The 1,138,901-nt window shown below is 46.5% G+C and overlaps 5 protein-coding genes, 1 long non-coding RNA gene, 2 other non-coding genes, 8 pseudogenes and 23 gene segments (V, D, J or C); 5 read left to right on the top strand and 34 right to left on the bottom strand.

The window, feature by feature from the left end:
* Positions 1-13,011: 13,011 nt before the first annotated feature.
* LOC124518495 (immunoglobulin lambda constant 6-like) lies at positions 13,012-14,924 on the bottom strand (annotated as a pseudogene).
* A 1,972-nt stretch (positions 14,925-16,896) lies between these two features.
* Positions 16,897-694,852, bottom strand: LOC124518350 (immunoglobulin lambda-1 light chain-like). The segment is given in 4 exon segments: positions 16,897-17,356; positions 19,331-19,368; positions 686,760-687,048; positions 694,756-694,852. Coding segments are annotated over 4 exon segments (705 nt in total).
* On the bottom strand, positions 21,521-26,207 carry LOC124518465 (immunoglobulin lambda constant 3-like; annotated as a pseudogene).
* On the bottom strand, positions 26,372-29,682 carry LOC124518466 (immunoglobulin lambda constant 6-like). The segment is given in 3 exon segments: positions 26,372-26,854; positions 28,774-28,905; positions 29,622-29,682. Coding segments are annotated over 3 exon segments (513 nt in total).
* Positions 31,085-35,353, bottom strand: LOC124518467 (immunoglobulin lambda constant 3-like; annotated as a pseudogene).
* LOC124518359 (immunoglobulin lambda constant 6-like) lies at positions 36,188-38,722 on the bottom strand. The segment is given in 2 exon segments: positions 36,188-36,674; positions 38,646-38,722. Coding segments are annotated over 2 exon segments (381 nt in total).
* On the bottom strand, positions 41,091-44,723 carry LOC124518468 (immunoglobulin lambda constant 6-like). The segment is given in 3 exon segments: positions 41,091-41,573; positions 42,994-43,136; positions 44,686-44,723. Coding segments are annotated over 3 exon segments (501 nt in total).
* Positions 49,626-771,612, bottom strand: LOC124518353 (immunoglobulin lambda-1 light chain-like). Of its 6 annotated transcripts, none has more exons than XM_047088342.1 (4): positions 771,508-771,611; positions 771,105-771,396; positions 61,903-61,937; positions 49,626-50,111 (listed from the first exon to the last, which is right to left on the bottom strand). In XM_047088342.1, the coding sequence occupies exons 1-4, from the start codon at positions 771,551-771,553 to the stop codon at positions 49,792-49,794; spliced, it is 693 nt and encodes a 230-aa protein (XP_046944298.1). In that variant the 5' UTR covers positions 771,554-771,611; the 3' UTR covers positions 49,626-49,791. The 6 variants fall into 6 exon arrangements, with proteins under 6 accessions (XP_046944298.1, XP_046944294.1, XP_046944295.1 ...); XM_047088338.1 differs by lacking the exons at positions 771,105-771,396; positions 771,508-771,611 and adding exons at positions 244,662-244,959; positions 245,113-245,207 and having other exon boundaries at positions 61,903-61,940; XM_047088339.1 differs by lacking the exon at positions 49,626-50,111 and adding an exon at positions 59,445-59,931 and having other exon boundaries at positions 61,903-61,940; positions 771,108-771,396; positions 771,508-771,612.
* LOC124518469 (immunoglobulin lambda constant 3-like) lies at positions 54,342-58,610 on the bottom strand (annotated as a pseudogene).
* LOC124518352 (immunoglobulin lambda-1 light chain-like) lies at positions 64,343-614,412 on the bottom strand. The gene is made up of 4 exons (XM_047088336.1): positions 614,303-614,412; positions 613,881-614,184; positions 66,246-66,283; positions 64,343-64,825 (listed from the first exon to the last, which is right to left on the bottom strand). Exons 1-4 carry the CDS (start codon positions 614,346-614,348, stop codon positions 64,506-64,508), a joined length of 708 nt encoding a protein of 235 aa, XP_046944292.1. The 5' UTR covers positions 614,349-614,412; the 3' UTR covers positions 64,343-64,505.
* On the bottom strand, positions 77,594-81,768 carry LOC124518470 (immunoglobulin lambda constant 3-like; annotated as a pseudogene).
* Positions 86,988-432,361, bottom strand: LOC124518351 (immunoglobulin lambda-1 light chain-like). The segment is given in 4 exon segments: positions 86,988-87,442; positions 88,786-88,823; positions 431,862-432,165; positions 432,281-432,361. Coding segments are annotated over 4 exon segments (708 nt in total).
* Positions 100,860-118,496, top strand: LOC124518361 (uncharacterized). The gene is made up of 4 exons (XR_006963660.1): positions 100,860-101,014; positions 101,211-101,303; positions 102,404-102,478; positions 117,311-118,496. It is a non-coding gene; the product is annotated as an uncharacterized LOC124518361 (long non-coding RNA).
* On the top strand, positions 456,857-461,759 carry PRAME (PRAME nuclear receptor transcriptional regulator). The gene is made up of 4 exons (XM_047088345.1): positions 456,857-456,965; positions 458,468-458,787; positions 459,202-459,810; positions 460,899-461,759. The coding sequence occupies exons 1-4, from the start codon at positions 456,933-456,935 to the stop codon at positions 461,473-461,475; spliced, it is 1,539 nt and encodes a 512-aa protein (XP_046944301.1). The 5' UTR covers positions 456,857-456,932; the 3' UTR covers positions 461,476-461,759.
* ZNF280B (zinc finger protein 280B) lies at positions 487,318-509,828 on the top strand. The gene is made up of 3 exons (XM_047088333.1): positions 487,318-487,404; positions 488,219-488,276; positions 505,094-509,828. Exon 3 carries the CDS (start codon positions 505,165-505,167, stop codon positions 506,797-506,799), a length of 1,635 nt encoding a protein of 544 aa, XP_046944289.1. The 5' UTR covers positions 487,318-487,404; positions 488,219-488,276; positions 505,094-505,164; the 3' UTR covers positions 506,800-509,828.
* On the top strand, positions 648,785-648,888 carry LOC124518559 (U6 spliceosomal RNA). Its single transcript, XR_006963689.1, has one exon. It is a non-coding gene; the product is annotated as a U6 spliceosomal RNA (small nuclear RNA).
* LOC124518356 (immunoglobulin lambda variable 1-40-like) lies at positions 706,436-707,113 on the bottom strand. The segment is given in 2 exon segments: positions 706,436-706,842; positions 706,946-707,113. Coding segments are annotated over 2 exon segments (438 nt in total).
* Positions 771,613-779,609: 7,997 nt separating the features above from the next.
* LOC124518471 (immunoglobulin lambda variable 1-40-like) lies at positions 779,610-780,251 on the bottom strand. The segment is given in 2 exon segments: positions 779,610-780,052; positions 780,166-780,251. Coding segments are annotated over 2 exon segments (501 nt in total).
* A 13,505-nt stretch (positions 780,252-793,756) lies between these two features.
* On the bottom strand, positions 793,757-794,369 carry LOC124518473 (immunoglobulin lambda variable 1-40-like). The segment is given in 2 exon segments: positions 793,757-794,148; positions 794,260-794,369. Coding segments are annotated over 2 exon segments (438 nt in total).
* A 4,650-nt stretch (positions 794,370-799,019) lies between these two features.
* Positions 799,020-799,622, bottom strand: LOC124518474 (immunoglobulin lambda variable 1-40-like). The segment is given in 2 exon segments: positions 799,020-799,411; positions 799,522-799,622. Coding segments are annotated over 2 exon segments (438 nt in total).
* A 3,052-nt stretch (positions 799,623-802,674) lies between these two features.
* On the bottom strand, positions 802,675-813,410 carry LOC124518475 (immunoglobulin lambda variable 1-40-like). The segment is given in 3 exon segments: positions 802,675-802,761; positions 807,837-808,171; positions 813,365-813,410. Coding segments are annotated over 3 exon segments (468 nt in total).
* A 6,411-nt stretch (positions 813,411-819,821) lies between these two features.
* LOC124518476 (immunoglobulin lambda variable 1-40-like) lies at positions 819,822-825,635 on the bottom strand. The segment is given in 3 exon segments: positions 819,822-820,126; positions 825,106-825,414; positions 825,526-825,635. Coding segments are annotated over 3 exon segments (660 nt in total).
* Positions 825,636-830,918: 5,283 nt separating this feature from the next.
* Positions 830,919-831,015, bottom strand: LOC124518560 (uncharacterized; annotated as a pseudogene).
* A 28,441-nt stretch (positions 831,016-859,456) lies between these two features.
* Positions 859,457-859,961, bottom strand: LOC124518477 (probable non-functional immunoglobulin lambda variable 5-48). The segment is given in 2 exon segments: positions 859,457-859,788; positions 859,903-859,961. Coding segments are annotated over 2 exon segments (378 nt in total).
* A 37,761-nt stretch (positions 859,962-897,722) lies between these two features.
* LOC124518358 (probable non-functional immunoglobulin lambda variable 5-48) lies at positions 897,723-898,258 on the bottom strand. The segment is given in 2 exon segments: positions 897,723-898,081; positions 898,173-898,258. Coding segments are annotated over 2 exon segments (390 nt in total).
* A 4,566-nt stretch (positions 898,259-902,824) lies between these two features.
* Positions 902,825-903,892, bottom strand: LOC124518355 (probable non-functional immunoglobulin lambda variable 1-50). The segment is given in 2 exon segments: positions 902,825-903,637; positions 903,759-903,892. Coding segments are annotated over 2 exon segments (450 nt in total).
* Positions 903,893-918,392: 14,500 nt separating this feature from the next.
* LOC124518478 (immunoglobulin lambda variable 1-40-like) lies at positions 918,393-918,941 on the bottom strand (annotated as a pseudogene).
* Positions 918,942-960,325: 41,384 nt separating this feature from the next.
* LOC124518479 (immunoglobulin lambda-1 light chain-like) lies at positions 960,326-965,531 on the bottom strand. Its single transcript, XM_047088494.1, has 4 exons — positions 965,486-965,531; positions 965,048-965,376; positions 963,193-963,214; positions 960,326-960,678 (listed from the first exon to the last, which is right to left on the bottom strand). The coding sequence occupies exons 1-4, from the start codon at positions 965,529-965,531 to the stop codon at positions 960,326-960,328; spliced, it is 750 nt and encodes a 249-aa protein (XP_046944450.1).
* Positions 965,532-977,778: 12,247 nt separating this feature from the next.
* On the bottom strand, positions 977,779-990,393 carry LOC124518480 (immunoglobulin lambda variable 1-40-like). The segment is given in 3 exon segments: positions 977,779-977,825; positions 977,907-978,206; positions 990,274-990,393. Coding segments are annotated over 3 exon segments (405 nt in total).
* Positions 990,394-1,033,335: 42,942 nt separating this feature from the next.
* On the bottom strand, positions 1,033,336-1,033,932 carry LOC124518496 (immunoglobulin lambda variable 1-40-like). The segment is given in 3 exon segments: positions 1,033,336-1,033,415; positions 1,033,499-1,033,777; positions 1,033,887-1,033,932. Coding segments are annotated over 3 exon segments (405 nt in total).
* A 13,455-nt stretch (positions 1,033,933-1,047,387) lies between these two features.
* LOC124518561 (U6 spliceosomal RNA) lies at positions 1,047,388-1,047,491 on the top strand. The gene has a single exon (XR_006963690.1). It is a non-coding gene; the product is annotated as a U6 spliceosomal RNA (small nuclear RNA).
* Positions 1,047,492-1,051,728: 4,237 nt separating this feature from the next.
* On the bottom strand, positions 1,051,729-1,052,319 carry LOC124518497 (probable non-functional immunoglobulin lambda variable 1-50). The segment is given in 2 exon segments: positions 1,051,729-1,052,039; positions 1,052,151-1,052,319. Coding segments are annotated over 2 exon segments (357 nt in total).
* On the bottom strand, positions 1,052,267-1,065,743 carry LOC124518498 (immunoglobulin lambda variable 1-51-like). The segment is given in 3 exon segments: positions 1,052,267-1,052,278; positions 1,056,993-1,057,324; positions 1,065,627-1,065,743. Coding segments are annotated over 3 exon segments (402 nt in total).
* Positions 1,065,744-1,076,557: 10,814 nt separating this feature from the next.
* LOC124518500 (immunoglobulin lambda variable 5-37-like) lies at positions 1,076,558-1,077,137 on the bottom strand. The segment is given in 2 exon segments: positions 1,076,558-1,076,931; positions 1,077,053-1,077,137. Coding segments are annotated over 2 exon segments (420 nt in total).
* A 10,418-nt stretch (positions 1,077,138-1,087,555) lies between these two features.
* On the bottom strand, positions 1,087,556-1,088,075 carry LOC124518501 (probable non-functional immunoglobulin lambda variable 5-48). The segment is given in 2 exon segments: positions 1,087,556-1,087,899; positions 1,088,017-1,088,075. Coding segments are annotated over 2 exon segments (390 nt in total).
* Positions 1,088,076-1,095,468: 7,393 nt separating this feature from the next.
* LOC124518502 (immunoglobulin lambda variable 5-37-like) lies at positions 1,095,469-1,096,090 on the bottom strand. The segment is given in 2 exon segments: positions 1,095,469-1,095,884; positions 1,096,006-1,096,090. Coding segments are annotated over 2 exon segments (462 nt in total).
* A 2,571-nt stretch (positions 1,096,091-1,098,661) lies between these two features.
* On the bottom strand, positions 1,098,662-1,102,067 carry LOC124518503 (immunoglobulin lambda variable 1-40-like). The segment is given in 3 exon segments: positions 1,098,662-1,098,699; positions 1,101,613-1,101,912; positions 1,102,022-1,102,067. Coding segments are annotated over 3 exon segments (384 nt in total).
* Positions 1,102,068-1,120,090: 18,023 nt separating this feature from the next.
* On the bottom strand, positions 1,120,091-1,120,586 carry LOC124518504 (probable non-functional immunoglobulin lambda variable 5-48; annotated as a pseudogene).
* A 5,938-nt stretch (positions 1,120,587-1,126,524) lies between these two features.
* LOC124518505 (immunoglobulin lambda variable 1-40-like) lies at positions 1,126,525-1,127,128 on the bottom strand. The segment is given in 2 exon segments: positions 1,126,525-1,126,907; positions 1,127,019-1,127,128. Coding segments are annotated over 2 exon segments (441 nt in total).
* Positions 1,127,129-1,138,901: the final 11,773 nt, after the last annotated feature.

Raw genomic sequence — 1,138,901 nt, forward strand, 5'->3', positions numbered from 1 at the left:
TTGGGGCCAGTTTGGGTTTCCCCAGCTATTTTGGGCATCAGGGATTCTTGGTTTCACCAGGCCAGCTGCATGGGGGTGAAGGTGCCAGGCCCCTGAGGTGCTGGCTGGGGTTGGAACAGCCCCATGATAATGGCAACAACAATAAGCCACGGAGACAAGCAAAACATCCACTTTTCCATCTGATTGGCCCTCCCTTCCCTCCAGGGGGTGAGGTTCCATTATTATCAACCAGGCTGTACAGAGGGGAAACTGAGGCCCCAAGCAGCCAATTACAGCTACAGGGACCTGGCTCTGAGTCAGGACTCCTCCTGGCCCCCTGGCCTCCTCTAGCTGCTTGGGTGTGAGACCCTGGCCAGATGCTGCCTGGCTCCTTCACCCTACTTTATTTTCTCCATGGCACAAACTCTGTCTCCTGTATGACACCATTCACTATCTGTTAGGCTTGTTTCTGTCTCCCTCAAATGTGAGTGCTGCAAGTAAGACTGTGCCTGCCTTGTCCCCACTGTGGTTTCTGCACATAATAGGCATCTAGGGAAGACATGCTGACCAGGTGACTTTGTTCTGGGTCAGAGGCCTCATCCATGCTGTGCCTTGGTCCACACTGGAACTGAGTTGGAGCTCCTGTCTGACTAGGGACAGCTGAGAATGGGGTTCCCCTGGCCGCTCTGGAGTCCCACCTTCTCCAGCCTGCTCTGCCCTGCAAACCTGGACCCAGCATCCCTTCCCTCACAGAGCCGCTCTTGGCTGCCTGGCCCATGGCAGCCTTTTTGTCCTCTGCTGGCAGCCAGGCTGGGTCTGGCCAGTTTCCTTTCTCCTCCCTGGGGTGGTCAGGAGACCCCAACACCTCCCCATGAAGGCTGGGCACTGGGTGGGCAGGAACTGCCTGACCCAGTGAGGGTGCATGGCAGGTCTAGGCTCTGGATCAGCAAAGCACTGGGCATAGCGTATGCTTAGTGGACACTCGGTGGCTGTTGGCCCTAACATGAAATGTCTCTGGTCTGGACACTGAAGAGCAGGAGGGACCTGGGGCCGAGTCAAGGGTATTGATATGGCCACAGGAAGAGGGTGTGACCACAAAGGGATGCCCTGGTAGGTCATGCTGACCATCAGCTACTCTGTCCCCAGAGTGGACACAGGGGCTTCTGATGACCCTAGCTCTGTGATGCTGTCCACAAAAGTCACTCAGTCCTGCCCCTGGTCTCTGTCCTGGTTTCCCCAAGACATTCTTCCTGATACCGACTGGATTCCTGGAGACAAGGGCTGCCAGAGGACCTGTCCCTTGTTGGTCCCCATACATGCTATAGTGTCATTGGGTGGGAAATAAAGTCAGGGTCACACCGTGGTCTCTCATGGGCTAGGCTGGTGTGAACTCACACCCAAGGGCTCTGGGAGGGGCCCACAGAGACCAGGAACCTCATGGTGACCCCCAGGTATGGCCCCTGGTGAGGCCATCCTGGCAGCTGCATGTCCCATGGTGATGCCTCTGTCAAGGCCTGACCCATTGAGCACTTGATGGTGCTGCATGATGTCTGGTACAGCTGACTGCAGGGCCTCGTGGTTGGATTTCTGCCACCCGCGCCCCAATTATAACTCATTATAAAGAGCATCATTCATTCAGCAAACAGGAGCTCACAAAACTTATCATCTAGGGGCGTCTGGGTGGCTCAGTCAGTTAAGCGTCTGACTCTTTTTTTTTTTTTTTTTTTAATTTTTTTTTTTCCAACGTTTATTTATTTTTGGGACAGAGAGAGACAGAGCATGAACGGGGGAGGGGCAGAGAGAGAGGGAGACACAGCATCGGAAACAGGCTCCAGGCTCTGAGCCATCAGCCCAGAGCCCGACGCGGGGCTCGAACTCACGGACTGCGAGATCGTGACCTGGCTGAAGTCGGACGCTTAACCGACTGCGCCACCCAGGCGCCCCAAGCGTCTGACTCTTGATTTCAGCTCAGGTCATGAATTCACAGTTTGTGAGTTTGAGCCCTGTGTCAGGCTCTACCCTGACAGTGCAGAGCCTGCTTGGGATTCTCTTTCTCTCTCTCTGTCTCTCTCTCTGCCCCTCCCCTGCTCATTCTCTCTCTTTCTCTCTCTCAAAAAAACAAAAAAACAAAAAAACAAAAAAACCTTAAAAAACCAAATTTATCATCTAAATTGAGACATTTCTGGGAGTGGAAGGAGGACTATTAATAACTACCCCAGGACACAGGCCTGAACTGGTAATATCCAGGACACAGCCCCCCCTCCAACACTCCCTTCTAGACCCAGGTGTTCTGTTTTGGGGGTGACTGTCACTTGCGGGGTTCCTGCCCAAATAGAATTAGGTTTGTTGTGGTCCCAAGTGATCGACTGGCTTTTTAGAAAAACTGGCCCTGCCCCAACCCCAGTACCCTCTGTGACAGCTGAGGCCATCTGCAGTTTCTCAAGGTATCTGAATAGGAGCAGAGGTTCCCCCAGATCACCCTAGAAAGTCCTCACAAAGGTGTCCTGTGCAAGGTGCCTCTGGGGACTTTGCACTACAATGTTCGGGAAAGACCTGGCCAGCTCTGTGGATGCTAGTTTCAGATGCTCCCTATGTGTGCAGCCGGGGACACCTGCCACCTGGCCCCTGTCCTCCCACACATCCTGTTCAGGAGCCACATGGAGGAGGTTAGATGTGTGATCATACAGGAAGATGTGGAACCTTTGCTGAGGCCACAGAGACCTCAGAGAAGAGGCTGATATGTAGGGAGGGAGGGAGGGTGAAGGAGAGTCCACTCTGAGATGTGGATTGTCATTGTGCTGTCTCATGTGTCACTAAGCCATTACAGTGGGCATTACAGTGGGCAGGTGACTGTTCGACACCCCTGGAAACTGTATTTTCCAGGTGGCTGGAAACCTGGGTTTGGATCTTTGTGCTGGGGTGTGGGTGTTCTTGGTGTCCATATCCCCAGAAGACACAGGCTGGGGACAGACCCCATTCTCAGTGCTGCCAGGCTCAGTGAATACTGTGGGGGTGAAGGATGAGGGTGTCCCCTGTGTAGGCTTGGCTGAGCAGCACTGCCTCCATGCCTGTGCAGGCCTCACAAGGGGGTGGGCAGATGGGAGTGTCTTGCAGCTCAGCTCCTTAGGAGTCCTGGGCTTCCCCAGGGCCCAGAGAAGACACCTCCCTCCCTTCCCCCCAGGGCCCAGAGCTGACACCTCCCTCCCCTCCCCCAGGGCCCAGAGCTGACACCTCCCTCCCCTCCCCACAGGGCCCTAAGCTATCACCTCCTTCTCCTCTCCCCCAGGGCCCTGAGCAGCAACCTCTCTTCCCCTCCCCCCAGCGTTCCTCTGCCCTGCCCTGCCTGAGGCTATTCTGGGCTCTGGCTTTTGGTCTGAGAAGGAAGCCACAGCCTTCTTACCCTATCTGACTCAGTCCTCTCCTTGAGCCCAGGCCTCCAGCAGGAGGCCCAGCAGGAGGCCCAGAAGAGAGAGGGCTGCCCAAGGTCACAGGACAGGGGCAGGCCAAGCTCCCCTCCCCCGACCTGCTACTCTTTTCTATTTTGTGAGGTGTTCATCCTGTGTGGACCTGCTTGCTTGGTGTCCTGGGACAGTCACTTCTTCAAGGGAGGGATGACCCTGCTCTGAACTGGGCAGGGCAGCCCCAGTGTGACCCGCCTGGTCAGTGACCTTCAGGGAAATGGACTATGACAGCTCTAAGGGTCCATGAGGGACCGTGATGGCAGGTGGAGGCATCCTGCTGATGTTTCTGTTGGTTCAGTTTTAAGTGAGCAAAATCTGTTGCATCAGATGCTCCCTTGGCTGGGAGCTGATCTGGGGAACTCAAGGATGAGGGTGGGCAAGGGATACAGGAGTGCTGATGCGTAGGGGCACTTGTACCCCAATGTTTATAGTAGCACTTTCAACAATAGCCAAATTATGGAAAGAGCCTAAATGTCCATCAATTGATGAATGAAATTGTGGTTTATATACACAATGGAATACTATGTGGCAATGAGAAAGAATGAAATATGGCCTTTTGTGGCAACGTGGATGGAACTGGAGAGTGTTATGCTAAGTGAAATAAGTCATACAGAGAAAGACAGATACCATATGTTTTCACTCTTATGTGGATCCTGAGAAACTTAACAGAAGACCATGAGGGAGGGGAAGAAAAAAAAAAAGGTTACAGAGGGAGGGAGCCAAAATATAAGACTCTTAAAAACTGATAACAAACTGAGGGTTGATGGGGGGTGGGAGGGAGGGGAGGGTGGGTGATGGGCATTGAGGAGGGCACCTGTTGGGATGAGCACTGGGTGTTGTATGGAAACCAATTTGACAATAAATTTCATATTTAAAAAAAAATAAATAAAATAAAATATTTATAGCCATAAAAAAAAAAAAGGATGAGGGTGGGGGTCAGCAGTAGTCTCCACAGTTGTCTCCTTATAGCACATGAGCTCTTCTGGGGTAGGTGGTCTTTGTCCCTTGCACCCAGCTCTGGCCCACAGCAGTGCTCACTGAGGGTTTGTTGAATGAATGAATGTGTGAATGAATGAATGACATGTGTTGGGATGAGCTGCTGTGGAAAGATCCTGGGGAGCAGGTCAACGGCAACTCACCATGTGGCCCTAGCAGTGCCCCTCCTCACACCGTCAGAGTCTCAATTCTTTGTAAAATAGATATACAGCACCCACGCCTGCTTTGCTTTGTGGATTCAGAGTCCTCCCTTGACTCCCCTCCTGCCTGCATCCTACCCACACTAAATCAATATAGAACGAAGAACTCAGGTTCTAAAGACCCTTAAGGATGCCCCTGATTTCTGGAGGTTGTGGGGTTCTATGTGCCCAGCACCTTTTCCTGGTCTGACACAGGCACAGCCTCCTCCTATGGGACAGTGGCCTCAGGTTGGGGATCCCTGAACACCAGCAGGAACCAGGCAGGCACAGCTTCCTGTCTGGCATGGGGGAGGTGCGGTGACTTGGGTCAGGAAGCCTGGGTGTCTATCCTCTGTGTGGCCTTGACCAGTTCTGGGAACCTCTGTCTCTTCATCCCTAAGGTGTGTGTGTGTGTGTGTGTGTGTGTGTGTGTGTGTGTGTGTGTGGAGGGGTATTAGCACCTGCCTGTGTGTGTTGAGGGGGGTGGGGATCTGGGAATTACACAGGTAGAGCATGTCAGACATCAGAAGCAGTGCTCAGCGAGGGGACACTGTCCATATGGCTCATGAGAAAACAACTGTGGCAGAACAGGGGACAATCCCACTGCTGGGCAGCAGTCCTGGAGGGGCCCAGTGATGTTGACCCAGCACTCAGTCAAGCCTCTGTGGAATGGAGGGAGGTGTGGCCCCCACCTCAGGACCCCCCCCCCCCCCGCCTCCCATCAAGCTGACTCAGGTTGTTGGGCTCTTTTGGGGCAGGGCACCACCATCCGAAGTGGGTCAGCAGCCTGGTTGAGTTGTGGAGCCCAGGGCCAGGCTGGGAGATAGGGCCCATTAAAAACAACAACAACAACAACAACAACAACAACAAACAACAACAAGCTCTTTTTAGATCCAGTTTATGACTTAGAAAGAGTGGCTGATGGGGCCAGCTCCCTGTGACCCTGAGTGGCAATACCAGAACAAAGTGGATGGAGGAGGATAGAGGATAGAGAAGAAGGCTCAGGAGAGGGACCTTGGGGGCCTGAGGAGTTCAAGATGGGGAGAATGGTGTGCGGTTCTCAAGTCCACCTAGAGGTCGGCAGAGGGAAGACTGTGAGGAGACAGTTGGATTAGGACACTTGAGGGCCATCGATGATACCCTGGCAAATGTAGGGGAGAGGTGGGGTGACAGAGAGACCAGCTAGTTTCAACGTTTTTTTTTTTTGTTTGTTTATTTATTTTTGGGACAGAGAGAGACAGAGCATGAACGGGGGAGGGGCAGAGAGAGAGGGAGACACAGAACCGGAAACAGGCTCCAGGCTCCGAGCCATCAGCCCAGAGCCTGACGCGGGGCTCGAACTCACGGACCGCGAGATCGTGACCTGGCTGAAGTCGGACGCTTAACCGACTGCGCCACCCAGGCGCCCCTGAGACCAGCTAGTTTGAGACAAGGTAAAGGGGCCGTGGAGCCCCGGAGTCCTTAGAGTCATGCTATAGGGGGCAGGTGAGAGGTAGGTAGCAACAGGAGAGAAGGTGGCATCCGAGATGAGTTCTGGGGTGGGAGAAAGAGTGGGTTTACTGCCAGAGGGACAGAAGGTGACTGGAAGGTAGATTGGCCTGGATGTGCCATCCTGGAGGGTCAGAGTGTGCAAAGGTGAAGGGGTGCCTGGAGGGGTATCCTGGGGCACCAGATGGTCTACTCTGGAGTGACTGAGTGCCTTGGAAGTCACCGGGGATGCCTAATAACCGAGGGAGGTCAGAGGCCCTGACAGACTGCCCAGTGACCCAGCTTTACGGGGGGTTTCCCACACAGTCTGTTAGAGGATGGGTTCACACACTGATGCCCCATTATTTTCTTACTGGGAAATAGAATCCTCAAGAGTTTGTCAGGTTACAGATGGGCCATCCCTGAGACCAGGCATTTCATTACTTCTGGGTCACTTCTTCCGCCTGGGATCATGTCTGTGGTCCTGTCATGGCCATCTTGGGAGGGATGGTGGCTCCTCACATTTGAGATGTTGAGGCCTGAAAGCTGGTTATGGGCCTGAGAAGCTGCTCTCTGATAGAGATGGAGTGGGGGCCCTGAGGCCGCCCTGACTGCTGGCTGCAGCCAGACCAGTCAGAGCCAGGGGAAGGGGACTGGAGTGGCTTGCATTTACAGTGATAGCAGGGAAATGGGTGTCACTGAGATTTCATTGAGGGGACTTGGGTGGGAGAGTTTTTGGGAGTTGGGTCCCAGAGGCCAATCACCCTCCAGCCCTGCCATGCCTCACTTCCTCACAGGGTGTCTGTCCATCCTGGGGCCTGAAGGTTCCAGAAGTCAGGTCCCCTCTGCTGAATGCCCTTCTGCACCTTCCCCTGGAGGTTTGGTGACATCTCAGGGCAGCAGATGTAATCCTAGAGGAAATGGGAGTGCCGGAAGGTTCTCAGCAGGAAAGGGCAGAGGTGAAAGTGGACTGAGGTGGGGGGAGCCAAGAACAGAATGGGAAAGCAGCCTGCTGTCCTCACCTGTCAGGGTGTGTGCCATCTGGAGAATTCCACTTGAGTCAATGGCTCCATTCAACAGCCAGCCCTGAAGCAGTGGCCGTGCTTGGCACTGGACCCCCTTTCCCTGGACCCCCATTCAGAGAGTTTTGTGTGCTTTTCCATGAGGAGATCATCCCCCCTGACTCTGAAGGTGTTACCGAGAATCCCTGGATCCTGAGGGGGAGCAGCTAGCACAAGGGAGTCGGGGGATTAGGCTGGAGAAGCCAGCTGCCAGGGACTGAGTCTCCTGGTGGTGTGGCAGCCAAGAATGAGCCCTGCTGTGACCTTCACCTCCCAGGACTGAGACTGAGGCGGGGTCTCCAGGAGGAGGGGACCTTCTTTTGGCCCCTCCCCTGCATGCCCTGACCCTGATTTTTGACCCAGAGGAAGGTGAAGAAGCATGAGGAATGAATGCAGATACTCCAACCTGAGGCCCTGTCCCCCTCAGTCCCTCATTGGTCCCTACAACTCTGTCCTCTTAGGCCGTGGGTCCTAGGGCAGGGAGGTGAGTCCAGGGGGACTCAGAGCTCTCCAGGGATAAAGCTGGACAAATCTGGAGGGCCTGGCTTGGGTGGGCAGGGTGCTGAGGGTGGCCTGGGACCCGGGGTCAGCTGAGATCTGGAGTAGATGGTGTTGGGGTGTCCAGGTTCAGTTCTTGCTGTGACCTTGGGCAGGTCACTCAGGGTCTCTGGGCTCTGGTGACTCCATCCATAGGACAAGGATCATAATAGGATCTTCTTCCAAGGGCAGTTTGATGACTGACAAGTAAGGCCTAGAGAGCATTTAGCTGGGGACCAGCTGGAAGAAATGCCCCAAAGCCATAGCTAAAATCAAAGTCCTTTTCCTGTGACCCTAGGAGGAGAAGGGACTGAAAGAGGCGGGTGGGGTGGGGTGGGGTGGGTGCGGTGCGGGGTGAACCTGGGCAAAGGAGGCCCTAGGAGTGGCCCAGACTGGGCAGGATGCAGGGAGGGAGAGGAACATGGAAGAAAGCTCCCACACCCCTAGAAAACTGAGCAATAGTGTTGTGGTCAGCTTGAAAAGAAAAGCTAATAAAAACAAGATAAAAGGGGCCAGCCAGATGCCCAAGGCTGGATTATTCCCCTTGCATACTTTTGGCTTCTGTAATCTTGTTTGTCTCCTGTGTTCACCAACTGTCAGCACCACTGATAAGTGCTCCCTTGCCTTTTTCTTTGGTCTCTCAACCCCCTACCATCCCAGCCATAAAAGGAGGCTGATACCAAGGTTCGGGGCTCAGCCTTTGGAGGTGACTCTGCTGGGCAGGCACTGGTGCACAATCAGTCTTTTCTGATTCCTTGAGTGTGTGTGCCTTGTCTCTTCCTGTGTGCCAAGTATTTGCTGTAACAAGCTGAATAAGGCCCCCAAAGGTGTCCATGTCCTAACCCCCAGAACCCGTTCCTTTACCTGGTATCAGGGATTTTGCAGATGTGATAGAATTAAGGACCTTGAGATGGGGAGATGATTCTGAATTATGTGAGTGGCCCCAGGTAGGGTCTTCCCAAGGGAAGAGGGAGGTGGGAGGCTCAGAGAGAGAGGAGATGTGGCAGTGGAAGCAGAGGTCAGAGAACAAGGGACAGAGACTTGAAGATGCCACTGAAGCCTTGACAGGAGGGAAGGAGGGGTCGAAAGTCCAGGAATGCAGACAGGGATCCAGAGGAGTCTGGAGTCCCCAGAAGGGGTGGCCCTGTGACACCTGGATTTCTGCCTTCGGGACCCATTTCAGACTTCTGACCTTCAGACCTATAAGAGAATAAGTGTGTGTTGTTTTCAGGCACTCAGTTTGTAATGATTTGTGACAGCAGCCGTAGGAAATGAACTCAAGGAGCCAAGGGACAGATTTCTCCAGGACACTTAGTGTGGCCCCTGCCCACAATGACATGCCTGGCCCATCCCCCTCTAGCCCCTCATAGTGCAGGGGAGGAGTGGGAGCCCAGGGATCCAGCAGGAAGGGCTGAGGGTCCTTGGTCCTTTCACCACCCCTCATTGTCAGAAAGCAGCCAGAACCCCAGACCCCCAAAGCCCCCAGTGCCACCAAGAAAGTCCCCGGATGGATGCTGGTTTTCCCAATAACATCCAGGATTGAATGGAGATAGTTCTGAATAAATGATGCTCCATCCCCCTCCCCAGAAGATGGCAGGTGACTTTCTGAGCCACACACCTGAGATAGTACCCCATCTTTCTTTGGCAGAGTTGGGTCATGAGTGGGGGAGTGGCTCATAGGTCCTGGAATACCCAAGGGGCTACCCAGGCGGAGTAGGAGTGGGCTTAGAGATGCAGTGGATGCAGGGAGCTGTGACTTTGTGCCAAGGGTCCATTCTGGATCCAGGGGCAGGAGCTTGCCTGGCTGAGCCACACTGGGGCAAATCAGGGAACTGAAACCATGTAAGCACCCCCACACCACCTGGTGATGGTGACCTGGTAGTAAAGGAGACAGAGGACTCCCTATGCAGAAGCAGCTATAGCCTCCTCATGGTCATTGCCATATCCTGAGACTGCCAGGTAGTTATCTGTATGTCAGAGCCTGATTCCCATCAATGGGGAGGCCTCGGGTAAAACACGTCCCCACTTTTTATTATGGTACAAGATGCCTGAGACAGCACTGAGACACCAGTTTCCCACCAGCAAAGGCTGTGTTTATTCTCAGAGAAATTAGGAGGCACTTATTTCCCTCCTTGCATTGATTCCTGGGGAGCTCAGAGCTCATTTTGGGAAGTACCTGAACCTCGGGGCAGGCCTTTTATGGGACAGTTTCCTTCCTGGCTTCCTCCTATTCCTCTTATATCTCTGAACCTGCCATCGCGTGAGAAATCAGAGTGGTCCCCAGATTTAAGAGCCTGTGGAGCCAAATTACTGGAATGTCCTGAACTCTATGGGTGCTCCAGCCTGAGGGAGTGACATGGAGTGGGTCAAAGTGGGTGGGAGCTGAGCTGGGCAGAGGGGGAGGAGGGCATACAGGAGGTGAGGACCAGGAGCAGAGGGGGTCCAGGCCAAAGGAAAGAGAGGATACTGGGGGTATAGAGGGTCCCCACAAAGTCAGGGAGGGAGGGCTTATCTGGAAGTCAGCAGCCCTGGCCAACTCCGACCAGGGAGGTAGCAGGGAGTGGGCATAGCTGTGTGCTAGAGGAGGAATGGGGGAAGGAGGGGACAGAGGTACTGAGGTTCTAGTGACCAGACTCCTTCAGGTGACCAGACTCCTCATGTCCTGACTAGTTTCCTGGGAGATGCCCCCAGGAAGACCGTGAGTGTTTTTGTTTCCCCTCAGGTTGCTTTCCCACTGGGTGCCAAGGATTGCACGTACCTCCCTTGAGGATCCTGGAAGGTTGCAAATTAAATATGAGACCAAAAAATGAACAGAGAGCAATGGTTTCTGTTGACGAAAGGACATTGTATTGAGAGCTGATTCAGTGTAGGGAGCAGGGCTGGGGATGATGGGCATGGGGCCTGGAAAGGCCCCTCATGTTTGTCAGGGGAATCCCAGTGCCTGAATCAGGGAAGCTCTGGCACCCTGTCTTTCGTCTTAGTCTCTCTGCAGGTTCACCCATCCTCATAACTCACCATCCCACCCCTGAGCTCCTCTGGTCCTGGCTGGCTTCAGCCTTGAGACCTTGTATCTCCTTGGGAAATCCATCTGTCCTACAGCATCGGGCTGTCTGAAATCTCCCCTCAGGTAAATATCCCTAGTATCTTCATATAGGGCTTCTGTCTGTCTGGCTTGGTCTATCTGTATTCAACAAGGTTTCTGTTTTTCAGGTTCTCCTCCCTTCCAAGGAGGAGCTTCTTACCTCACAGTCCCAGACAGTGAGACCCCAGGATTCCAGGGAGGAGCTTAGACATCAACAAGGAGGCCCTGGGGAACCATAGGCAGTGGGGCCCCAAGACCACTGGGGGTGGACATGGTCAGTACAAGAATGGTAAATATAGGGAAGGTCCAGAAGGTGGGTTATCTTGTCCTGCTGGCCTGTCTTCTATTCTGAAACATTCTCTGGGCTATTCTGGATAAGAATGAAAATATCCCATATAGAAAAATGAGGACTCCTTCTACCCTAGCGGCTGGAGGAGATGGTTAACTGGAGAGAGAGCTCTGAGTCATAGTGAGGAAAGGTAGGAAGAGGTCACTGGAACTGGGCCATTCTGTCCCCGCCAGGTGTTTCAGAGCAGGAATAGGCTACCGGGGGTGGGATGGCCAGACAAAAAGGTGAAGGTTCCAGAATGCCAGAGTGATTCAGACCTCAGGCCACACTCAGGACAGAAAGGAAAGAAAAATGCTCTCAAATTTGACTCTGTTCCCCAAAGAGAGAGAATGGGGGAGACTCACCTAGTATCGTCACCTGGGTCCCTCCATTGAACACATAGCACAGTGATACAGCCTTGAACACAAACCCTCTGTCACCCTGGCACCATACCCTCTCCCCACCAAACCCAGGCCCATCTGCAGCTGCTTGGGAGGCTCAGAGTCCAGCCTCCTCTTTGTGGGGGTTGGGCTGGCCCAAGGGAGCTTGAGACAGGGCCCCCCTCCCCAATGCACCTTCCCTTCCTCATGGGGTGAGCTTCCCTCCAGCCCCCACCATGGAGGGGTAGGAGGGAATGCCTGAGTGACATATCATAACTCAGGTAGCTCCTGGCAGGAGCTCTGTGTATGGCTCAGCTTGCTTGGGGAATGCTATCTGGGAGATCGGACAGCACAGTTTCCAACACAGACATCACGGGGCCTGTGCCTTCTGCAGAGCTGAGGCCCGTGGAGGGTTCTGGATGCCACCACGTGTCCTAGGTACGTGCCCAACATGGCCATGTGTGCAATAGCAGGTGTTCCTGTGTCATGGTGTGTTCGTGCAAGTTTATTGCGTGTGTGTGCATGTCTAGTCTGTCTGTGTGACAAGGAGCCTAGACCTGCCATCCTGAGCTAGCTCCTAGCACAACAGACTTCCTGGTTCTCAGGGCCCATTCACAATGCCTAAGAAGGTGAGTCAGTTCACAGTTCAAATATGCCCAAGGTACAATCCAGAATGTAATCTAGACATTGAACTCATGGCCTCAGTGACCACCCAGGGACATTTTGGTTTAGTGCTTGTGATGGCGTCAGCAGTGGATGGACTTTAAGAGGTCCCTGCCTCCCAGGGCCTTGAATACAGCTGGGGCCCCCAGTGTAAGTGTGGGTTTGAGTGGCCAGGATCCAAGAACTGAGGGTTCTGTAGTAAGTATGACAGAGATGTCTGTGGGAGGGACACAGGACAGTGTCCCTGGGGAGGCAGGAGAGGGGGCTGATAAGAAAGGGAGAATGTTCTAGTCTGTGACGATGTGGAGTGTCTGTATGAGGTAGGAAACCAAGAAAACATGGCATCAAGTGAGGGCATTCATGGAAGGAGAGTGGGACATCTCAGGAGGGGGACTAATACCAGACAGTGAGGACCCAGGTCCAGAGAGGAGCTCAAACATTATATAAGAGTCCATGGGGAGCCAAGAGCAGTGGACTTCTGTGTTGCTGATGGCTGATGTGGTCCATGCAAGAAAAGTAAGCATAGAGATATGGCAGAGGATGGTCTATCTGGATTCTGCTGTTTGTATCTCCTCTTCTGCAATATTCTCTGGCAATTCTGGCTGAGAGTAAAACTACTCCTCAAAATAAAAATGAGGATGACTTCTGCGGGTTCCTCTCCAACAAACCCAAAACAATGATGGTCCCAAAGATGGTTGATTCAGGACAAAAAATGTTAAACCCAAATAACCAGAGAGCAAATTTATGACTGAATAAAGCAATTTATTGAGCATTGATTGGGTGCTGGCAGAAAGGCTGGGATGATCCTGGTCTCAGGGAAGTCCCTCCTGGAGGTCCTGTGGCTCTAGGCCTTATTGGGTGGGTGGGGGTCTTGTGACCTAAGAGCACTCTGCAGGGACCACTCTCTTTTCCAGGTGCTCCCCTCATGCGTGACCTGGCAGGTGTAGCTGCTTCTAGATTTCTACTGGTCAGGTGACAGGCTCAGGAAACTGCTGGCCGCGTACTTGTTGCTCTGTTTGGAGGGCTTGGTGGTCTCCACACCCTGGGTGACAGGGTTGCCGTCTGCCTTCCAGGCCACCATCAAGCCACTGGGGTAGAAGTCACTGATGAGGCACACCAGGGTGGCCTTGTTGGCACTGAGCTCTTCAGAGGAGGGTGGGAAGAGTGTGACCGAGGGGACCGACTTGGGCTGACCTGTGGGGCGGGGGAGAGGCAGTAAGTCAGAGATCAGGTGTCCATGGCTGAAGCTCCTATCTCAGTCCTGATGTGGGGAACAGCTCTGTCATGTCCATGGCTCAAGTGCCCCAGCTGGCTGAGTTCAGGTCAGCCATGGGTAGGGTCACTCACCTTCTGTTGGAATGAATCTGACTGCCACATTCAGTAGTGTCTGGGTCCCTCCATGGCCTCAGACTCTCTCCAGGTCACATGTCCTCCTAATCCACACAGTCCTCCCCTGGGACTTGGTGGCACTGGCACTGAGACCTGCTTTCCCTTGTGAATCTGTCTGCCCTTGGATGTTGGTATCACTGCCATAATGCCAAGTCACTTACCCAGTTTCTGTATAGCTGGTCTGTCCTTGTTGCAGGGCTGTGTTCCCATTTGAAAAGTAGGTTTCCTGCCCCCAGAGCCCCTCACACCATCACTGCAGCCTCCCAACAGGGACCCTCCCTGGGGATGCTGAGTGGGTAAGAAGTGGGAGTCCCTGGAGTTGGATTCCGGGGAGTCCTGTAGATGGAGGGTTTGTAGGTAAGGTGAATTTTCAGTTCTGAGGGATCTCCCTGTTCTGTGAATTGATGCTGGGGACTCTGACTGCCATGTCTGGAAGCCTGGCAGTCAGTGTCCCTATCACCTGTCCGTATCAGGGGACTCTGGCCCCATATATCTGCTCATGGCTCTTTCCTGCTGTGGTGGGCCATGAAGGAATGTACCTGTGCTGCCTGAGTGTCTTGACTGAAGGATACGGTCCTGAGACCTGTCCTGTTTCTGGTGTCCTGTCTGTGCCTATGGAGGTGGAAGGCCCCAGCACCAGGACCCCTTTTCCCCTGCCGTTCTCCCTTAATCCTTGACCCCCTTGTCCCACTTCCTCCTCCGTGTCTCCTAGTACCCAGACCAAGGCTCTCCTCACTGTGATTCAGGAAGTCCTCTGCCTGGGACACCCTGAGGATGGAACCCAGTGCCTGAGCCATCCCCAAAATCCACATCCCATGGCCCCTCTGGCAGCCCAAACCCCAGTCATATGCACTTCATCCCTCAATTCTCGGACTCTTTGAGCCCAGATACCCTGAATGGGGAGGCGACCATCCCCGAGTCTAGAGGACAAGGTTCCCATGAGGAGAGAGCTGGAGCCACAGTGAGGTCTGAATTCAGGTCTAGATCAGGAACAGTTTACAGGGATGGTCCCCTGTAGCCCTGACCAGACAACTGACAAGTCAGGACTGGTGGAGGCTATGAGGGGCAGATAAAAGAGGCAAAACTTACAGACCCCCCAGACCTTCAGCCTAAGCCCAGGTCACAGTAGAAAGCACAATAGCCTGAAATTGTACACTGGATCTGAAAGAGGAGGAAAAGGGGGAAAACTCACCAAGGACAGTCAGACGGGTCCCTCTACCGAAAATAGGACACCGTGACACATCCTGGAACACAAACCCTCTGTCAGTCCCTCCACCCCTGACCCAGGCCAACCTGTAGCTGCCCAGGAGACCCAAAGCCCAGCCTCCTTGTTGCAGGTGCTGGCTGGGCAGATGGGTGGGTGATGGGGATAATCGCTGGTGACCTGGATTTTCAGTTCCATGGAGGGTTCAGATTCCATCCATCCTCAGTCATGGGGAGGGGTGGAGAGACCCTCTTTAGGTATGGCATCAGAATTCAGCTAACACCATGCTTAGGAAGGTGCTGTGTGCTTTCCTCAGTCTGTGTCAGGATGTCATTGTAGAAGGGGTGAGCAGGGGTGTTTCAGCACAGAGGTGATGGAGCTGGGAGCCAGCCCTTTGCAGAGTTGGGACTCATGGGGAAGGTCCTGGATGTATCACTACATCGTCCACACAGGAAACAGTGGAGGTTTGGGGTCAGGAATGGAAAGTGTTGAGAGGAGACTCATGTTTCCCCCCAACACTTAGATCCTTCTATAGGGTCCTGAGCTCCTGAATCCCTGCCTTTGGCTGGTTCTTCTAGAAGGTGGCATGATCACTGTTTAGTCTCTGTCCTTAGCCCCATGAGGAGAGTTGTCATGCCATAGAGGTATGTGGGCTGAATGTAAGCTGGATAGACCTGGTGGGTCCATCGTGCTTGGGGAGGCATGCACTGGGTCCAACAATTTCGCCCTGAGCTGATGTGTGGGAGTCTGTGCTGGTCCCTTGAACTGACTGAGAATCACGCATGCCCCCACGTACAGGAGCATCACTAGCACAGGGTGGCCCCACCACACAGGACACATACTGGTTCCCTACACTGGACCATGACTTTGTGAGGGTCTCTTTTACCCAGGGCCCTGGCCTGCATCCAGGCCCAGGGATGTTACCTGCAGAGCTCACACAGGAGACACACAGGTCTGGCATCCTTTCTGTGACACAGTTGCACACTAAGCCAGCACTCCTGCTGTCTTTCCTGATTTGCTCTCACTTCATCTCTCAACTCCCTCTCACCAGCTCATGAGGTTGCTTGTCTCACTCCACCTAGACCCCAATCTGCAGGGCCTTCTATTGTCACTGGTTGGTGTTGAAGCTTCTATAGGGACTAAGTTTTCTTTATTCATGTCCCATCCTGGGACGTAGTGCAACATCTTCTACCCCAGGTTGTCTTGATGCTTCCATGGAGATGTTCACCATGGCAGTGTTATAAATGAACCAATGGTTCTGTGATCATCATGTGTGTGCATGTATATTTCTGTTTATTGGTACCTGTGTGTGTGCTTGTGTATGTTATGATCAGATCCCACACTGAGATCCTAAGAAGATGAGTCAGTTGAGAAACCTGTCAGCAGCCCATTCCCAAAATGGGAGCCTTGATTTATGACATAGAGGCCCCAGGCAGGTTACATAAGCACAAGTGGGTTTATGGGTTGGCCTGGCCTCAACAGGTCCTAGAGAGCATAGCTGGTGTCTGTCTCCCAGAGAACTTAGATGCAAGTGGGAACCAAGAGACACTGTTGTGTGGAGGTGCCAGCAATGGGAGTGTGGGTGTGAGTGACCAGCGTCCAGACAGAAGGTCCTTCAGTAAGTGTTGCAGGGAGTTGGTGGTGGTGGGGGGAGACATGTGATTGTTCCTGGGGTAGGAACAGAGGTTCTCATAAGGAAGGGAGGAAGCTCTAGGCTGGTATGATGGGGAATGTTCACATGGGGTAGGAAACCAGGGAAAACATGGCATTGAGTCGGGGTCCAGAAAAAGAGAAGAATGGACACATAAGAGGGGGCAGGTTGTAGACAATGTGGCGCCAGGTACAGGGAGAAGCTCAGGATTATCCTAGAAATCATGGGGACCCAAGATCAGTGAGGGCAGCTGTGACTGGCAGTGGACATGGTTCACACAAGAAGCAAAGTATGCAGACATTGTGGTGGATAGTTTCTCCTGTTTCCGCTGATTGTATCTCCTGCTGAGGAATATTCTCAGACAATTTTGGCTGAGAGTTAAACTACCCCTTAAAAAAACATGAGGAAGCCAATCTTTCTGTGGACTCCTTTCCCAAGGGCCAAAAGAGTGATTTCCCCCCCTAAAGATGGTTGAGCTCAGAACACAAAAAGTTAACTCTAAAAGACCAGAAAGCATGATTTCTGATTGAGTAAGAGACATTTTATTGAGCAATTATTGGGTGCTGGGAGAAGGGCTGGGATGGTCTTGGTACAAGGGGAATCCTTCCTGGAGGTTCAATGGCTGCACATCCCCTTGGGTGGGTGTGGGTCTCAGGCACCTAAGAGCACTCTGCAGGGACCACTCTCTTCTCCACGGTGCTCCCCTCATGCGTGACCTGGCAGGTGTAGCTGCTTCTAGATTTCCACTGGTCAGGTGATAGGCTCAGGTAGCTGCTGGCCGCGTACTTGTTGTTGCTCTGTTTGGAGGGCTTGGTGGTCTCCACACCCTGGGTGACAGGGTTGCCGTCTGCCTTCCAGGCCACCGTCAAGCCGCTGGGGTAGAAGTCACTGATGAGGCACACCAGGGTGGCCTTGTTGGCACTGAGCTCCTCACTGGAGGGTGGGAAGAGTGTGACCGAGGGGGCCGACTTGGGCTGACCTGTGGGGCAGGGGAGAGGCAGTAAGTCAGAGATCAGGTGTCCCTGGCTGCAGCTCCTATCTCAGTCCTGATGTGGGGAACAGCTCTGTCATGTCCATGGCCTGGGTCTCAAGGGCTCCAGCTGGCTGAGTTCAGGTCAGCCATGGGTAGGGTCACTCACCTTCTGTTGGAATGAATCTGACTGCCACATTCAGTAGTGTCTGGGTCCCTCCATGGCCTCAGACTCTCTCCAGGTCACATGTCCTCCTAATCCACACAGTCCTCCCCTGGGACTTGGTGGCACTGGCACTGAGACCTGCTTTCCCTTGTGAATCTGTCTGCCCTTGGATGTTGGTATCACTGCCATAATGCCAAGTCACTTACCCAGTTTCTGTATAGCTGGTCTGTCCTTGTTGCAGGGCTGTGTTCCCATTTGAAAAGTAGGTTTCCTGCCCCCAGAGCCCCTCACACCATCATTGCAGCCTTGCCCACCTCCCAATAGGGACCCCCCGCTGGCGATTCTGAGTGGGTAAGAAGTAGGAGTTCTTAAAGCTGGATTCCAGGGAGTCTTCAGGTGTAGACTGGAGAGTTTTCAGGTGAGGTGAATTTTCAGTTTTGAGGTCAGGCCATGTCTGTTCTGAAGGGTCTCCCTATTCTGTGAGGTTTTCTGGTGGGTCTGTCTAAACACTTACTGTTTCTGGAAGCCTGGCAGTCACTGCCCCTGTCACCTCTCCCTATCAGGGGACTCTGACCCCATGTATCTGCTCACAGAGCTCTCTTGCTGTGGCATGCTGTGAAGGGATGTACCCCTGCTGGCTGAGTGTCCTGACAGGACACTTTCCTGAGACTTGTCCTGATCTTGGTGTCCTTGCTGTTCCTCTAGAGGTGGAAGGTCCCTGAACCCTGGGACCATTCTCTTCTGACGACCTCCCTCCCCCAGACCCCCTTGTCCCATTTCCACCTCCATGTCTCCAAGTCCCCAGACCAATGCTCTGCTCGCTGTGCTTCAGGCAGCCCTCCAGCTGGGACGAGCTGAAGACAGAATGCTATGCCTGAGCCGTCCCCAGAATCCTTCCCACACCCCACAGCCCTGCTTGCAGCCCGAGTGCCCCACTTCCTTGCCTTCACCCCTCTCTTCTCCTCAGACTCTTAGAACCCAGCTTTAATGATGAGCTATGTCTATTTTGAAGGGTCTCCCTGTTCTGTGAAGTTTACTGGGGGTCTGTCTGTCTTCAGATTGCTGAGTGCCTGGCAAGTCCTGTCCCTGTCACCTGTCCGTATCTCAAGATCCTGACCCCACATATCTATCTGCTCATGAGGCTTTCCTGTGGTGGTGAAGGCATTTACCTTTGTTGCCTGAGTGTCCTGAGACCTTTCCTGTGCTGAGGTCCTGACTGTCCCTGTGGAGGTGGAATGTCCCAGGACCCAGGGCCCACCTCTGCTCTGATGTCCACCCTTCTTCCTTGACCCCTTGTCCCACTTCCTCCTTCATGCCTCCAAGTTCCCAGACCAAGGCTCTCCTCACTGTGCTTCAGGCAGTCCTCTGCCTGGGACGCCCTGAGGAGGAACCCGGTGCCTGAGCCATCCCCAGAATCCTTCCCACACCCCACGTTCCCTCTGGCAGCATGAACCCCCAGTCACTTGCCCTTCACCCTCAATTCTCATCAGACTCTTGGAGCCCAGAGACCCTGAGTGGAGAGCTGACCATCCTGAGTCCAGAGGATTAGGTTCCCATAGGGAGAGAGCTGGAGCCATGGTGAGGTCTGAGTTCAGGTCTCTTGAGATCAGGAAGGGTTCATGGGAATGGTCCCCTGTAGCCCTGACCACCATCTGACAAGATGGGACCGGTTAGAGGTGATGAGGAGCAGACAAAAGAGGCAAAACTTACAGACGCCACGGACCGTTGGCCTGATCCCAGGTCACAAAAGAAAGCAGAGAAAAATAGCCCCAAATTGCATACTGGATCCGAAAGAGGATGGAAAGTGGGAGACTTACCGAGGACGGTCAGATGGGTCCCTCCGCCGAACACAATACACTGTGACACAGCCTGGAACACAAACCCTCTGTCAGCCCCTCCACCCCTGACCCAGGCCCACCTGCAGCTGTACGGGAAGCCCAAAGCCCAGCCTCCTTGTCACGGGTGCTGGCTGGGCAGATGGGTGGGTGACAGGGGTGACCCCTGGGGACCTGGAATTTCAGTTCCATGGAGGGTTCAGATTCCATCCATCCTCAGTCATGGGGAGGGGTTGAGACACCTCCTCTAGATATTGCATCGGAATTCCCAAGTAACGCCATCCTTAGGAAGGGGCTGTGTTCTCTCCTCAGTCTGTATCAGGATGTCATTGTGAAAGGGGTGAGCAGGGCTGTTTTAGCACAGAGGTGATGGAACTGTGAGCCCTTTGCAGACTTGGGACTCATGCGGAGGGTCCTAGATATGCCATCACATCCTCAGCACAGGAAACCATGGAGGATTGGGGTCAGGATAGGGAAGTGTTGAGAGGAGAATCATGTTTCCCCAGCACTTAGATCCCTCTCTAGGGTTCTGATCTCCTGAATTGCTGCCTTTGTCTGGTTCTTCTAGTGTCATCACTGTTTACTCCCTGTCCTGAGCCCCATGAGGGCAGCTATCATGGTGTAGGGGTGTGTGGGCTGAATATAAGCTGGTTAGACCTGGTGGGCACCTGGTGGTTTGGGAGGCTGTCACTATGTCCTACAATTTCGCCCTCAGCCGGAGTGTTGGAATCTGTGCCTGACCCTTGAAGTGAGTGAGAATCACACATCGTCCATGTACAGGAGCATCACTGGCACAGGGTCATCTCACCAAGCAGGACACACATACCATACCTCTGCACTGGACCTTCACATTGTGAGGAGGGTCCCTGACACCCAGGGCCTTCACCTGCATCCTGGCCTAGGGACGTCACCTGCAGAGCTCACACTGGGGACACACAGGCCTGGCATCCTTCTTTCTATGAAACATTAGCACATTGTCATGCTGAGCCAGAACTATGACTGTCTTCCTTGACTTTTGATTAGTGTGTAAACACCCTCCCAGCAGCTCATGAAGTTGCTTGTCTCTCTCCAGCCTTGAGTAGAATCCCTGGGACCTTCTATTGCTACTGGCTGGCTCTGGTAGGGATGACAGAGATGGAGTTGTCTTTGTTCATGTCATATCCTGGCTCCCTGTGCAACAACTTTTGTCTCAGCTCCTCCTGATCTTTCCATAAACATGCCCACCATGGCAGTGTTATAAATGGACCAATGGCTCTGTGATCATCATGTGTGTGCATGTATGTTTCTGTTCATTGATACCTGTGTGTATACTTGTGTGTGTTATGATCAGATCCCACACTGAGCTCCTAAGTAGATAGATGAGTCAGTTGAGAAACCTGTCAGCAGCCTATTTCCAGAATCTGATCCTTGATTTATAACAGAGGCCCCAGGTGGGTTATTGAAACACAAGTGGTGGGCTCTTGGCTTGGCTTGGACTTGGAGGGGTCCCAGAGAGTATAGCTGGAGTCTGTGTCCCAGAGACCTTGGTTGCAAGTATGAACTAAGAGACACTGGGAGGGGGAGGTGCCAGCAATGGGAGTGTGGGTGTGAGTAACCTGCATCCAGGCAGATAGTCCTGTAGTAAGTGTGACAGGGAGTCAGTCGAGGGGGAACATGGGATTGTCCCTGGGGAGGTAGGAACAGGGGTTCTCATAAGGAAAGGAGATGGCTCTAGGCTGCTATGATGGGGAATGTCCACATGGGGTAGGAAACGAAGGAAAATGTGGCACTGAGTGGGGGCCTATAGGAAGAGGAGAGTGGGAATGTTCAGAGGAGGGCTTCTTGTAGACTGTGAGGTGCAAGGTCCAGGGAGAAATTCAGGAATTATCTAAGAAATCGTGGGGACCTGATATCAGGCAGGGCAGCTAGGACTGGAAGTAGACATGGTTCACACAAGAATGAAAGCTAGAGACATTGTGGAGGATGGTCTCTTTAATTTCTGCTGTTTTGATGTGCTGTTCAGGAGAATTCCCTGGCAATTCTGGCTGAGAGCAAAACAACGCCTCATGAAACATGAGGACGCCTTCTGCGGGCTTCTTTCCCAAGGCCAAAAGAATCATGTCCCCCCCCCCCACCTTAAGATGGTTGAATTCTGGACCAAAATGTTAAACCCTAATTACCAGACAGTCTGAATTCTGATTGAATAAAAGACATTTTATTGAGCATTGACTGGGTGCTGGGAGAAGGGCTGGGATGATTCTGGTGCAAGGGGAATCCTTCCTGGAGGTCCTGTGGCTCTAAGCCCTTTGAGTGGGTAGGGGGTACCATGACCTAAGAGCACTCTGTGGGGACCACTGTTTTCTCCACGTTGCTCCCCTCATGTGTGACCTGGCAGGTGTAGCTGCTACGAGATTTCCACTGGTCTGGTGACAGGTTCAGGTAGCTGCTGGCCGCGTACTTGTTGTTGCTCTGTTTGGAGGGCTTGGTGGTCTCCACGCCCTGGGTGATGGGGGTGCTGTCTGCCTTCCAGGCACCATCAAGCCGCTGGGGTAGAAGTCACTGGTGAGGCATACCAGGGTGGCCTTGTTGGTGCTGAGCTCCTCAGAGGAGGGTGGGAAGAGGGTAACTGAGGGCTAGGACTTGGGCTGACCTGTGGGGTGGGTGAGGGGCAGGAGTTCAGAGGTTAAGCATCAACTGTGGGCTCTCTTACCCTCGGTCTTCTTTGTGGTACAAGTTCCTGAGCATCCATTCAGGTCCCCAGTTCCCACTGTGTATCTGCATATCCATGTTGAGGCAGTTGGGGGGGGGGTAGGTTAAGGTGTTTCTCAATCATCTCCCCATCTGTGCTGGGAAGTTTTGAGGGGCATTCCTGTCACCACCCCTCCCAACATTCTCCTGGAACCTTTCCTTCCACACAGACAATGAACTCTCACTGTCCTGCTCCTGCCTCCTGTGACATTTTGACAGTGTCTGTCTCGGCTCTACATTTGTCTGTCTGTGGCCAGGGTTATGATGTGAGCTCTCTCACCTCCCATTGACTCGTCCCGTGGACCATTCTGTCCTGACACTGTTGTGCTGGGAATGTCAGGGTCTTGGGCTAAAGGGTCTGTTTTTACCCAGATGTGTCTCTCCTGGGCCGTCCCTGATGGGGTAGGATCCTTGCTGATCATACAGATTCTGTCTGACTGGCCTTGTGTCTCTCTCATTCCATTGTCTTTCTGCAGCCTCGTCCCCCATCTCCTGCAAATTTGTTTAGCATTAAAACCTTCAGTCCAAAGATTCTGCCTCTCTTTGGGGCAGGAAGTATGTCCTACAGACACTTCAGTGTCCACCTTGTTCTCACATCCGGTCATTCTGTGACCCTTTCTTTGGCACCTTCTCTTTCTTCCATCGTCCTCCTCCTTGCTGGTTTCCCTGAGTCCCCTGGCCAGCTCAGGGCTCTGAGCTTCCCCAAGAGGCCTGGGGGAACAGCTCCATCCCTGCACCATTGCTGGCCCTGGATCCTGAATGCCAGAGCTCTGGGCCCTGCCCTGAACCTCTGACCTGTGTGTCCTCAGACATGGCCCTGAGGGTGCTGTGTGCCTGTAAATTCTCCACATGGTTACCCCCACAATGTTCCCTGTTCTCTCTTCCCTTTTAGATGGGGACCTTAGTGACTCCCAGAGACAAAGGTGGACTGACATGAGGCCAGAAAGGAGAGGAAGGAACAGAGCACATTTAGGACCCAGTATGACCCTGGCAGACAGAGAGTGGAGTCTGTAGGTCATCCCATCCCCTGCCTCTGGGGATAGAGGTAAAGTTCTGATGGTACATGGGAGGAAGAGGAAGGCCCCAGGCTCTGGGGTCCTGGGTGAAAGCATGACAATAGGCTTAGGGAAGACACAGAAATGAACAGAAAAAGGAGAAACTTGTTCAAACCTCTGGGAGAGCAGGGAAGGAAGGAGAAGATGAGACTCACCTAGTACAGTCAGCTGGGTTCCATCGCCAAACACCCAACACTGTGATATAGTCTCATACAAAATCCCTGGCACAGGTCAGCCCTGCCCCACCCCTTACCCCCCCACCTGCAGCTGTGTTGGAGGAAGTGAGGGCACTGCTCCAGGCTGGTTGTGTCTGCTCAGCGGGGGGGCCACACATCCCCCATTCCTAGCAGATAACAAGACCAATGTCCCCACATGAAAGGCAACAGGATCCTTGCAAGCAATTCTTCCAAAGGAAGTTGGTAACTGATCTGCTGTTTCTACTTACTATCTCCTATGGATTGGGGTGAGTTTGTGGAGGTCTTTTGTGTCATTGTGAGTCAGGTTCCATGGAAATAAACCGGACATCCCTTCTCTGTAAGTTCAAACAATCCTAATTCCTTGGTGAGACCATGAGTTGAAGGCAGTGCATGTCCCCTCACTCACAAACCTCCCTTTCCAGGGAGAAGCAGGTTGGCCTATGGTATAGGCCATTGGAAACTTCCTGTATCCCCTACTGTCACATATGGGGGCTCAGCCTTATCTTCCCAGGAATGTCCTAGTTTGGGACAGTCCTATGTGAAGTCTGTCCTGGTCCTGTGGGACATGCCAGCCTGTGTCAATGTGACCTTTGGAGTACCCCAGAGATACCCCAATCTGGTCTCATGTTGGGGAGGGTCTGGTGTGTGACTGCTGCTTTCCTTCTTTCAAAGGTCTTAAATGCCACCTGACACTAAATGGAACTGGCATCAGTGACTGATTTCAGGCCTGGGGTGGGTAGGCACAGAAGAGATGAGAAAAGATAGTATGTGGTCCATCAGAAAGCAGGAGCTGTAGAGCTCACCTGGGGTCATGTGAGTGTACCAGAAGCTACCTGAAGAGATCCCACTGGACCAATGTCCATATGTGTAGCCACATTGCCATCATGCCTAGGGGCCTACCCTGGTGCCACCCCCTAAGCCCGTCAGGTCAAGCCCAGAGTGCACCAGGTCAGCAGACAATAATGCTTCAGCAGGGGAAAATGGAGGGAGAAGGTCATCATTCTGTAAACTGGGGAACAGGAGGGGAAAGTTTATATTTCTTTGTCATAATATATGAAGGTCGCTGTGGGGAGAATAAAGAGCAGATGAAGGCACTCTCCTCATGGGCACATTGTAGCCTTCACGGGAGAAGGAAGACAGAAATGAAATATTCTCATGATGCATCCTTCCCATTTGATTGATGGTGTCATTGAACATCAAGGCAGCTAATGCTACCTAAAAAGATCCACTTGACTGAGGTCCTTTGATGCAAAGTGACCAACAGTCTTGGGAAGTGATTTTGCCAAGTCCAAGCTGGACCTCCTGAAGCTTCTGAGCCAGATGCCCTTTGCAGGAAGAGGAGGCGGAGAGAATGGTTCGGGTACAGCTATGGGAGGCTGTGGCTGCATCCCCGCCGTGGGAGAGTCCCAGGACCAACAGCCCTTCCTAGAAGGAAGGACGCAAGCCATTGCCAGGACCCAAGCCACTTCCTTGGAAGGAAAAGTAGAGGGGTTGGATAGATTCTTACACACCCAACAGACCTGAAGACACATCCACCAATCACAGTGTCAAATGTTACTCAATACTCATAAAAATAAGGAAGTAAGAACACCACCAGCAGCATCAAAAATAAAACTTCATGAATTCACTTATGACACCTATGAGGCTTTTTGATGAGAAATGGACTATTGTCTTGCTATTAAGAAGTTCCGATGGTTTCTGCTTAGATTTGATGATGATGTTGTAGTTGTAGCTCAGGTCCTGTCTTTCCAGTTCACAAATGAATTGTATACAGAACAAATGGTACGATCTTGAATTTGCTTCAAAATGCTGCATAAGGGAAGACCTCAGACTAGGTCACCTGGGACTCTGGCACCTAGTTGATAGGAACATGGGGTTTCTCCCTTGCCTTCTGTCTCTTCAGTTTGTGGAGTTCATAATGAACACTTAAAACAATGAATAGAGGAGTTTGTCTAGGGGTGGCAGTGGCTATGGATAGGGGGGGAGGTGGGTATTATGTCATTCTCCCCAGCAGGACCATTGGAATGAGGGAGGCCTGAGTGGTCCCTTGTTCCTTTGGGGTCTTAGTTTTCCCATCTGTGGAATGGGTTCATGCAGATGCTGATCCCAAAGTTTCTGTTATCTCCTAGGTAGATTTGGGGACTGTTGGCTGCTAAAAATCTCCTTGGGGGCCCCTGTCTCTGACCCACTGTTGCCCTGGAGCATGCTATCCTTGGAGGATCTGTCCCTGGGCATTCCTGCCCACAAGCAAGTCTGGTGAAGGCAGCTCCCAGACCCTGATGAGCTGAAGGCTCAGGGTATCTGTCCAACCTAGGACTGGAGGACTGGCAGAGTGAGTGTGGCCTGCACCTCTGAGAGGCTGACATGAGTGCCTCAGGCCCTGTAGTGAGTGTATCCATGACACAAAGCTACAGGTGCACTATGTACACGGCCATGGTTTTGCAGGCTGGAAGAATTCTCAGGGCCTGGTGTCCGGGGTTGCTGCAAACTCTGGGAAACTTGGCCTTGCCATGGGCCTCTGGCTGGTCTGACCTCCCTTAACTCTACTCCTGAATTTGAAATGACTCTGTCTTTTGGACAATTACTGGCAGCCCTTTGTGTGGCTGAGATGGTACCCTTTCCTATTCACCCTGTTCTCCCGTGACCCCCACACAGGTTATGAAGTCTGATATCATCTGCTCCATCCATACCCCACACATAACTAATGTGTCAGGTGTCCAGACTTTCATGACTGAGGTCTCAGGCAGTGCCAGGGTGACGCTAAGCCTCACTGACCACACACAAATCTGAACAGACCCATTGTCCCCAGGACCCTCCTTGTTTCTGCCTGATCCCCACTGGGACCCCAGTCTGTCTCACTGGGCCCATCTCCATTCCCATGGGGACAAGGACTGCAACCGTTGAGTTGGGACCATTTGTTCTTCAGGCCATGGCTGACAAGCACACATGGAAAGTGGGTAAATAGGTTCTCACTTGACAAGTCTATCCCTAATTACTGAGGCTTACCCAGAGTTACGTGGAACAGTGAATGCACACCAGATATGTCAGTGATATGTGCTAAGGTCTTTATTGAGCACAAGTAGAAATAGGGAGGGCGTGTGACCTGCCTGGTCTGAGCTGCTCCAGGGGTTGGTTCTCAGGGCTACACAGTGGGCTGGGGAAGGGGTGTCTGGTGAGGAAGGCCCCCATCCCGGAAGCCTTGGGAACCTAAGAGCACTCTGCAGGGACCACACTCTTCTCCACGGTGCTCCCCTCGTGCGTGACCTGGCAGGTGAATCTGCCGCGAGATTTCCACTGGTTCGGTGACAGGCTCAGGTAGCTGCTGGCCGCGTACTTGTTGTTGCTCTGTTTGGAGGGCTTGGTGGTCTCCACGCCCTGGGTGACGGGGGTGCCATCTGCCTTCCAGGCCACCGTCAAGCCACTGGGGTAGAAGTCACTGATGAGGCACACCAGGGTGGCCTTGTTGGCGCTGAGCTCCTCATTGGAGGGTGGGAAGAGTGTGACCGAGGGGGCCGACTTGGGCTGACCTGTGGGGTGGGGAGGGGCATGAGTCACAGATCAGGTGTCCATGGCTGAAGCTCCTACCTCAGTCCTGATGTGGGGAACAGCTCTGTCATGTCCATGGCTTGGGTCTCAAGGGCTCCAGCTGGCTGAGTTCAGGTCAGCCATGGGTAGGGTCACTCACCTTCTGTTGGAATGAATCTGACTGCCACATTCAGTAGTGTGTGGGTCCCTCCATGGCCTCAGACTCTCTCCCGGTCACATGTCCTCCTAATCCACACAGTCCTCCCCCTGGGACTTGGTGGCACTGGCTCTGAGACCTGCTTTCCCTTGTGATTCTGTCTGTCATGGACGTTGGCATCACTGCCATATCTGCCAGGTCCCTTACCTGGTTACCCTGTATCTAGTCTGTCCTTGTTGCAGGGCTGTGTTCCCATTTGAAAAGTAGGTTTCCTGCCCCCAGAGCCCCTCACACCATCATTGCAGCCTTGCCCACCTCCCAACAGGACCCCCACCCCCGACCCCGGGGATGCTGAGTGGGTAAGAAATGGGAGTTCCTGGAGCTGGATTACAGGGAGTCTTGTAAGATGGAGAGTTTTCAGGTGAGGTGAATTTTCAGTTTTGAGGTTAGGCCATGTCTGTTCTGAAGGGTCTCCCTGTTCTGTGAAGTTTATTTGGGTGTCTGTCTGTTTACCATTTCTGGAAGGCTGGCAGTCAACGTCCCTGTCACCTGTCCCTATCAGCGGACTCTGATCCATGTATCTGCTCATGGACCACACCCACACCTCCCTTAGAGGACACTCTCCTGAGACCTGTTCTGATCTTGGTGTCCTTACTGTTCCTCTAGAGGTGGGAAGTCCCAGTACCCTTGGGCCCTTCTCTTCTGACAACCTGCCTCCTCTTTCACCCCCTTGTCCCACTTCCACCTCCATGTCCCCAAGTCCCGAGACCAATGCTCTGCTCTCTGTGCTCCAGGCAGCCCTCCAGCTGGGACGAGCCAAAGACAGAATACTATGCCTGAATGTCCCCAGTATCCTTCTCACACCCCGTGGCCCTGCTAGCAGCCCAAGCTCCCCACTTCTTTGCCTTCACCCCTCAATTCTCCTTGGACTCGCGGAACCCAATTTTAAGGATGGGCTATGTCTGTTCTGAAGGGTCTCCCTGTTCTGTGAAGTTTACTGGGGGTCTGTCCATCGTTAGATTTCTGAGGTCTTGGCAAGACCTGTCACCTTTTCCTACCTGGAGACCCTGGCCCAACGTATCTATCTGCTCAGGAGGCTTTCCTGCGGTGGTGAAGGCATTTACTTTGCTGCCTGAGTGTCCTGAGACTGTCCTGTTGCTGGCTTCCTGAGTGTCCCTATGGAGGTGGAAGGCCCAGAACCCACGGCCCCCTTCTCCTGTGATGTCCTTCCTTTCTTCCTGACCCCCTTGTCCCACTTCCTTCTCCATGTCTCCAAGTACCGAGACCAAGGCTGTCCTCACTGTTCATCAGGCAGTTCTCTGCCTTGGATCCCCCAAGGATGGAAACCGGTGCCCGAGCCATCCCCAGAATCCTTCCCACACCTCACGGTCCCTCTGGCAGCAGGAACCCCTACTCATTTGCCCTTCACCCTCAATTCTCCTCGGACTCTTGGAGCCCAGAGACATTGAGTGGTGAGCTGACCATCCCTGAGTCCAGAGGAGAAGATTTCCTTGGGGAGAGAGCTGGAGTCACAGTGAGGCCTGAGTTCAGGTCTAGATTAGGAAGGGCTCACGGGGACGTCCCCTGTAGCCCTGAGCACTTCTGACAATATGGGGCCAGTGGAGGAGATAAGGGGCAGATAAAAGAGGCAAAACTTACAGACCCCACAGACCTTCAGCCCGAGCCCAGGTCACAATAGAAAGCAGAAGAAAATCACCTGAAATTGTATACTGGAGCCAAAAGAGGAGGAAAGGGGAGACTCACCGAGGACGGTCAGATGGGTCCCTCCGCCGAACAAAGCACACTGTGACACAGCCTGGAACACAAACCCTCTGTCAACCCCTCCACCCCTGACCCAGGCCCACCTGCAGCTGCACGGGAGGCCCAAAGCCCAGCCTTCTTGTCACGGGTGCTGGTCAGGCAGATGGGTGGGTGATGGGGTTGACCCCTGGGGACCTGGAATCAGTTCCATGGAGGGTTCAGAATCCATCTATCCTCAGTCATGGGGAGGGGATGGAGAGATGCTCTTTAGGTATGGCATCAGAATTCAGCTAACACCATGCTTAGGAAGGTGCTCTGTGCTCTCCTCAGTCTGTGTCGGGATGTCATTGTAGAAGGGGTGAGCAGGGGTGTTTCAGCACAGAGGTGATGGAGCTGGGAGCCCTTTGCAGAGTTGGGACTCATGGGGAGGCTCCTGGATATGCCACTACGTCATCTGCAGGGGAAGCAGTGGAGGTTTGGGGTCAGGAATGGAAAGTATTGGGAGGAGAATCACGTTTCCCCCAGCACTTAGATCTCTCTCTTAGCCCCGATGTCCCGAATCGCTGCCTTTGCTGGTTCTTTAGGAAGGTAGCATGGTCACTGTTTAGTCCCTATCCTGAGCTGTGAGGGCAACTGTCATGGTATAGGGAGATGTGGGCTGAATATAAGCTGGATAGACGTGTTGGGCCCCTGGTGTGTGTGGATGCAGCCACTACATCCTACAGTTTTGCCCTGAGTGGAAATGTCGGAGTCTGTGCCTAGCCTTGAACTGACTGAGAATCACACATGGCCCACATACAGGAGCATCACTAGCACAGGGTTCCCCCACCAAGCTGGAAAACATACTGTACCTCTGCACTGGACCTTCACGTTGTGAGGAGGCTCTCTGACACCTATGGCCTTCTCCTGCATCCTTGCCTTGGTATGTCACCTGCAGAGCTCACAATAGGGGACACACAGGTCTGGCATCCTTCTTTCTTTGTCACATTGGCGCACTGAGCTAGAACTCTGACTGGCTTCCTCGATCTGCTCTCGATGAGTGCGTAAACACCCTTCCAGCTTCTCATGAGGTTTCTTGTCTCACTCCAGCACAAATAGAATCCCTGGAGCCTTCTATTGCTAGTGGCTGGCTCTGGTAGGGATGACAGAGATGGAATTGTCTCTGTTCATGTCATATCCTGGCTCCCTGTGCAGCACCTTCTACCCCAGCTCCTCCTGATCTTTCCATAGAGATGCCCACCATGGCAGTGTTGTAAATGGACCAGTGTCTCTGTGATCATCATGAGTGTGCATGTATGTTTCTGTTTGTTGGGACCTGTGTGTGTGCTTGTGTGTGTGTTATGATCAGATACTACACTGAACTCCTAAGTAGATGAGTCAGTTGAGAAACCTGTCAACAGCGCATTTCCAGAATCTGAGTCTTGATTTATAACAGACACCCTAGGCAGGTTAACGAAAGACCAATGATGGGCTCATGGGTTGGCCTGGCCTCGGAGGGGTCCCAGAAAGCAAAGCTGGAGTCTGTTTCCCAGAGAACTTGGATGTAGTGTGAACCAAGAGACACTGGTGGGGTGAGATGCCAGCAGTGGGAGTGTGGGTGTGAGTGACCAGTGCCCAGGCAGGGGCTCCTACAGTGAGTGTGACAGGGAGTCTGTGGGCGGAGGACAGTCAGTGTTCCTGGGGAGGTAGGAGCAGGTGTTCTCATGAGAGAGGGAGGAGGCTCTAGGTTGTGACAATTGGGAATGTCCACATGGGGTAGGAAACCAGGGAAAAGCTGGCACTGAGTGGGGGTCTATAGGAAGAGGAGAGTGGGAATATTCAGAGGAGGGCTTCTTGTAGATGGTGAGGTGCCAGGTCCAGGGAGAAACTGAGGAATTATCCAAGAAATCCAGGGGATCTGGTATCAGTGAGGGAAGCTATGACTGGCAGTGGGCATGGTTAACACAAGAAGGAAAGCTAGAGACATTGTGGAGGATGGTCTCTTTAATTTCTGTTGTTTTGATCTCCTGTTCAGGAGTATTGTGTGACAATTCTGGCTGAGAGCAAAATAACCCCTCATGAAACATGAGAACGCCTTCACTGGGCTCTTTTCCCAAGGCCTAAAGAATCCTGTTTTCCCCCAAAGATGGTTGAGTTCTGGACTGAAATGTTAAGCCCAAATTACCAGACAGCCTGAATTCTGATTGAATAAAGAACATTTTATTGAGCATGATTGGGTGCTGGGAGGAGGGCTGGGATGATCCTGGTGCAAGGGGAATCCTTCCTGGAGGTCCTGTGGCTCTCAGCCCTTTGAGTGGGTAGGGGATGTCTTGACCTAAGAGCGCTCCTCAGGGACCACATTCTTCTCCATGGTGTTCCCCTTGTGCGTGAACTGGCAGGTGAATCTGCTGTGAGATTTTTACTTGTCAGGCAACAACCTCAGGTAGCTGCTGGCTGCATACTTGTTGTTCTGTTTGGAGGGGTTGGTGGTTTCCACGTCCTGTGTGATGGGGGTGCCGTCTGCCTTCCAGGCCACTGTCAAGCAGTTGGGGTAGAAGTCACTGATGAGGCACACCACGGTGGCCTTGTTATTGCTGAGCTCCTCAGGGGAGGGTGGGCTGAGGGTAACTGAGGGCGAGGACTTGGGCTGACCTGTGGGGTGGGGGAGGGACAGGAGGTCAGAAGCTCAGCTTCCACGTTTGGGGTCACTTCACTTGACATCGGCCTTCATGTGGGTACAGGTACCTGAACATTCAGTCAGGCCTCCAGTTCCCCTTCTGTGTCCATGTGAATCCATGTCGGGGTGGGTGGGTGGGTTAAGGTGTTATTCAATCATCTCCCCACTTTTGCTGGGAACCTTTGAGGTGGATTCCTATCACCACCCATCCCAAGACTCTTCTGAGATCTTCCTTCCACAGAGACATCTAACTCTCACTGTCCTGTTCCTGCCTCCTCTGACTTTTGACAGTGTCTGTCTCAGCTCTACTTTTGTCCTCTGTGGCCGGGGCTATTACGTGAGCTCTCTGACCTCCTATTGGCTCATCCTGTGGACCATTCTATCTTGAGTCTTGTGTGAGTTCTTTGCCCTAAGGGTCTGTTTTTACCCAGATGTGTCTCTCCTGGGCTGTCCCTGATGGGGTAGGATCCTTGCTGATCATACAGAGTGTGTCTGCGTGGCCTTGCATCACTCTCAATCCATAGCCCTCTGCAGCCCCAGTCCCCATGTCCTGCAAATTAGTCATTTCACTAGAGCTTTCATGCCATAGATTCTCCTGTGTTTGTTGCAGATGTGTGTCCTGCAGGGACTCAAGAGTCCACTCATGTCTCACATCTTCTCATTCCATGACTCTTTCTCTGGCATCTACTCCTACAAGCTCCATCCTGCCTCTGGCAAGTTTGTCTGAGTCCCCAGGCCAACTCTAATGGCCACTCCATAAGGTCTGGGGGGAGCTCTACCTGCACCACTGCTGACTCTGGACCCTGATCCCCAGGCTCTGCCCTGTACCTTGTCGTTTGTGTCCTCAGCCTTGGCTCTGAGGGTGCATGGCCCAGTAAATACTCCACATGGTCCCCTCCTCAATGCTCCCTGTTATCTCTTCCCTTTTATGTGAGGACACTTAGTGACTCCCAGAGACAAAGGTTGTCCAATAGGAGGTCTTACAAGGGTGGACAGAAAAGAGCACATGTGGGACCCTGGATGACCTGGCGGACACACAGATGAGTTTTTAGCTCATCCCGACCATCCTCTGCCTCTCAGGTGGTAGGGGAGGGGCTGTGATGACCAAAGAAGCAAGCAGTACATTCTGTAGAGGGAGGGAAGGAGATCAGGGTCCCGGGGACTGGGGTCCCAGATGAACGAGTGACCAAGTTGAGAAAAGACACAGAAAGAAAAAAAATAGCAGAAAATTTCCCAAATATGTGGGGGAGCAGGGAAGGAGGGAGAATGTGAGATTCACCTAGGACCGTCAGCCAGGTCCCTCTGCCAAAAACAAAACACTGGGATACAGCGTAATACTAAAACCACCACGTGGAATCCGTCCCCAAACCCCTAGACCTCCGCCTGCAGCTGTGATGGAGGAAGGGGGGCACTGCTCCATGCTGGTGTCTGCTCAGTGGGAGAAAAAGGTCTTCCACCACTAGCAGATAACAGGTTTAAGGTCCCCAAGTGTGCAGCCAGAGGATGGTTGGAGTCAATTCTTCTAGAAGAAGTTGGTATCTCATCTGCTGTTTCTACCTGTGTCTCCTGGGATTTGAATGAGTTGTGGAGGGCCTCTGTGTCACCATGAGTAAGGATTTATAGAATGAAGAGGAAATCCCTTCTGTGTTTGTTCAAACAATCCTAATTCCTTGGAGAGACCATGAGGTGAGGGCAGAGGGTGGATCTTCCCTCCCACACCTTGCTCTGCAGGGAACAGCAGGTGGGCCTGTGTGTATAGGCCACTGGAAACTTCCTATGCCCCCAACCATCACTTCATAGAGCTCAGCCTTATTTTCCAAGGGGATGTCCTTGTTTGGGACTGTCCCATGTGAAGTCTGTCCTGGTCCTGTGGGATATGCCAGCCTGTTTCCAGGTGACTTTGGGAACAGCCCAAGCCAAACCCTTATCTAGTCCCATATTGGAAAGGATCTGCTGTGACTGTTGCTCTGCTTCATTCAAGGGGCTTAAATGCTGTCTGCCACGTAACGGAACTGGTATCAGTGACCACTTTCAGGCCTGGGGCGGGTAGGCACAAGTGAAATAGAATATGTTGTCCATCAGATAGCAGGAGATATAGAGATCACCTGGGGTCTTGTGAGTGTACCCAAGAGCCACCTGAAGAGGCTCCGACTGGACTAATGTCCATAGATGCAACTACATTTCCATGTGTATAGTGGACAACCCAATGCATTCCACCAGCCTGTCTGGTCAATCCCAGCATGTACCAGGTCACCAAATAGAAATGAGTCAGCAGGGGAGGGTGGAGAGAGCCGGTCATCATCCTGTGAAGTAGGGAAGAGCAGGGAACAGTGCACATTTCTTCTTTTCCCTGCACATGAAAGGCACTCCCCACCTGGGTATGTGGCAGCCCTCCCAGGAGAAGGAGGACAGAAATGAAATATTGCCATGATGCGCCCTTTCCATCTGATGGACGGAGTCATTGAACATCAAAGCAGCTAGTTCTACCTAAAAATGTCCACTTGATGTGGGTCCTTTGATGCAAAGTAGCCCACTGTCCAGGGAGGTGATTCTGACGTTGTACAAACTGGACCTCCTGAAGGATCTGATGCCAGAAGCCCTTGGCAGGATGAGGAAACAGAGAGGATGGCTCAGATACAACTCTGGGAGGCTGTGGCAGCATTCCTACTATGGGAGAGTCCCAGCACCAGCCGCTCAGCCCCTTAGTCCCTTCCTTGCAAGGAAAAGTAGAGTGATGGGGGATTCTTACAGACCCAACAGTCCTGAAGACACCCGACCCCCGCAATTACAGTGTCAAATGATTTTCAGTACTCAGAAAGAGAAAAGGAAATACCCCCAAATAACAACAACATCAGCAGTGTAATTCCATGAATTCACTTGTGAAACTTTGAGGTCTTCAATGATGAGTATTTTGGTTGTTAAGGATTTACTCACAGTTTCTACATCGGTTTGATCATGCTACTTTAGTTTCTCTTTAGGCCTTTATCTTCTGGTACACAGATGAAATCGTTATTGAGAAAAAGATATGATATCTGGAATTTGTTTCCAAATATTGCATAAGAGAGCAATTATTTTGTTGTTGTGTTTACATCATCAGGAAATTGATAGATTGGGACCTGGCTGCTGGGAACATGGAGATATTCTTACTCCTCTGTCTCCCTATTTTGGTGTTTTCATTTTTCCTTAATGCACATTTGGAAGAAACTTATAAGAAGAGATGATTAGTGTGGGGCAGTACCTGATGTGGGGTGATTTTGGCATTCTACAGAAGGGTCATGGACATGAGGTAGACCTGGGTGGCCTTCTCCCTCATTTAGGCCTTAGCAATTGGATCCATGACATGTGGCCAGCAGGTGCTGTGGGATACTACCATCCCTAATTTTCCTTCTTCCTCTTAGGTTTCTCAAGGGTAGGAGTGGCTGGGATAAAACTCTAAGGAGTCCCATGTCTGCCCCATTATGATCTCAGAACTTCTGGGCTTTGTAGGCTCTGTCCCTAGGCTGACCTGTCTCCCTTGCAGGTCTGGTGAAGGCAACTCCTTGACTCTGAATACCTGGACACATAGACAGGGGGCTGGTTGTGCCTGCTTCTCTTTGAGACTGACCTTGCCTGCTTCAGTGACCTGGGCGTGAGTGTGTCCCTGATACCTGGTCATGGGTGCCCTCGGGATTCAGCCATAGTGAGTGAAGGATGCTCGAGCCTAGGGGGATCTGCAGGCCCTGAATACCTGGGGAAGGTCCCTGATTTTGCTGTAGCCCTTAGGCCACACTCACTCTGCTTGAGCTGGTCTGCACCAGCTGAACTATACTCCTGAATTCGAATTTTCTCCCTCTCTTTTGGAAAATCATTGGATACCCATTATGTGCCCAGGATTGTGTCTTTTGTCATTTACTCAGTTCTCCATGTCCCTACCACATACAGGGTCATATCATCGACTTCATCTTTAACCTAACCATAAAGTAACTCTCCTTGATCTCAGTTGAGATGATGAGACTCTTCATGATTGAGGTCCCAGCCTCCTGTTAGGGTCTCTTTGAGCCTGACCTTGACCCAGGCCCATCAGAACATAGACTGGTTGTCCTTGTGCCTTATCTTGACCTCAAGTTTCAGATACTAGTGTGGGTGAACACTACTGTCTTGAAGAGTGTTCCAGGGCTTCCTGAGTTGGTTGGGAGAGTCAAGTAGTTTAGGGAAGGGATAGGCTACAAGATGTGAAACTGTTTCCCCGTAGGCCTTCTTAGCGTCTTTACTCACCTAACATGAATTGTGAGTTTGAAAAATGTACTTCTAATGTATTGTTCAAAGCTTTCCATGGCTTCCTGCTAAGGTGCCAACCATGGACCTCTCATTTGGTAGTCGCTATCCCCTCTGGGTCACCCTGTCTGGAACCAGGAAGTTCACCTCTGTTCCTAAAGACCACTGTTTCTGCTCAAGGACCTCGTTCCTCCTTATTGTTGCTTCTACCCACTTCTGGCTCCTGGGACCCTCCTTGTTCCTCCCTGACGCCCTATGGGGACCCCTGGTCCTTCTCACTCAGTTTTTCTCCCTTTCCAGGTGGCAAAGACTGCATCCTGGGGGGCTGGTATGGCAGGACTATTTTCTACTCTGGGTCACACCCAGGGGGATAGAGAGTCAATGGAGTCCTTTTAGGGTTAGTTGGGTGGATGGCGGTTAGTTAGAATCTCATACCATTACTGTCCCTTCTCTTAATTACTAAACCTTTAACCCAGACATAACAGACAGAGATTCACATCAGAAATGTTGAATGATAAACGATAAGTTCTTTATTGAGCACAAATAGAAACCGGGAGGGTGTGTGACCTTCCTGGTCTGAGCTGATCCAGGAGTTGGCTCTCAGGGGTACATGGTGAGCTGGGGAAGGTGTATCTGGGTGAGGAAGGGCCTCCATCCCTGACAGTCTCGGGGACCTAAGAACACTCTGCGGGGACCACACTCTTCTCCACAGTGCTCCCCTCGTGCGTGACCTGGCAGGTGAATCTGCCGCGAGATTTCCACTGGTTCGGTGACAGGCTCAGGTAGCTGCTGGCCGCGTACTTGTTGTTGCTCTGTTTGGAGGGCTTGGTGGTTTCCACGCCCTGGGTGACGGGGGTGCCATCTTCCTTCCAGGCTACCGTCAAACCGCTGGGGTAGAAGTCACTGATGAGGCACACCAGGGTGGCCTTGTTGGCGCTGAGCTCCTCATTGGAGGGCGGGAAGAGCGTGACTGAGGGGGCCGACTTGGGCTGACCTGTCGGAAGGGGGAGAGGCTGTAAGTCAGAGATCAGGTGTCCATGGCTGAAGTTCCTACCTCAGTCCTGATAAGAGGAACAGCTCTGTCATATCCATGGCTTGGGGCTCATGTGGCCCCAGCTGGCTGAGTTCAGGTCAGCCATGGGTAGAGTCACTCACCTTCTTTTGAAATGAATCTGACTGCCAGAATCTGACCCAATGTCTGGGTCCCTCATGGACTCAGACACTCTCCAGGTCACATGTCCTCCCATCCACAGAGTCCTCCACTGGGGCTTGGTAGCACTGGTTGTGAGACCAGCGTTCCCTTGTAAATCTGTGTGTCCTAGATGTTTGTGCCACTGCCATTATCCCCCAGGTTGCTTACCTGGTTCCCCAATAGCCAGTCTTCCTGGTTGCAGGGCTGTGTTCCCATTTGAAAAGTAGGTTTCCTGCCCCCAGAGCCCCTCACACCATCATTGCAGCCTTGCCCACCTCCCAACAGGGACCCCCGCTGGCAATTCTGAGTGGGTAAGAAGTAGGAGTTCTTAAAGCTGGATTCCAGGGAGTCTTCAGGTGTAGACTGGAGAGTTTTCAGGTGAGGTGAATTTTCAGTTTTGAGGTCAGGCCGTGTCTGTTCTGAAGGGTCTCCCTATTCTGTGAGGTTTTCTGGTGGGTCTGTCTAAACACTTACTGTTTCTGGAAGCCTGGCAGTCACTGCCCCTGTCACCTCTCCCTATCAGGGGACTCTGACCCCATGTATCTGCTCACAGAGCTCTCTTGCTGTGGCATGCTGTGAAGGGATGTACCCCTGCTGGCTGAGTGTCCTGACAGGACACTTTCCTGAGACTTGTCCTGATCTTGGTGTCCTTGCTGTCCCTCTAGAGGTGGAAGGTCCCTGAACCCTGGGACCATTCTCTTCTGACGACCTCCCTCCCCCAGACCCCCTTGTCCCATTTCCACCTCCATGTCTCCAAGTCCCCAGACCAATGCTCTGCTCGCTGTGCTTCAGGCAGCCCTCCAGCGGGGACGAGCTGAAGACAGAATGCTATGCCTGAGCCGTCCCCAGAATCCTTCCCACACCCCACAGCCCTGCTTGCAGCCCGAGTGCCCCACTTCCTTGCCTTCACCCCTCTCTTCTCCTCAGACTCTTAGAACCCAGCTTTAATGATGAACTATGTCTATTTTGAAGGGTCTCCCTGTTCTGTGAAGTTTACTGGGGGTCTGTCTGTCTTCAGATTGCTGAGTGCCTGGCAAGTCCTGTCCCTGTCACCTGTCCGTATCTCGAGATCCTGACCCCACATATCTATCTGCTCATGAGGCTTTCCTGTGGTGGTGAAGGCATTTACCTTTGTTGCCTGAGTCTCCTGACATCTGTCCTATTGCTAGTGTCCTGAGTGTCCCTGTCGAGGTAGAAGGTCCCAGCACCCAGGGCCCCTTTCTGCTCTGATGTCATCCCTTCCTCCTTGACCCCCTTGTCCCCCTTCCTCTTCTATGTCCAAGTTTTCAGACCAAGGCTCTCCTCACTGTGCTTCAGGCACTCCTCTGCCTGGGACCTCCCGAGGATGGAACCAGTGCCTGAGCCGTCCCCAGAATACTTCCCACACCCCATGGTCCCTCTGGCAGCATGAACACCCATTCACTTGCCCTTTACTCCTCATTCTCCTCAGGCTCTTTGAGCCCAGAAACTCTGAGTGGGGAGCCCACCATCCCTGAGTCCAGAGGAGAAGGTTCCCATGGGGAGAAAGCTGGAGCCACAGTGAGGCATGAGTTCAGGTCTAGATCAGGAATGGTTAATGGGGATGGTCCCCTATAGCCCTGACCACACATCGACAAGATGGGACCAGTGGAGGCGATGAGGGGTAGACAAAAGAGGCAAAATTTACAGACCCCACAGACCTTCAGCCTAAGCCCAGGTCACAATAGAAAGCAGAGAAAAATAGCCTGAAACTATACACTGCATCCAAAAGAGGAGGGAAAAGGGGAGACTCACCGAGGACGGTCAGATGGGTCCCTCCGCCGAAAATAGGACACTGTGATACAGCCTTGAACATAAACCCTCTGTCAGCCCCTCCACCGCTGACCCAGGCCCACCTGCAGCTGCACGGGAGACCCAAAGCCCTGCCTCCTTGTCACGGGTGTTGGTCAGGCAGATGGGTGGGTGACGGGGGTGCCCCCTGGGGACCTGGAATTTCAGTTCCATGGAGGGTTCAGATTCTCTCCATCCTCAGTTATGGGGAGGGGTTGGAGAGACCCCTCTAGATATGGCATTGGAATTCCCAGCTAATGCCGTCCTTAGGAAGGCGCTGTGTTCTCTCAGTCTGTGTCAGGATGTCATTGTGGAAGGGGTGAGCAAGCTACTTCAGCACAGAGGTGATGGAGCTGGGAGTGCTTTGCAGAGTTGGGACTCGTGGGGATGGTCCTGGATATGCCATCACATCCTCAGCACAGGAAACCATGGAGGATTGGAGTCAGGAATGGGAAGTGTTGGGAGGAGACTCATGTTTCCCTCAGCACTTAGATCCTTCGGTAGGGTTCTGAGCTCCCGAATTCCTGCCTTTGGTTTGTTCTTCCGATGGTACAGTGGATGGTTACTGCTTAGTCCCTGTCCTGAGTGCGATGAGGGCAGCTGTCACGCTGTAGGGGTTTGTGGGCTGAATGTAAGCTGGATAGACCTGGTGGCCCCCGGTGTGTGGGCTACAGTCACTACATCCTAGAACTTTGCCCTGAGCTGAAGTGTTGAGGTGTGTTTCTGACCCTTGAACTGACTGAGAATCACAAATGCCCCACATACAGGAGCATCACTAGTACTGGCTGGTCCCCATGAAGCAAGACACATACTGTACCTCTGCCTTACACCTTCACGTTCTGAGGAGGGACACTGACAACCAGTGCCTCACCTGAATCATGGCCTGGGGACGTCACCTGCAGAGCTCACACAGGTCTGGCATCCTTCTTTCTGTGACAAATTGGCATACTGAGCCAGAACTTTGTCCGTCTTCCTTGGTCTGCTCTTGATTAGTGTGTAAACACCTTGCCAACAGCTCATGAGGTTGCTTGTCTTGCTCCAGCCTAGATAAGAATCCCCGGGGCCTTCTATTGCTACTGGCTGACTCTGGTGGGGACGACAGAGATGGAGCTGTCTTTGTTCATGTCCCATTCTGGCTCCCTGTGCAATGCAACACCTTCTACCCCAGCTCCTCCTGATCTTTCCTGTGTGTGTGGTTGTGTGTGTGTTATGATCAGATCCCACACTGAGTTTATGGGGTTTCTCCCTTGCCTCTGTCTCTTCAGTTTGTGTAGTTCATAATGAACATTTAAAACAACGAATGGAAGAGTTTGTCTAGGGGTGGCAGTGGTTCTGGGTAGGTTAAATGGGGGAGGATGTCATTCTCCCCAGCAGGACCATTGGAATGAGGGAAGCCTGAGTGGCCCCCCCTTTGTTCCTTGGGGTCTTAGCTTTCCCAGTTGTGGAATAGGTTCATGTGGATGCTGATCCCAAAGTTTCTATCATCTCATAGGTAGATTTGGGGACTGTTCACTGCTTAAAAACTCCTGGGGGCCCCTGTCCTCTGACCCACTCTTGCCCCAGAGCATGCTGTCCTTGGAGGCTCTGTTCCTGGGCATTCCTGCCCCCCAACAAGTCTGGTGAAGGCAGCTCCCGGACCCTGATGAGCTGAAGGCTCAGACAGGGTATCTGTCCAACCTAGGACTGGAGGACTGGCAGAGTGAGTGTGGCCTGCACCTCTGAGAGGCTGACATGAGTGCCTCAGGCCCTGCAGTGTGTTTGTCCAAGAACACAGGTGCGCTCTGTACACGGCCATAGTGTTGGAGGCTGGAAGAGTCCTCAGGGCCTGGTGTCTGGGGTCACTGCAACGTCTGGGAAGCTTGGCCTTGCCATGGGCCTCTGGCTGGTCTGACCTCCCTTAACTCTGCTCCTGAGTTTGAAATGTCTCTGTCTTTCATACAATCACTGGCAGCCCTTTGTGTGGCTGAGATGGTGCCCTTTCCTATTCACCCTGTTCTCCCGTGACCCACCTGCCCCAAATGTTATGAAGTCTGACATCACCTGCTCCATCTGTAATGCAACCATAACTAATGTGTCAGGTCCCCAGACTTTCATGACTGAGGTCTCAGGCAGTGCCAGGGTGACGCTAAGCCTCACTGACCACACACAAATCTGAACAGACCCATTGTCCCCAGGACCCTCCTTGTTTCTGCCTGATCCCCACTGGGACCCCAGTCTGTCTCACTGGGCCCATCTCCATTCCCATGGGGACAAGGACTGCAACCGTTGAGTTGGGACCATTTGTTCTTCAGGCCATGGCTGACAAGCACACATGGAAAGTGGGTAAATAGGTTCTCACTTGACAAGTCTATCCCTAATTACTGAGGCTTACCCAGAGTTACGTGGAACAGTGAATGCACACCAGATATGTCAGTGATATGTGCTAAGGTCTTTATTGAGCACAAGTAGAAATAGGGAGGGCGTGTGACCTGCCTGGTCTGAGCTGCTCCAGGGGTTGGTTCTCAGGGCTACACAGTGGGCTGGGGAAGGGGTGTCTGGTGAGGAAGGCCCCCATCCCGGAAGCCTTGGGAACCTAAGAGCACTCTGCGGGGACCACACTCTTCTCCACAGTGCTCCCCTCGTGCGTGACCTGGCAGGTGAATCTGCCGCGAGATTTCCACTGGTTCGGTGACAGGCTCAGGTAGCTGCTGGCCGCGTACTTGTTGTTGCTCTGTTTGGAGGGCTTGGTGGTCTCCACGCCCTGGGTGACGGGGGTGCCATCTGCCTTCCAGGCCACCGTCAAGCCACTGGGGTAGAAGTCACTGATGAGGCACACCAGGGTGGCCTTGTTGGCGCTGAGCTCCTCATTGGAGGGTGGAAAGAGGGTAACTGAGGGCGCGGACTTGGGCTGACCTGTGGGGCAAGGGAGAGGTAACAAGTCAGAGTTCACATGCTTATTCAGTCAGCTCCTATCTCTGTCCTGAAGTGGGATACAGCTCTGTCATATCTAAAGCTTGGTCCTCAGTTGCCTCTTGCTCCCTGTGGTCTGGTCAGCGGTGGGTAAGGTCACTCACCTTCTGTTGGAGAGAAACTGAGTGTCCATCTGTTGGGAGATCTGAGCCCAACTGTGGCTCTCGTCCCTCTTCAGGTTCAACTGTACTCATCACTTTCCTAATTGCCTCTAGGCTCCCGTGTTACTGACTTTTATCGTGCTTGACACCTAATCTTTCCCTGTGGAACCTGTCTATCCTGTGGCATGTCCTGCCAGGTCCATCTCCAAGGGGTGCTCATGCAGGTATCTGTCTGTCCTGGTGTTAAGCTCTCATCCCCTTCCGGGAGGGGGTTTCTTGGCCACATTCCCACTGATCCCTCATTGCAGCCCCTGCCCACCTCCTGACAAAGCCCCTCTAAGGTTGCCTGAGGGGGAGAGAGTGTCTGCCCTTGGGCTGGAATCTAGTCTAGCAGGTGGAGGCTTTCTGGAAGAGGTGAATCTGCTGTTCTGAGGCTGGAGCTGGGGCTTCTCTGAGGGGTCACTTTGCACGTGAAGTTATCTTGGGGTGTCTGCTGTGCTAGCATCACAGTGTGCCTATCATTGGCAGCCATCCTTGTCTCCCGTCCCTGAGGAGTCACCAGCCCCAGTATCTGCTCAGGGGTCTCTCCTCCAACATTAATATGGGTGGGACAAGCTTTGGGGCCTGAGTGTCCTGAGCCCTGTCCTGTGTGAGGAGGTCCTGTGTGTCCTGGAGAAGGATGAGGGACCCAGCACTCTGAGGCCACCTTGTCCCAGGAAATCCTCCTTCTGTTCTCGTTTCCCTTGGCTTGGGTTCCCTTTTATTCCACAGGCCAACCAAGAGTTCCTCCCAAAACCTCTCAGTAGCTCCCACCTAGAACCCGGAGAGCATAGAACCCAAGTGTGATTGATACACACTTGGACAGATGAGCTATGCAAGCATCCTTTACTGGTCCTATGGCCCTTGTGCCCCAGCCCAGGTTCCCCAGTCCTGTGTTCCTTCAGTCCCTCATTTCCCCACATCTGGGGGATGACAGACCCCAAGGAAGCTGATTGTGTCAGAGTCCAGAGGAGAAGCCCCCTGAGAGTGCTCTGGGTCACAGTGAGGGGGAACAGGAAGGGGTCCTTGGGACTGACCTGAGCTTCCCCGACCAGGAGTCTGACAAGAGAGGACAAGCTAAAGTGGTGAGGGACAGCTCCAAACTGTGAAGGTCCCAGACCTTAGAGAGTTTCAGACCCCAAGCACAGTTATCGCAGAAAGAAGAGAAAAATTCCCCCAATTTTCACTCTGGTTGCCAAAGAGAGAGAAAGGGGGAGACTCACCGAGGACGGTCACCTTGGTCCCTCCGCCGAAAACATAACACAGTGATACAGCTTTGAACACAAACCCTCTGTCAGCCCTGGCACCCTTCCCCCTTCCCCAGGCCCACCTGCAGCTGCTTGGGAGGCTCAGAGTCCAGCCTCCTCTTTGTGGGGGTTGGGCTGGCCCATGGGAGCTTGAGACAGGGCACCCCCTCCCCAATGCACCTTCCCTTCCTCATGGGTGAGCTTCCCCCCAGCCCCCACCATGGTTGGGTAGGAGGGAATGCCTGAGTGACATATCATAACTCAGGTAGCTCCTGGAAGGAGCTCTGTGTATGGCTCAGCTTGCTTGGGGAATGCTACCTGGGAGATCGGACAGCACAGTTTCCAACACAGACATCATGGGGCCTGTGCCTTCTGCAGAGCTGAGGCCTGTGGAGGGTTCTGGATGCCACCACATGTCCTAGACACATGCCCAACATGGCCACGTGTACAATAGCAGGCGTGTGTGTGTGTGTCCTGGTGTGTGCATGCAAGTTTATTGGGTGTGTGTGCATGTCTATTCTGTCTGTGTGACTAGGGGCCTAGACCTGCCCTTCTGAGCTAGCTCTGCTAGCTAGCAGTGGAGTCTTCCTGGTTCTCAAGGCCCATTCACAACTTTCCAGAAAATGACTGTGCGCACAGGTGGATCCATGACACAATTCAGAATGGGATCTTGACATGGATTCATGGCCCCAATGAATACGCACGGACATTTTAACTTTAGTGGTATTTTGTGCATAACTCCAAGGTGTCTCTGTCTCCCAGGGGCCTTGAATACAACTGGGTCCTCCGTGACACATGTGGAAGGAGAGGCCCCCAGTGGGAGTGTGGGAGATGCTGACCAGGGTCTAGAGACTGAGTTTCCTGTAATGAGTGCAGCAGGGCAGGTCTGGGGAAGGGAACAGTGCAATGTTCCCAGGGAGGCAGGGGCACGGGGCCCCTGTGGAAGGAAAGATTCTCTAGGATGTGATGATGGGAAGTTTCGAAATGTGTAGGAAACCACAAAAGGCATGGCCTTGCGTGGGGGCCTTCAAGGAAGGGAGACATCCCAGTGAGTTGGGCTGGTCCCAGTGAATAAGGTCCCAGGACCGGAGTGGAGACTGGAAACGAACCAAGAGGCCATGGGAATCAAGGGCTATGATCCTGAAAATGGTTGGGGTGGAAATGGCCTACAGAAGTCTATCAAGATCCACAGGTGTGGACCTTGGTACTCTGGGTCTTGCTGCTTCCGTTGCGAGTACAGAATATTGTGTGTGCAAATTTGGGTGAGTGGGAATCTGTTCCACAAAGAAATATGGGGCTGCTCTGCTGGCTCTTCCCCATAAAGCCAGTGAACCTGTGTTCACTCCAAGGATGGTTGAGTTCAGGGCACAAAATGTTAAACACAAATGACCAGATAGTGTGATTTCTGATTGAATAAAGGACATTTTATTGAGCATTGATTGAATGAAGGGAGAAGGGCTGGAATCATCCTGGTGCAAGGGGAATCCTTCCTGTAGGTCCAATGGCTGCACACACCCTTGGGTTGGTGAGGGCCTTGGGGACCTAAGAGCACTCTGCAGGGACCACATTCTTCTCCATAGTGCTCCCCTGGTACGTGACCTGGCAGGTGAAGCTGCTGAGAGATTTCCACTTGTCAGGTGACAGGCTTATGTAGCTGCTGGCCCTTACTTGTTGTTGCCCTGTTTGGAGGGCTTGGTGGTTTCCATGCCCTGGTAACCGGGGTGCCGTCTGCCTTCTAGGCCACCGTCAAGCAGCTGGGGTAGAAGTTATTCATTAGGTAGTCTTGTTGTCGCTGAGATCCTCAAGGGAGGGTGGGATGAGGGTAACTGAGGGTGAGGAGTTCGGCTGACCTGTGGGGTGGGGGAGGGACAGGAGGTCAGAAGCCCAGCTTCCGCGTTTGGGGTCACTTCACTTGACATCGGCCTTCACGTGGGTACAGGTACCTGAACATTCAGTCAGGCACCCAGTTCTCACTCTGCGTCCATGTGAATCCATGTTGGGGTGGGTGGGTGGGTTAAGGTGTTATTCAATCATCTCCCCACCTTTGCTGGGAACCTTTGAGGTGGATTCCTATCACCACCCATCCCAAGACTCTTCTGAGATCTTTCCTTCCACCCAGACATCTAACTCTCACTGTCCTGCTCCTGCCTCCTCTGACTTTTGACAGTGTCTGTCTCAGCTCTACTTTTGTCCTCTGTGGCCAGGGCTATTATGTGAGCTCTCTGACCTCCTATTGGCTCATCCTGTGGACCATTCTATCTTGAGTCTTGTGTGAGTTCTTTGCCCTAAGGGTCTGTTTTTACCCAGATGTGTCTCTCCTGGGCTGTCCCTGATGGGGTAGGATCCTTGCTGATCATACAGAGTGTGTCTGCGTGGCCTTGCATCACTCTCAATCCATAGCCTTTCTGCAGCCCCAGTCCCCATGTCCTGCAATCAGTCATTTCATGAGAGCTTTCATGCCATAGATTCTCCTGTGTTTGTTGCAGATGTGTGTCCTGCAGGGACTCAAGAGTCCACTCATGTCTCACATCTTCTCATTCCATGACTCTTTCTCTGGCATCTACTCCTACAAGCGCCATCCTGCGTCTGGAAAGTTTGTCTGAGTCCCCAGGCCAACTCTAATGGCCACTCCCTAAGGCCTGGGGGGAGCTCTACCTGCACCACTGCTGACTCCGGACCCTGATCCCCAGGCTCTGCCCTGAACCTTGTCGTTTGTGTCCTCAGCCTTGGCTCTGAGGGTGCATGGCCCAGTAAATACTCCACATTGTCACCCCCTCAATGCTCCCTGTTCTCTCTTCCCTTTTTTATGGGTACCCTTAGTGAATCCCAGAGACAAACGTTGTCCAAGGCCTTACAACAGTAGACAGAAAAGAGCACATGTGGGACCCAGGATGACCTGGCGGACACACAGATGAGTTTTTAGCTCATCCCGACCATCCTCTGCCTCTCAGTAGGGGAGGGGCTGTGTTGAGCAGAGAAGCAAGCAGGACAGTGTAGAGGGAGGGAAGGAGATCAGGGTCCCAGGGACTGGGGTCCCAGATGAACGAGTGACCAAGTTGAGAAAAGACACAGAAAGAAAAAAAATATCAGAAAATTTCCCAAAAATGTGGGAAAGTAGGGAAAGAGGGAGAAGATGAGACTCACCTAGGCTGGTCACCTGGGTCCCTTCGCTGAAAAGAAAACACTGTGATACATGCTAATACAAAAACCAATGCCTGGGAGTCCCTGCCCCACCCCCTAGACCCCCCACTTGCAGCTGTGATGGAGGAGGTGGGGGCACTGCTCCATGCTGGTGTCTTTTCAGTTGGGGGGCCACAGGTCTTCCTCTTCTAGTGGATAACAGGGTCAATGTCCCCATGTGTGAAGCCACAGGATCCTGGAATCAAGTCTTCCAAAGAAGTAGGTGTCTGAATGCTGTCCCAACCTATAACTTCTAGGAATTGGAATGAGTTTGTGGAGGGCCTCTCTGTCACTTGCGAGGATCTACGGATTTGAAGAGGAAATCGCTTCTCTATATGTTGAAACATCCTAATTTTTTGGTGAGACAATCAGGTGAGGGAGGGAGTTTAACCTTCATCCCAAACTTTTCTCTGCAGGTGATAGCAGGTTGGCCTGTGTGCATGGGCCACTGGAAACTTCCTATGCCCCCAACCATGATTCCATAGAGCTCAGCTTTATTTTCCGAGGGGATGTCCTAGTTTGGGACTGTCCCAAGTGAAGTCTGTCCTGTTCTTGTGGGACGTGCCAGCCTATGTCCTGGTGACTTGGGGAACAGCCCTAGCCAAACCCCTATCTAGTGCCATGTTGGGGAAGGTTGGCTGTGTGACTGTTGCTCTGCTTGTTTCAAGGAGTCTTAAATTCCATCTGCCACAAAAAGGAACTGGCATCAGTGACCACTTTCAGGCCTGGAGCGGGTAGGCACAAGTGAAGTAGAATATGTTGTCCATCAGATAGCAGGAGCTATAGAGATCACCTGGGGTCTTGTGAGTGTACCCAGGAGCCACCTGAAGAGGCTCCGACTAGACTAATGTCCATAGATGCGGCTACATTTCCATATGTATAGTGGACAACCCAATGCATTCCACCAGCCTATCTGGTCAATCCCAGGATGTACCAGGTTACCAAATGGAAGTGAGTCATCAGGGGAGGGTGGAGGGAGCAGGTCATCATCCTGTGAAGTAGGGAAGAGCAGGGAACGGTGCACATTTCTTCTTTTCCCTGCACATGAAAGGTACTCCCCACCTAGGTATGTGGCAGCCCTCCCAGGAGAAGGAGAACAGAAATGAAATATTGCCACGATGCACCCTTTCCATCTGATGGACGGAGTCATTGAACATCAAAGCAGCTAGTCCTACCTAAAAATGTCCACTCGATGTGGGTCCTTTGATGCAAAGTCGCCAAGTGTCCAGGGAGGTGATTCTGACGTTGTACAAACTGGATCTCCTGAAGGATCTGATGCCAGAAGCCCTTGGCAGGATGAGGAAGCAGAGTGGATGGCTCAGATACAACTCTGGGAGGTTGTGGCTGTATCCCCACCATGGGACAGTCCCAGGACCAGCAGCTCAGCCCCCGAAGCCCCTTCCTTGCAAGGAAAAGTAGAGTGATTTGGGAGATTCTTACAGATCCAAGACACGTGAAGACACATACCCCAATCACACTGTCAAATGTTATTCAATACTCAGAAAGAGAAAAGGAAGTCCCCCCAAATAATGATAGCATCAACAATATAATTCCATGCATTCACTTGTGACAAGTTTGAGATCTTTGATGATAAGTATTTTGGTGGTTAAGGATTTATTCTCAGTGTCTACATCGGTTTGATCATGCTACTTTAGTTTCTGTTTAGGCCTTTATCTTCTGGTACACAGATGAAATCATTATTGAGAAAAAGATATGATATCTGGAATTTGTTTCCAAATATTGCATAACAGAGCAATTATTTTGTTATTGCGTCAGCATCATCAAGGTATTGATAGATTGGGACCTAGTTGATGGGAACATGGAGGTATTCTTCTTCCTCTATCTCCCTTTCTGGTGTTTTCATTTATCTTTAATGCACACTTCACAAGAAAATTACGAGAAGAGATGATAGTGTGGGGCAGTACCAGATGTGGGGTGATTTTGGCATTCTACAGCAGGGTCATGGATATGAGTTACACCTAGGTGGCCTTCTCCCTCATTTGGGGCTCAGCATTCAGATCCATGAAATGTGGCCAGCAGTTGCTGTGGGATACTAAGACCCCCTAGTATCCTTCTCCCTCTTAGGCTTCCCTAGGGCTGGGGTGGCTGGGATAAAACTCTAAGGGGTCCCTGTGCTCTCAGAACTCCTGGGCTTTGTAGGCTCTGTCCCTGGGCTGACCTGGCTCCCTTGCAGGTCTGGTGAAGGCAGCTCCTTGTCTGTGATGAGCTGAAGACATAAACAGAGGGCTGGTTGTGCCTGCATCTCTACGAGACTGACCTCTACTGCTTCAGTGACCTCAGAATGAGTATGTCTCTGATAGGAGTCCACAGGTGCATTCAGTATTCAGCCACAGTGAGTGATGGAGGCTTGTGCATTGGCAGTTCGGTGGGCCCTCAGTACCTGGGGAAGGGGATCCTTACTTTGCTGTAGCCTTCAGGCCATACAACTCTGCCTGGGCTGGTCTGCACCAGCTGAACTATACTCCTGAATTCAAATTGGCTCCCTCTCTTTGGGATAATCATTGGCTGCCCATTATGTGCCCAAGAAGGTGTCCTTTGTCATTTACTCAGTTCTCCATGTCTCTACCACATACAGGGTCATATCATCGCGTTCATCTATAACCTAACCATAAAGTAACTCTCTCCTTGATCTCAGTTCCGATGATGAGACTTCACGATTGAGGTCCCAGCTCCTCTGTTCGGGTCCCTTTGAGCCTGACCTGGACCTAGGCCCAAAACCACATAGACTGGTTGTCCTTGTGCCTCATCCTGACCTCAAGTTCCCAGCACTAGTGTGGGTGAACACTGCTGTCTTAAAGAGTGTTCCAGGGCTTCCTGAGTTGGTTGGGAGAGTCAAGTAGGTTCGGGAAGGAATAGGCTACAAGATGTGAAACTGTTTCCCAGTAGGCCTTGTTAGCATCTTTACTCACCTAACATGAATTATGAGTTTGAGAAATGTACTTCTAAGATGCTTTCCATGGCTTCCTGCTAACGGGCGAACTATGGACCCCCTCGTTTGTTAGTCATTCTCCCCTCTGGATCACTAGTATGGAACTGGGAAATTCACTTCTGTTCCTAAAGACCATTGTTTCTGCTCAAGGAGCTTGTTCCTCCTTACTGTTGCTTCTGCCCACTGCTGGCTCCTGGGACTCTCCTTGTTTCTCCCTGATACCCTGCAGGCCCTCCCTGGTCCTTCTCACTCAGTCTCTCCCTTTCCAGGTGGCAAAGACTGCATCCTGGGCGCTGGTACTGCAGGATTATTTCCTACTCTGGGTCACACCCAGGGGGATACAGCATCAATGGGGTCCTTTTAGGGTTAGTTGGGTGGATGGCGGTTAGTTAGAATCTCATACCATTACTGTCCCTTCTCTTAATTACTAAGCCGGTTAACTCAGACATAAACAGACAGAGAATTCACATCAGAAATGTTGAATGATAAATGATAAGTTCTTTATTGAGCACAAATAGAAACCGGGAGGGTGTGTGACCTTCCTGGTCTGAGCTGATCCAGGAGTTGGCTCTCAGGGGTACATGGTGAGCTGGGGAAGGTGTATCTGGGTGAGGAAGGCCTCCATCCCTGACAGTCTCGGGGACCTAAGAACACTCTGCGGGGACCACACTCTTCTCCACAGTGCTCCCCTCGTGCGTGACCTGGCAGGTGAATCTGCCGCGAGATTTCCACTGGTTCGGTGACAGGCTCAGGTAGCTGCTGGCCGCGTACTTGTTGTTGCTCTGTTTGGAGGGCTTGGTGGTCTCCACGCCCTGGGTGACGGGGGTGCCATCTGCCTTCCAGGCCACCGTCAAGCCACTGGGGTAGAAGTCACTGATGAGGCACACCAGGGTGGCCTTGTTGGCGCTGAGCTCCTCATTGGAGGGTGGGAAGAGTGTGACCGAGGGGGCCGACTTGGGCTGACCTGTGGGGTGGGGAGGGGCATGAGTCACAGATCAGGTGTCCATGGCTGAAGCTCCTACCTCAGTCCTGATGTGGGGAACAGCTCTGTCATGTCCATGGCTTGGGTCTCAAGGGCTCCAGCTGGCTGAGTTCAGGTCAGCCATGGGTAGGGTCACTCACCTTCTGTTGGAATGAATCTGACTGCCACATTCAGTAGTGTGTGGGTCCCTCCATGGCCTCAGACTCTCTCCCGGTCACATGTCCTCCTAATCCACACAGTCCTCCCCCTGGGACTTGGTGGCACTGGCTCTGAGACCTGCTTTCCCTTGTGATTCTGTCTGTCATGGACGTTGGCATCACTGCCATATCCGCCAGGTCCCTTACCTGGTTACCCTGTATCTAGTCTGTCCTTGTTGCAGGGCTGTGTTCCCATTTGAAAAGTAGGTTTCCTGCCCCCAGAGCCCCTCACACCATCATTGCAGCCTTGCCCACCTCCCAACAGGACCCCCACCCCCGACCCCGGGGATGCTGAGTGGGTAAGAAATGGGAGTTCCTGGAGCTGGATTACAGGGAGTCTTGTAAGATGGAGAGTTTTCAGGTGAGGTGAATTTTCAGTTTTGAGGTTAGGCCATGTCTGTTCTGAAGGGTCTCCCTGTTCTGTGAAGTTTATTTGGGTGTCTGTCTGTTTACCATTTCTGGAAGGCTGGCAGTCAACGTCCCTGTCACCTGTCCCTATCAGCGGACTCTGATCCATGTATCTGCTCATGGACCACACCCACACCTCCCTTAGAGGACACTCTCCTGAGACCTGTTCTGATCTTGGTGTCCTTACTGTTCCTCTAGAGGTGGGAAGTCCCAGTACCCTTGGGCCCTTCTCTTCTGACAACCTGCCTCCTCTTTCACCCCCTTGTCCCACTTCCACCTCCATGTCCCCAAGTCCCGAGACCAATGCTCTGCTCTCTGTGCTCCAGGCAGCCCTCCAGCTGGGACGAGCCAAAGACAGAATACTATGCCTGAATGTCCCCAGTATCCTTCTCACACCCCGTGGCCCTGCTAGCAGCCCAAGCTCCCCACTTCTTTGCCTTCACCCCTCAATTCTCCTTGGACTCGCGGAACCCAATTTTAAGGATGGGCTATGTCTGTTCTGAAGGGTCTCCCTGTTCTGTGAAGTTTACTGGGGGTCTGTCCATCGTTAGATTTCTGAGGTCTTGGCAAGACCTGTCACCTTTTCCTACCTGGAGACCCTGGCCCAACGTATCTATCTGCTCAGGAGGCTTTCCTGCGGTGGTGAAGGCATTTACTTTGCTGCCTGAGTGTCCTGAGACTGTCCTGTTGCTGGCTTCCTGAGTGTCCCTATGGAGGTGGAAGGCCCAGAACCCACGGCCCCCTTCTCCTGTGATGTCCTTCCTTTCTTCCTGACCCCCTTGTCCCACTTCCTTCTCCATGTCTCCAAGTACCGAGACCAAGGCTGTCCTCACTGTTCATCAGGCAGTTCTCTGCCTTGGATCCCCCAAGGATGGAAACCGGTGCCCGAGCCATCCCCAGAATCCTTCCCACACCTCACGGTCCCTCTGGCAGCAGGAACCCCTACTCATTTGCCCTTCACCCTCAATTCTCCTCGGACTCTTGGAGCCCAGAGACATTGAGTGGTGAGCTGACCATCCCTGAGTCCAGAGGAGAAGATTTCCTTGGGGAGAGAGCTGGAGTCACAGTGAGGCCTGAGTTCAGGTCTAGATTAGGAAGGGCTCACGGGGACGTCCCCTGTAGCCCTGAGCACTTCTGACAATATGGGGCCAGTGGAGGAGATAAGGGGCAGATAAAAGAGGCAAAACTTACAGACCCCACAGACCTTCAGCCCGAGCCCAGGTCACAATAGAAAGCAGAAGAAAATCACCTGAAATTGTATACTGGAGCCAAAAGAGGAGGAAAGGGGAGACTCACCGAGGACGGTCAGATGGGTCCCTCCGCCGAACAAAGCACACTGTGACACAGCCTGGAACACAAACCCTCTGTCAACCCCTCCACCCCTGACCCAGGCCCACCTGCAGCTGCACGGGAGGCCCAAAGCCCAGCCTTCTTGTCACGGGTGCTGGTCAGGCAGATGGGTGGGTGATGGGGTTGACCCCTGGGGACCTGGAATCAGTTCCATGGAGGGTTCAGAATCCATCTATCCTCAGTCATGGGGAGGGGATGGAGAGATGCTCTTTAGGTATGGCATCAGAATTCAGCTAACACCATGCTTAGGAAGGTGCTCTGTGCTCTCCTCAGTCTGTGTCGGGATGTCATTGTAGAAGGGGTGAGCAGGGGTGTTTCAGCACAGAGGTGATGGAGCTGGGAGCCCTTTGCAGAGTTGGGACTCATGGGGAGGCTCCTGGATATGCCACTACGTCATCTGCAGGGGAAGCAGTGGAGGTTTGGGGTCAGGAATGGAAAGTATTGGGAGGAGAATCACGTTTCCCCCAGCACTTAGATCTCTCTCTTAGCCCCGATGTCCCGAATCGCTGCCTTTGCTGGTTCTTTAGGAAGGTAGCATGGTCACTGTTTAGTCCCTATCCTGAGCTGTGAGGGCAACTGTCATGGTATAGGGAGATGTGGGCTGAATATAAGCTGGATAGACGTGTTGGGCCCCTGGTGTGTGTGGATGCAGCCACTACATCCTACAGTTTTGCCCTGAGTGGAAATGTCGGAGTCTGTGCCTAGCCTTGAACTGACTGAGAATCACACATGGCCCACATACAGGAGCATCACTAGCACAGGGTTCCCCCACCAAGCTGGAAAACATACTGTACCTCTGCACTGGACCTTCACGTTGTGAGGAGGCTCTCTGACACCTATGGCCTTCTCCTGCATCCTTGCCTTGGGATGTCACCTGCAGAGCTCACAATAGGGGACACACAGGTCTGGCATCCTTCTTTCTTTGTCACATTGGCGCACTGAGCTAGAACTCTGACTGGCTTCCTCGATCTGCTCTCGATGAGTGCGTAAACACCCTTCCAGCTTCTCATGAGGTTTCTTGTCTCACTCCAGCACAAATAGAATCCCTGGAGCCTTCTATTGCTAGTGGCTGGCTCTGGTAGGGATGACAGAGATGGAATTGTCTCTGTTCATGTCATATCCTGGCTCCCTGTGCAGCACCTTCTACCCCAGCTCCTCCTGATCTTTCCATAGAGATGCCCACCATGGCAGTGTTGTAAATGGACCAGTGTCTCTGTGATCATCATGAGTGTGCATGTATGTTTCTGTTTGTTGGGACCTGTGTGTGTGCTTGTGTGTGTGTTATGATCAGATACTACACTGAACTCCTAAGTAGATGAGTCAGTTGAGAAACCTGTCAACAGCGCATTTCCAGAATCTGAGTCTTGATTTATAACAGACACCCTAGGCAGGTTAACGAAAGACCAATGATGGGCTCATGGGTTGGCCTGGCCTCGGAGGGGTCCCAGAAAGCAAAGCTGGAGTCTGTTTCCCAGAGAACTTGGATGTAGTGTGAACCAAGAGACACTGGTGGGGTGAGATGCCAGCAGTGGGAGTGTGGGTGTGAGTGACCAGTGCCCAGGCAGGGGCTCCTACAGTGAGTGTGACAGGGAGTCTGTGGGCGGAGGACAGTCAGTGTTCCTGGGGAGGTAGGAGCAGGTGTTCTCATGAGAGAGGGAGGAGGCTCTAGGTTGTGACAATTGGGAATGTCCACATGGGGTAGGAAACCAGGGAAAAGCTGGCACTGAGTGGGGGTCTATAGGAAGAGGAGAGTGGGAATATTCAGAGGAGGGCTTCTTGTAGATGGTGAGGTGCCAGGTCCAGGGAGAAACTGAGGAATTATCCAAGAAATCCAGGGGATCTGGTATCAGTGAGGGAAGCTATGACTGGCAGTGGGCATGGTTAACACAAGAAGGAAAGCTAGAGACATTGTGGAGGATGGTCTCTTTAATTTCTGTTGTTTTGATCTCCTGTTCAGGAGTATTGTGTGACAATTCTGGCTGAGAGCAAAATAACCCCTCATGAAACATGAGAACGCCTTCACTGGGCTCTTTTCCCAAGGCCTAAAGAATCCTGTTTTCCCCCAAAGATGGTTGAGTTCTGGACTGAAATGTTAAGCCCAAATTACCAGACAGCCTGAATTCTGATTGAATAAAGAACATTTTATTGAGCATGATTGGGTGCTGGGAGGAGGGCTGGGATGATCCTGGTGCAAGGGGAATCCTTCCTGGAGGTCCTGTGGCTCTCAGCCCTTTGAGTGGGTAGGGGATGTCTTGACCTAAGAGCGCTCCTCAGGGACCACATTCTTCTCCATGGTGTTCCCCTTGTGCGTGAACTGGCAGGTGAATCTGCTGTGAGATTTTTACTTGTCAGGCAACAACCTCAGGTAGCTGCTGGCTGCATACTTGTTGTTCTGTTTGGAGGGGTTGGTGGTTTCCACGTCCTGTGTGATGGGGGTGCCGTCTGCCTTCCAGGCCACTGTCAAGCAGTTGGGGTAGAAGTCACTGATGAGGCACACCACGGTGGCCTTGTTATTGCTGAGCTCCTCAGGGGAGGGTGGGCTGAGGGTAACTGAGGGCGAGGACTTGGGCTGACCTGTGGGGTGGGGGAGGGACAGGAGGTCAGAAGCTCAGCTTCCACGTTTGGGGTCACTTCACTTGACATCGGCCTTCATGTGGGTACAGGTACCTGAACATTCAGTCAGGCCTCCAGTTCCCCTTCTGTGTCCATGTGAATCCATGTCGGGGTGGGTGGGTGGGTTAAGGTGTTATTCAATCATCTCCCCACTTTTGCTGGGAACCTTTGAGGTGGATTCCTATCACCACCCATCCCAAGACTCTTCTGAGATCTTCCTTCCACAGAGACATCTAACTCTCACTGTCCTGTTCCTGCCTCCTCTGACTTTTGACAGTGTCTGTCTCAGCTCTACTTTTGTCCTCTGTGGCCGGGGCTATTACGTGAGCTCTCTGACCTCCTATTGGCTCATCCTGTGGACCATTCTATCTTGAGTCTTGTGTGAGTTCTTTGCCCTAAGGGTCTGTTTTTACCCAGATGTGTCTCTCCTGGGCTGTCCCTGATGGGGTAGGATCCTTGCTGATCATACAGAGTGTGTCTGCGTGGCCTTGCATCACTCTCAATCCATAGCCCTCTGCAGCCCCAGTCCCCATGTCCTGCAAATTAGTCATTTCACTAGAGCTTTCATGCCATAGATTCTCCTGTGTTTGTTGCAGATGTGTGTCCTGCAGGGACTCAAGAGTCCACTCATGTCTCACATCTTCTCATTCCATGACTCTTTCTCTGGCATCTACTCCTACAAGCTCCATCCTGCCTCTGGCAAGTTTGTCTGAGTCCCCAGGCCAACTCTAATGGCCACTCCATAAGGTCTGGGGGGAGCTCTACCTGCACCACTGCTGACTCTGGACCCTGATCCCCAGGCTCTGCCCTGTACCTTGTCGTTTGTGTCCTCAGCCTTGGCTCTGAGGGTGCATGGCCCAGTAAATACTCCACATGGTCCCCTCCTCAATGCTCCCTGTTATCTCTTCCCTTTTATGTGAGGACACTTAGTGACTCCCAGAGACAAAGGTTGTCCAATAGGAGGTCTTACAAGGGTGGACAGAAAAGAGCACATGTGGGACCCTGGATGACCTGGCGGACACACAGATGAGTTTTTAGCTCATCCCGACCATCCTCTGCCTCTCAGGTGGTAGGGGAGGGGCTGTGATGACCAAAGAAGCAAGCAGTACATTCTGTAGAGGGAGGGAAGGAGATCAGGGTCCCGGGGACTGGGGTCCCAGATGAACGAGTGACCAAGTTGAGAAAAGACACAGAAAGAAAAAAAATAGCAGAAAATTTCCCAAATATGTGGGGGAGCAGGGAAGGAGGGAGAATGTGAGATTCACCTAGGACCGTCAGCCAGGTCCCTCTGCCAAAAACAAAACACTGGGATACAGCGTAATACTAAAACCACCACGTGGAATCCGTCCCCAAACCCCTAGACCTCCGCCTGCAGCTGTGATGGAGGAAGGGGGGCACTGCTCCATGCTGGTGTCTGCTCAGTGGGAGAAAAAGGTCTTCCACCACTAGCAGATAACAGGTTTAAGGTCCCCAAGTGTGCAGCCAGAGGATGGTTGGAGTCAATTCTTCTAGAAGAAGTTGGTATCTCATCTGCTGTTTCTACCTGTGTCTCCTGGGATTTGAATGAGTTGTGGAGGGCCTCTGTGTCACCATGAGTAAGGATTTATAGAATGAAGAGGAAATCCCTTCTGTGTTTGTTCAAACAATCCTAATTCCTTGGAGAGACCATGAGGTGAGGGCAGAGGGTGGATCTTCCCTCCCACACCTTGCTCTGCAGGGAACAGCAGGTGGGCCTGTGTGTATAGGCCACTGGAAACTTCCTATGCCCCCAACCATCACTTCATAGAGCTCAGCCTTATTTTCCAAGGGGATGTCCTTGTTTGGGACTGTCCCATGTGAAGTCTGTCCTGGTCCTGTGGGATATGCCAGCCTGTTTCCAGGTGACTTTGGGAACAGCCCAAGCCAAACCCTTATCTAGTCCCATATTGGAAAGGATCTGCTGTGACTGTTGCTCTGCTTCATTCAAGGGGCTTAAATGCTGTCTGCCACGTAACGGAACTGGTATCAGTGACCACTTTCAGGCCTGGGGCGGGTAGGCACAAGTGAAATAGAATATGTTGTCCATCAGATAGCAGGAGATATAGAGATCACCTGGGGTCTTGTGAGTGTACCCAAGAGCCACCTGAAGAGGCTCCGACTGGACTAATGTCCATAGATGCAACTACATTTCCATGTGTATAGTGGACAACCCAATGCATTCCACCAGCCTGTCTGGTCAATCCCAGCATGTACCAGGTCACCAAATAGAAATGAGTCAGCAGGGGAGGGTGGAGAGAGCCGGTCATCATCCTGTGAAGTAGGGAAGAGCAGGGAACAGTGCACATTTCTTCTTTTCCCTGCACATGAAAGGCACTCCCCACCTGGGTATGTGGCAGCCCTCCCAGGAGAAGGAGGACAGAAATGAAATATTGCCATGATGCGCCCTTTCCATCTGATGGACGGAGTCATTGAACATCAAAGCAGCTAGTTCTACCTAAAAATGTCCACTTGATGTGGGTCCTTTGATGCAAAGTAGCCCACTGTCCAGGGAGGTGATTCTGACGTTGTACAAACTGGACCTCCTGAAGGATCTGATGCCAGAAGCCCTTGGCAGGATGAGGAAACAGAGAGGATGGCTCAGATACAACTCTGGGAGGCTGTGGCAGCATTCCTACTATGGGAGAGTCCCAGCACCAGCCGCTCAGCCCCTTAGTCCCTTCCTTGCAAGGAAAAGTAGAGTGATGGGGGATTCTTACAGACCCAACAGTCCTGAAGACACCCGACCCCCGCAATTACAGTGTCAAATGATTTTCAGTACTCAGAAAGAGAAAAGGAAATACCCCCAAATAACAACAACATCAGCAGTGTAATTCCATGAATTCACTTGTGAAACTTTGAGGTCTTCAATGATGAGTATTTTGGTTGTTAAGGATTTACTCACAGTTTCTACATCGGTTTGATCATGCTACTTTAGTTTCTCTTTAGGCCTTTATCTTCTGGTACACAGATGAAATCGTTATTGAGAAAAAGATATGATATCTGGAATTTGTTTCCAAATATTGCATAAGAGAGCAATTATTTTGTTGTTGTGTTTACATCATCAGGAAATTGATAGATTGGGACCTGGCTGCTGGGAACATGGAGATATTCTTACTCCTCTGTCTCCCTATTTTGGTGTTTTCATTTTTCCTTAATGCACATTTGGAAGAAACTTATAAGAAGAGATGATTAGTGTGGGGCAGTACCTGATGTGGGGTGATTTTGGCATTCTACAGAAGGGTCATGGACATGAGGTAGACCTGGGTGGCCTTCTCCCTCATTTAGGCCTTAGCAATTGGATCCATGACATGTGGCCAGCAGGTGCTGTGGGATACTACCATCCCTAATTTTCCTTCTTCCTCTTAGGTTTCTCAAGGGTAGGAGTGGCTGGGATAAAACTCTAAGGAGTCCCATGTCTGCCCCATTATGATCTCAGAACTTCTGGGCTTTGTAGGCTCTGTCCCTAGGCTGACCTGTCTCCCTTGCAGGTCTGGTGAAGGCAACTCCTTGACTCTGAATACCTGGACACATAGACAGGGGGCTGGTTGTGCCTGCTTCTCTTTGAGACTGACCTTGCCTGCTTCAGTGACCTGGGCGTGAGTGTGTCCCTGATACCTGGTCATGGGTGCCCTCGGGATTCAGCCATAGTGAGTGAAGGATGCTCGAGCCTAGGGGGATCTGCAGGCCCTGAATACCTGGGGAAGGTCCCTGATTTTGCTGTAGCCCTTAGGCCACACTCACTCTGCTTGAGCTGGTCTGCACCAGCTGAACTATACTCCTGAATTCGAATTTTCTCCCTCTCTTTTGGAAAATCATTGGATACCCATTATGTGCCCAGGATTGTGTCTTTTGTCATTTACTCAGTTCTCCATGTCCCTACCACATACAGGGTCATATCATCGACTTCATCTTTAACCTAACCATAAAGTAACTCTCCTTGATCTCAGTTGAGATGATGAGACTCTTCATGATTGAGGTCCCAGCCTCCTGTTAGGGTCTCTTTGAGCCTGACCTTGACCCAGGCCCATCAGAACATAGACTGGTTGTCCTTGTGCCTTATCTTGACCTCAAGTTTCAGATACTAGTGTGGGTGAACACTACTGTCTTGAAGAGTGTTCCAGGGCTTCCTGAGTTGGTTGGGAGAGTCAAGTAGTTTAGGGAAGGGATAGGCTACAAGATGTGAAACTGTTTCCCCGTAGGCCTTCTTAGCGTCTTTACTCACCTAACATGAATTGTGAGTTTGAAAAATGTACTTCTAATGTATTGTTCAAAGCTTTCCATGGCTTCCTGCTAAGGTGCCAACCATGGACCCCTCATTTGGTAGTCGCTATCCCCTCTGGGTCACCCTGTCTGGAACCAGGAAGTTCACCTCTGTTCCTAAAGACCACTGTTTCTGCTCAAGGACCTCGTTCCTCCTTATTGTTGCTTCTACCCACTTCTGGCTCCTGGGACCCTCCTTGTTCCTCCCTGACGCCCTATGGGGACCCCTGGTCCTTCTCACTCAGTTTTTCTCCCTTTCCAGGTGGCAAAGACTGCATCCTGGGGGGCTGGTATGGCAGGACTATTTTCTACTCTGGGTCACACCCAGGGGGATAGAGAGTCAATGGAGTCCTTTTAGGGTTAGTTGGGTGGATGGCGGTTAGTTAGAATCTCATACCATTACTGTCCCTTCTCTTAATTACTAAGCCTTTAACCCAGACATAACAGACAGAGATTCACATCAGAAATGTTGAATGATAAACGATAAGTTCTTTATTGAGCACAAATAGAAACCGGGAGGGTGTGTGACCTTCCTGGTCTGAGCTGATCCAGGAGTTGGCTCTCAGGGGTACATGGTGAGCTGGGGAAGGTGTATCTGGGTGAGGAAGGGCCTCCATCCCTGACAGTCTCGGGGACCTAAGAACACTCTGCGGGGACCACACTCTTCTCCACAGTGCTCCCCTCGTGCGTGACCTGGCAGGTGAATCTGCCGCGAGATTTCCACTGGTTCGGTGACAGGCTCAGGTAGCTGCTGGCCGCGTACTTGTTGTTGCTCTGTTTGGAGGGCTTGGTGGTTTCCACGCCCTGGGTGACGGGGGTGCCATCTTCCTTCCAGGCTACCGTCAAACCGCTGGGGTAGAAGTCACTGATGAGGCACACCAGGGTGGCCTTGTTGGCGCTGAGCTCCTCATTGGAGGGCGGGAAGAGCGTGACTGAGGGGGCCGACTTGGGCTGACCTGTCGGAAGGGGGAGAGGCTGTAAGTCAGAGATCAGGTGTCCATGGCTGAAGTTCCTACCTCAGTCCTGATAAGAGGAACAGCTCTGTCATATCCATGGCTTGGGGCTCATGTGGCCCCAGCTGGCTGAGTTCAGGTCAGCCATGGGTAGAGTCACTCACCTTCTTTTGAAATGAATCTGACTGCCAGAATCTGACCCAATGTCTGGGTCCCTCATGGACTCAGACACTCTCCAGGTCACATGTCCTCCCATCCACAGAGTCCTCCACTGGGGCTTGGTAGCACTGGTTGTGAGACCAGCGTTCCCTTGTAAATCTGTGTGTCCTAGATGTTTGTGCCACTGCCATTATCCCCCAGGTTGCTTACCTGGTTCCCCAATAGCCAGTCTTCCTGGTTGCAGGGCTGTGTTCCCATTTGAAAAGTAGGTTTCCTGCCCCCAGAGCCCCTCACACCATCATTGCAGCCTTGCCCACCTCCCAACAGGGACCCCCGCTGGCAATTCTGAGTGGGTAAGAAGTAGGAGTTCTTAAAGCTGGATTCCAGGGAGTCTTCAGGTGTAGACTGGAGAGTTTTCAGGTGAGGTGAATTTTCAGTTTTGAGGTCAGGCCGTGTCTGTTCTGAAGGGTCTCCCTATTCTGTGAGGTTTTCTGGTGGGTCTGTCTAAACACTTACTGTTTCTGGAAGCCTGGCAGTCACTGCCCCTGTCACCTCTCCCTATCAGGGGACTCTGACCCCATGTATCTGCTCACAGAGCTCTCTTGCTGTGGCATGCTGTGAAGGGATGTACCCCTGCTGGCTGAGTGTCCTGACAGGACACTTTCCTGAGACTTGTCCTGATCTTGGTGTCCTTGCTGTCCCTCTAGAGGTGGAAGGTCCCTGAACCCTGGGACCATTCTCTTCTGACGACCTCCCTCCCCCAGACCCCCTTGTCCCATTTCCACCTCCATGTCTCCAAGTCCCCAGACCAATGCTCTGCTCGCTGTGCTTCAGGCAGCCCTCCAGCGGGGACGAGCTGAAGACAGAATGCTATGCCTGAGCCGTCCCCAGAATCCTTCCCACACCCCACAGCCCTGCTTGCAGCCCGAGTGCCCCACTTCCTTGCCTTCACCCCTCTCTTCTCCTCAGACTCTTAGAACCCAGCTTTAATGATGAACTATGTCTATTTTGAAGGGTCTCCCTGTTCTGTGAAGTTTACTGGGGGTCTGTCTGTCTTCAGATTGCTGAGTGCCTGGCAAGTCCTGTCCCTGTCACCTGTCCGTATCTCGAGATCCTGACCCCACATATCTATCTGCTCATGAGGCTTTCCTGTGGTGGTGAAGGCATTTACCTTTGTTGCCTGAGTCTCCTGACATCTGTCCTATTGCTAGTGTCCTGAGTGTCCCTGTCGAGGTAGAAGGTCCCAGCACCCAGGGCCCCTTTCTGCTCTGATGTCATCCCTTCCTCCTTGACCCCCTTGTCCCCCTTCCTCTTCTATGTCCAAGTTTTCAGACCAAGGCTCTCCTCACTGTGCTTCAGGCACTCCTCTGCCTGGGACCTCCCGAGGATGGAACCAGTGCCTGAGCCGTCCCCAGAATACTTCCCACACCCCATGGTCCCTCTGGCAGCATGAACACCCATTCACTTGCCCTTTACTCCTCATTCTCCTCAGGCTCTTTGAGCCCAGAAACTCTGAGTGGGGAGCCCACCATCCCTGAGTCCAGAGGAGAAGGTTCCCATGGGGAGAAAGCTGGAGCCACAGTGAGGCATGAGTTCAGGTCTAGATCAGGAATGGTTAATGGGGATGGTCCCCTATAGCCCTGACCACACATCGACAAGATGGGACCAGTGGAGGCGATGAGGGGTAGACAAAAGAGGCAAAATTTACAGACCCCACAGACCTTCAGCCTAAGCCCAGGTCACAATAGAAAGCAGAGAAAAATAGCCTGAAACTATACACTGCATCCAAAAGAGGAGGGAAAAGGGGAGACTCACCGAGGACGGTCAGATGGGTCCCTCCGCCGAAAATAGGACACTGTGATACAGCCTTGAACATAAACCCTCTGTCAGCCCCTCCACCGCTGACCCAGGCCCACCTGCAGCTGCACGGGAGACCCAAAGCCCTGCCTCCTTGTCACGGGTGTTGGTCAGGCAGATGGGTGGGTGACGGGGGTGCCCCCTGGGGACCTGGAATTTCAGTTCCATGGAGGGTTCAGATTCTCTCCATCCTCAGTTATGGGGAGGGGTTGGAGAGACCCCTCTAGATATGGCATTGGAATTCCCAGCTAATGCCGTCCTTAGGAAGGCGCTGTGTTCTCTCAGTCTGTGTCAGGATGTCATTGTGGAAGGGGTGAGCAAGCTACTTCAGCACAGAGGTGATGGAGCTGGGAGTGCTTTGCAGAGTTGGGACTCGTGGGGATGGTCCTGGATATGCCATCACATCCTCAGCACAGGAAACCATGGAGGATTGGAGTCAGGAATGGGAAGTGTTGGGAGGAGACTCATGTTTCCCTCAGCACTTAGATCCTTCGGTAGGGTTCTGAGCTCCCGAATTCCTGCCTTTGGTTTGTTCTTCCGATGGTACAGTGGATGGTTACTGCTTAGTCCCTGTCCTGAGTGCGATGAGGGCAGCTGTCACGCTGTAGGGGTTTGTGGGCTGAATGTAAGCTGGATAGACCTGGTGGCCCCCGGTGTGTGGGCTACAGTCACTACATCCTAGAACTTTGCCCTGAGCTGAAGTGTTGAGGTGTGTTTCTGACCCTTGAACTGACTGAGAATCACAAATGCCCCACATACAGGAGCATCACTAGTACTGGCTGGTCCCCATGAAGCAAGACACATACTGTACCTCTGCCTTACACCTTCACGTTCTGAGGAGGGACACTGACAACCAGTGCCTCACCTGAATCATGGCCTGGGGACGTCACCTGCAGAGCTCACACAGGTCTGGCATCCTTCTTTCTGTGACAAATTGGCATACTGAGCCAGAACTTTGTCCGTCTTCCTTGGTCTGCTCTTGATTAGTGTGTAAACACCTTGCCAACAGCTCATGAGGTTGCTTGTCTTGCTCCAGCCTAGATAAGAATCCCCGGGGCCTTCTATTGCTACTGGCTGACTCTGGTGGGGACGACAGAGATGGAGCTGTCTTTGTTCATGTCCCATTCTGGCTCCCTGTGCAACACCTTCTACCCCAGCTCCTCCTGATCTTTCCTGTGTGTGTGGTTGTGTGTGTGTTATGATCAGATCCCACACTGAGTTTATGGGGTTTCTCCCTTGCCTCTGTCTCTTCAGTTTGTGTAGTTCATAATGAACATTTAAAACAACGAATGGAAGAGTTTGTCTAGGGGTGGCAGTGGTTCTGGGTAGGTTAAATGGGGGAGGATGTCATTCTCCCCAGCAGGACCATTGGAATGAGGGAAGCCTGAGTGGCCCCCCCTTTGTTCCTTGGGGTCTTAGCTTTCCCAGTTGTGGAATAGGTTCATGTGGATGCTGATCCCAAAGTTTCTATCATCTCATAGGTAGACTTGGGGACTGTTCACTGCTTAAAAACTCCTGGGGGCCCCTGTCCTCTGACCCACTCTTGCCCCAGAGCATGCTGTCCTTGGAGGCTCTGTTCCTGGGCATTCCTGCCCCCCAACAAGTCTGGTGAAGGCAGCTCCCGGACCCTGATGAGCTGAAGGCTCAGACAGGGTATCTGTCCAACCTAGGACTGGAGGACTGGCAGAGTGAGTGTGGCCTGCACCTCTGAGAGGCTGACATGAGTGCCTCAGGCCCTGCAGTGTGTTTGTCCAAGAACACAGGTGCGCTCTGTACACGGCCATAGTGTTGGAGGCTGGAAGAGTCCTCAGGGCCTGGTGTCTGGGGTCACTGCAACGTCTGGGAAGCTTGGCCTTGCCATGGGCCTCTGGCTGGTCTGACCTCCCTTAACTCTGCTCCTGAGTTTGAAATGTCTCTGTCTTTCATACAATCACTGGCAGCCCTTTGTGTGGCTGAGATGGTGCCCTTTCCTATTCACCCTGTTCTCCCGTGACCCACCTGCCCCAAATGTTATGAAGTCTGACATCACCTGCTCCATCTGTAATGCAACCATAACTAATGTGTCAGGTCCCCAGACTTTCATGACTGAGGTCTCAGGCAGTGCCAGGGTGACGCTAAGCCTCACTGACCACACACAAATCTGAACAGACCCATTGTCCCCAGGACCCTCCTTGTTTCTGCCTGATCCCCACTGGGACCCCAGTCTGTCTCACTGGGCCCATCTCCATTCCCATGGGGACAAGGACTGCAACCGTTGAGTTGGGACCATTTGTTCTTCAGGCCATGGCTGACAAGCACACATGGAAAGTGGGTAAATAGGTTCTCACTTGACAAGTCTATCCCTAATTACTGAGGCTTACCCAGAGTTACGTGGAACAGTGAATGCACACCAGATATGTCAGTGATATGTGCTAAGGTCTTTATTGAGCACAAGTAGAAATAGGGAGGGCGTGTGACCTGCCTGGTCTGAGCTGCTCCAGGGGTTGGTTCTCAGGGCTACACAGTGGGCTGGGGAAGGGGTGTCTGGTGAGGAAGGCCCCCATCCCGGAAGCCTTGGGAACCTAAGAGCACTCTGCGGGGACCACACTCTTCTCCACAGTGCTCCCCTCGTGCGTGACCTGGCAGGTGAATCTGCCGCGAGATTTCCACTGGTTCGGTGACAGGCTCAGGTAGCTGCTGGCCGCGTACTTGTTGTTGCTCTGTTTGGAGGGCTTGGTGGTCTCCACGCCCTGGGTGACGGGGGTGCCATCTGCCTTCCAGGCCACCGTCAAGCCACTGGGGTAGAAGTCACTGATGAGGCACACCAGGGTGGCCTTGTTGGCGCTGAGCTCCTCATTGGAGGGTGGAAAGAGGGTAACTGAGGGCGCGGACTTGGGCTGACCTGTGGGGCAAGGGAGAGGTAACAAGTCAGAGTTCACATGCTTATTCAGTCAGCTCCTATCTCTGTCCTGAAGTGGGATACAGCTCTGTCATATCTAAAGCTTGGTCCTCAGTTGCCTCTTGCTCCCTGTGGTCTGGTCAGCGGTGGGTAAGGTCACTCACCTTCTGTTGGAGAGAAACTGAGTGTCCATCTGTTGGGAGATCTGAGCCCAACTGTGGCTCTCGTCCCTCTTCAGGTTCAACTGTACTCATCACTTTCCTAATTGCCTCTAGGCTCCCGTGTTACTGACTTTTATCGTGCTTGACACCTAATCTTTCCCTGTGGAACCTGTCTATCCTGTGGCATGTCCTGCCAGGTCCATCTCCAAGGGGTGCTCATGCAGGTATCTGTCTGTCCTGGTGTTAAGCTCTCATCCCCTTCCGGGAGGGGGTTTCTTGGCCACATTCCCACTGATCCCTCATTGCAGCCCCTGCCCACCTCCTGACAAAGCCCCTCTAAGGTTGCCTGAGGGGGAGAGAGTGTCTGCCCTTGGGCTGGAATCTAGTCTAGCAGGTGGAGGCTTTCTGGAAGAGGTGAATCTGCTGTTCTGAGGCTGGAGCTGGGGCTTCTCTGAGGGGTCACTTTGCACGTGAAGTTATCTTGGGGTGTCTGCTGTGCTAGCATCACAGTGTGCCTATCATTGGCAGCCATCCTTGTCTCCCGTCCCTGAGGAGTCACCAGCCCCAGTATCTGCTCAGGGGTCTCTCCTCCAACATTAATATGGGTGGGACAAGCTTTGGGGCCTGAGTGTCCTGAGCCCTGTCCTGTGTGAGGAGGTCCTGTGTGTCCTGGAGAAGGATGAGGGACCCAGCACTCTGAGGCCACCTTGTCCCAGGAAATCCTCCTTCTGTTCTCGTTTCCCTTGGCTTGGGTTCCCTTTTATTCCACAGGCCAACCAAGAGTTCCTCCCAAAACCTCTCAGTAGCTCCCACCTAGAACCCGGAGAGCATAGAACCCAAGTGTGATTGATACACACTTGGACAGATGAGCTATGCAAGCATCCTTTACTGGTCCTATGGCCCTTGTGCCCCAGCCCAGGTTCCCCAGTCCTGTGTTCCTTCAGTCCCTCATTTCCCCACATCTGGGGGATGACAGACCCCAAGGAAGCTGATTGTGTCAGAGTCCAGAGGAGAAGCCCCCTGAGAGTGCTCTGGGTCACAGTGAGGGGGAACAGGAAGGGGTCCTTGGGACTGACCTGAGCTTCCCCGACCAGGAGTCTGACAAGAGAGGACAAGCTAAAGTGGTGAGGGACAGCTCCAAACTGTGAAGGTCCCAGACCTTAGAGAGTTTCAGACCCCAAGCACAGTTATCGCAGAAAGAAGAGAAAAATTCCCCCAATTTTCACTCTGGTTGCCAAAGAGAGAGAAAGGGGGAGACTCACCGAGGACGGTCACCTTGGTCCCTCCGCCGAAAACATAACACAGTGATACAGCTTTGAACACAAACCCTCTGTCAGCCCTGGCACCCTTCCCCCTTCCCCAGGCCCACCTGCAGCTGCTTGGGAGGCTCAGAGTCCAGCCTCCTCTTTGTGGGGGTTGGGCTGGCCCATGGGAGCTTGAGACAGGGCACCCCCTCCCCAATGCACCTTCCCTTCCTCATGGGTGAGCTTCCCCCCAGCCCCCACCATGGTTGGGTAGGAGGGAATGCCTGAGTGACATATCATAACTCAGGTAGCTCCTGGAAGGAGCTCTGTGTATGGCTCAGCTTGCTTGGGGAATGCTACCTGGGAGATCGGACAGCACAGTTTCCAACACAGACATCATGGGGCCTGTGCCTTCTGCAGAGCTGAGGCCTGTGGAGGGTTCTGGATGCCACCACATGTCCTAGACACATGCCCAACATGGCCACGTGTACAATAGCAGGCGTGTGTGTGTGTGTCCTGGTGTGTGCATGCAAGTTTATTGGGTGTGTGTGCATGTCTATTCTGTCTGTGTGACTAGGGGCCTAGACCTGCCCTTCTGAGCTAGCTCTGCTAGCTAGCAGTGGAGTCTTCCTGGTTCTCAAGGCCCATTCACAACTTTCCAGAAAATGACTGTGCGCACAGGTGGATCCATGACACAATTCAGAATGGGATCTTGACATGGATTCATGGCCCCAATGAATACGCACGGACATTTTAACTTTAGTGGTATTTTGTGCATAACTCCAAGGTGTCTCTGTCTCCCAGGGGCCTTGAATACAACTGGGTCCTCCGTGACACATGTGGAAGGAGAGGCCCCCAGTGGGAGTGTGGGAGATGCTGACCAGGGTCTAGAGACTGAGTTTCCTGTAATGAGTGCAGCAGGGCAGGTCTGGGGAAGGGAACAGTGCAATGTTCCCAGGGAGGCAGGGGCACGGGGCCCCTGTGGAAGGAAAGATTCTCTAGGATGTGATGATGGGAAGTTTCGAAATGTGTAGGAAACCACAAAAGGCATGGCCTTGCGTGGGGGCCTTCAAGGAAGGGAGACATCCCAGTGAGTTGGGCTGGTCCCAGTGAATAAGGTCCCAGGACCGGAGTGGAGACTGGAAACGAACCAAGAGGCCATGGGAATCAAGGGCTATGATCCTGAAAATGGTTGGGGTGGAAATGGCCTACAGAAGTCTATCAAGATCCACAGGTGTGGACCTTGGTACTCTGGGTCTTGCTGCTTCCGTTGCGAGTACAGAATATTGTGTGTGCAAATTTGGGTGAGTGGGAATCTGTTCCACAAAGAAATATGGGGCTGCTCTGCTGGCTCTTCCCCATAAAGCCAGTGAACCTGTGTTCACTCCAAGGATGGTTGAGTTCAGGGCACAAAATGTTAAACACAAATGACCAGATAGTGTGATTTCTGATTGAATAAAGGACATTTTATTGAGCATTGATTGAATGAAGGGAGAAGGGCTGGAATCATCCTGGTGCAAGGGGAATCCTTCCTGTAGGTCCAATGGCTGCACACACCCTTGGGTTGGTGAGGGCCTTGGGGACCTAAGAGCACTCTGCAGGGACCACATTCTTCTCCATAGTGCTCCCCTGGTACGTGACCTGGCAGGTGAAGCTGCTGAGAGATTTCCACTTGTCAGGTGACAGGCTTATGTAGCTGCTGGCCCTTACTTGTTGTTGCCCTGTTTGGAGGGCTTGGTGGTTTCCATGCCCTGGTAACCGGGGTGCCGTCTGCCTTCTAGGCCACCGTCAAGCAGCTGGGGTAGAAGTTATTCATTAGGTAGTCTTGTTGTCGCTGAGATCCTCAAGGGAGGGTGGGATGAGGGTAACTGAGGGTGAGGAGTTCGGCTGACCTGTGGGGTGGGGGAGGGACAGGAGGTCAGAAGCCCAGCTTCCGCGTTTGGGGTCACTTCACTTGACATCGGCCTTCACGTGGGTACAGGTACCTGAACATTCAGTCAGGCACCCAGTTCTCACTCTGCGTCCATGTGAATCCATGTTGGGGTGGGTGGGTGGGTTAAGGTGTTATTCAATCATCTCCCCACCTTTGCTGGGAACCTTTGAGGTGGATTCCTATCACCACCCATCCCAAGACTCTTCTGAGATCTTTCCTTCCACCCAGACATCTAACTCTCACTGTCCTGCTCCTGCCTCCTCTGACTTTTGACAGTGTCTGTCTCAGCTCTACTTTTGTCCTCTGTGGCCAGGGCTATTATGTGAGCTCTCTGACCTCCTATTGGCTCATCCTGTGGACCATTCTATCTTGAGTCTTGTGTGAGTTCTTTGCCCTAAGGGTCTGTTTTTACCCAGATGTGTCTCTCCTGGGCTGTCCCTGATGGGGTAGGATCCTTGCTGATCATACAGAGTGTGTCTGCGTGGCCTTGCATCACTCTCAATCCATAGCCTTTCTGCAGCCCCAGTCCCCATGTCCTGCAATCAGTCATTTCATGAGAGCTTTCATGCCATAGATTCTCCTGTGTTTGTTGCAGATGTGTGTCCTGCAGGGACTCAAGAGTCCACTCATGTCTCACATCTTCTCATTCCATGACTCTTTCTCTGGCATCTACTCCTACAAGCGCCATCCTGCGTCTGGAAAGTTTGTCTGAGTCCCCAGGCCAACTCTAATGGCCACTCCCTAAGGCCTGGGGGGAGCTCTACCTGCACCACTGCTGACTCCGGACCCTGATCCCCAGGCTCTGCCCTGAACCTTGTCGTTTGTGTCCTCAGCCTTGGCTCTGAGGGTGCATGGCCCAGTAAATACTCCACATTGTCACCCCCTCAATGCTCCCTGTTCTCTCTTCCCTTTTTTATGGGTACCCTTAGTGAATCCCAGAGACAAACGTTGTCCAAGGCCTTACAACAGTAGACAGAAAAGAGCACATGTGGGACCCAGGATGACCTGGCGGACACACAGATGAGTTTTTAGCTCATCCCGACCATCCTCTGCCTCTCAGTAGGGGAGGGGCTGTGTTGAGCAGAGAAGCAAGCAGGACAGTGTAGAGGGAGGGAAGGAGATCAGGGTCCCAGGGACTGGGGTCCCAGATGAACGAGTGACCAAGTTGAGAAAAGACACAGAAAGAAAAAAAATATCAGAAAATTTCCCAAAAATGTGGGAAAGTAGGGAAAGAGGGAGAAGATGAGACTCACCTAGGCTGGTCACCTGGGTCCCTTCGCTGAAAAGAAAACACTGTGATACATGCTAATACAAAAACCAATGCCTGGGAGTCCCTGCCCCACCCCCTAGACCCCCCACTTGCAGCTGTGATGGAGGAGGTGGGGGCACTGCTCCATGCTGGTGTCTTTTCAGTTGGGGGGCCACAGGTCTTCCTCTTCTAGTGGATAACAGGGTCAATGTCCCCATGTGTGAAGCCACAGGATCCTGGAATCAAGTCTTCCAAAGAAGTAGGTGTCTGAATGCTGTCCCAACCTATAACTTCTAGGAATTGGAATGAGTTTGTGGAGGGCCTCTCTGTCACTTGCGAGGATCTACGGATTTGAAGAGGAAATCGCTTCTCTATATGTTGAAACATCCTAATTTTTTGGTGAGACAATCAGGTGAGGGAGGGAGTTTAACCTTCATCCCAAACTTTTCTCTGCAGGTGATAGCAGGTTGGCCTGTGTGCATGGGCCACTGGAAACTTCCTATGCCCCCAACCATGATTCCATAGAGCTCAGCTTTATTTTCCGAGGGGATGTCCTAGTTTGGGACTGTCCCAAGTGAAGTCTGTCCTGTTCTTGTGGGACGTGCCAGCCTATGTCCTGGTGACTTGGGGAACAGCCCTAGCCAAACCCCTATCTAGTGCCATGTTGGGGAAGGTTGGCTGTGTGACTGTTGCTCTGCTTGTTTCAAGGAGTCTTAAATTCCATCTGCCACAAAAAGGAACTGGCATCAGTGACCACTTTCAGGCCTGGAGCGGGTAGGCACAAGTGAAGTAGAATATGTTGTCCATCAGATAGCAGGAGCTATAGAGATCACCTGGGGTCTTGTGAGTGTACCCAGGAGCCACCTGAAGAGGCTCCGACTAGACTAATGTCCATAGATGCGGCTACATTTCCATATGTATAGTGGACAACCCAATGCATTCCACCAGCCTATCTGGTCAATCCCAGGATGTACCAGGTTACCAAATGGAAGTGAGTCATCAGGGGAGGGTGGAGGGAGCAGGTCATCATCCTGTGAAGTAGGGAAGAGCAGGGAACGGTGCACATTTCTTCTTTTCCCTGCACATGAAAGGTACTCCCCACCTAGGTATGTGGCAGCCCTCCCAGGAGAAGGAGAACAGAAATGAAATATTGCCACGATGCACCCTTTCCATCTGATGGACGGAGTCATTGAACATCAAAGCAGCTAGTCCTACCTAAAAATGTCCACTCGATGTGGGTCCTTTGATGCAAAGTCGCCAAGTGTCCAGGGAGGTGATTCTGACGTTGTACAAACTGGATCTCCTGAAGGATCTGATGCCAGAAGCCCTTGGCAGGATGAGGAAGCAGAGTGGATGGCTCAGATACAACTCTGGGAGGTTGTGGCTGTATCCCCACCATGGGACAGTCCCAGGACCAGCAGCTCAGCCCCCGAAGCCCCTTCCTTGCAAGGAAAAGTAGAGTGATTTGGGAGATTCTTACAGATCCAAGACACGTGAAGACACATACCCCAATCACACTGTCAAATGTTATTCAATACTCAGAAAGAGAAAAGGAAGTCCCCCCAAATAATGATAGCATCAACAATATAATTCCATGCATTCACTTGTGACAAGTTTGAGATCTTTGATGATAAGTATTTTGGTGGTTAAGGATTTATTCTCAGTGTCTACATCGGTTTGATCATGCTACTTTAGTTTCTGTTTAGGCCTTTATCTTCTGGTACACAGATGAAATCATTATTGAGAAAAAGATATGATATCTGGAATTTGTTTCCAAATATTGCATAACAGAGCAATTATTTTGTTATTGCGTCAGCATCATCAAGGTATTGATAGATTGGGACCTAGTTGATGGGAACATGGAGGTATTCTTCTTCCTCTATCTCCCTTTCTGGTGTTTTCATTTATCTTTAATGCACACTTCACAAGAAAATTACGAGAAGAGATGATAGTGTGGGGCAGTACCAGATGTGGGGTGATTTTGGCATTCTACAGCAGGGTCATGGATATGAGTTACACCTAGGTGGCCTTCTCCCTCATTTGGGGCTCAGCATTCAGATCCATGAAATGTGGCCAGCAGTTGCTGTGGGATACTAAGACCCCCTAGTATCCTTCTCCCTCTTAGGCTTCCCTAGGGCTGGGGTGGCTGGGATAAAACTCTAAGGGGTCCCTGTGCTCTCAGAACTCCTGGGCTTTGTAGGCTCTGTCCCTGGGCTGACCTGGCTCCCTTGCAGGTCTGGTGAAGGCAGCTCCTTGTCTGTGATGAGCTGAAGACATAAACAGAGGGCTGGTTGTGCCTGCATCTCTACGAGACTGACCTCTACTGCTTCAGTGACCTCAGAATGAGTATGTCTCTGATAGGAGTCCACAGGTGCATTCAGTATTCAGCCACAGTGAGTGATGGAGGCTTGTGCATTGGCAGTTCGGTGGGCCCTCAGTACCTGGGGAAGGGGATCCTTACTTTGCTGTAGCCTTCAGGCCATACAACTCTGCCTGGGCTGGTCTGCACCAGCTGAACTATACTCCTGAATTCAAATTGGCTCCCTCTCTTTGGGATAATCATTGGCTGCCCATTATGTGCCCAAGAAGGTGTCCTTTGTCATTTACTCAGTTCTCCATGTCTCTACCACATACAGGGTCATATCATCGCGTTCATCTATAACCTAACCATAAAGTAACTCTCTCCTTGATCTCAGTTCCGATGATGAGACTTCACGATTGAGGTCCCAGCTCCTCTGTTCGGGTCCCTTTGAGCCTGACCTGGACCTAGGCCCAAAACCACATAGACTGGTTGTCCTTGTGCCTCATCCTGACCTCAAGTTCCCAGCACTAGTGTGGGTGAACACTGCTGTCTTAAAGAGTGTTCCAGGGCTTCCTGAGTTGGTTGGGAGAGTCAAGTAGGTTCGGGAAGGAATAGGCTACAAGATGTGAAACTGTTTCCCAGTAGGCCTTGTTAGCATCTTTACTCACCTAACATGAATTATGAGTTTGAGAAATGTACTTCTAAGATGCTTTCCATGGCTTCCTGCTAACGGGCGAACTATGGACCCCCTCGTTTGTTAGTCATTCTCCCCTCTGGATCACTAGTATGGAACTGGGAAATTCACTTCTGTTCCTAAAGACCATTGTTTCTGCTCAAGGAGCTTGTTCCTCCTTACTGTTGCTTCTGCCCACTGCTGGCTCCTGGGACTCTCCTTGTTTCTCCCTGATACCCTGCAGGCCCTCCCTGGTCCTTCTCACTCAGTCTCTCCCTTTCCAGGTGGCAAAGACTGCATCCTGGGCGCTGGTACTGCAGGATTATTTCCTACTCTGGGTCACACCCAGGGGGATACAGCATCAATGGGGTCCTTTTAGGGTTAGTTGGGTGGATGGCGGTTAGTTAGAATCTCATACCATTACTGTCCCTTCTCTTAATTACTAAGCCGGTTAACTCAGACATAAACAGACAGAGAATTCACATCAGAAATGTTGAATGATAAATGATAAGTTCTTTATTGAGCACAAATAGAAACCGGGAGGGTGTGTGACCTTCCTGGTCTGAGCTGATCCAGGAGTTGGCTCTCAGGGGTACATGGTGAGCTGGGGAAGGTGTATCTGGGTGAGGAAGGCCTCCATCCCTGACAGTCTCGGGGACCTAAGAACACTCTGCGGGGACCACACTCTTCTCCACAGTGCTCCCCTCGTGCGTGACCTGGCAGGTGAATCTGCCGCGAGATTTCCACTGGTTCGGTGACAGGCTCAGGTAGCTGCTGGCCGCGTACTTGTTGTTGCTCTGTTTGGAGGGCTTGGTGGTCTCCACGCCCTGGGTGACGGGGGTGCCATCTGCCTTCCAGGCCACCGTCAAGCCACTGGGGTAGAAGTCACTGATGAGGCACACCAGGGTGGCCTTGTTGGCGCTGAGCTCCTCATTGGAGGGTGGGAAGAGTGTGACCGAGGGGGCCGACTTGGGCTGACCTGTGGGGTGGGGAGGGGCATGAGTCACAGATCAGGTGTCCATGGCTGAAGCTCCTACCTCAGTCCTGATGTGGGGAACAGCTCTGTCATGTCCATGGCTTGGGTCTCAAGGGCTCCAGCTGGCTGAGTTCAGGTCAGCCATGGGTAGGGTCACTCACCTTCTGTTGGAATGAATCTGACTGCCACATTCAGTAGTGTGTGGGTCCCTCCATGGCCTCAGACTCTCTCCCGGTCACATGTCCTCCTAATCCACACAGTCCTCCCCCTGGGACTTGGTGGCACTGGCTCTGAGACCTGCTTTCCCTTGTGATTCTGTCTGTCATGGACGTTGGCATCACTGCCATATCCGCCAGGTCCCTTACCTGGTTACCCTGTATCTAGTCTGTCCTTGTTGCAGGGCTGTGTTCCCATTTGAAAAGTAGGTTTCCTGCCCCCAGAGCCCCTCACACCATCATTGCAGCCTTGCCCACCTCCCAACAGGACCCCCACCCCCGACCCCGGGGATGCTGAGTGGGTAAGAAATGGGAGTTCCTGGAGCTGGATTACAGGGAGTCTTGTAAGATGGAGAGTTTTCAGGTGAGGTGAATTTTCAGTTTTGAGGTTAGGCCATGTCTGTTCTGAAGGGTCTCCCTGTTCTGTGAAGTTTATTTGGGTGTCTGTCTGTTTACCATTTCTGGAAGGCTGGCAGTCAACGTCCCTGTCACCTGTCCCTATCAGCGGACTCTGATCCATGTATCTGCTCATGGACCACACCCACACCTCCCTTAGAGGACACTCTCCTGAGACCTGTTCTGATCTTGGTGTCCTTACTGTTCCTCTAGAGGTGGGAAGTCCCAGTACCCTTGGGCCCTTCTCTTCTGACAACCTGCCTCCTCTTTCACCCCCTTGTCCCACTTCCACCTCCATGTCCCCAAGTCCCGAGACCAATGCTCTGCTCTCTGTGCTCCAGGCAGCCCTCCAGCTGGGACGAGCCAAAGACAGAATACTATGCCTGAATGTCCCCAGTATCCTTCTCACACCCCGTGGCCCTGCTAGCAGCCCAAGCTCCCCACTTCTTTGCCTTCACCCCTCAATTCTCCTTGGACTCGCGGAACCCAATTTTAAGGATGGGCTATGTCTGTTCTGAAGGGTCTCCCTGTTCTGTGAAGTTTACTGGGGGTCTGTCCATCGTTAGATTTCTGAGGTCTTGGCAAGACCTGTCACCTTTTCCTACCTGGAGACCCTGGCCCAACGTATCTATCTGCTCAGGAGGCTTTCCTGCGGTGGTGAAGGCATTTACTTTGCTGCCTGAGTGTCCTGAGACTGTCCTGTTGCTGGCTTCCTGAGTGTCCCTATGGAGGTGGAAGGCCCAGAACCCACGGCCCCCTTCTCCTGTGATGTCCTTCCTTTCTTCCTGACCCCCTTGTCCCACTTCCTTCTCCATGTCTCCAAGTACCGAGACCAAGGCTGTCCTCACTGTTCATCAGGCAGTTCTCTGCCTTGGATCCCCCAAGGATGGAAACCGGTGCCCGAGCCATCCCCAGAATCCTTCCCACACCTCACGGTCCCTCTGGCAGCAGGAACCCCTACTCATTTGCCCTTCACCCTCAATTCTCCTCGGACTCTTGGAGCCCAGAGACATTGAGTGGTGAGCTGACCATCCCTGAGTCCAGAGGAGAAGATTTCCTTGGGGAGAGAGCTGGAGTCACAGTGAGGCCTGAGTTCAGGTCTAGATTAGGAAGGGCTCACGGGGACGTCCCCTGTAGCCCTGAGCACTTCTGACAATATGGGGCCAGTGGAGGAGATAAGGGGCAGATAAAAGAGGCAAAACTTACAGACCCCACAGACCTTCAGCCCGAGCCCAGGTCACAATAGAAAGCAGAAGAAAATCACCTGAAATTGTATACTGGAGCCAAAAGAGGAGGAAAGGGGAGACTCACCGAGGACGGTCAGATGGGTCCCTCCGCCGAACAAAGCACACTGTGACACAGCCTGGAACACAAACCCTCTGTCAACCCCTCCACCCCTGACCCAGGCCCACCTGCAGCTGCACGGGAGGCCCAAAGCCCAGCCTTCTTGTCACGGGTGCTGGTCAGGCAGATGGGTGGGTGATGGGGTTGACCCCTGGGGACCTGGAATCAGTTCCATGGAGGGTTCAGAATCCATCTATCCTCAGTCATGGGGAGGGGATGGAGAGATGCTCTTTAGGTATGGCATCAGAATTCAGCTAACACCATGCTTAGGAAGGTGCTCTGTGCTCTCCTCAGTCTGTGTCGGGATGTCATTGTAGAAGGGGTGAGCAGGGGTGTTTCAGCACAGAGGTGATGGAGCTGGGAGCCCTTTGCAGAGTTGGGACTCATGGGGAGGCTCCTGGATATGCCACTACGTCATCTGCAGGGGAAGCAGTGGAGGTTTGGGGTCAGGAATGGAAAGTATTGGGAGGAGAATCACGTTTCCCCCAGCACTTAGATCTCTCTCTTAGCCCCGATGTCCCGAATCGCTGCCTTTGCTGGTTCTTTAGGAAGGTAGCATGGTCACTGTTTAGTCCCTATCCTGAGCTGTGAGGGCAACTGTCATGGTATAGGGAGATGTGGGCTGAATATAAGCTGGATAGACGTGTTGGGCCCCTGGTGTGTGTGGATGCAGCCACTACATCCTACAGTTTTGCCCTGAGTGGAAATGTCGGAGTCTGTGCCTAGCCTTGAACTGACTGAGAATCACACATGGCCCACATACAGGAGCATCACTAGCACAGGGTTCCCCCACCAAGCTGGAAAACATACTGTACCTCTGCACTGGACCTTCACGTTGTGAGGAGGCTCTCTGACACCTATGGCCTTCTCCTGCATCCTTGCCTTGGGATGTCACCTGCAGAGCTCACAATAGGGGACACACAGGTCTGGCATCCTTCTTTCTTTGTCACATTGGCGCACTGAGCTAGAACTCTGACTGGCTTCCTCGATCTGCTCTCGATGAGTGCGTAAACACCCTTCCAGCTTCTCATGAGGTTTCTTGTCTCACTCCAGCACAAATAGAATCCCTGGAGCCTTCTATTGCTAGTGGCTGGCTCTGGTAGGGATGACAGAGATGGAATTGTCTCTGTTCATGTCATATCCTGGCTCCCTGTGCAGCACCTTCTACCCCAGCTCCTCCTGATCTTTCCATAGAGATGCCCACCATGGCAGTGTTGTAAATGGACCAGTGTCTCTGTGATCATCATGAGTGTGCATGTATGTTTCTGTTTGTTGGGACCTGTGTGTGTGCTTGTGTGTGTGTTATGATCAGATACTACACTGAACTCCTAAGTAGATGAGTCAGTTGAGAAACCTGTCAACAGCGCATTTCCAGAATCTGAGTCTTGATTTATAACAGACACCCTAGGCAGGTTAACGAAAGACCAATGATGGGCTCATGGGTTGGCCTGGCCTCGGAGGGGTCCCAGAAAGCAAAGCTGGAGTCTGTTTCCCAGAGAACTTGGATGTAGTGTGAACCAAGAGACACTGGTGGGGTGAGATGCCAGCAGTGGGAGTGTGGGTGTGAGTGACCAGTGCCCAGGCAGGGGCTCCTACAGTGAGTGTGACAGGGAGTCTGTGGGCGGAGGACAGTCAGTGTTCCTGGGGAGGTAGGAGCAGGTGTTCTCATGAGAGAGGGAGGAGGCTCTAGGTTGTGACAATTGGGAATGTCCACATGGGGTAGGAAACCAGGGAAAAGCTGGCACTGAGTGGGGGTCTATAGGAAGAGGAGAGTGGGAATATTCAGAGGAGGGCTTCTTGTAGATGGTGAGGTGCCAGGTCCAGGGAGAAACTGAGGAATTATCCAAGAAATCCAGGGGATCTGGTATCAGTGAGGGAAGCTATGACTGGCAGTGGGCATGGTTAACACAAGAAGGAAAGCTAGAGACATTGTGGAGGATGGTCTCTTTAATTTCTGTTGTTTTGATCTCCTGTTCAGGAGTATTGTGTGACAATTCTGGCTGAGAGCAAAATAACCCCTCATGAAACATGAGAACGCCTTCACTGGGCTCTTTTCCCAAGGCCTAAAGAATCCTGTTTTCCCCCAAAGATGGTTGAGTTCTGGACTGAAATGTTAAGCCCAAATTACCAGACAGCCTGAATTCTGATTGAATAAAGAACATTTTATTGAGCATGATTGGGTGCTGGGAGGAGGGCTGGGATGATCCTGGTGCAAGGGGAATCCTTCCTGGAGGTCCTGTGGCTCTCAGCCCTTTGAGTGGGTAGGGGATGTCTTGACCTAAGAGCGCTCCTCAGGGACCACATTCTTCTCCATGGTGTTCCCCTTGTGCGTGAACTGGCAGGTGAATCTGCTGTGAGATTTTTACTTGTCAGGCAACAACCTCAGGTAGCTGCTGGCTGCATACTTGTTGTTCTGTTTGGAGGGGTTGGTGGTTTCCACGTCCTGTGTGATGGGGGTGCCGTCTGCCTTCCAGGCCACTGTCAAGCAGTTGGGGTAGAAGTCACTGATGAGGCACACCACGGTGGCCTTGTTATTGCTGAGCTCCTCAGGGGAGGGTGGGCTGAGGGTAACTGAGGGCGAGGACTTGGGCTGACCTGTGGGGTGGGGGAGGGACAGGAGGTCAGAAGCTCAGCTTCCACGTTTGGGGTCACTTCACTTGACATCGGCCTTCATGTGGGTACAGGTACCTGAACATTCAGTCAGGCCTCCAGTTCCCCTTCTGTGTCCATGTGAATCCATGTCGGGGTGGGTGGGTGGGTTAAGGTGTTATTCAATCATCTCCCCACTTTTGCTGGGAACCTTTGAGGTGGATTCCTATCACCACCCATCCCAAGACTCTTCTGAGATCTTCCTTCCACAGAGACATCTAACTCTCACTGTCCTGTTCCTGCCTCCTCTGACTTTTGACAGTGTCTGTCTCAGCTCTACTTTTGTCCTCTGTGGCCGGGGCTATTACGTGAGCTCTCTGACCTCCTATTGGCTCATCCTGTGGACCATTCTATCTTGAGTCTTGTGTGAGTTCTTTGCCCTAAGGGTCTGTTTTTACCCAGATGTGTCTCTCCTGGGCTGTCCCTGATGGGGTAGGATCCTTGCTGATCATACAGAGTGTGTCTGCGTGGCCTTGCATCACTCTCAATCCATAGCCCTCTGCAGCCCCAGTCCCCATGTCCTGCAAATTAGTCATTTCACTAGAGCTTTCATGCCATAGATTCTCCTGTGTTTGTTGCAGATGTGTGTCCTGCAGGGACTCAAGAGTCCACTCATGTCTCACATCTTCTCATTCCATGACTCTTTCTCTGGCATCTACTCCTACAAGCTCCATCCTGCCTCTGGCAAGTTTGTCTGAGTCCCCAGGCCAACTCTAATGGCCACTCCATAAGGTCTGGGGGGAGCTCTACCTGCACCACTGCTGACTCTGGACCCTGATCCCCAGGCTCTGCCCTGTACCTTGTCGTTTGTGTCCTCAGCCTTGGCTCTGAGGGTGCATGGCCCAGTAAATACTCCACATGGTCCCCTCCTCAATGCTCCCTGTTATCTCTTCCCTTTTATGTGAGGACACTTAGTGACTCCCAGAGACAAAGGTTGTCCAATAGGAGGTCTTACAAGGGTGGACAGAAAAGAGCACATGTGGGACCCTGGATGACCTGGCGGACACACAGATGAGTTTTTAGCTCATCCCGACCATCCTCTGCCTCTCAGGTGGTAGGGGAGGGGCTGTGATGACCAAAGAAGCAAGCAGTACATTCTGTAGAGGGAGGGAAGGAGATCAGGGTCCCGGGGACTGGGGTCCCAGATGAACGAGTGACCAAGTTGAGAAAAGACACAGAAAGAAAAAAAATAGCAGAAAATTTCCCAAATATGTGGGGGAGCAGGGAAGGAGGGAGAATGTGAGATTCACCTAGGACCGTCAGCCAGGTCCCTCTGCCAAAAACAAAACACTGGGATACAGCGTAATACTAAAACCACCACGTGGAATCCGTCCCCAAACCCCTAGACCTCCGCCTGCAGCTGTGATGGAGGAAGGGGGGCACTGCTCCATGCTGGTGTCTGCTCAGTGGGAGAAAAAGGTCTTCCACCACTAGCAGATAACAGGTTTAAGGTCCCCAAGTGTGCAGCCAGAGGATGGTTGGAGTCAATTCTTCTAGAAGAAGTTGGTATCTCATCTGCTGTTTCTACCTGTGTCTCCTGGGATTTGAATGAGTTGTGGAGGGCCTCTGTGTCACCATGAGTAAGGATTTATAGAATGAAGAGGAAATCCCTTCTGTGTTTGTTCAAACAATCCTAATTCCTTGGAGAGACCATGAGGTGAGGGCAGAGGGTGGATCTTCCCTCCCACACCTTGCTCTGCAGGGAACAGCAGGTGGGCCTGTGTGTATAGGCCACTGGAAACTTCCTATGCCCCCAACCATCACTTCATAGAGCTCAGCCTTATTTTCCAAGGGGATGTCCTTGTTTGGGACTGTCCCATGTGAAGTCTGTCCTGGTCCTGTGGGATATGCCAGCCTGTTTCCAGGTGACTTTGGGAACAGCCCAAGCCAAACCCTTATCTAGTCCCATATTGGAAAGGATCTGCTGTGACTGTTGCTCTGCTTCATTCAAGGGGCTTAAATGCTGTCTGCCACGTAACGGAACTGGTATCAGTGACCACTTTCAGGCCTGGGGCGGGTAGGCACAAGTGAAATAGAATATGTTGTCCATCAGATAGCAGGAGATATAGAGATCACCTGGGGTCTTGTGAGTGTACCCAAGAGCCACCTGAAGAGGCTCCGACTGGACTAATGTCCATAGATGCAGCTACATTTCCATGTGTATAGTGGACAACCCAATGCATTCCACCAGCCTATCTGGTCAATCCCAGCATGTACCAGGTCACCAAATAGAAATGAGTCAGCAGGGGAGGGTGGAGAGAGCCGGTCATCATCCTGTGAAGTAGGGAAGAGCAGGGAACAGTGCACATTTCTTCTTTTCCCTGCACATGAAAGGCACTCCCCACCTGGGTATGTGGCAGCCCTCCCAGGAGAAGGAGGACAGAAATGAAATATTGCCATGATGCGCCCTTTCCATCTGATGGACGGAGTCATTGAACATCAAAGCAGCTAGTTCTACCTAAAAAGGTCCACTTGATGTGGGTCCTTTGATGCAAAGTAGCCCACTGTCCAGGGAGGTGATTCTGACGTTGTACAAACTGGACCTCCTGAAGGATCTGATGCCAGAAGCCCTTTGCAGGATGAGGAAGCAGAGTGGATGGCTCAGATACAACTCTGGGAGGTTGTGGCTGCATCCCCACCATGGGAGAGTCCCAGCACCAGCCGCTCAGCCCCTTAGTCCCTTCCTTGCAAGGAAAAGTAGAGTGATGGGGGATTCTTACAGACCCAACAGTCCTGAAGACACCCGACCCCCGCAATTACAGTGTCAAATGATTTTCAATACTCAGAAAGAGAAAAGGAAATACCCCCAAATAGCAATAACATCAACAATATAATTCAATGCATTCACTTGTGACAAGTTTGAGGTCTTCATTGGTAAGTATTTTCATTGTTAAGGATTTACAGTTTCTACATGGGTTTGATCATGCTACTTTAGTTTCTGTTTAGGCATTTATCTTCTGGTACACAGATGAAATCATTATTGAGAAAAAGGTATGATATCTGGAATTTGTTTGCAAATATTGCAAAAGAGAGCAATTATTTTGTTGTGTCAGCATCATCAGGGAATTGATATATTGGGACCTGGTTGATGGGAACAAGGAGGTACTCTTATTCCTCTGTCTCCCTATTTTGGTGTTTTCATTTTTCCTTAATGCACACTTAGAAGAAACTTACAAGAAGAGATGATAGTGTGGGGCAGTATCAGAGGTGGGGTGATTTTGGCATTCTACAGCAGGGTTATGAGTTAGACTTGGGTGGCCTTCTCCCACATGTGGTCCCAAGCACTCAGATCCATGACATGGGGCCAGCAGGTGCTGTGGCATACTAGGACCCCCTAATCTGCCTTCTCCCTCTTCGGCTTCCCTAGGGCAGGAGTGGCTGGGATAAAACTCTAAGGGGTCCCTGTGCTCTCAGAACTCCTGGGCTTTGTAGGCTCTTCTCTGGTCTGATCTGGCTTCCTTTCAGGTCAGGTGAAAGCAACTCCTTGTCTCTGATGAGCTGGAGACATAGACAGGGGGCTTGTTGTGCCGGCATCTCTGTGAGAACGACCTCGCCTGCTTCACTGACCTGGGAGTGAGTGTGTCTCTGATACCAGGCTACAGATGCGCTCAGGATTGAGCCACAGTGAGTGAAGGAGGCTCAGACATAGGAGGCTCAGTGGACCCTGAATACCTGGGGAAGGGGATCCTGACTTTGCCATAGCCCTCAGGCCACACTCACTCTGCCTGACTTGGTCTGCACCAGCTGAACTATACTCCTGAATACGAATTGGCTCCCCTCTTTGGGATAATTGTGGCTGCCCATTATGTGCCCAGGATGGCCTCCTTTGTCATTTACTCAGTTCTCTATGTCCCCACCACTTGCAGGCTGATATCATCAACTTCATTTATAACCTAACCATAGAGTAACTCTCCTTGATCTCAGTTTAGATGATGAGACTTTTCATGACTGAGGTCCCAGCCCCCTGTTAGGGTCTCTTTGAGCCTGGCCTTGACTGAGGCCCAACAGAACATAGACTGTTGTCCTTGTGCCTCAGCCTGACCTCAAGTAGCAACACAACTGTCTTGAAGAGTGTTCCAGAGCTTCCTCAGTTGGTTAGGAGAATCAACTAGGTTCAGAAAGGGTTAGGCTACAAGATATGAAACTGTTTCCCTGTAGGACTTGTTAGTGTCTTTACTCACCTAACATGTATTGTGAAAGTTTGAGAAATGTACTTCTAAGGTGCGTTGTTCAGAGCTTTCCATGGCTCCCTGCTAAGGTGCCAACCATGGACCCCTCATTTGGTAGTCGCTCTCCCCTCTGGGTCACCCTGTCTGGAACCAGGAAGTTCACCTCTCTTCCTAAAGACCACTGTTTCTGCTCAAGGACCTCGTTCCTCCTTATTGTTGCTTCTACCCACTGCTGGCTCCTGGGACCCTCCTTGTTCCTCCCTGACACCCTACGGGGACCCCTGGTCCTTCTCACTCAGTTTTTCTCCCTTTCCAGGTGGCAAAGACTGCATCCCGGGGGGCTGGTATGGCAGGACTATTTTCTACTCTGGGTCACACCCAGGGGGATAGAGAGTCAATGGAGTCCTTTTAGGGTTAGTTGGGTGGATGGCGGTTAGATAGAATCACGTGTCATAACTGTCCCTTCTCTTAATTACTAAGCCGTTAACTCAGACATAACCAGACAGAGAATTCACATCAGAAATGTTGAATGATAAACAATAAGTTCTTTATTGAGCACAAATAGAAACCGGGAGGGTGTGTGACCTTCCTGGTCTGAGCTGATCCAGGAGTTGGCTCTCAGGGGTACATGGTGAGCTGGGGAAGGTGTATCTGGGTGAGGAAGGCCTCCATCCCTGACAGTCTCGGGGACCTAAGAACACTCTGCAGGGACCACACTCTTCTCCACGGTGCTCCCCTCGTGCGTGACCTGGCAGGTGAATCTGCCGCGAGATTTCCACTGGTTCGGTGACAGGCTCAGGTAGCTGCTGGCCGCGTACTTGTTGTTGCTCTGTTTGGAGGGCTTGGTGGTTTCCACGCCCTGGGTGACGGGGGTGCCATCTTCCTTCCAGGCTACCGTCAAACCGCTGGGGTAGAAGTCACTGATGAGGCACACCAGGGTGGCCTTGTTGGCACTGAGCTCCTCATTGGAGGGCGGGAAGAGTGTGACCGAGGGGGCCGCCTTGGGCTGACCTGTCGGAAGGGGGAGAGGCTGTAAGTCAGAGATCAGGTGTCCATGGCTGAAGTTCCTACCTCAGTCTTGATGTGAGGAACAGCTCTGTCATGTCCATGGCTTGGGCCTCATGTGGCCTCAGCTCCCTGATGTCAGGTCAGCTGTGGGTAGGGTTACTCACCTGTTGGAATGGATCTGACTGCCAGATTCTGTAGTGTCTGAGTCCTTCCATGGCCCCAGACACTCTCTGGATCTCATGTCCTCCTAATCCACACAGTCCTCCCCTGGGAGTGGCTGGCACTGGCCCTGAGACCTGCATTCCCTTGTGAATCTGTCTGTTCTGGAAGTTTGTGTCACTGCCATATACCCCAAGTCCCCTACCCGGTTATACTATAGCTGGTCTTTCCTGTTTGCAGTGCTGTGTTACCCTTTGAAAAGTAGATTTCCTGCCCCCAGAACCCCTCACACCATCATTGCAGCTTTGCCCACCTCCCAACATGGACCCTGCCTAATGATGCTTGGTGGGTAAGAAATGGAAGTTTCTGGGGCACCTTCATGGCTCTGTTGGTTAAACGTTTGAGTTGGGCTCAGGCCATGATATCATGGTTTGTGAATTCAAGCCCTGCCTTGTGCTGTCAGCTGTGCTAATAGCTTAGAGTCTGGAGCCTGCTTGGGATTCTATGTCTTCTTCTCTCTCTGCCCTCCCCGGCTCACCGTCTGCCTCTCCCTGTCTCTCAAAAATGAATAAATTTAAAAAAAAAATTAAAAAGTGGATTCCCTGGGGCTGGATTCCAAGGAGTTCTATAGATTGAGGGTTTGAAGGTAAGGTGAATTTTCGTTTCTGAGGCTAGGCTATGTCTGTTCTGAGGAGTCTCCCTGTATTGTAAATTTATTCTAGGAGGTCTGACTGTCTTAGCATTTCTGAAAGCCTGGCAGTCACTGTCCCTGTCACCTGTTCCTATCAAGGAACTCCGACCCTGTGTATCTGCTCAAGGCGCTTTCCCTCCATGGTGGGCAATGAAGGGATGTACTCCTGCTGCTGAACGTCCTGACCTCAGGACACAGTCCTAAGACTTGTCCTGATATTGGTGTCCTGAATGTCTCTGTGGAAATGGAAGGTCCCAGCACTAACAGCCCCCTTCTCCTCTGAAATCCTCCCTTAATCCTTGACCCTCTTGTCCCACTTCCTCCTCCATGTCTCCCAAGTTCCCAGACAAGGCTCTCCTCACTACGCTTCAGGAAGTCCTCTTCCTGGGGCTCTCTGAGGTTGGAACCCAGTGCCTGAGCCATCCCCAGAATCCTTCTCTCATCCCACAGCCTCTCTGGCAGCCTGAACCACCCCACACCTCCGCCCAATTCTCCTTGGACTCTTGGAACCCAGAGGCCCTGAATGGGGAGTTGACCATCCCCGAGTCCAGAGGAGAAGATTCATGTGGGGAGAGATCTGGAGCCATAGTGAGGCATTAGTTCAGGTCTAGATCAGGAAGGCTTCATGGGGATGGTCCCCTGTAGCCCTGACCTGATATCTGACAAGATGGGACCAGTGGAGGGGATGAGGGGCAGACAAAGGAGGCAAAACTTACAGACCCCATAGACCTTCAGATTAAGCTCAGCTCATAAGAGAAAGCACAATAGCCCGAAATTGTACAGTGGATCTGAAAGAGGAGGGAAAGGGGGAAGACTCACCGAGGACGGTCAGATGGGTCCCTCCACCGAAAATATGACACTGTGACATAGCCTCGAACACAAACCCTCTGTCAGTCCCTCCACCGCTGACCCAGGCCCACCTGCAGCTGCACAGGAGGCCCAAAGCCCAGCCTCCTTGTCACGGGTGCTGGTCAGGCAGATGGGTGGGTGATGGGGGTGACCCCTGGGGACCTGGAATTTCAGTTCCATGGAGGGTTCAGATTCCATCCATCCTCAGTCATGGGGAGGAGTTGAGAGACCTCCTCTAGATATGGCATCAGAATTCCCAGCCAATGCCATCCTTAGGAAGGTGCTGTGTTCTTTCCTTAGTCTGTGTCAGGATGTCATTGTAGAAAGGGTGAGCAGGCTGTTTCAGCACAGAGGTGATGGAGCTGAGAGCCCTTTGCAGACTTTGGACTTGTGGGGAGGGTCCTGGATATGCCACCACATCCTCAGAACAGGAAACCGTGGAGGTTTGGGGTGAGGAATGCAAAGTGTTGAGAGGAGAATCATGGTTCCCCCCAATACTTAGATCCTTCTATAAGGTCCTGAGCTCCCGAATCTCTGCCTTTGGCTGGTTCTTCTGAAAGGTAGTGTGGTCACTGTTTAGTCCCTCTCCTGAGCCCCATGAGAGCAGCTGTCATGCTTTAGGGGTTTGTGGGCTGAATGGAAGCTGGATAGATCTGGTAGATCCATCGTGCTTGGGGAGGCAGGCACTGGGTCCAACAATTTCACCCTGAGCTGATGTGTTGGAGTCTGTGCTGGTCTCTTGAACTGACTGAGAATCACACATTACCCACATAGAGGAGTATCACTAGCACAGGGTGACCCCACCACACAGGACACATACTGTATCCCTGCACCGGACCATCACTCTGTGATGTCTCTGACACCCAGGGCCTGGGTCTGCATCTTGGCCTGGAGATGTCACCTGCAGAGCTCACATAGGGTACACACAGGTCTGGCATTCTTTCTGTGACACACATGCACGCTAAGCCAGGACTCCTGCTGTCTTCTGTGATTTGCTCTTGTTTTATCTCTTAACTCCCTCCCACTAGCCCATGAGGTTGCTTTTCTCACTGCAGCTTTGACCAGAATCTCTGGAGCCTTCTATTGTTACTGGCTGGCATTGGTATCTTCGGCAGGGACTGAGTTTTCTTTGTTCACATCCCATCCTGGACTCCGTGCAACACCTCCTCACCCAGCTCGTCATGAGCCTTCCATAGAGATGCCCACCATGGCAGTTTTATAAATGAACCAATGGCTCTGTGATCATTATGTGTGTGCATGTATGTTTCTGTTCATTGGTACCTGTGTGTATGCTTGTGTGTGTTATGGCTCAGATCCCACACTGAGGTCCTAAGTAGAAGAGCCAGTTGAGAAATCTGTCAGCAGACCATTGCCAGAATCTGAGCCTTGATTTATAACATAGAGGTCCCAGGCATGTCACCTAAGCACAAGTGGTGGTCTCATGGGTTGGCCTGGCCTTAGAGAGAACCTAGAGAGCATAGCTGGAGTCTATCTCTCAGAGACCTTGGATGCCAGAGGGAACCAAGAGACACTGTTGTGTGGAGGTGCCAGCAGTGGCAGTGTGGGTGTGAGTGACCAGTGTACAGGCAGAGGGTCCTGTAGTAAGTATGACAGGGAGTCTGTGGAAGGGAGAACAGGTCATTTTTCCTGGGGAGTTAGGAACAGGAGTTCTCATAAGGAACAGAGGAAGCTCTAGGCTGGTATGATGGGGAATGTCCACATGGGGTAGGAAACCAGGGAAAACATGGTGTTGAGTGGGGGTCTATAAGGAGAGAACAGTGGACATCATAAGAGGGGGTAGTTGTAGACAGTGTGGCACAGGTACAGGGTGAAGCTCAGGAATGATCTTAGAAGTCATGGAGACCCACGATCAGTGAGAGCAGGTATGACTGGCAGTGGACATGGTTCATACAAGTAGGAAAGTATACAGACATTGTGGAGGATGGTTTTTCTTGTTTTTGCTGTTTGTATCTCCTGTTGAAGAATATTCTCTCACAATCTCGACTGATACTAAGACTACCTTTCAAAAAACATGAGGACATCTTCTATGGGCTCCTTTCTCATGAAGCCAAAAGAATGATGTTTCCGCCTAAAGTTGGTTGAGTTCAGGACACAAAATGTTAAACCCAAATGACCAGAGAACACAATTTCTGATTGAATAAAGGACATTTTATTGAGCATTGATTGAAGGGAGAAGGGCTGGGATGATCCTGGTGCAAGGGGAATCCTTCCTGTAGGTCCAATGGCTGCACACCCCCTGGGGTAGGTGGGGGTCCCTTGACCTAAGAGCACTCTGCGGGGACCACATTTTTCTCCACGGTGCTCCCCTCATGTGTGACCTGGCAGGTGAATCTGCTGCGAGATTTCCACTGGTTCGGTGACAGGCTCAGGTAGCTGCTGGCCGCGTACTTGTTGTTGCTCTGTTTGGAGGGCTTGGTGGTCTCCACGCCCTGGGTGATGGGGGTGCCATCTGCCTTCCAGGCCACCGTCAAGCCGCTGGGGTAGAAGTCACTGATGAGGCACACCAGGGTGGCCTTGTTTGCGCTGAGCTCCTCATTGGAGGGTGGGAAGAGTGTGACCGAGGGGGCTGACTTGGGCTGACCTGTGGGGTGGGGGAGAGAAAAGAGGTCAGAGGTTCAGCATCCACCATGGGGTCACTTGACCTTAGTCTTCATGTGGGAATAGGTTCTTGAACATCCAATCAGGCCCCTAGTGCACAGTCTGTGTCCACGGGTCCATGTCAAAGGTGGGGGTGGGTTAAGGTGTTCCTCAAAAATCTCCCCACCTGTGCTGGGAGTCTTTGAGTTGAATTTCTGTCACCACCCATCCTGAGACTCTCCTGGCACCTGTCCTCCCACAGAGACATTGAACTCTCACTGTCCTGCCCCTGCCTCCTGTGACATACTGACAGTGACTGTCTGGCCTCTATGTTTGTCCCTCTATGGTCAGGATTATGATGTGAGCTCTCTGACCTCCATTGAATCATCCTGTATACCATTCTGATCTGACACTTCTGTGCTGGGGAAGTGAAAGTCTTTGTCCTAAGAGATCTGTTTTTACCCAGATGTGTCTCTCCTGGGCTGTCCCTGATTGGGTAGGATCCTTGCTGATAATAGAGTGTGTGCCTGTGTCTCTTGTGTCTCTCTCATTCCATTGTCTTCTGCAGCCTTGCCCTCCATGTCCTGCAAATCAGTCATATCACTAGAGCCTTCATTCCATAGATTCCGCCTCTCTTTGGGGTATGAAGTATTTCCTGCAAGGACTCAAGTGTTCATCCAGTTCTCACATCCTTTCATTCCATGACCCTTTCCCTGGCACCTTCTCTTCTCCCCACTGTCCTCCCTCTTGCTGGTTTCCTTGAGTTTTCAGGACACCTCAGGGTTCTGCCTTGCAACCCCATGAGGCCTGGGGGTGGGGTTAGCTGCTCCACTGGTACACCATTGACCACCCCAGATCCTGAGTCGCACAGTTCCAGGGCCCTGTTTTAAACGTCTGACCCATGTGTCCCCAGCCTTGGCCCTGAGGGTGCCGTGTCCCTGCAAATTCTCCACATGGTCACCCCCTCAATGCTCCCTGTTCTTTCTTCCATTTTCTATGGGGACTGTTAGTAACTCCCAGATATAAAAAAGGTCCGACACAAGACCAGACAGGAGAGGACAGACAGAGCACATGGGGGTCCCAGGATGACCCCGGCAGACAGATTTTAGATTTTAGGTCATTCCACCATTCCCTGTGCCTCAGGTAGGAGGTGCGGGGTTATGATGAACAAAGAAGCAAGCACGACAGTCAGTACAGGGAAGGGAGGAGAGCAGAGTCCTAGGGGCTGAGGTGCCGGGTGAAAGAGTAACCCAGACTTATACATAAGATACACAGAGAAAAAAAAAACAGTCAAAAAATGCCCAGATGTCTGGAAGAGCAGGGGAGCAGGGAGAAGATGAGACTCACCTAGGACGCTCAGATGGGTACCTCCGCCGAACACCCAACACTGTGATACAGGCTCATACAAAAACCCCGTCCATGGGAGGCCCTGCCCCAACCCCAGCCCCCCACGTGCAGCTGTGATGGAGGAAGTGAGGGTACTGCTTCAGGCTGGTGTCTGCTCAACAGAGGAGCCACATGTCCCACACCCATATCAGAGAATAGCACCAATGTCCCCATGTGTACAGCAATAGGATCCTTGAAATCAATTCTTCCAATGGAAGTTGGTATCTGATTTGCTGTTTCTACCACTATCTCTTGGATATTGGAGTGATTTTGTGGAAGGCTTTTGTGTCATTGTGAGTTATTTTCCATGGAAATGAACAGGACATCTCTTTTCTGTATGTTCAAACATTGTAATACCCTGGGGAGATGTGAGGTGAGAGTGGAGGGAGTACCCTCCCTCCCAAAGGATCCTTTGCAGGGAGAAAGAGTTGGACTCTGTATGGACATTGGCAACTAACTATGTCCCGAGACATAACTTCAGAGGGCTCTGTCTTATTATCCCAGGGGATGTGCTAGTTTGGGACTGTTGTAAGTGATGTGTGGCCTGGTCCTGTAAGACATGCCAGCCTGTGTCCAGGTGACCTTGGGAGCAGCTCCAGCCAAGCCCCAATCTGGGCTCATGTTGGGGAGGGTCTGGTATGTGACTGCTGCTATGCTTCTCTTAAAGAGTCTTAACTGCCACCTCCCACGCAATGAAACTGGCATCAGTGATGAATTTCAGGCCTGGGCAGGTATGCACAAGATGAAATAGAATATGTTTTCCCTCAGAAAGCTGGAGCTGTTGAGATCTCCTGGGGTCATGTGAGTGTACCCAGGAGCCACCTGAATAGACTCCCAGTGGACGAATGTCCATATGGGCAGACATGAAGCCATCATGCAGTGTGGACAACACTGGTACATTCCCAAAATCTGATCCATTGAATCCCAGCATGTACCAGGTCGCCAAATAAAAATGAATCAGCAGGGGAGGGTGGAAGGAGCAGGTCATCATCCTGTGAAGTGGGGAAGAGCAGGGAACAGTGCACATTTCTTCTTTTCCCTGCACATGAAAGGCACTCCCCACATGGGTACGTGGCAGCCCCCCCAGGAGAAGGAGGACAGAAATGAAATACTGCTGTGATGCACCCTTTCCATCTGATGGACGGAGTCTTTGAACATCAACGCAGCTAATCCTACCTAAAAAGGTTCACTTGATGTGGGTCCTTTGATGCAAAGTAGCCCACTGTCCAGGGAGGTGATTCTGACGTCATACAAACTGGACCTCCTGAAGGATCTGATGCCAGAAGCCCTTGGCAGGATGAGGAAACAGAGAGGATGGCTCAGATACAACTCTGGGAGGCTGTGGCAGCATCCCCACTATGGGAGAGTCCCAGCACCAGCCGCTCAGCCCCTTAGTCCCTTCTTTGCAAGGAAAAGTAGAGTGATGGGGGATTCTTACAGACCCAACAGTCCTGAGGACACCCGGCCCCCGCAATTACAGTGTCAAATGATTTTCAATACTCAGAAAGAGAAAAGGAAATACCCCCAAATAGCAATATCATCAACAATATAATTCCATGCATTCACTTGTGACAAGTTTGAGGTCTTCATTGATAAGTATTTTCATTGTTAAGGATTTACAGTTTCTACATGGGTTTGATCATGCTACTTTAGTTTCTGTTTAGGCATTTATCTTCTGGTACACAGATGAAATCATTACTGAGAAAAAGGTATGATATCTGGAATTTGTTTGCAATTATTTTGTTGTTGTGTCAGCATCATCAGGGAATTGATATATTGGGACCTGGTTGATGGGAACAAGGAGGTACTCTTATTCCTCTGTCTCCCTATTTTGGTGTTTTCATTTTTCCTTAATGCACACTTAGAAGAAACTTACAAGAAGAGATGATTAGTGTGGGGCAGTATCAGAGATGGGTAATTTTGGCATTCTACAGAAGGGTCATGGACATGAGTTAGACATGGATGGCCTTCTCCCACATGTGGTCTCACAGATCACAGAAGCCATAAAGAAAAAATTAAACTTATCTGACACATAAAAATTAAAAACAGCTTTATGGTGAAAGACCCCATCAACAAAAGGCATAAAACACACCAGGGAACAATATTTACAACTATGGACTTAACAATGAGTTAATATCCCAAATATATGAAGGGTTTCTATAGATCCCTAAGAAAATACAACCAACTGAATGGAGAAACAGGCAAAATTACAACTGGTAAATAAATTCACAGTAGAAATAAAATCAGACAATAAAAAAATGAAAGGAAAACAAGTTTTACCAATGATCAAATAACCAATTAAACAACAAACATAGGCTCACTTATATTCATTGGATGAGCAAAAAAAAAAAAAAAAAGATCAACAATATCACATTATTGTCAAGGATGTAGAGGAAAGGGCACTATCATTCACTGCAGTGAATATAAGCTGGAACCTTTCAGAAGGACATTTGGGCATTGCCTAGGAACATTCCCCAAACACATTCTCTCTGATCGAGCAATTCCACTTTGAGCCATTTATCCATAGTAGATACTTAAGTGCACTTTATACAAGCACACATAACACATGCGCACATATGTGAGGATTTCCATTGCGGCATCACTTGTGATTTATATTTTTAAATGGAAACAACCTAAATGTCCATTAATAAGGGGATAATTAAATACAATCTGGTTCGTCCAAACTCTGAGGTTTTACAAAGCCATTACAAGAACATGGGAGATCTATCCAAATTGAGATAGAAAATATCAGTAACACATTGTTTAAAAAGCTTATTCCAGGGTATGGTTTCATTAAAAAAAAAAAATCCCAATACCAACTAGGTGTTTGTGTGTGTGTGTGTGTGTGTGTGTGTGTGTGTGTGTGTGTGTGTTTTCAGGGACATATACACATAGGAGAAGCATTGGAAATGTACTGACCAACCTGACAGTGGCTGTCTCTGGAGAATGGGTTTTAGGGTAAGATGTGTGGGGATGGTAAGCAGAAACATTGGATTTTTTCTTTATATACTTCTGTGGTTAATCATTTTTATTTTTATTTTTATTTTTTTTTACAACAAGTACACATTACTCTTGTATTAAAAATTATTTTAGGGGCACCTGAGTGGCTCAGTTGGTTGGGCATCCAACTTTGGCTCAGGTCATGATCTTGTGGTTTGTGAGTTCGAGCCCCATGTCAGGCTCTGTGCTGACTCAGAGTCTGGAGCCTGCTTCAGATTCTGTGTCTCCCTCTCTCTCTGCCCCTTTCCCACTCGCACTCTGTCTGTCTCTCTCAAAAAGAAATGAACTTAAACGAATTATTTTAGGGGCACCTGGGTAGCTCAGTTGGTTGACTGACTTTGGCTCAGGTCATGATCTCCCGGTTCAAAAGTTTGAGCCCCACATCAGGCTCGCTGCTGTCAGTCTGTCAGTGCAGAGCCTGCTTCAGATCCTCTGTCCCCCTCTCTCTGCCCCTCCCAAAAAAATAAATTAAAAAAATTATTTTAGAAGCTTGTGCTCTCCCAAAAAAATAAATTTAAAAAAATATTTTAGAAGATAAAAACCAAATATATCTTCCTGTGAACATTTTCAAAAGTATAGAAAATTAGAAAGCAAAGTTTTAAATTAGGGGAAGTCCCATCAGCCAGAGACACACCATTGACATTTTTCTATTATTTCGGGCAGGCTTTTGAAAATGTACACATACTTTAAAAACCCACACATAGTTTTGAGGGTTTGAAGATTCCTTATGATTGATGTTCTATACTGTATTTGACCACACCCTTTCTGCTGGATATTTAGATTATTTCCAGTTTTCTCCCACCATTAGTAATGTTGAGCTAGTCATTCTTGTTTATAAACCTTTTGTTATATCTTGGATTATTTTCATCTCTCCCCCACCATGAATTCATAGAAGTGGAATTGCACAATTTAAATAAATATACTTAAAAAATGACTTGCTGCATATTGTTAAAATGGTTGTACATTTTGGACTTCTATAGACAGTCCATGAGAGTGCCCATTCCTCCCGGTCAACCTCTGGTACAGTCACTTTAAATTCACTTGCTAATTTCATAGGTGGTCTTGGTACCTGATCCTTCCTCCCCATCCCCAAGATGCAGGCTTTGGCCGTTGTTTCTCCTGGGTCCTTAATCTGGCCTCACATCGATCTCCTATCTGGAGCCGTTTTTCCAAACATGAATCCGACTGTGACGGTCTGCTACCTAAATCCCTCAACAACTCTTCTGGACTCCAAGATCAAGGGCGCAGCACATTAAGACACTGCACGCAGCACAGAGTGCCCTGTTGTGCCTGCACAACCTCTCTCTCTCCTCAGCCCAAGCTGCTCCGGGTGCCTGGAGTGGTCACATCATGTGTCAGTGACTCTTCACCTGTCAGACCAATTTGATTGTCCCCACACCTGGACATGACCCCCTTGGTTCAGGCCCACCCTCTCTGGGTCCCCAGGCCTGACCCCTGTGAATATTTATGAATAAGTTGCAGAGTGGACATCCTTGGTGGAGACTCAGACAAGCCCTTGCTCCCCTCTCTAACTGCCTGGCAGAGCACCCCTTCAGAATGTTGCACCATTTTGTTTCAACACAGGACATGCTGATGAGGTCACAGGGTTCAGTCCTCTGGCTTCTTACAGTGCTGGGACTGTGCCTATGTGCTGTGTGACCTTGGGAAGGTCACCTTACCTCTTTGGACCTCTATCTTCCTCTGCAAGATGAGGATAACAGCAGGATCTGACTTGTGGGGCTACAGAGGGCGTTTCTGCCCCTAAAACGATTAGGCCTGCTGGGCACATCCTGCTCCTGCCTGCCTCTTTCTGCCCTACCCAGAGGACAAGGGAGAGGCAGGTGCGGCACTAGTCCAAAATTTAAGGGATGCCCAAAACTCCGTCATCAAGACACACAATATTTTAATACAGTATTACAAACAAAAAATCAATGCAAAAAAAAATCCGCGCAAGACAGATGTCAGCACTTTAAATACAGCCGGTGTCTACCCAGGCCCCTTCTCTCTGGCCCATTCTTCCTTCTCCCCCCTCTTCCCCTCACTGCTGCTCTCCTCTTCGGATGTCCACTCCTGGCTCCCACCTTAGGGAATTCCACATCCTCCCCTGCCGTGATCTTTTGGCTCCTTACCTTAGGCTCCTTCCCTCTGGGGCTCTGCTCAATGATGCTGCATTGGCCCATGGCCAGGTGTAGCAGCAGTAGGGGACAGAGCTGCCTGGGGCCAGGGCTCTGTCCCCCAGGAGCCTCACAGCACACTTGGCCTGTCTCAGGCCTCATCTGCCCTCAGGGTGGAAGCTTGGCTTGAACTTCCAAGAGAGGGGCTGGCAGGTGCCTCAGGTCCCTCTTGTTGGCAGCAGCGGTCCCAGTGTGCCTGGCCCACATAGTCTTGTCCTCTGCCTGGGCCTTCTCTGGTCCCTGCACTCAGTGCCCAGTCCTCTCCAGGGCCCATGGCTGTTACCCCTGGAGATCTCCCTCAGAGTGACATCTGCCAGCTGCCCGGCTGTGGTTGATCCTGGGCTCCACCCCCTCCCACTGAAGCCAGCCCACAGTTCCTGCCCCTGGGGCCCTGGGTGGGGCATACCTGACCTGCCTTATTTCTGTATTCCTAAGGGTGACCCAGGTCTGTGGAGCATCTCCCTGGGACTTGAAAAGACCACAGTAAGCAGTTGAGTGCCCAGTGAATCAGGAATCACCAAGGCCTGAGTTCCTTGGGGTGGGACTGGGGCTAGGGCTTCTCTTCTGACCAGTCCCCCAGGCTGGGTCCCTGCACACTACACTTCCTTGGCAGGGTTGGTCAAGCCTGGCTGGTTTCCCTCTGGTCATCTCAGCTTCTCAGCCAGGCAAGGGCCCTGCAGGGAGCGATTCTATATCCCTCACTCAAGGAATAATGTCAGGCTCATGAATGTTGAAACCTAGCCTTAGGTCACCTCTGAGCCTCAGTTTCTTCATCTGTAAAATGGACACAGTTCCTCTGTAGCAGGGCAGTCATGAAGATGAATGAGATCATGTGAATGCTAAGCCCCAGTATGTAGCAGGTGTTGAACAAATGTCCATTCCCTTTCCACCATCCTCGGACTTTGGGCTTTAGAATAACTGTTGGCATGTCCTGGGGGACATTTCCCTGTATTACAAGTGAGAAAACTAAGGTCCAGAGAAGATGAACGCTGGGACCAAGGGTGTTCTGGGAGTGGGCTGCAGGGTGATCTAGAATCTAAGAGTGAGCTCCTCCCCTGCATTGCAGCCCTTTGTCCACCTGGAAGGCTCATGCTTTGGTTCCAAGGGAGGTGAGGTTTGGGTTCTGTTGGGCAGAGGTGCAGGAGGGATGGACTGCACAGGTGCTTTGGGCTGGGGGCCATTGGAAAGCCCAGGAATATAATATGCAATGCAATGAGGCTGAGGCAGACAGCGGGGCCGGCTGCTGGCTGAGCTGAGATCATTTCACCTATTTGAGGATGAGGAAATTGATGTTCAAGCAGATTCTATACAGAAGGCTGGCCCTTGCACGGCTCCAGGACATGCTTTGTTGATGTCTGTGCATCAGCTCTCCGGGCCTGGCGAAGTCTCACTGCTCGGTGAAGAGAGAATTGAAAGCAGCAGGTTGTAGGATCCCGCCTGTCACCCAGCGCCTCTCTTGCTTTCCAGTTGCCTTTTCTGCCGCAAGGTCTTTTAATACACCTGCTCAAATCTGGGTTGCAGCCCCTCAGGGCTTCTAGTTTCTGTTTCAGCAGCCCTAAATGAGGCCTCCCAGGCCTGCCAAAGTGACTTTCCTGGGAGGTGCCTTTAAGAGTTGTGTGTCCCATGTTTTGAGTCAGGCACTCCTTAACTTTCCTGCTACATTTGGCAGGAGATCATCCTATCCATGGGATGAGGCCCACGCCTGCCTCTGACCTTGGGTTCCTGGTACCATGGGGGCTGGAGTGGCATGTGCCCTAGGAGTCCAGACCGAAGCTGTTCCCTCCTGGCACCCCTGTGTGGGTGTGACACTCACCTACTACCCAGGGCCCAGAAGCTGTGGTTCTCTGGGGGACAGCCCCAGGTCTTGGGAAGAAGGGGCTCTCCCTAAAGTCAGCATCCCCAGCTGTGCCTCTTTTCCCCCACCCCTGCACCTGCCACAGCCTCTGGGCCGCCACTGCCACAAACCACATCCTCTTGTGGTGGCTGCAGTCAGAAATCTGGGTCTGGTTGTTTCCTGGGGACGCTTGAGGGATGGGCTGGGTCTTCCCAGATGGTGCAGCTGCAGCTCTGACCCACCCAGGCCTGCCCCACACCTCCTTCCTGGATTGAGATACGCCAAGGGCTGGATTCAGGCTGGGCCAGAGGAGTTCAGGTCCATCTGTCCCCCTTGGTAGACCCCCTGCTGAGGGTCCCTGGCTCCTCTGTGCCCTGCCCCAGCCCTTCTCCCATGGAGTGTCAGGGTGTGTCCTTGTCCAATCACTTCTGTCCTGCTTCCCATGTCAGAGGGTGCCCCTGTCTCCTGCTGACCAGTCTCCTGCCCACTCTGTACTCCACAAGCCCCAGAGACTGCCTAAATCCAGGTCTCTCCAGCACCTTGCTCCACCACCTCCCCATCCCCAAACTCAAGCCAGCTGGGCCTTCTCATCTCACAGTTGTGCATGGGGTGTGTGTGTGTGTGTGTGTGTGTGTGTGTGTGTGTGTGTAACAAAGTATCTGTCTGGGGATGTGACAGAGGTTCTGGAATCTCTCAGAGTTCTTGGAGTCAGGGTCTGGCTCTGCAGCTTCTGAGCCCCACTCTGAGGGATCCCCAGGATCCCTGGAGACCCCTACTCCTTTGTTGATCTTGGGGGTGCAGTCCCACCCCACACTCCAGATTTCCTCCAGCAAATGGAAAGAGAATTCTACTGCTTCTGTAGATGTCACAGACTCATGACCCTGGTGGGGACCTTCTAGTTCCTTCGACTGATAAACTGAGGCACAGAGAGGGAGAGTTTCTTTCCTAAGACACACAGCGACTTGGTGTAAAGACTGTGTCTTGGGACTTACCAGTACCAGCCAGAGACCTGAGAGGACCAGGCTTTTTTTTTTGCACATGAGGTGGAGCCAGCCTGGAACTGAAGGATGGAGCTTGGGAACTTTTCAGTGCTTTAACGCCCAACTCTCCCAATACAGCCGCCTGGAGTGCAGTCCCGAGGGGACAGTCCAATAGGGGGCAGCAGAGACCAGCAGTAGAGGGAGGCTAAACCTCAGAAAGGGCTGGAACTCAGAAGGGGCTGGCCAGACAGAGGCCCGGGAAAGGCTCCAGTGGAGGTGGCAGGCGGGAGGATGCAGAGGCCGGACTCTAGTCCAACATCTTTCCTGACACCCACCTAACCCTTGCAACCACGGCCTGGGGTGAGGCGAGTGAAGCGAGTCACTCCAGTGTGGAGTGGGGGGGGGGCAGATACTGAACTGACTTACAGTTTTGATGTTATATTTATTACGGGATTTTTCTGCATTACGATGTGAAAAAAGATTGCATTAAATATTATTTTGATGACGAGTTTTGGGGTCCTCCCTTAAATTTTACATGTAACGACAGTGGCTTACTCTGCTCATACTAGTGCCGGCTGTGTTTGATACTCCAGGGAACATTTTTTGGGGGGCGGTGTGTGGAGGAAGTCGGGGGGCGGGGTTCTGGAGTGGGCGTGGCCAGAGCCCTGTGGTTCCAGCCTCACCTGACCAGGTGGGTTGATGTTTGCATAGCAGAGCCCAGTTTTCCAGGCCCTTTCCAAAGGCTTGGATTGATACCCGGGAGGGGTACACTCCCTTCATGAGGACCTGCGTGGCAGGTGGTGGCTTTGTAGCAGTCACAGCTCCTTCAGCTCTTCCACCGGGAACAGCCTTCTGGCAGGTCCTCGCGGGACAAAGCACATTCTTAGAGAGGGTGGTGCAGCCTCCTTTATTACATTCATACAAAGCGCTCCATCCTGATGGCTACCAATACTAACGTAATTTACATTCGATTCTTACTTCATTATTCCTAAAAGCCCACACACCCTACACGTGTCATATACCATAGTAGCTACTGCACTGTGTATGCTAGTTCCATAGTGGCAAATAGCCTAGTGACTTACCTTGTTTTAAAAAAGTTGTTATAAAATAGATAATCACATAAAATCGACCTGACTTTATTGTTTGACCATTTCTCCAGACACATCCTTTGCTTTTCAGTGATTTTACAATATTCCCCGAAATACCCATCCAGATGTTTACTTGTGTTGACAACTAGAGCCAATTTCTAACAGAAGTACGTCTGAATAGTACCTTGGACAGTGAGGACTGGCTTTTTGCCAATTAGGTTAAACAGTGGGACTCTTCCCTGGATTGAATGATTCAAATCGGCAGTCCCAAGTTTTGGAGGAAAAAATATAGTTTAAAACACATGAGAAGAGGAAATAATGTTTTTCAAAAAAATTTGTAAAGATGCAAAGATGCACGATGATTACAGATATTTTACTTTTCCCCAATCTTTTATTTTTTTAAATTATTGTTAATATTTATTTATTTTTGAGAGAGAGAGCATGAGCTGGGGAGGGGCAGAGAGAGAGAGGGGGACAGAAGTTCCGAAGCGGACTCCACACTGACAGCAGAGAGCTCGATGCAGCTCGAACTCACAAACGATGAGAACATGACCTGAGCTGAGGTCGGCTGCTGAACTGAGCTACCCAGGCACCCCCAATTTATTCCCAATCTTTTAAATTACATGACACACAAGGGATCTCTTAGTAAGTTCTGTTCAAGTTTCTTGTTGCATATCCCAGAAGCTGGGAAAGTGGATGACAGATGGCTAGGTGACACCTCTGTGCAGGTGGTCCCCTCTCCCCTAGAAGCTGATACTGGGATGGAGCCAGACTGCAGGAGGTTTACAGGGAGAGTGATTGGGACCAACCCCTGTGCAAGGGTTGGGTGGGAAGCAGGATAGGCAGGATGGGCAGAGGGAGGAATCAGCTATAGGGGAGCTTTGCTGTTGAGATGGCCTTTCCCAGTTTCCCCAGGTGGGCTGAGAGGCTGGGCCTTCAGGCCCTCACGTTGATCAGCCTTTAGAGGCCAGCTGCCCAGGGCAGGACCATGGCTCAGCTCCAGGTGGCTCTCTTCATCAAGGTTGCTGACAGATGAGGGCAGGGCTGTTTGCAGGTGCCTTTCCCAGCAGATGCGGCAATAAGCCCTTCATTCTATTCCGATGGTGCATCAAACTGTCTACTGGTTCAAATCCTCTTGAAGTCAGGTGGTTTCCAACTCTTTGCTTTCAAAAAAAAATTAAAAGAATATGAAATAGAGCGCCAGCTGATAGATCATTGAAAACAATAATTTTTGACAATCAACCACTAATGATTTTTGGCACATAACTAGGAAGGAGCTCAGATCTGTGAGTGAAATTGTATTACAAAACTTCTGTTTATGAGACCAAAGTTTCTTTGAGCTTCATACAAAAATGAAAGCCAGGGGATGCCTGGGTGGTTCAGTCAGTCAAGCTTCTAATTCTTTTTTTTAAAATTTAAAAAAAATGTTTACTTATTTTTGAGAGAGGGAGAGACAGAGCATGAGCAGGGGAGGGGTAGAGAGAAAGGGAGACACAGATCTGAAGCAGGCTCCAGGCTCTGAGCTGTCAGCACAGAGCCCGACGACGCGGGGCTTGAATACAGGAACCGGGAGATCATGACCTGAACTGAAGTCGGATGCTTAACAGACTGAGCCATTCAGGTGCCCCAAGATAGATCATAGTCTTAAACATAACATTGAAACTATAAAGTTTCTTTTTTTGTTTTTAATTTTTTAAAAATGTTTATTTACTTTTGAGAGAGAGAGAGAGACAGGGAGACAGAGTGCAAGAGGGGGAGGGCAGGTAGAGGGAGACACAGAATCTAAAGTAGGCTCCAGGATCTGAGCTGTCTACACAGAGCCCGGCGTGGGGCTCAAACTCATGAACTATGAGATCACGACCTGAGCTGAAGTCAGATGCTTAACTGACTGAGCCACCTAGGGGCCCAAAGCTTCTGATTCTTGATTTGGGCTCAGGTCATAATCTATTTCACGGTCACGAGATGGACCCCTGTGTTGGGCTCCATGCTGAGTGTGGATCCTCCTTAAGACTCATTCCCTCTCTCTCTCTCTCTTTCTCTCTCTCAAAAAAAAAAAAAATGAAAGGTAGGACAGAATTGATACAGGACCCTGATTCATTCTAGTGGAACATCATATTTATCAATGGATCCATGAATCAAAAAATGAAAATTTTAATATGTTTATTTTGTGTTGCTCACATATTGCTATGAATAATTATGATGCCAACTGGAAGAAAACTATTTAACACTCAAGATCACAGGCTATGAAACTAAATTTTAGAATGTAAAAATTTAGTGCATATTTTTAGGATAGAGATGTATGACAGTATGTATTTCAGGTATAAAAATATATAAGCAGATCAAATCCAGGAAGGGGTGTGGAATGAAAACAGAGTTCAAGAAGAGGAAAGAAAGTTGAAAAATTTCTAAATGTTACAGAGTGGGCATCCAATCATATGATATTTGCTTCCACTCAACATGTGTGCAGGAGCTCTGTGAACATTTTACAAACTTCTGGTGAAAACTTTACATGTAAACTTACAAAGGAGCAGGGAGTGTGAACCTCGGTTCTTTTGGAGGGTGGGTGGGCAATGGTGCTGAGGGCTCAGCTGCAGGCCCGGGCCCCCTCCCCTGCAAGGAGGCTCTTCTCTGATGCATAAAGATCCTGGGTCTCAGCGCAGGGTGATCACATAAACCAACAAGTGGAAGGACCCGCATGAATCAGGGGCCAGCTAGGAGCTGCGCATTTTCCTTCCAGTATCTTGACTTTTCAGGTCACTCCTGAGAGGAGTGAGGAGCTACTTGCCTGGAGAGGGGACAAGGCTGTGCCAAGGTTCAGCCAGTAGGGGGACCTCTGGACCCACAGGGCGCCACAGTCTTTGTGATTCAAAACAGGCCCCCTACCTCCCCACCCCCTACTATTTCTCAGTGTGATAAACAAAGGCCCTGAGGGGAAGTCTTTCCAACCCGAGGGTCAGGGCCAAGACCAGAGAGGACACCCGACCCTAAGACGTGGCCTATGGCTGTTCAGAGGATGGAGAGAATGAGCATCAGGCCAGGGCAGGAGCATTTGTGTCTCACTTCCCCATCTGTCTGTGTCACTGTGAGTCATTGCCAGGTGCTCCCAATGACATGGTAGGTGGCACAGAAATAGCCTCATCCTTGGCCTGGGCCCCACTGGTGGTCAGGGTGGCCATGTTCCCTGAGTTGGGAGCCAGAGAGTCACTCAGGGATCTCTGAGGGCCAGTTGCTGCAATAATAGATGGGGGCCTGGCCTGACTTGTGCTGGTGCCATTGGACATATTTCCTTCCAATGTTGTTTTCTCCACAGGTGATCCTGGCGTCTGTCCCAGGGCCACTGACACTGACAGGAGCCAAGTCAGCTCATTGGAGGCCACAGAACCTGCAAGAGAGATTATGAGAGGTGGGTTTCCAGCTGACGGGGCTCTGCCTTCCTGGCCCGGACCGAACTCCAGAGGTTTCTTGGCCCCCAGAGTTGTCCCCACCCATCAATCACAGCCCCAGGGGCCCATGGGCCTGGCTGGTGGATAAAACCTTTGAACAAATGAGAAACTCCCAGTCCCTTTCTCTGGGCAGGTGCAGCCCCTTAGAGCTCACACAGGGCCAGTGAGCAAAATGGGAGATTTCACCCCTTTAGCCCCTCATCCTGCAGCAAGGTGAAGAGATCCTGTCCCCCACTGGGGCAGGAGCTCAGAGTCAGGGCCAAGCTTGTCCCAGATCCCAGTGAGCCTGGGCACAGCACCTGTGCAGTGAGAAAGGAGGCCGACGAGGAGAGGGGTCCAGGCCGTGGTGGAGGCGCCCCAATTCTGCTACTAAGGTCCAAGGCTGGGCAAAATTCCTCCTAAGGCCTCTCTTTTTCCCTTGCTGGAGACTCCTGCTGGTTATGCAAATCAATAGAGGCTCTGGAGCTGTTGCTGAAGAGCTTTGTGGTTGCAGAGAAGGGGGAAGGGCTCAGTCCCAAGGCACAGAGAGAGGACAGGTATCCCTTGTAGTCTCCACCCCCAGCCCAGGGGATCCTCCTCCTGGTAGTCACTAGTCTGGGGCTGTAGCCCCCATTCAGTCTGTGCCCTGGCCTACATCCTGGGCTGTTCTGGCCACTGAGAGACAGTCTATCTGTGTTTTCAGGGAACCTGAAATCGTGCTTACTGAATCGTTCTGGGTGCTGTCATGAAGGTGGCCAGAGTCATGGTGGTGATACTGAGATTGTCTTGGGCTCCCGGTCTCTCCTCTGCTCCATTCTGGCTCAGGAGGAAGGTGGTTAATATCATCCAGGAGTTCCAAGTGTCTCATCCATCGTTGTGTTGTGGTGGGGGCCTCGAGCTGGTCCGCTTCTAGCTCCATCTCCATAGCATTTCCACACTGAGTCTCCTCTGACATTCCCAGGCCCCAGTGCGGTGACCCTCCTCACCCCTACTCCAGGGAAACCCTGAGGCAGGAGCAGCGTTCTATTGCAGATCACAGTTTGTGAGAGCCAGAACCTGAATAAAATTTCCTCCTTGCCAGGTGCACGTGGAGTTGTTAAAGGTCCATGGAGCTGCTGTAAGAGTCTACCCTTGGCCATGAGCTCTTGGACAGGTGGTAAGTGCTGTGTCTCAGAATCTCCAATGTGTGGCTGGGGCAGGGACATATCACATGCTCAAAAGATATGATTTGAGTATAAGAGAATGAAATTGGCTGAATTCTAAGAATACTTCATGTGAAATTGAAATGATAATTTTGACTTCAGTTGCTAGGGAAAATGCATTAGGTAATAAAAATATTTAATATAATGTATGAGGTTGAGTAATGGTTATTGAATAGCTGCTGTGTCCTTGGAATGGAAAAAGAAAAAGAAAAGAAAATTGGCACCAGCCCCCTGGAGACGGTTTAGGGGGGAAAGGAGGAACTTCTCTTCGAAGTCAGGACAGGAGGCTCTCAGAGCAAAGAGGGGGGTACAATGTATGTTCTCAGAGGGAGGGGGCTTTATAGACTTTTTTTACATTCTATAATTTATTTATTTTTTAATTTACATCCAAGTTAGTTAGCACATGGTGCAACAATGATTTCAGGAGTAGATTCCTTAAGCCCCTACCCATTTAGCCCATCCCCCTCCAAAACCCCTCTAGCAACCCTATGTTTGTTCTCTGTATTTAAGAGTCTCTTATGTTTTGTCCCCCTCCCTGTTTTTATAAAATGTTTTATATTTTGCTTCCCTTCCCTTATGTTCATCTGTTTTGTATCTTAAAGCCCTCACATGACTGAAGTCATATGATATTTGTCTTTCTCTGACTAATTTAGCTTAGCATAATACCCTTAGTTCCATTCATGTAGTTGCAAATGGCAAGATTTCATTCTTTTTGATTGCTGAGTAATATTCCATTGTATATATATATACCACATCTTCTTTTTTTTTTTATATATGAAATTTATTGTCAAATTGGTTTCCATACAACACCCAGTGCTCATCCCAAAAGGTGCCCTCCTCAATACCCATCACCCACCCTCCCCTCCCTCCCACCCCCCATCAACCCTCAGTTTGTTCTCAGTTTTTAACAGTCTCTTATGCTTTGGCTCTCTCCCACTCTAACGTCCTTTTTTTTTTTTTTTTTTCCTTCCCCTCCCCCATGGGTTCCTGTTAAGTTTCTCAGGATCCACATAAGAGTGAAACCATATGGTATCTGTCTTTCTCTGTATGGCTTATTTCACTTAGCATCACACTCTCCAGTTCCATCCACGTTGCTACAAAAGGCCATATTTCATTTTTTCTCATTGCCACGTAGTATTCCATTGTGTATATAAACCACAATTTCTTTATCCATTCATCAGTTGATGGGCATTTAGGCTCTTTCCATAATTTGGCTATTGTTGACAGTGCTGCTATGAACATTGGGGTACAAGTGCCCCTATGCATCAGTACTCCTGTATCCCTTGGGTAAATTCCTAGCAGTGCTATTGCTGGGTCATAGGGTAGGTCTATTTTTAATTTTCTGAGGAACCTCCACACTGCTTTCCAGAGCGGCTGCACCAATTTGCATTCCCACCAACAGTGCAAGAGGGTTCCCGTTTCTCCACATCCTCTCCAGCATCTATAGTCTCCTGATTTGTTCATTTTGGCCACTCTGACTGGCGTGAGGTGATACCTGAGTGTGGTTTTGATTTGTATTTCCCTGATAAGGAGCGACGCTGAACATCTTTTCATGTGCCTGTTGGCCATCTGGATGTCTTCTTTAGAGAAGTGTCTATTCATGTTTTCTGCCCATTTCTTCACTGGGTTATTTGTTTTTCGGGTGTGGAGTTTGGTGAGCTCTTTATAGATTTTAGATACTAGCCCTTTGTCCGATATGTCATTTGCAAATATCTTTTCCCATTCCGTTGGTTGCCTTTTAGTTTTGCTGGTTGTTTCCTTTGCTGTGCAGAAGCTTTTTATCTTCATAAGGTCCCAGTAATTCACTTTTGCTTTTAATTCCCTTGCCTTTGGGAATGTGTCGAGTAAGAGATTGCTACGGCTGAGGTCAGAGAGGTCTTTTCCTGCTTTCTCCTCTAAGGTTTTGATGGTTTCCTGTCTCACATTTAGGTCCTTTATCCATTTTGAGTTTATTTTTGTAAATGGTGTGAGAAAGTGGTCTAGTTTCAACCTTCTGCATGTTGCTGTCCAGTTCTCCCAGCACCATTTGTTAAAGAGGCTGTCTTTTTTCCATTGGATGTTCTTTCCTGCTTTGTCAAAGATGAGTTGGCCATACGTTTGTGGGTCTAGTTCTGGGGTTTCTATTCTATTCCATTGGTCTGTGTGTCTGTTTTTGTGCCAATACCATGCTGTCTTGATGATGACAGCTTTGTAGTAGAGGCTAAAGTCTGGGATTGTGATGCCTCCTGCTTTGGTCTTCTTCTTCAAAATTCCTTTGGCTATTCGGGGCCTTTTGTGGTTCCATATGAATTTTAGGATTGCTTGTTCTAGTTTCGAGAAGAATGCTGGTGTAATTTTGATTGGGATTGCATTGAATGTGTAGATAGCTTTGGGTAGTATTGACATTTTGACAATATTTATTTTTCCAATCCATGAGCAGGGAATGTCTTTCCATTTCTTTAAATCTTCTTCAATTACCTTCATAAGCTTTCTATAGTTTTCAGCATACAGATCCTTTACATCTTTGGTTAGATTTATTCCTAGGTATTTTATGCTTCTTGGTGCAATTGTGAATGGGATCAGTTTCTTTATTTGTCTTTCTGTTGCTTCATTGTTAGTGTATAAGAATGCAACTGATTTCTGTACATTGATTTTGTATCCTGCAACTTTGCTGAATTCATGTATCAGTTCTAGCAGACTTTTGGTGGAGTCTATCGGATTTTCCATGTATAATATCATGTCATCTGCAAAAAGCGAAAGCTTGACTTCATCTTTGCCAATTTTGATGCCTTTGATTTCCTTTTGTTGTCTGATTGCTGATGCTAGAACTTCCAGCACTATGTTAAACAACAACGGTGAGAGTGGGCATCCCTGTCGTGTTCCTGATCTCAGGGAAAAAGCTCTCAGTTTTTCCCCGTTGAGGATGATGTTAGCTGTGGGCTTTTCATAAATGGCTTTTATGATCTTTAAGTATGTTCCTTCTATCCCGACTTTCTCAAGGGTTTTTATTAAGAAAGGGTGCTGGATTTTGTCAAAGGCCTTTTCTGCATCGATTGACAGGATCATATGGTTCTTCTCTTTTTTTTTTGTTAATGTGATGTATCACGTTGATTGATTTGCGAATGTTGAACCAGCCCTGCATCCCAGGAATGAATCCCACTTGATCATGGTGAATAATTCTTTTTATATGCTGTTGAATTCGATTTGCTAGTATCTTATTGAGAATTTTTGCATCCATATTCATCAGGGATATTGGCCTGTAGTTCTCTTTTTTTACTGGGTCTCTGTCTGGTTTAGGAATCAAAGTAATACTGGCTTCATAGAATGAGTCTGGAAGTTTTCCTTCCCTTTCTATTTCTTGGAATAGGTTGAGAAGGATAGGTATTATCTCTGCTTTAAACGTCTGGTAGAACTCCCCTGGGAAGCCATCTGGTCCTGGACTCTTATTTGTTGGGAGATTTTTGATAACCGATTCAATTTCTTCGCTGGTTATGGGTCTGTTCAAGCTTTCTATTTCCTCCTGATTGAGTTTTGGAAGAGTGTGGGTGTTCAGGAATTTGTCCATTTCTTCCAGGTTGTCCAATTTGTTGGCATATAATTTTTCATAGTATTCCCTGATAATTGTTTGTATCTCTGAGGGATTGGTTGTAATAATTCCATTTTCATTCATGATTTTATCTATTTGGGTCATCTCCCTTTTCTTTTTGAGAAGCCTGGCTAGAGGTTTGTCAATTTTGTTTATTTTTTCAAAAAACCAACTCTTGGTTTCGTTGATCTGCTCTACAGTTTTTTTAGATTCTATATTGTTTATTTCTGCTCTGATCTTTATTATTTCTCTTCTTCTGCTGGGTTTAGGCTGCCTTTGCTGTTCTGCTTCTATTTCCTTTAGGTGTGCTGTTAGATTTTGTATTTGGGATTTTTCTTGTTTCTTGAGATAGGCCTGGATTGCGATGTATTTTCCTCTCAGGACTGCCTTCGCTGCGTCCCAAAGCGTTTGGATTGTTGTATTTTCATTTTCGTTTGTTTCCATATATTTTTTGATTTCTTCTCTAATTGCCTGGTTGACCCACTCATTCGTTAGTAGGGTGTTCTTTAACCTCCATGCTTTTGGAGGTTTTCCAGACTTTTTCCTGTGGTTGATTTCAAGCTTCATAGCATTGTGGTCTGAAAGTATGCATGGTATAATTTCAATTCTTGTAAACTTATGAAGGGCTGTTTTGTGACCCAGTATATGATCTATCTTGGAGAATGTTCCATGTGCACTCGAGAAGAAAGTATATTCTGTTGCTTTGGGATGCAGAGTTCTAAATATATCTGTCAAGTCCATCTGATCCAATGTCTCATTCAGGGCCCTTGTTTCTTTATTGACCGTGTGTCTAGATGATCTATCCATTTCTGTAAGTGGGGTGTTAAAGTCCCCAGCAATTACCACATTCTTATCAATAAGGTTGCTTCTGTTTATGAGTAATTGTTTTATATATTTGGGGGCTCCGGTATTCGGCGCATAGACATTTATAATTGTTAGCTCTTCCTGATGGATAGACCCTGTAACTATTATATAATGTCCTTCTTCATCTCTTGTTACAGCCTTTAATTTAAAGTCTAGTTTGTCTGATATAAGTATGGCTACTCCAGCTTTCTTCTGGCTTCCAGTAGCATGATAAATAGTTCTCCATCCCCTCACTCTGAATCTAAAGGTGTCCTCAGGTCTAAAATGAGTCTCTTGTAGACAGCAAATAGATGGGTCTTGTTTTTTTATCCATTCTGATACCCTATGTCTTTTGGTTGGCGCATTTAATCCATTTACATTCAGTGTTATTATAGCAAGATACGGGTTTAGAGTCATTGTGATGTCTGTATGTTTTATGCTTGTAGTGATGTCTCTGGTACTTTGTCTCACAGGGTCCCCCTTAGGATCTCTTGTAGGGCTGGTTTAGTGGTGACAAATTCCTTCAGTTTTTGTTTGTTTGGGAAGACCTTTATCTCTCCTTCTATTCTAAATGACAGACTTGCTGGATAAAGGATTCTTGGCTGCATATTTTTTCTGTCTAGCACCCTGAAAATCTCGTGCCAATTCTTTCTGGCCTGCCAAGTTTCAAAAGAGAGATCAGTCAGGAGTCTTATAGGTCTCCCTTTATATGTGAGGGCACGTTTACCCCTTGCTGCTTTCAGAATTTTCTCTTTATCCTTGTATTTTGCCAGTTTCACTATGATATGTCGTGCAGAAGATCGATTCAAGTTACGTCTGAAGGGAGTTCTCTGTGCCTCTTGGATTTCAATGCCTTTTTCCTTCCCCAGTTCAGGGAAGTTCTCAGCTATTATTTCTTCAAGTACCCCTTCAGCACCTTTCCCTCTCTCTTCCTCCTCTGGCATACCAATTATGCGTATATTATTTCTTTTTAGTGTATCACTTAGTTCTCTAATTTTCCCCTCATACTCCTGGATTTTTTTATCTCTCTTTTTCTCAGCTTCCTCTTTTTCCATAACTTTATCTTCTAGTTCACCTATTCTCTCCTCTGCCTCTTCCATCCAAGCCGTGGTGGTTTGCATTTTGTTTTGCATTTCCTTTAAAGCGTTTTTCAGCTCCTCGTGACTGTTCCTTAGTCCCTTGATCTCTGTAGCAAGAGATTCTCTGCTGTCCTGTATGCTGTTTTCCAGCCCAGCGATTAATTTTATGACTATTATTCTAAATTCACTTTCTGTTATATTATTTAAATCCTTTTTGATCAGCTCATTAGCTGTTGTTATTTCCTGGAGATTCTTCTGAGGGGAATTCTTCCGCTTGGTCATTTTGGATAGTCCCTGGTGTGGTGAGGGCCTGCAGGGCACTTCCCCTGTGCTGTGGTGTATAACTGGAGTTGGTGGGCGGGGCCGCAGTCCGACCTGATGTCTGCCCCCAGCCCACCGCTGGGGCCACAGTCAGACTGGTGTGTGCCGTCTCTTCCCCTCTCCTAGGGGCGGGATTCACTGTGGGGTGGCGTGGCCCGTCTGGGCTACTTGCACACTGCCAGGCTTGTGATGCTGGGGATCTGGCGTATTAGCTGGGGTGGGAAGGCAAGGTGCACGGCGGCAGGGGGGGCAGGCTTAGCTCGCTTCTCCTTAGGTGATCCACTTCAGGAGGGGCCCTGTGGCAGCCGGAGGGAGTCAGATCCGCTGCCGGAGGTTTGGCTCCGCAGAAGCACAGAGTTGGGTGTTTGCGCGGAGCGAGCAATTTCCCTGGCCGGAACCGGTTTCCCTTTGGGATTTTGGCTGGGGGATGGGCGGGGGAGATGGCGCTGGCGAGCGCCTTTGTTCCCCGCCAAACTGAGCTCTGTCGTCCGGGGGCTCCGCAGCTCACCCTCCCTTTGTCCTCCAGCCTTCCCGCTTTCCGAGCAGAGCTGTTAACTTATGACCTCCCAGACGCTAAGTCGCGCTTGCTGTCGTAACACAGTCCGTCAGGCCCCTCCGCTTTTGCAAGCCGGACTCGGGGGCTCTGCTTGGCTGGCGAGCCGCCCCTCCGCCCCGGCTCCCTCCCGCCAGTCCGTGGAGCGCGCACCGCCTCGCCGCCCTTCCTACCCTCTTCCGTGGGCCTCTCGTCTGCACTTGGGTCTGGTGACTCCGTTCTGCTAATCCTCTGGCGGTTTTCTGGGTTATTTAGGCAGGTGTAGGTGGAATCTAAGTGATCAGCAGGACACGCGGTGAGCCCAGCGTCCTCCTACGCCGCCATCTTCCCAGAATCCTCCACATCTTCTTTATCCATCCATCCATCCATTCATGGACATTTTGGCTCTTTCCATACTTTGGTTATTGTTGATAGTGCTGCTATAAACATTGGGGTGCATGTGCCCCTTTGAAACAGCATACCTGTATCCCTTGGATAAATACCTAGTAGTGCAATTCCTGGGTCGTAGGGTAGTTCTATTTTTACTTTTTTGAGGAACCTCCATACTATTTTCCAGAGTGGCTGCACGAGTTTGCATTCCCACCAACAATGCAAAAGAGATCCTCTTTCTCCGCATCCTCGCCAACATCTGTTGTTGCCTGAGTTGTTAATGTTAGCCATTCTGACGGGTGTGAGGTGGTATCTCATTGTGGTATTGATTTATATTTCCCTGATGATGAGTGATGTTGAGCATTTTTTCATGTGTCACTTGGCCATCTGGATGTCTTCTTTGGAGAAGTGTCTATTCATGTATTTTTCCCATTTCTTCACTGGATTATTTGATTTTGGGGTGTTGAGTTTGATAAGTTCTCTATAGATTTTGGATACTAACCCTTTATCTGATATGTCATTTGCAAATATCTTCTCCCATTCTGTCGGCTGCCTTTTAGTTTTGCTGATTGTTTCCTTCGCTGTGCAGAAGCTTTTTATTTTGTTGAGGTCCCAAAAGTTCATTTTTGCTTTTGTTTTCCTTGCCTCTGGAGACATGTTGAGTAAGAAGTTGCTGCGGCCAAGGTCAAAGAGGTTTTTTGCCTGCTTTCTCTTCTAGGATTTTGAGGGCTTCCTGTCTTACATTGAGGTCTTTCATCCATTTTGAGTTTATTTTTGTGTATGCTGTAAGAAAGTGGTCCAGGTTCATTCTTCTGTATGCCGCTGTCCAGTTTTCCCAGCACCACTTGCTAAAGAGACTGTCTTTATTCCATTGGATATTCTTTCCTGCTTTGTCAAAGATCAGTTGGCCATACATTTGTGGGTCTATTTCTGGGTTTTCTATTCTGTTCCACTGATCTGAGTGTCTGTTTTTGTGCCAGTACCATACTGTCTTGATGATTACAGCTTTGTAATACAGCTTGAAGTCCAGGACTGTGATGTTTCCTTTGTTGTTGTTGTTTTTTTTTTCAAGACTGCTTTGGCTATGTAGGGTCTTTTCTGGTTCCATACAAATCATAGGATTGTTTGTTCTAGCTCTGTGAAGAATACTGGTGTTATTTTGATAGGTATTGCATTGAATATGAAGACTGCTTTGGGTAGTATTGACATTTTAACAATATTTGTTCTTCCTATCCAGGAGCATGGAATCTTTTTCCATATTTTTTTTTGTGTCTTCTTCAATATTTTCACAAGCTTTCTATAGTTTTCAGTGTGTAGATTTTTCACCTCTTTGGTTAGATTTATTCCTAGGTATTTTATGGTTTTTGGTGCAATTGTAAATGGGATCCATTCCTTGATTTCTTTTTCTGTTGCTTCATTGTTGGTGTATAGGAATTCAACCGATATCTATGCATTGATTTTATATCCTGCCACTTTGCTGAATTCATGGATCAGTTCTAGCAGTTTTTTGGTGTAATCTTTTGGGTTTTCCATATAGAGCATCATGTCGTCTGCAAGGAGTGAAAGTTTGACTTCCTCCTTGCCGATTTGGATGCCTTTATTTCTTTGTGTTGTCTGATTGCTGGGATTAAGACTTCCAATACTATGTTGAATAGCAGTGGCAAGAGTGGACATCCCTGTCTTGTTCCTGACCTTAGGGGGAAAGCTCTCAGTTTTTCCCCATTGAGAATGATATTAGCATTGGGTCTTTCTTATATGGCTTTTATGATCTCCAGGTATGATCCTTCTGTCCCTACTTTCTTGAGGGTTTTTATCAAGAAAGGATGCTGTATTTTGCCAAATGCTTCCTCTGCATCTGTTGAGAGGATCATGTGGTTCTTGTCCTTTCTTTTATTCATGTGATGAATCACATTGATAGTTTTGCGGATATTGAACCAGCCCTACATCCCAGGTATAAATCCCACTTGGTCGTGGTGAATAATTTTTTTTAATGTATTGTTGGATTCAGTTGGCTAATATCTTGTTGAGGATTTTTGCATCCTTGTACATCAGGGAAATTGGTCTATAGTTCTCCTTTTTAGTGGGGTCTTTTGTCTGGTTTTGGAATCAAGGTAACGCTGGCTTTATAGAAAGAGTTTGGAAGTTTTCCTTCCATTTCTATTTTTTGGAACAGCTTCAAGAAAATAGGTGTTAACTCTTCCTTAAACGTTTGGTAGAATTCCCCTGGAAAGCCATCTGGCCCTGGACTCTTGTGTTTTGGGAGATTTTTGACTACTAATTTAATTTCTTTACTGGTTATGGGTCTGTTCAACTTTTCTATTTCTTCCTGTTTCCGTTTTGGTAGTGTATATGTTTCTAGGAAGTTGTCCATTTCTTCCAGATTTCCCATTTTATTGGCATATAATTGCTCATAATATTCTCTTATTATTGTTTTTATTTCTGCTGTGTTGCTTGTGATCTGTCCTCTTTCATTCTTGGTTTTATTTATTTGGGTCCTTTCCTTTTTCTTTTTGATCAAACCGGCTAGGGGTTTATTAATGTTGTTAATTCCTTCAAAGAACAAGCTTCTGGTTTCATTGATCTATTCTACTGTTCTTTTTTTTGTTTGTTTCAATAGCATTGATTTTTGCTGTAACCTCAATTATTTCCTGTCTTCTGCTGGTTTGGGGTTTTATTTGCTGTTCTTTTTCCAGCTCTTTAAGGTGTAAGGTTAGGTTGTGTATCTGTGATCTTTCTGTCTTCTTTAGGAAGGCCTGGATTGCTATATACGTCCCTCTTATGACTGCCTTTGCAGAGTTCCAGAGGTTTTGGCTGTGATGTTATCATTTTCATTGGCTTCTATGTACTTTTTAATTTCCGCTTTAACTTCTTGGTTAGCCCATTCATTCCTCAGTAGGGTGGTCTTTAGTCTCCAAGTATTTGTTATCTTTCCACATTTTTTCTTGTGGCTGACTTCTAGTTTCAGAGCGTTGTGGTCTGAAAATCTGCACGGTATGATCTCAATCTTTTTGTACTTGTTGAGGGCTGATTTATGTACCAGTATGTGATCTATACTGGAGAACGTTCCATGTGTACTGGAGAAGAATGTATATTCTGCTGCTTTAGGATGAAATGTTCTGAATATTTCTGGTAAGTCCATCTGGTCCAGTGTGTCATTCAAAGCCATTGTTTCCTTGTTGATTTTCTGTTTAGATGATCTGTCCATTGTTGTAAGTGGGGTGTTGAAGTCCCTTACTATTATGGTATTATTATCAATGAGTTTATGTTTGTGATTAATTGATTTATATATTTGAGCGCCTTCACATTTGGAGCATCAATGTTTACAATTGTTAGATCTTCTTGGTGGATAGACCCCTTAATTATGATATAATGCCCTTCTTCATCTCTTGTTACAGTCTTTAATTTAAAGTCTGGATTGTCTGATATAAGTATGGCTATTCTGGCTTTCTTTTGTCCACCATTAGCATGATAGATGGTTCTCCATCCCCTTACTTTCAATCTGAAGGTGTCTTTAGGTCTAAAGTGGGTCTCTTGTAAACAGCATATAGATGGATCTTGTTTTCTTATCCATTCTGTTACCCTATGTTTTTGATTGGAGCATTAATCCATTGACGTTTAGAGTGAGTACTGTAAGATATGAGTTTATTGCCATTATGTTTCTTTTAGATTTGGAGTTTCTGGTGGTGTTCTCTGGTCCTTTCTAGTCTTTGTTGCTTTTGGTCTTTTTTTGTTTCCTTGTCTTTTCTCCCTCAGAGAGTCCCCCTTAAAATTTCTTGCAGGGTAGTTTAGTGGTCATGAACTTCCTGTGAAAATGAATACAATGAAATAGAATAAAATGAAATGATGGAAGTAAAACAGAATTTGAAAAATTTGCAAAAAAGTAAGAAAATATTGTAGAAAAAAATAAAAAATATTTTTAATAAAAATTGAAAATAAAAATACATTTTTTTCTCTTTCCCTATTCAAGAAAAAGAAAAGAAACGAAAAAGAAAAAAAAAAGAAAATTGAATAGATGGACCAGCGAACAGACTGAAATACCATTGAAATCACATTGTCTTCCCCTAGATGTCAAACTATGAAACACTTTATAGTCTGTAAACTAAGCAGGTGGAGAGACTTGTGGTGTTCCTGAAGAGCAAGGTTGGCCCAGTTGTTCGGGGCTTAGTGTAATGGCTCCATTCTCCACTAGATGGTGCTGCTTAGCTTACTGGGGTGGATTTTGTGGCGCTTGTGTGTGTGTGTGTGTGTGTGTGTGTGTGTGTGTGTGTGTATGTGCATGCGCAGGAGGGGCAAAAATGGCGTCACCCATCTACCCCCAGTCTGTAGTATTAGAACTCTGTTCTCCCTGATGGGCAGTCGCGCACCCTTCCTTTGTCTCCGGTTTCCATCCACTCCCTGCCTTTACACTGTCTGTGACCAAGCTGTCAGGTTGCCAGGCGGTACCTCCCTCCTGAGTTTTATCTCAGATGCGGCTGTGTTTCCTGACCCCTCGCTTCTGAGGGACTGTGGCTTTGACCCACTCAGACCCTCTGGGGGAGGGTCTCACTGAGCAATGGCCAGGTGCCGGCTGCACCCAGGAATGTTTGCGGACCGTGCTGCTGGTGATGCCCAGAGACTGTGGCTGAGTGCCAGCCTGCCCCAGAAACAGTTCGCGAGATAGTGTAGCAGCAGCTTTTCAGGGATTATGGAAAATCACAACACAAATCTGTCACCAGGCTTCACCCACAACAACCTTGTTCCAGCACCAGCGAACGTGGTTGTTGTTCAGGATCCTTTGGGATCTTTGCCTGTGGGGAGCCCTCCCAGCAGGGGAACTGCCTTTCCCGTGTGTCCCAAAGACACCTGGACTTCAGTCTGCTCCCGGGGATTCGTCCTTCCCACCAGAGCACCACCAGGCATCGAGCTGCAGAGTTTCAGCCTCTGCACTCCCCCTGTTTATAGAGTCTTAGTGGAATTTAAACCCTCTCCTTTCTCCCTTTTTGGTTCAGTCCCTGCGGCTGTTTCCACTTTTCCACTTTCTCTCCAGCTGCTTTTGTGGGGGAGATACTTTTCCCGTATTCTCCCCCACCCCCCGCCTCCATTCCCTCTCCACAAACAAAAACAGCCCCCTGCCCTCCATGGCTTCTCCCCCAGTTCACCTCTTTGCTCCACATACCTGCTAAGTTCTCTGGTCAGGTTGTGCAGATTGTTGTGTTAATCCTCAAATCAATTTTCTAGGTTTGCAGGGTGGTTTAGTGTTGATCTTGCTGTATTTCAGGGACGAGAGACACACACACACACACACACACAAAAACAAAAACAAAAACACACAAAAAACTTCCATGCTGTTCCTCCATCTTGTCCCATCGTCCTGGGGGCTTTGCAGACTTAAGAGAGCCTTAACACCACTGGGGTGTATGTAGGAGATTGAAGTCCCAGATCTGTGCCTAAGAAATAATTACTGCAAGATCTGGATCAGAGGAATAAGGAGCCAAAGGATTTTGTACATCAGTGTCAAGCATGATACTTAAGAAGGAAGATACCTTTTCCTTCGGATCTTAGGTCATGGTTACTAGCTCCCCCTGCCATGTTAGGAGCCCTGATACCAGGCCCACTCCATCACCAGGTGGCTAGGCAAGTGACCTCTGCTGCCACCTGGGTGGTGGCAATAGCACACAGGGTTCACGCCATGTCCTCTGGGACTCTGTGTGTACTTTCAGTTGTCATGTATTAGACATATATGGTATTGCTTCTCCCCTAGTTGGGATTCACGGGTCTAGGAATTGAGATGGGAGTGCAAGTAGCAGCACTCACTGTTATCCCCAGTGAGCCATCAACTAAATGTTCCCTTGTCATCCTTGGGACTTTGTGCTTTGCTTGATTGCACGGCCCTGCTGGCTGAGTGTGCACCATGAACCCTTTGGCTCTGCCTGGCAGTGAGTCATTGGGAAAAGTAGGGGGTACTGGCTGGGGTGATTCTTGGCTACTGTCAAGGGGTAAGGGATTTTCTACCACACAATGAGGGTAAGTAGGTGGATGTATGGATTCAGGAGATCCCCTAATATTCCCTGGGTCTGTGACTGTAGTCATCAACTCACCACAATACAATTCAACAGGTCTGATAATGGGTGAATGTTCCGGAATGGAGGTTTGGTCGTCTCAACTGGCAGGGACCCAACTGACTAACTCAGGTGTTTGCTGAGGGAAGGGGAATCTGGAGTGGGTGGTGAAGATGTAACTATAGACATAACTCTGACCACAGGGTAGTGGCAGAAATGAGGACAATAGAAGGAACAAGTGTTTCTTCCTTAAGTTGATATGAATATGTTTGGAAACCTATTAATCCTATGTTTCTGTTTTGTTCTCCTGGGTCATCTCATTATCATCTAACATCCAATGTGTTCATAATAGTTAACTTTATGTCTCAATATGAAGCTATAGGATATCATTTCAGCTGGGACAAAAATAAATACCACCATCAGACAGTAGTATACTTTGTATCCTCCTGGGAAAGGATGAACATGTTGGTAATTTTTCATTGGATAGTTTGGATAGTTTGTCACATCACGTGGAAGCATGGCTGCCAATATTCTCTTTATTTGGAGATTGTGGTTTGCCTGGATTGGATGGATTTCACGTGGATGAGGTTGGACTGTGGTGGCTTATTATGTGTCAACATCGACAGACTGAACTGTATTTCACAGAATTGTTTTCTGTCTGTATTCTGGGGTAGGGTGGGTGTGAAGAAAGAATCTTGTGCAAGATTTGGGGGGTAGAAGTGACATTGCACCCATTTTGTGTCTCAGTCCATGGTTGTGTATCTTCTGGTCACTTTGTAGGAGGAGGCAACTGCCCCAATGACCCTCATTCACCATCAGGATAGATGTGACCCTTCAACTGTCTGTCAGAACCCAGAGCACCTAGTGTGTCTGCATCTTTTCTCGTTTAAAAATACGAGGAACAATCTAATCTGTTGGGGATTTTGACACGTATATTGGGGATTTGGGGCACAAACCGGAGCTTTATGTGTTTATATAGTAGCCTCTTCATGTCCCTGAAGACCCTGTCAGGGATGCCCACCAGCCTGGATTGGGTTCCTGGAATCAGACTCTGAGATGGAGAAGTACATGTGTAGGAGATCTGGAAGGAGGAGGAAGGTCAGACTGGGCAGAAGGAGAAGTGACCCACGTGCAGTGAGACATCAGATGAGGCCTCCATCCCTGCAGGGAGCTCTAAAGCTGAGACCTTCAGGACATCTGAACCTGAGGCAGGGCCTTCATTCACTCAGGCCAGGATGCACCTGAACCTCTCTGAGAAGGGGCAGAAACCTGGGGAGGCAGTTTTCTGATCCAAGGGCACTTCGCAGTGAGGAGGACCCCTGTGAGCTGTCAGGGGCTCCAGGCAGAGGTGGGTGCATGTGTGAGCCCAGGAGGGGGGTGACACCACAGTGGGTAATGCACTAGTGTGCTCCACTCAGAATCCCCAGCTGTCATGGTGGCAGGGCTTCTGGAGCTCAGCTGAGCTGAGAAATTCAGGCCTCTAATATTCGTCAGTTGGGTGAAGGAACGGCCCATGACCGCCATATGGACATGGAGGGGTAAGGAGCAGCGGATGGATGTTTCTTTCTGTTTGTCCTTCCACTCAGGTCCTCTGTTCCCAAACATACTCAGGCTCAAAAAAAATCCCAAGAGCCCCCAGATCAACCCTGATATATCCTCTGGTGGTGCTGTGTGAAGCATGGGTGGATAGGAGGTCTGGGGACCTGGGTCAGACTGCTGAGGCTGGAGAAGAGTGTGATACAGATGAGGAACGGGTTTGTGTCTCACTTCCCCATCTGCCTGTGTCACTGTGAGCATCACTACTGCCATCCCACACCTGACAGTAATAGTCAGCCTCGTCCTCAGCCTGGGCCCCGCTGATGGTCAGGGTGGCCGTGTTCCCCGAGTTGGTGCCAGAGAATCGGTCAGGGATCCCTGAGGGCCGGTTGCTGCTATAGTAAATGACCAGCATGGGGGCCTGGCCTGGCTTCTGCTGGTACCAGTAAGCATTTTTACTTCCAATGTTGTTTCCCCCACAGGTGATTCTGGCTGTCTGTCCCAGGTTCGCTGACACTGACGGGGGCTGGGTCAGCACATAGGAGGCCACGGAACCTGCAAGAGAGAAAAATGGGTTGGGCTAGAAGATGAAGGACCCATTTCTGGGAAATCCCATAAGCTGCCTGGCCTGCATTGAGCCCCAGGGATTCTCTGTACCCCCAGGGTACCCTCTCTTATAAGTCTTAGCCCCAGGAGCTTATGGGACTGGCTGGTGGGAAGGATCCTTTGAACAAATAAGATTCTTTCCACCCCTTTCTCTGGTCAGGACCATCCCCTTTGGGCTCACACAGAACCAGTGAGCACAAGTGGGGATTACACCTCTCACCTGTGCAGTGAGCCAGGATACTGAGGAGAAGAGGGGTCCAGGCCATGGTGGAGACGCGCTGATTCTGCTACCAAGACCTTGGGCAAAGTTCCTTCCAGGCATCTCTTATCCCCTTGCTGGAGAGACCTGCTGCTTATGCAAATCAGCTGGGCCTCTGGGGTTGCTGTTGTGGAGCTTTGTGGTTTCAGAGAAGGGCTCTGCCCTAAGGGACACAGAGAGGGGAGGGGCAGCCCTGTCCCATAGTCTGGGGCTGGTATCTCCCTCCCAGTTCAATGTCCTGGGTTTACTCCTTGGCTGGTCTGACCACTGAGACCTCAAAGGTGGAGTCTGTATTTTCTGAGCCCATTCTATAGGTGACGCTATAAGGCTCACACAGGTATAGGGTCCTATCCCAGATCACAGCTTTTGGCCACAGAACCCAAATAAAATTCATCCTCTGTCTAGAGTACATGGAGTTTACAAAACCATCATGGTGCTGTAAATGTCTGCTCTGAGCTATGAGCTCCTGCAGCGGGTCATAGAGGTTGTGAATCAGCATCCCCATTTTGGTGTCAGATCAGAGGCCAAAGAAATGATTGTGGTGTAAAATAATGAGAGGGGGCTTTAAAGTTTAGTAACTCCTCAAGGGAATGTTTACTATAATTAAGTTGTCTTCAGTTGTTGGAAAAACATGTAGCAAACATCTTAATGTATAAGTTCAGTTGAAAAAAGCTTACAGAGAAAATCACTGTGTTGCAGGCACTGGGAATAGGGAAGAACAGAACTTTCCAGTCCCCTCCCCCTTCCTTGAGGGAGGTGAGTGGAGGGACAGGTGAGGGGGCAGGTGGGAGGAACTTCCAGGAAGGAGGAGCAGCTGAGTCTGTCAGCACAGGGGAGGGAGGGGAAACGTGTGATCCTAGGGAGGATGGGTGTTTGTGGGCAGTGACAGCATTTTGTTTCATTAGGGTGAGCTAGGGCATGGGTTGGTGGGAGACAAAATGCCTGGACCTGTATTAGTTAAATAGGCAGTGTCTTCATGAGCAGGACCCAACACACACATACCCTGAAGAATTTGAACGTGAGAGTGAAGGATGACACTATAGACAAATGGCAAATAATTGAACAATTGTCCCGAAGGTCCTGCTTACTAAACCCCTTTGCCTGTTAGGAGCCGGATCTACGTGTGGTTTTGGCAGGTGATCTCTGCTGCCCCCTGGGGGCCACTCCAAATGGCTGCTGGATTGCAGAGGCTTCCTTTGTAAAGTGTAGATTCATAACCTACAGCTCAGGTCCTGATTCCTGCTCCATGGACTGTTGCCACAGTGAGGAATGAGGTTTCTATGCGTGGCTTCTACTTGCCTCACATTCTTTTTTTTTAAAAAAATATTTATTTATTTCGAGGAGAGTGTGAGCAGGGGAGGAGCAGAGAGAGAGAGGGATAGAAGATCCAAAGCGGGCTCTGTGCTGACAGGCTGACAGCAGTGAGCCCGATGTGGGGCTCGAACTCACGAATCTCGAGATCATGACCTGAAGTCGGATGCTCAACCAGCTGAGCCACCGAGGTGCCCCAGCTCGCCTTGCATTCTTACATGAGGGGCCTAGATTACCCATGAAAATGTAACAGGCTCCTTTGGAGGAAGAGAGCACAGGTTTCACTGAGGCATCCCTGCACCTGTCTCTGAGGTAGTGGGAGGTCACACAGGTAGTGTCACATGGGGGACCCAGGACTCAGGGTGGCTCTTTTTGGTGTCAACTGCAGATACAGGGCTAATGTGTGGTGGGGTGCCTGGGGACTAATGCCCCCAAAACAGAGACAGACATTTATTCAGACCCACATTAGTTTGACTCACATTGCATCGTAGGAATTCTGCATGATCTAGACATAGATCCCTCTTGAGGAGGGAACTCTGGCCCTGCTAAAGTCAGGAAGAGAAACACGCAGTGGAATGTGTGTGGGAAGAGCCCAGTCATGCCCTCTGTAGGCACAGGCAGGGGGATATAGGATCTGAAAGAATGGGACAAACCTGAAGGACCTGGGATCCCAACCCAGTTCAGGGACTATATGGAGTTTTCTCCTAAGGTGAGCATTCTGGGCACAAGGGCGTGGCCAGGTGTGGTAAGAGGCAATTTCTAGGTAAAAAGTCAAGTTCTCTAGGCCATCTGCTAGGCACGAACAGGAGGAGGCTGCTGAGGTAGGAACAGGTTTGACACAAGTGTGCTCAGTGCCTGGGAACTTCCTAGGTCACCTGGGGGCTGAGGGCAGTGGTTATTAGCAGGGCAGTATTATTGTCCCTTTCCTCCCTGCTTACACACCTAAAAGCCACAGGGAGACTAGGGTGCTACACATGTTGCTTGTCCTGTCCTCCTGTTTTGTCCCACGTGGATGACCTAGCACTGTTTTCCCCAACGCCCCACAGACTGGCTGAGCTGAACAGGAACATGAGGGAGGGGTGCACCTGACAGGGAAGGGAAGCTGGGAGAGGCTTGCAGGTCCCCAGTCCCTGAGAGGCAGAGAGAAGAGCAGAGGCTGCAGGTGCCAGGCAGCAGCAGTCACCTGCACCAGGTGAGGAAGGCTGCACAGGCTGAGAGGGGATGTGGAACAACTTCAGCCAGAATGTTCCAGGTCCTGAAGGAGACAGCTTCTTCCTCTCAGATCTGGAAGCTGCCTATGGGGAGCGCTGCTACACTTGGCATGGGACCACCTGGACTAGGGACGTGCCAGCCCATTAAGTCATGTTGTTGACAAAGCCTATGGTGAGAATCTCTGGAGAATAACTCTATAGTGACCCGTTCATGATCCTTGAACCTGAAAATTCCCTGGAAATATCATTTCAGTCATAGGGAATCCCACCAAAAATTATCTTTTTACTTAGTTCCTCATATCAATAAGTAATAAATAAATTTTAGAGGAAATATTCCAATTGCACTTGTGATGCTTTTGTGAGGAGAAAATGATTCTCTGTCCTGTGTCTCCCTGCTCCCATGAAGGTATTGCTCTGATTCAAGCCAGGAGTGGAAACTGGGGAAGCATCTGCTTTCCCTCTTAAAACATTCCTCATCTGTCGTTTTGACCTCATGAAATTGCTCTAAAAATTGATTTCAAAACCACAAGTCAAAGATTTGTGAAGAGAAATTCAATTTATGAAAAAAACTTATTCATGTCTTGGATAAGGTCTCCTCCCTCAGAATGACAGCTGGGACCAGAATGCAGGCAAAGCCACCACACAAGGTCAGCCTGGGGGTGGATGTGAGTCCCTGTGGGTCAGTCCTGAGCTAAGGGTCGGACCTGCCTGGTGCAGGTGATGGGATTTGGGGCAGTGAGAGGACAGTGGTGCCAGGAGAAAGTCCCCAGGTGGGATCCAAGATGGCGGCTGCACTTCCTCCACAGTTTGTGTAAAATCTAAGGAAGGGCCTGGGGCAGCAGGGGCCTGGTCCCCTCTTCATGAAGCATCAGGCAGTCCTTCCGGATGTGGGGATGCCTCATCGAGGAAAGCGAGTACACATGGCCCCTGTGGCCCGTGCAGGCTGCCTGTATCCAAGGAGAGGAGGAGTTTCCGCAGGACTGTGCTGTTGGGACAGCTGTCTCCCCTCCTGAGTAACATGTGATTATATCTGGGACCCGTGTGATATTTAATGAAACCCCAAATCTTTACTATCAACCATAATACTCAATTACAATCCAAATAGTCAGAATAGCCCCCAACTCTGTTCATTAGGATAAACACAGACCAGAGCACAGAGAACTTACTGGATTCTCCCACACTGGAGGGTCAGGCCAGGACCAGGGAGAATACCTGATCCTAAGGCCTGACCAACAGCTGCTCAGAGGGCAGGTGGGAATGAGAGGCAGGCTGTGACAGGAGGATTGTGTCCCATCCCCCATCCTTCTGTGTCACTGTGAGTCACTGCCAGCCATTTCTGCTGCCATGATAGCTGACACAGCAATGGACAGCCTGGTCCAGGCCCTTCTGGTCCTGGTCATGCTCAGGGGGCCATGTCCTTAAATTGCATCCTCAGAATCAGACCCAGATGGTTGCTCATATCTGCATACCAGATTGGGTACCCGGCTTTCCTTCTGCTGGTACCAAGATGCATGTTCATGCCTGAGCTTACCCCTAGAGCAGGGAATCCTGGGCTTCCCAAGGGCCACTGACAGGGATGGAGGCAGCCTCAGGTCAGGGGAGGCATGGAACTCCTAAGACAGGAGAGGGGAGGGGCCTGGAGGAAGAAAGGGAGGCTGAGTCAGAAGTGACTGGTCTAGCACTGAGGGGAGGGAGCAATTTGGACAGAGGTGAGGGCAAGCACCTGACCCCAGGGACCCTGGGTGGGAGAGAGCAGGGTGCCTGTGCCACACACTGTGCCTCCCTGTGGGCCCCTCACCTGTGCTGGGAGGAGCCAGGGAGCAGGAGTAAGGCCACACAGAATGTGGTCCTGGGAGGATCAGCACCACAGGCACCTGGGAGCTGTTTCACATGCAGATGCCCGGGGCCCCACCCAGACCTGCCACGCCTGCAGCTGCATCTTGTGAAGACCCCCCCCCCCTTCCTCAGGGGACTGTGTGCTCACTGAGTGTCACAGGCCAGGGGTCTGGGCCACCCTGGAACATCTCACTTCCTCTCCTTGTCTCCCCAGGTCCTACTAGGTCACCTGGTTCTTGGGCTTAATTGTCCTGCCCTCATCAACTGAGCTTGATACAGATTGTAGACCCTGTAGTGATGTGGAAAAAATGGTTTAGGAACAGACTTTTTCATCAGCCACATGGGTTGTGTGTTGTGAATGGGATGATACCCAGCGGGATCTTGGCTGCTCTGTACTGATGGTTGAGAGGGTGCCATGGCCCCTCCTGTGTCTTTCTGGCAGTGAATCACCAGGAAAAGTAGGGGGCACTGGGTTGGTGATTCCGATGTCTATCAAGGGGCAGTTGGGTCTCTCCTACACAATTGGGGAAGCAGGTTTATGTATGGACTCAGGAGATCCCCTAATATTATCTGGGACTATGATTACAGTAAAAAAAAAAAAAAAAGAAAAAATCAGCACATTCCAATTCAGCAGGTCTGATAATGGGTGAATGTTCCAGAATAGAGTTTTGGTCATCGCAACTGGCAGGGATGACGACTCTCTCAGGTATTTGTTGTGGGAAGGGGAATCTGGAGTGGGTGGTGAAGATGTAATTATAGACACCACTGACCACATGTAGTGGCAGAAATGAGGACAATAGAAGGAACAAGTGTTTCCTCCTTATGTTGATATGAATATGTTTGGATACATATTAATCCTATATTTCTGTTTTGTTCTCCTGGGTCATACTATTACCATCTAGCATCAGATGTATTCACAATAGTTAACTTTATGTATCAATATGAAGTTATAGGATATCAAATTAGCTGGGACAATGAGAAATATCGCTAGTAGAGAAAAAGGTATTTTGTATCCTCTTTAGGGGAAAGGATGAACGTGTTTTTAATTGTTCACTGGATATTTTTATCATATTAGGTGGAAGCATGGCTACTGATATTCTCTTTATTTGCAGACTGTGGTTTCTGGGGATGTGGATAGATTTCATGTGGATGATGGGGGACTGTGGTGGCTTATTAACTGACAGCATTGAAACTGTATTTCCCAGAATAGTTTTCTATCTATATTTATTGGTAGGGTGGGTGTGGAAAGATTCTTGTGCAAGATTTGGGAGGTAGAAGTGACATTGCACCCATTTTGTGTCTCAGTCCGTGGTTGTGTATCTTCTGGTCACTTTGTAGGAGGAGGCAACTGCCCCAATGTCCCTCATTCACCATCAGGATGGATGTGACTCTCCAACTGTCTGTCAGAACCCGGAGCACCTAGTGTGTCTGTATCTTTTCTCATTGTATAAAAATACAAGGGCCAATCTGATCTATCTGGGGATTGGACAAGCACATTGGGGAACAAGGGGGAGAAACCCCAGATGTGGGTATATAGTGATCTCTTCATGTCCCTGAGGACCCTGTCAGGGATGCCCACCAGCCTGGATTGGGTTCCTGGAAGCAGACTCTGAGATGGAGAAGTACATGTGTAGGAGATCTGGAAGGAGGAGGAAGGTCAGACTGGGCAGAAGGAGAAGTGACCCACGTGCAGTGAGACATCAGATGAGGCCTCCATCCCTGCAGGGAGCTCTAAAGCTGAGACCTTCAGGACATCTGAACCTGAGGCAGGGCCTTCATTCACTCAGGCCAGGATGCACCTGAACCTCTCTGAGAAGGGGCAGAAACCTGGGGAGGCAGTTTTCTGATCCAAGGGCACTTCGCAGTGAGGAGGACCCCTGTGAGCTGTCAGGGGCTCCAGGCAGAGGTGGGTGCATGTGTGAGCCCAGGAGGGGGGTGACACCACAGTGGGTAATGCACTAGTGTGCTCCACTCAGAATCCCCAGCTGTCATGGTGGCAGGGCTTCTGGAGCTCAGCTGAGCTGGGAAATTCTGGACTCTAATACTGGTCAGTTGAATGAAGGAATGGGCTATGGCCACCACACGGAAATGCAGTGGTAATGAGAAGTGGATGGGTGTTTTTGTTTGTCCTTCCAGCCAGTCCCTTTGTTCTCACACACAGTCTGGCCCAGACAATCTCAGGATCTACAAATCAACCCTGATACAACTTCTGGAGATACCACCTGAAGGGTGGGTATATAGGGAGGTCAGGGGACCTTGGGTCTGGACACCTCTGTCAGACCTTCTGATTGCTTTGTGCACAGGCCTTCTGGGGCTGGAGAAAAGTGTAACACAGATGGTGAAAGGGGTTTTCAACTCCCTTCCCCCTCTGCCTGTGTCACCATGAGCATCACTACTGCTGTCCCACACCTGGCAGTAATAGTCAGTCTCGTCTTTGGCCTGGGCCCTGCTGATGGTCAAGGTGGCCATTTTCCCTGAGTTGGTGCCAGAGAATCAGCCAGGGATCCCCGAGGGCCGGTTGCTGTTACTACAGACGACCAGCATGGGGGCCTGGCCTGACTTCTGCTGGTACCATTGAACATACTTCCTTCCTATGTTGTTTCCTCTACAAGTGATTCTGGCCGTCTGTTCCAGGGTCACAGACACTGAGGGGGGCTGAGTCAGCTCATAGGAAGCCACGGAACCGTCAAGAGAGAAAAGGGAGATTTCAGCTGTGGATCTCATCTCAGGAGACCCTCACCTACCTGGCCTGAGCTCCAGGGATCTGGGCCCCCTGTTTCCACCCTCCAGTCATTTCAGCCCCTGAGGCCAATAGGCCTGGCTGGTGTATGGAGCTTTTGAACAAAGGGGTCCATTTTCATTTTTCTCTGGGCAGGTGTAGCGCCTCAGGGTCACACAGAGCCAGTGAGGATTTGGGGAGATTACACCCCTCCAGTCTCTCATCCTGCAGCAGGGTCATAACCATCCTTCCCCCTACAAGCAGCCCCCTGCTGAGCTCAGAGTCAGGGCCTGGATTGCCCCAGATCCCTGGGTCTGCAGTGGGTCTGAGCTTGGGTGCAGCACCTGTGCAGTGAGCGAGGAGGCCGAGGAGGAGAGGGGTCCAGGCCATGGTGGAGGCACTCTGATTCTGCTACCAAGACCCAAGGCTGGGCAAAGTCTCTCTTATCCCCTTGCTGGAGAGACCTGCTGGTTATGCAAATCAGCCAGGGCTCAGGGGCTGCTGCTGAGGAGCTTTGTGGTTTCAGAGAAGGGCTCAGCCCCAAGGGGCCAGAGAGGGGAGGGACAGCCCTGCAGACCTCTCAGGGAGGTCTCAGCCCAGGGAATTCTGTTTTACACTCTGGTCGCATAGGCTGGGTCCACACTCCGTGTCTCTCCGTGTCCTGACCTCGCTCCTGGGGTGGCTTGTCCTGGCTGAGCTCACAGGTGGCGTTTGTCTGCATTTTCTGAACCCATGAGCACGTTTCCTCTGCAGGCAGTATAGGGTGGCTTAGGTCAGTGTGGTTCCTAAGTTATATCTCTGTTGAGGAACGCCAGAACCCAAACCGAATTCCTCCCTTGCCAAGTACACATGGATTTTTAAGGAGCCATTGAGGTATTGTAGGTTTCTGTCCCGAGGACAGGTTATCGAGCCTATGCCTCAGTACTCTGAGGGTGTGCTCAGTGCCAGGGATAGACCCAGCTTTAGCAAGGTTTGACAGTGGCTGCGTTTAGCAGGAATGGGTCGGGCTGGAGAGGCACGAAGTACTGGACCTGTGCTAGAGACAGAGACAAATCTACAAGGCACAGAACTGAGAGACAGCGAGTCAGAATTTTACATCAGAGTCAGAGGTGGTGCTGTAGAAACTACATCTTTCCCACAGGTCTCAGGTCCTGGTGAGCAGCCCTCCCTCCTTGTTAGAACCCCTGATACCTGGAGCCTCCCTGTGTGCAGGTGGCTTTGCTGGGTGATCTCTGCTGCCCTCTGGTGGTGGCTCCACACTGGCTGCTGGAGGCGCGGGGAAGTCCTTTGCCCCGCTGGAGGTTCAGAACCCACAGCTCAGAGTAGGATTCCCTGATTGATGCACTGCTGTCCCCAGGGGAGGAACTGCTCTTCTCTACATGGCCTCTGCCACTCTCAAGGCCAGACTTCAGGAGATGAGAGTATCCATGAAAATAGGAACAGGCCAATGGGAGGAGCAGGTAAGGCCCATCTGAGGTTTTACTGCCCACGTCTCTGGGGAGGTGGGTGGTCATGGGTGTGGCTCTGGGCCTTGCAGGAGGTGACACAGGACTCGGGGACTGCCTCTTGCTAGTGCTGTCAGCTGGTGCACCAAATAGGGCCATGGTGGCTAGTGTTCCAAGGACAGAGACAGGAGAACACACACTCAACAAACATTTATTCAGACCCACTTCGGTCTGGCTGACTTTCCATCCTGGGAAATCTCTACGAAGAAGGCACAGTTTCTTTCCCAGAATTTCCGTGCTGTGGGAGGGGTGGCGTAGTGGACACACTTGTTTTGGTGACACAGCAGACGTCTCTACCGCCTTCTACCTACGTCTTGTGTTCTACATTCATTTGAAAGCCAAGCCATTGCTATTCCCATGTCCCTCTGGGCCAGGATGGACCCTGTTGCTCAGCACTGGCCAAGATATGTCATTCAGCTGGGGATCTGTTTGGGGACTTTTGCTGTCATGAAGTAAGGAAAGAGACCAGATTTGTGGAGTGCCTTTCCTCTTGAGCACGGGTGTGACAGCTGGAGCTGCAGCAGGCACCTGTCTATTGTCAGCAAGAAAGAAAGCAAAGCTCCGTAGCTGGGCTGTTGGGACAAAAAATGAACATAGTTGGGAATTCTTGGAATTGGTGAGTGTCTGGAGAAGAGCCATCTGACTCCAGACTTTGTTCCTGTTTCTGATTATCATGTGTATGTTTTACATGAAAATGTTACTGACTAGTAGGGAAATGATTACCACCAATCAGTGAATTAATAAAATAATGGCAGGGAGAAAACCATTCAGTAGTAGGCCATTAAGATGGAGATCAGAAGAAATGACAGGCAGGTGCTATGTGGTGAGACGTTGGAAGAGGCCTCTCTGCAGAGTGACCTTGGAGCTGCTGTCAGGATGGGAAGAAGGAACATGTGGCAGGTGTGTGTTTGGGGACAGCAGGGTCAGTCCCTGCGGGGAACATAACCTCTGAGTCTGTACATAAGCATTATCGTTATAGTCACATGCCTTACTCCCCACCCCCCCCAGACACACAAGGTCATAAGTCACATGACTAATTAACCAACAAGCTAACTAATCACATAATGGAAGCAATGATTGTTAGTGAATAGAATAGGCTGAATTAGACATCACGTGCTCACTGAGGAGAGAGGGGAGGAGAAAGCATGTGGGGTCCAGGTGATGGGTCAGGACACGGTCTCTAAGCACACACAGAGGTGGGCTCCTTCCCTGCTGGAGGGGCTGGAGGAAGGCTGGGTGGGGCTGACCCTGCTCCTGCCTGAATGGAGCTGCAGACTTTCCCTGGGCACGTGGAAGTGACTAGCAGGAGGAGGCCCCGGGTCTGAGTGCCTGTCTGGTCCCAAAGAACGTTCTGCAGTGTCCAGTGGGAGTTATCTGCATGCACAGTGTATATTCAGTCAGCGTGTCAGGGCCTGATTTCTGGCACCATCTTCCCTCACAGGACTGAACTAAGTGTGAGGGTGGCTTTCATGAGATCCTATTCGTTTTTGTTTGTTTGTTTGTTTCTTGAGAGAGAGAGAGGGAGAGTGAAAGAGTCTGCCCACAAGCAGGGGAGTGGCAGAGAGACAGGGAGAGAGAGAATCCCAAGCAAGCTCTGTGAGCTGTTAGTGCCGAGCTGGATGCAGGGAGACAAATCCCTCCCAAATCCTGAGATCGTGACTTGAGCTGATATCAAAGTCAGGCGCTTAACCAACTGAGCCACCCAGGAGCCCCTCGTGAGATCCTATTCTGTGTGTAAAGAACATTGCAAAGGGTTGTATGTGGGTCCTGGGGGAATATTCAGCACGGGCCTGTTAGTCTTAGGGCTTTGCCTGGACATCTTGAGCAAGTACTGTGAATGGAGAGGGAAGCACGATTTTCTGGTAACTGGGGGAGCATAGACTCCCTGGGAGGGCTGAGGGGCAGGGAGCCAGGGGAACATGGGGACAGGAGATGAAAGGACGTTATGAGGATGTGTGAGGAATCGAAGGCTAGGGCTCGGTGTCCTTCAGGACTCCAGAGCTGGGCTGTATGCCACTTCTGTCATTCTGAAGGGTGGAGGGACCGCACAGGATCTGCCATGTCAGGCTACACACAAGTAAGGCCAGGATCCACCCTCCCCAGGCCTCTCCTTGCTACTGGGAAGAGAGGGTAGACCTGCACATCTGGACAGATGGCACCTGTCCCAGGACGGGTGTGTAGCTAGAGGCGGGTTCTCAAGTGACAGCCCTGCACTGTCCCAGCCATTTGAACAGATCAGGCAGGTGTCTGAGCACACGGACCACAGACTGGACACAGCCTCCTGCCCAGGTGGCTCTTTGAGCTGATGCTTCCACTTTGCCACGTGGTAAGCAAGGAAGGGCCACATTTCTTCAGTCTTGAACGTACAAGATGTCGCATGCCAGGGGGACTGACACAGAACAGGGCACAGCAGGGGAGCAGTGCCAGCCCAGGGTGGCTTTGGTCTTACTTTCTCCTCATTGGGAATCTCTGGGAAAGAGCCCCCTCCTCATCTTGCGTAGGAAGCATGATAATAATCAACTCAGGGCCTGGCAGGAGCCCGGGGAAGCTTATAGAGTGTGTGCTGCTAGAGTTGGAATCTGGTTCTGTGAAGTGTGATTCCTGACCCCTCTTCTCAGGCACGTGGGGCTGTGCCAGGAGCCGTTGGTAGTAGGAGACATTATTATCTCCCCAGGGTCCCTGCTGCCTCAGCACAGAAGATGGTAACCATCTGTGCAGAGGCCCCAGACACCTAGGGAGGCTGAGTCAGGACAGACTGTCTACGGGCCTGATGGGGGTGGGCGAGCAATGTGGACAGGGGTGAGGGCAGGGCCCTGACCCTGTAAATCCTGGGTGGGAGGGAGAGCAGGACACCTGTGTCACAACTGTGCCGCCCTGGGGGGCCGTTCACCTATGCTGGGAGCCACAGATGAATAGGAGTGAAGCCACTCAGAATGTGGTCCTGGGAGGACCAGCACCATAGGCTCACTTGGGAGCTGTTCCACATGCAGATGCCCAGGCGCCACCAGACCTGCTGCAGGTGCATCTGGTGGAGCAGCCCCTGCTCGCCCCCACCCTGCCTCAGGGGATTCTGTGCTTACTGAGCTCCACTTGCTCTGGTTTAGGCCACACGGAAAATCTCACTTCCTTTGCTTGTCTCTCCTGGTTCTACTCGGCCACCTGGGACTTGAGGCTTAACTTTCCTGCTGTGGTCACCCGAGCTTTGTTCAGTTTCTAGGTCCTGTAATGATTTGGAAAACATGGTTTAAATGGGGCCTTTTTCACCAGTCACATGTGTTGTGTGTTGAGGAGGAGGTGAAATCCCAACGGGACATGGACTGTGCTGCTCTGGTTGTAGAGAGTGTGCCGTGGCTCCCTCTGACTCCTCCTGGTAGTATTTCAAAGTAGCGGCACCGCCTGGGGTGTTTCATGAGGTCTGTCATGGAGCAATGGGGTCTCTGTTACACCACTGGGGTAAGCAGGAGAATATGGGTTCAGGAGATCCCCTGATACTCCCTGGGTCTGTGATTATAGTCATGCATGAGTCACAGTCCAATTCCACAGGTCTGATAATGGATGAACGTTCCAGAATGAAGGTCTAGTCCTACCAACAGGAAACGATGGCAACTAGCTCAGGTGTTTGCTGAGGGAAGGGGATATGGAGTGAGTAGTGAAGAAGGTAATTACAGACACCACTCCAACCACAGGTAGTGGTAACAAGCGTTTCTTCCTTGTGTTGATATGAACATGTTTGCAGGCAAATTATTCATAGGATTTTGCTTTGTTCTATGTCATCCCATTATCACCTAACATCAGGTGTGCTCACTGTAATTTACATCTCAATATGGAAGTTGCAAGATATCAAATCCACAGGGATAAAAATAAATATCTCTAGCAGAAAAATGTGTATATCGTACCCTCTTGGGGAAAAGGGTGAGCATGTTTGTAATTGTTCGTGGGATGGTTTTATCTTATTAGGTGGAAGCATGACTACCAATGCACTCTTTGTTTAGAGACTGGTTCGTGTGGATCTGAGTGGATTTCAGTTGAGCGAGTTTGGACTGTGGTGGCTTATTAAGTGTCAACGTTGACAGGCTGAACTGTATGTCACAGAATTGTTTTCTGTCTATATTTCTGGGGAGGGTAGGTGGGAAGAGAAATTCTTATGCAAGAATTGGTGGGTAGAAGTGAGGCAGCACTCATTTTGTGTCTCACTTATGAGTCTGTGTATCTTCTGGTCACTTTGCTTTTTTGTTTTTGTTGTTGTTTTTGTTTTTTAATTTTTTTTAATGTTTATTTTTGAGAGAGAGAGAGACAGAGTGCAAGTGAGAGAGGGGCAGAGAGAGAGGGAGACACAGAATCCGAAGCAGGCTCCCAGCTCCGAGCTGTCAGCACAGAGCCCGATGCGGGACTTGAACTCATGAGCCGCGAGATCATGACCTGAGCCGAAGTCAGACGCTTAACCGACTGAGCCACCCAGGCGCCCCATCTTCTGGTCACTTTGTAGGAGGAGGCAGCTGCCCCAGTGTCCCCCATTCACCAGAAAATGGATGTGACTCTGCCACTGTCTTTCAGAACTAAGAGCACCTGGTGTATCTGGATCTTTTTTCCATTGTGTAAAATGACAAGTAACAATCTGATCTGTCTGAGGATCTGACATGCACATTGGGGGTTTGGGGGAGGAACTCCAGCTTCGTGTGTATACAGTGGCCTCCTCAGGTCCCTGGGGACCCTGTCGGAGATGCCGGCCATCATGGATTAGGTTTCTGGAAGCAGACTCTGAGATGGAGAAGTGCATGTGCAGGAGATCTGGAAGGAGGAGGGAGGCCAGACTGGGCAGGAGAGTGACCCACACAGAGGGATGCATCACATGATTCCTGCAGGGAGCTCTAAAGCTGGGACCTTCAGGACATCTGAGCCTGAGGCAGGGCCTTCATTCACTCAGGCCGGCATTCACCTGAACCTCTCTGAGAAGGGGCAGAAACCTGGGGAGGCAGTTGTCTGAACCAAGAGCACTTCCCAGTGGGGAGGACCCCTGTGAGCTGTCAGGGCCTCCAGGCAGCAGTGGTGTGTGAACCCAGATGTGGGGGTATGGATGACAACACTGTGACTGTTGTACCCTCTGCTCCTCTCAAGTGGAGGTGGGTCATGATGCCAGGTCATCAGGAGCTCAGCTCATGGGAACATTGGGGACTCTCATCCTGGTGACTGGCATGAACAGTGGCCCAGTGACCACCATATAAAAATGCAGAGATAGTGACACTGGACAAAAACCTCCTTCTGTCTCCTCCACCCAGGCCCTCTATCCCCAGGTCGTACCCGGGTTCTCAGAACCCAGGCAGCCTGGTGTTGTCAGCTCTGAACGCACTCCTGACCCTCCCTGTGCAGAGCCAGCCTAGAAGGCAGAGTGGATCTCGGGAGACCTGGGATCTGGGAGCCTGGGTCAGACCTGCTCATTGCTTGTCCACAGTCCTTCTGTGGCTGGAGGAGAGTGTGACACAGACAGGGAAGGCGTTTGTGTTTCACTTCCCCATCTGCCTGTGTCACTGTGAGCGTTCCCACTGCTGTCATAGGACTGACAGTAATAGTCAGCCTCGTCCTCTGCCTGCGTCCTGCTGATGGTCAGGGTGGCTGTGTTCCCCGAGTTAGAGCCGGAGAATCGGTCAGGGATCCCTGAGGGCCGCTCAGTATTTTTAGTAGTTAGGAGCACAGGGGCTTGGCCTGGCTTCTGCTGGTACCAATATGCATATCTTTCCCTCAGTACATCTCCAGAGCAGGTGATCGTGGTCGTCTGTCCCAGGGCCACCGACACTGAGGGAGGCTGAGTCAGCCCACTGGAGGCCACAGAACCTGAAAAGACAGGAGAGGAGAGGTTGGTTTGAGGTCCAGAGGCTCATGTCCAGGGACCCACTGCTGATGCTGTGCTGGGGCTGGGCTCAGGGTTTGGGGTGGGCCCAAGTCAGGTCCTGTGGTGGTTGAACTTGTGCCCAGGGCCCCAGAGCAGCACCTGTGCACTGAGTGAGGAGCGGGAGCAGGAGAGGGGTCCAGGCCATGGTGGAGACTCCCAGAGCTCTGCCTGCTGAGACTCCACAGCAGGGCAGCAGGGCAGTCTCACCCAGGCTTTTCTTTTTCTCTCCAGGCCCTTGGGGAGGTGATTGTCAGTATTTATGCAAATTTATTGTTCTGTGGGGCTCCAAATGGATTAGTCACTTGTGATTTCAGAACATGTGACTAGGGAGGAAGAGAGCAGCCCTAGCTTCCTGCAAGGAACTTTCTGGTCTGAAAATCAGACTTGGTTTCCAAGGTCTGGCATCACAGTGAAATTTCCGGGATCTGACCATAAGACCGTTGTTCCAACCCACTCTGCCTGGGGTCCTGGTGCCCTGACTCAGGGTCTTGTAGGAGCCTGGCCCTGGTGTGAGCTGGGCTGTCTGAGAGACAGACAACACCTGATTCAGGGAAAGGTGGTCCTGCAGCCCCATTCCCTCCCCCGCTCCTGCCTCATGTCCCCTCTGTGTCCCACAGACACACTCTGGTCCCATCCTTGGTATGTCATTAGAATGGAAAACTCTCTCATTCTGAAGTTCATTCATCACCTTCTGCTTGGTGGCTTGCTCAATAAACACCACCTGCTGTTGGAGATTCACCACAAAGTATGTCTACTTACATGTGGAGTTTCTATCTCTATGACTCCCCCATCCCACAAGAGAGCAGAAATTGGTATTGTCAACCCTTTGGTTCCTTTTAATGTTTTCATCAGTGTTTTATATAGACATGTGAAAAGGATGAAACACCACTGGAAGCAAATTTTAAGCTTCCTGGTTTTTGTATGGGTCACCAAGGTCACACGTTCCTACAAGGCGTGAGCTCTGGGGTCCCTGAAGGGAGCTGGATGCTGTCACTGAACCAAGAACAGCCCGTGGACCAGAGCTGTGGCCTGAGGCTGGGAGAATCCACTTTACTCTGGTGACAGTCTCATAAGCAGGTTGCTGACGCTCCTTCCAGGAACCAGCAGCTCCCGGTTGCCTGCTGCTCTCTCCCTCAGCTGCTCCTGAGCAAGCAGCTGCAGCCCAGGGTCCGAGCTGGCCTGTAGGTGGCAAAGATGAGGCAGAGGATGAGCGGTCAGGGCATCCGTGGATGTGGCCAGCACAGAGGAGTCAGTCCCTGGGAACGCTGGTAGGTAGAGGACCTTCATTTCCTGCTCAGTGTGTCAGGACTCCTGTCAATATTCTGGGTGACACCGAGTCAGAACCTCAGAATGTGGTCGCTGCAGCCTGTGGAGACAGGTTGGATTGTCCCCACTTTCTTCTGAGGATGGAAAATTGTACACCTGCTGCCCCCCAGGCCTGGTGTCCCTGTGAGGCTCCCCCTGGGCAGCCCCGGCCTCCGTCCTGCAGCTCCTGATGTAGCTCTACTGCCCCCTGCTGGTGGAGGAGGACTCAGACCAGGAGCTTCCCTCCTGCAGGTCAGGTCACCCCACAGCACCTGTCACCTGAGAAAGGGTGTGGACCAGGGTTTCAGCCTCCTATGGGCAGCTGCTGGCCCTGCCCTCCCCAGCCCAGCACAGACAGGTCATATACACTGGGCAGGAGGCAAGACAGGGGTGATTCTTATACTTATCCCAGGACTGAAATACCCTGGCCTAGCCCACAGTCTTCTTACAAAAAGGAGTGTAACAGTAAAGTGTAAGGTCTATTGCATTTGAAAAGGGTCAGTGTCCAGACAAACCTATGTGATGTCTCACAGCCACCAGATTCCTGTGTATTTAGGAATCAAGACTGATGCCTCCTGCATCCCTATTAGTGTAGTTGGGTCATCATGGCAACAGGTGATGCTTCTGGCACTAAGTTCAGTTGAGCACCCAAACCTTTAATCCTATTGTTATTACTATCTTTTCTAGTTTGTTTTTTTTCATCCCAACCCACCTCTCCTGGACGCGTGGTGTGGCAGGATTTGTAAACTAGTCTTGTCTGTTGTTTGGCGAAATTAGGAATCTGCTAATTCAGACTTGGATATAGTTGCACATGATAGAGGTCATAGGTTAGCCAAAAATTTTCCCTTGGATTCCCACAGAGGAACACATGAGGCTCCTACACCAAAGTTAACTCACTGAGACCCCATGGAGTCTCTCTCATTAATAAGACTCTTACAGTATTTTGTATTATGTAATGTGAAAAAAAGTGTTTCTTATATCAATATAAGTTTCTTCATTTCATGGCAGGTAAAGGGAAGGCCCGAGAGATTAGGTGCCCAGAAAACAGAGGAAAGTGGGTCAAGTCCTGGAATGGAGCCCACTAGTCCCTGGGCTCTTTGGGGCAGAACTTGACCAAGGAGGGAAGGAGTGAGTGTGAGGCCAGGCTGGGCAGCAGGGCTTCTGTCCCTCAGCTCATTGCCATCCCCATCCTGGCCTGACCTATAAAGGGGCCTCCTCAGCCTGTACATGGGGTGGGTTAGCAGGGAGGTGTCCCAGGTTAGAGCTGGAGAGTCTGTGGGGATGGTGGAGGCTGTCTGGCTGTGCGGAGGCCTGGCCTGGGTTCCGATGCTCTGCTTTGCATTATTGCTTGGTCCTCTCTCTGTGCTCCCCTAAGCAGGTGGGAGTGACAGGGGTCTCATGGCCACTCTACAGAGGGCAGATGAGTCTTCTAGGGGACGACAGTGCCTGTAGGTTCAGGATACTGTGGGGCTCATTCTCAGGGGTCCCACTTCTGCAGCATCCCCTGGGCTGAGAGTACGGTCAGAGTCATGCCCAGTGTCCTGTGGGGGCTGAACCTTGTGGGCAGGGCCTGGGAGGCAGCACCGGAGCCGAGTGTGAGGAAGGGGAGCAGGAGAGGGTCCAGGTCATAGTGGGGACCCTAGACTTCCGTCTCCTGAGCCCACAGCTGAGCCTGGTCACCTCAAGCCTCCCTCATGCCCTCACTGGTCCTTGTGAAAGTGCTCCTTCTTAGGCTGGTGGAGAGAATCTCTGTGCTTCTGGGTGGGCTTCATGGGGATCTGGCTCATGAGGAGCTGTGCCCGGCTCCTGGCTCTGCAGGGGAGCTCTTGTCACTCTGTGTTTGAGAGTCTTAAAGGCTAGGAAGGGAAGGGTCATGTGAGGCCATTTCTGTAGCTGTTCTCATGAAGTGTACTTTGCAAATATTTCTTACCTTCTTTTTGTACGTAAAATCCATAACAGAAAAGGTTTTATCCTAATTATTTTAAGGATTCAATTCATCTCCCTAGATTTTTGATCTGTTCCCTGTAAATGTTTGATGTTCCACATTGTGCAGCGGAATGGGGTGGGAATCATCCTGAAATGTTGCTTACATTTCCGTGTCATTTCCATTTGCCTTTCTGGTAGGCAGCATCTGGTGCCGCTGTGAAACTGTCTGACAAACCTTGTCTTTTAGACCATTTCCTGAATGTGATTAGTATTATCATTTCAATACAGCATCTTGCTTTTATTTTCCTGTCCTATCTGTTCTTTGTTCCTTCTTTCCATGTGTCTCTCTTTTTTTTGATGAATGAAACATTTTTTCTTCATGATTCCATTTTATCTCTTTTTGCTTACAAGCTATAAGTTCTTGCTATCGGATTATCAGTAACTTGGAATAGTGTACATTCTCGTATGCTGCCACGTTGCATGGAGTGTGAACACCTGATAACATACTTCTGTCTCTCACCTCTCAGCATATTCGCTATGATTTTCATGCATATTATTTTACCCATATTAGAAATTCCAATATACCTAGTTCTTACATTTGCTGTGCACCACGAATTATCTTTTAAAGGAAAAATGTTAATATTTATCCCTATAGTTAGCATTTCTGATTTTTACATTCATTTTGTAGATTCAGATTCTACCCGGAACCACCTTCTCCTGCCTGAAGGATGTCCGTTATTGTTGCTCTTATTATGGGTCAGCTCGTGAAAACTTCTGTCAGTTTTTCTATGTGTGAACAATTTTATCTAGATTTCATTTAACAGATATTTTCCCAAGGTGAAGCATTATTTTCTCCCCTTCTTTCAGTAGTTTAGAAATGTTAATCCATTGTCTCTTGCTGGCATTTCCACCAGTGCAAAATCCACTAGAATCCTCCTCTTTGTTCCCGAGTGCAGAGTGTGTTTTCTTCTAGCTGCTTTTTTTTATTAAAAAAATTTTTTAATGTTTATTTATTTTTGAGAGAGAGAGAGAGACAGAGAGACAGAGAGACAGAGAGACAGACAGAGTGTGAGTGAGGGAGGGGCAGAGAAAGAGAGAGAGACACAGAATCTGAAGCAGGCTCCAGGCTCTGCACCATCAGCACAGAGCCTGATGCGGGGCTTGAACCCACGAACTGTGAGATCATGACCTGAGCTGAAGTCGGTCGCTTAACTTCCTCTGGCTGCTTCTAAGATGGTCTCCTTTTCACTGCCTTGAGCGTTTGATATTGATAGGGTTGTTTCTTTTTTCCTTTTATTTCTTGTGCTTGAGGTTTTTTGAGATTTTTGGATCTGTCCCTCTTGTGTTCCATCACATTTAGAGCATTTTAGCCAATAACCTTTCAGGTATTTTCCATGTCTGCACTCCCACTTTCTCTCCTTTTCTGACACAGTCACATTCTGTTCCATTGCTAAAGGTGCCCTGCAGCTTGGTGATTCTCTGTTCAACTTTAAGTCTTTTTTCTGGGGGCACTTGGGTGCCTCAGTCGGTTAAGCGTCTGACTTCGGCTGAGGTCATGATCTCATGGTTTATGAGTTCGAGCCCTGCGTCAGGGTCTGTGCTGACAGCTCAGAGCCTGCAGCCTGCTTCAGATGCTGTGTCTCCCTCTCTCTCTGCCCCTCCTCTGCTCACTTTCCGTCTCTCTCTGTCTCTCAAAAATGAATAAATGTTAAAAAAAAATTTAAATATTTTTTGTTTTTCACTTTGCACTATCTATGCAGTGTCTTCACATTCCCTTGCCTGTTCCTCTTGTCGTGTGTGCTGTCACTCAACTGTTTTATTTGTAATCAGAGACATTGTAGATTTCATCTTTAGAAATTTGATTTGTATCCTTTAATTTTCTTCTCTGTCTCTAGCTAACATGTCAAACATTTAGACTATGTTTAGACTGAACTTTGCAACATCAGTCTTGCTTGAATGTCCAGCCTTCCTGTCTCCCTGTATCTTCACACCTGCCAACCTATGACCGCATGACCCAGGTCTCAAAATACATTTCTGTCTGTCTGTCTCTTTCTGCATGTGTGTGTGTGTAACATAAATATACATCGAGGTGTATGAGACACATGTCCTATTGAATCTGCATTCTCTGGAGAATCCTAACTAATGCACCTTATTAACTCTTGTGCTTTGTGTTCAAATGGTTTTATTTTAATTCTAACTTAGGGATGGAAATCCTCACCTCCTAGCTTATCAAGTACCTCCTTGTGATGTGATGTTATTCTCATCTAGAATAAGGAGGTGATAACATGATTTTCTTTCCCCATCATTTTTGCCGACACTGTCATATATTTTGTTTTTACATCCGTTATGAATCACAACGTATCATTCTTATTTCCACTTAAACAGTTGACTTTTTAAATAGACACTAAGCAATAAAATATTTTTATACTTATCTATTTAGTTTTTGATATCTGATACATTTTTTTTTAAAAAAATGTTTAATGTTTTTGTTTTTTAGAGAGAGAGAGAGAGAGAGAGAGAACAGGGGAAGGGCAGAGAGGGAGGGAGACACAGAATCCGAAGCAGGCTTCAGGCTCTGAGCTGTCAGCACAGAGCCTGACATGGGGCTCAAACTCACGAACCATGAGATCATGACCTGAGCTGAAGTTGGACACTCAACCGACTGAGCCACCCAGGCGCCCTGGTATCTAATGCTTTTTGTATCTTTGTATAGATTCTCCTTTCACTCTGTGTCCCTTTCCTTCTGTCTGAGGGTGTCCTTTCCTATTGTTTGTGCTGAGGGTCTGTGGGTGATTAGTTCTGTGAGGTTCACAGTTTGAGAAAGGTTTATTTTGTCTTCACTCCTAACTATTGGGAACAGATTGATGGCTACCAGTGGGTGGGGTGGGAGGGTGAGTGAAGGAGGGGATGGGGTTATAAAGAAAACAAATAAAAAAAATAAGGTTGACAGTTTTTTTTAAAGTATTTTGAAGACATTGCTCTCCTGTTTTCTTGCTTCATGACATGTAATGAGAAATGTGCTCCCACCATGAAGGTGGTTCCTCTGTAGGGAACACGTGTCCTCTCTCTGGCTGGGAGAGTATCTGCATTGCTGGTTTGTAGCAATTTCATTATGATGTGTATTGTGCGCTCATGTTCTCTGTTCCCTGGTCTTTGTTGAGCTTCTTGGATTTATTGGTTCATGGGTTTCACCAAATTTGAAAACTTCTTGACTCTTTTCCTTCAGATGTTTTCAGTCACCACTCACTCCCCACCTTCTCTGCCTTAGGTACTCCCAATTACAGTCCTTAGGTGGAGTGAAGTCGTCTTCCCTGCACTGCGCCTTTATTCAGTTTTTCCAGCTATTTCACTCAGTGTTTCATTTTGAATCGTTTTCTATTGCTATGACATCAGGGTCACTAATCACTTCTTTTGCAGCCTGTAATCTGCTGGAAATCTCATCTGTGTATTTTTACATCTCAGATCATGTGATTTTCATTAGAGAAGGTTTAAAAGATTTGGTCTTTGAACAATGTCTTCTATATCTGCTCCTAATATATCCGGTAATTCATGCACTCACAGTCACAGATTAAATATAGTTACAATAGATGCAAACATATCCTCTGCCAATCCACCGCTTGCAGAGCCAGCCTGGAGAGGTGTGGGGAAGGGGCAGCCTGGGGACATCAGATGTGGGAACCTGAGCCAGATCTATTCATTGCTTTGTCTACCAGCCCCCTGCGGCTGGAGGAGAGAACACAGACTGGGAAGGAGTTTGTGTCTCACTTCCCCATCTACCTGTGTCACTGTGAACCTTATTAGCACTGTCTGATGACCTACAGTAGTAGTCAGCCTCATCCTCAGCCTGGGCCCCGCTGATGGTCAGCGTGACTGTTTTCCCTGAACTGGAGGCAGAGAATCGGTCAGGGATCCCTGAGGGCCGCTCGCTATCCTTATAAATGACCAGCACGGGTGCTTGGCTTGGCTTCTGCTGGTACCAAGATGAATATTTCTCTGACAGTACATCTCCAGAGCAGGTGATTGTAGCTGTCTGTCCCAGGGCCACTGACACTGAGGGTGGCTGAGTCAGCTCACTGGATGCCACAGAGCCTGAAAAGACAGAAGACAGGTTGTTGTGATATCCGGTGGTTCATTCTCTCATTCCCAATACTGAGGCTGTGCTGGGGCTGAGCTCATGGTTTGGGGCAGGCCCAGCTCAGGTCCTGTGTGGGGAACCCAGGGGCAGCACCTGTGCAGAGATTGAGGACAGGGAGCAGGAGAGGGGTCCAGGCCATGGTGGGGATGCCCAGAGCCCTGCCTCCTTAGACCCACAGCACTGCTGGGCTGTACCCCAGCCTCTCGTATTCCCTTCCAGGTCCTTGGGTCAGTGATTATTAGAAGCTATGCAAATTTCCTACACTTTTGGGACCCCTAGTAGATAAACAAATTGTGAGATCAGAATATGTGACTGAGGAGGAAGAGGAGAGCCCCCAACTTCCTGCAATCTGCTGTCAGGTAAAAAAAAAAAAAAAAGACCAAACTGCCTTGGCCTCCAATGTCTGGGATCATTCACCTTCCAGGAGCTGACCACATCATGACCATCTCACACAACCATGTTGGGGTCAGTCCTTGGCTCCCTCTGTGATCTCCCAGGAGCATGGCCATGGGGCTGGGCTGGGCCCTCTGAGAGATACAGACAACACCTGATTCAGGGCAAGGTGGTCTTGTGGCCTCATTACCTTCCTACTACTGCTTCCTGTCCCCTCTGCATCCCCAGAGGCATGTGGTCCCATCCTTGGCATGCCATTAGAATGTGGAGCTTTATCATTAGAATGTTTGTTCATCATTTTGTCTGTGAGGGTCCTCTTGTTCAACAACCACCTGTTGGAGGTTCATCACAACTTCTGGTCTAGTAACAAGTGGTGTCTCATCTCTCTGACACCCCCCATCCTACAACAGGCCAGCATGTAGCATTGTCAACGCTTTGATTCCTTTATGTTTGCTCATCAGTGTTTCAAGTAAACATGTGAATTGCATGAGAAACCATCCCTGACTAAAAAAGTCGCCTTCAAGTTCCATGTCCTGTTAGGGTCCCCAGGTTTATGTCTTCCCAGATGGGGTGAACTTTGGAGCCAGAGCTGGGGTCCCTGCAGGAAGCTGGATCCTTCACTGACCCTAGGACAGCCCAGGGACCAGAGCTGTGATCTCAGGTAGTGAGAATCCACTTCATTCTGCAGACAGTCTTACAAGGAGGCTAAGGACACTCCTTCCTGGCACCAGGGGTTCTGAGTGCCCCATCTCTTGCCCTCTGAGATGATCCTGAGCAAAGCAGCTGGTGTCCTGCAGGTAGGGAACGAGAGGCTGAGGGTGAGTGGTCAGGCCATCTCTGGATGTGCCCAGCACAGAGTCAGTTCCCTGGGAACACTGGTGGACACTGAGGGGACTGGCATTCCCAAGCAAAGCATTAACTGTGTCAAGACCTCTGTCAGTGTCTTGGGTGACACTGTGTAAGTCTGACCCCCAGAATGTGGCCTCTAGAGCCTGAAGGGATAGGATGGATCATCCCGACTCTCTTCTGATGACTGAACCCTGGACAGACACCTGCTGCCCCCCCAGGCCTGGTGTCCCTGTGAGGCTCCACCTGGGCAGCCCCAGCCTCTGTCCTGCGGCTCCTGCTGCAGCTCTGCTGCCCCCTGCTGGTGGAGGAGGACTCAGACCAGGAGCTTCCCTCCTGCAGGTCAGGTCACCCCAAAGCACCTGTCACCTGAGAAAGGATGTGGACCAGGGAGCCCAGCCTCCCCCAGGCAGCTGCCCCCCTGCTCTCTCCAGCTAGCACACACAGGTCACATACACGGTGCAGGAGGCAGGACAGGTGTGATTCCTGTATGTGTCCAAGGGTGAAATGCCCTAGCCTGGCCCGTTGTTACAAGGGAGAGTGCAGGGTAAACTGAAGTGTTTTGTTTTTGTTTTGTTTTGTTTTTTTGCATTTGAATTGCAAAGGGTCGTGGTCTAGGAGCCATGTGTGATATCCTATATCCACCCCTTTTCTGTCCACTTAGGAATCCAGTCTGATGTTTCCGCATCCCAGTTAATGCAGTTGGGTCATGGTGGGAATAGGTGATGCTTCTAGTACTGATGTTCACATGTGCACTTAAGTCTGTATTATTAATACTACAATCTCTACCATCTCTGTTTTTTTAACTGCTTATTGTTTTTATTTTGAGAAAGAGGGGGGTGGGGCAGAGAGAAAGGGTGAGAGAGAATCAGGCTCCACACTGTCAGCACAGAGCCTGATGTGGGGCTTGATCTCAGGAAACATGAGATCATGACACCCAGGCATCCTTCCCATCCCAACTATGCTTAAGTGTTCATCTTTCCAGTTTGTCTTTCTGTTCCCTGCAAATTTTTTATGTTCCACATTGTGGAGCAGAATTGGTTGGGAACTTGTCTCGGACTTTGCTTAAATATTAGTATCTTTTGTTTACTGTATGCTTTTATATGTAGCCTGTATTTGGTGTTGCCCTTAACTGAATTTGATAATCTCTGTCTTTGTGGTTACAAGACCATTTTAAAAATGTGATTAGCAATATCGTTTATATATACCACCTTGCTATTTCTTTCTTCTTGGTGCTGTGTTTTGTTTCTTTTGTGCATTTCTCTCTCTCTCTTCTTTTTGTATTAATGGAGCATTTTTAATGATTCCATTTTGTCTCCTTTTTTCTACTAATTAGCTATAAGTTCTTGCTGTCTTATTAGTAACTCATCAAAACCTACATTTAGGTGATGTTATACCACATGACATAGAATCTGAGAACATAATTCTAGCTTTGTCTCTTAGCTTATCCCCTACCATTGTCACACCTATTACTTTTAGCTGTATTATAAGTTCCAACATACATACTTACTATATTTGCTTTACATGGTGAATTATCTTTTAAAGAGATTTAGATAATACACAGTCTCAGTATTTATCCCTGCACTTAGCATTTCTGATTTTTGCATTCATTTTGTAGCTTTAGATTCTTTCTGGAATCATTTCCTCCTGCCTGAGGGATGTCCATGATTATTGGTTTTATATGGGTCTCACTGAAGAGAACCTCTGTCAGTTTTTGCATGGGTAGAAATGTTTTATTTAGCCTCCATTTTTGTTTTTTAATTTTTTCTTAAAAAAAGTTTTTTAATGTTTATTTCTGAGACAGAGAGAGACAGAGCATGAGTGAGGAAGGGACACACAGAGAGAGAGGGAGACACAGAATCCCAAGCAGGCTCCAGGCTCTGAGCTGTCAGCACAGAGCCCTATGCGCGGCTTGAACTCATGGACTGTGAGATGATGACCTGAGCTGAAGTCGGATGCTTAACCAACTGAGCCACCCAGGCGCCACTTAATTTTTTTAATTAAAAAAAATTTTTAAATGTTTTAAAGTTTATATATTTGTTTTGAGAGTGAGCACGAGCTGGGGAGGGGGAGAGAGAGAATCCTAAGCAGGCTGACGCCCTGCTCCATCTCACAAATGAAGAGATCACGAGCTGAGCTGAGATCAAGAGTCGGAATCTTAACCAGTTGAGCCACCAGGTGCACCTATTTAGCTTCCATTTTTGAAGGACATTTTCCCTGGATGAAATACTCAGTTTTGTTTCTTCTTTCAGTATTTTAAAGATGTAAATCCACCATCCTCCTCTTGATTTTCTGCTAATGGTACATCTGCTGGAATACTTTTCATTGTTCCCCGAACAAAGTGAGATATTTGTCCATTGGAATCTGTATTTCCTGCAGAATCCAAAGTTATGCACTTTATTAGCTCTTACTCTTTGTTGTTAAAATGGTTTTGTTATCATTGTTTCTGTATGATTTCCAGCCCTCACTTCTTTTTTTTTAAACTTTTAAAAATGTTTATTAATCTTTGAGAGAGAGAGCACACAAGTGGGGGAGGAGCAAAGAGAGAGGGAGGCACAGAATGCAAAGCAGGTTCCAGGCTCCAAGCTGTCAGCACAGAGCCCGACATGGGGCTCGAACTCGTGAACTGTGAGATCATGACCTCAGTGTCAGACACTTAACTGACTGAGCCACCCAGGAGCCCTCCAGCACTCACATCTAACTTATCAAGGTCCCTCCCAGTGACATGAGTCATTTCTGTGCAGAATAAGGATGTCATAACATGGTCTTCTCTCCCCTATCATTTCTGTCCTCAATGTCATATTTTTATTTTTACTCCACAAATCAAAATATATTGTTAGTATATTTGCTATAAACAGTTGAATACCTGTTATAGGCATTAACCAATAAAAGGTTTTTATATTTATATATGTGGTTATGATATCTGATGCTTTTTAAAATCTTTGTGTAGATTCTCATTCCTCTCTGTCACCCTTTCCTTCTGTCAAGGGGAGTCCTTTACTTTTGCTGTGGTGAGGGTCTGTGGGTGGTCAGTTCCGTGAGGTTTGCAATCTGTGAAAGTTTTATTTTGTCTTTCCTTCTCAATGACATATTCAGTGGGAGAAAGATCAAGGTTGACAAGTTTGTTTTTTTTTGTTTGTTTGTTTTTTAGTATTGTGGGGGATCAGCTTAGGAATCCCCTGGGTTTACACCAATGGGTTAACAAGGCATAAAGAAATACAAAGTCATAAAATGCTCACACCTGAGTTTGGGTAAATCAGATTGGCACCCCAAGAATAGGGGGGTGCAAAGGCACCCCGAGCATAGGAAGGCACAAAGTTGCCAGGAATAGGGAGATGCGAAGGCACCCCAAAATAGGGAGGGGGTGCAGAGCCCCCCAAAATAGAGACAGAGAGAGGCAAAGGCCTGAAATAGAAATGGTACAAAGGTGCCCAATACATAGGAATAACAAGATTAGATATTCAGGGTGAAAGCACCCCAAATTTAGTACTATAGCAGAAAAGTTGCTTTCACAGGAGAATAGGGCCAGGTTAGGTAAATTGGTGAATTGGACTATGGACTGCTGCACTGCAGGCAAAGCAGCCCAGAGCGGAGATGGTTAACAAAAGAAAAAGCGTCTTGTCAACCTGAGGTTATTCCCCCTACCTGTCTTATCCCCGAGGCTAAGATAAACAGGGGTGCTGCCTCGTGTCCGCTGTAAACAACCTTCCTCCCCACTTCCCGGTGTCCGGATTTTGTTTTGTATTAACCCAAACCCCTAACCACGAATATCTTCAAGACCCCCTTTCCCTCACGAGTTAATGTTCACAGATTCATTGTCCCTTTGTGCACATCCGTCACCATGTTTGTAAGCCTTCTGATCCTAATAAAAATGGGGCAAGGACCTTTATTTGGGGCTCTTGTCTTTTCCCGGGCATTAGGCATCTCTCGCTTTCAATCCTGTGTCCTGCTCTTTTGCTAGACAAGAGATAACTTTAGACTCAGAGTCTGTGGCAAATATTTTGTTTTCTTGCTTACACGACACGTAATGAGAACTATGCTCTTAGCATGAAGCTGGTTCCTCTGTATCCTCTGTAGGAACACGTCTCCTCTCAGGCTGTGAGGGTGTCTGCATCACGGGTTTGTAGCAATTTCATTATGATGCGTGTTGTGCTGTTTCTCATGTTCCCTGTGCCAGAGGTTTGTTCAGCTTTGGATATCCTGGCTAATTAGTTTTACCAATTTTGAATATTTTTGGCTATTATTTCTTTAAATGTTTTTTTTTTTCTATTAACCACCTGCTCCCCATCTTCTCTTCGTCAGTTACTCTAGTTACACACTTTAGGCCACATGAAGTTGTCTTAACCACACTGAGGCCTTGTTCATTTTTTTCTAGGTTTTGCTCTTGTGTTTCACTCTGAATAGTTTTTATTGCCACAAAAGCAACTTCACTAATCTCTTCTTCTGTGGCGTCAAATCTGCTGACAATATCAGTGTGTTTCAAATCATGTAATTTTCATTTTGGGAAGTTTTAAAAGATTTGGTCTTTAGAAAATATCTTCCATGTCTTCTAACCTGTTCAGTCATTCCTCCACTCACAGTAACAAGTGAAACATAGTCACAATAACTGTGGGCCTATCCTCTCCTGATCCACCCTGTGCAGAGCAAGCCTGGTGGGCTGGGGGGGTTCTGGGGACTCAGATCTGGGGGCCTGGGTCAGACCTGCTCATTGCTTTGTCCAAAGGCCTCCTGGGGCTGGAGGAGAGTGTGACACAGATGGGCAAGGGATTTGTGTCTCATTTCTTTGACTGCCTATCTCACTGTGAACATTACCACTGTTCCACCCATGACAGTAATAGCCTCATTCTCAGCCCCGGCTCCACTGATGGTCAGTGTGGTCATGTTCCCTGAGTTGGAGCCAGAGAATGGGTCAGGAATCCCGGAGGACCGATCGATATCATAACAGATAACCAGCATGTGCCTGGCCTGGCTTCTGCTAGTAGCAGTGAACATTTTACCCCCAGTGTTGTTTCCCCCACAGGTGATCCAGGCTGTCTGTCCCAGGGTCACTGACACCAAGCAGGGCTAAGTCAGCATATAGGAGGCCACAGAACCTGCAAGAGAGAAAAAATGAGTTGGGCTGGAAGATGAAGGACCCATTTCCAGGAAATCCCTTAAGCTTCCTGGCCTGAATAGAGCTCTAGGAATTCTCTGGGCTCTAGGGTGACTCCTCTTATAAGTTTCAGTCCCAGAGGCTTATGGGGCTGGCTAGTGGATGGAGTCTTGAAAATGAGAACCCATCCACGCCTTTCTCTGCTCAGGACCACCCCCTCAGGGCTCACACAGAGCCAGTGAGCACAGGTGGAGGGATTACACCCCTCTAGTCCCTCATCCCATACAGTGTAATAGACATCCTGCCCCTCCGCCCCCCCACCCCTCCCACCCCAGACAGCTCCCTGCTGAGCTCAGAGTCAGACTCAGTTTTGTCTTATATCTCTGAGGCTGGGGTGGGTGTGAGCCTGGGCACAGCACCTGGGTAGTATGCCAGGACACTGAGGAGGAGAGGGGTCCAGGCCATGGTGGAAGTGCCCTGATGCTGCTACCAAGACCCCAGAAGCTGGGCAAAGTTCCTCCCAGGCCTGTCTTATCCCCTTTCTTGAGAGACCTGCTGGTTATGCAAATAAGCTGAGCCTCAGGGGTTCAGAGAAGGGCTCAGCCCCTAGGGACACAGAGAGGGGAGGAGGAGCCTGGTCCCACAGTCTGGGGCTGATATCTCCCTCCCAGTTCATGTCCTGGGTTTGCTCCTTGGCTGGCCTGGACACTGAGACCTCAAAGGTGGAGGTGTCTTTATTTTCTGAACACATTCTGTAAGTGACACTATAAGGCTCACAGAAGTGCAGGGTCCTACCCCAGATCACAGGTCATGGGCCACAGAGACCAAATAAAATTCATCCTCTGTCAAGAGCATATGGAGTTACTAATGGTGCTGTAAGAGTCGGCTCTCGGGTGTAATCTCCCGCAGCAGGTTATGGGCACTGTGCCTTAGTATCCCCATTTTGCAGTGAGGGACAGGGACAGATCAAGTGTGAAAAGAAATGATTGCTGTATATGAGAATGAGAGGGGGCTTCAAAGTTTAGTAACTCTTCAAGGGAATGTTTGTCATAATTAAGTTGTGTTCAGTTGTAAAAAAATACGTAATAAATATTTTACTTTACAAGTTAAGTCAAAAAAACTTTACTGAGAAATTACAGTGTTGCAGGTACTGGGAACAGGGAAGAACTGAATTTTCAGTGCCCTCTCCCTCCCATGAGAGAGATGAGTGGAGGGACAGGTTAGAGGAACTTCCAGGAAGGAGGAGCAGCTGTGTCTGTCAGGGTAGAGAGCTGTTGGCAAAGGAGAGGGAGTGGGAAACGTGGTCACAGGGAGAACTGGTGTTTGTGGACAGTGACAGTGCTTTAGCTGCATTAAAGTGAGCTGGGATGTGAGTTGGTGGCAGACCAAGTGCCTCTACCTGTGTTAGAGAAATAGGCAATGTCTCCATGAGCAGGACCCAACACACATACACCCTGAAGAATATGTCCTTGAGAGTGAAGGATGACACTGTAGACAGATGAAAAATGTCCTTAAGGTCTCAGGTCCTGGTTGCTAACCCCCCTTGCCTGTTAAAAGCCCTAATGGCCAGACTGTCCCATCTGCAGGTGGCTTTGGCAGGTGATCTCTGCTGCCCCCTGGTGGCCACTCCACACTGGCTGCTGGAGGTGCTAGGGCCTCCCCTGTGAAGTGGAGATTCCTAACCTACAGCTCAGATGCTGAGTCCTGCTCCATGGACTGCTGCCCCAGGGAGGAATGACTTTTCTATGCATGGCTCCTGCCTGCCTCACATCCTGGCATGAGGGGCCCAGATTACCCATGAAAACATGAATAGACTCATTTGGAGGAGGAGAGCCCAGGTTTCAGTGAGGCGTCTATGCACCTGTCCCTGGGGATGGTGGGAGGTCATGCATGTGGGACAACAGCTTAGCACTGGGGGACACAGGACTCAGAGGATGGCTCTTACTGGTTCCAATTATAGATGCAGGGCTGATGTGTGTGTGTGGCGGGTGACCTGGGACTAATGCCACAGAGACAGAAACAGGACAGCATTCACAGAGTGGACATTTATTCAGACCCACATTGTTCTTGCACATATTCCATCAAGAGAATTTTGTATGAACAAGAAAAAGTCCTCTTGAAGTGGTAACTCTGCAGCTACTCTAGTGATGTACGGAAAGAAGAAACAAGCAGTGAGAATCATGTGGGAAAAGCCCAGTAGCGCCCTCGGGAGAAGCAGAGGGGTGGCTAGAGGATCTGAAAGCAGAGGACAAACCTGAGGGACCTGAATTTCCAATCCAGATAAGGGCCTGTATGGTGTTTTCTCCTAAGGTGAGCATTCGGGGCACAGAAGGTGTGGTCAGGTGTCGTAAGAGTCCATTTCCAGGTAATAAGCCAGGGTCCCTTGGCAGCTGATGGGCTCATAGAGGGGCCTCTGAGAGGAAGATGCTGGGGTGGAGGTTTGACACAGGTGGGCTCAGATCAGCCATGGGTTCTACCTAAGTCACCTGGGGGCTGGGCCACTCAGGGAAGTGGTTACTATTCTCTGCTCCTCCCTTATCCAAATTCAGCCACAAGGACTAGGGTGCTACATGTGCCTCTGGTCCTGTCGCTGTGTCTGGGGTCCCACATGGATTACCTATCACTGCTTTCTCCAACATCCCACTACTAACTGAGCTGAGCAGGAACATGAAGGGGGGTGCATCTGAGAGGGAAGGGTGGCTGGGAGAGGAGATGGGTCCCCAGTCCCTGTAGAGGGAGAGAGGAGAACAGAGGCTGGCAGGTGCAAGGCAGCAACAGTCACCTGCACCAGGTGAGGAAGGCCACCCAGGCTGAGAGGGGATGTGGGAGGACCTCAGCCAGAATGTTTCAGGTCCTGAAGGAAACAGCTTCTTTCTCTCAGTTGTGGCAGCTGCCTGTAGGGGGGTGCTGCTGCACTTGGCCATGGAGCCACCTAGGACCAGGGAGATGCCAGCTGATTCATTGTCCTGTTGATGAAAAAGCCTATGGTGAGAATCCCCAGATTATAATTCTCTAGAATTTCCTTTTCATGATCTTTTAAACTGGAAAATCCTTGGAACTATTATTTTCATTTTAGAGATTTCCACCAAAGATTGTCTTTCTAATCATCAGGTTAATAATAAATATTAAATATTTATTAATATTAAAGATTAACATTTATATTAACAATTAGTGTATAATATAAGATAATAAATATATAAATATAATAATAAATAATATAATTAATATTAATATTAATATTAAATAGAATAATGCAGTTGCACTTGCCATGCTTTGGTGAGGAGAAAATGATTTTCTGTCCTGTGTCTCCCCACTCCCACGAAGGTATCACTCTGATGAAAGCTAGGAGTGGAGATTGCAAATTTTCTGCTTTTCCTTCTTAATAAATTTCTCATCTGTTTTTTTCAATATCTGAAGTTTATTGTCAAATTGGTTTCCATACAACACCCAGTGCTCATCCCAAAAGGTGCCCTCCTCAATACCCATCACCCACCCTCCCCTCCCTCCCACCCCCCATCAACCCTCAGTTTGTTCTCAGTTTTTAAGAGTCTCTTATGCTTTGGCTCTCTCCCAGTCTAACCTCTTTTTTTTTTTCCCCTTCCCCTCCCCTATGGGTTTCTGTTAAGTTTCTCAGGATCCACATAAGAGTGAAACCATATGGTATCTGTCTTTCTCTGTATGGCTTATTTCACTTAGCATAACACTGTCCAGTTCCATCCATGTTGCTACAAAGGGCCATATTTCATTCTTTCTCATTGCCACGTAGTACTCCATTGTGTATATAAACCACAATTTCTTTATCCATTCATCAGTTGTCTCATCTGTTTTTCTGACCTCATGCAATTGCTCTAAACATCAATTTCTTTAAAATTTTTCTTTTTTTCAACGTTTATTTATTTTTGGGACAGAGAGAGACAGAGCATGAACGGGGGAGGGGCAGAGAGAGAGGGAGACACAGAATCGGAAACAGGCTCCAGGCTCCGAGCCATCAGCCCAGAGCCTGACGCGGGGCTCCAACTCCCGGACCTCGAGATCGTGACCTGGCTGAAGTCGGACGCTTAACCGACTGCGCCACCCAGGCGCCCCTAAACGTCAATTTCAAAATCAGAAGTCAAAGAATCATGAAGAGAAATTCAGCGTATGATACAACTTTATTCATGTCTTGGAAATATTTCTCCCTTAGAGGGACAGGTGAGGCCCAGATGCAGACAAGCCTACCACAGAGGGTCAGCACAGGGGTGAGTGTGAGTCCCTATGGGTCAGACCTGAGCTGAGGGTCAGACCTGCAGGTGATGGGATCTGGGACAATGGGAGGACAGTGGTGGTAGGAGTAAGTCCCCATGTGGGACCCAAGATGGTGTCTGCACTTCTTCCACAGTTTCTGTAAAACCTAAGGAGGGATGGGCCTGGGGCAGGAGGGTCCTGTTCCCCTCTTCATGAACCTTAGACAGCCCTTCAGGATGTGGGATGCCTCATCCAGGAACCAGAGGAGACATAATCCCTGGGGACCATCCAGGCTGCCTGTACCTAGGAGGAGAGGACTGTGCTGTCTGAGAGAGCTGTCTTCCCTTCTGAGTGACACCTGATTACATCTGGGCTCGTGTGGTATATAATGACACCCTAAATATTTGTTCTTTACCATGGAACCTAATTACAGCCATAGTCAGAATAGCCTCCCAACTCTGCCATTGTTCAGCATGATAAACAGAGACAGGGCGTAGAACTTGCTGGAGTCTCCAACTCTGCAGGGGCTGGGCCAGGACCAGGGAGGACACTTCACCCTGAGGCCGCACCTGCAGCTGCTCAAAAGGTGGGTGAGAGTGAGAGTCAGGCCAGGGCAGGGGGATTTCTGTCCCATCACCCATCCTGTCACTGTGAGTCACTGCCAGCTCCTCCCAACTGACTTGGTAGGTGGTACAACGATAGTCAGCCTTGTCCTGGCCCTGGGTTTGGCTGATGCTCAGGGTGACCATGTCCCTATGTAGGATCCTCAGAATTCCTCGGAGTCCTGGCTTGGCTTCTGCTGGTTCCAATACGCATTTTCACTCCTGAGCTTATCTCCAGAGCAGGGGATCCTTGCTCTGACCAGGGCCACAGACACGGAAGGAATCTGTCTCAGGTCAGGGGAGACACCGAACCTGTAGGAGAGGAGATGGGAGGGGGCTGGAGGAAGAAGAGGAGGCTGAGTCAGGCTTGATGACTCAAGCCTGAGGGGAGACAGCAATGTGGACCCAGGCGAGTGCAGGGCCCTGACCCCATGGACCCTGGGTGGGAGGGAGAGCAAGGCACCTGTGCCGCACACTGTGCCCCCCTGTGGGCCATTCACCTGTGCTGGGACGAACTAGTAGGTGAGCAAGAGTGAAACCACTGGCAGTGCGGTCCTCAGAGGACCAGCACCCTTAGCTCACCTGGGAGCTGTTCCACATGCAGATGTCCGGGCCCCACCCAGACCTGCTGCCCCTACATCTGTTGTGCCCCTCCCCCACCAAGAGGACTGTGTGCTCACTGAGCTTCATGCTCTGGTCTAAGCCACCATGGACAATCTTATTCCTTCTGCTTGTCTAACCAGGTCCTACTAGGCCACTTGGGACTTGAGGCTTAACTGTCCTGCCCTGGTCACTGAACTTGAACAAACTATAGGTGCCATAATGGTGTGGTTAAGTTGAACTTTTTCACCAGCTTTTTTGTGTGTTGGGGGTGGGTGAATTCCCAGTGGGATGTTGGCTGCCCTGGGCTGGTGGGTGAGAATGTGCCATGACCCCTTTTGCCTACTTCTGGGAGTGAATCATTAGGAAAAGTGGGGGCACTGGCTGGAGTGATTCATGGAGACTTCATGGGGGAGCTAGGTTTCTACTACACAACTGGGGTGAGCAGGGGTATGTATGGATTCAGGAGGTCCCCTAATACACCTTGCATCTCTGATCACAGTCATAAATGCACAATTCAGTTCAGCAGGCCTGATAAGGGATGAATCTTCCAGAATGAAGATTTGGTTCGTCTGAACTGGCAGGGATCATGACTAACTCAGATAATTGCTGTGGTCAAGGTGGATATGGGGTGGGTAGTGAAGAAGGTAATTATGGACACTACTCTGACCACAGGATACTGGGAGAAATGAGGACATTAGAAGTAACAAGTGTATCTTCCTTATGTTGTATGAATATGATTGGATATATATTAATCATATATTTCTGTTTTATTCTCCTGTCTCATCCCATTATTATCTAACATCAGATGTGTTAACAATACCTAGATTTCTATCTCAATATGAAATTACAGGATAGCAAATCAGCTGGGACACAAATAAATGTACCTAGCCCACAAGAATATGTTTTGTATCCTCATGGGGAGGAAGGGCTGAACATGTTTGTAATTGTTCGCTGGGTGGTTTCATCATATTCGGTGGAAACATGGCTGCCGGCATTATCTTAATTGGAAACTGTAGTTTGTGGGGATGTGGGTGAATTTCATGTGGATGACGGGGGACTGTGGTAGCTTATTAAGTGTCAGCATTGACAGCATTTACAGGCTGAACTGTTTTTCACAGAATGGTTTTCTGTCTATATTTTTGGGTAGGTGGGTATAAGGAGAGAACCTTGTACAAGATCTGTGGGGGACAAGTGAGGAAGCACCCATTTTGTGTCTCCCTTGTGGGACTGAGTATCTTCTGGTCACTTTGTAGGAGGAGGCAACTGCCCCAATGTCCCTTATTCACAATCAGGATGGATGTGACCCTCCCAACTGTCTGTCAGAACCCAGAGTAGCTAGTGTATCTTCATTTTTGTCATTGTTTAAAAATACAGGGAACAAACTGATCTGTTGTGGATTTTGACACATGTAATCTGGGTTTTCAGGGAGAAACCAGAGCTTCGTGTTTATATAGTGGCGTCCACAGTTCCCTGCAGTCTGTGTTGGAGATGCTGGCCATCCTGGACTGGGTTCCTGGAAGCAGACCTTGAGATGGAGAAGTACATGTGTAGGAGATCTGGAAGGAGGATGGAGGTCAGACTGGGCAGAGGGGGAAGCAACCCACACAGAGTGAGACATCAGATGAGGCCTCATCCCTGCAGGGAGCTCTTAAGCTGGGACCTTTCAGGATATCTATATCTGAGGCAGGGCCTTGGGGCCTCAGGTCAGCATTCACCTGAACCTCTCTGAGAAGGGACAGAAACCTGGGGAGGCAGTTGTCTGAACAAAGAGCAGTGAACTTCCTCCCAGTGAGGAGGACCCCTGTGAGCTGTCAGGGACTCCAGGCAGAGGTGTGTGCATGTGTGAGCCCAGGAGAGGGGTGACACCACAGTGGGTAATGCACTTGTCTGCTCCACTCAGAATCCCCAGCTGTCATGGTGGCAGGGCTTCTGGAGCTCAGCTGAGCTGGGAAATTCTGGGCTCTAATCTTGGTCAGCGGGGCGAAGAACTGACCCATGTCCATCATATGGAAATGCGGGGATAAAGATCAGTGGGAGGATGTTTCTTTCTGTTTGTCCTTCTACCCAGTCCATCTCTCCCCCAAATACACATAGACCCAGACAATCCTGGGAGCCCCAAATCACCCTCAGGAGGTACTGCATGAAGGGTGGGTGGATACAGAGGTCTGCGGACCTTGGGTCTGGGCACCTGGGTCAGACCTGCTGATTGCTTTGTGCACATGTCTTCTGGAGGAAAATGTGATACAGACGGGGAAGGGGTGTGTGTTCCTGGTCTGCCTGTGTCACTGTGAGCATTACCACTGTCCCACACCTGACAGTAATAGTCAGCCTCATCCTCATTCTGGGCCCCACTGATGATCAGGGTGGCCGTGTTCCCTGAGTTGGTGCCTGAGAATCGGTCAGGGATCCTTGACCCCTGTAACAGATGACCAACATAGGGGCCTGGCCAGGCTTCTGCTGGTACCAGTAAACACTTTTACTTCCACTGTTGTTTCCCCTACAGGTGATCCTGGCTGTCTGGGTCAAGGTCACCAAAATGTAAGGAGACTGAGTCGGCATGGAGAAGGCCAAGGAGCCTACAAGAAAGAAAAGAATAGGTGGGCTTCCAGGTTTGGGTCTCATCTATAGGAAACCCTCATCTCTCTCACAGTGATTGAGCTCCAGGGGCTCTCTAGCCCCATGGAACCCAAGAGCCCGGCTGGTGGATGGAGCCTTTGTACAAACAGGAACCCCCTGGCTCCTTTCTCTGGGCAGGTGCAGCCATTCAGGGCTCACACAGAGCCAGTGAGCCCAGTGGGGGATTTGACCCCTCTAGCCCTCCTCCTGCAGCAGGGTCATAAGCATCCTACTTCCCACAGGTAGCCTTCTATTGAAGTCAGAATCAAGGCCTGGTGTGTCCCAGATTTGTGGGGCTGGGGTGGGTGTGATCCTGGATTCAGCACCTGTGCAGTGAGCAAGGAGACTGAGGAGGAGAGGGGTCCAGGCCAATGGTGGGGGTAATGTAATTCTGCTCCTGAGATCCAAGGTTGGGCAGATTTCCTCCGAGGCTTCCCTTATCCCCTTGCTGGACATACCTGCTCTTCCTGCAAATCAGCCAGGGCTCAGGGACTGCTGCTAAGAAACTTGGTGGTTTTTGAGAAGGACTCAGTTCCAAGGGGCACAGAGAGGGAAGTGGCAGCCCATGCAGACCCATCCTCATCCAAGTGGCTTCTGATCTACTCTCTGATCCCATAGTTCAGTCTGACATCTCCACCCCAGGTTGTGTTCTGTCTTTGCCCTTGGGTGACCATGGGAAGCTTAGGTCAGTGCAGTGTCCTACCCCAGATCACTGTGTGTGAGCATCAAACCTGAACAAATTCCTCCCTTGCTAAGTGCACATGGAATTTTAAGGAGCCCTTGAGGTGCTGTTGTGTCTATTCTTGGGGAGATCTGCTGAGACAGATCATAGATGCTGTGCCTCAGTACCCCCAGGCTGCACTCTACCAGGGGCAGACCCAGCTTGAGGTAGGTTTGACAGTGACTGAGTTTAGCAGAAATGAGGTGGGCTGGAGAGGCATGGAGTGCTGGACCTGTGCTAGAGGTAGAGACAAATTCTACAGAAGACAGATGTGAGACACCCCGAGTCAGAACTGTAGATCAGTGTCAAGGTGATACTGCAGAAAACCTACACCTTTCCCCTCAGGTCTCAGGTTCTGGAGACCCACCCTTTCCTCCCTGTTAGGAGACTTGATGCCCAGACCCTCCCCCATCATCTGCAGGTGGCTTTGCCAGGTGATCTCTGCTGCCCCCTGGTGGCCACTACACAGGGCTGCTGGGGGCTCAGGGAAGTCCTTTGTCAGGTGGAGGTTCAGAATCCACAGTTCAGAGCAGGATTCCCTGTTCCATGGACTGCTGGCCCCAGGGGAGGAATTGCCTGTCTCTAAGTAGCCCCTGCCAGCCTCAAGATGAGGCAGGAAGGGATCAGATTACTCATGAATGTATGCGCAGGCTCATTTGGGGGAGGAGAAAGCAAGGCGCACAGGAGGTATTACTACACATACCTCGGGTAGTGGGTGGTCGTGTATGTGGGTCTGGGGCTTGGCACGAGGGGACACAGGACTCAGAGTCCTCCTCCTACTGGTTCTGGCTGCTGGTGCAGGGCTAAAATAGGGCAGTGGTGGCTGTTAGTCCAAGGTTGGAGACAGGAGAGCTCTCACCAGCAAGCATTTATTGACCCACTTTGTCTGGCAGACATTCCATCCTGGGAAATGAGTGTGAACAAGACACAGTCCCTGTCCCAGAATTTCCATCTTGTTTGTGGGGCAGTATATTGGACACACATGCTTTGGTGATACAGCAGACAGTCTCTATCTGGATCTTGTCTTGAATACTCATTTAAAAGCCAGACCATTGCTATTCTCAGGTCTTACCGGGCCACAATTGACCTTGTGGCCCAGTGCTTGCCCACGGATGTGTCAGTCAGCTGGGGTTCTTTCCTGAGACACTTGCTCTTGTGAAGGAAAAACAGCCTAGATACATGGAGTGCCTTTCCTTTTCAATTGAAAAATTTTTTAAGTTTTATTTTTGACAGAGAGAGTGTGTGTGAGCAGGGGAGGGGCAGAGAGAGAGAGGGAGACACAGAATCTGAAGCAGGGTCCAGGCTCCAAGCTGTCAGAACAGAGCCCAACCGGGGCTCAAACGCACAAACTGCAAGATCATGACCTGAGCCGAAGTCAGACGCTTAACTGACTGAACCACCCAGGTGCCCCTTAAAGAAATTTTTTTTTTTAATGTGCAGTGCTTTCTTCTTGACCATGGATGTGATAGTTGGCACTGCAGCAGCCATTCTGAGGTCTGTTGTCAACAACAATGAAAAGCAAGTCCTCCACTGTAGTGATGGTGAGACCGAAAGTGAGCAGATACGGGACGTCACGGAATTGCTGACTACCTGGAGAAACACATCTGACTTCAGAGCTGTTTTTGTGGGAGAAAAATGAGCTCATGAATGTTCATGCCTCTGACTGAGATGTGCATGTATTGCATTAACAATTTCCTGACCAGTTAGGATAATAATTAACACAGCAAATCAATGAATAAATATAGTGATTGGAAAATGTGCTGTGTTGTGTGGTATGTAGACAATGAATTGAGATCAAACAAGATGACAGGCAGGTGCTGTGTGGTGAGAGGCTGGAGGAGGCCTCTCTGCAGAGGTGACCTTGGAGCTGCTGTCAGGATGGGAAGAAGGAACAAGAACTAAAGAGTGTGTCTGGAGATAGTCCCTGTGGAGAAGAGTCTGGTTTGTCTGAGGATGCAGGGACAATGAGGATCTTAGGAGTCTGTGATTCAAAACTATTTGAGTTCCAAGATGATTATTTTCTCATATAACCTCGGGGACAGGAGTGGTGGGTTAGAATTCTCATTGTTGTATGTTTCCAGGTAAGGGGACTCATGAGAGGAGTCCCTGTGTGAGCTTCCCTGCAAACTGAAAGGGAAGCAGGAGCCCTTTTGTAGCTGAGTCACTGTGGCTTATCTGCAGCTCACCCATGTGTGTGTGTTCCGCATGACATCAAATTCCTGTCACACATCCCTTCATATTATATATTTTTACACATAGACGTGTGAGTATGCTATTGAATATGTGTGCACATGCATATTTATTGTTTGTGGTGTGTACGTTTGTAGATGCACGTATGCTTGTGTGTGTAGAGGTACACATATATTTACAATATATACACATATCTTTTCTGAGGGTTCTGAGCTCTGAATTGGGTACCAAAGTTGTAGTTGATGGGATCCTTGCTTTGTTACAAAGCCCGCAGTTCCACTTTATCATAAGGGACAAGGTGGGGATGGCTACCATAATGATTAATGGGACCAAATGGTAATCAGAATCATTTGACACATATGTTGGTGTTGGCTAGTTAATGATATGTTCCTGGAACTGAAATAGATGGGCACCCTACCGATTATTACTTCATCTGTATAAATAGAAGCCTCCATCTCCCAAGATTTTGGTTGCTACTGAATCTTAGCAGAGGATGTATGCTGATCATGAGCCACTAAATGACCCTATAACCTGAGCTGTCTGTGTGAACTGTGCTTTGTGACCAACCATGCCAAGGACTGGGCATTCACATCAGCTCTCCATCATCAGTGTGAAGAGGTAAATATGAGATCAGGCTTTACCAGGTCCTGAAGGCACAGATGAGTCCCATGAGAAAGAGGCCCGAGTGCCCAGGACCCCAACCCCTGCTGCATTCATTGTCTTCTATCTCGTACAACTGTGGCTTAGTGGGGACAGTCTGTAACCAGCTGTGGTACAGGAGAACACTTAGCTGGCTGACAGAGCTTCTGCACAAAACACACTTGTCTTTCTTGCTTCTGATCCTTAAATGTTTATTTATTTTTGAGAAAGAGAGGCAAGTGGGAGGAGGGGCAGAGAGAGGGTGGGAGGACAGAGGAGCTGAAGTGGGCTCTGTGTTGACAGCAGCGAGCCTGATGCAGGGCTCAAGCTCATGAACCCTGATATCATGATTTGAGCTGAAGTTGGATACTCAACCAACAGAGCCACCCAGGCACCTGCCGGAGTCCAGCTCCAGCAGGTCCAGGGGTTCCCGAAGGATGAACGGCGTTGGCGAAAAAGTGAAAATAAAATAAAACAAAAATAAAACGGACACAGACAACAGCAGTGTGTTAGACTGGCCGCTTTATCGTGACACTATATTTGTAAGCAATTTCCTTGTAGCATGCGTCATCTATGTTTTCTGGCATTACCTAATTCTAAAAATGTTCCTATGTGTAATCACCCATTAAGGAACAACATGGTTATTTTCTTGTGATGTTCCCTCCTGCCCTTTGCTTATTGATTAATTTCTTCATATTATTTTCATTATGTATCTACGTTTATCTATAGTCTATAAAGCATTTGCTTTGCTATTTTCATGAAAGGTCATCTATCTCTCAACATCTCCAGTGGAACAGTTACAGGGACATCACCTCTTAGTTGTTTGCCCGAACCATTTGTGGTTTGAGGAACAAAAGAATTCGCCTCGGTCCTAGGTGCCAGGAGGGGGCCAAGAGGGCCTTAGAAACCCACGCCTTATGCATTCCCAGAGAGACAATGCACCTAGGAACTAATGAACCATTCTGTACCTTAATCGACTAAGTTCAGTCATCATCTGGAATGCCTCCTGGGGGCCAAGTGGGCCTGGGGGTTGGAGTAACTTGTGCCCATAGATACATTCCTTTGTTGCCGGAGTGGGGCTTTGGAATCCATTTGTTCCCTCCTTGGCTGGGAAATATATGGGGCTATCCTTCCTTTAGGTAGAGGAGTCTTTATAGGGGGTGGCAAGGGCTAGATGTAGGGCCGCACAATTTCCTTGCGGAACCTTATTTCTTTCCCCAGTGGTTCTTCTCCCAGGGGACCTGTGGAGGGCAATTCCCCAACAGACAATTCCCCAGGTACTTTCACTGGTCGTGGGGCCGCCCCGACCAACGTTAGGGCCAAATTACATCAAAGCAGGAGTGCAAGAAGCTTCACTGTCGATGGGCCGCCCTGCAGTCCCGATCCGTCCACCGCCCGGGCCCTGCCGTCAGGCTGGTTGGAGAGCTTGGCTTCCAGCAGGCACCCCTCCTATTTCTGATCTTAAAGGGAAAAGGATGCAGTATTTCACCATCTAGTATGATTTTAGCTACGTGACTTTTATCAATGTCCTTTGTCAAGTACAGGCAAGTTGCTTTATATGCCTGGTTTGTTAAGTGTTTTTCTAATTAAATGATGTTGGATTTGTCAAATGCACTTTCTGAATCTATTGTGATAATCATGTGATTTTTGTATTTTATCCTATTGGTATGATGTAGTACATTAATCATTTTTTTTTTTTTGTATGTTAAAATACCTTGTATTCTTGCAATAAGTCCCATTTGCTCATGGCATCTAACTCTTTCTGTATGTTGCTGGATTTGGTTTGATAGTGTTTTGTTGAGGATTTTGTGCCCATATTTGTAAGAGGTATTGGTCTATAGTTTTCTAGTGATGTCTATTTTTGGTGTCATTGTAACAATGGCTACGTAAAATCAGTCAGGAAGTCTATCACATTCATCTATTTTTTGGAACACATTGTGAAAAACTTGTATTACAGTTCAATTTTGAACAAAGCAGGAGTGAGTTGTGCTGACCCCTGTGCAGTCACAAATCTGCTTATAACTTTTGACTCCCCCAAACTTTAAGTACTAATAGCCTACAATTGATGAGAAACCTTGCTGACAACATAAACAGCTGATTAACATATATTTCATATGTTCTATGTATTATATATTGTACTCTCACAAAAAAGTGAGCTTAAAATGTTTTTAAGAGAAAATTAAGAAAATTAGGATAGCTCAGGGATGCCTGGTTGGCTCAGTTGGTTGAACGCCTGGCTTCAGCTCAGGTCATGATCTCACGGTTCAAGCCCCGCGTCGGGCTTTGTGCTGACAGCTCAGAGCCTGGAGCCTGCTTCAGATTCTGTGTCTTCCTCTCTCTCTCTGCCCCTCCCCTGCTCACACTCTGTCAATCTCTCTCTCAAAAAATAAATAAACATTAAAAAAATTAAAAAAAAAGAGAAAATTAGGATAGCTGGGGCACCTGGGTGGCTCAGTCAGTTAAGCATCTGACTCTGGATTTCGACTCAGGTCATGATCTCATGGTTTGTGAGTTCGAGCCCCACATAGGGCTTTGTGCTGACAGCTCGGAATCTACTTAGGATTCTCTCTCTCCACCTCTTTCTCTGCTCCTCCCCCCACCCCCCAAAATAGATAGGTAAACATTAAAAAAGAAAAAGAAAATTCACGTAGCTGGTGCTGCTGTGCAGGGCCCCGGGAGTCCCTGCCTGGCCAGCACCATGTGAGACTCCAGCAAAGATGGAGGCTGTGCTTACCTCATGCGCTGATTCTCCGCTAAGGACATTGATGGGCACATGGTTGATCTGCATGAGTGCCTGTGCATTGTCACCAACAATACCCTGACAATGAGGCAACACAGATGTGAACTACACTCAGCTCCTTGCCCTGTGAGCCCCATATGCCGAGTGTGGTTTATGGAGCCAGTCAGAGGCAGCAGCCAGGGAGTAATGTGCAGATCAAAGAGTTCACCGCTGGCTATAAGGTCAAATTCCCCATGTACAGCAAAATCTGCATGAAATGCAAGGTCCTGCTGTGGATGTGGATGGAAGTCCAGCCCAAGGGTGGGACATGCTGGGAAATGCCATCACATGGAACTTCACCAAGTTCCTCATTGACAAGAAGGCTGTGTGGTGACATGGTAGGTCCCACAGAAGGGCCCTGGTAATAGAGAAGAAACTTCTCTGCTACCCGTAGTTCCACAGGTGTGCACCCCCCACTGAGACCCCATTCCTCAGAGTGTTCCTTGAGGTACACTTACTGTTTTCCTGAAAACCATGTATGTGGTTGGGCAGAATGCAGACTGGACAGGCACCCTCTACTGGAGGAGGGTCCTTCCACCTGTCTGGCTGTTCAGCACTCCCCACCCCTGGCTGTCATGTGGGAATAAAGCATACAAATTTGGGGAGAAAATCATAAGGAAGAGAAGAATATGTTTACATTACTGTAGTGTAAAACATTGTGTATAACTGGATTCGAGCAGTTCAAACCCGTGTTGTTTAAGGGTCAGCTGTGTGTATCTCCTACTGGTTATCCCTGGAGAACCCTGAAACACCTTATGAGATATAACTCTTTTTGTTATGAAAGGTTTTATTTTAGTGGTTTCTTTAGGGTTTACAGCACCAATCTACCTCCCAAAGTCTATCTTCCTGTGATTCTACATCACTTCACATGGAGCATAAGACTTTTGAAATACGTTCTTCTCGCCCACCCCCCAATTTTGTGCTATGGCAGTCATGTGTTTTATTTGAGATTCATCATGAACTAGAGCATATTGCTGTTATATTTTGCTTTACACAGTTATTTTTTATTTTTATTTTTTTAATTTTTAAATTTTTAAAAAAATTTTTTTTTTTTTGAGAGAGACTGTGAGTGGGAGAGGGGTAAGAGAGAGGGAGACACAGAATTCGAAGCAGGCTCCAGGCTCTAAGCTATCAGCACAGAGCCCGACACTGGGCTTGAACTCACAAGCTGTGAGATCATGACCTGAGCCGAAGTCCAGTCACTTAACCGGCTGAGCCACCCAGGCGCCCCAACAGTTATATGTTTAACGGACTGAGCTACCCAGGCGCCTCTACACAGTGATCTTTTAGAAACATTAATGTAAGACAGATGTTTCTATATCGGTCCATGTAGTTCCCATAGCTGCTGTTTTTCATTCCTTTGTGTGGATTCACGTTGCTATCTGATATAGTACTCCTCTCTCTGAGGAGTGTCTGTCACTCTCTGTTGCAGTAAAGGTCTGTGGGTGATCAATTATGTAAAGTTGTACAGTCTGAAAGTTTTATTTGGCTTCATTTTTGAAAGATATTTTCACTGGATAACAAATTTAAGGTTGACAGATTTTTCTATTTTACAAAATTATTTTGATGAAAAAATTTTTTGTAATGTTTTTATTTAGTTTTGAGAGAGAGAGAGAGAGAAAGAGCAGGGGAGGGGCAGAGAGAGAGAGAGAGAGAGAGACCCAGAATCCGAAGCAGACCCCAGGCTTGAGCTGTCAGCACAGAGCCCAACACAGGGCTCAAACCCACGAACTGCGACATCATGACCTGAGGTGAAGTCGGACGCTCAACGGACCGAGCCACCCAGGTGCCCCATACACATATTTTAATAGGTGTTTTTAAAAGATATTTGTCTGCTGTCTTCTTACTTGCGTGGCTTATAATAAGAAATCTGCTTTTACCATATTTGTTCTTAGCATAGGACATGCATGTTCCTTCTGGCTGCTTTACAGATGTCCCTTCTGTACTGGTGTTCAGCGGTGTGACTGTGATGTGTTTGGCATTGGTGGTGCCTCCTGCTTCCTGAGCTTGACCTTTGTTGAACTTCTTGAATATGTCAGCAATTGTCTTCACCATACTTGTGACGTTTTTGGCCAATATTTCTTTACCCACATTCTCTGTTCCCCCATCTTCTTTGCTGGGGGACTCCAGTTACATGCCTGGTAGGCTGCATGAGGGGTCTGGCCACCAGCAGAGGCTACGTTCATTTCTTTCAGACTTTGTGTCTTATTTCGTTTTGGATGGTTACTATTTTGATGTTACGGAGTTTACTGCTCTCTTCTTTTGCAGCATCTAATCTGTTCTCAGTGTCATCCAGTGCAGTTTTCATCTCCAGAAGTGAGATGTGGCCCCCTTGAAATGTCATCCACATCTGCACAGAGCATGTTCAGTCATGGCTCTGTCTCTTCAAACAAATGGAATCTCATTGCAATAGTAATTTTTGTGTTGTCCCTTAGACATCCTCTGTAGAGCCTGCCTGCAGGGCTGGGAGGGGGAGGCGGACCTCAGACCTGGGGACCTGGGCCAGACCTGCTCATTGGTTTGTCTACAGGCCTCCTGGGGCTGGAGGACAGTGTGACCCAGACAGGGAAGGGATTTGTGTCTCACTTCCTCATCTGCCTGTATCACTGTGAACATTACTACTGCTGTCAGCAGACAGACAGTAATAGTCAGCCTCGTCCTCGGCCCGGGCCCCACTGACGGTCAGGGTGGCCGTGTTCCCAGAGTTAGAGCCAGAGAATCAGTCAGGGATCCCTGAGGGCCGGTTGCTATCCTGATAAATAATCATCAGGGGCACCTGGTTCGGCTTCTGCTGGTACCAGGAAACATATGTATTTCCGATGTTGTTTCCCTCACAGGTGATCCTTGCCATCTCTCCCAGGGCCACTGAAATGGAAGGGGGCTGAGTCAGCCTGTTTGAGGTCACAAACAGGCAAGAGAGAAAAGGAAAGGTGGACATTCAGCTTAGGGTCTCATCCTTAGGAAGCTCCCACCTGCCTGACCTGGATTGAGATCTAAGGATAATCTGGGTGGACAGGGTACCCCTTCCCATCAGTCTCAGCCACCGAGGTCCCCAGGCTTCACTGGTGCACGGAAGTCACAAATAAGAACTCCGCCCCCCCCCCCCCCACTTTCTCTGGTCAGATGCAGCCCCTCAGGGCTGACACAGAGCCAGTGGGCACAGTGGGGGAACTTCACCACTCCAGCCCCTCATCCTGCGGCAGGTCATGAGCATCCTGCCCCCCCCCCCAACCCCCCACCACAGGCAGTGCCCTGCTGAGCTCAGAGTCAGACCCAGTCTTGTCTCAAATCTCTGAGGCTGGGGTGGGTGTGAGTCTCGGCACAGCACCTGTGTAGTATGCCAGGACACTGAGGAGGAGAGGGGTCCAGGCCATGGTGGAGGCACCCCAATGCCGCTGCCAAGACCAGAGGCTGGCCAAAGTTCCTCACGGGCCTCTCTTATCCCCTTGCTGGAGAGACCTGCTGTTCATGCAAATCAGCCAGGCCTCAGGGGCTGCTGCTGAGGAGCCTCGTGGCTTCAGAGAAGGGCTCAGCCCCAAGGGCCACAGAGAGGGGAGGAGCAGCCTGGTCCCATGGTCTGGGGCCAACATCTCCATCCCAGATTATGTCCTGGGTTCTCTCCTTGGCTGGCTTGGCAACTGAGACTTCAGAGGTGGAGTGTGTCTTTATTTTCTGAGCCCATTCTATAAGTGACACTATGAGACTTACTAGGTGCAGGGTCATACACCAGATCACAGCTCATGGCCTCAGAGACCAAATAAAATTCATCCTGTATCAAGAACACTTGGCCTTTCCAAATCATCAAGGTGCTGTAAATGTCTTCTCATGGCCATGAGCTCACGCAGCAGGTTACAGGGCATGTGTCTTATTATCCCTATGCTGTAGTCAGGGGCAGGAACAGATCATGTTCAAAAAGAACTGATTGCCATATAAGAGAATAAGAGGGGGTTTCAGAATGTAGTAACTCTTCAAGGGTGTCTTTACCATAATTAAGTTGTCTTCAGCTGTTGGGAAAAATATATAATAAACATATTAATGTATAATTTAAGTATAAAAAAGTTTACCGAGAAAATCACCGTGTTGCAGGCACTGGGAAAGGGAAGAACAGAACGTTCCAGTCCCCTCTCCCTTCCTTGAGGGAGGTGAGTGGAGGGACAGGTGAGGGGGCAGGTGGGAGAAACTTCCAGAAAGGAGGAGCAGTTGAGTCTGTCAGGACAGGGGGCTGTCAGCACAGGGGAGAGAGGGGGAAACGTGTGATCACAGGGAGGAAGGGTGTTTGTGGATAGTGACCACATTATGTTTCATTAGGGTGGGTTAGGGCACAGGTTGGTGGGGGGCATTTTGGCTCGGCCTATATTAGAGAAATAGGCAGCATCTCCATGAACAGGACCCAACACACACATACCCTGAAGAATTTGTACATGAGTGTGAAGGATGACACTGTGGACAAATGACAAATGACCTGAAGGTCTCAGCCTGTTAGGAGCCCTGATGGCCAGGCCCTCCCCATCTGCAGGTGGCCTTGGCAGGTGGTCTCTGCTGCCCCCTGGTGGCCACTCCACACTGGTGGCTGGAGGTGTAGGGGCCTCCCTTGTAAAGTGTAGATTCCTAACCTATCCCTGCTCCATGGACTGCTGCCCCAGTGAGGAATGACTTCTCTATGCATGGTTTCTGCTGCCTCATGTTCTGGCATGAGGGGCCCAGATTACCCATGATAACATGAAGAGTTTCATCTGGAGGAGGAGAACACAGGTTTCACTGAAGAGTCCTTGCACTCCTCTCTGCAGTGGTGGGAGGTCATACAGGTGGTACTGCATGGGGGATACAGGACTCAGGGAATGGCTTTAATTGGTGCCAACTGTGAATACAGGGCTTATGTGTGTTGGGGGGTAGTGACCGGGGACTAATGCTCCAAAGACAGAGAGACAGGAGAGCATCCACCCAGCCAACATGTATTCAGACCCACATTGGTCTGGTTCACTTTCCATCCTGAGAATTTTGCATGAACAGGACACAGTCCATATTGAAGAGGGAACTCTGACCCTACTCAGGGAAGAGAAACAAGTGTGGGAAGAGCCCATTCAGTGCCCTGAGGAGGGGAGGAGCCGTGAGAGGATCTGAAAGAATGGGACAGACTTGTGGGACCTAGGATTCAAATCCGGTTCAGGGCCAGTGCGAGTTTCTCCTAAGGTGAGGATTCTGGGCACAGAAGGATGTGATCAGGTATGGTAAGAGGCATTTTCCAGGTAATAAGTTCTCTTAGTGGCTGCTGGGCACATTTAGGGGCCGCCAGCAGGAAGCTACTGAGGTAGAAAGGAACAGGTTTGACACGAGTGTGCTCAGTGCCTGGGAATCTCCCTAGATCACCTGGGGGTAGAGGCCATTCAGGCCAGTGATTATTATTCATCTCCACCTGCCCCTTGCCACCTAAAACCACAGGGAGACAAGTACTAATGTACCTTTTGTCCTGTTCTCCTGTATCGTCCCACGTGGATGACCTAGCACTGCTCTCTCCAACACCCCCAGACTGGCTGAGCTGAACAGGAACATGAGGGAGGGGTGCATCTGAGAGGGAAGGGAGGCTGGGAGAGGCCTGCAGGTCCCCAGTCCCTGAGAGGCAGAGAGAAGAGCAGAGGCTGGCAGGTGCCAGGCAGCAACAGTCACCTGCACCAGGTGAGAAAGGCTGCCCAGGCTGAGAGGGGATGAGGGTTGACCTCAGCCAGAATGTTCCAGGTCCTGAAGGAGACAGCTTCTTCCCCTCAGTTCTTTTTTTTTTTTTAATTTTTTTTTATGTTTATTTATTTTTGAGACAGAGACAGAGCATGAATGGGGGAGGGGCAGAGAGAGAGGGAGACACAGAATCAGAAGCAGGCTCCAGGCTCTGAGCCATCAGCCCAGAGCCCGACGCGGGGCTCGAAATCACGAACCCTGAGATCGTGACCTGAGCTGAAGTCGGACGCTCAACCGACTGAGCCACCCAGGCGCCCCATTCTTCCCCTCAGTTCTAGTAGCTGCCTGTGGGGGGCGCTGCGCACTTGGCATGGGGCCACCTGGACAAGGGTGCCAGCCCATTCATTGTCATGTTGTTGAGAATCTCTGGAGAATAATTCTCTGTAGTGACCTGCTCATGATCCTTTAACCTGAAAAATCCCTGGAAATATTATTTTGGTCATAGGGATTCCCATAAAAGGTTGCCTTTCTAGTTCATAAGGTCAATGAGTAAATTTTAGATGAAATATTCCAACTGTACTTGCCATGATTTGGTGAAGAGAAAATGATTTTCTGTACTGTGCCTCTCAACACCCATGAAGGTATCTTTCTGACTCAAGTCAGGAGTGGAAATAGGGGAAGCTTATGCTTTTCCCTCTTAATAAATTCCTCATCTATTATTTTGACTTCATGCAATTGCTCTGAAAATCAATTTCAAACCACAGATCAATGAGCCATGAAGAGAAATTCAATTTATCAAAAAAGTTTTACAAGTCTGGGAAAGGGTCTCTCCCCTCAGAAAACGGAAGGGTGCTTAATGCAGACAGAGCCACCACACAGGGTCAGCCTCAGGGTGGGGGTGAATCCATGTGGGTCAGACCTGAGCTAAGGGTCGGACCTGCCTGGTGCAGGTGATGGGATTTGGGGCAATGGGAGGACAGTGGTGCCAGGAGAAAGTCCCCAGGTAGGATCCAAGATAGTGGCTGCATTTCTTCCACAGTTTGTGCAAAATCTAAGGATGGAAGAGCCTGGGGCAGTAGGGGCCTTGTCCCCTCTTCACAAAGCATCTGGCAGTCCTTCAGGGTGTGGGGACACCTCACCAAGGAAAGCAGGGTAGGCATGGCCCCTGTGGCCCATGCAGGCTGCCTGTATCCAAGGAGAAGAGGAGTTCCTGCAGGACTGTGCTCTCTGAGACAGCTGTCTCCCCTCCTGAGTGGCATGTGATTACATGTGGGGCCAATGTGATATTTAATGACACCCTAAATCTTTACTATCGACCATAAAACTCAATAATCCCAATAGTCAGGAGAGTCCCCCAACTCTGTTCATTAGGATAAACACAGACCAGAGGAAGAACCTGCTGGTTTCTCCCACCCTGGAGAGTCAGGCCAGGACCAGGGAGGACACCAATCCTAAGGCCTGACAGTACCTACTGAGAGGGCAGGTGGAAGTGAGATCCAGGCCATGGTGGGAGGGTTTGTGTCCCATCCCCATCCTTCTGTGTCACTGTGAGTCATTCCCTAACACTCCTGCTGCCATGATAGATGATACAGCAATGGCAACCTTGTCCTGGCCCTCATGGTCCTGGTCATGCCAGGGGGCCATGTCCCTAAGTTGCATCCTCAGAATCAGACCTGGATGGTTGCTCCTATCTGTATATATAACCAGATTGGGGACCTGGCTTGCCTTCTGCAGGTATCAAGATGCATGTTCACGCCTGAGCTTATCTTCAGAGCAGGGGATCCTCGGCCTCCCCAGGGCCACTGACATGGAGGGAGGTAGCATAAGGCCAAGGGAGGCATGGAGTCTGTAAACCAGGAGAGGAGAGGGGCTGCAAGAAGAAAGGGAGGCTGAATTCAGCCCTGAGGTGAGGGAGCAATATGGACAGAGGTGAGGGCATGCACCTGACTCCATGAACCCTGGGTGGGAGAGAGCAGGGTGCCTGTGCCACACACTGTGCCTCCCTGTGGGCCCTCACCTGTGCTGGGAGCAGCCAGGGAGCAGGAGTAAGGCCACACAGAATGTGGTCCTGGGAGGATCAGCACCACAGGCACCTGGGAGCTGTTCCACATGCAGATGCCCGGGGCCCCACCCAACTGCCACACCTGCAGGTGCATCTTGTGAGCCCCCCCACCCCCAGGGGACTGTGTGCTCACTGAGTGTCACAGGCCAGGGGTCTGGGCCACCCTGGAACATCTCACTTCTTCTCCTTGTCTCCCCAGGTCCTACTAGGTCACCTGGTTCTTGGGCTTAGTTGTCCTGCCCTCATCAACTGAGCTTGATACAGATTGTAGACCCTGTAGTGATGTGGAAAAAATGGTTTAGGAACAGACTTTTTCATCAGCCACATGGGTTGTGTGTTGTGAATGGGATGATACCCAGCGGGATCTTGTCTGCTCTGCACTGGTGGTTGAGAGGGCACCATGGCCCCTCCTGTGTCTTTCTGGCAGTGAATCACCAGGAAAAGCAGGGGGCACTGGCTCAATGATTCTGATGTCTATCAAGGGGCAGTTGGGTCTCTACCACACACTGGGACAAGCAGAAGTATATATGGATTCAGAAAATCCCCTAAACTTGGACTGTGATTATAGTCATAAATTCACCATAATCCAGTTCAGTAGGTGTGATAATGGACCAGATTTCCAGACAAAGGTGGTGTTCCCAACTGGCAGGGATGACAACTAGCTCAGGTATTTGCTGAGGGAAGGGGATATGGGGTCGTTAGTGAAGAAGATAATTATAGACACCACTCTGACCACAGGTAGTGGCAGAAATGAGAACAATTCAAGGAACAAGTGTTTCTTCCTGATGTCGATATGAATCTGTTTGGATACATGGCAATCATATGCCTTTCTTTTGTTTCCTGTCTCATCCCATTGTCATCTACCATCAGATGTGTTCATAATAGTTAACTTTCTATCTCAAGATGAAGTTATAGGGTATCATTTCATCTGGGACAAAAATAAATATCAGTGGTAGACAATAAGGTATTTTGTATCCTCTTGGGGAAGGGCTGAGCATGTCTGTAATTATTCACTGGGTGGTTTCACATAGTAGGTGGAAGCATGGCTGCCAATATTCTCTTTATTTGCAGACTGTGGTTTCTGGGGATGTGGGTAGATTTCATGTGGATGAGGGGGGGACTCTGGTGGTTTATTAAGTGACAGCACTGACAGCTCAACTGTATTTCACAAAATTTTTTTCTGTCTATATTTCTGGGTAGGATGGGTATAAAGAGAGGTTCTTGGGGTGCCTGGGTGGCTCAGTCGGTTGGGCGTCTGACTTCAGCTCATGATCTCATGGCTTCTGAGTTCAAGCCCCGCATCGGTCTCTGTGCTGACATCTCAGAGCCTGGAGCCTGCTTCAGATTCTGTGTCTCCTTCCCTCTCTGCCCTTCCCCTGCTCGTGCTCTGTCTGGCTCCTTCAAAATTAAATAAACATTAAAAAAAAAAGGAGAGGTTCTTATGCCCAACTTTGGGGTAGAAGTGAGGCAGCACCCATTTTGTGTCTCACTCTTGTGATTGTGTATCTTCTGGTCACTTTGTAAGAGGGAGCAACTTCTCCACGTCCCTCATTCACCATCAGGTTGGATGTGACTTGCGAACTGTCCATCAGAACCTAGGGCACATAGTGCGTCTGCATCTTTTCTCATTGTATCAAAATATAAGAAACAATTTGATCTCTGCGGATTTGACATGCATATTGGAGAATTGGGGGAGAAACCCTAGATGTGGGTATATGGTGACCTCTTAATGTCCCTGAGGACCCTGTCAGGGATGCCCACCAGCCCGGATTGGGTTTCTGCAATCAGACTCTGAGAGGGAGAAGTGCATGTGCAGGAAACCTGGAAAGAGGAGGGAGGTCAGACTGGGCAGAAAGAAGAGTGACCCACACAGAATGAGATGGTAGATGAGGCCTCAATCCTTCAGGGAGCTCTAAAGCTGGGACCTTTCAGACATTTGAACCTGAGGCAGGGCCTTGGGACCTTGGATTCAGGGTGTCTCTCAATGGAACCTCTCTGAGAAGGGCAAAAATCTGGGGAGGCAGTTGTCTGAACCAAGAGCACTTCCCAGCCAGGAGGACCCCTTGTGAGCTGTCAGGGGCTCTAGGCAGAGGTGGGTGCATGTGTGAGCCCAGGAGGGGGGTGACACCACAGTGGGTAATGCACTTGTCTGCTCCACTCAGAGTCCCCAGCTGTCATTGTGGCAGGGCTTTAGGAGTTCAGCTGAGCTGGAAATGTCTGGGTTCTAATACTTGTCCGTTATGTGAGGGAGTAGCCCATGACCACCATATGGAAATGCAGGGATGATGAGCAGTGGATGGATGTTCCTGTTTGTCCTTCCAGCCAGTCCCTTTGCTCTCACACACAGTCCGGCCCAGACAATCTCAGGATCTACAAATCAACCACCTGAAGAGTGGGTGCATAGGGAGGTCTGGGGACCTTGGGTCTGGACACCTCTGTCAGACCTTCTGCATTGCTTTGTGCACAGGCCTTCTGGAGCTAGAGGAAAGTGTAACACAAATGGGGAAGGGGTTTTCGTCTCACTTCCCCCTCTGCCTGTGTCACTGTGAGCATCACTACTGCTGTCCCACACCTGGCAGTAATAGTCAGCCTCATCTTCGGCCCGGGCCCCGCTGATGGTCAAGGTGGCCATATTCCCCGAGTTGGTGCCAGAGAATCGGTCAGGGATCCCTGAGGGCCGTTTGCTGTCCTCATAGATAATCAGCACGGGGGCCTGGCCTGACTTCTGCTGGTACCATTGAACATACTTCCTTCCTATGTTGTTTCCTCTACAAGTGATTCTAGCCGTCTGTTCCAGGGTCACAGACACTGAGGGGGGCTGAGTCAGCTCATAGGAAGCCACAGAACCTGCAAGAGAGAAAAGAGAGGTTTCAGCTCTGGATCTCATCTCAGGAGACCCTCACCTACCTGGCCTGAGCTCCAGGGATCTGGGCCCCCTGTTTCCACCCTCCAATCATTTCAGCCCCTGAGGCCAATAGGCCTGGCTGGTGTATGGAGCTTTTGAACAAAGGGGTCCATTTTCATTTTTCTCCGGGCAGGTGTAGCGCCTCAGGGTCACACAGAGCCAGTGAGGACTTAGGGAGATTACACCTCTCCAGTCTCTCATCCTGCAGCAGGGTCATAACCATCCTTCCCCCTACAAGCAGCCCCCTGCTGAGCTCAGAGTCAGGGCCTGGATTGCCCCAATCCCTGGGGCTGCAGTGGGTCTGAGCCTGGGTGCAGCACCTGTGCAGTGAGCGAGGAGGCCGAGGAGGAGAGGGGTCCAGGCCATGGTGGAGGCACTCTGATTCTGCTACCAAGACCCAAGGCTGGGCAAAGTCTCTCTTATCCCCTTGCTGGAGAGACCTGCTGGTTATGCAAATCAGCCAGGGCTCAGGGGCTGCTGCTGAGGAGCTTTGTGGTTTCAGAGAAGGGCTCAGCCCCAAGAGGCCAGAGAAGGGAGGGACAGCCCTGCAGACCCACCCTCAGCCCAGGGAATTCTGACTTACACTCTGGTTGCATAGGCTGGGTCCACACTCCGTGTCTCTCCGTGTCCTGACCTCGCTCCTGGGGTGGCTTGTCCTGGCTGAGCTCACAGGTGGCGTTTGTCTGCATTTTCTGAACCCATGAGCACGTTTCCTCTGCAGGCAGTATAAGGTGGCTTAGGTCAGTGTGGTTCCTAAGTTATATCTCTGTTGAGGAACGCCAGAACCCAAACCGAATTCCTCCCTTGCCAAGTACACATGGATTTTTAAGGAGCCATTGAGGTATTGTAGGTTTCTGTCCCGAGGACAGGTTATCGAGCCTATGCCTCAGTACTCTGAGGGTGTGCTCAGTGCCAGGGACAGACCCAGCTTTAGCAAGGTTTGACAGTGGCTGCGTTTAGCAGGAATGGGTCGGGCTGGAGAGGCACGAAGTACTGGACCTGTGCTAGAGACAGAGACAAATCTACAAGGCACAGAACTGAGAGACAGCGAGTCAGAATTTTACATCAGAGTCAGAGGTGGTGCTGTAGAAACTACATCTTTCCCACAGGTCTCAGGTCCTGGTGAGCAGCCCTCCCTCCTTGTTAGAACCCCTGATACCTGGAGCCTCCCTGTGTGCAGGTGGCTTTGCTGGGTGATCTCTGCTGCCCTCTGGTGGTGGCTCCACACTGGCTGCTGGAGGCGCGGGGAAGTCCTTTGCCCCGCTGGAGGTTCAGAACCCACAGCTCAGAGTAGGATTCCCTGATTGATGCACTGCTGTCCCCAGGGGAGGAACTGCTCTTCTCTACATGGCCCCTGCCACTCTCAAGGCCAGACTTCAGGAGATGAGAGTATCCATGAAAATAGGAACAGGCCAATGGGAGGAGCAGGTAAGGCCCATCTGAGGTTTTACTGCCCACGTCTCTGGGGAGGTGGGTGGTCATGGGTGTGGCTGTGGGCCTTGCAGGAGGTGACACAGGACTCGGGGACTGCCTCTTGCTAGTGCTGTCAGCTGGTGCACCAAATAGGGCCATGGTGGCTGGTGTTCCAAGGACAGAGACAGGAGAACCCACACTCAACAAACATTTATTCAGACCCACTTCGGTCTGGCCGACTTTCCATCCTGGGAAATCTCTACGAAGAAGGCACAGTTTCTTTCCCAGAACTTCTGTGCTGTGGGAGGGGCGGTGTAGTGGACACACTTGTTTTGGTGACACAGCAGACGTCTCTACCGCCTTCTACCTACGTCTTGTGTTCTACATTCATTTGAAAGCCAAGCCATTGCTATTCCCATGTCCCTCTGGGCCAGGATGGACCCTGCTGCTCAGCACTGGCCAATGGATATGCCATTCAGCTGGGGATCTGTTTGGGTCTTTCGCTGTCATGAAGTAAGGAAAGAGACCAGATTTGTGGAGTGCCTTTCCTCTTGAGCACGGGTGTGACAGCTGGAGCTGCAGCAGGCATCTGTCTATTGTCAGCAAGAAAGAAAGCAAAGCTCCGTAGCTGGGCTGTTGGGACAAAAAATGAACATAGTTGTGAATTCTTGGAATTGGTGAGTGTCTGGAGAAGAGCCATCTGACTCCAGACTTTGTTGGGAGGGGATTTGTCTGTTCCTGCCTCTGATTATCATGTGTATGTTTTACATGAAAATGTTATTGACCAGTAGGGAAATGATTACCACCAATCAGTGAATTAATAAAATAATGGCAGGGAGAAAACCATTCAGTAGTAGGCCATTAAGATGGAGATCAGAAGAAATGACAGGGAGGTGCTGTGTGGAGAGAGGTTCGAATGGTCCTCTCTGCAGAGGTGACCTTGGAGCTGCTGTCAGGATGGGAAGAAGGAACATGTGGCGGGTGTGTGTTTGGGGACAACGGGGTCAGTCCCTGCGGGGAACATTCCTGTTTGTCTGAGGGGGAAGGAGGTGTGAGAATCTAAGGTGTCTGTGATTTAAAACTCATTCAGTTTCAAGGTAATATTTTCTTATAAGTTAAAATTTTCAGGGCTTGAGTGATGTGTTGCCAGAATTCATTTTGCTGTTTATTTCTCTTTTTGGTGACTCACAGGAGTGATTCCTATGTGAATTCCTGAGCAAACTGAAGGGGAAGCAACAGGCTTTTTGTAGCTGCCAGTCACTGAGGCTTAACTGCTGGGTCATCTCCTAAGCATCTGACAGTGACCACGTTGCAGTGGCTGCACCTTTCATCTCCCTTCAGTTTCTGACTCCTGTGCCAGGTGCGTGTATTTAGCATGACATCAAATTCCTGTGAGGCTGCAATGCATCCCTTAATATTATAGATTTATGCATGTACACATATAGGAATATCATGAATGTGTGAGTAAATACATACTAAATGTCTCTGCTGTCTCTTTGTATGTAGGTGTGTGTGTTTATATACATATGTTTTTTTCTAGAGGCTCCGAACCCTGAATTGGATACTAGATTGTACTTGATGGGATCCTTGGTTGGGCAGGAGACACAATGGTCCATTTTATCACCAGTGATGAGGTGGGGGTGGTTGCCACAATGAGCAGCAGAATCAAATTAGTAATCAGAATTATTTGACCGAGTTCATTGATGTTGGCCAGTTGGTCATGGTGTTCCTAGAACTGAAATAGATGAGCAGCCTACCAATTTCCATTTCATCTGTATAAACAGAAAGCTTCATTTGGAAAACACTTTAGGTTGATACTGAGCCTTATACAGACTGTATGCTCTTTATTACCCCATGACCTGAGTTGCCTGAATGGACTGGGTGTTATCTGACCAGTCATGCCATGACTTGGGCATTCTCAAGAGCTCTCCATCTCTTCCATTAACTGGAAGAGGCTAATAGGAGATCAGGCTTCACTAGGTCCTCAAGTCACAGGTGAGTTGCATGAGAAAATGGCCCCAGTGCCCATGACCCCAACCTTGCTGCATTGTCTTTTCTCTATTGCCTACAACTATGGTCTTGTGGGGCCATATTATGAGTGGTGACATAGAGAAAAACACTTAGGGCTGGTTCACAGAGGTTTCTTTATGATGTGTGGCCACCCCGATAGTTAACAATGTTAGTACTACAGCCCCAGATAGGGACTTGCTTTCTTTGCCTGCCATTCTCTGCCCAGATGATTCTCCATGGACTCACGGAATGTTTAAGCAACTGTTGTCATATTCCACATGCAGCTTTTTCCCAAGGCACTCATTTCACATCAAATGAAGCGGTGCAACACGCTCGTGCCCATGAATTCACTGATCAGGCCATGTTCTTCAACATTCTGAAGCATCCGGCTCGAATGAACAGACTAGCAGCCTCTTGAAGACTCAGTTGCTCTGGCAGCCACATGGCAACCCCTTCCAGGAAACGTTCTTTGCTCTAAACACATGTGCACTATGTGGCACTGTTTCTCCCATAGCTGGCATTCATGCGTCCAGGAATCAGGGACTGTAATTGGGAGCATTTCCCCACTGATAAACCTGGAGACCTGCTGCCAAGCTACTGCTCCCTGTTCCCATGATCCTACACTCACTGCCCTAGAGGTCTTGGTGCTAAAGAAGAAATGCTTCCATCCAGAGACACAGCACCGATTCTTCAACTGAAAGCTGAGACTTCCCCTTGTCACCTCGAGCTTGTCATGTGTCTATGGGTGTCTCTCTGTGTGTCCTTCCAACCTGGTCTTCCATCCCCAACAAATACCCTAGCCAGGAAAACCTGACAGCCTCATCCTGCCTCCTGCACATGCACTCCTCACCTACAGGGTGCAGAGCCTGCCTGGGCAGTTGGGTTGGGAGAGAGGTCTGGGCATCTCAGATCTGGAGACCTGGGCCAGACCTACTGAATTCTTTGTCCACATTCCTCCTGAGGCTGAAGGAGAGTGTGACATAGATGGGGAAGTAGTTTGTGTCTCACTTCCCCCTCTGCCTGTGTCACTGTGAGCATCACCACTGCTGTCTCTAGACTGACAGTAATAGCTTCATCTTCAGGCTGGACCCTGCACAGATCAGGTGAAGAAAGAAATATTGCCGTATAAGAGAATGAGAGGGGGCTTCAAAGTTTACTGACTCCTCAAGCCAACTCTGTCATAATTATGTTGTCTTCAGTTGTTGGGGAAAATATGTAATAAACATCTTAATGTATAAGTGAAGTTGAAAAAATATTATCATAAAAATTGCTGTGTTGCGGGCACTGTGAAAGGGAAGAACAGAATATTCCAGTCCCCTCTCCCTTTCTTGAGGGACATAAGTGGAGGCACAGGTGAGGGTGCAGGTGGGAGGAACTTCCAGGAAGGAGGAGGAGCTGTGTCTGGCAGCTCAGGGAAGGGAAGGGGAAATGTGTGATCACAGGGAGGTCCAGTGTTTGTGGACAAAGTGCTTTAGGTCCGTTAAAGTGTGCTGGGGTATGTGTTGGTGGTGGGCAAAGTGCCTCTACCTGTATTAGAGGAATAGGCGATGTCTCCGTGAGCAGGACCCAACACACATACACCCTGAAGAATGTGTACTTGAGAGTGAAGGATGACACTGTAGGCCAATGACAAATAACCTGAAGGTCTCAGGTCCGGGTTGCTAACCCCCCTTGTCTGTTAAAAGCCGTAATGGCCAGACTCTCCCATCTGCAGGTGGCTTTGGCAGGTGATCTCTGTTGCCCCCCTGGTGGCCACTCCACACTGGCTGCTGGAGGTGCTGGGGCCTCCCTTGTAAAGTGGAGATTCTTAACCTACAGCTCAGATGCTGAGTCTTGCTCCATGGACTGCTGCCCCAGGGAGGAATGACTTTTCTATGCATAGCTCCTGCCTGCCTCATGTCCTGGCATGAAGTGCCCAGATTATTCATGAAAACACGAACAGGCTCATTTTGTGGAAGAGGGCACAGGTTTCACTGAGGCATCCCTGTACCTGTCTCTAAGGTGGTGGGAGGTCATGCATGTGGTGTCACAGCTTAGCACTGTGGGACACAGGCTTCAGGGAATCATTATTATTGGTGCCAAGTATGGATTCAAGCCTGATGTGTGTGGGGCGAAAGGTGACTGGGGACTAATGCCCCAAAGACAGAGACAGGACAGCGTCCACAGAGCAGACATTTATTCAGACCCATATTATTCTGGCACACATTACATCCTGGGAATTTTGCATGAACAAAACACACAGTTCCTTCTGAAGCAGTTATTCTGGAGCTGCTCTAGAGATGTACAGAAAGAAGAAACAAGCAGTGAGATGTGTACGGGAAGAGCCCAGTAGTGTCCTTGGAAAAAGGTATAAAGGATCTGAAAGAACAGGAAAAACCTGAGGGACCTGGGATTTCAACCCAGTTCAGGGCCTGTGTGGACTTTTCTCCTAAGGTGAGCATTCTGGGCACAGAAAGTGTGGTCAGGTGTGGTAAGAGGCAGTTTCTAGGTAATAAGTCAGGATCTCTTGGGGCACCTGGGTGGCTCAGTCGGTTAGGCCCGACTTCAGCTCATGTCATGATCTCACAGTCCGTGAGTTTGAGGCCAGTGCCAGGCTCTGTGCTGACAGCTCAGAGCCTGGAGCCTGCTTCGGATTCTGTGTCTCCCTCTTTCTCTCTGCCCCTCCCCTGCTCATGCTCTGTCTCTGTCTCAAAAATACATTTAAAAAACATAAAAAAAAAGTCAGGCTCTCTTGGCAGCTGCTGGGCACTGGAGGGGCCTCCAGGAGGAAACTGCTGGGGCGGGCACAAGTTTGACATGGGTGGGTTCAGACCAGCCCTGGGTTCTCCTTAAGTCACCTGGGGGCTGAGGCCATTCAGAGGAGTGGTTACAGAATGAACAGACTAGCAGCCTTTCCTCCCCCCAACCCCTTATCAACTGTAGCCACAGGGACTAAGGTGCTTCATGTGTATGTGTTCCTGGCCCCCTGTCTGAGGTCCCATGTGGATGACCTGTCACTGCTTTCCCCAACACCCACAGACTGGATGGCACGAGCAGGGACATGAGCGAGGGGTGCACCTGACAGGGAGGGGAGGCCAGGAGAGGACCACAGATCCCCAGTCCCTGGAGAGGCAGAGAGAAGAGTGGAGGCTGGCAGGTGCAAGGCAGCAATAGTCACCTGCACCAGGTGAGGAAGGCCACCCAGTCTGAGAGGGGATGAGGATCGACCTCAGCCAGAATGTTCTGGGTCCTGAAGAAGACAGCTTGGTCCTCTCAGTCTGTCAGGCATCTGTGGGGGACGCTGTTGCACTTGGCCATGGGACTGGGGAACCTAAGGACCTCCCTAAGGTGCTAGCGATTTCTTTGTCCTGTTGATGAGAAATCCTATGGTGAGAATCTCCAGATTATAATTGTCTAGAGTGACCTTTTCAGGATCCTTTAACCTGAAAAATTCCTGGAAATATTATTTTAGTCTTAGGAATTCCCACAAAAAATTGTCTTTCTAGTTTTCCAGGTCCATAAGCAAGTCGCAGATGGAATAATGCAAGTATACTTACCATGCTTTTCTAGGACACAATGATTCTCTATCCTGTGTCTCCCATCCCCACGGAGGTATCGCTGTGATTTAGAAAGGAGTGGGAATAGGGGAAGCTTCTGTTTTTCCTTCTTTAAAAATTTTTTAAGTTTATTTATTTTGAGAGAGGGAGAGAGAGAGAACGAGCAGGGGAGGGGCAGAGAGACAGGGAGAGAGAAACCCATGCAGGCTCCCCACCATCAGCGTGGAGCCCCACGCCTGGTTTGAACTCACAAACTGCAAGATCATGACATTAGCCAAAATCAAGAGTCAGACGCTTAACGGGCTGAGTCACCCAGGTGCCCCTGCTCTTCCTTCTTAATAAATTCATCATCTGTCATTTCGACTTCATGCAATTGCTCTAAAAGTCAATTTCAAAACCACAAGCCAAAGAATCTTGAAGAGAAATTCAGTGCATGATACAACTTTATTGACATCTTGGAAAAGATCTTTATCCTGGAATGACAGGTGATGTCCAATTGCAGATGTGGACCCTGCAGGGTCAGCACAGGGGTGGTGTGAGGCCATGTGGGTCCCACCTGAGCTAAGGGTTAGACCTGCCTGGTGCAGGTGATGGGATTTGGGGCAGTGGGAGGACAGTGGGGCCAGGAGAGAGTCCCCACGTGGGACCTAAGTGGGTATCTGCATTCTTCAACAGTTTCTGTAAAACCTAAGGAGGGAAGAGCCTGGGGCAGCAGAGGCCTGGTTCCCTCTTCACAAAGCCTCAGACAGTCCTTCAGGATGTGGGGACACCTCATCCAGGAAATCAGAGGAGGCACAGCCCCTGGGGCCCATCCAGGCTGGCTGTACCCAAGGGAAGAGGAATTTCCGCAGGACTGTGCTGTCTGAGACAACTGTGTCCTCTCTTTTGTGACATGTGATTACATCTGGGGCCCATGTAATGTATGATGACACCCTAAAGCCTCATTATATAGTATAATATGTCAGTATAGTCCCCACAAGTCAGTATAGCTCTCTACTGTTCGGTATGATATACAGATACTGAGGACAGAGAACCTGCTGGAGTCTCCCACTGTGCAGGGGCTGGGCCAGGACCAGGGAAGGCTCCTGACCCTAAGGCCTGACCTACACCTGCCCAGAGAGCCAATGCGAGTAAATGCCAGGCCAGGGATGGCAGGTTTGTGTCTCACTTCCTCATTTATCTGTGTCACAACGAATTACTACCAGTTGTCCCCTGTCATGGGAAATGGCACAGAAATGGTCAGCCTTGTCTTGGCACAGGGTTTGTCTGATTCTCAGGGTGGCCATGTCCCCAAGTAGGATCCTCAGAATTAGTCAGGGATTCCTAAGGGTCCTTCACTGTCTTTATATATATCTGGCTTGGGGTCCTGGCTTGGCTTCTGCTGGTTCCAAGATGCAGATTCATGCATGAGCTTATCTAGAGAGCAGGGGGTCCTGGATCTGGCCAGGGCTACTGACATGGGCAGGGTCTGGCTCGGGTTGTAAGAGGCACAGAGCCTATATGAGAGGAGAGGAGAGGGGGCTGAAGGAAGTAAGGTCCATTCCCTCTAAGGTTTTCTGAGCTGACTCAGAGTTTGGGGCAGACCCAGCTCCGGTCCTATGGAGGCCAAGTGTGTGGGCTGAGGTTGGGACAATACCTGTTCAGAGAGTGAAGAGAAGGAGAGGGGTCTAGGCCATGAAGAAGATGTCCCAGAGCTGTACCTCCTGAGACTCCACAGATGGGGCAGGGTCCCCCGGCCCTGTTACTGTACAAAGGCATTGCCTGCCTAGGTCTAAAATCAGACGAGCCTGCTCTGGCCACCCGAGGAGGCAGCTGAGGTTGTCAGAAGACAGAAAATCCAGAGGAACAGAGAGGAGGGTTCTTACCCCAAGCCCACACCCTCAGCCCCACAACCTGCTCTCCTAGGCCAAAGGAAATCCTATACAACTTCGGGAGCTCCATGGAGGGCTCTGCCATGGCTGTGACCTGCAGTGGTCACCACTAGCTCAGCTTCTGCTGGCCTCTGAGCCCTCTCTTCTCTGCCCAGCATCAGTTCAGAAGGGGCATCTCCTCCCATGGGGCAGGGAGGCCTGCAGTTTATAGGACCATGGAATGAGCCAGGCGAGGCTGAGATTCCGTATTCTGCAGACTCTTGGTGCCAGACCCCCTTCTGTCCATTCCTCGGTGTCTGTGGAAGCTGGGTCCTGGGGTCGGGACCACATGGAGCTGAGTGCAGGGCACACCTGGGGAGGAGCCTGGGAGCAGGGACAAGTCCTGACTGCTACACTGACTGAGCTCCAGACTGAGTACTGTTCATCCTCCCAACCTGAAGATCACTCATGGTGAATATTTTACAAGGAGCTGACAGGTGCCTATACTCAGCCCCCTGGCCCACACATTATGATGTTTCTCATTCCCAGGAGCCTGAGAGGCAGGGATAGTTCAGGTCCCCATTGCGTGGATGACATCATGATCCTCCATATGGGCGCCTCTGTGCCGTCCCAGAGAGCAGCATGTTAGAACTCCGGTAATTTCTCCTTTGTGTCTTGTACACGGAATGTGTATAGACTAAGACCTATTTTCTCCTCTTGCGTGTGGTTTTCTGGACCCCAGACTCTGTCGCTGACAGACTCTGACTAGTGCTTGGCATAGAACTGGGCACATAGTGGGGGCTCAACACTGCTGGAGGAATGAGCCAACATCAACCATAACCTCTGAGTCTAAACATGAGCGTCATGGTTATAGTCATGTGCCTTACTTCCCCCTCACAGACACATGAGGTAATAAGTCATGTGTCTAATTAACTAACAAGCTAACTAATCGTGTAATAGAAGCAATGATTGTTAGTGAATAGGAGAATAGGCTGAATCAGACATGATGTGCTCACTGAGGAGAGAGGGGAGGAGAAAGCATGTGGGGTCCAGGTGATGGGTCAGGACACGGTCTCTAAGCACACACAGAGGTGGGCTCCTTCCCTGCTGGAGGGGCTGGAGGAAGGCTGGGTGGGGCTGACCCTGCTCCTGCCTGAATGGAGCTGCAGACTTTCCCTGGGCACGTGGAAGTGACTAGCAGGAGGAGGCCCCGGGTCTGAGTGCCTGTCTGGTCCCAAAGAACGTTCTGCAGTGTCCAGTGGGAGTTATCTGCATGCACAGTGTATATTCAGTCAGCGTGTCAGGGCCTGATTTCTGGCACCATCTTCCCTCACAGGACTGAACTAAGTATGAGGAGGAGTATTAATTAGATCCTAGTCTTGGTGTAAAGAGCGTTGCAACGGGGAGTATGCAGGGTCCTGAGGGAATATTCAGCACAGGACTGTCACTCAGTCCTTGGGCCCGGCTGGACACCCTGAGGAAGTACTTTGAATTGAGAGGGAAGCATGATTTGCTGGTAACAGCTAAGCATGGATACCCAAGCATCTTGTGCAGCGAGCGATGGGGGCAGGAAACCAGGTGGAGTATGTATGGGGTGGCAGAAAGGGGTTTATTAGAAGGCATGAAGATCTTTGATGGCTTGAGGCCCGGGCTCCTTCAGGGCTCCAGAGCTGGGGGTTATGACAGCGTTAGACTTGCTCTGAAGCCTAGAGATGTTCAGAGAGGTCAGGCTGCCAGAGTTGGAGCCTGGGGTCTCCCGAGGTGTGATTCCTGACTCCACCCTTGGCCATGTGGGGCTGTGCCAGGAACTGTTAGTAGCAGGAGACACAATTACATCCCCAGTGTCCCTGCTACCTGCTACCTCAGGGAGATGGTGACTGTCTGGGTGACCCCAGATACTTGGGGAGGCTGAGTTAGGACAGATTGGTTCCAGCCCTGACGGGAGGGAGCAAATGGACACGCAGGGATGCAGGGCCCCATCCCCACAGGCCCTGGATGGGAGACAGCAGGACATCTGTGCCTCACACTGTGCCTCCCTGTGGGCCTCTCACCCGTGCTGGGAGCAGCGGGGGAGCAGGAGTGAGGCCACGCAGAGTGTGGTCCTGGGAGAATCAGCACCACAGACCCCCTGGGAACTGTTCCGCATGCAGATGCCTGAGCCCCACCCCGACCTGCTGCAGCTGCAGCTGCATCTGGTGAAGCGCCCCTAGGCCGCCCCCTTGGGGGACAGGGTGCTCACCCAGTTTCACAGGCTCTGCTGTAAACCACCATGGAAAATTTCACTTCCTCTGCTGGTCTCCCCATGTCCTTTCTGGCCACCTGGGTCTTGGGGCTTAACTGTCCTGCCTTGGTCAACGAGCTTGACTCAGATTCTAGACCCTGTAGTGATGTGGGAAACATAGGTAAGACTAGCCTTTTTCACCAGCCCCATGGGATGATTGAGTTCCCAGTAGCATATTGACTGCACTGCTCTGGTGGTGGAGAATGCACCATGGCCCCTCCTGCCTCATCCTGGGAGTGAGTCGTCAGGTAAAGAGGGGGCACTGGATGGGATGATCCATGACGATTATCAAGGGGGGAGAGTTTCTACTACACAACTAGGGTGAGAATGTATGGATTAAGGAGATCCCCTAATTTTCCCTGGGTCTGTGATCACAGTCACTCAGGCTCTCTGTCCGCAGTTAACACCCAGGCCCAGACAAGCAGGGAAGCCTAGTTCTGTCAGCCCTAAATCCACTCCTGATTCTCCCTGTGCAGAGATGCCTGGAGAGCTAGGTAGGACCAGTACTTGAGGACCTTAGATCTGGGGATCTGGACCGGACCTGCTCACGGTCCACAGACATCCTGGGCCTGGAGGAGATGTAACACAGACTGGAAAGGAGTTTGTGTCTCACTTCCCCATCTTCTGTGTCACTGTGAGCATCACTACTGCTGTCCCACACCTGACAGTAATAGTCAGCCTCGTCCTCGGCCCGGGCCCCGCTGATGGTCAGGGTGGCCGTGTTCCCCGAGTTGGTGCCTGAGAATCGGTCGGGGATTCCTGAGGGCCGGTTGCTATCACTATAGATAATCAGCACAGGGGTTTGGCCTGACTTCTGCTGGTACCAGTGAACACTTTTACTTTCAATGTTGTTTCCTCCACAGGTGATCCTGGCCGTCTGTCCCAGGCTCACCGACACTGAGGGGGGCTGAGTCAGCACATAGGAGGCTATGGAACCTGCAAGAGAGAAAAGGAGAGGTGGGTTTCTAGCTTCGGTTTCATTCGCAGGACACTCCCACCTGCCTGGCTGATCTCCAGGGATTCTCTGCCCCCCCCCCCTTTCTCAGCCCTTTGGACCCATGGACCTGGCTGGCAGATGGAGTTTTTAAACAAAAGAGGCCACCATCATTATTCTCTGGGTAGAGACAGCCACTCAGGACTCACACAGAGTGAGTGAGCACAATGGGAAGATTTCACCCCTCCAGACTTTTCATTAGCATCCTACCCCCCCACAGGCAGCCCTCTTCTGAATCAGGCTCGCCTCAGAACCTTGCTGCTAGGGTGGGTATGAACCAGGGCTCAGCACCTGTGCAGTAAGTGAGGAGGCTGAGGATGAGAGGGGTCCAGGCCATGGTGGAGGTGCCCTGATTCTGCTCCCGAGGTCCTGAGGCTGGGTAGGGTTCCTCCCCAGCCTGACTTATCCCCTTGCTGGAGACACCTGCTGTTCATGCAAATCAGCTGTGGCTCGGGGGCTGCTGCTGAGGGGCTGTGTGGTTTCAGAGAGAGGCTCAGTCCCAGGAGACAAGGAGAGGACAGGGGAAACCCCTTGGAGACCCACCCTCAGCCCAGGGTACTGTGCTGCTTCACTCTCTGGTCTCATGGTTGAATCTGACTTTTCAACACCGTGTTCTGTCCTGTCTTTGCTCTTGGGAGACCCTAGGAGGGAGACAGATCTGAGAGACACTGAATCAGAATTTACAGCCGTGTTAAAGGTGATACAGCAGAAAACCTACACCTTTTCCCTCAGGTGTCAGGTCATGGTGACTAACGCCCCCTGCATCTTAGAATCCCTGATGCCGGGCTCCCCTCTTGTCCAAGCGGCTTTGCCTGGTGATCTCTGTTGTCCCTTTTTGGCCACCCCACACTGGTTGTGGAGGTGGAGGGAAGTCCTTTGTCCAGGTGGAGATTCAGAACCCACTGCTCAGATCCTGATTCCCTGATCCATGGACTGCTGACCCCAGGGGAGGACTTGCTCTTCTCTTTGTGGATACTTCCAGCCTCAAGACCAGGCAGGTGGGGATCAGGTTCTCCATGAAAATAGGAATAAGATCAATTGAGAAGATGGGACCCCTTGAGGACTCATATCTCTAGGGGGGGGGGTGGGTGGTCATATGTGGGGTTACAGGACTTGGCACCTGGGGAACCCAGGACTCAGGGACTGCCTCTTCCTGGTGCAGGCAGGTGGTGCAACAAAATAGGGTGGTGGTGGCTCCAGCTCCAAGGACAGAGACACAAGAACTTTATCCAACAAACATTCACTCAGACCCACGTTGGTCTAGTGGACATTTCATCCTGGAAGTCAGTGTGAAGAAAGCCTAGTCCCTGCCTCAGAGTTTCCATGTTATAGGTGGGGCAGCATAATGGACACACTTGTTTTGGTGATACAGCAGACAGTCTCTACCACCTTCTACCTGTATCATGACTTCTATATCCATTCAATAGCCAGACCATTGCTATTCTGAGGTCCCTCAGAGGACTGACCCTGTGGCCTAGCACTTGCCCATAGAAGTGTCAGTGTCTGGAATACTTTCCCGAGACATGTCCTCTCATGAAGGAAAGAAACAGACTGGGTTTATGGAGTGCCTTTCCTCTTGAACATAGAGGATATGATAGCTGGAGCTGCAGCAGCCATCCTGATGTCTGTCGTCAACAAGAATGAAAAGCAAGGCCTCCATAGTAGTGATGGTGGAAAAGAAAGTGAGAAGATTTGGAACCTCATGGAATTGGTGAATACCTGGAGAGACACCATCTGATCCAGAACTTATTATCAGAGGAGAAAATAGTCTCCTGTTTGTTCCTGTGTCTGATCATCATGTGTATGTTTTTCATTATTACAAATCAATTGCCACAAGTCAATCAATTAGTCAAATAATGATTGGGGGAAAAGTTCAGTAGTAGGTAGTGTGCAGACGGAGATCTGACAAAATGGCAGACAGATACTGTGTGGTTGGAAGTGGTTGGAAGAGGCCTCTCTGGGGAGGTGACACTGGAGCTGCTGTCAGGATGGGAAGAAGGAACAGGTACCAGGCGTGTGTTTGGAGACAGCAGAGTTAGGGTCTGCAGGGCAGATTTCTGTTAGTCTGAGGGTGAAGGGGCAGTGAGAACCTAAGGTGACTAGGAATCTGAACTAGTTCAATTTCAAGATGATATTTTCTCCTAAGTTAAAAATTTCAGGGCTGCAGTGATATGTTTTCAGAATTTATTTTGCCATTTGTTTCCACTTTTACTGAACCACAGGTGTGATTCCTGTGTGAATTTCCCAGAAAACTGGAGGCGAAGCATCAGCCTTTTTGTAGCTGACGTTGAGGCTTATCTGCTGGGTCACCTTGTTGACATATGACAGTGACCACATTGCAATGGCTGCACCTTTCATCCTCCTTCAGCTTCTGACTCCTGTGCCAGGTATGTGTTTCAGTATGATACCAAATTTCTGTTACACATCCTTTAATATTATATATTTATGCATGTACACATATATGAATATACTTAGGAATATGTGTATGTATATATATTTATATATTTCTGCTGTTTGTATGTTTATATATGTATATATATTTATATATCTCATCTGTATGTATATATATATATGTATAAAGTGTGTTTCATATATATATATATATATATATATGTCCACTTTATGACAAATGACAAGTGAGTATGGTTACCATAATGAACATTAGGGCCAAATTAGTAATCAGAATCATTGACAAAGATCATTGGTGTGAGATGCTCCTGAGCAAAAGAACTTCAGCCCCGGGTCTAGGTCTTTCTGGAAGTGGAGAAGGAGAGGCTGAGGGCGAGTGCTCGGGGTGTCTCTAGACATGTCCATCCCAGAGGAGTCAGCCTCCAGGAACACTGGTGGACAGTGAGGGCATTGGCATTTCCCAAGGGAAGCGTTAATAGTGTCAGGACATCCATCAGTGTACTGGGTGACATTGTGTGTCTGACCCTCTCAGAACATGGTCCCTACGGCCTGAGGAGATAGGATGCATCATCCCAATTTTCTTTTGATGAGTGAACCTTGGACACCTGCTGACTCCCAGGTCTGGTGTCCCTGTGAGGCTCCACCTGGGCAGCTCCAGCCTCCGTCCTGCTCCTCCTGATGCAGCTTTGCTGCCCCCTGCTGGTGGAGGAGACTCAGACCGGGAGCTTCCCTCCTGCGGGTCAGGTCACCCCACAGTACTTGTCAACTTCTCAGGCAGCTGCCACCTCTTGCCAGCCCAGCCCAGCACAATCAGGCTACTTACAAAATGCGTGGAGGCAGGGCAGTACAATTCCTGTATTGTGTTACAGCATTGAAATGCCCTGGACTGGCCTACTGTTACAAAAGAGAGCGCAGGGTAAACTGGAATGCATTTACAGAGGGTCATGGTCTAGGAAACTTATGTGATATCTTATAGCCACCCCTTTTTCTGTCCATTTAGGTATCCAGACTGATGTTTCCACATTACAGTTAGTGCAATTGGGACATGGTGTGAATAGGTGTTGCTCCTAGTATTAATGTTCACGTGTGCACCAAAATTTTTTATTATTATTATTACAATCTCTACCATTCCTGTATTTATTACAACCCACACCTCTGGGAGTTTTGGTGGGAGGACATCTACACTAGCATAGTTGGTGGCTTGGATGAATTTGGAATTCTACTAATTCAGACCTGGACATACAATTTCACATCATACACATTACATTTTTGCTATGTGGGGGCGTGGCCTGGGTCCTGCTGGCTCTTCTATACATTATTGTATGCTCCTCTCTCTCTGAGCAGGTGGGAGTGACAGGATTCTCATGGTCACTCTAATGGGGATAGGTGAGTGTTATAGGGGACCATAGGGTCTGCTGATTCAGGAGATTTGGCAGCTAATTCTCAGGGGTCTCACCCCAGCTCATCCCTCGGGCTGAGCTCAGGATCAGAGCCATGTGCAGGGTCCAGTGGGGACTGAGCCCGTGGGCAGGCCTGACAGACAGCATCTGGGCAGACAGTGAGGAAGGAGAGCAGGAGGGTCCAAGTCAGGTGGGGACCCCAGAGCTCTGTCTCCTGAGCCTGTAGCTGAGCCTGACCACATCAAGCCTCACTCATAACCCGAGTGGTCCCTGTGAAAATGCTCCTTCTCAGGCTGGTGTAGAGCATCTCTGTGCTTCTGGATGGGCTTCATGAATCTGGTTCATGTGGAGCTGTGCTCACCTCTGCGCTCTCCTAGAGGAGCTCGGGTCACTCTGTGTTTGAAAAGTCTTAAAGCCTGGAGGAAGAGAAGGGGAACTTGAGGGCATTTCTGTAGCTGTTCTCATGAATAATGTACTGTGATCATTTGTTTCCATGTTTTTATGGTAAAATAAACATGATAAAATTTCCCATCCCAACTGTTCTTCAGTGTTCAATTCACGTTCCCAGTTTGTCTTTCTGTTCCCTGTGAATTTTTTATGTTCCACATTGTGTAGCAGAATTCATTGGGAACTTATCCCAGGCTTGTGCTTAGATTTTAGTGTCTTTTATTTACTATATGTTTTTATATGCAGCCTATACTTGGGTGATACCATTAATCTCAATTTGACAATCTCTGTCTTTTAATTGTGGTGTTTACACCATTTTAAAAATTTTAATTTATTTTCTTAATTTCCATTCAAGTTAGTTATCATATAGTGCAACAATGATTTCAGAAGTAGATTCCTTAATGCCTCTTGCCCATTTAGCCCATCCCCCCTCCCACAATCCCTCCAGGATTTAAGAGTCTCTTATGTTTTGTCCCCCCTCTGTTTTTTTTTTATTAATTTTTGCTTCCCTTCCCTTATGTTCATCTGTTTTGTATCTTAAGTCCTCATATGAGTGAATTCATATGATATTTGTCTTTCTATGGCTGACTAATTTCGCTTGGCATTATACCTTTTAGCTCCATCCAGTAGTTGCAAATGGCAAGATTTCATTCTTTTTGATTGCTGAGTAATACTCCATTGTATATAGATACCATATCTTCGTTCTCCATTCATCCATTGATGGACATTTGGGCTTTTTCCATTCTTTGGCTATTGTTGATAGAGCTGCTATAAGCATTGGGGTGCACGTGCCCCTTCAAAACAGCACACCTGTATCCCTTGGATAAATACCTAGTAGTGCAATTGCTGGATTGTAGGTATTTCTATTTTTAATTTTTTAAAGAACCTCCATACTGTTTTCCAGAGTGGCTGCATGAGTTTGCATTCCTACCAGAAGTGCAAAAGAGATCCTCTTTCTTCACATCTTCACCAACATCTGTTGTTGCCTGAGTTGTTAATGTTAGCCATTCTGACAGGTGTGAGGTGGTATCTCATTGTGGTTTTGATTTGTATTTCCCTGATGATGAGTGACGTTGAGAATTTTTTCATGTGTCAGTTGGCCATCTGGATGTCTTCTTTGCAGAAGTGTCTATTCATGTATTTTTCCCATTTCTTCACTGTATTGTTTGATTTTTGGGTGTTGAGTTTGATAAGTTCTCTATAGAGTTTGTATACTAACCCTTTGTCTGATATGTCATTTGCAAATATTTTCTACTATTCTGTCAGTTGCCTTTTAGTTTTGCTGATTGTTTCCTTCACTGTGCAGAAGCTTTTTATTTTGTTGAGGTCCCAATAGTTCATTTTTGCTTTTGTTTCCCTTGCCTCTGGAGACGTGTTGAGTAAGAAGTTGCTGCGGCCAAGGTCAAAGAGGTTTTTGCCTGCTTTCTCTTCTAGGATTTTGAGGGCTTCCTGTCTTACATTGAGGTCTTTCATCCATTTTGAGTTTATTTTTGTGTATGCTGTAAGAAAATGGTCCAGGTTCATTCTTCTGCATGCCGCTGTGCAGTTTTCCCAGCACCACTTGCTGAAGAGACTGTCTTTATTCCATTGGATATTCTTTCCTGCTTTGTCAAAGATTAGTTGGCCATACATTTGTGGGTCCATTTCTGGGTTTTCTATTCTGTTCCATTGATCTGAGTGTCTGACAGTACCATACTGTCTTGATGATTACAGCTTTGTAATACAGCTTGAAGTCCAGGATTGTGATGCCTTCTGCTTTTTTTTTTTTTCAAGACTGCTTTAGCTATTCAGGGTCCTTTCTGGTTCCATACAAATTTTAGGATTGTTTGTTCTAGCTCTGTGAAGAATGCTGGTGTTATTTTGATAGGTATTGCATTGAATATGTAGATTGCTTTGGGTAGTATTGACGTTTTAACAATATTTGTTCTTCCTATCCAGGAGCATGGAATATTTTTCCATTTTTTGGTGTCTTCTTCAATTTCTTTCATAAGCTTTCTATGGTTTTCAGTGTATAGATTTTTCACCTCTTTGTTAGATTTATTCCTGGTATGTTATGGTTTTTGGGGCAATTGTAAATGGGATTGATTCCTTGATTTTTCTTTCTGTCACTTCATTATTGGTGTATAGGAATGCAATCAATTTCTGTGCTTTGATTTTATATCCTGCCACTTTGCTGAATTCATGGATCAGTTCTAGCAGTTTTTTGGTATAATCTTTTGGGTTTTCCATATAAAGTATCATGTCATCTGTGAGGAGTGAATATTTGACCTCCTTCTGGCCGATTTGGATGCCTTTTGTTTCTTTGTGTTGTCTGATTGGTGAGGCTAAGACTTCCAATACTATGTTGAATAACAATGGCGAGAGTGGACATCCCTATCTTGTTCCTGACCTTAGGGGGAAAGGTCTCAGTTTTTCCCCATTGAGGATGATATTAGCGTTGGGTCGTTCTTATATGGTTTTTATGATCTTGAGGTATGATCCTTCTGTCCCTACTTTCTTGAGGGTTTTTATCAAGAAAGGATGCTGTAATTTGTCAAATGCTTCCTCTGCATCTATTGAGAGGATCATGTGGTTCTTGTCCTTTCTTTTATTGATGTGATGAATTACACGATTGTTTTGCAAATATTGAACCAGCCCTATATCCCAGGTATAAATCCCATTTGGTTGTGGTGAATATTTTTTTTTAATGTATTGTTGAATCCGATTGGCTAATATCTTGTTGAGGATTTTTGCATCCATGTTCATCAGGGAAATTGGTCTATAGTTCTCCTTTTTAGGGGGTTCTTTGTCTGGTTTTAGAATCAAGATAATGCTGGCTTCATAGAAAGAGTTTGGAAGTTTTCCTTCCATTTCTATTTCTTTGGAACAGCTTCAAGAGAATAGGTGTTAACTCTTCCTTAAATGTTTGGTAGAATTTGGGGCGCCTGGGTGGCGCAGTTGGTTAAGCGTCCGACTTCAGCCAGGTCACGATCTCGCGGTCCGTGAGTTCGAGCCCCGCGTCGGGCTCTGGGCTGATGGCTCAGAGCCTGGAGCATGTTTCCGATTCTGTATCTCCCTCTCTCTCTCTGCCCCTCCCCCGTTCATGCTCTGTCTCTCTCTGTCCCAAAAAATAAATAAACGTTGAAAAAAAAATTTAAAAAAAAATGTTTGGTAGAATTTCCCTGGAAAGCCATCTGGCCCTGAACTCTTGTGCTTTGGGAGATTTTTGACTACTAATTTGATTTCTTTACTGATTATGGGTCTGTTCAAATTTTCTATTTCTTCCTGTTTCCGTTTTGGTAGTGTATATGTTTCTAGGAATTTGTCCATTTCTTCCAGATTTCCCATTTTATTGGCATATAATTGCTCATAATATTCTCTTATTATTGTTTGTATTTCTGCTGTGTTGGTTGTGATCTCTCCTCTTTCATTCTTGATTTTATTTATTTGGGTCCTTTCCTTTTTCTTTTTGATCAAACTGGCTAGTGGTTTATAAATTTTGTTAATTCTTTCAAAGAACCAGCCTCTGGTTTCATTGATGTGTTCTATTGCTTTTTTTTTTTCTTTTTTCTTTTAGTTTCGATAGCATTGATTTCTGCTCTAATCTTTATTATTCCCTGTCTTCTGCTGGTTTTGGGTTTTATTTGCTGTTCTTTTTCTAGCTCTTATGGTGTAAGGTTAGTTTGTCTATCTGAAACCTTTCTTCCTTCTTTAGAAAGGCCTGGATTGCTATGTACTTCCCTCTTATGACTGCCTTTGCTGCATCCCAGAGGTTTTGGTCGGTGTGTTATCATTTTCATTTGCTTCCATGTACTTTTTAATTTCCTCTTTAACTTCTTGCTAGCCCATTCATTCTTTAGTAGGATGTTCTCTAGTCTCCAAGTATTTGTTATCTTTCCAAATTTTTTCTTGTGGTTGACTTCTAGTTTCATAGTGTTGTGGTCTGAAAATCTGCATGGCATGATCTCAATCTTTTTGCATTTGTTGAGGGCTGATTTGTGTCCCAGTATGTGATCTATTCTGGAGAACATTCCATGTGCACTGGAGAAGAATATATATTCCACTGCTTTACGATGAAATGTTCTGAATATATCTGTTAAGTCCATCTGGTCCAGTGTGTCATTCAAAGCCATTGTTTCCTTGTTGATTTTCTGTTTAGATGATCTGTCCATTGCTGTAAGTGGGGTGTCAAAGTCCCCTACTGTTATGGCATTATTATCAATGAGTTTCTTTATGTTTGTGATTAATTGATGCATATATATGGGTGCTTGCACATTTGGAGCATAAATGTTTACAATTGTTAGATCTTCTTGGTGGATAGACCCCTCAATTATGATATAATGTCCTTCTTCATCTCCTGTTACAGTCTTTATTTTAAAGTCTTGATTGTCTGATATAAGTATGGCTACTCTGGCTTTCTTTTGTTGGCCATTAGCGTGATAGATGGTTCTCCATCCCCTTACTTTCAATCTGAAGGTGTCTTTAGGTCTAAAGTGGGTCTCTTGTAAACAGCATATAGGTGGATCTTGTTTTCTTATCCATTCTGTTACCCTATGTCTTTTGATTAGAGCATTTAGTCCATGATGTTTAGGGTGAGTACTGAAAGATATGAGTTTATTGCCGTTATGTTTCTTGTGGAGTTGGAGTTTCTGGTGGTGTTCTCTGGTCCTTTCTAGTCTTTGTTGCTTTTGGTCTTTTTTTTTCTTTTTGTCTTTTCTCCTCTCAGTGAGTCCCCCTTCAAATTTCTTGCAGGGCTGGTTTAGTGGTTATGATCTCCTCTAATTTTTGCTTGTCTGGGAAACTTTTAACCTCTCCTTCTATTTTGAATGACAACCTTGCTGGATAAAGAATTCTTGGCTGCATATTTTTTCCAATTCAGCACATTGAATACATCCTTCCACTCCTTTCTGTTCTGCCAAGTTTCTGCTGCAAACCTGATCTGCCTTCCCTTGTAGGTTAAGGACTTTTTTTTCCCTTGCTCCTTTCATGATTCTTTCCTTGCCTGAGTATTTTGTAAATTTGACAATGATACGCCTTATTAATGGTCAGTTTTTGTTGAATCTAATGGGAGTCCTCTGTGCTTCCTGGATTTTGATGTCCGTGTCTTTCCCCAGGTTGGGGAAGTTTTCTGCTATGATTTGCTCACATAACCCTTCTACCCCTTTTTCTCTCTCTTCATCTTCTGGGACTCCTGTGATTCTGATGTTGTCCCTTTATAATGAGTCACTGATTTCTCTTATTCTTGAATCGTGCTCTTTTGCTTTAGTCTCCCTGTTTTTTCTGATTCATTATTCTCCATAAGTTTGTCTTCTATATTGCTGATTCACTGCTCTGCCTCATCAATCCTTGCCACCATGACGTCCATTCGAGATTGCAGCTCAGTTATAGCATTTTTTTATTTCATCCTGACTAGCTTTTACTTTTCTTATCTCCACAGAAAAGGATTCTATTTTTGACCCCAGCTACTATTCTTATTATCATGATTCTAAATTCTGGGTCAGACATCGTGCTTGTATATGTGTTGGTGAAATCCCTGGCTGCCATTTCTTTGTGCTCTTTCTTTTGGGGTGAAGTCCTTCATTTCATCATTTTGAAGGAAGAAAAGGAATTAATAAGTTAAAAAAAATAAAAAATTAAAAACAACACACACACACACACACACACACACACACACACAAATCAAATAAATGATGCTAGATCCTAGGTGTATTTTGGTATGGTTATTGAAAGGAGCTTGCTAGATTGCAGAAAAAAAAGGGTGGGGGGAGGAACAAAAAGAAAAACAAGGAAAAAAAAAGGAAAACGTTTGAAAATTTGACAAAATCAATACGATGAAATAAAATAAAATGAAATGGTGGACGTAAAACAGAATTTGAAAAAGTTACAGAAGTGTAAAAAATATAGTAGAAAAAACAAAGAAAATATTTTTAATAAAAATGGAAATAATAAATGTTTTCTCTTTCTAAATTCAAGAAAAAGAAAAGAAACAAAAAAGAAAAAAAAGAAAATTGAATATATGGACCAGTGAACAGACTGAAATATGATTGAAATTACATCGTTTTCCCCTAGAAGTCAAACTATGAAGCACTTTATAGTCTGTAAACAAGCAGGCGGAGAGATTTGTGATGTTCCTGAAGAGTGAGGTTGGCCCAGTTGGGCAGGGTTTAGTGTAATGGTTCCATTCTCCACTAGATGGCACTGCTTAGCTTACTGGGGTGGATTGTTGTGGCGTTTGTAGGTGTGTATGTGCATGCACGAGAGGGGTGAAAATGGTGTCACCTAGCTACCAGTCTCTAACATCAGAACTCTTTTCTCTCCCTGGCCAGCAATAGTGCACTTGTCCTTTGTCTCCAGCTTCTGACCACTCCCTGCTTTTACACTGTCTGTGACCAAGCCATCAGGTTGCCTCCCTCCTGAGTTTTATCAGGCGGCACCTCCCTCCTGAGTTTTATCTCAGATGTGGCTGTGTTTCCTGACCCCTCACTTCTGAGGGACTGCAGCTTTGACCCGTTCTGGCCATCTGGGGGAGGGTCTCACTGAGCAATGGCCAGGTGCCAGCCACACCTGGGAATGTTTGTGGGACTGTGCTGCTGCTGATGCCCAGAGACTGCTGCTGGGTGCCAGCCCGCCCCAGAAAAAGTTTATGCAATTGTGTAGCAACAGCGTTTCAGGGATTATGGAGAATCACAACACACATCTGGCACCAGGCTTCACCCTTAATGACCTTGTTCCAGCACCAGTGAATGTGGTTGTTCTCTGGAGTCTTCTGGGACCAGGTGGCTGCACAGCCTCTACCAAATATCCTTCTAGTAGTGGAACTGCTTTTCCCCTTGTGGCCCAAGAACCTCCTGGACCCCACTCTCTTCCTGGGGATTTGTCCTTCCCACCAGAGCACCACCAGGTATTGAGCTGCGGAGTTTCAGACTCTGTGCTCCTCCTGTTTATAGAGTCTTAATGGTATTTAAACCCTCTCCTGTCTCCTTTCTCCCTTTTTAGTTCAGTCCCTGTGGCTCTTTCCACTTTTCCACTTTCTCTCCAGTTGCTTTTGGGAGGGGGTTCTTTTCTCCCCCATCTCCGTCCTCTCTCTGCAAACAAAAACAGCTCCCTGCCCTCCACAGCTTCTATCTCCCCCAGTTCACCTCTTCACACCATGTGCCTTCTGAATTCAGGTTGTGCAGATTGTTGTCTTAATCCTCAAATAAGTTTTCTAGGTGTGCAGGATGGTTTAGTGTTGATCTGGCTGTATTTCATGGACACGAGATGCAAAAGAAACTTCCATGCTGTTCCACCATCTTGGGTCCTCCCCCTAGGACTCTATTTAGACTTCATTTTTAAGGGTTATTTTCTATAGATGAAGAATTGTTTTTCTCTTTCTTTCAGTAATTTAGAGATGTTAATCCATTGTCTCTCACAGGCATTTCCACCAATGCAAAATCCACTAGAATCCTCCTCTTCGTTCCCCTGAGAGTAGTGTCTTTTCCTCTGGCTGCTTCTACCACTGTCTCCTTTTCACTGCAAAGAACATTTGATATTTATAGGGCTGTTCCTTTTTTCTTCTTATTTCTTGTGGCTGTGGTTTGTTGAGATTTTTAGACCTGTCCCTCTTGAGTTTCATCACATTTAGAAGATTTTGGCCAATAACTTTCGAATATTTTTCCATTTCTGCATCTCTGCTTTCTCTCCCTTTCTGACACAATCACATCCTATTCCCTTGCTAAAGGTGCCTAATAGCTTGGTGGTTCTCTGTTCAATTTGAAAACTTTTTCCTGTTTTTCACTTTGCACTTTCCACACTGTGTCTTCAGATTACCTCATGAATGCTTCCTCTGGAAAACGTGCTATAGTGTCCTACCCAGGAGGGGCTGGGCCAGGACCAGGGAGGACACCTAATCCTAAGGCCTGACCAGCAGCTTCTCAGAAACGTGGGGAGAATGGGAGCCAGGCCATGGCAGCAGCATTTATGTGCCACTGTCCATCATTCTCTGTCACTTGATTCATTGCCAGGCACTCCCACTGCTGTGGTAAGTGGCACAGCAATGGCCAACCTTGTCCTGGCCCTCTTTTCTGTTCATGCTCAGGGAGACCATGTCCTTAAATTCCATCCTCAGATTTGGACTCAGATGGTTGTATAACCAGCTCGGGGTCCTGGCTTGGCTTCTCCTGGCACTAAGAGGTATGTTCGTGAGCTTATCTCCAGAGGAGCTGGGAGCAGGTGCTCCCCAGGGCCTCCCCAGGACCATTGACCTGGAGGGAGGCTGCCTCAGGTCAGAGGTGGCACAGATCCTGTAAGAGAGGAGAGGAGAGGGGTCTGGAAGAAGAAAGGAAAGCTGAGTCAGAGATTACTATTCTAGCACTGAGGGGAGAGAGCAATGTGGACACAGGTGAGGGCAGGGCCCTGACCCCATGGACCCTGGGTGGGAGAGAACAGGGCATCTGTGCCACACACTGTGCCTCCCTATGGGCTTTTCACCTGTGCAGGAGCAGCAGGGGAGCAGGAGTGAAGCCATGCAGAGTGAACCTGGGACTAGGAGCACTGCAGGCTCACCTGGGAGCTGTTCCACATGCAGATACCTGGGCCCCACCCCAACCTGCTGCACCTGCAGCTACATCTTGTGGAGACGCCCCCCTCCCGCCCCATCAAGGGACTGTGTGCTCACTGAGCTTCACAAGCTGAAGTTTAGGCCACCGTGGAAAATCTCACTTCCTCTGCTTATCTCCTATTTGGCCACCTGGGACATGGGGCTTAACTGTCCTGCTCTGGTCAAGTGAACTTGATTCAGATTCTGGACCCTGTAGTGATGGGGAGAAAATGGGTTAAGAATGGACTCTTTCACCAGTCACGTGGAGTGTGTGCTGTGGATGGGCTGAGACCCCAGGGAATATGGGGTGCATGGAGGTAGAAAGTGTGCCTTGTCTGCTTTTGTCTCCTCCTGGGGGTGAATCATGTGCAAGAGAGGAGGGCACTGGTTGGGGCATTTCATGGTGACTACACGGGGGAGCTGGGTGTCTCCTACACCATTGGTGCAAGCACGGGTGTGTATGGATGCACGAGATCCCCTAATACTCCCTGGGTCTGTATTACAGTCATAAATGCACCACAATCCAATTCAGCAGGTCTGATAATGGACCAACTTTCTAGAATGAGGTCTAGTCCTACCAACGGGCAGCGATGGTGACTAGCTCAGGTATTTGCTGTGGGAAGAGGATATGGGGTGGGTGGTGGGGTAGTCAAAGAAATGAGCAGGGTAGAAATAACATGTGTTTCTTCCTAATGTTGTAGGAATGTGTTTGGGTGTATATTAATCATAAGTTTCTGTTTAGTTCTCCTGCTACATCCAGTTTATCCTCTAACATCGGATGTGTTAACAACAGTTAACTTTATTTCTCAATATTGAAGTTATAGGATGTCAAAACATCTGGGACAAAAATAAATATCCCTAACAGAGAAAAATGTATTTTGTATGCTCTTGGGGGGTAGGACTGAGCATGTTTATAATTGTTCACTGGGTGGTTTCATCATATTTGGTGGAATCATTGCTGTCAACATCTCTTAATTGGAGACGGTGATTTCTGGGGATGTGGGTGGATTTCATACAGATAAGGGGTCGCTGTGGTGGCTTGTTAAGTGTCCATATTGACAGGCTGAACTGTTTTTCACAGAATTATTTTCTATGTTTTTGGGTAAGGTGGGTGTAAGGAGACATTCTTGTACAAGATTTGGGGGATAGAAGTGAGGCAACACCCATTTTGTGGCTCACTCCATGGTTGTGTATCTTCTGGTCATGTTGCAGAAGGAGGCAACTGCCTCAATGTCCCTCATTCACCCGTAGGATGGATGTGACTCCCTAACTTGCAGAGCACCTAGTGTGTCTGCATCTTTTTTCATTGTATAAAAATACTGGAATGGTCTGATCTGTTTGGGGATTGGACAAGCACATTGGTGATCTGGGGGAGAAACGCCAGCTCTGTGAGTATATAGTGGCCTCTTCAGGTCCCTGAGGACCCTGTTGGGGATGCAGGTCATCCTGGATTGGGTTCCTGAAAGCAGACTCCGAATGGAGAAGTGCCTGTGTAGGAGATCTGGAAGGAGGAGAGAGGTCAGACTGGGTAGGAGAAGTGACCCACACAGAGTGAGACATCAGATGAAGCCTCATTCCTGCAGGGAGCTCTAAAGCTGGGACCTTTCAGGACATGTGAAAGTGGGGCAGGGCCTGGGCCTCTAGGCCTCAGGAGATTATTTAACTGAACCTCTCTGAGAAGGCAGTTTTCTGAAGCAAGAGTCCTTGGCAGTGAGGAGCACCCCTGTGAGCTCTCAGAGGCTCCAGGCAGTAGTGGGTGAGTGTGTGAACCCAAAAGACAGGGTGTGGGTGACCCCACGGTGTCTACTGCACTCAGGTGAAGGTGGCTGCACACATGACACCAGGGCTTCAGGACCTCAGGTGAGCTGGGAAATTTGGGGCTCTAATCCTTGTCAGTTGTGAGAGCAGTAGCCCACAGCCACCACATGGAAGTGCAGAGATAATGAGCACTGGACGAAAGTCCCCATGTCTTTTCTCTACCGAGGCCCTCTGTTCCCAGTTCACACCCAGGACCTGACAAGCAGGGAAGCCTAGTGCTGTCAGCTGAATATTCACTCTGACCCTCCCTGTGCAGAGCCAGCCTGGGGGACTGGATGAGAGGGACATCTGAGGGCCTCAGGAGACCTGGGCCAAACCAGCTCTGCTTTGTGCACAGACCTCCAAGGGCTGGAGGAGAGTGTGACACAGACAGAAGGGGTTTGTGTCTCACTTCCCCATTTGCCTGTGTCACTGTGAGGAACATAGTTGCTACCATATGACTGACAGTAATAGTCAGCCTCGTCCTCGGCCTGGGCCCCGCTGATGGTCAGGGTGGCCGTGTTCCCCGAGTTGGTGCCTGAGAATCGGTCAGGGATCCCTGAGGGCCGTTTGCTGTCCTCATAGATAATCAGCACGGGGGCCTGGCCTGACTTCTGCTGGTACCAGTAAGCATTTTTACTTCCAATGTTGTTTCCTCCACATGTGATCCTGGCGGTCTGTCCCAGGTTCACTGACACTGTCGGGGACTGAGTCAGCTCATAGGAGGCCACGGAGCCTGCAAGAGAGAAGGTGAGAGGTGGGTTTCCAGCCTGGGGTGTCATCCCCTGAACACTCCCACCTGCCTGGCTTAAGCTCCAGTGATTCTCTAGGCCCCAGTGTCCACTCTGCTGTCATCTTAGTCCCTGGGGCCCATGGTCCCGCCTAGTGGATGGAGCCTGTGAACCAATGAGAACCACCCCCCTCTCCTTTCCCTGGGCAGGTACAGCCCTTCAGGGCTCACACAGATCAGTGAGCACGGTGGGGGGCTATCACCCCACCAGCCCCCCATCCCACAGCAGGGTCTTGAGCATCCTGTCCCCACTGAGACTCCCCTGCTGAGCTCAGAGTCAGGACCAGGCTTGTCCCGGAACCCTGGGCCTGGGGTGGGTGCGAGCCTGGGCACAGCACCTGTGCAGTGAGCAAGGAGGCCGAGGAGGAGAGGGATCCAGGCCATGGTGGAGGTGCCTCGATTCTGTTCCCTGAGGTCCTGAGGCTGGGCAGGGTTCCCCCCAGGCCTGACTTATCCCCTTGCTGGAGACACCTGCTGTTCATGCAAATCAGCCAGGGCTCAGGGGCTGCTGCTGAGGAGCCTTGTGGTTTTAGAAATGGGCTCAGCACAAGGGCACAGAGATTGGAGGCGCAGCCCTTCAGATCCTCTTTCAGCCCAGGGAATTCTGCTTCACCCTCTGATCCCATAGTCTGGGATCCACAACTCCATCCCTCTCACTGTCCTGGTGTAGCTCCTGAGCAGGTGTCCTCACAGCAGAGCTCAGAGTTGGAGTCTGTCTGCATTTTCTGAACTTCTTACAGAATGTTTACTCTCTAGGTGACTGGAAGAGCTTAGGTCAGTGCAGTGTCCTACCCAGGTCTATGTTGGGGAACTTCAGAACCTGAACCAATTCCTCCCTTGCCAAGTGCACATGGAGTATTAGGGAGCCACGAGGTGTGGTAAGATTGTGTCCTGAGGGAGAACTTGTGGGACAGGAGTCATCCATGCCATGCCTCAGTAGCCCCACAGTGTACTCAGTGCCAGGGACAGACCAGGCTTGAAGAAGGTGTGGTAGTAACTGAGTTTAGCAGGAATGGGCTGGGCTGGAGAGGCATGAAGTAAGTACTGGACCTATGCTAGAGACAGAGGCAGATTCTACAGAAGACAGATCTGAGAGACACCAAGTCAGAATTTTACAGCACTATCAAAAGTAATACTGTACAAACTTACACCTTTTTCTACTGGTGTCAGGTCATCGCGACCCACCTTCCCTCCCAGTTAGAACAGCTGATGTCCAGATCCTCCCCATGTCCAAGTGGCTTTGCCAGGTGATCTCTGCTGCCCTCTGGTGGCCGCTCCACACTGGCTGCTGGAGGCGCAGGGAAGTCCTTTGCCCAGCTGGAGATTCAGAACCCACCGCTCACATCCTGTTTCCCTGATTCCTAGACTACTGATCCCAGGGGAGGAACTGCTCCTCTCTGTGGAGTCCCTGCCACCCTCAAGACAGGCAGGAAGAAATCAAATTATCCATGAAAATAGAAACAGCCTGATGTGAGGAGGAGAAAGCAGGGCCCATCTGAGGTATCATTGCTTATATCTTTGGGGTGATGGTTGGTCACGGGTGTGGTTCTAGGGTTTGGCACCACAGGTGACACAGCATTTAGGAACTGTGTCTTACTGGCGCTGGCTCCTGGTACACAAAATAGGGTGGTGGTGGCTACCACTCCAAAGACAGACACAGAGAACACTCACCCAGCCATCAGTTATTCAGATTCACTTGGGTTGGTACATTCTGTCCTGAGAAAGGAGTGTGAACAAGACAGAGGTCTTGCTCCGTTACCTTCCTGTGTGTGGAGCAGCACAGTGGACACATTTGGTAATGCAACAGACAGTCTCCAAACCCTTCTACCTGTATCTTGTCTCTATATTCATTTAGAAGCCACACTATTGCTATCTCAGGTCCCTTTTGAGCCAATGTGACCGTATGGGCTAGAGCTGGCTCATGAATGTGTCAGCTGAAGTCCTTTTTGGGGAGTTTTCTTCAGTGAATGATAAAACAGACCAGATATGTAGTGAGTGCCTTTCCTCTTTAACATGGGTGTGATAGCTGGAGCAGCAGCAGCCATCCCATGGTCTGTTGTCAACAACAGTGAAAAGCAAGCCTCCACAGTAGTGATGGTGGAACCGAAAGTGAGCAGATGTGGGACCTCACGGAATCGGTGAGTACTTGGAGAAACACCTCTGATTTCAGACTTATTTCTGCAGGAGGAAAAGAAGTGCCTGAATGTTCATGCCTCTGTTTGAGATGTGCATGTATTACATTAAAATTTTTCTGACCAATTATGATAATAATTAGCACAAAACAATCAGTTAAAAAATATAGCGATGGGAAACATGTGCCATGTTGTGTGATACACAGATAATGAACTGAGATCAGACAAGGTGACAGGCAGGTGCTGGGTGGTGAGAGCCTGGAAGAGGCCTCTCTGCAGAGGTGACCTTGGAGCTGCTCAGAATGGGAAGAAGGAACAGTTTAGTTTAGAAGAACTAAAGATTGTGTCTGGAGATAGTCCCTGTGGAGAAGAGTCTGGTTTCTCTGAGGATGCAGGGACAGTGAGGACCTTAGGAGTCTGCGATTCAAAACTATTTGAGTTCCAAGATGATTATTTTCTCATATAACCTCGGGGACAGGAGTGGTGGGTTAGAATTCTCATTGTTGTATGTGTCCAGGTAAGGGGACTCATGAGAGGAGTCCCTGTGTGAGCTTCCCTGCAAACTGAAAGGGAAGCAGGAGCCCTTTTGTAGCTGAGTCACTATGGCTTATCTGCAGCTCACCCATGTGTGTGTGTTCCGCATGACATCAAATTCCTGTCACACATCCCTTCATTATTATATCTTTTATATTACATACACATATATGAATATATTGTATTTGTGCCTGTATATACTAATTGTGTCTGCATTGTGTGCTTGCAGATATGTGTGTGTGTAAATGTATACATACATTTACAACATATGCACATGCATTTTCTATAGATTGAACTCTGAATTGGGTACCTAAGTGGTAGTTGATGAGATCCTTGAGTTTCTAGGAGACACAGAGTTCCATTTCCTCACCAATGAGAAGTAGGTATGGTTACCACAGTGAACAGCAGGACCATATTAGTGTTCAGACTCATTTGACAGAGGATGCTAGTATCATTTAGTTAATAATGATGTTCCCAGAGCTGAAATAGATAGGTAGCTGTCTATTTTTTTTTTACATGTGTATAAATAGAAAGCTATGCTTGGCAAACACTTTGGCTTCCTACTGAACTTAACAGAGATGGAATGCTCCTTAGAAGCCACTAGATTACCATGTGATGTGAGCTGCTTGCATGACTAGGTGTTATCTGATAAACCATGCATGGATTTGGGCATTCACAGCAGCTCTCCATCTTCAAACAGAAGACGTAAATTTGAGATCAGGCTTCACCAGGTTCTGAAGGCACAAGTGAGTTACATGAGGAAGAAGCTGGGTATCCATGACCCCAACCCCTGCAGCATTGTCTTTTCTCTGTCTCCCACAACTATGGCCTGTGCTACTATAGAGAAAATAACAGAGGTTCCTGTATGGTATGCAGCCAACTCTGAGAGTTAACACTATTAGTACTGCAGCCCTAATCTGGGACAGCCCTGCATAACATGGGGGGTGAAAATTGTCCCATAAAGTAAGATTTGAGCAGAGTACTTGGTTCATTTTGCCTGGACAAAGGGAAAGACAGAAGTGGCTTTATACTAACCTATATGCTCTGACTCATAGTTTGGCTGGATGGTCAGAGACTTGGAAAGAACAATAAGAAAACTGGTGAAAAATGTTTGAGGAAGACACATGTGAATAGAACCCTCCCCCAATGAACACAGAGGTAGATGCCATTTGTGTTCAATGAAAATGCCTACCACAGTGTGCCCTCAAGAGGAAATGGTATTAATAATCAGGTGGATAATGTGACGTGTCTGGGGACAGTGGTCAGTCTTCTTGTCCATCCACTTGTAAACTGGCCCAGTAGGCTCCATAGCACAGTGCACATATTGGAAAGTATGTGGTTATTCATGGGGTGATCACTGTGGATTTCCACTCACTAAAGCCGACCTGGATGCTTCTGAGGACCAATCTGCCAACAGTAGAGACCAAGACTTAGTTCCCAGTAGGAGATCATTCCCTTGGGAATCTGCCTGGAGTCTGCTTGCTGATTCTTTACAATAAGCCCCTTCTATCCTGGAGGGGATAGCTCTGTTCTTATTGGAATAGACCTTTACTGTAGGTAGAGACTTGCTTACTTTAACTGCAACACTTCCTCCCAAACTATTACCCATGGATTTCCAGAGTGCCTTGCCCACTATTCAGAAGCCACAGAAGCAGTGTGGCTTCTGTCCAAGGCACTCATTTCACTAAAATGAAGGGCTGCAATGTGCCCATACCCATGGAATTCATTGCTTCTACCATCTTCCCCAACATTTTGAAATAGCTGTCTTGAATGAATGGACTTGGCCTTTGGCAGACTCAGTTACTGTGCTAGCCACATAGAAACACTTTGTGTGTCTGGGGAAGCATTTTCCAGGATATGATATTTGCACTAAATCTGTATCCAGTATATGGTGTTGTTTGTCAGATAGCCAGGATTCATGGGTCTAGGAATCAAGAGGTGGAACTGAGAATGTCCCTAGTCACTGATATTCTTGGAGGCCTGCTGAAAAATTATGACTGCCTGTCACCATGACCCTACACTCTGCTGCCTTAGAGGTACCAGTTCTAAATTAGATGTGCTTCCACCCAGTGACACAACAATGATTCTGTTCTACTGAAAGTTAAGACTACCCCTTGTCGCTTTGAGCTTGTCATGTCTCCATGGATGTCTCTCTGTCTGTCCTTCCAGCCAGGTCTTCCATCCACAACAAATTCCCTAGCCAAGAAAACGTGACAGCCTCATCCTGCCTTCTGCATATGCACTTCTGATCCACAGGGTGCAGAGCCTGCCTGGAGACTGGGTTGGGAGTGAGGTCTGGGAATCTCAGATCTGGGCACCTGGGGCAGACCTGCTGAATGCTTGTCCACCGTCCTCCTGGGGCTGAAGGAGAGTGTGCGAAAGATGGGGAAGGAGTTTGTGTCTCACTTTCCTGTCTGCCTTTGTCACTGTGAGCATGTCTACCACTGTTTCACACCTGATAGTCGGCCTCGTCCTTGGCTCTGGTCCTGCTGGTGCTTAGGGTGTCTGTGTCTTTGAAGTTGGAGCCTGAGTATCAGTCAGGAATCCCTGAGGGAGGCTTGTTATTGTCATATATGACCAGCACAGGAGTCTGTCCTGGCTTCTGCTGGTATCACTGAACACCAAAGGTTTCTACATTGTCTCCCTGAGAGGTGGTCATGGCCATCTGTCCCGGGGCCTCTGACAACAAGGGTAGCTGAGTCAGCATGCTGGAGCATACAGGAATGTATAAGTGAGGGGTTCACCTGACCAGGAAGGGAGGCTGGAGAAGCGCACAGGTTCCCAGTCCCTGTAGAGGAAGAGAGAAGAGCAGAAGCCAACAAGTTGAAGGCAGCAAAAGTCACCTGCACCAGGTGAGGAAGGCCGTCCAGGCTGAGAGGGGATGTGGGACAACCTCAGCCAGAATTTTCCAGGTCCTGAAGGAGACAAGCATTTTTTCTCAGGTATGCCAGCTGCTGCTGGGGGGCGCTGCTGCTCTTGGCCATGGAGCCCCCTGGACAAGGGAGGTGCCAGCCCATTTATTGTCCTGTTGATGGAAAAGCCAATGATGAGAATTTGCAGATTATAATCCTCTTAAGTGACGTCTTCATGACCCTTTAATCAGACAAAACCCTGGAAATATTATTTCGGTCATAGGGATTCCCACCAAAGATCATCTTTCTTGTTCATCAGGTCAATAAGTAAATTTAGAGGAAATATTCCAACTGTATTTGCCATGCTCTTGTGAACAATGATTTTTTCCATCTGTGTCTCCCCACACCCATGAAGGTATTGCTCTGATTCAAACCAGATGGAAATAGGGGGAAGCTTCTGCTTTTCCTTCTTAATAAATTCCTCATCTGTTGTTTTGACCTCCTGCAATTGCTCTGCTCTAAAAATTAATTTCAAAACCACAAGTCAAAGAATCATGAGAGAAATTCAATTTAGGCAAAAAATCCATTCACTTCTTGGGAAAGATCTTTCCCCCTCAGAGAGACAGGTAAGGCCTGAATGAGACATGGCCACCATACAGCGTCAGCATGGGGATGGGTATGAGTCTATGTGGGTCAGATCTGGGCTAAGGGTCAGCGCTGCCTGGTGCAGGTGATGGGATTTGGGGCTGTGGGAGGACAGAGGTGCCAGGAGAAAGTCCCACGTAGCACCCAAGATGGTGGCTGCACTTCCTCCACAGTTTCTGTAAAACCTAAGGATGGAAGGGCCGGGGACAACAGGGGCCTGGTCCCCTCTTTGCAGAGCGCGAGGCAGTCCTTCAGGATGTGGGGACACCTCATCCAGGAAACCAGAGGAAACATTCTCTATGGCCCATCCAGGCTGCCTGTGCCCAAGGAGAAGAGGAAGTCCCACAGGTCTGTGCTGTCTGAGACAGGTGCCTCCCCTGCTGAGTGACATGTGATTACATTTGGGGCCCATATGATGTATAATGACACTCTAAATTTTCATTCTCTACTGTAAAACCTGACTACCATCCACATAGTCAGAATGATCATGCTACCACTCTGCTACTTTACAGCAGGGTAAACATAGATCGGAGGACAGGGAACATGCTAGGGTCTCCCACCCTGCAGGGGCCAGGACCAGGGAGGATACCTGATCCTATGCCCTGACTAGAATCTGCTCAGAAGGCAGGTGAGAGTAAGAGCCAGAACAGGACAGGAGAGTTTGTGTCCCATTGTCCATCCTTCTGTGTTACCTGAGTCACTGCCAGGCACTCCCACTGCCATGGCAAGTGGCACAGCAATGGTTAGCCTAGTCCTGGCCCTCAGTCGTGGTCATGCTCAGGAGGCCATGTCCCTAAGTACTGTCCTCAGAATCAGAACCGGATGTTTGCTCATATCTGTATGTATTACCAGCTCGGGGACCAGGCTTGGCTTCTGCTGGTTCCAAGAGGCATGTTCACTCCCGAGCTCATCTGCAGAGCAGAGGATCTTGGGCCTGCCCAGGGCCCCTGACACAAAGCAAGTCAGCATCATGTCAGGGGCTGCATAGAGCCTGTAAGAGAGGAGAGGAAAGGGTCTTGGAGGAAGACACGGTGGCTGAGTCAGAATGACTGGCCCAGCCCTGTGAGGGAAAGGAGCGATGTGGTCGTGGTGATCGCAGGGCCCTGACCCCATGGACCCTGGGTGGGACAGAACAGGGCACCTGTGCCGCACGCTGTGCCTCCCTGTGGGCCTCTCACCTGTGCGGGAGCAGCATGGGAGCAGGAGTGAGGCCACTCAGAGTGTGGTCCTGGGACTAAGAGCACCGCAGGCTCACCCGGGAGCTGTTCCACATGCAGATGCCTGGGCCCCACCCCGACCTGCTGCACCTGCAGCTGCACCTTGTGGAGACCCTCCTTCTCCAGGGGAGTGTGTGCTCACTGGCTTCACAGTCTAGGAGTCTAGGCCACTGTGGAAAATCTCACTTCCTCTGCTTGTCTCCTTAGGTTGTACTTGGACACCTGGAGGTGGGGCTTAACTGGCCTGCTCTGGTCAACTGAACTTAAATCAGATACTAGACCCTGTGCCGATCTGAAAAAATGATTTAAGAATAGACTCATTCACTGGCCACATGGAGTGTGTGCTGTGCATGGAGTGAGACCCCAGGGAATATGGGCTACACGGCTCTGGTGACAGAGAGTGTGCCTTGTCTGCTTTAGGCTCCTCCTTAGGGTGAATCATCAGGAAAAGTGGGGGCACTGTCTGGGTGAATCACGGTGACTATCACGGGGGAGCTGGGTTTCTACTACACAGTTGGGGCAAGAAGGGGTGTGTATGGATTCAGGAGATCCCTTAATACTCCCTGGGTCTGGCCGCAATCCAATTCAGCAGCTCTGATAATAGAACTTCCCTGAATGAAGGCTTAGTTGTGCTGACTGGCAGGGATGACGACTCTCTCAGGTGTTTGCTGTGGGAAGGGGATACGGAGTGAGTGGTGATGAAGATGATTTAGACACCACTCTGACCACAGGCTAGTTGCAGGAATGAGCAGGGTAGATGTAACAAGTGTTTCTTCCTTATGTTGTATTGATGTGTTTGGATGTATATTAATCCTATGTTTCTGTCTTGTTCCCCTGTGTCATCCCATTATCATCTACCATCAGATGTGTTAAGGGTAGGTCACTTTCTATCTCAATACTGAAGTTTTTGAGACCAATCCCCTGGGACAAAAATGAACATCTGTAGCAGACACAAATGTATGTTGGATCCTCTTTGAGAGAAAGGAGAGCATTATTTGTGGTTGTCATGAGATAGTTTCACCATGTCAGGTAGAAGCATGGTTACCAACGTCGTCTTTATTTCCAGACTGTAGTTTGTGTGGATCTGGGTGGACTTTACGTGGATGACAGGGGCCTGTGGTAGCTTGATAGACTCATCATTGACAGACTGAACTGTATTTCACAAAATTGTTTTCTGTCTATATCCTGGGTAGGGTGGGTGTGAGGAAAGATTCTGGTGCAAGATTTGGGGGGTAGAAATGACACTGCACCCATTTTGTGGCTCACTCCATGGTTGTGTATCTTCTGGCCCCTCTGTAGGAGGAGGCAACTGCCCCAAAGTCCCCCATTCACCATCAGAATGGATGTGACTCTCCCACTTTCTGTCAGAACCCAGAGTACCTAGTGTGTCTGGATCATTTCTCTTTGTTTAAAAATACAAGAAATGATCCAATCTGTCTGATCATTGGACATGCACATTTGGGATTTGGGGGAGAAATTCGAGCTTTGTGAGTATATAGTGGCCTCCTCAGGTCCCTGCAGACTGTGTTGGGGGTACTGGTCATCCTGGATTGGGTTCTTGGAAGCAGACTCTGAGATGGAGAAATGCATGTACAGGAGATCTGGAAGGAGGAGGAAGGTCAGACTGGGCAGAAGAAGTGACCCACACAGAGTGAGACATCAGATGAGGCCTCATTCCCACAGGGAGCTCCAAAGCTGGGACCTTTCAGGACATGAGAAAGTGAGGCAGGGCCTTGGCCTCTAGGCCTCAGGAAATCATTTAACTGAACCTCTCTGAGAAGGGACATAAATGTGGGGATGCACTTTTCTGAAGCAAGAGCCCTTGGTGGTAAGGAGCACCCCTGTGAGCTGTCAGAGGCTCCAGGCAGGAGTGTGTGAGCCCGGATGAGGGGATGTGGGTGACCCCACACTGTCTACTGCACTCATCCATTGTACTCAGGTGGAGGTGGCTCCATGCATGACACCAGGGCTTCAGGACCTCAGGTGAGCTGGGAAATTTGGGGCTCTAATCCTTGTCAGTTGTGAGAGCAGTAGCCCACAGCCACCACATGGAAGTGCAGAGATAATGAGCACTGGACGAAAGTCTCTCTGTGTCTTTTCTCCACCCAGGCCCTCTGTCCCCAGTTTACACCCAGGCCCCGAGAAGCAGGGAAGCCTAGTGCTGTCAGCTGTAAATGCACTCCTGACCCTCCCTGTGCAGAGCTTCCTGGAGATTGGATGGGGAGGGAGGTGGGGGGAATTCAGATCTGGGGACCTGGACCAGATCTGCTCATTGCTTTGTGTACAGGTCTCCAGGGGCTTGGAGAGAGCATGACAGAGATGGGGAAGAGGTTTGTGTCTCACTTCCCCATCTGCCTGTGTCACTGTGAGCATTACCACTGTCCCACACCTGACAGTAATAGTCAGCCTCGTCCTCGGCCCGGGCCCCGCTGATGGTCAGGGTGGCCGTGTTCCCCGAGTTGGTGCCTGAGAATCGGTCAGGGATCCCTGAGGGCCGTTTGCTGTCCTCATAGATAATCAGCACAGGGGCCTGGCCTGACTTCTGCTGGTACCAGTAAGCATTTTTACTTCCAATGTTGTTTCCTCCACATGTGATCCTGGCCGTCTGTCCCAGGTTCACTGACACTGAGGGGGGCTGAGTGAGCACATAGGAGGCCACGGAGCCTGCAAGAGAGAAGGTGAGAGGTGGGTTTCCAGCCTGGGTTGTCATCCCCCGAACACTCCCACCTGCTTGGCTTAAGCTCCAGTGATTCTCTAGGCCCCAGTGTCCACTCTGCTGTCATCTTAGTCCCTGGGGCCCATGGGCCCGCCTGGTGGATGGAGCCTTTGAACCAATGAGAACCAGCCCCCCTCCTTTCCCTGGGCAGGTGCAGCCCTTCAGGGCTCACACAGATCAGTGAGCACAGCGGGGGGCTATCACCCCACCAGCCCCCCCCATCCCTCATCCCACAGCAGGGTCTTGAGCATCCTGTCCCTACTGAGACTCCCCTGCTGAGCTCAGAGTCAGGACCAGGCTTGTCCCGGAGCCCTGGGCCTGGGGTGGGTGTGAGCCTGGGCACAGCACCTGTGCAGTGAGCGAGGAGGCCGAGGAGGAGAGGGATCCAGGCCATGGTGGAGGTGCCTCGATTCTGTTCCCTGAGGTCCTGAGGCTGTGCAGGGTTCCTCCCAGGCCTGACTTATCCCCTTGCTGGAGACACCTGCTGTTCATGCAAATCAGCCAGGGCTCAGGGGCTGCTGCTGAGGGGCCTTGTGGTTTCAGAAATGGGCTCAGCCCAAGGGACACAGAGATGGGAGGGGCAGCCTTTCAGATCCACTTTCAGCACAGGGGATTCTGCTTCACCCTCTGATCCCATAGTCTGGGATCCACAACTCTATTCCTCTCTGTGTTCTGGCCTGGCTGCTGGTAGGGTGTAGTCACAGCAGAACTCAGAGGTGGAGTCTGTCTGCATTTTCTGAACCCCTTATAGAAAGTTTATTCTCTAGGTGACTGGAAGAACTTAGGTCAGTGCGGTGTCCTACCCCAGGTCTATGTTGGGGAACTTCAGAACCTGAATAAAATTTTTCCCTTGCCTAGTGCACATGGCTTTTGGTTTTGGGGAGCCATTGAGGTGCTATAGGTGTCTGTCCCGGGGGAAGGTCATAGAAGCTGTTCCTCAGTATCCCCAGGGTACACTCATTACTAGGGGCAGACCCACCTGGAGCAAGGTTTGACAGTGACTGAGTTTAGCAGGTATAGGCTGGGCTGGAGAGGCAGGAAGTACTGGACTGGTGCCAGAGACAGAAGCACATTGTACAGGACACAGATGTGAGAGACCCCGCGTCAGAATTTAACATCAGTGTCAAAGGTGATACTGCAGAAGCCTATGCCTTTTCCTTCAGGTGTCAGGTCATGGTGACCCACCCTCCATCCCTGTTAGAACCTCTGATGCCCAGACCTTCCCCATGTCCAAGTGGCTTTGCCAAGTGACCTCTGCTGCCTCTTGATGGCCACTCCACACTGGCTACTGGAGGGGCAGGGAAGTCCTTTGTCCAGGTGGAGAGGTGGAACCCACTGCTCAGATCCTGATACCCTGATCCATGGGCTGCTGTTCCCAGGGAGAGGAATTGCTCTTATCTTTGGGGCCCCTGTCAGCCTCCAGGTCAAGCAGGTGGAGATCAATTTATCCAGGGAAATAGGAAGAGGCTCATGTAAGGAAAAGGCAGGGTCCATTTGAGGTATCACTGCTCACATCTCTGGGGTGGTGGGAAGTCATCTGTATGGTTTTGGCACTTGGCACGAGGTGACAGAGGACTCGGGGACTGACTGTTACTGCCACTGGCTGCAGGTACACCAAATGGTGTAATGATTGCTACTGCTCCAAAGACAGAGACAGGAGAATTCACCCAGCAAACACGTATTCAGATCCACACCGGTCTGGCATACATTCCATCCCGGGAAATTAGTGAATAAGACACACGTCTTTCTCATCTCCCTGCCTTGGTGACACAACAGAGTGGACACAGTTGCTTTGGTGATACAGCAGAAAGTCTCCAATCCCTTCTACCTTTATCTTGTCTTCTATATTCCCTTAGAAGCCACACTATTGCTATTCTCAGGTCACTATTGCTCAGGATTGACCCCGTGGCCCAGAGCTGGCTCATGTATGTATCATTTGGTTGGAGATCCTTTTGGGGACTTTTGCTCTTGTGACGAAAGAAACAGAGTGGATTATGCAGTGCTCTTTCCTTGTACTTGGGTGTGATAGCTGGAACTCCAGCAGCCATCCCAAGATCTGTTGTCAACAACAGTGAAAAGCAAAGCCTCCATAGTAGTGATGGGGGGACAGAAAGTGAGATTTGGCACATCATGGAATTGGTGAGTACATGGAGAAACACCATCAGACTTCAGACTTGTTCTGTGGGATAAAAATAAGTGCCTGATGTTCATGCCTCTGACTGAGATGTGCATGTATTGCATTAACAATTTCCTGACCAGTTAGGATAATAATTAACACAACAAATCAATGAATAAATATAGTGATGGGAAAATGTGCCGTGTTGTGTGGTATGTAGACAGTGAATTGAGATCAAACAAGATGACAGGCAGGTGCTATGTGGTGAGAGGCTGGAGGAGGCCTCTCTGGCAGAGGTGACCTTGGAGCTGCTGTCAGGATGGGAAGAAGGAACAAGAACTAAAGTGTGTGTTTGGAGTCAGTCTCTGTGGAGAAAAGTCTGGTTTGTCTGAAGATGCAGGGACAGTGAGGACCTTAGGTGTCTCTGATTCAAAATTAGTTGGGTTCCAAGGTGATATTTTCTCATAAGTTAAAAATTTGAGGGGCAGGACTGATGTGCTAGAATTCCCACTGCTAATTTTTTCAGGAAAGGTGGATCACAAGAGAAGTCCATGAATGAGCTTCCCTGCAAACTGAACGGCAAACAGGAGCCCTTTTGTAGCTGACCGTCACTGTGGCTTACCTGCGGCTCAACTATGTGTGTGTGTGTTCTGTGTGACATCAAATTCCTGTCACAAATCCCTTCATATTATACACTTATACACATACACATATTAATATACTTGTGAATATATGTGCACATACGTACTTATGGGGTGTGCATGTTGGTAGATGTGTGTGTGTGTGTGTATACACATACATGCATACATATTTACCATATGTACACGTATATTTTGTAGAGATTCTGATCTCTGAATTGGTTACCAAAGTTGTAGTTGATGGGATCCTTGCATTGTTATGAGGCCCAGAGTTCCATTTTATCACCAGTGAGAAGGTGGGTGTGGTTAGTATAACGAATAGCAGGACCAAATTAGTAATCCATAGCCTTTGACCTAGGACATTGGTATCAGTTAGTTGGGTCCATATCCTAGAACACATCTAGGAATGATGGTGTTCCTAGAACTGAAATAGATGTGTATATTACCAGCTTTTTACATCTATATAAACAATAAGCTTCATTTGGCAGACACTTTGGCTTGCTGCTGAGCTTAGCAGAGACTGTATGCCCCTTATAAGCTACTAACTTAGCATGTGACCTGAGCTGCCTGCGTGAACAGGGTGGTATCTGACCAACCATGCATGGATTCAGCCATTCACAGAAGCTCTGTTTCATCCAATGTAAGAGGTAAATTTGAGATTAGACTTCACCAGGTCCTGAAGAGACAAGTGAGTTTCATGAGGAAGAGGCCAGATGCCCATGACCCCAACCCCAGATGCATTGTCTTTTCTCTGTCTCACACATGTATGGCCCAATGGGGACAATCCTGTGACCAGCTGATACAGAGAAAAAAAACACAGAGGGCTGGTTTATAGTGGTTCCTATATGATATGCAGCCAACTCTGAGAGTTAACACTATTAGTACTGCAGCCCTAATGTGGGACCTTCCTGCACAACATGGGTGGAGGAAAATTCTCCAAAAGGTAGCATTTGAGCACAGTAGTTGCTTCATTTTTCCTGGGCATAGGTGGCTTTTATACTAACCTATAGGATTTGACTCAGTGTTTGGCTGGATGGTCAGAAACTTGGAAGGAACACAGTAAGAAAATTGGTGAAAGATGTTTGCGGAAGAGCTATGTGAGTAGAACCCACACAATGAACAGAGGTGGAGGCCTTTTGTGCTTCATGAAAATGCCTACCGTAATGTGTCCACAAAGGAAACAATGTGAATAATTAAAACAGATAATGTGACATATCTGGGGACAACAGTCAGCCTTCTTCTCTATGTACTCCTGAACTTGTTCAGTGGACTCCATAGCAAAGTGCCCATGTTGGAAGTTGGGTGGTTATTCATCAGATAATCACCATGGGTTTCCACTCACTAAAGCTGATGTGGCTATGGCCACTTCTGAAAACCACTATGCAAACAGCACAGAGCAACCCTGAGTTCCCAGTTTGAGACTATTTCCTTGAATATCAGCCTGGAAGCTGCTGACAGATTAATTACATTAGACCTATTCCATCATGGAAGAGATAGTTCTCTTCTTATTGAAACAGACTTGTACTCTAGATAGGGACAACTTTTCTTTGCCTATAATGCTTCTTCCCAAATTACTACTCTTATCCAATGCCTCACCCAGTGTTCTGGCATTTCAGTGTGACTTCTGTCCAAAGCACTCATTTTACGTCTTATGAAGGGATGAAATGTACCTGCGTCCATGGAATTCACTGGTTCAACCATTTCCTCCAACATTCTGAAACAGCTGGCTTGCGTGAATGGACTAGTGGCCTCTTGAAGACCCACTGTGCCAGCCATGTGGCTACACCTTGTGAGGGTGGAGCGACACTTTCCAGAATGTGATATTTGCACTAACTCTGTGTCTGACATATGGTGCTGTTTGTCCCACAGCTATCTAGCATTCATGGGTCCAGGAATCAACAGGTGGAATTGGGAACATCCCCAATCACTGATATTCCTGGTGACCCGCTGTAAAACTTTGACTCCTTGTCTCCACGACCCTACACTCTGCTGCCCTAGAGGTCTTAGTTCTAAAGGAGAAATGCTTTCACCCAGAGACACCGCAATGATTCTATTCAACTGAAATCTGAGACTTCCCCTCATCACTCTGAGGTACTTATGTCTCCATGGATGTCTCTCTGTCTGTCCTTCCAGCCAGGTCTTCCATCCACAACAAATTCCCTAGCCAAGAAAATGTGACAGCCTCATCCTGCCTTCTGCATATGCACTCCTGATCCACAGGGTGCAGAGCCTCCCTGGAGACTGGGTTGGGAGTGAGGTCTGGGAATCTCAGATCTGGGCACCTGGGGCAGACCTGCTGAATGCTTGTCCACCGTCCTCCTGGGGCTGAAAGAGAGTGTGCCAAAGATGGCGAAGGAGTGTGTCTCACTTTCCTGTCTGCCTGTGTCACTCTGAGCTTTAATACCACTGTTTCACACCTGATAGTAATAGGCATCCTCATCCTCGGCCCTGGTCCTGCTGATGTTTAGGGTGTCTGTGTCTTTGAAGTTGGAGCCCGAGAATCAGTCAGAAATCCCTGAGGGAGGCTTGCTATTGTCATATATGACCATGAGTCTGTCCTGGCTTCTGCTGGTATCACTGAACACCAAAGGTTTCTACATTGTCTCCCTGAGAGGTGGTCATGGGGCCTCTGACAACAAGGGTAGCTGAGTCAGCATGCTGGAGGCCTTCAGGGAGCCTGACCATGGGCCTGGGCCCCTGGACAGATACAGGCAACACCTGATTCAGGGAAAGGTGGTCATGTGGCTTTACTGCCTACCCCTCCTGCTCATGTCCCCTCTGCACCCCCCAGATGCACTCGTGTCTCCCAACTTTGGGATGTCATTAGAATGGGAAACTCTCTCATTCTGATGTGTGTTCATCATGGTGTATGTGGGAGTTTAGTTTTATACAATCCCCTCCTGTTGGAGATGCATCACAATTTCCAGTCTATTTCCACATGGTACTTTTGTCTCTATGACATACTTCATTCCACTATAGACCAGCAGCTGGCATGGTGAACACATTGATTCCTTTTATTGTTTCACCCATGTTTCATGTAAAAATGTGAAAATTTCCAGAAACCATTGCTGACTGAGGAACACTCCTTCAGCCTCTGTGTCTCTGTTTGGGTCCCAGGATCATGTCTTTGCACACAGAGTGAGCTCTGGGGATTGTATAGTCAGTGGCCACTGCGAGGAGCTGAATTCTGTCATTTAACCAAGGACATCCCAGGGACCAGACATGTGGCCTGAGTCTGGGAGAATCCACCTCACCTTGGAGACCGTCTCATAATGAGTCTGCAGACCCTCCTTCCAGTGGCCAGGGCTCTGATTGGCTCACCTCCTGCCACTGAGACACTCCTGAGCAAGGAAGCTGCAGCCTTGGTTCTGAGTCAGCCTGGAGGTGTGGAGGGAGAGGGAGAGGGTGAGTGGTCAGGGCATCTCTGGATGTGCGCAGCACAGAGGAGTCAGTTCCCTGGGACTTCTGTTGGACAGTGAGGTGACTGAAATTTCCCAGATAAGGTAATCACTGTGTCAGGACTCCTATCAGTGTCTTGGATGTCCCTGTGTGAGTCTGACCTGCAGAACATTGTCCCTGCAGCCTGAGAAGATAGGATGGATCATCCCCGCTTTCTTCTCATGACTGAACTTTAGACAGCTGCTGACCCACAGATTTCCTGTCCCTGTGAGGCTCCACCTGGGCAGCCTCAGCCTCTGTCCTGCTTCTCCTGCAGCATTGCTGCCCCCTGCTGGTGGAGGAGGACTCAGACCAGGAACTTCTCTTCTCCCCGGACGAGGCCTGTCACTTGAGAAAGGGTGTGGACTAGGGTTTCCAGTCTGCGTCTGTCAGCTGCCCCCCTGCCCTACCCAGCCCAGCACAGCCCAGCACACACAGGTCACATACACAGTGCAGACGCCATTTCTGTAATTGTCCTAGGGCTGAAATGCCCTGTCCTAGCCCACTGTCTTCTTACAAAAAGTAGAATGGAGCATACAGTGGCTGTGTGATGTCCCACAGCCACCAGATTCCTGTCTATTTAGGAAGCAAGACTGATGCCTCCTGTATCTATTTTAGTGTAGTTGGTCATCAGAATAACGGGTGATTCTTCTGGCACAAAGTTCAGTTGTGCACCCAAATCTTTAATCTTACTGTTATTACTACTATTTTTACTACTTTTATTTTTTAATACAAATCACATCTCTTGGAGTTTGGTTTGGGAGGATTTTTTTAAAAATTTTTTTTTTAACGTTTATTTATTTTTGGGACAGAGAGAGAGCATGAACTGGGAAGGGGCAGAGAGAGAGGGAGACACAGAATCGGAAGTAGGCTCCAGGCTCTGAGCCATCAGCCCAGAGCCCGACGCGGGGCTCGAACTCACGGACCGTGAGATCGTGACCTGAGCCGAAGTCGGACGCTTAACCGACTGAGCCACCCAGGCGCCCCTGGTTTGGGAGGATTTTAACCTAGCCTGCCTGTGGTTTGTTGAAATTGGGAATCTGCTAATTCAGACTTGGATACAATGCACATGATACAGGTCACAATTTACCTGAAAGATTTTTCTTGGATTCCCGCAAAGGAAAACAGGAGAGTCCATCAACAAAGTTAACTCATTGGGACCCCACTGAGTCATTCATATTAGTGAGACTCTTCAATATTTTGTATTACTTAATTTGAAAAAAACGTTTTTCTTATATCTGTGTAAGATTCCCATTTAATAACAGGTAAAGCTAATGCCCAGAGACTAGATTCCCAGATCACAGAAGAAAGTGAGGCGAGTCCAGGAGTAGAGCCCAGGTGTCCTGGATTTAGTCCCTGAGCTCTTTGGGGTGAAGCTTCTCCAGGGCAGGAGGGAGGGAGTATGGGGCTGGGCTGGGCAGTAGGGCTTCTGTCCCTCAGCTCACTGCCATCCACATCCTGGTCTGGCCTAGAAAGGAGCCTCCTCAGCCTGCATGTTGGATGGTCAGCAAGGTTATGTCCCAGGTTAGAACTGGAGAATCTGTGGGGATGGTGGAGGCTGTCTGGCTGTGCGGGGACCTGGCCTGGGTCCTGATGCTCTGCTCTGCATTACTGCTTAGTCCTCTCTCTGTGCTCACCTGAGCAGGTGGGAGTGACAGGGGTTTCATGGCCACTCTGCAAGGGGCAGCTGAGTCTTGTAGGGGACCTTTAGGTTTAAGAGACTATGGGGCTCATTCTCTGGGATATCACCCCTTGCAGCATTCCTGGAGCTGAACCCAGGGTGAGGGTCCTGCTCAAGGTCTTGTCTGGGCTGCGCCTGTGGGCAGTGCCTGTGGGGCAGCACCTGGGCAAAAAGTGAGGAAGGGGAGCACGCGAGAGTCCAGGTCATGGTGGGACCCAGAGTTCTGTGTTCTGAGCCCACAGCTGAGCCTGGCAACTCCAAGCCTCCCTCACATCCTCACAAGCCCCCTTGAAAACGCTGCTTCTAAGGCTGGTGGAGAGAATCTCTGTGCTCCTGGGTGGGCTTCATGGATCTGGTTCATGAGGAGCTGTGCTCACCTCTTAGCTCCATAGTGGAGCTCTTGTCACTCTGTGTTTAAAACTCTGAACGATGAGGGAGAGAAGGGGCATGTGAGGGCATTTCTGTAGCTGTTCTTATGAAATGTGCCCTGTGACTATTTCTTTGCTTCTTTGTGTTAAAGAGATAGATGAAACATTTTATCATAACCATTTTTGACTTTTCAATTCACCTTCCCAGATTTTCCGTCCGTTCTCTGTGAATGTTTCATGTCCCACATGGTGGAGTATGGTTGGGTGTACCTTGTCCTGAACTTTTCCTTAGATTTTATTGTCATTTCCTTTACTGTGGTTTTCTTATTTGCAGTAACTTGGGTGTTGGTGTGAAATTCAATCCGACAATCTCTGTCTTTTCATCGTGGCATAGACCATTTTTTGAATGTGTTAGTACTAGCGTTTAATAATAGTATCCATGTATTTATTATCTAGTTGTCCCATGTGCTTTCCACTTCCTCTTTCTATTTAACTGTACTTTTAAATTAATGGAGCACTATTTATGCTTCTGTCTCACTTTTTTTTTTTGCATATTACCTATAAGTTCTTCTTGTCTTAGTCTCAGTAACTTGTAATAATCTACCTTCAGGTGATGAATACCATGTTACATGGAGTATAAGAACCTGATAACATACTTGTATCTCTCACCTCTCAGCATATTTGTAGGATGTTACTATATATATAATTTTACCTATATTAGAAATTCCAACATATGTAGTTATAATATTTGCTGTATACAGAAAATTATCTCTTAAAGAGATTTAAATTATAAAAACTCTCAATATTTATCCCTATAGTTAGCATTTCTTTTTTTTTCTCATGAGTAAAAACACATATATTTTCCAAAAAATATTGAAAATGGAATCTACTATTGTATAAAAATAAATATACATTATGAACAAGTAGGATGTCTTTCTTTTTTTGTTAATATGAAATTTATTGTCAAATTGTTTTCCATACAACACCCAGTGCTCATCCCAACAGGTGCCCTCCTCAATGCCCATCACACACTTTCCCCTCTCTCCACCCCCCAACAACCCTCAGTTTATTCTCAGTTTTTAAGAGTCTCTTATGATTTGGTTCCCTCCCTCTCTAATATTTTTTTCCCTTCCCCTCCCCCATGGTCTTCTGTTACGTTTCTCAGGATCCACATAAGAGTGAAAACATATGGTATCTGTCTTTCTCTGTATGACTTATTTCACTTGGCATTAGACTCTCCAGTTCCATCCACGTTGCTACAAAAGGCCATATTTCATTCTTTCTCATTGCCAAGTAGTATTCCATTGTATATATAAACCACAATTTCTTTATCCATTCATCAGTTGATGGACATTTAGGCTCTTTCCATGATTTGGCTATTGTTGAAAATGCTGCTATAAACATTGGGGTACAAGTGCCCCTATGCATCAGCACTCCTGTATCCCTTGGGTAAATTCCTAGCAGTGCTATTGCTGTGTCATAGGGTAGATCTATTTTTATGTTTTTGAAGAGCCTCCACACTGTTTTCCAGAGTGGCTGCACCAATTTGCATTCCCACCAACAGTGCAAAAGGGTTCCCCTTTCTCCACATCCTCTCCAGCATCTGTACTTTCCTGATTTGTTCATGTTAGCCACTCTGACTGGCATGAGGTGATATCTCAGTGTGGTTTTGATTTGTATTTCCCTGATAAGGAATGATGTTGAGCATCTTTTCATGTGCCTGTTGGCCATCTGGATGTCTTCTTTAGAGAAGTGTCTATTCATGTCTTCTGCCCATTTCTTCACTGGATTATTTGTTTTTCGGGTGTGGAGTTTGGTGAGCTCTTTATAGATTTTGGGTACTAGCCCTTTGTCCGATATGTCATTTGCAAATATTTTTTCCCATTCCAGCGGTTGCCTATTAGTTTTATTAATTGTTTCCTTTGCAGTGCAGAAGCTTTTTATCTTGATGAGGTCCCAATAGTTCATTTTTGCTTTTAATTCCCTTGCCTTTGGAGATGTGTCAAGTAAGAAATTGCTGCGGCTGAGGTGAGAGAGGTTTTTTCCTGCTTTCTCCTCTAGGGTTTTAATGGTTTCCTGTCTCACATTTAGGTCCTTTATCCATTTTGAATTTATTTTTGTGAATGGTATAAGAAAGTGGTCCAGTTTCATTCTTCTGCATGTTGCTGTCCAGTTCTGCCAGCACCATTTGTTAAAGAGACTGTCTTTTTTTCCATTAGATATTCTTTCCTGCTTTGTCAAAGATTAGTTGGCCATACTTTTGTTGGTTCAATTCTGGGTTCTCTATTCTATTCCATTGGTCTATGTGTCTGTTTTTGTGCCAATACCATGCTGTCTTGATGATTACAGCTTTGTAGTAGAGGCTAAAGTCTAGGATTATGATGCCTCCCGCTTTGGTCTTCTTCTTCAATATTGCTTTGGCTATTCAAGGTCTTTTGTGGTTCCATACAAGTTTTAGGATTGTTTGTTCTAGCTTCAAGAAGAATGCTGGTGCAATTTTGATTGGGATTACATTGAATGTGTATATTGCTTTGGGTAGTATTGACATTTTAACAATATTTATTCATCCAATCCATGAGCACGGAATGTTTTTCCATTTCTTTGTATCTTCTTCAATTTCCTTCATAAGCTTTCTATAGTTTTCATCATACAGATCTTTTACATCTTTGGTTGGGTTTATTCCTAGGTATTTTATGATTCTTGGTGCAGTTATGAATGGGATCAGCTTCTTTATTTGTCTTTCTGTTGCTTCATTGTTAGTGTATAAGAATGCAACTGATTTCTGCACATTAATTTTGTATCCTGCGACTTTGCTGAATTCATGTATCAGTTCTAGCAGACTTTGGTGGAGTGTATCAGGTTTTGCATGTATAATATCATGTCATCTGCAAAGAGTGAAAGCTTGACTTCATCTTTGCCAATTTTGATGCCTTTGATTTCCTTTTGTTGCCTGATTGCTGATGCTAGAACTTCCAACTTTATGTTAAACAACAGCGGTGAGAGTGGACATCCCTGTTGTGTTCCTGATCTCGGGGGAAAGCTCTCAGTTTTTCTCCATTGAGGATGATATTAGCTGTGGGATTTTCATAAATGGCTTTTATCACGTTTAAGTATGTCCCTTCTATCCCAACTTTCTCGAGGGTTTTTATTAAGAAAGGATGCTGAATTTTGTGAAATGCTTTTTCTCCATCGATTGACAGGATAATACGGTTCTTATCTTTTCTTTTATTAATGTGATGTATCACATTGATTGATTTGTGAATGTTGAACTAGCCCTGCAGCCCAGGAATGAATCCCACTTGATCATGGTGAATAATTCTTTTTATATGCTGTTGAATTTGATTTCCTAATATCTTGTTGAAAATTTTTGCATCCATATTCATCAGGGATATTGGCCTGTGGTTCTCTTTTATTGCTGGGTCTCTGTCTGGTTTGGGAATCAAAGTAATGCTGGCTTTATGGAATGAGTCTGGAAGTTTTCCTTCCCTTTCTATTTTTTGGAATAGCTTGAGAAGGATAGGTATCATCTCTGCTTTAAATGTCTGGTAGAATTCCCCAGGGAAGCCATCTGGTCCTGGACTCTTATTTGTTGGGAGATTTTTGATAAGTGATTCAATTTCTTCGCTGGTTATGGGTCTGGTCAAGTTTTCTATTTCTTCCTGTTTGAGTTTTAGAAGTGTGTGTGTGCTTAGGAATTTGTCCATTTCTTTCAGGTTGTCCAGTTTGTTGGAATATAATTTTTCATAGTATTCCCTGATAATTGCTGTATTTCTGAGGGATTGGTTGTAATAATTCAATTTTCATTCATGATTTTATATATTTGGGTCATCTCCCTTTTCTTTTTGAGAAGCCTGGCTAGAGGTTTATCAATTTTGTTTATTTTTTCAAAAAACCAACTCTTGGTTTCATTGATCTGCTCTACAGTTTTTTTAGATTCTATATTGTTTATTTCTGCTCTGATCTTTATTATTTCTCTTCTTCTGCTGGGTTTAGGCTGCCTTTGCTGTTCTGCTTCTAGTTCCTTTAGGTGTGCTGTTAGATTTTGTATTTGGGATTTTTCTTGTTTCTTGAGATAGGCCTGGATTGCAATGTATTTTCCTCTCAGGATTGCCTTCGCTGCATCCCAAAGCGTTTGGATTGTTGTATTTTCATTTTCATTTGTTTCCATATATTTTTAAATTTCTTCTCTAATTGCCTGGCTGACCCATTCATTCTTTAGTAGGGTGTTCTTTAACTTCCATGCTTTTGGAGGTTTTCTAGACTTCTTCCTGTGGTTGACTTCAACTTTCATAGCATTGTGGTCTGAAAGTGTGCATGGTATGATCTCAATTCTTTTATACTTATGAAGGGCTGTTTTGTGACCCAGTATGTGATCTGTCTTGGAGAATGTTCCATGTGCAGTGAAGAAGAAAATATATTCTGTTGCTTTGGGATGCAGAGTTCTAAATATACCTGCCAAGTCCATCCAATCCAATGTATCATTCAGGGTCCTTGTTTCTTTATTGATCTTGTGTCTAGATGATCTATCTATTGTTGTAAGTGGGGTATTAAAGTCCCCTGCAATTACCACATTCTTATCAATAAGGTTGCTTATGTTTGTGATGAATTGTTTTATATATTTGGGGGCTCCCGTATTCGGCGCATAGACATTTATAATTGTTAGCTCTTCCTGATGGATAGACCCTGTAATTATTATATAATGCCCTTCTTCATCTCTTGTTACAGCCTTTAATTTAAAGTCTAGTTTGTCTGATATAAGTATGGCTACTCCAGCTTTCTTTTGACTTCCAGTAGCATGACAGATAGTTCTCTATCCCCTCACTTTCAATCTGAGGGTGTCCTCAGGTCTAAAATGAGTCTCTTATAGACAGCAAATAGGTGGATCTTTTTTTTTTTTTATCAGTTCTGATACCCTATGTCTTTTGGTTGGAGCATTTAGTCCATTTACATTCAGTGTTATTATTGAAAGATATGGGTTTAGACTCATTGTGATGTCTGTACGTTTCATTCTTGGAATGATGTCTCTGGTACTTTGTGGTCCTTGCAACATTTCACTCACAGAATCCCCCTTAGGATCCCTTGTAGGGCTGGTTTAGTGGTGATGAATTCCTTCAGTTTTTGTTTGTTTGGGGAAACCTTCATCTGTCTTTCTGTTCTGAATGACAGACTTGCTGGATAAAGGATTCTCGGCTGCATATTTTTTCTGTTCATCTCATTGAAGATTTCCTGCCATTCCTTTATGGCCTGCCAAGTTTCAGTATAGACAGGTCTGCTACTACTCTTATGTGTCTACCTTTGTAAGTTAGAGCCTTTTTATCCCTGGCTGCTTTCAGAATTTTCTCTTTATCCTTGTATTTTGCCAGTTTCACTATGATATGTCATGCAGAAGATCGATTCAAGTTATGTCTGAAGGGAGTTCTCTGTGCGTCTTGGATTTCAATGCCTTTTTCCTTCCCCAGATCAGGGAAGTTCTAAGCTATGATTTGTTCAAGTACACCTTCAGTACACCCTTTCTCTCTTCTTCTTCTTCTTCTTCTTCTTCTGGAATTCCTATGATACAGATATTGTTCCGTTTGATTGCATCACTTAGTTCTCTAATTCTCCCCTCATACTCCTGGATTTTTTTTCTCTCTCTTTTCCTCAGCCTCCTCTTTTTACATAATTTTGTCTTCTAATTCGCCTATTCTCTCCTCTGCCTCTTCAATCCCTGCTATGGCCACCTCCATTTTATTTTGCACCTCATTTATAGCATTTTTTTAGTTCCTCATGACTATTTCTTAGTTCCTTGATCTCTGTATCAATAGATTTTCTGCCGTCCTCTATGCTTTTTCAAGCCCAGTGATTAATTTTATGACTATTATTCTAAATTCTTGTTCCCTTATATTGCTTAAATTGGTTTTGATCAATTCGTTAGCTGTCGCTACTTCCTGGAGTTTCTTTTGAGGAGAATTCTTCCATTTCATCATTTTGGGTAGTCCCTGCAGTAGCTCCAAACTACAGGGCACTTCCCCTGTGCTGTCTGCGAGTAATTTGAGTTGGTGGGCGGGGCCACAGTCAGACCTGATGTTTGCCCCCAGCCCACCACTGGGGCCACAGTCATACTGGTGTGTACATTATCTTCCCCTCTCCCAGGGGCATGACTCGCTGTGGAGTGGTGTGACCCCTGTCTGGGCTACTTGCACACTGCCAGGCTTGTGGTGCTGCTTCGATGGGATCTGGCCAAGGGCATATTAGCCAGGGTGGATCTGGAAGGTGCACAGGGGCAGGAGGGGCAGGCTTAGCTCACTTTGCCATGGGTGGTCTCCTGTGGGAAGGGCCCTGCAGCACCAGGAGGCAGGCAGACCCATTGGAGGGATGGATCCACAGAAGCACAGTGTTGGGTGTTTGTGAGGTGCAAGCAAGTTCGGTGACGGCAACTGGTTCCCTTTGGGAGTTCAGCTGGGGGATGGGAGAGGGAGATGGCACTGGCCAGCGCCTTTGTTCCCCGTGGAGCTGAGCTCTGTCTTGTGGGGCTCAACAACTCTCCCTCCCGGTGTCCTCTCGCCCTCCCCACTGTCCGAGTGCAGGGCTGTTGACTTTTAACATTCCAGATGTCAAGTCCTGCTGGCTGTCAGAACTCACAGAATCCGGCCCCCCCACTTTTGCAAGCCACACTTGGGGGCTTTGCCTTGCCTGGCGGGCTGCTCCTCCACTGCCCTGGCTCCCTCCCACCAGTCCATGTAGTGCGCACCACCTCTCTGCCCTTCCTACCCTCTTCTGTGGGCCTCTTATCTACGTTTGACTCCAAAGAGTCCATTCTGCTCGTCTTCTGGTGGTTTTCTGGGTTATTTAGGCAGATGTGGGTGGAATATAAGGGATCAGCAGGATGAGGTGAGCCCAGTGTCCTCCTATGTCACCATCTTCCATCTCTGAAAATCTATAGTTAGCATTCTGATTTTTAGATTCATTTTGTAGAATCACATTCTTTCTGGAATTACCTTCTCCTGCTTGAAGGATGTCTACTTATTGCTTGTATTATGGGTCAGGTGATGAGCAATTCTGTCATTTTTTTTTTATCAGGAAAACTTTTAATTTTTTTTATCAGAAAACTTTTTCATTTTCAAGGGCATCTTCCCTAGATGAAGAATTAAGGTTTTTGCCTTTTTCAGTAATTTAAAGATGTTAATCCACCGTCTCTTGCTGGCATTTCTGCCAGTACAAAATCCACTGGAATCCGTCTCTTTGTTCCCCTGAGTGCAGGATGTCTCTTCCTCTGGCTCCTTCTATGACTGTCTCTTTTTCAGTGCCTTGAACGTTTGATATTAATGGATTTGTGGGGTTTTTTTTTCTTATTTCTTGTGCTTAAAGTTTGTTATGATTTTTGGACCTGTTACTTTTGAGTTTTCAACAAATTTAGAAAATTTTCCCTATAATTCTTACTATCCTCTGTACCCCACTTTCTCTCCTTTTCTGACACACTCACATCCTATTATGTTGCTAAAGGTGTCCTAAAGCTTGGTGATTCTCTTTAAATTTAAATTTTTACATTTGTCTGCCTCTCTCTGTGCTGTGTCTGCAGATTCCCCTACGTATTGTTCCCCTTGTCATGTCTGCTGCTCATCTCAACCCTCGTGCTTGAGATTGGAGACGTTGCAGATTTCGTCTGTAGGGTTTGATTTGATTCTTTCATTTTCTTCTCTGTCTCCTGCTAACATGCAAACATTCAGACTCAATTTTGACTGAACTTTGCAACATCAGTCTTGCTTGAATGCCCAGGCTTCCTGTCTCCCTGCATCTTCCAGACCTACTGCTCCATGACCACATGACCCAGGTCTTAAAATAACTTTCTGTTCTCTCTCTCTCTCTCTCTCTCTCTCTCTCTCTCTGCATATGTGTGTGTGTAATCTGTAAATATACATACTGTTGGATATGAGACACATGGTCTATTGCCTCCATGTTCTCTGGAGAATCCTAACGAATGCACCTTGGTGCTTCTTAGTCATTGTGGTTCAAATGGCTTCATTTTATGTCTTATTTAGGGGTGGAAATCTTCTCTTCCTCACTTATTAATGCACCTCCTTATGACATGATGTCATTCACATGTAGAATAAGGATGTGACATTCTTTCCCTCATTCTATTCCTAACATTGTCATATTTTTTTTATTCCTTATAAATCATAACATTGTTATTTCTGCTTAAACAGTTGACTGTCTTTTATAGACATCAAGCAATGTAATCTTTTTATATTTACCCATATAGTTATGACATCAGATATTTAGTCTATCTGTGTGCAGATACATATTTCCCTCTGTCACCCTTTCCTGCCCGAGGGGTGTCCTTTAGTATTGCTTGTGCTGAGGGTCTGTGGGTGACCAGTTCTGTGAGGCTTGCAGCCTGAGAAAGGCTTATTTTATCTTCAATTTCAATGGCAATTTTGGTGGATGAAGAGCAAGGTTGGCAGGTATTTTCTATTAATGTTTTGAAACCATTGCTCCCCCATTTCCCTGTTTACATGGCTTGTAATGAGAAATGTGGTTCCACCATGATGCTGATTGCTCTGTGGGGACACTGACTCTTCTCTAGTTGTGAGTGTTTGCAGCACTTGTTTGTAGCAATTTCATTAAGATGTGTGGTATTGGCTCCCATGTTCCCTGCAGCTGAGGTTTGTTGAACTTTTGGGCATATTGGCTAATAGGTTTCACCAAATTTGGAATACTTTTTTTTTCTTCAAACTATTTTCTATTAACCACCTGCTCCCTACCTTCTCTCCCTCAGTTACTCCAATTATAGACTTAAGGCTGCATGAAGTTGTCCTAATTACCCTGAGGATTTATTCATTTTTCCAGCATTTGCTCTTTCTGTTTCATTTTTAATAGTTTTTATTGCCAGGAAATCCAGTTCACTAATCTCTTCTTTTCTAGCATCAAATCTGCTGACAATATCACATTGTATTTCAGATCATGTAATTATCATTTGGGGGCATTTTAAAAGATTGATTCTTTAAAAACTATCCTCCATGTGTTCTTCTAACATGTTCAGTCATTCCTCCACCCCCCAGTAACTAATGAACAGAGTTACAATAACTGTATGCATATTCTCCCCTGATCCATCCGTGCAGAGCCTTCCTGGTGAGCTGGGTGGGGATGGAGGTCTGGGGACTTCATCTGGAGAGCTGGGTCAGACCTCCTCATGCTTTGTCTACAGGCTTCCTGGGGCTGGAGGAGAGTGTGACACAGATGGGGAATGGGTTTGGGTCTCGCTTCCCCATTTGCCTGTTTCTCCGTTGGCATCACTACTTTGTCCCATGCTTGACAGTAATACTCAGCCTCGTCCTCAGCCCGGGCCCCGCTGATGGTTGGGGTGGCTGTGTTTCCTGAGTTGGAGCCAGAGGACCAGTCAGGGATCCCTGAGGGCCAGTTGCTATCATCATAGATAATCAGCATGGGGGCCTGGCCCATCTTCTGCTGGTACCATTGAACAACTTTCCCTCCAATGTTGTTTCTACTACCTGTGATCTGGGCTGTCTGTCCCAGGATCACTGACATTTGTGGGGACTGCATCAGCACATTGGAGGCCACGGAGACTTTAAAAGAGCAAAATGAGTTGGGATGGAAGTTTAAGAATCCATTTCCAGGAAATCCCTTAAACTACCCAGCCTGGATTGAGCTCCAGGGATTCTTTAGGTGCTAAGGTGCCTTTTCTTATCAGTCTCATCCCCTGGGGCTTATGGGTCTGGCTGGTGGATGGAGGCTTGGACCACCCCTTTCTCTAGTCAGAACCATCCCCTTAGGGCTCACACATATCTGGTGAGCAGGGGCAGTTGGGGGGGGGCGCAGATTACACCACTCTAGTCCCTTGTCCCATACAATATAATGAATACCTGTGTGGTGAGCTAGGACACTGAATGAGAAGAGGGGTCCGGGCCATGGTGGAGGTGCCCTGATGCTGCTACCCAGGCCAGAGCTGGGCAAAGTCTCCTCTAGGCCTCTCTTATACCCTTGCTGGAGGGACCTGCCATTTATGCAAATCAGCTGGGCCTCAGGCTGCTGTTGCGGAACTTTGTGGTTTCAGAGAAGGACTCAGCCCCAAGGGGCACAGAGAGGGGAGGGGCAGCCTGATCCCATAGTCTGGGGCCAACATCCCCACCCCAGATTAGCTCCTGGGTTCACTCCTTGCCTGGCTAGTCCTGATACCTCAGAGGTGGAGTTTGTCTTTATTTTCTGAACACATTCTGTAAGAGACACTCTGAGGTTTACACAGGTGCAGGGTGCTACATCAGACCACAGATCGTGGGCCATAGACACCAAATAAAGTCCATTTTCTATCAAGGGCTAATGTAGTAATCAAAACCATCATGGTGCTGTAATAGTCTATTCTTGTCTGTGAGCTGGTCATAGGGGCTGTGCCTCAGGATCCTCATTTTACAGTGAGGGGCAGGGGCAGGTCTGATGCAAAAAAAATATTGGTTGCATAAGAGAGTGAGAGGGGACTTCAAGGATCAGGAACTCTTCAAGGGAATGTTTACCATAATTACGATGTCTTCAGTCGTTGGAAAAATGTATAATAAACATCTTAATGTGTAAGTTAAGTCGAAAAAGTTTACTGAGAAAAATCACTGTTTCAGGCACTGGGAAAGGGGTTATTAGAATTTTCTAGGCCCTACTCCCTTTAGGGAGGTACCTGGAGGGACGAGTAAGGGGGAGGTGGGAGGAACTTCCAGGAAGGAGGATCAGCTGTGTCTGGTAGGACAGGGGGCTGTCAGCACCTCCCAGAGGGAGGGAGAGGGACACGTGTGATCACAGGGAGGAAGGGTGTTTGTGGACTCTGAGAGCTTTTTGTTTCATGAGGGTGATGTAGGGCACGGTTTGGTGGGGGGCATTTTGCCTGCACTGTATTAGAGAAACAATCAACATCTCCATGAGCAGGACTGTACACACATAGTCTGAAGAATTTTTACTTGAGAGTGAAAGATGACACTGTAGACAAATGACCAATGTCAAATGACCTGAAGGTCTCAGATCCTGGTTACTACCCACCACTGACTATTAGAAGCCCTGATGCCCAGGCCCTCCCCATCGGCAGGTGGTTTTGGCAGGTGATCTCTGCTGCCCCCTGGTGGCCACTCCACACTTGCTGCTGGAGGTGTAGAAACCTCCCTTGTAAAGTGTAGATTCATAACCTATAGCTCAGGTCCTGATTCCTGATCCATGGACTATTGCCACAGTGAGGAATGACTTTTCGATGCATGACTTCTGCCTGCCCCAGGTTCTGGCATGAGGGGCCCAGATTACCCACGATAACATGAAAAGGCTCATTTGGAGGAGGAGAGCACAGGTTTCACTGAGGAGTCCCTGTACCTGTCTCTCGTGTGATGGGAGGTCATGCAGGAGGTACCACAACTTAGCAGTGGGTTCACAGGACTGATGGTATGGCTCTTGCTGGTGCCAACGGTGGGTGCAAGGCTGCTTGGTGGTGGTGGAGGTAACCGGGGACTAATGTCCCAAAGACAGAGACAGGAGAGCATCCACCCAGCACACATGTATTCAGACCCACATTGGCCTGGCTCACATTCCATCCTGGGAATTCTGCATGAACAAGACACAGTCCCTACTGAAGACGGAACTGTAGTGCTGCTCTTGGGATGGTAAGAGAAACAAGCAGTGAGACATGTGTAGGAAGAGCCCTATTATCTCCTCAGGTAGTGGTGGGGGTGAGTGGGAGTAATGATCTGATAGAACAGGACAAACTTAAGGGGCTTTGGGTTCACACCCAGTTCAGGGCCAGGGTGGAGTTTCTCCTGAGGTGAGCATTCTCAGCACAGAGGGTATGGTCAGGTGTGGTAAGAGGCCATTTCCAGTACTAAGTCAAGCTCTTTTGACAACAGCTTGGCACATAGAGAGGCCTCCGGGTGGAGGTTGCCAGAGCAGGGACAGGTTAATACATGTCCCAGTGCCTGGTATCTCCCTAGGTACCTGGGGGATGAAGTCACTCAGGACAGTGGTTATTATCCCTTGCATCCCCCCTTTACCCACGTAGAGCCACAGGGAGACTACTCCTTGTGCCTCTGGTCTTGGTCCCCTGTCTTGTCCCACAAGGATAAACTGTCACTGGTCTCCCCAACACCCCAGACTGGCTGAGCTGAGCAGGAACATGAGGGAGGGGTGCATCCGAGAGGGAAGAGAGACTGGGAGAGGCCTGCAGGCCCCCAGTCCCTGAGAGGCAGAGAGAAGAGCAGAGGCTGGCAGGTGCAAGGCAGCAACAGTCACCTGCACCAGGTGAGAAAGGCTGCCCAGGCTGAGAGGGGATGTGGGACAACTTCAGCCAGAATGTTCCAGGTCCTGAAGGGGACAGCTTCTTCCTCTCAGTTCTGGCAGCTGCCTGTGGGGGGCGCTGCTGCACTTGGCCATTGGGCCGCCTGAGGACCAGGGAGGCGCCAGCCCATTCATTGTCCTGTTGATGAGAAAGCCTATGGTGAGAATCTCCAGATGATAATTATCTGGAGAATATTCATTATCCTTTAACCTGAAAAATCCCTGGGAATACTATTTGGTCATAGGGATTCCCTCCAAAGATCATCATTTTAGTTCATTAGGTCAATCAGTAAATGTTAGATGAAATATTCCAAATTGCACTTGCCATGCTTTGGTGAGGAGAAAATGATTTCCTGTCCTGTTTCTCCCCACTCCCACGAAGGTATCCCTCTGACATGAGCCAGGAGTGGAAATAGGGGAAGCTTATGCGTTTCCCTCTTCTAAAATTCTTCATCTGTTGTTTTGACCTAATGAAATTGCTCTAAAAATTAGTTTCGAACACACAAGTCTAAGATTCATGAAGGGAAATTCAACTTACGAAAAAATTTATTCAAGTCTTGGAAAAAGTCTTTTCCTCAGAGTGACACTGTGGCCAAAATACAGATGAAGCCACCACACAGGGTCAGCACAGGGGTGGGTGTGAGTCACTGTGGGTCAGACCTGAGCTAAGGGTCAGACCTGTCTGGTGGAGGGGATGGGATCAGGGGGCTGTGGAAGGGCACTGGTGCCAAGAAAAAGTCCCCACGTGGGACACAAGATGGTGTCTGTACTTCCTCCACAGTTTGTGGAAAATCTAAGGAAGAAGAGCCTGGGGCATCAGGGGCCTGGTCCCCTCTTCACGAAGACGCAGGTAGCTCTTCGGGATGTGGGGATGCCTCACGCAGAACCAGACCTGACACAGCCCCAGCGTCCATGCAGGCTGCCTGTACCCAAGGAGAAGAGGAAGTCCCACAAGAGTGTGCTGAGACAGCTGTCTCCCCTCCTGAGTGACAGTGATTACATCTGGGGCCCGTGTGATATTTAATGACACCGTAAATCTTTACCATCAACCATAAAACTCAGTTACAATCCCAATAGTCATAATAGCCCCCCAACTCTGCCAGTGTTCATTAAGAAAAAACAGACCAGAACACATAGGACCTGCTGGATTCTCCCACCCTGGAGGGTCAGGCCAGGACCAGGGAGGCCACCTGATCCTGAGGCCTGACCAGCAGCTGCTCAGAGGGCAGGTGGGAGTGAGAGTCAGTCTGTGTCAGGAGGGTTGTGTCCCGTCTCCCGTCCTTCTGTGTCACTGTGAGTCACTGCCAGCCATTTCTGCTGCCATGATAGCTGACACAGCAATGAACAGCCTTGTCCTGGCCCTTGTGGTCCTGGTCATGCTCGGGGGCCATGTCCTTAACTTCCATACTCAGAATCAGACCCAAATGGTTGCTCATATCTGTATATATAACCAGCTCAGGACCTGGCTTGCCTTTGCTGGTACCAAGATGCATGTTCACATATGAGCTTATCTCCAGTGCAGGGGATCCTGGGCCTGCTCAGAGCAACCTACATGGAGCGAGGCAGGCTCAGGTCAGGGGAGACATGGAGCTTGTGAGAAGAGAGGAGAGGAGAGGAGAGCAGAGGAGAGGGGCCTCACGAGAGGGGCCTGGGGGAATAAAGGAAGGCTGAGTCAGAATGACTGGCCCAGCCCTGTGGACAGAAGTGAGGGCAAGCACCTGACCCCACGGACCCTGGGTGGGAGAGAGCAGGGCATCTGTGCTGCACACTGTGCCTCCCTGGGGGCCTCTCACTTGTGCTGGGAGCAGGGGAGTGGGAGTGAGGCCACCCAGTGTGTGGTCCTGGAGGATCAGCACCACAGGCATCTGGGAGCTGTTCCACATGCAGATGCGTGGGCCCCACCCTGACCCACCTCAGCTGCATCTTATGAAGTACCCCTCCTCAGGAGACTGTGTGCTCACTGAGTGTCACAGACTCCGAGTCTAAGCCACTGTAGAAAATCTCACTTCCTCCCTTTGTCTCCCCAGGTCCTACTGGGCCACCTGGGACATGGGGCATAACAGTCTTGCTCTTGTCAAGTAAGCTTGATCCAGGTTCTAGACCCTGTAGTGATGTGGAAAAAGTGGTTTCAAAATATACTTTTGCATTCCCACCAACAGTGCAAAAGGGTTCCCCTTTCTCCACATCCTTGCCAACATTCACTGTTTGCTGTTATTAATGTTAGCCATTCTGATCGGTGTGAGGTGATATCTCATTGTGATTTTCATTTGTTTTTCTCTGATGATGAATGACATTGAGCATCTTTTCATGTGCCTGTTGGCCATCTGATGTCTTCTTTGGAAAAGTGTGTATTCATGTCTTCTGCCCATTTCTTCACTGGATTATTTGTTTTTTGGGTGTGGAGTTTGCTAAGTTCTTCATAGATTTTGTATACTAACCTTTCATCTGATATGTCATTTGCAGATATCTTCTCCCATTCTGTCGGTTGCCTTTTAGTTTTGTTGATTGTTTCCTTTGCAGTACAGAAGCTTTTTATCTTGATGAGGTCCCAATAGTTCATTTTTGCTTTTAATTCCCTTGCCTTTGGAGATGTGTCAAGCAAGGAATTTCTGTGGCGGAGGTCAAAGAGGTAATGTTACCTGCTTTCTCCTCTAGGGTTTTGATGGTTTCCTGCCTCACATTTAGGTCTTTCATCCGTTTTGAGTTTGTTTTTGAGTGTGGTATACGAAAGTGGTCTAGTTTCATTCTTCTGCATGTTGCTGTCCAGTTCTCCCAGCACCATTTGCTAAAGAGATTGTCTTTTTTCCATTGGATACTCTTTCCTGATTTGTCAAAGATTAGTTGGCCATACATTTGTGGGTCCAATTCTGGAGTCTCTATTCTATTCCATTGGTCTATGTGTCTGTTTTTGTGCCAATACCATACTGTCTTGATGATTACAGCTTTGTAGCAGAGGCTACAGTCTGGGATTGTGATGCCTCCCACTTTGGTTTTCTTCTTCAATATTACTTTGGCTATTCAGGTCTTTTTGTGGTTCCATACAAATTTTAGGATTGTTTGTTCTAGCTTTAAGAAGAATGCTGGTGCTATTTTGATAGGGATTGCATTGAATGTATAGATTGCTTTGGGTGGTATTGGCATTTTAACAATATTTATTCTTCCAATCCATGAGCTTGGAATGTTTTTCCATTTCTTTGTGTCTTCTTCAATTTCCTTCATAAGCTTTCCATAGTTTTCAGCATACAGATCTTTTACATCTTTTGTTGGGTTTATTCCTAGGTATTTTGTGGTTCTTGGTGCAATTGTAAATGGGTTCAATTTCTTGATTTCTCTTTCTGTTGCCTCATTATTGGTGTACAGAAATGCAACCGATTTCTGTACATTGATTTTGTACCCTGCAACTTTGATGAATTAATGTATCAGTTCTAGTAGTCTTTTGGTGGAGTCTTTTGGGTTTTCAATATAGAGTTTCATGTTCTGTGAAAAGTGAAAGTTTGGCTTCTTCTTTCCCAACTTGGATGCCTTTTATTTTGTTTGGTTGTCTCACTGATGAGGCTAGGACTTCCAACACTATGTTAAATAACAGTGGTGAGAGTGGACATCCCTGTCATGTTCCTGATCTCAGGGGGAAAGTTCTCAGTTTTTCCCCATTGAGTATGATATTAGCTGTAGGCTTTTCACATATGGCTTTTATGATGTTTAGGTATGTTCCTTCTATCCCGAATTTCTTGAGGGTTTTTATTAAGAAAGGATGCTGTATTTTATTAAGAAAGAATGCTGTGTTAAGGAAAATGCTTTTTCTGCATCTATTGAGAGGATCATGTGGTTCTTGTCCTTTCTTTTATTGATGTGATATATCACATTGATTGTTTTGCAAATATTGAACGAGCCCTGCAGCCCAGGAATGAATCCCACTTGATCATGGTGAATCATTCTTTTCATATGCTGTTGGATTTGATTTGCTAGTATCTTGTTGAGAATTTTTGCATTCATGTTCATCAAGGATACTGGCCTGTAATTCCTGTTTTGTGGGGTCTCTGTCTTTTGGGAATCAAAGTAATGCTGGCTTCATAGAATGAGTCTTAAAGCTTTCCTTCCATTTCTATTTTTTGGAACAGCTTGAGAAGGATAGGTATTAACTCTGCTTTAAATGTCTGGTAGAATTCCCAGCGAAGCCATCTGGCCCAGGACTCTTATTTGTTGGGAGATTTTTGATAACTGATTCAATTTCTTCACTAGTTATGGGTCTGTTCAAATTTTCTATTTCTTCCCATTTGAGTTTTGGTAGTGTGTGGGTATCTAGGAATGTGTCCATTTCTTCCAGGTTGTCCGGTTGGCATATAATTTTTCCTAGAATTCTCTGATAATTGTTTGTATTTCTGAAAGATTGGTTGTGATAAGTCCATTTTAATTCGTGATTTTATCTATTTGGGTCTTCTCTGTTTTCTTTTTGAGAAGTCTGGCTGGTGGGTTATCAATTTGGTTTATTTTTTCAAAAAAACATCTCTTAGTTTCATCGATCTGTTTTAGTTTTATTCTATTTATTTTATTTCCACTCTGATCTTTTTCTCTTCTTTTGCTGGCCTTTGTGTTTCTTTGTTGTTTTGCTTCTAGTTCTTTTAGGTGTGCTGTTAGATTTTGTATTTGGGATTATTCTTGTTTCTTGAGATAGGCCTGGATTACAATGTATTTTCTTCTTAGGACTGCTTTTGCTGCATCCCAAAGGGTTTGGACCATCGCATTTTCATTTTCATTTGTTTCCATATATTTTTAAATTCTGCTTTAATTGCCTGGTTGACCCATTTATTCTTTAGTAGGATGTTCTTTAACCTCCATGCATTTGGAGGTTTTCCAAACTTTTTCCTGTGGTTGATTTCTAGTTTCATAGCATTGTGATCTAAAAATGTGCATGGTCAACAGGCACATGAAAAGATGCTCAACGTCGCTCCTCATCAGGGAAATACAAATCAAAACCACACTCAGATATCACCTCACGCCAGTCAGAGTGGCCAAAATGAACAAATCAGGAGACTATAGATGCTGGAGAGGATGTGGAGAAATGGGAACCCTCTTGCACTGTTGGTGGGAATGCAAATTGGTGCAGCCACTCTGGAAAGCAGTGTGGAGGTTCCTCAGAAAATTAAAAATAGACCTACCCTATGACCCAGCAATAGCACTGCTGGGAATTTACCCAAGGGATACAGGAGTACTGATGCATAGGGGCACTTGTACCCCAATGTTCATAGCAGCACTCTCAACAATAGCTAAATTATGGAAAGAGCCTAAATGTCCATCAACTGATGAATGGATAAAGAAATTGTGGTTTATATACACAATGGAGTACTACATGGCAATGAGAAAGAACGAAATATGGCCCTTTGTAGCAACATGGATGGAACTGGACAGTGTTATGCTAAGTGAAATAAGCCATACAGAGAAAGACAGATACCATATGGTTTCACTCTTATGTGGATCCTGAGAAACTTAACAGAAACCCATGGAGGAGGGGCAGGAAAAAAAAAAAGAGGTTAGAATGGGAGAGAGCCAAAGCATAAGAGACTCTTAAAAAGTGAGAACAAACTGAGGGTTGATGGGGGGTGGGAGGGAGGGAGGGTGGGTGATGGGTATTGAGGAGGGCACCTTTTGGGATGAGCACTGGGTGTTGTATGGAAACCAATTTGACAATAAATTTCATATATTGAAAAAAAAATAAAAAAATTAAAAAAATTAAAAAAATAAAAATGTGCATGGTATGGTTAATTATTTCATATTTATTGAGGGCTGTTTTGTGACCCAGTATGTGATCTATCTTGGAGAATATTCCATGTGTACTCGAGAAGAATGTGTATTCTGCAGCTTTAGGATGAAAAGCTCTGAATATATCTGTCAAATCCATCTGGTCCAGTGTATTATTCAGAGCCATTGTTTCTTTATTGATTTTCTGCTTATATGATCCATCCATACCTGTAAGTGGAGTATTAAAGTCCCCTGCAATTACTGCATTCTTATCGGTAAGATTGCTTATGTTTGTGATTAATTGTTTTATATATTTGGGTGCTTCTGAATTCGGTGCTCCTGAATTTATAATTGTTAGCTCTTATTGATGGATAGACCCCATAATTATGATATAATGCCCTTCTTCATCTCTTGTTACTGCCTTTAGTTTAAAATCTAGTTTGTCTGATATAAGTATGGGTACTCCAGCTTTCTTTTGACTTCCAGTAGCCTGATAAATGGTTCTTAATCCCCTCACTTTTTTTTTCTTAATTTTTAATCTTTATTTATTTTTGAGAGGCAGAGGCACAGAGTATGAACAGACACAGAATAGTAGCAGGCTCCAGGCTCTGAGCTGTCAGCACAGAACCCGAAGTGGGGATCGAACCCACAAACCATGAGATCATGACCTAAGCCGAAGTCAGACACTCAACTGACTGAGCCACCCAGGCACCTCACCATCCCCTCACTTTCAATCTGAAGGTGTCCTCAGGTCTAAAATGGGTCTCTTGTAGACAGCAAATAGATGGGTCTTGTGTTTCTATCCATTCTGATACCCCATGTGTTTTGATTGGAGCATTTAGTCCATTTACATTCAGTGTTAATTATTGAAAGATATGGATTTAGAATCATTGTGTTATCTGTATGTTTCATGCTTGTAGTGATGTCTCTGGTCCTTTGTGATCTTTGTAACATTCCACTCACAGAATCCCCTTTAGGATCTCCTGTAGGTCTGGTTTAGTGGTGATGAATTCCTTCAGTTTTTGTTTGTCTGGGAAAATCTTTAACTCTCCTCCTATTCTGAATGACAGCCTTGCTGGATAAAGGATCCTTGGCTGCATATTTTTTTTTCCTATTCAGCACTTTGAATATTTCCTGTCACTCCCTTCTGGCATGCCAAGTTTCAGTGGATAGTTCTGCTACTACCCTTATGTGTCTAGCCTTGTAGGTTAAGGCCCTTTTGTCCCTACCTGCTTTCAGAATTCTCTCTTTATCTTTGTATTTTGCCAGTTTCACTATTATATGTCATGCAGAAGATCGATTCCTGTTACGTCTGATGGGAGTTCTCTGTGTCTCCTGGATTTCAATGTCTGTTTCCTTCCCCAGACTGGAAAAGTTCTCAGCTATGATTTGTTCAAGTACACCTTCTGCCCCTTTCTCTCTTCTTCTTCTTCTTCTTCTTCTTCTTCTTCTTCTTCTTCGACTCCTATGATATGGATATTATTCTGTTTTATTGAATCACTTAGTTCTCTAATTATCCCCTCATGGTCTAGAAATTTTTAATCTTTTTCTCAGCTTCATCTTTTTCCATAATTTTATTTCCTATTTCACCTATTCTCCCATCTGCCTCTTCAATCTTTGCTGTCACCACCTCTAGTTTATTTTGCACCTCATTTACAACGTTTTTAAATTCATCATGACTATTTGTTTAGATCCTTGATCTCTGCAGAAATAGATTCTCTGCTGTCTTCTATGCTTTTTTCAGGCCCAGTGATTAATCTTATGACTATTATTCTAAATTCTTGTTCAGTTGTATTTTTGATACCTGTTTTGATCAACTCTTTAGCTGTCATGTCTTCCTGAAATTTCTTTTGAGGAGAATTCTTCCATTTCATCATGTTGGCTAGTTTTCTGTCCCTTATGTGTTTTAAAATCTTGTTATGTGCCCTGCACCTGTGAGCACTACTCTATTCACTGTCCAGGGCCTGGCCCTTCACGAGGTGGTTTTTTTTTTTTTTTTTTGGAGTGTGTTACTTGCTCTCTGTTTTTGTGACTTTGGTTGCTTTAATATGCCTACTTGTAGTAATGTTTTGGACCCTCCACCAGGTGTGCTTTGATTTTTTCCCTGCAGTATCCCTGGAGAGGAAAACAAACAAACCAACAAAAAACAAAAACAAACTCACCAAAAGCAAAAACCCAGAAACACCAGTTACAAGTACACAACAGGGTGGAGGTGGTGCTAATGGAAGAGGCCTTATCCCATACAAAGAGAGATACGACAGGGGTGAGGAAAAAGAAAAGAACAGAAAAGACAATTGACCAGACAGAGAAACTATATGGCTTAATCCAGAGAAAGAGAGAGAAAGGAAAACAAAGGAGATGTAGAACAGGTATAAAGAGAATAGATTAAATATGTCTGCTTAAACACACCAACAACCAGAATAACCAGACTAGAGGAGGGAAGAGATAAGAAAATGGAAAAAGGGAAAAAAATATGTATATAATAAGAATTGTCTGATAATTAAATCAGGAAAATGCAAAACTGCTGGGTGCGTTGGAACTGGTGGCAGTGCTGGTCTGGAGGAGAGGCTGTCTAGCTCTTCAGCATCAATCCCGTGCCAGTAAATACCAGTTATCAGGCACGGAGGGGCATGGATTGGTGTAGATGTGTCCCGCCTCCACTATAGGCCTGCTGTCATTCCCTGAAGCCCCACTTGTTGGTGATGGGGAGAAAAATGGCGACACCCCAGTCTCTCCTCCATGGACTGGGTGTCCCAAACTACTCTGTTCAGGCAGTCTTCACTGTGCCACTGGTGCAATCGAGGCAGTTTGTCCTGCTCCACCGACTCCCATGCCTCCCTGGCACTTGGCTGGGATTTAAACCCCAATGTCTTAAAAGATCCCGTTCCATGCCCCAATTCCAAGGAACTGCCACTCCATGCCTCCAGTATACAGTTTCTGGGTGGTGGGCACAGGCAGTCTTTGTCCTTTGAACAGTTATATATCTTCTTCCCACAGCCCTCCAGGGAGGGGATTGCTTTCTCCCACTGTGGACTTCGCCTCTGAACTAGTTGCTGAGCCTGGGGCTGGCTCCTCTCCTCCCCAGGTGCATGAACAGGGAAGCTGGCCCCAGTCCAGAGAAAGCCCTGCAGAGAGAGATTGAATGTTTCTCTGTTCCAGCTTGACATTTCAAATGGGAATAGGATCACCCTGGAAACGAGATATCCCACTTCCTTTCCTCTCTGCTCCTGGAGACCAGCTGTTTCCAGCAACTTCTGGCCCAGCATACATACAGACATTCTCCACTGGCATCTTCCAATTTCCCAGGATTCTGGATGTTTATTTAAAAAAAATTTTTTTTAATGTTTATTTATTTTTGAGAGACAGACACACACACACACACACACACACACACACACAAACAGATGGAGTGTGAGCAAGGGAGGGGCAGAGATAAAGTGAGACAGAATCTCAAGCAGGCTCCAGGCTCTGAGCTGTCAGCACAGAGCCTGATGCAGGTCTTTCTTGAACCCATGAACCGTGAGATCATGACCTGAGCTGAAGCCAGATGCTTAACTGACTGAGCCACTCAGGCACCTACAGAAATCTAGATTTTAAAATAAATACTGTGACAAGAGATGAAGAAGGGTATTATATCACAATTAAGGGGTCTATCCACCAAGAAGACCTAACAATTGTAAACATTTATGCTCCAAACGTGGTAGAACCCAAATATATAAATCAATGAATTGCACACATACAGAAACTCATTGATACTCATACCATAATAGTAGAGGACTTCAACACCCCACTTACAACAATGGACAGATCATCTAAACAGAAAATCCACAAGGAAACTGGTTTTGAATGACACAGTGGACCAGATGGACTTAACAGATACATTCAGAACATTTCATTCTAAAGCATCAGGATACAAATTCTTCTCTAGTGCATGTGGAACATTCTCCAGAATAGATCACATACTGGGGCACAAATCACCCCTCAACAAGTACAAAAAGATCGAGATCATAACATGCAGATTTTCAGACCACAACGCTATAAAACCAAAATCAACCACAAGAAAAAATGTGGAACGATAACAAATACTTGGAGACTAAAGAACATCCTACTAAAGAATGTATGGGCTAACCAAGAAGTTAAAAAGGAAATTAAAAAGTACATAGAAGCCAATGAAAATGAGAACATCACAGCCCAAAACCTCTGGGACGCAGCAAAGGCAGTCATAAGAGGGAAGTATATAGCAATCTAGGCCTTCCTAAAGAAGAAAGAAAGGTCTCAAATACATAACCTAATCTTACACCTTAAAGAACTGGAAAAAGAACAGCAAATAAAACCCCAAACCAGCAAAGATGGAGAATAATAAAGATTAGAGTAGAAATCAATGCTATCGAAACAAACAAACAAACAAACAAGCAAACAAAACAGTAGAACAGATCAATGAAACCAGGAGCTGGTTCTTTGAAAGAATTAACAAAATTGATATACCACTAGTCAGTCTGATCAAAAAGAAAAAGGAAAGGACCCAAATAAAATCAAGAATGAAAGAGGAGAGATCACAACTGACACAGCAGAAATACAAACAATAGTAAGAGAATATTATGAGAAATTTTATGCCAGAAAAAAGGACAATCTGGAAGAAATGGACAGATTCCTAGAAACATATAAACTACCAAAACTGAAACAAGAAGAAATATAAAATTTGAACAGATCCATAACCAGTAAAGAAATCAAATTAGTAATCAAAAGTCTCCAAAAAAATAAGAGTCCAGGGCCGGATGGCTTTCCAGGGGAATTCTACCAAACATTTAAAGAAGAGTTAACATCTATACTTTTGAAGCTGTTCCAAAAAATAGAAATGGAAGGAAAAGTTCCAAACTCATTCTGTGAAGCCAGAATTACCTTGATTCCAAAACCAAAGACCCCTACCAAAAAGGAGAACTACAGACCAATTTTCCTAATGAACATGGATGCAAAAATCCTCAACAAGACATTAGCCAATTGGATCCAACAATACATGAAAAGAATTATTCACCATGATCAAGTTGGATTTATAGCTGGAATGCAGGGATGGTTCAATGTTTGCAAAACAATCAATGTGATACATCACATCCATAAAAGAAAGGACAAGAACCACATGATCCTCTCAATAGATGCAGAGAAAGCATTTGACAAAGTACAGCATCCTTTTTTGATAAAAACCCTCAAGAATGTAGGGATAGAAGGAGTGTACCTCAAGATCATAAACATCATATATGAAAGACTCACTGCTAATATCATCCTCAATGGGAAAATACTGAGAGCTTTCCCCCCAAGGTCAGGAACACCGCAGGGATGTCCACTCTCTCCACTGTTCTTCAACATAGTATTGGAAGTCTTAATCTCAGCAGTCAGACAACACAAAGAAATAAAGGCATCCAAATCAGCAAGGAGGAAGTCAAACTTTCACTCCTTGCAGATGACATGATGCTCTATATGGAAAATCCAAAAGATTCCACCAAAAAACTGCTAGAACTGATCCATGAATTCAACAAAGTCATAGGATATAAAATCAATCCACAGAAATCAGTTGCATTCCTATATACCTATAATAAAGCAACAGAAAGAGAAATGAAAGAATCGAACCCATTTACAATTGCACCAAAAACCATAAACCTAGGAATAAATCTAACCAAAGAAGTGAAAAATTTATACACCAAAAACGAAAAAAAGCTTATGACAGAAATTGAAGAAGACACACAAAAAAATGGAAAAATATCCCATGTTCATGGATTGGAAGAACAAATATTGTTAAAATGTCAATACTACCCAAAGCAATATACACATTCAATGCAATCCCGATCAAAATAACACCAGCATTCTTCGCAGAGCTAGAACAAACAATCCTAAAATCTTTATGGAACCAGAAAACACCCCGAATAGTCAAAACAGTCCCAAAAAAGAAAACCAAAGCTGGAGGCATTACCATCCCGGACTTTAAGATGTATTACAAGAGTGTAATCATCAAGACAGTATGGTACTGTCACAAAAACAGACACTCAGATCAATGGAACAGAATAGAAAATCCAGAAATGGACCCACAAGTGTATGGCCAACTAATCTTTGACAAAACTGGAAAGAATATCCAATGGAATAAAGACAGTCTCTTCAGGAAATGGTGCTGGGAAAACTGGACAGCGGCATGCAGAAGAATGAACCTGGACCTATTTCTTACACCATCCACAAAAATAAACTCAAAATGGATGAAAGACTTAAATGTAAGACAGGAAGCCATCAAAATCCTTGAGGAGAAAGCAGGCAAAATCTCTTTGACCTTGGCTGCAGCAACTTCTTACTCAACATGTCTTCAGAGGCAAGGGAAACAAAAGCAAAAATGAACTATTGGGACCTTACCAAGATAAAAGGCTTCTTGCACAGGTAAGGAATTAATCAGTAAAACTAAAAGGCAACTGACAGAACAGGAGAAGATATTTGCAAATGACATATCAGATAAAGGGTTAGCATCCAAAATCTATAGAGAACTTATCAAACTCAACACCCAAAAAACCAAATAATCCAGTGAAGAAATGGGCAAAAGACATGAATAGACACTTCTCCAAAGAAGACATCCAGATGGCCAACCGACACATGAAAAAATGCTCAACATCACTCATCATCGGGGAAATAGAAGTCAAAACCACAATGAGATACCACCTCACACCTGTCAGAATGGCTAACATTAACAACACAGGCAACAACAGATGTTGGGAAGGATGCAGAGAAAGAGGATCTTTTACTGCTGGTGGGAATGCAAACTGGTTCAGTCATTCTGGAAAACAGTATGGAGGTTCCTCAAAAAACTAAAAATAGAACTACCCCATGACCCAGCAACTACACTACTAGGTATTTATCCAAGGGATACAGGTATGCTGTTTCAAAGGGGCACATGCACCCCAATATTGATAGCAGCACTACTGACAATAGCCAAAGTATGGGAAGAGCCCAAATGTCCATCAACGAATGAATGAATAAAGAAGATGTGTTATATACAATGGAGTATTACTTGGCAATGAAAAAGAATGAAATCTCACCATTTGCAACTACATGGCTAGAACTAGAATGTATTATGCTAGGCAAAACTAGCCAGTTGGAGATAGACAAATATCATAAAACTTCACTCATATGAGGAATTTAAGATAAAAAAAAATGAGCATAATGGAAGGGAAGCAAAAATAATGTAAAAACAGGGAGGGGGACAAAACACAAGGGACTTTTAAATACAGAGAACAAACTGAAGATTAATGGAGAGGTTGTGGGAGGATGGGCTAAATGGGTAAGGGGCATTAGGGAGGACACTTTTGGGGTGAGCACTGGGTATTATACATTGGGGATGAATCACTGGAATCTACTTCTGAAATCATTATAGCACTATATGCTAACTAACTTGCATGTAAATTAAAAAAAATGATACATTTATCATGATGAGCATTGAGTAATGTATAGAATTATTGAATCATTATATTGTACACCTGAACCTAATGTAACACTGTGTGTTAACTATCCTGGAAATAAAATAATTTTTAAAAAAGGATTTTTTTTGTTTATACCTTTTTTTTTAGTAATTAATTTTTTTTAATGTTTATTTCTTTGAGAAAGAGAGAGAGACAATGAGAGAGAGACAGACAGACTGACAGACAGAGAATCCCAAGCAGGCTCCGTGCTGTCAGCACAGAGCTCAACTCAGGGCTCGATCTCACGAACCGTAAGATCATAACCAGGGAAAACTAAATAGTCAGACATTTAACTGACTGAGCCACCCAGGCAACCCTTGTTTATTCAGTATTTTAAAGATGTTAATCGCTGCCCTCTCATGTGCATTTCTGCTAATGAGGAATCTATCAGAATCCTTGTCATTGTTCCCCTGAACCAACTGAGTTTCCTCTCCACTGACTTTAAACTGTCTCTTTTTCTCTGCCTTAAACAATGTGGTACTGATGGGGATTTTGTGTAGTTTTTTCCTCTATTTCTTGTGCTTGGGGTTCTCAAGAATTTGGAATCTGTTGGTTTTGAATTTTCATGAAATTTAGAGCATTTGTGGCAATAACTCCTCCAATATTCTTGTTTACCTCCACACCTTCACTCCCTGGGAACACAATCACTTGTGTATCCATGGCTGAAGTTTCCTACACTCAGTGCTGCTCTGCTCACTTTAAAGTCTTTTTGTGCCTTTTACTCTGCAGAGTCTGTGCTGTGTCCTCAGTTTCCCTCACGTCTCCTCCTCATGTCACCTGCTAAGCTCAACCCTTGTGTTTGCAGCCTGAGATGTCGTTTTCATCTCTAGAAGTTTGATTTGGATCCTTCAGTTTTCTTTTCTGTCTCCTCTTAGCATTTCTATCGTTCAGACTAAATTTGGATTAAAGTCTGCAACATCATCCTGACTTCAACCTCCAGCCTTCTGTCCTTCCTGCAGCTTCCAGACCTGCCACTCTATGATTGCATGAACCATTTCTCAATGTCATTGTCTCTCTCTCCCACTGTCTCTGTGCATCACAGATAAATATACTCAGACATGTACATGATACACATTCTTTATTGGATCTATATTCTCCAGACAATACTAAGTAATGCACCTTATTAGGTATAACTCTTTGTTTATTAAACTGGTTTTATTTTAGAGGTCTCTTTAGGGTTCACAGTCCTCACCTCCTGTCTTATCAAAGTACATCCCATTGACATGACATCACTCACGTACATGATAAGGACGTCATAACATGGTCTCATCTCCCCTATCAGTTTTGCTTCTCACTGTCAAATGTTTTATTTGTACAGCCATTACAAATCAAACATATTGCTGTTATTTTCTTTAAGCACTTATCTTTTATAGACATTAACTAATAACATTATTAGTTATATTTATCATGTAGTAATAATTCCTGATGTTTTTTTATATTTTTGTGTAGCTGCCCATTTCCTTTTGTCATCCTTTCCTGCTGTCCAAGGGGGAATCCTTTCCTATTGCTTGTGCTGAGGGGCTGCAGGTGACCGGTCCTGTGAGGTTTGCAGTCTGAAAATGTTTTAGGTGCTCTTCAGTTTTCAATGACGTTTTCACTGAGTAAAGATCAAAGCTGATAGTATTTTCTATGAGGATTGTGAAGACATTGCTCCCTGTTCTTTCGCTTACATGGCTGTAATGAGAAATGTGCTCCCACCATGAAGTTGGTTCCTCTGTAGGGAACACATCGGTCCTCTCTGGCTGTGAGAAGGTCTGCATCATTGGTTTGTGGCAATTTCATTACAATGTGTGTTGTGCTGTCTCTCATGATCCCTGTGCCTCAGCATTGTTGAGCCTCTTGAATACATTAGTTCATGTGGTTCACCGAATTTGAAGCCTTTTGCAGATTACTTCTTAACTAGTTTGTTATTCAGTCTCGGTTCCTTCCCTGCTCTCCCTCTGCTCCTACACTGCACACCCTCTGGGTGGCGTGAAGTTGTCCTACAGGTACCTGGCTTATATTCATATTTTTAAGTGTTTGGCTCTGTTTCATTTTAAGTAGTTTAAATTGCTTGACATCAGATTCACTCTTCTCCTCTTCTGCAGCATCCTATCTGCTGTCAATTTATCCAGTGTATTTTTAAATATCAGAGCGTTTCATTAGGGAGTTCTCAAAACGTTTTGTCTTGAAAAATGCCATTCATATCTGCTCCTCACAATTCATTCAACCCTTCACCCACAGTAATGGAGGAAATCTAGTTCTAATGACTGTTTACGAATCCCCTGCTGATCCACACCGTGCAGAGTCTGTCTGGAGGGTGAAGAGTAAGGGGACAGACTCCAGATCTCAGATCGGGGGACCTGGGCCAGGCCTACTGATAGCTTTATGCACAGTATTCTTGGGGCAGGAGGAGAGTATGACACAGATGGGGAAGGGTTTGTGTCTCACTTCCCCATCTGCCTGTGTCACTGTGAGCGTTACTACTGATGTCATAAGACTGACAGTAATAGTCAGCCTCGTCTTCGGCCCGGGCCCCGCTGATGGTCAGGGTGACTGTTTTCCCTGAACTGGAGCTAGAGAATCGGTCAGGAATCCCTGAGGGCCGCTCACTATCCTTATAAATGATCTGTATGGGGGCTTGACCTGGCTTCTGCTGGTGCCAATTGGTATATTTTTTCTCCATCATATCTCCAGAGCAGGTGATTCTAGCCGTCTGTCCCAGGGCCACTGACACTGAGGGCGGCTGAGTCACCTCACTGGAGGCCACGAATCCTGAAAAGACAAAAGAGGAGGGGTTGGCATGGGGTTCAGGGGATTATTCCAGGGACTCAATACTGAGACTGTGCCAGTCTGAGCTCAGGGTTCGGTTCAGGTACAGCTCAGTCCTGTGGGGGCTTGGCGTGTGCAGGGTCCTGGGGACAGCACCTGTGCAAAGAGTAAGGAGGGGGAGCAGGAGAGGGGTCCAGGCCATGGTGGAGATGCCCAGAGCTCTGCCTCCTGAGACCCACAACACTGCTGGGTTCCACCCAGCCTCTCTTATTGCCTTCCAGGTCCTTGGGACTGTGATTGTTAGTACTTATGCAAATCTCCTCCATTTCTAGGGCTCCTAACTGATAAGCCACTTGTGAGGTCAGAACATGTGACTGAAGGGGGGAGCCCCAGCTTCCTCCAAACAGCTCTCAGGTCAGACCACCAGCCTTGGCATTCAAGGTGTGGAATCACAGTCACATTCATGGAATCAGACCACATGACAATGTTCTGAAATCATCCTGCTTGGAGTCTGGGCTTGCCTCCCTCTGTGGTCTTTCGGGAGCCTGGCTGTGGGGCTGGGATGGGCGCTCTGAGGGATACAGACAACACCTGATTCAGGGCAAGGTGGTCCTGTGGCCTCAGTTTCTCCTCCTCCTGCATCATGTTTCCACTGCACCCCCCAGAGGCACTTGGCATGTCTTAGAATGTGGAGCGTTATCATTAGAATATTTGTTCATCATTTTATCTGTGAGGGTCCACTTGTTCAACAACCACCGCTGTTGGAGATTCATCAGTCCTTCCAGTCTATTGTCACGTGGTACCTTCATCTCTCTGACACCCCCATCCTACAGCAGAGGAGCAATTGGCATTGTCTAGGCACTTTTTTCTTTTTTGTTTCATCAGTGTTAGATGAAATGGTACAGATTTTGTGAGAAGCCATCCCTGACTTAAAAAACCACCATCAAGCTCCATGTCTTGTTAGGGTCCCCAGGGTTATGTCTTCCCACATGGGTGAGCTTTGGAGCCAGAGCCAGGGTCCCTGCAGGGAGCTGGACCCTGTCACTGAACCAAGGACAGCCCTGGGACCAGAGCTGTGGCGTCAGGTAGTGAGAATCCATTTCATTCTGGAGACGGCCTCACAGGGACACTGTGGATGCTCCTGCCTGGGACCAGGGACTCCGAGTGCCCCCTGAGACACTCCTGAGCCCGGACGCTGCAGCCCTGGGTCTGAGTGGTAGTAGGGAAGGAGAGGCAGAGGGTGAGTGGTCAGGGTGTTCTCCACATGCCTGTCACAGATGAGTCAGCTCCCTCAGGACACTGGTGGATGGGGTGGCGACCTGCATTTCCCAGGTGAGGAATTCACGGTGTCAACAATTTCATCAGTGTCCTGGGTGTCACAGTGTGTGTCAGCCTCAGAACAAGGCCCCTGCATCTTGTGGAGACAGGTCACATTGTCTGGATAGCTTGTGAGGACTGAACCCTGAACACCTGCTGCCCCCCAGGCCTGGTGTCCCTGTGAGGCTCCACCTGGGCAGCCCCAGCCTCTGTCCTGCTGCTCCTGCTGCAGCTCTGCTGCCCCCTGCTGGTAGAGGACGACTCAGACCAGAAGCCTCCCTCCTGCAGGTCAGGTCACCCCAAAGCACCTGTCACCTGAGAAAGGTTGTGGACCAGGGAGCCCAGCTTCCCCCAGGCAGCTGCCCCCACTGCTCTCCCCAGCCAGCACACACAGGTCACATACACGGTGCAGGAGGCAGGACAGGTGCGGTTCCTGTACTGGTCCCAGGGGTGAAATGCCCTGGACTAGCCCACTGTCTTCTTACAAAATGTAGAGTGCAGGGTACAGTGTAGTGCATTTGAAAAGGGTCGGTGTCCAGATAAACCTGTGTGATGTCCCATGGCCACCAGATTCCTGTGTTAAGTTTCAAGACTGATGCTTCCCCAACCCAATTAGTGCAGATTTTCGTCAGTGGGAACAGGGGATACTTCTGGCGTAAAGTTCCCTTTGTGCACCTAAATCTTTATTAGTATTATTATTTCTACTGCTGTTATTTTTATCCCAACCCACATCTCTTAGAATTTGGGGTGGGAGGATTTCTACATCAGCCCAGTTGGCAGTTGGGAGGACATTGGGAATCTGCTAACTCAGACCTGGTTCTTCAATTTCACACCATACACATCACACTTTGCTGAGTCCTTTCCATGGATTTCTGAAGAGGATGGACAAGAGACTCCCAGACCAGCTCTTACTCACAGAGACCCCACAGAGCCTCTGTTTAATGAATAAAGCTGTTAAAATTCTTTGTATCCCGTAATTCGAAACAGAAAATCATTTCTAACATCAGTATAGGCATCCTCATTTCACAGCAAAGCCCAGAGAGACTAGGTTCCCAGAAACACAGATAAAAGTGAGGTGAGGCCAGAAGGGGAGCCCAGGTGTCCTAGATTGAGACCCTGGGCCGTTTGGGTCAGAGGTTGACCAGAGGGGGTGGGAGGGAGGGTGAGGTCAAGGTAGGCAGCAGGGCTTGTGTCCCTGGACTCCCTTCTGTCCCCATCCTGACCTGGCCTATAAACGAGCCCCCTCAGCCTGCCTGTGGTGAGGTTCAGGGCGAGTGTGTCCCAGGTTAGAAGTGGAGAATCTGCAGGGATGGTGGCTTTGTCTGTGCAGGGACGTGGCCTGGGTGCTGCTGGGTTTATTCCTCATTATTACTTGGTCCTCTCTCTCCTGAGCATGTGGTAGTGACAGGGTTCTCATGGCCACTCTGCTGGGGGCTACTAAGGTATATAGTGGACCACAGGGCTTGTAGGATCAGAAGATTATGTGGCACATTCTCAGTGATCCTCCCCCCACAGCATGCCCTGGGCTGAGCTCAGGGTCAGGGTCATGCTCAGGGTCCTGTGGGGACTGAACCTGTGGGCAGCACCTGGGCAGAGAGTGAGGAGTGGGAGCAGGAGAGGGTCCAGGTCATAGCGGGGACCCTAGATTTCTGTCTCCTGAGCCCAAAGCTGAGCCTGGTCACCTCAAGCCTTCCTCATTCCCTATGAAAATGCTCCTTCTCAGGCCGGTGGAGAAAATCTCTGTGCATCTGGGTGGGCTTAATGGATCTGGTTTATGTGGAGCTGTGCTCACCTCTTGGCTCTCCTAGAGGAGCTCTTGTCACTCTGCATTGGAAAATTCTTTTTTTTTTTTACTTTTAAAAAAATGTTTGTTTATTTTTGAGAGAGAGGAAGAGACAGAGCGTGAGTAGGGGAGGGGCAGAGAGAGAGGGAGACACAGAATCCGAAGCAGGCTCCAGGCTCTGAGCTGTCAGCACAGAGCCCGACGTGGGACTCAAACTCATGAACCGCGAGATCATGACCTGAGCCAAAGTTGGACACTCAGCTGACTGAGCCACCCAGGTGCCCCTGCATTTGAAAATTCTTAAAATGTAGGGGAAAGGAGGGAGAGGTGAAGGGCATTTCTGTATCAATTTCTGAAAATGTGTACTGTGAATATTTCTTTTCTGAGAGTGTGTGTTAAATACATGCGACATCAATTTTTTCATTCTATTTGTGAGTGTTCAATTGCCTTCCCCAATGCACTGTCTGTTCCCTGTGAATGTTTCATGTTCTACATTGTGGATCAGAATTGTTGGGAATTTGTTCTGAACTTACACTTGGATTTTAATGGATTTTTATTTACATTAGGATTCTTAATTGCAGCATAGAGTTGGGTGTTGCTGTTAAACTCAGTTTCACAATCTGTCTTTTCATTGTATTTAGACCATTTCCTGGATGTGATTAGTAATTATCATTTCCATATAACATCATTGTATATAGTGTTTCTTTGTCCATATTCTCCATGTTCCTTTTTCCATTTCTGTCTTTTTTTAGTTAAAGGAGCATATTTTATGATTCCATTTTATCTCTCTCTCTCTTTTTGGCTATTAGCTGTACCTATGACTGTCATATTTTCCTGACTCATTCCCCCATGTCACACAGAGTGTCAGATCCTTAGTACAAACTTCTCTCTCTTCTCCGCATCTTTGCTGTAATTCACAAATGTTACTTTTACCTGTTTTATAAATTCCAACATACACAGGTATTAGATTTGCTTTAGATAGTGAATTATCTTTAAAGGAGATTTAGATACTAAAAAATTCTTAGTATTTTTTCCCAGTAGTTAGCATTTGTGATTTTTAAATTTATTTTGTAGAATCAGATTCTTTCCGGAATCACTCCTTTCTTCCTGAGGGGTGTCCACTACTATTTCTTGTATATCTGGCTGGGTGATGATCAATCCTGCCACTTTTTGTGTGTAGGAAATTTTTTATTTAGCCTTAATTTTTAAAAGATATTTCCCTGGGTAAAGAATTAAGTTGTTTTCCTATTTTCAGTATTTTAAAGATGTGGGGCGCCTGGGTGGCGCAGTCGGTTAAGCGTCCGACTTCAGCCAGGTCACGATCTCGCGGTCCGTGAGTTCGAGCCCCGCGTCAGGCTCTGGGTGGATGGCTCGGAGCCTGGAGCCTGTTTCCGATTCTGTGTCTCCCTCTCTCTCTGCCCCTCCCCCGTTCATGCTCTGTCTCTGTCTGTCCCAAAAAAAAAAAAAAAAAAAAAAAAAAAGATGTTAATATGCCATCTTTTGCTTGCACTTCTACTGAGAAATTTGCTAGAATCCCTCCCTGTCTTTCCCTGAAACCTGTGTGCCTTCTCCTTCTGGCAGCTTTTAAGCCTGTCTCTTTTCCCTGCCATAAACAATTTGATATTGATGGGTGTTGGGTTTTTTTGTTTGTTTTTGTTTTATTTTATTTAACTATTTCTGTAGTTGAATTTTGTTGAGCTTTGGGATCTGTGGGTTTGGGTTTTCATCATATTCAGAAGATTTTTGGCCAATATTTCATCACAAATATTTCCATCCTCTGCACCCCATCTTCTTCTCTTTGGGGACACAATCACATAGTATTACATCGCTGTAACGTCGTCCTATAGCTCGGTGATTCTCTGTTCACTTTTTTTTAATGTTTGTTTTTATTTTTGAGAGGGTGAGAGACAAAGTTTGAGCAGCGGAGGGGCAGAAAGAGAGGGAGACACAGAATCCAAAGCAGGCTCCAGGCTCTGAGCTGTCAGCACGGAGCCTGACATGGAACTCGAACTCACAAAGTGTGAGATCATGACCTGAGCCGAAGTCAGATGCTTAACTCACTGAGCCACCTGGGTGCCCCAACTGTTCACTTTAAACAGAGAATCTGTTTTCCATTTTGCAGTGTCTGTGCTGTGTCTTCAGTTTCCTTCAAGTGTTCTTTATCTTGTCGTGTCTGGTGTTAATCTCAACCTTGGTATTTTTTATTTTATTATTTAAAAATTTTTTATTTTATTTTATTATTTAAAAAATTTTAATTCTAATGAGGATAACACACAGTGTTATATCAGTCTTAGGTGTACAATATAGTCACTCAATAATTGTACACGTTACTCAGTGCTCATCCTGATAAGTGTACCCTTAATCCCCTTCACCTGTTTCATCCATCCCCTGACCCAGGTCCCCTCCGGTAACCATGTGGTTGTTCTCTACAGTTAAGAGTCTGTTTCTTTGTTTGTCTTCCCCCACTTTGTTTCTTTGTTTTGTTTCTTAAATTCCACATGAATGAAATCATATTCTACCCTTGGCTGTTTACATCATAGTTTTCATCTTACTTTGATTGGAATTTTTAGTTCTTCCTCTCTGTCTTCTCTTAGCATTTCAGTCATTCAGACTGAATTTGGATTAGAGTCTGCGACATGGTTCTTACTGGAATCTCCAGCCTTCTGTCCTGTCCTGTAGCGACTAGACCTGCCGCCCCACAACTGCGTGAGCCACTTCTCATTGTAAGTCTCTCTCCTCTGTCTCTCAATAAATGAGACATGAGTCCTACTGGATGTGTGTTCTCTGGAGATTCCTAAGTAATGCACCTTATTAGCTCTTACTCTTTGTTGTTACAATGGTGTGATTTTAATGGTTTCTTTTTGGTTTATGGTCCTCACCTGCTAACTGGTCAAATTACCTCCCGGGAACATGACATCATTCACATGCACAATAAGGACATCATAACACAGTCTCATCTCCCCCATCATGTCTGCTATCATTTTCATGTATTTTATTTTTGTCTCTAACATAAATCACCGTATATTATTATCATTATTATTTTATTTAAACACTTGAGGATTTTCTACAGGCAGTAACCATAATAAAGTTCTTATATTTATGCTTGTACTTAGGATATCTGATACTTTATGCATCTTGTATAGTTTCACTTTCCCTCTGCTACCCTTTCCTTCTGTCCAAGGGATGTCCTTTACTGTTGCTTTGCTGAGGGTGTGTGGGTAATCAGTTCTATGAGGCTTTGCAGTCTGAAAAGGTTTAGTTTGTCTTCCCTTTTCAATGACATTTTCTATGGGTAAAGACCAAAGTTGACAGATATTTTCTTAGGATTGTGGAGACATTGCTCCCCTGTTCTTTTGCTTACATGTCTGTAATGAGAAATGTGCTCCCACCATGAAGCTCATTCCCCTGTAGGGAACACGTCTCCTCTCTGGCTGTAAGAGTGTCTGCATCACTGGTTTGTAGCAGTTTCATCACAATGTGTGCTGTGCTGTCTCTCATGTTCCCATGCCTGAGCTTGTTGAGTTTCTTGTATGTATTAGTGCATGAATTTCACCAAATTTGAAGCCATTTTTGCTATGATTCTTCGGATGTGTTTTCAAGGCACCAGCTGGTCTCTAACTTCTTTCCCACAATTTCTAAGTCACACAAACTTAAGGCTGTGGGAAGTTGTTTTACACATGCTAAAATTTTATTGACTTTTTGTAGCTTTTCCCCTCTGTATTTCATTTTGAATGCTTTCTACTGCTATGACGTCAAGTTCACTGATCTCATTTTCAGCATCTAATCTGTTGCTAACCTCATCCAGTGTTTTTTTGTTTTTTGGTTGTTTTTTTTTTTTTTTCTATGTCAGATCATGTTGTTTCTGTTAGGGAAGTTGTAAAGTTTTGGTCTTTGAAAAATGGCTTCTATATGTTCTTCTAACTGGTTGACTCACATACACACCCACAGAAACCAATGAAATATATTCATAATAACTGTGTGCGTATTCTCTGCTGGTCTACCTTCTCCCATGCTACCTGGCGAGTAGAGTGGGGACTTCAGATCTGGAGACCTGGGCCAGACCCACTCATTGCTTTGTGCACAGGCCTCCTGGGGCTGCAGAAGTGTGTGACACAGATGGGGAAGGGGTTTGTGTCTCACTCCCCGTCTGTGTCACTGTGAGCACTATCAGTGTCCCACACCTGACAGTAATAGTCACCCGTGTCCTCACCCTGGGCCTCACTGATGGCCAGGGTGACTGTGTTCCCAGAGTTGGAGCCAGAGAATTGGTCAGGGATCCCTGAGGGCCACTTGCTATCATAATAGATAATCAGCATGGGGGCTTGGCCTGGCTTCTGCTGGTACCATTGAACACTTCTACCTCCAAAGTTGTTTCCCCCACAGGTGATCCTGGCTGTCTGTGACAGAGTCACGGACACTGAGGGGGTTGCTGAGTCAGCACATAGGAGGCCATGGAACCTGCAAGAGAGAAAAGAAAGGTGGTTTTCCGGTGCTGGGTCTCATCCCCAGGAGAACCCCACCTGCCTGGCCTGAGCTCAGGGAGTCTCTGGGTTTCCAGTTTCCCAAGTCCCATCATCTCAGCCCCTGATGCTCATGGGCCTGGCTGGTGGATGGAGCCTTTTTTTTTTTAAATTTTTTTTTCAACGTTTATTTATTTTTGGGACAGAGAGAGACAGAGCATGAACGGGGGAGGGGCAGAGAGAGAGGGAGACACAGAATCGGAAACAGGCTCCAGGCTCTGAGCCATCAGCCCAGAGCCCAACGCGGGGCTCGAACCCACGGACCGCGAGATCATGACCTGGCTGAAGTCGGACGCTTAACCGACTGCGCCACCCAGGCGCCCCGTGGAGCCTTTGAACATCATCTAATTTCTCCAGGCAGGTGCAGTGCCTCAGGGTCACAGAGCCAGTGGACACTTGAGGGACTGTCACTCTCCCCCACCCCTAGCCCCTCATCCTGCAGCAAGGTCATGATCATCTTTCCCGCAACAGGCAGCCCCTTGCTTAGCTCAGAGTCAGGTCCTGGATTGCCCCAGATCCCTGGGGCCGCGGTGAATGTGAGCCTGTGGACAGCACCTGTGCAGTGAACGAGGAGGCCGAGGAAAAGAGGAGTCCAGGCCATGGTGGAGGTGACATGATTCTGTTCCTTAAGTTGCAGGCCTCGAGGCTGGCAGGACTTTTCCCAGGCCTCTTTTATCCCCTTACTAGAGAGACGTGGTGGACATGCAAATCAGCCAGGGTGAGGGGGCTGCTCCCCGGGAACTCTGTGGTTTGAGAGAGGCCAGAGAGGGGAGGGACGGCCCTGCAGACCTACCCTCAGTCCAGGGATTCTGCTTCACCCTCTGATCACATAGTCTGGGGTGCACAACTCCATTCCCCTCTGTGTCCTGACCTCACTCCTGGGCTGACCTGTCCTGGCTGAGCTCAGAAGTGGAATTTGTCTGCATTTTCTGAACCCATGATAGCATGTTTACTCTACAGACACTATAGGAGGTTTAAGTGAGTGGGGTTGCTGAGCCATATCTCTGTTGGGGAACACCAGAACCTAAATAAAATTCTTCCCTTGGCAAGTGCACATGGAATTTTAAGGCGTCATTGAGGTGCTGTAAGTGTCTGTCCATGGGGTGGGGGGGAAGGGGGGAGCTTCTGGGACAGGTCATAGCCTCAGTATCCACAAGGTTCACTCAGTGTCGAGGACAGATCCAGTCCTTGGGCAAGGTGTGCCAGTGACTGAGTTGAGCAGAAATGAGGTGAGTGGAGAGGCGGGAAGTACTGACCTGTGTTAGAGAGAGAGGCAAATCTACACGACACAGTTCTAAGAGACATGGATGCAGAATTTTATATCAGCATCAAAGGTGATACTGTAGAAACCTACACCTTTTCCCTCAGGTCTCACATCCAGATGGCCAACCCTTCCTGGGTGATAGAAGCCCTGATGCCAGGCTCACCCCATCTCCAGGTGCTTTGCCAGGTGATCTCTGCTGTCCCCTGGTGGCCACTCCACACTGACTCTGGGAGGCTCGGGGAACTCCTTTGTCCAGGTGATGAAGAACCCACAGCTCAGAACCTGATTCGCTGATCCCTTGACTGCTGGCTCCAGAGGAGGAATTGCTCTTTTCTCCAATGCCCTGTCAGCCTCAAGACCAGGCAGGAGGAGATCAGATTATCCATGAAAACAAGAACAGGCTCATCTGAGGAAGACAAGGTAAGGCCCATCTGAAGTATCACTGCTCATATCTCTGGGGACACGGGTGGTCATGGGTGTGGTTCTTGGGCTTAGCAGTAGGGACACAGGACCCAGCGACAGCCCCTTACTGGTGCTGGCTGCTGATGCACCAAAATAGGGCCATTCCAAAGACAGAGACAGGAGAACTGTCACCCAGAAAACATTTATCAAGACCCACTTTGGTCTGACACAATCATCCTGGGAGATGATTGTGAACAAGACACAGATCTTTCTCAGAGGTTCCTTCTTGTGGTTGGAGCAGGAGAGTGGTCACAGTGGCTCTGGTGGCACAACAGAGTCTCCAGCCCCTTCTACCTGTATCTTATCTTCATATGCATTTAGTAGCCACACTATTGCTATTCTGGGGTCCCTCCTGACCAGGATTGACCTTGCAAGCCAGAAATGGCTCATGGTTGTGTCAGTCAGCTGGGATCCTTTCTGGGGACTTGTCGTCTCGTGAATGAGAGAAGTAGACTGGATATACAGTGCCTTTCCTCTTTACATGGATGTGATAGCTGGAGCGGCTGCAGCCTTCCTGAGGTCTACAGTATAAAAATAAAAGCAAAGCTCCATAGTAGGGATGGTGGAACAGACAGAGAGGATTTGGTGCATCATGGAACTGGTGAGTACTTGGAGAGTCACCCTCTGATTCCAGATTTACTTTTTGTGGTAGAGAGATAGTCTCCTGACTATTTCTGCCTCTGATAGTCATGTGTCTGCTTGGCAGTAAAAAAAATTCTACCAATTAGTATGATAATTAACACAAAAGAATCAGCTAAAAAGTAATAGTGGAAGGAATTTGTAGTTGTAGATGATGTGCAGAACATTAATTGAGATCAGACAGAAATGACAGGCAGGTGGTGTGTGGTGAGAAGTTGGAGGAGGAATCTCTGGAGAGGTGACTTCAGGGCTGCTCTCATTCTGGGAGGAAGGGACACATAATAATAAGTGTGCTCACGAGAGCAGAGTCTGTGTCCTGCTGGGAAGAGTCTGGTTTGTCTGAGGATGAAGGACCAGTGAGAAAATATGTTGTTTATGATTCAAAACTAGCTCTGTTCCAAGGTGACATTTTCTCATAAGTTAAAAGTTTGGGGACAGGAGTGATGTGTTGTCAAAATCGTCCCTGCTGTGGTTTCCAGGTGGGGTGAAGCATGAGGGAAGTTCCTGTGTGAAGTCCTGTGCGCACAGAAGAAGAAACAGGAGCAGTTTTGTAGGGGACAGTCATCGGGGCTTATCTGCTGGGTCACTTGGTTGAAACATGGCAGTGGCCGTGTCACAAAGGCTCCACCTTCCCCTCATCTTCCTTCAGCCTCTCTGACTCCTGGGCCACATGTGTGTGTTTAGACTGCAAAACTCCTGTGACATATCCTTTACATTATCTATGTATGTACCTATGTATGAATATACTGGTGAACATGTGTGTACACGTGTACTTATGTGTATACTGTATGTGTGTATGTAGATATCCATTGCGTGTGTGTCTTCTGGAGGTTCTAGACTCTGACTTGGGATCCCAAATGTGCTTGATGGAATCCTTTGTATGGCAGGAGCCATGTAGTTGCATTTATCACCAATGACAATGTGGGTGAGGTAACCATAATGAAATGGAAGCAAATTAATAATCAGACTCATTTGACAGGGATCACTGGTGTTGGCTAGTTAATGACGCTGCTCCTAGAACTGACAAAGATGTGCAGCCTACCAACTACTTGTTATTTTGAATGCTACTGAATCTTAGTAGAGGCTGTATTCTGACTATGAGCCACTAAGTAACCCCATGACCTGAGTCAGCTATGTAAACTGGGTGTTATATAACCAACCATGCAGGGACTGGGCTTTCACAGCAGCTCTCCATCATCATGCAGAAGAGGTAAATTGAAGATCAGAGTTCACCAGATCCTGAAGGCACAGGTTAAATGCATGAGGAACAAGTCAGAGTGTGTCCATGACCCCATCTCCTGTTGTTATCCCACACATGACAGGAGTAGTAGCCTTGCCCTCAGTCCAGACCCTGCTGACAGTAAGGTGGCCATGATCCCTGAGTTGGAGCCAAAGACTCAGTCAGGCGTCGTTGGGTTCCTTTGGTGTTATCACAAATGAGCATCTCGGGTTCCAGTGCACAACGTAGTATTCTACTTGTCTCTCTGTCAGGTGATGGTGGCCAGCTCTCCCAGAAACATCAAAATTGAAAGCAGTCCAGTCAGCTCATGGAGGTCATAGATCCTGCAAGAAGGAGGGGAGAGGTGGGCTTGAGGAAGAAGGGTTCACTCCCAGGGGTCCCAACCTGAAGCTGTACCTGGGCTAGTTCAGGGTTTGGGGCGGGTCCACTCGGGTCCTGTGGGGGCTGAGCCTGCAAGCAGGACCTAGGGCAGCACATGTGCAGAGAGTAAGAAGGGGGAACAGGAGAGGAGCCCAGGCCATGGAGGAGATGCCCCAGAGCTCTGCATCCTGAGACCCCACAGCAGGGCAGGGCTCTCCCAGACCTTCTTATACTTCAAGGGCAGAGCCTGCCCAGCCGGAAAGCAGACCAACCCTCATTGGCCCTCTGACGATGCCACTGGAGGTTTTGACAGAAGTCAGGACCCAGAAAAACCGAAAGTAGCATTCCTACCCCATGTTCCTACAATCAGTGCCACAAACGACTCTCCAGGTGACGATCACTAATTTAGGGCCTCCATGGAGGGTGTTGCCACAGCTCTGCCCTGTGACATTATCACTGGTTCAACATTTATTCAAGCCTCTGTCCCTTCTCTGTTCTGCCCAGGGTCATTGCAGACAGATCCAGCTCTGCCTAGGGGGCAATAAGTCCTTGAGTCCAGGAAAGGTCTGCTATGACAGCTCAATGTCTATCATAAGGTTCTTCTTTTGGCCCATGTCTCTATGATCGGCTTTCTCAGTGGAGGTTAGAGAGTCCATCAAGGTCCCTGAGGCTGTTGGTATTGGTAGAAATGAAAGTCAGAGACTGGCCAGGTTCTGCAGGAATGTTCTACACAGTTGGATACTGACGTTTCTAACAGTGTTCCTGGTCTGGCCTCCTCTGCAGGGCCTGGGCATGGGGCCGAGGGAGTGTCCCCCTCACCGTGGGTTGAGCTGTGGTGTAGGGTGGGCAGAGAAATGGGAGAGCCAGAAGGATCAGAGGGACGGAAGCGGCTGCCTGAGAGAGAGAGGGAGAGGTCTGAACATGTTGGTGGAGGTGCTGGACCAGGGACGGACCAGGCTCCTTCTCTCCCTGGAGCTTGGTCCAGCATGGGCACCTGTTCTCTGGGCTCCCTCCGTCTGCAACCTATCCCTCCACGCTCTCGGGGTGACCCCCACATGGGCAGGAGGTCCCGTAGGTCTGGTCCTCAGACACTACATCTCCCATCCCTGCCCACGGAGAGGTCTGTGTCTTCCCTTTGGAGTTCAATGAACTTCATTTTCATTTTGTCCTTCATGTTTGGATCTGAAGACTGAGACCACCTGTGGCAGGGTGTCTATTAGATCTAGAAATCCTTGCCCAGAAGGGTAAGGATGTAAATAATCACTCAGGGCACTGGAAAATGCATTAGGAGCTAAACGGTTTGCTCCCCTGGGCAAACATTCTCATCTGGGTAAACAGACAGCTTATTAAATAAAAGTTTACTGATCAGACTGGTTTGATGACTGCCCCCTTGAGAGGGTCCACCAGTCCTATGCTGTTATGTCACAGAAGTGACCCACGTCAGGCTGCTCCATCCTTGAAAGACCTGCCTCACGCCCCTCATGTGCACATCCTGAAACCCTGCACACACTCCCCTCACCTGCCTGAGACGTTCCTGAGACTCTGCCTGGGGGTTTTCTCCTGAGCACTAAGGGACTTGGTGTGCGGGATGAAGTGGTTTTCGGGTGATCTTCTGGGAACGGGCACCTGCCCATCAGCATGCCTGTTCAGGTTGCCATGGAGAAGACAGAGCCCGGACAGGACTGAGGACTGGCTCCATCGCTGGGGGAGTGAGGGCAGGGCCAGTCTCTGTGTGGAAGGCTCTGTCCCGCTGGGTGTGACCAGGGGGAGTTGTGTGAGCCAGGCTGGGGGAGCAGGTTTGGGTCCCCCTTCACCTGTCTGTGTCACTGTGAGTCACTGAAAACTGCTCCCGCTGCCATGGTAGGTGGCAGAGTGGCAGTGAGCTTTGCCCTGGGCCTGGGCCTCGCTTATGGTCAGGATGGCCTGGTCCTTGAGTTGGAACTTGAAAATTGGTCAGGACCCCTGAGGGCAGGTTGCTGTAATGATAGATAATTTCCAGGGGTGTCTAGCTTGGCTTCTGCTGGTGCCAGTGGACACATGTACTTCCCATGTGTTTTCCCCCACATGTGATCCTGGCCGTCTCCTTCATAGTCACTGACAGCAAGGGGGTTGAGTCAGCTTGTAGGGGCCATGGAGCCTGTGAGAGAGAAAAGGAGAGGTGGGCTTCCAGAGCTGGTCCAATCCCCAGGAGTCCCCTACCTGCCTAGCTCCAGGGATTCTCTGCAAACCCCAGGTTTGCCCCCTCTCATCAATCTCATTCCCAGAATCCCATGGGTCTGACTGGTCCATGGGGCCTTTGAGCAAATTGAAAAACAGGCCTTTCCCTAGGTAGAGGCAGCCTCTCTGGGATCACACGGAGCAAGTAAGTGCAATGGGGGTGTTACCCCTGCAGCCCCTCATCCTGCAGCAGGGTCATGAGCATCCTGCCTCACAAGCTGAGCTCAGAGCCTGGCCAGCCTTGTCCCATGGCCCTGAGTTGGGGTGGGTGTGAGCCTGGGTGCAGCACCTGTGCAGTGGCCAAGGAGGCTGAGGAGGAAAGGTGTCTAGAACATGGTGGAGGTCTCCCGAATCTGCTCCCGAGGCCCAAGGCCAGGCAGGATTCTCTCCTGGCCTCTTATCCTTTCGTGGGGAGACCTGGAGGTTATGCATCAGCCACCTCAGGGGCTGCTACTGAGGATCTTTGTGGTTTCAGAGAAGAGCTCAGCCCCAGGGGACACAGAGAGGAGGGAGTGGCCTGTGCAGACCCACCCTCATTTCAAGCGATTCTGCTTCACCCTCTGGTATCATAGTCTGGGCCTGATATTTGCACCCCAGTTTGTGATCTGGTGTCAGTCCTGGGCTGGCCTGACCATTGAGAACTCAGAGGTGGAGTTTACCTTTATTTTCTGAACACCCTCTATGGGAAACACTATGGTGCTCACACAGGTGCAGGTCCTACCCCGGGTCATAGCTTGTGGGCCACAGAGGTAAAAAAAAAAAAAAATTCCTCCTCTATCAAGAGCGCATGGATTTTCCAATGGCATCATGGTGGTGTCATATCTGCTCTTGGCCAGGAGCTTCTATGGCATGTCATAGGTGCTGTGCCTTGGTATCCCCATTTTGTAGTTAGGAGTAGGAAGAGATCAGATGCAAAAAGCAATATTGCCATATAAGAGAATGAGAGGGGGCTTCAAAGTTTAGTTACTCTTCAAGGGAATGTTTGTCACTATTAAGTTGTCTTCAGTTTGGGAAAAATTTGTAATAAACATCTGAATTTATTAATTTAGTTGAAATTAGTTTATTGAGAAAATCACCGTGTTGCAGGCACTGGGAAAGGGAAGAAGAGGATTTTTCAGTCTCCTCTCCCTTCACTGAGGGAGTTTAGTGGAGGGAGAAGGTGGGAGGATCTTCCAGCAACGAGGAGCAGCTGTGTCTGGTACGGGCTGTCAGCACAGGGTTGGAGGAAGGAGGAAACGTGTGATCACAGGGAGGACGGATGTTTGTGGACAGTGACAGGACATTAGTCTCATGAGAGTGGGCCAGGGCATGGGTTGGTGGGAGACAAAGTGCCTGAGCTGTATTGGAGAAATAGGCAATGTCTCCATGAGCAGGGTCCGTCACACACATACCCTGAAATTTATACCTGAGAGTGAAAGATGACATTATAGGCAAATGACAAATGACCTGGTTAGAGGATCTGAAAGAACAGGAAAACCAGAGGGACCTGGGATTCTACCTGAGTTCAGGGCCAGTGTGGGGTTTCTCCTGAGGTGAACATTTCTGGGTACAGAGGGTGAGGTCAGGTATGGTAAGAGGCCATTTCCAGGTAGTAAGTCAGGTTCTCTTGGCAGCTGGTAGGCACATTGAGAGGCCTCCAGGAGGAAGATGCTGACATAGGAACAGGTTAGCCTGGGACCTCCCAGTGGGGGCTGAGGCCACTCAGGGCAGTGGTTGTTATCCCTCCTCACCCCTAAACAATCTAAAGCCACAGGGAGACTAGGGTGCTACATGTGCCTCTGGTCCTGGTCCCCTGTCTGGGGTCCCACGTGGGTGACCTGTCACTGCTTTACCAATACCCCACAGATTGGCTGAGCTGAGCAGGAACATGTGTTAGAGGTGCACCTGACTGGGAAGGGAGGCAGGGAAATGACTGCAGGTCCCCATTCCCTGACAGGGAGAGACGAAAAGATGGTGGCAGGTGTGAGGAAGCAACAGTCACCTGCAACAGTCACCTGCACCATGTGAGGAAGGCCACTCGGCTGAGAGGGGATGTAGGACACCCTCAGCCAGAATGTTCCAGGTTCTGAAGGAGACAGCTTCTTCCTCTCAGTTCTGGTAGGTGTCTATGGGGAATGCTGCTGTACTTGGTCATGGGACGATCTGAGGGCTAGGGAGGTGCCAGTCCATTCATTGTCATGTTGATAAGAAAGGCTTGGTGAGAATATCCAGATTATAATCCTTTAGAGGGACCTTTTGTGATCCCAACTGGAAAAATCCCTGGAAATATGATTTCAACCAGAAATCATCTTTTTCATTCATTGGGTCAATAACTAAACTTTAGATGAAATATTCCAATCATACATGCCATGCTTTTGTGAGGAGAAAAAGATTTTCAGTTCTGTGTCTCCCCACTCCATGGAGATATTGCCCTGATTCAAGGCAGAAGTGGACATGGGGGAAGCTTGTGTTTCCTTCTTAATTAATTCATCACCTGTCATTTTGACCTTATGAAATTGCTCTAAAAATCACAAGTCAAAGAATCACGAAGAGAAATTATTTATGATAGAGATGTATTCAATTCTTGGAAAAGACCTCTCCCCTCCAAGTGCCAGGTAAGGCCTGAATGCAGATGAAGCCACCACACAGGGTCAGTATGGGGGGTGGGTGTGAGTACCTGTGGGTCAGACCTGAGCTAAGGGTCAGACCTGCTAGTGCAGGAGATGGGATTTGGGGCAGTGGGAGGACAGCTGTGCCAGAAGGAAGACCCCTAGGTGGGATCCAACGTAGTGTCTGCACTTTTTCCACAGTTCCTGTTAAACCTAAGGAGGGAAGGGCCTGGGGCAGCAGGGACCTGTTTCCTGCTTTATGAAGTGTCCGTCAGTCCTTAGGATGTGGGACACCTCATCCAGGAACCAGAGGAGACACAGCCTTGTGGGGCCCATCCAGGATGTCTGTTACTAAGGAGAAGAGGAATTCCCGGGACTGTGCTGAGACAGGTGTCTCCCCTGCTCAATGACATGTGATTACATCTGAGGCCTGTGTGATGTATAATGTACAATGACATCCTAAATCTTTATTATATACTATAAACTTGACTCCAGTCCCAATAGTCAGAACAGCCATCCCCCCTCACCACTGTTCATTAGGATAAACAGACCAGAGGATGGAGAACCTGCTGGATTCTCCCACCCTGGAGGGTCAGGCCAGGACCAGGGAGGTCACCTGATCCTAAGGCCTGACCAGCAGCTGCTCAGAGATGTAGGGAGAATGAGAGCCAGGCCATGGCAGGAGGGTTTGTGTCCCACTGCCCATCTTTACCTATCACCTGAGTCACTGATAGGCACTCCCACCGCCACATTAGGTAGTTCAGCAATGGTCAGTCTTGCCTTGGCCCTCAGTCCTGGTCATGCCCAGGGAGGCTATGTTCCTAAGTTCCATCCTCAGATTTGGACCCAGATGGTTGCTCATATCTGTATGTATAACCAGCTTGGGACCAGGCTTGCCTTCTGCTGGTACCAAGATGCATGTTCACGCATGAGCTTATCCCCAGAGCTGAGGATCCTGGGCTTCCCCAGGGCCACTGACAGGGATGGAGGCAGTCTCAGATCAGGGGAGGCATGGAGCTCGTAAGACAGGAGAGGAGAGGGGCTTGGAGGAAGAAAGGGAGGCTGGATCAGAAGTGACTGGCCCCAGCCTGGAAGGGAGGGAACAATGTGGACACAGGTGATGCAGGGCCCTGACCCCATGGACCCTGGATGGGAGAGAGCAGGGCACCTGTGTCTCACATTGTGTCTCCCTGTGGGCCTCCCACCTGTGTGGGAGCAGCCAGGGAGCAGGAGTGAGGCCGCACAGTGTGTGGACCTGGGACTAAGAACACTGCAGGCTCACCTGGGAGCTGTTCCACATGCAGATGCCTGGGCCCCACCCCGACCTGCTGCACCTGCAGCTACATCTTGTGGAGACGCCCCCCTCCCGCCCCATCAGGGGACTGTGTGCTCACTGAGCTTCACAAGCTGAAGTCTAGGCCACTGTGGAAAATCTCACTTCCTCTGCTTATCTCCTATTTGGCCACCTGGGACATGGGGCTTAACTGTCCTGCTCTGGTCAAGTGAGCTTGATTCAGATTCTAGATCCTGTAGTGATGTGGAAAAAATTAAAGAATAGACTATTTCACCAGCCACATGGAGTGTGTGCTGTGGATGGGCTGAGACCCCAGGGAATATGGGCTGCACGGCTCTAGTGGCAGAGAATGTGCCTTGTCTGCTTTAGGCTCCTCCTGGGGATGAATCATCAGGAAAAGTGGGGGAGGCACTGCCTGGAGTGAATCATGGTGACTATTATGAAGGAGCTGAATCTCTAGTGCACAATTGGGGCAAGAAGAGTGTCTCTGGATTCAGAAGATCCCCTAATACTCCCTGGGTCTGCATTACAGTCATAAATGCACCACAATCCAATTCAGCAGGTCTGCTAATGGACTACCTTTCCAGAATGAAGGTCTAGTCCTACCAACGGGCAGCAATGGTGACTAGCTCAGGTATTTGCTGTGGGAAGGGGATATGGGGTGAGTAGTGAAGAAGGAAATTATAGACACCCCTCTGAGTACAGGGTAGTCACAGAAATGAGCAGCATAGAAGTAACATGCGTTTCTTCCTAATGTTGTAGGATGTGTTTGGATATATACTGACCATACGTTTCTGTTCTATTCTCTTGTCTCATCCCATTATCATCTAACATCAGATGTGTTAACAATAGTTAACTTTATATCTCAATATTGAAGTTATATGATATCAAATCATCTGGAACAAAAATAAATATCCCAGCAGAGAAAAATGTATTTTGTATCCTCTTAAAGGCTGAGCACATTTGTGGGGACTGGATATGCACATTGGGGATCTGGGGGAGAAACCCTAGCTCTGTGTGTATACAGTGGCCTCTTCAGGTCTGAGAGGATCCTGTCAAGGACGCTGGCTATCCTGGATTGGGTTCCTGGAACCTGACATTGAGATGGAGAAATGCATGTGCAGGAGATCTGAAAGGAAGAGGGAGGTCAGACTGGGCAGAAGGAGAAGTGACCCACACGGAGTGAGACATCAGATGAGGCCTCATTCCTGCAGGGAGCTCCAAAGCTGGGACCTTTCAGGACATGTGAAAGTGGGGTAGGGCCTTGGCCTCTAGGCCTCAGGAGATTATTTAACTGAACCTCTCTGAGAAGGCAGTTTTCTGAAGCAAGAGTCCTTGGCAGTGAGGAGCACCCCTGTGAGCTGTCAGAGGCTCCAGGCAGTAGTGGGTGAGTGTGTGAACCCAAAAGACAGGGTGTGGGTGACCCCACGCTGTCTACTGCACTCAGGTGAAGGTGGCTCCACACATGACACCAGGGCTTCAGGACCTCAGGTGAGCTGGGAAATTTGGGGCTCTAATCCTTGTCAGTTGTGAGAGCAGTAGCCCACAGCCACCACATGGAAGTGCAGAGATAATGAGCACTGGACGAAAGTCCCCGTGTCTTTTCTCTACCGAGGCCCTCTGTTCCCAGTTCACACCCAGGACCTGACAAGCAGGGAAGCCTAGTGCTGTCAGCTGAATATTCACTCTGACCCTCCCTGTGCAGAGCCAGCCTGGGGGACTGGATGAGAGGGACATCTGAGGGCCTCAGGAGACCTGGGCCAAACCAGCTCTGCTTTGTGCACAGACCTCCAAGGGCTGGAGGAGAGTGTGACACAGACAGAAGGGGTTTGTGTCTCACTTCCCCATCTGCCTGTGTCACTGTGAGGATCATAGTTGCTCTCATATGACTGACAGTAATAGTCAGCCTCGTCCTCGGCCTGGGCCCCGCTGATGGTCAGGGTGGCCGTGTTCCCCGAGTTGGTGCCTGAGAATCGGTCAGGGATCCCTGAGGGCCGGTTGCTGTCCTCATAGATAATCAGCACAGGGGCCTGGCCTGACTTCTGCTGGTACCAGTAAGCATAATTACTTCCAATGTTGTTTCCTCCACACGTGATCCTGGCCGTCTGTCCCAGGTTCACTGACACTGAGGGGGGCTGAGTGAGCACATAGGAGGCCACGGAGCCTGCAAGAGAGAAGGTGAGAGGTTGGTTTCCAGCCTGAGGTGTCATCCCCTGAACACTCCCACCTGCCTGGCTTAAGCTCCAGTGATTCTCTAGGCCCCAGTGTCCACTCTGTTGTCATCTTAGTCCCTGGGGCCCATGGGCCCGCCTGGTGGATGGAGCCTTTGAACCAATGAGAACCACCCCTCTCCTTTCCCTGGGCAGGTGCAGCCCTTCAGGGCTCACACAGATCAGTGAGCACGGTGGGGGGCTATCACCCCACCAGCCCCCCATCCCACAGCAGGGTCTTGAGCATCCTGTCCCCACTGAGACTCCCCTGCTGAGCTCAGAGTCAGGACCAGGCTTGTCCCAGAACCCTGGGCCTGGGGTGGGTGTGAGCCTGGGCACAGCACCTGTGCAGTGAGCGAGGAGGCCGAGGAGGAGAGGGGTCCAGGCCATGGTGGAGGTGCCTCGATTCTGTTCCCTGAGGTCCTGAGGCTGTGCAGGGTTCCTCCCAGGCCTGACTTATCCCCTTGCTGGAGACACCTGCTGTTTATGCAAATCAGCCAGAGCTAGGGGCTGCTGCTGAGGAGACTTGAGGCTTCAGAAATGGGCTCAGCCCCAAGGGACACAGAGATGGGGGGGGCAGCCCTTCAGATCCACTTTCAGCCCAGGGGATTCTGCTTCACCCTCTGATCCCATAATGGGGTCCACAACTGCATCCCTCTCCTTGTCCAGGCTCCTGGTTGGATGTGGCCATAGCAGAGCTCAGAGTTGGAGTCTGTCTGAATTTTCTGAACTTATTACAGAATGTTTACTCTTTAGATGACTGGAGGAACTTAGGTCAGGGAAGTGTCCTACCCCAGGTCTGTGTTGGGGAACTTCAGACCTGACCAAAATTTCTCTCTTGTCTAGTGCACGTGGAGTTTTGGGGGAACCATTGAGGTGCTGTAGGATTGTGTCCTGATGGAGAACTTCTGGGACAGGTTATCCATGCTATGCCTCAGTATCCCCATGGTGTACTCAGTGTCAGGGACAGACCCAGCTTGAGGAAGTTTTGATCGAGTTTACCAGGTATGGTTTTCTTATTTATTGAGAGAGGGAAAGAGGGAGAGAGAGCACACATCAGCAGAGGAGGTGCAGAGAGAGGGGGAGAGAGAGAGAGATAAAGGAGAGACAGAATCCCAAGCAGGCTCAACCTACAAACATGAAGCTGATGCAGGGCTTGGCCTCGTGAATTGTGAGATTCTGACCTGAGCCAAAATCAAGAGTTGGGTGGTCAACCAACTGAGCTATCCAGGCACCTCTGTCTGTCTTTTGTGAACCCATTACAGAATGCTTACTCTCCAGGTGACTGGGGGAACTTAGGTCAACACAGTGTGCTACCCCAGGTCTATGTTGAGGAACTTCAGAACTTGAAGAAATTCCTCCCTTGTCAAGTGCACATGGAGTTTCAATGAGCTATTGAAGTTCTGTAGGACTGTCTGCTGAGGGAGAGCTCCTGGGGTAGGCCATCGATGCTGTGCCTCAGTATGCCTAGGGGGCTCTCAATGCCAGAGGCAGACCCACCTTGAACAAGGTTGGACAGTGGCTGAGTTAAGCAGCTGCGGGCCGGGCTGGAGAGGCAGGAATTGCTGGATCTGTGCTAGAGACAGGAGCACATTGTACAGGAGACAAATCTGAGAGACACTGAACCAGTATTTTACACCAGAGTCAAAGGTGATGCCATAGACAACCTACACTTTTCAGTCAAGTCTCATGACTAACCCTCCCTGCATATGCCCTGTTGCCCAGACCCTCCCCATGTGCAGGGGCCTTTGCCAGGTGATCTCTGCTGCCCCCTGGTGGCCGCTCCACTTGACCGCCCGAGGCCCAGTGAAATTCTTTGTCCGGGTGGAGATTCAGAACCCAGTGCTCAGATCCTGATTCCCTGATCCGTGGACTGCTGACCCCAGAGAAGGAATTCCTCTTCTCTGCGGGGCCTCTGTCAGCCTCAAGACCAGGCAGGAGGAGGTCAGGTTATCCATACAAGTAGGAAGAGGCTCATGTGAGGAGGAGGAGGAGGCAGGGCCCATCTGCGGTATCACTGCTCCTGTCTCTGGGGAGGTGGGTGGCCGTGGGAGTGGTTCTGCGGCGTGACACAAAGCTACACAGAAGCCAGGGACTGCCTCTAACTGGCACTGGCTGCTGGTGTCGCCAATAGTGTGACGATGGCTACTGCTCCCAAGACAGAGGAAAACACTCGTCCAACAAACACTAATTCAGATCTGCTTAGTCTGGGACACATTCCATCCTGGAAAATCAGTGTGAACAGGACACTGGGTCAGAGTTTCCATCTTAGGACTGCTGCAGCAGAGTGGAAGTCTTGCTTTGTTGGTACCGGAGACAGTCTCCAACCTCTCCTACTTGTATCTCGTCTTCCATATTCATTTAGAAGCCACACTATTGCTATTGTCAAGTCCCTCTTGAAACGTCAAGATTGGCCCTGTGGCCAAGAATTGGCCCCTTGAATGTATCATTTGTTTGGGGATCTTTTGGGGGACTTTTACTCTTGTGAGGGAAGAAACAGAGTAGATTTATGCAGTGCTCTTTCCTTGTACTTGGGTGTGACAACAGGGAAAAGCAAAGCCTCCGTAGTAGTGATGGTGGGACAGAAAGTGAGCAGATGTGGGAGCTCACAGAATTGTTGCCTACCAGGAGAAATACAATCTGACTTCAGCCTTACTTCTGTGGGAGAAAATTAAACACCTGAGTGTTCATGCCTCTGATTGAGATGTGCGTATGTTACATTAAAAACTTCCTGACAAATTAGGATAAAAATTACCACAAAAATCAATTAATAAATAAAGTGATATGGGAAAATATACAGTGTTGCATGGTGTGCAGATAATAAACTGAAATCGTACAAGATGAGAGGCAGGTGCTGTGTGGTGAGAGGCTGGAGGAGGCCTCTCTGGCAGAGGTGACCTTGGAGCTGCTGTCAGGATGGGAAGAAGGAACAAGAACTAAGGAGTGTGTTTGGGGTCAGTTGCTGTGGAGAAAAGTCTGGTTTGTTGAAGATGCAGGGACAGTGAGGACCTTAGGTGTCTGTGATTCAAAATGGTTTGAGTTCCAAAGTGATATTTTTTTTACAAGTTAAAATTTTGAGGGGCAGGACTGATGTTCAGAATTCTCATTGTTGTATGTTTCTAGGAAAGGTGAATCACAAGAGGAATCCCTGTGGAATTTCCCTGAAAACTGAAAGGGAAGCAGGAGCCCTTTTGTTACTGACCATCCCTGTGTCTTATCTGTGGCTGACTGATATGTGTGTATGTTCTGCATGACATCAAATTCCTGCCACACATGCTTTATATTATATATTTATACACAACATGTAAGAATATATTTGTGAATATGTATGCATATATATACTAATTGGGTCTGTGTGTGTATGTTGGTAGATTGTGTGTGTGTGTGTGTGTATGCATATTTGCCATATGTACACATATATTCTGTAGAGATTCTGATCTCTGGATTGGGTACCCAAGTTGTAGTTGATGGGATCCTTGCATTGGTATGAGGCCTGCAGTCCCATTTTATCAACAATGAGGAAGTGGATGTGGTCACTGTAATGAATAGCAGGACCAAATTAGTGTTCAGACTCATTTGGCCAAGGACATTGTTGTCAGTTAACGATGTGTTCCTATCACAAGAATAGATGCATAGCACACCATTTTTTTACATCTGTATAAGCAGAGAGCTTCATTTGGCAAATACTTTGGCTTGCTATTGAACATAACAGGGAATGTATGCCCCTTATAAAGCACTAAATTTACATGTGACCTGAGCTGCCTACATGAATCGGGTGTTACCTGACTAACCATGCATGGATTTGGGCTTTCACAGCAGCTCTCCATCATTAAACAGAAGAGGTAGATTTGAGGTTAGGCTTCACCAGGTCATGAAGGCACAGTTGAGTTGCATGAGGAAGAGGCCAGATGCCCATGACCCCAATCCCAGCTGTATTGTCTTTTCTCTGTCTCGCATGTCTGTGGCCCAGTGGGGACAATCCTATGACCAGCTGATACAGAGAAAAAACCAGAGGGCTGGCTTACAGAGGTTCCTGTATGGTATGCAGCCAACTTTGAGAGTTAACACTGCAGCCCTAATGTGGGACCTTCCTGCACAACATGGGTGGGGAAAATTCTCAAACGTAACATTTGAGCCGAGTAGTTGGTTCATTTGTCTGGACAGAGAGAAGGTCAGAGGTGGCTTTATACTCACCTATAGGCTCTCACTCAATATTTGGCTGGATGTTCAGAGACTTGAAAGAAACACAGTAAGAAAACTGGTGAAAGATGTTTGAGGAAGAAATATGTGAGGTGAACACTCCCAGTGAACACAAGGTGGATGCTAATTGTGTCTCATGAAAATGCCTACCATAGTGTGTCCTCAAAATGAATCAATGTGAATAATCAGTTGGCTAATGTGACACGTATGGGGAAAATGGTCACCTTTCTTCTCCATCTACTCCTGAACTTGTTCAGTGGACTCCATAGCAAAGTGCCCATGTTGGAAGTTGGGTGGTTATTCATGTGGATTTCACTCATTAAAGCTGACCTGGCTATGGCCACTTCTCAGGACCAGTATACAAACAGCAGAGACCAACCCTGAGTTCCCTGTGTGAGACCATTTCCTTGGAAATCAGCCTAGAGCCTGCTGGCAGATTCATTACATTAGACTTATTATTCCATCATGGAAGGGATAGCTCTTTTATTGGAATAGACCTCTCCTCTAGATAGGGACTTCCTTTCTTTGACTGCAATGCTTCTACCGAAAATATTACCCTTGGACGTGAAGAATGCCTCCCCCACTGTTCTAGTATTTCACTGTGACTTCTGTCCAAAGCTCTCATTTTATATCAAAAGAAGGGCTGCAACATGCCCATGCCCATGGAATTCATTGGCTCAACCATCTTCCCCAACATTCTGAGACAGCTGGCTTGATGAATAGACTAATGGCCTCTTGAAGACTCACTCACTGTGCCAACCACATGGCAGTACCTTGTTTGGCTTGGGTAACATTGTCCGGAAGGTGATATTTGTACTAAATCTGTATCCAATATGCGGTGCTGTTTCTCCCATAGCTAACATTCATGGGTCCAGGATTTAAGAATTGGAATTGGGAATGTCTCCACTCACACATATTCTTGGTGACCTGCTACAAAATTATAACTCCCTGTCACCACGACCCCACACTCTGCTGCGCTAGAGGTATTAGTTTTAATGGATAAATGTTTCTACCCAGAGACACTGCAATAATTCTATTCAACTGAAAGCTGAGACTTCCACTTGTCACTTTGAGCTTCTTATGCCACCATGGATGTCTCTCTGTCTGCCCTTTCAGCAGGTCTTCCATCCATAACAAATACCATAGCCTAGAACATGACAGCCTCATCCTGCCTCCTGTGTATGGCACTCCTGGTCCACAGGGTGCAGAGCCAGCCTGGAGGGCTGGTTTGGGAGTGAGGTCTGGAAATTGCAGATCTGGGCGGCTGGGCCAGAACTGTTCATGCTTTGTCCAAAGTCCTCCTGGGGCTGAAGGAGAGTGTGACACAGAGGGGGAAGGGATTTGTGTCTCATTTCCCTGTCTGACTCTGTCACTGTGAGCATTAATACCAGTGTCTCACACCTGACAGTGGGAGTCAGCCTCGTCCTTGGCTCTGATCCTGCTGGCGTTTAGGGTGGCCATATCTTTGAAGTTTGAGCCCAAGAACCAGTCAGGAATCCCTGAAGGAGGCTTGCTATTGTCATATATGACAAGCACAGGAATCTGTCCTAGCTTCTGCTGGTATCACTGCACACCAAAGGTTTCTATGTTGTCTCCCTGAGAGGTGGTCATGGCCATCTGACCCCAGGGCCTCTGACAATAAGGGCGACTGAGTCAGCCCACTGGAGGCCTTTCAGGAGCCTGGCCATGGGGCTGGGCTGGGCCCTTGGAGAGACACAAATGAAACCTGATTCAAGGAGAGGTGGCCCTGTGGCCTCCTGGATGACCCCTCTTGCTTCATGTCTACTCTGCCTTCCCTAGATGCACTCTGGTCCCACCTTTGTCATGTCATTAGAATGAGAAACTCTCTTTCTGATGTTTTTTCATCATGTTGCATGTGGGAGTTACTTGTTATATAAACACCTGCTGTTGGAGATTCATCATGACTTCTAGTGAATTTACATGTGGTTATTTCATCTCTGACATCCCCATCCCACAACAGACCAGCAACTGGCATGTCAACACTTTGATTCCTGTTTCTTTTTTTCACCCATGTTTCCTGTAAACACGTGGAAGGTGTCAGACGCCATCTCTGACTGAAGAAACCTCTTCAAGCACTGTGTCTCTGTGAGGGTCACCAGAGTCATGTCTTTGGTCACATTGTGAGCTATGGGGACGAGATAGTCTGTGGTCACTGCAGGGAGCTGGATCCTGTCCCAGAACAGTGACATCCCAGGGGCCAGAGCTGTGGTCTGAGGCTGGCAGAATCCACTTCACACTGGAGACAGTCTCACAAGGTGGCTGCAGACCCTCCCTTCAGTGACTGGAGGGTCTGATCGGCCCACCTCCTGCCCCTGAGACACTCCTGAGCAAGGATGCTGATGCTTCAGCCCTCGACCCGAGTCCACCTGTAGGTGGGGAAGGAGAGGCAGAGGGTGAGTGGTCAGGATAGCTCCGGATGTGCCCATCACAGAAGGGTCAGCTCCTGGGACTTCTGCTCGACAGTGAAGTGACTGGAATTTCCCAGTTGAGGTAATCACTGTGTCAGAAATCCTGTCGGTGTCCTGGATGACACTGTGTGTCTGACCCTCAGAACATGGTCCCTGCAGCCTGAGAAAATAGGTTGGATCATCCTCACTTTCTTCTGATGACTGAACCCTGGACAGACACCCCCCAGGCCTGGTGTCCCTGTGAGGCTCCACCTGGGCAGCCCCAGCCTCTGTCCTGCGGCTCCTGCTGCAGCTCTGCTGCCCCCTGCTGGTGGAGGACGACTCAGACCGGCAGCTTCCCTCCTGCAGGTCAGGTCACCCCAAAGCACCTGTCACCTGAGAAAGGGTGTGGCCAGGGAGCCCAGCCTCCCCCAGGCAGCTGCCCCCCTGCTCTCCCCAGCCCAGCACACACAGGTCACATACACGGTGCAGGAGGCAGGACAGGTGTGGTTCCTGTACGTGTCCAAGGGTGAAGTGCCCTAGCCTGGCCCTTTGTCTTGTTACAACAGGGTTAGTGCAGAGTAAATTTTAGTGCCTTTGGAAAGGGCCGCAGTCCAGGAAACCTTTGTGACATACTATTACTACCCATTTCTCTCCATTTAGGAATCAAGTCTGATGTGTCCTGTATCCCAATGAGTGCAGTTGGGTCACGGTGGAACAGGTGATGCTTCTAGCACTAAAGTTCACGTGTGCACCTAAGTCTTCATTAGGATTATTACTATCATCTCTCCTACTGCCATTGTTATTACAGCCCTTATCACTTGTAGTTTGGGGCAGGAGGTTTTCTACACTAGCCTAGTTGGTGACCCGAATGACACAGGGAATTGGGAATTCGGAGCTGGATATGCAATTTCACATCATAAATGTCACAGTTTTGCTGAGCCCTTTTCCTTGGATTTCTGCAGAGGATGGACAAATCTGTCAGAATACCGGACCAGCACCCATTGACTGAGACCCTGCAGTCTCTCTTTCAATAATTAGACTCTGTCAATATTTTTTCTCATTCAATTTGAAAGCCATGTGATTCTGACGTCGGTATAATCTTCCCCATTACATGGAACATGAAGTTAAGGCCCAGAGAGACTAGTTTCCCAGAATACAGAGGAAAACAGTGCGATCCAGGAGTGCAGCCCAGGTGTACTGGATTCAGACTCTGGGCCCTTTGGAGCACAGTTGTCCAGGGCATGAAGGAGGGAGGGTGAGGCCAAGCTGGGTAGTGGGGCTTCTGTCGCTGGACCCACTGCAACCCCATCCTATTCTGACCTATAAAGGAGCCTCCTCAGCCTGCACATAGGGACAGTCAGCAGGATTGTGTCTCAGGTTAGACTTGGAGAATCTGTGGAGCCGGTGGAGGCTGTTGGCTGTGCAGGGACCTGGTCTAGGTTCGTATTATTGTTCGGTTTTCTCTTTCCCCAGGCTTGGGAAAGTGACAGAGGTCTCATGGCCACTCTAAAATGAGGCACCTGAGTCTTGCAGGGGACACAAGGCCTTCAGGTTGAGGAGACCATGGGGCTCTTTCCCTGGGGCCCACCCCCTGCAGTACCCTCTAGACTGACCTCAAGGTCAGGGTCATGCTCAGGGCCCTGTGGGGACTGAACCTGTGGGTAGGGCCTGGAGGGAGCATCTGGGCAGAGAGTGAGGAGGGAGAGCAGGAAGTTCCAGGCCATGGTGGGGACCCCAGACTTCTATCTCCTGAGCCCACTCTGAGACTTGCCACTCAATGTCTCCCTCATGTCCTCACTGGTCCCCATGAAAATGCTCCTTCTCAGGCTGGTGGAGAGAATCTCAGTGCTCCTGGGTGGGCTTCATGGATCTGGTTCACGTGGAGCTGTGCTCACCTCTTGGATCTCTTAGGGGAGCTCATGTCACTCTGTGTTTGAATATCAAAAACTGCAGCACAGTGAGGGGGACGTGAGGGCATTTCTGTATCTTTTCTCACGAAATGTGCACTGTGGTCATTTGTTTCCATTGTTGTGTTCTTTAAAACACACATTACATGAAATATTCCACCATAACCATTTGTAAGAGTTCAATTCATCTTCCTTGATTCTCTGTCTGTACTGTGAATTTTTTATATCTCAACTTGTGGAAAAGAATCAGGTGGGAATATCGTCCTGAACTTGTACTTAGCGTCATTTTATTTACTGTAGGTTTCTTATCTGTGTGATGTTGTTAAAGTCGGTTTGACAAAATCGTCTTTCAGTTGTCGTGCTTGGACCATTTCCTGGCTCTGGGTAGCAACCTGCTACCCAGTTATATTGCATCCTGCTGTTTGTTTTCTCTATGCTCCATGTTTACTCTGTTCTCTTTTTACATTTATCTCTTGTTCTTGAATAATGGAACATTTTTTATGGTCCATTTCATTTCTCTTTTTAGGCTTATCATCTGTGACCCCTGACTGTCTGCATTCAGGCGATATTAAACCTCGTGACAGAGAGGATCACATCCTTAGAGCACACTTCCAGCTCGCTCTCCTGAGCCCTGCGGTATGAGTGTCATCACCTCACTGTTAGCTACAGTGTAAATTCCAACATCTGCAGTTATTAGATTTGCTTTAGATGGTGATTTCTTTTTCAAAGAGAGGTAAATAATAAAAATATTCTTAATGTTTACCTCTGTAGCTATCAGTTCTGACTCTTACATTCATTTTGTAGATTCAGATTCTCTCTGGAATCCATTTCTCCTATGGGAGGGAAGTCCAGTATTATTTCTTGTATTGAGGGTCTGCTGAGGATCAATTCTGTCACTTTGGTACATCTGAAAAAATTTATAATATCCTTCATCAGGGAAGGATAATTTCCCTGGATAAAGAATTAAGGTTTTTCTTTTTCGTTTTTTTAAAGATGTTAATCCACCGCCCTCTCTCGTGCATCTCCGCTAATGAGAAATCTGTTGGAATCCTTATCCGTATTCCCCTGAACCAAGTAACTTTCCCCTCTGCCCTCTTTTAAAACTCTTTTTCTCTGCCTTAAACAATTGGATATTGATGGGTGTTGTGTGTAGTTTTGACCCCCATTGCTTGTGCTTGGGTTTCTCAAGAATTTGGAATCCATAGGTTTTGAATTTTCATGACATTTAGAACCTTTGTGGTCACTAATTCATCAATATTCTTTTCCACCTCCCCTCCTTCACTCCCTGGGGACACAATCACATGTGTATCCATTGCTGAACTTTCCCACACTCAGTGGTGCTCTAATCACTTTAAAGTCATTTTGTGCCTTTCTTTTGCAGTGTCCATGCTGCGTTCATGTTCAATCACGTGTCTGCACGTCGTGTCTGCTGCTAATCTCAGTTCTTGTGTTTGTAATCTGAGACCTTGTGGGTTTCATCTCTAGTAGTTTGATTTGGATCCTTTAATTTTCTTCTCTGTCTCCTCTTAGCATTTCTGTCATTCAGACTAGATTTGGGTTAAAGTCTGCAACATCGTCCTGACTTAAATCCACAGCCTTCTGTCCTTCCTGCAGCTTCCAGACCTACCACCCCATGGCTGTGTGAGACATTTCTCAACGTCATTGTCGCTCTCTCCCACTGTCTCTGTCTCTGAATCACAGGTAAATATGCACAGACCCATACATGACACACATGTTCTATTGGATCTGTATTCTCTGGACTGTGCTATGTAACGCGACTCATTAGTTATAACCCTTTATTGTTAACATAGTATTATTTTAATGGTTTATTTTGGGTATATAGTCCTCAGCTCCTAACTATCAAAGTGTGTCCCAGGCCATGGAATCATTCACACTGTAGGATAAGGATGTCATAACATGGTCTCATCTCCCTTACAATTTCATGTGTGTTTTTTTTTTTGTACATCCGTCATATATCACATACACTACTATAGTTTTTCTTTAAACACTTGACTATCTTTTATAAATATGAACCACTAAACTTATTTTTGTATTTACCCATGGAGTTATGATACCTGATGCATTTTCTATCTTTGTGTGTATTCCCCTTTCTCTCTGTCACCCTTTCCTTCTGTCTGAGGGGCATCCTTTACTGTTGCTTGTGCTGAGGGTCTGTGGGTGTTCTGAGAGGTTTGCGGTCTGAGAAAGGATTAGTGTGTCTTCCCTTTTCAATGAGATTTCTCCTGGGTAAAGGCCAAAGTTTATAGGCATTTTCTAGGGGGATTGTGAAGACATTGCTCCCTGTTCTCTTGCTTACATGGCTGTAATGAGAAATGTGCTTCCACCATGAAATTGGTTCCTCTGTAGGGAACACATCTCCTCTCCGGCTGTGAGAGTGTCGGCATCACTCGTTTCTAGCAATTTCCTCATGATGTGTTCTGTGCTGTCTTTCATGTCCCTTGTGCCCAAGCTTTCTTTAGACTCTTGGATATATTGGTTTATGGATTTCACCAAATTTGAAGCCTTTTTATAGATTATTTCCTCACCTATGTTTTATGAACCATCAGTTCCTTCTCTTCTCTCCCTCTGTTTCTATCCTGCACACTCTCTGGGTGCCCTGAAGTTGTCCTACAGGCACTGAGCTTATATTCACCTTTTTTCTTAGGTGTTTGCTTCTGTGTTTCATTTGAATAGTTTTAATTGCGTGACATCAAATTCACCCTTCTCTTCTTTTACAGCATCCAATCTGCTCTCAATCTATCCAGTGTATTTTTAAATTTCAGAACATTTCATTATGGGAGTTTTAAAGAAGTTGGTCTTTGAAAAATGTCTTCCATGTCTTCTTCTCAACACGTAGGCATTCATTCACCCACAGTAATGGAGGAAATGTTGTTCTAATAACTGTTTATGAATCCCCTGCTGATCCACACTGTGCAGAGCCTGCCTGGTAGGTGAAGAGTAAGGGGACAGACTCCAGACCTCAGATCTGGGGACCTGGGCCAGACCTACCGATTGCTTTGTGCACAGTCCTGCTGGGGCTGGAGGAGAGTGTGACACAGGGGTTTGTGTCTCACTTCCCCATCTGCCTGTGTCACTGTGAGCATCACCACTGCTATCATAGGACTGACAGTAATAGTCAGCCTCGTCCTCAGCCTGGGCCCCGGTGATGGTCAGAGTGGCTGCATCCCCCGATCTGGAGCCAGAGAATCTGTCAGGAATCCCTGTGGGCTGCTCACTATCCTCAAATGACCAACACGGGGGCTTGGTCTGGCTTCTGCCGGTACCAATGTGTATAATACCCCTCCAGTCCAGAGCAGGTGACTGTAGCCGGCTGTCCCAGGGACACTGTCACTGAGGGCAGCTGAGTCAGCCCAATGGATGCCACAGAGCCTGAAAAGACAAAAGAGAACAGATTAGTGTGAGGTCCAAGGGCTCATTCCCCAGTGCCTAATTCTGTATGTGCCAGGGCTGAGGTCAGGGTTTGGCGCAAGCTGAGCTCAGGTCTTGGGGAGCTCAGAGTGTGGACAGGGCCCCAGGGGCAGCACCTGTGCAGAGAGTGAGGAGGGGAAGCAAAAGAGGGGTCCAGGCCATGGTGGAGATATGCAGAGCTCTGCTTTCTGGGACCCACAGCACTGCTGGGCTCCACTCAGCCTCTCTTATTGCCTTCCAGATGCTTGGGTCAGTGATTCTTAGTAGTTATGCAAATTCCCTCCACCTCTGATACTCTTAATTGATGACCCCGTTGTGAAATAAGAATATATGACTGAGGACGTAGAAGGGAGTTCTCCGATCCTCCACACAGCTGTGAGTTGAGAAAGCTATTCTTGGAATCCAAAGTCTGGAATCAGTCACCTTCATGGGATCTGACCACATGACGACTGTCTCAAACCACCCTCCTTGGGGTCTGTCCTTGGCTCTGTCTGTGGTCTTTCAGGAGCTTGGCCATGGGGCTGGGCTGGGCCCTCTGAGAGATACAGACAACACCTGACTCAGGGACAGGTGGTCCCATCTGTTCATTGTTTCTCTTTCCCTTTTACTCTCTCATTTTAAAATTGAATGAATATGTTTTTATGATTTTATATTATCTCTGTGGGCTTATTAGCTATAGCAGTTATTAAAAAGGTTTTATTTTAATAATTGCTGTAGGGTCTAAGGTACATCTAACTCATCCAAGTCTACCTTCTAGTGACAGCATGCCACTTCACAGATAGTGTAAGAATATTTTGAGAGAGATATTCATTGAGTACAGAGTTCAAAGAGGACAGGTTTTGTTCTGTTTTTGTTGTTTATTGTTCTCATATATGGCTCCACTGTATTACATCGCTTCTAATGAGAAATCTGCTCTTATCGCTCTACCTATTTCCTCTGTGCGGCATGTGTCTCTGCTCTTTGGTTGTTTTCATAATTGTCTCTTTATCACTGGTTCAAGCAATTGGATTATGTGTGTGTATTTGTATGTATGTGTTTCATATTTCACATACCTGAGGTTGGTAGACTTCTTGAACCTATGGGCTTATAGTTTTCATCACATTTGGAACATTTTTAGTCTGTATTTCTTCAAATATTTTCTCTTTCCACCTCCTTCCCCCAAATCTTTCCTGCACCAAGGACTCAAAGTACATTGCTATTATTCTCCTTGAAGTTGTCCTATCACACACTAATGCTTCTGATCTTCTCTCTTCAACCTTTTTCCCCTCTGTAGTTTCATCTCTATCTATATTTTCTATTACTATATCACTTGTTTGCTAACCATTTCTTTTGTAGTGTTTAATATGCTGTCAATCCAGCAAGAGTAATTTTTACCAGACCCTGTGGTTTTAATTTCTAGAGGTTTGATTTGGTTATTTATTTATTATGTTTTCCATATCTACACTTGGCATATTCAATCAGTCCTCACCTCTCATGTACAAGTGGAATATAGTTATGAAAATGTATTTTGCATCCTCACCAGTGAATTCTGTCATCAATGGAATTTCATTGTCAGTTTGGATTCTTTCTCTCTCTCTCTGTCTCTCTCCCTCTCCCTCTCCTTCTCCCTCTGTCTTTGGCTTATTTTGACTCATGTTTTCCTACCTCCTCTTTGGAAAGTTTGATAGAATGCTAGACTTTGTGAATATTTCCTTTCACAGTGCATAATATCTTTGTATTTCTATTTTTGACATTTCTTCTACATTCCGTAAAGTTAATGGAAACAGTCTAACCCCTTTTCAACTTGCTTTTGCACTGTTTTAGGTGTAACCAAAACAGCATTTAGTCCTATGCTAACTTTTCCCCAGTACTGAGGCAACGATTTTCTGACTAGTCAACCCAGTGCCGCTGATTCAGGGACGTTTCTACTCTTACAGGTGAGAACAAGCACCTTTCTGATTGTGTTGTCTGAGAGCACTGCAGATGTTCCTCTGATGTCTGGGTGGTTCTTTTCTTAACCTCAGAAAGTTTCCTCCCACATATGTGGTCAGGAGTACTAAAGAATATCTGCAGAATTCCAGAGCTTTTTTTCTGTGTAGGTCTTCGATGCTCTTCCTTACTACCCTTTTTCTTTGGGGCTCTCCAAAAGCATGGTCGGTGATGGAAAATTGAATGCAGATGGGTTTTGGAGTGATGCCCTAAAAAGTAAATGGAAAGACCAGAAAGACCTGCTGTGAGATCATGACCTGAGCTGAAGTCAGATGCTCAACTGACTGAGCTACCCAGGTGCCCGAAAAGGAAGGAACTCTTTTTTTTTAATGTTTTTATTTATTTTTGAGACAGAGAGAGACAGAGCATGAGCAGGGGAGGGGCAGAGAGAGAGAGGGAGAAACAGAATCCAAAGCAGGCTCCAGGCTCTGAGCTGTCAGCACAGAGCCTGACGCGGGGCTCGAACTCACGGACTGTGAGATCATGACCTGAGCTGAAGTCGGACACCCAACCAACTGAGCCACCCAGGCACCCCAGGAAGGAACTCTTAATGCACACAACAATTTTGGTGAATCTGCAGGGAATTATTAAGTGTTAAAAATGACAATTCCTAAAGACTAAGTAATGTGGGATTCTTTTTCCTTTTTTCTTTCTCTATATCACTTCTGAAAACACGATATTTTAGAAGTGGAAATCAATTATCAGATGCCATGGGTAGGGGCAGAGGAGGGAACTTGAGTGGGGAGAGATGGATTTTTTTTTAAATATAATTTATTGTCAACTGGCTAACACACAGTGTGTAAAATGTGCTCTTGGTTTTGGAGGTAGTTTCCCGTAGTTCATCGCTTACATGCAACACCCAGTGCTCATCCCAACGAATGATCTCCTCAAAATGCCTATCACCAATTTCCCCTCTCCCCTACCCCCCATCAACCCTCAGATTGTTCTCTGTATTTAAGAGTCTCTTGGGGTTTGCCTTCCTCCCTCTCTGTTTGTAACTATTCTTTCCCCTTGCCTTCCCCCACGGTCTTCTGTTAAGTTTCTCAAGGTCCATATATGAGTGAAAACATGTTATCTGTCTTTCTCTGACTGACTTATTTCAATACCTTCCAGTTCCATCCACCTTGCTGCAGATGGCATGATTTCATTCTTTCTCATTGCCAAGTAGTGTTCCATTGTATGTAGAAACCACATCTTCTTTATCCATTCATTAGTTGATGGACATTTAGGCTCTCTCCATAATTTGGCTATTGTTGAGGGTGCTGCTGTAAACATTGGAGTACATGTGCCCCTATGAATCAGCACTCTCGTGTCCTTTGGATAAATTCCTAGTAGTGCTAGGAATTGCTGGGTCATAGGATAGTTCTATTTTTAGTTTTTTGAAGAATCTCCACACTGTTTTCCAGAGCAGCTGCACCAGTTTGCATTCCCACCAACAATGCAAGAGGGTTCCCTTTTCTCCACAACCTCACCAGCATCTGTTGCTTCCTGAGTTGTTCATTTCAGCCACTGTGACTGGTGTGAAGTAGTATCTCAGTGTGGTCTTGATTTGTATTTCCCTGATGATGAGTGACGTTGAGCATTGTTTCATGTGTCTGTTGGCCATCTGGATGTCTTCTTTGGAAAAGTGTCTATTCATATCTTCTGCCCATTTCTTCACTGGATTATTTGTTTTTTGGGTTTTGAGTTTGGTAAATTCTTCATAGATTATGGATACTAACCCTTTATCTGATATGTCATTTGCAAATGTCTTCTCCCATTCTGTCGGTTGCCTTTTAGGTTTTTTGATTGTTTCCTTTGCAGTACAGAAGCTTTTTATCTCGATGAGGTACCAATAGTTCATTTTTGCTTTTAATTCCCATGCCTTTGGGAGATGTGTCAAGCAAGAAATTGCTACAGCTGAGGTCAAAGAGGTTGTTGCCTGCTTTCTCCTCTAGGGTTTTGATGGTTTCCTGCCTCACATTTAGGTCTTTCACCCATTTTGAGTTTATTTTTGTGTATGGTGCATGAAAGCGGTCTAGTTTCATTCTTCTGCATGTTGCTCTCCAGTTCTCCCAACACCATTTGCTAAGAGACTGTCTTTTTTCCATTGGATGCTATTTCCTGCTTTGTTGAAGATTAGTTGGCCATACATTTGTGGACCCAATTCTGGGTTCTCTATTCTATTCCATTGGTCTATGTGTCTGTTTTTGTGCCAATACCATACTGTCTTGATGGTTACAGTCTTGTAGTAGAGGCTACAGTCTGGGATTGTGATGCCTCCTGCTTTAGTTTTCTTTTTCAATATTACTTTGGCTATTCGGAGTATTTTGTGGTTCCATACAAATTTTAGGATTGCTTGTTCTAACTTTGAGAAGAATGCTGGTGCAACTTTGATTGGGATTGCAATGAGTGTGTAGATTGCTTTGGGTAGTATTGACATTTTAACAATATTTATTCTTCCAATCCTTGAGCATGGAATGTTTTTTCCATTTCTTTGTGTCTTCTTCAATTTCCTTCATAAGTTTTCTATAATTTTCAACATACAGATCTTTTATATTTTTGATTATAAGGGGTCATTCCTAGGTATTTTAGGTTTTTGGTGCAATTGTAAATGGGATCAGTTTCTTGATTTCTCTTTCTGTTGCTTCATTATTGGTGTACAGAAATGCAACTGATTTCTGCACATTGATTTTGTACCCTGCAACTTTGCTGAATTTGTGTATCAGTTCTAGCAGCCTTTTGGTGGAGTCTTTTGGGTTTTCAATGTAGAGTATCATGTCATCTGTGAAAGTGAAAGTTTGACTTCTTCTTTGCCAACTTGGATGCCTTTTATTTTGTTTGGTTGTCTCACTGCTGAGGCTAGGACTTCCAACACTATGTTAAACAACAGTGGTGAGAGTGGACATCCCTGTCGTGTTCCTGGTCTCAGGGGGAAAGCTCTCAGTTTTTCCCTATTGAGGATGATATTAGCTGTAGGCTTTTCATATATGGCTTTTATGATGTTTAGGTATGTTCCTCTTATCCCAACTTTCTTAAGAATTTTTATTAAGAAAGAATGTTGTGTTTTGTCAAATGCTTTTTTTTTTGCATCTATTGACAGGATCATATGGTTCTTATCCTTTCTTTTATTAATGTGATTTATTACATTGATTGCTTTGTGGATATTGAACCAGCCCTGCAGCCCAGGAGTGAATCCCATTTGATCATGGTGAATCACTCTTTTCATATGCTGTAGAATTCAAGTTGCTAGTATTTTGTTGAGAATTTTTGCATTCATGTTCATCAGGGATATTGGCCTGTAATTCTCCTTTTTTGTGAAGTCTCTGTCTGGTTTGGGAATCAAGGTAATGCTGGCTTCATAGAATGAGTTCAGAATTCTTCCTTATGTTTCTATTTTTTGGAACAGCTTGAGAGGGATAGGTATTAACTCTGTTTTAAATGTCTGGTAGAATTCCTCAGGGAAGCCATCTGGCCCAGGACTCTTATTTGTTGGGAAATTTTTGATAACTGATTCAATTTCTTCACTAGTTATGGGTCTGTTCAAATTTTTTATTTCTTCCCATTTGAGTTTTGGTAGTGTGTGGGTGTCTAGGAATGTGTCCATTTCTTCTAGGTTGTCCAGTTTGTTGGCATATAATTTTTCCTAGTATTCTCTGATAATTGTTTGTATTTCTGAGGGATTGGTTATGATAAATCCATTTTCATTTGTGATTTTGTCTATTTGGGTCCTTCCTGTTTTCTTTTTGAGAAGTCTTGCTAGGGGGTTATCAATTTTGCTTATTTTTTCAAAAAGCCATCTCTTAGTTTCATTGATAGGTTCTACTGTTGGTTTTTTTTTTCCGATTCTATATTGTTTATTTCTGCTCTGATCTTTATTATTTTTCTTCTGCTGCTTGGCTTGGTGTTTCTTTGTTATTCTGCTTCTAGTTCCTTCAGGTGTGCTGTTACATTTTGTATTTGGGATTTGCTTATTTCTCAAGATAGGCCTGGACTGCAATGTATTTTCCTCTTAGGACTGCCTTTGCTGCACCCCAAAAGGTTTGGACCATCATGTTTTCATTTTCTTTTGTTTCCATATATTTTTAAATTTCTTCTTAATTGCCTGGTTGACCCATCCCTTCTTTAGTAGGATGTTTTTTAACCTCCATGCATTTGGAGATTTTCCAGACTTTTTCCTGTGGTTGATTTCAAGTTTCACAACATTTTGATCTGAAAATGCATATGGTATGATCAGTTCTTTTATATTTCTTGAGGGCTGTTTTGTGACCCAGTATGTAATCTATTTTGGAGAATGTTCCATGTGCTCTCAGAAGAATGTGTATTCTACTCCCTTAGGATGAAACACTCTGAATATACCCGTAAAGTCCATCTGATCCAGTGTATCATTCAGGGCCATTGTTTCTTTTTTCTTTCTTTCTTCCTTTTCTTTTCTTTTTTTTTTTTTTTTGGTTCACATTCTTCTTTTCTTTTATTATTTTTTTAATCTACATCCAAGTTAGTTAGCATATAGTGCAACAGTGATTTCAGGGGTAGATTCCTTTATGTCCTTTACCCATTTAGCCCATCTCCCCCACAACCTCTCCAGTAACCCTCTGTTTGTTCTCCATATTTAAGAATCTCTTATGTTTTGTCCCCTTCCCTGTGTTTATATTATTTTTGCTTCCCTTCCCTTGTGTTCATCTGTTCTGTGTCTTGAAGTCCTCATATGAATGAAGCCATATGATATTTGTCTCTCTCTGACTGGCTAATTTTACTTAGCATAATACCCTCTAGTTCCATCCACGTAGTTGCAAATGGCAAGATTTCATTCTTTCTGATTGCCGAGTGATACTCCATTGTGTGTGTGTGTGTGTGTGTGTGTGTACTTATATATATGTGTATGTGTGTGTGTGTATATATATATATATATATATATACACACACACACATGTATACCACATCTTCTTTATCCATTCGTCCATCAGTGGACATTTGGGTCCTTTCCATACTTTGGCTATTGTTGATAGTGCTGCTATAAACATTGGGGTGCCTGTGCCCTTCAAAACAGCACGCCTGTATTCCTTAGATAAATACCTAGTAGTGCAATTGCTGGGTCATAGGGTAGTTCTATTTTTAATTTTTTGAGGAACCTCCGTACTGTTTTCCAGACTGGCTGCACCAGTTTGCATTCCCATGAGCAGTGCAAAAGAGATCCTCTTTCTCTGCATCCTCACCAACATCTGTTGTTGTCTGAGTTGTTAATGTTAGCCATTCTGATGGGTGTGAGGTGGTATCTCAAGTGGTTTTGATTTGTATTTCCCTGGTGATGAGTGGTGTTTAACATTTTTTTCGTGTGTTGGCTGGCCATCTGGATGTCTTCTTTGGAGAAGCGTCTATTCATGTCTTTTGCCCATTTCTTCATTGGATTATTTGTTTTTTAGGTGTGGAGTTTGATAAGTTCTTTATGGATTTTGTATACTAACCCTTTATCTGTTATGCCATTTGCAAATTTCTTCTCCCATTTGGTCGGTTGCCTTTTGGTTTTGCTGATTGTTTCCTTCACTGTGCAGAAACTTTTGATGAGGTCCCAATAGTTCATTTTTGCTTTTGCTTCCCTTGCCTCTGGAGACATGAGGAGTAAGAAGTTGCTGCAGCCAAGATCAAAGAGGTTTTTGCCTGCTTTCTCCCCTAGGATTTTGATGGTTTCCTGTCTTACATTTAAGTCTTTCATCAATTTTGAGTTTATTTTTGTGTATGGCATAAGAAAGTGGTCCAGGTTCATTTTTCTGCATGTCGCTGTCCAGTTTTCCCAGCACCACTTGCTGAACAGACTGTCTTTATTCCATTGAATATTCTTTCCTGCTTTGTCAAAGATTAGTTGGCCATATATTTGTGGGTCCATTTCGGGGTTCTCCATTTCTGTTCCATTGATCTGAGTGTCTGTTTTTGTACCTGTACCATACTGTTTTGATGATTACAGCCTTGTAGTACAGCTTGAAGTCTGGGATTGTGGTGCCTCCTGCTTTGGTTTTCTTTTCCAAGATCTCTTTGGCTATTTGGGGTCTCTTCTGGTTTCACAGAAATTTTAGGATTATTCTAAATTCTTGTTCAGTTATATTGTTTATATCTGTTTTGATCAATTCTTTAGCTGTCATTTCTTCCTGGAGTTTCTTTTGAGGAGAATTCTTCTGTTTCATCATTTTGGCTAGTTTTCTGTCCCTTATGTGTTTTTTTGTTTGTTTGTTTGTTTGTTTTGTTTTTTTTCAATGTTTATTTATTTTTGGGACAGAGAGAGACAGAGCATGAACGGGGGAGGGGCAGAGAGAGAGGGAGACACAGAATCGGAAACAGGCTCCAGGCTCTGAGCCATCAGCCCAGAGCCTGACGCGGGGCTTGAACTCACGGACTGCGAGATCGTGACCTGGCTGAAGTCAGACGCTTAACCGACTGCGCCACCCAGGCGCCCCTGTCCCTTATGTGTTTTAAAAGCTTGTTTTTTAAAAGTGCTCTTGCACCTGTGAGCACTACTGTATTAAAAAGGGGTCATACACTGTCCAGGGTTTGGCCCTTCAGGAGGTGCTTTTAGGAGTGTGTTACTTGCTCTCTGTTGTTGTGACTCTGGTTGCTTTATCTCCCTACTCATAGTGACATTTTGGACCCTCCCCCAGGTGTGCTTTGATTTGTTTGCTGAAGTAGCCCTGAAAAGGAAGACAAACAAACAAACAAACAAATAAACAAAAATAGAAAAAAAGAAACAAAAACACCAGCTACAGCAAAACAATGAGATGGTGGAGTTGTTGATGGAAGAGACCTTATCCCATACAAAGAGAGATATGACAGGGGTGGGAAAAAGAAAAGAAAAGAAAACTTACCAAACTGAGAAACTCTACGGCTTAATCCAGAGAGAGAGGGGGGAAAATAAAGACGGAGATATAGAACAGGTATAAAGAGAATAGATGAAATATGTCTGCTTAAACAAACCAACAACCAGAATAACCAGACTAGAGGAGGGAAGAAGTATGAAGGAGAAAAGGAAGAGAAGAAGAAGAAGAAGAAGAAGAAGAAGAAGAAGAAGAAATATATATATATATATATATATATATATATGTATATAATAAGAATTGTCCAAGAATTAAATCAAGAAATGCAAAACCGCTGGGTGCCTTGGAACCCTTGGTAGTGCTGGTCTGGAGGAGGGGCTGTCTGGTTCATCAGCATCAATCCCATTCCAGTAGATTTGTAGTTACCAGGTGTGGAGGGGTGTGGTTTGGTGTAGATGGGTTCCGCCTCCACTGTGGGCTGCTGTTCCTTCCCTGATGCCCCACCTTGTTGGTGTTGGGTAGAAAAATGGCAACACCCCAGTCTCTCCTCCATTAAATGGTTGTCCCAAATCACTCTGTTCAGGCCATCCTCACAGTGCTGTGGGCACAAACTAGGCGATTTGTCCCCATCTGCTGACTCCCAAGCCTCCCTGGCGCTCCACTGGAATTTAAACCCCGATGTCTTAAAGGATCCTGCTCTGTGCTCCCCAGTACTGGGGAGTGCCACTCTGTGCCACCAATATATTGCCTCTGGCTGGCGGTTGCAGGCAGTAGTTGTCCTTTGAAAGGTTATATACCTTCTTCCCACAGCACTCCAGGGAGGGGGTTTCTTTCTCCCACTGCGGACTGTGCCTCTGAAGTAGTTACCAAGCCCAGGGCTGGCTCCCATCCTCCCCAGGTGGGTGAACTGGGCAACCGGCCCCAGCCTGGAGGAAGCCCCGCAGTTAGAGATTGGATCTTTCTCTATCCTGGTCTGTGGTTTTTCTCTTGTCCACATCCAGTCCTATGCTACCTCAGCCTCTCTTTCTCTTCCATTTGTCTCTCCACAGAGGAGGATCCCTCTCCTCTGTGCCTATGTGGCCTGTTTTATCTCTCCCAGTTCGCAATCATGCACCTATGGGCCACCAGGCTGTCCCTGTGGGTCCCTGGAGACGTCTTTGTCCTTATGCAGCATGGACTCTTGGAATTCAAAGTCCTTTGGCCTCACCAATGCTGTGTTTGAGGGATGAGGGAACTTCAGGTACCCCTACTTCTCCACCATGTTGGATCTCTGATCAAGATGGATGTTTTTGTAAAGGACAATATAAGGGATCCTTGTGTGCTGGAGCTGTTTTGTATCTTGACTGCTGTAATGGGTATACACAGCAACACATGGGACAAAATCACATGGAGCTAAATTCACACACACACATACAGACATATGCACACATGAATACAAAAAAACCTGGGGAAATCTGTATGTTAAAAAAAATCTCAATGTTAATTGATCACTTCACCAACAACATAAACAGATGCTGAAAATATATTCAGTATCATAAGTCACCAAGAAAATGAAACTTAAAAATATACTGAGACATCAGTACAGACATACTAGAATGGCTTTATAAAAACAAACTGATGGTCTTCAGTGCTGAAGGGGATATGGAACAACTGGAAATCTCAGAAATGCCTGGTGATAATGAAGATGCAGGGGAGCCTGGGTGGCTCAGTCAGTTAAGCGTTGGACTCTTAGTAACAGTTCTGGTCGTGATCTTGAGGTCGTGAGATTGATCCCCACATTGGGCTCCAAGCTGAGTGCAGAGCTTGCTTGGGATTTTCTTTCCCTCTCTCTCTCTGAACCTCCCCAGTTCATGCCCTCTCTCTATCTCTCTCTCAAAATAAATACATAAACATAAAAAATAGAAAATGCAAAATCAAGCATTCACATTGGAAAATAGTTTTACAGTTTCATAGAATGTTAAACATATGTACCATATGACCCATTAATTCCATTTCTAGGTATTTACTCTAGTGAAATGAAAACTTAACATCCACAAAAAACATGAACAAATCTTTTAAATGTTTTATTTGAAATTGTCAAAGAGTTGAAACTGGAAATAACCCATATGTTCCTTAACTGGAGAGTGGATAAACAAACTGGTTCATCTGTACAATGGACTTCTATTCAACAATGAAAATGGAATGAACTATTAATACATACAAAAACATAGATGGATCTCAAATGCATTGTGCTGAGTGAAGGAAGTCAGAACCAAAAGGCTACCCATGTATGATCTCATTTATATGATGTACTTGCAAAGTCCAAACTATAGGGACAGACAACAGACAAGAAGTTGCCAGGGTTTGAGATTGGAGGGAGAGTCTGACTTAAAAGGGGCATGGTGAATTTATGGGTAATGATTGATCTGTCATATACCACACCTCTGTGCGCAGGTTGTCAAAATTCACAGAAATGAACTATTCAATAAGGATAGATTTGAGTGTATGTAAATTGTAACTTATTAAAAAAAGAAAAGAAAAAAAGTAAATGAAAGGAAAGAAGAGACAAGAAAACAAAAAGTTGTTGTAGGTGAAGATTCCCAGGAGCAAACTCTCACTTAGAGATTAGTGTATAGGAAGTCTAGACAAACCTGAAAACACACTCCAGAATAAAGGAAAAGATGAAAAGCTGGTAGGAGCAGAGAAGGATGTTGACCTGTGAGATTGTCACAGCGAGACCTGCAGTAGAAATTGTGGGAGCTCTGGGGCGCCTGGGTGGCTCAGTCGGTTGGGCGTCTGACTTCGGCTCAGGTCATGATCTCGCGGTCTGTGAGTTCAAGCCTCGCATCAGGCTCTGGGCTGACAGCTCAGAGCCTGGAGCCTGTTTCAGATTCTGTGTCTCCCTCTCTCTCTGACCCTCCCCTGCTCATGCGCTGTCTCTCTCTGTCTCAAAAATAAATAAATGTTAAAAAAAAATTTAAAAAAAATTGTGGGAGCTCTGATACAGGGTGTGTTCTTCATAGTCCTACAGAATAGGGTGCAGGGTCCAGCTATCATCCCACCCACATGCAGAGGTCACCAGATGCAGGCTGCCGTCAGGAAAGAGACATGTCCCTGGAGTGCTAGCTTTCTTCAGCACAAGTTAGCCCTGGAGTTGCAGTTGCCAACATGCCCCACCTCTGGGAAATGAGGGCTTAAATTCTATAGGTGAAGGCTAGGGATTCTGGTTGTCACACAGGACAACTAGTACAATGACAGATTCAATGTCATTATTTTTGGTTTTGTGACTATTACAGAATAAAGTCAGCAAGACAAACAGACATACACACACACTATAGGAGAGGAAAAAATTTTTGGAAAGAGTACATGAAAAAGTAACACACAGTACAGGATACAGAGGGAAGTAGGAAGAATTAAGTAGAACATGACTAATGGGGAGTATTCCAGACATCTCCAGAGAAAGAGATTGAAAGTGAGAACTTTTGATGACTAGTGAGAATGGGGAGGGGATGAGGGGTGGAAAGGAGGAATGGAAGGAGATACAGAATGAGTAGGGGCAGACTGGGGAAAGGAGACCTCCTCGAACACACTCTCACTCTTGGCTCAGCCTGCCTTGCTGCCCCTGTCACATCACCTCCATTAATATTCCTGTCTAGATCTTGTGATCTGTTTCAGCTGCTCTCTGAATTAAAATATAAATAGCTCATCAGACTCAAGAGATTCCCCAAATGAGACAAAGATACTAAACGACTTCCTTTCTGAAGGACTCTAAGGGTCACAAACTACACAAGAACTTTTGACAGATTTTCATTCCTGGTCTCGTGATCACCTGGCAATCTGTGAAGCCAACAATCATGGATGAGGAACAATCCAGGAAGTAATTATCATTCTTCACACTGTTCATTACTCACTTTCACATGACAAGAGCTGACCAGTGTCTCTTCCTGAGACCCAGGTCATATTATACACTTGACAAATAGAAATGTCCACTAATGGAATTCTTTAACCCTTTAACTAAAGCTTTGTAGTTGTCACTCACTCATTGGTAGGTTGCCATCTAAGCAGAGCAGCGAATGCTCTTCATCTGCCTCCCTTTTCCATTCACTGTCTTCAGTTCCACAGTGTTTCCATCTGTCTGTCCATTCAAGGCTACTGCATCACTTTCTTCCAAGTTATAAACACCAGAAGACCCCAGGTGGGCTTATAGGTGGCATGATTCACACCATGTGTTTTGGATATTATTTCCTACCATCCTCTCTAATGCTTTTCCTAAAATGTAAGTGGTAAAGAGACCTGTGGGAGGCCTTTTCTGGGACAAAATGATTGCAAATGCTTGGTAGAGAACAGCCCTTCTTTACTGGAGTGAGTATGATGGCCCTGTGATCCTCTATGACTCCAGCCAGCCAGGTGCTGAAAGAAGTCACTGCAAGACCAAGACCTGATGTTCACCTCTTCTCTTGCTCCTCATGTGCCCTTGCCCACTCTTTCTCCAGAAAAGCCACCTTCTCTCCTCCTACTCACTCTGGAGTTGTTCAGGCTATGGGCAGCTCCTAGACTTTCCATCTCAAAGCTCCATCACTAGGGAGACCCAACCTGATGTTATGAGATCCAGAATCAAAATCCTTCCCAACCCTGTTCAGGTCAGTGCCCAGGGAGGGACCAGGGTCACCTTGATCAATATGGATCAAGGTTAACACAAAAGTGTGGGTGAGCACAGAGACTATGAGCAGAGATCCATCATGGATGTACTGGGCCTGATGGCTCTTGGTTTCATTTCAGCTCAGCTACTCAGGGTCCTTTCACTGCCTGATCTGGTCTTTCCCAGCATGATGGTAGAGGAAAGAAAATGTTCTGTTGTGAAAATGACCTAAATTATGACCTGTGTCTGCTTCTCTGTAGTGATTCTTGGGACCGAGGTGCAGGATGACAGGGTTTGCAAGAAGAGTCAAAGGTCTCAGGGCCCTGGAGAGGGATAGGCAGCAGCATCCCCTGAGACTCTATGGGGAGAGAGTGAGGGTAGGAGGTTTTGGCCTCACTTCCCTTTTGTCTGTGTCACTGTGGCTTAACCGGTTTGACCATCAATTGTATGCTTCTCACCACAGTAATAGTCAGCCTCATCCTCAGGCTGGATGTTGGAGATGGTTAAGTAGCGATCAGCCCCAGAGCTTGAGCCTGAGAAGCGACTGGGGATTCCGTCTCCTTTGATGTGGCTTCCATCACTGTTAACCTTCATCAAATACTGAGGGGCCTTCTCTGGTCTCTGTTGATACCACCAAACAAAGTAATTGCGGTGTTCACTGCTCAGGGTGCAGGTGAGCTTGACTGAGGCTCCAAGTGAGGCAGATGCAGATGGAGCCTGGGTCAGCACAGGCAGAGCACAGAAACCTGGAAACACAAAATACAAAAATGATGCTGAATACACTGGACACTGGACAGAGGTCCCCTGGAACTGTGCTTGGAGCAAATCGAGGAGGTGGAACCCTGACCTGTAGAGAAAATGAAGGGCAGGAGGTAGAAGGGAGCCCAGTCCATGGTGGGGAAGGCTTCGATGAGCTTTTGTCTAAGGCTGCCTCGCTGGGACTGAACTTTCCACGCTCTCATCTTATCCTCTCCTTTTGCAGCTCAAAGAGGGAGGAGCATCAATTGCAAATCCATTTTCCATTCTTCAACGTGATTGTCTAATCTATTCTAAGCCCTGAGCCTAAAGACCTCATGCTGGTACTTTCCTGAGTTCAGAAGAAGGGCCAGGTGTGGGTTTCAAGAGTGAAGTTGATTTCACACACTCCAAGTAGCTTCAAATAAGCACCAGTCACACCCTTTGCACTTGAGTATAGCCCAGGGAATTTGGACTTATTGTGGTTCCAAACGAAGACCCATACTGCCCTCTGGTGACCCCCAGGATGAATGTCACCCTCCATGTATTGCTAGTTCCAACAAAATGACTGCTTCTGAGCCCTCAATAGATGTTAGACCCTTGGTGAATGCTTACATCCTTCACCTCAAGGAGACATTATAAAAATAGTAGCCCTATGCTTAAGGCACAAACTTTTTTTCCAATCTTTTAAATTAGGCAACTAACATTCACAGATGAAATGATTTTCTCAAAGTAATTAAAACAGCAATGAGTGAGTCAAGTTTCCAATCCAGGAGACACACCAGAACCTGACCTTTCAATCCCCTTTCTGCCCTGTCCCCTCACCATGCTTCATCTCCTTCTCCCCTTTGCTGCATCCCAAAGATCGTGGACTGTCTTGTGTTCATTTTCATTTGCTTCCATGTACTTTTTCATTTTCTTTCTAATTTCCTGGTTAACCTATTATTCTTTAGTTAGGATGTTCTTTAACCTCCATGTATTTGTGGTCTTTCCAAATTTCTTCTTGTGATTGGCTTCAAGTTTCATAGTGTTGTGGTCTGAAAATATGCATGATATGATCTCAACCTTTTTGTACTTGATGAGGGCTGATTTGTGACCCAGTATGTGATCTATTCTGGAGAATGTCCCTTGTGCATTCAAAAAGAACGTGTATTCTGCTGCTTTAAATTGAAATGTTCTGAATATATATTTTACATCCATCCAGTCTGGTGTGCCATTAAAAGCCATTGTTTCCTTGTTGATTTTCTGCTTAGATGATCTATCCACTGCTGTAAGGGGGTGTTAAAGTCCCCTATTATTATTTTATTATTGTCAATGAGCTTCTTGATATTTGTTATTAATTGACTTATATATTTGGGTGCTCTCAAGTTGGGGGCATAAATATCTACATTTGTTAGATCTTCTTGATTGATAGACCCCTTAATTATGACACAATGCCCTTCATCCTCTCTCATTAGAGTCTTTGGTTTAAAATCTGATTTAACTATGGCTACTCTAACGTTCTTTTGGCATCCATTAGCCTGATAGATGTTTCTCCATCCCCTCACTTTCAATCTGTAGGTGTCTTTAGGTCTAAAATGAGTCTCTTGTAGGCAGCATATGGATGGATTTTGGGCTTTTACCCATTCTGATGCCCTATGTATTTTGACTGGAGCATTTATTCTATTTACATTCAGGGTGATGATTGAAAGTTTTGAGTGTAGTGCCATTGTGTTACTTGTAAAGTTGGTGTTTCTGGTGATGTTCTCTGGTCCCTTCCAGTCTTTGTTGCTTTTGGGCTTTTTTTGTTATGTTTGGCTTTTCTCCACTCAAATACTCCCCCCTAAATTGTCTTTCAGGGTTAGTTTAGAGGTCACAAAGTCCTTTAGTTTTTGTTTGTCTGGAAAACTCTTTATCTCTCTTTCTATTCTGAATGGCAGTCTTGTTAGATAAAGAATCTTGGCTGCAATTTTTTCCCATACAGCATGTTGAATATATCCTGCCATGGCCTTCTTGTCTGCCACATTTCTGTGAACATATCTGCTGTGAACCTGATCTGTCTTCCCTGGTGGGTAATGGACTATTTTCCTCTGGCTGCTTTAAGGGTTTTTTCCTTGTCTGTGTATTTTACAAATCTATGATATGCCTTGGTGATGGCTGGCTTTTGTTAAGTTTAATGAAAATTTTCTGTGCTTCTTGGATTTTGATGTCTATCTCCTTCCACAGATTTGGGAGGTTTTCAGCTATAATTTACTCACATAAACCTTCTGCTCACCCTTCTCTCTCTCTTTATCTTCTGTAACTCCTATGATATGAATGTTATTCCATTTCAATAAGTCACTGAATTCCCTAAGTCTGCCTTTGTGATCCTTTACCTTTATTTTCCTCTTCTTTTCAGCTTCATTAACTTCCATAATTTTATCCTCTGTATCACTAATTCACTTCTTGACCTCATTCATCTTTGCTGTCATGGCATCTATTTGAGTTGTATCTTGGTTATAGTATCTTTAATTTCAGTCGGAATAGATTTTAACTCTATGATCTCTGTAATAAGGGATTCTCTAATGTTTTCTATACTTTTTTCAAGCACATATACTATCCTTTACAATTTCTGTTTTAAATTCAAGTTCAGACCTCTTACCTATATCTGCATTGATTCAATCCAGGTCCATGGTTTCTCCTTGTTCTTTTTTGGGGGGTTGGGGCATGAATTCCACAGTCTTGTCATTTTGAATTAAGAAAAATATATAATAAAGTAAAAATTAAGATAAATTTAAAAAATTTTAATGTTTATTTTTGAGAGACTGAGACATAGAGCATGAGCAGGGGAGGGGGAGAGAGAGAGAGGGAGACACAGAATCAGAAGAAAGCTCCAGGCTCTGAGCTGTCAGCGCAGAGTCCGACGTGGGGCTCGAACTCACAAACTGTGAGATGACCTGAGCCAAAGTTGGACACTTAACGAATTAAGCCACCCAGGTACCCCGAATTTAAAATTTTTTTAAAAATCAAATAAAGGAAGCTATATCCTAGGTGTGTTTTGGTCTGCTTGTTAAGAGAAGCTTGATAGAAAATGGAAAAAAAATAGAAAAATAGAAAAATAAATAAATAAAGTGAAGTTAAAAATCACTTTCTTTATCAATGAAAAAAAAAACACCCAGCAACAAAAACAAAAAAAGAAGCAATAATAATAATAATAATAATAAATAGCAAACAGAAAACACCCAAATGGAGCTAGATACAGTTTCCTATAGATCTGAAAATTTACAGCACTCTATGATCAGTAGACTAAGTGCATGGAATGGATGTGTACTGGTCTTCTGGGGGAATGGTCTGCTATTGTGATTCTCCGGTTAACTTGCTCCAGTGGAGATGTTCCTGGAGGGTGCAGGGGGAAAGGGCTTGGTTTTATGGCTGGGTTCTCCACATAGTGGTGCTGTTTAGCTCACTGGGGTCCATCAATGTTGGTGGGCTAATGTGAAAATGGCTTCACCCTACTCTCTAGTCTCCAGGGTAGACTGGCGTCCTCACAGACATGCAATTGATCACCCCTCCTGTGTACCCGGCTTCCATTAGCTCCCCACCTTCCCCCTTTCTGTGTCTGAGCTGTCTGCCTGCCAGGTGCTGCTTTCATCCAGAGCTATATCTCAGGCATGACTGTTTTATTTTTAAATTTTTTTTTTCAACGTTTATTTATTTTTGGGACAGAGAGAGACAGAGCATGAATGGGGGAGGGGCAGAGAGAGAGGGAGACACAGAATCGGAAACAGGCTCCAGGCTCCGAGCTGTCAGCCCAGAGCCTGACGCGGGGCTCGAACTCACGGACCGCGAGATCGTGACCTGGCTGAAGTCGGACGCTTAACCGACTGCGCCACCCAGGCGCCCCTGGGCATGACTGTTTTAAAACCCCATACTTCAGAGACCCTTGTGGTTTGGACCCGTGCTGATCCTCTGAGGTAGGGTCTCACCATGCTGTGACTGGTGCCAGCTTGTCCCAGAAAATGTTGGCATGACTGCACCATGGCAGTGGCTCAGAGTTTATGGTAAATCACAACACACAGCTGATGCCAGGGTTCACTACCCTCAGCCGGGTCTTCATTTTTATACCAGTGAACTCTATGGCATCTGCCTTGTCTTTTGCCCATGGAGACACCATATTGCCTCTACCAAATACAATCCAAGTGGGGAAAGCCCTTCTCCCCATGTGACAGAGGGGATCCTCAGACCCAGCTGCCTGCTCCTGAGGATCTATCTGCCCTGCTTCCTCCCCAAGCACTCTCAGATGTTGAACTTCAAAACTTCAGACTCTACACTCTGCTGTTTATAAAAAGTGGTGTTTTGAAATCTCCCCTTTTTCCCTGTCAACTTTTGGGAAACAGTTTTCTTGTGCAGCCCCCTGTGTGTGTTTTCACTCTTCCTCTTTCTCACTAGCTACTTTTCAGGGGGAGTGATTTTCTTTCTGGAACCCAACTGACACCACATGCTGCTCTCTCCCCACCCCTCTCCTTTCCACGTGAAAGGGCTCCCTCCCATCTGTGGCACCATGACTCTTCTCTCCCCCAATTCATCTCTCTATACCACATACCTGCCACATTCTTTCCCTCAAATTGTGCACCTTGTTTTGTTAATCATCAGATTGATTTCCTAGTTGCTCAAAATGGTTTGGTGTTGATTTAGCTGTGTTCAGGGGGACAAGACAAGCCCAGCATCCCCTTACTACTCCGCCACCTTAACTCCTCCCCTCTCTGTTCACTTTTGAATCTTTTTCCTGTCTTTCACTTTGCAGAATCTACCGTCTTCAGATTCCCTCATGTGTTCTTCATTTTGTCTTGTTTGCTACTAATGTCAACCCTTGTGTTTGTAATCTGAGATGTAGATTTCATCTGTAGAAGTTTGATTTGTATCCTTTAATTTTCTGTCTCCTGTTAACACGCCAAACATTTAGACTACGTGTCGATTAAACATTGCAACAACATTCTTGCTTGAATGTCCATCCTTCCCTCCCCCTGCATCTTCCAGGCCTGCTGCCCCATGACTGCCTGACCTATTTCTTAAATTAAGTTTCTGTCTTAAGAAAGTCTGTCTCTGTCTCTCCCTTTGTATATGTGTGTGAATATAAAACACCTAGGTGTATATGAAAGACATGTCCTATTGAATCCCTATTCTCAGGAGAATCCTAACTAATGCCACTTGTTAGCTCTTACTCTTTGTGGTTCAAATGGTTTTATTTTAATGTCTTATTTAGAGTTGGAAATCCTACCTTCTAGCTTATGAAGTGCCTCCTTTTGACATGATGTCATTCTCATCTAGAAGAAGGAGGTTGTAACATGATTTTCTTTCCCCATCATTTTTGCTGACATTGTCATGAATTTTATTTTTACATAAATTATAAATCACAACATATTGATCTTATTTCCGCTTAAAGAGCTGACTTTTTAAAAAGACACTAAAAATAAAACTTTTTATAGTTACCCATTTAGTTTTGGATATCTGATACTTTTTATATCTTTGTATAAATTCCCATTTCTCTTGGTCATCTTTTACTCATGCTTGTGCTAAGGGTATGCAGGTGATCAGTTCTGTGAGGTTTGAAGTATGAGAAAGGTTTAGTTTGTCTTCCCTTTTCAATGACATTTTCACTGGTTAAAAATTAAGGTTGAGATAAGAAACAGACTTTTGACTATGGAAAACAAACTGATGGCTACCACCAGGTGGTATTTGGGTGAGTGAGGTAGGTAGTGGGGATTAAAGAATACAAATATAAAAAAAATTAAGGTTGACAATTTTTCTTTTAGCATTTTAGAGACATTGCTCCCCTGTCATCTTGCTTACACAGTTGTAATAAAAAAATGTGCTCCCGGGGCGCCTGGGTGGCGCAGTCGGTTAAGCGTCCGACTTCAGCCAGGTCACGATCTTGCGGTGCGTGAGTTCGAGCCCCGCATCAGGCTCTGGGCTGATGGCTCAGAGCCTGGAGCCTGTTTCCGATTCTGTGTCTCCCTCTCTCTCTGCCCTTCCCCCATTCATGCTCTGTCTCTCTCTGTCCCAAAAATAAATAAACGTTGAAAAAAAAAATTTTAAAAATGTGCTCCCACCATGAGGCTGGTTCTCTGTAGGGAACACATCTCCTCTCTGGCTATGAAAGCATCTGTGTCCCTGGTTTGTAGCAATTTCATTAGCATGTGTGCTGTGCTGTCTCTCATGTTCCCTGTGCCGAAGCTTTGTTGAGCTTCATGGATTTATTGGTTCATGGGTTTCACCAAATTTGAAAACTCATTGGCTCTTTTTCCTTCAAATATTTCTTCAGTCACCACCTGCTCCGCACATTCTCTGCCTAATTTACTCCAAATACACAGTCTTTAGGTGGATTGCAATGTTCTTCCCTACACTGAGGCTTTATTCACTTTTTCCAGCCATTTTGCTCTGTATTTCATTATGAATAATTTCTGTTGCTATGACATCAGGATCACGAATCTCTTCTTTGGCAGCATCTAATCTGCTGTCAACCTCATCTGTGTATTTTTACATCTCAGATCATGTGATTTTCATTGGGGAAGTTTGAAACTATACCGCTCCTAATATATCCAGTAATTCATGCACTCACAGTCACAGATTAAATATAGTTATAATAAATGCAAACATATCTTCTCTCAATCCACCATCTGCAAAGCATGCCTGGATGTGTGTGAGGAAGGGCAGCCTGGGGAACTCAGATGTGGGAACGTGAGCCAGACCTACTCATTGGTCTATCTACAGGCCTCCTGAAGCTAGAGGAGAGGATGACACAGATGGGGAAGAGGTTTGTCTCACTTCCCCATCTTCTTGTGTCAGTGTAAAAATTATCACTCTTGTCTGATGACCTGCAGTGATAGTCAGCCTTGTCCTCGGCCTGGGTCCCACTGATGTCAGGGTAATAGTCTTCCCTGAACTGGAGCCAGAGAGTTGGTCGGAGCACCACTCATTATCTTTTTAAAGGAGCAGCATGGGTACTTGGCTTGGATTCTTCTGGGACAACAATGGATATCTCCCTGACAGTACATCTCCAGAGCAAATGATCATTGCTATATGTCCCAAGCCCACGGACACTGAAGGAGGCTGAGTCAGCCCACTGGAGCCCACAGAGCCTGAAAAGACAAAAGAGGACAGGTTGTTGTGAGGTTCAGGGATTCATTCCCTAGGTCCCAATACTGAGGCCGTGCTGGCTGGGGCTGAGCTCAGATTTGGGCACAGGCCCAACTCAGATCCTATGGGGACTGAACATGTGGGCAGGTGCAAGGGGCAGCACTTGTGCAGAGAGTGAAGAGGGGAAGCAGGAGAGGGATCCAGGCCATGGTAGAGACACTGAGAGCTCTGCCTCCTGTGACACCATATCACTGTTGGGTCCAGGCCTTTCCAGGCCCTTGCATCAATACTTGTTAGAAATTATGCAAATTTCCTCCACTTCAGGGACTCCTAATTGACAAACCAGTGGTGAGATCAGACCATGTGACTGAAGAGGAAGATGGTAGCCTCCAGCATCCTGCAATCAGCTATCAGGTAAAAAGAAACAGCCTTGGCTTCCAATTTCTGGGATCAGTCACCTTCTTGGGGTCAGGCCACATGACAACTATCTCACACAAGTGTGTTGGAATCAGTCCTTGGCTCCCACCGTGGTCTTTCAGGTGCCTGGCTATGGGGCTGGATCGGGTCCTCTAAGATACACAGACAACACGTGATTCAGGGAAAGGTGTTCCTGTGGCCTCATTACCTTCCTCCTTCTGCTTCACGTCTCCTCTGGCTCCGCCAGACCCAAATGGTCCCAAAGTTGGCATGTCATTAGAATGTGGGACTTTATCCTTAGAATCTTCGTCTGTCATTTTGTCTGTGAGATTCACTTGTTCAACAACACCTGTGGTCAGGTGCAGTAAGAGGCAATTTCCAGGTACTAAGTCAGTTTCTCTTGGCAGCCACTTGGCACACTAAGGGGCCTGCAGGAGGAAGCTGCTGAAGTAGGGATAGGTTTGTCACAGTTGTGCTCAGCCCCGGGGAACTCCCCAGTTCACCTGGGGGCTGAGGCCACTCAGGGAAGTGATTGTTACCCTCCCATTCCCCCTTACCACCTCAAGCCACAGGGAGACTAGGATGCTACTTGTGGCTCTGGTCCTGGTCTCCTGTCTCGTCCCCCATGGATGACCTGTCCCTGCTTTCCTCAACGCTCCGAAGACTGGCTGAGCTGAGCAGGAACATGAGGGAGGGCTGCACCTGACAGTAAAGGGAGGTTTGGAGAGGCACGCAGGTCCCCATTCCCTGGAGAGGCAGAGAGAGGAGCAGGGGCTGGCAGGTGCAAGGCAGCAACAGTCACCTGCACCAGGTGAAGAAGGCCGCCCAGGCTGAGAGGGGATGTGGGACAACCTCAGTCAGAATGTTCCAGGTCCTGAAGGAGACAGCTTCTTCTTCTCACTTCTGCCAGATACCGGTTGTGGAGGGGGCACTGCTAAAGTTGACCATGGGGCCCCCTGAGGACCAGGGAGATGCCAGTCCATTCATTGTCATGTGATGAAAATGGGTGAAGTGAGAATCTCCAGATTATTATTCTCTGGAGGGACTTTTCATGATCCTTTAACCTGATAAATCCCTGGACATATTGTTTTGGTCACAGGGATTCCCACTAAAGATCATCTTTCTAGTTCGCCAGGCCAGTAAGCAAATTTTAGACAAAGATTCTAATTGTACATGCCATACTTTGGTGAGAGTAAAATGATTTTTTTACCTGTGTTTCCCCACTTCCATGAAGGTAATGCTCTGACTCAAGCCAGAGGGGAAATTGCAGAAGCTTCTGTTTTTCCTTATTAATACCTCATTTGTAGTTTTTACCTCATACAATGGCTCTAAAAATCAATTTCAAAACCATACATCAAAGAATCATGAAGAGAAATTCAGCTTATTCATACATCTTTCCTTTCAGAGTGACAGGCAAGGCCCAAATACAGGCACAACCTCCATGCAGGGTCAGCGTGGGCATGGGTGTGAGGCCATGTGGGTCAGGCCTGAGCTAAAGGTGAGGCCTGCCTGGTGCAGGTGATGGGATTGGGGCAGTGGGAGGACATGGCACCAGGAGAAAGACCCCAGGTGGGACCCACAATGGTCTGCACTTCCTTCACGGTTTCTGTAAAATCTAAGGAAGGAAGGGCCTGGGGCAGGAGGGGCCTGGTCCCCTTTTCAAGAGGCGTCAGGCAGCCCTTGATGATGTGTGGACACCTTATCCAGGAACCAAAGGAGACGCTGCCCTGTGGCCCATTCAGGCTGTCTGTACCCAAGGGAAGAGGAATTCCTGCAGGACTGTGCTGAGACAGCTGTCTCCCCTCCTAAGTGACATGTGATTACATCTGGGGCCCATGTGATGTATAATGATATCCTAAATCTTTATCACCTACTGTAAATCCTGACTCCAGCTCCCATAGTCATACTAGCCCCCCACTCTGCCACTGTTCAGTAGGATAAACATAGACCAGAGGACAGAGAACTGCTAGAGTCGCCCACAGTGCAGGGCCTGCGCCAGGACCAGGGAGGACACCTACCTGATCCTAAGTCCTGAGCAGCAGCTGCTCAGAGGACAGGTGAGAGTGAGAGCCAGGCCATGGTAGGAGGGTTTGTGTCCCATCCCCATCCTTCTGTGTCACCTTGAGTCACTGAAGACACACCCACTGCCATGGTAAGTGGCACAGCAATGGTCAGCCTTGTCCTGGCCCTTAGTTCTGGTCAAGCTCAGGGGGGCCATGTCCCAAAGTTCCATCCTCAGATTGGACCCCGATGGTCACTCTTATCTGTCTATATAACCAGCTCAGGGACAAGCTTGGCTTCTGTCGGGACCAAGAGAGATGTTCACTCCTGAGCTCATTTGCAGAACAGGGGATCCTGGGCCTGCTTGGGGCCACTGACAGGGGGGTGTGCCTCAGATCAGGGGAGGCATCGAGCCTGTAAGAAAGAAGAGGAGAGGGGGCTGGAGGAATAAAGGGAGGCTGAGTCAGAAATCACTGGCCAAGCCCTTAGGGGAGGGAGCAATGTGGACACAGGGGATTGCAAGGCCTGACGCCATGGACCCAGGATGGCAAGGAGAGCAGGGCACCTGTGCCTCACACTGTGGCTCCCTGTGGGCCTCTCACCTGTGCTGGGAGCAGCCAGAGAGCAGGAGTAAGGCCACACAGAATGTGGTCCTGGGAGGATCAGCACCACAGGCCCCCTGGGAGCTGTTCTACATGCAGATGCCTGGGCCTCACCCAGACCTGCCGTGCCTGCAGCTGCATCTTGTGGAGACCCCCCCACCCCCACTCCTCAGGGGACTGTGTGCTCACTGAGTGTCACAGGCTAGAGATCTGGACCACGGTTGAATATCTCATTCCTCTGTCTATCTCCCTAGGTCCTCCCGGGCCCCCTGGGACATGGGGCATAACAGTTTTACTCTGGTCACGTAAGCTTGGTACAGATTGTAGTGATGTGTAGTGCTGTGGAGAAAATGGGTTAAGAATGGACTCTTTCACCAGCCACATGGAGTGTGTGCTGTGGATGTGGTGAGAACCCAGGGAATATGGGCTGCTCGGCTCTGGAGGCTGAGAGTGTGTCTTGTCTGCTTTAGGCTCCTCCTGGAAGTGAATCATCAGGAAAAGTGCAGGGCACTGGCTGGGGTTATCCATGGTACTATCACAGGGGAGCTGTGTTTCTAGTGCACAATTGGGGCAAGAAGGGTGTGTAAGGATTCAGAAGATCCCCTAATACTCCCTGAGTCTGCATTACAGTCATAAATGCACCACAATCCAATTCAGCAGGTATGATAATGAACTAACTTTCCAGAATGCAGGTCTAGTCCTATCAATGGGCAGTGATGGCGACTAGCTCAGGTATTTGCTGTGGGAAGGAGATATGGGGTGAATAGTGAAGAAGGACATTATAGACACCCCTCTGAGCACAGGGTAGTCACAGAAATGAGCAGTATAGAAGTAACGTGCTTCTTCCTAATGTTGTAGGATGTGTTTGGATATATATTGACCATAAGTTTGTTTTGTTCTCCTGTCTCATCCCATTATCACATAACATAACATCAGATGTGTTCACAAATAGTTATATCTTAATATTGAAGCTATACAATATCAAATCATCTGGGACAAAAATTAATATCCCAGCAGAGAAAAATGTGTTTTGTATCCTCTTAAAGGCTGAGCACATTTGTGTGGACTGGACATGCACATTGGGGATCTGGGGGAGAAACCCTAGCTCTGTGTGTATACAGCGGCCTCTTCAGGTCTGAGAGGACCCTGTCAGGGATGCTGGCCACCCTGGATTGGGTTCCTGGAAGCTGACTCTGACATGGAGAAATGCATGTGCAGGAGATCTGGAAGGAAGAGGGAGGTCAGACTGGGCAGAAGGAGAAGTGACCCACACGGAGTGAGACATCAGATGAGGCCTCATTCCTGCAGGGAGCTCCAAAGCTGGGACCTTCCAGGTCATGTGAAAGTGGGGCAGGGCCTTGGCCTCTAGGCCTCAGGAGATCACTTAACCGAACCTCTCTGAGAAGGGACATAAACGTGGGGAGGCAATTCTCTGAAACAAGAGTCCTTGGCAGTGAGGAGCACCCCTGTGAGCTGTCAGAGGCTCCAGGCAGTAGTGGGTGGGTGTGTGAACCCAAAAGACAGGGTGTGGGTGACCCCACGCTGTCTACTGCACTCAGGTGAAGGTGGCTCCACACATGACACCAGGGCTTCAGGACCTCAGGTGAGCTGGGAAATTTGGGGCTCTAATCCTTGTCAGTTGTGAGAGCAGTAGCCCACAGCCACCACATGGAAGTGCAGAGATAATGAGCACTGGACGAAAGTCTCCCTGTGTCTTTTCTCCACCCAGGCCCTCTGTCCCCAGTTCACACCCAGGCCCCGAGAAACAGGGAAGCCTAGTGCTGTCAGCTGTAAATGCACTCCTGACTCTCCCTGTGCAGAGCTTCCTGGAGATTGGATGGGGAGGGAGGTGGGGGGAATTCAGATCTGGGGACCTGGACCAGATCTGCTCATTGCTTTGTGTACAGGTCTCCAGGGGCTTGGAGAGAGCATGACAGAGATGGGGAAGAGGTTTGTGTCTCACTTCCCCATCTGCCTGTGTCACTGTGAGCATCACTGTCCCACACCTGACAGTAATAGTCAGCCTCGTCCTCGGCCCGGGCCCCGCTGATGGTCAGGGTGGCCGTGTTCCCCGAGTTGGTGCCTGAGAATCGGTCAGGCCTGGCCTGACTTCTGCTGGTACCAGTAAGCATTTTTACTTCCAATGTTGTTTCCTCCACACGTGATCCTGGCCGTCTGTCCCAGGTTCACTGACACTGAGGGGGGCTGAGTGAGCACATAGGAGGCCACGGAGCCTGCAAGAGAGAAGGTGAGAGGTGGGTTTCCAGCCTGGGGTGTCATCCCCTGAACACTCCCACCTGCTTGGCTTAAGCTCCAGTGATTCTCTAGGCCCCAGTGTCCACTCTGCTGTCATCTTAGTCCCTGGGGCCCATGGGCCCGCCTGGTGGATGGAGCCTTTGAACCAATGAGAACCAGCCCCCCTCCTTTCCCTGGGCAGGTGCAGCCCTTCAGGGCTCACACAGATCAGTGAGCACGGTGGGGGGCTATCACCCCACCAGCCCCCCATCCCACAGCAGGGTCTTGAGCATCCTGTCCCCACTGAGACTCCCCTGCTGAGCTCAGAGTCAGGACCAGGCTTGTCCCGGAACCCTGGGCCTGGGGTGGGTGTGAGCCTGGGCAAAGCACCTGTGCAGTGAGCGAGGAGGCCGAGGAGGAGAGGGATCCAGGCCATGGTGGAGGTGCCTGGATTCTGTTCCCTGAGGTCCTGAGGCTGTGCAGGGTTCCTCCCAGGCCTGACTTATCCCCTTGCTGGAGACACCTGCTGTTCATGCAAATCAGCCAGGGCTAGGGGATGCTGCTGAGGAGACTTGAGGCTTCAGAAATGGGCTCAGCCTCAAGGGACACACAGATGGGAGGGGCAGCCTTTCAGGTCCACTTTCAGCCCAGGGGATTCTGCTTCACCCTCTGAGCCCATAGTTGGGGTCCACAACTGCATCCCTCTCCTTGTCCAGGCTCCTGGTTGGGTGTGGTCACAGCAGAGCTCAGAGTTGGAGTCTGCATTTTCTGAACTTATTACAGAATGTTTACTCTTTAGGTGACTAGAGAAACTTAGGTCAGTGAAGTGTCCTACCCCAGGTCTGTGTTGGGGAACTTCAGAACCTGAACAAAATTTCTCCCTTGTCTAGTGCACGTTGAGTTTTGAGGAACCATTGAGGTGCGGTAGGAATGTGTCCTGATGGAGAACTTCTGGGACAGGTTATCCATGCTATGCCTCAGTATCCCCATGGTGTACTCAGTGTCAGGGACAGACCCAGCTTGTGGAAGTTTTGATTGAGTTTACCAGCTATGGGCCGGGCTGGAGAACAGGAATTACTGGATCTGTGCTAGTAATAGAGGCAAGTTCTATAGAAGTCAAATCTGAGAAACACTGAGTCAGAATTTTACATCACTGTCAAAGCTGATACTGTAGAAACCTATGCCTTTTTCTTCTGATCTCAGGTCATGGTGACCCACCTTCCCTCCTGTTAGAACACCTGATGCCCAGGCCCTCCCCATGTGCAAGTGGCTTTGCCAGATGATCTCTGCTGCCCCTTAGTGACCCCTCCACATTGGCTGCTTCAGGAACAGGGAAGTCCCCTGTCCAGGTGGAGATGCAGAACCCAGTGCTCAGTCCTGTTTCCCTGATCCCTGGACTGCTGATCCCAGGGGAGGAACTGCTCCTTTCTGTAGGTCCCTGTCAGCCTCAAGACCAGGCAGGAGAAGACCAAATTATCCATGAAAATAGAAACAGCCTGATGTGAGGAGGAGAAAGCAGGGCCCATCTGAGGTATCATTGCTTATATCTTTGGGGTGATGGTTGGTCACGGGTGTGGTTCTAGGGTTTGGCACCACAGGTGACACAGCATTTAGGAACTGTGTCTTACTGGCGCTGGCTCCTGGTACACAAAATAGGGTGGTGGTGGCTACCACTCCAAAGACAGACACAGAGAACACTCACCCAGCCATCAGTTATTCAGATTCACTTGGGTTGGCACATTCTGTCCTGAGAAAGGAGTGTGAACAAGACAGAGGTCTTGCTCCGTTACCTTCCTGTGTGTGGAGCAGCACAGTGGACACATTTGGTGATGCAACAGACAGTCTCCAAACCCTTCTACCTGTATCTTGTCTCTATATTCATTTAGAAGCCACACCATTACTATTCTCAAGTCCCTCTTGTCCAAGAGTGACCTTGTGGGCCAGATTTGGCACATGGATGTGTCAGTAAGCTGGGGTCTTTTCTGGGGACTTTTCTTCTTGTGAATGATAAAGCATACCAGATATGCAGTGAGTGCCTTTCCTCTTTAACATGGGTGTGGTAGCTAGAGCTGCAGCAATCATCCCGAGGTCTGTTGTCAACATCAGTGAAAAGTAAAGCCTCCATAGCAGTAATGGTGGGACAGAACGTGGGCAGAGGTGGGACCTCACGGAATTGCTGACTACCTAGAGAAATGCTGTCTGACTTCAAAGTTGTTTCTGTGAGAGAAAAATAAGTGCCTGAATGTTCATGCCTCTGTGTGAGATGTGCATGTATTGCATTAAGAACTTTGCGACCAGTTAGGATAATTAACACAAAACTATCAGTTAATAAATATAATGTTAGGGGAACATGTGTCATGATGGATGATGTGCAGATAATGAATTGCACTGAGACAAGGTGACAGGCAGGTGCTGTGTGGTGAGAGCCTGGAGGAGGCCTCTCTGCAGAGGTGACCTTGGAGTTGCTCAGAATGGGAAGAAGGAACAGTTTAGTTTAGAAGAACTAAAGAGTGTGTTTGGATCAGTCCCTGTGGAGAAGTCTGGTTTGTCTGAGGATGCAGGGACAGTGAGGACCTTAGGAGTCTGTGATTCAAAACTATTTGAGTTCCAAGGTGATTATTTTCTCATATTATAACCTCAGGGACAGGAGTGATGGGTTAGAATTCTCATCGCTGTATGTTCCAAATATAAGGGGCCTCACAAGAGGAGTCCCTGTGTGACCTTCCCTGCAAACTGAAAGGGAAGCAGGAGCCCTTTTGTAGCTGAGTCACTGTGGCTTATCTGCAGCTCACCCATGTGTGTGTGTTCCGCATGACATCAAATTCCTGTCACACATCCCTTCATTATATCTTTTATATACATACACATATATGAATATATTGTATTTGTGCCTGTATATACTAATGGTGTCTGCATTGTGTGCTTGCAGATATGTGTGTGTGTAAATGTATACATACATTTACAACATATACACATATATATTCTATACACTGAACTCTGAATTGGGTACCTAAGTGGTAGTTGATAAGATCCTAGAGTTTCTAGGAGACACAGAGTTCCATTTCCTCACCAATGAGAAGTAGGTATGGTTACCACAGTGAACAGCAGGACCATATTAGTGTTCAGACTCATTTGACAGAGGACGTTAGATCATTTAGTTAATAATGATGTTTCTAGAACTGAAATAGATAGGTAGCTGTCTATTTTTTTTTTTACATGTGTATAAATAGAAAGCTATGCTTGGCAAACACTTTGGCTTCCTACTGAACTTAACAGAGATGGAATGCTCCTTAGAAGCCACTAGATTACCGTGTGATGTGAGCTGCTTGCATGACCAGGTGTTATCTGATGAACCATGCGTGGATTTGGGCATTCACAGCAGCTCTCCATCATCAAACAGAAGAGATAAATTTGAGATCAGGCTTCACCAGGTTCTGAAGGCACAAGTGAGTTGCATGAGGAAGAAGCTGGGTGTCCATGACCCCAACCCCTGCAGCATTGTCTTTTCTCTGTCTCCCACAACTATGGCCTGTGCTACTATAGAGAAAATAACAGAGGGCTGACTTACAGAGGTTCCTGTATGGTATGCAGCCAACTCTGAGAGCTAAACTATTAGTACTACAGTCCTAATGTGGGACCGTCCTGCATAACGTGTGTGGTGAAAATTCTCTAATAGGTAATATTTGAGCTGAGTAGTTGGTTCATTTCACCTGGAACAGAAGGACAGAGTTGGCTATATACTAACCTATGGGTTCTGACTCATAGTTTGGCTGTATGGTCAGAGATTTGGAAGGAAAAATAAGAAAATTGGTGAAAGAAGGGCACCTGGGTGGCTCAGTAGTTTGAGCCTTCACCTTCAGCTTAGGTTCTGATCTCATGATTCATGAGTTTGAGCCCCACTTCCGGCTCGCTGCTGTCAGCACAGAGCCTGCTTTGGTTCTTCTGTTCCCCTCCTTCTCTGATCGTCCCCCACTTTCTCTCTCTCTCTAAAAAATAAAATAAAGCTTAAATAAAATTGATGAAAGATGGTGGAGGAAGAGACATGTGAGTAGAAACCCCTCCAATGAGTACAGTGGTGGACAAAATTTGTTTTCCATGAAAATGCCTACCATAGTGTGTTGTCAAGAGGAAATGATATTAATAATCAGGTGGATGATGTGACATGTCTGGGGACAGTGGTCAGCCTTCTTGTCCATCCACTGGTAAACTGGTCCAGTGGGCTCCATAGCACATGTTGGAAAGTGTATGGTTATTCATGAGGTGATCACTGTGGATTTCCACTCACTGAAGCTGACCTGGCCACTTCTGAGGACCAAACTGCCAACGGTAGAGACCAAGCCTTAGTTCCCAGCGTAGGAGATCATTCCCTTGGGAATCTGCCTGGAGCCTGATGGCTGACTCATTACATTAGACCTCTTCCATCCTGGACAGGATAGCTCTGTTTTTCTTGAAATAGACCTTTACTGTAGGTAGAGACTTGCTTACTTTGACTGCAGCGCTTCCTCCCAAACAATTACCCATGGATTTCCAGAGTGCCTCGCCCACTAATATCTCAGTGTGGTTTCTTCCCAAGGCACTCCTTTCACGTGATATGAAGGGCTGCAGTGTGCCCATGCCCATGGAATTCCTTGGTTCAACCCTCTTCGCCAATACTCTGAAACAGCTGTCTTGAATGAATGGACTAATGGCCTTTGGCAGACTCAGTTACTGTGCTTGCCATGTGGAAATACCTTGTGTGTCTGGAGCAACATTTGGGGTAAATCTGTATCCAATATATGGTGGTGTTTGTCAGATAGCTAGTTGTTTGTCAGGAGTCAAGAGGTGGAACTGAGAATGTCCCTAGTCACTGATATTCTTGGAGGCCTGCTGAAAAATTATGACTGCCTGTCACCATGACCCTACACTCTGCTGCCTTAGAGGTACCAGTTCTAAATTAGATGTGCTTCCACCCAGTGACACAACAATGATTCTGTTCTACTGAAAGTTAAGACTACCCCTTGTCGCTTTGAGCTTGTCATGTCTCCATGGATGTCTCTCTGTCTGTCCTTCCAGCCAGGTCTTCCATCCACAACAAATTCCCTAGCCAAGAAAATGTGACAGCCTCATCCTGCCTTCTGCATATGCACTCCTGATCCACAGGGTGCAGAGCCTGCCTGGAGACTGGGTTGGGAGTGAGGTCTGGGAATCTCAGATCTGGGCACCTGGGGTACACCTGCTGAATGCTTGTCCACCGTCCTCCTGGGGCTGAAGGAGAGTGTGTGAAAGATGGGGAGGGAGTTTGTGTCTCACTTTCCTGTCTGCCTTTGTCACTGTGAGCATGTCTACCACTGTTTCACACCTGACAGTAATAGTCGGCCTCATCCTCGACTCTGGTCCTGCTGATGTTTAGGGTGTCTGTGTCTTGGAAGTTGGAGCCCGAGAATCAGTCAGGAATCCCTGAGGGAGGCTTGCTATTGTCATATATGACCAGCACAGGAGTCTGTCCTGGCTTCTGCTGGTATCACTGAACACCAAAGGTTTCTACATTGTCTCCCTGAGAGGTGGTCATGGCCATCTGTCCCAGGGCCTCTGACAACAAGGGTAGCTGAGTCAGCACACTGGAGGCCTTTCAGGAGCATGGCCATGGGGCGGGGCTGGGCCCTTGGAGAGACGCCAGCAACACCTGATTCGGGGGAAGGTGATGTGTGGCCTCACTGACTATACGTCCTGCTCATGTCCTCTTTGTGTCCTCCAGACACACTCATGTCCCATCCTTGGCATGTCATACTCTCATTCTAATGTTTGTTCATCATGGTGTATGTGGGAGTTTACTTGCACAACCACCTGCTGTTGGAGATACATCACAACTTCTAGTCGATCACCACATGTTACTTTCCTCTCCATACAGCCCACCATCCCACCACAGACCAGCAACTGGCATAGTGAAAACTTTGATTCCTTTTATTTTTTCAGCCATGTTTTATGTAAACATGTGAAAAGTGCCAGAAACCATCCATGACTGAGAAGCCCACTTCAGGCTCTGTGACTGTTTGTGTTCCAGGGCCATGTCTTTGCACACAGAGTGCCTTCTGGGAATTGGATAGACAGTGGTAACTGCAAGGAGCTGGATCCTGTCATTTAACCAAGGACATCCCAGGGACCAGAGCTGTGGTTTAAGACTGGGAGAGTCCACTTTTCTCTGGAGAAAGTCTCACAAGGAGACTGCAGACCCTCCCTCCAGTGACCGGGGGCTCTGATTGGCTCACCTCCTGCCCCCTGAGACACTGCTGAGCAAGGAAGCCACAGCCTTGGTTTGAGTCTGCCTGGAGGTGGAAAGGGAGAGGCACAGGGAGAGTGGTCAGGGCATCGCTCATCGTGCCCATCACAGAAGGGTCAGCTCCCTGAGACTTCTGTTGGACAGTGAGGTGACTAGAATTTCCCAGATGAGGTAAGCTGTGTCAGGACTCCTGTCAGGGACCTGGATGTCCCTGTGTGAGTCTGACCTGCAGAACATTGTCCCTGCACCCTGAGGAGATAGGATGCATCATCGTGACTTCCTTCTGATGAGTGAACTTTGGACACCTGCTGACACCCAGGCCGGGTGTCCTTGTAAGGCTCCACCTGGGCAGCCCCAGCCTCCGTCCTGCTGCTCCTGATGCAGCTCTGCTGCCCCCTGCTGGTGGAGGAGGACTTAGACCGGGAGCTTCCCTCCTGCAGGTCAGGTCACCCCACAGCACCTGTCACCTGAGAAAGGGTGTGGACCAGGGTTACCAGCCTCTCTCAGACAGCTACCCCCCTGCCCTGCCCTCCCCAGCCCAGCACAGCACAGTACAACACACACAGGTCACATACACAGTACAGGAGGTAGGACAGATGTGATTCCCAGGGTTGAAATGCCTTGTCCTGGTCCACTGTCTTCTTATAAAAAGGAGAATGCAGGGTAAAGTGTAGTTTGAAAAGGGTCAATGTCCAGACAAACCTGTGTGATGTCCCTTAGCCACCAGATTCCTGTCTATTTAGGAATCAAGACTGATGCCTCCTGTACCTCTTTTAGTGTAGTTGGTCCTCAGAACAATGGGTAATTCTTCTGGCACAAGGTTCAATTGTGCCAAATCTTTAATCTTTAATCTTATTGTTATTACTACTATCTTCACTACTTTTATTTTTTAATACAAATCACATCTCATGGAGTTTGGTGTGGGAGGATTTTAACCTGGCCTGTCCGTGGTTTGGTGAAATTGGCTAATTCAGACTTGGATACAATGCACATGATACAGGTCACAGTTTACCTGAAAGATTGCCCTTGGATTCCCATAAAAGAAAACAAGAGAGTCCATCACCAAGGTTAACTCACTGAGACCCCACTGAGTCACTCTCATTAATGAGACTCTTCAATGTTTTATATTATTTAATTTCAAACAAAATGTGTTTCTTACACCTGTATAAGATCCCCATTTCATAGCAAGTGAAGCTAATGCCCAGAGACTAGTTTCCCAGAGAACAGAAGAAAGTAGGGTGAGCCCAGGTATCCTGGATTCAGTCCGAGTTCTTTGGGGTGGAACTTGTCCAGGGTGGGAGGTGGGGACTTTGGGGCTGGGCAGTAGGGCTTCTGCCATCCCCATCCTGGTCTGGCCTAGAAAGGAGCTTCCTCGGCCTGCATGTTGGATGGTCAGCGAGGTTGTGTCCCAGGTTACAGCTGGAGAATCTGTGAGGATGGTGGAGGCCGTTTGGCTGTACAGGGACATGACCTGTTGGTCCGCTCTGCATTACTGCTTGGTCCTCTCTCTCTGCTCACTTGAGCAGGTGGGAGTGACATGGGTCTCATGGCCACTCTACAAGGGACAGCTGTGTGTTGTAGGGAAACTTTAGGTTCAGGAGAGTATGGGCCTCGTTCTATGGGGTGTCACCCCCTGCAGCATCCCCTGGACTGAACCCAGGGTCAGAGTCCTGCTCAAGGTCCTATCCAGGGTAGGCTTGTGGGCAGGGCCAGGGAGGCAGCACCTGGACAGAGAGTGATAAGGGTGAGCAGGAGAGAGTCCAGGTCATGGTGGGGACCCCAGAGTTCCATGTCCTGAGCCCACAGCAGAGCCTGGCCTCCCCAAGCTTCCCTCATGCCCCCACTGGTCCCCTTGAAAATACTGCTTCTAAGGCTGGTGGAGAGAATCTCCGTGCTCCTGGTGGGGTCATGGATCTGGTTCGTGAGGAGCTGTGCTCACCTCTTGGATCCATAGCGGAGCACTTGTCACTCAGTGTTTGAAAATCTGAAAGACTAGGGGGAGAGGGGGCATGTGAGGGCATTTCTGTAGCTGTTCTCATGAAATGTGCCCTGTGGCTATTTCTTGCATCTTTGTGTGTGTTCAAGAGATAGATAAAACTTTTTATCGTAAGCATTTTTGACTTTTCAATTCACCTTCCCAGATTTTCTGTCTGTTCTCTGTGAATGTTTCATGTCCCACATGGTGCAGTACAATTGGGTGTACCTTGTCCTGAACTCTTGCTTAGATTTTAGTGTCATATCCTTTAGTGTGGGTTTCTTAATTGCAGTATCTACTTGGGTGTTGCTGTGAAATTCAATCTGACAATTTCTGTCTTTTAATCGTGGTGTAGACCATTTCTTGAATGTGTTAATACTCACCTTTAATAATGGTATCCATGTATTTATTATCTAGTTGTCCCATGTGCTTTTCACTTCCTCTTTCCTTTTAACGGTATTTTTATATTAATGGAGAATATTCATGCCTCTGTCTTACTTTTTTTTTGCATATTGACTATAAGTTGTTGCTGTCTTATTCTCAGTAACTTGTAATAATCTACCTTCAGGTGATGAATACCATGTTACATGGGGTATAAGAACCTGGTAACATACTTGTATCTCTCACCTCTCAGCATATTTGTAGGATGTTACTATATATATAATTTTACCTATATTAGAAATTCCAACATACATAGTTATTATATTTGCTGTACACAGCACATTATCTCTTAAAGAGATTTAAATAATAAAAAAGCCTTAATATTTATCCCTATAGTTAGCATTTCTGATTTTTACATTCATTTTGTAGATTCACATTCTTTCTGCAATCACCTTCTCCAGCGGGAGGGATGTCCACTTATTGCTTGTATTACGGGTCAGCTGATGAGCAATTCTGTTGGTTTTTGTTTCAGAAAACTTTCAATTTAGACTCCATATTGAAGGACATCTTCTCTAGATGAAGAAAAAGGCTTTACCTTTTTTCAGTAATTTAGAGATGTTAATCCACCGTCTCTCACTGGCATTTCCGCCAGTACAAAATCTACTGGAATCCGTCTCTTTGTTCCTCTGAGTGCAGAGTGTCTCTTCCTCTGGCTGCTTCTAAGACTGTCTTCTTTTCAGTGCTTTGGGGTTTGATATTAATGGATTTGTCATTTGTTGGTTTTTTTTTTTTTTCTTATTTCTTGTGCTTGAAGTTTGTTAAGATTTTTGGACATGTTACTTTTGAGGTTTCAACAAATTTAGAAAAATTTCCCTCTAACTCTTACTATCCTCTGCACCCCACTTTATCTCCTTTTCTGACACACTCACATCCTATTACGTTGCTAAAGGTGTCCTAAAGCATGGTGATTCTCTTTAAATGTAAAGATTATACATTTTTTCTGTCTCTCCCTCTGCAGGTCTGTGCTGTGTCTGCAGATTCCCCCACGTGTTGTTCCCTTTGTCGTGTCTGCTGCTCATCTCAACCCTGGTGCTTGTGATCTGAGACGCTGCAGATTTCATCTGTAGAAGTTTGATTTGATCCTTTCATTTTCTTCTCTGTCTCCTGCTAACGTGGCAAACATTCAGACTCAATTTTGACTGAACTTTGCCACATCAGTCTTGCTTGAATGCCCAGCTCTCCTGTCTCCCTGCATCTTCCAGACCTGCTGCCCCATGACCACATGACCCAGGTCTTAAAATAACTTTCTGTTCTCTCTCTCTGCATATGTGTGTGTGTAACCTGTAAATATACATACTGTTGGATATGAGACACATGGTCTATTGCATCCATATTCTCTGGAGAATCCTAACGAATGTACCTTAGTAGCTCTTCCTCGTTGTGGTTCAGATGGCTTCATTTTATGTCTTATTTAGAGGTGGAAATCTTCTCTTCCTCACTTATTAATGCACCTCCTTATGACATGATGTCATTCACATGTAGAATAAATATGTGATAACATATTCCTTCCCCCATCCTTTTTTCTATATTTTCCTTATTTTCGTATATTGTATTTTTATATTCCTTGTAAGTCATAACATATTGTTATCATATCTGCTCAAACAGTGGAATTTTATAGACATCAAGCAATAGAATCTTACTATATTTATCCATGTACTTATGATATCAGATACTTAGTCTATCTCTGTATAGATTCACATTTCCCTCTGTCACCCTCTCCTTCTGCCAGCGGGGATCCTTTAGTATTGCTTGTGCTGAGGGTCTGTGGGTGAGCAGTTCTGTGAGGTTTGCAGCCTGAGAAAGGCTTATTTTGTCTTCACTTTTCAATGACATTTTTCGTGGGTGAAGATCAAGTTGACAGGTATTTTCTATTAGTATTTTGAAACCATTGCTCCCCAGTTTTCCTGCTTACACGGTTGTAATGAGAAAGGTGTTTCCACCATGCTGCTGGTTCCTCTGTAGTGAACAGGATTCTTTTCTCTGGCTGTGAGAGTATCTGCATCGCTGGTTTGTAGCAATTTCCTTACGATGTGTGCTGTGCTGTCTCTCATGTTCCTGTGTCAGAGGTTTGTTGAGCTCACGGATACGTCGTCTGCTAGGCTTCACCAAATTTGGAATACCTTTTTTCTTCGAATGTTGTTGTATTAACCACCTGCTCCCCACCTTCTCTCCCTCAGCTACTCCAAATACAGACTTTAGGCTGCGTGAAGCTATCCTAACCACCTTGATGATTTACTGAGTTTTCCAGCTTAGTAGTTTTTATTGCCGTGAACTCAAGTTCACGAATCTCTTCTTTCCTACCATCAAATCTGCTGACAATATCACATTATGTTTCAGATCATGTAATTGTCATTTTGGGATGTTTTAAAAGATTTGTCTTTAACAACTGTCTTCCGTGTCATCTAACATGTTCAGTCATTCTTCCACCCACTGAATATAGTTACAGTAACTGTGTGCATACCCTCTCTTGGCCCACCCTGTGCAGAGCCTGCCTGGTGAGTTGGGTGGGGAGGGAGGTCTGGGGATCTCATATCTGGGAGCCTGGGCTAGACCTGCTCATTGACTTGTCCACAGGCCCCCTGGATCTAGAGGAGAGTGTTACACACATGGGGAAGGGGTTTGTGTGTCACTTCCCCATCTGCCTGTGTCACTGTGAACATCATAATTGCTATCATATGACTGACAGTAATAGTCAGCCTTGGGGCGCCTGGGTGGCGCAGTCGGTTAAGCGTCCGACTTCAGCCAGGTCACGATCTCGCGGTCCATGAGTTCGAGCCCCGTGTCAGGCTCTGGGCTGATGGCTCAGAGCCTGGAGCCTGTTTCCGATTCTGTGTCTCACTCTCTCTCTGCCCCTCCCCCGTTCATGCTCTGTCTCTCTCTGTCCCAAAAATAAATAAACGTTGAAAAAAAAATAAAAAAAAAATAGTCAGCCTTGTCTTCAGGCCGGGCCATGCTGATGGTCAGGGTGGCCGTGTTCCCCAAGTTGGAGCCAGAGAACTGGTCAGAGATCCTTGAGGGCCAGTTGCTATCATAATAGATAATCAGCATGGAAGGCTGGTCTGTCTTCTGCTGGTACCAGTGAATGTCTTTCCCTCCAATGTTGTTTCCACTACACATGATCCAGGCCGTCTGTCCCAGGGTCACCGACATTGATGGGGCTGCATTGACACGTAGGAGACCATGGAGCCTGCAAGAGAGAAAAATGAGTTGGGCTGTAAGATGAAGAACCTGTTTCCAGGAAATCCCTTATGCTGCCTGGCTGGATTGAGCTCCAGGGATTCCCTCACTCCCAGGGCACCCCTCTAATCAGTCTCAGCCCCGGGGTTAATGCGGCTGGCTGGTGGATGGAATCTGAAAAATGAGAACCTATCCACACCTTTCTCTGGTCAGGACCATCCCCTTAAGGCTCACACAGAGCCACTGAGCACAGGTGTGGGGGGGATTATACCCCTCTAGTCCCTCATCCTATACAGTGTAATGAACATCTGTGCAGTGCGCCAGGACACTGAGTAGGAGAGGGGTCCAGGCCATGGTGGAGGTGCTCTGATGGTGCTACCCAGACCCGAGCTGGGCAAAGTCTCCTCTGGGCTTCTCTTATCCCCTTCCTCAAGGGACCTACTGTTTATACAAATCAGCTGGGAGTCAGGGGCTGCTGCTGAGGAGCTTTGTGGTTTCAGGGAAGGGCTTAACCCCAAGGGGCACAGAGAGGGGAAGGGCAGCCTGGTCCCATAGTCTGGGGCCAACACCTCTATCCCAGATTAGGTTCTGGGTTCACCCCTTGCCTGGTTGGCCCTTAATACCTCAGAGGTGGAGTCTGTCTTTATTATCTGAACCCATTTTATAAGTAACACTATGAGGTTTAGTCAGGTGTTGGTTCCTACATCAGATCACACCTCATCGGCCATAGACACCAAATAAAATTCATCCTCAGTCAAAACCTAATGGAGAAATCAAAACCATCATGGTGCTGTAAATGTCTGCTCTGGCTGTGAGCTCCTGCAGCAGGTCAAAGGGCTGTGCTTCAGTATCCTCATATTGCAGTGAGAGGCAGGGGCAGATCAGGTGCAAAAAAGAAATATTTGCTGTATAAGAGAATGAGAGGGGGCTTCAAGATCAGTAGCTCAAGGGCAGGCTTACCATAATTGATGAGTCATCAAGGGCAGGCTTACCATAATTGAGCTGTGTTCAGTTTTGGGGAAAAATATATCCTAAACATCTTAATGTAGAAGATAAGTTGAAAACAGTTTAGTGAGAAAATCACTGCGTTACAGGCACTGGGAAAAGGAAGATTAGAATTTTCCAGTCCCCTCTCGCTTCCTCGAGGGAGGTACTTGGAGGCACAAGTGAGGGGGAAGTGAGAGGAACTTCCAGGAAGGAGGAGCAGCTGAGTCTGTCAGGGCAGGGGCCTGTCAGCACAGGGGAGGGAGGAGGAAACACGTGATCACAGGGAGGAAGGGTGTTTGTGGACAGTGACAGCCCTTTGTTCCACGAGGGTGGGCCAGGGCACAGCTTGGTGGGAGGCATTTTGCCTGCACTATATTAGAGAAATAGGCATTGTCTCCATGAGCAGGACCAGAGCCTGAAGAATTTGTACTTGAGGGTGAAAGATGACACTATAGACAAATGACCAATGTCAAATGACCCGAGGGTCTCAGGTCCTGCTAACTAACCCCGCCCCCGTTCCTGTTAGAAGTCTTAATGCCTGGACCCTAGCATATGCAGGTGGCTTTGCCCGATGATCTCTTCTGCCCCCTGGTGGCCACTCCAAGTGGCTGCTGGATTGCAGAGGCTTCCCTTGTAAAGTGTAGATTCATAACCTACAGCTCAGGTCCTGATTCCTGCTCCATGGACTGATGCCCCACTGTGGAGTGACTTTTCTATGCATGGATTTTTCCTGCCTCACCTTCTGGCATGAGGGGCCCAGATCATCCATGAAAACATAGAAAGTCTCATTTGGAGGAGGAGAGCACTGGTTTCACTGAGGTATCCCTGCACCTGTCTGTGTGGTGGTGGACAATCATGCAGGTGGTACCGCAGCTTAGCACTGGGAGACACAGGACTGAGGGGATGGCTCTTATTGGCGCAAACTGTGAATGCAGGGCTGATGTGTGCCGGTGGGGGTATTCTGGGACTAATGCCCCAAAGACAGAGACATGAGAACGTCCACCCAGCAGACATTTATCAGACCCAGTTGATCTGGCTCAAATTCCATCCTGGTAATTCTGCATGAACCATAGACAGGCAGTATTTAAGAGGGAACTCTTGAGCTTTTCTTGGGACAGTAAGAGAAACAAGCGGTGAAATGTGTGTGGGAAGAGCCCCTTCATCCTTTCAGGTAGGGGTTGGGTGGGGTAGAAGATCTGATAGACCAGGACAAAATTGAAGGACCTGGTATTCAAAGCCATATCCAGGCTTATATGGGGTTTTCTCCTGGGTGAACATTCTGGACACAGAAGGTATGGCCAGGTGTGGTAAGAGGCTATTTCCAGGTAATAAGTCAAGTTCTCAAGGCAGCTGCTGGCACACTGAGGAGTGTCTGAGAGGAAGCTGCTGATATAGGAACATCTATTGCCATAGATGTACTGGGATCTTCCCAGGTCACCTGGGTATTGAAGTCACTTAGGGCAGTGGTTATTATCCCTCGCACCACCACCCCCCACCCCTTACCAACCTAAAGCCACAGGGAATCTAGGGTGCTACATGTGCCTCTGGTCCTGGCCCCTTGTCTGGGGTCACACATGGGTGACCTGTCACTGCTCTCTCCAACACCCTACAGACTGGCTGAACTGAGTAGGAATGTGGGAGAGGGGTGCACCTGATAGGGAAGGGAGGCCAGGAGCACTTCTCCAGTCCCTGAGAGGGAGAGAGAAGAGTGGAAGCTGGCAGGTGTAAGGCTCCAACAGTCACCTGCACCAGGTGAGGAAGGCCACCCAGGCTGAGAGGGGATGTAGGACAATATCAGCCAGAATGTTCCAGGTCCTGAAGGAGACAGCTTCTTCCTCTCAGTTCTGGCAGCTGCCTGTGCTGGGTGATGCTGCACTTGGCCAAGGGGCCACCTGGGCATGGGGGTGGGAGGAAGAGGTGGTGCCAGCCCATTCATTGTTACGTTGTTGAGAAATCCTAGGGTAGGAATCTCCAGATTATAATTCTGTAGAGTGATCTTTCCATGATCCTTTCACCTGAAACATCCCTGGAAATACTATTTTGGTCATAGGGATTCCCACTAAAGATCACTTTTTTAGTTCATCAGGTCAATCAGTCATCAGGTCAATATTTTCAATGAAATATTCCAATTGCACTTGCCATGCTTTGGTGAGGAGAAAATGATTTTCTGTCCTGTGTCTCCCCACTCCCACAAAGGAATCGCTCTGATTCCAAATTGGAGTGGAAATATGGGAAGCTTATGCTTTTCCCTCTTAATAAATTTCTCATCTGTTGTTTTGACCTCATGAAAGTGCTCTAAAAATTAGTTTCAGCAATACAAGTCAACGATTCATGAAGGGAAATTCAATTTATGAAAAAAAATTATTCATGTCTTTGAAAAGGTCTCCCTCAGAGGGATAGCTGGGGCCTGAATGCAGATGAAGCCACCACATAGGGTCAGCCTAGGGTGGCTGTGAGGCCATGTGGGTCAGTCCTGAGCTAAGGGTCAGACCTGTCTGGTCCAGGGGATGGGATTTAGGCCAGTGGGAGGACAGTGGTGCCAGAAGAAAGTCCCCAGGTGGGATCCAAGATGGTGGCTGCACTTCCTCCACAGTTTGTGTAAAATCTAAGGAAGAAGAGCCTGGGGTAGCAGCGGCCTGGTCCCCTCTTCACGAAGCCACAGGTAGCTCTTTGGGATGTGGGGAAGCCCCACGCAGAACCAGAGCTGACACAGCCCCAGCGTCCATGCAGGCTGCCTATACCCAAGGAGAAGAGGAAGTCCCACAAGAGTGTGCTGAGACAGCTGTCTCCCCTCCTGAGTGACGTGTGATTACATCTGGGGTCCGTGTGATATTTAATGACACCGTAAATCTTTACTATCGACCATAGAACTCAATTGTTTATAAACCATAAAACTCAATTACTATCCCGATAGTCAGAATAGCCCCCGACTCTGCCACTGTGCTGGGAGCAGCCAGGGAGCAGGAGTGAGGCCGCGCAGAGTGTGGACCTGGGACTAGGAGCACCGCAGGCTCAGCTGGGAGCTGTTCCACATGCAGATAACTGGGCCCCACCCCGACCTGCTGCACCTGCAGCTACATCTTGTGGAGACCCCCCGCCCCCACCTGAGGGGACTGCGTGCTCACTGAACTTCACAAGCTGGAGTCTAGGCCACTGTGGAAAATCTCACTTCCTCTGCTTATCTTCTACTTGGCCACCTGGGACCAGTGGGGCTTAACTGTCCTGCTCTGGTCAAGTGAGCTTGATTCAGGTTCTAGATCCTGTAGTGATGTGGAAAAAAAAAAAAATTAAAATCCTGTAGTGATGTGGAAAGAATAGACTATTTCACCAGCCACATGGAATGTGTGCTGTGGATGGGCTGAGACCCCAGGGAATATGGGGTGCACAGCTCGGGAGGCAGAGAGAGTGCCTTGTCTGCTTTAGGGTCCTCCTGAGAGTGAATCATCAAGAAAAATGGGAGGCACTGGCTGGGGTGATTCATGGTAACTATCATAGGGAGCTGCATTTCTAGCGCACAATTGGGGCAGGAAGAGTGTCTCTGGATTCAGAAGATCCCCTAATACTCCATGGGTCTGCATTACAGTCATAAATGCACCACAATCCAATTCAGCAGGTATGATAATGAACTAACTTTCCAGAATGCAGGTCTAGTCCTATCAATGGGCAGTGATGGCGACTAGCTCAGGTATTTGCTGTAGGAAGGAGATATGGGGTGAATAGTGAAGAAGGACATTATAGACACCCCTCTGAACACAGGGTAGTCACAGAAATGAGCAGCATAGAAGTAACATGTGTTTCTTCCTAATGTTGTAGGAATGTGTTTGAATATACACTGATCATGAGTTTCTGCTTTGTTGTCCTGTCTCATCCCATTATCATCTAACATCATTGAAGTTATAGGATAACAAATCATCTGGGACAAAAATAAATATCCCAGGAGAGAAGAATGCATTTTGTATCCTCTATGGGAAAGGATGAGCATATTTGTGGTTTTACGGGATAGTTTCATCCTATCAGGCATGACAGCCAATATTCTATTTATTTGGAGGCTGTGATTTGTGGGGATGTGCGTGGATTTCATGTGGACAAGGAGGAACTTTGGTGCCTTATTTAATGTCAGCATTGACGGGCTGAAGTGTTTTTCACAGAATTGTTTTCTGTTTATGTTTTTGGGTAGGGTGGGTGTGAAGGAAGAATTCTTGTGCATGATTTCTGGAGTAGAAGTGAGGCAACACCTATTTTGTGTCTCAGTCCGTCGTTGTGTATCTTCTGGTCACTTTGTAGGAGGAGGCAACTGCCCTAACGTTCCTCATTCACCCGCAGGATGGATGTGACTCTCCCACTCTCTGTCAGAACCCGGAGCACCTAGTGTGTCTGCATCTTTTCTCATTGTATAAAAATACAAGAAACGGTCCGATCTGTCTGGGGATTGGACAAGCACATTGGTAATCTGGGGGAGAAACTCCAGCTCTGTGAATATAGAGTGGCTTCCTCAGGTCCGGGAGGACCCTGTCGGGGATGCTGGCCATCCTGGATTGGGTTCCTGGAAGCAGACTCTGAGATAGAGAAATGAATGTGCAGAAAATCTAGAAGGAAGAGGGAAGTCAGACTGGGCAGAAGGAGAAGTGACCCACACAGAGTGAGACATCAGATGAGGCCTCTTTCCTGCAGGGAGTTCTAAAGCTGGGACCTTCAGGACTTCTAAACCTGAGGCAGGACCTTGGGACCTTGGGACCTTGGACTGAGGACAGCATTCAACTGAACGTCTCTGAGAAGGGGCAGAATCTGGAAAGGCAGTTGTCTGAACCAAGAGCACTTCCCAGTGAGAAAGACGCCTTTGAGCTGCCAGGGGCTCCAGGCAGAGGTGAGTGTATGTGTGAGCCCAGGAGAGGGACAGCACCATACTGGGTAATGCACTTGTCTGCTCCACTCAGAATCCCCAGCTGCCATGGTGGCAGGGCTTCAGGATCTCAGCTGAGCTGGGAAATTCTGGGCTCTAATATTGGTCAGTTTGCTGAAGGAGTGGCCCATGACCACCATATGGAAATGCAGGGATAATGAGCAGTGGATGGATGTTTCTATTTGTCCTTCTACCCAGTCCCTTTGTTCCTGAACACACTCAGGCCCAGACAATCTCAGGAGCCCCTAAACAACCCTGATACACCCTCTGGAGGTACTGCCTGAAGGGCAGATGGATAAGGAGTTCTGGGGACCTTGGATCTGAGGAGCAGGTCCAGACCTGCTCACTGCTTTGTCCACAGGCCTCCAGGGCTGGAGGACAGAGTGACACAGATGAAGAAGAGGTTTGTATCTCACTTTCCCAACTGCCAGAGTTACTGTGAACATGACAGTGTCCTCCACCTGACAGTAATAGTCACCCACATCCTCAGAATGGGCCCCTTGCTGATGGTCAGCAAGGCTGTATTGCCCAAGTTGGAGCCAGAGAATTGGTCATGGATCCCTGAGGGCCAATTTCTATCACCAAAGATAATCTGCAGGGGTGCCTGGCCCATCTTGTGCTGGTACCGTTGAACATCTTTCCTTCCAATGTTATTTCCCCCACAAGTGATTCTGGCCATTTGTGCCAGGGTCACAGACACTGAAGGTGACTGAGTCAGATCATAGGAAGCCACAGAACCTGCAAAAGAGTAAATTAGAGGTATGTAACTTACCTTGTGCTCTGGGTATCTCCCAAAGATACACCCACCTACCTGGCCTGAGTTCCAGGGATTCTCTGGACCCTGTTTCCACCATCCTATCATTTCAGCCCCTGATGCTCATGGCCCTGGCTGGTGGATGGAGCCTTTGAACAAAGGGACCATATTCTTTTTCTCTGGGCAGGTACAGTGTCTCAGGGACACACAGAACCAGTGAGCATTTAGTGGGATTACACCCATCCAGTCTCTCATCCTGCAGCGAGGTCATAACCATCCTTCCCCCTACAACCAGCCCCGTGCTGAGCTCAGAGTCAGGGCCTGAATTGCTGCAGATCCCTGGGGCTGTAGTGGGTCTGAGCCTGGGTGCAGCACCTGTGCAGTGAGCCAGGAGGCCGAGGAGGAGAGGGTCCAGGCCATGGTGAGGACCCCAGAGTTCTGTCTCCTGAGCCCACTGTTGAGCCTGGCCTCCCCAAGCCTCCCCCATGCCCTCAATGGTGCCTGTGAAAATGCTCCTTCTCTGGCTAGTGGAGAGAATCTCTGTGCTTCTGGGCGGGCTTCATGGATCTGGCTCATGAGGAGCTGTGCTCACCTCTTGGCTCCATAGGGGAGCTCTCGTCACTCTGTGTCTGAAACAACTTAAAGCCTTGGGAAGAAGTGAGGGCGTTTCTGTAACTGTTCTCACGACACACACATTCCAATCATTTGTTTACATTTTTGTGTGTGTAGACCATGAAATATTCCATCCTAACCATTTGTAAGGTTGATTTTCTGTCTGTTCTGAGAGTTTTTTATATCCTGAATTGTGCAACAGAATCAAGTGGGAATATTGTCCTGAACTTGTGCTTAGTATGAGTTTATTTACTATAGGTTTTTTATTCTTTCTTGGATGTTGCTGTTCAACTCAATTTGAAAATATCTATCTTTTATTTGTGGTATTTAGACTACATTCTGAATGAGAGTAGTAATATAGTTTAGTAGATCACATCTTGCTATTTATTTTCTGAGTGTCCCATCATTTCTTTGTTGCATTTTTCCTTTTAGCTCTTGTTTTTGAGTAATGGAACATTTTTAATTCTTTTAATGTTTGTTCATTTTTGAGAGAGAAAGAGAGACAGACAGAGTGCCAGCAGGGGAAGGGCAGAGAGAGAGAGAGGGAGACACAGAATCCAAAGCAGGCTCCAGGCTCTATCTGTCAGCACAGAACCTGACATGGGGCTTGAACTCATGAACCACAAGATCATGACCGGAGCTGAAGTTGGAGTTTAACCAACTGAGCCACCCAAGCGCCCACGTAATGGAACATTTTTTATGATCTATTCCATTTGTCTGTTTTGGATTATTAGCCGTAACTCCTTGCTGCCTCAGTATCTGTGACCTGTCACAGTCTGCTTTCAGGCGATATTATACCATGTGACAGAGAGGATCAGAACCTTAGATCACACTTCCAGCTCGCTCTCCTCAGCATTGCCGTATGAGTGTCATCACATCAGTGTTAGCTACAGTGTGAATTCGGTTATTAGATTTGCTTGATACAATGATTTATTTTTCAAACAGATTTAAATTTTTGAAAAATGTTTTTATATATTTTTGAGAGAGAGAGAGAGAGAGACAGAATGTGAGCTGGGAGGGGCCCAGAGAGAGGAAGACATGGGATCAGAAGCAGGCTCCTGGCTCTGAGCTGTCAGCACAGCTGGAACTTGTCAACCATGAGATCATGACCTGAGTGAGGTTGGACACTCAACCAACTGAGCCACCCAGGAGCTCCTCAAACAGAGTTAAGTAATCCAAACAATTGGTCATTTTATCCCTGAGTTAGCCCTTCTGACTCTTACAGTCATTTTGTAGATTCCAATTCTCTCTTGAATCACTTCCTCCTACCTGAGGGAAGTTCATTATCATTGCTTGTATTATGCATCACTTGATGATCAATTCAGTCAGTTTGGTACATCTGAAAAACTATTTTATTTCACTTTAATTATTGAACGATATTATCCCTGAAAAAAGATTGAGGTGTTTTGTTTGTTTGTTTTTTCAGTATTTTTTAAAATTTTCTTTTAATGTTTATTTATTTATTTGACAGAGAGAGAGAGAGAGAGAGAAAGAATGAACAGGGGAGGGGCAGAGAGAGGGTGAACGAATCCCAAGCAGGCTCCGCCTATCAGCACAGAGCCCAACACGCCCTGGATTTCAAGAACCATGAGATCATAACCTGGGCCAAAATCCAGAGTCACATACTTAACCGACTGAGCCACCCAGGCACCCCTAGTTTTTTCAGTGTTTTAAATATGTTAATCCACTGTCCTTTCACATGCTGTTCTGGCTAATGAGGAATCTGTCAGAATCCATATCATTGTTCCCTGACCAAGTGTCTTTCCTCTCTGGTTGCTTTTAAAACTATCTCTTTTTTTTTTCTGCCTTAAACAATTTGGTATTGATAAGTGTTGTGCTTGGAGTTTCTCAAGATTTTGGAGTCTGTAGGTTTGAATTTTCATGACATTTAGAACATTTGTGGCCACAAACATCAATATTCTTTTCCACCTCCCCACCTTCACTCCCTGGGGACACAATCACATGTGTGTGCGTTGCTGAACTTTCCTACACTCAGTGCTGCTCTGCTCACTTTAGAGTTGTTTTGTGTCTTTCTTTTGCAGTGTCCATGCTGCGTTCATGTTCAATCACGTGTCAATGTTGTGTCTGCTGCTAATCTCGATCCTTGTGTTTGTAACCTGAGACCTTGTAGGTTTCATCTCTAGTAGTTTGATTTGGGTCCCTTAATTTTCTTCTCTGTGTCCTCTTAGCATTTCTGTCATTCAGACTAGATTTGGGTTAAAGTCTGCAACATCGTCCTGACTTAAATCCACTTCTGTCCTTCCTGCAGCTTCCAGACAAACCACCCCATGGATGCGTGAGCCATGTGTCAGCGTCATTGTCTCTCTCTCCCACTGTCTCTGTGCATCACAGATAAATATACCCATACACATACATGACACACATTCTTTATTGGATCTGTATTCTCCAGACAAACTAAGTAATTCACCTTATTAGCTCTAACTCTTTGTTGTTAAAATGGTTTTATTTTAGTGGTCTCTTTAGGGTTCACAGTCCTCACCTGCTGCCTTATCAAAGTACATCCCAGTGACGTGACATCACTCACATACAGGATAAGGAAGTCCTAACATGGTCTCATCTCCCTAATTATTTTTGCTTCTCATTGTCATAGGTTTTGTTTGTACAGCTGTTGCTTTTGCTTTTGTTTTCTTTAAGCATTTGGCTTTTATAGACATTAACCAATAACATTTGTAGTATATTTATCATGTAGTTATAATTTCTGATGTTTTTTATATCTTTGTGTAGCTACTCATTTCCTTCTGTCACCCTTTCCTGCTGTCCAAGTGGTGTCTTTTACTGTTGCTTGTGTGAGAGTCTGCAGGTGACCAGTTCTGTGATGTTTGCAGTCTGAGAAAGGTTGTTTGTCTTCCCATTTCAATGAGATTTTTCCTGGGTAAAAACCAAAGTTGACAGGTATTTTCTATGAGGATTATGAAGACATTTCTCCCTGTTCTCTTGCTTACACAGCTGTAACGAGAAATGTGCTCCCACCATGAAGCTGGTTCCTCTGTAGGGAACACGTCTCCTCTCTGGCTGTAAGAGTGCATCACTGGTTTGTAGCAGTTTCATCACAATGTGTGCTGTGCTGTCTCTCGTGTTCCCATGCCTGAGCTTTGCTGAGATTCTTGTATGTATTAGTGTATGAATTTCACCAAATTTGAAGCCATTTTTGCTATGATTCTTCAGATGTGTTTTCAAGGCACCAGCTGGTCTCTAACTTCTTTCCCACAATTTCCAAGTCACACAAACTTAAGGCTGTGGGAAGTTGTTTTACACATGCTAAAATTTTATTGACTTTTTGTAGCTTTTCCCCTCTGTATTTCATTTTGAATGCTTTCTACTGCTATGACGTCAAGTTCACTGATCTCATTTTCAGCATCTAATCTGTTGCTAACCTCATCCAGTGTTTTTTTGTTTTTTGGTTTTTTTTTTTTTTTTCTATGTCAGATCATGTTGTTTCTGTTAGGGAAGTTGTAAAGTTTTGGTCTTTGAAGAATGGCTTCTATATGTTCTTCTAACTGGTTGACTCACATACACACCCACAGAAACCAATGAAATATATTCATAATAACTGTGTGCGTATTCTCTGCTGGTCTACCTTCTCCCATGCTACCTGGCGAGTAGAGTGGGGACTTCAGATCTGGAGACCTGGGCCAGACCCACTCATTGCTTTGTGCACAGGCCTCCTGGGGCTGCAGGAGTGTGTGACATAGATGGGGAAGGGGTTTATGTCTCACTCCCCATCTGTGTCACTGTGAGCACTATCAGTGTCCCACACCTGACAGTAATAGTCACCCTTGTCCTCAGCCTGGGCCTCACTGATGGCCAGGGTGACTGTGTTCCCGGAGTTGGAGCCAGAGAATTGGTCAGGGATCCCTGAGGGCCACTTGCTATCATAATAGATAATCAGCATGGGGGCTTGGCCTGGCTTCTGCTGGTACCATTGAACACTTCTACCTCCAAAGTTGTTCCCCCCACAGGTGATCCTGGCTGTCTGTGACAGAGTCACGGACACTGAGGGGGTTGCTGAGTCAGCACATAGGAGGCCATGGAACCTGCAAGAGAGAAAAGAAAGGTAGTTTTCCGGTGCTGGGTCTCATCCCCAGGAGAACCCCACCTGCCTGGCCTGAGCTCAGGGAGTCTCTGGGTTTCCAGTTTCCCAAGTCCCATCATCTCAGCCCCTGATGCTCATGGGCCTGGCTGGTGGATGGAGCCTTTGAACATCATCTAACTTCTCCAGGCAGGTGCAGTGCCTCAGGGTCACAGAGCCAGTGGACACTTGAGGGACTGTCACTCTCCCCCACCCCTAGCCCCTCATCCTGCAGCAAGGTCATGATCATCTTTCCCGCAACAGGCAGCCCCTTGCTTAGCTCAGAGTCAGGTCCTGGATTGCCCCAGATCCCTGGGGCTGCGGTGAATGTGAGCCTGTGGACAGCACCTGTGCAGTGAATGAGGAGGCCGAGGAAAAGAGGAGTCCAGGCCATGGTGGAGGTGAAATGATTCTGTTCCTTAAGTCGCAGGCCTCGAGGCTGGCAGGACTTTTCCCAGGCCTCTTTTATCCCCTTACTAGAGAGACGTGGTGGACATGCAAATCAGCCAGGGTGAGGGGGCTGCTCACAGGCAGGAACTCTGTGGTTTGAGAGAGGCCAGAGAGGGGAGGGACGGCCCTGCAGACCTACCCTCAGTCCGGGGTTTCTGCTTCACCCTCTGATCGCATAGTCTGGGGTGCACAACTCCATTCCCCTCCGTGTCCTGACCTCACTCCTGGGCTGACCTGTCCTGGCTGAGCTCAGAAGTGGAATTTGTCTGTATTTTCTGAACCCATGATAACATGTTTACTCTACAGACACTATAGAAGGTTTAAGTGAGTGGGGTTGCTGAGCCATATCTCTGTTGGGGAACACCAGAACCTAAATAAAATTCTTCCCTTGGCAAGTGCACATGGAATTTTAAGGTGTCATTGAGGTGCTGTAAGTGTCTGTCCATGGGGTGGGGGGGGGAAGGGGGGAGCTTCTGGGACAGGTCATAGCCTCAGTATCCACAAGGTTCACTCAGTGTCGAGGACAGATCCAGTCCTTGGGCAAGGTGTGCCAGTGACTGAGTTGAGCAGAAATGAGGTGAGTGGAGAGGCGGGAAGTACTGACCTGTGTTAGAGAGAGAGGCAAATCTACACGACACAGTTCTAAGAGACATGGATGCAGAATTTTATATCAGCGTCAGAGGTGATCCTGTAGAAACCTACACCTTTTCCCTCAGGTCTCACATCCAGATGGCCAACCCTTCCTGCGTGATAGAAGCCCTGATGCCAGGCTCACCCCATCTCCAGGTGCTTTGCCAGGTGATCTCTGCTGTCCCCTGGTGGCCACTCCACACTGACTCTGGGAGGCTCGGGGAACTCCTTTGTCCAGGTGATGAAGAACCCACAGCTCAGAACCTGATTCGCTGATCCCTTGACTGCTGGCTCCAGAGGAGGAATTGCTCTTTTCTCCAATGCCCTGTCAGCCTCAAGACCAGGCAGGAGGAGATCAGATTATCCATGAAAACAAGAACAGGCTCATCTGAGGAAGACAAGGTAAGGCCCATCTGAAGTATCACTGCTCATATCTCTGGGGACACGGGTGGTCATGGGTGTGGTTCTTGGGCTTAGCAGTAGGGACACAGGACCCAGCGACAGCCCTTACTGGTGCTGGCTGCTGATGCATCAAAATAGGGCCATTCCAAAGACAGAGACAGGAGAACTCTCACCCAGAAAACATTTATCGAGACCCACTTTGGTCTGACACAATCATCCTGGGAGATGATTGTGAACAAGACATGGATCTTTCTCAGAGGTTCCTTCTTGTGGTTGGAGCAGGAGAGTGGTCACAGTGGCTCTGGTGGCACAGCAGAGTCTCCAGCCCCTTCTACCTGTATCTTATCTTCATATGCATTTAGTAGCCACACTATTGCTATTCTGGGGTCCCTCCTGACCAGGATTGACCTTGCAAGCCAGAAATGGCTCATGGTTGTGTCAGTCAGCTGGGATCCTTTCTGGGGACTTGTCGTCTCGTGAATGAGAGAAGTAGACTGGATATACAGTGCCTTTCCTCTTTACATGGATGTGATAGCTGGAGCGGCTGCAGCCTTCCTGAGGTCTACAGTATAAAAATAAAAGCAAAGCTCCATAGTAGGGATGGTGGAACAGACAGAGAGGATTTGGTGCATCATGGAACTGGTGAGTACTTGGAGAGTCACCCTCTGATTCCAGATTTACTTTTTGTGGTAGAGAGATAGTCTCCTGACTATTTCTGCCTCTGATAGTCATGTGTCTGCTTGGCAGTAAAAAAAATTCTACCAATTAGTATGATAATTAACACAAAAGAATCAGCTAAAAAGTAATAGTGGAAGGAATTTGTAGTTGTAGATGATGTGCAGAACATTAATTGAGATCAGACAGAAATGACAGGCAGGTGGTGTGTGGTGAGAAGTTGGAGGAGGAATCTCTGGAGAGGTGACTTCAGGGCTGCTCTCATTCTGGGAGGAAGGGACACATAATAATAAGTGTGCTCACGAGAGCAGAGTCTGTGTCCTGCTGGGAAGAGTCTGGTTTGTCTGAGGATGAAGGACCAGTGAGAAAATATGTTGTTTATGATTCAAAACTAGCTCTGTTCCAAGGTGACATTTTCTCATAAGTTAAAAGTTTGGGGACAGGAGTGACGTGTTGTCAAAATCGTCCCTGCTATGGTTTCCAGGTGGGGTGAAGCATGAGGGAAGTTCCTGTGTGAAGTCCTGTGCACACAGAAGAAGAAACAGGAGCAGTTTTGTAGGGGAGAGTCATCGGGGCTTATCTGCTGGGTCACCTGGTTGAAACATGGCAGTGGCCGTGTCACAAAGGCTCCACCTTCCCCTCATCTTCCTTCAGCCTGTCTGACTCCTGGGCCACATGTGTGTGTTTAGCCTGCGAAACTCCTGTGACATATCCTTTACATTATCTATGTATGTACCTACGTATGAATATACTGGTGAACATGTGTGTACACGTGTACTTATGTGTATACTGTGTGTGTGTATGTAGATATCCATTGCATGTGTGTCTTCTGGAGGTTCTAGACTCTGACTTGGGACCCCAAATCGTGCTTGATGGAATCCTTTGTATGGCAGGAGCCATGTAGTTGCATTTATCACCAATGACAATGTGGGTGAGGTAACCATAATGAAATGGAAGCAAATTAATAATCAGACTCGTTTGACAGCGATCACTGGTGTTGGCTAGTTAATGACACTTCTCCTAGAACTGACAAAGATGGGCAGCCTACCAACTACTTGTTATTTTGAATGCTACTGAATCTTAGTAGAGGCTGTATTCTGACTATGAGCCACTAGGTAACCCCATGACCTGAGTCAGCTATGTAAACTGGGTGTTATATAACCAACCATGCAGGGACCGGGCTTTCACAGCAGCTCTCCATCATCATGCAGAAGAGGTAAATTGAAGATCAGAGTTCACCAGATCCTGAAGGCACAGGTTAAATGCATGAGGAACAAGTCAGAGTGTGTCCATGACCCCATCTCCTGTTGTTATCCCACACATGACAGGAGTAGTAGCCTTGCCCTCAGTCCAGACCCTGCTGACAGTAAGGTGGCCATGATCCCTGAGTTGGAGCCAAAGACTCAGTCAGGCGTCGTTGGGTTCCTTTGGTGTTATCACAAATGAGCATCTCGGGTTCCAGTGCACAGCGTAGTATTCTACTTGTCTCTCTGTCAGGTGATGGTGGCCAGCTCTCCCAGAAACATCAAAATTGAAAGCAGTCCAGTCAGCTCATGGAGGTCATAGATCCTGCAAGAAGGAGGGGAGAGGTGGGCTTGAGGAAGAAGGGCTCACTCCCAGGGGTCCCAACCTGAAGCTGTACCTGGGCTAGTTCAGGGTTTGGGGCGGGTCCACTCGGGTCCTGTGGGGGCTGAGCCTGCAAGCAGGACCTAGGGCAGCACATGTGCAGAGAGTAAGAAGGGGGAGCAGGAGAGGAGCCCAGGCCATGGAGGAGATGCCCCAGAGCTCTGCATCCTGAGACCCCACAGCAGGGCAGGGCTCTCCCAGACCTTCTTATACTTCAAAGGCAGAGCCTGCCCAGCCGGAAAGCAGACCAGCCCTCATTGGCCCTCTGACGATGCCGCTGGAGGTTTTGACAGAAGTCAGGACCCAGAAAAACCGAACGTAGCATTCCTACCCCATGTTCCTACAATCAGTGCCACAAACAACTCTCCAGGTGACGATCGCTAATTTAGGGCCTCCATGGAGGGTGTTGCCACAGCTCTGCCCTGTGACATTATCACTGGTTCAACCTTTATTCAAGCCTCTGTCCCTTCTCTGTTCTGCCCAGGGTCATTGCAGACAGATCCAGCTCTGCCTAGGGGGCAATAAGTCCTTGAGTCCAGGAAAGGTCTGCTATGACAGCTCAATGTCTATCATAAGGTTCTTCTTTTGGCCCTGTCTCTATGATCGGCTTTCTCAGTGGAGGTTAGAGAGTCCATCAAGGTCCCTGAGGCTGTTGGTATTGGTAGAAATGAAAGTCAGAGACTGGCCAGGTTCTGCAGGAATGTCCTACACAGTTGGATACTGACGTTTCTAACAGTGTTCCTGGTCTGGCCTCCTCTGCAGGGCCTGGGCATGGGGCCGAGGGAGTGTCCCCCTCACCGTGGGTTGAGCTGTGGTGTAGGGTGGGCAGAGAAATGGGAGAGCCAGAAGGATCAGAGGGACGGAAGCGGCTGCCTGAGAGAGAGAGGGAGAGGTCTGAACATGTTGGTGGAGGTGCTGGACCAGGGACGGACCAGGCTCCTTCTCTCCCTGGAGCTCGGTCCAGCATGGGCACCTGTTCTCTGGGCTCCCTCCGTCTGCAACCTATCCCTCCACGCTCTCGGGGTGACCCCCACATGGGCAGGAGGTCCCGTAGGTCTGGTCCTCAGACACTACATCTCCCATCCCTGCCCACGGAGAGGTCTGTGTCTTCCCTTTGGAGTTCAATGAACTTCATTTTCATTTTGTCCTTCATGTTTGGATCTGAAGACTGAGACCACCTGTGGCAGGGTGTCTATTAGATCTAGAAATCCTTGCCCAGAAGGGTAAGGATGTAAATAATCACTCAGGGCACTGGAAAATGCATTAGGAGCTAAACGGTTTGCTCCCCTGGGCAAACATTCTCATCTGGGTAAACAGACAGCTTATTAAATAAAGGTTTACTGATCAGACTGGTTTGATGACTGCCCCCTTGAGAGGGTCCACCAGTCCTATGCTGTTATGTCACAGAAGTGACCCACGTCAGGCTGCTCCTTCCTTGAAAGACCTGCCTCACGCCCCTCATGTGCACATCCTGAAACCCTGCACACACTCCCCTCACCTGCCTGAGACGTTCCTGAGACTCTGCCTGGAGGTTTTCTCCTGAGCACTAAGGGACTTGGTGTGCGGGATGAAGTGGTTTTCGGGTGATCTTCTGGGAACGGGCACCTGCCCATCAGCATGCCTGTTCAGGTTGCCATGGAGAAGACAGAGCCCGGACAGGACTGAGGACTGGCTCCATCGCTGGGGGAGTGAGGGCAGGGCCAGTCTCTGTGTGGAAGGCTCTGTCCCGCTGGGTGTGACCAGGGGGAGCTGTGTGAGCCAGGCTGGGGGAGCAGGTTTGGGTCCCCCTTCACCTGTCTGTGTCACTGTGAGTCACTGAAAACTGCTCCCGCTGCCATGGTAGGTGGCAGAGTGGCAGTGAGCTTTGCCCTGGGCCTGGGCCTCGCTTATGGTCAGGATGGCCTGGTCCTTGAGTTGGAACTTGAAAATTGGTCAGGACCCCTGAGGGCAGGTTGCTGTAATGATAGATAATTTCCAGGGGTGTCTAGCTTGGCTTCTGCTGGTGCCAGTGGACACATGTACTTCCCATGTGTTTTCCCCCACATGTGATCCTGGCCGTCTCCTTCATAGTCACTGACAGCAAGGGGGTTGAGTCAGCTTGTAGGGGCCATGGAGCCTGTGAGAGAGAAAAGGAGAGGTGGGCTTCCAGATCTGGTCCAATCCCTAGGAGTCCCCTACCTGCCTAGCTCCAGGGATTCTCTGCAAACCCCAGGTTTGCCCCCTCTCATCAATCTCATTCCCCGAATCCCATGGGTCTGACTGGTCCATGGGGCCTTTGAACAAATTGAAAAACAAGTCTTTCTCTGCATAGAGGCAGCCTGTCTGGGCTCACACGGAGCAAGTAAGTGCAATGGGGGTGTTACCCCTGCAGCCCCTCATCCTGCAGCAGGGTCATGAGCATCCTGCCTCACAAGCTGAGTTCAGAGCCTGGGCCATGCTTATCCGTGGCCCTGAGTTGGGGTGGGTGTGAGCTGGGTGCAGCACCTGTGCAGTGGCCAAGGAGGCTGAGGAGGAAAGGTGTCTAGAACATGGTGGAGGTCTCCCGAATCTGCTCCCGAGGCCCAAGGCCGGGCAGGATTCTCTCCTGGCCTCTTATCCTTTCGTGGGGAGACCTGGAGGTTATGCATCAGCCACCTCAGGGGCTGCTACTGAGGATCTTTGTGGTTTCAGAGAAGAGCTCAGCCCCAGGGGACACAGAGAGGAGGGAGTGGCCTGTGCAGACCCACCCTCATTTCAAGGGATTCTGCTTCACCCTCTGGTATCATAGTCTGGGCCTGATATTTGCACCCCAGTTTGTGATCTGGTGTCAGTCCTGGGCTGGCCTGACCATTGAGAACTCAGAGGTGGAGTTTACCTTTATTTTCTGAACACCCTCTATGGGAAACACTATGGTGCTCACACAGGTGCAGGTCCTACCCCGGGTCATAGCTTGTGGGCCACAGAGGTAAAAAAAAAAAAAATTCCTCCTCTATCAAGAGCGCATGGATTTTCCAATGGCATCATGGTGGTGTCATATCTGCTCTTGGCCAGGAGCTTCTATGGCAGGTCATAGGTGCTGTGCCTTGGTATCCCCATTTTGTAGTTAGGAGTAGGAAGAGATCAGATGCAAAAAGCAATATTGCCATATAAGAGAATGAGAGGGGGCTTCAAAGTTTAGTTACTCTTCAAGGGAATGTTTGTCACTATTAAGTTGTCTTCAGTTTGGGAAAAATTTGTAATAAACATCTGAATTTATTAATTTAGTTGAAATTAGTTTATTGAGAAAATCACCGTGTTGCAGGCACTGGGAAAGGGAAGAAGAGGATTTTTCAGTCTCCTCTCCCTTCACTGAGGGAGTTTAGTGGAGGGAGAAGGTGGGAGGATCTTCCAGCAACGAGGAGCAGCTGTGTCTGGTACGGGCTGTCAGCACAGGGTTGGAGGAAGGAGGAAACGTGTGATCACAGGGAGGACGGATGTTTGTGGACAGTGACAGGACATTAGTCTCATGAGAGTGGGCCAGGGCATGGGTTGGTGGGAGACAAAGTGCCTGAGCTGTATTGGAGAAATAGGCAATGTCTCCATGAGCAGGGTCCGTCACACACATACCCTGAAATTTATACCTGAGAGTGAAAGATGACATTATAGGCAAATGACAAATGACCTGGTTAGAGGATCTGAAAGAACAGGAAAACCAGAGGGACCTGGGATTCTACCTGAGTTCAGGGCCAGTGTGGGGTTTCTCCTGAGGTGAACATTTCTGGGTACAGAGGGTGAGGTCAGGTATGGTAAGAGGCCATTTCCAGGTAGTAAGTCAGGTTCTCTTGGCAGCTGGTAGGCACATTGAGAGGCCTCCAGGAGGAAGATGCTGACATAGGAACAGGTTAGCCTGGGACCTCCCAGTGGGGGCTGAGGCCACTCAGGGCAGTGGTTGTTATCCCTCCTCACCCCTAAACAATCTAAAGCCACAGGGAGACTAGGGTGCTACATGTGCCTCTGGTCCTGGTCCCCTGTCTGGGGTCCCACGTGGGTGACCTGTCACTGCTTTACCAATACCTCACAGATTGGCTGAGCTGAGCAGGAACATGTGTTAGAGGTCCACCTGACTGGGAAGGGAGGCAGGGAAATGACTGCAGGTCCCCATTCCCTGACAGGGAGAGACAAAAAGATGGTGGCAGGTGTGAGGAAGCAACAGTCACCTGCAACAGTCACCTGCACCATGTGAGGAAGGCCACTCGGCTGAGAGGGGATGTAGGACACCCTCAGCCAGAATGTTCCAGGTTCTGAAGGAGACAGCTTCTTCCTCTCAGTTCTGGTAGGTGTCTATGGGGAATGCTGCTGTACTTGGTCATGGGACGATCTGAGGGCTAGGGAGGTGCCAGTCCATTCATTGTCATGTTGATAAGAAAGGCTTGGTGAGAATATCCAGATTATAATCCTTTAGAGGGACCTTTTGTGATACCAACTGGAAAAATCCCTGGAAATATGATTTCAACCAGAAATCATCTTTTTCATTCATTGGGTCAATAACTAAACTTTAGATGAAATATTCCAATCATACATGCCATGCTTTTGTGAGGAGAAAAAGATTTTCAGTTCTGTGTCTCCCCACTCCATGGAGATATTGCCCTGATTCAAGGCAGAAGTGGACATGGGGGAAGCTTGTGTTTCCTTCTTAATTAATTCATCACCTGTCATTTTGACCTTATGAAATTGCTCTAAAAATCACAAGTCAAAGAATCATGAAGAGAAATTATTTATGATAGAGATGTATTCAATTCTTGGAAAAGACCTCTCCCCTCCAAGTGCCAGGTAAGGCCTGAATGCAGATGAAGCCACCACACAGGGTCAGTATGGGGGGTGGGTGTGAGTACCTGTGGGTCAGACCTGAGCTAAGGGTCAGACCTGCTAGTGCAGGAGATGGGATTTGGGGCAGTGGGAGGACAGCTGTGCCAGAAGGAAGACCCCTAGGTGGGATCCAACGTAGTGTCTGCACTTTTTCCACAGTTCCTGTTAAACCTAAGGAGGGAAGGGCCTGGGGCAGCAGGGACCTGTTTCCTGCTTTATGAAGTGTCTGTCAGTCCTTAGGATGTGGGACACCTCATCCAGGAACCAGAGGAGACACAGCCTTGTGGGGCCCATCCAGGATGTCTGTTACTAAGGAGAAGAGGAATTCCCGGGACTGTGCTGAGACAGGTGTCTCCCCTGCTCAATGACATGTGATTACATCTGAGGCCTGTGTGATGTATAATGTACAATGACATCCTAAATCTTTATTATATACTATAAACTTGACTCCAGTCCCAATAGTCAGAACAGCCATCCCCCCTCACCACTGTTCATTAGGATAAACAGACCAGAGGATGGAGAACCTGCTGGATTCTCCCACCCTGGAGGGTCAGGCCAGGACCAGGGAGGTCACCTGATCCTAAGGCCTGACCAGCAGCTGCTCAGAGATGTAGGGAGAATGAGAGCCAGGCCATGGCAGGAGGGTTTGTGTCCCACTGCCCATCTTTACCTATCACCTGAGTCACTGATAGGCACTCCCACCGCCACATTAGGTAGTTCAGCAATGGTCAGTCTTGCCTTGGCCCTCAGTCCTGGTCATGCCCAGGGAGGCTATGTTCCTAAGTTCCATCCTCAGATTTGGACCCAGATGGTTGCTCATATCTGTATGTATAACCAGCTTGGGACCAGGCTTGCCTTCTGCTGGTACCAAGATGCATGTTCACGCATGAGCTTATCCCCAGAGCTGAGGATCCTGGGCTTCCCCAGGGCCACTGACAGGGATGGAGGCAGTCTCAGATCAGGGGAGGCATGGAGCTCGTAAGACAGGAGAGGAGAGGGGCTTGGAGGAAGAAAGGGAGGCTGGATCAGAAGCGACTGGCCCCAGCTTGGAAGGGAGGGAACAATGTGGACACAGGTGATGCAGGGCCCTGACCCCATGGACCCTGGATGGGAGAGAGCAGGGCACCTGTGTCTCACATTGTGTCTCCCTGTGGGCCTCCCACCTGTGTGGGAGCAGCCAGGGAGCAGGAGTGAGGCCGCACAGTGTGTGGACCTGGGACTAAGAACACTGCAGGCTCACCTGGGAGCTGTTCCACATGCAGATGCCTGGGCCCCACCCCGACCTGCTGCACCTGCAGCTACATCTTGTGGAGACGCCCCCCTCCCGCCCCATCAGGGGACTGTGTGCTCACTGAGCTTCACAAGCTGAAGTCTAGGCCACTGTGGAAAATCTCACTTCCTCTGCTTATCTCCTATTTGGCCACCTGGGACATGGGGCTTAACTGTCCTGCTCTGGTCAAGTGAGCTTGATTCAGATTCTAGATCCTGTAGTGATGTGGAAAAAATTAAAGAATAGACTATTTCACCAGCCACATGGAGTGTGTGCTGTGGATGGGCTGAGACCCCAGGGAATATGGGCTGCACGGCTCTAGTGGCAGAGAATGTGCCTTGTCTGCTTTAGGCTCCTCCTGGGGATGAATCATCAGGAAAAGTGGGGGAGGCACTGCCTGGAGTGAATCATGGTGACTATTATGAAGGAGCTGAATCTCTAGTGCACAATTGGGGCAAGAAGAGTGTCTCTGGATTCAGAAGATCCCCTAATACTCCCTGGGTCTGCATTACAGTCATAAATGCACCACAATCCAATTCAGCAGGTCTGCTAATGGACTACCTTTCCAGAATGAAGGTCTAGTCCTACCAACGGGCAGCAATGGCGACTAGCTCAGGTATTTGCTGTGGGAAGGGGATATGGGGTGAGTAGTGAAGAAGGAAATTATAGACACCCCTCTGAGTACAGGGTAGTCACAGAAATGAGCAGCATAGAAGTAACATGTGTTTCTTCCTAATGTTGTAGGGTGTGTTTGGATATATATTGACCATAAGTTTCTGTTCTATTCCCCTGTCTCATCCCATTATCATCTAACATCAGATGTGTTAACAATAGTTAACTTTATATCTCAATATTGAAGTTATATGATATCAAATCATCTGGAACAAAAATAAATATCCCAGCAGAGAAAAATATATTTTGTATCCTCTTAAAGGCTGAGCACATTTGTGGGGACTGGACATGCACATTGGGGATCTGGGGGAGAAACCCTAGCTCTGTGTGTATACAGCGGCCTCTTCAGGTCTGAGAGGACCCTGTCAGGGATGCTGGCTATCCTGGATTGGGTTCCTGGAAGCTGACTTTGAGATGGAGAAATGCATGTGCAGGAGATCTGGAAGGAAGAGGGAGGTCAGACTGGGCAGAAGGAGAAGTGACCCACACGGAGTGAGACATCAGATGAGGCCTCATTCCTGCAGGGAGCTCCAAAGCTGGGACCTTTCAGGACATGTGAAAGTGGGGCAGGGCCTTGGCCTCTAGGCCTCAGGAGATTATTTAACTGAACCTCTCTGAGAAGGCAGTTTTCTGAAGCAAGAGTCCTTGGCAGTGAGGAGCACCCCTGTGAGCTGTCAGAGGCTCCAGGCAGTAGTGGGTGGGTGTGTGAGCCCAAAAGACAGGGTGTGGGTGACCCCACGCTGTCTACTGCACTCAGGTGAAGGTGGCTGCACACATGACACCAGGGCTTCAGGACCTCAGGTGAGCTGGGAAATTTGGGGCTCTAATCCTTGTCAGTTGTGAGAGCAGTAGCCCACAGCCACCACATGGAAGTGCAGAGATAATGAGCACTGGACGAAAGTCTCCCTGTGTCTTTTCTCTACCGAGGCCCTCTGTTCCCAGTTCACACCCAGGCCCCGAGAAGCAGGGAAGCCTAGTGCTGTCAGCTGTAAATGCACTCCTGACCCTCCCCGTGCAGAGTCAGCCTTGGGAACTGGGTGGGAAGGTCTGAGGAGCTCAGATCTGGGGACCTGAGCCAGACCTGCTCTGCTTTGTGCCCAGGCCTCCAGGGACTGGAAGAGAGTGTGACACAGACAGAAGGGGTTTGTGTCTCACTTCCCCATCTGCCTGTGTCACTGTGAGGATCATAGTTGCTGTCATATGACTGACAGTAATAGTCAGCCTCGTCCTCGGCCCGGGCCCCGCTGATGGTCAGGGTGGCCGTGTTCCCCGAGTTGGTGCCTGAGAATCGGTCAGGGATCCCTGAGGGCCGTTTGCTGTCCTTATAGATAATCAGCACAGGAGCCTGGCCTGACTTCTGCTGGTACCAGTAAGCATATTCACTTCCAATGTTGTTTCCTCCACACGTGATCCTGGCCGTCTGTCCCAGGTTCACTGATACTGACGGGGGCTGAGTGAGCACATAGGAGGCCACGGAGCCTGCAAGAGAGAAGGTGAGAGGTGGGTTTCCAGCCTGGGGTGTCATCCCCTGAACACTCCCACCTGCTTGGCTTAAGCTCCAGTGATTCTCTAGGCCCCAGTGTCCACTCTGTTGTCATCTTAGTCCCTGGGGCCCATGGGCCCGCCTGGTGGATGGAGCCTTTGAACCAATGAGAACCACCCCCCTCCTTTCCCTGGGCAGGTGCAGCCCTTCAGGGCTCACACAGATCAGTGAGCACGGTGGGGGGCTATCACCCCACCAGCCCTCCATCCCACAGCAGGGTCTTGAGCATCCTGTCCCCACTGAGACTCCCCTGCTGAGCTTGGAGTCAGGACCCAGCTTGTCCCAGAACCCTGGGCCTGGGGTGGGTGTGAGCCTGGGCAAAGCACCTGTGCAGTGAGCGAGGAGGCCGAGGAGGAGAGGGGTCCAGGCCATGGTGGAGGTGCCTCGATTCTGTTCCCTGAGGTCCTGAGGCTGTGCAGGGTTCCTCCCAGGCCTGACTTATCCCCTTGCTGGAGACACCTGCTGTTTATGCAAATCAGCCAGGGCTAGGGGCTGCTGCTGAGGAGACTTGAGGCTTCAGAAATGGGCTCAGCCCCAAGGGGCACAGAGATGGGGGGGGCAGCCCTTCAGATCCACTTTCAGCCCAGGGGATTCTGCTTCACCCTCTGATCCCATAATTGGGGTCCACAACTGCATCCTTCTCCTTGTCCAGGCTCCTGGTTGGGTGTGGCCATAGCAGAGCTCAGAGTTGGAGTCTGTCTGAATTTTCTGAACTTATTACAGAATGTTTACTCTTTAGATGACTGGAGGAACTTAGGTCAGTGCGGTGTCCTACCCCAGGTCTGTGTTGGGGAGCTTCAGAACCCCACCAAAATTTCTCTCTTGTCTAGTGCACGTGGAGTTTTGGGGGAGCCATTGAGGTGCTGTAGGATTGTGTCCTGATGGAGAACTTCTGGGACAGGTTATCCATGCTATGCCTCAGTATCCCCATGGTGTACTCAGTGTCAGGGACAGACCCAGCTTGAGGAAGTTTTTTTTTTTTTTTTTTTTTAATTTTTTTTTTTCAACGTTTATTTATTTTTGGGACAGAGAGAGACAGAGCATGAACGGGGGAGGGGCAGAGAGAGAGGGAGACACAGAATCGGAAACAGGCTCCAGGCTCTGAGCCATCAGCCCAGAGCCTGACGCGGGGCTCGAACTCACAGACTGCGAGATCGTGACCTGGCTGAAGTCGGACGCTTAACCGACTGCGCCACCCAGGCGCCCCTTGAGGAAGTTTTGATCGAGTTTACCAGGTATGGGCCGGGCTGGAGAGGCAGGAATTACTGGATCTGTGCTAGAGACAGGAGCACATTGTACAGGAGACAAATCTGAGAGACACCGAACCAGTATTTTATACCAGAGTCAAAGGTGATGCCATAGACAACCTACACTTTTCAGTCAAGTCTCATGATTTACTCTCCCTGCATATTAGAATCCCTGATGGCCAGACCCTCCCCATACACAGGGGGCTTTGCCAGATGATCTCCGCTGCCTGGTGGCCACTCCACTTGACCGGCCGAGGCCCAGTGAAATCCTTTGTCCGGGTGGAGATTCAGAACCCAGTGCTCAGATCCTGATTCCCTGATCCGTGGACTGCTGACCCCAGGGAAGGAATTCGTCTTCTCTGCGGGGCCTCTGTCAGCCTCAAGACCAGGCAGGAGGAGGTCAGGTTATCCATACAAGTAGGAAGAGGCTCATGTGAGGAGGAGGAGGAGGCAGGGCCCATCTGCGGTATCACTGCTCCTGTCTCTGGGGAGGTGGGTGGCCGTGGGAGTGGTTCTGCGGCGTGACACAAAGCTACACAGAAGCCAGGGACTGCCTCTAACTGGCACTGGCTGCTGGTGTCGCCAATAGTGTGATGACGGCTACTGCTCCCAAGACAGAGGAAACCACTCGTCCAACAAACACTAATTCAGATCTGCTTAGTCTGGGACACATTCCATCCTGGGAAATCAGTGTGAACAGGACACGGGCCCTGGGTCAGAGTTTCCATCTTAGGACTGCTGCAGCAGAGTGGAAGTCTTGCTTTGTTGGTACAGGAGACAGTCTCTAACCTCTCCTACTTGTATCTCGTCTTCCATATTCATTTAGAAACCACACTATTGCTATTGTCAAGTCTCTCTTGAGACGTCAAGATTGGCCCTGTGGCCAAAAACTGACCCTTGAATGTATCATTTGTTTGGGGATCTTTTAGGTGACTTTTACTCTTGTGAGGGAAGAAACAGAGTAGATTTATGCAGTGCTCTTTCCTTGTACTTGGGTGTGACAACAGTGAAAAGCAAAGCCTCCGTAGTAGTGATGGTGGGACAGAAAGTGAGCAGATGTGGGAGCTCACAGAATTGTTGCCTACCAGGAGAAATACAATCTGACTTCAGCCTTACTTCTGTGGGAGAAAATTAAACACCTGAGTGTTCATGCCTCTGATTGAGATGTGCGTATGTTACATTAAAAACTTTCTGACAAATTAGGATAAAAATTACCACAAAAATCAATTAATAAATAAAGTGATATGGGAAAATATACAGTGTTGCATGGTGTGCAGATAATAAACTGAAATCGTACAAGATGAGAGGCAGGTGCTGTGTGGTGAGAGGCTGGAGGAGGCCTCTCTGGCAGAGGTGACCTTGGAGCTGCTGTCAGGATGGGAAGAAGGAACAAGAACTAAGGAGTGTGTTTGGGGTCAGTTGCTGTGGAGAAAAGTCTGGTTTGTCTGAAGATGCAGGGACAGTGAGGACCTTAGGTGTCTGTGATTCAAAATGGTTTGAGTTCCAAAGTGATATTTTTTTTACAAGTTAAAATTTTGAGGGGCAGGACTGATGTTCAGAATTCTCATTGTTGTATGTTTCTAGGAAAGGTGAATCACAAGAGGAATCCCTGTGGAATTTCCCTGAAAACTGAAAGGGAAGCAGGAGCCCTTTTGTTACTGACCATCCCTGTGTCTTATCTGTGGCTCACTGATATGTGTGTATGTTCTGCATGACATCAAATTCCTGCCACACATGCTTTATATTATATATTTATACACAACATGTAAGAATATATTTGTGAATATGTATGCATATATATACTAATTGGGTCTGTGTGTGTATGTTGGTAGATTGTGTGTGTGTGTGTGTGTATGCATATTTGCCATATGTACACATATATTCTGTAGAGATTCTGATCTCTGGATTGGGTACCTAAGTTGTAGTTGATGGGATCCTTGCATTGGTATGAGGCCTGCAGTCCCATTTTATCAACAATGAGGAAGTGGATGTGGTCACTGTAATGAATAGCAGGACCAAATTAGTGTTCAGACTCATTTGGCCAAGGACATTGGTGTCAGTTAACGATGTGTTCCTATCACAAGAATAGATGCATAGCACACCATTTTTTTTTACACCATAAAAGCAGAGAGCTTCATTTGGCAAATACTTTGGCTTGCTATTGAACATAACAGGGAATGTATGCCCCTTATAAAGCACTAAAGTTACATGTGACCTGAGCTGCCTACATGAATTGGGTGTTACCTGACTAACCATGCATGGATTTGGGCTTTCACAGCAGCTCTCCATCATTAAACAGAAGAGGTAAATTTGAGGTTAGGCTTCACCAGGTCATGAAGGCACAGTTGAGTTGCATGAGGAAGAGGCCAGATGCCCATGACCCCAATCCCAGCTGTATTGTCTTTTCTCTGTCTCGCACGTCTGTGGCCCAGTGGGGACAATCCTGTGACCAGCTGACACAGAGAAAAAAACAGAGGGCTGGCTTACTGAGGTTCCTGTATGGTATGCAGCCAACTTTGAGAGTTAACACTGCAGCCCTAATGTGGGACCTTCCTGCAAAACATGGGTGGGGAAAATTTTCAAACGTAACATTTGAGCTGAGTAGTTGGTTCATTTGTCTGGACAGAGAGAAGGTCAGAGGTAGCTTTATACTCACCTATAGGCTCTCACTCAATATTTGGCTGGATGTTCAGAGACTTGAAAGAAACACAGTAAGAAAACTGGTGAAAGATGTTTGAGGAAGAAATATGTGAGGTGAATACTCCCAGTGAACACAAAGGTGGATGCTAATTGTGTCTCATGAAAATGCCTACCATAGTGTGTCCTCAAAATGAATCAATGTGAATAATCAGTTGGATAGTGTGACACGTATGGGGAAAGTGGTCACCTTTCTTCTCCATCTACTCCTGAACTTGTTCAGTGGACTCCATAGCAAAGTGCCCATGTTGGAAGTTGGGTGGTTATTCATGTGGATTCCACTCACTAAAGCTGACCTGGCTATGGCCACTTCTCAGGACCAGTATGCAAACAGCAGAGACCAACCCTGAGTTCCCAGTTTGATACCATTTCCTTGGAAATCAGCCTAGAGCCTGCTGGCAGATTCATTACATTAGACTTATTATTCCATCATGGAAGGGGTAGCTCTGTTATTGGAATAGACCTCTCCTCTAGATAGGGACTTCCTTTCTTTGACTGCAGTGCTTCTACCGAAAATATTACCCTTGGACTTGAAGAATGCCTCCCCCACTGTTCTAGTATTTCACTGTGACTTCTGTCCAAAGCTCTCATTTTATATCAAAAGAAGGGCTGCAACGTGCCCATGCCCGTGGAATTCATTGGCTCAACCATCTTCCCCAACATTCTGAGACAGCTGGCTTGATGAATAGACTAATGGCCTCTTGAGGACTCACTCACTGTGCCAACCACATGGCAGTACCTTGTTTGGCTTGGGTAACATTGTCCGGAAGGTGATATTTGTACTAAATCTGTATCCAATATGCGGTGCTGTTTCTCCCATAGCTAACATTCATGGGTCCAGGATTTAAGAATTGGAATTGGTAATGTCTCCACTCACACATATTCTTGGTGACCTGCTACAAAATCACCACGACCCTACACTCTGCTGCGCTAGAGGTATTAGTTTTTTTTTTTAATTTTTTTTTTAACGTTTATTTATTTTTGAGACAGAGAGAGACAGAGCATGAACGGGGGAGGGTCAGAGAGAGGGAGACACAGAATCTGAAACAGGCTCCAGGCTCTGAACTATCAGCACAGAGCCCGACGCGGGGCTTGAACTCACTGACCGCGAGATCATGACCTGAGCCGAAGTCGGCGGCTTAACCGACTGAGCCACCCAGGCGCCCCGGTATTAGTTTTAATGGATAAATGTTTCTTTTTTTTTTTTATTTTTTTTAAATTTTTTTTTTCAACGTTTATTTATTTTTGGGACAGAGAGAGACAGAGCATGAACGGGGGAGGGTCAGAGAGAGGGAGACACAGAATCTGAAACAGGCTCCAGGCTCTGAACTATCAGCACAGAGCCCGACGCGGGGCTTGAACTCACTGACCGCGAGATCATGACCTGAGCCGAAGTCGGCGGCTTAACCGACTGAGCCACCCAGGCGCCCCGGTATTAGTTTTAATGGATAAATGTTTCTTTTTTTTTTTTATTTTTTTTAAATTTTTTTTTTCAACGTTTATTTATTTTTGGGACAGAGAGAGACAGAGCATGAACGGGCGGGGGCAGAGACAGAGGGAGACACAGAATCGGAAACAGGCTCCAGGCTCTGAGCCATCAGCCCAGAGCCCGACATGGGGCTCGAACTCACGGACCGCGAGATCGTGACCTGGCTGATGTCGGACGCTTAACCGACTGCGCCACCCAGGCGCCCCTGGATAAATGTTTCTACCCAGAGACACTGCAATGATTCTATTCAACTGAAAGCTGAGACTTCCACTTGTCACTTTGAGCTTCTTATGCCACCATGGATGTCTCTATGTCTGTCCTTTCAGCAGGTCTTCCATCCACAACAAATACCATAGCCTAGAACATGACAGCCTCATCCTGCCTCCTGTGTATGGCACTCCTGGTCCACAGGGTGCAGAGCCAGCCTGGAGGGCTGGTTTGGGAGTGAGGTCTGGGAATTGCAGATCTGGACGGCTGGGCCAGAACTGTTCATGCTTTGTCCAAAGTCCTCCTGGGGCTGAAGGAGAGTGTGACACAGAAGGGGAAGGGATTTGTGTCTCATTTCCCTGTCTGACTCTGTCACTGTGAGCATTAATACCAGTGTCTCACACCTGACAGTGAGAGTCAGCCTCGTCCTTGGCTCTGATCCTGCTGGCGTTTAGGGTGGCCATATCTTTGAAGTTTGAGCCCAAGAACCAGTCAGGAATCCCTGAAGGAGGCTTGCTATTGTCATATATGACAAGCACAGGAGTCTGTCCTAGCTTCTGCTGGTATCACTGCACACCAAAGGTTTCTGTGTTGTCTCCCTGAGAGGTGGTCATGGCCATCTGACCCCAGGGCCTCTGACAATAAAGGCGACTGAGTCAGCCCACTGGAGGCCTTTCAGGAGCCTGGCCATGGGGCTGGGCTGGGCCCTTGGAGAGACACAAATGAAACCTGATTCAAGGAGAGGTGGCCCTGTGGCCTCCTGGATGACCCCTCTTGCTTCATGTCTACTCTGCCTTCCCTAGATGCGCTCTGGTCCCACCTTTGTCATGTCATTAGAATGAGAAACTCTCTTTCTGATGTTTTTTCATCATGTTGCATGTGGGAGTTACTTGTTATATAAACACCTGCTGTTGGAGATTCATCATGACTTCTAGTGAATTTACATGTGGTTATTTCATCTCTGACATCCCCATCCCACAACAGACCAGCAACTGGCATGTCAACACTTTGATTCCTGTTTTTTTTTTCACCCATGTTTCCTGTAAACACGTGGAAGGTGTCAGACACCATCTCTGACTGAAGAAACCTCTTCAAGCACTGTGTCTCTGTGAGGGTCACCAGAGTCATGTCTTTGGTCACATTGTGAGCTATGGGGACGAGATAGTCTGTGGTCACTGCATGGAGCTGGATCCTGTCCCAGAACAGTGACATCCCAGGGGCCAGAGCTGTGGTCTGAGGCTGGCAGAATCCACTTCACACTGGAGACAGTCTCACAAGGTGGCTGCAGACCCTCCCTTCAGTGACTGGAGGGTCTGATCGGCCCACCTCCTGCCCCTGAGACACTCCTGAGCAAGGATGCTGATGCTTCAGCCCTCGACCCGAGTCCACCTGTAGGTGGGGAAGGAGAGGCAGAGGGTGAGTGGTCAGGATAGCTCCGGATGTGCCCATCACAGAAGGGTCAGCTCCTGGGACTTCTGCTCGACAGTGAAGTGACTGGAATTTCCCAGTTGAGGTAATCACTGTGTCAGAAATCCTGTCGGTGTCCTGGATGACACTGTGTGTCTGACCCTCAGAACATGGTCCCTGCAGCCTGAGAAGATAGGTTGGATCATCCTCACTTTCTTCTGATGACTGAACCCTGGACAGACACCCCCCAGGCCTGGTGTCCCTGTGAGGCTCCACCTGGGCAGCCCCAGCCTCTGTCCTGCGGCTCCTGCTGCAGCTCTGCTGCCCCCTGCTGGTGGAGGACGACTCAGACCGGCAGCTTCCCTCCTGCAGGTCAGGTCACCCCAAAGCACCTGTCACCTGAGAAAGGGTGTGGCCAGGGAGCCCAGCCTCCCCAAGGCAGCTGCCCCCCTGCTCTCCCCAGCCCAGCACACACAGGTCACATACACGGTGCAGGAGGCAGGACAGGTGTGGTTCCTGTACGTGTCCAAGGGTGAAGTGCCCTAGCCTGGCCCTTTGTCTTGTTACAACAGGGTTAGTGCAGAGTAAATTTTAGTGCCTTTGGAAAGGGCCACAGTCCAGGAAACCTTTGTGACATACTATTACTACCCATTTCTCTCCATTTAGGAATCAAGTCTGATGTGTCCTGTATCCCAATGAGTGCAGTTGGGTCACGGTGGAACAGGTGATGCTTCTAGCACTAAAGTTCACGTGTGCACCTAAGTCTTCATTAGGATTATTACTATCATCTCTCCTACGGCCATTGTTATTACAGCCCTTATCACTTGTAGTTTGGGGCAGGAGGTTTTCTACACTAGCCTAGTTGGTGACCCGAATGACACAGGGAATTGGGAATTCGGAGCTGGATATGCAATTTCACATCATAAATGTCACAGTTTTGCTGAGCCCTTTTCCTTGGATTTCTGCAGAGGATGGACAAATCTGTCAGAATACCGGACCAGCACCCATTGACTGAGACCCTGCAGTCTCTCTTTCAATAATTAGACTCTGTCAATATTTTTTCTCATTCAATTTGAAAGCAATGTGATTCTGACGTCAATATAATCTTCCCCATTACATGGAACATGAAGTTAAGGCCCAGAGAGACTAGTTTCCCAGAATACAGAGGAAAACAGTGCGATCCAGGAGTGCAGCCCAGGTGTACTGGATTCAGACTCTGGGCCCTTTGGAGCACAGTTGTCCAGGGCATGAAGGAGGGAGGGTGAGGCCAAGCTGGGTAGTGGGGCTTCTGTCGCTGGACCCACTGCAACCCCATCCTATTCTGACCTATAAAGGAGCCTCCTCAGCCTGCACATAGGGACAGTCAGCAGGATTGTGTCTCAGGTTAGACTTGGAGAATCTGTGGAGCCGGTGGAGGCTGTTGGCTGTGCAGGGACCTGGTCTAGGTTCGTATTATTGTTCGGTTTTCTCTTTCCCCAGGCTTGGGAAAGTGACAGAGGTCTCATGGCCACTCTAAAATAAGGCACCTGAGTCTTGCAGGGGACACAAGGCCTTCAGGTTGAGGAGACCATGGGGCTCTTTCCCTGGGGCCCACCCCCTGCAGTACCCTCTAGACTGACCTCAAGGTCAGGGTCATGCTCAGGGCCCTGTGGGGACTGAACCTGTGGGTAGGGCCTGGAGGGAGCATCTGGCAGAGAGTGAGGAGGGAGAGCAGGAAGTTCCAGGCCATGGTGGGGACCCCAGACTTCTATCTCCTGAGCCCACTCTGAGACTTGCCACTCAATGTCTCCCTCATGTCCTCACTGGTCCCCATGAAAATGCTCCTTCTCAGGCTGGTGGAGAGAATCTCAGTGCTCCTGGGTGGGCTTCATGGATCTGGTTCACGTGGAGCTGTGCTCACCTCTTGGATCTCTTAGGGGAGCTCATGTCACTCTGTGTTTGAATATCAAAAACTGCAGCACAGTGAGGGGGACGTGAGGGCATTTCTGTATCTTTTCTCACGAAATGTGCACTGTGGTCATTTGTTTCCATTGTTGTGTTCTTTAAAACACACATTACATGAAATATTCCACCATAACCATTTGTAAGAGTTCAATTCATCTTCCTTGATTCTCTGTCTGTACTGTGAATTTTTTATATCTCAACTTGTGGAAAAGAATCAGGTGGGAATATCGTCCTGAACTTGTACTTAGCGTCATTTTATTTACTGTAGGTTTCTTATCTGTGTGATGTTGTTAAAGTCAGTTTGACAAAATCGTCTTTCAGTTGTCGTGCTTGGACCATTTCCTGGCTCTGGGTAGCAACCTGCTACCCAGTTATATTGCATCCTGCTGTTTGTTTTCTCTATGCTCCATGTTTACTCTGTTCTCTTTTTACATTTATCTCTTGTTCTTGAATAATGGAACATTTTTTATGGTCCATTTCATTTCTCTTTTTAGACTTATCATCTGTGACCCCTGACTGTCTGCATTCAGGCGATATTAAACCTCGTGACAGAGAGGATCACATCCTTAGAGCACACTTCCAGCTCACTCTCCTGAGCCCTGCGGTATGAGTGTCATCACCTCACTGTTAGCTACAGTGTAAATTCCAACATCTGCAGTTATTAGATTTGCTTTAGATGGTGATTTCTTTTTCAAAGAGAGGTAAATAATAAAAATATTCTTAATGTTTACCTCTGTAGCTATCAGTTCTGACTCTTACATTCATTTTGTAGATTCAGATTCTCTCTGGAATCCATTTCTCCTATGGGAGGGAAGTCCAGTATTATTTCTTGTATTGAGGGTCTGCTGAGGATCAATTCTGTCACTTTGGTACATCTGAAAAAATTTATAATATCCTTCATCAGGGAAGGATAATTTCCCTGGATAAAGAATTAAGGTTTTTCTTTTTCGTTTTTTTAAAGATGTTAATCCACCGCCCTCTCTCGTGCATCTCCGCTAATGAGAAATCTGTTGGAATCCTTATCCGTATTCCCCTGAACCAAGTAACTTTCCCCTCTGCCCTCTTTTAAAACTCTTTTTCTCTGCCTTAAACAATTGGATATTGATGGGTGTTGTGTGTAGTTTTGACCCCCATTGCTTGTGCTTGGGTTTCTCAAGAATTTGGAATCCATAGGTTTTGAATTTTCATGACATTTAGAACCTTTGTGATCACTAATTCATCAATATTCTTTTCCACCTCCCCTCCTTCACTCCCTGGGGACACAATCACATGTGTATCCGTTGCTGAACTTTCCTACACTCAGTGGTGCTCTAATCACTTTAAAGTCATTTTGTGCCTTTCTTTTGCAGTGTCCATGCTGCGTTCATGTTCAATCACGTGTCTGCACGTCGTGTCTGCTGCTAATCTCAGTTCTTGTGTTTGTGATCTGAGACCTTGTGGGTTTCATCTCTAGTAGTTTGATTTGGATCCTTTAATTTTCTTCTCTGTCTCCTCTTAGCATTTCTGTCATTCAGACTAGATTTGGGTTAAAGTCTGCAACATCGTCCTGACTTAAATCCACAGTCTTCTGTCCTTCCTGCAGCTTCCAGACCTACCACCCCATGGCTGTGTGAGACATTTCTCAACGTCATTGTCGCTCTCTCCCACTGTCTCTGTCTCTGAATCACAGGTAAATATGCACAGACCCATACATGACACACATGTTCTATTGGATCTGTATTCTCTGGACTGTGCTATGTAACGCGACTCATTAGTTATAACCCTTTATTGTTAACATAGTATTATTTTAATGGTTTATTTTGGGTATATAGTCCTCAGCTCCTAACTATCAAAGTGTGTCCCAGGCCATGGAATCATTCACACTGTAGGATAAGGATGTCATAACATGGTCTCATCTCCCTTACAATTTCATGTGTGGTTTTGTTTTTTTTTTTTTGTACATCCGTCATATATCACATACACTACTATAGTTTTTCTTTAAACACTTGACTATCTTTTATAAATATGAACCACTAAACTTATTTTTGTATTTACCCATGGAGTTATGATACCTGATGCATTTTCTATCTTTGTGTGTATTCCCCTTTCTCTCTGTCACCCTTTCCTTCTGTCTGAGGGGCATCCTTTACTGTTGCTTGTGCTGAGGGTCTGTGGGTGTTCTGAGAGGTTTGCGGTCTGAGAAAGGATTAGTGTGTCTTCCCTTTTCAATGAGATTTCTCCTGGGTAAAGGCCAAAGTTTATAGGCATTTTCTAGGGGGATTGTGAAGACATTGCTCCCTGTTCTCTTGCTTACATGGCTGTAATGAGAAATGTGCTTCCACCATGAAATTGGTTCCTCTGTAGGGAACACATCTCCTCTCCGGCTGTGAGAGTGTCGGCATCACTCGTTTCTAGCAATTTCCTCATGATGTGTTCTGTGCTGTCTTTCATGTCCCTTGTGCCCAAGCTTTCTTTAGACTCTTGGATATATTGGTTTATGGATTTCACCAAATTTGAAGCCTTTTTATAGATTATTTCCTCACCTATGTTTTATGAACCATCAGTTCCTTCTCTTCTCTCCCTCTGTTTCTATCCTGCACACTCTCTGGGTGCCCTGAAGTTGTCCTACAGGCACTGAGCTTATATTCACTTTTTTTCTTAGGTGTTTGCTTCTGTGTTTCATTTTGAATAGCTTTAATTGCGTGACATCAAATTCACCCTTCTCTTCTTTTACAGCATCCAATCTGCTCTCAATCTATCCAGTGTATTTTTAAATTTCAGAACATTTCATTACGGGAGTTTTAAAGAAGTTGGTCTTTGAGAAATGTCTTCCATGTCTGCTCCTCTACACGCAGGCATTCATTCACCCACAGTAACGGAGGAAATGTTGTTCTAATAACTGTTTATGAATCCCCTGCTGATCCACACTGTGCAGAGCCTGCCTGGTAGGTGAAGAGTAAGGGGACAGTCTCCAGACCTCAGATCTGGGGACCTGGGCCAGACCTACCGATTGCTTTGTGCACAGTCCTGCTGGGACTGGAGGAGAGTGTGACATAGATGGGAAAGGGGTTTGTGTCTCACTTCCCCATCTGCCTGTGTCACTGTGAGCATCACCACTGTTATCATAGGACTGACAGTAATAGTCAGCCTCGTCCTCAGCCTGGGCCCCGGTGATGGTCAGAGTGGCTGCATCCCCCGAGCTGGAGCCAGAGAATCTGTCAGGAATCCCTGTGGGCTGCTCACTATCCTCATAAATGACCAGCACGGGGGCTTGGCCTGGTTTCTGCTGATACCAGTTAATAATACTGCTTTCAAAGCTGTCTCCCTCGCATGTAATCGTGGCCGTCTGTCCCAAGGCCACAGACACCGCAGGTGGCTGAGTCAGTTCAGAAGCTGTCACAGGACCTGAAAGAGAGGAGAGTGCATCTGAGGATGAGAGTCTTATTTTCAGAGAGTACGTACTCTGCAGTATCCTCTGTTCTGAGCAGAAGGTCAAAGTCAGGCTGATCCCTGGTATCTCTTGGGGGCTGAGCTATGGGGAGAGGCACCTGTGCAGAGAATAAGGAGGGGGAGCAGGAGAGGAGTCCAGGCCATGGTGGAGATGCCCCAGGCTCTGCTTCTGAACCCACAACTGGGAATGGGGCATCAGAGCTTCTCTTAACCTCATAAAGGGGATGTCCTCATGCAAATCTACTTCCTTCTTTCTGGCCTTTTTGAATGGCTCCCTGCTAAACAGAGAACAGCTGTTACTTAATTTACATGGGCCCTAAAACCAAAGCCTGTACTTAAGATCTCCAGAACTCTCTCTAAGGTTGAGGGGAAAACACTGACCCCCTCCCTCCAAGACATGCACACACATTCAGTCTTTGTCTGGGGCTTCCTCTCTGGGCTTGTCAGGAACACCTCAGTCATCCACTGTAGTGATGAGATCCATGGGGTAGGGCTGGGAGTTCATGAAACCAGAGTTTGTAGAGACATTGGTCATACTGTTGTGTGAGAGGCCAGAATTCGATCATTTGACACAGTGAGTTGTTCATGCAGTGTTGAGGCCGTTTTCTGTTTGTTTGTCTGTGTTTTATGTGTTAGAAAAATACGTAGGAGAAAATCACCAGGATTCAGGGCTAGGCAAGAATTTTTTGATGAAATGTTTAGTAAAATGAAAGTTTAATAAATTGAACCTCATCAAAATTAAAATGTTCTGCTTTGCAAAAGTTTCTAAAGAGGATGAAATAAACAAGTAATAGAAAACATTTGCAAAATACATCCAACAACTAGTGTATAGAGTATACAAAGAACTATCAAGACTAAATATTAAAAAGAAACCATTTAAGAAATGGGCAAAAGAGTAAGCATTTCATCAAAGACAATACAGAGATTGAAGTAGCACAGGGAAAGATGTTCATCATTAGCCATGAGAGTCATGCAAACTAAAACCACAATAAGGTATCACTACATACCTATCAGAATGGCTAAGATAAAATATTGTGACAACCCCAAATGCTGGCAAGGATGTGAAGGAATTGCATCACTCATGCATTGCTGATAGGAATGTGAAATGGTGCAGTCACTCTGGAAAAGAGTTTGACAGCTTCTTAAAAAACTAAACTCGCACTTACCATGCAACCCAGCAACTATACTCTTGTGCATCTATTTCAGAGAAATGAAAACTTATGTTCACAGAAAAACCTATGCACATAATTTCACAGCACCATTATCTATAATAGCCCCAACTGAGAACAATCCAGATGTTTTCCCATGGGTAGTTGATGAAACAGACTTTGGTACACCGAAACCATGGAATACTACTCAACAATGAAAAGGAAGGAACTCTTAATGCACACAACAATTTTGATGAATTTGCAGGGAATTATGAAGAATGAAAATGGCAATCCTCAAAGCTAAGTAATGTGAGATTCCCCACCCCCTTTGTTTCTTTTTCAATATCACTTCTGAACACACAATATTTTAGAAGTGGAAATGAATTATTGGATGGCATGGGTAGAAGCAGAAAAGGGAACTTGAGTGGGGAAAGATGGATGTTGTGATAAAGGACAATATAAGGGATCCTTGTGGTGATGGAGCTCTTTTGTATCTTGACTGCTCTAATGGATATACAAAGCTACACATGGGTCTAAATCACATAGAGCTAAATACATAGACACACATAGACACTGAAGTACATATGAATACAAGAAAACCTGGGGAAATCTGAATGTTAAAAAAGGGTGACTATTTAATCAACCAGTTCAACAACAAGATAAAAAGATGCTGAAAAGATATTCAGTATCATAAGTTACCAAGAAAACGAAACTTAAAAACATACTGAGACATCAGTCCAGACATACTAGAATGACTGTATAAAAACAAACTGATGGTCTTCAGTGCTAAAGGGATATGGAGCAACTTGAAATCCCATCAATGCCTGGTGATAATGAAAATGCAGGGGAGCCTCAGTCAGTTAAGTATCAGACTCTTTACTATCAGCCCAGGTCATGATCTCGAGGTCATGAGATTGAGCCTCACATTGGACTCCAAGCTGAGGGCAGAGCCTGCTTGGGATCTCTTTCCCTTCTCTGAAACTCCCTGTGTGCTCTCTCTCTCTCAAAATAAATAAATTAACATTAAAAATAGAAAATGAAAAATCAAGCATTCACATTGGAAACTAGTTTAACAGTTTATCATAGAGTGTTAAATATGTATCTATCATATGACCCATTAATTCCATTTCTAGGTATTTACCCTAATGAAATGAAAACTTAACATCCACAAAATAACTAAAAAATATTTTAAACGTTTTATTTGAAATTGTCATAGAGTTGAAACTGGAAATAACCCAAATATACCTTAACTGGGGAGTGGATAAACAAACTGGTTCATCCACACAATAGACTTCTACTCAGCAATTAAAATGAAATGAACTATTAATACTTACAAAAACATAGATGGATCTCAAATGCATTATGCTTAGTGAAAGAAGTCAGAACCAAAAGGCTACCCATGTATGATCTCATTTATATGATGTACTTGCAAAGTGCAAACTGTAGGGACAGACAACAGACCAGAAGTTGCCAGGGTTTGTGACTAGAGGGAGAGTCTATTGCAAAGGGGCATTGGGAATTTATGGGTAATTGAGTGACCTGTCATATACTGCTATAGTGGAAGTGCTTATACCTCTGTGTGCAGGTTGTCAAAACTCAGAGAACTGAAATATTCACTAAAAGGATAGTTTTTAGTGTATGTAAATTGCAACTCATTTTAAAAAGGGGAGAAAAAAGAAAGGAAAGGAAAAGAAAGGAAAGAAAACAAAGCGCTGTGGTAGGCAAAGATTCCCAGGAGCAAACTCTCACTTAGAGATTAGTGTAGGAGGTCTAGACAAACCTGAGAATACAACCCAGAGTAAAGGAAAAGATGAAGAAACAGGTATGAGCAGGGAAGGACATTGGCCTGGGAGATTGTCACAGCCTGGCCTGCAGTCGAAATTGTGTGAACTCTGATACAGGGTGTGTTCTTCATTGTCCTACAGAATAGGGTGAAGCATCCAACTGTCATCCCACCCACATGCAGAGGTCACCAGATGCAGGCTGCCATCAGGAAGGGGGCATGTCGCTGGAGTGCCAGCTCTCTTCGGCACAAGTAGGTCCTGGAGCTGCAGTTGCCAACATGCCCCACCTCTGGGAAATGAAAGCTTCAATCCTGTAGGTAAAGGTCAGGGATTCTGGTTGTCACACGGGACAACTAGTACAATCACAGACTCAATATCATTATTTTTGGTGTTGTGACCATTATAGAACAAAGTCAGCAAGACAGCCAGACACACACACAAACACCCACTCTAGGACAGGAAAAAAATTTTGGAAAGAGCATATGAAAAAGGAACACACAGCATAGGATACAATGGGATGTTAGAAGAATTAAGTAGAACATGACTAATGGGGAGTATTTCAGACATCTCCAGAGAAAGAGATTGAGAATGAGAACTTTTGATAACTAGTGAGAATGGGGAGCTGGTGAGGGGTGGATAGGAAGAAGGGAGGGTGATGCAGAATGAGTAGGGGGGAATGGGGAAAGGAGACTTCTTTGAACACACTCTCACTCTTGGCTCAGCATGCCTTGCCACCCCTGTCTTATCACCTACATTTTTCCTCCTGGCTCTAACTTGTGACTTGTTTCAGATGCTCCCTGAGTTAAGTTGTAAATAACTTATCAAGCCCAAGAGATTCCCCAAATGAGACAATGCTACTAAAGGACTTCCTTTCTGGAGGACTCTAAAAGGCCACAAGCTACACAAGAACTTTTGACATATATTTTCATTCCTGGTCTCAGGATCTCCTAGCAATCGGTGAAGGCAAAAACCACTGATGAGGAACAATCCAAGAAGTGATATCATTTTTCACACTGGCCATTACTCATTTTCACATGACAAGAGCTGACCAGCGTCTCTTACTGAGACCCTGATCCTGCTATAAACTTGACAAATAAAAATGGCTACTCATGGAATTCTTTAACCCCTTTTAACGGATGATTTGTAGTTGTCACTCTCCCATTGGTTGGGTACCATCTATGCATGACAAGGAATGCTCTTCATCTGCCTCCCTTTTCCATTCACTGTCTGTACTTCACAGTGTGTCCTTCTGTCTGTCCACTTAAGGCTACTGGGTCACTTCTTCCAAGTTATAAATACCAGAATTCCCCAGGAGGGCTTGGAGGTGGTATGATTCACACTACAAGTTTGGATATTATTTCCCTACCATCCTCTCTACTGCTTTTCCTCAAATGTAAGTAGTGGAAGGAAATCCCTACTAGAGGGACCTATGTGAGGCCGTTCTGGAACAAAATGACTGCAAACTCGTGGTAGAGAACAACCCTCTACATAAGTGAGTAGCATGGCCCTGTGATCCCCTGTGACTGCAGCCAGCCAAATGCTAAAAGAATTCACTGCAAGACCGAGACTTGATGTTGACCTCTTCTCTTGCTCCTCTTGCACCCTTGCCCACTCCCTCTCCAGAAAAGCCACCTTTTTCCTCCTACTCACTTGCGAGTTGTCCATGCTGTGGGCAGTTCCTGGACTTTCCATGACTAGGGGGACCCAACCTGACTTTCTGAGATCCAGCATCAAAATCCCTCCCAACCCTGCTCAGGTCAGTGCCCATGGATGTTAACACAGTGTTAACTCAATTTTAACACAAAAGTGTGAGTGTGTGTGAAAGATGCTTGTTTCCCAGATGCCAGAAAAACCATGGAGGAAATCAATATGTCTGGTAAGTTTGCCCACCTCTCACCAAATGCACTTGAGGTGGATTACTCACAGGGCTGAGATTAAGAGGAGTCAATATATTTACCACTTTAGTGTTCCCCCTTCACCATGCCCTGCTATTGTCCCAGTAGAGGTGGTCCTGGACAGACCCTAGAAAATTCCTGCAAGCAGGAGGTGGATTCATTCTTGGCACCAAAGCTGAGAATTGACTACAGATGGAGAATCCCAAGCCATGTTCCATGGTGGTCCTACCACAGATATCCTAACATGCACACTGTTTTTCTACTGGACCCCAGCTCTGCAACCATCATGAGTTCAAGGCTGTCTGTACTGCCTCCACTTGGTACCAAATGTTTCCTTTTGAATATTCAATATGGCAGTAGTCCCATTATACTCCATGATGAAATTGTGGTGAAGATATTCACTGAACCAACCTCCTTGGTTAACTCCAGAACTCTGTGATCTGTGTCCATCCCCTGAACAGATACCCATTATGGACAGGGTCTGATGGCTCTTGATGTCATTTCAGCCCAGCTACTATTTCAGGATCCTTTTACTGCCTGAGCTTGTCAGGTCTTTTCCAGAATTATGATGGAGGAAAGAGAATGTTGTGTTGTCAAAATTACCTAAATGATGAAGTATGTCTACATCTCCATAGTGGTGTCTTGGGATAGAAGTTTGGAATGACAGGATTTGTAAGAAGAGTCAAAGATCCCAACGCCCTGGAGAGGAGCAGGCAGCAGCACCCCCTGTGTCCCCATGGGGAAGAAGAGAGAGATGGTGGGAGGTCTTCTCCTCATTTCCCCTTTGTCTGTGTCACTGTGTCATAACCATATTGGCCATCGATTGTATGGCTGTCACCACAGTAATACTCATCCTGATCCTCAGACTGGATGTTGGAGGTAGTTACATAGAGGTCAATCCCAGAGCTTGAACCTTAGAAGGGACTGGGGATTCCATCCCCCTTGTTGTGGCTTCCATCACTCTTAACCTCCATCACATCCTGAGGGGACCTCTCTGGTCTCTGTTTATACCATTCAAGTATGTATTTGCTGTGCTCATTGTTCAGGGTGCGGTTGAGCTTGACTGAGGCTCCAGGGGAGGCAAATGTTGATGGAGGCTGAGTTAGCACAGACAGAGCACAGAAATCAGGAAACACAAAATGTGAGAATGAGCTGAGTGTAATAGACACAGAACAGAGGTCCCTGGGGATTGTCCTTGCAAAGAAACGTCAGGGGGTTGGAACCCTGACCTATTGGGAAAATGAAGGGCAGGAGGCAAATGGGACCTCAGTCCCTGGTATGGAGTGGCTTCAATGAGCTCTGCTCTGAGGCTGCCCCACTGGGACTGAACTCTCCAAGCTCCCATATTATCCTCTTTATGGACCCCAGCTCTGCAACCATCATGGAGTTCATAAATGGAGTGCAACCATTTATGGAGTTCAAGGAAGGAGGAGCATCAAATGCAAATCTATTCTCCATTCTTCAATGTGTCTGCCTAAACTGTTGTCTGAGCCCTGAGCTTAAAGACATCATGCCTGTAATTTCCTGAGTTCAGAAGAAGAGGAAGGTGTTGTTTTCAAGAGTGGAAAGTTGATTTTACACAAGTATCTTCAAAGGAAGCATCAGTCACACCCTTTGCACTTGAGCACAGCCCAGGGGATTTGGACTTATTGGGGTCCCAAACCAAGACCCACAGTGCCCTCTGGTGCCCCTAGGATGAATGTCATCCTACATGTATTACTAGTTCAACAAAATGACTACTTTTTTCTATTATTTTTTTTTTGCATCTTGACAAAAATGTTTTTATTTTATTTTTATTTTTTATTTTATTATTTATTTATTTAATTTTTCAATATATGAAATTTATTGTCAAATTGGCTTCCATACAACACCCAGTGCTCATCCCAAAAGGTGCCCTCCTCAATACCCATCACCCACCCTCCCCTCCCTCCCACCCCCCATCAACTCTCAGTTTGTTCTCACTTTTTAAGAGTCTCTTATGCTTTGGCTCTCTCCCACTCTAACCTCTTTTTTTTTTTCCTTCACCTCCCCCATGGGTTTCTGTTAAGTTTCTCAGGATCCACATAAGAGTGAAACCATATGGTATCTGTCTTTCTCTGTATGGCTTATTTCACTTAGCATCACACTCTCCAGTTCCATCCATGTTGCTACAAAGGGCCATATTTCATTCTTTCTCATTGCCACGTAGTACTCCATTGTGTATATAAACCACAATTTCTTTATCCATTCATCAGTTGATGGACATTTAGGCTCTTTCCATAATTTGGCTATTGTTGAGAGTGCTGCTATAAACATTGGGGTACAAGTGCCCCTATGCATCACTTCTCCTGTATCCCTTGGGTAAATTCCTAGCAGTGCTATTGCTGGGTCATAGGGTAGGTCTATTTTTAATTTTCTGAGGAACCTCCACACTGTTTTCCAGAGTGGCTGCACCAATTTGCATTCCCACCAACAGTGCAAGAGGGTTCCCGTTTCTCCACATCCTCTCCAGCATCTATAGTCTCCTGATTTGTTCATTTTGGCCACTCTGACTGGCGTGAGGTGATATCTGAGTGTGGTTTTGATTTGGATTTCCCTGATAAGGGGCGACGTTGAACATCTTTTCATGTGCCTGTTGGCCATCCGGATGTCTTCTTTAGAGAAGTGTCTATTCATGTTTTCTGCCCATTTCTTCACTGGTTATTTGTTTTTCGGGTGTGGAGTTTGGTGAGCTCTTTATAGATTTTGGATACTAGCCCTTTGTCCAATATGTCATTTGCAAATATCTTTTCCCATTCCGTTGGTTGCCTTTTAGTTTTGTTGGTTGTTTCCTTTGCTGTGCAAAAGCTTTTTATCTTCATAAGGTCCCAGTAATTCATTTTTGCTTTTAATTCCCTTGCCTTTGGGGATGTGTCGAGTAAGAGATTGCTACGGCTGAGGTCAGAGAGGTCTTTTCCTGCTTTCTCCTCTAGGGTTTTGATGGTTTCCTGTCTCACATTCAGGTCCTTTATCCATTTTGAGTTTATTTTTGTGAATGGTGTGAGAAAGTGGTCTAGTTTCAACCTTCTGCATGTTGCTGTCCAGTTCTCCCAGCACCATTTGTCAAAGAGACTGTCTTTTTTCCATTGGATGTTCTTTCCTGCTTTGTCAAAGATGAGTTGGCCATACGTTTGTGGGTCTAGTTCTGGGGTTTCTATTCTATTCCATTGGTCTAAGTGTCTGTTTTTGTGCCAATACCATGCGGTCTTGATGATTACACCTTTGTAGTAGAGCTTTCACTTTTGCAGATGACATGATACTATACATGGAAAATCCGATAGACTCCACCAAAAGTCTGCTAGAACTGACACATGAATTCAGCAAAGTTGCAGGATACAAAATCAATGTACAGAAATCAGTTGCATTCTTATACACTAACAATGAAGCAACAGAAAGACAAATAAAGAAACTGATCCCATTCACAATTGCACCAAGAAGCATATAATACCTAGGAATAAATCTAACCAAAGATGTAAAAGATCTGTATGCTGAAAACTATAGAACGCTTATGAAGGTAATTGAAGAAGATATAAAGAAATGGAAAGACATTCCCTGCTCATGGATTGGAAGAATAAATATTGTCAAAATGTCAATACTACTCAAAGCTATTTACATATTCAATGCAATCCCAATCAAAATTGCACCAGCATTCTTCTCGAAACTAGAACAAGCAATCCTAAAATTCATATGGAACCACAAAAGGCCCCGAATAGCCAAAGTAATTTTGAAGAAGAAGACCAAAGCAGGAGGCATCACAATCCCAGACTTTAGCCTCAAAATGACTACTTCTGAGCCCTCAATAGATGCTAGACCCTTGGTTAGAGTTTACATGCCCCACCTCAATGAGACATTACAAAAATAGTAGCTTTTTGCTTAAGGCACTTTTGGGTTGAATTATGTCCTCTAGCCCCTAAATTTATATGTTTAGATCTTAATCCTGAGTATCTATCAATGTGGTTTTATTTCAGTATAAGATCATTGAAGATACAACTAGGTAAATTAAGATGAGGTTGCACTTGGGCAGGGTGGGTCCCTAATCCAATTTGACTGGTGTCTTTATAAAAAGGGGAAATTTGGAGACAGATTCTGACAAGGGAGAACACCACATGAAGATAGAGGCAGAATCTACAAGCCAAGGAATGCCAAAGATTGCCAGAAAACCACCAGGAGCTGGAAGAGAGGCATGGATGAGATTCTCCTTTACAGCCTACAAAACAACATCATCCCTGCTGGCACTTTGATCTCAGACTGCTGACCTCCAGAACTGTGAGACTCTACATTTCTATTATCAGCACTGCCCCTCTCCCCAGTTTGTGGTGCTGCTATCCCAGCCCTAGAAAACCAATACACTCACCCATCAGAACTCTGCCCTCAGGGCAGCAGCAGAAGCATGGCTGGGTTCCTTCCAGTTGCTTTGGTCTATTATAAAAGCACCTTGGGAGGGTCCTCCTGCCATGTGCTTTCCCTCTCTACAATGTCTGATTCTCCTCCCCAGGGGCCTGCCTCAAGTCCCCCAGACAGCAAAGATTCTATCCTATAACCTAAGGCTCCTCCTAGGATCTTGATGGAAATGGTACAAGCGGTCTCCAAGGGTCTTGTCTTGTGTCATAAGGACATTCTGTAGTTTCCAATGCAAGTTAGCAGCATGACTGTGTATATTCAGAATTACTAGTTTGTCGGAAACTGCACAAACTCTGTCTCACAGAACTGAGTCTAACAGTAACAATAGGCAATTATGAGAACACTGCAAAAGGGGAAATACAGAGTCTTATGAGAATATTTGGCAAAAGCATCTCACCTAGTCTTCAGGACTCCAGGGAGGGATAAGGAGCAGGAAGCAAAGATTCACCATGGGGTGGGAGAAAGGGATTTATGAGGATATATGGTCATAGCGATGTATACTTGTGATTCAGTTGACAATCTCTGCCTTTTAATTGGTTTGCTTAATTCGTTCACATTAATGTTCTTATGGCTATATCTGAATTTACATCTGCCATTTTACTTTTGATTTTATATGTTGCATGGTTTTTATGTTCTTGTCTTCTTCCTTTACTGCTTTCTTTTGCATTATGTCAATATTTTCTAGTGTCATTTAAACTTTTTAATGATTGTTTTTGCTATATTTGTTAGTTTTTCTTAGTAGTTCCTTTGGAGCTTACCATATGTTCCTTAACATAACCGTATCCACATCGGATTTATACAAACTTAATTCTAGTGAGGTATAGAAACATTATTTCTGTATACTTCCAGCCCACTTCTTTTTTTCCCCCCATCTTCCTCTTGAGATTCTATTATTATTGTAGGTATTATGTCTATATATGTTACAAACTTAACAACCCATTGTTTAATAGTTATAATTTTATGTCTTTTAAAGAAGCCAAGAGATAAAAGAGAGCAAGTATCTATTGACTTTGTTACAGGTACCTTCATTTTTACCATTCATGGTTCTCTTCATTTGTCCTTTCCATTTGGAGTTACCATCCAATGTCATTATCTTACTATAGTATAGCTTTTCCCTTGCTCATCTCTTTGTGTGGTTATTGTCAGATAAAATTTATCTATACTGTTCTGTACAATTGCTTTTTAAATCAGTTTACAGAAGAAAAATGAAAAAATATGCACTTATACTATCTTTCATAATTACAGTAGTCCCCCCCTTACCTGCAGAGGTTGTGTTCCAAGACCACTAGAGGATGTCTGAAACTACAGATAGTTCTGAGCCCTAAATATAATTTTTCCTATAAATACATATCTATGATAAAGTTTAACTTATACATTAGGCATAATAAGGGATTAACAATAATACCTAATAACAAAATAGAACAATTATAATAGTGTACTGTAATGAAAGTTATGTGAATGTGGTCTCTCTCAAATACATCTTATTATAATGTACTCACTCTTCTTGTGATTATGTGAGATGATAAAATGCCTATATGATGAGATGAAGTGAGGTGAATGATGTAGCTTTATAATGTGGTGTTGGGCTACTATTGACCTGCCAATACATCAGAAAGAGGATCATCTGTCTCTAGACTGCAGTTGACTGTGGATAACTAAAACCATAAAAAGCAAAACCATAGGTAACGGGGGCTAGTGTATATAATTACATGTATTGGTACTCTTTCATTGTTGTCATTAGTTTGTTGTTATAAATTTGATTACTCTTGAGGGTCACTTGCTTTAAGCTTGAAGAACTTTCTTTAATATTTCTTTGGATGGTGGGTCTGGTAGCAATAGACTCTAATTTTTACCTGAGAGTACCTTTATTTCATCTTTATTTGAATTTTCCTGGATATAAGAATCTTGAATGGCAATTTTTTTCTGTCAACACTTTTAATATATCATTCCACTGCCTTCTGACCTCCACTGTTTCTAATGAGAAGTCATATATTAATATACTGGGGTTTCCTTATACATGATGAGTCAGTTTCATCTTGCTGCTTTCAAGATTTTCTTTTTGTTCTCCACTATGTGGATCTCTTTGCAGTTTGCCAAACTTCTTGGATGTATATTAATGTTCATCAAATATAGATGTTTTCAACCAATTTTTTGAATATTTAAAAAATTTCTTCTTTTCTTTCTTTCTTTCTGGCAATTCCATTATACTCATGCTGGTATGCTTAATGGTGTCCCACTTGTCTCTGAGGTTTCATTCATTTTGCTTCATTCTTTCCCCTCTCATATATTTGGATGGCAAACTTTTTCCATCAATTTTTTTTTAATTTGTTGTAGTTTTCTTCTGCTAGTTGCAATCTACCTTTCATCCCCTTTTGTGATTTTTTCATTGCAGTTATTGTTCTTTTCAAGTTCAGAATTTCCACTTGATTGCTTCTCATATTTTTTCCCTCTACTGAAATTCTCTATTTGATGAGACCTAGTCATCATAATTTTTTTACTCCTTTAAGCATGGCTCCCTCTGGCTCTTTAAACGTATTTATAGGGGCACCTGGGTGGCTCAGTCAGTTAAGTGTCCGACTTCAGCTCAGGTCATGATCTCACGGTTTGTGGGTTTGAGCCCCGCATAGAGCTTTGTGCTGAAAGCTTGCCTGGAGCCTGGACCCTGCTTCGGATTCTGTGTCTTCTCTCTCTTCCCCTCCACTGCTCGTGCTCTGTCTCACTGTCTCTCAAAAATGAATAAAATAAATGTAATAAAAAAAAGAAACATATTTATAATAGTTACTTTAAAGGGTTTTTTTTTCCTGCTAAATCCAATATTCTGGCCCTCTTGTGGGTAGTTCGTGCTGTTTCCACTTTTCCCCCTTGTATGGTATCACTTTCCTGTTTCATTGTATGTCTCATCAATTTTTATTGATTGTTGTGTAATTTGAGATGATATTTTGTAGCAACTCTGGGATCCCATCCCCTTATCCCTTCAAGGGCTTGTTGTTGCTTCCTTGTTTATTAGTTTTGTGATTTGTCTGGAATGTTTTACTGAAGTCTGTTTTCCCTGCAGCATGAAGCCTCTCATTGTGCTCCTCTGATACACGAACTTGGATATGCACGGTCACCCTGGGATAACAGAGCTCTTTTTAACTGTCTTTTCTTCTGATATCTCTGTTGTCCTCCTCTGTTGGCATCACACCCAGAAGTTAGGTTTCACTAATTGCCAGCTGAATGCTCTGTCGTTTTTGACAATGCCCTGAGCATAAGTTTCTCCACATTCCGATCCAATTATATTCAAGCCCCAATGCAATGATAGTTTTGAGGCCTGCTTTTGAGATTTACTCTGACCCCAAGAGGGATTTTCTTAGTTTTCTCTTTCTCTGGTTCTCTCTGGTAAACTACCTGGCCTATGGTTTAGCCAGTTGCTCTCACGCCTACCTCCAAGTTGTTTACCACCAAAATTTTTATGGTTTCTGAGAACATCCTTAGGTTTAATCTTTCTCGCAATCTGTTCCAAATAAAGTCTGTTCCCTTGGTGAGAGTTTTGGATGTCGCTGTTCTTATGGCCTACCTTTCCGTAGGCAAAATCTCTTCTCCATGGGTGGAATGGGAGAAATGAGTTACCCACATATCTCAGTGACTTTCCCCCTCTTTACAAGGAGGACTCTAGGTGGGTGCAGCATCCTGAAGTCTTCTCTGTTTATCTCTCCTTATGAGTCAACTGGGGTGAGCGTGGCTGGAACCCCAGTACTCTCAGCCTGCTGGATCTAAGGTAGAGTCCCTATGTTATGAGTGGGGGCTGGGTGGAGGAAGCGTATTGTCTCACCTGGAATTTAGTCTCTGCAACATGCACCTGTAAGAATGAGAAATACTAATGGCCTGCCTCTGCAGAGAGAAATACCATAGCCCTTGACTAGGAGTTGAATAAAGAGGGAGCCCCATATTTGTGGCCACAACCAGCCTGAGTGGACCTTTTGGGGGACTGGAGAGGGAGGTAGTGAGTCAAAAAAAATGGGTTCTTGCTGCTCTTACTAAGATTTAGCAGATTTTCTTGAGTAAATCTTTATTCATTTGCTATTTTTCCATAGCACAATTTTCTGTAGACCTTTAGTGGTTGGGTTAAAAAAATAACAAATAGGGGTGATTGGGTGGCTCAGCTGGTTAAGTGTCTGACTTTGGCTCAAGCCATGATCTCACAGTTTGTGAGTTGAGCCCTGCATCAGGCTCTGTGCTGACAGCTCAGAGCCTGGAGCCTGTTTTCGATTCTGTGTCTCCCTCTCTCTCTGCCCCTCCCCTGCTCGCGGTTTGTCTGTCTTTCTCTCTCTCTCTCTCTCTCTCTCTCTGTCTCCAAAATAAAAAATAAACCTTAAAAAATATTGATTTAAAAATTAAAAAATAAGAAATAAATAAATATTAATATGTTAATATAAATTCGTTGATATAGCAAAAGGTATTCCCTGTAATGCTCTTCTCAGAATTTGTCACAGAGTCATGATTCTCCTGACTTGTCAGAACAGGGCAGAAACTGTCTTGGAACTGAATAGGCTTTTAAAATAATAGCCTTGGAGAGTTCTTCCTTCTCTCTCCTGTCATCATCTGGATGATCAGCAAATTCAAAGCTCCCATTTTATCTGCTGTGATTGGAAGAGATAGAGTATATGAGGATTAACAACTTTCATGAATTAGATATGTGGAAATAACTCTGTCCATTATTGAAGTAATTTAAATTAACCAATTATAGACACATAAAATTGAATTTAATAATCAATAGCCATGGAATGTCTTTAGCAGTGTTTGGAAAAGAACCATAGTTGATGCAGAAAATAAAACAAGAATATGAAATTTGAAGTGTTTTAAAAACAGCATATCTTCCAATTAGCTAAGGTAAATCATAGTCAGAAATGATGTAGTCAAAAAAATTAATCTCTTGTATACACATGAACTATCAATTCCAATTTTGGCAATTGTGCATTCACATTTTGATGTTCAATAAAGAAATCTGCCAATCATTACCAAAAAGTGCAAATGTTTCCCACTGAACTTTCAAGTTCTCTTGCAGGGTGGAGGTATTCTTGACACTGGTAGAGAAGGATGGTCCATAAGATGTTTCCTTATACCTAAGAGAAAAGGAAAGGTTCTGCATTTACGGAAAACAATCATTTGAAACTAAGCACATTTCCACTAGTAAGCTAGTGTACTGGCAACTTGTTTGGGGGGTCTTTAGGGTTTATGATATCAAGCTTTTTTCTTTATCTGTTGTTAAATTCCAAGTTTTAAAATCTTTGTTGTTTATATAAATATCCAATGCATTTAATACTTACATTTCATTTTTTTTTAATTCCCTGAAACTTCAATGATCTAATTTGGTTTCTGCCTCCATTATGATCCTGATTTTATGACTCTCTTTTTCAGGGAAAGTTCTGAGCCTGCACTGGATGACTCCAGAGTTTGGCACAAACTTGCCTTGCCCATTTGCCCTTCTCCCTCCCTCCAATTTTCTATCCAGGGGGAGCCTATTTCTGATACTGAATATTCCCAAAATTCAGAGCAAAACGATAGAAAAAAAGTTATGAAAATGGAACATAAGTACTATCTTGGACAAACCTGAGGTCCAATCAAATAAATTGTAAAAGTATTCCCTTATCCAAACAAAGACTTCCAGCTATGATATGAGGTAAAATATGCCCTTCCTAATAAAGACACCTGTACCAGAACATATACTTGTGGGGCTTTCAAACTTCAGATAACCATACAAAACAAGGATCATTAAACCACATCCAGTGGAACAAACGGCGTCTCACATATTTTTGTATGGCTTTTGACTTCAGAAATTTTAATACTTATAAAGAGTTTTACATTTTAAATGGTTTTACAAGTACTTATGTAATATCTTCAAATTTGATTTTGGGCCCAACAAAGCCTAAAATATTGACCATCTGGCCCCTTAAGGAAAGGTACCAACATCTAAAATATCAAGGACACAGAAACATTTGAAAAGATGCTCAACCCCAAGCATAATAGGAAAAATATAAGGCAAAACTGTATCAAAATAGCATTTTTCACCTAAGGTTGGCAAAGATCATATATTTTTTGCTGGCATTATAAATTGGCACAATCTCTGTGGAAGGGAATCTGACAATGATAGATGGACATTACAGACATGTATTCCTTTGACCCAACAGTTCTGCTTCTAGAAATGTATTGTATGATCATACATAGTCTGAGTATCATCATAGTGTTATTTGTAAGATCAGAATTAACATTAGTGTCCAGTTGATTAAAATGTTCCTGTGGAATAATCTGCAGTCTTATAAAGAATGGAGCAGTAATATATGCCCAGCTGCTTCTGGAAAGATGTACAAGAGTTGCTATATGTGATGGTCTTTGATATGCAATACCTGGGCAGGGGACTTACTCTTCACTTTACCCTACGTAAAGTCTCATTTGGGTTCCTTGGAAGCAGAGTCTGAAAGAGGAGTGGGGGCCCATGTGATTTACTCAGGAGTGTTCTTAAGACAGGAAGGGAGAGAGGGGAGCAGGGTGGGCAAGTTAGAAAGGTAAAGTCTGGTCTCTGCCTGATCCTGTAGGGAACTCTGGAGGGTAAGGTGTACCATGGGGTGTGTTCCACTTTCAGGTGAGGGAACAAGGATTATGTGTCCCTGCACCAATCATTGGCTACCAGACGGCGGGTGGTTACTAGACTCCTCTTCATGAGATGTTTTCAGAGGCCCATGGGCATATTGCTAGAAAAGGCCAGAACACCCTCCCTAGATGGAAGATGGTCACACCACTTCAGCTGTGGCACCCAAAGCATATTACTGGTACCAGCAGAAAAATTTCTCCTGATGTGTGTATATATATCTAGTGCTCAAACTCAGATTAATTAAATTTGTTCTAAAGAATTCCATAACTTCTTACAACAAAAGTCCTATGACCCAAAAGAGTGAAAATCAGACCATCTTCACACCTCTCCTGTGTTATATTGAATGCTGGTGAAACAGTGAGGCAGCATCCACAATGCTCTGGAAAACAGATTTTGTTCCAAGAATGTTATACTTAGGGCAATCACTGGCTGAGTGAACGGAAAATTGGGTTTTAATTGGGTCTCAGCCCTTGCCCAAGACGGGAGGATTTTTCTCTTTGTTCATGATCATGTTGAAATTTTTAATGCAGCATCCTTTTCAAGGTGTCGCTGTGAAGCAGATGCATTATATCAGACTATACAGAAGTACTCAGCCTTGTCCTTGGACTGTGCCCTAGAGATGGTGAGGGCAAGCTCTGCCTGTGAGAATGAGTTGTAGAGGAGGTTGGCCAGGTTTCCTCTGGAACCATCTTGGAACGTTCCCAGTCACGACATGTCCCAGACTCATAGAGCAGGTAAGGACGACTGTCAGCTCAGGCATCATTATGAAGGAAGGCTCTTAGGTCACCACAGGCTGCGAGCTAGGAACTAAAGAGAACAGAAGGAGATGCACATGAGCACTGCAGTTAGGAGAGTCCTTTACAAAGCCCCTTGTTCATGCCCCTTCTCCAAAGCCCAAGGGGTCTGCCCTGACATTCTTCATCCTGCCCCATAGTGCATATTGAGAAGATCTCCCCCTCATAGCTGTGTGTCATCCTGAAGCAGTCTCTTCATCCACAAGGATTTTTGACCTAGTGTGTTTACTAAAGAGATGGGTTTGGGGCAGAGACTCTAATCAGGGCTGACTAGTCTTTGCCAGAATGAAAATGGAAATGACCACTCAGAATATGGGCATATTTCTATATAGTGTGAATGTTCTGATGAAACTATGTCAGTGTCCTTGTTCACACCCTGTGGAAGACATTTAAGGAGCACAAGAAAGGTGATGCTCTGGCAAAAGGTGGGAGGAAATAATTGGTGGACGTGAGACTGAGGGAAGGAGAATGCATGGTAGGAGGAAGTGATAGCTGTTTTATTTGAAATGATTGTTCATGTGTGTTTTGAACATGTATGTACTATATTACTCAGAATGAATCTAGATAATAATGTCTATTACTAAAATAATAATAAAATGGCAAGCTGTTAATGACCTTCTCATAAATCCATCACTTAGTTCTGAGGTGGAGTGAGTAGTCTTGTAGATTGGATCCTTGCCTCCTGAGATTACCATAGACAGGTTCCCTGGGAAGAGTACAGGTGTTCAACTTCTGCTTACATGATACATGCAAGAGCCGCCTTTTCTTCTGCTCCATGCACTGTTAGTACAAAGAGCAAACTCAGTTCCCTATGGTGCAGGAAACACTATTTTTCTTAATTCTTTTGGATTCTTGTGTCCATAAAATAAGGCATAATATTCAAATAAAGGGCAAGACTACCTCCAATGGCAGCAAACATGCCGCTTGAATATAATATGACTAATGACTAATAAAGCTAAAGCAAATAAACTAAAAATACACAAATATCAGTCCCAAAATCTTTAGGATTCAGATTGAATGAAACAAGACGGTTTCATAATTGTAGAAAGCGAAGAAGAAAAGAAAAAGTAAATTACCAGAACAGATTCAATGTAAAATGAGTGGCACTTAACATAGAAATTCTTTGGACACATGTATGTTCTTGCCCTAATTTCCCTGATTGTACTGAACAGAAAAACACTGGTAGATATTTTGACCATAGAAACACCTGTAGTATTTCACATTGCCTCTATTAGAAGTAACAATCTTCTCATCTTTTTATAAAATTTTTGAAATGTATATAGTCATTACTTAAGACAACCCTAGGGGCTTTTCCTATACTTTGAGATTCATATACACAAGACACAAAGGGCTTTGTAGCTCTAGAAATGTCATATTGGAAGCAATCCTGTTTACTCAATGTCTAACTTCTTTGTTTCTTGGTAATGTTTCCTAGCATAAACATAATAACCACTTTCTCCAAAGGAAATTGTGATACAGATGAGGGAAACAAAGACAAGAAGCATGTAATTTAAATTCCATCCCTTACAGCATGCAGCCCACTGATATATACCAGAGACCTGCAGCATGTAACGTTCCTCTAGGAGTTTATGGCTGCCTTAATGCCTTAAGGTTCACACTTCTTCAAAAACTGAAAGCTACCCTTAGGCAACAACTTAGGTTTGTGAGGATGTGGAGAAAGAGGATGTCTTTTGTGCTGCTGGTGGGAATGCAAACTGGTGCAGCCACTCTCCAAAACAGTATCGAGATTCCTCAAAAATTTAAGACTACAACTACCATATGACCCAGACAATTGCACTACCAGGTATTTATCCAAAGGATACAGGTGTGCTCTTTCAAACATGTACATGTACCCCAATGTTTATAGCAGCGTTATCAACAATGGCCAAAGTATGGATAGAGCCCAAATGTCCAAAGATGGATGAATGGATGAAGAAAATATGGTATATATGTGTGTATACATATACATATACATATACATACACATTGGAGTATTGCTCAGCAATCAAAAAGAATGAAACCTTGTCATTTGCAACTATGTGGGTGGAACTAGAGAGTGTTATGCTCAGTGAAATTAGCCAGTCAGAGAAAGACAAATATCATACAGCTTCACTCATATGAGAAATTTAAGATACAAAACAGATGAATATAAAGGAAGGGGAGCAAAAATAATATTAAAACAAGGAGGGGGACAAAACATAAGTGACTCTTAAATACAGGGACGAAACTGAGGGTTTCTGGAGGGGTTGTGGGTGGGGTGATGGGCTAAAGGAGTAAGGGACATTAGGGAGGACATTTGTTTGGAGGAGCACTGGGTATTATACATAGGGGATAAATAACTGAAATCTACTCCTGAAATCATTATAGCACTATATGCTAACTAACTTGGAATTAAATTAAAAATAAAGAAGTAAATTTTAAAAAAACTAAAAGCAACCTTATCTTGAGAACACCAAATCTTCAGAGTCCTGTGAGACCCTGCTTTCAGGATCCAGAAATTTCTTGGGGACTTATGTTATCTATACATCTTCTCCCTCTGCAAACTCGAAATATATAAGTCTCTCCTTACACTTGCAACCACAGCTCTTTATGCCCATGAGTCCTGTCTCCAGGCTTTAATAAAAATCACCTTTTTGCACCAAAGATGTCTCAAGAATTCTTACTTATCTGTGTGCTCATGAACCCCATTTCAATCTCCATCAATATCACCTTAAAAATAGACACACTAGTATGGGGAATGATGACACCTGCCTTCCTATGCATTAGTAAATACTTTATAAAGAATCACGCAGGGTACCTGGTAGGCTCTGTTGGTTAAGCATCTGACTCTTAGTTTTGGCTCAGGTCATGATCTCAAGGCTTGTGAGTTAGAGCTTTGCATCCCACTCTATGCTAACAACGCATAGCCTGCTTGGGATTCTCTGTCTCTCTGTCTCTCTGCCCCTCCCCCACTCATCCTGTCTGTCTCTCTCAAAATAAATCAATAAACTTAAAAAAATAGAATCATGCTGATGTAATTAGAGTCAGAAAGCAAGTCTCATAACAGATAATAACAAGACAGAAAATAACAAGGCAATGGCCCCTTCATGTCCTGCAGGATTTCCTCATGAGGACATATATCCTTCAGGCAGGCACAGCCTCTGATCATTCTCACACAAACATGAGGTGGTAACTCAGGATGTTATTCTGTGTCTTTCTTAGCACATGCCATGTTGCAGTTCACTTAGAACCCCTGCTAGGACTCAAGGTGTGTTGCTCTTCCAATCTAGATGTCTGAAGCATGAAAGTACTGACCATGTATCAGGGAAAGAAAACAAGGCATAGAGAAGATTTAGGAAATAATTCATAAAAGAACATTATGGGAGAGACTAAGATCTATTCTAAACTGAACATCCATCACCGTTTGCTCATGAATGAGGTCATTGCCAGGACATGGTACTTCCAGTGCTAAACATAGAAAGTTCTGCTCAACTGGGAAGAGACTTGGTCCTAATCCTATGTTCTGAGGATTATGCTTAGGTTCGTTCAATGAACAAAGAATTCTTGGCCATTATTTATGTATATGTGTTGTTAGAAATTTTTATCGTTGGCATTTCAGCCATAAATTGGGTTTACAACCCAATCAAATATGTGGGAGGCCCCTGTGGAATGGGGACATGCCCAGCCAATAGCTCTTCCTTGTGGAAAAAAGGAGCTGTTTTGGAAAAAGCCCACCCTTGGAGCAGGCAGTCCACATGCAGGGCTGCTACCAGGACAGGGGCCCATTGGTTTCAGGGAAGGGAAGATTCTACCTATCACAGAGTCTCAAGTCACATTTTCCTCTGTTCAGGTTCCTTGGATGTGGGGTAAAAAATGAAGGGACATTGGAAAAATCACCTTCCCTTTATCCTCATTCCCTCAGCTATGTCTTCAGATCTTTTCTCAGGTGGTATTACTTCAGTCACTGACATGCAGAAGAATGGCTCACCAAGGAGGCTCATGTTGACTAGGACAAGGCAGAAAGGACTGAAAAATGTCTTATTTTTCAATTTTTAAGTGTGATTTGTCCATACATTAGGATATATCCTGGCAGTAAAAGTAACTAAATACCAGTACATGCTACAACATGGATGTAACTTGAGAATATTCCGAGTGAAAGAAGTCATTCTCAAAAGATACCATATTGTGCAACTCCATTTATATGAAATGTCCAGACTAGGCAAAATTATGGAGACAGATTGTAGATGATTGATTGCTAGGGACTGGGTGAATTGGTGGGAAATGGGAAATGAATGCCAATAGGTATAGAGTTTCTTCCAAGGACAATTGAAATGTGATGGTGGTGATGTTTCACAATTTGGAGAATGCACTCAAGGCCATTGTTTTAAATGAGTGAGTTTTATGGTATCTATATATAACTCAAAAAAGCCATGAAGAAAACAAAAACGAGTAGGTTGGAAACTGGGTTGACTAAGACAACACCAATTCTGGAAAACTGATTCTGAGCCAGCCTGCACTGGTATGTGAAATGGAGCCATTTCAAGTGAGGATTCCCTGGGAATTGCAGGAAGTGCACTGCACAGGCTCCTCCTGGTTGGAAGTTCCTGCCTTTGCAGAGTTAGAAAGAGTCACTTCTAGGACCACATCACAGAAGCAAATAGGCTCTGTCATTTATTTCCCAGACAATTCAGCAGAGTGTGTTTCATTTTACTTTATCTTGCGAAGAAAGGAGAGCAGACAGACCTGAATTCTCAAGACCATGCTGCATGAAGTCCCTCTGGATGGGAATGGAGGGAGCCTGTAAGTACAGGGAAGGTTTTGGTCTCACTTCCCCATAAAGTTGGACCACTGTGTAAATGCTACTACCAGCATATGAGGAGCAGTGATAATCAGCCTCATCTTCAGCCCGGAGCCCAGAGATGGTCAAGGAGGCCGTGTTGCCAGACTTGGAGCCAGAGAAGCGATCAGGGATCCCTGAAGCCTGAGAATGTACATGATAAAACAGGAGTTTGGGGGATGTGGCTGAGAGCTGTTGGTACCAGGGGACATCCTTATAACCCTGAATGTCATTGTTGCTTCCAGAACAAGAGATGGTAATTATCTGGCCCAGAGCCCAGACACTGCGAGAGACTGAGGCAGGGCAGACTGGGCCCAGGACCCTGAAAAAAGTAAAGCACACTCATTAGTGCAGTGCTGAAAGACTCCGATGATCCTGAGAAGGAGAGAAAGGATCAGCCCAGATGTCCCCATGGTCCCTTCCCTGGCGACCTCACCTGTGTCCTGAGTGAGGAGGGTGAGAAGGATCAGAGTCCAGGCCATGGTGGAGATGCCTCAAGAGCACTTCCTTCTGAGACTCTGATCCTGGGCCTGGCTCCCTCATGCCTCTATTATCTCCTCACCCTGCCTCGGAGAAGAGAGTGGCCTTTATGCTAATATGCTTCCTGCACCTGCCTCTCCTCAGCCCCTCAGATATGACCCTTCATTCTACATACTTCTGTATCCTTGGGCAGCAGAGCTTAGCTGAAAAGACTCAAACACTCTGACATGTTTTTTTCTGGAAGTTAAGAACTTGAATGTTTTGTCAGATTTGTCCAGAAGACAATGATATCCTTATGCCCTCATGGTCATGAGCTCCAGGACCTTGTGTATTTCTTTCATGACATGACTGTGTCTCTGTGAGTATCCCAGGCCTGGGGCCCTTGCTTCTGTGCCCTCTGCTGGATACCTACTTCTGAGGATCTCTGTACTGTTAGAAACGTGTCACTGCCTGCCCCCATCAGTGGACCATGTGTTGTGAGTGGTGGTTGGTGGTGAGGTCTCCCCCAGCTGAAGGCTTGTTACCATCCCTCCCTTCTTTGTTTGTGCTGATGTATGTGCAACATTGAAACCTGCCAGCTTATCAGTCGCCCCAGTCACTCGCTTGCATGATACATGGAAGGTGTGGGTGAACCCCATGAAGGAAAAAGGAACATGCGCCAGGACATTCTGTACATTCCACTCATTAACATGCCAGTTGCCCTTCTTCAGCCTAAGATCCCAACCTAGAAATGAAGAATAAAGTTTACACTGTCAATGGTACATGATCTATGGAGAACTGAATTAGAATAGGGAAGTACAGGTTTGATAATGGGACATTTCTATGTTTCAGAGGGTCATTTGTATAAGCTTTATATTATCCAGATCTCATTCCATTTTATCTTTGATTTATTTTTCTGGCATTACTCTGTTTCCTTCACCTCACTCTGCCCAACAGTCACCATAAAACCAACCTCAGTGACCCTGGAACACTGAAGAAACAGTAGCATTTTAGAAATATTTCTTCCTATATCATTCTTGTGAAGGTTTTAAAATTCTTTTTCAACTTTCCATTTTTTTCTAATGCCTGTTTCAAACAGATAAAATTACCCAGATTGCAAGTACTGTTATCAGGATCAGGTTCCATTTAAGATATAGTAGGAAGACACCATGATTCCCCAATGAATGCTGCTTTAAGCCTGGAAAGAATGCAGCTATTTGAGCAGCTATGCAGGAGCTATTTGAGTCCCTAGAAAAAGATCCTACAAGGCAGATTGAGAATGACATTGACATTGCAGTAACGATCAATGCTGACCTTTCTATTTTACCTTCAGAATCCTTCAACCTCTCCTCAAGGCAGCTGAGAGGCAGCACCAGTCACCAGCTTAAGACAGAAAGAGATCCAGGAACACACCATTGTTCTGGGTTGACATGTGAGAAGGATGGCTTCTAAAGCTCAAGCAAATTGGATATCCACTTTTTCTTTTCTTTTCTTTTCTTCATTTTTTTTAGTGTTTATTTATTTTTGAGAGAGATAGAATGCAAGCAGGGAGGGTCAGAGAGAGGGGGAGATAGAGGGTTCGAAGCAGGCTCTGTGATGACAGCAGACAGTTCGATGTAGAGCTCGAACTCACAAACTGTGAGAACATGACCAGAGCCAAAGTCAGATGCTTAATTGACTGAGCTATCCAGGCGCTGCACACTTTTTCTTTTCCTTTAAATTTGATTCTCCTCCTTCTCTATGTCCCTGCCCACAGAAAGTGCTTTTGTAGTGAGAGAAATAACAGTGGTGTATTTGGGAACTTATTTTTCTCACGTTAGGATTTTGCACAAGAGACAATCCTCTCTGTCCTCGTGCAACTTGGCCCAGACATCAGCACTGTCAGGGGAAGTGCATGGCAGTGAAGATGAGCCAAGTCCTAGGTTTCTGTCCAGAAGACCAAAAGTAAGATCTACGGAACTGGAAATACTGGGGATGGGGAGATGTTGAAGAGGGAGAGGCCTGGGAAAGCAACGATGTCAATGATTGAGTCTTGGATCATCTCTGAGCTGCACTTGTGCAGTGTCTGATAGAAGAAGGATGGAATGTCATGGGGAATATAACTGAGGAAGTGGCTTCCACTAAAATCCCAGATATGACCTGTGAAGATCATTGCGTTGTTTCCACTTAGGACAGATGCAAATAGCAGAGCAAAGTGTTTGTAAACAGAACTGAAACAGAAAACACATTCAACAGAACACTGTTTGAAACTAGTAGCTTGTACACGACTGGGTAAAGTATCTGGTAAAACAAACAAACAAAAAACAAAAACAAACAAAACCAACCCAACATCACCTGGAATTTAGAACTAGAATCACAGTTCCATAAAATAGCATTGAATAGATTCAGGATAGATGCCAAAATTACCCACTATAGGAAGAAAAATGAAAAGCTCAACCAGCGAGAAAGATGATGCTTAGCCCAGTATGAGAGAAACATTGGAATTTGCTCACAAAGACTTTAAACCAGCTACTTAAAAACTAACACAAGAAAGGAGAAATTCTCTGAAAATTAGTGGAGAGACATCACATCTCAGCCAAGAAATAAAAGATATAACGAAGCACCAATAAAAAGTACACTATATGGAATTAACTACAGATTGGAAAGTAAAAAACTAGTGACCTCAAAGTCATAGCAAGAAAATGTACAATCTAAAATACAAAGGGAGGGGCACCTGGGTGGCGCAGTCGGTTAAGCGTCCGACTCCAGCCAGGTCACGATCTCGCGGTCCGTGAGTTCGAGCCCCGCGTCGGGCTCTGGGCTGATGGCTCAGAGCCTGGAGCCTGTTTCCGATTCTGTGTCTCCCTCTCTCTCTGCCCCTCCCCCGTTCATGCTCTGTCTCTCTCTGTCCCAAAAATAAATAAACGTTGAAATAAAATAAAATAAAATACAAAGGGAAAAAAATGTTAAAGATCAATAACTATCAGTAAAGTGTGGAGTCTCATCAAATGTCCCAATATCCATACCATACGTGATCCTCAAAAAGAAGAGAGAGAAACAGAAGGAGACCTCTAGATCCAGATGCTGAACAAATCCCAAGGACAACGAATATGAAGAAAACTATATTAAGGCACATTTTGCCTGATTCTATGTCGACCCCTTTCTAGACACCTCTTTGACTTCAAAACTATGCACTTACTAGTAAAATATCAACCAAGGAATTTTATTCCCTGATGATATTCAACTGGTGATGGGGGTGAGGAAAGCAAAAGTTAGAATGAGTGGAAGTTGCTACATAAGCAGGTAAATCTCCAGATCCCCTCTCCTTACAGTGCTGAGACAAATAGACCACATTCTACCTACCCCTCCCCTGATCAGATTTGTCTTGGAAGAGCATGAAACACATCTCTTGGGATCAGGGGAATCTAAGTAGAGTTGGCACTGTGGTATCATGATGACAACCTGGGCGTCATAAGAATGTTGAATCCTGTGACCACCTCCCTCAGATGATCATCCTCTTTCCAGTCTCTTTTCCTCAAAAAGTGAAAAGCTCATTCATGAGGAAACAGACACCACTAAGGCGCTGGCCACACTAATATCAGCTCAAAATGTTTATGTGTCTCTGGCCTGGATTCCTTTTGGTACTTTCCCATCTGAGCTAGGTTTTCTTGGCATGGCATAGCAGCAATGTCATGATCAGCTCTTGCAGAGAAGTGTTCTGGGACACCTCCCAGAGAAAATGCTGAGCCAGGCAGCAGAGAGTATATACATACCACATCTTCTTTATCCATTCATCCATTGATGGACATTTGGGCTCTTTCCATACTTTGGCTATTGTTGATAGTGCTGCTATAAACATTAGGGTGCATGTGTCCCTTCGAGACAGCACACCTGTATCCCTTGGATCAATGCCTAGTAGTGCAATTGCTGGGTCGTAGCGTAGTTCTATTTCTAATTTTTTGAGGAACCTCCATACTGTTTTCCAGAGTGGCTGCACCAGCTTGCATTCCCACCAACAATGCAAAAGAGATCCTCTTTCTCTGCATCCTCGCCAACATCTGTTGTTGCCTGAGTTGTTAATGTTAGCCATTCTGACAAGTGTAAGGTGGTATCTCTTTGTGGTTTTGATTTGTATTTCCCTGATGATGAGTGATGTGCAGCATTTTTTCATGGGTCGGTTGGCCATCTGGATATCTTCTTTGGAGAAGTGTCTATTCATGTCTTTTGCCCATTTCTTCACTGGATTATTTGTTTTTTTAGGTGTTGAGTTTGATAAGTTCTTTATAGATTTTGTAACTAACCCTTTATCTGATATGTCATTTGCAAATATCTTCTCCCATTCTGTCTATTGCCTTTTAGTTTTGCTGATTGTTTCCTTCGCTGTGCAGAAGCTTTTTATTTTGATGAGGTCCCAGTAGTTCATTTTTGCTTTTGTTTCCCTTGCCTCGAGAGACGTGTTGAGTAAGAAATTGCTGCAGCCAAGATCAAAGAGGTTTTTGCCTGCTTTCTCCTCTAGGACTTTGATGGCTTCCTGTCTTACATTGAAGTCTTTCATCCATTTTGAGTTTATTTTTGTGTATAGCATAAGAAAGTGGTCCAGGTTCATTCTTCTGCATATCGCTGTCCAGTTTTCCCAGCACCAATTGCTGAAGAGACTGTCTTTATTCCATTGGATATTCTTTCCTGCTTTGTCAAAGATTAGTTGGCTATACATTTGTGGGTCCATTTCTGGGTTCTCTCTTCTGTTCCATTGATCTGAGTGTCTGTTCTTGTGCCACTACGATACTGTCTTGATGATTACAGCTTTGTAGTGTAGCTTGAAGTCTGGGATTGTGATGCCTCCTGCTTTGGTTTTCTTTTTCAAGATTGCTTTAGCTATTTGGGGTCTTCTCTACTTCCAAACAAATTTTAGGATTATTTGTTCTAGCTCTGTGAAGAATGCTGGTGTTACTTTGATAGGGATTGCATTGAATATGTAGATTGCTTTGGGTAGTATTGACATTTTAACAATATTTATTCTTCCTATCCAGGAGCATGGAATCTTTTTCCAGTTTTTGTGTCTTCTTCAATTTCTTTCATAAGCTTTCTATAGTTTTCAGTGTATAGATTTTTCACCTCTTTAGTTAGATTTATTCCTAGGTATTTTATGGTTTTTTGTGCAACTGTAAATGGGATCGATTCCTTGATTTCTGTTTCTATCGCTTCATTGTTGGTGTATAGGAATGCAACCGATTTCTGTGCATTGATTTTATATCCTGCAACTTTGCTGAATTCATGAATCAGTTCTAGCAGTTTTTTGGTGGAATCTTTTGGGTTTTCCATATAGAGTATCATGTCCTCTGCGAAGAGTGAAAGTTTGACCTCCTCCTGGGTGATTTGGATGCATTTTGTTTCTTTGTGTGGTCTGATTCCTGAGGCTAATATTATGTTGAATAGCAGTGGTGAGAGTGGACATCCCTGTCTTGTTCCTGACCTCACGGGGAAAGCTCTCAGTTTTTCCCCATTGAGGAGGATATTAGCATTGGGTTGTTCTTGTATGGCTTTTATGATCTTGAGGTATGATCCTTCTATCCCTACTTTCTTGAGGGTTTTTATCCAGAAAGGATGCTGTAATTTGTCAAATGCTTTCTCTGCATCTATTGAGAGGATCATATGGTTCTTGTCCTTTCTTTTATTGATGTGATGAATCACGTTAATTGTTTTGCGGATATTGAACCAGCCCTGCATCCCAGGTGTAAATCCCACTTGGTCGTGATGAATAATTTTTTTTAATGTATTGTTGGATCCAGTTGGCTAATATCTTGTTGAGGATTTTTGCATCCATGTTCATCAGGGAAATTGGTCTATAGTTCTCCTTTTTAGTGGGGTCTCTGTCTGGTTTTGGAATCAAGGTAATGCTGGCTTCATAGAAAGAGTTTGGAAGTTTTCCTTCCATTTCTATGTTTTGGAACAGTTTCAAGAGAATAGGTGTTAACTCTTCCTTAAATGTTTGGTAGAATTCCCCTGGAAAGCCATCTGGCCCTGGACTCTTGTTTTTTGGCAGATTTTTGATTACTAATTTGATTTCCTTACTGGTTATGGGTCTGTTCAAATTTTCTATTTCTTCCTGTTTCAGTTTTGGTAGTGTATATGTTTCTAGGAAGTTGTCCATTTCTTCCAGATTGCCCATTTTATTGGCATATAATTGCTCATAATATTCTCTTATGATTGTTTTTATTTCTGTTGTGTTGGCTATAATCTCTCCTCTTTCATTCTTGATTCATTTGGGTCCTTTCCTTTTTCTTCTTAATCAACTGGCTAGTGGTTTATCAGTTTGTGAATTCTTTCAAAGAACCAGCCTCTGGTTTCATTGATCTGTTCTACTGTTTGTTTGTTTGTTTTGTTTTGTTTTGTTTTTGGTTTCAATAGCATTAATTTCTGTTCTGATATTTATTATTTCCTGTCTTCTGCTGGTTTTGGGTTTTATTTGCTGTTCTTTTTCCAGCTCCTTAAGGGGTAAGGTTAGGTTGTGTATCTGAGATCTTTCTTCCTTCTTTAGGAAGGCCTGGATTGCTATATACTTTCCTCTTATGACCCCCTTTCCTGCATCCCAGAGGTTTTGGGTTGTGGTGTTACCGTTTTCATTGACTTCCATATACTTTTTAATTTCCTCTTTAACTTCTTAGTTAACGCATTCATTCTTTAGTAGGATGTTCTTCAGTCTCCAAGTATTTGTTACCTTCCCAAATTTTTTCTTGTGGTTGATTTTGAATTTCATAGCGTTGTGGTCTGAAAATATGCACAGTAGATCTCAATCTTTTTGTACTTACTTAGGGCTGATTTTTGTCCCAGTATATGGTCTATTCTGGAGAACGTTCCATGTGCACTGGAGAAGAATGTATATTCTGCTGCTTTAGGGTGGAATGTTCTGAATATATCTGTTAAGTCCATCTGGACCTCTTCTTAAGATAGCCATTACTCCCAGGAGCAAGAATAAAACAGGCTTTCTTAACACTCACACACAAACACAAAACAGTGAATCAAACAAAAGGACACAAAAGGAATTCACCACAAAAGAAAGAACAGGAAGAAGTCACAGCAGGGATTTAACCAATACAGAAACTAGTAAGATGTTTGAGCTAGAATTTATTTTATTTTATTTTGTTTAAATGTTTATTTGTTTTTGACAGAGAGAGAGAGAGCACGGGAGGTACTGAGACACCAAATCTGAAGCAGGCTCCAGGCTCTGAACCATCAGCACAGAGCCCGTCGCAGGACTTGAAACCACAAGCTGTGAGATCATGACTTTGGCTGAAGTCAGACACTTAACTGCCTGAACCACACAGGAGCCCCTGAACCAGAATTGAAAACAGTAATCATAAGGATCCTAGCTGGGTTTGAGAAAAGCATAGAAGACACTAGAGAATCCCTTACTGCAGAGATTAAAGAAGTAGTCAGTCTGAAATAAAAAATACTGAAACTGATATGGATGCAATGACAATGAGGATGGATGAAGCAGAGGATATAGTAGATAAAATTATGGGAAATAATATTCTGAATATAAGTGGGTATGGAAATTATTGTATCATGAATGTAGACTTATTGACCTCAATGACTCCTTAAAGCCTAATAACATTCGTTTCATAGGAATCCCAGAAAAGAAAGATAAAGAAGCAGATGATTTACTTAAGCAAATCATAGCTTAAAACCTCCCTAATCAGAGGAAGGAAACAGACATCAACATTTATAAGCACAGAGAATTCCCATTATATTCAACAAAAGCTGGCCATCACCCAGAGACATCAGAATCAAATTGACAAAACAAAACAAAACAAAAACAACAAACAAACAAAAACCAGAAAACGATGGAATCCTGAAAACCGCAAGGGAAAAAAAGTCCTTATCCTACAAGAGAAGACAAATCAGATTTGCAGTAGATCTGTCCACAGAAATCTGGCAGGCCAAAAGGCAGTGCCAAAATCTATTCAACGTGCTGAATGGGAAAAATACTCAGCCAAGAATACTTTATCAGGCAAGGCTGTCATTCAGAATAGAAGGAGAAATAAAGAGTTTCCCAAACAAAAACTAAAGGAGTTTATGACACTAAACCAGCCCTGCAAGAAATAGTTAAGGGGACTCTTTGAGTGGGTAAAACAAGACCAAAAGCAACAAAGACTAGAAAGGAAAAGAGAACATCATCAGAAACATCAACTTTACAGGTAACACAATGGCATGAAATTCATGTCAATCAGTGATCACCCAGAATTTAAATGGACAAAATGCTCCAATCAAAAGACATAGGGTAACAGAATGCATTAAACAAACAAACAAAACAAAAAACAAAAAAAAAAAAACAAGACTCATCTCTATGCTGCCTTCAAAAGACTCATTTTAGGGGCGCCTGGGTGGCCCAGTCAGTTAAGCGGCCGACTTCAGCTCAGGTCATGATCTCGCGGTCCGTGAGTTCGAGCCCCACATCGGGCTCTGTGCTGACAGCTCAGAGCCTGGAGCCTGTTTCAGATTCTGTGTCTCCCTCTCTCTGACCCTCCCCCGTTCATGCTCTGTCTCTCTCTGTCTCAAAAATAAATAAGCATTTAAAAAAAAGACTCATTTTAGACCTAAAGACATCTTCAGATGGCAAGTGAGGATATGGAGAACCATCTGTCATGCTGATGGATGTTCATGTACAAATGAAATATAGTTATGAAAATGTATTTTTCATTCTTCCTGTGAATTCTTATCATCAATGGAATTTCAGGGTCAGTTTGGATTGATGTCTTTTCTCTTCTCCCCTCTTCTCACTTCTCTTCTCTTCTTTCCCTTCCCTTCCCTTCCCTTCCCTTCCCTTCCCTTCCCGTCCCTTCCCTTCTCCCCTCCTTTCCCCTCCCCTCCCCTGCCCTTCTTTCCTCCCGTCCCCTCCCCTCATCTTTTTTTTTTTTTTTTAAATTTTTTTTTTTTCAATGTTTATTTATTTTTGGGACAGAGAGACAGAGCATGAACGGGGGAGGGGCAGAGAGAGAGGGAGACACAGAATCGGAAACAGGCTCCAGGCTCTGAGCCATCAGCCCAGAGCCTGACGCGGGGCTCGAACTCACGGACCGCGAGATCGTGACCTGGCTGAAGTCGGACGTTTAACCGACTGCGCCACCCAGGCGCCCCTCCCCTCATCTTTTTTTTAAAAAAATTTTTAACATTTATTTTTGAGAGACAGAGAGACAGAGCACAAGTCGGGGAAGGGCAGAGAGAGAATGAGACACAGAATCCCAAGCAGGCTCCAGGCTCTGAGCTGTCAGCACAGAGCCCAATATGGGGCTCGAACTCACAAACCCTGAGATCATGACCCGAGCCAGAGTCTGTCACCCAACCAACTGAGCCATCCAGGTGCCGTACCCCTCATCTCTCCTTTTTTTTCTTCTTTCTTTCTTTCTTTCTTTCTTTCTTTCTTTCTTTCTTTCCCCTTCCTTCCTTCCTTCCTCTCTCTCTCTCTCCCTCTCTCTCTCTTTCTTTCACTTATTTTGGCTCCTATTTTCCTACTTCCTCATTGGAAAGTTTGATAGAATGCTAGACGACTATCCTTATAAAGGACCAGCATGAGAGATTGGCCTGGATTCTTCTGGAACAACAATGGATATCTCCCTGATAGTACATCTCCAGGGCAAATGATTGTTGCTATATGTCCCAAGCCCACTGACACTGAGGGTGGCTGAGTCAGCCCACTGCAGGCCACAGAGCCTGAAAAGACAGAGCAGAATAGGTTGTTGTGAGGTCCAAGGATTCATTCCCTAGGTCCCAGTACTGAGGCTGTGCTGGGACTGTGCTCAGGTTTTGGGGCAGGCCTAGCTCAGATCCTGTGGGGACTGAACATGTGGGCAGGGCCCAGGGGCAGCACTTGTGCAAAGAGTGAGGCAGGGGGCAGGAGAGGGGTCCAGGCCATGGTGGGGAAACAAAGAACTCTGCCTCCTGTGACCCAAACAAAGAGCACTGTTGGGTCCAGGCCCTTCCAGGGGCCTTGAGTCAATGAGTGTTCAAAATTATGTAAAGTCCCTCCACTTCAGGGACTCCTAATTGACAAACCAGTGATGAGATCAGAACATGTGACTGAAGAGGAAGATGGTAGCCTCCAGCATCCTGCAATCAGCTATCAGGTAAAAAGAAACAGCCTTGGCTTCCAATTTCTGGGATCAGTCACCTTCTTGGGGTCAGGCCACATGACAACTATCTCACACAAGTGTATTGGAATCAGTCCTTGGCTCCCACTGTGGTCTTTCAGGTGCCTGGCTATGGGGCTGGGTCGGGTCCTCTAAGATACACAGACAGCACGTGATTCAGGGAAAGGTGTTCCTGTGGCCTCATTACCTTCCTCCTTCTGCTTCACGTCTCCTCTGGCTCCGCCAGACCCAAATGGTCCCAAAGTTGGCATGTCATTAGAATGTGGGACTTTATCCTTAGAATCTTCGTCTGTCATTTTGTCTGTGAGATTCACTTGTTCAACAACACCTGTGGTCAGGTGCAGTAAGAGGCAATTTCCAGGTACTAAGTCAGTTTCTCTTGGCAGCCACTTGGCACACTAAGGGGCCTGCAGGAGGAAGCTGCTGAAGTAGGGACAGGTTTGTCACAGTTGTGCTCAGCCCCGGGGAACTCCCCAGTTCACCTGGGGGCTGAGGCCACTCAGGGAAGTGATTGTTACCCTCCCATTCCCCCTTACCACCTCAAGCCACAGGGAGACTAGGATGCTACTTGTGGCTCTGGTCCTGGTCTCCTGTCTCGTCCCCCACGGATGACCTGTCCCTGCTTTCCTCAACGCTCCGAAGACTGGCTGAGCTGAGCAGGAACATGAAGGAGAGGTACACCTGACAGGAAAGGGAGATTCGGAGAGGCATGCAGGTCCCCAGTCCCTGAGAGGCAGAGAGAGGAGCAGGGGCTGGCAGGTGCAAGGCAGCAACAGTCACCTGCACCAGGTGAAGAAGGCCGCCCAGGCTGAGAGGGGATGTGGGACAACCTCAGTCAGAATGTTCCAGGTCCTGAAGGAGACAGCTTCTTCTTCTCACTTCTGCCAGATACCGGTTGTGGAGGGGGCACTGCTAAAGTTGACCATGGGGCCCCCTGAGGACCAGGGAGATGCCAGTCCATTCATTGTCATGTGATGAAAATGGGTGAAGTGAGAATCTCCAGATTATTATTCTCTAGAGGGACTTTTCATGATCCTTTAACCTGATAAATCCCTGGACATATTATTTTGGTCACAGGGATTCCCACTAAAGATCATCTTTCTAGTTCGCCAGGCCAGTAAGCAAATTTTAGACAAAGATTCTAATTGTACATGCCATACTTTGGTGAGAGTAAAATGATTTTTTTACCTGTGTTTCCTCACTTCCATGAAGGTAATGCTCTGACTCAAGCCAGAGGGGAAATTGCAGAAGCTTCTGTTTTTCCTTATTAATACCTCATTTGTAGTTTTTACCTCATACAATGGCTCTAAAAATCAATTTCAGAACCATACATCAAAGAATCATGAAGAGAAATTCAGCTTATTCATACATCTTTCCTTTCAGAGTGACAGGCAAGGCCCAAACACAGGCACAACCTCCATGCAGGGTCAGCGTGGGCATGGGTGTGAGGCCATGTGGGTCAGGCCTGAGCTAAAGGTGAGGCCTGCCTGGTGCAGGTGATGGGATTGGGGCAGTGGGAGGACATGGCACCAGGAGAAAGACCCCAGGTGGGACCCACAATGGTCTGCACTTCCTTCACGGTTTCTGTAAAATCTAAGGAGGAAGGGCCTGGGGCAGGAGGGGCCTGGTCCCCTTTTCAAGAGGCGTCAGGCAGCCCTTGATGATGTGTGGACACCTTATCCAGGAACCAAAGGAGACGCTGCCCTGTGGCCCATTCAGGCTGTCTGTACCCAAGGGAAGAGGAATTCCTGCAGGACTGTGCTGAGACAGCTGTCTCCCCTCCTAAGTGACATGTGATTACATCTGGGGCCCATGTGATGTATAATGATATCCTAAATCTTTATCACCTACTGTAAATCCTGACTCCAGCTCCCATAGTCATACTAGCCCCCCACTCTGCCACTGTTCAGTAGGATAAACATAGACCAGAGGACAGAGAACTGCTAGAGTCGCCCACAGTGCAGGGCCTGCGCCAGGACCAGGGAGGACACCTACCTGATCCTAAGTCCTGAGCAGCAGCTGCTCAGAGGACAGGTGAGAGTGTGAGCCAGGCCATGGTAGGAGGGTTTGTGTCCCATCCCCATCCTTCTGTGTCACCTTGAGTCACTGAAGACACACCCACTGCCATGGTAAGTGGCACAGCAATGGTCAGCCTTGTCCTGGCCCTTAGTTCTGGTCAAGCTCAGGGGGGCCATGTCCCAAAGTTCCATCCTCAGATTGGACCCCGATGGTCACTCTTATCTGTCTATATAACCAGCTCAGGGACAAGCTTGGCTTCTGTCGGTACCAAGAGAGATGTTCACTCCTGAGCTCATTTGCAGAACAGGGGATCCTGGGCCTGCTTGGGGCCACTGACAGGGGGGTGTGCCTCAGATCAGGGGAGGCATCGAGCCTGTAAGAAAGAAGAGGAGAGGGGGCTGGAGGAATAAAGGGAGGCTGAGTCAGAAATCACTGGCCAAGCCCTTAGGGGAGGGAGCAATGTGGACACAGGGGATTGCAAAGCCTGACGCCATGGACCCAGGATGGCAAGGAGAGCAGAGCACCTGTGCCTCACACTGTGGCTCCCTGTGGGCCTCTCACCTGTGCTGGGAGCAGCCAGAGAGCAGGAGTAAGGCCACACAGAATGTGGTCCTGGGAGGATCAGCACCACAGGCCCCCTGGGAGCTGTTCTACATGCAGATGCCTGGGCCTCACCCAGACCTGCCGTGCCTGCAGCTGCATCTTGTGGAGACCCCCCCACCCCCCTCCTCAGGGGACTGTGTGCTCACTGAGTGTCACAGGCTAGAGATCTGGACCACGGTTGAATATCTCATTCCTCTGTCTATCTCCCTAGGTCCTCCCGGGCCCCCTGGGACATGGGGCATAACAGTTTTACTCTGGTCACGTAAGCTTGGTACAGATTGTAGTGATGTGTAGTGCTGTGGAGAAAATGGGTTAAGAATGGACTCTTTCACCAGCCACATGGAGTGTGTGCTGTGGATGTGGTGAGAACCCAGGGAATATGGGCTGCTCGGCTCTGGAGGCTGAGAGTGTGTCTTGTCTGCTTTAGGCTCCTCCTGGAAGTGAATCATCAGGAAAAGTGCAGGGCACTGGCTGGGGTTATCCATGGTACTATCACAGGGGAGCTGCGTTTCTAGTGCACAATTGGGGCAAGAAGGGTGTGTAAGGATTCAGAAGATCCCCTAATACTCCCTGAGTCTGCATTACAGTCATAAATGCACCACAATCCAATTCAGCAGGTATGATAATGAATTAACTTTCCAGAATGCAGGTCTAGTCCTATCAATGGGCAGTGATGGCGACTAGCTCAGGTATTTGCTGTGGGAAGGAGATATGGGGTGAATAGTGAAGAAGGACATTATAGACACCCCTCTGAGCACAGGGTAGTCACAGAAATGAGCAGTATAGAAGTAACGTGCTTCTTCCTAATGTTGTAGGATGTGTTTGGATATATATTGACCATAAGTTTGTTTTGTTCTCCTGTCTCATCCCATTATCACATAACATAACATCAGATGTGTTCACAAATAGTTATATCTTAATATTGAAGCTATACAATATCAAATCATCTGGGACAAAAATAAATATCCCAGCAGAGAAAAATGTGTTTTGTATCCTCTTAAAGGCTGAGCACATTTGTGGGGACTGGACATGCACATTGGGGATCTGGGGGAGAAACCCTAGCTCTGTGTGTATACAGCGGCCTCTTCAGGTCTGAGAGGACCCTGTCAGGGATGCTGGCCACCCTGGATTGGGTTCCTGGAAGCTGACTCTGACATGGAGAAATGCATGTGCAGGAGATCTGGAAGGAAGAGGGAGGTCAGACTGGGCAGAAGGAGAAGTGACCCACACGGAGTGAGACATCAGATGAGGCCTCATTCCTGCAGGGAGCTCCAAAGCTGGGACCTTTCAGGACATGTGAAAGTGGGGCAGGGCCTTGGCCTCTAGGCCTCAGGAGATCACTTAACCGAACCTCTCTGAGAAGGGACATAAACGTGGGGAGGCAATTCTCTGAAACAAGAGTCCTTGGCAGTGAGGAGCACCCCTGTGAGCTGTCAGAGGCTCCAGGCAGTAGTGGGTGGGTGTGTGAACCCAAAAGACAGGGTGTGGGTGACCCCACGCTGTCTACTGCACTCAGGTGAAGGTGGCTCCACACATGACACCAGGGCTTCAGGACCTCAGGTGAGCTGGGAAATTTGGGGCTCTAATCCTTGTCAGTTGTGAGAGCAGTAGCCCACAGCCACCACATGGAAGTGCAGAGATAATGAGCACTGGACGAAAGTCTCCCTGTGTCTTTTCTCCACCCAGGCCCTCTGTCCCCAGTTCACACCCAGGCCCCGAGAAACAGGGAAGCCTAGTGCTGTCAGCTGTAAATGCACTCCTGACTCTCCCTGTGCAGAGCTTCCTGGAGATTGGATGGGGAGGGAGGTGGGGGGAATTCAGATCTGGGGACCTGGACCAGATCTGCTCATTGCTTTGTGTACAGGTCTCCAGGGGCTTGGAGAGAGCATGACAGAGATGGGGAAGAGATTTGTGTCTCACTTCCCCATCTGCCTGTGTCACTGTGAGCATTACCACTGTCCCACACCTGACAGTAATAGTCAGCCTCGTCCTCGGCCCGGGCCCCGCTGATGGTCAGGGTGGCCGTGTTCCCCGAGTTGGTGCCTGAGAATCGGTCAGGGATCCCTGAGGGCCGGTTGCTATCCTTATAGATAATCAGCACAGGGGCCTGGCCTGACTTCTGCTGGTACCAGTGAGCATAATAACTTCCAATGTTGTTTCCTCCACATGTGATCCTGGCGGTCTGTCCCAGGTTCACTGATACTGACGGGGGCTGAGTCAGCACGTAGGAGGCCACGGAGCCTGCAAGAGAGAAGGTGAGAGGTGGGTTTCCAGCCTGGGGTGTCATCCCCTGAACACTCCCACCTGCTTGGCTTAAGCTCCAGTGATTCTCTAGGCCCCAGTGTCCACTCTGCTGTCATCTTAGTCCCTGGGGCCCATGGGCCCGCCTGGTGGATGGAGCCTTTGAACCAATGAGAACCACCCCCCTCCTTTCCCTGGGCAGGTGCAGCCCTTCAGGGCTCACACAGATCAGTGAGCACAGCGGGGGGCTATCACCCCACCAGCCCCCCATCCCACAGCAGGGTCTTGAGCATCCTGTCCCCACTGAGACTCCCCTGCTGAGCTCAGAGTCAGGACCAGGCTTGTCCCGGAACCCTGGGCCTGGGGTGGGTGTGAGCCTGGGCACAGCACCTGTGCAGTAAGCGAGGAGGCCGAGGAGGAGAGGGGTCCAGGCCATGGTGGAGGTGCCTCGATTCTGTTTCCTGAGGGCCTGAGGCTGGGCAGGGTTCCTCCCAGGCCTGACTTATCCCCTTGCTGGAGACACCTGCTGTTCATGCAAATCAGCCAGGGCTAGGGGATGCTGCTGAGGAGACTTGAGGCTTCAGAAATGGGCTCAGCCTCAAGGGACACACAGATGGGAGGGGCAGCCTTTCAGGTCCACTTTCAGCCCAGGGGATTCTGCTTCACCCTCTGAGCCCATAGTTGGGGTCCACAACTGCATCCCTCTCCTTGTCCAGGCTCCTGGTTGGGTGTGGTCACAGCAGAGCTCAGAGTTGGAGTCTGCATTTTCTGAACTTATTACAGAATGTTTACTCTTTAGGTGACTAGAGAAACTTAGGTCAGTGAAGTGTCCTACCCCAGGTCTGTGTTGGGGAACTTCAGAACCTGAACAAAATTTCTCCCTTGTCTAGTGCACGTTGAGTTTTGAGGAACCATTGAGGTGCGGTAGGAATGTGTCCTGATGGAGAACTTCTGGGACAGGTTATCCATGCTATGCCTCAGTATCCCCATGGTGTACTCAGTGTCAGGGACAGACCCAGCTTGTGGAAGTTTTGATTGAGTTTACCAGCTATGGGCCGGGCTGGAGAACAGGAATTACTGGATCTGTGCTAGTAATAGAGGCAAGTTCTATAGAAGTCAAATCTGAGAAACACTGAGTCAGAATTTTACATCACTGTCAAAGCTGATACTGTAGAAACCTATGCCTTTTTCTTCTGATCTCAGGTCATGGTGACCCACCTTCCCTCCTGTTAGAACACCTGATGCCCAGGCCCTCCCCATGTGCAAGTGGCTTTGCCAGATGATCTCTGCTGCCCCTTAGTGACCCCTCCACATTGGCTGCTTCAGGAACAGGGAAGTCCCCTGTCCAGGTGGAGATGCAGAACCCAGTGCTCAGTCCTGTTTCCCTGATCCCTGGACTGCTGATCCCAGGGGAGGAACTGCTCCTTTCTGTAGGTCCCTGTCAGCCTCAAGACCAGGCAGGAGAAGACCAAATTATCCATGAAAATAGAAACAGCCTGATGTGAGGAGGAGAAAGCAGGGCCCATCTGAGGTATCATTGCTTATATCTTTGGGGTGATGGTTGGTCACGGGTGTGGTTCTAGGGTTTGGCACCACAGGTGACACAGCATTTAGGAACTGTGTCTTACTGGCGCTGGCTCCTGGTACACAAAATAGGGTGGTGGTGGCTACCACTCCAAAGACAGACACAGAGAACACTCACCCAGCCATCAGTTATTCAGATTCACTTGGGTTGGCACATTCTGTCCTGAGAAAGGAGTGTGAACAAGACAGAGGTCTTGCTCCGTTACCTTCCTGTGTGTGGAGCAGCACAGTGGACACATTTGGTGATGCAACAGACAGTCTCCAAACCCTTCTACCTGTATCTTGTCTCTATATTCATTTAGAAGCCACACCATTACTATTCTCAAGTCCCTCTTGTCCAAGAGTGACCTTGTGGGCCAGATTTGGCACATGGATGTGTCAGTAAGCTGGGGTCTTTTCTGGGGACTTTTCTTCTTGTGAATGATAAAGCATACCAGATATGCAGTGAGTGCCTTTCCTCTTTAACATGGGTGTGGTAGCTAGAGCTGCAGCAATCATCCCGAGGTCTGTTGTCAACATCAGTGAAAAGTAAAGCCTCCATAGCAGTAATGGTGGGACAGAACGTGGGCAGAGGTGGGACCTCACGGAATTGCTGACTACCTAGAGAAATGCTGTCTGACTTCAAAGTTGTTTCTGTGAGAGAAAAATAAGTGCCTGAATGTTCATGCCTCTGTGTGAGATGTGCATGTACTGCATTAAGAACTTTGCGACCAGTTAGGATAATTAACACAAAACTATCAGTTAATAAATATAATGTTAGGGGAACATGTGTTATGTTGGATGATGTGCAGATAATGAATTGCACTGAGACAAGGTGACAGGCAGGTGCTGTGTGGTGAGAGCCTGGAGGAGGCCTCTCTGCAGAGGTGACCTTGGAGTTGCTCAGAATGGGAAGAAGGAACAGTTTAGTTTAGAAGAACTAAAGAGTGTGTTTGGATCAGTCCCTGTGGAGAAGTCTGGTTTGTCTGAGGATGCAGGGACAGTGAGGACCTTAGGAGTCTGTGATTCAAAACTATTTGAGTTCCAAGGTGATTATTTTCTCATATTATAACCTCAGGGACAGGAGTGATGGGTTAGAATTCTCATCGCTGTATGTTCCAAATATAAGGGGCCTCACAAGAGGAGTCCCTGTGTGACCTTCCCTGCAAACTGAAAGGGAAGCAGGAGCCCTTTTGTAGCTGAGTCACTGTGGCTTATCTGCAGCTCACCCATGTGTGTGTGTTCCGCATGACATCAAATTCCTGTCACACATCCCTTCATTATATCTTTTATATACATACACATATATGAATATATTGTATTTGTGCCTGTATATACTAATGGTGTCTGCATTGTGTGCTTGCAGATATGTGTGTGTGTAAATGTATACATACATTTACAACATATACACATATATATTCTATACACTGAACTCTGAATTGGGTACCTAAGTGGTAGTTGATAAGATCCTAGAGTTTCTAGGAGACACAGAGTTCCATTTCCTCACCAATGAGAAGTAGGTATGGTTACCACAGTGAACAGCAGGACCATATTAGTGTTCAGACTCATTTGACAGAGGACGTTAGATCATTTAGTTAATAATGATGTTTCTAGAACTGAAATAGATAGGTAGCTGTCTATTTTTTTTTTACATGTGTATAAATAGAAAGCTATGCTTGGCAAACACTTTGGCTTCCTACTGAACTTAACAGAGATGGAATGCTCCTTAGAAGCCACTAGATTACCGTGTGATGTGAGCTGCTTGCATGACCAGGTGTTATCTGATGAACCATGCGTGGATTTGGGCATTCACAGCAGCTCTCCATCATCAAACAGAAGAGATAAATTTGAGATCAGGCTTCACCAGGTTCTGAAGGCACAAGTGAGTTGCATGAGGAAGAAGCTGGGTGTCCATGACCCCAACCCCTGCAGCATTGTCTTTTCTCTGTCTCCCACAACTATGGCCTGTGCTACTATAGAGAAAATAACAGAGGGCTGACTTACAGAGGTTCTTGTATGGTATGCAGCCAACTCTGAGAGCTAAACTATTAGTACTACAGTCCTAATGTGGGACCGTCCTGCATAACGTGTGTGGTGAAAATTCTCTAATAGGTAATATTTGAGCTGAGTAGTTGGTTCATTTCACCTGGAACAGAAGGACAGAGTTGGCTATATACTAACCTATGGGTTCTGACTCATAGTTTGGCTGTATGGTCAGAGATTTGGAAGGAAAAATAAGAAAATTGGTGAAAAAAGGGCACCTGGGTGGCTCAGTAGTTTGAGCCTTCACCTTCAGCTTAGGTTCTGATCTCATGATTCATGAGTTTGAGCCCCACTTCCGGCTCGCTGCTGTCAGCACAGAGCCTGCTTTGGTTCTTCTGTTCCCCTCCTTCTCTGATCGTCCCCCACTTTCTCTCTCTCTCTAAAAAATAAAATAAAGCTTAAATAAAATTGATGAAAGATGGCGGAGGAAGAGACATGTGAGTAGAAACCCCTCCAATGAGTACAGTGGTGGACAAAATTTGTTTTCCATGAAAATGCCTACCATAGTGTGTTGTCAAGAGGAAATGATATTAATAATCAGGTGGATGATGTGACATGTCTGGGGACAGTGGTCAGCCTTCTTGTCCATCCACTGGTAAACTGGTCCAGTGGGCTCCATAGCACATGTTGGAAAGTGTATGGTTATTCATGAGGTGATCACTGTGGATTTCCACTCACTGAAGCTGACCTGGCCACTTCTGAGGACCAAACTGCCAACGGTAGAGACCAAGCCTTAGTTCCCAGCGTAGGAGATCATTCCCTTGGGAATCTGCCTGGAGCCTGATGGCTGACTCATTACATTAGACCTCTTCCATCCTGGACAGGATAGCTCTGTTTTTCTTGGAACAGACCTTTACTGTAGGTAGAGACTTGCTTACTTTGACTGCAGCGCTTCCTCCCAAACAATTACCCATGGATTTCCAGAGTGCCTCGCCCACTAATATCTCAGTGTGGTTTCTTCCCAAGGCACTCCTTTCACGTGATATGAAGGGCTGCAGTGTGCCCATGCCCATGGAATTCCTTGGTTCAACCCTCTTCGCCAATACTCTGAAACAGCTGTCTTGAATGGACTAATGGCCTTTGGCAGACTCAGTTACTGTGCTTGCCATGTGGAAATACCTTGTGTGTCTGGAGCAACATTTGGGGTAAATCTGTATCCAATATATGGTGGTGTTTGTCAGATAGCTAGTTGTTTGTCAGGAGTCAAGAGGTGGAACTGAGCATGTCCCTAGTCACTGATATTCCTGGAGGCCTGCTGCAAAATTATGACTGCCTGTCACCATGACCCTACACTCTGCTGCCCTAGAGGTACCAGTTCTAAATTAGATTTGCTTCCACCCAGTAACACAACAATGATTCTGTTCTACTGAAAACTAAGACTACCCCTTATCACTTTGAGCTTGTCATGTCTCCATGGATGTCTCTGTCTGTCCTTCCAGCCAGGTCTTCCATCCACAACAAATTCCCTAGCCAAGAAAATGTGACAGCCTCATCCTGCCTTCTGCATATGCACTTCTGATCCACAGGGTGCAGAGCCTGCCTGGAGACTGGGTTGGGAGTGAGGTCTGGGAATCTCAGATCTGGGCATCTGAGGCAGACCTGCTGAATGCTTGTCCACCGTCCTCCTGGGGCTGAAGGAGAGTGTGTGAAAGATGGGGAGGGAGTTTGTGTCTCACTTTCCTGTCTGCCTTTGTCACTGTGAGCATGTCTACCACTGTTTCACACCTGACAGTAATAGTCGGCCTCATCCTCGACTCTGGTCCTGCTGATGTTTAGGGTGTCTGTGTCTTTGAAGTTGGAGCCTGGGAATCAGTCAGGAATCCCTGAGGGAGGCTTGCTATTGTCATATATGACCAGCACAGGAGTCTGTCCTGGCTTCTGCTGGTATCACTGAACACCAAAGGTTTCTACATTGTCTCCCTGAGAGGTGGTCATGGCCATCTGTCCCGGGGCCTCTGACAACAAGGGTAGCTGAGTCAGCACACTGGAGGCCTTTCAGGAGCATGGCCATGGGGCGGGGCTGGGCCCTTGGAGAGATGCCAGCAACATCTGATTCGGGGGAAGGTGATGTGTGGCCTCACTGACTATACGTCCTGCTCATGTCCTCTTTGTGTCCTCCAGACACACTCATGTCCCGTCCTTGGCATGTCATACTCTCATTCTAATGTTTGTTCATCATGGTGTATGTGGGAGTTTACTTGCACAACCACCTGCTGTTGGAGATACATCACAACTTCTAGTCGATCACCACATGTTACTTTCCTCTCCATACAGCCCACCATCCCACCACAGACCAGCAACTGGCATAGTGAAAACTTTGATTCCTTTTATTTTTTCAGCCATGTTTTTTGTAAACATGTGAAAAGTGCCAGAAACCATCCATGACTGAGAAGCCCACTTCAGGCTCTGTGACTCTGTTTGGGTTCCAGGGCCATGTCTTTGCACACAGAGTGCCTTCTGGGAATTGGATAGACAGTGGTCACTGCAAGCAGCTGGATCCTGTCATTTAACCAAGGACATCCCAGGGACCAGAGCTGTGGTTTAAGACTGGGAGAGTCCACTTTTCTCTGGAGAAAGTCTCACAAGGAGACTGCAGACCCTCCCTCCAGTGACCAGGGGCTCTGATTGGCTCACCTCCTGCCCCCTGAGACACTGCTGAGCAAGGAAGCCACAGCCTTGGTTTGAGTCTGCCTGGAGGTGGAAAGGGAGAGGCACAGGGAGAGTGGTCAGGGCATCGCTCATCGTGCCCATCACAGAAGGGTCAGCTCCCTGAGACTTCTGTTGGACAGTGAGGTGACTATAATTTCCCAGATGAGGTAAGCTGTGTCAGGACTCCTGTCAGGGACCTGGATGTCCCTGTGTGAGTCTGACCTGCAGAACATTGTCCCTGCACCCTGAGGAGATAGGATGCATCATCGTGACTTCCTTCTGATGAGTGAACTTTGGACACCTGCTGACACCCAGGCCGGGTGTCCTTGTAAGGCTCCACCTGGGCAGCCCCAGCCTCCGTCCTGCTGCTCCTGATGCAGCTCTGCTGCCCCCTGCTGGTGGAGGAGGACTTAGACCGGGAGCTTCCCTCCTGCAGGTCAGGTCACCCCACAGCACCTGTCACCTGAGAAAGGGTGTGGACCAGGGTTACCAGCCTCTCTCAGACAGCTACCCCCCTGCCCTGCCCTCCCCAGCCCAGCACAGCACAGTACAACACACACAGGTCACATAGACAGTACAGGAGGTAGGACAGATGTGATTCCCAGGGTTGAAATGCCTTGTCCTGGTCCACTGTCTTCTTATAAAAAGGAGAATGCAGGGTAAAGTGTAGTTTGAAAAGGGTCAATGTCCAGACAAACCTGTGTGATGTCCCTTAGCCACCAGATTCCTGTCTATTTAGGAATCAAGACTGATGCCTCCTGTACCTCTTTTAGTGTAGTTGGTCCTCAGAACAATGGGTAATTCTTCTGGCACAAGGTTCAATTGTGCCAAATCTTTAATCTTTAATCTTATTGTTATTACTACTATCTTCACTACTTTTATTTTTTAATACAAATCACATCTCATGGAGTTTGGTGTGGGAGGATTTTAACCTGGCCTGTCCGTGGTTTGGTGAAATTGGCTAATTCAGACTTGGATACAATGCACATGATACAGGTCACAGTTTACCTGAAAGATTGCCCTTGGATTCCCATAAAAGAAAACAAGAGAGTCCATCACCAAGGTTAACTCACTGAGACCCCACTGAGTCACTCTCATTAATGAGACTCTTCAATGTTTTATATTATTTAATTTCAAACAAAATGTGTTTCTTACACCTGTATAAGATCCCCATTTCATAGCAAGTGAAGCTAATGCCCAGAGACTAGTTTCCCAGAGAACAGAAGAAAGTAGGGTGAGCCCAGGTATCCTGGATTCAGTCCGAGTTCTTTGGGGTGGAACTTGTCCAGGGTGGGAGGTGGGGAGTGTGGGGCTGGGCATCCCCATCCTGGTCTGGCCTAGAAAGGAGCTTCCTCAGCCTGCATGTTGGATGGTCAGCGAGGTTGTATCCCAGGTTACAGCTGGAGAATCTGTGAGGATGGTGGAGGCTGTTTGGCTGTACAGGGACATGACCTGTTGGTCCGCTCTGCATTACTGCTTGGTCCTCTCTCTCTGCTCACTTGAGCAGGTGGGAGTGACGTGGGTCTCATGGCCACTCTACAAGGGACAGCTGTGTGTTGTAGGGAAACTTTAGGTTCAGGAGACTATGGGGCTCATTCTATGGGGTGTCACCCCCTGCAGCATCCCCTGGACTGAACCCAGGGTCAGAGTCCTGCTCAAGGTCCTATCCAGGGTAGGCTTGTGGGCAGGGCCAGGGAGGCAGCACCTGGACAGAGAGTGATAAGGGTGAGCAGGAGAGAGTCCAGGTCATGGTGGGGACCCCAGAGTTCCATGTCCTGAGCCCACAGCAGAGCCTGGCCTCCCCAAGCTTCCCTCATGCCCCCACTGGTCCCCTTGAAAATACTGCTTCTAAGGCTGGTGGAGAGAATCTCCGTGCTCCTGGTGGGGTCATGGATCTGGTTCGTGAGGAGCTGTGCTCACCTCTTGGATCCATAGCGGAGCACTTGTCACTCTGTGTTTGAAAATCTGAAAGACTAGGGGGAGAAGGGGCATGTGAGGGCATTTCTGTAGCTGTTCTCATGAAATGTGCCCTGTGGCTATTTCTTGCATCTTTGTGTGTGTTCAAGAGATAGATAAAACTTTTTATCGTAAGCATTTTTGACTTTTCAATTCACCTTCCCAGATTTTCTGTCTGTTCTCTGTGAATGTTTCATGTCCCACATGGTGCAGTACAATTGGGTGTACCTTGTCCTGAACTCTTGCTTAGATTTTAGTGTCATATCCTTTAGTGTGGGTTTCTTAATTGCAGTATCTACTTGGGTGTTGCTGTGAAATTCAATCTGACAATTTCTGTCTTTTAATCGTGGTGTAGACCATTTCTTGAATGTGTTAATACTCACCTTTAATAATGGTATCCATGTATTTATTATCTAGTTGTCCCATGTGCTTTTCACTTCCTCTTTCCATTTAACGGTATTTTTATATTAATGGAGAATATTCATGCCTCTGTCTTACTTTTTTTTTGCATATTGACTATAAGTTGTTGCTGTCTTATTCTCAGTAACTTGTAATAATCTACCTTCAGGTGATGAATACCATGTTACATGGGGTATAAGAACCTGGTAACATACTTGTATCTCTCACCTCTCAGCATATTTGTAGGATGTTACTATATATATAATTTTACCTATATTAGAAATTCCAACATACATAGTTATTATATTTGCTGTACACAGCACATTATCTCTTAAAGAGATTTAAATAATAAAAAAGCCTTAATATTTATCCCTATAGTTAGCATTTCTGATTTTTACATTCATTTTGTAGATTCACATTCTTTCTGCAATCACCTTCTCCAGCGGGAGGGATGTCCACTTATTGCTTGTATTACGGGTCAGCTGATGAGCAATTCTGTTGGTTTTTGTTTCAGAAAACTTTCAATTTAGACTCCATATTGAAGGACATCTTCTCTAGATGAAGAAAAAGGCTTTACCTTTTTTCAGTAATTTAGAGATGTTAATCCACCGTCTCTCACTGGCATTTCCGCCAGTACAAAATCTACTGGAATCCGTCTCTTTGTTCCTCTGAGTGCAGAGTGTCTCTTCCTCTGGCTGTTTCTAAGACTGTCTTCTTTTCAGTGCTTTGGGGTTTGATATTAATGGATTTGTCATTTGTTGTTTTTTTTTTTTCTTATTTCTTGTGCTTGAAGTTTGTTAAGATTTTTGGACATGTTACTTTTGAGGTTTCAACAAATTTAGAAAAATTTCCCTCTAACTCTTACTATCCTCTGCACCCCACTTTATCTCCTTTTCTGACACACTCACATCCTATTACGTTGCTAAAGGTGTCCTAAAGCATGGTGATTCTCTTTAAATGTAAAGATTATACATTTTTTCTGTCTCTCCCTCTGCAGGTCTGTGCTGTGTCTGAAGATTCCCCCACGTGTTGTTCCCCTTGTTGTGTCTGCTGCTCATCTCAACCCTGGTGCTTGTGATCTGAGACGCTGCAGATTTCATCTGTAGAAGTTTGATTTGATCCTTTCATTTTCTTCTCTGTCTCCTGCTAACGTGGCAAACATTCAGACTCAATTTTGACTGAACTTTGCCACATCAGTCTTGCTTGAATGCCCAGCTCTCCTGTCTCCCTGCATCTTCCAGACCTGCTGCCCCATGACCACATGACCCAGGTCTTAAAATAACTTTCTGTTCTCTCTCTCTGCATATGTGTGTGTGTAACCTGTAAATATACATACTGTTGGATATGAGACACATGGTCTATTGCATCCATATTCTCTGGAGAATCCTAACGAACGTACCTTAGTAGCTCTTCCTCGTTGTGGTTCAGATGGCTTCATTTTATGTCTTATTTAGAGGTGGAAATCTTCTCTTCCTCACTTATTAATGCACCTCCTTATGACATGATGTCATTCACATGTAGAATAAATATGTGATAACATATTCCTTCCCCCATCCTTTTTTCTATATTTTCCTTATTTTCATATATTGTATTTTTATATTCCTTGTAAGTCATAACATATTGTTATCATATCTGCTCAAACAGTGGAATTTTATAGACATCAAGCAATAGAATCTTACTATATTTATCCATGTACTTATGATATCAGATACTTAGTCTATCTCTGTATAGATTCACATTTCCCTCTGTCACCCTCTCCTTCTGCCAGCGGGGATCCTTTAGTATTGCTTGTGCTGAGGGTCTGTGGGTGAGCAGTTCTGTGAGGTTTGCAGCCTGAGAAAGGCTTATTTTGTCTTCACTTTTCAATGACATTTTTCGTGGGTGAAGATCAAGTTGACAGGTATTTTCTATTAGTATTTTGAAACCATTGCTCCCCAGTTTTCCTGCTTACACGGTTGTAATGAGAAATGTGTTTCCACCATGCTGCTGGTTCCTCTGTAGGGAACAGGACTCTTCTCTGGCTGTGAGAGTATCTGCATCGCTGGTTTGTAGCAATTTCCTTACGATGTGTGCTGTGCTGTCTCTCATGTTCCTGTGTCAGAGGTTTGTTGAGCTCACGGATACGTCGTCTGCTAGGCTTCACCAAATTTGGAATACCTTTTTTCTTCGAATGTTGTTGTATTAACCACCTGCTCCCCACCTTCTCTCCCTCAGCTACTCCAAATACAGACTTTAGGCTGCGTGAAGCTATCCTAACCACCTTGATGATTTACTGAGTTTTCCAGCTTAGTAGTTTTTATTGCCGTGAACTCAAGTTCACGAATCTCTTCTTTCCTACCATCAAATCTGCTGACAATATCACATTATGTTTCAGATCATGTAATTGTCATTTTGGGATGTTTTAAAAGATTTGTCTTTAACAACTGTCTTCCGTGTCATCTAACATGTTCAGTCATTCTTCCACCCACTGAATATAGTTACAGTAACTGTGTGCATACCCTCTCTTGGCCCACCCTGTGCAGAGCCTGCCTGGTGAGTTGGGTGGGGAGGGAGGTCTGGGGATCTCATATCTGGGAGCCTGGGCTAGACCTGCTCATTGACTTGTCCACAGGCCCCCTGGATCTAGAGGAGAGTGTTACACACATGGGGAAGGGGTTTGTGTGTCACTTCCCCATCTGCCTGTGTCACTGTGAACATCATAATTGCTATCATATGACTGACAGTAATAGTCAGCCTTGGGGCGCCTGGGTGGCGCAGTCGGTTAAGCGTCCGACTTCATCCAGGTCACGATCTCGCGGTCCATGAGTTCGAGCCCCGTGTCAGGCTCTGGGCTGATGGCTCAGAGCCTGGAGCCTGTTTCCGATTCTGTGTCTCACTCTCTCTCTGCCCCTCCCCCGTTCATGCTCTGTCTCTCTCTGTCCCAAAAATAAATAAACGTTGAAAAAAAAATAAAAAAAAAATAGTCAGCCTTGTCTTCAGGCCGGGCCATGCTGATGGTCAGGGTGGCCGTGTTCCCCAAGTTGGAGCCAGAGAACTGGTCAGAGATCCTTGAGGGCCAGTTGCTATCATAATAGATAATCAGCATGGAAGGCTGGTCTGTCTTCTGCTGGTACCAGTGAATGTCTTTCCCTCCAATGTTGTTTCCACTACACATGATCCAGGCCGTCTGTCCCAGGGTCACCGACATTGATGGGGCTGCATTGACACGTAGGAGACCATGGAGCCTGCAAGAGAGAAAAATGAGTTGGGCTGTAAGATGAAGAACCTGTTTCCAGGAAATCCCTTATGCTGCCTGGCTGGATTGAGCTCCAGGGATTCCCTCACTCCCAGGGCACCCCTCTAATCAGTCTCAGCCCCGGGGTTAATGGGGCTGGCTGGTGGATGGAATCTGAAAAATGAGAACCTATCCACACCTTTCTCTGGTCAGGACCATCCCCTTAAGGCTCACACAGAGCCACTGAGCACAGGTGTGGGGGGGATTATACCCCTCTAGTCCCTCATCCTATACAGTGTAATGAACATCTGTGCAGTGCGCCAGGACACTGAGTAGGAGAGGGGTCCAGGCCATGGTGGAGGTGCTCTGATGGTGCTACCCAGACCCGAGCTGGGCAAAGTCTCCTCTGGGCTTCTCTTATCCCCTTCCTCAAGGGACCTACTGTTTATACAAATCAGCTGGGAGTCAGGGGCTGCTGCTGAGGAGCTTTGTGGTTTCAGGGAAGGGCTTAACCCCAAGGGGCACAGAGAGGGGAAGGGCAGCCTGGTCCCATAGTCTGGGGCCAACACCTCTATCCCAGATTAGGTTCTGGGTTCACCCCTTGCCTGGTTGGCCCTTAATACCTCAGAGGTGGAGTCTGTCTTTATTATCTGAACCCATTTTATAAGTAACACTATGAGGTTTAGTCAGGTGTTGGTTCCTACATCAGATCACACCTCATCGGCCATAGACACCAAATAAAATTCATCCTCAGTCAAAACCTAATGGAGAAATCAAAACCATCATGGTGCTGTAAATGTCTGCTCTGGCTGTGAGCTCCTGCAGCAGGTCAAAGGGCTGTGCTTCAGTATCCTCATATTGCAGTGAGAGGCAGGGGCAGATCAGGTGCAAAAAAGAAATATTTGCTGTATAAGAGAATGAGAGGGGGCTTCAAGATCAGTAGCTCAAGGGCAGGCTTACCATAATTGATGAGTCATCAAGGGCAGGCTTACCATAATTGAGCTGTGTTCAGTTTTGGGGAAAAATATATCCTAAACATCTTAATGTAGAAGATAAGTTGAAAACAGTTTAGTGAGAAAATCACTGCGTTACAGGCACTGGGAAAAGGAAGATTAGAATTTTCCAGTCCCCTCTCGCTTCCTCGAGGGAGGTACTTGGAGGCACAAGTGAGGGGGAAGTGAGAGGAACTTCCAGGAAGGAGGAGCAGCTGAGTCTGTCAGGGCAGGGGCCTGTCAGCACAGGGGAGGGAGGAGGAAACACGTGATCACAGGGAGGAAGGGTGTTTGTGGACAGTGACAGCCCTTTGTTCCACGAGGGTGGGCCAGGGCACAGCTTGGTGGGAGGCATTTTGCCTGCACTATATTAGAGAAATAGGCATTGTCTCCATGAGCAGGACCAGAGCCTGAAGAATTTGTACTTGAGGGTGAAAGATGACACTATAGACAAATGACCAATGTCAAATGACCCGAGGGTCTCAGGTCCTGCTAACTAACCCCGCCCCCGTTCCTGTTAGAAGTCTTAATGCCTGGACCCTAGCATATGCAGGTGGCTTTGCCCGATGATCTCTTCTGCCCCCTGGTGGCCACTCCAAGTGGCTGCTGGATTGCAGAGGCTTCCCTTGTAAAGTGTAGATTCATAACCTACAGCTCAGGTCCTGATTCCTGCTCCATGGACTGATGCCCCACTGTGGAGTGACTTTTCTATGCATGGATTTTTCCTGCCTCACCTTCTGGCATGAGGGGCCCAGATCATCCATGAAAACATAGAAAGTCTCATTTGGAGGAGGAGAGCACTGGTTTCACTGAGGTATCCCTGCACCTGTCTGTGTGGTGGTGGACAATCATGCAGGTGGTACCGCAGCTTAGCACTGGGAGACACAGGACTGAGGGGATGGCTCTTATTGGCGCAAACTGTGAATGCAGGGCTGATGTGTGCCGGTGGGGGTATTCTGGGACTAATGCCCCAAAGACAGAGACATGAGAACGTCCACCCAGCAGACATTTATCAGACCCAGTTGATCTGGCTCAAATTCCATCCTGGTAATTCTGCATGAACCATAGACAGGCAGTATTTAAGAGGGAACTCTTGAGCTTTTCTTGGGACAGTAAGAGAAACAAGCGGTGAAATGTGTGTGGGAAGAGCCCCTTCATCCTTTCAGGTAGGGGTTGGGTGGGGTAGAAGATCTGATAGACCAGGACAAAATTGAAGGACCTGGTATTCAAAGCCATATCCAGGCTTATATGGGGTTTTCTCCTGGGTGAACATTCTGGACACAGAAGGTATGGCCAGGTGTGGTAAGAGGCTATTTCCAGGTAATAAGTCAAGTTCTCAAGGCAGCTGCTGGCACACTGAGGAGTGTCTGAGAGGAAGCTGCTGATATAGGAACATCTATTGCCATAGATGTACTGGGATCTTCCCAGGTCACCTGGGTATTGAAGTCACTTAGGGCAGTGGTTATTATCCCTCGCACCACCACCCCCCACCCCTTACCAACCTAAAGCCACAGGGAATCTAGGGTGCTACATGTGCCTCTGGTCCTGGCCCCTTGTCTGGGGTCACACATGGGTGACCTGTCACTGCTCTCTCCAACACCCTACAGACTGGCTGAACTGAGTAGGAATGTGGGAGAGGGGTGCACCTGATAGGGAAGGGAGGCCAGGAGCACTTCTCCAGTCCCTGAGAGGGAGAGAGAAGAGTGGAAGCTGGCAGGTGTAAGGCTCCAACAGTCACCTGCACCAGGTGAGGAAGGCCACCCAGGCTGAGAGGGGATGTAGGACAATATCAGCCAGAATGTTCCAGGTCCTGAAGGAGACAGCTTCTTCCTCTCAGTTCTGGCAGCTGCCTGTGCTGGGTGATGCTGCACTTGGCCAAGGGGCCACCTGGGCATGGGGGTGGGAGGAAGAGGTGGTGCCAGCCCATTCATTGTTACGTTGTTGAGAAATCCTAGGGTAGGAATCTCCAGATTATAATTCTGTAGAGTGATCTTTCCATGATCCTTTCACCTGAAACATCCCTGGAAATACTATTTTGGTCATAGGGATTCCCACTAAAGATCACTTTTTTAGTTCATCAGGTCAATCAGTCATCAGGTCAATATTTTCAATGAAATATTCCAATTGCACTTGCCATGCTTTGGTGAGGAGAAAATGATTTTCTGTCCTGTGTCTCCCCACTCCCACAAAGGAATCGCTCTGATTCCAAATTGGAGTGGAAATATGGGAAGCTTATGCTTTTCCCTCTTAATAAATTTCTCATCTGTTGTTTTGACCTCATGAAAGTGCTCTAAAAATTAGTTTCAGCAATACAAGTCAACGATTCATGAAGGGAAATTCAATTTATGAAAAAAAATTATTCATGTCTTTGAAAAGGTCTCCCTCAGAGGAATAGCTGGGGCCTGAATGCAGATGAAGCCACCACACAGGGTCAGCCTAGGGTGGCTGTGAGGCCATGTGGGTCAGTCCTGAGCTAAGGGTCAGACCTGTCTGGTCCAGGGGATGGGATTTAGGCCAGTGGGAGGACAGTGGTGCCAGAAGAAAGTCCCCAGGTGGGATCCAAGATGGTGGCTGCACTTCCTCCACAGTTTGTGTAAAATCTAAGGAAGAAGAGCCTGGGGTAGCAGGGGCCTGGTCCCCTCTTCACGAAGCCACAGGTAGCTCTTTGGGATGTGGGGAAGCCCCACGCAGAACCAGAGCTGACACAGCCCCAGCGTCCATGCAGGCTGCCTATACCCAAGGAGAAGAGGAAGTCCCACAAGAGTGTGCTGAGACAGCTGTCTCCCCTCCTGAGTGACGTGTGATTACATCTGGGGTCCGTGTGATATTTAATGACACCGTAAATCTTTACTATCGACCATAGAACTCAATTGTTTATAAACCATAAAACTCAATTACTATCCCGATAGTCAGAATAGCCCCCGACTCTGCCACTGTGCTGGGAGCAGCCAGGGAGCAGGAGTGAGGCCGCGCAGAGTGTGGACCTGGGACTAGGAGCACCGCAGGCTCAGCTGGGAGCTGTTCCACATGCAGATAACTGGGCCCCACCCCGACCTGCTGCACCTGCAGCTACATCTTGTGGAGACCCCCCGCCCCCACCTGAGGGGACTGCGTGCTCACTGAGCTTCACAAGCTGGAGTCTAGGCCACTGTGGAAAATCTCACTTCCTCTGCTTATCTTCTATTTGGCCACCTGGGACATGGGGCTTAACTGTCCTGCTCTGGTCAAGTGAGCTTGATTCAGATTCCAGATCCTGTAGTGATGTGGAAAAAATTAAAGAATAGACTATTTCACCAGCCACATGGAATGTGTGCTGTGGATGGGGTGAGACCCCAGGGAATATGGGGTGCACAGCTCTGGAGGCAGAGAGTGTGCCTTGTCTGCTTTAGGGTCCTCCTGAGAGTGAATCATCAAGAAAAATGGGAGGCACTGGCTGGGGTGATTCATGGTAACTATCATAGGGAGCTGCATTTCTAGTGCACAATTGGGGCAGGAAGAGTGTCTCTGGATTCAGAAGATCCCCTAATACTCCATGGGTCTGCATTACAGTCATAAATGCACCACAATCCAATTCAGCAGGTATGATAATGAACTAACTTTCCAGAATGCAGGTCTAGTCCTATCAATGGGCAGTGATGGCGACTAGCTCAGGTATTTGCTGTAGGAAGGAGATATGGGGTGAATAGTGAAGAAGGACATTATAGACACCCCTCTGAACACAGGGTAGTCACAGAAATGAGCAGCATAGAAGTAACATGTGTTTCTTCCTAATGTTGTAGGAATGTGTTTGAATATACACTGATCATGAGTTTCTGCTTTGTTGTCCTGTCTCATCCCATTATCATCTAACATCATTGAAGTTATAGGATAACAAATCATCTGGGACAAAAATAAATATCCCAGAAGAGAAGAATGCATTTTGTATCCTCTATGGGAAAGGATGAGCATATTTGTGGTTTTACGGGATAGTTTCATCCTATCAGGCATGACAGCCAATATTCTATTTATTTGGAGGCTGTGATTTGTGGGGATGTGCGTGGATTTCATGTGGACAAGGAGGAACTTTGGTGCCTTATTTAATGTCAGCATTGACGGGCTGAAGTGTTTTTCACAGAATTGTTTTCTGTTTATGTTTTTGGGTAGGGTGGGTGTGAAGGAAGAATTCTTGTGCATGATTTCTGGAGTAGAAGTGAGGCAACACCTATTTTGTGTCTCAGTCCGTCGTTGTGTATCTTCTGGTCACTTTGTAGGAGGAGGCAACTGCCCTAACGTTCCTCATTCACCCGCAGGATGGATGTGACTCTCCCACTCTCTGTCAGAACCCGGAGCACCTAGTGTGTCTGCATCTTTTCTCATTGTATAAAAATACAAGAAACGGTCCGATCTGTCTGGGGATTGGACAAGCACATTGGTAATCTGGGGGAGAAACTCCAGCTCTGTGAATATAGAGTGGCTTCCTCAGGTCCGGGAGGACCCTGTCGGGGATGCTGGCCATCCTGGATTGGGTTCCTGGAAGCAGACTCTGAGATAGAGAAATGAATGTGCAGAAAATCTAGAAGGAAGAGGGAAGTCAGACTGGGCAGAAGGAGAAGTGACCCACACAGAGTGAGACATCAGATGAGGCCTCTTTCCTGCAGGGAGTTCTAAAGCTGGGACCTTCAGGACTTCTAAACCTGAGGCAGGACCTTGGGACCTTGGGACCTTGGACTGAGGACAGCATTCAACTGAACGTCTCTGAGAAGGGGCAGAATCTGGAAAGGCAGTTGTCTGAACCAAGAGCACTTCCCAGTGAGAAAGACGCCTTTGAGCTGCCAGGGGCTCCAGGCAGAGGTGAGTGTATGTGTGAGCCCAGGAGAGGGACAGCACCATACTGGGTAATGCACTTGTCTGCTCCACTCAGAATCCCCAGCTGCCATGGTGGCAGGGCTTCAGGATCTCAGCTGAGCTGGGAAATTCTGGGCTCTAATATTGGTCAGTTTGCTGAAGGAGTGGCCCATGACCACCATATGGAAATGCAGGGATAATGAGCAGTGGATGGATGTTTCTATTTGTCCTTCTACCCAGTCCCTTTGTTCCTGAACACACTCAGGCCCAGACAATCTCAGGAGCCCCTAAACAACCCTGATACACCCTCTGGAGGTACTGCCTGAAGGGCAGATGGATAAGGAGTTCTGGGGACCTTGGATCTGAGGAGCAGGTCCAGACCTGCTCACTGCTTTGTCCACAGGCCTCCAGGGCTGGAGGACAGAGTGACACAGATGAAGAAGAGGTTTGTATCTCACTTTCCCAACTGCCAGAGTTACTGTGAACATGACAGTGTCCTCCACCTGACAGTAATAGTCACCCACATCCTCAGAATGGGCCCCTTGCTGATGGTCAGCAAGGCTGTATTGCCCAAGTTGGAGCCAGAGAATTGGTCATGGATCCCTGAGGGCCAATTTCTATCACCAAAGATAATCTGCAGGGGTGCCTGGCCCATCTTGTGCTGGTACCATTGAACATCTTTCCTTCCAATGTTATTTCCCCCACAAGTGATTCTGGCCATTTGTGCCAGGGTCACAGACACTGAAGGTGACTGAGTCAGATCATAGGAAGCCACAGAACCTGCAAAAGAGTAAATTAGAGGTATGTAACTTACCTTGTGCTCTGGGTATCTCCCAAAGATACACCCACCTACCTGGCCTGAGTTCCAGGGATTCTCTGGACCCTGTTTCCACCATCCTATCATTTCAGCCCCTGATGCTCATGGCCCTGGCTGGTGGATGGAGCCTTTGAACAAAGGGACCATATTCTTTTTCTCTGGGCAGGTACAGTGTCTCAGGGACACACAGAACCAGTGAGCATTTAGTGGGATTACACCCATCCAGTCTCTCATCCTGCAGCGAGGTCATAACCATCCTTCCCCCTACAACCAGCCCCGTGCTGAGCTCAGAGTCAGGGCCTGAATTGCTGCAGATCCCTGGGGCTGTAGTGGGTCTGAGCCTGGGTGCAGCACCTGTGCAGTGAGCCAGGAGGCCGAGGAGGAGAGGGTCCAGGCCATGGTGAGGACCCCAGAGTTCTGTCTCCTGAGCCCACTGTTGAGCCTGGCCTCCCCAAGCCTCCCCCATGCCCTCAATGGTGCCTGTGAAAATGCTCCTTCTCTGGCTAGTGGAGAGAATCTCTGTGCTTCTGGGCGGGCTTCATGGATCTGGCTCATGAGGAGCTGTGCTCACCTCTTGGCTCCATAGGGGAGCTCTCGTCACTCTGTGTCTGAAACAACATAAAGCCTTGGGAAGAAGTGAGGGCGTTTCTGTAACTGTTCTCACGACACACACATTCCAATCATTTGTTTACATTTTTGTGTGTGTAGACCATGAAATATTCCATCCTAACCATTTGTAAGGTTGATTTTCTGTCTGTTCTGAGAGTTTTTTATATCCTGAATTGTGCAACAGAATCAAGTGGGAATATTGTCCTGAACTTGTGCTTAGTATGAGTTTATTTACTATAGGTTTTTTATTCTTTCTTGGATGTTGCTGTTCAACTCAATTTGAAAATATCTATCTTGGGGCGCCTGGGTGGCGCAGTCGGTTAAGCGTCCGACTTCAGCCAGGTCACGATCTCGCGGTCCGTGGGTTCGTGCCCCGCGTCGGGCTCTGGGCTGATGGCTCGGAGCCTGGAGCCTGTTTCCGATTCTGTGTCTCCCTCTCTCTCTGACCCTCCCCCGTTCATGCTCTGTCTCTCTCTGTCCCAAAAATAAATAAACGTTGAAAAAAAAAAAGAAAATATCTATCTTTTATTTGTGGTATTTAGACTACATTCTGAATGAGAGTAGTAATATAGTTTAGTAGATCATATCTTGCTATTTATTTTCTGAGTGTCCCATCATTTCTTTGTTGCATTTTTCCTTTTAGCTCTTGTTTTTGAGTAATGGAACATTTTTAATTCTTTTAATGTTTGTTCATTTTTGAGAGAGAAAGAGAGACAGACAGAGTGCCAGCAGGGGAAGGGCAGAGAGAGAGAGAGGGAGACACAGAATCCAAAGCAGGCTCCAGGCTCTATCTGTCAGCACAGAACCTGACATGGGGCTTGAACTCATGAACCACAAGATCATGACCGGAGCTGAAGTTGGAGTTTAACCAACTGAGCCACCCAAGCGCCCATGTAATGGAACATTTTTTATGATCTATTCCATTTGTCTGTTTTGGATTATTAGCCGTAACTCCTTGCTGCCTTAGTATCTGTGACCTGTCACAGTCTGCTTTCAGGCGATATTATACCATGTGACAGAGAGGATCAGAACCTTAGATCACACTTCCAGCTCGCTCTCCTCAGCATTGCCGTATGAGTGTCATCACATCAGTGTTAGCTACAGTGTGAATTCGGTTATTAGATTTGCTTGATACAATGATTTATTTTTCAAACAGATTTAAATTTTTGAAAAATGTTTTTATATATTTTTGAGAGAGAGAGAGAGAGACAGAATGTGAGCTGGGAGGGGCCCAGAGAGAGGAAGACATGGGATCAGAAGCAGGCTCCTGGCTCTGAGCTGTCAGCACAGCTGAAACTTGTCAACCATGAGATCATGAGGTTGGACACTCAACCAACTGAGCCACCCAGGAGCTCCTCAAACAGAGTTAAGTAATCCAAACAATTGGTCATTTTATCCCTGAGTTAGCCCTTCTGACTCTTACAGTCATTTTGTAGATTCCAATTCTCTCTTGAATCACTTCCTCCTACCTGAGGGAAGTTCATTATCATTGCTTGTATTATGCATCACTTGATGATCAATTCAGTCAGTTTGGTACATCTGAAAAACTATTTTATTTCACTTTAATTATTGAACGATATTATCCCTGAAAAAAGATTGAGGTGTTTTGTTTGTTTGTTTTTTCAGTATTTTTTAAAATTTTCTTTTAATGTTTATTTATTTATTTGACAGAGAGAGAGAGAGAGAGAGAAAGAATGAACAGGGGAGGGGCAGAGAGAGGGTGAACGAATCCCAAGCAGGCTCCGCCTATCAGCACAGAGCCCAACACGCCCTGGATTTCAAGAACCATGAGATCATAACCTGGGCCAAAATCCAGAGTCACATACTTAACCGACTGAGCCACCCAGGCACCCCTAGTTTTTTCAGTGTTTTAAATATGTTAATCCACTGTCCTTTCACATGCTGTTCTGGCTAATGAGGAATCTGTCAGAATCCATATCATTGTTCCCTGACCAAGTGTCTTTCCTCTCTGGTTGCTTTTAAAACTATCTCTTTTTTTTTTCTGCCTTAAACAATTTGGTATTGATAAGTGTTGTGCTTGGAGTTTCTCAAGATTTTGGAGTCTGTAGGTTTGAATTTTCATGACATTTAGAACATTTGTGGCCACAAACATCAATATTCTTTTCCACCTCCCCACCTTCACTCCCTGGGGACACAATCACATGTGTGTGCGTTGCTGAACTTTCCTACACTCAGTGCTGCTCTGCTCACTTTAGAGTTGTTTTGTGTCTTTCTTTTGCAGTGTCCATGCTGCGTTCATGTTCAATCACGTGTCAATGTTGTGTCTGCTGCTAATCTCGATCCTTGTGTTTGTAACCTGAGACCTTGTAGGTTTCATCTCTAGTAGTTTGATTTGGGTCCCTTAATTTTCTTCTCTGTGTCCTCTTAGCATTTCTGTCATTCAGACTAGATTTGGGTTAAAGTCTGCAACATCGTCCTGACTTAAATCCACTTCTGTCCTTCCTGCAGCTTCCAGACAAACCACCCCATGGATGCGTGAGCCATGTGTCAGCGTCATTGTCTCTCTCTCCCACTGTCTCTGTGCATCACAGATAAATATACCCATACACATACATGACACACATTCTTTATTGGATCTGTATTCTCCAGACAAACTAAGTAATTCACCTTATTAGCTCTAACTCTTTGTTGTTAAAATGGTTTTATTTTAGTGGTCTCTTTAGGGTTCACAGTCCTCACCTGCTGCCTTATCAAAGTACATCCCAGTGACGTGACATCACTCACATACAGGATAAGGAAGTCCTAACATGGTCTCATCTCCCTAATTATTTTTGCTTCTCATTGTCATAGGTTTTGTTTGTACAGCTGTTGCTTTTGCTTTTGTTTTCTTTAAGCATTTGGCTTTTATAGACATTAACCAATAACATTTGTAGTATATTTATCATGTAGTTATAATTTCTGATGTTTTTTATATCTTTGTGTAGCTACTCATTTCCTTCTGTCACCCTTTCCTGCTGTCCAAGTGGTGTCTTTTACTGTTGCTTGTGTGAGAGTCTGCAGGTGACCAGTTCTGTGATGTTTGCAGTCTGAGAAAGGTTGTTTGTCTTCCCATTTCAATGAGATTTTTCCTGGGTAAAAACCAAAGTTGACAGGTATTTTCTATGAGGATTATGAAGACATTTCTCCCTGTTCTCTTGCTTACACAGCTGTAACGAGAAATGTGCTCCCACCATGAAGCTGGTTCCTCTGTAGGGAACACGTCTCCTCTCTGGCTGTAAGAGTGCATCACTGGTTTGTAGCAGTTTCATCACAATGTGTGCTGTGCTGTCTCTCGTGTTCCCATGCCTGAGCTTTGCTGAGATTCTTGTATGTATTAGTGTATGAATTTCACCAAATTTGAAGCCATTTTTGCTATGATTCTTCAGATGTGTTTTCAAGGCACCAGCTGGTCTCTAACTTCTTTCCCACAATTTCCAAGTCACACAAACTTAAGGCTGTGGGAAGTTGTTTTACACATGCTAAAATTTTATTGACTTTTTGTAGCTTTTCCCCTCTGTATTTCATTTTGAATGCTTTCTACTGCTATGACGTCAAGTTCACTCATCTCATTTTCAGCATCTAATCTGTTGCTAACCTCATCCAGTGTTTTTTTGTTTTTTGGTTTTTTTTTTTTTTTTTCTATGTCAGATCATGTTGTTTCTGTTAGGGAAGTTGTAAAGTTTTGGTCTTTGAAGAATGGCTTCTATATGTTCTTCTAACTGGTTGACTCACATACACACCCACAGAAACCAATGAAATATATTCATAATAACTGTGTGCGTATTCTCTGCTGGTCTACCTTCTCCCATGCTACCTGGCGAGTAGAGTGGGGACTTCAGATCTGGAGACCTGGGCCAGACCCACTCATTGCTTTGTGCACAGGCCTCCTGGGGCTGCAGGAGCGTGTGACACAGATGGGGAAGGGGTTTATGTCTCACTCCCCATCTGTGTCACTGTGAGCACTATCAGTGTCCCACACCTGACAGTAATAGTCACCCTTGTCCTCAGCCTGGGCCTCACTGATGGCCAGGGTGACTGTGTTCCCGGAGTTGGAGCCAGAGAATTGGTCAGGGATCCCTGAGGGCCACTTGCTATCATAATAGATAATCAGCATGGGGGCTTGGCCTGGCTTCTGCTGGTACCATTGAACACTTCTACCTCCAAAGTTGTTCCCCCCACAGGTGATCCTGGCTGTCTGTGACAGAGTCACGGACACTGAGGGGGTTGCTGAGTCAGCACATAGGAGGCCATGGAACCTGCAAGAGAGAAAAGAAAGGTAGTTTTCCGGTGCTGGGTCTCATCCCCAGGAGAACCCCACCTGCCTGGCCTGAGCTCAGGGAGTCTCTGGGTTTCCAGTTTCCCAAGTCCCATCATCTCAGCCCCTGATGCTCATGGGCCTGGCTGGTGGATGGAGCCTTTGAACATCATCTAACTTCTCCAGGCAGGTGCACTGCCTCAGGGTCACAGAGCCAGTGGACACTTGAGGGACTGTCACTCTCCCCCACCCCTAGCCCCTCATCCTGCAGCAAGGTCATGATCATCTTTCCCGCAACAGGCAGCCCCTTGCTTAGCTCAGAGTCAGGTCCTGGATTGCCCCAGATCCCTGGGGCTGCGGTGAATGTGAGCCTGTGGACAGCACCTGTGCAGTGAATGAGGAGGCCGAGGAAAAGAGGAGTCCAGGCCATGGTGGAGGTGAAATGATTCTGTTCCTTAAGTCGCAGGCCTCGAGGCTGGCAGGACTTTTCCCAGGCCTCTTTTATCCCCTTACTAGAGAGACGTGGTGGACATGCAAATCAGCCAGGGTGAGGGGGCTGCTCACAGGCAGGAACTCTGTGGTTTGAGAGAGGCCAGAGAGGGGAGGGACGGCCCTGCAGACCTACCCTCAGTCCGGGGTTTCTGCTTCACCCTCTGATCGCATAGTCTGGGGTGCACAACTCCATTCCCCTCCGTGTCCTGACCTCACTCCTGGGCTGACCTGTCCTGGCTGAGCTCAGAAGTGGAATTTGTCTGTATTTTCTGAACCCATGATAACATGTTTACTCTACAGACACTATAGAAGGTTTAAGTGAGTGGGGTTGCTGAGCCATATCTCTGTTGGGGAACACCAGAACCTAAATAAAATTCTTCCCTTGGCAAATGCACATGGAATTTTAAGGTGTCATTGAGGTGCTGTAAGTGTCTGTCCATGGGGTGGGGGGGGGGGGAAGGGGGGAGCTTCTGGGACAGGTCATAGCCTCAGTATCCACAAGGTTCACTCAGTGTCGAGGACAGATCCAGTCCTTGGGCAAGGTGTGCCAGTGACTGAGTTGAGCAGAAATGAGGTGAGTGGAGAGGCGGGAAGTACTGACCTGTGTTAGAGAGAGAGGCAAATCTACACGACACAGTTCTAAGAGACATGGATGCAGAATTTTATATCAGCGTCAGAGGTGATCCTGTAGAAACCTACACCTTTTCCCTCAGGTCTCACATCCAGATGGCCAACCCTTCCTGCGTGATAGAAGCCCTGATGCCAGGCTCATCCCGTCTCCAGGTGCTTTGCCAGGTGATCTCTGCTGTCCCCTGGTGGCCACTCCACACTGACTCTGGGAGGCTCGGGGAACTCCTTTGTCCAGGTGATGAAGAACCCACAGCTCAGAACCTGATTCGCTGATCCCTTGACTGCTGGCTCCAGAGGAGGAATTGCTCTTTTCTCCAATGCCCTGTCAGCCTCAAGACCAGGCAGGAGGAGATCAGATTATCCATGAAAACAAGAACAGGCTCATCTGAGGAAGACAAGGTAAGGCCCATCTGAAGTATCACTGCTCATATCTCTGGGGACACGGGTGGTCATGGGTGTGGTTCTTGGGCTTAGCAGTAGGGACACAGGACCCAGCGACAGCCCTTACTGGTGCTGGCTGCTGATGCATCAAAATAGGGCCATTCCAAAGACAGAGACAGGAGAACTCTCACCCAGAAAACATTTATCGAGACCCACTTTGGTCTGACACAATCATCCTGGGAGATGATTGTGAACAAGACACGGATCTTTCTCAGAGGTTCCTTCTTGTGGTTGGAGCAGGAGAGTGGTCACAGTGGCTCTGGTGGCACAGCAGAGTCTCCAGCCCCTTCTACCTGTATCTTATCTTCATATGCATTTAGTAGCCACACTATTGCTATTCTGGGGTCCCTCTTGACCAGGATTGACCTTGCAAGCCAGAAATGGCTCATGGTTGTGTCAGTCAGCTGGGATCCTTCCTGGGGACTTGTCGTCTCGTGAATGAGAGAAGTAGACTGGATATACAGTGCCTTTCCTCTTTACATGGATGTGATAGCTGGAGCGGCTGCAGCCTTCCTGAGGTCTACAGTATAAAAATAAAAGCAAAGCTCCATAGTAGGGATGGTGGAACAGACAGAGAGGATTTGGTGCATCATGGAACTGGTGAGTACTTGGAGAGTCACCCTCTGATTCCAGATTTACTTTTTGTGGTAGAGAGATAGTCTCCTGACTATTTCTGCCTCTGATAGTCATGTGTCCGCTTGGCAGTAAAAAAAATTCTACCAATTAGTATGATAATTAACACAAAAGAATCAGCTAAAAAGTAATAGTGGAAGGAATATGTAGTTGTAGATGATGTGCAGAACATTAATTGAGATCAGACAGAAATGACAGGCAGGTGGTGTGTGGTGAGAAGTTGGAGGAGGAATCTCTGGAGAGGTGAATTCAGGGCTGCTCTCATTCTGGGAGGAAGGGACACATAATAATAAGTGTGCTCACGAGAGCAGAGTCTGTGTCCTGCTGGGAAGAGTCTGGTTTGTCTGAGGATGAAGGACCAGTGAGAAAATATGTTGTTTATGATTCAAAACTAGCTCTGTTCCAAGGTGACATTTTCTCATAAGTTAAAAATTGGGGGACAGGAGTGATGTGTTGTCAAAATCGTCCCTGCTGTGGTTTCCAGGTGGGGTGAAGCATGAGGGAAGTTCCTGTGTGAAGTCCTGTGCACACAGAAGAAGAAACAGGAGCAGTTTTGTAGGGGACAGTCATCGGGGCTTATCTGCTGGGTCACTTGGTTGAAACATGGCAGTGGCCGTGTCACAAAGGCTCCACCTTCCCCTCATCTTCCTTCAGCCTCTCTGACTCCTGGGCCACATGTGTGTGTTTAGACTGCAAAACTCCTGTGACATATCCTTTACATTATCTATGTATGTACCTACGTATGAATATACTGGTGAACATGTGTGTACACGTGTACTTATGTGTATACTGTGTGTGTGTATGTAGATATCCATTGCATGTGTGTCTTCTGGAGGTTCTAGACTCTGACTTGGGACCCCAAATGTGCTTGATGGAATCCTTTGTATGGCAGGAGCCATGTAGTTGCATTTATCACCAATGACAATGTGGGTGAGGTAACCATAATGAAATGGAAGCAAATTAATAATCAGACTCGTTTGACAGCGATCACTGGTGTTGGCTAGTTAATGACACTTCTCCTAGAACTGACAAAGATGGGCAGCCTACCAACTACTTGTTATTTTGAATGCTACTGAATCTTAGTAGAGGCTGTATTCTGACTATGAGCCACTAAGTAACCCCATGACCTGAGTCAGCTATGTAAACTGGGTGTTATATAACCAACCATGCAGGGACCGGGCTTTCACAGCAGCTCTCCATCATCATGCAGAAGAGGTAAATTGAAGATCAGAGTTCACCAGGTCCTGAAGGCACAGGTTAAATGCATGAGGAACAAGTCAGAGTGTGTCCATGACCCCATCTCCTGTTGTTATCCCACACATGACAGGAGTAGTAGCCTTGCCCTCAGTCCAGACCCTGCTGACAGTAAGGTGGCCATGATCCCTGAGTTGGAGCCAAAGACTCAGTCAGGCGTCGTTGGGTTCCTTTGGTGTTATCACAAATGAGCATCTCGGGTTCCAGTGCACAGCATAGTATTCTACTTGTCTCTCTGTCAGGTGATGGTGGCCAGCTCTCCCAGAAACATCAAAATTGAAAGCAGTCCAGTCAGCTCATGGAGGTCATAGATCCTGCAAGAAGGAGGGGAGAGGTGGGCTTGAGGAAGAAGGGCTCACTCCCAGGGGTCCCAACCTGAAGCTGTACCTGGGCTAGTTCAGGGTTTGGGGCGGGTCCACTCGGGTCCTGTGGGGGCTGAGCCTGCAAGCAGGACCTAGGGCAGCACATGTGCAGAGAGTAAGAAGGGGGAACAGGAGAGGAGCCCAGGCCATGGAGGAGATGCCCCAGAGCTCTGCATCCTGAGACCCCACAGCAGGGCAGGGCTCTCCCAGACCTTCTTATACTTCAAGGGCAGAGCCTGCCCAGCCGGAAAGCAAACCAGCCCTCATTGGCCCTCTGACGATGCCACTGGAGGTTTTGACAGAAGTCAGGACCCAGAAAAACCGAAAGTAGCATTCCTACCCCATGTTCCTACAACCAGTGCCACAAACGACTCTCCAGGTGACGATCACTAATTTAGGGCCTCCATGGAGGGTGTTGCCACAGCTCTGCCCTGTGACATTATCACTGGTTCAACCTTTATTCAAGCCTCTGTCCCTTCTCTGTTATGCCCAGGGTCATTGCAGACAGATCCAGCTCTGCCTAGGGGGCAATAAGTCCTTGAGTCCAGGAAAGGTCTGCTATGACAGCTCAATGTCTATCATAAGGTTCTTCTTTTGGCCCATGTCTCTATGATCGGCTTTCTCAGTGGAGGTTAGAGAGTCCATCAAGGTCCCTGAGGCTGTTGGTATTGGTAGAAATGAAAGTCAGAGACTGGCCAGGTTCTGCAGGAATGTCCTACACAGTTGGATACTGACGTTTCTGACAGTGTTCCTGGTCTGGCCTCCTCTGCAGGGCCTGGGCATGGGGCCGAGGGAGTGTCCCCCTCACCGTGGGTTGAGCTGTGGTGTAGGGTGGGCAGAGAAATGGGAGAGCCAGAAGGATCAGAGGGACGGAAGCGGCTGCCTGAGAGAGAGAGGGAGAGGTCTGAACATGTTGGTGGAGGTGCTGGACCAGGGACGGACCAGGCTCCTTCTCTCCCTGGAGCTCGGTCCAGCATGGGCACCTGTTCTCTGGGCTCCCTCCGTCTGCAACCTATCCCTCCACGCTCTCGGGGTGACCCCCACATGGGCAGGAGGTCCCGTAGGTCTGGTCCTCAGACACTACATCTCCCGTCCCTGCCCACGGAGAGGTCTGTGTCTTCCCTTTGGAGTTCAATGAACTTCATTTTCATTTTGTCCTTCATGTTTGGATCTGAAGACTGAGACCACCTGTGGCAGGGTGTCTATTAGATCTAGAAATCCTTGCCCAGAAGGGTAAGGATGTAAATAATCACTCAGGGCACTGGAAAATGCATTAGGAGCTAAACGGTTTGCTCCCCTGGGCAAACATTCTCATCCGGGTAAACAGACAGCTTATCAAATAAAAGTTTACTGATCAGACTGGTTTGATGACTGCCCCCTTGAGAGGGTCCACCAGTCCTATGCTGTTATGTCACAGAAGTGACCCACGTCAGGCTGCTCCTTCCTTGAAAGACCTGCCTCACGCCCCTCATGTGCACATCCTGAAACCCTGCACACACTCCCCTCACCTGCCTGAGACGTTCCTGAGACTCTGCCTGGGGGTTTTCTCCTGAGCACTAAGGGACTTGGTGTGCGGGATGAAGTGGTTTTCGGGTGATCTTCTGGGAACGGGCACCTGCCCATCAGCATGCCTGTTCCGGTTGCCATGGAGAAGACAGAGCCCGGACAGGACTGAGGACTGGCTCCATCGCTGGGGGAGTGAGGGCAGGGCCAGTCTCTGTGTGGAAGGCTCTGTCCCGCTGGGTGTGACCAGGGGGAGTTGTGTGAGCCAGGCTGGGGGAGCAGGTTTGGGTCCCCCTTCACCTGTCTGTGTCACTGTGAGTCACTGAAAACTGCTCCCGCTGCCATGGTAGGTGGCAGAGTGGCAGTGAGCTTTGCCCTGGGCCTGGGCCTCGCTTATGGTCAGGATGGCCTGGTCCTTGAGTTGGAACTTGAAAATTGGTCAGGACCCCTGAGGGCAGGTTGCTGTAATGATAGATAATTTCCAGGGGTGTCTAGCTTGGCTTCTGCTGGTGCCAGTGGACACATGTACTTCCCATGTGTTTTCCCCCACATGTGATCCTGGCCGTCTCCTTCATAGTCACTGACAGCAAGGGGGTTGAGTCAGCTTGTAGGGGCCATGGAGCCTGTGAGAGAGAAAAGGAGAGGTGGGCTTCCAGAGCTGGTCCAATCCCCAGGAGTCCCCTACCTGCCTAGCTCCAGGGATTCTCTGCAAACCCCAGGTTTGCCCCCTCTCATCAATCTCATTCCCAGAATCCCATGGGTCTGACTGGTCCATGGGGCCTTTGAGCAAATTGAAAAACAGGCCTTTCCCTAGGTAGAGGCAGCCTCTCTGGGATCACACGGAGCAAGTAAGTGCAATGGGGGTGTTACCCCTGCAGCCCCTCATCCTGCAGCAGGGTCATGAGCATCCTGCCTCACAAGCTGAGCTCAGAGCCTGGCCAGCCTTGTCCCATGGCCCTGAGTTGGGGTGGGTGTGAGCCTGGGTGCAGCACCTGTGCAGTGGCCAAGGAGGCTGAGGAGGAAAGGTGTCTAGAACATGGTGGAGGTCTCCCGAATCTGCTCCCGAGGCCCAAGGCCGGGCAGGATTCTCTCCTGGCCTCTTATCCTTTCGTGGGGAGACCTGGAGGTTATGCATCAGCCACCTCAGGGGCTGCTACTGAGGATCTTTGTGGTTTCAGAGAAGAGCTCAGCCCCAGGGGACACTGAGAGGAGGGGGGTCTTACGTAGGCTCATCCTAATTCCTGCTCCATGGACTCTTGCCCCGGTGAGGAATGACCTTTCTATGCATGGCTCCTGCCTGCCTCATATTCTGGCATGAGGGGCCCAGAGTACCCATGAAAACATGAACAGGCTCATTTAGAGGAGGAGAGCACAGGTGTCAATGATGCGCCCCTGCACCTGTCTCTGGCTGGTGGGAGGTCATGCAGGTGGTAGTGCAATTTGGAGATGGGGTCAAGGACTCAGGAGGTGGCTCCTATTGGTGCCAACTGTGGATGCAGGGCTGATGTGTGTGGAGGGATGGTGACTGGGTACTAATGCCCCAAAGACAGAGACAGGAGAGTATCCACCCAGCAGATACTTATTTAGACCCAAATTGGTCTGGCACATATTCCATCGTGGGAATTCTGTACAAATAAGACACAGTCTGTATTGAAGAGGGAACTCTGGAGCTGCAGGGTCAGGGCGGGGGAGTAACAAGAGGTGAGATGCGTGGGGGAATATTCCAGTGGGTGCAATAGAGGAGCGGCAGGCATGGTGGCTAGAGAATCTCAAAGAACAGGACAACCAAAGGGACCTGGGATTCCACCTGAGTTCAGGGCCAGTGTTGAGTTTCTCCTGAGGTGAGCATTCTGGGTACAGAGGCATGTGGTCAGGTGTGGTAAGAAGCCATTTCCAGGTACTAAGTCAGTTTCTCCTGGCAGTTATTGGACACATAGAGGTCTAAAGCCTTCCTAAAGCCTCAGGTAGACTAGGGTGCTACATGTGCCTCTGGTCCTGGTGCCCTGTCTGAGGTCCCACGTAGATTACCTATCACTGCTTTCTCCAACACCCCACTGCTAGCTGAGCTGAGCAGGAGCATGAAGGGGGGTGCATCTGAGAGGGAAGGGAGGCTGGGAGAGGGCATGGGTCCCCAGTCCCTGGAGAGGTAGAGAGAAGAGCAGAGGCTGGCAGGTGCAAGGCAGCAACAGTTACCTGAACCAGGTGAGGAAGGCCGCCCAGGCTGAGAGGGGATGAGGGACGACCTAAGCCAGAACTTTCCAGATCCTAAAGGAGATAGCTTCTTCCTCTCAAGTGCAGTTGCTTGTGGGGGGGTGTTGCTGCAATTGGCCACAGGGCCACCTGGGACCAAGGAGGTGCCAGCCCATTCATTGTTATGTTGATGAGAAAGGCTAAAGTGAGAATCTCCCGATTATCATTCTCCGGAGTGACCTTCTCGTGATCCTTTAACCTGAAAAATCTCTGGAAATCCAACCAAAGATTGTCTTTCTAGTTCATTATGTCAATCAGTAAATTTTAGATGAGATATTCCAATGGTACTTTCCATACTTTTTGAGGAGAAAATGATGTTCTTTCCTGTGTCTCCCCACTCCCATGAACGTATCACTCCACCAAAAGCCAGAGGTGGAAATAGTGAAAGCGTTTTCTTTTTCTTAATAAATTCCTCATCTGTTCTTTTGACCTAATGCAATTGCTCTAAAAATCAGTTTCAAAACCAGAAGTCAAAGAATCAAGGAGAGAAATTCACTTCATGATACTAATGTATTTTAATTCTTGGAAAAGTTCTGTCCCCTCATAGCGACAGCAGAGGCCCAAATTCAGATGAGGCCCTACACGGGGTCAGCATGGGGTGGGGTGAGAGGTGTGAGTCCATGGTGGGTCTGACCTCAGCTAAGGGTCAGACCTGCTTGGTGCATGTAATGGGATTTGGGACAGTGGGAGTTCAATGGTGCCAGGTGAAAGTCCCCAGGTGGGACACAAGGTAGTGTCTGCACTTTCCCCAGTTTCTGTAAAACTTGAGGATGGCAGAGCCAGGGGCAGGAGGGTCCTGGTCCTCTCTTCATGAAGCCTCAGGTAGCTCTTCATGATGTGGGGACGTCTCATCCAGGAACCAGGGGTGACACAGCACACGGGGCCCATCCAGGCTGCCTGTACCCAGGACAAGAGGAGTGCCCGCAGGACATACTGAGACAGCTGTCTCCCCTCTTGAGTGACACGTGATTACATCTGGGGCCCATGTGTTGTATAGTGACATCCTAAACCTTTATTATCTACTAAAACACCTGACTACAGTCCTCATAGTCAAAATAGACCCCTCTCCTTCACCACTGTTCAGTAGGATAAACACAGACAGGAGGCCAAAGAACCTACTAGAATCTCTCATGTTGCAAGGGGCTGGGCCAGGACCAGGGAGGACACCTGATCAGAGGGCAGGTGAGAGTGAGAGCCAGGCCTTGGAGGAGTGTTTGTGCACCATTCTTCTGTGTCATCTGAGTCACTGCCAGGCACTCCCACTGCCACATTATGTAGTACAGAAATGATCAGTCTTCTCGGGCCCTCCGGGGGGCCCTCGGGGGGGCGTGTCCCTAAGTTCCATCCTCAGAATCACATTTGGAACCGCTCGTATCTGCACGTATATCCAGCTCGTGGACCTGGTTTGAATTTTGCTGGTACCAAGATGCATGTTCACGCATTAACTTATCTTCAGAGCTGGGGATCCTGTACCTGACCAGGGCCTGTGACACAGGGGGAGTCCACTTCATGTCAGGAGAGAGGCAGAGTCTGTAAGAGAGGAGAGGAGAGGGGCCTGGAGAAAGAAAGGGAGGCTGGGTCAGTATGGACTCATCCCAGCCCTAACCAGGGTAGCAACGTGGACAGGGGTGAGGGCAGGGCCCCATCCCCACAGGCCCTGGATGGGAGACAGCAGGGTATCTGTGCCTCACACTGTGCCTCCCTGTAGGCCTCTCACCTGTGCTGGGAGCAGGGGAGCAGGCGTGAAGCCACGCAGTGTGGTCCTGGGAGGATCAACACCACAGGGCCCTGGGAGCTGTTCCGCATGCAGATGCCCGGACCCCACCCCGACCTGCTGCAGCTGCATCTTGCGGAGACCCCCCTCCTCAGGGGACTGTGTGCTCACTGAGCATCACAGTCTAGGGGTCTAGGCCACCATGGAAAATGTCACTTCCTCTCCTGGTCTCCCCAGGTCCTTTCTGGCCACCTGGAACATGGGGCTTAACTGTCCTGACCTGGTCAAGCAAGTTCGATTCAAGGGCTAGTCCCTGTAGTGATGTGGAAGGAATGATTTAAGATTAGACTCTTTCACCAGCCACATGGAGTGTGTGCTGTGGATGGGGTGATATCTCCGGGAATATGGTCTGCACAGTTCTGGAGGCAGGCAGTGTGCCTTGTCTGCTTTAGGCACCTCCTGGGGTGAATCATCAGGAAATGTGGGGGGGCAATCCACGGTGATTATCATGGGGAGTTGCATTTCTAGTGCACAACTGGGGCAAGAAGGAGTGTGTATGGATTCAGAAGATCCCCTAATATTCCCTGGGTCTGCATTATAGTCATCAATGCACCACAATCCAATTCAGCAGGTCTGACGATGGACTAACTTTCTTGAATGAAGGCTTAGTTGTGCTAACTGGCTGGGATGTTTGCTGTGGAAAGAGGGATATCGAGTGGGTGGTGACAAAGGTAGTTATAGACACCACTCTACCCACAGGGTAGCTGTAGAAATGAGCAGGATAAAAGGAACAAGTGTTTCTTCCTTATGTTGTAGGAATGTGTTTGGATATATAGTAATCGTATGTGTTCATTTTCTTCTCTGTGTGGTCTCATTATCATCTGACATCAAATGTGTGAACAGTATGTAACTTTATATCTCAATATTGAAGTTATAGGATAGCAAATCGTCTAGGACAAAAATAAATATCCCTAGCAGACAACAGTGTATTTCCTATCCTGTTTAGGGGGCAGGGTGAGCATATATGTGGTTGTCATGGGATAGTTTCATCATATCAGGTGGACCATGGTTACTGATATTCCCTACGTCTACAGACTTGGTTTGCGTGCATCTGGGTGGATTTCATGTGGACAGGGGTTGACTGTGGTGGCATATTAAGTGTCAGGCTGAACTGTATTTCACAGAAATGTTTTCTGTCTATATTTCTGGTTAGGGTGGGTATAAAGAGAGATTCCTGTGCATGATTTGGGGGGTGGAAGTGAGGCAGCACCCATTTTGTGTCTCACTCCCATGGTTGTGTATCTTCTGGTCACTTTGTAGAAGGAGGCAACCGCCCCAATGTCCCCCATTCACCCGCAGGATGGATGTGACTCTCTTACTGTCTGTCAAAACCCAGAGCATCTAGTGTGTCTGCATCTTTTCTCATTGTTTAAAATGTTTCTCATTGTTAAAACTACAAGAAACAATCCTATCTGTCTGGAGACTGGTCATGCACACTGGAGTTTTGTAGAAGAAAGCCCAACTTTGTGTGTATATAGTGGCCTCCTCAGGTCTCTCAGGACCGTGTCTGGGATGCCAGCCATCCTGGATTGGGTTCCTGGAAGGAGACTCTGAGATGAAGAAGTGCATGTGTAAGAAATTGGAAGAAGTGAAGCCAGACTGGGGAGTAGGAGAGCGACCCACATGGTGTGGAACATCAGATGAGGCCTCATTCCTGCAGGGAGCTCTAAAATGGGGACCCTTTAGGACATTGGAACTGAGGCAGGGCCTTGGATCTAGGCTTCAAGAGATCATTTGACTGAACCTCTCTGCGAAGGGCCATATCCTAAGGAGTCAGTTTCTGAACCAAGAGCACTTCCCAGGGAGGATCACCCCTATGAGCTGTCAGGGGCTCCAGGCAGCAATGGGTGGGGACGTGAGCCCAGAAGGGGGGATGTGGGTAATGCCCCAGTGTCTACTGCACCCATCTGCTCCACTCAGGTGGAGGTAGGTGCACTCATGGCATCAGGGCTTCAAGACCTCAGGTGAGCTGGGAAATTTGGGGCTCTAATTTTGGTCAGTTGCATGAGCAGTAGCCCACGACCACCCCATGGAAATGCAGAGATGATGACCACTGGACAAAAGTCTCTTGTGTCTTTTCTCCCCCTATGCTGTGACCTCAGTTCAGTCCCAGGCCCAGAGAACCAGGGAAGCCTAGTGTTGTCAGCTATACATATGTTCTGTGACCATCCCTGTCCTAGAGGGCTGTGAGGGAGGGGGCAACCTGGGGACCTCAGCTCCAGAAACTTTGACCAGACCCACTCTGCTTCGTCCACAAGCCTCCAGGGGATGGAGGAGAGTGTGACACAGATAGGGAAAGAGTTTGTGTCTCACTTCCCCATCTGCCTGTATCACTGTGAGCATCACTATTGCCACCCCACACCTGACAGTAATAGTTGGCCTCGTCCTCGGCCTGGGCCCCGCTGATGGTGAGGGTGGCCGTGTTCCCCGAGCTGGTGCCTGAGAATCGGTCAGGGGTCCTTGAGGACCTTTTGCTATCATCATAGATAATCATCACGGGGGCCCGGCCTGGCTTCTGCTGGTACCAGTAAGCATATTTACTTCCAATGTTGTTTCCTCCACACGTGATCCTGGCCGTCTTTCCCAGGTTCATTGACACTGACGGGGGCTGAGTCAGCACGTAGGAGGCCATGGAGCCTGCAAGAGAGAAGGTGAGACGTGGGTTTCCAGCCTGGGGTGTCATCCCCTGAACACTCCCACCTGCCCGGCTTAAGCTCCGGTGATTCTCTAGGCCCCAGTGTCCACTCTGTTGTCATCTTAGTCCCTGGGGCCCATGGGCCCGCCTGGTGGATGGAGCCTTTGAACAAGTGAGAACCACCCCCCTCTCCTTTCCCTGGGCAGGTGCAGCCCTTCAGGGCTCACACAGATCAGTGAGCACGGTGGGGGGCTATCACCCCACCAGCCCCCCATCCCACAGCAGGGTCTTGAGCATCCTGTCCCCACTGAGACTCCCCTGCTGAGCTCAGAGTCAGGACCAGGCTTGTCCCGGAACCCTGGGCCTGGGGTGGGTGCGAGCCTGGGCACAGCACCTGTGCAGTAAGCAAGGAGGCCGAGGAGGAGAGGGGTCCAGGCCATGATGGAGGTGCTTCGATTCTGTTCCCTGAGGTCCCGAGGCTGGGCAGGGTTCCTCCCAGGCCTGACTTATCCCCTTGCTGGAGACACCTGCTGTTCATGCAAATCAGCCAGGGCTCAGGGGCTGCTGCTGAGGGGCCTTGTGGTTTCAGAAATGGGCTCAGCCCAAGGGACACAGAGATGGGAGGGGCAGCCCCTGCACACCCACCCTCAGCCCAAAGGATATGCTTCACCCTGTGATCCCATAGTCTGGGGCCCACACTCCATCCCTCTCCCTGTCCTTGCCTGGCTCCTGAGTGGGTGTCAACACAGCAGAGTTCAAGGATGGAATCTGTCTACATTTTGTTTCTGTCTTTTTTATTCTAGGTTTTCTTATTTATTGAGAGAGAGAAAGAGGGAGAGAGAGCACACATCAGCAGGGGAGGTACAGAGAGAGGGAGAGAGAGAGAGAGATAAAGGAGAGACAGAATCCCAAGCAGGCTCAACCTACAAACATGAAGCTGATGCAGGGCTTGGCCTCGTGAATTGTGAGATTCTGACCTGAGCCAAAATCAAGAGTTGGGTGGTCAACCAACTGAGCTATCCAGGCACCTCTGTCTGTCTTTTGTGAACCCATTACAGAATGTTTACTCTCTAGGTGACTGGGGGAACTTAGGTCAATGCAGTGTGCTACCCCAGGTCTATGTTGAGGAACTTCAGAACTTGAAGAAATTCCTCCCTTGTCAAGTGCACATGGAGTTTCAATGAGCTATTGAAGTTCTGTAGGACTGTCTGCTGAGGGAGAGCTCCTGGGGTAGGCCATCGATGCTGTGCCTCAGTATGCCTAGGGGGCTCTCAATGCCAGAGGCAGACCCACCTTGAACAAGGTTGGACAGTGGCTGAGTTAAGCAGCTGTGGGCCGGGCTGGAGAGGCAGGAATTGCTGGATCTGTGCTAGAGACAGGAGCACATTGTACAGGAGACAAATCTGAGAGACACTGAACCAGTATTTTACACCAGAGTCAAAGGTGATGCCATAGACAACCTACACTTTTCAGTCAAGTCTCATGACTAACCCTCCCTGCATATGCCCTGTTGCCCAGACCCTCCCCATGTGCAGGGGCCTTTGCCAGGTGATCTCTGCTGCCCCCTGGTGGCCGCTCCACTTGACCGCCCGAGGCCCAGTGAAATTCTTTGTCCGGGTGGAGATTCAGAACCCAGTGCTCAGATCCTGATTCCCTGATCCGTGGACTGCTGACCCCAGGGAAGGAATTCCTCTTCTCTGCGGGGCCTCTGTCAGCCTCAAGACCAGGCAGGAGGAGGTCAGGTTATCCATACAAGTAGGAAGAGGCTCATGTGAGGAGGAGGAGGAGGCAGGGCCCATCTGCAGTATCACTGCTCCTGTCTCTGGGGAGGTGGGTGGCCGTGGGAGTGGTTCTGCGGCGTGACACAAAGCTACACAGAAGCCAGGGACTGCCTCTAACTGGCACTGGCTGCTGGTGTCGCCAATAGTGTGATGAGGGCTACTGCTCCCAAGACAGAGGAAAACACTCATCCAACAAACACTAATTCAGATCTGCTTAGTCTGGGACACATTCCATCCTGGGAAATCAGTGTGAACAGGACACGGGCCCTGGGCCAGAGTTTCCATCTTAGGACTGCTGCAGCAGAGTGGAAGTCTTGCTTTGTTGGTACCGGAGACAGTCTCCAACCTCTCCTACTTGTATCTCGTCTTCCATATTCATTTAGAAACCACACTATTGCTATTGTCAAGTCTCTCTTGAGACGTCAAGATTGGCCCTGTGGCCAAGAATTGGCCCCTTGAATGTATCATTTGGGTGGGGATCTTTTGGGGGACTTTTACTCTTGTGAGGGAAGAAACAGAGTAGAATTATGCAGTGTTCTCTCCCTGTACTTGGTTGTGATAGCTGGAGCTGCAGCAGCCATCTGAGGTCTGTTGTCAACAGCAATAAAAAACAAAGCCTCCGTTGTCGTGATGGTGGGGCCAAAAGTGAGCAGACATGGAGATTAAAAGAACACCTGACTGGGGCGCCTGGGTGGCTCAGTCGGTTAAGCCTCCGACTTCAGCTCAGGTCACGATCTCGCGGTCCGTGAGTTCGAGCCCCGCGTCAGGCTCTGGGCTGATGGCTCAGAGCCTGGGGCCTGCTTCCGGTTCTGTGTCTCCCTCTCTCTCCGACCCTCCCCCATTCATGCTCTGTCTCTCTCTGTCTCAAAAATAAATAAACGTTAAAAAAAAAATTAAAACAAAAAAAAGAACACCTGACTGAAGAATGAATGGGTTAAATAGGAAATTACAAGAATAAATTAAAAAAAAATACATGGAAGCAAATGAAAATGAAAACACAACAGTCCAAAACCTTTGGGATGGAGCAAAGGCAGTCCTAAGAGGGAAGTATATTGCAATACAGGTCTTCCTCAGGAAGCAAGAAGAGTTGCAAATACACAAAGTAACCTTACACCTTAAGGAGCTAGAAAAATGAACAACAAATGAAGCCTAAAGCCAGCGAAGAAAAATAATAAATATTAGAGCAGAAAAATATGATCTAGAAACAAGCTAACAAAAAAAGTAGAGTAGATCAATGAAACTAAGAGCTGGTTCTTTGAAAGAATTAATAAAACTGAGAGGCCTCTAGCCACACTTACCAAAAAGAAAAGAGAAATGACTCAACTAAATAAAATCACAAATGGAAGAGGAGAGACCACAACCAATACCACATAAGTACAAACAATTATTAAGAGAACATCATGAAAAATTATATGCCAACAAACTGAGCAATATGGAGAAATGGACAATTTCCTAGAAACATGCAAACTACAAAAACAGGAAGAAGTAGATAATTAGAACAGACCTATATCCAGCAAAGAAATTTAATCAGTAATCAAAATCTCCCAACAAACAAAAGTCCAGGGCCAGAAAGCTTCCCAGGGGAATTCTTCCAGACATTTAAAGAAGAGTTAATACATATTTTTCTCAAACTGTTCCAGAAAATAGAAATGGAAGGAGAACTTGATACTCCTTCCACAAGGCCAGCATTACATTGATTCCCAAACCAGAGAAAGACCCCACTAAAAAGGGGAATTACAGGCCAATATCCCTGATTAACATGGCTACAAAATTTCTCAAGAAGATACTAGCAAACCAAATCAAACAGTACATTAAAAAAATTATTCACCAGGATCAAGTGAGATTTATTCATAGGTTCCAGAAATGGTTCAATATTCACAAATCAATCAACATGAGACACCACCTTAATAAATGGAAGGGTAAGAACCATATGATCCTCTCAATAGGTGCAGAAAAAATATTTGACAAAATACACCATCTGTTCTTGATAAAATCCTCGTCGAAGTTGATGGAACATACTTTGACATCATAAAGGCCGTATGCGAAAGGGATTGTGAAAAAAAAATTAAGTACATTAATGTATGACAAAGACTGAGCTTTTATTTTTTTTTTAACTTTTTTTTTTTTAACGTTTATTTATTTTGGGGACAGAGAGAGACAGAGCATGAACGGGGGAGGGGCAGAGAGAGAGGGAGACACAGAATCGGAAACAGGCTCCAGGCTCTGAGCCATCAGCCCAGAGCCCGACGCGGGGCTCGAACTCACGAACCGCGAGATCGTGACCTGGTCGGACGCTTAACCGACTGCGCCACCCAGGCGCCCCAAGACTGAGCTTTTAAACACAGTGAACAATAGTCAGGTGTGCCAGACATGGGTTGCCATGCTAAAACTGGTAAAGTGAAGGTGGTACCCTATCATGTCTCTTGAACTCAAGCCCTGTTTCAATTAGGAGTCCAACAAATTCTTGAACAATGTGATGTGTACATACCAATTCAGTATAAATGGAAATCTAGCTAACATTTGAGGGGACAGCTAAGGACATCAGATATCCTTTAGAATTCCAGAGGATGTATGGAATGACCCGCAAAATATCCCTTGTGCAACAGAGGAGCCATTTTGGAAAGCACCCATTCTAATGAGGGGACAGAAACATGCTGGGTGGTTTCTAGGATAGGGGTTCAGGCATCTGAGCAGAGGGGGTTCAGACATCTAACTGAGCTCAATGTGGGTTATATTCCTGGATGAAATCTCTTGGATATGGGGTCAAGGATGAGGAACTCTAGACAGAAAAATAACGTCTTTTGGTCATCATTCCCTAGGCAATATCATCTGATGTTTTTTCAGATGCTTTTGCTTCAACACAAGAATAACCCTGCAAGGAGGGCCATTTTGATTATAGCATGGTGGAGTAGAGAATAAGCAATGACAATTTACATGACCTAAGTATAAGCTTGTCTGCACTGGTGTGGGAGATGGGATGGAGGCATTTAAAGTAAATATTCTCCTGACAGTTATGGAAATTGCACTGAGTAGGCATTTCCTTGTGCCTCTGTTCTTTGTGGAGGAGTTGGAAAGAGCTACCTTCTGGAGCTGTAACATACAGGCAAAGAGGAAGCTGTGACTGTCCCCAGACAATTCAACAGAGAGTATTTCTATTGATCACAGGGACTTGGACATTCTTCATCCTGCCCCTTAGTGCATATTGAGAAGATCTCCCCTCGGAGCTGTGTGTCATCTTGAAATACAGCCTCTTCATCCACAAAAGGATTTTTGACCTCGTGTGTTTCCTAAAGAGATGGGTTTAGGGCAAAGACTCTAATCAGGGCTGACTACTCTTTGCCAGAATGGTAATGGAAATGCCCACTCAGAAAATGGACATATTTCTATGGAGTGTGAATGTTCTTATGAAACTATTTTAGTGTCCTTGTTCATACCCTATGAAGGACATTTAAAGAACACAAGAAAAGTGATGCCCTGGCCAGAGATAGAAAGAAATAACTGGTGGATATGGGATTGAGGGAAAGAGAATGTGTAGTAGGAGGAAGTGATAGCTAGCTGTTTTTTTTAATTTTTTTTCAACGTTTTTATTTATTTTTGGGACAGAGAGAGACAGAGCATGAATGGGGGAGGGGCAGAGAGAGAGGGAGACACAGAATCGGAAACAGGCTCCAGGCTCTGAGCGATCAGCCCAGAGCCTGACGCGGGGCTCGAACTCACGCACCGCAAGATCGTGACCTGGCTGAAGTCGGACGCTTAACCGACTGCGCCACCCAGGCGCCCTATAGCTAGCTGTTTTATTTGAAATGATTGTTCATGTGTGTTTTGAGCATGTATGTACTATATTACTCCAGAATGAATCTAGATAATAATGTCTATTCCTCATATAGTAATAAAATGGTAACCTGTTAATGACATTCTCATAAATCCATCATTTAGTTCTGGGGTTGAGTGAGTGGTCTTATAGATTGGGTCCTTGCCTCCTGAGATCACTAGAAAGGTTTCCTGGGAACAGTCGGAGCCACCTTTTCTTCTGCCCCATGCTCTATTAGTACAAACAGCAAACTCAGGTCCCCATGGTGCAGGAAACACTATATTTTTCAATTATTCTGGGTTCTTTTGACCACACAATAAGGCATAATATTCAAATAAGTGGCAAGAGTATCTCCAATGACCATTTGAACATAATATGATTAATGACCAATAAAGCTAAAGCAAATAAACCAAAAATACACAAATATCAATCCCTAAATCCTTATCATTCAGGTTTAATGAAACAAGATAGTTCCATAACTATAGAAAGTGAGTGGAAAAAGAAAGATAAAATTACCAGAACAGATGCAATGTAAAACGAGTGGCACTTAACTCAGGTATTCTATGGACTCATGAATGTTCTTGCCCTAAGGTGCTGATTCCCTATTTGCATTGACCAGAAAAACACTAGTAGATACTTTGATTATAGAAAAACCTGGTTATTTCACATTGACTCTATTAAAAGTAACAATTCTCTCATCTTTTTATAAAAATATTGAACCCTAGAGACAACCCTAGAGGCTTTTCCTATACCTCGAGACTCATATACACAAGACACAAAGGGCTTTGTAGCTCTAGAAATTTCATATTGGAAGCAATCCTGTTCACTCAACATCTAGCTTCTATATTTCTTGGTAATGGTTCCTACTCTAAACATAATAACTACCTTCTCCAGAGGAAATGGTGGTCTCACCTTAAAAGGAGACACACTAGGGGCGCCTGGGTGGCTCAGTGGGTTGAGCGACCGACTTCAGCTCAGGTCATGACCTCACGGTTTGTAAGTTCGAGCCCTGCGTCGGGCTCTGTGCCGACAGCTCAGAGCCTGGAGCCTGCTTTGGATTCTGTGTCTCCCTCTCTCTCTGCCCCTCCCCCACTTGTGCTCTGTCTCTCTCAAAAATAAATTTAAAAATGTAATAAAAAAAAAAAGGAGGCACGCTAGTAGAGGCAATGGTCACACCTGCCTTCCTATGCATTAGCAGATACTTTATAAAAAGGACACTGATGCTATTTGAGTCAGGAAGAATTTCTCATAACAGTTGCTTTAGAAACTCACAAGACAACGGCCCCTTCGGAGGGGCCTAATTCCTACAGAATTTCCACATGAGGACACATACCCTAAAGTCAAGCACAGCCTCTGATCGCCTTACACAAACATGAAGCTGTGATTCAGGAAGTTATTCTGTGCCTCTATTAGCACATGCCACATTGCAGAGTACTTTAACCCACTGCTAATAATCAAGGTGTGTTGCTCTTCCAGTCTAGATGACTTAAGTATGAAGGTACTGATCATTTATCAGGGAAAGAGAGAAGGTACTGAAACAGATTTTGAAAATAATTCATAGAAGAACATTATGGGAGAGAGAGACTAGGATCTATGCTAAACTGAACATCCATCCCCATTTGCCCATGAATGAGGTCATTGCCAGGATGTGGCACTTCCAGTGCTTAACATGGAAAGTTCTGCTCAACCGGGAAGAGACTTGGTCCTGACCAAGGTTATGGAGACCATGCTCAGGTTCATTCAATGCATGAAGAATTCTTGGCCATCATTTTTGTATATATGTTGTTTTGCAATTTTTATCATTGGCATTTCACCCAGAAATTGGGTTTACAACCCATGGAAATCAGATGTTTTGGGGACCTCTGTGACATGGGGACATGCATACTAGATAACTCTTCCTTGTGGAACAAAGGAGCCATTTTGGAAAGAGCCTACCCTGGGGGCAGACAGTCCACATGCAGGGCTGCTGCCAGGACAGGGGCTCATTGATTTCAGGGGAGGGAAGATTCTACCTGTCACGGAGTCTCAAATCATATTCTCTCCTGTTCAGATTCCTTGGATGTGGAGTTAAAGATGAAGGGACATTGGGGAAGAAAACCCTTCCCTTTATCGTCATTCCCTCAGCTATGTCTTAGATCTTTTCTCAGGTGGTATTACTTCAGTCACTGACATGCTGAAGAATGGCTCACCAAGGAGGCTCATGTTGGCTAGGTCAAGGTAGAAACAACTGAAAAATGTCTTATATTTCAATCCTTAAATGTGAGTTATCCATACAATGGGATATATTTTGGTAGTAAAAGTAACTAAATACTAGTACATGCTACAACATGGATGCAACTTGAAAACATCATTCCGAGTGAAAAAAGTCCTTCCCAAAAGATGTCCTATTGTGCAATTCCATTTATATGAAATGTCCAAACTGGGGATGCTATGGGGACAGAGTGTAGATCATTGATTACCAGAGGCTGAGCAAATTGGTGGGAAATGGAAGATGAATGCCAATAGTTACAGTGTTTCTTTTTAGGACACTAGAAATGTGATAGCAGTGATGTTTTCTCAATTTGGAGAATATACTAAGAGCCATTGTTTTAAACTTGTGAGTTGTATGCTATCTAAATATAACTGAAAAAAACCCTTACCTCACTCCCCGCCCAATAAACCAAAAAAGAGAAAGTTGGAAACTGGATTTAATAAGACAACATCAATTCTGGAAAACTGAATTCAAGCCAGGCTGCACTGGTGTGTGAGATGGAGCCATTTAAAGTGAGGATTCCCTGGGAATTGCAGGAAGTGCACTGCACAGGCACTTCCTGGTCCTTAGTTCCCGCCATTGCAGAGTTGGAAAGAATCACTTTCTAGGACCATATCAAAGAAGCAAATAGGCTCTGTCATTTCCCAGACAATTTGGCAGAATGTGTTTCATTTTACTTTGAGAAGGAAGAGGAACAGAGACCTGAATTCTCAAGACCATGCTGCATGAAGTCCCCTCTGCACAGGGTTGGAAGCATCTTCAGAGCAAGGAGGGAGCCTGTGAGTACAGAGAAGGTTTTGGTCTCACTTCCCCATAAACTTGAACCACTGTGGAGAGTATTACTACTAGCATATGAGCAACAGTAATAATCAGCCTCATCTTCAGCCTGGAGCCCAGAGATGGTCAAGGAGGCCGTGTTGCCAGACTTGGAGCCAGAGAAGCGATCAGGGATCCCTGAAGGCCGGGAATTCACATTATAAATCAGGAGTTTGGGGGGTGTGCCTTCGAGCTGTTGGTACCAGGAGACGTAATTATATCTCCCAATGTCATTGCTGCTGCCAGCACAGGAGATGGTGACTGTGCGTCCCAGATCCCCGGACACTGAGGGAGGCTGATTCAGGACAGACTGGGCCCAGGACCCTGAAAAGAGAAAGAACATATTCTAGTGAGTTCAGTGCTGGGGGCCCAAGTGAGTCTGAAGAGCAGACAAAGATCAGTCCAGATGTCCCTGTGGACTCTTCCTTGAAGGCCGCACCTGTGTCCTGAGTGAGGAGACTGAGGAGGACCAGAGCCCAGGCCATGGTGCAGATGCCCCAACAGCACTGCCTTCTGAGACCCCAACCCTGGGCCTGGCTCCCCAAGACCTCTCTTATCCCCTTCCCCTTGCTCAGAGGAGGGAGGGGCCTCCATGCAAATGTGCTTCCTGCACCTGTCTCTCCTCAACCCTCTGACCTGGTTCTTTATTCTAGATACTTTTGCATCCCTGGGCAGCAGAGCTTACTCAGAACTTAAAAATCTTTAACATATTATCAGTCAGGTCGTACTGAGCTCATGACAGTGCCCTGGAAATAGATCCAACCCATAGATATCCTTACATTTCCTGTGATGAGAATCCGGTGGTTCCTAAGTAAGGAATCCCAGGGCTTCTCCTCCAGATGTGTGACTCAGCTGTGGGGCCAGGATGACAAGCCGGCTGAATGAGATCCAACTGCTCCATTTCCTGGGCCTAAAGGTGGAGTTGGGGGCCGTGATTCCCCCTCACCACCTTTTTATGCCCTCAGGATGGGTCCTCATGCATCACTCCATCCTATGTCTCTGTGGTGGTTTGAGACTGAGGCTGTGGCTGAAACCTGGGTTGTTTTTCAGCACTTTGAGAAGATGATATTGGGGAGGACAACACTTTGAGGCCTCAGAGGGGCTCAGTGGGAAGGAACTCTTTACATTCATATGGACAGCTTAAGTCACAGAAAATCCCTTCTCTAAATCCAGGCCCTCGCTGCCCCCCTAAGGTACATTGCAGGCACCAGGGAAGGGAAGGCAGCTGGAAATCCCTCCTCTCCTCCCACTGTGGTCTTCCCTCCCCCATCCAACTCAGTACCACACCCCTGATCCTTTCTATTCCCTGGTAGCACATTTCCTTTGGTCCAGGAACTTTCTCCAGAATGGAATGTGCCATCTGCCACACCAGGTGGCCCACCGCTCACCTCACGACTATTCAGCATGTCCCACCACAGCTTTGGCTTAGGAGTTTGCTTGTGAGGCATCTCTGGGCTCAGGGAGGAGTCAACATTAGATGTTAAATAAACAAACCCCAGTAGAAAGGCTGAGTGAGAAAAATGAGAACAGGTAAAGATAGATTGGCTTCTCAAAATGTAGGGGAAAAAAATACTGTCTAAAGAAGAGAAAGCTCTGTAGGATTGAAAGCCACCTAATGGAAAGCAGAAGGTGAATTCTACTGTTTGAGGATGTGGGAAAAGGGAATGGGGTCAGGTTTGGCCTGAGGGCCCAGCTCCAGGGATCTCTCCTCAGGGCACGTTTTAGTGTCACAGGGAATATGGGACTTTCTTCCTAATGTCCTCTTTGTGCACATTGAGAAAGCCCCACTTCCAAGATATCCACCTTCCTGAGGTAAAGTTTCTTCCATAGACAGAGAGTTGCTTAATCTAGTAGTGCTTTCTAGAAAAGAATCAGTTTGGGGTAAAAACTCTAAGCAAAACTGACTAAAACTCATGTATAAACTATGGAAAATCCTCACCTCAATTCTCTTTTCATTTAGAAAATACTCACCCTCTTCACAAGGCTTTCAGTCATGATGTGATCTATCTGCTGTCCCCACAGCTTCCCATGCATCTCCCTGCTCTGAGTCTCCAGTCAACCATTGCCCAGCCCACTAGATTTCTTTCCGTTTTTCATTGGCCATAGTCCCTCTACCTCAGCACCTTTACACAGGCTACTCCTCTGCCTGAAATGCCCATATCTTTATACCTCACATGTCTGGATCTTTCTGAGGACACAGAAATGTGCCCCAACAGCCCAGTTAGTAATCCTATTCGTGGAATGAATTAAGTGGGGAAGTTGAACTAAGGTATTTGCCCAAAGAGTTTCCAGCTGCATTCAGGCAAGTTACAAAAAAATATTCCCAGCCAGGTCTGAGGAGAAGGCCACAAAATAGAACTGTAGTTTTGTTATATGTCACCCTGGCAAATGCCACACTTGGTGTTGTGCTTTTACTCTCTTGGTTTCTCTCTGCAGTCACCCATGGCTTGGAGGAAGGGAGGGGCAGAGGACCTGCTCTTTCCCACGTTACCCCTTCCCGGAAAACACAATTCTGGCTGCACAGAAGGCTGAAGACTTATTCATCCCTGCTCTGAATGAAGAGGATGAGCAAAGGCTTCCAGTCAAACTGAGCTCTAGTAGCCCCTTTTCCAGAAACCAAAACCTGGCTGGGAACATGGCATTCCCTTTCCACCTCTCCTTAGGGTGGGTGCTCACACCTCTCTCTGTCCCCAGCCTCTGCAGTGGCCTGAGATTGGGTCTGGGACTAAGTTTTAGGGGTGTTTACTGTATTGTGCAGAGAAGGGACTTAAGAGTTTTCCCCCTTAGGAGGAAAGGGGAGAAAGAAGCTGAGGCCTGGAGAAACCTCAGCAGGACTTTGGGGATGGGGTTTGGTGGGGGGATGTCATTGCAGTCCCCAAATCTAGGCTCTTGCTGCCCCCTGGTGGCTTAGCTGAGACAGCCCAAAACCAAGAATAAGGAGGAGACTAGGGAATCGGCTTCACCTCCCTTCCACCCTTTCTCCCTCTCCTTCCAAAATGGAATTTGCTCCCCACCCACCACCCCTGATGTCTGTGTAATGCACTCTATGCTCCATGGATAAGTTCCTGACGCTCCATCTAGAGTAGAATCTGTCACCTGACACACTCCCAGCTCAGGACCACTAGCTTCCCCAGGGACCCTTGTCAATGGATCACTACCTGGGAGGCAGGTCTCTATTCAGAGCAAGAGGAATGTGGAATAAAAATTGAAGCCAATCCTGGCAGTAGACATGCAAGAGAGAAATGGGACAAAGAGAAAACATTTTGGAGTTTTTAAATGTCTGACATAAAACTCAAGAGGGGAGAAACTGAGGAGGTTCTAGGAACCCTGGAAAAGATTTTGTGTTCTCAGCAGGTGAGGAGGAGTTGGACAGGGCTCAAAGGAGCCTCAGCCTGAGGGTCTAGCTCTAAGCACCTCCTGTCAGAGGGGAGTCCTGCCTGGGAAATCTCAGACTCTAGTTCCACCCATGAAGAGATGTGTGAGGTTTTTTTAACACAAAGTTGTATGTAGGGAATTGAGAGCTAAACTGTGGCTCTAGAGATATCAGGTGTAATCATTTACAAGTCCTGTAATTGTTATCACATTTGGGGAAAGGTCCTATACAAATATGGTTAAATTAGGATCTTGAGATGGGAAGAGTGTCCTGGATTGAGATAAGAAGAGGGCCTGGATATATATCACAAGTGTTCCTATGAGAAAGACACAGGGAGATTATACACACACACACACACACACACACACACACACACACAAACACGCACCAGAGATGACCATATGAAGGAGAAGGCAGAAATTGGAGTGATGGAGCCACAAGCCAAGGAATTATGGCCACCACCAGCAATAGGAAAAGGCAAGGAATGGATCTACTTAGAGCCTCTGGAAGAAGTTTGGCCCCCACTAACACGTTGATGTTGGCCCAGTGTTGGTGATTTCTGACCTCTGGCCTCCTGAACTGTGAGGGAATAAATTTCTTTTGATTATTGCTGTCCAGTCTGTGATTTGTCACAGCTGCCACAGGAAACTCATACATAAAGTCAGTACTCTACTCTGGAATGACTGGACATTGCAGATCTAGCTTCCTAAAGAGTTTGTTACTAGAGTTAGAGCTCTCAGCCTCCCAGTCTCCTAGCTCCCCTTCCTTACTTGCTCTGATCACAGGGTGGGCAGTACATTTTTGGTGGTCCATCTGTCTTGCCCTGAGGGGCTCTGTACTCTTGACCATTTCCAACACCCATGAAGCTCAGGCATCCTTGCTGGTACCTCTCTCTTTGCCACTCACTTGACTTCTACGTTTAAGCCTCACCAACAGGCTTCTATCACTTCCAGGTCCTGCCATCTCTATTGCTACCACAGAACCCCCTTCTTCCCTGCCTCCCCAACCTGGCCCTAGCTTAGAGGAGAGCCACCCACTGAACTTTTTGATGATGCTGGTGCTTCTCTGCCAGCACATTCCTCATTGCTCAAGTAAATGCTGTGTCTGCCAGGCCCTCCTGAGAATCATCTACCCTGGGGAGCTGTCCAGACTTACCTGGTAGAGCCACTCCTGCCAAATGCTTCTGAAGCCATCATTTTCTCAGTCTTTCTAAGGGTCATCGTCCTGGCGGTGAGCTTGCAGATTGTCTCAACATCCTTGGCAGTTAAGAGTGCTTCTAGTAGGGCTTCTAATAATAAACTCCCTTCATCCAAACTGAGTTTCTGCCCCTTGATCCTGCACCCTCACAATCCAGCCCTGTGCATGCTCTTCCAGTTCCTACCGTATATAATTGATTGGTTGTGCAGCTCCTATGCCCCTGTACACCCTCTTGTCCTGGTTTTGTGCTGACATAGTCCTACTTATTGGCCCACAGGCCTGCATGACAGGAAGGGATGGATCCACTCCCCACCGGGGGGTGGTGAATATTATTTCAGAGCACAAGCTTCTGTACCATCTCCAAGCAATGGCAGGGTAGGGATGAGCCCTAAATTAAGAGGGGGTCACTTCTGTCAGCTTGTATATCTCAGGGGAATTATTGATTCAAGACTTTTGGGCGCTTGGATCCACATGGCTCCTTCTTGTGGCTCAGGACCTGTAGTTATCCATTCAGGACCCTGACTGGCATATAGCAAAGCTGCCTGGTGGAGAGATCACTGCTTTCTGGAGGTCTGCTACTCTGAGGACTGAGTTCTGGGCCTCAGCTTTCCCCGACCTCTGCACAGGTAGGATGCCTTTTTCAACTAATAAGGAGGACTTTTGGCTTTCACTCGAGGCCTGTCCTTGCTGATTTGTACTCCCAGACTTTTACGTTTTGCAAATTATCAATTGCACTTAGCAAGACTCTTATAACAGTGAAAGCAGTAGGGTTGTCCCCACACTCTTCAAAAGTACCCGTTTCCTTGTATTTCTCAATTGCCTGACACATGGCCCTGCTTTTGCATATTGTCCTACAGGTAAACCACCTCTGTTCCCCTCCAGTAAAAATTTAAACAATTACATTACTCTATGTTCTCCTATCCCTAAACCCCTAGTTGGAGTCTTCATTGCTCCAGAATCTCATTTCTGTGTCTCCTTTCTCAGACATACCTGCCCCCACTAGAGTAGTTCAGGACTGTCCTAGTTTTAGGCCTGACTGCTCCCTGTCCTGAAATACCCATAAGTCTCAGGCAAACCAGGCTAATTAGTCACCCTCGTGATGCCACCTGTCGTGGGCCGGGTCTTCCTGGACACCGACGCTGAGGTGGAAGTTAGCACATAGAAGAGTGCTGTTGGTGTCACCCCTGCCCCATGCAAAGGAAGAGAAGAAGCAGGATCAGGGAATGAGCCCCCGTGGTGTGACACTTCAGCCCCTCCCAGGGGCACTCGCCCAGTCAGAGACAGACATGCAGAAGACAAAAGGAGGACAGTGCCTGAGAAGAATAAAGGGGAGAGAGAGCAGGAGTCGGCAGGGAGAGCCTACAGACAGCAGTGGAGATGTATCCCCTGAGAAGAGAGAAGGGTGCAGAAGGAGGATTAGAGAGTAAGAGCCTCCAAACTCAGAGCAGCAGTGAGAAAATCTCAACCTGCCCGTTGGGGAGCTCCAGAGCAGAGGTAAGCATAGAGAAATCCCAGTTTTGAGAATCGGCGAGGCCTTTCACATTGACATGCTCAGTCACTGCCAGGCAACGGCCCAGGAAGCACATCCCTTAACTAGAAAGCTAAGGCAGATCCTGAAGATACCTGTACTGACATCCTGGAGGCAGGTTTCCTTGGGCAGGCAGATCTGAAAGGCTCATCTGTGGTTGCCCTACCTGGGCTATGGTGCAGTCTTAGCCAACTCCAGGGGCATTTCTGGAGCTGAGACAGCCCTTCGGGTGTTCCCATATTACAGCAGGACAGCCTGGACTGTATACTGGTGCATCCAACAATCACTACATGCAGGCTGTTCCGGAGAGGGACATGACTTTGAGAGGGCAAATCCCTCCTGGGAGAGAAGTTTCAGGAGAACACTGGAAGGTGAGGACTCTCTGTCCCTCCAGCATCAGGGATGACATGACTTTCATGGAATCTGGGCCACTCATCATAGCATCCGCTTCATTGGCCCAGCAGCATATGGTCATTTTCACTTCTCTCAGTCAACAAACTCCTATAAAGGCTAGGAATGAGAAGTCCTATGGAGCAGGGAACACACAGAACATTTCCACTATAACATACTACACATTTAAAAGCTTCAAGCATATGAACCCCTTGGTCAACTTGGGAAGAGTCTCAGGAATTGGGGGCAGGGGGAAGAGCCTTCAAAACTCATGTATCTGTTGCTATAGGCATGTTTAGAAATCAGCATATCCTCAGAAGTTGAATAACAATAAAATGCCTGTGCATAAATAACAGGGTCAGAGACCTGCCACCAGACTGGAAGTTGTGCTGGATGGAGTGCCAATCCCCATTGTCTGGGGTCCACAAGGCAGAGGTCCCATGGAGGTCAGTAGAAGGTACTGGATGCTTCCTGCAAGAAGTAAGCAGAGGGTTTCTCTTTAGTGATATATTACTGGTGGATTTTCAGGCACTCCAAGATACGGGAATCACTATCTTATTTAATTTGTTCAAGAATAATTTGCCCACACAATCAATCACGATGCAAACATAAGAAGTACAATGGTTTCAAATTAAGAAATAAAATAATTTGAATTAGATATGATTTATAACCTATAAAAACAAAGTGAATTTCCTGGATAACATTAAAAACTAATTCACCATACACCTGAGTTTTATCAGTGGGAGGGCATAAACACAAAGGAAGCTTGTACAGTCCAAATTAAAAGGGCACAATAGTTGGAGAAGATCTCAAAATGTATGATATGCAGATGTATCACATTCTTACCATCACTATAACAATCCATCATAAACTTAGGGGCTTAAAATAATAGAAAATTATTTTCTTACAGTTCTGGGAGCCCAGATTCCAAAATGAGGCTGACAGGACTGAAATCAAAGAGTCAGATGGGCTGGCTCCTTCTGGAGTTTCCAGGGGAGCATCGGATTCCTCGCTCTTCCAGCTACTAGAAGCCAACAGAATTCCACATAGCTGGTAGCTATGTGATGCTAGTTGCTGCTCTGTGGTCACCACGCTTTCTCCTTTTCCGTCCTCAGGTCTGCCCCTGAGGTCTGCCTTCCTCTTAGAAGGACACTCATGATTACATTCTGGAGCACCAGATAATCCAAGATAACGTGCCTTGACTTTCTGTTAGTCAGGGTTCTCCAGAGGAGCAGAACCAATAGGAGATACATAGGTCCACATACATATATGATTATGTGATTCTGGAGGTTGGGAAGTTCCACAGTCTGCAAGCTTGGAGACCCAGGGAAGCTGTCGGTGTGATTCAGTCTGAGGCTGAAGATCGGAGAACCAGAAATGACGATGTTGCAAATCCCAGTCCGAGAACAGAAAAAGATGGTGTAAGATGTTCCAGCTCAATAGTGAGACAGGAAAAAATAAAAGTCAAGTTCCTCCTTCCTCGGCCTTTTGTTCCATTCAGGCCCTCAATGGATTGGAAGGTGCCCACCCATATGGGGGAGAGCGTCCCACTTTGCTGAGTCCACCAGTTCAAATGCTAATCCCTGGAATTCATCTGGAGACACTCTCACAGACATACCAGAAAATCATGTTTAATTTGGTCTCCCCATGGCCAGTGAGGTCAGCATGTAAAATGAACTGACACAGTCCCTACATCAAGATCCTTAATCACATCTGCAAAGTGCCTTTTACCGTAGAGGTAACATTCACAACTTCCAAAGGTTAGAACTGGATATCTTTGGGGGCTAGTACTCAGGCCACCACACCTACTGAGGTGCACGTGCAGGAAACACTCTGAGGGGCTGTTCTCAATCTGTTTTGCACAGTCTTGGCCTAATATATCCCAGAAACGGGAGCGCTCTGCAACCAATGTTTAAAAGTTACTATTAAACGGCCTGTCGTTTTCTTTAGCTAATTCCAATACTCAGGGAAACCTGGGAGGCTATTTGTACTGTTTGAGCCTCCACAAAGGGAGAACTCCAGGGAAAGAAAAGTTCCAGAAATATCCGCTGGTACAATCCTGTCCTGTTCACAGTCGAGCTCGTAGTGCTCTTGTCATTACCTAAGCGATGAGCCACCCAGCCACCCCACTTGCTATTGCTTCCATTCAAAGAAGTATTAACAGGACGTTTTCCTTACACAATTAAAGAAATTTTAGGAAGTCGCCTATGCATTCTCACACTTGTCCCCAGCAGGTTTATTTTTTAAGGATTCCATCCCTCCCATCGCAGGCATGGAGGGGTTACCAGTGTGAAGTCCCCAGGACATCCTGGGCAGTGCCTCTCAACCTCCTGCTCCTTCCTCCTTTGATGTCTGCAAAGATGCCAGGCCCAGCCCCTGGCCAGAGTTACAGAAACAAAGGACAAAATGACCAGGATGTGATGCCACCAGGGAGAGGAGAGGCCTCTCCCGCCAGTCCCTGTGAAGTGGCTGCCTCTCCGGGAGGAGAAAATAAGAAGCATGAAGCACCACTGGAGGCCCAGATCTGTTCGCAAGTTCCCTAGTGGACTGAGCAAACATTCATGATACACGGGGATGTGCTTATTTCTTTTCTTTCATCTAGCAGGATAACTGGAATCAGGCCAGGAGGAGAGTGGCACACCAGACAAACCCACCAGCTTTTTTTTTTTCCACAGATGGGACAAAAGAACCAATTGGGAAATATTTCACTGAAATGAAGAGGCCGATGCATGTGCAAAGCTTGGTACAGGGACAGTGGGTTGGGGTCTGTGGGAAGGCAATTCTGTACAGAGCCCGTCCCTCTGGACAGATCTGTCCCTCTAATTCTCCCCCATTTCTGTCTCAGGAAGTACTGTTGGAGTGTCGGGTCAAAGGAGAGACCCTAAAGGGAGGGTCTCATCTGTCCCCACTTCTCTTTATTCCTTCTGCAAATCTTGAAGGCTTTCTTGTTACCAGGGCTTTGGCAATGGACTTGCAGAAGAATGACCCCGATAAAGGGCTATCTTGAACAGAATGTGGTGAAAGCAAAGTTGAATGCATGATATGGACCAGTTGGTTTAGGGGGAATTTAACCATCAGTTTGTGCTTGGAGCATCTTGAATGCACCAGACAAGACTCTTTGGGTCCCCTGCTCCTGACTTCCATGCATCAGATGGCAGCCATATTCTGGACCCTGTTACTCAGCAGAGATGGTCTTATTTTCCCAGAGACCTGTGACCCAGAGAGGGTTCCTTGTGTCCTTCATTAAGAGCCAGAAGAAGAATTCAGAGAGAAACCCAGCCACAGAAGCAGAAATGTCCCTGTACAGAAAGAAGCAGGGATAAGAGTAGGGAAGAGTCCCATGAGCTCAGAGCAGAGTTTGCTCTCACTTCCCTGGTGGGCTAAGTAAAAGCGCTCAAATATGACACATAGTCATAATCTGCCTTGTCCTCAGGGTGGAGCCTGGAGATGGTAGGGAAGCTGGGCTGCTGGATCTCGAGCCAGAGAAGTGGTACAAGATTCCAGAAGGCTAAGAACCGACAGTATCAATTGGAGTTTAGAGGCATTGCCTGGGCCTCATTGGTGCCAGGACACCTCATGATATCCCCAGGCTCACTGCTGCTTCCAGAGCTTCTGTCCCAGAGCCCTGGATGCTGAGGAACATTGAGTCAGGGCAGACTGAGCCCCAAGCTTGAAAGCAAAAACAAAGATAGTTGGTAAGTTTAGGACCAATGCCCTAATTGAGCAAGAATAAGTTCACCCAAAATCAACAATGGAGTATTTCATTTAGAGCCCACCTCCTGAGCCCACAGCTGGGCAGGACAGCCCTGGGTGGGGTTGTTTATCCCACCAGGCTGCCCCATTTTGGAATGGAGACTGGAGAGTGGGTTTCATGCCTATCTGCTCACCGAGCCTTGACCATTTTCACTGCCCTATCTGGTTCCAGACCCTGAGTCTGGGGCCCTCCAAAATGTTGTGCTTCCTGGGACCCTCGCCGGGAAGGTATGGTTGAAAGATCTGTTTCAAAATAGATCTGAGGCAGAGTCCCAAGGGAGACAGAGCTGCTGAACAGAGGTTACTCAAGGGAGAAGAGCTGAAACCACAGGACAGAACTGTAAGTCCAAGTTCATTCAGGGGTTCCACAACAGTCCAAACAAACGTTCATGATATATATATATATATATATATATATATATATATATATATATATAGTAAGTCATTCCTTCATCTCTTCCTGTCATTGAAATCTCAGGAGCAGTTTAGAGCACCAGTGAGCCTAACCCTCACCCTCCCTAGGAGACCGGGCAGAGCCCTGGATGGTGGCAAGGGACCCTGGTGCCCAAACAAGGGCTCCTTGCTGTGTCCCTCATTGTGGCTGCATCTGCCATACAGAGGTAAACACACTGCTTGCCGTGGCTTCTCCTAGGCCACAGTCCTAGCAACACTACCACCCTCTCCCCTACCCTTGGAAACCGGTTGTGTCGGACTCATCCCTGTCTTACCTGCTGTGATGCACATAATAAATAGATGCCCAGGGGCTCAATCTCCAATATGGTGGCCACTAGCCACACGTGGTTATTAAGCACTTGAAATATATCTAGTGACCCTGTGGAATTGAATTTTTAATTTAACTCGATCTAAATTTAAATTTAAAATATGACCATTCGGTTATCGTTTGGAGCAACTTGAGTATGTGAATGAATCTACTTTTTCAACCAAATTTTATGAAATCTAAATACAGATCAAGCATTACTGATGAAAATTTAGCTATGAACTGAGATTGCAATGAACTGAGAAAGATTTAGAAGACTTAGTACCAAAGGAATGAAGGTAAAATATCACAGTAATGATGTTTAAAATATTGACTATATGTTGAAATAGTAATATTTTGAATTCATTGTAACCCAATATGTGTTCTACATTTAATAATAAAATATATTATTGAAATTAAAAAAGAAATTCTTGCCAGAGTCCTCCCCTTTTAGAGACCATATTCCAGACACATCATTATGCATCCAAAAGAGTGTTTGCCCATATAAATTAGGCATAATTCATTAGTCCCAGATTTTAATGCTGTGTTCATAATTCTCTGCCTCAGCACCCCCAAAGTATTATAAAGTCCATGAAAGCATTGCTAGCTAGTTATTGAATGAATAGAAGAAAATAAATATTACATATATTTATGATTGTATATGAAGAGGATTATATTGTATGTGCTTAGCTGTACTTGATTATTTTTTTTACACCTAACAGTGGAGACGCTGCAAATTTAACACGGTGCCTAAAGACTTCTTAGATATTTTTTTTTTCATATTTGCTTCTTTCTCATTCTTCCTAATATCAAGGGGTCAAGATGAAGTTCCAGGTGTTACCTTTGACCCTCACTCACCCTTATGACCTGAATCCTCTCCAAAAGCAAGCCCTGCTGTTCTACCTCCAGGATGTCCTCAAAACCAGAGAGGCAAGCCAGGATCTCCCACAAGAACCACATAGCAACCATAGGGACCTTGAAATGTACCTGAGGTTATGTCATAACCCTACTCACAAACTCTGTATTAGCATGGCTTGTAGGAGATTCAATAATAATATAACTATATAAATAGAAAAGAATCACCACCAAGCATCTCACCACTTGGGAAAAGCCATGTTTTTATTGTTTTGTAAACAACTGTTCCAAGTCAGCTGTTCTCAAACTTTTTGGTTCCAGTATCTTTTTATACTCCTAAAAATTATGGAGTTACCCCCAAGATTTTGTTCGTGTGGATAACATCTTTCAACGTTTACCAGATTAATTAAAATTGAAAAACATTTTTAAAATGTTTAATTATACATAACAATACTAAGCAAACCACAGGTAAATAAATATAATTTATACGTATTTTATTATATGCAAGCGTACCTCAGATATATTGTCAGTTCAGTTCCAGACCACTGCAATAAAGTGACTATCACTAAATTAATATCACAAATATCAATAAAGAGAGCCAAATGAATTTTTTGGTTTCCCAGTGCATATGAAAGTTATGTTTACATCATACTGTAGTCTATTAAGTGTGCAATAGCATTATGTCTAAAAAAACAATGTACATACCTTAATTAAAAATACTTTATTGCTCAAAACAGCTAACCACCATCTGAGCTTTCAGTGAGTCGCAATCACTGTCGCCACAAAAATACAATAATAATGAAAAAAGTTTTCAATATTGTGAGAATTACCAAAATGGGACACAGAGACACAAAGTGAGCAAATGCTATTGGAAAAATGACGTAGATAGACTTGCTCAATGCAGGGTCGTCACAAACCTTCAATTTGTAAAAACAAACAAACAAAACCAAAAACCCAGTATCTGCAAAGTACAATGAAATGAAATAGGACTGTATTCAAAGATTAGAAAAAAAAATGAGGCATTGAATTTTTTTTTCCTTTCCGCAAATCTTTTTAATGTCTGGCTTACTGTAAAACTGTTGGATGTGCACATTGACTTCTGCACTAAGTCTGTTGCAACATGTTGCGTTGGTTGAAGTGTGTAAAGAAAAACTTCCCTCACAGAGATTGGAGGCACAGAGGAACCCTTTGTACTGAAGCGATCCCAAGAAAGAAGTGCATGAAGGTGTGAGGCCTGGTTTTAGGGCAGTGGTCAGAGAGCAGAGGGGAGGGGCTAGTGTGGGGCAGAAGAATGGTCAGTCACCTAAATGTTCCCCTGGTTGATGCCCATGAACTAAGAGAAGTATGACAGCAGGGACACTGAAAGCTTAAGAACAAAGTCTCCTACCTCTTGCTATTCCCATAGTGAAACTTGCTGAGGTTTCTCACAAGAGGCTTTAACAATGGATTTGAGCTTAAAAATAGGATTGGAAGTCTCCTTATTTGAGGACAGTAGAGGATGCATCCTGTGATGACTTTTGCATAATCTCTTCCCCTAGAATTTAGGAAGATCTGTGATTTGCTTCTACTCAATAAGCACTGCAAAGGTGATGAGATGTCTCTCCTTGATTAGGTTACATTAAATGGAAAACATGGCTGGATGTCACTCCTGTGATTACATTATGTGCTGTAAGATTCCCTCTTAATGAGATATTGCTATTACACCAACGTGGATGAACCTAGAGGGCATTGTGCTAAGTGAAATAAGTCAGACAGAAAAAGGAAAACATCATTTCACTTATACGAGGAATCTAAAAACACAAAACAAATGGAAAAAACAACAACAAAAAACAAAAATACAGAGAATAAACTGGTAGTTGCTAGGTAGGGGCTAATCAGCGATGGAAAGTGGGAGGTATAGACTTCGAGTTATGGAATGCATAAGTCATGGGGATGAAATGTATAGAATAGGGAATACAGTAGGGTATAGTAAAAGTCTTGTACAGTGACAGATGGCAGTTACACTTGTAGTGAGCAGAGCAAAATGTATAGAGTTGACAAATCACTATGTTGCACACCTGAAACTAATATAACATTATGTGTAAACTACACTATGTTTAAAAATATAATATCTTATACATTACTACATATTATATATATATATATAAATATATTTAATATATATATAAATATATATAATTATATATATATATTTATATATATAAAATATATAATATAATTATATATATAACTAAAATATATAATAAAATATATAATATAATATAATTATATATATCAATATATAATATATATATAAATATATAATATATATTAATATATATATAAATATATATAAATACAAGTAATATATAATAAAAGTAGAATAATATATATTTTTAGAGATTCCATCTTAGCAAACTGGAAAGAGGTCCCCCTGCTGGTCAGGAAGAAGCAAACAGCCATGCCTATGGAGAGAGCCATGTGGCAGGATGCTGTGGGCCACCTCTAGAAACCAGAAACACCGACAGCCAAAGGCCCTCAGAGAGCCAGGGCTTCAGTCATATAGCAGCAAGGAAATGAATTCTGCCAGTCAACTTGCGAGCAGATTTTTTTCTCAGTTGAGCTACTGGAATAGAACGCAGCAGCCACCATACTTTCATTTCAGCTTGGAGAGACACCGAGCAGGAGACCCTGCTAAACTGATCCAGGGAAAGTGGAGTAATAAATGAGTATTCTTTCAAGCCACTAGATTCGTGGTGGTTTACTACCCAGCAATGGAAAACTGGATAATAATACCTGGATCATCTGGGTCACTTTGGTCCAAACCAGGTAGAGACAGGTTAGATGGAGGGAGACTTTGGTCGCTGAGTGCAGGAGTGCCCGGACCCATGGACCCATACTGAGGTGCAGAGGGATGTATTCGGATGACATGGTCCCTGAACTGTCTCAGCCCAATGAGAAGCCCTTGTTCTTCCCACGGTCTTGCCACTGAAGAGGGAGACAGTCTGCATCCCAAGGCCCAGAGGAAGGAGGAAGCTTTCATTTTTGTGAAGCTTTGTCCCCTGGGAAACTGTTTTTCTTTCCAACATCATCATAAAGAGCAACAGGAATTGTATGGGGTCCCCTTCCTGAAGCACCTACGCCCCTGGGGTGATGAGCGGAGAGAACAGGAGAAATCACAGCCTGACTGCCTGGTTGGTGTGAAGGTCTGGAACACTGCAGGTTTTAATCTTCTTCTTTAATAGTTTTCATCTTTGATCTTTTAAGCTTCAATTCCCAGTGGGCTTGGAGCACCGCAGATAAATGCTATGACTATCAGTGATAATCAGCCTCGCCCGCAGGCTGCAGTCCAGCGATGGTCAAGGAACCAGTATCGCCACACCTGGAGCCTGAGAAGAGAGCTGGAATCCCTGAAGGCAGAGGACTCACAGCATCCATCTGGAACATGGGGGCCATTCCCGCTCGTTGTTGGTGCCAGAAGACAGGGTTGTATGTTCTAGTATGGCTGCTGCTTCTGTGCAGGAGATGGAACAATCTGTCTCAAAGTCCCAGACACGGAGGGAGGCTGGGTCAAGAAAGAACTGGGCCCAGGACGCAGAGAGGGAGGAGAAATGCAGAGAAGGTGACCCAGGTGAACCTGGGAAGAGGCAGAGAAGCGTCAGTCCGGGCACCCACATGACCTCTTCCTTGAGGACACTCACCTGTGTCCTAAGTGAGGCGGGGAAGGGAAGGGAAGTGGAGCCAAGGCCATGGTGAAGACACCCCAGAGCTCTTCCTCCTCAGACCCCAATACTCGGGCAGGGCACTCAAGACTTTCTTACCCCCTCTGCATAGTTTGAGATGCAAGGGGGCTCTCCATGCAAGTTTGCTCCTGAACTCTGATAATTCTTAATTCCTCCTCTGCCCCAGGCCCTGAGGCTTAGCACCCAGAGGAGCATGAAGATGACCTGCCCCAGGCAGGAAAGGTGTGGGGGACCTAAGTCCTCTCTTCCCAAGAAATTACTTGGAGGCCGGATCTGTGGGGCCTGGAGCTACAGAAGTACCACCTCCAGGGATCAGTGAGCACTTGGCCTTCTAGTGAGTTTCCCTCTATTTTTTTCGTAGTTCTAAAATAAAAATAGCTCTATTTTCATCGCTGGTCAAGAAAAAAATATGATAGAAAAAGTTCCAATACAGAAAGGTATTTTAATATACCCAGTGTTATTTTAGTGACCATCTTCTGGACACCTTGGCCTGCTTCTTTTGTGTGTCTCCCAGAAGGTAGAGCCCATGTAACTTTCACTTCCTCCCAGGAATACTGTAAACATTCATAAAGATTACTTGAAGCAATGAATGAATGAATGGAATATTCATGTTTTAATTTTATGTGAAGAGGACTGCATTGTATGATCAATTATGTGATCTGCACTTAGCTTTCAATTATTACAGACCTCATCTTTTCAGTGTATCAATTGCAGTCAACACCAAAACGACAATCAGGCCTCAGGGCTCCTGAGCAACTGGGAGGAGCCTGCCAGCCTTTGTAACTTTGCATACCAGCCCCTTTGTTTTCTTCAGAGAGTTAGTTACAACTTGCCACTTTAAAACAATGGTGTTCTTGTTTTGGGGTCCTTTTTTTTTTTTTCTTTCAGTTTTCATCCTAAACTTAATGAGCCAGAGACTGAGTATATCTGCCTGAGGGTTGCATCAGTACCACTCAAGGACAAATGTTTGTTGAATGAGTCCAGAAGACCAGAGGAAGGGAGGCTGAGTGTCTCCAGATCCAAGCACGAAAAAATTGAGTTTTAAATTAGCTCTGTTCTAGGTGACTAAAGTAGATCCAATGGGGATCAAGGCAATGACCTCATTTGCATGCACCTATGTATTCACACACTCTCTTCAGCTCTGCTATACCTCACAGGCATAGGGATATCTGGGGGAATGGCAAGGTAGACCCACAAAAACCACCCAGCCTTTATTTCCCTGTTACTCTCAGCCACCAGGACTTCCTGCGGCCTGTGGTAACAGATTTAGGACCCTCTATATGACCAAGCACAATGCCTGACCCTACCTCCCTTTCCAGAAAAAACACAATCTCAAAGTGTGAGGAGGTATAGTCCCTTAGGCCAGTGTGAAGGAGGCATGGGGCCTCCCCCTTGTACTTATTTTTTTTTTAATGTTTATTTATTTATTTAGAGAGAGAGAATGAGACAGAGGCAGAGAAAGACTCTCAAGCAGGCTCCATACTCTCAGCATGGAGCCAGGGCTCGATCTCACGACCCTGAGATCGTGACCCGAGTCGAAATCAAGAGTCCCACACTTAACTGACTGAGCCACCCGGGCACCCCTTGTACTTCCTTTTCTTTTTTTTAAAGTTTATTTATTTTGAAAGAGAAGGTGAACAGGGGAGGAGCAGAGAGAGAGAGAGAGGGAGAGAGAGAATATCGAGCGGGCTCTGTGCTGCCAGCACCAGAACCTGCAGGGCTAGATCTCACTAACCTTGAGATAATGACCGACCTGAACCGAAACCGAGACCAGGAGTTGGACGCTTAACGGATTGTGTCAGGCGCCCCCTTCTTTTTTTTAAATTGAAGTACAAGCTACCTCTGCTTTGCTCTTAACCCCTCTCTTTTCACCGGGAAAGGATCCTCAACCATCTGGGTCTTGCCATCTCCCCAGAAGCCCGACTTTTCTTCTCCCAAACGGACTGACCGGAAGCAGGTGCTCAAACCAGACACCGGCCTTGCAAACACAGGTCTTGGAACCATTCGGGCTGCCAGATCCCCAGTGCCCCCTGGTGGCCCCTGACGCAGTATCCCAAGGGTGAAGGGGCCACAGCGCTGAGAGACGCCGACCACCAGACCACGGGTACCGGGCGGTGCCTATCCATCCCTCCTCGGCGGCCTTGACCTCCCCGCTTCTCACGACCGCCCTCCCACATTTTCAGCCTTCTGGTCTAGTCCTGATTTTATCAAAAATTATTTGTTGCTGAAAGAGAGGAAGCCTGCATTTAGGAGTAGTGAAAGCTGAGATCATCCGAGGACTGGGGGAGGTAAGTAGTGCAAACCCAAGAATCTGGCTTCTGAAAAAGCTCTGGAAAACCAAATTCGGGGGGGGGGGGAGAGACTGAAGAAAGCACACCCCAGAGAGAGGACGATCTAATCAAACCCCAGCTGGGGTCTCCTGTGCCGCAGGGGTTACAGAAACGGTAAAGTCCAGGGAGTAGGAGGCATTGGAGTGGCCAAGGGCCAAAACATCTTTTCTAGCCAAGGAGGGGGGAGTGGGGCGAGAAGCCTCGCTCAGGGCCCCGGCACCCCACATCCCGCTCCGGGGGGGGGGGGGAGTTCCAGGCCTCGAGCCTCTCCTTCTTCCCAAAGGCCTCCTTCATCCCACTCCAGCCCCATCCCCCACTTCCTTTACCACATCCGACCCTCCGTACCCCGTGGAACCCACCCTTATCGTCCCCATCTCTCGTTCCCCCCACTCTCCCACCTCGCAGCCAAGTGGGCGTGGCCACAGGCACCACCCCTCCCCATCTTGCATCTTCTCCAGCTCATTAAAATAAACCCCTTCTGGACTCCCTGGGCGACCCCACTCGTGATCCTAAGATCTCGTGAGATTTTGCCCGGGAAGGAAAGAGAAACCGGGATTGGTCAGATAAGGCTGTTTGCGGAGGCTGAGCTCAGTGCAGCTTGCTGAGTCATTGCGCGTCCTTTCCCTCCAGCCTCTGTGCGCGGGAGACCTCGTGGCCCAGTGCGCGGTCTGCAGAAAACGTAAGTTCAAGCCCCGGATCCTCCGCTTTCTCTTAGGGTGACCTTGGACTAATCGCTGGTTAGCATCCCCCCTCCCCCAACTCTCGCCCCTATTTTTTATCTGAAAAGTGAATTATCAAAACGGAGGGTTGGAGTGAAGACCGAACAACATGCTCTGGCTCAGGTCAGGCCACGTACGCCACCTGCTTCGTAAAAGTGGCCGTGGTTATGAGTCTCAAACGTAATAATTCATCGAACTCGGGCGTCTGCGTTTATTGTTTGATCTCATTAGCTGGATGGGTATGCACTTGAAATGGAGTGGCTTTTCTAGGAATCTGGCCCCTCTGGAAGTGCCAGGGTATGGGGGGACAGAAGAAGGGGCAGAAACGTGGTCTGTGTCTTCGCGGGAAGGGTTGCTTTTGACTGACCACAGGGTCTGCCACTCCAGATTGTTCTCTGGTTCAGCTCATGAGAAATTGGTAGTCGGATTTGGAGATTAGAGGGCTTCCCCCCCCCCCCCCCCATTGGGCAGGACCGGGTCTCAAGTATTCAATTTCCTCAGCAGTGTTCGCTGAGATTTTCATAGGAGCCCGTGGCTTGCTCAATACATGTGTTAACACACAGCCTCTTTGTTTCTCGAGCGTTTTGGTTCTTGCTCTCAGACTTGGGTAGATAACAGGTGACTGAGACGTTAGGAGACCAGGGACACCAAGTATTGGAGGACCTTGAGGCCGGTCTGAGCCGGACCACAGTGGACAGAAGACATCTTCAGGTAAGCTGCCCCTGCCCCCCCATCTTAGGTGTCTGGAAAAGCCCTGTTGTTCCCTCTGTTCTTATCTTGGAGGAGCTGGATGGAGTCTGCATCTTGAGGCTGCTCAAGAGGGGAGGAAGATGCAGAAGGAGCTTTTATTTTTTTTCCAGTCATTTCCCCAGTGGAGCATTTGTCCTGTTGCTTTCTTATTAGAAGGAACTGTCTTGTGCTGGGGGCTCCATTCCCAAAACCACGGTAATGTTCACAACCTCTGCTTGGGGGCAGGAGCAGGGCTGGCATCAGACCCTAGAGACTTGACTCCTGTTTGGTGTCAAGCAGGGACGGAGTGGGTGAGCCCAGGGAAGTTTTGGTCTCACTGCCCTGTGGGCTTGGGCCACTGGGGGTAAAGGGACACTCCTTGAAAGAGAACAATAATAGTGCCCAGTTAGTGCTCCAGACAAATCCCAAGATCAGGGAGGCCTACGGCCTGACTTGAAACTGGAGAAGGGATGGAGGTCCCGGACAACCTCATGCATTGTGTCAGGCAGCACATGGGCATCCTTGATAGCAAGACGCCTGGCTTATAAGCCCAGAGTTACCGTGGCCTCCAGAGCAGGAAATGATGACCTTCCGTCCCAGGGCCACAGATACTAAGAGTGTCTGTGTCAGAACACGCTGGGACCAGGACCCTGAGAGGAGGAGGACCTGCAAAGAGGAGAGGTCAAGGTGAAAGCCATGATTCCAGAGGAGATTGGGGCAGAGGGGGAGAGAGGGGTCAGCCCCGGGTGACCAGAATGTCTCCCCTCCTTAGTGTCCCTCACCTGTGCAGAGTGCCAGGAGGATGAGCAGAGCAGAACCCAGGCCACGGTGGAGATGTCGCAGAGGTCTACTTCCTGTGGCTCCAGCACCGCCCTGGACCCCCCTTCTTATCCCCTGCTTCACATGTGGCAGGGACCTGCATGTGCCTCTGTACCTCACATCCTGTGGGTGACACCCCATCAGTGAATTCTCTTACTTGCTCCTGCTGAGGGTGTGCAGGGGAGACGGGTTCTCGCAGGAGTTGTTCTGAGCCTGACTCAACCAGAGAGACAGAGCTGCTGAGCAGAGGTGCCTCTAGACAGTGAGCTCAGGCCTTTCCAGATTTCTTCCTGGGAATATTGCACCCCTCCCCAACCCATCCTTCTGGATGCCTGACAGGGCCCACAGACTCAGCTGGTACAGACCTGCTGACCCCATGAGTGGAATGTTCCCATTCTCAGGTGACTTCTCCATGCTCAGCACAGAGCCCGACACACAAGGCTCGATCTCCCAACCGTGAGATCATGACCTGAGCTGAAAGAAAGAGATGCTTAACCCACTGAGCCACCTAAGCATCCCGACATTTTATGTCTTGAGAAAGTAGAGGCTAGAAAAGTGAACTGCTTTGGTAACTTCCTAAGTTCTACCAAACACGAGGAATTCTTTTTACTCATCGTTGTGATTGAGAATCCAGCTTCAAGCGCACAGTCCCCATCTCCCGCAGAAGTGTAAAGGGAGATTACAGCTATGACAAAGGGTTGAAGATACCCCGGGGGAACTGATCCTGGCAAAAACCTTCACACGAAAGGAATTCTCTCAAAAATATGTCATGGCGTGGAAAACACGAAGGATAAGATATCGGAAGCCTCCCCAAACTTAGAAGGCAGCATGATAGTTTGCCAGGGCACAGAAAAGATGCTCATTCTGTACCAAAAGTTATAGAAGAACCATAAACAATGTTAAAACCACTTTTGATACTTTTTTTTTTTTTTACAGAGAAGGGATTTAATTTTTAGGGTTTAAAATCAGTGTACTAAATAAACAGTAGTTTTACTATTTTATTCATTTCTTAACATACTTGTAACTGATAGGAAGGGAATTCTTAATGGGTTAGCAAAAAATAATTTTTAAATTGCCACAGAAAAGCCATAACTTTGCCTGTGAATTGTTAAGGTGGCTTTGCATAGTTTCATCTTGCATGGTCACTTTTATGGCCCTGTTCTACCACACAAAGCAAAGTCAACCTGTGATTAACTTATTTTTCAGCTTGCTGCTTTTTCATTTGCTTACTCAATAGAATGCAAGATCTGTGACCCTCAGTAAGTGTTTTTGAGTAAATCACGGATTGAGAAGAGAGGATGTGTCTGGGTATGGGGCAAGGGGCCAGCTGGTCCGGAGACATCCCTGTGAACATGCTCCAGTGCCTCCTGTCAGCCCTCAACTTAGGGCATAGGGGATTTTTCCCACCAAGTGTGAGGCCAGTGTCCCTGGAACCCCGAGGATCATTGCTTCCTGTCCAGTGGAACAAATCCCAGTGGAAAGTGCCTGATAGCCTGATGCATCTGGCTTTACTGTGAGCTACCATGACCTTCTTATGGCTTGGAGTCCAAGATTTGAGGGTCATGGGGCGCCTGGGTAGCTCAGTCAGTTGAGCGTCCAACTTCAGCTCAGGTCACGATGTCATGGCTTCTGAGTTCAAGCCACGCGTCAGGCTCTGTGCCGACAGCTCAGAGCCTGGAGCCTGTCTTCGGATTCTGTGTCTCCCTCTCTCTCTGACCCTTCCCTGCTTGCGCCCTCTCTCTCTCTCTCTCAAAAATAAATAAAACATCAACAAAAATTTTTAATAAAAATAAAAAGTAAATAAAGATTTGAGGGTCAATTTGGTGACAGGGACACAGTTCCAGACCCCATTCTCTCTCCCTCCTTCTCTCTCCCTCTTTCTCTCTCTCGCTACCCCCCTGCCCCCCACAAAACACAAATCTCAGTCAGTTGAGCTGTGATAGGTAAGGAGGCTGAAGAGCAAAATCCCAAGGAGCAGCCCAAGGGCTGAATGCCGAGGCTGGGGCCCTCACCTTCCCTCTAAATCTGTCACCTTTGCATGCAGGAATTGGCTTGCCACTTTCTCTCCCTCTCCCCATACTCTCCATTTGTCTGATTCTGTGCCCTTGGTCTGCAGTGACATGCAGGCGTGCACATTCTCACGCACACACACACACACACACACACACAGCCACTGGCACCTTACTCAGGTGCACAGTGTCTCTAGGTGGTCTCAGACATGTCTCCACCCTTTAAGGGACACAGCTCTGTGGGAGCCAGAAGACCTGGCCTCCTGTTATGCTGTCATTTCCTCCTCTCCCTCCATTCTGGGCCCCACATGGGATGCTCTTGGCCTTTTCCTTTTTAGTCCCTTCTCCTGCCACCAGTCTGGAATGAGTCCTCCCCCACTGTGCCTCCAGAAACACTTCCTTAGAATTAACTGGCTAGATCCAGAGTGACCTGGACGTTGGACAGGTCATCACTGGCAAGGAAGAAAGGAATAATCCCGTGTTTAGGTCTAGATGTCACCGGATTTGAAGTGAAACCAGATCTTGTTGAGTACAGGAAGGGGCAGGGAGGACCAAGAGAGAGACCTTTAATTTTTAAAAAGACACAGAGGGCAAAATATTTCAGGGAAATAAGAGGTGTGACTCCAGGGGAAAATGTTGAAGACGTACTGGATGCCATGTGGAATCTTGTCTACCCGAGGGCGTCCTCAAGAAAGCCTGAGAGGGACTGACCCCTGTATCAGGACTGGGCTCCCAGCTTCTCATTAGCCTGGCACCCCTGAAGACCAGTGGAGTTGGGGTCTTTCTCTGGAACTCAGGAAGTGTCTTTTGGCATTGCTGGGGGCCTCTTGGATCCAGAAAAGCAGTTGGGCTTATTTTCTTTCTTCACCTTGTGGCTTGTCATGTCCTCCAAGATAGTGCTCAGTAGAATTGAGGAAAATGCCTTGATTTCTGTTGATACCAATGGAAAGGTGTTCCCCAGCATTGTAGCCACTCCCCAGGCTCTAAGAGAGGTGGACTCATGTGCCAGGGACACGGAGTAGGCTTGCCCAGTTGGCACAGAAACATTCTAAAGACCCCAATAAGATAGATGCTGTGGGATCCTAGTTGGAATTCTGTTGACTAGAAGGGGTGGGGGCAGGGCACCCACCCTGACGAGCCCAGGGGCTGCTCTGGCCTGTGTAGCAAATGAAGACCATGAGAACAGGTGACCAGGATGCAGTAGGAACATGCCTCAAATTCATGCCTTGGCCCTGGGAGTTGTCTGGAGCCAGTCTTGATCCTGGACAGGAAGGACGGTCTATCTAGATGTGCTCTTGGTGCCCCTGCCTCCAACCCCGCAGCGTGTCCCCTGGTCCAACAGGCTTCTATCTATGAGGTGAACAGAGGAGTGTCCCTTGCTTCACAAGGGAAGAGTGTTTGGTTCATACTAAACATTGTTAGATCTGAAAGCAATGGTCACTCCTGCCCCCTTGGATCTGGATACTGGGATCCCACAGACACTTTGCAAACTTGGACTTCTGCAATTTTTCCTATTTTCCCAAGGTCCAGGTGAAGTCTGTCATCAGGCCTCTAACATTGAGATTATCTGATCACTTGGTGGGGCAGATCCATCCAAACCCCTCCTCTGAGGGTGTTTACCAAGCTAATCCCTGTGTAGAGTTGAGTCCCGGATTCACTGGGCTAAAAATAAAATTACAGCGAACTTTAAATTTTCTGCAAAAGTTATTGAGGGTACTGGATGAAATGTTCCAGAGCACCATTTCTGTGTCCAGTGACAGCTCAATAATCAGGAACATTTACGATTATCTTTGTTGCCAATCTCAGTCTTACAGCTCGTTGGTAGCGGTGATTGCCTAGTGGCTAAAATGCCAAGAGAGCATATTCCAGTTTAACCCTATTTTATGCACACGGGTAATAGAAATTTGGAGAAAGCAGTCTCCATGAAGATACTAAAATGGAGAACATCGTGGAGAGAATCCCAGTCTCCTTGCCAGTAGTATATAAGAATTGTTTGGGCATCACCATGCAAGGAGTAAAGAAGAGCCTGGAGAATTCTTTATGGGGGGAGATGTTCTCACTCTGTGTGTTCTGAAACCACCAATGTGTGATCCAGCCCAGCGTGGGAATCATCTCTAAATTTGGCAGATCCTTAAATGTCAAATATAGCTTCAAATTTTGTAGGGAAAGGTGTTGGTATTTGTGCACGAAACCTAACATGGAGAGTGGGGGAAAGTTTTCCTGTTCCTAATGGTGCTTTCCCAGCTGAATGGGAGTAAGTAAGAAGCTTAGGGACAGAGCCAGAAGGAGCTTTTTGAAGTTGCATTTATATTAGTGGTTTCCTAGGATTGAGGAAACAGCAGTTGTCAATATATACCTGGGAAGGGGCCTTTGGAGATCACATTTAGGGCCGAGGCCCCTGTGAAATGCGTAGACCTGATCGGCCTTTGAAAAGTCAGGTTCTGGAAGAGGATACCTGGGCCTAAAGAGAAAGTCTTCTGGTGGCAGCTTCTTGATGACAAGGCTACGTGTGTTTTAGCTCATGCTTATTTCTCTCCCTGCCTCTAAGACCCCAAAGAGCCCACGGCCTTCACCCCTCAGTGGCTGTCAGAATTGGACTAGTCCTGTCCCTGGTTTGGTTGCCAGTACTGTTCAAATACCCAGCCCCTCCCTTCTTCTGGCCAACCCCTGGTTGTAATTCTGACCTGAACTCCTTCAGGGAAGCCTTGACCGTCAAAATATGGAAGACCAGCAATTCTTCAGTTGTACCACTGTTCCTTTGTGAATAGACACACCGTTTGTGGTTTTAGGTAATACAAAGTTTAAGTGCCTATGTGATATTCTGGAAGTTTATTTTATTTATTTTTTTCTTTTGGGACAGCACCACTGTCTGCATAAAGCTGTCTTAACTCGAACATTTGAATTTTTCTGATGTGGCCAAAACTCCCCCAAGTATACCTCCAGGTTGGTTTTCTTTCTTTTTCTTTCATGAATGGGGCATATGATTCAGTCAGTTGTATAGAGAAAGTCAGAAACCCAATCTAGATTAACTGGATGGAGATCCAGTGATAAGATTGTGCTTTCAGTTGGAAATTGAAATGTCAGCTAGAATTTGAAAAGGGGGGGGTGAGGCCAGAAAAACCTATAATATTGCTTCTGAGGAGCCAGCCGAGAGACCCAGAGGTCTGGAGCAGTAGAGTGCCGCCTGAATTCCGAGCCGATGGTCCCCTGTGCCATGCCCCATCGTGGGGAGGCGGCAGCCGCAGGCTGGGACACTGCCATCACACTGCCCTCAGCCGTGTCGTATGAACGAGTAGGCTTTGCTTTTGCCTCGGAATACAGTTTTGCCTTAATCTCAAACCTTTTGATTTCTGCTTTGGTGTCTAGGCCATTTTACAGACATTTACAATATTTCTTAATCAAATAGCTTTTTTTTGGGGAAATGAAAGACATCTAGTTAGTTGGACTTTTTTGATGATGTTGTAAATTTTAAACATTTAGTTCGTGTTTGGCAATTATAGTTCATAAAATTTATTGTTTTGTGATTTTACTAGTTAGAGCTTTTTTTTTAGAAAAATAAACTAAAAGCTTGAAAAATATTCCATAGGAAAAAAAAAATACTCCATAGAGCATTTTTAAAAGTGGAGGCTGGGGCGCCTGGGTGGCGCAGTCGGTTAAGCGTCCGACTTCAGCCAGGTCACGATCTCGCGGTCCCGGAGTTCGAGCCCCGCGTCAGGCTCTGGGCTGATGGCTCAGAGCCTGGAGCCTGTTTCCGATTCTGTGTCTCCCTCTCTCTCTGCCCCTCCCCCGTTCATGCTCTGTCTCTCTCTGTCCCAAAAATAAATAAAAACGTTGAAAAAAAAAATTTAAAAAAAAAAAAAAAAAAAAAAAGTGGAGGCTTTGTTCTGAATATGAGCTGTAAACAAAATGTTTCTCTAAACAAAATGGTAATTTTCTTATTTGTAGGAGAGACATAATAAAATCATTTGGGGAATAGTGTATTTTTTTCATCTCCAACTACCACATGCTTTAGAACATTGTTATGCCACTTTTACAGTTGAAAATTTTTTAAATGACGTAATGGTACTTACTGTACGGACGTTCTTTAATCTTTCCCGTCTGGGTTGATTGTTAGAACTAAGGAGGGGGTTATGCTGGGCCACGTGGCATTCCTTGTTCCTCTGTACTTTCAGTCCTCAGGTTATAATCATCAACTTTTCTCAAAAAAGGATGGGGCCAGTGGTTATCTTGTTCTCCCATCAGGGCCTGGTAAGATGCTCATTCTGGCTCCCGCACAGGCAGAACTGTGGCTTTGCAGCCACCTAGCAGAGAATGGAACTGGGGTAAACTGAGGACTCCCCAACTATTGGCAGAACAGTGATTTTGGCTTTGAATTCATTTCTCTCAAGGCTGGAGGGATAACGGGGTTGCTCATACTTAGCCTTGTTCCCTGGATGTTTCGCCAGGATTCTTTTCAGAGCAAATTCATCAGGATGAGCCTTCCGGCCCCACCCAGACTCGTGGATCTGGCAGGTCAGAGCCTGCTGAAGGACCAGGCCTTGGCCATCGCTGCTCTGGAGGTGCTGCCCATGGAGCTCTTCCCACCGCTGTTCACAGCGGCCTTTGCTGGGATGTACAGTGAGACCCTGAAGGCGATGGTGCAGGCCTGGCCCTTTGCCTGCCTTCCTCTGGGGGCCCTGATGAAGGAGCAGCAGCCTCACCAGGAGATCTTTCAAGCTGCACTGGATGGACTCGACGTCCTGCTTGCCCAAGAGCCTCGGCCCAGGTGAGGGTGATCCCATAGCTTGAGAGGGCCCTCGGGGTCCCAGCTCTTGCTTGGGGTCAGGGAGAGTACAGGGCCACAGGGTAGGCCAGAGGCTTCTGCTGGTGCCAGTGAGGAAGCTTAGAGCTGTCTTGGGGCCATCGCTGGGGTCACTCTTGGAACAGGCTGTGCACACATAGAGCTGATTGAGATGCAGAGGTGACCAAAGAAGCATGTGCCTGACCCTTCTTCATGGCACTTAAAGGTGCTACAAGTGGGGAGCGGGAAGGATCTCAGTAGCCCAAGGAGACACCGACATCCAGAGTATGGACTAAAAGTACAGGCCAGATGTCTGGGCCTCGCCTAGATTCTGAGACTCATGGTCGTATTCCCTGTTGATCTGAAAGCTTCTCGGTCTGTCTCCCATCTTCCCTGCAGGAGGTGGAAACTTCAGGTGCTGGATTTACGGAAGAATGCTCATCAGGACTTCTGGACCGTGTGGTCTGGGACCAGGGCCAGTATATACTCCCTGTTGGAGCCAGAGGTGGCCCAGCCCGTGAAGAAGAGGCAAAAAGTAGATAGTTGCAGGCCAGGGCCCAAGCAGACCTTGGCTCCTGTGGAGGTGCTTATCGATCTTTGCCTCAAAGAAGGCACCCCTGATGAGTCTCTCGCCTACCTCATCCGGAAAGTCAAGCAGGGCAAAGGTCTGCTGCACCTGTGCTGTAAGAAGCTGAAGATTTTTGCCATGCCGATGCAGAACATTAAGAAGATCCTGAAAATGGTGCAGCTGGACTCTATCCAGGATTTGGAAGTGAATTGTACCTGGAAACTGTCCACCCTGGGGAAGTTTGCTCCTCACCTGGGTCAGATGGGCAATCTGCGTAGGCTCCTCCTCTCCCACATTCACATGTCTGCCCACTCCACCCCCACGAAGGAGGAACAGTGTGTCAGCCAGTTCATCTCTCAGTTCCTCAGGCTGCACTACCTTGAGGAGCTCTATTTGGACTCTATCTCCTTCCTTAAGGACCGCCTGGACCAAGTGCTCAGGTGAGGGATGGTGAGGTTTCTTGGCAGACGGGCACAAGCCCTTTTTCATTCCAGTAAACAGTAAGGGGCGTCTGCCACGTGCCTGCCGTTTGACAGTGCCAGAGGGCAGGAGTCACTGAAGGTCCACACACGGCCATGATGTCCCCATGCATGTTGTCACATAACCTCCCAGATGAAGGTTGGAGGTATGAACTAGAATACACACTCCTCGAAGGGACTCCTCACTAGGAATCTGTATCTGGGGGGTTGGGGGCAGGTGAGTGTGCCTTTGAGAATTCTTCCTGAGAAAACGATGCCTGAATGATGATGGTCAAAACTAACTTAAAAAAAAAATAACTAAACTTGAGGGAGTTGATGAAGGGAAAGCGTATCCCAACGTGAGGTTTCAGATCGCAAGCTCTGTGCTCGGCAGCTTTGACAACTCGAGCCTCTCCCTCCAAACCTGCCTCCCATCCCTGGCAGTAAAGGGTTGCTCTGGGTTCCACGTCCAGAGGAGATGCCTGATTCTGGGCACGAGTGGGAGGGAGCAGAAATGCGGAACGGTGTCAAGTCAGATCCTTTGGGCCGCGTGCTGCCAGACCTTGCCCACGTTAGCCCTTCACGCCCATTTCCCATTGGCCTCATGCAAATGGGTCCCAGCGACGGGTCTGAGCAGCGGCCAGAAGGAAGCCTGAGTTGAAAGCATTTCTAGTCCTGTGGCCCAGTACTAGATTTCAGTGGTTCCCTTCCTTATTTGAGACACAGGGCCGGGCTTCCCTTTTGAGTGCCTCTCGTTGCTCCATTAATCCGTGCTTACAACACCTCTGAAGGGCGTGCTGTGCTCCAGTTGCCAGCAGAGGGGATGTTTGAGGTTTCGTTCACTTTGACCAAGTCACCCAGCACATAAGTGATGGAGAAAGGACTCCACTGAAATATGGATTGACTTGAGTGCCTTTTTTCTGCACTCGGCATCCTGGGGCTTGACCATTGTCTGTGACGCATTGGGTTTTGGTGGAGTGGGCCTCTCTTCCCTCGAGGCCTGGGTCATCCCTACGTCCCTCCGCCTGCCACCTCCATCCCCTAGAACTAACTGCTCTGTCTCTTCCCAGCTGCCTGAAGACCCCCTTGGAGACCCTGTCAATAACTAACTGCCTGCTTTCGGAATCAGACTTGACGCATCTGTCCCAGCACCTGAACGTCAGTCAGCTGAAGGACCTGGATCTCAGTGGGGTCAACCTGACCTGTATGAGTGCCGGGCCCCTCCAAGTTCTGATAGAGAGAGCCTCTGCCACCCTCCAGGACCTGGACTTAGATGAGTGTGGGATCATGGACTCCCAGTTCAGTGCCATCCTGCCTGCCCTGAGCCACTGCTCGCAGCTCATGACTTTCAGTTTCTGTGGAAACCCCATCTCCATGGCTGTCCTGGAGGACCTGCTTCACCACACCGTCGGGCTGAGCAAGCTGAGTCACGTGCTGTATCCCGCCCCCCTGGAGAGTTACGAGGATGTCCGTGGCACCCTCCACCTGGGCAGGCTTGCCCACCTGCATGCCAGGCTGAAGCAGATGCTGCAGGAGCTGGGGCGGCCTGGCATGGTCTGGTTCAGTGCCAACCCCTGTCCTCATTGTGGCGATAGGACCTTCTATGACCCGGAGCCCATTCTCTGCCCCTGTTACATGCCTGTGTAGCTGGATGCGTGTATCCCAGGCCTCGTTCTGGGCACTTGGATGCTGAAGCCCAGGTGTAAGTGTTTCTTGACGGAACACAGAAGCCACAGTTTGAGACACCTGCCCAATGTGAGCAGCGAAAGGAAAGGTGATCGGGGAGGGGGGGATGTTGACCTGGGAGTTATTGGGATCTTCGGGGAGACGCATTTAGAGCATTAGAAGTATGAATCTGAATTTCTAGAGGGAGATTCGAGTTTGGGAGGTAGATGTGGGAGTTATCCCTGAATGGATGGTTGTAAAGCAGTGGTCAGAAATAAAGAGCCTCAATGTCAACCATCTGGTGTCCTCTGTGCTACGTTAAGCTTATTCTGCAGTTTAAGCCTTGGGAATCTGCAGTTACTGATTAAACAAGAAGGTACGGCATCTGTGATGCGCAAACGCTAAACTGGGTGAGGTTCGGCCCCGGGAGTTCACGGCACCATTTGTCATTCCTTCATTTGGCTCTTGTGTCTGGTGCATCTGTTACCTTCTCACTTCCGTGGCTATTTAATTGGTCAACACACGCACGGTGCATCCTCAGGGCCCGGAACATACTAAGTGGCCAGTAGTGCAGTGGAGGAAAAGTGCTTTTCGGAGGCTCCCACTGCTCACTCTGCCAAGGCTCTGTACTCGAGCACTCCTCACCAGTGGATCCAATGGATCCATGGTCTCCATCCCTGGCCTTTGGATGCACCAAGATACGGCTTCTCTGTGCACAAGTCAGGTACCCAGTACTAGAGGGGGCATCACCCTGAAGATGAGTCAGAGCCTTTGGGCCTCACCAGCCCATGACTGTCTTCCCACCAGGGCCAACCCTTTATAGAATTCAACTAACTGTGGTCAGTAAAAACATCTAAATTCCTTTTAGCAAAATAAGATCATGTAGACCTATGACATTGGTTTAATATTTGTTTCCCACATTAAAAATATGACCTGTGTTTGTGGGGCTAGGTGATGTCAATGCAAGATTGACCACCTCCCCAGAAAATCTGCCTTCCTCCCCATCGAGGTGGTAAGCCAACCCTGACCAAGGAAGATGCTGTGGATTTGGGTTCCAAGAGTGAGTAAACCCTTACCAAGCCCTGGGGTGCACTTTGGTGGAAGCTGGTATATGTCTGACTTTGGAATTGGGGGTGTGCAGGGCCACCCTGTGAGACGAACCATCCAAATGAAAAGAAGATGTCCTACTGTGGGGTCAGACCCCATGCTCAATGGGCAATTGGCTCTCCAGTGAGCAAGAAGGCTCCCTGTCCTACACCCCTGCGTCCTGGCCCTAGGCTTCCTCATCTCCCTCACTGCATGGGCAAAATATTTTGGGAGGCCATACACTAAGGCCCGGGGCAGTGCTCCATCTGAACGTTTCCTTGAGTATGAGGAAGTACTCTCTGCTCTCATTCCAGTGCCTCTCATTCAGTGCTAGCACTCTGTGTGTGTGTGTGTGTGCACGCGCTGCTGTCTTTGCTAGGCATCAGCAACTTCTTATTTTGCCACACACACAACTGGCCCTTCTCCATTCTCCTCCTGTAGCAGTTACCCTGTTCTGCCTTCCATCCTCCTACCCTACACCCTGTAAGAAAGAACCAGAAATGGGCCCATCAGCTTATGGGACACACGTTGCCATTTCCGAGAGAATAGAAAATGCAGAAACCTGTATAACCTGTATGTTCAAAAAAAGGGGGGGTCAATAAAAGGCCTCACCTTTTCCTGACGTGCACCCTGTTTCAGCGTCCCTGACATGGACCCTGTAATTACAGGGACTATTTTCCAGAATGGGAACCAGCAGCTTTGGGATTTGAGAAAAATAGACTGTCTTAGAGGAAGAGCAAAAAGCAGAGCATCACGTGACCTCAGCATTGGGTTCCTCAACCACAAAACAGAGACAGTAATTCTCCAAAGCAGCCTGGTAAGATTTATCTATGGGGCTAACTTAATGCAAAGCACTCATAGAAGTGCCCTGTTCATGGATGGCCCCGTGCAGGAGAGTGATATTTATAGCTGCCCAACACGGTAAAGGAAGAAAAAAGTCAACACTGCATCTTGCTTTTCTTTGTTTTTTAAAATTTTGATAGCGAGCTGGGGAGGGGCAGAGAGAGAGAGAGAGATTGAGAATCCCGAGCAGGTGCTGCACTGTCAGCACGGAGCCTGATGCAGGACTCAAACTTAAGAACTGTGAGCTCAAGACCTGAACCCAGATCGAGTCAGTTGCTTAACCTACTGAGCCACCCAGGCACCCACTGCATCTTGCTTTTATTTTATTTATTTATTTTTAAATTTTTTTTAATGTTTATTTTTGAGAGAGATAGAGACAGAATGTGAGTGGGTTAGGAGCAGAGAGAGAGGGAGACACAGAAGCAGAAGCAGGCTTCAGGCTCTGAGCTGTCAGCACAGATCCCGACGCGGGGCTCGAACTCACGAGCTGTGAGATCGTGACCTGAGCCGAAATCGGACGCTCAACCGACTGAGCCACCCAGGCACCCCTGCATCTTGCTTTTAAAGCAGGGTGCCTTGGGGCGCCTGGGTGGCTCAGTCGGTTAAGCATCCGACTTCGGCTCAGGTCACGCTCTCACAGTTCGTGAGTTCGAGCCCCGCGTCGGGCTCTGTGCTGACAGCTCAGAGCCTGGAGCCTGCTTCACATTCTGTGTCTCCCTCTCTCTCTGCCCCTTCCCTGCTCATGCTGTGTCTCTGTCTCAAAAATAAATAAACATTAAAATAAATAAATAAATAAATAAATAAATAAATAAAGCAGGGTGCCCTACAGTCAGGACTCTGTTTGGCTTGGACACCTCATCTGAGAGATAAATCTGGCAGGATTATTTACTCGGAATTTAGACTTTGCCATAAAAATATTCAAAGAACATAGTACCAAGGCAAAGAGGTTTTTAAAAGTTGGGTTTATCTGGAGAGAGTCCTCATCGGTAAGGATGGCCATACAAGCTGTACGGGGAGGTAGTGACTGCTGGTGGCAGGGGGCCCACATAGATGGAGGCCCCATTGGGGGACAGAGGCGTCTCCAGGTCATTAGAAAGCAAGCAGTGGGAGTATGGTGCACACAGAAGGTTCTTGGGTATTAATTCACCTCGGAGCTGTCTGCTGTGCACAGAAGGTAGATTAGATTTAGGGCAGCTGGGGAATAAGAGCATGAGAGGGAAGAATGTGGACAGAAAAGAGTCAGAGCACAATCTCATATAGCAAGCCTGGGAAATCATCGAGAGGCCGAAAAGATACTGAAAGATGACCCAAGGCCTAGGCAGAATGAAAATGTCTAATAATTCTCAGAGACAGAGTTGGGGAAAAGAACTATTTTCTAATGCTAGCAAGAAATGTTGACTTGACCCACAATCCAGAAGAGTATTAGGGATCCAAATCATTGGTACTACTACTAATAAGGGTAAGGATGCAGTGGCCATACAATTAGAAAGAGAGAGAAATAGCCCAGACTCTGCCACCGACATGAAATCATTGTGAAAAGCATATTTTCATCACCTGACCAATCTCATATTTTACTGGTGATCTGGGGCCATGAAACTTAAAAGAGGAATCAGCTAAGCAATGAAAGGCCCCTCAGGCTGAGCTGAATTCTGGTTTGAGATTCATTTGCTACTCCCAAGAGAGAACTTCAGCATGAAGAGGAGACAAACCTGAGGTTCTCACAGGAGGATGTTGGTCCAGACATTTAAGAGTTGGAGAGATTAATTTAGAAAGAGTAGAAGAACAAGGAGAGGTGACCCGGTATTTGGATAAGCAGAATTTAATATAAGATGACAAGGCGGGGCCTCAGAGGGCTGGAGCACAAAGCCATTGCTCACAGAACTTTCTCCAATATTTTCTTCAATAGATCTTCCAATCTCTAGAAAGACAGAGCAGGGACACGAGTCCCTGAGTCTGTGTCATGGGCAACTGCAGACTATGGAAATGCAGGCCATCAGCACTGCGTGGATCCTAAACGTGCCAGAGTAGGTTTCAAATGAGATGCACAAATGCCTGGTCGATCCTGGTGTCTGTCAAACCTCTTCAGGCCCTACTCACTCATGGCCATGGTGAGCACCTGTACAGCTTTCTTCTAGTCCACAGGCTATTTGACATTTTGAAAATTAATAAAGAGAAACTTCACTAAATGAGAGGTCCCCCAGAAAGGGGACCTCTCATGCCTAGCATTTCTTGGAGCCCATTGCACAGGAATGGAAGAGACCTACCTTCTAGTCCCAACAGGAAGAAGAGGATGCTTTACTACCAGCAGCAGGAGGAAGGAAGATGTTCTCCTCCCCGCCCTTCCCCATCCCCTCCCTCCCCTGCGACAGCCCAGCCAATGGGAGACAGTCCCAACTCAGCCAATGAAAAGTCACTATACTTTTAACTCCTAGTTTACTCCAATGGACTTTTTGTTTATAAAAACCCTTCCCAGCATCCACCCCACCTTTCCTCTATATAAGAATATTCCTCTGCTTTGTTCTCCAGACTTGCCTATGATTTCGCCACAGCGTCCTTGTCCTGGATTGCAATTCTCTGCTATTCCCAAATAAACCCATTTCACTGATAAAAATAACTGTTTCTCTCCTTCCTTCCTCCCTTCCTTTCTTTTCTTTCTTAGTTTATGTATTTATTTTGAGACACAGAGAGTACAAGCGAGGAGAGGGGCAGAGAGAGAGAGGAGAGATTCCCTAGCAGAGCCTGACGTGGGGCTCAAACCTACGAACCATGAGATCATGACCTGAGCTGAAAGTAAGAGTCAGACTCTCAACAGACTGGACCACCCAGGCACCCTGCACTTCAGGCTGCTTGAGAAAACTTGGTTAATCATGATAAATGGTTAGTCACTTAAGTGAAAAAATTAGGCCAGTCTATAATATAAATTACATTGCTGAGTTTTGCAAGTTGAATATTCTATATGAAATATGCAATGGGCTCAATTGTGTTCCCTCAAAATTTGTATGTTGAAGTCCTAACCCCTAGTACTTCTGAGTGTAACTACATTTGGACATAAAATGATGTCATATGGGTGGGCCCTAATCCAATATGACTGACGTCTTTATAAGAAGAAAAGATTAGGGCACAGACACCCTCAGAGGAAAGACCACATGTGGACATAGTAAGAAGGCAGTCATCTGCAAGCCAACGAGAGGGGTCTCAGGACAAACCAACCCTGCTGGTCCACCTTGACCATGGACTTCTAAATCCAGAACTGTGCAAAAATAATTTTCTGTTATATAATTGATCCATTCTGTGATATTTTGTTATAGCAGCCCTGGCAAACTAATACATGATGTTTGCTGAAATGATTCAAGTCATTTCAAAAATACTAATGGGCACTTTCGTCCTTGACATCAAGCCAGCTTAATTCACCAGGGGGAAAAACAGTTCAATAGACAGAATTTTGTTTCTATCACAAGGCACTGATGTGGTGGTAATGGTAATGGTAATGGTAATGATGTGGTAGTGAAAACAATAATTGCGTACCAAACATAACAAGTGCAGCTCTTTAGTTATCTATTGCTACAAAACACAGTAGCCCAGAACTTAGTAGCTTAAAACAACTATAAATATTTCTTACTTCACACTTGCTGTGGCTTAGATAGGTGTTTCTGTCTCAGTATCTCTCATGAGGGTACACTATGAGGCCAGCATTACTTTGATTCCAAAACCAGACAAAAACCCACTAAAAAGGAGAAGTACAGACCAATTTTCCTGATGAACATGAATGCAAAAATTCTTAACAAGGTACTAACCAACTGGATCCAACAATACATTAAAAGAATTATTCACCACAATCAAGTGGGATTTATACCTGGGATGAAGGACTGGTTCAATATCCACAAATCAATCAATCAATGTGATACATCACATTGATAAAAGAAAGGACAAGAAATGTTCCTCTCAATAGATGCCAAAAAAGCATTTGACAAATTACAGCATCCTTTCTGGATAAAAACCCTCAAGAAAGTAGGGATAGAAGGGTCATACCTCAAGATCATAAAAGCCATATACAAAAGACCCACTGCTAATATCATCCTGCATGGGGAAAAACTGAGAGCTTTCCCCATAATGTCAGGAGCACTACAGGGATGTCCACTCTCACCACTGTTATTCAACATAGTATTGGAAGTCCTAGCCTCAGCAACCAGACAACACGAAGAAATAAAAGGCATCCAAATCAGCAAGGAGGAAGTTAAACTTTCACTTTTCACAGATGACATGATACTCTATATGGAAAATCCAAAAGATTACACCAAAAAAACCCTGCTAGAACTGACCCATAAATTCAGCAAATTTGCAGAATACAAAATCAATGCACAGAAATCGGTTGCATTTCTATATAATGAAGCAGCAGAAAGAGAAATCAATGAATCAATCCGTTTTACAATTGCACCAAAAACCATAAAATACCTAGGAATAAATCTAACTAAAGAGGTGAAAAATCTATATGCTGAAAACTATAGAAAGTTTATGAAAAAAAATGAACAAGTCACCAAAAACTGGAAAAAGATTCCATGCTCCTGGATAGGAAGAACAAATATTGTTAACATGTCAATACTACCCAAGGGCATCTTCATATTCAATGCAATTCCTATCAAAATAATACCAGAATTCTTCACAGAGCTAGAACAAATAATCCTAAAATTTGTATGGAACCAGAAAAGACCCCGAATAGCCAAAGCAATCTGGGAAAAGAAAACCAAAGCAGGAGGCATCACAATCCTGGACTTCAAGCTGTATTACAAAGCTGTAATCATCAAGACAGTATGGTACTGGCACAAAAACAGACACTCAGATCAGTGGAACAGAATAGAAAACCCAGAAATAGACCCACAAATATATGGCCAACTAATCTTTGACAAAGCAGGAAAGAATATCTGATGGAATAAAGACAGTCTCTTCAGCAAATATTGTTGGGAAAATTGGAAAGCAACATGAAGAAGAATGAACCTGGACCACTTTCTTACAGCATACACAAAAATAAACTCAAAATGGATGAAAGACCTAAATGTAAGACAGGAAGCCATCAAAGTCCTAGAAGAGAAAGCAGGCAAAAACCTCTTTGACTTTGGCCACAGCAACTCATTACTCAACATGTCTCTGGAAGCAAGGGAAGCAAAAGCAAAAATGAACTATTGGGACCTCAACAAGATAAAAAGCTTCTGCATAGCAAAGGAAGAAATCAGCAAAATTAAAAGGCAACCAACAGAATGGGAGAAGATATCTGCAAATGACATATCAGATAAAGGGTTAGTATCCAAAATCTATAAAGAACTTACCAAATTTAACACCCAAAAAACAATCCAGTGAAGAAATGGGCAAAAGACAAGAGTAGACATTTCCAAAGAAGACATCCAGATGGATAACGGACACATGAAAAAAATGCTCAACATCACTCATCATCAGGGAAATACAAATCAAAACCACAATGAGATACCACCTCACACCAGTCAGAATGGCTAACGTTAATAACTTAGGCAACAACAGATGTTGGTGAGGATGTGGAGAAAGAGGAACACTTTTGCATTGCTGGTGGGAATGCAAATTGGTGCAGCCACTCTGGAAAACAGTATGGAGGTTCCTCAAAGAAGTAAAAATAGAACTACGCTACAACCCAGCAATTGCACTACTAGGTATTTATCCAAAGGATACAGGTGTGCTGTTTTGAAGGGGCACATGCACCCTAATGTTTATAGCAGCACTCTCAACAATAGCCAAATTATGGAAAGAGCTCAAATGTCCATTGATGGATGAATGGATAAAGAATATGTGGTATGTATGTACAATGGAGTATTACTCGGCAATCAAAAAGAATGAAGTCTTGCCATTGGCAGCAATGTGGATGGAACTAGAGGGTATTATGCTAAGCTAAATTAATCAGTCAGAGAAAGACAAATATCATATGACTGAAGTCATATAAGGGTTTTAAGATACAAAACAGATGAACATAAGGGAAGGGAAGCAAAAATAATATAAAAACAGGGAGGGGGACAAAACAGAAGAGACTCTTAAATATGGAGAACAAACTGAGGGTTGCTGGAGGGGTTGTGATTGGGGGGATGGGCTAAATGGGCAAGGGGCATTAAGGAGGACACTTGTTGGGATGAGCACTGGGTGTTCTATGTAGGGAATGAATCACTGGATTCTATTCCTGAAATCATTATTGCACTATATGCTAACTAACTTGGAGATAAACTAAAAAGAAAAAAAGATAAAAGAAAAGAAAAGAAAAGGAAAGGAAAGTGGTTCTTAAGGCACATTCATTACCCCTGAATATATTGTTATAAACATGCTTTTATACCACTAATATCCCCCCACATGTTTTATTTTTAAATTAACAAAAATGTGTACAAGATAAAATATTTATTCAAATGCTGACTGAAGTGCATTCTCAATCACCAAAGAAAGAGTCACATCTGATTTCAGGATTTTGGTGGTTCTTTTAACTTGGAGATTTCCTCCTTGGCATGATTCATCTGTTAGAGTTTTTGCCTTAATCCACCTGGTAAAGGTAGCATTTCCCTAAAGCCTGCTTCTCTGCCAATCTTGCAGTGCTAAGCTAATTCAACTTGCCCATTAGAGCACTTTGCTATGACAGGTTCTTGGGTTTTCTTCCTTGGGGGTGTCCATTAGAATTGGAGGCTCCCTCTATCTCCCCCTTTCTTGTGACTAAAGGAGCTGGATCTAACACATAATTTATCATCTATGAATGCCCTAGAAATTAACATCTTCCTGCTTTTTGGTAAGCAGGTGATACAAATCATCATTTATTAAATTTTTTAGTGTGTCTTGTTGGTGTGCATATTGATCCCTCTGTGCTCTACCCTTTCATTTAAGCTGGGAAAAACCATCCTTCTGTGATTTCTTCCTCCAGGGAAAAGGCATAATAAATGTGAGAGCAAAGGCAGCAGGAAGCCAAAGGCACTGCCACCGATTACAAAAGCCAAGTCTCTTGGGATAAAGCTCTTCCAGGGAGAGGGGAAGAGGAAAAAGCTTGTAAGAACAACGGGAGATCCATGACCCAGGCTTTCCAGGGAGATGGAGAAAGACAACAGAGACAGACTACCCTGATTAGTGCCCTTTTGAACAGGGGTGTCTCCCTGGGCCATGCCACAGAGACCACTTTCTACATAGCTTTGGTTCACATGTAAGGAAGCCCCCCAGTCCTATGGACCTCATCTCCTGGGTACAAAGTTCATAGCTTGTCTGAGACACCCAGCCCTGGTGGTGGATAATCAAACTGACCATATATCTCCTTCACTATCACGATCTTGGGTCCCAGAGACAAGGTTGTGGTCAAAAAGCTGCCTCCTTGGATCATGAGCTGGGCTTCTTTGGCCATGAGGCTAGTTATGGAAGGAAAGGTGGGATCAGGCAGTTTCCTGAGCCCAGCATGCTGCCCAGAAGTATCCTCATGTTAGCTGGTGACATGCAGTCCCTGTGGGGACAGGCTTTGATGAAATCAAAACCAGACATTCCTTTCCCCGAATCCAGGGAATCCCTGTGCCCAGGGCTCATTTTGTGGAGGCTCCTGGAGGTGTAGAGAACTGAAGAAATAACATATTCCCTCTTTCTGGCCCTCCCTCTACTCACGTTCCTTTATTGGCTACAGGCCTAAATTCCCTCTGATAAGTTGGTCTTCTGTCAAGCCAGTCTGCAGGAGGCATCTTGTTTTTCTCTATGGAAACCACATTGGATAAGTAATCACTTCGCTCAGCAGACCCTCCTAGTGTGCGCAGAGCAGGTTAAACTTAAGGTCTCTGCTTATTCATAGCTTAACATTTTAAGGTCTTTCTGTATGTCAGGTGATTAGATTTCAGCCAATTCTGCTAAATGGCTACAGTTTGTTTTTCTTTCTCTTCTTAGCTACAGTAGGTGGCCTAGAACACAGATATTTCCCCTCACATCCGGGATGGTATAAAAATGGAACTCTCTGTGTCCTCAAGGTTCTGTCCTTCCCTATCTAGGAGACAAAGAAAAGGATGTGGGGCCAGAAAGAGTTGAGTGGGAGTCCCTACCAGCAGTGGCATCCATGAAATAGTCCAAAGGAGGAGCAGGTTGCTTCCTGGAAAATCAGGGAAGACAAGCATTTGTTTATGAGCAGGAGTCTTTTGGTTGCTGAACTCTCACCTGTATACCCCCTACCTGTCCCTGAAGTGAGCCCTCTCCATTGGCTCCTGTTCTAGAGAGCGTGTTAGTTTGCTAGGGCTGCCATTACAAAATACTGCAGGCTGGGTGGCTTCAACAACAGAAAATTATTTTCTCATAGTTCTGGAGGCTAAAGTCCAAGATGAAGGTGTTAGCAGGTTCTGCTGCTCTTGAGGCTTCTTCCCTTGGTTTCCAGATGGCCACATTCTTTTCTTTAATTTTTTTTAACTTTTTTTTTTTTTTTTGACAGAGAGAAAGAGAGCATGCATGAGCGGGGGAGGGCAGAGAGAGAGGGAGACACAGAATCCGAAGCAGCTCCAGGTTCTGAGCTGGCAGCACAGAGAGGGACATGAGGCTCAAACTCACAAGCCTTGAGATCATGACCTGAGCTGAAGTCGGATGCTTAACTGACTGAACCACACAGGTGCCCCCTACTGAAATTTACAAAATAATTTCCTAGAAGCATGAGGCTCAAGTGTTATTTTTTTCTAGAGTGAATTATCATTTTAGCGATTAATAATATAGAATTGATGAAACAATGTAAGTATATTACACATTTTTACAAGTAATTTAAAAATTTTATTTAGAGAAAGAGAGACAGCATGAGTAGGGGAGGGGGAGAGAGAGAGGGAGAAGAGAGAGAATCCCACACAAGCTCTGCACTGTCAGCAGAGAGCCTGACACAGGGCTCGACGAATTCACAAAACTGTGAGATCATGACCTAAGAGTCAGATGCTTAACTGACTGAGCCATCCAGGTGCCTCTATAAGTAATTTTTAGATGTAATAAAATCTTATTGGAAAAATAGTTCTTATTTCTACTGTAAAAAGAGAGAGAGAGAGAGAGAAATCTCAATATGATTTAGTTACAAGCACTTAAATTTTATTACAGTCTGTCTGCAAAAGGAAAAGTTTCAAGCAAGCCAAATCAAAGATTCTCTCTTGTTAGGAACATTCTGAAGGAAAATAGAATAGTTAGTCATCACCATCGTTAACACCAAACCTAAAAGGATAAGATTAAATGTCAGTTATTTCACTGGCAGTCATCTCAGGGGAAGGATGACTAATTTTCAAAAATAAATTTTGGCCCTATTAAGTTTATCAGGTAACTATCTAAGCACTTTGTCAGGAATGCTAACTCTTTCTTACAAGGAGGTTGCCAAGGACATCATGCAGGGGAGTGGGACAGTTTCTTTTACCCTGGACCAGGGTTTCTCAACCCAGGCACTATCACCATTTTAGGATGGATAATTCTTTGTCGAGGGGAGGTGGGGGGGGCGGCATTCTGTGTATTGTAGGATGTTTGACAATATCCTTGATCTCTACCCATTAGATGCTAATAGTGAGAAATAAAATATATTGGCAATCAAAAAACATCTCCAGACATTGTCAAATGTCTGTTAGGGGTAAAATTGCCCCTTGCTGAGAATCACCACTTTAGAATGAGACAGGCTTTGGCATGGATTCTACTTTGAGTTTTTCTGGAGGGAAATGCTGAAAAATATATAATAAATAAGTCCATGAGAACAGAAATGGTTTTCTTACAGCAGCTTCACTTACTCCTTTGAATGTCTTCTGGGTTATTTGCCCCAAATCAAAAGGATTGTTATGTAGTCATTAGAGGTGGCATTCCTGTTCTTACCTCTATTTCAGATTGCCCTGTTGTTTGGTGACTGTGGAGGATTTTATGCCCTGGGTCATACATGCTAAAATGAATCTGAAAAAGTGAAGGGAAATCCTTTCTCCTGTCAGGTGGGAGAGGGAAGAGGAACTCCCCAAACCACTGGCATTTTCTCAGGTGGAGGGCACACGGCTGGTGAAGATTTATAAAGGAACTCCCTTAAATTTTAATCTAATTGTCCAGCAGTGAGATTGGGCATGTGAGTTCCTAAAGGTTCCCTGGGCAATTCTAATGTGTAACAGGATGGAAACAATTGGCTTAGACCTCATAGATTAAATGGCTTACAAAAGTGATAACCTAAATTACCACTTTTAAAAGTGGGGGATGGGAGGTGGGATTTGGGCTGATTCTGAGACTGAGCTATTCCTAAAATCACTAGAGAGATCTCTGTGGAGAGTCTGGGATCCTGTTATTCCACATCATCCCACCTTACATTGTACCACTGACCACGTTAGGAACTAGTGAATTATAAAATTAATGTCTTGGGGCACCTGGCTCGTTCAGTTGGTGGAGCATGTGACTCTTGATCTTAGGGTTATGTTCAAGCCCCACGTTGGGTGTAAAGATTACTTAAAAAGAAAATCTTTTTAAAAATCAAAATTAAATTAAATTAACATGTCTCCAAACTTAAAGTGCCTGACAATTCGCAGGCCAAATAACCACACAGATGTACTTTATTTGGCTTCATCACACTTTACAACTTTAAAAATGACTTTCCAACACTTTAAAAATAAGGAAACAACAGGGGCGCCTGGGTGGCGCAGTCGGTTAAGCGTCCGACTTCAACCAGGTCACGATCTCGCGGTCCGTGGGTTCGAGCCCCGTGTCGGGCTCTGGGCTGATGGCTCAGAGCCTGGAGCCTGTTTCCGATTCTGTGTCTCCCTCTCTCTCTGCCTCTCCCCTGTTCATGCTCTGTCTCTCTCTGTCCCAAAAATAAAATAAACGTTGAAAAAAAAATTAAAAATAAGGAAACAATATAAAAACTTTACATTTCAATGCTGTGCTTAGCAAACAATTTGGCAACTACCAGCATTGCCACCAGGCAGAAATATGAAACTGAGTGCCATCTAATCCTTTTGAATGGCTGAATCTATTTCTAAATCCATCCTTGTACATTTATTAAACAGATATTCTTTTTTTTAATTTTTTTTAACATTTATTTATTTTTGAGACAGAGAGAGACAGAGCATGAGCGGGGGAGGGTCAGAGAGAGGGAGACACAGAATCCGAAACAGGCTCCAGGCTCTGAGCTGTCAGCACAGAGCCAGATGTGAGACTCGAACTCATCAGCTGTAAGATCATGACCAGAGCCGAAGTCGGGTGCTTAACCAACTGAGCCATCCAGGCACCCCAAGAAAGATATTTTTAAAGTCATGTCAGGTTATGGCACTTTAGAACATTTTAATTAGCAAACTGGATTTCTATTCTAATTCTGTGACTTGGATACACTGGAGGGAGTGGGAATACAAATGTTTTTTGCCTGTCAGGGGGGCTTGAAGCCCTCGCTTTCCCCAAGAATCCATATGCAAAGAGGGCTGTGGGAAAGCCTGAGACTCTATTTAGAAGGTGCTGAGGAAAAGGCATGTGAAGGGGGGAGGGGAGAATGTGAGAGGTAGCCAGAGCAAACTGGCTTATGACCTTTGACCCTTGGAAACATTCAGAAAAGAGTTGGCTGATATGTAGCAAAAGCTCTTGGGATTAAAGTGTGGCCCCCTGGGAATCCCCCTGGGAGCTGAGTCTTCCAGTTCAGACTACCCTGCCGATTGGGGAGTGAAACCAGCCCACTTTGCTACCTGGGGACACAGGAAGAGAAGGTTTTTGTTCTCTTTTGGCTGGAAAACTGTGACCTGTGAGGACGTCCCAACACTTGGAAGAATACGTGTGCCCTTTTAGTTGCCTTAACCTCAGCTTGAGCTTTGTTGGAATAGCTCAGTGGGCCCCCTCCCCTTGGCCCTGCTGATCCCCAATAGCTCAAGACCCAGCTAAACTGGAGATAAGGTGGTGGGGTTCTGGACAGCAGAGAGAGGAGGGGCATTTCTACCACAGGGCCCCAACCAGGCCTGCAGCCCCTGGGCCTGGCCCTGAAGCCCCACCCACATTCTTTCCTTGGCGGGGGAGATTTGAAAGGAAAGTTTTGGCAATCACTCGGGACAACAGCTGAAAATCCAACCAGGGTAAACTTGTTGGGAAAACTGATAGAAGCCCCATCTGGATATTATAAATAGGATTATAATGGTCTTATAAAGGGGGTGGGATCTTCTGGTCAGACCTCACTTCAAAAGCCATTTAGACAGCAAGGTAAGCACTCGACTGACACAGGACATGGTGCAGCTGAACTGGAGAGAAATTTCTCTGGACTCAGAAACAAGGACGCTGCAGCTTCTCCCTCCCTTGCTGCCCAGGGTGGGAAATATTGAGGCCCACTGAATCATCTGAAACACTCCAGGGATTGGTGGGCTGATAAGTTTGGTATCTTCCATTTTGCTTCTCTTAAACCATGGGTGGACAAAATTTTCTGAAAAAAAAAAAGTAAATATTTTAGGTATTAGGCAACTCGCATTTTCTTTTGCAGGGCTGACTCTGCCATAGTATCGTCAAAGCAGCCACCAACAATAGCCTTAAACCAGTGATCACTGATGTGTCCCAATAAAACTTTATTTGTAAAGAAACTCATCGATAGTAATACCATAATAGTAGGAGACTTCAACACCCCACTCACAGCAATGGACAGATCATCTAATCAAAAAATCAACAAGGAAATAATAATGACTTTGAATGACACACTGGACCAGATGGACTTAACAGATATATTCAGAACATTTCATTCTAAAGCAGAAGAATATACATTCTTCTCCAGTGCACATGGAACGTTCTCCAGAATAGACCATATACTGGGACACAAATCAGCCCTAAGTAAGTACAAAAAGATCAAGATCATACCATGCATATTTTCAGACCACAACGCTATGAAACTCGAAAATAACCACAAGAAAAAATTTGGGAAGGTAACAAATACTTGGAGACTGAAGAACATCCTACTAAAGAATGAATGGGCTAACCAAGAAGTTAAAGAGGAAATTAAAAAGCATATGGAAGTCAATGAAAATGATAACACCACAGCCCAAAACCTCTGGGATGCAGCAAAGGTGGTTATAAGAGGAAAGTATATAGCAATCCAGACCTTCCTAAAGAAGGAAGATCTCAGATACACAACCTAACCTTATGCCTTAAGGAACTGGAAAAAGAATAGCAAATAAAACCCCAAACCAGCAGAAGACAGGAAATAACAAAGATTAGAGCAGGAATTAATGCTATCGAACCAACCCCCCCCCCAAAAACAGTAGAACACATCAATGAAACCAGAAGCTGGTTCTTTGAAAGAATTCACACAATTGATAAACCATTAGCCAGTTTGATCAAAAAGAAAAAGGAAAGGACCCAAACAAAAAAAATCAAGAATGAAAGAGGAGAGATCACAACCAACACAACAGAAATAAAAACAATAATAAGAGAATATTATGAGCAATTATATGCCAATAAAATGGGTAATCTAGAAGAAATGGACAACTTCCTAGAAACATATACACTACCAAAACTGAAACAGGAAGAAATAGAAAATTTGAACAGACCCATAACCAGTAAGGAAATCAAATTAGTAATCAAAAATCTGCCAAAAAATAAGAGTCCAGGGCCAGATGGCTTTCCAGGGGAATTCTACCAAACATTTAAGGAAGAGTTAACACCTATTCTCTTGAAACTGTTCCAAAACATAGAAATGGAAGGAAAACTTGCAAACTCTATGAAGCCAGCATTACCTTGATTCCAAAACCAGACAGAGACCCCACTAAAAAGGAGAACTATAGACCAATTTCCCTGATGAACATGGATGCAAAAATCCTCAACAAGATATTAGCCAACTGGATCCAACAATACATTAAAAAAATTATTCGCCAGGACCAAGCGGGATTTATACCTGGGATGCAGGGCTGGTTCAATATCCGCAAAAAAATTAACTCATCACATCAATAAAAGGAAGGACAAGAACCATATGATCCTCTCAATAGATGCAGAGAAAGCATTTGACAAATTACAGCATCCTTTCTGGATAAAAACCCTCAAGAAAGTAGGGATAGAAGGATCATACCTCAAGATCATAAAAGCCATATAAGAACAACCCAGTGTTGAGGCATCCAGTGGCTCAGTCGGTTGAGCATCTGACTTTGGCTCAGGTCATGACCTCACAGTTTGTGGGTTCGAGCCCCGCATCGGGCTCTGTGCTGACCGCTTGCTCAGAGCCTGGAGCCTGCTTCAGATTCTGTCTCCTGTCTCCTTCTCTCTCTGTCCCTCCCCCACTCACGCTTTGTCTCATTCTGTTCCTCAAAAATAAATAAACTTAAAAAAAAATTTTTTTTTAATCAAAACAAAAAAAGAACGACCCAATGCTAATATCATCCTCAGTGGGGAAAAACTGAGAGCTTTCCCCCTGAGGTCAGGAACAAGACAGGGATGTCCACTCTCACCACTGCTATTCGACATAGTATTGGAAGTCTTAGCCTCAGCAATCAGACAACACAAAGAAACAAAAGGCATCCAAATTGCCCAGGAAGAGGTCAAATTTCACTCTTCGCAGAGGACATGATACTCTATATGGAAAACCCAAAAGATTCCACCAAAAAACTGCTAGAACTGATTCATGAATTCAGCAAAGTTGCAGGATACAAAATCAATGCATAGAAATCGGTTGCATTCCTATACACCAACAATGAAGCGACAAAAAGAGAAATCAAGGAATCGATCCCATTTACAGTTGCACCAAAAACCATAAAATACGTACAGATAAATCTAACCAAAGAGGTGAAAAATCTATACACTGAAAACTATAGAAAGCTTATGAAAGAAATTGAAGAAGACACAAAAAAATGGAAAAAGATTCCACGCTCCTGGATAGGAAGAACAAATATTGTTAAAATGTTAATACTACCCAAAGCAATCTACATATTCAATGCAATCCCTATCAAAGTAACACCAGAATTCTTCACAGAGCTAGAACAAATAATCCTAAAATTTGTATGGAAGTAGAAAAGACCCCGAATAGCCAAAGCAATCTGGAAAAAGAAAACCAAAGCAGGAGGCATCACAATCCTGGACTTCAAGCTGTATTACAAAGCTGTAATCATCAAGACAGTATGGTACTGGCACAAGAACAGACACTCAGATCAATGGAACAGAAGAGAGAACCCAGAAATGGACCCACAAATGTATGGCCAACTAATCTTTGACAAAGCAGGAAAGAATATGCAGTGGAATAAAGACAGTCTCTTCAGCAATTGGTGCTGGGAAAACTGGACAGCGATATGCAGAATGAACCTGGACCACTTTCTTACAGCATACACAAAAATAAACTCAAAATGGATGAAAGACTTCAATGTAAGACAGGAAGCCATCAAAGTCCTAGAGGAGAAAGCAGGCAAAAACCTCTTTGATCTTGGCTGCAGCAACTTCTTACTCAACACGTCTCCAGAGGCAAGGGAAACAAAGCAAAACTGAACTATTGGGACCTCATCAAAATAAAAAGCTTCTGCACAGCGAAGGAAACAATCAGCAAAACTAAAAGGCAACAGACAGAATGGGAGAAGATATTTGCAAATGACATATCAGATAAAGGGTTAATATCCAAAGTCTATAAAGAACTTACCAAACTCAACACCCAAAAAACAAATAATCTAGTGAAGAAATGGGCAAAAGACATGAATAGACACTTCTCCAAAAAAGACATCCAGATGGCCAACCGACACATGAAAAAATGCTCACCGTCACTCATCATCAGGGAAAAACAAATCAAAACCACAATGAGATACCACCTTACACTTGTCAGAATGGCTAACATTAACAACTCAGGCAACAATAGATGTTGGCGAGGATGTGGAGAAAGAGGATCTCTTTTGCATTGTTGGTGGGAATGCAAGCTGGTGCAGCCACTCTGGAAAACAGTATGGAGGTTCCTCAAAAAAGTAAAAATAGAACTACGCTACGACCCAGCAATTGCACTACTAGGCATTGATCCAAGGGATACAGGTGTGCTGTCTCGAAGGGACACATGCACCCTAATGTTTATAGCAGCACTATCAACAATAGCCAAAGTATGGAAAGAGCCCAAATGTCCATCAATGGATGAATGGATAAAGAAGATGTCGTATACATATACAATGGAGTATTACTTGGCAATCAAAAAGAATGAAATCTTGCCATTTTCAACTACATGGATGGAACTGGAGGGTATTATGCTAAGTGAAATTAGTCAGTCAGAGAAAGACAAAAATCATATGACTTCACTCATAGGAGGACTTTAAGAGACAAAACAGATGAACATAAGGGAAGGGAAACAAAAATAATATAAAAACAGGGAGGGGGACAAAACAGAAGAGACTCTTAAATTTGGAGAACAATCAGAAGGTTACTGGAGGGGGGGCGCCTGGGTGGCGCAGTCGGTTAAGCGTCCGACTTCAGCCAGGTCACGATCTCGCGGTCCGTGAGTTCGAGCCCCGCGTCGGGCTCTGGGCTGATGGCTCAGAGCCTGGAGCCTGTTTCCGATTCTGTGTCTCCCTCTCTCTCTGCCCCTCCCCCGTTCATGCTCTGTCTCTGTCCCAAAAATAAATAAACGTTGAAAAAAAAAATTTAAAAAAAAAGAAGGTTACTGGAGGGGTTGTGAGAGGGGGGATGGGCTAAATGGGTAAGGGGCACTAAGGAATCTACTCCTGAAATCATTGTTGCACTGTATGCTAATTTGTATATAAATTTAAAAAAATAAAAAAAATAAATAAACTATTTGTGGACACTGAAATTTAAATGTCAGAATTTTCACATGTCACAAAATATTCTTTTGGGTTTTTCCAACCCGAATTAAAAAAAATGTAATATATACATAATAACCATTATTAGTTATTAATAGTATTAGTAGTATTAGTATAAATACTAAGAACATGCGGTTGTACTTAGCTGGTAATTTACAAAAAGAATGCACTAGAAGTTGAAGGGGCCTCTTCAAGCAAAAAACAGTGATGAAATGGCAAATCTTTTCTTGTTGTGTGAGGAAAACCAAGTGCCAGAACCAGCAGAGCAGAACAGGAGAATCCAAACACAGGAATCGGGAAAATGAACATGCTGAGCTGATGATCTTAGTAGGAGTGGAACATGGAAATGAAGATGCAGAAATTCTCTTCATCAGAGTGGTTTCAAATTCAAAACCAGTCATTCCAAACATTTTGAAGAGAGTGACTCCGGAATGATACTCAGAACAAAGGAAGGCCACTTGAGTCAAGATCCTGCTCATGCATTGCAGCCTGCAAATCACGTGACCCATGCAACACTCAAGTGGCCACCTCAATCTGAACGGAGGGCAACAGATAGTTCTATTATTTAAAAGAAATGTTTTCAATGTTTATTTTTAAAAAAAATTTTTTTTTCAACGTTTATTTATTTTTGGGACAGAGAGAGACAGAGCATGAACGGGGGAGGGGCAGAGAGAGAGGGAGACACAGAATCGGAAACAGGCTCCAGGCTCTGAGCCATCAGCCCAGAGCCTGACGCGGGGCTCGAACTCACGGACCGCGAGATCGTGACCTGGCTGAAGTCGGACGCTTAACCGACTGCGCCACCCAGGCGCCCCTCAATGTTTATTTTTGAGAGAGAGAGCAGGGGAGGGACAGAGAGGGGGCACAGAGGATCAAAAGTGGGCTCTTTGTTGACAGCAGAGTGCAGAGTGCCCTAAGCAGGGCTCAAACTCAGGAACCCTGAGATCATGACCTGAACCAAAATCAAGAGTCAGATGCTTAACCAAGTGAGCCACTCAGGTGCCCCAGATAGTCTTATTATTTGGAGACTTCATCTAAACCAGATTGTAAAAGGAACTCATCACAAGTCATGTCTTACAGTCCCTCAGATTTTCTGTCTTCATATCTCAGTGTCTACTTGGAGCTATACTTTCTGTAGGAGGCAAGGTGAAAGTCCTTGAAGTTCAAAGCAACTTCCTGCTTCCAATGTAAACAGTGGAAATTCCAAAAGACCTAAATTCAGTGATGGAATCCCAGGAGGACATTCCTCAGCTGTGGCCCCTTTAGATTTCTCTCCTACAGTGAACACAACCTCAAAATCTGTCCCATTCTCATCAAGCCATGTTTAGAATGGAACATTATTTTCTTGGGCTTATGCAAATGACAGGGCTCATTTCAATCTATGGATCTAGACACAAAAAATAGCTTGGAAAGGCTGGAAAAAAACAGACTTTTCAAGTCCAACAAGTCAAAACCAGACTATTGATCCCAAGAAGGAAAATCTGATTATGTTATTTTGTGACTTTAACTATGGGCACCATAAAGGAGACGGGCAGTCAGAACAGAAGACTCACAGAACCTTTAAATGCCTCAGCTGCTTGAAAGTTCTAAAGAATGTCAAGTTTATGAGCTATTTGAGGAACAATTTGGAACTTGAGAAGCAGAGGGGTGACAGCTGGGAAATCCACACCACCTGCTAGCACCGTCACCCGCAATTTCTCACTCCTTCCAGCTGCAATGTCACATTGAAAGTATACACACAATCCAGGAGCCCTCCACTTTCTGTAAAATTTGTGAATTGTCATTCAAAACAGATCAGATTCTCTTACAGCACAAGGAGGACAATCATAAGCCTGGCGAAATGCCCTGTGTGTGCCAGGTTTGCAATTACAGATCATCAGCCTTTGCCGATGTGGGAACATTTCAGAAAGTGCCATGAAAACACTAAGAATTTGCTTTGTCCACTCTGTCCCAACATTTTCAGAGCTGTCATACTTCATGTGAATCATTGTTGAAGGCATTGGAACAAGAGTCTTTTCAGTGTTCCAAACGCTGGCTTCGGTTTTTGACTTCAAAGGAGAAAACAGCATCAATTCAAGAATCATCAGAAGCTTTTCTCTTCATCAGAAGAGAAGGTTTGCCTCCTGAAACAGAGGTTATGATTCAAACTCAAGTTCAAACAGGATCAAGAAGTGCAGCGTCCATTATTGTGAGCAACACTAACCCCTGGCTGTCACCCATAAAATCTAAAAAGAGGATTGACACGAACTCTAGGTATTCCAGACGTTACCACAGATAGCGTTATAGCTAAAATTATGTTCTACCCACCTCCAAGAATTCTGAAAGGCAGAATTGAGGCGAGGCCATCTGTATATCATGGCTGTGGATGATGGTGATCAGCAATAGTCAGGTTTTACAGTGACAATTCTTTAGCTCTGTACTGTCAAGAAGCTCAGAAGGCTTCTTTATGCTCCTTCCCAGTCAACCTCTCCCTGCAAAGTAAACATTATTCTGATCTCTAACACCATAGAGTCTTTTTTTAAGCTTTGAGTAAATGGGATCACAATATTTTTGTCTTTGTCTTCCTTTAAGTAAGTGGGATGCATTCTTGCTGTATGCAGCCATAGCACATTCTTTTTCATTGCTGGGTAGAATCCCATTGAATGAATATGGTAGAGTTTTACGCATCCATTTTATTCCCGATGAACTTTGAGGCTGATTGTTTTGCTATTTGGAATAAAACTGCTATGAGCTTGTTCATGTTTCTTGGTAGGCTTATGTAGTCATTTGTCTGGAATGTACGTATACTTATGAGAAGTGCTGGAACTACTTTGATTTAGCTTTTAAGTGCAGATTCTGCCAAATACTGTTTCAAGAGTGATTGAAATAATTTATATTTCCACCAACAATATTGAGAATTCTACAGATACAGTACTTAGTACTGTCAATCCTTTCCATTAGTGCCATTCTCTTGGAGTTGTAATGGTACCACATTATTGTTTTTATCTACATCTCCCTAATGAGTAATGATCTGGAGAATATTTTTTTTCATATGATTATTGGCCACTTGAATACCATCCTCTTCTATTAAGTGTCTATTCAAGTCTTGCCCCCTCTTTTTTCTTTCTCTCTCTCTTTCTTTCTTTCTTTCTTTTTAAACTAGACTGTCAATTGGGAAGGGCATGATGGAACTGCAGGGGTGCTGGAAATGTCCCATATTTTGACCTGGATGATGACTTCATGGGTGTATGTATGTACATTTGGGTTGGTGCTTCATGTTGCATCATACTTAAGAAATTATTGCCCACCTAGGACATAAATATATTCTTCCTATTTTCTTTTTGGAGCTTTACTGTCTAGCCTTTAGGTCTATGATTCATCTGAAATTTATTTATTTTTGCTTATGGTGTGATAAGTCAGGGTATCCAGGTTTATTTTTTCATATGCTTATTCAATTCAGCACTAAGAAGACCACTCTCTTCTCACTGTATTGCAGAGGAACATTTGTGTAAATCTGGCAGGTGACTGTATATGAATTTCTGGACTCCATTCTATCCCATTTCTTTCCTTCTCTAATCTTGTGGTAATGCCATACTGTTTCAAAAACTGTAATTCTGCTTAAGTTTATGTGATAGTTAATTTTATGTGTCAACTTGACTGGGCTAAGGGATGCTTAGATAGCTAGTAAGACATTATTTCTGGGTGTGTCTGTGAGGGTTTTTGGAAGAGATTAGCATTTGAATCAGCAGACTGAGACCAATCCATTGAGACCCCTAAGAGAACACAAATAAAGGAAGAGAAATCTCCCCCTCTCTTTTCTTGAGATGGGACATCCATATCTCCTGCCTTTGGACAACAGAGCTTCTAGTTCTTGGGCCTTCAGACTGACTGATTTATGCCAGTAGCTTTCCTGGGTCTGTGGCTTGCCGATAGCATATGATGGGTCTTTGTCTCCATAATTGCAGAAAACCCATCTCTCTCTCTCTTTTTTTATCCTATTGGTTCTATCTTTCTGGAGAACCCTGACTAAGACAGATATCTGGGAGTTTAAGTTCTCCAGTGTTGGTGTTCAAAGTTGTCTTGGCTATTCAGGTGCTTTGTTGAACTGAAGTGATTATAGTGGAAATCCTTGTCTTGTTCTCAGACTCATATACAATAGTTCATCATTAGTCATGGTGTTAGCTGTAGGGCTTTTTGTAGCTACCCACTGACTTTGGGGGAATTGAGCTAGAAAGCTATAACAGAAAAATAACTGAGGAAAAAAACCAAAATTCAGAAATTAAGCAATATAATTGAAAATAAGACTGGGACTAGGGTGTAGGAAGGCAGGAGACAAAAGTGCAAAATACCATTCCTATACTTTCACAAATCTCTTGAATGCTGTACTCTATGCTCATTCTAGTCTTGGTTCTGCTTCTAAATAACTCAGAGCTCCTATGAGAAAATGATGTGGGAAAGGAAAATATTTGCAAGTGAATTGTATTGAAGCAGCAAAATTTGTAAGATAAAGCTAAAGTGGTTGTTAGAAGAGATTCATATTTAAGCTGCATATATTTGAAAAGAAGAAGGGTTGGGGTGGGCAAAATGGGTGAAGTGGACCCAAAGGTTCAAACTTCCAATTATAAAATAAGTCATGGGGAGGTAATAATACACAGCATGGTGACTATAGTTAAATACTGTATTGCACATTTAAAAGTTCCTAAGAGAGTAAATCTTAAAAATTCTCATCACAAGAAAAAAATTTGTAGCTTTGTTTGGTAATGGATAGATGTTCATTGGACTTATTGTGGTTATCATTTCACAATATATATAAATATTGAATCAAGACATTGACACATGAAAGTAATGAAATGTTATATATCATTGCACTTCAAATGGAGGAGAGGAAGGAGAAGAAGGAGGAGCAGAAGAATTGGAAAACTAATGATCTAAGTCAGTGCTGTTGACAGAAGTTTCTGCAGTGATAGAAATGTTCTGTATCTGCTCTAATATGCCACATGTGTCTACTGAGCCATTGAAATGTAGCTAGTATGACTGAGGTACTAAAGTTTTTATTTTATTTAATTTTGATTAATTTAAAATTAAATTTAAAGGTAGGAAAAACAAACATTCCTTACAAATGAATTCCATATTATTTCTGTACTCTCAATAATTTGTGTATCTCATAGATTCTCTCCTTTCAATGAGACTACATGTCCTTTCCTGAGGGTAGGCTGGATTTAGTGGCTTGCTTCCAAAGAGTAGGATATGGAAAGGAGAAAAAAGTAACTTTGCAGTGGAGAAATCAGTGGTAAGTCATAGGGATAGGATGTATCCCTGATGGAAGTGGTAAGGACACATCACCTCTGTGGTATAATTCTAAAAACCTATATCCCCAGCGCAACCAGGAGGAAAATACCAGACCCAAATTGAGAGACATTCTGCAAAATCTCTGACCCTTTAAGGACTCCTTAAAATTGTCAGGATCATGAAAAACAAGGAAAGTTTAAGAAACTGTCAGAGACCTGAGTAGGCTAAGGAGAAACTATGACAACGTAGTGCAGTATCCTGTACGGGAATCCGGCACAGAAAAAGGACATTGGAAAAACCAGTGAAATGTGAATAAAGCCTGGACCATAGTTAATAGTAACTTACTGAAAGATATTGAAGTAATTTTGAGGCCTAAAGGAAGTCATTTCCCAAATACACATTTTAGACATCAAAATATTTTCTCTTTATCTACATCCTCTTCATTTTGACTATGGTATACTTCACTGAATAGAAATCCTCAAATGCAAAGATCAATGATATTTAGACTGTGTTATCTGACCATAATACAACAAGGTGAGAAATTCATAAAAGAACAGCTTTTTAAAATCCCACAGATTTGGAAAACAAATACCATATTACTATATAACTCTTGCGTTAAAAAGAGAATCACTAGGGAAATTAAGACATATGTGGAATTGAATGATAATGAACATATTATGAAGCAAAAATTGTAGGACACAGTTAAATTGGTACTTAAGTAAAATAAAGTAAATTTATAGCATTATATACAAGAGAAACAAATGAGAATTTACAAATAAACATCCCAGACATTTATCTCAAAAGATTGTAGAGAGTATAACATTGTATGGTGACAGATGCTAACTACACTTAGCATGGTGAGCACTGCATTATGTATAGAATTGGAAAATCATTACACTGTACACCTGAAACTAATATAATATTGTATGTCAACTACAATTAAAAATTTTTTTTTAAATATCGTAAGAGGAACAACAGAACCTATAGAGATACTAAGAAAGAAAACAATGAGTGGATAATATAAATGAGCTAGAGATGAATATAACATTGTTGATTAGCAAAACCAAAAGCTGTCTTTCTTTTTCCTTTCAAAAGATTACTAAACTAGACAGGCTTTCTGGCAGAAATGGGCAATTAAAAAATTCTATAAAGGGCTAGATAGCAAATATTTTAGGCTTTTGAATATGATTTCTGGAAACGAATCAACTTTGCTGTTTTAACAGGAAAGCAGCCATAGACAATACCTAAAGGAATGGGTATGTCTGTGTTCCAATAAAACTTCATTTATGGACACTGAAATTTGAATTTTATATAATTTTCAGATGTCACAAAATAATATTCTTTGTGCTTTTTTTCAAGCCATTAATAAATGTGAAGTTCATTCTTCGGTCGCTGCAAACTATACAAAAATAGGTGCCAGGCTGGACTGGATTGGCCCCAGATGCAACCTCAGGAGTGTGGGCGCCAAGCCCAGTTGTGTGATCAAGGTCCCTTAAACGTGGGGCTAGCAGCTGGTGCTTTTATGAAAAAGGTAGCACACCTGAGAGGATTATGAGAGCTAAACTCCAAGCTGACAAAAGCATCCCCTGATGGATTGGGAGCCCGCCCTTGACCTTGAACCCCGGCCCGCTCTGCAACCTCGACTTCCCAAGACATCTCCGAAGACTCGGGGTGACAGCGGCGGCGCTCATCCCCCTCACCCCGACCCTGCGCCCAGGGATCACCAGCAGAGGCGCCCGAGCGCGCGCAGGCGCCGGACCCGGCCTCGCCGCCAATCAGATCGCAGCGCCCAGAGCCGCGCCGGCCTCGGGCCCCGCACCTGGCGGCCAATCACAGATCGCAGCGGGCGCGCGTGCGGAGGCGGAGGCGGCGGCGGCGGCGGCGGCGGCGGCGCCTGGGCCCTGAGGAGGCGTCGTCCCCTCAGGCTTCGCCTGGGGAGCACCTCGGGGCGGTGCGCCTCTGGCTGCTCCGCGACCGCCGCGGACAGGGGCCGGTAAGGACGGGGGCGTGGCGCGGCCATAGTGTGTTTCCACAGAGGAGATGGGAGGGATTCCGCGGCCGCAGTCTCGCGGGCCGCTCCGCTCCCGGTCTCGCCCTGCCGGAGAGGCCTGTTCCTGCGCCGCGGCCTCTGAAGGGAGTGTCGGGTGAGCGGCCCCCGCCGCGTCCTGCGACCCCGGGTGCGCACACCCCCTCCCCCGATCTTGGCGGGCGCCTTTCAGGAGGCCTCCCCTCCCCCACGCGGGCGGGGCGCCCCATCCCCCAGGCCCGGGCCCGGCCTTGGCGTCCTGGAGAAGGGGCCTGCCCTGCTTCCTGACACCCTCCCCGCCCGCGGCCCACCTCGCCCGCCCCGCCGGGGTCGCTTCTGGAACTCAGCGCGTTTAAACCTCGCAAGCCAGCCCTCTCCCCGTTCTGGACGTCTGTGGCCCAGACCCTTTCAAGGGGATTCAAGCATTTTCAAATTCATTTATTGCTCTCTTGCCTCCCGCAGCGCCTTAGTTTTCTTGTGTGCTGTGTCTCTGCCTGGACTCTATCTCAGACCCTTGCACGCTAACGAAGGCCCCCTGACAGCCAGGACCCAGAGTGCTTGCCAGGCTTTGGATTTGGGCGGTTGGCAGGCACAGTGCTTTCTTTACGGAGAGAGGGTAGATGGGAGGAACAGGTGTGGGAGAAAGGAACCCAGTTTTCTTTTCTGGTTAAGTGTGAGATGCTTCAGACACATCCAGATGGTAGTGTCAGATAGTCAGTGGGACGTAAAGTGTTCCTGTAACATGGAAGTAACCCTAACCCTCCCTTCTGGTTGCCTCAAGGATGTGACCTTCTGCCTGGAGTAGCTCAAGTTCTTAGAAGTTTCAGTGCACGCCTGAGGTAAGATGAAAGGTCTTTGTAATAACGGCCAAGATTGTGTCTTTTTTCTTCAGGATCGTAGATTTTAAGCTATGTGAAACTGACTTTCTTTTTCCTTTACTCTGGCAGGAGGCTAAAATGGGTTGATACACATACCTAAGATTTCAGCTAAGGTAGTAAAGTATTAAAGTGGTTCCTTCAGGGTAATGTGTATTGGTTAAGAATGGTGACATAGAGTTAGTTTTGTTCATTTCTAAGCCCTTTTCCTTGAGGGCTTTATTTCATGAAATAATTGAATGTGATTGGGTAGGGGAGGCCATAGGAATTCATTTCATGCCAGCAGGCACAACAATAAGTAAGTTGTAGGCCCAGGAACTTGTGTATATAGCTCAGTGAGACCCATTATATAGTTAGTTATCTATTGCTGTGTAACACATTGTCTCAAAACTTAATAATTTAAGAAATGTTTATTTCGCCGTTTGTCATAGCCTAGGATGTAGCTGGGTGATTCTGGCTCAGGGTATCTTAGGAGGTTGTAGTGAAGCTTTTGGCTGGATTGGCAGTCTCTCAAGACTTGACTTTTGTTGGATGATCCATGTCTAAGCTTTCTCACCTGACTTTTAGCAAGGGGATCACTTCTTCACTCTGGATCTCTACGGAGCTGCTCACGTCATGGCAGCTGGCTTCCCTCAGAGTGAGTGATTTAAGAGAAACCTTGTACCCAAGATGAAGTACAGAGCCTTTTAAAGAAGTTACATACCATGACTTCTGTATTTGCTTAGTCACATAGGCTAACCCTGTGATGGTGTGGGAGAGGACTACACAAGAGTGTGAATAAGTAACAGGAGGCAAGATTCACTTGGGGCCATCTTGGAGGGTGGCTCCCATACCCGTTTATCCACCATTCCAACTCTTCTCCATATTCACCTATCATTATGAGTGAATTATTTGGCTCCAGGCTAAGGGCAAAACCTCCCCTTGTGTGCTAAATCCAAGCAGTTTTTGTTTATTCAGGAATATTGTTTGAGCAAGTCTCCTCTTTGTCCTGGGTTAAGTTTTCTGTTTCTCTGGATCATTCTCATCAGCAAACAGACTGATTGTAATATTACCTCTCATTAAAAAATCCATCTTTTGATTGCACATCCCTCATCTGCTTATTTTATTTCATATTTTCATTATAGGAAAATTTCTCCAGAGTTGTCCATATTTGCTTCCTCCAGTTTTCCCATTCTTCTCTAAATCCACTCTTGTCAGGGTCACCAGTGAATTTCATATTGCTCAATCCAGTGGTCAATTTTTAGTTTTTAATTTATGTGATCTATTGGCAGTATTTATCAGTCATTCATTTCCTCTTCCCTGAAAATAACTTTTCATTTGGATTGCAGCATGCTTCTTTTTCTCCATTCTCCTTTACCACCTCCCCACCCCCACCCCCACCCCCACCACAGTTGGCTGTAAGTAACTGTTCCCTTTTCATATCCTTTTCTGCTTTCTTCTCATGTTCCTGACCTCTAACCAATGGAATGCCTGAGGGCTTGGATATCAGACCTCTTTCCCTAGATGATCTCATTCAGTCTTGTGTTTTAAATAACATTATATGCCAAAGGCTCCAAAATCTGTGTACTTAGCCCAGGTCATTCTCTGAGTTCTGTCTCATATTTACCTGCTCAGCATCACCCCTTATATGTGTCATCCTCTTCTTCACATCTCAAATCCAGTCAGTCTGTCAACAAATCTTGTGGGCCTTCAAGATTTTGATCTAGAACCTGACCCCATCTCAGTACCTTTGTCTCCTAGTACAGTCATTTTTTTTTGTTTCTATTAATTCAGTAGTCTCTTAACATGATTTCCTTCTTCCAGGAGCAGCAGAGTGATCCTGTTGAAATGAAAGATCATATCACTCCTCACTCAAAACCTCCCAGTGACCTGTCACAGAGTAAAAACCAAAGAACTTAGAATGGACTACATTAACGTACTACAATGAACTAATTTTTGATCTCATTTCCTTCACATTGGCTTGCTTATTATGTTAGCCTCTTGACCGGTCCTTAAATTTGGGAAACAAGCTCTTGTCTTGGAACCTTTGTATTTGCTCTTCTTTCTGCTGGAGAATTCTTTCTTAGATCTCCATAACCATGCCATACAGATACCAGCCTGCCTCCATACTACCTGGCCCATTTCCTGCTTTATTTTCTCTGTAGTATTTATAACCATTTGAAATTTTATGCGTATGTATATACACATATAACATAACATTTTATATGTTTTTTGTTACTTTATTTACATATCAAAATATGTAATGTGTGATACTGTAATATTATATGTATATATTTTTTAAATGTATTTCCCAGTTACGTCTGTTGCAGTGTCAGCTCCCTGAAGAAAGGGTCTTTGTTTCAATCGCTACTGTATCTCCAGTACCGAGACCAGTACCTGGCATGTGGTAGGCTCACCAAACACTCACTAATACTCAGATTCCTTACAAATACCCATCTTGATCCTTCTCCCTCCCCCTTTCTCTGTGGTTAGGAGGCTGTCAGACCTGTACAGTTATCATTCTGTTCCTGTGTCATTTCTTTGTTTCTTAGTCTTTTGTGAATAGGGGTATGTTCTAAATCTACTTATTTGGTATGCTTTATAGTTGCAGTTCATCCAAAATTGTGAACATCAGGACATTGCCAATATTATATGTATGACCACACATAGAACCTTTTAGGGTGATCTTTCCATAGAATAACAATTTCTCCCTAATTTCTTAGGGAAAAAAAGAAAGAAAAAAGAAAAATTCCCCCCTCCTCCTTTCTTTGGACCCAGGAGTTCTGATACAGCAATATTATGTTAGGGTCAATTTGATACGAAAAAAAGAATAGAAGCTTTCTTCATCTTTTGGTTTCATAACACTGAAAAAATTGGAACACAAGTTATCTTAACCTTATCCTTTGTAAGTTCCTTATGTGTCAATGACAAGTGTTCCTAGATGCATTCCTTATTCTTTCCTTTAAATGTATAAATCAATCATTTGAGTAACACTGAATAATAGAGTTCTGAGAGTTCAGCTTAAGCATTAGTATTGTATATATTTGAAAACAAAATATGGATGCTCTGTGGAAGTCTTACCAGTATTATTTTCCCTGGGAGCTTCCCAATAGCAGAGAGATACATGTTATATAGCGATTCATGATAGGGCCCACCTGGCGTGCATAGAATTTGCTCTCCACTTTCACAACGTCCAGTTTCCTTATAATTAGGTTGACTAATTTATCACCCAAATGGGGATGTTTTTAAGATTGAAAAGTGGCACTTTAAAAAAATACATAGGGACAACAGGTCAAACTGGATTGCCGTGGTCAAATTAGGATATTTAGCAATCCTAATAATAAAGTCGGTGTTCTAAGTCCTTAGTATCAGGGTAATGTCCACTCTACAAGAAGATATCCATTCATCCCTGGGAAGTTATACCTCCCACTACATATTTGTACATTGGCTCTGTGATACTAGTTTATCTCTTTTTCTTGGCTAGATTAGTTTGCATTATTACCATAATCCTAATTACCTAACTCTTGTTACATGAATGGAGTCTGGTTAGGGGCTTTGAAAATTTAGTATCACTTGTTAGGATGTGGGGGTCACACCAGCCTATTGCTAGGAATTTTTTTTCTTTGAGATATAATTCACATACTATACAATTTACTCCATAGAGTGCAAAATTGAATGGTTTTTAGTATATTCACAAAATTGTGCAGTCTTTACTGCTACCTAATTCAAGAACATTTTATCAACCCTAAAGCCCTGTGTTAGTTTCCTGTGGCTACTATAACCTACTGCCACAAGCTTGGTGGATTAAAACAACAAACATTTATTCCCTCTCACTTCTGGAGGCCTAAATCAAGGTGTTGGCAGGGCCATGCTACCCTTGACACTAGGGGAGAATCCAGTGCTGGCCTCTTTCAGTTGGCAGTCTTTGGCTTGTGGCCATGTCACTCCAGTCTTTTTACAATGCTTTCTTCTGGTGTATGTGTGAAATCTCCTTCTGCCTCTCTTTTAAGGATGTTTGTGATGGTATTTTGGACCCATTTGTATAATCCAGGGGTAATCCTCCCATCTCAAAGACCCTTTCCAAAGTTAGGTAACATATATGTGTTTCAGGGATTAGGATCTGATATTTTGGTGGGCCATAATTCAACCTACTACATTCCTCATTCTTTTTTCCTCCCAACCCTTGGCAACCAGTAGTTTGTCTCTATAGATTTACCCATTGTAGACATTTTATGAGAGGAGTCATACAGTATGTGACCTTTCTGTGTCTGGCTTTATTCACTAGCATGTTTTCAAGGTTCATCCATATCACACATATACAGCAGTACTTAATTAATTTTCATTGCTGAATAACATTCCATTGTATGGTTATGCCACAGTTTATCCATTTATCAGTTAATGGACATTTGGATTTTTTGCACTCTGTGGCTTTTATTTTTAATGCTGCTGTGAACATTGTTATGCAAATTTTTATGTAGACTTATGTTTTCAATTCTTTGGGGTATATACCTAGGAGTGAAATTGTTGGAGCATATAACTCTGTATTTAATTTTTGAGGTGCTGTCGAACTGTTCTCCAAAGTGGCTGACCATTTTATAGCAGTTTTACCAGCAACACATGAGGATTCCAATTTCTCCACATTTCTCTGCAACACTTGTTAGTGTTCCTCTTTTTGATTATAACCAACCTAGTGTATGTGAAGTTGTATCTCATGATTTTGATTTACATTTCCCTAATGACTAATTGTGTTGAGCAATATTTCTTGTGCTTATTGGCCATTTGCATATCTTTGATGAAATGTCTATTCATATTTTTTATTCATTTTTTTTAAATACATTTTTTGGGGCGCCTGGGTGGCGCAGTCGGTTAAGCGTCCGACTTCAGCCAGGTCACGATCTCGTGGTCCGGGAGTTCGAGCCCCGCGTCAGGCTCTGGGCTGATGGCTCAGAGCCTGGAGCCTGTTTCCGATTCTGTGTCTCCCTCTCTCTCTGCCCCTCCCCCGTTCATGCTGTGTCTCTCTCTGTCCCAAAAATAAATAAACGTTGAAAAAAAAATTTAAATACATTTTTTGTCATAAAACAGGTAACATAAATTTTATCGTCTTAACCATTTAAGTGTTAAATATATGTGCATTGTATTTTTTTCATATTGTTTTAAAACAGATCTCTAGAACTTTCCATCTTACAAAATTGAAACCCTGTATCCATCCCATTAAATAACATACTTCTTTTGTCCCTCTTTCCCTAGACCCTGGTATCCACCATTCCACTTTTTGTTTCTTTTCTGTTGCTTTGGCTCCTTTAGATACTTCATGTAAGTGAAATTGATATAGTATTTGTCTTTTTTGTGACTAGCTTTTTTCATTTAGCATAATGTCCTCAAGATTCATGGGTGTTGTCCTATGTGAGAGAATCCCTTCTTATGGCTAGATAATATCCCATAGTATGTGTGGGATATTTTTAAAATTCATTCATCAGTTGATGGACATTTGGGCTGCTGCCACCTTTTGGTTATCATGAACAGTGCTGCTGTGAACATGGGTATGCAAGGATCTCTTCAAGATCCTGCTTTTCATTTCTTTTGGATGTGTATCCAGAAGTTCTATTTTAATTTTTTGAGGAACCTCTGTTGTTTTCCATAGCAGTTGTGCTATTTTACATTCCAATCACAGCATATAAGGATTCTACTTTTTTTGCATCCTTGACAACAGTTGTTATTTTTTCTTTTTTTTTTAAAAAAAATTTTTTTAACGTTTATTTATTTTTGAGACAGAGAGAGACAGAGCATGAACAGGGGAGGGGCAGAGAGAGAGGGAGACACAGAATCTGAAACAGGCTCCAGGCTCTGAGCTGTCAGCACAGAGCCCAACGCGGGGCTCGAACTCATGGACCGCGAGATCGTGACCTGAGCCGAAGTCGGCCACTTAACCGACTGAGCCACCCAGGCGCCCCCTTTTTTTAAATGTTTATTTTTGAGAGAGAGAGAGACAGAGTGCAAGCAGGGAAGAGGCAGAGAGAAAAGGAAACACAAAATCTGAAGCAGGCTCCGAGCTGTCAGCACAGAGCCCTATGCGGGGCTCGAACTCATGAACTGCAAGATCATGACCTGAGCCGAAGTCGGATGCTTAACCAACTAAGCCACCCATGCGCAAAAGTTGTTATTTTCTGGTGTACTTGTTTATTTTTATATTTTTTGATAGTAGGCATTCTAAGGGGTGTAAAGTGATATATCATGGTGGTTTTGATTCACATTCCTCTGATTACTGGTATGTTGAACATCTTTTCATATACTTGGCCATTTGTTTATCATTTTTGGAGAAATTTCTATTTAATTCCCTTGCCCATTTTTTAAATTGAGTTGTCTTTTTACTCTAATGATATAAGAAGTCTTTATGTATTGTGGATATAAGTCCCTTGTCACAAACAGGATTTACAAATATTTTCTTGCATTCTTTTTTTTTTTTTTTTTTAATGTTTATTTTTGAGAGAGACAGAGCATGAGGGAGGGAGGGGCAGAGAGAGAAGGATACACAGAATCTGAAGCAGGCTTCAGGTTCTGAGTTGTCACCACAGAGCCCAGTGTGGGGCTCGAACTCACGAGCTGTGTGATCATGACCTGAACTAAAATCAGATGCTTAACCAGCTGAGCCACTCAGGCACCCCTATTTTCTCCAATTCTGTGGGCAGAATTTATATTTAGTTCTAATCTGTTTTATTTTTTGTGTATGGTGTGAGCAGAGGTCCAACTTCTTTCTTTTGCAGATGGTTGTGTAGTTGTTCCAACATTTGTTGAAAAGACTTGTCTGTTCCCCACTTAATTATTTTGGTATTTTCGCTAAAAATCAGTTGACTGTTAGTGTATGGGTTTATTTCTGGACTCCGAATTGTATTCCATTAATCTGTGTTTCTATCTGCATGTCAGTACCATATTCTTGATTACAGTAGCTTTGTAGTAAATTTTGAAATCAATGTGAAATTTTCAGTTCTTTTTTCAAGATTGTTTTGGCTCTTCTGAGTCTTTTGCATTTCTATATGAGTTTCAATTTCTGTGAAGAAGCCAGCTGGGGTTTTGATAGATCAGTAGTCTTGCCATCTTAACAGTATTAAGTCTTATCCATGAACATAGGATGTGTGCATTTACTTAGATCTTCTTTAATTGCCTCAGTAATGTATTCAGTATAATTCAGTGTTTTCAGTGTGAAAGTCATGCAATTTTTTTGGTAAACTTATTGTTAAGTATTTTATTCTTTTTAATGTTGAGTGTACATAGAACTGTTTACCTAATTTCAGTTCAAGGTGTTTATTGCTAGTGTATAGAAATATAATTGATTTTTTATATTGATCTTGTATCCTACAAGCTTGTTGAACTTGTTTATTAGTTCTAATACTTGTTTTGTAGATTTTCTATGGATTTTCTATATGTATAAAATCATGTCTTCTCCAATATAGTTTTACTTCTTTTTTCAGTCTGAATGCCTTTTTACTTTTTTTCTTGCCTAATGTCCCATTAAAGGACAATATAATATTGAATCAGAGTGGTAGAAGTGGACACCCTTGTCCTGTTCCTGATCTGACAGGAGATGCTTTTAGTCTTTTTACCATGAAGTATGATGCTAGCTGTCGGGTTTTTACAGATGCCCTTTGTCTGAGTAAGAAAGTTCCTTTCTCTTTCCAATTGTTAAGTGCTTTTTTTTTTTCTTCCCTCATGAAAGGGTGCTAGATTTTGTATTGTGCTTTTTTTGCAGGCAGATGTGGGTTTTTTGGCTTTTTTCTACTAAAATGGTATAATGTTGATTCATTTTCGTATAATAGACCAACTTTGCATTTCTTACGTAAATCTCAGTTGGTCATGGTCACAGTTCTTTTTATGTGTTATTGAATTGTGTTTGATAGTATTTTGTTAAGGAGTTTTACCTCTACTCATAAGAGATATTGGTATATAATGTTTTTTTGGTGTGTGAGATCTTTGTCTAATTTTGGTATGAGTAGTACTAGCCTCATAGAATGAGCTGGAAAGTTTTCTCTCCTCTGCTAGTTTTTGGAAGAGTTGAAGGATTAATGTTAATTTTTCTTGAATTGTTTTGGTAGAATTTACCAGGATAGTCATCTGATCTTGGATTTCTCTTTTGGGAATTTTTTTTTTTTTTTTGATTACTAACTCAGTCTCTATTTTGGATCTATTCATATATTTTGAATCTATTCATATATTCTGGGTCAGTCCATATTTTTGGAGTCATCTATTCTGGGTCAGTTCGTACTTTTGGAGTCAGTTTGGTAATTTGTGTCTTTCTAGGAATTTGCGCATTTCATCAGGTTATCTAATTTGTTGAAAGAGAATTGTTTATAGTGTTCCCTTAGATTTTTTTTTTTTAATTTCTGTGTGGTTGGTAGTAATATCCTGTCTTTATTAAAAAAAAAATAATATGTTAAAAAAAATAATATGTTGAGGGGCGCTTGGGTGGCTCACTCGGTTAAAGTGTCTGACTCTTGATTTCAGCTCAGGTCCTGATCTCATGGTTTGTGAGTTTGAGCCCTGCATCAGGCTCTGTGCTAACAGTGCAGAGCCTGCTTGGGATTCTCTCTCCCCCTCTGTGTCTGGCCTTCTTCTGCTCATGCACTTGCTCTGTCTCTCTCTCTCTCAAAAATAAATAAGCTAACTTAAAAAAAATAATATATTGAGGTAAAATTTACATAGCATAAAATCAGTCATTTTAAAGTGAAAGATTGAGTGACATTTAGAGCACTCAGTGTCGTACATCTGCCGCCTATATCTAGTTCCAAAACATCTCAAACATTCCAAAGTAAAACTTTTTTTACCATTAAGCATTTTCTGTCAATTTCCCCTTCTATCCCCTGGTAACCACCAATCTGTGTTTTGATTCTATGGCCTTACTTATTCTGGATGTTTCCTGTAGATGAAATCATACAATATGTGAACTTTTCTGTTTGGCTTCTTTGACTTTGCATGTTCTTAGGGTTTATTCAGCATGTATCAATACTAAATTCCATTTATTGGGTATAATTGACATCTAACATATGTTTATGTCTCAGGTGTACAACATGATTTGATAGTTGTATAAATTGTGAAATGGTGCCCATAATAAGTATAGTTAACATCTGTCACCATACATAGTTAAAAATTTTTTTCTGTCTTGTGATAACTTTTAAAATCTACTCTCTTAGCAACTTTTAAATATGCAATATAGTATTATTGACTATAGTCACCATGTTGTACATTACATCTCCACAACTTACTTATTTTATAACTGGAAGTTTATACCTTTTGATCCCCTTCACCCATTTTGCCCCCCTCCCTTGTCTCTGGTAATTACCAGTCTGTTCTCTGTATCTGTGAGCTTGTTGTTATTGTTAGTATTCCACATATCAGCGGGATAATATATTTATCTTTCTCTGTTTGAATTATTTCACTTGGCATCATGCCTTCAGGTCTATCATGTCACAGATGACAAGATTTCATTCATTTTTTTATGGCTGAATAATATTCCATTGTTTGTATATACCACATTTTTTTTCATCCACCAGTGGACACTTAGGTTGTTTCTGTATCTTGGCTATTGTAAATAATACAACAGTGAACGTGGAGGTGCTGTTATTCCCTTTATGATTCTAATATTCCAGTGTTTTGTATACCGCATTTGTGTTATTTCCACCATTAAGTTCTTGTGAATCGTGCTACTATAAGCATGCCTGTACTTTCCATGTGTTTGGGTACCTCTTTTCAAAAGATCTATATACCTGGAAGCAGACTTGTGGGGTCATATGATAATTCAGTGTGTAACTTTTTGAGGAACTGCCAAACTGTTTTCCACAGTAATCCTCTGATTTTTGCAAGCCTTTGGTTAATTTCCAGGATCCAAAAAGCTTGATTTGGACAATTTTTGCTATTGTTCTCTTTGCTTTTATGACAGAGGATATATTTGTAGTTTCTTTTTTTTAAAAATTTTTTTTTTTTTTCAACGTTTATTTTTGGGACAGAGAGAGACAGAGCATGAATGGGGGAGGGGCAGAGAGAGAGGGAGACACAGAATCGGAAACAGGCTCCAGGCTCCGAGCTGTCAGCCCAGAGCCTGACGCGGGGCTCGAACTCACGGACCGCGAGATCGTGACCTGGCTGAAGTCGGACGCTTAACCGACTGCGCCACCCAGGCGCCCCTATATTTGTAGTTTCTTATTCCACCATTTCCTATAGCCTCACTTTGTTGCTGGCATTTAACAAATTAACATTCTCTTTTTTTTTTTTTAAACTTCTCTTTTTTATGGCTGTCTGCAACCTCTGTTTAAATCATTCACCACTCATCTGATACTTCCAAACCCTTTCTAAACACTCAGTCTTAGAGAAAGAACTTCTGAACTAACCACCACTTTTAGGTTGAACTGCCATTCTGCTCATATCTACTTTGTGTATTCACTAAGATGTGTTTAACACTAACATGGTGCTCTTGGGATGAAAGGAAGAAAAAGGGAAAATGACTGAAAGTACCTGACTGTAGTCATTCTCCTGAGTTCCAGGATTTCAAGGTTCTCACATTTGCTATAATAGTACACTTCAGGGATGCCTGTGTGGCTCAGTCGGTTAAGCGTCCAACTTCCACTCAGGTCATGATCTCACGGTTCATGAGTTTGAGCCCTGCATCGGGCTCTGTGCTGACAACTCGGAGCCTGGAGCCTGCTTCGGATTCTGTGTCTCCCTCTCTATCTGTCCTTCCCCCACTCGTGTTCTGTCTCTCTCTCTCACTCAAAAATAAATAAACGTTAACAAAAATTTTTTAAAAATAGTAAACTTCATTAGTTCCCAGACTTGAAGAAAATTGGCTGTTCCTCATATTTGAACATTTCCTACACCTTCTCTCAGCCCACCATCCTTTGTTGAATTTATATCTAACTCCTAGAAAATCACTTTCCTTTAACGAATATTTAAGACTTACGTGCCAGGACTGCTCTAGGACTTCGGGAGAAATCAGTGAACAGACAGATAAAAATAAAACAAGCTAAAAACAAAACAACTTTTCTAGTGGAAAGAACTGCGAGTCCAATGGAGAAAGAAAGGTAGTGAATATAATAAATACGTTCTTTGGTGATATAGAATGTGATGTTATGAAATCAGGAAGAATATAATAGAGCAGAGTCATAGGATCGAATGTTGGGTAGGTAGGAGTGTTGTACTTTTAGTTTTGGTGATCAGAACAAGTCTTACGGTAAAGGTAAGTTTGGACGTGGACTTAAAGGAGATAGAACTGTTAGCCATGAGGATATCTGGGAGATAAGAGTTCCAGGCAGAAACTGAAGGGAGCAGCAGAGAAGCCACTGTGGCTGGATTGGAGTGAATGAGTGTTAGAATAATGGGAAAAGAGGTCAGAGAGATAGTGAGAGTGGAAATTGGTATTGAAGGTCTATAAATTATTGATTTTTCTGAGTCCAGTCTATAGAAATAATCATGTCTTTTGATAAAGAACCACCTTAGCTTAATAGTTGTTCCCTTCCTGGACTCCCAAGCTAGGTTAGACCCCATTTTTATACTCCTCCAACTATTGTGAGCTTATTTATGGACAAATATTTATGAAAAAAATTTTTTATTTTTATTCATTGCCCTAAAGTGAAATGTAAATGTATACTGCAGTTTTAAGGATCCTCTGAGCCTCTCATTTCTTCTAAGGATCTGTGTTTAATGGGCATTAAATTTTAAGGCAGCAGATGTGTGGGATCAGTGGAAGAGAAGGAAAGAAGATTGGTGGGGAAGAGACATGAGTGCCGTGGGTGGGGAACGAATAGGGGTAGGAATTTGGAGGAGCACTAGTGAGGTGAAAAGAGTCAGGAGCAAGGGAAGATGGTGAGGATAGGTAGCAGAGGAGTCCTGTTAGTCTGATCTCAAGAAGGTTCTCAAGAAAGACTGGTGCCTTAAAAAAGCTGGTGTGTGGCTATAACAAAGATCCACTAAAAGGGCTGTTGTTAAAATTCATAGGAATAACCTAGGAGATGAGTTATCTATCACCTACTGCTTTCTCTGCTATCTTTGGCATGAAATCTTCTTATTAACTCCTCCTACAGCTTTTGGCAGCTTCCTTGATGGGGGATATGAAGTGATTTTTGAGGATTAACTCGTTAGATGTAGTAGGTCTTTGGCATGTCCAGCTTTCCTACCCTAGTATCTTAAGTTTCTAAATAGAAAATAAGGACACCAGAAGAGAAATGATAAGAAAATTCCCATGGTCTAATGTAATTCTTATTCTAAATGAACTCATTCATTAGTTTATTCACTTTAGGTCTGATTCTTTCTCTTAACTTTTCATCTTGAATGATTGGAAAGTTAATCAGCATGGTCAACAGCTAAAACTCCCTCCAAGATCAGTTGGGTGGAAAGTCTGGCATTGTTACCGGAACCTAGTTTATTTTTACTTTTTTTAAACAATAGGATTTGATTTCTCATAGTTTTGGAGGCTGGAAAATTCAAGATCAAGGTGCCAGCTGATTGGCTTCCCTCCTTCTGGCTTGCAGATGGCCACCTTCTCACTCTGTCTTCACACAGTGGATGGGAGATAAAGAAGAAGCAAGTTCTCTAATAGCTCTTCTTGGTGCTAATCTCATTATGAGGGCCCCACCCTCATGATTTATCTAAACTTAATTATCTCCTGAAGTTCGAATCTCCAGAAACCATCACACTGGGGGTTAAGACTTCAACATAGAAATTTTGGAGGGACACAGTTCAGCATGTAGCATAACCTAAAATGTATTCTCTAGAATTGGAGGAATCATTTAACATGTAGGAATAATGGAGTGATATAATTACAGAGGTGTTTTAAGATTCATCTAGTGGTGGTATGGAATTGGTCATAATTTGAAGGACAGAGAGACCAGACAATTTGGAGCCTAGTGTAGATGTAAAAACATGAAGTAACCAGTGGACCTAAACATAGAAATTGTGGGGAGGTGCTTTAATAAGAATGGAAATGAAAGGTAGTTAGAAAGACTAATGCTTTAAAAGTTATTTAGAACCACTTAGAAGAAGTTTCTTTGAGTAATTTGTTGGAGGTTGAGGAGGTTTGAACAGTTTTTATAAAATACAAGGAGAATAAAAATGAATCCAGTGAGACTCTTTGATTCTTAGGGACTAAGCAATTAATAGCAACATCACCAGAAATTCAGACATGAATTAAGTCAGAGTTCTCATGGGGAGAATGCAGAACTAGAATTCAGGAATCATGAATTTTAGTGTTGTCTCCAGACCTTACTTTAAGGTAACTTTAAGTAAAAGCATAAACTTTTCTAGGCTGTATTTTTTATTTATTTATTTTTTAAATTTTTATTTATTTTTTTTTGAGAGAGAGAGCAAGCCTGGGAGGGGCAGAGAGAGAGAGATACACACAGAACCCGAAGTAGACTCCAGGCTATGAGCTGTCAGCACAGAGCCTCACATGGGCCTCAAACTCATGAATGGTGCAGTCATGACCTGAGCCCAAGTTGGATGCTTAACCAACTGAGCCATGCAGGCATCCCTCCCATAAGAACATTTTTTTTTTTTTTCAACGTTTATTTATTTTTGGGACAGAGAGAAACAGAGCATGAACGGGGGAGGGGCAGAGAGAGAGGGAGACACAGAATCGGAAACAGGCTCCAGGCTCTGAGCCATCAGCCCAGAGCCTGACGCGGGGCTCGAACTCACGGACCGCGAGATCGTGACCTGGCTGAAGTCGGACGCTTAACCGACTGCGCCACCCAGGCGCCCCCATAAGAACATTTTTGATTGGACATGTAGGGATTGCTACTGTCATCTAGTAAGTAGAGGTCAGGGATACTACTAAACATCCTAAATGCATGCAACAGCACTCCTCTCCCCCACAAAGAATTATCTGGTCCAGGCATGTTATTGGTGCTTAGGTTGAGAAACACTGGATTAGGTGGCATTATCCTGGAGTTAGATGATTGAAGTTGAATATAGACATACCAAACCAATTTTCATTGATTAAAGAGCAGTGCTTTCAAACTTCTATGTTTTCTTGCATAGCATATCTCTTAATTACATACTTGGTCTCAGTTTTAAGAAATTAAGAAGTTGTGGGCGCCTGGGTGGCTCTGTTGGTTGAGCTTCCGACTTTGGCTCAGGTCATGATCTCACAGATAGTGGGTTCGAGCCCTGCGTTGGGCTCTGTGCTGACAGCTGAGAGCCTGCTTTGAATCCTCTGTCTCCCTCTCTCTCTGTCCCTCCCCTACTCGCACTCTGTCTCTCTCAAAAATAAACATAAAAAAAAGAAATTAAGAAATTGTAATCACTATTCATGACACACTAGACTGTAAGCTTCATGCATTCATCACTTTTCTTCTTAGTACTTGGTAGTGTCAGACCAGACCAGGTTGGGCAAGCAAAATATAATTGTGAAAGAAGTGTAGAAAAGAGTAAGTAATTTTTATTCTACTTAATATTCTACTTCCTTTTTGACTTATTTCCAAGTGGGTATACACGTTTCAAGATTAAATATCTATGTGTTCCAAAATTATATGCTGATGTGCTGATTAAGTTAATGAGAGGTACATGACATATATTAGATGCCAATTTAATTTTTATAGATTGGATTTGAAGTGTCCATATTGGGCTACAATGAATTCTGACATTATGTTTTCAGAAGTTGGTGAGTTTATGAATCATAATTTAAAACCAGTGTTTTTCAAACCACTGGTAGTGAGCCATTGATGAGTCATAATTGATTTTGTGGGTCATGGTCAATTAAAAAAAATAGAAAATATTAGAATAAGCATTCCATTTAGTAAAACAATTATTATTTATATGTGTGTAGTGAGATTCTGTATACATTGTTTTTTTATTTTTTTTTGTTTTTTTTTTTTTACTATGGGTTGTGAGGAAAAAATGTTTGTAAAAAGCTAGCAGTTTTCAATCCTTCATTGGCCCACAGAATATCTAACATGGACAAGGCTCTGAAACTAAATCATAGAAAATGTGGAAGTAATGGAGTACATACAGTCTGTTCTACCAAAAAGGTTCTTGTTAATGAAAGTTACCATCAACTCATTTAACAAATTCTGTATTTGTTGAACTCCCATGTTGTACCAGGTACTGTTCTTTGTGCTGGGGGTACAGTAGTCAACAAAAGACCATCCCTGTCCTTTGGTGTTTACATTCTACTGGGTAGGGAGTAGAAAAGAATCAAGATGGATAAAGTTAATAATGTGTTAGATGGTGATAAGGACTTGAAGGTGAGGGGAATGGGAGAGAGATTGGGAATGTGAATTAGCAGCTGGTTGGATTATTTGAGAACTTCTTTGAGAAGACTTGGAACAGAAGTCTGAAGATGGTGAGGAGCTAGCCATGCAGGTATCTGGGTGATGAGCATGCATATTAGAAGGACAGCAAATGAAAGGCTCTAAGCTCAAGGTAAAGTGTTTAATATGTTTAAGAAAAAGCAAGGTGGTTAGTGTGGTTAGAGTGAGTAGATAGGGGAGAGGAGTAGGACATAACTACAGGAGCAGTATATAGGATTGGAAGCATGGTTTTACAGGCATTGGAAGCACTTGGCCTTTTACTGAGCAAACCAGAAAGCCATTGGAGTGTTTTTTTTTTTTAATTTTTTTTTTTTAACATTTATTTATTTTTGAGACAGAGAGAGACAGAGCATGAACGGGGGAGGGTCAGAGAGAGGGAGACACAGAATCTGAAACAGGCTCCAGGTTCTGAGCTGTCAGCACAGAGCCCGACGTGGGGCTTGAACTCACGGACCGTGAGATCATGACCTGAGCTGAAGTCGGCCGCTTAACCAACTGAGCCACCTAGGCGCCCCACCATTGGAGTATTTTGAGCTGAGTAGTGATATAATCTGATTGAACAGAATCATTTTGCCTGCCATGTGGAGAAGAGACTTCAGTGGGGAAGTCAGGATTAGAGGGATAAATTTAGGACACATCAGTGAACAGACTATAAGGCCTTGAGGTGAGATGAGGTTATCAAGAGAGTTCATTCCTAATTTGCTAAGGCATGTGAAAAGTAAGCATTTGACACTGAATTATACAATTTGTTGATTGTGTGTAGGTCCTCCTACTCTGTTCTTTGAATTTGACACTTCTGTATTAATATTTATAAAGTTAGTATGTATGAATCAATTGAGATGTTCATTTAATATAAACTTTTCTTCAATTCTGCCTCAAAAAAAGGTGCCATTGAATGGTTGATGCTTTTTAAAACGAGCTATTGCCTTAAGTCAGAGAAGTAAGAACTTTTTGTTTTTTTAAGTTTTTTTATTGTCTTTTTTTTTTTTTTTTTTTTGGTAATCTCTATAGCCAGTGTTAGAACTCATGACCACAGGATCAAGAGTTGTGTGCTCCACTGACTGAGCCAGCTGGGCACCCCAGAAATAAGAACTTTTGCCTTTAGGATACAGAAACACATTTAAAAGTTTTGAACTTGCCAAAGAAAGATGCAGCTGGTTTATGGCTGACTTAGAATTTCAGCTTAATTCTTTTCTGACTCCAAAGCCTGTGTTTCTATACACTGCAGGTGGTGCCTTTATAAAGTAGTGTATCCTTTGCATGTGATTTTATCTAGAGCTTAGTTATTAGAAGTTTTTCCTCTTTTTTAAATAGAAGAAATCATAATCAGCAAAGCTGTGATTCTGGAGCTGCACAGACTTATAACAGTAGCTTTTAAGCTGTAATTTATCCTTTGAGTCTTAATGTCCTTATCTATAAAATCAGAGTGTTTATAACTACCTTAGGGTTTTGGAGAGAAATAAGGTAATGAATTTTTCTGTACTTACTGATGTGTAGTATGTTTGTACTTAGGTGGCAATTTATATAAAGAAAACACTGGGACTTGAGGCCACACCTTCAAGAATAAAAAAAAAAATTAGAAAATGGAACAACCATGTATATTATGTGAGGAAGAACAAGAGCCAGAACCGCAGCAGAACATAGAAGAAACCAAACAGGTAGATGATGAAGATGGTGAGCTGATCTTTGTTGGGGTAGAACATGTAAATGATGATGCTGAGCTGATCTTTGTTGGGGTGACTTCAAATTCAAAACCAGTCGTTTCAAACATTTTGAACAGAGTCACCCCAGGTTCATGTTCAAGGAGAAAAAAGTATGGTCACCTCAGAAAAGGTACTACTTGCAAATTGCAGCCTATAAGTCATGTGACCCCTGTATCAGAAGCAGTGACTGCCTTGCCTGTTTCTGAATCTGAATCAAGATCAACAGAAAGTCCTATTATTATTGAGCCTTTGTCTAAACCTGATTATAAAAGTAATTCACCACAAGTCGTGCCTAATAGCTCTTCAGAGTTATGTTCTCCTTTGATTACATTCACAAATTCATTGCAGCATCCAGGTGGAGCAGCACTTTCTGTAGGAGGTATGAATAAAAGTCCTTGCATATCAAAGCAACTTTCTACTGCTGAAGTAAACAATGTAAATCCCAAAAGGCTTAAACTCAGTGATGGAATCATAGGGGGACATGCTTCAGCTTTGTCCCCTTCAGGTATCTTTCATACAGTGACTGCTGAGCAAAGCACACCCTCAAACAGTGTTCATACCTCATTAAGCCATGTTCAGAATGGAGCACCTTTTCCAACAGCTTTTCCAAAGGACAGTGTTCATTTCAACCCTGCAGATCCTGTTAAGGAAAATAGACAAGCAAAAACAGATTTTTTGAGACTAGCAAGTCAAAACCAGGTTGTTGATCCCAAGAAAGGAAGTCTGGTCATATTACTTCGTGACTTTTATTATGGGCAGCATAAAGGAGATGGACAGCCAGAACAGAAGACTCACACAACCTTTAAATGCCTCAGCTGCTTGAAAGTTCTAAAGAATGTCAAGTTTATGAATCACATGAAACACCATTTGGAACTTGAGAAGCAGAGGGGTGACAGCTGGGAAAGTTACACCACCTGCCAGCACTGCCACCGACAGTTTCCCACTCCCTTCCAGCTGCAATGCCATATTGAAAGTGTACACACTACCCAGGAGCCCTCCACTGTCTGTAGAATTTGTGAATTGTCATTCAAAACAGACCAAATTCTCTTACAGCACATGAAGGACAATCATAAGCCTGGTGAAATGCCCTATGTGTGCCAGGTTTGCAATTACAGATCATCAGCCTTTGCTGATGTGGAAACACATTTCAGAACTTGCCATGAAAACACTAAGAACTTGCTCTGTCCATTCTGTCTCAAAATTTTCAAAACTGCAACACCATACATGTGTCATTATAGGGGACACTGGGAAAAGAGTGTTCACCACTGTTCCAAATGCCGGCTACAGTTTTTAACTTTCAAGGAGAAAATGGAGCACAAGACCCAGTGTCATCAAATGTTTAAGAAGCCTAAGCAACTGGAAGGATTGCCTCCTGAAACAAAAGTTGTTATTCAAGTGTCACTGGGACCTCTTCACCCAGAATCATTGGAAGTAGCATCCATTACTGTGAGCACGTCAGATTCTGAACCGTCACCCCCCAGGTCTAAGAGTAAAGTTTCCAAAAAACCTCGTTAATTCGAGTTTCAGTAAATCTAAAGCAGGTATTTCAATCAAAGTCAAAAACCCTATAAAAATAAAAAATACAAACCATACATTATTCAGTAGCATCAAACATAGTGAAACCAATGAGTTATTTATGAGTTTCTTTTTAAATTCATGAAATACAGTACTGTCTGATATGAATTTGAGATGTTATTTAAAATATATTACCTGGCTTTCATGTAACTGTATCTGGCTTAACATATAAAAGGTGTTTTGTGTGTGTATGTGTGTGTGAGAGAAAAAAAGTGGAAACCTATTTATTTTGATATTTCATGTTACTTGTAAGTTTGAAAGCTCTAACTTCTGCAGATAGAATCTAGAGTTAAGTACTTAATTTTATTTTCAACTTTTTCCATGTCTTGAGGATTTCAATATTAACTCTAGTCAGACTGATATGACTTTGTTACAACGTAGACTGTTACAACATGGTCCCATTTGCTGCTGAGCCCCTATAAGTGTCTCTCTTGTGCTGGTTTAAAATAATCGGTCTCTGAGAGCATGAGGGTAAAGTTGAAGAAGGTTGTCATGAATGGGAATCAGAAACTGGAAGATTAGTCAGTGGAGACTCCTTGTTCTGGTTGAGGGAGAGCGCGCGCGCACACACACACACACACACTCGCTCACTCGCTCACTCCAGTCTGGGAGCCAAGGCAGAAAGAAAGAACAGTCTCAGAGTGTCTTCCTAGCACAAGAACATCCAAGGAAGCAAAAGTATTAAAATAAAACGCGGATGTTTGGCAAGGGGCTCCTGCAGACATGAAATAATTACTGCGTGTCAATTGGCTTCAAATGGAGAAGAAGGGGTAATGAATAGATTGGGGGCTAGAGTCTGAAGCTCCAGTTGAGTGATCCAAAGAGGAATTCAGTTTGTTCTCGTCTGGCTGGCCTTTGGTCGGAATAAATTAGCCATATACCTCTCAGCTGCAGCAGTACAGCAAATAAAGTTTCCCCAGGGAAAGAAGCCCAGACACCCATAGTTTGAACTGAAAAGAGCTAAACAAATGGTATCTACCTAGTTCAAGGACTGGGCTAAATTTAGCTCTCTTACTATTAAGTTGGAATGGGAGTTGCCCAAGAATAGTAAGTACAGTGGATAAAAGTAGTAACCCATGGTGACTGAGTAAAATTAAACCCAGTATAGGGCTTTTCCTGGTATTTTCCCATGTACATGTATCTTACCCCTGTTGAATATGTGAAATTTGCAAGTTTGTAACTTGCCTTGGACATGAATGTATTACAGCTAACAGTTACTCTCTTGTGTGTATAGTTTCCCTTTTTATCAAACTAATGTGAGTTTGGGACTTCCTTGCCACACTCTTATGTGCAAGAAATGTCCCATTAATTTCATTAAGTATTACGTTTTAGAGTTCCTGTGCTTCAGCTGGCTAACTGCCTAATCTGTGACTATACTGTGAACCTTTTCCCTTTGCCATTTCCAAGGACTCTTATGTAACTGGAGTGCCATCTGAGTATTGGTTCCTGAACATCAACACCCTTGACTACTTCTGTGGGTTCCCAGGATTGAGTGTCCCTGGGCATTTTCCAGTGCTGTCCCTTCTTTCTTCCACCTCTGACTCAGGTACCTACAAGCCTCTGTGCACCACTTAAGGAACCTAGGATGCTGTCTATAGACCTGAGCTGGGAGAAGTCTTTCCTGTTTTCTGTTGCTTTCCCTTCTTTCAAAGCATCTTATCTCTCCTCCCTCTTCCCTCCTCAGTCTTGTTAAATTCCCTAAGCTTTACAAAAAGCTGGGAATGGTTAGTCATCAGGGGCTTTGCATCCCTTCTAGAATTGGGGAGGAAGGACTACAGATAACAAAGTAGTTGTGAGTATACTGTCCATGTTTTAGAGAACTTCCTGAGTGTAGATTCTGTTGTATTTATTTGCTCAATGATTGATTGATTTGCACTTTGAACATTTAACTAGGCCTTTTCAGTTAGTTTGCTTGGGCCGAGGCACTTTGTTAATATTTCAGCCTGAACCTGTTTTAGGTGGAGAGAGAAGGAGAGAGAGAGAGAGAGAGAGAGAGAGAGAGAGTGTGTGTGTGTGTGTGTGTGTGTGCGTGTGCACGCACAGTTGTTCTAGTCTCAGGTGGAAACTTCTGTGTATAAATAGATATGCAGACCTCTGCATACTTGTCTCCCTTGTTCTGTTCGTATAACAAATTCTGTTTTTGAAAACAGTAAAAATATGAAATGTTTTAGTTCTTTGTTTTTGTGGTTGCTTGGTATTATCAACACTGTTAACTGTTGTTTGCTATTTAACTAAAGTATGCCCCTAAGGAGTACAAATTGTTATTTATTGCCAACTACAGGTTGAGTGATACGACCCCTGTCTACCTCCTCTTGCTCTTCCATTCTCTGCCATGCTACTCTACCATTTTCCCCACTGGTGCACTGTTTTTGACGCATTGGCCTTGCTTTTTTTTTCAAGCAAATCATATTTTTTCCTGTTCCAAAGACTTTGCAATTGTTGCTTTCTTTCTTAGAATGCTCATCTCCTAAGCCTGCATGACTTGCTACCTCGCTTAATTGTTTGACACTTCCTTTAGTTTATTGAGCTTCACCAGTGTTCTTAAAAGATACTGACAATGAAATGATACCTTTTTCCTCCTCCCTGCTAAAGGCACTTTAAGCCTCCCCACTCCTTCTTTCCTCTCCAATCTGGTTAAATTTCCTAGGTTTTCACAAAAAGCTAGGAAGAGATAATCATCAAAAGCTTTGCTTACCTTAGAATTGAGCTAGCTTGAGTCAATTTCTGTGCCTGCAACCAAAAGACAATGAATATAGTGAGTTGAGTTCTTTCAGGAGCTTTCTCTGTTTTTCTATTGATACCTCTATATTTTTTTAAGGCAATGTCACTTTGTTTTGTTTACAAATATATTGAATATCTGTCAAGATTACTATTTTGTTATTGCCTTTTGTGAATTTCCATGTCTATTTTGCTTGCTTGTTCTTTCAGATAAAATTTATTATTTTGTTAATGTTGCCAAAAATTGTAAGTAAAATAGCAATTATAGTAATAAAATGCTTTTTTGAAAAAAAAAAAGTTTTCGTTATTTATCTTTTCACCAATAACATGGCATATTTTTAGTTTAAGTTAATTTTTATTTGATACCACTATGTACACTCTTTGCCTTCCTGCCAATTTTAATTATTTTTGACCATATTGCATTGGCCCGAACTTCCAAACAGTGATATGTAAATGAGCTTTCTTGTTCTTGGTTTTAGTGAGAAATGCTTTACTATTAAAGGTAATGCACATACTGCTTAATTTCTGTCTTTAGAATTTTTAAAGAAAATTGCTTAGTTTTATTGGATAGCTTACAATATCTATTGAGGCAATCATTTACATTTTCTTTACTAACCTAAGGTTTTGCTCAGTCTGATTCACACTTTTCTATCAGAAAGGTTTTGCTCAGCCTGATTCATACTTCTCTATTAGAAACCTTCCTTTCCTGAAGTAATATTTCCACTTGGGGTTGAATATTATCCTCTCTACTCAGAATCCCATTCCTTTTCTCATTTCTATTATTAAAACGTATTTCCTTTTCCCCTCATTAGATTTGCCACAGCTTTATCAATGTTTCTGATTTACTCTTCCAAGGAACAACCCTTGATTTATTATCCCAACTAATTGTTTTTGTTCCCTATTTTTTTTTTAATTTTTTTAAACGTTTATTTTTGAGACAGAGAGAGACAGAGCATGAATGGGGAAGGGTCAGAGAGAGGGAGACACAGAATCGGAAGCAGGCTCTAGGCTCCGAGCCATCAGCCCAGAGCCTGATGCGGGGCTCGAACTCATGGACCTCAAGATCGTGACCTGAGTCAAAGTCGGACGCTTAACCGACTGAGCCACCCAGGCGCCCCTCCCTATTTTTGTCTTGATTCATTAGACACCTCTATTTTCTTTAGGATTCTTCTTTTTTTTATAAAGACACTTTAACAGCTTTATTTCTGTTTAATAAAGGATTTAAACTTTGCCTACCTTTGTTTACAGCTTTGAGTCTTAAATATTTTGATTCATACTTTCATTTTTATTAAAGTTTTCATTCTGTATACCTTTTTTGGTAAGTTAATTCCAAAGGCGTGAGAATTTGCAGACTGAATGTTTTAGTCTTAAATTTATAGTTTACTGTGAATTAAGTTTTCCTTGGAACTTTTAGGGTATGGGTATGGGTACATACTAAATGACTTTGTATACATCCTTTTCAAATCACTACATGGGGTATTAAAAAAGGATATGATAAAAATAATGAACTTTTAATTCTAGAAATCTGTTCCCCCAAAATGAATATAGTATAAAAGGTAAAAGCATGAAAATACTCATTTGAAAGAAATTCCTAATAATAAAACTTGGAAATGTTGAAGAAAAATTATTCATGATGTTGAGAGTAGAGAATAAGAAATTTTATCAGATATCAAGGGTGATCAGATATCAATGGTGGGGAATTTTCTATAAACGGACCCAGCAAGATTCTTGTCAAAACTGGACTGAAGGCAGAGCCCAAATTTGGGGATATATTCATTGTCTATTCCTGTATAACAAACTATACCACAAAACTAACAGCTTAATTTTTTTTTTTTACTCTTCCACTGTGTCTGAGAGTTGGAAATCCAGGAGCAAGTTAGTTGGGTTGTTCTGGAAATTACATGTTGTGGGTGTTCCATGAGGTTGCAGTCATCTGAAGACCTGAATGAGACTGGAAGATTTGCTTCCCAGATGGCTTACTCACATGGCTATTGACAGGAAACTCCCAATTCCTTGCTCACTGTTGGGAGAAAACCTCATACTTCCATATGAGCCTCTCTTCTGGGTTACCTAAGTATTCTCAAGACATGCCTAGCTAGCTTCTAGAACAAATATTCGAAGGAAGTGAGCAAGGAAGCTAGACTGTCTTTTATGACCTAATCTCAGACATTTTACTCTGTTGTTTCTACAATATTCTGTTCATTAGAAATGAGCCACTAAGTCTAGCACACATATCAAGGGGAGGGTAATTAAGCTTTACCTTTGAAGGGAAGAATTTATGGGTATAATTTTAAACCACCAGGTTTACATACTTCCTATGTGCAAAATACATTCACCTCCTCAGAAGGCCTCCAAAAGTTGAAGTCTAGAATCTCATCATCTTAATCAGGTCTAGTTGTAGATCAAGTCCTTGGGTGGTATTCCTCATTTGCAGTATCTCAGGTACAGTTCCCTGAATCTGAAGACCTGTGAACAAAAGAGATAAGTTACCTGCTCACCTACATGCCCACCCAACAGCAGTGGGACAGGCATAGAACAACTTTCATAGACATGCCTGTTTAGAAAGGGGAAGAGGAGATGGGAGTCACTTGTTAGTGGCAATTCTGAAATCCCACCAGGTATACATATGCTGGCAGTTCATTGATTAGGATGCAAGGCCTGGAGATTCTCTTGGCTTTGATGTCTGGATTCTTGATTCTGCCCTATGACATACTTGCTTTTATGAAAGAAAGTTTATAGCTAAATTGAAAACTGTGTGTCTCCTGTTAATCTTATTGGTGTTCATGCCAAAGAACTCCACTCCAAAGCTACAACCACACATCTCTTCAAGGTATGGATGACTCTCTTGGGTTTCTGCTGAGAATGTTGAGAGACAACACTCATAAGCTTAGTAGAAGCCCCACTGTGTGATTTGAGGTGATCTTGAAGCCCCACTGTGTGATTTGAGGTGATCTTTGAGCCACACCCTTAAACTCTTTAGAGGGCCTTGACCTGACTGAATGGTGCTCTGAAGCATCACCTTTGATCCTTCTGAGCCTTAACAAAGAATTTTACAGCCACACTCTCATCTTTAGATCACCTTTCTTCAGTGCCCTGGGTTATGATCTTTGCTTGGTAGCCATTAATTTCAGCATCTTTTGCCATCTGAAAAGACGGAATTTTCAAAACCTGCAAGTTCTGGCTCCTGTTTTAACAGTCCTTCCCTTAACTTTTTTTTAATTTCCCTTCATATTGTACTGTAACCAACAAGAAGAAGCTAGGCAGTACTTCCAGCTCTCTGGCTGGAAATCTCCTTAGCCAGATGAGTCAATTAATTAGGTACATTTTATCCTTTTCATATAAACTGAAGGTGATGGTGTTACCAAACTTTCTGCCACTACATAACCCCTTTCTCAATTTTCTAATATCATGTTCCTTACTTCCTTTTAAGCCACACTGGAGCATTCTCAAAGTCCAGTTTTTGTTTTTATTAAGTCTTATACTAACACACTTCTCAAAGTCCTTCCAGCTTTAGCTGGAATATGTACACACACACACACCCATATATTAAAGAGAGATTGCAGTAGTATGAAGGAAAACTAGCAGGATACCAATTTTTGTATACATTTGTATGATCTGAAACTTAAAGGAAAAAAAAGACTAGTAACTTCTATAGTAATCTAACTTCTGAACTATTTGGTCTTCCCAGGATAGGAAAAAACACTCCTTAAAAATATTAACAAATTTTATGCAGTGAACTTGCATTGTTTTGAAAACTTTACTTACATGAAATAAAGACCTTATTTTGTTTGCTCCAATGAGCAGTTGGAAGTATATCTTACATGCTTTTTTTGGGGGTGGGGGGAAGGGAATTGATCATAAACTCTTCATGTATTACAGCTTCTATTGTGCCCTACAGATTGACAAAATTTTGGGGTTCTGTTTTTCCTATACCCACCTCCTAAAACATTCACTGGATCATTTTAGCCCACTTCCCTTGACTTTTTTCTCTATAAGTGGCCAACATTTAGGTTTTCCAGAGAGCTAAAATATCTATCCATTTGTCAGTCAAATCAGGTTGATAAATATGTGGACCCAGAATCAGCCAGGTGGCAGGCTCATGCCACCATTCTTCATCTGGGTCTTTCATTGTGCCAAGCACCAGGATATGCCAGCATATATGGTAGTACTCAGCTTCCTCCTCGAGCTGAGCCCCTGAGAAGGTGAGGGCAGTTTGACCCCAAGAGGAAGCCTGAGAAATGTGTGGGAGTCCCTGAGTGTTGGTTGTGTGTGTCATAAATCAGTGTTTGTCCAGACTTCTGCTGGAACCAGTGTGGATAGTTACCATTGGTGATGACTACTGTGCTGGAGCCACAGCTGACAGTAACTATCCCTCTTAGGGATGGCTGGAAGGGCTCCTGAGTCACCACAGCCTGAGAACTAGTCTCTAAAACTGAAAACAGACGCAGTGTAGGAATGAAGAACAGGATCAGGGGATCACTCCAAAGACCAGTCTTTGAAATCTCTATGAACCTAGACAATGAATGAGTAGAGAGAGGACAAAGAGAGGGATCCAGGCCATGGTGCAGAGGTCCCAAGGATCTGCTGGCTTCTCAGCTGATGCTGAGCTCTCTGTTGGCTCTTTTATTCCCTCCTGAATGCCCTGGGTGAGGGATATGTGTGTGGTGTATTGTGTCAATCTGTTCCCTTTACTACTTCCTCAACTGTGTCCTTAGCTCAGAAAGCAGCACCCTCACCGGAAAGACAAGTTTACCTGATGAAGCAACCTTTTACATGGCCAATGAGTCCAGAGCCCTTTAAATTTTAAGCTCTGAGTTTGTTTCAGACTGTGCTTACTTCTGAGGGAATGCATAGTGCCACCTGAGGGCTTCTTCAAGACAATGTGAGTAGTGATGGGAAATAGGGAGAATGGATGGTCATCTGTTCATTCATTCAACTAACAAATATTGTTTTAATTCCTTTGATTTTTTTTCCCCTACAACTTGTAGCTTGCCTTTCACTTTCTTACTGGTATCTTTTGATGAGCAGAAGCTTTTACTTAAAAAATTTTTTTAAACTTATTTATTGAGAGAGAAAGCAGGGGAGGGGCAGAGAGAGAAGGAGAGAGAATCCCAAGCAGGCTCTGTGCTGTCAGTGTGGAGCTTGATGCAGGGATTGATCCCACAAACTGTGAGATAATGACCTGAGTTGAAACCAAGAGTTGGATGCCTAACCACCTGAGCTACCCAGGTGCCCCCAAAACGACTCCTTGGGCTTTTTTTTTTCTTCAAATATCGGCCATTATTTCTTTTTAATTGCTTTAAAAATTTTTTTAAGTGTATTTATTTTTGAGAGAGATGGAGAGAGTGAGTGAGAGAGAGTGTGTTCATGAGCTGGAGAGGGGCAGAGAAAGAGAGACAGAATCCTACGCAGGCTCCACACTGTTATCTCAGAGCCTAATGCAGGGCTCAAACTTAAGAGCCGTGAGATCATGACCTGAGCTGAAATCAAGTGTCAGGTGCTTAATGCTCAACTGACTGAGCCACCCAGGTGCCCCCTAAATTTCTCTGAAGTAAGCTTTATGCCCAATGTGGAGCTTGAACACATAGCCCTGAGACTGAGTCACATGCTCTACTGACTGAGCCAGCCAGATGCCCCAGAAGCTTTTACCTTTTATGAAGTCTAATTTATCAATTTTTTCTTGTATCCTTGGTATCTTTATGCCTTGTCAATGGTAAGGTTTTGAAAATATTCTCTCTCCTTTTTTTTCCCCTAAAAGCTTTATTGTTTTGGTTTTCACATTTGAGCCCATAATCCATACTGAATTAATTTTGTATATGGTGTGAGGTAGAGTTAAATTTCCTTTTTACTTTTTCTAATACGAATATCTAGTTGTTCTAGTATCATTTATTTAAAAAGAACCACTTTTTCCTTTGACTTTCATTGGTGTCTTTGTTGAAGATCGAGTGTCTATATAGGTTATTCATTTATTTATTTCTCCAGCTTATTGAAGTATAATTGACAAATAAGATTATATATATTTAAAGTGTACAATGTGATGTTTTGATATATGTATATATTGTGAAAAGACCATAATTAAGTTCATTAATGCATCCATCAGTAGTTACTTTTTTGTGTGTGTGTCTTAAGATATACTGTCTTAGCAAATTTAAAGTATACAATAGTATAAAAAGTTGGTTTATTTTTGAAACACCCATACCACACAGTCTTAATTACTGTAGTCTTATAAAAAGTTTCAAGATTATTGGGGCTATTTTAGGTCCTTCAGATTTCCATGTAACTTTAAAATAATTTAATAATTTCTGCCAACTCACTGGAATTTGGGGATTGCTTTGAATATCAATACCAATTTGAAGATACTTAATATCTTAAAAATATCAAGACAATTTTTACTTATTCCTTTCCAATTTTTATGTCCTCCCCACTTTTTTTTGGAATGAAAATTAAATCTCTGATTTAATTCAGGATTCACTTTGATGAGGAACATTAGGTCAAATTGGTCCCTTCCATAAAAATGTTTTATGGACTTTTGTTGGTAACAATGAATTTTCAAGAAGGAAGTTTCCTGTAACACGTTTTACTTTTTATGCAATAATAAGTCATTAAAATATGATAGCACAAGCTGGCACTTTCTGGGAGAGGATATCTATATTTGTGGGAACAGTGGGCATGTGTTAAGTCATCAGGCTTTGGCATGTATAAGCTCTGAAAATGAATACTATTTTCTTTAAAAAAATTTTTTTTAAGTTTATTTATTTTGAGAGAGAAAGAGAGAGAGAGAGAGCAAGGAGAGGGGGCAGAGAGAGAGAGGGAGAGAGTCCCATGCAGGCTCCACACCAGCAACACTGAGCCCCATGCCAGGCTTGAACTCATGAACCATGAGATCATGACCTGAGCTGAAACCAAGAGTTGGACACTTAACCAACTGAGCCACCCAGGTGACTCATTTGTTCATGAGGTGAGCACATTTCATTGGTACGTTCAAGTACTGTGAAAGCACAATTCTCATATTACTGAAAGCATAGTTATCACATAAACAGTGAGCACATGCCTAATATAAGTATCCTGTTAATGAAGGAGCAACCAGAATGGTAAAGCTGACTCAATAAGGATATACAGAAATAGGATTTATATAGTCTGGGTGGTGGGGGGATGTTGAAATAAGATAGCTAAAGTATGTTTCCTAAATTATATACCAAGCTGGTGAAAAATCCTAGAACTGTAACTCTTGGGATTATCCTTTCTATTTTACTTCTAATCTGTTTTCTACCTGCTAATCTAAATTTATCAGTTATAAAATATCTGTACCCTAATCAATTTTTTTTAATTTTTTTTTTATTTTTTATTTTTTTATTTTTTTTAATTTTTAATGTTTATTTATTTTTGAGAGAGAAGGAGAAAGAGTGAGCATGAGCCGGAGAGGGACAGATACAGAATCCAAAGCGGGCTCCAGGCTCTGAGCTGTCAGCACAGAGCCCGATGCAGGGCTGGTACTTGTGAACTGTGAGATCATGACTTGAGCTGAAGTCGGACGCTCAACTGACTGAGACCCCCAGGCACCCTGGACCCTAATCAATTCCTAGACAAATAAAATTTAAAAAATCTTTTAAGGTCTGGGGCACCTGGGTGGCTCAGTCAGTAAAGCATCTGACTTTGGCTCAGGTCATGATCTCGTGGTTTGTGAGTTGGAGTCCTGCGTAGGGCTCTATGCTGACAGCTTGGAACCTGGAGCTTGCTTCAGATTCTGTGTCTCCCCCTCTCTCTGCCCCTCCCATGCTCATGCTCTGTCTCTCTCTCTGTCTCTCAATAATAAATAAATGTTAAAAATTTTTTAAAAAAATGAATAAAAAATCTTTTAAGGTCAGATGGGATCATTCACTGATTTCATTCATTATTTTAAGTAATAAAAATTCACTGAGAATTCCTGGGATGGTGGTTATCACCTCCCAACCTGGAGGGAGGAACCAACCCCGTAGGAAATCACTCCAAAATCACACTGTCCCAACACTTCTGGCCAACACAGGAAGGAGGAAAATCATTCCCCCCAACATTTGTCAGGCTTTGTTAATCCAAGAAGGGTTGGGGGACTGAAGCAGAAGGGACCATCACATGATACTGGGCGGTGGGATAGGGGTGTGCTGGACCCTAAACTGGCTCCTCAAAAACCAGGGGAGAAACATCCACTTCTTCTCTGGAGGTGAAGTTCCTGATCACCAGCTCATTTCTTACCCTTCATGAGGCTGTCACTGCCCTGGGGAAAACTTTCATTCTGTAGGTTAATGACAGGGTTGTCAGGAGTGAGATAGATTATGGTTCTGTGTTATGGCAATCGTCTTGGAGATGTTCTGGGCTGCATGTGGGACCATTTAAAAAAAATATTTAGTGTAACATTCCAGGGTTATAAATTGCCTTTTTGTTGTATTTCCAAATTTTGGATTATATTTTCTTGAAAAACATTAAAAAAATTATTTTAAAATAATCATATAGTGGGTGCCTGGCTGGCTCAGGCGGTAGAACATCCAACTCTTAATCCCAGGGTTGTAAATTCAAGCCCCACGTTGAGCATGGAGCCTACTTAAAAACAAACAAACAGGGGCGCCTGGGTGGCTCAGTCGGTTAAGCATTGACTTCGGCTCAGGTCATGATCTCGCGGTATGTGGGTTCGAGCCCCGCGTCGGGCTCTGTGCTGACTTCTCAGAGCCCGGAGCCTGTTTCAGATTCTGTGTCTCCCTCTCTCTCTGACCCTCCCCCGTTCATGCTCTGTCTCTCTCTGTCTCAAAAATAAATAAACGTGGGGCGCCTGGGTGGCGCAGTCGGTTAAGCGTCCGACTTCAGCCAGGTCACCATCTCGCGGTCCGTGAGTTCGAGCCCCGCGTCAGGCTCTGGGCTGATGGCTCAGAGCCTGGAGCCTGTTTCCGATTCTGTGTCTCCCTCTCTCTCTGCCCCTCCCCCGTTCATGCTCTGTCTCTCTCTGTCCCAAAAATAAAATAAACGTTGAAAAAAAAAATAAATAAATAAACGTTAAAAAAAATTAAAAAAAAAACAAGCAAACAAATAAAATAATCATATACTCATAGGTTGTTGCAAAAATAGTACATGGAGTACTGTGTATGTACCCTTATTCCGCTTCCCACATTGGTGACATAATTGGAAACATATAATAATCAAATAATCAAATAATCAAAACCAGAAACTTGATATTGGTACAGTATTGTTAACTAGACTACAGACCTGATCTACTTTTCACCATATTTTACATGCATTCATTTGTGTGTGTGTATTTCTACACAATTCTTCCTGTGTCTCCATTTGTGTAATCACCATCACAGTCAAGATACAGAACTGTTCCAGCAAGACAAAGGAATCACCTCATGCTACCCCTTTATATCTGCGTAACTCTCCCATCCTTGTTCCCTGGCATCCTTAATGTGGCCTCCATCTCTATCACTTTGTCAAATAATTTTTATCATGGTAGAAACATGTTAATTGCTGATAGTGATGGAAATACACAAAGATTAAAGAACTGAAATAAACACTGAAAGCCATTCACAGGCCCTGACTACTGCCACTTTTAATGAGACCTTTTTTGAGACTTGGGTGTTAAGATATTTCGAGGAAGGCACAAAAGAAATGTTTTTCCCTAGACCCAGGATTCACATACCTGGTCCTGGACTCTTTCTTCACCCTTGTCGGCAGAGTTGCCTACTAAAACAATCGATGGGTGTACCCTGAGGGTGGAACTTTCCATTCAAGAATACATTCATGTCTGAGTTCACTCACTGGATGAAAACTCATCAGCTCCTGTACTGGAGACATTCTTCCAGGATCCTATAATATATTCTTCCTGATACAGGAAGAATGTATCAGACATTCTTCCAGGATCCTATAATATATTCTTCCTGATACAGGAAGAATGTATCAGAGAGCAGAATGGCAACATATCCTGTCATGCAGGGGGTTATGGTCTAACAGCATGACCACCTCTGGACCATCTCTGAAATTACAGGTTATGATTGTTTGGATTTTCCTGGGGTACATCAGGATGATTCCAGTCATGGAGATGCTACTATGATAGAGCCTTTGGAAACTAAACAATTTTTATATTTGTTCATACATTCATTCAACTTCATAAAATTTTTATTACAAACAGAAGATGAATTGAAAACAAATTCTACCCTCTTGGAATTTAGAGTCTATTTGAGAAGAGACTGGGAAAAAATATAGCTCAGAAAATAGGTTATACATGAGTATACATGAGTAAGTGGGGTAAACTTGTCTGGAGAGGTCAAGTAACTTGACTTGGCTGGACCCAAGGGTAGGGCTGAGAAGTTCGATCACAGAGGCTGAAAAGGGTTGAAAATATCTCAGTTATGATTTTGGACTTGATGTCTTAGATTGTGTATGTGACTTTTGCAAGGAGAAAGGTCAGGAGCATACTTGTAGTTTAGGAAAACAGATGAAATATGGATGCAGGGGGATGCTGGATAGAAGGAAAGGAAAAGAAGAGTGGGGTAAGCTCAGAGAGAAAGGAGGAAGAGAGTCCTGTCTTCGGACTTAAAGGAAATGATGTTTCAGGAAGGAAGATGTCAGTATTTTTAATGGATGGCGAGGGAGCAAGTTAGATGAAAAGTAAAATGCATCTATGAAGTTGCCAATTAGAAGCTGTTTCCTGACATTAAGGAGAGTACCTGAGGAGATAACAAACAAGGAAGTCCTTCTGCAGAGGTCTGAAGAATGAATGGGAGAGCCGGGGCAGGGGTGGTGGTGGTGGTGGTGTGGGGAAGGATGGGGGGTAGAATATCAAACCATAACGCCCACTCCTCCATGGAAAGACCTCAGAAGAGAGAAGCAAGCACCAATCTGTGGAAACAATGTTTTTGTTTTGTTTTGTTTACAAGAGAATGGGGACCAGAAAGGGAACCAGGGCATAGAGTCCTTGTTTACATAGAGAAAACAGCAATTTTGGGCATAGGACTAGGGAGCCAAATTTCTTTGTGAGAGCAAAAGTTTGCAAAGCAGCTTTTGAGTTAGGCTCTTTTTTCTCCCACTTGCTTCCCTGGCTTTACCACTGAGAGATTAAGAAAGGAAACAAAACAAAACAAAACAAAACAAACCCAGCTCAGGCCAAACCGGATTTGCAGCCTAACCAGGGGCAGCAGGCAGCGTTTAAATATTTCTTCCTACACTCATCCTCCCCTAGGCCCTAAATTTATAAGAAAAAAAAGATCAACTGGTTGTAAAAACATCAATCTCAAGAGGAAAGAAAGGGAGATAGGGGCTGGAGTCAGTAGTCACCTAGAGGGGCAAAAACAACAGAAAAGGGTGGACTCTACTTCACTATAACCTTGCCTGGGCTCTGTTTCTGAGCAGATCATTCCTCCTTACTCAAATTCATAGAAGTAACACCATCCTGGACTTCAGTGCCTTCTCCTCTTCTTTTGTTTGTTTCTTTTCTTTTTTTTTTTTTTTTTCTGAGAGAAAGGGCACAAGTGATTGAGGGGAGAGAGACAGAGAGAGAAAGAGAGAAGGGTGGGGCTCATCCAAAGCAGGGCTTGTGTTTTAACCCCAAGCAGGGCTCATGCTCACCTGAAGTGGGGCTCCAGCTGACCCCATGTGGGACTCAAGTTCACAGATTGTGAGATCATGACCTGAACCAAAGTCAGATGCTTAATGACTGGGCACCCTCCTTGTACTTTTCTAATCTGAATAACTGATATGCCTGTAGAACGGTCAAGAAAATAAAAAGACACCTATAGAAACATACACACTGTGTAAAAAGAGGCATCAACTCCACATTTTAACAACATGAATTAGAATTAATTAGAGCATCAAGATTGATTGATTGATTATTTGTTGTTTAAAGTAGGCTCCACGCCCATCATGGGGTTTGAACTTAAGGCCCTGAGATCAAGAGTCGAATGCTCTACTAACTGAACCAATCAGGTGCTCCTAGAATGTCAAGATTTAAAATAAGTGTAATGACTCTTGATTTCGGCTCAGGTCATGATCTTGCAGTTTGTGGGTTCAAGCCCCACATTGGGCTCCGTGCTGACCGTGAAGAGCCTGCTTGGGATTCATTCTCTCCCTCTTTCTCTGTCCATCCCCTGTCCCTCTCAAAATAAATAAATAAACTTTTTAAAAATATTAAAAAAATATGTGTAATGTTCTCAAAGATACAATAAGGAAAAATAATAGAAACAAAGGATAAAGAGGATATGTTTCATCAAAAGACTTATAGTGGTCCTCAGGGCCCTGCATAGCTTCCTCCTCAAGGTTTTGCACAAATATCCCCATGTCATTTTTTATTCCCATTCTCTGCTTTATTTTTTTATCTATGGAACTTACCACCTTGTAACATACTACACAATATATCTCTGCTCTCTCTGAAAACATATTCTCCATGAGGTCATTGGTCTGTATCCTCAGCACCTAGAACGTGGCCTAACTCATAGTGGATATTCATAAATACTCGTTGAAATAGATCAATAAATGAAGAAGTGCAAGAGATATAGGAATTAAGGATAAGGAATTAGTTTATGGATTTATCAAATAAAGCAAGGGCAAAAGGCAAAAAGGATGGAAGGAAGATAGAAAGGGAGAGAGGAAGGGAAGAATGAAAGGAAGGAAGAATAAAAGGACATTTTCATATCAACCTGGATGTAAAATAATACACAATACATGTGACGTGAGGTTGTGTGGGTTGGACACTGGGAGTGGAACCAAAAAGAAATGAGAAGGGTACCTAGGTGGCTTAGTCGGTTAGGGGTCCAACTCCTGATTTCGGCTCAGGTCATGATCTCATGGTTCATGAGATTGAGCCCTGCATCGGGCTCTGTACTGATAGCTCAGAGCCTGCTTGGGATTCTCTCTCTCTCCCTCCTTCTCTGCCTCTACAGGCCAAAATAAATAAATCAACTTGCACACACACACACACACACACACACACACACCCCTGAGAGCTTGCTAAAGTGCTTAGTGTTCAATTGTAGGTGAGCTGTCAGTAGGAGCCACAGACAACTGAAGGCTTGCCTGTAGCAGTAGCATCTGCTTTCTCATGGGGCCGGCTATGGGCAGGCCTTGGTTCCTTATCATGTGGTCTTCTCCATGGGGTTGTGTTGAGCAGGGTATCTTACTTCCCATAGGACAGATGATCTAAGAGAAAGCAAGAGACAGCAACCAAGTCAAGCTACTATTCTTTTGTTAATAACCTAGTATCAGAAGTCACATCCTGTCACTTCTGCATTCTACTTGTTAGAATCTAGTTGTTATGTAAATGGGTTAAAGAGGAGCTCAGTATATTGGCTCCTATGTTGTTTTCTTCTTCAGAAAGGGCTATGGCCATTACCCTGCCTGCACCAAAATTAGGTTTTACACATCCAGTGGCTTTAAATATAGATCAAATAAGCATGTATTTTGCCATTTAGAGCCTGCCTTCTTTGCTTGCCCCACGAGCCTGCATTCAACATCTGCTAGCCATAGATGAGAAAAATCCTTATACTATAAAAGATCCCAAACTGCCTTCTAGCTATCTGACCTGGAGACTCCTGGCTGTGTTGCTGAATGACATCTCCTAGACATGTAAGCCCTTCTCTGATTCCCTTTGTACCTGGGAATTCTTTACTTTACTTTTCTGGGTGTTGGCCCTGTGCCATTCTTTCTGGAAGGGTTACTGCAGTAAGGGACTTCCTGCTCACCTGACCTTTCTAAGTGCCACCCAAATAAATTTCTCTGTGTGTTACTGTCCTCTTGTTCCAGCACTTTTTGTTTGCCCTTTTCCTCAATCAGCCTGAGATCCTCAAGCTCACTAACCACATTTCTTTGATGCCAAATAATTTGAAATTGTATTTGGAACTTCATGAACATTATGTTGCGTTGATGTCAGATCCATTATAGTCCTCTAAGTAATTTTGATTTTTTTTTTAGGTTTATTTATTTTTGAAAGAGAGAGAGCATGAACAGGGGAGAGTCAGAGAGAGAAGGGGACAGAGGATCTGAAGCAGGCTCCACATTGACAGCAGTGAGCCTCATGTAGGGCTCAAACCCATGAATTGCAAGGTCATGATCTGAACCAAAGTCAGACGCTCAACTGACTGAGCCACCCAGATGCCCCAATAATTTTGATTTTTTAAAGCAGGCAATAGTTTGATTGAGGTCATACTGAAGACCCTGTCTCTTGGATGGTAGGCAACTCAAATCTCAGTCAATCTTTTTCTTCATTTAGGCTTCTTGGGAACTGCCCACCACATCCCAGATTCAGAGATGAGCCAGAGATTTAGGCAGAAATTATACACAAATGTCAGTTTCCCCCTCTGCACCCTCTTCTTTATAGAATTCCCCCCTTCCTTCCCAGTGGCTCTGAAGTCTGTTGACTGACTGTTTCTTCAAGACAGTTAGACTATGGGTTTACTTAAGGAGTTTTAGCCTTGCCAATCCATGCTAACTCCAGGCTAACAGCCATAAAAATTGGGGACTCTGTGTCACCGTACCCTTAAAAAAATTTAAATTTCCATCCATTAACTCCCTGCATTTTCTTCATTGTCAGGTGTTCAGATAGTTGCTTTTTAATACTTTTTTCCCTGGAAGGCATAGTTGATATTTGCATAAGGTTCTGTCTAGGAGGAGCTCATACAGATATACCAAAGCAGAGCTCATCTGTTTTTTAAAAGAAGACTTCCCAAAGTTCTATAGCACAGTTATATTGTACTTCATTTGCTAGGACTTTGTCACATGTCCACCAATAGCTAGGAAGAGTGGGATATACAGCCACACTTTTGTGTGACAAAGAAGGGATTATTGAGCTCTTCTTACAAAGAGCTCCTTGAGTGTGTAAGTGCATCCCAAAGGATGTGTGTGTTTTTATTTTTGAGAGAGAGAGAGAAAGAGAGAGAAGAGCGCGTGCACATTAGTGGGGGAGGGGCAGAGAGAGGAGACAGAGGATCCAGAGTGGGCTCTGCACTGACAGCACAGAATCCAATGTGGGGCTCGAATTCACTGAACCATGAAATCATGACTGAGCTGAAGTCGGACACTTAACCAACTGACCCACCCAAGTTCCCCATTACTACATTAATCTTATATGGCAGGAGCTGTATATAAAATGCAGAAATATTAAGGCAAGCTTTGATAACAACTGTGGGAATATCGAGAACAAAAATTAAAGAATGCATCCAAATTTAGAAGTATAGTTATATTGATTATAGTTATATTGATATTAGTAAAGTTTTGGCATAAAGAACCTTTTTGGAAAATGGGGTAATTTTTAATACTTGGGATTTTATACATGTGTGTTGCATTAAATGCAACCCACTTAAATACATGTTTAGTACATGCAGAGTGTTTCTTCTGTTTGCACTTGGTCAGCAAAGTGCGTCATGGAGGATGCTCCTTTTTGGAGGAAATATGTTTGATCTCAGCCCTTAGATCTGATTATAATCTTCGAATTACGAAATAATTGGACTTTGTTTTTCCTGAATCAGTTCCTTCCAAATCATTCATGTTTTCCTTCCACTTTAGGGCTTAGGTAGTTATAGGAGTCAATCCAGACCCTTGCCTTCACCTTTCAATAGATGGTCCACATTTAGGCTGCTTGAAAGTTGATGTGTCTGATCATGTGATCTTTTTTTCACAAAGGCTGGGGTGTGTTTTTGTCCTAGTTTCTTATCTGAATCTGCCACTGTGCCTCAGGCCACCACTGTATACCAGCCAGCAGTAGTACTCAGCATGGTCCTCAGGCTGGGCTCCGTGAGGGTCAGGGCAGCTTTACCTCCAAAGAGGGACCCTGAGAACCGGCAAGGGTCCAGGAGTGTTTGCTGTTTGTGTTGTAAATCAATGTCCTGGGGGCTTATCCGGGCTTCTGCTGAAACCAGTATGGATAGTGAGAATCAGTGACTGCTCCAGTGCTGGAGCCACAGGTGAGAGTGACTGTCCCTCCTGGGGACCGGTCAGTGAGGGCTCCTGAGTAACCACAGCCTGGGAACTGATCCCTGAAATGAAAATAGACACATGTTAGGAATGAAGAATAAAGGCAGAGGGATCACTTCAAAGGCTGGCCTCTGAAATCTCCATGAACCTGGGCAGTGGGGGAGGAGGGGGAGGAGGAGGAGAGGAGTCCAAGCCATGGTGCAGATGTTGGAAAGACCCCTTGCCCCAGAGCAGAGGCTGGACTCCCTGATGGTTCTTTATCCCCTACTGAGTGTGGTGTGTGAAAGGGGTGTGTTTGAATGTTGCATTATGCAAATCTGAGCCCTTTATCACCCTCTTCCACTGCATAGGTCTTCAGCCCTGACAGCTACTACATGGTTAGGGTGTGGGCCAGGGGTGGCTGTGTGCTGTGGATTTACCTCTTGGGAGGAAACAGCTGCTCTGAGCTGCTCACAGGCCAGTGAGCAACTGTTCAGGGTCCATTAAATTGGAAAAACTTGGGTTTCTGCCAGTCCTCTGAGAAGACCCACAGTGTCCCCTGGTGGCCTCCTTGTGCTGAGGGTGTATGGTCTCATTCATTTAACAAATAACTATTGATTTACGTTTTTGACATTGCAACTGTATTTGACAAGCCATTGCACACTCATTGCTGTCTCTTCTTCGCTCATTCCTGTTTGTATTTCTTTCTCCAGTTGTTGAAGATCCCACCTCAGTGTCTATTTTATTTTATTTTATTTTGTTTTATTTTATTTTATTTTATTTATTATTTTTTTAAAGATTTTATTTTATTTGAGAGAGAGAGAGTGTTGGGGGTGGGTAGGGGCAGAGAGAGAGAGAGAGAGAGAGAGAGAGAGAATCTTAAGCAGGCTTCATGCTCAGTGCAGAGCCCAACACAGGGATACCACAACCCTGGGATCATTACCTGAGTTGAAATCAAGAGCAGGATGCTTAACTAATTGAGCCACGCAGGGACCCCAAGATTTTATTTTTAATTAATCTCTATACCCAACCTGGGGCTTGAACTCACAACCCTGAGATCAAGAGTCACATGCTTTGCCGACTGAGCCAGCCAGGCACCCCCCACCCCACCCAGTATCAATTTTAGTGTTACATGGTCTTAATTTCTGATCTGAGTGTTCAGAGTGATTAAAGGAATTGTTTCATGACCAGGTGACTCTAAGGAAGTTATTAATTTGAACCTTACATTGAATAAACAGCTGGTTTAAGTCAGAATTATTTTAATAATTTACTTTAGAGAACTTTAAAAAAGAAGCCACTAAAGACTGAGTGTTAAAGCTTTTACTGTGAATTCAGTAGAGTCTAAAGTCAGCTGTGTGAATGATCCGCTAAGTCTACAGGACTAGGCATCCCCACCCAACTATGGATACCAAGGTTGGGGAAGCTTTCCTGGTTGGCAGTGCTCCATGCATAGTATCACACATTGGTGCCAGGAGAAGTTAGCACAGTCTATGACTCCACTGGGAGAAGACAACTGGAAGCTTTTGCTTGGAATTCTCTTGGACCCAGCCCGTGTGCCTCTTCCTTTGGCTGATTTTAATCTGCATCTTTTTTGTGGTAATAAGCCATATCTATGGGTACAACAGGTTTCAGTGAATTATCTGAGTCCTTCTGGGGAATTATCAAAACTGAGGTGACCTGGGGGACCCCTGAATTTGCAACTGGTGTCAGAGTCGAGGGTATTTTGGGGTACCTTCAGACTTTGGGGGACCCTTCAGACTTTTCAGGGTCCAGACTCACATCAGTTTGTTTTGTGACATCTGTGACATCATTCTGGGTCACCTGTTATGAGGCAGCTCCACGTGTCTTGGCCTGTTAAGATGCTGCAGGACCAGCATAAATGGAAAGATATCCTGGACACTCAAGCACACCTTCTTAGTCCTGTATTTTTCCACTGCTTTTGGAAGTAGACAAACTGCAGCAAATATAAATCTCCCTCTTACCACAATGTTTATTGTGGTAAAACATTCATAACATAAAACTTACAATTTGAACAATTTTTAAGTGCATAATTCAGTGGCATTAGTAAATTCACTTTGTCGCACTCTATTACCATCACCACCACCCAGCTCCAGAACTTTTTATCTTCCAAAATGAAATTCCATATCAATCAAACAGTGCCTGCCCATTCTCCCCTCCTCCAGTACCTAGGAACCAGCACTCTACTTTATGTGTTGATGAATTTAACTACTCTAGAGATCTCATGTATGTAGAATGATATGGTGTTTATCCTTCTGTGACTGGCTTATTTCACTTAGCATAGTGTTTTCAATGCTCATCCACATTGTAGCATGCATCAGAATTTCCTGCCTTTTTAAAAAAATTTTTTAACATTTTTACTTATTTTTGAAAGAGAGAGACAGAGCATGAGTGGGGGAGGGGCAGGGAGAGAGGGAGACACAGAATCCGAAGCAGGCTCCAGGCTCCCAGCTGTCAGCCCAGAGCCCGATGCGGGGCTTGATCCCACAAACTGTGAGATCATGACCTGAGCTGAAGTCGAACGCTCAACCAACTGAGCCACCCAGGGGCCCCAGAATTTCCTTCCTTCTTAAGGCAGAAAAATACTCCATTGCATATATATATATATATATATATATATATATACCACATTTTGTTTATCCATCCATCTTTCAATGGACACTTGGATTGCTTCCACCTTTTAGTTGCTGTGAATAGTGCTTTTATGAATATGGGTGTACAAATATAAGACCCTGCTTAATATTATTTTGGGTATGTACTCAGGTGAAATTTCTGGATCATACAGTAATTTTTGGTTTAATTCTTTTTGAGGAACCGCCATACTCTCTTCCACAGTGGCTGCACAATTTTATGTTCCCACCGGCAATATACAAGGGTTCCAGTTTCTGCATATCCTTCTTAACACTTGTTAGTTTCTATTCTTTGGCAATACCATGATAATGGATGTGAAGTGGTAGATTATTGTGATTTTGATTTACATTTCCTTCATGGTTTATGGTTAATGATTTATACCATTATGCTCTAATGGCATAGAGCAACTTGTCAAATGTTTCTTGGACACTTGTATATTTTCTTTGGAGAAATGTCATTCAAGTCCATTGCCCATGCTGTAATCATTTTTATTTTGTTGTTCTTTATATAGCCTGGATACTGATCTCTGATCAGATATAAGATATACAAATATCTTCCTATTCTGTAAATTGCTTGTTCACTCTGTTGTTAGTGTTCTTTGGTGCACATACATTTTAATTTTGATAAAGTCCAATTATCTGTTTTCTTTTTCTTTTTTTGCCTTTATTTTTGGTGTCATATCTAAGAAATCATTGCCAAATCTAATATAGGTGTATCTCAGAGATATTGCCAGTTCAGTTCCAGACCACAGCTGTAAAGCGAATATCTCAGTAAAGTGAGTCAAGTGAATTTTTTGGTTTCCCAGTACATATAAAAGTTATGTTTACATGACACTGTAGTGAATTAAGCATGCAATAGCATTATGTCTAAAAAACAACATGCATGCCTTAATTAAAAAATACGTTATTGCTAAAAAGTGCTAGCCATCATGTGAGCTTTCAGCAAGTCATCATTTTTTGCTGGTGGAGGGTCTTGCTTCAATGTTAATGACTGCTGACCAATCAGGGAGGTGGTTGCTAAAGGTTGGGGTGTGGCAATTTCTTAAAATAAGACAATAATGAAGTTTTCTGTGTTGAGTGACTTTTTTCAAGAACGATTTCTCTATAGCATGTGATGCTGTTTTGATAGCATTTTACCTTCAGTGGAATTTCTTTCACAGTTGGAGCCAATCCTTCAAAATCTGCTGCTGCTTTGTAAGTAAGCTTGTGTAACATTCTCAATCCTTTGGTGTCATTTCAACACACTGCACAAATCTTCACCAGGTTCCATCTCAAACCCGAGTAAGTTCCACCTCAAAAGCCTCAATTTCTTTGTTCATCCATAAGAAACAACTCCTCATCCGTTGAAGTTCTATCATGAGATTGTAACAATTCAGTCACAACTTCAGGCTGCACTTGTAATTCTAGTTCTGTTACTATATGTACCACATCTGCAGTTACTTCCTCCACTGAAGTCTTGAACCCCTCAATGTCATGTGTGAATGTTGGGATCTACTCCTTCTAAACTCCTGTTCATGTTGCTCTTCTGACCTCTTCCCAAGAGTCATGAATGTTTTCAACAGCATCTAGAATGGTGAATCCCTTCCAGAAAGCTGTTCATTTACTTCATCCAGATCCATCAGAGGAATCACTACTATCTATTTGATGTCTTTAACATTTCTTCAATGATGCGACTTGAAAGTCAAATTACTCCTTGATCCATGGGTTGCAAAATGAAAGTTGTACTAGCAGGCATGAAACAACATAAATCTCATTGTACATCTCTATCAGAACTCTTGGGTGACCAGGCACATTGTCAATGAGCAGTAATATTTTGAAAGGAATCTGTTTTTCTGAGCAGTAGATCTCAACAGTGGGTTTAAAATATTCAGTAAACCATGTTGTAAACAAATGTGCTGCCATCCACTTGATGTTCCATTTATAGAGCACAGGTAGAATAGATTTAGCATAATTCTTAAGGGCCATAGGATTTTTGGCATGGTTAATGAGCATTGGCTCCAATTTAAGTCAACAACTGCATTAGCCCTAATGAGACAGTCAGCCTGTCCTTTGAAACTTTGAGGCCAGGAACTCACTTCTCCTCTCGAACTATGAAAATACTGGACATATCTTCTTCCAATAGAAGGCTGTTTCATCTACACTGACAATCACTGTTTAGTGTAGTCACCTTCATGAATTGTCTTGGCTAGATCTTCTGGATCACTTATGTATTAGTGATCTTATATATTAGCAGCTTATATATTAGCTTATATATTACTTATATATTATAAGTATACTCTAAGTATACTTACATACTTCTAAGTATATTATACGTATACTATACTTATACACTATAAGTATATTATAAGTATACTATATATATTACTTATATATTAGCAGCTTATATATTAGCACTTGATAGTTTTTCTTGCACTTTTATGTTATGGAGATGGCTTCTTTCCTTAAACCTCATGAACCGACCTCTGCTAGCTTCAGACTTTTTCTTCTGCGGCTTTCTCACCTCTCTCAGCTTTCACAGAGAGTTAGGGTCTTCCTCTGGATTAGGCTGTAGCTTAAAGGAATGTTGTGGCTGGTTCAATCTTCTATCCAGACCACTCACACTTTCTCCAGATGATGATAAGGCTGTTTTGCTTTCTTGTCATTTGTGTATTCACTGGAATAGAACTTTTAATTTCCTTCAGAACTTTTTTTCCCCCATTCACAACTTGGCCAACTGTTTGGCACAAGAAACCTAGTGCCAGTTTATCTTGACTTTTGACATGTCTTCCTCATTATGTTTAATCATTCCTAGTTTTTGATTTAAAGTGAGAGATGTGCAATTCTTACTTTCACTTGAACATGATGAGGCCATTGTAGAGTTGTTAAGTGGCCTAATTTTAGTATTGTTGTGAATCAGGAAATAGGGAGACCCAAGGGGAGTGAGAGAGATGGGGGAATGGCTGGCTGGTGCAGCAGCCAGAACATATACATTTTTCAATTAAGTTTGCCATCTTATATGGGCAGGGTTTGTCGTGCACCAGGACAGTTACAATAGTAATCACAGATCACCATAACAAATAAAATAATAATTAACAAGTTTGAAATTAACAAACAAAATGTGACACAGAGACATAAAGTGAGCAAATTAACAAAACAAAATGTGACACAGAGACATAAAGTGAGCAAATGTTGGAAAAATGGTGCCGATAAACTTGCTCAATGTAAGGTTGACACAAAACTTCAAATTGTAAAAATGCAATATATTTGTGAAGTGTAATAAAGCAAAGTACAGTAAAATAAGTTATTCCTCTATCCTTTATTAGGTGTAGGTATGTTTCATAGGCATTTGTGACCCTCCCATAAATAAGCTGAGTATTTACTACTCATGGGGGAATGGATAGCTCATGCCATTTTCCCTATCCGTTAGGACTCTGATCTCCACCTCCCCTCAGTTGGAGAGTATGTGGAGAAGCCATTCTCTGGTCCAAATTTTCTGAACTACCTGTAGTTTCTTGACTTTCAGATGACAAGATTTTCCACAAAGATTATGGGGAACTCTCCCAGGATAAGCAGATGTGGAGGAGTGAAGAAGGCATGATTGGTCAGAGGCAAAGGTTGTGATGCAGTTGCAACAAAATAGACACTACTATGATGGGCTCTAGAGTTGAGAAGTCTCCCCAGGATCCTGAAGTGCGATGAGAGGGGTAGGGCCTGGTAACTATGCATCCATCAGTCTTTGAATACAAGCTGCACCTAGAAGAGTTAATGGCCTTGGGTGATCCCCTGCCCAAGGCTTAGTCTCATAGCATGATTCAGTGGAGACCTGTTGGCTGGTTACACTCAGTTGCTGGAGAAGGCATGGTTTAGTCCTAGAATGGGGAGTTATGACAGGGCATCACTACATCCATTATAGGTCCACCTCATATCCATGCTCAGATCCCCAGGCTTCATACAGTGAGTCTTGGGAACAATTCCTCCTGGATGTGTTTTGGTCTCTTTTCCAGATGGAAACTTGAAAGAGGTCATTCAGTGGGATGAAATGCAGATCCTACTGCTGAAGGTGGTCTCAAGAATATAACCAATGTTAATTGTCCTCTGTCTCCACCACTCATATTTGCCTCAACTTTGGTAATCCCTGGTGGGGTTACCCAGACTCTTATTCCCGAGTGTGAACCCAATCACCATGTCTTTCTCAGGCTATATTGTTGGATCTATCTACTTATCGCCCAATTTAGACCAAGAAGACATGTTGATAGATACCATTCATGAGAGCCACAAAATTTTCTCTACTGTATCCTGATGATCAGCCTCAATTGTTCTTTCCCATTTGGTGGCTTCTCTCTTTGCCTGTTGTTCTATTGTCACAGAGGGTGTCAAGTGACCCAGAGCTGAACTTAAAGTTTATTGCAACTCTTGCTGTGTCTTCTCATGTATGCATTTATGTGTAAGAATCATGACCTCCACACCCATACAGCTCAGAGTTTTAGGGAATGAACACACATACTCCGCAAGTGGATCACCAGTTGTGATGAAGAGAGGGACTTCTACTTGTACCCTTTAGTACCAGGAACCATATGATTTTTCAATTCAGGGCAAAACACCATAAATTAATTATGCTTTAGGGTGAATATGCATTCTCAAATATGGCTCCCCAGGAGAAAGGCTGTGTCTTAAGGTTGGTATCTCTGCTGCAATGTCAACTTACCTGGCATTTATACCCTCATTGAATGTGGGACTCTTGGGGATCAGCATGTCACTCTGCAGATGAAGTTAACCCTTAAACTGCTGACAGCTTGAAGCTGAACATTGAGGCCTCACAATAGCAGGGGCAAAAAGCAATTCTTTGAAGGGGGATCTGAGTTACCTGTGCTAACATACCTGGGCCTACCCAGTGTGGTGTGTGAGGCACAATCAATAGAATATATTAATTTAGGCAAGGGACCTAAAGTTCCAACTGATCCTTATTAAAACTCTTGACCAGGGGCCCTGTTTCTTTATGATTTATACTCAGCCTTTGGGAACCTCACCCTGTGTTCTTCTGGGATGCTGTAGTGAATACTGGCTCATAACTCATGAGGATCCTCCTTGACAGGCACAGAGATTTAAAAATTTCCATTCCGTCATATCAATTTGCAATGAGGGTCTGCTTATCTGCTTCCATTGTGTAAAATGTTTTGATATATCCATTCTGCAATTATTCACCTATCCAAAACTCCTTGATATCTTATTCTTTCATAATTTTAAACCTTACCTTGCAGCTCTTTTTGAAGATATTTTTTGGGGAAAGAAATAAAGATCAATCATGGGGGAAGTAGACTTGATTTAGAGAGAAATGATGCTTGCCTCTCTAACATACCTTCCCTGCAGATTCTTGCTCTGTGTCAATCCAGTCTCCAACCTTCCCATTGTCCTGCCTACCCATTAGAGCTCTGCAGTAAACACCACGGAGAAGTCTCTGTAGGGAACATGCACAGAGGGCAGAGTGGCCAGTGGTGGGCTGTTTTTCTTTTCTTTCCTTTTTTAAATTTTTTTAAAATTTATTTTTGATAGAAAGAGAGAGAGAGAGAGAGAGAAAGAGAGAGAGGGACAGGGGAAGGGCAGAGAGAGAGGAAGACACAGAATCTGAAGCAGGGTCCAGGCTCAGAGCTGTCAGCACAGATCTCAACGTGGGCCTTGAACTCACAAACCATGAGATCATGACCTGAGCCAAAGTCGGACGCTTAACCAACTAAGCCACCCAGGAGCCCCTGCTTTTCTTTTCTAAACTTCTTTCCTACCTCCAAGACAGAGATCAGTTTTGTAAATTGGATTAAGAGGCAGGGAAAGAAACTGCATTCCCTAGAGTATAAGTCATCTCATACTTACATTAAATTTTTGCATTTGTTACTATATTTTGGAATTGGCCCTATTGTTTTGGATTGTTTTCATTTTATTTTATTTTAGACGTTCCTTCAAGTCAGTAAGAGGGAGGTGTGATTACTTCCTTGTTTCCCTTAAGTGTCACCTTATATATTTTCCTGTTAAGTTTATCATTACACATGGAGTCACAGCTGTATAGTATGAAATTTTTCTTTTGGTAATTAAATGCTGGCTGGCCTGTATCAGAACTTGCTATGGTAAGAGAGAGAGAGAGAGAGAGAGAGAGAGAGAGAGAAAGAGTATGAGTGTGTAAGTTTTTATTTTGCTACTTCTGTCAATAACCAGGCAATTGATGATATATATCTTTGTACTGGCTTTTATGAGTACACTATTATATAAAAAAAAAATAGTGGATTAAAAATGAAACATTTTGAAACTTACAACAACGTATTTGACTGCTTCCTCTGTGACCATGGAGACCAAACTCTCTGGGCCCACACTAGCCAGGTGCATCATCTGTGAACCGAAGATGGGTGACATTGGGAGCAGAGGGTGAGCCCAGGAGTTTGTGTCTCACTTCCGCATCTGCCTCTGTCTCTGTGGTAATGGTTGCTGAACCACAGAACACAGTAATACTCAGCTTCCTCTGACTGCGCCCCCGTGATGGTGAGGACGGCCTTCTGTCCAACCAGGGAGCCAGAGAATCGGGCAGGGACCCCTGGGTTCCGGTAGCTGGTCCCACCTATCAGACCCTGGAGTCTCTGGTAGGGCTTCTGTTGGACCCAGCTGGCATAATTACTGGTGGTGACGGCCCCAGTACTGGAGCCACAGGTGAGTGTGACTGTTCTTCCAGGAGTTGTTGAGAGTGAAGTTTCCTGAGTCACTACTTCGTGGGAAGTGGCCCCTGAAAATAAGTGAGAGACCAAAGATCTGGAGAAAGGACAGGGGCATGAAGGTGCAGTGTGGCCTCTCCCACCCCCAGTCCAGAAAGTCCCCCTGACCTGTGCAGTGAGACAGAAGTGTGAACAGAAGAGCCCAGGCCATGGTGTAGATGCCCCAGCGTTGAGCTTCTCAACACAGCTCAGCAGAGTCAGCTTGCTGGGCTCCCATGATAACTGCTATCACCTGTGGGGGCAGGGCTCTCATGTAAATGAGCTCCCCTCCCAAGAGTTCTCAGCAACAGTGTGGCCAGGTCACAGCTACTGAGCTTTTGCATGTCAGTGGAACCCTGGGCCTGAAGGACTTACAGCTAGCCCTCCTCTCTCATGTCTGCCTCCCAGCCCTCTCTGTAACTTTTTTTTCCCCCTCCTTCCCCCCCACCCCCGTCTCTGATTTTTCAAACCTAGTCCCTTTCTTGGTCACCTGAAAATGGGTCACAGCAGTTTTTCCAATCGTAGAATATGTGCTTCCAGGACCAAAATAGACCTAGTGTTGTGATTCCTTTTCGAGAATGAAAATTATGAGATATAATAATAACAAGTAGGTAATTAATAATAAAGTAGGTATTATCTATAATAATAAATAGGTAATAAATAAGGTATCCAAAAATGTTACAGACTGGGGAATCCCTAGTGGACTGCTGGACTCACTGGTGTGATGGGCCCCTGGTTCTTTACAGGGTGTGTTTCCCCTGCTCAGCAGCCATGGTGTTTTTACCAAGGACTTTGATGTACTTCCCACCTTCTACTCATCTTGTTCAAATAAATCAATGTCAGCAATATAATGCATCATTGTGAGTTCTGTAGAACATGCAGATGGTCCAGTTTTCTTGGGGATATGTTGGGTAAGAGGAAGAATAAAAATAGTCTTGGAGCAACACTTTAAGTGTACAACTGTCCACTCTATATGAGTGTGAACAGCACCTGATACTCCATATGACAACTGATAGGTATGGAAAAGTATGCATTCACCAGTTTTATGACTCTATACCATTTAACTGAAGTCATGTTAAGTAATGTGCTCTAGAAGATATACCACATCAGGCAGCTTCAACTGGGATACAACTTGACTGAGTTTATAATAATCCACCTTCATCTGGCAGAATCCATATGTTTTGGTGGTTGTTGTTTGTTGTTTTTGTTTAGAAGCCAGATTGATAAATTAAATGTCAGCATGTTGGGGACAAAACACCACTGCATCATTAATAGTAACACTTTATCTCTTCTATTTTCCCACAATAATATTATTTTGTAAATTTCCATCTTGAAGAAAATGGAGCAAAGCATGATTCTCAGGCTTTCCCTTGGTCTTCTAAACTACTAGTACTCATACTTCTTGGCCTATTTTACTAGGCCAATAAACAAGCATGGAGATTTTGCTGACAATTATGGGAATGTGTTCATTGGGTGATTCTATGGACCCAATAGATCTGCTGTAAGCTATACCTCTACTAGATGGGATATGCAGTTCTCCCCACTGTAATGTAGGGCATAGTGATAATCTTGATTCCTGAGTATGAATGTCACTTGAATCATGTGTTCAACAATACTCAGAATATTAATATTAATATTAAATAACCAAAGGTCACTTTAGGGCAGCAGTGAGGAAATTATTACCATATCTGTTCGTCAAGTGGTGACTTCCTCACAGAGTCCCAGCCTAAATTTCAGTTACAAACTTTAAGTCCTGAAAAATGGCTACTGAGCAATAAAATTTATTATTTTCTTTGGGGTGGTTGCACCTAGTCCCTTGTACATCCATTCTTTATCTTTTGGTTGTATAGATTGACAGTATCCTTGGTGGCTCCTATCTGCTCTGTCCTTTGGAATGCTGTCCCCTAGTAGGCATGCCTACTACATTCTTGGACTCCTGCTCTTTGCCATAATTTAATCCATCATCTTCAAATAATAAGAGGTTTTTCTGCCCTTTAATGTTTAGGGATCATATGATTCCTGTTGCTATCAGAGAGAACAATTTAGTAATGGAATCCTACTATGAACCTGGGCCAACCAAGAACTACATGACTGAGCTATGAGGCCAATGGGAACAGAGGAGCTGACGATGCTGTTTGTACTATGAGCCCACCTGTGAAAGGCTTCAACACCCTGCAAACTAAAAACCCATGAGGGAACAGGTGAGTGGCAACAACCATACCTGTCCACATATTAACTCTCATGATTTAAGAAGTGCCTGAGAAAATATTTTGCAATGCATGGCAACATTTACTGTGGACCAAGACCAGGTAGGGTATGCAGAGACAGGATTTCCAAAGACAGGTGCTCATTACCAAAATATCTCAGATGGTGAAAATTCTCAAAGCAGGGTTAGGAGGTGAATGGTGAGTCAAGCCAAGGGGAGGGACATGGGTCCAGGGTGGATCAGGTGTGAGGTTTTGTGTCACTACCCATATCTGTCACACTGTGGATATACAAAACTGCTCCCACTACCATGGTTTGCTCCACAGTTGGAGTCAGTATCATCTTCCTGGATATTCTGGATGGTCAGGTACCAAACTAGGTCAGAACCAGAACCTGAAAACATCAATTAAGGAGGGAAAGTCCTAAAAATGACTTATTGGAAGAGAGAGAGAGAGAGACGGGAGGGGCAGGGGGGCTTTTGTCTGAACAGGAGGCATCTTTATCTGGGATATGTGGACCATGGGGTTCTTCTTCAATCAAAAAACTTTAGTTCTGTTAGGGATTTCTCTTTGGTTCTTCTCCGCAAATTACTTCCCTCTTATGCCATTCTCACAGACTTAAAAATGCAGAATCTCAGGCCTCACTCCGGACGTAGGGAATCAGAATCCAAATTTTATAAGATTCCAGATGATTCACTTGTACATTAAAGTTAGAGACTATCTGATCTAACATATGCAGAAGGATATACTTTGTTTTTGGTTACTGATCACTTCTCATGTTTCAATCTATTCTGTTTCCAACCAACTTCTTCAGGAAATGAACTTTATCATTTTGTGAATTTTATGTCCAGAATAATGTACTTAGGGCTTCCCATTGAAAATAATAAGCATCTCCCTTTCTCTCACTACATCCACATGTGTTTTAATATGAACAGGATAATATTCACAACTTTACAACTTCACAATCTTTACAACTGGTGAACAATTGGAAATACCTAATGACTATCTTTATTTTGAATGTAACTTATTTTAGCCTTTAATGACAATAGCAGTGCTTGAAACATGACCAAAAATATGAAATATAAGTGAAGCTATGATCACAATTGAGTAATAATTAAAAACCAGTTAGGGAGAAATTGTTCAAATTCAGAAATATACTGTTTGATGTATTAGGTTCCTAGGGGTGCCATAACAAAGTACCACAAGCATGGTGGCTTCAACAAGAAGTTATTGTCTCACAGATCTGGAGGCCAAAAGCCCCAGATCCATAGGGCGGGGCCATGTTCCCCCCAAAACCTGCAGGGGAATCCTTCCATGCCTTCCCATGACTGCTAGTGGTTTGAGGACAATTTTTGGAATTCCCTGGTTGCAAATGCAAACTGCAAACTCTGCCTCCAGCTTCCCGCAGTGCCGTCCTTGGCTTCCTCTGGCTGTCTTATTACAAGCACACCAGACATACTGGACTAGGAGGCCACCTTCCCCCAGTATTGTCTCATCTTAACTAATGACATCTGTGACAACCCTATTTTCAAATAAGGTCATATTTGTAGGTCCTAAGGGCTAACGACTTCAATATATGTTCTTTGGGAGGATACAATTTAACCCAGAGTATTATGGAAAAAGAATTCTTTCCAAAAATTGTTTTTAATTTTTAATATTAAAAAATATACAATATCCTTGCATTGCATTAAAATGCAACCGAATAAAATAAACTTTATTTATTTAAAAATAATTTTTTTAAGTTTATTTATTTATTTACATAATCTCTGCACCCAGTGTGGGGCTCGAACTCACAACCCTGAGATTAAGAGTCACATGCTCTGCCAACTGGGTCAGCCAGGTGCCCCAATAAACTTTAGAAATATACAAAATGAGGGTTTCCTCTGTTTGTCCTTAGATGACAAGGAATATTAGAGATGTTCCTTTTTTTTGGGAGGAAATGTGTTTGACCTCAGTTTTTAGTTCTGATCCAGGCACGTACCGTTCTTTGTCTAATACAAAATAATTGAAACCTGCTTTTTGTGGACCAGTTCCTCCCAAGACATTCATATATTTGCTCCACTTTAGGACTCAAACAGGAATGGGAAGCAATTCAGACTCTGCATCACTGTCTATGGATGGTCAACATTTAGGCTAACCTGAGAACTCAGGTATCTAGTCATGGGATGCCAACATCACGTGGTTTTGTTTGTACCCACACTCTGTTAAAAGTTTGTGTCTTCTTTCTTCATCTGGGTCTCCCACTGTGCCAAGCACCACTATAGTGTAGCCCGCAGTGGTACTCAGCCTCGTCCTAGGGCTGGGGTCCTGTGAGGGTCAGGGAAGCTTTACCCCCAAGGAGGGAGCCTAAGAACCATGCAGAGGTCCAGGAGTGTTTGCTATTTGTGTTGAAAACCAGTGTCCCGGGGGCTTGTCCAAGCTTCTGATGGAACAGTATTGATAGCATCGATAACTGCTCCAGTGCTGGAGCCACAGGTGAGAGTGACTGTCCCTCCTGGGGACACGGTCAGTGAGGGCTCCCGAGTCACCACAGCCTGAGAACTGGTCCCTGAAATGAAAATAGACACATGTTAGGAATGAAGCATAAAGGCAGAGGGATCCCTCCAAAGTCTGACCTCTGAAATCTCCATGAACCTGGGTAGTGGGTGAGGAGGGGGAAGAGGAAGAGAGGAGTCCAGGTCATGGAGTGGACTTTCCAAAGGTCCCTGGGCTTACAGCTGGTGCTAGTCTCTGGGTTGTCTCTTTTATCTCCTCCACAGCTCAGGAGTCAAGGGTATGTTTGGTGTTACATTATTACATTATGCAAATATGAACTCCATTTGGTACTGGGTCCTCAGCCCTACTCGTAGATTTCCTACAAAGAGTATGTCTGGGGTGGTTAAGAGCTCTGAATTTGACCCTTGGGAGGAAGCAGCTGCTGTCACCTCTAACTCAGGCCAGTGGGCATGGGTGCAGGGCCCGTTCAGTTGGAACCATTTCAGTTACTTTCAGGCCTTGGCAGCTTTGAGCAGGCACACAGTGCCCCCTGGTGGCATCCTTAAGAGTCTGTTCATGGCGGTGAGAATCCTGTAGAGGGAACCTGTTCTTGCTTTCAAGAAGCAAGTGAATAATAAATAAATGTCACCCACTCTTGAGTCTCTCCAGAGAGTCTTCCTTTTCAGTTTCATCTGTTGTATTTTTCAGTTCTATAAATTCCATTTGTTTTGATGACATCTATTTCAAGTCTGTATTTCTGTCTTTTCCCTTTGTTCCAAGCGTATTTGTAGCTGCTCATCAAATGAATATTATGATTGTTGCCTAAAAACATCTGTCCCATAATTTCAGCATGTGAGTCGTTTCAGTGTTGGTGACAGTAGATTCTCCTTTCTCATTCAAGGTTTGGTCTTCCTGGTTCTTGACATGATGGGTGATATTTTTTACTAGATCCTGGATATTTGGGATATTATATCATGGGATGTTGGGTCCCTAATTATTTTCCTTCAACCATTCGATCCTCTCATTGAGGTGCAACAGGATCTCAGGGGTTCTATGTCAGTTTCCCAGTGGCCTCAGAGGATGTGGAGTGCTCACCCCCACTGCTGTGCTGCTGACTTTGTCCTGGAAAAAGTGGGGCATTGATTGTCACCTCCCAGTTCTCATCAGGTCAGGAGTGGGACAAGCTCCCTGCTGACCCCAGGGAGGGTCACACAGGTCTGAATGGAGCTGCTTTGCTGCCTAGGATCAATGCTTAGCAGCTCACTGGGCCCCATACCCTCACTGGCACCAGGGAGGGGAGTGGTCAACTGCAGGGCCAGCTCCCCTGCTTCCCATCCCCTTATTAGTGTGTTAATGTCAGGTGGAAGTCCACAATAAGCTCCTCACTGGCACCATGGTCACCAGCAGGGGTACAGGAGTGCCGACCAGTTCTGCCTTGTAGCACCACATTCAGTCTCCCTGCCGAGGGATGGGGTTAAAGTGAGCTCCCCCAGGACCCAGTAAAATCATGGATGGAGGAGAACTGGAGTTCTAACTAGGATATATTTTAATTCTTTTTTATTCTACATGTGTTTGTGTGTTGAAACTTTTATTCTGTAATAATTTTATGTTTATGGAAAAAAATGCAAAGATTCAGAGATCTCTCAATACTTTTCACCCAGATTATTCTAATGAAAACATCGTGCATAACCATGGCATATTTAGTAAAACAAAAACTGAACAGTGGTCAAATGATATTAATGAAACTGCAGACTTTATCCAGATTTCACAAGTCTTTGTTATTTTTATCTTTATTTTTATTTTTGCCACTAATGTCATTCTTTGTTCCAGGGTCCAATCCAACTAACCACATGGCATTTATTCATCCTGACATACTGAAATCCTCCAATGTGTAAGGTTTTCAATCTTTCTTTGTTTTCCTGAATTTGGGAATTTTGCCTAAATGCCCACCCCAACATCACAACTGAAAGCTCAGGTACCCAGCAAAGGTTCCAAGACAGCTCGATGCCTAAAATTCTTCTTTGGCCTGTGTCCTCACGTAGCATCTCACAACCTAGTGCCTTGTCTCTGGACACAGCCTCAGCCAGCCCTGAGTACAGGAACCTGAAAGAGAAGGGAGGGTCTCTGCTCTGAACCCTGCAGGAACAGAATCCATACTGTGGAGGACTGTCTACCTCCTGGGATGGTCCTCAGGCCCTGACCAACAAGAAACCTAAAAAAATTGTTAGCTGTCATAAAGAGAAAAAAAAAAGCCAGCTCAAAAGGCTCTGATTTTTACAACTTGGATCACTAAGCAAAGTTTCTGTGTCATCGTGGGTTTTTTGTTGTCTTGGTTTTTGTTTCTCCAGAGGTCACATAGGGTGCATAGGAAACTGTTAAGGAAGGACATTGTGACCCACAAGCTACTTCCAAGTACGGTCAGTGTGTATTCAAGTTATTTTAAATTGCAAGAGAGTCAGTCAGTGTCCGGGGTCCTGAGCAGGCTGAGATATCTGCCCCACTTTCCCATGTGTGTGTCCCTATGAGCAGCACTGCTGTGTCAGATCTGACAGTAATAATTACCCTCGTCCTAAAGCTGGAGCCCAGAGATGAGCAGAACCCCAGCATTGGCTGAGGCATCTTTGGATTCAGAGAAGTGACTGGGGACCCCAGAGCCCTGGTATCTATATGTTCTGAGTAATAGTACAGGAGATACTAGGGAGGGCTCCTTGACTTCTGCTGGTACCACTGCATGCTATAGCTGCCAACAATGAATCCACTGCTTAGGGTGCAGGTGAGTCTGGCTGTTGTTCCCGGAGATGCAGACAGGGAGGGCGGCTGGGTCAGCACAGGCTGGGACAGGGAACCTGCAAACACAGACACTCATGGGTGATAGGGTAGAGACCAGGGTAGAGTTTTTCAGGATCTGAGCCACAGGGTCAGACACCAGCTGGAGGACTTCCCTGTGTCCCTGAGGCCTGTCCCTACCTGTGCAGTGGGAGAGGAGCACGAGGAGGACAGGAGTCCAAGCCATGGTGACACAGGCCCTGGTATCACAGTGGAATGGGCTGCCCCAGGCCTTCTTTTCTCCTCCACCCCCTGCACAGGAGGGGCTGTCCATGCAAATGGGGTCTATCCACTGACTGTCCAACTCTCCCTGAGTCCTGGTGCTGCAGCTCAGCTCACACCACACACTGAGCAGGATGGAGGTTGGCTTCACCCCTGGGGAGAGCCCGGGGAGGAAGCACCTGCTGACACAACATACAGATCCCTGCTCAGGGCACAAGCCAGGCCAGAGAGGACACAGCTGCTGAGTCCCCATCAGGGAGCACAGGGCCCAGCCCCCACCAGGCTCCTTTGAGTGTATGTTCCTCACTTAGTAGCTGTGTAGGGACCACAGGTCAGTCCCACAGCACCTCCTGCTGGTCCTGGGGTACTCATCTGGCCATGGCCCAAAGCTCTGAGTCCTGCTGATTTCTGCAGCTCACCAAGTCCCTGTGTGTTCACACATCAGTGGTCTGATCCATTGAAGGTGTGGTCCATAGTGCTGCCACTATGCTTACCCCTGTAGCATGTTTCACTCTCAGGAGTACTGGCTTGTGGGATATGCAAACATTTACCTAAATTAAAACTTAAGTTGCTGGCACCCAGAGAAGATGAACTACATCTGTCATATCCCTCCCTTGGTATGTGATTTAGAATATGCATGTTTTGAGTATTTAAAAACTCCTTTGCATTAAAACAATGGATTCCAACTACTCTCTCATAAATTGAGTTCTTCAGCGAATTTCATCATCTTACTAATTTACAAAGTAAAGGAAAAGCAATGGATTTATCTTTGATGAAGTACAATTTATCATTTTTTAATTGTATAGGTTGTGCTGTTGGTGTCTTGTCTAAACATGCTTATACAAACCTTAGATCCTGAAGATTTTCTCCCATGTGTTCTTCTAAACATTTATAGCTTTATGTTATACATTATGTCTATGATGCATTTAGTGAATTTTTTTATAAGATGAGAATTTTAGGTGAAATTCATTTCTCCCTGTGGATATCCAATAGTTCTGTGGCTGTCTCTCCAGAAGGCCATCTTTCCTCCCCTGAAAGACTTTTGTTGCAACTTTGTCAAAAGTACTTATCAAGAGGCGCCTGGGTGGATCAGTTGGTTGAGCCTCCACCTTCAGCTCAGGTCATGATCTCACGGCTCATGGGTCTAAGCCCTGCATCGGGCTCTGTGCTGACAGTTCAGAGCCTGGAGCCTGCTTTCAGATTCTGTGTCTCCCTCTCTCTCTGCTTTTCCCCAACTTGTGCACACACACTCTCTCTCTCTCAAAAATAAATAAACCTTAAAAAAAAAAAAAAACTTACCCATAGTTTCATGGGTCTGTTTCTGGGTTTTCTGTTCTGTTACATTGACCAATGTGTCTATCCTTCCATCCATGCCACTCTGTCTTGTTGTGATAGGGGCTGAATTTAACTTTTATACAATTCGGGAAGAATTGACATCTATACTATACTGAGTCTTCTAATCCATGAACAGAATATGTCTCTCCATTGTTTTAGATCCACTTTGATTACACGTACCAGGATTGTCCAGATTTCAGCATCCAAGGCCTGTACGTGTTTTGTTAAATATGCACCAGAAGATTTCATTGTTGAGTGGTTTTAGTGGTATTTTAATTCAGTTTTCACATGTTTATTGCAAGTATGTACATCTAAATGATCTTTCTATGTTGATCTTGTAATATGACCTTCCTGAAATTACTTATTTTTCCTCAAATTTATATTTATATAAATATTTGTAGCTTTCTTTGTGTTTCCTCTTGTAGACCATTCTCGTCCCTGAAAATAGGGACAATGTCTCTTGTTAGTCTGTATATCTCTCATTATTTTTCTTGCCTTATGGTTCTGTCAGGCACATCCAGTCCTCAGTTGAACAGCAGTGTTGAGACTGGACATGATTGCCTTGGTCTCTACCCAAAGAGAAAATCTTTTAGTGATTCATCTTCATGTGTTTAGCTATTGGAATTTTATAGTTTTCTTTATCAAGCTGAGGGTGTGCTCCTCTAGTTTTCATTCTCTGCGAATATTCATCATATTCATTTAGTCATTCTCATCTGTTATCATGAATAGGTTTTGAATTGTGTCATATGCTTTTTCCATATTGATTGATAAGATCATGGGATTTTTCTCCTTTAGTCTGTTAATACAGGAGATCGCATTGATTGGTTTTTGAATATAAAACAGGACTTGCATCCCTGAAATAAACTCTATTTGGTCATGACATATACTTCTTATTATAGTATATATAACTGAATTCTATTTTCTAATATTTTCTTAAGAATGGAGGGATATTCCATTTGTTTGTTTTGTGCCAGGAAGCTGTTGGCACCAGGTATTAGCTGAAAAATTTAAATTCATTACCTTAGCCAAATCCTGCATTTTATTCCATAAGCAAGGAATATGTAGTCATGTATTCAAGTTTTCTTTCATTTCTCTTACAGTGTTTTATAATTTTCCATGTATGTCTTCCAATTTTTCTAAATATATCCTTAAGAATTTCAAAATTACGTCATTACAAATGGCATTATTTTTATTTTTAAGTGTTGATGGTTTATTGCTTCTGTATAGACTACCATTCATTTCTGCATGTTGGTTTTGTAACCTGAACCCCATATTGAAACACTTAGACCAGAAGCGTCTGTGAGCTGCCACTAGAACCAGAACTGGAATCAACATCTTTTGGCCTCTAACATATCTTCTGAGGATTTTTATCTCTGTGCAAGCAAGTTTGCCTTTGAAAACATGAACACGGTCAGAATAAGTTATCAGTCTAAAAATTTAGGGGCACCTGGGTGGCTCAGTCGGTTGAGCGCCTGACTTCGGCTCAGGTCATGATCTTGTGGTTCGTGAGTTCGAGCCCTGCATCGAGCTCTGTGCTGACAGCTCGGAGCCAGGAGCCTGCTTCGGATTCTGTGTCTCCCTCTCTCTGCCCCTTCCCCGCTCATGCTCTGTCTCTCTCTGTCTCTTAAAAATGAATAAACGTTAAAAAAATAAAAAAAAATTTAGTTGAAGTAAGGGATATGACACTGTGAAATCATCTGTTTCCAGGAAACAGATCTTCTTTGTTGAAGATCTGACAACAGAAATCACCCCCTGAGCCACCTGACAAGGAACGTCAGCAGGCCTAGAGAGTAAAGGGGAATTTTGTCTCACTCCCCTGTGGGTCTGGAGTACTGCATTATCTTGGCATAATGAGACAGTAATAGTCTCCTTGTCCCCATACTGGAGTCCAGAGATATTAGAACACCTGAATTCGTTGAAGCATTTTTGGACCCAGAAACTGACAGGGGACCTGGGATCCCTGGTGTGTATCTGACTCTGAGTTGAATTTCAGGAGATACTGGGGAGAGTTCCCCAGTTTCTTCTGGTGCCTATATATATATATATATATATATTACCAACAATGATGTCACTTCTCAGGGTACAGATGAGTCTGGCAGATTCTTCTATGGATACAGAGACACTCACAGGTGATGGAGCAGGGATGAAGGTGAAGCTACTTGGGGGTCTCATCCAAAGGGGTTGACATAGGCTTGGGGGCTTCTCTGGATCACTGAGGATGGTCCTTACTGCAATGAGAGAGGAGCACATGCAAGAGAAGCGTCCATACCATGGTTAACACATACCTGCCAAGACCCCACTGCAGGACCTGGGCTGTCCCAGGCATCTCATCTCCTTCGGTGGCCTCTGGGAGAAGGGGCTGTTCCTGTACATTTGTTTCCTCTGATCTCTGCTCCACCCTGAGACTCTACTGCGCTAGTCACTCAGCTTTTCGACAGAGGGCGCTGGTGAGTCTCAGAGTTTGCTCCGTGGAGTGACTAGGGAAGAAGCAGCTGCGATGAGCTGCCACAGACATGTGAGCAGGAGATTCTGTCCAGCCCAGAGAGGACACACCTTCTGAGTTCCCACCAGCACACACAAGCACCTATAACGTAGCCCTGTGGAGCTTATGTGATTTGAAGGGATTACACAGATGTCACTCTGTGCAGACACTAGGGAAAGACCCACATCGCCCCCTGCTGTCCACTGATCAAACTACACCCAGCGGATGTAATCTTAGGGGCACAGTCCTGACAGCCTGGCCACCGTCACTCCTCAAGCACCCATGGACCACAGCCCCGGCTCTGTCCCCAGGTGACTGATATTAATAAACAGCCCTTTCCGTTGTAGGAATTCATAGACTACCAGGAGGAAGACATGTGGAAATACATTCTACAGAGTGAATGGCAATTCGGGGAGGTGGGAATGCATAAGGCTGGGAGCAAAGCCTGAAGTACTTCTTTCAGCAGGCTCACATGCGGGTGACTGGTGACCTAGTCTGAATGGAGGCAGCATATTCTGCAGCAGGAGAGAGAAAGCAACACCACTACTGGAAAAGGGGCAGAGTTCTTAGAAGTAGCAGAGTGTGCAATACTCAGAGACATAGTAGCAGACACTCATGGTGGAAGAACAATTGCTAGACAGTGATGGCTGCATGGAAACAGCTGGACAACCAGGGTGATCCGGACAGATAGTAAGAAAGATCGTTTTACATTGAAGATATTGGAAGATGTTTGTGACAATTTTATTCAGATATAAGTAACTTCACTTCAAATTCACATATTTAAAGTTTTCAAAAACACGATGTTTCAAGAGGTAGATAGACACATGAAAGTATCACCACAGTCAAGTTAATGATGGAGGGCCAGGACAGGGATCCTCAAGATGGGCATCTTTGGCATGAAAATTGTTTTGTGTTAAAAGCCATCGCCAACTCTACCAATCCAGGAAGTTTTCACCTCCTCTTCAGCTGCCTGCCTGTCTGAAGAACACAACTATTAATACAGATTCCTCTTTACCTAAGAAACTTACCAGTATAACAGGGCAACCTTTGTTTTCCAAACATCTCCTTTCATCTTCCTGCTGAGGGTCTTCCTCCCCTTCGTGTCCCCAGACCCCTACCCTTCTCCTTAACTAGGATGTCAGATAAGCTTCATGTTGCCTAACTTTGGAAGTTTGTGTGTGTGTGTGTGTGTGTGTGTGTGTGTGTAACCCTCATTAGTATGAAACTAAATTTGATTTTTTTCCTGTTATTCTGTCCCATTTCAATTTGATTCTTAGTCCAGCTAGAAGGACCTTTAATAGCAGAGGAAATTCTCCCTCCCTGACAGTTGTAGTGGGCAGGACTTTTGAACTTACTGAACATGGCTCACCCTGTATGCTAGAACATCTGATATACAGCCAGTAGAATGTAAGACTTCTTACCATCTCCAGGAATCTCTGTCTGCAGAGTTTGATGGAGTGGAAGTAGTGTCAGGTATTTTTCTCTCTTTCTAAATTTAGATTGGCAAGAAAAAATATTGTAGAACTAGTTCCTTGGGTTTAGCGACAGTTTGGTTGAATTTGGTAGATGACTCTTTGGTTATTAATCAATCTCCTCCCAGAGATGGTCTTTGTTTTCCTTTGTCTGTGTCTTTAGTGCCATGTATCCTAAAAAGGAATTACATATGGTAGGGGTGCCTGGGTGGCTCAGTCGGTTGAGCGTACGACTCTGGCTCAGGTCATGATCTTGCGGTTCGTGAGTTTGAGCCCCACTTTGGGCTCTGTGCTAACAACTCAGAGCCTGGAGTCTGCTTCAGATTCTGTGTCTCACTCTCTCTCTGCCCCTCCCCTGCTCATACTCTGTCTCTCTCTGTCTCAAAAATAAATAAAAAAACATTAAAAAAACATTTAAAAAGGAATTACATATGGTAGAAGGCAGACATAGGCCTTAAAAGGCTTCTGTTGGAGCTGGCCCACAGACTGGTGGGTTCCATGTTTTCATCAGACTGACATCTGTTTGGACAAACTCTGCTGTGGGTTACAGGCTGTTGCTAAGAGGACACCATGGAAGCCAAAGCTACAAAAGTAGTGGCACAGGGCAATACTTGAAAGCTGTTTTAGTGCTTGCCGTCTCAAGAAGTCTCCTGTGTTAGTGTAAATTGGTCCAGGAACAGGTTAGATTGACACTAGGTCATCTACCAACCTCAAGAAACTTCTGTGCAATGAGGTACACCGTAAAGCACCAAACAGTCCACAGGGCATATCCTTCCTAGGTATTGGAATGGCTCGAAGAGACCAAGGCTTAGCCAGAAGAAAAATAGGATGATGATTCTTCTTTCTTTTTGTTCTATGTCCTTAAAGGGTTGGTTTGTGACCAATGAGAACATTCCTTCTGGTGTCCATCATCCAGAGGTTGCGCTTACTGGGGTGCACCTTGGTGGCCAAACAGACTGGGGATACCCCCTCCCATCTCTCTCTGTCTCTCTGTCTATCTGTCTCTGTCTCTCTGCCATGCCGGCTCTCAGGGGAGTTTGCCGTAAGACCTTGCAGCTCATAGAAACCTTTGTCATCTCAACCCTCATTGCTTGTTAGTACTGGATATTTCCATTCCTGTATCACCTGCCTGGTGTCATGGATTAGTGGGTCTGTGACTGGAGGCATATCAAGATTTTTTGGGAGATTGGACATAGCATAATCACTACATCATCCTTACTGCCATTACAATGAAGGCCTTTGCTTTCTTAGATAAACTTGAGTAAACTTTTGGATCCTGGAGCTGCATCAGCTATCTTCTCTCTGGATGCCTCTTTTGTCTTTGGTTAAGCCATTACAAGGTTTATTGGTTTGAATTGCTATTAATAGATCCTACTTATCAATGTGATGCTGTCAGGGCAGATCCGAAGACCCAGAGGATGCCCCTCAGACCAGCCAGCCAAGAGGATCCTTGGCTTTGAGAGGATGGAAATCAAACATGGGCCAGAAGGAGGCGAAAGCAGAGTTTATTGACGATATAGAGAGAGCAGATAACAGATGGAGTGAGTGTTTGAGAGACTCAGAAAGGAAAAGAGGAAGTCTTATGTTCGTTTGGGGGTCTGGTTTTTTTTTTTTTTATTGGGGTTGGTGGTCTGGTTCACATGTCCTCTCATCCAGGAGCTAGTTAGGTAGTCTGGAATGTGCATATGATAGCTCCCTCTGGTTATTCTCAACTGGACCTTCCTTAGAAGTTACCTAGTCTAGAGAAACCATTAACCCCTTGTCCCTGACAAGGAGGACATATGCTATTTGCAGTACAAGGCATGTGTAGAGTGGTTCTGGAAAGAATAGAAGCCTAAAAAGAAGCAAAGGGAAAAAAAACCCCAGCTTTTTCTCTGATGAGGTCCCTTCAATTTCCCTGCTTAAAATGGCCAGACAATGGATCTTTAATTTGGCTACATTTAAAAGAAAAATTTTCTTTATAGAGAACTCTCAATTCTCTTATTAGTAAAACATTAACCTTATGGACTTCCTTGGCAAGAAAATAATAATAATAATAATAATAAAAACAAGAAAACAAAAACGAGAAATTAAACTTAAGACCAAAGTAAATGTTCACATGTAATGTAAATCCCCCTTCCTAAGACCCAGTCTCATCTTCCCGTTTCAATCACTTTTCCCTACAAGATTTACAGGGAGCACTCAGGACTAATCTCTAGGTTCAAAGTATACAAATTGCCTTGTAAATGCTGAAAGCCAGGAAATAAATTTAACAAAGGCACCAGAGACTGGGAAGAAGCTCCCTTTGCTCCTCCCTTCCAGGGTTCTGTAACCAGGCTCTTCCAGCCTCAGGCATTGCTATTTGTCCTTTGGTGGTGCATCCTAGGCCCTCCACCACAAAAAGCCTTTTTTCCCCCTTGGAAAACAGCTGATATTTTTAGTTATAAAGTCTTTTTACCTCTACTTTTACAAGATCATCCAAATTTAGAGAGTAGCTAAAATGCTTATTTGACTATTTACAACTACCCCTTCACAGAGAAAACAGAGGACCAAAACTTATCCTAGGCTCTCCTCCAAATGATCTGTGAATGGCTAAAGGGACTAATATAAGCCAAGGTTAAAGTGTATAGTCAGAAAAAAAGTTTTTGTTAATGTACTTTATGCAGACTTTTCAAAAGCATAAATCTTAAAAAAATTTTTTTTTAACATTTTTATTTATTATTGAGAGACAGAGAAAGACAGAGCATGAGCAGGGGAGGGGCAGAGGGAGAGGGAGACACAGAATCCGAAGCAGGTTCCAGGCTCTGAGCTGTCAGCACAGAGCCTGACGCGGGGCTCAAACTCACAAACCTCGAGATCATGACCTGAGCCGACATCAGAACTTAACCTGACTGAACCACCCAGGCACCCCTCAAAAGCATAAACCTTTTGATGCTCCTTTTAGTAAATGTCTCCCTCCTATGAAAAAGCAAATTTAGTTAAAAGTGGGTGGGGCAGTCCCTTGATATTCAGGCTAGAATCCATTTTTTTGGGGGGAGCTAGAAACAACTGTTCTTGTCTTACAAATCTCTACAAAACCAGAAATGCAACTCTAGAAACAAGCAGAACCCACCCATCCTAACCAATCCCCAAACTTTGCCTATTCCTTTCAAAACATTTGTGGATATTATTTAAGATCAGGTTATTATTTTTTTTAATATGAAATTTATTGTCAAATTGGTTTCCATACAACACCCAGTGCTCATCCCAACAGGTGCCCTCTAAGATCAGGTTATTGAAACTAAATGTTTCTGTAGTTAAGAAAAATAAGATAAATTTTAAGCAGCAATTATTCTGAAACTTGTAAAAATTTGCATTTTTCTCTATCCCTTGAAATTATAAATTTTATCATATCTTTCAAATATAAACACAACCCACAATCTTGTGATACTAGAGAAAGAATGAATGAAAGAAAGTAAGAAAGAAGGAAAGAAAGAAAGAAAGAAAGAATTCTTTAAAAAATATATATAAACCTCTAAAAAGGCTCTTTTGACCAGAACTCTGATAACAGAGTTGTTCCAAATCTCCTCCTTAGAGAAAACTCACATACTCTCTGTGCTTTTGTGATGTAAATTGTTTACCTTTTTCTAGGATCTAGGAGCCATTCTTTGAAATGCAAATTTCATTGATTTTCAATGAAGATAATTTTCAAATAAGATAAAATAATGAAACATTAAATACTGACCATAGTTTATCTACTTTTGTCTTGTTACAGAGAAACTAGGGGTAAATCTAGGTCTGTTAGGAACAAGTATGTTTTATTAATAGATTGACTATTAAAGGCACATGTTTGTAGAAATTATAAAATATGATCATAAATGTGCCAATCTAAAGAATTCTGATGTAATAGTTCACAATTTGTTACTGATGGGGTTTTGGGGTGATGGTGGGAGTTTGGAGCCAATGGCCAAGAAAGAACTCTTGAAGACGTCTTTGGTGCAAAAAGGTGGTTTTATTAAAGCATGGGGACAGGACGTGGGCAGAAAGAGCTGCACTGGGATTGTGAAAAGTGACTGATTATATACCTTCAGGTTGGGAGGGGGTTAGGAACAGCCTAAGTCTCTCAGGAATTTTGGAAGCAAGGTTTCCAGGAGCTTGAGGCGCTGTTTTTAGGAAAATATCATTTATTAATGCTTAGTAAAACCTCAGTCATGAGATCCTTCAGATGTATATTGGGTGCCATATGCTTGGGGTATAATTGCCAACATATACTTGGGGGTTTAAGATAAAGGAGGTTTGCAAATGAATTTTTATGTGTTTAAGGAGACTCACAGGATTCTGGGGGGTCAGAATAATGTTAAGCCAAGATTCCCTTTTGCCCTTAGCAAAGTGTCATCATCCAGGCAGCTGCTGCTCCTAGCGGAAGGTCATGCTTCCTGTTTCAAGGACTTGTCAATGGGCTGTAGGCAGTAAGGGAATTTGATTTTTCATTTGCCTTTGTTCTGCACATCACCACGGCAAGCACTTAACCCCCCTTACATCTTGATGAGGATGATATAACATTGATAAGATTGTCTTTTCTTTGTTCTTAGGCAGCCAGGAATGCCTGAGGAATATCACACATATTCCATGGGGCGGGGGGGGGGGGTGGCACTGTTAGCTTGTGCTTGGCCCTCAGCTTGCCTTATGGTCCCTCATCAATTAGTACTTAGTTTTCACTAGAAATTAAAGTTTCTAAGAATTAAGAATTCTAATAAATATAATTAAAACTACTGGAAATAACAAGGGGAATAACTCTATGTGAGGAGAGTAAGACACGTGTTTTTGGAAAAAAAAAGAAAGAGAGAGAAATAAACATACATTTTTGTTGAGGGGGGGAAGGTGGTTTTAACCTAAGGTGAAATAAGTTATTCAAAAAGGAAAACAAAGGACAAAATGTGAATGCAGGAAAGAAAGTCTTTAAAAGGTTTATGGGAAAGGAATCTGTGGAAAGACATTTTATATAGTCAATACTGGCTAAGATTAGGATCAATTTTAAGTGAGTAAAGAAGTTCTCTTGAACTATTAGTCTGCTCTTAATAAGAAATTATAAATAGAAGTTTTTCTTTACCTTTGAAGTTATGTGCAGAAGAAAAAAATAAAAACCAAAAACAATCTCATTATTAAAAGTGCTAAATTTGTTCACAATTATTTAACCTTCTGTATTTGCCTTTGGATTTTTTTTTTGTCACTTTGCTTAAGTGGATAGTTAAGTATTGTTTCATAACAATTTGTGATCCTATTTAATCTCATGTTCAAACATTTTGATATTTTTTGACATACTTCCCAAAATTGAATTCTAAAGTGAAGAAGGTCCCTGGAATACTTCAAAGATTTTATGAAAAATTATAGTAATTAGACTTTCTTGGTATGTTAAATTACATGGGAAGGATTGCCATATAAGTGATACTAAAACCTCTTATATTATTTAGATTTTTGGATATTTTATTAAAATAAATGTTTTGGAGTGTCTGGGTGGCTCAGTCAGTTAAGTGAACTACTCTTGATTTTGGCTCAGGTCATGATCTCATGGTCTGTGAGTTTGAGCCCTGAATCAGGTTCTGTACTGACAGTGCAGAGTCTGCTTCGGATTCTCTCTCTCCCTCTCTCTCTGTGCCTCCCCTGCTTGCACATGCACACACACACTCTCTCTCTCTCCCTCTCTCTCTCTCTACATAAATAAACTTAAAATTTTAAAAATAATAAATGTTTTAAAAACTGCATGAAATTCCTAGAACTCTTCTATCCTGCTATGTTATTACCTTGAAGTGCTGTGTGTCACAAAAATAAGAAAATTTCCTTGTTAATTGTATCATAATAAACTCAAGTCAGATCTAACACATGGCCATTTTTAAGTGTTTTATAATTACAGACATCTTTTTACTCAGATTCGTTTATACAAGCTTCCTGCAAATGTGCTTCATCTTAAGTGAGATTTGTGGAAGGAATTCTGAGGACAAATTCTGATAACTTGAAGATCATAAAACTAAACTAGATAAATATTTCCAGAGCTAGTGGGAAAACTGGATTAAGCAGAACAAGGGTTAATAATATAGGAATAAATTTAACCAAGGAGGTAAAAGATCTGTACTATGGAAACTATAAAACAAAGATGAAAGAAAATGAAGATGACACATCCAGTGGAATGATATTCCATGCTCATAGACTGGGAGAAAAATATTGTGAAAATGTCCATACTACTCAAAGCAATGTACAGATTTAATGCAATTCTTATCAAACTACCAACAACGTTTTTCTCAGAAATAGAACAAATAATCCTAAAATTTGTATGGAACCACAAAAGACCCCAAATAGCCAAATCAATCTTGAGGCAAAAGAACGAAGCTGGAGGAATCACAACCCAAATTTCAAGATATACTACAAAGCTGTAGTAATCAAAACAGTATGGCACAAAAATAGATACACAGATCAATGGAACAGAATAGAGTCTAGAAATAAACCCATTATTATGTGGTCAATTAATCTTCAACAATGGAGGCAAGAATATGCAGTGGGAAAAAGACAATCTCTTCAACAAATTGTGTTAGGAACACTGGACAGCTCAATGCAAAAGAAAGAAACTGGATCATTTTCTTATACCATACATAACATTAAACTCAAAATGGATTAAAGACCTAAATGTGAGACCTGAAACCATAAAAATCCTAGAAGGAGCATAGGCAGTCATTTCTCTGAATCAGAGATAGCAACATTTTTCCAGATATATCTCCTGAGGCAAGGGAAACAACAACAAAAATAAACTATTGGAACTACATCAAAATAAAAAGCTTCTGTGGTGATCAAAAAGAATGAAATCTTGCCATTTGCAACAACATGGATGGAACTAGAGTGTATTATGCTAAAGGAAATTCGTCAGAGAAAGACAAATATCATATGGCTTCACTCATATGTGGAATTTAAGATACAAAACAGATGAACATCAAGGAAGGGGAGCAAAAACAATATAAAAACAGGGAGGGGGACAAATCAAAAAAGAATCTTAAATACAGAGAACAAACAGGGTTGCTGGAAGGGTTGTGGTTGGGCGGGGAAGGGCTAAATGGATAAGAGGCATTAAGGAGGATACTTGTTGGGATGAGCACCGTGTGTTATATGTAAGTGATGAGTCACTAAATTCTACTCCTAAAATTATTACACTATATGTTAACTAACTTGGATGTAGATTAAAAAAATAAATTAATTAAAAACAAACAAAACCAAACCAAACAAAAAAAGCTTCTTTACAGAAAAGGAAACAATCAACAAAATTTAAAGACAACCTAAGGAATGGGAGAAGATATTTGCAAATGATATGTCTGATGAAGGGTTAGTGCCCAATATATATAAAGAAATACAACTCAACACCAAAAAACCAACTAATCCAATTAAAACATGGACAGAACATGAACAGACATTTCTCCAAAGAAGACACAGAAATGGCCAATAAACACATGACAAGATGCTCAATGTCACTAATCATCAGGTAAATACAAATCAAAACCACAATATCACCCTATACCTGTCAGAATGGTTAATATTCAAAAACACAAGAAACAACAAGAGTTGGTGAGGATGTGAAAAAGGAGCCACTGCTGATGAGAATGCAGACTGGTACAGCCACTGTGGAAAACAGTATGGAGGTTCTTTTATTCTTCAGATAAAATTATGAGGGGTGCCTGCTGGCTTAGTTGGTGTAGCATGTGACTCTTGATCTCAGAGTGGTAAGTTTGAGCTCCACATTGTGTATACAGATTACTTAAAAATAAAATCTTAAAAAATAATATAAAATATGATACCATCCAGTAATTCCACTACTGGCTATTTACCCAAGGAATATGAAAACACTAATTCAAAAAGATATATACACTCCTATGTTTACTGCAGTATTATTTACAATAACTGAATTATGGAAGCAGCCCAAGTATGTAGCAATAGATGAATGAGTAAAGAAAAAGTTGCGTATAAAAAAAAAAGGAAAAGTGGTGTATATATACAATGAATATTACTCAGCCATAAAAAGAATCTCGTCATTTGCAACAACATGGATGGATCCAAAGGTATCACGCTAAGTGAAATAAATCAATCAGAGAAAGATAAGTACCATATGATTTCACTAATATGTGGATATTAAAAAACAAAACAAATTAACAAAGAAAAAAGAAACAAACAAAAAAACAAGACTCTTAAATATAGAGAACAAACTGTTGGTTACCAGAGGGGAGGTGGGTGGTAGGGATGAGTGAAAGGTGGTGGGGATTAAGAGTGCACTTATCATGATGAGCACTGAGTAATGTATAGAATTATTGAATCACTATATTGTACACCTGTAACTAATATAACACTGTATGTTAATTATACTGGAATTAAACATTTAAAAATAAAAATAAATGATAATATTGGACTGAATAAACTAAGGAAGATAATTACAATTTTTATGACTTTTCTTAAAACATTACAGACTCAAAAAGACTTTGTTTTTCTAGATTTAATAGAACTTTTTATCTTAAGCTGACTTACAGCAATTTGATCAAATATACCTTTGTGAACAAATTAAAACATCTATCTTTTCTCCCTGCTTGATCTCTCCAAAATCCAGAAACTCTCAGTAAATATGCTTATATTTTTATGGCAATATATTTATTTGCATTAATTCAATAAGAATCTGTTCTTGTAACAGGGCACAATAGCAAACATTGATTATATTATCAAGGCTTTGCTGGAATGTCACATTTGAGAGAGGCATACATAGACTCGAATATGATCAGACAGCTTTAAGGACCTAACGTTAACTTATGGAGCCAATAAAGCCCTTGGAAATATTGGCCTGCACAGGGATCCCAGCAGCATCACCGAGTAAAGAAGGTCACTTCCTGGCAGGTGCAGGAACCTCAGGATATTTTGAGAACCTCAAGAAGAGAGGAATTCATCCAAATCTATGGGTATCACAGAGGAAGTCTGATGGCAAGAATTTGGCTTGGCTTTTGGCCTTAAGAGGCTGTTATAAGTTCCATCTAGAGATTCCTCATAAAAGTTCTAGCAAAGCAGGTTTTAAAGAACTTACATGGTCAACAACCTTTCTTGTTGGAATTATGTAAATAATCAGGCCATTTTTAAAAAAATCTAGACTCATTTTGCAAACACATTATTATTAATTTGGCTATCCTTAGTAAAAATGGGGTTGATTATAGAGAAAAATATGCTTCAGTAACACACCTTTGTAGATACTAAATTTTACAATTGATCATTATAAACTGGACTAGATCCTGGATTCTTCTAGTGTCTCCCAATGCCTGGCTACAACACTTCAAGATAAAATTTTTTATTTTTCTCTCAGTTTCTGACAACTGGAATCATTTGATAAACCAAACTTCCCTTTATTCCTGAAGCCCTGCAAAATGAATAGAAATGACTTGATGTAAACTTCAGAGAAATCCCCACAAAAGCTCATGTATAGACAATCTTCCTGCCTGTTGCTCTGTGGGCACCTCAAGAAGGTCACTAGAGACATCAAAACTGCCACCAGGGAAATCCTTCACATCACCGCCGCCTGACCTATGCCATCTGAAGATGCTTCCAGTCCGACATCTAGATATCTCACTGGTAGAATTCAGGACTCAAGGTACTGGGTTTATAATTTGTTCCAACCATTAACCTACATTCTTCCTTTGTTTCCATAAGAGTGCTGCTTATCAGTTACCTGATTGCTTGCCCAATATGGGCCTAGCTTTGAGAGCCTCCTTTGAGAGAGCATCACCACCTCCTGAAATGAGTTTAACTGAACTGACCTATTGTCAGATTAAGAGACTGGTTCCACAAGAGGTAACAATCTACCTGCTCAACTTCGAATGTGTGAGACTTCAGGGGTGCTTCAGAGGAGGGAACTGTAGGGGTTGAGGTCGGGTTGCCCCAAGATGGGCCCTTTTGTCATGTGGATTATTTTGAGCTGAAGTTAATCTGAGACACTTTGAGGTCAAGAGAAATGTTGGCCCTTCCTTTATCTACATAGAAGAATCCAAATTGGATGGCCTTTCCAGAATAAGTTAAATAAATATATCTGAGTAACCCATCTACATGGCAGGGCAAATATTTGTTTACCAAACATTTACTCTTTTTCATCTTCCTGTGAATTGCATTCCTTCCCTTTGAGGCCCTAGACCCCTAACCCTTCTCCTTAGTTAGAATGACATACATGTCTCTTTTTTCCTGACACTCTTTGGAATTTCTATGTATGAGTGGATTCCCTGAATGTATGCTAATAAGTTTGATTTTCTCCTCTTTATCTGTCTCTTATCAATTTGGTTCTTAGTCCAGCTAGAAGGATCTTTGAGGGGACAGGACATTCTTGTTCGCCGACAGTAATAAAGGGGATACAATAGTATACAATAGATAGGAAAAGACTCAGATTTTTCCTTTATAAGTATTTATTCTTATTAATGCCCTGCGGCGTGTGCACTTGGGGTCTATTACCTCACGCATGTGTGCTCTTAGGACACCTGTGCTGTCTTAGGCTGCAGCATAATCTGTGTGTCACTGCTTCCTCCTCAAGGGCAGGTCTCACCACAGAGAAGTCTGCCTTACAGGGGCCTCCACAGAATCTTCTCAATAAAAGAGGCTTGGAAACAAGGTCTGTGGACCTAGGGGTTTTTGTCTCACTTCCTCCTTATCTGAGTCACCGTGAGTAACAGTAGCTGCTCCCACTGCCATGATATGTAGCACAGTAATAGTCAGCCTCGTCCTCAGGCTGTGGCCCAAGGATGAGCAGAAGCCCCGCATTGGCCGAGGCATCTTTGGACCCAGAGAAGCAGCTTGGGACCCCCGAGCCCTGGTGCTTATTTGAATCTGAGTAGAACCTCAGCAGATGCCGGGGAGAACTCCCCAGTTTCTGCTGGAACCAGTGTATGTGGTAGCCGCCAACACCGAAGCCACTGCTCAGGGTACAGGTGAGTCTGGCTGTTCCCCGAGATGCAGACAGGGAGATGGCTGGGTCAGCACAGGCTGGGACAGGGAACCTGATACTCATAAGTAATGGAACAAGGACAAGAGTATAGTTTCCCAGGGTCTCAGCCAGAGGGGCTGACACAAACTAGAGGGCTGCCCTGTGTCCCTGAGGCTTGTCCTTACCGGCTGAGTAAGACAGGAGCACATGGAGGACAGGAGTCCAGGCCGTGGTGATACAGCACTTAGTCCCCACAGTGGGCTGGGCTGCCCCAGGCCTCCTTTTCTCCTCTACCCTCTGCCACAAGAGGGACTGTCCATGCAAATAGGTGACAGTGACAGTCCAGCCCCTCCTTGAACCCTGGTGCTGGAGCTCAGCTCACACCACACACTGAGGAGGATGGAGGTTGGTTTCAGCCCTGGGGACAGCCCTGGGGAGAGCCCTGAGACAGCACACAGGGTCCCTGAGCAGAGGCCACCAGTCAAGCAGTCAGGTGTTGAGTACACAGCTCTGGTCTCACCCATGTGGCTCAGACATGTGCCCACAATGCCCCCGCTGGCCCTGGTACAGGTTGCACTGCGGGTGAAAGGCAATGTCAGCATCCTGCCTGGGTGAGGGGTAGGCTAGCTCTGGCCAGCCCAGGCCTGGTTTCCACCACCCCCTCCTCAAAAATGAGAGGGATCCCCCCACCCCCACTCGAGCCCCTCACTACGCCACAACCTTCTCACCACTATGTACCCCTTAGATCCCTAGAATGGTCTCAGATGTTGAGTTAGGGACCCTCACTCATGGGTTTTCATTAGTGGGGCTGGGGAGCCCTGTGACCTGGGGATGTGTCCTGCTGTCAGCACAGCAGAAAGAAAGAGGCCCTGGACCAGCCACATCCCATCGTTTGAAAAGATGGAGAAGTTCCTTCTCCCCCTGACCCCACTTTCCATTGAGGCATGTTCATATTCCTGGTCTCACCTTGTATTCTTCTCCTGTAAATCCCTGGTGGGGTTGCAGGGGTTCCATCAACAAAGACCATGGAAGAAGGGATTGAGAAGAGGCTGCTCTGCATGGACAGAAAGACAGAGGTCAGCTCCCTGGGACACATATCTCAACACAGCTGTTTCAGGAGGACCTGGGGCTGGAACCCTGACCTGAAGGTGAATGGGTCTCCATGAAGAGGGCAGAGCTTAGGGTGGAGCTGGGACCTGGTGGGAGGAGAGACTGAGGAATAAATCCAGGGGGTGAGGTCTGGGGGTCCCAGGTGACCCCAAAAGTGCGCTTTGAGTGGCTAAGCTGAGGCTAAGTGACAGAAAAGAGGGGTTTCACAAAGTCCTGTTTCCATAGGGACCCTCACATCAGAAGATGACATGGACCACCCATTAGACTGGAAAATACTTTGGTAGTGGAGTGTCCTGAGGAGGTGTTCTAGGAGAGGCCTGGGGACCCGCACAGCTGCCTCTGCCTGTCCCCAGCACCTACCTTCTCAAGAAAAATATTCAGAAAACTTTTCTACTTCTCTCTCTCTCTCTCTCTCTCTCTCTCTCTCTCAAACACATAGAGAATTGTCAAGTGAATCAGTGGTGATGGGCATGTGTACTATAACATTTCATACCATGAATGATACTCACTTTGTTGTAAACATGGTAACTGTCTCATTTTGTCCTAAAACTTCCAAGTGTCCCATAAATTCTGTGTGTGGTCATTCCCCTTCCTGTGGCTAATTTTCTTGAACAAATCATAAAAATGTGTGTGACTGGGTGTCTATTTCTTACCAAAGACACACATCTTACATTTTTGGGGTTATCTAAAATATAACATTAAAAATAATTATATATAGGTATATGTCATATAACATATAATTATTCACCGACCCATTCACCGCAACAGAAATGCACTGTGAAAATATCGTGATATGTTTTTCTTAATTTCTCAGTGAAGAAGCACCTTTCATACACACAATGACAGAGAGATGGCTCATGAGTCCATAGAGACAGAGGACACTAAGTACAGAGACTTAGCTGCACTCAGAAAAGAAGTATGTAATATCCATAATGATGAGAAGCATTTATATAAATTCATAATTCTATTCTTGCATAAATATGACTTACAAAATTTAAACTTCTAACAATGCTCCTTTATATTAAGTGTACAATATTATTTTAATTGATTATTCTATTATTAAATAATAATGTTAATTATATAACATTAATTATTTTAAAAGTTTATTTATTTATTTTGAGATGGGAGGCGGGAAGCAGAGAGAAAGAGGGAGAGACAATCCCAGGAATGTTGCACACTGCCAGTGCAGAGCCTGATGTGGGGCTTGAATCCATGAACCGTGAGATCATGACCTGTGCCGAAATGAAGGGTCAGATCCTTAACCGACTGAGCCACCCAGGCACTCCTTATCACTGATATTTTGTACCCTTTGCTCTTTTTGATTTAACCTGGAACAAATTATAAATTGTTTTAGAAGTGTCAAATGACTCAGGAGTGGTAGAAATGGATGGGTAAGGTATGTCAAGTCAAAAATGTGCCTGTGTTTATTGTCAACAAGCCAGCTTTTGTCCTCTTCACCCTGAAATTTTCTTTCTCAACCACAGTTGGAGGGCAGGTCATTTTCCGACAAATAACTTGTTTTGAAAAACAGAGAACAATAATTGTGACACTGAGATTCCCTTTTGAAACAAAATATTTAGTCTTCAATGACATGCTCCTAGATGTAGAAATACACTTAAATAGACAACAGCATGTGGACCCCATAGTGTGGGGCATGTGATCACTCTGGAAATTGAGGGTGACAAGGTAGGACACAGGCTAGTTCTTACTGGGCCTGGGAAATCCCACTTACAGTGGTTTTCCTGGGTCCTGAGTGGGCTCAGCTATAGGAAAGTCACACCCATGGGATCTACTTCACCCCTTTCACCCCTTTCCCTGGAGCAAGCTCAGAGTTTTTCCAGTGATGGTGGAGCCCCCCCATTCACCCTCTTACGTTATACAAAGTGGTTGTCAGTCCTTAGGGCCCCATACCTGACCCTCAACCCAACCTGTGCCTGACACCCCTCTCTCTGACATCCCAACTGAAGGTTCAGGCACCCTGTCAGTTTGCCAGGCCAGCTCCACGCCTGCCATTCCTCCTGGGCCTGTGTCCTCACACAGCGCCTCACAATGAGTCCCTTTGTCACTGGGCCACCATCCTCCTGGACAGTGCTCAGCACAGGAGTCTGGGAAGGAAGCGAAGTGCTCTGCCCTGACCTTACAAAGAGCACACTCTATGCCCTAGAAGGTCTGTCAATTTGCTGGAATGGCCCAGGGACATCTGACCCAAGAGAAGCTTTCTTAGGGACAATTATTTTTCTTCCTATTGATTAATAATAATAATAATAATATCACTCCAGAGGTTCTGGTCATATGAAATATGGATCAAAAAGCATAGTTTTGTTGTATCATGAGTTTTCTTTTTGTTTTAAGTTTTCCTAAGACATCAGAACATTAAATGGGAAATTGAGAGGAGATCCAGAGTGGATCAGAATCTACTTCCAGGTGTAGCTAATGTTAAAGGACAAACATATAACCCACTAAGTTGAAATTTCTGATTGCCTTTATTCATCCATTCAGGAGCCTGGCAACATCACATCTGACAAAGAAGGTGCTTAGAGGAGTCCTAGGAAATGGAGGCTTTCATAGGGAGAAGCTGGGCAGGACAAGGAAGGTATCAGTCAGAAAAAGAGTTGTTTCTGGCAAGGTCACCTTCCCTTAAGGGAACGGCAGGGAGTCCTATCAGGCAGATTACATCACTCATGCTGACCGGGAAATTCCTGATGGTTTGGCTGAAAACTCAACTCCTGGAGATACTGAAACTACGGGTAGGTTAGGTATGAAGTCTTTGTAGAACTTAATATAAGTGACTCCATTTTGGGCCTATTGTTTCTTCCTAACACTAGAATATGTCAAAGTTATTTTATTTTAAAATGGGAAAGTACCCAGAGCAGTCCGAGGATCCAAGGAGGGGCAGAGAGAGAGAGAGAGAAGCAGGGCTCAAGCTCACCCAAAGCAGGACTCAAACACACCCAATGTGGGACTTAGACTCAGGAGCCGTGAGATCATGACCTGAGCTGAAATCAGATGCTTAATGACTGAGCCACCAAGGCGCCCCCTAGAGCAGTCTGACGTTTTTGTCCAACTTCTTCATCTACTTCTATTACTGTGTCCGTCACCAACATCAAATGACTGACAGTAATAGTCTGCCTCATCCTCTGATTGAAGCCCAGAAATGAGCAAAATCCCTGCATTGGCAGAGGCATCTTTGGATCCAGAGAAGTGGCTGGGGACCCCAGAGCCTTGATGCTTATTTGAGTCTGTGACATAGGTAAGGAGGTAACGAGGAGGGCTCCCTGGCTTTTGCTGGTACCAGAATATGGGGTAAATATCAATCCTTTCACTGTTGAGGGTGCAGGTGAGTCTGGCTGTTGTTCCCAGAGATGCAGAGAGGGAAGGTGGCTGGGTCACCACAAATTGGGAGATGGAACCTGCAAACACAGACATGCATGAGTGATGGGGCAGAAGCCTGGGTAAATTTCTTCAATGCTCTGAGTCAGAGGGGCTGATGCAGGCTGGGAACTGAGAACTTGTCCCCAAGGCCTATCCCTACATATGCAGTGACAGAGGAGCACTAGGAGGAGAGGAGTCCAGGCCATGGTGACACAATTTCTGGTGCCCACAGTAAACCTGACTGCCCCTGGCCTCCTTTTGTCTTCTACCCTCTGCTGCAGGAGGGGCTGTCCACGCAAATAGGTTCCGTCTACTGACTGCCCAGCCCCTCCCTAAGCCCTGGTGCTGGAGCTCAGCTCACACCACACACTGAAGAGGATGGTGGTTGACTTCACCCCTGGGGAGAGCCCTGGGAAGAAGCATCTGTTGAGACAACAACACACAGGTCCCTCCTCAGGGAACTCTGCCACTCCAGAGAGGACATAGCTGCTAAGTTCCCAGCAGGGAGACCTGGTCCTCAGGTCCAGGCTCCTTTGAGCAGCTGTGTAGGCTGTCCTCACTGAGCAGCTGTGTAGGCTGTCTCACAGAGCCACCTGCCGGTCACAGGCCCAAAGCCCTGAGAGCCCAGCTGGTTTCTGCAACTCACCAGGTCCCTATCTATTCACACATCTGTGATCTGATTTACTGATAGTGTGATTCTATAGTGCTGTCCATGATTACTGTAGTGTTTTTCACTCTCAGAAAGAGTCCTGGTCTATGTGAGATGCAAAAGTTCACCTAAATTACAACGTAAGTTGCTGGCACTCCAGAGATGATACTGCAAACATCATATCTCTCCATTTGTATGCAATTTAGAATATTGACATATGTAGGTAAGCATGTTTACACAAACTCTGGATCTTGAAGATTTTCTTCTGTTTTCTTCTGAAAGATTATAGCTTTATGTTTTACAGTTAAGTCTAGGATACATTTAATGATTTCTTTTTTTAATAAGAAGAGAGGCTTAGGTAAAATTAATTTCCCCCTATGGATATCTAATTGTTCTGTGGTCATTTGTCCAAAAGGCTATCCTTCTAAAAGATTTTTTCAACTTTGTCAAAAATAATTACCTACAAGCCAGCTTTGGATACTTTGCATGCCGGATCTCCTCCTTTTCCTGTGCTGGTTATTTGTGGTGACCATGAAGAAGACCCTGAACCCCAAAGCCAAGGTGGCCCAAGCCCAGGTGGCACAGGTGGTCAACATCAGAGTGGGCCTGGGGCTACAGAATGTGCTGAGGACCAGCTTGGGGCCTAAGGTAATCGTTCCCTGACCCAGTAGTGTAAGGTGGTTAGGGTAAAGCCAAGGGCCCACATCTGTTGTCTTAGGGTTAGATTGTCTATCTCATTTAGATCCCCCCTTATGCCCTTGATAATGGGGGGAGGGTGCTCATAAAGGATTTTATAAAGGGAGAACCCCATCTGCTTCTTTTTTTTTTAATTTTTTTTCAATGTTTATTTATTTTTGGGACAGAGAGAGACAGAGCATGAACGGGGGAGGGGCAGAGAGAGAGGGAGACACAGAATCGGAAACAGGCTCCAGGCTCTGAGCCATCAGCCCAGAGCCTGACGCGGGGCTCGAACTCACGGACCGCGAGATCGTGACCTGGCTGAAGTCGGACGCTCAACCGACTGCGCCATCCAGGCGCCCCTCCCATCTGCTTCTTTAGCCTCCCATTTGCAGTTGCAGTCTGCCTTCCTGAAGGTCCTTTATCTCTCCCTGCCTAATGTTAACCCTTTCCCTATTTATTTCTTCCCTGGAATAGGGCCTATAACTGCTGTTAGGGAACAGGGACGATGACCATTCTGGCTTCTTCAAGCTGATAATGGATGGTGTAGGGGTACAGCAGTTAGAGTCTACCCAAGGGTCAGTCGAGTGGCCCACAGTATGGTTTTACAGGAAGGTTGGCAGGCATGAGGCGGCATAAACATTAGCAGACACAAAGAGAAAAACACAAGGTAAAGATTATACTGCCCAACAAGATGGCATCTTAAGATAATGTGTATAGTTTATCAAACCTGTCAGACAATCTAGGAGAGACCCTGACTTTGTAAACAACATATGTCAGAGAATCTCTCATAACCCAGGTGATGGAGGAGCAGGAGCAGTAAGTAATCAATTGTCAAGAGTTTGGCCCTAATTTAATTAAAACAATTTAAAGCATCTAATGCTTGTGAGGTGTTATTTAGAGTCTTGCTGAGTATAAGAAGACAGTTTGCTTTATTTTGAGATGTAAAACTTTTTAAGAGCCAGGAGTTCTACTAGAGAAAGAGTCAAAGCAGCCATTTACCACTAATTGCAAAATTTTAGGTAATCCAAACCTGGGTATTATTTTATAAAGCAGAACTTTTATTATTTTTTGTGCCTTTTTTGTCTCACAGGAGAAGGCCTTTACGCAGTTAGTAAAAGTATCAATCCATACCAACAGATGTTGGAATTCCTTAGACCTTGGCACGTGAGTGAAACCTAATTGTTAGTCTTTCCTGGATAGCCTCCAGTTCCTTGGTTGCCTGGGAGAGCAAGTTTGTGGTTGGAAGGATTGTTTTTAAGACATACTTTACAGACTGATACTACTTGTAGAACTGTCCTTGACAAATTTTTTTCCCAGTAAACATCCTTTGGACCATTTGATAAGTTTTGTCCCTCCCTGAATGAAAGGCCTTATGCTGTGTCTTAATGATCTTTTAGCTCTGTGAGCTTGGTAATGCTAATTGCCCTGCTCTGTTTGTAACCATTCCAAGGGCTGGAGACAGTGTCTAGGAATCAGACCCCAGTGTATTATTATTTTTTTGGGGGGGAAGAGTAGGTGGGGTTGAGTCTCCTTTAATAATTGATATAGCAGGCAAACTATTTTCCTGAACCCTGGTATCTACAGCCTACGATATCCAGCAATTTCCAAAAACTCACATAATTGTTTATCTTTCCTGGAGTTAGTAGCACCACAGTCTCTAATTTAGTTATAATGTCCCTTTCTAACAAGGGAGTAAGGCCCTCTGGCATTATCAGGAAAGAATGAGAAAAATTAGGTTTCTCCATATACATCCTAGGGGCTGAGAGAAAAATTTAGTTAGAAGGTTTCTGGAGATGCCTCTAATCGACATGCTGCATTTGGATAGTTGGTCTGGAGTGGAAGGGAGGACAGAAAAGGTAGCTCTGGTGTTAAGAAGGAAATCAGCCAGTGTTCCTTCTATATTTAGAGTTACCCGAGGTTCTGGGTTTCTGATAGACAGTTGCTTCAGGGGAGCCACCGTGAAGAGCCCCAGGTCTTGGTCCCTTCCAGGGACATTGGTTATCTGAACCCTCACAGATAGAGGTCCCCAAGGGCATTCAGATCTCCAGTGATTGTCTCCACGTAAGGGACATGGCTTATGGGGTTTTCATTTTGGTTGTCCCCTCTGAGGACATTCTCATTTTAGTGTTCGGAATGGCTATATAAATGGCACTCGGTGCCAGGACCTCAGGAAGTCCAGTATGACGTAGTACATAAGACCACAACTAAAACCTCAGATTTTTTTTTTTTAAGCCTCCTTTTCTGTTTTTGGTTTTGTTTTTTTCTTATACCCAATTGGCAGCTCATAAGAGCTCCTCCAGGGTTCCTTCAAAGCCAACAGCCAATTTTTGCATTTTCTCTGAATATCTAGGGCTGATTGACAAATTTGTCCTGAGGGGTGTCAGGGGAGATAGCCATATATTTAATGAGAGCCTCCCTCAACCTCTCCAGGAAGGCCATTGGGCTCTCATTTTGTGTTTGTAAAATAGTGGCTAATTTAGCATAATTTAAGGGTTAAATCTTAGATTTCCTTAATTTTTTTTCAACACATCTGTCTCATTAAGAGTCTGATTTAACAAAAGCATTGTATTTTTCCAGGTCAACTCAAAAACATACATAATATTCTGAAAAGTCTTTACTTATCCAATCAGAAAATTTACCTAGATCTTCTTTTATCTGTCTTAAACCTTGTAATGTAAAGGTTTTTTTTCTTTTGGCATTCTAGCTTCTTGTAAGGGAAACATGCCTGTTACATTACGGGGAGGGCCTGGATAAGGCGGGTAGCAGGGAGCAGAATTGTATTATTTTTTTAAATATAGATTGAGGACCCGAGGAGGAGGAGGTTGAGGTGGAAGACTTCCCTTCCTCCTTCTCTAGGTCTGTTTTGGATACAGGGACCTTAATTGTTTCCCCTCCTGATTGCTGGACTTTCGAAAGGGTTGCCATTAAATTAGGATCCACCGTACATTGCTTATATGTATCTCATTTTTTTTCTTAAGGCCCCAAAACAGTGAACATAGGGGAATCCTCCCCATTCCCCTTCACATTTGCAAAACAAGTCCAATTGTAGGATAGTATTGTCACTGATATTTCCCTCTGGTGGCCAGGCTCCTCTTCCAATTTGTATCAGGGCCAAGCCTTTGTGCAGAAGAAAATGAATCATAATGCATTCCAGTGGCCTTGGTTGGGGAATTACCCATCTATAGGAAAAAGGAAGAAAAGTTGTCCCTTATCTCATTTTCCTATAGCTGGCCAGGAGAAACCTCATCTCCTGGCTCTGCATTTTGGCTAGCTATGCCACTGGCAGCCAAAAGCCCTGTCAGTCTCATGAGGTGCTGGGAGTACTCATTCTTACCCAGGCTTGACCCTACCTCTGAGAGCTGACCTGGTCTTTCCTGTTTTTTTTTTTTTTCTTACCCCTCCGTTTCCTACCTGCAAGACCTTGGAGGGTATGGTTTGTGACCAAGCAAGGTGTCATAGGATGCAGTAATTTTGGTTTTTTGTCCAACAATAACATATATATTGATCATTGGCTGTTGAGGGAGGGTGTTAAAGGGCCAAAGTCAAGGTCTATTCCCCTGCTTTTTCCAATAATGCCCACATAAATATGTTTCAGCCATGTGGATGTCCATTTTTGGCATACAGTGGGCTAAGTTTAGTAACATGGCTCCCATGTATCTTAGTAAAAGTCCTTCATTTATCATCCCTCCCTCATAGGGCAGAGGTATCCATTCCTCTGCTAAACAGGAACAACACAAATGTGGAGGATTTGGCGGCCGGCACCAAGGGTATTGCCATCATTTTCCCAGCCTTTGGATAAAGGAGGAGGAATTTTAATCCTAACCCAGTGTACTTTTAAAATCCATTTATTTTAACCTGAATCTGTCCTGACCGCACATAAAATTTCTTTTTAAAGATTTCCCTTCATGAACCTTCTACAACTTTTCTTTGCATTTAGATTTTGTCCCAAGCCATTTCTCTCCAAATAACCAGTCTCATTTAGGACAAAATTACTTTCTTTTACCTTCAACAAAAATATATTTCCGTTTCTTATATCTGCTACTTTTCTACATACAGAGTTGCTTTTCTTATTTTTATCAGTTTTAACTATATTTAGCAGAATTTTAACTCTTAGAAACCTTAGCCTCCAGTGAAAACTAAATAGTAACCAATTGTGAATTCTACGTTACATCAGAATTTTTTTTAGATGGCAAACTTACGAATCCATTAAGCATAAAACATATTTTCCCACAGATCCAAATATCCTTGGTTTCTCTGCAACAAGTCAGAAGCACAAACCCACATCTAGTAATTAGTGCTTTAGCTCCTTATCTCATTAGATATCCAATGAATTCAATCTCAATTTATCATGTAAGCAAAACTTTAATGTTTTAGGTTACCAAAGACTTTGAAAGCTATCTTAACAATTACCCGTGAAAGCCTTGAGACAGACCAAATTAACCATCGTTTTAAGTCACTTTTTGCTGACAAATTGCAACAGAGATAAAAAGAGTTTATTTGACCTTTAGAAACCCTTAAGTAGAAAAACATTTTATGTATTTAATGCTGATAACTCTAAAGAAATTTCTATTTTATTTTATTTTATTTTATTATTTAAAAAACTTTTTTCAATGTTTATTTTTGAGAGACAAAGAGAGACAGAGCTGGAGTAGGGAAGGGGCAGAGAGAGTGGGAGATACAGAATCTGAAGCAGGCTCCAGGCTCTGAACTGTCAGCACAGAGCCCCATGTGGGGCTCAAACCCCTGATCCATGAGATCATGACATGAGCTGGAGTCAGATGCTCAACCGACTGAACCACCCGGGCGCCCCAAGACATGTCTATTTTAAACCAACAAACTTAAATCCATTTAAATACCAAATATGTTCCATCTGTGTCTATTTAAAAGTTAATAACTTTGTGTCCCACTGGGTATTTTTAACTGAGGCACCAGTGGGGAAATCTGAAGTGTAGGGTCTTCGCTCCAAGACCTCTAGGGTGGGAGGAGGAGCTGATGGTTCCTGAGGCATCGAGGAGCCCGTCACGCAGGCTGACCCCCAGGTAGTGCAGAAAAGGAGGAGCGGAAGGGAAGGCAGAAGAGGAGAGGTGGCCGCAGAAGGCAGAGAAAGAGAATTCCCTGTTTGGAATCTTGTCAACTCAGACAGAGGAGCAGACTCCAAGTTTCCTTTCTTTTGTTTTGTTTTCAACTAGGGGAATCACGCTGTCCATGTCAGTCCAGAGAATGCAGGGAATTTCCCTGAAACAAAAGGAGTTTTGGCAGCTGCTTGGGAATACTCCTTAAAGTCCCCGTTCTGAGGTAGAATAACCAGAGACGGTTGGCTCTAATCATCAGAGCCACTGACCCAGGAAATGAACTAGAGACAAGTCCCCACACACAATCACATGGTGACTCCAACCCACTGCCCAGTGCCTTAGAGTTTGCGGCTTCGTTCCTCATCCCTTGTGGAACTACTAGGGCAACTCTGGGCAGTGATCAGGCTCCCCTTCTGCCTCTTGGAGCAGGTCTGCCAAACGAACCCGGGTTCTTACCAGTCTGATGGGTGGTGCTCCCTGAGCTGGTTCCTGGGCCTCACAGGTCCTGTTGGCACACACGGGGTCCTTGCCCTGGCTCGCGGAAGGGCAAGTCTGCAGATCGAGCGGTCCGCTGGCACCAGGTGCGGCTCCGAGGTTTGTATCCCTGATGGCAAAGGAGGTGGAAATGCACCGTCTCTGAATCCCAGACATGAGCCCCCAAGTAATGCAGCAGGATTCTCCCACAGAGTTGTGACACCAAGGCTTTTCTTTCCAGGAAGCAACTTTATTCCTGCCGGCATCACTCAGTTGGGTTTGTACCCAAAGAACTGAAGACTGAACGCCACGTGGCATAGTTTTTTAAATATATTTTTTACTTCTTTTTCTCCCATACATGGTAACACACAAATATGTAGTCTGATTAAGTGGTCTCATGTTACAAGGTTGTGAGGGATGTTGTCACTTATGCATATAGTCAGGTTGCCTTGAGGCTTTTTTTTTTCTTTCCTTAGGGAGAGGATCCTACCATACCTCACTTTGCCTGAGTGTCTTTGGAATTTCCATGTCTGTGTGGATTCTCTCTATGTGTGCTATTAAATCTGACTTTCTCTTGTTAATTTGTCTCATGTTAATTTGAATCTTAGTCCAGGTAGAAGGATCTTGAAATAGACAGGACATCCTTCTTTTACAACAGTGGTACAGGAGACAAAGCAGGAAGGAAAGGCTGAGGTTTTTCCTTTAAAACTGTTAATTATTGTTAATATATTCCAGACCCTGAGGAATGTGCAGTTGGGCTCTATTCCTTCACCTGTGTGTGTTCCTGGGACACCTGTGCTGTCTCAGGCAATAGCATAATCTGTGTGCCAGTCCTTCCTCCTCAAGGACAGGTCTTACCACAGAGGAATGTCCCCTACAGGAGCCTCCACAGAAGCTTCTCAATAAAGGAGGCTCAGAGGTTTTTGTCTCACTTCCTCCTTATCCGAGTCACTGTGAGTAACAAAAGCTGCTCCCACTGCCATGATCTGTGGCACAGTAATAGCCTCGTGCTCAGGCTGCAGCCCAGAGATGAACAGAAGTCTTGCATTGGCTGAGGCATCCTTGGATCCAGAGAAGTGGCTGGGGACCCCAGCGTCCTGGTGTTTATTTGAGTCTGAGTGGAAGCTTGGGAGATACCAGGGAGGGCTCCCTGGCTTCTGCCAGAACCAGTTTATGTAGTAGCTGCCAATATTGAAGCCACTGCTCAGGGTGCAGGTGATTCTGGTTGTTCCCAGAGATGCAGAGAGGGAGGACAGCTGGGTCAGCACAGGCTGGGACAGGGAACTTGCAAACACAGACACTCATGGGTGATGGGCTAGGGGCCAGAGTAAAGTTTCTCAGTATCTGAGCCAGAGGGGCTGATGGAGGCTGAGAACTGTAACGTGGTACCTGAAGCCTGTTTATACATGTGCAGTGAGACAGAAGCACAAGGAGAACAGGAGTCCAGGCCATGGTGACACAGCCCCTGGTCCCCACACTGGGCTGGGCCACCCCAGGCCTCCTTTTCTCCTCCACCCTCTGCCACAGATGGGGCTGTCCATGCAAATGAGGTCCATCCAGTGACTTCCCAGTCTTTCCGTGAGCCCTGGTGCTGGAGCTCAGCTCACATCAGGCACTGAAGAAGTTGGAGGTGGCTTAACCCTTGGGGAGAGAGCTCTGCAAGGAAGCACGTGTGAGACAACTCAAAGCCTCCAGGCCTGGCTTCCTCTGAGTGAATGGTACTCACTAAGCAGCTGTGTATGGACTGCAGGGCTGTCCCACAGAGCCCCCTGTTGATCTCATGTAGAAAAATAAAAAATGAAAAAAAAATTTGTAAGAGATAACTCCTATTAAAAGTAGATCAATACATACCTGCTTAAGAAGATACAAAATTGGCTCTACCAGAAATACATTGAATGAATATACCAGTTTTAATAGGAAAATGGAAAATGTTCACGTCAAGTAGAAGCATGTGCTCTGAAGAACAACTGAGAACAAGGGAGAGTCCATGACTGTGGAAGTGTTGAAGCCAAAGGACTTTGAACCCCAAAAGTCGAGGAGGTAAAAGACAGTCACGCCTCCAGGAACCCACTGGGACAACCTAATGGGCCATAGGGCTACTTCAATGAACAAATCAAAGCACACCAGGTGGAGGGTCCAAAACATCACTACAAGTAGGGAGATAAAGTAATCAAAGTCACAACAACAGAGAGCAAGTAACACTCTCCCAAAAACACCTCCTGAAAGGCCAGGCCCTGGACAGTGTATGACCCCTTTTAATATAATAGTGCTTGCAGGTGCAGGGCACATAACAAGCTTTTCAAACACATAAGAGACAGAAAACTAGTCTAAATGATGAAACAGAAGAATTCTCCTCAAAAGAAATTCCAGGAAGAAATGACAGCTAAAGAATTGATCAAAACAAATGTAAACAATATAACTGACCAAGAATTTATAGCAGTAATCATAAGATTAATCGCTTGGCTTGAAACAAGCATAGAAGATAGCAGAGAATCTATTGCTGCAGAGATCAAGGAACTGAAAAATAGTAATGATTAATTAAGAATGCTATAGGGGCGCCTGGGTGGCGCAGTCAGTTAAGCGTCCGACTTCAGCCAGGTCACGATCTCGCGGTCCGTGAGTTCGAGCCCCGCGTCAGGCTCTGGGCTGACGGCTCAGAGCCTGGAGCCTGTTTCCGATTCTGTGTCTCCCTCTCTCTCTGACCCTCCCCCGTTCATGCTCTGTCTCTCTCTGTCCCAAAAATAAATAAACGTTGAAAAAAAAAATTAAAAAAAAAAAAGAATGCTATAAATGAGGTGCAAAATAAAATAGAGGCCATTACAGCAAGGATTGAAGAGGCAGAGGGGAGGATAGGTGAAATAGAAGATAAAGTTATGGGAAAAGAGGAAGCTGAGAAAAAGAGAGATAAAAAGATTCTGGATCATGAGGGGAGAATTAGACAACTAAGTGATTCAATGAAATAGAACAATATCTGTATCATAGGCGTTCCAGAAGAAGAGAGAGAAAGGGGCCAAAGGTGTACTTGAACAAATCATAGCTGAGAACTTCCCCAATCTGGAGAAGGAAACAAACATTAAAATCAGGCAGGCACAGAGAACTCCCTTAAGACATAACTTGAATCGATTTTCTGCACAACATGTCATAGTGAAACTGGCAAAATACAAAGATAAAGAGAGAATTCTGAAAAGAGCTAGGGATAAATGGGTCTTAACCTACAAGGGTAGACACATAAGGGTAGTAGCAGACCTATCTACTGAAACTTGGCAGGACAGAAAGGAGTGGGAGTAAATTTTCAATGTGATGAATAGAAAAATATGTTGCCAAGAATCCTTTATCCAGCAAACCTGTCATTCAGAAGAGAAGGAAAGATAAAGATTTTCCCAAACAAACAAAAACTGAAGGAACTCATCACCAATAAAGCAGCCTTACAAGAGATCCTAAGGGGGACTCTTTGAGTGAAATTTTGCAAGGACCACAAAGAACAAGAGACATTACTACTACATTACTACTGGAGTAGTCATACTTATATCAGACAGACTATGTTTTAAACTAAAGGCTGTAACAAGAGATGAAGAAGTGCATTATATAATAATTATGGGGTCTATCCATCAAGAAGAGCTAACAATTATAAATATCTATGCACCAAATTCGAAAGCACCCAAATATATAAAACAATTAACCGCAAACATAAGCAATCTTATTGGTAAGAATGTGGTATTTGCAGGGGACTTTAATACTCCACTTACAACAATGGACAGATCATCTAGACAGAAAATCAACAAAGAAACAATGGACCTGAATGATACACTGGACCAAATGGACTTGGAAGATATATTTAGAACTTTTCATCCTAAAGCAGCAGAATATACATTCTTCTCGAGTGCACATGGAACATTCTCCAAGATGGATGACATACTGGGTCACAAAACAGCCCTCAATAAATATAAAGAATTGAGATGCATACTTTCAGATCACAACGCTATGAAAGTTGAAATCAACCACAGGAAAAAGTTTGGAAAACATCCAAATTCTGGAGGTTAAAGAACATCCTACTAAAGAATGAATGGGTCAACCAGGCAATTAAAGAAGAAATTTAAAAATATATGGAAACAAATGAAAATGAAAACATGATGGTCCAAACCCTTTGGAATGCAGCAAAGGCAGTCCTAAGAGGAAAATACATTGCAACCCAGGCCTATCTCAAGAAAAGAAAATACAAAATCTAACAGCACACCTAAAAGAACTAGAAGCAAAACAACAAAGAAACCCCAAGGCTAGCAGAAGAAGACAAATAATGAAGATCAGAGCAGAAATAAACAATATAGAATCCAAAAAAACCCAGAACAGATCAATGAAACTAAGAGTTGGTTTTTTAAAAAATAAACAAAATTGATAAACCTCTAGCCAGGCTTCTCAAAAAGAAAAGAGAGAGGACCCAAATAGATAAAAGCACGAATTAAAATGGATTTATTACAACTAATCCCTCAGAAATACAAGCAATTATCAGAATACTATGAAAAATTATATGCCAACACAGGACAACCTGGAAGGAATAGACAAATTTCTAAACACCCACACACTACCAAAACTCAAACAGGAAGAAATAGAAAATTTGAACAGACCCATAAGTAGCGAAGAAATTGAATCAGTTATCAAAAATCTCCTAACAAATAAGAGTCCTGGACCAGATGGCTTCCTTGGGGAATTCTACCAGACATTTAAAGCAGAGTTAATACCTATCCTTTGCAAGCTGTTCCAAAAAATAGAAATGGAAGGAAAACTTCTGGATTCATTCTCTGAAGCCAGCATTACTTTGATTCTCAAACCAGACAGAGACCCCACAAAAAAGGAGAACTACAGGCCAATATCCTTGATGAACATCGATGCAAAAATTCTCAACAACATAATAGCGAATCGAATTCAACAGCATATAAAAATAATTATTCACCACGATCAAGTGGGATTCATTTCTGGGCTACAGGTCTTGTTCAATATTCACAAAGCAATCAATGTGATACATCACATTAATAAAAGAAAGGATAAGAACCATATGATCCTATCAATAGATGCAGAAAAAGCATTTGACAAAATACAGCATCCTTTCTTAATAAAAACCCTCAAGAAAGTCGGGATAAAAAGAACATACCTAAACATCGTAAAAGCCATGTATGAAAAGTCCACAGCTAATATCATCTTCAATGGGGAAAAACTGAGAGCTTTCCCCCTGAGATCAGGAACACGACAGAGGTGTCCACTCTCACCACTGTTGTTTAGCATAGTGTTGGAAGTCCTAGCATCAGCAATCAGACAACAAAATGAAATAAAATCATCCAAATTGTCAAAGAAGTCAAACTTTCACTTTTTGCAGATGACAAAGTAATCTACATGGAAAACCTGAAAGACTTCACCAAAAGACTGCTAGAACTGATACATGAATTCAGCAAAGTCACAGGATACAAAACTAATGTATAGAAATTTTTATACACCAACAAAGAAGCAACATAAAGAGAAATAAAGAAATCGATCCCATTTACAATTGCACCAAGAACCACAAAATACCTAGGAATAAACCTAACCAAAGATGTAAAAGATCTGTATGCTGAAAACTATAGAAAGCTTATGAAGGAAATTGAAGAAGATATAAAGAAATGGAAAAACATTCCGTGCTCATGGATTGGAAGAATAAATATTGTTAAAATGTCAATACTACCCAAAGCTATCTACACATTGAATGCAATCCCAATCAAAGTTGCACCAGCATTCTTCTCGAAGCTAGAACAAGCAATCCTAAAATTTGTATGGAACCACAAAAGGCCCCGAATAGCCAAAGTAATTTTGAAGAAGAAGACCAAAGGGGGAGGCATCACAATCCCAGACTTTAGCCTCTACTACAAAGCTGTAATCATCAAGACAGCATGGTATTGGCACAAAAACAGACACATAGACCAATGGAATAGAATAGAAACCCCAGAATTAGACCCACAAAAGTATGGCCAACTGATCTTTGACAAAGCAGGAAAGAATATCCAATGGAAAAAAGACAGTCTCTTTAACAAATGGTACTGGGAGAACTAGACAGCAACATGCAGAAGGAAGAAACTGGACCACTTTCTTACACCATTCACAAAAACAAACTCAAAATGGATAAAGGACCTGAATGTGATACAGGAAACCATCAAAACCCTAAAGGAGAAAGCAGGAAAAAACCTCTCTGACCTCAGCCGCAGCAACTTCTTACTTGACACATCCCCAAAGGCAATGGAATTAAAGGCAAAAATGAACTATTGGGACCTTATCAAGATAAAAACCTTCTGCACAGCAAAGGAAACAATCAACAAAACTAAAAGGCAACCAACGGAATGGGAAAAGATATTTGCAAATGACATATCGAATAAAGGGCTAGTATCCAAAATCTATAAAGAGCCCACCAAACTCTACACCCGAAAAACAAATAATCCAGTGAAGAAATGGGCAGAAAACATGAATAGATACTTCTCTAAAGAAGACATCCAGATGGCCAACAGGCACATGGAAAGATGCTCAACGTCGCTCCTCATCAGGGAAATGCAAATCAAAACCACACTGAGATACTACCTCACACCAGTCAGAGTGGCTAAAATGAACCAACCAGGAGACTAGATGCTGGGGAGGATGTGGAGAAACGGGAACCCTCTTGCACTGTTGGTGGGAATGCAAACTGATGCAGCCACTCTGGAAAACAGTGTGGAGGTTCCTCAAAAAATTAAAAATAGATCTACCCTATGACCCAGCAATAGCACTGCTAGGAATTTACCCAAGGGATACAGGAGTGCTGATGCTTAGGGGCACTTGTACCCCAATGTTTATAGCAACACTATCAACAATAGCCAAATCATGGAAAGAGCCTAAATGTTCATCAACTGATGAATGGATAAAGAAATTGTGGTTTAGGGGCGCCTGGGTGGCGCAGTCAGTTAAGCGTCCGACTTCAGCCAGGTCACGATCTCGCGGTCCGTGAGTTCGAGCCCCGCGTCAGGCTCTGGGCTGATGGCTCAGAGCCTGGAGCCTGTTTCCCATTCTGTGTCTCCCTCTCTCTCTGCCCCTCCCCCGTTCATGCTCTGTCTCTCTCTGTCCCAAAAATAAATAAACGTTGAAAAAAAAAAAAAAAGAAATTGTGGTTTATATACACAATGGAATACTACATGACAATGAGAAACAATGAAAAATGGCCTTTTGTAGCCGTGTGGATGGAACTTGAGAGTGTTATGCTAATAGAAATAAGTCATGCAGACAAAGACAGATACCATATGTTTTTATTCTTAGGTGGATCCTGAGAAACTTAACAGAAGACCATGGGGGAGGGGAAGAAAAAAAAAGAGGTTAGAGAGGGAGGGAGGCAAACCATAAGAGACTCTAAAAACAGAACAAACTGAGGGTTGATGGGGGTGGGGGGGAAGGGAGGGTGGGTAATGGGTTGAGGAGGGCACCTGTTGTGATGGACACTGGGTTTGTATGGAAACCAATTTGACAATAAATTTAATATTTAAAATAAATAAATAAAATAATATTTGACATGTCAAAAAAAAAGTCATTTGAGGCTGAAATCTTTAAGGGCAGATGACTTTTCTAGGTGCTCCTGGCTGGTTCAGTTGGTTAAGTGTCCCACTTTAGCTCAGGTCTCACTCTCATGATTCATGACTTTGAGCGCCACATCAGGTTCTGTGCTGACAGCTCAGAGCCTGGAACCGGCTTCAGATTCTTTGTCTCCCTCTCTCTGCCACTCCCTTGTTCATGCTCTCCCTCTCTCTCTGTCTCTCTCTCAAAAAATAAACATTAAAAAATTCTTTAAAAAATGAATGACTTCTACATCCTAGAATGATTCCTAGGATGTAAACTCTTCTTTAATGACCCTGTGTTTTTCCACATTACTGTGGTGACAGACAGGAGATGACGTATAGGTTCATGAAGTGATTAGTGGAAAGGGGAGGCGGGATCAGGGGAAGAGTGGAATTTGGGAAAAGAAATGATCCTAGGCCTGGAGATATAACATGACATTAATGAATAGAGAAAGACCATTCAGGAGGGGCACTGACAAAGAGAGTTCCAAGTGTGGGAAAACCAGGAGAGTTCATTTCTGACTCTTAGTAGTAAGCTTTGTGTCTTTCAGAGGCAGAGTCACAGTGGAATTGGAATCAGGCAGACTGTGATCTGACTCCCTGTGACCAGGACCCTGTGAGGTGGGGACACTCAGCAATGACACAGAGGTGACTGAGGGAGCCTGAGAGCAGGAGCAGCCCCATATGGACTGTGTGGAAAAAAAGGAGTGGTTCCAGGTACTGGCCCCTGAGTCTGTTCCTCACCCGACAGAATGAGAGCAAAAGAAAAGGTCTCAGGTGCGTGGTGGTCTAGAAATGGTCACCATTAGGGTTTCTGGAAAACTTTGTACCTTCTAACAACCTCTGGGAATAGGAGGCCATCATAGTAGGATATGTTTTCTGCTTTCTATTTCTCATGGAACTGTTTACATTGCAGGTCAGAACCTCATGCCACTGAGGGTGTGTGGGCTGGAGTTGATCTGGTGCAGGGGCATGAGAATGGTCTGGGGGCTGAGCTGTAGTTTTATGAGACGTAAAGACCCTGGCCTGTGTCTCCTGTGCAGATTGTCCATAGTCCATGCTCCGACCTGAATAACATGGAGGATGGAAGGAAGATGGTACAGGTGGCTGGGACTTCTTTCACGAAGCTTCCATCATTTTCTTCTACCTGGACCCCAACTCTCCCAACTACATGGTTAGTCAGTGAGTCCAGGTCCCACCAGACAGTCACTGTGTTACCCAAAGCAATAGGTATCCCTTCCCCGGTTGCCATGATGCTGTCAGGGCAGAGGGTGGGGTGGTTTGATCCAGCCATCCTGAAAACTGGGGTTTCTTACCAGTGGGTCAGTAAGGGCCGGTCTCTGTCATCCAGACGTTATGTTGTGTGGACATTACCTGGGACTGCAGACACATTTTCCCCATGTGGGAAGTCAGTGTGAGACACAGTACATTTGGCTTATGTGTCCTCTTTCTTCCCCAAGACGGTGTCAGCTCTCTGAGCATGGGGACCCTCCCTGTCATTTCTGTACTGTGATCTGAGCCCTGAGCCCACATAGGTCATGTAGTGAGGGTTCTCTCAAAGCCACACATGTAGAACATGTGGATGGTTGACTCAGGATACTGAGTCAGACACAGCTATACTCTGTGTCGCTGGTTCTGTCCTGGTGCTTTGATATGGACTGAACTGTATCCCCGTAGATTCCTATATGGAAACCCACACTGTGACTTCATAGACTTTATAGAAGAGGTACACAGCATGGGTGAGCACACGTAGAAATGCCATGTGAGGAACCAGGATGAATGTAACCATTTGCAAGACAAGGAGAGAGACCTCAGAGGACATCAAACTTGCCCCCACCTTGAACTTGGACATTTAGCCTCCAAAACTGTGAGAAAATAAGTATCTTTTGATTTGCTCACCCAGTGGGTGGTATTATGTTATGGCAGTGCCAGCAGGCAGGCACAATCCTCAAGGACTCTGTCCCCAGGGCAACCGGCTCCAGCATCCAGGAATTTCTGCTCAGTTCACATCAAACAGAAAATGTGCTCCTACAGGGACAGGGTTTGGTGTCTGAATTGAGAGGACAAGGACACATACTCAAGAGAAAGTTCACTGGTTTGGGTTTCAGACCTCCGTTTTAGGGAAGCAGCTGTGTTGGCAGAAGGTGGGGGCTGCACAAGGAAAGCGCATCATTGTGGGGACAGCAGGTTTTTGTCTCACTTCCCCACGGGCCTGGAGCTCTGTGTGAGCACTGCGACTGTTATCCCATGATGCACAATAATAATCAGCCTCGTCCTCAGCCTGGAGCCCAGTGATGGTCAGGGTGCCTGTGCTGCCAGACTTGGAGCCGGAGAATCGATCAGGGACCCCTGAGGGTCTGCTATTGTCCCTATAGATTATGGTTTTGGGGGTTTTGCCTGGGAGTTGTTGGTACCAGCTCACATAATTTCTACCGATGTTGGAACTGCTTCCAGTGCAGGAGATGGTGACCCTCTGGCCCAAGGAGCCTGACACCGAGGATGGCTGAGTCAGTACAGACTGGGCCCAGGACCCTGGAAAATGGAGAGACACAGACAGGGTGAAGCTGGGGTCTGGACACAAGAGGGTGGAAGCAGGGCCCACGTGTCCTCCCAGAGCCCCTTCCCCTGTCCCCACATCCAATCACCTGTGCAGTGAGCGAGGAGGGTGAGAAGGACCGGAGACCAAGCCATGGTGGAGACCATCACCAATCCTGTCTTCTGTGCCCCACAGCTGAGCAGACCTCCCCTAATCTGTCCCTTTTTCATCCACTGAGAGAGGGTGGGCCTGTCCATGCAAATGATACCCCAGCTCTCTGACCCCTCACTGTACCTGAGTCAGGTGCCTCCGCCCGTGGATGTCAGGGGGTGGGCAGAGGAATGGCTGTGTGGGGCCAGGCTGTGCAGAAGTCACAGTTATGAGTCTCAGCAGAGGGCACAGGCAGTGCAGGTGGCAGGTCCCAGGTCTCATCACCCCTGAACCCTCAGAAATGGGCCCTGTGAGCCCTCTTGTGTCCAGACTCAGAAACATCATTGTGCAAAATGGTAACCAGAGCCCATAAAAGGAGCACCTGCCCCCCATTGCTTTGTCCACTGCCCCTTTACTAGGACCAGGCCAGGTATCCTTCTGGGTAGCCTCCCATATCCTCAAACCAGACTTTCTGCTCTACTCAGACTCCTCCGGAAAAGCCAGGCCATGTTTCCCTGTATGTTTCATGGGTCAGGACTGAGGTGGTATTTCTACAAAAATGCCACTTAGATCAGAATCATGTCCAGAGCAATGATTAGTACCAATGGACACGTGGCCCCTTCTGTGTAGTATTCTGTGTTCTTTCCTATTATGTGTTTCCTCCCTGGTTTCCAGATCTCTCCTGCTCTGAGGTTCCCACAGCCTGAACAGAAGCTCTCCTTCTGTCCTCAGTGCTGTGGGAAGGAAGAACTGTGTGTATTCCTAAGGTCACTGTGCAATAAAAATCTTTGTCATCTGTCACTATGCTTATTTGAGATGACAGTTCTCCACACACTGTGGTTAGTGATTCCCTCCCAGGATCTGTCCCCCCAGCACACAGATACGAGTCTGCAGGGGTCCTGTGTGTGGCACTGAACACAGAGCCCAAAGGGCAAACCTGCAGGAAGTTCCAAGAGGGAAGGAGTGACCGCAGCAGGTGCTCTGACAGGGTTCCAGTGACACGGTTTATGTGTTAGTTACCACTTAGCCAAGTGTGCACTTTAGAAATGGGCAGAAAAACATGAACAGACACTTCTCTAACGAAGACATCCAGAAGGCCGACAGGCACATGGAAAGATGCTTAACATCACTCCTTATCAGGGAAATACAAATCAAAACCACACTGAGATACCACCTCACACCAGTCAGAGTGGCTGAAATGAACCAATCAGGAGACTATAGATGCTGGAGAGGATGTGGAGACATGGGAACCGTCTTGCACTGAGGGTTGCAAACTGGTGCAGCCACTCTGGAAAACAGTGTGGAGGTTCCTCAAAAAATTAAAAATAGATCGACCCTATGACCCTGCAATAGCACTGCTAGGAATTTACCCAAGGGATACAGGAGTGCTGATGCATAGGGGCACTTGTACCCCAATGTTTATAGCAGCGCTTTCAACAATAGCCAAATTACGGAAAGAGCCTAAATGTCCACCAACTGCTGAATGGATAAAGAAGATGTGGTTTATATATACAGTGGAATACTACTTGGCAACGAGAAAGAATGAAATCTGGCCATTTGCAGCAATGTGGATGGAACTGGAGGGTATTATGTAAAGTGAAATAAGTCAGTCAGAGAAAGACAGATATCATATGTTTTAACTCTTATGTGGATCCTGAGAAACTTAACAGAAGACCATGAGGGAGGAGAAGAAAAAAAAAAAGTTCGAGAGGGAGAGAGCCAAACCATAAGAGTCTCTGAAAAACTGAGAATAAACTGAGGGTTGATGGGGGGGTGGGAGGGAAGGGAGGGTGGGTGATGGGCATTGAGAAGGGCACCTGCTGGGATGAACACTGGGTGTTGTATGGAAACCAATTTGACAGTAAATTTCATATTAAAAAAATACAACAAAATAATTTTAAAAACTAAATGGGTGTATGCTTCTGTATAAAAAATTTCTCTCAGTGACATTGATTGAAACTCAATGAGAATGTTCTTATGAAAATGCAGATACAATCACTAGGATACTTTTCACAGATCTGTATTTACTACAGAGAAAAAGAGATAGAAATTGTGGGAACAATGTAGAAGGGATGCTTTCTCTTGGAGGTTGAATAGGAGTCGATAAAGTTTTTCAAAAATCATGTTTTCTTTGTCATTAGTATAGCATGGTGGAATTTTTCTGCAGGTAGGAGAGCCCGACATGATGTCCAGTGAAATCCCATGAGAGACCTATTTCTATGAACTCCAGAACCATCTCTGTGATGCAATTACCAAGCACTGAGGGAGCTTCCAGGAAAGAACAATTTGGGGTCAGACTTGTCTCTGGGGTGAACACAGCTCTACCTCTGTTCTTTGTGTCCAGCATATTCAGGATAGAAAAAAAGCTCATTCAGACATCCATGAGTAGAGGAATGAATTTCTATTATCTGAGGCCAACTGGGCTGAAAACTTTCTGTCAAGGATTCCATATGTGACTAGTGGAGAGATGGCGATAAGGGGAACTGTGTCCGTGAGGTCACTGTCACTGTGGCCCTTGGTCGGGACAGAAGAATTTTCAGGAGAGATCCAGAAGGTGCAGGTGTCGCTGGGAAGACTGAAGCAGTGACCCCCGCATGTCCTCATGTACCTTGAGCTCCGTGGGAGCATCAGTGAAGCTGCTGTCCCAGAATCAATGAACTGATCAGCCTTGTGGGCTGGCTGGATCCCAGAGATTGTCGGGGACTGAGCTACCCATGGGACCAAGAGTCTCCTTGGGATTCCGAAGCATCAACCTTGTCCCAGGAGAGCAGGTGTTCAGAGCATGTGCTGGTTGCCCTTGTGACAGGACCCCAGTCACACTGGATGTTGCTGGTGTTTTTGATGATGGGGATTCTGCCTCCTGGGATTCTGACCCTGGTGGTACTGTTTGAGTACATGTTGACTATGATTTCTGGAGAGAAAGAGAAGCTGGGAAACTGAAGAATCTAGGACACTATACACTCAGAGGAGAGATGTGTGTGTGTGTGTGTGTGTAAGACAGACAGAGAAAGAGAGAGAGAGAGAAGAGAGAGAGAGAATATGCTCCATGTATCCTCAGGAAGTCTTTTCTTCAGAGGCCAACTATGTAGACAAGTGTACCCCTGTCCCTCTAATGTCCTCTCTCCGCTCCCTGAGTGTTGTTCTTCATGCAAATCCATTGCTGGGGCTGGCTCTTTAAAGAGCCTCCTGTGTTCTGGAGCTTGGAGCTAAAGAAGGCTAGTGTCTTGAAGGTCACTTCCCTTGCACAAGGATGGAATGTACACAAGGAAGAGGAATTTGGTGCAGATTAGTTCTGATAGGAATTCCATTGAATCATGAATTTGGATCTTGGGGATGGGTCTTCAGTCCATTTTCACCCCAACAGATACACATCCCACATCTGTGGGTTCAGGTCTCAGGAAGCACAAGACAGGGGTGACAACACAGTCCCTTCCTCCTACCCTTCACAGCACAGCCACCCCCCACTATGCCCCCAAGGTCCCTGGATGCCTCCTTGTCGGTGACCATGAAAGAGTGCCTTTTTTATTTCGGAAAAACGCTAATACGTGAGACCTCAATGATTGGAACAAAAGTGTGTGGCTGCGTTAGTCTCCTGATGGGCTCGGAAACAAATATTCTCAAAAACAGGAAAAGTTGTCATGTCTGGAACTACGTAGCCAATCCTTCCTTTGTTGGCTAGGTCAACAGTTACCTTTTGTGGAACCTCAGTAAGTTTGAAGGGGGAAAAGTCATTGTACTAATGGCATTTGTGGGCAAATACTCAAAGGTTGAATGAACCTTCATTTGTCACAAACACAATAATATTGTTGTCATATTACAGAGATTTACTGAGGCTGGTGGGCATGGAAACTATAAGCAGAGATGAGAGCGAAAATCAGATGATGAGGGGATTTCCTTTCAGTCCAATTTCTGCGACTTCTCCTCCCTAGAGATGAACCCTAGAGAGAGGAAATTACTGTAAGATTTTACTTCTCTCTGAAATCCTAACATAGAGATGGGTTCAGATCTGAAGAGCCATGGGGAGAGACTGAAGGCCTGAGGGAGGTAGGAGCAGAGGGGAGAAGAGGAGCCTGTGTCGGGAGGGGGAGGGGATGAGGTGAGTCTGAAGAAGTTGTGACTCACTTTTTGTCAGATGGGTGAAAGTGAAAATTGTGTCTATGACCAAGGTGCTTATTAACACATCGAGTATGGATGTGTCGTCAGTAACACAAGAGTCACAGTTTCTGGCCTGAGATTTGTGGATGAACATGACTGTCTAGTTCACTTTGTCCAGTTGAGACAATCGAACTGTGTGATCTTAGGAACTATATAGGAGTCTCTGCGCCCTGGATCCTGACACAGAGTTTCTGAAATTCTTGTCATTTCCTAAGTGACAAGAGCACTAGAAGCATCTTAGTTCTAATGACATGACTCTGGGTGGGCTTCTGGATGGCTCCTGGATGGGGCTGGTCCCCAGAAAGACCAAGCCTTGATCAGAGCCTGCAATTATTCACCCCCTCATACTTGAGACAGGGAGGGAAGACTGACAGTGCAGTTAATGTCCAATCACGTCTACCCAATTCCTCAATAAAATCCCAAAGTAAAGTGTTTGAAGAGTTTCCGGTTTGGTGAACACATCCATTCCCAGAACAGATGCACCTCAACTCCACAGGGACTGAAGCTCTGGTGCTCAAGACGCTCCCAGACCTAGCACTAAGTGTCTCTTCATTATTTGTTTACTTGACCCCTTCATCATATCTTTAATGAGCTGACAAAAGGAGTCAGTGTCTCCCTCGGTTCTGTGAGTTGATCTGGCAAATTAATGGAACTCGAGGAGGGAGTCGTGGAAACCTTCGACGTGTAGCCACGTTGGACAGAGGGTACAGGCCATCTACTAGTTGTTGTTGGCCTCAAAATGGGGAGCAGCCTCCTGGTGCTGAGCCCTTCACCTGTGGATCTGACACTATCTCCCCGCAGAGAAACTAAGCGTTAAATTCAGTTAAACTGTAGTACACTCACTGTGTGTCCCAAAGAATTTCTAGATGTGGGAAAACAGATACAAAACATATAATTGATGAACATGAGTGTGTGAAGTGAATATTCTGCGAGTAGTAAAGGAGATATGACTAGAGGGAGAGCCAGAGATTTTGGTCGTAAAATAGTTGTTCTTGCTAAGTTTCTCCAGACCCAGGGGCATGTGCAGTTGGGCTCCATTCCCTGATTCACGTGGGCTCCTGGGACACGTGTGCTGTCTCAGGCAAGAGCATCATCTGTGTGTCAGTCCTTCCTCCTCAAGAACAGCTCTCACCATAGAGGTGTCTCCCCTACTGGAGCCTCCACAGAAGCTTCCCAATAACAGAGCCTCAGACACAAAGTCTGTGGACCCAGGGGTTTTTGACTCACTTTCTCCATATCTGAGTCACTGTGAGAAGCCAAAGCTTCTCCCAGTGCCATGAGCTGTAGCACAGGAAGAGTCAGCCTCGTCCTCAGGCTACGGCCCAGAGAGGAGCAGAAGCCCTGCATTGGCCGAGGCATCTTTGGACACAGAGAAGCGCCTGGAAACCCCAGGGCCCTGGTGCTTATCTGAGTCTGAGTAGAATCTCAGTAGATACCTGGGAAAGGTCCCTAGTTTCTGCTGGTACCAGTATATATGGTAGCCGCCAACACTGTAGCCACTGCTCAGGGTGCAGGTGAGTCTGGCTGTTGTTCCCAGAGATGCAGAGAGGGAGGGTGGCTGAGTGAGCACAGGCTGGGACAGGGAACTGGCAAACACAGACACCCTTTGCGGATTCGGCTAGAAATGGAAACCAAAATTTAGGATTCTGAGCAGAGGGAGGGTGTTGTGGGGAGCACCCCGTGTCCATAAGGCCTGTCCCTACCTGTGCAGTGAAGGAGGAGTAGGAGGAGGAGCAGCGCCCAGGCCATGGTGACAGAACCCTGGTCCCCACACTGGGCTGGGCCACCCCAGGCCTCCTTTTCTCCTCCACCCTCTGCCACAGGAGGGGCTGTGCATGCAAATGAGGTCCATCCAGTGACTGCCCAGCCCCACCCTGAGCCCTGGTGCTGGAGCTCAGCTCACACCACACACTGGGGAAGATGGGGGTGGAACTCCTGCCCGGGGAGCCCTGGGAGGTAGCACCTGCTGCGACAACACAAAGCCTCCAGGTCTGGTCTCCTTTGAGTGATTGGTCCTCGCTGACCAGCTGTGTAGGGACCACAAGGCTGTCCCACAGTGCATCCTGTTAATCTCACATGGAAAAAGGAAAAATGAAGAAAAAAAAACTTGTAAGTGGTACATCTTAGTAAGAATACATTAAATACGTAATTTCTTAGAAGTTACAAAATTGGCTGTCCTAGAAATACATTGAGTGGATAGACCAATTCCAATAAAAACATGGAAAATGTTATTATAGAAGCACTCCACAGAAATACATTAGGTACAGATGTTTTCACAAGGGACATCTAACAAGACTTCAGAATTTAGATGATTCCAATTTATTTGCTTCACATTTTTTCATAATATAACACGGTATTGAATATTTCTTACTTCTTTTAAAAACGTTATAAAACTCATAAATACACTTTCAAAATACCTTTCACAAAAAGGAAAAGAATAGAACAGTATCATGAAATATTGATAGAAATATTGGGTACAAAATATTGACAAGGAGACCTCAATACCATATTTACAAATTGATAGTATCATTAAGTGTGATTGATTCCAATGATACAAATTGGGTTACATAATAAGAAAGAGTTTTATATTACACACCATATTATTACATCAAGAGATATGACCATATTGCCCCAAATTGGTCTCAAAAGGGCCTTTCACTAGATTTAACACCATATCCTAATAAAACCCACATAAAAATACAAACAGATACATGTATATAATATGGTAAAACACACTCTCGCACACACAGATGATGTAATCCTGAGGCCCACATCTGGGTTCCTGCAGTAGTGAGGAGACGATTTCCACAAAGATCAAGAGCAGGTAAAGGAGACCTTCACTTCTTTTATTTTCAAATTATTCCTCAATAGCTAGAAAATGTAATTAAAAAGCCAAAATCAATGGTTATTACTTAGCATTGATGGCAAAGGACAAGTGGTCATTCTTGAATATCCAGATGGACATCATGGCCTTAGGTAGGCCTGTGTTGCTTTGGCCATGACAGCAGAGATCTCCTCAGTGAGGACTAGTCACTGACTCTGACTAGTGCTGGTGAAGCTAAGTAACAGAGACAAGATGGGTGGAACAAGGGCAGCAGAGAGAGGTCTTGTCCCACTTGACTGGGTGAAGAGCCCTGTGCAAGGTGTGGGGCAGTGACCCCGGATCTCCCGGATCAGGGTGGGGGTATCTCCCACTTGTCCTGGGTAAGGCCTGCCTTCACCTGTGCAGAGAGTGGGGAGGGTGAGTAGTAGAGAAGCCCAGGTCATGGTAGATACCCAGTTCTATTGTGCAGGCTGAGCTCCCCATAGTATATTTATAGCTCCAGAAACTTCCATGGGGGTGGAGTGGCTGCACTCAAGTGAACCCTTTCTGTCTGTCTGTCCAGCTTCCATGCCCGGGGCTTTCACAAGTGGGAGCACACAGAGGAGGCGTTAATGAACTAATACAGCGATAGAGGTGGTCTGGGTGGTGATAATTCCCAGGTCCTGGCAGGTCAGCATCATCTAGTGAGCACACTGATGCCTGAAACCCTGGAGGCCCTGAATGGTGTCCCTGCTGGCAGGGGACAAACAGGATTAGCCAGCCTTTCCCACATACCCTCAAACACCAAACCATTCCCCCCAAAATAAATATTCCAGTGAAGAAATGGGCAAAAGACATGAATAGACACTTTTCCAAAGAAGACATCCCGATGGTTAAAGACACATGAAAAAAGTTTCTATATCACCCATCATCAATGAAATACAAACTGAAACCACAATGATATAACATCTCACGCCAGTCAGAAGGGCTAACATTAACAACTCAGGCAAAAACAGATATTGGCAAGGATGTGGAGAAAAAGGATCTCACTTGCACTGCTGGTGGGAATGCAAATTGGTGCAGTCACTCTCAAAAACAGTATGGAGGTTCCTCAAAAAACTAAAAATGGAACTACCCATGGATGATGGGCATTGAGGAGGGCACTTGTTGGGATGAGCACTGGGTGTTGTATGCAAACCAATTTGACAATAAGTTATATTTTTTTAAAAAGTGAGTGAGAAAAAAGAAAAAAAAAGTACTACCCTACAACCCAGAAATTGCACTACTAGGTATTTGTCCAAGGGATACAAGTGTGCTGTTTCAAAGGGGCACAGGCACCCCAATGTTTCTGGCAGCACTATCAACAATAGCCAAAGTATGGAAAGAGTCCAAATGTTCATCGACAGATGAATGGAAAAAGAAGATGTGGTATATATATACAATGGAGAAGTACTCGGCAATCAAAAGAATGAAATCTTGCCATTTACAACTATGGGGATGGAACTGGAGGATATTATGCTAAGTGAAATTAGCCAGTCAGAGAAAGAAACATCCTATGACTTCACTCATATGAGCAACCTAAGATACAAACCAGATGAACATAAGGGAAGGGTAGCAAAAATAATATAAAAACAAAGAGGGAGACAAAACATAAGAGACTCTTACATATAGAGAACAAACTGAGGGTTGCTGGCGGGGTTGTGGGGGAGGTGTGGGCTAAATGGGTAAGAGGCATTAAGGAAGACACTTGTTGGGATGAGCACTGGGTGTTTACATAGGGGATGAATCACTGGAATCTACTCCTGAAATTATTATTGGACTATATGCTAACTAAATTAGATGCAAATAGACGAATAAAGAAATAAATAATATACTAACACAATACACAAAATACAGTAACGGCCCTCAGAGATCATAGTTTCATTTGTCTACAACCTCGTTCCACATTCACAGACAGAAAACGTATACTGTGATAACACAGTCTCCCACACACAGAGAACTCAGTCCCACACCCAGAAAATAAAATGAGATGGGGGTGGGGAGGACATTTCTACAAGATGAAAAGGCTAACGTGACCTAAACGCCATGTTATTCAACATCTTTCTGTAAGTAGTAGGCAATGCAAGTGAATAAGAAAATCACTGGTTGGTTCTCAGCATTGATGGGAATGGAAAGGGATTCATTACAAAAGGCAAAAAAAAAAAATGTGATTTAGTCATATATACTCTGGGGCTGGTGCTGCAGGGAGAGAAGAAGTCATCCCAAAGAGCCAAAAGAACAGTTCTTTCTACTGAAGACTAATAAGAGGATTACATAGGGCTGGAAACTTCTAGAAATAGGTAAATGGCCAAGGATGGAGACCCTGGCTTCCTCAGAAGTCAGGTGGGAGCTGAGAACACTGGACCTATGACCGCAGTCCATGAACTTAGAGACCTTGTGTCTCAACCTGATGGGCGAGATGAGCTTTCTGTGTCCTTTGAGACCCTTTGTCTAGGAAGGGGCTGCTGTGAGTGACGTTGGGGACAGAGTGGAAGGAGGAGCCCTCACTCCCAGGTGGTGCTGCTGCGTGCACCGGGGCCCATGGTGGCAGCAGCAGGAGCATCAGAAGCAGAAGTCACAGGCTGAACCTGAGCAGCTGCTGGGGCCTCACCCTCCCAGCAGATGAGAAAGGGGTTCTGCTTTCAGTTCTCATGGGCCTGGGACTCTGTGTGAGCCCACGATGTTGTCCCAGGAGGGGCAAGGACAAGAAGCCTCCTCCTCAGCCCTCAGCCCAGGGAAGATCTGGGAGCCAGAGTTGCTAGACATGGAGCCAAAGAGGGAATCAGGATCCACAATGGATCCAACTATCATAATAGATGAGGATTTAGGGGCAAATAGTGGGAGCTTTTGTTACCAGGACACATAGCGGACACTTCCGATGTGTCCTGACTCAGAGCTGGATTTGTGTTCCTGTTTCTGCTGTGACCTGTCATGGACCCTGTCCTCAGGGCAGCCTGCCTTTGGCACCCAGGAATGTGCTCAGTTTGAGAAAATCACACAGTATATTGATCCGAAAGACAGGCTTCAAGGAGGAATTGCAAAGAATGTGGAAAGGTTTGTAGACATATGGCTTGTGGAGGGTCTCAGACCCCAGTTTGTAAGAAACAAAGAAGCACTTGACTTGGCCAAAAGGTCAGAGCTGCAGAGGAAGTCCCATTGCTGTGGGGACAGCAGATTTTTGTCTCACTTCCCCACAGGCCTGGAGCACTGTGTCAGCACCTTGAGTAACGTCAACAGACTGGCAGTAATAATCAGCCTCGTCCTCAGCCTGGAGCCCAGTGATGGTCAAGGAGCCTGTGTTGCCACACGTGGAGCCAGAAAATCTGTCAGGGACCCCTGAGGGTCGATCGCTACTACCATAGATGAGGAGTTTAGGGGCCTTTCCTGGAAGCTGTTGGTACCAGATCACACCAACAATACCGATGTTGTTGGCACCTCCAGCGCAGGAGATGGTGACCGTCTGGCCCAGGGCCCCAGACACTGAGGGCGGCTGAGTCAGCACAGACTGGGCCCAGGACCCTGGAAGGGGAGAGACAAAGAGAGCGTGATGCTGGGGTCTAGAGACCAGAGGAGAATCCAAGGCCCACGTGTCCTCCCTGGACCACTTCCTCTCTTCCCTCATCTAGTCACCTGTGCAGTGGATGAGGAGGGTGAGGAGAAGAGGGAACCAGGCCATGGTGGAGGTCATCACCGACCCTGCCTTCTATGGATCCACAGCTGAGCAGATCTGCTCTAATCCCTTCCTTCCCCTTTTCATCCTCTGAGAGAGGGAGGGCCCATCCATGCAAATCAGACCAGCAGCTCTCTGACACTTCACTGGCCCTGGGTCAAGTCCCTCTGCCTGAGGATGTCAGGTGGGTTGGACGGGGAGGTGGTCTCTGGGGCCATGCCAGGAGATGGGAGGTCACAGTTTGGAGTCCTGAGCAGAGGGCACAGGCATTGTCCAGGTTCAGGTCCCAGGTCTAATCATGGCCGACCCTCAGAAGCAGGTGACGACCACCCCCTGGTGTCCAGGCCCAGACACAGCATATGTGACAGGGTGAGCAGATCTCATCAGAGTTCCTGCCTTCCCACTGCTCTGTCCACCATCCCCTTCCTTCGGGACAGGCCAGGTGTCCCCTGTGTGGCCTCCCATCCCCGGAGGACACACTGTGCTCTCCTCTGGCTCTGCATAGTGAGTCTGTCCACAGCGCCCTTGGCTATTATTGACGGGGCAGGACTGACGTGGTGACTCTTGTACAACCATACAGATGATGATCAAGGCCACAGCAGCGATGGGTCCACATTGACACATGGCCAGTTCTGTGCAGGAGGCCGATTTCTTCCCCCTTCCCTGCTTCCTCTCTGGTCTGAGAGTTTTCCTTTCCCAGAAGCTCCCTCAGCACTGAGGACACAGGGAGACCTTTTCTCCAGGTTGTGGGTAGAAGCCCACATTCCTCGTGTGCATTCCTACAGGGTTCCACACTGAAAATCTTTGTCAGCTGTCACTCTTGCCACCTCACATCACATACTGGGGATGATGGAGGTTGGCTTCACCACTGGGGAGACCCCTGCAAGGAAGCACCTGTTGAGACAACACACATGTCCTTGCTCAAGTGGGGACTCTGCCACACCAGAAGGGACACAGCTGCTGAGTCTCCCTCAGGAAGTACAGGGCCCAGTCCCCAGTCCCAGGTTCCTTTTAGTGAATGGTCCCCACTGAGGCCCTGTGTAGGGACGACAGGGCAGTCCCACAGCGCCCCCTCCTGGCTGAAGGGCACACAGCCCACTGTGTCCCACAACCCTGAGAGCCCAGCAGGTTTCCTCACTTCTGTTTATTCCCACATCATTGAGCTGAATCTTGGATAATGATCCTCTAGTGTTGCCCGTGATCAATGTAGCATTTTCAGTCTCCAAAGAAGCCCTAGTCCATAGGATTTGGAGGCATTTACCTCAATTAAATGGTAAATTGCCAGTTCTTTGCAGAAGATACTCCAGACCTCATGTCCCTCCTCTGGCCTACAATTGAGAATATGTCTATCTCGTGAATGTTTGAAAACTCCTGTGCGTTAAAGCAATGGATTCCAGCTACTTGCCATTAAATTGAGTATTATGTTAATCTTCTATATTTTTAGGTAATTTCCTTGGCTTACTACATTAAAAAGAAAAGGAAATAACAATGAATTTATATTTGATGAAGTCCTTTTTAACAAGTCTCATTTTTTGGTTTTTGTTTTTTGTTTTTTCATGGGTTATCCTGACAATGTCTTGTCTAAAAATTTTTATAGAAACCCTAGATCCTGAATATTTTCTCCTTTTTTATGTTTACAGCTTTATGTTTACATTTATGTCTATAATCCTTTTAGTGATTTTTTAATATACATAAAGTGAGTTTTATGTATGATTCATTTATCTTTCAGGATATACAATTGTTCTGTGGCCATTTGTCCAAAAGTCCATCCTTTCTCCTCGGAAAGGCTTCTTCTACTTTGTAAAAAAAAATTGTTTATCCTTATTTCTGTGGGTCCATTTCTGGGTTTTATGTTCTGTTATCTTGGCCAATGTGTCTATCCTCTATCCATACCACTCTGACTTGCTAGGACAGGAACTGAATTACACTTTTATACAATTTGTGAAGAACTGGCATATTTACGATAATGAGTCTTCTAATCCATGAACAGAACATATCTTTCCATTGTTTTAGGTCCACTTTGATTACATTTACCAGCATTGTCCAGATTTTAGTAACTGTGGCCTATACTTGTATTAATAAACATGCCCCAAACACTTCATCGAGTGGTTTTAAGGGTTTTTTATAATTATTTTCACCGGTTTATTGCTAGTATATACACATCTATATGATATTTCTATGTTGATCTTTATTCTAAAATGTTTCCAAAATTATTTATGACTCTTTGAATTTATATATTTGCATAATTAATTGTAGCTTCCTTTGTAGTTTTCGTGGAGATCATTTTCTCACCTGGAAGTGGGGCAACTGTCTCTTGCTCTTCTTCATCTGTATGCCTCTCATTGTTTGTCTTGCATTATGGTTCTGACGGGCACATCCAGTCCTATGTGGAACAGCAGTGTTGAGATAGGACATGGTGCCCTTGCTCCCTACCCATGGTGGGAAAGATTTCAGTGCTTCATCTCCGTGTGTATTAAACAAAGGGAAAGTGTTTTATAGTTCTCTTTACCAAACTGAAGATGTACTCTTCTATATTTTGTTCTCTGAAAACTTTTATCACTCTCATTCATATATTCATTCTTTATTTTCCTTGAGCACAAATAGGTTTTAAGCTGTGCAGGAAGTGGAAGAGAATTAAACCTACCTGAGAGAGTGAGGGAGATGCTTTCATCTGTCTTTCTTTTTTAATTTTTTAAAAGTTTATATGTATTTGAGAAGGAGAAAGACAGAACCCAAGTGGGGGAAGGGCAGAGAGAGAGAGAGAGACAGAATGGGAAGCAGGCTGGAGGCTCTGAGGTGTCAGCAGAGAGCCCGACATGGCACTTGAACTCGGTAGCCATGAGAACATGACCTGAACCGAAGTCAGATATTTAACTGACGGAGCCACCCAGGGGCCCCTCAGCTGTCATTTAATACTTTGGCTATTATGACAACTGATTTGTTTCTACTTCTACTCTGGTGTCAAGGAAACAAGGCAGGAGGCCTGGTGAGACAGATACCACTCCCTCTTGTCCAGTAAGAGGATGGGTGAGAGGATACTTATGACATGGAAGAAATGGCATTTTCTCTCTCCCTTTTCCTGCTGGTTTCTTCACTTCCTTAGACTCCCTATCCCTCCTCACTTTCTTAAAATCCTGGGTTATCATTAGCATGATCACAATCCATCCCACATACCCCTTGAGGTTTAGTCTCACCCGCCTCACTGACCACCCACCCCATCAAATCCACATACTGCTCCCTCTCCAGCTGAGTCCCCCAGCTGACTGGCTGCAGGGGCACATGGCCATGATGACTGTTCCCACTGAGAATGTATGAGACTCTCTTTAGGGCCTCCCAAGTCAGACACCCTGTGATCCTTCATTTCTCACATTCCTCTCTGTAGGCCATTGTTAGGGCTGTCCCTATCTACAGTGCACAGTCAGACTTCCTCAGTCTCCTTGAAGTGAGAAAATATCTTCCATCCAGACTCCACGCTGGAAAGTAGAACCTAGAAGATAAGTTTCATGGCGTCACCCACTAATCGTTAACAGACTCATGTTTTGTTTTCTTATTGACAACAAAAGATGATGTTCACTGTGGGGGATGAGCTTAGGAGTCCCCTGGGCTTACACCAATGGGTTAATACGGCATAAAGAAATACAAAGCCATAGGATGCTCACAACTGAATTTGGGCAAAACAGATTGGCACCCCAAGACTAGAGGGATATAAAGGCACCCCAGCATAGAAAGGGGTGCAGAACCCCCACAATAGACAGGAAAGGGAAAAGGCCTAAAATAAGGACAGGCACAAAGGCTCCCAATACAAAGGTATATGAGGTAAGCAAGATTAGGCGTTCAGGGCAGAAGCACTCCCCAACTTAGTACTATAGCAGAAAAACTGCTTTCACTGGAGGAAAGACCAAGTTAGGTAAACAGGTAAATTGAGCTACAGACCACTGCACTGCAGACAAAGCAGTCCAGAGCGGAGATGGTTAACGAAAGAAAAGGTGCCTTGTTAACCCTGAGGTTGTTCCCCCTGTCTGCCTTAGCCCCTAGGCTGGCTCCTTGCTGACAGCAGACAGGTGGACTTGGGAATTGAAATCACAAACCAGGAGATCATGACTTGAGCTGAGGTCCGATATTTAACTGACTAAGCCGCCCAGGGCCGCTTGTTAGCACCATGTTTTTAAACTAAATACCCTGAGCCCTCTGAAAGCAGAACTGAAGGTGTCCCCAGGTGGGAAAACAATCTCTGTATATAAAGAGGAGACAGCTTTCCTGCCCCAAGAGCACTCATTTGAGGCCCCCAGCTATTTTCTGTGGTCTGTGCCCTGCAGGTTCTACTTGCTCAGCACCTATACTGAGCACTTTCCTGGGAGGAAAAGAAAACAGAAATGCAACAAGGTCAGGAGTTCAGGGTTTGAGGGGACCAAAGGGGATGCCAACCTACCAGTCTCCACCAGGCCAGGAAATAGCCTGAGTGCTTCAGAGACAGTGACCCAGAGGAAAAGTCCCAGTGCAGGAACAAAAGTAAACTTTGACCTAAAGCACATGCTTGAGTTGTTTTTGCAGGATTGAAAACTTGCCCCAGAGGGTAATGAGGTTAAAACAGTCACCAGCAGGACCCCCGCTGACAACCCTTCTTTTTCACAGGAATGTTCCAGTATTTCAGAGGCAAACAGCAGAAAGAGCCTGGGAGCCTAGACCAGTTTTATCTCCTGCAACAGCTCCACCAGTGCAGATGGACCAGGGAGTGTCCTCCAGGGACCTCTGCCTCTTTACAACGTTAAGTCTCTGCCCTAGGAGGAGGACAAGCTTCATTGACCTACCACATGATGGGGACACAAGCTCCTGTTCTCCACATTCCTGCACAACCTCAGGCCCACTCTTGCATAAGATGACAAAACTCCCTTTTCTGGGTATCCATCTTAACCCTGAACGAAAGGAACCCACTCGCCTCCACTCAGGGAGACACAGCTTTGATAATTCTTGTCCCTGATCCCCTTATCTGTGGCAAATAAAGTTTCCTTTGTGTGACAGCATCTGCTGAAGCCTCTGCCTGTACCTCACCAAGGAGTGAACTCAAAGTAGCTCCAACACTTCTAAGTAATATATTTCATCCCTTAACTTGGAAACCTGCCTTCTTCTCTCTACTCTCTACTTGTGGTTTTGGTGACATTTAAGTCTATTAATAAGAAATTTCAGACAAATATTAAGTAACAGTTTTCTTAAAATTATCTTTGCTCATTTTCACCCTTTATATCAAAGTAAGTTAGAAAAAAATGAAATAATTTTAAAGGTATCTGTTGTGAAGGGAGGTCTCCTTTTATTGTTATTAGTTTAGACTTAACAATATTTTTCATGAAAAATTCTGGGTAGCTAAAGTAATATCCACATGAGACTTATTATGTATCAACTTCTCCAACCTGGAAGTGAAAATCAATGATAAATGAACACAAAACCAGCCCAGAATCCCTGGTGGCCTCGTTCCCACGTTCACACCACAAATCATGAGTGTCAGTGGAAAGAGAAGTCCGTTCCCGAAAAGGCTGGGGTGACGGAAGGGGAAAGCTAGCCGTGGGTCTGAACCACCATCACTCGAAAAAGCCCCTGAGAGTGAAGACACAGGACAGCAAGTGGAGAGACCCAAGCCCTGACCACAGAACGGGCATCCAGGGCGAGCAATAGTGAAACGGGAGGTCTCAGATGCAGTGCTGTGGGCAGATGGGAGAGAAAGCGAAGTCAGGAGGGACGCTCTGGAAACATCTCACTAAGGAAAAAGAGGGGGGGGGGAGGAGACATGTAGAGTCTGCTGGGCATGAGGGAATGGGAAAAAGAGAAAGGCCACAGAGCCCACCTCCCCACCACAAGGAAAGGAAAAATGTATGAGACCCAAAATCTTGAAATATGGACCGTAACACATAATATTATTCTTCATAATAATAAACAACACCGGCTAAACTATTGAACAAAATTGCAGTATGCAGAAATCTACAAAATAAAAAATGACAATGTGGGAAAATAGCCATCGGAAAATAAACTTTTTTTTTAAAATTTTTTTTAACGTTTTATTTATTTTTGAGACAGAGAGAGACAGAGCATGAACGGGGGAGGGGCAGAGAGAGAGGGAGACACAGAATTGGAAGCAGGCTCCAGGCTCTGAGCCACCAGCCCAGAGCCCGACGCGGGGCTCGAACTCACAGACCACGAGATCGTGACCTGAGCCGAAGTCGGCCGCCCAACCGACTGAGCCACCCAGGCGCCCCATAAACTTTTTAAAAAAGAATCTGTGATTACACACCATCATGGAAAATAATCATGTTATTTCGACAGCCTCTATTAAAATTGCAGCCATCTAGATAGATCCGCGTGTCCTCTGCACAAGATGAACCCGTCTCTAGAGGAAACAATGAAACGTTCCCTGTATTTATATACGGTGCCCGTGATGTCCCTACGACAAGACACACGCTGATGCCACTGAATGGTGCGCTTCCGGGGGCACGTGGTCTGTGATTCGGCACCTGTGAAATGTGCACAACAGGAAAATCACTGCTGACAGAAAGGAATTTTCGGCTCCAAAGGGCTGATGCAGGGGGGCCATGGACTCACTGCTGGGGGGTCAGGGGTTTTTTCTGCAGGTGATGGAAATGTCGTCAATTTGATCCTGATGATGTTTGCCAAACTCAGGAAACATACTACAGACTACTGAATCGTACTATTTAAATGACTGCATTTTATGCCTGTAAATTATCTTAACAGATTTGTCTTATTTTTAGAAGAAAACAACAGGAGGGGAAGATACTGTCACTGACTCTTCATAGTTGTTCTGTGCTCAGAGAGTAAGACCCTCAGACCCTCCAGGGTGTCCACGGTCTCCCTGTTTATTTGTCACTGGCAGTGACCATGGGAAACTGGGGCACGTTGCTGTATCATTTGCCCACGGGCTTAGAACACTGTGTCAGTAATGACCAGCTCGTCCTCAGGCCGCAGGCCCGAGATGATCAGAGAGGCCATGTTCTCGAGAACCCAGCTGGGATCCCGGAGGGCCTAGTGCTTCTGAGCATCTCAGCTTTGGGGACACGGTGGGGAATCTGTGGGTACCAGCCCACATAATACGACCCAACATTGTTGCTGATTCCAGTGCAGCTGAGGGTGACCTTCTAGCCCACAGACCCTGATAAAGAGGCTTCCTGTGTCAACACAGACAGTGCCCAGGACCCAGGAACACAGCAGTGGAGACACAGGTCAGTATCAGGTTATTACCCACAGTGTGTTCTCAAAATGGGGGAAACAAGCAACTTAGGGGTCCCCAGAAGCAATTCTTCCGCTTTCCACAGCCAGTAACCTGAGCAGAGAGCAAGGAAGGTGAGGAGGGGAGGGGTCCAGGCCAGGGTGGAGATACCCCAGGCTGTGCTTCTGAGCCCTCAAGGGAGAGACCTGCACAAAGCCTCTCTTATCCTCTCCCCTCCTGGAAGAGAGAGAGGAAGCCTTCATGCAAATCTCTCCCTCCCCTGGGACTGAATGTGGTGACAGCTGAGTGTGGGGTGGGTGGGACTAGGGAAACTCCTCTAGGCACAATTTTGTAGAGGGCACAAGGCAGGGCTCCAGGCCTGGGTTCTCAGCTGGGACCCCTCCCCACACAGACACCACTCAGGCACAGGCCCACAGCGCCCCCTGCTGTCTCAGTGTCCAGCCACACCCAAGACTGGAAGGGACATCCTGGAGCTGTGAGAGAGAGACCAGGGCACTAAGGACTTCAGTCAGCCTGGCATACTGTCCACCCACACAGGGCCAGATCTTCTCCTCCCTCAGGGCTTCTTCCTGTGCTGCAGGTGCCACCACACCTCAGTCCTTGCTGCAGACATAGGGCCTCCTCAGCATGAATCACCCTGGGCTCCTCCCACTACTTAGAGACTTGTGTTGTTGGGGCCAAGACTCATGGACCGCTCGGGGATGATGTTTCCGCCCAGTGAGCACAAGAGCCGAGACCATGCACGCCCCTCCACAGCCTTTTCGGGAGCCCTGAGGGGACAGCCCAGTTTTCTCATCTCACTTCCCATTCTGGCGGGCCAGTCCCCATTACCTCTGCACTGAACTGGACGAGGTAGATCAATGACGGTGCATGGCTATAGACCACGTGAGTATATTCTATCTCTCTATCATCCATCAAACTTTGCATTTTCTACATTACCTATAATTGGTATGGTATCGGTCCCCAAACAGACACATATATCAATGGTACAGATTCAAAAGGCCAGAAATAGGGTGGCTCAGTCAGTTGGGTGTCAGACTCTTGATTTCAGTTCAGGTCATGATCTCCACTTCTGTGATTGAGCCCTGAGCCGGGTTCTGAGCCTACTTGGGATTCTCACTCCCTCTCTCTCTGCTCCTTCTTCTCTCTCTCTCTCTCTCTCAAAATAAATAAATAAAGCTAAAAGTACCCAAATAATATAAATAAAAAGACCAGAAATAAGTGCAAGTTCCGCTTGACAAGCAAAGAGAATGTAGACTGAAAATGAGGCCTTTCCTCAGTCTCTGGAGGAGAGCACACATGGATTTTGCAGGGAATTCAGACAAGAATAAGCATGAATCATACAGCAGATGCCTCATAGGAGGACCTCAGTTCTCACGGATGGTCCCTGACACATTTTAGGAAAGAAAGCTGGAGTTTCTGGACCCCCGGCAGCGGGCACACGGATCCCCGTGCCATGGGCTGCAGTGTGCACCCACGTGGTCATTCCGGGGTAAGAAGCACAGCCTAACGAACGCTCCCACCTGGGTGCAGCCACATCTGCCAAGAGCCCCATGGGAGCTGCCCTCTGCCCTCTGCTGCTTCCTGCATTGTCATGGGTTCCTGGGGCCTGGCTCCTCTGCCATTCCAGATCACCCATTCCCCTTTTGGGTGCTCGGGATGATGAAAAAGCTCTGGAAATGGATAGTTGTGGTGGTTACAAAACATTGTGAGTATACTCAGTATCTGAATTGTACAATACAGAGTGATAAACTAATAAATCTTATTATGTCTATTTTCATCACTATAAATTAACAGTTCATAATCAAAATTTATGTAAGATGCTGGACTTACACAAATATCCTCCTTGTCCTGGTATGTGTTACCCTATTCTAACTCATCGACATCAATAAAACTGTACAGTAATTTTTAACATTATATTTCCTGTAGATTCCACGTATAAATGAGATCATATAGCATTTGTCTTTCTCTGTAGGGCTGATTTCTCCTAGGGTAACATCTGGCAGGTTCGTCCATGTTGTCACAAATGGAAGAACTTCCTTCTGAAAAGACACAGGGCTGGACTTCTTTGTGCACCGATAGGGGACATCCTGCCCTGTCGCCCCACAGCCGGCCTGCTGCTTGGATCACTGATGAACCCTGATGTCACAGGAGAAGAGAGGAGGACAGAGTCAGGGCCTGGGAGTTCAGGAAACCAGCCACAGGGGTACCCAAAGTCCCTGATGGTGTCCGCTTTGGTAAATTCACATCTGTGGGATCTACTTCCCACCTTCCCAAGAGCAGAGCCAGCATTTTGTAGCAATGAAGGAGCGCTGCATTTTCCCTTCACAAGCACTACTGAGAGTTTTGCTGACACCTAAAGTTTCTCCCCTGGCTAACCCCCCTCCCCCGACGTCACAATTTAAGGAGCAAGTAGCTAACCTGGTTGCCCAGCCAGCGCTGTGCCTGCTATTTCTTCTCTTCTGAGTCCTCCCTTGGCACCAATCTTATTTAGTACATCCTACCTGGAACACACAGCTATTCAGCCAGCTCTGAGCACAGGAGCTTGGAGGGAAGGGAGCCTCTGCCCCAATCCCTGGAGGAACAGAGTCCACATTCTGGAGGACTGTCCACCTGCTGCGATGGTCCAGACTCTGACCAGAGAACTAAGACAGTGGATGTGCCTTTATAAAGAGAAAAAGGGCCAGCTCAACACTCTCTGACTTTTACACTTTAACCACCAGACAAAATGTCGGCATTGTCGTGGGTTTCTTTGATGCCTGTTTGTTTGTTGGCTTGTTTGTTTTCCTGACAGTACAAAGAAGTTGAATAGGACACTGGGAGGAGGAAGCGTATTGTGACCTAGAAGCTACTTCCAAAGACAGTCAGTGTGCATTCAAGTTATTTTCAACTGGAAGAGAGTCAGAGTGCAGGGATGTGAGCAGGCTGAGATATTTGTCCCACTTCCCCATGAGTTCGTGTCACCGTGACCAGCACTACTGTGCCCGATTGCACAGTAATAGTCAGCCTCGTCCTCAAGCTGCAGCCCAGAGATGAGCAGAAGCCCTGCATTGGCCGAGGCATCTTTGGATCCGGAGAAGCGGGTGGGGACCCCAGGTTCCAACTGTGTACTGGAGTCTGAGTAGTAGTACAGGAGATACCGGGGAGGGCTCCCTGGATTCTGTTGGTACCAGTATATGTAGTAGCCTCCAACATTGATGTCCCTGCTCAGGGTGCAGGTGAGTCTGGCTGTTGCTCCCAGAGATGCAGAGAGGGAGGCTGGCTGAGTCACGACAGGCTGGGACAGGGAACCTGCAAACACAAACACAGCAGAGGGAAGACAAGGGACAGCGTACATGAGATTAGGGAGCTGAGCCACAGGGATTTGACTCTGGCTGCGGGCCCACCCTGGTCCCCTGCATCCTGTCCCTACCTGTGCAGTGACAGAGGAGCACGAGGAGGACGGGGATCCAGGCCATGGTGACACACCCCCTTCTTAGGCCACAGAGCTGGGGCTGGACTGCCCCTGGCCTGTCTTATCCCCTGTCCACAGAGTCACAGAGGAGGGGCTGCTCATGCAAATGGGACCCACCCCTGCCTCTTCTCCATGTGCACACACAGGGTCTGTGGCCCTTGGACTGGAGACTTCCTGATGCACTGCGTTCCCCCTGGGTGGGCCTGGAGGCAGCAGCTGTGGGGACCACACAGGCCCAGGTCCAGGAACTCCTCCAGGTCCTCCAGGTCCTGGACACACCTGCCCTGGCCCCACTGGACACAAGGGGCCCAGTCCTTGCTTTCTGTCAGTGGAGGACTGCCCAGCTGGATGCCCCTGTCCTGCAGAAAGCCCCAGACACAGTGTCACAGTGCCCCCTGCTGGTCTCTGGGTGAACCTCTCCTTTCCCACCGCTGGCTTCCCTGATGCCTGTGTTTCCATAACCTGAGAATGACCCTCCTGGGAAAGAGAAAGGTCCTGCTGTGCAGGAATTTGTTCTGTTCTCAGTATGAGAGGGGTTTATATCCTTTTTCTAAAATCACTTATTTATACTGTGGGTCTAATTTTCCAGGTAGGAAAGGTCAACATGATGCCCAATGAGACCCTTTGAGGGGTCTCTACTTAGGCACTCAGAACCATAATACTCAGAAAATTACCAAAAGACAGAGCTTCTAAGGCAAAAGGATTTGGGGCGGCTGACCACTCTCTGCAGTGGGAACAGCTACAGTCCCTGCAATTTGTGTCCAGCATGTTGTGTATAGAGCAATTATTCATTCAACAACCCGTGACGAGATGAATGAATTTCTAGTACCCCAGGCCACCTGGATCCCGAAGATTCTGTCAAAGCTATCTCATCTGAGTGATGGAGAGGTGGAGAAAAGTCAGGCTTTGTCCTTGAGATCACAGCCCCTGTGGCCCTGGTTTGGGACACAAGACTTTCCTTCAGAGTGCAGCCTGGATAGAGGTACCACTGCAGTGACTGAGGGAGTGACAGCCCACCGCTGACAGCACAGGGGGTTTGTGTCTGTTGTCCCCATGAGTCTTGAGCTCCGTGAGAGCAGCACTGAGGCTATGTCACAAAACCAGTGTCCTGACCAAGCGCTGAGTGGAGCCCGTAGATGGTTGGGGGATGAGCTGTCCACAGGGATAGAGACTCTCCCGGGGATTCCTGACCATCAGCCTCAGCCCAGGAGAGCAGGTGTTAAGGGCAGAGCACGTCAGTGAAGACTATGATTTATCGCAAAAGGGCCACCTCTGCCAACTGTATCCCTGGAGCTGCAACTGTGTCTCCTGTTGTCAGACACTGCATGTGGTACCTGGAAGGACACACGGGGTGCCCCAAGGACATACAGACGGGGATACTGCCCAGGTGCATGTGCGGTGTGCAGGGGAATCGGGACAAAGAGGTCTGAGCACAGCTGTGGTATGTAAGTGGGATCTTGTAAGGTGACCCAACCGATGTCCCTGCATAAGGGGGATAGCCCTGGGTCAGAGGTCAGAACATGTGCCAAGGTCCAAGAAACAGGGGAGGGTGGGGGCTGGTGACCCTGGTGAACATGTCTCCTGGAAGGAAGAGAGATGGACCAGCTGAACACACGAATTCAGCATCTCCAAATGGAACAGAAAGACCTGGAAAAATAAGTACCCATTTACTTAAACCTGAAATCTGTGTCTCCCCTTCGGGAAAGCACGTGAATGTACATATATCACAAAGGCCAAATAGATCCGTAATGATACTTCCCATGCACTTGCTAATCCTGCAGATCCAACCTTTTATCCTCACATTATTATGTCTTCTAATCCTGAGTGGTCCACACGATTGTCAGCGGAAACCCAGCTCTTGTCTCTTCAGGGACCAGTGACATGGTCTTCAGGTGATGGGTGACACCTGGGAGCTCAGGGTTGGGGTGTCTCTTCCCAACTGGCCTGAAGCACTGTGCAACTCCAAGGCTGCTTTTCCACGCTGACCGGAAATAAACAGCCTCCCCCTCAGCCTGAACCAGGGATGTTCAGGGAAGCCAGGCTGCTTGCCCTGCATCCAGAAACTCTGTGGAGACCCCAGAGGGCTAGATGTTTGTTCTTCCATTGAAAAGAAGTTTGAGGACATGGCTCAGGTGTTGCTGAAGCCAAGCTTCTGCCTCATTGCCAGCAATGTTACCGTGTCCAGTATAAGAGAACTTGGCCATCATTCTAGGACCTTGATCACTGACGGTGGCCGAGTCAGCCCTGCCTGGCTCACAGACACTCTAAAGGGACCCAGAGGAGTTTGAGCAGGGCAGGAGTCCACTGTGAATGAGAGTGAGGGTTTGGAGCAGAGCTGGCACGTCTCCCACCCACCTTGGATGAGGCTGGCTCTCAGCTGTGTGGGGAGGGAGGGAGGTGAGGAGGAGAGGGGCCCAGGTCATGATGGACACGCAGACTCTGACCTCTAAAGCTCTGTTATGGAGACTGGGCTCCTGGAGGTCTCTTTCTATCCAGAAATTCCCATGTGGGTGGAGTTGCTGCACTCAGGTACGCCCTTGCTGTACATCTGTCCAGCTCCCGTGCCCTGGGATTTCACCGGTGGAATGAGCCAGAGGAAGAAGAGAGGAGCTAACCTAAGGGCACAGGCAGCCTGGGTGGTGATGAGCCCCAGGTCCTATCAGGTGAGTATCCTCTAGCGAGCACACTGATGGCTGGCCCCTGGTGGCCCTGACTTCTGTCCCTGATTGCTGGCCAAAACCACACGGATTATTCCATTCTATCCCACATACCTTCACACCCCGAAAACATCCTGTCCTCTGTGACAAAACTGGCACCCCAGTTAGAGGCCTGTGGTTGTCTGGACCCTCGTTACTGAGCTGCTCCTGATGGCTGTCAGGTGCTGGGTCCACAGTTCTGGGCTCACCCGTGTGCTTCATACACGTGCCCACAGCACCCCTTTTTGCTGCATTACAGGTTACAAAGCATGTGAAAGGCAATGTGAGTATCGCGCCTGGGGGAAGGGAAGGCCCTCTTGACGCCTGCCATTTCCACGACCCCCTCCTCAATATTGGGGGAGATCCCTCACCTCTGGGCCCATCACTAGGCTACAACCTTCTCACCCCACCCACCCTTCCATTCCCTACAGCAGCCTCCCCAGATCCTGACCCTCCCTCATGGGTTTACATGAGTGGAGGACAGGGTGCCCAGAGACTGGCCCCCAAGGAATGATGTGTCTTGCGGCTGGCACAGCAGGTAGACAGAAGCCTGGACCGGCCACATCCCACAGCTTGGGAAGGCTGGGGCACTCCTCCTCCCTCTGACCCCACTTTACTGAGCAAGGTCAGACCCCCGGGCCTCCCCTGGATTCGTCTTCTGTCTACTGTTTGTGGGAGTGGGGGAGTCCATCAACAAGGACCACAGGGGAAGGGATTGGAAAGAGGCAGCTCTGCCTTGTCAGAAAGACAGAGGTGGCTCCCTGGGACCCACCTCTCAGCACAGCTCTTCCAGCAGGACCCGAGCCTGGACCCCTGACCTCAGGAGGAGGGGTCTGACGGGGACACAGTCAACAGCCTCTGCCTGGTCCCCTCCTCACGCTCCCCTCTGGCTCCTTGATCATCTATGCAGCACTGAGACATCATCCCAGCACGTCAGATTCGGGGGGTTCCTGTCAACCCCTCCAATGTTCCAGGTCCACCTCACTGCCTCACCCTTGTTCACTATCCAGAAACATCTTATGTGTTGCTATTCATACTTCTTTGTCCTCTTTCTCTCCCAGGACATTTTCAGCAGCATGAGGACGTAGATTGTCCCTAGCGCACTCACGCCGAGCCTAAGCCCAAGGGTCATGCCTGACACATACTTGGTGTTCACCACAGGGTGTGCAGGGACGGATCTCTGTACAGTCGTCTATCCTGATCAGGAACACATGAAACCTGCCGGGGTCTGACCCAACGGGGACTCAATTCCCAGGACAGCCTGCCCCCAGGTGTGCAGTAAATCCTGCCCAATGGAAGAAAATCAGACAATGTTTTGCAGAGTAGGGCTGGGTTTACGGGCACAATTTGAGAGAACAAGGACACTATTTCTAGACGAAATTCCCTAGCCTTGTCTAAGACTCCACTATTAGAAGACACGAACAAAGAAGCAGCTGTGTCGGCCAAGGGGTGTGAGCTGCACAGGAAGTCCCATTGCTGAGGGGACAGCAGGTTTGGGTCTCCCTTCCCCACAGACCCGGAGCAGTGTGTGAGCTTTGAGACTGTGGTCACACACTGAGCAGTAATAATCAGCCTCATCCTCAGCCTGGAGGCTAGAGATGCAAAGGGAGGCCACGTTCCCTGACCTGGAGCCTGAGAGTCTGGACGGGACGCCCGCAGGCCGAGCACTGCTACCATAGATGAGAACTTTGGGGACACTGCCTGGGAGCTGCTGGTACCAGGACACACCTCCAGCCCCAACCTTGCTGCTGCTTCCCGTGCAGGAGATGGTAACAGTCTTATTCACAGGCTAGGATACTGCAGATGGCTGAGTCACCACCGACTGGGTCCAGGACCCTGCAAGTCAGAAGAGAGACATGGGGTGAGAGAGAGGGGTCAGTGGACAGGGCCCATACATGGTTCCACATTCCTCTCGTCTCCAGCCCCGATCCCAGCCTCCAGCCACCTGTGCAGTGAGCCAGCAGTGTGAGCAGGAGAGGAGCCCAGGCCATGGTGGAGACCCCTGCTCAGCAGTGTGTCCTCAATGTCCCTCAGCCGGGCTCCCAGAGTCTCTCTTATTGCCTCCAGCAGCCCACGGGGAGGGAGAGACCCTTCATGCAAACCAGCCCCCTCCCCCTGGCTGTCCAGCCCCAGCCTGAACCCTGAACCTGACCCTTGTCTGGAAATCTCACCCCAGGAGGGGATGGAGCGAAAGCTGTGGGGCCTGACCTGGGGCTCCCCAAGGGCCTGTGAGCACCCAGAGGCTAAGCCACAGTGAGAACCAGAGCCAGGTGGATTGATTTCTTAATTTCTCTTTCTAAGGCTTCATTATCAGTGTATAGAAATGCAACAGAGTTCTGTACATTGATTTTGTATCCTGTGACTTTACTGAATTTATTTCTTGGTTCTGACAGTTTTTTGGCACAATCTTTAGAATTTTATATACACAGGCAGGCTCTTCAGAGAAGCTGGCTGCGTAGGAAGATGCTGGGCTCACTAAGTCCTGCTGATCACTTATATTCCACCCACATCTGCTCAATAACCCATAAAACCACCAGAAGACTAGCAGAATGGACTCTCCAGAGTCAAGCGTACACAAGTGGCCCATGGAAGAGGGTAGGAAGGGCGGAGAGGTGGTGCGCACTACATGGACTGGTGGGAGGGATCCGGGGCAGAGGGGGGCAGCGTGCCAGGCAAGGCGGAGCCCCCAAATATGGCTTGCAAAAGCGGAGGGGCTGGATTCCATGAGTTCGGACAGCCAGCGGGACTTGACATCTGGAATGTTAAAAGTCAACAGCCCTGCTCGGAGAGCAGGAGGGCAAAAGGACACCGGATGGGAGAGGTGTTGAGCCCCAGAAGACAGAGCTCGGCTCCACAGGGAACAAGGGTGCTCTCCAGCACCATCTCCCTCTCCCATCCCCGAGCCGAACTCCCAAAGGGAACCAGTTGCATCACGAACTTGCTTGCACCTCACAAACACCCAACGCTGTGCTTCTGTAGATCCATCCCTTTGAAGGGTCTGTCAGCTTCCCTCCTGGTGCTGCAGGGCCCTTCCCGCAGGTGACCACTGACAGCAAACTGAGCTGAGCCTACCCCTCCCTCCCTGGTGCACCTTGCGGATCCACCCCGGCTAATACGCCAGATCCCATACAAGCAGCACCGCAAGCCTGGCAGTGTGCAAGTAGCCCAGACGGGGGCCACGCCACTCCACAGTGAGTCCTGCCCCAGGCAGAGGGGAAGATAAGGTACACACCAGTCTGACTGTGATGCCAGCAGTTGACTAGGAACAGACATTGGGTGTGACTATGGCCCCGCCCACCAACACAAGTTACTCCAGACAGTACAGGGGAAGTGCCCTGCAGTTCTGTGCCACCCCACAGACTATCCAAAATGACAAAATGGAAGAATTCTCCTCAAAAGAAACTCCAGGAAGTAGCGGCAGCTAATGAATTGATCAAAAACAATTTAAGCAATATCACGGAACATGAATTTAAAATAATAGTCATAAAATTAATCGCAGGGCTTGAGAAAAGCAAAGAGGACAGCAGAGAATCTATTGCTACAGATACCTTGGGACTAAGAAACAGTCATGAGGAGCTAAAAAATGCTATAAATGAGGTGCAAAATAAAATGCAGGCGACCACAGCCCGGATTGAAGAGACAGAGGAGAGAATAGGTGAGCTAGAAGATAAAATTATGGAAAAAGAGGAAGCTGAGAAAAAGAGAGATAAAAAAACCCAGGAGTATGAGGGGAGAATTAGAGAACTAAGTGATGCAATGAAACACAACAATATCCTAAATGTGACACAGGAAACCATCAAAACCCTAGAGGAGAAAGCAGGCAACAACCTCTTTTACCTCAGCCGCAGCAATTTCTTGCTTAACACATCTCCAAAGGAAATGGAATTAAAAGCAAAAATGAACTATTGGGACCTCATCAAGATAAAAAGCTTCTGCACTGTAAAAGAAACAATCAATAAAACTAGAAGGCAACCAATGGAATGGGAAAAGGTATTTGCAAATGACATATCAGATAAAGGGCTAGTATCCAAAATCTATAAAGAACTTGTCAAACTCCACATCCCAAAAACAAATAATCTAGTGAAAAAAATGGGCAGAAGACATGATTAGACACTTTTCCAAAGAAGACATCCAGATAGCCAACAGACATGAAATGATGCTCAACATCAGTCATCATCAGGGTTATACAAATCAAAGCCACACTGAGATACCACCTCACACCAGTGAGAGTGGCTAAAATTAACAAATCAGGAAACTATAGATGCTGGCGAGGATGTGGAAAAACGGGAACCCTCTTGAACTGTTGGTGGGAATACAAACTGTTGCAGCTGCTCTCGAAAACAAAAAATTAAAAATAGAACTACCCTATGACCCAGCAATAGAACTGCTAGGACTTTACCCAAGGGATATAGAAGTTCTAAGTCATAGGAGCACATGTACCCCAATGTTTATAGCTGTGATTTCAACAATAGCCAAATTAGGGAAAGAGCCTAAATGTCCACCAAATGATGAATGGATAAAAAAGATGTGGTTTATATATACAATGGAATATTACTTGGCAATGAGAAAGAATGAAATCATGCCATTTGCAGTAACATGGATGGAACTGGAAGGTATTATGCTGAGTGAAATAAGTCAGTCAGAGAAGGACAGATATCATGTTTTCACTCATATGTGGATCTTGAGAAACTTAACAGAAGTCCATGGGAGAAGGGAAGGGGAAAAAATAGTTACAGAGAGGGAGGGTTTGCCTCTGTATTTAAGAGAACAAATTGAGAGTGGATGGGGGTGGGGGAGAGGGGAAAATGGGTGAAGGGTATTGAAGAGGGCACTTGTTGGAATGAGCCCTGGGTGTTGTATGTAAGCCAATTTGACAATAAATTATATTAATAAAAAACCCAAAACAAAAACCCAAAATCCTACAGGACAAAACAGGCAGCAACCTCTTTGACCTTGGCCACAGCAACTTCCCACTAGACATGTCTCTGGAGGCAATAAAAGCAAACATGAACTATTGGGACTTCAAGATAAAAAGCTTTTGCATGGTGAAGGAAACAATCGACAAAACTAAAAGGCAACCGACAGAATGGGAGAAGATATTTGCAAATAACATATCAGATAAAGGGTTAATATCCAAAATCTATAAAGAACTTATCAAACTCAACATCTCCCAAAAATAATCCAATGAAGAAATGGGCAGAAGACATAAATAGACAGTTTTCCAAAGAAGACATCCAGATGGTTGACAGACACATGAAAAGATGCTCAACATCCCTCATCATCAGAGAAATACAAATCAAAACCACAATGAGATACCACCTCACAACTGTCAGAATGGCTAAATACAACAGGTGTTGGTGAGCATGTGTAGAAGGGGAACACTTTTGCACTGTTGGTGGGATTGCAGACTGGTGCAGCCACTCTGGAAAACAGTATGGAGACTCCTCAAAAAATTACAAATAGAGTTACCCTATGGCCCAGCAATTGCACTACTAAGTATTTATCCAAAAGATACAAAAACTGCTGATTTGAAGGGGCATATGCACCTTGGTGTTTATAGAAGAACTATCAACAATCAACAAAGTATGAAAAAAGCCCAGATGTCCATCGACTGATGAATGATTAAAGAAGATGTGGTATCTATATATACAATGGAATACTACTCAGCAATCACAAAGAATGAAATCTTGTCATTTACAACAATGTGAATGGAACCAGTGTGTATTATGCTAAGTAAGATAGAGAAAGACTGATTTCACTCATATGTGGAATTTAAGTAACAGAACAGATGAACATAGGGAAGGGAAGCAAAAATAAGATAAAAACAGACAGGGAAGAAAACCATAAAAGACTCTTAAATACATTATAAAAAACTAAGAGTTGCTGGAAGAGAGGTATGTGGGGGGATGGGCTAAATGGCTGATGGGCGTTAGGAAGGGCACTTGTTGGGATGAGCACTGAGTGTTATATGTAAGTGATGAATCACTGGGTTCTACCCCTGAAGCCAACACTACACTGTATGTTAACTAATTGAGTTTAAGTAAATAAAAAATTTTAAAAAGGTTGTTTGAGTTTTCCTTACAGGGAGACTAATGTTGCTATATTATGAGAGTGTCCTGTTACATCCCATAACCCCCTGCACAGGTCCTGAGATTTGATGTCTGTATTTGTCATGAGACTAAAATGCTTTCAACCAAAACGTGTCTACTGTTCATGCTTCTCAGGCTGGGTTTTCACTTACCCTTTACAGTTACCCTGGGAATTCATTATTTCTTCTGTCTCTCTGACATACATATGATTCATTTTCCTTTTTATTAGTCCAGATTTATAATTGTTCTCAGTATGAGGACCGGTATAAACCATTACACTGTACAAGGGCCCTCTGTCGTCTTAGAATTTCTCCATTTCTACATGAAAGGGCCTCCAGGATAAGGTACCTAACCCATATTTAGCCTTAATCATGTTTATTTGTTAAATGCCCTAGGGATTGACCTTAAAAAGAAAACAGCATTTTATATATTTCTTTTCTGTAATCTCAAGGCCTTCTATGAAATTGAAGAATGGGTTCATAGGCTCTGTTCTCTAAAATATTCATACACAATTGACCATCACTCCAACCAAAGAGTCAGAGGAAAACCAAAGAGAGAAAAGAATTATGACACATGCAATTAAACCTTAGTGGTCTCACCTTAGCCAATTAGATCTGCAGCAATCTCATTTCAAATAAGGTTACATCCTGAAATATAAGATTTGGGGGAACTTTTTATCACATGAATTGGTAGAGACACAGTTTAACCCATAACGATTTATTCAGATATTCTTAGTTTTTACCTAATGTTCTTCTTCTGTTCTAAGATCCAGTTCAAGGATTCTTTGTGATGTTTAGTCATGATGTTTCCTTAAGCTTCTCTTACTGAGAAACTTTCTTAGACTCTCCTTTTTTTTTAAATTTTTTTAACGTTTATTTACTTTTGAGACAGAGAGAGACAGAGCATGAACGGGGGAGTGTTAGAGAGAGAGGGAGACACAGAATCTGAAACAGGGTCCAGGCTCTGAGCTGTCAGCACAGAGCCCGACGCGGGGCTCGAACTCACGGACCGTGAGATCATGACCTGAGCCAAAGCCGGCCGCTTAACTGACTGAGCCACCCAGGCGCCCCTAGACTCTCCTTCTTTTTTGTACCTTTGTCCATACTTACTGAGTGGGGATTATGCCTGACATCCTTCAGGGCCAAGTATTTACACTTGTTCCTTGAAATATCTGCATGGGAATATGTCTCTTCTCCTTCCATTTATTCATTTATACAACCAGTTAACAATATGGATCATGGACAGATATTTTAGACTTTGAGTTTTAACCCCATACTATTACATTTATTTGGTTGCTCAAATCTTTCCAGTTTTGCCCAATGGGAGCCCTTTAATTTGGCTCATGAGGTCCTTGACACACCCTGTCGTGTGTGTGTGTGTGTGTGCGCGCGCGCACACGCACACACACTTGCATGTATGTGGTGGGTGTGCATGGATGCGCTTGTGTTTGTTTTGAAGGATTCTTCACTTTCTGACACTACAGGTTACTCTATGCTCATCCTGTGTAATTCCTGACTAGGAATTAAGCATTTCTCCAAAGAAGCCTACATCTCTTCCCTGGAGAACAGTATTAGAAGGCAGTATGTGGGAAAATGCATCTCATGGCTATGAGGCATCATTGCTTCCAGTCTTGTTCAGATGACAAAGACATATATATGAGTACACTAACCCAACAATGTGCACATATTGGTGACTATTCCCATATTACACATGATTCCAAACTGCCGTCTCCAGCTCTAATCCATGACCACACACTTCACTTAAGTCTCTTCCCTTGGTTATAGCTGTGACTTTCCATTCGTAAAGTGAGCAATCTGGCCCCCCCCCCACCATTTACTTGCTTGTTCCGTTCCAGTACATAGTGCAGCCAATTCAAAATAATCTACCTGTTCCCCCATGGGATACCACCTTATCTCCTAGAGTTCAGAACTTGCATGCAGTTTCTTACGTCTTTACATGTAGAGGCTCCACTCATTTTCTTTTTTTTTTTTTAATTTTTTTTTCAATGTTTATTTATTTTTGGGACAGCGAGAGACAGAGCATGAATGGGGGAGGGGCAGAGAGAGAGGGAGACACAGAATCGGAAACAGGCTCCAGGCTCTGAGCCATCAGCCGAGAGCCTGACGCGGGGCTCGAACTCACGGACCGCGAGATCATGACCTGGCTGAAGTCAGACGTTTAACCGACTGCGCCACCCAGGCGCCCCTCCACTCATTTTCAAAGTCACACAGCTCAGCAGCTTTCTCCCAACCCCTGCACCGAGGTGGGTTCACGCATTTGTCTTGGAAGTCAATAGAATTGTCACATTCTGCATTCCATCATGGGCTCCAACTCTCCTAAATTAGTTTTTTGCATGTGCATTCTAAGGTTCTGTCATGTGGCTGTACAGTTTTCCATGAGTTCTGGCAATGCCATAGTGTCATTTCAGGGTCATTATACTATCATATAGAATAATTGTATTGCTGGGAAACATTTTCCTCTCTTCATATGATCAACTCTTTTTCTACTTTCAGTCCCCCAGGAACCACAAATGTTTATACTCTCGAGAGTTTTGTCCTTTCCAGTATGTGCTATAACTCTAATCGTCCTGGGAACCATATCCCATTTTATAAATGTACCACCTATTTGGTGGCATCTTAGTTGGTTCCAGGTTTGAGTGATTAGAGATAAACCTGGAAAAAACATCCCTGTGCAGATTTCTGGTTGGTTTCAATTTTTAGTGTTTGTGAATGAAACTGCTGTAGACATTCACATGCAGTTTTTTTCCTATGGACAAATTTTTTTGGGTTTATTTTTATAATTTTGTAATTTTAAGTTGGCATCTATTTCTCAAATCAGGAACTAAGACAAAAACTAACCAGCACCATTTATAACCAATTGGTAAAATATCATACGCAAACAAGACTGACTTTTTCTTCAAGAAGAGCATGGGTGTAATTGAGGTCCCATGATAAGTTCAGAGGCAAAATAAAATGTTTCATTTATTTAAAAAAAAAAGAAAAAAATAATATGATCCAGCCTAGGAGCAAAATACCCCAGAAAACAAAACAAAAAAAAACAAAACAAAACGAAAACATCTGTTTCATGAAGACTCTTTGTCTAAGAATGGTCTGCTCAGAGTGAATTTGAGAACAGAAGGGACAGGAGGAGCCTCAATCACACAAGGTGTCGCTGGATGGACCTGCGCCCAGAGTATCAGCAAAAGAATAAGGAGCATCACAGGCCTAGCTGAGCAGGCGACTGCTGGTCTGTTCCCTCTCTTTACAGACGAGAAAGCAGGTTTTTGTCTCACTTCCCCACAGGCCTGGAACACTGTGCGAGCACTGCCACTGCTGTCCCACGATGAGCAGTAATAATCAGCCTCGTCCTCAGCCTGGAGCCCAGTGATGGTCAGGGTGCCTGTGTTGCCAGACTTGGAGCCGGAGAATCGATCTGGGACCCCAGAGGGTCGATTGCTATTACCATAGATGATGGTTTTGGGGGCCATTCCTGGGAATTGTTGGTGCCAGTTCACAGCATAACCACCAATATTAGAGCTGCTTCCAGCGCAGGAGATGGTGACCCTCTGGCCCAGAGATCCAGACACTGAGGGCGGCTGAGTCAGCCTAGACTGGGCCCAGGACACTGTAAAGGGGGGAGAGACAGAGAAGGTGATGCTGGTATAGAGACAGGAGGAAGAAGCAGGGCCCATTTTGTCCTCCCAGGAAAGTGTGTCCCTTTCCCCTGTCCCCACATCAGTCACCTGTGCAGTGAGCGAGGAGGATGAGGAGGAGAGGAGACCAGGACATGGTGGAGGTTATCGTGGATCCTTCCTTCCTTCTGCAGGCCCACAGCTGAGCAGACCTCCCCTAATGTCTCCCTTCCCCTCTTCATCCTCGGAGAGAGGGAGGGCCCATCCATGCAAATGAGAACCTGAGCTCTAGATCCCTCACTGGGCGTGGTCAGGTCCCTTGGCCTTCAGTGAGGTCACAGCTGTGAGCCTTGAGCAGAAAGCACAGGCAGTGCCAGGTGCCAGGTCCCAGCTCTGATCACCCCTGACTCCTCTGAAACTGGCCTTGAGCTCCCCCTAATGTCCAGACACAGACACACCATTGTGTGACATGGTGACCAGAGCTCATCAGAGACAGCTCTTGCCTCCTCACTGCTCTGTCCACTATTTCCTGCATTAGGACCAAGTCAAGTGTCCCCTTATATGTCTTCCCATCACCTAAAGGCAGACTCTATGCTCTACTCAGATTCTTCAGGGTGAGTCTGTCCATGTCTCTCTTGGCTATTCATGGGTCTGGCCTGATGAGGTGTCTCTACACAAACTCTTAGATCAGGCTCAAGTCCAAAGCACTGACAGGTCCCCATGGACACATGGCCCCTTTTGTGGAGGTCACTGCATCTTTCCTCTTATGTGATTCCTCCCTGGTTTCCAGGATTTCCTTCCTCTGAGGTTCCTGCAGCACTGAGGAGATGGGGAGAGATTCTCTCCAGGTTGTGCATAGAAGTCCTAGTGCCCATGCATAGAGGGGTTACTCACTGAAAATCTTTGTAATCCATTATGATTTCCACCTGCTTAAAACAACAGTTCTGCATACATTGTGGGCAGTGATTCCCTCCTAGGATCTGTTCTCCCAGCGCACAGTCTGCAGGAGCCCTGCCATGTGAGGCTGTGTGTGGCACTGACCTCAGAGCACAAGGAACAAACCTGTAGGAAGTTCTAGGAGAAAATGAATAACAATTGTTCTAGGAGAAAATGATAACAATCTTCTGACAAGGATCTGGTGACAGAGATTATGTATTAGTCACCACTTAGCCAAACCTGCATATAAATGGGTGTGTCCTTTTACATAAAATTCATCTCATTAAGATTGATTTAATTTCAATGCTGATGTCATTGAGAAGATGGAGGTAAAATCATTAGTGTATTTTTCCCAGGTCTGTGCTTACTCCAGAGAGAATATGGATGGAGATTGTGGTTTAAAATCAAGGATGGAAAAGCAATGGAATAGGAATGCCTTCTGTTTTCAGATGAATAGGAGTCTATAAAATTTTACTAAAGTAGTTTGATTTTTTATTAATTTCTTCTTATTTTTTTTTTAGTCATGAGTTTTATTATCATGGGTCTGATTTAGCAGGATGGAAAGCCCAACATGGTATCCAGTGAAACCCTATAAGGGGCCTGTTCCTTTGAATCTCAGAGCCATCTTGGTGATGGAATTATTAAATACTGAGAGAGGTTCCAGGACAAAACTATTTGGGGTCAGAATTGTCTCTGGGGTGTGCAAAGTTGTATCCCTGTGCCTTGTGTCCAGGATATTCAGGACAGAGCAAGTACTCATTCATCCACCCATGACTAAAAGAATGAATTTCTGTTACCCAAGGCCACCTGGACCCAGAAGTTCCAGGTCATTCAAAGAACCCACATGTGAGTGGTGGAGAGGTGGAGATAAGGGGGACTGTGTCCCTGAGGTCACAAGCCTTGTGGCTCTGGGTTGGAACAGTAGAGTTTGCTGTAAAAGTTCACCCTGTCTGGAGGTGTCGCTGAGGGAGTGTCAGCCCAGCCCTGACAGCAGGGGGAGATTGTGTGTCACTTCCCTATGGCCTTGGCCTCATGAGAGCAGCATTCAGGCTGCTGCTCTCAGAATCAATGTACCACACAGCCCCTCAGGTGCAGATTGGAGTCCAGAGATGGTTGTGGACTGAGCTTCCCATGGGGACAGAGACCTGCTATAGGTTTCCTGATATCGGCCTTGTCCCGGGGGAGCTGGTGTTTAGTGCACATCCTGGCTACCTGGTGACAGGACCCCAGTTACACTCATTATTCCTGGGGTTTTCTGCTAATGGGGATTCTGCCTCCCAGTTACTGAGATCCTGAGGATGGCTGGGTGAGCATAGGTTGTCCCTTCTGGAGGGACAAAGAGGCCTAGGAACTGAAGAGTCAAAAACAGTAGACACTCAGAGAGAGGGAAGATCCTGTGTGTCTATGAGTGTGTGTGTGTGTGTGTGTGTGTGTGTGTTTCTGTGTGACCAAAAATGAGGCCAACTGGCCCTCAGTTCTTCTTGTGGCTTTCTTACACTGTGAAAGATGGTTCTCCATAAAAATCTATCCATGAAGCTGATTCTCTGTTAAAATGTTCAGGACCCTGGATTCTGGATTAAAAGGGCAAGGGTCTGAAAGAATTTTTCTTGGAGGAGTATTTAATTCGGCAGTGAGGACTCCTTTGAGAACAGACCTGTTAGCAATTCACTGAATCAGAAGTCCAGGTCTTATTGAGTGACAGGAATCTGTCCCATTTTTTTGTCTACAGACACAAAGCTTATAGTCATCCTATCCTCAAGTGTCAGAGATCACAGGACAGGGGGTGAGCACACACCCCCTCCTTCCTGCCCCCACACCACAGCCAACCCACAGCCCTCTGGATCCCCAGGTGTCTCCTGGGATTGAGTAGGACACAGAGATGGGCTAAAGCTTGTGATATAAGGGATAAGAGGAGAATGTTTCCATGGGGGATCTACTGTCCAGATAGTTCTTAAGAAAGATTCTGGGGCATAAGAAAAATGATTATATATTTTGACGTTTGCAGGAAGTCTCTGGAAGAGAATCACACCCCCTGAAAGGCTAAGGGAGCCCTGCTGTCATCTAGTTTTTAATAGTTCAACTATTATCACAACCAATTTTTTTTCTTGACACCTTGGTGTCAAGGTGACCAGGCAGGAGGCAGGGTGGGAGAGATAGCACCCCCTCCTGTCCAGGGTGAAGGTGAGTGGGAGGGTTTTTGGAATAGGAAAGAAACTGCATTTTCTCTTTCCCTTTCCCTGCTGATTTCTTCACTTCCTTATACCCCTTGTCCCTCCTCACTTACATCAAGTCATGGGTCATCATTATCACCATACTCCATCCCTCATCACCCACCAAGGATGAGTCTCCTCACCTCACCAGCCCCCTCCCCACGCCCATGGCATCCACCAGGATGCTTCTTCTCCCCCTAAATCTGCCAGCTGACTGTGGCTGCAGGTGCACACGGCCATGCTGACTGCTCCCATCATGGATTTATGAAACTCCCTCCGGGGTGTCCCTAGTTCAGACACTCCATGACCTTTCATTTCTCACATTCCTTCCTGTAATCCATTGTTATGTCTTTCCCTGTCTGCAATACATAGTCAGATTTTCCTCAGTTTCTTTGTAGTTAGAAAATATCTTCCATTCAGACTCCACACTGGAAAACAGAAAGTAGAAAGTAAGTTATATGGCATCACCTACTAACTGTTGATGTACTCAGTTGGTTTTCTCATTCAAGACAAAAAAAATGTTCAATTTGTTTTTCCAATTTGCTTTCATATTTTTCAGGGAGTTTGCAATTATTTTTTAAAACAGATTGCACACGTCTCAAGATGTTTACTTGGCACGTTTACCTTTTTGGTAATACCATTAGAATCACTTTCATTATCTTTAATTTATGAAGAAGTATAATTCTTCTTTAAAATGATTAAAATAAGTAATACAAGTTTTATTTTATATATTTCTAATGGTTTTACTGAATTATTTTATCAGTAAAATATTTTTAAAGTAAGTACCCTGAACTCACTATGTAATATGTTTCTTCTCTCAAATAAAAACCCTGGGGTCCCTGGTTTGCTCAGTCAGTTAATCATCTGACCCTTGATTTCAGCTCAGGTCATGATCTCACGGTTCCTGGATCAGGCTCGGAGCTGACAGTGTGGAGTGGGCTTGAGATTCTCTCTCTCCCTCAATCTCTGCCCCTCCCCCCCTCAGAATAAATAAATAAAGTTAAAAAAAAACTCGACTCCTTCTCATTACACTTTACTTCTCATTTTAGTTAGATTCGTTTTGTATTAGTAAGAAATTGAAGAGAAATATTAAGTAGTATTGGCCATAGCAATATTCTTTGATAATTTTTACCCTCTATGTCAATGTTAGATATAAGATAAAAAATGAAATAAAACAATTTATTTTTTATCTGCCTCTAATTTCCCAAGAAGTATTCTTTTTGTTAGTGTTTGTTTATATTAAAAATACGGAAAATTTCGGTGTTGAGGTAATATCCAGCTAATGGTGATATTCCTGTTAACAGTATGTGCCACAGCCGCCAACACTGATGTCATTGTTCAGTGTGCAGGTGAGTCTGGTGATGATTCCAGGGATTCCGAGAGGGAGGGTGGCTGGGACAGAGAATCTGCAAACACCGGCATATCAGAATGAAGAGAAGGGACAATTTGCAGCTATTTGGAACCCGAGCCAAAGGCATTTGTCTCAGGCTAGGGGGCTTTCCTGAGGCCCTGAGGGCTGTCTACTTATGCGGTGACAGTGGAGCATGAGGAGGACAGGGGTCAGACCATGGTGACACAGCCTCTTCTTAGGCCACAGAGCTGGGGCTGGGCTGCCTCTGGCTTCTTTTATCCCCTCCCCATGGAACTCACACAGGTGGGGCTTCTCATGCACATGTGACCCATCCCTGCCTCTCCTTGTATGCACACGCAGGGTCTGGAGCCTTTGGATAGGAAGCCTATCTGATGTTCTAGTTTTCCCCATGACTGGGCCTGGAGGAAGCAATTGTTGAGACCACACACAGGTCCGTGTACAGGGGACTCAGCCAGGCTCAGAGAGGGCATGCCTGCCCAGTCCCCTTAGGAAGCCAGGGCCAGGCCCTGAGGCCTCCTGTCGGCTGGGACCCCTGTCCTACAGAAACCCCCAGACATGGTCTTACATAGCCCCTGGCTGGTCTCCACGAGAACCCCTCCTTCGTTCCCTTTGTGCTCAAATCTCTTTTTCTCCTGCTTCCCTGATGCTTGTGTTTCCATCAAATGAGACTGGCCCTCCAGGGAAGGACAGAGATACCATCCTGGTGTGCTGTCCCTGATAATGCATCCTCTGTGGATGGGAGTCAAGGGGAAGGACATAGGCAGTCCTGACCCGGGAAAGCCTATGAACTGCTGTGGAGCTGAGGACAAGACACAGGGAACAGAGAACAGAGGGGATCTGTCCCCGGGAAGGGCTCAGAGGAGATGGGTTGACTCTGGGGGCAGAGTGTGGACAGGAGCTCTCTTAGGGGACACACACCTTCACTGAGGAGGACACACATTGTGGGAATGTGAGGCCTTTCTGGAGCAGGACAGACAGGACTCAGCAAACCCTGATGCGGCTGCTGCAGGTGTGGGGATAGAATAGGACCTGGGCAGGGCAGGGACCACTACGGCGCCATCCTGTGACCTCCACTCCATGTGCTGGGAGACTTTTAATACCAGCTATGCCTGTCATCAGTGCTGCTTATTAGAGATAGAGCTCTGAGGGAAGTTCCAGGACAGAACTTGAGACAGGGATACCTGGAAGGGGACACTGGGCAGAGGGGCAGCTGGAGGAAGATGGCAGCAGAGGAAACAGGGAAGGGAGAAATGGCACAAGTCCCCGGATGGGGTATAGGGAGATGACTGACTGGACCCTGGGCTATGGGAGAGGGAGGGATGGTCCAGAGTGTCAGGTGGATGGATCGTGATACTACAGAGATAGGGGTGCCCCGAATGTCACAGGTGAGGTCAGGTGGGAGAGCAGGTGGAGGGTAGGTGATGGGTCTGCTGTCCCTGTGTCACATTGAAACCATGGTGTGAAGTGTGGAGAGGTGTAGAAATGTCACAGACAATCAAGGCTGCAGGAATGCCTTTCCTCCCCTATAGGAAGAATGCAGTTGTTACAGTAACTGCCTACCTGAGAGCTTTGTCTGCATGATTGATTCATCCATTCAATCACTCACTCATTCATTCTTTAAGCAAATGCATATGGAATGTCCACATGTGTCAGACTGGAAGTATAATGGGGGCAAAGACAGGGTCTAGGTCACGGCAGCACGAGGAACTGATAATTGAGCATGATGGCGATGGTCCCATGGCTACTCCAGGGTCTGAGGACTTCACTGTGTCCCCCAGAGGTGCTGAGGGCTAAGATGTGTGAGTCTCCCACAGAGTCTTCCCTCCCAGGCATGCAGCTTGGGGCAGAGGTAGTTGTCTCTGTGCCTGCAAGGACCTGCAGGATTACAAGGCTCTCATTCCCTGAGACACCTCAGCTTTGACCTATTTGGGGTCCAGGTGCAAGAGGAGGCAAAGAGAGGAGGTCACAGTTCCAGTCCTGAGGACACCGCCATGCACTGAGCTCTGAAAACTTCAGACTCTGTGCTCCACTATTGATAGACTCCTGGTGGCACTGAAAACCTCTCCTTTCTCCCCATCAATGGTTTTGGGGAACAGACTGTTTTGTTCAGCCCCCTGCAGGCGTTTTTTCCCTTTTTCTTTGTCTCCAGCTACTTTTGCGGGGGGGGGGGACTGCTTTTCTTGCACGATCCTGATGCACTGCGCTCCCCCCACCTCCTTCTCTTTCTCTTTCTCTCTTCCCTCAGCGAAAATGGCTCCGTACCCTCTGCAGATTTTCTCTCCCCCAGATGACCACTCTGCATCGCATACCTGTACAGTTCTGTGGCTCAAGTTGCACAGATTGTTGCGTTAACCCTCAGATCAATTTCCTAAGTGTTCAAAATAGTTTGGTGCTGATGTAGCTGCATTTCAGGGATGTGGCAAGTTCAGGGTCTCCATGCTGCTCTGCCATCCTAACTCCTCCTCCCCCAAATCAGGTTTTTGTTTAGTCTTTTGAAGATGCATTTTTAAATGCTTATTTATTTTTGAGAGAGAGAGAGAGAGAAGGGGAGGGGCAGAGAGAGACAGAGACACAGAATCTGAAGCAGGCTCCAGGCTCTGAGTGGTCAGTGCAGAGGCTGATGAGGGGCTCGAACTCACGAGTTCTGAGATCATGACCTGAGCCAAAGTCGGACACTTAACCGATTGAGCCACCCAGGCGCCCTGACAATCAGGATTTTGATAAGAAAATAGAACAATCCACTTACTAACCTTTACATGAAAGTGGATAATACACAAATATGCAAAGGAGAAATGACACGTGGACAAAAATCAAAAATGAAAAAAAAATAATACTGTTAACCTCTCTTAATAATAAATAAAAGCATACTTTACTAGGAAATAAAAATGGTTTCATTTAAAAAATAAATAAACAAATTTCCGAAAATAAAAGCAGACCAATTTCCTTAGAAAAAGAATAGACAATTTATTAGGAACTTTTCCACAAAAAGGCATAAGATGTGATTAACTTCACAAAAAACCACTAGCAATCTTCAGAGATCATAGTTTCATTTGCTTGCTTCATATATATATATATATATATATATGAAGCATATATATATATATATTCAAATCATCAAAAAACAATGGAAAACAAATTCTTATAGAAAGAAATATACAGTGATACAAACACTTGACACATAAAATACAGAAAAAGGAAAATTGTGGAATATTATGAAATATTGATATAAATATTCTAAATAAAATATCAATAGTGGGATACCCTTGTCAGACTAAAATAGTCATATACTATGACCACATGTGAGTTTTTGCAGATATGGAGTGGGATTACACATGGGTGATTCCTCTAAGATAAGACAACAAATTAGTAAATCAACAGATGAAAATCACGTGATCTCTCTGGACTGTGAAAGGTCATTTGCATAATTGAAAGCAAAGTTTTTAAAAATTATTTTATTTATTTTTTAAAATTTACATGCAAGTTAGTTGGCATATAGTGCAATAATGATTTCAGGAGTAGAATCCAGTGATTCGTCTCCTACACATAACACCCATAGCTGAACCCAAGTGTTCTCTTTAAGGCCCCCTTGCCCATTTAGCCCATCCCCCCAATAACAACCACTCTAGCAACCCTCAGTTTATTCTCTGTATTATAAGAGAATATATATATCTTTATATTATTTTTATAATATAAATATATATAATTATATAATATATATATATTATTTATATAATATAAATATATTATAAATATAAATATATTATTATATTATTTTAAATATATTTTTATATTATTTTTACTTCCTTTCCCTTCTGTTCATCTATTTTGTATCTTAAATTCCACACATGGGTGAAGTCATATGATATTTGTCTTTCTCTAACTAATTTCGCTGAGCATAATACCCTCTAGTTCCATCTACATTGTTGCAAATGGCAAGATTTCATTCTTTTTGATTGCCGAGTAATACTCTATTTTATATATATATATATACCACGTCTTTATCCATTCATCTGTTGATAGACATTTGGGCTCTTTCCTTACTTTGGCTATTGTCAATACTGCTTCTATAAACATTGGGGTGCATGTGCCCCTTCAAAACAGCACCCCTCTACCCTTTGGATAAATACATAGTATTGCAATTGCTGGGTTGTAGCGTAGTTCTATTTCTAATTTTTTGAGGAACCTCCATACTGTTTTCAGAGTGGCTGCCCAGTTTGCATTCCCACCAGCAATGCAAAAGTGTTCCGCTTTCTCCCCATCCTCACCAACATCTGTCTTTGCCTGAGTTTTTCATTTTAGCCATTATGACAGGTGTGAGGTGGTAGCTCATTGTGATTTTGACTTGTATTTCCCTAATGATGAGTCATGTTGAACATTTTTTCATGTGTCGGTTGGCCATCTGGATGTCTTCTTTGGAAAAGTGTCTATTCATGTCTTTTGTCCATTTCTTCACTGGATTATTTGCTTTTTGGGTGTTGAGTTTGACAAGTTCTTTATAGATTTTTGATATTAACACTTTATCTTTTATGTCATTTGCAAATATCTTTTCCCATTCCATAGGTTGCTTTTTAGTTTTGTTGATTGTTTCCTTTGCTGTGCAGAAGCTTTTTATCTTGATGAAGTCCCAATAGTTCATTTTTGTTTTTGTTTCCCTTGCCTCTGGAGACATGTTGAGTAAGATGTTACTGCAGTGGAGGTCAAAGACGTTTTTGCCTGCTACTTCCTCTAGGATTTTGAAGGCTTCCTGTCTTGTGTTTAGGTCTTTCATCCATTTTGAGTTTATTTTTGCGTATAGTGTGAGAAAGTGATCCAGGTTCATTCTTCTGCATGCCATTGTCCAGTTTTCCCAACACAATTTGCTGAAGAGACTGTCTTTATTCCATTGGATATTCTTTCCTACTTTGTCAAAGATTAGTTGGCCATACGTTTGTGGGTCCATTTGTGGGTTGTCTATTCTGTTCCATTGATCTGAATGTCTGTTTTTGTGCCAGTACCATACTCACTTGATGATTACAGCTTTGTAACACATCTTGAAATCCGGAATTATGATGCCTCCAGCTTTGATTTTCTTTTTCAGGATTGTTTTGGCTCTTCAGGGTCTTTTCCAGTTCCTCACAATTTTTAGGATTTGTTTGTTCTAGCTCTGTGAAGAATGCTGGTGTTATTTTGATAGGGATTGCATTGAATATGTAGATTGCTTTGGGTAGTATTGACATTTTAGCAATATTTGTTCTTCCAATCCATGAGCATGGGATATTTTTCAATTTTTTTGCGTCTTCTTCAATTTCTTTCATAAGCTTTCTATAGTTTTCAGTGTGTAGATTTTCAGCTCTTTGGTTAGGTTTATTCCTAGCTATTTTATGGGTTTTGGTGCAGGTGTAAATGGGTTTTATACCTTGACTTCTCTTTCTGTTGTTTCATTATTGGTGTATAGAAATGCAACCGATTTTTGTGCATTGATTTTATATCCAGCAACTTTGCTGAATTCATGGATCTGTTCTAGCAGTTTTTTGGTGGAATATTTTGGATTTTCCATATAGAGTGTCATGTCATCTGTGAAGAGTGAAAGTTTGACGTCCTCCCTGCCTATTTGGATGCATTTTGTTTCTTTGTGTTGTCTGATTGCTGAAGCTAGGACTTCCAATACTATGTTAAACAACTGTGGTGACAGTGGACACCTCTGTCATGTTCCTGACCTTAGGGGGGAAGCTCTCAGTTTTTCCCCATGGAGGATGATATTAGCGGTAGGTCTTTCATATTTGGCTTTTATGATCTCGAGGTATGATCCTTCTATCCCTACTTTCTTGAGGGTTTTTATCAAGAAAGGAGGCTGCATTTTGTCAAATGCTTTCTCTGCATCTATTGAGAGGATCATGTGGTTCTTGTCCTTTCTTTTATTAATGTGATGTATAACATTGATTGATTTGCAGATATTGAATCAGTCCTGCATGTTAGGTATAAATACCACTTGATTGTGATGAATAATTCTTTTAATGAATTGTTGGATTGGTTGGTTAGTATCTTGTTGAGAATTTTTGCATCCATTTTCATCAGGGAAATTGGACTATAGTTCTCCTTTTTAGTGGAGTCTTTGTCTGGTTTTGGAATCAAGGTAATTCTGGCCTCATAGAATGAGTTTTGAAGTTTTTCTTCCATTTCTATTTTTTAGTACAGCTTCAAAAGAATAGGAGTTACCTCTTCTTTAAATGTTTGGTAGAATTTTCCTGGAAAGCCATCCAGCCCTGGAGTCTTGTTTTTTGGGAGGTTCTTTATTACTAATTCAATTTCTTTACCGGTTATGGGTCTGTTCAAATAATCTATTTCTTCCTGTTTCAGTTTTGGTAGTTTATATGTTTCTAGGAATTTGTCCATTTCTTCCAGATTGCCCAGATTGTTGACAGATAATTGCTCATAATATTCTTCTTCTTCTTCTTCTTCTTCTTCTTCTTTTTTTTTTTGTATTTCTACAGTGTTGGTTGTGACTTCTCTTTCATTTCTGATTTTATTTATTTGGGTCCTTTCCTTTTTCTTTTTGATCAAACTGGCTAGGGGTTTATCAATTTTGTTAATTATTTTAAAGAACCAGCTCCTGGTTTTATTGATCTGTTCTACTATTTTTTTGATTTCCATAGCATTGATTTCTGCTCTAATCTTTATTATTTCCTGTCTTCTGCTGGTTTGGGGTTTTATTTACTGTTCTTTTTCCAGCTCCTTAAGGTGTAAGGTTAGGCTGTGTATCTGAGATCTTTCTTCCTTCTTTAGGAAGGCCTGGACTGCTATATACTTCCCTCTTATGGCTGCCTTTGCTGCATCCTAGAGGTTTTGGGCTGTCAGATTATCATTTTCATTGGCTTCCATGTACTTTTTAATTTCCTATTTAACTTCTTGGTGAGCCCATTCATTCCTTAGTAGGGTGTTCTATAATTTCCAAGTATTCATTGTCTTTCCAAATTTTTTCTTGTGTTTGATTTTGAGTTTCATAGCATTGTGGTCTGAAAATAAGCACGGTATGATCTCAATCTTTTTGAACTTGCTGGTGGCTGATTTGTGACCCAGTATGTGATCTATTCTGGAGAATATTCCATGTGCACTCGAGAAGAATGTGTATTCTGCTGCTTTAGGATGAAATGTTCTGAATATATCTGTTAAGTCCATCTGGTCCAGTGTATAACACAAAGTCATTGTTTTCTTGTTGATTTTCTGTTTAGATGATCTGTTCATTGCTGTTTAGTGGGGTATTGAAGTCCCCTACTCTTATGGCATTATTATCAATGAGGTTCTGTATGTTTGTGTTTAATTGATTTATATATTTGGGTATCTACACATTGGGGATATAAATGTTTACAATTCTTAGATCTTGGTGGATAGACCCCTTATTTTTAATATAATGCCCTTATTCATCTCTTTTTACAGTCCTTATTTTAAAATCTAGATGGTCTGATATAAGTATGGTTACTCTGGCTTTCTTTTGGTGACTATTAGCATGATAGATGGTTCTTCATTCCCTTATTTTCAACCTGAAGGTGTCTTTAGTTCTAAAATGGGTCTCTTGTAAACAGCATATAGATGGATCTTCTCTTCTTATCCATTCTGTTATCCTATGTCTTTTGATTGGAATGTTTAGACCTTTGCATTTAGAGTGAGTACTGAAAGATATGAATTTAGTGCCATTGTGTTGCCTGTAGATTTGGAGTTTCTGGTGGTGTTCTCTGGTCCTTTCTACTCTTTGTTGCTTTTGGCCTTTTTTGTTTTGTTTTGTCTTTTCTTCTCTCAGAGACTCCCTCTTAAAGTTTCTTGCAGGCTGGTTTAGTGGTCACAAACTCCTTTAGTTTTTGTTTGTCTGGGAACCTCTTTATTTCTTGCATATTTTTCCAATTCAGCACATTGAATATGTCCTGCGACTCTTTTCTGGCCTGCTAAGTTTCTGTGGATAGGTCTGCTGTGAACCTGATATGTCTTACCTTATAGGTTAAGGACTTTTTTTCTCTTGCTGTTTTCATAATTCTTTCCTTGTCTATTTTGTGAATTTGACTATGTTATGCCTATTGATAGTTGGTTTTTGTCAAATCTAATGGGAGTTCTCTGTGCTTCTTAGATTTTGATGTTTGTGTCTTTCCCCAGGTTAGGAACGTTTTCCATTATGCTTTGCTTGCATAAACTTTCTACTTGTTTTTCTCTCTTTTTATCTTCTGGGACTCCTATGATTTGGATGTTATTCCTTTCTAGTGAGTCACTGAGTTCTCTAATTGTTATATTGTGCTCTTTTGCCTTAGTTTCTCTCCTTTTTTTCTGCTTCCTTATTCTCCATAATTGTATCTTCTACATCACTAATTTGCTTTTCTGCTTCATCCATCCTTGCAGCCATGGCATCAATTTGAGATTGCAGCTTAGTTATAGATTTTATTTCTTTTATCTCCATAGAAAGGGATTCTATTCTTTTTTTTCAACTCCAGTTAATATTTTTATTATCATGATTCTAAATTCTAGTTCAGACATCTTACTGATATCTGTGTTGATTAGGTCTCTGGCTGTCATTTCTTCCTACTCTTTCTTTTAGGATGAATTCCTTTGTTTTTTCATTTTGGAGAAAGAAAGAGAATTAATAAAATAAAAAAGAAAAATTAAAAAGATTAAAAAAGAAACAAAAAAATCAAATAAAGGAAGCTAGATCCTAGGTATGCTTTGGTCTTGTTGTTGAAAGAAGCTTGATTGAATAGAGAAAAAAAGGAATGAAAAGAAAAGAAAAAAAAGTAAACGTTTAAAAATTAAGAAAATGTATACAATAAAACAGAATAAAATGAGTTGAAGAAGGTAAAATAGAATAAAAACTAAATTTCCAAAAAATGTAGTCAAAAATTTTAAAAATTATATGAAAGTGGAAAGTAAAAAATAATTTTTTTTCTTTCTGTATCCAAGAATAAGAAAGAAAAGAAAAAGAAAAGAAAAAAAAAAGAAAACACAAAACAAAGAAATGAATAGATGGACCAGCAAACAGAATGAAATCCGAATGAAATTACATCCAGTTTCCCCTATAAGTCAAGCTATGAAGCACTTTATAGTCCATACACTAAGGAGTGGGAGAGACTTGTGGTGTTCCTCTAGGGCTTGGTTGGTGCAGTTGGTCGGGGCTTGGTGTCATGGCTCCATTCTCCACTAGGTGGTGCTACTTAACTTAGTGAAGTGGATTGGTGTGGCACGGTGTGCGGGATGTGTGTTGATGCATGGGAGAGGTTAAAATGGCGTCACCTAACTTTCCAGTCTCTAGATCAGAACTTTGTGCTCTATCTGGCAATCAAGCACCCCTCCTTGGTCTCTGGGGTCCTTCCATTCCCCACTTCTATACTGTCCCTGTCCAAGACAGCCTGCCAGGCAGCACCTCCCTCCCGAATTTTATGTCATATGGGGCTGTATTTCCAAACCCTTCACTTCTGAGGGCCCTGCCACCTGGACCCACTCCAACTCTTTCATGGATGGTCTCCCTAGGCCATGGCCAGATGCCCGGCTTGCCCCCAGGAAAGTTCCTTCAATCACGCAGCTGTAGAGGCTCAGAGGTGTGGCTGGATGCCGGCCCGCCACAGAATAAGTTTGTGCGATCGTGTAGTGGTAGCATTTCAACGCAATAACAGCACACTACCCACGTCAGGTTTCGCCTCACCCTGGCGTTTCCGTTCCGATACCAGCAATTGTGTTCTCCGCGGTCCGCTGGGAGCTTTGCCTGTGGGGAGTCCGTACAACCTCTACCAAATGCCCTCCCAGCAGGGTACCAGGGAAACTGCTTCTCCCATGTGGCCCGTCGATCCCTCAGACCTCACTGCCTGTCCTTGGGAATTTGGTCTTCCCACCAGCACGCCGCCAGGTAATGCGCTGCAGTGTTTCCAGTGCTGTCCTGCCCTGGTAATAGAGTCATAATGATACCAAAACCCTCTCCTTTCCGCTTTCTGCTTTCTCCCTTTCTTATTCGGGCACTTATGGGTGCTTCCACTCTTTCTCTCCAACTACTTTTGCGGGGAGTGCTTTTCCTGTATGTTCCTTCCTTTCTCTGTCCTCTGTCCCCAAATACCATTCCCTACCCTCTGTGGCTTCTCTCTCCCCCAGTTCACCTCTCCGTGCCAAGTACCTTCCAAGTTCTGTGGCTCAAGTTATGCGGATTGTTGTGTGAATCCTCAGAGCAATTTTCTAGGTGTGCTAGAAATAGTGGTTTGGTGCTGATCTAGCTGCATTTTAGGGATGAAAGAAGCCTAGAACTTCCATGCTGCTCCACCATCTTGGTCCACTCCACCTGAAAGCAAAGCTCTAATAAAAACCACATAAAATGGAAGCAGACAGAGATTTTATAATGTGATAACACACTCTCTACCCACACATCAGACTCAGTCCCACAACCAGAAAATTAGCTAATGGGGTGGGGACGGGGGGACATTTCTATAAGATGAAAAGACTAATCTGAGCTAAACACCATTATTATTCAACATCTTTCTGCAAGTATTATACAATGAAAGTGAAGAAGAAAAGTCACTGGTTGGATCTCAGCACTGATGGGAATGGACAGGGACTCATTTCAAATGACTGAAATATATGTTTCAGCTATAGGTAATCCAGGGCTTATGCTGCAGTGAGAGAAGAAATCATCCCAAAGAGCAAAAAAAGTACAGACATTCTTATTGAAGACTAATAAGAGGATTACATAGGTCTGGAAACTTCTAGAAATGGGTAAACGACCAAGGATGGAGATCCTGGATTCGTCAGAGGTCAGGTGGGAGTTGAGAACACTGGACCTACGACCCCCAGTCCATGAACTTCGGTGCAAAGAAACCTTGTGTCTTGCCTGATGGGCAAGATGAGCTTCCTTGTGTCCTTTGAGACCCTTTGTATAGGAAGGGGCTGCTGCGAGTGACTTTGGGGACAGAAGGGAAGGAGGAGGAGCCCTCACTCCCAGGTGGTGCTGCTGCGTGCACTGGGGCCCATGGTGGCAGCAGCAGGAGCATCAGAAGCAGAAGTCACAGGCTGAACCTGAGCAGCTGCTGGAACCTTGCCCTCCTAGCAGATGAGAAAGGGGTTCTGCTTTCAGTTCTCATGGGCCTGGGACTCTGTGTGAGCCCAAGTTGCTGTCACAGTGGGGGTGGGGGGCAGGGAGGAGCAGTCTTATCCTCAGACCTCAGCCCCGTAATGATCACAGAGTGAGAGTTTCCAGACACGGAGTCAAAGAATGAATCAGGGTCCCCAGAGGGTCTAACCATCATAATAGATGAGGATTTAGGGGCAATTTTTGGGAACTGTTGTTATCAGGACACATACTGGACACTCCTGATGTGTCCTGACTCAGACAGAGCTGAACATTGTGTCCCTGTGTCTGCTGTGACCTGTCATGGACCCTGTCTTCAGGACAGCCTGCCCCTGGAATGCAGGAATTTGTGCTCAGTTTGAGAAAATCACACAATATCTTGCTCCCAATGAGAGGCTTCAAGGAGAAATTTCAGAGAATGTGGAAAGACTGTAGACAAAATTCCTTGAGGTGGGTCTCAGACCCCAGTTTATATCAAAGCAGCAGCTCAGTTGGCCAAAAAGTGAGGGATAGATGGGAAGTCCCATTGCTGGGAGGATAGCAGGTTTTTGTCTCACTTCCCCACAGGCCTGGAGCACTGTGTCAGCACCTTGAGTAATGTCAAGAGACTGGCAGTAATAATCAACCTCGTCCTCAGCCTGGAGTCCAGTGATGGTCAAGGAGCCTGTGTTGCCAGATGTGGAGCCAGAAAATCTGTCAGGGACCCCTGAGGGTCGATTGCTACTACCATAGATGAGGAGTTTAAGGGCCTTTCCCGGAAGCTGTTGGTACCAGTTCATACCATAAATATCAATGCTGTTGGTGCCTCCACTGCAAGAGATGGTGACCATCTGGCCCAGGGCCCCAGACACTGATGGCGGCTGAGTCAGCATAGACTGGGCCCAGGACCCTGGAAGTGGGAGAGACAAAGAGAAGGTGATGAAGAATCATGTCACACATGTTATCCCAGGACCGCTTCCCTTGTCCCCACATTTAGTCACCTGTGCAGTGAATGAGGAGGGTGAGGAGGAGAGGGGACCAGGCCATGGTTGAGGTCATCACTGATCCTGCCTTCCGTGGCTGAACAGCTGAGCAGATGTCCCCTAATCTGTTCCTTCTCCTTTTCATCCTCTGAGAGAGGGAGGGCCCATCCATGCAAATGAGACCCTCAGCTCTTCGACATTTCAATGGCACTGGGTCAGGTCCCTCTGCCTGAGGATGTCAGGGTGGAGGGAAGGGGAGGGGCTCTGTTGGGTAAGAGGGTGGTGAGGTCACAGTTGTGAGCCCTGAGCAGAGGGCACAGGCAATAGCAGGTGGCAGGTCCCGGCTCTGGTCATCTGTGACTCCTCAGAAACAAGTGATATGTGCCCCCTGGTGTCCAGGCCTGGACACAACATTATGTGACATGGTGACTAGAGCCCATCAGAGAGAGTTCCCGCCTCACTGCTGTGTCCACTGTCCCATTCCTTCAGGCCAGGCCAGGTGTCCCCCTGTGTGACTTCCCATCACCTCAGGACACACTGTGCTCTACTCAGGCTCCACGTAGTGAGTGTGTCCATGGCTCCCTTGGCTGTTGATGGGGCAGGACTAAGGTGGTGACTCTTGTACAACCACACAGATGAGGATCAGGGCCAGAACAGTGATGGGTCCACATTGGCACCTGGCCAGTTCTGGGCAGGAGGCTAATTTCTTTCCTCTGCTTGTTTCCTTTCTGGTTTCAAGGTTATCCTTTCCCAGAAGTTCCCTCAGCACTGAGAAGACAGGGAGCCCTTTTCTCCAGGTTGTGGGTAGATGCTCTCGTGTGCCTTCCTAGGGGGGTTACACACTGACCATCTTCGTCGTCTGTCACTACTTCCACCTCCGCGAAACAACAGTTCTCCACACCCTGTGCTTAGTGCTTCCCTCCTAGGATCTGTCCCCCCAGCACACAGACCCAAGTCTGCAGGAGCCCGGGTGTGGCACTGACCTCAGAGCACGAAGGGCAAACCTGCAGGAAGCTCCAGGAGGGAAGGAGTGACAGCTGCGGGTGCTCTGATGGGGACCTCGTCTCAGACTTTATGTGTCTGTCACCACTTGGACAACTGCTACCTCAAAATGAATGTGGGTGATTTTATACAAAATTCAGTTCAGCAAGAATTATTTAAAGTCAATGACACTGTTAATGGGAAGATGCGGGTACAATCATGAGTATGTTTTCATAGATTCGTGCTTATTGCAGAGAAATTATGGATTGAAATAGTAGTTGAGAAAATGGATGAAAACCTAATGGAAAAGACGTGACTTTAGTTCTTGGTTTAATCGGGGTCTTGTAAACTTGTTTCTAAATCACTTCATGCTTTTGGGCACCTGGGTGGCTTAGTTGGCTAAGCATCCAACTTCAGCTCAGGTCATGGTCTCACAGTTCATGGGTTGGAGCCCTGCATCGGGTTCTATGCTGACAGCTTGGAGTTTGGAGCCTGCTTTGGATTCTGTATCTCCCTCTTTGCCCCTCCCCCGCTCATACTTGCTCGCTCTCTCTCTCTCTTTCTCAAAACTAAATAAACATTATAAATTTAAAAAAAATAAAAAATAAATCATTTTTATTACTGTTGTTATTATTATTAATTTATTTTTTAATCATGACTTTGCATATTAGGTCTGGTCCTTCAAGAAGGAAAGCCCAACATGGTGCCCAGGGAAGCACCATTAGTAGCCTGTTCCTGTGAACTTCAGACTCATCTCAGTGATGGAATTAAACACAGAACTTCCAGGATGGACTGACTAGGAGTCAGATTCATCTCAGGGGTGGGTAAAACAATCGTTGCTGTGTTTTGTGTGTCCCATATGTTCAAGATAGAGCAGTTAATTGCTCATTCAGTCACCCATGACCAGAGGAATTTATTTCTATTACCCAAGGCCAATTTGACCCAGAAAATTCTTTCAAAGATCCCACATTTGACTCTGGGTGAGGTGGAGATAAGGGGCACTATGTCCCTGAGGTCACAGTCCCTGTAGCCCTTGGTTGGATCGACTTTTCAACAGAGGTCCATCCTGGCTGGAGGTGCCACTGGAGTGTCACAGGAGTCACAGTTCAGCCCTGAGAGCACAGGGAGACTGTGTTACATCCCCAGGGCCTTGAGCTCTGTGGGAGCAACACTGAGGCTGCTATCCCAGAATCAACATGCTGATCAGCCTCAGGCATGGACTGGAGCTCAAAGATTATTAGGGCTGAACTGCCCACAGAGATAGAGACTTGCCCTGGGATTCCTGAGCATCAGCCTTGTCCCAGGAGAGCAGGTGTTCGCGGCATGTTCTGCCCCGGTGACAAGATCCCAGTCACACTCGATGTCCATGGTATTTCCTGCTGAAAAGATTCTGCCTCCCGGAGGTTGTGACTCTGAGGATGGCTGGGTGAGCACAGGCTGAACATGACTTCTGGAAAGACAGAGAATCCCAGAAACTGCACAGCCCATGACAATAGATACTGAGAGAGAGGAGAGAGCCGTGTGTGTGTGTGTGTGTGTGTGTGTGTGTATGAAAGAGAGAGAAAGAAAGAACAAAAATACGCCCCAGTGCCCTCAGGAAGACTTTCACTCAGTGGCCAAGCATGAATACAAGTGTTCCCCTGTCCGTCTATGATTACTCAACTCCCTGAGTGTTGATCTCCATGCAAACTGATTCCTGGGGCTGGCTCATTGCAACACACACCAGTGTCCTGAAGCTTGGAGCTAAAGAAGGTCAGTGTCCTGAGTGCTATTTCTCTTGCACAAGGATGGAGGAATTTGGTGCAGATTAGCTCTGACAGTAATTCCACTGAATCAGAAGCTCAAGTCTTCTGGATGGAGAGACTTCTGTCCATTTTCATCCCTACAGACACAAGGCCCCACAGCTTTGGGGTCTTCAGGTGTCAGCAGGCACAGGACCAGGGGTTACCAGACATCCCCGTTATTCCCCCTCCCCCAACTCCTGCATCACAGCCATCCTCCCTGCACCTCCAGGATCTCCCGATGCCTCCCTTGTGTTGACCGTGAGAGAGCATCTACTCTTATTCTGGCAAAGGGCCGATGCATGAGACTCCACTGATTGGAGCAAAGTGTGTGTGGCTGAGTGAGTGTCCTGATGGTCTTAGGAAACAAATATTTTGGGGAACAAGAGAAGTTGGCATGTATTGAAATATGCAATCAATCCTTCCTTTTTTTGACTATTTCAACAGTGAACTTTTGCGGGTCCTCACTAATTCTGAAGAAGATAAATAAGTACACCGATAGCTCCAAGTCTGGATAAGCATTCATTTGTAAGAAATACAGTAATCATGTTGGCATATTAGAGACTGACGGAGGCTGATGCTGCATAGGAGCTACAATCTGGGGATGACAGCAGGAATCAAATGATGAAGGGATTTTCTGCTGATCCAATTTCTGTGACTTCTCCCTACAGATGGACACTGCACACTGGAAACTACAGCAAGATCGTTTCCAGTGTTCTCTAAAATCCTAACCTGGAGACAGCATTCAGACCTGAATAGCCAGAGGGATAGACTGAAGCCTGAGGGAGGCAGGAACAGAGCGGAGAAAAGGTGGGGTATGGTATGCGGTGGGGGGGGTATTGTCAGTGTAAGAAACAGTTGTGACCACTTTTTTGTCAGCTGGTTCAGAGAAAGAGAAAATTGTGTCTGTGACCAAGGTAGGTATTAACATATCAGCTATGGATGTATCATTAGTACAAAGAGTTACATTTAATGGATGAGTATGACTGTCATCATTTTCAGTTGAGACGATATTGTGAGATCTTAGAAACCATGGGTTTCTGTCCCGATTCCTGGCATAGAGCTCCCGAAGCCTTCAGCATTTCCTAGGTGACAAGGCCACTAGGAGCATTTTTGTTTCAGTGAGGCAACCCTAGAAAGGCTCCTGGCTGGGGGTGGTCCCCAGAAAGTCGCAGCCATGACCAGACGCTTGGAATATCCAGCCTCTCCCTTGCTGGGAGGGGAGAAGAGCTGAATGTGGAGTCAATGGTTGATTACGTCTACATGAAGACTCAATAAAAATGCCAAAATATGGGATTCAAAGACTCCCACATAGGTGGACACATTCATATAGGGAAGGTGACACACCCCAACTGCACGGGGATGGGAGCTCTTGTTTGGGGGCTCCTTTCAGACCCCTACCCATGTGCTTCTTCGTCTGACCGTTCATCCTACTCTTTCAGTATCATTCCGGGAACTGGCAAGTGGAAGTAAGAGTTGCCCTGAGTTCTGTGAGCAGCCCTAGCAAATTAATCAAACCTGCGGAGGGTTCACGGGAACCCCTGTTTGCATCACGTTGGACAGAACTTATGGGTTAACTACTATTTGTTGTCGGCGTTGGAATAGGAGTCGTCTCCTGGGACAGAGCCCCTAACCTGTGCATCTGACACCATTTCCAGGCAGATAAGTTGAGTGTTACATTTACTTAAATTGTAGAACCCGCAACTGATGTTGTAGACAATCACTTGACAAACAAAACATAGAATTGGTGACCCAAAGTGTGAGAAATAAAACATTCTGGATGAATAATAAAAGAGATACAGTGGGAGGGAAAAACTGAGGCCTTTTGCTTTTATATGATTCGTTCTTATTAATTTTCTCCACACCCTGGGGCATGTGCACTTGGGATCTATGCTCCCACCCACGTGTGCTCCTGGAACCCCTGTGCTGTCCCAGCAACAGTGTAATCTGTGTGTCACTCCTTTCTCCTCAAGGACAGGTCTCACCACAGAGGTGTCTCCCCTACAGGAGCCTCCACAGAAGCTTGTCAGGAAAAATACTCAGAGACTAGGTCTGTGGGTTCAGGAGTTTTTGCCTCACATCCTCCTTATCTGAGACGCTGTGACTAATGAAAGCCGCTCCCACTGCCATGAGCTGTAGCACAGTAATAGTCAGCCTCGTCCCCAGGCTGCGGCCCGGAGAGGAGCAGAAGCCCTGCCTTGGCCGAGGCATCTTTGGATCCGGAGAAGCGGCGGGGGACTTCAGATACTAACTCCTTAATTGAGTCTGAGTAGTAGTACAGGAGATACTGGGGAGGGCTCCCTGGCTTCTGCTGGAACCAGGATACAGCGTTAACACCAAAGCCACTGCTCAGGGTGCAGGTGAGTCTGGCTGTTGTTCCCAGAGATGCAGACAGGGAGGGCGGCTGGGTCAGCACAGACTGGGACAGGGAACTTACAAACACAGACACTCTTGGGCGATGGGGCGGGGACCAGTGTAAAAAGTTTCCTAGTGTCTGAGCCAGGTGGGCTGAGACCACCTGGAAGGCTTCTCTGTGTCCCTGGTGCCTGTCCCTACGTGTGCATTGAGAGAGGAGCGTGAGGAGGACAGGAGTTCAGGCCATGGTGACATAGACCCTGGTACACACAGTGGGCTGGGCTGCCCCGGGCCTCCTTTTCTCCTCCACCCTCTACCACAGGAGGGGCTGTCCATGCAAATGTGGTCCATCCAGTGACTGCCCAGCCTGTCCCTGAGCCCTGGTGCTGGAGCTCAGCTCAGACCATACACTGGGGACCACGGAGGTTGGCCTCACCCCTGTGGAGAGCCCTGGGAGGAAACACCTGCTGAGGGAACACATGTTCCTACTCGGAAGACTCTTATCAGACCAGAGACGACACAGGTTCTGAGTCTCCAACAGGAGCACAAAGCCCATCCCTGAAGCAAATCTCTGAGTGAAAGAAAGGTCTTTATTGAGCAGCTGTGTATGGATCACAGGACAGTCCCACAGCATCACCTGGTGGTCCTATGTGGAAAAATGAAAAACGAAAAATCAAATCTGAGAGCCTGTATTAAGCATAGGTATAAACTAACATTTTGTTTCAACTCTGCTCCACTGGAAAAATACATGCTTTCCTAGGAAGATACAAAACTGGCTCCAGCAGACATAAATTGAGTAATTGGAATACTTTTATTAGAAACAATAAAAAAATGTGATTTTAAAACCCCTCCACAGATTGTCAGAAGATACAGACATTTTCCCAGGGAACATATAGAAACCACTCAGAGATCAGATGGTTTCAATTTATTTGGTTTCTATTTTTTTCCCATAGTATCTAAAGGAATAGAAAATGTCTAAGTTCTCATTGGGAACAGTGACAGCCTCCTAACTGGAATGTCACCTCAGTGGAAATCTATGATTTATTTCAAAAGGTCCATCTCTGTCAACTGTATCCCTGGAGCTCCAACCGTGTCTCCTGCTGCATGTGGTACCTGGAAGGACAGAAGGGGGTGCGGCAGGGGCACACATATGGGGACACTGCCTGTGTGCATGTGGGGTGCACATGGGCAGCTGGGACAGAGGAGTCTGAGCACAGCTATGGTATGTAAGGTGAGATCTGTAGGGTGAGCCGAGTGAAGTCCCTGAAGAAGTGGAGGAGCCCTGGGTCAGAGGTCAGGGCATGTGTCAAGGCTGGAGAAATGGGGAGGGGGGCTGGTGGCTGGTGACCCTGGTGGATATGTACTCAAGGTCATAGGGATGGACCAGCTGAGCACATGAATCCAGCATCTCCAAATGAAATAGAAAGAAAGACCTAGGAAAGTAAATATCCTTTCACTTAAACCTGAAATCTGTTTTCACTCTTTGTGAAAGCACGTGAGTGTACATGTATTCATAAAGGCCAAATAGAGTCGTAATGAAGCTGTCCATATGCACTTGCTAATTCTGCAGATCCAGCCTTTTTTTCTTGACGTTATTATTTCTTATAATCCCGAGTAGTCCACACAACTGTCAGGTGGAACCCAGCCCTTGTCTCTTCGTGGGCCGGTGACATGGTGCTCTGCGAGGGCCTCGCGTGCCAGTGAGGCCTGGGAGCTCAGGGTTGGTGTCTCACTTCCCCACTGGCCTGAAGTGTTGTGCAAACTTCAAGGCTGCATTCCCATGCTGAGCAGGAGTGATCAGCCTCGTCCTCAGCCTGGGACTCAGGGGTGGTCAGAGGCCAGCCTGCTTGACTTGCATCCAGAAGCTCTATGGGAGAGCAAGAGGGCCAGGTGTTCTTTCTTCCTGTTGATTTGAAGTGTAGGGACATGGCCCGGGTGTTGCTGCCTCCAAGCTGCTCACTTTTTGCCAATAGTGTTCCTACTTCCAGTGCAGGTGAATGTGGCCATCTGTGGGTGGGCTTGGTCACTGAGGGTGGGCTTGGTCACCGACGGTGGCTGATTCAGCCCCACCTGGGTCACAGACGCTGTAGGGGACAGAGAGGAATGTGAGGAGGATGGCATCCCACTGCAGGGGAGAGCGGGGGTGTGGAGCAGAGTTGGGGGGTTCTTTCATCCACCCTAGAGAGGTCTGCCCTCATCTGTGCAGAGAGTGGGGAGGGTGAGGAGGAGAGGAACCCAGGTCCTAAGACCCAGACTCTGACGCTAAAGCTCTGTCGTGGATACTGAGCACCCCAAAGTCTCTTTACATCTCTGGAAAGTTCCACAGGGGTGGGCTTGCTGTGCTCAGTTAAGCCCTTGCTGTCCATCTGTCCGGCCTCCCTGTCAGGACCTCTCACAGGTGGAAGGAAACAGAGGAGGAGGTGAAGAGCTGACTCAGGGATAGAGGTGGCCCGTGTGGTGATGGCCCCTGGGTCCTGGAAGGTCAGCAATATCCAGTGATCACACTGATGCCTGAACACCTGGAAGCCCTGAGTGCTGTCTCTGCTGGCAGGGGCCACTGCTGGCAGGATTGTCCCAGCCTGTCTCACAAGCCATCAGACCCCAGACACTCCCTGTCCTCTCTTGCACTCCTGTCACCCCAGTTAGGGTTCCACAGGTTGTCCTGACCCTCTTTTCTGAGCTGCTCCTGATGTCACAGAGAGACCCAGGGCATCTGGGAATTTTGAAGAAGGGGGCATCGGGCTTAAGGGAGGCCCCTCTCACTACAAAGGGGCCATAGAAAGCTTGTGTCTCAGCTGCATCAGCAGAATTTTATTATATCACCTATTCCTGATGCTTAGGATTCCTGATGATTAGATCATGTATTACAACTGTGAAAACGAGAATATTTCCTCTTGCACCTCATGCGGCCAATTGGTCAACCCTTAATACACTAACTTGTTTATACTCATCTGTAGTAACTGAGGATCCACGTGAGTTCAGAGGCTGCTGGGTTCAGCTCTAGTGCCTTCTTCATGTCTCTGTGTTTGAGACAGACTCTGAACTCCTGCCTATGTGGACATGTCTGGGAAGAGGAGTCATCATAAGAATGTCTCAGCCTCAAGCCTGGATGGGATCAGAGGTGGGGACATTATTGAATCAACAGATATACAGAGGGTTTCAGACCTTCAGGTGCTGGTGTCATGGTGACAGCAATTTGCAAGGGTGGGAAGGTCTGATCAGGGACCCCAGAGGGTGTATTATGTTTCAATCTCTCCTGGGAACACAGCACCGTGTGGGCATTGAGGTCTCTGTCATTTGTGAGACAGTAAGAATCAACCTCATCCTCAGGTTGGAGCCCACAGATGGTCTGTGAAGCCATGTATCTATCTGACTTGGAGGCAGAAGATCAATCTAGAACCCCTGATGGCCAGGTACTTCCAAAAGCCAGTATTTGGGGGAACAACAGCACTAAGAGTTGGAACCCACACCATTATCAGATCTGGTGCTGCTGCTACTCCGAGTGTAGGTGATGGTGACGTCCTGGACCAGAGTCCCCAACACTGATGGTGACTGGGTCACCAAAGACCATGCCAAGGACCCTAAAGTGAAGGACAGAGTGAGAGAGAGTCAGGGTACCACCAACAACTCAAGATAAGGACCCAGGAGAAAGAAAAGACCCAGTTATCCCCCGAAGGACCCCCCCCTCCCCCACCACTGACGTCAGAGTTCAGTCGTCTGTGTAGTATGTGAGAAAGGTGAAGAGGAGAGGGGTCCAGTGCATGGTAGAGATGACCCAAGAACTTTCTCCCCGTACTCCCGCTGGGATAGAGATCCCCCAGCCTCTCTTATCCCTTCCCTCACTCTGATGGGAACAGGGCCCATCATTCAGATTATTCCCCATCCCTCCGGATTGCCCCAACCTCTCCATCAACCAGGAATCAATACCCTCTGCTTCAAAGTTGTATTTAAAGAGCATGGGACTGGTGAATTTCTTCTGTGGGGACATCTAGGGCCTTGGGAGAAAGGGGCTGCTGGGCCCCAGGCATCCCTGAGCAGGGGACACCTACTAAGCAGCCAGGTGCTTGGTCTCCAGCTCTGGGCGCTACCTTGTGGTTGAGGCACGTGCCCACAGCGCCACCTGCTGGCCCTGGCCCTAGAGCACATTGCACCAGGTGTGAAAGGCAAGGTCACCATCCTGCCTGAGGGAGGGCCAGGCCTTCCTTGACCAGCGCCACTTCCATTGCCCCTGCCTCAGAAATGGGAAAAATCCTTCATCCAGGGGCCTTTCACGAAGCTGCAATCTCCTCAAATCACGCGTCCCTTAGTTCCCTAGAACGGCCTCCTCAGATGCTGACCCTTCCTCATGGGTTACATTAGTGGAACGGGGTAGCCCTGAGACCTGGCTCCTGAAGGGAGATGTGTCCTGCTGTCAGCATATCAGAAAGACAGAGGCCTGGACCAGCCACATCCCATGGTTTGTGAAGGCTGGGGAGCTCCTCCTCCCTCTGACCTCACTTTCCAGTGAGGCAGGGTCAGAAACCCGGCCCTGCCCTGGATTCCTCTCCTGTCTACTTTTTGCGAGGATTCATCAACAAGGACCCCAGAGGAAGGGGTTGAGAAGACACTGCTCTGCAGCTTTAGAAAGACAGAGGTTGGCTCCCTGAGACCCACCTCTTAGCACGCCTGTCCCAGTAGGACCTGGGGCTGGAGCCCTGACCTGAGGGGGATGGGTCTCCATGAAGAGAGTGGGGCTGGGGTGGAGTGGGGATACTGGTGTGAGGAGAGACTGAGGAATGAAGGGGGGGTGAGGGATGAGGCTCCCAGGAGCCCCCCAAAGTAATTTTGAGTGCTTGAGCTGAGGCTAGTGACAGAAAAAGAGGATTTCAGACTGTCCTCTGGCCTGTGGGGACCCTCCTGTCAGAAGGTGACAGGGACCATCCAGTAGATTGGAAGGTTCTTTGGTGATGAGCTGTTCTGAAGAGGTGCTGTTGGAGAAGGCTGGAGACCTGTTCAGCTGCCTCTGACTGTCCCCAGCACCCTTCTTACGGAAAACATTCAGAAAGGCATAATGATTTCTACTCCCCGCCCCCCCCCCCCGCTCTCGCACACACACAAAGACATGTGGGCTGAATCAGCTGTGATGGGTATGTGTCCTGTAGCATTTCACACCATGAATGATGCTGACTTTTTTGTAAATGTGGCAGCTGTCTCACTTTTGTCCCCAAATTTTCACTTGTTCCATGAGTGCCGTGTGTAGTCACCTTCTTTCCTGTTCGAGGTGAAATGAACTGTTCATAGAATGTGTTTCATTGGGTGTTGATTTGTTAATCAGAATACATGTTTAATCTTAGATGGTTTCGATGATCTGAAAGACACTATTAGCAGAATAATTATGTGGGTGTGTATACATTCATTTTTTTTTAACTCTACATATTCACAACAAAGATACACTGTGGAAATAGCATGGTATGTCTTTCTGAATTTCTCAGTAACAGGCAGCCCTTCACACACACAACGACAGAGAAATTGCTCACAAGTTCACAGAGAGAGGTCACTAAGTACGGAGGCTTACCTCATACAACGAAGCAGTAGATGACGTATAGAGATGATGAGAAAGGAATTTACCAAATCTGATAATTTTTTGAGAGAAAAATCTGGGCTTTAAAATTCAATTTCCAATCATTTTCTCACCAACATGCTTTGAGGTATAATTAACAAATAAATAGTCTATATATAAGGTGTAAAATGTGATGGGCATGATCCCGTCACCAGGGACACATGGCCCCTTCTGTGCAGGATGCTGTGTTCTTTCCTCTGATGTGACCTACTGGTGACCATGGCTCCCCTTCCCTGTCAACTAATTATTCTGCTAATAGCACCGAGGGGAGAGACAGCCTTTCTGGAGGGATGGGAGGCCACGGGAAGGGACATGGAAGACATTGCTAGTGGGTTATTCCAGGCGAATCTTCCTTGTCTGTCAACGTTCCCACACACTTGGGACTACTGTCATTCATATAGATTTTTAACACAGTGAGTCACTCCTAGGAACCCTGTCTGCAAGCACAGGACACAAGTCTGCAGGGGGCTGTGACAAATGATATTCTCTGTAGAATTTTACTTAAAACTCTAAATCCCTTGAGCAGGATGTGTTCCAGAAGAGCAGGACTTTGGTGGTGACCAAATGTTTAGGATCAACATTTCAAATGTAAAGTTTGAGAAAAATATAGTCCATATTAAAGAATGAGTGCTGTGGGAGCAAAAGAAAAATGACAGCAATTTGTGTGCTTGCATCTGAAAATATATCCACTTTTCATCATGATCTTGCCAGAAACATAGACTTCAACCAAAAATGAACAGATGAAACATTGATCCCATTTGCCAAAATAAACAGATGCTTTTAAATTAGGAAAATCCTAGGGGGCCCCTGGGTGGCTCAGTCAGGTGGGCGTCCGACTTCAGCTCAGGTCATGATCTCGTGGTTTGTGAGTTCAAGCCCCACATCGGGCTCTGTGCTGACAGCTTGGAGCCTGGAGCCTGTTTCAGATTCTGTGTCTCCCTCTCTCTCTGCTCCTCCCATCCTCTCACTCTGTCTCTGTCTCTCTCAAAAATGAATAGAAGTTAAAAAAATAATAATTAAAAAAATAAAAACATAAAAAAAGAGAAATTCTGGAATTCCACGCATCAGTCTCTGAACTGATTTGAGTCTGGGGAGAGAGAACCCCTGACCAGCCATGTGGCCAGCTCTGGGTGTGAGCAAGGTGCAAGGGGTCAGAGAAATTCCATCATGAGGAATTTATTTTCTGATTTCTAAGTCACGTGAGACTACCTAAATTCCCGATCAAACCCCGTGGGTGAGCGTGAGCCTGGCCTGGCCCGGAAATGCTCTGTGGCAGGAATATCAGAATATTCTGGAGCTGGGCTGCAGCTGGAGGGGCTGGGCTTCAGGAAGAGCGAGGGCATCACAGAGACTCAGTGGTGCCCAGCGACCCTGCTGACAGTGATTTCTTCTGAAACGTCATCATTCAGCTGCCTGCCATCTTCACCCAAGCTCTGTAGTCACCCTGGATGTAATGGTGCTGAAGCAGGACCAAGGGATCCCTTTGTGCGTTCTTCCTCTGGGAGACTGTCCAGATCAAAGACTGTAAGACGCCTGGCTGGGAGACCCTGCAGCTTAAGCTTCTCTCTTGCTTGATGGGGACCCTGTGCCTGGCTCAGTGCACTTTCCATCACATTAGCCCACGTGTGTCATAAATAAAGTGGCAAGTGAACTTGTGGAAAGTTATGTTTCCTTTAATGGATTTATAAACTAGTGACAACATGAAATTCTTTCCTTAAGAAATAATCTCAGAGTTTTCTCTGATTCTTCTGTAAAGCATGGCCTCAATTCTTCTTCCTCTGATCACTGCAGTGTAGGCTTTGTCTTCTTTAGGTGCCTTCCCATTGGATTTCTAGTAGTTTCCTTATTTCTTCTAGACAGTGTGCCCTGGCACATAATGAGCCTGTCCTAACACTGCTTGCCAGCACATCTTTGCAAGCCCCAACCAGGGGATGACAGGGTCAGGGTGTGGACCCATCTGCCTTGATCCTGCCTGCGGGACTGCTGACTCCCTGCTCCGAGGCTGGGGTCCCGTATGGAGCTCAGCTTCAGCCTCCTTATCCGCCATGTCCTGTTGATCCCTTTTTCTCAGCAAGAAAGTGAGAAGGGTAGCCAAGTAGTCATTAACAATCTTTATTGTATAAAAGAATGCTCTGGAAACATTTAAATCCAAACCAACTACGGAACCCCAGTTCTTGAAGTTCATGTTAACTAATCTAAAGGAAATTGTGATTTTCTGTGCTTCCCTAAAGGGGAACGTTTATAACACATGGGTAGCAATGAGAACAAGGGAACTGAGCTCAGCCTCGCATGGTGTTCTTGTAACAATTCTTTGCTCTTTCAACAGGCACATTGTGAGATGAGAGTAAGCAGATATGTGCATTCCTAGAACTATGAACAAGTCGCCTGGGTCAGGGGCTGATCTTTCCCGGAATCGGGAGGTGGAAGTCACCCTGCATCAGAGATGGGTCCTCATGCTGTCCCAGCTGGTGGAGCCCCCTCCCTGCAATGTTGCCACACCTCCCACTTCTTTTTTCTCATCCCCATCCCCCTCCTTATTCCCTAAATCCTCCACATCACAGGGGTCCAGACCCTCCTTCTCCACCCCACTGGCCAACCCTCGTCCAGGACCGGGTGACGTGGGCACCATCCACAGCCCCACCTGGTCCCCACCTTCATGCTCCCCTCCTGCTCCTTCCTCGTCTGCATAGCACTGGGACCTCATCACAACACATGAGATTCTGGAGTACCCTGTCAACCGCTCCAATGCTCCGGTTCCACCCCACTGATCCCACCCATCCTCATGCCCCCAGGACATAGCTTTCCTATACATGTTTAGCTTCTGTGTCCTCTCTCTTCCCCCAAACACTGTCAATGCCCCGAGCATGGGGACCTTTCCTATGGTGTCCACATGTGGTCTGCGTCTCTAGACTCAGGTTTCTCACATAGTAGGTATTCTCCAAATGGTGTGGATCTTCACAGTCAATTATTCAGAGTCGACACACCTGGACACTGTGTCCCTGGCTCTCCCCTGACTCCCTGATATGGACTCAACTGTGTCCCCCCTCAAAACCCTATGTTGAAACTCCAACCCTCAATGGTATGTATTTGGATATAAGTCACTGAAGGAAGTAATTAAGGTAAATGAAGACGTAAATAAGGGTGATGGCCTAATCAAATGGTCTCTTCATAAAAAGAGGAAGAAAAAACAGAGTTGAGCACACACAGAAAATAGGCCACAGTGAGGATCCACAAGAATGCAGCCATCTATAAGAAAAACCTCAGGAAAGCAAACCTACGAAGACCTTGGACTGGAGACCTCCAGTCTCCACACTGAGAAAATGTGCTTCTGTTGGTTAAGCCACACAGCCTGTGTTATTACATAATGGCAGCCCAAGCAGACTGACACATCTCTCTGTGGACTCTTTCCCCAGGACAACCTGTCCCAGAATCCAGAGATTTATGCTCAATTAGAGTAAAAACAGACAATGTATTGTGGCCAACCGCAAGCTTGGGGGCAGAATTTGAGAGGATGGTTCCCATTCTTTGTAGCAAGTTCCTGGTGGATGGATCCCAGACCCTAGCTTTTGACAAAACAAACAAAGGAAACAACTATTGTGACAGAGGGGTCGGGGCTGCACAGGGATCCCCATCATTATGAGGACAGTAAGTTTTTGTCTCACCTCCCCACAGACCTGGAACACCATGTCAGCACTGAGACGGTTCTCACAGGCCTGGAATAATAATCAGCCCCAGCCTCAGCATGAGGCCAGTGATAGTCAAGGAGCTCAGGCTGCAAGACCTTGAGCTCTAGAGTCAATCAGGGACCCCTGAGCATCAGTTGTCAATTGTTATCATAACATATGAGAAGTCTGAGGAGCATATTCATGGGAGCCGCTGGTACCAGTACATGCAATAAACACAACCAATGTTGTCCGTGTTTCCAGTTCAGGAGATGGAGAACCTCTGACTTAGGGCCCCAGACACTGAGGGTGGCTGAGTCAGCACAGACTGGGCCCAGGACTCTGCAAGGGGGAGAGACAAAGGAAGGATGATGCTGGGTCTAGACACAAGAGGAGGATAAAGGGCCCAAGAGTCCTCCCTGGACCACTTCCCTGTCCCTGAATCCGGTTACCTATGCAGTGAGCAAGAAGGGTAAGGAGGAGAGGGATGCAGGGCATGGGGCAGACCATCACTGTTTCTGCCTTCTGTGGCCACCCAGCTGAGCAGAGCCTCCCCTAATCTCTCCCTTCCCCTCTTCATCTTCTGGGAGAGGGAGGGCCCATCCATGCAAATCAGACCCAAGTTCTCTGTCCCCTCACTGGCCCTGGGTCAGGTCCTTCCGTCTGAGGATGTCAGGGGGGTGATAGGGGAGTGGCTGGGTGAAGCCAGGAGTGGGGAGGCCCCAGCTGTGAGCTCTGAGCCCACGGCACAGGCAGTGCCAGGTGGCAGGTCCCAGCTCTGATCATCCCTGACCCCTCAGAAACGGAGCCCATGCGCACCCTGGTCTCCAGGCCCAGACACAACATTGGGTGACATTGTGTTGATCTGAGCCCTGCATTACAGCCAGGCCAGGTTTCCGCTTATGTGGCCTCCCATCATTTCTGGACAGACTTTATATTCTACTCAGACTCCTCAGGGTGGGTGTGCGCATAGCTCCTTGGCTGTTTATGGCTCAGGACGGAGGGCACACACCTCACCATGGCCCGAAGCCCTGAGAGACCAGCTGTTTCTGTAGCTCACCGGGTCCCAGTCTATTCAAACATCCAGGTCCGATTTCTAAATGCTATGATCCTGTAGTGCTGCACATGATTATTATACTTTTTTCTCACTCTTAGAAGGAGCCCTGATCTATGAGAGTGTAAACATGTATATATAGAGTCAAAATTAAAGAAAAATCTCCTTTAGAGTGTTGCTGGGAGACCAGTAGGGGAAACTCTCACGCCCACCACTCCTCAGTTACAGATCAAACAAAAAAGATGTACCTTGCAAGCGATGCCAGTGGTAAAGGTGTCTTTGGTTAAGTTAGCAAAGTGACTTTTGCAAAGCAACTAAAGTTAGGGGCTGGTTGCCATCACTCACATTTGTGAGTAGAGGGTTAGAACTATCAATACCCCCTCCTGACCTGGGTGGGGAGGGATTAGTTTGAATCTATTGCCAATGGCTGATGATTTAACCAATCATGAGTATATAATGAAGTCTCCACTAAAACCCAATAGAAGGGCACCTGGGTGGCTCAGTTGGTTGAGCATCCAACTCTTGATTTTGGCTCAGGTCATGATCCCAGGGTCGTGGGATTGAGCCCTGCATCAGGCTCGGTGCTGAGCATGGAACCTCCTTAAGATTCTCCATCCCTCCCTCTCTCTCTCTCTGCCTCCCTCTCCCCTACTTGCATGTTCTTTCTTTCTAAAAAAAAATTTTTTTTAAAGGAGGGTCTTCACAGAGCTTCAAGATTGGTGAACAGGTGGAGATTTGGAGCCATATCAGGCTCACAGTGGACATGGAAGCTCCATGCCCTTCCCCCATACCTGGCCCTGTGTATCTCTTCCATCTGGATGCTCCTCAGTTATACCCTTTTATAACGAATCAGTAATCTTGTCAGAAAAAAAAAAGACATTTCTTTGAATTGTGTGAACCACTCTAGCAAATTAATCAAATCCCTGTAGAAGGTGATTGGAAACTGCAACCCATTTCAAGTGGGCCCAAAGCTCAGGTAACACCCAAGACTTGTGATTGGCACCCCAAATGGAGGGCATTCTTGCAGGACTGAGCCCTTGCCCTGTGGGATCTGTGTTATCTCCAGCACTGAGTGTCAGAATTGAGTTGACTTGTAGGGCACCCAGCTGATGTCCCAGTATGGCTTGCTGGTGTGGGGAAATCCTTACCACACACTGGAATTGGTGACCAGAATTTCAGGTGGTTGACTCCTTCCTGGGTTTTTCCATCATAGCCGGAACCATTTTAAATTTACATAAAAATTAGTTTTTCATACATCTCATGGAAAATCTCACTTTTCTAGAATTCAAAAGTAAACTATTCATGTGTGAGGTTATTTTGTCTACCTGCTGGATGGTGCTTCAAACATCACTCTTAAGTGCATTGCATGCATAGATTATTTTCTTGGATGCTAATACGTATCTTGTTTTTTATTCTTGTATCAGTATCACATTGGTTAAATTATTTTAGCTTTAACAAATGTCTCAGTATCCAACAATTTATGTCCTACTTCTTTGTCCATTCATTTGCAAAATGCTCTAGACTATTTCTGTCCTTAAAATTGTCCTTATAAATATTAGGGAAAAAGAAATCATTAAGCCAAACTACCAACAAGTTTATCTTTCTATTTATGCAAGTCCTTTTCTATCTTTTTGAAAGGATTTTTCATTTTTTCCTAGAGTTTATGCATTTTTTGTCAGGGATGGGCTGGAGTCTCTGTGGAATGTGTGGGTTCATAAAGTTGCCGCTGTGTGTTGGCGGGGAAGAAGGGGCTGCCACCATTCCTTGGTTCCCAGGGGCACCTTCTCTTCTGAGCCATGGGGAGACTTGCTGACCCTGAAGTTTGTCTCCTGTGCTGACTAGTGAACGGCATGGTCAGGAAGAGATTCCAGAACAGGTCTGAAGTCCTGCGCGTGCCATGCCTGGCACAGGCAGATTCCACAGGACATTCCTAACTATGGTCCTCACATCCCCCAGTCTCCCCATTCCAGTGTCTCTGAGAAAATTATCTTCCTGAGCTGGGATTTTCTGCTGAGTTCACGTGAGCAGGCTGAGCCTACAATTTCAACAATAGCTCAGACTAAAGCTCCTTAAAGCCAATGCTTCCTGGAGAGTTTCAGAGCCTAGGCTGCTGGTAATGTGATAGAAACAGTAGAGACCATGAAAAGGAGCCCAACATCCCTACTCATTAGGGAAATGCAGATCAAAACCACTAACATACCACTTCAGCTTTATGAGGAGATGGTCATCTGAAACCTCATGTATGCTAGTGGGAATGCAATCCTTTGCAGCCATATTGGAGAACAGTTTGGCACTTTATTCAGAAGTGTATAATAAAGTCATGATATGGCCCAGGCATTCAGCTATTAGGTATCAAACCAAAAGAAACTAAAATATATGTCCACACAAACAGCTTGTATAGGAGTGTTTATGGCAGCAATAGACACAATGCATAATAGACAGAAGGTGTCAACGACACAAATGTCCATCAGCTGATAAATACATAATGAATATATGGTGCATCCATACAGTGAAATACTAGTCACCAATTTAAAAAAGTGAACTACAGAGCTAGGTATAACTAGATGGACCTCAAAAACATATTACACCTAAGAATTCGGCAACAGAAGGCAATCACACGTTTGTTTTGACAGCCTATGCAATAAAATTGGAACCTTCCAGATAGATTAGCATGGGCTCCACACAAGGATGATATGCAACTAAGTGAAACATTCCATACATTTACAGATGGTGATGTTCCCACAGCAATGTGCATGCACCTAATGTGGGTGAATGGGGCACTTAAAATGGCACATGTTCAGTGTTACAGTGCACATGAAATACCCACAAGAAATCACCGCAGACAGAATGGAATTTGTGGCTACAAAGGGCTGAGCGCAGTGGCAACAGTGACTTCACTGCTGGTAGGTCCAAGGTTTCTCTGCAGATGATGGAAATGTGGTAAATTCAGTCATGATAGAGGCTGTCCAACTGTGGAACTATACTAAAGACCATGGAATTGTATACTGTAAATGAATGAACTTTGTGGCATGCAAATTATCTCAATAGTTTTGTTTTGCTTTGTTTTTAGAAAAAAACAGTATGAGGGAGAGCAACTGTGACCGACCTTTTAAGGTCGTTCTGTGCTCAGAGCAGACCCTCACACCCTCTAGGGTGTCCATGGTCTCCCTGTTTGTTTGTCACAGGCAGTAATGGGGGTGACAATAACGAGGGGCAGGGGCAGGTTTTTGTCTTAGGTCCCCATGGGCCTGTAGCACTGTGTCAGCATTGATGCTTTCATCCCACACTGAGCAGTAATAGTCAGCTTCGTCCTTAAGCTGTAGGCCCAATATGGTCAGAGAGGCTGTGTTCCCAGAGTGGGAGCCAGAGATCTGGAACTGTGAGAGCCTACTTGTCCTGAGCATCACAGTTTTGGGGCCACCGTGAGAAATCTGTTGGTACCAGCCCACATAATTTGTTCCAACATTGTTACTGTTTCCAGTGCAGGTGAGGGTGACCTTCTGTCCCACAGACCCTGACATGTATGCTCCCTATGTCAGTGGAGACTGTGCCCAGGACCCTGTAACAGAGCAGTGGAGACACAGACAGGGGAGTCTCAAGGAAGAAGAAGAAAAAAACAGAAGAAGAAGAAGGAGAAGGAGAGGACAAAGTGGAAGAAGTAGTCAACATGTAGTTAGCACTGCAGGATGGAGTGGATTGACTGTGGGGCCCAAGAAGGTTGGATCTCATGTTCCTGAGCCTGGGTCACTGGAGGAGCACTAGGACCTTTGGGTTGTGTTGGTCAGTGATGTCTGGCTTCATTCTGGATTGGAAACAAGTGCTGATGAGGTAGCATGATGTGGAGACAAAAAAGGAACCTTGGTCCCAGGGTACATGGTTGAGTCAATGATTTGGCTCATCTCTGGTTGAGTCCAGAGATTTGAGGAGATATCCCGGTAATGACGTGTCAAAATCATGTCATTCTGTCCACTGCTGTTGCTCCTTTGGGGGACAGTAGAGAGTGCATTTCTGTCCTGGGGTCTCTGTCCCTGATGGAGGCTGGATCAGCAGGGAGAGGTGTGGAGATCTGTGAGCACAGGGCAGGATCAACACTTCAGAGAGTGGGGCAGAGCTAGGGTACGATCCCTGCTGGAGCTCAGGAAGCATTCATCTGGGTGGTAAGTAAGAACAGGGAGGACTAGGGGCATCCAGTCTGTGGTGGCCACGACCTGACACCTTGATCCTTAAGTCGCCAATGAGGGCATATCTGTCTCACACTTCTTAGTCCATTCCACACCCTGAGGAATTGGGTCTGTGATGGTTAAATTATGTGTAGCTTGTGTAGGCCATGAGAGCCAGATGTTTGGTCTAACATGATTTTAGTAGTTTCTGCAAATATATATTTCACATGATATTAAGAAGTAAATGAGTAGGGGCACCTGGGTGGCTCAGTCAGTTAAGCAACTGACTCTTGATTTCAGATCAGGTCATGATCTCATGGTTCATAAGATTGAGCCCTGCATTAGGGTCTGAGCTGAAAGCACGGAGCCTGATTGGGATTCTCTCTCCCCTTCTCTCACTGCCTCCCGCCCCCACCCCCGTGCTCGCTCTCTCTCTCTCTCTCTCTCTCTCTCTCTCTCAAATAAAGGAATACATTTTAAAAAATGGAATTAAGTCAGTAGACTTTTATTAAAGCCAATTACCATCCATAATGCGAATGGGCCTCATCCAATCAGTTGAAGGCCTTGATGTAGAAAAGACTGACCTTGCACAGAAAGAAGGGATTCTGGGAACACATTGCCCTGAGAACAAAACTACAACATCTACACTTCCTCTCCTGGGTCTGTGGCCTTCCAGCCCACACTGTGGATTTTGGACTTGCCAACCTCTACAACAATGGCTAAAGAGTCCTTAAAATAAATATCTCAGATAGATTGATATGCACACATAGACATGCACATAGACATACATTATATTACACATACATATACACATGCATCTTATAGGTTCTTTTTCTTAGGAGAACCCTAACTCATGTGCAGTCCTTTATCCAAATCTCAGTCTTATTCTTTGTTTTTTTCTAGCCCTTTGCATGGTTCAATTCTACAGAGGGATCAAGACAACTGGTCAGGCAATGCTAAGTCTGTGCTCTAGGTCCTTCAAAGACCATGCGAAATCATGATCACAAGGTGATCACAGGTGTCAGGTGGTGGGGAAGTGACCACCATTGAAGTTTCTTGCAACTCTTTACCTTCTTTCTACCTCTGGGAAGAGAAGGTCATCATGTGAGTAATATACTTTCTGCTTTCTTTCTTTTTTTAATTTTTTAACGTTTATTTATTATTGAGAGATAGACACAGAGTGTGAGCAGGGGAGGGGTAGAGAGAGGGGGAGACACAGAATCCGAAGCAGGCTCCAGGCTCTGAGCTGTCAGCACAGAGCCTGACACGGTGCTTGAACTCACAATCTGTGAGATCATGACCTGAGCCGAAGTCAGTCGCCTAACCAACTGAGCCATCCAGGCGACCCTATACTTTCTGCTTTCTAACTCTCATGTGAATGCCTACATTTCATATCAACACCTCGTGCCTGGGAGTGAGTGTGTGTTGGTCTGGAATTGATCAGGTGCATGGACATCAGAATGGTCATGGGATTGAGCTATGATTTTATGAGATGGAAACAACCTGGCCCATGTCCCCTGCCCAGATGCCAGTGTCCATAGTCCATGTCCCAACTTGAATAACAAAGAGGGTAGAGGGAAGAAGAGGTGGTAGGCACGGCCATATTTGGTGAAATTTTATCATTTTCTTCTCCTATTTGAACCCCAAATCCCCAGCCATGTGATTAGTCAGTGACTAAGCCCAGTTCCAACCAGATAGCCACTGTATTACCCAAGCCACTCGGACAATCCCCTCCCTGGTCACCATGATGATTTCAGGGGAGATGGTGGAGTGATCTGGTCCAGGCAACTTGAAAACCGAAGTTTCTGGTCAGTGGGTCATGGAGGGCAAATCTCTCGTCCAGAGGGTGTGTTGTATGGACCTCATTCTGGGACTGCAGGGACATTTGTCCCACTCTGGGAAGTCAGCCTGAGACACAGTATGTTTTACTTCTGTTTCTTCTCTCTACTTCCAGACACTGTCAGTTCCCTGAGCAGGTGTACCCTCCATGTGTTTCCTTTGCTGTGTCCTGACCCCTTAGACCCAAGTCTGCCATGTAGCAAGGGTTCAGTAAAGGGTGTGAATGCATACCATTGGAAGAGTGGACTATCCTAAGCCAGACACAGCTGGACTCTGAGTCCTGGTTCTGTCCTGACCCCTTGATAAGGACTGAACTGTGTGCCCTCAAAACCCTATGTGGAAATCCTAACCCACATTGTGATGTTTGCAGATAAGGCACTGAGGCATGTAATTATGGATAAATGAGGTCATATGGGTGGTGTCCTAAAAAATAGGGATGATGTCTTTATAAGAAGAGGTAGAGACACCAGAGGGGAAAACACAAACAAGGCCATGTGAGCACCCAGGAAGAATGCCACCATCTGCAAGCCAAAGAGAGAGACCTCAGGAGAAATCAAAGCTGGCAACACCTTGAACTTGGACATTCAGCATCCAGAACTGTGAGAAAATCAGTATCTTTTGGATTAGCCACACAGTCTACGGTTTTATGTTACGGTAGCCCTAGCAGACAGGCACAAGCCTCAGGGACTCTGTCCCCAGGGCAATATCCCAGCGTACAGGAATTTCTGCTCAGTTTGCATGAAACAGAAAATGTGTACCTGCAAGGACAGGCTGCAGAGACACAGTTGAGAGGACAAGGACACATATCCTAGAGAAAGTTCCCTGAGTTGGGTTTCAGACCTCAGATTTAGGTCAAACAAAAGGGGAACCAGCTGTCTTGGCAGAAGATGGGGGCTGCAAAAGAAATCCCATCACTGCAGGGACAGCATGTTTTTGTCTCACTTCCCCACAGGCCTGGAGCACTGTGTGAGCACTGAGACTATCATCCCACGCTGAGCAGTAATAATCAGCCTCGTCCTCAGCCTGCAGCCCAGTGATGGTCAGGGTGCCTGAACTGCCAGACTTTGAGCCGGAGAATCTATCTGGGACCCCCGAGGGTTTGCTGTTATCCCAATAGATGACGGTTTTGGGGCCCATTCCTGGGACTTGTTGGTACCAGCTCACATCATTACCACCCCCGATGTTGGAGCTGCTTCCGGTGCAGGAAATGGTGATCCTCTGGCCTAGGGTCCCAGACACTGATGGTGGCTGAGTCAGCACAGACTGGGCCCAGGACCCTGCAAATGAGAGACACAGAGACCGTGATGCCGGGGTCTAGAGACAAGAGGAAAAAGCAGGACCCACATGTCCTCCAAGGGCCCCTTCCCTTGGCCTCACATCCAGTTACCTGTACAGTGAGCAAGTAGGGTGAGGAGAAGAGGGGTCCAGGCCATGGTGGAAGTCATCACTGTTCCTACCTTCTGTAACCCACGGTGTGCAGACCTCCCCTAATAGGTCTCTTCCCCTTTTCATTCTCTAAGAGGGGGAGGATCTGTCCATGCAAATGAGACTCATAGCTGTCTAACACTTCACTGGCCCTGGGTCAGGTCTCTCTGTTGAGGAGGTAAGGGGATGGGTATGGGAGGGGCTGTGTGGGGCCAGAGGGGTGTGGATGTCACCACTGTGAGCCCTGAACATAGGGCACAGGCAGTTCCAGGTGGCAGGTCCCAGCTCTGATCACCTTTTAACCCTTGAAATGGGCCGTATGTGTCCCTTGGTGGTCCAGGCCCAGACACAGCATTGTGTGACATGTGACTGGAGCTAGTCAGGCACACTTCCTGACATCCTACTGCTTTGTCCCCTATCCCCTGCTTTAGGGCCAGGTAACCCCTTATGTTGCCTCCCATTACCTCAAGGAAAGCTGTATACTCTACCCAGACTCTTCAAGGTCTGGCCATGGCTACCTTGGCTGTTCATGGGTCAGGGTCGAGGTGGCGTCTCTGCTCAGATTCCTTTTCAGTCAGGATCAAATCCAGAGCACTGTGCTACCCCATGAAGACGTGTCTCTTTCTGTGCAGGACACATGTTTTTTCTTCTTATGTGATTCCTTGCTTGTTACAAATTTAGCAGTGTATCTCCAACACACAAAAATATTTTTTCAAAGTCCGTTTTCCTGGTGAACTGTAAGTATTTTTGTTTTTTATCTGCTCTTTATTCAAGCTTCACCATTTTATTGGTCTTCTCACTAATAGATGAGTTGAATAGCATATTTTACACTTGTCCATTCTGTATTTGTATGAGAATCAGATATTTGGCTTTTTGAGTCTGGCTAATTCTGATCCCACTCCCAGGACACAGAAAAGGTTAAATGTGGTAGTGCCTTCTGTGACCTCCCTGTGAGGTGGAGTCTCTCAGCAATGATCCTGAGGTGACCTGGAGTGGCACTTACTGGGGACTGGAGCAGATGGGGAACCATCATGGGATGTGTACAGAGCATCTTGTGCTGGGCCTCTGGGACTGGTCCTCTCCTGAAGAAGGGACAGATGGAGGAGAAAACCACAGGTGGTCATGGGATGTCTTATGTTTTATAAGACATTAGAAAACTCTGGGAGTCAGAATTACAACCGTATGAGACAGAAACCCCATGGTCTGTGTCCCCTGCTCAGCTCTTAACGTACACAACACAAGACTCAAACATGAACCAGCTATGAGGGTGGAGGGCAGAGCTGGTAATAAAGAGCTGAGTGATATACAAGGTGGGGATGCTTGCACAAACCGTCTGACCTTTTCCTCTCCTATCCAGACCCACATCTTCCAGTCATGCTGTCAGAATGTGATTGATCCCAGCCCCAAATGCTGAGATGAACCTCATCTTTCTGGGAGAAATCAGATGAATTTCTTTCTGGTACCATGTTGATGGCAGGGAAGATGGTGTAAGAGATCCGGTCCAGTCCTGAAGGCTGGGATTCTTGATCAATGGGTCCAGGATGACGAGGATCTCTCATTCTGGATGGCTTGTTGTGTGGATGCGATACATGGGAATGCAGAGGCATTTTGTTCCTATGTGGGAAATCAGCCTGGGGACATGGGGGTCATGGAGAAGGGTTATCTCAGATAACTATCAGAGAAAGAAGAGTGAGTCCTGAAGGATTTCCCACTTGTTATCTGGAGAGGAAATATGCCTGTGTTTTATTTTCTTAAGTTTTATTTATTTATTTATTTTGAGAGAGAGAGAGAGAGAGAGAGAGAGAGAGAGAGAGAAGAGAAAATGAGTAGGGGAGGGGCAGAGAGAGAGAGAGTGAAAGAGAATCCCAAGCAGGCTCCACACTGCCAATGCAAAGCTGCCTGACATGGGGCTTGAACTCACAAACCGTGAGATCATGGCCTGAGCTGAAATCAAGAGTCAGATGCTTAAGCGACCCAACCACCCAGACACCCCGAAATATCCCCATGTTACCACTGAACAAGGCAGGGAGGTTGTTGATGCTTCCATCATGGGGGTGAACTTGGGGCCTCATCTCCATACCCCTGATCAAGAATGTTCTCCCTAGGGGAAGGAAAAAAAAAGAGGTTAGAGTGGGAGAGAGCCAAAGCATAAGAGACTGTTAAAAACTGAGAACAAACTGAGGGTTGATGGGGGGTGGGAGGGAGGGGAGGGTGGGTGATGGGTATTGAGGAGGGCACCTTTTGGGATGAGCACTGGGTGTTGTATGGAAACCAATTTGGCAATAAATTTCATATATTAAAAAAAAAAAAAAAGAATGTTCTCCCTAGGAGCTCACTCACATGCCATCCAGCTCCTAAGGGTTAGTTCGAAGCCACACCCCTTTCTTCGGTGCCTCCTTCCTCCCCAAACTTGCTGAGTCTGCCCATTATCCTCTAACAGCTACCGGTGTTCCCACTGGCTTCCTTCCTCCCTCCTCCTCATTCATGTTCACTTGAAACATCCGGACTTTTCTTCATAAGCTTGAATTAGATCCTGTGTCTTTTTGTCAAATGCTCCAGTGGCTCCTGTATCCACCTACGATACTCAACTCCCCTCACTCCATGGTAACATTTTACATGTGTTTATGCTTTTCCTGGTTTGTTTTCCCTTTCCCAGATAGCATCAGCTCCCTGAGGACAGGGACAATCCCTGTCTTGCCTACACTGTATCCTGAGCCTCTAGACCAAGTGTGGCACCAAGTATGTTTTAGTAAATAGTGTGGGATGAAGGAACTCTTGGTGAGTCAACTGTCCTAAGTCAAATGCAGTTGGACTCCTGTGTCTCTGGTTCTAACCTGACACTTCATGGACCTGGCCCCCAGGGAAGGCTGACCATTGCATCAAGGGATTTCTGCTCAATGCGAGATGGTATCGCAATATGTGTTGCCAAGGACTGGATTTGGGGACATAGTTTGAGAGGATGAGGACAGATTGTAAATTATGTACAGTTAGATGCAATAAGTGTCCAGAGAGTGAAGGGCCCACAAGAGGAGGAGGGAGGCTGCATCTTGATTCTTCACTGATCTGGAACAGTTTTTGTCCAGATGGCCCCATGTCTGGACCCAGCGGTCAGACTTGTCTTAGGACAGGACCTAAGAAATCATGCCTTGGCAGACCTGAAGCCAGAGGTTTCATCTCAGATAACAATGAGACAAGATCTCCCCAGTCCATATTTCTATGGCTTCCACATATGTGTTTTGTGCCAGGCCACAATTTCATCTCATGTTGCTGCTTTTTCTGCTACAGATGATTTTGCCCTTGAGATCTGACCCCAACCTCATGGATGGATGAGTCTGTAGATCCTGGGAACAGGAACCTAAATTACAGAAAATATGGGGGGCAGGGATATTTGGAGTTCCTTATTACTTGGTCCAAAGCCTAACTCACTTTGGGGATTTAGAGCACAAAGCTCGGGATGCCAGCAAGGTTAATGAATGGGGAGGGAATGGCAGAAAGGAGAAAATAAATCTGAATACAAATTGAGAAGGAAACCCTGGGCGTTCCTCTGCTACATCGGTGCAGGAGACTTGATACACATTTGCTAAGATACACACTCATTTTAAATTTCCTCACAGATCAGATCATTCCTTACAAGATCATGTAGATCTTGCCTTACATTGACAAGTTAGTAGAAAGAATCCATGAAAACTGTCATTGTAGACAGATGAAATTGGGCGTGGGTGCTCAAGGAGCTAGAATCTCATTTCCTCCTAGGCCTGGGACATGGGGCCTTTCATTGTGCTGGTCAGGGGGGTTCAAATTCATCCTTAAGTTGCAGTCAAGAACTTTAGCACACAAGACTTCTCCAGTAGGCATGACTTCCCACTACATATGCCTCCACAAGACCAGGTAAACAACATCCCATGTGGGGTAGGGATACACCCACATGCCTTCCAAGAGAGGCCAAGGCAGCCATCGGAGGTGACCTCTTTTTGGTCAGTTTCCTCAGACTGTCTTCCCGGGAATTATGGATACAAGTTCCACTTGTAACCCTTGAAAATACAGAGTTTCTGAGATCACTTGCTGCCCTCTTCATGTACCTGTCTTCTGGCCCCAATTCTCCAACAAGTTACAAGTCACAGGGTCCTTCGCCAGGTTGAAGTGATGAACAGAAACCATCGCCCCAGATGCACGCTGTGGGGGGCACTATATAGACTCGTCGCCAGGGGTCCCCAGCAACAGGCCTGTTGCACTCACACTCTGTGCTTCGGCCTTCGGACAGAGGGTCCTCTACCCGGTCCGTGTCCTTGGTTGACACTGCATGTCTGTGCTGTCACCCTGACTTGTTTCTTCTGACTTCAGACCAACTTCCTGGGCCTTATCCTCCTCAGAGACAAGCTGGCCTGAGGACACAGGGCAGGATTCTCCCAGGGCTATATTCTAGTCACATGTTTTCTTAGTGTTTCTACTTTCTTTTCTTTTTTTCTTTTCTAAAATTCCCCACCATTTCAAGGACATTTTACCAAAGCTATTACAATGATTGTATTGGTCAATTCTGGGAGGATTGACATCTTTACCAAGTTGAATATTTAGACCCATAAGCCAGATAGATCTGTACATGTATTTAAACCTTTAATCTCCCTTTGAATGGTTTATAATTTTTAGTGCATAAAATTCTCAAATTCTTTCAGATCTTTCCTTATATGTTTCATATTTTTGATGCTATTGTAGATGATATTATTTCTAATTTTCATTTTTGGAGGTTGATGCTAGAATAGATAATACAATTCCCACGTGCGTGTGGGGGTTACATCACAACCCCAAATGGAAACACTCAGACCAGAAGCATATCTGAGTCACTCTACACTCTCCAGAGAGCATGGCCGGAATCAGCCTTTTCATTCTTATCCAATTTCTTCATTAAGAGCTATTAATTTCTGAGCATGGGATTACTTCCAGTGCAACATTAACAGGGTGAGACTATATTATCAATGGATTAATCCAAATTTTGATCTGAAGAAAAGTATGTGATACTATCAGATCAAGTGGACTGAGGAAACTCAGGTGCTGACAGAAGAAATGACAACGCTATTGACCCCCTAACCCAGGCATGGTAGAGCCCCTGTTGTGAGGGGCACACCAGGTCAGGAGGGTGCAGGCCAGGTTTTTGTTTCACTTCCCCATAGATCTGGAGCACAGTGGAAGTCTTTAGAAGGAGGGTAGCTGGGTCATCCCCTGCTGGCACAGGGAACCTGTAAACACAGACCCTCATGGGAAACGGGGCAGCGGAAAAGGTTAAGCTGCTTGGTGGTCTGTGACAGTGAGGGTGACACCCACTCAAGAGCTTCCATGGATCTGGAGATGTCCCTACCTGTGCGGTGAGCCGGGAGCACCAGGAGCACAAGGAGAAGGGTCCAGGCCATGATGGATGCTCCTCCTGCAGCCCCAGATCAGGGCGGGCATGTAGCGGTTTCTTTTGTCTTCTCCATGGACTCATGGGGACCAGCTGTTCACACAGATTTCCGTCCTGCCTACTAGCTGAAGTGTCAGCTTAGTCCCTTAGAAAGAGGGGGCTGATTTCCACAGAGACTCAGAGTTTGTCTCCTGGGAGGGACCAGGGAAGAAGCAGCTGCCGGAACCTTCCACACACCTGTGAGCAGCAGACCCCTCCCAGCCAGAGGGGACACAGCTGCTGAGTCCCCACTAGCACACATAGGCAAAAGTGTGGGCGCCCTAAGGGGGCTGTAGGGTACACAGCAGGGGGCCCCCAGTGTGCTCTTCCTGGGGAGGCTGACAGTGCTCCCTGCTGCCCACAGGTAAAGCTTCAGTCTGTCCCTGGAAAGGATGTCAGGGACACTGACCTGACAGCCTGGCCACGTCAGACCACAAGCATCCACGTGCCATATGCCCTAGTGCCCAAAGGTAACTCATGTGAACAAACAGCCTTCCCACCGAGAGTTTCTGTGTTAGAGAAAGAAATGTGGTGAATCACCACCAAGCACCATGAATGGGGCCACAGTGGGTTGAGAAGGCAGCGGTTTCTGGAAGCACACACCTGAGCTGCTGTCTCAGGTGGGCCACGTGAGGGAGGAGACTGGTTCTCTGGGTGGAGAGTTGGGACCAGGGTTCCTACAGCAAGACAAATAAAACACACTACCTTCCCAGAAGAAAGAAGGAATTGGAGGTGGGTGGGCCATCAGATATGATGTGTTGAGGGGACGGAAACTACGTCATTTGACAGCAGCTTTGAGCAAATGGAATGTAAGTGCAAAAGGGGTGAGGACATTTGACGCCTAAATGTAAAAGTACTTCTATGTCAGAGTGAGGTGCTTGGCTTTTATTTTATTTGTGTTTCTTAGAGATTGAAAACGGGAGAAATATTGTTGAAATGCCACATATTGTTTTTATTATTAATTCTGTTTAACTTTTCAGCTTTTCCAAGTATAATAAAAAAATCAAACATTGTATGCACTTAAGGCACAGAATGGAGATTGGATATACATTAAAACTGTGAGGTGAAACAATCAAGCTAATCAATACATTTATCACTTCATATACATGCCAGTTTTCTATTTTTCTTCCTCCCTCCCTCCCTTCCTTCCTTTCTTTACTCTTTTCTTCTTTCTTTCTTTCTTTCTTTCTTTCTTTCTTTTCTCTCTTTTCTTCTTTCTTTCTTCTCTCTCTTTTCTTCTTTCTTTCTTTCTTTCTTTCTTTCTTTCTTTCTTTCTCCTCTCTCTTTTCTTCTTTCTTTCTTCTCTTTTCTTCTTTCTTTCTTCTCTCTCTTTTCTTCTTTCTTTCTTTCTCCTCTCTCTTTTCTTCTTTCTTTCTTCTCTCTTCTTTCTTTCTTTCTTTCTTTCTTTCTTTCTTTCTTTCTTCCATTCCTTCTTTTTTTCATGAGAACCCTTAAGATCTATCCTGTCTGCAAATTTCAAATCTACAGTACAGTATTATTAACTAAGAAACTTTCACTTTAGACAGACATTCTGGTGTCAGTTTCAACAATGTGCCTGACTACAACAGAGCAGGCAAGGCCGTGTCCGGAGGGCCTGAGGGCTGAGTATACAGGGAATCTGGAGGAGGAAGATGAGCAAGTAGGGCCCACAAGGAAGAGCATGGAGAGGTGACCGTGGCCCTGGACTGAGGGTGAGGGAAAGGATGATGGTGAGGTTGAGGGCTCCAGCTGTGTGCACTGTTGGGAAGGACATGAGAGGGAAAAATAAGGTTGAGGACAGTTAAAGGGGTTTGTGTCACATGTGTAAAGGTGGGCATGTGGGAACTACGTGGGAACAGGAACGTGAGATATGCCAAGTCCGTCCTCCCAGTGCAGTGGCCGGAGCATCCCTTCCTGCTGTGCACTAGCTCTGGGTGAGTGGTAAGGAAAGGAGAAGATAAGGGAGGTGGGAAGATGAAAAAAAGGAATAAGAAGGAAACGCAGGGAGCCACCCCTGCTCACAGAACCAAGATAAAGCGTACAAATCCATTAGAAGTAAATCAGGAAATCCCTCAGTTTTTTTTACTCCTGTCTTTATGTAATTACTTAAGCAATTACCGTTCAGATTTGTACTCCTTTTAATTCTTCTGTTCTCTTTTTTATGTGTACTATTTTTTTTCTGTATTCATTCAGTTACTAAGACCATTGTGTTAACATCTGCAACTGTAATTGTGGACTAGTTATTCCTCTCTTTGCTTCTATAAGTTATTCTTCAGATAGTTTTGCAAAGGTATGCTATTATATTTGAGCTTCTTTTTTTTTCTTGAATAGATTATTTTATCACTATTAAATGTGTCACTGGTTTTCTAGAAAATTTCTTCCCTTAGTCTTTGGCATGACACTTATATAACCACATCTTTTTGTACTTTCATGGTTGCAGGGTATACTTTTTTTTTTAATTTTAACCATTATGCTCTGTTATGTCAATCCATGTCTGTAACTGGAACAATTAGTCCATTTAAATGCAATATAATTTAACATCATTATGTAATATATTAAGTTTAATATCATTTTTGTTATTTTGTTCTCTTCTTAAATCTAGATTTAGATTTAAACAATTTAAATTCCTTTATTACTCTTTTCTTTGAAGTCTCTGTTTGTCAAAAGACTACCTGCTCTCCACAGAGAGGTATCCACTGTATTTACTTCCCAATCTGGGTTTTGACCGGGCCTTTGTACTCAATCTGGAATTTAATTTTCTTCTCTGGTGTACTTATGACTAATTTTCCTCTCTATTAGTCCAGTTTTGTAAGTGTTCTCAGGATGAACATTGATATAAAACATTATACAGCACAAGGGACCTCTATCTTCTTAGAAATTCGTTCTCAGCTCATCCATTAAGGGGCATTCAGGAAAGGGAATCCCACTCACATTCATCCCTATTATATTTATTTGGTAATGTTCCATGGGTTAACAGTGAAAAGACAATAAAATGTCTAGATTTTTTCCGGTAATATCAGGGTTCTCTGGACAATGTAGGATGGGTTCATAGACCCTTTTCTCTAAAATAGTGAGATTCCTTTCAGCATCATTGCAGACTGAATCAGAGGAAAAACAGACAGAGAAAGACTAGAACAAATGCAGTTACACTCTACAGGTCTCACCCTGGTAATTACATCTGCAACAGTCTCATTTCCAAATAAGGTCTCATCCTGAAATATGGGAGTTTTTAGAACATTTAATCACATGAATTGTTGGAGACACAGTTCAACGTGTAACAATTAATATCCACAGTTTATTCAGATTTTCTTAGTTTTTACCTAATGTCCCTTTTCTGTTGTATGATCCATTTATGATTCTTTGCGACATTGAGTTGTGAATTGTCCTTAAACTTCTCTTACTGTGACACTTCTCCAGACTGTCCCTCTTGTTGGTGCCTTTGTGCATACTTACTGAGTGGGGGTTATGCCTGATGTCATTCAAGCCAAGGGTTTACACCTGTTCCATGAAATCTCTGGATGGGAATGTGTCTCATGTGATTCCATATATTTATACCATCAGTTAACAATATGGACGGCAGACTTGGGGCGCCTGGGTGGCGCAGTGGGTTAAGCGTCCGACTTCAGCCAGGTCACGATCTCGCGGTCCGGGAGTTCGAGCCCCGCGTCAGGCTCTGGGCTGATGGCTCAGAGCCTGGAGCCTGTTTCTGATTCTGTGTCTCCCTCTCTCTCTGCCCCTCCCCCGTTCATGCTCTGTCTCTCTCTGTCCCAAAAATAAATAAACGTTGAAAAAAAATTAAAAAAAAAACAAACAATATGGATGGCAGACATATGTGTAGACACTGAGTTACAACCCAATCCTTTTATGTTCCTGTGGTTGAAATCTTTCTAGTTTTGCCTCATGGGGGCCCTTTAGGTTGGCTCGTGAGCTCCTAGACACACCCTGTCCTTGTGTATGTGTACACATGGGTATGTGTGGTGGTTGTGCACTGATTTGTTTGCGTTTGTTTGGGAGACAATGACAGACAATGACAGAATGTCATTTAAGTGTCATTAGTATCATATAGAATAATCTGTGGCTCAGAGTGTTTTCCTCTGTTCACATGATTCATTCTTTTTCAGCATTTAGCACCCCTGTGACCTACAGATGTTTGCAGAGTTTTGCTTCTTCCAATGTTGGATGTAATTATCAAATTATTTATAAAGTGGCACCTCCTTGGTGACCTCTTAGTTGGTTCCTGGTTTGGGTGATTATTTTAAACCTAGAATAAATATCCATGTGCCAAGTTTAGGGTGCTTTCAGGCTTTTGTGATTAGGAATAAGTTGTTATAAACATTGAAGTGCAGGGTTTTCCCTATGGACGAAATTTTTGAAACTTGTCCTCATAATTTTATAATTTTAAATTGGCATTTTTCCACAAATAATAGATAAGAAGAAGAGACTAGCCACTGCCATGAAGATAATAGTACCAGATGCAAATAAGGCTGACTTATTTTTCAGGCACCACATGGATAGAGTTCAGAGGAAAAACAAAAATGGTTCATTTATTTTTATATCAGAAGGAAAAATTGATATGATCTGGCCTAGAAGTAAAATACCTCAGCTGATAAAACAAGAGATTTGTCTTCCATCAAGACTCTGTGTCGGAAGGGTTTTCTAAGAGTGACTTTGAGGACAGAAAGGACAGGAGGAACCTCACTCATGGGAGGTGCCCTTGCATGGACCTGCGTCCAAGTCATCAGCCACGGAATGAGCAGAATCACAGGCTGAGCTGAGGAGGCAACTGCTGATGTGTTTCCCTCTTTACAGATGAGTAACTAGGTTTTTGTCTCACTTCCCCACACGCCTGGAGCACTGTGTAAGCTCTGCCACTGCTGTACCACGATACGCAGTAATAATCAGCCTCGTCCTCGGCCTGGAGCCCAGTGATGGTCAGGGTGGCTGTGCTGCCAGACTTGGAGCCGGAGAATCGATCAGGGACCCCGGAGGGTCGGTTGTTATTATTATAGATGATGGTTTTGGGGGCCATTCCTGGGATTTGTTGGTACCAACCCACGTAACTATCAACTCCAGTGCAGGAGATGGTGACCCTCTGGCCCAGGGCCCCAGACACTGAGGATGGTTGAATCGGCCCCGACTGAGCCCAAATCCCTGGAAAGAGAAACAACAGAGAGGATATTCCTGGGGTCTAGAGACAAGAGGAGGAATCAGGCCCACACTTGTGCTTCCAGGACCCCTTCCCGTGTCCCCACATCAAGTCACCTGTGCAGTGAGCGAGGAGGGTGAGGAGGAGACTGGACCGGGCCATGGCGGAGGTCAGCACCGATCCTGCCTTCTGTTGCCTCACAGCTGAGCAGAGCCTCCCTTCACCTCTCCCTTCACCTCTTCATCTGTTGAGAGGGGGAGGGCCCAACCATGCAAATGCGACCCCCCTGTTTTCTGACTGCTCACTGACTTCTTTAGGTGCCTCTGTCTGAGGATGTCAGGGGGATGGGCAGGGTGGGGGCAATTTCAGGGCAGGGGTGGGGAGGTCGCAGATGTGAGGCCTGAGCAGAGGGCACAGGCAGTGGCAGGTGGCAGTTCTCATCTCTGATCTACCGTGACCCCTCAGAAACAGGCCTTGAGTGCCCCTTAGCGTCCAGACACAGACATGCCATTGTATGACGTGAGCAGAGCCCATCAGAGACCACTTCTGCCTCCCACTGCTATAGCCACTCTCCTCTACCTAAGCGTTAGACCAGGTCTCCCAACGTGGGCCCCCACCACCTCAAGGCAGACTCTGTTCTGCTCAGACTCCTGGGGGTGAGCCTGTCCATGGCTCCCTTGACTGCTCATGGATCAGGACTGAAGAGTTGTCTCTACACACATTCCTCTAACAGTAAAGGTGTATCAAAAGGGGAAGGAGGTAACTGGATATGACAGCGGAGGCTGGGCTCCAGGCACCCGTGCCAATGCAGGAAGCAGCAGAGAGCAGAGGGCAGCTCCCATGGGGAACTTTGGCAGATGGGACCTGACCCTGATGAGATTATTCTTTACATGTGCTTCTTACCCAGATGGAGTGTGTTGGTTCACACTCTATCCCGGCATCTATGTCAATGTGCTCATTGTCAGACTTCTGAGTGATTCCAGTTTTCTCTCCCAAAGTGCATCAGGAAATAGCAGTGAGATCCTAAGGATCCCATTTGGGCTTCTGCTCTAGGATTCATGTATATTCTTTCTGAATTCCCTCCCAAATCTATGCTAGCTCTGTTCTGGAGACCTTGCAAAGGACCGTTTTCAGCCTATGTCTTCCCTGGTGGTCAAGAGGAACTTGAATGACTTTCTGGTCTTTTTATTCTATGGCATCAACCTATGTGTCTCTCAAGAACAATACCACGTTGGTGTTCATGACTACAGCTTTGTAATATAATTTGAAAGTGCAAAGTATGGTGTCTCGAGGTTTGTTCCTTCTCAAGATTGCTTTGGCAATTTGGGGTCTTTTCTGGTTCTATACAAAATTTGGGTTTTTTTTTATTTCTGTGCAAAACGTCCTTGGAGTTTTTATGGGGATTGCATTGAATTTACAGAGTGCTTTGGGTAGTGTGGACATTTTAGCATTATATTTATTGTGGAGGTCCCTGGATTTAGGAATGGCCTGGAGGCTGTGTGTGAGGCCTAAGGGTTTGTCTAAGACGACCTCCACCTCTGTGCTTAAAAATGTGGATGGATTATGATGATTCAAACGAAAGAAGAGATACTAGTTTTGGCAATAAGGTAAAGAATGTGGATATGTGTATTTTTCCTTTTTTTACTCACTGATGTATTCTTTTTAATTCAAAAACCTTTCCTGGGCACCAGCTAAGTGCCGGTAGACTGCAAACAGTGCTGAAAGGACAAACAAAACTGTCAAGGTCGTGGAGCCTGTTGGGTTTTCATCTGACTCACTATGACAGACAAGGAGGAGATGTTTCATGGGAGGTATTCAATGGGAAGCATTATATATTTATAGGACTAGAGCACACGGTTCTATGTTAATCTAAAGTCGATGACTAAAAGTGTGTGTGTGCATAAGAATATCTCATGTTTATATATACGTAGTTTGTGTTTCATATGTATATGTATCTATATATGTGTGTATATATATATATATGTGTGTGTGTGTATATATATATATATACATATATATGATATAAATCCCAGAAGATATATCCTAGATGTATTGTCATGAACAGTACAGAGATGGATAAGATAAGTACTGGGGAAAACAATTGTGTGAATATTTAAAGGAGGAGTAGAACCTTGTGTGACACACAGAAGGACTAGAGAAGGATCTGGTGTGGGTAATTATAATACATTGCACACCGAGAAAGGAGTGCTTAGAGCACCAGGAACTTCTGAGTCATGGGATGAGCTCTGTCCTTAACAATTCCAAAGCTTCTGTGTTCTCCCAAATGTGCAGTCCCGTCTGGAAGGGGAACCCATCTGGTGCCGGGGACCCAGTCACCTCCAGTGTCTCCCTCACCACTGGGGCTTTTTGGCTGCATCCTGGGATGACTGTGTTGCTGACTATCGCCTACGGGTGCTCTTGGGAAAAGGCAACGTGAGAGGCACATGTCCCTTGTTTCTAATTACGGTCTGTCCTTGACGAATCTCATGTGTATTCTTGTTAATGGACCCTGCCCCATGAAGTGTGAGGATGGGGGCAGGTGCAAAGGATTATGGGGACTGGCTTGCCTGGGTGGGAAGTGTCCTGACATGACAAAGAGATGGGATGTCTCCTCAGGCCTTCTTGATACAGCCCGTGGAGTGGTGAGCCTGCCCTCTGCCCTTCTTATCCCTCAGTGCAGCACACAACTTGCCTGAGGGGGTCACTCACCTGACGTCCCAACAACACAACTATCTAAGTGGTGGGGAGGCACAGAGTGATTCATGCTGAGGAAGCCACAGCTCTGAAGTAAGGACTGAGGTGTGGTGGTGCCTGCCACACAGGAGGTCGCACTTGGGGGATCAGAAGCCCCCACCCCTGTGTAGGGATGGGTGGGGTGCCAGGCAGGCTCAAGTCCAGAGGGTCCCTCTTTCTGCTCAACTCCAGTTCCTTCTCCCAGTCCTAAGTGAGTCTGAACTCTGAGACAGCAGGGGGCGCTGGAGGTCTGTCCCTGTGCATTGGGGGAGGTGCAGGGATGTCTGGGGGGGGGGGTCTCAGCTGGACACCCAGTCCTGGAACCCTGCCTTGTACCCTCTGCTCTATGCTCATTGGGGCCCACGATTGGCTCCCCAGCCCCACCCCACACTCAGCTGTCACCATATTCAGTGAGTAGGTTTAGGGACCCAGGAGGGGAGTGATTTGCATGAAGGATTCCTCTCTGCTCTCCAAAGTGGGGAGGGGATGAGAGAGGCTTTGTGCAGTTCTCTCACTGGTGGGCTCAGTCAGGGGCACAGCCTGGGCTGTCTCCACCTTGACCTGGACCCCTCTCCTCCTCACCCCCCTCGTTCTCCGCTTAGGTGACTGACTGTGGAAAGCAAGGCAAGTGATTATGGGCTGGGGTTTGCTGGGCTCCTTCTTCCCCTCTTTTGAAGAACAAGCTGGAGGCATTCCCTCAGGACCTGCCTGTCCGTGTCTCCACTGCTGTGTTGCAGGGTCCTGGGCACAGTGTGCCCCGACACAGGAGGCCTCCCTGTCAGGGTTTCAGGGGCAGAAGGTGACCCTCACCTGTACGGGAATTAGCAACAGTGTTGGAGCAAATTATGTGGGCTGCTTCCAAGAGATTTCTCTCAGCGTTACCACAACTGTGGTGCTCAGAAGAAATGGGCCCTCGGAGATCTCAGCTCAGTTCTCTGGCTCCCACTCTGGGAACAAAGCCTCTAGGACCTTCTCAGACCTGCAGCTTGAGGATGAGCCATATTGTTAGTGCTGAGCGTGGACAGAAGCATCAGTTCTGACATACTGCTGCAGGCCCATGGGGACCTGAGACAGAAAGCTGTCTCTGTCACCCCCAGGACTGCCGGTGAGAAACAGACAGGGAGGCCTTGGAGACCCTGGAGGGTCTGCGGGTCTGACTCTGAGCACAGAGGAAATTGAAAGGGTCAGTGACAGTAGTTGCCTCTCATTTGTTTTTTCTTCCTTTCCTGTCTCTCTTTCCTGTCTCCCTTCCTTTCTTTCTTTCTCTTTCTTTTTTTCTTTCTTCCTTTCTTCCTTTCTTTCTTCTTTTCTTTCCTTTTGTTTTCTTTTCTTTCTCTCTCTTTCTCTCTCTTTGTCTCCCTATCTTTCTCCCTTTCTTCTTTCCTTCCTTCCTCCCTTCCTTTCTTCCTTGGATAAAGAGCTTTATTTGGATTAAATGAGAGCTGGAGAAAGCGAAGGGCCAGAGATGCCAGTGAGATTAGGTTCCAAAAGGGCAGGCCGAGCTTATCAACCCAATGGACTCCATTTCCCAGCAGCCTTCCAGTTAGTAGGGTCAGTAAAGTCCTGCTGGGAAATGTATTTGCCAGTAAACGACCAACGTTTGCCCCCCATCACTACAGTGGTAGAGTTTCTCTTTTCCATAATTAAAACTCCATATCACCTCCCACAACACCACGAATATTGCAAAAAAGGCTAAAAAATCACATTTGACAGCTCTTATACTCGTCTTCAGTAGTTAGCTCCGAAGTCTCATCATCTGCCAAAAAGAGTTCTACTAAACTCATCAGCTGAAATGTCCATCCAAGTAGTGAGAAGACAGTCTTTACTAACCCATGGTCATTCTTACCCAATTACCCCAGCCATGGGGTAATTACCCCCTCCATGCAAATGAGACCCCAGCTGTCTGACCCCTCCCTGGGCCTGTGTCAGTTCCCTCTGCCTGAGGATGTCAGGGGGCTGGTCGAGGGGGGGCTGTTTCAGGCCAAGGGTTGAGGAGGACACAGTTGTGAGCCGTGTGCAGGGGGCACTGACAGTACAGGTGGCAGGTTTCAGTTCTCATCAGCCCTGAACCCACAACAATGGGTCCTGTGAGCCCCCTGGTGTTCTGACTCAGAGCCGCCATTGTTTGACCTGGTGGGCAAGTCCACCAAAGAGAGCTCCTGTGCCCCCATTGCACTGCCCACTGTACCCCGACAAGGGTCAGTCTGGGTGTCCCTCTAGGGAACCTCCCATAACCTAAGCCAGACTGGATGCTCTACTCAGACTCCTCAGGGAGAGTCAGTCCATGGCCGCCTGTATGGGTCATGGGTCAGGAAGGAGGTGGTGTCTCTACCAAAAGTCCACTTAGATCAAGATCATGCCCAGTGTAATGATGAGTATCACCGGACACGTGGACCCTTCAGTGTAGGATTCTGTGTCCTTTCCTGTTACGTGATTTCTCCCAGGTTTCCGGAACTCACCTTCTCTAACGTTCCCGCAGCACTGAGGAGAGAGGGAGAGCTTCTGTTCAGGCTGTGGGGAGAAACAGTTGTGTGTATTCCTCGGAGCATTACGCAAAAAAATCTTTGTCATCTGTCACTATGTCTGCTGGTTGAAAACAATAGCCCTCCTCATACTATGTGCAGTGATTCCTTCCAGGATCTGCTCTCCCAGCAAAGAGACCCAAGTCTGCAGGAGCCTTGAGTGTGACACTGACCTCAGAGCCCAAAGGACAAACTTGCAGGCCGTTCTAGGAGGGAAGGAGCGACAGCAGCAGGTGCTCTGACAAGGACCCAGTGACACAGTTTATGTGTTAGTCAGCACTTAGCCCAGTGTGCCCTTTGAATGGGTGTGTGCTCCTTTACACAAAATTTCTCTCCGTAAGATTTATTTCAGTCAATGACATCGTTATTATGAAAATGCAGGTACAATCACTAGGATAGTTCTCTCAGTTCTGTATTTCTTACAGAGAACACATGAAATTGTGGTTAAAAACATGGATGGAAAAACAATGCACAAAGGATGCCTCCTATAAACTTTTTGCAAAGTCATGTTTTCTTTGCCACGAGCTTACTATGGTGGAGTTGTTCTATAAGTAGGTGAGTCTGGCATGATGTCCAATGAAAGCCCAGGGGGAGTCTGTTCCTGTGAACGCAGCCATGTCAGTGATTCAATTACTAAGCACACACAGAGCTTCTAGGAGCGAGCGATTTGCGGTCAGACCTGTCTCTGGGGTGAGCACAGTTCTACCTACGTTCTTTGTGTCCAGCATATTCAGGAGAGAGCAATAGTTCATCCAGCCACCATGACTAGAGGAGTGAATTTCTATTCACCAAGGCTACATGAATCTTCGGTCAAAGATCCCACATGTGAGTGGTGGAGAGGTGGAGATGAGGGGGACTATGTCCCTGAGGTCACAGGCATTGTGGCCCCAGTTTGAGACAGAAGAATTTTCATCAGAGCTCCAAGCTGGCTGGAGGTGTCACTGGGGGGACTGAGGGAGTAACAGTCCAGCATTAAGAGTACAGGGAGAGTGCGATACATCTCCCTGGGCTTTGAGCTGTGTGGGAGCAAACCTGAAGCTGCTATTCCAGAACCAATGTACTGACCAGCCTCAAGTGCTGACTGGAGCCCAAGGGGGTCAGAGGCTGAGCTGCCCACAGCGATAGAGACTCACCCTGGGATTCCTGAGCATCAACTTGTCTTAGGAGAGAAGGTGATCAGGGCAAGTCCTGGCTGCTCAGTGACAGGACCCTGGTCACACTGGATGTCGTTGGAGTTTCCTGATGATGAGGATGCTTCCTCCTGGGCTTGTGACCCTGAGGTTGGCTGGATTAGCACAGGCTGACCATGAGTTTTGGGGAGAAGCGGAAGCCAGGAAGCTACAAAATCCAGAACACCATATACTCAGATAGAGGAGAGATACGTGTTTGTGTGTGTGTGTGTGTGTGTGTGTGCGTGTGCCTGTGTGTGTGTGTGTGTGAGAGAGAGAGAGAGAGAGAGGGAGGGAGAGAAAGAGAGAGAGAATGGAAAACCTTTCCTTCAGAGGCCAAACATGAAGACAAGTGTATCCCTGTCCCCTTATGTCCTCTCTGCATTTGCTGAGTGTTGTGTTGGTCCCCATGCAAACCCATCCCTGGGGCTGGCTCTCTGTATGACCGTCCAGCGTTCTGGAGCTTGGAACTCAAGAAGGCCAATGTCTGCAAGGCCACTTCTCTGGCACGAGTATGAAACTTACACAAAGGGGAGGAATATGGTCTGAATTAGTTCTATAGGAATTTCACTGAATCAGAATGTCAGGCCTTGTGGATAGGCCTTCTATCCATTCTCATTCCTGTAGACACACTTCCCATAGCTGTGGGGTCTTCAGGTCTTAGGAAGCACAAGATAGGGGCTGATCACACAGCCCCTTCTTCATGCCCTTCACATCACAGCCCTCCCCCACTGTGCCTCTCGGATCCCCTGATACCTCCATTGGGTGACCGTCAGAGAGTGCCTACTGTTATTTTGCAAAAGGGTTAATGCTTGACACTGCATTGCTTGGTGCAAAAGCGTGTGGCTGAGTGAGTGTCCTGATGGTCTTAGAAACCAATATTCTCAAGACCAAGAAAAGCTGTCATGTATTGAAATATGCAGCCAATCCTTCCTTCGTTCACTATGGCAAAAGTTACCCTGTGTGCAGCCTCAGTCATTCTGAAGGAGGGAGTAATTGCATGAATCGCCTCTCTGTGCAAATACTCAAAGGCTGGGTGAACATTCATCTCACGGAAATACAATAATCATGTTGTCGTATTACAGAGATTGATGAGGTTGGTGGGGCATGAAAACTACAATCAGCGATGAGAGCAGGAATCACATGAGGAAGTGATTTCCTGCTGGTCCATTTCTGCAACGTCTCTGTAGAGATGGACCCTGGAGAGTGGAAACTCTTGCAAGATTATAGTTTTCTCTGAAATCCTAACATAGAGATGGAGTTCGGGCCTGAAGAGCCATAGAGAGAGACGGAAGGCCTGAGGGAAGCAGGAGTAGAGGGGAGACGAGCAGAGTGTGTGGGGGGGAGGGTGCAGTGAGGAGAGTCTGAAGACTTTGGGACTCACTTTTAGTCAGATGGGTGAGAGAGGAAATTGTGTCTCTGACCAAGGTGCTTATTAACATGTCAGATATGGTTGTGTCATCAGTAACACAAGAGACACACTTTACGGCTTGAGATTTGTGGATGAATGTGAGTACCTCTGTCACCATTTTCAGTCCAGACAACAGTACTGTATGATCTCAGAAACTACACACCTGTCTCTACATCCTAGATGCTGACACCGAGTTTCTGAAATTCTTGTCATTTTCTAAGTGAAAAGAACACTAGAAACATCCTAGTTCTAATGATGTGACTCTGGGTGGGCTCCCTGAAGCCTCCTGGATGGGGCTGGTCCCCAGAAAGACCAAGGCTTGGTCAGAGGCTGGGAATCTTCACCCCTCATACCTGAGAGACAGGAAAAAGGCTGACAGTATAGTTAATGTCTGATCACGTCTCCCCGAATCCTCAATAAAATCACAAAGTACAGTGTTTGAAGAGCTTCTGGTTTGGCGAACACATCCACTCCCAGAACAGATGCACCTCAACTCCCCAGGGACTGATGCTCAGGTGCTGGGGACGCTCCTAGACCTGACACTAGGTGGCTCTTCATTACTTGTTCCCCTGTCCCCTTCATCATATCCTTTAATGAACTGACTAAAGGAGTCAGTGTTTCCCTGAGTTCCGTGAGCCCCTCAGGCGAATAAATGGAACGCATCGAGGGAGTTGTGGGAACCTCCAATTTGTCGCACGTTGGACAGAGGGTGCAGGCAATCTACTAGCTGCTGTTGGCATCAAAATGGGGAGCAGCCTCCTGGTGCTGAGCCCTTCACCTGTGCACATGTCACCGTTTCCTGGCAGATAAACCTCGGTGTGAAATTCAGGTAAATTTGAGGACACTCTCCACATGTCCCAGAGAGTTCCTTGTTGTGGGAAAACACATAAACACACAAACATATAATCAATGACCAGGAGTGTGTAAAGTGAATTATTCTGAGAGTAGTAAAGGAGACAAAACAGGAGAGAGAGAGACTGAGGTTCATGCTGTAAAAGTATTTATTCTCCAGACCCCATAGGCCTGTGCCATCGGGCTCTATTCCCTCACCTGTGTGTGCTCCTGGGACACCTGTGCTGTCTCAGGCAACAGCATGATCTGTGTGTTATTCCTTCTTCCTCAAGGACACGTGACCCCTCAGAGGACTCCCTCCTACAGGAGCGTCCACACAAGTGTCTCAGTACAGGATGCTCAGAGACAAGGTTTTCAGCCCCAAGTGTTTTGGGCTCACTCCCTCCTCGTCTGAGACACTGTAAGGAAAGCTGCTCCCACTGCCAGGATCTGTAGCACAAGAGGAGCTTCGTGCTTAGGCTGCTCATCAGAGATGAGCAGAATTCCTGCATTGGCCCAGGCATCTTTGGATTCAGAGAAGCAACTGGGGACCCTGGACACTGGTGCTTATTTGAGTGTGAAGAGAACCAAAGAAGATACCAGGGAGGGCTCCCTGGCTTCTGCTAGAACCAATTTATGTAGTAGCCTCCAACACTGAACCCGCTGCTCAGGGTGCAGGTGAGTCTGGCTGTTGTTCCTGGAGATGCATAGAGAGGGGGTGCCTGGGTCAGCACAGGCTGGAACAGAAACCTGAAAACACAGACACTCAGGGGGGATGGGGCTAGAAAGGAAAAAGAAAAAGCATCTCTCAGGTCACTGAGCACGGAAAGAGTGATTTGGAGCCCACCCTGTGTCCACCAGGCCTGTCCCTACCTGTGCAGTGTGGGAGGAGCTTAAGGAAGACAGGAGTCCAGGCCATGGTGGCACAGCCTCTGGTCCCCACACTGGGCTGGGCTGCCCCAGGCTCTCATTTCCCCTCCACCCCTGACACAGGAGGGGCTGTCCATGCACATGGGTCCCGTTCAGTGACAGTCCAGCCCCTCCCTGAGCCCTGGTGCTGGAGCCCAGCCCACACCACACACTGAGGAGGGTGGAGGTAGGACTCATCCCCCGGGGAGAGCCCTGGAACAAGCACGTGCTGAGACAGCTCAAAGCCTCCAGGTTGGGCTCCTTTGGGTGATTGGTCGTCACTGACCAGCACTGTAGGGACCACAGGGCTGTTCCAAGCACATCCTATTAAACTCATGTTGAAACATGAAAAATGAATACAACCAACTTGTGAGCGATAGCTCCTATTAAGAATACCTTGAATGCATACTTTCTCAAAAAGTTACAATTTGGCTATACTCAAAATATATTGAGTGTATAGACAAATTTTAATAGAAAAATGGAAAATGTTATTCTAGAAGCACTCCATAGAAATGCATAAGATACAGATGTTTTCACAGGGGACAACTAACAAAACTTCGGAATTGAGAAGAATATTTTTTATTTGCTCCTTGTTTTCTCATAATATCAATAGGTATATAATATTTCTTAGTTCCCTTACAAGGGGTATAAAACTCAAAAGTACACTTTAAAAAACATTGCACAAAAAGGAAAATTACAGACCATTATTGTTAAATAGTGATAGAAATACTCTGTATAAAACATTAACAAAGAGACCACAATACCATATTAATAAACTGATACACAATTATTAAGTGTGATTTATGTCAATGATACAGTTGGGTCACCTAGTAAGAAAATTTTTAATTACATACCATCTTATTACATTAAGAGATACGATCAGATTGCCCCAATTGGTCTCAAAGAGCCTTTGGCCAAATTTCACACCAAATCCTAATAAGAGCCACATAAACACAAAAACAGATCCATTTATGACATGGTTAAACACATACTCTCACACACTTATGATGTGGTCCTGAGGCCGGCATCCTTGTTCATGGAGTAGCGAGGGGACCAGTTCCACAAGGATCAAGAACATGCAAAGGGAATCTTCACGTCCATTATTTTACAACATTATTCCTCATGTGTTAGACAATGTAACTAAAAGCCAAATCGATGGTTACTACTTTGCATGGATGGGAAAGGAAAGTGGTCACTCTTGAAGTCCCAGATGGATGTCATGGCCTTAGATAGGGCTGTGCTGTGGCAGCAGTGACAGCAGACATCTTAGTGAGTGATTAGTCTCAGTGTTGGTGACTTGCTGGTGACACTTGGTACCAGAGACACGATGGGTGGAACAAACGCAGCAGAGAAGAGGTCTTGTCCCACGTGAGCGGGTGAAGAGCCCTGTGCAAGGTGTGGGGCAGTGACTCCGGATCTGAAGTGATTATTTCCTCCCACTCTGGCTGCATCCTATGTGATGTCAATCTTCACATTGATGGGGCATCTGTCCCACACCCAGAATAGTGCATATTGCAGAGGTTTCCAGTGGGGACCTTGGCTCAAGTGACCAGTTTACTAAGAGACGGGTTGTGAGTCTGGTGTCGCTGCCCCTGCTCCTTGATGACCTGAGGAGAGAGCATGTCCTGTGTGACCTCAGGGACTGCTTTCTGTAAAATCTGGCAAAGCCTCCCTGTATAAAGGACTGAAGGAGACACTCCAGGACACGGTGGACACCACACAGAGCTCTGTTCCCTGAGGTTCCGTTGAAGGGATTCTGCCCACAAGCTGCCTTATCCTCTGGCCAGGTCCTGAGAGCCCACTTCCTCCTGGGAAATGCGCTCTGTCTATGCCTTGTGTATAAGCCTGCGATTCTCCAGACGCCAGAGGGAAAAAGGAAGAAGTGATCCACGTTGGAAGCAATGTGGTGACGCAGCCAGATGCAGGGGCTCACAGGGCAAAGGACGCTCCCAGGTGGAGGCAGGTCACACAGCCCTGAGGCTCCAGTGTGCCTACTGCCCCCCAGGCAGCTTAGCTGCTGACCCTCACTCTGCAGGCCCCTGTTCGCTCCGCTCCCCTGCTGCCCTAGGCACCATGTCCTCCAGCTGCTGTGATCCCCTCTGCACACCAAGCAGAATGTTCATTTGGACAGCAGTCATACTGATGTTGGGACCCATGGGAGTGGAGTACGAAAGGGCCTTTCTGGGTCCCTTATTGAAACTATGACACTCTCACGTTTGGAAAAGTATCTCAGTGGAAGCTTGTGATCTGGTTCAAAATGTCCATCTCTGCCAACAGTATCCCCAGAACTGCTCTGTGTCTCCTGTTCACAGATGCTGCACGTGGTAAATGTAAGGACAGCGAAGGGGTGTCTCTGGGACACACATATGGGGACACGGCCCATGTGCATGTGCGGCGTGCAGGGGAGCTGGGACAAAGAGGTCTTTACAGAGCTGTGTTACATAAGGGGGGAACTGTAGGGTGAGCCAAGGGATGTCCCTGAGAGGAGGAGCCCTGGGTCAGAGGTCAGGGCATGTGTCAAGGCCCGAGAAACAGGGGTGGCTGCTTGTTGATGACACTAGTGGACATCCACTGGAGGTCTACGAGGTAGGCCAACTGACCACCTGAATCCAGCATCTCCAAATGGAATCGAAAGGCAAACCTAGGAAGAGAAATATACCTTCTTTAACCCTGAAATCTGGTTTGACTCATTGTGCATGCGTGTGAATGTACATATATTCAAGGGCCACAATATATGAATACTTCACGTAAAACATCTGATCCTTGTCTTTCATAGTGAGTCAGGTGATGACCCAACATGCTCCATGACCTTGAGACTTTAGTTTGTCCTTTGTAGCACTAAGTGTCTGCAGCTTACTGCTATGTCCTTGGTGCTCAGGAAATGGTTTTGAATGAAAAAGAATACATCAGTGAATTAACAAAGGAAAAAATACCAGTCTCCACATTCTTTATCTTACGGCTAAAACGGGCATTGGCTCTTTCTTTTGGGCCATCATCATCCATTCAAATTGTGAACCACAGACACGGGTGTCATCTTGGACACATCCTTCGACCTCACACACAGCCTCCAGGTAATTCCTAAATCCAGCGTTTTCCACACCAAAAGCCATGTTACAATGTACACACTGCCCAAAGCAATCTATAGACTCCATGCAATTCCCATGAAAATTCCAGAGACATTTTTCACAGAAATGGAAAAAATCTCCTGACTTCTATACACAACCAGAAAGACCCCAAATTGCCAAACAATATTGAGAGAGAAGAACAAAGCTGGAGGCACCAGACTCCCTGCTTTCGAGTTATATTACAAAGCTTTAGTAATGAAAACCAGTAGGGCATTGGCCTAGAAAGAAACCCATGGATTGATGCGACAGAATAAAAAGACCAGAAGAATAAAACAAGACCCCTCTTCCCCACTTTTCTAGTAGTCACCTCCCTGACTGTGGTCCCGCTCAAGATTCAGCCAGAAACGTTTTTGTTCTGTGCGATGGCCCAGACGTCTGTGCCTGGCCTCAGGCCTGGGGAAGGGTGCCATGGGGTTGGAGGGAGAAAGGTGATGTAAGGGAGCGAGTCAGAGCTGAGCACTCCCGGGGCCCCTGAGGCCCAGGTGAGGGACAGTCACACTGCAATGTGGACCCTGTTTGCCTTAGTAGATGAGAGCCATTCGAGTATTTTCCTGCTGGCCTGGCTCACAGCTCAGTCCTCTCAGGGCATTCTGAGCAGCCCACAGTTGACCCCAGTCCTGGTCACTCAGTTGCTCTGACAACACACAGCACCCCTAGAGGACACTCTGACCTTTACAGATGGATATTTGAGCTTTCAATGTCCAGGGAGGGAGCATGAGTGCGTCCTCTCCTGGGTGCTTGGGATGGAGACATTAATTTTCTTCAGGTCCCTAACAGCGTCCAGGCTGCCCACCATAGGGCTTAATTTACGGTGTTTATGTTCCTAGACATATTAGTGTTCCCTGACATTGGGTTTGCTTGCTGCAGGGCCCTGGCATCACTACCAGTCTCCAATCTGAATTTGTTTTAATGTTTATTTCTTTTTAAGAGAGAGAGGACAGAGAGAGGAAGAGAGAGAGAGAGAGAGGCAGAGAGAGAGAGAGAGAGAGGGAGAGAGAGAGGGAGAGAGGGCAGGGAGGTACAGAGAGAGAGCAGGAGATGCAGAATTAGAAGCAGGTTCCAGGCTCTGAGTTAGTGGCACAGAGCCCAAGGCAGGGCTTCGGCTCACGAACTACGATATCATGACCTGAGCTAAAGTCTGAAGCTTAACCGACTGAGCCACCCAGGCACCCCTACCAGTCTCCAATCGAAACCAATTTCAAAGCCTCATATTTCCCAGGATCACTCCCGGTTCCTATGTGATATAAAGTCCATGGGGGTTATCCTTGAACTTTGAATACTTTTTGCTGTTGCTGCTGTGTTATGAGAATCTCCTGTTGTATCCCATCACCTCCATGGTACAGGCTCTGGGGCCTTTGAAGTCTCTGTTTGTCAAAAGACTACCTGTTCTCCGCAGAGAAGTATCCACTGTACTTAATTCCCACTCTGGGTTTTGACCAGGCCTTTATACTTAGTCTGGAATTTAGTTTTCTTCTCTGGTATACTTATGACTCATTTGCCTCTCTAATAGTTCAGTTTTGTAAGTGTTTTCAGGATGAACAAGATGTAAACCACTATACAGTACAAGGGAATCGATCTTCTTAGAAATTCGTTCTCTGCTCATCCATTAAGGGACATTCAGGGAAGGGAATCCCACTCACATTCAACCCCATTATCTTTATTTGGTAAATGTTCCATTGGTTAAGAGTGAAAACACAACAAAATGTCTAGATTTTTTCTGGTGATACCAGGGTTCTCTGGACAATGTAGGATGGGTTCATAGGCCTTTTCTCCAAAATAGTGAGATTCCTTTCAGCACATTCCAGACCGAGTCAGAGGGAAAACAAAGACACAGAAAGCTTAGAACACATGCAGTTACACTCTACTGGTCTCACCCTGGTAATTACATCTGCAACAGTCTCATTTCCAAATAAGGTCTCATCCTGAAATATGGGAGTTTTTAGAACTTTTAATCACGTGAATTGTTGGCGACACAATTCAACGCGTAACAATTAATATCCACAGTTTATTCAGATTTTCTTAGTTTTTACCTAATGTCCTTTTTCTGTAGTAAGATCCAGTTAAGATTCTTGCAACATTGAGTTGTGAATTGTCCTTAAGCTTCTCTTACTGTGACACTTCTTCAGACTGTCCCTCTTGTTGGTGCCTTTGTGCATACTTACTGAGTGGGGGTTATGCCTGACGTCATTCAAGCCAAGGGTTTACACCTGTTCCCTGAAATCTCTGCACGGGAATGTGTCTCATGTGATTCCATATATTTATACCATCAGTGAACAATATGGACGGCAGACATATATGTAGACACTGAGTTACAACCCAATCCTTTTATGTTCCTGTGGTTGAAATCTTTCTAGTTTTGCCTCCTGGGGGCCCTTTCGGTTGGCTCGTGAGCTCTTAGACACAACCTGTCCTTGTGTATGTGCGCACACGGGTATGTGTAGTGGTTGTGCGCTGCTTTGCTTGCGTTTGTTTGGGAGACAATAACAGACAATGACAGAGTGTCATTTAAGGGCCATTAATATCATATAGAATGATTCTGTGGCTCAGAATGTTTTCCTCTGTTCACATGACTAATTCTTTTTCAGCGTTTAGCACCCCCACGACCTACAGATGTTTGCAGAGTTTTGCTTCTTCCAATGTTTGCTATAAGTATCAAATTATTTATAAAAGTGGCACCTCCTGGGTGACCTCTTAGTTGGTTCCTGGTTTGGGTATTTACATTTAAACCTAGAATAAATATCCATGTGCCACGTTTATGTTGCTTTCAGGCTTTAGTGATTAGGAATCAGTTGTTATAAACAATTAAGTGCAGGGTTTTTCCTATGGACAAAGGTTTTGAAACTTATCTTCATAATTTTATAATTTTAAATTGGCAGTTTTTCACAAATCATAGATAATAAGAAGAAACTAGCCACTGCCATGGAGATAATACTACCAGATGCGGATAAGGCTGACTTATTTTTCAGGCACCACATGGGTAGAGTTCAGAGGAAAAATGAAAATGCTTCATTTATTTTAATATCAGAAGGAAAAATTGATATGATCTGGCCTAGAAGTAAAATACCTCAGCTGATAAAAGAAGAGATTTCTATTTCATGAACACTCTTTGTGTCAGAAGGGTTTTCTGAGCGTGACTTTGAGGACAGAAAGGACAGGAGGAACCTCACTCACGGGAGGTGCCCTTGCATGGACCTGCGTCCAAGTCATCAGCCACGGAATGAGCAGAATCACAGGCTGAGCTGAGGAGGCAACTGCTGATGTGTTTCCCTCTTTACAGATGAGTAACTAGGTTTTTGTCTCACTTCCCCACAGGCCTGGACCACTGTGTAAGCTCTGCCACTGCTGTCCCACAATGAACAGTAATAATCAGCCTCGTCCTCGGCCTGGAGCCCAGTGATGGTCAGGGTGGCTGTGCTGTCAGACTTGGAGCCGGAGAATCGATCAGGGACCCCTGAGGGTCGGTGGTTATTATCATAGATGATGGTTTTGGGGGCCATTCCTGGGATTTGTTGGTACCAGTACACGTAACTACCAACTCCTGTGCAGGAGATAGTGACCCTCTGGCCCAGGGCCCCAGACACTGAAGATGGTTGATTCAGTCCCGACTGAGCCCAAATCCCTGGAAAGAGAAACAACAGAGAGGATATTCCTGGGGTCTAGAGACAAGAGGAGGAATCAGGCCCACGCTTGTGCTTCCAGGACCCCTTCCCGTGTCCCCACATCAAGTCACCTGTGCAGTGAGCGAGGAGGGTGAGCAGGAGAGTGGACCGGGCCATGGCAGAGGTCAGCACCGATCCTGCTTTCTGTTGCCTCACAGCTGAGCAGAGCCTCCCTTCACCTCTCCCTTCACCTCTTCATCTGTTGAGAGGGGGAGGGCCCACCATGCATGCGATCCCCCTGTTTTCTGACTGCTCACTGACTTCTTTAGGTGCCTCTGTCTGAGGAGGTCAGGGGGATGGGCAGGGTAGGCGCAATTTCAGGGCAGGGGTGGGGAGGTCACAGATGTGAGCCCTGAGCAGAGGGCACAGGCAGGGGCAGGTGGCAATTCACAGCTCTCATCTACTGTGACCCCTCAAAACAGGCCTTGAGTGCCCCCTAGCGTCCAGACACAGACATGCCAGTTTATGATGTGAGCAGAGCCCATCAGAGACCACTTCTGCCTCCCCACTGCTCTAGCCACTCTCCTCTGCCTAAGCGTTAGACCAGGTCTCCTCATGTGGCCCCCCATCACCTCAGGGCAGACTCTCTGTTCTACTCAGACTCCTGGGGGTGAGCCTGTCCATGGCTCCTTGACGCTTAATGGGTCAGGCCTGAGGAGGTGTCTCTACACACATTCCTCTAACAGTAAATGTATATGTATCAAAAGGGGAAGGAGGTAACTGGATATGACAGCGGAGGCTGGGCTCCAGGCGCCCATGCCAATGCAGGAAGCAGCAGAGAGCAGAGGGCAGCTCCCGTGGGGGCCTTTGGCAGATGGGACCTGACCCTGGTGAGATCGTTCTTAGATTTGCTTCTTACCCAGAAGGAGTGTGTTGATTCACACTCTATCCTGGCATCAATGTCAATATGCTCATTGTCAGACGTCTCAGTGATTCCAGTTTGCTCCCCCAAAGTACATCAGGATATATCAGTGGAATCCTAAGGATCCCATTTGGGCATCTGCTCTAGGATTCATGTATATACTCTTTGAATTCCCTCCGAAATCCATGGTAGCTCTGTTCCGGAGACCTTGCAAAGGACCTGGTTCCAGGCTATGTCTTCCCTGGTGGTCAAGAGGAACTTGAATGACTTTCTGGTCCTTTTCTTCTATGGCATCAACCTATGTGTCTCTCGAGAACAATACCACATTGGTTTTCATGACTACAGCTTTGTAATATAATTTGAAAGTGCGAAGTTTGGTGTCTTGAGGTTTGTTCCTTCTCAAGATTGCTTTGGCAATTTGGGGTCTTTTCTGGTTCTATACAAACTTCAGGGTTTTTTAAATTTCTGTGAAAAATGTCATTGAAATTTCCATGGGGATTGCATTGAATTTATAGAGTGCTTTGGGTAGTGTGGACACTTTTGCATTATATTTTGTGGAAATCCCTGGATTTAGGAATTACCTGGAGGCTGTGTGTGAGGCCTAAGGGTTTGTCTAAGATGACCTCCATCTCTGTGCTTAAAAATGTGGATGGATTATGATGATTCAAATGAAAGGAGAGATACTAGTTTTGGCAATAAGGTAAAGAATGTGGATATGTGTATTTTTTCTTTTTTTATTCACTGATGTATTCTTTTTAATTCAAAACCTTTCCTGGCCACCAGCTAAGAACTGATAAGCTGCAGATACGTAGTGGTGCGAGGACAAATAAAACTGTCAAGGTCGTGGAGCATGTTGGGTTTTCATATGAGTCACTATGACAGACAAGGAGGAGATGCTTCATGGGAGGTATTCAATGGGAAGCATTAAATATTTATAGGACTAGAGCACACAGTGCTATGTTAACCGAATGTCGATGACTAGAAGGTTAAGTGTGTATAACTGTATCTTATGTTTTATTTATACGTAGTTTATGTTATATATATATATATATATATGTGTGTGTGTGTGAGTGTGTGTGTGTGTGTGTGTGTGTGTGATATAAACCCCAGGAGATATATCCTAGATGTATTGTCATGAACAGTGCAGAGATGGATTAGATAAACCACTGGGGAAAATAATTGTATGAATATTTACAGTAGGAGTAGAACCTTGTGTGACACAAAGAAGGACTGGAGACAGATCTGGTGAGTAATTACAATACATTGCACACTGAGAAAGGAGGGCTTAGAGCACCAGAAACTTCATGGGACTGAGCTCTGTCGGATAGTAAGGTCTGTCTGGAAAATACCTGTTGGGGTATTTTCCTGCTGGCCTGCCTCACAGACCTGTCCTCTCAGTGCCAGTGTGAACAGGCCACCGCTGACCCCGGTCCTGGTCACCCAGCTGCTCTGACAACACACAGCATCCCTAGAGGACACTCTGACCTTTGCTGATGGATAGTTGAGCTTTCAGTGCCCCGGGAAGGAGCATGAGTGCATCCTCTCCTGGGTGCTTGGGATGGAGACGTTAATTTTCTTCAGGTCCCTAACAGCGTCTAGGCTGCTCACCATAGGCTTAGTTTACAGTGTTTATGTTCCTGGACATATTAGTGTTCCCTGACATTGGGTTTGCTTGCTGCAGGGCCCTGGCATCACTACCAGTCTCCAATCTGAATTTGTTTTAATGTTTATTTATTTTTAAGACATAGACAGAAAGACAGAGACAGAAAGAGCAGGGAGTTACAGAGACAGAGCAGGAGACACAGAATCAGAAGCAGGCCCCAGGCTCTGATTTCGTGGCACAGAGCCCAAGGCAGAGCTTCGGCTCACGAACCACGATATCATGACCTGAGCCAAATTCCTAAGCTTAACCGACTGAGCCACCCAGGCACCCCCACCAGTCTCCAATCAAAACCAATTTCAAGGCCTCATATTTTCCAGGTTCACTCCCGGTTCATAGGTGATAAAAAGTCCTTGGGGGGTTATTCAAAGTTCTTGAACTTAGAATACTTTTTGCTGTTGTTGCTGTATTATGAGGATCTCCTGTTATATCCCATCACCTCCACGGTACAGGCTCTGGGGCCTCTGAAGTCTCTGTTTGTCAAAAGACTACCGGCTCTCCGCAAACAAGTACCCAGGGTACTCACTTCCCAATCTGGGTTTTGACCAGGCCTTTATACTTAGTCTGGAATTTAATTTTCTTCTCTGGTATCCTCATGACCCATTTGCCTCTCTATTAGTCCAGTTTTGTAATTGTTCTCGGATGAACATGATATAAACCCTTATACCGTGCAAGGGACCTCTATTTTCTTAGAAATTCTGTCTCTGCTTATCCATTAAGGGGCATTGAGGAAAGGGAATCCCACTCACATTCAACACTATTATCTGTATATGGTAAATGTTCCATGGGTTAACAGTGAAAAGACAACAAAATGTCTAGATTTTTCCGGTAATACCAGGGTTCTCTGGACAAGGTAGGATGGGTTCATAGGCCTTTTTCTCTAAAATGCTGAAATTCTTTCAGCATGATTCCAGACTGAGTCAGAGGAAAACCAAAGTCAGAGAAAGCCTAGGACACATGCAGTTACACTCTACTGGTCTCACCCTGGTAATTACATCTGCAACAGTCTCATTTCCAAATAGTGTCTCATCCTGAAATATGGGAGTTTTTAGAACTCTTAATCACATGAGTTGTTGGAGACACAGTTCAACTCATAATTAATATCCACAGTTTATTCAGATTTTCTTAGTTTTTACCTAATGTCCTTTTCCTGTTGTAAGATCCAGTTTATGATTCTTTGCGATATTGAGTTGTGAATTGTCCTTAAACTTCTCTTACTGTGACACTTCTTCAGACTGTCCCTCTTGTTGGTGCCTTTGTCCATACTTACTGAGTGGGGGCTATGCCTGACGTCATTCAAGCCAAGGGTTTACACCTGTTCCATGAAATCTCTGGATGGGAATGTGTCTCGTGTGATTCCATATATTTATGCCATCAGTGAACAATATGGACGGCAGACATATGTGTAGACACTGAGTTACAACCCAGTCCTTTTATGTTCCTGTGGTTGAAATCTTTCTAGTTTTGCCTCCTGGGGGACCTTTCGGTTGTCTCGTGAGCTCTTAGACACAACCTGTCCTTGTGTATGTGCGCACATGTGCATGTGTGGTGGTTGTGCACTGATTTGGTTGCGTTTGTTTGGGAGACAATGACAGACAATGACAGGGTGTCATTTAAGGGCCATTAGTATCATATAGAATAATTCTGTGGCTCAAAATGTTTTACTTTGTTCACATGATTAATTCTTTTTCAGCGTTTAGCACCCCCGCGACCTACAGATGTTTGCAGAGTTTTGCTTCTTCCAATGTTGGATGTAATTATCAAATTATTTATAAAAGTGGCACCTCCTGGGTGACCTGTTGTTGGTTCCTGGTTTGGGTGATTATTTTAAACCTAGAATAAATATCCATGTGCCACGTTTAGGTTGCTTTCAGGCTTTCGTGATTAGGAATCAGTTGTTATAAACATTAAAGTGCAGGGTTTTTCTTGCACTTTTTTACTTTTCTGACACTAATAAGGTCCTCCGTACTCACCCTGCGCCATTGCTGTCTGGGAATTAAGATTCCCCCGAGGAAGCCCCATGGCTTCCCGAGAGAACGGTATTAGAAGGTAATATCTGGGAAAATGCATCTCAGGTCTTATGGGGCATCATTGCTTCCGGTTTCACTCAGCTGACGCATGAAGGACAAATACATGAGGAAACTAAGCCAGGACCGTGGACATATTGGTGACTGTTTCCACATGCAAGTCTCTGTCTCCATCAAACTACACACGTCATCAGACTGTCATCTGCGGCTCTAATCCATAACCACATCCTCTCCCCAGCCTCCTCCCTTGGTTGTATGTGTGACTTTCCTTTCCTCAAGTGACAACTGTGGCTCCAGCACCACATTCCATCCATTTACTTCATTGTTCGGTGACAGTACACAGTGCAGTCACGTCACGATCGTTAACCGGCTCCCCCACGGGACACAACCTTAGTTATTAGAGGACGGAACTTGCGTGCAGTTTCTTAGGTCTTTACACGTAGAGGCTCCACTCACTTTCAGCCCGTCGGCTCAGCGGCTCGCCCCACCCCTGCACTGACGTGGGCTCACACGTGTTACTGCAGCTACATGAGTTTTGTCACCTTCTACTTTCCATCATGTGCCCCAAATTCCTACATTTTTCTACGTACTCGTTAAGTTTCTGACATGGGGCGTGTACAGTGTTCAGTGAATTCTGACAATGACAGAGTGTCATTTAAGTGCCATTAGTATCATATAGAATAATTCTGTGGCTCAGAATGTTTTCCTCCGTTCCAATGATTAACTCTTTTTCAGCGTTTAGGACCTCCACGACCTGCAGATGTTTGCAGAGTTTTGCTTCCTCCAATGTTTGATATAACTAACAAATTATTTATAAAAGTGGCACCTCCTGGGTGACCTCTTAGTTGGTTCCTGGTTTGGGTGATTACATTTAAACCTAGAATAAGTATCCATGTGCCAAGTTTAAGTTGCTTCCAGGCCTTAGTGATTAGGAATAATTTGTTATAAGCATTGAAGTGCAGGGTTTTTCCTCTGGACAAAAGTTTTGAAACTTATCTTCATAATTTTATAATTTTAAATTGGCATTTTTCACAAATAAGATATAACAAGACAACAGTAGCCACCGCCAATGAGATGATAGTACCAGATGCAAATAAGGCTGACTTATTTTTCAGGCACCACGTGGGTAGATTTCAGAGGAAAAATGAAAATGCTTCATTTCTTTTTAAATTTTTTTTTTAACGTTTATTTATTTTTGGGACAGAGAGAGACAGAGCATGAACAGGGGAGGGGCAGAGAGAGAGGGAGACACAGCATCGGAAACAGGCTCCAGGCTCCGAGCCATCAGCCCAGAGCCCGACGCGGGGCTCGAACTCACGGACCGCGAGATGGTGACCTGGCTGAAGTCGGACGCTTAACCGACTGCGCCACCCAGGCGCCCCTTCATTTCTTTTTATATCAGAAGGAAAAATTGATATGATCTGGCTTAGAATAATATACCTCAGCTGATAAAACAAGAGATTTTCTCTTTCATCAGACTCTTTGTGTTGGATCGGTTTTCTGAGAGTGACTTTGAGGACAGAAAGGACAGGAGGAACCTCACTCACGGGAGGTGCCCTTGCATGGACCTGCGTCCAAGTCATCAGCCACGGAATGAGCAGAATCACAGGCTAAGCTGAGGAGGCAACTGCTGATGTGTTTCCCTCTTTACAGATGAGTAACTAGGTTTTTGTCTCACTTCCCCACAGGCCTGGACCACTGTGTAAGCACTTCCACCGCTGTACCACGATGAGCAGTAATAATCAGCCTCGTCCTCGGCCTGGAGCCCAGTGATGGTCAGGGTGCCTGTGCTGCCAGACTTGGAGCCGGAGAATCGATCAGGGACCCCCGAGGGTCGGTTGCTATTACGATAGATGATGGTTTTGGGGGCCATTCCTGGGATTTGTTGGTACCAATCCACGTAACTACCAACTCCAGTGCAGGAGATAGTGACCCTCTGGCCCAGGGCCCCAGATACTGAAGATGGTTGATTCAGTCCCGACTGAGCCCAAATCCCTGGAAAGAGAAACAACAGAGAGGATATTCCTGGGGTCTAGAGACAAGAGGAGGAATCAGGCCCACGCTTGTGCTTCCAGGACCCCTTCCCGTGTCCCCACATCAAGTCACCTGTGCAGTGAGCGAGGAGGGTGACGAGGAGAGGGGACCAGGCCATGGTGGAGGTCAGCACCGATCCTGCCTTCTGTTGCCTCACAGCTGAGCAGAGCCTCCCTTCACCTCTCCCTTCACCTCTTCATCTGTTGAGAGGGGGAGGGCCCAACCATGCAAATGCGACCCCCCTGTTTTCTGACTCCTCACTGACTTCTTTAGGTGCCTCTGTCTGAGGATGTCAGGGGGATGGGCAGGGTAGGGGCAATTTCAGGGCAGGGTTTGGGCGGTCACAGATGTGAGGACTGAGCAGAGGGCACAGACAATGGCAGGTGGCAATTCACAGTCTGATCTACTGTGACCCCTCAAAACAGGCCTTGAGTGCCCCCTAGCGTTCAGACACAGACATGCCAGTTTATGACGTGAGCAGAGCCCATCAGAGACCACTTCTGCCTCCCCACTGCTCTAACCACTCTCCTCTGCCTAAGCGTTAGACCAGGTCTCCTCACGTGGCCCCCCATCACCTCAGGGCAGACTCTCTGTTCTACTCAGACTCCTGGGGGGTGAGCCTGTCCATGGCTCCTTGACGCTTAATGGGTCAGGCCTGAGGAGGTGTCTCTACACACATTCCTCTAACAGTAAATGTGTATCAAAAGGGGAAGGAGGTAACTGGATATGACAGCGGAGGCTGGGCTCCAGGCGCCCATGGCAATGCAGGAAGCAGCAGAGAGCAGAGGGCAGCTCCCATGGGGAACTTTGGCAGATGGGACCTGACCTTGATGGGATTATTCTTTACATGTGCTTCTTACTCAGATGGAATGTGTTGATTCATACTCACTCCTGGCACCTATGTCAATGTGCTCATTGTCACACGTCTGAGTGATTCCAGTTTTCTCTCCCAAAGTGCATCAGGAAATAGCAGTGAGATCCTAAAGATCCCATTTGGGGCATCTTCTCTAGGATTCATGTATATTCTTTCTGAAACCCTTCCCAAATCCATCATAGCTCTGTTCCGGAGACCTTGCAAAGGACCGTTTTCAGCCTATGTCTTCCCTGGTGGTCAAGAGGAACTTGAATGACTTTCTGGTCTTTTTATTTTATGGCATCAGCCTATGTGTCTCTCGAGAACAATACCACGTTGGTGTTCATGACTACAGCTTTGTAATATAATTTGAAAGTGCGAAGTATGGTGTCTCGAGGTTTGTTCCTTCTCAAGATTGCTTTGGCAATTTGGGGTCTTTTCTGGTTCTATACAAAATTTGGTTATTTTTTTATTTCTGTGCAAAACGTCATTGGACTTTTTATCGGGATTGCATTGAATTTATAGAGTGCTCTGGGTAGTGTGGACATTTTAGCATTATATTTATTGTGGGGATCCCTGGATTTAGGAATTACCTGGGGGCTGTGTTTGAGGTCTAAGGGTTTGTCTAAGATGACCTCCACCTCTGTGCTTAAAAATGTGGATGGATTATGATGATTCAAATGAAAGAAGAGATACTAGTTTTGGCAATAAGGTAAAGAATTTGGACATGTGCATTTTTTCCTTTTTTATTCACTGATGTATTCTTTTTAATTCAAAAACCTTTCCTGGGCACCAGCTAAGTGTCGGTAGACTGCAGACACTCAGTGCTGAAAGGACAAACAAAACTGTCAAGGTCGTGGAGCATGTTGGGTTTTCATCTGACATACTATGTCAGACAAGGAGGAGATGTTTCATGGGAGGTATTCAATGGGAAGCATTAAATATTTATAGGACTAGAGCACACAGTTCTATGTTAACCGAGAGTCGATGACTAGAAGTGTGTGTGTGTGTGTGTAACAATTACTTATGTTTTATTGTACGTAGTTTGTGTTTCATATATATGTGTGTATATATATGTATATATATACACATACATATTTCATATACATATATGTGTGTGTATATATATATATATATATATATATATGATATAAATCCCAGAAGATATATCCTAGATGTATTGTCATGAACAGTGCAGAGATGGATTAGATAAACTTCTGAGGAAAATAATTGTGTGAATATTTACAGTAGGAGTAGAACCTTGTGTGACACACAGAAGGACTAGAGAGGGATCTGGTGTGAGTAATTAAAATACATTGCACACTGAGAAAGGAGGGCTTAGAACACCAGGATCTTCTGGGTCATGGGATGAGCTCTGTCCTTACAATTCCCAAGTTTCTGCAGGTTCCGAACTGTGCAATCCCGTCTGCATGGGGCCCCCATCTGGTGCAGGTGACCCAGTCACCTCCAGTGTCTCTCCTCAGTGCTGGAGCTTCCTGGCTGCATCTTGGGATGACTGTGTCGTTGACCATCACCTATGGGTGCTCTTGGGAAAAGGCAACATGAGAGGTGCATGTCACTTGTTTCTAATTACAGTGTGTCCTTGATGAATCTCATGTACATTCTTGTTAAGGGACCCTGCCCCATCAAGTGTGAGGATGGGGACAGGTGCAGAGGATTATGGGGACTGGCTTGCCTGGGTGGGAAGTGTCCTGACATGACAAAGAGATGGGATGTCTCCTCAGGCCTTCCTGATACAGCCTGTGGAGTGGTGAGCCTGCCCTCTGCCCTTCTTATCCCTCAGTGCAGGACACAACTTGCCTGAGGGGGTCACTCACCTGACGTCCCAACAACACGACTATCTAAGTGGTGGGGGGGCACAGAGCGATTCATGCTGAGGAAGCCACAGCTCTGAAGTAAGGACTGAGGTGTGGTGGTGCCTGCCACACAGGTGTAGCACTTGGGGATCAGACACCCCTGCCCCTGTGTAGGGGTGGGTGGGGTGCCAGGCAAGCTCAATCCACAGGGTCCCTCTCTCTGCTCAACTCCAGTTCCTTCTCCCAGTCCTAAGTGAGTCTGAACTCTGAGACAGCAGGGGGCGCTGGAGGTCTGTCCCTGTGCATTGGGGGAGGTGCAGGGATGTCTGGGGGGGGGGGGTCTCAGCTGGACACCCAGTCCTGGAACCCTGCCTTGTACCCTCTGCTCTATGCTCATTGGGGCCCACGATTGGCTCCCCAGCCCCACCCCACACTCAGCTGTCACCATATTCAGTGAGTAGGTTTAGGGACCCAGGAGGGGAGTGATTTGCATGAAGGATTCCTCTCTGCTCTCCAAAGTGGGGAGGGGATGAGAGAGGCTTTGTGCAGTTCTCTCACTGGTGGGCTCAGTCAGGGGCACAGCCTGGGCTGTCTCCACCTTGACCTGGACCCCTCTCCTCCTCGCCCCCCTCGTTCTCCGCTTAGGTGACTGGCTGTGGAAAGCAAGGCAAGTGATTATGGGCTGGGGTGTGCTGGCCTCCTTCTTCCCCTCTTTTGAAGAACAAGCTGGAGGCATTCCCTCAGGACCTGCCTGTCCGTGTCTCCACTGCTGTGTTGCAGGGTCTTAGGCACAGTGTGCCCCGACACAGGAGGCCTCCCTGTCAGGGTTTCAAGGGCAGAAGGTGACCCTCACCTGTACGGGAATTAGCAACAGTGTTGGAGCAAATTATGTGGGCTGCTTCCAAGAGATTTCTCTCAGCAGCGTTACCACATCTGTGGTGCTCAGAAGAAATGGGCCCTCGGGGATCTCAGCTCAGTTCTCTGGCTCCCACTCTGGGAACAAGGCCTCTAGAACCTTCTCAGGCCTGCAGCCTGAGGATGAGCCATATTGTTAGTGCTGAGCATGGACAGAAGCATCAGTTCTGACATACTGCTGCAGGCCCATGGGGACCTGAGACAGAAAGCTGTCTCTGTCACCCCCAGGACTGCCGGTGAGAAACAGACAGGGAGGCCTTGGAGACCCTGGAGGGTCTGAGGGTCTGACTCTGAGCACAGAGGAAATTGAAAGGGTCAGTGACAGTAGTTGCCTCTCATTTGTTTTTTCGTCCTCTCCTTCCTCTCCTGTCTCTCTTCTTTCTCCTTCCTTCCTTCCTTCCTTCCTTCCTTCCTTCCTTCCTTTCTTCTTTTCTTTCCTTATGTTTTCTTTTCTTTCTCTCTCTTTCTCTCTCTTTCTCTCCCTATCTTTCTCCCTTTCCTCTTTCCTTCCTTCCTCCCTTCCTTTCTTCCTTGGATAAAGAGCTTTATTTGGATTCAATGAGAGCTGGAGAAAGCAAAGGGCCAGAGATGCCAGTGAGATTAGGTTCCAAAAGGGCAGGCCGAGCTTATCAACCCAATGGACTCCATTTCCCAGCAGCCTTCCAGTTAGTAGGGTCAGTAAAGTCCTGCTGGGAAATGTATTTGCCAGTAAACGACCAACGTTTGCCCCCCATCACTACAGTGGTAGAGTTTCTCTTTTCCATAATTAAAACTCCATATCACCTCCCACAACACCACAAATTTTGCAAAAAAGGCTAAAAAATCACATTTGACAGCTCTTATACTCGTCTTCAGTAGTTAGCTCCGAAGTCTCATCCTCTGCCAAAAAGAGTTCTACTAAACTCATCAGCTGAAATGTCCATCCACGTAGTGAGAAGACAGTCTTTACTAACCCATGGTCATTCTTACCCAATTACCCCAGCCAGTCATGGGTGAACAGCAGAGTAAGGCTCAGAGAGGGGTGAAGGAGGAGGGGGATGGGGCTAATTTTCCCCAGCACAAAGATGGCATCCGATTCTTGGTTGGAGAGCAGAACCAGAAAGGCTTGAGGGAAGGGTCCAGGCCCTGTACTCAGTCAGAAACAGTGCTGTAGAAGAGGACAAGGAGAAGGAGGAGAAGGAAGAGGAGGAGGAGGAGGAGAAGGAGGAGGAGGAGGAGAAGGAGGAGGAGGAGGAGGAAGAGGAGGAAGAGGAGGAGGAGGAGGAGGAATGCTTGCCAAGCTTGTGGTTTTGTATATCTGTAAGAACTTTCTTCATTTTCTTCCACATCTTCTTTCCATCGGCATTCCTGGTCTTACCATGCCAGGTGCCAAGGGATTCACAGGAGGGATGCCAGGAGCAGGTGGTGGGTAGGGAGCAGGTAGGGACCTAGGGGTTGGCCTCCCGGATACGCTGGTTATGGTGCAGGATGGGGGTGCACTGGGGAGAAAGCTGATTCCCCCGGGGAGCTGCTGCAGGAGATGGAGAGGGGCCTGGAGGGCAGGCAGGGTGGTCAGGTGGTGGATGGCAGGATGGGCACCTTCAGGATACCTGACGCACCAGCAGTCAGGCCATTGCCCCCTCTCTGCACTCAGCCCTTGTAACCGCCAAGTCCTTCGCTTTACGTGACACTTATATCTGTGTCCCTGCATCTTTCTGTCCTTGCATTGTTTCAAGATATACTTTTCTTTACCATTCTTTTCTTTTATTGTAATTTACAACTTTTTGAAGTTTATTCATCTTTGAGAGACAAAGACAGAGTGTGAGCAAGGGGGGGGGCAGGTAATTTATTCAAATTACCTTTTATGTTATTACCTGAATTCAGTGACTGTTTTCTTACAGAGCCATTTGAAATGTATACATCTTTATCCTAGGATCAAAAACAGTGAACACTCTGAATTCTTTTTAAAGTCTCTAAGAAAACAAAGCATTTGCTTTTATTAATGTTCTCCACCTCTCCTGGGCCTGCCTCCGTTTCACATCAGCACCTTGGGCCTGGAAGTGTGTGTTGGCCTGAGCTGACCAGGTGCAGACGTCCGAATGGACAGAGGCCCGAGCTGTAGTTTTATGAGATGGGAACCACCTGGCCTGTGTCTCCTCCACAGATTCCGGAGCCCACAGACCATGTCCCAACCTGAATTACAAAAGAGGATGGAGGGAAAACGATGCATATGGTGGGGACCTGGTTGTTCAAAGTTCTGTCATCTGCCTCTCTGATCTGGACCCCAAACTTCCAAGCTACGTGGTTAGTCAGGGACTGAGTTCAATTCCCACAAGACGTGCACTGTGTTAACCAAATCAATCCCACAATCCCCTCCCTAGTCGCCCAAAAGCGTCAGGGCAGATGGAGGGGTGATGTGATCGAGTCACGTGAAATCTGAGGCTGCTGATCAGTGGGAGACGGAGAACAAGTCTGTGTCATGCAGAGGGTGTGTCGTGTGGGTGTGACCGGAGCCTGCAGAGACATTGGGTCCTCATGTGAGAAGTCAGGGTGGGGCACAATGTATTGCTTGTGTGTTCCCTTTCTTCCCCAGACAGTGTCGGCTCCCTGAGCCTGGGGACACTCCCCGTCACTCCTGCACTGAGACTTGAGCTCCTAAACCAACAGAGGTCATGTAGTGAGGGTTCAGTAAATGCCATTCATGCATATCATGTGGACAATGACTTTCCTGAGTCGGACACAGCTGTACTGTGTGTCCGGGTCAGTCCTGACACCGTGATATGAACTCATCTGTGTCCCTCAAAACCCTGTATGGAAACCCGAGCCCACATTGTGACTGTTTGAGAAAAGGCATTAAAAGATGTCATCGTGGATAATAAGGTTAAAAGGGTGTTGCCCCCATAAACAGGGCTGGCGTCTTCATAGAAGAGGTAGAGGCAGCATGGGTGAGCACACATGGGAATGCCTCGTGAGGACCCAGGACGAATGTCACCATTTGCAAGCCAAGGAGAGTGACCTCAGGGGAAATCAAACCTGCCACCCCCTTGAACGTGGACATTTCGGCTCCACACTGAGAGAAATTCACTATCTTTGGTGTGTAGGCATCCAGTGTGCGGTATCGTCATATGGTAGGCGTAGCAGACAGGCACAACCCTCAGGGACACAGGACCCCAGGACAACCTGCCCCAGCATCCAGGAATTTCTGCTCAGCTTGAATGAAACAGAAAATGTGTGCCTATAAGGACAGGCTTTGGGGACAGAATTGACAGGAAAAGGACAGATACTAGAGGCGGTTCATTGGGTTTGGTTTCAAGCGTCAGTTTTAGGCTAAACAAAGAGGGAAGAAACAGTTTTGACAGAAAGTGGGGCTGAAGAAGGAAAGCCCTTCACTGCGGGCACAGCAGGTTTTCGTGTCAGCAGGAATTTCTGCTCAGCTTGTACGAAAGAGAAAATATGTGCCTATAAGGACAGGTTTTGGGGACAGAATTGACAGGAAAAGGACATAGACTAGAAGAGGTTCGTTGGGTTTTGTTTTCAAGCCTCAGTATTAGGTCAAGGGGGAAGCAGCTGTGTTGCTTCGAACAAAGAGGGAAGCAGAAGGTGGGAGCTACACAAGAAAAGCCCATCACTGTGGGGACAGCAGGTTTTTGTCTCACTTCCCCACAGGCCTGGAGCTCTGTGTGAGCACTGAGACTATCGTCCCATGATGCACAGTAACAATCAGCCTCGTCGTCAGCCTGCAGCCCAGTGATGGTCAGGGAGCCTGAGCTGCCAGACTTGGAGCCGGAGAATCGATCGGGGACCCCGGAGGGTCGTTTGTTATTCTCATAAATCAGGAGGCTGGGGGCCGTTCCTGGGACTTGTCGGTACCAGCTCACATAATTACCACCCCCGATGTTGGAGCTGCTTCCAGTGCAGGAGATGGTGACCCTCTGGCCCAGGGACCCCGACACGGAGGGCGGCTGAGTCAACACTGACTGGGCCCAGGACCCTGGAAGGGGTAGAGACACAGAGAGGGTGATGCTGGGGTCTGGACACAAGACAGTGGAAGCAGGACCCACATGTCCTCCCAGAGCCCCTTCCAGTGTGCCCTCATCCAGTCACCTGTGCAGTGAGCGAGGAGAGTGAGAAGGAAAGGAGACCAGGCCATGGTGGTGGTCATCACCGATTCCGTCTTCTGTGCCTCACGGCTGAGCAGAGCCTCCCCTAACCTCTCCCTTCCCCTCTTCATCTTCTGAGGGAGGGAGGGCCCCCTCCATGCAAATGAGACCCCAGTTGTCTGACCCCTCCCTGGGCCTGTGTCAGTTCCCTCTGCCTGAGGATGTCAGGGGGCTGGTCGAGGGGGGGCTGTTTCAGGCCAAGGGGTGAGGAGGACACAGTTGTGAGCCGTGTGCAGGGGGCACTGACAGTACAGGTGGCAGGTTTCAGTTCTCATCAGCCCTGAACCCACAGCAATGGATCCTGTGAGCCCCCTGGTGTTCGGACTCAGAGCCGCCATTGTTTGACCTGGTAGGCAAGTCCACCAAAGAGAGCTCCTGTGCCCCCATCGCACTGCCCACTGTACCCCGACAAGGGTCAGTCTTGGTGTCCCTCAAGGGAACCTCCCATAACCTAAGCCAGACTGGATGCTCTACTCAGACTCCTCAGGGAGAGTCAGTCCATGGCCGCCTGTATGGGTCATGGGTCGGGAAGGAGGTGGTGTCTCTACCAAAAGTCCACTTAGGTCAAGATCATGCCCAGTGCAATGATGAGTACCACCGGACACGTGGACCCTTCTGTGTAGGATTCTGTGTCCTTTCCTGTTACGTGATTTCTCCCGGGTTTCCAGAGCTCACCTTCCTCCAAGGTTCCCACAGCACTGAGGAGAGAGGGAGCGCTGTGTTCAGGCTGTGGGGAGAAACAGTTGTGTGTATTCCTCGGCACATTATGCAAAAAAAATCTTTGTCATCTGTCACTATGTCTGCTTGTTGAAAACATTAGCTCTCCTCATACTATGTGCAGTGATTCCTTCCAGGATCTGCTCTCCCCGCAAACAGACCCAAGTCTGCAGGAGCCTTGAGTGTGACACTGACCTCAGAGCCCAAAGGACAAACTTGCAGGCCATTCTAGGAGGGAAGGAGCGACAGCAGCAGGTGCTCTGACAAGGACCCAGTGACACAGTTTATGTGTTAGTCAGCACTTAGCCCAGTGTGCCCTTTGAATGGGTGTGTGCTCCTTTACACAAAATTTCTCTCCGTAAGATTTATTTCAGTCAATGACATCGTTATTATGAAAATGCAGGTACAATCACTAGGATAGTTCTCTCAGTTCTGTATTTCTTACAGAGAACACATGAAATTGTGGTTAAAAACATGGATGGAAAAACAATGCACAAAGGATGCCTCCTATAAACTTTTTGCAAAGTCATGTTTTCTTTGCCACGAGCTTACTATGGTGGAGTTGTTCTATAAGTAGGTGAGTCTGGCATGATGTCCAATGAAAGCCCAGGGGGAGTCTGTTCCTGTGAACCGCAGCCATGTCAGTGATTCAATTACTAAGCACACACAGAGCTTCTAGGAGCGAGCGATTTGGGGTCAGACTTGTCTCTGGGGTGAGCACAGCGCTACCTGCGTTCTTTGTGTCCAGCATATTCAGGAGAGAGCAATAGTTCATCCAGCCACCATGACTAGAGGAGTGAATTTCTATTCACCAAGGCTACATAAATCTTCAGTCAAAGATCCCACATGTGAGTGGTGGAGAGGTGGAGATGAGGGGGACTATGTCCCTGAGGTCACAGGCATTGTGGCCCCAGTTTGAGACAGAAGAATTTTCATCACAGCTCCAAGCTGGCTGGAGGTGTCACTGGGGGGACTGAGGGAGTAACAGTCCAGCATTAAGAGCACAGGGAGAGTGCGATACATCCCCCTGGGCTTTGAGCTGTGTGGGAGCAACACTGAAGCTGCTATTCCAGAACCGATGTACTGATCAGCCTCAAGTGCTGACTGGAGCCCGAGGGGGTCAGAGGCTGAGCTGCCCACAGCGATAGAGACTCACCCTGGGATTCCTGAGCGTCAACTTGTCTTAGGAGAGAAGGTGATCAGGGCAAGTCCTGGCTGCTCAGTGACAGGACCCTGGTCACACTGGATGTCTCTGGAGTTTCCTGATGATGAGGATGCTTCCTCCTGGGCTTGTGACCCTGAGGTTGGCTGGATGAGCACAGGCTGACCATGAGTTTTGGGGAGAAAGAGAAACCAGGAATCTACAAAATCCAGAACACCATATACTCAGATAGAGGAGAGATACGTGTTTGTGTGTGTGTGTGTGTGTGTGTGTGTGTGAGAGAGAGAGAGAGAGAGAGAGAAGGAGAGAAAGAGAGAGAGAATGGAATACCTTTCCTTCAGAGGCCAAACATGAAGACAAGTGTATCCCTGTCCCCTTATGTCCTCTCTGCATTTGCTGAGTGTTGTGTTGGTCCCCATACACCCCATCCCTGGGGCTGGCTCTCTGTATGACCGTCCAGCGTTCTGGAGCTTGGAACTCAAGAAGGCCAATGTCTGCAAGGCCACTTCTCTTGACGTCTATGAAACTTACACAAAGCGGAGGAATATGGTCTGAAGTAGTTCTATAGGAATTTCACTGAATCAGAATGTCAGGCCTTGTGGATGGGCCTTCTATCCATTCTCATACCTGTAGACACACTTCCCATAGCTGTGGGGTCTTCAGGTCTAGGAAGCACATGATAGGGGCTGATCACACAGCCCCTTCCTCATGCCCTTCACATCACAGCCCTCCCCCACTGTGCTTCTCGGATCCCCTGATACCTCCATTGGGTGACCGTCAGAGAGTGTCTACTGTTATTTTGCAAAAGGGTTAATGCTTGACACTGCATTACTTGGTGCAAAAGTGTGTGGCTGAGTGAGTGTCCTGATGGTCTTAGAAACCAATATTCTCAAGACCAAGAAAAGCTGTCATGTATTGAAATATGCAGCCAATCCTTCCTTCGTTCACTATGGCAAAAGTTACCCTGTGTGCAGCCTCAGTCATTCTGAAGGGGGGAGTAATTGCATGAATCGCTTCTCTGTGCAAATACTCAAAGGCTGGGTGAACATTCATGTCATGGAAATACAATAATCATGTTGTCGTATTACAGAGATTGATGAGATTGGTGGGGCATGAAAACTACAATCAGCGATGAGAGCAGGAATCACATGAGGAAGTGATTTCCTGCTGGTCCATTTCTGCAACGTCTCTGTAGAGATGGACCCTGGAGAGTGGACACTCTTGCAAGATTATAGTTTCCTCTGAAATCCTAACATGGAGATGGTTTTCGGGCCTGAAGAGCCATAGAGAGACGGAAGGCCTGAGGGAAGCAGGAGAAGTGGGAAGACGAGCAGAGTGTGTGGGTGGGGGGAGGGTGCAGTGAGGAGAGTCTGAAGACTTTGGGACTCACTTTTAGTCAGATGGGTGAGAGAGGAAATTGTGTCTCTGACCAAGGTGCTTATTAACATGTCAGATATGGTTGTGTCATCAGTAACACAAGAGACACACTTTACGGCTTGAGATTTGTGGATGAATGTGAGTACCTCTGTCACCATTTTCAGTCCAGACAACAGTACTGTGTGACCTTAGAAACTATACACGTGTCTCTGCCCCTAGATGCTGACACCGAGTTTCTGAAATTCTTGTCATTTTCTAAGTGAAAAGAACACTAGAAACATCCTAGTTCTAATGATGTGACTCTGGGTGGGCTCCCTGAAGCCTCCTGGATGGGGCTGGTCCCCAGAAAGACCAAGGCTTGGTCAGAGGCTGGGAATCTTCACCCCTCATACCTGAGAGACAGGAAAAAGGCTGACAGTATAGTTAATGTCTGATCACGTCTCCCCGAATCCTCAATAAAATCACAAAGTACAGTGTTTGAAGAGCTTCTGGTTTGGCGAACACATCCACTCCCAGAACAGATGCACCTCAACTCCCCAGGGACTGATGCTCAGGTGCTGGGGACGCTCCTAGACCTGACACTAGGTGGCTCTTCATTACTTGTTCCCCTGTCCCCTTCATCATATCCTTTAATGAACTGACTAAAGGAGTCAGTGTTTCCCTGAGTTCCGTGAGCCCCTCAGGCGAATAAATGGAACGCATCGAGGGAGTTGTGGGAACCTCCAATTTGTCGCACGTTGGACAGAGGGTGCAGGCAATCTACTAGCTGCTGTTGGCATCAAAATGGGGAGCAGCCTCCTGGTGCTGAGCCCTTCACCTGTGCACATGTCACCGTTTCCTGGCAGATAAACCTCGGTGTGAAATTCAGGTAAATTTGAGGACACTCTCCACATGTCCCAGAGAGTTCCTTGTTGTGGGAAAACACATAAACACACAAACATATAATCAATGACCAGGAGTGTGTAAAGTGAATTATTCTGAGAGTAGTAAAGGAGACAAAACAGGAGAGAGAGAGACTGAGGTTCATGCTGTAAAAGTATTTATTCTCCAGACCCCATAGGCCTGTGCCATCGGGCTCTATTCCCTCACCTGTGTGTGCTCCTGGGACACCTGTGCTGTCTCAGGCAACAGCATGATCTGTGTGTTATTCCTTCTTCCTCAAGGACACGTGACCCCTCAGAGGACTCCCTCCTACAGGAGCGTCCACACAAGTGTCTCAGTACAGGATGCTCAGAGACAAGGTTTTCAGCCCCAAGTGTTTTGGGCTCACTCCCTCCTCGTCTGAGACACTGTAAGGAAAGCTGCTCCCACTGCCAGGATCTGTAGCACAAGAGGAGCTTCGTGCTTAGGCTGCTCATCAGAGATGAGCAGAATTCCTGCATTGGCCCAGGCATCTTTGGATTCAGAGAAGCAACTGGGGACCCTGGACACTGGTGCTTATTTGAGTGTGAAGAGAACCAAAGAAGATACCAGGGAGGGCTCCCTGGCTTCTGCTGGAACCAATTTATGTAGTAGCCTCCAACACTGAACCCGCTGCTCAGGGTGCAGGTGAGTCTGGCTGTTGTTCCTGGAGATGCATAGAGAGGGGGTGCCTGGGTCAGCACAGGCTGGAACAGAAACCTGAAAACACAGACACTCAGGGGGGATGGGGCTAGAAAGGAAAAAGAAAAAGCATCTCTCAGGTCACTGAGCACGGAAAGAGTGATTTGGAGCCCACCCTGTGTCCACCAGGCCTGTCCCTACCTGTGCAGTGTGGGAGGAGCTTAAGGAAGACAGGAGTCCAGGCCATGGTGGCACAGCCTCTGGTCCCCACACTGGGCTGGGCTGCCCCAGGCTCTCATTTCCCCTCCACCCCTGACACAGGAGGGGCTGTCCATGCACATGGGTCCCGTTCAGTGACAGTCCAGCCCCTCCCTGAGCCCTGGTGCTGGAGCCCAGCCCACACCACACACTGAGGAGGGTGGAGGTAGGACTCATCCCCCGGGGAGAGCCCTGGAACAAGCACGTGCTGAGACAGCTCAAAGCCTCCAGGTTGGGCTCCTTTGGGTGATTGGTCATCACTGACCAGCACTGTAGGGACCACAGGGCTGTTCCAAGCACATCCTATTAAACTCATGTTGAAACATGAAAAATGAATACAACCAACTTGTGAGCGATAGCTCCTATTAAGAATACCTTGAATGCATACTTTCTCAAAAAGTTACAATTTGGCTATACTAAAAATATATTGAGTGTATAGACCAATTGTAATAGAACAATGGAAAATGTTATTCTAGAAGCACTCCATAGAAATGCATAAGATACAGATGTTTTCACAGGGGACAACTAACAAAATTTCAGAATTGGCAAGAATATTTTTTATTTGCTCGTTGTTTTTTCATAATATCATAAGGTACATAATATTTCTTAGTTCGTTTACAAGGGTTATAAAACTCAAAAGTACACTTTAAGAAACATTGCACAAAAAGGAAAATTACAGACCATTATTATTAAATAGTGATAGAAATACTCTGTATAAAATATTAACAACGCGACCTCAATACCATATTAATAAAGTGATACACAATTATTAAGTGTGATTTATTCCAATGATACAGTTAGATCACATAGTAAGAAAATCTTTACTTACCTACCATCTTATTACCTTAAGAGATAAGATCAGATTGCCCTAATTGGTCTCAAAGAGCCTTTGGCCAAATTTCACACCAAATCCTAATAAGAGCTACATAAACACAAAAACAGATCCATTTATGACATGGTAAAACACATACTCTCACACACTTATGATGTGGTCCTGAGGCCGGCCAGCATCCTTGTTCATGGAGTAGCGAGGGGACCAGTTCCACAAGGATCAAGAACTTGCAAAGGGAATCTTCACGTCCATTATTTTACAACATTATTCCTCACGTGTTAGACAATGTAACTAAAAAGCCAAAATCGATGGTTACTACTTTGCATGGATGGGAAAGGACAAGTGGTCACTCTTAAAGTCCCAGGTGTATGTCATGGCCTTAGATAGGGCCGTGCTGTGGCAGCAGTGACAGCAGACATCTTAGTGAGTGATTAGTCTCAGTGTTGGTGACTTGCTGGTGACACTTGGTACCAGAGACACGATGGGTGGAACAAACGCAGCAGAGAAGAGGTCTTGTCCCACGTGAGCGGGTGAAGAGCCCTGTGCAAGGTGTGGGGCAGTGACTCCGGATCTGAAGTGATTATTTCCTCCCACTCTGGCTGCATCCTATGTGATGTCAATCTTCACATTGATGGGGCATCTGTCCCACACCCAGAATAGTGCATATTGCAGAGGTTTCCAGTGGGGACCTTGGCTCAAGTGACCAGTTTACTAAGAGACGGGTTGTGAGTCTGGTGTCGCTGCCCCTGCTCCATGATGACCTGAGGAGAGAGCATGTCCTGTGTGACCTCAGGGACTGCTTTCTGTAAAATCTGGCAAAGGCTCCCTGTATAAAGGACTGAAGGAGACACTCCAGGACATGGTGGACACCACACAGAGCTCTGTTCCCTGAGGTTCCGTTGAAGGGATTCTGCCCACAAGCTGCCTTATCCTCTGGCCAGGTCCTGAGAGCCCACTTCCTCCTGGGAAATGCGCTCTGTCTATGCCTTGTGTATAAGCCTGCGATTCTCCAGACGCCAGAGGGAAAAAGGAAGAAGTGATCCACGTTGGAAGCAATGTGGTGACGCAGCCAGATGCAGGGGCTCACAGGGCAAAGGACGCTCCCAGGTGGAGGCAGGTCACACAGCCCTGAGGCTCCAGTGTGCCTACTGCCCCCCAGGCAGCTTAGCTGCTGACCCTCACTCTGCAGGCCCCTGTTCGCTCCGCTCCCCTGCTGCCCTAGGCACCATGTCCTCCAGCTGCTGTGATCCCCTCTGCACACCAAGCAGAATGTTCATTTGGACAGCAGTCGTACTGATGTTGGGACCCATGGGAGTGGAGTACGAAAGGGCCTTTCTGGGTCCCTTATTGGAACCATGACACTCTCACGTTTGGAAAAGTATCTCAGTGGAAGCTCAGTGATTTGGTTGGAAATGTCCATCTCTGCCAACAGTATCCCCAGAACTTCTCTGTGTCTCCTGTTCACAGATGCTGCATGTGGTAAATGTAAGGACAGCGAAGGGGTGTCGCTGGGACACACATATGGGGACACGGCCCGTGTGCATGTGCGGCGTGCAGGGGAGCTGGGACAAAGAGGTCTTTACAGAGCTGCGGTACGTAAGGGGGGAACTGTAGGGTGAGCCAAGGGATGTCCCTGAGAGGAGGAGCCCTGGGTCAGAGGTCAGGGCATGTGTCAAGGTCCGAGAAAGAGGGGTGGCTGCTTGTTGATGACTCTAGTGGACATCCACTGGAGGTCTAAGAGTTAGGCCAACTGACCACCTGAATCCAGCATCTCCAAATGGAATCGAAAGGCAAACCTAGGAAGAGAAATATACCTTCCTTATCCCTGAAATCTGGTTTGACTCGTTGTGCATGCGTGTGAATGTGCATATATTCAAGGGCCACAATATATGAATACTTCACGTAAAACATCTGATCCTTGTCTTTCATAGTGAGTCAGGTGATGACCCAACATGCTCCATGACCTTGAGAGTTTAGTTTGTCCTTTGTAGCACTAAGTGTCTGCAGCTTACTGCTACGTCCTTGGTGCTCAGGAAATGGTTTTGAATTAAAAGGAATAGATCAGTGAATTAACAAAGGAAAAAATACCAGTCTCCACATTCTTTACCTTACGGCTAAAACGGGCATCGGCTCTTTCTTTTGGGCCATCATCATCCATTCAAATTGTGAACCACAGACACGGGTGTCATCTTGGACACATCCTTCGACCTCACACACAGCCTCCAGCTAATTCCTAAATCCAGCGTTTTCCACACCAAAAGCCATGTTACAATGTACACGCTGCCCAAAGCAATCTATAGACTCCATGCAATTCCCATGAAAATTCCAGAGACATTTTTCACAGAAATGGAAAAAATCTCCTGACTTTTATACACAACCAGAAAGACCCCAAATTGCCAAACAATATTGAGAGAGAAGACCAAAGCTGGAGGCACCAGACTCCCTGCTTTTGAGTTATATTACAAAGCTATAGTAAGGAAAACCAGTAGGGCATTGGCCTAGAAAGAAACGCATGGATTGATGCGACAGAATAAAAAGACCAGAAGAATAAAACAAGACCCCTCTTCCCCACTTTTCTAGTAGTCACCTCCCTGACTGTGGTCCCGCTCAAGATTCTGCCTGCAAACGTTTTTGTTCTGTGCGATGGCCCAGACGTCTGTGCCTGGCCTCAGGCCTGGGGAAGGGTGCCATGGGGTTGGAGGGAGAAAGGTAATGTACGGGAGTGAGTCAGAGCTGAGCACTCTCGGGGCCCCTGAGGCCCAGGTGAGGGATAGTCACACTGCAATGTGGACCGTGTTTGCCTTAGTAGATGAGAGCCATTCGAGTATTTTCCTGCTGGCCTGGCTCACAGCCCAGTCCTCTCAGGGCAGTCTGAGCAGCCCACCGTTGACCCCAGTCCTGGTCACTCAGTTGCTCTGACAACACACAGCACCCCTAGAGGACACTCTTACCTTTGCAGACAGATATTTGAGCTTTCAGTGTCCAGGGAGGGAACATGAGTGCATCCTCTCCTGGGTGCTTGGGATGGAGACATTAATTTTCTTCAGGTCCCTAACAGCGTCCAGGCTGCCCACCATAGGGCTTAATTTACGGTGTTTATGTTCCTAGACATATTAGTGTTCCCTGACATTGGGTTTGCTTGCTGCAGGGCCGGGGCATCACTACCAGTCTCCAATCTGAATTTGTTTTAATGTTTATTTCTTTTTAAGAGAGAGAGGACAGAGAGAGGAAGAGAGAGGAAGAGAGAGAGAGAGGCAGAGAGAGAGAGAGAGGCAGAGAGAGACAGAGAGAGAGAGAGAGAGAGGGCAGGGAGGTACAGAGAGAGAGCGGGAGACGCAGAATCAGAAGCAGGTTCCAGGCTCTGAGTTAGTGGCACAGAGCCCAAGGCAGGGCTTCGGCTCACGAACCATGACATCATGACCTGAGCTGAAGTCTGAAGCTTCGCCAACTGAGCCACCCAGGCACCCCTACCAGTCTCCAATCGAAACCAATTTCAAGGCCTCATATTTCCCAGGATCACTCCCAGTTCATATGTGATCAAAAGTCCACGGGGGTTATCCTTGAACTTTGAATACTTTTTGCTGTTGCTGCTGTATTATGAGAATCTCCTGTTATATCCCATCACCTCCATGGTACAGGCTCTGGGGCCTTTGAAGTCTCTGTTTGTCAAAAGACTACCTGTTCTCCGCAGAGAAGTATCCACTGTACTTAATTCCCAATTTGGGTTTTGACCGGGCCTTTATACTTAGTCTGGAATTTAGGTTTCTTCTCTGGTATACTTATGACTCATTTGCCTCTCTAACAGTTCAGTTTTGTAAGTGTTTTCAGGATGAACATGATGTAAACCACTATGCAGTACAAGGGAATCGATCTTCTTAGAAATTCGTTCTCTGCTCATCCATAAAGGGACATTCAGGGAAGGGAATCCCACTCACATTCAACACTATTATATTTATTTGGTAAATGTTCCATTGGTTAAGAGTGAGAAGACAACAAAATGTCTAGATTTTTTCTGGTGATACCAGGGTTCTCTGGACAATGTAGGATGGCTTCATAGGCCTTTCTCCAAAATAGTGAGATTCCTTTCAGCATCATTCCAGACAGAGGCAGAGGCAAAACAAAGACAGAGAAAGCCTAGAACAAATGCAGTTACACTCTACAGGTCTCACCCTGGTAATTACATCTGCAATAGTCTCATTTCCAAATAAGGTCTCATCCTGAAATATGGGAGTTTTTAGAACTCTTAATCACATGAATTGTTGGAGACACAGTTCAACGCGTAACAATTAATATCCACAGTTTATTCAGATTTTCTTACTTTTTCCCTAATGTCCTTTTTCTGTAGTGAGATCCAGTTAAGATTCTTTGCGACATTGAGTTGTGAATTGTCCTTAAGCTTCTCTTACTGTGACACTTCTCCAGACTGTCCCTCATGTTGGTGCCTTTGTGCATACTTACTGAGCGGGGGTTATGCCTGACGTCATCCAAGCCGAGGGTTTACACCTGTTCCATGAAATCTCTGCACAGGAAAGTGTCTCATCTGATTCCATTTATTTATTACCATCAGTGAAAAATATGGACGGTAGACCTATGTGTAGACACTGAGTTACAACCCAATCCTTTTATGTTCCTGTGGTTGAAATCTTTCTAGTTTTGCCTCATGGGGGCCCTTTAAGTTGGCTCATGACCTACTAGACAAACCCTGTCCTTGTGTGTGTGCTCACACGGGTATGTGTGGTGGTTGTACGCTGATTTGCTTGCGTTTGTTTTTGAGACAATGACAGAGTGTCATTTAAGTGTCATTAGTATCATATACAATAATTCTGTGGCTCAGAATGTTTTACTTTGTTCACATGATTAATTCTTTTTCAGCATTTAGCACCCCCGCGACCTACAGATGTTTGCAGAGTTTTGCTTCTCCCAATGTTTGATATAATTATCAAATTGTTTATAAAAGTGGCACCTCCTTGGTGACCTCTTAGTTGGTTCCTGGTTTGGGTATTTACATTTAAACCTAGAGTAGGGGCGCCTGGGTGGCTCAGTCGGTTGAGCGTCCGACTTCAGCTCAGGTCACGATCTCACGGACCGTGAGTTCGAGCCCCGCGTCGGGGTGGGCTGATGGCTCAGAGCCTGGAGCCTGCTTCCAGTTCTGTGTCTCCCTCTCTCTCTGCCTCTCCCCCGTTCATGCTCTGTCTCAAAAATAAATAAACGTTAAAAAAAATTAAAAATAAATAAATAAAAAATTAAAATAAATCTAGAGTAAATATCCATGTGCCAAGTTTAGGTTGCTTTCAGGCTTTAGTGATTCAGAGAAGTTGTTATAAACATTGAATACAGGGTTTTTCCTATGGACAAAGGTTTTGAAACTTATCTTCAAATTTTATACTTTTAAATTAGCATTATTTCACAAATCATAGATAATAAGAAGAAACTAGCCACTGCCATGGAGATAATACTACCAGATGCGGATAAGGCTGACTTATTTTTCAGGCACCACATGGGTAGACTTCAGAGGAAAAACAAAAATGCTTCATTTATTTTAATATCAGAAGGAAAAATTGATATGATCTGGCCTAGAAGTAAAATACCTCAGCTGATAAAACAAGAGATTTCTATTTCATGAACACTCTTTGTGTCGGAAGGGTTTTCTGAGAGTGACTTTGAGGACAGAAAGGACAGGAGGAACCTCACTCACGGGAGGTGCCCTTGCATGGACCTGCGTCCAAGTCATCAGCCACGGAATGAGCAGAATCACAGGCTGAGCTGAGGAGGCAACTGCTGATGTGTTTCCCTCTTTACAGATGAGTAACTAGGTTTTTGTCTCACTTCCCCACAGGCCTGGACCACTGTGTAAGCTCTGCCACTGCTGTCCCACGATGAGCAGTAATAATCAGCCTCGTCCTCGGCCTGGAGCCCAGTGATGGTCAGGGTGCCTGTGCTGCCAGACTTGGAGCCGGAGAATCGATCAGGGACCCCTGAGGGTCGGTTGCTGTTATCATAGATGATGGTTTTGGGGGCCATTCCTGGGATTTGTTGGTACCAGCCCACCCAACTACCAACTCCTGTGCAGGAGATGGTGACCCTCTGGCCCAGGGCCCCAGACACCGAGGATGGTTGATTCGGCCCCGACTGAGCCCAAATCCCTGGAAAGAGAAACAACAGAGAGGATATTCCTGGGGTCTAGAGACAAGAGGAGGAATCAGGCCCACACTTGTGTCCCCTTCCCGTGTCCCCACATCAAGTCACCTGTGCAGTGAGCGAGGAGGGTGAGCAGGAGAGTGGACCGGGCCATGGCGGAGGTCAGCACCGATCCTGCCTTCTGTTGCCTCCCAGCTGAGCAGAGCCTCCCTTCACCTCTCCCTTCACCTCTTCATCTGTTGAGAGGGGGAGGGCCCAACCATGCAAATGCGACCCCCCTGTTTTCTGACTCCTCACTGACTTCTTTAGGTGCCTCTGTCTGAGGATGTCAGGGGGATGGGCAGGGTAGGGGCAATTTCAGGGCAGGGGTGGGGAGGTCACAGATGTGAGCCCTGAGCAGAGGGCACAGGCAGTGGCAGGTGGCAGTTCACAGCTCTGATCTACCTTGACCCCTCAGAAACAGGCCTTGAGTGCCCCCTAGCGTCCAGACACAGACATGCCAGTTTATGATGTGAGCAGAGCCCATCAGAGACCACTTCTGCCTCCCCACTGCTCTAGCCACTCTCCTCTGCCTAAGCGTTAGACCAGGTCTCCTCATGTGGCCCCCCATCACCTCAGGGCAGACTCTCTGTTCTTCTCAGACTCCTGGGGGTGAGCCTGTCCATGGCTCCCTTGACACATAATGGGTCAGGCCTGAACAGTTGTCTCTACACACATTCCTCTAACAGTAAAGGTGTATCAAAAGGGGAAGGAGTTAATTGGATATGACAGTGGAGGCAGGCCTCAGGTGTCCGTGCCAATGCAGGAAGCAGCAGAGAGCAGAGGGCAGCTCCCATGGGGGCCTTTGGCAGATGGGACCTGACCTTGGTGAGATTGTTCTTTACATGTGCTTCTTACTCAGATGGAGTGTGTTGATTCACACTCTATCCCGGCATCTATGTCAATGTGCTCATTGTCACACGTCTGAGTCATTCCAGTTTTCTCTCCCAAAGTGCATCAGGAAATAGCAGTGAGATCCTAATCCCATCTGGGGCATCTGCTCTAGGATCCTTGTATATTCTTTCTGAATTCCCTCCCAAATCCATGGGAGCTCTGTTCCGGAGACCTTGCCAAGGACCATTTTCAGCCTATGTCTTCCCTGGTGGTCAAGAGGAACTTGAATGACTTCCTGGTATTTTATTCTATGCCATCAGCCTATGTGTCTCTCGAGAACAATACCACGTTGGTGTTCATGACTACAGCTTTGTAATATAATTTGAAAGTGCAAAGTATGGTGTCTCGAGGTTTGTTCCTTCTCAAGATTGCTTTGGCAATTTGGGGTCTTTTCTGGTTCTATACAAAATGGGGTTTTTTTTATTTCTGTGCAAAACGTCCTTGGAGTTTTTATGGGGATTGCATTGAATTTATAGAAATGCTTTGGGTAGTGTGGACATTTTAGCATTATATTTATTGTGGGGATCCCTGGATTTAGGAATTACCTGGAGGCTGTGTGTGAGGCCTAAGGGTTTGTCTCAGATGACCTCTACCTCTGTGCTTAAAAATGTGGATGGATTATGATGATTCAAACGAAAGAAGAGATACTAGTTTTGGCAATAAGGTAAAGAATGTGGATATGTGTATTTTTTCTTTTTTTATACAATGATATATTCTTTTTAAATCAAGTACTTTTCCTGGGCTCCAGCTAAGTACCGGTAGGCTGCAGACACTCAGTGCTGAAAGGACAAACAAAACTGTCAAGGTCGTGGAACATGTTGGTTTTTCATGTGACTCACTATGACACACAAGGAGGAGATGTTTCATGGGAGGTATTCAATGGGAAGCATTAAATATTTATATGACCGGGATTCTGGGAAGATGGTGGCGTAGGAGGACGCTGGGCTCACCGCGCGTCCTGCTGATCACTTAGATTCCACCTACACCTGCCTAAATAACCCAGAAAACCGCCAGAGGATTAGCAGAACAGAGTTACCGGACCCAAGTGCAGACGAGAGGCCCACGGAAGAGGGTAGGAAGGGCAGCGAGGCGGTGCGCGCTCCACGGACTGGCGGGAGGGAGCCGGGGCGGAGGGGCGGCTCGCCGGCCAAGCAGAGCCCCCGAGTCCCGCCTGCAAAAGCGGAGGGTCCTGACGGACTGTGTTCCGACAGCAAGCGCGACTTAGCGTATGGGAGGTCATAGGTTAACAGCTCTGCTCGGAAAGCGGGAAGGCTGGAGGACAAAGGGAGGGTGAGCTGCGGAGCCCCCGGACGACAGAGCTCAGTTTGGCGGGGAACAAAGGCGCTCGCCAGCGCCATCTCCCCCGCCCATCCCCCAGCCAAAATCCCAAAGGGAACCGGTTCCTGCCAGGGAACTTGCTCGCTCTGGGCGAACACCCAACTCTGTGCTTCTGCGGAGCCAAACCTCCGGCAGCGATCTGACTCCCTCCGGCTGCCACAGGGCCCCTCCTGAAGTGGATCACCTAAGGAGAAGCGAGCTAAGCCTGCCCCCCCTGCCGCCGTGCACCTTGCCTTCCCACCCCAGCTAATACGCCAGATCCCCAGCATCACAAGCCTGGCAGTGTGCAAGTAGCCCAGACGGGCCACGCCACCCCACAGTGAATCCCGCCCCTAGGAGAGGGGAAGAGAAGGCACACACCAGTCTGACTGTGGCCCCAGCGGTGGGCTGGGGGCAGACATCAGGTCGGACTGCGGCCCCGCCCACCAACTCCAGTTATACACCACAGCACAGGGGAAGTGCCCTGCAGGCCCTCACCACACCAGGGACTATCCAAAATGACCAAGCGGAAGAATTCCCCTCAGAAGAATCTCCAGGAAATAACAACAGCTAATGAGCTGATCAAAAAGGATTTAAATAATATAACAGAAAGTGAATTTAGAATAATAGTCATAAAATTAATCGCTGGGCTGGAAAACAGCATACAGGACAGCAGAGAATCTCTTGCTACAGACATCAGGGGACTAAGGAACAGTCACGAGGAGCTGAAAAACGCTTTAAAGGAAATGGAAAACAAAATGCAAACCACCACGGCTCGGATGGAAGAGGCAGAGGAGAGAATAGGTGAACTAGAAGATAAAGTTATGGAAAAAGAGGAAGCTGAGAAAAAGAGAGATAAAAAAATCCAAGAGTATGAGGGGAAAATTAGAGAACTAAGTGATACACTAAAAAGAAATAATATACGCATAATTGGTATCCCAGAGGAGGAAGAGAGAGGGAAAGGTGCTGAAGGGGTACTTGAAGAAATCATAGCTGAGAACTTCCCTGAACTGGGGAAGGAAAAAGGCATTGAAATCCAAGAGGCACAGAGAACTCCCTTCAGACGTAACTTGAATCAATCTTCTGCACGACATATCATAGTGAAACTGGCAAAATACAAGGATAAAGAGAAAATTCTGAAAGCAGCAAGGGGTAAACGTGCCCTCACATATAAAGGGAGACCTATAAGACTCGTGACTGATCTCTCTTTTGAAACTTGGCAGGCCAGAAAGAATTGGCACGAGATTTTCAGGGTGCTAGACAGCAAAAATATGCAGCCAAGAATCCTTTATCCAGCAAGTCTGTCATTTAGAATAGAAGGAGAGATAAAGGTCTTCCCAAACAAACAAAAACTGAAGGAATTTGTCACCACTAAACCAGCCCTACAAGAGATCCTAAGGGGGACCCTGTGAGACAAAGTACCAGAGACATCACTACAAGCATAAAACATACAGACATCACAATGACTCTAAACCCGTATCTTGCTATAATAACACTGAATGTAAATGGATTAAATGCGCCAACCAAAAGACATAGGGTATCAGAATGGATAAAAAAACAAGACCCATCTATTTGCTGTCTACAAGAGACTCATTTTAGACCTGAGGACACCTTTAGATTCAGAGTGAGGGGATGGAGAACTATTTATCATGCTACTGGAAGCCAGAAGAAAGCTGGAGTAGCCATACTTATATCAGACAAACTAGACTTTCAATTAAAGGCTGTAACAAGAGATGAAGAAGGACATTATATAATAGTTACAGGGTCTATCCATCAGGAAGAGCTAACAATTATAAATGTCTATGCGCCGAATACCGGAGCCCCCAAATATATAAAACAATTACTCATAAACAGAAGCAACCTTATTGATAAGAATGTGGTAATTGCTGGGGACTTTAACACCCCACTTACAGAAATGGATAGATCATCTAGACACACGGTCAATAAAGAAACAAGGGCCCTGAATGAGACACTGAATCAGATGGACTTGACAGATATATTTAGAACTCTGCATCCCAAAGCAACAGAATATACTTTCTTCTCGAGTGCACATGGAACATTCTCCAAGATAGATCATATACTGGGTCACAAAACAGCCCTTCATAAGTTTACAAGAATTGAAATTATACCATGCATACTTTCAGACCACAATGCTATGAAGCTTGAAATCAACCACAGGAAAAAGTCTGGAAAACCTCCAAAAGCATGGAGGTTAAAGAACACCCTACTAACGAATGAGTGGGTCAACCAGGCAATTAGAGAAGAAATCAAAAAATATATGGAAACAAACGAAAATGAAAATACAACAATCCAAACGCTTTGGGACGCAGCGAAGGCAGTCCTGAGAGGAAAATACATTGCAATCCAGGCCTATCTCAAGAAACAAGAAAAATCCCAAATACAAAATCTAACAGCACACCTAAAGGAAATAGAAGCAGAACAGCAAAGGCAGCCTAAACCCAGCAGAAGAAGAGAAATAATAAAGATCAGAGCAGAAATAAACAATATAGAATCTAAAAAAACTGTAGAGCAGATCAACGAAACCAAGAGTTGGTTTTTTGAAAAAATAAACAAAATTGACAAACCTCTAGCCAGGCTTCTCAAAAAGAAAAGGGAGATGACCCAAATAGATAAAATCATGAATGAAAATGGAATTATTACAACCAATCCCTCAGAGATACAAACAATTATCAGGGAATACTATGAAAAATTATATGCCAACAAATTGGACAACCTGGAAGAAATGGACAAATTCCTGAACACCCACACTCTTCCAAAACTCAATCAGGAGGAAATAGAAAGCTTGAACAGACCCATCACCAGCGAAGAAATTGAATCGGTTATCAAAAATCTCCCAACAAATAAGAGTCCAGGACCAGATGGCTTCCCAGGGGAGTTCTACCAGACGTTTAAAGCAGAGATAATACCTATCCTTCTCAAGCTATTCCAAGAAATAGAAAGGGAAGGAAAACTTCCAGACTCATTCTATGAAGCCAGTATTACTTTGATTCCTAAACCAGACAGAGACCCAGTAAAAAAAGAGAACTACAGGCCAATATCCCTGATGAATATGGATGCCAAAATTCTCAATAAGATACTAGCAAATCGAATTCAACAGCATATAAAAAGAATTATTCACCATGATCAAGTGGGATTCATTCCTGGGATGCAGGGCTGGTTCAACATTCGCAAATCAATCAACGTGATACATCACATTAACAAAAAAAAAGAGAAGAACCATATGATCCTGTCAATCGATGCAGAAAAGGCCTTTGACAAAATCCAGCACCCTTTCTTAATAAAAACCCTTGAGAAAGTCGGGATAGAAGGAACATACTTAAAGATCATAAAAGCCATTTATGAAAAGCCCACAGCTAACATCATCCTCAACGGGGAAAAACTGAGAGCTTTTTCCCTGAGATCAGGAACACGACAGGGATGCCCACTCTCACCGTTGTTGTTTAACATAGTGCTGGAAGTTCTAGCATCAGCAATCAGACAACAAAAGGAAATCAAAGGCATCAAAATTGGCAAAGATGAAGTCAAGCTTTCGCTTTTTGCAGATGACATGATATTATACATGGAAAATCCGATAGACTCCACCAAAAGTCTGCTAGAACTGATACATGAATTCAGCAAAGTTGCAGGATACAAAATCAATGTACAGAAATCAGTTGCATTCTTATACACTAACAATGAAGCAACAGAAAGACAAATAAAGAAACTGATCCCATTCACAATTGCACCAAGAAGCATAAAATACCTAGGAATAAATCTAACCAAAGATGTAAAGGATCTGTATGCTGAAAACTATAGAAAGCTTATGAAGGTAATTGAAGAAGATTTAAAGAAATGGAAAGACATTCCCTGCTCATGGATTGGAAAAATAAATATTGTCAAAATGTCAATACTACCCAAAGCTATCTACACATTCAATGCAATCCCAATCAAAATTGCAACAGCATTCTTCTCGAAACTAGAGCAAGCAATCCTAAAATTCATATGGAACCACAAAAGGCCCCGAATAGCCAAAGGAATTTTGAAGAAGAAGACCAAAGCAGGAGGCATCACAATCCCAGACTTCAGCCTCTACTACAAAGCTGTCATCATCAAGACAGCATGGTATTGGCACAAAAACAGACACACAGACCAATGGAATAGAATAGAAACCCCAGAACTAGACCCACAAACATATGGCCAACTCATCTTTGACAAAGCAGGAAAGAACATCCAATGGAAAAAAGACAGCCTCTTTAACAAATGGTGCTGGGAGAACTGGACAGCAACATGCAGAAGGTTGAAACTAGACCACTTTCTCACACCATTTACAAAAATAAACTCAAAATGGATAAAGGACCTAAATGTGAGACAGGAAACCATCAGAACCTTAGAGGAGAAAGCAGGAAAAGACCTCTCTGACCTCAGCCGTAGCAATCTCTTACTCGACACATCCCCAAAGGCAAGGGAATTAAAAGCAAAAGTGAATTACTGGGACCTTATGAAGATAAAAAGCTTCTGCACAGCAAAGGAAACAACCAACAAAACTAAAAGGCAACCAACGGAATGGGAAAAGATATTTGCAAATGACATATCGGACAAAGGGCTAGTATCTAAAATCTATAAAGAGCTCACCAAACTCCACACCCGAAAAACAAATAACCCAGTGAAGAAATGGGCAGAAAACATGAATAGACACTTCTCTAAAGAAGACATCCAGATGGCCAACAGGCACATGAAAAGATGTTCAGCGTCATTCCTTATCAGGGAAATACAAATCAAAACCACACTCAGGTATCACCTCACGCCAGTCAGAGTGGCCAAAATGAACAAATCAGGAGACTATAGATGCTGGCGAGGATGTGGAGAAACGGGAACCCTCTTGCACTGTTGGTGGGAATGCAAATTGGTGCAGCCGCCCTGGAAAGCAGTGTGGAGGTTCCTCAGAAAATTAAAAATAGACCTACCCTATGACCCAGCAATAGCACTGCTAGGAATCTACCCAAGGGATACAGTAGTACTGATGCATAGGGGCACTTGTACCCCAATGTTCATAGCAGCACTCTCAACAATAGCCAAATTATGGAAAGAGCCTAAATGTCCATCAACTGATGAATGGATAAAGAAATTGTGGTTTATATACACAATGGAATACTACGTGGCAATGAGAAAAAATGAAATATGGCCTTTTGTAGCAACGTGGATGGAACTGGAGAGTGTGATGCTAAGTGAAATAAGCCATACAGAGAAAGACAGATACCATATGGTTTCACTCTTATGTGGATCCTGAGAAACTTAACAGGAACCCATGGGGGAGGGGAAGGAAAAAAAAAAAGAGGTTAGAGTGGGAGAGAGCCAAAGCATAAGAGACTGTTAAAAACTGAGAACAAACTGAGGGTTGATGGGGGGTGGGAGGGAGGGGAGGGTGGGTGATGGGTATTGAGGAGGGCACCTTTTGGGATGAGCACTGGGTGTTGTATGGAAACCAATTTGTCAATAAACTTCATATAAAAAAAAAAAATAAATAAATAAATAAATATTTATATGACCAGAACACATGGTTCTATTTTAACTGAGAGTCGATGACTAGAATTGTGCATGTGTGTGTAACTCTATCTCATGTTTTATTTATACGTAGTTTGTGTGATATATATACATATATGTGTGTGTGTGTGTGTGTGTGTGTGTGTGTGTGTGTGAGATATAAATCCCATGAGATATATCCTGGATTTATTGTCATGAACAGGGCAGAGATGGACTAGATAAACCACTGGGGAAAATAATTCTGTGAATACTTTCAGTATGAGTAGAATCTTGTGTGACACAGAGAAGGACTGGAGAGGGATGTGGTGTCAGTAATTATAATACATTGTACACTGAGAAAGGAGGGCTTAGACCACCAGGAACTTCTGGGTCATGGGACTGAGTTCTGTCGGGTAGTAAGCTCTTTCGGGAAAATACCTTTTTGGGTATTTTTCTGCTGGCCTGCCTCACAGCCCTGTGCCAGTGTGAACAGGCCTCCGCTGACCCCGGTCCTGGTCACCCAGCTGCTCTGACAACACACAGCATCCCTAGAGGACACTCTGACCTTTGCAGATGGATATTTGAGCTTTCAGTGCTCAGGGAAGGAGCATGAGTAGATCCTCTCCCGGGAGCTTGGGATGGAGACGTATATTTCTTCAGTTCGCTAACAGCATCCGGTCTGCTCACCATGGGATGAGTTTACAGTGTTTATGTTCCTGGACATATTAGTGTTCCCTGACATTGGGTTTGCTTGCTGCAGTGCCCTGGCATCACTACCAGTCTCCAATCTGAATTTGTTTTAATGTGTATTTTTTTTAAGAGAGAGAGAGGGGGAGAAAAAGAGAGATACACACAGAGAGAGAGAGAGAGAGAGCAGGGAGGTACAGAGAGAGAGCGGGAGACGCAGATCTAAAGCAAGTTCCGGGCTCGGAGTTAGTGGCACACAGCCCAAGACAGAGCTTCGCCTCACGAACCACGAGATCATGACCTGAGCCAAAATCCTAAGCTTAATGGACTGAGACACCCAGGCACCCCTACCAGTCTCGAATCGAAACCAATTTCAAGGCCTCATATTTCCCAGGTTCACTCCCGGTTCATATGTGATAAAAAGTCCTTGTGGGTTACCCTTGAACTTTGAATACTTTTTGCTGTTGTTGCTGTATTATGAGAATCTCCTGTTATCCCACCACCTCCATGGTACAGGCTCTGGGACATTTGAAGTCTCTGTTTGTCAAAAGACTACCAGCTCTCCACAGAGAGTTATCCACTGTACTTAATTCCCAATCTGGGTGTTGACCAGGCCTTTATACTTAGTCTGGAGTTTAATTTTCTTCTCTGGTATACTCATGACCCATTTGCCTCTCTATTGGTCCAGTTTTGTAAGTGTTCTCAGGATGAACATGATATAAACCATTTTATAGTACAAGGGATTCGAAATTAGAAATTCGTTCTCTGCTCATCCACTAAGGGACATTCAGGGAAGGGAATCCCACTCACATTCAACCCTGTTATTTTATTTGGTAAATGTTCCATGGGTTAAGAGTGAAAAGGCAACAAAATGTCTAGATATTGTCTGGTAACACCAGGGTTCGCTGGACAAGGTAGGATGGGTTCATAGGATTTTTTCTCAAAAATAGTGAGATTCCTTTCAGCATCATTCCAGACCGAGTCAGAGGGATAACAAAGAGACAGAAATCCTAGGACACATGCGGTTACACTCTACTGGTCTCACCCTGGTGATTACATCTGCAACAGCCTCATTTCCAAATAGGGTCTCATCCTGAAATATGGGAGTTTTTAGAACTTTTAATCACATGAATTATTGGAGACACAGTTCAACGCGTAACAATTAATATCCACAGTTTATTCAGATTTTCTTAGTTTTTCCCTAATGTCCTCTTTCTGTAGTCAGATCCAGTTAAGATTCTTAGCGACATTGAGTTGTGAATTGTCCTTAAGCTTCTCTTACTGTGACACTTCTCCAGACTGTCCCTCTTGTTGGTGCCTTTGTGCATACTTACTGAGTGGGGGTTATGCCTGACGTCATCCAAGCCGAGGGTTTCCACCTGTTCCATGAAATCTCTGCATGGAAATGTGTCTCATCTGATTCCCTTTATTTATACCATCAGTTAACAATGTGGACGGCAGACATATGTGTAGACACTGAGTTACAACCCCGTCCTTTTATGTTCCTGTGGTTGAAATCTTTCTAGTTTTGCCTCCTGGGGGCCCTTTTGGTTGGCTCATGAGCCTCTAGACACACCCTGTCCTTGTATGTGTGCTCACACCGGTATGTGTGGTGGTTGTGCTCTGATTTGCTTGCGTTTGTTTGGGAGACAATGACAGACAATGACAGAGTGTCATTTAAGTGTCATTAGTATCATATACAATAATTCTGTGGCTCAGAATGTTTTACTCTGTTCACGTGATTCATTCTTTTTCAGCGTTTAGCACCCTCGTGACCTACAGATGTTTGCAGAGTTTTGCTTCTTCCAATGTTGGATGTAATTATCAAATTATTTATAAAAGTGGCACCTCCTGGGTGACCTCTTAGTTGGTTCCTGGTTTGGGTGAATACATTTAAACCTAGAATAAGTATCCATGTGCCAAGTTTAAGTTGCTTCCAGGCCTTAGTGATTAGGAATAAGTTGTTATAAACATTGAAGTGCAGGGATTTACCTATGGACAAAGGTTTTGAAACTTATCTTCATAATTTTATGCTTTTAAATTGGCATTTTTTCACAAATATTAGATAATAAGAAGAAACTAGCCACTGCCATTGAGATAATAGTCCCATTGCAGATAAGGCTAACTTATTCTTCAGGCACCACATGGGTAGACTTCAGAGAAAAAACAAAAATGCTTCATTTATTTTAATATCAGAAGGAAAAATTGATATGATCTGGCCTAGAAGTAAAATACCTCAGCTGATAAAACAAGAGATTTCTCTTTCATGAAGACTCTTTGTGTCAGAAGGGTTTTCTGAGCGTGATTTGAGGACAGAAAGGACAGGAGGAACCTCACTCACGGGAGGTGCCCTTGCATGGACCTGCGTCCAAGTCATCAGCCACGGAATGAGCAGAATCACAGGCTGAGCTGAGGAGGCAACTGCTGATGTGTTTCCCTCTTTACAGATGAGTAACTAGGTTTTTGTCTCACTTCCCCACAGGCCTGGACCACTGTGCAAGCACTGCCACTGCTGTCCCACGATGAGCAGTAATAATCAGCCTCGTCTTCGGCTTGGAGCCCAGTGATGGTCAGGGTGGCTGTGCTGCCAGACTTGGAGCCGGAGAATCGATCAGGGACCCCGGAGGGTCGGTTGCTATTATCATAGATGATGGTTTTGGGGGCCATTCCTGGGATTTGTTGGTACCAGCCCACGTAACTACCAACTCCAGTGCAGGAGATAGTGACCCTCTGGCCCAGGGCCCCAGACACTGAGGTTGGTTGATTCGGCCCCGACTGAGCCCAAATCCCTGGAAAGAGAAACAACAGAGAGGATATTCCTGGGGTCTAGAGACAAGAGGAGGAATCAGGCCCACACTTGTGTCCCCTTCCCGTGTCCCCACATCAAGTCACCTGTGCAGTGAGCGAGGAGGGTGACGAGGAGAGGGGACCAGGCCATGGCGGAGGTCAGCACCGATCCTGCCTTCTGTTGCCTCACAGCTGAGCAGAGCCTCCCTTCACCTCTCCCTTCACCTCTTGATCTGTTGAGAGGGGGAGGGCCCAACCATGCAAATGCGACCCCCCTGTTTTCTGACTCCTCACTGACTTCTTTAGGTGCCTCTGTCTGAGGATGTCAGGGGGATGGGCAGGGTAGGGGCAATTTCAGGGCAGGGTTTGGGCGGTCACAGATGTGAGGCCTGAGCAGAGTGCACAGGCAATGGCAGGTGGCAATTCACAGCTCTGGTCTACACTGACCCCTCAAAACAGGCTTTGAGTGCCCCCTAGCGTCCAGACACAAACATGCCAGTTTATGACGTGAGCAGAGCCCATCAGAGACCACTTCTGCCTCCCCACTGCTCTAGCCACTCTCCTCTGCCTAAGCGTTAGATCAGGTCTCCTCACGTGGCCCCCCATCACCTCAGGGCAGACTCTCTGTTCTACTCAAACTCCTGGGGGTGAGCCTGTCCATGGCTCCTTGACTCTTAATGGGTCAGGCCTGAGGAGGTGTCTCTACACACATTCCTCTAACAGTAAATGTGTATCAAAAGGGGAAGGAGGTAACTGGATATGACAGCGGAGGCTGGGCTCCAGGCGCCCATGGCAATGCAGGAAGCAGCAGAGAGCAGAGGGCAGTTCCCATGGGGAACTTTGGCAGATGGGACCTGACCTTGATGGGATTATTCTTTACATGTGCTTCTTACCCAGATGGAATGTGTTGATTCATACTCACTCCTGGCACCTATGTCAATGTGCTCATTGTCACACGTCTGAGTGATTCCAGTTTTCTCTCCCAAAGTGCATCAGGAAATAGCAGTGAGATCCTAAAGATCCCATTTGGGGCATCTTCTCTAGGATTCATGTATATTCTTTCTGAAACCCTTCCCAAATCCATCATAGCTCTGTTCCGGAGACCTTGCAAAGGACCGTTTTCAGCCTATGTCTTCCCTGGTGGTCAAGAGGAACTTGAATGACTTTCTGGTCTTTTTATTTTATGGCATCAGCCTATGTGTCTCTCGAGAACAATACCACGTTGGTGTTCATGACTACAGCTTTGTAATATAATTTGAAAGTGCGAAGTATGGTGTCTCGAGGTTTGTTCCTTCTCAAGATTGCTTTGGCAATTTGGGGTCTTTTCTGGTTCTATACAAAATTTGGGTTATTTTTTTATTTCTGTGCAAAACGTCATTGGACTTTTTATCAGGATTGCATTGAATTTATAGAGTGCTCTGGGTAGTGTGGACATTTTAGCATTATATTTATTGTGGGGATCCCTGGATTTAGGAATTACCTGGGGGCTGTGTTTGAGGTCTAAGGGTTTGTCTAAGATGACCTCCACCTCTGTGCTTAAAAATGTGGATTATGATGATTCAAATGAAAGAAGAGATACTAGTTTTGGCAATAAGGTAAAGAATTTGGACATGTGCATTTTTTCCTTTTTTATTCACTGATGTATTCTTTTTAATTCAAAAACCTTTCCTGGGCACCAGCTAAGTGTCAGTAGGCTGCAGACACTCAATGCTGAAAGGACAAACAAAACTATCAAGGTCGTGGAGCATGTTGGGTTTTCATCTGACACACTATGACAGACAAGGAGGAGATGTTTCATGGGAGGTATTCAATGGGAAGCATTAAATATTTATAGGACTAGAGCACACAGTTCTATGTTAACCGAGAGTTGATGACTAGAAGTGTGTGTGTGTGTGTGTAACAATTACTTATGTTTTATTATACGTAGTTTGTGTTTCATATATATGTGCATATATATGTATATATATACACATACATATTTCATATACATATACATATGTGTGTGTGTATATATATATATATATATATATATGATATAAATCCCAGAAGATATATCCTAGATGTATTGTCATGAACAGTGCAGAGATGGATTAGATAAACTTCTGAGGAAAATGATTGTGTGAATATTTACAGTAGGAGTAGAACCTTGTGTGACACACAGAAGGACTAGAGAGGGATCTGGTGTGAGTAATTAAAATACATTGCACACTGAGAAAGGAGGGCTTAGAACACCAGGATCTTCTGGGTCATGGGATGAGCTCTGTCCTTACAATTCCCAAGTTTCTGCAGGTTCCGAACTGTGCAATCCCGTCTGCATGGGGCCCCCATCTGGTGCAGGTGACCCAGTCACCTCCAGTGTCTCTCCTCAGTGCTGGAGCTTCCTGGCTGCATCTTGGGATGACTGTGTCGTTGACCATCACCTATGGGTGCTCTTGGGAAAAGGCAACATGAGAGGTGCATGTCACTTGTTTCTAATTACAGTGTGTCCTTGATGAATCTCATGTACATTCTTGTTAAGGGACCCTGCCCCATCAAGTGTGAGGATGGGGACAGGTGCAGAGGATTATGGGGACTGGCTTGCCTGGGTGGGAAGTGTCCTGACATGACAAAGAGATGGGATGTCTCCTCAGGCCTTCCTGATACAGCCTGTGGAGTGGTGAGCCTGCCCTCTGCCCTTCTTATCCCTCAGTGCAGGACACAACTTGCCTGAGGGGGTCACTCACCTGACGTCCCAACAACACAACTATCTAAGTGGTGGGGGGCACAGAGCGATTCATGCTGAGGAAGCCACAGCTCTGAAGTAAGGACTGAGGTGTGGTGGTGCCTGCCACACAGGTGTAGCACTTGGGGATCAGACACCCCTGCCCCTGTGTAGGGGTGGGTGGGGTGCCAGGCAAGCTCAATCCACAGGGTCTCTCTCTCTGCTCAACTCCAGTTCCTTCTCCCAGTCCTAAGTGAGTCTGAACTCTGAGACAGCAGGGGGCGCTGGAGGTCTGTCCCTGTGCATTGGGGGAGGTGCAGGGATGGCTGGGGGGTGTCTCAGCTGGGCACCCAGTCCTGGAACCCTGCCTTGTACCCTCTGCTCTATGCTCACTGGGGCCCACGATTGGCTCCCCAGCCCCACCCCACACTCAGCTGTCACCATATTCAGTGACTAGGTTTAGGGACCCAGGAGGGCAGTGATTTGCATGAAGGATTCCTCTCTGCTCTCCAAAGTGGGGAGGGGATGAGAGAGGCTTTGTGCAGTTCTCTCACTGGTGAGCTCAGTCAGGGGCACAGCCTGGGCTGTCTCCACCTTGACCTGGACCCCTCTCCTCCTCACCCCCCTCGTTCTCCGCTTAGGTCACTGGCTGTGGAAAGCAAGGCGAGTGATTATGGGCTGGGGTGTGCTGGCTTCCTTCTTCCCCTCTTTTGAAGAACAAGCTGGAGGCATTCCCTCAGGACCTGCCTGTCCGTGTCTCCACTGCTGTGTTGCAGGGTCTTAGGCACAGTGTGCCCCGACACAGGAGGCCTCCCTGTCAGGGTTTCAGGGGCAGAAGGTGACCCTCACCTGGACTGGACGGGAGTTAGCAACAGTGTTGGAGCAAATTATGTGGGCTGCTTCCAAGAGATTTCTCTCAGCAGCGTTACCACATCTGTGGTGCTCAGAAGAAATGGGCCCTCGGGGATCTCAGCTCAGTTCTCTGGCTCCCACTCTGGGAACAAGGCCTCTAGAACCTTCTCAGGCCTGCAGCCTGAGGATGAGCCATATTGTTAGTGCTGAGCATGGACAGAAGCATCAGTTCTGACATACTGCTGCAGGCCCATGGGGACCTGAGACAGAAAGCTGTCTCTGTCACCCCCAGGACTGCCGGTGAGAAACAGACAGGGAGGCCTTGGAGACCCTGGAGGGTCTGAGGGTCTGACTCTGAGCACAGAGAAAATTTAAAGGGTCAGTGACAGTAGTTGCCTCTCATTTGTTTTTTCTTCCTCTCCTTCCTATCCTGTCTCTCTTCTTTCTCCTTCCTTCCTTCCTTCCTCTCTTCCTTTCTTTCTTCTTTTCTTTCCTTTTGTTTTCTTTTCTTTCTCTCTCTTTCTCTCTCTTTCTCTCCCTATCTTTCTCCCTTTCCTCTTTCCTTCCTTCCTCCCTTCCTTTCTTCCTTGGATAAAGAGCTTTATTTGGGTTAAATGAGAGATGGAGAAAGCGAAGGGCCAGAGAAGCCAGTGAGATTAGGTTCCAAAAGGGCAGGCCGAGCTTATCAACCCAATGGACTCCATTTCCCAGCAGCCTTCCAGTTAGTAGGGTCAGTAAAGTCCTGCTGGGAAATGTATTTGCCAGTAAACGACCAACGTTTGCCCCCCATCACTACAGTGGTAGAGTTTCTCTTTTCCATAATTAAAACTCCATATCACCTCCCACAACACCACGAATATTGCAAAAAAGGCTAAAAAATCACATTTGACACCTCTTATACTCGTCTTCAGTTGTTAGCTCCAAAGGCTCATCCTCTGCCAAAAAGAGTTCTACTAAACTCATCAGCTGAAATGTCCATCCAAGTAGTGAGAAGACAGTCTTTACTAACCCATGGTCATTCTTACCCAATTACCCCAGCCAGTCATGGGTGAACAGCAGAGTAAGGCTCAGAGAGGGGTGAAGGAGGAGGGGGATGGGGCTAATTTTCCCCAGCACAAAGATGGCATCCGATTCTTGGTTGGAGAGCAGAACCAGAAAGGCTTGAGGGAAGGGTCCGGGCCCTGTACTCAGTCAGAAACAGTGCTGTAGAAGAGGACGAGGAGAAGGAGGAGAAGGAGGAGAAGGAGGAGAAGGAGGAGGAAGAGGAGGAAGAGGAGGAGGTGAAGTAGAAGGAGGAGGAGGAGGAGGAGGAGGAATGCTTGCCATGCTTGTGCTTTTGTTTATCTGTAAGAACTTTCTTCATTTTCTTCCACATCTTCTTTCCATCGGCATTCCTGGTCTTACCATGCCAGGTGCCAAGGGATTCACAGGAGGGATGCCAGGAGCAGGTGGTGGGTAGGGAGCAGGTAGGGACCTAGGGGTTGGCCTCCCGGATACGCTGGTTATGGTGCAGGATGGGGGTGCACTGGGGAGAAAGCTGATTCCCCCGGGGAGCTGCTGCAGGAGATGGAGAGGGGCCTGGAGGGCAGGCAGGGTGGTCAGGTGGTGGATGGCAGGATGGGCACCTTCAGGATACCTGACGCACCAGCAGTCAGGCCATTGCCCCCTCTCTGCACTCAGCCCTTGTAACCGCCAAGTCCTTCGCTTTACGTGACACTTATATAACCACATCTTTCTGTCCTTGCATTGTTTCAAGATATACTTTTCTTTACCATTCTTTTCTTTTATTGTAGTTTACAACTTTTTGAAGTTTGTTCATCTTTGAGAGACAGAGAAAGACAGAGTGTGAGCAAGGGGGGCAGAGAGAGAGGGAGACACAGAATCTGAAACAGGCTGCAGGCTCCGAGCTGTCAGCATAGAGCCCATCGCAGAGCCTGAACTCATGAACTAGGAGATCATGACCTGTGCCGAAGTCAGACACGAACTGACTGAGCCATTCAGGCACCCCATTTACCATTCTTTTAAATTCATCCTATATGTATCTTTATTTGAAGAGCGGCCCTTTTGATCCGTTATGTCAATCCATGTCTGTAACTGGAACAATTGGTGCATTTAAATGTAATATAATTTAATACCCTTATGTAATATATTTAATGTAGTATCATCTTTGTTATCTTATTTTGTTCTCTTCTTGAATCCATATTTAGATTTAAAGAAGTTAAATTCCTTTCTCACTCTTTTCTTGCCTCCTGTTTCACATATTGACTATTTCACATATTTACTGTTGTGCAGTTTTTACATTTAGTAGCATGGATGATGAGTAGCCTGACCCGGAACAAGAGAACTAGGAGGAGACCCTGAGGATGGGGCGTCACCGGGAACCCAACTGGGGCCTCCACCCGGGAGCTGTTAGTGCCAGCCCATGTTTTTCACGCCAAAGTTTGTTACACTTTCCCGAGCAGAAAGAAGTGACCGCCACAACCAGACTAGGCAGCCTTCTGAGTCCTCAGGACCATGAAGCCTGGACGTGAGGCTCGTCTCTGCTGTCAAAGAGCCTGTTCAGAGAAGGAGCAGGTGTCCCGGGTGGCACACTGAGTCGCTGGGGTTTGCCAGTCTTCTCCCCCCTTCCGGTCTCAGAAGGATCTGCATGGCACCTGTGCTTGTACCTGCCCACATGCCTTCTCAAAGGAAACCTAAAAAGAAGCAGTGATAAAGTGCTTGTACAACATGTGTACTTATTGCTAAAGTTTTGAGCCAGGGTCTTTAGGAAAGAAAATATTTCACCATTCATTCAAATTACCTTTTATGTTATTACCTGAATTCAGTGACTGTTTTCTTACAGAAAACTGTTTTTCTTACATTTGAAATGTATACATCTTTATCTTAGGATCAAAAACAGTGAACACTCTGAATTCTTTTTAAAGTCTCTAAGAAAACAAAGCATTTGCTTTTATTAATGCTCTCCACCTCTCCTGGGCCTGCCTCCTTTTCACATCAGCACCTTGTGCCTGGGAGTGTGTGTTGGCCTGAGCTGACCAGGTGCAGACGTCCGAATGGACAGGGGCCGAGCTGTAGTTTTATGAGATGGGAACCACCTGGCCTGTGTCTCCTCCACAGATGCCGGAGCCCACAGACCATGTCCCAACCTGAATTACAAAGAGGATGGAGGGAAGACGAGGCATATGGTGGGGACCTGGTTGTTCAAAGTGCTATCATCTGCCTCTCTGATCTGGACCCCGAACTTCCAAGCTACTTGGTTAGTCAGGGACTGAGTTCAATTCCCACAAGACGCGCACTGTGTTAACCAAATCAATCCCACAATCCCCTCCCTAGTCGCCCAATAGCGTCAGGGCAGATGGAGGGGTGATGTGATCGAGTCACGTGAAATCTGAGGCTGCTGATCAGTGGGAGACGGAGAACAAGTCTGTGTCATGCAGAGGGTGTGTCGTGTGGGTGTGACCGGAGCCTGCAGAGACATTGGGTCCTCATGTGAGAAGTCAGGGTGGGGCACAATGTATTGCTTGTGTGTTCCCTTTCTTCCTCGGACAGTGTCGGCTCCCTGAGCCTGGGGACACTCCCCGTGACTCCTGCACTGAGACTTGAGCTCCTAAACCAACAGAGGTCATGTAGTGAGGGTTCAGTAAATGCCATTCATGCATATCATGTGGACAATGACTTTCCTGAGTCGGACACAGCTGTACTGTGTGTCCGGGTCAGTCCTGACACCGTGATATGAACTCATCTGTGTCCCTCAAAACCCTGTATGGAAACCCGAACCCACATTGTGACTGTTTGAGAAAAGGCATTAAAAGATGTCATCGTGGATAATGAGGTTAAAAGGGTGTTGCCCCCATAAACAGGGCTGGCGTCTTCATAGAAGAGGTAGAGGCAGCATGGGTGAGCACACATGGGAATGCCACGTGAGGACCCAGGACGAATGTCACCATTTGCAAGCCAAGGAGAGTGACCTCAGGGGAAACCAAACCTGCCACCCCCTTGAACGTGGACATTTCGGCTCCACACTGAGAGAAATTCACTATCTTTGGTGTAGGCATCCAGTGTGCGGTATCGTCATATGGTAGGCGTAGCAGACAGGCACAACCCTCAGGGACACTGGTCCCCAGGACAACCTGCCCCAGTATCCAGGAATTTCTGCTCAGTTGTATGAAACAGAAAATGTGTGCCTATAAGGACAGGCTTTGGGGACAGAATTGGCAGGAAAAGGACAGATACTAGAGGCGGTTCATTGGATTTGGTTTCAAGCGTCAGTTTTAGGCTAAACAAAGAGGGAAGAAACAGTTTTGACAGAAAGTGGGGCTGAAGAAGGAAAGCCCTTCACTGTGGGCACAGCAGGTTTTCGTCTCAGCAGGAATTTCTGCTCAGCTTGTATGAAACTGAAAACGTGTGCCTTAAGGACAGGCTTTGGGGAAAGAATTGACAGGAAAAGGACATAGACTAGAGGAGGTTCGTTGGTTTTGTTTTCAGGCCTCAGTTTAGGTCAAAGAGGGAAGCAGCTGTGTTGCTTCGAACAAAGAGGGAAGCAGAAGGTGGGAGCTACACAAGAAAAGCCCATCACTGTGGGGACAGCAGGTTTTTGTCTCACTTCCCCACAGGCCTGGAGCTCTGTGTGAGCACTGAGACTATCGTCCCATGATGCACAGTAATAATCAGCCTCGTCGTCAGCCTGCAGCCCAGTGATGGTCAGGGAGCCTGAGCTGCCAGACTTGGAGCCGGAGAATCGATCGGGGACCCCGGAGGGTCGTTTGTTATTCTCATAAATCAGGAGGCTGGGGGCCGTTCCTGGGACTTGTCGGTACCAGCTCACATAACTACCACCCCCGATGTTGGAGCTGCTTCCAGTGCAGGAGATGGTGACCCTCTGGCCCAGGGACCCCGACACGGAGGGCGGCTGAGTCAACACTGACTGGGCCCAGGACCCTGGAAGGGGTAGAGACACAGAGAGGGTGATGCTGGGGTCTGGACACAAGACAGTGGAAGCAGGACCCACATGTCCTCCCAGAGCCCCTTCCAGTGTGCCCTCATCCAGTCACCTGTGCAGTGAGCGAGGAGAGTGAGAAGGAAAGGAGACCAGGCCATGGTGGTGGTCATCACCGATTCCGTCTTCTGTGCCTCACGGCTGAGCAGAGCCTCCCCTAACCTCTCCCTTCCCCTCTTCATCTCCTGAGGGAGGGAGGGCCCCCTCCATGCAAATGAGACCCCAGCTGTCTGACCCCTCCCTGGGCCTGTGTCAGTTCCCTCTGCCTGAGGATGTCAGGGGGCTGGTCGAGGGGGGGCTGTTTCAGGCCAAGGGGTGAGGAGGACACAGTTGTGAGCCGTGTGCAGGGGGCACTGACAGTACAGGTGGCAGGTTTCAGTTCTCATCAGCCCTGAACCCACAGCAATGGGTCCTGTGAGCCCCCTGGTATTCGGACTCAGAGCCGCCATTGTTTGAACTGGTAGCCAAGTCCACCAAAGAGAGCTCCTGTGCCCCCATCGCACTGCCCACTGTACCCCGACAAGGGTCAGTCCGGGTGTCCCTCTAGGGAACCTCCCATAACCTAAGCCAGACTGCATGCTCTACTCAGACTCCTCAGGGAGAGTCAGTCCATGGCCGCCTGTATGGGTCATGGGTCGGGAAGGAGGTGGTGTCTCTACCAAAAGTCCACTTAGGTCAAGATCATGCCCAGTGCAATGATGAGTACCACCGGACACGTGGACCCTTCTGTGTAGGATTCTGTGTCCTTTCCTGTTACGTGATTTCTCCCGGGTTTCCGGAGCTCACCTTCTTCTAACGTTCCCGCAGCACTGAGGAGAGAGGGAGAGCTTCTGTTCAGGCTGTGGGGAGAAACAGTTGTGTGTATTCCTCGGAGCATTACGCAAAAAAATCTTTGTCATCTGTCACTATGTCTGCTTGTTGAAAACAATAGCCCTCCTCATACTATGTGCAGTGATTCCTTCCAGGATCTGCTCTCCCCGCAAACAGACCCAAGTCTGCAGGAGCCTTGAGTGAGACACTGACCTCAGCGCCCAAAGGACAAACTTGCAGGCCGTTCTAGGAGGGAAGGAGCGACAGCAGCAGGTGCTCTGACAAGGATCCAGTGACACAGTTTATGTGTTAGTCAGCACTTAGCCCAGTGTGCCCTTTGAATGGGTGTGTGCTCCTTTACACAAAATTTCTCTCCGTAAGATTTATTTCAGTCAATGACATCGTTATTATGAAAATGCAGGTACAATCACTAGGATAGTTCTCTCAGTTCTGTATTTCTTACAGAGAACACATGAAATTGTGGTTAAAAACATGGATGGAAAAACAATGCACAAAGGATGCCTGCTATAAACTTTTTGCAAAGTCATGTTTTCTTTGCCACCAGCTTACTATGGTGGAGTTGTTCTATAAGTAGGTGAGTCTGGCATGATGTCCAATGAAAGCCCAGGGGGAGTCTGTTCCTGTGAACCGCAGCCATGTCAGTGATTCAATTACTAAGCACACACAGAGCTTCTAGGAGCGAGCGATTTGGGGTCAGACTTGTCTCTGGGGTGAGCACAGCGCTACCTGCATTCTTTGTGTCCAGCATATTCAGGAGACAGCAATAGTTCATCCAGCCACCATGACTAGAGGAGTGCATTTCTATTCACCAAGGCTACATAAATCTTCGGTCAAAGATTCCACATGTGAGTGGTGGAGAGGTGGAGATGAGGGGGACTATGTCCCTGAGGTCACAGGCATTGTGGCCCCAGTTTGAGACAGAAGAAGATTCATCAGAGCTCCAAGCTGGCTGGAGGTGTCACTGGGGGGACTGAGGGAGTAACAGTCCAGCATTAAGAGCACAGGGAGGGTGTGATACATCCCCCTGGGCTTTGAGCTGTGTGGGAGCAACACTGAAGCTGCTATTCCAGAACCGATGTACTGATCAGCCTCAAGTGCTGACTGGAGCCCGAGGGGGTCAGAGGCTGAGCTGCCCACAGCGATAGAGACTCACCCTGGGATTCCTGAGCGTCAACTTGTCTTAGGAGAGAAGGTGATCAGGGCAAGTCCCGGCTGCTCAGTGACAGGACCCTGGTCACACTGGATGTCTCTGGAGTTTCCTGATGATGAGGATGCTTCCTCCTGGGCTTGTGACCCTGAGGTTGGCTGGATGAGCACAGGCTGACCATGAGTTTTGGGGAGAAAGAGAAACCAGGAATCTACAAAATCCAGAACACCATATACTCAGATAGAGGAGAGATACGTGTTTGTGTGTGTGTGTGTGTGTGTGAGAGAGAGAGAGAGAGAGAGAGAAGGAGAGAAAGAGAGAGAGAATGGAATACCTTTCCTTCAGAGGCCAAACATGAAGACAAGTGTATCCCTGTCCCCTTATGTCCTCTCTGCATTTGCTGAGTGTTGTGTTGGTCCCCATACAAACCCATCCCTGGGGCTGGCTCTCTGTATGACCGTCCAGTGTTCTGGAGCTTGGAACTCAAGAAGGCCAATGTCTGCAAGGCCACTTCTCTTGACGTCTATGAAACTTACACAAAGCGGAGGAATATGGTCTGAATTAGTTCTATAGGAATTTCACTGAATCAGAATGTCAGGCCTTGTGGATGGGCCTTCTATCCATTCTCATACCTGTAGACACACTTCCCATAGCTGTGGGGTCTTCAGGTCTAGGAAGCACATGATAGGGGCTGATCACACAGCCCCTTCCTCATGCCCTTCACATCACAGCCCTCCCCCACTGTGCCTCTCGGATCCCCTGATACCTCCATTGGGTGACCGTCAGAGAGTGTCTACTGTTATTTTGCAAAAGGGTTAATGCTTGACACTGCATTGCTTGGTGCAAAAGTGTGTGGCTGAGTGAGTGTCCTGATGGTCTTAGAAACCAATATTCTCAAGACCAAGAAAAGCTGTCATGTATTGAAATATGCAGCCAATCCTTCCTTCGTTCACCATGGCAAAAGTTACCCTGTGTGCAGCCTCAGTCATTCTGAAGGAGGGAGTAATTGCATGAATCGCTTCTCTGTGCAAATACTCAAAGGCTGGGTGAACATTCATGTCATGGAAATACAATAATCATGTTGTCGTATTACAGAGATTGATGAGGTTGGTGGGGCATGAAAACTACAATCAGCGATGAGAGCAGGAATCACATGAGGAAGTGATTGATTTCCTGCTGGTCCATTTCTGCAACGTCTCTGTAGAGATGGACCCTGGAGAGTGGACACTCTTGCAAGATTATAGTTTTCTCTGAAATCCTAACATGAAGATGGTTTTCAGGCCTGAAGAGCCATAGAGAGACGGAAGGCCTGAGGGAAGCAGGAGAAGTGGGAAGACGAGCAGAGTGTGTGGGTGGGGGGAGGGTGCAGTGAGGAGAGTCTGAAGACTTTGGGACTCACTTTTAGTCAGATGGGTGAGAGAGGAAATTGTGTCTATGACCAAGGTGCTTATTAACATGTCAGATATGGTTGTGTCATCAGTAACACAAGAGACACACTTTACGGCTTGAGATTTGTGGATGAATGTGAGTACCTCTGTCACCATTTTCAGTCCAGACAACAGTACTGTGTGACCTTAGAAACTATACACGTGTCTCTGCCCCTAGGTGCTGACACCGAGTTTCTGAAAATCTTGTCATTTTCTAAGTGAAAAGAACACTAGAAACATCCTAGTTCTAATGTGGGCTCCCTCAAGCCTCCTGGATGGGGCTGGTCCCCAGAAAGACCAAGGCTTGGTCAGAGGCTGGGAATCTTCACCCCTCATACCTGAGAGACAGGAAAAAGGCTGACAGTATAGTTAATGTCTGATCACGTCTCCCCGAATCCTCAATAAAATCACAAAGTACAGTGTTTGAAGAGCTTCTGGTTTGGCGAACACATCCACTCCCAGAACAGATGCACCTCAACTCCCCAGGGACTGATGCTCAGGTGCTGGGGACGCTCCTAGACCTGACACTAGGTGGCTCTTCATTACTTGTTCCCCTGTCCCCTTCATCATATCCTTTAATGAACTGACTAAAGGAGTCAGTGTTTCCCTGAGTTCCGTGAGCCCCTCAGGCGAATAAATGGAACGCATCGAGGGAGTTGTGGGAACCTCCAATTTGTCGCACGTTGGACAGAGGGTGCAGGCAATCTACTAGCTGCTGTTGGCATCAAAATGGGGAGCAGCCTCCTGGTGCTGAGCCCTTCACCTGTGCACATGTCACCGTTTCCTGGCAGATAAACCTCGGTGTGAAATTCAGGTAAATTTGAGGACACTCTCCACATGTCCCAGAGAGTTCCTTGTTGTGGGAAAACACATAAACACACAAACATATAATCAATGACCGGGAGTGTGTAAAGTGAATTATTCTGAGAGTAGTAAAGGAGACAAAACAGGAGAGAGAGAGACTGAGGTTCATGCTGTAAAAGTATTTATTCTCCAGACCCCATAGGCCTGTGCCATCGGGCTCTATTCCCTCACCTGTGTGTGCTCCTGGGACACCTGTGCTGTCTCAGGCAACAGCATGATCTGTGTGTTATTCCTTCTTCCTCAAGGACACGTGACCCCTCAGAGGACTCCCTCCTACAGGAGCGTCCACACAAGTGTCTCAGTACAGGATGCTCAGAGACAAGGCTTTCAGCCCCAAGTGTTTTGGGCTCACTCCCTCCTCGTCTGAGACACTGTAAGGAAAGCTGCTCCCACTGCCAGGATCTGTAGCACAAGAGGAGCTTCGTGCTTAGGCTGCTCATCAGAGATGAGCAGAATTCCTGCATTGGCCCAGGCATCTTTGGATTCCGAGAAGCAACTGGGGACCCCGGACCCTGGTGCTTATTTGAGTGTGAAGAGAACCAAAGAAGATACCAGGGAGGGCTCCCTGGCTTCTGCTGGAACCAATTTATGTAGTAGCCTCCAACACTGAACCCGCTGCTCAGGGTGCAGGTGAGTCTGGCTGTTGTTCCTGGAGATGCATAGAGAGGGGGTGCCTGGGTCAGCACAGGCTGGAACAGAAACCTGAAAACACAGACACTCAGGGGGGATGGAGCTAGAAAGGAAAAAGAAAAAGCATCTCTCAGGTCACTGAGCACGGAAAGAGTGATTTGGAGCCCACCCTGTGTCCACCAGGCCTGTCTCTACCTGTGCAGTGTGGGAGGAGCTTAAGGAAGACAGGAGTCCAGGCCATGGTGGCACAGCCTCTGGTCCCCACACTGGGCTGGGCTGCCCCAGGCTCTCGTTTCCCCTCCACCCCTGACACAGGAGGGGCTGTCCATGCACATGGGTCCCGTTCAGTGACAGTCCAGCCCCTCCCTGAGCCCTGGTGCTGGAGCCCAGCCCACACCACACACTGAGGAGGGTGGAGGTAGGACTCATCCCCCGGGGAGAGCTCTGGAACAAGCACGTGCTGAGACAGCTCAAAGCCTCCAGGTTGGGCTCCTTTGGGTGATTGGTCGTCACTGACCAGCACTGTAGGGACCACAGGGCTGTTCCAAGCACATCCTATTAAACTCGTGTTGAAACATGAAAAATGAATACAACCAACTTGTGAGCGATAGCTCCTATTAAGAATACCTTGAATGCATACTTTCTCAAAAAGTTACAATTTGGCTATACTCAAAATATATTGAGTGTATAGACCAATTTTAATAGAACAATGGAAAATGTTATTCTAGAAGCACTCCGTAGAAATGCATAAGATACAGATGTTTTCACAGGGGACAACTAACAAAATTTCAGAATTGGCAAGAATATTTTTTATTTGCTCGTTGTTTTTTCATAATATCAGAAGGTATATAATATTTCTTAGTTCGTTTACAAGGGTTATAAAACTCAGAAGTACACTTTAAAAAACATTGCACAAAAAGGAAAATTACAGACCATTATTATTAAATAGTGATAGAAATACTCTGTATAAAATATTAACAAAGAGACCTCAATACCATATTAATAAAGTGATACACAATTATTAAGTGTGATTTATTCCAATGATACAGTTAGATCACATAGTAAGAAAATCTTTACTTACCTACCATCTTATTACCTTAAGAGATATGATCAGATTGCCCTAATTGGTCTCAAAGAGCCTTTGGCCAAATTTCACACCAAATCCTAATAAGAGCCACATAAACACAAAAACAGATCCATTTATGACATGGTAAAACACATACTCTCACACACTTATGATGTGGTCCTGAGGCCGGCCGGCATCCTTGTTCATGGAGTAGCGAGGGGACCAGTTCCACAAGGATCAAGAACTTGCAAAGGGAATCTTCACGTCCATTATTTTACAACATTATTCCTCACGTGTTAGACAATGTAACTAAAAAGCCAAAATCGATGGTTACTACTTTGCATGGATGGGAAAGGACAAGTGGTCACTCTTGAAGTCCCAGGTGTATGTCATGGCCTTAGATAGGGCCGTGCTGTGGCAGCAGTGACAGCAGACATCTTAGTGAGTGATTAGTCTCAGTGTTGGTGACTTACTGGTGACACTTGGTACCAGAGACACGATGGGTGGAACAAACGCAGCAGAGAAGAGGTCTTGTCCCACGTGAGCGGGTGAAGAGCCCTGTGCAAGGTGTGGGGCAGTGACCCCGGATCTGAAGTGATTATTTCCTCCCACTCTGGCTGCATCCTATGTGATGTCAATCTTCACATTGATGGGGCATCTGTCCCACACCCAGAATAGTGCATATTGCAGAGGTTTCCAGTGGGGACCTTGGCTCAAGTGACCAGTTTACTAAGAGACGGGTTGTGAGTCTGGTGTCGCTGCCCCTGCTCCTTGATGACCTGAGGAGAGAGCATGTCCTGTGTGACCTCAGGGACTGCTTTCTGTAAAATCTGGCAAAGGCTCCCTGTATAAAGGACTGAAGGAGACACTCCAGGACATGGTGGACACCACACAGAGCTCTGTTCCCTGAGGTTCCGTTGAAGGGATTCTGCCCACAAGCTGCCTTATCCTCTGGCCAGGTCCTGAGAGCCCACTTCCTCCTGGGAAATGCGCTGTGCCTATGCCTTGTGTATAAGCCTGCAATTCTCCAGACGCCAAAGGAAAAAGGAAGAAGTGATCCACGTTGGAAGCAATGTGGTGACGCAGCCAGATGCAGGGGCTCGCAGGCAATGGATGCTCTCAGGTGGAGGCAGGTCACACAGCCCTGAGGCTCCAGTGTGCCTACTGCCCCCCAGGCAGCTTAGCTGCTGACCCTCACTCTGCAGGCCCCTGTGCGCTCCGCTCCCCTGCTGCCCTAGGCACCATGTCCTCCAGCTGCTGTGATCCCCTCTGCACACCAAGCAGAATGTTCATTTGGACAGCAGTCGTACTGATGTTGGGACCCATGGGAGTGGAGTACGAAAGGGCCTTTCTGGGTCCCTTATTGGAACCATGACACTCTCACGTTTGGAAAAGTATCTCAGTGGAAGCTTGTGATTTGGTTGGAAATGTCCATCTCTGCCAACAGTATCCCCAGAACAGCTCTGTGTCTCCTGTTCACAGATGCTGCACGTGGTAAATGTAAGGACAGCGAAGGGGTGTCGCTGGGACACACATATGGGGACACGGCCCGTGTGCATGTGCGGCGTGCAGGGGAGCTGGGACAAAGAGGTCTTTACAGAGCTGCGGTACGTAAGGGGGGAACTGTAGGGTGAGCCAAGGGATGTCCCTGAGAGGAGGAGCCCTGGGTCAGAGGTCAGGGCATGTGTCAAGGCCCGAGAAACAGGGGTGGCTGCTTGTTGATGACTCTAGTGGACATCCACTGGAGGTCTACGAGGTAGGCCAACTGACCACCTGAATCCAGCATCTCCAAATGGAATCGAAAGGCAAACCTAGGAAGAGAAATATACCTTCCTTATCCCTGAAATCTGGTTTGACTCGTTGTGCATGCGTGTGAATGTACATATATTCAAGGGCCACAATATATGAATACTTCACGTAAAACATCTGACCCTTGTCTTTCATAGTGAGTCAGGTGATGACCCAACATGCTCCATGACCTTGAGAGTTTAGTTTGTCCTTTGTAGCACTAAGTGTCTGCAGCTTACTGCTACGTCCTTGGTGCTCAGGAAATGGTTTTGAATTAAAAGGAATAGATCAGTGAATTAACAAAGGAAAAAATACCAGTCTCCACATTCTTTACCTTACGGCTAAAACGGGCATCGGCTCTTTCTTTTGGGTCATCATCATCCATTCAAATTGTGAACCACACACACGGGTGTCATCTTGGACACATCCTTCGACCTCACACACAGCCTCCAGGTAATTCCTAAATCCAGTGTTTTCCACACCAAAAGCCATGTTACAATGTACACGCTGCCCAAAGCAATCTATAGACTCCATGCAATTCCCATGAAAATTCCAGAGACATTTTTCACAGAAATGGAAAAAATCTCCTGACTTCTATACACAACCAGAAAGACCCCAAATTGCCAAACAATATTGAGAGAGAAGACCAAAGCTGGAGGCACCAGACTTCCTGCTTTCGAGTTATATTACAAAGCTATAGTAATGAAAACCAGTAGGGCATTGGCCTAGAAAGAAACCCATGGATTGATGCGACAGAATAAAAAGACCAGAAGAATAAAACAAGACCCCTCTTCCCCAGTTTTCTAGTAGTCACCTCCCTGACTGTGGTCCCGCTCAAGATTCTGCCTGCAAACGTTTTTGTTCTGTGCGATGGCCCAGACGTCTGTGCCTGGCCTCAGGCCTGGGGAAGGGTGCCATGGGGTTGGAGGGAGAAAGGTAATGTATGGGAAGGAGTCAGAGCTGAGCACTCCCGGGGCCCCTGAGGCCCAGGTGAGGGACAGTCACACTCGCAATGTGGACCGTGTTTGCCTTAGTATATGAGAGCCATTCGAGTATTTTCCTGCTGGCCTGGCTCACAGCCCAGTCGTCTCAGGGCAGTCTGAGCATCCCACCGTTGACCCCAGTCCTGGTCACTCAGTTGCTCTGACAACACACAGCACCCCTAGAGGACACTCTGACCTTTGCAGACAGATATTTGAGCTTTCAGTGTCCAGGGAGGGAACATGAGTGCATCCTCTCCTGGGTGCTTGGGATGGAGACATTAATTTTCTTCAGGTCCCTAACAGCGTCCAGACTGCCCACCATAGGGCTGAATTTACGGTGTTTATGTTCCTAGACATATTAGTGTTCCCTGACATTGGGTTTGCTTGCTGCAGGGCCGGGGCATCACTACCAGTCTCCAATCTGAATTTGTTTTAATGTTTATTTCTTTTTAAGAGAGAGAGGACAGAGAGAGGAAGAGAGAGAGAGAGAGAGAGGCAGAGAGAGAGAGAGAGGCAGAGAGAGAGAGAGAGAGAGAGAGAGAGAGAGAGAGGGCAGGGAGGTACAGAGAGAGAGCAGGAGACGCAGAATCAGAAGCAGGTTCCAGGCTCTGAGTTAGTGGCACAGAGCCCAAGGCAGGGCTTCGGCTCACGAACCATGACATCATGACCTGAGCTGAAGTCTGAAGCTTCGCCAACTGAGCCACCCAGGCACCCCTACCAGTCTCCAATCGAAACCAATTTCAAGGCCTCATATTTCCCAGGATCACTCCCAGTTCATATGTGATCAAAAGTCCTTGTGGGTTATCCTTGAACTTTGAATACTTTTTGCTGTTGCTGCTGTATTATGAGAATCTCCTGTTATATCCCATCACCTCCATGGTACAGGCTCTGGGGCCTTTGAAGTCTCTGTTTGTCAAAAGACTACCTGTTCTCCGCAGAGAAGTATCCACTGTACTTAATTCCCAATTTGGGTTTTGACCGGGCCTTTATACTTAGTCTGGAATTTAGGTTTCTTCTCTGGTATACTTATGACTCATTTGCCTCTCTAATAGTTCAGTTTTGTAAGTGTTTTCAGGATGAACATGATGTAAACCACTATGCAGTACAAGGGAATCGATCTTCTTAGAAATTCGTTCTCGGCTCATCCATTAAGGGACATTCAGGGAAGGGAATCCCACTCACATTCAACACTATTATATTTATTTGGTAAATGTTCCATTGGTTAAGAGTGAAAACACAACAAAATGTCTAGATTTTTTCTGGTGATACCAGGGTTCTCTGGACAATGTAGGATGGCTTCATAGGCCTTTCTCCAAAATAGTGAGAATCCTATCAGCATCATTCCAGACAGAGGCAGAGGGAAAACAAAGACAGAGAAAGCCTAGAACAAATGCAGTTACAGTCTACAGGTCTCACCCTGGTAATTACATCTGCAACAGTCTCATTTCCAAATAAGGTCTCATCCTGAAATATGGGAGTTTTTAGAACTCTTAATCACATGAATTGTTGGAGACACAGTTCAACGCGTAACAATTAATATCCACAGTTTATTCAGATTTTCTTAGTTTTTCCCTAATGTCCTTTTTCTGTAGTAAGATCCAGTTAAGATTCTTTGCGACATTGAGTTGTGAATTGTCCTTAAGCTTCTCTTACTGTGACACTTCTCCAGACTGTCCCTCATGTTGGTGCCTTTGTGCATACTTACTGAGCGGGGGTTATGCCTGACGTCATTCAAGCCGAGGGTTTACACCTGTTCCATGAAATCTCTGCACAGGAAAGTGTCTCATCTGATTCCATTTATTTATTACCATCAGTGAAAAATATGGACGGTAGACCTATGTGTAGACACTGAGTTACAACCCAATCCTTTTATGTTCCTGTGGTTGAAATCTTTCTAGTTTTGCCTCATGGGGGCCCTTTAAGTTGGCTCATGACCAACTAGACAAACCCTGTCCTTGTGTGTGTGCTCACACGGGTATGTGTAGTGGTTGTACGCTGATTTGCTTGCGTTTGTTTTTGAGACAATGACAGAGTGTCATTTAAGTGTCATTAGTATCATATACAATAATTCTGTGGCTCAGAATGTTTTACTTTGTTCACATGATTAATTCTTTTTCAGCATTTAGCACCCCCGCGACCTACAGATGTTTGCAGAGTTTTGCTTCTCCCAATGTTTGATATAATTATCAAATTGTTTATAAAAGTGGCACCTCCTTGGTGACCTCTTAGTTGGTTCCTGGTTTGGGTATTTACATTTAAACCTAGAGTAGGGGCGCCTGGGTGGCTCAGTCGGTTGAGCGTCCGACTTCAGCTCAGGTCACGATCTCACGGACCGTGAGTTCGAGCCCCGCGTCGGGGTCTGGGCTGATGGCTCAGAGCCTGGAGCCTGCTTCCAGTTCTGTGTCTCCCTCTCTCTCTGCCCCTCCCCTGTTCATGCTCTGTCTCAAAAATAAATAAACGTTAAAAAAAATTAAATAAATAAATAAATAAATAATAAAAAAATAAACCTAGAGTAAATATCCATGTGCCAAGTTTAGGTTGCTTTCAGGCTTTAGTGATTCAGAGAAGTTGTTATAAACATTGAATGCAGGGTTTTTCCTATGGACAAAGGTTTTGAAACTTATCTTCAAATTTTATACTTTTAAATTAGCATTATTTCACAAATAATAGATAATAAGAAGAAACTAGCCACTGCCATGGAGATAATAGTCCCAGATGCAGATAAGGCTAACTTATTCTTCAGGCACCACATGGGTAGACTTCAGAGGAAAAACAAAAATGCTTCATTTATTTTAATATCAGAAGGAAAAATTGATATGATCTGACCTAGAAGTAAAATACCTTAGCTGATAAAACAAGAGATTTCTCTTTCATGAACACTCTTTGTGTCGGAAGGGTTTTCTGAGAGTGACTTTGAGGACAGAAAGGACAGGAGGAACCTCACTCACGGGAGGTGCCCTTGCATGGACCTGCGCCCAAGTCGTCAGCCACGGAATGAGCAGAATCACAGGCTGAGCTGAGGAGGCAACTGCTGATGTGTTTCCCTCTTTACAGATGAGTAACTAGGTTTTTGTCTCACTTCCCCACAGGCCTGGACCACTGTGTAAGCACTGCCACTGCTGTCCCTCGATGAGCAGTAATAATCAGCCTCGTCTTCGGCCTGGAGCCCAGTGATTGTCAGGGTGGCTGTGCTGCCAGACTTGGAGCCGGAGAATCGATCAGGGACCCCGGAGGGTCGGTTGCTATTATCATAGATGATGGTTTTGGGGGCCATTCCTGGGATTTGTTGGTACCAGCCCACCCAACTACCAACTCCTGTGCAGGAGATGGTGACCCTCTGGCCCAGGGCCCCAGACACTGAGGATGGTTGATTCGGCCCTGACTGAGCCCAAATCCCTGGAAAGATAAACAACAGAGAGGATATTCCTGGAGTCTAGAGACAAGAGGAGGAATTAGGCCCACACTTGTGCTTCCAGAACCCCTTCCCGTGTCCCCACATCAAGTCACCTGTGCAGTGAGCGAGGAGGGTGACGAGGAGAGGGGACCAGGCCATGGCGGAGGTCAGCACCGATCCTGCCTTCTGTTGCCTCACAGCTGAGCAGAGCCTCCCTCCACCTCTCCCTTCACCTCTTCATCTGTTGAGAGGGGGAGGGCCCAACCATGCAAATGCGACCCCCCTGTTTTCTGACTGCTCACTGACTTCTTTAGGTGCCTCTGTCTGAGGAGGTCAGGGGGATGGGCAGGGTAGGGGCAATTTCAGGGCAGGGGTGGGGAGGTCACAGATGTGAGCCCTGAGCAGAGGGCACAGGCAGTGGCAGGTGGCAATTCACAGCTCTGATCTACCCTGACCCCTCAAAACAGGCCTTGAGTGCCCCCTAGCGTCCAGACACAGACATGCCAGTTTATGATGTGAGCAGAGCCCATCAGAGACCACTTATGCCTCCCACTGCTATAGCCACTCTCCTCTGCCTAAGCGTTAGACCAGGTCTCCTCACGTGGCCCCCCGTCACTCCAGGGCAGACTCTCTGTTCTACTCAGACTCCTGGGGGTGAGCCTGTCCATGGTTTCCTTGACTCTTAATGGTCAGGCCTGAGGAGGTGTCTCTACACACATTCCTCTAACAGTAAATGTGTATGTATCAAAAGGGGAAGGAGGTAACTGGATATGACAGTGGAGGCTGGGCTCCAGGTGCCCATGCCAATGCAGGAAGCAGCAGAGAGCAGAGGGCAGCTCCCATGGGGGCCTTTGGCAGATGGGACCTGACCTTGGTGAGATTGTTCTTAGATGTGCTTCTTACCCAGAAGGAGTGTGTTGATTCACATTCTATCTTGGCATCTATGTTGATGTGCTCATTGTCAGACGTCTGAGTGATTCCAGTTTTCTCTCCCATAGTGCATTAGGAAATATCAGTGGGATCCTAAGGATCCCATTTGGGCATCTTCTCTAGGATTCATGTATATCCTTTCTGAATTCCCTCCCAAATCCATGGTAGCTCTGTTCCGGAAACCTTGCAAAGGACCTGGTTCCAGGCCATGTCTTCCCTGGTGGTCAAGAGGAACTTGAATGACTTTCTGGTCCTTTTATTCTATGGCATCAATCTATGTGTCTCTTGAGAACAATACCACATTGGTTTTCATGACTACAGCTTTGTAATATAATTTGAAAGTGCGAAGTTTGGTGTCTTGAGGTTTGTTCCTTCTCAAGATTGCTTTGGCAATTTGGGGTCTTTTCTGGTTCTATACAAACTTCAGGGTTTTTTAAATTTCTGTGAAAAATGTCATTGAAATTTCCATGGGGATTGCATTGAATTTATAGAGTGCTTTGGGTAGTGTGGACATTTTAGCTTTATATTTATTGTGGAGATCCCTGGATTTAGGAATTACCTGGAGGCTGTGTTTGAGGTCTAAAGGTTTGTCTAAGATGACCTCCATCTCTGTGCTTAAAAATGTGGATGGATTATGATGATTCAAATGAAAGGAGAGATACTAGTTTTGGCAATAAGGTAAAGAATGTGGATATGTGCATTTTTTACTTTTTTATTCACTGATGTATTCTTTTTAATTCAAAAACCTTTCCTGGGCACCAGCTAAGTGTCGGTAGGCTGCAGATACGTAGTGGTGCTAGGACAAATAAAACTGTCAAGGTCGTGGAGCATGTTGGGTTTTCATGTGAGTCACTATGACAGACAAGGAGGAGATGTTTCATGGGAGGTATTCAATGGGAAGCATTAAATGTTTATAGGACTAGAGCACACAGTGCTATGTTAACCGAATGTCGATGACTAGAAGGTTAAGTGTGTATAACTGTATCTTATGTTTTATTTATACGTAGTTTATGTTATATATATATATGTGTGTGTGTGTGAGTGTGTGTGTGTGTGTGTGTGTGTGTGATATAAACCCCAGGAGATATATCCTAGATGTATTGTCATGAACAGTGCAGAGATGGATTAGATAAACCACTGGGGAAAATAATTGTATGAATATTTACAGTAGGAGTAGAACCTTGAGTGACACAAAGAAGGACTGGAGACGGATCTGGTGTGAGTAACTATAATACATTGCGCACTGAGAAAGGAGGGCTTAGAGCACCAGGAACTTCATGGGACTGAGCTCTGTCGGATAGTAAGGTCTGTCTGGTAAATACCTGTTGGGGTATTTTCCTGCTGGCCTGCCTCACAGCCCGTCCTCTCAGTGCCAGTGTGAACAGGCCACCGCTGACCCCGGTCCTGGTCACCCAGCTGCTCTGACAACACATAGCATCCCAAGAGGACACTCAGACCTTTGCTGACGGATATTTGAGCTTTCAGTGCCCCGGGAAGGAGCATGAGTGCATCCTCTCCTGGGTGCTTGGGATGGAGACGTTAATTTTCTTCAGGTCCCTAACAGCGTCCAGGCTGCTCACCATAGGCTTAGTTTACAGTGTTTATGTTCCTGGACATATTACTGTTCCCTGACATTGGGTTTGCTTGCTGCAGGGCCCTGGCATCACTACCAGTCTCCAATCTGAATTTGTTTTAATATTTATTTATTTTTAAGACATAGACAGAAAGACAGAGACAGAAAGAGCAGGGAGTTACAGAGACAGAGCAGGAGACACAGAATCAGAAGCAGGCCCCAGGCTCTGATTCTGTGGCACAGAGCCCCAGGCAGGGCTTTGGCTCATGAACCACGATATCATGACCTGAGCCAAAGTCCTAAGCTTAACCGACTGAGCCACCCAGGCACCCCCACCAGTCTCCAATCAAAACCAATTTCAAGGCCTCATATTTTCCAGGTTCACTCCCGGTTCATAGGTGATAAAAAGTCCTTGGGGGGTTATTCAAAGTCCTTGAACTTAGAATACTTTTTGCTGTTGTTGCTGTATTATGAGGATCTCCTGTTATATCCCATCACCTCCATGGTACAGGCTCTGGGGCCTTTGAAGTCTCTGTTTGTCAAAAGACTACCGGCTCTCCGCAAACATGTACCCAGGGTACTCACTTCCCAATCTGGGTTTTGACCAGGCCTTTATACTTAGTCTGGAATTTAATTTTCTTCTCTGGTATACTCATGACCCATTTGCCTCTCTATTAGTCCAGTTTTGTAATTGTTCTCGGATGAACATGATATAAACCCTTATACCGTGCAAGGGACCTCTATTTTCTTAGAAATTCTTTCTCTGCTTATCCATTAAGGGGCATTGAGGAAAGGGAATCCCACTCACATTCAACACTATTATCTGTATATGGTAAATGTTCCATGGGTTAACAGTGAAAAGACAACAAAATGTCTAGATTTTTCCGGTAATACCAGGGTTCTCTGGACAAGGTAGGATGGGTGCATAGGCCTTTTTCTCTAAAATGGTGAAATTCTTTCAGCATGATTCCAGACCGAGTCAGAGGAAAAACAAAGACAGAGAAAGCTTAGAACACATGCAGTTACACTCTACTGGTCTCACCTTGGTAATTACATCTGCAACAGTCTCATTTCCAAATAAGGTCTCACACTGAAATATGGGAGTTTTTAGAACTCTTAATCACATGAGTTGTTGGAGACACAGTTCAACTCATAATTAATATCCACAGTTTATTCAGATTTTCTTAGTTTTTCCCTAATGTCCTTTTTCTGTTGTAAGATTCAGTTTATGATTCTTTGCGACATTGAGTTGTGAATTGTCCTTAAGCTTCTCTTACTGTGACACTTCTCCAGACTGTCCCTCTTGTTGGTGCCTTTGTGCATACTTACTGAGTGGGGGTTATGCCTGACGTCATTCAAGCCAAACGTTTAGACCTGTTCCCTGAAATCTCTGGATGGGAATGTGTCTCATGTGATTCCATATATTTATACCATCAGTTAACAATATGGACGGCAGACATATGTGTAGACACTGAGTTACAACCCAGTCCTTTTATGTTCCTGTGGTTGAAATCTTTCTAGTTTTGCCTCCTGGGGGACCTTTCGGTTGGCTTGTGAGCTCTTAGACACAACCTGTCCTTGTGTATGTGCACACATGTGCATGTGTGGTGGTTGTGCACTGATTTGCTTGTGTTTGGGAGACAATGCCAGACAAAGACAGAGTGTCATTTAAGGGCCATTAGTATCACATAGAATAATTCTGTGGCTCAGAGTGTTTTCCTCTCTTCACATAATTAATTCTTTTTCAGCGTTTAGCACCCCCGCGACCTACAGATGTTTGCAGAGTTTTGCTTCTTCCAATGTTGGATGTAATTATCAAATTATGTATAAAAGTGGCACCTCCTAGGTGACCTGTTGTTGGTTCCTGGTTTGGGTGATTATTTTAAACCTAGAATAAATATGCATATGCCAAGTTTAGGTTGCTTTCAGGCTTTAGTGATTAGGAATCAGTTGTTATAAACATTAAAGTGCAGGGTTTTTCTTGCACTTTTTTCATTTTCTGACACTAATAAGGTCCTCCGTACTCATCCTGCACCATTGCTGTCTGGGATAAGATTCCCCCGAAAAGCCCCATGTCTTCTTGAGAGAACGGTATTAGAAGGTAATATCTGGGAAAATGCATCTCAGGCCTTATGGGGCATCACTGCTTCTGGTTTCACTCAGCTGACAAATACATGAGGAAACTAAGCCAGGACCATGGACATATTGGTGACTGTGTCCACATGCAAGTCTCTGTCTCCATCAAACTACACACGTCGTCAGACTGTCATCTGCGGCTCTAATCCGTGACCACATCCTCTCCCCAGCCTCCTCCCTTGGTTGTATGTGTGACTTTCCTTTCCTCAAGTGACAACTGTGGCTCCAGCACCACATTCCATCCATTTACTTCATTGTTCGGTGACAGTACACAGTGCAGTCACGTCACGATCGTCAACCGGCTCCCCCACGGGACACAACCTTAGTTACTAGAGGACAGAACTTGCGTGCAGTTTCTTAGGTCTTTACACGTAGAGGCTCCACTCACTTTCAGCCCCTCGGCTCAGCGGTTCGCCCCACCCCTGCACTGACGTGGGCTCACACGTGTTACTGCAGCTACATGAGTTTTGTCACCTTCTGCTTTCCATCATGTGCCCCAAATTCCTACATTCTTCTACGTACTCATTAAGTTTCTGACTGGGACGTGTACAATGTTCAGTGAATTCTGACAATGACACAGTGTCATTTAAGTGCCATTAGTATCATATAGAATAATTCTGTGGCTCAGAATGTTTTCCTCCTTTCATATGATTAACTCCTTTTCAGCGTTTAGGACCTCCACGCCCTGCAGATGTTTGCAGAGTTTTGCTTCTTGCAATGTTTGATATAACTATCAAATTATTTATAAAAGTGGCACCTCCTGGGTGACCTCTTAGTTGGTTTCTGGTTTGGGTGATTATTTTAAACCTAGAATAAGTATCCATGTGCCAAGTCTAAGTTGCTTTCAGGCCTTAGTGATTAGGAATAAGTTATAAACATTGAAGTGAAGGGTTTTTCCTCTGGACAAAAGTTTTGAAACTTATCTTCATAATTTTATAATTTGAAATTGGCATTTTTTTCACAAATAAGAGATAACAAGACAACACTAGCCACTACCAATGAGATAATAGTACCAGATGCAAATAAGGCTGACTTATTCTTCAGGCACCACATGGGTAGAGTTCAGAGGAAAAATGAAAATGCTTCATTTCTTTTTATATCAGAAGGAAAACTGATATGATCTCGCCTAGAAGTAAAATACCTCAGCTAATAAAAGAAGAGATTTCTCTTTCATGAACACTCTTTGTGTCGGAAGGGTTTTCTGAGAGTGACTTTGAGGACAGAAAGGACAGGAGGAACCTCACTCACGGGAGGTGCCCTTGCATGGACCTGCGCCCAAGTCATCAGCCATGGAATGAGCAGAATCACAGGCTGAGCTGAGGAGGCAACTGCTGATGTGTTTCCCTCTTTACAGATGAGTAACTAGGTTTTTGTCTCACTTCCCCACAGGCCTGGACCACTGTGTAAGCTCTGCCACTGCTGTCCCACGTTGAGCAGTAATAATCAGCCTCGTCCGCGGCCTGGAGCCCAGTGATGGTCAGGGTGCCTGTGCTGCCAGACTTGGAGCCGGAGAATCGATCAGGGACCCCGGAGGGTCGGTTGCTATCATAATAGATGATGGTTTTGGGGGCCATTCCTGGGATTTGTTGGTACCAGCCCACGTAACTACCAACTCCAGTGCAGGAGATGGTGACCCTCTGGCCCAGGGCCCCAGACACTGAGGATGGTTGATTCGGCCCCGACTGAGCCCAAATCCCTGCAAAGAGAAACAACAGAGAGGATATTCCTGGGGTCTAGAGACAAGAGGAGGAATCAGGCCCACACTTGTGCTTCCAGAACCCCTTCCCGTGTCCCCACATCAAGTCACCTGTGCAGTGAGCGAGGAGGGTGACGAGGAGAGGGGACCAGGCCATGGCGGAGGTCAGCACCGATCCTGCCTTCTGTTGCCTCACAGCTGAGCAGAGCCTCCCTTCACCTCTCCCTTCACCTCTTCATCTGTTGAGAGGGGGAGGGCCCAACCATGCAAATGCGACCCCCCTGTTTTCTGACTCCTCACCGACTTCTTTAGGTGCCTCTGTCTGAGGATGTCAGGGGGATGGGCAGGGTAAGGGCAATTTCAGGGCAGGGGGTGGGGAGGTCACAGATGTGAGGCCTGAGCAGAGGGCACAGACAGTGGCAGGTGGCAATTCACAGCTCTGATCTACCCTGACCCTTCAGAAACAGGCCTTGAGTGTCCCCTAGCGTCCAGACACAGACATGGCAGTTTATGAAGTGAGCAGAGCCCATCAGAGACCACTTCTGCCTCCCCACTGCTCTAGCCACTCTCCTCTGCCTAAGCGTTAGACCAGGTCTCCCCACGTGGCCCCCCATCACCTCAGGGCAGACTCTCTGTTCTACTCAGACTCCTGGGGGTGAGCCTGTCCATGACTCCCTTGACACTTAGTGGGTCAGGCCTGAAGAGTTGTCTCTACACACATTCCTCTAACAGTAAAGGTGTATCAAAAGGGGAAGGAGTTAATTGGATATGACAGTGGAGGCAGCGCTCCAGGCGCCCGTGCCAATGCAGGAAGCAGCAGAGAGCAGAGGGCAGCTCCCATGGGGGCCTTTGGCAGATGGGACCTGACCTTGGTGAGATTGTTCTTTACATGTGCTTCTTACTCATAAGGAGTGTGTTGATTCACACTCTATCCCAGCCTCTATGTCAATGTGCTCATTGTCAGACGTCTGAGTCATTCCAGTTTTCTCTCCCAAAGTGCATCAGGAATTATCAGTGGGATCCTAATCCCATCTGGGGCATCTGCTCTAGGATCCTTGTATATTATTTCTGAATTCCCTCCCAAATCCATGGTAGCTCTGTTCTGGAGACCTTGCAAAGGACCGTTTTCAGCCTATGTCTTCCCTGGTGGTCAAGAGGAACGTGAATGACTTTCTGGTCTTTTTATTCTATGGCATCAACCTATGTGTCTCTCGAGAAAAATACCACGTTGGTGTTCATGACTACAGCTTTGTTAATATAACTTGAAAGTGCAAAGTATGGTGTCTCGAGGTTTGTTCCTTCTCAAGATTGCTTTGGCAATTTGGGGTCTTTTCTGGTTCTATAAAAATTCGGGTTTTTTTTTTATTTCTGTGTAAAACGTCATTGGAGTTTTTATGGGGATTGCATTGAATTTACAGAGTGCTTTGGGTAGCGTGGACATTTTAGCATTATATTTATTGTGGAGATCCCTGGATTTAGGAATTACCTGGAGACTGTGTGTGAGGCCTAAGGGTTTTTCTAAGATGACCTCCACCTCTGTGCTTAAAAATGTGGATGGATTATGATGATTCAAACGAAAGAAGAGATACTAGTTTTGGCAATAAGGTAAGGAATGTGGATATGTGTATTTTTTTCTTTTTTTATACAATGATGTATTCTTTTTAAATCAAAAACCTTTCCTGGGCTCCAGCTAAGTACTGGTAGGCTGCAGACACTCAGTGCTGAAAGGACAAACAAACCTGTCAAGGTCGTGGAACATGTTGGTTTTTCATGTGACTCACTATGACACACAAGGAGGAGATGTTGCATGGGAGGTATTCAATGGGAAGCATTAAATGTTTATATGAACAGACACATGGTTCTATTTTAACTGAGAGTCGATGACTAGATTGTGCATGTGTGTGTAACTCTATCTCATGTTTTATTTATACGTAGTTTGTGTGATATATATACATATATGTGTGTGTGTGTGTGTGTGTGTGTGTGTGTGTGTGTGATATAAATCCCAGGAGATATATCCTAGATGTATTGCAATGAACAGTGCAGAGATGGATTAGATAAACCACTGGGGAAAATAATTCTGTGAATATTTTCAGTATGAGTAGAATCTTGTGTGACACAGAGAAGGACTGGAGAGGGATGTGGTGTGAGTAATTATAGTACATTGTACACTGAGAAAGGAGGGCTTAGACCACCAGGAACTTCTGGGCCATGGGACTGAGTTCTGTCGGGTAATAAGCTCTGTCGGGAAAATACCTGTTTGGGTATTTTCCTGCTGGCCTGCCTCACAGCCCTGTGCCAGTGTGAACAGGCCACCGCTGACCCCGGTCCTGGTCACCCAGCTGCTCTGACAACACACAGCATCCCTAGAGGACACTCTGACCTTTGCAGATGGATATTTGAGCTTTCAGTGCTCAGGGAAGGAGCATGAGTAGATCCTCTCCCGGGTGCTTGGGATGGAGACGTATATTTCTTCAGGTCCCTAACAGCGTCCAGGCTGCTCACCATGGGATTAGTTTACAGTGTTTATGTTCCTGGACATATTAGTGTTCCCTGACATTGGGTTTTCTTGCTGCAGGGCCCTGGCATCACTACCAGTCTCCAATCTGAATTTGTTTTAATGTGTATTTTTTTTAAGAGAGAGTGGACAGAGAGAGAGAGAGAGAGAGCAGGGAGGTACAGAGAGAGAGCGGGAGATGCAGAATCAAAAGCAAACTCCAGGCTCTGATTTCGTGGCACAGAGCCAAAGGCAGAGCTTCGGCCTACGAACCACAAGATCATGACCTGAGCCAAAGTCCTAAGCTTAACAGACTGAGCCACCCAGGCACCCTTACCAATCTCGAATTGAAACCAATTTCAAGGCCTCATATTTCCCAGATTCACTCCCGGTTCATATGTGATTAAAGTCCATGGGGGTTATTCAAAGTCCTTGAACTTAGAATACTTTTTCTGTTGCTGTATTATGAGAATCTCCTGTTATCCCACTACCTCCATGGTACAGGCTCTGGGGCCTTTGAAGTCTCTGTTTGTCAAAAGACTACTGGCTCTCCACAGAGAGTTATCCACTGTACTTAATTCCCAATCTGGGTGTTGACCAGGCCTTTATACTTAGTCTGGAATTTAATTTTCTTCTCTGGTATACTCATGACCCATTTGCCTCTCTATTGGTCCAGTTTTGTAAGTGTTCTCAGGATGAACATGATATAAACCAATATACAGTACCAGGGAATCGATCTTAGAAATTCATTCTCTGCTCATCCATTAAAGGGCATTCAGGGAAGAGAACCCCACTCACATTCAACCCTATTATTTTATTTGGTAAATGTGCCATGGGTTAAGAGTGAAAAGGCAACAAAATGTCTAGATTTTTTCCGGTAACACCAGGGTTCTCTGGACCAGGTAGGATGGGTTCATAGGCTTTTTTCTCTAAAATAGTGAGATTCCTTTCAGCATCATTCCAGACCGAGTCAGAGGGAAAACAAAGACACAGAAAGCCTAGGACACATGCGGTTACGCTCTACTGGTCTCACCCTGGCAATTACATCTGCAACAGTCTCATTTCCAAATAAGGTCTTATCCTGAAATATGGGAGTTTTTAGAACTTTTAATCACATGAATTGTTGGAGACACAGTTCAACACGTAACAATTAATATCCACAGTTTATTCAGATTTTCTTACTTTTTCCCTAATGTCCTTTTTCTGTTGTAAGATCCAGTTAAGATTCTTTGCGACATTGAGTTGTGAATTGTCCTTAAGCTTCTCTTACTGTGACACTTCTCCAGACTGTCCCTCTTGTTGGTGCCTTTGTACATACTTACTGAGTGGGGGTTATGCCTGACGTCATTCAAGCCAAGGGTTTACATCTGTTCCCTGAAAACTCTGCACAGGAATGTGTCTCATCTGATTCCATTTATTTATACCATCAGTTAACAATATGGACGGCAGACATATGTGTAGATGCTGAGTTACAACCCAATCCTTTTATGTTCCTGTGGTTGAAATCTTTCTAGTTTTGCCTCATGGGGGCCCTTTCGGTTGGCTCGTGAGCCCCTAGACACACCCTGTCCTTGTGTGTGTGCGCACACGGGTATGTGTGGTGGTTGTGCGCTGATTTGCTTGCGTTTGTTTGGGAGACAATGCCAGACAATGACAGAGTGTCATTTAAGTGTCATTAGTATCATATACAATAATTCTGTGGCTCAGAATGTTTTACTCTGTTCATGTGATTCTTTCGTTTTCAGCCTTTAGCACCCCTGCGACCTACAGATGTTTGCAGAGTTTTGCTTCTTCCAATGTTGGATGTAATTATCAAATTATTTATAAAAGTGGCACCTCTTTGGTGACCTCTTAGTTGGTTCCTGGTTGGGTGATTAGTTTAAACCTAGAATAAATATCCAAGTGCCAAGTTCAGGTTGCTTTCAGGCTTTAGTGATTAGGAATCAGTTGTTATAAACATTGAATACAGGGTTTTCGTATGGACAAAGGTTTTGAAACTTATCTTCATAACTTTGGCATTTTTCACAAATAATAGATAATAAGAAGAAACTAGCCACTGCCATGGAGATAATAGTACCAGATGCAGATAAGGCTGACTTATTTTCAGGCACCACATGGGTAGAGTTCAGAGAAAAAATAAAAATGTTTCATTTATTCTAATATCAGAAGGAAAAATTGATATGATCTGGCCTAGAAGTAAAATACCTCAGCTGATAAAACAAGAGATTTCACTTTCATGAAGACTCTTTGTATCAGGTTTTCTGAGAGTGACTTTGAGGACACAAAGGACAGGAGGAACCTCACTCACGGGAGGTGCCCTTGCATGGACCTGCGCCCAAGTCATCAGCCACGGAATGAGCAGAATCACAGGCTGAGCTGAGGAGGCAACTGCTGATGTGTTTCCCTCTTTACAGATGAGTAACTAGGTTTTTGTCTCACTTCCCCACAGGCCTGGACCACTGTGTAAGCTCTGCCACTGCTGTCCCTCGATGAGCAGTAATAATCAGCCTCGTCTTCGGCCTGGAGCCCAGTGATTGTCAGGGTGGCTGTGCTGCCAGACTTGGAGCCGGAGATCGATCAGGGACCCCTGAGGGTCGATTGTTATTATTATAGATGATGGTTTTGGGGGCCATTCCTGGGATTTGTTGGTACCAGTACACCCAACTACCAACTCCAGTGCAGGAGATAGTGACCCTCTGGCCCAGGGTCCCAGACACTGAGGTTGGTTGATTCGGCCCCGACTGAGCCCAAATCCCTGCAAAGAGAAACAACAGAGAGGATATTCCTGGAGTCTAGAGACAAAAGGAGGAATCAGGCCCACACTTGTGCTTCCAGAACCCCTTCCCGTGTCCCCACATCAAGTCACCTGTGCAGTGAGCGAGGAGGGTGACGAGGAGAGGGGACCAGGCCATGGCGGAGGTCAGCACCGATCCTGCCTTCTGTTGCCTCACAGCTGAGCAGAGCCTCCCTTCACCTCTCCCTTCACCTCTTGATCTGTTGAGATGGGGAGGGCCCATCCATGCAAATGCGACCTCTCTGTTTTCTGACTCCTCACTGACCTCTATGGGTGCCTCTGTCTGAGGATGTCAGGGGGATGGGCAAGGGAGAGGCAATTTCAGGGCAGGGGGTGGAGAGGTCACAGATGTGAGGCCTGAGCAGAGGGCTCAAGCAGTGGCAGGTGGCAGGACTCAGCTCTGGTCTCCCGTGTCCCCTCAGAAACAGGCCTTGAGTACCCCTTAGCGTCCAGACACAGACATGGCATTGTATGACATGAGCAGAGCCCATCAGAGACCACTTCTGTCTCCCACTGCTCTAGCCTCTGTCCCTGACTTAGGACTAGGCCAGGTGTCCCCACATGTGGCCCCCATCGCCTGAGGGCAGACTCTGTTTTAGTCAGACTCCTGGGGGTGAGCCTGTCCATGGCTCCCTTGACTGCTCAAGGGTCAGGCCTGAGGAGGTGTCTCTACACACACTCCTCTAACAGTAAAGGTGTACCGATAGGGGAATGAGTTAACTGAATATGACAGCGGAGACAGGGCTCCAGGCACCCGTGCCAATGCAGGAAGCAGCAGAGAGCAGAGGGCAGTTCCCATGGGGAACTTTGGTAGATGGGACATGACCCTGATGAGATTATTCTTTACATGTGCTTCTTACCCAGATAGCGTGTGTTGATTCACACTCTATGTCACACTCTATGTCATAGACCGGCATCTATGTCAATGTGCTCATTGTCAGACGTCTGAGTGATTCCAGTTTTCTCGCCCAAAGTGCATCAGGAAATATCAGTGGGATCCTAAGGATCTCATTTGGGGCATCTGCTCTAGGATTCATGTATATTCTTTCTGAAACCCTTCCCAAATCCATGGTAGCTCTGTTCCGGAGACCTTGCAAAGGCCTATGTCTTCCCCGGTGGTCAAGAGGAACTTGAATGACTTTCTGGTCTTTTTATTCTATGGCATCAACCTATGTGTCTCTCGAGAACAATACCACATTGATTTTCATGACTACAGCTTTCTAATATAATTTGAAAGTACAAAGAATGGTGTCTCGAGGTTTGTTCCTTCTCTAGATTGCTTTGGCAATTTGGGGTCTTTTCTGGTTCTATACAAACTTCAGGGTTTTTTAAATTTCTGTGAAAAATGTCATTGAAATTTCCATGGGGATTGCATTGAATTTATAGAGTGCTTTGTGTTGTGTGGACACTTTTGCATTATATTTTGTGGAAATCCCTGGATTTTGGAATTTCCTGGAGGCTGTGTGTGAGGCCTAAGGGTTTGTCTAAGATGACTTCCATCTCTGTGCTTAAAAATGTGGATGGATTATGATGATTCAAATGAAAGGAGAGATACTAGTTTTGGCAATAAGGTAAAGAATGTGGATATGTGTATTTTGTCTTTTTTTATTCACTATGTATTCTTTTTAATTCAAAAAACTTTCCTGGGCACCAGCTAAGTACCGGTAGGCTGCAGACACTCAGTGCTGCAAGGACAAACAAAACTGTCAAGGTCGTGGAGCATGTTGGGTTTTCATCTGACACACTATGACAGACAAGGAGGAGATGTTTCATGGGAGGTATTCAATGGGAAGCATTAAATATTTATAGGACTAGAGCACACAGTTCTATGTTAACCGAGAGTCAATGACTAGAAGTGTGTATGTGTATAACTGTATCTTATGTATTATTTATACGTAGTTTGTGTTATATATATATATATGTATATATATTTGTGTGTATATATATATACACACACACACACACACACACACATATATATGTGATATAAATCCCAGGAGATATATCCTAGATGTATTGTCATGAACAGTGCAGAGATGGATTAGATAAACCACTGGGGAAAATAACTGTGTGAATATTTACAGTAAGAGTAGAACCTTGTGTGACACAGAGAAGGACTAGAAAGGGATATGGTGTGAGTAATTATAATACATTGCACACTGAGAAAGGAGGGCTTAGAGCACCAGGATCTTCTTGGTCATGGGATGAGCTCTGTCCTTACAATTCCCAAGCTTCTGCAGGTTCCCAAATGGGCAGTCCTGTCTGGATGGGGGCCCCATCTGGTGCAGGTGACCCAGTCACCTCCAGTGTCTCTTCTCAGCGCTGGGTCTCCCTGGCTGCATCTAGGGATGAGTGTGTTGTTGACCATAGCCTATGGATGCTCTTGGGAAAAGGCAACGTGTGAGGCACATGCCCCTTGTTTCTAATTACAGTCTGTCCTTGAAGAATCTCATGTGCATTTTTGTTAACGGACCCTGCCCATGAACAGTGAGGGAGGGGGCAGGTGCAGAGGATTATAGGGACTGGCTTGCCTGGGTGGGAAGTGACCTGACATGACAAAGAGATGGGATGTCTCCTCAGGCCTTCCTGATACAGACTGTGGAGTGGTGAGCCTGCCCTCTGCCCTTCTTATCCTTCAGTGCAGGACATAACTTCCCTGAGGGGGTCACTCACCTGACGTCCCAACAACACAACTAACCCTTCTCAAGATTGCTTTGGCAATTTGGGGTCTTTTCTGGTTCTATACAAACTTCAGGGTTTTTTAAATTTCTGTGAAAAATGTCATTGAAATTTCCATGGGGATTGCATTGAATTTGTAGAGTGCTTTGTGTTGTGTGGACATTTTTGCATTATATTTTGTGGAAATCCCTGGATTTAGGAATTACCTGGAGGCTGTGTGTGAGGCCTAAGGGTTTGTCTAAGATGACCTCCATCTCTGTGCTTAAAAATGTGGATGGATTATGATGATTCAAATGAAAGGAGAGATACTATTTTTGGCAATAAGGTAAAGAATATGGATATGTGTATTTTTTCTTTCCTTTTTTTTCAGTGATGTATTCTTTTTATTTTTTTTATTTTTTTTTAAATTTTTTTTTCAACGTTTATTTATTTTTGGGAGAGAGAGAGACAGAGCATGAACGGGGGAGGGCCACAGAGAGAGGGAGACACAGAATCGGAAACAGGCTCCAGGCTCCGAGCCATCAGCCCAGAGCCCGACGCGGGGCTTGAACTCACGGACCGCGAGATCGTGACCTGGCTGAAGTCGGACGCTTAACCGACTGCGCCACCCAGGCGCCCCAGTGATGTATTCTTTTTAATTCAAAACCTTCCCTGGCCACCAGCTAAGAACTGATAAGCTGCAGATACGTAGTGGTGCTAGGACAAATAAAACTGTCAAGGTCGTGGAGCATGTTGGGTTTTCATGTGAGTCACTATGACAGACAAGGAGGAGATGTTTCATTGGAGGTATTCAATGGGAAGCATTAAATATTTATAGGACTAGAGCACAAGGTTCTATGTTAACCGAGTGTCGATGACTAGAAGTGTAAGTGTGTATAACAGTATCTTATGTTTTATTTACACGTAGTTTGTGTTATATATATATGTATATATATATATATATATATATATATATATATATATACATATATACACATATACACACGCGCACGCGCGCGCGCGTGTGTGTGTGTGTGTGTGTGTGTGTGATATAAACCCCAGGAGATATATCCTAGATGTATTGTCATGAACAGTGCAGAGATGGATTAGATAAACCACTGGGGAAAATAATTGTATGAATATTTACAGTAGGAGTGGAACCTTGTGTGACACAAAGAAGGACTGGAGACGGATCTGGTGTGAGTAATTACAATACATTGCACAATGAGAAAGGAGGGCTTAGAGCACCAGGAACTTCATGGGACTGAGCTCTGTCGGATAGTAAGGTCGGTCTGGAAAATACCTGTTTGGGTATTTTCCTGCTGGCCTGCCTCACAGCCCGTCCTCTCAGTGCCAGTGTGAACTGGCCACTGCTGACCCCGGTCCTGGTCACCCAGCTGCTCTGACAACACACAGCATCCCTAGAGGACACTCTGACCTTTGCAGATGGATATTTGAGCTTTCAGTGCTCAGGGAAGGAGCATGAGTAGATCCTCTCCTGGGTGCTTGGGATGGAGACATTAATTTTCTTCAGGTCCCTAACAGCGTCCAGGCTGCTCACCATAGGGCTTAATTTAAAGTGTTTATGTTCCTGGACATATTAGTGTTCCCTGACATTGGGTTTGCTTGCTGCAGGGCCATGGCATCACTACCAGTCTCCAATCTGAATTTGTTTTAAAGTTTATTTTTTTTAAGACATAGAGAGACAGAAAGACAGAGAGAGAGAGAGAGAGAGAGAGAGAGAGAACAGGGAGTTACAGAGAGATAGCCGGAGACACAGAATCAAGAGCAAGCTCCAGTTTCTGATTCCGTGGCACAGAGCCCAAGGCAGGGCTTCGGCTCATGAACCACGAGATCATGCCCTGAGCCAAAGTCCTAAACTTAACCAACTGAGCCACCCAGGCACCCCCACCAGTCTCCAATCAAAACCAAGTTCAAGGCCTCATATTTCCCAGGTTCACTCCCGGTTCATAGGTGATAAAAGTCCATAGGGGTTATCCTTGAATTTTGAATACTTTTTGCTGCTGTCGCTGAATTATGAGAATCTCCTGTTATATCCCACCACCTCCATGGTACAGGCTCTGGGGCATTTGAAGTCTCTGTTTGTCAAAAGACTACCTGCTCTCCGCAGAGAAGTATCCACTGTACTAAATTCCCACTCTGGATTTGACCAGGCTTTTATACTTAGTCTGGAATTTAATTTTCTTCTCTGGTATACTTATGACCCGTTTGCCTCTCTATTAGTCCAGTTTTGTAAGTGTTTTCAGGATGAACATTGATATAAACCATTATACAGTACAAGGGAATCTATCTTCTTAGAAATTCATTCTCTGCTCATCCATTAAGGGGCATTCAGGGAACGGAATCCCACTCACATTGAACCCTATTATTTTTATTTGGTAAATGTTCCATGGGTTAACAGTGAAAAGACAAGAAAATGTCTGGATTTTTTCCGGTAATACCAGGGTTCTCTCGACAAGGTAGGATGGGTTCATAGGCTGTTTTCCCTAAAATATGAGATTCCTTTCAGCATCATTCCAGACAGAGGCAGAGGGAAAACAAAGACAGAGAAAGCCTAGAACACATGCAGTTACACTCTACTGGTCTCCCCCTGGTAATTACATCTGCAACAGTCTCATTTCCAAATAGGGTCTCATCCTGAAATATGGGAGTTTTTAGAACTCTTAATCACATGAATTGTTGGAGACACAGTTCAACACGTAACAATTAATATCCACAGTTTATTCAGATTTTCTTAGTTTTTACCTAGTGTCTTTTTCTGTTGTATGATCCAGTTTATGATTCTTTGCGACATTGAGTTGTGAATTGTCCTTAAGCTTCTCTTACTGTGACACTTCTCCAGACTGTCCCTCTTGTTGGTGCCTTTGTACATACTTACTGAGTGGGGGTTATGCCTGACGTCATTCAAGCCAAGGGTTTACATCTGTTCCCTGAAAACTCTGCACAGGAATGTGTCTCATCTGATTCCATTTATTTATACCATCAGTTAACAATATGGACGGCAGACATATGTGTAGACGCTGAGTTACAACCCAATCCTTTTATGTTCCTGTGGTTGAAATCTTTCTAGTTTTGCCTCCTGGGGGCCCTTTTGGTTGGCTCGTGAGCTCCTAGACACATCCTGTCCTTGTGTGTGTGCTCACACGGGTATGTGTGGTGGTTGTGCACTGATTTGCTTGCGTTTGTTTGGGAGACAATGCCAGACGATGACAGAGTGTCATTTAAGTGTCATTAGTATCATATACAATAATTCTGTGGCTCAGAATGTTTTACCCTGTTCACGTGATTATTTTTCAGCGTTTCGCACCCCGTGACCTACAGATGTTTGCAGAGTTTTGCTTCTTCCAATGTTGGATATAATTATCAAATTATTTATAAAAGTGGCACCTCCTTGGTGACCTCTTAGTTGGTTCCTGGTTTGGGTGATTATATTTAAACCTAGAATAAATATCCATGTGCTAAGTTTAGGTTCCTTTCAGGTTTTAGTGATTAGGCATAAGCTGTTATAAACATTGAAGTGCAGGGTTTTACCTATGGACAAAGGTTTTGAAACTTATCTTCAAAATATTATACTTTTTAATTGTCATTTTTTTCACAAATATTAGATAATAAGAAGAAACTAGCCACTGCCATGGAGATAATAGTCCTAGATGCAAATAAGGCTAACTTATTCTTCAGGCACCACATGGGTAGACTTCAGAGGAAAAACAAAAATGTTTAATTTATTTTAATATCAGAAGGAAAAATTGATATGATCTGGCCTAGAAGTATAATACCTCAGCTGATGAAACAAGAGATTTCTCTTTCATGAACACTTTGTGTCAGAAGGGTTTTCTGAGAGTGACTTTGAGGACAGAAAGGAAAGGAGGAACCTCACTCACAGGAGGTGCCCTTGCTTGCACCTGCGTCCAAGTCATCAGCCACGGAATGAGCAGAATCACAGGCTGAGCTGAGGAGGCAACTGCTGATGTGTTTCCCTCTTTACAGATGAGTAACTAGGTTTTTTTCTCACTTCCCCACAGGTCTGGAGCACTGTGTAAGCACTGCCACCGCTGTACCTCGATGAACAGTAATAATCAGCCTCGTCTTCAGCCTGGAGCCCAGTGATGGTCAGGGTGGCTGTGCTGCCAGACTTAGAGCCGGAGAATCGATCAGGGACCCCTGAGGGTCGGTTACTATTATCATAGATGATGGTTTTGGGGGCCATTCCTGGGATTTGTTGGTACCAACCCACGTAACTACCAACTCCAGTGCAGGAGATGGTGACCCTCTGGCCCAGGGCCCCAGACACTGAGGATGGTTGATTCGGCCCCGACTGAGCCCAAATCCCTGGAAAGGCAAACAACAGAGAGGATATTCCTGGAGACTAGAGACAAGAGGAGGAATCAGGCCCACACTTGTGCTTCCAGGACCCCTTCCCGTGTCCCCACATCAAGTCACCTGTGCAGTGAGCGAGGAGGGTGACGAGGAGAGGGGACCAGGCCATGGCGGAGGTCAGCACCGATCCTGCCTTCTGTTGCCTCACAGCTGAGCAGAGCCTCCCTTCACCTCTCCCTTCACCTCTTCATCTGTTGAGAGGGGGAGGGCCTAACCATGCAAATGCGAACCCCTGTTTTCTGACTCCTCACTGACTTCTTTAGGTGCCTCTGTCTGGGGATGTCAGGGGGATGGGAAGGGTAGGGGCAATTTCAGGGCAGGGGTGGGGCGGTCACAGATGTGAGCCCTGAGCCGAGGGCACAGGCAGTGGCAGGTGGCAGGACTCAGCTCTGGTCTACTGTGACTCCTCAGAAACAGGCCTTGATACCCCTTAGCGTCCAACACAGACATGGCATTGTATGACATGAGCAGAGCCCATCAGAGACCACTTCTGCCTCCCCACTGCTCTAGCCAGTCTCCTCTGCCTAAACGTTAGACCAGGTCTCCCCACGTGGCCCCCCATCACCTCAGGGCAGTCTGTCTGTTCTACTCAGACTCCTGGGGGTGAGCCTGTCCATGGATCTCTTGACTCTTAATTGGTCAGGCCTGAGGAGTTGTCTCCACACACATTCCTCTAACAGTAAAGGTGTACCAAAAGGGGAAGGAGGTAACTGGATATGACAGCGAAGCCAGGGCTCCAGGCACCCATGCCAATGCAGGAAGCAGCAGAGAGCAGAGGGCAGCTCCCAAGGGGAACTTTGGCAGATGGGACCTGACCTTGATGGGATTATTCTTTACATGTGCTTCTTACTCAGATGGAATGTGTGGATTCATACTCACTCCTGGCACCTATGTCAATGTGGTCATTGTCAGACGTCTGAGTGATTCCAGTTTTCTCTCCCAAGTGCATCAGGAAATATCAGGGAGATCCTAAGGATCCCATTTGGGGCATCTTCTCTAGGATTCATGTATACTCTTTCTGAAATCCTTCCCAAATCCATGGTAGCTCTGTTCCGGAGACCTTGCAAAGGACCGTTTTCAGCCTATGCCTTCCCTGGTGGTCAAGAGGAACGTGAATGACTTTCTGGTCTTTTTATTCTATGGCGTCAACCTATGTGTCTCTCGAGAACAATACCACGTTGGTGTTCATGACTACAGCTTTGTAATATAATTTGAAAGTGCGAAGTATGGTGTCTCGAGGTTTGTTCCTTCTCAAGATTGCTTTGGCAATTTGGGGTCTTTTCTGGTTCTATACAAAATTTGGGTTATTTTTTTATTTCTGTGCAAAACATCATTGGAGTTTTTATGGGGATTGCATTGAATTTATAGAGTGCTTTGGGTAGTATGGACATTTTAGCATTATATTTATTGTGGAGATCCCTGGATTTAGGAATTACCTGGAGGCTGTGTGTGAGGTCTACGTGTTTGTCTAAGATGACCTCCATCTCTGTGCTTAAAAATGTGGATGGATTGGGGCGCCTGGGTGGCGCAGTCGGTTAAGCGTCCGACTTCAGCCAGGTCACGATCTCGCAGTCTGTGAGTTCGAGCCCCGCGTCGGGCTCTGGGCTGATGGCTCAGAGCCTGGAGCCTGTTTCCGATTCTGTGTCTCCCTCTCTCTCTGCCCCTCCCCCGTTCATGCTCTGTCTCTCTCTGTCCCAAAAATAAATAAATGTTGAAAAAAAAAATTAAAAAAAAATGTGGATGGATTATGATGATTCAAATGAAAGGAGAGATACTAGTTTTGGCAATAAGGTAAAGAATGTGGATATGTGCATTTTTTACTTTTTTATTCACTGATGTATTCTTTTTAATTCAAAAACCTTTCCTGGGCACCAGCTAAGTGTCGGTAGGCTGCAGACACTCAGTGCTGCAAGGACAAACAAAACTGTCAAGGTCGTGGAGCATGTTGGGTTTTCATCTGACACACTATGACAGACAAGGAGGAGATGTTTCATGGGAGGTATTCAATGGGAAGCATTAAATATTTATAGGACTAGAGCACACAGTTCTATGTTAACCGAAATCAATGACTAGAATTGTGTGTGTGTGTATAACAATATCTTATGTTTTATTTATACGTAGAGTTTCATATATATGTGTGTATATATATTTATATATATACACATATATATTTCAAATACATATACATATATGTGTGTGTGTGTGTGTATATATATATATATATATATATATGATATAAATCCCAGAAGATATATCTTAGATGTATTGTCATGAACAGTGCAGAGATGGATTAGATAAACTTCTGAGGAAAATGATTGTGTGAATATTTACAGTAGGAGTAGAACCTTGTGTGACACAGAGAAGGACTAGAAAGGGATCTGGTGTGAGTAATTATAATACATTGCACACTGAGAAAGGAGGGCTTAGAACACCAGGATCTTCTGGGTCATGGGATGAGCTCTGTCCTTACAATTCCCAAGCTTCTGCAGGTTTCCAAATGTGCAATCCCGTCTGCATGGGGCCCCCATCTGGTGCAGGTGACCCAGTCACCTCCAGTGTCTCTCCTCAGTGCTGGAGCTTCCTGGCTGCATCTTGGGATGACTGTGTCGTTGACCATCACCTATGGGTGCTCTTGGGAAAAGGCAACATGAGAGGCGCATGTCACTTGTTTCTAATTACAGTGTGTCTTTGAAGAATCTCATGTACATTCTTGTTAAGGGACCCTGCCCCATCAAGTGTGAGGATGGGGACAGGTGCAGAGGATTATGGGGACTGGCTTGCCTGGGTGGGAAGTGTCCTGACATGACAAAGAGATGGGATGTCTCCTCAGGCCTTCCTGATACAGACTGTGGAGTGGTGAGCCTGCCCTCTGCCCTTCTTATCCCTCAGTGCAGGACACAACTTCCCTGATGGGTCACTCACCTGACGTCCCACAACACGACTATCTAAGTGGTGGGGGGGGCAAAGAGTGATTCATGCTGAGGAAGCCACAGCTCTGAAGTAAGGACTGAGGTGTGGTGGTGCCTGCCACACAGGAGGTCACACTTGGGGGATCAGAAGCCCCCGCCCCTGTGTAGGGATGGGTGGGGTGCCAGGCAGGCTCAAGTCCAGAGGGTCCCTCTCTCTGCTCAACTCCAGTTCCTTCTCCCAGTCCTAAGTGAGTCTGAACTCTGAGACAGCAGGGGGCGCTGGAGGTCTGTCCCTGTGCATTGGGGGAGGTGCAGGGATGTCTGGGGGGGGGGGTCTCAGCTGGGCACCCAGTCCTGGAACCCTGCCTTGTACCCTCTGCTCTATGCTCATTGGGGCCCACGATTGGCTCCCCAGCCCCACCCCACCCTCAGCTGTCACCATATTCAGTGAGTAGGTTTAGGGACCCAGGAGGGGAGTGATTTGCATGAAGGATTCCTCTCTGCTCTCCAAAGTGGGGAGGGGATGAGAGAGGCTTTGTGCAGTTGTCTCACTGGTGGGCTCAGTCAGGGGCACAGCCTGGGCTGTCTCCACCTTGACCTGGACCCCTCTCCTCCTCACCCCCCTCGTTCTCCGCTTCGGTGACTGGCTGTGGAAAGCAAGGCGAGTGATTATGGGCTGGGGTGTGCTGGGCTCCTTCTTCCCCTCTTTTGAAGAACAAGCTGGAGGCATTCCCTCAGGACCTGCCTGTCGGTGTCTCCACTGCTCTGTTGCAAGGTCCTGGGCACAGTGTGCCCTGACACAGGAGGCCTCCCTGTCAGGGTTTCAGGGGCAGAAGGTGACCCTCACCTGGACTGGACGGGAGTTAGCAACAGTGTTGGAGCAAATTATGTGGGCTGATTCCAAGAGATTTCTCTCAGCGTTACCACAACTGTGGTGCTCAGAAGAAATGGGCCCTCGGAGATCTCAGCTCGGTTCTCTGGCTCCCACTCTGGGAACAAGGCCTCTAGAACCTTCTCAGGCCTGCAGCCTGAGGATGAGCCATATTGTTTGTGCTCAACATTGGGCAGAAGCATCAGTTCTGACATACTGCTGCAGGCCCATGGGGACCTGAGACAGAAAGCTGTCTCTGTCACCCCCAGGACTGCCGGTGAGAAACAGACAGGGAGGCCTTGGAGAGGGTCTGACTCTGAGCACAGAGAAAATTTAAAGGGTCAGTGACAGTAGTTGCCTCTCATTTGTTTTTTCTTCCTTTCCTGTCTCTCTTTCCTGTCTCCCTTCCTTTCTTTCTTTCTCTTTCTTTTTTTCTTTCTTCCTTTCTTCCTTTCTTTCTTCTTTTCTTTCCTTTTGTTTTCTTTTCTTTCTCTCTCTTTCTCTCTCTTTGTCTCCCTATCTTTCTCCCTTTCCTCTTTCCTTCCTTCCTCCCTTCCTTTCTTCCTTGGATAAAGAGCTTTATTTGGATTCAATGAGAGCTGGAGAAAGCGAAGGGCCAGAGATGCCACTGAGATTAGGTTCCAAAAGGGCAGTCCGAGCTTATCAACCCAATGGACTCCATTTCCCAGCAGCCTTCCAGTTAGTAGGGTCAGTAAAGTCCTGCTGGGAAATGTATTTGCCAGTAAACGACCAACATTTGCCCCCCATCACTACAGTGGTAGAGTTTCTCTTTTCCATAATTAAAACTCCATATCACCTCCCACAACACCACGAATATTGCAAAAAAGGCTAAAAAATCACATTTGACACCTCTTATACTCGTCTTCAGTAGTTAGCTCCGAAGTCTCATCCTCTGCCAAAAAGAGTTCTACTAAACTCATCAGCTGAAATGTCCATCAGCTGAAATGTTAGTAAAGACAGTTTTTACTAACCCGTGGTCATTCTTACCCAATTACCCCAGCCAGTCATGGGTGAACAGCAGAGTAAGGCTCAGAGAGGGGTGAAGGAGGAGGGGGATGGGGCTAATTTTCCCCAGTACAAAGATGGCATCCGATTCTTGGTTGGAGAGCAGAACCAGAAAGGCTTGAGGGAAGGGTCCAGGCCCTGTACTCAGTCAGAAACAGTGCTGTAGAAGAGGACGAGGAGAAGGAGGAGGAGGAGGAGGAAGAGGAGGAAGAGGAGGAGGAGGAGGAGGAATGCTTGCCAAGCTTGTGGTTTTGTATATCTGTAAGAACTTTCTTCATTTTCTTCCACATCTTCTTTCCATCGGCATTCCTGGTCTTACCATGCCAGGTGCCAAGGGATTCAGTGTCAGGCCATTGTCCTGTTCATTTTTGCTTTTAATTCCCTTTCCTTTGGGGAAGTGTCGAGTAAGAGATTGCTACGGCTGAGGTCAGAGAGGTCTTTTCCTGCTTTCTCCTCTAGGGTTTGGATGGTTTCCTGTCTCACATTCAGGTCCTTTATCCATTTTGAGTTTATTTTTGTGAATGGTGTGAGAAAGTGGTCTAGTTACAACCTTCTGCATGTTGCTGTCCAGTTCTCCCAGCACCATTTGTTAAAGAGACTGTCTTTTTTCCTTGGATGTTCTTTCCTGCTTTGTCAAAGATGAGTTGGCCATACGTTTGTGGGTCTAGTTCTGGGGTTTCTATTCTATTCCATTGGTCTATGTGTCTGTTTTTGTGCCAATACCATGCTGTCTTGATGATGACAGCTTTGTAGTAGAGGCTAAAGTCTGGGATTGTGATGCCTCCTGCTTTGGTCTTCTTCTTCAAAATTACTTTGGCTATTTGGGGCCTTTTGTGGTTCCATATGAATTTTAGGATTGCTTGTTCTAGTTTCGAGAAGAATGCTGGTGCAATTTTGATTGGGATTGCATTGAATGTGTAGATAGCTTTGGGTAGTATTGACATTTTGACAATATTTATTCTTCCAATCCATGAGCAGGGAATGTCTTTCCATTTCTTTATATCTTCTTCAACTACCTTCATAATCTTTCTATAGTTTTCAGCATACAGATCTTTTACATCTTTGGTTAGATTTATTCCCAGGTATTTTATGCTTCTTGGTGCAATTGTGAATGGGATCAGTTTCTTTATTTGTCTTTCTGTTGCTTCATTGTTAGTGTATAAGAATGCAACTGATTTCTGTACATTGATTTTGTATCCTGCAACTTTGCTGAATTCATGTATCAGTTCTAGCAGACTTTTGGTGGAGTCTATCGGATTTTCCATGTATAATATCATGTCATCTGCAAAAAGCGAAAGCTTGACTTCATCTTTGCCAATTTTGATGCCTTTGATTTCCTTTTGTTGTCTGATTGCTGATGCTAGAACTTCCAGCACTATGTTAAACAACAGCGGTGAGAGTGGGCATCCCTGTCGTGTTCCTGATCTCAAGGAAAAAGCTCTCAGTTTTTCCCCATTGAGGATGATGTTAGCTGTGGGCTTTTCATAAATGGCTTTTATGATGTGTAAGTATGTTTCTTCTATCCCGACTTTCTCAAGGGTTTTTATTAAGAAAGGGTGCTGGATTTTGTCAAAGGCCTTTTCTGCATTGATTGACAGGATCATATGGTTCTTCTCTTTTTTTTTTATTAATGCGATGTATCACGTTGATTGATTTGTGAATGTTGAACCAGCCCTGCATCCCAGGAATGAATCCCAATTGATCATGGTGAATAATTCTTTTTATATGCCATTGAATTCTATTTGCTAGTATCTTATTGAGAATTTTTGCATCCATATTCATCAGGGATATTGGCCTGTAGTTCTCTTTTTTTTATTGGGTCTCTGTCTGGATTCGGAATCAAAGTAATGCTGGCTTCATAGAATGAGTCTGGAAGTTTTCCTTCCCTTTCTATTTCTTGGAATAGCTTGAGAAGGATAGGTATTATCTCTGCTTTAAACGTCTGGTAGAACTCCCCTGGGAAGCCATCTGGTCCTGGACTCTTATTTGTTGGGAGATTTTTGATAACCGATTCAATTTCTTCACTGGTTTTGGGTCTGTTCAAGCTTTCTATTTCCTCCTGATTGAGTTTTGGAAGAGTGTGGGTGTTTAGGAATTTGTCCATTAATTCCAGGTTGTCCAATTTGTTGGCATATAATTTTTCATAGTATTCCCTGATAATTGTTTGTATCTCTGAGGGATTGGTTGTAATAATTCCATTTAGATTCATGATTTTATCTATTTGGGTCATCTCCCTTTTCTTTTTGTGAAGCGTGGCTAGAGGTTTGTCAATTTTGTTTATTTTTTCAAAAAACCAACTTTTGGTTTCGTTGATCCTCTCTACAGTTTTTTTAGATTCTATATTGTTTATTTCTGCTCTGATCTTTATTATTTCTCTTCTTCTGCTGGGTTTAGGCTGCCTTTGCTGTTCTGCTTCTAGTTCCTTTAGGTGTGCTGTTCAATTTTGTATTTGGGATTTTTCTTGTTTCTTGAGATAGGCCTGGATTGTGATGTATTTTCCTCTCAGGACTGCCTTCGCTGCATCCCAAAGCGTCTGGATTGTTGTATTTTCATTTTCATTTGTTTCCATGTATTTTTTAATTTCTTCTCTAATTGCCTGGTGACCCACTCATTCTTTAGTAAGGTGTTCTTTAACCTCCATGCTTTTGGAGGTTTTCCAGACTTTCTCCTGTGGTTGATTTCAAGCTTCATGGCATTGTGGTCTGAAAGTATGCATGGTATAATTTCAATTCTTGTAAACTTATGAAGGGCTGTTTTGTGACCCAGTATGTGATCTACCTTGGAGAATGTTCCATGTGCACTCGAGAAGAAAGTATATTCTGTTGCTTTGGGATGCAGAGTTTTAAATATATCTGTCAAGTCCATCTGATCCAATGTATCTTTCAGGGCCCTTGTTTCTTTATTGACCATGTGTCTAGATGATCTATCCATTTCTGTAAGTGGAGTGTTAAAGTCTCCTGCAATGACCACATTCTTATCAATAAGGTTGCTTATGTTTATGAGTAATTGTTTTATGTATTTGGGGGCTCCGGTATTCGGCGCATAGACATTTATAATTGTTAGCTCTTCCTGGTGGATAGACCCTGTAACTATTATATAATATCCTTCTTCATCTCTTGTTACAGCCTTTAATTTAAAGTCTAGTTTGTCTGATATAAGTATGGCTACTCCAGCTTTCTTTTGGCTTCCAGTAGCATGATAAATAATTCTCCATCCCCTCACTCTCATTCTAAAGGTGTCCTCAGATCCAAAATGAGTCTCTTGTAGACAACAAATAGATGGGTCTTGTTTTTTTATCCATTCTGATACCCTATGCCTTTTGGTTGGCGCATTTAATCCATTTACATTCAGTGTTATTACAGAAAGATGCGGGTTTAGAGCCATTGTGATGTCTGTATGTTTTATGCTTGTAGTGATGTCTCTGGTACTTTGTCTCACAGGATCCCCCTTAGGATCTCTTGTAGGGCTGGTTTAGTGGTGACAAATTCCTTCAGTTTTTGTTTGTTTGGGAAGACCTTTATCTCTCCTTCTATTCTAAATGACAGACTTGCTGGATAAAGGATTCTCGGCTGCATATTTTTTCTGTCTAGCACACTGAAGATATCGTGCCAATCCTTTCTGGCCTGCCAAGTTTCAAAAGAGAGATCAGTCAGGAGTCTTATAGGTCTCCCTTTATATGTGAGGGCACGTTTACCCCTTGCTGCTTTCAGAATTTTCTCTTTATCCTTGTATTTTGCCAGTTTCACTTTGATATGTCGTGCAGAAGATCGATTCAAGTTACGTCTGAAGGGAGTTCTCTGTGCCTCTTGGATTTCAATGCCTTTTTCCTTCCCCAGTTCAGGGAAGTTCTCAGCTATTATTTCTTCAAGTACCCCTTCAGCACCTTTCCCTCTCTCTTCCTCTTCTGGGATACCAATTATGCGTATATTATTCCTTTTTAGTGTATCACTTAGTTCTCTAATTTTCCCCTCATACTCCTGGATTTTTTTATCTCTCTTTTTCTCAGCTTCCTCTTTTTCCATAACTTTATCGTCTAGTTCACCTATTCTCTCCTCTGCCTCTTCAATCCGAGCTGTGGTGGTTTCCATTTTGTTTTGTATTTCGTTTAAAGCGTTTTTCAGCTCCTCGTGACTGTTCCTTAGTCCCTTGATCTCTGTAGCAAGAGATTCTCTGCTGTCCTCTATACTGTTTTCAAGCCCAGCGATTAATTTTATGACTATTATTCTAAATTCACTTTCTGTTATATTATTTAAATCCTTTTTGATCAGCTCATTAGCTGTTGTTATTTCCTGGAGATTCTTCTGAGGGGAATTCTTCCGTTTGGTCATTTTGGATAGTCCCAGGAGTGGTGAGGACCTGCAGGGCACTTCCCCTGTGCTGTGGTGTATAACTGGAGTTGGTGGGCGGGGCCGCAGTCAGACCTGATGTCTGCCTCCGGCCCACCGCTGGGGCCACAATCAGACTGGTGTGTGCCTTCTCTTCCCCTCTCCTAGGGGCGGGATTCACTGTGGGGTGGCGTGGCCCGTCTGGGCTATTTGCACACTGCCAGGCTTGTGGTGCTGGGGATCTGGCGTATTAGCCGGGGTGGGTAGGCAAGGTGCACGGGGGCAGGAGGGGCAGGCTTAGCTCGCTTCTCCTTAGGTGATCCACTTCAGGAGGGGCCCTGTGGCAGCGGGAGGGAGTCAGATCCGCTGCCGGAGGTTTGACTCCGCAGAAGCACAGAGTTGGGTGTTTGCGCAGAGCAAGCACGTTCCCTGGCAGGAACTGGTTCCCTTTGGGATTTTGGCTGGGGGATGGGTGAGGGAGATGGCGCTGGCAAGCGCCTTTATTCCCCACCAAACTGAGCTCTGTCCTCCGGGGGCTCAGCAGCTCTCCCTCCCTTTGTCCTCCAGCCTTCCCGCTTTCCGAGCAGAGCTGTTAACTTATGACCTCCCAGACGCTAAGTCGTGCTTGCTGTAGGAACACAGTCCGTCAGGCCCCTCCGCTTTTGCCAGCCAGACTTGGGGGCTCTGCTTGGCCGGCGGGCCGCCACTCCGCCCCAGCTCCCTCCTGCCAGTCGTGGAGCGCGCATCGCCTCGCCACCCGTCCTACCCTCTTCCGTGGGCCTCTTGTCTGCGCTTGGCTCCGGCGACTCCGTTCTGCTAATCCTCTGGCGGTTTTCTGGGTTATTTAGGCAGGTGTAGGTGGAATCTAAGTGATCAGCAGGACGCGCGGTGAGCCCAGCGTCCTCCTGTGCCGCCATCTTCCGACCTCCGACGGGATTGCATTGAATTTATAGAGTGCTTTGGGTAGTGTGGACATTTTAGCATATTTATTGTGGAGATACCTGGACTTAGGAATTACCTGGAGGCTGTGTGTGAGGTCTACGTGTTTGTCTAAGATGACCTCCATCTCTGTGCTTAAAAATGTGGATGGATTATCATGATTCAAATGATAGAAGAGATACTAGTTTTGGCAATAAGGTAAAGAATGTGGATATGTGCATTTTTCCTTTTTTTCACAGATGTATTCTTTAAAAATCAAAAACATTTCCTGAGCACCAGCGAAGTATCGGTAAGCTGCAGACACTCAGTGTTGCAAGGACAAAAAAAACTGTCAAGGTCGTGGGGCATGTTGGGTTTTCATGTGACTCACTATGACAGACAAGGAGGAGATGTTTCTTGTGAGGTATTCAATGGGAAGGATTAAATATTTACACGCTAGAGCACACGGTTCTATGTTAACCAAGAGTCGATGACTAGAAGTGTGTATGTGTGTATATAACTGTATCTTATGTTTTATATATAGGTAGTTTGTGTTTCATATATATATATATATATATATATATATATATATATATATGATACAAATCCCAGGAGATATATACTAGTTGTATTGTTATGAACAGTGCAGAGATGGATTAGATAAACCACTGGGGACAATAATTATGTGAATATTTACATATGAGTAGAACCTTGTGTGACACAGAGAAGGACTAGAGAAGGATCTGGTGTGAGTAATTATAATACATTGCACACTGAGAAAGGAGGGCTTAGAGCACCAGGAACTTCTCGGTCATGGGACTGAGCTCTGTCGGATAGTAAGGTCTGTCTGGAAAATACCTGTTCAGGTATTTTCCTGCTGGCCTACCTCACAGCCCATTCCTCTCAGTGCCAGTGTGAACAGGCCACTGCTGACCCCGGTCCTGGTCACCCAGCTGCTCTGACAACACACAGCATCCCTAGAGGACACTCTGACCTTTGCAGATGGATATTTGAGCTTTCAGTGCTCAGGGAAGGAGCATGAGTTGATCCTCTTCCGGGTGATTGGGATGGAGACATTAATTTTCTTCAGGTCACTAACAACGTCCAGGCTGGTCAACATAGGGCTTATTTTACAATGTTTATGTTCCTGGACATATTAGTGTTCCCTGACATTGGGTTTGCTTGCTGCGGGGGCCTGGCATCACCTCCAGTCTCCGATCTAACTTTGTTTTAATGTTTATTTTTTTTAAGAGAGAGAGGACAGAGAGAAAGAAAAGAGAGAGACATAGAGAGAGAGAGAGAGCAGGGAGGTACAGAGAGACAGCAGGAGACGCAGAATCAAAAGCAAGCTCCAGGCTCTGATTCTGTGGCACAGAGCCCCAGGCAGGGCTTCGGATCACGATCCACGAGATCATGACCTGAGCCAAAGTCTGAAGCTTAAACGACTGAGCCATCCAGGCACCCCTACCAGTCTCCAATCAAAACCAATTTCAAGGCCTCATATTTCCCAGGTTCACTCCCGGTTCATAGGTGATAAAAAGTCCATGGGGGTTATCCTTGAACTTTGAATACTTTTTGCTGTTGTTGCTGTATTGTGAGAGTCTCCTGTTATCCCACCACCTCCATGGTACAGGCTCTGGCGCATCTGAAGTCCTGTTTGTCAAAAGACTACCTGTTCTCCGCAGAGAAGTATCCACTGTACTTAATTCCCAATTTGGGTTTTGACCGGGCCTTTATACTTAGTCTGGATTTAATTTTCTTCTCTGGTATACTTATGACCCGTTTGCCTCTCTATTAGTCCAGTTTTGTAAGTGTTCTCAGGATGAACATTGATATAAACCATTATACAGTACAAGGGAATCGATCTTCTTAGAAATTCATTCTCTGCTCATCCATTAAGGGGCATTCAGGGAAGGGAATCCCACTCACATTCATCCCTATTATCTTTATTTGGTAAATGTTCCATGGGTTAACAGTGAAAAGACAACAAAATGTCTGGATTTTTTCCAGTAATACCAGGATTCTCTCGACAAGGTAGGATGGGTTCACAGGCTTTTTTCTCTAAAATAGTGAGATTCCTTTCAGCATCATTCCAGACCGAGTCAGAGGGAAAACAAAGACACAGAAAGCCTAGGACACATGCAGTTACACTCTACTGGTCTCACCCTGGTAATTACATCTGCAATAGTCTCATTTCCAAATAAGGTCTCATCCTGAAATATGGGAGTTTTTAGAACTCTTAATCACATGAATTGTTGCAGACACAGTTCAACGCATAACAATTAATATCCACAGTTTATTCAGATTTTCTTAGTTTTTGCCTAGTGTACTTTTTCTGTTGTAAGATCCAGTTTAAGATTCTTTGCGACATTGAGTTGTGAATTGTCCTTAAGCTTCTCTTACTGTGACACTTCTTCAGACTGTCCCTCTTGTTGGTGCCTTTGTGCATACTTACTGAGTGGGGGTTATGCCTGACGTCATTCAAGCCGAGGGTTTCCACCTGTTCCCTGAAATCTCTGCACAGGAATGTGTCTCAAGCGATTCCATATATTTATACCATCAGTGAACACTATGGACGGCAAACATATGTGTAGACACTGAGTTACAACCCAGTCCTTTTATGTTCCTGTGGTTGAAATCTTTCCAGTTTTGCCTCATGGGGGCCCTTTAAGTTGGCTCATGAGCTCCTAGACACACCCTGTCCTTGTGTGTGTGCACACACGGGTATGTGTGGTGGTTTTGTGCTGATTTGCTTGCGTTTTTGGGAGACAATGACAGACAATGACAGAGTGTCATTTAAGTGCCAGTAGTATCATATAGAATAATCTGTGGCTCAGAGTGTTTTCCTCTATTCACATGATTCATTCTTTTTCAGCGTTTAGCACCCCCACGACCTACAGATGTTTGCAGAGTTTTGCTTCTTCCAAGTTGGATATAATTATCAAATTATTTATAAAAGTGGCACCTCCTGGGTGACCTGTTGTTGGTCCCTGGGTTGAGTGATTATTTTAAACCTAGAATAAATATCCATGTGCCACGTTTAGGTTGCTTTCAGGCTTTAGTGATTAGGAATCAGTTGTTTTAAACATTGAAGTGCAGGGTTTTTCCTATGGACAAAAGTTATGAAACTTATCCTCATAATTTTATAATTTTAAATTGGCATTTTTTCACAAATAATTGATAATAGGAAGAAACTAGCCACTGCCATGGAGATAATAGTACCAGAATCAAATAAGGCTGACTTATTTTCGGGCACCACATGGTTAGAGTTCAGAGAAAAACTAAAAATGTTTCATTTATTTTAACATCAGAAGGAAAAATTGATATGATATGGCCTAGAAGTGAAATACCTCAGCTGATAAAACAAGAGATTTCTCTTTAATCAAGACTCTTTGTGTCGGAAGGGTTTTCTGAGAGTGACGTTGAGGACAGAAAGGACAGGAGGAACCTCACTCACGGGAGGTGCCCTTGCATGGACCTGCGTCCAAGTCGTCAGCCACGGAATGAGCAGAATCACAGGCTAAGCTGAGGAGGCAACTGCTGATGTGTTTCCCTCCTTACAGATGAGTAACTAGGTTTTTGTCTCACTTCCCCACAGGCCTGGACCACTGTGTAAGCACTGCTACCGCTGTACCACGATGAACAGTAATAATCAGCCTCGTCCTCGGCCTGGAGCCCAGTGATGGTCAGGGTGGCTGTGCTGCCAGACTTGGAGCCGGAGAATCGATCTGGGACCCCTGAGGGTCGGTTGCTATTATCATAGATGATGGTTTTGGGGGCCATTCCTGGGATTTGTTGGTACCAGCCCACGTAACTACCAGCTCCAGTGCAGGAGATAGTGACCCTCTGACCCAGGGCCCCAGACACTGAGGATGGTTGATTCGGCCCTGACTGAGCCCAAATCCCTGGAAAGAGAAACAACAGAGAGGATATTCCTGGGGTCTAGAGACAAGAGGAGGAATCAGGACCACACTTGTGGTGCCAGGACCCCTTCCCGTGTCCCCACATCAAGTCACCTGTGCATTGAGCGAGGAGGGTGATGAGGAGAGGGGACCAGGCCATGGCGGAGGTCAGCACCGATCCTGCCTTCTGTTGCCTCCCAGCTGAGCAGAGCCTCCCTTCACCTCTCCCTTCACCTCTTCATCTGTTGAGAGGGGGAGGGCCCAACCATGCAAATGTGACCCCCCTGTTTTCTGACTCCTCACTGACTTCTTTAGGTGCCTCTGTCTGAGGATGTCAGGGGGATGGGCAGGGTAGGGGCAATTTCAGGGCAGGGGTGGGGAGGTCACAGATGTGAGGCCTGAGCAGAGGGCACAGGCAGCGGCAGGTGGCAGTTCTCATCTCCGATCTACCATGACCCCTCAGAACAGGCCTTGAGTGCCTCTTAGCGTCCAGACACAGACATGCCATTGTATGACGTGAGCAGAGCCCATCAGAGACCACTTCTGCCTCCCCCGTGTTCTACCTACTCTCCTCTGCCTAAGCGTTAGACCAGGTCTCCCAACGTGGCCCCCCATCACCCCAGGGCAGACTCTCTGTTCTACTCAGACTCCTGCGGGTGAGCCTGTCCATGGCTCCCTTGACTGTTCATGGATCAGGACTGAAGAGTTGTCTCTACACACATTCCTCTAACAGTAAAGGTGTGTCAAAAGGGAAAGGAGTTAACTGGATGTGACAGAGGAGCCAGGGCTCCAGTCACCAATGCCAATGCAGGAAGCAGCAGAGAGCAGAGGGCAGCTCCCGTGGGGGCCTTTGGCAGATGGGACCTGACCCTGATGAGATTATTCTTTACATGTGCTTCTTACCCAGATGGAGTGTGTTGATTCACACTCTATCCCGGCATCTATGTCAATGTGGTCATTGTCACACGTCTGAGTGATTCCAGTTTTCTCTCCCAAAGTGCATCAGGAAATAGCAGTGAGATTCTAAGGATCCCATTTGGGGCATCTTCTCTAGGATTCCTGTATATTCTTTCTGAAACCCTTCCCAAATCCATGGTAGCTCTGTTCTGGAGACATTGCAAAGGACCGTTTTCAGCCTATGTCTTCCCTGGTGGTCAACAGGAATTTGAATGACTTTCTGGTCTTTTTATTCTATGGCATCAACTATGTGTCTCTCGAGAACAATACCACATTGGTTTTCATGACTACAGCTTTGTAATATAATTTGAAAGTACAAAGAATGGTGTCTCGAGGTGTTCCTTCTCAAGATTGCTTTGGCAATTTGGGGTCTTTTCTGGTTCTATAAAAAATTTGGGTTATTTTTTTATTTCTGTGCAAAACGTCCTTGGGTTTTTATGGGGATTGCATTGAATTTATAGAGTGCTTTGGTAGTGTGGACATTTTAGCATTATATTTATTGTGGAGATTCCTGGATTTAGGAATTACCTGGAGGTTGTGTGTGTGAGGTCTAAGGGTTTGTCTAAGATGACCTCCATCTCTGTGTTTAAAAATGTGGATGGATTATGATGATTCAAATGAAAGAAGAGATACTACTTTGGCAATAAGGTAAAGAATGTGGATATGTGCATTTTTTCTTTTTTTATTCACTGATGTTTTCTTTTTAAATCAAAAACCTTCCCTGGGCACCAGCTAAGTGTCGGTAGGCTGCAGACACTCAGTGCTGAGAGGACAAACAAAACTGTCAAGGTCATGGAGCATGTTGGGTTTTCATGTGACTCACTATGACAGGCAAGGAGGAGATTTTTCATGGGAGGTATTCAATGGGAAGCATTAAATATTCATAGGACTAGAGCACATGGTGCTCTGTTAACCGAGAGTTGATGACTAGAAGTGTGTGTGTTTGTATAACAATATCTTATGTTTTATTTATACATAGTTTGTGTTTCATATATATGTGTGTATATATATGTATATATATATATATACACACACACATATATATTTCATACATATATATATATATATATATATATGATATAAATTCCGGAAGATATATCCTAGATGTATTGTCATGAACAGTGCAGAGATGGATTAGATAAGTACTGGGGAAAACAATTGTGTGAATATTTACAGGAGGAGTAGAACCTTGTGTGACACACAGAAGGACTAGAAAGGGATCTGGTGTGAGTAATTATAATACATTGCACACTGAGAAAGGAGGGCTTAGAGCACCAGGACCTTCTGAGTCATTGGATGAGCTCTGTCCTTACAATTCCCAAGCTTCTGTGTTTTCCCAAATATGCAGTCCCGTCTGGAAGGGAAACCCATCTGGTGCCGGGGACCCAGTCACCTCCAGTGTCTCCCTCACCACTGGGGCTTCCTGGCTGCATCCTGGGATGACTGTGTTGCTGACTATCGCCTATGGGTGCTCTTGGGAAAAGGCAACGTGAGAGGCACATGTCCCTTGTTTCTAATTAAAGTCTGTCCTTGAAGAATCTCATGTGCATTCTTGTTAATGGACCCTGCCCCAACAAGGGTGAGGATGGGGACAGGTGCAGAGGATTATGGGGACTGGCTTGCCTGGGTGGGAAGTGACCTGACATGACAAAGAGATGGGATGTTTCCTCAGGCCTTCCTGATACAGCCTGTGGAGTGGTGAGCCTGCCCTCTGCCCTTCTTATCCCTCAGTGCAGGACACAACTTCCCTGATGGGTCACTCACCTGACGTCCCAACAACACAACTATCTAAGTGGTGGGGGGGCACAGAGTGATTCATGCTGAGGAAGCCACAGCTCTGAAGTAAGGACTGAGGTGTGGTGGTGCCTGCCACACAGGAGGTCGCACTTGGGGGATCAGACACCCCTGCCCCTGTGTAGGGGTGGGTGGGGTGCCAGTCAGGCTCAAGTCCGGAGGGTCCCTCTCTCTGCTCAACTCCAGTTCCTTCTCCCAGTCCTAAGTGAGTCTGAACTCTGAGACAGCAGGGGGCGCTGGAGGTCTGTCCCTGTGCATTGGGGAGGTGCAGGGATGGCTGAGGGGTGTCTCAGCTGGGCACCCAGTCCTGGAACCCTGCCTTGTACCCTCTGCTCTATGCTCATTGGGGCCCACGATTGGCTCCCCAGCCCCACCCCACCCTCAGCTGTCACCATATTCAGTGAGTAGGTTTAGGGACCCAGGAGGGGAGTGATTTGCATGAAGGATTCCTCTCTGCTCTCCAAAGTGGGGAGGGGATGAGAGAGGATTTGTGCAGTTGTCTCACTGGTGGGCTCAGTCAGGGGCACAGCCTGGGCTGTCTCCACCTTGACCTGGACCCCTCTCCTCCTCACCCTCCTCGTTCTCCGCTTAGGTGACTGGCTGTGGAAAGCAAGGTGAGTGATTATGGACTGGGGTGTGCTGGCCTCCTTCTTCCCCTCTTTTGAAGAACAAGCTGGAGGCATTCCTTCAGGACCTGCCTGTCTGTGTCTCCACTGCTGTGTTGCAGGGTCCTGGGCACAGTGTGCCCCGACACAGGCCTCCCTGTCAGGGTTTCAGGGGCAGAAGGTGACCCTCACCTGTACGGGAGTTGGCAACAGTGTTGGAGCAAATTATGTGGGCTGCTTCCAGGAGATTTCTCTCAGCGTTACCACAACCTGGTGCTCAGAAGAAATGGGCCCTCGGAGATCTCAGCTCGGTTCTCTGGCTCCCACTCTGGGAACAAGGCCTCTAGGACCTTCTCAGGCCTGCAGCCTGAGGATGAGCCATATTGTTTGTGCTCAACATGGGGCAGAAGCATCAGTTCTGACTTACTGCTGCAGGCCCATGGGGACCTGAGACAGAAAGCTGTCTCTGTCACCCCCAGGACTGCCGGTGAGAAACAGACAGGGAGGCCTTGGAGACCCTGGAGGGTCTGAGGGTCTGACTCTGAGCACAGAGGAAATTTAAAGGGTCAGTGACAGTAGTTGCCCCTCATGTTGTTTTTCCTTCCTATCCTTCCTCTCCTGTTTCTTTCTTTCTTTCTTTCTTTCTTTCTTTCTTTCTTTCTTTCTTTCTTTTTTCTTTTCTTTCTCTCTCTCTCTTTCTCTCCCTATCTCTCTCCCTTTCCTCTTTCCTTCCTTCCTCCCTTCCTTTCTTCCTTGGATAAAGAGCTTTATTTGGATTAAATGAGAGTTGGAGAAAGCGAAGGACCAGAGATGCCAGTGAGATTAGGTTCCAAAAGGGCAGGCCGAGCTTATGAACCCGATGGACTCCACTTCCCAGCAGCCTTCCAGTTAGTAGGGTCTGTAAAGTCCTGCTGGGAAATGTATTTGCCAGTAAACGACCAACGTTTGCCCCCCATCACTACAGTGGTAGAGTTTCTCTTTTCCATAATTAAAACTCCACATCACCTCCCACAACACCACGAATATTGCAAAAAAGGCTAAAAAATCACATTTGACAGCTCTTATACTCGTGTTCAGTAGTTAGCTCCGAAGTCTCATCATCTGCCAAAAAAGAGTTCTACTAAACTCATCAGCTGAAATGTCCATCCAAGTAGTGAGAAGACAGTCTTTACTAACCCATGGTCATTCTTACCCAGTTACCCCGGCCAGTCATGGCTGAAGAGCAGAGTAAGGCTCAGAGAGGGGTGAAGGAGGAGGGGATGGGGCTAATTTTCCCCAGTAGAAAGATGGCATCCGATTCTTGGTCGGAGAGCAGAACCAGAAAGGCTTGAGGGAAGGGTCCAGGCCCTGTACTCAGTCAGAAACAGTGCTGTAGAAGAGGACGAGGAGAAGGAGGAGAAGGAGGAGGAGGAGGAGGAGGATGAGGAGGAGGTGAAGGAGAAGGAGGAGGAGGAGGAGGAGGAGGAGGAATGCTTGCCATGCTTGTGGTTTTGTATATCTGTAAGAACTTTCTTCATTTTCTTCCACATCTTCTTTCCATCGGCATTCCTGGTCTTACCATGCCAGGTGCCAAGGGATTCACAGGAGGGATGCCAAGAGCAGGTGGTGGGTAAGGAGCAGGTAGGGACCTAGGGGTTGGCCTCCCGGATACCCTGGTTATGGTGCAGGATGGGGGTGCACTGGGGAGAAAGCTGATTCCCCCGGGGAGCTGCTGCAGGAGATGGAGAGGGGCCTGGAGGGCAGGCAGGGTGGTCAGGTGGTGGATGGCAGGATGGGCACCTTCAGGGTACCTGACGCACCAGCAGTCAGGCCATTGCCCCCTCTCTGCACTCAGCCCTTGTAACCGCCAAGTCCTTCGCTTTACGTGACACTTATATAACCACATCTTTCTGTCCTTGCATTGTTTCAAGATATACTTTTCTTTACCATTCTTTTCTTTTATTGTAGTTTAAACTCTTTGAAGTTTATTCTTCTTTGAGAGACAGAGAAAGACAGAGTGTGAGCAAGGGGGGCAGAGAGAGAGGGAGACACAGAATCTGAAACAGGTGCAGGCTCCGAGCTGTCAGCATAGAGCTCATCGCAGAGCCTGAACTCATGAACTAGGAGATCATGACCTGTGCCGAAGTCAGACACCTAACTGACTGAGCCATTCAGGCACCCCATTTACCATTCTTTTAAATTCATCCTATATGTATCTTTATTTGAAGAGCGGCCCTTTTGATCTGTTATGTCAATCCATGTCTGTAACTGGAACAATTGGTGCATTTAAATGTAATATAATTTAATATCCTTATGTAGTATATTTAATGTAGTATCATTTTTGTTATCTTATTTTGTTCTCTTCTTGAATCCATATTTAGATTTAAAGAAGTTAAATTCCTTTCTCACTCTTTTCTTGCCTCCTGTTTCACATATTGACTATTTCACATGTTGACTGTTGTGCAGTTTTTACATTTAGTAGCATGGATGATGAGTAGCCTGACCCAGAACAAGAGAACTAGGAGGAGACCGTGAGGACTGGGTGTCACCGGAAACCCAACTGGGGCCTCCACCCTGGAGCTGTTAGTGCCAGCCCATGTTTTTCACGCCAAAGTTTGTTACACTTTCCCGAGCAGAAAGAAGTGACCGCCACAACCAGACTAGGCAGCCTTCTGAGTCCTCAGGACCATGAAGCCTGGACGTGAGGCTCGTCTCTGCTGTCAAAGAGCCTGTTCAGAGAAGGAGCAGGTGTCCTGGGTGGCACACTGAGTCGCTGGGGTTTGCCACGTCTTCTCCCCCTTCCAGTCTCAGAAGGATCTGCATGGCACCTGTGCTTGTACCTGCCCACGCGCCTTCTCAAAGGAAACCTAAAAAGAAGCAGTGATAAAGTGCTTGTACAACATGTGTACTTATTGCTAAAGTTTTGAGTCAGGGTCTTTAGGAAAGAAAATATTTCACCATTTATTCAAATTACCTTTTATGTTATTACCTGAATTCAGTGACTGTTTTCTTACAGAGCCATTTGAAATGTATACATCTTTATCCTAGGATCAAAAACAGTGAACACTCTGAATTCTTTTTAAAGTCTCTAAGAAAACAAAGCATTTGCTTTTATTAATGCTCTCCACCTCTCCTGGGCCTGCCTCCTTTTCACATCAGCACCTTGTGCCTGGGAGTGTGTGTTGGCCTGAGCTGACCAGGTGCAGACGTCCGATTGGACAGGGGCCCGAGCTGTAGTTTTATGAGATGGGAACCACCTGGCCTGTGTCTCCTCCACAGATGCCGGAGCCCACAGACCATGTCCCAACCTGAATTACAAAAGAGGATGGAGGGAGGACGATGCATATGGTGGGGACCTGGTTGTTCAAAGTTCTATCATCTGCCTCTCTGATCTGGACCCCAAACTTCCAAGCTACGTGGTTAGTCAGGGACTGAGTTCAGTTCCCACAAGACGCGCACTGTGTTAACCAAATCAATCCCACAATCCCCTCCCTAGTCGCCCAATAGCGTCAGGGCAGACTGAGGGGTGATGTGATCGAGTCACGTGAAATCTGAGGCTGCTGATCAGTGGGAGACGGAGAACAAGTCTGTGTCATGCACAGGGTGTGTCGTGTGGATGTGACCGGAGCCTGCAGAGACATTCGGTCCTCATGAGAGAAGTCAGGGTGAGGCACAATGTATTGCTTGTGTGTTCCCTTTCTTCCCCAGACAGTGTCGGCTCCCTGAGCCTGGGGACACTCCCCGTCACTTCTGCACTGCGACTTGAGCTCCTAAACCAACAGAGGTCATGTAGTGAGGGTTCAGTAAATGCCATTCATGCATATCATGTGGACAATGACTTTCCTGAGTCGGACACAGCTGTACTGTGTGTCCGGGTCAGTCCTGACACCGTGATATGAACTCATCTGTGTCCCTCAAAACCCTGTATGGAAACCCGAACCCACATTGTGACTGTTTGAGAAAAGGCATTAAAAGATGTCATCGTGGATAATGAGGTTAAAAGGGTGTTGCCCCCATAAACAGGGCTGGCGTCTTCATAGAAGAGGTAGAGGCAGCATGGGTGAGCACACATGGGAATGCCACGTGAGGACCCAGGACGAATGTAACCGTTTGCAAGCCAAGGAGAGTGACCTCAGGGGAAATCAATCCTGCCACCCCCTTGAACGTGGACATTTAGGTTCCAAACTGAGAGAAATTCACTATCTTTGGTGTAGGCATCCAGTGTGCGGTATCGTCATATGGTAGGCGTAGCAGACAGGCACAACCCTCAGGGACACAGGTCCCCAGGACAACCTGCCCCAGCATCCAGGAATTTCTGCTCAGCTTGAATGAAACAGAAAATGTGTGCCTATAAGGACAGGCTTTGGGGACAGAATTGACAGGAAAAGGACAGATACTAGAGGCGGTTCATTGGGTTTGGTTTCAAGCGTCAGTTTTAGGCTAAACAAAGAGGGAAGCAACAGTTTTGACAGAAAGTGGGGCTGAAGAAGGAAAGCCCTTCACTGTGGGCACAGCAGGTTTTCATCTCAGCAGGAATTTCTGCTCAGCTTGTATGAAACAGAAAATGTGTGCCTATAAGGACAGGCTTTGGGGACAGAATTGACAGGAAAAGGACAGATACTAGAGGCGGTTCATTGGGTTTGGTTTCAAGCGTCAGTTTTAGGCTAAACAGAGGGAAGCAACAGTTTTGACAGAAAGTGGGGCTGAAGAAGGAAAGCCCTTCACTTTGGGCCCAGCAGGTTTTCGTCTCAGCAGGAATTTCTGCTCAGCTTGTACGAAAGAGAAAATATGTGCCTATAAGGACAGGTTTTGGGGAAAGAATTGACAGGAAAAGGACATAGGCTAGAGGAGGTTCGTTGGTTTTGTTTTCAAGCCTCAGTATTAGGTCAAGGGGAAGCAGCTGTGTTGCTTCGAACAAAGAGGGAAGCAGAAGGTGGGAGCTACACAAGAAAAGCCCATCACTGTGGGGACAGCAGGCTTTCGTCTCACTTCCCCACAGGCCTGGAGCTCTGTGTGAGCACTGAGACTATCGTCCCATGATGCACAGTAATAATCAGCCTCGTCGTCAGCCTGCAGCCCAGTGATGGTCAGGGAGCCTGAGCTGCCAGACTTGGAGCCGGAGAATCGATCGGGGACCCCGGAGGGTCGTTTGTTATTCTCATAAATCAGGAGGCTGGGGGCCGCTCCTGGGACTTGTCGGTACCAGCTCACATAACTACCACCCCCGATGTTGGAGCTGCTTCCAGTGCAGGAGATGGTGACCCTCTGGCCCAGGGACCCCGACACGGAGGGCGGCTGAGTCAACACTGACTGGGCCCAGGACCCTGGAAGGGGTAGAGACACAGAGAGGGTGATGCTGGGGTCTGGACACAAGACAGTGGAAGCAGGACCCACATGTCCTCCCAGAGCCCCTTCCAGTGTGCCCTCATCCAGTCACCTGTGCAGTGAGCGAGGAGAGTGAGAAGGAAAGGAGACCAGGCCATGGTGGTGGTCATCACCGATTCTGTCTTCTGTGCCTCACGGTTGAGCAGAGCCTCCCCTAATCTCTCCCTTCCCCTCTTCATCTTCTGAGGGAGGGAGGGCCCCCTCCATGCAAATGAGACCCCAGCTGTCTGACCCCTCCCTGGGCCTGTGTCAGTTCCCTCTGCCTGAGGATGTCAGGGGACTGGTCGAGGGGGGGCTGTTTCAGGCCAAGGGGTGAGGAGGACACAGTTGTGAGCCGTGTGCAGGGGGCACTGACAGTACAGGTGGCAGGTTTCAGTTCTCATCAGCCCTGAACCCACAACAATGGGTCCTGTGAGCCCCCTGGTGTTCGGACTCAGAGCCGCCATTGTTTGACCTGGTAGGCAAGTCCACCAAAGAGAGCTCCTGTGCCCCCATTGCACTGCCCACTGTACCCAGACAAGGGTCAGTCCGGGTGTCCCTCTAGGGAACCTCCCATTACCTAAGCCAGACTGCATGCTCTACTCAGACTCCTCAGGGAGACTGAGTCCATGGCCACCTGTATGGGTCATGGGTCAGGAAGGAGGTGGTGTCTCTACCAAAAGTCCACTTAGATCAAGATCATGCCCAGTGCAATGATGAGTACCACCGGACACGTGGACCCTTCTGTGTAGGATTCTGTGTCCTTTCCTGTTACGTGATTTCTCCCGGGAATGTGAGTACCTCTGTCACCATTTTCAGTCCAGACAACAGTACTGTGTGACCTTAGAAACTATACACGTGTCTCTGCCCCTAGATGCTGACTCCGAGTTTCTGAAAATCTTGTCAATTTCTAAGTGAAAAGAACACTGGAAACATCCTGGTTCTAATGATGTGACTCTGGGTGGGCTCCCTGAAGCCTCCTGGGTGGGGCTGGTCCCCAGAAAGACCAAGGCTTGGTCAGAGGCTGGGAATCTTCACCCCTCATACTTGAGAGACAGGAAAAAGGCTGACAGTATAGTTAATGTCTGATCATGTCTCCCCGAATCCTCAATAAAATCACAAAGTACAGTGTTTGAAGAGCTTCTGGTTTGGGGAACACATCCACTCCCAGAAGAGATGCACCTCAACTCCCCAGGGACTGATGCTCTGGTGCTCTGGACGCTCCTAGACCTGACACTAGGTGGCTCTTCATTACTTGTTCCCCTGTCCCTTTCATCATATCCTTTAATGAACTGACTAAAGGAGTCAGTGTTTCCCTGAGTTCTGTGAGCCCCTCAGGCGAATAAATGGAACGCATCGAGGGAGTTGTGGGAACCTCCAATTTGTCGCACGTTGGACAGAGGGTACAGGCGAGCTACTAGCTGCTGTTGGCATCAAAATGGGGAGCAGCCTCCTGGTGCTGAGCCCTTCACCTGTGCACATGTGACCGTTTCCTGGCAGATGAACCTCGGTGTGAAATTCAGGTAAATTTGAGGACACTCTCCACATGTCCCAGAGAGTTCCTTGTTGTGGGAAAACACATAAACACACAAACATATAATCAATGACCAGGAGTGTGTAAAGTGAATTATTCTGAGAGTAGTCAAGGAGACAAAACAGGAGAGAGAGAGAGACTGAGGTTCATGCTGTAAAAGTATTTATTCTCCAGACCCCATAGGCCTGTGCCATCGGGCTCTATTCCCTCACCTGTGTGTGCTCCTGGGACACCTGTGCTGTCTCAGGCAACAGCATGATCTGTGTGTTATTCCTTCTTCCTCAAGGACACGTGACCCCTCAGAGGACTCCCTCCTACAGGAGCGTCCACACAAGTGTCTCAGTACAGGATGCTCAGAGACAAGGCTTTCGGCCCCAAGTGTTTTGGGCTCACTCCCTCCTCGTCTGAGACACTGTAAGGAAAGCTGCTCCCACTGTCATGGTCTGTAGCACAAGAGAAGCTTTGTGCTTAGGCTGCTTATCAGACATGAGTAGAATTCCTGCGCTGGCCCAGGCAACTTTGGATTCAGAGAAGCAACTGGGGACCCTGGACACTGGTGCGTATTTGAGTGTGAAGAGAACCAAAGAAGATACCAGGGAGGGCTCCCTGGTTTCTCTGGAACCTGTCTATGTAGTAGCTGCAAACACGGAATCCACTGTTGATGGTGCAGGTGAGTCTGGCTGTTGTTCCTGGAGATGCATAGAGAGGGGGTGCCTGGGTCAGCACAGGCCGGGAGAGAAACCTGCAAACACAGACACTCAGGGGGGATGGGGCTAGAAAGGAAAAAGAAAAAGCATCTCTCAGGTCACTGAGCACAGAAAGAGTGATTTGGAGCCCACCCTGTGTCCACCAGGCCTGTCCCTACCTGTGCAGTGCGGGAGGAGCTTAAGGAAGACAGGAGTCCAGGCCATGGTGGCACAGCCTCTGGTCCCCACACTGGGCTGGGCTGCCCCGGGCTCTCGTTTCCCCTCCACCCCTGACACAGGAGGGGCTGTCCATGCACATGGGTCCCGTTCAGTGACAGTCCAGCCCCTCCCTGAGCCCTGGTGCTGGAGCCCAGCCCACACCACACACTGAGGAGGGTGGAGGTAGCACTCATCCCCCGGGGAGAGCTCTGGAACAAGCACGTGCTGAGACAGCTCAAAGCCTCCAGGTTGGGCTCCTTTGGGTGATTGGTCGTCACTGACCAGCACTGTAGGGACCACAGGGCTGTTGCAAGCACATCCTATTAAACTCATGTTGAAACATGAAAAATGAATACAACCAACTTGTGAGCGATAGCTCCTATTAAGAATACCTTGAATGCATACTTTCTCAAAAAGTTACAATTTGGCTATACTCAAAATATATTGAGTGCATAGACAAATTTTAATAGAAAAATGGAAAATGTTATTCTAGAAGCACTCCATAGAAATGCATAAGATACAGATGTTTTCAAAGGGGACAACTAACAAAACTTCGGAATTGAGAAGAATATTTTTTATTTGCTCCTTGTTTTCTCATAATATCAATAGGTATATAATATTTCTTAGTTCCCTTACAAGGGGTATAAAACTCAAAAGTACACTTTAAAAAACATTGCACAAAAAGGAAAATTACAGACCATTATTGTTAAATAGTGATAGAAATACTCTGTATAAAATATTAACAAAGAGACCACAATACCATATTAATAAACTGATACATAATTATTAAGTGTGATTTATGCCAATGATACAGTTGGGTCACCTAGTAAGAAAATTTTTAATTACATACCATCTTATTACATTAAGAGATACGATCAGATTGCCCCAATTGGTCTCAAAGAGCCTTTGGCCAAATTTCACACCAAATCCTAATAAGAGCCACATAAACACAAAAACAGATCCATTTATGACATGGTAAAACACACACTCTCACACACTTATGATGTGGTCCTGAGGCCGGCCGGCATCCTTGTTCATGGAGTAGCGAGGGGACCAGTTCCACAAGGATCAAGAACTTGCAAAGGGAATCTTCACGTCCATTATTTTGCAACCTTATTCCTCACGTGTTAGACAATGTAACTAAAAGCCAAAATCGATGGTTACTACTTTGCATGGATTGGAAAGGAAAGTGGTCATCTTGAAGTCCCAGATCGATGTCATGGCCTTAGACAGGGCCGTGCTGTGGCAGCAGTGACAGCAGACATCTTAGTGAGTGATTAGTCTCAGTGTTGGTGACTTGCTGGTGACACTTGGTACCAGAGACACGATGGGTGGAACAAACGCAGCAGAGAAGAGGTCTTGTCCCACGTGAGCGGGTGAAGAGCCCTGTGCAAGGTGTGGGGCAGTGACTCCGGATCTGAAGTGATTATTTCCTCCCACTCTGGCTGCATCCTATGTGATGTCAATCTTCACATTGATGGGGCATCTGTCCCACACCCAGAATAGTGCATATTGCAGAGGTTTCCAGTGGGGACCTTGGCTCAAGTGACCAGTTTACTAAGAGACGGGTTGTGAGTCTGGTGTCGCTGCCCCTGCTCCTTGATGACCTGAGGAGAGAGCATGTCCTGTGTGACCGCAGGGACTGCTTTCTGTAAAATCTGGCAAAGGCTCCCTGTATAAAGGACTGAAGGAGACACTCCAGGACACGGTGGACACCACACAGAGCTCTGTTCCCTGAGGTTCCATTGAAGGGATTCTGCCCACAAGCTGTCTTATCCTCTGGCCAGGTCCTGAGAGCCCACTTCCTCCTGGGAAATGCGCTCTGTCTATTCCTTGTGTATAAGCCTGCAATTCTCCAGACGCCAGAGGGAAAAAGGAAGAAGTGATCCACGTTGGAAGCAATGTGGTGACGCAGCCAGATGCAGGGGCTCACAGGGCAAAGGACGCTCCCAGGTGGAGGCAGGTCACACAGCCCTGAGGCTCCAGTGTGCCTACTGCCCCCCAGGCAGCTTAGCTGCTGACCCTCACTCTGCAGGCCCCTGTGCGCTCCGCTCCCCTGCTGCCCTAGGCACCATGTCCTCCAGCTGCTGTGATCCCCTCTGCACACCAAGCAGAATGTTCATTTGGACAGCAGTCGTACTGATGTTGGGACCCATGGGAGTGGAGTACGAAAGGGCCTTTCTGGGTCCCTTATTGGAACCATGACACTCTCACGTTTGGAAAAGTATCTCAGTGGAAGCTCAGTGATTTGGTTCGAAATGTCCATCTCTGCCAACAGTATCCCCAGAACTGCTCTGTGTCTCCTGTTCACAGATGCTGCATGTGGTAAATGTAAGGACAGCGAAGGGGTGTCGCTGGGACACACATATGGGGACATGGCCCATGGGCATGTGCGGCGTGCAGGGGAGCTGGGACAAAGAGGTCTTTACTGAGCTGCGGTACGTAAGGGGGGAACTGTAAGGTGAGTCAAGGGATGTCCCTGAGAGGAGGAACCCTGGGTCAGAGGTCAGGGCATGTTTCAAGGTCCAAGAAACAGGGGTGGCTGCTTGTTGATGACTCTAGTGGACATCCACTGGAGGTCTAAGAGGTAGGCCAACTGACCACCTGAATCCAGCATCTCCAAATGGAATCGAAAGGCAAACCTAGGAAGAGAAATATACCTTCCTTAACCCTGAAATCTGGTTTGACTCGTTGTGCATGCGTGTGAATGTACATATATTCAAGGGCCACAATATATGAATACTTCACGTAAAACATCTGGCCCTTGTCTTTCATAGTGAGTCAGGTGATGACCCAACATGCTCCATGACCTTGAGACTTTAGTTTGTCCTTTGTAGCACTAAGTGTCTGCAGCTTACTGCTACGTCCTTGGTGCTCAGGAAATGGTTTTGAATGAAAAAGAATACATCAGTGAATTAACAAAGGAAAAAATACCAGTCTCCACATTCTTTACCTTATGGCTAAAACGGGCATCGGCTCTTTCTTTTGGGCCATCGTCATCCATTCAAATTGTGAACCACACACACGGGTGTCATCTTGGACACATCCTTTGACCTCACACACAGCCTCCAGGTAATTCCTAAATCCAGCGTTTTCCCAACCAAAAGCCATGTTACAATGTACACACTGCCCAAAGCAATCTATAGACTCCATGCAATTCCCATGAAAATTCCAGAGACATTTTTCACAGAAATGGAAAAAATCTCCTGACTTTTATATACAACCAGAAAGATCCCAAATTGCCAAACAATATTGAGAGAGAAGACCAAAGCTGGAGGCACCAGACTCCCTGCTTTTGAGTTATATTACAAAGCTATAGTAATGAAAACCAGTAGGGCATTGGCCTAGAAAGAAACACGTGGATTGATGGAACAGAATAAAAAGACCAGATGAATAAAACAAGACCTCTCTTCCCCAGTTTTCTAGTAGTCACCTCCCTGACTGTGGTCCAGCCCAAATTCTTCCTGCAAACATTTTTGTTCTGTGTGATGGCCCAGACGTCTGTGCCTGGCCTCAGGCCTGGGGAAGGGTGCCATGGGGTTGGAGGGAGAAAGGTGATGTAAGAGAGAGAGTCAGAGCTGAGCACTCCCGGGGCCCCTGAGGCCCAGGTGAGGGACAGTCACACTGCAATGTGGACCGTGTTTGCCTTAGTAGATGAGAGCCATTCGAGTATTTTCCTGCTGGCCTGGCCCAGAGCCCAGTCGTCTCAGGGCAGTCTGAGCATCCCACCGTTGACACCAGTCCTGGTCACCCAGCTGCTCTGACAACACACAGCATCCCTAGAGGATGCTCTGACCTTTGCTGACGGATATTTGAGCTTTCAGTGTCCAGGGAAGGAGCATGAGTGCATCCTCTCCTGGGTGCTTGGGATGGAGACGTTAATTTTCTTCAGGTCACTAACAGCGTCCAGGCCGCTCACCATGGTATTAGTTTACAGTGTTTATGTTCCTGGACATATTACTGTTCCCTGACATTGGGTTTGCTTGCTGCAGGGCCCTGGCATCACTACCAGTCTCCAATCTGAATTTGTTTTAATGTTTATTTTTTATTAAGACATAGAGAGACAGAAAGACAGAGACAGAAAGAGCAGGGAGTTACAGAGAGAGAGCGGGACACACAGAATCAGAAGCAGGCTCCAGGCTCTGATTTCGTGGCACAGAGCCCAAGGCAGAGCTTTGGCTCACGAACCACGATATCATGACCTGAGCCAAATTCCTAAGCTTAACCGACTGAGCCACCCAGGCATGCCTACCAGTCTCCAATCAAAACCAATTTCAAGGCCTCGTATTTCCCAGGTTCACTCCCGGTTCATAGGTGATAAAAAGTCCATGGGGGTTATCCTTGAACTTTGAATACTTTTTGCTGTTGTTGCTGTATTGTGAGAGTCTCCTGTTATATCCCATCACCTCCATGGTACAGGCTCTGGGGCCTTTGAAGTCTCTGTTTGTCAAAAGACTACCGGCTCTCCGCAAACAAGTACCCAGGGTACTCACTTCCCAATCTGGGTTTTGACCAGGCCTTTATACTTAGTCTAGAATTTAATTTTCTTCTCTGGTATACTCATGACCCATTTGCCTCTCTATTAGTCCAGTTTTGTAATTGTTCTCGGATGAACATGATATAAACCCTTATACCGTGCAAGGGACCTCTATTTTCTTAGAAATTCTTTCTCTGCTTATCCATTAAGGGGCATTGAGGAAAGGGAATCCCACTCACATTCAACACTATTATCTGTATATGGTAAATGTTCCATGGGTTAACAGTGAAAAGACAACAAAATGTCTAGATTTTTCCGGTAATACCAGGGTTCTCTGGACAAGGTAGGATGGGTTCATAGGCCTTTTTCTCTAAAATGGTGAAATTATTTCAGCATGATTCCAGACCAAGTCAGAGGAAAAACAAAGACAGAGAAAGCCTAGGACACATGCAGTTACACTCTACTGGTCTCACCCTGGTAATTACATCTGCAACAGTCTCATTTCCAAATAAGGTCTCATCCTGAAATATGGGAGTTTTTAGAACTCTTAATCACATGAAGATCTTGTTGGAGACACAGTTCAACTCATAATTAATATCCACAGTTCAATCAGATTTTCTTAGTTTTTCCCTAATGTCCTTTTTCTGCAGTAAGATCCAGTTTATGATTCTTTGCGACATTGAGTTGTGAATTGTCCTTAAGCTTCTCTTACTGTGACACTTCTTCAGACTGTCCCTCTTGTTGGTGCCTTTGTCCATACTTACTGAGTGGGGGTTATGCCTGACCTCATTCAAGCCAAGGGTTTACACCTGTTCCATGAAATCTCTGGATTGGAATGTGTCTCATGTGATTCCATATATTTATACCATCAGTTAACAATATGGATGGCAGACATATGTGTAGACACTGAGTTACAACCCAGTCCTTTTATGTTCCTGTGGTTGAAATCTTTCTAGTTTTGCCTCATGGGGGCCCTTTCGGTTGGCTCGTGAGCTCTTAGATACAACCTGTCCTTGTGTATGTGTGCACATGTGCATGTGTGGTGGTTGTGCACTGATTTGGTTGCGTTTGTTGGGAGACAATGACAGACAATGACAGAGTGTCATTTAAGGGCCATTAGTATCATATAGAATAATCTGTGGCTCAGAGTGTTTTCCTCTGTTCACATGATTAATTCTTTTTCAGCGTTTAGCACCCCCGCGACCTACAGATGTTTGCACAGTTGTGCTTCTTCCAATGTTGGATGTAATTATCAAATTATTTATAAAAGTGGCACCTCCTGGGTGACCTGTTGTTGGTTCCTGGTTTGGGTGATTATTTTAAACCTAGAATCAATATCCATGTGCCAAGTTTAGGTTGCTTTCAGGCCTTCGTGATTAGGAATCAGTTGTTATAAACATTAAAGTGCAGGGTTTTTCTTGCACTTTTTTACTTTTCTGACACTAATAAGGTCCTCCGTACTCATCCTGCACCATTGCTGTCTGGGATAAGATTCCCCCGAGGAAGCCCCATGTCTTCCTGGGAGAATAGTATTAGAAAGTCATATCTGGGAAAATGCATCTCAGGCCTTATGGGGCATCATTGCTTCCGGTTTCACTCAGCTGACGCATGAAGGACAAATACATGAGGAAACTAAGCCAGGACCGTGGACATATTGGTGACTGTGTCCACATGCAAGTGTCTGTCTCCATCAAACTACACACGTCGTCAGACTGTCATCTGCGGCTCTAATCCGTGACCACATCCTCTCCCCAGCCTCCTCCTTTGGTTGTATGTGTGACTTTCCTTTCCTCAAGTGACAACTGTGGCTCCAGCACCACATTCCATCCATTTACTTCATTGTTCGGTGACAGTACACAGTGCAGTCACGTCACGATCGTCAACCGGCTCCCCCATGGGACACAACCTTAGTTACTAGAGGACGGAACTTTCCTGCAGTTTCTTAGGTCTTTACACGTAGAGGCTCCACTCACTTTCAGCCCGTCGGCTCAGCGGCTCGCCCCACCCCTGCACTGACGTGGCCTCACACGTGTTACTGCAGCTACATGAGTTTTGTCACCTTCTGCTCTCCATCATGTGCCCCAAATTCCTACATTTTTCTACGTACTCGTTAAGTTTCTGACATGGGGCGTGTACAATGTTCAGTGAATTCTGTCGATGACAGAGTGTCATTTAAGTGCCATTAGTATCATATAGAATAATTCTGTGGCTCAGAATGTTTTCCTCCGTTCACATGATTAACTCCTTTTCAGCGTTTAGGACCTCCACGACCTGCAGATGTTTGCAGAGTTTTGCTTCTTCCAATGTTTGATATAACTGTCAAATTATTTATAAAAGTGGCACCTCTTGGGTGACCTCTTAGTTGGTTTCTGGTTTGGGTGATTACATTTAAACCGAGAATACATATCCATGTGCCAAGTTAGGTTGCTTTCAGGCTTTAGTGATTCGGAATAAGTTGTTATAAACATTGAAGTGCAGGGTTTTTCCAATGGACAAAAGTTTTGAATCTTATCTTCATAATTTTATAATCTGAAATTGGCATTTTTTCACAAATAATAGATAACAAGACAAAACTAGTCACCGCCAATGAGATAATAGTACCAGATGCAAATAAGGCTGACTTATTTTTCAGGCACCACAAGGGTGAGTTCAGAGGAAAAATGAAAATGCTTCATTTATTTTAATGTCAGAATGAAAACTGATATGATCTCGCCTAGAAGTAAAATACCTCAGCTAATAAAAGAAGAGATTTCTCTTTCATGAACACTCTTTGTGTCGGAAGGGTTTTCTGAGAGTGACTTTGAGGACAGAAAGGACAGGAGGAACCTCACTCACGGGAGGTGCCCTTGCATGGACCTGCGCCCAAGTCATCAGCCACGGAATGAGCAGAATCACAGGCTGAGCTGAGGAGGCAACTGCTGATGTGTTTCCCTCTTTACAGATGAGTAACTAGGTTTTTGTCTCACTTCCCCACAGGCCTGGACCACTGTGTAAGCACTGCTACCACTGTACCACGATGAACAGTAATAATCAGCCTCGTCCTCGGCCTGGAGCCCAGTGATGGTCAGGGTGGCTGTGCTGCCAGACTTGGAGCCGGATAATCGATCAGGGACCCCTGAGGGTCGGTTGCTATTACCATAGATGATGGTTTTGGGGGCCATTCCTGGGATTTGTTGGTACCAGCCCACCCAACTACCAACTCCAGTGCAGGAGATGGTGACCCTCTGGCCCAGGGCCCCAGACACTGAGGATGGTTGAGTCAGCCCCGACTGAGCCCACGACCCTGGAAGGAGAAACAAACAGAGATGTTATTCCTGGGGTCTAGAGAGAAGAGAGGGAATCAGGCCCACACTTGTGCTTCCGGGACCCCTTCCCGTGTCCCCACATCGAGTCACCTGTGCAGTGAGCGAGGAGGGTGAGGAGGAGAGGGGACCAGGCCATGGTGGAGATCAGCACCGATCCTGCCTTCTGTTGCCTCACAGCTGAGCACAGCCTCCCTTCACCTCTCCCTTCACCTCTTCAAGTGTTGAGAAGGGGAGGGCCCAACCATGCAAATGCGATCCCTCTGTTTTCTGACTCCTCACTGACTTCTATAGGTGCCTCTGACTGAGATTGTCAGGGGGATGGGCAAGGGAGGGGCAATTCCAGGGCAGCGGGTGGGGAGGTCACAGATGTGAGCCCTGAGCCAAGGGCACAGACAGTTGCAGGTGGCACTTCTCAGCTCTGTTCTACCGTGAACCCTCAGAAACTGGGCCTTGAGTGCCCCTTAGCGTCCAGTCACAGACATGCCATTGTATGAGGTGAGCACTGCCCATCAGAGACCACTTCTGCCTCCGCACTGCTCTAGCCACTCTCTCCTGCCTCAGGGCTAGACCAGGTGTCCCCACATGTGGCCCCCTATCACCTCAAGGCAGACTCTCTGTTCTAATCAGACTTTTGGGCGTGAGCCTGTCAGTGGCTCCCTTGACTCTTAATGGGTCAGGCCTGAAGAGTTGTCTCTACACACATTCCTCTAACAGTAAAGGTGTATCAAAAGGGGGAGGAGTTAATTGGATATGACAGTGGAGGCAGGGCTCTAGGCGCCCGTGCCAATGCAGGAAGCAGCAGAGAGCAGAGGGCAGCTCCCATGGGGGCCTTTGGCAGATGGGACCTGACCCTGGTGAGATTGTTCTTTACATGTGCTTCTTACCCTGATGGAGTGTCTTGATTCATACTCTATCCTGGCATCTATGTCAATGTGCTCATTGTCAGACGTCTGAGTGATTCCAGTTTTCTCTCCGAAAGTGCATCAGGAAATATCAGGGAGATCCTAAGGATCCCATTTGGGGCATCTTCTCTAGGATCCATGTATATTCTTTCTGAATTCCTTCCCAAATCCATGGTAGCTCTGTTCTGGAGACCTTGCAAAGGACCGTTTTCAGCCTATGTCTTCCCTGGTGGTCAAGAGGAACTTGAATGACTTTCTGGTCTTTTTATTCTATGGCATGAATCTATGTGTCTCCTGAGAACAATACCACATTGGTTTTCATGACTACAGCTTTGTAATATAATTTAAAAATTTTTTCTTTTCAACGTTTATTTATTTTTGGGACAGAGAGAGACAGAGCATGAACGGGGGAGGGGCAGAGAGAGAGGGAGACACAGAATCGGAAGCAGGCTCCAGGCTCCGAGCCATCAGCCCAGAGCCTGACACGGGGCTCGAACTCACAGACCGCGAGATCGTGACCTGGCTGAAGTCGGACGCTTAACCGACTGCGCCACCCAGGCGCCCCTGTAATATAATTTTAAAGTGTGAAGTATGGTGTGTCGAGGTTTTTTCCATCTCAAGATTGCTTTGGCAATTTGGCGTCTTTTCTGGTTCTATACAAAATTCAGGTTTTTTTTTTTAATTTCTGTGCAAAATTTCATTGGAATTGTTATGGGGATTGCATTGAGTTTATAGAGTGCTTTGAGTAGCGTGGACATTTTAGCATTATATTTAATGTGGAGATCCCTGGATTTAGGAATTACCTGGAGGCTGTGTGTGAGGGCTAAGGGTTTGTCTAAGATGACCTCCCTCTCTGTCCTTAAAAATGTGGATGGATTATGATGATTCAAACAAAAGAAGAGATACTAGTTTTGGCAATAAGGTAAAGAATGTGGATATGTGCATTTTTCCTTTTTTTCACTGATGTATTCTTTAAATATCAAAAACCTTTCCTGAGCAACAGCTAACCGGTAAGCTGCAGACACTCAGTGCTGCAAGGACAAACAAAACTGTCGAGGTCGTGGAGCATGTTGGGTTTTCATCTGACACACTATGACAGACAAGGAGGAGATGTTTCATGGGTGGTATTCAACGGGAAGCATTAAATATTTATAGGACTGGAGCACACGGTTCTATGTTAACCGAGAGTTGATGACTAGAAGTGTGTGTGTGTGTGTGTGTATAACTATATCTTATATTTTATTTATACGTAGTTTGTGTTTCATATATATATATACACACATATATATATACATATATATATACACACATATATATACACGTGTATATATATACATATTGTATATATGATCCAGTTTATGTATTGTATGATCCAGTTTATGATTCTTTGCGATATTGAGTTGTGAATTGTCCTTAAGCTTCTCTTACTGTGACACTTCTTCAGACTGTCCCTCTTGTTGGTGCCTTTGTCCATACTTACTGAGTGGGGGCTATGCCTGACCTCATTCAAGCCAAGGGTTTACACCTGTTCCATGAAATCTCTGGATTGGAATGTGTCTCATGTGATTCCATATATTTATACCATCAGTTAACCATATGGACGGCAGACTTATGTGTAGACACTGAGTTACAACCCAATCCTTTTATGTTCCTGTGGTTGAAATCTTTCTAGTTTTGCCTCATGGGGGCCCTTTAAGTTAGCTCGTGAGTTCCTAGACAAACCCTGTCCTTGTGTGTGTGCGCACACGGGTAGTGTGGTGGTTGTGCGCGGTTTTGCTTGCATTTGTTTGAGAGACAATGACAGACAATGACAGGGTGTCATTTAAGTGCCATTAGTATCATATAGAATAATCTGTGGCTCAGAGTGTTTTCCTCTGTTCACATGATTAATTCTTTTTCAGCGTTTAGCACCCCCGCGACCTACAGATGTTTGCACAGTTTTGCTTCTTCCAATGTTGGATATAATTATCAAATTATTTATAAAAGTGGCACCTCCTTGGTGACCTCTTAGTTGGTTCCTGGTTTGGGTGATTATTTTAAACCTAGAATCAATATCCATGTGCCAACTTTAGGTTGCTTTCAGGCTTTCGTGATTAGGAATCAGTTGTTATAAACATTAAAGTGCAGGGTTTTTCCTATGGACAAAAGATATGAAACTTATCCTCATACTTTTATAATTTTAAATTGGCATTTTTTCACAAATAATAGATAATAGGAAGAAACTAGGCACTGCCATGGAGATAATAGTACCAGATGCAAATAAGGCTGACTTATTTTCAGGCACCACATGGTTAGAGTTCAGAGAAACACTGAAAATGTTTCATTTATTTTAACATCAGAAGGAAAAATTGATATGATGTGGCCTAGAAGTAAAATACCTCAGCTGATAAAACAAGAGATTTTCTCTTTCATCAGACTCTTTGTGCTGGAAGGGTTTTCTGAGAGTGACTTTCAGGACAGAAAGGACAGGAGGAACCTCACTCATGGGAGGTGCCCTTGCATGGACCTGCGCCCAAGTCATCAGCCACGGAATGAGCAGAATCACAGGCTAAGCTGAGGAGGCAACTGCTGATGTGTTTCCCTCTTTACAGATGAGTAACTAGGTTTTTGTCTCACTTCCCCACAGGCCTGGACCACTGTGTAAGCACTGCTACCGCTGTACCACGATGAACAGTAATAATCAGCCTCGTCCTCGGCCTGGAGCCCAGTGATGGTCAGGGTGCCTGTGCTGCCAGACTTGGAGCCGGAGAATCGATCAGGGACCCCTGAGGGTCGGTTGCTATTATCATAGATGATGGTTTTGGGGGCCATTCCTGGGATTTGTTGGTACCAGTCCACCCAACTACCAACTCCAGTGCAGGAGATGGTGACCCTCTGGCCCAGGGCCCCAGACACTGAGGATGGTTGATTCGGCCCTGACTGAGCCCAAATCCCTGGAAAGACAAACAACAGAGAGGATATTCCTGGGATCTAGAGACAAGAGGAGGAATCAGGCTCACACTTGTGCTTCCAGGACCCTTTCTCGTGTCCCCACATCAAGTCACCTGTGCAGTGAGCGAGGAGGGTGATGAGGAGAGGGGACCAGGCCATGGTGGAGGTCAGCACCGATCCTGCCTTCTGTTGCCTCACAGCTGAGCAGAGCCTCCCTTCACTTCTCCCTTCACCTCTTCTACTGTTGAGAGGGGGAGGGCCCAACCATGCAAATGCGACCCCCCTGTTTTCTGACTCCTCACTGACTATTTTAGGTGCCTCTGTCTGAGGATGTCAGGGGGATGGGCAGGGTAGGGGCAATTTCAGGACAGGGGTGGGGAGGTCACAGATGTGAGGCCTGAGCAGAGGGCACAGGCAGTGACAGGTGGCAATTCACAGCTCTGATCTACAGTAACCCCTCAGAAACAGGCCTTGAGTGCCCCCTAGCGTCCAGACACAGACATGCCAGTTTATGACGTGAGCAGAGCCCATCAGTGACCACTTCTGCCTCCCCACTGCTCTAGCCACTCTCCTCTGCCTAAGCGTTAGACCAGGTCTCCTCACGTGGCCCCCCATCACCTCAGGGCAGACTCTCTGTTCTACTCAGACTCCTGGGGGTGAGGCTGTCCATGGCTCCTTGACTCTTAATGGGTCAGGCCTGAGGAGGTGTCTCTACACACATTCCTCTAACAGTAAATGTGTATCAAAAGGGGAAGGAGGTAACTGAATATGACAGCGGAGGCTGGGCTCCAGGCGCCCATGGCAATGCAGGAAGCAGCAGAGAGCAGAGAGCAGCTCCCGTGGGGGCCTTTGGCAGATGGGACCTGACCCTGGTGAGATTGTTCTTTACATGTGCTTCTTACCCAGATGGAGTGTGTTGATTCACACTCTATCCCGGCATCTATGTCAATGTGCTCATTGTCACACGTCTGAGTGATTCCAGTTTTCTCTCCCAAAGTGCATCAGGAAATAGCAGTGAGATCCTAAGGATCCCATTTGGGGCATCTTCTCTAGGATTCATGTATATTCTTTCTGAAACCCTTCCCAAATCCATCATAGCTCTGTTCCGGAGACCTTGCAAAGGACCGTTTTCAGCCTATGCCTTCCCTGGTGGTCAAGAGGAACGTGAATGACTTTCTGGTCTTTTTATTCTATGGCGTCAACCTATGTGTCTCTCGAGAAAAATACCACGTTGGTGTTCATGACTACAGCTTTGTTAATATAACTTGAAAGTGCGAAGAATGGTGTCTCGAGGTTTGTTCCTTCTCAAGATTGCTTTTGAAATTTGGGGTCTTTTCTGGTTCTATACAAAATTCAGGGTTTTTTTTATTTCTGTGCAAAACGTCCTTGGAGTTTTTATGGGGATTGCATTGAATTTACAGAGTGCTTTGGGTAGTGTGGACATTTTAGCATTATATTTATTGTGGAGGTCCCTGGATTTAGGAATTGCCTGGAGGCTGTGTGTGAGGCCTAAGGGTTTGTCTAAGATGACCTCCACCTCTGTGCTTAAAAATGTGGATGGATTATGAAGATTCAAACGAAAGAAGAGATACTAGTTTTGGCAATAAGGTAAAGAATGTGGATATGTGTATTTTTTCTTTTTTTGTACAATGACGTATTCTTTTTAAATCAAAAACCTGTCCTGGGCACCAGCTAAGTACCGGTAGACTGCAGACACTCAGTGCTGCAAGGACAAACAAAACTGTCAAGGTCGTGGAACATGTTGGCTTTTCATGTGACTCGCTATGACAGACAAGGAGATGTTTCATGGGAGGTAGTCAATGGGAAGCATTAAATATTTATATGACCAGAACACATGGTTCTATTTTAACTGAGAGTCGATGACTAGATTGTGCATGTGTGTGTAACTCTATCTCATGTTTTATTTATACGTAGTTTGTATTATATATATACATATGTGTGTGTGTGTGTGTGTGTGTGTGTGTGTGATATAAATCCGAGGAGATATATCCTAGATGTATTGCAATGAACAGTGCAGAGATGGATTAGATAAACCACTGGGGAAAATAATTCTGTGACTATTTTCAGTATGAGTAGAATCTTGTGTGACACAGAGAAGGACTGGAGAGGGATGTGGTGTGAGTAATTATAATAAATTGTACACTGAGAAAGGAGGGCTTAGACTACCAGGAACTTCTGGGCCATGGGACTGAGTTCTGTCGGATAGTAAGGTCTGTCTGGAAAATACCTGTTGGGGTATTTTCCTGCTGGCCTGCCTCACAGCCCTGTCCTCTCAGTGCCAGTGTGAACAGGCCACCGCTGACCCCGGTCCTGGTCACCCAGCTGCTCTGACAACACACAGCATCCCTAGAGGACACTCTGACCTTTGCAGATGGATATTTGAGCTTTCAGTGCTCAGGGAAGGAGCATGAGTAGATCTCTCCCGGGTGCTTGGGATGGAGACGTTAATTTTCTTCAGGTCCCTAACAGCGTCCAGGCTGCTCACCATGGGATTAGTTTACAGTGTTTATGTTCCTGTACATATTAGTGTTCCCTGACATTGGGTTTTCTTGCTGCAGGGCCCTGGCATCACTACCAGTCTCCAATCTGAATTTGTTTTAATGTGTATTTTTTTTAAGAGAGAGAGAGGGGGAGAAAAAGAGAGACAGAGAGAGAGAGAGAGAGAGAGAGAGCAGGGAGACGCAGATCAAAAGCAAGTTCCAGGCTCTGAGTTAGCGGCACACAGCCCAAGGCAGAGCTTCGCCTCACGAACCACGAGATCATGACCTGAGCCAAAGTCCTAAGCTTAACGGACTGAGCCACCCAGGCACCCCTACCAGTCTCGAATCGAAACCAATTTCAAGGCCTCATATTTCCCAGGTTCACTCCCGGTTCATATGTGATAAAAAGTCCATGGGGGTTATCCTTGAACTTTGAATACTTTTTGCTGTTGTTGCTGTATTATGAGGAACTCCTGTTATCCCACCACCTCCATGGTACAGGCTCTGGGACATTTGAAGTCTCTGTTTGTCAAAAGACTACCAGCTCTCCACAGAGAGTTATCCACTGTACTTAATTCCCAATCTGGGTTTTGACCAGGCCTTTATACTTAGTCTGGAATTTAATTTTCTTCTCTGGTATACTCATGACCCATTTGCCTCTCTATTGGTCCAGTTTTGTAAGTGTTCTCAGGATGAACATGCTATAAATCATTATACAGTACAAGGGAATCGATCTTAGAATGGATCTCATCCATTAAGGGGCATTCAGGGAAGAGAACCCCACTCACATTCAACCCTATTATTTTATTTGGTAAATGTTCCATGGGTTAAGAGTGAAAAGGCAACAAAATGTCTAGATTTCTTCCGGTAACACCAGGGTTCTCTGGACAAGGTAGGATGGATTCATAGGCTTTTTTTCTCAAAAATAGTGAGATTCGTTTCAGCAACATTCCAGACTGAGTCAGAGGGAAAACAAAGACACAGAAAGCCTAGGACTCATGCGGTTTCACTCTACTGGTCTCACCCTTGTAATTATATCTGCAAGTCTCATTTCCAAATAAGGTCTCATCTTGAAAGATGGGAGTTTTTAGAACTCTTAATCACATGAATTGTTGGAGACACAGTTCAACGCGTAACAATCAATATCCACAGTTTATTCAGATTTTCTTAGTTTTTCCCTAATGTCCTTTTTCTGTAGTAAGATCCAGTTAAGATTCTTTGTGACATTGAGTTGTGAATTGTCCTTAAGCTTCTCTTACTGTGACACTTCTTCAGACTGTTCCTCTTTTGGTGCCTTTGTGCATACTTACTGAGTGGGGGTTATGCCTGACGTCATCCAAGCCAAGGGTTTACACCTGTTCCATGAAATCTCTGCACGGAAATGTGTCTCATCTGATTCCATTTATTTATACCATCAGTGAACAATATGGACGGCAGACATATGTGTAGACACTGAGTTACAACCCAGTCCTTTTATGTTCCTGTGGTTGAAATCTTTCTAGTTTTGCCTCATGGGGCCCTTTTGGTTGGCTCGTGAGCCCCTAGACACGCCCTGTCCTTGTGTGTGTGCTCACATGGGTATATGTGGTGGTTGGGGGCTGATTTGCTTGCGTTTGTTTGGGAGACAATGACAGACAATGACAGAGTGTCATTTAAGTGTCATTAGTATCATATACAATAATTCTGTGGCTCAGAATGTTTTACTCTGTTCACGTGATTCATTCTTTTTCAGCGTTTAGCACCCCCGTGACCTACAGATGTTTGCAGAGTTTTGCTCCTTCCAATGTTGGATGTAATTATCAAATTATTTATAAAAGTGGCACCTCCTTGGTGACCTCTTAGTTGGTTCCTGGTTTGGGTGATTAGATTAAACCTAGAATAAATATCCATGTGCCACGTTTAGGTTGCTTTCAGGCTTTAGTGATTAGGAATAAGTTGTTATAAACATTGAAGTGCAGGGTTTTTCCTATGGACGAAATTTATGAAACTTATCCTCATAATTTTATACTTTTAAATTGGCCTTTTTTCACAAATCATAGACAAGAAGAAGAGACTAGCCACTGCCATGGAGATAATAGTACCAGATGCAAATAGGGCTGACTTATTTTTCCGGCACCACATGGGTAGAGTTCATAGAAAAAACGAAAATGTTGAATTTATTTTAAATCAGAGGGAAAAATTGATATGATCTGGCCTAGAAGTAAAATACCTCAGCCGATAAAACAAGAGATTTCACTTTCATGAAGACTCTTTGTGTCGGAAGGGTTTTCTGAGAGTGACTTTGAGGACAGAAAGGACAGGAGGAACCTCACTCACGGGACGTGCCCTTGCATGGACCTGCGCCCAAGTCGTCAGCCACGGAATGAGCAGAATCACAGGCTGAGCTGAGGAGGCAACTGCTGATGTGTTTCCCTCTTTACAGATGAGTAACTAGGTTTTTGTCTCACTTCCCCACACGCCTGGAGCACTGTGTAAGCTCTGCCACTGCTGTACCACGATACGCAGTAATAATCAGCCTCGTCCTCGGCCTGGAGCCCAGTGATGGTCAGGGTGGCTGTGCTGCCAGACTTGGAGCCGGAGAATCGATCAGGGACCCCGGAGGGTCGGTTGCTATTATCATAGATGATGGTTTTGGGGGCCATTCCTGGGATTTGTTGGTACCAGCCCACGTAACTACCAACTCCAGTGCAGGAGATAGTGACCCTCTGGCCCAGGGCCCCAGACACTGAGGATGGTTGATTCGGCCCCGACTGAGCCCAAATCCCTGGAAAGAGAAACAACAGAGAGGATATTCCTGGGGTCTAGAGACAAAAGGAGGAATCAGGCCCACACTTGTGGTTCCAGGACCCCTCCCATGTCCCCACATCAAGTCACCTGTGCAGTGAGCAAGGAGGGTGACGAGGAGAGGGGACCAGGCCATGGCGGAGGTCAGCACCGATCCTGCCTTCTGTTGCCTCCCAGCTGAGCAGAGCCTCCCTTCACCTCTCCCTTCACCTCTTCATCTGTTGAGAGGGTTGGGCCCAACCATGCAAATGCGACCCCCCTGTTTTCTGACTCCTCACTGACTTCTTTAGGTGCCTCTGTCTGGGGATGTCAGGGGGATGGGCAGGGTAGGGGCAATTTCAGGGCAGGGGTGGGGAGGTCACAGATGTGAGCCCTGAGCCGAGGGCCCAGGCAGTGGCAGGTGGCAGGACTCAGCTCTGGTCTACTGTGACTCCTCAGAAACAGACCTTGAGTGCCCCTTAGCGTCCAGACACAGACATGGCATTGTATGACGTGAGCAGAGCCCATCAGAGACCACTTCTGCCTCCCCACTGCTCTAGCCAGTCTCCTCTGCCTAAACGTTAGACCAGGTCTCCCCACGTGGCCCCCCATCACCTCAGGGCAGTCTGTTTTACTCAGACTCCTGGGGGTGAGCCTGTCCATGGATCTCTTGACTCTTAATTGGTTAGGCCTGAGGAGTTGTCTCTACACACATTCCTCTAACAGTAAAGGTGTACCAAAAGGGGAAGTAGGTAACTGGATATGACAGCGAAGCCAGGGCTCCAGGCACCCATGCCAATGCAGAAAGCAGCAGAGAGCAGAGGGCAGCTCCCAAGGGGAACTTTGGCAGATGGGACCTGACCTTGATGGGATTATTCTTTACATGTGCTTCTTACTCAGATGGAATGTGTTGATTCATACTCACTCCTGTCACCTATGTCAATGTGGTCATTGTCAGACGTCTGAGTGATTCCAGTTTTCTCTCCGAAAGTGCATCAGGAAATATCAGGGAGATCCTAAGGATCCCATTTGGGGCATCTTCTCTAGGATTCATGTATACTCTTTCTGAAATCCTTCCCAAATCCATGGTAGCTCTGTTCCGGAGACCTTGCAAAGGACCGTTTTCAGCCTATGTCTTCCCTGGTGGTCAAGAGGAACTTGAATGACCTCTTGGCACATATGGCATCAGCCTATGTGTCTCTCGAGAACAATACCACTTTGGTTTTCATGACTACAGCTTTGTAATATAATTTGAAAGTGCAAAGTATGGTGTCTCGAGGTTTGTTCCTTCTCAAGATTGCTTTGGCAATTTGGGGTCTTTTCTGGTTCTATACAAAATTTGGGTTTTTTTTTATTTCTGTGCAAAACATCATTGGAGTTTTTATGGGGATTGCATTGAATTTATAGAGTGCTTTGGGTAGTGTGGACATTTTAGCATTATATTTATTGTGGAGATCCCTGGATTTAGGAATTACCTGGAGGCTGTGTGTGAGGTCTACGTGTTTGTCTAAGATGACCTCCATCTCTGTGCTTAAAAATGTGGATGGATTATGATGATTCAAACGAAAGAAGAGATACTAGTTTTGGCAATAAGGTAAAGAATGTGGATATGTGCATTTTTTACTTTTTTATTCACTGATGTATTCTTTTTAATTCAAAAACCTTTCCTGGGCACCAGCTAAGTGTCGGTAGGCTGCAGACACTCAGTGCTGCAAGGACAAACAAAACTGTCAAGGTCGTGGAGCATGTTGGGTTTTCATCTGACACACTATGACAGACAAGGAGGAGATGTTTCATGGGAGGTATTCAATGGGAAGCATTAAATATTTATAGGACTAGAGCACACAGTTCTATGTTAACCGAGATCGATGACTAGAAGTGTGTGTGTGTGTATAACAATATCTTATGTTTTATTTATACGTAGAGTTTCATATATATGTGTATATATATATGTATATATATACACATATATATTTCAAATACATATACATATATGTGTGTGTGTGTGTGTATATATATATATATATGATATAAATCCCAGAAGATATATCTTAGATGTATTGTCATGAACAGTGCAGAGATGGATTAGATAAACTTCTGAGGAAAATAATTGTGTGAATATTTACAGTAGGAGTAGAACCTTGTGTGACACACAGAAGGACTAGAGAGGGATCTGGTGTGAGTAATTATAATACATTGCACACTGAGAAAGGAGGGCTTAGAACACCAGGATCTTCTGGGTCATGAGATGAGCTCTGTCCTTACAATTCCCAAGCTTCTGCAGGTTTCCAAATGTGCAATCCCGTCTGCATGGGGCCCCCATCTGGTGCAGGTGACCCAGTCACCTCCAGTGTCTCTCCTCAGTGCTGGAGCTTCCTGGCTGCATCCTGGGATGACTGTGGCGTTGACCATCACCTATGGGTGCTCTTGGGAAAAGGCAACATGAGAGGCGCATGTCACTTGTTTCTAATTACAGTGTGTCCTTGAAGAATCTCATGTACATTCTTGTTAAGGGACCCTGCCCCATCAAGTGTGAGGATGGGGACAGGTGCAGAGGATTATGGGGACTGGCTTGCCTGGGTGGGAAGTGTCCTGACATGACAAAGAGATGGGATGTCTCCTCAGGCCTTCCTGATACAGCCTGTGGAGTGGTGAGCCTGCCCTCTGCCCTTCTTATCCCTCAGTGCAGGACACAACTTGCCTGAGGGGGTCACTCACCTGACGTCCCAACAACACGACTATTTAAGTGGTGGGGGGCGCAGAGTGATTCATGCTGAGGAAGCCACAGCTCTGAAGTAAGGTCTGAGGTGTGGTGGTGCCTGCCACACAGGAGGTCACACTTGGGGGATCAGAAGCCCCCGCCCCTGTGTAGGGATGGGTGGGTGCCAGGCAGGCTCAAGTCCAGAGGGTCCCTCTCTCTGCTCAACTCCAGTTCCTTCTCCCAGTCCTAAGTGAGTCTGAACTCTGAGACAGCAGGGGGCGCTGGAGGTCTGTCCCTGTGCATTGGGGGAGGTGCAAGGATGTCTGGGGGGGGGGGGTCTCAGCTGGGCACCCAGTCCTGGAACCCTGCCTTGTACCCTCTGCTCTATGCTCATTGGGGCCCACGATTGGCTCCCCAGCCCCACCCCACACTCAGCTGTCACCATATTCAGTGAGTAGGTTTAGGGACCCAGGAGGGGAGTGATTTGCATGAAGGATTCCTCTCTGCTCTCCAAAGTGGGGAGGGGATGAGAGAGGCTTTGTGCAGTTGTCTCACTGGTGGGCTCAGTCAGGGGCACAGCCTGGGCTGTCTCCACCTTGACCTGGACCCCTCTCCTCCTCACCCCCCTCGTTCTCCGCTTCGGTGACTGGCTGTGGAAAGCAAGGCGAGTGATTATGGGCTGGGGTGTGCTGGCCTCCTTCTTCCCCTCTTTTGAAGAACAAGCTGGAGGCATTCCCTCAGGACCTGCCTGTCGGTGTCTCCACTGCTCTGTTGCAGGGTCCTGGGCACAGAGTGCCCCGACACAGGAGGCCTCCCTGTCAGGGTTTCAAGGGCAGAAGGTGACCCTCACCTGGACGGGAGTTAGCAACAGTGTTGGAGCAAATTATGTGGGCTGCTTCCAAGAGATTTCTCTCAGCGTTACCACAACTGTGGTGCTCAGAAGAAATGGGCCCTCGGAGATCTCAGCTCGGTTCTCTGGCTCCCACTCTGGGAACAAGGCCTCTAGAACCTTCTCAGGCCTGCAGCATGAGGATGAGCCATATTGTTTGTGCTCAACATGGGGCAGAAGCATCAGTTCTGAGTTACTGCTGCAGGCCCATGGGGACCTGAGACAGAAAGCTGTCTCTGTCACCCCCAGGACTGCCGGTGAGAAACAGACAGGGAGGCCTTGGAGACCCTGGACGGTCTGAGGGTCTGACTCTGAGCACAGAGAAAATTTAAAGGGTCAGTGACAGTAGTTGCCTCTCATTTGTTTTTTCTTCCTTTCCTGTCTCTCTTTCCTGTCTCCCTTCCTTTCTTTCTTTCTCTTTCTTTTTTTCTTTCTTCCTTTCTTCCTTTCTTTCTTCTTTTCTTTCCTTTTGTTTTCTTTTCTTTCTCTCTCTTTCTCTCTCTTTGTCTCCCTATCTTTCTCCCTTTCTTCTTTCCTTCCTTCCTCCCTTCCTTTCTTCCTTGGATAAAGAGCTTTATTTGGATTCAATGAGAGCTGGAGAAAGCGAAGGGCCAGAGATGCCAGTGAGATTAGGTTCCAAAAGGGCAGGCCGAGCTTATCAACCCGATGGACTCCATTTCCCAGCAGCCTTCCAGTTAGTAGGGTCAGTAAAGTCCTGCTGGGAAATGTATTTGCCAGTAAACGACCAACATTTGCCCCCCATCACTACAGTGGTAGAGTTTCTCTTTTCCATAATTAAAACTCCATATCACCTCCCACAACACCACGAATATTGCAAAAAAGGCTAAAAAATCACATTTGACACCTCTTATACTCATCTTCAGTAGTTAGCTCCGAAGTCTCATCCTCTGCCAAAAAGAGTTCTACTAAACTCATCAGCTGAAATGTCCATCAGCTGAAATGTTAGTAAAGACAGTCTTTACTAACCCATGGTCATTCTTACCCAATTACCCCGGCCAGTCATGGGTGAACAGCAGAGTAAGGCTCAGAGAGGGGTGAAGGAGGAGGGGATGGGGCTAATTTTCCCCAGTAGAAAGATGGCATCCGATTCTTGGCCGGAGAGCAGAACCAGAAAGGCTTGAGGGAAGGGTCCAGGCCCTGTACTCAGTCAGAAACAGTGCTGTAGAAGAGGACGAGGAGAAGGAGGAGAAGGAAGAGAAGGAGGAGGAGGAGGAGGAAGAGGAGGAGGAGGAGGAGGAGGAAGAGGAGGAGGAGGAGGAGGAATGCTTGCCATGCTTGTGCTTTTGTATATCTGTAAGAACTTTCTTCATTTTCTTCCACATCTTCTTTCCATCGGCATTCCTGGTCTTACCATGCCAGGTGCCAAGGGATTCACAGGAGGGATGCCAAGAGCAGGTGGTGGGTAAGGAGCAGGTAGGGACCTAGGGGTTGGCCTCCCGGATACCCTGGTTATGGTGCAGGATGGGGGTGCACTGGGGAGAAAGCTGATTCCCCCGGGGAGCTGCTGCAGGAGATGGAGAGGGGGCTGGAGGGCAGGCAGGGTGGTCAGGTGGTGGATGGCAGGATGGGCACCTTCAGGGTACCTGACGCACCAGCAGTCAGGCCATTGCCCCCTCTCTGCACTCAGCCCTTGTAACCGCCAAGTCCTTCGCTTTACGTGACACTTATATAACCACATCTTTCTGTCCTTGCATTGTTTCAAGATATACTTTTCTTTACCATTCTTTTCTTTTATTGTAGTTTACAACTTTTTGAAGTTTATTCATCTTTGAGAGACAGAGAAAGACAGAGTGTGAGCAAGGGGGGCAGAGAGAGAGGGAGACACAGAATCTGAAACAGGCTGCAGGCTCCGAGCTGTCAGCATAGAGCCCATCGCAGAGCCTGAACTCATGAACTAGGAGATCATGACCTGTGCCGAAGTCAGACACCTAACTGACTGAGCCATTCAGGCACCCCATTTACCATTCTTTTATTTTTTATTTTTTTTTGTTTTTGTTTTTTTTTGTTTGTTTGTTTGTTTTTTTTAATTTTTTTTTCAACATTTATTTATTTTTTGGACAGAGAGAGACAGAGCATGAACGGGGGAGGGGCAGAGAGAGAGGGAGTCACAGAATCGGAAACAGGCTGCAGGCTCTGAGCCATCAGCCCAGAGCCCGACGCGGGGCTCGAACTCCCGGACCGTGAGATCGTGACCTGGCTGAAGTCGGACGCTCAACCGACTGCGCCACCCAGGCGCCCCTATTCTTTTAAATTCATCCTATATGTATCTTTATTTGAAGAGCGGCCCTTTTGATCTGTTATGTCAATCCATGTCTGTAACTGGAACAATTGGTGCATTTAAATGTAATATAATTTATTATCCTTATGTAATATATTTAATGTACTATCATTTTTGTTATCTTATTTTGTTCTCTTCTTGAATCCATATTTAGATTTAAAGAAGTTAAATTCCTTTCTCACTCTTTTCTTGCCTCCTGTTTCACATATTGACTATTTCACATGTTGACTGTTGTGCAGTTTTTACATTTAGTAGCATGGATGATGAGTAGCCTGACCCGGAACAAGAGAACTAGGAGGAGACCGTGAGGACTGGGTGTCACCGGAAACCCAACTGGGGCCTCCACCCGGGAGCTGTTAGTGCCAGCCCATGTTTTTCACGCCAAAGTTTGTTACACTTTCCCGAGCAGAAAGAAGTGACCGCCACAACCAGACTAGGCAGCCTTCTGAGTCCTCAGGACCATGAAGCCTGGACGTGAGGCTCGTCTCTGCTGTCAAAGAGCCTGTTCAGAGAAGGAGCAGGTGTCCCGGGTGGCACACTGAGTCGCTGGGGTTTGCCACGTCTTCTCCCCCTTCCCGTCTCAGAAGGATCTGCATGGCACCTGTGCTTGTACCTGCCCACACGCCTTCTCAAAGGAAACCTAAAAAGAAGCAGTGATAAAGTGCTTGTACAACATGTGTACTTATTGCTAAAGTTTTGAGCCAGGGTCTTTAGGAAAGAAAATATTTCACCATTTATTCAAATTACCTTTTATGTTATTACCTGAATTCAGTGACTGTTTTCTTACAGAGCCATTTGAAATGTATACATCTTTATCCTAGGATCAAAAACAGTGAACGCTCTGAATTCTTTTTAAAGTCTCTAAGAAAACAAAGCATTTGCTTTTATTAATGCTCTCCACCTCTCCTGGGCCTGCCTCCTTTTCACATCAGCACCTTGTGCCTGGGAGTGTGTGTTGGCCTGAGCTGACCAGGTGCAGACGTCCGATTGGACAGGGGCCCGAGCTGTAGTTTTATGAGATGGGAACCACCTGGCCTGTGTCTCCTCCACAGATGCCGGAGCCCACAGACCATGTCCCAACCTGAATTACAAAAGAGGATGGAGGGAAGACAAGGCATATGGTGGGGACCTGGTTGTTCACAGTGCTATCATCTGCCTCTCTGATCTGGACTCCAATCTTCCAAGCTACGTGGTTAGTCAGGGACTGAGTTCATTCCCACAAGACGCGCACTGTGTTAACCAAATCAATCCCACAATCCCCTCCCTAGTCGCCCAATAGCGTCAGGGCAGATGGAGGGGTGATGTGATCGAGTCACGTGAAATCTGAGGCTGCTGATCGGTGGGAGACGGAGAACAAGTCTGTGTCATGCACAGGGTGTGTCGTGTGGGTGTGACCGGAGCCTGCAGAGACATTCGGTCCTCATGTGAGAAGTCAGGGTGAGGCACAATGTATTGCTTGTGTGTTCCCTTTCTTCCCCGGACAGTGTCGGCTCCCTGAGCCTGGGGACACTCCCCGTCACTTCTGCACTGCGACTTGAGCTCCTAAACCAACAGAGGTCATGTAGTGAGGGTTCAGTAAATGCCATTCATGCATATCATGTGGACAATGACTTTCCTGAGTCGGACACAGCTGTACTGTGTGTCCGGGTCAGTCCTGACACCGTGATATGAACTCATCTGTGTCCCTCAAAACCCTGTATGGAAACCCGAACCCACATTGTGACTGTTTGAGAAAAGGCATTAAAAGATGTCATCGTGGATAATGAGGTTAAAAGGGTGTTGCCCCCATAAACAGGGCTGGCGTCTTCATAGAAGAGGTAGAGGCAGCATGGGTGAGCACACATGGGAATGCCACGTGAGGACCCAGGACGAATGTAACCGTTTGCAAGCCAAGGAGAGTGACCTCAGGGGAAATCAATCCTGCCACCCCCTTGAACGTGGACATTTCGGCTCCACACTGAGAGAAATTCACTATCTTTGGTGTAGGCATCCAGTGTGCGGTATCGTCATATGGTAGGCGTAGCAGATAGGCACAACCCTTAGGGACACTGGTCCCCAGGACAACCTGCCCCAGCATCCAGGAATTTCTGCTCAGCTTGAATGAAACAGAAAATGTGTGCCTATAAGGACAGGCTTTGGGGACAGAATTGACAGGAAAAGGACAGATACTAGAGGCGGTTCATTGGATTTGGTTTCAATCGTCAGTTTTAGGCTAAACAGAGGGAAGCAACAGTTTTGACAGAAAGTGGGGCTGAAGAAGGAAAGCCCTTCACTTTGGGCCCAGCAGGTTTTCGTCTCAGCAGGAATTTCTGCTCAGCTTGTATGAAACTGAAAACGTGTGCCTTAAGGACAGGCTTTGGGGAAAGAATTGACAGGAAAAGGACATAGACTAGAGGAGGTTCGTTGGTTTTGTTTTCAGGCCTCAGTTTGGGTCAAAGAGGGAAGCAGCTGTGTTGCTTCGAACAAAGAGGGAAGCAGAAGGTGGGAGCTACACAAGAAAAGCCCATCACTGTGGGGACAGCAGGCTTTCGTCTCACTTCCCCACAGGCCTGGAGCTCTGTGTGAGCACTGAGACTATCGTCCCATGATGCACAGTAACAATCAGCCTCGTCGTCAGCCTGCAGCCCAGTGATGGTCAGGGAGCCTGAGCTGCCAGACTTGGAGCCGGAGAATCGATCGGGGACCCCGGAGGGTCGTTTGTTATTCTCATAAATCAGGAGGCTGGGGGCCGCTCCTGGGACTTGTCGGTACCAGCTCACATAACTACCACCCCCGATGTTGGAGCTGCTTCCAGTGCAGGAGATGGTGACCCTCTGGCCCAGGGACCCTGACACGGAGGGCGGCTGAGTCAACACTGACTGGGCCCAGGACCAAGGAAGGGGTAGAGACACAGAGAGGGTGATGCTGGGGTCTGGACACAAGACAGTGGAAGCAGGACCCACATGTCCTCCCAGAGCCCCTTCCAGTGTGCCCTCATCCAGTCACCTGTGCAGTGAGCGAGGAGAGTGAGAAGGAAAGGAGACCAGGCCATGGTGGTGGTCATCACCGATTCTGTCTTCTGTGCCTCACGGCTGAGCAGAGCCTCCCCTAACCTCTCCCTTCCCCTCTTCATCTTCTGAGGGAGGGAGGGCCCCCTCCATGCAAATGAGACCCCAGCTCTCTGACCCCTCCCGGGGGCTGTGTCAGTTCCCTCTGCCAGAAGATGTAAGGGGGCTGGTCGAGGGGGGGCTGTTTCAGGCCAAGGGGTGAGGAGGACACAGTTGTGAGCCGTGTGCAGGGGACACTGACAGTACAGGTGGCAGGTTTCAATTCTCATCAGCCCTGAACCCACAACAATGGGTCCTGTGAGCCCCCTGGTGTTCGGACTCAGAGCCGCCATTGTTTGAACTGGTAGGCAAGTCCACCAAAGAGAGCTCCTGTGCCCCCATTGCACTGCCCACTGTACCCCGACAAGGGTCAGTCCGGGTGTCCCTCTAGGGAACCTCCCATAACCTAAGCCAGACTGCATGCTCTACTCAGACTCCTCAGGGAGAGTCAGTCCATGGCCGCCTGTATGGGTCATGGGTCAGGAAGGAGGTGGTGTCTCTACCAAAAGTCCACTTAGGTCAAGATCATGCCCAGTGCAATGATGAGTACCACCGGACACGTGGACCCTTCTGTGTAGGATTCTGTGTCCTTTCCTGTTACGTGATTTCTCCCGGGTTTCCGGAGCTCACCTTCTTCTAACGTTCCCGCAGCACTGAGGAGAGAGGGAGAGCTTCTGTTCAGGCTGTGGGGAGAAACAGTTGTGTGTATTCCTCGGAGCATTACGCAAAAAAATCTTTGTCATCTGTCACTATGTCTGCTTGTTGAAAACAATAGCCCTCCTCATACTATGTGCAGTGATTCCTTCCAGGATCTGCTCTCCCAGCAAACAGACCCAAGTCTGCAGGAGCCTTGAGTGAGACACTGACCTCAGCGCCCAAAGGACAAACTTGCAGGCCGTTCTAGGAGGGAAGGAGCGACAGCAGCAGGTGCTCTGACAAGGACCCAGTGACACAGTTTATGTGTTAGTCAGCACTTAGCCCAGTGTGCCCTTTGAATGGGTGTGTGCTCCTTTACACAAAATTTCTCTCCGTAAGATTTATTTCAGTCAATGACATCGTTATTATGAAAATGCAGGTACAATCACTAGGATAGTTCTCTCAGTTCTGTATTTCTTACAGAGAACACATGAAATTGTGGTTAAAAACATGGATGGAAAAACAATGCACAAAGGATGCCTGCTATAAACTTTTTGCAAAGTCATGTTTTCTTTGCCACCAGCTTACTATGGTGGAGTTGTTCTATAAGTAGGTGAGTCTGGCATGATGTCCAATGAAAGCCCAGGGGGAGTCTGTTCCTGTGAACCGCAGCCATGTCAGTGATTCAATTACTAAGCACACACAGAGCTTCTAGGAGCGAGCGATTTGGGGTCAGACTTGTCTCTGGGGTGAGCACAGCGCTACCTGCATTCTTTGTGTCCAGCATATTCAGGAGACAGCAATAGTTCATCCAGCCACCATGACTAGAGGAGTGCATTTCTATTCACCAAGGCTACATAAATCTTCGGTCAAAGATCCCACATGTGAGTGGTGGAGAGGTGGAGATGAGGGGGACTATGTCCCTGAGGTCACAGGCATTGTGGCCCCAGTTTGAGACAGAAGAAGATTCATCAGAGCTCCAAGCTGGCTGGAGGTGTCACTGGGGGGACTGAGGGAGTAACAGTCCAGCATTAAGAGCACAGGGAGGGTGTGATACATCCCCCTGGGCTTTGAGCTGTGTGGGAGCAACACTGAAGCTGCTATTCCAGAACCGATGTACTGATCAGCCTCAAGTGCTGACTGGAGCCCAAGGGGGTCAGAGGCTGAGCTGCCCACAGCGATAGAGACTCACCCTGGGATTCCTGAGCGTCAACTTGTCTTAGGAGAGAAGGTGATCAGGGCAAGTCCTGGCTGCTCAGTGACAGGACCCTGGTCACACTGGATGTCGCTGGAGTTTCCTGATGATGAGGATGCTTCCTCCTGGGCTTGTGACCCTGAGGTTGGCTGGATGAGCACAGGCTGACCATGAGTTTTGGGGAGAAGCGGAAGCCAGGAAGCTACAAAATCCCGAACACCATATACTCAGATAGAGGAGAGATCCGTGTTTGTGTGTGTGTGTGTGTGTGTGTGTGTGTGCGTGTGCCTCTGTCTGTGTGTGTGTGTGTGTGAGAGAGAGAGAGAGAGAGAGAGAGAGGGAGGGAGAGAAAGAGAGAGAGAATGGAAAACCTTTCCTTCAGAGGCCAAACATGAAGACAAGTGTATCCCTGTCCCCTTATGTCCTCTCTGCATTTGCTGAGTGCTGTGTTGGTCCCCATGCAAACCCATCCCTGGGGCTGGCTCTCTGTATGAGTGTCCAGCGTTCTGGAGCTTGGAACTCAAGAAGGCCAATGTCTGGAAGGCCACTTCTCTGGCACGAGTATGAAACTTACACAAAGGGGAGGAATATGGTCTGAATTAGTTCTAATAGGAATTTCACTGAATCAGAATGTCAGGCCTTGTGGATAGGCCTTCTATCCATTCTCATTCCTGTAGACACACTTCCCATAGCTGTGGGGTCTTCAGGTCTTAGGAAGCACAAGATACGGGCTGATCACACAGCCCCTTCTTCATGCCCTTCACATCACAGCCCTCCCCCACTGTGCCTCTCGGATCCCCTGATACCTCCATTGGGTGACCGTCAGAGAGTGTCTACTGTTATTTTGCAAAAGGGTTAATGCTTGACACTGCATTGCTTGGTGCAAAAGTGTGTGGCTGAGTGAGTGTCCTGATGGTCTTAGAAACCAATATTCTCAAGACCAAGAAAAGCTGTCATGTATTGAAATATGCAGCCAATCCTTCCTTCGTTCACTATGGCAAAAGTTACCTTGTGTGCAGCCTCAGTCATTCTGAAGGAGGAAGTAATTGCATGAATCGCTTCTCTGTGCAAATACTCAAAGGCTGGGTGAACATTCATCTCACGGAAATACAATAATCATGTTGTCGTATTACAGAGATTGATGAGGTTGGTGGGGCATGAAAACTACAATCAGCGATGAGAGCAGGAATCACATGAGGAAGTGATTTCCTGCTGGTCCATTTCTGCAACGTCTCTGTAGAGATGGACCCTGGAGAGTGGACACTCTTGCAAGATTATAGTTTTCTCTGAAATCCTAACATGAAGATGGTTTTCAGGCCTGAAGAGCCATAGAGAGACGGAAGGCCTGAGGGAAGCAGGAGAAGTGGGAAGACGAGCAGAGTGTGTGGGTGGGGGGAGGGTGCAGTGAGGAGAGTCTGAAGACTTTGGGACTCACTTTTAGTCAGATGGGTGAGAGAGGAAATTGTGTCTATGACCAAGGTGCTTATTAACATGTCAGATATGGTTGTGTCATCAGTAACACAAGAGACACACTTTACGGCTTGAGATTTGTGGATGAATGTGAGTACCTCTGTCACCATTTTCAGTCCAGACAACAGTACTGTGTGACCTTAGAAACTATACACGTGTCTCTGCCCCTAGGTGCTGACACCGAGTTTCTGAAAATCTTGTCATTTTCTAAGTGAAAAGAACACTAGAAACATCCTAGTTCTAATGTGGGCTCCCTCAAGCCTCCTGGATGGGGCTGGTCCCCAGAAAGACCAAGGCTTGGTCAGAGGCTGGGAATCTTCACCCCTCATACCTGAGAGACAGGAAAAAGGCTGACAGTATAGTTAATGTCTGATCACGTCTCCCCAAATCCTCAATAAAATCACAAAGTACAGTGTTTGAAGAGCTGGTTTGGCGAACACATCCACTCCCAGAACAGATGCACCTCAACTCCCCAGGGACTGATGCTCAGGTGCTGGGGACGCTCCTAGACCTGACACTAGGTGGCTCTTCATTACTTGTTCCCCTGTCCCCTTCATCATATCCTTTAATGAACTGACTAAAGGAGTCAGTGTTTCCCTGAGTTCTGTGAGCCCCTCAGGCGAATAAACGGAACGCATCGAGGGAGTTGTGGGAACCTCCAATTTGTCGCATGTTGGACAGAGGGTACAGGTGAGCTACTAGCTGCTGTTGGCATCAAAATGGGGAGCAGCCTCCTGGTGCTGAGCCCTTCACCTGTGCACATGTCACCGTTTCCTGGCAGATAAACCTCGGTGTGAAATTCAGGTAAATTTGAGGACACTCTCCACATGTCCCAGAGAGTTCCTTGTTGTGGGAAAACACATAAACACACAAACATATAATCAATGACCGGGAGTGTGTAAAGTGAATTATTCTGAGAGTAGTAAAGGAGACAAAACAGGAGAGAGAGAGACTGAGGTTCATGCTGTAAAAGTATTTATTCTCCAGACCCCATAGGCCTGTGCCATCGGGCTCTATTCCCTCACCTGTGTGTGCTCCTGGGACACCTGTGCTGTCTCAGGCAACAGCATGATCTGTGTGTTATTCCTTCTTCCTCAAGGACACGTGACCCCTCAGAGGACTCCCTCCTACAGGAGCGTCCACACAAGTGTCTCAGTACAGGATGCTCAGAGACAAGGCTTTCAGCCCCAAGTGTTTTGGGCTCACTCCCTCCTCGTCTGAGACACTGTAAGGAAAGCTGCTCCCACTGCCAGGATCTGTAGCACAAGAGGAGCTTCGTGCTTAGGCTGCTCATCAGAGATGAGCAGAATTCCTGCATTGGCCCAGGCATCTTTGGATTCCGAGAAGCAACTGGGGACCCCGGACCCTGGTGCTTATTTGAGTGTGAAGAGAACCAAAGAAGATACCAGGGAGGGCTCCCTGGCTTCTCTGGAACCTGTCTATGTAGTAGCTGCAAACACGGAATCCACTGTTGATGGTGCAGGTGAGTCTGGCTGTTGTTCCTGGAGATGCATAGAGAGGGGGTGCCTGGGTCAGCACAGGCCGGGAGAGAAACCTGCAAACACAGACACTCAGGGGGGATGGGGCTAGAAAGGAAAAAGAAAAAGCATCTCTCAGGTCACTGAGCACAGAAAGAGTGATTTGGAGCCCACCCTGTGTCCACCAGGCCTGTCTCTACCTGTGCAGTGCGGGAGGAGCTTAAGGAAGACAGGAGTCCAGGCCATGGTGGCACAGCCTCTGGTCCCCACACTGGGCTGGGCTGCCCCGGGCTCTCGTTTCCCCTCCACCCCTGACACAGGAGGGGCTGTCCATGCACATGGGTCCCGTTCAGTGACAGTCCAGCCCCTCCCTGAGCCCTGGTGCTGGAGCCCAGCCCACACCACACACTGAGGAGGGTGGAGGTAGCACTCATCCCCCGGGGAGAGCTCTGGAACAAGCACGTGCTGAGACAGCTCAAAGCCTCCAGGTTGGGCTCCTTTGGGTGATTGGTCGTCACTGACCAGCACTGTAGGGACCACAGGGCTGTTGCAAGCACATCCTATTAAACTCATGTTGAAACATGAAAAATGAATACAACCAACTTGTGAGCGATAGCTCCTATTAAGAATACCTTGAATGCATACTTTCTCAAAAAGTTACAATTTGGCTATACTCAAAATATATTGAGTGTATAGACCAATTTTAATAGAACAATGAAAAATGTTATTCTAGAAGCACTCCATAGAAATGCATAAGATACAGATGTTTTCACAGGGGACAACTAACAAAATTTCAGAATTGAGAAGAATATTTTTTATTTGCTCCTTGGTTTTTCATAATATCAAAAGGTATATAATATTTCTTAGTTCATTTACAAGGGTTATAAAACTCAGAAGTACACTTAAAAAACATTGCACAAAAAGGAAAATTACAGACCATTATTATTAAATAGTGATAGAAATACTCTGTATAAAATATTAACAACGCGACCTCAATACCATATTAATAAACTGATACACAACTATTAAGTGTGATTTGTTCCAATGATACAGTTGGGTCACATAGTTAGAAAATCTTTACTTACCTACCATCTTATTACCTTAAGAGATACGATCAGATTGCCCCAATTGGTCTCAAAGAGCCTTTGGCCAAATTTCACACCAAATCCTAATAAGAGCCACATAAACACAAAAACAGATCCATTTATGACATGGTAAAACACACACTCTCACACACTTATGATGTGGTCCTGAGGCCGGCCGGCATCCTTGTTCATGGAGTAGCGAGGGGACCAGTTCCACAAGGATCAAGAACTTGCAAAGGGAATCTTCACGTCCATTATTTTGCAACCTTATTCCTCACGTGTTAGACAATGTAACTAAAAGCCAAAATCGATGGTTACTACTTTGCATGGATGGGAAAGGAAAGTGGTCATCTTGAAGTCCCAGATCGATGTCATGGCCTTAGACAGGGCCGTGCTGTGGCAGCAGTGACAGCAGACATCTTAGTGAGTGATTAGTCTCAGTGTTGGTGACTTACTGGTGACACTTGGTACCAGAGACACGATGGGTGGAACAAACGCAGCAGAGAAGAGGTCTTGTCCCACGTGAGCGGGTGAAGAGCCCTGTGCAAGGTGTGGGGCAGTGACTCCGGATCTGAAGTGATTATTTCCTCCCACTCTGGCTGCATCCTATGTGATGTCAATCTTCACATTGATGGGGCATCTGTCCCACACCCAGAATAGTGCATATTGCAGAGGTTTCCAGTGGGGACCTTGGCTCAAGTGACCAGTTTACTAAGAGACGGGTTGTGAGTCTGGTGTCGCTGCCCCTGCTCCTTGATAACCTGAGGAGAGAGCATGTCCTGTGTGACCGCAGGGACTGCTTTCTGTAAAATCTGGCAAAGGCTCCCTGTATAAAGGACTGAAGGAGACACTCCAGGACACGGTGGACACCACACAGAGCTCTGTTCCCTGAGGTTCCATTGAAGGGATTCTGCCCACAAGCTGTCTTATCCTCTGGCCAGGTCCTGAGAGCCCACTTCCTCCTGGGAAATGCGCTCTGTCTATTCCTTGTGTATAAGCCTGCAATTCGCCAGACGCCAGAGGGAAAAAGGAAGAAGTGATCCACGTTGGAAGCAATGTGGTGACGCAGCCAGATGCAGGGGCTCACAGGCAATGGATGCTCTCAGGTGGAGGCAGGTCACACAGCCCTGAGGCTCCAGTGTGCCTACTGCCCCCCAGGCAGCTTAGCTGCTGACCCTCACTCTGCAGGCCCCTGTGCGCTCCGCTCCCCTGCTGCCCTAGGCACCATGTCCTCCAGCTGCTGTGATCCCCTCTGCACACCAAGCAGAATGTTCATTTGGACAGCAGTCGTACTGATGTTGTGACCCATGGGAGTGGAGTACGAAAGGGCCTTTCTGGGTCCCTTATTGGAACCTTGACACTCTCACGTTTGGAAAAGTATCTCAGTGGAAGCTTGTGATTTGGTCAAAATGTCCATCTCTGCCAACAGTATCCCCAGAACTGCTCTGTGTCTCCTGTTCACAGATGCTGCACGTGGTAAATGTAAGGACAGCGAAGGGGTGTCTCTGGGACACACATATGGGGACACGGCCCGTGTGCATGTGCGGCGCGCAGGGGAGTTGGGACAAAAAGGTCTTTAAAGAGCTGTGTTACATAAGGGGGGATCTGTAGGGTGAGCCAAGGGATGTCCCTGAGAGGAGGAGCCCTGGGTCAGAGGTCAGGGCATGTGTCAAGGTCCGAGAAAGAGGCGTGGCTGCTTGTTGATGACTCTAGTGGACATCCACTGGAGGTCTAAGAGGTAGGCCAACTGACCACCTGAATCCAGCATCTCCAAATGGAATCGAAAGGCAAACCTAGGAAGAGAAATATACCTTCCTTAACCCTGAAATCTGGTTTGACTCGTTGTGCATGCGTGTGAATGTACATATATTCAAGGGCCACAATATATGAATACTTCACGTAAAACATCTGGCCCTTGTCTTTCATAGTGAGTCAGGTGATGACCCAACATGCTCCATGACCTTGAGAGTTTAGTTTGTCCTTTGTAGCACTAAGTGTCTGCAGCTTATTGCTATGTCCTTGGTGCTCAGGAAATGGTTTTGAATTAAAAGGAATAGATCAGTGAATTAACAAAGGAAAAAATACCAGTCTCCACATTCTTTACCTTATGGCTAAAACGGGCATCAGCTATTTCTTTTGGGCCATCATCATCCATTCAAATTGTGAACCACACACACGGGTGTCATCTTGGACACATCCTTCGACCTCTCACACAGCCTCCACATAATTCCTAAATCTAGTGTTTTCCACACCAAAAACCATGTTACAATGTACACACTGCCCAAAGCAATCTATAGACTCCATGCAATTCCCATGAAAATTCCAGAGACATTTTTCACAGAAATGGAAAAAATCTCCTGACTTTTATACACAACCAGAAAGACCCCAAATTGCCAAACAATATTGAGAGAGAAGACCAAAGCTGGAGGCACCAGACTTCCTGCTTTCGAGTTATATTACAAAGCTATAGTAATGAAAACCAGTAGGGCATTGGCCTAGAAAGAAACCCATGGATTGATGCGACAGAATAAAAAGACCAGAAGAATAAAACAAGACCCCTCTTCCCCAGTTTTCTAGTAGTCACCTCCCTGACTGTGGTCCCGCTCAAGATTCAGCCTGCAAACGTTTTTGTTCTGTGTGATGGCCCAGACGTCTGTGCCTGGCCTCAGGCCTGGGGAAGGGTGCCATGGGGTTGGAGGGAGAAAGGTGATGTAAGGGAGCGAGTCAGAGCTGAGCACTCCCGGGGCCCCTGAGGCCCAGGTGAGGGACAGTCACACTGCAATGTGGACCGTGTTTGCCTTAGTAGATGAGAGCCATTCGAGTATTTAGCCTGCTGGCCTGGCTTACAGCCCAGTCCTCTCAGGGCAGTCTGAGCAGCCCACCGTTGACCCCAGTCCTGGTCACTCAGTTGCTCTGACAATACACAGTACCCCTAGAGGACACTCTGACCTTTGCAGATGGATATTTGAGCTTTCAATGTCCAGGGAGGGAGCATGAGTGCGTCCTCTCCTGGGTGCTTGGGATGGAGACATTAATTTTCTTCAGGTCCCTAACAGCGTCCAGGCTGCCCACCATAGGGCTTAATTTACGGTGTTTATGTTCCTAGACATATTAGTGTTCCCTGACATTGGGTTTGCTTGCTGCAGGGCCCTGGCATCACTACCAGTCTCCAATCTGAATTTGTTTTCATGTTTATTTCTTTTTAAGAGAGAGAGGACAGAGAGAGAAAGAGAGAGAGAGAGAGAGAGAGAGAGAGAGAGAGAGAAAGGGAGGCAGAGAGAGAGAGGGAGCGGGAGACGCAGAATTAGAAGCAGGTTCCAGGCTCTGAGTTAGTGGCACAGAGCCCAAGGCAGGGCTTCGGCTCACGAACTACGACATCATGACCTGAGCTAAAGTCTGAAGCTTAACCGACTGAGCCACCCAGGCACCCCTACCAGTCTCCAATCGAAACCAATTTCAAAGCCTCATATTTCCCAGGATCACTCCCGGTTCCTATGTGATATAAAGTCCATGGGGGTTATCCTTGAACTTTGAATACTTTTTGCTGTTGCTGCTGTGTTATGAGAATCTCCTGTTGTATCCCATCACATCCATGGTACAGGCTCTGGGGCATTTGAAGTCTCTGTTCATCAAAAGTCTACCTGTTCTCCGCAGAGAAGTATCCACTGTACTTAATTCCCACTCTGGGTTTTGACCGGGCCTTTATACTTAGTCTGGAATTTAGTTTTCTTCTCTGGTATACTTATGACTCATTTGCCTCTCTAATAGTTCAGTTTTGTAAGTGTTTTCAGGATGAACATGATGTAAACCACTATACAGTACAAGGGAATCGATCTTCTTAGAAATTCGTTCTCTGCTCATCCATTAAGGGACATTCAGGGAAGGGAATCCCACTCACATTCAACACTATTATCTTTATTTGGTAAATGTTCCATTGGTTAAGAGTGAAAACACAACAAAATGTCTAGATTTTTTCTGGTGATACCAGGGTTCTCTGGACAATGTAGGATGGGTTCATAGGCCTTTTCTCCAAAATAGTGAGATTCCTTTCAGCACATTCCAGACCGAGTCAGAGGGAAAACAAAGACACAGAAAGCTTAGAACACATGCAGTTACACTCTACAGGTCTCACCCTGGTAATTACATCTGCAACAGTCTCATTTCCAAATAAGGTCTCATCCTGAAATATGGGAGTTTTTAGAACTTTTAATCACATGAATTGTTGGCGACACAATTCAACGCGTAACAATTAATATCCACAGTTTATTCAGATTTTCTTAGTTTTTCCCTAATGTCCTTTTTCTGTAGTAAGATCCAGTTAAGATTCTTTGCGACATTGAGTTGTGAATTGTCCTTAAGCTTCTCTTACTGTGACACTTCTTCAGACTGTCCCTCTTGTTGGTGCCTTTGTGCATACTTACTGAGTGGGGGTTATGCCTGACGTCATTCAAGCCAAGGGTTTACACCTGTTCCCTGAAATCTCTGCACGGGAATGTGTCTCATGTGATTCCATATATTTATACCATCAGTGAACAATATGGACGGCAGACATATATGTAGACACTGAGTTACTACCCAATCCTTTTATGTTCTTGTGGTTGAAATCTTTCTAGTTTTGCCTCCTGGGGGCCCTTTCGGTTGGCTCGTGAGCTCTTAGACACAACCTGTCCTTGTGTATGTGCGCACACGGGTATGTGTAGTGGTTGTGCGCTGCTTTGGTTGCGTTTGTTTGGGAGACAATAACAGACAATGACAGAGTGTCATTTAAGGGCCATTAATATCATATAGAATGATTCTGTGGCTCAGAATATTTTCCTCTGTTCACATGACTAATTCTTTTTCAGCGTTAGCACCCCCACGACCTACAGATGTTTGCAGAGTTTTGCTTCTTCCAGTGTTTGCTATAAGTATCAAGTTATTTATAAAAGTGGCACCTCCTGGGTGACCTCTTAGTTGGTTCCTGGTTTGGGTATTTACATTTAAACCTAGAATAAATATCCATGTGCCAAGTTTAGGTTGCTTTCAGGCTTTCGTGATTAGGAATCAGTTGTTATAAACAATTAAGTGCAGGGTTTTTCCTATGGACAAAGGTTTTGAAACTTATCTTCATAATTTTATAATTTTAAATTGGCAGTTTTTCACAAATCATAGATAATAAGAAGAAACTAGCCACTGCCATGGAGATAATAGTACCAGATGCGGATAAGGCTGACTTATTTTTCAGGCACCACATGGGTAGAGTTCAGAGGAAAAATGAAAATGCTTCATTTATTTTAATATCAGAAGGAAAAATTGATATGATTTGGCCTAGAAGTAAAATAACTCAGCTGATAAAAGAAGAGATTTCTCTTTCATGAAGACTCTTTGTGTCGGAAGGGTTTTCTGAGAGTGACTTTGAGGACAGAAAGGACAGGAGGAACCTCACTCATGGGAGGTGCCCTTGCATGGACCTGCATCCAAGTCATCAGCCACGGAATGAGCAGAATCACAGGCTGAGCTGAGGAGGCAACTGCTGATGTGTTTCCCTCTTTACAGATGAGTAACTAGGTTTTTGTCTCACTTCCCCACAGGCCTAGAGCATTGTGTGAGCTTTTACACTATTGTCCCACGATGAGCAGTAATAATCAGCCTCGTCTTCGGCCTGGAGCCCAGTGATGGTCAGGGTGCCTGTGCTGCCAGACTTGGAGCCGGAGAATCGATCAGGGACCCCGGAGGGTCGGTTGCTATTACGATAGATGATGGTTTTGGGGGCCATTCCTGGGATTTGTTGGTACCAGTACACGTAACTACCAGCTCCAGTGCAGGAGATAGTGACCCTCTGGCCCAGGGCCCCAGACACTGAAGATGGTTGATTCAGTCCCGACTGAGCCCAAATCCCTGGAAAGAGAAACAACAGAGAGGATATTCCTGGGGTCTAGAGACAAGAGGAGGAATCAGGCCCACACTTGTGGTGCCAGGACCCCTTCCCATGTCCCCACATCAAGTCACCTGTGCAGTGAGCGAGGAGGGTGACGAGGAGAGGGGACCAGACCATGGTGGAGGTCAGCACTGATCCTGCTTTCTGTTGCCTCCCAGCTGAGCAGAGCCTCCCTTCACCTCTCCCTTCACCTCTTCATCTGTTGAGAGGGGGAGGGCCCAACCATGCAAATGCGACCCCCCTGTTTTCTGACTCCTCACTGACTTCTTTAGGTGCCTCTGTCTGAGGATGTCAGGGGGATGGGCAGGGTAGGGGCAATTTCAGGGCAGTGGTGGGGAGGTCACAGATGTGAGCCCTGAGCAGAGGGCACAGGCAGTGGCAGGTGGCAGTTCACAGCTCTGATCTACCTTGACCCCTCAGAAACAGGCCTTGAGTGCCCCCTAGCGTCCAGACAAAGAAATGCCAGTTTATGATGTGAGCAGAGCCCATCAGAGACCGCTTCTGCCTCCCCACTGCTCTAGCCACTCTCCTCTGCCTAAGCATTAGACCAGGTCTCCCCACGTGGCCCCCCATCACCTCAGGGCAGACTCTCTGTTCTACTCAGACTCCTGGGGGTGAGCCTGTCCATGGCTCCCTTGACACATAATGGGTCAGGCCTGAACAGTTGTGTCTACACACATTCCTCTAACAGTAAAGTTGTATCAAAAGGGGAAGGAGTTAATTGGATATGAAAGTGGAGGCAGGCCTCCAGGCGTCCGTGCCAATGCAGGAAGCAGCAGAGAGCAGAGGGCAGCTCCCAAGGGGAACTTTGGCAGATGGGACCTGACCTTGGTGAGATTGTTCTTACATGTGCTTCTTACTCAGATGGAGTGTGTTGATTCACACTCTATCCCGGCATCTATGTCAATGTGCTCATTGTCACACGTCTGAGTGATTCCAGTTTTCTCTCCCAAAATGCATCAGGAAATAGCAGTGAGATCCTAATCCCATCTGGGGCATCTGCTCTAGGATCCTTGTATATTATTTCTGAATTCCCTCCCAAATCCATGGTAGCTCTGTTCCGGATACCTTGCAAAGGACCATTTTCAGCCTATGTCTTCCCTGGTGGTCAAGAGGAACGTGAATGACTTTCTGGTCTTTTATTCTATGGCATCAGCCTATGTGTCTCTCGAGAACAATACCACGTTAGTGTTCATGACTACAGCTTTGTAATATAATTTGAAAGTGCAAAGTATGGTGTCTCGAGGTTTGTTCCTTCTCAAGATTGCTTTGGCAATTTGGGGTCTTTTCTGGTTCTATACAAAATTTGGGTTTTTTTTTATTTCTGTGCAAAACGTCCTTGGAGTTTTTATGGGGATTGCATTGAATTTATAGAAATGCTTTGGGTAGTGTGGACATTTTAGCATTATATTTATTGTGGAGATCCCTGGATTTAGGAATTACCTGGAGGCTGTGTGTGAGGCCTAAGGGTTTGTCTAAGATGACCTCCACCTCTGTGCTTAAAAATGTGGATGGATTATGATGATTCAAACGAAAGAAGAGATACTAGTTTTGGCAATAAGGTAAAGAATGTGGATATGTGTATTTTTTCTTTTTTTATACAATGATATATTCTTTTTAAATCAAAAACCTTTCCTGGGCTCCAGCTAAGTGTCGGTAGGCTGCAGACACTCAGTGCTGAAAGGACAAACAAAACTGTCAAGGTCGTGGAACATGTTGGTTTTTCATGGGACTCACTATGACAGACAAGGAGGAGATGTTTCATGGGAGGTATTCAATGGGAAGCATTAAATATTTATATGACCAGAACACATGGTTCTATTTTAACTGAGAGTCGATGACTAGAATTGTGCATGTGTGTGTAACTCTATTTCATGTTTTATTTATACGTAGTTTGTGTGATATATATACATATATGTGTGTGTGTGTGTGTGTGTGTGTGTGTGTGTGTGTGATATAAATCCCAGGAGATATATCCTGGATGTATTGTCATGAACAGGGCAGAGATGGACTAGATAAACCACTGGGGAAAATAATTCTGTGAATACTTTCAGTATGAGTAGAATCTTGTGTGACACAGAGAAGGACTGGAGAGGGATGTGGTGTCAGTAATTATAATACATTTTACACTGAGAAAGGAGGGCTTAGACCACCAGGAACTTCTGGGTCATGGGACTGAGTTCTGTCGGGTAGTAAGCTCTGTCGGGAAAATACCTTTTTGGGTATTTTTCTGCTGGCCTGCCTCACAGCCCTGTGCCAGTGTGAACAGGCCACCGCTGACCCCGGTCCTGGTCACCCAGCTGCTCTGACAACACACAGCATCCCTAGAGGACACTCTGACCTTTGCAGATGGATATTTGAGCTTTCAGTGCTCAGGGAAGGAGCATGAGTAGATCTCTCCCGGGTGCTTGGGATGGAGACGTATATTTCTTCAGTTCGCTAACAGCGTCCGGTCTGCTCACCATGGGATGAGTTTACAGTGTTTATGTTCCTGGACATATTAGTGTTCCCTGACATTGGGTTTGCTTGCTGCAGTGCCCTGGCATCACTACCAGTCTCCAATCTGAATTTGTTTTAATGTGTATTTTTTTTAAGAGAGAGAGAGAGGGAGAAAAAGAGAGACACAGAGAGAGAGAGAGAGAGAGAGCAGGGAGGTACAGAGAGAGAGCGGGAGACGCAGATCAAAAGCAAGTTCCAGGCTCTGAGTTAGTGGCATACAGCCCAACACAGAGCTTTGCCTCACGAACCACGAGATCATGACCTGAGCCAAAATCCTAAGCTTAACGGACTGAGACACCCAGGCACCCCTACCAGTCTCGAATCGAAACCAATTTCAAGGCCTCATATTTCCCAGGTTCACTCCCGGTTCATATGTGATAAAAAGTCCATGTGGGTTATCCTTGAACTTTGAATACTTTTTGCTGTTGTTGCTGTATTATGAGAATCTCCTGTTATCCCACCACCTCCATGGTACAGGCTCTGGCGCATTTGAAGTCTCTGTTTGTCAAAAGACTACCAGCTCTCCACAGAGAGTTATCCACTGTACTTAATTCCCAATCTGGGTGTTGACCAGGCCTTTATACTTAGTCTGGAATTTAATTTTCTTCTCTGGTATACTCATGACCCATTTGCCTCTCTATTGGTCCAGTTTTGTAAGTGTTCTCAGGATGAACATGATATAAACCATTTTATAGTACAAGGGATTCGAAATTAGAAATTCGTTCTCTGCTCATTCATTAAGGGACATTCAGGGAAGGGAATCTCACTCACATTCAACCCTATTATATTATTTGGTAAATGTTCCATGGGTTAAGAGTGAAAAGGCAACAAAATGTCTAGATATTGTCTGGTAACACCAGGGTTCTCTGGACAAGGTAGGATGGGTTCATAGGCTTTTTTCTCAAAAATAGTGAGATTCCTTTCAGCATCATTCCAGACCGAGTCAGAGGGATAACAAAGAGACAGAAATCCTAGGACACATGCGGTTACACTCTACTGGTCTCACCCTGGTGATTAAATCTGCAACAGCCTCATTTCCAAATAGGGTCTCATCCTGAAATATGGGAGTTTTTAGAACTTTTAATCACATGAATTGTTGCAGACACAGTTCAACGCGTAACAATTAATATCCACAGTTTATTCAGATTTTCTTAGTTTTTCCCTAATGTCCTCTTTCTGTAGTCAGATCCAGTTAAGATTCTTTGCGACATTGAGTTGTGAATTGTCCTTAAGCTTCTCTTACTGTGACACTTCTCCAGACTGTCCCTCTTGTTGGTGCCTTTGTGCATACTTACTGAGTGGGGGTTATGCCTGACGTCATTCAAGCCATGGGTTTACACCTGTTCCCTGAAATCTCTGCACGAAAATGTGTCTCATCTGATTCCATTTATTTATACCATCAGTTAACAATGTGGACGGCAGACATATGTGTAGACACTGAGTTACAACCCAGTCCTTTTATGTTCCTGTGGTTGAAATCTTTCTAGTTTTGCCTCATGGGGGCCCTTTAGGTTGGCTCGTGAGCCTCTAGACACACGCTGTCCTTGTATGTGTGCTCACACCGGTATGTGTGGTGGTTGGGGGCTGATTTGCTTGCGTTTGTTTGGGAGACAATGCCAGACAATGACAGAGTGTCATTTAAGTGTCATTAGTATCATATACAATAATTCTGTGGCTCAGAATGTTTTACTCTGTTCACGTGATTAATTATTTTTCAAGGTTAGCACCCCCGTGACCTACAGATGTTTGCAGAGTTTTGCTTCTTCCAATGTTGGATATAATTATCAAATTACTTATAAAAGTGGCACCTCCTAGGTGACCTCTTAGTTGGTTCCTGGTTTGGGTGATTACATTTAAACCTAGAATAAGTATCCATGTGCCAAGTTTAAGTTGCTTCCAGGCCTTAGTGATTGGGAATAAGTTGTTATAAACATTGAAGTGCAGGGATTTACCTATGGACAAAGGTTTTGAAACTTATCTTCATAATTTTATGCTTTTAAATTGGCATTTTTTCACAAATATTAGATAATAAGAAGAAACTAGCCACTGCCATGGAGATAATAGTCCTAGATGCAAATAAGGCTAACTTATTCTTCAGGCACCACATGGGTAGACTTCAGAGAAAAAACAAAAATGCTTCATTTATTTTAATATCAGAAGGAAAAATTGTTATGATCTGGCCTAGAAGTAAAATACCTCAGCTGATAAAACAAGAGATTTCTCTTTCATGAACACTTTGTGTCGGAAGGGTTTTCTGAGCGTGACTTTGAGGACAGAAAGGACAGGAGGAACCTCACTCACGGGAGGTGTCCTTGCATGGACCTGCGCCCAAGTCATCAGCCACGGAATGAGCAGAATCACAGGCTGAGCTGAGGAGGCAACTGCTGATGTGTTTCCCTCTTTACAGATGAGTAACTAGGTTTTTGTCTCATTTCCCCACAGGCCTGGACCACCGTGTAAGCTCTGCCACTGCCGTCCCTCGTTGAGCAGTAATAATCAGCCTCGTCCTCGGCCTGGAGCCCAGTTATGGTCAGGGTGCCTGTGCTGCCAGACTTGGAGCCGGAGAATCGATCAGGGACCCCTGAGGGTCGGTTGCTATTATCATAGATGATGGTTTTGGGGGCCATTCCTGGGATTTGTTGGTACCAGTACACGTAACTACCAACTCCAGTGCAGGAGATAGTGACCCTCTGGCCCAGGGCCCCAGACACTGAAGATGGTTGATTCAGTCCCGACTGAGCCCAAATCCCTGGAAAGAGAAACAACAGAGAGGATATTCCTGGGGTCTAGAGACAAGAGGAGGAATCAGGCCCACACTTGTGGTGCCAGGACCCCTTCCCGTGTCCCCACATCAAGTCACCTGTGCAGTGAGCGAGGAGGGTGACGAGGAGAGGGGACCAGACCATGGTGGAGGTCAGCACCGATCCTGCTTTCTGTTGCCTCCCAGCTGAGCAGAGCCTCCCTTCACCTCTCCCTTCACCTCTTCAACTGTTGAGAGGGGGAGGGCCCAACCATGCAAATGCGACCCCCCTGTTTTCTGACTCCTCACTGACTTTTTTAGGTGCCTCTGTCTGAGGATGTCAGGGGGATGGGCAGGGTAGGGGCAATTTCAGGGCAGGGTTTGGGCGGTCACAGATGTGAGGCCTGAGCAGAGGGCACAGGCAATGGCAGGTGGCAATTCACAGCTCTGATCTACTGTGACCCCTCAAAACAGGCCTTGAGTGCCCCCTAGCGTCCAGACACAAACATGCCAGTTTATGACGTAAGCAGAGCCCATCAGAGACCACTTCTTCCTCCCCACTGCTCTAGCCACTCTCCTCTGCCTAAGCGTTAGACCAGGTCTCCTCACGTGGCCCCCCATCACCTCAGGGCAGACTCTCTGTTCCACTCAAACTCCTGGGGGTGAGCCTGTCCATGGCTCCTTGAGTCTTAATGGGTCAGGCCTGAGGAGGTGTCTCTACACATCAAAAGGGGAAGGAGGTAACTGGATATGACAGAGGAGGCTGGGCTCCAGGCGCCCATGGCAATGCAGGAAGGAGCGGAGAGCAGAGGGCAGCTCCCATGGGGAACTTTGGCAGATGGGACCTGACCTTGATGGGATTATTCTTTACATGTGCTTCTTACTCAGATGGAATGTGTTGATTCATACTCACTCCTGGCACCTATGTCAATGTGCTCATTGTCACACGTCTGAGTGATTCCAGTTTTCTCTCCCAAAGTGCATCAGGAAATATCAGGGAGATCCTAAGGATCCCATTTGGGGCATCTTCTCTAGGATTCATGTATATTCTTTCTGAAACCCTTCCCAAATCCATCATAGCTCTGTTCCGGAGACCTTGCAAAGGACCGTTTTCAGCCTATGTCTTCCCTGGTGGTCAAGAGGAACTTGAATGACTTTCTGGTCTTTTTATTTTATGGCATCAGCCTATGTGTCTCTCGAGAACAATACCACGTTGGTGTTCATAACTACAGCTTTGTAATATAATTTGAAAGTGCGAAGTATGGTGTCTTGAGGTTTGTTCCTTCTCAAGATTGCTTTGGCAATTTGGGGTCTTTTCTGGTTCTATACAAAATTTGGGTTATTTTTTTATTTCTGTGCAAAACGTCATTGGACTTTTTATCGGGATTGCATTGAATTTATAGAGTGCTCTGGGTAGTGTGGACATTTTAGCATTATATTTATTATGGAGATCCCTGGATTTAGGAATTACCTGGAGGCTGTGTTTGAGGTCTACGTGTTTGTCTAAGATGACCTCCACCTCTGTGCTTAAAAATGTGGATGGATTATGATGATTCAAATGAAAGAAGAGATACTAGTTTTGGCAATAAGGTAAAGAATGTGGATATGTGCATTTTTCCTTTTTTTACTCACTGATGTATTCTTTTTAATTCAAAAACCTTTCCTGGGCACCAGCTAAGTGTCGGTAGGCTGCAAACACTCAGTGCTGCAAGGACAAACAAAACTGTCAAGGTCGTGGAGCATGTTGGGTTTTCATCTGACACACTATGACAGACAAGGAGGAGATGTTTCATGGGAGGTATTCAATGGGAAGCATTAAATATTTATAGGACTAGAGCACACAGTTCTATGTTAACCGAGATCGATGACTAGAAGTGTGTGTGTGTGTATAACAATTACTTATGTTTTATTATACGTAGTTTGTGTTTCATATATATGTGTGTATATATATGTATATATACACACATATATATTTCATATACATATACATATATGTGTGTGTGTGTGTGTATATATATATATATATATATATGATATAATTCCCAGAAGATATATCCTAGATGTATTGTCATGAACAGTGCAGAGATGGATTAGATAAACTTCTGAGGAAAATGATTGTGTGAATATTTACAGTAGGAGTAGAACCTTGTGTGACACACAGAAGGACTAGAGAGGGATCTGGTGTGAGTAATTATAATACATTGCACACTGAGAAAGGAGGGCTTAGAACACCAGGATCTTCTGGGTCATGAGATGAGCTCTGTCCTTACAATTCCCAAGTTTCTGCAGGTTCTGAAATGTGCAATCCCATCTGCATGGGGCCCCCATCTGGTGCAGGTGACCCAGTCACCTCCAGTGTCTCTCCTCAGTGCTGGAGCTTCCTGGCTGCATCCTGGGATGACTGTGGCATTGACCATCACCTATGGGTGCTCTTGGGAAAAGGCAACATGAGAGGCGCATGTCACTTGTTTCTAATTACAGTGTGCCCTTGAAGAATCTCATGTACATTCTTGTTAAGGGACCCTGCCCCATCAAGTGTGAGGATGGGGACAGGTGCAGAGGATTATGGGGACTGGCTTGCCTGGGTGGGAAGTGTCCTGACATGACAAAGAGATGGGATGTCTCCTCAGGCCTTCCTGATACAGCCTGTGGAGTGGTGAGCCTGCCCTCTGCCCTTCTTATCCCTCAGTGCAAGACACAACTTGCCTGAGGGGGTCACTCACCTGACGTCCCAACAATACGACTATCTAAGTGGTGGGGGGGCACAGAGTGATTCATGCTGAGGAAGCCACAGCTCTGAAGTAAGGACTGAGGTGTGGTGGTGCCTGCCACACAGGTGTAGCACTTGGGGATCAGACACCCCTGCCCCTGTGTAGGGGTGGGTGGGGTGCCAGGCAAGCTCAATCCACAGGGTCCCTCTCTCTGCTCAACTCCAGTTCCTTCTCCCAGTCCTAAGTGAGTCTGAACTCTGAGACAGCAGGGGGCGCTGGAGGTCTGTCCCTGTGCATTGGGGAGGTGCAGGGATGGCTGAGGGGTGTCTCAGCTGGGCACCCAGTCCTGGAACCCTGCCTTGTACCCTCTGCTCTATGCTCACTGGGGCCCACGATTGGCTCCCCAGCCCCACCCCACACTCAGCTGTCACCATATTCAGTGAGTAGGTTTAGGGACCCAGGAGGGGAGTGATTTGCTTGAAGGATTCCTCTCTGCTCTCCAAAGTGGGGAGGGGATGAGAGAGGCTTTGTGCAGTTCTCTCACTGGTGGGCTCAGTCAGGGGCACAGCCTGGGCTGTCTCCACCTTGACCTGGACCCCTCTCCTCCTCACCCCCCTCGTGCTCCGCTTAGGTGACTGGCTGTGGAAAGCAAGGCGAGTGATTATGGGCTGGGGTGTGCTGGCCTCCTTCTTCCCCTCTTTTGAAGAACAAGCTGGAGGCATTCCCTCAGGACCTGCCTGTCCGTGTCTCCACTGCTGTGTTGCAGGGTCCTGGGCACAGTGTGCCCTGACACAGGAGGCCTCCCTGTCAGGGTTTCAGGGGCAGAAGGTGACCCTCACCTGTACGGGAATTAGCAACAGTGTTGGAGCAAATTATGTGGGCTGCTTCCAAGAGATTTCTCTCAGCAGCATTACCACATCTGTGGTGCTCAGAAGAAATGGGCCCTCGGGGATCTCAGCTCGGTTCTCTGGCTCCCACTCTGGGAACAAGGCCTCTAGAACCTTCTCAGGCCTGCAGCCTGAGGATGAGCCATATTGTTAGTGCTGAGCATGGACAGAAGCATCAGTTCTGACATACTGCGGCAGGCCCATGGGGACCTGAGACAGAAAGCTGTCTCTGTCACCCCCAGGACTGCCGGTGAGAAACAGACAGGGAGGCCTTGGAGAGGGTCTGACTCTGAGCACAGAGGAAATTTAAAGGGTCAGTGACAGTAGTTGCCTCTCATTTGTTTTTTCTTCCTTTCCTGTCTCTCTCTCTTTCTTTCTTCTTTCTTTCTTTCTTTCTTTCTTTCTTTCTTTCTCTCTCTTTCTCTATCTCTCTCCCTTTCCTCTTTCCTTCCTTCCTCCCTTCCTTTCTTCCTTGGATAAAGAGCTTTATTTGGATTAAATGAGAGCTGGTGAAAGAGAAGGGCCCAAGACTCCAGTGAGATTAGGTTCCAAAAGTGCAGGCAGAGTTTATCAACCCAATGGACTCCACCTCCCAGCAGCCTTCCAGTTAGTAGGGTCAGTAAAGGCCTGCTGGGAAATGTATTTGCCAGTAAATCACCAACGTTTGCCAACCATCACTACAGTGGTAGAGTTTCTCTTTTCCATAATTAAATCTCCACAACACCTCCCATGACACCACAAATATTACAAAAAATGTTTTAAAAAATCGCATTTGACAGATCTTATACTCGTCTCAGTATTTAGCTCCGAAGTCTCATCATCTGCCAAAAATAGTTCTACTAAACTCATCGGCTGAAACGTCCATCCATGTAGTGAGAAGACAGTCTTTGCTGGCCCATGGTCATTCTAATCCAATTTCCCCAGCCAGTAGGGCTGCATAGCAGAGTAAGGCTCAGATTGGGGGGGAAGGGGGAAGGGACGGGGCTAATTTTCTCCAGTATAAGTTCGCATCTAAAGCTTGGTGGGAGAACAGAACCAGAAAGGCTTGAGGGAAGGGTCCAGGCCCTGTCCTCGGTCAGAAGAGAAGGAGGAGGAGGAGGTGGAGGAGGAATGCTTACCATGCTTGTTGTATTTGCATATCTGTAAGAACTTTCTTCATTTTCTTCCATGTCTTCTTTTCCATCTATTTTCCATGCCAGGTGCCAAGGGATTCACAGGAAGAATGCCAGGACAGATGTTGGGTAGGGAGTAGGTAGGGACCTAGGGGTTGGCCTCCCGGATGCCCTGGTTATGGTGCAGGATGGGGGTGCACTGGGGAGAAAGCTGGATTCCCCGGGGAGCTGCTGCAGGAGATGGAGAGGGGCCTGGAGGGCAGGCAGGGTGGTCAGGTGGTGAATGGCAGGATGGGCACCTTCAGGGTACCTGACGTCAGTAGATCTGGATTTGGACCTGGCTGCTTGGCATTGGGATTCCACATGTTCAGGTGTTTCCTCCAGCCTTTACACACACCACCACCCAGGCTTGACTCACCCTGCCTCTCACCTCAAGTTCTTTTTCCCAAATAGAAAACAAATCAAATCTAGTAAGATAATTTGCATGTCACCGAGTTCACTCATTTCAAGTATACTACCCAGCGGTCTTCAGTATATTTACTGAGTTGTGCGAACATCATCATGATCGAATCGACAACATTTCCATCACCTGCAGAAAAAGCGCTGACCCACTAGCAGTCACGCCATTGCCCCTCTCTGCACTCACCCCTTTGTCACCACCGGTTCCTTCCTGTCTGCAGTGACTTCCCTCTTGCGCACATTTCACAGGTGCTGAATCACAGAACAGGTGCCACTGTAAGCACTTCACTCACTGGCGATAAGAATGTGTGCATTGTTGCGGGAACATCAACACCACCATCTGTAAATACATGGATTGCTTCACTTGGTTGCTTGTCACCCTTGTGCAGCGACCATGCCGATCTATCTGTATGGTTCCAGTTTTAATGGCATCGGCTGTCACAACAGTAATCACTTACTTTTCCTTAGTGGTTTATACAATAATTAAGGATATCATTCTTTTTCAATTTTTATCTTCCAATATCAATTCACCCCTTCCATGATTTATGTTATATATTTGTACATACTTCTTTTTGTTCAACAATTTAGCCAGTAGTTGCTTTATTCTGTTATGAAAAGTAATACTGTGTGTTAATGAGACTGTTTTTCTGGTTTTGGTCTCATGCATTTTTGCTTTACCCTTGGAGAGGATGCAGGCTGTGTCTCCTTTCCCTGGTTCCTATTTCCTCGTGCCTAGCGGATGCCAAATGTTCTTGCCCCTCATTTCCCTTGACTGAGGTGTTTCCAGAGTCCCTTCCTACTTTCTCACCCCCTGTGCCCACAGCTCTGCAACTGAGACCTCCCGTCTCCCTCTTGCTCTTCCTGGATGCATGTCCCGTGGTCAGGGCTCAGGTCTCCCCACATGCCGGCCTGTGTCTTCACATTCAAGGGACTTTCTCCTCTCATGCTGGTTCAGGCCACTAGTCGCCTTCCCTTTCTGTCTCCTACAGCTTTTTCTGGAACTCACTTTTCTTCCCACTTGTAGTGTGAGCACGGGAGTGAAGCCGCCAGGGTTTCCAGTCTGAGCGCTTATTTCTTTGCTGATTTTCACTTCCGGGTTGTGCGAAGTTGCGACTTGGTCCATCTCATGCTTTACGGAAGGTGTGAATTTTGTGTAGTTTCCTCTGTCTTCTTAATTGTTGGTGTGTTTTTAACAGCTGTCGTGGGTATTTCCAATTTCTTTGTTGGATATTACCTGAGCACCAGAATTTTCCATATTTTTAATATAAAAAATAATTACAAAAGAATACCTCCTAAAATGGTTGATGCAGATGTAAAAAATAAATTATTTTATTTCATACTTTATCTAATATCTAACATTGACATAAAAGGAAAAGTTATCAGAGCTAAGTGCTATGACCAATTCACTTCATATTTCTCTTCAACTTCTTACGAATACAAAAAGAATGTACCTAAAAACAGAAGTAAAGTGTAATAAGAAAGAATCAGGTTTTTATTTGAGAAATGAAATATGTTACATAAAAGGCTCAGGGCATTTAAATTTAAAAATATTTTACTGAAAAAAACAATTCAGTAAAATCATCAGAAGTATGTAAAATAAAGCGTATTATTTTAATAAAATTTTAAATAAGAGTTTTACTTTTTTAAATCCCTCATTTTTTTTTACTCACGTCTTTATTTAAGCAATTACTGTTCACATTTGGACTTCTTTTAAGTTAATTCTTCTGTTCTCTTTTTTATGTGTACTATTTTTTCTATATTCATTTAGTTTTTCATAAGTTAAAAATAATGAAAATCGTCCTAATAAGATTACCAAAAAAAGTAAGAGTGCTGAGTAAACATGTTGAGATGTGTGCAATTTGTATTTTAAAGGAAATTGTACAAGTCCCTGAAGTATATGAAAGCACATTTGAAAAAACTGGCGAATGTTTACTTTTGTCTTCAATAAGAAAACTAACCATAAACATGTTAACCTTTTTAGCTGGTGATCTCATTTCTATCTTCTATGTTTTATTTATTTATTTTTTTTCTAACGTTTATTTATTTTTGGGACAGAGAGAGACAGAGCATGAACGGGGGAGGGGCAGAGAGAGAGGGAGACACAGCATAGGAAACAGGCTTCAGGCTCTGAGCCATCAGCCCAGAGCCTGACTCGGGGCTCGAACTCACGGACCGCGAGATGGTGACCTGGCTGAAGTCGGACGCTTAACCGACTGCGCCACCCAGGCACCCCTCTATCTTCTGTGTTTTAGTTTGGAGTCTGGATAGAAGATACTTTCTAACTTCAAGGAAGTTGAGGGCAATCTGACTATGTGTTGAAGACAGGGCAAGACATACCAATGAGTTACGGAGAGAATGTGAGAAGTGAAGGGTCATGAAGTGTCTGAACTAGGGACACCTTGGAGGGAGTTTCATAAATCCACAGTGGGAGCAGTCAGCATGGCCGTGTGCACTTGTAGCCACAGTCAGTTGGCAGATTTAGGGGGAGAAGAAGCATCCTGGTGGATGCCATGGGCGTGGGGAGGGGGCTGGTGAGGTGAGGAGACTCATCCTTGGTGGGTGATAAGGGATGGAGTATGGTGATAATGGTGACCCATGACTTGATGTAAGTGAGGAGGGACAAGGGGTATAAGGAAGTGAAGAAATCAGCAGGGAAAGGGAAAGAGAAAATGCAGTGTCTTTCCTATTCCAAAAACCCTCCCACTCACCTTCACCCTGGACAGGAGGGGGTGCTATCTCTCCCACCCTGCCTCCTGCCTGGTCACCTTGACACCAAGGTGTCAAGAAAAAAAATTGGTTGTGATAATAGTTGAACTATTAAAAACTAGATGACAGCAGGGCTCCCTCAGCCTCTCAGGAGGTGTGATTCTCTTCCAGAGACTTCCTGCGAACTTCAGAATATAGAATCATTTTTCTCATGCCCCAGAATCTGTTTCCCAAGAAGTATCTGGACAGTAGATCCTCCAGAGAAACATTCTCCTCTTGTCGCTTATGTTCCAGGCTTTAGCCTTTTCCACTGAAAGTCATCACAGTGGACACCTGGGGACATAGGGGACTGTGGGATGGCTGTGGTGTGGGGGCAGGAGGGCTCTCCTGGAACAAGGCCAATGACCAAGCATCCCAGGTTGGGTCTCTGTCCCTGTGGGCAGCACAGTCCCCAACCATCTCTGGGCTCCAATCTACAGCTGATACTGTTTGGTACATTGATTCTGGGAAAGCAGTCTCCGTGCTGCTCTCACAAGGCCAAGGCCCATAAGAATGTGACATATAATCTCCCTCTGCTCTCAGGGCTGGGATGTCACTCCCTTAGTGACACCCTCAGGCAGGGAGGGGGAACCTTTACAGCAAACTTTTTTATTCCAATCCAGAGCTACAAGGCTTGTGACCTCAGGGACACAGTCCCCGTTATCTCCACCTCTCTACCACTCATATGTGAGTTCTTTGATGGGAACTTCCGGGTTCAGGTGACCTTAGTAATATCATCCTATGCAAAGTGTCTGGTAATGTTTTTGACTTATTTTCTATTCAGGTTGTTTGTTTCCTGTACTTTGTTTGTTTGAAAATTTCATTGTATGGTTCCTTCCTTTCTTCCTTCCTTCCTCCCTTCCTTCCTTCCTTCCTTCCTCCCTTCCTTCCTTCCTCCCTCCCTCCTTCCCTCCCACCTATCCTTCCTCCTTTCCTTCCTTCCTTCCTTCCTTCCTTCCTTCCTTCCTTCCTTCCTCCCTCCCTCCTTCCCTCCCATCTATCTTTCCTCCTTTCCTTCCTCCCTTCCTTCCTTCCTTCCTTCCTTCCTTCCCTTTTTTCCTTCCTTTCTTCCTTCCTTCCCCCCTCCCTTCCTTCCTTCCTCCCTCCCTTCTTCCCTACTTCCTTCCATCCTTTTTTCTTTCCTTCCTTTCTCATACACATTTGTGTATTCATTTTGTACTGCTCAACTGTACAGAAGTTTGACAATTGATCTGAAATAAATTCTGTTTCTGGTTTATTGGTTTTCACTATTAGATTTTATTTTTGTCATTACTCTGGAGAAATGGTACACATCTTCTCTTATAGTATAGACACTGAGTATCAGATTTCCCAGTCAGTCACCTCATACTACATATGAGTCATGGGCCGGGTGCTCTCCATCTGTTACAATGCTCCTGAGCCCTCTGTGATCTTCTCTCATAGTCATTGCCTTTGAAGTTGGCCAAATATGCCAGTGCTTCTAATAACTTGGGGAAAAGGAAAGAAACTTTGCTCTGGAGCGACTACCAGCGTTGGTAGAAAAAGTCCTTGTGAGGATCCCATCTGGAGGCCTGAGGAACACATGCCCTGAGCCCACACGTGTCGGAAACCAGCTGCCAAACAGGAGATTTTGTTCAGATACAAGGGATTAAGGACAGAACCAAGGTGTTCGGGTCTCATTCCTCACGTCTACTTGTCACCTCTACAGATATTCCACATAATCTGGCAGTGAGTTGGCTTCTGGCTGGTGCCTTGGGTGATTAACAATCTAGGATTATCTAAAAACCGACATTAAGCATGTAATTACCCAGACTGACCTATAAGTTCACCCATCATTACAGCTGGCATGGGTCTCCCTTACAGATTCTCTTACGTGTTTCTGTTGTGCCAAACGTGTTGCAACTGTTGTTTTGTGAGGGTCTCCTGATAGGTTCCCTCAATCCCAGGGGACAGGCCCTGGCCTCTCCCATCGGTCTGTACATGAAAATACAATACTGGTGGGGAAAGTGTTTTCTGCCCTTGCACCCTACTCTGGGTTTTAATGTACTTATTGGTATTTTCTTGGCAATTCATAGTTTTCTTCTGATGCAGTGATGTATCTATTACCTTTAAGCCTATTTTAAAATTGCTCTGCACATTAGAACTGATATAAAAAGAACACTGTATATAAATAAGGTGTATCAATGGACCCTTGCCTTTATTACAGATTCTTCTTCCACTGCTGGATAAGGACCCCCATGGCCTGTTATCTCCAACAACCTGGACCCTGATTCACTGTACTGGGAAATACCCTGCTTGTTTTTTTCATTTCCTTAGACTCCCTGTTCCTCCTCACTTACTTTAAAATCACGGATCATCCTTATCATCATAATGTATTCTTTGTAACCATCGACATTAGTCTTGCTTGCCTCGCTAACAGCCCCCACAGAACCCACTATGCCACTTCCTCCCCCGCTGCCTGTGGCTGCAGGTGCACGTGGCCGTGCTGACTGTTCTCGCTCTGAATTTATGAGACTCCCTCTAGGGAGTCCCTAGCTCAGCCACTCTGTGATCCTCCATTTCTCCCATCCCTCTTTGTAATCCATTGTTACGTCTTTCCCCGTCCACAGTACATAGTCAGACTTTTCTCAATTTCCTTGAAATTAGAATGTATCTCCCATCCAGACCCCAAATTGGAAACAGAAGCTAGAAGATAACTTGCAAGAGCTCACCTGTGAACTGTTACAATGTTTATATTTTGTTTTCTTCTTAAAGACAACAACAATATGTTCACCACTTTTTTCAAACGGGGTTTCACATTCTTCAGGGAGTTTTACAATTCCCTGTAATATACAGATTGCACACATCTCAGGATATTTGTTCTTACTGTAATAGCGCTCCCACTGGTCTTTTTTTAAGATTTGAAAACAATTTTTTACATTTATTTTCAGAGGTGGGGAAGGGACAGAGAGAAAGAGAGAGAGAATCCGAAGCAGGCTCCACCCTGTCAGAACAGAGCCCAATGTGAAAACCATGAGATCACAAACAATGAGATCATGACCCGAGCAGAAATAAAGAGCCAGACGCTTAACCGAGCCACCCATGCACACCAGCACTCCCACTATTCTTAAAATAAAACTTGCTTCAAGCTTATGCATTCTTCATTTGCTGACCAAAGTTTTTTGGCCTATAGCAGAACTATCCTACTTTCCTTCAGATTTGCAGACCACTGGCCTTGAGGAGTGAAGGACCAAAGGCTCCCAGAGGATAAGTCAAACAGCAGATGTCAGTAAGTGTGTGCAGAGTCATGTCTTCATATGGTTCATGGTCTGGGCACCTGCTTCTCCTGCACAGAGCCCCTACCATTTTGACACCTTCCCATGGTGAACCCTCTGGCTTCACCTGGACAAGAAAGATGGGTTTTGAGACATCTGTCCATAGTCTTCCCAGGTTGCCGGCTTCCTTTCTCACCTTCACTCGTCTCTCCAGCACTGATTTTTCAGTGACTATAGCAGAACCCGAGTTTGGAACTGGTTCTTTGTCCAGTAACATTAGCACTTTTATTTTGTTGGTAATAATATTAAAATCATTTTCATTATTATTTTTTTGAGAGAGAGGAATTGAGAGAGAGAGAGTGACTGCAGGGGAGGGGCAGAGGGAGAAGGAGAGGGAGCATCTCAAGCAGGCTCCATGCTTGGCAACAGCCTGACCTGGGGCTCGATCTCACGACCGTGATCCTAACATAAGATGAAATAAGCAGTCAGTCACTTAACAGATGAGTGACCCAGGCATCCCTTCATTATATTTTTTAAAGTGTTAATGTTAATTAGGGCGCCTGGGTGGCTCAGTGGGTTGAGCGTCCGACTTCGGCTCAGGTCATGATCTCACGGTCTGTGAGTTCAAGCCCCGTGTCCGGCTCTGTGCTGACAGCTCAGAGCCTGGAGCCTGCTTTGGATTCTGTGTCTCCCTCTTTCTCTGCCCCTCCCCCGCTCATGCTCTGTCGCTCTCTCTCTCTCGCTCGCTCTCTCTCTCTCTGTCAAAACAAACATTAAAAAAATTTAAAAAAGGTTTTAATGTTTATTTTTGAGAGAGAGAGAGAGAGACAGATACAGACACAGAGAGACAGAGTGCAAGTGGGGGAGGGGCATAGAGAGAGGTAGACACAGAATCTGAAACAGGCTCCAAGCTCTGAGCTGTCAGCACAGAGCCCAAGGCGGGGCTCAAACTTGGGAAAGATGAGATCATGACCTGAGCCAAAGTTGAATGTTTAATAACTCACTGAGCCACCCAGGAGCCTCCTCCCTTCATTATTTTTAACTTATGAAAAAGTATCATTATTATTTAAAGATTATTGAAATAATTAATAGAAACTTTAATTTATATTTCTGGTGACTTCACTGAATTTTCTTATCAGTGCAATATTTTTAATCTAAATACCTTGAGCTTTCTATAAGCAGAAAGTTTGGAGGTCCCTAGAACAAAACCAAAACAAAAGAAAAATAAAGACAGAAAAAGAGGAGACAGCTTTCCTGACCCAAAAGCAATAATTTAAGCCCCCAGCTGTTTTCTGGAATCCATACCCTGCAGGCTCTACTTGCCCAGTACACATCTTGCAGAACCTTCTAGGAAGCGTTGGAACAAATAAATACAACAACCTGGTCATAGAAGATTTTAAGGGAACAAAGGGAATGCGAAAACTAAGTCTCTGCGAGGTCAGGAAACAGTCTGACCACATCAGAGACAAGAACTCAGTGGTGTCACACCCAGTGTTGTTTCAAAAGTAAAGCTGACCTAAAGCACATTCTTGAGTCGTTTTTGCAGGGTTCAAACAGCGCCCCAAAGGGTTCATGAGGTTAAAACTGTCCCCAGCAGGACCTGCACTGACACCCCTTCTTTTTTCACAGGAAAGTCAACCTTCTGTTTCAGAGGCAAACAGCAGGACGGGCTTGGCAGCCTAGACCAGTTACATCCTCCACCAACTCCACCTGCTCAGATGGACCCCGGCGTGTCCTCCAGGGACCTCCGCCTCAGGATGATTGATGTTCAATCTCCGCTCTCGGAGGAGCACAAGCTTCAGCTAACACCTCACAGGATACACACACAGGCCCGTGCTCTCAGGACCCCTGCACAACCTGGTGCCACCTTATGTGGGATGACAAAACTCCCTCTTCTGGGTTTCCATCCTAACCCTGAATCAAAGGAACCCACTCCCCGCCGCTCAGGGAGTCACAGCTTTGGAAGTTACTCCCCTGATCTCCTTATTGGCTGCAGATCAAGATTCCTTTGTGTGACATCTAGTGCAGCCTCTCCCCCTGTGACTCACCAAGGAGTGAACTCATGGTGGTTCTGTGACACTTGGACCTGATACATTTCATCCCTTAACAAGAAAACCTGGCTTATTCTCCCTACTCTTTACCTGTGGTTTTAGTGACATTTATTGAATGTATTAATAAGAAATTGCCAATACATATTGTAAGGGTTAAATTGTAGTGTAGGGCTAATGCTTAGCTTGAAAAATAACAGCTTTGTGTTAGACACTGAAGGTTAAGAGATAACAGCCTTGCTTTGCTCTGGTAAACTACGCCTCATACCCTTGTAAATTAGGCTTCACCAATTAAGGAAACAAAAGTTCAAAGAAAAGAGCATCAGAGGCAGGGTCAAGGAGATCCACTGGTTGCAACTTAGAGGCAGAAAGTCTAAAGTAAACACCTCATTAGGCAACTGTTTGTAACTCATCTGGAACCTGTTTCTTTGTTCTGTTCCCAGGTGATGATAAAACGATGTGATCAGTTATAAAAACTCTGTACCCCAGCTGTTCGGGGCCGCACTCTTATCAAGAGTGTTGGTCCCGATCGGTCGGCTTTGCCTCTCATTGTAATAAACTTTGTTGTGACTGTCACTGGTGCCCGTAGCATTCTGTTTCAGGAGTCGTGTGGATGCAACACATATAAACTAAATATATATGATCGTTTTTACTCCTTATATCAATGTTAGAATCCAGTAAAAAATAAAAACAGTAATTAATTTAAGAAGTATTCTTTAAAGGAGGTTCCCTTTTGATATGATTTTTTCACACTTAAACAAAATTTTCATGAGAATTTCTGGGTAGCTGAGGTGAAATATCCATGACAGCTCTTAAAAACACCTGCATGATTAAGAAGGCAGAAGAAACTACACAAGACTCACACTCTTTTAACACATGAGACAGACCGTGCATCATCTTCACACAACATGGAAGTGAAATAAATGAGGAAGTAAATGCAAATGCAAAAGTAAATGCAGGGACCCTGGTGGCCTCGCTCGCACGCTCACACCACAAGTCATGAGCTTTAGTGGAAAGAGAAGTCAGTTCCAGAAACATCTGTGAAGAGAGAAGGAGAAAGTTAGCAGCGGCCTGAACCACCCTCAGAGGAGAAAGTCCCCTGAGCGTGAAGACACAGGAGAGCGTGTGGGGAGACCTGACCCTGACCACAGGATGGGCACTCAGGGCGAGCAGGAAGGAGATAGGAGGCCTCAGATGCACTGTTGTGAGCAGATGGGCGAGGAAGTTGGGAGAGCAGCTCTGGAAACACCTCAGTGATGGGAAAAGAGGGGGAAGGAGACAGTAAGCACCTGCCAGCCACGAGGGATAAGGAAGAAGAGAAAAGAGAAACAGCCCACCTCCCTACCACAAGGAAAGCAAAAATGTATGATACAAAAACTAGAAAAATTATTAATTATTAAAATGGGAACCATCCAGATCGGTTAGCACGGCATCCATACAAGGGTGGTTTGCAAATAAGTGAAGAGGGGTCCATGCCATGGAGGATATGCACCAGGTTCTGCTTCTGAGCACACAAGTGAGACACCTGCACAAACCTCTCGCTCCCCTCCTGGGACAGCAGAGTGGAACCCTTCATGCAAGTCATTCCATCCCCTGGGGTGCCGGAACTGAATTTGGGGAAAGCTGGATGTGAGTTGGGGCTGGGAGGCCTCTCCTGGGCTGCAGTGAGCACAGAGCAGAGGGCACAATGTAGGACCCCAGGCCTGGGTTTCCAGCTTAGACCCCTACAGACTATCAGGGAGAATGTGACCTGAGCCCAGTGAGCACAAGGGCAGAGGGCACATACGCCCCTCCACAGCGTCTATGTGGGAGGCCTGAGGCGACAGCCAATCTCTCTCTCAACTCAAGACATTTCCCACTCTTGCAGTTCATTCCCTATAACCCTGTGCCCTGACCTTGTGTGTGTGTGTGTGTGTATGATTTAAGTGTATATATATATATATATATGTGTGTGTGTGTGTGTGATCATACATATGAAACACAAATTACTTACATAAAATATTAGATATGGATATACATATATACACACTTCTAGCCAACCACTCTCACTTAACATAGAACTGTATGTCCTATTCCTACAAATGCTTACTGTTTCTCTCTGAACTTCACATAAAACATCTGATCACTGTCTTTCATAGTGAGTTAGATGAAAACCCAACAGATGTCCATGACCTCACAATTCTGTTTGTTCCTTATAGCACAGTATGTGGAGCTTGTTGATACTTAGCTGGCGCTCAGTCAGTATTTTTAAATTAAAAAATAAATCAGTGAATAAAAAAAGAAAAAAATACACACATATCACTTTCTTTAACTTATGGCTAAAACATACATCTCCATTTTATTTTGGACCATCATCATCCATCCAGATTCTTACCCACAGGCACGGGTGTTATCTTACACACATCCTTATACCTCACACGTAACCTCCAGGTAATTCCTAAATCCGGTGCTTTTCACAACAAAAGTAACTTTAAAATGTCCATGCTACCCAAATCAATCTATAGATTAAATACAATTTCTGTGAAAAGTCCAATGACATTTTTTCACAGAAATAGAAAAAAAGTCCTGAAGTTTGTATCGAGTCAGAAAAGCCTCCAGGGGCCAAGCAATCTTGGGAAAGAACTGTTGCAGGGTGTATGGCCAGAGTCACAAAAGGTGAGTCCGCAAACAAAGTGCCGTTAAGTGAAGGTCCTCATACTCGAGTCGGAATGAAGCCCCAACTCTAGAATGAAGCTTCTTTTTATTAGGATAACTGCTAAAGACTATGTACATAAAGTCAGCTAAGCAAGTGTGTTACTCAATCTAATGGTCTAGCTTTTCAAGGTTGAATTTCCAGTTAACTGGTTTCTGTATCACTAGGAAGGGTCAGATGTGAAGGAGGATCCACCTTGGACACGTTCAGCTATGTAAACATGTCCTAAAGCCTTGCACCTTCTCCAGCCCTTCCCTTTTGAAGTCTTTTCCTTTGAGGCTTCTCTCCTGCATCTCCCACAAAGAACAAAGCTGGAGTCATCATACTTTCTGCTTTCAAATTTTGTAGTCATGAAAATAGTGTGGTACTGGTGTAGAATGAGACAGATAGATAGATGCCACAGGAAAAAAAGAGACCAGAAATAAATGCAAGTTCCCCTTGACCACCAGGGAGGATGTAGGCTGAAAACAAGGACTTTGCACGGTCTCTGGAAGAGAGCTAACATGGATTTTGAAGGGGATTCAGCCAGGAATGTGCGTGAATCATACCGCAGATGCCCCAGATGAGATCCTCAGGTTCTCACTGGTGTTTCCTGACACATTTTGGGAGAGAGAGCTGGAAATGCCGGACCCCGTGCAATGGGACACATTGATACTCATGCCATGGTGGGCAGCGTGCATCCACATGGTCAATCTGGGGTAAGAAACGCAGCCCAAAGGACGCTTTCACCTGGGTCAGGGCACACCTGCCAAGAGCCGCTGCAGGAGCTGCCCTCTTTTCTCTGCTGCTTCCTGCGTTGGCACGGGGTCCTGGGCCCTGGTTCCACTGCCATTCCAGGTTACCCATTCCCCTGCTGGTGCACTGTTACTTTTGGGAATGATGAAAAGGTCCTAGAAATGGATAGTTGTGATGGTTACATAACACTGCAAATACACTTAGCTCCTCTGAGAATGATTAAACTAGGAAATTTACCGTTATGTGTATTTTCGTAATTTTTAAAAAAAAAATTTTTTAACGTTTATTTATTTTTGAGACAGAGAGAGACAGAGCATGAACGGGGGAGCATCAGAGACAGGGAGACACAGAATCTGAAACAGGCTTCAGGCTCTGAGCTGTCAGCACAGAGCCCGACGCGGGGCTCGAACTCACGGACCACGAGATCATGACCTGAGCCCAAGTCGGCCGCTTAACCGACTGAGCCACCCAGGTGCCCCTGTATTTTCGTAATTATTAACTAAAAGTTGAAAAGCAAAATTATATTTAAGAAGCTATAGTCAAACAAATACCCTTGCCACCCTTATATGTGCTCCCCTATTGTAACTCACCCCATCACTAACAAGTTACAGCAATTAAAAAATTTGTTTTCTTCCTGCAGATTCCACACGTAAATGAGATTGCACAGTATTTATCTTTCTCCGCTGGGCTTATTTCACGTAGGGCAATGTCCTGCAGATTCGTCCAAGCTGTCACTAATGACAGGACTTCCTCCTGGAAAGACCCATGGGGTTGACTTCCTTTGTGCACACATGGGGGAGATCCTGCTCCTGGTACCCCACCGCCTTCCTACTACTGGGATCACTGATGAGGAGAGGAGAATAGGACACAGTCAGTGCCTTGGGGGCTCGGGACGCCAGCCACAGGGGTGCCCATTGGGCCCTGGTGGTGGCAGCCGTGGGAAACTCACATCTGAGGGATCTACTTCACCCACCTTCCCGAGAGCAGGCTCAGCATTTTGGAGCAATGGTGGCACTTCCTCTTCACCCTCACAAGCCCCACTGGGAGGTTTGCTAACCTGACACCCAAAGCTCCTCCCAGAGCTAATCGCCATCTCCCGACATCACGCCTGAAGGGCAGGTACCCAGCCAGTGCACCAGGCCAGCGGAAACACACAGCGACTCAGTCAGCCCTGAGCACAGGAGCCTGGGGGGAAGGGAGGGCCTCGGCTCTGACCCCTGGAGATACAGAGTACATATTGTAGAGGACTGTCCACCAGCCAGGATGGTGCCTGCACTCTGAAAACTAACTAATTTGATGTGCCTTTGTGAAGAGAACAAAAGCCAGCTCGATAGGCTCTGATATTTACACGTGGATGACCAGACAAAGTGTCTGTGTTATCCTCGTCATTTTGTTGCCTTTTCTGTTTTTAATTTCCCTGAGAGTTCTGATACGTTGCATAAGAAACTGGGAAGTCATTCAGATCCAGAAGCCACTGACAGGTACAGTCAGTGTGTATGCAAGTTATTTCAAACTTCAGGAGAGTCGGAATGCAAGGGTCTGACAATTAATGAAATGGGTATAGGACATTGGGCAGGTGTCATTATGGCTGGTGGTCACAGCGGAGGGTCCAGCTCCTCCCAGGCAAAGGCTGCCATAAATGCTCGTGCAATACAGGGTCCTTAGGAAGGTTTAGCCTGCACCCCGAGATATCTCAGGAGAATATGGTGTGTGCCTGAGACCCCTGTGGCTGAATCGTGTGGAGAAAGGGAGGGAGAGGAGAGGTTACCCGGGGTGCTCTGGGCCCCATGGAGGGAAGAACTCTTTTAACAAATGTGAATTTATCCATTCTTCTTAAGCTGGTAGATACAGGGGCTGAGACCCAAAGCCGCTACTCCTCAGCTCCTTCCCTCGCCTTCCTGTCCCCAGGCCTAGAGGTCTATCAGTGACAGCCAAGGCCAGTCCAGGGGTCATGGGTTACAGAAGCATGGACTGCATGGTGGTCTTGGAAAAGGAGGGGATGAGGTCACTGGAGAGGGAGCTGCAGGTCAGGAATATGACCTCAGGGAACAGGATCTGGAAGGATAGACAAAATCTGAGCGAACCATTGATTAGAGAAGTCTTCCTCCTTCCTGCCTTCCTTTCTTCTCCTGTGAGAACTGGGCATGGATATCCTCTTGCGTATTTCCTTATTTTTAATGAGAATTTCATTCTCCACAGGGATCACTGCTGGGATCCCTGCGACTCCCTCCATTTGTCTCAGACTTTTATTTTTTTTATTTTTATTTTTTTAAATTTTTTTTTCAACGTTTATTTATTTTTGGGACAGAGAGAGACAGAGCATGAACGGGGGAGGGGCAGAGAGAGAGGGAGACACAGAATCGGAAGCAGGCTCCAGGCTCTGAGCCATCAGCCCAGAGCCTGACGCGGGGCTCGAACTCACGGACCGCGAGATCGTGACCTGGCTGAAGTCGGACGCTTAACCGACTGCGCCACCCAGGCGCCCTGTCTCAGACTTTTAATCCTAGCTGTGCCTCTGGTCAATGCCACTCATTAGAGATTTAGCTCCACAGCAAATCCTAGGACAGAACTTGGGACAAGGAGACCTGGAAGATGTCACTGGGGGTCAGCTGGAGAAAGATGACAACAGAGGAAACAGGGAAGGGGGAATGACACATGTCCCCCGGTGGGACACAGGGAGGTGACAGAGTGGACCCTCAGCTATGGGAGATGGAGGGATGTTCCAGAGGGTCTTGTGGAAGGAGTGTGATGCCCAGAGAGACAGAGATGCCCTGACTGACACAGGTGAGGTCAGGTGGGAGAGCAGGTGGAGGGCAGGTGAGGGGTCTGCTGTCCCCGCGTCACATGGCAACCATGATTTAGACAGGTGTGGAAACATCACAGACAACCAGGGCTGAAGGATGCCTTTCCTCTCCCATAGGAAGGATGGGGGTGTTACTGTAACTCCTTGACTGAGGGCGTAGTCTGCACCATTCATTCGTTCATTCATTCATTCAATTCATTCATTCATTCTTTCATTCAACCCACATTAATTTCCACAAGTGTAAGATCAGTGCTCATCACAGTGTGAAATAAAATATGATTTTCTATTCATTTCAGAGTTGTGGTATACTGTCTGTTTCATATGATGTGCATGGTTGCTGTTTGCCTTTCTCCTTCTCTGTATTTGACAGCCCAATTTATATTACCCAAAGGTTCCTACCCAATCGATTTGTGTCTATTTATCAAAGGAATCCTTGATACACTGGGAAAAAAAGGATACAATTGTATATGCACCAAATGTAAAATATAAGGAGTATCTAAAACTTAAGACAAAAGGAAGAATCAAAAAGAGTAATTGACACATCTGAAAAATACAATGTCAGCTTCCATAAGTCACCATGAAATATAGAAATAATTGATGAATATCACATTGCTTAGAAATAGCAACTGAAATCGGGGCAGTTTGAAAACTAATGAATTTATTCTTTAGTTATCATAATAAACTGGGGAGTCACACTAATCAGCCGGGATCCCTGACCTTGCAGGGAGCCCTGAGCCAACCCAAGAAACTCTCAGATATTCTTAAGGCACCCCAAGTCAGAAAATCCTTCCCTGCTGGGAAGTCCTGTGTTTCAGGAAGGATTGGAAAACTGGATGTGGGAGAAGAACCCAGGACCCTGGAGTCCCTCACGAAGTTGGAAGGGACAGAAAAATCCAGCTAACCCCTAGTGTCTTTTAACATGAGTCAGAATTACAAATAAATGCAACAACACATCAGTAATCAAGGGTTTTTAAGGGAACAAAGGGAATACAACGGTTAACAATCTCCACCAGGCCAGGAAAGTGCTTCACCACATCAGAGACAACACAGCAGAGGGCAAACTCCCAGCACTGTGTAGGAGGAAGCAAGGCCCTGCATTCCTTTCCCCAGGTCAGGAGCCCAAACCTCCTCCAGTTTATACTGGCTCTGGGAGCAGGCCCCTGGCCCCTTCCCCTCGAGGGACGGTTACTTCTGCTTCGTTATAATGTCAGTCTCCACACGAGGAGGAGCGCAAACTGCACGGACATAACCTAGGATGCAGGCACGGTCCTGTTTTCTAAGTGTGCCCGTGAGACACGATGGCCACCTTTCGCAGGGTGACAAAGTCCCCTTTCTGAATATCGATCCCGATGACTGAATAAAAGGAACCCGCTCACTCCTGCTCTGAGACTCAAGGCTTTGCAAGTTATTCCTCGTGATCTCATTATTTTGCTGCAAATCCAGTTTCTCTGTGAGACCACACACCTGGCAGTCTCTAAATTTCACTCTGGGTGGAAAGAACTCACCTTAGTTCCAAGACTGCAATTTCATTTTCCTCTCCCTCTCTCTCTAAGTTCTATTACTTAAATATATAAATTATAATATATGATATATAAATTGCAACATGGAACATACATATAATGTGTATATGTAATCTATAGTGTTTTATATCATACAAGATACCTATATTTAATAGTTATATAATACAGTTACAGATGTAATAATTCAATATAACATATTATACATATTTAAAATGTGTTTATATATTGCTTATATATTATACATAATTTTGTAATATGTAATATTTATTTATAATAACTAATATATATATATATATATTTCTTTTTGCCCCTATCAAGGGCCCAGATGCCCTCGATGACAAAGTAGCACAGTCTGACAGAGACCCTTGAAGGAAAGCTGGAGGCTACAAGGTGAGAAAGAATGGGGGTGATGACCAGCCATGCACAGATGATGGAAAGAAAGCCACGCAAATACTTTCAGGGGAGGTTGCTCCCCTACCTGCCAACCCAGCATCTTTTCTCTTCAGCCCTAAAGGTAACTCCCTGTCTGTGAGAGGAGGTAAAGAAAGAAATCAGGACGGGCCAAGGAAGCCCCAAGTTCTGCTGGGTGAGGACATGTTGCTGGAATTCCCATCCTCCCCTCCCCAGGGGTCCCTTGCTCTAGAACCAGAGAATATTGCAGGTGATTTTTTCATTATGCAAACTTCTCCAGGTGTGGGATTACCTGTCCCTACCTGAACACCACCTGGGCATTGACTCCTTGGGGTTGAAACATGGATGAAACATGGGAGTGAGGGAGTCAGAGCTGAGGGCTCATGTGGGTCCCTGCAGAGTCACACTGCCGTGAGGACACTGCCTGACGAGTGTGCGAGAATTATTAGAGTGGTTCCCTAGTTGGTCAGCTCCAGAAGCCTGGCCAAACAGGACAGGTCCCACAGTGCCACCTGCTGGGCTTAGACACTAAGTGGTCTAGTCCTTCTGACACCTCCCAACACCCCTGGAATGGTGTCCAGACTTTTGCAGTTGGATCTAGAATGGTGCCATTGACGGGTGCAGAGGGATGAAGAGGTGCCCTCTGTGCTTTTTTAGGACTGGTTGTATTTTTTCCGGGTCACTAATGACCTCCATGTGGTTAAATACATGATGTATCGATTGCACAGTGTTAATGCTACCAGGTATTACCTGACATCAGAGTTTGCCTCTTCGAGGTGCCTGGGGTCATAACCAGTCTAGTGTCATCTTGAACCTAATGAAAGACTTAAAGTTCTTAGAGTTCCAAGGTGGTTCACGCCTCAAAATAATTCTACTTGGACTTGCCTTCCAGTTTGACCATTGTTGTTGTGGGTTTAGATTCTCCTGCTAGGTCCCTTCAACCCACACCGCAAGGACTTCTGATGCTTGTCTTTGCCATGAGGATAGAATGCTGTCAGAGAAATGTGTCTTCTGTTCCTGATAACTTTTCTGGGTTCAAATTTCCCTTGAACTTTAGCCTGACAAATGCTTATAAATTTGACACTCTGATATACTTAATATATCAGTTTTATAATTTTATTCAGTATGAGTATTGGCATAAACAAAACGTTAATATAAATGGAGCCCTCTTCCCTTCTGAGGGGTTCTCCACTTCTCTTTCACTGAAAATGTTGGAGTAGTAATGACCTATTGCTCTACATGCATTGGACCCTAACCAAGATTTTTTGTTCAGCACTCCATGGAATTCATGAGGGTTGGGTGTTTAACATCTCAGTCCAAAGAACAGACATTTATCCAACATCTTTCCAAACAAAGAACCAGAGGGGGTGAGCAGTAGACCTCTTTGGATTATACTGGGGGCAGTAAGCACTTGGCGAGACATCACTGAATGTGGAGATGGATTTGGATGGTGTTGGTTATATCTTCACAATATTAAGTCATCCATCTTATGGACGTGCTGTCTTCCCATATATGTAAGTCTGTTTAATATGTTCAGCAATGTTTTGTAGTTTTCAGTTTCCAAGGCTTTTGGCCATTTGGTTCAGTTCACTCCTAAATGTCTTGTTCTTTTTGATGCTGTCCTGAGTGGAGTAATTTTGTAGTATCCTTATGGGCTTCTTCAATGGGCTTCTTCAACGTTGGTGTAGAGAAAGCCACCTGATTAGTCTAGAGAATTACTACTTGAACTTTTGTAGGAGATGCTACATAGATAGCATTTAGGGTTATAATAAGAGTTTGTTTCCTATGTGGGAACAGTAGGAACAAGTAATGAAGCAGGAGGGAATGAGAAAGTGACGCTCTGCCTCCATGGCCATGAAATGAGCAATCTCACATGGCAGACACTGTGCACACGAGGAGGTAAATAACCAGATAGAACCCAGGCCATCTCCACTTATGATGGAAACTGAAAATTCTAAAGCTTTACTTCCTTTCAAGTTTGAGAAACACTTCATTTCTATGTTCCAGAACTTTTTAGCTATTTGTGAAACATAGATTTCGTAAGCACCAACTATTCTCTGACGGGTACAATGGGGGAGTAACACGGAGGGTCAGGGAGGAGCCGGCTCTGTGTTCCTGTCTCCTGTGTTCCTGACCCAGTGGTTCTATCAGGACTGAGAGGAGACCTCTGCTTCCAGAACTCTGCTTCCTCTGTTTGGCCCCTGGGAGAGGACACCAGACCTCCCAGCACCCAGCGCCTCTCTGCTGGCTGACCAGTTCTCACTCCTTCCTTCAGCCTCCAGCATCTCCCCACACTTCCTCTCTGAACCCTTATTCCTCTTCTCTTAGATCAACATCATCTAAAAGAAGCCCTCTAGCTTTGACACCCACCTTGGACTATTGGATTATTTCAAGGTGGAGACAAAAAACGTATTCCACTCCAATTATTCATCTTTTCTTTTATATTTACAGTGGGATTATGCACTTAGTTACCTACAAATTTTAAATTAAAAGTTATTCCCAGATAATTGTACTTTTATTTTATTGACTCATGTGCTGCATTACTGAGACATCTTCAATTACAATTTAACAAGTTATAGAAATCATTCAGTATTTGTCCTCTATAAGTAAAAGACCAATAAAGTGAGATTTTCAAATACAAGATCGTATTTGAAATGTATGTTAATATCTAAAATACGTAGGTGTCAGTAGGGTATGACATGTGCACAGACAAAAGTTCAGGGTATTTCATGTTGAGGGGTCATGGAGACCACTTATGTGAATCCTTAGGAGAGGAGGTTGCCAAATATCATCAGTCCTTCCTGAGATATGTGGGTCTGTCCCACCTAGGGATGACAAGTGATTAGAGTGAACGGAAATGGGTCAGTCACCAGATGGGAAGGAGCTCAAAGATTTGGGGATGCCCTGGAGAGGAGAGAAGGTGAAACAAGGAAGTGAAGGGGGAGGGAGGAGCCTCTAAGGCAGAGAGAAAGGACCCCCTCTGCCTGGTTCATCCCACACTCGCCACACAGAGCCCCTGCCCCTCCGCAGGAGAGCTGTCTGAGGAGCCTGCAGAATATGGTGAAAGGAAGGGCTGAGGGCATGAAGAAGCTGGACAGGCACAGAGAACCTGCAAGAAGATTGATCCAGTCACAGCTCAGGCTACTCTCAGGTCAGAGATGCCCTTGTGAGCTGAATAAGCTGTCATCTGTCACTTACCTTGTGTCTCCCATTTTGAAGGACTTCCACCTCCTCACTCTTCTCAGGACACCCTACAGCCTCTCTTCCCATCAGAAGATTCCCATCCCCACCTGCCCTCCCTGACATTTGGTCACCTGGGCAGGGACCGTAATTGTGCTGACTTTGCAGCTCCTGCTGCTCTGGATTCCAGAGTAGGAGCAGATGGCAGTTCTGGAATAGTGAATAGGGTGGGGCTCAGTCGGGGCGGGGGACCACCTTCTGCAAGTGAGGGCAGGAGCTCCTCTCTGAGCTGCACTTGGGTGGCAAGGAGTGTTCTCATACGCATTGTATTTTGCAAATTAACACGGAGCCGTATCGGAAATATGACAGTGTAGCCTCCTGAGGGCCACCCTGGGGACTGGGGACAGGATCCCATTCCTTTTTTCCTTTCATTCTTGGGAACGGAGTCATTCATGCGAATAGGGGGCTGCCATTCCCCGTGCTGGTCCCTGCGTCCCTCTGTGCTGGTGATGGTTCTAGTCACAGAGAGAAGGAATAGATGACCAGGTTTCCGAAGGGCTGAGGTAGGACCAGTATCTGGTTTCTCCATGGGTTAGAGGAGTCACAGTGCAGAAGAGTCACACATGGGTGGGGTCATTGCTCCCAGTCCCACTGAAGCAGGCTCAGGCTCTTCCCATGTATGGGAGAGGTGGGCATCAGTCCCTGCTCTCTTGTCAGGCACAGCGCCCCCTAGTGTCCCCGGAATCATAATCTGTATATAAATCTAATCGGTACTGCAAAATCAGGTTTTTAAATGAGGGAACAATTCACTTACTAACCGTTGCATGAAAATGGATAATACACAAGTATGGGAATGAGAAATGGCATGTGGACAAAAATCAAAAGTGAAAAAAATCATACTGCTAACGTCTAATAAGAATAATTGAAAAGCGTGCTAACGTCTAATAAGAATAATTGAAAAGCGTACTTTACTAGGAAGTAAAAATGGTTCCATTAAAAAAATGAAAAACAGACCACTTTCCTTAGAATAAAATAGACAACATTATTAGGAACTCTTCCACAAAAATGTGTAAGATGTGGTTAACTTCATGAAAAACACCAACAACCTTCAGGGACCATAGTTTCATTTGATATATATCAAACAAATATATATATATATATGTGTATATATATATATATATCATGAATAACAAAGGACAATTTAAATTACTATAGAAAGAACTGTCGCAATGATCCATACACTTGATATATAAAATACAGAAAAATGAAAATTGTAGAAATTATAAAATATGGAAGCAAATCTTCTAAGTAAAATATCAGCAGTGAGATTCCATTATGAGACTAAAATAATCTGACATTGGGACCATATGTGATTTATTGCAAACATAGAGTGGAATTATATGTTGATTAATCCTCTAAGACATCATATTTGTAAAGCAACAGATGACAATCATTATCTCACTAGAACACGAAAGATCCTTTACAAAATTGAAAGAAAAGTCCTGATAGAAAACACATAAAATGGCAACAGAGACAGTTATACTGTGATAAGACACTCTCTCCCACACACATAGAACTCAGTCCCACAGCCAGGAAATTACCTAATGGGGTGAGGGTGGGAAGGACATTTCTACAAGGTGAATAGGCTAACGTGACCTAAACACCATTATCATTCAACATCCTTCTGCAAGTAAGTATTGACAATGCAAGTGAATAACAAAAATCACTGGTTGGATCTCAGCACTGATGGGAACTGACAGGAACTCATTTCAAAAGACCGCAAAACACAATTCACCCATAGATACTCCAGGGCTGGTGCAACAGTGACAGAAGAAATCACTCCAAAGAGCAAAAAGAACAGGCATTCCTAGTGAAGATTAATAAGAGGATTACACAGGTCTGGAAACTTCCAGAAATAGGTAAATGGCCAAAGATGGAGATGCTAGATCCTGAGAGGTCAGGTGGGAAAGGGGCACACTGGACCCCAGTCCATGAACTTTCGTGAAAAGAGACCTGTGTCTCAACCTAATGGGAGAGATGAGCTTTCTGTGTCCCTTGAGTCCCTTTGTCTAGGAAGGGGCTTAAGGAAAGGCAGAGCCCTCACTCCCAGGTGGCGCTGCTGTGTGCACCTGGGCGCATGGCGGCAGCAGCAGGAGCATCAGAAGCAGAAGTCACAGGCTGAACCTGAGCAGCTGCTGGGGCCTCGCCCTCCCAGCAGATGAGAAAGGGGTTCTGCTTTCAGTTCTCATGGGCCTGGGACTCTGTGTGAGCCCGAGATGCTGTCCCAGGAGGGGCAGGGAGGAGCAGGGTCCCTAGAGGGTCTAACCATCATAATAGATGAGTATTTGGGAGCACATTCGCGGTAGCTGTTGTTACCAGGACACATATTGAACACTCCTGATGTGTCCTGACTCAGACCAGGCTGGATTTGGTGTCCCTATTTCTGCCCTGACCTGTCACGGACTCTACCCTTAGGGCAGCCTGCCAGTGACATCCTGGACTATATGCTAAATTTGAAAAAAATCACACGATATTGCTTCCAAGGACAGGCTTCAAGCTGAAATTTAAAAGAATGTGGAAAGACTTTGTAGACACACATATTCCCTGGAGCGGGTCTCAGACCCCAGTTGATATCAAACAAACAAAGTAACAGCTGACTTGGCCAAAAAGTCAGGGTTGGATGGCAAGTCCCATTGCTGTGGGACAGGTTTTTATCTCACTTCCCCACAGGCCTGGAGCACTGGATGAACACTGATACAGTAGTCAAAGGACTGGCAGTAATAATCAGCCTCGTCCTCGCCTGGAGCCCAGTGAAGGTCAGAGTCTGAGTCATCAGACCTACAGCCAGAAAATCAGTCACGGACCCCTGATAGTCGTTTGCTATTATCATAGATGAGGAGTTTGAGGCAGCCTTTCTTGGGAGCTGTTGGTACCGGCTCACACCAAGAATACCGATGTTGTTGGGGCACCTGGGTGGCTCAGTCGGTTAAGTGTCCGACTTCAGCTCAGGTCATGATCTCGCGGATTGTGGGTTCGAGCCCCACGTCGGGCTAGGTGCTGACAGCTTGGAGCCTGGATCCTGCTTCAGATTCTGTGTCTCCCTCTGTCTCTGTCTCTCCCCCACTTGTTCTCTGTCTCTCTGTGTCTATCAAAAATAAATAAACATAAAAAAAAATTTAAGAATACAATGTTGTTGGCACTTCCAGTTCAGGAGATGGTGACTGTCTGGCCCAGGGAACCAGACAATGAGGCTGGCTGAGTCAGCACAGACAGGGCCCAACGTCTTCCCGGGACCCTAGGAGTGGGAGAGACAAAGAGAGGGGGATGCTGGGATCTGGAGGTAAGAGGGGGATCAGGGCCCATGTGTCCTCCCAGGACCCTTTTCCGGTCCCTGCATACAGTTACCTGTGCAGAGAGTGAGGAGGGTGAGCAAGACAGGTGACCAGGCCATGGTGGGGGTCATCACTGATCCTGCCTTTTGTGGTCCCACTGCTGAAGAGCCCCCCCAATATCTCCCTTCCAGAGGGCCCATCCATGCAAATGAGACCCCAGCTCTCTGCCCCCTAACTGGTCCTGCTTTAGGTGCCTCTGCCTGAGGATGTCCAGGGGGTGAGCAAGAGAGGTGCTATGTAGAGCTAGGAGTGGGAACGTCACAGCTGTGACCCATGATCAGAGGGCACAGGCAGTGGCAGGTGGAAACTCCCAGCTCTGACCATCCCTGACTCCTCAGACACAAGTGATGAGCACCCCCTGGTGTCCAGGCCTGGACACAGCGTTATGTGACATGGCGACCAGAGCCCATCAAAGAGACCTCCTGCCTCCCCACTGCTCTGTCCACTGTCCCATTCCTTCAGGCCAGGCCGGATGCCCGCTATGTGACCTCCCATCACCTCAGGGTGCACTTTGCTCTACTCAGGCTCCACGTAGTGAGTCCATCCACGGTTCCCTTGGCTGTTGATGGGGCAGGACAGAGGTGGTGACTCTGGCACAACCACACAGATGAGGATCAGGGCCAGAGCAGCGACGGGTCCACAATGACGCGTGGCCAGTTCTGCGCAGGAGGCTGATTTCTTCCCTATTCCCTGGTTCCTCTCTGGGCTCAGAGTTCTCTTTCCCAGAAGCTCCCTCAGCACTGAGGAGACAGGGAGCCTTTTTCTCCAGGTTGTGGGTAGACGCCCTCGTGTGCCTTCCTAGGGGGGTTACACACTGACCGTCTTCGTCGTCTGTCACTACTTCCACCTCCGCGAAACAACAGTTCTCCACACCCTGTGCTTAGTGCTTCCCTCCTACGATCTGTCCCCCCAGCACACAGACCCAAGACTGCAGGAGCCCGAGTGTGGCCCTGACCTCAGAGCACGAAGGGCAAACCTGCAGGAAGCTCCAGGAGGGAAGGAGTGACAGCCGCGGGTGCTCTGACAGGGACCTCGTCGCAGACTTCATGTGTCTGTCACCATTTGGACAACTGTTGCCTCAAAATGAACGTGGGTGATTTTATACAACATTCAGCTCAGTAAGAATATTTAAACTCAACCACACTGTCAACGGGAAGATGCAGGTATTTAATCACCAGTGTATTTTCACAGATTCGTGCTTATTGCTGAGACAATATGGACTGAAATAGTAGTTGAAAAAAGATGGATGAAAAAATAATGAAACGATATGACTTTTGGTTCTCGGTTGAATAGAGTCTATAAACTTGTTTCTAAATCATTTCACTTATTATTATTTTTATTATTATTATTTTAATTGTGAGTTTTGTACACTAGGTCTTGTCCTGCAAGTAGGAGTAGGAAAGCCCAATGCGGTGCCCAGGTAAACACCATGAAGAGCTAGTTCCTGTGAACTTCAGACCCACCTCAATGATGGAATTAACACACAGAGCTTCCAGGATGGATGCTTAGGGGTCAGACTCATCTCAGGGGTGGGTAGAACAATAGTCACTGTATCTTGTGTCCAGCAAGTTCAGAATAATTACTCACTCACTCTCCAGTGACTAGAGGAATGAATTTCTATTACCCAAGACCAATTTGACCCAGAAAATTCTTTCGAAGAGCCCACTTGTGACTCCAGGTGAAGTGGAGATAAGGAGCACTGTGCCCCTGAAGTCACAGTCCCTGTGGCCCTCAGTTGGGACAGACTTTTCAGTACAGGTCCATTCTAGCTGGAGGTTCACTGGAGTGTCTGGGGGAGTGACGCCAGCCCTGAGAGCACAGGGAGGGCCTGTGTTATGTCCTCATGAGCCTTGAGCTCCATGGGAGCAGCACTGACTCTGCTGTCTCAGAAGCAATCTACTGATCAGCCTCAGGCAGTGACTGGAGCCCAGAGATGGTTGGGGGGTGAACTGCCCAATGGACGGAGACTTGCCCTGGGATTCCTGAGCATAAACTTGTCCCAGAAAGCAGATGATCAGGGCACATCCTGCCCTGGTGACAGGACCTCAGTTACACTCGATGTCACTGGGTTTCATGCTGGTTGGGGTTCTGCCTCCTGGAGGCTGTTTTACTGAGAATGGCTGGGTGAGCTCAGGTTGACCATGACTTCTGGAGAGACAAAGAAGCCCAGAAATTGCAGAGTCCAGGACAATATACACTCAGGAGGGAGTTCTGTGTGTGTGTGTGTGTGTTTGTACGTGGGAGCGTGCATGCGCATATGTGACCAAAAATGAGGTCAAGTTGCCCTTAAATCCTCTTAAGGCTTCTCCACACACTGAGGGATGGCTCTCCATCTGAGGGCCCAGGATTTTTAATTTAAAAGTCAATGTCTTAAAGCCATTTCTACTGGAGGAGGATTTATTAGGCAATTGTGGCTCCTTTGAGAGCAGACCTTTTAACGCTTCCCGCAATCAGAAGTCCGGGCCTTGTCAAGTGACAGAAGCAGGAAGGAGAATATGAGGGGATTCACACAGCTCTATCTTCTGGTCATTCTCCTCCCTAGAGTTGGGCCCTGGAGACTGGAAACTACATCAAGATCATTTCCAGTTCCCTCTGAAATCCTAACATGGAGACGGAGTTCCTACCTGAAGAGCCAGATGGAGAGACTGAAGGCCTAAGCCTGAGAGATGAGGGAGCAGAGAGGAGAAAAGAAGGGAGGGTGTGGGCAGTGTTATCAGGAAGAGTCTGTAGAGTCTGGTCCAAGTTCAAGTGTAGCTGATTCAGAGAGAGGAGACTGTGTCTATGACCAGGGTTATTGTCAATATGTCAGCTGTGGATGCATCAGTAGTGACACAAGGTCACACTTTATGGAATGAGATGGTGGAACTGATGTGTGGATGAATGTTTGCTGGGTAGCACGTTCAGTTACAGATGCAGTATTTATTCCTGTTTATCATCCAGACCCCATGGGGACGTGAAGTTGGGCTGTGTTACGTCAATGTCAGTGTCTTCCTGGGATGCCCTGTGCTGTCCCGCGTTGCAGGCATAACCTGGGTATGTCTCTTTCCTCTGTTCAGGGACAGATCTTCCTGAAGTTATGTAACCCCTGCTTGTGCCTCCACATAAGTTTCTCAATGAAAAGAGGCTGAAGCCGAGGTCTGTGGATCCAGGGGTCTTACATCACTTCCTCCTTATCTGAGACGCTGTGAGTAACGATAGCCGTTCCCACTGCCGTGAGCTGTAGCACAGTAATAGTCAGCCTCGTCCTCAAGCTGCAGCCCAGACATGGGCAAAATTTCTGTATTAGTGGAGACATCTTTGGATCCAGAGATATGACTGGAGACCCCAGGTCCCAGCTGCTTGTATGAGTCTGAGTAGTAGAACAGGAAGACCGGAGAGGGCTCCCTGCCTCCTGCTGGTACCAGAAGATGTTATAACCACCAACACTCCTGTCCCTGCTCAGGGTTCAGGTGAGTCTGGCAATTGTTTCTGGAGATGCGGAGAGGGAGAGCAGCTGGGTCAGCACAGGCAGGGACAGGGAAGTACAAACACAGACACATCAGAATGAGGAGAAGGGACAGAGTATAGACACTGGAGGATGTGAGCCAGAGGATTCTGACTCAGGCTGGAGGCCAACCCTAGCGTGCTGAGGTCTGTCCTTACCTGCGCAGTGACAGAGGAGCATAAGGGGGACATGGGTCCAGGCCAAAATGACACAGACCCTTATTAGGCCACAGGGCTGGGACTGGGATGTCCCAGGCCTCTCTTATCTGCTACCTGTGGCCTTCTCAGAGAGGCTTCACATGCAACTGAGACCACCCCTGCCTCTCCCCCATGTGCCTTCACCATGTCTGAAGCCCTTGGAAAGGGAGCCTGCCTTATGCAGCTGTTTCCCCCATGAGTGGGCCCGGAGGAAGCAGTTCCTGGGACTACACACAGGCCCCTGTGCAGGGGACTCTGCCAGGCCCAGAGAGAACAGTCTTTCCCAGTCCCCACGGAAAGTAAAAAGCCCAGTCTTTGGGCCTACCGTCAGTGGAGGGCTGCCCAGCTGGGAGCACGTGGCCTGCAGAAACCTCTAGACACCATCTCCCAGCACCTCCCGCGGTTCTCTGGGCAAACCTCTCCTTTTTACCTGCTCCCCCTAAACCCCTCCTTCATCCACTTCCCTGATGACTGTATTTCTACCGGATGAGAGTGATCTTCCAGGGAAGGACGGAAGTGCAGTCCTGGTGAGCCTTCCCCGACTGGGCTTCCTCTGTGGACAGGGGACTAGCGGGAGGGACGTGATCACACCTGACCAAGGGGAGCCTGTGAACCACTGTGGAGCTGAAGAAAGGACAAAGGGAGCAGACAGCAGAAGGGATCTGTCCCTGTGACAGGCTCAGAGGAGGCAAGCTGCCTCTGGGAGTAGAGTGTGAACAGGAGCTCGCCTAGGGACACACACCTTCACAGAGGAGGACACAGAGTGTGAGGATGTGAGGCCCGTCTGGAGCAGGGCAGACAGGACTCAGCAAATTCAGATGAGGCTTTTGCAGGTGTGAGGACAGAGCAGGGCCTGAGCATCCAGCAGGGACCTCTATGGAGCCATCATGTGATCTCCCCTCCATGTTCCCAGAGGCTTTTTATCCAGGCTTTGCCTGCCGTCAGCGCTGCTCATTAGAGATTTTGCTCTGTGGGAAGTCCTAGGACAGAATTTGTGACAGGGAGAGCTGGTTGGGGACACTGAAGGGACAGCTGTGGCACAGCACAGGACACGGAAGGGTGTGTCCCCACGTGGGACACAAGGAGGTGATTGACTGGACCTCAGGCTATGAATTTCCATCCTCAGAACAGAAAATGAGAAAATAAACCTTGAACTACATAGGATGAAACAAGTAATGAATGAAGTGACCAGAGTCTGAACAGATACCAAATCAGACATCAGGGTAGAAAGGAACAGAGGGAACAAAATTGCATTCATTGAAGAAAGGAAGCTGCTGGAAATGAGGACAGGAACAGCGGCATCACATGTCCAGCAACATGGGACTGTCACCCAGGCAAACAGGGAGATCACACTGAGGTCACCGGCCTCAAAGCCACGCTGGAGTCACAAAATCTCGGTAACATTAAATATTTAGCAGGGTCTGTAGTTTATAGCCTGTGAATATTATATAGCATCTATTTAAAGAGACTCTGATTCCGGACTTCAAGCTGGATTACAGAGCTGGAGTCATCAGGACAGTATGGTACTGGCACAGGACAGGCACAGAGATCAATGGAACAGAATAGAAAACCCAAATACATGGCCAGTTCATGTCCGACAAAGCAGGAAAGAATATCCAATGGAAAAAAGACAGTCTTTTCAACAAATGGCATGGGGTAAACTGGACAGAAACATGCGGAAGAATAGAACTGGACCACTTTCTTACACTTATTTTTCTATACAAAAATAAAATCAAAATGGATGCAAGGCCTAAATGTGAGACGGGAAACCATCAAAATCCTAGAGGAGAACACAGGCAGCAACCTTTTGACCTTGGCCTTAGCAACTTTTTACTAGAACTGCAGGGCACAAGGCAGGCCTCCCCTGGATGGGCCACACTGACATGAAGGTTATCATGAGTTAAAAAGCAGTCGATGCCCATACACTCAGGAAAAGCTCTTCATGTCTCTTCAAGTGACTAAAACATTCAGGGGGGGCAGCTGCCCCAGGAAGACAGCTGGCACCACAGACAACTGCACTAGGATATGAACGAGGAGGGGCAGACGGGACCCAGCAAAGCCTGTTTGGTCACAGTCCTCTGTGTCCCATGGTTTCCCAGGGGCCCTGCACACATTGTTTATGAAACATCTACTCTACTCTTCTTCTTCTGTCTGTGAAGTGCATTTCTTTGCATTGAACACTAGACCCCTACCTCCTTCCATGTAATTCAGAAAAACATAGATCTCATTTTGCCTGCGTGTCTTTTGACTTTCTAGGTCTATGTTGACTCCCATATGTTCACTATTAAATTTCTTGTGTGTCACTTCAACCTCCTCAAGGACAGGTCTCACCACAGAGGACTCTCCCCTATAGGATCCTCCACAGAAGCTTCTCAATAAAAGAGGCTTGGAGACAAAATCTGTGGACCCAGAGGTTTTTATCTCACTTCCTCGTTATCTGAGTCACTGTGAGTAACCACTGCCATGATCTGTAGCACAGTAATAGTCAGCCTCGTCCTCAGGCTGCGGCCCAGAGATGAGCAGAAGCCCCGCATTGGCCGAGGCATCTTTGGACCCAGAGAAGCGGCTGGGGACCCCGGGGCCCTGGTGCTTATCTGAGTCTGAGTAGTAGTACAGGAGATACCGGGGAGGGCTCCCTGGCTTCTGCTGGAACCAATTTATGTAGTAGCCTCCAACATTGAAGCCGCTGCTCAGGGTGCAGGTGAGTCTGGCTGTTGTTCCCGGAGATGCAGACAGGGAGGGCGGCTGGGTCAGCACAGGCTGGGACAGGGAACCTGCAAACAGATAATCATGGGTGATGAAGCTAGAAATGGAAAAAGGAATTCTCAGGACTCTGAGCACAGGAATAGAGATTTGGGGGCTCCCTGTGTCCCCGGGCCTGTGCCAACCTGTGCAGTGAGACAGGAGCATGAGGAGGAGAGGAGTCCAGTCCATGGTAGCACAGCTTCTGGTCCCCACAGTGGGCTGGGCTGCCCCAAGCCTCCTTTTCTCCTCCACCCTCTGCCACAGGAGGGGCTGTCCATGCAAATGGGTCCCATCCAGTGACTGCCCAGCCCCTCCCTTGTGCTGGAACTCATCTCATACCACATACTGAGATGAATGGAGGTTGCTTTCAACCCCAGAGATAGGACTGGGAGGAAGCACCTGCTGAGGCAACACACAGGTCCCTGCTCAGGGGACTCTGCTAGGCTGGAGGAGACACAGCTGCTGAGTCCCCTCAGGTCCCCCCCCCCCAATCCCTGAGTCCCCTCAGGTCACACAGGGCCCTGCCTCCAGGCCCAGAGTCTTGAGTGAATGGCCCTCACTGAGCAACAATGTAAGGACCACAGGGCAGTCCCACAGCTCCCCCTGCTGGTCACAGGGCACAGACTTCACGATGGCCAAAGCCCTGTGAGCCCAGCTGGTTTCTGTGACTCACCAGGTCCCTGTCTATCTCCACGCATCAGTGTCTGGCTCACAGATAGGGTTCCATCTCCTGTGTATTAAAGCCATGGGTTCTAAATACTCTCATATCGATTTATTTGTGTTTTAATCTACCATCATTACCTAATTCATTTATTGTACCAGTGACACATTAAAGAAGCACGACATAGGAATGCAAACTGCACAGTAGTGCAGCCGCTCTGGAAAACAGTATGGAGGTTCCTCAAAAACTTGAAAATAGAACTGCCCTACGACCCAGCAATTGCACTACTAGGCATTGATCCATGGGATACAGGTGTGCTGTCTTGAAGGGACACATGCACCCTAATGTTTATAGCAGCACTATCAACAATAGCCAAAGTATGGAAAGAGCCCAAATGTCCATCAACAGATGAATGGATAAAGAAGATGTGGTATATATATACAATGGAGTATTACTCGGCAATCAAAAAGAATGTAATCTTGCCATTTGCAACCATGTGGATGGAATTAGAGGGTACTATGCTCAACAAAATTAGTCAGTCAGAGAAAGACAAATATCATATGATTTCACTCATATGAGGATTTTAATATACAAAACAGATGAACACAAGGGAAGGGAAGCAAAAAAATATATAAAAACAGGGAGGGGACAAAACATAAGAGACTCTTAAATACAGAGAAGAAACAGAGGGTTACTGGAGGGGTTGTGGGAGGGGGGATGGGCTAAATGGGTAAAGGGGCATTAAGGAATCTACCCCTGAAATCATTGTTGCACTATATGCTAACTAACTTGGATGTAAATTTAAAAAAAAATTTACCAAAATGTGAAGTATAAAAAGTCCAGCCAGAAATAAAAGCATTTGATGTGGTTCTGGTACAGACTATTTGGTACCATGGAGACACATGTAAGACACATGAGAGAGAAAGTAGTCTTTTACCTGAATTGTCAATGACCTAACTGGACTAGAGCCAAGAAGAAGTAAACAGAAAGAACTAAGGCTGCCATGCTTCCAACTGGGTCAGACCTATTTGATGTTAGATCTTATTGACAAAACAAACCAACAACCCAAAATGTCTCTTCTCAGTTGCTCATTAATTTCACCTCTAGTGTAGTTTGACTAATCTTGTCAGAGACAATAGTTCTAAATTTTTACTTATTAATACACTTGTGTAGCATCATGGGCTTTGAAATTCTCCAGTGAAAGGTATCATAGAGGCGCCAGGTAACAAGAGATACAGTATAAATCTTGACTGAATGTTTCCAAGTCTAGAATTTCACGCCTTTCTTCTCCCGTCTTGTGCTCTAATCCTGCCCCTGAGAAACAAAGCATCGGGGGCACTTCACAGTGTGGTGCAGAAAATATAAATAAAACCTAAAAAAAAAAAATCTCTTCTTCAGTAAGTCTGCACCCGCTGAAGTCATGCCAGCCTGTGAATTACAGTTTGCTGAGGCTGTAGAAATGAGGGGAAAATTGCAGGCTATCGTATCCCATGTAAAATGAAGAAATGTTTCTCCTTGTATGCATGCCATATAACAAACCAATACTCTGACCTAAAGTGATGTATTTTCTAAAATACTCTGTTTCGCGGCCTCCGACATCTTTCATCCAAATTCATCAATCTGTTGTGCAAGTTTTATAACATTCAAACTATGGACCGAACATGGTACCGACCACAGTTTCTGGGTGTGGTTCCAGCCTGACCCAAGAGCATATGCATTTCAAGCTTAAGAAAGGGAAACAATTGGAGCAAGTTAGAATGTACTCATTTGTTTTCTCCCTGGAACCTGTTACTACATTAGTTGCTAAATGTATGTTGTGAGTCTTACAGACTCTGAACTTAAATGAATGATATAAAAACACGGTGCCCTGAAATCTCTGCTAATAGTATCGTAAACCATTTCTTGGATTTAAAAAAAAATGAAATTGTAAAGGTGTCAATTGCAAAAAAAAAAAAAAAAAAGGAAGAAGAAGCACGACAAATGGTTATATGTTCTTCAGTGAAATGATATCAGACAATCACCCAGATCACCTAGGTCACCATGGTTTGTGCTTTATATGCTCCTGGAGGTTGTCTCCTGTGCTCAAAATTTGACCCTTGGCCACCTCCTCCCTGTCGTTTTCTTACTGAGTAGCCGGAGCACATCATGTCTGTCTCCATGTTCTGCAGTGATGAGGCTGGGACCTAGGTCCATGTGGGAGGGCCTGGATCTTGGATTTACAGGGGGACCAGTTTCTGGGGACCACTGGGGAAAGGGCCAGTGTCTGGGTCTGTGGGGGCTGGCCTGGGGCTGAAATGGGCTGAGAATCCGGATTTGGGTGAGCCTGTGGGGAGTTTGGGTCCACGGGTTCCAACCTCACACTGGGTCAGGCCAGGAGCTTGTTTCTAAGAGAGCCAGTCTGGAGACTAAGTCCATGAGGGTCAGCCTGGCACTCAGGTGGATCTGAGATTGGGTGTGAACCTGGGGCTGCAGGCCTTGGGCTGGTACTTTGGCAGGTGGGATCCTGGGTCTGATGGGGCCCTCGTGTCCCCTGGGTGCATGTAGCTAGCCTGGCATGGGAGCTAGCCGTGGTCAGTGGTTTAGAGTCTAGGTCTGTGGAAACTGGCTTCCCCATAACTGGTCTGGTCTGGAACCATGCAAGAGCCTGTGTTCACGATAGCCCAGATGGGGTTTGGTTCTGTTGGAAAGGGTGGGAAGCCTAGGACCTCAGGAACTGCTTAGGCTTCAAAGGATGCTGGGGCACAGGGGTGATCCAAGAGCCAGGGAATGTGGGAGCCAGGGTTCGTGGGAGCTGGCCTGTCCCTGGTGTGGGCAGGGCCTGTGGTCCCTGGTCAGGTCAGGTTCTCATGTAACTCTGCCTCCCAGGGGAAGGACTTTTCTCTGAGCTGGGCCCTGGGCCTGGGGAAAGGCTTATGGGCATCATGTGAAACTGTTTCCTTACCTCTTTTGTCATATTTTCATATTTGTTGTTTCACCCAGGTGCTCTGCTGACTTACCTGGAACCCTTACCTATCACAGAGGTGTTTATGCATGTGGATCATTGTTCAAATTGATGTTTCTGGAAGGAGAAGAACACTGGAAACTCTTCTACACTATCTTCCTACTGATGCCACTCTGCTCCCTTAATGCAATGTCAGTGCAGTGGGACATGAGGACCTTACTGTCACTGCTGTTCTGATGGATCCTGAGGCACAAGATGTTGAACTTTCTGCTACCACCACCCATTCAAGACTGTTGCCACCTCAGGGGACGGGTCACCAGATCTTAGCTGCTCATCTGCTTGTGGGACCGATGTCCCACTCGGAGGACCTGGGTTCTTGAGTTCTTTGCCTTCTCATGGCATTGACGCTGCCATTGCACATCACCCACAGTTAGAACTGGAGGCCCCCAGACCCACCAGGGTGGGGTCTGCTCGGTATGGTGCCCTCCGTGATTCCCAGGCATTTGCATGCTCTTGTCTGGGTGTCTTGTGAACAAAGAGGAGGATTCCCACATGGACCCCTTTCGTCCCAAGCTTGATGGCACACAACAGCCCAGCCACCCACTGAGGCAGCTGTGGACTCTTTTGGCCTCTACATACTCAGGTGCCTCTCATGCTGAAGTGGATGAGGAGCCATCCTTGGCATAATGGGGGTCAGGGAAGCAGAAGGGGAGACCCAGGATTGGGGTGAGCATGGGCTCTTAACACTTTGTCCACAAGCAGCACAGGATTCCTCTCACTGTATTTGTGGCCAAAGCAAGTGACAGCAGGTGACGACTAACCACAAAGGGACAAGAGTTTATAATCTGTCACAGAAAAACAATGACCACAGAGAAACAATCATGCAATCTGCACACACTCCTAGTTCAGAGGCCCTGTGCACACTGCCCGCCCCCCCACCCCACCCCAGGACAAGCTTGTTCAGCACAACAGGTTGGTGTATTTGTTAACATATCTCAATGAACAACAGCCCTGGATTGAAAAGAACTCAAGAGTCAGGTTCATGGGTAAATTCAGGGCATTCCTACAAACCAATATTCTACCCTGGGGAGGCTCTCTGGAGCAAGATGGAAAGTATCTCCCAGTGGTTTTCCCCCATGGGCCCACAGAGGCCCAGAGCAAGCACCACATTCCTCCCCACATTTGGTGGCTGTGGAGAACGAGCCCCCAGGTCTCTTCTACCGCAGACCATCTTGAACTCACGGGCCATCTGTTTTAGGTTTCCCACAGGTCTCTTCACCATACTCCCAACATTCTGGAATCTGTGAATGTCCCAGGAGCTCCCTGCTGGCTTTTGAGTGAGGGGTACTAGACCCACAGGGAATGGGGGTCAATCAGGCACCTGTTGCATCTCCAGAAGGTGTTTTACCTATGAGCTCCTTCAGCCTTGACCTTTTGTGTCTCTGAGTGGACCTGAGGGTGACGACCCCAACTGCATGCTCAGCATCTCCTTTGTAGTCCTGTTTAGCGGGCCTTGGTCTCTCCCTGGGAGACAGAGGATTTGACACGTGTCTATAGAACAACTGAGGACAGAGAGGGGCTGTGTCATGACAGCACCTTGCCAGGCCACGGAGCCTCTGCCACCACTGTCCCCAGCATGGTTCTCAGCTTCACAATCTTCATATTCATATTGGGTGCACAAGGAGGTGCAGAGAGGACAAGCCCAAGGAAGCATGAGTGCAGGTGGATCAGGGGCCTCGTGTGTGTGTGTGTGTGACTCAGATCTATCCTTTGAGGAGACCTCTTAGCGTATGAAGAGAGAGAAAGAGAATCCTCCGCTGTCCCCTGCCTGTCCCCTGTGCAGAAAGTGGGGAGCACTGGGAAGAGATGGGTGCAGGTCAGTGTGCAGCGAACCCTGAGTTCTGCACCCAGAGATCTTCAGATCTGCTGGGGCTCCCCACCCCCAGTCTCCCTCACGGCCATTCCACATTCCCGATGCAGGGGCTCCTCAGGTCCATCCAGTCCCCAATCCCTGGAGCAGCCCTATAGCTGCAGGAGTCTATGGTCAGGGTTTGAGCATCTGAGTCAATAAAACACAAAGAAACTGGAAAAATAAATAAATAAGCAATACACTTCTTTAACAAAATTCGCAAAGTTCACCAAAGAAGATACAGTGAGGGCAAATAAGTGCATGAACAGATGCTCAATATCATTTGTCATTAGGGAATGAAGTATTCCTACATATGTATTGGCAGGAAGAAACAACAAATAAAAATGAAAAATACTAAAAGAATAATTGACCAAAACATATAAAGCCTACCTGGTAATTTCCCATCATGGTACTCATATAGAAAATGAATACTGAACCCATGTCTCAATCCGAATTCCAGTTTTTGAGAAATGAATTGCTTTAGAAGAAAATAGCGGGGCACCTGGGTGGCTGAGTTGGTTAAGCCCTGGACTCATAGTTTTGACTTAGGTCATGATCTCCCAGTTGGTCGGTTCGAATCCTGTATCAGGCTCTGTGCAGACAGTGCAGAGCCCGCTTGGGATTCTCTCTCCCTTTCTCTCTGCCCCTACCCCATGCTCACTCTCTCTCTCTCTCTCTCTCAAAATAAATAAATAAACTCATGGGGCGCCTGGGTGGCTCAGTCGGTTGGGCGTCCGACTTCGGATCAGGTCATGATCTCACAGTCTGTGAGTTCGAGCCCCATGTCAGGCTCTGTGCTGGCAGCTCGGAGCCTGGAGCCTGCTTCAAATTCTGTGTCTCCCTCTCTCTCTGCCCCTCCCCTGCTCATGCTTTGTCTCTCTCTGTCTCAAAAATAAATAAAAACATTAAAAAAAAGAAATTTAAAAGAATATTTAAAAAATAAAATAGGGACTTAAGTATTGAAATAATAAAGACTGATTTGGGGCACTCAGCTAGCTAGCATGGTGTTGACAGTCAGCTGAACCCCAGGTGTGGATCGCCACATTGTCACTTTCATCTGTTGATTATTTCAGGAGAAACCCCTTGCATGAGAATTTTAGCAACGATTACTAAGTCTCTCTTCTCTGGATGAAGCACAGTTGCAGGTTCTAGGATGAGTGAACTGAACACTTTTAAAAGGAGCCCAGGGTGCATGGGTGGCTCAGTCAGTTGATCATCTAATGATCTCTCAGTTCGTGAGTTCAAGCCCCACATGGGACTCTGTGCTGAGAGCGTGAAGCCTGGAGCCTGCGTCAAGTTCTGTGTCTCCCTCTCTTTGCCCCTCCTCACTCACGCTCTATCTCTCTCAAAATTAAATAAACATTAAAAAAAGTGTTAAAAAATAAAACAAATAAAAGGAGCCCAATCTTTCTTTTTTTTCCAATATATGAAATTTATTGTCAAATTGGTTTCCATACAACATCCAGTGCTCATCCCAAAAGGTGCCCTCCTCAATACCCATTACCCACCCTCCCCTCCCTCCCACCCCCCATCAACCCTCAGCTTGCTGTCAGTTAAGAGTCTCTTATGCTTTGTCAAGAGGATTTAATATTGCCACAAAAACAAACTAAAACATTGCTGTATTTTAATTAGAAACTAAGAGCATGCTTCAAGAAGACCTCACAAGGAGCAGGAAACTTACCCTGTGATGCAAAGTAGAGCCAGGTACCTTTTAAAGAAACACACAAACACACAAAATTGATAAACACAACTTTTATTTTACAGGAAAAGGTTACTGCCCATCGAAGGGGTCCTGGGTATTCTGTGACCCTCAGGGATGGGTGGCTTGACTCTAAAGCAAAGGGGAGAAAACAAAAACAGAAAGAAACGACAACACCCTGTGTGAGTGCCTTCTACAGAACTGCCAGGGCAGTTGCATAGTTGACAGAGAGATGGCATTTTATTTTACAAGCAGCACATTCACCCAATGCATTTTCTAAGCTCCTGGCTGGTTGTGGTTCTGGGTGGGAACAAACGCTGATCTCCCATGAAATCTGTGTTATGGAGGAAGGATCCTCATTAGGTTCGGCGGTTTCCTTGACTTTCTCATTTGGAGGCAAAAGCACCCCCTGGGGGCTGGGATAAGCTGCAGGTTACAGTCTGTCTTGAAATTATACGTATGGAATCTTTCCAAAGACATATTATGATATTGGGTGCTGTTACCTGGGTGAACTTCACTGTCCATTCTACACATCTTTCACTAGTAGGAACTTACTAGTAACATTAGTGTTTCTTAGTACTGATATAGATTTTTGTTTGTTTGTTTGTTTGTTTGAACTTTTTAGAGTCTCCATGAGTATCATGTGTAAGAAAAGGAAACAGTTATAGTGGGATGCCATTTTGAACCAGAATCCCCAGGGCTTACGTTCTGGGGATATTATCAAAGGCAACAGCAGGTTTAAGTGTCTCACTTCCCCCAGGCCTGGAGCTCTGTGTGAGCATTGAGACTTTTGTCCCACACTGACCAGTAATAATCAGCCTCGTCTTCAGCCTGGAGTCCAGCGATGCTCAGAGAGGCCATGTTCCCTGACCTGGAGCCCAAGAATCTGGCTGGGACCCCCGAGGGTCTAGCAGTGCTGTTAGAGATGACAAGTTTGGGGGCGCCTCTGCCCGGGAGCTTCTGGTACCAAGATACACCTCCAGCCCCAACATTGCTGCTGCTTCCAGTGCAGGGGGTGGTGATAGTTTGACCCACAGGCTTGGACACTGCAGATGACTGAGTCAGCACACACTGGGCCCAGGACCCTGGATGTCAGGAGAGAGACACGGGGTGAGAGAGAGGGGTCCATGGACAGGGCCCATAGATGGTTCCATAGTCCTCTCATCTCCAGCCCCGACCCCAGCCTGCAGCTGCCTGTACAGTGAGCCAGCAGTGAGTGTGAGCAGGAGAGGAGCCCAGGCCATGGAGGAGACCCCTGCTCAGCAGAGTGTTGTGAATGTCCCATAGTTGGGTCTGGGCTCCCTGTGTCTCTCTTATTGTCTCCAGGAGCCCAAGAGGCAGGGTGGGGCGGGAGACACTACATACAAACCAGCCGCCTCCCCCTGACTGACCAGCCCCAGCCTGAACCCTGAATCCGACCCCTGCCTAGAAAGTTCATCCTGGGAGCTGGTGGAGATAGAGCATTGGGGCCTGGCCTGGGGCTCCCCAGGAGCCTGTTGGCGCCCGGATGCTAAGCCCCGGTGAGAACCAGAGCCAGGTGGCTCCCAGATGGGACAGAGCACACAGCGCTCAGAGTAAACCACAGCGCCCCCTGCTGCCCGAGGCCCAGAGTTGCCCATATGTTTGGTCTTGTCCACTGAATACTTAAAAACAGCAATAGAAGTTATGTTTTATAGAAGTTTGAAAGTCACAGAAAAACCTAGTGTAAATTACAGAGTTCCCACACGCACCAACTCCCTCATCCACCTCTGTCTTTCCCATTGTCCCCCTCCAGCACCAGTGTGGTCACTTGTTTTGACTCATGAGCCAAAGTCAACAAGTCACTGTGACCCAAAGTCTATACTTTATGACAGCAAGGCTCACTTTTGGTGTGTACATTCAAGAAGTTTAAGACACGTCCAGTGATATATGTTCATTTTGGTCTCACACAGAGAACTCCCACTGCCCTAAAACTCTTCTGTGCTCCAGCTGTGCATCCCTTCCTACCTCCAACCCCTGGCACCACTTATACTTTTATTTTCAAATAGATCTGCCTTTTCTGACAATGTTATATTCCGGGAGTCGTACAGCGTGCGGCCATTTCAGGTTGGCTTCTTTCACGTAGCAACGTGCATCTAAATGTCCTCTCTGTCTTCTCATGGCTTCATGGCGCAGATCCTTCTAGTGTTGATCAATATTCCATATTCCATTGTTTGCATGCACCATAGTTTAATTATTCATCACCTAGTGAAAGGCATCCCAGCTTGCTGCTTCCAGATTTGGGCAGTTAAGAGCAAAGCCACGGTAAACGTCCTTGTGTTTTTTTTAAATTTTTGTTCATACTGTTTTCAACTCCTTTTGGTAAATACCAAGGGCCATGTTGCCGGATGTTAATGTAAGGAGATACATACTTTTAAAAGAAAACTGCCAAACTCTTTTTTGAAAGTGACTGTACTATCCTGTGTTCCCTCCAGCACCGAAAGGGAGTTCCAGCTCCACATCCTGGCCAGCATGTGATGCCATCTGTGTTGTTGAACTTGGCCATTCTATCACGTGTGCTATGCTATTTCATTGCTGTATTATTTGACACTTTTCTAATGATATGTGATGTTGAACATCTTTTCTCAAGCTTATTTGCCATCTGTGTATTATCTTTATTCATATCCTTCACATTTTTAATTAGATTTTTTGTTTCTTTATTACTGAGAAAACTTATCTTTTAAACACCTAGAGGGGTGCCTGGGTGGCTCAGCCGATTAAGTGTCTGACTTTGGCCCAGGTCATGATCTCGCAGTTTGTGAGTTCAAGCCCCTCATCGGGCTCTGGGATGACAGCTTAGAGCCTGGAGACTGCTTCGGATTCTGTGTCTCCCTCTCTGTCTGCCCCACCCCGCTTGCACTCTGTTTCTCTCAAAAATGAAATAAACATTTAAAAAATTTTTAATAAAATTAATTAATTAATTAATTAATTAAAAAACTGGATATTTCCTCAAATTGCCTTAAATTTGCAGTAGAAACAAATATGCATAAAGAAGTCTGCCTCGGGGCTCCTGGACCCCTGGCTCAGTCAGTTATGTGTCAGACTCTTGATCCCGGCCCAGGTCATGATCTCAAGGTTCATGGATCAGCCGTGAGTTCTCCGGCTCTGAGCTGACAAGTGCTGAGCCTGCTTGGGATTCTCTCCCTCCTTCTTCCTCTGCCCCTCCCCTGTTTGGGTGCACGTGTTCTCTCTCTCTCTCTCTCTCTCTCTCTCTCTCTCTCTCAATAATTAAATAAACTTAAAAAAATAAAGAAGTCTCTGCCTCAATTTTCCTCATTATTTCAATCCTTTATCAGATGCTGATATGTGTCACAGGTATTTTGTGACTTCTCTGAAATAAAGCGAGACTTCTTCAAGCCGAGTGCTTACTCCACACATCCACACAGGTGGTGAGTATCGCTCTCCCTGCCCCTAAGGTCTCTCTCAACAACCCAGCCAGAACTTCACTGTTCGTGGGATAGTCATTCTTCAGCCTACATCCCTGTATCAGATTTTCCTCATTCTTATAATTTTCCTGAGCTGCAGTCACTGAAATGGAGATTTTGTCCGCAGAGATGATGGGGAACCCTCTCAGGGTCACCAGCTGTTCAGGAGTGAGGAATGAATGGGTAATGGAACTGAGGAAGGACTTGCGCCGTGGTACTGTTGCAACAAGCTCAGTCACTCCCGTGGTGAGTCTGGCTCTGCGATGGCCTTTGCGTCCTGGTGGGAGATCAGAGGGCAAACTCAGGGAGCCACGCATCAGTTAGTCATTGCATGTAGGCTGCCTTTGGAAGAGTTAGTGAACTTGAGTGATCCCTTACCCAAGGACATAGGAGACTTGTTGGTTATTGACACAGCTACTGGGTGGGCACCATTGTATGACGACAGTGCTCAGGTCGTCCAGCTTCGTAGAGTGAGTCCTGGGAACAGCTCCTCCTGGATGCTCTTTGACCACTTTCAGTGCTGGAAGCTTCCAAGACACCATTCAGCGGTGTGAACGACAGGCCCAGCTGTTGAAGTGTATCTCTAGGACACAGACAATGCACATAATCCTGCTCCGCTACCCATTCTAGATTTGCTACGGATTCAGTGAACCCCTGGACTTCCTCAATCCCCATACCAGAAAAGCCTGAGCCCATTCACCTTGTCTTCTTGGAGCTGTTTTGTTGGATCCCATGGAGGTCAACCACATTGTATTGACACCGCAAAGACTGACCTAGGTAATAGCACCAGGCTTCCTGATGTAATTAGCACAAGTGACATGGAAGCTGAACATGAGCAGGTGTGGGTCATAGACAGGGAAAGGCAGGAGATGGATCTGGTTAAGGGAATAGAGGACAGATTGTTCTATCACGTCTTAATGAAGACACTTGGACTTTGAACTGGTGATTTTCTGGTTGTGGCAAAATATGCATAAATGTAAGCTTCTAAACTTTAATCACTTTCACTGTACAATTCAGTGGCTCTATGCACACTCATGATACTGTGCACCACCACCACTGTCCCTTTCCAGTCCTTTCATAATTCCAAACAGGAACTGTGTACCCATGGAACACACCCCCTTTTCTCCTTATCCAGGAGTGAATAGTAGATTCTACAAACTGGGAGTTACAGAAGAATCCAGGGTTCCAGGAGCCCATGAGGATGCAGGAAGCAGCAGAAAGAAGAGAGTAACCCCCCTTGTGGCCCTTGGAAATGTGGCCAGACCCAGGTAAGAGTTCCGTTTGGTCTGTGCTTTTTATTCAGAATTACCACGTTGTTTGCTGCCCACCCTGGGCTAGAATGGCATTGTGTCTTTTGTCAGTGTGCCCAGTATCCCCATCTTTCTCTCCCAAAGTGTCTCAGGAACCGACACTGAGAGCCCGAGAATCTTACTAGGGCATTGGACATATGACCCATTGTTTCTTCTTGTCTGCAGCCCCTCCTCAGTCCCTGTACTCTCTCCTCCAGAGACCCTGCAAGGGCCCTGCTTTCAGCCTAATTCCTCCCTGGAGGTCGAAGGGAATTGTACCAATTGATGATGGATTCTTTTTGTCCATATGCTCAGGACTCTGTGTCTATGTTAAAACATTGGAATATCCAAGAATTTTCATATCTCATACTGCTCATGTTGGATCGTGCACCATGGATTTTTTAGGATTAGAAATGAGTTTGGGTCATGTGCTCTCTATTTAAAAGTTTTTGGAAGTTTTCTTGCATGTTTGTTAGCAGTCTCTCATGATGTTTTCTGCCTTGCTCTTATTTTGAGTAAAGATATTTTTTAAATTTAATTAATTAATTTAGAGTGAGCATACGAACATACAAGTAGGGGAGGGGCAGAGAGAGAGAGAGAGAGAGCAGGCTCCACACTGATAGACAGATGTCTTTCTCATGAACCATGAGATCATGACCTCAGCCAATATCAAGAGTTGGACGCTTAACAGACTGAGCCACCCAGGTGTCCTGAATGAAAATATTTTATTACTGATTCAAAACTGTACATTATATTTGATATATACATATTATATAGACACATCAATGTATTAACATAAAATATAATAAATATTATATATGCTCATCCATGCATATATACGTACACACATATAGTTACATTTTTATTTTCATAACCAGATACAAAACGACTGACCATTTATGCTGAATGCCAGGAGGAAAAGTGCTAAAAATGTGTCCCACACATCCTTTCATTTGCTCCGAAAACCCTCCTTGGCCAGTGATTGATGAAGAGGGTGAAGGGCAGAAGGATCCAGGCCAGGGGGAGATTTCTCCAGAATTCAGCTGCTGAGACCTCACTTTTAGCCTCAAGATCCCTCTTCCCCAGTTTTTTACTATTCTCTTCCCTGAGGGTCTTCCTGCTCAGGATTCTTCATACAAACGTGTTTGTTCTGTGCAATGGTACATCTCTTCCTGTAATGTTTATCATATCAGATTTGGGTTGAGTCACTTCTTAAAAATATAGCTCAGAAACCCCATCTAACTGGTCAGGTTGTTGTCAAAACAAGTCTTATCTATGGGCACTTATGCTAAATGAATGTGGAAATTGTAGGTAAGTGAGGTAATTCTCACACCAAGAATCAGAACATTCAAACAAACTTTTAATATCTTGTTTTTATTCTTGAGTTCCTAACAGGATCTCCTGGAGCTAACATTGGGCCATGTTCCCTGCTCACAGTCTAATTAATTTTGCTTATGTGTAAATCTCATTCTGTAGAATGGAGTAGCCAGTGTTTTTAAAAAAGCAAAAAACACATAACAAATAAATGAAATGAAATGAAATAATAAAATATTATAAACTATGAGCTGCACTTCAGCATCACTCAAACAAAATCAGAGGAAAACCAAAGAGAGAAAAGGAATATGACACCTGCCAGTACATCTCACTGCTCTTGCCTTCAGCTGATTACATCTGCATCAACCCTATTTCCATGCAAGGTCACATCCTGAAACATTTTATCATAGAAATAGGTGGAGACAAGTTTAAACCATAATAATTAATGTCCACAGTTTATTCACATTTTCTTGGTTTTTACCTAATGTCCCTTTTCTGTTCTCAGATCCAGTTCAAAATTCCTTGCTACATTTAGATGTGATGTCTCCATAAGCTTCTCTTTCTGTGACGCTTTCTCTGAATCTCCTTGTTTTGAAGTCTTTGTCCACACGTACTGAGAGGGGATTATTCCTATCATTCTTCAGGGCCAAGAATTTGTTCCTTGAACTATCTGCATGGGAATGTGTCTCTTCTCCCTCCATTTATTCATTTGTATAACCAGTTAACAATATGAATCATGGACAGATATTTTAGACTTTGAGTTTTAACCCAATGCCATTACACATAATTGGTTGCTCAAGTCTTTCCAGTTTCACCCAACGGGAGCCCTTTAAATTGCCTCATGAGCTCCTAGACAAACGTTGTCATTGTGTGTATGTGTGTGCACACATGGGTGTGTGTGGTGGGTTTGCGTTGATATGCTTGTGTTTGTTTGGAAGGAGTCTTCAGTTTCTGACCCTACGAGGTGTTATGTGCTCACCCTGTGTAATTCCTGATTTGGGAATTAAGCATTTCTCCAAAGAAGCCTACATCTCTTCCCTGGAGAACAGTATTCGAAAGCAGTATGTGGGAAAATGCATCTCCTTTAGTTTTTGTTTGTCTGGGAAACTTTTTATCTCTCCTTCTACTTTGAATGACAGCCTTGCTGGATAAAGAATTCTTGGCTGCATATTTTTCTGATTCAGCACATTGAATATATCCTGCCACTCCCATCTGGCCTGCCAAGTTTCTGTGGATAGGTCTGCTGCAAACCTGATCTGTCTTCCCTTGTAGGTTAAGGACATTTTTCCCTTGCTCCTTTCATAATTCTTTTCTTGTCTGTGTATTTTGTGAATTTGACTATGATATGTCTTATTGATGGTTGGTTTTTGTTGAATCTAATGGGAGTTCTCTGTGTTCCTGGATTTTGATGTCTGTGTCTTTCCTCAGGTTAGGAAAGTTTTCTGCTATGATTTGCCCACATAAACCTTCTACCCCCTTTTCTTTTTCTTCATCTTCTGGGGCCCCTATGATTTGGATGTTATTCCTTTTTAATGAGCCACTGAGTTTTCTAATTCTTATATCATGCTCTTTTTTTTTAGTTTCCTTCTTTTTTTTCCTGCTTCATTATTTTCCATAAGTTTGTCCTCTAAATCACTGATTCACTGCTCTGATTCATCCATCTTTGCCTCTGCAGCATCCATTCGAGATTGCATCTCAGTTATAGCATTTTTAATTTTGTCCTGACTAGCTTTTATTTATTTTATGTCCACAGAAAGGAATTCTATGCTTTTTTCAACCCCAGCTAGTATTCTTATTATTGTGATTCTAAATTTTGGTTCAGACATCTTCCTTGTAAATGTGTTGATTAAGTCCTTGGCTGTCATTTCTTTGTGTTCTTTCTTGGGGTGAATTCCTTTATTTTGTTATTCTGGAGACAGAAAAAGAACTAATAAAATAAATAATAAAAATTAAAAACAACACAAAAAATCAAATAAAGAATGCTAGATCCTAGGTATGTTTTGGTCTGGTTGTTGAAAGAAGCTTGATAGAATAGAGGAAGAAGGGAAAGAAAAGAAAAGAAAAATGCTGGAAGCCGAGCTATCCCAGCCTGAGTGGCAAGGCCTGGACTGTGGACAGATTGGTGACTGCAAGGCAGCCCACAGACAGGGAAGCTTCTTGTACTCCTGCTTTTAGGTAATTTGGCCTTAAGTACTTGGGGTATTGTCTGTGGGGAATTGCCCTCAGCAGACCCCCTGGGAAAAGAACCATTAGGGTAGAAAACAAGGTTCTGCAACATATTGTGTGGCCTTACGTTTAGCCCTTGCCATCCCCTATGGAGACTCCTCTACTTACAGGAAGGATAGCCTCATGCATTTGCCAGCAGAGGCAACCAACAAAGGAGAGACATAGGATTTGAAAGCCCCACTCCGGCAACTAAGGAGTATATCTCTGGGCACAGGTGACTTCAACCCCTAGGCCCACCTGGCCTCCCAGAGGCATTCCAGATGATGATTGAACCTAGTCAGTTTTGGTACAGAATGGTTCACTAATTCCTAGGTGCATTGTCTCTGTGAGAATGTGTGAGGCATGGGTTTCTAAGGCCCTATCGGCCCCTTCCTGGCACGTCAGACCAAGGCAAACACATTGTTCTTCTGGCCTCATGTGGGTAGGAGGTCATGTCCCTGTAACTGTTCCACTTGAGGTGTTGAGAAATGGATGGCCTTTCATGAGAACAGCAAAGCAAATGCTTTGTCGACTGTAGATAATTACAGATAAATGCAGATGCATAATGGATTAATGTAAGAAATTAATCAATAATCAAAGGGTATGTGGGAACATTACGAGAAAATCGCCATGTTATTTCTTAAAGGTTGATTACACATAGGAACATTTTCAAAATTAGGTAATGTTAGAAAAACATAGATGACGCATGTTACAAGGAAACGACTAGCATATATAATGCCACGTTTGCTACAATAAATCGGCCAGTTCAACACACTGCTGTTGTCTGTGTCCATTTTTATTTTTTATTTTTATTTTAGGTTTTTATTTTTAATTTTTAATTTTAGTTTTGTTTTATTTTCACTGATGCCGTCCATCCTTCGGGAACCCCTGGACCTGCCGGAGCTGGATTCCAGCAGAAAAAAGTAGGAAAAAAGGGAAAATGTTCAAAAACTTAAAAAAAATGAATACCATAAAATAGAATGAAATGAAATGAAATGATGAAAGTAAAATAGAATTTAAAAATTTTACAAAACAGTAAAAAAAAATACTAGAAAAGCTTAAAGAACAATCTTTTTTATTAAAATGGAAAATAAAAGCAAATTTTTTTCTCTTTCAGTATTCCATAATAATAAGAGAAAAGGAAAAGAAATTAAATAGATGGCCCAGTGAACAGAATGAAATATGATTGACATTACATCCATTTTCCCCTAGAGGTGAAATATGAAGCACTTTATATTCCCTACGCTATGCAGGCAGAGAGACTTGTTTTGATCCTCTAGAGCATGGTTAGCACAGTTGGATGGCGCTTGGTGTAACGATTCCATTCTCCACTAGATGGTGCTGCTTAGTTTACTGGGGTGGATCTTTGTGGCCCATGTGTGCATGTATGTGCATAGGTGAGAGAGGTGAAAATGGCGTCACCCAGCTACCCAGTCTCTGGTATCAGAACTCTGTGCTCTCGCCGACTGGCAATCAAGCCCCCTCCTTTGCCTCCAGCCTCTTTCCACTGCCCACTTCTACCCTGTCTGTGACCAAGTTGTCAGCCTGCCAGGTGGCACCTCCCTCCTGAGTTTTATCTCAGATGGGGCTGTGTTTCCAAACCCCTCACTTCTGAGTGCCCTACGGCTGACCCACTCAGACCCTTTGGGGGACGGTCTCGCCAAGCAATGGCCAGGTGCCAGCCTGTCCCTGAAAAAGTTCGTGCTATTGTGTAGCAGCAGTGTTTCAGGGATTATGGTGAATCACAACACGCATCTGGAGCCAGGCTTCGCTGCCTCTTAACATCCTTGTTCCAACACCGCCAAAGGTGGCTGTTCTTCAGGGTCTGCTGGGACCTTTGCCTGTGGGGAGGCCACACAGCCTCTACTAAATGTCTTCTCAGCAGGGAAACCACTTCTGTCCACGTGGCCTAAAGACCACTTGGACTTTGCTGTCTGTTCCTGGGGATTCGTCTTTCCCACCAGAGTTCCACCAGGTATAGAGCTATGAAGCTTCAGACTCTACATTTCCTGTTCGTATAGTATTAATGGTATCCGAACCCTTTCCTTTGTCCTTTCTCCCTTTTGTCTTAATTCCTTTATGGGTGTTTCCACTCTTTCTCTTTCTCTTCAGCTGCTTTTGGGGGGAATGCTTTTCCTGTACTCCCCCCCCCTTCTCTGTCCTCTCTCCAGCAAGCAAAAACAGCTCCCTACCCTCGCGGCTTCTCTCTCCCGCAGTTCACCTCTCCGTGCCACGTACCTGAGGATTTCTGTGGTTCAAGTTGTGCACATGTTGAGTTAATCCTCAGATCAATTTTCTAGGTGTGCAAGATGGCTTGGTGTCGATCTAGCTGCATTTCAGGGACGAGAAACACAAAAAACTTTCATGCTGCTCTGCCATCTTGGCCCCTCCTCACGATTTTTTTTTTTAAATACATACAGATTGCACATGTCTCAAAATGTATACTCAGGGGTGCCTGGGTGGCGCAGTCGGTTAAGCGTCCGACTTCAACCAGGTCACGATCTCGCGGTCCGTGAGTTCGAGCCCCGCGTCAGGCTCTGGGCTGATGGCTCAGAGCCTGGAGCCTGTTTCCGATTCTGTGTCTCTCTCTCTCTCTGCCCCTCCCCCGTTCATGCTCTGTCTCTCTCTGTCTCAAAAATAAAATAAACGTTGAAAAAAAAATTAAAAAAAAAATGTATACTCAGAACCTTTACCTTTTTGGTAATATCATTGGGATCACTTTCATTATTTTTAACTTATGAAAAAGCATATTTCTTCTTTAAATTATTATGAAAATAATAAATAAAACTTTTATTTTATGTATTTCTAATGATTCTACTGAATCAGCAAAATATTTTTAAACTAAATACCCTGAGCTCACTATGTAATATACATTTCTTCTCTCAAATAAAAAAAATTGGGGGCCTGGGTGGCTCAGTAGTTTAAGTGGCTCACTCTAGATTTTGGCTTAGGTGATAATCTCATCGTTCATGGGATTGAGCCCCGGGTTGGGCTCTGTGCTGACAGCTCAGAGAGTTCTTGGTATTCTCTCCCTTTCTTTTCTCTTTGACCCTCCATTGCTTTCTCTCTCTCTCTCTCTCTCTCTCTCTCTCTCACACACACACAAAATAAATAAATAAACTTAAAAAAGTAAAACCTGTATCCTTCTGATTACACTTTACTTCTCCCTTTAGTTACATTCATTTTGTATTGATAAGAAGTTGGAAGAGGAATATTAAGTAGTATTGGTCACCAACATTCTTTGATGATTTTTACTTTTTATGTCAATGTTAGATACAAGGTAAAAAAGTTAAATAAAACAATTTATTTTTTTAAACCTGCATCTATCTAAGTTTTCAAGAAGTGACTTTTAGTATGTTTTTTTTATATTTACAAATATGGAAAATTCTGGTGCTAAGGTAATACCCAGCAATGAAATTAGAAATACCCATCACAGCTCATAATTATGTGTTTACATAAACAATTAACAACAAAGAAGAAACTGCAAAATTCACACCTTCAGTAAAGCATGATGCAGATCATGTACCAAATTCATACAACCTAGAAGTGAAAACCTATTAATAAATCATTATAAATGGATGAATAACTCCATTATAAAAATGGATTACAGAATCCTGACAGACTGGTTCTCATGTTCACACCGTAAGTGATGAGGTTTAGTGGAACGAAGAGTCAGGACAAAAAAGTCTGTGGGAGACAGAAGGGGAAAACTAGCAGTGGCCTGAACCACCATCACAGGAGAAAGTCCCCTGAGGTGTGAAAATACAGGACAGCGCATAGGGACACCTGAGCCCTGCCAATTGGATGGGAATCCAGGGAGAGCAGGAAGGAGACAGGATGTTTCAGATGCAGTGCTGTGGGCAGATGGGGTGAGAAAGTTAAGAAGGGAGCCTGGAAACAATTCAGTGATGGGAAAAGAGGGGAAAGGATACATTTAGCATCTTCCAGACACAAAGGAATAGGAAAAAGGGAAAGAAGACATAGCCCATTTCTCACCATAAGCAAAAGTATACAAGATGAAAACAGGAAAAATGGACTAATTAATACATAATATTACTTTTCATAAGAGTAAAACAGTACTGGCTAAATTATTGAACCAAAATGGAGGATGCAGAAATATAAAAAATTAAAACTGACAATGGTGGTAATAGACATTGGAAAATACAAATTAAAAAAAAGGAAATTGTAATTACTTTATACACCACTATAGAAAAATAGTTCTGCTATTTCAATAGGCTCTGTATTAAAGTTGGAGACATCTAGATAGTTTAGCATGGACTCTGTACAAGATGGACATGTCTATACATGAAGCATTCCCTATATTTACAGAGGTGGTGGTGATGTCCCCACACATTGCCCACACTCCCAATGCCAGTGAATGGAGAACTTGGAATGGCACCTGCTGTGTGATTCAGCACCTATGAAATGTGCACAATAGGAAGATCACTGCAGACAGGAAGGATTGGTGGCTGCAAAGGGTTGACTGCAGGGGTGGGGGGGGCAAAGCGGGGGGGGGGGGGCAATGGCCTGACTGCTTTTGGATTATTTCTGCAGGTGATGGAAATGTTCTCAATTTGATCATGATGGTGGTGGCCAAACTCAGTAAATATACTACAGACTGCTGAATTATACAATTTAAATGATTGAACTTTATGGCATGTAGATTATCGTAATAGACTTGTTTTGTTTTTAGAAAATACAACATGAGAAGAAGCTTCTATCACTAACTCCTTAAAATTCCTCTGGGCTCAAAGTCAGACCCTTCAGAGTCTCCACGGTGTCCCTGTTTGTTTGTCACAGGAAGTCATGGGGCTGACCATGGGGAACAGGGGCAGGTTTTTGTCTCAGGTCCCCATGGGCCTGCAGCTCTGTGTCAGCTTTGATGCTTTTGTCCCACGTTGAGCAGTAATAATCAGCCTCGTCCTCAGGCTGCAGGCCCGAGATAATCAAAGAGGCCGTGTTCCCAGAGTCAGAGCCAGAGAACCGAGCTGGGATCCCTGAGGGTCTAGTACTTCTGAGCATCACAGCTTTGGGGACACCGTGAGAAATCTGTTGGTACCAGCCCACGTAATATGACCCAACATTGTTGCTGTTTCCAGTGCAGGTGAGGGTGACCTTCTGTCCCACAGACCCTGACATGGAGGCTTCCTGTGTCAGTGTAGGCTGTGCCCAGGATCCTGCAACAGAGCAGTGGACACACACACAGGTGAATCTCATGGTATTGTTCTCAAAAAGAGGGGGCAAGAAGAAGAACAGTGATAGCCCATAATCACTCCCCCTGCTTTCCACAGCCAGTCACCTGAGCAGAGAGCAAGGACAGTGAGGAGGAAAGGGGTCCAGGCCATGGTGGAGATGCCCCAGGCTGTGGTTCTGAGCCCACAAGTGACAGACCTGCACAAAGCCTCTCTTATCCTCTCCCCTCTTGGGAAAGCAGCGAGGAAGCCTTCATGCAAATCACTCTTTCCGCTGGGGTCTCTAGGGCTGAATTTGGTGACAGCTGAGTGTTGGGTGGGACTAGGTAGCCTCCCCAGGGCCCCAGTGAGCACAGAGCACAGGGCACAAGGCAGGGTTTCAGGCCTGGGCACTCAGTTGAGATCCCTCCCCCACGTAGGCCCTCAAGGGCAGGCCCACAGTGCCCCCTGCTGTCTCAGTCTCCAGACTCACCTATGACTGGGAGGGACATCCGGGAGCTGAGCAGAGAGGGAATCTCTGGACTTCAGACAGCCTGTCACTCTGTCCACCCACCTCTACACAAGTTATAAAATATGATATGGTTACATAAGTGTATATATACTGCAACAACTCTCAACATAGAACTGGATTTCCTATTCCTACAAGTGATTAATGCTTCCCTTTGAACTTCACATAACACATCTGATCACTGTCTTTCATAGTGAGTCAGATAAAAACCCAACATGTGTCCATCACCTTCACAATTTTTTTTGCTCCTTGCAGCACTATCTGGAGCTTGCTGATAATACTTAGTTGGTGCTCGGCAAACAATTTTGAATTAAAAAATACATCAGCAAAGAAAACAAGAAAAAAATACAAATATCTCCTTTTTTACTCTATGGCTAAACATGTATCTCTTCTTTCCTTTGGGCCATCATCATCCATCTAAATTCTTAACCACAGACACAGGTGTCATCTTAGACACATCCTTATGCCTCACACACAACCTCCAGGTAATTCCTAAATCCAGTGTTTTCCACAACAAAAATAACCTTAATATGTCTATGCTACCCAAAACAATCTATAGATTCAAGGCAATTCCTATGAAAATTCCTATGACATTTTTCACAGAAATAGCAAAAAAAAAAAACAAAACAACCCAAAAACCCTGAATTTTATAGAGCCAGAAAAGACCTCAAACTGCCAAAGCAATCTTGAGAAAGAAGAACTAAGGTGGAGGCAACATACCTCTTCCTTTAAATTATACAACAAAGCTATAATAATGAAAACAGTATGGTAGTGACCTAGAAAGGCACACATAGAGAGATGCCACAGAATAAAAAGACCAGAAAGTAATGCAAGTTCCCCTTGATCACCAGGGAGCAAGTGAGCTGAAAACAGGGCCTTTGTGACGTCTCCGGAAGACAGCTGACATGGAGTTTGGTGGGGATTCAGATAAGAATACGCATGACTCATACAGAAGATGACCCAAATTCTCAGGTTCTCATTGAAGTGTCTTGACACACTTTGGGAGAAAAAGCTGGAAGTGCTGGACCCCCTGTAATGGGACACATTGATACCCATGCTATGGAGGGCAGCGTGCATCCACATGGTTAATCTGGGGTAAGAAGCACAGCCCAAAGAATGCTTTCACATGAGTCAGGCACACCTGCCAAGAGCCCCCAAGGGAGGTGCCTTCTTCTCTCTGCTGCTTCTTGCATTGGCATGGGCTTCTGGAGCCCTGGCTCCTCTGTCATATCCAGGTTACCCATTCCCCTGCTGAGTGCTGGGAATAATGAAAAAGTTCTGGAAACGGAAAGTCGTGATGGTTACAAAACACTCACTGTGCAGATGCTTAGTGCCTCTGAACTGTACTTTAAAGTGTGATTAAAATAGTAAATTTTGTTGTTTATTTTCATAATTATAAATTATGAGTTGAAAATAAAATATATTTAAGAAGCTGTCCTCATGCAAATATCCTCCCCACGCTTATATGTTACCCTATTCTAACTCATCATCATCAGTAAAATTTTACAGTAATTTTTAAAACTATTTTCTCCTGTAGATTCTACATATAAATGAGATCATGCAGCATTTGCCTTTTTTGTAGGACTTATTTCTCTTAGGGTAACATCTTCCTTTGTGCACAGATGGGGGAGATCTTTCTCACGATGCCCCACAGCCTTTCTACTGCATGGATCACCGATGAGAACCGATGCAGCAGGAAAGGAGCTCACAATCAGGGTCTGTGAGCTCAGGAAACCAGCCACAAGGTGCCCCCAGGGCGTGATGGTGGCAGCTGGGGGAAACTCACATCTGTGGGATCCACTTCACCCACCTTCCCGAGAACAGGCTCAGCATTTTGTAGCAGTGGTTAAGCCTCCTCCTTACCCTCACAAGCCCCACTGGGAGGTTTGCTAACCTGACACCCAAAGCTCCTCCCAGGGCTAATCACCATCGCCTGATATCACAACCGAAGGGCAGGTAGCTAGCCCGAGTGCCAGGCCAGCCCTGTGCCTGGGATTTCTCCTCTTCTTAGTCCTTACTCAGCACCAATCTTAGTACTTTGTGCTTGGCACACAGAGCTACTCAGCCAGCCCTGAGCACAGGAGCCTGGAGGGAAGGGAGGGTCTCTGCTCTGACTCCTGGAGGAACAGAATCCATCCTGTGGAGGACTGTCCAACGGTCCGCAGACTCTGACCGAGAAAACTAAGGAAAATTGACTTGCCTTTGTAAAGAGAAAAAAAGCCAGTTCAACAGGTTCTGATTTTTACACCTGGATCACCAAAGTCTTTGCATCATCATGGTTTTGTTGTTGTTGTTGTTGTTGTTGTTGTTGTTGTTTTCCTGAGACTACAAAGAGGTTGAATAGGAAAGTGGGAAGAAGGACATTGTGATCTAGAAGCTATTTCCAAGTACAGTCAGTGTGCCTTCCAGTTATTTTTTTAAGTTTATTTATCTGGAGAGAGAGAGCAGGAGCATGGGTGGGGGAGGGGCAGAGAGGGAGGGAGAGAGAGAATCCCAAACAGGCTAAATGCTGTCAGTGCAGAGCTTGACTTGGGACTCAATCTCACTAACCAGGAGTCATGTGAGCTGAGATCAAGAGTCAGACACTAAATCGACTGAGCCACCCAGGCGCCCCTCCAGTTATTTAAAAAAAAATTTTTTTTTCAACGTTTATTTATTTTTGGGACAGAGAGAGACAGAGCATGAACGGGGGAGGGGCAGAGAGAGAGGGAGACACAGAGTCGGAAACAGGCTCCAAGCTCTGAGCCATCAGCCCAGAGCCCGACGCGGGGCTCGAACTCACGGACCGCAAGATCGTGACCTGGCTGAAGTCGGACGCTTAACCGACTGCGCCACCCAGGCGCCCCGACCCTCCAGTTATTTTAAACGGGAAGAGAGTCAGAGACCAGGGGTCTGAGCAGGCTGAGGTATTTGTCCCACTTTCCCATGTGTCTGTGTCACTGTGACCAGCACCACTGTGCCAGTTTGCACAGTAATAGTCAGCCTCGTCCTCAGGCTGCAGCCCAGAGGTGAGCAGAAGCCCTGTGCTGGCCGAGGCATCATCAGATCCAGAGAAGCGGCTGGTGATCCTGGAGCCCTGGTGTTTATCTGAGTCTGAGTAGAACCTTCAGCAGATACCGGGGAGGGCTTCCTGGCTTCTGCTGGTACCAGTATATGCTATAACCACCAACACTGATGTCACTGCTCAGGTGCATTTGATTCTGGCTGTTCTAGGAGATGCATTGAGGGAGGGTGGCTGGGTCAGCATAGGGAGGGACCCGGAACCTGTAAACAGAGACACTCATAAGTGATGGGACTAAAAATGGAAAAAGTGGGAAAAAAAATTTCTTAAAATGCTGAGCATGGGAAGAGTCATTTGGGGCTACCTTGTGTCCCTGAGGCCAGTCCCTACCTGTGCAGTGAGACAGGAGCATGAAGAGGAGAGGAGTCCAGGCCATGGTGACACAGCCTCTGGTCCCCACAGTGGGGTGAGCTGCCCCTGGCCTCCGTTTCTCCTCCACCCTCTGCAACAGGAGGGCTGTCCATGCAAATGTGGTCCATCCAGTGACTGCCCAGCCCCTCGCTGAGCCCTGGTGCTGGAGCTCAGCTCACATCACACACTGGGGAGGATGAGGGTTGGCTTCACCCCTGGGGAGAACACTAGGAGGAAGCACCTGCTGAGACAACCCACATGTCCCTGCTCAGGGGATTCTGTCAGGCCTGAGAGGACACAGCAGCTGAGTCCCTATCAGGGGCACAGGGCTCAGTCCCCAGGCCCAGGCTCCTTTGAGTTCAAGATCATCACTGAGCCTCTGTGTAGAGATCACAGGGCAGTCCCACAATGCCCCCTGCTGGCTGAAGGGCACACACCTCACTGTGTCCCACAGCCCTGAGAGCCCAGCTGGTTTCCTAAGCTCACCAGGTCTCTGTCTATTCACACATCAGTGATCTGAATCATGGATAATGTGATCTCATAGCACATCTATGGTTACTGCAGTGATTTTCACTCTCAGAATGAGTCCTTCTAATGTGAGATGCAAACATTTACCACAATTAAGTGGTAAATTGTTGGCGTCTGGCAGAAAATACTACAGACATCATACCACTGTATTGGTATACAATTTAGAATATGCCTACCTTGTGAATGTTTTACAACTTCTGTGCATTATATCAATGAATTCCGACTACTGTCCAATAAATTGAGTTTTATTTTAATCCATTTTGTAGCTAATTTTATTGGCTTACTAATTTACAAAGTGAAGGAAAAACAATGAATTTATCTTTGGTGAAGGCCAACTGATCAGTTTTTTATTATGATTTTTGCTGATGGGGTCTTGTCTAAACCTTAGGATCCTGAAGATTTTCTCCATTTTTTAATGTTTATAACTTTATATTTTACGGTTAGGTCTATAATCCATTTATTGAATTTTATTTTTTTATGTTTTCTTTTTTATTTTCAAGTTTCTTTATTTACTTTGAGAGAGAGAGAGCGTGCTCCAGAGGGGGAAGGGGAGAGAGAGAGGGACAGAGGGAATCCCAAGCAGGCTCTGTGCTGTCAGTGCAGGGTCTGAGGTTCTAGGTGGGGCTCCATCCCACAAACCATAAGGACATGACCTGAACTGAAAGAAGAATTGGAAGTTTAACCGACTGAGCCACCCAGGGGTCCCTAGTGATTTTGTTTTATAAAGAGAGAGTTTTAGGTAAGATTAATTCCCTTCTATGGATATCCAATTGTTCTGTGGCCATTTATCCAAAATGCCATCCTTTCTCCTCTGAAAGTCTTCTGCAATTTTGTCAAAAATACTTATCCATACTTTTATGAGTTTGTTTCTGTGTTTTCTGTTCTGTTCCATTGGCCAATGTATCTACCCTCCATCCATAGCAATCTGTATTGTTGTGATAGGAATTGACTTACACTTTTATAGAATTTGGGAAGAATTTTCATCTTTAGTAGATTTCATCTTCTAATCCTTGAACACAACATATCTCTCCACTGTTTTAGATCCACTTTGAGTACACTTCCCAGGATTGTCCAGATTTCAGCACCAATGGCCTGTACATATTTTTTTAAATATGCACACAAATACATCATCATTGAGTGGTTTTAAGTGTTCTTTTAAGTTACTTGTCACGTTCTTATTGCTAGTGTATGCACATCTAAATGATCTTTCTATGTAGCTCTTGTATTCTTCAACATTCCCAAAATTCTTTATTACTCTTTAAATGTATATATTTATGATCATATTTGTAGCTTCCTAGGCATTTTTCCTTAGGTCATTCTCTCACCTGATAATGGGACAATTGTCTCTCGTCCTTCTTAGTCTGCATGTCTCTCACTATTTTTCTTGTCTTATGGTTCTTTCAGGCACATCCAGTCCTATGTCGAGCAGCAGTGTTGAGATTGGACATGATGGCCTTGGTCCCTACCCTGGGGAAAGCTTTTAGTGCTTCACGTCCATGTGTGTTAGCTGCAGGTGTTTACAGCTTTCTTTATCATGAAACTGTACTCCCCTATTTTTCATTCTCTGAGAACTTTTATCATTTGCATTCATTTATTCATTTATTCTTGTCCATTATAATGAATTGTGCAAAATGTTTTTCTGTAATGGTTGGTAAGATCAGGGTTTCTCTCCTTTAGCCTGTTAATATAGGAGATATATATATGTGTATATATATGTGTATATATGTATATGTATATATATATATGTAGATATATATATGATTGAATACTGTTTCTAGTTTTTTCTTTGGAATTTTTGTGTCCCTATTTGTGAAAAATACTCCCTTTTTTGTTTGTTTTCTGCCTGGGAGCTATTGACACCAACTACTGACAGAAGATTTTGGGAAGAATCCTTACCTTAGCCAAATTCAGCATATTAATCCACAAGCAAGGAATATCTATTCATTTATTCAACTTTTCTCTAATTTCTCTGAAATGTTTTGTAATTTTCCATATACAAGATTTCCATTTTTTTCTAAAATATATCCTTAAGAATTTCATAATTATGTCATTATAAATGGCATTGATTTTACTTACTAATTTTTTTCTTTGAGTGAGAGAGAGGGCACAAGTGAGTGAGAGGCGAGGCTCCAGCTCAGGGACCTTGAGATCACGACCTGAGCTGAAGTCTCATGCTTAACCAACTGAGCCACCCAGGTGCCCCAGATTTTATTTTTATATGTTGATAGTTTACTGCCTCTATATAGACCACCATTTGTTTCCACATGCTGTTTTTGTAACCCGAAGCCCAGATTTGAAGCAATCAGACCAAAAACTATCTATGATCCACCCCTAGATCCAGAGTTGGAATCAACAACTTTTGTCCTGTAACATCTCCACAGAGTAATTTTTACCTTTCAGCAATGTAGTTTGCCTTTGAAAACATGAACAAGGTAAGAATAGGTTATCAATCTAAAAAATTAACTGAAGGAAGGGATATGACACTGTTAAATCATCTCATTTCAGGACAACAAAGAGTCTGTTGAAAATCTGATAACAAAGATCACTCCTGAACCACCCAAGGGGTGATGTCACCAGGTCCCGAGAATGGAGGGAGATTCTGTCTCACTTGCCTATGGATCTAAAGCACTGCATAAGCATTAGCACTATCTTGGCATATATGACCATAATAGTCACCTTGGTTTTACTTTGTCCTCATCCTAGAGTCCAGACATATTGGAATAACTTAATTGATCAAAGCATCTTTGGATTCAGAAAATGACAGGGGACCCAGGATCCCTGATGTATATAGGATCCTGAGTGGAATCTCAGGAGAAACTAGGGAGGGATCTCTGGCTTCTGCTTGTGCCAGTATGTTTTTTTAAATTTTTTTATTTTTTGCCAACAATGGTGTCGCTTCTCAGGGTCAGATGAGTCCGGCAGATTCTTCCAGGGACACCCAAAAGAGGGTGGCTGAGTCAGCACAGGCTGTGGTGGGAATCTGCAAACACAGACCTTCATGGTAATGGGGTAGGGATGGAGGTAAAGCTGCTTGTGGGTGTGATCCAAAGCGGTTGACCTAGCCTCGGAGATGCCCCAGACGTCTGAGTTTAGTTCTTACATATGCAGCAAGTGGGGAGCACAAGAAGGAGAAGAGTCCACACCATGATGGACACAGCCTTGCAAAGACTCCGAGGCTGGAGCTGGGCTGACCCAGGCATCTGTGATGCCTTTCATTGGTCTCTGGGAGGAGGAGCTGTTCCTCCAAGTTTGTTTCCCTTGCTGGTGAACTCTGCTTCACTCTGAGAACCAGCTCAGGTATGGACTCAGGTTTTAGACATAGGGGACTGATGGGTGAGTCTCACAGTGTGTCCCCTGAGAGTGACTAAGGAGGAAGCAGCTTCTGGGACCTTCCACAAACCTGTGAGCAGAAGACTCTGCCCAGCCTAGAGGAGGGACAGCCGTTGAGTCCCTGTCACCAGACACAGGCACAGATAACACAGCCATGGGTGTTTGGGTGATTTGGGAGAATTACACAGAAGTCACCACCAGTGCAGACATGAGGGAAAGACCGACGGTGTCACGTGCTGCCCACTGGCCAAATATCACTCTCTCAGCGGATGTAATGTGTTGAGGACACTGGACTGACAACATGATCACTGTCTGTTCTCAGATACCCACGGGCAACCGCACCTGATCTGTCCCCAGGTAACTGATATTAATAAACACCCTTTTCCATTATGGGAACTCCTAGAATTCCAGGAGGAAGATATGTGGGAATATAACCCTGTGCAGGGTGAGTGGAAACACAGGGAGGTGGGAAGGGGTAAGCCTGGGGGCAAATGCCTGAGCCTCTTCTTCAGCACAGCCACATGAGGGGCCTCTGGTGACTTGGTCTGATGCAGGCTGCATGTCCTGCTGCAGGGCAAAGAAAGAAACAAATTCCTGGAAGGAGAGCAGGGTTCTTAGCAGCAGTAACAGAAGGTACAGATACATTAGCCACAGACACTGATGACAGGAAGACAAATGCTGTGGGGTGACCACTGCATGGAGATGTCTGGACTGTGAGGGTGTTCACGGACAGATAGTAAGAAAGACATTTTCATTTTGAAGAGATTTGAAAGTGTTTACAACGGTTTTATTGAACTACAAGTGACTTAGAATCAATTATACATACTTAAACTTTTCAACTTGATACATTTTAAGAGGAGTATAGACACATGAAGCCATCAACACAGTCAAGTTGATGATGTGGGGCCAAGGGCAGGCTGTCCCAAGATGGGCATCTTTGGCATGAAAATTATTTTCAGTTAAAAGCGTTCACAATTCAATCAATCCAAAGTAAAAGCTCTTTATTCCTCCCTCTACCGCCTGCTTGAATCAACAACAGAGCTGTTAACAGAGATTTCTCTGTACCTAAGAAACATATCTGCATAACAGTGCAATCTTTCTTTTCCATACTTCTCTTCACACCTTCCTGCTGACGGTCTCATTCCCATTTGTGTCCCCAGACCCCTATCCCTGTCCTTTCCTCAGGATGTCCGAGAAGCTTTCTGTTGTATGACTGTCTTTGAAATTTCAGGTGTATGTGGATTCCCCATCAGTATGAAACTAAATTTGATTAATGTCCTATTAATCTTTCCCATGTTGATTTGATTTTTAGTCCCTAGGAACTTCTTCCTCCATGACGGATGTCAGAGAGGGCAGGACATGTGAACTTGATTAAATCTGATGCAGCAGCTGACATCCTGGGACATGTGACATACAGTCAGCAAAGGTGATTTCTTACCATGTGAGCCCCACACAATCTGTGTCTGCAGAGTCCAATGGAACAAGAGAAGCATGAGGACATTTTTCTCTCTACATTTCAATTAGCGGAAGAAAATATTGTGGCGCTAGTTCCTTGGGCTCAGCAAATCTTAGTAAAAACACAACAAAGCAAATTTTAGTTATTGATCCATTTCTTCCCAGAGATGATCTTTGTTTTCCTTTGTGTCTTTAGTGTCCTATGCCCTAAAAAGGAATTACTATGGGACAGACAGCAAACATAGGCCCTAGAAGATTTCTGCTGGAGTCAGTCCCACAGATTGGTGAGTCCATGGTTCTCCTCAGACTGGGGTCAGTTTGGATAAAATCTGATGTGGGTTACAGACTGTTGCTAAGAGACATCTTGGAAGCCAAAGTGCAAAATTAGTGGCACAGGTCAAGCACTTAAAAGCTGTTAAAATGTTCACTTCCAAAAACTCAGTTCATGGGCTAAGTTATTCAGGGAACACGTTAGACTGATAGTAGGTCATTCACCAACCTCAAGAAGACTTCCATGCAATGAAGTAACCATGAAGCCCCACAGAGTCCCCAGCCCCATGGTCTATCTGTCCTGGATATTAGTGTGGCTACAAGAGGCTTAGCCAGAAAAAAAATGGATGAACATTTTCTTTCTTATCATTCTACATTTTAATAGCTTGGATTTTGTCCAGTGAGACCATTCTCTCTGGTCTCTACCTTCTGGAATGTACTTACCAGGGTGGAAGTTGGTGGCCATAGAAACAGAGTAGGAACCCAAGACTCTCTGCCTGTCTGCCTGTCTCTCTCTCTCTCTGTCTGCCTGCCTGCCAGTAACTGATGGACAAATCCTATGTAGTTCCACTCATATGAATATTCTAAGTAGGGAAACTCTTATTAAAAGCATAGAACAGGGGCGCCTGGGTGGCGCAGTCGGTTAAGCGTCCGACTTCAGCCAGGTCACGATCTCGCGGTCCGTGAGTTCGAGCCCCGCGTCGGGCTCTGGGCTGATGGCTCAGAGCCTGGAGCCTGTTTCCGATTCTGTGTCTCCCTCTCTCTCTGCCCCTCCCCCGTTCATGCTCTGTCTCTCTCTGTCCCAAAAATAAATAAACGTTGAAAAAAAAAATTAAAAAAAAAAAAAAAAAGCATAGGACAGTGATTGCCCAGGACTGAGAGAGCAGAAATGGAAAACTGTTGCTCAGTGAGTAGGAAGTTTCAGTTATGCAGGATAAATAGGCTCCAGAGATGTGTGATACAACATAGGATCTCTAGTTAACAATATGGCATTCTGTACTTTAGAATGTGTTAAGGAAATAGATCAGGTCATGTGTTCTTGCAACAACAACAAAAAGACATATATACATATTTTGAGGGGATGGATAAGTGTAGTATGTAGATTGTATTGATAGTATCACAGGTGACCCATATGTCCAAACTCATCAAGATGTATATATTCAGGGGCGCCTGGGTGGCTCAGTTGGTTAAGCGACCAACCTCAGCTCAGATCATGATCTTGCAGCTCTTGAGTTCAAGCCCCATATCGGGCCCTGAACTGTCAGTGGAAAGACCGCTTGGTATTCTCTCTCTCTCTGTCTCTCTCTCTCTCTTAAAATAAATAAATAAACTTAAAATAAAAGATGTAAAGGGGCACGTGGGTGACAGTCAATTGAGCAAAGACTCCTGGTTTTTGTTCAGGTCATGATCTCATGGTTCATGGGATCAGGGCCGATGTCTAGCTTTGTGCTTGCTTGGTATTCTCTCTCTCTCTCTCTCTCTCTCTCTCCCTCTCCCTCTCAACATAAATATAAACATAAGTAAAGAAACATTAAAAAATATGTATGTATTCAATAGGCAGTATTTATGTATACACTATTCTACAACAAGGCTAAAAGTAAAACGACTAAGAGAAAAACCATTAACTTTCTATGTTTCTGCTTTTCTCCAACATTTTAAATTCATGCAGCTACTTATACGTTCCCAGACTATTGTCCTCAATGTCCTTGCAATCTTTTTTTCTGAAAACTTCTATTTGGACTCAATTTTGAATTTTTTTTTTTAACATTTATTTATTTTTGAGACAGAGAGAGACAGAGCATGAACGGGGGAGGGGCAGAGAGAGAGGGAGACACAGAATCGGAAGCAGGCTCCAGGCTCTGAGCCATCAGCCCAGAGCCTGACGCGGGGCTCGAACTCACGGACCGCGAGATCGTGACCTGAGCCGAAGTCGGACGCTTAACCGACTGAGCCACCCAGGCGCCCCTGGACTCATTTTTGAATTCTCTACAAAAGTGTACTTCTCTTTGCATAAAATCTTTTCATGTTTAAATTGATGTCTTCAAATCTTATATGATTTATGATATTAATCAGTCAGTGACTCCCAATATGCAGATTTTGAACTCCAGTGGTAAAGTCATTTAAACCAACCTGGGCCTCAGGTTGCAGTTACTGAGCACTCTGTAACAAAACAAAACAAAACAAAACAAAACAAAACAAAACAAAACATACTTTTGACCTAAATACTCAGAATGGTACATACAAAACAAACATAATATGACACAAAACAGCACATCCAAACACTATATTGGTGTATATGCAGATTTTAAAGTTTTTTCTTGCTAATTCCATTCAGCTACCTTTACAGCTATCTCAAGTAAACAGTTTCATATGGGTATCTTTTCAGACTTTCCCCTCATTCTTAAATGAATATATATTTTATCAAATGCATGCCATCTCTACACAAGTGTGCTTAAGTGATATTATGTATATATGTGTGTGTGTATATATATATATATATATATACACACACATATATATGTATGCATACACATATATACATATATATGTGTATATGTGTATATATATTTTCTGTCTTCTTCTACATTTACCAAGTATACAATGAGGGCATCTTTCTTTTTTTTTTTTATATATATATGAAATTTATTGACAAATTGGTTTCCATACAACACCCAGTGCTCATCCAATGAGGGCATCTTTCAAAGTCCACAATACACCTACCTCACTCATTTGAATAGATTCTCAGTGTCGCAATGGACTTCAATGGATAGAAATACATGGTGAGTCTTTTTTTTTTTTCTTTTACAACTTTGCTAAGTGACAATCCTCTATGTGTTTATTTCCAACACGCAGAAGTTTCTGTGGATGAGGTTCCTAGAAGTGGGGATCTGAGGTGTGGTTTGGAAAGAATCTAGATGGGGGAGTGTCCTGGGTGAAGGAAGATATAGTGGGTGATGATGCCCAAGGTCACAAGACAGCAGAGCCTGTGGGAGGAATATACAAGTCTGTGATATCTGACCATGAAGAAGGAAGGAAGGAAGTTGGTTGGAGAGCATGCAGGCTTGAGGGAGAACAGAGACCATGAGAGTTTTGGAGGAAATGTTACATGGGGAAATCAGGAGGAGGGAATGAATCAAAATATAATCATTAGTGAGATCATCCAGGAGGGTAACCAGCAAGGCCTCTGGGGATGAGGGATGGAGAAGTGATGATGACATATGGAGTCTCTACTGGATGATGATGTGAATGCAGTCATTTGGTTTCATAACTTTTATAGAATTGATTCAATTTCCTCTTTTTCAAAAACTTGGAGTATATAAGGAATTACGTGTAGATAAAAATGGTTCAGGTCAATATTTGGCAACAGAAGGTGGGGGCCATCCATGAATGCTTGTAGCGAATCAACAAATGGGGTGGGTGGGGATATCAGGAGGGGAGTGGACTCACTGGTGGAGGACGTGTGGAATTAGAAGAACCGGGGAAACCATATTCAATAAGAAGGAAGTGGAAGAAAATCAAACCTACCTGAGAACGTGAGGAAGCCCGCTATCATCTGACATTTTAATACTTTGGCTGTTATCACAACTGATTTATTTCTACTTCTACTTTGAAATCAAGGTGACAAGGCAGGAGTCAGGATGAGGGGATAATCATGACATGGAAGAAATGGCATTTTCTCTCCCCCTTACCCTGCTGGTTCCTTCACTTCCTTATTTATACTCCCTGTTCCTCCTCACTTACAGACATAAAATCATGGGTCAGCATTATCATCGTCACAGTCCATTCCATACACCCCTCTAGGGTTAGTCCCACTCACCTCACTAATCACCCGCCTCCGTGGAATCCACCATGCTCCTTCTTCCCCAGTTGAATCCCCCAGCTGACTGTGGCTGCAGGTGCACATGGCCATGCTGACTGATCCCGCTGTGAATTTAGGAGACTTACTCTAGGGCGTCCCTACTTCAGACACTGTGTGATAATTCATCTCTCACGTCTCTCTCTATAATCCATTCTTATGTTTTTCCCTGTCTGCAATGTATGGTCAGACGTTCCTCAGTTCCCTTGAAGTTAGAAAGTATCTTCCATCCAGACTCCCAACTGGAAAATAGGAGCTACAAGATAAGTTGCATGGGATCACCTACTAACTGTTAACAATGCCTATCTTTTGGTTTCTTGTTGATGACACAAATAAGATGTTCACAATTTTTTTCAAATATGCTTTCACATTCTTCAGGGAATTTTACATTGTCCTTTAATATGCAGATTGCACACAATCTCAGGATATTTGCTCTTAGTGTAACAGCACTCCCACCGGTCTTAAGGATGAACTTGCTTCAAATTTATACACTCCTTGTTCGCTGACCTAAGTCCCTTGGTCTTTAGCAGAATTAACCTAATTTCCTTGAAATTTGCATACCACTGGCCTTGAGTAATGAAGGAACGAACTTTTCCAGAGGAGAAGACCTGACCACATTTGAAACAGCTGCAAATGATGCCAGCAAGTCTGTTCAGGGTCATGTCCGTATAGGATTAGCCGATTGCACACTTGTTTCTCCTCCACGGAGCCCACACCATTTCCTGCACCTTCCCCTATAAAACTATAGGGCTTCTCCTGGATGGGGAAGAAGGTCTCTGAGACATTTGTTCGCCATCTTCCCAGGTTGCTGGCTTCCTGAGTAAAGCACACATTCTTTTCCAACCATCCCTTGTCTCTCAAGTATTGACTTTACAGCGGCACTAGCAGAATCTGAGTTAGGAACCAGTTCTCTGTCTGATAGTATTAGCATTTTTACTTTGTTGGTAGTATTTAAGAACAATTTTCATTATGTTTAGCATATTAAAAGTATCATTGTTATTTAAATTATTGTTGAAATAATAGAAACTTCATTTTACATATTTCTCATGACTTTAGTGAGTGCAATATTTTTAAACTAAATACCCTGAGGCATCTGTCAGCAGAAAAGTAGGGGTCCCCAGGGAAGAAACAATATAAAGAGGAGACAGCTTTCCTGCCCCAAGAGCACTCATTTGAGGCCCCCAGCTATTTTCTGTGGTCTGTGCCCTGCAGGTTCTACTTGCCCAGCACACAAACTGAGCCCTTTCCTGGGAGGAAAAGAAAAAAGAAATGCAACAAGGTCAGGAGTTCAGGGTTTGAGGAGAACAAAGGGGATGGGAACTACTAGTCTCCACCAGGCCAGGAAATAGCCTGAGTGCTTCAGAGACAATGACCCAGAGAGAAAAGTCCCAGCCCAGGAACAAAAGTAAACATTGACCTAAAGCACATGCTTGAATTGTTTTTGCAAGATTGAAACCTTGCCCCACAGGTTAATGAGGCTAAAACAGTCACCAGCGGGACCCCCACTGACACCCTTTCTTTTTCACAGGAATGTCAGTGTATTTCAGAGGCAAACAGCAGAAAGAGCCTGGGAGCCTTGACCAGTTTTATCTCCTGCAACAGCTCCACTAGTGCAGATGGACTAGGGAGTGTCCTCCAGAGACCTCTGTCTCTTTATAACGTTAAGTCTCTGCCCTAGGAGGAGGACAAGCTTCACTAACGTACCACAGGGTGCAAACACAAGTTTATGTTCGCAGTACCTCTGCACAACCTTATGCCCACCCTTACATGGGATGACAAAAGTCACCTTACTGAGCATTCATTCTAACCCTGAATGAAAGAAAGGAACCCATTCACCCCAACTCAGGGAGTCACAGCTTTGGAAGTTATCCCCCCTGATTTCCTTATTTGCCACAGATCAAATTTACTTTGTGTGACAGCATCTGGTGGAGCCTCTCCCTGTGACTCACCAAGGAAGGAACTCGCAGTAGTTCCCAGACACCTCTACATGATATATTTCATTCTTAAGTACAAAAGCTGACTCTTTCTCCCTATTGTTTACCTGTGGTTTTAGCTATATTTATTGAATGTATTAATAAGAAACGGTGGAGAAATATTAAGTAAAAATTGTGATAGCAATTATCTTTCATCACTTCTGCCTTTTATAGCAATGTTAGATCCAAGTAAAAAATAAAACACAGCAGGGGTGCCTGGGTGGCTCAGTCGGTTGAGCGGCCGACTTCGGCTTGGGTCATGATCTCATGGTCCGTGAGTTCGAGCCCCGCGTCGGGCTCTGTGCTGGAAGCTCAGAGCCTGGAGCCTGCTTCTGTTTCTGTGTCTCCCTCTCTCTCTGCCCCTCCCCCATTCACGCTCTGTCTCTCTCTGCCTTTCAAAAATGAATAAATGTTAAAAAAAAATTAAAAAAAAATTAAACACAGTAATTACTTTAGAAAGTATATGTTTTTAAAGGAAATCATGATTTATTATGATTTTTTTTACATAAATGAGTTTTTCAAAAAGAATTCTGGGTAGCTGAAGTGATATCCACCCAAAAAAACCAAAATACCCATTAAAGCTCTTAAAAACACCAACACAATTAAGACGACAGGAAACTACACAAGACTTACATCCTGTTAACATAAGACAGGTTATGTACCAACTTCTCACAACCTGTTAGTGAAAATAAATGAATAAATAAATGCGGCACTGATGACTGAATCCTGGCAGCCTCACTCCCATGCTCACACCACAAGACATGAGCTTCAGTGGAAAGAGAAGTCAGTTCCAGAAAAGGCTGTTGGAGACGGAAGGGGAGAGCTAGCAGCAGGCATGAACCACCGCCAGAGGAAGAAAGTCCCTTGAGTGTGAAGACACAGGACAGCCTGTGTGGAGACCCGAGCCCTGACCACACAACTGGCATCCAGGACGAGCAGGAGGGAGACAGGACGTCTCAGATGCAGAACTGTGAGCAGATGGGGTAAGAAAGTTGGGAGGGGAGCTCTGTGAATATCTCAGTGGAGGTAAAATTGGGGGAAGGAGGCATTTAGCATCTTCCAGACACAAGGGAGTAGAAAAAAAGGGAAAGGAGACACAGTCCACCTCCCCACCACAAGTAAAGCAAAAACATGAGACAAAAACTAGAAAAATTAATTAACACATAATATTCTTTTTCATAACCCAATAGAACAACCAGCTAAGATATTGAGCAAAACGTTTGTGTGCACAAATGTGCAAAATAAAAAGTGACAAGAGAATAATAGACATTGGAGAATAGATTTTTTTTTAAAAATCGAAATTTTTAATAATTCCTAATTATCTTATAGGCCACTATGGAAAAATAAACAATGATCATTTTGACAGCCTGTGCATTAAAATTGGAGCCATACAGAAGCTAGCATGGCCTTCGCACAAGGGTGACAAGCAAGTAAGTGAAGCCTTCCGTGTATTTCCAGGTGGTGGTGGTGATGCTCCTACAACGATGCCAGTGAATGGAGCGCTTACAATGGTACATGTTCTGTGATTCGGCACCCGGGGAATGTGCTCAGTAGGGAAATCACTACAGACAGGAAGGAATTATTGGCTCCAAAGGGCTGAGTGCAGGGGGACAATGGCCCCACTGCTGGTGGGTCAGGGTTTTCTCTGAAGGTGATGGAAATGTTGTCAATTTAATCATGATGGTGGTGGCCAAAGCCTCTGCGTATACCTACAATTATTGAATATTTATACTTTTTAAATTTTCCACAGACCCTGGGTCATGGGAAGTTGGGCTCTATTCCCTCACCTGCGTGTGATCTTGTGACATCTGTGATCATCTTGTGTCTTCACACAATAGCATCATCTGTGTGTCACTCCTTCCTCCTCAAGGACAGGTCTCACCACAGAGGTGTCTCCCCTACAGGAGCCTTCACAGAAGCTTCTCAATAAAAGAGACTCAGAGGCAAGGTCTGTGAGTTCAGGGGTTTTTGTCTCACTTCCTCGTTATCTGTGTCACTGTGAGTAAAGGTAGCTGCTCCCACTGCCATAACCTGTAGCACAGTAATAGTCAGCCTCGTCCTCAGGCTGCGGCCCAGAGATGAGCAGAAGCCCCGCATTGGCCGAGGCGTCTTTGGACCCGGAGAAGCGGCTGGGGACCCCAGGGCCCTGGTGCTTATTTGAGTCTGAGTAGAACCTCAGTAGATATCGGGGAGCGGTCCCTTGTTTCTGCTGGTACCAGTATATGTGGTAGCCGCCAACGTTGTAGCCACTGCTCAGGGTGCAGGTGAGTCTGGCTGTTGTTCCCGGAGATGCAGACAGGGAGGGCGGCTGGGTCAGCACAGGCTGGGACAGGGAACCTGCAAAGAAACAGGGAGAAATTTCTCAAGATTCCGACTTCAGGAGGAGTGATTTTGAGGGCTGCCCAGTTTCCGTGAGGCCTTTCCCCACCTGCACAATGGGAGAGGAGCATGAGGAGGACAGGAGTCCAGGCCATGGTGATACAGATCCTGGTCCCCACAGCTGGCAGGGCTGCCCGAGGCCCCCTTTTCTCCTCCACTATCTGCCAGAGGAGGGCCGTCCATGCAAATGAGGCACATCTGGTGACTGCCCAGCCCCTCCCTCGGCCCTGATGCCGGAACCGGCCAGACACCACACACTGAGGAGGATGGAGGTTGGCTTCACCCCTGGGGAGATCCCTGGGAGGAAGCACCTGCTGAAACAACACACAGGTCCCTCCTCAGGGGACTCTGCCAGGCCAGAGAGGACGCAACTGCTGAGTCCCCACCAGGAGCACAGAGCTCAGTCCCCGGGTCAGGTGCCCTTGACTGGTCCTCGCTAAGCAGCTTTGTAGGAAGCACAAGACAGTCCCACAGCACCCCTCCTGGTCACAGGGTACAGCACTCACTGTGTCTCAAAGCCCCGAGAGCCCAGCTGGTTTCTGCAGCTCACCAGGTCCCTGTCTTTGCACACATCCATCGTCCAATCCTTAGCACATGTTCCCCCTGGTATCTGAAAGTACATCACCCCTAAGAACCTTAGCCACAAACGGCAGAAGGCAAAGAAGCCATTAACATTAATTTATATGGACAATTGGTTGCATGTTTCCAGACTCAAAAAGCAACCTTTCCTAGGCTTCTCTAATACCTATGGACACATCTTGTTCTCAGATGCACAAAATGTATGGAGAGTAAGAGCACATAACGTACACAGTTCAAAGCTCTGGTGCCCTGGTGCTGAGATGCTGTGTGTGCAGTTCTCAGGAGAGGAGCTAGATGGCACCCTTGATGCTGCTTGATTGCGCCCTGTCTCTGTAGAGGCTTCCTGCAAAACAAAGGCTGGATGCTATTTTAGTTCTTCTTCCTTTGTAAAACTGAAAATCCTCCTCAGGTTTCTTTTAGCAGCAAAGACAGGTACTAATGTAAATGTGTCCTAGAAGGTAAGTGGCTTAAACAGTACTTTACCTGTACCATGATTCTGATCCTTGTGTTTAATTATTGTAACTTCTCCCTCCAGGAGAAGCCCTGGTCCATGGGATGTGCAAATATGTGCATATATAATTAATTACAGGATGTTCTAGACAAAGCTGAATGACCCAGGTATGCATCAGGTCAGGTGTCACAGAAGAGGGGACAATTGAGCTGCTTGGAAGAAATTGTAGAGGTTGTTCCCAGGAAAGGAATAGAAAGAGAATTTTGTAGGAATACACTCACCTAGTGGCATATTCCAAAGAGGATAATTCAGCCAACATCTCAAAAAATTGAATTGAATGTGTTGCTAATAATTACATTTGATGTATTGATCAGTAGATAAATACATACATACATACATACATACATACATACATACAATAGCTTTGGTTAGCTTCACATTTACCAGTGGAGAGTGTCCCATAATTTTTAATCTTAGGAGTTGACTTTATATTCCCCAAATTTGTAGGTTCTGCATATCTGTGTCATGTGTCTCTTGTCAGGAGTTTGTTTTGGTGTCATAACATTTCCTTATATTAAAAGAAAATTCCCTGCCTGTATTTTATTACACGTTGTCTTAGTTTAATAGAGGTTAAATGTGAGACTTTAATGTTTTTCAGATGTGTTCAATGTCTGAGCATTTGCTTCCATAAACCCTCACTTTCTCATTGCACCATGGATCCACCTCAACTTGCACTGTGCAATTGATTCCCACACTTCTCGACTCAAAGCCCTTTTTAGTAAATTTCTGTGACCAGAAACACCCACATCCTTAAGACAGTTTGTCTCAAGGCAGTCAGAGGGCTCTTCCTCGTCGAACTCAGACAGGTCCTTCAGTGCTGTTGGCATAAAACCCAAAGTCTTTCCTACCCAAGGTGTTCATTATGGTCTGGCTCCCCCACTTCTCCACTCCCTGAACAGCCACACCCCTTGATCTCTACCTCCAACTTCCCTTCTTTCCTATTACTTAAAATCCTGAATTCCCATCTCCTCCAAGGTCTCCAAGCTGCCTCTTCCTCAGCCTGTTGGGAGGAGACGCGAGATAACCTGACATCATGGATGAAACACATATTTTGGCAACTCTGAGTAGAACTTTATAGCAGGATATGCATACATCATCCCTCATAAGAAAAAAGCTAGAGATGGAAAGATAGATAGATGATAGATAGATAGATAGATAAGTAGATTATAGATATAGATATAGATATAGATATAGATGTAGATAGATATAGATCATGGCCCTGTTCAAGTTGAAAAACAATAAACAAAAGTGTAAAGAATAGCCTGCATCCATGTCCAACCACAAGGTCTCACTTTGCTGACTTTGTCCCTCATCCTCCTCCCTTCCTGAACATAAAACAAATCCAAACACTCCATCATCAGTATGGCTTTCACTGATGTAAGAACTTTGAGAGATTTAGCACGTTACCTTCATGTTCAGTGTTCCAGAGTTCTTGTACATTAAAGCAATGGGTTCCAACTACTCTCATATTACATGTATCTGTGTTGTCATTTCCTACATCTCAGGAGAAAGAAAGGGATGACTGTGTTCTCTACATGAGCTCACAGAAGGGAAAATCAAAACAGGGCATGAAGACGCTCTAACCATGATGGGATGTGACTTCACAGAGTGGAGAAACCATCTGGTGACGTTGTGGACCAGGGGTTAGAGGGTGGACACGGCAGGGCAAGACCTAAGAAACTATGTGGTCCAGGGAGAGCAACTGAGACAGGAGAACAGGAGGTGGAGACACAGGAGGCTGTGCTCACAGGAGACGCTCAGGATAGTGAGGCAGAAGGAACTCGGGGAGAGAAGCAGGAAGAGGATAGTGTGAACTGGGGGTTCCTGCTCTGACGGACCCGTCAGATGGTGCTTCCTTTGACTGCAGGCAAGCATTAGATAAGGAGATGGTTCTCTATTAAGAAACTAGTTGAAGATCTGGGAAACAAGTAGAAATAGTGAATTTCAAGCTCATAAATGGTGGACCCTGACCTTGGTGGCAGCAAGCAGTGACTATGCCTGAGGCTGGTGTCCAGGCGCGGTGAGCAGTCTCCATCCAGGTGTGGATGTGTAAGAGGGACAGGAGCCTGGGACAGAACTCAAGGTACCATACCCCTGTACACAATGGGTGAGAGGATCCCCCATGAGTCCCTAAGTCCAGGCTGGCTCTGGTACCCAGTCCCTTCATCATTCGTGTGGCATGTGTGTATTAATGATGTCCTACCTTCTGGTGAGCTGGGTATAGGTTTGTCTTTCCCAGGTTGATGCCCAGGGAGGGCTGGTGACAGTGAAAATATGATTGGTGGTGATGTTTGCAGACCTGTAGACTCAAGGGTGAGTTCGGGACAGGTCATGAGAGTCCGTGAGTGTGGAGCATCCAAGATCAGACTGAAATGCCTGGGACAGTGGGCATCATGAAGTGGGGCTGAAGAACCGGAACCTCTCACCCCACCTGCACATCTTCGGGACCTCCAACCACAGGGAGGCAGACCTACAGGATCTTTCTCAACCCCCTCAGCTCCCAGGGGAAGGGGCACTTCATTCTGGTCACTGCTCCCCACCCCCACTTCCTCTTCTCTTTCTCTGCCCAGGACCTCAGTCTGTAGCCCCAAGTGTGCTGTGTAGTTTCCAGGTCTTGTAAGTAATAAACCCGTATTTTTCAAAGATTCCTGATGGTTGTAGCTGAAGAATACCTCGTAGGCATAATAAGAACCACAAGGGTGGGTCTGGCCACCACTTTGGTTACGGACAAACTAAGACCCCCATAAAACAATAGCATCCATTCCTGAAGAGAGAACACTGCCTCCCACCATCTGCAACCATTGACTTCATTGTTCAATTCCAGTGCACAGCCCAGACACATCACGATTATTGACTACTCAGCCCATGGGATACAACTCCATCAACTGGAGTATGGGCCTTACATGTGGTTTCTTTTGTCTCTGAACATACAGGCTCCCCTCCTTTTCAAAGTCCCTCAGGTCAGCACCTTTTCGCCCCGCCCCTTCGGCGAAGCAGGTTCATGCCCTTGTAGCAGTAGATTGGATGATGTCACACTGTGCACCCTATCAGAGACCCCAGACTTCCTAGATGACTTTACATGCATGCCCTAAGGTGCTGTTATTGTGCTGCAGAGTATAGTGATCTGTGACAACACAGCAGTATGGTGTGGCTGCCATCACGGTGTCCCGCACGAGAGTGTCACCTCCATAAATGCAATGCCGTGCTTCACACATTCACCCTCCTGCTCCTTCCTCCGCCTCCTGTCGATCACTGACCTTCAAACACTCCAGAGTCGTGCCTTTTCTAAAATGTAATCCAATTACAATTGTGTTATGCAGCACTTTAAATGTTCTCCTTTCTGGAGAAATATGTATTTACAATTGGTGTATGTTACTGTGACGTCAGAGGTCATTTGTTTTAAAGCTGGCTAAGTTCCCAGTGTACAATGTACAGCCTACTGGAGGAAATCTGTGTCACGTCAAGTCTTGGAGATTATGTAAAAAGCTGGTATAAACATCCATGTGCAGAGTTTTCATTGCTTTTACATGTGATGGTTATGAAGAAAGCTTCTACAGACATTCACATTCAGGATTTGCCCTGGGCAGATTGTTTTTATTTCACCTTTTCAATTTGCAGTTCGGCAAGTTTCCTGTATTCCCCGCAAATATCAGCATATAAGCAAAACTGGTCATCTGATTAAAGCTAAGCAAAATGATACCAGATGCCGAGAGAGTTGACATGCCCATCTAGTAGAGCAGGGACAGTGCTGAGGCCCCATCGAGAGGCTCAGAACGGAGAAGATGTTTCACTCATTGAAAGATCAGAAGACCACAAATGAATATAAACTAGCATGGAAGTAAATTTTCATAGTTCATGAGGACAAGGACTTTCTGGTACCATAGCGACCGTCTGTCTATGAATGAACTAATCTGAGTGACCTTGAGGAGAGAAGGGAGAGGAGGAGCCTCACTCCTATGGGGTGCAACTGGATGGACCGGGGTGCAGGGCATCAGCCAAAGAATAAGCAGAACTTACAGACTAAGCTGAGCACGCAGCTGCTGGGTTATTCACGCTCTTCACAAATGAGTAACTAGGTTTTTGTGTCACTTCCCCACAGGTCTGGAGCACTGTGTAAGCACTGAGACTGCTGTCCCATGCTGAGCAGTAATAATCAGCCTCGTCCTCAGCCTGCAGCCCAGTGATGGTCAAGGAGCCCGTGCTGCCAGACTTGGAGCCAGAAAATCGATCTGGGACCCCCGAGGGTCGATTGCTATTACGATAGATGAGGAGTTTGGGAGCTGTTCCTGAGAGTTGTTGGTACCAGCTCACATAATTACCACGCCCGATGTTGGAGCTGCTTCCAGTGCAGGAGATGGTGACCCTCTGGCCCAGGGACCCCGACACTGAGGGCGGCTGAGTCAGCACAGACTGAGCCCAGGACCCTGGAAGGGGGAGAGACACAGAGAGGGTGATGATATGGTCTAGAGACAAGAGGAAGAAGCAGGGCCCATTTTGTCCTCCCAGGAAAGTATGTCCCTTTCCCTTGTCCCCACATTCAGTCACCTGTGCAGTGAGCGAGGAGGGTGAGGAGGAGAAAGGACCAGGCCATCGTGGAGGTCAGCACCGATCCTGCCTTCTGTGGCCCCACAGCTGAGCAGAGCCTCCCCTAATCTCTCCCTTCCCCTCTTCATCCTCTGACAGAGGGAGGGCCCTTCCATGCAAATGAGACTCCCAGCTCTCTGACCCCTCACTGGCCCTGGGTCAAAGGCCTCTGACCGATGATGTCAGGAGGGGTGGGGATGGGAGGGGCTGTGTAGAATCAGGGTGTGGGGAGGTCCCAGTTTTGAGCCCTGAGCAGAGGGCACAGTCAGTGCCAGTTCTGCAGTCACAGCTCTGATCATCCTTTACCCCTCAGAAAAAGGACCGGTGCGCCCCCTGGTGTCAAGACCCAGACCCATCATAGTGTGCATGGTGAGGAGAGGACACAGAAATAGCTCATGCCTCCCCATTGCTCTGATTCCTGTCCCCTGCATTAGGGCCAGACCAAGTGTCCCCTTAATATGGCCTCCCATCATCTCAGGGGAGACTATCCTCTACTCAGACTCCTCAGGCTGAATGTGTCTAGGGCTCCCTGGCTGTTCATGGGGCTTTATACAAACTCCTCTTAGATCAGGATCATGTCCAGATCAGTGACTAGTCCCCACGGATACATGTCCCCATTGTGCATTGTGTTAGGTGTTTCCTGTGGTGTGATTGTTCCCCCCTTTACAGACGTCTCATTACCCTGAGGTTCCCACAACACCGAGGAGACTGGTAGCAATTCTCTGCATTGTGTGAGCAAAAGCCCTCGTGTGTAACCCTAGAGGGGTTACACACTGAACATCTTTGTCATCTGTCACTACTTCCACCTGTTTGACATAACAGTTCTCCACACACTATGGGCAATGGTTCCTCCTAGGATTCCTTTTCCAGCACACAGACACAAGTCTGCAGGATCCCTGCCAGGAGAGGTTGTGTGTGGCATTGGCCTTAGGGCACAAGGGGAAAATATGTGGGAAGATCCAGGTGGGAACATGACAGCTGCAGATGCTCTGACAGGGATCCAGTGACACAGTTTATGTATTTGTCACCACTTAGCCAACTTGGCACCTAAAAACGGATGAGTGTTCTTTTACATGAAATTCGTCTCAATAGGATTGATTAAAACTCAAAGATAACGCCCTCGTGAATCACTAGTACATTGTTCACAGATCTGTGCTTTTCGCAGGGAGAATATGGATGGAAATTATGGTTTAAAAATTCGGTGGAAAAACAAAGGAGAAGGAATGACCCCTGTTCTCATTTAATAGAGTTCCATAAACATTTTGTGAACTCATTTGATGTTTTTCTCTTGAGTTTGTTTTTTTTTAATCATTGATTTGGCCCTGCAGGTAGGAAAGACTGATGCGGTACCCAGTAAAACCCCAAGAGGGGCCTGTTCCTATGAGCTTCAGAGCCATTACAGTGATGGGATTATCAAACACAGAGCTTCAAGGGACGAGCCGTTGGGGTCAGATTTGTCTCTTGGGTGGGCACAGCTGTAGCCCCTCTACCTTGTGTCTAGCATGTTCAGGGCAGAGCATTTATTCATGCAACCGCCCATGACTAGAGGAATGAGTCCCTATTATCCAAGTTCACCTGGACCCAGAAGTTTCTGTCAAAGGTCCCACACCTGAATAGTGGAGAGGCGGAGACAAGGGGGCCTCTGTCCCTGACATCACAGGCCCTGAGGCCCTGGGTTTGGGAAGAAGACATTTCAGCAGAGGTCAGCCTGTTGGTAGGTATCACTGGGGTGACGGAGGGAGCAACAGCCCAGCTCTGAGAACCAGGTGAGGCTGTGACTCACATCCCGATGAGCCTTGAGCTCTATGGGAGCAGAACTCAGGCCGCTGCTCCCAGAATCAATGTACTGATCAGCCTCAAGCACTGACTGGAGCCCAGAGATGGTTGGGGACTGAGCTGTTGATGGGGGCAGACACTTGCCCTGGGATTCCTGAGCAACAGCCTCGTCCCAGGAGATCAGGTGTCCAGAACATGTCCTGGCTGCCCTGGTGACAGGGCCCCAGTCACCCTCAATGTCCCTGTTGTTTTCTGGTGATGGAGAATCTGACACTGAGGAGGGCTGGGTAAGCAGAGTTTGACCCTGACTTCTGGAGGGACAGAGACACCTGGAAACTACAGAATCCAGGACACTATACCCTCAGAGAAAGGAGAAGGTTGTGTGTGTGGTTTCGTGTGTGTGTGTGTGTGTGTGTGTGTATGTGTGTCTGGGTGTGTGACCTAAAATGAAACCAGGTGGCCTTACATCCCTCTTATTCCTTCTCCACATCCTGAGAGATATTTGCCCATCTCCAGGGTCATAGACCTTGCATTTAAAGGCAGATATCTCAAATACCAGTTCCCTGGGGGAGGAATTATTTAGTCAGTGAGGATTCACTGGAGAGCAGACCTGTTAACACTTCCCTGGATCAGAAGTCTTGTTGAGTGACAGCAGGAAGGAGAATATGAGGGGTTTCATGCAGCTCTATTATCTGGTCATTCTCCTCCCTAGAGATGGGTCCCAGGAATGGGAAACTGCAGCAAGATCATTCCCAGCTTTCTCTGAAATCCTAACTTGGAGACAGAAGTCAGACTTGAAGAGCCAGAGGGACTGAAGCCTGAGGGACAAAGGAGCAGAGGGGGGAAGAGGTAGGAGGGTGTGGGGGCTGTTGTCATGGAGAGTCTGTAGAATCTGGTCCAAGTTCATGTCTAGCTTGTTCAGAGAGAGGAGACTGTGTCTCTGACCAGGGTTATTGTCACTATATCAGCCGTGGATGCATCCGTACTGACACAAGGTCACAGTCTATGGAATAAGGTGGTGGAACTAATGTGTGGATGAATGTTGGCTGGGCAGCACGTTCAGGTGCAGGCACAGTATTTACTCCTGTGCATCTTCTCCAGACCTCGTGGGGACGTGCAGTTGGGCTCTGTTACCTCATCCGTCAGTATCTTCCTGGGATGCCCAATTTCCTCTCACTTTACATTCAAACACGAGTGTCCCTCTTTTGCCTTTTCAAGGACAGATGTTTCTGCAGATGATCCCTCCTACATGTGTCTCTACATGAGCTTCTCACTGAAAAGAGATTCAGAAACAAGGTCTGGGGGACCAAGAGTTCTTGTCTCACTTCCTCGTTATCTGAGACACTGTGAGTAACGGTGGCTGCTCCCACTGCCATGACATAGAGCACAGTAAGAGTCAGCCTCGTCCTCAGGCTGCAGCCCATAGGTGAGCAGAATCCCTGCATTGGCTGAAGCATCTTTGGATCCAGAGAAGCAGCTGGGAAATGCAGATCTGAACTCCTTGATTCTGAGTAATAACACAAGACTTACCAGGGCTCCTTGGTTTCTAATGAAACCAGCTTATGCCATAGCTACCAACTCTGAAGCCAGTGCCCAAGGTGCAGGTGAGCCTGGTTATTGTTCTCACGGATGCCGAGAGAGAGAGAGAGTGGGTGGGTCAGCACTGCCTGGGACAAGGGTAAAGTTTCCCACTGTCTGAGACTGAGAGACTGATGCAGGCTGGAGGGCTACCCTGCATCCCCAAGGCCTGTCCCTACCTGTGCACTTAGAGGACAGCACTAGAAGGATTGGAGTCCAGGCCATGATGACACAGACCCTGGTCTCCACACTGGGCTGGGGCTCCCCAGGCCTCCTTTTCTCCTCCACTCTCTGCCACGGAAAGGGCTATCCATGTAAATGGGGCCCATCCAGGGACTGCTAAGCCTGTCCATGAACCCTGGTGCTGGAGCTCAGCTCACTTCACACACTAAAGAGGATGGAGGTTGGCTTCAACCCTGGGGAGACGAAGCGTATTCAGTGACAATATAAAGTCTCTGACAATAAAGTATGTTAAAAATAAATACATAAGACAGACATTACTGAAACTGTAAAAAAAAAAAAAAAGACATTCTATAAGTGTATGAGGATAATTTAACCAAACGATGTAATTGGGTACCTTTAATAAAGGAATGTATTCTTTGGAAAGACAAACCAAAGCAAACAATATACAGTCTCTGCTCAGGGGACTCAGTCAGACCGGAGGGAACTCAACTGCTGAGTCCCCATCAGGGAGCACTGGGTCCAGTCCCAGCTCTGTATCTTCTTTGGGTGAATGGGCCTCACTGAGCTACTGTGTTAGGGACCACTGGGGGTTGTATGTAAGCGACGAATCATGGGAAACTACCCCCAAAACCAAAAGCACACTGTATACACTGCATGCTAGCTAACTTGACAATAAATTTTAAAAAATTAAAAAAAATTCTCCAATAAAGAAATAAATAGCAAAAAAAAAAATGAAAATAAATACAAAAATAAATGCTGTACATTCAGAGAATGCAGTTGCTAAACTCCAGGTTTGGTAAACAAACACTGCTTTTTGGTGAAATCTTTACCATGGAGGAGAGGCTCATCATAAGGTCTATCTATTTAGTTGGCTTTCTTATTTGGAGGCAAAAGCACACCCCAGGGGCTGGGATAAGTGCAGGTCACCCTCTGTCTTGAAAATATACATGTCAATGTAAAGTTTCATAAAACATAGTATGATCGTGTGTGCCGTCATCTGGATGGATTTCATGTTCTGCTCTCCCCATGTTTTGCAAGCTGAAAATATAGTAGTGATGTTAACATTTATTAGTATTAATATACATTTTGTTTGATTTTTTAGAGGCTCCATGGGTACTGTGTGTAAGAAAAGGCAAGAGTTACAGATTTCATGCCAGAAACCCCAGGGAATATGTTCTATTGCTATTTTGCTAGTAAAGGTACTAATCATCTCAATAATTGTTTCACATCTTGGAACCTAAGGCCTCAGGGTTTCATCCACCTCCTCATGTGTCTCTGTCACTGTGATAAACACCACTGTCCTACACTTGACAGTGAGTTCCACAGAAGCTTCCCAATGAAGAGGACCAGGGACAAGGAGCCAGGGGTTTTGTCTCACTTCCTCGTTATCTGTGACACCGTAAGTAACGGTAGCCGCTCACACCGATGTCATCTGTACCACAGAAACTCTCAGCCTCGTCTTCAGGCTGCAGCCCAGAGATGAGCAAAATTGCTGTGTTAGTGGAGGCATCTTTGGATCCAGAGACACGACTGGGGACCCCAGGTCCCAGCTGCTTTTCTAAGTCTAAGTATTACAGGAAATACCAGGGATGGCTCCCTGCCTTCTGCTGGTACCAGTACATGTTTTGACCACCAACACTGAAGCCACTGCTCAGGGTGCAGGTGAGTCTGGCTGTTGTTCCCCGAGATGCAGACAGGGAGGTCGGCTGGGTCAGCACAGGCTGGGACAGGGAACCTGCAAACACAGACACAGCAGAATGAAGAGAAGGGACAGGGTGCATGTGATTGGGGAGCTGAGCCAGAGGGATTTGACTCAGGCTGTGGACCCACCCTGTGGACGGAGGCTTATCTTTATCTGTGCAGTGACAGATGAACAGGAGAAAGACAGGGGTCCAGACCATGGTGACACAGCCCCTACTTTAGCCACAGTGCTAGGGCTGGGCTGCCCATAGTCTCTCCTGTCCTCTCCCCGCAGGCCTCACCGAGGAGGGGCTGCTCATGCAAATATGACCCCCCTCTGCCTCTCCCTCCTGTGCACTCACAGGTCTGTGGCCCTTGGACAGGGAGACTTCCTGATGCACTAGTTTCCCCCTGGGTGGGCCTGGAGGAAGCAGCTGCTGGCATCACACTCAGGCCCAGGTTCAGGGACTGGTCCAGGCCTAGACAGGACACACTTGCCCTGTCCCCACTGGAAGGAGGGGCCCAGCCCCAGGGCCTCCTGTCATCGGAGGGCTGCCAGCTCGAAGCCCCTTTCCTGCAGAAACCCCCAGACACGATGTCACATCACCTCCTGCTGGTCTCTGGGAGAAGCTCTCCTTCTTGCCCAATCTTCCCCTTCACCTGCTTCCCTGATGCCTGAGTTTCCACCATGTGTGTGCAGCGCTCCAGAGAAGGACAGAGGTCCTCCTGTGCTGTCCCTGATCACGTTTCCTCCGTGGATGGGAGGAATGTCTACCAGGAGGAACACGTGCAGTCCTGACCCAGTGGAGCCTGTGAACTTCTGTGAAGCTAGGGATAAGACACAGGGAACAGAGAGCAGGGGGGATCTGTCCACATGGCAGGGCTCAGAGGAGGCAGGCTGACTCTGGGAGCCGAATGTGAACTGGGCTCGCTGAGGGGACACACACCTTCACCGAGGAGGACACACAGTGTCAGAATGCTAGGCCCTTCCAGAGCCAGGCAGACGGGGCACAGCAAACTCTGATGAGGCTGTTGCATGTGTGGAGACTGAAATACACCTCTGGGTCTAGTAGGGAACACTGCTGGGCCATCCTGTGACCTCGTCTCCATATTTCTGGTACTTTTAATTCCAGCTGTGCCTCTGCAATGCTGCTCGTTAGAGACCTACCTCCACAGCAAGTCCTAGGACTGAACTTGGAATAAGAAGACCTGGAAGGAGTCACTGGGGGTCAACTGGAGAAAGATGAGAACAGAAAGATGAGAAAGATGTCCCCAGGTGGGACATAGTGAGGTGACTGACTGGACCCCGGGCTGTGGGAGATGGAGGGATGGTCCAGAGTGTCAGGTCAGGAGGGAGGGTGATGCCCACAGATACGGGGATGCCCTGACTGACACAGGTGAGGTGAGATGGGAACCAAGTGGGAGGCAGGGTGATGGGGTCTGTTGTCCCCGTGTCCCATGGCAACCATGGTGTGACATGTGGAGAGTTGTGGAAACATCACAACCAGGCATGAGGGATGCCTTTCCTCCCCCATAGGAAGGATGGGGGTGTTACAGTAACTGCTTGACTGGCAGCTTAGTCTGCATCATTCATTTATTCGCTCGTTCACTCATTCATTCCTTAAATACACATTTAAGTATTGTCCACACATGTCAGATCAGCGCTCATCACAGTGTGAAAGAAAATCTGATTTTTATTCATTTCAGAATCGCTGGTACGTTGTCTGTTTCATATAATTTGCATGGTTACTGTTTGCCTTTCTCATTGTCTGGGTTTGGCAGTCCAACTTATATCACACAAAGGTTCCTACTCAATCAGTTAGTGCTTCTTTATCAAAACATTCTTTGATACACTGGGGAAAATTATGCAATTGTATATGCATCAAATTTGAAGATAAGGAGTATCTATAACTTCAGACAAAGGGGAAGAATTAAAAAGAGTAATTGACACACCTGAAAAATACAAAATCAGCTTCCATTAGTCACCATGTAATATAGAAGTAAATGACCAATATCATATTGCTTAGAAATAGCAACTGAAATCATAGCAGTTTGAAAACTAATGAATTGATTATATATTCATCCTAATAAATGGCGGAGTCACAGTAATCAGCCAGGATCCCTGACCGTGAAGGGAGCCCTGAGTCAACCCAAGAAACTCTCAGATAGGTTCAAGGCACCACGGGTGAGAAGAATCCTTTCCTGCTGGGAAGGTCTGGAGTCAGTGGAGCAAAGAAGGATTTAAAAACTGGATGTGGAAGAAGAACCCAGGGCCCTGGAGTCCCTCACGAAGTTGGAAGGGACAGAAAGATCCAGCTAACCCCTAGTGTCTTTTAACATGAGTCAGAATTACAAATATGCAACAACACATCAGTAATCAAGGGTTTTTAAGGGAACAAAGGGAATACAAAGGTTAACAATCTCCACCAGGCCAGGAAAGTGCTTCACCACATCAGAGACAACACATCAGAGACAACACATCAGAGACAACAGCAGAGGGCAAACTCCCAGCGCTGTGTCAGAGGAAGCAAGGCCCTGCATTCCTTTCCCCAGGTCAGGAGCCCAAACCTCCTCCAGTTTATACTGGCTCTGGGAGCAGGCCCCTGGCCCCTTCCCCTCGAGGGACGGTTACTTCTGCTTCCTTATAATGTCAGTCTCCACACGAGGAGGAGCGCAAACTGCACGGACATAACCTAGGATGCAGGCACGGTCCTGTTTTCTAAGTGTGCCCGTGCGACCCGATGGCCACCTTTCGCAGGGTGACAAAGTCCCCTTTCTGAATATCGATCCCGATGACTGAATAAAAAGAACCCGCTCACTCCTGCTCGGAGACTCAAGGCTTTGCAAGTTATTCCTCGTGATCTCATTATTTTGCTGCAAATCCAGTTTCCTCTGTGAGACCACACACCTGGCAGAGTCTCTAAATTTCACTCTGGGTGGAAAGAACTCAGCTTAGTTCCGAGACAGCAACTTCATTTTCCCCTCCCTGTCTCTCTAAGTTCTATTACTTAAATATATAAATTATAATATACGATATATAAATTGCAACATGGAACATACATATAATGTGTATATGCAATCTACAGTGTTTTATATTATATAAGATACCTATATTTAATAGTTATATAATACAGTTACAGATGTAATAATTCAATATAACATATTACACATACTTAAAATATGTGTTTATATATTGCTTATATATTATACATGCTTTTGTAATATGTAATATTTATTTATAATAAATATCATATATATGTGTGTGTGTATATATATATATATATATATATTTCTTTTTACCCCATCAAGGACCCAGATGCCCTGGATGACAAAGTAGCACAGTCTGACAGAGACCCTTGAAGGAAAGCTAGAAGCTATAAGGTGACAGAAAGAATGGGGGTGATGACCAGCCATGCACAGATGATGGAAAGAAAGCCATGCGAATACTTTCAGGGGAGGTTGCTCCCCTACCTGCCAACCCAGCATCTTTTCTCTTCAGCCCTAAAGGTAACTCCCTGTCTGTGAGAGGAGGTAAAGAAAGAAATCAGGACAGGCCAAGGAAGCCCCAAGTTCTGCTGGGTGAGGACATGTTGCTGGAATTCCCATCCTCCCCTCCCCAGGGGTCCCTTGCTCTAGAACCAGAGAATATTGCAGGTGATTTTTTCATTATGCAAACTTCTCCAGGTGTGGGATTGTCCCTACCTGAACACCACCTGGGCATTGACTCCATGGGGTTGGAGGATGAAACATGGAGCGAGGGAGTGAGTCAGAGCTGAGGGCTCATGTGGCTCCAGGGGCACAGGGCTGCAGAGTCACACTGCCGTGGGGACACTGCCTGATGAATGTGCGAGAATTATTAGAGTAGTTCCCTAGTAGATCAACTCTAGAAGCTTGTCCTCACAGGACCGGTCCCACAGTGCCACCTGCTGGGCTTAGACACCAAATCGTCCAGTCATTCTGAAACTTCATAGCACTCTTGGAATGATGTCCAGACTTTTGCAATTGGATCTAGAATGACTTCATTCCCAAATGCAGTAGGATGAAGAGATGCCCTCTGTGTATTTTAGGAATGGTTGCAATTTTTCTGGGTCACCGATGACCTCCGTGTGGTTAAATACATGGTGTATTGATTGCACAGTGCTAACGCTACCAGGTATTACCTGACACTGGAGTTTGCCCTTCCAGGTGCCTGGGGTCAAAACCAGTCTAGTGTCATCTTAAACTTAATGAAAGCCTTAAAGTTCTCAGAGTACCAAGATGGTTCAAACTCATAATAGTTCTCTTGGACTTGTCCTCTAGTTTAACCTTTGTTGCGGTGGGGGGTTTAGATTCTCCTGATAGATCTCTTCAGCCCACACTGCAAGGACTTTTGATGCCTGTCTTTGCCATGAGGACAGGATGCTGTCAGGGAAATGTGTCTTTTGCTCCTTATTTTTCAGCATTCACGTTTTCCCTTGAAATTTAGCCTGGCAAGTGCTTATATATTTGACACTCTGATATACTTCATATATCAGTTTTGTAATTAAAAAAATGTTTTTAATATTTATTTATTTTTGAGAGAGAGAGAGAGAGAGAAAGAGTGGGGGAGAGGCAGAGAGAGAGGGAGACTCAGAATCCAAAGCAGCTTCAGGCTCTGAGCTGTCAACACAGAGCCCAATGTGGGGCTTGAACTCACAGACTGCTAGATCATGACCTAAGTTGCAGTCAGACGCTTAACCGACTGAGTCACCCAGGCACCCCCATTTTGTAATTTTCATCAGTATGAGGATAGGTATAAACAGAACATTACTATAAATGGAGGCCTCCTCCCTTCTGAGGGGTTTTTCTATCTCTCCTGGACCGCAAACACTCATGACCTATTACTCTATGTGTAATTCATGGGGGTTGGGTCTAAGGTCTGGGTCCGCAGAACAGATGTATACCCAACATCTTCCCAACAAAGGAACCAGAAGGAGTGAGCAGTAGATATTGAGGGATTAACAGGGGGCAGCAAGCTCATGGCAGGATGGCACTGAATATTGAGATGGATTTGGACCTTGTTGGTTACACCTTCACCATATTAAGTCACCCAATCCACGGTCACAGTGTTCTCTCACGTATTTAATCTTTTTAATATTTTCAGCAATCTTTCGCAGGTTTCAGTTTGCAAGTCTCTTGCTACTTGTTTATTTTGCTTCCTAAAATTATTATTATTCTTTTTGATGCTATCCTACATGGAATTGGTTTTAAATGTCCTTTGGGGCTTCTTGTAGGCATAGAGAAAACCACCAGAGTGTTTTAGGGAATTACTATGTGAACTCCTGTAGGAGATCTTAGACAGACCCAGGTTTGGGGTGATGATAGAGTCTGCTCCCCATTTTGGAGCAGTAGGAACAATAATGAAGCAGGAGGGAGTATGAGAGGGGAGCTCTGTGTGCCTGACCATGAAATGAGCGATCTCACAGGGCAGACTCTGAACATAGGACGGCTTTAAGAACTAAGTGGATCCTGTGCTGCCTCTGTTTCTTATAGGGAAACAGAAAAGCATAAAGATTGTTTTCGTTTGGGAAATAATAACTCATTTATATATTTCAGAACTTGTATAGTTATTTGTGAAACATATATTTCATAAGCACCAACTAATCTCTGACTGGTACAATGAGGGAGTAACACGAAGGGTCAGGAAGGAGCCATCTCTGTGTTCCTGCCCCAGTGGTTCCGTCAGGACTGAGAGGAGAGCTCTGCTTCCAGAACTCTGATTCTTCAGGGTTTGGCCCCTGGGAGAGGACACCAGACCTCCCAGCACCCAGCACCTCTCTGCTGGCTGACCAGTTCTCACTCCTTCCTCCAGCCTCCAGCATCTCTCCACACCTCCTCTCTGAACCCTTATTCCTCTTCTCTTAGGTCAACATCATCTAAAAGAAGCCCTCTAGCTTTGACACCCACCTTGGACTGTTGGATTATTTGAAGGTGGAGACAAAAAACGTATTCCACTCCAATTATTCATCTTTTCTTTTATATTTACACAAGGATTGTGCAGTTAGTAACCTATAAGTTTCTGATTATAAATTATTCCCTGGTAATTATACTTTTATTTTATCGATTCATTGCTACATTACTGAGGCATTTTTAAATACCCTTTAACAAGTTATAGAAATCATTAAGTATTTGTCCTCTATAGTAAAAGACCAGTAACCATAAAGTGCATATTTTCAAATACAAGATAGTATTTGACATGTGTGTTAATGTCAAGTGTACATAGGTATCAATAGCATATGAAACATACACGGACAAAAGTTCAAGGATGTTCACCAGAGGGTAATTTATGTTTAGGGTTCATGGGGACCATCTATATGAATCCATAGGGAAGGAGGTTGCCAAAAACCATCAGTCCTTCCTAGGATGTGTGGGCCTGTCCCACCTCTGGGAATGACAGGTGATGAGAATGAGGGGAAATGAGTCAATCATGAGATGGGAAGGAGCTCAAAGATTTGGTGGATGCCCTGGAGAGGAGAGAAGGTGAAGCAAGGAAGTGAAGGGGGGGAGGGATTAGGAGAACATCTAAAGCAGAGAGAAAGGACCCCCTCTGCCTGGTTCATTGCAGTTTCCCCACACAGAGCCCCTGCCCCTCCACAGAGGAGTGTCTGAGGAACGTGCAGAATGTGGCGGAATGAATGTCTGAGGGCATAAGGAAGATGGACAGGCACAGAGAACCTGTAGGAAGATTGATCCAGTCACAGCTCAGTCCACTCTCAGGTCAGAGACACCCCTGTGAGCTGAACAAGCTGTCATCGGTCACTCACCTGTGTCTCCCATTTTGGGAGATTTCCACCTCCTGACTCCTCTCGGGACAACCTACAGCCTCTCTTCCCATCGGAAGAGTCCCGCCCTCACCTGCCCTCCCTGACATTTGGTCACCTGGGCAGGGACCGTAATTGTGCTGACTTTGCAGCTCCTGCTGCTCTGGATTCCAGAGTAGGAGCAGATGGCAGTTCTGGAATCCTGCATGGGGTGGGGCTGGGGGGGGTGGGGAAACCCCGTTCTGCAAGTGAGGGCAGGAACTTCTCTCTGAGCTGCACTTGGGTAGCAAGTAGTGTTCTCATATGCATTGTATTTTGCAAATTAACATGGAGCCATACAGAAAATATGACAGTACAGCCTCCTGAGGGCCACCATGGGGACTGAGGACAGGATTTCTCTCCTTCTTTCCCTTCGTTCTTGGGAATGGAGTCATTCATGCAGATATGGGGCATGTCTGGCCCCTGCATCACTCTGGGCTGATGATGGTTCTAGTCAAGGGAAAGGAAGAGATGACCTGGGTTTCCTATGGGCTGAAGGAAGATCAGCACCCGGTTTTTCCATGGGATTAGAAGGGTCACAGTGCAGGAGAATCATACTTGGGCAAGGGGTCGTTGCTCCCAGTCCTATTGAAGCAGGCTCAGGCTCTTCCCATGTGTAAGAGAGGTGGGCATCAGTCTCTGCTCTCTTGCCAGGTCACAGCGCCCCCTGGTGTCCACAAAATTATAACGTGTATTTGAATCTAATTAGTACTTCAAAATCAGGTTTTTAAATGCAGAACAACCCACTTACTAGCTTTTGCATGGAAGTGAATAATACACAAGTATGCAAATGGGAAATGGCATGTGCACAAAAATAAAAAGTGGAAAAATCATACTGTCAACCTCTTTTAATAATAAATTAAAAACATAATTTAAGAAGTAAAAAAATGAATATTCCATTAAAAAATGAATAAACAGACCATTAAAACAGTTCCATTAAAAAATGAATAAACAGACCAATTTTCTTAGAAAAAAAATACAATATTATTAGGAACTATTCCATAAAAAGGCATAAGATGTGGTTAACTGCGGGGGAGGGGAAGGAAAAAAAAAAAAAGAGAGAGGTTAGAGTGGGAGAGAGCCAAAGCATAAGAGACTGTTAAAAACTGAGAACAAACTGAGGGTTGATGGGGGATGGGAGGGAGGGGAGGGTGGGTGATGGGTATTGAGGAGGGCACCTTTTGGGATGAGCACTGGGTGTTGTATGGAAACCAATTTGTCAATAAATTTCATATATATATTAAAAAAAAGTTCAAAAATAAATAAATAAATAAATAAACAATGATTTTATTAGAAAAAAAAATGTGGTTAACTGCACAAAATACACTAACAACTTTCAGAGCTCATAGTTTCATAGTTTCATTTGTTTGCACTTCTCTCTCTCTCTCTCTCTATATATATATATATGTACATATATATATTCTTATAGAAAGATATATATATTCTTATAGAAAGAAATATATATATATTCTTATAGAAAAAAATACATACACTTGATATATAAAATACAGAAAAAGGGGGGTGCCTGGGTGGCTCACTTTGTTGAGTGTCTGACTTTGGCTGAGGTCATGATCTCAAGGCTTGGCTCTTGAGTTTGAGACCCACATCCCGCTCTAACCTGACAGGTCAGAGCCTGGAGCCTGCTTCAGACTCTGTCTCCCTCTATCTTTGCCCCTCTCGTGCTCACGCTCTGTCTCTCCCTCTGTCATAAAGTAAAATTAAAATTTGTTTTAAAAGTACAGAAAAAAGAAAATTGTAGAATATTATGAAATATTGATGCAAATGTTCTAAATAAGATATCAATAGTGAGAATCCATTATCAGACTAAAATAGTCATATAGAGTGACTATATGTGATTTATTGCAAATATAGAGTGGGATTCCGTATTAATAAATCTTCTAAGATAAGGCATCATATTAGTAAATAAACAGATGAAAATCCCATGATCTCAGTAGACCTTGAAAGATTCTTTGAAAAATTGAAAGCAAAGTCCTAATAAAAACCACATAAAGTGGAAACAGATAGAAGCATTTATATTGTGATAGCACATTCCCTCCTACACATATAGAGCTCACTCCCACAACCAGGTAATTAAATAATGGGGTGGTGGAGGGGAGGACATTTCTACAAGGTGAGCAGGCTAATGTGACCTAAACACCATTATTATTCAACATCCTTCTGCAAGTAAGTATTAACAAAGTGAATAACAAATAGCAAGTGAATAACAAAAATCACTGGTTGGATCTCAGCACTGATGGGAATGGACAGGGACTCATTTCAAAAGACCCACATGTACGAATCAGCCATAGATACTCTGGATTTTGTGACCCTGTTTCTGCCCTAACGTGACATGGTCACTGTCCTCAGGGTGGCCTGTTTCTGGTGCCCAGGAATTTGCGCTCAGTTTGAGAAAATCAGAAAATATCTTGCTCCCCAGGACAGGCTTCAAGGAGAAATTTAAGAGAATGTGGAAAGAGTTGTAGACAAATTCTTTGAGGCGGGTGACAGACCTCAGTTGATATCAAACAAAGAAACAGCTGATGGGGCCAAAATGTCAGGGCTACACAGGAAGTCCCATTTCTGTGGGGACAGCAGGTTTTTGTCTCACTTCCCCATGAGCCTGGAACATTGTGTAATCACTGACAGTTACGTGAATGGTCTGGCAGTAATAATCTGCCTCGTCACAGCCTGGAGCCCAGTGATGGTCAAGGAGCCTGTGCTGCCAGACTTGGAGCCAGAACATCGATCTGGGACCCCCGAGGGTCGATTGCTATTGCCATAGATGAGGAGTTTAGGGGCCTCTCCTGGGAGCTGTTGGTACCAGTTCACACCATAAATACTGATGCTGTTGGTGCTTCCACTGCAAGAGATGGTGACCGTCTGGCCCAGGGCCCCAGACACTGATGGCGGCTGAGTCATCATAGACTGGGCCCAGGACCCTGGAAAGAGGAGAGACAAAGAGAGGGTGAAGCTGGGGTCTGGAGACAAGAGGAGAAATTAAGGCACAAGTGTCCTCCCAGGAACGCTTCCCCTGTCCCCACATCTAGTCACCTGTGCAGTGAGCAAGGAGGGTGAGGAGGAGAGGGGACCAGGCCATGGTGGAGGTCATCACCGATCCAGCCTTCTGTGGCCCCACAGCTGAACAGAGCCTCCCCTAATCTGTTCCTTCCCCTTTTCATCCTCTGACAGAGGGAGGGCCCATCTATGCAAATGAGATCCCCAGCTCATAGACACTTCACCGCCTTGGGTCAGGTCCCTCTGTGTAAGGATGTTAGGGTGGTGGGTAGGGGAAGGGCTCTGATAGGCTAGGGGGTTGGGCAGGCAGAGGGCACAGGCAGCGTCAGGTGGCAACTCCCAGCTCTGATCATCCCTGACTCCTCAGAAAAAGGCGACATGCGCCTCCTGATGTCCAGGCCTGGACACAGCATATGTGACATGGCGACCAGAGCCCATCAGAGAGGGTTCCTGCCTCCTCACTGCTCTGCCTACTGTCCCCTTGCTTCTGGCCAGGCCGGATGTCCCCTATGTGACCTCCCATCACCTCAGGGTGCACTTTGCTCTACTCAGGCTCCACGTAGTGAGTCCGTCCACGGTTCCCTTGGCTGTTGATGGGGCAGGACTGAGGTGGTGACTCTGGCACAACCACACAGATGAGGATCAGGGCCAGAGCAGCGACAGGTCCACATTGATGCATGGCCAGTTCTATGCAGGAGGCTGATTTCTTCCCTGTTCCCTGGTTCCTCTCTGGGCTCAGAGTTCTCTTTCCCAGAAGCTCCCTCAGCACTGAGGAGACAGGGAGTCCTTTTCTCCAGGTTGTGGGTAGACACCCTCGTGTGCCTTCCTAGGGGGGTTACACACTGACCATCTTCGTCACCTGTCACTATTTCCACCTCCGTGAAACAACAGTTCTCCACACACGGTGCTTAGTGCTTCCCTCCTACTATCTGTCCCCCCAGCACACAGACCCAAGACTGCAGGAGCCCGAGTGTGGCCCTGACCTCAGAGCACGAAGGGCAAACCTGCAGGAAGCTCCAGGAGGGAAGGAGTGACAGCTGCGGGTGTTCTGACGGGGACCTCGTTGCAGACTTTATGTGTCTGTCACCACTTGGACAACTGCTACCTCAAAATGAATGTGGGTGATTTTACACAGAATTCAGCCCCGTAAGAATGATTTAAACCGACTGACATTGTCATTGTGAAGATGTAGGCACAATCACCAGTGTATTTTCACAGATTCGTGCTTATTGCTGAGACAATATGGACTGAAATAGTAGTTGAAAAAATAGATGGCAAAATGATGGAAAGTAAGTGTCGTCTAGTTCTCGGTTGAATAGGGGTGTTTCTAAATTATTTGATGTATCGTCATCATCACCATCACCATCATCATCATCATCATCATCAACATGCATTTTATATAGTTGGTCTTGTCCTGCAAGTAGGAGGAGGGCCCAACATGGTGTCCAGGGGAACACCATGAGGAGCTTGTTTGTCTGAACTACAGAGCTGTCTCCATGATGGAATGACTAAACACAACTTCCAAGATGGACTGAGGAGGGGTCAGACTCATCTCTGAGGTGTGCACAGGTCTGGATTCTCTTCTTTGTGTCCAGTATGTTCAGCATAAATCGTCCATTCATCCACCCATGACTAGAGGAATGAATTTCTATTCCCCAAGGCCAACTTGACCCAGAAGTTTCTGTCAAAGATCCCACATGTGAATCTAGGTGAGGTGGAGATAAGGGACGCTGTGTCCCTGAGGTCACAGGCCCTGCGGCCCTCCCTTGGAACAGATTTTCCAAAAGAGGTCCATTCTGGCTGAGGGGTTACCGGAATGTCTGGGGGAGTGATGACACTGGTGAATGTTTGCTGGGCAGCAGGTTCATTTGAAACACAGTTTTCATTCCTGTTCATCTTCTCCAGACCCCATGGGGACGTGCGGTTGTGTTCTGATACGTCCTCATCCATCAGCGTCTTCCTAGGACGTCCTGGGCTGTGTCACTTTACAGGCATAGCATGTGTGTTTGTCCTTCTTTTGTTCAAGGAGAGATCTTTCCATAGAAGGGTCCCCACTGTAGGTCTCCAGGTAAGTTTATCAATGAAATGAGGCTCAGACACAAGGTCTGTAGACCAACTAGATTTTGTCCAATTTTCCTCATTATCTGAGACACTGTGCGTAAGCATAGCTGCTCCCACTGCTACCTTCTATTACACAGTAAGAGTCAGCCTCGTCCTCAGCCTGGAGCCCAGAGATGGGCAGAAGCCCTGCATTGGCCGAGGCATCTTTGGATCCAGAGAAGCGGCTGGGGACTCCAGAGCCCTGGTGCTTATTTAAATGTGAGTAGAACCTACGCAGATAGGGAGGGAGGGCTCCCCAGTTTCTGCTGGTACCAGTATATGTGGTAGCTGCCAACACTGAAGCCACTGCTCAGGGTGAGAGCAGGTGAGTCTGGCAGGTGTTTCAGGAAATGCAGACAGGAACGGTGGCTGGGTCACCACAGGCTGGGACAAGGAATCTGCAAACACAGATGCATCAGAATGAAGAGAACAGACAAGTAACTGTTGCTTAGGGACCTGAGCCAGAGGGATTTGACTCAGGCTGGAGGCCCGCCCACCTTGGGGGACTGGGTCCTGTCCCTACCTGTGCAGTGACAAAGGAACACAAGGAGGACAGGGGTCCAGACCATGGTGACACAGCCCCTCCTTAGACCACATTGCTGGGGCTGGACTGCCCCGGCTCTCTCTTATCCCGTGTCCACAGGCCTCACGGAGGAGGGGCTGCTCATGCAAAGAGACCCCCAGACCTGGTCTCACAGCACCCCCTGCTGCTCTCTGGGCAAACGACTCATTTTTTCCCATTACTTCCAAAGCTCTCCTTCACCTGCTTCCCCCGTGCCTGTTTCCACCACGTGAGAAAAACCCTCCAGGGAGGATGGAGGTGCAGTCCTGGCGCACTTGCCCTGATCGGGGTTCTTCCTTGTGTGGGGCTGTAGCGGGAGGGACAGGTGCAGTCCTGACCGGACAGCCTACGATTCCCTGTGCAGCTGAGACACAGGGAACAGAGAGCAGAGGAACAAGAGAGCAGGGAACACAGGGAACACAGGGAACAAGACACAGGGAACAGAGAGCAGAGGGGATCTGCCCCCGCAGGGGGCGCAGACGAGGCGGGCTGACTCTGGGTGATGAGTGTGAACAGGAACTTGCTGAGCGGTCACAAACCTTCACAGAGTAGGACACACAGATTGTGAAAATCTGGGCCCTTCCAGAGCCAGGCAGATAGGACACAGTAAACTCTGCGGAGGCTGCGACAGATGTGGGGACAGTGCAGGGCAGCGAGTCCAGCGGGACCACTGCGAAGCCATCCTGCGATTTCCTCTCCATGTGCTGGGAGATTTTTAATCATGGCTGCACCTCTGGTCAGTACTGCTCATGAGAGATTTAGCTCCAACTTTAGGACAGAATTTGACACAGGGAGGCTTACAAGGGGACATTGGGGGTCAGCTGGAGGAGGATGACAGCAAAGGAAACAAGGAAAGGAGAAATGATACTTGTCCCCAGGTGGGACACAGGGAGTGGACCTTTGGGCCCCAGGCTTCGGGGGAAGGAGGGATGGTCCAGAGTGTCAGGTGAAGGGAGGGTGATGCCCACAGAGACAGGCATGCCTTGATTGACACAGGTGACCTCAGGTGAGAGAGCAGGTGGAGGGCAGGTGATGGGCCTGTTGTCACTTGTCATATGACATCCATGGTGTGACATGTGTCAAGGTGTGGAAACATCACAGACAACCAGGGATGAGGGACACCTTTCCTTCCCTGTAGGAAGGATGCGGGCATTATATTAACTCCCTGCTTGAGGACTTAGTCTGCATCATCCATCCATCCATCCATTCATTCCTTCATTCACTCACTTATTCATTTTTTAATGTGTTTTATTTTAGAGACAGAGAGCACATGGGAGTGGGGGAGAGGGGCCGAGGGAGGAGAGAATCTTAAGCAGGCTCCATGCTCAGTGAAAACCCAACATGGGGCTCAATCCCACAACCCTGGGATCAGGACCTGAGCCAAAATCAAGAGTCAGATGCTGAACCAACTGAGTCACCCACACGTCCTATTCCTTCACTCTACAAACAGATTTACATGGAATGTCCACATGTGTCAGGCAGTGGGAATATAATGGGGTCAAGGACAGGGCCCAGTCACTGGAGCAGAAGGAACCGGGGAAACAAACATGCTGGAGATGGTCCAATGGGTACAGAGAGTTTGAGGACTATTTTATGTTCTGAGAAATGCCGAATGTTAAGAGGTGCGAATCTCCCAAAAAGTATTCCCTCCCAGCATGCAGCTGGGGGCAGAGGTAGTTGTCTCTGTGCCTGCAGGGACCTGCAGGGGACAAAGGCTCTAATGCCCTCAGACACCTTAGCTGTGACTTAATTGCGGTCCAGATGGAAGAGGATGCAGAGGGAGGAGGGCACGGCCCCTGTCCTGGGGATGGCACACAGCAAATGGTGGTGGCGGTGGCCCTGGAGGTGCAGACTTCGGTGACCCCCACCCCAGGAGACCCCGCAGGGAGGACACCAGGTGACTGACAGACCCACTGCCCCTGGGCAGCTCCAGGCAAGCATGAGCTCAGAGGTTTCTGAGCCAGGCCTTACCTGGGGGAGGCAGACTTCTCTAATGTCCCCAGGCCCCAGGACCTTCGTCATCCCTGCTGACATGCTCAGACCTCTGGTCCCAGACACTCCCTACCTGCTCCTTCCTCCCTTGTCTCCTTTCGTGACTTAGACTTAGGCGTGCGGGTTCTTCTTCCCACTCCAGCTCCTTCCCCGGTGATCCAACACCAGCATCCCTGTCTGACAATCATGTTCTTGTCTAATCCTTCCCATCACCTGATTGTCACAGGGCCAAGCTCAGGTCTCTGAGGCTTGTTCCTGTGTGACAATAAATGTGACCAGTGAGAGGGCAGCATGAGGAGGACAGCAGACCAGGTGATGGGACACTGCTGTCCTGAGATCCAAGCTGGGGCTGGGTGACCAGGTCTCTTTTGTCTTCTCCGGTGGCCTGAAAGGGGAGCACTGCTCACATGAACTTTTTCCTGTTAGACAATCTGCTCCGTCCTGAGCATGAGCTGAAGTCCGAGCTTAGTTCTTAGATAGACTCGAGTCCGAAGGAGAGTCTCAGAATTTGTCCCATAAGAGGTGCCAAGGAAAAAGCAGCTGCTGGGATCTTCCACAGACCTGAGAGCAGGACGCTCTGCCCAGCCAGAGGGGACACAGCTGCTGAGACCCCACTGGCCCGCATGGATCCCAACGCCCCAACGCTGGCAAATTTGGGGGATTACACAGCAGATGGACCCCACTGTCCTGACCCGAGGGAGGCCCACATCACCTCCTATGCCCACTGGTCAAATTGCAGCTCTGGGTAGAAATGATGTTGGGGTCAGTTCAGACAGCCTGCTGACTGTTAGTCCTCAAACACCCATGCACTTGGGGTGACCCAAGTTCCTGACATACATTCATTGCTTTCTCAGATATAAAATCCTTCCCAAGTGAGTAAGTAATTTTTTATTCTACCATAGTGTGAATATTAGGTTTTGAGAAGTTTTTACTTTGCACCATTAAAAAGGCATATCCTGTCACAGAAAATTAAATTATGCTCCAAAGCTGAAGAGGTGAAAAGTGTGGGTAGCTCAGACAACAGTAACACACGAACTCTCCCACCTGTTTCTCTCCTTCATGATTTTCATTGCACACAGACTAGAAGCATCTGGCATGTGCTGTGGATCCAACTCCTGTCTTTTCAGATGAAAAAATATTCAATATTAATTTGGTCTCCGTAATCAAATTAATAAATGAGACCATGGCTGTTAATGCTATTTGAATAAGAAGTATGTCGCAGGGAGCAATGAGGTCTCAGGGACTCACTGCTGGTCCATACATTTGGGAGGTGGACGCCCTCTCCATCACTACAGGCAGAGAAGAAAGAAGGAAGCACAATCTTGTAGCGTGACACTGGGAAATGGACTCACCCTGACACAAGGGGGATGGGGGCACGTGGTCATGAACCACTGGACACAAGTATGGAACCAGGGAGCCTCTTTTCCTTGGTGGTGTTGACTACTCCCCCCACCATAATTTTCTCCCCTGCCTCTAAGGGCTGAGCCAGTCTGAGCCCATGAGGAGGTTCTGGTTGTAATATCCCATAGATTTAGATCCTTGTGGGATGCCACTATCCATATACAGCATGCAGTGACAGTCAGCCTCATCTTCAGGCTAGGCCCCTGAGATGTGAGGGTGGCTTTGTTCCTAGAGATGGACCTGGAGAAGCCATCATGGTCCCCAAGTGGGTGGGTGGTTGTCTGGTAGAGACTGATCCAGAGCGAAAGGCACAGGTAAGTGTGGCCATCCGTCCTGGAGACCCTGCCAGTAATAGCTCCTGGGTCACCACAGTCTGAGAATCCACCCTCAAAACCATCAGGAGAAACCAGTATATTTATGAGAGACAAAACTCATTTGAGTTTGAAATCTTTAAGGGCAGAATGACTTTTCTTGGGGCTCCTGGCTGGTTCAGTTGGTTAAGCGTCCGACTTTAGCTCAGGTCACACTCTCACGGTTCATGAGTTTGAGCCCCACATCAGGCTCTGCGCTGACAGCTCGGAGCCTGGAACCGGCTTCAGATTCTGTGTCTCCCTCTGTCTGCCCCTCCGTTGTTCATGCTCTCCCTCTCTCTCTGTCTCTCCCTCAATAAATAAACAAACATTAACAAATTCTTTAAAAAATGAATGACTTCTCTTACATCCTGGAGTGAATCCTAGGAAGTAAACCCTTCTTTAATGACCCTGTATTTTTCCTGCAATGCACCCCACATTACTGTGGCGACAGACAGGAGATGACGGTATAGGTTCATGAACTGATTAGTGGAAAGGGGAGGAGGGATAAGGGGAAGAGTGGAATTTGGGAAAAGAAACGACCCTAGGCCTGGAGATGTAACATGACATTAATGAATAGAGAAAGAACATTCAGGTGGGACACTGACAAAGAGAGTTCCAAGTGTGGGAAAACCAGGAGACTTCATTTGTGACTCTTAATAGTAAGCTTTGTGTCTTTCAGAGGCAGAGTCACAGCGGCATTGGAATCAGGCAGACAGTGATCTCACTCCCTGTGACCAGGACCCTGTGAGGTGGAAACACTCAGCAATGACACCGAGGTGACTGAGGGAGCCTGAGAGCAGGAGCAGCCCCATATGGACTGTGTGGACAAAAGAGTGGTTCCTATACTGTCCCCTGAGTCTGTTCCTCACCCGACAGAGTGAGAGCAAAAGAAAAGGTCTCAAGTGCGTGGTGGTCTAGAAATGGTCACCATTAAGGTTTCTAGAAAACTTTTACCTTCTAAAAACCTCTGGGAATAGGAGGCCATCAGAGTAGGAATATGTGTTCTGCTTACTAATTCTCATGGGACTGTTTTCACTTCAGGTCAGAACCTCATGCCTCTGAGGGTGTGTTGGGCTGGAGTTGATCTGGTGCAGGGGCATGAGAATGGTCTGGGGGCTGAGCTGTAGTTTTATGAGACGTAAAGACCCTGGCCTGTGTCTCCTGTGCAGATTGTCCATAGTCCATGCTCCGACCTGAACAACACGGAGGATGGAGGGAAGATGATACAGGTGGCTGGGACTTCTTTGGCGAAGCTTCCATCATTTTCTTCCACCTGGACCCCAAATCTCCCAACTACACGGCTAGTCAGTGAGTCCAGGTCCCACCAGACAGTCACTGTGTTACCCAAAGCAATAGGTATCCCTTCCCCGGTTGCCATGCTGGTGTCAGTGCAGAGGGTGACGTGGTTTGATCCAGTCATCCTGAAAGCTGGGGTTTCTTACCAGTGGGTCAGTAAGGGCCGGTCTCTGTCATCCAAACGTTACGTTGTGTGGACATTACCTGGGACTGCAGACACATTTTCCCCATGTGGGAAGTCAGTGTGCGACACAATACATTTGGCTTATGTGTCCTCTTTCTTGCCCGAGACGGTGTCAGCTCTGTGAGCATGGGGACCCTCCCTGTCATTTCTGTACTGTGATCTGAGTCCACATAGAGCCCTGAGCCCACATAGGTCGTTTAGTGAGGGTTCTCTCAATGCCACGCATGTAGAGCATGTGGACGGTTGACTATCCTCAGTCAGACACAGCTATGCTCTGTGTCGCTGGTTCTGTCCTGGTGCTTTGATATGGACTGAACTGGGTGCCCGTAGATTCCTATATGGAAACCCACACTGTGACTTCATAGACTTTATAGAAGAGGTAGACACAGCATGGGTGAGCACACGTGGAAATGCCACGTGAGGACCCAGGACGAATGTAACCATTTGCAAGACAAGGAGAGAGACCTCAGGGGACATCAAACCTGCCCCACCTTGAACTTGGACATTTAGCCTCCAAAAGTGTGAGAAAATAAGTATCTTTTGATTTGCTCACCCAGTGGGTGGTATTATGTTATGGCAGCGCCAGCAGGCAGGCACAATCCTCAAGGACTCTGTCCCCAGGGCAACGTGTCCCATCATCCAGGAATTTCTGCTCAGTTTGCAAAAAACAGAAAATGTGCTCCTACAAGGACAGGGTTTGGTGTCTGAATTGAGAGGACAAGGACACATACTCAAGAGAAAGTTCACTGGTTTGGGTTTCAGACCTCCGTTTTAGGGAAGCAGCTGTGTTGGCAGAAGGTGGGGGCTGCACAAGGAAAGTGCATCAGTGTGGGGACAGCAGGTTTTTGTCTCACTTCCCCACGGGACTGGAGCTCTGTGTGAGCTCTCAGACTATCATCCCATGCTGAGCAGTAATAATCAGCCTCGTCCTCGGCCTGGAGCCCAGTGATGGTCAGGGTGCCTGTGCTGCCAGACTTGGAGCCGGAGAATCGTTCAGGGACCCCCGAGGGTCTGCTATCATCCCAAAGGATTATGGCTTTGGGGGTTGTGCCTGGGAGTTGTTGGTACCAGTTCACAAAATTGCTACTGATGTGGGAGCTGCTTCCAGTGCAGGAGATGGTGACTCTCTGGCCCAAGGAGCCTGACACTGAGGGTGACTGAGTCAGTACAGACTGGGCCCAGGACCCTGGAAAATGGAGAGACACAGACAGGGTGAAGCAGGGGTCTGGACACAAGAGGGTGGAAGCAGGGCCCACGTGTCCTCCCAGAGCCCCTTCCCCTGTCCCCACATCCAATCACCTGTGCAGTGAGTGAAGAGGGTGAGAAGGACAGGAGACCAGGACATGGTGGAGACCATCACCAGTCCTGTCTTCTGTGCCCCACAGCTGAGCAGACCTCCCCTAATCTCTCCCTTTTTTATTCACTGAGAGAGGGAGGGCCTGTCCATGCAAATGATTGCACAGCTCTCTGAGCCCTCACTGGACCCGAGTCAGGTGCCTCTGCCTGTGGATGTCAGGGGGTGGGCAGAGGAATGGCTGTGTGGGGGCAGGCTGTGCGGAAGTCACAGTTATGAGTCTCGAGCAGAGGGCACAGGCAGTGCAGGTGACAGGTCTCAGGTCTCATCACCCCTGAACCCTCAGAAATGGGCCCTGTGAGCCCCCTTGTGTCCAGACTCAGAAACATCATTGTGCAAAATGGTAACCAGAACCCATAAAAGGAGCTCCTGTCCCCCATTGCTTTGTCCACTGCCCCTTTCCTAGGGCCAGGCCAGGTATCCTTCTGGGTAGCCTCCCATATCCTCAAACCAGACTTTCTGCTCTTCTCCGACTCCTCCAGAAAAGCCAGGCCATGATTCCCTGTATGTTTCATGGGTCAGGACTGAGGTGGTATTTCTACAAAATGCCACTTAGATCAGAATCATGTCCGGAGCTGTGACGAGTACCAAAGGACATGTGGCCCCTTCTGTGTAGGATTCTGTGTTCTTTCCTATTATGTGCTTCCTCCCTGCTTTCCAGATCTCTCCTGCTCTGAGGTTCCCACAGCCTGAACAGAAGCTCTCCTTCTGTCCTCAGTGCTGTGGGAAGGAACAACTGTGTGTATTCCTAGGGGCACTGTCCACTAAAAATCTTTGCCATCTGTCACTATGTCTGCTTATTTGAAACAATAGTTCTCCACACACTGTGGTTAGTGATTCCCTCCCAGGATCTGTCCCCCCAGCACACAGACACAAGTCTGCAGGGGTCCTGTGTGTGGCACTGAACCCAGAGCCCAAGGGCAAACCTGCAGGAAGTTCCAAGAGGGAAGGAGTGACCGCAGCAGGTGCTCTGACAGGGTTCCAGTGACACGGTTTATGTGTTAGTCACCACTTAGCCAAGTGTGCACTTTAGAAATGGACAGAAAACATAAACAGACACTTCTCCAATGAAGACATCCAGATGGCCGACAGGCACATGGACGATGCTTAAAATCACTCCTCACCAGGGAAATACAAAGCAAAACCACACTGAGATACCACCTCACACCAGTCAGAGTGGCTGAAATGAACCAATCAGGAGATTATAGATGCTGGAGAGGATGTGGAGACATGGGAACCGTCTTTCACTGAGGGTTGCAAACTGGTGCAGCCACTCTGGAAAACAGTGTGGAGGTTCCTCAAAAAATTAAAAATAGATCTACCCTATGACCCAGCAATAGCACTGCTAAGAATTTACCCAAGGGATACAGGAGTGCTGATGCATAGGGGCACTTGTACCCCAATGTTTATAGCAGCGCTTTCAACAATGGCCAAATGATGGAAAGAGCCTAAATATCCACCAAGTACTGAATGGATAAAGAAGATGTGGTTTAAGTTACAATGGAATATTACTTGGCAATGAGAAAGAATGAAATCTGGCCATTTGCAGCAATGTGGATGGAACTGGAGGGTATTAGGCAAAGTGAAATAGGTCAGTGAGAGAAAGGCAGATATCATATGTTTTCACTCTTATGTGGATCCTGAGAAACTTAACAGAAGACCATGAGGGAGGAGAAGAAAAAAAAAAGTTTGAGGGAGAGAACTCGAGGGAGAGAGCCAAACCATAAGAGACTCCGAAAAACTGAGAATAAACTGAGGGTTGATGGGGGGGTGGGAGGAAGGGGAGTGTGGGTGATGGGCATTGAGAAGGGCACCTGCTGGGATGAGCACTGGGTGTTGTACGGAAACCAATTTGACAATAAATTTCATATTGAAAAAAATACAACAAAATAATTTTAAAAAATAAATGGGTGTATGCTTCTGTGTAAAAAAATTCTCTCAGTGACATTGATTGAAACTCAATGAGAATGTTCTTATGAAAATGTAGATACAATCACTAGGATACTTTTCACAGATCTGTATTTACTACAGAGAAAAAGAAATAGAAATTGTGGGAACAATGTACAAGGAGGCTTTCTCTTGGAGGTTGAATAGGAGTTGATAAAGTTTTTCAAAAATCATGTTTTCTTTGTCATTAGTATAGCCTGTTGGAATTTTTCTGCAGGTAGGAGAGCCCGACATGATGTCCAGTGAAATCCCATTAGGGACCTATTTCTATGAACTCCAGAACCATCTCTGTGATGCAATTACCAAGCACTGAGGGAGCTTCCAGGAAACAGCGATTTGGGGTCAGACTTGTCTCTGGGGTGAACACAGCTCTACCTCTGTTCTTTGTGTCCAGCATATTCAGGATAAAAAAAAGCTCATTCAGACATCCATGAGTAGAGGAATGAATTTCTATTATCTGAGGCCAACTGGGCTGAAAACTTTCTGTCAAAGATTCCATATGTGACTGGTGGAGAGATGGAGATAAGGGGAACTGTGTCCCTGAGGTCACTGTCACTGTGGCCCTTGGGTGGGACAGAAGAATTTTCAGGAGAGATCCAGATTGGTACAGGTGTCGCTGGAAAGACTGAAGCAGTGACCCCCGCATGTCCTCATGTACCTTGAGCTCCGTGGGAGCATCAGTGAAGCTGCTGTCCCAGAATCAATGAACTGATCAGCTTTGGGGGCTGGCTGGATCCCAGAGATTGTCGGGGACTGAGCTACCCATGGGGACAGAGAGTCTCCTTGGGATTCCCGAGCATCAACCTTGTCCCAGGAGAGCAGGTGTTCAGAGCATGTCCTGGTTGCCCTTGTGACAGGACCCCAGTCACACTGGATGTTGCTGGTGTTTCTGATGATGGGGATTCTGCCTTCTGGGGTTCTGACCCTGGTGGTACTGTTTGAGTACATGTTGACTATGATTTCTGGAGAGAAAGAGAAGCTGGGAAACTGAAGAATCTAGGACACTATACACTCAGAGGAGAGATGTGTGTGTGTGTGTGTGTGTGTGTGTGTGTGTGTGTGTGTGTAAGACAGACAGAGAAAGAGAGAGAGAGGAGAGAGAGAGAATATGCTCCATGTATCCCCAGGAAGTCTTTCCTTCAGAGGCCAACTATGTAGACAGTGTACCCCTGTCCCTCTAATGTCCTCTCTCCGTTCCCTGAGTGTTATTCTCCATGCAAATCCATCGCTGGGGCTCCTCTTTAAAGAGCCTCCTGTGTTCTGGAGCTTGGAGCTAAAGAAGGCTAGTGTCTTGAAGGTCACTTCCCTTGCACAAGGATGGAATGTACACAAGGAAGAGGAATTTGGTGCAGATTAGTTCTGATAGGAATTCCATTGAATCATGAATTTGGATCTTGGGGATGGGTCTTCAGTCCATTTTCACCCCAACAGATACATATCCCACATCTGTGGGTTCAGGTCTCAGGAAGCACAAGACAGGGATGACAACACAGTCCCTTCCTCTTGCCCTTCACAGCACAGCCACACCCCACTATGCCCCCAAGGTCCCTGGATCCCTCCTTGGTGGTGACCATGAAAGAGTGCCTCTTTTATTTTGGAAAAAGGCTAATACGTGAGACCTCAATGATTGGAGCAAAAGTGTGTGGTTGCATTAATCTCCTGATGGGCTCGGAAACAAATATTCTCAAAAACAGGAAAAGTTGTCATGTCTGGAACTATGTAGCCAATCCTTCCTTTGTTGGCTAGGTCAACAGTTACCTTTTATGGAACCTCAGTAATTTTGAAGGGGGAAAAGTCACTGTACTAACAGCTTTTGTGGGCAAATACTCAAAGGCTGAATGAACCTTCATTTGTCACAAACACAATAATATTGTTGTCATATTACAGAGATTTACTGAGGCTGGCGGGCATGGAAACTATAAGCAGAGATGAGAGCGAAAATCAGATGATGAGGAGATTTCCTGCCAGTCCAATTTCTGCGACTTCTCCTCCCTAGAGATGAACCCTAGAGAGAGGAAATTACTGTAAGATTTTACTTCTCTCTGAAATCCTAACATAGAGATGAGGTTCAGACCTGAAGAGCCATGGGGAGAGACTGAAGGCCTGAGGGAGGCAGGAGCAGAAGGGAGAAGAGGAACCTGTGTTGGGAGGGGGAGGGGATGAGGTGTGTCTGAAGAAGTTGTGACTCACTTCTTGTCAGATGGTGAAAGAGAAAATTGTGTCTATGACCAAGGTGCTTATTAACATATTGAGTATAGATGTGTCGTCAGTAACACAAGAGTCACAATTTCTGGCCTGAGATTTGTGGATGAACATGACTCTCTAGTTCACCTTGTCCAGTTGAGACAATACTACTGTGTGATCTTAGAAACTATATAGGAGTCTCTGAGCCCTGGATCCTGACACTGAGTTTCTGAAATTCTTGTCATTTCCTAAGTGACAAGAGCACTAGAAGCGTCTTAGTTCTAATGACGTGACTCTGGGTGGGCTCCTGGATGGCTCCTGGATGGGGCTGGTCCCCAGAAAGACCAAGACTTGATCAGAGCCTGCGAATATTCACCCCCTCATACTTGAGACAGGGAAGGAAGACTGACAGTGCAGTTAATGTCCAATCACGTCTACCCAAATCCTCAATAAAATCCCAAAGTAAAGTGTTTGAAGAGTTTCCGATTTGGCGAACACATCCACTCCCAGAACAGATGCACCTCAACCGCACGGGGACCGAAGCTCTGGTGCTCGAGACGCTCCCAGACTTGACACTAGGGGTCTCTTCAGTACTTGTTCACTTGTCCCCTTCATCATATCTTTAATGAGCTGACAAAAGGAGTCAGTGTCTCCCTGAGTTCTGTGAGTTGATCTGGCACCTTAATGGACCTGAGGAGGGAGTCGTGGGAACCTTCGACGTGTAGCCACGTTGGACAGAGGGTGCAGGCAATCTACTAGCTGTTGTTGGCCTCAAAATGGGGAGCAGCCTCCTGGTGCTGAGCCCTTCCCCTGTGGATCTGAGACTATCTCCGTACAGTCAAACTAAGCCTTAAATTCAGTTAAATTGTAGGACACTCACTGTGTGTCCTAAAGAATTTCTAGATGTGGGAAAACAGATACAAAACATATAATTGATGAATATGAGTGTGTGAAGTGAAGTGTTCTGTGACTAGTAAACGAGATATAACTAGAGGGAGTGCCAGAGATTTTGGTCGTAAAATAGTTGTTCTTACTAAGTTTCTCCAGACCCAGGGGCATGTGCAGTTGAGCTCCATTCCCTGATTCACGTAGGCTCCTTGGACACGTGTGCTGTCTCAGGCAAGAGCATCATCTGTGTGTCTGTCCTTCCTCCTCAAGGACAGCTCTCACCACAGAGGTGTCTCCCCTACAGGAGCCTCCACAGAAGCTTCCCAATAACAAAGACTCAGACACAAGGTCTGTGGACCCAGGGGTTTTTGTCTCACTTTCTCCATATCTGAGTCACTGTGAGTAGACAAAGCTACTCCCAATGCCATGAGCTGTAGCACAGGAAGAGTCAGCCTCGTCCTCAGGCTGTGGCCCAGAGATGAGCAGAAGCCCTGCATTGGCTGAGGCATCTTTGGACCCAAAGAAGCGGCTGGGGACCCCAGGGCCCTGGTGCTTATCTGAGTCTGAGTAGAATCTCAGTAGATACCTGGGAAAGGTCCCTAGTTTCTGCTGGTACCAGTATATATGGTAGCCGCCAACACTGTAGCCACTGCTCAGGGTGCAGGTGAGTCTGGCTGTTGTTCCCAGAGATGCAGAGAGGGAGGGTGGCTGAGTGAGCACAGGCTGGGACAGGGAACCGGCAAACACAGACACCCTTTGCGGATTCGGCTAGAAATGGAAACCAAAATTCAGGATTCTGAGCAGAGGGGGGGGTGTTGTGGGGAGCACCCCGTGTCCATAAGGCCTGTCCCTACCTGTCCAGTGAAGGAGGAGCAGGAGGAGGAGCAGCGCCCAGGCCATGGTAACACAATCCTGGTCCCCACACTGGGCTGGGCCACCCCAGGCCTCCTTTTCTCCTCCACCCTCTGCCACAGGAGGGGCTGTGCATGAGGTCCAATGAGGACCTCCAATGAGGTCCATCCAGTGCCTACCCAGCCCCTCCCTGAGCCCTGGTGCTGGAGCTCAGCTCACACCACACACTGGGGAGGATGGGGGTGGAACTCCTGCCCGGGGAAACCGTGGAGGTAGCACCTGCTGCGACAACACAAAGCCTCCAGGTCTGGTCTCCTTTGAATGATTGGTCCTCGCTGACCAGCTGTGTAGGGGCCACAGGGCTGTCCCACAGCGCATCCTGTTAATGTCACATGGAAAAAGGAAAAATGAAGAAAAAAAACTTGTAAGTGGTACATCTTAGTAAGAATACATTAAATATGTAATTTCTTAGAAGTTACAAAATTGGCTGCCCTAGAAATACATTGACTGAATAGACCAATTTCAATATAAAAATGGAAAATGATATTACAGAACCACTCCACAGAAATACATTAGGTACAGATGTTTTCACAAGGGACATCTAACAAAACCTCAGAATTTAGATGATTCCAAGTTATTTGCTTCATATTTTTTCATAATACAACACGGTATTGAATATTTCTTACTTCTTTTAAAAATGTTATAAAACTCATAAATACACTTTCAAAATACCTTTCACAAAAAGGAAAATAGTAGAACAGTATCATGAAATATTGATAGAAATATTTGGTACAAAATATTGACAAGGAGACCTCAATACCATATTTACAAATTGATAGTATCATTAAGTGTGGTTTATTCCAATGATACGAATTAGGTTACATAATAAGAAAGAGGTTTATATTACACACCATATTATTACATCAAGAGATATGACCATATTGCCCCAATTGGTCTCAAAGGGCCTTTCACTAGATTTAACACCATATCCTAATAAAACCCACATAAAAATACAAACAGATACATGTATAATATGGTAAAACACACACTCTCGCACACACGGATGATGTAGTCCTGAGGCTCACATCTTAGTTCTTGCAGTAGTGAAGAGACGATTTCCACAAAGATCAAGAGCAGCTAAAGGAGATCTTCACTTCTTTTATTTTCAAATTATTCCTCAATAGCTAGAAAATGTAATTAAAAAGCCAAAATCAATGGTTATTACTTAGCATTGATGGCAAAGGACAAGTGGTCATTCTTGAATATCCAGATGGACGTCATGGCCTTAGGTAGGCCTGTGTTGCTTTGGCCATGATGGCAGAGATCTCCTCAGTGAGGACTAGTCGCTGACTCTGACTAGTGCTGGTGAAGCTAAGTAACAGAGACAAGATGGGTGGAACAAGGGCAGCAGAGAGAGGTCTTGTCCCACTTGACTGGGTGAAGAGCCCTGTGCAAGGTGTGGGGCAGTGACCCCGGATCTCCCAGATCAGGGTGGGGGGATCTCCCACTTGTCCTGGGTAAGGCCTGCCTTCACCTGTGCAGAGAGTGGGGAGGGTGAGTAGTAGAGAAGCCCAGGTCATGGTAGATACCCAGCTCTATTGTGCTGACTGAGCTCCCCATAGTATATTTATAGCTCCAGAAACTTCCATGGGGGTGGAGTGGCTGCACTCAAGTGAACCCTTTTTGTCTGTCTGTCCAGCTTCCATGCCCGGGGCTTTCACAAGTGGGAGCACACAGAGGAGGCGTTAATGAACTAATACAGCGATAGAGGTGGTCTGGGTGGTGATAATTCCCAGGTCCTGGCAGGTCAGCATCATCTAGTGAGCACACTGATGCCTGAAACCCTGGAGGCCCTGAATGGTGTCCCTGCTGGCAGGGGACAAACAGGATTGTCCCAGCCTTTCCCACATACCCTCAAATACCAAACCATCCCCCCAAAAAACAAATATTCCAGTGAAGAAATGGGCAAAAGACATGAATAGACACTTTTCCAAAGAAGACATCTCGATGGTTAAAGACACATGAAAAAATTTCTACATCACCCATCATCAAAGAAATACATCAAAGAAATACAAACACAATGAGATACCATCTCACACCAGTCAGAAGGGCTAACATTAACAACTCAGGCAAAAACAGATATTGGCAAGGATGCGGAGAAAAAGGATCTCACTTGCACTGCTGGTGGGAATGCAAACTGGTTCAGTCACTCTCAAAAACAGTATGGAGGTTCCTCAAAAAACTAAAAATGGAACTACCCATGGATGATGGGCATTGAGGAGGGTACTTGTTGGGATGAGCACTGGGTGATGTATGCAAACCAATTTGACAATAACTTATATTTTTTTAAAAAGTGAGTGAGAAAAAAGAAAAAAAAGTACTACCCTACAACCCAGAAATTGCACTACTAGGTATTTGTCCAAGGGATACAAGTGTGCTGTTTCAAAGGGGCACAGGCACCCCAATGTTTCTGGCAGCACTATCAACAATAGCCAAAGTATGGAAAGAGTCCAAATGTTCATCGACAGATGAATGGAAAAAGAAGATGTGGTATATATATACAATGGAGAAGTACTCGGCAATCAAAAGAATGAAATCTTGCCATTTGCAACTACGGGGATGGAACTGGAGGATATTATGCTAAGTGAAATTAGCCAGTCAGAGAAAGAAACATCCTATGACTTCACTCATATGAGCAACTTAAGATACAAACCAGATGAACATAAGGGAAGGGTAGCAAAAATAATATAAAAACAAAGAGGGAGACAAAACATAATAGACCCTTACACATAGAGAACAAACTGAGGGTTGCTGGCGGGGTTGTGGGGGGGGTGTGGGCTAAACGGGTAAGAGGCATTAAGGAAGACACTTGGGATGAGCACTGGGTGTTATACATAGGGGATGAATCACTGGAATCCACTCCTGAAATTATTATTGGACTATAAGCTAACTAAATTAGATGCAAATAGACGAATAAAGAAATAAATAATACACTAACACAATACACAAAATACAGTAACGGCTCTCAGAGATCATAGTTTCATTTGTCACATTCACAGACTCTGTGATAACACAGTCTCCCACACCCAGAGAACTCAGTCCCACACCCAGAAAATTAGATAATGAGATGGGGGTGGGGAGGACATACCTAGAAGATGAAAAGGCTAACGTGACCTAAACACCATTATTATTCAACATCTTTCTGTAAGTAGTAGGCACTGCAAGTGAATAAGAAAATCACTGATTGGTTCTCAGGATTGATGGGAATGGACAGGGATTCATTTCAAAAGGCAAAAAAAAAAAAAATGTGATTTAGTCATATATACTCTGGGGCTGGTGCTGCAGTGAGAGAAGAAGTCATCCCAAAGAGCCAAAAGAACAGTTCTTTCTACTGAAGACTAATAAGAGGATTACATAGGTCTGGAAACTTCTAGAAATAGGTAAATGACCAAGGATGGAGACCCTGGCTTCCTCAGAAGTCAGGTGGGAGGGGCGCCTAGGTGGCGCAGTCGGTTAAGCGTCCGACTTCAGCCAGGTCACGATCTCGCGGTCCGTGAGTTCGAGCCCCGCGTCAGGGTCTGGGTGGATGGCTCGGAGCCTGGAGCCTGTTTCCGATTCTGTGTCTCCCTCTCTCTCTGCCCCTCCCCTGTTCATGCTCTGTCTCTCTCTATCCCAAAAATAAATAAAAACGTTGAAAAAAAAAGAAAAAAAAAAAGAAGTCAGGTGGGAGCTGAGAACACTGGACCTACGACCCCCAGTCCATGAACTTAGAGACTTTGTGTCTCAACGTGATGGACGAATGAGCTTTCTGTGTCCTTTGAGACCCTTTGTCTAGGAAGGGGCTGCTGTGAGTGACGTTGGGGACAGAGTGGAAGGAGGAGCCCTCACTCCCAGGTGGTGCTGCTGCGTGCACTGGGGCCCATGGTGGCAGCAGCAGTAGCATCAGAAGCAGAAGTCACAGGCTGAACCTGAGCAGCTGCTGGGGCCTCACCCTCCCAGCAGATGAGAAAGGGGTTCTGCTTTCAGTTCTCATGGGCCTGGGACTCTGTGTGAGCCCACGATGCTGTCCCAGGAGGGGCAGGGACCAGAAGCCTCCTCCTCAGCCCTCAGCCCTCAGCCCAGGGAAGATCTGGGAGCCAGAGTTGCTAGACATGGAGCCAAAGAGGGAATCAGGATCCACAATGGATCCGACTGTCATAATAGATGAGGATTTAGGGGCAATTAGTGGGAGCTTTTGTTACCAGGACACATAGCGGACACTCCTGATGTGTCCTGACTCAGACAGAGCTGGATTTGTGTTCCTGTTTCTGCTGTGACCTGTCATGGACCCTGTCCTCAGGGCAGCCTGCCTTTGGCACCCAGGAATGTGCTCAGTTTGAGAAAATCACACAGTATATTGATCCGAAAGACAGGCTTCAAGGAGGAATTGCAAAGAATGTGGAAAGGTTTGTAGACATATGGCTTGTGGAGGGTCTCAGACCCTAGTTTGTACGAAACAAACAAAGAAGCACTTGACTTGGCCAAAAGGTCAGGGCTGCACAGGAAGCCCCATTGCTGTGGGGACAGCAGGTTTTTGTCTCACTTCCCCACAGGCCTGGAGCACTGTGTCAGCACCTTGAGTAATGTCAAGAGACTGGCAGTAATAATCAGCCTCGTCCTCGGCCTGGAGCCCAGTGATGGTCAAGGAGCCTGTGGTGCCAGACTTGGAGCCAGAAAATCTGTCAGTGACACTTGACGGTCGTCTGTTATTAGCATAGATGAGGAGTTTAGGGGCCTTTCCTGGAAGCTGCTGGTACCAGTTCACACTAATTCTACCGATGTTGGTGATGCTTCCATCGCAGGAGATGGTGACCTTCTGGCCCAGGCCCCCGGACACTGAGGGCGGCTGAGTCAGCTCAGACTGGGCCCAGGACCAGGGCCTGGGATCTAGGGATCAGAGGAGAATCCAAGGCCCACGTGTCCTCCCTGGACCACTTCCTCTGTTCTCTCATCTAGTCACCTGTGCAGTGGATGAGAAGGGTCAGGAGAAGAGGGAACCAGGCCATGGTGGAGGTCATCACCGACCCTGCCTTCTGTGGATCCACAGCTGAGCAGATCTCCTCTAATCCCTTCCTTCCCCTTTTCATCCTCGGAGAGAGGGAGGGCCCATCCATGCAAATCAGACCAGCAGCTCTCTGACACTTCACTGACCCTGGGTCAAGTCCTTCTGCCTGAGGATGTCAGGTGGGTTGGACGGGGAGGTGGTCTCTGGGGCCATGCCAGGAGAGGGGAGGTCACAGTTTGGAGTCCTGAGCAGAAGGCACAGGCATTGTCCACATACAGGTCACAGCTCTAGTCATGGCCGACCCCCAGAAGCAGGTGACGACCACCCCCTGGTGTCCAGGCCCAGACACAGCATATGTGACATGGTGAGCAGATCTCATCAGAGTTCCTGCCTTCCCACTGCTCTGTCCACCATCCCCTTCCTTCGGGACAAGCCAGGTGTCCCCTGTGTGGCCTCCGATCCCCTGAGGACACACTGTGCTCTCCTCTGGCTCCGCATAGTGAGTCTGTCCACAGCGCCCTTGGCTATTATTGACGGGGCAGGACTGACGTGGTGACTCTTGTACAACCACACAGATGAGGATCAGGGCCACAGAGCGATGGGTCCACATTGACACATGGCCAGTTCTGTGCAGGAGGCCGATTTCTTCCCCCTTCCCTGCTTCCTCTCTGGTCTGAGAGTTTTCCTTTCCGAGAAGCTCCCTCAGCACTGAGGACACAGGGACACCTTTTCTCCAGGTTGTGGGTAGAAGCCCACATCCCTCGTGTGCGTTCCTACTGGGTTCCACACTGAAAATCTTTGTCAGCTGTCACTCTTGCCACCTCACATCACATACTGGGGACGATGGAGGTTGGCTTCACCCCTGGGGAGACCCCTGCAAGGAAGCACCTGTTGAGACAACACGTATGTCCTTGTTCAAGTGGGGACTCTGACACACCAGAAGGGTCACAGCTGCTGAGTCTCCCTCAGGAAGTACAGGACCCAGTTCCCAGTCCCAGGTTCCTTTTCCTGTATGGTCCTCACTGAGCCCCTGTGTAGGGACACCATGGCAGTCCCACAGCGCCCCCTCCTGGCTGAAGGGCTCACACCCACTGTGTTTTCACAGCCCTGAGAGCCCAGCAGATTTCCTCACTTCTGTTTATTCACACATCATTGAGCTGAATCTTGGATAATGTGACCCTGTAGTGCTGCCCGTGATCATCGTAGCATTTTTCGCTCTCCAAAGAAGCCCTAGTCAATAGGATTTGGAGGCATTTACCTCAATTAAATGGTAACTTGCCAGTTCTTTGCAGAAGATACTCCAGACCTCACGTCCCTCCTCTGGCCTACAATTGAGAATATGTCTATCTCGTGAATATTTGAAAACTCCTGTGCTTTAAAGCAATGGATTCCAACTACTTTCCTATAAATTGAGTATTATGTTAATCTTCTATATTTTTAGGTAATATCCTTGGCTTACTACCTTAAGAAGAAAAGGAAATACAATGCATTTATATTTGATGAAGTCGTATTTAACAAGTGTCATTTTTTGTTTTTCTTTTGTTTTTTCATGGGTTATCCTGACAGTGTCTTGTCTACACTTTTTTATAAAACCCAAGATCCTGAATATTTTCTCCTTTTATGTTTACAGCTTTCTGTTTACAGTTATTTGTATTATACTTTTAGTAATTTTTTAATATGTATAAAGTGAGTTTTAAGTATGATTCATTTCTCTCTCAGGATATCCAATTGTTCTGTGGCCATTTGTCCAAAAGTCCATCCTTTCTCCTTGGAAAGGCTTCTTCTACTTTGTAAAAGAAAAAAATTGTTTATCCTTCATTCTGTGGGTCCGTTTCTGGGTTTTATGTTCTGTTATCTTGGCCAATGTTTCTATCCTCTATCCATACCACCCTGACTTGCTAGGACAGGAACTGAATTACACTTTTATCCAATTTGGGAAGAACTGGCATATTTACTATAATGAGTCTTCTAACCCATGAACGGAACTTATCTTTCCTTGTTTTAGATCCACTTTGATTACATTTACCAGCATTGTCCAGATTTCAGCGCCTGTGGCCTATACTTGTTTTGTGAAATATGCCCCGAAATAGTTCATCGAGTGGTTTTAAGGTTTTTTTTATTATTTTCACGTGTTTATTGCTAGTATGTATACATCTCTATGATCTTTCTATGTTGATCTTTATTCTAAAATGTTTCGAAAAGTATTTATTAGTCTTTGAATTTATATATTTGCATACCTAATTGTAGCTTCCTTTGTAGTGTTCCGGTAGGTCATTCTCTCACCTGAAATGGGACAATTGTCTCTTGTTCTTCCTCATCGGAATGCCTCTCATTGTTTGTCTCGCCTTATGGTTCTGACAGACATACCCAGTCCTATGTGGAACAGCAGTGTTGAGATAGGACATGGTGGCCTTGCTCCCTACCCGAGGTGAGAAAGCTTTCAGTGCTTCATCTGTGTGTGTGTTCACCGAAGGGAAGGTGTTTTATAGTTTTCTTTACCAAACTGAAGATGTACTCTTCTATATTTTGTTCTCTGAAAACTTTTATCACTCTCATTCATATACTCATTCATTCTTTTCCATGAGCACAAATAGGCCTTGAGCTGTGCAGGAAGTGGAAGAGAATTCATCCTACCTGAGAGAGTGAGGGAGACGCTTTCATCGGTCTTTCTTTTTTAATTTTTTCAATGTTTATACATATTTGAGAGACAGAGAGACGGAACACAAGTGGGGGAAGAGCAGAGAGAGAGGGAGACAGAATGGGATGCAGGCTGGAGGCTCTGAGTTGTCACCAGAGAGCCCGACATAGCACTTGAACTCAGTACCGAAGTCACATATTTAACTGACGGAGCCACCCAGGGGCCCCTCAGCTGTCATTTAATACTTTGGCTTTTATCACGACTGGTTTATTTCTACTTCCACTTTGGTGACAAGGAGACAAGGCAGGAGGCCTGCTGAGAGAGATACCACTCCCTCTTGTCCAATATGAGGGTGGGTGAGAGGATACTTATGACATGGAAGAAATGGCATTTTCTCTCTCCCTTTTCCTGCTGGTTTCTTCACTTCCTTAGACTCCCTGCCCTCCTCACTTTCTTAAAATCCTGGGTCATCATTAGCATGATCACAATCCATCCCACATACCCCTCGAGGTTTAGTCCCACCCAACTCACTGACCACCCACCCCCTCAAATCCACATACTGCTCCCTCTCCAGCTGAGTCCCCCAGCTGCCTGGCTGCAGGTGCACATGGCCGTGATGGCTGCTCCCGCTCGGAATGTATGAGACTCTCTTCAGGGCATCCCAAGTCAGACACCCTGTGATCCTTCATTTCTCACATTCCTCTCTGTAGGGCATTGTTAGGGCTGTCCGTATCTACAGTGCACAGTCAGACTTCTTCAATCTCCTTGAAGTGAGAAAGTATCTTCCACCCAGACTCCACACTGGAAAATAGAAGCTAGAATGTAAGTTTCATGGCGTCACCCACTAATTGTGAACAGGCTTATGTTTTGTTTTCTTTTTGATGACAAAAGAAGATATTCACTGTGGGGGATGAGCTTAGGAGTCCCCCGGGCCTACACCAAGGGGTTAATACGACATAAAGAAATACAAAGCCATAGGATGCTCACAACTGAATTTGGGCAAACCAGATTGGCACCCCAAGACTAGGGGGATGTAAAGGCACCCCAGAATAGAAAGAGGTGCAGAGCCCCCACAATAGAGAGGGAGGGGAAAAGGCCTAAAATAAGAACAGGCACAAAGGCTCCCCATACAAAGGTATATGAGGTAAGCAAGATTAAGCATTCAGCGCAGAAGCACTCTCCAACTTAGTACTATAGCAGAAAAACTGCCTTCAGCTGAGGAAAGGACCAAGTTAGGTAAAGAGGTAAATTGAGCTACAGACCGCTGCACTGCAGGCAAAGCAGCCCAGAGCAGAGATGGTTAACTAAAGAAAAGGTGCTTCGTTAACCCTGAGGTTGGTGCCCCTGTCTGCCTTAGCCCCTAGGCTGGCTCAGATAAACAGACAGGGTGCCATTAACAACCATGGTAACAACCATCTGCCCATCTGCCCCGTGCCAGGATTTTGTTTTCTATTGACCCAAACCCCAAACACTGTATATCTTCAAAAACCCTTTTCGTTCACATCCGCAAGTCAATGCTCACAATTTCCTTGTCACTTTGTGCACACCCATCAAATCTGTAAGCCTTCTGATCTTAATAAATACAGAGCAAGGACCCTTATTTGGGGCTCTTGTCTTTTCCTGGTCATTAGCCATCTCTCGCTTTTCATCCAGTGCCCCCCTCTCTTGCTAGACAAGAGAGAACTCTAGACTTAGAGTCTTCGACAGTTCACCATTTCAAATATGCTTTCACATTCTTTTTTTTTTTTTTAATTTTTTTTTCAACGTTTATTTATTTTTGGGACAGAGAGAGACAGAGCATGAATGGGGGAGGGGCAGAGAGAGAGGGAGACACAGAACCGGAAACAGGCTCCAGGCTCTGAGCCGTCAGCACAGAGCCCGACTCGGGGCTCAAACTCACGGACCGCGAGATCGTGACCCGGCTGAAGTCGGACGCTTAACCGACTGCGCCACCCAGGCGCCCCGCTTTCACATTCTTCAGGACAGTTTACAGTTCCCTTCATATATAGATTTCACACATCTGAATGTAACAGCTCTCCCTCTGGTCTCTCGGGGGAAGTTGTTTCAAGCACAGACACTCTTTGTGCGCTGACCTAAGACCCTTGATCTGCAACAGAACTACCCTACTTTCTTTAGATTTGCAGGCCACTGTCCCTGAGGAAGGAGTGAAGGACTGACCTTTCCCAGAGGAGAAGGCCTGACCACATTTGGAGCAGCTGCCAATGATGCCAACAGATCTGGCACTGCAAGGCTCATGTCCACAGAGAACTAGCCACGTGGACACTTGCTTCTCCCCCATGGAGATCCGCCATGATTCCCTGCACCTTCCCGTACGAAAGTATAGGACTTCTCCTAGACAGAGAACATGATCTTTGAGACATTTGTCCACATCTCCCCAGGTTTCTGGCTTCCTGAGGAAGCACCCATTCCTTTCCCACCATCCCTTGTCTCTCAAGTATTGAATGAATTTCTAGTGGCAAACAGCAGAGCCTGAATTCGGAACCAGCCCTCTGCTCAATAATATTAGCATCTTGACATTGGTGGCAATATGATAAGAATCCTTTTCATTTTTAGCACATAACAAGGTCTCGTTATTACTGAAATTTTTATTGAAATAATTAATACAAACTTTATTTTATACATTACTCACGAGTTTACTGAATTATCTTATTAGGGCCATATTTTTTAATGTTTATTTATTTTTGAGAGAGAGAGCACGAGAGGGCAGGGTTGAGGCAGAGAGAGAGGGGATGAAGGATCCAAAGCAGGCTCCTTGCTGACAGCAGACAGGTGGACTTGGGAATTGAAATCACAAACTAGGAGATCATGTCTTGAGCTGAGGTCCGACATTCAACTGACTAAGCCGCCCAGAGCCACTTGTTAGCACAATGTTTTTAAACTAAATACCCTGAGCCATCTGAAAGCAGAACTGAAGGGGTCCCCAGGTGGGAAAACAATCTCTGTATATAAAGAGGAGACAGCTTTCCTGCCCCAAGAGCACTCATTTGAGGCCCCCAGCTATTTTCTGTGGTCTGTGCCCTGCAGGTTCTACTTGCCCAGCACCCATACTGAGCGCTTTCCTGGGAGGAAAAGAAAACAGAAATGCAACAAGGTCAGGAGTTCAGGGTTTGAGGGGACCAAAGGGGATGCCAACCTACCAGTCTCCACCAGGCCAGGAAATAGCCTGAGTGCTTCAGAGACAATGACCCAGAGAAAAAGTCCCAGTGCAGGAACAAAAGTAAACTTTGACCTAAAGCACATGCTTGAGTTGTTTTTGCAGGATTGAAACCTTGCCCCAGAGGGTAATGAGGTTAAAACAGTCACCAGCAGGACCCCCGCTGACAACCCTTCTTTTCACAGGAATGTTCATCTATTTCAGAGGCAAACAGCAGAAAGAGCCTGGGAGCCTAGACCAGTTTTATCTCCTGCAGCAGCTCCACCAGTGCAGATGGACCAGGGAGTGTCCTCCAGGGACCTCTGTCTCTTTATAACGTTAAGTCTCTGCCCTAGGAGGAGGACAAGCTTCATGAACCTACCACATGATGGGGACACAAGCTCCTATTCTCCATATTCCTGCACAACCTCATGCCCACTCTTGCATAAGATGACAAAACTCCCTTTTCTGGGTATCCATCCTAACCCCGAATGAAAGGAACCCACTCGCCTCCACTCAGGGATACACAGCTTTGGTAATTCTTGTCCCTGATCCCCTTATCTGTGGCAAATAAAGTTTCCTTTGTGTGACATCATCTGCTTAAGCCTCTGCCTGTACCTCACCAAGGAGTGAACTCAAAGTGGCTCCAACACTTCTAAGTAATATATTTCATCCCTTAACTTGGAAACCTGCCTTCTTCTCTCTACTCTCTACCTGTGGTTTTAGTGACATTTAAGTCTCTTAATAAGAAATTTCAGAGAAATATTAAGTAACAGTTTTCTTAAAATTATCTTTGCTCATTTTCACCCTTTATATCAAAGTAACTTAGAAAAAAATGAAATAATTCTAAAAGTATCTGTTGTTAAGAATCCCTGGTGGCCTCGTGCCCAGGCTCACACCACAAATCATGAGCATCAGTGGAAAGAGAAGTCAGTTCCCGAAAAGGCTGGGGTGACAGAAGGGGAAAGCTAGCCATGGATCTGAATCACCATCACTCAAAAAAGCCCCTGAGAGTGAAGACACAGGACAGCAAGTGGAGAGACCCAAGCCCTGACCACAGGACGGGCATCCAGGGCGAGCAATAGTGAAATGGAAGGTCTCAGATGCAGTGCTGTGGGCAGATGGGTGAGAAAGTCAAGTCAGGAGGGACGCTCTGGAAACATCTCACTAAGGAAAAAGAGGGCAGAGGAGACATGTAGAGTCTGCCGGGCATGAGGGAATGGGAAAAAGAGAAAAGCCACAGAGCCCACCTCCCCACCACAAGGAAAGGAAAAATGTATGAGACAAAAACTTGAAATATGGACCGTAACACATAATATTATTTTTCATAATAATAAACAACACCGGCTAAAATATTGAACAAAGTTGCAGTATGCAGAAATCTACAAAATAAAAAATGACAATGGGGGAACAATAGCCATCGGAAAATAAACGTTTTAAAAAAGAATCTACCATTACACACCATCATGGAAAATAATTATGTTATTTCGACAGCCTCTATTAAAATTGCAGCCATCTAGATAGATCCGCGTGTCCTCGGCACAAGATGAACACGTCTCTAGAGGAAACGATGAAACGTTCCCTGTATTTAAATATGGTACCCATGATGTTCCTACAACAATGCACACGCTGATGACACTGAATGGTGCGCTTCCGGGGGCACGTGGTCTGTGATTTAGCACCTGTGAAATGTGCACAACAGGAAAATCACTGCAGACAGAAAGGAATTTTCAGCTCCAAAGGGCTGAGTGCAGGGGGGCCATGGACTCACTGCTCGGGGGTCAGGGGTTTTTTGCAGGTGATGGAAATGTTGTCAATTTGATCCTGATGATGTTCGCCAAACTCAGGAAACATACTACAGACCACTGAATCGTACCATTTAAATGACTGCACTTGGGGCGCCTGGGTGGCGCAGTCGGTTAAGCGTCCGACTTCAGCCAGGTCACGATCTCGCGGCCCGTGAGTTCGAGCCCCGCGTCGGGCTCTGGGCTGATGGCTCAGAGCCTGGAGCCTGTTTCCGGTTCTGTGTCTCCCTCTCTCTCTCTGCCCCTCCCCCGTTCATGCTCTGTCTCTCTCTGTCCCAAAAATAAATAAACGTTGAAAAAAAAAATTTTTTTTTAAATAAAAATAAAAAAAAAATTAAAAAAAAAATAAAATAAATGACTGCACTTTATGCCTGTAAATTTTCTTAAGAGATCTGTCTTATTTTTAGAAGAAAACAACATGAGACGAAGCTACTATCACTGATCCTTCATAGTTGTTCTGTGCTCAGAGAGTCAGACCCTCAGACCCTCCAGGGTGTCCACGGTCTCCCTGTTTATTTGTCACTGCCAGTGACCATGGGAAACTGGGGCACGTTGCTGTATCATTTGCCCACCGGCTTAGAGCACTGTGTCAGTAATGACCAGCTCGTCCTCAGGCCGCAGGCCCGAGATGATCAGAGAGGCCCTGTTTTCAAGAACCCAGCTGGGATCCCGGAGGGCCTAGTGCTTCTGAGCATCTCAGCTTTGGGGACACGGTGGGGAATCTGTGGGTACCAGCCCACCTAATATGACCCAACATTGTTGCTGATTCCAGTGCAGCTGAGGGTGACCTTCTAGCCCACAGACCCTGATAAAGAGGCTTCCTGTGTCAACACAGACAGTGCCCAGGACCCAGCAACAGAGCAGTGGAGACACAGGTCAGTATCAGGTTATTACTCACAGTGTGTTCTCAAAATGGGGGAAACAAGCAACTTAGGGGTCCCCCAGAAGCAATTCTTCCGCTTTCCACAGCCAGTAACCTGAGCAGAGAGCAAGGAAGGTGAGGAGGGGAGGGGTCCAGGCCAGGGGGGAGACACCCCAGGCTGTGCTTCTGAGCCTTCAAGGGAGAGACCTGCACAAACCTCTCTTATCCTCTCCCTTCCTGGAAGAGAGAGAGGAAGCCTTCATGCAAATCTCTCCCTCCCCTGGGACTGAATGTGGTGGCAGCTGAGTGTGGGGTGGGACTAGGGAAACTCCTCTAGGCACAATTTTGTAGAGGGCACAAGGCAGGGCTCCAGGCCTGGGTGCTCAGCTGGGACCCCTGCCCCCACACACCCCTCAGGGACAGGCCCACAGCGCCCCCTGCTGTCTCAGTGTCCAGCCGCACCCATGACTGGAAGGGACATCCTGGAGCTGTGAGGAGAGACCAGGGCACTAAGGACTTCAGTCTGCCTGGCATACTGTCCACCCCCACACAGGGCCAGATCTTCTCCTCCCTCAGGGCTTCTTCCTGTGCTGCAGGTGCCACCACACCTCAGTCCTTGCTGCAGACACAGGGCCTCCTCAGCATGAATCACCCTGGGCTCCTCCCACTACTTAGAGACTTGTGTTGTTGGGGCCAAGACTCATTGACCGCTGGGGGATGATGTTTCCGCCCAGTGAGCACTAGAGCGGAGAGCATGCACGCCCCTCCACAGCATTTCGGGAGCCCTGAGGGGACAGCCCAGTCTTCTCATCTCACTTCCCATTCTGGCGGGCCAGTCCCCATTACCTCTGCACTGAACTGGATGAGGTAGATCAATGACGGTGCATGGCTATAGATCACGTGAGTATATTCTATCTCTCTATCATCTATCAAACTTTGCATTTTCTACATTACCTATAATTGGTATGGTATCGGTCCTCAAAAGAGACACATATATCAATGCTCCAGATTCAAAAGGCCAGAAATAGGGTGGCTCAGTCGGTTGGGTGTCAGACTCTTGATTTCAGTTCAGGTCATGACCTCAACTTGTATAATTGAGCCCTGAGCCGAGTTCTGAGCCTGCTTGGGATTCTCTCTCCATCTCTCTCTGCTCCTTCCTCCCTCTCTCTCTCTTAAAATAAATAAATAAAGCTGAAAGTACCCAAATAATATAAATAAAAAGACCAGAAATAAGTGCAAGTTCCGCTTGACAAGCACAGAGAATGTAGACTGAAAATGAGGCCTTTCCTCAGTCTCTGGAGGAGAGCACACATGGATTTTGCAGGGAATTCAGATAAGAATAAGCATGAATCATACAGCAGATGCCTCATAGGAGTAACTCAGGTCTCATGGATGTTCCCTGACACACTTTGGGAAATAAAGCTGGAGTTCCTGGACCCCCTTCAGTGGGCACACGGATCCCCGTGCCATGGGCTGCAGCGTGCATCCACGTGGTCATTCTGGGGTAAGAAGCACAGCCTAACGACACTCCCACCTGGGTCAGGACACATCGGCAAAGAGCCCCATGGGAGCTGCTTTGTGCCCTCTGCTGCTTCCTGTGTTGGCATGGGCTCTTGGGGCTCTGGCTTCTCTGTATACCCAGCTGACCCATTTTCCTACTGGGTGCACAGTAGGATGCATAAAAAGGGTTTGATGATAAAAAGGTTTGAGAAATGGAGAGTCGTGATGGTCACACAACATGGCGAATATATTTCATATCTCTGAATTGCACAAGAAAGTAATGAAAAGAGTAAATATCTGTTGTGTGTATTTTCATAATTAAAAATTACTAGCTAAAAATGGAAATTATGTTTAAGAAGTTGCACTCACACAAATCTCTTTTCCATCTTTATATGTGTTACCTTATTCTAACTCATCGCCATCACTAAAAATTGACAGTGATTTTATTATCTTTTTCCTGTAGGTTCCACATGTAAATGAGATAAAGCATTTGCCTTTCTGTGTAGGCCTTATTTCTCTCAGGGTCATGTCCTGCAGGTTCATCCATGTTGTCACAAATGACAAGACTTTCTCCTGGAAAGGCTCAGGGGATCGACTTCCTTTATGCAACATGGTGCCCCGCAGCCCCTCTACTGCATGGATCATGGACAACCCCGATGTGGTAAGAGAGGAGAGGAGGACACAGTCCATTTTTCTGGGCTCCAGAAACCAGCCACAAGGCTGCCCGTGGGCCCTGATGGTGTCAGCTGTAGGAACCTCACGACTGTGAAATCTCCCAAGCAGACTGAGAATTTTGCTGCAATGGTGGCACCCCCCCTTTCCCTCACAAGCCCCACAGAGAAGTTTGCTGACTGGCACACACAGTTTCTCCCAGGGGCAGTCACCCTCTCCCGACATCACAAATGAGGGGCAGGTACCCAGCCAGTGGGCCAGGCCAGCTCTGTGTCTGTGATTCCGTAGTGTCTCCACACTGGGACACAGAGCTACTCAGTCAGCCTGAGGACAGGAGCCTGGAGGGAAGGGAGGGCCTCTGCTCTGACTCCTAGAGGAACACAGGCCATGCAGTAGAGGACTGTCTGCCTCGGGGATGGTCTGTAGACTCTGACCAGAAATCTAAGGCAAGTTGATGTACCCTTGTGAAGACAAAAAAAGCGAAATCCACAGGCTCTAATTTTTACGTGTGAATCACAAGGCGAAATTTCTGCGTCATTATCACTTTTTTGTTGTCTTTGGTTTGCTTTATTGTTGTTGTTCTTTGTCTTTCTTCGTTTTCCTATTTTCCGGAGAGTTCACACAGGTTTGTTTAATAGGAAACTGGGAAGAAGGACATTCAGATGTAGTAGCTACACCCAAGTATAGTAACTGTGCATTCAATTTACATTAGACTTCAGACACTCAGACTACAGTGGTCTAAGCAGGCTGGGTATTTGTCCCACTTCCCCATGGGTCTGTGTCACCGTGACAAGCACTACTGTGCCAGATTGCACAGTAATAGTCTGCCTCGTCCTCAGGCTGCAGCCCAGAGATGAGCAGAAGCCCTGCATTGGCCGAGGCATCTTTGGATCCGGAGAAGCGGGTGGGGACCCCAGGTCCCAACTGTGTACTGGAGTCTGAGTAGTAGTACAGGAGATACCGGGGAGGGCTCCCTGGATTCTGTTGGTACCAGTATATGCTTTTACTACCAACGCTCACGTCCCTGCTGAGGGTGCAGGTGAGTCTGGCTGTTGCTCCCAGAGATGCAGAGAGGGAGGCTGGCTGAGTCACGACAGGCTGCGACAGGGAACCTGCAAACACAGACACAGCAGAGGGAAGACAAGGGACAGGGTACATGAGATTAGGGAGCTGAGCCACAGGGGTTTCACTCTGGCTGCAGGCCCACCCTGGGACACTGGGTCCTGTCCCTACCTGTGCAGTGGCAGAGGAGCACGAGGAGGACGGGGATCCAGGCCATGATGACACACGCCCTTCCTAGCCCACAGAGCTGGGGCTGGGCTGCCCTGGGCCTCTCTTATCCCCAGTCCACAGAGCTCAAAAGGAGGGGCTGCTCATGCAAATGGGACCCACCCCTGCTGCTCGCTCCTGTGCACTTAGAGGCCTGCAGTCCGTTGACAGGAAGACTATGTGATGCACTAGTTTCCCCCTGGGTGGGCCTGGAAGAAGCAGCTGCTGGGACCACATACAGGCCCAGGTTCAGGGACTCCTCCAGGAACAGCGAAGACACACCTGCCCTGTCCCCACTGGAAACAAGGGGTCCAGTCCTGGGGCTTTCTGTTCTGGAGGGCTACTCAGCAGGGAGCCCCCATCCTGCAGAAAGCCCCAGACCTTGTCACCGTGCCCCCTGCTGGTGTCTGGGTGAACCTCTCCTTTCCCAGTGCAGGCTTCCCTGGTGCCTGTGTTTCCACCACCTGAGAGTAACCCTCCAGGGAAAGAGAAAGGTCCTGCTGTACATCAGGTATCGTCCATGGATGGGGTCTGATGAGACGGACACATGCAGTCCTAACTCAGTACAACCTGTGAACCACTATGGACCTGGGGCAAGACACACGGAAGAGGCAATAGAAACCATCTGTCCCAATGATACAGCTCAGACGATGCATGCTGGCTCTGGGTGCCGGATGTGGACAGGAGCTCACCTAGGGGACACACACTCACTCAGGAGGACATGTAACGTGGGCATGCCGGGTCCCTCCAGAGCAGGGGAGACAAGACACAGCAAACCCTGATGAGGGTGCTGCAGGTGGGGGGACAGAGCAGGGCTGGGCATCCAGCAGGGACCACTGCAAGGACATCTTGCGACCTCACGTCCGTGTTCTGGGAGACTTGCAATCCTGTCTGTGCAAATCATCAAGAGCACCTGCTAGACACAAGGAGAGGGAATCTGCCAGCTGAGGGATTGGGGGAGCACCAGCGCCTTCTGGTGGACACGGGATGCACAGTGACCCAGGGCCTGGAGCTGGGGCCTGGGTCCCTGCCCCTCATCCCCCCTGCTCACTGTTGCAGACTCTTCACGGTGGATTCTGACACTAACACATATGCATGGAAGTTTCATCCATGTGTTTTGTGGCCTGATAACTCATGTCTGTCTCCTGCGTCCTATTCCATGTGTGGACATACAGATATTGTTTACCCATTCTAAGGGTGCGTTGATCACTTTCGAGTCTTGGCAATCATAAATAAGACAGCAACAAACATTTAGGTGCACATTCTCATTTACACACAAGAACCTCATTTAGAGTAAGCTGTAGGACTGTTCTTTTTGCATCATATCGTTAAGGCTTTAAGAAAACACTGCCAAGGAATCTTCCCAAGTGATGGGGCTTTTCGCACTCCCACAAGCAGTGAATGAGAGTTCCTGCTGCCCCACATTCTCGGTAGTATTGGTGCTGTCACCGTATTGAACTTTAGCCATGGTCATGGGAGGCCTCTGGTACGTCCTTGTTCAATTTGTAATACCACAATGACATATGAAGTTGGAAATCACTTTGCATGTGTAATAGTCATTTTGTCTATCTTCCTTGTTAAGGGATCTGTTCAGATCTGCTCTTGGGAAGGCACTGCCCAGCACCAGGGAATTCAGGAGCTCAGCAAGAGCTCTATGTCAGGAAAAAGGGAGAAAGTGAGTGTGGAGTCTGACACAGGACTCGATCACAGCACCCTGGGATCATGACCTGAGCTGAAATCAAAGAGTTGGACACTCAACCAACTGAGCCACCCAGGTGACCCTCAACAGCTTATTTTTAAGTAACGTCTGTACCTAAAGTGGGGCTTGACTCACGAACCCAAGGTCAAGAGTTGCATGCTCTAACCACTGAACCAGCCAGGCTCTCCTCCACTGAGTCATTTGTAACTCTGAACAAGCTAGTTTTGCCTTTGAAAATATGAACACAGGATAGATAAGAATCACTCTGAAGACATAACTGAAGGAAGGGATATGGCACTCTCAGATCATCTTATTCCGGGACAACAAATAATCTTTTGGAAGATCTGACAACAAAAGTCACTCCTGGAACCTCTTGACAGGGGATGCCACCAGGTCTAGAGAGTGGAGGGAGATTTTCTCTCACTTCCCTATGGATCTAAAGCACTGTGTAAGCGTTGGTACTATCTTGGCATATATGACACTAAGAGTCACTTCCTTGCACACTGGATCCCAGAGATGTCTGAACAGATGCATTGGTCAAAACATCTTTGGATCCAGAAAACGACAGGGCACTGGGATCTCTGGTGTGGTATTTGACCCTGCCTTGAATCGCAGGAGATATCACGGAGGGTTCCATGGCTTCTACTGGCACCATTATGCATATTTCTTAAAACAACAATGATGTCACTTCCCAGGGTGAAAATGAGTCTATTAGATTCTTCAGAGATGCGGAGAAGGAGGGTGTCTGAGCCAGCACGGGCTGGCAGAAAGAACTTGCAAACACAGACACTCATGGGTGATGGGGCAGGGATGGAGGTGACGCTGCTTGGAGGTCTGATCCAAAGGTGTGGACACAGGCTCAGAGGCTGCTTTGGGTCACCGAGGACCGTCCTTACCTGTGTGGTAAGAAGAGAACACAAGGAGAAGAGGTTACACCACGGTGGTCACAGTCCTACTGAGAACCCATGGCTAGACCTAGGCTGTCCCAGGCATTTCTTATCTCCTTCAGTGGCCTCTGGGAGATGGGGTTGTACTTAGGGTTGCATTTTCTTTCTTGATAGTATCTTTGGGTGTACAAAAATAGGAACTTGTGAGAAGCCCAATTGATGATCACCCCCCCCCTTTTTTGGTGTTTCTTATGATATCCTACGTGAAGAATCTCTTGCCAAGCTCAAAAGTCATGGGGATTTCCCTCTTGCTTTCTTCTATGATCTTTATAGTTTTAGCTCTAAAATTTAGATCTTTGATCCATTTTACATCCATTTTTGTTTATAGTATGTGGTAAGGGTCTAACTTCATACTTTTGTGTGTGGATAGCTAGTTGGTCCAGCACCATTGTTTGGAGTGACCTTTTTTTCAGACTACATTCTCTGATAACCCTTTTGAAAATCAATTGACCATAGATGAATGATTTCTTTATGGCCTCTGGGATATGTTTAATTTATCTCTCTGTCTGTCCATAGGCCGGTACCACATTGGTCTTGACTGTAGCTTCGTAAGTTAGTTTTGTGACTTTTGAAATCTAAAAAAAATTTTTTTAATGTTTATATATGTTTGAGAGAGAGACAGATGGACACAGAGTGTGAGCTGAGGAGGAGCAGAAAGAGAGGGAGACACAGAATCCGAAGCAGGCTCCAGGCTCCGAGCTTTCAGCACAGAGCCCAATGCGGGGCTCAAACCACCAGCTGTGAGAACATGACCTGAGTAGAAGCTGGACGCCCAAACAACTGAGCCACCCAGGTGCCCCAGTGAGTTTTGAAATCTAGAGTTGTCAGTCCTGAAAATGTGTTCTTCTTCAGGATTTTTTGGATGTTCTGAGTCCCTGCAATTCCACAGAAATTTTAAGATCATCTTTTCTTAGAGTGCAAAATAGACATTTGGACATTTGATAGGGATTGCATGTAATCTACCAATTGCTACGGAGAGTATGGCTTCCTAACAATTGTAGTTCTTTATTTGTTTTGCAAGGTAATAATAATAAATAGTAAATAAATAAATAATAAATAAATAATAAAACATTCATACTAACCATCTCTTTATCTACTTTTGTCTTAGTACAGAAAAACTATAAAGATAAATATGGGCCCATTAGTAAACTTGGGTTTTCTTTATTTAAATATTTTATTATGTTTCTAGAAATTGTGAAATGTACTCATAAAGTTGCTAATCTAAAGAATACTGGCATAGCAAACAGTTCACAGTTGCTTCCTATTTCATTTTCACTAGAAAACTGAGGTATCTAGAGTTAGGAATTCTAAAAAATATAATTTAGACTACTACTAATAATAAGGAAAACGACTATGTGTTCCAGGAAAGTAAGACATGTGTTTTTTGGGGGAAAAAGTATGAAGAAGGGGAATACATTTTGTGTTGAAGGAGAAGAAAAGTAATTTTGTCCTAACCTTGACTTTATGGATCCAATGCAGCTTCTTGGAAGTATCAGCCTGCCACCTGCTTACAGAGTTCCCAGCAACTCTTCCAGTGCGTCAAGCAGGACATTTTCTGGAAGGTGCAGGAAACTTGGGATATACTGGGACCCTGAGCACAGAGAAATTACCCACTTCTGTAGGCGTTGCTGGCTAAGTCTGATGGCAGGTTTTTGGCACCAGTTTGGCTGGACTTTTGGCCTGCAGGGGCTGCTAAATGTTCACCGTAGAGCTTTCTTATAAAAGTCCCAGCAAAGCAGGTTTTAAAGAGTGTATACGGTCAACAGTTATTTTGCTGTAGTTAGGTAAATAATCATCACACCAAGTTCTTTTTGAAACCACAATTATTTGGCAAACAAATGAATGTCCATTTGGCTGTAAGGAGTAAAAACAAGGGTGGTTGTAGAGGAAAAAATTTTTTTCAATAAACACATGGGTAAATACTTGATTCTAATCCTGTTCATTAAAACCTGGACTACAACCTGATTTCCATAGCTTCCTACAATGTCTGGCTATAAGTCTCAAACCTAACATTTTGACTTTTGTCCCACCAACTGAGCTGGACTAACACTGCCCTTTTCCCAGGATTCGTGCAAAGTAAATCTGAACAACTTCAGAGAAAGTTGATGTAACTCCACAGCAGCTCAGACAGAGGCAGTCTTCATGTTCTTCCTCTCCTTCCCTTCCCCATCCTCAGCCCCTGATTCCTTCCCATCATGAGGCCCCTGACCTTCCCCACCCTCCACCTCTCATCTGGAGCCCCAAACCTGACTATGGCTCAGTCCACAGCCCTTGCCAAGTCACACCTTCTTGCTCCCCTGCTAATCCTTCCTTATCTGTGCACAACTGGGATGCCATTTCTGGGCATCGGGTCTGGGGTTCACTATCAAACTCTACAGTGCTCGAGCTCTAACCCCAAAGACATCACCACTCCTCAAGATCCTGGGACACAACCTTCCTTTACAACATGTTTAGCTTCTGTGTCCTCTCTCTTCTCCCAGACACTGTCGACTCCCTGAACATAGGGACCCTTCCTGTCACGTCCACATGGGTCCCACATCCCTAGAGTCATTTATGGCACACACTAGGTGTTCAGGAAGTGCTATGGATGCACATTATCTGGGCAGTAGGGTATCAACACTCAGACACACCTGGATTCTTTGTTCCTGGCTCTGTCCTGACCTGTCACAGACTCTGTCCCCAGGACAGCTGGCCCCTGACGCCCAGGAATTTCTCCTCGGAAGGAGAATCTCCTACAATGTGTTCCTGCCGAGGATAGGCTTGGGGGCCTGAAGTTAATAGAATATGGATCATTTGCTAACCAAAGTTCCTTGACATTGTTCTCAGACTACAGTTTACACCAAACGAAGGAAGCAGCTGACTTGGCCAAAGAGGGGAGGCTGCAAGAGGACCCCTATTGATGGGGAAACAGCAGATTTTTGTCTCACTTCCCCAAAGTACTGGGCATTGCATAAGTAATGAGTTTCTTGTCCCACACTGAGCCGCGATAATCAGCCTCGTCGTCTGCCTGGAGCCCAGTGATGGTCAAGGAGCCTGTATTGCCAGACCCGGAGCCAGAGAACCGGTCTGGAACCCCCACAGGCCAAGTGTGCTCATGGAGAATGGCTTTAGGGGTCATTCCTGGGAGCTGTTGGTACCAAAACACACAATAACCGGCCCCAATGTTGGCTGGGCTTCCAGTGCAGGAAATGGTGAGTGTCTGCCCAGGGACCCAGACACTGAAGATGGCTGAATCAGCACAGACTGGGCCAAGGACCCAGGAAGAAGAAGAGACACAGAGGATGAGGCTGGGGTCTAGAGACAAGAGGAGGAAGCAAGGCCCCTTCCCCTGTCTCTGCATCCAGTCACCTGTGCAGCGAGCAAGTAGGATGAGGAGGAGAGAGAACCAGGCCATGGTGGGGGTCATCACATTTCCTGCCCTGTGTGACCCCACTGCTGAGCAGATCTTCCCTAACCCCTCCTTCCCCTCTTCATCCTCTGAGAGAGGGAGGGCCCATCCATGCATGAGACCCCCAGCTCTCTGACCCTTCACAGGCCCCGGTTGGTTCCTCATCCTGAGGAGGACAGGGGTGGGCAGGGCAGGGGCTGTGTGGGGCCAGGGGGTGGGGAGGTCCCAGATGGGAGCCCTGAGCAGAAGGCAAAGGCAGTGCCAGGTGGCAGATCCCAAGAGTCAATAACCCTGACCCTCAGAACCAGGCCCTGAGTGACTCCTAGTGTCCAGTCACAGACAAGCCATTGTGTGACATGGTGATCAGAGCCCATCAGAGAGACAGCTCCAGCCTCCCCACTGCTCCCTTGCTCGTTCAGGGGTCAAGACTGAGCTGGCATCTCTAGGACACACTCCTTTGAGATCATGATCAAGCTCAGAACAGTGACAGGTCTCCATGGACAGGTGTTCCCTTCCGTCCAGGAGGCTGGCCGTTCCTCTTATGGGATACCTCCCTGGTTTCCGGAACTTCCTTTCCACACGTGTTCACACAGCCCTGAGGAGTTGGGGACCACTCCTTTCCAGGATGTGTAGAAGCTCTCGTTTATTCCTAGAAGGGTTAAGCCCTAAAAGCCTCGGTCATCTGTCACCATTTCCACCAACTTAGAAATAGTCCTCCACACACTGTGGCACGGATTCCCTCCTATTATCTGTTCTGCAAGCACATAGACCCAACTCTGCAAGAGCCCTGCCAAGTGAGGCTGTGTGTGGCATTGACCTCAGAGCACAAAGGGCAAACCTGCAGGGAGTTCTAGGAGGGAAGGAGTGACAGCTGCAGGTGTTCTGACAGGGACCTGTTTGCAGACTTTATGTGTTAATCACCTATTAGACAACAGTTACCTTAAAATGAATGTGTGTCATTTTTTCCAAAAACTCAGCTCCGAAAGAATGATTTAAACTCAGTGACAGTTTCAAGGGGAAGGAATAGGTTCAATTGCGAGTGTGTTTCCCCGGACCCATGTTTCTTGCAGACAGAATATGATTTAAAATAGTGGTTGCCAAATGCGTGAAAACATAATGGAAAATACGTGACATTTAGTTCTTGGTTGAAGAGGGGCCAATACCTTGCTTAAATCACTTGATTCATTTTTGTTATTACTATTATTATTTTAATAACAATAATGCATATTAGGGCTGGTCTAACAGGTAAAGTAGGAAAGCACAACATGGTGCCCTGGGAAACACCATGAGGAGCCTGTTCCAGTGAACTTCACACTGATCTCTCTGGTGGAATGAACAAACACAGAGTTTGCTGCATGGAACGATGAGGGGTCAGACTCCTTTCAGGGTGGGTAAAGCAATAGTCACTGTGTCTTGTGTTCACCGTGTTCAGGATAGAAAAATTGCTCAGTCAGCCGCCGCTGATTAGAGGAATGATTTTCCCCTAGCTAAGGCCAATTTGACCCAGAAAATTCTTTCAAAGATCCCATATTGATGCCAGCTGAGGTGGAGATAAGGGGCACTGTGTCTCTGAGGTCACAGGCCCTGTAGCCCTGAGTTGAGACAGACGTTTCAGCAGAGGCCTATCCTGGCTTGAGGTGTCACTGGAGTGTCTGGGGGTGACAGTCCAGCCCTGAGAGGATGCAGAGGGTGCCTCGTGTCCCCGTGGGCCTTGAGCTCCAAGGGAGCAGCACTGAGGCTGCTGTCCCAGAATCAATGCGCTGATCAGCTTCAGGCGCTACCTGGAGCCCAGACAGGGTTGGGGGCTCAGCCGCCCATGGGGACAGAGACTCGCCCACGGATCCCTGAGCGTCAGCCTCATCCCAGGAGAGCAGGTGTTCAAAGCAAGTCCTACCCTGCTGATGGGACTCCAGTGACACTCGCTGTCACTGGGTTTCCTGCTCATGGGGATTCTGTTTCCTCGATTGTGACGCTGATGAAGGCTGGGTGAGCACAGGTTGACAATGACTCCTGGGGAGACAGAGGAACCTAGAAAGTGTCAAGTCCAGGACACTATACACTAGCTCATGCTGGACAAAGCAGGAAAGAATATCCAATGGGAAGAAGACAGTGTCTTCAACAAATGGTGTGGAGTAAACTGGACAGCAACGTGCAGAAGAACGACTGCACCACTTTCTTACACCAATATCAAAAATGAACTCGGGGCGCCTGCGTGGCGCAGTCGGTTAAGCGTCCGACTTCAGCCAGGTCACGATCTCGCGGTCCGTGAGTTCGAGCCCCGCGTCGGGCTCTGGGCTGATGGCTCAGAGCCTGGAGCCTGTTTCCGATTCTGTGTCTCCCTCTCTCTCTGCCCCTCCCCCGTTCATGCTCTGTCTCTCTCTGTCCCAAAAATAAATAAACGTTGAAAAAAAAAATTAAAAAAAAATGAACTCAAAATAGATGAAAGAGCCACGGGTGAGACAGGGAACCGTCAAAATCCAAGAGAAGCGCGCAGACAGCAAACTTTGACCTCGGCCATAGCAAATTCTTACTGGAACTGCAGGACACAAGGGCAGGCCTCCCCTCGATGAGCACTGGGCAGGAAGTTTTTTTATTTATTATTTTTAAAAAACGTTCGTGTGTTTATTTACTTTTGAGACAGAGAGCACCAGAGCATCGGTGGGGGAGGGGCAGAGAGAGAGGGAGACACAGAACCTGAAGCAGCTTCCAGGCTCCGAGCTGTCAGCACAAAGCCCCATGCAGGGCTCGATCCCACGAACCGGGAGACCATGACCCGAACAGAAATAGACACTTAATGACTGAGCCACCCAGGCTCCCTGGGATGAAGACTATTTTGAGTTAAAAAGCAGTCAAGGTCCACACACACAGGAAAAGCTCTTCATGTCTCTTCAACTGAATAAATAATTCAGTGTGAGCACCTGCTCTGGGAACCAGCTGGCACCACAGACAACTGCACTAGGATATGGACAGGGTGGGGGAGACCGTTGAGGGGGGGAAGGGGCGGCCAGCAAGGCCTGTTTGGTCACAGTCCTCTGTGTCCCATCATTTCTCAGGGGCCCTGCACACACTGTTTTCCCAACATCTACTCTATTCTTCTTCTTCTCTCTGTGATGTGCATTTCTTTGCATTGAATACTAGACCCCTACCTCCTTCCATGTAATTCAGAAAAACATAGATCTCATTTTGTCTACGTGTCTTTTGACTTTCTAGGTCTCTGTTGATTCCCATATGTTCACTATTAAATTTCTTGTGTGTCATTTCAACCTCCTCAAGGACAGGTCTCACCATAGAGGACTCTCCCCTACAGGAGCCTCCACAGAAGCTTCTCAATAAAAGAGGCTTGGACACAAGGTCTGTGGACCCAGGGGTTTTGGTCTCACTTCCTCGTTATCTGAGACACTGTGAGTAACCAAAGCTGCTTCCACTGCCATGGGCTATAGCACAGTAATAGTCAGCCTCGTCCTCAGGCTGCAGCCCAGAGATGAGCAGAAGCCCTGCATTGGCCGAGGCATCTTTGGACCCAGAGAAGCGGCTGGGGATGCCAGGGCCCTGGTGCTTATCTGAGTCTGAGTAGTAGTACAGGAGATACCGGGGAGGGCTCCCTGGATTCTGTTGGTACCAGTGTATGTAGTAGCCTCCAACATTGATGTCCCTGCTCAGGGTGCAGGTGAGTCTGGCTGTGGCTCCCAGAGATGCAGAAAGGGAGGCTGGCTGAGTCACGACAGGCTGGGACAGGGAACCTGCAAACACAGACACAGCAGAGGGAAGACAAGGGACAGGGTATATGAGATTAGGGAGCTGAGCCAGAGGGATTTGACTCTGGCTGCGGGCCCACCCTGGTCCCCTGCATCCTGTCCCTACCTGTGCAGTGGCAGAGGAGCACGAGGAGGACGGGGATCCAGGCCATGGTGACACACCCCCTTCTTAGGCCACAGAGCTGGGGCTGGACTGCCCCTGGCCTGTCTTATCCCCCGTCCACAGGGTCACAGAGGAGGGGCTGCTCATGCAAATGAGACCCACACCCGCCTCTTCTCCATGTACACACACAGGGTCTGTGGCCCTTGGACACGGAGACTTCCTGATGCACTGCGTTCCCCCTGGGTGGGCCTGGAGGCAGCAGCTGTGGGGACCACACACAGCCCCAGGGCCAGTGACTCCTCCAGGTCCTGACCGGACACACCTGCCCTGGCCCCACTGGACCCAAGGGGCCCAGTCCTTGCTTTCTGTCAGTGGAGGACTGCCCAGCTGGATGCCCCTGTCCTGCAGAAAGCCCCAGACACAGTGTCACAGTGCCCCCTGCTGGTCTCTGGGTGAACCTCTCCTTTCCCACCGCTGGCTTCCCTGATGCCTGTGTTTCCATAACCTGAGAATGACCCTCCTGGGAAAGAGAAAGGTCCTGCTGTGCAGGAATTTGTTCTGTTCTCAGTATAAGAGGGGTTTATATCCTTTTTCTAATATCACTTATTTATATTGTGGGTCTAATCTTCCAGGTAGGAAAGGTCAACATGATGCCCAATGAGACCCTTTGAGGGGTCTCTACTTAGGCACTCAGAACCATAATACTCAGAAAATTACTAAAATACAGAGCTTCTAAGGCAAAAGGATTTGGGGCTGACCACTCTCTGCAGTGGGAACAGCTACAGTCCCCGCAATTTGTGTCCAGATGTTGTGTATAGAGCAATTATTCATTCAACAACCCGTGACGAGATGAATGAATTTCTAGTACCCCAGGCCACCTGGATCCCGAAGATTCTGTCAAAGCTATCTCATCTGAGTGATGGAGAGGTGGAGAAAAGTCAGGCTTTGTCCTTGAGATCACAGCCCCTGTGGCCCTGGTTTGGGACACAAGACTTTCCTTCAGAGTGCAGCCTGCATAGAGGTACCACTGCAGTGACTGAGGGAGTGACAGCCCACCGCTGACAGCACAGGGGGTTTGTGTCTGTTGTCCCCATGAGTCTTGAGCTCCGTGAGAGCAGCACTGAGGCTATGTCACAAAACCAGTGTCCTGACAAGCGCTGAGTGGAGCCCGTAGATGGTTGGGGGATGAGCTGTCCACAGGGATAGAGACTCTCCCGGGGATTCCTGACCATCAGCCTCAGCCCAGGAGAGCAGGTGTTAAGGGCAGAGCACGTCAGTGAAGACTATGATTTATCGCAAAAGGGCCACCTCTGTCAACTGTATCCCTGGAGCTGCAACTGTGTCTCCTATTGTCAGACACTGCATGTGGTACCTGGAAGGACACACGGGGTGCCCCAAGGACATACAGACGGGGATACTGCCCAGGTGCATGTGCGGTGTGCAGGGGAATCGGGACAAAGAGGTCTGAGCACAGCTGTGGTATGTAAGGTGGGATCTGTAGGGTGACCCAACCGATGTCCCTGCAGAAGGGGGATAGCTCTGGGTCAGAGGGCAGAGCATGTGCCAAGGCCCAAGAAACAGGGGAGGGTGGGGGCTGGTGACCCTGGTGAACATGTCTCCTGGAGGGAAGAGAGATGGACCAGCTGAACACATGAATTCAGCATCTCCAAATGGAACAGAAAGACCTGGAAAAATAAGTACCCATTTACTTAAACCTGAAATCTGTGTCTCCCCTTCGGGAAAGCACGTGAACGTACATATATTCACAAAGGCCAAATAGATCCGTAATGATACTTCCCATGCACTTGCTAATTCTGCAGATCCGACCTTTTATCCTCACATTATTATGTCTTCTAATCCTGAGTGGTCCACACAATTGTCAGCAGAAACCCGGCTCTTGTCTCTTCAGGGGCCAGTGACATGGTCTTCAGGTGATGGGTGACGCCTGGGAGCTCAGGGTTGGGGTGTCGCTTCCCAACTGGCCTGAGTCACTGTGCAACTCCAAGGCTGCTTTTCCATGCTGACCGGGAATAAACAGCCTCCCCCTGAGCCTGAAGACCAGGGATGTTCAGGGAAGCCAGGCTGCTTGCCCTGCATCCAGAAACTCAGAGGAGACCCCAGAGGGCTTGATGTTTGTTCTTCCATTGAAATGAAGTTTGAGAACATGGCTCAGGTGTTGCTGAAGCCAAGCTTCTGCCTCATTGCCAGCAATGTTACTGTGTCCAGTATAAGAGAACTTGGCCATCATTCTAGGATCTTGATCACTGACAGTGGCCGAGTCAGCCCTGCCTGGCTCACAGACACTCTAAAGGGACCCAGAGGAGTTTGAGCAGGGCAGGAGTCCACTGTGAATGAGAGTGAGGGTTTGGAGAAGAGCTGGCACATCTCCCACCCACCTTGGATGAGGCTGGCTCTCAGCTGTGTGGGGAGGAAGGGAGGTGAGGAGGAGAGGGGCCCAGGTCATGATGGACACGCAGACTCTGACCTCTAAAGCTCTGTTATGGAGACTGGGCTCCTGGAGGTCTCTTTCTATCCAGAAATTCCCATGTGGGTGGAGTTGCTGCACTCAGGTACGCCCTTGCTGTACGTCTGTCCAGCTCCCGTGCCCTGGGATTTCACCGGTGGAATGAGCCAGAGGAAGAAGAGAGGAGCTAACCTAAGGGCACAGGCAGCCTGGGTGGTGATGAGCCCCAGGTCCTATCAGGTGAGTATCCTCTAGCGAGCACACTGATGGCTGGCCCCTGGTGGCCCTGACTTCTGTCCCTGATTGCTGGCCAAAACCACATGGATTATTCCATTCTATCCCACATACCTTCACACCCCGAAAACATCCTGTCCTCTGTGACAAAACTGGCACCCCAGTTAGAGGCCCATGGTTGTCTGAACCCTCGTTACTGAGCTGTTCCTGATAGCTGTCAGGTGCTGGGTCCACAGCTCTGGGCTCACCCGTGTGCTTCATACACGTGCCCACAGCACCCCTTTCTAGCCCCGTTACAGGTGACAAAGCACGTGAAAGGCAATGTGAGTATCGCACCTGGGGGAAGGGAAGGCCCTCTTGACGCCTGCCATTTCCACGGCCCCCTCCTCACTACTGGGGGAGATCCCTCACCTCAGGGCCCATCACTGGGCTGCAACCTTCTCACCCGCACCCACCCCTCCGTTCACTACAGCAGCCTCCCCAGATCCTGACCCTCCCTCATGGGTTTACATGAGTGGAGGACAGGGTGACCAGAGACCTGGCCCCTGAGGAATGATGTGTCCTGCGACTGGCATAGCAGGCAGACAGAAGCCTGGACCGGCCACATCCCACGGCTTGGGAAGGCTGGGGCGCTCCTTCTCCCTCTGACCCCAGTTTACTGAGCAGGGTCAGACCCCCGGGCCCTCCCCTGGATTCCTCTTCTGTCTACTGCTTGTGGGAGTGGGGGAGTCCATCAACAAGGACCACAGGGGAAGGGATTGGAAAGAGGCAGCTCTGCCTTGTCAGAAAGACAGAGGTGGCTCCCTGGGACCCACCTCTCAGCACAGCTCTTCCAGCAGGACCCGAGCCTGGACCCCTGACATTAGGAGGAGGGGTCTGACGGGGACACAGTCAACAGCCTCTGCCTGGTCCCCTCCTCACGCTCCCCTCTGGCTCCTTGATCATCTATGCAGCACTGAGACATCATACCAGCAGGTCAAATTCAGGGGTTTCCTGTCAACCCCCCCCGCAATGTTCCAGGTCCACCTCACTGCCTCACCCTTGTTCACTCTCCAGAAATATCTTATTTGTGTTGCTATTCATACTTCTTTGTCCTCTTTCTCTCCCAGGACATTTTCAGCAGCATGAGGACGTAGATTGTCCCTAGCGCACTCACGCCGAACCTAAGCCCAAGGGTCATGCCTGGCATATACTTGGTGTTCACCACAGGGTGTGCAGGGACGGATCTCTGTACAGTCATCTATCCTGATCAGGAACACATGGAATCTGCCTGCTTCTGACCCAACGGGGACTCAGTTCCCAGGACAGCCTGCCCCCAGGTGTGCAGTAAATCCTGCCCAACGGAAGAAAAATAGACAATGTTTTGCAGAGTAGGGCTGGGTTTACGGACACAATTTGGGAGAACACGGACACTTTTTGTAGACAAAATTCCATAGCCTTGGTCTAAGACTCCACTTTTGGAGGAAACGAACAAAGAAGCAGCTGTGTTGGCCAAGGGGTGTGAGCTGCACAGGAAGTCCCATTGCTGAAGGGACAGCAGGTTTGGGTCTCACTTCCCCACAGGCCTGGAGCAGTGTGTGAGCTTTGAGACTGTGGTCCCACACTGAGCAGTAATAATCAGCCTCATCCTCAACCTGGAGGCTAGAGATGCTCAGGGAGGCCACGTTCCCTGACCTGGAGCCTGAGAGTCTGGACGGGACCCCCGCAGGCCGAGCACTGCTACCATAGATGACAACACTGGGGACACTGCCTGGGAGCTGCTGGTACAAGGACACACCTCCAGCCCCAACATTGCTGCTGCTTCTGGTGCAGGAGGTGGTAGTCTTATTCACAGGCTTGGACACGTCAGATGGCTGAGTCACCACCGACTGGGCCCAGGACCCTGCAAGGCAGAAGAGAGACACGGGGTGAGAGAGAGGGGTCAGTGGACAGGGCCCATACATGGTTCCACAGTCCTCTCGTCTCCAGCCCCAATCCCAGCCTCCAGCCACCTGTGCAGTGAGCCAGCAGTGTGAGCAGGAGAGGAGCCCAGGCCATGGTGAAGACCCCTGCTCAGCAGTGTGTCCTCAATGTCCCTCAGCCGGGCTCCCAGAGTCTCTCTTATTGCCTCCAGCAGCCCAAGCGGAGGGAGATACCCTTCATGCAAACCAGCCCCCTCCCCCTGGCTGGCCAGCCCCAGCCTGAACCCTGAACCTGACCCTTGCCTAGAAATCTCACCTCAGGAGGGGATGGAGCGAAAACTGTTGGGCCTGACCTGGGGCTCCCCAAGGGCCTGTGAGCACCCAGAGGCTAAGCCACAGTGAGAACCAGAGCCAGGTGGCTCCCAGCTGGGATCACAGCACACAAGGCTCAGAGACAGGCCACAGCGCCCCCTGCTGCCCGAGACCCAGACATGCCCATATGTTTGGTCTTGCCCACCGAATACTTAAAAACATCAATAGACTTTATGATTTATTGTCACAGAAGAATTTAGTGTAAATTCCAGAGTTCCCAAATACACCAACCCCCTCCACCACCTTGTCTTTCCCATCATCCAACTCTAGCCCGAGTGTGGTCACTTCTTATACACCATGAACCAACACTGACAAGTCATTGTCACCCAAAGTCTATACTTTACAACAGCAAAGCTCACTCTTGAGGTTGTTCACTCAATAGGTTCAAGAGCTATACGCTGATATATGTCCATTTTAGAACCACAAAGAACACTTCCACTCGCACAAGAAACCTCTGTGCTCCAGCTGTGCATCCCTCCCTATGCTCAACCCCTTGCAACCACTGATGCTTTTATTGTCTAAATAGATTTGTCTTTTTGGAGAATGTTACATGCTTGGAGTCACACAGCGTGCACCCATTACACATTGGCTGCTTTCATTTAGCAACGTGCAACAAAATGTCCTCTGTGTCTATTTATGTCTTGGTGCCTCATATCTTTGTAGCTCTGATCAATATTCTATCGTTGGGGTTTACTCACCTGTCACCTCCTGAAAGGCATTTCGGTTGGCTGCTGCCAGGTGTGGGCAGTTATGCATAAAGCCGCTGTCAACATACTTGGGCAGGGTTTTTTTGTACACATTGTTTTTAACTCCTTTAGGTAAATGCAAAGATGCATGATCCCTGGATTTTAAAGCAAGACAATGATCCTGAGTTTTGTTTGTTTTTTGTTTTTTGGGTTAAAATTTTTTTTTATTTCCATCCAAGTTAGTTAGCAATAATCATCATTTGGGGAGTAGGATCCAGTGGTTCATCCCTATATAGAACAGGCCGTACTCATCCCAACAAATGTCTTCTTAATGCCCCTTGTCCACTCAGCCTATTCCCCCTCCCACAACACCTCCAGCAACCCTCAGGTTGTTCTCTATATGTAAGAACCTCTTATTTTTTGTCTCCCTCCCTGTTTTTATATTATGTTTGCTTCCCTTCCCTTGTGTTCATCTGTTTTGTATCTTAAATTCCACATATGAGTGAAGTCATGTTATATTCGTCTTTCTCTGACTAATTTCGCTTAGCACACTACTCTCTAGTTCCATCCATGTTTGTTGCAAACGGCAAGAATTCCGAGAATGTTCAGTTTTAAAAGAAATTGCCAAAATCTTTTCCAAAGTAGCTGTACCATCCTGAATTCCCCTCACCAATGAAATAGAGTTCCGTTGCTCCACATCCTGGCCAGACGTTGGTGTCATCTATGGTTTTGATTTTGGCCATTCTAATGGGTATGTAATACTATGTCATTGCTGTGTTTTTGTGCAATTTCTTACTGAGATATGATGTTGAACAGCTTTTCTCAAGCTTATTTATATCACGTGAATATCACCTTTGTTGAGATAATCTGCAGTTTTTGAATTGACATTGTTTCCTTACTATTGAGAAGTCTTATCTTTTAAATTAAAAAAAAAACAACCAAATAGTTCTCTCCTTAAATCACCTTCCATTTGCAGTAGAAAGGAATATGTATAAAGAAGACTATGCCCCGAATTTCCTCCTTATTGCAATCCTTTGTTGGATGCAAATATATGTCACATGTATTTTGTGACTTCCCTGAAATAAGAAGACATGTATCCAAACGGAGTCTTTACTCCCCCTCACAGATGGTGAACATCCTTCTTGTAACTAAGGGCTCTCAAAACACCCTGAACAGAGCTTCAGGGTAGATGGAAGAGCCATTCTCCAGCCTACATGCTTGTAAGTATCAGACTCTCCTCATCCCCATCACTTTCTGAGCAGCAGTAACTGCAATGGAGACGTTGTCCACAGAGATGATGGGGGGCCCTCACAGGGTCACCAGCTGCTCAAGAGGAAAAATGAATAAAGGTGAAGAGGGAGAACTTTTGTTGTAATACAGCGGCAATGAGTTCATCCCCTGTTATGGTGAGTCTGGGACTGGGAAGGCCTTTTACATTCTGAGAGGAGGTCAGAGGGAAAAATCATGGAACCACCCATCAGTCAGCAGTGCTAGTAGGCTTCCTTTGGAAAAGTTAGTGATCTCGACTAATCCCATTCAACAGGTTTCCTTCTAGTTCTGTCGACTTTTTTCTTCACTTTGCAGGAGCTTTTTATTTTGATGTAGTCCCAATAGTTTATTTTTTCTTTGATTTCCCTTGCCTGAGGAGATACCCCTAGAATAATGTTGCTACAGCCAATGTCAGAGAGATAACTGCCTGTTCTCTCTAGAATTGTTATGGTTTCAGGCCTCACATTCAGGTCTTTAATCCACTTGGAGTTCATTTTTGTGTATGGGGGAAGAAAGTGGTGTGGTTTCACTCTTTGACATGTAGCTGTCCAGGTTTCCCAGCACCATTTGTTGACAAGACTGTCTTTTTCCCATTGTGTATTCTTGCCTCCTTTGTCAGACATTGATTGGTCATATAATCTTGGGCTTATTTCTGAGATTTCTATTCTGTTTCATTTTTTTTTGGTCTGTTTTTGTGCCATTACCATACGGTTTCGATTACTATAGTTTTCTAATATAAATGGAAATCTGGAATGGTGATACCTCCAGTTTTGGTATTCTTTTTCAAGACTGTTTCACTATTTGGGAACCTTTGTGGTTCCATACAAATTTTAGGACTGTTTGTTCTAGTTCTGTGAAAAAGGCTTTTGGCATTTTGATAGGAATTGCCTTAAATCTATAGATTGATTTGGGTAGTATAAAGAATTTAACAATATTTGTTTACCAATCCATGAGCAGGGATGTTTGCTCATTTCTTGTGTCACCTTCAATTTCTTTCATCAATCCTTTATAGTTTTCATAGTAAAAGTCTTTCACCCCTTCGGTTAAGTTTATTTTTGGGTATCTTATTATTCTTGGTTCAATCTTCAATCAGATTGATTTCTTAATTTCTCTTCCTGTGGCATCATTATCAGTGTATAGAAATGCAACAGAGTTCTGTACATTGATTTTGTATCCTGTGACGTTACTGAATTTATTTGTCGGTTCTGACAGTTTTTTGGTAGAATCTTTAGAATTTTATATATGTAGGCAGGCCAATCAGAGAAGATGGCCACGTAGGAGGATGCTGGGCTCACCGCGTCCTGCTGATCACTTAGATTCCCCCCACATCTGACTAAATAACCCAGAAAACCGCCAGAAGGCTAGCAGAATGGACCCTCTGGAGTCAAGCATAGACAAGAGGACCATGGAAGAGGGTAGGAAAGGTGGAGAGGCAGTGTGCCCTACACGAACTGGTGGAGGGAGCTGGGGTGGTGGAGGGGCAGCCAGCCCACCCAGCAAGACAGATCCCCCGAGTCTGGCTTGCAGATTGGAGGGGCCAGATTCCGTGAGTTCTGACAGCCAGCGGGACTTGACATCTGGAATGTTAAAAGTCAACAGCCCTGCTCTCAGACAGTGGGGAGGGCAGGAAGACACCAAGAGGGAGAGTTGTTGAGCCCCGGCAGACAGAGTTCAGCTTCCGGGGAACAAAGGCTCTGGCCACTGCCATCTCCCTCTCCCATCCCCAGCCGAACTGCCTAATGGAACCAGTTCCTGTCACCAAACTTGCTTGCACCGCGCAAACACACAACGCTGTGCTTCTGTGGATCCATCCCTTTGATGAGTCTGCCTGCTTCCCTCCTGGTGCTGCAGGGCCTCTCCTGCAGGGGACCACCGACAGCAAACCGAGCTGAGCCTGTCCCTTCTGCCCTGGTGCGCTTTTCAATGCACCCGGGCTAATACACCAGATCCCATCTAAGCAGCACCGCTAGCCTGGCAGTGTGCAAGTAGCCCAGTCAGGGGCCACACCACTCCACAGTGAGTCCTGTCCCTGGGAGAAGGGCAGATAAGGTACACATCAGTCTGACTGTGGCCCCAGCAGTGGGCTGGGGACAGACATCAGGTCTGACTGCGGCCCCGCCCACCAACACAAGTTACTCCAGACAGCACAGAGGAAGAGCCCTGCAGTTCCAACAACTCCAGGGACTATCCAAAATGATGAAATGGAAGAAATGTAATCAAAAGAAACTCCAGGAAGTAGCGACAGCTAACAAATTGATCAAAAACTGTTTCAGCAATATGATGAAACATGAATTTAAAATAATAGTCATAAAATTAATCGTTGGGCTTGAAAAAGGTATACAGGACAGCAGAGAATCTATTGCTACAGAGATCAAGCGACTAAGAACCAGTCATGAGGAGCTAAAAAGTGCTACAAATGAGGTGCAAAGTAATATGCAGGTGACCACAGCTCGGAATGAAGAGGCACAGGAGAGAATAGGTGAATTAAAAGATAAAATTATGGAAAAAGAGGAAGCTGAGAAAAAGAGAGAGAAAAAAAAATCCAGGAGTGTGAGGGGGAGAATTAGAGAACTAAGTGATGCAATGAAACACAACAATCTCCGTATAATAGGAATTACAGAAGAGGAAGAGAGAGAGAAAAGGACTGAAGGGGTACTTGAACAAAACATAGCTGAGAACTTCCCTCATCTGGGGAAGGAAAAAGGCACTGAAATCCAAGAGGCACAGAGAACTCCCTTCAGACGTAACTTGAATCGATCTTCTGCACAACGTATCATAGCGAAACTGGCAAAATACAAGGATAAAGACAAAATTCTGAAAGCAGCTAGGGATAAACACACCCTAACATATCTGTGGAGACCGATAAGACTAGTGATGGATCTATCTACTGAACCTTGGCAGGCCAGAAAGGAATGGCAGGAAATCTTCAATGTGATGAATAGAAAAAATATACAGCTGAGAATCCTTTATCCAGCAAGTCTGTCATTCAGACGAGAAGGAGAGACAAAGGTCTTCCCAAACAAACAAAGCTGAAGGATTTCATCACCACTAAACCAGCCCTACAAGAGGTCCTAAAGGGGATTATGTGAGAGAAATGTTGCAAGGACCACAAATGACCAGACACATCACTCCAAGCATGAAATCTACAGATATCACAATCACTCTAAACCCATATCTTTCTGTAATGACATTGAATATAAATGGACTAAATGCTCCAACCAAAAGACATAGGGTATCAGAATGGATAAAAAAACAAGACCCATCTATTTGCTGTCTACAAGAAACTCATTTTAGACCTGAGGACATCTTCAGATTGAAAGTGAATGGATGGAGAACTATCTATCATGCCACTGGAAGTCAAAAGAAAGCTGAGTAGTCATGCTTATATCAGACAAACTAGACTTCAAATTAAAGGCTGTAACAAGAGATGAAGAAGGGCATTATATAACAATTACAGGGTCTCTCCATCAGGAAGAGCTAACAATTATAAATAGCCATGCACTGAAGACGGGAGCCCACAAATATATAAAACAATTCATCACAAACATAAGCAAACTTATATTTTTTTAACTTTATTTTTTTTTTAATTTTTTTTTCAACGTTTATTTATTTTTGGGACAGAGAGAGACAGAGCATGAACAGGGGAGGGGCAGAGAGAGAGGGAGACACAGAATTGGAAACAGGCTCCAGGCTCTGAGCCATCAGCCCAGAGCCTGACGCGGGGCTCGAACTCACGGACCGCGAGATCGTGACCTGGCTGAAGTCGGACGCTTAACCGACTGCGCCACCCAGGCGCCCCTTAACTTTATTTATTTTTGAGACAGAGAGAGACAGAGCATGAATGGGGGAGGGTCAGAGAGAGAGGGAGACACAGAATCCGAAACAGGCTCCAGGCTCTGAGTGGTCAGCACAGAGCCCGACGCGGGGCTCGAACTCACGGACCGCGAGATCATGACCTGAGCTGAAGTCAGACGCTTAACGGACTGAGTCACCCAAGCTCCCCAAGCAACCTTATTGATAAGAATGTGGCAATTGCAGGGGACTTTATTACCCCCCTTACAACAATGGATAGATCATCTAGACACAGGATCAATAAAGAAACAAGGGCACTGAATGACACATTAGATCAGATGGACTCAACAAATATATTTAGAACTCTGCATCCCAAAGCAACAGAATATACATTCTACTCAAGTGCACATGGAACATTCTCCAAGATCTATCACATACTGGGTCACAAAATGACCCTTCATAAGTATAAAAGAATTCAGATCATACCATGCATACCTTCAGACCAAAATGCTATGAAGCTTGAAATCCACCACAGGAAAAAGTCTGAAAAACCTCCAAAAGCATGGAGGTTAAAAATCACCCTACTAAAGAATGAGTGGGTCAACTAGGCAATTAGAGAAGAAATTTAAAAATATATGGAAGCAAATGAAAATGAAAATACGACAATCCAAATGCGTTGGGATGCACCAAAGGCAGTCTTGAGAGGAAAATACATTGCAATCCAGGCCTATCTCCAGAAACAAGAAAAATCCCAAATACAAAATCTAACAGCACACCTAAGGGAAATAGAAGCAGAACAGCAAAGACACCCGAAACCCAGCAGAAGAAGAGAAATAATAAAGATCAGAACAGAAATAAACCACACAGAATCTAAAAGATCTGTAGAGCAGATCAATGAAACCAAGAGTTGGTTTTTTTGAAAAAATAAACAAAATTGATAAGCCTCTAGCCAGGATTCTCAAAAAGAAAAGGGGGATGACCCAAATAGATACAATCATAAATGAAAATGGAATCATGGCAACCAATCCCTCAGGAACACAAGCAATTATCAGGGAATACTATGAAAAATTATATGCCAAAAACTGGACAACCTGGAAGAAATGGCCAAATTCCTACGCACCCACAAACTTCCACAACTCAAATGGGAAGAAATAGAACATTGAACAGACCCATAACCAGGGAACAAATTGTATCACTTATCAAAAATCTCTCAATAAATAAGAGTCCAGGAGCAGATGGCTTCCCATGGGAATTCTACCAGACAATTAAAGCAGAGATAATACCTATCCTTCTCAAGCTATTCCAAAAACTAGAAAGGGAAGGAAAACTTCCAGACTCATTCTATGAAGACAGCATTACTTGGATTCCTAAACCAGACAGAGACCCAACAAAAAAGAGAACTACAGGCCAATATCCCTGATGAATATGGATGCAGAAATTCTCAACAAGATACTAGCCAATTGAATTCAACAGCATATACAAAGAATTATACACTAGGATCAAGTGGGATTCATTCCTGGGCTGCAGGGCTGTTTCAACATTCACAAATCAATCAATGGGATACATCACATTAATAAAAGAAAAGATAAGAACCATATGATCCTGTCAATCGATGCAGAAAAAGCATTTGACAAAATCCAGCATCCTTTCCTAACAAAAACCCTCGAGAATGTCGGATAGAAGGAACGTACTTAAACATCATAAAAGCCATTTATGAAAAGCCCACAGCTAATATCATCCTCAATGGGGAAAAACTGAGAGCTTTCTCCCTGAGATCAGGAACGTGATAGGGATGTCCACTTTCACTGCTATTGTTTACCATAGTGTTGGAAGTGCTAGCATCAGCAATCAGACAACAAAAGGAAATCAAAGGCATCAAAACTGGCAAAGACGAAGTCAAGCTTTCACTTTTTGCAGATGACATGATATTATACATGCAAAACCCGATAGACTCCACCAAAAGTCTGCGAGAACTGGTACATGAATTCAGGAAACTCGCAGGATACAAAATCAATGTACAGAAATCAGTTGCATTGTTAGACACTAATAATGAAGCAACAGAAAGACAAAGAAAGAAACTGATCCCCTTCACAATTGCATCAAGAAGCATAAAATATCTAGGAATAAACCTAACCAAAGATGTAAAAGATCTGTATTCTGAAAACTATAGAAAGCTTATGAAGGAAATTGAAGAAGATATAAAGAAATGGAAAAACATTCTGTGCTCAGGGACCGGAAGAATAAATATTGTTAAAATGTCAATACTACCCAAAGCTATCTACACATTGAATGCAATCCCAATCACAATTGCACCAGCATTCTTCTCAAAGCTAGAACAAGCAATCCTAAAATTTGTATGGAACCGCAAAAGGCCCGAATAGCCAAAGTAACTGTGAAGAAGAAGACCAAAGCAGGAGGCATCACAATACCAGACTTTAGGCTCTACTACAAAGCTGTAATCATGCAGACAGCATGGTATTGGCACAAAAACAGACACTTAGACCAATGGAATAGAATAGAAACCCCAGAATTAGACCCACAAAAGTATGCCCAACTGATCTTTGACAAAGCAGGAAAGAATATCCAGTGGAAAAAAGACAGTCTCTTTAACAAATGCTGGGAGAACTGGACAGCAACGTGCAGAAGGAGGGAACTAAACCACTTTCTTACACCATTCACAAAAACAAACTCAAACTGGATAAAGGACCAGAATGTGAGACAGGAAACCATCAAAACCCTAGAGGAGAAAGCAGGAAAAAGCCTCTCTGACCTCAGCCGCAGCAATTTCTTACTTGACACATCCCCAAGGCAAGGGAATTAAAGGCAAAAATGAACTATTGGGACCTTATCAACATAAAAAACTTCTGCACAGCAAAGGAAACAATCAACAAAACTAAAAGGCAACCAATGGAATGGGAAAAGATATTTGCAAATGACATATCGAACAAAGGGCTAGTATCCAAAATCTATAAACAACTCACCAGACTCCACACCCGAAAGACAAATAATCCAGTGAAGAAATGGGCAGAAAACATGAATAGACACTTCTCTAAAGAAGACATCCAGATGGCCAACAGGCACATGGAAAGATGCTCAACGTCACTCCTCATCAGGGAAATGAAAATCAAACCACACTCAGATACCACCTCACGCCAGTCAGAGTGGCTAAAATGAACCAATCAGGAGACTATAGATGCTGGAGAGGATGTGGAGAAACGAGAATCCTCTTGCACTGTTGGTGGGAATGCAAACTGGTGCAACCACTCTGGAAAACAGTGTGGAGGTTCCTCAAAAAATTAAAAATAGATCGACCCTATGACCCTGCAATAGCACTGCTAGGAATTTACCCAAGGGATACAGGAGTGCTGATGCTTAGGGGCACTTGTACCCCAATGTTTATAGCAGCACGTTCAACAATAGCCAAATCATGGAAAGAGCCTAAATGTCCATCAACTGATGGATGGATAAAGAAATTGTGGTTTATATACACAATGGAATATGATGTGGCAATGAGAAAGAATGAATTACGGCCTTTTGTAGCAATGTGGATGGAACTGGAGAGTGTTATGCTAAGTGAAATAAGTCATTCAGAGAAAGACAGATACCATATGTTTTTATTCTTAGGTGGATCCTGAGAAACCTAACAGAAGACCATGCGGGAGGGGAAGAAAAAAAAAGAGGTTAGAGAGGGAGGGAGCCAAAACATAAGAGACTCTTAAAAACTGAGAGCAAGCTGAGGGTTGATGGGGGGTGGGAGGGAGGGTAGGGTGGTTGATGGGCATTGAGGAGGGCACCTGTTGTGATGGGCATGGATGTTGTATGGAAACCAATTTGACCATAAATTTCATATTTAAAAAAAATAAAAAAATACATAAAATAATATTTGACATGTAAAAAAAAGTCATTTGAGGCTGAAATCTTTAAGGGCAGAATGACTTTTCCTGGGGCTTCTGCCTGGCTCAGTAGGTTAAGTGTCCGACTTTCCCTCAGGTCATACTCACTGTTCATGACTTTGAGCCCCACTTCAGGTTCTGTGCTGACAGCTCAGAGCCTGGAACCGGCTTCAGATTCTGTGTCTCCCTCTGTCTGCCCCTCCTTTGTTCATGGTCTCCCTCTCTCTCTGTCTCTCTCTCAAAAAATAAATAAACATTAACAAATTCTTTAAAAAATGAATGACTTCTCTTACATCCTGGGGTGATTCCTAGGAAGTAAACCCTTCTTTAATGACCCTGTGTTTTTCCTGCAATGCACCCCACATTACTGTGGCGACAGACAGGAGATGACGGTATAGGTTCATGAACTGATTAGTGGAAGGGGAGGAAGGAAAAAGGGAAGAGTGGAATTTGGGAAAAGAAATGACCCTAGACCTGGAGATATAACATGACATTAATGAATAGAGAAAGAACATTCAGGAGCGACACTGGCAAAGAGTGTTCCAAGTGTGGGAAAAACAGGAGAGTTCATTTCTGACTCTTTTTTTTTTTTAACTTTTTTTAATGTTTATTTATTTATTTTTGAGAGAGAGAAAGTGAGAGCAAGGGAGGGGCAGAGAGAGAAGGAGACAGAATCCCAGGCAGGCTCCATGCTGTCAGCACAGAGCTTGATGTGGGGCTTGAACCCATGAACCATGAGATCATGACCTGAGCCAAAACCAAGAGTTGGATGCTTAACCAACTGAGCCACCCAGGCGCCCCTTCTGACTCTTAATAGTAAGCTTTGTGTCTTTCAGAGGCAGAGTCACAGTGGTATTGGAATCAGGCAGACAGTGATCTGACTCCCTGTGACCAGGACCCTGGGAAGTGGGGACACTCAGCAATGACACAGAGGTGACTGAGGGAGCCTGAGAGCAGGAGTAGCCCCATATGGAGTGTGTGGAAAAAAGGAGTGGTTCCTGTACTGGCCCCTGAGTCTGTTCCTCACCCGACAGAGTGAGAGCAAAAGAAAAGGTCTCAGGTGCATGCCAGTCTGGAAATGGTCACCATTAAGGTTTCTGGAAAACTTTTACCTTCTAAAAACCTCTGGGAATAGGAGGCCATCAGAGTAGGAATATGTGTTCTGCTTTCTACTTCTCATGGGACTGTTTGCATTTCAGGCCAGAACCTCATGCCTCTGAGGGTGTGTTGGGCTGGAGTTGATCTGGTGCAGGGGCATGAGAATGGTCTGGGGGCTGAGCTGTAGTTTTATGAGACATAAAGACCCTGGCCTGTGTCCCCTGTGCAGATTATCCATAGTCCATGCTCTGACCTGAACAACACGGAGGATGGAGGGAAGATGATACAGGTGGCTGGGACTTCTTTGGCGAAGCTTCCATCATTTTCTTCTACCTGGACCCCAAATCTCCCAACTACACGGTGAGTCAATGAGTCCAGGTCCCACCAGACAGTCACTGTGTTACCCAAAGCAATAGGTGTCCCTTCCCCGGTTGCCATGATGCTGTCAGGGCAGAGGGTGTGGCGGTTTGATCCAGTCATCCTGAAACCTGGGGTTTCTTACCAGTGGGTCCATAAAGGCCAGTCTCTGTCATCCAGACTATGTTGTGTGGACATTACCTGGGACTGCAGACATATTTTCCCCATGTAGGAAGTCAGTGTGAGACACAGTACATTTGGCTTATGTGTCCTCTTTCTTGTCCAAGACAGTGTCAGCCCTCTGAGCATGGGGACCCTTCCTGTCATTTCTGAGCCCCGGGCCCACATAGGTCATGTAGTGAGGGTTCTCTCAATGCCACGCGTGTAGAGCATGTGGACGGCTGACTATCCTCAGTCAGACACAGCTATGCTCTGTGTCGCTGGTTCTGTCCTGGTGCTTTGATATGGACTGAACTGGGTGCCCATAGATTCCTATATGGAAACCCACACTGTGACTTCATAGACTTTATAGAAGAGGTAGACCCAGCATGGGTGAGCACACGAGGAAATGCCATGTGAGGACCCAGGACGAATGTAACCAATGCAAGACAAGGAGAGAGACCTCAGGGGACATCAAACCTGCCCCCACCTTGAACTTGGACATTTAGCCTCCAAAAGTGTGAGAAAATAAGTATCTTTTGATTTGCTCACCCAGTGGGTGGTATTATGTTATGGCAGCGCCAGCAGGCAGGCACAATCCTCAAGGACTCTGTCCCCAGGGCAACCGGCTCCAGCATCCAGGAATTTCTGCTCAGTATGCATCAAACAGAAAATGTGCTCCTACAGGGACAGGGTTTGGTGTCTGAATTGAGAGGACAAGGACACACACTCAAGAGAAAGTTCACTGGTTTGGGTTTCAGACCTCCGTTTTAGGGAAGCAGCTGTGTTGGCAGAAGGTGGGGGCTGCACAAGGAAAGCACATCAGTGTGGGGACAGCAGGTTTTTGTCTCACTTCCCCACGGGCCTGGAGCACTGTGTCAGTACGTTGAATAACGTCAGCAGACAGGCAGTAATAATCAGCCTCGTCTTCGGCCTGGAGCCCAGTGATGGTCAGGGTGCCTGTGCTGCCAGACTTGGAGCCGGAGAATCGATCAGAGACCCCTGAGGGTCGATTGCTATTACGATAGATGAGGAGTTTGGGAGCTGTTCCTGAGAGTTGTTGGTACCAGTTCACATAATTGCTACCGATGTTGGAGCTGCTTCCAGTGCAGGAGATGGTGACCCTCTGGCCCAAGGAGCCTGACATCGAGGGTGGCTGAGTCAGTACAGACTGGGCCCAGGACCCTGGAATATGAAGAGATACAGACAGGGTAAAGCCGGGGTCTGGACACAAGAGGGTGGAAGCAGGGCCCACGTGTCCTCCCAGAGCCCCTTCCCCTGTCCCCACATCCAATCACCTGTGCAGTGAGCGAGGAGGGTGAGAAGGACCGGAGACCAAGCCATGGTGGAGACCATCACCGATCCTGTCTTCTGTGCCCCACAGCTGAGCAGACCTCCCTTAATCTGTCCCTTTTCATCCACTGAGAGAGGGTGGGTCTGTCCATGCAAATGATACCCCAGCTCTCTGACCCCTCACTGGACCTGAGTCAGGTGCCTCCGCCCGTGGATCTCAGGGGGTGGGCAGAGGAATGGCTGTGTGGGGCCAGGCTGTGCAGAAGTCACAGTTATGAGTCTCAGCAGAGGGCGCAGGCAGTGCAGGTGACAGGTCTCAGGTCTCATCACCCCTGAACCCTCAGAAATGGGCCCTGTGAGCCCCCTTGTGTCCAGACTCAGAAACATCATTGTGCAAAATGGTAACCAGAACCCATAAAAGGAGCTCCTGTCCCCCATTGCTTTGTCCACTGCCCCTTTCCTAGGGCCAGGCCAGGTATCCTTCTGGGTAGCCTCCCATATCCTCAAACCAGACTTTCTGCTCTTCTCAGACTCCTCCAGAAAAGCCAGACCATGTTTCCCTGTATGTTTCATGGGTCAGGACTGAGGTGGTATTTCTACAAAATGCCACTTAGATCAGAATCATGTCTGGAGCTGTGACGAGTACCAAAGGACACGTGGCCCCTTCTGCATAGGATTCTGTGTTCTTTCCTATTATGTGCTTCCTCCCTGCTTTCCAGATCTCTCCTGCTCTGAGGTTCCCACAGCCTGAACAGAAGCTCTCCTTCTGTCCTCAGTGCTGTGGGAAGGAACAACTGTGTGTATTCCTAGGGGCACTGTCCACTAAAAATCTTTGCCATCTGTCACTATGTCTGCTTATTTGAGACAACAGTTCTCCACACACTGTGGTTAGTGATTCCCTCCCAGGATCTGTCCCCCCAGCACACAGACACAAGTCTGCAGGGGTCCTGTGTGTGGCACTGAACCCAGAGCCCAAGGGCAAACCTGCAGGAAGTTCCAAGAGGGAAGGAGTGACCGCAGCAGGTGCTCTGACAGGGTTCCAGTGACACGGTTTATGTGTTAGTCACCACTTAGCCAAGTGTGCACTTTAGAAATGGACAGAAAACATAAACAGACACTTCTCCAATGAAGACATCCAGATGGCCGACAGGCACATGGACGATGCTTGAAATCACTCCTCACCAGGGAAATACAAAGCAAAACCACACTGAGATACCACCTCATGCCAGTCAGAGTGGCTAAAGTGAACCAACCAGGAGACAATAGATGCTGGAGAGGATGTGGAGAAACAGGAACCCTCCTGCACTGAGGGTTGCAAACTGGTGCAGCCGCTCTGGAAAACAGTGTGGAGGTACCTCAAAAAATTAAAAATAGATCTACCCTATGACCCAGCAATAGCACTGCTAAGAATTTACCCAAGGGATACAGGAATGTTGATGCTTAGGGGCACTTGTACCCCAATGTTTATAGCAGCACTTTCAACAATAGCCAAATATGGAAAGAGCCTAAATGTCCACCAACTGCTGAATGGATAAAGAAGATGTGGTTTATATATACAATGGAATACTACTTGGCAATGAGAAAGAATGAAATCTGGCCATTTGCAGCAATGTGGATGGAACTGGAGGGTATTATGTAAAGTGAAATAAATCAGTCAGAGAAAGACAGATATCATATGTTTTCACTCTTATGTGGATCCTGAGAATGTAACAGAAGACCATGGGGGAGGGGAAGGAAAAAAAGAAGTCCGAGAGGGAGAGAGCCAAACCATAAGAGACTCTTCAAAACTGAGAATAAACTGAGGGTTGACGGGAGGCTGGGAGGAAGGAGAGGATAGGTGATGGGTATTGAGTAGGGCACCTGTTGGAATGAGTACTGGGTGTTGATGGACACCAATCTGACAATAATTTTCATATTAAAAAATAATAATAATAAAAAAATAAATGGGTGTGTGCTTCTGTATACAAAATTTCTCTCAGTAACACAGATTGAAACATTCTTGAAATTGACTGAAATGTTCTTATGAAAATGCAGATACAATCACTAGATTGTATTTATCTATTACAAATCACAGATCTGTATTTATTGCAGAGAAAAATAGATAGAAATTGTGGGAACAATGGAGAAGGGAATCCCTTTGTTGGAGGTTGAATAGGAGTCGATAAAGTGTTTCGAAAATCATGTTTTCTTTGTCATGAGTATAGCATGGTGGAACTTTTCTGCAAGTAGGAGAGCCCGACATGATGCTCAGTGAAATCCCATGAGGGGCCTATTTCTATGAATTCCAGAACCATCTCTGTAATGCAATTACCAAACACTGAGAGAGCTTCCAGGAAAGAGCGATTTGGGGTCAGACTTGTCTCTGGGGTGAACACAGCTCTACCTCTGTTCTTTGTGTCCAGCATATTCAGGATAGAAAAAAAGCTCATTCAGACATCCATGAGTAGAGGAGTGAACTTCTATCATCTGAGGCCAACGGGGCTGAAAACTTTCTGTCAGAGGTTCCATATGTGAGCGGTGGAGAGATGGCAATAAGGGGAACTGTGTCCGTGAGGTCACTGTCACTGAGGCCCTTGATTGGGACAGAAGAATTTTCAGCAGAAGTCCAGATTGCTGCAGGTGTCACTGGGAAGACTGAAGCAGTGACAGCCCCATTCTGAGAGCACGCACTGATTTTGTCGCATGTCCTCATGTACCTTGAGCTCCGTGGGAGCATCAGTGAAGCTGCTGTCCCAGAATCAATCAACTGATCAGCCTTGGGGGCTGACTCGATCCCAGAGATTGTTGGGGACTGAGCTGCCATGGGGACAAAGAGTCTCCTTTGGATTCCCGAGCATCAGCCTTGTCCCAGGAGAGCAGGTGTTCAGAGCGTCTGCTGGTTGCATTTGTGACGGGACCCCAGTCACACTGGATGTTGCTTGTGTCTCCTGATGATGGGGATTCTGCCTCCTGGGATTCTGATCCTGGGAGTACTGGTTGAGTACATGTTGACCATGATTTCTGGAGACAAAGGGAAGCTGGGAAACTGAAGACTCTAGGACACTATACACTCAAAGGAGAGGTGTGTGTGTGTGTGTGTGTGTGTGTGTCCATCTGCGTGTGTGTCTGTGTTTGTGTAAGACAGAGAAAGAGAGGGAGAGAGACAGAGAAACAGAGAGAGAAAGAGAGAATATGCTCCATGTATCCTCAGGAAGTCTTTCCCTCAGAGGCCAACTATGTAGACAAGTGCACCCCTGTCCCTCTAATGTCCTCTCTCCGCTCCCTGAGTATGGTTCTCCACACAAATCCATCGCTGGGGCTGGCTCTTTAAAGAGCCTCCTGTGTTCTGGAGCTTGGAGCTAAAGAAGGCTACTGTCTTGAAGGTCACTTCCCTTGCACAAGGATGGAATTTACACAAGGAAGAGGAATTTGGTGCAGATTACTTCTGATAGGAATTCCATTGAATCATAAATTTGGATCTTGGGGATGGGTCTTCAGTCCATTTTCACCCCAACAGATACATATCCCACATCTGTGGGTTCAGGTCTCAGGAAGCACAAGACAAGGGTGACAACACAGTCCCTTCCTCCTGCTCTTCACAGCACAGCCACCCTCCACTATGCCCCCAAGGTCCCTGGATGCCTCCTGGGTGGTAACCATGAAAGAGTGCCTTTTTTATTTTGGAAAAAGGCTAATGCATGAGACTTCAATGATTGGAACAAAAGTGTGTGGCTGCGTTAGTCTCCTGATGGCCTCGGAAACAAATATTCTCAAAAACAAGAAAAGTTGTCATGTCTGGAACTATGTAGCCAATCCTTCCTTTGTTGGCTAGGTCAACAGTTACCTTTTGTGGAACCTCAGTAAGTTTCAAGGGGGAAAAGTCATTGTACTAATGGCTTTTGTGGGCAAATACTCAAAGGCTGAATGAACCTTCATTGTCACAAACACAATAATATTGTTGTCATATTACAGAGATTTACTGAGACCGGTGAGCATGGAAACTACAAACAGAGAAGAGAGCAAGAATCAGATGATGAGGGGATTTCCTGCCAGTCCAATATCTGTGACTTCTCCTCCCTAGAGGTGAACCCTAGAGAGTGGAAATTACTGTAAGATTTTACTTCTCTCTGAAATCCTAACATAGAGATGGGGTTCAGACCTGAAGAGCCATGGGGAGAGACTAAAGGCCTGAGGAAGGCAGGAGCAGAAGGGAGAAGAGGAACCTGTGTTGGGAGGGGGAGGGGGTGAGGTGAGTCTGAAGAAGTTGTGACTCACTTCTTGTCAGATGGTGAAAGAGAAAATTGTGTCTATGACCAAGGGGCTTATTAACATATCGAGTATGGATGTGTCATCAGTAACACAAGAGTCACAGTTTACAGCCTGAGATTTGTGGATGAACATGACTCTCTAGTTCACCTTGTCCAGTTGAGACAATACTACTGTGTGATCTTAGAAACTATATAGGAGTCTCTGTGCCCTGAATCCTGACACAGAGTTTCTGAAATTCTTGTCATTTCCTAAGTGACAAGAGCACTAGAAGCATCTTAGTTCTAATGACGTGACTCTGGGTGGGCTCCTGGATGGGGCTGGTCCCCAGAAAGACCAAGCCTTGATCAGAGCCTGCGAATATTCACCCCCTCATACTTGAGACAGGGAGGGAAGACTGACAGTGCAGTTAATGTCCAATCACGTCTACCGATCCCTCAATAAAAATGCCAAAGTTCAGGGTTTGAAGAGCTTCCGGTTTGGCGAACACATCCACTCTCAGAACAGATGCACCTCAACCGCTCGGGGACTGAAGCTCTGGTGCTCGAGACGCTCCCAGACTTGACACTAGGTGTCTCTTCAGTACTTGTTCACCTGTCCGCTTCATATCTTTAATGAGCTGACAAAGGAGTCAGTGTCTCCCTGAGTTCTGTGAGTTGATCTGGCACCTTAATGGACCTGAGGAGGGAGTCTTGGGAACCTTCGACGTGCAGCCACGTTGGACAGAGGATGCCGGCAATCTACTAGTTGTTGTTGGCATCAAAATGGGGAGCAGCCTCTTGGTGCCGAGCCCTTCACCTGTGGATCTGACACTCTCTCTGTGCAGATAAACTAAGCCTTAAATTGAGGTAAATTGTAGGACACTCACCGTGTGTCCCACAGAATTTCTAGATATGGGAAAACAGATACAAAACGTATAATTGATGAATATGAGTGTGTGAAGTGAATATTCTGTGAGTAGTAAAGGAGATATAACTAGAGGGAGAGACAGAGATTTTGGTCGTAAAATAGTTGTTCTTGTTACTTTTCTCCAGACCCAGGGGCATGTGCAGTTGTGCTCCATTCCCTGATTCGCATGGGCTCCTGGGACACGTGTGCTGTCTCAGGCAAGAGCATCATCTGTGTGTCCGTCCTTCCTCCTCAAGGACAGCTCTCAGCACAGAGGTGTCTCCCCCACAGGAGCCTCCACAGAAGCTTCCCAATAACAGAGGCTCAGACGCAAGGCCTGTGGACCCAGGGGTTTTTGACTCACTTTCTCCATATCTGAGTCACTGTGAGAAGCCAAAGCTGCTCCCACTGCCATGAGCTGTAGCACAGGAAGAGTCAGCCTTGTCCTCAGGCTGCGGCCCAGAGATGAGCAGAAGCCCTGCATTGGCCAAGGCTTCTTTGGACCCAGAGAAGCGGCTGGGGATCCCAGGGCCCTGGTGCTTATTTGAGTCTGAGTAGTAGTACAGGAGATAGAGGAGGGCTCACTGGCTTCTGCTGGAACCAATGTATGTAATAGCTGCCAACACTGAAGCCACTGCTCAAGGTGCAGATGTCTGGCAATTGTTCCCGGAGATGCAGACAGGGAGAGCGGCTGGGTCAGCACAGGCTGGGAGATACCCTTTGGGGATGCAGCTGGAAATGGTAACCAAAATTCAGGATTCTGAGCAGAGGAGGAGTGATGTGGGGACCACCCTGTGAGCACAAGGCCTGTCCCTACCTGGGCAGTGAGGGAGGAGCAGGAGGAGGAGCAGCGTCCAGGCCATGGTGACACAACCCCTGGTCCCCACACTGGGCTGGGCGCCCCAGGCCTCCTTTTCTCCTCCACCCTCTGCCACAGGAGGGGCTGTGTATGCAAATGAGGTCCATCCAGTGCCTGCCCAGCCCCTCCCTGAGCCCTGGTGCTGGAGCTCAGCTCACACCACACACTGGGGAGGATGGGGGTGGAACTCCTGCCCGGGGAAGCCCTGGGAGGTAGCACCGGCTGCGACACCACAAAGCCTCCAGGTCTGGTCTCCTTTGAGTGATTGGTCCTCACTGACCAGCTGTGTAGGGACCACAGGGCTGTCCCACAGCGCATCCTGTTAAATCACATGGAAAAATGAAAAATGAATAAAAAGAACTTGTAAGTGGTACATCTTAGTAAGAATACGTTAAATACATAGTTTCTTAGAAGTTACAAAATTGGCTGTCCTAGAAATACATTGACTGAATAGACCAATTCCAATAAAAACATGGAAAAGGTTATTACAGAAGCACTCCACAGAAATACATTAGGTACAGACGTTTTCACAAGGGACATCTAACAAAACTTCAGAATTTAGATGATTCCACTTATTTACTTCATATTTTTCCATAATTTAACACGGTATTGAATATTTCTTACTTCTTTTAAAAATGTTATAAAACTCATAAATACACCTTCAAAATAGCTTTTACAAAAAGGAAAATAGTAGAACAGTACCATGAAATATTGATAGACTTGTTGGGAACAAAATATTAACAAAGAGACCTCAATACCATATTAATAAATTGAAATACTATCATTAAGTGTGATTTATTCCAATGATACAAAGTTGGGTTACATAATAAGAAAGAGTTTTATATTAAACACCATATTATTACATTATGAGATATGACCATATGGCCCCAGTTCGTCTCAAAAGGGCCTTTCACCACATTTAACACCATATCCTAATAACACCCACATAAAAATACAATCAGATACATCTATAATATGGTAAAACACACACTCTCGCACACACTGATGATGTAGTCCTGAGGCCCACATCTTACTTCCTGCCGTAGTAAGGAGACGATTTCCACAAAGATCAAGAACAGGTAAAGGAGATCTTAACTTCTATTATTTTTAAATTATTCCTCAATAGTTAGAAAATGTAATTAAAAAGCCAAAATCAATGGTTAATACTTAGCATTGATGGCAAAAGACAAGTGGTCATTCTTGGATATCCAGATGGACGTCATGGCCTTAGGTAAGCCTGTGTTGCTTTGGCCGTGATGGCAGAGATCTCCTCAGTGAGGACTAGTCGCTGACTGTGACTAGTACTGGTGACACTAAGTAACAGAGACAAGATGGGTGGAACAAGGGCAGCAGAGAGAGGTCTTGTCCCACTTAACTGGGTGAAGAGCCCTGTGCAAGGTGTGGGCCAGTGACCCTGGATCTGAAGTGATTATTTCCTCCCACGCTGGCTGCATTCTACATGATGCCAGTCATCACATTCATGGGGCTTCTGCCCCAGACCCACAATAGTACATATTGCAGAGGTTCTCAGTGCAGAAATTGGGGACATTTGCTGAAGTGACCGGTTCACCAACAGATGGATTGTGAGTCTGATGTCACTGCACCTGCTCCTTGATGAGCTGAGGAAAGGGCAGGGCCTGTGTGATCTCAGGGACTCCTTTTGTAAAATCTGGCAAAGGCTTCCTGTTTAAAGGTTTGAAGGAGAGACTCCAGGACATGGTGGAGACCCCACAGAGCTCTGTCTTCTGAGGTTCCATGCGGGGATTCTATCCACAAGCTCTCTTATCTTCTGGGAAGACTCCCCTGAGAGCCCACTTCCTCCTTGGAAATAGATTCGAGCCGATCGTTGTCTATCAGCCTCAAACGTACCAGATGCCATAGAGAAAAAGGACATGATCCACGTTTGACTCTATGTGGCGAAGCATCCAGATCCAGGAGGTCACAGAGCAATGGGAGCTCACAGGTGGAAGCTGGTCACACATCAGTGAGGATACAGTTTGCCTCCTGCCCCTCCCACCAGTTCAGTGGTTTCCCAGTTGTCTGGCTCAGCCCCTCCCTTCTGCAGGACGCTGCCACACTGCTCCCCTGCTGCCCTCAGCACCATGTCCTCCAGCTGCTGTGGTCCCCTCTACACTCCAAGCAGAATGTTCATTTAGGCAGCAGTCTTACTGACGTCGTGACCCAACAGAGTGGAGTAAGAAAGGGGCTTTCTAGGTCTCTTAATGGAATGATGCCACTTTCACATTTGGAAGTGTATCTCAGTGGAAAACTATGATTTATTTCAAAATATCCATCTCTGCCCAAAATATCCCTGGAATGCACAGTGTGTCTTGTGTTTGCAGGCACTGCATGTGGTAAATGTAAAGACGATGAAGGGGTGTCGTTGGGGCACATATGGAGACAGTGCCCAAGTTCATGTGGAAATTTGGGACAAAGTGCATGGATATTTGGGACAAAGAACTTCCATCAGAGCTGTGGTACATACGGTGGGGACTATATGGTGAGTCAAGTGGTGTCCCTGCAGAGAGCTGGGGGACCCGTGGGTCAGAGGTCAGGGCATGTGCCAAGGCCAGAAAAAGAGAGGAGGCTGGTTGCAGGTGACTCTAGTGAATATCCACTCAGAGCCAAACTGATGGACCAATGAGCACATGAATCCAACATCTCCCAATGGAATTGGAAGGGAAACACGGAAAATAAACATACCTACACGAAAACCTGAAATGGTTTTTACTCATTGTGAATACACTATATAGTGATATGCCACAATTATAGTCACAACAATGTTACCCATGTTTACTTGCTAATTCTACAGGACCAGCCTGTAGACACTTCCATGGGGGTGGAATTTCTGCACTCAAGTGAACCCTTGCTGTCTGTCTATCCAGCTTCCCTGCCCAGGGCTTTCACAAGTGGGAGCACACAGAGGAGGAGTTAATGAACTAACCCAGAGATACAGGTGGTCTGGGTGCTGATGATCCCCAGGTCCTGGCAGGTCAACATCGTCTAGTGAGCACACTGATGCCTGAAACCTGGAGGCCCTGAATGGTGTCCCTGATGGCAGGGGACAAACAGGATTGCCCCAGCCTTTCCCACATGCCCTCAAACACCAAACCATCCCCCCAAAAAACAAATATTCCAGTGAAGAAATGGGCAAAAGACATGAATAGACACTTTTCCAAAGAAGACATCCAGATGGTTAAAGACACATGAAAAAAGGTTCTACATCACCCATCATCAAAGAAATACAAATTCAAACCACAATGAGATACCATCTCACGCCAGTCACAATGGCTAAAATTAACAACTCAGGCAAAAACAGATATTGGCAAGGATGCAGAGGAAAAGGATCTCAGTTGCACTGCTGGTGGGAATGCAAACTAGCACAGTAACTCTCAAAAACCGTATGGCGGTTCCTCAAAAAACTAAAAATGGAACTACCCATGGATGATAGGCATTGAGGAGGGCACTCGTTGGGATGAGCACTGGGTATTGTATGTACAGAAAACAAAAAGTACTACCCTACAACCCAGAAATTGCACTACTAGGTTTGTCCAAGGGATACAAGTGTGTTGTTTCAAAGGGGCACAGGCAGCCCAATGTTTCTAGCAGCACTATCAACAATAGCCAAAGTATGGAAAGAGTCCAAATGTTCATTGACAGATGAATGGATGATATATATGGATATATCTTTATATATACACACACACACACACACAATGGAGTATTCCTTGGCAATCAAAAGAATGAAGTCTTGCCTTTTGCAACCATGTGGATGAAACTAGAGTGTAGTATGCTAAGTGAAATTAGCCAGGGAGAGAAAGAGAAATATTATATGACTTCACTCATATGAGCAATTTAAGATACAAAATAGATGAACATAAGGGAAGGGTAGCAAAATTAATATAAAAACAAAGAGGGAGACAAACCATAAGAGACTCTTACATATAGAGAACAAACTGAGGGTTGCTGGAGGGGTTGTGGGGGGGGGGCGTGGGCTAAATGGGTAAGAGGCATTAAGAAGACACTTGTTGGGATGAGCACTGGGTGTTATACATAGGGGATGAATCCCTGGAATCTACTCCTGAAATTATTATTGGATTATACGGTAACTAATTTAGATGCAAATAGACAGATAAATAAGTAAATAATACACTAGTAAAATACACAAAATACGGTAACAGCCTTCAGAGATCATAGTTTCCGTTGTCTACAACCCCCTCGGCATTCACAGACAGAAAATGTATACTGAGATAACACACAGTCTCCCACACACATAGAACTCAGTCCCACACCCAGAAAATTAGATAATGAGATGAGGGTGGGGAGGATATTTCTACAAGATGGAGAGGCTAACGTGACCTAAACACCATTATTATTCACTATCTTTCTGTAAGTGTTAGGCAATGCAAGTGAATAAGAAAAACCACTGCTTGGATCTCAGCATTGATGGGAATGGACAGGGATTCATTTCAAAAGGCAAAAAAAATTGTGATTTAGTCATATATACTCTGGAGCTGGTGCTGCAGGGAGAGAAGAAGTCATCCCAAAGAGCCAAAAGAACAGTTCTTTCTACTGAAGACTAATAAGAGGATTACATAGGGCTGGAAACTTCTAGAAATAGGTAAATGGCTAAGGATGGAGACCCTGGCTTCCTCAGAAGTCAGGTGGGAGCTGAGAACACTGGACCTACGACCCCCAGTCCATGAACTTAGAGACTTTGTGTCTCAACATGATGGGCGAGATGAGCTTTCTGTGTCCTTTGAGACCCTTTGTCTAGGAAGGGGCTGCTGTGAGTGACGTTGGGGACAGAGTGGAAGGAGGAGCCCTCACTCCCAGGTGGTGCTGTTGCATGCAGTGGGGCCCATGGTGGCAGCAGCAGGAGCATCAGAAGCAAAAGTCACAGGCTGAACCTGAGCAGCTGATGGGGCCTCGCCCTCCCAGCAGATGAGAAAGGGGTTCTGCTTTCAGTTCTCATGGGCCTGGGACTCTGTGTGAGCCCACGATGCTGTCCCAGGCGGGGCAGGGACCAGAAGCCTCCTCCTCAGCCCTCAGCCCTCAGCCCAGGGAAGATCTGGGAGCCAGAGTTGCTAGACATGGAGCCAAAGAGGGAATCAGGATCCACAATGGATCCAACTATCATAATAGATGAGGATTTAGGGGCAATTACTGGGAGATTTTGTTACCAGGACACATAGCGGACACTCCTGATGTGTCCTGACTCAGACAGAGCTGGATTTATGTTCCTGTTTCTGCTGTGACCTGTCATGGACCCTGTCCTCAGGGCAGCCTGCCTTTGGCACCCAGGAATGTGCTCAGTTTGAGAAAATCACACAGTATATTGATCCGAAAGACAGGCTTCAAGGAGGAATTGCAAAGAATGTGGAAAGATTTTGTAGACTTATTGCTTGTGAAGGGTCTCAGACCCCAGCTTGCACGAAAAAACAAAGAAGCACTTGACTTGGCCATAAAGTCAGAGCTTCACAGGAAGTCCCATTGCTGTGGGGACAGCAGGTTTTTGTCTCACTTCCCCACGGGCCTGGAGCACTGTGTCAGCACCTTGCGTAACGTCAACAGACAGGCAGTAATAATCAGCCTCGTCCTCGGCCTGGAGCCCAGTGATGGTCAAGGAGCCTGTGTTGCCAGACTTGGAGCCAGAAAATCTGTCAGAAACACTTGAGGGTCGTCTGTTATTACCATAGATGAGGAGTTTAGGGGCCTTTCCTGGAAGCTGTTGGTACCAGTTCACACCAGCAATACCGATGTTGCTCCTGCTTCCAGTGCAAGAGATCGTGACCTTCTGGCCCAGGCCCCCAGACACTGAGGGCGGCTGAGTCAGCTCAGACTGGGCCCAGGACCCTGGAAGGGGAGAGACAAAGAGAGGGGGATGCTGGGATCTAGACACCAGAGGAGAATCCAAGGCCCACGTGTCCTCCCTGGACCACTTCCTCTCTTCCCTCATCTAGTCACCTGTGCAGTGGATGAGGAGGGTGAGGAGAAGAGGGAACCAGGCCATGGTGGAGGTCATCACCGACCCTGCCTTCTGTGGATCCACAGCTGAGCAGATCTCCTCTAATCCCTTCCTTCCCCTTTTCATCCTCGGAGAGAGGGAGGGCCCATCCATGCAAATCAGACCAGCAGCTCTCTGACACTTCACTGACCCTGGGTCAAGTCCCTCTGCCTGAGGATGTCAGGTGGGTTGGACGGGGAGGTGGTCTCTGGGGCCATGCCAGGAGAGGGGAGGTCACAGTTTGGAGTCCTGAGCAGAGGGCACAGGCATTGTCCAGGTTCAGGTCCCAGGTCTAATCATGGCCGACCCTCAGAAGCAGGTGACGACCACCCCCTGGTGTCCAGGCCCAGACACAGCATATGTGACATGGTGAGCAGATCTCATCAGAGTTCCTGCCCTCCCACTGCTCTGTCCACCATCCCCTTCCTTCGGGACAGGCCAGGTGTCCTCCGTGTGGCCTCCGATCCCCTGAGGACACACTGTGCTCTCCTCTGGCTCCGCATAGTGAGTCTGTCCACAGCGCCCTTGGCTATTATTGATGGGGCAGGACTGACGTGGTGACTCTTGTACAACCACACAGATGAGGATCACGGCCACAGAGCGATGGATCCACATTGACACATGGCCAGTTCTGTGCAGGAGGCCGACTTCTTCCTCCTTCCCTGCTTCCTTTCTGGTCTGAGAGTTTTCCTTTCCCAGAAGCTCCCTCAGCACTGAGGACACAGGGAGACCTTTTCTCCAGGTTGTGGGTAGAAGCCCACATCCCTTGTGTGCATTCCTACAGGGTTCCACACTGAAAATCTTTGTCAGCTGTCACTCTTGCCACCTCACATCACATACTGGGGACGATGGAGGTTGGCTTCACCCTTGGGGAGACCCCTGCAAGGAAGCACCCGTTGAGACAACGCACATGTCCTTGCTCAAGTGGGGACTCTGCCACACCAGAAGGGACGCAGCTGCTGAGTCTCCCTCAGGAAGTACAGGGCCCAGTCCCCAGTCCCAGGTTCCTTTTAGTGAATGGTCCCCACTGAGGCCCTGTGTAGGGAGACAGGGAAGTCCCACAGCGCCCCCTCCTGGCTGAAGGGCACACACCCCACTGTGTCCCACAACCCTGAGAGCCCAGCGGGTTTCCTCACTTCTGTTTATTCACACATCATTGAGCTGAATCTTGGATAATGTGACCCTATAGTGCTGCCCATGTTCAATGTAGTATTTTTCAGTCTCCAAAGAAGCCCTAGCCCATAGGATTTGGAGGCATTTACCTCTATTAAATGGTAAGTTGCCAGTTCTTTGCAGAAGATACTCCAGACCTCATGTCCCTCCTCTGGCCTACAATTGAGAATATGTCTATCTCGTGAATGTTTGAAAACTCCTGTGCGTTAAAGCAATGGATTCCAGCCTCCGTCATTGGAATTGAGTATTATGTTAATCTTCTATATTTTTAGGTAATTTCCTTGGCTTACTACATTAAAAAGAAAAGGAAATAACAACGAATTTATATTTGATGAAGTCCTATTTAGCAAGTGTCATTTTTTGTTTTTCGTTTTTTGTTTTTTCATGGGTTACCCTGACAGTGTCTTATTTAAACATTTTTATAGAAACCCTAGATCCTGAATATTTTCTCCTTTATTATGTTTGTAGATTTGTGTTTTACAGATATGTCTATAATCCTTTTAGTGATTTTTTAATAGATATAAAGTCAGTTTTTAGTATGATTCATTTCTCTCTCAGGATATCCAATTGTTCTGTGGCCATTTGTCCAAAAGTCCATCCTTTCTCCTCGGAAAGGCTTCTTCTACTTTGTAAAAGAAAAAAAAGTGTTTATCCTTCATTCTGTGGGTCCGTTTCCGGGTTGTATGTTCTGTTATCTTGGCCAATGTGTCTATCCTCTATCCATACCACCCTGACTTGCTAGGACAGGAACTGAATTACACTTTTATCCAATTTGGGAAGAACTGGCATATTTACTATAATGAGTCTTCTAACCCATGAACGGAACTTATCTTTCCTTGTTTTAGATCCACTTTGATTACATTTACCAGCATTGTCCAGATTTCAGCACCTGTGGCCTATACTTGTTTTGTTAAATATGCCCCGAAATAGTTCATCGAGTGGTTTTAAGGTTTTTTTTATTTTCACCTGTTTATTGCTAGCATGTATACATCTATATGATCTTTCTATGTTGATCTTTATTCTAAAATGTTTCCAAAATTATTTATGACTCTTTGAATTTATATATTTGCATACTTCATTGTAGCTTCCTTTGTACTTTTCCTGTAGGTCATTCTCTCACCTGAAATGGGACAATTGTCTCTTGTTCTTCCTCATCGGAATGCCTCTCATTGTTTGTCTTGCCTTATGGTTCTGACAGACATATCCAGTCCTATGTGGAACAGCAGTGTTGAGATAGCACATGGTGGCCTTGCTCCCTACCCGAGGTGAGAAAGCTTTCAGTGCTTCATCTCTGTGTGTGTTCACCAAAGGGAAGGTGTTTTATAGTTTTCTTTACCAAACTGAAGATGTACTCTTCTATATTTTGTTCTCTGAAAACTTTTATCACTCTCATTCATATACCCATTCATTCTTTTCCATGAGCACAAATAGGTCTTGAGCTGTGCAGGAAGTGGAAGAGAATTCATCCTACCTGAGAGAGTGAGGGAGACGCTTTCATCGGTCTTTCTTTTTTAATTTTTTTAATGTTTATACATATTTGAGAGAGAGACAGATGGAACCCAAGTGAGGGAAGGGCAGAGAGAGAGGGAGACAGAATGGGAAGCAGGCTGGAGGCTCCGAGGTGTCAGCAGAGAGCCCGACATGGCACTTGAACTCAGTAGCCATGAGATCATGACCTGAACCGAAGTCACATATTTAACTGACGGAGCCACCCAGGGGCCCCTCAGCTGTCATTTAATACTTTGGCTATTATCGCAACTGATTTATTTCTACTTCTCCTTTGGTGTCAAGGAGACAAGGCAGGAGGCCTGGTGAGACAGATACCACTCCCTCTTGTCCAATATGAGGGTGGGTGAGAGGATACTTATGACATGGAAGAAATGGCATTTTCTCTCTCCCTTTTCCTGCTGGTTTCTTCACTTCCTTAGACTCCCTGCCCTCCTCACTTTCTTAAAATCCTGGGTCATCATTAGCATGATCGCAATCCATCCCACATACCCCTCGAGGTTTAGTCCCACCCAACTCACTGACCACCCACCCCCTCAAATCCACATACTGCTCCCTCTCCAGCTGAGTCCCCCAGCTGCCTGGCTGCAGGTGTACATGGCCGTGATGGCTGCTCCCGCTGTGAATGTATGAGACTCTCTTCAGGGCATCCCAAGTCAGACACCCTGTGATCCTTCATTTCTCACATTCCTCTCTGTAGGCCATTGTTAGGGCTGTCCTTATCTACAGTGCACAGTCAGACTTCTTCAATCTCCTTGAAGTGAGAAAGTATCTTCCACCCAGACTCCACACTGGAAAATAGAAGCTAGAATGTAAGTTTCATGGCGTCACCCACTAATTGTGAACAGGCTTATGTTTTGTTTTCTTATTGATGACAAAAGAAGCTGTTCACTGTGGGGCATAAGCGTAGGAGTCTCCCGGGCTTACACCAAGGGGCTAACAAGGCATAAAGAAATACAACGCCATAGAATGCTCACAACTGAGTGCTGGAAGCCGAGCTCTCCCAGCCTGCATGGCAGGCCCTGGGCTGTGGACGCATTGGTGACTGCAGGGCGGCCTTACGGTTAGCCCTTGCCATCCCCTATGGAGGCTCCTCTACTTGCAGGAAGGTTAGCCTCATGCGTTTGCCAGCAAAGAGGGCCTGTAAGGAGAGACATACGGATCTGAAAGCCTCACTCCGGCAACTAAGGAGTGTATCTCTGGGCACAGGTGACTTCAACCCCTAGGCCCACCTGGCCCCCGGAGGCATTCCAGATGGTGACTGAACCTAGTCGGTTAAGCTACAGAATGGTTCATTGGTTCCTAGGTGCATTGTCTCTCTGAGAATGTATGAGGCATGGGTTTCTAAGGCGTTTTCAGCCCCTTTCTGGCACCTCGGACTGAGGCAAACATATTGTTCTTCTGGCCTCATGTGGTTAGGAGGTCATGTCCCTATAACTGTTCCACTTGAGGTGTTAAGAAATGGAGGGCCTTTCATGAGAACAGCTAAGCAAATCCTTTGTAGATTATAGACAAACGCAGATGCATAATGGAATAATGTAAGAAATTAATTTATAATCAAAGGGTATGCGGGAAAGTTAGGGCAAAATCACCATGTTGTTTCTTAAAGGTTGTTTACACATAGGAACATTTTCAAAATTAGGTAATGTTAGAAAAACATAGTTGACATATGCTACAAGGAAATCACTAGCGTATATAATTCCACATTTACTGCAATAAATTGGCCGGTTCAACACACTGCTGTTGTCTGTGTCCATTTTTATTTTTTGTTTTTATTTTAGTTTTTTATTTTAGTTTTTTTTTATTTTCACTTTTTCGCCAAGGCCGTTCATCCTTCGGGAACCCCTGGATCTGCTGGAGCTGCACTCCGGCAACTCAGTTTGGGCAAACCAGATTGGCACCCCAAGACTAGGGGGATGTAAAGGCATCCCAAGAATAGGGAGCTGCAAAGGCACCCCAGAATAGAAAGGGGTTGCAGAGCCCCAGAATAGAGAGGGAGGGGAAAAGGCCTAAAATAAGAACTGGCACAAAGGCTCCCCATACAAAGGTATATGAGGTAAGCCAGATTAGGCATTCAGGGCAGAAACACTCTCCAACTTAGTACTATAGCAGAAAAGCTGCTTTCACTGGAGGAAAGGACCAAGTTAGGTAAAGAGGTAAATTGAGCTACAGACCGCTGCACTGCAGGCAAAGCAGCCCAGAGCAGAGATGGTTAACAAAAGAAAAGGTGCCTTGTTAACCCTGAGGTTGTTCCCCCTGTCTGCCTTAGCCCCTAGGCTGGCTCCTTGCTGACAGCAGACAGGGGGACTTGGGAATTGAAATCACAAACCAGGAGATCATGACTTGAGCTGAGGTCCGACATTTAACTGACTAAGCCGCCCAGGGCCGCTTGTTAGCACAATGTTTTTAAGCTAAATACCCTGAGCCGTCTGAAAGCAGAACTGAAGGGGTCCCCAGGTGGGAAAAAAGTCTCTGTATATAAAGAGGAGACAGCTTTCCTGCCCCAAGAGCACTCATTTGAGGCCCCCAGCTATTTTCTGTGGTCTGTGCCCTGCAGGTTCTACTTGCCCAGCACCCATACTGAGCACTTTCCTGGGAGGAAAAGAAAACAGAAATGCAACAAGGTCAGGAGTTCAGGGTTTGAGGAGAACAAAGGGGATGCCAACCTACCAGTCTCCACCAGGCCAGGAAATAGCCTGAGTGCTTCAGAGACAGTGACCCAGAGGAAAAGTCCCAGTGCAGGAACAAAAGTAAACTTTGACCTAAAGCACATGCTTGAGTTGTTTTTGCAGGATTGAAACCTTGCCCCACAGGGTAATGAGGTTAAAACAGTCACCAGCAGGACCCCTACTGACACCCCTTCTTTTCACAGGAAGTTCATCTATTTCAGAGGCAAACAGCAGAAAGAGCCTGGGAGCCTAGACCAGTTTTATCTCCTGCAACAGCTTCACCAGTGCAGATGGACCAGGGAGTGTCCTCCAGGGACCTCTGTCTCTTTATAACGTTAAGTCTCTGCCCTAGGAGGAGGACAAGCTTCATTGACCTACCACATGATGGGGACACAAGCTCCTGTTCTCCACATTCCTGCACAACCTCAGGCCCACTCTTGCATAAGATGACAAAACTCCCTTTTCTGGGTATCCATCCTAACCCTGAATGAAAGGAACCCACTCGCCTCCACTCAGGGAGATACAGCTTTGGTAATTCTTGTCCCTGATCCCCTTATCTGTGGCAAATAAAGTTTCCTTTGTGTGACAGCATCTGCTGAAGCCTCTGCCTGTACCTCACCAAGGAGTGAACTCAAAGTAGCTCCAACACTTCTAAGTAATATATTTCATCCCTTAACTTGGAAACCTGCCTTCTTCTCTCTACTCTCTACCTGTGGTTTTAGTGACATTTAAGTCTATTAATAAGAAATTTCAGACAAATATTAAGTAACAGTTTTCTTAAAATTATCTTTGTCTGCTCATTTTCACCCTTTATATCAAAGTAACTTAGAAAAAAATGAAATAATTTTAAAGGTATCTGTTTTTAAGATCCCTGGTGGCCTTGTGCCCAGGCTCACACCACAAATCATGAGCGTCAGTGGAAAGAGAAGTCAGTTCCCGAAAAGGCTGGGGTGACAGAAGGGGAAAGCTAGCCGTGGGTCTGAACCACCATCACTCGAAAAAGACCCTGAGAGTGAAGACACAGGACAGCAAGTGGAGAGACCCAAGCCCTGACCACAGGACGGGCATCCAGGGCGAGCAATAGTGAAATGGTAGGTCTCAGATGCAGTGCTGTGGGCAGATGGGAGAGAAAGCCAAGTCAGGAAGGACGCTCTGGAAACATCTCATGAAGGAAAAAGACGGCGGAGGAGACATGAAGAGTCTGCTGGGCATGAGGGAATGGGAAAAAGAGAAAGGCCAGAGAGCCCACCTCCCCACCACAAGGAAAGGAAAAAGGTATGAGACAAAAACTTGAAATATGGACCGTAACACATAATATTATTTTTCATAATAATAAACAACACCGGCTAAATTATTGAACAAAATTGCAGTATGCAAAAATCTACAAAATAAAAATTGACAATGGGGGACAATAGCCATTGGAAAATAAACTTTTAAAAAAGAATCTGTGATTACACACCATCATGGAAAATAATTATGTTATTTCGACAGCCTCTATTAAAATTGCAGCCATCTAGCTAGATCCGCGTGTCCCCTGCAAAAGATGAGCACGTCTCTAGATGAAACGATGAAACATTCCCTGTATTTAAATATGGTGCCCGTGTTGTTCCTACAACAATGCACACGCTGATGACACTGAATGGTGCGCTTCCGGGGACACGTGGTCTGTGACTCGGCCCCTGTGAAATGTGCACAACAGGAAAATCACTGCAGACAGAAAGGAATTTTTGGCTCCAAAGGGCTGATGCAGGGGGGCCATGAACTCACTGCTCGGGGGTCAGGGGTTTTTCTGCAGGTGATGGAAATGTTGTCAATTTGATCCTGATGATGTTTGCCAAACTCAGGAAACATACTACAGACCACTGAATCGTACCATTTAAATGACTGCACTTGATGCCTGTAAATTATCTTAAGAGATTTGTCTTATTTTTAGAAGAAAACAACATGAGACGAAGCTACTGTCACTGAGTCTTCATAGTTGTTCTGTGCTCAGAGAGTCAGACCCTCAGACCCTCCGGGGTGTCCACGGTCTCCCTGTTTATTTGTCACTGGCAGTGACCATGGGAAACTGGGGCACATTGCTGTATCATTTGCCCACCGGCTTAGAGCACTGTGTCAGTAATGACCAGCCTCGTCCTCAGGCCGCAGGCCCGAGATGATCAGAGAGGCCCTGTTCTCGAGAACCCAGCTGGGATCCCGGAGGGCCTAGTGCTTCTGAGCATCTCAGCTTTGGGGACACGGTGGGGAATCTGTGGGTACCAGCCCACCTAATACGACCCAACATTGTTGCTGATTCCAGTGCAGCTGAGGGTGACCTTCTAGCCCACACACCCTGATAAAGAGGCTTCCTGTGTCAACACAGACAGTACCCAGCACCCAGCAACACAGCAGTGGAGACACAGGTCAGTGTCAGGTTATTACTCACAGTGTGTTCTCAAAATGGGGGAAACAAGCAACTTAGGGGTCCCCCAGAAACAATTCTTCCGCTTTCCACAGCCAGTAACCTGAGCAGAGAGCAAGGAAGGTGAGGAGGGGAGGGGTCCAGACCAGGGTGGAGACACCCCAGGCTGTGCTTCTGAGCCCTCAAGGGAGAGACCTGCACAAAGCCTCTCTTATCCTCTGCTTTCCTGGAAGAGACAGAGGAAGCCTTCATGCAAATCTCTCCCTCCCCTGGGACTGAATGTGGTGACAGCTGAGTGTGGGGTGGGACTAGGGAAACTCCTCTAGGCACAATTTTGCAGGGGGCACAAGGCAGGGCTCCAGGCCTGGGTGCTCAGCTGGGACCCCTGCCCCCACACACACCCCTCGGGGACAGGCCCACAGCGCCCCCTGCTGTCTCAGTGTCCAGCCGCACCCATGACTGGAAGGGACATCCTGGAGCTGTGAGAGAGACACCAGGGCAGTAAGGACTTCAGTCAGCCTGGCATACTGTCCACCCACACAGGGGCCAGATCTTCTCCTCCCTCAGGGATTCTTCCTGTGCTGCAGGTGCCACCACACCTCAGTCCTTGCTGCAGACACAGGGCCTCCTCAGCATGAATCACCCTGGGCTCCTCCCACTACTTAGAGACTTGTGTTGTTGGGGCCAAGACTCATTGACCGCTGGGGGATGATGTTTCCGCCCAGTGAGCACTAGAGCGGAGAGCATGCACGCCCCTCCACAGCATTTCGGGAGCCCTGAGGGGACAGCCCAGTTTTCTCATCTCACTTCCCATTCTGGCGGGCCAGTCCCCATTACCCTCTGCACTGACCTCGATGAGGTAGATCAATGACAGTGCATGGCTATAGATCACGTGAGTATATTCTATCTCTCTATCATCCATCAAACTTTGCATTTTCTACATTACCTATAATTGGTATGGTATCGACCCCCAAAAGAGACACATATATCAATGCTCCAGATTCAAAAGGCCAGAAATAGGGTGGCTCAGTCGGTTGGGTGTCAGACTCTTGATTTCAGGTCAGGTCATGACCTCAACTTGTATAATTGAGCCCTGAGCCGGGTTCTGAGCCTGCTTGGGATAATCTCTCCCTCTCTCTCTGCTCCTTCCTCTCTCTCTCTCTCTCTCTGTCTCTCTCTCTCACTTTCTCTCTCTTAAAATAAATAAATAACCTAAAAATACCCAAATAGTATAAATAAGAAGACCAGAAATAAGTGTAAGTTCCCCTTGACAAGCACAGAAAATGTAGACTGAAAATGAGGCCTTTCCTCAGTCTCTGGAGGAGAGCACACATGGATTTTGCAGGGAATGCAGACAAGAATAAGCATGAATCATATAGCAGATGCCTCGTAGGAGTACCTCACGTCTTACAGATGTTCCCTGACACACTTTGGGAAAGAAAACTGGAGTTTCTGGAGCCCCTGCAGTGGGCACACGGATCCCTGTGCCATGGGCTGCAGCGTGCACCCAGATGGTCATTCCGCGGTAAGAAGCCCACCTGGGTCAGGCCACATCGGCAAAGAGCCCCATGGGAGCTGCCCTCTGCCCTCTGCTGCTTCCTACATTGTCATGGGCTCCTGGGGCCCTGGCTTCTCTGTATACCCAGCTGACCCATTTTCCTACTGGGTGCACAGTTACTGTTTGGGATGATAACAAGTTTCGAGAAATGGGGAGTTTTGATGGTCACACAACATGGCGAATATATTTCATATCTCTGAATTGCACAAGAAAGTAATGAAAAGAGTAAATATCTGTTGTGTGTATTTTCATAATTAAAAATTACTAGCTGAAAATGCAAATTATGTTTAAGAAGTTGCACTCACAAATCTCTTTCCCATCTTTATATGTGTTACCCTATTCTAACCCATCCTCATCACTAAAAATTGACAGGGATTTTATCTTTTTCCTGTAGATTCCCCATGTAAATGAGATAAAGCATTTGCCTTTCTGTGTAGGCCTTATTTCTCTTAGGGTCATGTCCCACAGGTTCGTCCATGTTGTCACAAATGACAAGACGTTCTCCTGGAAAGGCTCATGGGATCGACTTCCTTTATACAACATAGTGCCCGGCAGCCCCTCTACTGCATGGATCACGGACAACCCCGATGTGGCAGGAGAGGAGAGGAGGACACAGTCCGTTCTTCTGGGCTCCAGAAACCAGCCACAAGTCTGCCGTGGGCCCTGATGATGTCAGCTGTAGGAAAGTCACATTGGTAAAACCTCCCAAGCAGACTGAGAATTTTGCTGCAGTGGTGGCACTCCCCCCTTTCCCTCACAAGCCCCACTGAGAAGTTTGCTGACTTGCACACACAGTTTCTCCCAGGGCAATCACGCTCTCCTGACATCACAACTGAAGGGCAGGTACCCAGCCAGTGGGCCAGGCCAGCTCTGGGCCTGTGATTCTTAGTGTCTCCTCGCTGGGACACAGAGCTACTCAGTCAGCCCTGAGCACAGGAGCCTGGAGGGAAGGGAAGGCCTCTGCTCTGACCCCTGGAGGAACACAGGCCATGCAGTGGAGGACTGTCTGCTGGGGAGATGGTCTGTACACTCTGACCAGAAAAAAAGGCAAGTTGATTTACCCTTGTGAAGAGAAAAACAGCCAAATCCACAGGCTCTAATTTTATGTGTGAATCAGTAGGCGAAATTTCTGCATCATTATGACTTTTTTGTTGTCTTTGGTTTGCTTTATTGTTGTTGTTGTTTGTCTTTCTTTTTTTTTCTTTTTTCCAGAGAGTTCACTCAGGTTTGGTAGGAAACTGGGAAGAAGGACATTCAGATCCAGTAGCTACACCCAAGTATAGTACTTGTGCATTCAAGTTATATTAGACTTCAGAGAGTCAGAGTACAGTGGTCTAAGCAGACAGGGTATTTGTCCCACTTCCCCATGTGTCTGTGTCACCGTGACCAGCACTACTGTGCCAGATTGCACAGTAATAGTCAGCCTCGTCCTCAGGCTGCAGCCCAGAGATGAGCAGAAGCCCTGCATTGGCCGAGGCATCTTTGGACCCAGACACTCGATTGGGGACCCCGGGTCCCAGCTCATTGCTGGAGTCTGAGTAGTAGTACAGGAAATACCGAGGAGGGCTCCCTGGCTTCTGTTGGTACCAGTATATGTTTTTACTACCAACGCTCACGTCCCTGCTGAGGGTACAGGTGAGTCTGGCTGTTGCTCCCAGAGATGCAGAGAGAGAGGCTGGCTGAGTCACGACAGGCTGGGACAGGGCACCTGCAAACACAGACACAGCAGAGAGAAGAGAAGGAACAGCGCACATGGGATTAGGGAGCTGAGCCAGAGGGATTTGACCCTGGCTGCAGGCCCACCCTGGGGCCCTGGGTCCGGTCCCTACCTGTGCAGTGGCAGAGGAGCACGAGGAGAGCATGGGTCCAGGCCATGATGACACACGCCCTTCCTAGACCTCAGAGCTGGGGCTGGGCTGCCCCAGGCCTGTCTTATCCCCAGTCCACAGAGCTCACAAGGAGGGGCTATTCATGCAAATGGGACCCATGCCTGCTTCTCACTCCTGTGCACTTAGAGGCCTGTAGCACGTTGACAGCAAGACTATGTAATGCACTGGTTTCCCCCTGGGTGGGCCTGGAAGAAGCAGCTGTTGGGACCACACACAGGCCCAAGTTCAGAGACTCGTCCAGGAACAGAGAGGACACAGATGCCCTGTCCCCACTAAAAACAAGGGGCCCAGCCCTGGGGCTTTCTTTCATGGAGGGCTCCTCAGCATGGAGCCCCCATCCTGCAGAAACCCACAGACCTTGTCACCATGCCCCCTGCTGGTGTCTGGGTGAACCTCTCGTTTGCCAATGCAGGCTTCCCTGGTGTCTATGTTTCCACCACCTGAGAGTGATCCTCCAGGGAAAGAGAAAGATCTTGCTGTATCATCAGGTATCATTCATGGATGGGGGGTCTGTGACAAGGACACATACAGTCCTGACCCAGGAGAACCTGTGAACCACTATGGAGCTGAGGACAAGATACATGGGAGAGGGAATAGAAACCATCTGTCCCAATGGTCCAGCTCAGACGATGCATGCTGGCTCTGGGTGCCGGATGTGGACAGGAGCTCACCTAGGGGACACACACTCACACAGAAGGACACGTAGAATGGGCATGCTGGGGTCCCTCTAGACAAGACACAGCAAACCCTGATGAGGGTGCTGCAGGTGTGAGGACAGTGCAGGGACCACTTCAAGGCCATCTTGCGACCTCACCTCCGTGTTCTGGGAGACTTGCAATCCCATCTGTGAAAATCATCAGGAGAACCTTCTAGATACAGGGAGAGGGGACCTTCCAGCTAAGGAACTGGGGGAACACCATCGCCTTCTGGTGGACATGGGATGCACAGTGACCCAAGGCCTGGGTCCCAGCCCCTCATCCCCCCTGCTCACTGTTGCAGACTCTTCACAGTAGATTCTGACACTAAGACATATGCATGGAAGTTTCATCCATGTGTTTTGTGGCCTGATAACTCATGTCTGTCTCCTGCGTCCTATTCTATGTGTGGACACACAGATATTGTTTACCCATTCTAAAGGGTACGTTGGTCACTTTCAAGTCCTGGCAATCATAAATAAGACAGCAAGAAACATTTAGGTGCATATTCTCGTTTGCACACAAGAACCTCATTTAGAGTAATCCGTAGGATTGTTCTTTTTGCATTATATCCTTAAGGCTTTGTTTGCCGTGGAAGACACTGCCAAGGAATCTTCCCAAGTGATGGGGCTTTTTGCACTCCCACCAGCAGTGAATGAGAGTTCCTGCTGCCCCACATCCTCGGTAGTATTGGTGCTGTCAATGTATTGACCTCTAGCCATGGTCATGGGAGGCCTCTGGTACGTCGTTGTTCAATTTGTAATACCACAATGACATATGAAGTTGGAAATCAGTTTGCATGTGTAATAGTCATTTTGTCTATCTTCCTTGTTAAGGGATCTGTTCAGGTCTGCTCATTGGGAAGGCACTGCCCAGCACCAGGGAATTCAGGAGTTCAGCAGAGCTCTATCACAGGAAAAAGGGAGAAAGTGAGTGTGGAGTCTGACACAGGACTCGATCCCAACACCTTGGATCATGACCTGAGCTGAAATCAAAGAGTTGGACGCTCAACCAACTGAGCCACCCAGGTGACCCTCAACAGTTTGTTTTTAAGTAACCTCTGTACCTAAAGTGGGGCTTGAACTCACGAACCCAAGGTCAAGAGTTGCACGCTCTAACCACTGAGGCAGCCAGGCTCTCCTCCACGGAGTAACTCTGAACAAGCTAGTTTGCCTTCAAAAATATGAACACAGGGTGAGTAAGGATCACTCTGAAGATATAACTGAAGGAAGGGATATGGCACTCTCAGATCATCTTATTCCCGGACAACAATAATCTTTTGGAAGACCTGAAAACAAAAGTCACTCCTGGAACCTTTGACAGGGGATGCCACCAGGTCTAGAGAGTGGAGGGAAATTTTCTCTCACTTCCCTATGGATCTAAAGCACTGTGTAAGCATTGGTACTATCTTGGCATATATGGCACAGAGACACTTCCTTGCACACAAGATTCCAGAGACGTCAGAACAGATGCATTGGTCAAAACATCTTTGGATCCAGAAAATGACAGGGCACTGGGATCTCTGGTGTGGTATTTGACCCTGCCTTGAATCGCAGGAGATACCACCGACGGTTCCATGGCTTCTACTGGCACCATTATGCATATTTCTTAAAACAACAATGATGTCACTTCCCAGGGTGAAAATGAGTCTATTAGATTCTTCAGAGATGCGGACAAGGAGGGTGTCTGAGCCAGCACGGGCTGGCAGAAAGAACTTGCAAACACCCACACTCATGGGTGATGGGGCAGGGATGGAGGTGAAGCTGCTTGGAGGTCTGATCCAAAGGTGTGGACATAGGCTCAGAGGCTGCTTTGGGTCACCGAGGACCGTCCTTACCTGTGTGGTAAGAAGAGAACACAAGGAGAAGAGGTTACACCATGGTGGTCACAGTCCTACTGAGAACCCATGGCTAGAGCTAGGCTGTCCCAGGCATTTCTTATCTCCTTCAGTGGTCTCTGGGAGATGGGGTTGTACTTAGGGTTGCATTTTCTTTCTTGATAGTATCTTTGGGTGTTCAAATATAGTAACTTTTGAGAGGCTCAATTGATGATCTTCCCCCCATTTTTTGCTGTTTCTTATGATATCCTATGTGAAGAATCTCTTGCAAAGCCCCCAAATCATGGGGATTTCCTTCTTGGTTTCCTCTCAGATCTTTATAGTTTTAGCTCTAAAATTTAGATCTTTGATCCATTTTACATCCATTTTTGTTTATAGTATGTGGTGAGGGTCTAACTTCATTCTTTTGTGTGTGGATATCTAGTTGGTCCAGCACCATTGGTAGGAGAGAACTTTTTTTCACACTACGTTCTTTGAGAACCCTTTTGAAAATCAATTCACCATAGATGAATGATTTCTTTCTGGCCTCTGAGATAAGTTTAATTTATCCCTCTGTCTATCTTTAGGCCGGTACCACATTCATCTTGACTATAGCTTTGTAAGTGAGTTTTGAAATCTAAAAAAAAAAAAATGTTTTTAATGTTTATATATTTTTGAGAGAGAGAGAGATGGACACAGAGTGTGAGCAGGGGAGGAGCGGAGAGACAGGGACACACAGAATCCGAAGCAGGCTCTAGGCTCCGAGCTTTCAGCACAGAGCCCAATGCGGGGCTTGCACTCACCAGTTGTGAGAACATGACCTGAACGGAAGTCGGACGCCCAAACAACTGAGCCGACCAGGTGCCCCAGTGAGTTTTGAAATCTAGAATTGTCAGTCCTGAAAATGTGTTCTTCTTCAGGATTTTTTGGATGTTCTGAGTCCCTGCAAATCCACAGAAATTTTAAGGTCATCTTTTCTTACAGTGCAAAATAGACATGTGGACATTTGATAGGGATTGCATGTAATCTACCCATTGCTACGGAGAGTATGGCTTCCTAACATTGTAGTTCTTTATTTGTTTTACAAGTTAAATAAGGTAAAATAATAAAACATTCATATTAAACATCTGTTTATCTACTTTTGTCTTAGTACAGAAAAACTATAAAGATAAATACGGGTCCATTAGTAAACACGGGTTGTTCTTTACTCAAATATTTTATTATGTTTCTGGAAATTGTGAAATGTACTCATAAAGTTGCTATTCTAAAGAATACTAGCATAGCAAATAGTTCACATTTACTTCCTTTTTAATTTTCACCAGAAAACTAAGGTTTCTAGAGTTAGGAATTCTAATAAATATAATTTAGACGACTAAAAATAATAAGAAAACAACTATGTGCTCCAGGAAAGTAAGACATGTGTTTTTTTGGGGGGAAAGGTATGAAGAATGGGAATACATTTTGTGTTGAAGGAAAAGAAAAATAATTTTGTCCTAACATGAGTCTGGTTATTCAAAGAATCCTTAGATCAAGATCTAAATGTATAAGAGAAAGCTGTAGTAGGATTTTGGAAAACAAACCTGGAAAGGAATTTTTTTTTTCAACGTTTATTTATTTTTGGGACAGAGAGAGACAGAGCATGAACGGGCGAGGGGCAGAGAGAGAGGGAGACACAGAATCAGAAACAGGCTCCAGGCTCTGAGCCATCAGCCCAGAAAGGAATTTTAAGTGTGGTCAGTACTGGTTCAAATTTTTAAAATATTCAGTAAAGAAGTGGAGTTTCATATCAAAATACATGGATGAAAAGTTAAAATTGTGTTTTCTCTGGGTTAAAAGGTGAAAATTTTCTTGAACTATTGGTCTGATCTTATTAAAAACGGTAAACAAAAGGCTTATTCACTTTTAACCTTATCTGCCTAGAATACAAGCACTCTGTTTTGCCAAAATATTTCCTATGTTCATCAGAAATGTCATTCATTGAAAACAAATTATTTATAACATTCCAGAAGTCCTACATGTTGCTTATAACTAGGTAACTTTCTCTACTTGCCTTTAAAATGTGTTTGTGTTGGGTGTCAGAGGAATAAACACATTTTCTTGTCAATTGCATCGTAATGAACTCTACTCACGTCTTTGGCCATGACCACTTTTACGGCTTCTCATGTACAGTGATCAGGTTACTCCCATGCTCCTGCAATGTGTTTCATCGTCAAGGATATTCATGGAGAGGACTTTTGACAAACTTCGGGTTTTGATACCATTAGGATAGTAACACAGAGGTATAAATTCCAAGAACAAATAGGAAAACTGGATTCAAATGGCACAAAACTTAATACCATGACACTGAATGTACAGAGAAGGATACATATGATTTTCGTGACGTTTTCTTTAAAACATTGCTGCCTTTTAAAAACAGGTTTTTTTCCTTCAGATTCAAGACACTTCTTTTAAGCTCACTTACACATAATGACATGATGAAATCTACCTTTGTCAACCAATGAAGCCATTTAATTTTTTTCCCTACCTGATCCCTCCAGACCTCAGAAACTGTCAGTGACTGTCTCATATTTTTATGGTGATACATTTATTAGCACAAGTTTGATAAGATTCCATTTTTCTTGTAACAGACTACAATTGGAAACATTGGTCGTATTACCAAGAGGTTGACAAGAATGTCGTATTTGAAAGAGATATGCAGATGCAGATACTCAATATCACCAGACAACTTTACGGACCTAACCTTGACTTTACGGTTCCAATGCAGCTTCTTGGAAGTATCAGCCTGCCACCTGCTTACAGAGTTCCCAGCAACTCTTCCAGTGCGTCAAGCAGGACATTTTCTGGAAGTTGCAGGAAACTTGGGATATACTGGGACCCTGAGCACAGAGAAATTGCCCACTTCTAGAGGCGTTGCAGGCTAAGTCTGATGGCAGGTTTTTGGCACCAGTTTGGCTGGACTTTTGGCCTGCAGGGGCCGCTAAATGTTCACCGTAGAGCTTTCTTATAAAAGTTCCAGCAAAGCAGGTTTTCAACAGCTATTTTGCTGTAGTTAGGTAAATAATCATCACAGCAAGTTCTTTTTCAAACTACACTTATTTTGCAAACAAATGAATGTCATTTTGGCTGTAAGTTGGAGATACAGGGGGCGTTGTAGAGAAAAAAAATTTTTTCAATAAACACATCAGTAAATATTTGATTCTAATTCTGTTCATTATAACCTGGACTAGAAACTGATTTCTATAGCTTCCTACACTGTCTGACTACAAGTCTCAAATGTAATATTGTTTTATCTTAATTTTTTTCAACATTTGTTTATTTCTGAGAGACAGAGAGAGACCAAGCTTGAGGAGGGGAGGGGCAGAGAGAGAGGGAGACACAGGACCCAAAGCAGGGCTCCAGGCTCTGAGCTGTCAGCACAGAGCCCGACGCGGGGCTTGAACCCACAAACCCAGAGATCATGACAGGGGCCAAATTCAGGCACTTAACTGACTGAGCCACCAGGCGCCCCTCAAGCCTAACATTGTGAATTTTCTCCCAGCAGCTGAGCTGGACTAACACTGCCCTTTGCCAGGAGTCGTGCAAAGTACATCTGAACAACTTGCTGTAACTTCAGAGAAAGTTGATGTACCTTCACAGCAGCTCACACACAGGCAGGCTTCATGTTCTTCCTCTCCTTCCCTTCCCCATCCTCAGCCCCTGATTCCTTCCCGTCATGAGGCCCTTGACCTTCCCCAGCCCTCCACCTCTCATCCGGAGCCCCAAACCTGACTATGGCTCAGTCCACAGCCCCTGCCAAGTCACACCTTCCTGCTCCCCTCCTGCTCCTTCCTTATCTGTGCACAACTGGGATGTCATTACGGGGCATCAGATCTGGGGTTCACTGTCAAACTCTACAGTGCTCCAGCTCCAACCCCAAAAACCTCACCCCTCCTCAAGATCCTGGGACACAACCTTCCTTTACAACACGTTTAGGTTCTGTGTCCTCTCTCTTGTCCTAGACACCGTCAACTCCCTTAACATGGGGACCCTTCCTGTCACGTCCACATGGATCCCACATCCCTAGAGTCATTGTGGCACACACTAGGTGTTCAGGAAGTGCTATGGATGCACATTATCTGGGCAGCACTGTATCAACACTCAGACACACCTCGACTCTTTGTTCCTGGCTCTGTCCTGACCCATCACAGATCTGTCCCCAGGACAGCTGGCCCCTGACACCCAGGAATTTCTCCTCGGTAGGAGAATCTCCTACAATGTGTTCCTGCCGAGGACAGGCTTGGGGGCCTGAAGTTAATAGAATATGGATCATTTGCTAACCAAAGTTCCTTGACATTGTTCTCACACTACAGTTTACACCAAACGAAGGAAGCAGCTGACTTGGCCAAAGAGAGGAGGCTGTGAGAAGAGCCCCGTTGCTGGGGAAACAGCAGATTTTTGTCGCACTTCCCCAAAGCACTGAGCACTGTGTAAGCAGTGAGATTCTTGTCCCACGCTTAGTCGTAATAATCAGCCTCGTCGTCCACCTGGAGCCCAGTGATGGTCAAGGAGCCAGAATTGCCAGACCCAGAGCCAGAGAACTGGTCTGGGACCCCCAAAAGACGAGTGTTCTCATAGATGATGGTTTAGGGGTCATCCTTGGGAGCTGTTGGTACCAAAACACACAATAACCGGCCCCAATGTTGGCTGGGCTTCCAGTGCAGGAAATGGTGAGCATCTGGCCCAGGGACCCAGACACTGAAGATGGCTGAGTCAGCACAGACTGGGTCAAGGACCCTGGAAGAAGAAGAGACAGAGAGGATGAGGTTGGGGTCTAGAGACAAGAGAAGGAAGCAGGGCCCCTTCCCCTGTCTCTGCATCCAGTCACCTGTGCAGTGAGCAAGTACGATGAGGAAGAGAGAGACCCAGGTCATGGTGGAGGCCCGTTCCTCATGACTGCTCCTGCCCTCTGTGACCCCACAGCTGAGCAGACCTTCCCTAACCCCTCCTTCCCCTCTTCATCCTCTGAGAGAGGGAGGGCCCATCCATGCCTGAGACCCCCAGCTCTCTGACCCTTCACAGGCCCCGGTTGGTCCCTCATCCTGAGGAGGTCAGGCGTGGGCAGGGCAGGGGCTGTGTGGGGCCAGGGGGTGGGGAGGTCCCAGATGGGAGCCCTGAGCAGAAGGCAAAGGCAGTGCCAGGTGGCAGATTCAAGTCTCAATAACCCTGACCCCTCAGAACCAGGCCCTGAGTGACCCCTAGTGTCCAGTCACAGACACACCATTGTGTGACATGGTGACCAGAGCCCATCAGAGAGAGCTCCAGCCTCCCGACTGCTCCTTTGCTTGTTCAGGGGTCAAGACTGAGCTGGCATCTCTGGGACACACTCCTTTGAGATCATGATCAAGCTCAGAACAGTGACAGGTCTCCATGGACAGGTGTTCCCTTCCGTCCAGGAGGCTGGCCGTTCCTCTTATGGGATTCCTCCCTGGTTTCCGGAACTTCCCTTCCACATGTGTTCACACAGCCCTGAGGAGTTGGGGACCACTCCTTTGCAGGTTGTGTAGAAGCCCTCGTTTGTTCCTAGAAGGGTTAAGCCCTAAAAGCCTCAGTCGTCTCTCACCATTTCCACCAACTTAGAAATAGTCCTCCACACACTGTGGCACGGATTCCCTCCTATTATCTGTTCTGCAAGCACATAGACCCAACTCTTCAAGAGCCCTGACAAGCGAGGCTGTGTGTGGCATTAACCTCAGAGCACAAAGGGCAAACCTGCAGGGAGTTCTAGGAGGGAAGGAGTGACAGCTGTAGGTGTTCTGACAGGGACCTGTTTGCAGACTTCATGTGTTAATCACCTATTAGACAACGGTTACCTTACAATGAATGTGTGTCATTTTTTCCAAAAACTCAGCTCCGAAAGAATGATTTAAACTCAGTGACAGTTTCAAGGGGAAGGAATAGGTTCAATTGCGAGTGTGTTTCCCCGGACCCATGTTTCTTGCAGACAGAATATGATTTAAAATAGTGGTTTCCAAATGCGTGAAAACATAATGGAAAATACGTGACATTTAGTTCTTGGTTGAATAGGGGCCAATACCTTGCTTAAATCACTTGATTCATTCTTGTTATTATTATTATTTTAATAACAATTCTGCATATTAGGTCTGGTCTAACAGGTAAAGTAGGAAAGCCCAACATGGTGACCTGGGAAACACCATGAGGAGCCTGTTCCAGTGAACTTCACACTGATCTCTCTGGTGGAATGAACAAACACAGAGTTTGCTGCATGGAACAATGAGGGGTCAGACTCCTCTCCGGGTGGGTAAAGCAATAGTCACTGTGTCTTGTGTTCACCGTGTTCAGGATAGAAAAATTGCTCAGTCAGCCGCCACTGATTAGAGGAACGATTTTCCCCTAGCTAAGGCCAATTTGACCCAGAAAATTCTTTCAAAGATCCCATATTGACTCCAGCTGAGGTGGAGATAAGGGGCACTGTGTCTCTGAGGTCACAGGCCCTGTAGCCCTGACTTGAGACAGACGTTTCAGCAGAGGCCTATCCTGGCTGGAGGTGTCACTGGAGTGTCTGGGGGTGACAGTCCAGCCCTGAGAGGATGCAGAGGGTGCCTCGTGTCCCCGTGGGCCTTGAGCTCCAAGGGAGCAGCACTGAGGCTGCTGTCCCAGAATCAATGCGCTGATCAGCTTCAGGCGCTACCTGGAGCCCAGACAGGGTTGGGGGCTCAGCCGCCCATGGGGACAGAGACTCACCCACGGATCCCTGAGCGTCAGCCTCATCCCAGGAGAGCAGGTGTTCAAAGCAAGTCCTGCCCTGCTGATGGGACTCCAGTGACACTCGCTGTCACTGGGTTTCCTGCTCATGGGGATTCTGTTTCCTCGATTGTGATGCTGATGAAGGCTGGGTGAGCACAGGTTGACAATGACTCCTGGGGAGACAGAGGAACCTAGAAAGTGTCAAGTCCAGGACACTATACACTAGCTCATGCTGGACAAAGCAGGAAAGAATATCCAATGGGAAGAAGACAGTGTCTTCAACAAATGGTGTGGAGTAAACTGGACAGCAACGTGCAGAAGAACGACTGCACCGCTTTCTTACACCAATATCAAAAATGAACTCAAAATAGATGAAAGACCCACGGGGAGACAGGGAACCATCAAAATCCAAGAGAAGCACGCAGACAGCAACCTTTGACCTCGGCCATAGCAAATTCTTACTGGAACTGCAGGACACAAGGGCAGGCCTCCCCTCGATGAGCCACTGGGCAGGAAGTTTTTTTATTTATTATTTTTAAAAAACGTTCGTGTGTTTATTTACTTTTGAGACAGAGAGCACCAGAGCATCGGTGGGGGAGGGGCAGAGAGAGAGGGAAACACAGAACCTGAAGCAGCTTCCAGGCTCCTAGCTGTCAGCACAAAGCCCCATGCAGGGCTCGATCCCACGAACCGGGAGACCATGACCCGAACAGAAATTAGACGCTTAACAGACAGAGCCACCCAGGCACCCTGGTATGACGGTCATTTTGAGTTAAAAAGCAGTCGATGCCCATACACTCAGGAAAAGCTCTTCATGTCTCTTCAACTGACTAAAAATTCAGTGGTAGCACCTGTTCCGGGAAGACAGCTGGCACCACAGACAACTGCCCTAGGATATGCATGGGGTGGGGCAGATGGGGCAAAGGGGCAGCAAAGCCTGTTTAGTCACAGTCCTCTGTGTCCCATCATTTCCCAGGGGCCCTGCACATATTGTTTATGAAACATCTACTCTACTCTTCTTCTTCTGTCTGTGAAGTGTATTTCTTTGCACTGAATACTAGACCCCTACCTCCTTCCATGTAATTCAGAAAAACATAGACCTCATTTTTGCCTGGGTGTCTTTTGAATTTCATGGTCTATGTGATTCCCATATGTTCTCTATTAAATTTCTTGTGTGTCATTTCAACCTCCTCAAGGACAGGTCTCACCATAGAGGACTCTCCCCTACAGGAGCCTCCACAGAAGCTTCTCAATAAAAGAGGCTCGGAGACAAGGTCTGTGGACCCAGGGGTTTTGGTCTCACTTCCTCGTTATCTGAGACACTGTGAGCAACCAAAGCTGCTCCCACTGCCATAACCTGTAGCACAGTAATAGTCAGCCTCGTCCTCAGGCTGCAGCCCAGAGATGAGCAGAAGCCCTGCATTGGCCGAGGCATCTTTGGACCCGGAGAAGCGGCTGGGGACCCCAGGGCCCTGGTGCTTATTTGAGTCTGAGTAGAACCTCAGTAGATACCGGGGAGAGGTCCCTTGTTTCTGCTGGTACCAGTATATGTGGTAGCCGCCAACGTTGTAGCCACTGCTCAGGGTGCAGGTGAGTCTGGCTGTTGTTCCCGGAGATGCAGACAGGGAGGACGGCTGGGTTGGCACAGGCTGGGACAGGGAACCTGCAAACAGACACTCGTCACTGATGGAACCAGAAATGGGGGGAAAATGTCCCAGGATGCTGAGCATGGCAAGCACCCTTTGAGATCCCCCTGTGTCCCTGAGGCAAGCCCCTACCTGTCCATTGAGACACAAGCATGAGGACTAGAAGAGTCCAAGCGATGGTGACATAGACCCTAGTACCCACACTGGGCTGGGCTGCCCCGGGCCTCCTTTTCTCCTCCACCCTTGCTGCAGGAGGAGCTGTCCATGCAAATGAAGCCCATCTAGTGACTGCCCAGCCCCTCCCTGAGCCCTGGTGCTTCAGCCCAGCTGAAGGACACACCCTGGGGACGATGGAGGTTGGCTTCACCACTGGGGAGACCCCTGGGAGGAAGCACCTGCATGCACAACGCACAGGTCCCTGCTCGGGGGACCTTGTCACACCAGAAGGGACACACGTGCCGACTTCCCATCAGGGAGCCCAGAGCCCGGTCCCCAGGCCCAGGCTCGGCACAGTTGTGAACACACCACAGGGTACTCCCACAGCGCCCCCTCTTGGCTGACAGGCACATACCTCACTGTGTCCAACAGCCCTGAGAGCCCAGCTGGTTTCCTCAGCTACTTTTGTTCACACATCCTTGAGCTGAATCATGGCCAACGTGATCCCATAGTACCGCCTGTGATGACTGCAGTGTTTTGCACTCTCAGAACGAGTCCTGGTCTCTGTGAGATGCAAATATTACCTCCCATTAGTGGTAAGTTGTTGACATCTGGCAGAAGATCCTGCAGATATCATATCCCTGCACTGGTGTGCGATGTAGCATCTGTAAACCTTGGGAATGTTTTTCAGCTCCTATGCATTGTAGCGATGGATGCCAACGAGTGTCCAATAAATTGGGTTTTGTTTTAATCTGCGATTTTTTAGCTCATTTATTGGCTAAGTGATTTATCAAGAAAAGGGAAAACAATGAATTTATATTTGATGGAGTCCAATGGATCAGTTTTTTTATGGCTTGTGCTAATGGGGTCTTATCTAAACATGTTTATACAAACCTTAGAGCCTGACGACTTTTTCCATTTTTATGTTTACAACTGTATACTTTACAGTATGTCAATAATCCTTTTAGTGAATTCTTTTATGGAGTCAGAGTTTTCGGTGAGATTCATTTCTCTCGATGGATATCCAATTGTTCTGTGGACATTTGTTCAAAGGCCATCCTTCCTCCTCTGAAAGGCTCCTGGAACCTTGTCAATAAGGTTTTCTTATCCATAAGTATCCATAAGTATTTCTTATCCATGCTTTTGTGAGTTTGGTTCTGAGTTTTCTGTTCTGTTCCATTGGCCACTGTGTACCTTCCATCCACACCACTCTGTCTTGTGATAAGAATTGAATTACACTTCTCTACAAGTTGGGAAGAATTGTCATCTCTACTATATTGACTCTTCTAATCCTTAAACACAACGTATCCCTCCATGGTTTTGGATCCATTTTGATCACATTTCCCAGCATTGTCGAGATTTCAGCATCCATGTCCTGTACATGTTTTGTTAAATATTCACCCAAATACTTCATCATGGAGTGGTTTGAAGTGTTATTCTTACATTGTTTTTCACAAGTTTATTGCTCATACAGACGCAACTAAATGATCTTTCTACATTGATCTTGTGTTCCACCACCTTCCCGAAATTGCTTATTACCCTTTCAATTCATATATTTACATACATATTCATAGCTCCCTTTGTATTTTCCTGTATATCATCTTCTGGCCTGAAAATAGGCACAATTGGCTCTTGTTCTCCTTAGTCTGTATGCCTCTCATTGTTTGACTTGCCTTATGGTTTGGTCAGGCACATCCAGCCCTATGGCTAACAGCAGTGTTGAGACTGGACATGATGACCTTGGTTGCCATCCTGGGGGAAAAGCTTTCAGAGCTTCACCTCAGTGTGTGTTAGCTGTGGTGTTTCATCATTTTCTTTATCAAGCTGAGGATGTGCTCTTCTATTTTCATTCTCTGAGAAATGTTGTCTTTTTCATTCATTCATTCATTCATTCATTCATTCTCATTCTTTGTCATGAATAGGTTTTGCATTGTGTGAAATGCTTTTTCTGTATTGATTGATAAGACCAGGGTTTTTTTAAAATAATTTTTAAAATTCAGTGTATTCATTTATTTATTTAGAGAGAGAGTGATAGCTTGAGCTGGGGAGGGGGAGAGAGAAGAGGAGAGAAAGGATCTCATGGAGCCCCATGGAGCACTTGACCTCAGGAACCCTGAGATCACGACCTGAGCTGAAATCAAGAGTCCTATGCTTAACTGAGCCAAATTGGTGCCCCAGGGTTTTTTCTTATTTGGCCTGTTAATATTGGAGATTACATTGACTGATTTTTTAATATAAAACTGGCCTTGCATCCCCACACTACACCCCATTTCATCATTGTGTGTATTTCTTGTGATACATGTAGATAACTGAATACTGTTTTTTTAATATTTTCTTTGAAATAGTTTTCTTGTTATTTGCGTGACATATTCCATTTTTTGTCTGTTTTGTACTAGGGTGCTATTGACACCAGCTACTGAATGACAATTTTAGAAAGAATGATTTCTGGGGCACCAGGGTGGCACAGCGTACTATTCATGATTTCTGCACACGTTGTGGTCTCACGGTTCATGGCATCGAGCCCATCAGAGGGTTCTGTGCTGACAGTGCAGAGTCTGCTTGGGTTTCTCTCTCTCTTTCCCTCTTTCTTTCTCTCTCTCTCTCTCTCTCTCTCAAAAACAAACTTAAAAAAAAGAAAGAATTCTTACCTTAACCCAACTCAGCATATTGATCCACAAGCAAGGAATATCAATTCATTCATTCCAGTTTTCTCTAATTTCTCTTACGATGCTTTGTAGTTTTCCATATACAAGGCTTTCAATTTTTCCAAAATACATGTTTAAGAATTGCATAATTATATCACTATAAATAGAACTGCTTTTATTTTTATGTATTGATGGTTTATTGCCTCTATATAGACTACCATTTATCTCCTCATTCTGTTTTTGTAACCTGAGGGCCAGAATTGAAGCAATCAGACCCAAACCATCTGCGACTGAGCCCTAGAGCTGATTGGGAATCAACACCTTTTGTTCTCGGACATCTCCACTGAATATTTTTTTTATCTCTCAGCAACAAAGTTTGCTTTTGAAAACATGAACACGGTGAGAATCGGTCGTCAGTGTAAAAATATAACTGAAGGAAAGGATATGACAGTGTCACATCATCTGTCTCTGGGACAACGGAGGGTCTGTTGAAGATCTGAGCACAGAAGTCACCCCCTGAGCCACCTGAAGGGTAACGTCACCAGACCCAGAGAGTGAAGGGAGATTTTGTCTCACTTCCCAATGGGACTGACGCACTACATAAGCATTAGCACTATCGTGGCATATGAGACAGTAATAGTCAGCTTGTCCTCATGCTGCAGTCCAGATATCAGAAAACCTGAACTGGTCAAAGCATCTTTGGACCCGGAAAATGATAGGAGACCCAAGATCCCTGGAGTGCGTCTGACTCTGACTTGGATCTCAGCAGAAACCAGGGATGGCTCTTTGCCTTCTGCCAGTGCCTATATATGGTGTCACTTCTCAAGGTGCAGATGTGGGTCAGCACAGGCTGGGAGAGGTTTGCTTCTTCCAAACACAGACACTCCTGTGTAATGGGGCAGGGATGGAGGTGAAGCTGCTTGGGGGTCTGATCCAAAGGGGTTGACAGAGGGACAGGGGACTCCCCAGTTGTCTGAGAACTGGAAGGGAATGTGAGGGGTCTACATGCAGCTGTATGTTCTGCCCATTTTCCTCCCAAGGGATGGACCCTGGAGATAGGAAACTACAGCAAGATCACTTCTAGTTTCCTCTGAAATCCTAACGTGGAGATGGAGGTCAGACCTGAAGAGCCAGAGGGAGAGACTGAAGGTCTGAGGGACACGGGCAGAGACGGGAAAAGAGGAGGGAGGGTTTGGGGGTGTTGGCAGGGAGAGTCTGCAGGATCTGGTCCAGATTCACAATAGCTGGTTCAGACAGAGGGCACATTGACTATGACTAGGGTTATTGTCCATATATCACCTGTGGGTACATCAGTAGTGACACAAAGCCCTTTCAGGACCACATGGTGACACTGATGTGTGGATGAATGTTTGCTGGCAGCACGTTCAGGTGCAGACACAGTATTTATTTCTGTGCATCTTCTCCAGACCCTGTGGGGACGTGCGGTTGGCCTCTGTTATGTCAACTGTCAGTGTCTTCCCGGGATGCCCAATTTTTTCTCACATTACATTCAAACATGAGCATTTCTATTTTCCCTGTTCAAGGAAAGATCTTTCTGCAGAAGAATCCCATCTGCATGTGTCTCCAGGTAAGTTTCATACTGAAAAGATGTTGGGATCATGATCTTTGTGCACAGGTATTTTCTCTCACTTGCTCACTATCTGAGACGCTGTGAGCAATGAAAGCCGCTCCCACTGCCATGAGCTGTAGCACAGTAATAGTCAGCCTCGTCCCCAGGCTGCGACCCAGAGAGGAGCAGAAGCCCTGCCTTGGCCAAGGCATCTTTGGATCCAGCGAAGAGGCTGGGCACCCTGGAGTCTTCTCCATTCTGAGTCTCCCCCTTAAAATTTCTTGCAGGATTTGTTTAGTGGTCACAAATTCCTTTAGCTTCTGTTTCCCTGTGAACTCTTTATCTCTCCTTACATTCTGAATGACAGCCTTCCTGGAGGAAAGATTCCTGGCTACATATTTTTCCCATTCAGCCCATTGAGTATATCCTGACACTCCTTTCTGGCCTTCCAAATTTCTGTGGACAGATCTGCTGCGACCTTGATCTGTCTTCCCTTAGAGGTTAAGGACCTTTTCCACCATGCTGCTTTCATGACTCTCACTTTTTCTGTGTATTTTGTGAATTTAGCTATGATATGCCTTGGTAATGGCCATTATTTATTGAATCTAATTTGTGCTCTCTGTCCTTTTGGATTTTGATGTCTGTACCTTCCCTAGATTAGGGAACTTTTCAGCTATAATTTGCTCACATATATGTTCTCCCCCTTTTTCTCTCTCTTCATCTTCTGGGACGCCCATGATATGAACATATTCCTCTTAGTAAGTCCCTGAGTTCTCTAAATCCTGTATTGTGACCTTTTGCCTTTGTGTTTCTCTTTTTTTCGGCATCATTATTTTCCATAATTTTATCTTCCATAACGCTGATTGTGCTCTGTTTCATCCATCCTCACTGTAATGGCATCCATTCAAGACTGCATCTCAGTTATAGCATTTACAACTTGGGCTTGACTAGATTTTAGTTCTTTTATCTCTGCATAAAGGGCTTCTCAGGTGTCTTCTATGTTTTTTTCAACCTCAGCTAGTATTCTTAGAATCATGGTTCTGAATTCTAATTTAGTCATCTTGCTTATATCTGTGTTGATTACATCCCTGCACATCATTTCTCCTTTGTACGTTCTTTTGGGGTGAATTTCTCCATCTTGTCACGTTGGGGAAAAATAATAATAAATTAAAATTAAAAATTAAAATTAAACAAATTTTTAAAAATAAGCAAAGTGGGGCGCCTGGGTGGCTTGGTCGGTTGGGCGTCCGACTTCGGCTCAGGTCATGATCTCACGACCGTGAGTTCGAGCCCCGCCTCAGGCTCTGTGCTGACCGCTCAGAGCCTGCAGCCTGTTTCAGATTTGTGTCTCCCTCTCTCTCTGCCCCTCCCCTGTTCATGCTCTGTCTCTCTCTGTCTCAAAAATAAATAAACGTTAAAAAAATTAAAAAAATAAATAAATAAAAATAAGCAAAGAAAGGAAACTAGATGCTAGATGTGTCTTGGTCTGCTTGAGGAGAGATCTTTGATGGAAAAGAGAAAAAAGAGAAAAGAAAAACAGTTTACAAATTTGCAATATTTTTTAAAAATTAAAATTATACAAAATGAAGAAAATAAAATAGAGTAAAAAGTTTTGCTCTTTTTTTATCCAAGAAAGAAAAGAAATAAAAACAACAACAAAAACTGGAGCAAACAAAAGAACAAACGAACAAGCAAACAAAATGAAATTGAAAGAAGCTAGATCCAGTTTCTCCCAGAACTGAAGCTTTGTAGCACAATATGGTCCCCAGATTCAGCCCATGGAAGGGGTTTGCCTTGTTCTGGGGGATGTGCCCAGAGGTTGCAGATGGATAGGGCTCTGTGTAATGGCTCCATTCTCCATTTGGTGGTGCTGCTTCGCTCACTGGGGTGGGTAAGTGTGGGTCTGCTACAGGCTAAAATGGCTGCATCCTGCTCTCTAGTCTCCTGAGCAGAAAAATTTCACACCCTCTTGGATGCGCACCCTGTCACCTCTCCTTTGTCTCAGGCTTCTGTCCATTCCCCACTTTTACACTGTCTGTGTTTATTTATTTATTTTGAGAGAGATAATTATATAATAATTATAATTAATTATTAATTATTATTATTATTATTATAAACGGATGTGGATTTGTCTTTCATCTTGTATGACCTTAATATCTTGGCTTTATGACTAGTGAGCATATTCTGCCTGGTGTTCACAATCCGGAAAATGTACCCGTTTGGGTGCAACTTTTTGACCAACCAAACAGACTGGAGAACATTCTCCCTCTGTCCGTCTATGCCTCTGTCTCTCTCTTGGTCCAGATGGGCCTGCTGTTGGGGGAGTTAGTCATGAGAGTTTCCAGACCCTAGGAAACATGTGTCACCTCAACCTTCAAGTTTGTTTGTGCTGGAAAGTCTATTCCAGGAGCACCAGCCCAGTGTCCCAGTTTAGTGGGCCTGTGGCACCGTTGTGTCATAATTACCCGTGAGACTGGGGACGCCATTTTCACTACAGCCTCCTTACCACCTGTGCAACAAAGGTTTTTGCTTTCTTAGACTAATTTAGGAGTAAACTTTGGATTGTTGGGCAACCCATTCAGGTGTAGGCCAGCAGCATGGGTGGTGAAAGAATTCACCCAAGCAGAGCAAAGGAGATAGAAGTTTAGGGAATACACTGTAAGGGAGCAGCAGGCAGGACAGCAAAGCAGAGATGGTCTCCCAGGAGGCAGTGGTGGGGGGCTGTGGTCAAGAGTGGAAGGTAAGGAGGTGTGAAATTTGTGGAGTTTTTTTTCCTTTTTTGGTACCTTGTCTGGGTAGGAGTCAGCTAGGGCTTATAGATATTTTGAGGTGACTTGTCTAACGGGCCTGTTTGCATCCAGCACACTCGTCACTGTGGGACCTTCTACCATACTCAGGTGACCATTGCTCAAGCCTGTCGCCTAAAACTGGCCTCTGTGTTCCCACTTGCTAGATCAACAATGACAAATCCTTGCCATTTGGGCAGAGATCTCATCTTCAATAGCGGCTCATGTTGAACAGTGGGGGTGTGCTGTCCATACATAAACTTGTCTGTCCGTCTGGGTTTCTGTGCAGTTATAGACCAGAGCATGGTATTATACTAACATGCTGACAGGTGATTTGAGTGAAATGCCTTGGTGGCTGGTCCATGGGATTTAGGAGGAGGGGATCCTCTGGTGCCCCGGGCTGGAATCCTTGTTGAACCATCATTCATATATAGAATTGTTGCATTCTGGAGGACACAAAGTTAAAAAGTGGATTAAATTGGAGGGGGGAAGGGGCAACAATTAGGCATATGCGTATTGAAGCCACAGGTCCTAAGAGAGAAAGAAGGCAGCGTAGCCATGACCAGGTTTCTTTCCAGGAAAACCATACTTATATTGCCCAGTCCCAGGGGAAGGACTTTTTTTTATGTTCCCTGATTGACCCTTTAGCAGGACACAGATACCCTCTGGACGTCAGCTAGGAGATCTAAACTCAGTCATTTCTGCAAACCGAATGTGACTAAAACCTCCAACTGGGTTTGTATAATCATAAAGGGTCTACCTATTGTAGACCCTGGGGCATGTGTACTGGGCTCTATTCCCTCACCAGTGTGCACTCCTGGGATGCCTGTGCTGTCTCAGGCAATAACACTGTGTCACTCCTTCCTCCTCAAAGATAGGTGTTCCCACAGTGGAGTGTCCCATACACAATCCTCCACTGAAGCTTCTCAATAAAAGAGATGCGGGGGTTTTTGTCTCACTTCCTCGTTTTCTGAATCACTGTGAGTAACGATAGCTGCTCCCACTGCCATGATATATACCACAGTAATAGTCAGTCTCGTCCTCAGGTTGCAGCCCAGAGATGAGCAGAAGCCCTGCATTGGCCGAGGCATCTTTGGATCCGGAGAAGCGGGTGGGGATCCCAGGTCCCAACTGTGTACTGGAGTCTGAGTAGTAGTACAGGAGATACCGGGGAGGGCTCCCTGGATTCTGTTGGTACCAGTATATGTAGTAGCCTCCAACATTGATGTCCCTGCTCAGGGTGCAGGTGAGTCTGGCTGTGGCTCCCAGAGATACAGAGAGGGAGGCTGGCTGAGTCACGACAGGCTGCGACAGGGAACCTGCAAACACAGACACAGCAGACGGAAGACAAGAGACAGGGTACATGAGATTAGGGAGTTGAGCCAGAGGGATTTGACTCTGGCTGTGAGGCCCACCCTGGTGCCATGGATCCTATCCCTACCTGCGCAGTGACAGAGGAGCACGAGGAGGACGGGGATCCAGGCCATGGTGACACACCCCCTTCTTAGGCCCAGAGGTAGGGCTTGTCTGCCCCCGGTCTCTCTTATCCCCTGTGCACAGGCCTCAGAGAGGAGGGGCTGCTCATGCAAATGGGACCCACCCCTGCCTCTTCTCCATGTGCACACACAGGGTCTGTGGCCCTTGGACATGGAGACTTCCTGATGCACTGCGTTCCCCCTGGGTGGGCCTGGAGGCAGCAGCTGTGGGGACCACACACAGGCCAAGGTCCAGGGGATTCCACCAGTCCCTGATGGGACACACCTGCCCTGTCCCCACAGGAAACACGGGGGCCCAGACCTGGGGCCTCCTGTCAGTGCAGGGCTGCCAGCTGGATCCCCCGTCCTGCAGAAACCCTTAGACATGATCTCACAGCAACCCCTGCTGCTCTCCGGGCAAACGTCTCATTCTTTCCACTTCTCGTTCTTTCCCACTGCTCCCAATGCTCTCCTTTACCTGCGTCCCTGATGTTTGTGCTTCCACCACGTGAGACAGACCCTTCAGAGAAGGATGGAGGTGCAGTCCTGGTGTTCTCTCCCTGAACCGGGTTTTTCCTTGGGCGGGGCTATTGTGGGAAGAACAGGATCAATCTTGACCCAGGACAGTCTAGGAATCCCGGTGGAGCTGATGACAAGCTGCAGGGAACAGAGAGCAGGGGATCTGCTCCCACAGGGGGCTTCTAGGGTGCAGGCTGACTCTGGGTGATGAGTGAGCAGGAACTTGCTGAGCGGTCACAAACCTTCACAGAGAAGGACACAGATTATGGAAATTTGTGCCTCTCTGGAGCATGACAGAAAGGACTCCACAAACTCTGATGAGGCTGCTGAGGGTATGGGGACTGAGCAAGGCCCAGGAGTCCAGTAGGACCACTGCGGGGCCATCCTGCAACCTCCCATCCCTGTGCTGGGAGTCTTTTCATTCCAGCTGGGCTTTCCCTGGTCAGTGCTGCTCATTAGAGATTTAGTTCTGCAGGAAGTTCTAAGACAGATTTTGGGGCGAGGAGAAGTAGAAAGCAACCCCGGGGGATGCTTGGAGGAAGATGACAGCAGAGAAAACAGGAAGGGTGAAATGGGTTGTGTCCCCAAGTGGGACAGAGGGAGGTAACTGAATGGACTGCAGGCTGTGGGAGAGGGAGTGATGGTCCAGAGAGTTAGGTGGCTAGAGGGTGATGCCCACAGAGACAGGAATGCCCTGACTGACACAGGGGAAGTCAGGTGGGAGAGCAGATGGAGGGCAAGTGATGGGTCTGTTGTCCCCGTGTCAAACTGAGACCACGGTGTGACATGTTGAGAGGCGTGGAAACATCACAGACAACCAGGGCTTTAGGGACACCTTCTGTCCCCCATAGGAAGGATGTGGGTGTTACAGTATTTGCCTCACTGACGGCTTGGCCTGCATAACTTATTCAGTTGGTCCCCATCAGCAGATTATTGAATGACAACATGGCTCTTAATGTCATTTGAATAAGCATCTCACAGGGAGCAGGTTGCTGAGGTTGCTGGCTCTGACCATTTGTTGATATATTTAGGTGCTGAACCCCCTCCCCTTCATTGTATGTGCAGATGTAGAAAGGAAGCCCAGTCTTGGGGTCACACTGGTGAGATGGACACACACTGGGAGAGATGGGATGGGCACATCGGGATGAACCACTGCACAGCAGAATCAGGCTAGGGAGCCTCCCTTCCCATGGTGGTGTTGACCATCCTCCCCCTCGCTTGCTTCCCTGCTGCTCAGGGCTGAGACATTCTGAGCCCTGGTTGCACTTCTCCATAGATTGAGATCACTGTGGAATGCCACTACCCGGAGACAGCATACAGTGCTAATCTGCCTCATCCTCAAGCTGGCCCCTGTGATGTGAGGACGCCTTTGTTCCTGGAGATGGACCTGGAGAAGTGATCAAGGACCCGAGACAGGTGACTGTTTATGGTAGGTAAGGGGGTGGGCACCCCTGCCTGGAGTCTGTTGGTACCAGCCAGGGAAGTTACTGATAGATACTGACCCAGAGCTAGTCACAGGTGAGTGTCACCATGCCTCCTGCAGACACTGACTGTGATGCCTCTTGGATAACCACAGTATGAGAATTGGTTCCTAAAACCAAAAAGAGGCACATGTGTTATTACGAGAAGCAAGGGTCACCCTGAAACCTTGATTTTATGTGCCCTCCAAGAAAGCAGTCTCTTCCCCTGACCTGAGCCATAAGCAAGGAACCTGAGAAGAAGCACCATCCAGGCCATGGTGGGGATCCTCACAGGTCTTGCCTCCTCAGGTTCTTGGGTTGGTTGGGGTCTCCTCTAGGCCTTTTCATGCCTCCAGACCGATGAGGAGGCGAGGTGCTTCATGCAAATTAATTTCCTCTCTTTTACTGCCCCTTGGTCACCCTGATGTCCCCTGGGGGAGACCTTGAAAGAGGCATATATTGGGACTACACAGAATCAATGACTGCAGGGAGCCTGGGACACTGAGTGACAGGGTGACATCTTGCCCCGAGTCATCTCCTCCATGTCCCTGGTGGCCTCAGTCCCAAGTTTCTTGCCTGGAAAGGCAGACTGAGGGCATGCATCTGCTTCTCACATCCTGGCCATGCTTCTAGTTCATTCCACATGTACCCCATCCCTGGGAATATTTTCTGCCCTCCCCAGTGAAATGGCCTCTTGGCTCTTTGGAGAAACTTAGTGGGCAGTCCTCCAGGAGTGAGTCCACTGGGAATTTCAAAGCCCGCGCTGGGTATGAACAAACAGGGTCTCTTCTGACTCAGTCCTAGTCCCTGTCTCCTGATAGCCACGGGGCAGAAGACCAGAGGTGGGGGAGTCTACACCAGAGGCACCCCAGGCTGTGGAAGTCACCCTCATTTGCTCTTGGAAGCCATCTATTATCTGAAGTAGCAACAATGTAACTGCTGGTTTTGAGGGGAAGGTAATCATATCACCATGAAATTATGAGATTTCTCCAAACATCAGGGAAAAAAAGAATCTGAACGAAAATGACACTGTCTGAAAACATTGTGTGACCATCCCGAGGCATTGTAAAATACCCTTGCCTTGTGTAGTCGCCATGCAGCAGAAAGAACTAGAAGGGTGGCCAGGGAAATGGAAAAACAAACAATTTCTGGAGTAATAGGTGAAAGAAAAGCCACAAAATTGGACTTCATCCCACTGTGGAATAAGAATGTGATCCAATGCTCATTTCTGAATGGTTAGTAGATTGTTTCGTGATACATATACGGCCATTGCTTTCTTTGTCATCAACTCTGTTCAGAGACTTAACTCACATCACGTAAAGATTTATAGTAAATTCGGGCACCTGGGTGTCTCAGTCTGTTAACCATCTGACTTTCAATTTCAGCTCAGGTTGTGATCCCACAGTTCCTGAGTTCAAGCCCTGCATCGGACTTTCTGCTATCAATGCCAAGCCTGCTTCTGTTCCTCTGTTTCGCTCTCTCTTTGCACCCCCTCAAAAATAAATAAATGTCGGGGCGCCTGGGTGGCTCAGTCGGTTAAGCGTCCGACTTCAGCTCAGGTCACGATCTCACGTCCGTGAGTTGGAGCCCCGCGTCGGGCTCTGGGATGATGGCTCAGAGCCTGGAGCCTGCTTCCGATTCTGTGTCTCCCTCTTTCTCTGCCCCTCCCCCATTCATGCTCTGTCTCTCTGTCTCAAAAATAAATAAACGTTAAAAAAATTTTTTTAAATAAATAAATAAATGTCAAAAAAGATTCATATTAAATCCAATTCTGTTAGCCAAAATTATTCTTGAGACAGTGGTTAATGTGTAATTATATGCATCAGATTTCAAGATGAAGAAGAAGACCTAAAACTTAAAAGTTATCAATTCACATCCGTCACTACAAAATGCTGAAGCACATGAGAAGTCACAGAATACTCTGAATCTTACCTGTGATTATTGCAGATAATGGAAGCTGTGTGTATTATGTATTTCATCCAGAATTCTGATATCCAGTGTTTTCCACAACAAAAGTAACCTTAAAATGTCCATACTACCCAAAACAATGTATAGATCCAAGGCTTCCTATGAAAATTCCTATGATATTTTTCACAGAAATAGAAAAAAAAGTCCTGACTTTTGTATAGAGGCAGAAAAAGACCTAAAAGTGCCCAAGCTATCTTGAGAAAGGAGAATAAATCTGGAGGCACCATACTTCCTGCTTAAAATTATAACAAAGTTCTAGCAATACAAACAGTATGAAACTGGCCTAGAAAGCCACACATAGATAGATGCCACAGAATAAAAAGACCAGAAGGTAATCCAAGTTCCCCTTGACCACCAGGGAGCAAGTACACTGCAAACAGGGCCTTTGCAAGGTTCCTAGAGGAGAAGTGACACGGAGTTTGGAGGGGATTCAGATAGGCATATGCATGAATCATACAGCAGGTGACCCAATCGAGATCCTAAGGTTCTCACTGGTGTTCCTGACACACTCTGGGAGAGAAAGCTGGTATTCTTGGACACCTGGCAATGGGACACATTGGTACGCATGCCATGGTGGTCAGCATGCATCCACATGGTCAATCTGGGGTAAGAAGCCCAGCCTAAAGACTCTCTCAGCCGCGTCAGGCCACATCTGCCAAGAGCCCCATGGGAGCTGCCCTCTGCCCTCTGCTGCTTCCTGCATTGGCATGGGTTCCTGGGGCCTGGCTCCTCTGCCATTCCAGATTACCCATTCCCCTGTTGGGTGCTTGGGATGATGAAAAAGCTCTGGAAATGGACAGTTGTGGTGGTTACAAAACATTGTGAGTATACTCAGTACCTCTGAATTGCACAATACAGAGTGATTAAAATAATAAATCTTCTTGTGTTTATTCTCATCACTATAAATTATCAGTTCAAAACCAAATTATATGTAAGAAGCTGTACTTATACAAATATCCTTCTTGTCCTGGTATGTGGTACCCTATTCTAACTCATCGTCATCAGTAAAACTTGACAATAATTTTTAAAATTATTTTTCTTATAAATTCCACATATAAATGAGATCATATAGCATTTGTCTTTCTCTGTAGGGCTTATTCCTCCTAGGGTAATATCTGGCAGGTTCGTCCATGCTGTCACAGATGGAAGAACTTCCTTGTGGAAAGACAAAGGGCTGGACTTCTTTGTGCACAGATAGGGGACATCCTGCCCTGTCGCCCCACAGCCGGCCTGCTGCTTGGATCACTGATGAGCCCTGATGTCACAGGAGAAGAGAGGAGGACAGAGTCAGGGCCCGGGAGTTCAGGAAACCAGCCACAGGGGTACCCAAAGTCCCTGATGGTGTCCGCTTTGGTAAATTCACATCTGTGGGATCTACTTCCCACCTTCCCAAGAGCAGACCCAGCATTTTGTAGCAATGAAGGAGTGCTGCATGTTACCTTCACAAGCACTACTGAGGGTTTTGCTGACACCTAAAGTTTCTCCCCTGGCTAATCACCGTCCCCTGACATCACAATTTCAGGGGCAAGTAGCTAGCCTGGATGCCCAGCCAGCTCTGTGCCTGCTAGTTCTTCTGTTCTGAGTCCTCCCTCGGCACCAATCTTATTTAGTACATCCTACCTGGAACACACAGCTATTCAGCCAGCTCTGAGCACAGGAACCTGGAGGGAAGGGAGCCTCTGCCCCAACCCCTGGAGGAACAGACTCCACATTCTGGAGGACTGTCCACCTGTTGCGATGGTCCAGACTCTGATCAGAAAACTAAGACAGTGGATGTGCCTTTGTAAAGAGAAAAAGGGCCAGCTCAACACTCTCTGACTTTTACACTTTAACCACCAGACAAAATGTCGGCATTGTCATGGGTTTCTTTGATGCCTGTTTGTTTGTTGGCTTGTTTGTTTTCCTGACAACACAAAGAAGTTGAATAGGACACTGGGAGGAGGAAGCGTATTGTGACCTAGAAGCTACTTCCAAAGACAGTCCGTGTGCATTCAAGTTACTTTCAACTGGAAGAGAGTCAGACTGCAGGGATCTGAGCAGCCTGAGATATTTGTCCCACTTCCCCATGTGTCTGTGTCACTGTGACCAGCACTACTGTGCCCGATTGCACAGTAATAGTCAGCCTCGTCCTCAGGCTGCAGCCCAGAGATGAGCAGAAGCCCTGCATTGGCCGAGGCATCTTTGGACCCGGAGAAGCAGGTGGGGACCCCAGGTCCCAACTGTGTACTGGAGTCTGAGTAGTAGTACAGGAGATACCGGGGAGGGCTCCCTGGATTCTGTTGGTACCAGTATATGTAGTAGCCTCCAACATTGATGTCCCTGCTCAGGGTGCAGGTGAGTCTGGCTGTTGCTCCCAGAGATGCAGAAAGGGAGGCTGGCTGAGTCACAACAGGCTGGGACAGGGAACCTGCAAACACAGACACAGCAGAGGGAAGACAAGGGACAGGGTACATGAGATTAGGAAGCTGAGCCACAGGGATTTGACTCTGGCTGCGGGCCCACCCTGGTCCCCTGCATCCTGTCCCTACCTGTGCAGTGACAGAGGAGCACGAGGAGGACGGGGATCCAGGCCATGGTGACACACCCCCTTCTTAGGCCACAGAGCTGGGGCTGGACTGCCCCTGGCCTGTCTTATCCCCTGTCCACAGGGTCACAGAGGAGGGGCTGCTCATGCAAATGAGACCCACACCCGCCTCTTCTCCATGTACACACACAGGGTCTGTGGCCCTTGGACACGGAGACTTCCTGATGCACTGCGTTCCCCCTGGGTGGGCCTGGAAGCAGCAGCTGTGGGGACCACACACAGCCCCAGGGCCAGGGACTCCTCCAGGTCCTGACCGGACACACCTGCCTTGGCCCCACTGGATGCAAGGGGCCCAGTCCTTGCTTTCTGTCAGTGGAGGACTGTCCAGCTGGATGCCCCTGTCCTGCAGAAAGCCCCAGACACAGTGTCACAGTGCCCCCTGCTGGTCTCTGGGTGAACCTCTCCTTTCCCACCTCTGGCTTCCCTGATGCCTGTGTTTCCATAACCTGAGAATGACCCTCCTTGGAAAGAGAAAGGTCCTGCTGTGATGTCACTGAGCAGGTTCCCCTGTGAAGGGGGGGGGGGGGGGGGTGGCGGCGCTTCTAACGGGAGGGACACATGCAGTCCTGACCCAATGGAGCCTGTGAATCTTGATATTGGCTCAGGTCATGATCTCGCAGTCCTGGGATCCAGACCCATATTGGACTCTGCACTGAGCAGGGAGTTGCTTGGGACTCTCTCTCCCTCCCTCTCTCTTTCTCTCTCTCTCTGCAACCCCCTCTCAGAAAGAAATAAATAGGGGCTCCTGGCTGGCTCAGTGGGTTAAGTGTCCGACTTTGGCTCAGATTATGACCTCACAGTTCCTGAGTTGGAGTCCTACCGAGGGCTCTGTGCTGACCACTCAAAGCCTAGAGCCTGCTTCGGATTCTGTGTCTCCCGCTCTCTTCCTCTTCCTTACTCTGTCTCTCAAAAATGAATAAACGCTTAAAAAATTTGTAATAAAAAAATGAAAATAAACGAACAAACTTTAAAAATCTAAATGTATGGGGCGCCTGGGTGGCTCAGTTGGTTGTGCGTCCGACTTCGGCTCAGGTCACGATCTCGCGGTATGTGAGTTGGAGTCCCACGTCGGGCTCTGTGCTGACTGCTCAGAGCCTGGAGCCTTTTTCAGATTCTGTGTCTCCCTCTCTCTCTGACCCTCCCCCGTTCATGCTCTGTCTCTCTCTGTCTCAAAAATAAATAAACGTTAAAAAAAAAAATCTAAATGTAGAAGAGAAGGTTGTACTAGGATTTTGGAAAAGGAATCCGGAATGGAATTTGATACGTGGTTAGTACTGGTTAAAATTCAGAACATTCAAGTGAATAAGTGAATTTTAATGTCAAAATACATGGATATAAAATTAAAATTGTTTTCACTTGTTTAAAAGGACTAAACGGTCTTGAACTCTTGGTCTGCTATTACCAAAAAAATGATAAACAATTTTATTCACTTTTGACATTACTGCCTAGAAAACAAGCACTGTGTTTTGCCAAAATATTTCCTATGCTTATCAGGACTTTGGTTCATTGAACAAAAGTTGTGTTTGTTTGTTTTTGTCTATTTTACAATTTGTATTAAATGATGCATTTGAAATAATGTCATTTAACAGAAAAATTGCCAGAATATAAAGAGCTCTCACATTCCCTTGACCAGATTGCCCAATTAACGTGTTTCCACATTTGCTCTCCCCCCCCCACCATCGCATTACACACACTCGCACTCGTACATTCATTATCCTTTAGCAATATCATAATTTAAACTCAGGAACTGCTTTATAATTTGATCCAATCTTTAACCATCATTTTTGTTTGTTTCCATAGAAGTGCCTCCTAATACCTGATTTCTTGAAGCACAGGCCTTACTTTGAGAACTCACTCACATCACCCCCTCCTGAAATGAGTTTAACTAAACTGGCCTGTTGTCGGGGAAGATTCAAGAAACTGAGCAATCTACCAGCCTAACTTTTAACATGTGCAATCTCAGGGAAGTTTCAGATGAGGGAGGAAACTGGCCAGGAATAGGCTGCCCCAACTTGGGTTTTGCCCCAAGATGGGTCATTTTGGCATGAGCATTATTTCAAGTTAAAAGCAAATAAAACTCAGCATATTTAGGAAAAGTTCTATACCTTCCCCCAAACTGCCCACTTGTATCAGGAAGAGAGCTATCAACTGGTGTCCCTCTTTACCTAAGACATGTGTCTCAACAGTAGGGGGGTTGCCTAAGTGGCTCATTTAGTTCAGTGGGCTACTCTTGATTCCAGATAAAGTCATGATCTTCCGTTCATGAGTTTGAGCCCCACACTGGGCTCGGCACTGACAGTGTGGAGCCTGCTTGAGATTCTCTCTCTCCCCCTCTTTCTCTGACTTCTCCTTCTCTCTCTCTCTCTTAAAATAAATAAAAAAGCTTTTAAAAGTTAATATAAATAAATAGATAATAGATGATAGACAGATAGATGATACATAGATGAGATAGATATATGATAGATAGATAAATAGATAGATGAGATAGATGGATAGATAGATATATGATAGATGATAGATAGACAAGATAGATAGATAAGATAGATAGAGATGAGATAGATGATAGATAGATACATAGATAGATAGATGAGAAACATGATAGATAGAGAGATAGGGAGATAGATATTTAGAGATAGATAGATAGATAGATAGACAGATGATAGATAGATTATACATGATAGATAGATAGATAGATAGATAGATAGATAGAGATAGAGGAGCAACCTTTATTTTCCAGACATCTCCTCTGGCCTTCCTGTGAAAAATGGTCTTTCTCCTCTTTGAACCTGAGACCCCTACCTCCTTTATTCATGGGTCATGTTGCCTGTCTTTTGAATCTTCCATGTCTTTGTGGATTCCCTTTATGTAGGCTATTAAATTTCATTTTCTCCAGCGAATTTGCCAAATATAAATTTGATTCATATTCCAGCTGGAAGGACCCTGAAGAACTCAGGAAATACTCTCCCCACCCCCCCAACAACAGGCCCACATGAAGTTTCATGAAGGGTCAGACAAGAGTAAGCAAACATGTGAATTCCTAGGACTCCTGATGTACAGTTCCCTATGTCAGGGGCTGATCCTATTTCCTGGAAACATGAGGTAGAAGTCCTCCTTCATCAGAGATAGGTTCCCACACTGTTCCAGCTGATGGGGCCCCCTCTCCACACAGTTCTCAAGCCCCCTACCAGGTTCCCCTCCTTCAAATCCCTATCCTCAGTCCCTGCTTCCTCCAAGTCATGAGGACCCTGACTTTCGTCCTCACTCAAACCCTTGTCCAGAACTCCTAGTCTGACTGGGACAGACTCCACAGTCCCTGCTGGGTCACAGCTTCATGCTCCCCTCCTGTCCCTTCATCATCTATGCAGAACTAGGATGTCATTACCAAACATCACATTCTAGGGTTCCCTCTTCACCCCTCCAATGCTCCAGCTCCACTGCACTGACCTCACCCCTCCTCATGCTGCTGGGACATAGCTTTCCTTGAAGACATGTTTAACTTCTGTGTCCTCTCTCTTCCCCCAGACACTGTCAGCTCCCTGAGCATGGGGACCCTTCCTGTCATGTCCAGATGTGTCCCACATCCTAGACTCATGTGTAACATATATTAGGTGTTCAGTAAGTGGTGTGGATGCACAATATCTGGACAGTACTCTACCCTCAGTCAGACACAGGTGGACTCTGTATCTCCGGTCTTTCCTGACCTGTCACATACTCTGTCCTCAGGGCAGCCTGTGCCTGGCACCCTGGAATTTCTCTTTAATATGAGAAAATCCTACAATGTTTTCCTGCCAAGAATAAGTTTGGGGGGCTGAATTTAAGAGAATGTGGGTGATTTTGTAGCCAACGATTCCTGAGAATGGTCTCAAATTACAGTTTATCTTATTTATTTATTTTTGTGATTTTGGCTTTATTTAATTTTTTAAATTGTTTTCATTTAAATTTTAGGTAGTTAAGATACAATGCAATATTGGTTTCAGGAGTAGAATTCATTGATTCATCACTTACATACAACACCCAGTGCTCATCACAAGTGCCCTCCTTAATACCCATCACCCATCTAGCCCATCTCCTATCTACTTCCCACTGTCAGCTCCTACTTTGTTCTCTATCACTGAGAGGTTTGTTTCCCTCTCTTCTCTTCAACCCCTTCCCCATATGTCCATCTGTTTTGTTTCTTAAATTCCACATACGAGTGAAATCATGCAGCATTCTTCTTTCCCTGATTAACTTACTTCACTCAGCATGAAACATTCTACCTCCATCCATGTCATTGCAAATGACAAGATTTCATTTTTTTTGATGGATGAGTAATATTCCTTTGTAGATGCAGACCACGTCTTTATCCATTAATCAGTTGATGGACATTTGAGCTCTCTCCATAGTTTGGCTATTGTTAATAAAGCTACTATAAACATTGGGGTGCATGTACCCCCTTGAATCTATACTTTTGTATCTTTTGGGTAAAGAACTAATAGTACAATTGCTGGATCATAGGGTATTTCTATTTTTAGTTTCTGGAGGAACATCCGTACTCTTCTCTAGAGTGACTACACCAGTTTCCATTCCCACCAACAATGCAAGAGGGTTCCCCTTTCTCTGCATCCTTGACAACACCTGTTGTTCCTTGTGTTGTTAATTGTAGCCATTCTGACAGGTGTGAGGTGGATTCTCATCGTGGTTTTCATTTTTACTTCCCTGAGGATGAGTGATGTTGAGTATCTGTTAGCCATTTGGATGACTTCTTTGTAAAAGTGTCTATTCGTGTCTTCTGCTCATTTCTTAAATGGGTTATTTGTTTTAGGGGTGTTGAGGTTGAAAAGTTCTTTATGGATTTTGGATATTAACCTATTATCAGATATGTTTTTGCATATACCCTTCTCCCATTCTGTAGGCTGCCTTTTCATTTTGTTCATTGTTTCCTTTGCTGTGCAGAAGCGTTTTATCTTGATGAAGTCCCAGTAATTCATGTTTGCATATGCTTTCTTGCCTTCAGCAATGTGTCTCATAAGAAGTTTCCCCAGCCAAGGTCAAAGAGTTTACACCTGTGTTCTCCTCTAGGATTTTAATGATTTCCTGTCTTCCTGTCTAGTCTTCTGTACATTTTGGATTTATTGTTGTGTATGGTGCAAGAAAGAGGTCCAGTTTCATTCTTCTGCATGTTGCCATTCAGTTTTGTTGGACCCCTGACCTGAGGTGGAGGGGTCTGATGGGGACACAGTGAACAGCCTCTACCTGGTCCCCTCCTCACGGTCCCCTCTGGCTCCTTGATCATCTATACAGCACTGAGACATCATCACAACACGTCAGATTCTGGGGTTTCCTGTCAACCCCTCCAATGGTCAGGTCCACCTCACTGCCTCACCCTTGTTCACTCTCCAGAAACATCTTATTTGTGTTGCTATTCATGCTTGTTTCTCCTCTTTCTCTCCCAGGACATTTTCAGCAACATGAGGACATAGATCCCTAGCACACTCACGCTGTATCTAAGCCCAAGGGTCATGCCTGGCACATACTTGGTGTTCACCAGAGGGTGTGGAGGGACTGATCTCTGTACAGTCATCTATCCTGATCAGGAACACATGGAATCTGCCTGCTTCTGACCCAATGGGGACTCAATTCCCAGGACAGCCAGCCCCCAGGTGCACAGTAATCCTGCCCAATGGAAGAAAATCAGACAATGTTTTGCAGAGTAGGACTGGGTTTAATGGCACAATTTGGGAGAACAAGGACACTTTTTCTAGAAAAAATTCCCTAGCCTTGCTCTAAGACTCCACTATTAGAAGAAACGAACAAAGAAGCAGCTGTGTCGGCCAAGGGGTGTGAGCTGCACTGGAAGTCCCATTGCTGAGGGGACACCAGGTTTGGGTCTCACTTCCCCACAGGCCTGGAGCAGTGTGTGAGCTTTGAGACTGTGGTCCCACACTGAGCAGTAATAATCAGCCTCATCCTCAGCCTGGAGGCTAGAGATGCTCAGGGAGGCCACATTCCCTGACCTGGAGCCTGTGAATCTGGACGGGACCCCCACAGGCCGAGTACTGCTACCATAGATGACAACGTTGGGGACACTGCCTGGGAGCTGCTGGTACCAGGACACACCTCCAGCCCCAACATTGCTGCTGCTTCCCGTGCAGGAGATGGTAACACTCTTATTCACAAGCTTGGACACGTCAGATGGCTGAGTCACCACCGACTGGGTCCAGGACCCTGCAAGTCAGAAGAGAGACATGGGGTGAGAGAGAGGGGTCAGTGGACAGAGCCCATACATGGTTCCACAGTCCTTTCATCTCCAGCCCTGATCCCAGCCTCTAGCCACCTGTGCAGTGAGCCAGCAGTGTCAGCAAGAGAGGAGCCCAGGCCATGGTGGAGACCCCTGCTCAGCAGTGTGTCCTCAATGTCCCTCAGCCGGGCTCCCAGAGTCTCTCTTATTGCCTCCAGCAGCCCAAGGGGAGGGAGAGACATTTCATGCAAACCAGCCCCCTCCCCCTGGCTGGCCAGCCCCAGCCTGAACCCTGAACCTGACCCTTGTCTGGAAACCTCACCCCAGGAGGGGATGGAGCGAAAGCTGTGGGGCCTGACCTGGGGCTCCCCAAGGGCCTGAGAGCACCCACATGCTAAGCCACAGTGAGAACCAGAGCCAGGTGGCTCCCAGCTGGGATCACAGCACACAAGGCTCAGAGACAGGTCACAGCGCCCCCTGCTGCCCAAGACCCAGACATCCCCATATATTTGGTCTTGCCCACTGAATACTTAAAAACATCAATAGACTTTATGATTTATTGTCGCAGAAGAATTTAGTGGAAATTACAGATTTCCCAAATACACCCCCCTCTACAACCTTGTCTTTCCCATCATGCAACTCTAGCATGAGTGTGGTCACTTGTTATAAACCATGAACCAACACTGACTAGTCATTGTCACCCAAGGTCTATACTTTACAACAGCAAAGCTCACTCTTGACGTTGTTCATTCAATAGGTCAAGAGCTATACACTGATATATGTCCATTTTAGAGTCATACAGAGCACTTTCACTGCCACAAAAACCTCTGTGCTCCAGCTGTCTATCCCTCCATATGCTCAACCCCTTGCAACCACTATTCTTTTATTGTCTAAATAGATTTGTCTTCTTGGAGAATGTTACATGATTGGAGTCACACAGCGTGCAGCCATTACACGTTGGCTGCTTTCATCTAGCAACATGCAACAAAATGTCCTCCGTGTCTTTTTATGCCTTGGTGCCTCATATCTTTGTAGCTCTCATCAATATTGTATCGTTGGGATTTACTTACCTATCACCTCCTGAAAGGCATTTTGGTTGGCTGCTGCCAGGTGTGGGCAGTTATGCATAAAGCCACTGTCAACATACTTGTGCAGGGGTTTTTTGTACACATTGTTTTTAACTCCTCTAGGTAAATGCAAAGACGCATGATCCCTGGATTTTAAAGCAAGACAATGTTCCAGGGTTTTGTTTGTTTGTTTTTTGGTTTTTTGGGTAAAAAAAAAAATTTTTTTTTAATTTTAATTTTAAAAAAAATTAAAAAAAATTTTTTTAATTTACATCCAAGTTGTTTAGCAACAATCATGATTTTGGGAGTAGAATCCAATGATTCACCCCTACATGTAACAGGCTGTGCTCATCCCAACAAATGTCTTCTTAATGCCTGTTGCCCATTTAGCCCATCCCCCCTCCCACAATCCCTCCAGCAACCCTCTGTTTGTTCTCTATATTTAAGAGCCTCTTATGTTTTGTCCCCTCCCTGTTTTTATGTTATGTTTTCTTTCCTTACCTTGTGTTCAACTGTTTTGTATCTTAAATTCCACATATGAGTGAAGTCATATTATATTGGTCTTTCTCTGACTAATTTTGCTTAGCATACTACCTTCCAGTTCCATCCACGTTTATTGCAAATGGCAAGAATTCAGAGAATGTTCAGTTTTAAAAGAAATTGCCAAAATCTTTTCCAAAGTAGCCGTACCATCCTGAATTCCCCTCACTAATGAAATAGAGTTCCATTGCTCCATATCCTGGCCAGACGTTGGTGTCATCTGTGGTTTTCATTTTGGCCATTCTAATGGCTATGTAACAGTATGTCATTGCTGTGTTATTGTGCAGTTTCTTACTGACATGATGTTGACCAGCTTTTCTCAAGCTTATTTATATCACATGAATATCACCTTTGTTGAGATAATTTGCAGTTTTTAAATTGACATTGTTTTTTACTATTGAGAAGTCTTATCTTTTAAATTAAAAAAAAACCAAATAGTTCTCTCCTTAAATCACCTTCCATTTGCAGTAGAAAGGAATATGTATAAAGAAGTCTATGTCCCAAATTTCCTCGTTATTTCAATCCTTTGTTAGATGCAAATATATGTCATATGTATTTTGTGACTTTCCTGAAATAAGACGAGATGTATCCAAACGGAGTCTTTACTCCCCATCACGGATGGTGAACATCCTTCTCCTTGTACCTAAGGGCTCTCAAAACACCCTGAACAGAGCTTCAGGGTAGATGGAGGAGCCATTCTCCAGCCTATATTCTTGTAAGTATCAGACTCTCCTCATCCCCATCACTTTCTGAGCAGCAGTCACTGAAATGGAGATGTCCACAGAGATGATGGGGGGCCCTCACAGGGTCACCAGCTGCTCAAGAGGACAAATGAATGAAGGTGAAGAGGGAGAACTTTTGTTGTAATACAGCGGCAAGTTCATCCCCTTCCATGGTGAGTCTGGAACTAGGAAGGCCTTTTAGATTCTGAGAGGGATCAGAGGGAAAAATCATGGAACCTCGCATCAGTCTGCCATTGCATGCAGGCTTCCTTTGCAAAAGTTAGTGACCTTGACTAATCCCATTCAACAGGTTTCCTTCTAGTTCTGTCGATTTTTTTCTTCACTCTGCAGAAGCTTTTTATTTTGATGTAGTCCCAATAGTGTATTTCTTCTTTTATTTCCCTTGCCTGAGGAGATATCCCCAGAATAATGTTGCTACAGCCAATGTCAGAGAGATAACTGCCTGTTCTCTCTAGAATTCTTATGTTTTCAGGTCTCACATTTAGGTCTTTAATCCACTTTGAGTTCATTTTTGTGTATGGTGGAAGAAAGTGGTCTGGTTTCGTTCTTTTACATGTAGCTGTCCAGTTTTCCCAGCACCATTTGTTGACAAGACTGTCTTTTTCCCATTCTGTATTCTTGCCTCCTTTGTCAAACATTGATTGGTCATATACTCTTGGGCTTATTTCTGCTTTCTATTCTGTTTCCTTTTTTTTTTTTTTTTGTCTGTTTTTGTGCCATTTCGATGGTTTCGATTACTACAGTTTTCTAATATAAATGGAAATCTGGAATGGTTTTGGTTTTCTTTTTCAAGACTGTTTCACTATTTGGGAACTTTTGTGGTTCCATATAAATTTTAGGACTGTTTGTTCTAGTTCTGTGAAAAATGCTGTTGTCATTTTGATAGGAATTGCCTTAAATCTGTAGATTGATTTGGGTAGTATAAACATTTTAACAATATTTGTTCTTCCAATCCATGACAGGGATGTTTGTTCATTTCTTGTGTCATCTTCAATTTCTTTCATCAATCCTTCATAGTTTTCATAGTAAAAGTCTTTCACCCCTTCGGTTAAGTTTATTCTTGGGTATCTTATTATTCTTGGCTCAATTGCCAATGAGATTGATTTCTTAATTTCTCTCTCTGTGGCTTCATTATCAGTGTATAGAAATGCAACAGAGTTCTGTACATTGATTTTATAACCTGTGACTTTACTGAATTTATTTATTGGTTCTGGTAGTTTTTTGTTGGAATCTTTAGAATTATATATATATATATATATATATATATATATATAGTAACATGTCCTTTGCAGTATGATATAATTCCTTACCAATTTGGATACTTTTAATTTCTTTTTGCTTTCTGATTGCTGTGGCTAAGACTTCCAGTACTAGATTGAATAAAAGTGGCGAGAGTAGACATCCTTGTCTTGTTCCTGACCTTAGGGGAAAACTCTCAACTTTTCTCCACTATGATTACTGTGGGTTTTTTATATATGGCCTTTATTATGTTGTGTCATGTTCCCTCTAAACCTACATTGTTGAGGATTTTTATCATGGATGGATATTGTACTTTACCAAATCGTTTTTTCTGCATCTATTGAAATCATCGAATGTATTTTATCTTTTCTCTTATTGATGTGAAGTATCATATTGATGGATTTTCAAATTTAAATCGCCCTTGCATCCCATAAATAAATCCCATTGGATCATGTTAAATGATTTTCTTAATGTATTGTTGGATAAATTTGCTAGTATTTTGTGGAGGTATTGGCATATGTCCATCAGAGATATTGGCCTGTAGTTCTCTTTTCCTGCGGTATCTTTATCTGGTTTTGATATCAAGGTAATGCTGGCCTGATAGAATTAATTTGGAAGTTTTCCTTCCTCTTCTATTTTGGAATAGTTTGAGAAGAATAAGCATTAACTCTTCTTTAAACATGTGATAGAATTTGCCTATGAAGCCTTTTGGTTCTGGATGTTACTGGGAGTTTGTTGACTACTGATTCCATTTCATTGTTTTAATATATTACTTCTTTTTTAATATTTATTTATGAGAGAGAGAGAGACAGACTGCAAGTGGGGGAGGAACAGAGAGAGGGGGAGACAATTGATGTATAGATCAAATTGGGAAGCACTCACATCTTGAAAATAGTGAGTCTTCCTATCCACAGACATGGAACATTTCTCAATGTATGTAGTTCTTTGATTTGGCTCATCAGAATTTTCTGGTTTTTCTTACATAGATCTTGTATGTATTTTGCTCAATTTATACCTAAGCATTTCCATTTTTGGAGTGCTAATGTAAGTGAAATTGTGTTTTTATTTCAAATTCCACTCATTCAATGATAGTTTATAGGAAAGCACTTGAATGTTACATTATCATTGTCCCACAACTTTGCTGTAATCTCTTATTAGTTCTAAGATTTTCTTTCTTCTTTCTTTCTTTCTTTCTTTCTTGATGGTAATTCTATTCAATTTTCTTCATAGATATTTATGTCATCTAAGAATAGTACTGTTTTAGTTTTCCCTTCTCAATCTGTATATCTTTAAATGAATGTTTTCTAATGGATGTTGGTGCTTTGTAATACTTAAGAAAAAAAGGAAAGTGGGGTGCTTGGATGGCTCAGTCAGTTAAGCATCCAACTCTTGATTTTGGCTCAGGTCATGATCTCTCAGTTTGTGAGATCAAGCCCAGTGTTGGGCTCTCTGCGGACATCGTGAATCCTGCTTGTGATTCTCTCTCTCCTTCTCTCTCTGCCCCTCCCATGTGTACGCTCTCTCTCTCTCTCAAAATAAATAAACTTTTAAAAAAAAAAGAGGAAAAGGAAGAATTTGGTAATAATTGAAATATCTGAATGGCACAATATCAGTTTCTGTAAGTCATTATAAAGTATAGAAATAAATGACATATTTCTTACAAATAAGCCAAATCATGACAATTTGAACACTAATGCATTCAGTGTATATTTCATAGTGAGGAAACTGAGAAGTCTCAGTCATCAGCCTGGATCCCTGACTTCTGAAGGGAGCCCTGAGCCAACCCTAAAGAAGGGAGCCCCTGGCCCAGGGAAGAACTATCTCTGGGTTGTGCATTTCATCTCTGAAGCACCAGACTGATGCAAACTGCTCACTGGGGGTAAGGTATCATTTCAGTGGGTCCATGACTTCATATTCCTCTCCCGCAGTGTGTCAGTGCCGTATTTCTGGAAGCTCACAAGCTCTCTCTCTGATCAGGGCCTCTAACATAGGACTCAGTGTGTCTTCCTATCTGCTCTCCCACACCCTCTGTTCTCATCAACAAGAGGTTTCAGTTGCCCAGTCTCAGCCCGGATCCTCTCTGGGGTCAGGGTGAATGCTTCCCTATATAACGTGGATTCTACATGTACCTATCAGCTGTGTTCATTGGATGCTGTTCCTGTTGATTTGGGTTTTATTGTTTTCATAGAATCAGAAAATGAGTTTACACTACATTCCCATGCCCAGCTGTCTCTAGCATCTGTAATTTATAACATATGTATTATGTAAAATGTATATGTGATACATACCTTATCAAAATATATATGATATCATACATATAAAAAGTATATATGAAATATATAACATTTATAATGTATATATGATATACAGATATTATTTAATTTATATAATATATATAAATTGCAACATGTAACATGTGTACATATATTATGTAACAGAATATTAATAAATACAATGCAGTATTTCATGTTATATATGCTATGTATTAAATTACAATATATCAATAAACCCTACAATAGTATAGCAGATGGCACATATGTAATATATATTTATATATAAAATCATTATATATAATGATTTTATGGTAAATATATATCACATTCATTTATAATAAATACAACTTCTATTCTGTCTTTATTTAATGAAATCCAGATGGTGTGGGTGGCAGCATCAGCACAATCTGACTCAGGAGACCGGAAGGAAAGCTGCAGGGCTACAAGACGATTAAAAGTCTCACGATAGTTCATTTCACTCTTTGATATGGTTAATATAGTTGTAGTCTAGTTTTGCTATTTTACTCACTATGAAGACTGACATAAAAAGAACATTACTATAAATGGAGCTCTCACCTTTCTGAGAGGTTCTTCCTCTCTCCTGCACTGAAAACTCTCATGACCTATTACACTACATGCATTGGGCACTAACCAAGATTTTTTGGTAAAAGCTCCATGGAATATGTTGTGGTTGGGTGTCTAAGATTTAGTTCCAAAGAACTGGCATTTATCCCAACATTATGGGATTAAACTGGGGGCAGTGAGCACATGGCCGGATGGCACTGAATGTGTACGTGGACTTGAGAGCTATTGATTGTACCTTCACAATATTAAGTCATCCAGTCAATCCATGGAGTGGCATCTGTTCTCTTCTTTAAATCTTCCTTAATTTTTTTCAGCAATGTTTTGTTGTAGTTTTCAATTTACAAACTTTTTGCCTACTTGGTTAAGTTCACTCCCGAATGCTTTGTTCTCTTTTTACGTGGCGGGTAGGGCTCAGTCCATTGAGAGTCTGGCTCTTGGTTTGGCTCAGGTTGTGCTCTCACGGTTTGTGAGTTTGAGCCCCACATCAGGCTCTTCGCTGGAAGTCCGGAGCCTGCTTGAGATTTTCTCTCTCTCCCTCTCTTCCTGCCCCTCCCCAACTCTCAAAGTAAGTAAATAAAAACTGAAAAAAATAAATTTTGTTCTTTTCGATGCTGTCTTAATGGAATTGTTTTCTCAATATCCTTCTGGCTTCTTCACTGTTGGCATAGAGAAAACCACCTGATGATTGCAGGGAATCAGTACGTGAACTCCTGTAGGAGATACTAGATAGATGCAGGCTAGGGTTGATGATAGAGCCTGTTTCCGTATTTTGGAGGAGTAGGAACAAGTAATGAAGCAGGAAGGAGTATGAGAGGGAAGCTCTGCCTCCATGACCATGAAATGAGCGATCTCACAGGGTAGACTCTGAGCACAGGATGGGCTTAAGAACTAAGGAACCCGTGCTGCCTCCACTTTTTATGGGAGAAACAGAAACGTATAAAGCTTTTTTTTTTAGTTGGAGAAATAATTCATTTATATGTTCCAGAACGTATGTAATTATTCATGAAACACATATTTTAAAAGCACCAAGTATTCTCTGATGGGTGCAGGTAAGGGAGTAGTATGAAGGGTCAGGGAGGAGCCATCTCTGTGTTCCTGACTCAATGGTTCTGCCAGGACTGAGAAGAAGGCTCTCCAGCTCCCTGCTTCCTCAGGGTTGGCCCCGGGGAGAGGACACCAGACCCTCTGCTCACACAGCCCCTCTCTGCTAGTTGACCAGTTCTCACTCCCTCTTCCACCCTCCAGCATTTCCCTGAACTCTTCACTGAACCCCAATTCCTCCTTCTTAAAGAAGGTCAATGACACCAAAAGAGAATCCCTGAAGCTTTGACATCTACCTCGGTCTGTTGGATTATTGGAAGTTGGACACAAAAGAAATGTACCCCCCTCCACTGATTTATGCCATCTTTCAAATTTACACCTGAATTGTGCAGATATTAACCTGTAAGTTTCTGACTATAAATTACTCCTCAATATATATATTTTTATTTTGTTGCTTCCTATGCTCCATTACTGAAACATTTTCAATTACATTTGTACAATTTACAGTAACTTGGGTATTTATCTTCCTTAGTAAGAGCAAGAGATTAAAAAACTGTACAATTTTCAAATGCAGGAAGGTGCTTGAAATGTTCGTTACCATCTAAAATAACACATGGTAAAGGCATCAGTAGGATGTGACATGTGCACAGACAAAAGTTCAGGGATGTTGACCAGAGGATAATTCATATTGAGGGGTATTGGAACCACCTAAGTGAAACCTTAGGGGAGAAAGTTGCCAAGGGCCATCAGTCCTCTCCCATACGTGTGTCTGGCCCACCTCTGAGTTTCCCATGTGACGAAGGAACTGAATGAGGAAGCTTGGGAAGACACATGAACCTTAAACAGAACATTGGCTCCCTTAAGATAATGCATTTTTTTTCTATGGTGTAGTTGTTTATTTCCATACATCTATTCCATATATGAGTCCCTTCTCTGTTTCTGGTCTTGGACAAAGGCAGTTAGGAGAAGCAGACGGTGAAAACAGAAATAAGGGGCAGATTATCAGGAGGCACATAGAGAAATGTGGTCCAGGGAAGGGCTCTACCTGTGGCAGGTGAATAAAAGGGGAAGATTCTTTTGCAGAATCCCCAGTGAGGGTGGGATTTTTTCCCTGTCCTCTGAGAATGACAAGTGTAATAACGTGGGGAGGAATAAATAACCCTGATGGGGAGGAGCTCAAATGTCTGAAGGTGCCCTGGAGAGGAGAGAAGGTGAAACAAGGAAGAGCAGGGGGAGAGAGGAGAATCTGAGGCAGAGAAAAGGGCCCCCATCTTCCCAGTTCATTGTGGGTTCCCCACTCAAAACCCCTGCCTCTCCACAGACGAGCTCTCTAAGGAACCTGAAGAATGTGGTGGAATGAATGGCTGAGGGTGTGAGGATGCTGGATGGACACAGAAAACCCGTGGGAAGAGGGATCCAGTCATAGCTCAGGCCATTCTCAGCTCGGAGAAGCCCCAGTGAGCTCAGGCACTGTCATCTGTCACCCACATTGTGTGCTCCATTTTGGGGAAATGCACCTCTTACCTCCTCTCAGAATACCCCTCAGACCTTCTTCCCATCAGAAGAGGCCTGCCCCCCATGGGATCCCTGGTATTTGGTCATCTGGCCAGGGGCCTTAATAGTGCTGACATTTCTACTGCTGTGACTTCTGCCTTCAGAGTAAGAGCAGGTGGCAGTTCTGTAATCCCGCGTGGAGTGAGGTGTCATCTCCTGAAGGTGAAGGCAGGGACTCCTCTCCGAGCTGTACTTGGGCAGCAGGCAGTAATCTGACATAGATTGTGTGGTGCAAATTAACATAGGACCGCGTAGGAAACATGACAGCACAGCTTTGTGAGGGCAAATGGGGATACTGAGTCTTGCTGCCTCCTCCCCATCAATCTTGAGAACAGAGTTATTCATGAAAATACAGTGCTGTCACTCCCCATGAACAGCCCCCACATCACTCTGGGCTGGGTGATGCTTCTAGTCACAGGGTGAGAGAAGACATGATCTCAACTCCGTGTGGACTGAGGGAGGACATTTATCATCCAGTTTCTCCATGGCGTTAGAGGGGTCACAGTGTAGGAGAGTCACACATAGGTGGGGGGGTGGTGTCATGCTTGCCTGTACTGGAGCAGTCTGGGTTTTCCCACGTGGGAGGGGGGTGGGCATCAGTGTCCACTCTGCTGTCGAGCCACAGCGCCCTCTGGTGGCCAGAGCATCACAACATGTATGGAGACAACAGCTGGCCCTCTAAGCGGTGACCCGCTTCTGATAGCTTTTCCTACATCTCCAGTAGGAAGACTGGGTGTTGGAACCAGTGATTCCCCAGGTCTTCTCTCTGTGGGGTCCCATAGCCTAGAGGAATTCCCAGTTGTCCTGCCTCATCTCTCACCTTACTCCTGCCACGTCTCCAGACGTATCAGTGGTCCCTACTCTTACTAGGTCGTGGTTTTCACTCTCCATTGGGGGATTCTGCATGCTTGTCTCACAAATTCATGAATTATATTTTTGTTAAATATTCAAAAAATTATTATATTTTGGGTTTGTAGGACATTTACTACAGGATTCCTGATTAACCCTTCTTAACTATAATTGGCCACGCAGAATCATTTTGGTGAATAAATCTGTGCCAGCTAAAAGTCCAAATTATCTCATGTTGCTACCCTGTTGTGATTTTATGTCCTGAACATGATAACTGTTGCCACGTAGAGATGAAAAGTCTCTACTATCCTATTGGCGATACGGCAGAAATTCTCTAAGTGACATCTGCATGTGGGGCACCAATAGCTGGTGTTATCACATGATGCTGGTTTTTGTCACAAGCAAGTAAGACCTAGTGACAGCCCAGGCAGCACAAGCAGAGGGATTTGCCTCCCCTTCGCACTGACCTGGAGCTCAATGTGTGAGGTAACGCTGTCAACCCATATCTGAGAGTATTGGCCATTTTCAGGTCCAACATGAAGGCCACAATTTAGCAAATATCCCGAGTTCATCAAGGCATCTTTGGTCCTTCAGAAACACTTAGGATCCAAGAACCCTCTGGTTACTTGAGACTGAGTAGAATCTCAGAAGTTGTTGGGAAAGTGCCCTTTCAGTGACAACAAAAGAACATTGTTTGTCATGAACTTTGGAAAATCTCTGCAAGTTGCACTCAAATTCACTATAAATCTAAAACTTCTCTTAAAATTAAAGTCTATTCAATAAAAAAGAGAGTAAGAGCTCTGTGAAAATCATATAGCAAAGAAAAAAAAGAGGAACAATTTAAATTTCTAGCAGGCATGAGGAAATGCAAAAGACAAATAAGAAACCAACTTCCCATCATAATAAATGAAACAGTACAACAAAGAGATCATTGGAACACCTGGGTGTCTTAGTCACTTAAGTATCTGACTCTTGATCTCAGTTCAGGTCTTGATCTCAAGATTGTGAGTTCAAGCCCCACACTGGGCTCTGTGCTGAGTGTGATGCTTACTTAAAAAAGGCGGGGGGGGGGGTCATAGAAGAACTGTATCTAATTGGCACATCAAAATCTTGTTTGTAAATGACAGAGTAGTTCAAGCAATTATAAACTTTTGAATGAAAATGGATAATGTATATACATACAAAATAAGAAATGACAAAATGAAAAAAGAATCTTACTGTTAACACCTATTAATAATAGATAAAAAGGAAAATTTCCTAGCAATATAAAAAAAATTCTACCAGGAAGCAATGGATAATCAGACCAATTTCTGAGGGAAAAAAGTGAAACATTATTGTGGAGCTATTCTACAAAATGACATAAGCTCCAGTTAGTTTCACAGAAAAAACAAACAGGCCTTCTGAGATCAGGTGATTCCATTTCTTGGCTTCATAGTATATATTTTTTCAAAACATTGAAAAGCTAGGAAAATGAAATTTGGTAGAAAGCATGTATAATAGTAAAAACTACACTTGATAAATAAAATACAAAGAAAATTACAGACTAGTATTATGAAATATTGATGTAAATATTCTAAATTAAATACCAACAAAGAGATTCCAGTATTACGTTAATATATGGATATACCAGGGTCATATGTGATTTATTCCAGATATACAGTTGGGTTCAATATTGACAGATCTTTTAATAGAGACATTATATTAATAGATGAGTAGATACAATTTTATTTCCTCAGTAGAATTTGGAGACTTTACCAATCTAAAATGAATCTCTTATTTAAAAAAACACATAAATAGAAATAGTCAAATACATTTGCAGTATGGTGACACATTCTTTCCCACACACATGTAGTTACTGTCACAGCCAGCACCTTAGCTAATGGGGTACAGGGCAAGAATATTCCACAAGATCAGAAACAGGCAAATGTGACCTTTAACTCCATTATTACTCAGCCTCCTTCTGCAAGTATTAGACCATGCAATTAGACAAGAAAAATCACTTGCTAAATGGATCTTAGCATTGATGGGAGTGGACATGTAGTCCTTCCAAAAGAATCAAAGATACAATTCAGTGATAGATACTCCAGGGCTGGTGCAGCAGTGGCAGAAGAAATCTCCCCAAGGATCTGTGTTACCTCCAGCACTGAGTGTCAGAATTGAGTTGACTTGTAGGGCACCCAGCTGAAGTCCCAGTACGGCTTGCTGGTGTGGGGAAATCCTTACCACACACTGGAATTGGTGACCAGAATTTCAGGTGGTTGACTCCTTCCTGGGTTTTTCCATCATAGCCGGAACCATTTTAAATTTACATAAAAATTAGTTTTTCATACATCTCATGGAAAATCTCACTTTTCTAGAATTCAAAAGTAAACTATTCATGTGTGAGGTTATTTTGTCTACCTGCTGGATGGTGCTTCAAACATCACTCTTAAGTGCATTGCATGCATAGATTATTTTCTTGGATGCTAATACGTATCTTGTTTTTTATTCTTGTATCAGTATCACATTGGTTAAATTATTTTAGCTTTAACAAATGTCTCAGTATCCAACAATTTATGTCCTACTTCTTTGTCCATTCATTTGCAAAATGCTCTAGACTATTTCTGTCCTTAAAGTTGTCCTTATAAATATTAGGGAAAAAGAAATCATTAAGCCAAACTACCAACAAGTTTATCTTTCTATTTATGCAAGTCCTTTTCTATCTTTTTGAAAGGATTTTTCATTTTTTCCTAGAGTTTATGCATTTTTTGTCAGGGATGGGCTGGAGTCTCTGTGGAATGTGTGGGTTCATAAAGTTGCCGCTGTGTGTTGGCGGGGAAGAAGGGGCTGCCACCATTCCTTGGTTCCCAGGGGCACCTTCTCTTCTGAGCCATGGGGAGACTTGCTGAGCCTGAAGTTTGTCTCCTGTGCTGACTAGTGAACGGCATGGTCAGGAAGAGATTCCAGAGCAGGTCTGAAGTCCTGTGCGTGCCGTGCCTGGCACAGGCAGAATCCACAGGACATTCCTAACTTATGGTCCTCACGTGGCAGGGTTGTCCCTCAGTCTCCCCATTCCAGTGTCTCTGAGAGAATTATCTTCCTGAGCGAGGATTTTCTGCTGAGTTCACGTGAGCAGGCTGAGCCTACAATTCCAACAATAGCTCAAACTAAAGCTCCTTAAAGCCAATGTTTCCTGGAGAGTTTCAGAGCCTAGGCTGCTGGTAATGTGATAGAAACAGTAGAGACCATGAAAAGGAGCTCAACATCCCTACTCATTAGGGAAATGCAGATCAAAACCACTTACATACCACTTCAGCTTTATGAGGAGATGGTCGTCTGAAACCTCATGTATGCTAGTGGGAATGCAATCCTTTGCAGCCGCATTGGAGAACAGTCTGGCACTTTATTCAGAAGTGTATAATAAAGTCATGATATGGCCCAGGCATTCAGCTACTAGGTATCAAACCAAAAGAAACTAAAATATATGTCCACACAAACAGCTTGTATAGGAGTGTTTATGGCAGCAATAGACACAATGCATAATAGACAGAAGGTGTCAACGACACAAATGTCCATCAGCTGATAAATAGATAATGAATATATGGTGCATCCATACAGTGAAATACTAGTCACCAATTTAAAAAAGTGAACTACAGAGCCAGGTATAACTAGATGGACCTCAAAAACATATTACACCTAAGAATTCGGCAACAGAAGGCAATCACATGTTTGTTTTGACAGCCTATGCAATAAAATTGGAACCTACCAGATAGATTAGCATGGGCTCCACACAAGGATGATATGCAACTAAGTGAAACATTCCATACATTTACAGATGGTGATGTTCCCACAGCAATGTGCATGCACCTAATGTGGGTGAATGGGGCACTTAAAATGGCACATGTTCAGTGTTACAGTGCACATGAAATACCCACAAGAAATCACCGCAGACAGAATGGAATTTGTGGCTACAAAGGGCTGAGCGCAGTGGCGACAGTGACTTCACTGCTGGTAGGTCCAAGGTTTCTCTGCAGGTGATGGAAATGTGGTAAATTCGGTCATGATAGAGGTTGTCCAACTGTGGAACTATACTAAAGACCATGGAATTGTATACTGTAAATGAATGAACTTTGTGGCATGCAAATTATCTCAATAGTTTTGTTTTGCTTTGTTTTTAGAAAAAAACAGTATGAGGGAGAGCAACTGTGACCGACCTTTTAAGGTCATTCTGTGCTCAGAGCAGACCCTCACACCCTCTAGGGTGTCTGTCCATGGTCTCCCTGTTTGTTTGTCACAGGCAATAATGGGGGTGACAATAACGAGGGGCAGGGGCAGGTTTTTGTCTTAGGTCCCCATGGGCCTGTAGCACTGTGTCAGCATTGATGCTTTCATCCCACACTGAGCAGTAATAGTCAGCCTCGTCCTTAAGCTGTAGGCCCAATATGGTCAGAGAGGCTGTGTTCCCAGAGTGGGAGCCAGAGAGCTGGAACTGTGAGAGCCTACTTGTCCTGAGCATCACAGTTTTGGGGCCACCGTGAGAAATCTGTTGGTACCAGCCCACATAATTTGTTCCAACATTGTTACTGTTTCCAGTGCACGTGAGGGTGACCTTCTGTCCCACAGACCCTGACATGTATGCTTCCTATGTCAGTGGAGACTGTGCCCAGGGCCCTGTAACAGAGCAGTGGAGACACAGACAGGGGAGTCTCAAGGAAGAAGAAGAAAAAAACAGAAGAAGAAGAAGGAGAAGGAGAGGACAAAGTGGAAGAAGTAGTCAACCTGTAGTTAGCACTGCAGGATGGAGTGGATTGACTGTGGGGCCCAAGAAGGTTGGATCTCATGTTCCTGAGCCTGGGTCACTGGAGGAGCACTAGGACCTTTGGGATGTGTTGGTCAGTGATGTCTGGCTTCATTCTGGATTGGAAACAAGTGCTGATGAGGTAGCATGATGTGGAAACAAAAAAGGAACCTTGGTCCCAGGGTACATGGTTGAGTCAATGATTTGGCTCATCTCTGGTTGAGTCCAGAGATTTGAGGAGATATCCCGGTAATGACATGTCAAAATCATGTCATTCTGTCCACTGCTGTTGCTCCTTTGGGGGACAGTAGAGAGTGCATTTCTGTCCTGGGGTCTCTGTCCCTGATGGAGGCTGGATCAGCAGGGAGAGGTGTGGAGATCTGTGAGCACAGGGCAGGATCAACACTTCAGAGAGTGGGGCAGAGCTAGGGTACGATCCCTGCTGGAGCTCAGGAAGCATTCATCTGGGTGGTAAGAACAGGGAGGACTAGGGGCATCCAGTCTGTGGTGGCCACGACCTGACACCTTGATCCTTAAGTCGCCAATGAGGGCATACCTGTCTCACACCTCTTAGTCCATTCCACACCCTGAGGAATTGGGTCTGTGATGGTTAAATTATGTGTAGCTTGTGTAGGCCATGAGAGCCAGATGTTTGGTCTAACATGATTTTAGTAGTTTCTGCGAATATATATTTCACATGATATTAAGAAGTAAATGAGTAGGGGCACCTGGGTGGCTCAGTCAGTTAAGCAACTGACTCTTGATTTCAGATCAGGTCATGATCTCACGGTTCATAAGATTGAGCCCTGCATTAGGGTCTGAGCTGAAAGCACGGAGCCTGATTGGGATTCTCTCTCCCCTTCTCTCACTGCCTCCCGCCCCCTCCCCCCACTGTGCGCTCTCTCTCTCTCTCTCTCTCTCTCTCTGTCTCTCTCTCAAATAAAGGAATAAATTTTAAAAAATGGAATTAAGTCAGTAGACTTTTATTAAAGCCAATTACCATCCATAATGCGAATGGGCCTCATCCAATCAGTGGAAGTCCTTGATGTAGAAAAGACTGACCTTGCACAGAAAGAAGGGATTCTGGGAACACATTGCCCTGAGAACAAAACTACAACATCTACACTTCCTCTCCTGGGTCTGTGGCCTTCCAGCCCACACTGTGGATTTTGGACTTGCCAACCTCTACAACAATGGCTAAAGAGTCCTTAAAATAAATATCTGAGATAGATTGATATGCACACATAGACATGCACATAGACATACATTATATTACACATACATATACACATGCATCTTATAGGTTCTGTTTCTTAGGAGAACCCTAACTCATGTGCAGTCCTTTGTCCAAATCTCAGTCTTATTCTTTGTTTTTTTCTAGCCCTTTGCATGGTTCAATTCTACAGAGGGATCAAGACAAATGGTCAGACAATGCTAAGTCTGTGCTCTAGGTCCTGCAAAAACCATGAGAAATCATGATCACAAGGTGATCACAGGTGTCAGGTGGTGGGGAAGTGACCACCATTGAAGTTTCTTGCAACTCTTTACCTTCTTTCTACCTCTGGGAAGAGAAGGTCATCATGTGAGTAATATACTTTCTGCTTTCTTTCTTTTTTTAATTTTTTTAACGTTTATTTATTATTGAGAGACAGAGAAACACAGAGTGTGAGCAGGGGAGGGGTAGAGAGAGGGGGAGACACAGAATCCGAAGCAGGCTCCAGGCTCTGAGCTGTCAGCACAGAGCCTGACACGGTGCTTGAACTCACAATCTGTGAGATCATGACCTGAGCCGAGGTCAGTTGCCTAACCAACTGAGCCATCCAGGCACCCCTATACTTTCTGCTTTCTAACTCTCATGTGAATGCCTACATTTCATATCAGCACCTCGTGCCTGGGAGTGAGTGTGTGTTGGTCTGGAATTGATCAGGTGCATGGACATCAGAATGGTCATGGGATTGAGCTATGATTTTATGAGATGGAAACAACCTGGCCCATGTCCCCTGCCCAGATGCCAGTGTCCATAGTCCATGTCCCAACTTGAATAACAAAGAGGGTAGAGGGAAGAAGAGGTGGTAGGCACGGCCATATTTGGTGAAATTTTATCATTTTCTTCTCCTATTTGAACCCCAAATCCCCAGCCATGTGATTAGTCAGTGACTAAGCCCAGTTCCAACCAGATAGCCACTGTATTACCCAAGCCACTCGGACAATCCCCTCCCTGGTCACCATGATGATTTCAGGGGAGATGGTGGAGTGATCTGGTCCAGGCAACTTGAAAACCGAAGTTTCTGGTCAGTGGGTCATGGAGGGCAAATCTCTCGTCCAGAGGGTGTGTTGTATGGACCTCATTCTGGGACTGCAGGGACATTTGTCCCACTCTGGGAAGTCAGCCTGAGACACAGTATGTTTTACTTCTGTTTCTTCTCTCTACTTCCAGACACTGTCAGTTCCCTGAGCAGGTGTACCCTCCATGTGTTTCCTTTGCTGTGTCCTGACCCCTTAGACCCAAGTCTGCCATGTAGCAAGGGTTCAGTAAAGGGTGTGAATGCATACCATTGGAAGAGTGGACTATCCTAAGCCAGACACAGCTGGACTCTGAGTCCTGGTTCTGTCCTGACCCCTTGATAAGGACTGAACTGTGTGCCCTCAAAACCCTATGTGGAAATCCTAACCCACATTGTGATGTTTGCAGATAAGGCACTGAGGCATGTAATTATGGATAAATGAGGTCATATGGGTGGTGTCCTAAAAAATAGGGATGATGTCTTTATAAGAAGAGGTAGAGACACCAGAGGGGAAAACACAAACAAGGCCATGTGAGCACCCAGGAAGAACGCCACCATCTGCAAGCCAAAGAGAGAGACCTCAGGAGAAATCAAAGCTGGCAACACCTTGAACTTGGACATTCAGCATCCAGAACTGTGAGAAAATCAGTATCTTTTGGATTAGCCACACAGTCTATGGTTTTATGTTACGGTAGCCCTAGCAGACAGGCACAAGCCTCAGGGACTCTGTCCCCAGGGCAATATCCCAGCGTACAGGAATTTCTGCTCAGTTTGCATGAAACAGAAAATGTGTACCTGCAAGGACAGGCTTCAGAGACAGAATTGAGAGCACCAGGACACCTATCCTAGAGAAAGTTTCCTGAGTTGGGTTTCAGACCTCAGATTTAGGTCAAACAAAAGGGGAACCAGCTGTCTTGGCAGAAGATGGGGGCTGCAAAAGAAATCCCATCACTGCAGGGACAGCATGTTTTCGTCTCACTTCCCCTCAGGCCTGGAGCACTGTGTGAGCACTGAGACTATCATCCCACGCTGAGCAGTAATAATCAGCCTCGTCCTCAGCCTGCAGCCCAGTGATGGTCAGGGTGCCTGTGCTGCCAGACTTGGAGCCGGAGAATCGATCAGGGACCCCTGAGGGTCGGTTGCTATTATCATAGATGATGGTTTTGGGGGCCATTCCTGGGATTTGTTGGTACCAGTCCACGTAACTACCAACTCCAGTGCAGGAGATGGTGACCCTCTGGCCCAGGGCCCCAGACACTGAGGATGGTTGAGTCAGCCCCGACTGAGCCCAAATCCCTGCAAAGAGAAACAACAGAGAGGATATTCCTGGGGTCTAGAGACAAAAGGAGGAATCAGGACCACACTTATGGTTCCAGGACCCCTTCCCGTGTTCCCACATCAAGTCACCTGTGCAGTGAGCAAGGAGGGTGACGAGGAGAGGGGACCAGGCCATGGCGGAGGTCAGCACCGATCCTGCCTTCTGTTGCCTCACAGCTGAGCAGAGCCTCCCTTCACCTCTCCCTTCACCTCTTCATCTGTTGAGAGGGGGAGGGCCCAACCATGCAAATGCGACCCCCCTGTTTTCTGACTCCTCACTGACTTGTTTAGGTGCCTCTGTCTGAGGATGTCAGGGGGATGGGCAGGGTAGGGGCAATTTCAGGGCGCGGGGGGGGGGGAGGTCACAGATGTGAGCCCTGAGTAGAGGGCACAGGCAGTGTCAGGTGGCAATTCACAGCTCTGATCTACCATGACCCCTCAAAACAGGCCTTGAGTGCCCCCTAGCGTCCAGACACAGACATGCCAGTTTATGATGTGAGCAGAGCTCATCAGAGACCACTTCTGCCTCCCCACTGCCCTAGCCACTCTCTGCCTAAGCGTTAGACCAGGTCTCCCAACGTTGCCCCCATCACCTCAGGGCAGACTCTGTTCTACTCAGACTCCTGGGGGTGAGCCTGTCCATGGCTCCCTTGACTATTCACGGGTCAGGCCTGAGGAGGTGTCTACACACATTCCTCTAACAGTAAATGTGTACCCATGGGGGAAGGAGGTAACTGGATATGACAGCGGAGGCAGGGGTCCAGGCACCCATGCCAATGCAGGAAGCAGCAGAGAGCAGAGGGCAGCTCCCATGGGGAACTTTGGCAGATGGGACCTGACCCTCATGAGATCGTTCTTTACATGTGCTCCTTACTCAGATGGAGTGTGTTGATTCACACTCTATCCCGGCATCTATGTCAATGTGCTCATTGTCAGACGTCTGAGTGATTCCAGTTTTCTCTCCCAAAGTGCATCAGGAAATATCAGTGGGATCCTAAGGTTCCCATTTGGGCATCTGCTCTAGGATTCATGTATATTCGTTCTGAATTCCCTCCCAAATCCATGGTAGCTCTGTTCCGGAGACCTTGCACAGGACCTGGTTCCAGACTATGCCTTCCCTGGTGGTCAAGAGGAACTTGAATGACTTTCTGGTCCTTTTCTTCTATGGCATCAATCTATGTGTCTCTTGAGAACAATACCACATTGGTTTTCATGACTACAGCTTTGTAATATAATTTGAAAGTGCGAAGTTTGGTGTCTTGAGTTTTGTTCCTTCTCAAGATTGCTTTGGCAATTTGGGGTCTTTTCTGGTTCTATACAAACTTCAGGGTTTTTTAAATTTCTGTGAAAAATGTCATTGAAATTTCCATGGGGATTGCATTGAATTTATAGAGTGCTTTGTGTTGTGTGGACATTTTTGCATTATATTTTGTGGAAATCCCTGGATTTAGGAATTACCTGGAGGCTGTGTGTGAGGCCTAAGGGTTTGTCTAAGATGACCTCCATCTCTGTGCTTAAAAATGTGGATGGATTATGATGATTCAAATGAAAGGAGAGATACTAGTTTTGGCAATAGGGTAAAGAATGTGGATATGTGTATTTTTTCTTTTCTTTTTTTTCACTGATGTATTCTTTTTAATTCAAAACCTTTCCTGGCCACCAGCTAAGAACTGATAAGCTGCAGATACGTAGTGCTGCGAGGACAAATAAAACTGTCAAGGTCGTGGAGCATGTTGGGTTTTCATGTGAGTCACTATGACAGACATGGAGGAGATGTTTCATGGGAGGTATTCAATGGGAAGCAATAAATATTTATAGGACTAGAGCACACGGTGCTATGTTAACCGAATGTCGATGACTAGAAGTGTAACTGTGTATAACTGTATCTTATGTTTTATTTATACGTAGTTTATGTTATATGTGTGTGTAGTTTATGTTAATGTGTGTGTGTGTGTGTGTGTGTGTGTGTGTGTGTGATATAAACCCCAGGAGATATATCCTAGATATATTGTCATGAACAGTGCAGAGATGGATTAGATAAACCACTGGGGAAAATAATTGTATGAATATTTACAGTTGGAGTAGAACCTTGTGTGACACAAAGAAGGCCTGGAGACGGATCTGGTGTGAGTAATTATAATACATTGCACACTGAGAAAGGAGGGCTTAGACCACCAGGAACTTCATGGGACTGAGCTCTGTCGGATAGTAAGGTCTGTCTGGAAAATACCTGTTCGGGTATTTTCCTGCTGGCCTGCCTCACAGCCCTGTCCTCTCAGTGCCAGGGTGAACAGGCCACCGCTGACCCCGGTCCTGGTCACCCAGCTGCTCTGACAACACACAGCATCCCTAGAGGACAGTCTGACCTTTGCTGACGGATATTTGAGCTTTCAGTGTCCCGGGAAGGAGCATGAGCGCATCCTCTCCTGGGTGCTTGGGATGGAGACATTAATTTTCTTCAGGTCCCTAACAGCGTCCAGGCTGCTCACCATAGGGCTTAATTTACAGTGTTTATGTTCCTGGACTTATTAGTGTTCCCTGACATTGGGTTTGCTTGCTGCAGGGCCCTGGCATCACTACCAGTCTCCAATCTAAATTTGTTTTTATTTTTTTTAAGACATAGAGAAAAAGAAAGAGAGAGAGAGCAGAGAGTTACAGAGAGATAGCGGGAGACACAGAATCAAGAGCAAGCTCCAGGCTCTGATTCCGTGGCACAGAACCCAAGGCAGGGCTTCGGCTCATGAACCACGAGATCATGCCCTGAGCCAAAGTCCTAAACTTAACCGACTGAGCCACCCAGGCACCCCCACCAGTCTCCAATCAAAACCAAGTTCAAGGCCTCATATTTCCCAGGTTCCTCCCGGTTCATAGGTGATAAAAAGTCCATGGGGGTTATCCTTGAATTTTGAATAGTTTTTGCTGCTGTTGCTGTATTATGAGAATCTCCTGTTATATCCCACCACCTCCATGGTACAGGCTCTGGGGCATTTGAAGTCTCTGTTTGTCAAAAGACTACCTGCTCTCCGCAGAGAAGTATCCACTGTACTAAATTCCCACTCTGGATTTGACCAGGCTTTTATACTTAGTCTGGAATTTAATTTTCTTCTCTGGTATACTTATGACCCGTTTGCCTCTCTATTAGTCCAGTTTTGTAAGTGTTCTCAGGATGAACATTGATATAAACCATTATACAGTACAAGGGAATCTATCTTCTTAGAAATTCATTCTCTGCTCATCCATTAAGGGGCATTCAGGGAACGGAATCCCACTCACATTCAACCCTATTATTTTTATTTGGTAAATGTTCCATGGGTTAACAGTGAAAAGACAAGAAAATGTCTGGATTTTTTCCGGTAATACCAGGGTTCTCTCGACAAGGTAGGATGGGTTCATAGGCTGTTTTCCCTAAAATATGAGATTCCTTTCAGCATCATTCCAGACAGAGGCAGAGGGAAAACAAAGACAGAGAAAGCCTAGAACACATGCAGTTACACTCTACTGGTCTCCCCCTGGTAATTACATCTGCAACAGTCTCATTTCCAAATAGGGTCTCATCCTGAAATATGGGAGTTTTTAGAACTCTTAATCACATGAATTGTTGCAGACACAGTTCAACACGTAACAATTAATATCCACAGTTTATTCAGATTTTCTTAGTTTTTACCTAGTGTCCTTTTCTGTTGTATGATCCAGTTTATGATTCTTTGCGACATTGGGTTGTGAATTGTCCTTAAGCTTCTCTTACTGTGACACTTCTTCAGACTGTCCCTCTTGTTGTGCCTTTGTGCATACTTACTGAGTGGGAGTTATTTCTGACGTCATCCAAGCCAAGGGTTTACACCTGTTCCCTGAAATCTCTGCACAGGAATGTGTCTCAGGTGATTCCATATATTTATACCATCAGTGAACAATATGGACGGCAGACATATGTGTAGACACTGAGTTACAACCCAATCCTTTTATGTTCCTGTGGTTGAAATATTTCCAGTCTTGCCTCCTGGGGGCCCTTTTGGTTGGCTCGTGAGCTCCTAGACACATCCTGTCCTTGTGTGTGTGCTCACACGGGTATGTGTGGTGGTTGTGCACTGATTTGCTTGCGTTTGTTTGGGAGACAATGCCAGACGATGACAGAGTGTCATTTAAGTGTCATTAGTATCATATACAATAATTGTGTGGCTCAGAATGTTTTACCCTGTTCACGTGATTATTTTTCAGCGTTTCGCACCCCGTGACCTACAGATGTTTGCAGAGTTTTGCTTCTTCCAATGTTGGATATAATTATCAAATTATTTATAAAAGTGGCACCTCCTTGGTGACCTCTTAGTTGGTTCCTGGTTTGGGTGATTATATTTAAACCTTGAATAAATATCCATGTGCCAAGTTTAGGTTCCTTTCAGGCTTTAGTGATTAGGCATAAGCTGTTATAAACATTGAAGTGCAGGGTTTTACCTATGGACAAAGGTTTTGAAACTTATCTTCAAAATTTTATACTTTTGAATTGGCATTTTTTTCACAAATATTAGATAATAAGAAGAAACTAGTCACTGCCATGGAGATAATAGTCCTAGATGCAAATAAGGCTAACTTATTCTTCAGGCACCACATGGGTAGACTTCAGAGGAAAAATGAAAATGCTTCATTTATTTTAATGTCAGAAAGAAAATTGATATGATCTGGCCTAGAAGTAAAATACCTCAGCTAATAAAAGAAGAAATTTCTCTTTCATGAAAACTCTTTGTGTCGGAAGGGTTTTCTGAGAGTGACTTTGAGGACAGAAAGGACAGGAGGAACCTCACTCACGGGAGGTGCCCTTGCATGGACCTGCGTCCAAGTCATCAGCCACGGAATGAGCAGAATCACAGGCTGAGCTGAGGAGGCAACTGCTGATGTGTTTTCCTTCTTTACAGATGAGTAACTAGGTTTTTGTCTCACTTCCCCACAGGCCTGGACCACTGTGTAAGCACTGCCACTGCTGTCCCACGATGAGCAATAATAATCAGCCTCGTCCTCGGCCTGGAGCCCAGTGATGGTCAGGGTGCCTGTGCTGCCAGACTTGGAGCCAGAGAATCGTTCAGGGATCCCCGAGGGTCTGCTATTATCCCAATAGATTATGGTTTTGGGGGTTTTGCCTGGGAGTTGTTGGTACCAGCTCACATAATTGCTACCGATGTTGGAGCTACTTCCAGTGCAGGAGATGGTGACCCTCTGGCCCAAGGAGCCTGACACTGAGGATGGCTGAGTCAGTACAGACTGGGCCCAGGACCCTGGAAAATGGAGAGACACAGACAGGGTGAAGCTGGGGTCTGGACACAAGAGGGTGGAAGCAGGGCCCACGTGTCCTCCCAGAGCCCCTTCCCCTGTCCCCACATCCAATCACCTGTGCAGTGAGCGAGGAGCGTGAGAAGGACCGGAGACCAAGCCATGGTGGAGACCATCACCGATCCTGTCTTCTGTGCCCCACAGCTGAGCAGACCTCCCTTAATCTGTCCCTTTTCATCCACCGAGAGAGGGCGGGTCTGTCCATGCAAATGATACGCCAGCTCTCTGACCCCTCACTGGACCTGAGTCAGGTACCTCCGCCCGTGGATCTCAGGGGGTGGGCAGAGGAATGGCTGTGTGGGGCCAGGCTGTGCAGAAGTCACAGTTATGAGTCTCAGCAGAGGGCGCAGGCAGTGCAGGTGGCAGGTCTCAGGTCTCATCACCCCTGAACCCTCAGAAATGGGCCCTGTGAGCCCCCTTGTGTCCAGACTCAGAAACATCATTGTGCAAAATGGTAACCAGAGCCCATAAAAGGAGCTCCTGTCCCCCGTTGCTTTGTCCACTGCCCTTTTCCTAGGGCCAGGCCAGGTATCCTCCTGGGTAGCCTCCCATATCCTCAAACCAGACTTTCTGCTCTTCTCAGACTCCTCCGGAAAAGCCAGGCCATGTTTCCCTGTATATTTCATGGGTCAGGACTGAGGTGGTATTTCTACAAAATGCCACTTAGATCAGAATCATGTCCGGAGCTGTGACGAGTACCAAAGGACACGTGGCCCCTTCTGTGTAAGATTCTGTGTTCTTTCCTATTATGTGCTTCCTCCCTGGTTTCCAGGTCTCTCCTGCTCTGAGGTTCCCACAGACTGAACAGAAGCTCTCCTTCTGTCCTCAGTGCTGTGGGAAGGAACAACTGTGTGTATTCCTAGGGACACTGGCCACTAAAAATCTTTGCCATCTCTCACTATGTCTGCTTATTTGAGACAACAGTTCTCCACACACTGTGGTTAGTGATTCCCTCCCAGGATCTGTCCCCCCAGCACACAGACACAAGTCTGCAGGGGTCCTGTGTGTGGCACTGAACCCAGAGCCCAAGGGCAAACCTGCAGGAAGTTCCAAGAGGGAAGGAGTGACCGCAGCAGGTGCTCTGACAGGGTTCCAGTGACACGGTTTATGTGTTAGTCACCACTTAGCCAAGTGTGCACTTTAGAAATGAGCAGAAAACATGAACAGACACTTCTCTAACGAAGACATCCAGATGGCTGACAGGCACATGGACGATGCTTAAAATCACTCCTCACCAGGGAAATACAAAGCAAAACCACACTGAGATACCACCTCATGCCAGTCAGAGTGGCTAAAATGAACCAATCAGGAGACTATAGATGCTGGAGAGGATGTGGAGAAACAGGAACCCTCCTGCACTGAGGGTTGCAAACTGGTGCAGCCGCTCTGGAAAACAGTGGGGAGGTTCCTCAAAAAATAAAAAATAGATCTACCCTATGACCCAGCAATAGCACTGCTAAGATTTTACCCAAGGGATACAGGCATGCTGATGCTTAGGGGCACTTGTACCCCAATGTTTATAGCAGCACTTTCAACAATAGCCAAATATGGAAAGAGCCTCAATGTCCACCAACTGCTGAATGGATAAAGAAGATTCCCTTATTCGCATGGGCTCCTGGGACACGTGTGCTGTCTCAGGCAAGAGCATCATCTGTGTGTCCGTCCTTCCTCCTCAAGGACAGCTCTCAGCACAGAGGTGTCTCCCCCACAGGAGCCTCCACAGAAGCTTCCCAATAACAGAGGCTCAGACGCAAGGCCTGTGGACCCAGGGGTTTTTGACTCACTTTCTCCATATCTGAGTCACTGTGAGAAGCCAAAGCTGCTCCCACTGCCATGAGCTGTAGCACAGGAAGAGTCAGCCTTGTCCTCAGGCTGCGGCCCAGAGATGAGCAGAAGCCCTGCATTGGCCAAGGCATCTTTGGACCCAGAGAAGCGGCTGGGGTCCCCAGGGCCCTGGTGCTTATTTGAGTCTGAGTAGTAGTACAGGAGATAGAGGAGGGCTCACTGGCTTCTGCTGGAACCAATGTATGTAATAGCTGCCAACACTGAAGCCACTGCTCAAGGTGCAGATGTCTGGCAATTGTTCCCGGAGATGCAGACAGGGAGAGCGGCTGGGTCAGCACAGGCTGGGAGATACCCTTTGGGGATGCAGCTGGAAATGGTAACCAAAATTCAGGATTCTGAGCAGAGGAGGAGTGATGTGGGGACCACCCTGTGAGCACAAGGCCTGTCCCTACCTGGGCAGTGAGGGAGGAGCAGGAGGAGGAGCAGCGTCCAGGCCATGGTGACACAACCCCTGGTCCCCACACTGGGCTGGGCCGCCCCAGGCCTCCTTTTCTCCTCCACCCTCTGCCACAGGAGGGGCTGTGTATGCAAATGAGGTCCATCCAGTGCCTGCCCAGCCCCTCCCTGAGCCCTGGTGCTGGAGCTCAGCTCACACCACACACTGGGGAGGATGGGGGTGGAACTCCTGCCCGGGGAAGCCCTGGGAGGTAGCACCGGCTGCGACACCACAAAGCCTCAAGGTCTGGTCTCCTTTGAGTGATTGGTCCTCACTGACCAGCTGTGTAGGGACCACAGGGCTGTCCCACAGCGCATCCTGTTAAATCACATGGAAAAATGAAAAATGAATAAAAAGAACTTGTAAGTGGTACATCTTAGTAAGAATACGTTAAATACATAGTTTCTTAGAAGTTACAAAATTGGCTGTCCTAGAAATACATTGACTGAATAGACCAATTCCAATAAAAACATGGAAAAGGTTATTACAGAAGCACTCCACAGAAATACATTAGGTACAGACGTTTTCACAAGGGACATCTAACAAAACTTCAGAATTTAGATGATTCCACTTATTTACTTCATATTTTTCCATAATTTAACACGGTATTGAATATTTCTTACTTCTTTTAAAAATGTTATAAAACTCATAAATACACCTTCAAAATAGCTTTTACAAAAAGGAAAATAGTAGAACAGTACCATGAAATATTGATAGACTTGTTGGGAACAAAATATTAACAAAGAGACCTCAATACCATATTAATAAATTGAAATACTATCATTAAGTGTGATTTATTCCAATGATACAAAGTTGGGTTACATAATAAGAAAGAGTTTTATATTAAACACCATATTATTACATCATGAGATATGACCATATGGCCCCAGTTCGTCTCAAAAGGGCCTTTCACCACATTTAACACCATATCCTAATAACACCCACATAAAAATACAATCAGATACATCTATAATATGGTAAAACACACACTCTCGCACACACTGATGATGTAGTCCTGAGGCCCACATCTTACTTCCTGCCGTAGTGAGGAGACGATTTCCACAAAGATCAAGAACAGGTAAAGGAGATCTTAACTTCTATTATTTTTAAATTATTCCTCAATAGTTAGAAAATGTAATTAAAAAGCCAAAATCAATGGTTAATACTTAGCATTGATGGCAAAAGACAAGTGGTCATTCTTGGATATCCAGATGGACGTCATGGCCTTAGGTAAGCCTGTGTTGCTTTGGCTGTGATGGCAGAGATCTCCTCAGTGAGGACTAGTCGCTGACTGTGACTAGTACTGGTGACACTAAGTAACAGAGACAAGATGGGTGGAACAAGGGCAGCAGAGAGAGGTCTTGTCCCACTTAACTGGGTGAAGAGCCCTGTGCAAGGTGTGGGCCAGTGACCCTGGATCTGAAGTGATTATTTCCTCCCACGCTGGCTGCATTCTACATGATGCCAGTCATCACATTCATGGGGCTTCTGCCCCAGACCCACAATAGTACATATTGCAGAGGTTCTCAGTGTAGAAATTGGGGACATTTGCTGAAGTGACCGGTTCACCAACAGATGGATTGTGAGTCTGATGTCACTGCACCTGCTCCTTGATGAGCTGAGGAAAGGGCAGGGCCTGTGTGATCTCAGGGACTCCTTTTGTAAAATCTGGCAAAGGCTTCCTGTTTAAAGGTTTGACGGAGAGACTCCAGGACATGGTGGAGACCCCACAGAGCTCTGTCTTCTGAGGTTCCATGCGGGGATTCTATCCACAAGCTCTCTTATCTTCTGGGAAGACTCCCCTGAGAGCCCACTTCCTCCTTGGAAATAGATTCGAGCCGATCGTTGTCTATCAGCCTCAAACGTACCAGATGCCATAGAGAAAAAGGACATGATCCACGTTTGACTCTATGTGGCAAAGCATCCAGATCCAGGAGGTCACAGAGCAATGGGAGCTCACAGGTGGAAGCTGGTCACACATCAGTGAGGATACAGTTTGCCTCCTGCCCCTCCCACCAGTTCAGTGGTTTCCCAGTTGTCTGGCTCAGCCCCTCCCTTCTGCAGGACGCTGCCACACTGCTCCCCTGCTGCCCTCAGCACCATGTCCTCCAGCTGCTGTGGTCCCCTCTACACTCCAAGCAGAATGTTCATTTAGGCAGCAGTCTTACTGACGTCGTGACCCAACAGAGTGGAGTAAGAAAGGGGCTTTCTAGGTCTCTTAATGGAATGATGCCACTTTCACATTTGGAAGTGTATCTCAGTGGAAAACTATGATTTATTTCAAAATATCCATCTCTGCCCAAAATATCCCTGGAATGCACAGTGTGTCTTGTGTTTGCAGGCACTGCATGTGGTAAATGTAAAGACGATGAAGGGGTGTCGTTGGGGCACATATGGAGACAGTGCCCAAGTTCATGTGGAAATTTGGGACAAAGTGCATGGATATTTGGGACAAAGAACTTCCATCAGAGCTGTGGTACATACGGTGGGGACTATATGGTGAGTCAAGTGGTGACCCTGCAGAGAGCTGGGGGACCCGTGGGTCAGAGGTCAGGGCATGTGCCAAGGCCAGAAAAAGAGAGGAGGCTGGTTGCAGGTGACTCTAGTGAATATCCACTCAGAGCCAAACTGATGGACCAATGAGCACATGAATCCAACATCTCCCAATGGAATTGGAAGGGAAACACGGAAAATAAACATACCTACACGAAAACCTGAAATGGTTTTTACTCATTGTGAATACACTATATAGTGATATGCCACAATTGTAGTCACAACAATGTTACCCATGTTTACTTGCTAATTCTACAGGACCAGCCTGTAGACACTTCCATGGGGGTGGAATTTCTGCACTCAAGTGAACCCTTGCTGTCTGTCTATCCAGCTTCCCTGCCCAGGGCTTTCACAAGTGGGAGCACACAGAGGAGGAGTTAATGAACTAACCCAGAGATACAGGTGGTCTGGGTGCTGATGATCCCCAGGTCCTGGCAGGTCAACATCGTCTAGTGAGCACACTGATGCCTGAAACCTGGAGGCCCTGAATGGTGTCCCTGATGGCAGGGGACAAACAGGATTGCCCCAGCCTTTCCCACATGCCCTCAAACACCAAACCATCCCCCCAAAAAACAAATATTCCAGTGAAGAAATGGGCAAAAGACATGAATAGACACTTTTCCAAAGAAGACATCCAGATGGTTAAAGACACATGAAAAAAGGTTCTACATCACCCATCATCAAAGAAATACAAATTCAAACCACAATGAGATACCATCTCACACCAGTCACAATGGCTAAAATTAACAACTCAGGCAAAAACAGATATTGGCAAGGATGCAGAGGAAAAGGATCTCAGTTGCACTGCCGGTGGGAATGCAAACTAGCACAGTAACTCTCAAAAACCATATGGCGGTTCCTCAAAAAACTAAAAATGGAACTACCCATGGATGATAGGCATTGAGGAGGGCACTCGTTGGGATGAGCACTGGGTATTGTATGTACAGAAAACAAAAAGTACTACCCTACAACCCAGAAATTGCACTACTAGGTTTGTCCAAGGGATACAAGTGTGTTGTTTCAAAGGGGCACAGGCAGCCCAATGTTTCTAGCAGCACTATCAACAATAGCCAAAGTATGGAAAGAGTCCAAATGTTCATTGACAGATGAATGGATGATATATATGGATATATCTATATATATACACACACACACACACACAATGGAGTATTCCTTGGCAATCAAAAGAATGAAGTCTTGCCTTTTGCAACCATGTGGATGAAACTAGAGTGTAGTATGCTAAGTGAAATTAGCCAGGGAGAGAAAGAGAAATATTATATGACTTCACTCATATGAGCAATTTAAGATACAAAATAGATGAACATAAGGGAAGGGTAGCAAAATTAATATAAAGACAAAGAGGGAGACAAACCATAAGAGACTCTTACATATAGAGAACAAACTGAGGGTTGCTGGAGGGGTTGTGGGGGGGGGGCGTGGGCTAAATGGGTAAGAGGCATTAAGAAGACACTTGTTGGGATGAGCACTGGGTGTTATACATAGGGGATGAATCCCTGGAATCTACTCCTGAAATTATTATTGGATTGTACGGTAACTAATTTAGATGCAAATAGACAGATAAATAAGTAAATAATACACTAGTAAAATACACAAAATACGGTAACAGCCTTCAGAGATCATAGTTTCCGTTGTCTACAACCCCCTCGGCATTCACAGACAGAAAATGTATACTGAGATAACACACAGTCTCCCACACACATAGAACTCAGTCCCACACCCAGAAAATTAGATAATGAGATGAGGGTGGGGAGGATATTTCTACAAGATGGAGAGGCTAACGTGACCTAAACACCATTATTATTCACTATCTTTCTGTAAGTGTTAGGCAATGCAAGTGAATAAGAAAAACCACTGCTTGGATCTCAGCATTGATGGGAATGGACAGGGATTCATTTCAAAAGGCAAAAAAAATTGTGATTTAGTCATATATACTCTGGAGCTGGTGCTGCAGGGAGAGAAGAAGTCATCCCAAAGAGCCAAAAGAACAGTTCTTTCTACTGAAGACTAATAAGAGGATTACATAGGGCTGGAAACTTCTAGAAATAGGTAAATGGCTAAGGATGGAGACCCTGGCTTCCTCAGAAGTCAGGTGGGAGCTGAGAACACTGGACCTACGACCCCCAGTCCATGAACTTAGAGACTTTGTGTCTCAACATGATGGGCGAGATGAGCTTTCTGTGTCCTTTGAGACCCTTTGTCTAGGAAGGGGCTGCTGTGAGTGACGTTGGGGACAGAGTGGAAGGAGGAGCCCTCACTCCCAGGTGGTGCTGTTGCATGCAGCGGGGCCCATGGTGGCAGCAGCAGGAGCATCAGAAGCAAAAGTCACAGGCTGAACCTGAGCAGCTGATGGGGCCTCGCCCTCCCAGCAGATGAGAAAGGGGTTCTGCTTTCAGTTCTCATGGGCCTGGGACTCTGTGTGAGCCCACGATGCTGTCCCAGGCGGGGCAGGGACCAGAAGCCTCCTCCTCAGCCCTCAGCCCTCAGCCCAGGGAAGATCTGGGAGCCAGAGTTGCTAGACATGGAGCCAAAGAGGGAATCAGGATCCACAATGGATCCAACTATCATAATAGATGAGGATTTAGGGGCAATTAGTGGGAGATTTTGTTACCAGGACACATAGCGGACACTCCTGATGTGTCCTGACTCAGACAGAGCTGGATTTGTGTTCCTGTTTCTGCTGTGACCTGTCATGGACCCTGTCCTCAGGGCAGCCTGCCTTTGGCACCCAGGAATGTGCTCAGTTTGAGAAAATCACACAGTATATTGATCCGAAAGACAGGCTTCAAGGAGGAATTGCAAAGAATGTGGAAAGATTTTGTAGACTTATTGCTTGTGAAGGGTCTCAGACCCCAGCTTGCACGAAAAAACAAAGAAGCACTTGACTTGGCCATAAAGTCAGAGCTTCACAGGAAGTCCCATTGCTGTGGGGACAGCAGGTTTTTGTCTCACTTCCCCACGGGCCTGGAGCACTGTGTCAGCACCTTGCGTAACGTCAACAGACAGGCAGTAATAATCAGCCTCGTCCTCGGCCTGGAGCCCAGTGATGGTCAAGGAGCCTGTGTTGCCAGACTTGGAGCCAGAAAATCTGTCAGAAACACTTGAGGGTCGTCTGTTATTACCATAGATGAGGAGTTTAGGGGCCTTTCCTGGAAGCTGTTGGTACCAGTTCACACCAGCAATACCGATGTTGCTCCTGCTTCCAGTGCAAGAGATCGTGACCTTCTGGCCCAGGCCCCCAGACACTGAGGGCGGCTGAGTCAGCTCAGACTGGGCCCAGGACCCTGGAAGGGGAGAGACAAAGAGAGGGGGATGCTGGGATCTAGACACCAGAGGAGAATCCAAGGCCCACGTGTCCTCCCTGGACCACTTCCTCTCTTCCCTCATCTAGTCACCTGTGCAGTGGATGAGGAGGGTGAGGAGAAGAGGGAACCAGGCCATGGTGGAGGTCATCACCGACCCTGCCTTCTGTGGATCCACAGCTGAGCAGATCTCCTCTAATCCCTTCCTTCCCCTTTTCATCCTCGGAGAGAGGGAGGGCCCATCCATGCAAATCAGACCAGCAGCTCTCTGACACTTCACTGACCCTGGGTCAAGTCCCTCTGCCTGAGGATGTCAGGTGGGTTGGACGGGGAGGTGGTCTCTGGGGCCATGCCAGGAGAGGGGAGGTCACAGTTTGGAGTCCTGAGCAGAGGGCACAGGCATTGTCCAGGTTCAGGTCCCAGGTCTAATCATGGCCGACCCTCAGAAGCAGGTGACGACCACCCCCTGGTGTCCAGGCCCAGACACAGCATATGTGACATGGTGAGCAGATCTCATCAGAGTTCCTGCCCTCCCACTGCTCTGTCCACCATCCCCTTCCTTCGGGACAGGCCAGGTGTCCTCCGTGTGGCCTCCGATCCCCTGAGGACACACTGTGCTCTCCTCTGGCTCCGCATAGTGAGTCTGTCCACAGCGCCCTTGGCTATTATTGATGGGGCAGGACTGACGTGGTGACTCTTGTACAACCACACAGATGAGGATCACGGCCACAGAGCGATGGATCCACATTGACACATGGCCAGTTCTGTGCAGGAGGCCGACTTCTTCCCTCTTCCCTGCTTCCTTTCTGGTCTGAGAGTTTTCCTTTCCCAGAAGCTCCCTCAGCACTGAGGACACAGGGACACCTTTTCTCCAGGTTGTGGGTAGAAGCCCACATCCCTCGTGTGCATTCCTACAGGGTTCCACACTGAAAATCTTTGTCAGCTGTCACTCTTGCCACCTCACATCACATACTGGGGACGATGGAGGTTGGCTTCACCCTTGGGGAGACCCCTGCAAGGAAGCACCTGTTGAGGCAATACACATGTCCTTGCTCAAGTGGGGACTCTGCCACACCAGAAGGGACGCAGCTGCTGAGTCTCCCTCAGGAAGTACAGGGCCCAGTCCCCAGTCCCAGGTTCCTTTTAGTGAATGGTCCCCACTGAGGCCCTGTGTAGGGAGACAGGGAAGTCCCACAGCGCCCCCTCCTGGCTGAAGGGCACACACCCCACTGTGTCCCACAACCCTGAGAGCCCAGCGGGTTTCCTCACTTCTGTTTATTCACACATCATTGAGCTGAATCTTGGATAATGTGACCCTATAGTGCTGCCCATGTTCAATGTAGTATTTTTCAGTCTCCAAAGAAGCCCTAGCCCATAGGATTTGGAGGCATTTACCTCTATTAAATGGTAAGTTGCCAGTTCTTTGCAGAAGATACTCCAGACCTCATGTCCCTCCTCTGGCCTACAATTGAGAATATGTCTATCTCGTGAATGTTTGAAAACTCCTGTGCGTTAAAGCAATGGATTCCAGCCTCTGTCATTGGAATTGAGTATTATGTTAATCTTCTATATTTTTAGGTAATTTCCTTGGCTTACTACATTAAAAAGAAAAGGAAATAACAACGAATTTATATTTGATGAAGTCCTATTTAGCAAGTGTCATTTTTTGTTTTTCTTTTTTTGTTTTTTCATGGGTTACCCTGACAGTGTCTTATTTAAACATTTTTATAGAAATCCTAGATCCTGAATATTTTCTCCTTTATTATGTTTGTAGATTTGTGTTTTTTTTTTTTTTAATTTTTTTTTTCAACGTTTATTTATTTTTGGGACAGAGAGAGACAGAGCATGAACGGGGGAGGGGCAGAGAGAGAGGGAGACACAGAATCGGAAACAGGCTCCAGGCTCTGAGCCATCAGCCCAGAGCCCGACGCGGGGCTCGAACTCACGGACCGCGAGATCGTGACCTGGCTTGAAGTCGGACGCTTAACCGACTGCGCCACCCAGGCGCCCCTGTAGATTTGTGTTTTACAGATATGTCTATAATCCTTTTAGTGATTTTTTAATAGATATAAAGTCAGTTTTTAGTATGATTCATTTCTCTCTCAGGATATCCAATTGTTCTGTGGCCATTTGTCCAAAAGTCCATCCTTTCTCCTCGGAAAGGCTTCTTCTACTTTGTAAAAGAAAAAAAAGTGTTTATCCTTCATTCTGTGGGTCCGTTTCCGGGTTGTATGTTCTGTTATCTTGGCCAATGTGTCTATCCTCTATCCATACCACCCTGACTTGCTAGGACAGGAACTGAATTACACTTTTATCCAATTTGGGAAGAACTGGCATATTTACTATAATGAGTCTTCTAACCCATGAACGGAACTTATCTTTCCTTGTTTTAGATCCACTTTGATTACATTTACCAGCATTGTCCAGATTTCAGCACCTGTGGCCTATACTTGTTTTGTTAAATATGCCCCGAAATAGTTCATCGAGTGGTTTTAAGGTTTTTTTTATTTTCACCTGTTTATTGCTAGCATGTATACATCTATATGATCTTTCTATGTTGATCTTTATTCTAAAATGTTTCCAAAATTATTTATGACTCTTTGAATTTATATATTTGCATACTTCATTGTAGCTTCCTTTGTACTTTTCCTGTAGGTCATTCTCTCACCTGAAATGGGACAATTGTCTCTTGTTCTTCCTCATCGGAATGCCTCTCATTGTTTGTCTTGCCTTATGGTTCTGACAGACATATCCAGTCCTATGTGGAACAGCAGTGTTGAGATAGCACATGGTGGCCTTGCTCCCTACCCGAGGTGAGAAAGCTTTCAGTGCTTCATCTCTGTGTGTGTTCACCAAAGGGAAGGTGTTTTATAGTTTTCTTTACCAAACTGAAGATGTACTCTTCTATATTTTGTTCTCTGAAAACTTTTATCACTCTCATTCATATACCCATTCATTCTTTTCCATGAGCACAAATAGGTCTTGAGCTGTGCAGGAAGTGGAAGAGAATTCATCCTACCTGAGAGAGTGAGGGAGACGCTTTCATCGGTCTTTCTTTTTTAATTTTTTTAATGTTTATACATATTTGAGAGAGAGACAGATGGAACCCAAGTGAGGGAAGGGCAGAGAGAGAGGGAGACAGAATGGGAAGCAGGCTGGAGGCTCCGAGGTGTCAGCAGAGAGCCCGACATGGCACTTGAACTCAGTAGCCATGAGATCATGACCTGAACCGAAGTCACATATTTAACTGACGGAGCCACCCAGGGGCCCCTCAGCTGTCATTTAATACTTTGGCTATTATCGCAACTGATTTATTTCTACTTCTCCTTTGGTGTCAAGGAGACAAGGCAGGAGGCCTGGTGAGACAGATACCACTCCCTCTTGTCCAATATGAGGGTGGGTGAGAGGATACTTATGACATGGAAGAAATGGCATTTTCTCTCTCCCTTTTCCTGCTGGTTTCTTCACTTCCTTAGACTCCCTGCCCTCCTCACTTTCTTAAAATCCTGGGTCATCATTAGCATGATCACAATCCATCCCACATACCCCTCGAGGTTTAGTCCCACCCAACTCACTGACCACCCACCCCCTCAAATCCACATACTGCTCCCTCTCCAGCTGAGTCCCCCAGCTGCCTGGCTGCAGGTGTACATGGCCGTGATGGCTGCTCCCGCTCTGAATGTATGAGACTCTCTTCAGGGCATCCCAAGTCAGACACCCTGTGATCCTTCATTTCTCACATTCCTCTCTGTAGGCCATTGTTAGGGCTGTCCTTATCTATAGTGCACAGTCAGACTTCTTCAATCTCCTTGAAGTGAGAAAGTATCTTCCACCCAGACTCCACACTGGAAAATAGAAGCTAGAATGTAAGTTTCATGGCGTCACCCACTAATTGTGAACAGGCTTATGTTTTGTTTTCTTATTGATGACAAAAGAAGCTGTTCACTGTGGGGCATAAGCGTAGGAGTCTCCCGGGCTTACACCAAGGGGCTAACAAGGCATAAAGAAATACAACGCCATAGAATGCTCACAACTGAGTGCTGGAAGCCGAGCTCTCCCAGCCTGCATGGCAGGCCCTGGGCTGTGGACGCATTGGTGACTGCAGGGCGGCCTTACGGTTAGCCCTTGCCATCCCCTATGGAGGCTCCTCTACTTGCAGGAAGGTTAGCCTCATGCGTTTGCCAGCAAAGAGGGCCTGTAAGGAGAGACATACGGATCTGAAAGCCTCACTCCGGCAACTAAGGAGTGTATCTCTGGGCACAGGTGACTTCAACCCCTAGGCCCACCTGGCCCCCGGAGGCATTCCAGATGGTGACTGAACCTAGTCGGTTAAGCTACAGAATGGTTCATTGGTTCCTAGGTGCATTGTCTCTCTGAGAATGTATGAGGCATGGGTTTCTAAGGCTTTTTCAGCCCCTTTCTGGCACCTCGGACTGAGGCAAACATATTGTTCTTCTGGCCTCATGTGGTAAGGAGGTCATGTCCCTATAACTGTTCCACTTGAGGTGTTAAGAAATGGAGGGCCTTTCATGAGAACAGCTAAGCAAATCCTTTGTAGATTATAGACAAACGCAGATGCATAATGGAATAATGTAAGAAATTAATTTATAATCAAAGGGTATGCGGGAAAGTTAGGGCAAAATCACCATGTTGTTTCTTAAAGGTTGTTTACACATAGGAACATTTTCAAAATTAGGTAATGTTAGAAAAACATAGTTGACATATGCTACAAGGAAATCACTAGCGTATATAATTCCACATTTACTGCAATAAATTGGCCGGTTCAACACACTGCTGTTGTCTGTGTCCATTTTTATTTTTTGTTTTTATTTTAGTTTTTTATTTTAGTTTTTTTTTATTTTCACTTTTTCGCCAAGGCCGTTCATCCTTCGGGAACCCCTGGATCTGCTGGAGCTGCACTCCGGCAACTCAGTTTGGGCAAACCAGATTGGCACCCCAAGACTAGGGGGATGTAAAGGCATCCCAAGAATAGGGAGCTGCAAAGGCACCCCAGAATAGAAAGGGGTTGCAGAGCCCCAGAATAGAGAGGGAGGGGAAAAGGCCTAAAATAAGAACTGGCACAAAGGCTCCCCATACAAAGGTATATGAGGTAAGCCAGATTAGGCATTCAGGGCAGAAGCACTCTCCAACTTAGTACTATAGCAGAAAAGCTGCTTTCACTGGAGGAAAGGACCAAGTTAGGTAAAGAGGTAAATTGAGCTACAGACCGCTGCACTGCAGGCAAAGCAGCCCAGAGCAGAGATGGTTAACAAAAGAAAAGGTGCCTTGTTAACCCTGAGGTTGTTCCCCCTGTCTGCCTTAGCCCCTAGGCTGGCTCCTTGCTGACAGCAGACAGGGGGACTTGGGAATTGAAATCACAAACCAGGAGATCATGACTTGAGCTGAGGTCCGACATTTAACTGACTAAGCCGCCCAGGGCCGCTTGTTAGCACAATGTTTTTAAGCTAAATACCCTGAGCCGTCTGAAAGCAGAACTGAAGGGGTCCCCAGGTGGGAAAAAAGTCTCTGTATATAAAGAGGAGACAGCTTTCCTGCCCCAAGAGCACTCATTTGAGGCCCCCAGCTATTTTCTGTGGTCTGTGCCCTGCAGGTTCTACTTGCCCAGCACCCATACTGAGCACTTTCCTGGGAGGAAAAGAAAACAGAAATGCAACAAGGTCAGGAGTTCAGGGTTTGAGGAGAACAAAGGGGATGCCAACCTACCAGTCTCCACCAGGCCAGGAAATAGCCTGAGTGCTTCAGAGACAGTGACCCAGAGGAAAAGTCCCAGTGCAGGAACAAAAGTAAACTTTGACCTAAAGCACATGCTTGAGTTGTTTTTGCAGGATTGAAACCTTGCCCCACAGGGTAATGAGGTTAAAACAGTCACCAGCAGGACCCCTACTGACACCCCTTCTTTTCACAGGAAGTTCATCTATTTCAGAGGCAAACAGCAGAAAGAACCTGGGAGCCTAGACCAGTTTTATCTCCTGCAACAGCTTCACCAGTGCAGATGGACCAGGGAGTGTCCTCCAGGGACCTCTGTCTCTTTATAACGTTAAGTCTCTGCCCTAGGAGGAGGACAAGCTTCATTGACCTACCACATGATGGGGACACAAGCTCCTGTTCTCCACATTCCTGCACAACCTCAGGCCCACTCTTGCATAAGATGACAAAACTCCCTTTTCTGGGTATCCATCCTAACCCTGAATGAAAGGAACCCACTCGCCTCCACTCAGGGAGATACAGCTTTGGTAATTCTTGTCCCTGATCCCCTTATCTGTGGCAAATAAAGTTTCCTTTGTGTGACAGCATCTGCTGAAGCCTCTGCCTGTACCTCACCAAGGAGAGAACTCAAAGTAGCTCCAACACTTCTAAGTAATATATTTCATCCCTTAACTTGGAAACCTGCCTTCTTCTCTCTACTCTCTACCTGTGGTTTTAGTGACATTTAAGTCTATTAATAAGAAATTTCAGACAAATATTAAGTAACAGTTTTCTTAAAATTATCTTTGTCTGCTCATTTTCACCCTTTATATCAAAGTAACTTAGAAAAAAATGAAATAATTTTAAAGGTATCTGTTTTTAAGATCCCTGGTGGCCTTGTGCCCAGGCTCACACCACAAATCATGAGCGTCAGTGGAAAGAGAAGTCAGTTCCCGAAAAGGCTGGGGTGACAGAAGGGGAAAGCTAGCCGTGGGTCTGAACCACCATCACTCGAAAAAACCCCTGAGAGTGAAGACACAGGACAGCAAGTGGAGAGACCCAAGCCCTGACCACAGGACGGGCATCCAGGGCGAGCAATAGTGAAATGGTAGGTCTCAGATGCAGTGCTGTGGGCAGATGGGAGAGAAAGCCAAGTCAGGAAGGACGCTCTGGAAACATCTCATGAAGGAAAAAGACGGCGGAGGAGACATGAAGAGTCTGCTGGGCATGAGGGAATGGGAAAAAGAGAAAGGCCAGAGAGCCCACCTCCCCACCACAAGGAAAGGAAAAAGGTATGAGACAAAAACTTGAAATATGGACCGTAACACATAATATTATTTTTCATAATAATAAACAACACCGGCTAAATTATTGAACAAAATTGCAGTATGCAAAAATCTACAAAATAAAAATTGACAATGGGGGACAATAGCCATCGGAAAATAAACTTTTAAAAAAGAATCTGTGATTACACACCATCATGGAAAATAATTATGTTATTTCGACAGCCTCTATTAAAATTGCAGCCATCTAGATAGATCCGCGTGTCCCCTGCAAAAGATGAGCACGTCTCTAGATGAAACGATGAAACATTCCCTGTATTTAAATATGGTGCCCGTGTTGTTCCTACAACAATGCACATGCTGATGACACTGAATGGTGCGCTTCCGGGGACACGTGGTCTGTGACTCGGCCCCTGTGAAATGTGCACAACAGGAAAATCACTGCAGACAGAAAGGAATTTTTGGCTCCAAAGGGCTGATGCAGGGGGGCCATGAACTCACTGCTCGGGGGTCAGGGGTTTTTCTGCAGGTGATGGAAATGTTGTCAATTTGATCCTGATGATGTTTGCCAAACTCAGGAAACATACTACAGACCACTGAATCGTACCATTTAAATGACTGCACGTTATGCCTGTAAATTATCTTAAGAGATTTGTCTTATTTTTAGAAGAAAACAACATGAGACGAAGCTACTGTCACTGAGTCTTCATAGTTGTTCTGTGCTCAGAGAGTCAGACCCTCAGACCCTCCGGGGTGTCCACGGTCTCCCTGTTTATTTGTCACTGGCAGTGACCATGGGAAACTGGGGCACATTGCTGTATCATTTGCCCACCGGCTTAGAGCACTGTGTCAGTAATGACCAGCCTCGTCCTCAGGCCGCAGGCCCGAGATGATCAGAGAGGCCCTGTTCTCGAGAACCCAGCTGGGATCCCGGAGGGCCTAGTGCTTCTGAGCATCTCAGCTTTGGGGACACGGTGGGGAATCTGTGGGTACCAGCCCACATAATACGACCCAACATTGTTGCTGATTCCAGTGCAGCTGAGGGTGACCTTCTAGCCCACAGACCCTGATAAAGAGGCTTCCTGTGTCAACACAGACAGTGCCCAGGACCCAGCAACACAGCAGTGGAGACACAGGTCAGTGTCAGGTTATTACTCACAGTGTGTTCTCAAAATGGGGGAAACAAGCAACTTAGGGGTCCTCAGAAGCAATTCTTCCGCTTTCCACAGCCAGTAACCTGAGCAGAGAGCAAGGAAGGTGAGGAGGGGAGGGGTCCAGACCAGGGTGGAGACACCCCAGGCTGTGCTTCTGAGCCCTCAAGGGAGAGACCTGCACAAAGCCTCTCTTATCCTCTGCTTTCCTGGAAGAGAGAGAGGAAGCCTTCATGCAAATCTCTCCCTCCCCTGGGACTGAATGTGGTGACAGCTGAGTGTGGGGTGGGTGGGACTAGGGAAACTCCTCTAGGCACAATTTTGCAGGGGGCACAAGGCAGCGCTCCAGGCCTGGGTGCTCAGCTGGAACCCCTGCCCCCACACACACCCCTCGGGGACAGGCCCACAGCGCCCCCTGCTGTCTCAGTGTCCAGCCGCACCCATGACTGGAAGGGACATCCTGGAGCTGTGAGGAGAGACCAGGGCACTAAGGACTTCAGTCAGCCTGGCATACTGTCCACCCACACAGGGGCCAGATCTTCTCCTCCCTCAGGGCTTCTTCCTGTGCTGCAGGTGCCACCACACCTCAGTCCTTGCTGCAGACACAGGGCCTCCTCAGCATGAATCACCCTGGGCTCCTCCCACTACTTAGAGACTTGTGTTGTTGGGGCCAAGACTCAATGACCGCTCGGGGAGGATGTTTCTGCCCAGTGAGCACAAGAGCCGAGAGCATGCATGCCCCTCCACAGCCTTTTCGGGAGCCCTGAGGGGACAGCCCAGTTTTCTCATCTCACTTCCCATTCTGGCGGGCCAGTCCCCATTACCCTCTGCACTGACCTCGATGAGGTAGATCAATGACAGTGCATGGCTATAGATCACGTGAGTATATTCTATCTCTCTATCATCCATCAAACTTTGCATTTTCTACATTACCTATAATTGGTATGGTATCGACCCCCAAAAGAGACACATATATCAATGCTCCAGATTCAAAAGGCCAGAAATAGGGTGGCTCAGTCGGTTGGGTGTCAGACTCTTGATTTCAGGTCAGGTCATGACCTCAACTTGTATAATTGAGCCCTGAGCCGGGTTCTGAGCCTGCTTGGGATAATCTCTCCCTCTCTCTCTGCTCCTTCCTCTCTCTCTCTCTCTCTCTGTCTCTCTCTCTCTCACTTTCTCTCTCTTAAAATAAATAAATAACCTAAAAATACCCAAATAGTATAAATAAGAAGACCAGAAATAAGTGTAAGTTCCCCTTGACAAGCACAGAAAATGTAGACTGAAAATGAGGTCTTTCCTCAGTCTCTGGAGGAGAGCACACATGGATTTTGCAGGGAATGCAGACAAGAATAAGCATGAATCATATAGCAGATGCCTCGTAGGAGTACCTCACGTCTTACAGATGTTCCCTGACACACTTTGGGAAAGAAAACTGGAGTTTCTGGAGCCCCTGCAGTGGGCACACGGATCCCTGTGCCATGGGCTGCAGCGTGCACCCAGATGGTCATTCCGCGGTAAGAAGCCCACCTGGGTCAGGCCACATCGGCAAAGAGCCCCATGGGAGCTGCCCTCTGCCCTCTGCTGCTTCCTACATTGTCATGGGCTCCTGGGGCCCTGGCTTCTCTGTATACCCAGCTGACCCATTTTCCTACTGGGTGCACAGTTACTGTTTGGGATGATAACAAGTTTCGAGAAATGGGGAGTTTTGATGGTCACACAACATGGCGAATATATTTCATATCTCTGAATTGCACAAGAAAGTAATGAAAAGAGTAAATATCTGTTGTGTGTATTTTCATAATTAAAAATTACTAGCTGAAAATGCAAATTATGTTTAAGAAGTTGCACTCACAAATCTCTTTCCCATCTTTATATGTGTTACCCTATTCTAACCCATCCTCATCACTAAAAATTGACAGGGATTTTATTATCTTTTTCCTGTAGATTCCCCATGTAAATGAGATAAAGCATTTGCCTTTTTGTGTAGGCCTTATTTCTCTAAGGTCATGTCCCACAGGTTCGTCCATGTTGTCACAAATGACAAGACGTTCTCCTGGAAAGGCTCATGGGATCGACTTTCTTTATACAACATAGTGCCCGGCAGCCCCTCTACTGCGTGGATCACGGACAACCCCGATGTGGCAGGAGAGGAGAGGAGGACACAGTCCGTTCTTCTGGGCTCCAGAAACCAGCCACAAGTCTGCCGTGGGCCCTGATGATGTCAGCTGTAGGAAAGTCACATTGGTAAAACCTCCCAAGCAGACTGAGAATTTTGCTGCAATGGTGGCACTCCCCCCTTTCCCTCACAAGCCCCACTGAGAAGTTTGCTGACTTGCACACACAGTTTCTCCCAGGGCAATCACGCTCTCCTGACATCACAACTGAAGGGCAGGTACCCAGCCAGTGGGCCAGGCCAGCTCTGCGCCTGTGATCCCTTAGTGTCTCCTCACTGGGACACAGAGCTACTCAGTCAGCCCTGAGCACAGGAGCCTGGAGGGAAGGGAAGGCCTCTGCTCTGACCCCTGGAGGAACACAGGCCATGCAGTGGAGGACTGTCTGCTGGGGAGATGGTCTGTACACTCTGACCAGAAAAAAAGGCAAGTTGATTTACCCTTGTGAAGAGAAAAACAGCCAAATCCACAGGCTCTAATTTTATGTGTGAATCAGTAGGCGAAATTTCTGCATCATTATGACTTTTTTGTTGTCTTTGGTTTGCTTTATTGTTGTTGTTGTTTGTCTTTCTTTTTTTTTCTTTTTTCCAGAGAGTTCACTCAGGTTTGGTAGGAAACTGGGAAGAAGGACATTCAGATCCAGTAGCTACACCCAAGTATAGTACTTGTGCATTCAAGTTATATTAGACTTCAGAGAGTCAGAGTACAGTGGTCTAAGCAGACTGGGTATTTGTCCCACTTCCCCATGTGTCTGTGTCACTGTGACCAGCACTACTGTGCCAGATTGCACAGTAATAGTCAGCCTCGTCCTCAGGCTGCAGCCCAGAGATGAGCAGAAGCCCTGCATTGGCCGAGGCATCTTTGGACCCAGACACTCGATTGGGGACCCCGGGTCCCAGCTCATTGCTGGAGTCTGAGTAGTAGTACAGGAAATACCGAGGAGGGCTCCCTGGCTTCTGTTGGTACCAGTATATGCTTTTACTACCAACGCTCACATCCCTGCTGAGGGTGCAGGTGAGTCTGGCTGTTGCTCCCAGAGATGCAGAGAGAGAGGCTGGCTGAGTCACGACAGGCTGGGACAGGGCACCTGCAAACACAGACACAGCAGAGAGAAGAGAAGGAACAGTGCACATGGGATTAGGGAGCTGAGCCAGAGGGATTTGACCCTGGCTGCAGGCCCACCCTGGGGCCCTGGGTCCGGTCCCTACCTGTGCAGTGGCAGAGGAGCACAAGGAGAGCATGGGTCCAGGCCATGATGACACACGCCCTTCCTAGACCACAGAGCTGGGGCTGGGCTGCACCAGGCCTGTCTTATCCCCAGTCCACAGAGCTCACAAGGAGGGGCTATTCATGCAAATGGGACCCACACCTGCTGCTTGCTCCTGTGCACTTAGAGGCCTGTAGCACGTTGACAGCAAGACTATTTAATGCACTGGTTTCCCCCTGGGTGGGCCTGGAAGAAGCAGCTGTTGGGACCACACACAGGCCCAAGTTCAGAGACTCGTCCAGGAACAGAGAGGACACAGATGCCCTGTCCCCACTAAAAACAAGGGGCCCAGCCCTGGGGCTTTCTTTCATGGAGGGCTCCTCAGCATGGAGCCCCCATCCTGCAGAAACCCACAGACCTTGTCACCATGCCCCCTGCTGGTGTCTGGGTGAACCTCTCGTTTGCCAATGCAGGCTTCCCTGGTGTCTATGTTTCCACCACCTGAGAGTGATCCTCCAGGGAAAGAGAAAGATCTTGCTGTATCATCAGGTATCATTCATGGATGGGGGGTCTGTGACAAGGACACATACACTCCTGACCCAGGAGAACCTGTGAACCACTATGGAGCTGAGGACAAGATACATGGGAGAGGGAATAGAAACCATCTGTCCCAATGGTCCAGTTCAGACGATGCATGCTGGCTCTGGGTGCCGGATGTGGACAGGAGCTCACCTAGGGGACACACACTCATACAGAAGGACACGTAGAATGGGCATGCTGGGGTCCCTCTAGACAAGACACAGCAAACCCTGATGAGGGTGCTGCAGGTGTGAGGACAGTGCAGGGACCACTTCAAGGCCATCTTGCGACCTCACCTCCGTGTTCTGGGAGACTTGCAATCCCATCTGTGAAAATCATCAGGAGAACCTTCTAGATACAGGGAGAGGGGCCTTCCAGCTAAGGAACTGGGGGAACACCATCGCCTTCTGGTGGACATGGGATGCACAGTGACCCAAGGCCTGGGTCCCAGCCCCTCATCCCCCCTGCTCACTGTTGCAGACTCTTCACAGTGGATTCTGACACTAAGACATATGCATGGAAGTTTCATCCATGTGTTTTGTGGCCTGATAACTCATGTCTGTCTCCTGCGTCCTATTCTATGTGTGGACACACAGATATTGTTTACCCATTCTAAAGGGTACGTTGGTCACTTTCAAGTCCTGGCAATCATAAATAAGACAGCAAGAAACATTTAGGTGCATATTCTCGTTTGCACACAAGAACCTCATTTAGAGTAATCCGTAGGATTGTTCTTTTTGCATTATATCCTTAAGGCTTTGTTTGCCGTGGAAGACACTGCCAAGGAATCTTCCCAAGTGATGGGGCTTTTCGCACTCCCACCAGCAGTGAATGAGAGTTCCTGCTGCCCCACATCCTCGGTAGTATTGGTGCTGTCAATGTATTGAACTCTAGCCATGGTCATGGGAGGCCTCTGGTACGTCGTTGTTCAATTTGTAATACCACAATGACATATGAAGTTGGAAATCAGTTTGCATGTGTAATAGTCATTTTGTCTATCTTCCTTGTTAAGGGATCTGTTCAGGTCTGCTCATTGGGAAGGCACTGCCCAGCACCAGGGAATTCAGGAGTTCAGCAGAGCTCTATCACAGGGAAAAAGGGAGAAAGTGAGTGTGGAGTCTGACACAGGACTCGATCCCAACACCTTGGATCATGACCTGAGCCTAAATCAAAGAGTTGGACGCTCAACCAACTGAGCCACCCAGGTGACCCTCAACAGTTTGTTTTTAAGTAACCTCTGTACCTAAAGTGGGGCTTGAACTCACGAACCCAAGGTCAAGAGTTGCACGCTCTAACCACTGAGGCAGCCAGGCTCTCCTCCACGGAGTAACTCTGAACAAGCTAGTTTGCCTTCAAAAATATGAACACAGGGTGAGTAAGGATCACTCTGAAGATATAACTGAAGGAAGGGATATGGCACTCTCAGATCATCTTATTCCCGGACAACAATAATCTTTTGGAAGACCTGAAAACAAAAGTCACTCCTGGAACCTTTGACAGGGGATGCCACCAGGTCTAGAGAGTGGAGGGAAATTTTCTCTCACTTCCCTATGGATCTAAAGCACTGCGTAAGCGTTGGTACTATCTTGGCATATATGACACTAAGAGTCACTTCCTTGCACACTGGATCCCAGAGACGTCAGAACAGATGCATTGGTCAAAACATCTTTGGATCCAGAAAACGACAGGGCACTGGGATCTCTGGTGTGGTATTTGACCCTGCCTTGAATCGCAGGAGATATCACGGAGGGTTCCATGGCTTCTACTGGCACCATTATGCATATTTCTTAAAACAACAATGATGTCACTTCCCAGGGTGAAAATGAGTCTATTAGATTCTTCAGAGATGTGGACAAGGAGGGTGTCTGAGCCAGCACGGGCTGGCAGAAAGAACTTGCAAACACCCACACTCATGGGTGATGGGGCAGGGATGGAGGTGAAGCTGCTTGGAGGTCTGATCCAAAGGTGTGGACATAGGCTCAGAGGCTGCTTTGGGTCACCGAGGACCGTCCTTACCTGTGTGGTAAGAAGAGAACACAAGGAGAAGAGGTTACACCATGGTGGTCACAGTCCTACTGAGAACCCATGGCTAGACCTAGGCTGTCCCAGGCATTTCTTATCTCCTTCAGTGGTCTCTGGGAGATGGGGTTGTACTTAGGGTTGCATTTTCTTTCTTGATAGTATCTTTGGGTGTTCAAATATAGTAACTTTTGAGAGGCTCAGTTGATGATCTTCCCCCCATTTTTTGCTGTTTCTTATGATATCCTATGTGAAGAATCTCTTGCGAAGCCCCCAAATCATGGGGATTTCCTTCTTGCTTTCCTCTCAGATCTTTATAGTTTCAGCTCTAAAATTTAGATCTTTGATCCATTTTACATCCATTTTTGTTTATAGTATGTGGTGAGGGTCTAACTTCATTCTTTTGTGTGTGGATATCTAGTTGGTCCAGTACCATTGGTAGGAGAGAACTTTTTTTCACACTACGTTCTTTGAGAACCCTTTTGAAAATCAATTCACCATAGATGAATGATTTCTTTCTGGCCTCTGAGATAAGTTTAATTTATCCCTCTGTCTATCCTTAGGCCGGTACCACATTCATCTTGACTATAGCTTTGTAAGTGAGTTTTGAAATCTAAAAAAAAAAAAATTGTTTTTAATGTTTATATATTTTTGAGAGAGAGAGAGATGGACACAGAGTGTGAGCAGGGGAGGAGCGGAGAGACAGGGACACACGGAATCCGAAGCAGGCTCTAGGCTCTGAGCTTTCAGCACAGAGCCCAATGCGGGGCTTGCACTCACCAGTTGTGAGAACATGACCTGAACGGAAGTCGGACGCCCAAACAACTGAGCCGACCAGGTGCCCCAGTGAGTTTTGAAATCTAGAATTGTCAGTCCTGAAAATGTGTTCTTCTTCAGGATTTTTTGGATGTTCTGAGTCCCTGCAAATCCACAGAAATTTTAAGGTCATCTTTTCTTACAGTGCAAAATAGACATGTGGACATTTGATAGGGATTGCATGTAATCTACCCATTGCTACGGAGAGTATGGCTTCCTAACAATTGTAGTTCTTTATTTGTTTTACAAGTTAAATAAGGTAAAATAATAAAACATTCATATTAAACATCTGTTTATCTACTTTTGTCTTAGTACAGAAAAACTATAAAGATAAATACGGGTCCATTAGTAAACACGGGTTGTTCTTTACTCAAATATTTTATTATGTTTCTGGAAATTGTGAAATGTAGTCATAAAGTTGCTATTCTAAAGAATACTAGCATAGCAAATAGTTCACATTTACTTCCTTTTTAATTTTCACCAGAAAACTAAGGTTTCTAGAGTTAGGAATTCTAATAAATATAATTTAGACGACTAAAAATAATAAGGAAAACAACTATGTGCTCCAGGAAAGTAAGACATGTGTTCTTTTGGGGGGAAAGGTATGAAGAATGGGAATACATTTTGTGTTGAAGGAAAAGAAAAATAATTTTGTCCTAACATGAGTCTGGTTATTCAAAGAATCCTTAGATCAAGATCTAAATGTATAAGAGAAAGCTGTAGTAGGATTTTGGAAAACAAACCTGGAAAGGAATTTTAAGTGTGGTCAGTACTGGTTCAAATTTTTAAAATATTCAGTAAAGAAGTGGTGTTTCATATCAAAATACATGGATGAAAAGTTAAAATTGTGTTTTCTCTGGGTTAAAAGGTGAAAATTTTCTTGAACTATTGGTCTGCTCTTATTAAAAACGGTAAACAAAAGGCTTATTCACTTTTAACCTTATCTGCCTAGAATACAAGCACTCTGTTTTGCCAAAATATTTCCTATGTTCATCAGAAATGTCATTCATTGAAAACAAATTATTTATAACATTCCAGAAGTCCTACATGTTGCTTATAACTAGGTAACTTTCTCTACTTGCCTTTAAAATGTGTTTGTGTTGGGTGTCAGAGGAATAAACACATTTTCTTGTCAATTGCATCGTAATGAACTCTACTCACGTCTTTGGCCATGACCACTTTTACGGCTTCTCATGTACAGTGATCAGGTTACTCCCATGCTCCTGCAATGTGTTTCATCGTCAAGGATATTCATGGAGAGGACTTTTGACAAACTTCGGGTTTTGATACCATTAGGATAGTAACACAGAGGTATAAATTCCAAGAACAAATAGGAAAACTGGATTCAAATGGCACAAAACTTAATACCATGACACTGAATGTACAGAGAAGGATACATACGATTTTCGTGACGTTTTCTTTAAAACATTGCTGCCTTTTAAAAACAGGTTTTTTTCCTTCAGATTCAAGACACTTCTTTTAAGCTCACTTACACATAATGACATGATGAAATCTACCTTTGTCAACCAATGAAGCCATTTAATTTTTTTCCCTACCTGATCCCTCCAGACCTCAGAAACTGTCAGTGACTGTCTCATATTTTTATGGTGATACATTTATTAGCACAAGTTTGATAAGATTCCATTTTTCTTGTAACAGACTACAATTGGAAACATTGGTCGTATTACCAAGAGGTTGACAAGAATGTCGTATTTGAAAGAGATATGCAGATGCAGATACTCAATATCACCAGACAGCTTTACGGACCTAACCTTGACTTTACGGTTCCAATGCAGCTTCTTGGAAGTATCAGCCTGCCACCTGCTTACAGAGTTCCCAGCAACTCTTCCAGTGCGTCAAGCAGGACATTTTCTGGAAGTTGCAGGAAACTTGGGATATACTGGGACCCTGAGCACAGAGAAATTGCCCACTTCTAGAGGCGTTGCAGGCTAAGTCTGATGGCAGGTTTTTGGCACCAGTTTGGGTGGACTTTTGGCCTGCAGGGGCCGCTAAATGTTCACCGTAGAGCTTTCTTATAAAAGTCCCAGCAAAGCAGGTTTTCAACAGCTATTTTGCTGTAGTTAGGTAAATAATCATCACAGCAAGTTCTTTTTCAAACTACACTTATTTTGCAAACAAATGAATGTCCATTTGGCTGTAAGTTGGAGATACAGGGGGCGTTGTAGAGAAAAAAAATTTTTTCAATAAACACATCAGTAAATATTTGATTCTAATCCTGTTCATTATAACCTGGACTAGAAACTGATTTCTATAGCTTCCTACACTGTCTGACTACAAGTCTCAAATTGTTTTATCTTAATTTTTTTCAACATTTGTTTATTTCTGAGAGACAGAGAGAGACCAAGCTTGAGGAGGGGAGGGGCAGAGAGAGAGGGAGACACAGGACCCAAAGCAGGGCTCCAGGCTCTGACAGCACAGAGCCCAACGCGGGGCTTGAACCCACAAACCCTGAGATCATGACAGGGGCCAAATTCAGGCACTTAACTGACTGAGCCACCAGGCGCCCCTCAAGCCTAACATTGTGAATTTTCTCCCAGCAGCTGAGCTGGACTAACACTGCCCTTTGCCAGGAGTCGTGCAAAGTACATCTGAACAACTTGCTGTAACTTCAGAGAAAGTTGATGTACCTTCACAGCAGCTCACACACAGGCAGTCTTCATGCTCTTCCTCTCCTTCCCTTCCCCATCCTCAGCCCTGATTCCTTCCTGTCATGAGGCCCTTGACCTTCCCCATCCCTCCACCTCTCATCCAGAGCCCCAAACCTGACTATGGCTCAGTCCACAGCCCCTGCCAAGTCACACCTTCCTGCTCCCCTCCTGCTCCTTCCTTATCTGTGCACAACTGGGATGTCATTACGGGGCATCAGATCTGGGGTTCACTGTCAAACTCTACAGTGCTTCAGCTCCAACCCCAAAAACCTCACCCCTCCTCAAGATCCTGGGACACAACCTTCCTTTACAACACGTTTAGGTTCTGTGTCCTCTCTCTTGTCCTAGACACCGCCAACTCCCTTAACATGGGAACCCTTCCTGTCACGTCCACATGGATCCCACATCCCTAGAGTCATTGTGGCACACACTAGGTGTTCAGGAAGTGCTATGGATGCACATTATCTGGGCAGCACTGTATCAACACTCAGACACACCTCGACTCTTTGTTCCTGGCTCTGTCCTGACCCATCACAGATCTGTCCCCAGGACAGCTGGCCCCTGACACCCAGGAATTTCTCCTCGGTAGGAGAATCTCCTACAATGTGTTCCTGCCGAGGACAGGCTTGGGGGCCTGAAGTTAATAGAATATGGATCATTTGCTAACCAAAGTTCCTTGACATTCCTCTCACACTACAGTTTACACCAAACGAAGGAAGCAGCTGACTTGGCCAAAGAGAGGAGGCTGTGAGAAGAGCCCCGTTGCTGGGAAACAGCAGATTTTTGTGGCACTTCCCCAAAGCACTGAGCACTGTGTAAGCAGTGAGATTCTTGTCCCACGCTTAGTCGTAATAATCAGCCTCGTTGTCCGCCTGGAGCCCAGTGATGGTCAAGGAGCCAGAATTGCCAGACCCAGAGACAGAGAACTGGTCTGGGACCCCCAAAAGACGAGTGTTCTCATAGATGATGGTTTAGGGGTCGTCCTTGGGAGCTGTTGGTACCAAAACACACAATAACCGGCCCCAATGTTGGCTGGGCTTCCAGTGCAGGAAACGGTGAGCATCTGGCCCAGGGACCCAGACACTGAAGATGGCTGAGTCAGCACAGACTGGGTCAAGGACCCTGGAAGAAGAAGAGACACAGAGGATGAGGTTGGGGTCTAGAGACAAGAGGAGTAAGCAGGGCCCCTTCCCCTGTCTCTGCATCCAGTCACCTGTGCAGTGAGCAAGTACGATGAGGAAGAGAGAGACCCAGGTCATGGTGGAGGCCCGTTCCTCATGACTGCTCCTGCCCTCTGTGACCCCACAGCTGAGCAGACCTTCCCTAACCCCTCCTTCCCCTCTTCATCCTCTGAGAGAGGGAGGGCCCATCCATGCCTGAGACCCCCAGCTCTCTGACCCTTCACAGGCCCCGGTTGGTCCCTCATCCTGAGGAGGTCAGGGGTGGGCAGGGCAGGGGCTGTGTGGGGCCAGGGGGTGGGGAGGTCCCAGATGGGAGCCCTGAGCAGAAGGCAAAGGCAGTGCCAGGTGGCAGATTCAAGTCTCAATAACCCTGACCCCTCAGAACCAGGCCCTGAGTGACCCCTAGTGTCCAGTCACAGACACACCATTGTGTGACATGGTGACCAGAGCCCATCAGAGACAGCTCCAGCCTCCCCACTGCTCCCTTGCTCATTCATGGGTCAAGACTGAGCTGGCATCTCTAGGACACACTCCTTTGAGATCATGATCAAGCTCAGAACAGTGACAGGTCTCCATGGACAGGTGTTCCCTTCCGTCCAGGAGGCTGGCCGTTCCTCTTATGGGATTCCTCCCTGGTTTCCGGAACTTCCCTTCCACATGTGTTCACACAGCCCTGAGGAGTTGGGGACCACTCCTTTGCAGGTTGTGTAGAAGCCCTCGTTTGTTCCTAGAAGGGTTAAGCCCTAAAAGCCTCGGTCGTCTGTCACCATTTCCACCAACTTAGAAATAGTCCTCCACACACTGTGGGCACGGATTCCCTCCTATTGTCTGTTCTGCAAGCACATAGACCCAACGCTGCAAGAGCTCTGCCAAGTGAGGCTGTGTGTGGAATTGACCTCAGAGCACAAAGGGCAAACCTGCAGGGAGTTCTAGGAGGGAAGGAGTGACAGCTGCAGGTGTTCTGACAGGGACCTGTTGCAGACTTCATGTGTAAATCACCTATTAGACAACGGTTACCTTAAAATGAATGTGTGTCATTTTTTCCAAAAACTCAGCTCCGAAAGAATGATTTAAACTCAGTGACAGTTTCAATGGGAAGGTACAGGTTCAATTGCGAGTGTGTTTCCCCGGACCCATGTTTCTTGCAGACAGAATATGATTTAAAATAGTGGTTGCCAAATGCATGAAAACATAATGGAAAATACATGACATTTAGTTCTTGCTGAAGAGGGGCCAATAACCTTGCTTAAATCACTTGATTCATTATTGTTATTACTATTCTTATTATTATTTTAATAAAGATTCTGCATATTAGGTCTGGTCTAACAGGTAAAGTAGGAAAGCCCAACTTGGTGCCCTGGGAAACACCATGAGGAGCCTGTTCCAGTGAACTTCACACTGATCTCTCTGGTGGAATGAACAAACACAGAGTTTGCTGCATGGAACGATGAGGGGTCAGACTCCTCTCCGGGTGGGTAAAGCAGTAGTCACTGTGTCTTGTGTTCACCGTGTTCAAGATAGAAAAATTGCTCAGTCAGCCGCCGCTGATTAGAGGAATGATTTTCCACTAGCTAAGGCCAATTTGACCCAGAAAATTCTTTCAAAGATCCCATATTGACTCCAGCTGAGGTGGAGATAAGGGGCACTGTGTCTCTGAGGTCACAGGCCCTGTAGCCCTGAGTTGAGACAGACGTTTCAGCAGAGGCCTATCCTGGCTGGAGGTGTCACTGGAGTGTCTGGGGGTGACAGTCCAGCCCTGAGAGGATGCAGAGGGTGCCTCGTGTCCCCGTGGGCCTTGAGCTCCAAGGGAGCAGCACTGAGGCAGCTGTCCCAGAATCAATGCGCTGATCAGCTTCAGGCGCTACCTGGAGCCCAGACAGGGTTGGGGGCTCAGCCTCCCATGGGGACAGAGACTCACCCACGGATCCCTGAGCGTCAGCCTCATCCCAGGAGAGCAGGTGTTCAAAGCAAGTCCTGCCCTGCTGATGGGACTCCAGTGACACTCGCTGTCACTGGGTTTCCTGCTCATGGGGATTCTGTTTCCTCGATTGTGATGCTGATGAAGGCTGGGTGAGCACAGGTTGACAATGACTCCTGGGGAGACAGAGGAACCTAGAAAGTGTCAAGTCCAGGACACTATACACTAGCTCATGCTGGACAAAGCAGGAAAGAATATCCAATGGGAAGAAGACAGTGTCTTCAACAAATGGTGTGGAGTAAACTGGACAGCAACGTGCAGAAGAACGACTGCACCACTTTCTTACACCAATATCAAAAATGAACTCAAAATAGATGAAAGATTCACGGGTGAGACAGTGAACCGTCAAAATCCAAGAGAAGCACGCAGACAGCAAACTTTGACCTCGGCCATAGCAAATTCTTACTGGAACTGCAGGACACAAGGGCAGGCCTCCCCTCGATGAGCCACTCGGCATGAAGTTTTTTTATTTATTATTTTTTAAAAATGTTCGCGTGTTTACTTACTTTTGAGACAGAGAGCACCAGAGCATCGGTGGGGGAGGGGCAGAGAGAGAGGGAGACACAGAATCTGAAGCAGCTTCCAGGCTCCAAACTGTCTGCACAGAGCCCCACACAGGGCTCGATCCCATGAACCATGAGACCATGACGCGAGCAGAAATTAGACGCTTAACAGACGGAGCCACCCAGGCGCCCTGGCATGACGGTCATTTTGAGTTAAAAAGCAGTCGATGCCCATACACTCAGGAAAAGCTCTTCATGTCTCTTCAACTGACTAAAAATTCAGTGGTAGCACCTGTTCCGGGAAGACAGCTGGCACCACAGACAACTGCCCTAGGATATGCATGGGGTGGGGCAGATGGGGCAAAGGGGCAGCAACGCCTGTTTAGTCACAGTCCTCTCTGTCCCATCGTTTCCCAGGGCCCTGCACATATTGTTTATGAAACAACTACTCTACTCTTCTTCTTCTCTCTGTGATGTGCATTTCTTTGCATTGAATACTAGACCCCTACCTCATCCATGTAATTCAGAAAAACATAGTCCTCATTTTTGCCTGGGTGTCTTTTGAATTTCAAGGTCTATGTTGATTCCCATATGTTCTCTATTAAATTTCTTGTGTGTCACTTCAACCTCCTCAAGGACAGGTCTCACCATAGAGGACTATCCCCTACAGGAGCCTCCACAGAAGCTTCTCAATAAAAGAGGCTTGGACACAAGGTCTGTGGACCCAGGGGTTTTGGTCTCACTTCCTCGTTATCTGTGTCACTGTGAGTAATGGTAGCTGCTCCCACTGCCATAACCTGTAGCACAGTAATAGTCAGCCTCGTCCTCAGGCTGCGGCCCCGAGATGAGCAGAAGCCCCGCATTGGCCGAGGCATCTTTGGACCCGGAGAAGCGGCTGGGGACCCCAGGGCCCTGGTGCTTATTTGAATCTGAGTAGTAGTACAGGAGATACCGGGGAGGGCTCCCTGGCTTCTGCTGGAACCAATTTATGTAGTAGCTTCCAACGTTGAAGCCACTGCTCAGGGTGCAGGTGAGTCTGGCTGTTGTTCCCGGAGATGCAGACAGGGAGGACGGCTGGGTCAGCACAGGCTGGGACAGGCAACCTGCAAACACAGACACTCGTCAGTGATGGAACCAGATATGCGGGGAAAATGTCCCAAAATGCTGAGCATGGGAAGCATCCTTTGAGGCCCCCCTGTGTCCCCGAGGCCAGTCCCTACCTGTGCAGTGAAACAGGAGTATGAGGACGAGAAGAGGCCAAGCCATGGTGACATAGACCCTAGTACCCACACTGGGCTGGGCTGCCCCAGGCCTCCTTTTCTCCTCCACCCTCTGCCACAGGAGGAGCTGTCCATGCAAATGAAGCCCATCTAGTGACTGCCCAGCCCCTCCCTGAGCCCTGGTGCTTCAGCCCAGCTGAAGGACACACCCTGGGGACGATGGAGGTTGGCTTCACCACTGGGGAGACCCCTGGGAGGAAGCACCTGCATGCACAACGCACAGGTCCCTGCTCGGGGGACCTTGCCACACCAGAAGGGACACACGCCGACTTCCCATCAGGGAGCCCAGAGCCCAGTCCCCAGGCCCAGGCTCTGCACAGTTGTGAACACACCACAGGGTACTCCCACAGCGTCCCCTCTTGGCTGACAGGCACATACCTCACTGTGTCCAACAGCCCTGAGAGCCCAGCTGGTTTCCTCAGCTCCGTTTGTTCACACATCCTTGAGCTGAATCATGGCCAATGTGATCCCATAATACTGCCCGTGATGACTGCAGTGTTTTGCACGCTCAGAAGGAGTCCTGGTCTCTGTGAGATGCAAACATTACCTCCCGTTAGTGGTAAGTTGTTGACATCTGGCAGAAGATACTGCAGACATCATATCCCTGCACTGGTGTGTGATGTAGCATCTGTAAACCTTGGGAATGTTTTTCAGCTCCTATGCATTATAGCGATGGATGCCAACGAGTGTCCAATAAATTGGGTTTTGTTTTAATCTGAGATTTTTTAGCTCATTTATTGGCTAAGTGATTTATCAAGGAAAGGGAAAACAATGAATTTATCTTTGATGAAGTCCAATGGATCAGTTTTTTTATGGCTTGTGCTAATGGGGTCTTATCTAAACATGTTTATACAAACCCTAGAGCCTGCAGATTTTTTCCATTTTTATGTTTACAACTGTATACTTTACAATTATGTCAATAATCCTTTTAGTGAATTTTTTTTATGGAGTGAGAGTTTTTGGTGAGCTTCATTTCTCTCGATGGACATCCAGTGGTTCTGTGGACATTTGTTCAAAGGCCATCCTTCCTGCTCTGAAAGGCTTCTACAACCTTGTCAATAAGGTTTTCTTATCCATAAGTATCCATAAGTATTTCTTATCCATGCTTTTGTGAGTTTGGTTCTGAGTTTTCTGTTCTGTTACATTGGCCACTGTGTCTACCTTCCATCCATATCACTCTGTCTTGTTGCGATAGGAATTGAATTACACTTCTCTACAAGTTGGGAAAAATTGTCATCTTTACTATATTGACTCTTCTCATCCTTGAACACAACATATCCCTCCACGGTTTTAGATCCACTTTGATTACATTTCCCAGCATTGGCGAGATTTCAGCATCCATGTCCTGTACATGTTTTGTTACATATTCACCCAAATATTTCATCATGGAGTGGTTTTAAGTGTGATTTTTACATTGTTTTTCACAAGGTCACTGCTTGTATATACGTAACTAAATGATCTTTCTATGCTGATCTTGTGTTCCACCACCTTCCCGAAATTGCTTATTACCCCTTCAATTCATATATTTACACACATGTTCATAGCTCCCTTTGCATTTTTCCCCTATATCATCCTCTGGCCTGAAAATAGGGACAATTGCTGCTTGTTCTCCTTAGTCTGTATGCCTCTCATTGTTTGACTTGCCTTATGGTTTGGTCAGGCACATCCAGTCCCATGCCTAACAGAAGTATTGAGACTGGACATGATGACCTTGTTGCTACCCTGGGGGGAAAGTTTTCAGTGCTTCACTTCAGTGTGTGTAAGCTGTGGTGTTTCATCATTTTCGTTATCAAGCTGAGGATGTGCTCCTCTATTTTCATTCTCTGAGAAACGTTGCCTTTTCCTTCATTCATTCATTCATTCATTCTCCCTCTTTGTCCTTAATAGGTTTTGAATTGTGTAAAATGTTTTTTCTGTATTGATTGATACAATCAATACAGGTCCTCCAGGTCCTGATTGGACACACCTGCCCTGTCCCCACAGGAAACAAGGGGGCCCAGACCTGGGGCCTCCTGTCAGTGCAGGGCTGGCAGCTGGATCCCCCGTCCTGCAGAAACCCTTAGACATGATCACACAGCAGCTCCTGCTGCTTTCCGGGCAAACATCTCATTCTTTCCCACTTTCTCGTTCTTTCCCACTGCTCCCAATGCTCTCCTTTATCTGCGTCCCTGATGTTTGTGCTTCCACCACGTGAGACAGACCCTTCAGAGAAGGATGGAGATGCAGTCCTGGTGCACTCTCCCTGAACCGGGTTCTTCTTTGGGAGGGGCTATTGTGGGAAGGACAGGAGCAATCTTGACCCAGGACAGTCTAGGAATCCCAGTGGAGCTGATGACAAGATACTGGGAACAGAGAGCAGGGCATCTGCCCCCACAGGGGGCTTCTAGGGTGCAGGCTGACTCTGGGTGATGAGTGTGAACAGGAATTTGCTGAGCGGTCACAAACCGTCACAGAGGAGGACACACAGATTATGGAAATCTGTGCCTTTCTGGAGCATGGCAGAAAGGACTCCACAAACTCTGATGAGGCTGCTGAGGGTATGGGGACAGAGCAGGGGCCGGGAGTCCAGTAGGACCACTGCGGGGCCATCCTGCAACCTCCCATCCTTGTGCTGGGAGTCTTTTCATTCCAGCTGGGCTTCTCCTGGTCAGTGCTGCTCATTAGAGATTTAGTTCTGCAGGAAGTTCTAAGACAGATTTTGGGGCAAGGAGAATTAGAAGGCAACCCCGGGGGATGGTTGGAGGAAGATGACAGCAGAGAAAACAGGAAGGGTGAAATGGGTTGTGTCCCCAAGTGGGACAGAGGGAGGTAACTGAATGGACCGCAGGCTGTGGGAGAGGGAGTGATGGTCCAGAGAGTTAGGTGGCTAGAGGGTGATGCCCACAGAGACAGGAATGCCCTGACTGACACAGGGGAAGTCAGGTGGGAGAGCAGATGGAGGGCAGGTGATGGGTCTGTTGTCCCCGGGTCAAACTGAGACCACGGTGTGACACGTTGAGAGGCGTGGAAACATCACAGACAACCAGGGCTTTAGGGACACCTTCTGTCCCCCATAGGAAGGATGTGGGTGTTACAGTATTTGCCTCACTGACGGCTTGGCCTGCATAACTTATTCAGTTGGTCCCCATCAGAGGATTAGTGAATGACAACATGGCTCTTAATGTCATTTGAATAAGCATCTCACAGGGAGCAGGTTGCTGAGGTTGCTGGCTCTGACCATTTGTTGATATATTTAGGTGCTGAACCCCCTCCCCTTCATTATATGTGCAGATGTAGAAAGGAAGCCCAGTCTTGGGGTCACACTGGTGAGATGGACACACACTGGGAGAGATGGGATGGGCACACCGGGATGAACCACTGCACAGCAGAATCAGGCTAGGGAGCCTCCCTTCCCATGGTGGTGTTGACCATCCTCCCCCTCGCTTGCTTCCCTGCTGCTCAGGGCTGAGACATTCTGAGCCCTGGTTGCACTTCTCCATAGATTGAGATCACTGTGGAATGCCACTACCCGGAGACAGCATACAGTGCTAATCTGCCTCATCCTCAAGCTGGCCCCTGTGATGTGAGGACGGCTTTGTTCCTGGAGATGGACCTGGAGAAGTGATCAAGGACCCGAGACAGGTGACTGTTTATGGTAGGTAAGGGGGTGGGCACCCCTGCCTGGAGTCTGTTGGTACCAGCCAGGGAAGTTACTGATAGATACTGACCCAGAGCTAGTCACAGGTGAGTGTCACCATGCCTCCTGCAGACACTGACTGTGATGCCTCTTGGATAACCACAGTATGAGAATTGGTTCCTAAAACCAAAAGGAGGCACATGTGTTATTACGAGAGGCAAGGGTCACCCTGAAACCTTGATTTTATGTGCCCTCCAAGAAAGCAGTCTCTTCCCCTGACCTGAGCCGTAAGCAAGGAACCTGAGAAGAAGCACCATCCAGGCCATGGTGGGGATCCTCACAGGTCTTGCCTCCTCAGGTTCTTGGGTTGGATTGGGGTCTCCTCTGGGCATTTTCATGCCTGCAGACCGATGAGGAGGAGAGGTGCTTCATGCAAATTAACTTCCTCTCTTATACTGCCCCTTGGTCACCCTGATGTCCCCTGGGGGAGACCTTGAAAGAGGCATATATTGGGACTACACAGAATCAATGACTGCAGGGAGCCTGGGACACTGAGTGACAGGGTGACATCTTGCCCCGAGTCATCTCCTCCGTGTCCCTGGTGGCCTCAGTCCCAAGTTTCTTGCCTGGAAAGGCAGACTGAGGGCATGCATCTGTTTCTCACATCCTGGCCATGCTTCTAGTTCATTCCACATGTACCCCATCCCTGGGAATATTTTCTGCCCTCCCCAGTGAAATGGTCTCTTGGCTCTTTGGAGAAACTTAGTGGGCAGTCCTCCAGGAGTGAGTCCACTGGGAATTTCAAAGCCCGCGCTGGGTATGAACAAACAGGGTCTCTTCTGACTCAGTCCTAGTCCCTGTCTCCTGATAGCCACGGGGCAGAAGACCAGAGGTGGGGGAGTCTACACCAGAGGCACCCCAGGCTGTGGAAGTCACCCTCATTTGCTCTTGGAAGCCATCTATTATCTGAAGTAGCAACAATGTAACTGCTGGTTTTGAGGGGAAGGTAATCATATCACCATGAAATTATGAGATTTCTCCAAACATCAGGGAAAAAAAGAATCTGAACGAAAATGGCACTGTCTGAAAACATTGTGTGACCATCCCGAGGCATTGTAAAATACCCTTGCCTTGTGTAGTCGCTATGCAGCAGAAAGAACTAGAAGGGTGGCCAGGGAAATGGAAAAACAAACAATTTCTGGAGTAATAGGTGAAAGAAAAGCCACAAAATTGGACTTCATCCCACTGTGGAATAAGAATGTGATCCAATGCTCATTTCTGAATGGTTAGTAGATTGTTTCGTGATACGTATACGGCCATTGCTTTCTTTGTCATCAGCTGTGTTCAGAGACTTAACTCACATCAGACGTAAAGATTTATAGTAAATTCGGGCACCTGGGTGTCTCAGTCCGTTAACCGTCTGACTTTCAATTTCAGCTCAGGTCGTGATCGCACAGTTCCTGAGTTCAAGCCCTGCATCGGACTTTCTGCTGTCAATGCCAAGCCTGCTTCTGTTCCTCTGTTTCCCTCTCTCTCTGCACCCCCTCAAAAATAAATAAATGTCAAAAAAGATTCATATTAAATCCAATTCTGTTAGCCAAAATTATTCTTGAGACAGTGGTTAATGTGTAATTATATGCATCAGATTTCAAGATGAAGAAGAAGACCTAAAACTTAAAAGTTATCAATTCACATCCGTCACTACAAAATGCTGAAGCACATGAGAAGTCACAGAATACTCTGAATCTTATCTGTGACTATTGCAGATAATGGAAGCTGTGTGTATGATGTATTTCATCCAGAATTCCGATATCCAGTGTTTTCCACAACAAAAGTAACCTTAAAATGTCCATACTACCCAAAACAATGTATAGATCCAAGGCTTCCTATGAAAATTCCTATGATATTTTTCACAGAAATAGAAAAAAAAAGTCCTGACTTTTGTATAGAGGCAGAAAAAGACCTAAAATTGCCCAAGCTTTCTTGAGAAAGAAGAATAAATATCTGGAGGCACCATACTTCCTGCTTAAATATATAACAAAGTTCTAGGAAAACAAACAGTATGAAACTGGCCTAGAAAGCCACACATAGATAGATGCCACAGAATACAAAGACCAGAAGGTAATGCAAGTTCCCCTTGACCACCAGGGAGCAAGAACACTGCAAACAGGGCCTTTGCAAGGTTCCTAGAGGAGAAGTGACACGGAGTTTGGAGGGGATTCAGATAGGCATGTGCATGAATCATACAGCAGGTGACCCAATCGAGATCCTAAGGTTCTCACTGGTGTTCCTGACACACTCTGGGAGAGAAAGCTGGTATTCTTGGACACCTTGCAATGGGACACATTGGTACGCATGCCATGGTGGTCAGCATGCATCCACATGGTCAATCTGGGGTAAGAAGCCCAGCCTAAAGACTCTCTCAGCCGCGTCAGGCCACATCTGCCAAGAGCCCCCATGGGAGCTGCCCTCTGCCCTCTGCTGCTTCCTGCATTGGCATGGGTTCCTGGGGCCTGGCTCCTCTGCCATTCCAGATTACCCATTCCCCTGTTGGGTGCTCGGGATGATGAAAAAGCTCTGGAAATGGACAGTTGTGGTGGTTACAAAACATTGTGAGTATACTCAGTATCTCTGAATTCCACAATAAAGAGTGATTAAACTAATAAATCTTGTTATGTTTACTTTCATCACTATAAATTATCAGTTCAAAATCAAATTATATGTAAGAAGCTGTACGAATACAAATATCCTTCTTGTCCTGCTATGTGGTACCCTATTCTAACTCATCGTCATCAGTAAAACTTGACAGTAATTTTTAAAATTATTTTTCCTATAGATTCCACATATAAATGAGATCATATGGCATTTTTTCTTTCTCTGTAAGGCTTATTCCTCCTAGGGTAATATCTGGCAGGTTCGTCCATGTTGTCACAAATGGAAGAACTTCTTTCTGGAAAGACATAGGACTGGACTTCTTTGTGCACAGATAGGGGACCTCCTGCCCTGTCGCCCCAGAGCCTCCCTGCTGCTTGGATCACTGATGAGCCCTGATGTCACAGGAGAAGAGAGGAGGACAGAGTCAGGGCCTGGGAATTCGGGAAACCAGTCACAGGGGTACCCAAAGTGCCTGATGGTGTCAGCTTTGGTAAATTCACATCTGTAGGATCTACTTCCCACCTTCCCAAGAGCAGACCCAGCATTTTGTAGCAATGAAGGAGCCCTGCTTGTTACCTTCACAAGCAGCACTGAGAGGTTTGCTGACAACTAAAGTTTCTCCCCTGGCTAACCCCTTCCCCCGACATCACAATTTAAGGGGCAAGTAGCTAACCTGGTGGCCCAGCCAGCTCTGTGCCTGCTATTTCTTCTCTTCTGAGTCTTCCTTGGGCACCAATCTTTTTTAGTACATCCTACCTGGAACACACAGCTGTTCAGCCAGCTCTGAGCACAGGAGCTTAGAGGGAAGGGAGCCTCTGCCCCAATCCCTGGAGGAACAGAGTGCACATTCTGGAGGACTGTCCACCTGCTGCGATGGTCCAGACTCTGAAAGTAAGACAGTGGGTGTGCCTTTGTAAAGAGAAAAAGGCCCAGCTCAGCACTCTCTGAGCTTTACACTTTAACCACCAGACAAAATGTCTGCATTGTCGTGGGTTTCTTTGTTGCCTGTTTGTTTGTTGGCTTGTTGGTTTTCCTGACAGTACAAAGAGGTTGAATAGGACACTGGGAGGAGGAAGCGTATTGTGACCTAGAAGCTACTTCCAAAGGCAGTCGGTGTGCATTCAAGTTACTTTCAACTGGAAGAGAGTCAGACTGCAGGGATCTGAGCAGGCTGAGATATTTGTCCCACTTCCCCACGTGTCTGTGTCACTGTGACCAGCACTACTAGGCCAGATTGCACAGTAATAGTCAGCCTCGTCCTCAGGCTGCAGCCCAGAGATGAGCAGAAGCCCTGCATTGGCCGAGGCATCTTTGGACCCGGAGAAGCGGCTGGGGACCCCAGGGCCCTGGTGCTTATCTGAGTCTGAGTAGTAGTACAGGAGATACCGGGGAGGGCTCCCTGGATTCTGTTGGTACCAGTGTATGTAGTAGCCTCCAACATTGATGTCCCTGCTCAGGGTGCAGCTGAGTCTGGCTGTGGCTCCCAGAGATGCAGAAAGGGAGGCTGGCTGAGTCACGACAGGCTGGGACAGGGAACCTGCAAACACAGACACAGCAGACGGAAGACAAGAGACAGGGTACATGAGATTAGGGAGCTGAGCCACAGGGATTTGACTCTGGCTGCGGGCCCACCCTGGTGTCCTGGATCCTATCCCTACCTGTGCAGTGACAGAGGAGCACGAGGAGGACGGGGATCCAGGCCATGGTGACACACCCCCTTCTTAGGCCACAGAGCTGGGGCTGGACTGCCCCTGGCCTGTCTTATCCCCTGTCCACAGGGTCACAGAGGAGGGGCTGCTCATGCAAATGAGACCCACACCCGCCTCTTCTCCATGTGCACACACAGGGTCTGTGGCCCTTGGACACAGAGACTTCCTGATGCACTGGGTTCCCCTGGGTGGGCCTGGAGGCAGCAGCTGTGGGGACCACACACAGCCCCAGGGCCAGGGACTCCTCCAGGTCCTGACCGGACACACCTGCCCTGGCCCCACTGGACGCAAGGGGCCCAGTCCTTGCTTTCTGTCAGTGGAGGACTACCCAGCTGGATGCTCCTGTCCTGCAGAAACCCCCAGACACAGTGTCACAGTGCCTCCTGCTGGTCTCTGGGTGAACCTCTCCTTTCCCACCTCTGGCTTCCCTGATGCCTGTGTTTCCATAACCTGAGAATGACCCTCCTGGGAAAGAGATAGGTCCTGTTGCGCTGTCATTGATCAGGTTTCCCCTGTGAAGGGGGGTGGGGGGCGCTTCCAACGGGACGGACACATGCAGTCCTGACCCAATGGAGCCTGTGAATCTTGATATTGGCTCAGGTCATGATCTCGCAGTCCTGGGGTCCAGACCCAAATTGGACTTTGCACTGAGCAGGGAGTTGCTTGGGACTCTCTCTCCCTCCCTCTCTCTTTCTCTCTCTCTCTCTCTCTCTCTCTCTCTCTCTGCAACCCCCTCTCAGAAAGAAATAAATAGGGGCTCCTGGCTGGCTCAGTGGGTTAAGTGTCCGACTTTGGCTCAGATTATGACCTCACAGTTCCTGAGTTGGAGTCCTACCGAGGGCTCTGTGCTGACCACTCAAAGCCTAGAGCCTGCTTCGGATTCTGTGTCTCCCACTCTCTGCCTCTTCCTCACTCTGTCTCTCAAAAATGAATAAACGCTTAAAAAATATGTAATTAAAAAATGAAAATAAAGAAAGAAAGTTTAAAAATCTAAATGTAGAAGAGAAGGTTGTACTAGGATTTTGGAAAAGGAATCCGGAATGGAATTTGATACGTGGTTAGTACTGGTTAAAATTCAGAACATTCAAGTGAATAAGTGAATTTTAATGTCAAAATACATGGATATAAAATTAAAATTGTTTTCACTTGTTTAAAAGGACTAAACAGTCTTGAACTCTTGGTCTGCTATTACCAAAAAATGGTAAACAAACCATTTTATTCACTTTTGACATTATCTGCCTAGAAAACAAGCACTGTGATTTGCCAAAATATTTCCTATGCTTATCAGGACTTTGGTTCATTGAACAAAAGTTGTGTTTGTTTGTTTTTGTCTATTTTACAGTTTGTATTAAATGATGCATTTGAAATAATGTCATTTAACAGAAAAATTGCCAGAATATAAAGAGCTCTCACATTCCCTTGACCAGATTGCCCAATTAATGTGCTTCCACATTTGCTCTCCCCCCCGCCATCACATTACACACACTCGCACTTGTACATTCATTATCCTTTAGCAATATCATAATTTAAACTCAGGAACTGCTTTATAATTTGATCCAATCTTTAACCATCATTTTTGTTTGTTTCCATAGAAGTGCCTCCTAATACCTGATTTCTTGAAGCACAGGCCTTACTTGGAGAAAGCACTCACATCACCCCCTCCTGAAATGAGTTTAACTAAACTGGCCTGTTGTCAGGGGAGGTTCAAGAAACTGAGCAATCTACCAGCCCAACCTTTAACATGTGCAATCTCAGGGAAGTTTCAGACAAGGGAGGAAACTGGCCAGGAATAGGCTGCCCCAAAATGGGTTTTGCCCCAAGATGGGTCATTTTGGCATGAGCATTATTTCAAGTTAAAAGCAAATAAAACTCAGCATATTTAGGAAAAGTTCTATACCTTCCCCCAAGCTGCCCACTTGTATCAGGAAGAGAACTATCAACTCGTGTTCCTCTTTACCTATGACATGTACCTCAATAGTAGAGTGGGGTGCCTAAGTGGCTCATTTAGTTCAGTGGGTTACTCTTGATTCCAGATAAAGTCATGATCTTGCTGTTCATGAGATTGAGCCCCACAGTGGGCTCGACACTGACAGTGTGGAGCCTGCTTGAGATTCTCTCTCTCTCCCTCTTTCTCTGCCCTCTCCTTCTCTCTCTCTCTCTTAAAATAAATAAATAAGCTTTTAAAAACTTAATATAAATAAATAGATGATAGACAATAGACAGATAGATGATAGATAGATTGATTATAGATAGATAGATAGATGATAGATGATAGCTAGCTAGCTAGATAAGATAGAGAGATGGAGAGATAGAGAGATAGATGAGTTGGATAGAAGAGATAGATAGATGAGATAGATAGATAGAGGAGCAATCTATCTTTGTTTTCCCGACATCTCCTCTGGCTTTCCTGCGAAAAATGGTCTTTCTCCTCTTTGAACCTGAGACCCCTACCTCCTTTATTCATATAAGTGTCATGTTGCCTGTCTTTTGAATCTTCCGTGTCTTTGTGGATTCCCTTTATGTAGGCTATTAAATTTCATTTTCTCCAGCGAATTTGCCAAATGTAAATGTGATTTATATTCCAGCTAGAAGAACCCTGAAGAACTCAAGAAATAGTCTCCCCCCCACCAACAATAGGCCCACATGAAGTTTCATGAAGGGTCAGACAAGAGTAAGCAAACATGTGAATTCCTAGGACTCCTGATGTACAGTTCCCTATGTCAGGGGCTGATCCTATTTCCTGGAAACATGAGGTAGAAGTCCTCCTTCATCAGAGATAGGTTCCCACACTTTTCCAGCTGGTGGAGCCCCCCCACACACACACACACAGTTCCCAAGCCCCCTACCATGTTCCCCTCCTTCAAATCCCTATCCTCAGTCCCTGCTTCTTCCAAGTCATGAGGACCCTGACTTTCATCCCCACTCAATCCCTTGTCCAGAACTCGTAGTCTGACTGGGACAGACTACATAGCCCCTGCTGGGTCACAGCTTCATGCTCCCACTTGTCCCTTTATCATCTATGCGGAACTAGCATGTCATTACCAAACGTCACATTCTGGGGTTCCCTGTTCAGCCCTCCGATGCTCCAGCTCCACTGCACCGACCTCAACCCTCCTCATGCTGCTGGGACATAGCTTTCCTTCAAGACATGTTTAATTTCTGTGTCCTCACTTCCCCCAGACACTGTCAGCTCCCTGAGCATGGGGACCCTTCCTGTCATGTCCAGATGTGTCCCACATCCTAGACTCAGGTGTAACATATATTAGGTGTTCAGTAAGTGGTGTGGATGCACAATATCTGGACAGTGCTCTACCCTCAGTTAGACATAGGTGGACGCTGTGTCTCTGGTTCTATCCTGATCTGTCACAGACTCTGTCTTCAGGGCAGCCTGCGCCCGGCACCCTGGAATCTCTCCTTAATATGAGAAAATCCTACAATGTTTCCCCACCAGGAATAGGATTGAGGGGGCTGAATTTAAGAGAATGTGGGTGATTTTGTAGCCAAACTTTCCTGAGATTGGTCTCAAACCACAGTTTGTCTTTTTTATTTATTTTCGTGATTTTGGCTTTATTTAATTTTTTAAATTTTTTTCATTTAAATTTTAGGTAGTTAAGATACAATGCAATATTGGTTTCAGGAGTAGAATTCATTGATTTCATCACTTACATACAACACCCAGTGCTCATCACAAGTGCCCTCCTTAATACCCATCACACATCTAGCCCATCTCCTACCTACTTCCTTCTGTCAGCTCCTACTTTGTTCTCTATCATTGAGAGGTTTGTTTCCCTCTCTTCTCTTCAACCCCTTCCACATATGTCCATCTGTTTTGTTTCTTAAATTCCAGATACGAGTGAAATCATGCAGTATTTTTCTTTCCCTGATTAACTTATTTCACTCAGCATGAAACATTCTACCTCCATCCATGTCATTGCAAATGAAAAGATTTCATTTTTTTTGATGGATGAGTAATATTCCTTTGCAGATACAGACCGCGTCCTTATCCATTAATCAGTTGATGGACATTTGAGCTCTCTCCATAGTTTGGCTATTGTTAATAAAGCTACTATAAACATTGGGGTGCATGTACCCCCTTGAATCTATACTTTTGTATCTTTTGGGTAAAGAACTAATAGTACAATTGCTGGATCATAGGGTATTTCTATTTTTAGTTTCTGGAGGAACATCCGTACTCTTCTCTAGAGTGACTACACCAGTTTGCATTCCCATAAACAATGCAAGAGGGTCCCCTTTCTCTGCATCCTTGACAACACCTGTTGTTCCTTGTGTTGTTAATTGTAGCCATTCTGACAGGCGTGAGGTGGATTCTCATGGGGTTTTCATTTTTATTTCCCTGAGGACAAGTGATGTTGCGTATCTGTTAGCCATTTGGATGACTTCTTTGTAAAAGTGTCTATTTGTGTCTTCTTCTAGTTGCTTAAATGGGTTATTTGTTTTAGGGGTGTTGAGGTTGAAAAATTCGTTATGGATTTTGGATACTAACCTATTATCAGATATGTTTTTTGCATATACCTTCTCCCATTCTGTAGGCTGCCTTTTCATTTTGTTGATTGTTTCCTTTGCTGTGAGGAAGAGTTTTGTCTTGATGAAGTCCCAGTAATACATGTTTGCGTTTGCTTTCTTGCCTTCAGCGATGTGTCTCATAAAGAGTTTCTCCAGCCAAGGTCAAAGAGTTTAGGCCTGTGTTCTCTTCTAGGATTTTTATGGTTTCCTGTCTCACATATAGTCTTCCATACATTTTGGATTTATTGTTGTGTATGGTGCAAGAAAGAGGTCCAGTTTCATTCTTCTGCATGCTGCCATTCAGTTCTGCTGGACCCCTGACCTGAGGAGGAGGGGTCTGATGGGGACACAGTCAACAGCCTCTGCCTGGTCCCCTCCTCACACTCCCTTCTGGCTCCTTGATCATCTATGCAGCACTGAGACATCATCACAGCACATCAGATTCGGGGGTTTCCTGTCAACCCCTCCAATGTTCCAGGTCCACCTCACTGCCTCACCCTTGTTCACTCTCCAGAAACATCTTAGTTGTGTTGCTATTCATACTTCTTTGTCCTCTTTCTCTCCCAGGACATTTTCAGCAACATGAGGACATAGATTGTCCCCAGCGCACTCACTCTGTACTTAAGCCCAAAGGTCATGCCTGGCACATATTGGTGTTCACCAGACGGTGTGGAGGGACTGATCTCTGTACAGTCACCTATCCAGAACAGGAGCACATGGAATCTGCCGGGGTCTACCCAACGGGGACTCAATTACGAGGACAGCCTGACCCCAGGTATGCAGTAAATCCTGGCCAACAGAAGAAAATCAGACAATTTTTTGCAGAGTAGGGCTGGGTTTACGGGCACAATTCGGGAGAACAAGGACACTTTTTCTAGAAAAAATTCCGTAGCCTTGTCTAAGACTCCACTATTAGAAGAAACGAACAAAGAAGCAGCTATGTCGGCCAAGGGGTGTGAGCTGCACAGGAAGTCCCATTGCTGAGGGGACAACAGGTTTGGGTCCCCTTCCCCACAGACCTGGAGCAGTGTTTGAGACTGTGGTCCCACACTGAGCAGTTATAATCAGCCTCATCCTCAGCCTGGAGGCTAGAGATGCTCAGGGAGGCCACGTTCTCTGACCTGGAGCCTGAGAATCTGGACGGGACCCCCGCAGGCCAAGCACTGCTACCATACATGACAACGTTGGGGACACTGCCTGGGAGCTGCTGGTACCAGGACACACCTCCAGCCCAAATGTTGCTGCTGCTTCCCATGCAGGAGATGGTAACACTCTTATTCACAGACTTGGACACTGCAGATGGCTGAGTCACCACCCACTGGGCCCAGGACCCTGCAAGTCAGAAGAGAGACACGGGGTGAGAGAGAGGGGTCAATGGACAGGGCCCATACGTGGTTCCACAGTCCTCTCATCTCCAGCCCCAATCCCAGCCTCCAGCCACCTGTGCAGTGAGCCAGCAGTGTGAGCAGGAGAGGAGCCCAGGCCATGGTGGAGACCCCTGCTCAGCAGTGTGTCCTCAATGTCCCTCAGCCGGGCTCCCAGAGTCTCTCTTATTGCCTCCAGCAGCCCACGGGGAGGGAGAGACCCTTCATGCAAACCAGCCCCCTCCCCCGGGCTGGCCAGCCCAGCCTGAACCCTGAACCTGACCCTTGTCTGGAAATCTCACCCCAGGAGGGGATGGAGCGAAAGCTGTGGGGCCTGACCTGGGGCTCCCCAAGGGTCTGTGAACACCCAGAGGCTAAACCACAGTGAGAACCAGAGCCAGGTGGCTCCCAGTTGGGGTCACAGCGCACAAGGCTCAGAGACAGGCCACAGCGCCCCCTGCTGCCCAAGACCCAGACATGCCCATATGTTTGGTCTTGCCCACAGAATACTTAAAAACATCAATAGACTTTATGATTTATTGTCACAGAAGAATTTAGTAGAATTTCCAGCGTTCCCAAATACACCAAACCCCTCCACCACCTTGTCTTTCCCATCATCCAACTCTAGCCTGAGTGTGGTCACTTGTTTGTTATACACCATGAACCAACACTGACAAGTCATTGTCACCCGAAGTCTATATTTACAACAGCAAAGCTCACTCGACGTTGTTCACTCAATAGGTTCAAGAGCTATACGCTGATATGTGTCCATTTTAGAACCACAAAGAACACTTCCACTCGCACAAGAAACCTCTGTGCTCCAGCTGTGCATCCCTCCCTATGCTCAACCCCTTGCAACCACTGATGCTTTTATTGTCTAAATAGATTTGTCTCTTTGGAGAATGTTATATGCTTGGAGACACACAGCGTGCAGCCATTACACGTTGGCTGCTTTCATTTAGCAACGTGCAACAAAATGTCCTCTGTGTCTTTTTATGTCTTGGTGCCTCATATCTTTGTAGCTCTGATCAATATTCTATCGTTGGGGTTTACTTACCTGTCAACTCCTGAAAGGCATTGCGATTGGCTGCTGCCAGGTGTGGGCAGTTATGCTTAAAGCCGCTGTCAACATACTTGTGCAGGGTTTTTTTGTACACATTGTTTTTAACTCCTTTAAAGGCAAAGATGCATGATCCCTGGATTTTAAAGCAAGACAATGATCCGGGGTTTTGTTTGTTTGGTTTTTGTTTTTTGGGTGTAAAAAAAATTTTTTTTCATTACATCCAAGCTAGTTAGCAATAATCATGATTTGGGGAGTAGGATCCAGTGGTTCATCCCTATATAGAACAGGCCGTGCTCATCCCAACAAATGTCTTCTTAATGCCCCTTGTCCATTTAGCCTATCCTCCCTCCCACAACACCTCCAGCAACCCTCAGGTTGTTCTCTATATTTAAGAACCTCTTATGTTTTGTACCCCTCCCTGTTTTTATATTATGTTTGCTTCCATTCCCTTGTGTTCATCTGTTTTGTATCTTAAATTCCACATATGAGTGAAATCATATTATACTGGTCTTTCTCTGACTAATTTCGCTTAGCATACTAACCTCAAGTTCCATCCACATTTGTTGCAAATGACAAGAATTCAGAGAATGTTCAGTTTTAAAAGAAATTGCCAAAATCTTTTCCAAAGTAGCTGTACCATCCTGAATTCCCCTCACCAATGAAATAGAGTTCCATTGCTCCACATCCTGGCCAGACGTTGGTGTCATCTGTGGTTTTGATTTTGGCCATTCTAATGGGTATGTAATACTATGTCATTGCTGTGTTTTTGTGCAATTTCTTACTGACATATGATGTTGAACAGCTTTTCTCAAGCTTATTTATATCACGTGAATATCACCTTCGTTGAGATAATCTGCAGTTTTTGGATTGACATTGTTTCCTTACTATTGAGAAGTCTTATCTTTTAAATTAAAAAAAAAAACAACCAAATAGTTCTCTCCTTAAATCACCTTCCATTTGCAGTAGAAAAGAATATGTATAAAGAAGACTATGCCCCGAATTTCCTCCTTATTGCAATCCTTTGTTGGATGCAAATATATGTCACATGTATTTTGTGACTTCCCTGAAATAAGAAGACATGTATCCAAACGGAGTCATTACTCCCCCTCACGGATGGTGAACATCCTTCTTGTACCTAAGGGCTCTCAAAACACCCTGAACAGAGCTTCAGGGTAGATGGAAGAGCCATTCTCCAGCCTACATGCTTGTAAGTATCAGACTCTCCTCATCCCCATCACTTTCTGAGTAGCAGTAACTGCAATGGAGACGTTGTCCACAGAGATGATGGGGGGCCCTCACAGGGTCACCAGCTGCTCAAGAGGAAAAATGAATAAAGGTGAAAAGGGAGAACTTTTGTTGTAATACAGCGGCGAGTTCATCCCCTGTTATGGTGAGTCTGGGACTGGGAAGGCCTTTTACATTCTGAGAGGGGGTCAGAGGGAAAAATCATGGAACCACCCATCAGTCAGCCAGTGCTGGTAGGCTTCCTTTGGAAAAGTTAGTGATCTTGACTAACCCCATTCAACAGGTTTCCTTCTAGATCTGTCGATTTCTTTCTTCATTCTGCAGAAGCTTTTTATTTTAATGTAGTCCCAATAGTTTGTTTTTTCTTTAATTTCCCTTGCCTGAGGAGATACCCCTAGAATAATGTTGCTACAGCCAATGTCAGAGAGATAACTGCCTGTTCTCTCTAGAATTGTTATGGTTTCAGGCCTCACATTTAGGTCTTTAATCCACATGGAGTTCATTTTTATGTATGGGGGAAGAAAGTGGTCTGGTTTCACTCTTTGACATGTAGCTGTCCAGATTTCCCAGCACCATTTGTTGACAAGACTGTCTTTTTCCCATTGTGTATTCTTGCCTCCTTTGTCAGACATTGATTGGTCATATAATCTTGGGCTTATTTCTGGGATTTCTATTCTGTTTCATTTTTTTGGTCTGTTTTTGTGCCATTACCATACGGTTTCGATTACTACAGTGTTCTAATATAAATGGAAATCTGGAATGGTGATACCTCCAGTTTTGGTTTTCTTTTTCAAGACGGTTTCGCTATTTGGGAACCTTTGTGGTTCCATACAAATTTTAGGACTGTTTGTTCTAGTTCTGTGAAAAAGGCTTTTGGCATTTTGATAGGAATGCCTTAAATCTGTGGATTGATTTGGGTAGTATAAATAATTTAACAATGTTTGTTCTACCAATCCATGAGCAAGGATGTTTGTTCATTTCTTGTGTCATCGTCAATTTCTTTCATCAATCCTTTATAGTTTTCATAGTAAAAGTCTTTCACCCCTTCGGTTAAGTTTATTTTTGGGTATCTTATTATTCTTGGTTCAATCTTCAATCAGATTGATTTCTTAATTTCTCTTCCTGTGGCTTCATTATCAGTGGATAGAAATGCAACAGAGTTCTGTACATTGATTTTGTATCCTGTGACGTTACTGAATTTATTTGTCGGTTCTGACAGTTTTTTGGTAGAATCTTTAGAATTTTATATATGTAGGCAGGCCGATCAGAGAAGATGGCCACGTAGGAGGATGCTGGGCTCACTGTGTCCTGCTGATCACTTAGATTCCCCCCAACATCTGCCTAAATAACCCAGAAAACCTCCAGAAGGCTAGCAGCATGGACTCTCCGGAGTCAAGCATAGACAAGAGACCCATGGAAGAGGGTAGGAAAGGTGGAGAGGCAGTGTGCCCTACACGAACTGGTGGGAGGGAGCTGGGGCGGTGGAGGGGCAGCCAGCCCACCCAGCAAGACAGATCCCCCGAGTCTGGCTTGCAGATTGGAGGGGCCAGATTCTGTGAGTTCTGACAGCCAGCGGGACTTGACATCTGGAATGTTAAAAGTCAACAGCCCTGCTCTCAGACAGTGGGGAGGGCAGGAAGACACCAAGAGGGAGAGTTGTTGAGCCCCGGCAGACAGAGTTCAGCTTCCGGGGAACAAAGGCTCTGGCCACCGCCATCTCCCTCTCCCATCCCCAGCCGAACTCCCTAATGGAACCAGTTCCTGTCACCAAACTTGCTTGCACCGCGCAAACACACAACGCTGTGCTTCTGTGGATCCATCCCTTTGATGAGTCTGCCTGCTTCCCTCCTGGTGCTGCAGGGCCCCTCCTGCAGGGGACCACCGACAGCAAACCGAGCTGAGCCTGTCCCTTCCACCCTGGTGCGCTTTTCGGATGCACCCGGGCTAATACACCAGATCCCATCTAAGCAGCACCGCTAGCCTGGCAGTGTGCAAGTAGCCCAGTCAGGGGCCACACCACTCCACAGTGAGTCCTGTCCCTGGGAGAAGGGCAGATAAGGTACACATCAGTCTGACTGTGGCCCCAGCAGTGGGCTGGGGGCAGACGTCAGGTCTGACTGCGGCCCCGCCCACCAACACAAGTTACTCCAGACAGCACAGAGGAAGAGCCCTGCAGTTCCACACCACTCCAGGGGCTATCCAAAATGATGAAATGGAAGAACTGTCCTCAAAAGAAACTCCAGGAAGTAGCGACAGCTAACAAATTGATCAAAAACTGTTTCAGCAATATAACAAAACATGAATTTAAAATAATAGTCATAAAATTAATTGCTGGGCTTGAAAAAGGTATACAGGACAGCAGAGAATCTATTGCTACAGGGATCAAGCGACTAAGAACCAGTCATGAGGAACTAAAAAGTGCTATAAATGAGGTGCAAAGTAATATGCAGGTGACCACAGCTCGGATTGAAGAGGCGCAGGAGAGAATAGGTGAACTAAAAGATAAAATTATGGAAAAAGAGGAAGCTGAGAAAAAGAGAGATAAAAAAAAAAATCCAGGAGTGTGAGGGGGAGAATTAGAAAACTAAGTGATGCAATGAAACACAACAATATCAGTATAATAGGAATTCCAGAAGAGGAAAAGAGAGAGAAAGGGGCTGATGGTGTACTTGAACAAAACATAGCTGAGTACTTCCCTCATCTGGGGAAGGAAAAAGGCACTGAAATCCGAGAGGCACAGAGAACTCCCTTCAGACATAACTTGAATCGATCTTCTGCACAACGTATCATAGCGAAACTGACAAAATACAAGGCTAAAGAGAAAATTCTGAAAGCAGCTAGGGATAAACACACTCTAACATATAAAGGGAGTTCGATAAGACTACTGACGGATCTAGCTACTGAACCTTGGCAGGCCAGAAAGGAATGGCAGGAAATCTTCAATGTGATGAATAGAAAAAATATACAGCTGAGAATCCTTATCCAGCAAGTCTGTCATTCAGACGAGAAGGAGAGACAAAGGTCTTCCAAAACAAACAAAAGCTGAAGGAATTCATCACCACTAAACCAGCCCTACAAGAGGTCCTAAGGGGGATTCTGTGAGAGAAATGTTGCAAGGACCACAAAGTACCAGACACATCACTCCAAGCATGAAATCTACGGATATCACAATGACTCTAAACCCATATCTTTCTGTAATGACATTGAATGTAAATGGACTAAATGCTCCAACCAAAAGACATAGGGTATCAGAATGGATAAAAAAAACAAGAGCCATCTATTTGCTGTCTACAAGACACTCATTTTAGACCTGAGGACACCTTCAGATTGAAAGTGAAGGGATGGAGAACTATCTATCATGCCACTGGAAGTCAAAAGAAAGCTGGAGTAGCCATGCTTATATCAGACAAACCAGACTTTAAATTAAAGGCTGTAACAAGAGATGAAGAAGGGCATTATATAACAATTACAGGGTCTCTCCATCAGGAAGAGCTAACAATTATAAATGGCCATGCACTGAAGACGGGAGCCCTCAAATATATAAAACAATTCATCACAAACATAAGCAAACTTATATTTTTTTAACTTTATTTATTTTTGAGACAGAGCATGAATGGGGGAGGGTCAGAGAGAGAGGGAGACACAGAATCCGAAACAGGCTCTGAGTGGTCAGCACAGAACCCGACACGGGGCTTGAGCTCACAGACCGTGAGATCATGACCTGAGCTGAAGTCGGATGCTTAACCAACTGAGCCACCCAAGCGCCCCAAGCAACCTTATTGATAAGAATGTGGCAATTGCAGGGGACTTTATTACCCCCCTTACAACAATGGATAGATCATCTAGACACAGGATCAATAAAGAAACAAGGGCACTGAATGACACATTAGATCAGATGGACTTGACAGATATATTTAGAACTCTGCATCCCAAAGCAACAGAATATACTTTCTACTCAAGTGCACATGGATCATTCTCCAAGATAGATCACATACTGGATCACAAAATGACCCTTCATAAGTATAAAAGAATTCAGATCATACCATGCATACTTTCAGACTATAATGCTATTAAGCTTGAAATCCACCACAGGAAAAAGTCTGGAAAACCTCCAAAAGCATGGAGGTTAAAGATCACTCTACTAACGAATGAGTGGGTCAACCGCAATTAGAGAAGAAATTAAAAAATATATGGAAGCAAATGAAAATGAAAATATCACAATCCAAACGCTTTGGGTGCAGCAAAGGCACTCGTGAGAGGAAAATACATTGCAATCCAGGCCTATCTCCAGAAATAAGAAAAATCCCAAATACAAAATCTAACAGCACACCTAAGGGAAATAGAAGCAGAACAGCAAAGACACCCCAAACCCAGCAGAAGAAGAGAAATAATAAAGATCAGAACAGAAATAAACCATACAGAATCTAAAAGAACTGTAGAGCAGATCAATGAAACCAAGAGTTGGTTTTTTTGAAAAATGAACAAAATTGATAAGCCTCTAGCCAGGCTTCTCAAAAACAAAAGGGAGATGACCCAAATAGATACAATCAAAAATGAAAGTGGAATTATGACAACCAATCCCTCAGGAATACAAGCAATTATCAGGGAATACTATGAAAAATTATATGCCAAAAACTGGACAACCTGGAAGAAATGGACAAATTCCTAAACACCCACACACTTCCAAAACTCAAAGGGAAGAAATAGAACATTGAACAGACCCATAACCAGTGAAGAAGTTGTATCACTTATCCAAAATCTCCCAACAAATAAGAGTCCAGGAGCAGATGGCTTCCCAGGGGACTTCTACCAGACATTTAAAGCAGAGATAATACCTATCCTCCTCAAGCTATTCCAAAAACTAGAAAGGGAAGGAAAACTTCCAGACTCATTCTATGAAGCCAGCATTACTTGGATTCCTAAACCAGACAGAGACCCAACAAAAAAGAGAACTACAGGCCAATATCCCTGATGAATATGGATGCAGAAATTCTCAACAAGATACCAGCCAATCGAATTCAAAAGCATATAAAAAGAATAATACACTAGGATCAAGTGGGATTCATTCCTGGGCTGCAGGGCTGTTTCAACATTCACAAATCAATCAATGGGATACATCACATTAATAAAAGAAAAGATAAGAACCCTATGATCCTGTCAATCGATGCAGAAAAAGCATTTGACAAAATTCAGCATCCTTTCCTAACCAAAACCCTCGAGAATGTCAGATAAAAGGAACATACTTAAACATCACAAAAGCCATTTATGAAAAGCCCACAGCTAATATCATCCTCAATGGGGAAAAACTGAGAGCGTTCTCCCTGACATCAGGAACGTGACAGGGATGTCCACTCTCACTGCTGTTGTTTACCATAGTGTTGGAAGTGCTAGCATCAGCAATCAGACAACAAAAGGAAATCAAAGGCATCAAAACTGGCAAAGATGAAGTCAAGCTTTCACTTTTTGCACATGACATGATATTATACATGCAAAATCCGATAGGCTCCACCAAAAGTCTGCTAGAAGTGATACAGGAATTCAGGAAACTCGCAGGATACAAAATCAATGTACAGAAATCAGTTGCATTGTCAGACACTAATAATGAAGCAACAGAAAGACAAAGAAAGAAACTGATCCCCTTCACAATTGCACCAAGAAGCATAAAATACCTAGGAATAAGCCTGGCCAAAGATGTAAAAGATCTGTATGCTGAAAACTCTAGAAAGCTTATGAAGGAAATTGAAGAAGATATAAAGAAATGGAAAAACATTCCGTGCTCAGGGACTGGAAGAATAAATATTGTTAAAATGTCAATACTACCCAAAGCTATCTACACATTGAATGCAATCCCAATCAAAATCGCACCAGCATTCTTCTCAAAGCTAGAACAAGCAATCCTAAAATGTGTATGGAACCACAAAAGGCCCCAAATAGCCAAAGTAATTGTGAAGAAGAAGACCAAAGCGGGAGGTATCACAATCCCAGACTTCTGCCTCTACTACAAAGCTGTAATCATGCAGACAGCATGGTATTGGCACAAAAACAGACACTTAGACCAATGGAATAGAATAGAAACCCCAGAATTAGACCCACAAAAGTATGGCCAACTAATCTTTGACAAAGCAGGAAACAATATCCAGTGGAAAAAAGACAGTCTCTTTAACAAATGCTGGGAGAACTGGACAGCAACGTGCAGAAGGAGGGAACTAAACCACTTTCTTACACCATTCACAAAAACAAACTCAAACTGGATAAAGGACCAGAATGTGAGACAGGAAACCATCAAAACCCTAGAGGAGAAAGCAGGAAAAAGCCTCTCTGACCTCAGCCACAGCAATTTCTTACTTGACACATCCCCAAAGCAAGGGAATTAAAGGCAAAAATGAACTATTGGGACCTTATCAAGATAAAAAACTTCTGCACAGCAAAGGAAACAATCAACAAAACTAAAAGGCAACCAATGGAATGGGAAAAGATATTTGCAAATGACATATCGAACCAAGGGCTAGTATCCAAAATCTATAAAGAGCCCACCAAACTCCACACCCGAAAAACAAATAACCCAGTGAAGAAATGGGCAGAAAACATGAATAGACACTTCTCTAAAGAAGACATCCAGATGGCCAACAGGCACATGGAAAGATGCTCAACGTCGCTCCTCATCAGGGAAATGCAAATCAAAACCACACTGAGATACCACCTCACACCAGTCAGAGTGGCTAAAATGAACCAATCAGGAGACTATAGATGCTGGAGAGGATGTGGAGAAACGGGAACCCTCTTGCACTGTTGGTGGGAATGCAAACTGGTGCAGCCACTCAGGAAAACACTGTGGAGGTTCCTCAAAAAATTAAAAATAGATCGACCCTATGACCCTGCAATAACACTGCTAGGAATTTACCCAAGGGATATAGGAGTGCTGATGCTTAGGGGCACTTGTACCCCAATGTTTATAGCAGCATGTTCAACAATAGCCAAATCATGGAAAGAGCCTAAATGTCCATCAACTGATGGATGGATAAAGAAATTGTGGTTTATATACACAATGGTATATGATGTGGCAATGAGAAAGAATGAATTACGGCCTTTTGTAGCAATGTGGATGGAACTGGAGAGTGTTATGCTAAGTGAAATAAGTCATTCAGAGAAAGATAGATACCATATGTTTTTATTTGTAGGTGGATCCTGAGAAACTTAACAAAAGACCATGCGGGAGGGGAAGAAAAAAAAAGAGGTTAGAGAGGGAGGGAGCCAAAACATAAGAGACTCTTAAAAATTGAGAACAAACTGAGGGTTGATGGGGGTGAGAGGGAGGAGAGGGTGGGTGATGGGTATTGAGGAGGGCACCTGTTGTGATGGGCACTGGATGTTGTATGGAAACCAATTTGACCATAAATTTCATATGTAAAAAAATAAAAAAATACATAAAATAATATTTGACATGTAAAAAAAAAAGTCATTTGAAGCTGAAATCTTTAAGGGAAGAATGACTTTTCCTGGGGCTTCTACCTGGCTCAGTAGATTAAGTGTCCGACTCTCCCTCAGGTCACACTCACTGTTCATGACTTTGAGCCCCGCTTCAGGTTCTGTGCTGACAGCTCAGAGCCTGGAACTGGCTTCAGATTCTGTGTCTCCCTCTGTCTGCCCCTCCCTTGTTCATGCTCTCCCTCTCTCTCTGTCTCTCTCTCAAAAAAATAAATAAACATTAACAAATTCTTTAAAAAATGAATGACTTCTCTTACATCCCAGAGTGATTCCTAGGAAGTAAACCCTTCTTTAATGACCCTGTGTTTTTCCTGCAATGCACCCCACGTTACTGTGGCAACAGACAGGAGATGACGGTATAGGTTCATGAACTAATTAGTGGAAGGGGAGGAAGTAAAAAGGGAAGAGTGGAATTTGGGAAAAGAAATGACCCTAGACCTGGAGATATAACATGACATTAATGAATAAAGAACATTCAGGAGGGACACTGGCAAAGAGTGTTCCAAGTGTGGGAAAAACAGGAGAGTTCATTTCTGACTCTTTTTTTTTTAACTTTTTTTAATGTTTATTTATTTATTTTTGAGAGAGAGAAAGAGAGAGCAGGGGAGTGACAGAGAGAGAGGGAGACAGAATCCCAGGCAGGCTCCATGCTGTCAGCACAGAGCTTGACGTGGGGCTTGAACCCATGAACTATGAGATCATGACCTGAGCCAAAACCAAGAGTTAGACGCTTAACCAACTGAGCCACCCAGGCGCCCCTTCTGACTCTTAATAGTAAGCTTTGTGTCTTTCAGAGGCAGAGTCACAGTGGTATTGGAATCAGGCAGACAGTGATCTGACTCCCTGTGACCAGGACCCTGGGAAGTGGGGACACTCAGCAATGACACAGAGGTGACTGAGGGAGCCTGAGAGCAGGAGTAGTCCCATATGGAGTGTGTGGAAAAAAAGGAGTGGTTCCTGTACTGGCCCCTGAGTCTGTTCTTCACCCGACAGAGTGAGAGCAAAAGAAAAGGTCTCAGGTGCATGGCGGTCTGGAAACGGTCACCATTAAGGTTTCTGGAAAACTTTGTACCTTTTAACAACCTCTGGGAATAAGAGGCCATCAGAGTCAGAATATGTTTTCTGCTTTCTACTTCTCATGGGACTGTTTGCATTTCAGGCCAGAACCTCGTGCCTCTGAGGGTGTGTTGGGCTGGAGTTGATCTGATGCAAGGGCATCAGAATGGTCTGGGGGCTGAGCTGTAGTTTTATGACACATAAAGTCCCTGGCCTATGATCCCTGTGCAGATTGTCCATAGTCCATGCTCCAATCTGAACAACACGGAGGATGGAGGGAAGATGATACAGGTGGCTGGGACTTCTTTGGCGAAGCTTCCATCATTTTCTTCCACCTGGACCCCAAATCTCCCAACTACATGGCTAGTCAGTGAGTCCAGGTCCCACCAGACAGTCACTGTGTTACCCAAAGCAATAGGTGTCCCTTCCCCAGTTGCCATGATGCTGTCAGGGCAGAGGGTGGGGTGGTTTGATCCAGTCATCCTCAGATCTGGGGTTTCTTACCAGTGGGTCCGTAAGGGCCAGTCTCTGTCATCCAGACGTTATGTTGTGTGGACATTACCTGGGACTGCAGACACATTTTCCCCATGTGGGAAGTCAGTGTGAGACACAGTACATTTGGTTTATGTGTCCTCTTTCTTGCCCAAGATGGTGCCAGCTCTCTGAGAATAGGGACCCTCCCTGTCATTTCTGTACTGTGATCTGAGCCCCGAGCCCACATAGGTCATGTAGTGAGGGTTCTCTCAATGCCACGCATGTAGAGCATGTGGACGGTTGACTATCCTCAGTCAGGGACAGCTACGCTCTGTGTCGCTGGTTCTGTCCTGGTGCTTTGATATGGAATGAACTGTATCCCCGTAGATTCCTATATGAAACCCACTCTGTGACTTCATAGACTTTATAGAAGAGGTACACAGCATGGGTGAGCACACGTGGAAATTCTACGTGAGGACCCAGGACAAATGTAACCACTTGCAAGACAAGGAGAGAGACCTCAGGGGACATCGAACTTGCCACCACCTTGAACTTGGACATTTAGCCTCCAAAACTGTGAGGAAATAAATATCTTGATTTGCTCACCCAGTGGGTGGTATTATGTTATGGCAGCCCCAGCAGGCAGGCACAATCCTCAAGGACTCTGTCCCCAGGGCAACTGGCCCCAGCATCAGGAATTTCTGCTCAGTTTGCATAAAACAGAAAATGTGCTCCTACAGGGACAGGGTTTGGTGTCTGAATTGAGAGGACAAGGACACATACTCAAGAGAAAGTTCACTGGTTTGGGTTTCAGACCTCCGTTTTAGGGAAGCAGCTGTGTTGGCAGAAGGTGGGGGCTGCACAAGGAAAGTGCATCAGTGTGGGGACAGCAGGTTTTTGTCTCACTTCCCCACGGGCCTGGAGCTCTGTGTGAGCTCTCAGACTACCATCCCATGCTGAGCAGTAATAATCAGCCTCGTCCTCAGCCTGGAGCCCAGTGATGGTCAGGGTGCCTGTGCTGCCAGACTTGGAGCCAGAGAATCGTTCAGGAACCCCCGAGGGTCTGCTATCATCCCAATAGATTATGGTTTTGGGGGTTTTGCCTGGGAGTTGTTGGTACCAGCTCACATAATTGCTACTGATGTTGGAACTGCTTCCAGTGCAGGAGATGGTGACCCTCTGGCCCAAGGAGCCTGACACTGAGGATGGCTGAGTCAGTACAGACTGGGCCCAGGACCCTGGCAAATGGAGAGACACAGACAGAGTGAAGCAGGGGTCTGGACACAAGAGGGTGGAAGCAGGGCCCACGTGTCCTCCCAGAGCCCCTTCCCCTGTCCCCACATCCAATCACCTGTATAGTGAGCAAGGAGGGTGAGAAGGACCGGAGACCAAGACATGGTGGAGACCATCACTGATCCTGTCTTCTGTGCCCCACAGCTGAGCAGTCCTCCCTTAATCTGTTCCTTTTTCATCCACTGAGAGAGGGCGGGTCTGTCCATGCAAATGATACCCCAGCTCTCTGACCCCTCACTGGACCTGAGTCAGTTACCTCCACCCGTGGATGTCAGGGGGCGGGCAGAGGAATGGCTGTGTGGGGCCAGGCTGTGCAGAAGTCACAGTTATGAGTCTCAGCAGAGGGCACAGGCAGTGCAGGTGACAGGTCTCAGGTCTCATCACCCCTGAACCCTCAGAAATGGGCCCTGTGAGCCCCCTTGTGTCCAGACTCAGAAACATCATTGTGCAAAATGGTAACCAGAGCCCATAAAAGGAGCTCCTGTCCCCCGTTGTTTGTCCACTGCCCCTTTCCTAGGGCCAGGCCAGGTATCCTTCTGGGTAGCCTCCCATATCCTCAAACCAGACTTTCTGCACTTCTCAGACTCCTCCGGAAAAGCCAGGCCATGTTTCCCTGTATGTTTCATGGGTCAGGACTGAGGTGGTATTTCTGCAAAAACACCACTTAGATCAGAATCATGTCTGGAGCTCTGGTGAGTACCAAAGGACACGTGGCCCCTTCTGCGTAGGATTCTGTGTTCTTTCCTATTATGTGTTTCCTCCCTGGTTTCCAGGTCTCTCCTGCTCTGAGGATCCCACAGCCTGAACAGAAGCTCTCCTTCTGTCCTCAGTGCTGTGGGAAGGGACAATTGTGTGTATTCCTAAGGGCAGTGTGCAATAAAAATCTTTGCCATCTGTCACTATGTCTGCTTATTTGAGATGACAGTTCTCCACGCACTGTGGTTAGTGATTTCCTCCCAGGATCTGTCCCCCCCAGCACACAGATACAAATATGCAGGGGTCCTGTGTGCAGCACTGATCACAGAGCCCAAAGGGCAAACCTGCAGGAAGTTCCAAGAGGGAAGGATTGACCACAGCAGGTGCTCTGACAGGGTTCCAGTGACACGGTTTATGTGTTAGTCACCACTTAGCCAAGTGTGCACTTTAGAAATGAGCAGAAAACATGAACAGACACTTCTCTAACGAAGACATCCACAAGGCCAACAGGTACATGGAAAGATGCTTAACATCACTCCTCATCAGGGAAATACAAATCAAAACCACACTGAGATACCACCTCACACCAGTCAGAGTGGCTGAAATGAACCAACCAGGAGACTATAGATGCTGGAGAGGATTGGAGACATGGGAACTGTCTTGCACTGAGGGTTGCAAACTGGTGCAGCCACTCTGGAAAACAGTGTGGAGGTTCCTCAAAAAATTAAAAATAGATCTACCTATGACCCTGCAATAGTACTGCTAGGAATTTACCCAAGGGATACAGGAGTGCTGATGCATAGGGGCACTTGTACCCCAATGTTTATAGCAGCGCTTTCAACAATGGCCAAATGATGGAAAGAGCCTAAATATCCACCAAGTAGTGAATGGATAAAGAAGATGTGGTTTATGTATACAATGGAATACTACTTGGCAATGAGAAAGAATGAAATCTGGCCATTTGCAGCAATGTGGATGGAACTGGAGTATTAGGCAAAGTGAAATAGGTCAGTCAGAGAAAGACAGATATCGTATGTTTTCACTCATATGTGGAACCTGAGAAACTTAACAGAAGACCATGAGGGAGGAGAAGAAAAAAAAAAGTTTGAGGGAGAGAACTCGAGGGAGAGAGCCAAACCATAAGAGACTCTGAAAAACTGAGAATAAACTGAGGGTTGATGGGAGGGTGGGAGGAAGGGGAGGGTGGTTGATGGGCATTGAATAGGGGACCTGCTGGGATGAGGATTGGGTGTTGTATGGAAACCAATAGGACAGTAAATTTCATATTAAAAAAATACAACAAAATAATTTTAAAAACTAAATGGGTGTATGCTTCTGTATAAAAAATTTCTCTCAGTGACATTGATTGAAACTCAATGACAATGTTCTTATGAAAATGCAGATACAATCACTAGGATACTTTTCACAGATCTGTATTTACTACAGAGAAAAATAGAAATTGTGGGAACAATGTAGAAGGGATGCTTTCTCTTGGAGGTTGAATAGGAGTCGATAAAGTTTTTCAAAAATCATGTTTTCTTTGTCATTAGTATAGCATGGTGAAATTTTTCTACAGGTAGGAGAGACATGATGTCCAGTGAAATCCCATGAGGGACCTATTTCTATGAACTCCAGAACCATCTCTGTGATGCAATTACCAAGCACTGAGGGAGCTTCCAGGAAAGAGCGATTTGGGGTCAGACTTGTCTCTGGGGTGAACACAGCTCTACCTCTGTTCTTTGTGTCCAGCATATTCAGGATAGAAAAAAAGCTCATTCAGACATCCATGAGTAGAGGAATGAATTTCTATTATCTGACGCCAACTGGGCTGAAACCTTCTATCAAAGATTCCATATGTGACTGGTGGAGAGATGGCGATAAGGGAAACTGTCTCCATGAGGTCACTGTCACTGTGGCCCTTGGGTGGGACAGAAGAATTTTCAGGAGAGATCCAGATTGGTGCAGGTGTTGCTGGGAAGACTGAAGCAGTGACCCCCGCATGTCCTCATGTACCTTGAGCTCCGTGGGTGCATCACTGAAGATGCTGTCCCAGAATCAATGAACTGATCAGCCTTGGGGGCTGGCTGGATCCCAGAGATGTCGGGGACTGAGCTACCCATGTGGCAGAGAGTCTCCTTGGGATTCCCGAGCATCAGCCTTGTCCCAGGAAAACAGGTGTTCAGAGCATGTGCTGGTTGCCCTTGTGACAGGACCCCAGTCACACTGGATGTTGCTGGTGTTTCTGATGATGGGGATTCTGCCTCCTGGGATTCTGACCCTGGTGGTACTGTTTGAGTACATGTTGACTATGATTTCTGGAGAGAAAGAGAAGCTGGAAAACTGAAGAATCTAGGACACTATACACTCAGAGGAGAGGTGTGTGTGTGTGTGTGTGTGCATCTGCGTGTGTGTCTGTGTGTGTGTAAGACAGACAGAGAAAGAGAGAGAGAGGAGAGAGAGAGAGAATATGCTCCATGTATCCTCAGGAAGTCTTTCCTTCAGAGGCCAACTATGTAGACAAGTGCACCCCTGCCCCTCTAATGTCCTCTCTCCGCTCCCTGAGTGTTGTTCTCCATGCAAATCCATCGCTGGGGCTGGCACTTTAAAGAGCCTCCTGTATACTGGAGCTTGGAGCTAAAGAAGGCTAGTGTCTTCAAAGTCACCTCCCTTGCACAAGGATGGAATTTACACAAGGAAGAAGAATTTGGTGCAGATTAGTTCTGATAGGAATTCCATTGAATCATGAATTTGGATCTTGAGGATGGGTCTTCAGTCCATTTTTACCCAACAGATACATATCCCACATCTGTGGGTTCCGGTCTCAGGAAGCACAAGACAGGGATGACAACACAGTCCCTTCCTCTTGCCCTTCACAGCACACCCACCCTCCACTGTGCCCCCAAGGTCCCTGGATGCCTCCTGGGCGGTGACCACGAAAGAGTGCCTTTTTTATTTTGGAAAAAGGCTAATACATGAGACCTCAATGATTGGAACAAAATTGTGTGGCTGCGTTAGTCTCCTGATGGCCTCGGAAACAAATATTCTCAAAAACAGGAAAAGTTGTCATGTCTGGAACTATGTAGCCAATCCTTCCTTTGTTGGCTAGGTCAACAGTTACCTTTTGTGGAACCTCAGTAAGTTTGAAGGGGGAAAATTCGTTGTACTAATGGCTTTTGTGGGCAAATACTCAAAGGCTGAATGAACCTTCATTTGTCACAAACAGAATAATATTGTTGTCATATTACAGAGATTTACTGAGGCTGGTGGGCATGAAAACTACAAGCAGAGATGAGAGCAAGAATCAGATGTTGAGCGGATTTCCAGCCAGTCCACTTTCTGTGACTTCTCATCACTAGAGATGAACCCTAGAGAGTGGAAATTACTGTAAAATTTTACTTCTCTCTGAAATCCTAACATAGAGATGGGGTTCAGACCTGAAGCACCATAGGGAGAGACTGAAGGCCTGAGGGAGGCAGGAGCAGAGGGGAGAAAGGAACCTGTGTTGGGAGTGGGAGGGGTGAGGTGAGTCTGAAGAAGTTGTGACTCACTTTTTGTCAGATGGGTGAAAGAAAATTGTGTCTATGACCAAGGTGCTTATTAACATATCGAGTATGGATGTGTCGTCAGTAACACAAGAGTCACAGTTTCTGGCCTGAGATTTGTGGATGAACATGACTGTCTAGTTCACCTTGTCCAGTTGAGACAATTGAACTGTGTGATCTTAGGAACTATATAGGAGTCCCTGCGCCCTGGATCCTGACACAGAGTTTCTGAAATTCTTGTCATTTCCCAAGTAACAAGAGCACTAGAGGCTTCTTAATTGTAATGACATGACTCTGGGTGGGCTTCTGGATGGCTCCTGGATGGGGCTGGTGCCCAGAAAGACCAACCCTTTATCAGAGGCTGCGAATATTCACCCCCTCATACTTGAGACAGGGAGGGAAGACTGACAGTGCAGTTAATGTCCAATCACGTCTACCCGAATCCTCAATAAAAATGCCAAAGTACAGGGTTTGAAGAGCTTCCGGTTTGGCGAACACATCCACTCCCAGAACAGATGCACCTCAACTCCACAGGGACTGAAGCTCTGGTGCTCGAGACGCTCCCACCTAACACTAGGTGTCTCTTCATTATTTGTTTATGTGACCCCTTCATCATATCATTAATGAGCTGACAAAAGGAGTCAGTATCTCCCTCAGTTCTGTGAGTTGATCTGGCAAATTAATGGAACTCGAGGAGGGAGTCGTGGAAACCTTCGACGTGTAGCCACGTTGGACAGAGGGTGCCGGCAATCTACTAGTTGTTGTTGGCATCAAAATGGGGAGCAGCCTCCTGGTGCTGAGCCCTTCCCCTGTGGATCTGACACTATCTCCCCGCAGATAAACTAAGCGTTAAATTCAGTTAAATTGTAGGACACTCACTGGGTGTCCCAAAGAATTTCTAGATGTGGGAAAACAGATATAAAACGTATACTTGATGAACATGAGTGTGTGAAGTGAATATTCTGTGAGTAGTAAAGGAGATATGACTAGAGGGAGAGCCAGAGATTTTGGTTGCAAAATAGTTGTTCTATTTTGAAAAAGTTGTTACTTTTCTCCAGACCCAGGGGCATGTGCAGTTGGGCTCCATTCCCTGATTCGCGTGGACTCCTGGGACACGTGTGCTGTCTCAGGCAAGAGCATCATCTGTGTGTCCGTCCTTCCTCCTCAAGGACAGCTCTCACCATAGAGGACTCTCCCCTACAGGAGCCTCCACAGAAGCTTCCCAATAACAGAGGCTCAGACACAAGGTCTGTGGACCCAGGGGTTTTTGTCTCACTTTCTCCATATCTGAGTCACTGTGAGAAGCCAAAGCTTCTCCCACTGCCATGAGCTGTAGCACAGGAAGAGTCATCTTTGTCCTCAGGCTGCGGCCCAGAGATGAGCAGAAGCCCTGCATTGGCCGAGGCATCTTTGGACCCAGAGAAGCGGCTGGGGACCGCATTGGTGTTTATTTGAGTCTGAGTAGTAGTACAGGAGATACAGAGGAGGGCTCACTGGCTTCTGCTGGAACCAATGTATGTAATAGCTGCCAACACTGAAGCCACTGCTCATGGTGCAGATGTCTGGCAATTGTTCCCGGAGATGCAGACAGGGAGAGCGGCTGGGTCATCACAGGCTGGGACAGGGAACCTGCAAACAGACACCCTTTGGGAATGCGGCTAGAAATGGAAACCAAAATTCAGGATTCTGAGCAGAGGAGGAGTGATGTGGGGAGCACCTGAGTCCATAAGGCCTGTCCCTACCTGTGCAGTAAAGGAAGAGGAGGAGGAGGAGCAATGTCCAGGCCATGGGGACACAACCCCTGGTGCCCACACTGGGCTGGGCTGCCTTAGGCCTCCTTTTCTCCTCCACCCTCTGCCAAGGAGGGGCTGTGCATGCAAATGAGATCCATCCAGTGCCTGCCCAGCCCCTCCCTGAACCCTGGTGCTGGAGCTCAGCTCACACCACACACTGGGGAGGATGGGGGTGGAACTCCTGCCCGGGGAAACCCTGGAGGTAGCACCTGCTGCGACAACACAAAGCCTCCAGGTCTGGTCTCCTGTGAGTGATTGGTTCTCGCTGACCAGCTGTGTAGGGACCACAGGGCTGTCCCAGGGCGCATCCTGTTAATCTCACATGGGAAAATGAAAAATGAATAAAAAGAACTTTAAGTGGTACATGTTAGTAAGAAAACATTAAATACGTAGTTTCTTAGAAGTTACAAAAGTGGCTGTCCTAGAAATACATTGACTGAATAGACCAATTCCAATAAAAACATGGACAATGTTATTACAGAAGCACTCCACAGAAATACATTAGGTACAGACGTTTTCACAAGGGACATCTAACAAAACTTCAGAATTTAGATGATTCCAATTTATTTGCTTCATATTTTTTCATAACATAACACGGTATTGAATATTTCTTACTTCTTTTAAAAATGTTATAAAACTCAAAAATACACTTTCAAAATACCTTTCACAAAAAGGAAAAGAATAGAAGAGTATCATGAAATATTGATACAAATATTGGGTACAAAATATTGACAAGGAGACCTCAATACCATATTTACAAATTGATACACCACCATTAAGTGTGATTTATTTCAATGATACAAATTGGGTTACATAATAAGAAAGAGTTTTATATTACACACCATATTATTACATCAAGAGATATGACCATATTGCCCCAATTGGTCTCAAAAGGGCCTTTCACTAGATTCAACACCATAGCCTAATAAAACCCACATAAAAATACAGATACATATAATATGGTATAATATGGTAAAACACACACTGTCACACACACGGATGATGTAGCCCTGAGGCCCACATCTTACTTCCTGCAGTAGTGAGGAGACGATTTCCACAAAGACCAAGAGCAGGTAAAGGAGATCCTCACTTCTTTTATTTTCAAATTATTCCTCAATAGCTAGAAAATGTAATTAAAAAGCCAAAATCAATGGTTATGACTTAGCATTGATGGCAAAGGACAAGTGGTCATTCTTGAATATCCAGATGGCCGTCATGGCCTTAGGTTGGCCTGTGTTGCTGTAGCCGTGATGGCAGAGATCTCCTCAGTGAGGACTAGTCGCTGACTGTGACTAGTACTGGTGACACTAAGTAACAGAGACAAGATGGGTGGAACAAGGGCAGCGGAGAGAGGTCTTGTCCCACTTGACTGGGTGAAGAACCCTGTGCAAAGTGTGGGGCAGTGACCCTGGATCTGAAGTGATTATTTCCTCCCACGCTGGCTGCATTCTACATGATGTCAGTCATCACATTTATGGGGCTTCTGCCCCAGACCCACAATAGTACATATTGCAGAGGTTTTCAGTGCAGAAATTGGGGACCTTGGCTCAAGTGACCAGTTCACCAACAGATGGATTGTGAGTCTGATGTCACTGCACCTGCTCCTTGATGAGCTGAGGAAAGGGCAGGTCCTGTGTGATCTCAGGGACTCCTTTTGTAAAATCTGGCAAAGGCTTCCTGTTTAAAGCTTTGAAGGAGAGACTCCAGGACATGGTGGAGACCCCTCAGAGCTCTGTCCCCTGAGGTTCCATGCGGGGATTCTGCCCACAACCTCTCTCATCCTCTGGGCAGACTCTCCTGAGAGCCCACTTTCTCCTTGGAAATACATTCTAGCTCGTGGTTCTCTATCAGCCTCAAACTTACCAGATGCCATAGAAAAAAAAGACATGATCCACATTGGAATCGGTGTTGGGAAACAGCCAGATCCAGGAGGGCACAGGGCATTGGGGTTCACAGGTGGAAGCAGGTCACACATCAGTGAGGGTACAGTTTGCCTCCTGCCCCTCCGGCCAGCTGAGTGGTTTCTCAGTTGTCTGGCTCAGCCCCTCCCCTCTGCAGGCCCCTGCCACACTGCTCCCCTGCTGCCCTCAACACCATGTCCTCCAGCTGCTGTGATCCCCTCTGCCCACCAAGCAGAATGTTCATTTAGGCAGCAGTCTTAGTGACGTTGTGACCCGAGACTGGAGTAAGAAACGGCCTTTCTAGGTCTCTTATTGGAATGATGACACTCTCACATTTGGAAATGTATCTCACTGGAAAACTAGGATTTATTTCAAAATGTCCATCTCTGCCCAAAATATCCCTGGAATGCACATTGTGTCTTGTGTTTGCAGATACTGCATGTGGTAAATGTAAAGACAATGAAGGGGTGTCGTTGGGGCACATATGGAGATAGTGCCCAAGTTCATGTGGGGTGTGCATGGAAATTTGGGACAAAGGACTTCCATCAGAGCTGTGGTACATACAGTGGGGACTATATGGTGAGTCAAATGGTGTCCCTGCAGAGAGCTGGGGGACCCGTGGGTCAGAGGTCAGGGCATGTACCAAGGCCAGAAAAAGAGAGGAGGCTGGTTGTAGGTGACCCTAGTGAATATCCACTCAGAGAGTCAAACAGATGGACCAATGAGCACATGAATCCAACATCTCCAAATGGAATTGGAATGGAAATTCGGAAAATAAACATACCTAGACTAAAACCTGAAGTGGTTTTTACTCATTGTGAATGCACGTGAATGCACATATATTCATATGCGACAATTATAATCACAACAATGCTACCCATGTGCACTTGCTAATTCTACAGGACCAGACTTTTCCCCTCACATTATTATTCCTTATAATCCTGAGAGGTCCTTAGGAACGTCAGGGGAAACTGAGACCTTGTCTCTTCACGGGCTCGTGACATGGTGCTCTGTGAGGTCCCGGGTGCCGGTGAGGCAGGGATCTCAGGGTTGGTGTGTCACTTCCCCACTGGCCTGAAGCACGGCACAAGCTCCAAGACTGCTGCCCCATGCTGAGAGGGGATAATCAGCTCCGTCCTCAACCCAAAGCCCAGGAATGGGCAGGATGGCAGCCCAGTGTGAAAGAGAGAGGGGTGTGGAGCAGGGTGGGGGGATCTCCCACTTGTCCTTGGTAAGGCCTGACTTCACCTGTGCAGGGAGTGGGGAGGGTGAGTAGTAGAGGAGCCCAGGTCACGGTAGATACGCAGCTCTGTTGTGCAGATTGAGCTCCCCATGGTATATTTGTAGCTCCAGAAACTTCCATGGGGGTGGAGTTGCTGCACTCAAGTGAACCCTTGCGGTCTCTCTGTCCAGCTTCCCTGCCCAGGGCTTTCACAAGTAGGAGCACACAGAGGAGCAGTTAATGAACTAACCCAGAGATGCAGGTGGTCTGGGTGCTGATGACCCCCAGGTCCTGGCAGGTCAGCGTCGTCTAGTGAGCACACTGATGCCTGAAACCCTGGAGGCCCTGAATGGTGTCCCTGCTGGCAGGGGACAAACAGGATTGCCCCAGCCTTTCCCACATACCCTCAAATACCAAACCATCTCCCCAAAAAACAAATATTCCAGTGAAGAAATGGGCAAAAGACATGAATAGACACTTTTCCAAAGAAGACATCCAGATGGTTAAAGACACATGTAAAAAATGTTCTACATCACCCATCATCAAAGAAATACAAATTCAAACCACAATGAGATACCATCTCACACCAGTCAGAAGGGCTAAAATTAACAACTCAGGCAAAAACAGATATTGGCAAGGATGTGGAGAAAAAGGATCTCAGTTGCACTGCTGGTGGGAATGCAAACTGGTGCAGTAACTCTCAAAAACAGTATGGAGGTTCCTCAAAAATCTAAAAATGGAACTACCCATGGATGATGGGCATTGAGGAGGGCACTTGTTGGGATGAGCACTGGGTGTTGTATGCAAGCCAATTTGACAATAAGTTATATTTTTTAAAAAAGTGAGTGGGAAAACAGAAAAAAAAGTACTACCCTACAACCCAGAAATTGCACTGCTAGGTATTTATCCAAGGGATACAAGTGTGCTGTTTCAAAGGGGCACAGGCACCCCAATGTTTCTAGCAGCACTATCAACAATAGCCAAAGTATGGAAAGAGTCCAAATGTTCATCGACAGATGAATGGAAAAAGAAGATGTGGTATATATAAACAATGGAGAATTACTCGGCAATCAAAAGAATGAAATCTTGCCATTTGTAACTATGGGGATGGAACTGGAGGATATTATGCTAAGTGAAATTAGCCAGTCAGAGAAAGTGAAACATCCTATGACTTCACTCATATGAGCAATTTAAGATACAAAACAGATGAACATAAGGGAAGGGTAGCAAAAATAATATAAAAACAAAGAGGGAGACAAAACATAAGAGACACTTACACATAGAGAACAAACTGAGGGTTGCTAGGGGTTGTTGGGGGGGGGCGTGGGCTAAATGGGTAAGAGGCATTAAGGAAGACACTTGTTGGGATGAACACTGGGTGTTACACATAGGGGATGAATCACTGGAATCTACTCCTGAAATTATTATTGGACTATATGCTAACTAATTTAGATGCAAATAGACAAATAAAGAAATAAATAATACATTAACAAAATACACAAAATACACTAACGGCCTTCAGATCTCATAGTTTCATTTGTCTACAACCTCGCTCCACATTCACAGACAGAAAATGTATACTGTGATAACACAGAGTCTCCCACACTCAGAGAACTCAGTCCCACACCCAGAAAATTAGATAATGAGATGGGGGTGGGGAGGACATTTCTACAAGATGAAGAGGCTAACGTGACCTAAACACCATTATTATTCACCATCTTTCTGTAAGGTTTAGGCACTGCAAGTGAATAAGAAAATCACTGGTTGGCTCTCAGCATTGATGGGAATGGACAAGGACTCATTTCAAAAGACAAAAGTTTATGATTTAGTCATATATCCTCTGGGGCTGGTGCAGCAGGGAGAGAAGACATCATCCCAAAGAGCCAAAAGAACAGTTCTTTCTACTGAAGACTAATAAGAGGATTACATAGGTCTGGAAACTTCTAGAAATAGGTAAATGGCCAAGGATGGAGACCCTGGCTTCCTCAGAAGTCAGGTGGGAGCTGAGAACACTGGACCTATGACCCCCAGTCCATGAACTTAGAGACCTTGTGTCTCAACATGATGGGCGAGATGAGCTTTCTGTGTCCTTTGAGACCCTTTGTCTAGGAAGGGGCTGCTGTGAGTGACTTTAGGGACAGAAGGGAAGAAGGAGCCCTCACTCCCAGGTGGTGCTGCTGCCTGCAGCGGGGCCCATGGTGGCAGCAGCAAGAGCATCAGAAGCAAAAGTCACAGGCTGAACCTGAGCAGCTGATGGGGCCTCGCCCTCCCAGCAGATGAGAAAGGGGTTCTGCTTTCAGTTCTCATGGACCTGGGACTCTGTGGGAGCCCACGATGCTGTCCCAGGAGGGGCAAGGACCAGACGCCTCCTCCTCGGCCCTCAGCCCTCAGCCCTCAGCCCAGGGAAGATCTGGGAGCCAGAGTTGCTAGACATGGAGCCAAAGAGGGAATCAGGATCCACAATGGATCCAACTATCATAATAGATGGGGATTTAGGGGCAATTAGTGGGAGCTTTTGTTACCAGGACACATAGCAGACACTCCTGATGTGTCCTGACTCAGACAGAGCTGGATTTGTGTTCCTGTTTCTGCTGTGACCTGTCATGGACCCTGTCCTGAGGGCAGCCTGCCTTTGGCACCCAGGAATGTGCTCAGTTTGAGAAAATCACACAGTATATTGATCCGAAAGACAGGCTTCAAGGAGGAATTGCAAAGAATGTGGAAAGACTTTGTAGACTTATTGCTTGTGGAGGGTCTCAGACCCTAATTTGTACAAAACAAACAAGGAAGCACATGACTTGGCCAAAAAGTCAGGCCTGCACAGGAAGTCCCATTGCTGTGGGGACAGCAGGTTTTTGTCTCACTTCCCCACAGGCCTGGAGCACTGTGTCAGCACCTTGAGTAATGTCAAGAGACTGGCAGTAATAATCAGCCTCGTGCTCGGCCTGGAGCCCAGTGATGGTCAAGGAGCCTGTGTTGCCAGATGTGGAGCCAGAAAATCGACCAGAAACCCCTGAGGGTTGATCATTATTAGTGGAGATGAGGAGTTTAGGGGCCTTTCCTGGAAGCTGTTGGTACCAGTTCACACCAACAATACCGATGTTGGCACTTCCAGCGCAGGAGATGGTGACCGTCTGGCCCAGGCCCCCAGACACTGAAGGCGGCTGAGTCAGCTCAGATTGGGCCCAGGACCCTGGAAGGGGAGAGACAAAGAGAGCATGATGCTGGGGTCTAGGGACCAGAGGAGAATCCAAGGCCCACGTGTCCTCCCTGGACCACTTCCTCTCTTCCCTCATCTAGTCACCTGTGCAGTAGATGAGGAGGGTGAGGAGAAGAGGGAACCAGGCCATGGTGGAGGTCATCACCGACCCTGCCTTCTGTGGATCCACAGCTGAGCAGATCTCCTCTAATCCCTTCCTTCCCCTTTTCATCCTCGGAGAGAGGGAGGGCCCATCCATGCAAATCAGACCAGCAGCTCTCTGACACTTCACTGACCCTGGGCCAAGTCCCTCTGCCTGAGGATGTCAGGTGGGTTGGACAGGGAGGTGGTCTCTGGGGCCATGCCAGGAGAGGGGAGGTCACAGTTTGGAGTCCTGAGCAGAGGGCACAGGCATTGTCCAGGTTCAGGTCCCAGGTCTAATCATGGCCGACCCTCAGAAGCAGGTGACGACCACCCCCTGGTATCAGGACCAGACACAGCATATGTGACATGGTGAGCAGATCTCATCAGAGTTCCTGCCTTCCCACTGCTCTGTCCACCATCCCCTTCCTTCGGGACAGGCCAGGTGTCCCATGTGTGGCCTCCCATCCCCTGAGGACACACTGTGCTCTCCTCTGGCTCCGCATAGTGAGTCTGTCCACAGCGCCCTCGGCTATTATTGACAGGGCAGGACTGACGTGGTGACTCTTGTACAACCGCACAGGTGAGGATATTGGCCACAGAGCAATGGGTCCTCATTGACACATGGCCAGTTCTGTGCAGGAGGCCGATTTCTTCCTCCTTCCCTGCTTCCTCTCTGGTCTGAGAGTTTTCCCTTCCCAGAAGCTCCCTCAGCACTGAGGACACAGGGAGACCTTTTCTCCAGGTTGTGGGTAGAAGCCCACATTCCTCGTGTGCATTCCTACAGGGTTCCACACTGAAAATCTTTGTCAGCTGTCACTCTTGCCACCTCACATCACATACTGGGGACGATGGAGGTTGGCTTCACCCCTGGGGAGACCCCTGCAAGGAAGCACCTGTTGAGACAACACACATGTCCTTGCTCAAGTGGAGACTCTGCCACACCAGAAGGGATGCAGCTGCTGAGTCTCCCTCAGGAAGTACAGGGCCCAGTCCCCTGTCCCAGGTTCCTTTTAGTGTATGGTCCTCACTGAGCCCCTGTGTAGGGACACCATGGCAGTCCCACAGCGCCCCCTCCTGTCTGAAGGGCACACACCCCACTATGTTTTCACAGCCCTGAGAGCCCAGCGGGTTTCCTCACTTCTGTTTATTCACACATCTTTGAGCTGAATCTTGGATAATGTGACCCTACAGTGCTGCCCATGTAGCATTTTTCAGTCTCCAAAGAAGCCCTAGTCAATAGGATTTGGAGGCATTTACCTCAATTAAATGGTAAATTGCCAGTTCTTTGCAGAAGATACTCCAGACCTCATGTCCCTCCTCTGGCCTACAATTGAGAATATGTCTATGTCGTGAATATTTGAAAACTCCTGTGCGTTAAAGCAATGGATTCGAGCTACTTTCCATTAAATTGAGTATTATGTTAATCTTCTATATTTTTAGGTAATTTCCTTGGCTTACTACCTTAAGAAGAAAAGGGAATACAATGAATTTATATTTGATGAAGTCATATTTAACAAGTGTCATTTTTTGATTTTCTTTTGTTTTTTCATGGGTTACCCTGACAGTGTCTTGTCTACACTTTTTTATAAAACCCAAGATCCTGAATATTTTCTCCTTTTATGTTTACAGCTTTATGTTTACAGTTATTTCTATTATACTTTTAGTAATTTTTTAATAGATATAAAGTGAGTTTTGAGTATGATTCATTTCTCTCTCAAGATATCCAACTGTTCTGTGGCCATTTGTCCAAAAGTCCATCCTCTCTCCTTGGAAAGGCTTCTTCTACTTTGTAAAAGAAAAAAATTGTTTATCCTTCATTCTGTGGGTCCGTTTCTGGGTTTTATGTTCTGTTATCTTGGCCAATGTGTCTATCCTCTATCCATACCATCCTGACTTGCTAGGACAGGAACTGAATTACACTTTTATCCAATTTGGGAAGAACTGGTATATTTACTATAATGAGTCTTCTAACCCATGAACGGAACTTATCTTTCCTTGTTTTAGATCCACTTTGATTACATTTACCAGCATTGTCCAGATTTCAGCGCCTGTGGCCTATACTTGTTTTGTGAAATATGCCCCGAAATAGTTCATCGAGTGGTTTTAAGTTTTTTTTTATTATTTTCACGTGTTTATTGCTAGTATGTATACATCTCTATGATCTTTCTATGTCGATCTTTATTCTAAAATGTTTCTAAAGTTATTTATTACTCTTTGAATTTATATATTTGCATACCTAATTGTAGGTTCCTTTGTAGTTTTCCTGTAGGTCATTCTCTCACCTGAAATGGGACAATTGTCTCTTGTTCTTCTTCATCTGAATGCCTCTCATTGTTTGTCTTGCCTTATGGTTCTGACAGACACATCCAGTCCTATGTGGAACAGCAGTGTTGAGATAGGACATGGTGGCCTTGCTTCTTACCCGAGGTGGGAAAGCTTTCAATGCCTCATCTCTGTGTGTGTTCACCGAAGGGAAGGTGTTTTATAGTTTTCTTTAGCAAACTGAAGATGTACTCTTCTATATTTTGTTCTCTGAAAACTTTTATCACTCTCATTCATATACTCATTCATTCTTTTCCATGAGCACAAATAGGCCTTGAGCTGTGCAGGAAGTGGAAGAGAATTCATCTTACCTGAGAGTAAGGAAGACGCTTTCATTGGTCTTTCTTTTTTAATTTTTTTAATGTTTATACATATTTGAGAGAGAGACAGATGGAACCCAATGAGGGAAGGGCAGAGAGAGAGGGAGACAGAATGGGAAGCAGGCTGGAGGCTCCGAGGTGTCAGCAGAGAGCCCGACATGGGACTTGAACTCAGTAGCCATGAGATCATGACCTGAACCGAAGTCAGATATTTAACTGACGGAGCCACCCAGGGGCCCCTGGGGTGGGCCTCTGCTGTCCCTGATTGCTGGCCAAAACCACATGGATTATTCCATTCTATCCCACATACCTTCACACCCCGAAAACATCCTGTCTTCTGTGACAAAACTGGCACCCCAGTTAGAAGCCCGTGGTTGTCTGGACCCTCGTTACTGAGCTGCTCCTGATGGCTGCCAGGTGCTGGGTCCACAGCTCTGGGCTCACCCGTGTGCTTCATACACATGCCCACAGCACCCCTTTCTAGCCCCATTACAGGTGACAAAGCACGTGAAAGGCAATGTGAGCATCGCGCCTGGGGGAAGGGAAGGCCCTCTTGACTCCTGCCACTTCCACAGCCCCCTCCTCACTACTGGGGGAGATCCCTCACCTCAGGGCCCATCACTGGGCTGCAACCTTCTCACCCGCACCCACCCCTCCATTCACTACAGCAGCCTCCCCAGATCCTGACCCTCCCTCATGGGTTTACATGAGTTGAGGACAGGGTGACCAGAGACCTAGCCCCTGAGGAATGATGTGTCCTCGGCTGGCATAGCAGGCAGACAGAAGCCTGGACCGGCCATATCCCACAATTTGGGAAGGCTGGGGTGCTCCTCCTCCCTCTGACCCCAGATTACTGAGCAGGGTCAGACCCCTGAGCCCTCCCCTGGATTCCTCTCCTGTCTACTGCTTGTGGGAGTGGGGGAGTCCATCAACAAGGACCACAGGGGAAGGGATTGTAAAGAGGCAGCTCTGCCTTGTCAGAAAGACAGAGGTGGCTCCCTGGGACCCACCTCTCAGCACAGCTCTTCCAGCAGGACCCGAGCCTGGACCCCTGACCTGAGGAGGAGGGGTCTGAAGGGGACACAGTCAACAGCCTCTGCCTGGTCCCCTCCTCACGCTCCCCCCTGGCTCCTTGATCATCTATGCAGCACTGAGACATCATCACAGCACATCAGATTCGGGGGTTTCCTGTCCATGCCTCCAATGTTCCAGGTCCACCTCACTGCCTCACCCTTGTTCACGCTCCAGAAACATCTTATGTGTTGCTATTCATACTTCTTTGTCCTCTTTCTTTCCCAGGACATTTTCAGCAACATGAGGATATAGATTGTCCCTAGCGCACTCACGCTGTATCTAAGCCAAAGGGTCATGCCTGGCACATACTTGGTGTTCACCAGAGGGTGTGGAGGGACTGATCTCTGTACAGTCATCTATCCAGAACAGGAGCACATGGAATCTGCTGGGGTCTACCCAACGGGGACTCAATTCCCAGGACAGCCTGCCCCCAGGTGTGCAGTAAATCCTGCCCAACGGAAGAAAATCAAACAATGTTTTGCAGAGTAGGACTGGGTTTACGGGCACAATTTGAGAGAACAAGGACACTATTTCTAGACAGAATTCCGAAGCCTTGTCTAAGACTCCACTATTAGAAGACACGAACAAAGAAGCAGCTGTGTCGGCCAAGGGGTGTGAGCTGCACAGGAAGTCCCATTGCTGAGGGGACAACAGGTTTGGGTCCCCTTCCCCACAGACCTGGAGCAGTGTTTGAGACTGTGGTCCCACACTGAGCAGTTATAATCAGCCTCATCCTCAGCCTGGAGGCTAGAGATGCTCAGGGAGGCCACGTTCTCTGACCTGGAGCCTGAGAATCTGGACGGGACCCCCGCAGGCCAAGCACTGCTACCATACATGACAACGTTGGGGACACTGCCTGGGAGCTGCTGGTACCAGGACACACCTCCAGCCCAAATGTTGCTGCTGCTTCCCATGCAGGAGATGGTAACACTCTTATTCACAGACTTGGACACTGCAGATGGCTGAGTCACCACCCACTGGGCCCAGGACCCTGCAAGTCAGAAGAGAGACACGGGGTGAGAGAGAGGGGCAATGGACAGGGCCCATACGTGGTTCCACAGTCCTCTCATCTCCAGCCCCAATCCCAGCCTCCAGCCACCTGTGCAGTGAGCCAGCAGTGTGAGCAGGAGAGGAGCCCAGGCCATGGTGGAGACCCCTGCTCAGCAGTGTGTCCTCAATGTCCCTCAGCCGGGCTCCCAGAGTCTCTCTTATTGCCTCCAGCAGCCCACGGGGAGGGAGAGACCCTTCATGCAAACCAGCCCCCTCCCCCTGGCTGGGCAGCCCCAACCTGAACCCTGAACCTGACTCTTGTCTGGAAATCTCACCCCAGGAGGGGAAGGATCGAAAGCTGTGGGGCCTGACCTGGGGCTCCCCAAGGGCCTGAGAGCACCCACATGCTAAGCCACAGTGAGAACCAGAGCCAGGTGGCTCCCAGCTGGGATCACAGCACACAAGGCTCAGAGACAGGCCACAGCGCCCCCTGCTGCCCAAGACCCAGACATGCCCATATGTTTGGTCTTGCCCACAGAATACTTAAAAACATCAATAGACTTTATGATTTATTGTCACAGAAGAATTTAGTAGAATTTCCAGAGTTCCCAAATACACCAACCCCCTCCACCACCTTGTCTTTCCCATCATCCAACTCTAGCCCGAGTGTGGTCACTTGTTATACACTATGAACCAACACTGACAAGTCATTGTCACCCAAAGTCTATATTTACAACAGCAAAGCTGACTCTTGACATTGTTCATTCAATAGGTCAAGAGCTATACACTGATATATGTCCATTTTAGAATCATACAGAGCACTTTCACTGCCACAAAAACCTCTGTGCTCCAGCTGTGCATCCCTCCCTATGCTCAACCCCTTGCAACCACTGATGCTTTTATTGTCTAAATAGATTTGTCTTTTTCGAGAATGTTACATGCTTGGAGTCACACAGCGTGCACCCATTATACATTGGCTGCTTTCATTTAGCAACGTGCAACAAAATGTCTTCTGTGTCTTTTTATGTCTTGGTGCCTCATATCTTTGTAGCTCTGAAGAATATTCTATCGTTGGGGTTTACTCACCTGTCACCTCCTGAAAGGCATTGCGATTGGCTGCTGCCAGGTGTGGACAGTTATGCATAGAGCCACTGTCAACATACTTGTGCAGGGTTTTTTTGTACACATTGTTTTTAACTCCTTTAGGTAAATGCAAAGATGCATGATCCCTGGATTTTAAAGCAAGACAATGATCTGGGGTTTTGTTTGTTTGGTTTTTGTTTTTTGGGTGTAAAAAAAATTTTTTTTCATTACATCCAAGTGAGTTAGCAATAGTCTTTATTTCGGGAGTAGGATCCAGTGGTTCATCCCTATATAGAACAGGCCGTGCTCATCCCCACAAATGTCTTCTTAATGCCCCTTGCCCATTTAGCCTATCCCACCTCCCACAACACCTCCAGCAACCCTCAGGTTGTTCTCTATATTTAAGAGCCTCTTATTTTTTTGTCTCCCTCCCTGTTTTTATATTATTTTAGTTTCCCTTCCCTTGTGTTCATCTGTTTTGTATCTTACATTCACCATATGAGTGAAATCATATTATATTGGTGATTCTCTGGCTAATTTCGCTTAGCATACTACCTTCTCGTTCCATCCACATTTGTTGCAAATGGCAAGAATTCAGAGAATGTTCAGTTTTAAAAGAAATTGCCAAAATCTTTTCCAAAGTAGCTGTACCATCCTGAATTCCCCTCACCAATGAAATAGAGTTCTGTTGCTCCACATCCTGGACAGACATTGGTGTCATCTGTGGTTTTGATTTTGGCCATTCTAATGGGTATATAATACTATGTCATTGCTGTGTTTTTGTGCAATTTCTTATTGACATATGATGTTGAACAGCTTTTCTCAAGCTTATTTATATCACACGAATATCACCTTTGTTGAGATAATCTGCATTTTTAAAATTGAGATTCTTTCTTTCCTATTGTGAAGTCTTATCTTTTAAATTAAACACAAACAAATAGTCCTCTCCTTAAATCACCTTCCATTTGCAGTAGAAAGGAATATGTATAAAGAAGTCTATGTCCCAAATTTCCTCGTTATTGCAATCGTTTGTTAGATGCAAATATATGTCATATGTATTTTGTGGCTTCCCTGAAATAAGAAGAGATGTATCCAAAGGGAGTCTTTACTCCCCATCATGGATGGTGAACATCTTCATGGATGGTGAACATCTACCGAAGGACTCTCAAAACACCCTGAACAGAGTTTCAGAGTAGATGGAGGAGCCATTCTCCAGCTTACATTCTTATAAGTATCAGACTCTCCTCGTCCCCATCACTTTCTGAGCAGCAGTCACTGAAATGGAGATGTTGTCCACAGAGAATATGGGGGGCCCTCACAGGGTCACCAGCTGCCTAAGAGGAAAAATGAATAAAGGTGAAGAGGGAGAACTTTTGTTGTAATACAGGGGCAACAAGTTCATCCCCTTTTATGGTGAGCCTGGGACTGGGAAGGCCTTTTAGATTCTGAGAGGGGGTCAGAGGGAAAAATCATGGAACCATGAATCAGTCGGCCATTGCATGCAGGCTTCCTTTGCAAAAGTTAGTGACGTTGACTAATCCCATTCAACAGGTTTCCTTCTAGTTCTGTCGATTTTTTCTTCACTCTGCAGGAGCTTTTTATTTTGATGTAGTCTCAATAGTGTATTTTTTTCTTTGATTTCCCTTGCCTGAGGAGATGTCCCCAGAAGAATGTTGCTACAGCCAAAGTCAGAGAGATAACTGCCAGTTCTCTCTAGAATTGTTATGGTTTCAGGCCTCACATTTAGGTCTTTAATCCACTTTGTGTTCATTTTTGTGTATGGTGAAAGAAAGTGGTCTGGTTTCATTCTTTTACATGTAGCTGTCCAGATTTCCCAGCACCATTTGTTGACAAGACTGTCTTTTTCCCATTGCTTATTGTTGCCTCCTTTGTCAAACATTGATTGGTCATATTATCTTGGGCTTATTTCTGGGTTTTCTATTCTGTTTCATTTTTTTTTTTGTCTTGTTTTGTGCCAGTACCATACGGTTTCAATTACTACAGTGTTCTAATATAAATGGAAATCTGGAATGGTGATACCTCCAGTTTCGGTTTTCTTTTTCAAGACTGTTTTACTCTTTGGGAACATTTGTGGTTCCATACAAATTTTAGGAATGTTTGTTCTAGTTCTGTGAAAAAGGCTTTTGGCATTTTGATAGGAATTGCCTTCAATCTATAGATCGATTTGGGTAATATAAACATTTTAACAATATTTGTTCTACCAATCCATGACAGGGATGTTTGTTCATTTCTTGTGTCATCTTCAATTTCTTTCATCAATGCTTTATAGTTTTCATAGTAACAGTCTTTCACCCCTTCGGTTAAGTTTATTCTTGGGTATCTTATTATTCCTGGTTCAATTTTCAATGGGATTGATTTCTTAATTTCTCTTTCTGTGGCTTCATTATCAGTGTATAGAAATGCAACAGAGTTCTATACATTGATTTTGTATCCTGTGACTTTACGGAATTTATTTCCTGGTTCTGACAGGTTTTTGGTGGAATCTTTAGAATTTTATATATACAGGCAGGTTCTTCAGAGAAGCTGGCTGCGTAGGAATATGTTCGGCTCACCGCGTCCTGCTGATCACTTAGATTGCACCCACATCTGCTCAATAACCCATAAAACCAGCAGAAGACTAGCAGAATGGACTCTCCAGAGTCAAGCGTACACAAGTGGCCCATGGAAGAGGGTAGGAAGGGCGGAGAGGTGGTGCGCCCTACACGGACTGGTGGGAGGGATCCGGGGCAGAGGTAGGGCAGCGCGCCGGGCAAGGCAGAGCCCCCAAGTGTGGCTTGCAAAAGCAGAGGGGCCGGATTCCATGAGTTCTGACAGCCAGCGGGACTTGACATCTGGAATGTTAAAAATCAACAGCCCTGCTCAGAGAGCGAGAGGGCAAAAGGACACCGGGAGGGAGAGGTGTTGAGCCCCAGAAGACAGAGCTCAGCTCCGCAGGGAACAAATGCTCTGGCCAGCGCCATCTCCCTCTCCCATCCTCAGCCGAACTCCCAAAGGGAACCAGTTGCCATCACTGAACTTGCTTGCACCGCGCAAACAACCAACGCTGTGCTTCTGTGGGTCCATCCCTTGGACGGGTCTGCCTGCTTCCCTCCTGGTGCTGAAGGGCCCCTCCCGCAGGAGATCACCGACAGCAAACTGAGCTGAGCCTGCCCCTCCCACCCTGGTGCACCTTGTGGATCCCCCCGGGCTAATATGCCAGATCCCATACAAGCAGCACCGCAAGCCTGGCAGTGTGCAAGTAGCCCAGACGGGGGCCACACCACTCCACAGTGAGTCCTGCCCTAAGAAGAGGGCAAGATAAGGTACACACCAGTCTCATTGTGATGCCAGCGGTTGACTAGGAACAGACATGGGTGTGACTGCGGCCCCGCCCACCAACACAAGTTACTCCAGACAGTACAGGGGAAGTGCCCTGCAGTTCTGTGCCACCCCACAGACTATCCAAAAGGACAAAATGGAAGAATTCTCCTCAAAAGAAACTCCAGGAAGGAGCGGCAGCTAACGAATTGATCAAAAATGATTTAAGCAATATAACGGAACATGAATTTAAAGTAATAGTCATAAAATTAATCGCAGGGCTTGAAAGAAGCAAAGAGGACAGCAGAGAATCTATTGCTACAGATATCGAGGGACTAAGAAACAGTCATGAGGAGCTAAAAAATGCCATAAATGAGGTGCAAAATAAAATGCAGGCGACCACAGCCCGGATTGAAGAGGCAGAGGAGAGTAGGTGAATTAGAAGATAAAATTTTGGAAAAAGAGGAAGCTGAGAAAAAGAGAGATAAAAAAATCCAAGAGTATGAGGGGAGAATTAGAGAACCAAGTGATGCAATGAAACACAACAATATCCATATAATAGGAATTCCAGAAGAGGAAGAGAGAGAGAAAGGGGCTGAAGGGGTACTTGAACAAAACATAGCTGAGAACTTCCCTGATCTGGGGAAGGAAAAAGGCATTAAAATCCGAGAGGCACAGAGAACTCCCTTCAGACGTAATTTGAATCGATCTTCTGCCCGACGTATCCTAGTGAAACTGGCAAGATACAAGGCTAAAGAGAAAATTCTGAAAGCAGCTAGGGATAAACACACCCTAACATATCAATGCAGACCGATAAGACTAGTGACAGATCTATCTACTGAACCTTGGCAGGCCAGAAAGGAATGGCAGGGAATCTTCAATGTGATGAACAGAAAAAATATGCAGCTGAGAATCCTTTATCCAGCAAGTCTGTCATTCAGAATAGAAGGAGAGATAAAGGTTTTCCCAAACAAACAAAAACTGGAGGAATTCATCACCACTAAACCAGCCCTACAAGAGATCCTAAGGGGGATTCTGTGAGTGAAATGTTGCAAGGACCACAAAGTACCAGAGACATCAATGCAAGCATAAAACCTACAGACATCACAATGACTCTAAACCCTTATCTTTCTATAATGACATTGAATGTAAATGGACTAAATGCTCCAACCAAAAGACATAGGGTATCAGAATGGATAAAAAAACAAGACCCATCTATTTGCTGTCTACAAGAGTCTCATTTTAGACCTGAGGACACCTTCAGATCGAAAGTGAAGCGATGGAGAACTATCATGCTGCTGGAAGTCAAAAGAAAGCTGGAGTAGCCATGCTTATATCAGACAAACTAGACTTTAAATTAAAGGCTGTAACAAGAGATGAAGAAGGGCATTATATTATAATTACAGAGTGTATACATCAGGAAGAGCTAACAATTATAAATGTCTATGTGCTGAATACGGGAGCCCCCAAATATATAAAACAATTCATCACAAACATAAGCTACCTAATTGATAAGAATGTGGTAATTGCAGGGGACTTTAATACTCCACTTACAACAATGGATAGATCATCTAGGCACAGGATCAATAAAGGAACAAGGGCGCTGAATGACACATTGGATCAGATGGACCTGACAGATATATTTAGAACTCTGCATCCCAAAGCAACAGAATATACTTTCTTCTCGAGTGCACATGGAACATTCTCCAAGATCTATCACATACTGGGTCACAAAATGGCCCTTCATAAGTATAAAAGAATTCAGATCATACCATGCATACTTTCAGACCACAATGCTATGAAGCTTGAAATCCACCACAAGAAAAAGTCTGGAAAACCTCCGAAAGCACGGAGGTTAAAGAACAACCTACTAAAGAATGAATGGGTCAACCAGGCAATTAGAGAAGAAATCAAAAAATATATGGAAGCAAATGAAAATGAAAATACAACAATCCAAACGCTTTGGGATGCAGCGAAGGCAGTCTTGAGAGGAAAATACATTGCAATCCAGGCCTATCTCCAGAAACAAGAAAACTCCCAAATACAAACTCTAACATCACACCTAGGGGAAATAGAAGCAGAACAGCAAAGACACCCCAAACCCAGCAGAAGAAGAGAAATAATAAAGATCAAAACAGAAATAAATGATACAGAATCTAAAAGAACTGTAGAGCAGATCAATGAAACCAAGAGTTGGTTTTTTTGAAAAATGAACAAAATTGATAAGTCTCTAGCCAGGATTCTCAAAAAGAAAAGAGAGATGACCCAAATAGATAAAATCATGAATGAAAATTGAATGATGACAACCAATCCCTCAGAAATGCAAGCAACTATCAGGGAATACTATGAAAAATTGTATGCCAACAAACTGGACAATCTGGAAGAAATGGACACATTCCTAAGCACCCACATACTTCCAAAACTCAAACAGGAAGATTGAACATTTGAACAGACCCATAGGCAGCGAAGAAATTGAATCACTTATCAAAAATCTCCCAACAAATATGAGTCCAGGAGCAGATGGCTTCCCAAGGGAATTCTACCAGACATTTAAAGCAGAGATAATACCTATCCTTCTCAAGCTATTCCAAAAAATAGAAAGGGAAGGAAAACTTCCAGACTCATTCCATGAAGCCAGCATTACTTTGATTCCTAAACCAGAGACCCAGCAAAAAAAGAGAACTACAGGCCAATATCCCTGATGAAGATGGATGCAAAAATTGTCAATAAGGTACTA

Source organism: Lynx rufus, unplaced genomic scaffold (assembly GCF_022079265.1).
Source record: "Lynx rufus isolate CCGP_SWC_20201006 ecotype Redwood Valley unplaced genomic scaffold, mLynRuf1.p SCAF_24, whole genome shotgun sequence".
Lineage (NCBI taxonomy): Eukaryota > Metazoa > Chordata > Mammalia > Carnivora > Felidae > Lynx > Lynx rufus.

What these genes read in the sequence shown, in the direction of transcription:
- LOC124518352 (XM_047088336.1), bottom strand. Translation starts at nt 614,348, where the DNA reads ATGTCCTGGTCTCCTCTCCTCCTCATCCTCCTCGCTCACTGCACAG. An exon ending in CCTCCTCGCTCACTGCACAG is followed by an intron (nt 614,185 to 614,302) that starts GTGACTGATGTG and finishes CCCCCTTTACAG; the next exon opens with TGTCCTGGGCCCAGTCTAGG. An exon ending in GACCAAGGTGACCGTCCTCG is followed by an intron (nt 64,826 to 66,245) that starts GTGAGTCTCCCC and finishes CTTGCCCCACAG; the next exon opens with GTCAGCCCAAGTCCGCGCCC.
- ZNF280B (XM_047088333.1), top strand. Translation starts at nt 505,165, where the DNA reads ATGGAACAACCATGTATATTATGTGAGGAAGAACAAGAGCCAGAACCG.
- PRAME (XM_047088345.1), top strand. Translation starts at nt 456,933, where the DNA reads ATGTGGCCAAAACTCCCCCAAGTATACCTCCAG. An exon ending in GCCCAAGAGCCTCGGCCCAG is followed by an intron (nt 458,788 to 459,201) that starts GTGAGGGTGATC and finishes TCTTCCCTGCAG; the next exon opens with GAGGTGGAAACTTCAGGTGC. An exon ending in CGCCTGGACCAAGTGCTCAG is followed by an intron (nt 459,811 to 460,898) that starts GTGAGGGATGGT and finishes GTCTCTTCCCAG; the next exon opens with CTGCCTGAAGACCCCCTTGG.
- LOC124518353 (XM_047088338.1), bottom strand. Translation starts at nt 245,158, where the DNA reads ATGGCCTGGACCCCTCTCCTGCTCCCCCTCCTTACTCTTTGCACAG. An exon ending in CCTCCTTACTCTTTGCACAG is followed by an intron (nt 244,960 to 245,112) that starts GTGCTGTCCCCA and finishes TTGTCTTTTCAG; the next exon opens with GATTCGTGGCCTCCAGTGAG. An exon ending in GACCCATCTGACCGTCCTCG is followed by an intron (nt 50,112 to 61,902) that starts GTGAGTCTCCCC and finishes CCCACCCCACAG; the next exon opens with GTCAGCCCAAGTCGGCCCCC.
- LOC124518479 (XM_047088494.1), bottom strand. Translation starts at nt 965,531, where the DNA reads ATGGCCTGGGCTCCTCTCCTGCTCACACTGCTGGCTCACTGCACAG. An exon ending in TGCTCCAGGCCTGTGGGGAA is followed by an intron (nt 963,215 to 965,047) that starts GTGAGACCCAAA and finishes CTCCCCACACAG; the next exon opens with CTGAGAGCCAGCCTCATCCA. An exon ending in GAGAGCCAGCCTCATCCAAG is followed by an intron (nt 960,679 to 963,192) that starts GTGGGTGGGAGA and finishes CTGTGTTTGCAG; the next exon opens with GTTCCCTGTCCCAGCCTGTC.